Source organism: Kogia breviceps, chromosome 12 (assembly GCF_026419965.1).
Source record: "Kogia breviceps isolate mKogBre1 chromosome 12, mKogBre1 haplotype 1, whole genome shotgun sequence".
NCBI classification, from domain to species: Eukaryota; Metazoa; Chordata; class Mammalia; order Artiodactyla; family Physeteridae; genus Kogia; species Kogia breviceps.
The window spans coordinates 89,663,231-90,816,663 of NC_081321.1; the positions used below are offsets into that span (position 1 = coordinate 89,663,231).

General features: G+C 43.9%; 1 protein-coding gene, 1 non-coding gene and 1 pseudogene across 3 annotated transcripts; all 3 read right to left on the reverse strand.

The window, feature by feature from the left end:
- Positions 1 to 55,785: 55,785 nt before the first annotated feature.
- On the reverse strand, positions 55,786 to 638,701 carry LARGE1 (LARGE xylosyl- and glucuronyltransferase 1). 2 transcript variants are annotated; one of them, XM_059081736.2, is made up of 15 exons: positions 638,215 to 638,701; positions 487,913 to 488,100; positions 359,682 to 359,983; positions 342,338 to 342,420; positions 326,324 to 326,447; positions 281,897 to 282,068; positions 170,856 to 170,960; positions 137,924 to 138,036; positions 135,743 to 135,868; positions 113,102 to 113,257; positions 96,691 to 96,854; positions 87,255 to 87,533; positions 64,138 to 64,284; positions 59,924 to 60,119; positions 55,786 to 57,307 (listed from the first exon to the last, which is right to left on the reverse strand). In XM_059081736.2, the coding sequence occupies exons 2-15, from the start codon at positions 488,016 to 488,018 to the stop codon at positions 57,110 to 57,112; spliced, it is 2,271 nt and encodes a 756-aa protein (XP_058937719.1). In that variant the 5' UTR covers positions 488,019 to 488,100; positions 638,215 to 638,701; the 3' UTR covers positions 55,786 to 57,109. The 2 variants fall into 2 exon arrangements, with proteins under 2 accessions (XP_058937719.1, XP_066866163.1); XM_067010062.1 differs by lacking the exon at positions 87,255 to 87,533.
- LOC131767534 (small nucleolar RNA SNORA76) lies at positions 423,512 to 423,650 on the reverse strand. The gene has a single exon (XR_009338741.1). It is a non-coding gene; the product is annotated as a small nucleolar RNA SNORA76 (small nucleolar RNA).
- A 72,737-nt stretch (positions 638,702 to 711,438) lies between the features above and the next one.
- LOC131767582 (U2 spliceosomal RNA) lies at positions 711,439 to 711,547 on the reverse strand (annotated as a pseudogene).
- Between the last annotated feature and the right edge of the window lie 441,886 nt (positions 711,548 to 1,153,433).

The following is a 1,153,433-nucleotide window of genomic DNA, read 5'->3' on the forward strand; positions in this document are numbered from 1 at the left end:
ACCCACAAAACACCTACTGAGTGGCAGATATTGCTGTCCAAATATTAGCTCATGTGATCCTTATAACAACCATATGAGGTAGCATCTACTTTAATCTCCATTTGACAGGTGAGGGCATTGAGGCACAGAGAGCCTGGGTAACTTGTCTGATGTCACACAGCCAGCAAGTAGCAGAGCAGGATTTAATTCATTTGGCTGGGTAGCAGTGCTCTTAACTACTGAACCACACTTCCCTGCAGTGGTCCCCTACTGCTCGGAAGGAGGCCCAGTCCCAAAGACAATCCCAAGCTTACACTGTGGAGCCTTAGAGAAGAAATGCTATCAGGTGTGTCCCTTCCCCCTGACATCAAAGGTTCAGAAATATTGTCGTCTAGATACAGGAGCCCCTCCCCCAATTACATTATCTAAGTTGGTCTTTATAACAGCCCTGCTAGTTATTATGTTCCCTCCATTTTACAACTGGGAAAACTGAGGCACAATAAGTACTGGTGCTTGGACTTGACCCCGAACCTGTCTGGATTTTAAAAAATATGCTCTTTCCACCATACAGAGCACTATATCTACATGGTGCTGCCAAAGATAATTTTTAAATTTACTTCATTTAAGCCTTTTATCTGTAGTTGTAAGGATTGCAGAGTTTAGAAGGAGAAAAGCTAGATTTCTAAGTAAAGCTTCCTGCAATGATCAGTTGCATAAGTAATGTGCTTGGGGCCATGCGTGGAAGGAAAGAGCAATTTGGAATGTAAACCTCTGGGCTGGGCATATTCCTGCACATCTTCCTTAACATGCTTCCTGCCTCTGGATTCTCTTGCTCATCAGTCATCCGTTCACTCACAGTCAGCGAGGATCTTGCTCAAATGCATTCTTCTTCTCCAAATAAATGATGATGATAGTAATAATAATAACATCAACATATTCCTATTCATCCAGTGGGAGTCTATTTAGGTACTCATTAAGGTATTCATCTATCAGAATGGCTAGATTTGAATACTGGCCCCGCCTCCTATTAACTACGTGGCCATTGGCAAGTTATTTAACCTCTCCGTTCCTCAGTTCTTTGCTGTAAAAATAAAATGCAATTGTATATGTGAAGTACGTAGAGCAGTGCGTGGCACAAAAATTGGAGTGCAATACATGTTAGTTGTTATAGTTATTTTTATCATTCACCAACTGTAATGACAGGGACCAGTGACACAAGATGAAAGATAAATGTGGTGTGGCTGCAGCTCAGATTAAATCATTATAACTGAGATGGAAGTGCATTCTTACCATGACTGCTGCATTGTGAAGCAGACATTATATGGGAGTAAATATTTACCCAGCACAGTTGTTCTGTTTCTTGACTAGTGCCTCAAAATCAGAGGGATGCTATGGAAACAACTCGGAGGATAATCCCGTGTATTTTTTTAACATTGGCTCTATCTGAAAACTAAGTCAGACTGAGTTAATGTTGTAGGGATTCTTAGTACTACAAATACTAGCTAAATTAAAACCAGAAAAAAATTTAATACAAAGTCTATTAAATATATACACTTTTTCTGTTATACCAGCCATGTGCTTGGCCTTATGTTGAGCCCAAAAGTAAGAAAAAGGAATACCTAGTTGCTAGAAACAAAATAAGGAGTTGAGGCAAATGTTAAGTAAGAGATAATGCTGCACAGGGTTACTGGTCTTAGATATAGGTCATAAGAGCTAGGGACTGGGATAGTTACAGCTGTATGAGGGCAAGAGGCTTGGCTTTGGTGGGAGAGAGAGAGATTGAGATTTAACAAAGCCCCTTGCACAAGGCTGGGTGCCTTGAAGTGCTGTTCCATCTGTGAAAAGGAGATAAAACTTCATTCTCTAGCTCAGGTAAGTTTCAATATGACTGTGGCTGAGAAAACAAAGTCACTATAAGAAACAGAGCCTGAAGCATGCCTGGTAGGTAATCTGAATTCACGTTATTACCATAATTTAGAAAACTCCAAATAGGAAATAAAGGCAAAATTTGTTGTGGAATTAGTGTGGTCACAAGGATCCTAGCATCTACAAATTCAAAAGCACACTTTGAGGATACCTACAAGATACATGGACCTCCCACAGGAAAAAAAAAAAAATCATATGAACATGAGTTTCCATCTAAAATTATAAATAACAAAATTATCACGAGAAAAATTCAGCAAGTAATAAAGAGAATTAGTATTCACACAATATGGAAAAAAGAAAACCTGAAAAAATATAAAATAATAATATGTAATATAAAGAGACGAAAAAGACAAAACAGAAGTCATAAAAAACAAAGAATATGAGTAAAAGTACACATATTTGAAAAATAATCAAAATATTGAAGAATAAAGAAAGATAGTCATTAAAATTGAAAGCAGTATGGTGGATTTAAATACAAGATTAGGGCTTCCCTGGTGGCGCAGTGGTTGAGAATCCACCTGCCGATGCAGGAGACACGGGTTCGTGCCCTGGTCCGGGAAGATCCCACATGCCGCGGAGCGGCTGGGCCTGTGAGCCATGGCCGCTGAGCCTGCGCGTCCGCAGCCTGTGCTCCGCAATGGGAGAGGCCACAACAGTGAGAGGCCCGCATACCGCAAAAAAAAATAAATAAATAAATAAATAAATAAATAAATAAATACAAGATTAGATACAGCTGAAAAAAGGATCAGTAAACAGGAAGATAAAACCAAGAAAAAAAAGTAGGTTGTGCCACAGGGACTTAAAACTATGAGATATTTTAAAATGAGGACATAAGAAGGTACAAGGATACATTTCAGAAAGAGAGAATATAAATATCTCAGAAGGAAAGAATAGAAAGAATAGGGGAGGCAATATTTGAAGAGATAACAGTTGCAAAGTTTTCTGAAATGAACAAAGGTGGCTTGAGAATGAACACTAGTCCTGAGAAGAATAAATAAAATCCAGCCCAAACCTTGACACATCATGGTAAAACTTTTGAATGTCAGACAAAAAGAAAACCTTGAAAGCAACAGGAGATAAAGAAAGACTGCCCTATAAAAGAATTATGATTAGATCGACAGCAGAGTTCCTATGAACAACAATAGAGGCTAGAGAACTGTAGAATGATATCTTCAAAGTTCTTAAGTGTAATAACTGCTGTCCTGGAATTTAATGCCAGCTCTCTCATATTCAGTAGAAGTGGTGAAACACTGCATTGGTGAGCATCCTAGATGAATTAGTTCCAAGCCTTGCCCTTGTAGAGCAGCAGATGAAAAGGACCATGGAAATCAGAGTGTAAGACAGTATTTATGGGCCTAGAATTTCCTAAAAATAAATAAAAATATCTTTTTCTTTCTAGAAAAAGGAAGGAAGTTCATGACAGAGAAATTTGTGCTAATTTTAGGTTCTTAACCTATTCCAACCTCTGAGAATAATTCCCTTCTCAGAGACGGGCTAGGCTCATAGTATGGGCAGGTGATTGAACTGATCTGGGAGGTTCTGATGGAAAACACACATAGTTGTCTGGGCTGGTCAGGAGAACATTGAAATTGTCTCAGATCTCAAAGAGCTTATAAGACACTGAATGAAATAAGTAAGTTCATAATCATTACAAAGAACAGATGTACTGTAAAGCAGAAAAGTATGGTACAATGGCCACCCAGAGAGGAGGTGTCTGTCTTCTCATGGTCTGTAGTTCAGAGTTAGCTTGACATCCTACGTCTTTCACCAGCATGTCCTATCAGATAATCTTTCACTACTCCCCAGACTAACCCTCCTCTCAGAGTGGTTGGACTGCTCACTAACCCTTGAAAACAAGTCATATTTTATGAACTATGTTCGTAAATTTGTTTGTTGATTGATTGACTGGTTGAATAGACAAAAGCAATGTATGTATCCTTATGTCTTGGCATCTCAGCTGTGCTAAACCATTCTTGATAGATTATAACGCCAGTCTGTATGTAGAAAGAGAAATCTTCTGTATGATACAAGCCATGTGCCTTACCCTCCAAGTTGTGACAACTTTCATTTATGCAGGATAGTATAGTAAACAGTGTAGGCACAAGCTATGGAGTCAGGTTTCCTAGGATCTAATTCTGATTCTACCACTAGCTCTGTGACCTTGGGTAAGATACTTAATTTCTTTATGTCTCAACACTGAACTATAGGAATAAAATGAAGACATAGCTTGTAGAGTACTTTTAAGAATTTAATGAAGCAATATGCATAAAATTGAAATATTTCTGATACATGGCAATGCTCAGTATAAGTTAGCATTAATTGCTGTTATTTTTATTAACACTTAAATCACACAGAACAAGGAAGAAACGTTTGCTATTCAACTTACATGTTATTACAAGTAAGAGAAGGGTATATAAATGAAGATTTGGAGAGGACCATAAAATCTTCCAATTTTCTATAATTCTACACTGACTCACAAAATGTTGAGTAACTACCAAGACTAGACATCAGGTCTCTTGATTCTTAATCTAACACTCATTCTATTAACTCTATTACTGGTACAACTCCAGTCTCCTGGCTCATAAACAGCAACTCTCATTACTTTACTACTATTGTTACAACAACTGCTATTATTAATAGTTACACTACAGCTACTGCTATTATAGCTGCTATTACTACAACGATAACTAATACTGCTGCTGTACTATCCTCACTAACTTACTACCAGAAACCATCTAAGCACCAACCTTATGCTGGACGCTTTAAAAAAGTATTATCTCTAATCATTACAGCAATTCTGCAAGAATTGTATTTATCTCTCCCTAAGCATTGGGATTCAAACATAGATCCCTCTAGCTCCCAAGACCATGCCTTTTCCACTTCACCAGTCTGCATCTCAACCTAAAATGTATTTGAACACAATAGAACAGATTTTTACCGGAGTTTTACAGCTGTTTTTCTCAGCCTGCAAAACAGATTGCTCCCCGTTTCTGAGCCTGACAATCGGTACTAATTTGTCATAATGCCAGTGGTGTATTAATGATTTAGAAAAAGCACAGGCCGACAGCTTTTTCTACACCCAGCAGATGCCTGTGTTCCAAGAACTGTAACAGAATCAAAGTTCAGCACACCCACTGACTTGCAATGTTTCCTGCAAATGACAAGTCTGTGGATGTCCTCTGGGGACCAAGGGTAAGGATGAACTCTGACATGCTCACCTGCAGAAAGAAAGGGAAAAAAAAACAAAAACAAAAACAAGACAAAACCACCATGGGGCTGTGAGTCTGGCAGTGGATGGCCTGAAGATTAGTTTAAGATAAGTCCCGTCTTCCTTCTGGTATTTGGAAAGCCTTTGACCCTTCAGCTTTCTCACTTAGGCTCCTCCCTTCCAGCTCTTGGCATGATTATTTTGATGCAATTCATCCTAGGTGATGGCCTCAATGGAGTCTAATTGACAGAAACACAAAACAGTAAGAGGGAGAAGGGAGCTGTGCCGCATGGAGGCTGCAGATAAATGGGGGCTACTGGAAAGGTGGGGTGAAAAACGGGAGAGTGATGGTAGCCATTTCGCAAGGTGCTTGACTTATGGACTCATAAGTCTTTTAGGACTTGGCAATCGTGCTTCAAAACAATGGAGAAAAATGAGAAAGTGACTGAACACCAAATACAAACCAGCTCTCTGAGAGCAGGAAGCAGGATTCCACCCTCATGCCTTGTGTGGTATCTCTGTGCACCATTCATCACCTGGGTGGGGGAATTCACAGGCCTTGGAAACCTCTGCAGAGTTTCAAAGGTAGGATGTACTTTGAATTCTGAGTTATTACAACTCATTCAAATTCTCATTTTTCCAAGGGTTGCTAACCCTTATCAGGAGCTGGTTTTCTAAGGCAGGTGCAGACACTGAGCATGCAAGAGAGCCAGAAGGAATTCTGAGAGTCTCTAGTGAGAGAGCACGTAATGAAGGTGGAGGAGTAGTAAACTTCCAGGTGGAGAGAGTTGCCTAAGTCAGCTTTTTAGCAGCCTATGTGGTGGTGGTGATGATGGAGATGATGATGATACCATAATAACAGCAACCACTTGCAGAGCATTTATTCTATGCCAAACCTATGCTAGGAACCTCCATATATAACAGGTGTCATGTATTTTCTCCTACCTCTTGTCCTCCCCCTGGCCTCCATACTACATCCTATGTTTTTCGTACCCCTCTTTCTTTTTATTTGTTTGGCCTTAGGACTGAAAATTCTGGGTTGTGAGGGGCCTCAGGCTATAGAGAATGCATGATCAGATTTCCTTAGCTAGAGGTATGGTTGCAGATGAGAAAAGAGTTCCCAGACTAGGGTGAAGGCACAGTATCAGAGGGGACACAAAGCTTTGGTCTCTAAGAAAAGAGTCTCATAGCTGGACACCCTCGGATACGGCTGTATTAGTTCTCTAGGGCTGCCCTAACAGGATGCCACAGACCAGATGGCTTAAACAACAGAAACTTATTTTCTCATGATTCTGGAGTTTAAAAGTTCAGGATCAAGATGGAGACAGTGTTGGTTTCTTCTGAAACCTTCTCCTTGGCTTATGGATATTTGTCTTCTTCCTCTTTTTTTTTTTCCTTTTTTCCAGTCTTTTAATTTAATTTTATTTATTTTCTCTCACACACACACACACACACACACACACACACACACACACACACACACTGTATTTCATTTTTACAAGAGATAAGTAAACTGACACCAAGCATTGTAAATGGATGACCACAACAAAAGCAACAATGATTGCAATTACCAAACACGAAACACACTCATACTATGTCATAATATTGACATTCAGTCCAGTAATCCTCCACTGTAACAGCTCCTTTACTTTGCAGTGAAAATTGATTTGTATATTTTTTGCCTTTGAGTCCTTGTGGGATTTTTTTTTTTATTATTCAAACAGAAAGTCACAAAAATTATAATCATCCTCATCAATTCACTCAGTCCCATGTAATTAATTTTTTTATCTTGATCTTTTGTTAGCACTTTTATGAATTCATCAGTTTTCCATTAGAGTTCTGAAAAATGCTTATTCATTCAGTTCAGCAGTATAGTCAGTCATCAGAAACCTGTCCTTGTCAGAGTCTTTTCCATGAATTCCTTGAAGATGAAACCCTTTTATAGGAACATTTTTGCAAAAGCATCAGAGTACACCCAAAACTGTCTGTAAATGAAAAAAGACTTAAAAATGACCACGGTTAAAGATTTGATGAAAGTTCATAATGCAGTTGACAAGGAAATTTAGTTATTTCTGAGATATACATTTTAAAGTAATAACTAGAATTATGACTTATAACATTATACCAGAACATATAAGATTTTTGGAAATTTCATGTAATGTCTGAAACGTTTATATTAACATATTTCCATACAAATAACCCAAAGAAAGTTTAGTATTAGTTGTTTGTTTTGCTTGTTTGTTTGTTTTTTTATACTGCAGGTTCTTATTAGTCATCAGTTTTATACATATCAGTGTGTACATGTCAATCCCAATCACCCAGTTCAGCACACCACCATCCCCACCCCACCGCGGTGTTCCCCCCTTGGTGTCCACACGTTTGTTCTCTACATCTGTGTCTCAACTTCTGTGCTGCAAACCGGTTCATCTGTACCATTTTTCTAGGTTCCACATACATGCATTAATATACAATATTTGTTTTTCTCTTTCTGACTGACTTCACTCTGTATGACAGTCTCTAGATCCATCCACGTCTCAACAAATGACTCAATTTCATTCCTTTTATGGCTGAGTAATGTTCCATTGTATATATGTACCACATCTTCTTTATCCATTCATCTGTCGATGGGCATTTAGGTTGCTTCCATGATCTGGCTATTGTAAATAGTGCTGCAATGAACATTGGAGGGCATGTATCTTTTTGAATTATGGTTTTCTCTGGTTATATGCCCAGTAGTGGGATTGATGGATCATATGGTAATTATATTTTTAGTTTTTAAATGAACCTCCATACTGTTCTCCATAGTGGCTGTATCAATTTACATTCCCACCAACAGTGCAAGAGGGTTCCCGTTTCTCCACATCCTCTCCAGCATTTGTTGTTTGTAGATTTTCTGATGATGCCCATTCTGACTGGTGTGAGGTGATACCTCACTGTAGTTTTGATTTGCATTTTTCTAATAATTAGTGATGTTGAGCAGCTTTTCATGTGCTTCTTGGCCATCTGTATGTTTTCTTTGGAGAAATGTCTATTTAGGTCTTCTGCCCATTTTTGGATTGGGTTGTTTGTTTCTTTAATATTGAGCTGCCTGAGCTGTTTATATATTTTGGAGATTAATCCTTTGTCCGTTGATTCATTTGCAAATATTTTCTCCCATTCTGAGGGTTGTCTTTTCGTCTTGTTTATGGTTTCCTTTGCTGTGCAAAAGCTTTTAAGTTTCATTAGGTCCCATTTGTTTATTTTTGTTTTATTTCCATTACTCTAGGAGGTGGATCAAAAAAGATCATGCTGTGATTTATATCAGACTGTTCTTCCTGTGTTTTCCTCTAAGAGTTTTATAGTGTCCGGTCTTAAATTTAGTTCTTGAATCCATTTTGAGTTTATTTTTGTGTATGGTGTTAGGGAGTGTTCTAATTTCATTCTTTTACATGTAGCTGTCCAGTTTCCCAGCACCACTTACTGAAGAGACTGTCTTTTTCCCATTGTATATCTTTGCCTCCTTTGTCATAGATTAGTTGACCATAGGTGCGTGGGTTTATCTCTGGGCTTTCTATCTTGTGCCATTGATCTATGTTTCTGTTTTTGTGCCAGTACCATATTGTCTTGATTACTGTAGCTTTGGAGTATAGTCTGAAGTCAGGGAGTCTGATTCCTCCAGTTCTGTTTATCCCCTCAAGACTGCTTTGGCTATTCAGGGTCTTTTGTGTCTCCATACAAATTTTAAGATGATTTGTTCTAGTTCTGTAAAAAATGCTATCGGTAATTTGATAGGGATTGCATTGGATCTGTAGATTGCTTTGGGTAGTATAGTCATTTTCTCAGTATTGATTCTTCCAATCCAAAAACATGGTATATCTCTCCATCTGTTGGTATCTTTAATTTCTTTCATCATTGTCTTATTGTTTTCTGCATACAGGTCTTTTGTCTCCCTAGGTAGGTTTATTCCTAGGTATTTTATTCTTTTTGTTGCAGTGGTAAATGGGAGTGTTTCCATAATTTCTCTTTCAGATTTTTCTTCATTAGTGTATAGGAATGCAAGAGATTTCTGTGCATTAATTTAGTATCCTGCAACTTTACCAAATTCATTGATTAGCTCTAGTAGTTTTCTTGTGCCATTTTTAGGATTCTCTATGTATAGTATCATGTCATCAGCAAACAGTGACAGTTTTACTTCTTTTCCAATTTGTATTCCTTTTATTTCTTTTTCTTCTCTGATTGCCATGGCTAGGACTTCCAAAACTATGTTGAATAATAGTGGTGAGAGTGGATATTCTTGTCTCGTTCCTGATCTTAGAGGAAATGCTTTCAGTTTTTCACAATTGAGAATGATGTTTGCTGTGGGTTTGTCATATATGGCCTTTATTATGTTGAGGTAGGTTCCCTCTATGCCCACTTTCTGGAGAGTTTTTATCATAAATAGGTGTTGAATTTTGTCAGAAGCTTTTTCTGCATCTATTGAGATGATCATATGGTTTTTATTCTTCAATTTGTTAATATGGTGTATCACATTGATTGATTTGCATGTATTGAAGAATCCTTGCATCCCTGGGATAAATCCCACTTGATCATGGTGTATGATCCTTTTAATGTGTTGTTGGATTTTGTTTGCTAGTATTTTGTTGAGGATTTTTGCATCTATATTCATCAGTGATATTGGTCTGTAATTTTCTTTTCTTGTAGTATCTTTGTCTGCTTTTGGTATCTGGGTGATAGTGGCCTCATAGAATGAGTTTGGGAGTGTTCCTTTCTCCACAATTTTTTGGAAGAGTTTGAGAAGGATGGGTGTTAGCTCTTCTCTAAATGTTTGATAGCATTCACCCGTGAAGCCATCTGGTCCTGGACTTTTGTTTGTTGGGAGTTTTTTTTTGTGTGTGTGTGTGGTACACGGGCTTCTCACTGTTGGCCTCTCCCGTTGTGGAGCACAGGCTCCGGACACGCAGGCTCAGTGGCTGTGGCTTACGGGCCTAGCTGCTCCGCAGCATGTGGGATTCTCTCGGACCGGGGCATGAACCCATGTCCCCTGCATCAGCAGGCGGACTCTCAACCACTGCACCACCAGGGAAGCCCCTGTTGGGAGATTTTTAATCACAGTTTCTATTTCATTACTTGTGATTGGTCTGTTGATATTTTCTATTTCTTCCTGGTTCAGCCGTGGAAGATTATACCTTTCTAAGAATGTGTCCATTTCTTCCAGGTTGTCCATTTTATTGGCATAAAGTTGCTTGTAGTAGTCTCTTAGGATGCTTTTTATTTCTGCCATGTGTGTTGTAACTTCTCTTTTTTCATTTCTAATTTTATTTATTTGAGTCCTCTCCCTCTTTTTCTTGATGAGTCTGGCTAATGATTTATCAATTTTGTTTATCTTCTCAAAGAACCAGCTTTTAGCTTTATTCATCTTTGCTGTTGTTTTCTTTATTTCTATTTCATTTATTTCTGCTCTGATCTTTATGATTTCTTTCCTTCTGCTAACTTTGGGTTTTATTTGTTCTTCTTTCTCTAGTTCCTTTAGGTGTAAGGTTAGATTGTTTACTTGAGATTTTTCTTGTTTCTTGAGGTAGGCTTGTATAGTTATAAACTTCTCTCTTAGAACTGCTTTTGCTGTATCCCATAGGTTTTGGATCATCGTGTTTTCATTGTCATTTGTCTCAAGGTGTTTTTTGATTTCCTCTTTGATTCTTCAGTGATCTCTTGGTTATTTAGTAACGTATTGTTTAGCCTCCATGTGTTTGTGTTTTTTACGTTTTTTTTCTCTGTAATTCATTTCTAATCTCATAGCATTGTGGTCAGAAAAGATGCTTGATATGATTTCAATTTTCTTAAGTTTACTGAGGCTTGATTTGTGACCCAGGATGTGATCTGTCCTGGAGAATGTTCTGTGCACACTTGAGAAGAAAGTATAATCTGCCATTTTGGGCTGGAGTGTCCTATAAATATTAAATCTATCTGGTCTGTTGTGTCATTTAAAGCTTCTGTTTCCTTATTTATTTTCATTTTGGATGATCTGTCCATTGGTGTAAGTGAGGTGTCAAATTCCCCCACTGTTATTGTGTTACTGTCGATTTCCTCTTTTATAGCTGTTAGCAGTTGTCTTATGTATTGAGGTGCTCCTGTGTTGGGTGCATATATATTTATAATTGTTATATCTCCTTCTTGGATTGATCCCTTGATCATTATGTAGTGTCCTTCCTTGTCTCTTGTAACATTCTTTATTTTAAAGTCTATTTTATCTGGTATGAGTACAGCCACTCCAGCTTTCTTTTGGTTTCCATTTGCATGGAATATCTTTTTCCAACCCCTCACTTTAAGTCTGTGTGTGTCCCTAGGTCTGAAGTGGGTCTCTTGTAGACAGCATATATACGGGTCTTATTTTTGTATCCATTCAGCCAGTCTATGTCTTTTCCTTGGAGCATTTAATCCATTCATGTTTAAGGTAATTATTGATATGTATGTTCCTATGACCATTTTCTTAATTGTTCTGGGTTTGTTTTTGTAGGTCCTTTTCTTCTCTTGTTTTTCCCACTTAGAGAAATTCCTTTAGCATTTGTTGTAGAGCTGGTTTGGCGGTGCTGAATTCTCTTAGCTTTTGCTTGTCTGTAAAGCTTTTGATTTCTCCATCGAGTCTGAATGAGATCCTTACTGGGTAGAGTAATCTTGGTTGTAGGTTCTTCCCTTTCATCACTTTAAGTATATCATGCCACTCCCTTCTGGCTTGTAGAGTTTCTGCTGAGAAATCAGCTGTTAACCTTATGGGAGTTCCCTTGTATGTTATTTGTCATTTTTCCCTTGCTGCTTTCAATAATTTTTCTTGTCTTTAATTTTTGCCAATTTGATTACTGTGTGTCTCGGCGTGTTTCTCCTTGGGTTTATCCTGTATGGGACTCGCTATGGTTCCTGGACTTGTTTGGCTATTTCCTTTCCCATGTTAGGGAAGTTTTCGACTATAATCTCTTCAAATATTTTCTCTGGTCCCTTCTCTCTCTCTCTTCTCTTTCTGGCACTCCTGTAATGCTAATGTTGTTGCGTTTAATGTTGTCCCAGAGGTCTCTTAGGCTGTCTTCGTTTCTTTTCATTCTTTTTTCTTTATTCTCTTCCACAGCAATGAATTCCACCATTCTGTCTTCAGGTCACTTATCCGTTCTTCTGCCTTAGTTATTCTGCTATTGATTCCTTCTAGTGTATTTTTCATTTCAGTTATTGTATTGTTCATCTCTGTTTGTTTGTTCTTTAATTCTTCTAGGTCTTTGTTAAACATTTCTTGCATCTTCTCGATCTTTGCCTCCATTCTTTTTCCGAGGTCCTGGATCATCTTCACTATCATTATTCTGAATTCTTTTTATGGAAGGTTGCCTATTTCCACTTCATTTAGTTGTTTTTCTGGGGTTTTATCTTGTTCCTTCAACTTGTATATAGCCCTCTGCCTTTTCATCTTGTCTATCTTTCTGTGAATGTGGTTTTTTTCCACAGTCTGTAGGATTGTAGTTCTTCTTACTTCTGCTGTCTGCCCTCTGGTGGATGAGGCTATATAAGAGGCTTGATGGGAGGGACTGGTGCTCTGGTGGGCAGAGGTTAGTAAAACTTTAATCCACTTGACTGTTGATGGGTGGGGTTGGGTTCCCTCCCTGTTGGTTGTTTGGCCTGGGACAACCCAACACTGGAGTCTACCTGGGCTCGTTGGTGGGGCTAATGACAGACTCTGGGAGGGCTCACACCAAGGAGTACTTCCCAGAACTTCTGCTGTCAGTATTCTTGTCCCCATGGTGAACCACAGCGCCCCCCCACCTCTGCAGGAGACCCTCCACCACTAACAGGTAGGTCTGGTTCAGTCTCCCCTGGGGTCACTGCTTCTTCCCCTGGGTCCTGATGCATACAGCACTTTGTGTGTGCCCTCCAAGAGTGGAGTCTCTGCTTCCCCCAGTCCTGTCAAAGTCCTGCCAAAGTCCTGCAGTCTATTCCCACTAGGCTTCAAAGTCTGATTCTCTAGGAATTCCTCCTCCCGTTGCCAAAGACCCAGGTTAGGAAGCCTGACGTAAGGCTCAGAACCTTTCACTCCAGTGGGTGGACTTCTGTGGTATAAGTATTCGCCAGTCTGTGAGTCACCCACCCACCAGTTATGGGATTTGATTTTACTGTGATTGCGCCCCTCTTACCATCTCATTGTGGCTTCCCCTTTGTCTTTGGATATGGGGTATCTTTTTTGGTGAGTTCCAGTGTCTTCCTGTCAGTGATTGTCCAGCAGCTAGTTGTGATTCTGGTGTTGTTGCAAGAGGGAGTGAGAGCATGTCCTTCTACTCCACCATATTGGTTCCTCCTCCTTCTTCTATCTTCATATGGTCTTCCTTCTGTGTGTTCTGTGTCCTAATCTCTTCTTATAAGGACCCCAGTCATAATGGACTAGAGTCCACCGTAATGACCTCATTTGAATTTAATTACTGCTTTAAAGACCTTATCTTCAAACACAGTCACATTCTGAGGTGCTGGGAGTTAGGACTTCAACATAGGAACTTTAGGGGGACACAATTCAACCCATAACAATGGCCTAAGGGACAAGGAACACAAGGAGTAGAAGGGGAAACACAGAGGATTTGCCAGATCCTCTTTCCCAAATAAGACCTCATGCAGTCCAACAAGACCCCACAGTAGAAATGGCTGTATGTTGTGTCCATGCAGGAAAACATGGGCTCACCTCACAAAGTTTGTCAAACCCAGAGTGGCCAAGACCTTTTTACCTAAGAGCAGGTCAGACATAGCGCAGACGGGTGGAGAACCTAAAACACTGTGTCATCAAGAAAAAGGAAACAGTGACACAATACCTAAGATCAGACATGAAGAAGGACATCACAGAGAATATAAGCATGTATAGATGTTGATAACCAATACTACCAAACATTTATATAACACTAAGTGCCAGTTACTGTTATAGGTGCTACATTTGAATTAAATCATTTAATTCTATCATCAACCCTATACAATAGCTATTGTTATTGCTCCCACTTCACAGATGAGAAAATTGAGTCCTGGAGACTTGCCTTAGGTCATCAGTAAGGAAGTGACATAGCCAGGATTCAACCCATAGGCTAAGCTTATAACTGGAGCTAAGATTAATCACTACCCAACAATATGTCAACGCTGCTTCTATAAATATCAAAATGCTTCTAGAGCTGTTGGCATACAGCTGCTGGTCCAAGACTCCTGAATGCCTTCTTCCTGCCCTGTTCACCAAGGTCCCCCCCACAGACCAGAATCCATAAGCTGAGAATTAACTCCTATGTCCTCCAGGCCCATTTCAGCTCTGCAGGTCCCACTATTCAGATTGATAAATGCTTGCGCCACAGTGATTTTTTTAAACTTTTTTTTTTTTTTTTTTTTTTGCGGTACGCGGGCCTTTCACTATTGTGGCCTCTCCTGTTGCGGAGCACAGGCTCCAGACGCGCAGGCTCAGTGGCCATGGCTCACGGGCCCAGCTGCTCCGCGGCATGTGAGATCTTCCTGGACTGGGGCACGAACCCGTTTCCCCCGCGTTGGCAGGCGGACTCTCAACCACTGCGCCACCAGGGAAGCCCTAAACATTATTTTAACATTTTAAATAACATTTAAAATAACATTTAAAATATTTTAAACATTATTCCTGCCCTATACCCCTGGATTATATTGCATCACATGGACCAGTGTCCCTACCAATGCCTTGGCTCTAGGGAACACATTGCATTATTCAGTATAGGCTGCAGTAACAGCCTCCACATGCAGTGGATTCATCTATAAAAGTCTCACTCATGCTACATGTCTAATATGTGCTGGCAAGAGTCTCTGCTCATTGTAGTTGCTCAGAGGTCCAGTTGGTAAAGACTTCATCCTAATGTTTGCATGAACAGTTACCAAGGGAGAATGAGACTGGCATATTGAACACTGATTCTTAATGCTTCTACCAGGAACTGACACATGGCATGTCTGCCTACATTTCAGTGGGCAGTGGGCATCATATAGTCACACATATCTTCAGCGGGGCTAACCCTGCCATGTGTCTGGAAGAAAGAAAGTAGAAATGTTTGTCGAAGAGCCCTGGTGACGTCACACGTGCCCAGCACTTAGTGACAATACAAAGGACGCTGAGAAACCAAGTGTTCTGAGATTATGCTTCTTTCTTTCTTTCTTTATTATTTATTTATTTATTTGGTTGAGCCAGGTCTTAGTTGTGGCTTGCTGGCTCCTTAGTTGTGACATGCAAACTCTTAGTTGCGGCATGCAACTAAGTTCCCTGACCAGGGATCAAACCTGGGCCCCCTGCATTGGGAGCATGAAGTCTTATCCACTACGCCACCAGGGAAGTCCCTGAGATTATGCTTCTGACACAAGGGACTTATAATAAGAAAATCAAGTTCCAATAAAATTAATTAATGGTATTCAAAAACAAAAAACCCAAAATACCCTGAATTTCCCAGCTGAGATTTTTACGTGTTACACATGAATTATTTCATCAAATAATTAACAAAAATATTTTGAGATGAATATTTTTATTCCGGTTTTATAGATGAGGAAACTGAGCTCAGGAAAGTTAGGTAACTTGCATGAGGACATTAATAAATGCTACAGCTGAGATTTGAACCCCTAGACAGCTTGATTCCAGAACCTTCCAACTTTAAAATACATGTTCTCTTGGGCTTCCCTGGTGGCGCAGTGGTTGAGAATCCGCCTGCCGATGCAGGGGTCACGGGTTCGTGCCCTGGTCCGGGAAGATCCCACGTGCCGCGGAGCAACTAAGCCCGTGAGCCATGGCCGCTGAGCCTGCGTGTCCGGAGCCTGTGCTCCGCAACGGGAGAGGCCACAGCAGTGAGAGGCCCGCATACAGCAAAAAAAAAAAAAAAAAAAAAAAAATACATGTTCTCATTTTTTCATTCATTCAACAGTTATCTATTGAGAGACACTTGTATGTCAGGGACTATTATGGAGTTGGGAATAGAACAGTAAACAAGACAGGGCTCTCCTGCATGGAACATACATTCTAGGGGAAGGGGAGGGGATCCAGAATAAAAACCAAGTAAACAACTATGCAAGCAAGAAAATATCAGATGACAACAGTATTATGGGTTATATGATAGAGTGGCTACTATGAGGAGGTGACATTTGAGCTCAGACCTGAATGATAGGAAGGATCCACACACATGAATGCTTGAAGGGAAAGTCACTTGGGAGAAAAAAAGCTAGTTGCAAGGCCTCAATGTCAGGACAAACTGGCACACTTAAGAAATGAAAGGATCTCACATGTAGTTGCAGTCAGATGTTGGAGTTACAGTCATATGAAAGCTCCAGTGGACTGATGTCCAAGATGTTTACTCATATAACTGGCAGCTCATGATAGCTGTTAGCTAGGAGCTCAACTGGGGCTCCACGTGAGCCCCTCCAGCCTATATATGGTCTCTCTGGGTGGCACGAAATTCTCACAGCTTGATGGTGGGTTCCAACAGGGAATATCCGAGACCAAACATTCCAAGAGCCAGCAAGCAGAAACTAGCTTGAAATGATCACAGAATAACTTCCACAATATTCTATTGATCAAAGCAATGACAGGGCTTGGCCAGATTCAAGAGGGTTGCACCGGGTTGAATAGTGTTTCCCCAAATTCATTTCCATGCAGACTCTCAGAATGTGACCTTATTTTATAGACTCTTTGCCGCTGTAGTTAGTTAAGTTAAAATGAGGTCATACTGGATTGGCGTGAGCCCTAAATCCAATGACTGGCCTCCTTGTAAGAGGTGAGACAGGGGGATACAGGGAAGAAACTCATGTAGTGACAGAGGCAGAGATTGGAGTGATGCAAGTGTAAGCCAAGGAACACTAAGGATTGTCAGCAAACTCCAGAAGCTGGGAAGAGGCAGGGAGGCAGAGAACATCCTCCCTCAGAGCCCCTAGAAGGAACCAACCCAGCTGACACCTTGATTTCGGATATCTGGCCTCCAGAACTGTGAGAAAATTAATTTCTGTTGTTTTAATCCTCCCAAATTGTGGTAATTTGTTACAGCAGCTCTAGAAAACTAATGCATGAGTGGAAAAATAAACTCCATCTCCTGATGAAAGTGTGTTAAAGTCACACTGCAGAAGGGAAGAATAATGATGGGAGATATTTTCAGGCCCATCTTTGCAAAATACAATTTGCTACTACTGTTCATATCCCCAAACAGTAATAGCCTCAGTAGCTGTCAGCTTGGTTTCCTCTCCCTTTAGTAATTCATGTGTTCTGTTTCTATGTATGACCCATGATGTGGGTATGGGTGTGGGTGTGGGTGGGTCTGTATTCTTTGTTATAAGTCTCAATATTTTCTTTGGAAAGTGCTGGGGTGTGAACAAGCCAACAACATTTTCCTCTGGGGTAGGGCTACAGCTTACACCACAACCTTCAAATTTCACTGTTTTTCTGCCAGACTGAATTTCAAACTTTTTTCTCAGCAGTATGTAGCGACTGAGCTAAAGCTTTGACAGTTTCTGAGCTCCCACTGTGACTGAGATCAAGGAATCATAATTAATCACCCAGGTGTTGGTGGATGCTGCTGCTGCCACTCCTCCCCATAATGCACCAGGGCCAGTCCAGCCCAAAGCTAGAGGGAGACCAGTACCCATGGGTCTGAAAAGATGGAGTGTGTCCCAAACACACTCATATAAGAGACAGACTTATACGAGTCTCCTGTGTCTTCTGAATATGCCTCAGGAAGTCCATCTGTTTACCAGGAATCTGAGATTTAAGCTTTACGCTTGAAGCTTAAAGACCATCAAATTGCTGGCATCTCATTGTCAAGTGAGACCGTGGATATGGACACGTTTTTCAAAATGTAACAAATATAAGACAGCAGAGATTACCACAGATGATTAGAGTTAGACCATGATGATCTCTAGTCCAACTCTTAACAAATCCTCCCACAACATCCCTCCACTAATAGAGAACTCACTACATATAAACGTGTCACAGATCCAGCCATCAGAGGCAAGGCAGCTTTCTATTCTGTCCAGGTAATTAGTGGCAGGCAAAGGAGGTGGAGAGAAAGTCATCCATGGAATAACAAAATCCCATGCTCTTGCCATGCATGCCCTTGCCATGCAGTAAGAATTAAACTACCTCTATGATGAGAAACCCAAGTTGAGAATTGAAAAATAAAATTAGTCCTAGATGATTGAAACTACAGGGTTCAAGAAGAAATAAATGTCAACCTACCCTGAAGTAACATTTTCACAATACAGTGGTCATAGTTCTTCCAACTCAAAACAAAAAGGAAATGTGAACAAATTCTGCTAACATTGACTTTCCTAGGGAAAAAATTACAAAATACACGAGCAAATGAATGTTCATGATATACTCTTTTTTTTAAACATCTTTATTGGAGTATAACTGTTTTACAATGGTGTGTTAGTTTCTGCTTTACAACAAAGTGAATTAGTTATACATATACATATGTTCCCATATCTCTTCCCTCTTGCGTCTCCCTCCCTCCCACCCTCCCTATCCCACCCCTCTAAGTGGTCACAAAGCACTGAGCTGACCTCCCTGTGCTATGCGGCTGCTTCCCACTAGCTATCTGTTTTACATTTGGTAGTGTATATATGTCCATGCCACTCTCTCACTTCGTCACAGCTTACCCTTCCCCCTCCCCATATCCTCAAGTCCATGCTCTAGTAGGTCTGTGTTTTATTCCCATCCTACCCCTACTCTCTTCATGACATTTTTTTTTCTTAGATTCCATATATATGTGTTAGCATACGGTATTTGTTTTTTCCTTCTGACTTACTTCACTCTGTGTGACAGACTCCAGGTCTATCCACCTCATTACAAATAACTCAGTTTCATTTCTTTTTATGGCTGAGTAATATCCCATTGTATATATTTGCCACATCTTCTTTATCCATTCATCTGTTGATGGACACTTAGGTTGCTTCCATGTCCTGGCTATTGTAAATAAAGCTGCAATGAACATTTTGGTACATGACTCTTTTTCAAGAGTCATATACCCTGAGTTTTCTCAGGGTATATGCCCAGTAGTGGGATTGCGGGGTCATATGGTAGTTCTATATGTAGTTTTTGAAGGAACCTCCATACTGTTCTCCATAGCGGCTGTATCAATTTACATTCCCACCAGCAGTGCAAGAGTGTTCCCTTTTCTCCACACCCTCTCCAGCATTTATTGTTTGTAGTTTGCTTATGATGGCCATTCCGACCAGTGTGAGGTGATACCTCATTGTAGTTTTGATTTGCATTTCTCTAATGATAAATGATGTTGAGCATTCTTCCATGTGTTTGTTGGCAATCTGTATATCTTCTTTGGAGAAATGTCTCTTTAGTTCTTCTGCCCATTTTTGGATTGGGTTATTTGTTTTTTTGTTATTGAGCTGCATGAGTTGCTTATAAATTTTGGAGATTAATCCTTTGTCAGTTGCTTCATTTGCAAATATTTTCTCCCATTCTGAGGGTAGTCTTTTGGTCTTGTTTATGGTATCCTTTGCTGTGCAAAAGCTTTTAAGTTTCATTAGGTCCCATTTGTTTATTTTTGGTTTTATTTCCATTTCTCTAGGAGGTGGGTCAAAAAGGATCTTGCTGTGATTTATGTCATAGAATGTTCTGCCTATGTTTTCCTCTAAGAGTTTGATAGTGTCTGGCTTTACATGTAGGTCTTTAACCCATTTTGAGTTTATTTTTGTGTATGGTGTGTGGTGTATGGTGTTACGGAGTATTCTAATTTCATACTTTTACATGTACCTGTCCAGTTTTCCCAGCACCACTTATTGAAGAGGCTGTCTTTTCTCCACTGTATATTCTTGCCTCCTTTATCAAAGATAAATTGACCATATGTGTGTGGGTTTATCTCTGGGCTTTCTATACTGTTCCATTGATCTATATTTCTGGGTTTTTTTGGCCAGTACCATACTGTCTTGATTACTATAGCTTTGTAGTATAGTCTGAAATCAGGGAGCCTGATTCCTGCAGCTCCATTTTTCGTTCTCAAGATTGCTTTGGCTATTCAGGGTCTTTTGTGTTTCCATACAAATTGTGTAATTTTTTGTTCTAGTTCTGTAAAAAATGCCAGTGGTAGTTTGATAGGAATTGCATTGAATTTGATAGGGATAGCATTGAATCTGTAGATTGCTTTGGGTAGTATAGTCATTTTCACAATTTTGATTCTTCCAATCCAGGAACATGGTATATTTCTCCACCTATTTGTATCATCTTTAATTTCTTTCATCAGTGTCTTACAGTTTTCTGCATACAAGTCTTTTGTCTCCTTAGGTAGGTTTATTCCTAGATATTTAATTCTTTTTTTGCAGTGGTAAATGGGAGTGTTTTCTTAATTTCACTCTCAGATTTTTCATCATTAGTGTATAAGAATGCCAGAGATTTCTGTGCATTAATTTTATATCCTGCTACTTTACCAAATTCATTGATTAGCTCTAGTAGTTTTCTGGTAGCATCCTTAGGATTCTCTATGTATAGTATCATGTCATCTGCAAACAGTGACAGCTTTGCATCTTCTTTTCCAATTTGGATTCCTTTTTTTTTTTTTTTTCTTTTGTGGTATGCGGGCCTCTCACTGCTGCGGCCTCTCCCATTGAGGAGCACAGGCGCCGGACGCGCAGGCCCAGCTGCTCCACGGCATGTGGGATCCTCCCGGACCGGGGCATGAACCCCTGTCCCCTGCATCGGCAGGCGGGCTCCCAACCACTGCACCACCAGGGAAGCCCTGGATTCCTTTTATTTCCTTTTCTTCCCTGATTGCTGTGGCTAGAACTTCCAAAACTGTTGAATAAGAGTGGTGAGAGTGGGCAACCTTTTCTTGTTCCTGATCTTAGTGGAAATGGTTTCAGTTTTTCACCATTTAGAACGATTCTGGCTGTGGGTTTGTCATATTTGGCCTTTATTATGTTGAGGAAAGTTCCCTGTATGCCTACTTTCTGCAGGGTTTTTATCATAAATGGGTGTTGAATTTTGTCAAAAGCTTTCTCTGCATCTATTGAGATGATCATATGGTTTTTCCTCCTTCAGTTTGTTGATATGGTGTATCACGTTGATTGATTTGCGTATATAGAAGAATCCTTGCATTCCTGGGATAAACCCCACTTGATCATGGTGTATTATCCTTTCAATGTGCTATTGGATTCTGTTTGCTAGTATTTTGTTAGGGATTTTTGCATCTATATTCATCAGTGATATTGGCCTGTAGTTTTCTTTCCTTGTGACATCTTTGTCTGGTTTTGGTATCAGGGTGATGGTGGCCTTGTAGAATGAGTTTGGGAGGGTTCCTCCCTCTGCTATCTTTTGGAAGAGTTTGAGAAGGATAGATGTTAGCTCTTCTCTAAATGTTTGATAGCATTCGCCTGTGAAGCCATCTGGTCCTGGGCTTTTGTTTGTTGGAAGATTTTTTTTTTTTTTTTTTTTTTTTGCTGTACGCGGGCCTCTCACTATTGTGGTCTCTCCCGTTGTGGAGCACAGGCTCCGGACGTGCAGGCTCAGCGGCCATGGTTCACGGGCCCAGCTGCTCTGTGGCATGTGGGATCTTCCCGGACCGGGGCACGAAGCCATGTCCCCTGCATCGGCAGGCGGACTCTCAACCACTGCACCACCAGGGAAGCCCTGTTGGAAGATTTTTAATCACAGTTTCAATTTCAGTGCTTGCGACTGATCTGTTCATATTTTCTATTTCTTCCTGGTTCAGTCTCAGCAGGTTGTGCATTTCTAAGAATTTGTCCATTTCTTCCAGGTTGTCCATTTTACTGGCATACTGTTGCTTGTAGTAATCTCTAATAATCTTTTGTATTTCTTCAGTGTCCATTGTTATGTCTCCTTTTTCATTTCTAATTCTATTGATTTGAGTCTTCTCCCTTTTTTTCTTGATGAGTCTGGCTAATGGTTTATCAATTTTGTTTATCTTCTCAAAGAACCAGCTTTTAGTTTTATTGATCTTTGCTATCATTTCCTTCATTTCTTTTTCATTTATTTCTGATCTGATCTTTATGATTTCTTTCTGCTAAATTTGGTTTTTTTAAATTCTTCTTTCTCTAATTGCTTTAGGTGCAAAGTTAGGTTGTTTATTCGAGATGTTTCCTGTTTCTTAAGGTAGGATTGTATTGCTATAAACTTCCCTCTTAGAACTGTTTTTGCTGCATCCCATAGGTTTTGGGTTGTCATGTCTCCATTGTTATTTGTTTCTAAGTATTTTTTGATTTCCTCTTTGATTTCTTCATTGATCTCTTCGTTATTAAGTAGTGTATTGTTTAGCCTCCATGTGTTTGTATTTTTTACAGATCTTTTCCTATAATTGATATCTAGCCTCATAGCGTTGTGGTCAGAAAAGCTACTTGTTACGATTTCAATTTTCTTAAATTTCCCAAGGCTAGATTTGTGACCCAAGATATGATCTATCCTGGAGGATGTTCCATGAGCACTTGAGAAAAATGTGTATTCTGTTGTTTTTGGATGGAATGTCCTATAAATATCAATTAAGTCCATCTTCTGTAATGTATCATTTAAAGCTTGTGTTTCCTTATTTATTTTCATTTTGGATGATCTGTCCATCGGTGAAAGTGGGGTGTTAAAGTCTCCTACTATGATTGTGTTACTGTCAGTTTCCCCTTTTATGGCTATTAGTATTTGCCTTATGTATTGAGGTGCTCCTATGTTGGGTGCATAAATATTTACAATTGTTATGTCTTCTTCATGGATTGATCCCTTGATCGTTATGTAGTGTCCTTCTTTGTCTCTTGTAATAGTTTTTATTTTAAAGTCTATTTTGTCTGATATGAGAATTGCTACTCCAGCTTTCTTCTGATTTCCATTTGCATGGAATATCTTTTTCCATCCCCTCACTTTCAGCCTGTATGTGTCCCTAGGTCTGAAGTGGGTCTCTTGTAGACAGCATATATATGGGTCTTGTTTTTGTATCCATTCAGGCAGTCTGTGTCTTTTTGTGGGAGCATTTAATCCATTTACATTTAAGGTAATTATCGATATGTATGTTCCTATGACCATTTTCTTAATTGTTCTGGGTTTGTTTTTGTAGTTCCTTTTATTCTCTTGTTTGTCTTGCCTAGAGGAGTTCCTTTAGCATTTGTTGTAAAGTTGGTTTGGTGGTGCTGAACTCTCTCAGCTTTTGCTTGTCTGTAAAGATTTTAATTTCTCCATCAAATCTGAATGAGATCTTTGCTGGGTAGAGTAATCTTGTTTGTTGGTTTTTCTCCTTCATCACTTTAAATATGTCCTGCCACTCCCTTCTAGCTTGCAGAGTTTCTGCTGAAAGATCAGCTGTTAACCTTATGGGGATTCCCTTGTGTGTTATTTGTTGTTTTTCTCTTGCTGCTTTTAATATGTTTTCTTTGTATTTATTTTTTTATTTTTTTTCTTTTGTGGTACGCGGGCCTCTCACTGCTGTGGCCTCTCCTGTTGCGGAGCACAGGCTCCGGACGCGCAGGCTCAGCGGCCATGGCTCACGGGCCCAGCCGCTCCGCGGCACATGGGATCTTCCCGGACCGGGGCACGAACCCGCGTCCCCTGCATCAGCAGGCAGACTCTCAACCACTGCGCCACCAGGGAAGCCCTGTATTTAATTTTTGATAGTTTGATTAATATGTGTCTTGGCTGTTTCTCCTTGGATTTATCCTGTATGGGACTCTTTGTGCTTCCTGGACTTGATTGACTATTTCCTTTCCCATATTAGGGAAGTTTTCAACTATAATCTCTTCAAATATTTTCTCAGTCCCTTTCGTTTTCTCTTCTTCTTCTGGGGCCCCTATAATTCAATTGTTGTTGCATTTAGTGTTGTCCCAGAGATCTCTGAGACTGTCCTCAGTTCTTTTCATTCTTTTTTCTTTATTCTGCTCTGCAGTAGTTATTTCCACTATTTTATCTTCCAGGTCACTTTTCAGTTCTTCTGCTTCAGTTATTCTGCTATTGATCCCATCCAGAGTATTTTAAATTTCATTTATTGTGTTGCTCATCATTGCTTGCTTCCTCTTTATTTCTTCTAGGTCCTTGTTAAATATTTCTTGCATTTTGTCTATTCTATTTCCAAGATTTTGGGTCATCTTTACTATCATTATTCTGAATTCTTTTTCAGGTAGACTGCCTATTTCCTCTTCATTTGTTAGGTCTGGTGGGTTTTTACCTTGCTCCTTCATCTGCTCTGTGTTTTTCTGTCTTTTCATTTTGCTTACTGTATTTGGGGTCTCCTTTTTGCAGGTGGCAGGTTCATAGTTCCCGTTGTTTTTCGTGTCTGTTCCCAGTGGCTAAGGCTGGTTCAGTGGGTTGAGTAGGTATCCTGGTTGGGGGGACTAGTGCCTATGTTCTGGTGGATGAGGCTGGATCTTGTCTTTCTGGTGGGCAGGTCCACGTCTTGTGGTGTGTTTTGGAATGTCAGTGGCCTTATTATGATTTTAGGCAGCCTCTCAGCTATTGGATGGGACTGTAGTCCTGTCTTGCTATTTGTTGGGCATAGGGTGTCCAGCACTGTGGGTTACTGGTCGTTGAGTGAAGCTGGGTCTTGGTGTTGAGATGGAGATCTCTGGCAGATTTTTGCCGTTTGATATTACGTGGAGCTGGGAGGTCTCTTGTGGACCAGCGTCCTAAGGTTGGTTCTCCCACCTCAGAGACACAGGCTGACGCCTGGCTGGGGCACCAAGAGCCTTTAATCCACATGGCTCAGAATAAAAGGGAGAAAAAAATAGAAAGGAGAGAAAGAAAGGAAGGGAGGAAGGAAGAAAGGAAGGAAGGAAGGAAGAAATGAAGGAAGGAAGGAAGCAAGAAAGGAAGGAAGGAAGAGAGGAAGAAAGGGAGGAAGGGAGGAAGAAATGAAGGAAGGAAGCAAGAAAGGAAGGAAGGAAGAAAGCAAGGAAGGAAGAGAGGAAGAAAGGGAGGAAGGAAGGGAGGGAGAAATGAAGGAAGGAAGCAAGAAAGGAAGGAAACAAGGAAGAAATGAAGGAAGGAAGGAAGCAAGAAAGGAAGGAAGGAGGGAAGAGAGGAAGAAAGGGAGGAAGGAAGGGAGGAAGAAAGAGAGGAAGAAAGAAAGAAAGAAAGAAGATAAAATAAAGTTATTAAAATAAAAAATAATTAGGGCTTCCCTGGTGGCGCAGTGGTTGAGAATCCGCCTACCGATGCAAGGGACACGGGTTCGTGCCCCAGTCTGGGAAGATCCCACATGCCGCGGAGCGGCTGGGCCCGTGAGCCATGGCCGCTGAGCCTGCACGTCCGGAGCCTGTGCTCCGCAATGGGAGAGGCCACAACAGTGAGAGGCCCATGTACCACAAAATAAATAAATAAATAAATAAAAAATAATTATTAAGAAGAACAATTTTATAAAAAAACAAAACAAACAAAAAAATGTTTCGGTCAGAACCCTAGGACAAATGGTGAAAGCAAAGCTATACAGACAGAATCTCACACAGCAGCACACACATACACACTCACAAACAGAGATAAAGGGGAAAATAATAATATATCTTGCTCCCAAAGTCCACCTCCTCAACTTGGGATATTTCGCTGTCTATTCAGGTTTTTCACAGATGCAGGGCACTTCAAGCTGATTGTGGAACTTTAATCCGCTGCTTCTGAGGTTGCTAGGAGAGACCTCCCCCTCTCCTCTTTGTTCGCACAGCTCCTGGGGTTCAGCTTTGGACTTGGCCCCGCCTCTGCACGTAGGTTGTCTGAGGGCATCTGCTCGTCGCTCAGACAGGACGGGGTTAAAGGAGCAGTTGATTCGGCGGCTCTGGCTCACTCAGGCTGTGGGGAGGGAGTGGCACGGATGCGGGGCGTGCCCGCGGCGGCAGAGGCCTGCGTGACGCTGCACCGGCCCGAGGTGCGCCGCACGTTCTCCCGGGGAAGCTGTCCCTGGATCCCGGGACCCCGGCAGTGGCGGGCTGCACAGGGTCCCGGGAGGGGTGGTGTGGAGAGTGTTCTGTGCTCGCACACAGGCCTCTTGGTGGCGGCAGCAGCAACGCTAGCATCCCACACCCATCTCTGGGGTCCGCGCTGACAGCCACGGCTCGCGCCTGTTTCTGGAGCTCCTTTACGTGGTGCCTTAATCCCCTCTCCTTTCGCGCCAGGAAACAAAGAGGCAAGAAAAAGTCTCTTGTCTCTTCGGCAGCTCCAGACTTCTCCCAGACTCCCTCCTGGCTAGCCATGGTGCACTAAGGCCTTCAGGCTGTGTTCACACCGCCAACCCCAGTCCTCTCCCTGTGATCCGACCAAAGCCCGAGCCTCAGCTCCCAGCCCCCACCCTTCCCGCGGGTGAGCAGACAAGCCTCTCGGGCTGGTGAGTGCCGGTCGGCACCAATCCTCTGCGGGAATCTCTCCGCTTTGCCCTCCGCACCCCTGTTGCTATGCTCTCCTCCGCGGCTCCGAAGCTCCCCCCGTCCGCCCCCCGCAGTCTCCGCCTGAGAAGGGGCTTCTAGTGTGTGGGAACCTTTCCTCCTTCACAGCTCCCTCCCACTGGTGCAGATCCCGTCCCTATTCTTTTGTCTCTGTTTATTCTTTTTTCTTTTGCTCTACCCAGGTACGTGGGGGTGTTTCTTGCCTTTTGGGAGGTCTGAGGTCTTCTGCCAGCGTTCAGTGGGTGTTCTATAGGAGCAGTTCCATGTGTAGATGTATTTCTGATGTAATTGTGGGGAGGAAGGTGATGTCCGCGTCTTACTCTTCCGCCATCTTCCCAGAGGAGTCATGATATACTCTTAGGGGATAGGAACCCTGACTCACTAAAGACCTTATGGAAGTCGTGTACCTGTGGTGGAGACAGGTGACCTATTCTGCCCCCAGCACTTGTTAAAAATACCCCTTATCCAAAATCAGTTTACGTGCATCAATCGATCTTCTAATCTTAATGCCCTTCCCAAGTAGATTTCTTAACTGGAACAGAAATGTGTTGGCTGGATGATACATAATGGTAGATAGATTCACATTGTAAATGAGTATTTTGGCCTCTACTTTTAAAAGCAATCTTACATGTGAGAGAGTGGCAGGGACATATATACACTACCAAATGTAAATTAGATAGCTAGTGGGAAGCTGCCACATAGCACAGGGAGTTCACCTCTGTGCTTTGAGACCACCTAGAGGGGTGGGATAGGGAGGGTGGGAGGGAGGGTGATGCAAGAGGGAAGAGATATGGGAACATATGTATATGTATAACTGATTCACTTTGTTGTAAAGGAGAAACTAACACACTATTGTAAAACAGTTATACTCAAATAAAGATGTTTAAAAAAATAAAAAAAAATAAAGAGCTAATAAAACTAAAAAAATAAAAAGCAATCTTACATAATTTTGGTTGACATGGATACAATCTCAGAACTCCTTCTGGGAACTGAAAGAACTAAGTTTTTCTTTCCTTTTTTTTTCATATATACATTCCCCAAGGAGGGCAGCTCTTATTTCTCATGTTTTTCCCTCACAGGATCTAAATTAATGTAGGAGATCTTGATGATGTTCAATAAGCATAAATTGAATTTAATGATTAACAAGGCTGAACAGTAAACTCAAGGGACTTGAATTAGTTTGCTAGGGCTGTTGTAACAAAGAACTGAAAACTGGGTGGCTTATAAACAGAAATACATTGTCTCATAATTCTGTAGGCTAGAAGTCTGAGATATTGGCGGAGTTGGTTTTTTCTGAAGGTTGTGAGGGAGAATCTGTTCCATGCCTCTCTCCTAGCTTCTGGTGGTTTGCTGGCAATCTTTGGCAATCTTGTACAAGTATCATGCTGATTTCTGTCTTCATCCTCAGGTGGCATCCTCCTTGTGTGTATCTCTGTGTCCAAATTTCCCCCTTTTATAAGGACGCTAGTCATATTGGATTAGGGGCCCATCCTACTCTAGTATGACCTCATCTAAACATATCTAATTATACTATCTAAACATATCTAATATGACTATTTTCTAATAGTCACATTCTGAGGTACCTGGCGTTAGGACTTCAATATATGAATTTTGAGGATATAGCTCTAGACACCTACTACTTGCAGACTATGAGATTTTTAACATCTCAAAACCTCTGAACCCCAATTTTATTCATTCATTCATTTAACCAATTTTTACAAAGCTCTATTTAAAAAAAACCAAAAAACTAAGCACTGTCTAAGCTACTAGGGATATAACATTGAACAAAACAGACACAGTCACTACCCTCATAAAGCATGTAATCCAGTGGGGAGTAAAGATAATTAAAGAAGCATTAACAAGAAATTAAGATAAGTGTCGGAGGTAGAAATTACAGGATTAAATAGGACCATAGAACAGGATTATCTAGACTTGTTTGGGGACTGGGTAGAGAGTTGTGAAGACTTCCTCTGAGAAGTCTTTTAATGATATATATCATCCAGGTGAGGAGAATGTAGAATCAAGCTTGTGGGGTTATCAGGAAGATTAAATTGGATAAAATCATTTATCTGAATGTTATCTTCATGCTCCCATTTACCCCTGTGAATGCACCTCTTTCAGACTCTACTCTCATTTATGGAGCTGCTTACTGTGTGTCAGGCTCTCTGCTGGTTTCCCATATCTTCTCTAATTGCTTTGTGACAACCTCATGAAGACAACATTTAAAGTGCTGTCATCTTTTAAAAAGTGATGACAAGAACTATCCCATTTTGGACTAAATTATGCAAAGTGCAAAATACCATTGACTTAAAAGTAATTCTTTGAAACATAAAAGTAATGAAAATAGTAATGATATTATGAATGTAAATTGTGGAGAGAGCTCCATACAATTCAAGGCAAAGAGAAATTCAAAATAACAGATATAAATTATGGAAAAGTCTCCATACAACACAGAGTGAAGAATAAATCTTCAGCCAAAAAATATAAATATCAAATATATTAAGTATCTGAAAATGTATTTTATTGAACTTGCAGTCCATTTGCTTCTGCTGCCTAGGGAACTGTCAGTTTTGAATCCTTGAAAATACTGACAGATAGCCATAGAAATGTAGCATTTTCAGATAGAATAGTGACTCTTTGGTAATCCAGTCACGTTTTTCTCACCCAAGTCCTTGCACCAAATAATGCTTGCTAGTATGATATAAGTGAATTGTCTATCCAAATGTAGAAAAATGTCCAAAACTCCACAGGCATTATTCAAAATATGTACCAATCATACCACTGCTGAAAATCTTATTAAACTAGTCAAAAAGTTTGTGAAAATTTTGCAAAATTCTTTCATCATATAACACTTTTGGATATTACATATTATCAATTGTAAAAAATGTGAAGAGAAATTACTAGGTGTAAATTCCTAGTATATACTTGGTTTACATGTAGCTCAACTCACTGATATGCAGAACATAAGTCAACTCCTTGAATATGTGTAATGCATTTGTTACAGAGCCAAACTTGGGTCCACCTGCCTGCTCGCAGTAAAGCCAATCTACTGACAACAGGTTGTGGTGAAGGAAAGTGCAGTGTTTACTGCAGGGCATCAAGCAAGGAGTCCAGGCAGCTAGTGCTTAAAAGACCCAGACTTCCTGATGGCTCTCAGACAAAGGTTTTTAAAGACTGGGTGAGGGAGGGGGATTGTGGGGTGCGTGATCAGCTCATAGACATTCTTCTGATTGGTTGCTGGTGAGGTAATCAGGAGTCATCATCAACCTTCTGATTCCAACTGGTCTGGGGTCTGCATGCTTGTGGGTAGCATACAGTTAACTTCTTCCACCTGGTGAGGATTTCAGTATCTGCAAAACAGCTCAAAGGACAAGGCTCAGAGTATTATCTATAGCCCTTGAGGAGGAACTAAAGGTCCTTGATTTTGTTTAATGGCTAAAGTATTATTATTTTGTTTTGTTTGACTGTTTTCCTTTCTGCATTTTCTTACTTCTTTAATTCAATTTATCCTTTGGTACTTGGGGAAGGCCTAAGAGGCTAAAGTTTTTCTGCAGACAAGAGGCAGGCAGAGGACATGGGTGGAATGGGATTTGTCCTGGGAAGGCCCTATAGGGTCCTGCTTGGTTACACATACATGACAGAGAAGCATTCAACAACTTTTTATCATTGAAATCCTGTGTCATAAGAAGACTTTTTTCATTTAAATTAAAATGATTTTGTGAGCCATGAGGAGGACAGTACAAATGTACTGGGACTCATACCAGTAGTGCACACATATTTTTTAGAATATTTTATTCCCAGAGGCTAATCAGTAGCCAACAATATGTCTCCCAATCTTGATCCAAAGTTGAAAAAAACTGGAAATTTTTACCATGATGAATGAAAGCCAGTATATGTGCATCTTTTCAGGGTGATGTGTTGAGAAATGGTCAGTGAATACAAAACTATTTTTTTCATACTGACATATAGGAGTTGATAAAAATAACATGTACTCTTTTTTATTGATTTTTTTAATACAGCAGGTTCTTATTAGTTATGTATTTTGTACATATTAGTGTGTATATGTCAATTCCAATCTCCCACCATCATCCCACCACCAGCATTCCCCCCCCGCCCCACTTTCCCCCCTTAGTGTCCATATGTTTGTCCTCTACATTTGTGTCTCTATTTCTTTTATTATTTTTTTAAAATTAATTAATTTATTTATTTTTGGCTGTGTTGGATCTTTGTTGCTGTGCATGGGCTTTCTCCAGTTGCGGTGAGCCGGGCTACTCTTCATTGCAGTGGCACACTTCTCTTTGTGGTGGCTTCTCTTGTGGCGGAGCATGGGCTCTAGGCACGTGGGCTTCAGTAGTTGTGGGGCATGGGCCTAGTTTCTCCGTGGCATGTGGGATCTTCCTAGACTAGGGCTTGAACCCCTGTCTCCTGCATTGGCAGGTGGATTCTTAATCACTGCACCACCAGGGCAGTCCTGTGTCTCTATTTCTGCCTTACAAACTGGTTCATCTGCACCACTTATCTAGATTCCACATATATGCGTTAATATACAGTATTTGTTTTTCTCTTTCTGACTTACTTCACTCTGTATGACAGTCTCTAGGTCCATCCATGTCTCTACAAATGACCCACTTTCGCTCCTTTTTATGGCTGAATAATATTCCATTGTATATATGTACCACATCTTTATCCATTTGTCTGTCGTTGGACATGTAGGTTGCTTCCATGACCTGGTTATTGTAAATAGTGCTGCAATAAACATTGGGGTGCATGTGTCTTTTTGAATTATGGTTTTCTCTGGGTATATGCCCAGTAGTGGGATTGCTGGGTCATATGGTAATTCTATTTTTAGTTTTTTAAGGAACCTCCATACTGTTCTCCATAATGGCTGCATCAACTTACATTCCCACCAACAGTGCACGAGGGTTCCCTTTTCTCCACACCCCCTCCAGCATTTGTTGTTTGTAGATTTTCTGATGAGGCCCAATGTATTCTTTTTTTAAAGTTAGGGATAAAAAAACCATTTCTTTGTGAATTCATTACTTCAATTAACTTAGAATGGACTGATATATTTCAAAATGGGAGTCAGTATCTTGAATAAACTGAATCTATCATTTCAGAGCTAAAGGATTATAATTTTTAATGTTTAGGACAAGGTAGTAGAGTTTCTTAAGACCAAACTGTAAAGAAATTCTTCAATCATTATGGCTAATAATTTTCTTCCACTGTCAGAGAAAGAAACTAATGATATATTATTGATAATGTTTGAAAAATAACATCAAAATGCTGTCACAAACCATGTAGAAATATTTTCCAGAGATGTATTCAACCCAAGAATGAATTGGTGATCATCTTTCAAGTTGAAAGATTAGTTAAAAATTAAAACTTTGCCTATGATATGTTCATGTCTAATGAACATGCAAAGCAATCTTCAGTGATAAATCTGTTCTTTCTGAGTCAGTGTTTTAGTTGAATACCCAGAATTATCTAAACATCCTTACAATTATGAATTGGGATCTTCCAACTTAGAAGGAATAAAGAGTAAGGAAATCTACTGATTGTGGAAGCTGGACGTGTGTCAAGCTATTCATGATGAAGCTGGTTATAGATAACCTAAAAGTGGTGCCTTGTGTGCAACAAATGCCCATGAAGTGGTCTGCAAATGCTGAGAAATTGAGAAACACCGTGCTAGAAATTCTAACTAGGTTTTTGTCTCCTCAGAAAACCCCTATCCCTGCAACAGGGAATCACCCTGAATCACAGACTGTTGACTAAGTTAACATCAGTCCTCATTTCGGCCACACCATTTCCCCCCAAGATTTGTACCCCATCTTTGATTTTTGACCCATGACTCAATCTGATTGCTTACTGTTGGTCACTACTTGGACCCTTGATACTGTACATCACCCACCATATTGAATAGCCTTGAGCCAACTGCTTGAGTTTGGCAGTAAGATAGACTATGGTGTTCCATTGAATATGGACCACGCATGTGCTCCTTCTGGAGCTTGTTGAGAAAGACATGTTTCTTCCTTCCTCCTGATGGGTCCTTCCATGTGGAGGTAACTCAACTAGTGAAACCCACCTGGCCTTAACTATCCCCATTTATGGGATTTGTGATTTTTTTTTTCTTTTTGCGGTACGCGGGCCTCTCACTGCTGTGGCCTCTCCTGTAGCGGAGCACAGGCTCCGGACGCGCAGGCTCAGCGGTCATGGCTCACGGGCCCAGCCACTCCGCGGCATGTGGTTTCCTCCAGGACTGGGGCACGAACCCGTGTCCTCTGCATTGGCAGGCGGACTCTCAACCACTGCTCCACCAGGGAAGCCCAGGGTTTGTGATTTTTGCAGAAGAAACTGAGCTTGAGTAACCCAGTGCCTTCCTCCCGTTTCCTCTTGGGACCACGCCAAACATGGAACAGGGGCTGCCCTAACGTGGGCAATCTGGCCAATGTCCCACATGAGCAATGACAAGGTAGATGAATCTGTCCATTACAGGACTCAGTATTAGGGATTCAGCTGTCCTTTGTGTCACGTTTACCAATATCACCTTTTCTTGGTAAATAAAGTGGTACTTTTGTTCTCCCTTCACCCAGTATTTTCCCATCTCTCACCCAATTCAAAGGGTTAGGAGAGGGGTGCTATTACTTAGCTTTGTTCAAATTCCAAACATGGGCTCTGTTGCCAGATCCATTTCCTCCCTTACCATCCCACCCTGGTGACGGGAACTTGCACAGTCTTTTGCCCATTCCTCGTCCCCATCAGCTGGGAGACAATATGCCTGGGCCTCAGAGAAGCTCACTGAGGTAAGACTGACAAGTAGTCAACAGCCCTTGTCTACGGTGAATTAACCAGTTATGAAAACATTTAACAGATTCCAGCTAGTCCATACATCCCCATCTTGTCCATAAACTATTAGAGTCCATTTCAAAGGGCTTGGTGAAATCTAAGTGTATCCCTACCAAACGAGTAAAAGTGTCAGAAAACATAGTGAGGCTGGTTTGTTCTGAATTTTTATTAGAAAATCCTACTAAATTGATGGTAAAGCTAAATTTATATATTTTTATAAATTCTGTCCTGGCATGTGTGGACAAAAAATGTCGCCTGCCATATTAGTAAACAGATAATGTTGTGGCCAACAAGCCGCCAGCCACTGCAGCTGCCCCTGCTGTGCACCCTGAGGGGATTCAGGATGGAGAAAAGCAGGATCCTGGTCCTAGATAGTTAAGGTGCAGATCAAAGGTATGATTTAAATGAGCCCAGATTCTTGCATCTTCCTATACATAGAAAAAGGCTAAATTCATTAACTTGAGATGTCTGGTTTCTCTAATTAGCAGTAATCTTTTGATGTTCTGACTACCTGTTTTTTTGGTAAAAACTCCTATATATCCGGGCTCCTCCCATACCTCTTTGGAGCTGTCCCTCAGAACTACCTGGGAGGCTGCCTCCTGAGCTTAAGTCTTCAGCAAGTTCGCCAAATAAAACATAATTCTCAGCTTTTAGGTTGTACTTTTTTTTCAGTTGACACATGTATTACATACTCAATAAATGTCTTGACAAATGAATAATTAATCAAATAAATTTGCTAACTCCTAATAATTACCTTAAGTCATAAATGCGCACAAACCATATTTTTAATGATATTTCCTTCAGTTTTTTTGTTCTGATTTCAAACACATTAATATTTATTCCTAGAAGCCCTATTTTTTATCTTGGTAAAACAGAACATTTACTTTCCCCCAGTCTTCCAGCCTAACTCTCCTTCTCCATCATTTCTTAAAGAGCAGAAATGTCGACTTCATCAACATAGATACATTTTGTTAATACATTCTGTGCCCTGAGATGTAATTATTCTGGTCCTGGGGATTTAAAGCATGTTAAATGTTCTTTTATTATCATCTTTTATCTTCAGGGAAGTGTCCTCTTAAGGACAGCTTTCCTACCGTTTATTGTTAGAATTATTCCCCTTGGCAGTGAAGCAAAGTAGAAATTGAATCATTTACTTTTCTCTCTTTCATGTGATAACATTCTAATATCTGCCTTAAAGAAGTGAGTCTATACCTTTGTTTCCTTTGTAGTATTATTTACAATTATGCCAGTCTCTGCTATTCCTAGCAAAATTATTTTGGGTTCAATAATTTTTGTTGTTGTTTGGCTTTGAATCCCTTTCTCTGGATTTTGTACATATGCTTCTGTTTGAAAAACAGGGCCTAGGAGATGCTTTTTGAGGTCACCCCCTTTGAGAGCCCACAGCCAGATTTAAGGTTTGTGTGAGGTTGCCGTCCCCCTTGACCACAAACTGGACAAAGGATGGACAACTGGGAAATCAGACGCTTTATCCCAGCAGTTTGGAGCTGAGAATGAATTGGCATTTTAGTCTGGGCTGGCTACCTGAATGCAGAGATTAGGACCTCAGAAGTTGTGAAAGGCAGCAAAATTGGACTATACACAATGAATTGGTGAGAGAGGAAAATGGACAGATGTATTAAATGAAAGAAAGACAGTGAACCAAGGAGATGAGCTCCTGATGACTTTCCAGGTCCTAGCAAATCACGACAGGATTATTTTTTGAAATTCCAATTTGTGTTCTTGGGTGTCCCTGCTCCCATTATGAGGTGGTAGCCGGATTATCACTGTCCCCTTGACTGTCCATGTTATAGGGTAGAAAACAAGAGCTTCTTAGAGACAACACAGAGAAGCAGTGTGGGGCTGTGGATAAGAGCAAGTGTTCTTGAACCAGGCCATCTGGCTTAGAAGATCTTGTGTCACTTCCTGGCTGTGAACCTGGACAAGTGACATAATCCACCTGTAGTCCCTTCTGTAAAATAGCGATAACGCTGCCTACCTTGTAGTGTTAGTGTGACAATTAAATTACGTAAAACTGTAATGTCCTTAGAACAGTCATCCTCATGTCATAAAGGAACTAATAAATGCAAGTTACTTTTATTATCTTAGGGTTTTTTTCCAAAGGCCAGAACTAATTGAAGAGCGGTACTAGGTACCCCAGAGGGTGCAATAAGGGAGAGGAGCACCCTGGAGGACATGGTGTGTGTCAGGAGGAGCAGGCCTGGAAGAGAGCAGTTCATGCAACGCTCAGAAGCAGTGTCTGAGGATGGGCTGAGCCTCAGAGGGGGAGGGATGCCTCCTGAGTTTGGGGAGGCAGGACGCTGCGCCCAAGCTTCGCCAGAGGTCCCCACGCTTAGAGGACAGAGGACGGCAGGGATGCCAGACTGCTAGCAGCTTCCCAATTTCCAGTCTTTCCTTCTTCTTTAGGAAAAGAAAGCCAAATTTTAGCTGGCCACCCATATAAAAGTGGCCAGATTTCCTTTTTTTTTTTTTTTTTAATATATGAGAGAGAAATAGACTTCTATCTTAAGACATTGCTATTTTGCTTTTGTTTTGTATACAGTCATATCGAATCCTATCTGATTCAGCAAGAAAGTAACAGAGTTTCCAGACCTGAAGTACAGACTAGGACTGTGGGGAAAATGACCAGGACAATAGGGAAAAAATAGAACAACAGGCGAGAGCTGTGAACTGCTGACCAAAGCCTGGAGAGCTCTCCTCTGTTCTCTAGTGCCCCTTGGACAAAGGTGGGCAACGATGTCCCCCAAAGAACCAAGATATTATATCCCTCCAATCTGGCAAAGTGGGAGAATCATAAGCAGATGTATGTTGGTGTCAATTTCTTGCATATCTGATTTTATCGTTTGAGATTCAAGACCACTAAAGAGGCTTAGCTGCCCTTGGGTTTTGTGATTTATCCCAGAATCCTTTTAATATATTCCTCTTTATTTGATTTTTCTAAAGTTAATTCAAAGTGACTTGTTACTTGCGCCCCAAAGGACCCTACCTAAGACACAGACCCCACCTGGGCAGCCACATTAATTTCTTAAGGTGTCTCTTTCTTTCATCTCTGGCTAGGAATATTTTAAATTATATTGTCAGATTTCATTTTTACGGTCTTCTATCTTAGGTGTTTTGCTCTTTTGAAGAGTCAGTTTCTGGGATCATGTCCATTTCTTTGCCTCACATTTGACATCTGCCTTATCAAAGTTTGGAGCCCTGGGAGGTGGGTGGTGTGGCCTCCTCCCTTTACCCGACGCTGACCTGTTTCTTTCATTTCATTGTCATTGCCAGACGGGCAGTTGGTGGTTCCTTATTGATCTAAACCAAGTCCAGAATGGCAGTTCTTGCTGCTTCCTCTTTCAGCGGAGCAGGGAACTGTCAGCAAGGCAAGCCAAGAATTTATCAGCTGTAATTCTTCCAGCAGAATTAATCTACCGAGAGATGCGTGGCTCCTCGAATCTTTCAAATGTGTTTTTTACAACATCTGGAGGACATGAGAAGAGATTCTCAGGCGTGGTGTGGATGACACCTACGGGGACTGCCCTTGTTATTTAAAACTTTCACAGATCCCAGCACGTTTGGAAATTGGTTGACTGTAAAACAAACTGAAGCCAAGCACTGGAGAGAAATAGCTGGAAAGAACACAGAGAGAAATGGGCACCAGGACTGTGAAACTCAAAACCCCTGCTTTGTCACTTATTCACTCTGTGATCCCGTGCAAGCCACTCTAACTTGCTGGGCTGTATTCTTTCCATCTATAAAGTGGAGATAATTATCTCTCTTCTGGATAGCTCACAAAATTGTCTGGTACCAGTGTTTAGGAACATAATTAAGTTCTGTTCAAATGTAGTGTCATGATCTTAATGTGCCCCAAGCCCCAGCTTCCCACTCCCATATGAAGAATTGTTCCAGCCACGCAAAAGGAAGGAGAGGAAAGGAAATAAGCATCTTCTGAGCACCACATATGCACCAAATACTATGCTGAGGATATTACATGTGCACTTCCTTTTTCTTTTTTTTTTTTTTAGAGAATATTGGGTAAATATTGTTTAGGTCTTCTAAATGTAAGTTTAATTATATAATTAAAGTAAGGAATTGTTGGCAGAAAAATGAAATTATAGTTAAAAAATTTTTTTTTATTGGGGTATAGTTGTTTTACAATGTTGTGTTAGTTTCTACTGTACAGCGCAGTGGAGTTCCCTGTGCTACACAGCAGGTTCTCCTTAGTTATCTATTTTATACATATTAGTGTATACATGTCAATCCCAATCTCCCAATTCATCCCACCTCCCCCACCCCCTTCTTCCCCCCTGGTGTCCACACATTTTTTTCTCTACATCTGTGTCTCTATTTCTGCCTTATAGACCAGTTCATCTGTACCATTTTTCTAGGTTCCACATATATGCATTAATATACGATATTTGTTTTTCTCTTTCTGACTTCACTCTGTATGACAGTCTCTAGGTCCATCCATGTCTCTACAAATGACCCAATTTTGTTCCTTTTTATGGCTGAGTAATAGTCCATTGTATATATGTGCCACATATTCTTTATCCATTCACCTGTCGATGGACATATATAGGTGGCTTCCATGACCTGGCTGTTGTAAATAGTGTTGCAGTAAACATTGGGGTGCATGTGTCTTTTTGAATTATGGTTTTCAGGCTTCCCTGGTGGTGCAGTGGTTGAGAATCTGCCTGCTGATGCAGGGGACACGGGTTTGTGCCCCGGTCTGGGAGGATCCCACATGCCGCGGAGCGGCTGGGCCTGTGAACCATGGCTGCTGAGCCTGCGTGTCCAGAGCCTGTGCTCCGCAACGGGAGGGGTCACAGCAGTGAGAGGCCCACGTACCGTAAACAAAACAAAAAAAAAAAGAATTATGGTTTTCTCTGAGTATATGCCCAGTATTGGGATTTTTGGGTCACATCGTAATTCTATTTTTAACTTTTAAAGGAACCTCCATACTGTTCTCCATAGTGGCTGTATTAATTTATATTCCCACCAACAGTGCAAGAGGGTTCCCTTTTCTCCACACCCTCTCCAGCATTTATTGTTTGTAGATTTTCTGATGATGCCCATTCTGACTGGTGTGAGGTGATACCTCATTGTAGTTTTGATCTGCATTTCTCTAATAATTTGTAATGTTGAGCAGCTTTTCATGTACCTCTTGGACATTTGTATGTCTTCTTTGGAGAAATGTCTATTTAGGTCTTCCAGCCAATTTGGGGTTGGGTTGTTTGTTTTTTTGATATTGAACTGCATGAGCTGTTTATATATTTTGGAGATTAATCCTTTGTCCGTTGATTCGTTTGCAAATATTTTCTCCCATTCTGAGTGTTGTCTTTTCGTCTTGTTTATAGTTTACTTTGCTGTATGAAAGCTTTTAAGTTTCATTAGGTCCCATTTGTTTATTTTTGTTTTTATTTCCATTACTCTGGGAGGTGGGTCAAAAAAGATCTTTCTGTGATTTATGTCAAAGAGTGTTCTTTCTATGTTTTCCTCTAAGAGTTTTATAGTGTCCAGTCTTACATTTAGGTCTTCAATCCATGTTGAGTTTATTTTTGTGTATCATGTAAGGGAGTGTTCTAATTTCATTCTTTTACATGTAGCTGTCCAGTTTTCCCAGCACCACTTCTTGAAGAGACTGTCTTTTCTCCATTGTATTTCCTTGCCTCCTTTGTCATAGATTAGTTGACCATAGGTGTGTGGGTTTATCTCTGGGCTTTCTATCCTGTTCCATTGATCTATGTTTCTGTTTTTGTGCCAGTATACTATACTGCTTTGCAGTATAGTCTGAAGTCAGGGAGTCTGATTCCTCCAGCTCCGTTTTTTTCCCTCAAGACTGCTTTGGCTGTTCGGGGTCTTTTGTGTCTCCATACAAATTTTAAGATGATTTGTTCTAGTTCCTTAAAAAATGCCATTGGTAATTTGATAGGGATTGCATTGAATCTGTAGATTGCTTTGGGTAGTATAGTCATTTTCACAATCTTGATTCTTCCAATCCAAGAACATGGTATATCTCTCCATCTGTTTGTGTCATCTTTGATTTGTTTCATCACTGTCTTGTAGTTTTCTGAGTACAGGTCTTTTACCTCCTTAGGTAGGTTTATTCCTAGGTATTTTGTTCTTTTTGTTGCAGTGGTGAATGGGATTGTTTCCTTAATTTCTCTTTCTGATCTTTCATTGTTAGTGTATAGGAATGCAAGAGATTTCTGTGCATTAATTTTGTATCCTGCAACTTTACCAAATTCATTGATTAGCTCTAGTAGTTTTCTGGTGGCATCTTTAGGATTCTCTATGTATAGTATCATGTCATCTGCAAACAGTGACAGTTTTACTTCTTCTTTTCTAATTTGTATTCCTTTTATTTCTTTTTCTTCTCTGATTACCGTGGCTAGGACTTCCAAAACTATGTTGAATGATAGTGGCAAGAGTGGACATCTTTGTCTTATTCCTGATTAGAACCATTAGAGGAAATGGTTTCAGTTTTTCACCATTGAGAATGATGTTTGCTGTGGGTTTGTAGTATATGGCCTTTATTATGTTGAGGTAGGTTCCCTCTATGCCCACTTTCTGGAGAGTTTTTATCATAATGGGTGTTGAATTTTGTCAAAACTTTTTCTGCATCTGTTGAGATGAGCATATGGTTTTTATTCTTCAATCTGTTAATATGATCTATCGCATTGATTGATTTGTGTGTATTGAAGAATCCTTGCATTGCTGGGATAAATCCCACTTGATCATGGTGTATGATCCTTTTAATGTGTTGTTGGATTTTGTTTGCTAGTATTTTGTTGAGGATTTTTGCATCTATATTCATCAGTGATATTGGTCTATAATTTTCTTTTCTTGTAGTATCTTTGTCTGGTTTTGGTATCAGGGTGATGGTGGCCTTGTAGAATGAACTTGGGAGTGTTCCTTCCTCTGCAATTCTTTGGAAGAGTTTGAGAAAGATGGTTGTTAGCTCTTCTCTAAATGTTTGATAGAATTTGTCTGTGAAGCCATCTGGTCTTGGAATTTATTTGTTGGAAGATTTTTAGTCACAGTTTCAATTTCTTTACTTGTGATTGGTCTGTTCATATTTTCTATTTCTTCCTGGTTCAATCTTGGAAGGTTGCACTTTTCTAAGAATTTGTCAGTTTCTTCCAGGTTATCCATTTTATTGACATAGAGTTGCTTGTAGTAGTCTCTTATGATGCTCTGTATTTCTGTGGTGTCCGTTGTAACTTCTCCTTTTTCATTTCTAAGTTTATTGATCTGAGTCCTCTCCCTCTTTTTCTTGATGGATCTGGCTAAAGTTTTATCAATTTTGTTTATCTTCTCAAAGAACCAGCTTTTGGTTTTATTGATCTCTGTTATTGTTTTCTGTTTCTATTTCATTTATTTCTGCTCTGATCTTTATGATTTCTTTCCTTTTACTAACTTTGGGTTTTGTTTGTTCTTCTTTCTCTAGTTCCTTTAGGTGTAAAGTTAGATTGTTTATTTGAGATTTTTCCTGTTTCATGAGGTAGGCTTGTATTGCTATAACTTCCCTTTTAGAACTGCTTTGGCTGCATCCCATAGGTTTTGGATTGTTCTGTTTTCGTTGTAATTTGTCTCGAGATATTTTTTGATTTCCTCTTTGATTTCTTCAGTGATCTCTTGGTTATTTAGTAACGTATTGTTTAGCCTCCATGTATTTATGTTTTTTAACCTTTTTTCCCCTGTGTTTGATTTCTAATCTCATAGCACTGTGGTTGGAAAAGATGCTTGATATGATTTCAATTTTCTTAAATTTACCGAGGCTTGATCTGTGACCCAAGATGTGCTCTATCCTGGAGAATGTTCTGTGTGCACCTGAGAAGAAAGTGTAATATACTGTTTTTGGATGGAATGATCTATAAATATCAATTAAATCTGTCTGGTCTATTGTACCATTTAAAGCTTGTGTTTCCTTATTAATTTTCTGTCTGGATGATCTGTCCATTGGTGAAAGTGAGGTGTTAAAGTCCCCCACTATTATTGTGTTACTGTCAGTTCCCTCTTTTATAGCTGTTAGCAGTTGCCTTATGTATTGAGGTGCTCCTGTGTTGGGCGCATGTATATTTATAATTGTTATATCTTCTTCTTGGATTGATCCCTTGATTATTACATAGTATCGTTCCTTTTCTCTTATAACATTCTTTATTTTAAAGTCTATTTTGTCTGATATGAGTATTGCTATTCCTGCTTTCTTTTGATTTCCATCTGCATGGAATATCTTTTTCCATTCCCTCACTGTCAGTCTGTATGTCTCCCTAGGTCTGAAGTGGGTCTCTTGTAGACAATATACATATGGGTTTTGTTTTTGTATTCATTCAGTGAGCCTGTGTCTTTTGGTTGGAGTATTTAATCCATTCACATTTAAGGTAATTATTGATATGTATGTTCCTATTACTATTTTCTTAATTGTTTTGGGTTTGTTTTTGTAGGTCCTTTTCTTCTCTTGTGCTTCCCACTTACAGACGTTCCTTTAGCATTTGTTGTAGAGCTGGTTTGGTGGTGCTGTATTCTCTTAGTTTTTGCTTGTCTGTAAAGCTTTTGACTTCTCCATTGAATCTGAATGAGATCATTGCTGGGTAAAATAATCTTGGTTGTTGTTTCTTCACTTTCATCACTTTAAGTATATCATGCCACTCCCTTCTGGCTTGTAGAGTTTCTGCTGAGAAATCAGTTATTAACCTTATGGGAGTTCCCTTGTATGTCATTTGTTGTTTATCCCTTGTTGCTTTTAATAATTTTTCTTTGTCTTTAATTTTTGTCAGTTTGATTACTAGGTGTCTTGGCATGTTTCTCCTTGGGTTTATCCTGCCTGGGACTCTCTGTGCTTCCTGGAGTTGGGTGGCTGTTTCCTTTCCCATGTTGGAAGTTTTTGACTATAATCTCTTCAAATATTTTCTTGGGTCCTTTTTCTCTCTCTCCTCCTTCCAGGACCCCTTTAATGCGAATGTTGGTGAGTTTAATGTTGTCCCAGTGGTCTCTTAGGCTGTCTTCTTTTTTCTTCATTCTGTTCTACAGCGGTGATTTCCACCATTCTGTCTTCCAGGTCACTTATCCATTCTTCTGCCTCAGTTATTCTGGTATTGATTCCTTCTCATGTGCTTTTCATTTCAGTTATTGTATTGTTCATCTCTGTTCGTTTGTTCTTTAATTCTTCTAGGTCTTAGTTAAACATTTCTTGCATCTTTTCAATCCTTGCCTCCATTCTTCTTCCAAGGTCCCAGATCATCTTCACCATCATTATTCTGAATTCTTTTTCTGGAAGGTTGCCTATCTCTACCTCATTTCGTTGTGGTTTTTTTGTGGGGTTTATCTTGTTCCTTTATCTGGGACATAGTCCTCTGCCTTTTTATTTTGTCTATCTTTCTGTGATTGTGGTTTTCATTCCACAGGCTGTAGGATTGTAGTTCTTCTTGCTTCTGCTGTCTGCCCTTTTCATGTGCACTTTCATTTAACCTCTCCCATTAGCCCAGTATAGTATATATTAAGGTATATTTCTGTGTTCGTTTTGCAGACAAGGTTATGGGAATTTAAGTGATTATTTGCTCAAAGTCTCATAGTTGATAACTTTCAGAGACAAACTTCAAGTCCTAGGTTTACTCCAAAGATGGTGCATGCTTGTTTAGACTATACACTCAGATGGTATTGGAAAGGGAGGTGAGGGATTAAGTAGTTGGAATTCCAAGGATATCTTTTTTTTTTTTTTTTTTTTTTGTGGTACGCGGGCCTCTCACTGTTGTGGCCTCTCCCGTTGCGGAGCACAGGCTCTGGACACGCAGGCTCAGCGGCCATGGCTCACGGGTCCAGCTGCTCCGCGGCATGTGGGATCTTCCCGGACCGGGGCACGAACCCGTGACCACTGCATCGGCAGGTGCATTCTCAACCACTGTGCCACCAGGGAAGCCCCCAAGGATATCTTTTTTAATGACATGTATTGGTGTTTGCTTTCTTCAGTAATTGCAGTATCTTTATGGCATGACATGAATTTATAGACATGGAACTCCAGGCAGTTTGCACCTGTAGAGAATATAAGCTTAATTTACAACAGCTAATGTTTTCACTACCATCCAGGAACCCAATTAGGTCTTAAACACATGTCACTCCTCTTCCCAAAGCCCTCCAGTGGTTTCACATCCCACTCTGAGTGAACACCAGTCTCACAATGGCCCCCTAGGCCCTGTGTGTTTGTCCTCTCCCACCTTTACTTCCTGGTCCTCATGGCTTGTTACTTTTCCCCAGCCCACTCTGTTCCAGCCCTCCTTGCCTTCTTGCTAATCCTCTAGGCTGCCAAGGATTCTCCTGTCTCAGGGCCTTTGCATTGGCTGTTTCCCACATGTCCACATGTCTCACTCACTCACTTCCTTCAAGTCTCTGAATTTATCAGGGAGGCTTTCTCTGACCACCCTTTAACATTACAAGTATTCTGTCTCCCCACAGCTTTCACAAATCTTAAAGCAGCCCCTTTCTCCTTGCCATGCTTCTAGGATATAGAAAGCCTTAAAACAGCCCTTCACAGCGTAGGACCAGGAACAGCTTTAGAAAGTGTTGCTATCAATTCTTACATTTTTCAGATGAAGAAAGGAAGGTTCAGTGAGGGGGAAGTGACTTAGTCAAGAATAAGAAGCTGTGCAGAGATGGGTCTGGGAGGAGAATGCAAGCTCATTTATGTAAGTATTTATTTAGCAAATATCTGTTTAGGACGTACTACATGTTAGGATCTTGAATAAAAACACTCTCAGTTCTTACCTACCTCTAGAGCCTACAGCCTTGTCAGCTTTATTGAACAATTCATTACATAAACGTGAACTTCAGCTGTGACAGGTGTTCCAAGGGAGACATACTTGGTGCTATGGGAACATAGTTTGGGGGCTTGACAGGGAGCTCAGTGAACACTTCTTGACGGAATGGTGCTAAAGCTGAGAATGGAGGAATGAGTGACAGGCAGCTGATGGCTTTTTAGGCAGTGGGGTAGAGTGTGTGTGAGAAAAAGTTAGAAATAGAGGTAGAGGTTGGAGTCTGCAGCACCCTATAAGCCATGGTAAGAAATTTTATCTTTATCCTAAGAAATACTGCAAGATTTATCTGATTCCTGTTTCTATTCCTTGCCTTTAATTGCATTGTCAAATAACATTAAGGATAAGTAACAGAGGAGACAGGTTCAATTTCTATTTCTATCCATGGACCATCCAAAGGGCAAAAAATAAACTTGGAAAAAAACATTCCTTCGGTCCCTTGCCACATCCTACTTTCTTGACCACCTAGGCAGTCAAATGCCTTCTGTTTCTCTGCAAGCCGGATTTGTGTGTACACAGTAAACACACACACACACACACTTTATATATACTTCTTCATTTTAGCAAACAATGTCTTTTTAAAAATTATGTTGTGCACCTTTTTGTGCGCTTATTAGCTATTTTCTTCTTTTTTTGAATTTTATTTATTTTTTTATACAGCAGTTCTTATTAGTTATCTGTGTTATACATATTAGTGTATATATGTCAAGCCCAATCTCCCCATTCATCCCCCCTGCCCCCGCTTTCCCCCCTTGGTGTCCATACAGAAAACAGTATCTTGACATTCCTGATACAGGGATAGCAGAGCTTATTCTGATTCATCTCATTTAATTCCAATTAGTTTATCTACTTGGGTCATTTGATCTGCAATTACTTACTCTCAGGGTGCTGAAAATAATGCCCATCCTGACTTCTCCAGATGATGGCAGTGCAGTCGAGAGGTCTCCTGGTGTTCCGTTCTCTGGTTCCAGAACACAGATAAGACCCAGAAGCACCATTATTAGCCACTTTGAAGGTCTGTGATATAAGCTGCTTGCCTGGTTAAACATTGCTCTTCTGTAAGAACCGTGTGTTTCCCACATCTGGGGCCCCTCTGGGAGCTAGCCTTCTATATGCAAATCCACCAGTTCAAAGCTCACTCCCCCTCTGCCGCCTCCTTTATCAAGCTCTTAGACTCTGAGCCCCTTCTCTGCTCCAATCACCGCAGGGCCAGGTACCAGACAAGAAGAGAAAGCCCTTACCCTAGAACCCACTGAAATGATTCAAGCTAGCTTACCTTGTCTCAGGCTGCTTACCTTGTCTCACCTGTTGCCTCCCCTGGAAATCACAATAAGGGCTCCTGCCCACTTTTTTCTCCTCCTCCTTCTGCCTCTTGACCAATCCTGGTGCTTCCCATGTGGCCCCCACATGGTGTGCTGGCCCCCTCCTCTTGGGAACCGTAACAAACTCTCTTTTCAATTCCAGTCATCTCCTGATCTGTTGGCCTCATCATACCTGAATAAAAATACCTCCGTTGTAAAACCTCTTCCTCAGACTCTCCTCTTTCATTTCCTTCTGAGAAATCCCATGTGAAATGCCTCTGGTCTCCTTAGGGCTTCTGTTCGTGGAAAGGCAAGGATTCTGGAGCCTGGCAGACCTGAGTTGACCACCCTGTCACACCCCTTACCAGCTGCAAGACTGCGGACTTTTGCTTCACCTCCTTGACCCTTACTTCCCATGCACAGAAAGGAGGATCATAGCATTGGTGTCACAAGGCTGGTTGAGGATTAAATGAATAATGCAGGTCCTGCATCTAGCACAGGACCCAGGACATGGTGGCTGCGTAATGCACGTTAGTTCTCTCCTCCCGCCAAGCATCTAGAGCTTCCTTTGCTGTCTGCTTTCTGCCTGCCCGTTTTTCGTTGTTGTTCTTGTTGTTCAGTCAGCTAGGAATCTTGAAGAAAATCCGTGGATGACTTATTGTAAGCTTGTCAACCTTTGCTTCTTTTGTTTGTTAACCTCCAGCCAACCAGAGCCTTTGATTTTCCCCTTCATAAGCCCCCTGCCAACTCTGACATGTTCTGAGTGTGCGTTTTTGATGAAATGCTTGGACCCGACACTCACTCCAGCTGCTTCTATCCTGCGAGTGGCTTGTCCAGGAGTTATATCCCAAGAGCCCAGGCCATGGACTCAGGCCTGGGCTCCAGTGCTGACTCTGCTTCTTATGTATGACCTGGGCACTTCAGTTAACCACTTTAAGCTTTATTGGGTTAAAAATGTACATGCTGCCTGTATCTCGGGACTGTTCCGAGAGGCAGGTGGATGCTGTGTATGAGAAGTGTAAAGTGATGTAACACTAGGAGGGACTGTAATTAAAAATACAAGAGGCAGTTGGGGTTGGACCTCTGTTTTTCCTCTTCTGTGTATCTTGTACTTCCCTCTCTACTTCCTGGTATCCCTGTATCCTGCCTCTACCATCCCAGGTCTCTCACTGCTCACCCCTTCTCTTCTCCCTCCCATCCCTACCCCGCTGGTGGCTCTGAGCCCAGACTTTCCTTTCTGGGGGCAGAAAGAATCCTTGTGAGAGGGTCAGCGAAACAGGGGATATAAAAGGAAAAGAAAGGATCAACGTGTGTGTGTGTGTGTGTGTGTGTGTGTGTGTGTGTGTGTGTACCTGCTATGTCCCAGTTACTATCTCACATAAGCTTCTTAGCCCTGAAAGGTAAGGGTCCTTAGTATCATCACTTTACAAATGAGGACATGGAGGCTCAGAGAGATGCAATGACTAGTTGGGAAGTAGCCCATCCTTGATTCAAAATGAGATCTTTTTAAAGTCTGAGCTCTTGACTACTATGGTATCTTGCTCCCCAGGCAATACATATTTATTGAGCATCTACTATGTGAGGGGCACAATGCTAGGTGCTGGAATATTGTTTCTTTCTAAAGAGAAACAACGTCCAAAGGACCACCCTCAGGCTGTATTACAAAAATGATCCCTTTCAGCCAATACAGGAAGGAAGCATCTCCCTTGGAGCAAGTATGCTTCCTGATATTCATTTCTTTTCATACTTGCCTCTGACCATTTCTGTGGGTTCATCTTCTGTACTGAACAGTGAGCTTCTTCTCTGTATCTTCTTTCGATGCCCATGGGGCTGAATCCAGCACACACACAGTTACCACTGAATGTTTGTTACTACATTTAATTAAGGAAAAAGGGACGTCTCCACCCACTCCAGGAAGAGAAGGAACACAAGGGAACTAGAGAGAAGATGGTGAAGGAAGAACTGGGGCGGGGGGGTAAAAATGTCTGAGATAGGATGAGAGAGATATCTCCTTTCAGAAATGTGTTCTCAAAATGCAATGTTAGTGTTCAATGCATGTTGGCACCACACCTGGCATGGCCCAAGCCTGGCATCACCCAAAGTGAGAGCCCTACAGTCTCTGAGACACCTTGGAATTTGCAGCAAATGTGGACTGAGCTCCCCTTTGTGCCAAGGTGCCAGTGATGGGACACAGCAATGCCCCTTTCTCCTGAGCAGTGTCCAGTCTAGCCTGGAGAGAGGAGGGTCATGACGATCACTTGGTCATGCCAACCAGAGGTTCCTCCCCCGGATGTTGTCATAGATTCGCTCACAGTTTTTCCTTGATTTTATCTTCTATCTCGATGAAGGTTTTGTAATGTCTAAACTTCCGAGATCAAAGAGAATTGGGACTTTTGGAAGTGCTCTGGGGTTCTGTCTTAGAGCCTAGACTCTTCTTTATCTACTCCTTAGATGATCTCAGACTACTGATGACCGAAGACATTGGGACCATTTTCCTATGTCCCCAATTCAAATTGTGATTCAGAAGTGTCTCTTAGAGAGTGCGTGGAGAAGTTGGTTTCTTTCATAAAAATATGAAAAAGAAAAAAATGAGCCAAAGTCAAGACATAATATAAAACAAAATGAAAGAAGAAAAAAAAAAAAACCCCAAATACCCAACGCTGCAGTTGATTCTCGAATTTTAGTGAGGTGACCGTATATCCAAATGTTCTGTCAGTGTGTCCAGGTGTGAAGGAAATGATAAGACTCTGTCTTAGCAGGATGGAGGGAGAGGGTCTCCCGCCAGCTTTGAAGAAGTAAACTGCCATGTTGTGGAGAGGACCACGTGGCAGGAAATGACGGGTATCACCTAAGAGCCGAGGATGGCCTTGGGCCAACAGTCAGCAAGAAAGTAGGGCTCTCAGTCTTACAAGCACAAGGAACTAAATTCCTCCAACACTGAACTTGAAGGAGGACTCCAAGCTCCAGAAGAGACAAAGCGTGGCTGATACCTGACTGCAGCCTGGTGAGACCCTCTGATCAGAGGGCCCAGCTAAGTGACACCCGGACTCCTGACCCATGGAAACGATTAGATAATAAATGTGTTAAGCCACCTAGTTTGTGGTAATTTGTTATACAGCAATAGAAAATGGACACACACACCCCCCCAAAAGAGATTAAATGCATAATGAGGGATCTGTTATAACTGTACGCCATTTCATCCCTGATCAGGGAAGCAGCAGGTCAAGAATGTAAACTCTGGGACCAACCTGCTTGGGTTCAGATTCCAGCTTTGTTACTGACTGTGTGACTTTGGGCAAATTACTTAACCTCTCTGTGCCTTGATTTGTCCCTTTCTAAGATGGGTCTAGTAATAGTACCTACCTTAGGTTACTAATTAAACTTAGTATTGAACTTAACTAAATGTAGAACACTTAGAACTGTGACCGATGCATAGCAAGTACTACTCAAGTGCTTCCTAACATTACTGTCAAATCAGAACCAAAACAATCTGTATTCAGAAACACAGGAGATCAACTGCTTTACGTTATAGACAGAAACTGAGCTCCAGAGAGAGGAAGTGTTTTGTTCAAGGTCAGAAGAGTAGTTCTAAATTTACAAACTACATTTAATCCTGAAGGTAAAGGCTCAGAGAATCTATAGGCTAAAAATCATATTCTATGTAATCTGTTCATGGGGAAATCCAGCCTAAATCAGGTTCGAGAAAAATGGGGCAGTTTCAGGCCTCTCCATGGTCGGTGGGCCACTTAGCTCAGGTTTACCTTCCTGTTCTTCAGGCCAGTGATGTCCTCCTTCAAATGTGACAAAGACTCTCTCCTTGACCAAACAGAGGAGCCTCAGAGGACTCCTCTGAGCCCTCTCTTCACCTAGGTCCCCATCCTGTCTTTGGCTAGCCCAGCCCCGTCTTAGCAAAGAATTCTGCCAAATCATTTTAGTAAGAACCGTCGCCCCACACGTTTGATATCTGATCACTCTTGATATCTGAGCAAATTCTTCACCCTCTACCTTTTGATGTGTAAGTCCTTGACTTGTCTTGAGCAAGAATCCTGTTAAGTGGATTAAGAATCCCCCTCTACTCCTGATGTCTCCTCCTAGTAATTTTCCATACACCGAGCTGCCCTCAATTCTGCTTGTTGTTTACAAATCTCCCCTGTACTCAGAGTTGAACCCAGTCTCTTCCCCTGCTATTGTGATAATCTTGACACCTACCACACTAGTCCTAAGAAAAATCTGTCCTGCTTTGAACAAGTGTCGATCAATACTTTTTCTTTACCAAGTGTCATCTGTCTTGGAAGCCTTCCACGATCCCAGCCTGCGGTGAGCACCCTTCTGCCAGGCTTCCATCGCATCCTGGGCTCCCTCCCCTTTATCTCTGTGTACGATGTTACTATTCATACACCTGTCTGTCTTCCCCACTGGACTGGGGTTCCATGAGGGCAAGAACTATGTCTTATATATCTCTGAATTATTACCACTTGGCACAGTTGCTGAACCCTAGTAACTTTTTTTTTTTCTTTAAGTGAACAAATCAGTTACTTAAGGGGGGTTTCTGCAGGATCTTGTGATGACTGCTGGACATGCTATCAGGGCTTCACAATATTTGGAAATAGCTGACTGATTCTTTGAGGTTGAAGGGATCATATTATGTGCGGTCCACGGACCAAGCAGCCTTTGCACCACGTGGCAGGTGCAGAAATGCCGAATCTCAGGCTGCATGTACTGAATCAGATTTTATTAAGATCCTCACAAGTGATTCATTAAAGTTTGAGAAGCACTGGTGTGGGCCAAAAAAAAAAAAAAAAAAAAAAACACACCACACACACACACACACACACATCCCCAAAGACTAGGCTTATTCTAACTATTAAGTTTCTTTCAACAGCGAAGATTCTATAATCTCATGTTTCTGAGCTATGGGGCACATAGACCTGGGTTCAGTTTTCAGGACTCTTATTTAACCTCTGAGTTTCTGTTCCCTTGTCTTTAAAATGGGGATAATACTCACATCATACTTTCTATTGATGGTTAAATAAAATAATGTATTGTTCAGCAAATGTTTGTTCCATTCCATTCCTTCCAAGTTCTGGACTCACCGTTACCTGCATTATTGAGGATGGTTCATGACTACCAGGCAGCTGTAGGAAAGGATTTAGACTTTGAGGAGGAAACCCATGTGTCTCCCCGTTGTCTTTGTCTCCATACTCCATACTCCTGTCACTTCCATCCACCCAAACTGGAGAGAAACTGGAGTCAGAAAAATAGTGTTTGAGATGTGGTTCCCGCAACTACTTCATCTCACTGAGCCTTGGTTTCCTCATCTATGAAAAGAATAATCCTGCCTCTCATGAAATTCCAACAGGCAAGAAAAGCAAAAAAGCTAGCCCATCAGCACCTAAGTGCGCCATAAATGGTGGCCGTGGTTGGCTACAGGTAGCTCTGAACAACGTTAGAGTGTGCAAAGCAGATCTGTTGTCAGAGGACATGATTAAACTGGGGTCTTCTGTTAGCCTTCTCTGCTGTATTAGACATAGGTTTTTATGTTGGCAGGTTTTATGTTTTATGTTCTGAATAACTCAAGAGTTGATGAAAGGCCCAAGCTCAGAATTGCCATTTGTTCGGGAAAATATATAGGACACGCTAGGCTGCAGAGTGCCTCACGTACGGAGATATTCCTGGGATTTTGGAATCTGAGAGTGACTAGCCTTGTGTGATGCAGTGACTTTGGACCAGTGAGAAAACAGAGACGTTTCTGGGATTTCTGAGGGGAGCCCTTTGTTTTGAGGCCAGATGGCCAAGCCAGTCTACATAAAGAGGGCTCTTGGCCCTTTTCCTTCAGGGGTGTTGGTTGTTGGGGGTTGAGAGAATTTGCTCTCACCTAGTTTCTAATCCTTTAAAGGTCTGAATACAAAGTGTTTATCATAATATTCATGGGAAGGAAATCAAGTTGCTCACTTGGGGAGAGTGGAAATATTAATGAAATAGCTAATGTGGGATCACAGATAATGAGGTTGGAGGAAGGTCTAGAATTGTTTTCTTGTAGATCTGGGAAGCTGAAAAAACTCAAGAGGTTCACATTTATATCCACATATAACATGCACCCATCTGAACTCACAAAGTATTTCAATTAATGGATATATCTTAAAAGTTGCTACAAAACTTTAAGCAGGTAGGACATGATCACTTCTATTGTCAGGTAATAAGGCAACAGAGTGGGGTGAGTGCTGTGTCCTATGACAGTATGCACTGCCGTAGGGTCCCACCTATGGGACCATCTCAGCAATGCTCATGCATACACATTGATGGTGAACTTTCTGAGTCCTGGCTTCTTCAGCACCATCTGCCATAAATGTTTGTGTTACATCATATGCTATTTAACATTAATGAACTCAAAAAGTCACATATGCATATATATCTATTTTCTGAATTGCCCTGTACATGTGTACCTATGTCTCATTCAAAACACTAAGCCAGCAAGACAACTGTCTGTACCCTTCAAAAATGTCCTTGTCATAAGGTGCAAAAAAGGACAGAGGAATTGTTCTTTGTTAGAGACTTTGGGCAACTAAGATGTAATATGTCTTGGACTGGATCTTGGAATCAGGAGTAGGGGTGAGGGATAGGAATGATAGGGGCTACTGATGTTAAGGTGCTACTAGAACAATCAGCAAACTTTAAATGTAGACTGTATGTTAGATGATAGTACTGTAACAATGTTAAATTTCTTGAATTTGATCACTGCACTGTGGTTATAGAAAGGAATGTCCTTGTTTCTTTAAAAAAAATACATCCTAGAATATTCAGATTTAAAGGGGTATGACATATACAATCCACTCTCAAATGTTTTAGAAAAAATATTACAGACAGATATGAAGCATATGCGGCCAAACGTTAACAATTTGTGAACCTAAATGAAGGGCATACAAAAGTTATTTGTATTATTCTTGCCACTTTTCTGCACTGTAAGTTTAAAAATAAACTGTTTACCTGAATGTAATATGGTGAAACTCACCTTGGCATTGTCTTTTTACTTTTCAGCTAACTAGATAATTCTACACATGAAAATAGACTGTGCCTGGTTCACTGTTGTATTCACGTGCCCATCACGGAGTAGATGCTCAGTTGTGTGGAATACAGAAGAAGTGATAAAGAGCATAATGAAATTATTGTGATGTCACTGCAGCCCTGACTTTCTTCCTTCAAAACCACAGCAGCATAACTTACCCAGGGATCTGTTGAAGACTCCACTCTGAGCGGGCCCTGTCAATCATTTTGTGACAGCATCCGGCCTCATCGACCAGATGGTCTTGGTACCTTGGGAACCAAGTGGGAAACACTTCCCCAGCACTGACTGACATTCTTTCATTCCAGAAGATATTGTCTCTGAAGACTATCGGATGTGTTGGAATAAACCAATGACCAAATCCATCAAATATTCACAATCAGAAACCCTATTATCTTTGTGGTGCCCTCATTGTCTCATTTCAGATATCATCAATCATTCCTTGAAATTAGAGGATGCTTACTAAGAACATTTTTGCTAAATGAATGAAAACAAGTCTGGTATCCCCGACACTAGATTCTACAGGTCTGAAACTTCTCAGAATGCATTTGGTAGATAACCGACTTTCCTAAACTTTAATGGCATTAAATTGGAAAATAAACCCTTAGGTTTAAAAAAGCAAGGGGAAAACAAAAGCATATCATCATGAACTACACGACGATATGACTGGATAAGCCCAGCAGCCAAGCTGATTTCAGTATCGTATAAGGAGACAGCAGCGCAGCGTGGAGAGACGTGGGTTTCTGATGGCAGTTGGATTTTGGTTCAAATTCCAGCACCTCCATTAACCTGTGTGATTCGGGGTAAGTAACATTAATTTCTCTCGGGGCCGGTTCCATTAGCTTAATAATGGGGATAATGATAAATACCTTCCTTATATTATAATGTTGCTGTGAGGACCCATCAGTGCCAACTCCCAGAGAAGTCTTGGCTCGGTAAATGGTAGCTCTTGTTATCTTCACCAAGAGGGTGCGGGAGCCGTGTCTGAGAGGGGATTTTAATCACGTTTCTTCCACTAACACAGAGCTCCCTAAAGGCCTGGTGACCACAAATGAAGCCTTAACTCAAAGACAGTGGAGTCTTTGAAAGGAACAGAATTAAAGTAGGGTCTGTCCTTTCATGATGGGGTACAAAGAAGCTATTAGTCAACTCGGCAAATACGTCCTCTGTAAATCAGCTCAGTGCGTTTCGAGAGCTCACTTGGAAGCAGCACGCTGATGAGGTCCAAAGGGGAGCTTAAAATTTAGTGTCTCTACCTGTGCCAGGTAATCTAGGAAATAACCCAGGGGAAGCATTCAGAGAATCAATTACTGCCCTCCTAGTTGATCTGAGCTGTCTGAATATGGTTATAGATTGCCCAGGTCGGTTTCAAATGAATTTTGAGAAAGTCCATGAGCATGGCGGGATCTGGAGTATCTAAGGAGGTGTTGCTGTCTAGGCTGCGTGGTTATTGGAAGGATGGTAAAGGAGGACTAGGAATCTCATCATCTTCCATAGGTTCAAATCCTCTTGTCTGCCAATATGTAGTAGGTTTCTTTTCTACTGGGGAAGAGAGCATCATTGCAGATTATGTGGCTTTGGATTTTAAAAAGTAGGCTTGGGTTTAAGTTCTGATTCTGCCATGTATTGACTATGTGAATTTGGGGGACTTACTGAATTTCCCAGAGCTCACTCAGTTTCCTCATCAATCAACAGTAATAGCCACTTTGCTGTTTTGCCGCAAGGCTTCAACGAGCTACTGCATGCCAAAGGTCCTTTCACAGTGGTTACCCAATATATCTCAGCTCTCTCGGACACTGAATATTACGGGGGCTAAATGAGAGAATCCTTTCCTTCCTCCCAACTGAAAGCCAAGATGGTTTTGGCTTATTTAAGCATGAAAACATCAGTGTGCCCCATTTACAAGCGTCTTGTACCCTAGGGAACTGATACGAAGGAATCAGCATCTGTAGCAACTGCCTCTGCCCAAGTGGCTACAGCTACCCACACATGAGCTGGGGCTGGCAAAGTGCTGCTGCCCTCAGTGTAAGTTCTGGAAATTCACGCTGTTGGTGCTGCAGACCTCAGCCTCCACTGGCTTTGCAGCCTCTGTGATGAACTTGGGACTCAGCCAAGATGTGAGTTCTAGCCTTAAGTGAGACTAGCTTCAGAGTGTCAGGTGCATGTCTTTGGGGAAATAGGATTTCCTGTTGTTGGTTTGGAGTGTCAGTTTCTGGCTTTAATAAATTCAGCGTACATGAAGCTACACCACCCTCCAATTTATACCTATTGTCTCAAAGTAATTAGCACCTTCCTTCATTCTCAGAGCTGACCCACTTCAGATGATAATAGATTATATGGTCCCAACTATACCCACAGAAATGCACGTGAAGAAGCAAGGTGGCTGGGCATGATTCGGGGGCCATGCAAAAACTTAAAAAATAAAAGGCTTTAGGGAATTAAAAATTGATTTTCAACACTGGGGAACTAGAGCTGTCAGCATATGAAAGTTTGAGTGCCTGTGTGTGTGTGTGTGTGTGTGTGCACAGGGGAGAGGAAAAAGCAGTGGTGTGTGAGTAGATGTTTAACAGCCGGTCCTCAGGGTGGCAGGGCCCTGACTTGTGATGTTTTCTGATTTCCATGGTGTAAATACTCCAGTCACGGATGATTTCACGCTACAAAGGTGATGTCGCTGAACACAGGAGTAGGAAAGAGATGTGCACCGTAAGTTCTCATTAGCTGGGCTAAGCTGGCTCCCACACACCAATGGAAAAAGGAAACTTTAACATGAACTTTGAATACTTTTGTGATGTTTTGCTTTTTACAGTATTTATGTATAACTTTTATAATAACAAATACTATATATGTAATTAATGTATGTGAGATATATACACACACACATATGAGACATATACACACACACAAACTTGTGCATATCTGTGTGAGGATTAGTCCTATTAGTTTTCCTAAAGTTTTCAGTAAATCTGAGTGAATGCACGTGACCGCGTAATACATTGAGGGCCTCTCGTAAATCAGGCTGCTGCCGCGGCGTTTCATGATTAACAGGACGGTCGCCGCGATTTACCGTGCTGGCTCACATCTGCTACCTAAAACATCTGGCCTTCAGTATTGAGACAGAAGCTAAATGGAAAATGTGAAAATGCCCTGAGGGTTGGAGCATGAAGTGAGATCTAACCTCAGGCAAAGAGAAAAAAGAGGTTCAAGTTCAAGCCATGAGAGAACACTACGGGAGAACAGAAAGTGTAAAGTTGCTGTTTACCGACTTTGCTCTCTACACGGAGGTGTGTCCGGTAGCTCCTTAGAAGAGAGGGAGGGGAGAGGGGAAGAAACAGTCTGTACTTTTCGTTTATTGATGCAGCGTTTGCTGGTCACGCTGCAATTTGATACAAACAGCCCGGCAGAGAGTAGGGCCCTCTGCTTCTCTTGTTCTCATCAATGTAAACACAACATTAACATTGAAGATTCAAGAAAATGGCTAAAAAGTCCAGTGTCCCTTCAATCTGTGTAACGGTAAAGGTGCTGGCCTACCCTTGGATGGGTCCCCAAGGGAGCCTGAGGTCACGGCCTCATCCCAGCTGCGGCGGAGTGGACGTGAACACAGTGGAGCCCAACACATTCTCCCCGAAGTTCTCCAAACGGGCTTGTGAATCTTCAGGACTGGGCTCGAGCGAATTATGAAAGTTCTTCTAAAGGCCTGAGAGGCTCGTATCTTTCGCGTGCATGGAAACCGTCCCTTTAAAGCCCTGTCCCCACGACTCAGTCACTGCCGATAGAAAAGGTGACTGGTTGTAAAACAGCTGGTCTCTGTACTTCCACAGTCCCCTTCGTAGCCCCTGGATTCTGGAGAGTAGGGAATTCAAGGTCATGGGGCCTCGGTGACCATCCCGAAGAAGGCGACCCATGTACCTTTTGGCCGCAGACTCCCGTCCTCCTTGTTGGGCCACTGCTGATAGAGGGATGTCAGCTGAGGCAGCTGTATTTCCTTCAGAGCCTTAAAGGATCAGGTTTTCTATTTGGGATTCCCAGACCAAAACTAAACAAATAAACAAAATCCCCCAAAACAAAACAAGAGTGACCTTGAGGTTAAAGAACCAACCAACCCCACCTCTAGGTCCTGCCAAGTACAGTGGCCCCACTGGGTTTTCCCAAACAGTTCTGATCATTGATGGGCCCTCCTTTTGGATACCCAGTTGAACTGCAGGGTGAAGAAGAAAAGTCTTCTCTGACGAAGAGACATTTTTGCTTTTATTTCCTTGGATGGCTATGTAACCCCTACACCCTGCCTTCTCTTTAAAAAAAAAAAAAAAAAAAAAAAAGCAATGAGAACATCCCGAAGGCCTGCCTGGACGTGTGCCTTTGCGGTAGGATAACCCCCTTGCTCCCTCACCCTCTGTTGTGTCCCATTCTTGGAGGGACCACGTAGGTGGTCCTGATTTTCCACGCCCCGGGAGTGACGGGTCACGGGCCAGAGAGGGACTGGCCGGATCCTTGTCCCGGATCTCCGTAGTGAGGGCAGCTCTGTTGCACCAAAGAGACAAATAAAGAAAAACAAAAAAAGCGGCGCTCAATTCGAGTTTGAAGGCTGGGCTCCAAACAGCAAGTGGCTCTCCCCCTCGTAGAACGTCCCTCCCTCGTGATGGGCTTCTTGGTGCTAGCTGTTGTTCTCGGCCGTGAGATATTTGAGGGCGGCAAAGCCGTAGCGGCGGGACATGTCCTGCTGAAACTCTTCCTTCAGGGTTTTGAGACAGATGCGGTATTGCTTGTTGGACCGGAACTTGGTGATGTCGAAGCTGGGGGCGTGAGGCATGTGGATCATGTACGCGTTGGGCAGCACGATGAACTCATACTCCTGGAAGCAGACAAGAGCGGCGTGAGGCCTGCGGAGCCCCCAGGGAGTGCTGGGTGCTGAACACCCAGGCGGATGGCCGCGTGACTAAGCGAAGGAGTAAGTGGTGAGTGACACCAGTAAGCAGGACAGCACCACCACGTGGAGGGGAGCCGTTCGGGGCTGTCCCCATGACCTTGGACACGTTACCTGGCTTCTCTGAGCCTTAGTTTTGCCATCTATAAAGCCAAAGTAATAATACCCACCCTGAGAGATGACCAGTAATGTACGGAAAATGCTGGCAGAGCTTATGGCCCATAAAAAGTTCCTGATTAAGTGTGAGTACACAGCCACATGTTTGCCCTAGAATGACACAAGCCACAGGAGACTCTCCTGCTCGATGAAGTGATGTCTGCTTATGTGACTTCTCATAGGGTTTGATGAGATTTAAGTCTCGGCCGATTCGTACAAAAGAGGGGACAAAAAGGGAATGAGGAAAAAGATGCTGCACTGGACTGAAGCTCATCGAGAACAAAATTCTCAAAAACAAAACAAAAAAACCCCAACAGGGCTTCCCTGGTGGCGCAGTGGTTGAGAGTCCGCCTGCCGATGTAGGGGACGCGGGTTCGTGCCCCGGTCCGGGAAGATCCCACATGCCGCAGAGCGGCTGGGCCCGTGAGCCATGGCCGCTGAGCCTGCGCGTCCGGAGCCTGTGCTCCACAACGGGAGAGGCCACGACAGTGAGAGGCCCGCGTACCACAAAAAAAAAAAAAAAAAAAAAAAACCCCAACAAAAAACAAACAAAAAACAAAATTCTCACCCACACAGCCTTACTACGAATCATCATACGGTATTCTCCACTTTGCAGAATATAGATAGGAACTCAGATAAAAAATAAAATGCCTCTAAATGGCCCAAACAGGTGACATAAGTTCGGGATGTGTAACTCAAAGGGGAACCAGCACAGCTGCACTCAGAATTACAATCTCTGATTTTGGATAGAATGTCTGATAAGCGTTGGTCATCTAGTTTCCCAGCCCAGAGCAGATCAGAATAAACTCAAAGGGAAACATCAAGATGGGGAAAGGTAGCTGTTACAGGTGGAGGAATACTGACAGCAGCCAGAAATGACAGCTGATGGTGAGGAAGGAGTGAGAAAAACCATGAAACGAAAATGCAAGAACTCTCAGAGCTTAGCTGTCTGGGATTTTTCACGTGGGGACAAAGAGCTCCTATAGACGTGGCTGGATTACCTGTCAGGTGTGTACTCACTATCTCCCTAAATCACTAGAAGGAGTAAAATTATGTTTGGCAAAGCAAGGAAAATATGCAACGAATTTTCAAGAGTTCTCTCAAAATTGCCTAATACAAAGCCCAGGTCTCAGTGCTGGAAAAATTAACTTTATTGAACCAGTTCACCTCACCACACTGCCAGATGCACGAATATTACGGCATTTCTTTCAAGCAGAAGCTGAGGCAGACTAAGCACTTCTGTTTGTGAGCGGCACTGGACCACCTCCGAGACGGAAAAAATGGACACTAAAGGTCGTGCTCTCCGTTGTTAAACACGGACACTATCCCATAACCTTCTCTCTGCATCAGTGGTTTTGCAACCCTAGAGGTTTATTCAAATCACCTGGGACTGTTCTCAGACACACTGGAACTGTGGGAAAGTTCTCCAGGTGACTCAGGGCAGCCAGCACTGAGCGTCCATTGCTCTTTCTGAATTCAGGATGCTCCTGTCGAGAAATATTTCCACTGTGCTCCAAGAGGAGGTGCCTTGGAGAATAGCATACAGAGAGACCAAAGGGTGGGGTTGAGGGGCCCAAGCATCCTTCTCCTAACTGAACCAGAATAGCTTTGCTTTTGTTTGTTTGACACAGGGGTTGCCAAGCTGTGGTGTGTCTAGCCGGCTGCATGTTCTTTAATAAATAAAGTTTTATTGGAACACAGCCACATCCATTCTCTACATACTGTCTACAACTGAACGGCAATGGCACAACTGAGTAGTTGAAAAAGAAACTTGCAGGCCCCACAAAGCCTCCCCAATTTACTATCTGGTTCTTTGGAGAAAAGCTTTGCAGACCCCTGGTTTAAACCTATTAGAATTCTGCAGGAGATTTCTTTTGAAGTAGGTGCTCAGTTAAGTATTAGGTGAATGAATGAAAAGGTTTCATGAGTAAATACAGCCTGAAAAATCATCACTCTTTTAGCCGCAGGGTAGAATAAATAGCTGCTCCTCAGCTGCGTGCCTTGTGTCATTCATACGGAACTCCTAGAATGCTTTGTGTCAGTTACATGACTCACAGGCTGAGGGATGAATGGACACCATTTGCCTGCCTTCATCACTGGGTTGAATGAGGATGAGGGGGTGAAATGGTTTGTCACGGGACACTCACATGTGCCTGAGTCCTGGCTGGGAACCCAACTGTCTGTCACCCAAGGGAGAAGAAAGAGAAAAGGTTTGGGAATCAACAGCCCTGAGAATAATAAGTACTGTCACGTTCTCACTCTAGATCCCTGAACACGCTGTGTTCCTTCTCTGGTCCCTGCGTCTTATCTCCAAGGCCCTTCCAGCTTTAAGATCCGGGCCTCCCCTTTCCCCACAGCACTGGGTCCATAACGTCCCACTCTTCTCACCTGGGCATCCAGTTCCATGATGTGAGCCACCTTGTTCCAGCCAAAGCCCACAAACCTCCGGTCGTACTCTGGGCAGTCCCGTCTCACGACAACATACGGCTCGAAATCGGCCTCCCACTCAACCCGGTAAGGCGTGGTGGCGGTCCGCCACTTGGCAAAGTTTGTGGGTGCGTGGCCTTTAGTCCAGACGTGGTACCTGGGACACGTGGAGAAAAGTCACTGAGTGGAGGGAAGGAAGCTCAGCTTTCCAAATGCTGCTGGTTTGGAGGATGAAGAGCTATGTGCTGATATAGCCCTTGTTGTGGGTTGAATTTCGTCCCCCACCCCCCCCAAAAGCTATGTTCAAGCCCTAACCCCTAGTACCCGAGAACGTGACCTATTTGGAAAGAAGGTCTTTGCACATGTAGCAAGTTAAGAAGAGGTCATAGTGGATTACTGCAGGGTCTAATCCAAAGGCTGGTGTCCTTATAAGAGGAAATTTTGGATACGGAGATACACAGGAAGAATGCCATGTGAAGATGAAGGCAGAAATTGAAGTGATACACCTACAAGCCAAGGAATGCCAAGGATTGCTGGCAACCACCAGAAGCTGGAAAGAGGCATGAAAGAAATCTTCCCTAGAGCCTTCGGAGGAAGCCAGGAACTACCATCACCTTGATTTTGGACTTCTGGCTTGCAGAATGGTGAGAATAAGTTTCTGTCACTTTAAGCCACCCAGTTTGTGGTACTTTGTTACAGCAACAAATACAGTCCACTATCTACGTCCTTTACTAATGAAGAGGCTATCACTATGAAAGGGTACATGACTTTCTGGAGGGCTCTCTGTCATTTATATGGAACTGCATGTTAGTCTGTAATAGGGTCATTCCTACCAGGGACCATTGGGGAAGGCAGAAGACTCTCTCCTGGGTGACCCTGCCCTTGTATAATGTTCTCCCTCTTGAGGCAGAACCTGTGAATATGGTATCACCTCTGTGATTATGCTACATTATATGGCAAAAGAGATTTAGTACATGTAATTATGGTTACTAATCAGTTGACTTTAGATTAATTACAAGGGAGATTATGGGGGGGTGGGCCTGACTTAATCAGGTGAACCTTTAAATCTGAGTCTGGAAGAAAGCAAAAAGCCATGCGTGAGATGCCTATGGGGGCCACATGGCAGTCCTGCAATGACAAGGAAAGGAATCCTGCCAACGACCAGTGAGCCTGGAGGAGAACCACACGCTCTAGGGACAACTGCAGCCTTGCCCACACTTTGATTCCAGCCAAACGAAACCCTAGGCAGAGAATCCAGCCATTCCATGCTTGGACCTCTGACCCTCAGAGACTGTGAAATAACAAATTTGTATTGTTTTGAGCTTCAAAACTTGTGGTAATTTGTTAGATAGTAATAAAAATGAATACAACCATACAACAATAATGATAATAAGCCAGTATTTGGCAAGCACTTACTCTGTACTGGTTATATTGTACATGCTATACCTATAGTTCTAAATTCTTATTACGTGCCCAGTGTCAAGTTACAAATAGCAGTAGCGGAGCTGAGATTCAGACCTAGGCAGCCTGGCTCAAGGGCCAGGACCTTTAACCACTATGCTGGGTTACCTCTCTTATATGTCACTGTGGCCTATATCTACAGCAAGTAGTCGATGGCTGTGCACTAAGCTGAACAGATTAATGAATGAATGAGCACTCTCAAAACTTGAGAGGTACCTGAGACAGAAGCCAGCTCGTGGGGCAGGAATGTGCCTCTGGAAGCTCCAAAGAGATGGCAGGAGGCTGAGGCTCTAGTGAAACAGCAGATGGGGCCCAAGAAAAAGAACATTCTAGAAAGAAAAGCTTCAGAAAATGCCCCAAGAAACCTGTTGTCAGACCAGTAGACAATGGTCTCCAGGACTTGCTTTCTGAGACCATCCTCAGCCTCCAAACATAGTGATGAGATTTCCTGGGTACACCTTGTGGGATGTGGCTTAGAAGAGATGCGAGGCACCCTGCTTCGGGCAGAGGTTCTCCAACGTGAGTGAGTATCTGAATCCCCGGTGGACTATTTTCTAACAGATATCTGCGTTCCACCCTCCGAGTTTCTGATCCAGTAGGTCTGGGGTGGGGCTTGAGACTTGGCATTTCTATCAGGCTCCCAGGGGGTGCTGGCACTGGTGGTCCAGGGCCCACACGCAGAACCGCTGCCCTGGAGGATGGATGTGTAGGTGTGTGGGTGATTTCTCACTCCAGGTGCAGTGCGGAGTAGGTTTCTGCTGCTAGGAGGCTTAAGAGTTCATCATTTGGAGGGAAGGTGACAAAAGCAATTTCTCGGAGGGAAGGTCTGTAATTTAGCACTTGCCATGGTGGCTTGCAAGCTGTTGGCCAGAGCTGCAATCACGGACACTGCAGGTCCAACCCCAGCTCTGAGGCCCACGGACTTGGCCTTAGAAATGAGTTCTTAAATAATCTGGGGATGGAGAAGGAAGGAAGGATGTCTTGGAAATTTGCCGGGTGGTCAGCCATCAGGCTATGCCATCTAGAGTCTCTGTTTTTGCATGCATCTTCAGACACTGGTAAGAAAATTCAGGACTTGATCAGTGGTCTGATGGTACTTCGGTTAAGAGCACAGGCTCTGTAGTTCCTCAGACCTGGGCTGAATCCGGGCTCTGTCACGTACTGGCTATGTGGCCTGGCAAGTTATGTAGCCTCTCAGAGCCTCGGTTTCTTTATCTGTAAAATGGGGGCAGCATATCTGCCTCATGGATTTGTTGTGAGGATTAAAGGAGCTGATCACAGTGCCTGGCTCATGTTAAGCACTCAATAAATGGTAGTTATTGTTTTTTTTCCAAAAAGAAAGGAGGACTGGTTGGTGGGGTATTAACTCTTTGAGGCTACTTTCCAGAATTCTGGAGGGAGGAAGAAGGCTGGAGTTTGAGTCCTGGCTCCCCCCCAGCCCTCAGTTCCTTTATCTGTATAAAAGGTGAAAAGGAAGCATCTCTGAATTGTTGCATGAATGACCTACCTGATAAAATTATTTCACAAAATAATGTTTGAGAAAACCTTCCAGAAACTTCTAGTGACTTAATAGTGGTATGAAAACCTAAGTTATTATGATCTTTCCAGTAAAATTCAGATTACCTAGAAATGTATGTTCTTTAGCTCAAAGGAAGCGTTGGCCATTCTTACACGGTTCAAAAGGGAGGTCTCTCTTTATTTATTTATTTATTTATTGCGGTACGCGGGCCTCTCACTGCTGTGGCCTCTCCCTTCGTGGAGCACAGGCTCCGGACGCGCAGGCTCAGCGGCCATGGCTCACGGGCCCAGCCGCTCCGCGGCGTGTGGGATCCTCCCGGACCGGGGCACGAACCCGTGTCCCCTGCATCAGCAGGCAGACTCTCAACCACTGCGCCACCAGGGAAGCCCAAGGGAGGTCTCTCTTTAAAATGCAAGCAGAAGGAAGGCGCAGCTCTTTCTTCCAACTGCTCTGTCAAGAGACCGAGCAGGATTCCTACTCCCCCCACCCAGGGGCGCTACCCTTAATGCTGTATCCTGTCCCCTGCAGACAGAAGCCATCGGCACCTGTGCTATCCTGCAGACTCTCTGGGCCCTTTGGACAGGTGGAAGGGTAGCTCTTCTGCGGTGTTTCTGCAGGACTGAGGGTTCTAGGAAATCAGGGAAGTGAAAGGTTTGTTCGAAACTGTCACTCGGGCAACAGGAACGTCAGCTGCCGCATCTGTTGTGTCCAACCTTGGAGTCACCTTGATGACTTTAGTGGTTGAAGCTACTGCTGCCCAGCCCAGGCCCGAGGACCTCGGAGAACAGACTACCCACAAGAAAAAGGGAGTCGGCCTCCATGGCACCAAGATGACGAAACACACTTACCAAGTGACTGAATGGACAAACCAACCACGGGAGGAATCAGAGCCGGGAGACAGGAGCGTAACTGAGTAAAGTAGGAAAAGAAATAAGCTGACTGCCCTGCCCGGCGTTCCTGTCCTTGCATGTGGACACACAGGTCGATCACACATGTGCAAAAAGCACATGGCACGTGGGAAGAGAAACAACACTCTAAGCACACGGTTAGGGGCCAGCGGTGCTTTTTCTGGCCTTAAAATGGTCGAATGCCAGTGACAACTGTCTGGGCCAGCAGCCCTGGCGCCTGGGTTCCCAGGAGCGGGAAGGGCTTTAGGCTCCCCCTCCCCCGGGAGGCGGCAGTGAGGGCCACTCACCTGAACGTGAAGAGGGTCCCCATGTCCAGCATCGACAGCAACTCCGCCTTCGACTTGGGGAAGGAGAGCCGGTAGCGCAGCGTCTCGAACGCGGGGACGATCATCACCTTCTTGGTGTTGGCAAGGTCGAGCTGGATGACAGACTTCCTGGAGAGTGGGCAGGAAGAGAGACAGGGTCCCTGTGACGCCAGGCAGAGGCCTTCCCCACGGGACGGAGTGGAGGTGGTTGGTACAGGGAGGGGTCAGCCTCTCGGGTTAAAGATGGGGGATCCGAGGCCCGGGGAGGCCAGGTGGCTGGTCCAACGCCACTTGGGAGCCCTGCTGTCTCTGGACCAGAGAGCGGAGTCTTCCTGGAGAGTGAACAGAGAGGCTGGGGACCCTCCCTCACTTTCACAGTGTGCGCCCCTGTCAGAGCCAAGGGCAAAAGCCAAGTGTCTGGGACGCACAAGGGTTTGGAGCTCTGCCTACTTGCTGGGTCCGCTGCGCCGGCCACAGGCTCCTAGTGCACCACTGGCCACAGGAGAGTTGGACATAAAGCTCATGAGGTGATCACCAACTTGGGCGTTTGTGGGTCCCGTCTCTGGGACTCTTCAATCCTTTCACTCCTTCAGATCCTGAGCCTTCAAACTGGCCAGACACACCCCCACGCAGCCAGCAACCACTGCGCCAGAGCTCTGCTATCCCTCATCCTCTCATTCACTCCTGGCCTTTGAGCCTGGCCTTCTGCCCCTTGGAGACCCATGCCCTGCCTTCTGGATTTATCTGCCATGGCCCAGCTCTGTGGCCAACCTTTGAAAGAGAGAAAGGCCCAGAAAGGTCGCAGTGCACGAGGCTGGTAATGAACAGAGACAGGATTTAAATCCTGGCTCTGCCACTTTAGGAGTCTTGCCATATCGTACAAGTGATTTAGCTTCTCACGACCTCAGGTTCCTCCCTAAAATGGGGCAATAATAACTCGCCCCTGAGCTGCTGTGGAGACCGGACAAGGTAACAGAAATACTAGTACTGTTTGGTACACCTGGCACGTGGCAGGCTGGAAGCGACAAATGGTCCCTATTACACTGCAGTGCTGTCCTATTCCCTGGCTTCACCTTCCAGCATCTCTTTGGCCCTGGCTTTGATACTTCGTGTGGGCTTCCTGCTCAGACCACTGACCCTCAGGTCTCAGGCCAGCCTGGGCTGTCTGCTCATTATCTCCGAGACAGAGAAAGCAGTGTCCCTTGGGGTAATGCGAGGCATTGAAGGCGTTTTGCAAAAATACTGGAAGCAGCAGCCCTCCAGAGCAACACAACTGCTCACCGCTTAAAGTCACTTTTACTCAACAGGACTCTTGAGCCTGTGCATACACAGGGACTGGGGCTGGTCTGCAAAGAGCAGCCACCCTACAAGGAAGTAACATGTCAGCCCTGGCCAGCGTGGGACAAGAACAGAGCGGCAATCCAGGCAGAACGGCAGCAGGGTTTGGAAGCAACAAATGAGGGGGAACCTGGACCAGGTCAGGATAAGGACAGGTCTCGGAAACCACTCTTGGTTAAGGGGTCTCACCAGCTCCCAGTGCAAAGGTGGTGGTTGAGGTGGGCTGGAAATTGACACGGGAATCCTCCAAATATCAGTTGCAGTTCACTCTTTATACTTATGCTTAAGTTAACTATATACCAAATAATATACGGCCCTCATGTCACTGTTTCAGGGGAGATTTATAAACAGTGACACCAAGATATGAGCTATATGTAGCCGGTTGGAGGACCAGAGGTCTGAGTCACCCCGTTCTGGCCTGCATTTCTCTCTTTGTTTTCTCTGAGCAATGACTTTATACAAACACCCAAAGTTTCCTCACTGATGGCCTGGCATTCTCTTTCATATCAACCCTACATTGGACATGGGCAGAGCTGGAGCTCATTACCTTTCCCCCAGGAGAGGTATGTACCTTATTTACAGATATGGGTGTTAGGGATGGGACATATGGGTCTAAAGAATACCCTTGGGGCTTCCCTGGTGGCGCAGTGGTTGAGGGTCCGCCTGCCGATGCAGGGGACGCGGGTTCGTGCCCCGGTCCGGGAGGATCCCACGTGCCGCGGAGCGGCTGGGCCCGTGAGCCGTGGCCGCTGAGCCTGCGCGTCCGGAGCCTGTGCTCTGCAACGGGAGAGGCCGCAGCAGTGAGAGGCCCGTGTACCACAAAAAACAACAAACAAACAAACAAACAAACAAAAAAAGAATATCCTTGGATCAAGATGGCAAAGCCCCTGGAGGAAGGAGGGAAGATGTCCCAGCACTGATGGGTGGTTGCTATTCATTCAACAATCACCCAGCACCTACTACGTGCAAGGCACTGTGCTTGGCACTTGGCAATACAGAACAAAACATCCAAAATCTCTTCCCACCTGGTGCTTACATTCTCATCTGAAATGTCTCAGGATGCTTAAAGCCCAAGGGCAAGTATCTCTAAATTGAGGCTTGAGACTGCATTTGCAGCTAATTATTTGAAGATACGATTGCTATGGAAATGGAGTGGGAGGCTAGGAGGGCTGAACTATGAAGGGAATGGTGAAGTGTACACACATACACAATAGATATAGAGATCTATGAACATGGACGTCTCTATAAAAACCCCAAATTACTATGACAGTCAAAGTTATTATAGAAGCCACTTCTTGGAGTAGAAGATAATTCCCCCTCTCATGGTCCCCGTACACAGGGGCAGCTCTGAGCTATGCTGACACATGTGAAGCCCTGGCCAGGGCCGGGTGTTCAGGGGCAGACACTTGGGCTGAGCAAATTAGTTTCTCACTCTTGGAAATCTGAACAGATGCAGAGACTGGAGATCACAGAGCTGACTTGCACTAACATCAGGCAACACTCTAGAGGTTTCTGAACTTCTACTGCGGAGGGGCCCAGAGCTGCCCAGGGTTAATTATGGTCTCAAGTATTGGTTTTCCAAATCCTGCTTGGATTCCGTAAGATAAACCATTCAACATTTTCCCCCCTTTGATTTCTTTTCAGTTTAATTAAGTGCCTAGCGCTGGTTTCTGTTGCTTGCAACAAAACCACCAATATATCGCAAGGCCCAGAGTAAGCAGACCCAGTCAGCAGCATGCCCTACAAAATTGAGTCCTAGAAAACCTTATTTCCCTCTGCACAGAGAGCATCAGACTCTCAAGTGTTTTCTGCAAATTCCCTTTAATCTCGCTAAAACACAAAATGCCACGGAGATGGATTTGTCACTAGATAGGTCCGCTTCAGCCTCAGTTCAAGGAGGCTTTGATACTGATGTCCTGAATGGGTCTCATTATGAAGTTGTTTCAGCAACAAAGTGGTTTCATGGCACCAACTCTGAGCACATCTGTTCCTTGAGATGGTAATGGCAGCCTGGGCTTTCCTGCACTGTGTCCTGCTAGCACATACTACCTTGGCTGGGCCTGCTGACCACCTGGAGTTGCATGGTCTGTGGCCATGCTCTACCTGGAAAGCGAGTCTAGCAGGGGATGGAGTGTGTCCAGTGCAGAATCTTCCAGAAGCAGGGGAGGGCAGGATGGCGAGGTGGGAAGGCTGGCCTGGGAGCCAAGAAACCTGCGTGCTGGAGCCACAGCTCTGACCAGCTGAGTGGTTCTGGGTCACATCATTCATCTCTCTGAGACTGGTTAATCTAGAGTATTCAAACGGAAGATTTGGGAAGGCAGTCTGGTACAGCAGTAACCAGGCAAACGTGGTTTCTAGCTGACTCCACCACTCCTCTTGGGCAAGTCACCTGAACCCTTCTGAGTCTCCCGAGTTCATGCATGGCTTAAATATTTTGACGAGAAAAAAAAGCGCACGGTGCATGCAGAAGTGCTGGTGCAGTGCCTGGCGCATACTAGGTGCTGACCACATACATGATGACTGCTGTTCCTGATGGTTAGTTTTATGTGTCAAGGAGGCTGGGCTGTGGTGCCCAGCTGGTTGGTCAAACAGTTGGTCCCGGCCAGGGATTCACACGGGGAAGCATAGCTCAGAGCTGCCCCTATGTACAGGGACCATGAGAGGCGAAATTATCTTCTATTTCAAGAAGAGGCTCCTGTAATACCGCCATTTTGCCTTAGAAGCAGGTCTAGATGTTGCTGTGAAGGTATTTTGTGGATGTGATTAACATTTAGAATCAGCTGACTTTAAGTAAAGGCCCTTACCCTTGATAATGTGGGTGGGCCTCCTCCAATCAGATGAAGACCTTAAGAGCAAAAACTGAGCTTAACTGGGAAAGAAGGAATTCTGCCCCCAAACTGTCACATAGAAATCCTGAGTCTCCAGCCTACTGACATGCTCTATGGATTTCGAACTCGCCAGTCATCACAGTTGACTATCCAGCCATCTAACCATCCAGCCCATCTAACCATCCTATGGTTCTGTTTCTCTGAAGAATCCTGATTGATCCACTTGCGCTTGTCCAGGACCCCTTCAAAAATATTCACAAACCTGCTACAACATTTCTGGACTGAAAACTTGTAAAAGACACCCTCGGTATCTACAGAAGTAAATGAGAAACCTGCTGGTATAACAGAGCTCAGCGAACGTAGTGGCTCAGAGGCAGCTGGCACCGGGTTCAGGTCCTGCCTGCCACCCTCCTGTGACCTTGGCGACACTGTAGTCACAGGCTCCCCATCTGTAAAATGGAGGTAACACTCCTCTCTTACCAATCAGAACTGCTGTGAGGATGAAATAATCATTTAGAGCCGGGCACGCGCCTGACTTGGAATAACTGAGTAACAAGTGAGCTTGCGGCCCCTTTCCCAGCTCAGCTTCCGGGTGGGCCCGGTGCAGGAGAAAGTACGAGGGCAGAGGGTTCAGAAAAGGCCACAAGCTGCCCACAGCCAGGACAGATTTCTGGCTTCCCAGCCTCCATGTCTATGAAAACAGAGTTTATTTGATTTCGTCTCCAGTCGGCTCCCCGAGTCCTTCCTCACGTCAAAAACAATGCAGGTGTTTCTGACAGAGTAAATGCATCCCTTCCAGTCTGGCGGAGCCGACCTGGTAGCAAACTGTGAGCTGGGTGGTGTCTGTCTTCCAAGTCCCCCATCTCCTCTCCTGTGCATCTTTTCCCCTCAGCCTCTCGTGCTAGTTTACTCAAGTATGCAAATAGTTCATGGCCTTTTTTGCTCCTATTTGGTTAAACTGGTGACCAGGTTTGGGGTGGGGGCGATGTGAGTAGCAGGGCTTCCTGTGCCAGTTGAGGGGACGGAGGTGCGCAGAGACTGTAGGCTTTCATGGGGCTTAGCGCTAAGTTGAAGAAACAGCACGAAAGAGTACACTGTTAGGTATAGGTGGGCTTCCTGGTGCTTAAAATGACCAAACCTGAAGACTGACCCTGGCGGCTGACTGCGTACACACAAACATGCATGCACACGTGCACACGCACACACCCTCCCGCTCTTCCTCTCTCTTTAACTGCATCCTTTGCCCTAGAGGCGAGTCTCACACACACACACACACACACCCTCCCGCTCTTCCTTTGCCCTAGAGGCGAGTCACACACACACACACACACACACACACACACACACTCTCTCCCGCTCTTCCTTTGCCCTAGAGGCGAGTCTCTGTCACCAGGAAAACAGCCCAGGTTCCTGGCATGAAGAGATTACGGGAAAGTGTCTCAGAAATAAGAAACAGGGATGCACTGTGTGGTTCTAATGACGTCACCTCGTCAGTGGTGAAGATGAGGGCTCTGAGGCTGGAAGGCTTAGGTTTGCAACCCGGCTGATTACTTGGCCTCTTTGTTCCCCAGTTTCTGTCTATAAAGATGGGGATGGTGATCACAGCATTCATCTCAGAGGGTGTTTGTGAGGATTGAATGAGTTCCTACACATGAAATGCTTAATCCGTGCCTGGCCGGTGACAAGCACTGATGTGCGCTGGCCATCGGCCTGAGGGCCTGTCCCTCCTCTCAGGCCAGCCTGACAGCGCTCATAAAGCCTGGCGCCCACCCTGGATTTTCCCACTTTGCTCTTTCATTGGTTCCTCGCTTGTTCCACTCTGTGCCAGGCACTGTTGAAGCACCTGGGATACCCTGGTAAATAGAACAGGCAGAAATCCCTGCCCTAGTGGAGCTGACATTTTACAGGTGGGGGACAGACGAGAAGAACAAATAGTGCATCACATAGTGTGCTGGCAAGTGAGACCTGCTGAGAGAGAACGGAGCTGGGTGAGGGGTGTTAGGAACGCCGGAGGTGGAGAATGGGTTGTGCTTTTAAATAGGCAGGCGTCATGGAGAAGGGGATATCTAAACCAAATTCCTGGAGTCAGCGAGGGAGCATGCCGTGCGGGGACCTGGGTTAAGGAAACAGCCAGTGCAAAGGTCCTAATGACAAGAGCACAGTAAGGAACAGAGAGAGTACCTAGGAAGGGGACCAGAAAGGCCATGGGGGAGGGAGAGGGTGCAGGAAGGGGACCAGAAAGGCCACGGGGGAGGGAGAGGGTGCTGCAGATCACACAGGGCCTTGCAGATCACTGAAGGGTGTGGTGGGCAAGTGCCTCCCCCGCCTCCCCCGCCAGTGATCACCACCTCCTAATCCCAGGAACCTGAAGCTGTGTTACCTTGCACAGCAAAAGGGACTCCACAGATGTGACTAGGGATGCTGAGTTAGGAAGGTTCTGGATTATTCAGGTGGATTCAGTGTAACAGAGAGGACTGCAGTGATGTGGCCACAAGCCAAAGAATGTGGGTGGTCTCCCAGCAGCAAGAAAACAGATTCTCCCCTAGAGCCTCCAGAGGGCAGCCCTGTCGACACCTTGATTTTAGCCTCCACAGACCCTTTTCAGCATCTTTAGAGCAGCAACAGGAAACTAATACAAAGGTCTTGAGATCTTACTCAGTGAGATGGGGAGCCACCAGGGAACTCTGAGCTGAGTGAGAGGATCTGTTTTCTGTATTAAAAGAATCACTCTGGGGCTCCCCTGGTGGCGCAGTGGTTGAGAGTCCGCCTGCCGATGCGGGGGACGCGGGTTCGTGCCCCGGTCCGGGAAGATCCCACGTGCCGCGGAGCAGCTGGGCCCGTGAGCCATGGCCGCTGAGCCGCACGCCCGGAGCCTGTGCTCCGCAACGGGAGAGGCCAAAACAGTGAGAGGCCCGCGTAACGCAAAAAAAAAAAAAAAAGAATCACTCTGCTGCTGTGTTGAGAGCCGACTGTAGTGTTGCCTGGGTAGAAGCCGGGAGGTCAGTTACGAGGCCCTTGATGTAATACAGGTGCTACCTTATGGGATGGCCAGATATTCTGATGTTTCAAAAGGAGCCTACTAAAATGATTTTCAGTACATGTGGGGAATGGGTCTCTCTCAGGGGCTGCCAGTTTGAAGAGAGGCTGAAGAGTGAGAAAAAGAGTATGATCTTCCACATCAGACGATGCTGATTCTACCTCAATACCACTTCACTAATCGTGTAATCATGGGCAATTTTCTTAACTCTGGGCTTTTGTTTCCTTATCTTGATGATAATAAATACTTCACAGGCTTGGTTATTGAGAACTAAGATAATATATTCATTAATTAGTGAATATTTATGGAGCCAGACCAGAAATACTGAGTCCAGAGCTGGGTGAACAGATATAACCTCTGTCCTGACAGAGCCAGCCCAAAGTGGAGGGAGGGAGGGAGAGAGACAGAAGTGTAGGCTCTCTGGTGTGGAACTTCCCATCACTGAGCTGTGTTCTTTTCATTTTTTCATAGAGACAAAAAGTATACTAAAGATTATTAGGCGCTGAGCAGAACAGGTACAGAGTTTCAGTTTTGAAGGCACAAAGAATTCTGGAGATAGATGATGGTGATGGTTGCAAAACAATGAGAATATTCTTTTAATGTCACGAAACTATACACTTAAAAATGTCTAGATGGGTTAAGATGATACATTTTTAAAAAGTTTTAATTTTATTGGAGTACAGTTTTATAATGTGTTAGTTTCAGGTGTACAGCAACGTGATTCAGTTATACATATACACATATTCATTCATTTTTAGATTCTTTTCTCATACTGGTTATCACAGAGGACTGAGTAGAGTTCCCTGAGCTATACAGTAGGTCCTTGTTGGTCATCTATCTTATACATGGTAGTGTGTGGGTGTTAATCCCAAGCTCCTGATTTATCCCTCCGCCTCTGCCTTTTCCCTTTGGTAACCATAGGTTTCTTTTCAATATCTGTAAATCTGTTTTTGTAAATAAGTTCATTTGTATCTTTTTATAAAAAAAGATTCCACACATGAGTGATATCATGTGGTATCTTTCTCTGACTTCACTTAGTATGATAATCTCTAGGTCCATCCATGTTGCTGCAAATGGCATTGTTTCATTCTTTTTTTTATGGCTGAGTAATATTGATTTTATATATATATATATCTACCACATCTTCTTTACCCATTCATCTGTGATGGACTTTTAGGTTGCTTCCATGCCTTGGCTATTGTAAACAGTGCAGCAATGAACATTGGGGTGCATGTATCTTTTTGAATTATGGTTTTCTCTGGATATATACCTTAGAGTGGGATTGTGTTCTCCATAGAGGTTGTATCAATTTACATTCCTACCAATAGTGTAGGAGGGTTCCCTTTTCTCCACACCCTCTCCAGCATTTATTATTTGTCAACTTTTTGATGATGGTCATTTTGACTGGTGTGAGGTGATACCTCATTGTAGTTTTGATTTGCATTTCTCTGATAATTAGTGATGTTGAGTATTTTTCATGTGTATATTGGCCATCTGGATGTCTTCTTTGGAGAAATATCTGTTTATGTCTTCTGCCCATTTTTCAATTGGCTTGTTTGTTTTTTTGATATAGAGCTACATGAGCTGTTTGTATATTTTGGAGATTAATCCCTTGTTGGTCACTTCATTTGCAAATATTTTCTCCATTCTGTGGGTTGTGTTTTCGTTTGATGGTTTCCTTTGTTGTGCAGAAGTTTTTAAGTTTAATTAAGTCCCATTGGTTTATTTTTGTTTTCGTTACTCTAGACGGTGGATTAAAAAAGATACCGTTGTGGGTTTCCCTGGTGGCGCAGTGGTTGAGAGTCCGCCTGCCGATGCAGGGGACACAGGTTCGTGCCCCGGTCCGGGAAGATCCCACATGCCGCGGAGCGGCTGGGCCCGTGAGCCGTGGCCGCTGAGCCTGCGCGTCCGGAGCCTGTGCTCCGCGAGGGGAGAGGCCAAGATACCGTTGTGATTTCTGTGAAAAAGTGTTCTGCCTATGTTTTCCTCTAAGAGTTTTATAGTGTCCGGCCTTACATTTAGGTCTCTGATCCATTTCGAGTTTATTTTTGTGTCTGCTGTTAGAGAATGTTCTAATTTCATTTTTTTTACATGTAGCTGTCCAGTGTTCCGAACATTGCTTATTGAAGAGACTGTCTTTTCACTGAGCTACCATATGATCCAGCAGGCCCATTCCTGGACCTATCACCTAAGAAGACAGAATTGGAAAGACATAGGCAGGCAAATCTGCACTGCACACTATTACAAGAGACTGTCTTTTCTCTGTTAAATTGACCATAGGTGCATGAATTTATTTCTGGGCTCTCTATCCTGTTCCATTGACCTGTATTTCTGTTTTTGTGCCAGTAACATATTGTCTTGATTACTCGGGCTTTGTGGTGTAGTCTGAAGTCAGGGAGTCTGATTCCTCCAGCTCTGTGTGTGTTTTTTTTTTTTCTCAGGATTGCTTTGGCTATTCGGGGTCTTTTGTGTTTCCATATAAATTCAAAATTTTTTTGTTCTAGTTCTGTGAAAAATGCCATTGGTTGAGTTGTGTTCTAAAAAGGAGAAGTGGGACTTCCCTGGTGGTGCAGTGGTTAAGAATCCGCCTGCCAATGCAGGGGACACACGGGTTCGAGCCCTGGTCTGGGAAGATCCCACGTGCCACGGAGCAACTAAGCCCGTGCGCCGCAACTACTGAACCTGTGCTCTAGAGCCTGCGAGCCACAACTACTGAAGCCCGCACGCCTAGAGCCCGTGCTCTGCAAAGAGAGGCCAGTGCAATGAGAAGCCCACACATCGCAACAAAGAGTAGCCTGCCCCCTTGCCTCAACTAGAGAAAGCCCGTGCATAGCGACAAAGACTCAATTCAACCAAAAATAAATAAGTAAAAGAAAAAAAAAAAAAAGCAGAAGTTAGCCAGTCAGGGGAGGGGATTCAAGGTATTTGCAAAATTTGGAAATAAGAAAGCATATAGGATTCAGGGGAACTGAATTTCTTAGAACACACCTGGTACATTGTGAGTGGTCAATAAACAGTAATCAAAAGTGCTTGTATTTCTTCAACGTTTCAGTAACAAGCACTGTGCCAGGCACTTTATAGGCATTACTCTTTGAATCATTGCTGATATACTATGACATATGTACCAGTATTCCTAGTTTACTGAAGAAGACATTCAAACTCTGAGAGGTTAATTTGCCTTAAAACAACAAACGATGATGATGATAAAATCATCATTGTATGAATTAAGGCTGCACCAGTGTAGAAATAACCTGGAAAGATCAATTATCACAGGATCTACGTGGACCAAGTCTGTTAATGTGGTGACTTTGCAGCTAGAGCAATGAGCTTCTTGGAACTCACGGATTAAGGCAGTTGGTGGGAGAGGTTAGGAAGCGGATGGAGGGAGATGGCAGGAGGCTGCAGCCTGCATGCTGATGTTTCTTACTGGCATCCCAATGGTGGATCCCACGTTGTAGCAGCTAACTGGGCAGAGGCCAGAACACAGGTAGCATTTGGAGGTGCAGAGACGGGTGCTGACCTCCTGGCTTACTGAGCCTCCTGCACTGACTTTTTTTTTTCTTTACCATCCACTAGCTTCTCTAACAACTACAGTCTGCCTCTGACTCCTTGGATCAGGCCAAGGTTGGCAATGGCCCCTCATTGTCAAATCCAACAGACTTCTCCATTCTCATCTTTCTTGACTTTTCTCTGCACTTGGTGCTAAAGACCACTCCTGCTGCCCTTAGCTTTAGAACAACGTCCCAAAATTCTGGAGAACATCTTCCCACCCTCTTGGGCTTTTTTTTTTTTTTTTTTTTTGCAGTACGCGGGCCTCTCACTGCTGTGGCCCTGTGGCCTCTCCCGTTGCGGAGCACAGGCTCCGGACGCGCAGGCTCGGCAGCCATGGCTTATGGGCCCAGCCGCTCTGCGGCGTGTGGGATCTTCCCGGACCGGGGCACGAACCCGTGTCTCCTGCATCGGCAGGCAGACTCTCAACCACTGCGCCACCAGGGAAGCCCCCTCTTGGGCTTTGATCAGGGTAATTGTTTTCTGCATCAGCCCTCTTGATGCTGGTTACCATCTGGACACATCTTGTTTCCCCTACTCCCTGGGCAGGGATGGAGATCCTGACTCTCCAGACACGAGAGCTTCCACTCCTATAACAGAAGTGGTTGGGCTGATTTCTTTGTGTTGGTGCAATGAATGGCTGAGGCTGGTGCTGACAAGGGACAAGCTGCTCAGAACCATGGGGCCGAAGGCACTGGGGCTGCTGTCAGGATGCCAGGAGAGAATGAGACATCGGCTCTCTGAGCCTCAGATGTCCACAGCATCAAATGTCAGAGAGCCCATTGTTTAATCAACCCTGTGTTGTAAGGAATCCAAGAGATGCTCATACAAGTTCCCAGGACTCACTCACAGGAAAGTTATATTACAAGGAATGGGAGGAGGGAAAGAAATTTGTGCTGGAGTGCGCGTCTGTTTTTGAAACCCTAGAACAGTATCACACTTTCTCTTAAGGCTTTGTGTGCAGCCAATTAGAGAACTTTGCTTCTCTGCACCTCCCCTGCCCACCTCTGTTGGCCTTGATGTGTCCCCCTTGATGATGGGGCTACATCTTCTTTGGGACTGGTTCGTCCTGGACTTTTCTTTTTTATTTTATATTGCAGTACAATTGTTTTACAATGTTGTGTTAGTTTCAGGTGTACAGCAAAGTGATTCAGTTATACATATAGGTGCATCCATTCTTTTTCAGATTCTTTTGCCATATAGGTTATTACAGAATAGTGAGTGGAGTTCCCTGTGCTATACAGTAGGTCCTTGTTGATTATCTATTTCATATATAGTAGTATGACTATGCTAATCCCAAACTCCTAATTTATCCCTCCCCACTTCCTTTCCACTTTGGTAACCATAAGTTTGTTTTTGATGTCTGTGAGTCTGTTTCTGTTCTGTAAACAAGTTCATTTGTATCATTTTTTAAGATTCCACATATAAGTGATTATCACATGGTATCTGTCTTTCTCTGGCTTATTTCACTTAGTATGATCATCTCTAGGTCCATGCATGTTGCTGCAAATGGTATTATTTCATTCTTTTTTACGGCTGAGTAATATTCCATTTTATATATGTGCCACACCTTCTTTATCCATTCTTCTGTCCATGGACACTTAGGTTGCTTCCGTGTCTTGGCTATTGTGAATAGTGCTGCTATGAACACTGGGGTGCATGTATCTCTTAAAATTATGGTTATCCCTGGATATATACCCAGGAGTGGGATTGCTGGATCATATGGTAATTCTATTTTTAGTCTTTTAAGGACCCTCCATACTGTTCTCCATAATGGTTGTACCAACTTACATTCCCACCAACAGTGTAGGAGGGTTCCCTTTTCTCCATACCCTCTCCAGCATTTATTGTTTCTAGATTTTGATGATGGCCATTCTCACTGGTGTGAGGTGATACCTCATTGTAGTTTTGATTTGCATTTCTCTAATGATTAGGGACAGTGGGCTTCATCCTGGACTTTCTTGCTCACCGAGGATGGCGGGTGGTGGCAGTGGTAGTAACATGCAGAGTGCCTGCTTATATGTCTACCAGCTCTGCTAGGCTTGAGGTCAAGGATGAGCCTTGTTCATGGTTACGTTTCTAGCTCTGGCACTGTGTCAGGCACACAGCAGGCATGCAATAAATACGCAGGGAATGAAGGAATCAATCTGCAGTTGTCTTATGTGAGAGAGAGGGTGGTACCGTGAAGAGGGCCCTTTGGAAGCAACAGAGCTGGGTGGCAACGGTAGTTCTGCCACTTCAATACATACGACTTGTGATCAAGTTTATCTTTTGCATTTAAAAAATGATAACGTTTGTGATTTAAAAAGAACATTTGGGGACTTCCCTGGTGGTCCAGTGGTTAAGACTCTGTACTTCCACTGCAGGGGGCGTGGGTTCAATCCCTGGTTAGGGAACGAAGAGCCCGCATGCCAGCGCAGCACGGCCCAAACAAAACAAACAAACAACCCAAAAAACATCTGTCAAGCACCTAGCACAACACCGGGTGCATGGAGGGTGTTTGTAAACATCTCTCTCCCTTCCCCAGCCTGCACAGGCTGCCTGCACCATCGGATCCTCCCGTGAGGCTCACAAGGTGTAGATGGGCACAGCTGGGGTGGTCCCTATTTGAAGAGAAGGCTGAGATTTCCCCCATACCTTTCTGATTTCGCCTTATTCCTGGAACTATGTGGGCGCGGTGCAAACAGAACCAGGGAGCCAGCTGGCAGATGGTGAGGAGCAGCAGGGCTACCGTGGCCACAGATACCATCAACCAGTGAGAAGCAGAGTACGAGCAGGTGAGTGCATGTGCACGTGTACGTGTGTGTCTGTGGCTCTGAGAAGCCCCCTGGTCCCCAGCCGCCCCCCACACCCCTCACATAGCCTACCTTCAAGAGTACCAGATAGAATCATGGCTTCCAACCAGAGCAATGGGAAATCATCCGAATAACACTTTTCAGGACTTAGCAACCTACCTCTGGGCAGAGAGGGTGGAGGGCGCAGAGTTAAGCTGTGCTTATCATCTGCTCAGATAACTGTGGCGGCAGACCTGCGCGCAGCCCGCCCCAGGCCTTGCTGCTCTCCCCTGCACAGGAGGCCAGGGAATGGGGTTTGCTCAGATTCTATTACAGTTGCCTAGGAAATGAGTTCCCAGCAGACAGGCTTCCAGGAGGTGTGTGGGGACAACAGCAAAGGACTTGCAAATGAGGGAGAGAAAGCTGCCTACAGGGAGTGGTGCCTTAAGACAGACACCTCACGGATGCGGGCAGAGAGGGGCAGAGCCATCTTGAGAGCTGGGGGGCCCCCCAGGGCCAGCAAAATTGGGTGGTTCCTGAATTGATGGCATTAACACATCCAGAGGGAGAAGCTCTCAGGCAGGGAGGGGCAGGAAGGAGAGAGGAGCTAAGAATGAGCTTTTGGGGCATGTTAATAAAAGAAGAAGCTATTGTTGACTGCGCCCGGCTCTGTGCCAGGGACTCTACAGTCAGCATCTCACGTCCTTCTCAACATCCTTATTCACTCCTATCTAATTACCCCACTGCCCCGTTTGCCGTTAGCAATCACGGCTGAACATCCAGCGGTGCTTTCTATGTGTTTGCCCCGGCTTAGCTGTGAGCTGCAGGTTAACGGGAGGGGCCATCAAGGGTCTTGCAGTTCAGAGGGCAGCCCCGGGGGAGCCTGCCCAGATTCAGGCCCTACCTGGACACTCACCTGCTCGTACTCTGCAGCAAGTTACATCTGTGTGCCGCTGTTTTATCCTCTCTGAGATGGGGATATATGAGGGCTTGGGCTGTGGGGTTTTGTACGAATTAAGTGGATTATCTCATGTAGAGCTTGAGACAGTTCTTCAATGCCTGTGGGGATGATCGTGGCCCTCATGATGATGGTAAAGATCAGCCCATCAGGCGTTTGGATCAATAAAAGGTTAAGCACAACAGCAAACAAATGGCTGGAGAAGGTGTGGAGAAGAGGGACCCCCCCCTCCGCCCCCCACACTGTTGGTGGGAATGTCGATTGGTGCAGCCACTACGGAGAACAGTATGGAGGTTCCTCAAAAAACTAAAACTAGACTTGCCATATGATCCAGCAATCCCACTCCTGGGCCTCTACCCAGAGAAAACCATAATTCAAAAAGAGTCACGTACCACAGTGTTCATTGCAGCGCTACTTACGATAGCCAGGACACGGAAGCAACCTAAATGTCCATCGACAGATGAACGGATAAAGAAGATGTGGCACATATATACAGTGGAATATTACTCAGCCATAAAAAAAGAATGAAATAATGCCATTTGCAGCAACATGCACGGACTTAGAGATGATCATACTAAGTGAAATAAGCCAGAGAAAGACAATTACCATATGATATCCCTTATATGCGGAATCTAAAATATGCCACAAATGAACTTATGTACAAAACAGAATCTCACAGACAGCAGACTTGTGGTTGCCAAGGGGGCAAAGGGGATGTGGAGGGATGGACTGGGAGTTTGGGGTTAGCAGATGCAAATTATTATATATAGGATGGATAAACAACAAGGTCCTACCGTAGAGCACAAGGAACTATATTCAATATCCTGTGATAAACCAAAATGGAAAAAAATATTAAAATGTAAATATATATGTATAATTGAATCACTTTGCTGTACAGGAGAAATTAACACAACATTGTAAATCAACTAGACTTCAATAAAACAAACAAATATTATAAAAACAGTAAGCACAGAACGCCTTTGGGTAAGTCAGGATAAGCAAGACGTCCGCTTAGTGATTCTGTGCCTGTGGGCATGTTATTTCACCCAGGCATCCTCATCTGTTAAATGAACTGTGATGAGGTTAAATGACAAAATACATGCGAAAGTGCTTGCAACAGTGCTTGGCCTGTAATACGTGCTCGATAAATGTTAAACGTTACAGCAGAAACAAAATGACGAATGTACACAAGGGAATGCCACCTGGTTATGTCCCTCATCGAGCAGCCAGTCGGCCTCGCCTGGCGCCACCTGTCCCTGGCCTTGTTCACATTTCTGTCCTTCATTCAACCAGTGTTTACAAAGCTGCCATCATGTGCCAGGGGACACGTGATGGGGGAGGGCGGTTAGATGTCATCCTGCAGAGAACACAGTAAAACTGGAATCTGTCACTCCTGTACACTCTCAGGATATAGTCTCAACCACTGTGGCACGTTTGTCCCCTGGAAAGCGAGGCAACATTTGCAAAGCAAAGCACAGAGGTTTAAAGCTTCAAGCGCTGAACAAAGATGAGGATTCTGCTGGGTTAAAGAGGCGAGAAACCTGCCCCAGTCTCATGGATGTGGGACGTCCCAGCTGACAGAGCTGTCTAGGCCTCTACCATTCTGGAACATTCCTTGAACTTGCCAAGATATTTCATGCCTTTATACCTATTAGCCCTTAAAGCCTGAACTGAACTATCAATCACCTATTTTCGCGGCCTTCCCAGCCCACCCACACTGGGTCGTCTTCTTGTGAGTCTGAGCTCCCGTATCTTTGATCTCTGAACCTGTATTGATAATGACAAGAGCAGCAGCAGTGCGTGCAGCTGGAGTGCCCCCTAGAATGGAACCCCATGAGGGCAGGAACCCGGCCTGTGCTGTGCACCATGAAAGCCCCAGTGCCTAGAACAGAGCCTGGTCATGGCAGATGCACAGTGTCTATCTGTGGAACGTAGAACATTCCAGGCATGTGCTAGGTGCTTTCCAAGTACTATTCCATTTAACCTTCCCAGAACCTTAAGAGGGAAGAAAGAATGTGATCCCCACTTCATAGGTGGAAAGTTTGAGGGTTAAGTACCTTTCCCAAGGTCCAGTAAATGCTGAGTAAGGAGTGCTCAGTGTTGAGATGCAGGTCGAGCGAATCCAGAGACAGCACTGTCACAATGCAGCACACTGCCTGGCACATAGTAGGTGCTCACTCAATAGTTTTTGGAGTGAATGAGCATGAGTAAGATAGTTTCTCATTTCATTAAAAAAAAAAAAGAGAGATGGTTACACGAAGTCACCAGGCTGTACTGAAGGCAGCAGTTTGCAACAGTGGGGGTTATGGGCGGGGGCCTGGCAAAGATGTTCAGTTCTGAGCGCTGAGAATGGGCCAAAGCACAGAAAATTAACTTCTGCTGAACACCTACTAGACCCCCACAAGAAGCTATTTACTAGCCCCTTTACTAACTGAGAAAGCAGAGGACTGGGGAGACGAAATAAGCAACCCCGAGTCACATCCTTGATAAGCACAGTAGAACCTGCAGGCAAAGGCAGGTCTGCGTGACTTCCGCCATGCCTGCTGAATTTCACTTGACATTTCTGAAATCAGGGAAAACCGCACATCTCCACCCTCATTTTTTAGAAGACACAGGTGAAGGGGTGGGAGTGATATTTTAGTGAAACTCTGCAGCTATGCCCATGCATGTAACCGATTCCATTATTTTCCAATTGATCTGTTTGTTTTTGCTATGATAATAGCTGGTTGCTAAGCAACTGCTCAGGAAGCTATGATGCTGAACTTTTTTTTGGTAACCAAGTAGGCTACCCAAAAGGGGTGATATGGGTAAATGTTTGGGGGTCTAATCAAAGGGCTGCCAATCAGCCTGCTCCGGTATCCTGAGTTCTGAGAGGGATCTAGCTCCTTCCGTTAATGAGCAGGCTATTGTAGAGGGGGTGGCCACCTTCCTCCTCTGACACTAAGATTTAACCTCTCTGGGGCCTCAGTTTGGTCACCTGTCATAACACTTACCTCACACAGAAGAAATGTTTCCTTAAGCTAATGGCAAGTCAATATGGTTATCTTCACATGAAAAGGATAGTGCACGCTTATTTGGGACTTCTGATAGAATCGTATTCCTTACCAGTTCTCAAAATTCTAGTTCCTAGAAATGATCAAGGTCAGAGGTCATACCGACAAGGGATTAATCTCCAAAATTTACAAACAGCTCATGCAGCTCTATGTCAAAAAAACAAACAACCCAATCAAAAAATAGGCAGAAGATCTAAACAGACATTTCTCCAAAGAAGACATACAGATGGCCAAAAAGCACATAAGAAGATGTTTCACATCACCAATTATCAGAGAAATGCAAATCAAAACTACAATGAGTTAGCACCTCATAACGGTCAGAATGGCCATCATCAAAAAGTCTACAAACAATAAATGCTGGAGAGGGTGTGGAGCAAAGGGGACCCTCTTGCACTGTTGGTGGGAATGTAAACTGATACAGCCAATACGGAGAACGGTATGGAGGTTCCTTAAAAAACTGAAAATAAAACTACCATATGATCTGGCAGTCCCACTCCTGGGCAGGGTATATATCTGGAGAAAACCATAGTCCGAAAGGATACATGCACCTCAGTGTTCACTGCAGCACTATTTACAATAGCCAAGACGTGGAAGCAACCTAAATGGCCATCGACAGAGGAGTGGATAAAGATGTGGTACGTATATACAACGGAATATTACTCAGTCATAAAAAAGAATGAAATAATGCCATTTGCAGCAACATGCATGGACCCAGAGATTATCATACTATGTGAAATAAGCCAGAGAAAGACAAATACCATCTGTTATCACTTATATGTGGAATCTAATGAAAAAAAGAGATACAAATAAACTTATTTACAAAAGAGAAGCAGACTTACAGACATCAAAAACAAACTTATGGTTACCAAAGGGGAAAGGTGGCGGGGGGAGGATAAATCAGGAGCTTGGGATGAACACACACACACACACACACACACACACACACACACACACACACACACGCTACTATATCATAAGACAGATGACCAACAGGGACTTGCTGTATAGCACTGGCAACTCTACCCAATATTCTGTGATAACTTATATGAGAAAAGAACCTAAAAAACAATGAATATATGTATAACTGAATCACTCTGCTGTACACCAGAAAGTAACACAACATTATAAATCAACTATACTCCACTAAAATTTTTTTTAAAAAGGTCAGAGGTCACAAACTGGTGGTCTATGGGGATGAGAAGGTTCTATTCATCCTGAAGACATGTTTGGTCTGAGTCAACAGTGTTTACATTTAAAAAAAATTAGTTGTCTACACTAAAAATTAAAACATGAAAACCCAGATTTCTAGCTCCTCTTGAAAAATATAAGGACCTTAGCCTTGCCCTCTACCCTCTCCAGAGCAATAACTCCACAATCAGAATGCACAGGTGGCAGCTGCCTGAGACGGAGGCTCCAGTCTCCCTAGTGGATTGTACTCAGCATGCTTGGCTCCTTTAAAGGCCAAGGTCCTGGCCCCAGCAGGCATGTGTGTTTGTGACTCCTGATATAAGTCTATTTATTCATTTCACAATGAGGAAACAGGTTGAAAAAAACAGAACTGTTGGAAGTCACACCGTTTCTTCCGGCACAGAGTGCGAGCTGGAACCAGGGTCGCAGCAGGTGACTGGCCACCATGACACTCAGAGTCGATGCCATGATATCCTGCTTAGTCCAGGAAGGACGTGGGCACAGCAGACCAAGAGGGGGCCAGCACGAGACACAGGCCAAAGCAGGCAGGACTTCTAGGTACAGGCTTTTGAAAAGGAAGTCTCAGGTGACAACATTTGAAAGAGGTTCCCTGTCTTGCCTTCCAAAAGCCCAGCCACCTTTGCAGACAGTTACCGATTTCAGCTGCAGAATCTCTCTGGTCCATCTCCCTGTCTCTGCTGCTACCTCTGATCCCTTCGCCAGGCTGCCAACATCTCTCACCAGAATGAACACAAGAGTCCCCTAACTTACCTCCTCTGGCTCTACTGACCGTGATCCTTCCCTGATGCAACAAGAGTGATCTTCCTTAAATGCACATCTAAGTCATGCCATGCTCTCAGTGACCTTCCATTACCCAGCCCCCACCCCGCCTCGTAAAGCCCAAACTCCTTAGCGTATTTTATGAGAAGTCCTGAGGGACCCACCCTGGCTTACATTTCTGGCCACATCGTCTCTTGCTGTTCTCCCCATCAGGGCTCTGGCCACCTGCCTCCCCAGAATGGATCTCTCTCTCTCTCTACCTGGAACATCGTCCCCTCTCCTGGCAAACTCCAGCTCAGCCTCAGGCCTCCATTTAGATCTAACCTCTCCAGGACATCTTTTCCTATACGGCCTCCCCCCTCAGATGAGGCTGATAGCCCTGGAAGAGGACACACCCATCACAGTACCTACGGAGTGTGCGCCTTTGCTCAACTGTCATTCCTGTTGGTCTAAAGCTCTGGGATTCACAGATCCTATCTGTGTGGTTCACAGATGGGGGCCCCTCAGGTGCCTCATAAATGGTTACTCACTAAATGAATGGATACTATGGATGGAGAAGAAAGAATCCGGAAAGTTCCACTATCTTTTCACTCTAGACGGAAGTCGCTTTGCTCCTCTGGTCTGTTTTCACATGTGCAGTAAAAGAGCACTGGACAAGATCAGTTATTCTCAACTCAGGGTCTCTGGACTCCTATAGGGCCTGTGAAGAAAGGAATGGGGTTTCAGGGGCAATCTGCAATATTTCAAATTGCGTGAGGGGAACCACACACCTTCTTGTGAGGAGGTGGCTAAAAGCCAACTCAAACTTCAGGTGACTGTGTAGTAAGGAAATGCTAATTAATGGGCAATACCAGTTATCTCACATTGGGTAAGGTCACGATTAGCAGTCACTGACGTCTTTGATCAATAAAACATGGGAAGACGACATAAAACGCAGTCTGTTCATGTGTAATGTTTTTCAAATCACGAGGCCCACGAGGCGAAATTATATAGTCTTTGGATGGGGGAGCAGAGACCACAGACTTTTATGATGGGGCCAGTTCACCTTCAACTGGCTGGAAGGAAGTCTCTGCGGGTGCTCCCGAAGGAAAGCCCCCGAAGGTGGGCTGTGGGCCAATAGCGAAGCCTCTCTCTTGCTGGGGGAGGGCAGCCCTCACCCCGACCGTCTGTTCCCTTGGAAGCCCCACCCGACACACCCAGAACCTGTCATCGTGCTGCAAGCTGCAGAGGTTTCACAATTCACAGGAATCAGGGGCTGAAAGTGCTGTCTGGCCACACGGGGGCGCCCTCACTCCACACACTGGGATCCCAAGGCTCAGCTGGAGCGGGAAGACAGCTCCATTCCCGGAGTCCCTGCAGGGTCAGGAGTTAGGATTCATAGTGCTCCCTAGCACAGCCAGCGCTTTTGGGGAAGACACCTCACATCCCCCCTCACTGAGGGTTATGTTGACTCGGGGTCGCTCACCTGTTGTTGTTGTTGTTTTAAACATCTTGTTGGAGTATAATTGCTTTACAATGGTGTGTTAGTTTCTGCTTTACAACAAAGTGAATCAGCTATACGTATACATATATCCTCATATCCCCTCCCTCTTGCGTCTCCCTCCCACGCTGCCTATCCCACCCCTCTAGGTGGTCACAAAGCACCGAGCTGATCTCCCTGTGCTATGCGGCAGCTTCCCACTAGCTATCTATTTTACATTTGGTAGTGTATATATGTCCATGCCACTCTCTCACTTCGTCCCAGCTTACCCTTCCCCCTCCCGGGGTCTTCAAGTCCACTCTCTACATCTGTGTCTTCATTCCTGTCCTGCCCCTAGGTTCATCAGAATCTCTTTTTTTTTTTTTTTTTTTTTTTTTAGATTCCATATGTATGTGTTAGCATATGGTATTTGTTTTTCTCTTTCTGAGTTACTTTGTATGATAGACTCTAGGTCCATCCACCTCGCTACAAATAACTCAGTTTCGTTTCTTTTCATGGCTAATATTCCATTGTATATATGTGCCACATCTTCCTTATCCATTCATCTGTCGATGGACACTTAGGTTGCTTCCGTGTCCTGGCTATTGTAAAGAGAGCTGCAATGAACATTGTGCTACGTGACTCTTTGAATTGCTGTTTTCTCATCACCTGTTGTTCTTAATAAAGATAGTCTGGAAGGGACTCCACCTGCTCAGAGGGGAGAGACTGATGCTATGGCATCCCAAGAGAACCCTGGAAGGAAACCTGACTCAGAAAGTGGACAGAGAACAGCCTGCCTTCCCTTGATCTAGAGAGCAGGGCAGGGAGGGAGCTCGTATCACATCCATGCTCTGGCTTTAGTACCAAAGGTTTAAAGACTCTTGTGGGAGCTCTTCTGAGAGTGAGACAGACAGTAAGACAGAGACAGAGACAGACAGACAGACAGACAGACACACACACACACACAGGGAGGGAAGTGGGGCAGGGCAAGAGACCAGGAGAGAGAGAATTCAGACCCTGCTCTGTTTGGGACAGTCATAAACCCCAGAGCAGCCAGACAAGTATGAAGCAGGGCAGGCTGCAGACCTGGGGCCCGACAGATACTGGTTCACAAATCCTGGAGCAGCCTAGGTGCACCTGAGCAGGTTACTTTGCTTCTCTGAGCCCCACCGTTTACCACAATAAAAGGGAGGGGGTAACCATGCCTGCCCTTTGGGCTTGATGTGTGGCTCCAGCAGGACAATTAATAGATGCAGACCACCCCTCATGGTACCTGGATTGGGAAGGTACTCACTTGGCAGCAGAGATAACTCACGTTGACAAACGACAGTGAAAAGGGATTAGAATGAATTTTGACCATTTACATCTTGTGACTTTAGTTTGCTCACGTGGGGACTTCTGGGCTAGGTGAATTCTATAGTCCCTTCCGGTTCAGATGGTTTGTTATGCCAAGCTGAGAGCTTTCCCCAGCTGCTGGATGCCTGCCCCACCCCAGCCCCCATGGGGAGAGCCGGAAGGAGTCACAGAGAGTCAGGCCGGCTGACCCCAGCTCCCACTTTAGTGTGAGCTCCCCATCTCGCTCGCAGTCTCCCGCCGGGAACATAAAGAATGATGATAGTACCCGTGGCTGGGACGCCGCAAGGGGAGGAAATGAAATCCCACTTGTCATGCATTCAGAACAGTGCCTGACACTCAGCGAGCACTTCAATAAATGTTAGCCATCACCACCACTTTGATTTGTTTTCCAGAAAAGGCAGCGATCTTTCTAGAATGGTTAGATGAAGGCTGTCTGATCCAAAATTGGAAGAGGAATGATATGTTTTCATAAAAGCTATAGGAAGAGCGTTAGACTGGGAGACAGGAGATGCTTCCCGGACCAAGCTCTGCCATAAACATTTCATGAGGCCAACTGGGGTTCTAGTCTGACCATCGTAAAAATGCAGACACTTGATAGCCTACCTGCCCCTCCGAACCCGGCAGTCAGGGGCCATTTATCTATGGGTGGACTTGGGCGGGTGCTGTCCCCTTCTGGGTCTTGGCTGACCCATTGACAGAGGGAACATTGGACCAGACGACGATCCCAAAGGGGGTTTTGGCCCCGGCACTGCCCGCGCCTGAGCCCCTTGGGTCCTCACCTGAGGTACTCATAGAGTCCGTACATGGGCAGGAAGTCGATGTCGGACAGGAACATGTAGGGCGTGCCCACGTGCTTCATGGCCACGTTGCGCAGCAGGTTCACGGGGTAGAACTGGCCCTCCTTGTACACGATGTGGTAGGCTACGTTGTGGCGGCCCATGAGCACCTCAGAGCCCTGTGCGTAGCGGAGGAACTGCTGGGCCTCAGCGTCCGACAGGTAGAGGGCCAGGCTGATGGGCCCTTCCCAGTGCTTGCAGATGGCCTCGAGCATCTGGAGCCTGCAAGAGACGGGAAACCTGACCCATCCGTGCGCCCTCGCGCCTCATCTGCATATACAGGTGTCATCTCTGTATCCACGCATCCTCCCGCCCGCTAGCCTGGGGCTGGGGAACTCCATCTCCATCCACAGTTGGTCAGTCAGCTCCAAATCCAAACCCCTGCTCTAAATGTTAATCACTGTGTGATGGAGGCCAGTAACCAAACCTCAGTTCCTTTATCTATAAAATGGGCACAAAAACACTCACCTTTTTTTTTTTTTTTTTTTTTTTTTTTTTTGCGGTATGCGGGCCTCTCACTGTTGTGGCCTCTCCCGTCGCGGAGCACAGGCTCCGGACGCGCAGGTTCAGTGGCCATGGCTCACGGGTCCAGCCGCTCCGCGGCATGTGGGATCTTCCCGGACCGGGGCACGAACCCGTGTCCCCTGCATCGGCAGGCGGACTCTCAAACACTGTGCCACCAGGGAAGCCCCAACACTCACCTTTTTGTGTCTAGTTTTTGAATGCTTCCAACCAGAGGGGTGATATGGAGAGAGTCACATCCCACTATACTAAGCTTTTTCTTTTCAGACTCCTCTTCTCAATAGTGGGTGGGAAAAAATACATTAAATGATATAAAAGATCCCTTTCCAGCTTAAAACTCCGATACCTTTCTTTCTCCCTCAGCAAAGGTGTACAGCAGCCCTACCACTCTCCTGAACCAGGGACCAGCCATAGGAGATTTAGCCAAACTGAGGCCATGAGTTACAAGGAGCATTAAAACAAGTAAAAACAAGAGTAATAATAACCACAATTACTGACTCATTACTATGCACCAGACACTTCACATAATTCTCCCCCAAACCCCGTGCCCCATCTGTCATTTCCCCCATTTTCCTGATGAAAGAGTTGAGGCTCTAGATGTCCAGTCAGCTTTGGTTCTTGGACTTGCACCAAATGTGTGTGGCTAGGTTTCTGGATAGGACTTTGAAGACAGTGAGGAGAAAATACTCTTGGGTGTCTGGCAAAAGCAAGGAAAAAGAAACTATATGTGAACGCTGGGGACAAAAGTGAGCCTGGGGTGACGGTGTCTTCATTTTTCAGAGCGCTTATTGCTCCAGGGCGCCAGGCAATTTTGCAAGGCTACCCGAGAGGCGCTGAGCCAGGGAGAGTGAGGGTGGGGTGGGAACAGAGCCCAGAGAAAAAAACGAAAGATGCTCCCAACCGAGAGGGTTCTGCAAAAATGTCTGAAGAGAAATCTATAAAAATGTTCCCTCCCCCCACCCCCCAGAAGCATTAGAAGTGCCTGGTACATAAAATTTATGGTTAAGAAACAGCAAAAGCCTATTTCAATTTTTCCCTACCCAGCAAGAGGTACATAATCAGCAGTCTCCTGGTCAGAATGCCCACTTTATTCGGACAATTACCAGGAAATAGATTCCATGCATTTCCATGCTTCTAACCAAAAGAAAATGGGCACACCTATCTTGTGTCAATGGCTTTCCTGATGGACTTTCAGTTTCCTCTCAGTAATTCTGTGAATTGGTATTTCCGAGGATTTGCTTCCTCTTTCACTAAGGAGGATTAAGATATGCATCAGGGTAAAATGCCCTCCACTTCTCATACTTTATAGCACTTGTTAATCAAATTGACCCCAGGCAGTTTTGAAAGAGGCACTACATTCTCCACAATGCTTGATTTCACTGAAATTTGTGTTCGGCCTCTGCCACAAGGGCCCTGGTTTCTGCTGGGCTCTTGAGAATCTGGGATTTTGAATGATCCCACCTGCACCTCAGCTGCACTGTCTGCAAAATGGGAGGACTCTGCCCTTGGATGAGAGAGATGTTTGTACCAATCCTTTAAGATCTGGGGAGTACAGGGCAAGGATGATTTTCTACTATGTGGACGTCAGAGCTGCTAAAGGGAGTAGTTGCAGGAGGCATGTCTGAGCGAGTGTGAAGAGAGACCAGCTTCTGCTGTGGATTCTCCCGCTGACCTGGTTTTGGACTCTGTGTCTGAGTTTTCCTAACAGGGAGCAAGCCCTGCCTGGTCCAGCCCCATCTTCCCAGCTCTGCGAAACGTTTAGAGTGAGAACAGAGACACAAAATACTTAGGGTTCTCAGGAGAAAGGGGCTGCTGATGTGACAAACATCGTATCCGTGCAGACTCTACAGGAAACGGTGCCAGATGTTCCAAAGAAACTCACTGAGTGAAAACGAATCGTGGCACAGCCCCTTCTGTCTCTCTGCCACTAGCTCCAGTCTCTCTTTTCCCTAAAAACCAAGCTCTCTGCCAGGACCCGAACAACAGTCAAACAGACAAACTGAGTGAGGTTCATCATCATGATGATGATACAAAAAGTGTCATCACGATACAGTAAGTCTCCACCATTTACCACCTGTTGCTCACAGCATGCCGACACATTTTGGCTGTTGTCATTTGTAACATTTACAGTAATGCTACAAACATAGTGGAGATTCTCATCACTGTTTTACAGGTGAGGAAGCTCCAGGAGGTGAAATGACTTCTTTCAAGTCACATAGCTACAAAGTGGAGGGGCTGGATTAGCACCCAGGTCTGACCCCAGTGCCAGGGGTCCAGACCACTACTCAACATGAACTGGTTTTAGGCTGAGAAAGATGTCCCCAAATATCTTCTCATCACCTGTTTCCCCCAACAGAAATGTGTTCTAACCTTGGTGTCAGCTCCCCTCTAGTCCTTTCTCCTTCTCCTTGGTCTCTCTTGGAGTCCAAGATCCCCCAGCCTCTCTGTCCTTCTCCTGGTTGTCTCTCCCCACCCCTATTCCCCAAGGTCTGTCCCTGTGCAGTTCCTGTTGAGTTTTGCGCGGAGTCTTTCTTTGGTGTCTTACGTAGGGAGACAAAGGATCTGGCACGGCAAGGACCTGGGCCAACGGACAGTGTTTCAAGAGACAAAGATTAGTTCAAAAAATGGGTAATTCCTACCCGTTTGGAAAGAATCTTTGAGATTTTTAGTCTGATTATAACATTGTTATGATGAAAGGCCTCAGCCTCAGAGAAGAGCATGACCCGCTGAGGAGCACACCGTGTGCGAGAGGAAGGGCTGACACGAGGACCCACCCCCACCCCCAGGTCCTGATGCTGTCCCATGCCCTCTCCCCTCCCCCACAGAGCCCGCCATCGCTTCATGCTGGGAAGAGGAGGGCAGAGGCTCAGGAGCGGCCAGAGATATGTCTGGAAGACCTAGAAAGAAGCAGGGCTTCCCCCAGGGAGTCCTACTGAGACAGGAAGCCCCAGACAGTCTGTGTAGGTGAAGGGAGCAGGCAGGGAGATGGCTGATTCGAAACCTGAAAGACTGGGGTTGGAAGGAATTCTAGAATGTCAGCTGGCCAAGCAGCCTCTGCAGAAACGGGGAAGCCACTCCCTACAAGGCAGACGACTCCAATCTGGTACACAGAGCAAGGCAGGCGGCGGGGTCCAGAGGGCAACTGTGGGTTCTGGGCTCAGGCAGAGCCGGGTTTGAACTCTGACCTGTGTCAGTATCTCTGGGCAAGTGACAGTAGTTCTTAGAGCTTCCATTTCCACATATGCAGAGAGGGGATAATAATACCTTTGTCGATGACAAAATGGCTACAAATTCCTCTTTCTCTATCTAGCTACACCTTTTGGTAATACCCTCCGCCACACTGATTCTGGGCTGGCCATGGGACATGCTTTGGTCCATGACACAAGCAGGGGCGTTGAAAAGTGCTTGTTCGGTGGGGCTTGCCCGGAGCTGCTCTTGGAACCTTGCGAGCGCCGCTGTGGGAACAGCCTGCTTACGTATGACTCTCAAGTGTCCGTCACAAAGCTCGACGTGCACTCGTACATGACAGCTGTGATTTCCTCCTCAGGTTCAACTCCTCCCTTTGAAACACGTGGTCCTCTAACAAATATCCAGTGAGTTATCTGCAGTGTGCAGGTATTGTCCTGAGCCCCAGAACGAACGAGAAAGACAAGGTTCCTGCCCTTCTGGAGAGAAGAAAGAAACAAACCAAGATAAGTTCAGAGTGAACCGAGTGCCAGAGGGGCAAGAGAACAGGAAACAGTATAAAGGGTGACGGTGAGGGCGGGCCTGCAGGAGAGGTCAGTGTGAACCCCGGATGATGAGAAGCACTGGCCTTGAGAAAGCCTGGGTGAAAAGCTTTCCAAGAAGAGGGAAGAGCCCTTGGGATATAGAGTTTGGCACGCTCAAGTAAGAAGAAACAGGACCAGCGTGGATGGCACATAGGCACGTGAGGTGCAGAAGAGAGGAGGTTTTGGGGGCTGGGCAGGTGCCGGGTCACATGGGGCCTTCAAGGTCACGGTGGACAGCTCTAATACTATTCTAAAGGCAATGAGAAAGCATGATGTGACCAGATGAAGATCGCCCTGGCTGTTACATGGGGAAAGGAGTGCCTTTCCCTCTCTAGAACGATGCTTTCCAAGCTTCAGCTGGCTCAGGATCACCTGGGAGGCTTAGTACAACACAGATCCCTGGGACCCACTGTAGAGATTCCTGTTCGGCAGGCTTGGGATGGGGTCCGTGTGTCTGTGTTCTAGAAGCTCCCAGAAGATGCTGTGCTGCCAGCGGAGGAGGGATGGGACCTACAGGATGGGACCCCGTGAGCTCAGCTCATGTTGTCTTTCCCCCGCTTGCAGAAAACAGAGAGAAGGCCCATCAGCCACATGATTCCCTGGAACTGTAGCTGGTACTCCAAGGACTTCATCCAAGGAGCAGGAAACAGAGCAAGAGTCTCCCGGCCAGGTGGCAGGGATGCTGCAATCAGGATCCCTCCTAGGCAGCCCGCTTTGTCCTTTCAACCATTCTCATCCGCTGCTGGGATGGGAGGGAAGCTTCCTGAGCGAGCGCCTGGGCGGGGACCAGCCCTCCTGGCTCCACAGCTGCAGCAGGCAACCAACGTTCATTCTTTCTGAACGGAATTCTAGAGGGAGCTGGGCACGGGAGCCTGCATGCTGGCTCGCCTAATTCGCTGTGGCACTCACGTAGGGCCTACTTCTGACTCAAAGGTTTACAAACACACCCGAAATGTTTCTTCAATTAAAAATCAATCCAACCGGCCCCAGTCGGCCTGCCGCATCATAACTGGATATGTGGGATGGCGGCGTGGAAGGAGGAATTTCTGCCGTCTTTATCCACCTGTGCGACTGCTTTATCATTTTTGATTATGTCCCCGCTAAGTGTCTCTTGCTAGGATGTGGAGTTCCTTGGGTTCTCTGAGGCACTGTCTGGATGGCAGTACTTGTCACAGCGTGTTAGGCGGATCACACACCCGCCATGCTAGGGGATGCGTGTGCTCGGAAGGGAAGGCGTCTGAGGTTAGTGTTTGCAGCAGGTGTGAGAGGCGCCGGGGCTTGCTTTCAAGCCGGCTGGGAGGGGAGGTCCTGCCTGGTTTCCTGCAGCCCAGGCTGTATGCTTTGGGCTGGCCACAGAAAGAGGGGCTCTGTCCTGTCTGTATTCTTTTGTTAATCACAAGTGTATACATAAGGATGGATTTGAGTTAACAATTAAAAATTTTTGTCTTCTAATTGTTTGTAAATTCCAGGTAGCAAATGCTATAGCCAGCATAAAGGTGAAAAACATGAAGGAAAGTGTGCTAATATTCCTGGCCCACTCGCTAATCACTGGGCACTTTCCAGCATCTTACTTTATAAAACCCAGACAGCAATCTGTGAACTGGACGATATTATTGCCACACTTCATAGGTAAGAGGAGTGAGGCTCAAATAGCCTGAATAACTTACCCCAATTCACATGGTTAGGAAGTGGTGCAACTCGACTTTGAACCTAAGTCTTCCTCTCTTTTTTTTCCCCCTACATCACTTTTCTCTCTCCTAAATACCTACCATGTGCAGATGCTGTGGTCAGAGAATACAGATCTAGCAAGTACTGACTGAATGTAAGTATGTCCCAGGGCTTTCCCAGGGGGTCTCACATTTTCACCTGAGTTTGCAGGTAACCACTGGCTACCGATCTTGATGAAGAATATCTTGGTGACAAGCTGGATGTACGAACAGCAGTCGTGAACGTAGTGACCAAGGGAAACCAGGATGCTCTGATGGGAGCCTGGGATCACCTGGAGCTCACTCACCTGGCCAGATCCTAGGATCTGGGCTTCCGGTGCCTCGTCTGAGGGGACTGAGATACATTTATGCTGCCTGGAGAACAGAACACCAATCTAGACCATCATGCAGCATGAATATTAAGGATTAGGTTTTGTTTTCTAAATGGCATAGAGGAGAAGGAAAAATAAATGTAAAGGGCGACTGTTATGGCGGGTGACTTGCTGTTGTGCTTGGTGGGGAAGGGTGTGTACATCTAGGCTGATAAGGAAGGGGAGGGGTGACTCGGGACGCTGGTCTAGGTCAGTCCCTCATGGAGCCTCACTGGGAGCCTGGCAGGTTTGAGCTGGCGGGGCTGCCCACCTCTCCGGGTTTCCTCAAGCCCTGCCTACCTGGCTGAGATCTTTCGCTCTCCTCACCCTCACCCGGGGCACAAGCTACCTAAGCTCTAACCGTGTGGGGGCCCCCAGAGGGCCTGGCGTCCTCTCCATCCTGTGGATACGCTGCACGCTCTACCTGGGGGCTGGAAGGGGGCTCCTTCTCTCCCTACGAACCTTCTACTGTCAGTCCACTCAGCCTCCCTCGGGGACATACGCTCTCTCTTCCTTTCTCTGCCCCGGCCAGGACAGGGGCTCCTCCTGGAGCATCTCTCTGTTGTCAGAACCTGTTCCCTGCCTGTGCCAGCCAGAATTCTAAGCTGGCCCCAAGACTCCTGCCCCTGCCCCGGTGTATCACCCTGTGGCACCCCTCCCTTGAGTACGAGCGGAACCTGGGAATACGATGCGATATCACTCCCGTGATACGACATAGAACAGACTGGAGAGATTCTCCTGCTGGCTTTGAAGCAGTAAGCTGCTGTGCTGAGAGGGCCACACGGCTAAGACCTGAGGGTGGCCCCCAGGAGCTCAGAAGGACCCCAGCTAACAGCCAGCAAGGAAACGGGGACCTCGGTCCTAAAAGCTGAATTCTGCCAAAACCTGAAGGAGCTTAGAAGTGCACTCGGACTCCGAGATGAGACTGCAGCCCGGCCAACACCTGGATTTCAGGCCTCAGACCGCAAGCAGAGAACCTGCCAACACATATCCAGACTCCTGACCCAGACACTGTCAAATTAAAAAAAAAAAAAAAAAAAGAAAACGAACACATGGTCTGAACTCTGAATACACTACATATTCCTTGAAGGCAGAAACGGGGTCTTCCTACGTAGTCCCAGCCCCACAAGAGCCTGGGGCACATGATTTTAACAGATGCTTACAGGGTATCTGCTGCACAATCACGTGGATTTTGGAGATGAGAAAAGTGAAGCCACAGGAAGGAAAGACCTCTCCTGAGATGACACAGCAGGTCAAGGACCCAGCTGGTGCCCGAAGCTCTGTGCTTGTCCTTTTTATCCCGTTTGGTCTTTGTTACCTGTTATGGTCAGCAAGTTCTCTGAGTTTCCGTACAGGCGTCCCGGAGGCTGTGCATCTCCAGGAAACCGCTAGCCATGAAGCCGTTTAATTCTGTGAGCCGTCATTCGCTAAGGAGCAGGGGGGACTCACAAAGGAAAAAGGAACCCGCTTCCACGGCCGCCCTCAGCACGCGTCATCCCTGCTGCCTCCGGAGGCAGGGCTGCCCTCACGCTCCCGAACTGCCAGACTGCTGGCTGCCTGCGAACCTTTTCGTGCCCCAGTGCTGTTCCTTTGCTTGTTCACTCATTCCGCAATCACTCACGACTAATCACAGGTGACATTTACTGAACACTTGCTAAGTGTGCCAGGTACGGGCCTCAGCATTTTATAGGCGTTAACTCATTTCATCCTAAAAACGACCCCATGGAATCTCATCCATAGGCTGGACAGGCATCTCCAAAGGGGCTCAAAGACAGAATGAGACCGTCAAACTCCCTTCCTAATTGTGGGAGTCGAGGGGGAATGACATGAAGGAAACCGGGGCAAGGGCAGCCACCGTGGACGTCAGTAAATCAAAGAGGAAGCTGCTTAGCCGAGGTCCTCAGAAGGCACGTAGGACGGCCAGGTACAGAAAAACTGCAGAGCCCTGAAAGGCCTTGAATCCGTTCACCTCCTGGCAGCCAGAGAGGTGTGTTCAAAAATATACATTACGGCATAAAACTCTGTGTACATTTCTACAATAGGTTCTCAACCACGTTTAGAAAAAAATCCAAATATTTTATGAGTTTCTAATGTTTATAAACGTGACCTCATGCAACTTCCCTCTCAAGCTTCAGTCATACTGATCTTCTATCAGGAGTCTGAATACACAAGGCCCTTCCTACCGCAGGGCCTTTGCACTTGCTATTTTGTCTGCCTGGAAAACTTTTCTCGGCAACTCACATACCTAACCTCCTTTCCTCATCCTCAAGCCTCTGCAGAAATGTCCTCTCCTTAGAAAGACCTCTCCTGACCATGCTACCTAAAGAAGGTCCCTCACTTGACATTGATAATATGTGTTTCATCCTTCAAAGCACTTATCACAATTATAATCACTTGACTTAATTATTTACTGTTCTTATACCGCTAGTCCCATTTTCTCAATGCTGGCTGCACATGGCAAACTTAAAACAACTCAAGGTCTCCACCCCACAAAGATTCTTACTTACCTGGTTTGCAATGGAACCTGACCATGAATTTGTTTTAAAAGTTCCTCAGGTGATTCAGTTTGTCCCCAGTCAAGGTTGAGAATCAGTACAACAGACCATAAGCCACATGAGGGCAGGGATCACGTCAGTACTTCCTGATAGAGGCTCCAGGAATGGTGCTTGTATCAACACGCATATAAGGAAAAGAAACAGCAACTGCTTTCCCGCAGCAATTGTGGGTCCAGTCCGTGTGTTTCCCTATAACACACTCCCCCTTCCCTTGAGGTAATCTGAGTAGAGCTCTATTTTTGTAGAATCAGTTCTTCATCCTCACAAACAAGCAGCACCATCAAGAGACAGGAGCCCTTGGTTTTCAGTGCTGGAGAGGGGATGAGACATAAGCCCTACCTTACCAGGCTTCAACGTGCTAAGCCTGTGAGGCCAGCTCTTCCTTCTGCATTCGACCGGGTGAAGGGCAGGAGCAGGGGGACTGTGGTGGGGGTGGGGAGGGCCCGTCTGCCTACCTGTCCATGGAGAGCTGAGCAACCAGGGTGACGTCCGTGTCGTCTGAAGTGGGCTCGTACTCGTAGTGCAAGAAGTACAGGTGGGTTCGGTGGACGGTGAAACGCTCTCGCCGGAACTCGTAACACAAGTCGTCCTCATCCAGCTCAGAGAGCTGCTTCTGGAGCTGAAAGGTAGGCAAGAGGGCTTGGAAACGAGAAGAAAATCCCCGAGGGGGCCTGCCTGTTGTGCCCTGTCCTCCCCTGAGTTTGGTACCCGTCGGACCTTATTGATGGGCCAATCAAGAGAAGGACAGGATGCTGTTTTCATTTTCCTCTGCAATTTAATCTGATTTCCAAGAGGTGACGATAAAAGGGCAGCTGCCTCACCCTCTGAGGAATGAGACCCTCTGAGCTGACAGTGATGGTGGTGGCACTGACAAATGTATAAGCAACCGCGAAGTCCTTATACAAAACAAAAAACGTTTTCCTTCATGACCCAGCACAACCATTTCAAATAACAGGTGGAAACCGTCTAAGAACAGAGTAACGGGAACCAAATTGAGCAGTACCTTCGTGTGACCTGATGCTTTTCTCTCTCTAGAGCTACAGATTTCAATCTCTGTACCAGGTATTGCAAAGAAGAACAACGCAAACCCATAAACAAAACAAAACGTCTTTTCTTTTAATTTCATCCAAGTTTAATCAGTCTCAGTACCCACTCTTTTTCTCCCTTTCTTCTAACGCTCTGACGTCTTTGACTTTATTAATCTGCTTGTGGGAGTTCTTTACTTACCTCTCCTTATTCTCCTTCCTCCCCGACTAGTGAAAGAGCGAGCTGTCCTGCTAACAGGGAACTAGGAACTTAGCATTTCACATAAGCAGATGCAGACATACAGGTTTCCAGATCTGCCGATAAGCAGCTGCCCGATACACAATATCCCTCCCAGGCAGGTGTGACTGACTATGCTTGCCTTATAGGTGAAAAATTGCAATGAACAAGTGAAAGAACTTCGACAGTTACGGAAATTCAATCAGTGGATGTGCGGTAGCAGAATGGATGGGCTGGGAATAGGCGGGAGAGAACTTTTTTCGGGTGATGGGAATGTCTTATGTCATGATCACAGTGATGGTTATTTGGGTGTACACATTTGTGAAAATACGTGTACACTCAGAACAGGTGGATTTATCATATGCAAACTGTATTTCAATAAAACTTATTTAAAGAAAATAAGTGCCAAAGGTCACATGGTTGCTTCCAATATTTCTTCTGTTACACGAACCTTGTCCATCACATGATGACATATAGTTGAATATAGATTAAACTTTACATGACTAGAGTTATTAAGAGCTGAATGCAACAGAATATTTTTCCAAAAAGATACATATATATATATAAAACCTCTAAACCAACAAGAAAATATATTCACTCACTTCTCTATGACCTATCAATTAAGACCACTGCCTTGAACTAGGCGATATGCAATGATTATTCTTTTGTCTACAGTTCCAATGACTTTACTGTTAAGGTCAAATGGATTACCCTTCTCTATTCTCTACCAGTAGTTCAAAATCATGGTAAATTTTAGTTTGCTTTATATTAGAACCATGCTGATGTTGTAATATTTGTGTTTGTATTCCTGAAAAAAGACTTTTCTTTTTTAAAAAATATTTTGTTGCAGTGTTTTGTTTTTTAAATAAATTTATTTATTAAAAAAAAAAAGACCACTGCCTTGACAGGTTAAGCTATGATATTATTTCTCAAGATGTGTGCTCTGACAGCTGACTGCATTAAATGCTCGTTTCTTCATTGCCCCCTCCCCCATATCCTTCCCCTTTGTCATGTGACTTTTGGTCTGCCCACGACAGAGGCAAAGCCGATTTCTCTAATCCTTGAATCTGGGCTGGACTTGTGACTTGCTTTGGCAGACAGAATGGAGGGGGAAGCACTGATGCCCCAATCCTGAGGCTAGGGCTCAAGAGGAAGTGCATGCTTCTTGGGAAAATGCCTGGCTAGCCCGAGCCCGCTGGGGGGAAGAGAGACAGCTGCAGCAGAGTGGCGTCTTCCCCGTTGCCTGTCACATGAGCGAGCCTGGCCAAGATCAGCAGAGCTGCATCCATAAACGCTTCGCACTGTACACCACTGAGGTTTTATGGGTTTGGACCAGTAGATAACAGGCAGTGCAACAGGCATTCTGTGTGGGGTACCTTTTCATTGTGCGAGTCTGTCCCACATACCACGGGCGGGGGGTTGGCTTCCAGCCCAATAAATGTTCGCAGGATTCTCCAGACGGCTGTGCGCAACTCCAAATGCACCCATATGTTCCCAAAGGCCACTCGGGGAATTGGTTGCGATCAAGTGATCTATGAGACGTTCTCAGCTATCCTGGACATTTTTAACCTTTAAAAAGGATGCAATCAGGGATAACCTTCAGCTTTTCAAGTGCAATTCGATGTCCTTGCCTATTTGAAGATTCCCTCTATGCCAGCAGGGTAACTACTTGATACAAGGCTAGGAACTGGAACTCTCATTCCGCCTAAGATCCTGTGAGCCGGGTGACGCCTTCTGGCCTGCAGGACTCAACCCAAATCCTCACTCACAATCATATACTCTCTCCCTCTGACCCATCAATCCCCACATACTGTGCCTTACACCAGCGGTCTCCCCTCTACTCCCCAAACCTGCCTTCCCTCCCACACCTCCGTGACTTGGCCCATCTTCCCTCTCCGCCACACCCTCCCTCACCTCACCCACTCTTCCCCACCTAAGGACTTTCTATTTACCTTCAAGATTCAGCTTAAATGGCACCTTCTCTGTGAAACCTTTATGGGCCCTGCCAGGTAGGGCTAGTCCATTTCTTCTCTGTGCTCTAAGAGCACTCAACTCATAATTCCACCAGAGCACTTGCTGGTTTGAACTGAAATTGTTTACGAGCAACTTCCTTGGCGAGACTGTGACACTTCACCACTGTCCCCAGCACCGTTCCCACCGCAGGACAGCTGCTCAATATGCATGAGAAATACCTGCCGCACACAGGAAGGCTGCCGTCACTGAAGTTAAGGTCTGTCCGTGTCATTTCCCTTTTGTATCCTCTAATGTTATGCATAGAAGCTTGTCATTCTTACGCCCATCGTTTGCTCCTATATTTGCAGTTTGAGGGTCTGTGACGGCTGAAAAGGTTGTGTCCACCAAATAAGCATGTGCCGGGCTCCGTGCAAGGTGCTAGGTGTGCTTGACTTCTTTTCCTTAGAGGCATCCAGTGAGGCATGTGTCAAACCCTCACTTGACAGTTGAGAAAACTGTTTGGAGATCTTGAGGTCACCCAGGGAGGTCAAAGCTGGGTCTCTGTCCCTGAACCACGAAGCTGCCTCTCCAGAAAAGATGCTTGTTTAGCCTCAGGTCAAGAAACACACACAGGACAGAGGCTGAGGTTACTGCTTCGATCCCAATCCTGTCCGTGAAATCTTGGGAGAGTGGGTAAATCATTTTACCCTTCTGAGCCTCAATTTCCTCACCTGTAAAATGGGGATAATAACAGTAGCTACCTCACGGGATGGCAGGAGGATTCCAGGAGATGCTGCATATGAAGAGAACAGGGTCTGGAGTGACTCAACAATGTCATCTATTATCGTGGTTGTGATCACAATTAGGAAAGGGAGACTCCTGGGCTCCCGGAGACACCTAGGTGGATGTTTGCTGAAACGTCACCTGAAGGAGATGGCGTGGCAGGGTCTGGAGGGCAGGGGAAGAGGAGCTAGATGAAGCTGGGTCACCTTCTGTTTCATGAGTGTCAGAGAGAGTCCCGAGGTCTTTCTCCTTGGACTCAAATATGCCTGGACGTTACAGTGTTGCCTGCCAGGAGGAAACGGAACCAACCGACACCCACCTTCCCTTTCTCACCCACCCTGCTGAAGAAAACAAGCAATTACTGCCCTTTAGAGAATAAATGTCAAGTTCTTTGCAAAAGCAGGGTTGTTTGGGGGTACCTGTTTCGTGTTGTATTCTTAATATGTCGATAAGAGTGCATGGCTTCCAGTCCAGTGGAGAGAGAGAGGGAGTGTGTGAGGATGTGTACGCATGTCCATGTGTGAGCACGGCCAGACACCTGCGTGTGGAGCGAAGGGTCTGTCTTTGATGAGGATTCGAAAAAGTTGTTTATCCTCATCATATGAGAAAGGAAATTAGTGACCAGAACATGAGAAACGCATGTGTTATGGGGTTCTCTCTTCGCCCTTAGCCTTACACTGGCAGTACCCTTGAGTTGGGGAAAATGACATTCCAAGGTAAATAGCTCCAAGAGCCATTTTCTGGAAAGTGCCCATAGCGTGGGCTCCTGAAGGCAGGAACCGTATCCCGTCCACCTCTGAATCCCCCGAACCCAGAACGCCTAGTGCATCCTGAGTGCCCAGCAAGACTCTGTTGGATGCATTCAGAGCCACAGCATGTTAAGAAAGGGAACAGTGATCAATGAAAATGCTCCTGGAGCTACCAAAGTATGGCTGCCCTAGCTGGGAGGGTCTACCAGCAGTCCCCGGGGATGAGTAGCCTCCATCTATGAACTTTATGGTCCCAATGTGGTTCAGTGGCAGCCACATCCCAAGGTCACCTGTGGCCATCACAGTGCTTAATGGATAGGATCTAGGTAACATTGCCATTTACCAAGCACACTGGGTACTCTGGAAAGCCCAGCAGGTATGAGGTCAGACATAGAACGTCAGAGTCTATTGGACTCTGGACCAAATAGATGCCTTCCTTGAGCTTTAATATTATATTTATTATCAACCTGGTGCCTTGCACCTGTGCTCTAATATGGACTGAGCACCTACTGTGCGCCAGGTGTAGTGCTAAATCAGGTGCATTGCTTTACTAATTTAATCCTTCAGCACAGATCTCCGTTTTACGAAAGAGGAAACCGAGGCTCAGAAGGTGACCATAATCTTCCAGTTCCAGCTAGAGAGCAGCCGTCTGGACTGTGAATCCAGTCTTTGGACCTCACACCAGGGACATCTCACAACACAATCACTTCTCTCCTGGCGGATGGATGTGAGGATCAAATGAGCTGGTGGAAGATACAACGCTGTGTGAACAAAGCAGGCCCTAAAAATGCATATGCAGTATGATTCCAATACAGCAAAAAGACAAACCAACCAACCCCACACAGAAACAGACCAAAGGGAAGGCCTTACAATGTTAACAAAGGTTTTCTCTGAGCGGTGGATTCACAGATGAATTTTATTGGCTTCTTTATACTTTTCTGTACTTAAGTAATGCCCTGCACTTTTCTCAAATGAGCTAATGCATGTACAAGTGCTTTGCAAACTGTAGAGCGCTACACACACCTCAGCGATGGTATTATGACTGCATTATGTACCTTTTCAAATTCTAATCTAGGACTGCTCACTGCTGACTGCATGGCCGATGTTATCCCAAGGGGGGGGGGCAGAGCAGCTTGAAACCTGCCTCGTTTTCATCTCTCCAGGGAGATGCTGAGCTGGAAGGCAGGGCTGGGGTGACTTGGGTTAACAGGGTCTGAATGCTACCCCCACTACCCACTCCAGCCACGTGGGGAGCAGGGGCCCCTGGCAAGCAAGTCACAGAAACAAAAGGCAGATTCCTCCTGAGATAAAATGCATTTGCTCAATTGCTTCCTTGGGCAGCTAGCTGAGGCACAGGGAGATCTGGGCTTAAGGGAAAATGACCTTTAAGCAGTTTGCATTTATTTCTTCCCATCCTGAAGGGCAGTGGCCTAGACTGACCTCTGAGCTGCCAGAGATGACGGCTGGTCCTGCCTGAGGACTCGGACGGCTGCGAAGTGTGTCCCCGGGCTCCGGCCTAACGGACTTCTGCCCGAAGTCAGGAAGAACGACACGGAGAGATTCTGGGGATAAGTGGACACTACCTGATTCCTCTGACCCTCATTTTCCATGTGACCTTGAGCAAGTCATTTCTCCCAACAGCAAGACAAAGAGTTCCGGCTTCAAGGATCACGTGCTCACTAGGCCAGGTAGGGGCTGAGAGCCCTGCGGGCACTTTCTCATTAACACTCACACGGTCACCGTGGCTTAGAGACCACCCGTGGTCCAGTTCTGTAAAGAAAGCCTTAGCCGCTTGTTCAAGGTCACACAATGAACGAACAGAGTAGCCGAGAGTCACATCCAGGTGTCTTTCCTCCAAGTTCTTGTACATAATCAAGTCACTACAATGGCGTGTTCATCGGTCTCTGGGGATCTTTCTAGTCTAATGCCAGATGGTTCTGTGACTGCAGAGGACTGAATCACGTGCTTCCCTCGGCAGCAGAGATCTTCTGCTCTCGGGCTGAGTTCCCAGCCTTGCTGCAGTGCAGCTCGCGTCCGTGGAACGTGGGCAGACGCTGGCCACTACAGGCACCGCTTTTAAGACTGTCTCGTGCACGATCTTCTCTTTGTCAGCCAGAGCAAGAGCCCCCAGCAGAGGATGCTCTGTGGAGGGCAGAGGCACAAGATGGAAGGAGTCTGGGCCTTGAACCTGGAGAAGAGCCGCCTGCCAGTCAGGAACACCGGCTTGAACTTCGCGTGAGTCATAAACGTGCAGTCTGCCGAGTCCATTTTACGGTTGCTCGTGTTACCTTAACTAACACACCTACTTGACCTCTTCCAGCCAGTAAGTGATGAAGACAGTACAGCGGATCAAGTCAGGAGTCTCTGAGGCCACCCTTTCTTCTTGCGACACCTGTCCTTTCGATGCTTTAGGACGATGGGTAGAAACGTCCGACGGATAAAATAGCACTCAGGAGTGTTGCTTTACACTTTCAGCGGCCTGGATATCCATTTCTTCATCCGTTCCTCCCAGTGTCTATATGAGACTGGCGGAGCTGCCCTCTTGCCCCCAGGTGATGGATGAGGAAACTGGAGCACCGGGGATGTGCACAGAGAAGCTGGGCCTCTAAGTCACGTCTCCTGGAACCTAACTCAGGGCTCTTCCCTGGGGTTTCCATGAAGTGGTTAAGTTTTATGAAACCACGTGCACAGGCAGAGGAAAATGACTAGCTCACTGGTTGCCTGCTGTGCATAGGAGTCAACAAAATTCCAGGAACCCAAAACACTGTTTTCCAGGGAAACCAAACCACGGGCCACGTTCGTTCTTTCGTGGGAGGGGAGAAGCATGGGCTTAGGACCATTCAGTGACGGTTCAGAGAGGGTCTGCTGAGCACTGACCGAGGCTCTGAGAAAATAAGAAAAAGGCACGGTCTGCTCCCTCCCAGCTATCAGTATTAATGTGTACGTCGCACACAATCAATAGTCCCTTATTTTATGCCAAGCCCTGTGCTAGGAATGGGGAATGAACCCATTTCTGCACTTCAATTGTTTATACGGTCTGGGTGGGGAAACAAAGAAGCAAGTTAGCGATTGTAAAACTGTGTATTCATAATGCAGACAAAACGCCAGGCCGGGGGGTGGGGTGTGCTGTGCTACGCCAACCTAAGCTGCTGACCTGTCTTACCTTACACTTAAGTCCTCGGCAAGCCTACCAGGTAGGACTAGTCCTCCCCGATTCCCGGTTACAGGTGAGAAAGCTGAGGGACGGAGAGTCGGAGTGGCCTGAAATCCCAAAGGGAGTATTCCTAACACCTTACGCAAGGCAGTCTTGCTCCAGAGTTGTCCTCTTACCTACGGCACAAGGAGCCGGTGAGGGGAGGAAGATTCAGCCAAAAGGACAAGAGGGCGGGGGCTGTGACTGACAAAAGGCACAGGAGATTTGAGCACCTGGCAGGTTTGGATAGGTGACAACCAGAGCCCAGGCGTGTGAAGGAAGGATGTATTCCTGTGGTCCAGACACACCCTCTGAGTATCTGGACCGTGACTCCCCCCCTTCATCCCCTTCTCCTGGCCACCTAGGCAAACACTGTGATGCTTCGGCCTCTGGAACTTAACACGCCATGGAAAGTCACTGGAGGCTGGCCTCGGGCAGCCGGTTGTAGGGCTCTGGACGCCATCCACCCTGGGCTCCGCTGCCCACTGTGTGATTAAAGAGCTGGTGACCTGCGGCTCGCACTGAGAGCACTAATGCATTCTGGGGTTTCTCTGGGGTTTCTCTGGGATACAGCTGTTTCCACAGAGCCATCTGTTCCCTGGTAGATTCTGTTTACATGTGTCTTATTTTTAACTTCTCACTAAGCCACCATTGAGGCCGTTGTCTTTTCTTCTTCGTGAGCTTAGCATCAGGGGATGTGATCCCACAGGTGGCCCATCACCCTTGTAGCATGAGGGCGTTGAACGTGGAAGCCCTCATTTCAGAGGTGAGGCAGGGGGCCGAGAGGAGCTGGATGGGAAGGCATCCAGGACGAGCTTTCCGGCCAATGCTCGTAAGGAGACCGCCTGTGGCCTGTAGCCCCTTTGCATACCTTAAGCCCTTCACCGCACATACCAGTCTGGGCTGGGTTTGTTTACTGACCATTTTACAGGTGGGAAAACTGAGGCTCAGGGAAGGCAAGAGTTATGCTTGAAGGCATAGATCGAGTCCTAGGGCCTGGTTTTCTGATTTTAAGTACAGGGATCTTTCCAGAGTACCACAAATACTTCAAGACAAAGACTTGTAATAGTTCATTGGTTCGGCAAAATTTATGGAGCACACACCAGGCAGTCTCTCCTAGGCATAAAGATATACTGACGAATGAAACAGACAGACATCCCTGCAGTCCCAGAGCTTACATTCTAGTTGGAGAGACAGAACCAACAAAATAAATGAGTCCAGAACATAATACATCGACGGGTGATAAGTGCTATGGAGAAAAATAAAGGCACGAGCTCTGGGAGATGGGGGTGCTGGGACTGGGGTTAAGTATTACAACTTTAGATCATGGAGTGTTTTCAGCCATTGTAAAAAGACTACTCAGCAAGACTGATACCAGTTCCAGAGCTGCCACCAACCAGTCCTCTGATTTCATATCGCTGAGCCTCCGTTTTCTCCTCTAAAAAAATAATGATAATAATAACTACCTTGCAGGGTTCGTAAAAGAACACTGTTCGTAAGTGATGTAAAGCTGCTGACCTGTCTTACCTTACACTTAGTCCTCGGCAAGCCTACCAGGTAGGACTAGTCCTCCCTGATTCCCGGTTACAGGTGAGAAAGCTGAGGGACGGAGAGTCGGAGTGGCCTGAAATCCCAAAGGGACTATTCCTAACACTTTACGCAAGGCAGTCTTGCTCCAGAGCTGTCCTCTTACCTACGGCACAAGGAGCCGGTGAGGGGAGGAAGATTCAGCCAAAAGGACAAGAGGGCGGGGGCTCTCTTTATATAAAGTGATATAAAGTAAAAGCAACTAGGAGAATCGCTGAATGCCTTGTAGTTCCTCTTATGTTAATTTTCAATAGGGATCTACATCCACTTGAGAAGCATGGCCTCGGTCAGTCTATGACTTCAAAGTTAGGGTGACCCTGTTTCCATTCATGGCCCCATCGTGTAGGAGCTGCTTGATTTTGAGCACGTAACTCATCTCTTCTGAGCTTTGGTTTCCTTAATCTGTGAAATGTGACTCGTAACGCCTCCTTCCCTTGATTGTGGTGAAGATTAGAGTTGCATCTCCCTTTTGCTTTCCCTGCAGGAAATCTCCAATTGTCAAAAGGCTAGAAGAAGCAGAGAAAGGTCTTGGAGCAGCACAGAGGGCTCTCCTCATGCAGGAGAGAACTGAGTGAAGAACAGATGGCGGCCTAGTGCACGGAGGCCCAACAGGCTTCCGCATCTCCCGTGTTACTGCTTGGAGATTGTTACTGGTTCTCTGGAGTGCTGTCTTGGTGAGGATACTGGGGTTGGGGCTGAGCCCTGATGGATAAGTCGGGTCATCAATTAGTGATGTCTGCTGTGGGCATCAGATAAGGGAACTCCAAGTCTGCAGACACTTGTCTATTGACTTACAATTAAATATAAATGTGAAAACTCATTGGTGTCCAGTCTTTCTGCTTTTTTCACTTTTTAGGTGGTTTGCTATGTTTCGTAATTTAACTTCTAACGTGACAGTGGATAATTCTTTTACCACTGGACCTTCTGACTTCAATACCATTGGTTTTCCTTTTTTTGGCTGACGTGGGAAGGATGAACAGGGGGTTGAGGCCAGAAAGGGTTGTTCTGAAGCTGATGAAGTGAAAGTGACAGCTGTCAGAAAGGCATCTGCAGAATAAGCAGCAAACAGTCTGAGGCCATTTCCTGCCAGGATAAACAGCATCTTCCCTCCTCTGGCCAATTCCCACCCCCTCAGCCTACTCAGTGCAACCTTAGTCACTAAAAATTGTAAATTGAGTTTGGTATACTTTGGTTACTAAGGAAGGGCATATACTTTAGTAAGATTCCCATCCAAACTGGAAAACATCTATAATAACATATATTTTTGAGTTTCTTTTATCTGGAAAATTCCCTGAGGTGGAGCCAGGCACTCTTGAGGATAAAGCAGCCTTCTATAAATACAATGCTTGGGGAGAGTTACATGTTTCTGGATAACACGCTGTATGGAAGCTACACTATCTGCCCGGCTGTTGGGGACCACAGGGGGTGTCCTTATTTTTTACTGCACCCAAGGACAGGACTCAGATTAATGGATTCTTTCCGGAAGGGGGGATTTTCAACTCAACATGAGGAAGAATGGGTTAGCATCTGGAGCTTTCTAACAGTGCACTAAGCTGTTGGAGGTGGTGAGCTCCCTGTCTTTGGGAAGATTCCAGCAGAAACCAGATGTAAGCCTGTTAGAGACACTGTAGAAGGATTTTTGCACGGATTAGGGGGTGGAGAATATCCACGATTATCCAGCCATGTTCCGTGGAGTCCCAGAGTTTCTTGGCTATGCTTGAGCAGCTGGGTTGCTGAGGAGAGGGGAGAGAAACGCTAATATATAGAATTCTAGCTTCCACTGCGACTTCAATCCAATTATAGTAACTAATGCCAAGTGAATGCTTATTGCATTACACAGACTAACTTATTGGTTCCAGGGAGAGATGCCTAGACAAACTATGGGACAGGTGATTCACCGCAGCTGGAGCCCAAGCTCTTCCAAACAAAACCATCTTGTTTTGGAGCAAGTACCCCAAAACAAAGGCTGGAAAATGGGGTTTGCTGCTTACTGAAGGGTTGAATCCCCCAACCTCCGGAATTCATGCTCCTTCCCTCCCTCTTTTCCTTTTTCTTTTCTCTCTCCCTCTCTCTTTCTGGCACCAAGACCAACCAAACGGCCTCTTCCTCCCACCCAGAGTCTCCTGTTGGAGGAGAAATCTACCTGGGATTGTCTGATCCAGAGCAAATGTGACAGCCCCTCCCATCTTCATACACAGATTTCTAAGTGACTCTGTAGGTTCATCTCTCTTCCAGGCCTTCCTCGAAAAAAAAAATCTTAAAATCCCCAAACCCATTCGTGGAACAGCAGAGTAGGCACTGTGGTTTGTGATAAACCCCCTTCTCAATGAACGCTGTGTTCTGGGTGTCCTATTTTTGGTGATTTAACATAAATTATCCATGACACACTATGACAAAGGCATCACTGTCCCCAGTTCTTTATCAGATGGTGAACCCCAGGCTCAGAGCATCCACGTGGCCTCTCTGAGGTCCTACGTCCATTAAATGAGTGATCTGGGATTGAGCAGACAGCTCACACCCTCATCATCATCATCACCTCCGTGAAGACATAATCATACAAAGATGAACTTGTGAGGCCCTCCACGCGCTCCCAGCTGGCTTCACTGGAAGCCCAGTATGCCGTGCTCGTGTTCACCTCTGGTCTCCACTGCCTGTGCTGCCCCCTCCACTCTCCGTATCCTCTCACTCCTCCGTATTCATCCTTCGAATTTCACCTCCTCCAGGAAGTCTTCCCTGACATACCTGCTCTCCCCTTCTTGTGTGCTCTCAAAGCACCACACTGTCCCGGCACTTACCACACTGGATGCCAACCCGTGCCTGCCTGCACCCCTCACTAGACAAGCACTGTGAGAGTCGGGCTTTGGTCTGCACTTGCTCCCCTAGGATCACTAGCCCTGTGGCTGGTGGCCGTTTCAGTGACTTATCTGCTGAAGGGATGGACGCGTCTTGAGACTTAGACCCTGCCACCAGAGCCCTTTCCCATCTGGGATCTGCAGGCCGACGGAGAGGCCCCTGACTCCCAGTCTTTGAGACGACCACTAACTGTGCGCTGGTCACAGTTCCAATGACTTCTTCCCCAAAGCTGGGAGCATTCCGCTGTGGGCCAGATACAAGGCCTTACCCTTTCCCGCTGGCTGTGTTTGCAGCTAACACTCAGCATGCCGCAAAGGACCAGGGGTGGAACTCCCCGCGGAGACACGACTCCAGGCTGCGATGTTACAGACTCTCTGCCTGCTCCAGCCCCCCCCGCCGCCGCGGGCCTGTCCAGCCAGAGGCACCTGACTGAAGCCTAGCACAGGGACCTGCCGTCTGGGTTCATGGTTGCCAGCTGCACTTGCTCCCCTGTTCTCAGCGCCCACGAAACAATCCATCTGTCCTCTCCACCCCCGCGGCTGCCGCCCTTGGTCAGAGCCCCATCAGCATCTTTTGGCCTGGGATGCGGCAACGGCCTCTAAGTGGTCTCCCTGCCTCCAGTGTCACCCCTTCCGTTCTGTTCTCTACACGGAGTGATTTTTCTCAGATGTAAATGTGACCACGATTAAAGCCCTTTGGTGAGTCCTCACTACCGACAGGATTAAGTCTAAACTCCTAAGCACAGCCCAGGCCCTTTGGTCAGCTTCATTCTCTGCCCCTCTCCTGACACGCCTCTGCTTCAGTCCAGAAACCACCAGCACGTTCTCTCCGAACTCTCTACTCCTTCATCTGCTCTTCCTTTGTGTCTGGTCCTTCGTTCTTCCCTCTTATTTGTTCAGTTCATCCCATAACCATTTATGAAGTGCTTGTTATGTGCCTGCTTCCATTCTAGGGGAGGGCACCCCAGAGGTGGACGGTACAGGCAGAGTCTCTTATATTCGGGGAAAAAACTAGGAAAAAAATGACATGAATCAAACAATTGTGGATAGCAGGCATGCGCTGAGGAAAAGAAAATATGCCACATCACAGAGAGTGATATTAAGGGTTACCCGAGGCTGGGGGTGGTCAGGGTGTCCCAGGACTCGGGAAGCAAGTACAAAGGCCTTCCCAAGGAGGGGTGGGGGGAGCCTGGGGTGCAGGAGGAGCAGAGAAGTAGCGGATGTGGGCTCAGCATCAAGGGGAGTGTTTGGGGGGACAGCTGAGGTGAGCCTCAAAGAAGGCTGCTCTCTCCTTCCTGGCCCTCCCTGTGCCCGGGCAGACTGTCCTCTTGCCACCTCTCACACTGTTCCATGACAAGCACCTTCTGTAGGGCGTGGGCCAGCCGCTGATTTCAACCTCGGTGCCCTGCATAGCGCCTGGCAGGTGGCCGGCTCTCACACGTGCGTGTTAAACAGGTAAATGCAGTCACGGATTCCGAGAGGGACAACCCAAGACTTCTCCCCTCTGACGACCCACCAGGGGAAGCTGGTGTAGGAAGAGCTGGTGAGTCATTTTTAAAGGGAGTTCCACTTTGTAAGGCATTGAACAGCGCACCATGGGAACTCACCCATACGGAGATTAACTGATGGCGTCAACCTGCAAGGCTTTTTATTGGAGCCTCTTCCGTGGATGGGAAAAAAAAAAAGGAGCAGGAGAAGAGTTTACAGTTAATGTTTGCGGAAAGAGCGCAGAATGGGCACTCAGATATTGATGATACAACAAGTACTGATTTGAGTAAAGAGAGCGGAAGGAAAACACAGAAGAACACAGTGTTTGTTGAGACCTCTAAGGGCTTCCCAGAATCTCAGACAGAGGTCAAGTGCTTAATGGTTTTCTTTTCTCTCTTGCCAGTGGTAAAGAAGGGCAGATGCTGAGGAAGGTATGGAGGGTGGCTTGGAGAAGGGCTGGAGCCAGAGGCAACGCCACTGTGACCTGGGGGCCAAGTGACAGAGAGCAGGGGTGGCCGTGTGACCAGTCATCCTGATACAGGGCCAGGTGGGTGTAAGCCCGCAAGAGCTTCCACACACAAACCCTCCCCTGCCATTGGAGCCTAAAAGAATTCTCCTGACAGCCAAGATAAGAATACCAAAAACAACAGTAACACAACAAAATTCTGACTCTTTAACCCACTTCCAGCATCCTTCCAGCCTGCCTCCTGGCTCAGCATCTCCTGTTCTCCTCCTTCCCCAGCAGTCCCGGGCACACAGGCCATCCTTCAGTTCCTCACATCAAACGTGCCCTACCTCAGGACCTTTGCACGAGCAACTTCCTCCACCTGGAATGTACTTCCTTTGCTGTTCTTTTTTTTTTTTCCTTCCAGCTTTACTGCGATATAGTTGGCACACAAAAAAATGACACATGATGAAAACATGAGTTTGGATATATGTATATACTCAGGTTACTATCACCACATTCAAGGTAATAAACATAACCATTGCTTCCAAAAGTGTCTTGGTTTTTTTCTTCGTGTGTGTGTGGTAAGAACACTTAACATGAGATCTACGCTCTTAAATAAATTTTAAGTGCACAATACCCTGTGAACTATAAGCACTGGGTTGTAGAGTGGATCTCTGGAACTTACTTATAACTGTACCTTTATAACCACTGAACATAGCTCCCCATAATGCCCTCTCCCCATCCCCTGGTAGCCACCATTCTGCTGTCAGCATCTATACGTGGGACTACTGTAGATGCCTCGTATATTTGGACTCATGCATAAATTTATCCTTCTGTGACTGACTTATTTCACATAGCACACTGTCTTCCAGTCCATCCATCTTGTCACAAATGGTAAGATTTCCTTCTTTTTTAAGGTGGAATAATATTCATATATATATACACACACACACACACACACACACATATATATTTACTATGTATATTTACTACATATATATATATATGTTTACTACATTATCTTTATCCATTCACCTGTCGATGGATACTTAGGTTATTTCCATAGCTTGGCTATTAAGAATACTGCTGCAGTGAACATGGAAACGCAGATATTGCTTTGTGATCCTGATTTCAATTCTTTAGGACCCAGAATAGCCAGAAGTGGAATCACTGGATCACATGACAGTTCTCCGGTTGAGTTTCTGAGGCCCCTCCATGCTGTTTTCCACAGCAGCTATACCATTTCACACTCTACCAACGGTGTGCAAGGTTCCAATTTCTCCACGTCCTTGCCAACTCTTATTATCTTTTGTGTTTCTGACAAGAGCCATCCTAACAAGCATAGGAAGATATCTCATTGCGGCTTGGATTTGTATTTCCCTGACCCCTTGCTCTTCCAAGGCTGTCTCTTTCTTGAATTTGGGTCTCAGATGAAATGTTACCTCCTCAGAGAAGTCCTCCCTGACTTAATATGTCACTATGTAGCACCTGCCGCTGGTGATTTTTCCTGATAGTTCGTCTAGTTATTAATTGTGTCTCCCCCACTAGAATATCAATACCATGAAAGCAGGGACCACCGCCCTTATTTACCTATGAATCCTCAGTGCTCAGAATACGAAGGGCCTTCGGTAAATGTTTGTTGACTGAATGAACCAATTACTTCTGTGTCTAATAGTAAGGGTCAAGGAAAGGGCAGGGAGCAAATATTTGTCACGCATCTAACATACGGCAGATGTTGAGCTAGGTGCGTTACATGCAGTTTCTCACTTAGTCTCAGAACAGCCCTATAACCGTTTTTTCTTACCTCTGTTTGACAGCTGAGGAAACTGAAGCACAGAGAGGTTGAGGAACTTGCCTGAGGTCACACAGGTGGAAATCGGAAGGGACTGAAGCCAAACCCAGGTCAGCCTGACCCCACAGGCCCTGCCTTTTCCACTACAGTGAGCTGCTGCCCCACACCCTGCTCCCCAGAACTTCCAATCAGTCTCGATTCTGCTCCTACATGTTGTGTGACCATGAGCAACTGCTTAACCTCTCTGTGCCTAAATGTCTTCAACTCTAACTGGGGGGAAAAAAGAGGGTTTCTATGAGCATCAGATGAGATACAACGTACGAAAGAAATTATAAACAGTGAAGAAACTGGACAATATAGTAGATGTCGGCTGTGCCTGTGACCATTTGTGAAAATCTTTTGTGCCACCCCAGGCACTGACCCTGATTCCTGGCTCTCCCACGTGGGTGTCACGTCCACAAAGACCTCAGAGTTTCTGACTGCGGAGAGACCCTATGTCTGTCGTTTCACTGGTGTTTTCACTCACTCGGATTCCTCTGCTTGGCAGCTCCCTTCTGACTTCACCTAGCCTGGGCGGGCGTGCCCCCTTCTGCATCCACGGGGACGAGCACAGAAGTGACCTGCCGATGTGCCCGACCCCCTGGCCACCGCCCCGACGTGGGGATGGTGCCTGGCTCCTCCTGGGCCTGCCCTGAGCCTGGCGCCGGAGGTCCTCGGCAGACCTGCTGCCTGCGCGGCCGAGCCCCGGGACCACTCACGTTTTCACTGTTGACGTCAGCCTCGCTGGGGCAGCCGAACAGCTCCCGTCGCAGGAGGTTCCCGTCGTACTCCAGGAAGGTCAGGTAGAGGTTGCGGAAGAACTCCACGTGCTTGTTCTTCACCCGCAGCTTCTTGGGGGAGTTCCAGTGAATGACCTGGCAGGTGACAAGGAGGCAGTCAGGCCGCGACCACCTGTGCTTGGGGGAGGCATGGCTGGCACTGGTCTGAGTACTACCTGGGGGCCTGCCCATTCATCCATTCATTCACTCAACATTTGCGGTCCAGGGGTTAAGAGCTAGGGTGCTGAGGCCAGACTGCCTGGGGTCAAATCCTGGTTCTGCTCTAGGTAGTGATTTAATCTTAGGCAGGTTACTTAATCTCTCTGTGCCTCAGTTTCCTCATCTGTGAAATGGAATAGTAACAGCTCCTGCCAAGGCCAGTCTTTGGAGCTTTCATCTCTTGGCTCCACACCTGCTTTGTGATGATGCTGAAGCCAGGACTCCACCAACCCTACTTCTTCTGTGTCTCTGCCTGTTCAGCACTGCCAACGGGGACAGTGAGAGGGAGACAAGGTCTGGAGGGGGAAAAAGGAACTTGCCCCTTCGTGTGTTCCTGTCCCTACCCCTTTCTCCATGCCAGTGGTGGCACTTCTTTCCTTCGGCAGCAGCTAAGCACCCTTTGCAGTTTTTTTTTTCAAAACTCAGATCCAGCGTCATGGTCCTCTGTCCCCGCCTGGCACTGCTCCCTCTGGAGCTGCCTGCTGACCCCAGAGTGTGGCTTCCACACTTGAGCTTGAGCACTAGCAGAAATGCAGGCCTGGTTTCAGTAATTGTTCACACGTCATGCAATAAAAAGACAAGCAGGTGAGTACCACGAAAGATGTTTAGTTTTACAGTGGAACCTTAATGAACCAGCATTCAGAAGTTTATGGTCCTTTAGATACTGTTTTTAGGGGCGGATCACCACGGACAGGGTGCAGCTCTACCACTTCCTGTTTCTTCTGAGCCAGACCCTCCTTATAAAGATGGGACAAAGTAACTTTAAAACTCCCTTGAAGCACAGCTGGCCATGGGGCTTGGTAAAAAAGTTCCGGGCTTCCTTGGTGGCGCAGTGGTTGAGAGTCCGCCTGCCGATGCAGGGGACATGGGTTCGTGCCCCGGTCCGGGAAGATCCCACATGCCGCGGAGCGGCTGGGCCCGTGAGCCATGGCCGCTGAGCCTGCGCGTCCGGAGCCTGTGCTCCGCAACGGGAGAGGCCACAACAGTGAGAGGCCCGCGTACCACGAAAAAAAAAAAAAAAAAGAAAAGTTCCTATTTCCACCCTGACGTGTCTGGGTCCAGGCATCCCAGCCCACTAGGAAACAAGTATAATGATCTTTAATTGGTACAGTATGTTTAATTATAACAAAGTTCAACAGAAATATCACTTTCTTTGTAATAAATTAACCTAGCAATAAAAGCTAGCAAATAAAAACTATCTTTCTAAAAAAAAAAAAAAAAAAAGTGAGGCTGTAATAATTCCTACCTCTCCCCTCTGTTCCTTCAGCTCCAGGGGTGGGAACTGTTTCCTGCAATTTTCTATTTTCGCTTTTATAGTTACCAAGTGAACACTCTCTGTCTAGTTATCATTTTTAAAGATTAAATTCTCTGTTCAAATAATTGGTATGGTTTTTGCCTCCAGCCAGGACTGATGGATGCACTGTCTCCCAGAGCTGCCGTGAAAAAGCAACTCATTAATACAAGTAAAGCACCTAAGTGGTTAAGGACACGCGCTCAATACATGCTGGCTCCAACTATTAAGTGCCTACAGTATACGGTGTTGGGGGATGGTCCGAGGCCGCTGTGGGCAGCGCCTGCCCCTGGCTTGCTCACAGTCTGCTGAGGAGTCATATCCCCAAACAGGTAACAGAAAGCAATCGTGGAGGGAGCATCAGGAAGACATGAGGGGCTTCCCTGGTGGCGCAGCGGTTGAGAATCCGCCTGCCGATGCAGGGGACACGGGTTCGTGCCCCGGTCCGGGAAGATCCCACATGCCGCGGAGCGGCTGGGCCCGTGAGCCATGGCCGCTGAGCCTGCGCGTCCGGAGCCTGTGCTCCGCAGCGGGAGAGGCCACAACAGTGAGAGGCCCACGTAAAAAAAGGAGGTACCTGTGCTGGGACTTGAAGGCCCAGCAGGAGCTTCCAGGGGAGATAGGGCCTGGGTGGGGGGAGGGGGGCAGATGTGGCTGCAGAGGTGACAGGGGAGATCCTGGCCCCGTGGGACCACGTTCTGAACTCAGACTGCATCACTGGAGATTTTTAAGGGGGGCAGGGAATTACTAACTCTGGGTTTTGGGAAGATTACTCTGATTGTAATGGAGGAGATGCCAGTGGCAGGGTGGGAGGGCCCAAAGGGGGACCAGGGACGCTAATTACGAGTCAGCTGTGAGGCCTGGGGGCCTGGCTCACCCCCTGGGCTGGGGAATCATTTCTGAGTGGCACCCTATGTTGTTCCACATTGTTTCACATCCACTGTCTTCCTTTAATCCTCACCATGACCCTAACAAGGAATGCGAACTTAAAGATGAAGAAACTGGGGGCTCTCCCTGGCGGTCCAGTGGTTAAGACTATGCGCTTCCAATGCAGGAGGGGCGGGTTCGATCCCTGGTCAGGGAGCAAAGATCCCACATGCCACAGGGTGTGGCCAAAAATAAATCAATCAATACATACACACATAAATTTTAAAAAATCAAAAAAATTAAAAAAGAGAAGGATGAAGAAACTATGGAGATGTGCCTTTTGCTCAGGGCCACAAAGCTGGTAAATGTTGGAGCTGGGATTCAAACATAAATCGGAATAAATCTGATTCCAAAGTTCTTTACTCTGTGGAGAACAGGAGAAGCCAGGTTCTAAAGACTTCTTTTTTCACGCTGCATCACATTACAGAAGAGACAACATAGCTCTCCTCTTCCCCCACCAGCCCCCCACGGCCCTCACTCTCTCCTCCCATGGCGGAACGGACAGCCTATCTTGACCATCTGAGCTGGGGAAACACTGCTTTGTAAGACCAAGCCCCTCTCTCAAGGTACAGCGAATAACAGGAAACCTATTTGGTCCAAACCACATCACGGCTCTCCCCGAATCAGCAAAGGTGTAACAACAGAGCAAGAACTGGGGCTGTCAAACCAGCCTAGGTCTGAATTCCAGCCATCCTCTTCAGTAGCTGTGCGTGTCCTTGGGCATCTTGTTGCATCTCCTGGGGCCCCAATTTCCTCATGTGCAAGGAGGGGATCGGTAACCCCAACTTCACAAGTGGTTATACAAATGCCTGGCACAGTGCCTGCATGTCACAGTGGCACCATATACGTGGGCTCTCTTCCCCCTCAAAGATGGGACCGATCTGTACCACGAGTGCTCTGCCCTCCTTTCCCTCCCGCCAGCAGGAGGTCCACTGCAGCCGTGAGGACGGAAGCAGGCACCTTGCACTCAGGAGAGGGCAGAAAGGGACAGCAGACCCTCCTTGGAACGAGGCCACTTGGCGGTGTTTGCATTTCAGGGGAGGATGAGTATACAGTGTGCGATTCTCTTCCTGTGCCCTCTGGAGGGTGCGAGAGGGAAGGGGAGGGAAGATTCCCCTGAGAATACATCCAACCCGGGCAGGAGAAGGTCCCGGGCCAGGCATTAACATAATTGCATGCGAGCTGGTGACACTCATACCCAGTGGGAATCACGTCTTTGCCGTGAAAGATTCTGGTCCTTGCCAAGTGCTGAGCCAGCAGGAAGGCTGACGGATGTGCATCTGACGCAGGAAACCTGGACTTCTTCAACAGGGAAAAACTTTAACTAAGGGGGAAATCAGGGCTGGCCTATGAGTGCCCAGACAAACAAATCGTCACTTATCATTCACGAGTCTACCAGGCACTTTGGAGACACTGTCATTAAATGCTCCAAATGAGCCCATTAGAATCCCACCGTACACTTTACAAGGATGGTACTTGACTTGCGTGTATTTCACAGCTGGTAAGTTGCAGAGCTGAGACACGAATCCAGCTCTGAACCTAAACCCCCAGGCTCCTGACTGCTATCGTGTTCCATGTCAATGGCTGAGCACTCTACAGGTGCGGAGAGGGAGGCTTGCAGAGGAGAGGTGGCTTGCCCAAGATCACGTGGTGAGTCTGGACCAGGCCAGGGCTGGGACAAGGACGCAGGTCTCCTGGGGCTGCCCGCCCTCCCACTCCAGGACATCTCTTATTCCGTCATGTCGCATCCTGTTCTGTGTCTGCCCAGGGATCTGGGTTTGTGTATCATCTACAGGTAAATACTGAGGTTATATAACAAGTGGCAAAGGTTAAAGGAAGGTAGGGGGAGAAGATGGTGGGTCACTGGTAGGCCAAGGGGGTTTTAAAAAACCCTGTGAACCTAGCTGCCCTGTAATATGGAAGCCCACTCAAAGTCTATTAATGTATATTCCGATTTACCTTTCCACCTAGGTGTTTTTTTTTTTTTTTTTCCCAGTACGCGGGCCTCACTGCTGTGGCCTCTCCCGTTGCAGAGCACAGGCTCCGGACGCGCAGGCTCAGCGGCCATGGCTCACGGGCCCAGCCGCTCTGCGGCATGTGGGATCTTCCCGGACCGGGGCACGAACCCGCATCCCCTGCATCGGCAGGCGGACTCTCAACCACTGCGCCACCAGGGAAGCCCTCCACCTAGGTTTTTAGTCATCAGAACAGAGAATACTCCATTCCCCTGTGCTAGGCTCCAGAGAAGTAAGTAATATCTATTGTTTACCTAAAACCCATTATATGCTAGACATAGGCCAGGGCTGTTATTGTTGTTGTTGTTGTGTGTGTATGTGTATGTGTGGTTTCACATTCAATCCTCAAAACAACCTGGTAACGTTGTTTCTATTATCATCCCTATTTTACAGACAATAACCCTGAGGGTCTCTCAGCCAGTAAGTAGCCAATCCTAATACAAAATCAGGCCTGTCTTACTCCCAAATCTGTTTCTTTCTGCCACATCATTCATTCATTCAATACTAGAATGAGCACCGACTCTGTGCCAGGCACTGATAGGGGCTGTGATTGCAGAGATGGACACAAAAGATCAAGCCTCTCTTTCTGGAACCTACAACTGAGGGGAAGAGGCAGACATTTACGTAACTGTCCATTTTAAATTACAAGTATGACTGGTGATTCTAAAGAGATGGTAAAGAGAAGTTGCTGGTGATTGTTTCTGGGCTGGGCTACTTCAAGTATAGAGAAACCAAGGCCCAGAGGGAGAAAGTCACTTGCCTCGACTCACAGCAGAGGGAGAAGTGGGGCCCAGCTCTGTCTCCCAGGCCACCAGTCCTCCCACTAAACCACGCACCTGCCTCTGAAACTCCAGCTCAGGAGGAGTAGGTGCTGATAATTCTCATTAGCTCATGTCCGACTACTGAGAAATGTCACTTCCTGGTCCCTTGAGGGACAGAATCACCCATCATCGCTGGCTCAGGGTCAGCAAGCTGGTGGTGTAGATGACATACATTGACAAGCTTACACACACGAGACAAAGTGACACTGGGAATGTGCCCCAGATACGTTTTTGCAAGAAGCTGGTTAAGTACACGTGAGTCTATGACGCTTGTGAAAACCGATCATAACTTATTCCACTTGCTGGGACACATCAGCACAGTAATAATTATTATTGCTAATATTAGCAGCTAACATATCTTGGATGTTTGCTATGTGCCAAGCACTGCTCTGGACATGTCATTCGTCATGGCTCATTTATACTTTACTTAATACTACAAGTATATCCTCATTATCCCATCTTACAGGTAAGGAAAGTTCAGCCAATTGCCCCAGGTTACACAGCTAGAAAGTGGGAGAGTCAGGATTGAAACCCAAAGAGGTAGAGACATGAGGAATCTCTCTCTCTCTTATTGCTCCCATGTCTGTAATCATCAACTGACTGTTTACAGCAATGAACATGAGATTCTCAGAAGATTACAGGATCAGAAAAAAACCTCCTCTTCCCTCCCAAACATAGGCACGGCACCGTCGTGGGACTCGAAGCCTGCTGGGGTGACTCAGGACTTCTCATATACGTGGGCTGAACCTCCAGCTTGGGAGGAAGTAGAGAAGGAGGCATCTAGGTTGCATGGCAGGTGGGCTACAGAAGCTAGCAGGCATCAGGGGCCCCAGGGGTGCGATCTGATTGGATCCGAAATGTCTGTAAAGGCTGAGTATGTGTACAGACTTGCAGTCAGCCTGCAATGAGCCTGAGAAATTGATGAAAATTGATCAATGTCCAGGAAACTTAAACATCATCCGGGAAGACAGCAGAAGTCAACGTGATTAAAGGAGAAACGAGAGAGTGTATCACCTATCAAGGGTGCAGGAAAAAGCATTTCAAAGACAGAAGTAAGACCTCAGTACAAGGACAAGGCTATGGAAAGAGTTTAGCCCATACTCCGGCTTCTCAAGTACTTGGAACCCACAGGGCTCATAAAAATAATTCTGATTTCTTGGCAAAAGTGCCAAGATATCAGAACCTGTGTGCAAATGCCACGTGATTAAGAACATGGGGCTTATGTGTTCCAGGTTACTGAGATAAGGGGTATTTGGAAAATGGGTCTCTGTTTCAAGACCTCCACTGACTTTCCTGGCTCACAGAATAACAACTATCCTCCTTAGACTGGCAGTGAAGCCTGTTGCAAACTTGGTCCCACTTACAATTCCAACTCTAATTGCAGGCTACAAGAACTTCCTGCTATTTCTTGAACCTGTCTTCCACGACTCAGTGCTTTTGCATATGCCTTTTTCTCCCTCCCTAGAATATCCTTATTTCTTCTCTACCATATTCACACCTGCTTGTCCTTCATAGCTGAGCTCAAATGCACCTCTTCTGTAACTCTTTCCCTGACCACTCCTGCCAGAAGGTTGTCTCCTAGTAGTCTTTCTCTCCACTCTCTTCTTCATTCCTGAAGGAACATTCATTTTGTTTGTAGTTGCAATGTCCCTAGCCCCTTTGAGTGGTTCATGATCCATTTAAGATCCAAGCAATCATGATGATTCTTCTCTCTGATTTCCCAGACTCCCTTGCAGCTCGGGGTGGCCATGTGACACAGGATTGCTCAGAAAGACACATGGCAAAGCATATATTTGATTTCTTAATCACAAGGTTCAGATAAGGTGCTGTCTTCCTCCCACCCCACTCATCTTCCTGCTCTGAACAGAGGTGTGATGACCGGCACTCTGACAGCCATCCTGTGACTGTGAAGTCAACACACTGCTGATCTACAGACCAATTCTACAGCTGCTTACTCCAGGACTCTTAGGAAAGAAATTCAAACCCCCTATTTTATTTTAAGCCACTACAAATTGGGTTTTCTGATTCTCACTGTAAGCATTCCTAATATAACACCTAAGGCAGTTGCTGGGTCCTTCCTCAGTGCGCCACAGGCTCTCGTACTTAACTCTATTCGAGAACTCATTGCATGCTCCGGTAATTATTTATTTACATTCCTGCACCTGGCAGCATTGGAATATGAACTTCTGGGCCAGCAGGGACCATGACTTATGATTCTTCCTGACTGCTCTACTGCCTGGCAGGTAGTTAGTATTCAATAGCTGCCCTTTGGTTCAAGAATGGAAATCATGATGATGACATTCTCAGTAATCCTCACATTCTGTCTATAGCAAATCAGTTATAAAAGCCCTATTCATGTGGGCTTTGAGAGAGAGAAACATATTCCCCTTTTCTTCATCTAAGGGCCAAACAGCTTGTCATTTTCTTTTGAAGGAATTTAAGCTCTCTCTGTTCTTCCCTTGTCTGGTATTTCAAGGAGAAGGACAATGGTCTCACAAGCCCCTTTCCTTGCCCTCTTCAGGATTAGGATACATGCTAGGAGAGGATGGGCACACGCACGCGCCCCAGCCCCAGCCCCAGCTCGTATCCGCTAGGTGGCCTGCACACAGTCGCCTAGTATCACGGAGACAGTCCCTCACCTACAAAAGAGACATAACAGCAGCTGCCTTGCAGTCTGTGGTCAAGACCAGGACTGACGGCCTGACGGGCATGAAGGCCTTTCCCACGTGCTCACTGAATTACAAAATAAATCTGGTGTTCGACTTCACGAGCCGTCCACCTCACCAACGAGGAAGGCTGGATGAAGACAGGGAAGGAAAGAGGAACAAGGAGCAAGACTTAAAGGAGGAATTGCAGGTGGAGGCAGCCTGGGGCAGAAGGGCAGGACGGGCACAGACCACACAGCCCGGAGGAGACGCCACGCCAGGGGCCAGGCTCCTCCTGGCTGGACCTCAAGGAGAGGCCCGAAGAGGGGGGCTGTTCAGAAAGGAAAGCACTAAGGTGGGTTTAACACACCGGGCAGAGACTGCAGAGCGCTGACAGGCAGGGCAGCGAGGCAAACGTCACCCCGGCTTCTTCCCAACTGTCACCCCAACAGCTTAATGCAGCTGAACCTCTATTTTCCAATCTGTTCAAAATTGTACATTTACGATTCTTCAGACAGGCCAGAATCCAGTTCACATTGATTGCTACCCCCATTATATAGCAAAAGAACCAGAAACACTAAACACGACGAACATGAGAGAACAGAGCAGGATCTTCTCGAATTCATGACCCTCCCAGCCCTGCGTATCATCAAAGAAATGTATTTTTCTGTTCTCATTTTTTTCCCTCTTTACAACGTCCAGCACCTCAGGCAGGGAAAAATAAGAAATGTTACAGGTGACAGAACAAGAAATGATAGGCTATAGGACAGGGCCTCGGATGCATGCACTGGCCTAAGTGTCTACATTTTCCAGATGAGGGAACTGAATAATCGCTGAGTTTCATCTGTTTTCTTCCCCTTTCCTGGGTAATGTTTTTGTCTGGGAAGAATTTACAATTTTTCTGCAAGTCTAAAATTCTTCCAAATGAAAGTGTATATTAAAAACACAAACCAGTTCTACAAAGAAACGAGAGGTTGAGAATACTAGTAACACAAGCTTTGGGGACCAGCAAGAAAACAGCTGAGCTGACACTTCTGCTCCCAATATAAGCTCTTCCTTAGCTACATCTCCAAGTAGAGAAATGCCCATCTAATGAGATCTGACAAGAAGCTGGTTAAAAAAAAAATGAAATCCTCAAGACTATTTCAAAAACCATTTACAACCATGATCGTTAAGGAAGAACTTCACCCCACGTGTGTATTATGCCTTGAGATATTACTTAATGTTAGTACAGAGATGCATGATTAGCAGGACTTTTAAAAACAAAGCATCCAGAATATAAAGACGAGCCTCCATGAATTTTTGATGACGTTTAAAGTCTTGTGATAGTCTTGAAACTTACAATGTTTCACTAAACCCCATGAAAAGAGTTCTGCGGTCTCCTTGGAGATTTCATACATCAAAATGAAAGATAATAAAATCCAATAAGGAAAACACTTGTTTTTCCTGCCTTGGCAAAAAATGGCTGGAAAAACACATAGAAGATAATCTGGTAACAAATGAAGTAAATTCCTGGGTCAGCAAATATTATAGGAAGAGACCTAGAAAACAAATGACCAAAGCCTGGAGAAACTAGTATTAAAACAAATTACACGGGTGATTAGCTATAGAGTTAAATCAAAGTACAGAGGATTCTGACATGTGTCATCTTATGCTATTTGCAAGACTCTGTTTAGAAAATGAAATACACAAAGAACAACTTTTCAGTGAGCACCAAAGGAAAGATGTCCTGGGGAAGTGACACTCTGAGCAGTGAATTCCTACCTTAATGATGGCAATGTTTTATGGAGCATGCACGTGTGGAATGACTGAAGGTACAGCTGCTTTAACTGGAATAATGAAAGGATACCAAGAAAAGTTACAGAGGGAGTGCCCCACACTGAATTCCTTTACTGTATCACCGATAGGCAAGTTTGCAACAAAACACTGGAAGCCAGTGTGCATTAGTACTATTAGATGTCGTTGATTTGGTTAACTTTATAAAGATAAGACTGAAAATATAGAATTTTTACAAAACTTTCTAAAGACATGAGGAATGACAATGAAAATCTTCTGTCCAACATAGAGCTTAGCTGGTTAACTCATGGCAAAGGACTTATAATAAATGGCATACGTAAAGATGATTTATGCATTTCTGTCTTATGAAAAAATGGTTGTCGGTGGTATGCTTTTGGGAAAAAACACACACACCTGAATCCGAGCCTTCAATGTAAAGGTGATGAGTGGGAAAGTAACTACTTTTACAAAGAACCTGTAATATAGATGGAACTTTTAGAAATAAATATTTGAAATTGTTTTCCTCATTATAGGGATTTTTAGGCAAAAATGTTGTTCCCTATCAAAACCTTCATTTCCACATTCCTAGAAACTTCAGTGGTTTGATGTCCATAATTACCAAATACTGCTTAGTTGATGCTCCCCTCTCGCAGAATCCTTTTCCCTCTTAATAGAGCCCAGATTATCCAGGGAAATGTTTCTTACAGTGGGCTTCTAAAGAACCTGTTCCACAAGGCATTCCATGGTCATGGTTCTGGGTGTTGACATAGAATATGTGGGGGAGGGCTTCCCTGGTGGCACAGTGGTTGAGAATCTGCCTGCTAATTCAGGGGACATGGGTTCGAGCCCTGGTCTGGGAGGATCCCACATGCCACGGAGCAACAAGGCCCGTGAGCCACAACTACTGAGCCTGCGTGTCTGGAGCCTGTGCTCTGCAACGGGAGAGGCCACAACAGTGAGAGGCCCGCGCACCGTGATGAGGAGTGGCCCCCGCTTGCCACAACTAGAGAAAGCCCTCGCACAGAAACGAAGACCCAACACAGCAAAAATAAATAAATTAATAAACTCCTACCCCCAACATTAAAAAAAAAGGAAGAATATGTGGGGGAAATGCTGGGGAACCAATAAAATCGATCAGATTTCCTTGCTGCAGGATATCATAAAAGGGTATCTGGTACAGTATATGGTACACGGAACTCCTCTCTCCCCACCCCTCCCCAGCTCTCCTCTGTTTTAAAGAAATCTCACTAACAGTTCTTAGAACTGTTTAGATACATACTCCACAAAGTGCTATTATTGAAGGGAGAATTCTCCAGAGCCATGGCCTTGCTTCTAGGGATCTTGTTGATGTTTCCAGGAATAAATGCATCTGAACTTCATCAGCTATGCCTAACCAAGCCAGTAATGGATAACTTAAATCAATAACAACCAAAGGAGTTCAGTTCTAAAAATTACCACATAAGCCAAGAATGGGTGAGTGTTGAGGCAAAGACAAAAGACTAAAGCTTAGGGCTTCCCTGGCGGCGCAGTGGTTGAGAGTCTGCCTGCCGATGCAGGAGACGCGAGTTCGTGCCCCGGCCCGGGAGGATCCCGCGTGCCGTGAAGCGGCTGGGCCCGTGAGCCGTGGCTGCTGAGCCTGCGCGTCCGGAGCCTGTGCTCCGCAACGGGAGAGGCCACAACAGTGAGAGGCCCGCGTACCGCAAAAAAAAAAAAAAAAAAAAAAAAAAAAAAAAAAAAAAAGACTAAAGCTTAAAGCACCCAAAGTCCCCTGCACTGAGCAGGTCGTTCTCCAGCCCAGTATCAGGGCACAAGATGATGAGACACACACCAGTGCTTAACCCTGGGCAAGCCGTTTCCCCTCTGTGGGTCCCTGCTTCTGGTCTGTGAAATGTGAGCATTGGAATGGATGAGCAAGAAGATCCCTTGTTTACAGGTTTTGCCTACCAGCTGACTGAAAATTACCCCAAGAGAGTGGGAACAATACTGACAGATTATTAATAATAAGAATTCAAAAAGAGTCACGTACCCCAATGTTCATTGCATCACTCTTTATAATAGCCAGGACATGGAAGCAACCTAAATGCCCACTGAAAGACGAATGGAGAAAGAAGATGTGGCACATATATACAATGGAATATTACTCAGCCATGAAAAGGAACGAAATTGAGTTATTTGTAATGAGGTGGATGGGCCCAGAGTCCATTATACAGAGTGAAGTAAGTCAGAAAGAGAAAAACAAATACCACATGCTAACGCACATATATGGAATCTAAAGAAACCGTACTGATGAACCTAGTGGCAGGACAGGAATAAAGACTCAGATGCAGAGAATGGACTTGAGGACACGGGTAGGGGGAAGGGTAAGCTGAGACGAAGTGAGAGAGTGGCATGGACATATATACACTACCAAACGTAAAATAGATAGCTAGTGGGAAGCAGCCGCATAGCACAGGGAGATCAGCTCGGTGCTTTGTGACCACCTAGAGGGGTGGGATAGGGAGGGTGGGAGGGAGACGCAAGAGGGAGGGGATATGGGGATATGTGTATATGTATAGCTGATTCACTTTGTTATACAGCAGAAACTAGCACACATTGTAAAGCAATTATACTCCAATAAAGATATAAAAAAATATTAAGAATACTAGGCATAACAGATACACACTACTGTATATAAAACAGATAAACAAGGACCTACTGTATAGCACAGGGAACTATTTATATTCAGTATCTTGTAATAACCTATAATGGAAAAGAATCTGAAAAAGAATATATATATATATATATATATATTCAGTTTTGCTGTATACCTGAAACTAACACAACACTGTAAATCAACTACACTTCAATTAAAAAAAAAAAACCACAAAAAAACAAACAAAAAAGAATACTAGGCTTTACTACATGTCTCATAACCCCGTACTAATATATCACCCCTTTTCATCTTTACACATCCTCTGTAGAGTGATTACTGCCCCACTTTCTCAGATGACGACAAGGTGAAGAGAGGGTAAGTAACCCAGCGACAGCCCTGCAGCCTAGCCCACAGTGGGTACTCTGCAGTTTGCTGGGTGGATGGGCGATTCCCAGGTATGAGCCCTAGAGCGATGGTGCCAAAAGACAGACTACTTGGACAGGGGCCAGCTGCCTCCTATTTAATCCCAGAACTCCTCGGGCTTACCAGCTGCAGCGGTGCACAGAGACAAGAAAACACTTAAAGAGTCCTCGGACTTGGGTCATGCAATGAAATCAAACAGGCACTGGCCTGAAGTAAAGAGAGGTACGGTTGGAAGGCGGTAATTCTAAATTTTAGATCTTCTTCCCCAAAGCGACTGTTTTTCCCTCCTCAATCCATCCTAATCCTCCAAAATCAACCTTACCATTCATCATTCTTAGTACCCTCTCTCTGCCTTCCCCTGCCTCATTTTTCACTGCAGCCAGCTTAGCTATGGCAAGCTCAATAAGCTAATACATAGTGCCCCCCCCGCCCCCGTCTTCCTCAAAAGATGTGAAATCTGACACCTCTCTAAGTATTATAAAATGTTTTAAAACTTGAGTTATGTGCTACTCCTTTTATGCAAATGCTACAGATTGCCTCTGGAACACACATCATTTCCCCATATGGATGGCATGTTTTCTCTTGGTTTTTCTCCTCTCCTTTAGGGTTTTTCTTTTAAGTGCACGCAGCTCCCAATTCAAAAATTCAGGCTCTGTGCCTGCTGCTTCCAATTCACATGTTCTCTCAAGGAGAGAACGTTACATCAAGGGTCTCTGTTCTGGAGTTAGCCCTCAAAACGCACTTAATTTAAAGAGGGCTCACACAGAATAATCCTATAGAATCATTATCTCACGTAAAATACTTTCCTGGGACAATACATTCAGGTGGGAACTCAGCCCCAAGTCAGAAGAAAGAACCTTGGACTGAGAGTAAGACAGACACGAGTTTGAATCTCAGCTCTGTCGTATTGAGCTGTGGGATTTGGGGCAAGTAAGTGACTAATCTGTATGATTCTTAATTTTCTGATTTATAAAACAGACTGAACAATATTCACCCTGTGAGACTTTTGTCAAGATTAAGTGACACCACACTTGCAACACCATTCCCACCCAACTGACCTGGAATATGCCATTTCATCCTTTGGGGTCCTGGTCCTGTGACCAGGACCCCAAAGGATGAGATGTGTTTCCTGTCAATCCCAGAAAGGGAGCAGTACATTCTGGGCAGCTGTTTCTGTAGCAATGGCGTGGTCCCTGTTGCCTGCCTACCCAGCATCCGGTTTACTCTTTCTGACTTGCCTGTGACTTTCCGCTCCCCATTCTCCAGGGCTCTAAGTAGGGGAAGGACGGAGGGAGGACTGGGGAGAGGGCCAGCCTGGGTGTTTGGGGGCTGAAGAGCGATGTGAGGGCAGAAGATGAGGACGCAGCAGAATCTGGACATCAAGATTCAGCTCAGACCTCCTGTACAGAACCCTCCAAGATACAGGCTGCGTCACACTCCCAACTAGACAGGGCTCCTGCAGCTACTCTCAGCCCCCTTTACTTCCCTGCTTCATAGCACTTGGCAGGCTGCACTGGGATTTTCTGTTTCCTTACTGGTTAATTCTAAATAGTCTGTGACCTTCCCAAGGGCAGGAACCATGGCTTACTCAGCCCTGGGCTCCAGTAACTCTCACAGACCTGAGGACTGGACCCACTGCTGGCCACTTCCTGGCCATCACCCACTGTTGCTGACCAGGGCTTCCTTCTCTAACAAACAGTCTACTAAAGACTCAAGGGCTAGACACGATTTCCTGGAATCTCTGGCAATCTCCCGGCTCTAAGCCAGCACACAACTTCTTTGCTGGTCTTCTGAGTCTGCACTCCTGGTGAAGGAATAAAAAGCTGCTCCTTTGGGTCCTTCTCTTTTAATTTAAGACTCAGCCAGGGAAGGCTGAAGCTTTAGGACTGAAGAGATGAAAATGGAGGTCTTTGAGATATAAAAGACCGAGGTAAGGTCAAGTGCATTTCTATGGAGCGCTCAAGGGGCCTGGCTGAGAACGGGGCCAAGAATAATGGCCTCCATTTTATCGAGGATTTTGTAACTGAGCCTGAGGGGTTAAGTGAGTTACTCAAGTCCTTCAGCTGGTAAGAGGTAGAACTGTCATAAGAATGTACAGGATTGCTTGGCTCCGAAAGCCTAGATACTTCTTCTGCCTCCTCAGTGAAACCACTCCTCCCCTTAGATGTTCTCTTAACCAACCTACACTCAGCACAAACTTGTCAGCTGACACCCAGGGAAGGCTAGATGCCAAGGCTGGTAAACTCCTCTCTGGCAGGAGGTGGGAACCCGTCTGCAGCTACACGTGAGCCCTATGTTATCAGGAGGGAGCTGTGTTTGTTACCAAATGCGTTTTTATGCCGCTTCAAATGTAACTGGAAATGAAATGAAACATTCTTTGAATTAGGTGAGAGTTGCTATTTCCACGAAAGGCAAGATAAACGTTCTGGAACTACTCGATAAAAAGAAGTTCCTTAAAAAAAAAAAAAAACAAATTGGCTGTCGGATTAGGCATGGGTGCGTGAGATGACTATATAAGAGTGAGGGAAATGCAAAAGTCCAGGACCGCCGTTCACTTGCTTTATGAGAGTCCTTAAGTTCTTGCTCAACTTGAAAGGACCCCGAGAACCACAGAGGACACAGATGGAGAGGCACTGAAGTGACCTTACGGCACAATCAGCCTCAAAAAAGACTTGGCTCTGGATTTGCCCAAAAGGACAGTCAAGGTTAATACAGTTCTGTAAGTCTTGCTTAAATTGACGTTTTCTCTCAGCTGACCCAGCACAGGTCCCTGCGGATCCCACAGGTGAGCTTCTTAGACTGGCTACCCTTTGGGGCAACGGAGTGTGAGTTGATGGAGAGCAGAGCTCAGGGTACCCTGGATACTCCCCAGGGAGGGACATAATAACTAGCAAACAGGAGGTCCCTTCATAGACGTTGAACACAATGAAAAAGAGTGGGGGAGGAAGAGAAGAGAGAGAAAATTAAGAAGAAAGAAAACAACAAAGATACGCCTTTCCCTGGAATCTGAAGCCCAGGTTGGCCTGGAGGGACCTACAGACATGCTGTGTTCTTGGACCAGCTCTTCAGGCTCTTCATTAATGTCCAGACCCTGGTGTGACCCAGAAGGTCGTGCTCAGGCCTTCCTGTCTCTCTCCCTCATCCCCTAAGCCTCTCCCCACCTCCAGGGCAGCTCCCCTTTCAAATATCGCCTGTATTTTAGGGTTCTGTGTCAGATTTTGTTAGATAAGCTGTCAGGGATAAAATGACTTCTTATTTAGGTTTATCTAAAAAGATACGGATTAAACTTGGTTTAAATCTATCTTCATGGTTTTGTCATTTGATGGAAACTCCTCTATTCACATCTAGAAGAGGCTGCCAAAGGGGGTTCACAAATTATTTTGTTTGATAGGTTCAAAGTGACAATAATTAAGCAACACTAAGCAATGCCAAAGAGGCACAGCCATCTGCTACACCAGCACCTAAACTCTACGTGACCAATGGCTTTGTCAGTTTAGTTTCCTGCGGCATCACTAGGACCTGTAACAGTACCTGGCATATAGTAATCACTCAATAAATACGGCAGCATGAACACATTGGCATGTATGTGGTGGGCAAATGGGACTTACCCTTGGAGACCAAGCTTTGTTGGCGCTCTAGAGCTCAAGCTCAGTAGTTGTGGCGCACAGGCTTAGCTGCTCTGTGGCATGTGGGATCTACCTGGACCAGGGTTCAAACTCGTGTCCCCTGCACTGGCAGGCGGATTCTTAACCACTGTGCCACCAGGGAAGCCCCAGATTTTTTTTTTTTAATTGTGGTAAAATATACATACAATTTACCATTTTAACCATTTTTAAGTGTATAGTTCAGTGCCCTTAAGTACATTCACATTGTTGTACAACCATCACTGCTATCCATCTCCAGAACTTTTTCATCATCCCATACTCAAACTCTGTACCCATTAACTCCATATTCTCCCCTCACTCCAGCTCCTAGTAACCTTTATTCTACTTCCTGGGTCTACGAATTTGAGTATTTTAGTTATCTCGTATGAGTGGAGTCATACAATATTTGTCCTTTTGTGTTTGGAGTATTTCACTTAGCATGTCTTCAAAGGTCATTCATGTTGGAGGCTGTCAGAATTTCCTTCCTTTTTCAATAAGGCCTGCCAAGGTTTTTAGTTGCACTGATTTTTGTGGAAGTTTATTGTTTTTCTTTTTGATATGAAAATAAGACTTGAGCTTTTAAGTCTACTGTGCCGCTGCCTAGTCAAACAATGCCATTTATTATGAGGGCACATGGCCTGACTTTCATCTGTCACCATTTGCCCGCTGGTAGCTGGTGGAGTGCTTTCTGCAGGAAGTAATCCACGTCTCAATTTTTGACCAATTACATCCAAGCCTTAGATTGTAAAATAGGTGTTACTTCAAGTTTACAATATGGTGCCAAAGTGTTTTCCCAATTTGGTTGTATACATTTACACTCCCATCAACAGTACAGGAGAGTTCCTACTGATAAATGAGACTTCATTAGTACCACTTTTTCAATTATTTGTGGTCTTAATTTTCACTTCCCTCATTAACAAAGAGGGTGTACATCTTTTCAAGTGTTTATTGGCCATTTTCTTTGCAATTCTGTGAAATGAATTTGTATTTTACACATTTCTCTTAAAATTTTTTGTATACTTTGTTTACTAGTCCTTTGTCAGTTGTATATGTTGAAACTTCTTCTTTTCTCTTTTTGATGCCACTTTGATGGAGTTATTCATTTCAACGTGGTTGAATTCATTGACCCTTTCATTTATGGCATATGCTTTTGGTGTTTTTCCCTATTCTAAGGTCATAGGCTAATTTCCTAATTTAAAAAAAAAATCAACATTTAATTTGGCCTTTCACTTTGAAGTCTCTAATCCATTGGAGTAAGTTTCGTATATGGTGTGAGACCGGGACCCATTTTCAGTTTTTCCTGATTATCATACATAATCAGGTGTCTCAACACCATTTACGGAAAATTACATCCTTCCTCCAATGGCCAGCAATGACACCTTGTCATGTATCAAATTTCCATAAATGTGTGGGTGTTCATGGGCACCCTATTGTTTTCTTTTAATTATCTAGCAGAACCCTAAGCAAATGCTCAGCAAAAGTCTGCTGTAGGTTTTCAGTAGATTCTGTTCGTAAGAGGTTTTGTCACAAATGAATATTTAATTTTATCAAATAATTCTCCTGCATCTATTTAGATAATCAGATGGTATTTCTCCTTTAATCTATTAACATGTTAAATGACACTTGTGGATTTTTTTTCAATGTTAGATCACTCTTGTATTTCCTGGAATAAACCCAACTTGGCCATGATGTGTGATCTATTTTATACATGGCTGGATTCAGTCTGCTAATATTTTGCTTAAGATTTTTACATCAATATTCCTGAATGAGATAGGCCTCCAATTTTCCTTTCTTGTAATCTCCTTGTCTGGTTTTGGTATCAAGGATATCCTGGCCTCACTGAATGAGTTAAAAAGTGTTCCTCTTTTCCTATTCCTTGGTAAAGTTGACTAAAAACTGGAAATACCTTTTGATTAAAAAAAAAATTGGTAGAACATCTTCTCACTATCTCTATCTAGGGGTACTATTTTCTTTGTAAGAAAATTTAATGACTAGAAAATAATCCAGACTTTATATATATTTTTAAGTCAGTTTTGATAAATTATACATTTTTAGGACTATGTTCCCTTCACATTTTTCAAATTTATTGACATAATTTTGTTCACAGTATTCTCTTATTATCTCCTATAACTCTGCTTTATCTCCTAGATAGAAAGTTCCACCTGTGAGAGGCTTTTGTTTGCTTTAATCTTTGCTGTATTCCTAGAACTCGGAAGAATCACTGGGCTCAAAAACATTAAGAGATTGAGTAAATGAATCTGCATTTATATCTTCTTGGTGAACTTCTTGTTTTTAAGTTGTGACCATCTCTGTACCTACCAATGTTTTGTCTGATATCAAGATAGTCACCCAGTTTTATTTGGCATGATATCTGCCTGATATTCTTTTCCCATAATTTTACTGTCAACCTTTCTGGGTAGTTTTGTATCAGGCATGTCTCTTATAAATAGCATATGTTGGATATTGTTTCCTAGTCAATTTGACAACCTATCTTCTCACTGGCAAAATTAGTTTATTTGGTTATTGATATATCTGGACTTATTTATATCACTTTGATTTCTTGTTTTCTATTTCCCCCTACTTTTTCTATGCTCTTATTTATTTTTCTTTTCTTGCATCTAATTCTTCTTTTAAATGACTGAGGTATTTTGGTTGGTTATTTTGGTTTTTCTTATTCCATTCCATCCCACCCATTTTCTCCCATTCTTTTAGAGCTTAACCTTGAAATGTTAGCATGCATACCTAGCTTAGCAGCTAAATTTAATAGCTCATCCTGCTCCTCAACAAAGCAATGACCTCAAAGAGTACTTTAATTCTCATCACTTCCCTCCTGACTTACATGATGTCACTGCCTGATAATTTAGGTATAATGTTTTTAAACCAACAAATTACGTTGTTATTACTACTATTGCTATCACTTGGAAACTGTTCAGAGTTTCAATACATTTCTAATTTGTTTGTTCAACATTCCTTCTTGAATCTGGAATCATTTTCCAAAGGATTCCAAAGTATATTTTCCTTTGGACGTTTCTTTGCATAAGTATTCTGGTGGTAAATTCTCTTTGTTTTTACTCATCTGGATATTCCTCTCTTATGTTTGAAAGATTGTTTTGCTAGGTATACAGTGTGCTGTTATTGTCTCTCAGCACATCGAAGATATTCTTTCTACTCTTTTCTGGCTTCTGCCATTGGAACTCTCATCACACATGTGGAATTTCTTTGTAGACAATCTGTCTTTTCTCTTTGGCTATTTTAAAAATCAACTTTCTTTAGGGTGCTGCAATTTCACTACTGTAAGTCTAAATATGGCTTTCTCTTTACACTGCTTGGTAAACACAATCCTTCTTGTATCTATGGATACCTTTTAACAGTTCTGAAAAATTCCCATTCACCACCCCATCCAATGATTCCTCACTTCCAATTTTCTCTTTATCTCCTTCTGATAATCTAATTAGACATATCCCAATATCTTAACTTCCCTTTATTTTTCTATCTCTTTTTTTCAGTGTGTGTGTTTTGGGTAATTTCCTTAGATATCTCTTCCTGTTCACTAAGTCTCTCTTCAGCTGGGTCTAATCTACTGCTTAACACATTTATTTAATTTATAACTTCAATAATTATATTTTTCACTTCTACAAGTCCTACTTGATCTAAATAGGCCTACTCATCTTTGAGAATCTCGTTCCTCTAACCTACTTTCAATATTCTTTTTTTATTTTTTATACAATACAAATGCTTATATTATTTTTCGTGCCTGATGAATCTAATATTTGTAGTCTTTGAAGTTTAATTCTATGGTCAGTTTCTGCCCTCTCTCATGGTAGCTTACTTCCTTGTGTGTTCAGTGATAACTGACTGAGAACTCATTTTTCTAGAAACTCCACCTAAAGGATTCTGAAGTCTTGTTTTTGAGAGTATTCTTCAAGATCAGATTTCTGTTTGTTTCTCCCATGGGTCTCGAAATTTTTCATTTTTTTCTTTGTATTTCTGCCCTACACATATAATTTTATCCCCCCAAATTATATGAGCACAGGCTTGAAATTAGGAATTCTTAGGGGAAACATTTCTCCCTTATTCCACCAAAAGCAAAGAATGAAACAGGCAACAATCTCTGTTGTTTCCTCCTATACTATGGGTTTTTAAACTGTTTATCTACTGAGGATATCACTCTTCATGGATCCTGACTTTATGCCAGGGTCTTCTAATTGTGTTCTTTCGTGTTGGGGCCCAAGTTCCCACACAGAGCATTTCAACAGAATGGCTATATGTATGGGTTGCCTGATTTTGATTTAGGCCTATTATCCCAGTGCAACCCATGGCAGCATTCCCTTGTTTGAACAATAATTATACAGTTACCTACATTTATACCAGGCTCCCAGACTCCAAGGATAAGCAAATACCCAGCAAATGTCAGATGCAGCTGCTTTTTGCTTATCATTCTGGAGTCACACTTTATTAGTTTTTTGGTCTCTGCTTACTTCATTTAATTTATGAACTGATCAGCTACGCTTTCAAAACATTAAAAATTTTATGCAGCATTTTTAGGTGTTCTTTATAGGGTTGGTTTTATTTTCCTCCCCTTTGAACTTTTAGTTCATGATATTCTTGGAAATATTCCTGTGCATTTCATCTATTTTCCTTATGTCTAACAAATACATGACATATTGAAGGAATTTCATAAATGCAGATTTAAAGAATGAATAATGCAGGTACTTCTGTTTTAAATATTTTGCAATGCACTTCAAGTGCGTTAAAAAACAGTTCTTTATTTTTGACTCTGTGATTTCACTCCTGAGAAGGTGTGAACTTTGAGCTGTTCAATATTTATATTTGTGAAAGTTTGAAAACAACTAAGGTAACCAGAATGGCTAAGCAATGGAAGAATACAAAATTCCATGTAAATTGTGACTATAAATAAGTCATAATATGTACATAATGTGGATATGGACCAGAAACCAATAAGAGAAGTCTGACTTGTTAGAAAAGCAAGGTTTGGGTCCCTTTTTCCTTTTTATAATTTGCAATTATTGTTACCACATCGTCACCTGGGCAACGGGTATAAATTTTAAATGAAACAAACTCTCTATGGATGCATGTATCTAGTTCTTCTGTTACAGCCAGAGGGCAAACACACTTGGTGTCAGACAGGCCTGGGTTCAAATCATCAATCTGTCATTTAATAGCTGAGGTCAGTTCTTCACTCTTTCAATCCTTCATGACTACAGGTAGGGAATTCTGACATACCCCTTAACTCTGGGCTCAGCCACACAGTTACTTTGGCACATAGGATGTCAGCAAAAAGGACTCGGGTTTCCTTGTGTGCCCTAGGGCTTCCTTTTCCACCTCTGCTTTGCCAGGAGAACAAGCCAGACTGGCCTGCTGACAGGACACAGGAGACACTGGAGGAGAACCAAGTTGCCCTAGCCACAGCCACCCCATCTGAAGCTGACCAAAGACATTTGGCTAAGCCAGTGAATATCAGACAACCATCCAGTCAACCTGTGGACTCATCAACTAAATGCATGGTTGATGACTTAAGCCCCTATTAGAATAGTTTGTTACGCAGCATTATCTGTGGCAGTAGGTAATTGATACACACACCCCTTCTTCTTTGTCTGTCTCCTGTCAGGCCTTTCCACTGTGTCTGGTACTTAGAGACCAATGATAAAGGCTTTTCTGTCACTGTCCTTTCTCCCTGCTGGCATCTCACCTCATCCACAACTATCATAGCATCTGTCATATTTTTTTTACATTTATTTCCTTACATGTTTCTCTACTCCTCTCTGCCAAGAATGATTTGAAAGTAGAAAATAAGTTATTCATATCCATATCTACAGCACCTGGCACGAAGTAGGGCCTCAATAAATGTTTTCATTTGAATTAAATGACTGGATTTGGGGAGCCAACATGAACCAAAACAGCCAGCAGCAGGTAGCAGGAAGAATAACCACACAAGCTGGTTCTTGTGCTGGGAGGCCTGATGCTTTCCAGAAAGCCAAAACAGCGCGGGGTGGGGGTGGGGGGGGAACAAAACAAAGAATAAAAGCCCATTCTTTTTGCTCTTCTGCACCCTTCTCTCTCTCTCTCACCACACTGCACACAAAGCTCCGAGCCAATCATCCCCCTGAAGGATGCTGCCCCATCCAGCTTGCGTCTGCCACCGCCCACCAGGGCCTTCCTTACCCTACCTTTAGATCAGACACGTCCCTGTAGCACTGCTCAGAGCGGGTGTGGTCTGACAGCTGCACGTTCCAGAAGCAGGGGAGCTGATACACGAGGAAGGGGTTTTGTTTGATGACAGCGTTGAAAATATCCTAGGGGATAAAAGCCAGAGATACAGTCAAAACGGTCAGATGGGCTCGGCTTTGTGATGCTGGCTCCCGAGGCACCGCATCTCCTGTGCGATCTCTCTTGAGCCTCCTGCTTGGAGCACAGGCTCACTTGCACTGCAGGGCATTTCCCTTGCCTTTTCTCGCTAGAAACCAAGCAGTCATGTTTGGATAGAGAGGGGGGAATGCCCCACACTGACTTGAAGCTCACGGGTCCTGCTGGTCTCGGTGAGCACCATCCAGCAAAGGGGGCAGACACGGAGCGTCTTTTCCACCTGAGCCAGCGTACAATAAATGAAGTCACTTTTCTGCCCCTCTTCTCACCTCACCGAGGAACCCTGTGTCATCCATCCCGAGCCTCCTGGAGAGGAAACTGCGTGATGACAGGTTGCTCTCCTTATTGAGGGGCTGAGACAGATTACATATCCTGCTTCAGCAGCATTCCCTGGGGCGCGGGGCAGACTCGATGGTGGGTGCACCTGGGATTCCTGTGGGCCAGGGTGCCTGTGCTCCCCATTTCCAGATCCAACTCTGACTTTCCCAGGGAGGCTTTACTTCTTTCCAGCTCTTCTCCAAGCTCTTGCACCAGCCAGGCCACACATATTTTTTTTTTTTTTTTTTTTTTTTTGCGGTATGCGGGCCTCTCACTGCTGTGGCCTCTCCCGTTGCGGAGCACAGGCTCCGGACGCGCAGGCCTAGCGGCCATGGCTCACGGGCTTAGTTGCTCCGCGGCATGTGGGATCTTCCCGGACCAGGGCACGAACCCGTGACCCCTGCATCGGCAGGCGGATTCTCAACCACTGCGCCACCAGGGAAGCCCAGGCCACACATATTAACTAGCTGCTGACAGGTGGTGTCGGGAGGTGAATTATGGGGCTTCGCAGAAGGAGGTGGTTGAATAAACTATCCTCATTGGACATAGACAGGCAGTTGCTAGCTTTGGGGGACACACTCAAGTCATTATGGCCTGACTTGAAATATGATGATGGAGGACAATTTTCCCCTCAAGGTTTAAAACAGCTACCTGGGTAATTTTTAACTCATTCATTACACCATATCTCACGTTTGAAAAAAGGAAATTAGTTTCTGGCTGCTTGGGAAATACAGAATAATACAATGCTAAAAGAAAAATAGTAAACTAACACCACAGAGTTTCTTGTTTCCTCTACATAGAAAACTTTGCAAAAATTCAACAAATCAGACAACTGAATGTTGAACCAAAACAGGGAGAGTGAGCTTGCTTTTTGGTTAAACAGGAAAGGATAAAATACAGGGAACTCGGAGAAATCGTCTTTACATTTCAAGATGGCCATTTATACCATGGGAAACTCATAATCTAGATGTGTGACCCTGGTAGATTCAACGTCAAAGGCTCAGGTCTCTGTATTTCTTAGCCAAAATGAGAAATGGGGTTTTAATGAATTTATGTTAATAGTTTGGTGGGGTTCATGGGCTTTTTCAGATTGTCTGGATTAAAAGCTGATTTCACCAGCCAAGGAGGTTTTTCCCTTCTCTTTAAATGCATTTCCCTTGAGGATGGGGTCATAGTATAGGATCTAAGCAAAAGGTTTTGCTTCAAAAGTTAGACTCTATTTGCCAGAAAGGAAAATGGAATCTTGTCTGGGAAATATGCCTTGGTATTCTGGAATCTCAGGGGGCAGGCACTGGATATTCTACACCAAGAAGACTGTGACCTCCTAACACACCAAATTATCATTTACTTATGACCCTTCTTCAATAACCTATGAGTTCTCTGAGGCCGAGGACTGTGTCCTTCATTTATCTCTGTAACCCTATTTCTGAACACATTCCCTGGCACGCACAGTGTGCAGGGCAAGTCTGCTGAACACGCACACGGACGAACAAGGGGAATGAACTGAGGGGAGTGCTGTTGTCTTAGGCTGGCAAGTACAAGGCAGATCTATCCAAGTAAGCAGTCACACAGATCTGGAAAGATAATGCAGACTCAGCCACTTGCAATTTTGAGAAACAGCAGCAGGGTGCTCGGGCATAACCGAACCTTCTAAGCTGGCTACTTACCTGATCAGCTAAGGATGTGGAGAGCATGCCCATCAACTCCCTCTCTGCGGTCAGCCTCCACATCTGCTCCCACTTCATCTTCCGCAGCTTATCCAGAAGCAGCAGGATCACCCCTAGACAACAGTACAGGATGGAAGAGAGAGAAAAAACGACAGTATGAGAGACAGCCAGGCACGCCTGTCTACGTGTTTTGGAGATGAACACACCTGGATTCACCCCAGGCTCTGCCAGGTACTCACGATGAGACGTTAAACAATCTCTCTGAAATATCCTCATTGCATGGAGAACATTAACACAGACCTCAGAAGCTGTCCCAAGGACTAAGTGAGATGGGCAAAGGAGCCCAGCACTCCCTGGAGATGGATGGTGGAGATGGCTGCACAACAATGTGAATATACCAAATGCCACTGAACTGTACACTTAAAGATGGTTAAAATGGCATTTTTATGTTATGTTTTACCACCAAGGAAAAAAAAAAAAAAAAAAGCCTAGCACTGCACCTGACACATAGTACATCGCCTGTAAGCACAGATTCTCTCCTATGTTTTTCTCCAGATATATGACAACCTACCTAGAGTTAGCTGATGGATGGTGTTTATACAACATATGCCATTTATCTTTACAGAAACAAAGCAGATCCTCTCTGACTTTACTCTGGGGATGTCTTTGCCAATTTGCTTTACACCTACTGATAAGCCATATGAGCTCGTTGCAGTATTCCTGGTTTCAACAGACTTCTTCGGTCCAACAGAATCAACACAGATGGAAACTATGGTGAAAGCTGTGTTGATGCTGGGTGTTCAAGATGGGGCTCCAAGAGCCTTTGGGTTCATAAGAAACTAATAGCCAGAGTCTGCTTCCTCCTCCTTTCCACCTTCTTTTTTGGGGGGTTAGTTTTCATGGGGAGGGACCTGAATGAAGGGGGCACTGCCTAGGAAGGGAAATTGCCATTGTATACACCTTTGTATTTTAAAAAATGTTAAATACAACTAAATGTATTATTCAGGTAAAAATACATTAGTAAAAGTCGAAAGAGAAAAATACATTTTGGCTTAGCTGAATGGCTTAGGAGCTAATGTCTACCACCAGGTCGGTGAGAGCACGCAGAGACGGTACAGAGCACAGAACACGAACAGCCAAGAGAATGTCCCTGCGGGCCACTGCGGTTACTTTGGTGAATGGGATTGTGGCCCCGATGGCCTCCCAAATCGATCCTCCTCAGGAAGCTTAGCTCAGCAGAACCGTCAGCGGAGAAAACTCCAGGCAGTTGAAAAATGATCTAAGTTGATACCTAGTACATTTTCTAAGATTGTCAGAAAGAAACTGATTCCCCAAATCACACATAAATGTCAACACTGAGACTTTTTTCTACTTATTCCAGTGGCACATACTTGGAGAAAAAGTATATTCACTATTCTTTTAAAAATAAATTTATTTCTTTATTTATTTTTGGCTGCAGTGGGTCTTCGTTACTGCGAGTGGGCTCCTCATTGTGGTGGCTTCTCTTGTTGCGGAGCACGGGCTCTAGAGCACAGGCTCAGTAGTTGTGGCTCGTGGGCTCTAGAGCGCAGGCTCAGTAGTTGTGGCTTGTGGGCTCTAGAGCGGAGGCTCAGTAGTTGTGGCGCACGGGCTTAGTTGCTCCGCGGCATGTGGGATCTTCCCGGACCAGGGCTCGAGCCCGTGTCCCCTGCACTGGCGGGCGGATTCTTAACACTGCGCCACCAGGGAAGCCCAAAAGTATATTCACTATTTAGTGAAAGGTGTTTGTTCAGGTAGAGAGAGTTGAAATAAAATATATATGGTTATGGGAAGAATGGGATAATACACAGAGATCTGAACTTTTAAGTCAGAAGGGCAAATCATATTTATTGCATATCTCCCTTGTGCTTTGTTAGGTTTTTTGCACATTGATAAGGTACATATTGTCATCCTTATTTTGCAGGTGGGGAAACTGAGGGGGGCGGGTGGGTCAGACACTTGAACAGTTCACAGTACAAGAGCAACTCTAAGAGATCCAAACTCAGATCTGCCTGACTCCAAAGCTGGCGCTTCTTCAGCTATACCACACAGACCAGAGTCCCAGCAGCGCCTCCGGGGAGTTCTGTGACTCAGGCCAAGACCTTCTCCTTTTCTGACTTTTGGTTTCTACCTGGGTAAAAGGAGGAAAATGCTACTTGCCTTGCAAACTCAGAAAACTGCCACGCCCCCTAGTAGTGGGCTGGTAAATGTTTAACCATCAGCTAGCTCTTCAGGGGAAAAACACCCCAAACCTTGATTTGTAGCGACTGCTGATTGCCATGGTGTAAACACTCTCACTGTGGCCGATTTCAAGCTACTGATGTGATGTCATCAAACAAGCAGTTGGGAAAGACTGAGCACAATTGGCCCTCCTGAGCTAGGGTGAGTTAGGTCCAGCATACCACTGAAAGTGTTCCCCAAACACAGGAGGAACTTTAGAAATAGCAAAATTCACCACAGGGTATTATTTGACTGCTTCTTTGGGGGAGAAAGGAAAGAAAAATTGACAGCGTTATAAAACAGGAGAATATAGTGATGGATTCGAGAAAATAGATTCCGGTCACACATATGAAGGAGAATTTCACTAAATCTTATTGCAGAAACTAATGCTAATTAGATTTAGAATTAGGGCTAGATGCTCCAATATATAGAAAAAATGAGGAATTGCAGAAACTAGAAACAATGATGAAAGATACTTATGCACATTTTGAAGCCTCTGGAGGCATCAATGGTAGATCTATCAGCCTCTGGAGACTGAGCTGAGAATTGATGCTTTTAAATGGTGTTAAGACTTAGCAAGTCCTAAGTGGCAGATGTGACTCCCTATAGTTTGCCAGGCTAGTTGAAAAGAGGTGGGGGGATGGTCCAGGACAGAAGGCTAAAGGCAGAAATGTAGGGTCCTTCTTCCAGTTACCCAACCTTCTCCTTTGTGTGATTTTAATTTCATTTTTAGAAGCATGAACTATTTCAAACTAACAGAAAAGTACCGAAACTAATATGACAAATACCTACCACCCCGATTTAATAAATGTTAATATACTGCCACATTTGCTGTTTATAATAAAACGTCACAGGTAAATGAGAAGCTCCTCTATCTCACTGCAGCCCTCCCTTTCCCAAGGGTAACCAGTATCCTGGAGTGACTGGGTTTCATTTCCCTGCATGTTTTTAAAATTTGTATTCTCTATGCATATATTAATAAACAATATATGGCGTTTTCAGTATGTTTCACAGTGCATACTTTCTACTCTAACTTACCTTTTCACCCAATGTTATGGCTTTTAAGAGTTAACCGTGTATGGTTTCAGTATCTAGTTTATTCATTGTAATCACTATATTCATTCCTTGTATAGCTGCACCACAATTTACTTATGCATTCCTCTGCTGAAGGACATTCTGGCTGTTTCCCATGTTTCTGTTCTTATAAACAATGCTGCAATAAACATCCTAATCCCAATTCACTGGGCACACTTCTGAGTGCTCAGCTGGGGTACAGCCTCCCATGTTGTACAAGGATTGCTGTGTTGATGGTGCTATTTGTCTTGAAACATCTTGAATTGCCCCATCTTCCTTTTGTCTTACAATTTAGGTCATCATGGAGACTCATGGAGTCTACATTAAAAGTGCCTTTCACATCTCTTCTTTTCTTTTTTTTTTTGCAGTACGCAGGCCTCTCACTGTTGTGGCCTCTCCCGTTGCAGAGCACAGGCTCCGGATGCACAGGCTCAGTGGCCATGGCTCACGGGCCCAGCTGCTCCGCAGCATGTGGGATCCTCCCGGACCGGGGCACGAACCCGTGCCCCCTGCATCGGCAGGCGGACTCTCAACCACTGTGCCACCAGGGAAGCCCCTCCCATCTCTTCTTTTACTCACTCATTCAACAGTTATTTATTGAGCACCTACTATGTGCAACCTAACTGAAATTTGTTTTTTTAAAAAATTGATGGGGGTAACATTGGTTTATAACATTATATAAGTTCCATGTGTACAACATTATACACACATAGATACAGAGAATAGAGTCGTGGTTATCAGAGGGGAAGGTTGGAGAGGGTGAAATGGATAAAAGGGGTCAACTGTAGGGTGGTGGATGGAGACTAAACTTTTGGTGGTGAGCACACTGCAGCACATACAGATGTTCAAGTACAATGTACACACAGTTCATTTTAGAGGTACCTTCTGAGTAACTCTGACAGTTCTATTCACTGAGTTAACTGGGGACTCAGCAGTTTGTCCAACACAGTGCTTGTTCTTGGGGAGCAAGGCCTAACAGGGAAGGGCGATGGGTAACCAAGAAAATGGAAAACGGTGACAGACAGGGGATGTGTGAAGAACCGTGGGAGCCGGGCACAGGGGAACTGACTGTGATCTGGGTGTCGGGGGAGGATTAGGGAACAACTTCCTGAAATAACTGATGTCGAAACTGAAATCTAAAAGGAGCAGAGGATTACCTGCTGAAGGTCAGGCCAGACAGACGTCTCCCTCCAGGGCTGTGAATGTCAATCAGGCAGCAGATCTTTTCTACCACATTTGAATAGCAGACCTTAAAAGGTAATGACCCATTTCCCTCTCTTCTCTCAAGAAAGACAATTAAGAAGAGGCTGCATAGGGCTTCCCTGGTGGCGCAGCGGTTGAGAGTCCTCCTGCCGATGCAGAGGATGCGGGTTCGTGCCCGGGAAGATCCCACATGCCGCGGAGAGGCTGGGCCCGTGAGCCGTGGCCGCTGAGCCTGCGCGTCCGGAGCCTGTGCTCCACAATGGGAGAGACCACAACAGTGAGAGGCCCGTGTACCGCCAAAAAAAAAAAAAAGAAAAAAAAAAGGAGGCTGCATAAAGCTGTCTAGCATGGGTGAAAACATTTGTCTTTGCTCATAAATCTAACAAAGGTTTTTTGTGTAATAAATATCCCCGTATCTTCACACTGATGCAGTAGAATGAATTCCAGGAACACAGGCATTTTTGTGGCTATCACAGAAGGGAGCTGTATGTAACATGAAAGCTGTGCTGGACTTGGAAACGTTAAGTCCTGGGTTTGAGTCCTGATATTATCACTTATTGCAACATCTCTTTAAAAAAGTCACTGGGATCCTGAGCCTCAGTTCCTTATTTGTAATAAGATGACAATCCCACATTAACTCCAAGATGATTACAAGGACTTATATCTTTAAAAGCATCTGGTATATGCCATGATTTATTATCTCCTATCTTGAAGTAAAGATTCTATGACATCAAAAGAAAAAAAAGTACTGAGTACAGTAGGAAGAGTACTCAATATTGCTGACTTGAGAAATATTCATTGAGAATAAATGTCCATACCCAAAACTCCTCTATGAGCCTGAACTCACTGGTCTCTCTAAAAATCTCCTTGTGCATGTAGAATGCACTGGACACGTAAAAATTGTGACCTATTGCCGGGTCCATACTGCTTCTTAGTCTTCTGTCAATAGTCACTTAGGGTGTCACCACCAGCATGTCTAAGATGTCCCTTGGGGTTATTGCAAGTGGCCACTAAGGGATACAACCCACAGGAAGAAAAGCAATTGATGGAAAGAAAATCCACCCCAAGAACAATCATGTGAGTAAATTACGTTCTTAAGCAGCTAAGGAGTCTGTTTAAGCTGTTAAATATAATCACACGAATATGTACTTATAAGAGAATCTGCCTGTTTCTTCAAAGGTTGGGAGTTTGTACCCAGATTGTACAAGAGCTAAAAAAAAAAAAACAACATTTCCAGGGAAACATAACTCTACCTACTTATTGACCTGACTCCTATGGTGCTGGGGAGATACCCTAATTAATGATTGTGAAGGCCTTTGGAAATATGAAGTGGTACCTAAAAGTTTGTAAATAACAGGTACAGAGACTATACATTTATTCATTAAGGTACCTAATTATCACTCATTAAACTTGCTTGATTCCCACTCGAATTAATACAAATCATGTGCACACACGCAATGCGGGAACAAGCTTTTTAAGTGAACACTAGTTAAAATGATGAAAACGGCTCCTTCTGAAATTGGACCCTTTCAAGCTGAAACAACACAGCTTTGGCTTTGGAATAAGTGCCCCCACACAGACGTTGACACTGTTTCCCTGCTGTCAGGGGGACAGGGGTGCCAAAAAGCTTGACTCTGGCCTTTGCTGCTGCGTGATCTGCCCTTTCCATACTTGCCACTGGGGCCTGGGAGCATGGCGCAAGCCCTTTGCCCTGGAGGCCAGCACTCTGCATAGAGGCAGCATGCCTTGAATTTGAAAGGCCCTCCCAACGGAGCTGGCTGGGATGCGTGGGGCTCACACAGCCTTACCTTCTCCTGCCGTGCTGGGTGGGAGCTTAAGAGACCAACATTCAATAAATAAATGAATAAATAAATGAAAAATCAAAGGCTTCTCCTGTGAACATCTGGTCCAGAGGAAGGACGTTGTTTCATCTGTGGATCAGAGGACAATGTTTTTTTTTACCAAACTGAATATGTAGTAACATCTCAGTAGCCAATATGGCAGGGAAAGGAAGCTGGATGTGGATGTGGAGAGAGAAAATAATGTTTTTTTTAAAAAAATGAGCCAGATATTGATTTTTACCAATGCAACTGTAAAAGGGAAAACAGACTAAAAATGGTGACAATGCTCATGACTGTCACCTACTATTTATTAAGCAACTGCTGTATCCTCAAGACAAGGTGCATCACCTAGATGACCTCTGATGCTTACGACGAGCCTGCTAGGTCGATGGAATTATCCCCATTTTTGAGATGAAGAAACTAAGGCTCGCGCTTAGCTAGTGAGTGGCAAAATTAGTCTCACTCTTAGACCTGTGGTCTTTCAGCCACGCCATGCTGCCTCCTGGTGTGCGTGTGTGTCTGTGCACATGCCCATAGTAAATACGGCGAGACTTTGCTGAATCGGTGGCCTAAAACCAAAACAAGTCAGGGAGCTCCTGGAGGAACAGTAATGTGAATGTTTGGGGGACTCTGTGAAGACCACAGGCCAGAACCAGACTGCGTGTGTCAGCACCTGGGAGAGACCAAACATACAAGGCCAGGAGAGGCAGGGTGGCCCTGTGTGACTGAAGCTGCTTGCACAGGTGGGTTCTAACCCGGTATAAGGGACCATGGGGGTGCAGTCAGGAAATATTTAAATCAGCACACGGTTCCAGAGCTAACTTATATCAACTCTCCCCCCCACACGGCACAGAAATTCTCTTCTTTCTGCATCTGAGGCCACAACCTCTCAGCCTGTGTTGGACCACCTCTTGCAGGCCAGGAGAACGCCTTAAAACCCTTTCAGTGAATGGACAACCTTTAGCTCATGTTACGAAAACCTGCTGTTTAAGAGGAGGTTCTGCCATTGTTTTCCTTCTTTCCATGGAGCCACCTTTCACGCTTCAGCCAAGCTAAAGACTACGGCTAGAACTGACTTTGTCAATTCCGATCACGTGCTTCCTTAATCCAGAAGAAGAAACTGAGGTCCAAAGTGGCTACCTGATGCCTTCAGCCCAGTTCAGAGCAGGTTTCAGATTGAACCTTTTATTTCTCAAGGCAGTGCTTTCCACGGCCTTCTGCAGGATGCTAACAGGTGTTGTGAGAAGCAGGGTTAGTTGTGTTAAATAAGTTCAGGAGATAGTGGGTTAAATAAGGTTGAACAGTGCTGGTTTTATCAGTGTGCATGGCGAATCTCAAAGGTGGTTACCACATCCAACACCTTCTAGACTTAGTTACCAGGACCTCTTCCCCGCGCCCCTGCTCTCCCCCAGGAAGCTGGTAGAATATTGCTTTTCCCTTCACTTCCACATGCATTTTCTCAGCTCTCCACCCGCACTGTAAGGGCTGATGCAAGAAAATGAAGATTTATTCTTTGGTCCTTTAGCATTTCTTGTGGCTTCATTGGCTTGAACCAGAGAAACAAAACTTTAAGTGGGCACTGAGTGGTTGGCTACATAGCAGGCTCTGGGGAAGATGCTGGCCCTTATCCTGGAGATGTTTATGACAATGACCCACATAATTTTGACTTTCCTCTCTTCTGCTTTGAAGCACTAGAGTCTGCTTCTCATGCATGATGACCCAATAGAAGATGAGTTTATCAAAATTCACTTACATTAAAATCCCCTGCTGATTTTACCTAGGACTCACTTTTGAACATAAAAAGCAAAAATAGAACCTTTAAATTTATAAGTGTTTTTTCTTCTCAAAAGCTCTTTATCAGAGAGAGAAAATGGAAATCCTTCCACTGGAAGCCTTCCCTGACTTTGCTGGGATTTCTGAAAGTGTGGATGGATGGAGTATAAAGGGCTGCTCAGACCTTATAAAAGGCTGGCCACGGGCTTCCCTGGTGGCGCAGTGGTTGGGAGTCCGCCTGCCGATGCAGGGGACACGGGTTCGTGCCCCGGTCCGGGAGGATCCCACGTGCCGCGGAGCGGCTGGGCCCATGAGCCATGGCCGCTGAGCCTGCGCGTCCGGAGCCTGTGCTCCACACGGGAGAGGCCACAGCAGTGAGAGGCCCGCGTACAGCAAAAAACACCGCCCCCTCCAAAAAAAAAACAAACAAAAGGCTGGCCACTCACTCACTCATTAATTCATTCAATAAATGTCCATCAAGCGACTTCTACGTGCCAGGCACTGGGTACACAGAAATGGAAAACACAGTGGTCCCTGCTCTGAAGCATTTGGAGGTGCTGTGGGTGCTGAAATAGAGAGAGGTGTGTTCTGTGCAAGCAAGGCTGGTTCCTTTATTTTTTTAAATTTTTAAAATTTTTTTTGCGGTACGCGGGCCCTCTCACTGTTGTGGCCTCTCCCATTTCGGAGCACAGGCTCCGGACGCGCAGGCCCAGCGGCCATGGCTCATGGGTCCAGCCGCTCCGCGGCATGTGGGATCCTCCCGGACCGGGGCACGAACCCTCGTCCCCTGCATCGGCAGGCGGGCTCTCAACCACTGCGCCACCAGGGAAGCCCAGGGCTGGTTCCTTTAAAAGGAGCTGGGTTCAGATCTCATGTCATGGGGCGTGGTCCTTTAAGAGGACAGAACTGTACCACATCTCTTCCTCTCACTGAACTGTGATAGGACTGGGAACATAAAGGCTTTGGCGGCTGGCAAATACTTTTTAACCAAGATTTTTATAAGTAAACTTTTTACTGAAGTATAATATACATTCCGAAAAGTACACAGATCCTAAGTACACAACGTGATGAACTTTCACAAAGTGAAATCACCATTGTAATTAGAACCTGGACCAAGAAACAGAACATCATGAACAGACCAGAATCCCCCTTATATTCACACATACACCCAACGTCCTGCCATTATCCTGAATTCTTATACCATAGTTCAGTTTTTATCAGGTTCTGAATTACATATAGATCGAATCATACAGTATTCACCCTTCTTATGACTGATCTTTTGGCTCAGTATTATTTCTGTGAAGCCCATTTGCATTACTGCATGTAGCTGTGGTCTGTTCATTTAATTCTGTATTGTTACCTGCACTATGAATATGTCTCACCCTAGTTATCCATCACTTTGCTGACCGACACGTGGGGTGCTTCCAGTTTTGAAAGCTGTTATAAATTTAATTTAATTTAACTTAATTAATTTAATTTAATTTATTCTGTATTCTGTATTTAATTCTGTTCATTTAATTCTGTATTGTTACCTGCACTATGAATATGTCTCACCCTAGTTATCCATTACTTTGCTGACCGACACGTGGGGTGCTTCCAGTTTTGAAAGCTGTTATAAACATTCTTGAACGTGTCTTTTGGCGTCATTTGTATGCATTTCTGCTGAGTGCAAACCTACTGTAGTTAAGGTAGTTACTAAAGACTCTCCAGCCTGTCCCTTTCAGTTTGAAGAAAGTATTTTCTGGATCCATAGAGGGGAAAAATATAGAGTGTCCAAGGTGTTGATCTTAAAATGACCACTGAACAAAATGAAGCATGTTTTGATGCTCAGAAAAGCCAGAGGTAGATGCAAGAGCCGAGCACAGCACCACAGAGCCTGCCTGGGGGTCCACAGCCCCACGGGCTTTCTATCAGGTGCTGAAAAATAACTTCTCCCTGAACAGAAGTCCGATCTGCTGCCTGGCTTGTTGGAATGGAGATTTTAATTTTTAACAAATAATGAGCCTTCATCTCCCTACCAGCCTGGCTAGATGCTTCACTGCACAGGATGATGTCTCATTTGCTCACCAAGAAGGGCGAGACGGCTCGGATAGCTGAGCAGTGCGGACCAGCTGCACGTGCGCTAGAGCCTGGCTGAGCGCCGAGCTAATGGACTGTGGAGGGGCAAGAAGCATTCCTGCCATTTCCAACTTAAACAAAGTGAACCTGCACGGAAGGGCACACTACGTATCTGTTCATCATTCAGTCGTTCACGCACACGAGGAACAAGCAGGCGCTGAAAGCACAGCCGGGGAGGTATGCAGAGCTCACGGCCATCACAGACGGAATCGCCTGGGATCCCTGGTGGCAGATTCCCCGTCAGAAGCCTCGCGACAGACTGCAGACTGGAGGGTGGGGGGAAGGAGGGTGCCATCCTCCCTGTGCACTCTCGAGTCGGGGCACTCTGTCTCCCCTCCCCTGCAGGTTCCTCTGGGCAGCCACCTCCACGGCTCTAGTTCTCACTGGTGTCTGGCAGCATCACCTCTTCTTTGTATCTTACTATGGGCTGAACTGTGCCCCTCTCCTCCAATTCATATGTTGGAGTCCTAACCCCCCGCCCCAGGACCTCAGGATGCGACTATATTTGGAGGTAGAGTCTTCAAAGAGGTGTTAACTTAAAATGAGGTCATTGGAGGTTCCTGATCCAGTAGGACCAGCATCCTTATAAGAAGAGGAAACCTGGGCAGACAGGTACAGAGGGACGGCCATGTGAAAACACAGGGAAGAGACAGCCATCTGATGAGGAAACGCCAGAGGCCTCACAAGGAACCAACCCTTGATCTTGGACTTCCAGCCTCCAAGATGGAAGGAAGATAAATTCCTGCCGTCTAAGCCACCCAGTTCGTGGTCCTTAGCTATGGCGGCCTTAGGAAACTAACGCGTATCTCCGGCCTAGAGCTGGTAACAGCTGCTGCTTCTGCTGGTCTCTGGTGCCTCAGTCTCCTTGCCGACGCCTTCAGTGCTCTCTGTCCACTCCATAAACGGTCCCTTCATTAAAATACCTTGAATTACCTGATGAGATGATGGGATCCTGACTATTTACATGTACGTTATTTCATTTAATCTCCCGACTGCCCCTGTGAAGTTGGGATGGTTACGCTTCTTTCACATGTAAGGAAACTGGGGTTGTACAGCTCATGAGGGGCAGACTTGAGGTTTCCATCGCGGTCTTTCTGACTCCAGCGGCAGCGAGGCCGATCCTGCAGGCCTGCAGCAGGCTGAAAGGAGGGGCTGTCTCTCTGAATCAGAGGCCCAGGCAGTAGGAAGGACCCCCGGACATCATCTAGGGCAATCTCGTCATCTTCCGTAAACGGGGAGACCGGGACTCAGAGAAGTGAGCTGAACGTCCTAAGGTCGGGACGCTTATGCAAATGGCAGAATAAGGACTTGAATGTAAGTCTTTGGGCTCCAGCTTTGGTACTTTTTGTTGCTTCCTTGACTCGTCTGAGAATGATGGCAAGGAGACGGTCACTTCCCGAGTCCCGTATTTGGATTACATGGGGATCTGACCACAGGGATTAAAGGTCCCAGCATCAATCCACATGTCGGCTCCATGCTTCCTAGCTGCATGACCTTGGTTAAGTGACTTAATTACTGCTCTGCGGTTCAGTGTACTCTTCTGTCAAATAGGTATAAATAATAACTCACAGGACTGTGGTAAGGATTAGGAAAGATAAAGCAGACCACTCAGCACGGCGACTAACACGAAGGCTAGTTTCAATTAAATAAGCGCTACTGTTATTACCTGGGGCGGATTTTTTTAAAACCCAAACTAAGCTCCTATTCACCTGTAGGCACTGAATCCACCACTCATAAGCTGACCAAAAATAAATGATGACCCTGATAGCAAAGCTGGCGGCAGCCCACTACTAGGTACCTGCCAGGCCCCAGGCAGGGGCCCCAGGTAATGTGCTGGGGATGCCCGTCACCTCTATTCCTTAAAACATCCCAGAAATACTGAGTAAGTAACTAAGAAGCTAATGAGAAAGAACCCAGACACAGTTTCATACGGCTCCCAAGCCCATGCATTTTCTAATACCGTTGTTGATAAGATGAAGTAGGACGTGACTAGTACAGGAAAGCAGATGCAGAAAAGCACTATGTAACCCAGTCTACGCCTGCGACGTTAAGACGCAGTGAGTGCAGATACGTACAGGTGGCCCTGTTATCTCACGGCCTCTGTGCCCACAGCTTCCAACACCATCTACAGCGCACAGATGGTCTGCTCAAGATGAGCTTAAAGGCCGGCACTTGTGTTGAACTGAAGTGAATTCTTTCCAGGGAGTTGGATCTCAATAAGCAAGTGTCCAGAGCAGAGGAAGGGGCTGAGATAGCTCTTCTATTAATGCGAATCCCTATCGTACCAAAGCCGACTTCAAGGGGACATTTCAATGGGGTGAGCAGGCGGCTCTGTCTCCTTGTTTCCTAGAACAGCCATAGTTCTAGAGAAGGCTTTGGGTTTGGTCGAGTGCTGGCCCTGTACTGTTGTAAAGACTTGGAGGTCCGAGATGAAAATTAATTCTGGGTCCATTCCTTACTTTCCATAGAACCTGGGGCCCGTGTGCGAATGTCTGTAGACTTCTCTTTCCTAGCCTGTAAAATGGTTATGGCGATATTACATTTTTTTTTTTTTTCCACTCAATCGATACCTGTTGAGAGGCTCCTACGTACCAGAACCCATTCTGAAAACAGAAATCCTTATCCTCGTGGAGGCTTTACAGGGATAGAAGACAGACAATAAGCAAAGTAAGTAGGTTAAACATACAGATGACATATGACGATAATAATAGAGCAAAGAAAGGCAGGAAGACTCAGGTGGGAGACCTGCTGACATTTTCAACGGGGGGTTGGCGAAGGCTTCTCCGAGAAGGGGATGTTATTTAAGCAAAGACCTGCGGGAGGCGAGGGAGCATACGCCACGCTGATAATGGGGCAAGAACTCCGGCAGAATCAGCTGCAAGTGCAAAGGCCCCGAGCGAGCTGATATACTGCAGAACGGCGAGTGGTGCCTGCCTCCTGGGCTGCTGTGAACGTTAAACACGTAAATAATCCATTTGAAGTATCACATTCATAACAACTGCTCAATAAATGTTAGCTAGCACTGTTAACATTATTCCCCTGGGCACACAAAGGGCCCTAGCTACTAGAAAGTGAATCTGGCAGCCAAGGAGGCCGCGGTAACCCTTTGGGGTCCGAACCTTCACGAATGAATGTGCTCTCTGCTCTCTGCCAGCCTGATGTGGCAAAGCCACACGCTGTCCCGTTCATGGGAGAGGATCTCCTCCAAATTGGATGAGCGGGGCGTGCACTGCGTGCTGGGGAAAGAGAAGGGAGAACTAAACCCAGCTTTTTTGTGGTGTCGATCATTTTAAAGAACGTGCAAAATGATCCCTGGTTCAAGCTTTTGGGCAAGACAGTGTCCTTCCCTTGATGACTTTTCCAGTAACACAGAAAGAAGGAAGGGGGAAAGTGGAATCAAGCCCTTTATCCTTTTAAGGAGCTCTTTAATGCAGGGGAAGACGTCTCCTCAGAAACAAATTTCTGCTTCTGTTAAGTGGGGGGGGAGGGGGGGCGTGGTGAGAGCTGTACCTGTCAGCAATTGTTCCGGGGGACTCTTAGGAATCACGATAACCAAAGAGGATCCCAGATGGATGGACTCTGTATTGGGAGGGTGGGGATCAGAAAATAAAGGAATTTGCTGGCCTCCTGATGTTGGCTTTTAAGGGCATGCAGTCATCCTAAGCTATGCTTACTTTTTTTCCCCCCAGCCCTCTTATAACTGGATCTCTTCTGAACAATTACGAATCTCTTTAAGATCATGGAATTATACTTTAAAAACCAACCAACCAACCAACCAACCTCATGGAAAAGGAGATCAGGTTTGTGGTTACCAGAGGTGCGGGATATGGAGAGGGGGAATTGGATGAAGGTGGTCAGAAGGTAGAAACTCGCAGTTTTAAGGTAAATAAGTGCTAGGGATTTAATATACAAGATAAATATTACTAACACTGCTGTACGTTACATGCGAAACTTAAGAGAGTAAATCCCAGGAGTTCTCGTCACAAGGGAAAATATTCTTTTCTTCTTCTTTTGTATCTATGTGGGAGGATGGACGTTCACCAAACTCACTGTGGTGATCACTTCATAATGCACGTAAGTCACATCATTATGCTCTTAAAACTTATACAGTGCTGTATGTCAGTTGTAACACTGGAAGAAAAAAATCATGAAATTCTGAGCTCTAACTGAGCTAAATATAATTTGCTCTTTCTCCCTCTTGCCTCCATTCACCCCCTACTCTCTCTGCTCCTTGTCCTTCCCAGCCTTCTCTTTGGATGCCTTCCTGGACCCTGCAGCACAGCTGGCCACGTGTCTCTTCTCCACCCACCAGCTATTCCCTTACACCACTCATCTTGCTGCTCGGGGTCCCCTCTTGAGTTCTACAGGGCAGGAGAACCCACCCCTATGGCAGGCCTGGCAGAGAGACCCAGAGAAGGCTTACAACTGAGCTGATAAATGAATGAATGAGTTCAGAAATAAGACAGAGGACTTGCCCAGACGTACCTAACAGGGGTTCAATTAGTACCTGCTGAATGGCTGATTGTAAAAAGGGCTTTGATACACACAAATAAACTGGTTTAAAAACAGAGATCCTAGAGGCTCTGTACAGTGCAGTTAGCTCGTCCTGGATGGGTGGAGCCAGGACAAATCAGGCCAGGAAGTCAAAACACTGTTCTTGTGTTAAATGACTGTCCATCTCCCAATCATAGCCACAAGTGTCACAAACTTTGCATCAGGAAGTTCTCTCTGGCCCATCTCGTTAGCCCACTTGCTACCTTTGGGCCAAAGCAGAGGGTTTTGCAAACAGCTAGGGTCTGAAGTCAGACAGACTTGGGACTGAATCTGGTCTCTGATGCTTCCTGGCTGTGTGACACTGGGACTGTCACTTAACTTCTCTGTTCTAATCTGTGAAATGGAGGCAACTTTTCTCCAGAGGCAAGTTTCCCTTGGGGAATATTCTACCCTGTGCAGAATTACTCCTGTGGAGTTTTTCCTCAAATACAAGCTTTTTACTTTAAGTATACAAAGATTTTGAGGTACCTCTTGGTGATAATTCCAAAAAAGGGAGGAAGTGGGGGAGTAGTGTGGTAAGATAAAGCAGTAGAAGGTGCTGGAACGGCCATGCTCCAGAGTCCAGAGCCATCGGGATTATCCCATCTGTGTGTTGAAGGAGCCATGAGGGGCCAGAGAGAGGGGCGGAGAGATGACGTAGCAATAAATATTCCTCTAGGAAATACTGAATGATAAGAGAAGGCCACTGGGAGTCCCTTTTACCCTAGCCATCTAAGTCACAGTTGGAACGCAGAATTAGGAATGTGTCCCTTGAGGTCCTACAATCATATGAACATTTGGAGAGGGGATCAGACATGGGTAGGCAAAGCAAAGCACAGTAATAAATAGCTTATTAAAATGCAAAGGCGTGTCCTGTAAAATTAGTATTGATCGAGGAATGATAAATAGGAATTAATCTTACACTAGTCATTATTACTAATTAGTAATGTACAAAAGATCACTGATTTTCTCAGCTAAGGGCTTTTACCACTGTGTTACAGAACAAAATCCAAACTCCAGATCATCCCATCATGGCCCAGGAAGCTCTTGCCCGATTCCCAGTCTCAGCTCAAGCTTCTCCTGCCCCTCACCCTGCAGTCAGTTCCAGAACAAGGAAAGCCCGTGCCCCCACTGGGGCTGTTGGGTTCTTGTTTCCAGGCCAGGCCCATGGCCAGCTCCAATGCACCCTTCGGGTCTCAGCTAAAACATCTCCTCCTCAAGAGAGGTCTGTCCCGGATATTCTCAACCACAGAATCCTAGTTAATTACTTTAGGGAGTAATCACACCTGTAACTCCTGTCTTTCTTCCCTCCCTCCCTTTCTCCCTCATAGGTGGGGAGGAAAGATTTTAACAGATCACATACATCCATTAGTTCCATTCCTTTCCCCTTTATCTTTGGAGACGGTCTCTCTCCAGTTAAAAGCAGGACTAGATCTCATGCAATTTTGTCCTTTCAGTGCCTAGAAAAGAAATCATATTTGCATAACAACTAAGTTGGGTGAAAGTAACCAATAATTATTGAGCATCTATACTAGTTCTAGATCATTGGGTTCTGGGCTATGTTTATTATAGCTTATTTACTCCTCACAACAGCCTATTAAGGACATCTTCTTATTCTCATTTTCCTGATGTGGAAAGCTAAGTGGTGCAGGCAAGATCCTGATCCAAGTCTGGATTCCCCAAATTACGTTCTTTCTGCTAAGCTGCAAGCTTTCACTGGTAATCTTTTTCTTAAAGAGCCAGACTATATATTTTTGGCCTTGTGAGCCAAAAAGTCTCTGGCTACTACTACTCAACTTCTGCCAGTTGTAGCCCCAAAGCAGCCACAGACAAACCAAAAATGAATGGTGTGGCTGTGTGTCAATCAATCTTCATTACTGGACACTGAAATCTGAATTTCATATTTTTATGTGCCACAAAACATACTTGTCTTTTGATTTCTCTTCTCAGTTGTTAAAAATAAAAATGTGCAAACCATTCCTCTCTTGAGGCAAACCAAAGCAGGTGTTGGGTCAAGCTAGCATGAACCAACCCCTGGTGTAAACAGCTAAACATTCCTTGGAAAGATATGACATCGACTCTGAATAAGACTAAGGGTTAAATGTTTCTTCAGTATGTTTGCTGCTGCTGCTGCAACTTGATGCTAGGCTTTTCTTGAAGACAGGAGTCGTTTTCTACTGCTTTTGCGGTCCCCTCGGGCAGAGCTGACGATAAGCCTGCCTGCGCTGCGCTGGGCATTCAGTCTGCGCTGAATACATGTGGGTCCGACCTGCAAAGCTTGCCTGGGAAGGACAGCAACTTGAGCCATTGCTCTCAGATAATTGTCTGAGCTGAGATTCCCTTACTTACAGCAGCTCCCACAGGGCTCTGCTAACCAAGTCAGGATCGGGGCGGGGGAGGAGGGGATGTCTAAGCAAAAAGGTGGTTGACAGGAACAGCTCTCCAGGAGATGGCTAGGAGGCGGCCCTCTCTTTTTCTATGATGTCACTCACATTTTCTGGCTGGGTTCTGTCAGTCCCAGGGAAAGCACAGGAGGGTAATCCAGACAAGGACAGAGGTGCAAACGGACCACTGGTGGGGAATCCCTGCACCTCCTCCCGCCGGGCATGTGTGTGTGATAATCCCTTGCAGTTGGTCCTCAGTCTTTGTTTAAGGGTTGGTTTATTTTCACTTGATTGAGGAACAATTGACACATAACCGTGTTATTTAAAGGGTCCAACACGACGATCTGATGTACATATATGCTGTAGGATGATTATCAAGATCAAGACAATTAATGCATCCATCGCCTCACACGGGCAACACAGGTAACTCTCCAAAGAAACTGAAATCAGTATTTTGAAGAGATAGCTACACATCATGTTCACTGCAGCATTATAGCCAAGATATGGAAAAACCAAGTCCTTTGAGGATGAATGGATAAAGAAAAACATGAGATGATATCTATCTATAAAAGAAGATGAAGAAAATGTTTCCTCAGTATATGTATATACAATGTGTACACACACATACACACACACACACACACACACACACGATGGAATACTATTCAGCCTTAAAAAAAAAGCAATCCTGCCATCTGTGATACTATGGATGAATCTGGAAGGCATTATCCTAGGTGTTTCTTGACAGTAGCCATCTGAGGTTAGGATTCTGGTGTCACTTAAGCATCCCCAGAGCCTAGCGTGGGGCCTGATATTAGTCACAGCTAATACTCACAATATCTTGAGCTGAATGAATATACACAAATTCAAATAGCTAGGGAGTCCTCTGGAGTCTGGTGATGGTTAGGAAAACAGGACAAAGGGGATAAAGAGGAAAGGCACTCTTTCCTTTAGCACCTTTCCAAAGAAAGGTAGTAAAGTGCAAATGAGCTGTCTTTATAATGCAATACTTGGAAAGATAAGGGAGCATTCCTATCTAGTAGATAGGATATCTGGTCGGTAGGAATCACCTGTATGATTTTATTTTTATTTTTTATTCAAGTATAATTGACTTACAATATTATGTTAGTTTTAGGTGTACACCTGCATGGTTTTAGAAACTACTGATGGAGAGGTCCCAAATCAGAGGTTCTGATGGTTGAAGGTGAGCCCTAGACTTACAGTTTTTAAATTCTCCCCAGGTGATTTCAACGTGCAGCCATGATTCTGAAGTATGTTCTCAAGTATGATTTTGAATAATCACGTAAGCCTTACATAGAATATAGTGAGAGCTGAATGAGATAAAGCAAGAAAAGCACTTAGCATAGGCCTGGCACAAAGTAAACGCTCAGTGAGTGTTTGCCGGTGATCTGAACACAATACTGGACCCTCAGTTCGTACATGGCGGCAGGTTACAAGGTGGTCCACAGCTGTCTAGTCCTGTGTATCGGGGAAGGGGATGCGCTAACCCTCTGGGACAGATCTCAGCGACTGCTCCACCAATCTCAAGCACCGAAGCCCTGAGAAGAGACCGAAAGGGAGGCTTAAGCACAGGGCTCTGTAGTTCACTAGCTCTGCCAACTTCTGGAGTCAATTAGCCTCTCTGTGGCACCGTCGGCTCCTCTAAAACAGGGATTACGTGAGCGAATGCACATGAAGGCGCGAGTCAAGTCGAAGAGACGGGGAATGTGAACCTGAGAGACCTCCAGGATGTCAGATGCCTCTTCTCATCATAAATACGCCTTCAAGGAAACCGGGCACCGAATGGATACCCGACTATTTTCTTTACGGCAGGAAGATTCAGGATCACGTGTTCCCCTTCTCTCCCTTGCCCTGCAAAACTGAACAACACAGGGGTCAGGGTGGCTGGGACCTGAGTGAGTGACACAGAAACCAGTGACCTTGCACGGATCAACAGAGTAGGGCAGAAACACTTTTGGGAAATGTCCACTCACAGGCCAGGTCAATTCAATCAGCCCCAGAAAATGCCAGAGCCAGGTAGAGTTGCCCACAGCAAGGAGAGGGCTCTGCTTTACTTAGCCACTGGTCCCTCACTCATGGCTGCGAAGGCCTAGCTGGATCTTTTAGTCAGAGACCACCTGCCTATGTCAAAACAAAGAAACTGAAATTAGGTTCTGTGTTAGGTGGCTGGAGCTGCTGTATAGCAAGGTACCATAGACTGTGTAGTTTATGCAACAGAAATCTAATTTTCTCAGAGTTCTGGAGGCTGCTCTTATAAAAGAGATCTCATAAAACTCCCTCATGCCTTCCACCAGGAAGACGGCCGTCTATGAGCCAGGAAGTGAGCTCTCACCAGACACAGAGTCTGCGGGCACCTCCAATCTTCTGGTCCCCAAAACTGTGAGGAATAAATTTCCATCGCTGATAAGCCCCCAGCCTATGCTATTCTGCTACAGCAGCCCGAAAGGACTAAGACAGCATCATTATTCTCAACTCACAGAAGAGGACACTGGGGCTTGAAGAGATGGACTGACTGCCTTAAGTCCAGACGCACGAGCAGTTAGCGACAAACTCAGGAGGAGCGCCCAGTGTCCTGTTCTCCAGTTCGACAGGGGCAGCCATTCTAGTTCACCTGGACAATGGCAGGTGAGGACCAGCTCAGTGGAAAAGTTTTGGTTTTGCTTTTGGTTTCTTCTTGTTTTGTTCCCCATTATGCAGCACACAGAAGCCTTGTGATTTACTTATCAAAGAGGAAGAAAAACCACAAGACTACCGTCGGAACTACCCAGGAAATAGAATCATTTGTAAGGAAAATAGTTCAGGCGAAAAGGTCTCTCTTAGAGGGTGAGGAGAAGTTGGGGGCAGTTTTCTTGCACCGAAGGTCAGATTCTGGAAGCCTCAAATTAAATACACATTCTCTCCCGTGAGGCCGTGCAAGGGGAAGTAGGAAGGAATGACAGAGTAACTCTTCTAGAACAGTGGCTTTGGCTCAGGAGGGCGGGCGATGGGCAAGCTTGCCATCTTTTCAGGATGCTGCTGGGAAAACTCTTTAGCAGCTCAGTGTAATTAGCGGTCCCCCCAGCCAAGTCCAATAAGCAGTGGGGCTTGCGCTTGGCTGCGTCGTGAGGGTACTTCAGAGGACCCAGTGCCGCTGAAGGCAATGCGGTGGGTTAAGTGCCCGGGGCCTGCAGATGGGAGCTTCCACTTAGCGTTCGAACAGGCTGCTCGCTGCGTTAGGAGATGAAAACCTGGCTCAGGGACAAGACATAGATGGAGACAATAGAAAAGGAAGAGGATGTTGGGTGAGGGTGGTTTCTCCCTAGGGCCTGGAGCTAAACTGTGCATTGTTTAAAACCCCACCAGCCTGCCGGATAAAGCTGAACTGCCTCTTTAGCATTCAGACCTTAGACCTACCCAGCTCCCAGCCTCGCTGCTTACCCTGCATGAACCTCCCATCCATCTCCACGGCTGGGCCAGGAATCCTAGCTACCCTGTATTGACTGCTTCCTGTTTGCCAGGTATTTCCATTCACTTAATCTTTCCAGCAATCCTGTGAGTCTATACTGACGCCCCTATTGTATAGATGAGGAAAGTCGGCCAAAAAACCCCCCCAAATGGAAAAAAAGATGAGGGGATAGGCCCAAGGCTATTCTACTAGAAAGGATGGAGACAGAGTTTGGGCACTTAGGCACTCCCTGTATACTGGGCAGAGTCCACGTTGATTCAATTAAATAGACAAACTATGCATTGTTCCCTGACCCTGCCAAGTATTTCCACACTTGCTGCTCTGTTGGCCTGGAACATGCACTCCACCTTCCCCACTTACAGCCCTGCTGGCTCTGACGCTCAGTGCATCCAAGTAGGTCTCTACCTTAGCTCTCTGTACCATGGATGTGCGCCTCCATCATAGCAACCAACCACGTGGCATTTAATTGTCCTTAACCTCCTGATCTTTGAGTCTACGGTGGGTCACCTGTAGGGGGCAGGGGGTGATGATGGTGCAAGCAAAGACTACACCTTATATTTAATTTCTACTCCTGGTGCAGGGTCCAATGCCAGGCCAGTACCTCCTGAGGGCTTTGCCTACCGAATGTGCAACACGGTAGGAACTGGGAATACAGAATGTTTCCCACCAGCAGCTTTCCACGCTCCCTTCCATGCCCAGTAAGGAAGGAGAGAAGAAGGCTGGAGTTCACTTACTCATTCAACAAATATTTATTGAGAGCTCTTCATGTCCCAGACGGGGACACGGGAGTAAACAAAACAAGGCCGTTGCCCTCATGGAACTTGCATTTTTATGGGCAAAGTCAGGGATATGAGTTTCCTCTTGCTGCCGTAACAAATTACCTTAGGAGCTTAAAACATATCAATTTATTATTTCACAGTTGTACAGCTCAGAAATCTAGGGGCTGGGCTGGGCTGGGCTGGGATCTCTGCTTGGACTCTCACAAGGTCAAAAGCAAGGTGTCAGCCAGCTTGGATCTTATCTGGAGGCTCTGCGGGAAGAATCTAGTCCAAGCTCATCGCATTGTTAGCAGAATTCAGTTCCTTGCAGTTGTAAGACTGAGCTCCCCTCTTGTTTGCTGTCAGCTGGGAGATCTTACTGACTCCTAAGGGCTACTTACATTCCTTGTCACTTTGTCCTCTCTATCTTCAAACGAGTAAAGGCACAGTGAGCCTTCCTCATGCTTCAAATCTGAAGTCCCTTCTGCAATATCTGTTCTGCTCCTAGGTAGAGGAAGTTCTCTGCTTTTAAGGACTCCTGTGATTAGACTGGGCCTCTTGGATAATCCAGGATAATCTCCCTATTTTAAGGCCCGTAATAACAGCTACAAAGTCTCTTTTGCCACATAACATAATATAATCACAGGTTCCAGGGATTAGGGCGTGGACTTCTTTGCGGGAGGGGGCCATTCTACCTACCAAATAGGCAGCAGGGGAAGAATGAAAATTTTATTTGATTTTTATATTTGATATTTTTATTTCATGTATATATTTTATAATGTTGCTGGAAAGTGCACTGAAGAATCATAAATCTGAGTGAGGGGATCGAGGGTGCTACGTCGGACAAGAGGGTCAGGGAAGCCCACCATGAAGAGATAACATCCGAGTGGACAGAAGGAGGTAATGGGCCGAGCGGGGGGCAGTGCGGGAGGGTGGCAGAAGAGCGGTCTGGACAGAGGGCTGGGCCCAGGGTGGGAATGCGCTGGGCAACTGTCAGGAGGCCAGCGGGGCTGAACGAGTGCCCGAGGAAGAGCAGGGGCCACGTGACTAGCGGGTTAGCCAAGGCCAACCCAGGAAGACTTTCCCCCGATGCTGTGCTTTGCCAGGATTCACGCTGGGCTGCTGGTGGTTTTTACAAACTCTAGAGCTAAGGCGGGAAAAGAGGACCAGATGCAATGGCTCTAAAGCATGTTCAGCGAGAGCTCAGAGGGCATGGAAGGCAGAACCGACGGCATTCTGAACCTGAGCACTTGGAGAATCTGATTTGAGCCTTACTAGAGTGCAGCGAGGGGAACAGGAATGGCCCAGACATGGGCTAATCATCTGGGGCTTGGTGAAGGCCTGCTTGACGTCTCTGACCAGGGGGTGTGAGGCATGATGATGTGAAAGGAACACACACATCCAGGTCCACTCCTGCTCGGGCATCTCTGCACTTGCCCCTCTCTCTCTGCCCGGAATGCTATTATTCTAGATCTTGGAGACCAAGCCATCTTGTAGCATGGTTACAACTTGCAGTTCTCAGGTCCTTAGCTCAAATGTTATCCCCTCAGAGAACCCTTCTGTAAAAGATGGCTCTTTCTAGAAGAATCCAATTCCCTCCATACTTCCCAGCCATCACATTATGTCAGGGTTTCCCAGACTCAGAACTACTGACATTTGGGGCTGGACAATTCTTTGCTGTAGGAGACTCTGCTGTTCACTGCAGGATGTGTGTCAGCCTCCCTGGCCTTTACCCGCTAAAGGCCAAGAGTATCTCCCTAGTCGTGACAACTAAAAATGCCTCTGGACATTGCCAATGTCCCCTGGGGCACCAAATCTGCCATCAATGCCCACTGATAACCGCTGTTCTATGTCACTGCCTTCAAAACAGCGTCTTCCAAAATTATTTATTTCATTCGACCACAAATACTTACTCAATGTCTAGTATATGCCAGGAATGATTCTAGGTACAGGAGATAAAGCAGGAAAATTAACAGACAGAATTATTACAACCCTTGAGGAACTTATATCCTCATGGAAAGAGACAGATAACTAGGAAGAAAATGGACAGAGTGATCATAGGCCAGATGGCAAGAAACACCGTGGAGAAGGAGGAGGCAGGGTCGGGGCACAAGGCCGCAGTCTGCAGCTGGAGAGGCTCACAGGGGTCGTGTTCAAGGAACAGAGGGAAGGGAGAACGACTGGCGCTGGGTGGGTGCAGGAGCCCAGGAGGAGATAGCACCAAAGACCACCAGGGCAAGACTGCTGCTCTCCCACAATGACAAGCAACCTCCCACGAACAGAGCTCCTCCTTTTTGTCTTGGTCGGTGGCGTCCCCAGGTCACCAAAGGCGCCTGATGTATATCTGCCTGGTGAACAGACAAATGAGTGGTCAGCTCTGGGGAGGGAGCGCTCGGCCCCAGGTGTCTTCCCTGGACAAAAGACAGAGCTCCTATCAAAAGATGCTGAAGAGCCACACTGGTGGGGTCCACTTTTGAACCTCAAAGAGAAAAGGAAAGGGCCAGCTCTAAGCTCTGATATTTACTGATCCAGACACTGTCTCAAGCACTTTTCAAATAGTATCTCATTTCCTCAGCAAAGCAACCCTGTTGGGTGGGAACTCTTTTTGTCCTGACGTGATAACTCGAGAAAAGATTGTTACTTGCCCAGAATCATGAAGGCAGGGCTCGAACCCAGGGTAGCTCATCTCCAGAGCATAAGCAGTGCTGTCTCTCAGGTGGAAGAATGAAGTAGGAGATCCAGAGGCACCGGGGGGACGGCCAGCCGCCCTGCAGTCTCTTTTGCGACCTTTTAAGTGATGACGACACGCGCCCACTGCCACATTTACCGAGCGCTGACCACGTGCCCAATCTTGCCCTGTCATCGTCAATGTCCGCTGTCATCTCAACGGCCTGCAACAGTCCTCTGTGAGGTGGAAGCAACAGCCACCCCCATCTCACACGTGAACAAACCCGGGCTCAGAGAACCAGTGACGTGCAGGGAATCAGGGGTGGTTAAGTCCCCAGAAGAGAAGATTGCGAAGTACCGTTCACCTTCTCTCCCTCAGATATCTAAGGGGTCATCAGGCGGACGAGGGAGACTTACTCCGTATGAACCCACGAGGCAGCGCTAAGGCCAAAGGAGCTTCTGGTTCAGGATATGAAGTGGACAAGCTTTGGGGAAAATCACCGAACCAGTTCCCTGTGCTCTACAGTAGGACCTTACTGTCTACCCATTCTATATATAATAATTGGCACCTACTAATCCCGAACTCCCAGTCCATCCCTCCCTCAGCTCCCCCAGGACAGGAAGCACCCTTATTAGCTGACATCAACCTCCAGGGGGATCTTGGGCACACCAGGGCTTTGTGTGTGAGTCAGCCCGCAGAACACCTGCAACGCCTTGGGTTCATGACTCTTCATGGGGATGGAACCCCTTTCCGGGTCAGGCTGACACAATGAAGAGTATTCCTGCATCCTGCTTGGGTCCCACTGGACATGCATGTTATGCTTGTGTATAATTGTCATAACTATCTGAGCCTGAAACTAATTCTACTTCCAAAACAGAGTGCTTTTCTGGGGCATCGTTTAACAGACACTGAACTTGGAATACAAATCAAGCAGAGGGGGTACTTCCTGCTGCCTGAAGAGTTGTTCTCTAGATTGGAAAACTTCTCACAGGTGGCAAACCCCGCTCACGGAACCTGGGCCGCCAGTCTCCCGTTAGAACCATCTTGCTTTGTAGCTGCCACACTGAAGACAGCTCTCTCCCAAGCACAGGCACACAAGCATCTAGTACATTGTTAACTTCATTATGTCTTTGACTATAGCCAAGCCTGAGCAATTACACATTGCAGTCAATATTATTTTATAGTAAATGAACTTCCTTTTTTTGTAACTTTATATCATAGCTAGGGAACTGTATTGACTTTTTTGACATTATATTTGTAGACCATGTAATATAGATAATATTTGGATTTTATTCCAGGACTGTAAAAGAGGCACTCAAGACATTTGTTACCAAAAACGGGGCAAGCCCACTGGCTGAAAGAACAGAAGGCACTTTCGTTATTTTTGCAGTTGACCCTAAGTTGAAAACTAAAATGAAGTCAAATCAAAGTCCACAAAGATTGGCCTATAACTCCGATAACACTCGCCAGAGATAAATATTAAGTCTGTGCTTTAGGCTCAATAAATCTACTACAGGAGTACAGAATTGGGAACCTTTGGCTGAAAAGTCATTCATGGAGCTTTTCAGTTGAACTCAAGTTCAACTGGAGCTTGATGTGCAAATGGCCACGCAAGTCTGACCTAGGAGGCTGGTACGCATCAGAACATGTAGGGAGCATGTTTACAATAGTGGTTACCGGGCCTCATCTTTAAAGATTCAGATTCAGTCTCTCCAGGTTAGGGCCTGGAAAGTAACATCTTACATAGGCATTTTAAGTGATTCAGAAAAGTGGGTGGAAGTGTCCAGGTGGAGGTGTGAGCCTCTGATAGCTTGATAAGAGCCAGAACATGTCATCTGAATTAGAATGTCATCCTTGAAGACAGAAATTGGGGCTATCTAGAGGTGACCCAACAATCAGTATGGTGAGAGGTTTAAAGCCATCTCACACCCCATTCCTTCCCATGGAAAGTTCTGGAGGGCTGCTAGCTGGTGACTGGCTTCAGATACGTAATGACACAGAGGATGTTGATTAAGAAGGTACAATTTTATGGTGCCTACGTCCTTATAGTAGAAAAATGAATGAGAACCTGCAGAACAAAAGACAGTAAGCATTTCTATTAAGTGTGGTGTCAGGTGAACCGTTCCTTGAATAGCAAGCATCTTTCATAGGGATTATTCTACAAACTCCATTTAAATACTTCTATGCCAAGGGCTTGGGATACAGAGCTCAAAAAGTGATCATCTCTGTCCTCTGAGTTTACGTAGGTAGGGGCGGTTGTTTCCAAACTTGTTTCCAGAGTTCTACGATCAAGTAAGAGTGGGGAATGCTGGTGGGTTTAACAGCTTTACTTCTGGACTTTCCAGCATCTCTAATATGCCAACATGAAATCTGAATCTCCAAGGGAGGGATGCAATATGCAGATTTGTCAACCTTAGCTGTCCACAGTTCACAGTTTCTGAACACGTACTACCATCACCTGCAATATCTCCTAGAATTAGTCTAGAAAATGCTGGTCCAGGGTTATTGCAGGGCTGATGTTCAACTCTGAATCTCAATCAGGCTAGAGGCTCAAGTCACACTGAATTTATTTACAGATAAGCAAACTCTCCTCTACTAGACAATCATCTTTTTTAAAAAAATAAATTTATTTATTTATTTCTGGCTCTGTTGGGTCTTCGCTGCTGTGAGTGGGCTTTCTCTAGTTGCGGCGAGTGGGGGCATCTCTCGTTGCGGAGCACGGGCTCTAGGCGCACAGGCTTCAGTAGTCGTGGCACGCGGGCTCAGTAGCTGTGGCTCACGGGCTCTAGAGCGCAGGCTAAGTAGTTGTGGTGCACGGGCTTAGTTGCTCCACGGCATGTGGGATCTTCCTGGACCAGGGATCGACCCTGTGTCCCCTTGCATTGGCAGGAGGATTCTTAACCACCGGGCCACCAGGGAAGCCCAGTAGGTATCACGTTTAAAAAAATCATTTTCTGCCCCAAATAACAGGCACTCAGTAGCATGTGCTGAAGGAAGAAACTACATTTAAATCTGGTTTCTCTGGACGTATTTATTACAGACAGAAATCATCCAATCCCAATATTCCTTCAGAGCATGAAGAGATCTTGGTTCTTGACCCAAGAGACAAAGAGGGCTCAGGGAAATGCAAGGACTTGCCTAGGGTTGCAGAATGCCAGGTGCCAGAGGGAGAGCAGAGGAGAGACCCACATCCCACACTGACAGTTGTTCCTCAAAAGCTATTTCTTCAACTGCTCTTGAGCAAGTTGTCAAATGTTGGCTCCTTTCATCGCCACCGTGGAACTCGCCACAGTGTCTGACTTTACCATGTATTTCCTTCCCTTTACTTCTTCACAGCCCAGTTTGCTCCAACCTCAGATATGAGTCAGTGCTTCAATGTCCCAATTTTGTCGTTCTGTAGATAAGGGTTCCTAGAGAAGTTCTTCCTCCCTCCCGGGGGGCCAGGCATCCACCTGCCTGTCTCTGGCCTAATTTGGGGACAGAAAGGAACAGGATGCACTTTACTTTTAAATTGTCCCTTAAAGCACATCTTCTGGTTAATATTACACCCTTGATGTGTCTCAGGGAGGACACATCCTCTCCGTGAGTAACGTCTAGGATCCTGTGCGGACGAGCCTCCTGTAAACTTGCCATCTTCTTTCTACCGGCCTGCCTTCCCCGGCCCCTTCTCCAATCACCTGCTACTTTGAGCTCTCTTTTCCTTTCTCTTCTTTGCTGGTGTTTGTTTTTAAGATACTCACTCTCAGCATATGAACTGAAGTGGGTTGAATCTTTATGAGACTATCATAATCTTGGTTTTATTTGTTTGTTTTTTAAAGTCCTGCAGACAGCTGCTCGCACCTAGGAGATGATGAACTGACAGAATGGTCAGGAATGGACACGTCTCTACGCACGGATACGGGAGTTCTCCTTTATTCCACCCGAATGGCTGTAGCAAGGACCCTGAGTGGCGTCTGTCTGGACATCCACAGCTGCTGTGTTTTAGCAGCTCCCTTAATACGGAATTAAGCTGTAAACCGCTCCGGGAAGAAGGGAGCGGGACACGTGGGAGAGGTGGGCAGATCTTCTCTCATCTTTTAGGACCCTGGGGGCTTTGTGCAAGCAGACTGGGAAAGAAAAGCAAAGAGGAAGGGAAACTGGATGGCTCTTCAAAGGCAAATGCCCAGCATACAAGACAATTCTAGGAATTAACAAAGATGACGCACGGTAAGGTGCCTTGTAGGATGCCTGGTGAATGCAGCTGTATCTGATAAATGCGGCTGAACCTGAATTACCTGAAAACATTACCTGAATTACCTGGCTGTGGTCAGGAGGAGAAAGAAAAACAACCACCAACTTCCAAAAGCACTTAGGTTGACCAGCTCTCCCGTAACTATACCACCACCTTGGAGCCTCACAGCGGGCTCTGGGGTAGGACTGTCATTCTCAGATCACAGATGAGGAACCCAAGGCCTGGAGAGCTTGAGCAGCTTTCCAAAGGCACAAAGTTGAAAAGCGTCAAGGTCAAGTCTTAAAGGCAGATCTTCCAGCTCCAACATTTTATGCATTTTCTGGGGGTTTTCCAAGTAGAATCGGCTGATATACAAACTAACACTGTCATTTTTTTTTTCTAAAATTATATGAAAAGTTAACCTTTTCTGGTTGGTGGAGAGATTAAAAACTGCAAGGTGACTGCATTACATTTGGGGAAAAGCAAGAAAATGTACTGGTTCTTTCTGACCCGAGCGCTTAGGAGACCTCAGCAAACCGTAGGGAACCAGGTAACCACCATTTTTAAAGCAGGTGGATCCCATTCCCTGATGAAATAAGTGGCAGAAAAATGCAACAGGACACAGGCTAAGTTCATTAAACAAGTTACCTCATTAACCCTCACACACTAGGTGCCGTTGTTATTTATCCTGTTTTATAAGGGAGAGAACTAAGGTTCAAGGAGGTGAAGCAACTTGGCCAAGCCCCCAGAGAATAAACGGCTAAATTCCAGCCTAACCAGACCTGTCTTGGTTTCCCAGCACCAAGCTGAAGGCTCAGCACGGGGTTCGGCTGGAGATACCCCGTCCGGAGGCTTGAGATGCGCTGGGATTCAGGGGAGCAGGTTCTCGCCGGTGGAGTCCTGACAATTTCCATTAGAATCTAAGTGTCTGGATGACTCATCCACTAATGTGTAGCACAATCCTGTCTTAAAATAACAAACCCCCATCATGAAAGTCGATGCGTCTTGACGTCGCATAAATCCTTTTCTAATGATCACTTGGTGTCACGGGCTTATTTAAATGGATACATCACTTCTAACAGGGCTTTCCCCCACCTGCTCTGCCCTTTGAGAAGCAGCAAGAAGGGAAGCAACTCGCTGCCTTGGTATATCAAGTAGGGGCCGCAGAGGGTTTAGGTACCTGTCTGTCTCCTGGCCTCACAGTCAGAGAGACAGACCGGGAGGAACAGGAGGGGACATATGCCATTTTGGTCATAATAAATTCCCCAGTGTGGCACACGGTTCCTCCTGCAAACCCAGATTGATGACTGGTGGGTTTTGTTTGATGCAGAGAACCATGACCCTGATGCTGTGTCCTAGAGGCACTGCAGTGTATCTCCATGTGACATTTTCTATTATTCTGTGCTGTGGAAGGCAGGAACTAGAGACACGCCAGGGCTTATCTGAGAGGCCCCTTCTCCCACCTGATAAGCATGGGTGTCCCGAGCTTTAGGAGAGCCGGGAGTGAATGTGTGGAAACGCAGGCACAGGAGATCAACGCGAGGCGATCATTTGCTGAGCAAAAGCAGCATGGGAAGCCCTCTCATTGGCCCGCCGTGGGCTCCTGGAGGTCCAGCCTCAGATGCGCTGAGAAAACAGTTCCTGGCTAAGCTTGCAGGAAGGAGCGGTGGGGTGCCACGTTCTATCAGAGCAGACCCTTGGACCTTCTACTCCAGAAACATCCTGGAGGCTTCCTTTAGGGCAGAATCCTGGACCCCTCCCCAGACCTTTCAAGAGTCTAGGACTCCACATTTTTTGTTTGTTTGTTTGTTTGTTTGCGGTACGCGGGCCTCTCACTGTTGCCTCTCCTGTTGCGGAGCACAGGCTCCGGATGCGCAGGCTCAGCGGCCATGGCTCACGGGCCCAGTCGGGCCACCAGGGAAGCCCGACTCCACATTTTAAAAAAGTATTCTTGGGGCTTCCCTGGTGGCGCAGTGGTTGAGAGTCCGCCTGCCGATGCAGGGCACACGGGTTGGTGCCCCGGTCCGGGAGGATCCCACGTGCTACGGAGCGGCTGGGCCCGTGAGCCGTGGCCGCTGAGCCTGCGCGTCTGGAGCCTGTGCTCCGCAATGAGAGAGGCCACAACAGTGAGAGGCCCGTGTACAGCAAAAAAAAAAAAAAAAAAAAAAAAAAAAAAATAGTATTCTTGATCCTGAAGCCACTAAAGTTCAAGCTAGGAAGGTTACCAGTTAATAGCAGGCTCCTTACTTATCAGACTACATCCTTCCACTCTCTAAGCTTGAGTGTCCTGGGTATAAAATAGAGATAAGAACAGCCCCTGCCTCGTGAGGTTAGTGTGAGTATCAGATGAGATGAACACCTAGAACGCACCAGGGACAGCACCTGGTCAATACTCAGCTGGGCTACAGAGGCTTACCCATTATTAAAACACCAAAATACCTCTAAATCAGCTAAGAAAAGCTGCTGCTCTGAGCCCCTCTGGGCCCCCTCCCTGAACCTGACCCCTCTCAGGGACTCCCCAGAATTTTCCACCATCCAGCAACCCACGGGTGAATGCCCAGCACAGCCTCCAGCATGCAGCCTGGGTCTGTGAAGGGTTGGTGGTAAAATTCTTCCATTGCAACCCCTGCAGGCTGTGATGCCTGGTAGGTGTTACATCCCGTGAGACACGCCTGGACGTTCTGGCAAATGTTGGCTAAAGGAATGTCCCCCCAGTTCAAAGGACAGCTTTCAGTGAAGGCCTCCCTAACCTCTGGCTGCGCAGGACACTGACCCTGGACCTTTCTTTCCTTGTCTTATTCCAGCTTTGACCCCACTCTGACCTGATCTCTGAACTTTCACTTCTGGAAGCATGACTCTCAGCCTTTTTCCTGTGGCCTCTGGGGCTCTGTGTTTGCATCTGACCTCTCAGAAATCTGACCCTCTGCTCTCAGAGTTGAGTCTGGCTCTTCCCATTACAGACTGACCTTAGTGTCCAGGAGACGCTACCACCTATCACCTTCAGGTGGCGCCATCCCCAGACCCCTGTCCCAACTCAGTATAGCTGGTCCCAGATGCCAAGTCCCAGCCCTTCTTGGCCTGACCTACCCTACTGCCCCCTGAGCTCCAAGTTCCAGTCCTGACCCAGATCATGGGTCTGCATCCTTTGAGAATAGGGTACCAAAGTAGTGGCAAAGAGGATGGAGGGGAAGAGGCAGAATTCAGAGGCATTTCATAGGTAGACAGTGGCAAGACCTGGGCCTGAGGAGAGGGAGGTTGCTCTAGTTTCATCCTTTATAAGCTCCACGAGGTCACGGGCTGTGTCTGGTGTATTAGCGTAGGGCCCAGCGCACAGTAAGCATCAGACAGACAAGAGCTGCACAAAGAACGAATGAATGAATGAATGATACTATTAACAGAGACAGAAGAAAAGAGGAGGTACCATTTTGGGTCAGCAACAAGGTAGAAAATGGATTTGATTTCAGACACATGGTGTTTAGGGGCTGTGATATCCCTAAGTACCAATTACCAAATATTTCTGCCTTTTCTCCTTCCAGGAACGTGGTCGGGTTGCACTTGGCCGCACTACTTGAAGCTGAGCACGACCACATGATGTGCTTTAGCCAATTTCACGCTAGCAGAAATCATGTCATTTCCTCGAAAAGACACACGCACCCCAATGTTCACTGTGGCACTATTTACAATAGCCGAGAGATGGGAGCAACCTAAATGTCCCTTGACAGATGAATGGATAAAGATGTGGTACATCTACACAATGGAATATTACTCGGCCATAAAAAAGGATGAAAGAATGCCATTTGCAGCAACATGGATGCACCTAGAGATTATCATACTAAGTAAGCCAGACAGAAAAAGACAAATATCATATGACATCATTTATATGTGGAATCTAAAAAAAAAAAATGATACAAATGAACTTATGTACAAAACAGAAACAGACCTAGAGACAGAAAACAAACTTACGGTTACCAAAGTGGAAAGGGAGGCGGGAGGGATAAATTAGGAGTTTGGGATTAACATATACACACAACTATATATAAAATAGATAACCAACAGGGACCTACTGTATAGCACAGGGAACGATATTCAATATTTTCTAATAACCCATGAGGGAAAAGAATCTGAAAAAAAAAAAGATATATATGCACATATAACTGAATCACTGCTGTACACCTGAAACTAACACAACATTGTAAATCAACTATACTTCAATTATACAAAAGAAAACAAAACAAAATAAAACAAATAAAAAAGAGATTATGTCACTTCTGACAAGAAACTTTGAGTCAATACACATCAGCAGCTTTGCTCCCCAAACAAAGATGAACCTTGAACGCTGAGAATGCACACAGGCCCCGGGGACCTAAGGTGGACACGATGATCTCTAGTCTCTATTAACAGAGCCACGGAACCTACAGGTCACACTCGTAAAGATGTCTCGCTGGATGTGGGCTGACAGTCAGTCAGGAGAGGGGCTTTTTGGTGAGAATGCCACGGACCGCCACGGCCCAGTAGCGACTTTGCCTGTAGCCGCAGCCCTAAGCAAGAACCAGAAGGCCAACGGCTCATGCACCGTCCAGTGCAGAACTCAGGCAACCGGGTGGCCTTCTCCCGTGCTTTGGCCCACCTCCTGTCCCACCCCCAGCAAGCCACCATCGTGATTTACCTGTGTTGTAGCCCCTTCCAAGGGCAGGCCAAGGGCGGTGATTCTTCCACAGGTTTCCGAGGTACCAATCACTCTGGTTCTCTACGAGGCCCAGGACCTGTTGACCTGTGAAGTACAGAGAATGCAAAGGTCTTAAAAGAAGCCAAGCCACGTGGGACACTGAGTACTGAACAGCAGATACAACAATGGCAAATCATCATAACACAGGTTTTGTTATTGGGAGCTTTTGTGAGGTGCCAAAAGCACTTATCTAAGTGCTTCACTGGTATTAATATGTTTAATTCTCACACTTAGGCAGCCCAGCCATTTTCATTATCCCTCTTTTACAGAAAAGAAATGGAGGTCACCCAGAGTACTTAATCAACTTGTCCAAGGCCATCTAGTTGATCTGTGACAAAGCCAGAATTCTTCAACTATTCACCCGCCCATCTGTCCACCTATCCCTTAACTCACGTAACACGCATTTATTTACTGACATACTCTTCTTCAAATGTTCCAGTTCACTGTTTCCCAGTGTATATTAATTTACTGGCTTTGGAGGCAGGAGCTGAGGTAATTTTCTCACTCAGGGAGGAAGAAAGGACCCTTGGTTAATGACAAGGGAGCCCCCAGAGAAGAGCCACATTCTTGCAGTGTTTTTTACTCTCACATCCACTTTGTCTTTTGTCAACAAGCACCATGTCAAGGCAGGCGTGTTTTCCAGAGGAACAATTGCTTCTCTGTCCCCAGAGCTTGGCTATGACATGGGCCTCGCCCTCTACCGTACTGAGGCCAATATCAACGGCGAGTCAGGCCTCGCAATCAATTTCTTAGCAGCTTTAGCACCTCAGGTGAGTCCTCCATTCACCCCAATTTCTTAGAGTGTTAATGTTTCTGGACTCAGGCCCTGTAGGTGGGGCAGGTAGCCATCAGAATCAACTATCTTCTATATATCTTCTACCCTGCCATGCCACGTGCAGAAGGCATTCCCTTGCAACTATTATCAACAGCATTCTAAAAACTAGGAAACTGAGGGCTGTGATTTGTAAAACCTGCATATCCTGGAGCCAGGATATGAATCTATAGTTATCTGACATCCAGATTCCTCCCACTGTCTCTGCATTACTGCTTACCTTTACAACAAACGCTTGAGGTAGAAATTATAAGTCCACATTTTACAGGATGAGATACTGAGACTCAGAAATTTAAGTAACTTGCTGAAGGTCACAGGACTACAGGGCACACTCTTCCACAGCTAAGTGATGGCTTCTGGAGCTAAAATCCTTACATTGTTGGCCAGTCTGAGAAATAAAGCTCTTTCTGACCAAATGAAAGCCTAGCAACCCGTGAAGAAAACACACCCGTTCTCCTGGAATACCACGCTGGGTGACATAGAACCTCTTTGGTGTGATGACAGCTCCCTGAAATGATGGTGTGTGGCTTTGGTGTAATTTATTTGATCAATTTATCGAGCTCCCATCTAAATCACTGCCCCAGCACAAATACATAAATTAGCGGCATAGGAAAAATACTACCACCCACTGTGTCACTGTATATAATCACAACCAAAACGTGTAGAATCCCTCAGAAAAACAGATCACCAGTTCAGAAAGTGCAAGAGCGAATCAATTCCACATGCAACAAGCTTGGGACGTTCGTGCAAAACGGATCTGAAAGGCGCAGTGCCCTCAGCCGAGAAAGCTGTGCGCTGAGTCTTGATGCTATAACCTTGTTAGAGAGCCTGTTTAATAACCTCACTCCGAGGCTGGGACTCAAAGGGCATGTGGGGTCCTTGGGGGAGCTGGTTCATTATTACGAATGACCCCTGGTTGGCGCCACCATGGTTTTTTTTTGGCACGATGAAAGAAGGGTGTCATGTGCTCAGAACCGATAAAGGGGAATGATGTTTCATTGAATTTAGGGTGGCCATGTGAATTTCAGGAAAGGTAATCTTCAGCTATCTGAAGGTCCAAATTCCACTTTCGGACATTCCAGGAGTTGTATTCTGCCTCGACCTACGCCTTCAGATGAATTTTCTAACAGCCACACGAAAATGCATAGTTTTACTGCTTGTGTCCTCATCTCCGTGTCTTGCTCATACAGCTCCCGCCAGCCTTGGCCCCTGCTACTCCCAACCAGTAATCCTTTCAGGCCCATCTCTAGCAAGAAGCAGACTGTGAATTCCGCATTAGACGGGGGACATCTCTACTTAGCGCTTCCTCCCGGTATTTTTGTCATCGGCTGACTTATGTCCTGTCAAGGACAGAATGGGTGATATTCAAGCACACACACCTCATCTGTAAATGTCCACCTCTCCATTTGTCCAAGGGCAAGGACTGCATCAAATCTAACACACTCATAGGCATGAATAAATGTCTGCTAAATAAATGACATCTGGTGCGTAAATCTCTCCTGAATGGAGACCACTTATGTTAGTGTATTAGTGTCCCCACATTTCTGAGGTTGCAAAGCATTTCATCCTCTCCCCATTCGCCAACATCAACACATTCTCTCACTCAGCTCAGGGAACTCTGGCGTCTTCCTTTCTTGCATGGAAAACTGCAAAGATGGGGTGGCAGCACCTGAAAGCATCTTTTATATGGGTTGCTCTACCGGAGCCTTCAACTCAAGGGCTTCATCTTCAGAGAAGGAGTAATTTGCATTGTTAACCTTAAGCCATGTTATCTCAAAGAGTAACATCCAAATTCTCCTTCTGTCACTTTGCACCTGGGCTGCATATCCTTTGATGGTGGCAAGCGGCCCTTTCACATATGCCAGTCCTCTTTAAGGTTAAGAAAACATAATCCTTAATTAGCAACATGATAGCTGTAATTTTGTTTGATTGTTTTTTTTTTTTTTTTTTCTGTGGTACTCGGGCCTCTCACTGTTGTGGCCTCTCCCGTGGCGGAGCACAGGCCTCCGGACGCGCAGGCTCAGCGGCCACGGTTCACGGGCCCAGCCGCTCCGTGGCGTGTGGGATCCTCCCGGACCGGGGTACGAACCCGTGGTCCCCTGCATTGGCAGGCGGACTCTCAACCACTGCGCCACCAGGGAAGCCCGATAGCTGTAATTTTAATATCCACTGGTTGAGAAGGCAAAATAATAAACAGCTACTAAGATTTCATATTGCTTTTTCAGATGAATTCATTAGCTGCGTTGTTGATGATTAAAGCGACAGCTGGGCTTTGCAAGTGGGCTTGTGGATACCCTGCAGAGGTCTGTGTCCGTGGACCGGGAACCACGTGCAGCAGTGTACACAGAGGGGAAGGCTGGAGCCAGGCTGCCTGGTTCCAATTTCTAGCCCTGCCACTCTTTAGCTGTGTAGCCTTGAAGAAATTACTTAACCTCTCTCTGCCCCAGTATCTAACTGCTGTGACTTCACGTATTTAAATGACTTCATATGTGTTAAGGACTAACCACAGGGGCTGGGGCATGTTAAAAATTATATAAGTAACAGCTCTTCTTAAATATCATCATTCAAGCTCATCGGTCAGCTTCTGAAAGACAGTGAGTCCATCCACATGGTTTTCTTTTTGAAGGCCATCTAGCACAACAATTAAGTCCTTCTAGAAGTTTGTTTCTTTTTTTTTTTTTTTTTTTTGCGGTATGCGGGCCTCTTGCTCCGCGGCATGTGGGATCTTCCCGGACCAGGGCACGAACCCGTGTCTCCTGCATCGGCAGGCGGATTCTCAACCACTGCGCCACCAGGGAAGCCCGAAGTTTGTTTCTTTAAGTGTGGTCTGAGGACCAACTGCTACAGAAACACCTGGGCTTCTTGTTAAAGGTGCAGATTCCCAGGCCTCAACTGTGAAGTTAACTGTGACAGGAAGGCTGCTTCCCTCTACATCTTTTGTTTTGTGAAGGAGGGATTTCCTGGCTTCTTACCCCCAACCCTTCCTCTTCCCCACGGGCAGGGAAGGAGTTACCTGACCTGGTGAGTTTCAGAGTTCAGGTGGCCTAGTCATTCCTTCATCTTCCTCCCAGGAGCCCGTGTGCCAGCAGAGCTCCACCTTGGATCAGTTGCACAGGGCAGGTCCCCTCCGGATGAGGCTGCAGTCGCCCCACGCTTCCTGTGACAGGGCAGGCGATTCCAGCTCCGGGGCTGGTATTATGAACGTCCACCGTAGATGCACATTCAAGTCAAAACCTCCAGTTTAACTTTTATCAGCAAAATAAGGTGACATTTTGCTCTCCTTTGTCGTATCTCTCAGGATCTGGGAGTATGGGCGTAATATCACATACTAATTCCCTCATCATAACACTTCTAAATAAGAACTCTGGCCAGTGGGTCTAGTAATCTGCATTAAAAAAATCCCCAGGTAATCTGGATGCACATTAAAATTTGAGAATTATCGATCAGGGGCTGGGAGCTCTGTCTTGGCTTTGGTCATCGGTGAGGTTCCCTTGCAGGGCCCCTAGCAAACAATAAAACTCATGTGGTGTCTAAATCTAGCACATCAACCAGCAGAATTCAGTGGCCGCCTCCAGTGCTACACTTCTTGAGTACAGTAAAGTGGTGAAGAAAGTGAATGGCAGAGCCAGACTGCCTGGTTTCCAATCCTGACTCCTCACCCAGGTGCTAGCTGTGTGACTTTAGACAAGCTACTTAACCTCTCTGTGCCTGTTTCTTCATTCATTTATAACGTGGCGTTGACAAAAGTACACACCTCAGAATTAAACATACTTTTTCTTCAGGCACAAGTTAATTTGTGAAAATGAAGCTGTGTTCTTTGCTTATTCAAACATCACCACTAACAATGCCCAGAAAATAGTAAAATGTTCAGTAGGTATCTACTCTTTATCATCATACCCAGAATTCCCCTGGCCCAATATTCTGCCCCATTGGCCTGGGTTCGGCATCTTCCGTCTCAGCTGTCCCCTCCCTCCCTTAGCTGATACAATCCTAACCTTACCTACACTTTCGTTCAGTTTGCTATTGATTGAGGGTTTGCTTTGTGTCAGATACCACACAAAACTCTAAGGAATCAAAGACAGATAAAACATAGTCTGCACCCTAGAGGCAGTTGGAAGGAGACAGGTAAACAATTATGAAGCAGCGCGGTACTTGCAATGGCAGCAACGCTGATAAGTAGGAGGAATGGAGGGCAGGGAATAGTGGATTCTATGGGGAGAGTGGGTGACGCCAGTTTCCTGCCTGCCACAGCCCCTGCCACACTGCAGGCCACACCTGCCCCTTCCACACAGACCTCCAAGCTCCCAAGCTTCCCCCAGACCTTTTCGGGTAGCAGTGCTGTCCTGGAACACTGTTCTGGGCATAGTTCTCCTCAGGTTCCTGGTGACAGCACGTATGAGACAGCTTATTTTCACAGCTCTGGCAATCCCAGCTCACCAGCCAGGTGGCAGCTACAGCCTGGTCTCCAGAGGTCAAAGTCTAAAGCCTTAATCTTGATGATGCAAACCCATCCTGGGCTTGCTTTCCCATGAAGAGGTACAATCCCAGGGATTCCTCTTGGGGAGATGACACGGGATGCTGGTGTGCTGCTGCCCTCAGCATTCCACACCGCCTGTCTCCTCTGTAATAGGAGTTATTATCATAAAACACTGTGATGAGTAGAAAAGGCTCCGTCATTGTTTTCTGCGCTGGCCCTGTGGTGATGATTAAGTGCACTGTTTCCCGTCTTCCTTACTCTCGGCACAAGTTAACTTATGAAAATGAAGCTGTCTTCTTTGCTTATTCATACATCACCACTAACAGCCAGACAAGAGCGAACAAGCTTGCTATTCTGCTGGGGCCCCGGGTGTCGGTGTCACCAGCCGGCAGATGGATGGCTCCAGACTGGGAACTGCCCTGGTTCCCTCCTTCCGCAGCTTTTGGCTCAAGGCAGGGCCGCTGCCATTCAGGAGGTGAGGCCCCAGGGAAGCAGGGGTTCGTGATGCTTCCACGTAGCACACAGAATGTGGAAAGGGTAGGCGGGGCGTCTGCCCACCGGGTATAAATTAGAAAGACAAAGGGTTTTACAACCAGGCAAAACAGAGTTCAAGCTCCAGTTCCGTACGCCTTGAACAAGGCATAACGTCTCTGAGCCTCAATTTCCTTATCAGTAAAAGGGCAAGAATAGAAGAAGCGCCACCCCCTGCCTCCAAGAATGGATGTATTGATAAATAAGGTAGTACCGTAAAAGTGCCTGGTTCGTGGCAGATGCTCAACTAAAGGCATCTATCTCCCTTTTTCCCTTTTGTGATGGTCATTGTTCAGAAAGCAGGTTTTCCCAGTCAAGCACTGACCCTAGCTGCATGGGCTGGACTCTGCGAAATTCAGCCGGCTGCCCCCCCGACGGCCACGCTGCTGGCCCTTCCCCAGCCCCACTGAAACTTTTCGCAGCCTTTAGCTTCTGTGACGCCAGTCTCCTGGCTGTTTTCTTCCCTCTGGACGTTCCTTCCCTGCCTCCTTCGTGGGGCTCCCCCGCCAACTCCCATCCTCGGCCCCCTCTTTTTGCTCTACCTCGTATCCTTGGATGATCGAATCTAACTCAACAGCTTCAAATACCACTGAGGGGAAGGTCATCACCCGTCTCCATATCAGACAACTTTCCAGAGCTGCTTACTCTTAAATCCACCCATCTTCACTTGGCTCTTTCACAGCGACCTTCAACTCAAACTGATCAAAATCAAACCCACAATTTTCTCTTCCTAAATAACTTCTGACTCCTGCCTCTTTGTGGGTGGTAGCCTCAAGGTTTAACTTGTCACTGAAGCTAGGACCTTTGAATCAAGCTCGACAACCCCCTCTCCTCACCCCTCACATCACTGCCGTAACCAACTCCTGCAGACTTTATCTATTATTTTTCAAACTCATCCCCTTTCTTGCTCTAGCCTCATCATCTCTCTTTCCCTGACACCTTAGCAGATTTATACTTGATCACCTTTCCCTCAGGGGTGCCCCTTGCCATTCTACTTTGCTTTACTCAGCCGTAGAAATAGTTTAAAAGTACAAATTTAATGACTTTGCTTCCTTGAGTGAAAAATTTAATGCTCCTGAGGCCCCTAGTACAGTGTGGATGAATGGCTGGCTGGATGAATGAATGAATGAAAAATAAATATTATCTACAACTCACAAACCTAGACCATCCAGAACTGGTGAGCTCTATGTGAATGGCGCGGAAGTGGATGTGTACTAGTTAACCTCTCCAGGTAAACACGAGGAGCAGGTAGCTCTAGCCCTGATGATGGGTGCTGCTTCCAGCGCTATCTTTTCCCCACCCCAGGAAAGCTCCTGGGTGCACAGAGGAGCCTGCCAATCACGGCTGCACATCAAACCAGCTGTGCTTACAGCAGCAGGGGAATATTAAAATGTTATCATCAGGGGCTGTCCTGAGCTATCAGCAGAGAAAACAACAATGCCTTTCCAACCTCATGTTTATTCGACTCAGCTATTTTAAAATAGAAAAGCCTTTAATAGTACCATTCCATGCATGTCTGAGTACAGCATGGCTGTCATAAGGAAAACATAAGAGTATCACATTGCCATTTACTAAACATCTGAAAGAACCACTTCACAGCCACAGGTGCCCCCGGCTAGTGCGTGCAGAATAATAAAACATCTCCCGAGAAGATGGGACACAAGAGGGTATTTAAACAGCCCCGAAAGGGTTGCAAAGGACTGTTCCCGAACTTGCAGGTTTCACAGCTCTGACTTCTTCCGTTAGGTTTCACATGAGCTGCGGAGGGCTTAATAATTCCTCTGGAACTGTCTAGTTTGACAGATGAAGCCCAGAGAAGGGGATGGAGGTGTTTAGAAACACGCCGTCAACGCAAGATATAGGACTCCACCCCCGACTCTACGCTCCTTTTTTTTTTCTGTGCTTAAGCTTCTCCAACTTGGCCTCCTCTTCTTTCCTTACACTTTAATATAATTCTCATCTGGTCCACATTTCTAGCTCTTGTACGCTTGAATGGTAATCCTGGGCAAATTCTTAGTTCCTCAGCTTCCTCCTCTGTAAAATGGTAAAGGTTTCTATTTCACGGGGCTGCACTGGGGCCCTGAACCAGGTTTATGTGCCCCATGTTTACATTGCATGTCCCTGAGATGGAATCCATGTGTTCTAGTTAAAAAGGTCCTGTCGTCCATCATTTTGTTTCCTTGGGGCTGCTTGATGAAGCACCCCCGGCTCCAGTTTATACCTTGTTCAGCCAACCCTGATTTCATCTGGAGAAAAATACTTCACCCTTACTGACCTCTATAGCTGAGGGATAATCCCTTCTAAGAGGAATTAGAATCAGTGTCACTCTAGAAGGTAGAAATACGCTGCATGAGTTAAGATTGGAAGAAGACAGATTTTGCTTCTCGTAAGCAGGACTGTAAGTATCACTGGAGTTCACCCAGGCAGAAGTGAGCTGCATTTCCAGGGAGAAGCTCCCAAGCACGGCTTCCGAGGCTGCGTGATTCTACTCCCCCATCCAGCAGGTATCCATCACGTCCCTGCTGTGCACTGGGCCCTGGACCAACTGCTGGAGATACAGCAGTAAAGGAAACACTGCCTTCTGGATTGCGTGATCTCTGCAAAAAAGCTTCTCAAATGGTTTGGCTGCTCTCTGCACACCCCACCGGACTCTTACTGAAGCAGATTCTCTCGGGGTGAGGCCAGGGGGTCTCTCTGCAAAGGACAGCTGCAGGAATTCTGATGCAAAGCAGGTTTGGGGACCTTTGGGAGTGGGAGGTCACCCAGCAGGCATGCTATAGGCGGGGGATGACGTGCACTGAGCAGAACACAAGATTTGATGACCTCAAAGCTCCCTTCCAACCTGACCATGAGCTCTCTTTATTCAGGCTAGCGACGCCTTTCTGAACATCCTCCTCGTGCTGGGCTGTCCCCACACGTGTTCTCGCGCTTGTGCTGCGTGCGTGCGCGTGGCTGCCCCGCGAGGGGAGGCTGTTCTTCTCAGGGCAGCCCCTGCTCGGTGAGCGCTTTGCCCAGGCACCGGGATGCATGCTTGTCTTCCATCATCTCAGAGTGCCCTACGACAAGCCCAGGGACGTGGGCACGGCGCTCCTCTCGTCTTTCGAAAGGGAAACTGACGCTAAGAGGGGGGAAGTCACGTGTCAAGGACATGTGACTAAGGACCACAGAGCTGGGGCTTGTGTTCCCGTCTCTCTGTTGCAAAAGTCTACGTTTTACACCTAAATTCACGGTTAGGAACCATCTGCAAGGCATTCCTCTCCCCAGGGGAAGGGCTGCAGCTGGCACAGCTGTGGGCAAAGCTCCAAAGGACCTAGAGAGGATGGGTGGAAAGACTGGTCAAGGTGTATGTGACCAGCCCTCCCGTTCCTGCCCGTGGTGCCCCCTGGGGCTACAGGCAGGGGTCTAGGGCTCTGCAGAGTCCTCCGGATCCCATTGGGGCACTCTGAGTCTAATTTCCTTCAGCATTAATCCCAGGGCGCTGAGCTGAGAGCATGTCCTACCCAGGGACATCTAGGAAGAATAGGAAAGGCAGGCCTGAGACTCAGAAAAGAGCCTGCCATCCAATAAAGATCCACATAACGATATTCCATCTGACGAGATGCAAGACCAAGCTTCCCTGTCCCCCAAGGCAGCCCCAAGTGGGCCCACATTCACTTAATTTACAGTTTAAAAACTCCTGCTCAGTCTCTAATAATGATCTCTCTCTCTCTTCTTCCTTCTGTGATCTCTGGTCTTTGGAAATGGGAAAAATGAAAAAGGGATGCGGAGCCAGCCGCCGGGCTCTCTTCCAAGGCTGCTTTTATCACACAGACTCCCAGGACGCTCGGCTGCCGTCACCTCTCAGACGAGGCCTCAGCTCGGGGAGCAGAGCTGGCCTGCATCCAGCTACCACCTCCACCCATGGACTTCTTGGGTCGGTCTCTTTTTAAAAACACAATTGGTTGGTATCTTTCAGATCCTTCATTCACAGACACTCCTTGAATCACTAATAATAGCGCCTAGGAGCAATCCTCTAACTTTTCCCACTGGGGTTGCAGAAAAAGCACCTGCTTGCAGGATTCAAAGGGCAACATTTAAGTTCTGGCTTTTCCAATTATTAACTGTGCAACCCGGGCCCAAACTACTCCATTTTTGAACTTTATTTTTTATTATTTTTAATTATTTTGTTATTATTTTCATTTTATAAGAGGGATGATGATAAAATTCACCATCATGTCATCATGAGGTTGTTTTAAGAGTGAAATGAAAGGCTGTAAACTGTAAAACACCATTCAACTTTAAGTATTATCATTATTACCAAGCCTTTCTGGGTCTTATGTAGCTATTACTTGATTTTTTTTCCCCCAATAGCATTTCTGAGATTACAGCATTATTACTCATTGATACTCTACTTATGCAGAGGCCAGATATTGAGCAAACTTTACCGTCTGAAACACAGCCTGGAAGGTGGGAGTTACCACGAGAGGCCCCTGCATGACTGAGAAGCACTCAGGAAGCTTGAGCACAAAATCTCTCTATATTCTTAAGGCTGGTCTTTGGGCAGATTATTGAGATGAAGTAATGCTCCTTCAGGGAGGAAAGACAGGCGGGAAATTCAAAACAGAGATACTGAAAGGATAAAGGAACACTGGCCTGGAACCACTCAGTACAGGGTTTATGAAACGTCCATATTTCAAAGATGTCTGTCATCACCTTGAGATAGGTCATTCATCCATTCTCCAAATAGTTACTGAATACATATAGAGCCAAGCACTGTGCTGGGCTTTGGGGATGCAATGATGGGGAAACCCTGAGATGGTCCCTGCCCTCGGTGGAGCTAACATCCTTGTAGTGTGTATTAGTTTATTAGGGATGCTGTAACGAAGTACCACAGACTGGGAAGCTTAAACAGCGGATATTTATTTTCTCACAGTTCTGGAGGCTAGAAATTTGAGATCAAGGTTCTGGCAAGTTGTTTCTTCCGAGGTCTCTCTCCTGCACCTGTAAATGGTCACCTTTCTGGGTCCTCACGTGGTCATTCCTCTGTGTGTCTGTGTCCTCATCTCCTCTTCTTATAAGAACACTAATCATATCAGGTCAGGGCCCATCCTAATGACCTCATTTAACCTAATGACCTCTCTAAAGACCCTAAGTCCAAATACAGTCACATTCTGAGACACTGGAGGTTAGGACTTCAACAGATGAACTTTTTTTTTTTTTTTTGCACTACGCGGGCCTCTCACTGTTGTGGCCTCTCCCGCTGCGGAGCACAGGCTCCGGACGCGCAGGCTCAGCGGCCACGGCTCACGGGCCCAGCCGCTCCGCGGCACGTGGGATCTTCCCGGACCGGGTCACAAACCCGCGTCCCCTGCATCGGCAGGCGGACTCTCAACCACTGCGCCACCAGGGAAGCCCCTCAGGTGTGTTTTGACCCTGACCAGGGCACACGGCACGCAGAACAAAGTTCACGAGGAGCAGCTCTGCGGCACGCGGACCCGTCCCTGTCCCTCACCCATTGGGCTGTGCGTTTACCAAGAGTGACTTGTGCTTGTTCTCAAACCTGTTTACGCCAGTTCTTGTTGTTGCAATTAAGCATGCTCAGTCAATATTATGTAAATGGATTAATTACAAGTGTGAAAAGACAGTTGTTTCTCTGAAAACTAAATTGAATTCTTGAAAAAGATTTGGTAAGGATGAGTGCTAAAAACAAAAATGCTATTGTACTAGACAACTCAGAAAGGTAGTTAAGAATCCAGTTGGATTCTAGATTCCAGTGCCTGAGGAATGCCTTTAAATATTAACTCTGCTTTAAATAACCAGAATTGGAAATAACACTAGGGGTGTAGGCTATGCAAGAAAAATGCCACATAACTCTAATCAGTAGACTCTAACTCAAAGAAAAAACTTGGGGCTCTAAAATACCTTCATTTGGAGCAATTCTCCTATCACACAGTGATGATCCGTTTGTACATTTTCTTCTTATATTATGGCCAGCTTTATGATAATCTGAGCCATTACTACGGACAGTACTAGAAATAAGCAACGAGAGACCTGAGTTCTAGGCCAGGTCCAATTGTTCTGAGACCCTGACCTCCACTTTTGTGAAAGATTTCCATAAAATAATCCCAAAGGCCCCGCTGAGTTCTGACTGTCTAGGATTCTACGGCTGTCAATTATTCCATAGCTGCTTAAGACACAGACATAATTGCTAATCCGTCTGTACCCAAAAATCTCCCATATGATCTAATAAGAACCCTGACCTACCTTATTTGCTGAATCAATACTCCCCATTTGGGGTATTTTGAATCTTTCTTAGAGAAAGGAAGATTTTGGAAATATCACTGTCTTAACAGTTTTCAAACATAAAGTTTTTGGTTTGCCTGTGACTTTTGCATCGATGCTTACATCAAAGTGTAGACTAATCCTGAACAACTTATAAGTCCTTTCTGCCTTTGTGCTTGATGTTTTCCATTTCAATTAACTTTCCGCTGAGGTGTCATTGAATGAAAGGCATCAGAGGAATGGAAGAACCTGTTATAAATGCAACCTTTTAGCCCCCGAGAGATTCTAATTCCACTCCATTTATGCAATTTTTGACAGATGCTGACCCAGGAACTTAGGTGTAAGGCTCCTCGTGGTGAATCATTTTAAAGAGTTTGTACGTGGGGGCAGCCGCAGCTCTGATCAGAGAGAACTCAACATGCTGTCTGGTCACCTTCTGTAAATTTGGAATAACATTCCAGGTGAGAACTGAGAAGCCAAAGGGGGCCAGAGAGAAAGACGTGGACTGGGAACAGGATATTCGATCAAGTCATACTTCTGCAACTTATGTGACTTGGGCAGAGAGAAGCTCCTTTACTTGCACGCTTGCCGCCTGGAAACTTTCGTAAACCAGGGTCAGCATATGGAGACAGGAGGCTGGTCTTGACCTGTATGCAGAGGTGTGTGCACATCCAATGTGCTGAACAGGAGAAGAACATGAAAATAATCCTTGTCCTATTTATCCCTTAGGGTTTTTAAGAACCATAAGAGCAAAAGCAAAAATAACAAACAGAAGTGCCCAGTAGACACTGTACAGGACACTTAAGTTTTCTGGTCATCTTAGAAGATAGATATTATTACCTTCCATTGAACAGAAATGGAAAGCGAGCTCAGAAAATGTGAAGTCCTTTGCCTGTGGTCATGCTGCTAGTAAGCTATAGAGCTGGGATTCAAAACTAGGTCCTCCTGACTCCAGATATGGAAGCCTCTCGAATTGTTTAGTATCTCTTTTTAAAGTGGATCTAGGGGTGTGGTCCACTAAATCTACTGGGTGTGAAAGTCTTTACAGGGTAGTGAAGAGGAAAGTCAAGCAAAGCTCTGTTGACATCATAGGGTTTGGTACAGCTCGGGATAATGTAAGAATGGGCTCTGACCTTCTGAGAGTTATCTTCTAGGCAGAATCCTCCTTGCCCAGGCAATATAGTTGAGATTCTCTTTCATGCTCTACCTGTCAATTCAGACAGCCCACTCCATACCCTCCACAGGACCAGAGAGCCATGCAGGTGGGTTCTTGCTCTGTAAGCTGGACTACTGGTGGTTCTGAGCCCACACAATGGGCAGGCGTGTGGATGGGCATTAGCAAGTGCTGGGGGGTCTCACACCACCAGGTAGGCTACGTCACATGATCTCGCTACACAGTGAGAAGAGCGCTGCCTTGGGACGTTCCCCAGGGGCGTTCAGATACATGGACTGATCCTGATGTCGGGATGCTTACATACCATGCCGCTAACTGAGGCAGTTTGAAGAGGGAACGTTTAGGAAAAAAGGCAATTTCCTCCTCTGTAAAACCTTCCCCAATTTTCTTGGCCAAATTTAGCTCTCTTGCTGCACTTCTGTTGCTTCTGGACCATGTCTTCATTATAATAATTATCTCTTGGCAGTGGCAGACATCAGGATCCTCTGGGGAGGTTTTTAAAACAATATATGTACTTGGCCCCATCTCAGAAGAGTCTGATTTGCTAAGTCGGGGTTGGGCCAGGGAATTTGTAGTTTTAAAGTGCATCTTACATCCATGAGTATCTGACCCTATGGAAGGGAATATATCCTGAAGAATAAAATAAAATAAAAATCCTGGATTTAAAAAAAAAAGGATTACATGTATGCATAAATGCATGGGTGAATTTATACATGCATATAATGTATGTATAAGAAAAAATGAGTAGGCAAGAAGATAAGGTAATTCCTCAGAATCATTAAGGAAAACTGCTATGAAAGCACAAACCCAGAGAGGGAACCGAGGTGAAGGCAGTACATAAGCTGGGGAACTTGCCCATCAACTAGCGTCATGAAGCATTGATTTAAATGAGCCAAACGCAGGAACAGGAGAAGACTAGCACTGTACAAAAGCAGCCTGGAGAACAAAGCATGAATCCAGAATCCCCTAAAAGTCATACCCTTGGTAGGTTAAGTGGTAGAAAGCTGGCCCTGTAGAAGAAGAGGTAAGAAACTTGTCTTGGTTTTGGGTCTGGGTGAAAGACAATGATAAAGAGGTCTCTACTGGGAATTCTTAACTCTAGGCTCACCCTCGGGTAGTTTGGGGGCCCGAATTCATAGCTATCTTTTTTTTTTTTTTTTTTTTGTGGTACGTGGGCCTCTCACTGTTGTGGCCTCTCCCGCTGTGGAGCGCAGGCTCTGGACGCACAGGCTCAGCGGTCATGGCTCACGGGCCCAGCCGCTCTGCAGCATGTGGGATCCTCCCGTACCGGGGCACGAACCCGTGTCCCCTGCATCGGCAGGCGGACTCTCAACCACTGCACCACCATGGAAGCCCCATAGCTATCTTTTTGATCTGATAGCCACTGTAAAACTTGTTGCTTGGCAGAAGCCAACACAGGGACTTCCCGGGTGGTCCAGTGGTAAAGAAGCCACCTTCCAATGCAGGGGATGCAGGTTCCATCCCTGGTCAAGGAACTAAGATCCCACATGCCACAGGGCAACTAAACCCATGCGCCACATGTACCGAGACTGTGTGCCTCAACCAGAGAGCCCACGAGCCGCAAACCACAGACCCCACGTGCTCTGCAGCCAAAGTGCTGCAACTAGAGAGAGAAGACCTGCATGCCACAACTAGAGAGAAGCGCGTGTGCCACAATGAAGAGCCCGTGTGCTGCAAGAGAAAGATCCCGCATGCTGCAGTGAAGATCCCACATGCCACAACAAAGACCCGATGCAGTCAAAAATAATAAAAATAAAGAAGCAAATACAAATTCTTTCTAGAGGACTGCATTTTAGAACCTGGCCTCAATTCCCACAGATAAAAATTCAAGGAACATGAACTCACACACATGCACACACACACACACACACACACACACACACACACACCCATGATCACAAAATCTATCAGGAAACAAACCCTACAGAAGTAACAATGAATTTGACCCCAAAAGACTGATCATTGGAATTAATATATATAGAACACAAGGCAGATCTGTTTAATATATTTAAAAGAAATAACAAGAATTAGGTGGTAGTTTTAAAATATATTCCCAAATTCTTTCATTCTTTTTGCATAAAAAGGTAGAGTCTAATCCCCCTCCTATTGAATGATTCATTTCAGTGACATTTCTGATGAATAGAATGTGACACATGTGATGCTATATGACTCCTGAATTCAGGTGACAAAAAGGATACAACCTCTGCTGGTTCATTATCCTTCTCTACCTGCCTGGTTCATTCATATTTTCTCTCTCTCTCTCTCTCGCTCTCGCTCTCGCTCTCGCTCTCGCTCTCGTTGTTTACTCACTTTGAGAGAGGTCAGTCTCCATGTCCTGAGGATACTCAAGATGGACTGTGAAGAGGCCCCAAGGAGGGAAAATAAAGCCCCTGGCCTATCGCAGTCACCAACTTGCCAGCTATGTAAGTGTATCTTAAATCAATTATCCAGTCTCTTCATTAAATGGTGTTGGAAAAATTGGATAACCACATGTAGGAGAATGAAATTAGACCCCTATCTTAACACCAGTCAAAAATTCATTCAAAATGGATTAAGGTCTTAAATATAAGAACTGAAACTATAAAACACCTAGAAAAAAACAGGGAAAAAAGCCCTTTGACACTGATCTTGGCAAAGATATTTAGGATATGACAACAAAAACACAGGAACAAAAGCAAAAATTAATGAGTGGGACTTCCAAGCTAAAAAGCTTTTGCACAGTGAAAGAAACAATCAACAAAATGAAAACGCAACTTATGAAATCAGAGAAAATATTTGCAAATCGTATACATGATAAGGGGTTAATGTCCACAATATATAAAGAACTCTTCAATAGCAAAAAACCAAACCGTCTGATTTAAAAATGGGTAGAGGACTGAAAAGACATTTTTCCAAAGATATAAAAGGTACACAAAAAGTACATTATCATCACAAATCATCAGGGAAATGCAAATGAAAACCACAATGAGATATCACCTCCCACCTATTAGAATGGCTATCATCAAAAAGGTAAGAGTTAATAAGTATTAGCAAGAATGTAGAGAAATGGGAACCCTTGTGCACTGTTGGTGGGAATGTAAATTGGTTCAGCCACTGTGAAAAACAATATGGAGGTTCCTCAAAAAATTAACAACAGAACTATCATATGATCCAGCAATCCCACTTCCTGGTATATATCCAAAAGAACTGAAAACAGGATCTCAAAGAGATATCTGCATTCCCATATTCATTGTAGCACTGTTCAAAATAGTCAAGACACGGAAAAAACCTAAATGTACAGCTACGGATGAATGGATAAGGAAAATGTCGTCCCCACCATCACACACACACACACAGAGTGTACTATTATTGAGCCATAAAAAGAGGGAAATCTTGCCATTTGGGACAATATAGATGGACCTTGAGGGCATTATGCTAAATGAAATAAGTCAGAAAGAGAAAGATAAATACTGTGTGATCTCACTTATATGTGGAATCTGTAAAAGCCAAACTCATAGCAACAGAGAGTAGAATGGTGGTTACCAGGAGCTGGAAGGTGGGGAAAATGGGGAGGTGTTGGTCAAAGGGTACAAACATCCAGTTATAAGATGAATAAGTTCTGAGGAACTAATGTACAACATGGTGATTATAGTTAATAATACCATATTATATACTTGAAAGTTGCTTAGAGAATATATCTTAAAGGTTCTCACTACCAAAAAAAGAAATGGTAATGATGTGACATAATGGAGGTATTTCCTAACACTATGGTGGTGATCATTTTGCAATATGTAAGTGTATCAAATCAACATGGTGTAGACCTTAAACTTCTACAATGTTATCAATCATATCTCAATAAAGCTGAAAAAAAAACCCCAAACCAAAATACAAACAACCATAACACAATATCATTTTTATGTTTAAAAAAGTCAATTATCCAGCCCAAGCTGACATATGACTGCAACTGCATGAGAGCTGCCAAAAGAGAATAACCTAGCTGAGCCATTCCTGAATTTCTGTCCAACAGAAACTGCAAGACCTAATAAAGTGACTTGTTTGAACTTACTAAGTTTTACTGCAATTTGCTATACATGAATAGACAACTATACAGACTACAAAAAGTACAACAGGGCTTCCCTGGTGGCGCTGTGGTTGCGAGTCTGCCTGCTGATGCAGGGGACACGGGTTCATGCCCCGGTCTGGGAAGATCCCACATGCCGCGGAGCAGCTAGGCCTGTGAGCCATGGCCACTGAGCCCGTGCGTCCAGAGCCTGCACTCTGCAACGGGAGAGGCCACAACAGTGAGAGGCCCGCGTACTGCAAGAAAAAAAATAAACTACAACAAAGAACAAGAAAACTGTCAAAAAATGACCTGGCCTATTTGAAAATGAACCAAGTAAAAGGTATACAAATGAAAAATGACTGACAGCTGACTTATCAACAGAAACAATGTAAACCCTAAGAGAGTGGAGTAACATCCTTGGTGGGCCAAGAGGAAATGACTGTCAACCTAGACTTATAGATGCAGTGAAAACATCCTTCAGAATGGCAAAATAAAGACAATTTTTCAGAGAATCAAAAGTAGATTTTACTAGTAGCAGACACTCATTACAGAAAATTTTAAAAGATATATTTCAGGAAGAAGGAAAATGATCCCAGAAGGAAAGTCTGTAATATTAGAAAGAATAGTGAGAAAAGATAAGAGCCAATTTATAGTTAAAATTTTAAAAAGCTACCAGGTGAAAATCAACAATACCATGTAATGAATGAAAATAGAACAAAAACAAAATAAACAAGCATACTTTAAGTAACAGGCATATAATATAGGAGAAGGTGATTATAGATAAAGCATTCTAAAGCTCTCACATTTTTTGGAAGTGGGAAGATATTAATTTCAGACTTTAAGTATTCATGTTAAGATTCCTACTATGTAACTTTCAATCTAGTAGAGGTTAAAAGTGGAATGAGAAATAAAAATTCATAATCAATCCACAGATGGTAAGAAAGGAGAAATAAAGAAATGTGAGACACAGAGGAAGCACAAAATCAAATGGCAGGAATAACACCAAGCATATTGGTAACAGTCATCTAGGTAAATAAACTAAACTTCCTGGGAGAAAGACAGATATTTAAACAAACTTTTTTAAAACCCCAGCTATATATCATTGAACAGAAAGAAAATTGAAAATAAAAAGATGAAAAAAAATCCAAAAAGCAAATATGAACTGTGCCTATTAATAAAAAGATATTATTAGCGGATATGTTTACATTATAAAAAAGTTGAAGTCTATTGATAAATTATTAGAGTAGGTTCTGGATAACAAAATTTAATTGTCTTTCATATACCAGCAATAGGTAAAAAATACACTAAAATATCATTTGCAATGTCAACAAAATATATCAGGTACCCAGAAGTACCACTATCAAAAGATGTGTGAGACTTTTATGGGAAACACTGTAAAATTTTATTGGAAGATATTAAAGAAGAGCAAACCAAAAGAATAACAAATCATGATTACAGATAGGAAGACTCATCATCATAAAGATAACAATTCTCATCAAAGTGATTTACGGATATAGAGTCAATAAAATTCCAATCAAAATCCCATTGTGTGTGTGTGTGTGTGTGTGTGTAAGTGTATGTATTTATGTACATGCATAGAACTTGACAAACTTATTCTAAAATGTGTATTTGAGAATAGCCAAGACTGTGATAATTCATCGTGCTATTTACTCACACATACTATATTTTTGTTATAGTTCAATTTTTAAAAAGGAAGAAGAACAAGTGAGGGGGCTGGCATTACCAGCTGTTAAGATTTATTATAGGGCTTCCCTGGTGGTGCAGTGGTTCAGAGTCCACCTGCCGATGCAGAGGACATGGGTTCGTGCCCTGGTCCGTGAAGATCCCACATGCCGCGGAGCGGCTGGGCCCATGAGCCATGGCCGCTGAGCCTGCGCGTCCGGAGCCTGTGCTCCGCAACGGGAGAGGCTGCAACAGTGAGAGGCCCACGTACCGCAAAAAAAAAAAAAAAAAAAAAAAAAAAGGTTTATTATAAAGGTATAATTACATAGTGTTGTACTGACATAGGGATATACGAGCAGACCAATGCAACAGTCATTCATGTGTAGGAACTTGATCTCTGACAGATAAAGGAGGGAAAGGTAACCTGAAAAATTATCTTGGAACAAATGGTTACCATACAAAAAATAAACAAACCTTATCCATACTTAACATATGAATCACTCCCATATCAATGAAGGAATTAAATGATGAGAGGTAAAACTCTAAAATAAATAGAATAAAATATGCAGAATATTTTTATAACCCCAGAGTATGGGTTATTTTTTTAAACCCAATACAAAAACATGCAAGCCATAAAGGAAAAGCCTGATAAATTCAACTACACTACAATTAAGAATTTCAGTGTATCAACTGAATTGGCACCATAGAAAAAGTGGAAAGACAGAATAAACCGAGAGATAATATTTGCAGCACATAAAATTGGCAAAGGCTTGGTGTCTAGAACATATAAAGAGCAGCCACAAATCAATAAGGGAAAGATGAACAACTCAACTGAAAATGCGCAAAAGACATGGACAGTATTTCTAAAATAGAAAATCCAACCAGCCAATAAACATACTAAAAATGTGCAGCCTCATTAGTAATAAAAAATGTAAATTAATATGCCATTGACATATCATTCTTCAACCACTAGGGTGGCAAAGATATTTAAAAGGAAAACTAATGAGTAAATACTGTTGAAGATGGATAGCCATGGGAACTGTTAATCCCTAGGATGGGAATGTAAATTGTAACTACCACTTTGCAAAATCATTGATGATCACTTGAGCATATACACTTTATAACCCACTCCTATGTAACCCCTCAGGAAAACCCCAGGAGACATGTGCCCTAGCAGATATTACAATAACATTCATAGAAGTATTACTGTGAATAGCCCAAGTGACCTGTGATAAAAGAATTGATATACCGTGACTTACTCATACAGGGTAGTGAAAATGAATGAACTCGATTTACATGCCACAACAATGATACATCCCACTAAGAGAACATGAGCAAAAAAGAGGAAGTCATAGACGTGTCTATGCAGAATGCTTCCATTTACATAAAGTTAAAAGAGGCAAAATAAATAATATATCGTTGGGGAACATGGGAATTCGACTACAAAGAAGGGCATGGAATTGATAAATCCAAAATCCAGAATAAAGTTTAACTCTGGGCAAAGTGTACACAGGGCTTCAAAGGGTTTGATGAAGGTTGCTTTCTTTAGCTTGATGGTGGATATACGGATGTTGGATTTACTATTCTTTAAACAAAATATAAATATTATACACATTCCTCTCCATGTAGAATATGTATCATATAGTTTAAATATATAAGCAAAAGCAGAAATGTAACAATTGCTACAAAACAAGTAAAACTAGTAGGGGGGAGAACATGGGGAGAATAAATTAACTGGGGATTCTGATAAACACCTCCAGTTGCATGCCTGTACGTCCAGGTTCTATAACGTTCTATTAAGTGTCTTCTTGTTTCAACTGTGAACCCAGGGAGGGCGGGGACTGTGTTCCACTCACATCCATTTCCTCAGCCCTGGCCTGGTGCAGAGCACAGTGCTGATGGACCACCAACATTTGTTAAAAGGACGACCAGTGGTGACCACACCCTCCTCGTGTTGTTCAAGCCAGAAAGGTGAAAGTCAACCCTGATTCCCTCCCCCTCCCTCATCAACCACATCCTAGCACGCAAAACAGCACATCCCACATGCATCTGAGGTCTAGCCACCTCTCAGCAAATGCTGCTTTGCTAACTGCTTGCATGCTTGGCTCTTCCAATTTATTCTCCAACAGTGCAAACAAGTTAGGGCTTTTGGAATGCAAATCAGATCTCACTACAGATCTCAGTCCCCCACTACAAAACTCTGTTCAAACATAAAAAGCAAACTCATTATCATGGCCTCCAGGTCCCTGTAGGAACAAGCCCCTGTCCATCTCCTATCCCTCTCAACACTGTCACTCACTACTCCAGCCACAGGGGACTTCCTGTTCCTCCAAGGCCACCAGTTCTTTCCCACCTCAGGCTCCACACAAGCTGGAATGCTCTCCTCCACCTTCTCCCCTACTCTTCTCAGGGTCGGCTCCTCTGTCTTCTCGCAGCTTAAATGCCTCCCCTGCAGAGAAGCATTGCTCTTCATGTCTCTCTGTCCAAAGTAGCTCCCTGATCCTTACTCTCTAATTCTCAGTCTCTTATGTTTCCTTCATAGCTCCCATCCTGTTTATGCTTTTCCCCTGCCTCTCTTTCATACTTGGACATGAACTTTTCAGCAGTTGTGCTGTTGTTATATATCTAGAGCCCAGTGCCTGGAATATAGTAAGTCCTCAATAAATATTTGTTGAAGGAAAAAAAGAAAAAATGGTAGCCTGGATTAAAATTGAAGGTATTCCCTAGATGAACCATTAACTGTGATCCTGGATGTTTTTCCTTCTTTCCTGATCCCTCACTTAAACACCTGCTTTCTCAAGGAAAGAACACTTCCTTGTAACAAAAGGGCAGCAGGACAACCAGCCCTTGCCTCACCCTCCCTTGATTATCTTCTGTTCTCCCCACTCTGCCACACACATACCTTAAGAGGTCACTCTCTCACCTCGACCCTACTTTTCATCACTTCTGAAGGAATGACATTACTGTTTCAATAATGTTGTTTCAATTCTCCAAGGGAAAGTGAAGGAGACACCACCCTCCCTTCCCTTGGCCACCCTTCTTTGCCTTGACCCCGTGGCTATCTCTGAATCTGTACAAACTGTAACACTCAGCTCAGTGTGCTCAGTACTGAGATGATCCTCGGAAGGAAAGAACAATTCAAAGGAAATGGTGTTGGCACCAAGGGGACCCGGCGATTAAGAGAAAAAGTCCTCTAATCTCATCAGCTGGTTTCCTAATTAACTAGTCCCTTTTCCCCTTAACTGATGCATATTCCATTTTTTTCATTACAGCTCATTCAAAGAGGCAGAATCCAAAGAGAAGGCCTTCTGAGTTTTGTTCAAAGGAGTCAAGTTTAAAAGCAAATAAGGTGAAGGATTAACAGAAGGTTTGAGTTTCATTAAGTGGATGTGCTGATGTTCCCAGAAGGTAAGGTACAGAGCGCCAAGCCTTTCCATCCCTGGGAACACAGCACTGCCCATAACGAATTCTGGGCAGCATCGCTTTCAACCCTGCGATATTTCATTCATTGATTTTGTTGTCAAATGTAAAGGCGCTGGTTCCAAGTGGCATTTAGTGAGACAGGTGGGGAGTGACCCAGACTTCATTACTAGGTGCTCACCCTCTGGATAATTTCCATTTTACATGGGCAGAAAGCAACAGAAGAGCAGGATGCTCTGATTACAACATCTGGAATGGCTTTGGTTGAGTCCCAAGCCACCCAAAGCCTCCCTCTTCAGTTCCGCCCATCTGTGGAGAAGTCTATCCAGGATGCTGCGAAGTTCCTGGCTCCAGCTTCTGTCCTGTCATGGTGAGGCTCTGCAGCCCATCTTTTTTTTTTTTTAATTTATTTTTAATTTTTTAATTTTTTGGCTGTGTTTGGTCTTTGTTGCTGCACGTGGGCTTTCTCCAGTTGCGGTGAGCAGGGGCTACTCTTCGTTGCAGTGCACGGGTTTCTCATTTTGGTGGCTTCTCTTGCTGCAGAGCATGGGCTCTAGGCACGCAGGCTTCAGTAGTTGTGGCTCACGGGCTCTAGAGCGCAGACTCAGTAGTTGCAGCACATGGGCTTAGCTGCTCCGCGGCATGTGGGATCTTCCCGGACCAGTGCTTGAACCCGTGTCCCCTGCATTGGCAGGCGGATTCTTAACCACTGTGCCAGCAGGGAAGCCCCACCTGCAGCCCATCTTGCTACCTGTAGCAGAAGGTGAGGAACCTGACAGTAACACCTGGGAAGCATCCTGTCCAAAGGAATTTAACAGCCTGTTTCCTAAAACATGGCGATGCTGATGAGTGCACTAAACACAAGGACCCCAGTCTCTGCTCTGATGCTGCTCTGACCCTTTCATCAGGAAGGTCCTCTTTGCTGAGGACTCTCCACATCAATGTCCTGAGAGCTACTCACTCCTATCAATTCTCTTCTCAGTCCCACGTCACCAACTCCATACCAGAGTCTACCTAGGCTGTCACTCAAATTCAACATGTCAAAAACCCAAAGTCCTAAATCTTCTAACATGGTCAATGTTTTTAGGCAACACATCTCGGGCCTTGAACTCAATTAATTATCAAATTTTGATCAAGAATTCCTTTGGGGCTTCCCTGGTGGCGCAGTGGTTGAGAATCCGCCTGCCAATGCGGGAGACGCGGGTTCGTGCCCTGGTCCGGGAAGATCCCACATGCCGCGGAGCAACTAAGCCCGTGAGCCCTGGCCGTTGGGCCTGCGCGTCCGGAGCCTGTGCTCCGCAGCGGGAGAGGCCACAGCAGTGAGAGGCCCGCATACCGCAAAAAAAAAAAAAAAAAAAAAAAAAAAAAAAAAAAAAAAAACATTGCTAAAGAATTCCTTTGGAAAAAAAGAAAGACAAAAAGCCATAGCATTTATTGATGATCTCCTAGGAACAGGAACTTCACAGGTATTCTCTGCTTTATTTTTCCCCAGTGGCTCTCTGAAGCATGTATCTGAATCCCCATTTTCTTACAGATGAGGAAACTGAGGCTGAGAGCTGAGGCTACTTGTGTAGGGGCAGACGGCTAGACAGCGGCAGAACCAGGATTCAAACACAGGTTTGTGAGACCACAAAGCCCAGTTCTTTCCACTACCCAAAGCTACCTCCTGAAGGGTCTCATGGAATCTCACCTCTTCCCATCTGGACTCCTCATGAGCCCAGACCTGCATCCAGACCTACATGCAGACCTACCTCTGACTGTACCCTTTCTCCAACTCACAACACTACCACATTGTTCTTCCTATAATACCACGTTCACTGTCCATCATTCCCCAGGAGGTGTGAATTTCATTAATTAGAAAGCACAGTATTTAAATGGGCTCGAAAAGGCAGACAGGTTCTCTCTGGCTGACATCTTCAAGACTAAATGCCTTGGCTTGGCTTCGACCTGCGCATACAACCTCCAAGGGCACGTTCATTAGGTACCTGCCCTGTCTGAGGCACCTATATTCCAAAGCCTGGGAATATAAACATGAATAGACAATCTTTGACCTTTTTCTTTTTTTTTTTTTAAGCCTCTCTGCTGCATGTGGGATCTTCCCGGTCCGGGGAACGAACCCGTGTCCCCTGCATTGGCAGGCGGACTCTCAACTACTGCACCACCAGGGAAGCCCCAATCTTTGACCTTAAAGACCTCAATCTGTTCCTTTTGATCCGCGTTCCCCTCTCTGTCAAAACACACATGAGTGCCTACTGGCCCCATAAGCCTGGTCTCATTATTAAGCCTCCCAGCTCCCTTGCGTGCGCCCCTCTCCCTCGCCTCCCAGGAAGAGCCCCTCACTCCTGTCTGAAAATCTTCCCCACATTTCTAGTCTAGTTTGAGTTTCACTTCTTCCATAAGTGGGGGAGCAGGCCCTGCCATCCCTCTTAGGGTGTAGCCTGCACACCTCATGCTTAACACACATCTGTTCCACAAGTACCCGTTGTGCAAAAAGTAGTGTGGTGTTGTGGAAACCGTACCAGTGGATATGAGCCAATTATTTTCTGGTTGCGAGACCTTAGCCAAATCACCCACTCTCACTGAGCCTCAGGTTACATGTCTATAAAATAGGGACAGGAAGCAGGTTGTTGTGAGGACTGCACGGTCGGCCCATATCTGTGGGCTCTGCATCTGTGGACTCAACCAATCCCGGGTGGAAAATATTCAAAAAAAACTTCCAGAAAGTTCTGAAAAGCAGAATTTGAATTTGCCATGCACAGGGAACAATTTACATAACATTTACATTGTAGTCACAACTATTTACATGGCATTTACATTGTTTTAGGTATTATAAGTAATCTAGAGATGGTTTAAAGTATATGGAGGATGTGCACAGGTTTTATGCAAATACTACGCCATTTTATAGAAGGGACTTGAGCGTCTGTGGATTTTGGTATCTGCTGTGAGTCCTGGAACCAATCCCCCGTGGGTACTAAGGGATGACTGTATATGATAATCTTTCTAAAATTGACTTATAAATATGGTGAGGTTCCACATTTGAGTCCTTCTTCTAGCAGTGAGACATGGATTTGGGAAAGTCCAAAACCAACCTCATGAAGTAGGAAAACAACAATAATTATTATATTTTATTATTTTATATGATTATTGTTGTTATTACTGTTGCTTCTAGAGCTTTACAAAACATCTGCTCACATTCTCAATGTGCTTCTTCCATAATTTCTTTCAGGTCTCTTTTCTCTCTCACCTCTAATTTCTTAGGTCTTATACCTCTCATTTCCCACCACTGAACCTCACCTCACTCCAAAAAACGCCAACATGTAACACACTGAATAACTGGTTGAGAGCAAACACAAGACTACCAAGGACACACTGGCATGTATGGGTTGTAGCTCCTTCATTCCCTTCCAGTGCCAGGCCAGGGGACAGAAAGAAGCTGGACACACTGGGCTGATTTTACGAGCCATAAATGAGAAGTGGAGGCTCAGCTGAGAGCTGGGAAAGGGATGGAAAGCACACCCCCAAACTATTAGCTGCAGTTGGAGGTGAGCAGACATCCCTGAGTTAGTGCTGGGGGTCATTTTACAGCCGATCCTTTGGTTTTATTTATTTATTTTTATTGAAGTATAGTTAATTTACAGTGTTGTGTTAGGTTCTTATATACAGCAAATTGATTCAGTTATATATATATATATATATATATATTCTTTTTCATATTCTTCTCCATTATAGTTTAAGATATTGAATATAGTTCCCTGTGCTATACAGTAGGACCTTGTTGGTTATCTGTTTTATGTACAGTAGTGTATATCTGTTGATACCAAACTCCTATTTTGTCTCCCCCCGCTTTCCCGTTTGGTAACCATACGTTTGTTTTCTACGTCAGTGAGTCTGTTTCTGTTTTGTAAATATATTCCTGTGTACCATATTTTAGATTCCACATATAAATGATATCATATATTTGTCTTTGTCTGATGGACTTAGTACGATAATCTCTAGGTCCATCCATGTTGCAGAAATTAGGCATTATTTCCTTATTTTTATGGCTGAGTAATATTCCATTGTCTACAGATACCACATCTTCTTTACCCATTCATCTGCGGATGGACATTCAGGTTGCTTATATGTCCAAGCATACTTTCAGCTGTTTGGGGACAAAAATGGTAGCTACCTGCAGACTTTTCCAAGCACTTTGTAGGATGTTGTACTTAAAGAAAATTTCAACAGTTTATAGTTGATGATGGAGGAAAAAAAAGAACAAAGAGAAGAGGACAGCAGCAGGGCCCAGCTGTACCTTCTCTCTTCTTAAATATTTATTTCTTCTCAAATATCTACTAGAACAGTGTCCAAGGAGGACAAGACTGCCTTCTAGAGGGTATTTTGGAAATCTAAGCAGGTGGTTTTTGTTGTCGCTATGACTGAAGGATGCCATTGGCTAAATGGAGAAGGCAAAGTCAGAGGATGATCAATATTCTGCAGTGTACAGGGCAATTCCACACCACAAAGAACTGTCTCTTGCCTCTAATGGCTTTCAAATACCTCAGGAGATATTCATTTAAGTGAACAATGTCAATAATCATCTTGTATAAAATCCAAGTCGTATTTTACATTCAAACTCCAAGTGTTTCTTCACGTGTTAATATATGTTGAATTTTCTAGCAACGCACTGCTGTGGAAATTGAGGGAAGACTGTACTCCGTTTTGTGTGGAATTTTACCAAGAGTGGTTCATCCTTTTGTAAAATAACGACAACAACAGCAGTGCCACTTGGAGGATCTGAGTCACCAACGCAACCACACCCGCATCCTTCTGCATGCGTGGCTGTCACATGCACAGGAATTCTACCTGCTGATGCTTTTGCATATGACGACCCCGTGATCTCTTCCTGCATGCTCGTTCTGAGCATAAGGGCGACTAATTGTCCTGAGGGGGTTCCTGGACGTAGGACTTTTCACGCTAAATGAGGAAAGTTCCAGGCAAAGTGGGATGAACTGGACACCCTATTAACATGAACATTTAAAAACACACTGTAGGGCTTCCCTGGTGGCACAGTGGTTAAGAATCCGCCTGCCGATGCAGGGGACACGGGTTTGAGCCCTGGTCCGGGAAGATCCCATGTGCCGCGGAGCAACTAAGCCCATGAGCCACAACTACTGAACCCATGTGCCACAACTACTGAACCCATGTGCCACAACTACTGAAGCCCATGAGCCTAGAGCCCATGCTCCGCAACAAGAGAAGCCACTGCGATGAGAAACCTGTGCACCACAATGAAGGGTAGCCTCGGCTCGCTGCAACTAGAGAAAGCCCGTGCGCAGCAACGAAGACCCACAAAATAAATAAATAAATAAATAAAATACACTGTACTTTCAAAATCGTACCACCTCTTCTTCTTTATACCCCCATACACACAGTGGCTGCACATGGAAAGTGCTGAAAAAATATCATTAAATTAATGGGAGGCGAGGGAGAAGCAAAGAAAAGGGGAGTGCATTTTCTCAGAGTTACCAACGTTTTACCCCATATTCATGCTCCTTTCTAGAAATGTGTGGCTGGCATCAAGGCACATCTTCCCACCACCCTGTAATGTGAAGACATCTCATATTGTTATAGTTTAACACAAAGTGGCTCCCCAACACATTTTTGCAGGTTGGCCTGGCTTCTGAAAAGGAATCATAATATCACAGGACCACAGACTTTCAAAGGAACCTCAAAGTCATTCAATCTGGATAGTCTTTTTTACCTGAAGGGTCTCAGACATGTATCTGTGGCCACTGTGTTTAGCCTGTCCTTTAAAAGGCAATATAACTCAACAGGTGACACAGTTAGTTACAATTCCTGAGACATAATTCCTACCAACCTGCATTTGGAAGGCTCTGTGTATTGACATTACCTCCCTTCTGCCTGCACACATGTGAGTTTGAGAGCATGCTCTCTGTGACTTGGAGGCACAAATACCTTCTATATTTTTGATACGTGATCCTGAGTCTCATCTTGAACATCCGCTTTGGGATAATAAGCAGTAACTGGAGGACAGTTTTCTGTGAGACCAAGTTGTGGTTATAAGAAGAAGTCAACCAAAGCTTGCGGGACAATAAGGTGAGCAGAACAGGAGCCGGGTGCGGTGGGTGAGCTGCTGTCCCCAGAGGAAACTCAGCTGTCAGCAAGATGCAAAAGTGCCTGCACCCAAAGCACAGCTGCTCATTTGCAATCTTGAAGGGATTTTGTTCAAGGGAGAATTGGTTGTAAAAGAAGACAGACAAATGGAAGTGAGAAGCCAGGAGTATCTGCTTCTGAACACCCTCTTGTGTCAAGCCACACCTCTCTTTATACATAACCGCCTTTAGGAACCAGCAAGGGGTGTGACCAGATAGGGGCAGAAGACCTGAATTTTGGGATAGGGAGTCAACTCACTGGAATAGAGCTTTGGGGTATAAATCAGTGCACTTAGAAGAAGTTTTTTTCTGAAATCTTGCCTGATCCAAAATTGAAGGTGGCTTCTGGGGTTGGACCACCAGGGTTCGAATTCCTCTTTCATCCATTTCTTCTTCCATAACCCTACCAGTCGAGGCCAATTTGCCTGTTTCAGAATTGGCTGCTTTATTTGTTTGGTAAGGATGACAATAATAGAATTGACATTATAGAGATCATTCTGAACACAAATTGAGGGAGATAATGCAGAGAAAATGTTTAGTCCAGTTCCTGGTCCAGTCTGGATACTCAGTATCAGTTTTATTTACCTTTTTTTTTTTTTTTACAACTTTATTAAGATATACTTAACACACGGAACAATTAGCCATTCTTTTAAATGATATTACTGTCACCAGCACACCATTCAGAACCCACAGTCTGGATAGGTGCAATTAGAGAAGGTTGTCGTTTAAACAAGGTAACATTTCATTCCTGTTCTGTTCCCTACCTACACCCCCAGGGAACAACTGAGTATTAATTATGCAGGCCCTCAGCGCATGGCAAGGTCATGAACAAAAAGGGACAGAATCAGAGACCAAAGTGGCAGTGTCAGGGTATAGATAACACAGGGTTTTCTTTATCAATGTGTCATAGGGAAGAACCTTTTGTATTCTATTACAAATTAATCGCTAAAGGGATGTTGCCTATGAGCTTAAATTATACATAATGGCCAATGGCCCATCTCTGGGAACCCGGCCTCCCAGGTAATGAGCATTAGGCTAAAATACCTTTGTTTAAGCTCACAGGAAGCATCCTGACCAGGTCCACCTGTGGATGACTGCAGGCAGGAAGAAATGAACACACTCCCTCCAGAGGCTAGACCGGAACCAGGAAGTGTTTGACTTTTCTCCCTCCCCTTTCAGCATAGAAGGAGCCTGAATTCTAACTCAGGCAAGACGGTTCTTTGGGGAAACGAGCCCACCGTCTTCTCGGTCGGCTGGCTTTCCGAATAAAGTCATTATTCCTCACCCCAACGACTCGTCTCTCGATTACTGGCCTGCTGTGCAGCGAGCAGTACAAGCTTAGACTTAGTAGCAAGTGCACATCAAGCTTCAGTGACATGACTCAGAAATGCACTGCGATGTGCTACCCTGACGTTAGGGACTGAACGTTTGCATCCTTCCAAAATTCTTATGTCGAAGCCCTCACCCCTGTGGGATGGGATTTAGAGAGGGGGGCCTTCGGGAGGTAATTCGGATTAGATGAGGTCATGAAGGCAGGCCCTGGTCTGATGGGATTGGTGTCCTTATAATAACCTTATAAGAAGAGATGTCAGAGAGCACGTGCTTCCCGCCCCCACCCCCGCCATGCACACAAAGAAGAGGTCGCGTGAACCCAGAGTGAGATGGCAGCCATCTATTAAGCCAAGAGAAGAGGCCTCATAATGAAAACCTACCACGCTGGCACTTTGACCTTGGACTTCCCAGCCTCAGAACTGTGAGGAAAAAAAATGTCTAAGCCACCTGGTCTATGGTATTTTGTGATGGCATCCTGAGCGGACTGACACACCTGTACTCCTCAGCCTTTTCTGCTTGAAATGAAGGGCGCTGCCCAGGACATGCAGAAACTTCTTACGGGAGCTGCCTTATGAGCCTGTCACGAGCTCTCTTTTCTCAGGTCATGCAGAAATAACTTTCCTGGAAAAAGTTTTCAAAGAGATGACAGAGAAGAGCTAAGAGCTTTACGGTGACTTACAATTTTCAAAGTGCCACTGGTAACAAGGGTATTGTTAGGAATACTCCGAGAAAAAGTCCCACCTGGGGCTTGAGAAATCCTGACACTCGAGTGTATAGATTCTCCCTTCTTCAATGAATCAGGAGGGGATCAGCAGACTGTAATTACAACACTTAAGCAAAAGTGAGGCAAGACCAATGGGTCCCTTCCAAGAAAGCATTTACTTGTCAGTTTTAAGGAAAGGGAATTTTTGCAATCTCTCAAGGGTCCTTTGTAGAAAGTTTCTGTTTGATCATTCTGCCGTCTAAGGATTCTTTGTCAGGAGTCCCTCTTCGGTTAGAAACCGTGCATCCTTGCTCTTTCGGTTCAACGAAAGATTAGGGAAATTTCTGCCCATCAATATTCTGAGGAAGGTAAAAGAAAGCTGTTTGTCCTCATGTTACCTTAATTTCATGCCCAAGAAAAACCACAAAAGAGTCCAGAACATACCCGCGAAAGCCGTCCTTGGTCATGTGCATCTCCCCCAGCCGTGGATGCACCTCGCCACCACTACCCGCCCCACCAAATGTCCGTTAACTCCTCCAGTCCTAGGGCTCAGCTGAATTATCCCCCCCTTCAAGCAATGGGCTAGAAGCAGTATGGCTATGACCTAGGTAATGCTCAGAATTGTAGTGAATCTGTAATAAATGGAGAATTCAAGCCTTTGACCACCATTTGTCTCTTGAACTCTTGCCAAGTTCCTTTCATTGCAATAAAAATAGTCCAAATGCCCAGAGAAAGGATACTAGATTGACACAAGAGTCTAAAATACTCACCCTCTGCCTCCCCCAAACCTCCTTCTACATCTCCCCAGCACCCAGCATTCTCCATTTGTGCATCTGAGTCACAGGTCCTATGACTTCTTTTTCCTGGAAGCCCTCTTCTAAGTCTACAACTATTTCTTCTACCTTCTTCAGGGTCAAGGTCAAGGCCTGTTTCACTCACCCACTCAGACACTAATTTTTTTTTTTCACTCTTTTTTTTTTTTAACATCTTTATTGGAGTATAATTGCTTTACAATGGTGTGTTAGTTTCTGCTTTATAGCAAAGTGAATCAGTTATACATATACGTATGTTCCCATATCTCTTCCCTCTTGCCTCTCCCTCCCACCCTCCCTGTCCCACCCCTCTAGGTGGTCACAAAGCACCCAGCTGATCTCCCTGTGCTATGCGGCTGCTTCCCACTAGCTATCTATTTTACGTTTGGTAGTGTATATATGTCCATGCCACTCTCACTTCGTCCCAGCTTACCCTTCCCCCTTCCCATGTCCTCAAGTCCATTCTCTACATCTGCTTCTTTATTCCCATCCTGCCCCTTCAGAACCTTTTTTCCCCCTTAGATTCCATATATATGTGTTAGCATACGGTTATTTGTTTTTCTCTTTCTGACTTACTTCACTCTGTATGACAGACTCTAGGTCCATCCACCTCACTACAAATAACTCAATTTCGTTTCTTTCTATGGCTGAGTAAATATTCCATGGTATATATATGTGCCACACCTTCTTTATCCATTCATCTGTTGATGGACACTTAGGTTGCTTCCACATCCTGGCTATTGTAAACAGAGCTGCAATGAACATTTTGGTACATGACTCTTTTTGAAACAACCCAATCCAGAAATGGGCAGAAGAACTAAATAGACATTTCTCCAGAGAAGATATACAGATTGCCCACAAACACATGAAAGGATGCTCAACATCACTAATCATTAGAGAAATGCAAGTCAAAACCACAATGAGGTATCACCTCACACCGGTCAGAATGGCCATCATCAAAAAATCTACAAACAATAAATGCTGGAGAGGGTGTGGAGAAAAGGGAACCCTCTTGCACTGCTGGTGGGAATGTAAATTGATACAGCCACTATGGAGAACAGTATGGAGGTTCCTTCAAAAACTACAAATAGAACTACCATACCACCCAGCAATCCCACTACTGGGCATGTACCCAGAGAAACTTTGACTATGACAAGTCAGTGGGCATATGGGGAGAGAGGGAGGAACACAACACAGTCTCTGTTTTACAGTCCAGAGGGAGCAAAAGCACAGACCTCAGGTGCCATTCTCAGAGCAGCAGCTTATCAGATGCTTGTTCAGTGAACAACGGTTCCCAAACTGGCTTCCACGGGACGCTACACCTGCCGCAATTTCTCCTCTGAGCTTCACGTTACATGGAGGGGTCCAGAAGACATGAAGGAGCTCTCTCTTTAAGCCTGTTTAACTTGGTGTCTCCCCAGTATATTTAACCACAAACACCTATTAACATCTTGTGTTCTACAAAACCGTCTGGGACACGGTGCCGCAGTACAGAGTAGGATGAAATAATTGCTGGGAGAGAACTTCAAATAAAGCGCCAAAGGGCACACTCTCCTCCATGCTGCTTTCCTAACTGCAGAAGGATGAAGAGGTCAGACAGTGGTTTGGGAACCTCAGTTTCGCAGTGCAATACCTGTGACCTGGGCCAAGTCAAGTAACCCCTCTGAACCACGATTTCATCATCTGTGAAAACATAATGAACTGTTTGTCACAGGAGTTCTGTGACAACTAAATGAGATAGACCATGGAAGCAACCGATGCAATGCCTGGGAGGAATCTAACAGGTGCTCGATGAGAGTTTGTTTCTTGCCCCTTGTATTTCACGGAGTTCCCGTCACAGGGACAGTCCGAGTCACCGACCTAGCACTTAAAGGAGTGAGTGAGTACCGCTAGCTATCTTTTCCTCGGAATGCTCCTTCGGGCTTAGACCTTGGGTCTTCTGAGACTTAAATCTTTTAATATTTAATTCCCAGAACGTAGCAGGTGACTCAATGTGTGGGTGACATCAAGGATTTTACCAATTTCCTCAAGGAGCCTTGCTATTTGCATGCTGCAATGCGTATGTCAGCAGCTATTTCCCCAAGGAACCTTACTATTCACCAGTGTGGCTTTGGCAGCATAGCGACATCTCTTTAACTTCTTGATGCCTGATTTCTGAGCCCCCTCCTTTCTGGGCAGAGCAGGCGAGCTACAGTAGCAGAAACTAGATTAAGACAGGTACCTCTGTGGCCAGGAAAGGGGTGAGCTGGCCGAGGGTGCTCCCATGTGGCCCCCTGGGTGCCCTGAAGTTATGCCCGGCATAGGTCTTAGGGACAGCCCTGACCTCGCCTCATTTCCCCCACTAAACCCTACGCTCTTTCAGAATAGGAATGGCGTCTTGTTCACGGGTATCCTCCAATGCCTAGCACAGAGCCTGGCACCTGATGAACACTCAATAAGTGGTAGATGGACAGAAGGGAGGAAGAATGGGGGAAAGGGAGGAAGGAAAAGAAGGAACAAAGGCATGAGCTAACCTCAATGCTCCTGGAATATAAACGCCCTAAAAACAGCCTCTTTGTCCCTTCTTAGCTGCTTCTGTATCCAACGGGACTTAGAACAGTGCCTGGCGTAGTAGAAACTAAATAAACGTTGGTTGAATGAAAACTAAGCCAAGCTACCACTGGGAAAACTGGCTCTAAAGGAGGACTACTCACTAACAGATCAAGCTGCTCTCAGATTGCTTCCTGATCTGTTTATTCTCCCAAGTTCTTCAGATACTTTAATATTCCTATGATCCCAAATGAGGGATAGCAACAAATACGAATGTCTCCTGCGGGCCACGCAACGTACAAAATTCAGGGAACGCAACAAGACAAGGTCTCTGGCCGCCAGGAGCTACAGAGACCTAGAACACTGGCTGCATTGAAACACAGTGAGGGGGCAGCAGCATGGGGAGAAGGAAAAAGCACCCTCAGCGGCCTGAAGGGTCGATCGTGGAGCAGGGCTGCGCCATCCCCACTAGAGCGCGCTCTGACGGCAGAGCAGAGACTGACAGCGTCCATTAAGCCCTCCCTGATCCCAGTGTCAGAAAGGTAAGCCTTTTACGATGCAGTAAAACAATTTTTATGGGCTTTTCCATCCGTTTCACGTCTTGATGTATCTTTTAATCGAAAAGGGTAATAACAAGAAGTCAAGTGGGTATAAATCTCGTGCTCGTTTCTCTGGCTCTCTGCCCCTCCCTCTGTCCAGGGAGGAAAGGTGAGCCCTGCAGCGCCCCCCACCAGACCCTCCTGTCCTCTCTGGGAGTATTTTCCAGAAAGAAGTCCTATTCGAGTAGTGGAGACCTGGGTTTTGCTTTTGACAGTGAACACATTCCCCAAAGGCTGCCCATAAATGGAATCTCAGTAAATCAAATCTCATGTTTCCAATAACTTCAGACACATAGTACCTTTATTTCCGATGACAAAACAAAGAAGTGTTCCTTGCGTGAAATGCGCAAAGCAGAAAAGAGCACAAACAAGAAGATGAAAATTACTTGCAATCTTATCACCTAGAGGTAATATTAGAATGTAATCAGACTCTTATTCCATGTTTGGATATACAGACATATTTTGACAAAAATAGGATAACGGTAGAATTATTATGTAACCCACTTTTACAGCTGATCAATGAATGATCAACATTTACTCATGCCAAAATTCTACATTTTATTTACTAGTTCCATATTATTCTGTTATAGGAACACAGCAAAATTTAACAAGTCTTTGTTTTCAGAAGTTGGATTTAAGTATTTTCTTATCGTAAATAATAAGACCTCCTTTTTTTCATCTCCTATAATTTCCTAGAAATGAAAGTGCTATGCCACATATATGTGGATTTTAAAAATTAGTTACATTTTGTCAAATTGTCCTGCAAAAATGCTTTTGCAATTTCCTCCAACAAGAAGGGTTTACATTTTTCTCATCTTTGCTATCACTGGAACTATATATATAAAGTACTGCCAGTGCTTAATTCCTGTTTAGTTTTCATTTTTTGATTACTTGTGAGATAGAAGTTTTTACATGTGTCAACTGACTTGTTTTCTTCTTCAGTGAGGAGCATTCGTGTCCTTTGGCCATTCTTCTCTTTCTCCCTTATTGATTTGTAGGAACATTTTACATATTGAAATACTGATCCATTATTTTTCATCTGAGATGTACATTTCCCCTAGAGTGGTTTGTTTCAGTATTTTTTTTTAATGGTGTTTTTCTTCCCTTTCCTCATCCACCCCCCCAATTTTTCATTTGTAGTTTCCTTTTCTCCTTACTTGTCAAATAGTTAGTGGTAAAGCAACACTTAGGCAGGAGAGAAAAAAAAACCACCATCTTTCACTCCAGGTGTATCACTAATTTATCGACTGGATGATCAAAGGAATTTTCTTCAAGGTGGCAAGCCATGCCCCTTAGAGCTACCACCAAGCCAGGCAGAGGATGGCAATTCATGTAGAAATTGGTCCTAGAGAAACCATACCAGTACTCTTAGCAAAGTCAGCCAGTGGTAGTCTCAGTTGGGACAATAAAATTTTGAATGACAGACACAGAGGTCATAGGCAGGGTTGAGAATTTGGAGTCCCTCAAAGGACTCACAGTTTCTGGATCTGTGAGTCTACTTCCTACATGTTAAAGGAGGGTCCCACCAGTAGGAAGATATTAATCAATGGGTCATTTCCCCTAAAGGAAACCTTTCCTTTAGAAGAGAAAGCTAAGCTAAAGGATCCTTGTCCAACCTTGGGGGTGGGGAAGCCAAATGGGAAGCTGGCTCCATTGTTCTGACAATGGCCATGCCAGGAGGCCGAGCACTGGAGCAGCTCTGGGTGGATGGTGGGGGCGGGTGTGGTGCCCTCTTCATGCGGATGCTGGGAAATTAGCAAAGCAGAGACCGCATGTGAGATAGGACAGAGCCAGGAGGCCTCAAGGCAAACTAACCCCTGCAGCACCAGAAACTTCCCCCTTCTATCTTCTTCCAATTGCTGTTATGCCTCTTATGTTCTATTCATGAGTATTGTTTCCCCCCTACATTTTGATTGCAAAATTTCAATCTTTTTGAAAGTCTTGGCTGGTCTGCATTAGAAGTGGGTCACACTTGAGGGTTAAGGGTTCTGTGGTATCATCCAGAGGGCCAGCAACACTGCTGCCTGAGTACAGAGAGAGAGGCCCCATAGCAGTAGGTCAAATTCAGAAGGCACCAAACTTTTCTCAGAAAAGAAGGCGTTTTTACTTCTAGAATCACCCTGCAGATCCAAGATCTCATTTAATTAATAATATTAATGTATTTATTTACTGTGTATTAATGGAAATGCTCTCCTGTACGACCAGCAGTCCAGCAAAGCTTGGGGAGGAAAGGGTGCACGGGAAGGGGATAAGAACAGTGAAGAGGCAGGTTAGAAATTGTGAGATGGAAGCTCTAGGCACTTTATTTAAGAAGGAGGTAAGTGAGAGTAGGCAGGGGAGTAGCCACAGGGAACTAAAGAGGAGGGGACCACACCAGGATGCTTAGAACGAGATCGCTGATGCTCTGAATTATAACCACGAGGCACCGCAGGTCCTGCCTTGTTAAGGAACAATTAAATTATCTTCACTCAGTTAAACAGACAGGAGGCTGGGCAGTGGGCCACTGGATTTTAGAATCCTCTTCAGAAACAGAGATGACACGCCAAAGGGTTGCAGATCTGAAAGGGGTAACACTCTAGGAGAGGCAGGCGTGATGTGACCTACTATCAGGTACCTCCGACCCATTCCCTGTGAATTCTCGCCTACTGCTGGGCGTAGCCTGGTGATGTGTGCAGTCACCACGGTGGTCTGGCAAAGTGAGAGCCACAGCCAAGAGAGCTGCAAGGTTTTCAGATTTTCTGTTAATCCTCAAGCACATCTGAGGAGACAGTGGGTGTACACAGTGGGAAGCAGTGATCTGGGCTGGTGATCACCGTCTCCTCCCTACAAATACATTTCTCTCTCCAAAGATACTCTGTGGAGACATCCAAATCTTCAAAGATACTCTTCACCAAATAAAGAAACTGGGATAGTGGACAACTTGGGAGATTCTGATGTCTCTATGTTAAAAACATTAGTTAGATACATTTCCATTGTTCCTTTCACTTTATCAAACACCCTTTTCAAAGAAAATCAATATTTATGGGGCTAGGTGCTACGGGTAACCCAAAGAAAAATGAGCCACCGTCCCTAATCTTGAAGAGTTTCCACTTAATGACTACTTAAGAGTCTTTTCTCCCCCTAAAACCAAGAGCATCGTGATTTAAATGCAGGAACAGGACTTACTCAATAAATCTTACTGTGAATCATACTTGGAAAGGGAATAATGTTTCTGGAAAACACATGTTCAAGGATGATAAATTCCACTTTCCCAGAGTTTCTGCATCTAAGAGTGTGAGCAGTGTTACAGGGCCTGAGGACTCCCACATCTTAACTGGAGGAGGGGAGGGCAGGCAGGAAGGCTCTTCAAACTGGAGAACACAGGTGGCAGAGAGGCTGAGGAACCACTCTCGGGGCTGACTTTAAGGGTCAATCATAACGGCTGCTCTTTCTTCCCTTCCCTAAATTCTTTGAGTTAAACCTGTCAGTAGACGCTGAGCCGGGACTGAAGCCGTGTCCCCCCCCTCTGGTTATTCGTGTTCAGTCTCTCTCTTCGCCTGCACGCCGGCCCCTCTCACTCCCAGCCACCTTGGTTTGTTGCTGCTTCGATGCAGTGAAATCCCCTCATCCAATGTCAAAGAGTCTTTGCGGTTTTTTTTTTTTTTTTTAATTACAAAAGGAATACGTATTCCATATAGGAAATTCAGGAGATTTAAAAATACACGAAATAGAAATAATTGTAATCCCATGAATTGGAGATTGGCACCGTGAACGTTTTAGTAGATGTTCAATGACTTTTTGTCAATTAGATGCTTTAAAAATTTTTTCCAAAAAAATCCTGTCCTGATTTCTACCAAATTACTGCTGTGAATCTGGCTTTTAAGTTAGGTCGCCGTCCAAATTCAAGCATCAGCTAAGTGCCACCTTATCAGCGAGACCTCTGTGACCCACACCTGCCATTTACCATAAAGTCCCCTCCCCAGGCACAGTGGTGCTCTCAGCCCCCCTAACTCTCACTTGCTTTTCACCAAGGCAGGTAACACCATGTAAAAGCTATCTCTACGCATTTTCCCAGGGGAGAATATGAGCTCCACGAGGACAGGGATTTTTGTCTGTTTGTGCGCTGCTATATCCCCAGTGCCCAAGGACGAAAAGGATGCTGAAGGAACAGGTCCAGATTATCCTGAGAACAGCGAATGCTTCTCTTTGCCAAAAGTCAAGAGCTGCTGGGAACAAACGATTTTCTTTGCAGATTTGCTCCCTGGCACTTCTGCCAGCAGAGGGAAGGGAGGGAGGGACACGAAGAGAACAGGAGACCTGCGGCCAGTGTGGGCTCTGCTGTTAATTTCTGGATTGAGCTTGGGCACGTCGCTTGTCCTCCCTGAGCCCCGGTCTCCTGGCTAATTTGTGAGAGGGCTGGGTGCACCTGATGCCCAAAGGCTCTTCCGTCTCCCTGTTCTTCACTATTATACAGACTCCATGGAGAAAACAACATGAACCCAAAGAAAGCAGGGTTCACCTGCTTTCTTTATGCGTCTAACCTGTGCGTCTAACCTCAACTACCTCATGTCATCCACCTCCTTCCACTGTCACAGCACTTGACAGTTTACTAAGTGCTTTCATTTCGATTATCTCATTAATTTACCTATCGGCTAACCAGCCCGAGATTCTCAAACAGAGCATCAAAACCAAGCATGGAGGGCACCCAAGAAGCCTTGACAGAGTTAGCCGGACTAAACAGAAGAGACAGGGAGAGACAGCCGAAGAAAGGCCAAGGAATTCCATCCAGCAGATTAAATGTAACTTCAGAGAGAGGGAGAAAGAGAGCAGCCAAAGGCAGGGGAGCTAATTTTCACACAGTTCATCCAAATCTTATTTAAATACGCCTTATGTAACTGTCACACTGCACCAAGCCCACGGGGATTATCCAAACGGGAGCCAATCGAATCCTCCACCCCTCTGATGGGGAACGGGAAACTAGGTGAGTTTCTTCTCCTCCCTCTCCCCAAACTTGGCTTGAGGGTTACAGGATCCTCAGAAAGCTGCTGCTAAATCTCCCGTAACTCATTTAGGAGAATATATCTAGATTCCCATCAAATCTGTTTACTGGGCTATAATAGCTGTATCTTATTGTAATTCTGTGACTTTTATCAAAACGCTAGATCTGAACTGCAGGCTCAAATATCCCTTTTCACATTCTCTCGGGGCGAGTGACTGCAGTTCAGTCCTTCTAGAACGCTGTAAGCTTGCAGGAGCAAACACCTTTTTAAAATGTATTTTATTTTATGGAAGAGTGATTTAGGGCAATAGCGAATTTATGCTCATCAAATGATTCACTCATTCACCTGTTCATCCTTTCACCAGATAGTTATTGAGCATCTCCTATCAACAAAACATTGATCCAGGCAATGGGGATAAAGAATCTCATTCAAACTGGAGAGAAAGATGCAAGTCACTAGTGCCAGGAATTAGAAAGTAGTCTCCTGTCCTCATCACAGGTCTGCCGAATCCCCTGGACCCTACTCCGCTTAGGGATGGAGACTGTCAATTCCTCTTGCTCTGATTTACATCAGTCTGATGGTTTCTCTGCAGCAGCCTATGATCTTTCTTTTCACTTCCAAGTCCTTTCCCCCAACACACACTCCTCTGGCTGCTTTTCCGGCTCGTGAGTTACCCCAGTCAGGACCTTTGGAGAGCACTTTGGTTTTAAAGGTCTTTGCCTCCAGCTGCCAAGCTGGACAATCACAGAGAGTGCCTATCCATCTCGCAGGGTCAGTATGTGGATCGAATAAGGGAGATGGGAGAACGGGCTGCAAAGGATGCAGTGTTTGTGCTGGTGTTGTGAAGAGGTGACCTCATTTGGCAGAGTAAGGTGATGAAACGCACTGAAATCTGGAAAACAAGTTTGCTTTTTGGAAAGGAGAGCAGAAAAGCACCAACAGACTTGGGTAAGGAAACTCTGTTCTGCTACTCACTGGCTGCAGGACCATCTCGGGCACTCGATTGAAAATTTGGTGTTTCAGTTTCCCTACCTGCGAAATGGAGGTAATGGGATCTCCCCTCAGAGTTACCGCGAGGATTCAGGAAATGCTCCCTTTACTGAGCGTTTACTGAGTCAGGCAGTGTGTGAAGCATTTTTACAAATAGAATCTTATTTAACCCCAGTTGTTCTAACTCGCGTTAGCCTTGCTGAAGGAGTCTGCCATTTCTTGTTTCCCAGGAAGAGCGTTTTTCTGGAGCAACCGGGATAGTCCTAGGCTTAAATCCTGCAACGGCGCACAGAAGATCTGGTGAAATTTCAGACAGAGCTGAGCCAAAAGTCTAGAGTTGTGCTAATACGGTAGCCACCAGCCACATGTAGCTACTTAAATTTACTTTAATCAAAATTAGATCAGATTAAAAGGTGTTCCCTTAGTTACGGCTGCCACGTCTCAAGTGCTTAATGGCCAATACGGTTAGTACCTTCTGTACTGAACAGCGCAGGTATACGTTATTTCCACCACTGCAGAAACTTCTATTGGATAGACTTGGGAGACGGAAAATAAGTCATGAGAGGAGAAACAGAAGAATCAACAGGAGGCCTTGCGGGTTAATTCCTCAGAGGCTGGTGGAACTTCAGCATCATGTTTTCAGTAATTTGTCAGGGCCAGTGGGGGGCGGGGGGGGGGGGCGGTAAGGCTGTTCTCATTGGTGGGCTGTCCTGACAAAGTGCTTTTGGGGCATTTAATGGCTTCATAGGACAGCTTTAGTAGCTGTGGTTACTAACAGTTCAGCACCATTCAAAGGTATTACATTTTCAGATCTTTCACTAATTAGCAAAAACAAAATAAGGACATTTGAAAACAAGTCATACAGAATCCACTCCTACGAGCTAAATGGCTCCCCTACCATTTGCCCTGACAATGTTAATTCTGATAATCTAGCACTAAGGAGCCGCTCCCCAAATGCAAGGAGTGGGGAGTCTAGGTTTAACCTAGCATATACTAGTGCTCTGACAGCTCCCAGCCTCCCTCAGGCCACACCCAATGCTCCTTGTAAAATGCACATGTGATTACACCACCCAGCTTCAAGATTTCCACAAAGCACTCCGTTCCCCAGAGTCACGGCTTCTGATAGGTTCCCCTTCACAGTGGAACTATACAGCTTGCCAAATCTCCCACTATCCCTTGTCCACCCCTCCACCCTCACCGCCCCTTCTCCATCCAATCCCGCAGCGGCTGCCTCATTCAGTCATTCATTCATTCCACAAATATTTATCCAGCATTGCTGTGTGCCAGATACTACGCTAGGTACTAAAGATACGGCGGTGAAGACAACAGAAAACAAGATCAGATCCCTACCCTCATGGAGCTTACACTGTGATAGCAGAGGACAGACAAGGGAGAAATAAATATATTAAGATGCATAGAATGTCAAATGGTGATGGTGCTACAGAGGCCAAAAAATAGGTGGTGGTGGTGGGGGGGGTAGTTTTTAAAAATATTTAGACGTTACATTAATTCCTTTCTTAAATCCTTTAAAACTGTCAGTTATTCATTCATTCACTCAGTAAAGTTTTACTGAACACTTACCATGTGCTGAGAGGTGTTATGTGTACTGGGACCAGAACAAAGAACAGAACAGACAAAAGCTCTGGCCTGAGGGAGCTTACATTCTAGCGGCAAAGAGAGACAGTAAACAAAACGATACTGTAGAAGCTCAGGTGAAGGTGAGGAGGATAAGGCAGGTGAAGAAAGATGGGGGCGCACAGATGGGGCTGGGGTAGGTGATGTTCCCACCTATACAGAAGGTCACTGCACCTGGACATGCAGAGATTATACACCTGCATGGCCTACAGCTGCTGGCATGCAATTTCCCCACCTGGCACACATGGCCACCTCCTCCTCCAAGCCCTGACTGCAACGGTACCGTCTTGGAGCTTTTCTGATCCTCTCTCAACTGGGTCCTCCGTGTACATCATGAATACCTAGATTTATCTAGTATCACGTGATATGACATTATGTTTATGTATTTAGGTATATTGTTAGTCCTTCTAGGTTCAAATTCCTGAAGGGCAGGGACTATGTCTTAGCCATCCTCATTTATTTATTCCAGAAACTTTCGTGGAACACCCACTGCAAAGCCTGCCCAGCTTCCCTATCATAGAGAATAAAAGAGGAACCCTGCCACGTTGTCCTTATTTGAAAGATTGTTTTTCTTTCCACCTCACTCGTCGACAACAAAGGGCTCATGTGCCATCTAAATGAAATAACAGACAGAAGGTGTTTCGAATAGCACCGGAACGTTGAAATTGCTCAGGACATATCAGTGGTTCCTATAATTATTACTAATCTAAATCAATTTTTGTAGATTCACTAAAATACACGTACTGTTACCCAGTGTCCTATTGAAATGCTTCCGATTCTAGTCTCTGACCAGAGTGAGATGAAACCCACATGCCCCACAGCTAGTGCTACAGTTCCTGGGAATTCTGTACGGCTTCTCTGCTCACTAAAGAGACAGTGCAACGCCTTCAAGCATGAGCTGAGTTAGAGGTGGTTACTGACCCTCGACATCACCTCCAACACTTTTCATTCTCAAACAGGGCGGAGAGGCTCTCTGTCTTCAAAGCTGACACTTCAGTGGCCCTTTACCCCCAAGCCTGAGCTGCAGAGCTGCCCCCACTTCATAAACCTCCTCTGCTGTTAGCTTCTTCCCACCACTGCTGCCAACTCCCTGGGGACTCTTCCCTCTTAGTCCCATGTTTCTTCTCTTTTACGTTGCCTATAGATTGTCCTTTAGAAATTGGAAAGAACCTTAGCAGCTCACCCAGACAAAACTGAGCCTGGCACCCACCTGTCCCACTTAAATGTCTGTGAGACCATCTTGGGTAGATACATCTCTGGGTCTCAGAATGCCCTTATAAAGAGGGGAAACACTGGCTTTTAAGGCAGTTAAGAGGACGTTCATATCTTCACATGATAGGGCTGGCAAACAGTTTCCGGAATTGTCATCAGTATCGTGGTTGTTCCATGTCTACTTCCAAGCTTAGGGACTTCCAGAAGCTTGAGGACACAAGAATACTCTTACCGAATAGCTGGCCGTTTACTACATGTGGTTATGTAAGATGCAGCTAAAGAATTATTAACTAGGCACAGGCAGGAACTATGTTGGTTTTTTTTTTTTTTTTTTTTTTTTTTTTTGCGGTACGCGGGCCTCTTACTGTTGTGGCAGGCAGACTCTCAACCACTGCGCCACCAGGGAAGTCTGGAACTATGTTTTTATATAGAGCTGCATGCGGGTAGGAAGAGACTGAGGTCGCTAGAACTGCATCCCTGGAGGGTCCGACAGAAAGGCTGATAAAAGTAGTTAAGAAGATGAATGCATATTCTCAATTGAGCTATCCCAGCCAGCCAGGACTCAAGAATTTAGAAGACAATGCCAGGCACTCATTTCAAGGTGAGAGGAAATTTTGAAGATGAAAGAATCTTCTCAAAACTTCCTTTAATTAATGTGCTGGTTGGCTGCATTTCCCCTGCGCTTAGCTCTTTGTCTATGAAGAGGAAATCCATAGGGCTTTGCCTATACAGACAGTGAATCTGAAGTTGGAACTCCATCACAAGTTTTATAGCCTCATTTTTGTGCCCAGCATTGGGTAGGTTTGAAAAGCTTTTGGATAGTATGAATCCATCCATCTTTTTGACTATCACTGCCTGCACAGCTGAAACTAAGCAAAACTGTCCAGCTGACACAGAGAAGAACTCAAGATGTAGCTGAATTACTATGAAATGCAGACAAGGTCAGAGGCAAAAGCAAAGCATCCCAGAGGCAGCTATAATGCAGATTTCTGCTGAGATGGGGACTGACCCAGGGAAGGCGCTGCAGGACTCAACAGAGGACAAGAGTTTCACAGAATATTTGAAAACCGGACAGATGCAAACGTTGCTGAGTCCTGCACAGAGTGGGTGCCAGGAAAGTGCTGCTGAAGTACTAATGGGGTGATGACAGAAAAGAGAAAGAGCAGGCAGATGAATAGGTAACAGCAAGACTGATGGGGACTGGTCGGCCACTGGCAGGTGACAGATAAGCCAATGAGCCACCAAAGGAGATGTGAGGGAAAGGCATCGAGATACTCCAGCCTCCAGATGAAGCCTCTGAAGCTGGGAGAGGCAGAGAGGCAGCAGCTTGCGCTGCAGATTGCAAGGCCCAGCAACACAGCCGGCCCACCTTGATTCTCCAATGCCAAGTGAAGCCGAAGGAGGGTGGGCAATTATACCGTGTGTCAGCCACCTGCTGGGCACTGTGCTCTACCTGCACGTGGGTGATCTCCTTTGACACTGCCCCAAATCGGTCGAAGTGGAAAGCAATATCATCTTGACTCTACAGCAGAGGAAACAGAGTCTCTGAGTAATACACCGGCTACACAGCAAGCAGGAAGCAGAGTGTGGACGTTGGCTGACCTGTCGAAAGGCACAGGCTGTGCGTTCCCAGAGCTCTGCAGATTCTGTCACTAACAAAATCCCTAAGAGCCCAGATGAGTCTGCTGGTGAGCGAGTGATTTCTCTGAAGTCTCAATTTTTATCTTAATCGTTTGTGCGCATTTTAAAGTTTATCTCATACTTGTTTGTGTTTTAACTGGAAAATGTTTTAAATTACTTACCATATAGAAGGGGCACACGGACCGTGTCCTGGGGTCTTGGAACAGCATCTGACATACTAGCGAGTCCCCTTGGGAGGGCAATGGGGGGCGATGTACACTCTGTCTTGAAAGGCAATGTATTCTACCATGCTGCCTGCTAACGTCTCATTTTCAGGGCAAAATGAGGAAATATCAGAGCACCCCATCAAAGTCAAAACTATGTTTAATGGCTGGGTAAGTGAGGAGCGTGGTAGGACTCAGGTGAGTAACGTGTGTGTACTCTCTTGAATTGAGGAAGAACCTATCTCTGCTCCCTTCCTGGTAAAAATCATCTCTGTCTAAGTGGATGTCCCTACTGGCCTGGTGTTTCTTTTACATGCCCACATCTTTAAGTGCCTTTTGTGGAAGCAACACGATTGTTCAGCCTAGCGGAGATGACAGACCGACTGAGTGCTGCTCCAGGTATCGGCCAAAGGGCTTCACATGAGTTGCCCCCAATCAAGCCCCCTCAACAACCCTATGAAGTAGGCAGAACTATCATACACATTTTGCAGACGAGAAAACTGAGGACAGAGTCGTCGAACCACTGCCCCAGGGGATCCGAGCTAGGGTATCTTGGGACTGGGATTCACAGCCACGTAACTGGACTCAAAAACATTCATTTTACCCAATGGCCTCAGGTGGCCTATCTCCCTGGTCCACGTCTGCGTAGTACAAAGCTAACCAATATCAGTGCCCATTCTCTTGACACAACTAAGAAGCTCTCCTAACCTATTTGCTGACTAGGGCCCTCCATATTCTGACTGGGGAGCAGTCATAAGGCGCCTTCTGTTTGCAAAGGGCACAGCAATTGCTCAATCCCTTTTAAAGGTTCTCGTCTAAAAGATGCTACTCCGAGCACAGTGACGTCCATCTCAGTTTAACACAGGTACAAGGGTAAATGCCCAAGAGAAGTTTGCTTTTTAACCTTTTCAGCCCAAGGAACTGAGTCTGAGTATTAGATAATTTGTAGATACCAGGTGATGCTTACAGCTATAGAGAACTTTGCCGAGAAGACGCAGTGCTGCATCGTGGTCAGATGATCAGCTTTGAAGACAAACGGCCCTGGGTGTAGGTCTGGAATTTTGCCAGTTGCAGGCTACATGCTTCTGGACACTGAATCTAACCATCACCTCTCAGTTTCCCCCACGTATAAAACAGAGATAGCAATACTTGCCTCTTGGTGCTGCTGTAAAAAGTAATGGAGATGCGCTTCCCTAGGTTAAATGCTACCTGATGGGTTGTGTAAATGACTGGAATGGCTGAGCTGCTACTAAAGATACAACACAGATTAATGCATGTGAAAGCGTTCCGCACAATGCCTAACACATAGTGAGTGTTCAGTCAATGGTAGATGATGATGTCAACGACAGCTCCATCAAAATGTTAGATGCTATGCTGCCATTTATATTGTCAATTGGTCAGATCAATAACATCAATGCCTTGTGAATCTGTTATCTTTTCAACTGTTTCAAACTGCTTCCCCACCAGTTATTCCAACGAAGAATCGCAAGTCCCCTCGCAGGTAGGTAGCTCAACTAATATACTCATTCTGCAGATGAGAAATGTGAGATAAAAGACCTTACTTCAAGGCACTAGGTTAGCTGGGATCGCTGCTGCAGCTAACACCAGGAACTGGAGTCTCCTTTTCGATCTGCCACTGCTGCTTAGAAAACACCTACAGGTTCTGCAAAAATTCACAACGAAGAGAGATAATCCACTTCTCCAGGACCACCCAGCAAGTCCACCAGAGGGCAGGAAACTGTTCTGGAGTCTCTATCCTCCTCCTGTGATGCCTCAGGCAGAGGACTTCACCCTGGGGCTCAGAGGGAGAGCCCAACTCCCTTCACGAATGCCATTCAAGTCCCAAGTTGAGGTACAGGTGAGGATTTCCTCTCTCCTCTCTGTCCCCTGCCTGCAGTTCATCAGGAAGTCCTCCATGAACTAGCCCCCGACTCCCACTCCTCCACCTGCTACCCTGCAGGGACCTTAGCTTCCTTTCTCTTCCTCAAATATCACAAACCCTCACACGCTTCTACACACGAGCCCTTGTCTGCTTAGAGCGCTCCTCCTCTAGTAAGCCACGGTGTCTTTTCTTGCCAGAACCTTCCCATCTTCTGTGACTTTAAACAGTAGCCTCCTCGAGGCTCCTACCCCCACCGCTCCATCTCCATCGTCTGGCTCTTCTCTACCCCTCACAGCACTTAACCACCATCTGAGTTATCTTGCTTGTCTATGGTCTGTTTCCCCCAATTAGAAATCTACAAGCCTGGGGTCTGTCTTGTTCACTCATGCAGCTCTTGGAATTTAGGGTAAAAAGAAAGATCCCCCCCCCCACCAGTACCTGCCCAGGAGAGATCAAAACTCAATTTGTACTTCAATACAGCTGCTTTGAAACAGCTGAAGCTGTTAAAAGACCAAGTTAGAGCTTGCCCGTGATTGTGGTCTAATGCAATGTCCTCTCCTCTCTCCTGGCCAATGAACAAGGCTGATGGACAAACCTATGAGTGCATTCCATCCTACCCAGAACACAGTTTTCAGACTCTATCTCCTAGCCTACCTTCCCCTTTTGCACTTAAAAACCCTTACGTTTTCTCTCTGCCATCTATTCAGTAAATTTTTTTCATTGGTGTGCGTTCCCTTGCCTGGCAAGGAAATAAGTAATATATTCAACTGTGTTTTTTGTTTTCTTTTTATGTTTGTTTATTTTTGTGTTTTGCTTTTGTCAGTGAAAACAGGGCTCTTTCTGTAGTATTCTGAGATACCTGGAGAAGGACCCAAATCCCAGGCTTAAGAGCAAGACTGCCAAGTTCAGACCCTACTTTTGCTATTTTCTTAGGTAAATGAAGTAACCTCAGTAAAAATATAAATAGTTTCCTCAATAGAAACTAAGGACCATGATAAAATGCCTGCCTCATGGTGACTGGCTGAGAGTGAGGGCTATGTAAGTGCCAGCTACCATAAGTATATTCTGCACAGTGTCTAAAAAGAGTCCTGTACTTCGGCAGAGATGATTCATGCAAGATCACTGCCAGAAGCATAGGTCTATATTCTTGTCAGTTTCTCAATGTGATAAAACATACAAAGTGTCTAGAACCTGCCGAATAAATAAGAGCAACTCTTTTACAGCAAGGCATGAACATCAATGCAATATATCATTAGTTACTTCTGACTTTTTCCCAATGCTCTGTGTCTCCATAGCACCTCACGTCATCAAGCCTTACAACAATTATGAGATATGTAAACACATAGTACATTTTATATCATAAATATACTACATATACATTAAAATACATATGTATACATGATAGTATGTAAATCTGCTTATATGTTTCTAGTTTCTTCTTTGTATAAGCTTCTCAAGAGTAGAAAGTGGGTCTAATTCACTTTTGAATCCCTGGTGCTTAGCACACGGCTTTGCCAATAGTTAGGTGCTAAGTGGGAGATGCTTCTCTCAAAAGACCATTACATTTAAGCTTTGGAACATCTTTAGGCAGCGAAGGAAGTAGCAAGGCACTTATGTAATCTCAATCTCCCCAAACTCCTCATCTTACCTGTCCAATTACAGGAATAAATACCCTTTGAAAACCAGGATGTTGACAATGAAAGGGAGGGAAAAACATTGCTGAAGTGCAGAATCGCCCATGGGAGACCATTCGGATATACAAATTCTAGTGTGTTTTTGTTAAAGAAAAATATGTTCCATTGCTTCCTGGTTTATAAGATGGTCAAGTGCATGTGCTTGCACCACTCTGCCTGATTCTAAGTGCAGAACCTCCCCCTGCTGACTATGTAACTTTGGGCAAGCTACTTAACCTCCCTAAATCTGTGTGACCTCATCCATAAAGTGGGGATTTAAAAAAAAAAAAAAAAAAAAAAGCACCTTTGCTTACATGATTGTTGGGAGATTAAATAATGCAATATGTATGAAGCTGTTAGTCTAATGACCAGCTTTATCAATAAATCGAAGGTCTTACTACTGACGTCATTTCTATTATTGTTGTTACTTTAGTACTTGCTAACACAGAAGCCAATCCAAGCAAATGGCCTACTGGGAATTCACTGCTAAACTAAAGGAAGAGTTGCCATCCCCAGAAGGACTGCAGGAGGATCAAGTGCCCTCAGCTCAGATGCGAGCACGGTGGAGAGGGGGCAGGCCACCGTCACTGGAGCAGTGAAAGGATGGAAGCTTCTGGGGGCGCCCACAGGAGGCTTCCCGGCCCAGCCCAGGACCCTCCACAGACAGGCTTGGAACATAAAGAGGAACCAAGGGAGTGGGGGACCGTGACACTTCACGGAAGCTGCAGGGCTGAATTTGAGAGGTACCCAATTGAAAATGATACATTAAAGAGCTGGACTCAGAAGGCAAGAGGATTAGAGCCACTCTCCAAGTCAGGGACGAAGCTAACGAGGCTTTTCGTGTCACCATCTGTAAAAGTTTATTACTTATACTTCAAAGGCAGTAAGCAGCAGAGGGGATGGGGAGAGGCGCTGTTCCTCGCAAGAACAGGAGGAGGAAACGGAAGATGCTGGCTTGGAGAGAGGGTGGGAGGTCGTCCCTGCGTCTTTGCTACAAAAAGAGCCCAGCCCCGTGGGGCATGAATCTGGACGCACGCACCTGTGATGATCAGTAGCGGGCAGTGGTCACAGGGTGGGAGAAAGATGGATCGGGGGGAGGATTAACTTTATCGTGGAGTAAGGAGAGGGGCTGGCTTCCCTGAAGTCGCCCACTGGCAGCCCTCAGCTCTGATCTCACGCGCTCTGTGGTTCTTTCCTGAAGCTGGCAGGAAGCGCTCCAAGTCTTTCTTTACCTCAACCTTGCTAAACACCTGATTGTCCATCCTCGCGTGTTCTAACTGAACATGGTGGTCCAGACAGGGTGGCAGGCGGCTTTGCACAACGACGCGGCGTGTTCACGCACCCAGGCATGATGTGGATGCCGCCTGCCTTCTAGCTCAAAGCAAGTCACGTTTGACAGTTTGTAATGACAGGGAAAGGAACGGGTATTCATCCCATCATTTGATATTGGTTGAGCACTTACTACGGTGTGCCAGGTCCTGGGGATAAATCAATGAACAAGGGCAGCGCAGGCCCTGCCCTCCTGGAGCTTATAGTCTAGTGGGGGATGTTAGAGAACCATGCAAATGCAGATAAATGTAACCTAACAGCCGTGATAAGTGCTGCAAAGGGGGAATGCGTGATGTCTGTGTAGGTACAAAATAGGAGGAGCTGATCTGAACACAGGGAAGAAAATTCCACTACGAGGGAGGAGCATGTGTAAAGGTCCTGAGGTAGAAGGGAGAATGATGCACTGCAGAAACACAGAACGCCAGTCTTTCTAGAGTGAGCCAGGAAGAAGGAGGTGTGGAGAGGTGAAGAAGAAGACAGGTAGGCGTGGACTTTTGTCTGTATTGTCCACTGCTTACCTCTTCGGCTCCTGCTACATGCTTTGATAACACATAGTAGGAGTTTAAGTATAAGTGTTGAGTGAATGAAAGAGTACCTACTGTGGGCTAGGGTCTATGCCAGGCTTTATATCCTGCACCTCACAGGATCCTTCAGTTCACGGATTCTCATCACATCAATTCATTTTGCTGTTAGAGAAAGAACACTTGATAAACCCGAAGTTACAGAAGTGGCGTATCCCAAAGTTGAGATCCCAATCAGGTATGCTTCAGAAAGTTTCCTGCTTTGTGTAACAGAGTAAAAAAATCACCAGGTGAGTTACTAAACTAGACTAATGAGGTGGGGAAGGTCTGCCCAGAACACCTAAGATGTGATTCCTGCACTCAAAAAAGCAGTCAAGAACGGTGACTAGGAGATGCTGCAGCCAACATGGAAAATGGTGTGGCAGTTCCTCAAAACGCTACATATGGACTTACTACATGACCCAGAAATTCCCCTCCTAGGCATAATACCAAGAGAAATGAAGACATAAGTCCATGCAAAAAGCTGTACATGAAAATTCAAGGTAGCATTATTCATAATAATCAAAAAGTGGAAATAACCTAAATGTCCACCAACTGATGAACGGATAGACAAAATGTGATATATCCATACCACGGAATACCATGCAGGCATAAAAACGAATGAAATCCTGATCTTTGTTACAATGTGGATGAACCTTGAAAACATTATGCTAAGTCAAAGAAGCCAGTCACAAAAGGCCATATGTTGTATAAATCCCCAGATATGAAAAGTTCAGAACAGGCAAATCCAGAGACAGAAAGTAGGTTAGCAGTTACCTAGGGCTGGAGGGATACTGGAATGGGTAGTGACTGTCCATGGGGACAGGTTTTCTTTTGGAATGTTGAAAAAATTCTAAAATTAGATTGTGGTGTTGGCCATACAACTCCGAATATACTACGACCGCTGAACTGTACTCTATAAATGGGTGGATTTTACAGTATCTGCACTATGCCTGAAAGAAGAACAGTAAGAGTTCAAATATTAGAGTCCAGCAGTTGGGATTTTGAGCCCTAGTTCTACTAATCGCTAAACCATGAGAAATCGGGCAGGTGAGTTTTTCTCTCCAAGCTTTAGTTTCCACATCTGTGCAAGATGCATGAACGAACTCAGGGTGCTGCTTTGGCTCCAAGATGAGACAGTTCACCTGAAGTGTCAGCATCCCATTTGCCTTAAGACACCCACATCTAAAGGGGAATAGAGCCGTTAACAAAAGTTCATCCCTTACCTAGACGTTGTGATTACTGAACCAACAAACGGAATTCAGAAGCACGCTTAATCATGTTTTCAGGCAGGTGCTGCGTTACTCAAGTGTTTGCTGTCCATCCTAGTTTGGACGTGGAGACAAAACTCAGGTGGGTCAGCCCAGGTCAGAAGGTAGGCAGTGGCCGAAGGCGTCAGGGTTGAGGAGGCAGTGAAGGGCTGACCGCCAGACAGACTGAGCTGCTCCATTTCTAAAAGCTCAATATTCAACACTGCAAATGCCCAGAACACAGCACATTCCTGAAGAGTTTTTGTTCGTCAGTCTGTTCGGGACTGAGCAGGCACATGGCTTCAGGAGCCCATCTGTGTCCCTTCCTGTCCTCTTCCATGTCCCGAGGTGCACAGAGGAGCCCTGGGCTTGGACAGGGGCTACAACGAGGGGAACAAGCAGCCTGCCCGAGCAGCACACCCTTCCCGTGGCCCACCCAGATGCTTCCCTGACCTCCACCCGGCGCGGCTGTAACACCGTCACACAGTGGAGAAGAGAGGACCCAGATGGGCTCCCATCACCCCTTGCCCAGCCCGCACATCAGCCCCAGCCCCTAGAAGGAGCGCAGGAAGTGAGGATGGTTGCCTGGAAGAAGAAGAGCCTCACCAGGTCCATCAGAGATGCTCCAGATATTGGAAAGGTAATGCTGGGAAGAGGATTTATTCTGTATGGTGAGGGGCAAAGCCCAAACAAGCGGGGGAGTTTACAGGAGGAGATTTGGGGCTGAAGAGGAAGAACTTTCAAAAGCCAGAGCTCTGTGGAGGAGACACAGTGGGCTGTGGTGAGAGGTAGTGAGTCCCCCGTCATCGGGTGTGCGTGTGCACAGGCTGACTGATGATTCGGGCAAGGCAAGCGGGCACCCTAGGCCTTCAGGACTCCTTGTCGTGCTGAGAGCGGGTCATTTTCAGCATCATCTCTTGGTTCCTATCATTTGGAATCAATTTCCCTTCTCTTCCCTCACTTCCCAAAGCTCAATGAAAAGAAGGATCTGACAAGAACTTTGTTCCCAGGGCAACCTGCCCTCTGCTCGACAGAGCACTGGCCACTCTACACTCGATGTAATGATCCTGCTGCCGGGGGCTCCTCCTCTAGTCCCATTCACCTGAAGAGATGAATGTCCCAGTCAGGGCAGTAGCATCCCCTGTGTCTTACGGTTATGAACTATTCTCACTCAGTTTTAAGACTCACCGCGATGCATTCTCCCTGACACCTGCCCGACTCTCCTCTGAAGTCACATCTTCCCTGAAGGGAGAATGGGTCTCCTTGCAAACCTCTTTTGCCTCACAGGATGCCTTGAACACAGTGTGTGCTGCATAAAATATATACAATTTTTTAAATCAGAGAAAAGAGATATTCTTACTCGGGGCTGGGGAGGCAGCTGCTACTTTTGGAGCAATTTTCCATTTAAATCCAGCAATAAGTGACAATTCTGGACCATGCACAGAAACCACACAGCTCCTGGGGCCAGAGATCAAGCCCGCTGGAGGAGAGATTTAGCATCAGTGGCGTACAACTGCTTGTGTGTCCTACAGGAACCCTTCTTCTTTGCCTAGGCTGGACGCCACTTGCAAAATCCCACTCGGGAAGGAGCTGAGGTAGTATAATGGAGCTAGATAAAGAATCTATGTGGTCCCAAATGGATCTCCTTCATTAGTAAAAATTCCAGTAGAATTTCTGGGCTTTCTGGCCTGAGATTAGCAAGCTGCTCAGAATTATGTGAACAACAAAGGTTACTAGTGCAGGCTGCAGGACTTTGTGCCAGATATTTGGGAGACACCAGAGCAAGAGTCTCTGCTCTCAGGGTCCTCACTGGCTGAAGGGACCAGGAGCAAGGAGTCACGAAGAGATAGGGAACTGACAGACATGATCCATGTAAACAGAGGGCTGAGAGTACCTAGCCGGCAGTGACACCTGATAGAAGCCTTAAGAAGGAGTTGGAATTTGGCAGGTTGATACGATGAGCCTTGAGCATAGGTATGAGCTTTTGCAAAGGCACAGAGACCTGAGAGCTTGTGAGTCTAGTGAACCACAAAGAGTTCAGTGGGGCTGAGACAAAGGGTCCTTGTGGTCACCTGGGGCTGGAAGGTAAACCTAGAGAGGAACCTTGAACACTGTGGCTAAGGATGCTGACCACGGTCCTTAAGTACATGCCCAGAGGAATGAAACTACCATACAGGCTACAGTGTGGATGGACCACGGAAGACTTTATGCAAAGAGCTGGTCACAAAAGGAACAAATACTGAATGACTCCATTGACAGGAGGTACTTAGAGCAGTCGAATTCATAGAGACAGAAAGCTGAATGGTGGTTGCCAGGGCTGGGGGAAGGGAGGAATGGGAAGTTAGTGTTTAATGGATACAGAGTTTCAGTTTGGGAAGATGAGTGGATGGGGGTACAACAGTGTGAATGTACTTATTTAATGCCACTGAATTGTACACCTAAACGGTTAAAATGCTGATTTTTGTTATGTATATTTTACCACAATTTTTTTTTTTTTAAAACAAGGAAATGCCCAGGAAGCATGGTGCTCTGATAGACACATGTTCAGCACCACTCTCATCTATGGAAGTTCAGAAATCTCAGCTTGTTTTGTATCGATGCAGTACGGGAATCATATACCTGTGGGAACTGTCCCAGACTCACTGTTTACAAATAATCTAGCAGTTTTAAGTAGCTGTCACCTCCCGAAAGAGGTGAACCTTCCAATCACACAATTTTCCCCTCCTCCCCAAGTTTTGTTTTTTTAAACAAGTGTTCCTGATTTTATACCTTTGGGTTGAAGGAAGAAAGGAGACAGCTGAGAGAGCCAGGCTTCCCTCTGATAACGTGCTCCCTCTCCTAATTAACAAGACCCTGCACAACTAAACATCTGCCAACTTGAAAAACTTTCACAACGATGAGCTTTGATCACGGTGGAGCACGCAGAATCTATACTGAACAGGAGAATTTCACACGCAGCCCAAACCAGACACTATTCACTCCAGAGCCACTCAACTCAATCCAATCTTCTGAAGACGGTCAGTAAGACGCAGTCACTGCCAACTGGAGGGGGCACCATGGGTTCCAAAGGAGCCTTTCCCCTCTTCCAACACACACCATGTTGATGGACAAGCAGACGGGAGCGTCATGTTAACCCTATCCTTCAACATTTCTTGGAAGAGTTTTCTAAAACCTACATTCGATAGCTCTGTTTTTAGTTTTTTATGGAAAACAGAGCTACCATATGATCCTGCAAGCCCACTCCTGAGTGTATATCCAAATAAAACCATAATTCAAAGAGACACATACACCCCAATGTTCACTGCAGCACTATTTACAATAGCCAACACATGGAAGCAATGTAAATGTCCATCGACAGATGAATGGATAAAGAAGATGTGGCACATACACACACACACACACAATGGAATGTCAGCCATAAAAAAGGATGAAATCATGCCATTTGCAGCAACATGGATGGAACTAGAGATTATCATACTAAGTGAAGTAAGTCAGACAGAGAAAGACAAATACTATATGATATCGCTTTATGTGGAATCTAAAAAAAAAAAACAAATGAACTTATATACAGAACAGAAATAGACCCACAGACATAGAAAACAAACTTATGGTTACCAAAGGGGAAGCAGTGGGGAGGGATAAATCAGGAGTTTGGGATTAACAGATACACCCTATGTATATAAAACAGAGAGCTAGCAAGGACGTACTGTGCAGCACAGGGAAATATACTCAATATTTTGTAATAAGCTATAATGGAAAAGAATCTTTAAAAGAATACACAGATATATATGTATATTTATAACTGAATCACTTTGCTGTACATCTGAAATTAACACAGCATTGTAAATCAACTATACTTCAATTTTCCTTTTTAAAATAAATTTATTTATTTATTTTTGGCTGCATTGGGTCTTCGTTGCTGTGCGCGGGCTTTCTCTAGTTGCCTCGAGCGGGGGCTACTCTTCGTTGGGTGCGCGGGCTTCTCATTGCGGTGGCTTCTCTTGGTGCGGAGCACAGGCTCTAGGCACGTGGGCTCCGGTAGTTGTGGCAAGCGGGCTCAGTATTTGTGGCTTGCGGGCTCTAGAGCACAGGCTCAGTAGTTGTGGTACATGCACTCAGCTGCTCTGCGGCAGGTGGGATCCTCCCGAACCAGGGCTCGAGCCCAAGTCCCCTGCATTGGCAGGCGGACTCCTAACCACTGTGCCACCAGGGAAGCCCCTCAATTCCATACATTTGGTAACTCAACACCAAAGTTTACATATTCGACTTTCTATTTGAAAATGAACCTTTCTTAGTTTCTTTTCCTTCTCTTTGGGTCTATTCTCCCCAAATTCAGAAAGAACTGTCATTTGGTGAGCTCATCCATCAATTTCTGTCATGCTGATAAATCACTTTCTGCTTCCTGGAGAAAGTTACAATGCATATTCTGACATCTCTGTAGTTATTATGCAGGGTGCATCCGAAAGGTTGATTCACAACTTCTGCTTACACCCCAGCTGAATCAGCTCATTCTGGCAAGCATTAAAAAACAGCACCGTGTGTTACTGCTTCTTGTGGTCTTGTCTCAAGAGAAGCATCCATCCAACTGAGATGGTGTTTGCATGTAAAAGACAAACATGGCAGGAGAATGTTGAAAAAACTCACAGTGAACTCAAATGGTGGGATGTCTTTTTTTTTTTTTTTTTTTTTTTTTGCGGTACACGGGCCTCTCACTGTTGTGGCCTCTCCTGTTGCGGAGCACAGGCTCCGGACAGGCAGGCTCAGAGGCCATGGCTCACGCGCCCAGCCACTCCGCAGCATATGGGATCTTCCCGGACCGGGGCACGAACCTGTGTCACAGACTCTCAACCACTGCGCCACCAGGGAAGCCCTAAATGGTGGGATGTCTTTGATCCACAACTGTTTTCCTTTTAGAGTCATTAGTGCTAATTACTAACAACTACCCTGGTGACAAGTGCTGGCAGTTACTTAGCTGCTAATTGGCTTCAATTTACCGCTCTGATTGTGTGGTCACAGGTATATATCTGCTAGGGGAGTGAGGAAAAAGAGCAGGTATCTTTATTCCTGTCTTACCCCTAGGTTCTTCATGACGTTTTTGTCCCCTTAAATTCCATATACATGTGTTAGCATATGGTATTTGTCTTTCTCTTTCTGACTTACTTCACTAGGGGTAAGACGGGAATAAAGGCACAGACCTACTAGAGAATGGACTCGAGGATATGGGGCGGGGGGAGGGTAAGCTGTGACGAAGTGAGAGAGTGGCATGGACATATATACACTACAAAACATAAAATAGATAGCTAGTGGGAAGCAGCCGCATAGCACAGGGAGATCAGCTGGGCGCTTTGTGACCACCTAGAGGGGTGGGTTAGGGAGGGTGGGAGGGAGACGCAAGAGGGAAGAGATATGGGAACATATGTATATGTATAACTGATTCACTCTGTTATAAAGCAGAAACTAACACACCATTGTAAAGCAATTATACTCCAATAAAGATGTTACAGGGCTTCCCTGGTGGCGCAGTGGTTGAGAATCCGCCTGCCTGTGTAGGGGACACGGGTTTGTGCCCCGGTCCGGGAAGATCCCACATGCCGTGGAGCGGCTGGGCCCGTGAGCCATGGCCGCTGAGCCTGCGCATCTGGAGCCTGTGATCCACAACGGGAGAGGCCACAACAGTGAGAGGCCCGCGTACCACAAAAACCACCCCCCGCCACACACACAAAAAAAGATGTCACAAAATAAAAAAATAATTTAAAAAAAGAGCAGGTATATCAGGTCTTAGGCTGGTCTTATAAAAGGGATCATCTGCCTAAAATGTTCAGCCTAACCCAATGGGTCTCAAACTTTCCCATGTGTCAGAATCACTGGGAGGGTTTTTAAAGCACAGACTCTGGGCCCCACCCCCCCAGAAACTGTGGTTCAGTAGGTCTGGGGTGGAGCCCAAGAATGTGAATACCTAAAAAGTTCCCAAGTGGTGCTGACGCTGCCTGCGGGTCCTGGGCCACCTGTTGAGAACCACTGGCCTCACCATGACGCTCCTCCCACCTGCAATGCAGAGGCAGGGCCACAAGAACAACAGCCCTGCAGGTCTCAGCAGACATTGCACTGCACGGTGAACGGTGCTATATTTAACAGGGGGACACCTACCGAAAGGTGGGATTTTTAAAAATGAATGATTTGTTGTCCTGTTTGTTTTTTCTTGTCGCTGTTGTTTTGTTTTGTTTTGTTTTTGGCCACATCGCACAGCATGTGGGATCTTAGTTCCCCAACCAGGGATCGAACCCAAGCCCCCTGCATTGGAAGTACAGAGTCTTAACCACTGGACTGCCAGGGAAGTCCCTGTTTATTTGCTTTCTCCCTTCAAAATCTAACCGGGAATTTTACAATCTCTCTATTTGCTTTTCACTGGGACAGAATGAATCACAGAGAGATTAAAGGAAAAGTGAGCAGTGCCTGAGTGCCTGGGCTTCAGCTACCCAGGACTCAGCAAATGAGAAAAACCCCCTTGTGCTTCGCTTCTAGGATTCATCCCCAACCTCCTCCTCGTGGAAACTTTAGACCCCAAGACCCAGAATGTGTGAATACAGCAATAAGATAAAGTGATCACTCTGGCCCCTACCTAAAAGGTTAGAGGATAAACCTGAGGAATTATTCCATTCGACAAACCACCCGTCAGCAGGCGACGTGCAGAGTAAAGGATATAAGCGTGGACGTAGTAAAAACCAGTCACGAAGCCCGCTGTGCGCCAAGCGGCCTCATGGTACGAACCCTAGTCCCTGCGGCTCCCTTGGATGGCTGTGGCGATGCCGGCGACGCCAGCGAACGTGCACACAGCGCCTGCTGGGTCCCACACTCCCTCTGAGTGCTTTGCACGTATCTACTTATTTCACCACCATGACAACCCTGTGACTTCGGAACTTTACAGACGAGGAAACTGAGCCGCAGAGGGGTTAAGCCACTTGGCCAATGCCACTCTGCTAATAAAAGGTGAAAGGTAAAATGTGTGCCCACATTCCCTGGCTCCAGAGGGCCGTACTGACTAAGCACTGTGCTATCCACCGGTGTCTCTGCTGGTGAGTGATGTCACCAGCAGTTTTAAGAAAACTGAAACCTGCCAAGGCTTGAAACGGACTTAGTTTTTGATTCTGAAGCCTGTGCTACATGCCCGGGGCTCCTCTGACGACAGGCACGTGGTTCCTGCTCTTGAAAGGGGGACAGGCTCACAGACAAGTGCACACGATTGAAGGCGGAGAGTGCCATGACAGTACTGCGGTGTCAAGCCATCCGTCACACACAAAGCCACTCTCTTCCTCTTGCACTGACGGGTTATTAAATGACTGATGAGACCAATCTGGGGGAGGCAGATTTTGCTCCCATTTGGACAGATGTTTACACATGTGGCAGCTGTACTTGGGTATCTTCACATGCAGCTTTTACTGCTACTTCTTCATTATGCTGTCGCTACCACCCGCATGAGCTGCACCTGTGTCTGCACTTCCTTGGGCCTTCACGCGGAGAGATCTGGAAGCTTAATACCTTACATGGTAATATTCGAGTCTCCTTCACACCGTTAAGGAGGCTTGAAGGCTTTGACACAGACAGCACAGGTGGTACTTCCCTGGCATCTAAAGGGGTTTTCTACACGTTATCCATGTTGCTACTACAGAGAGCAAAGAAGGAATCAGCTTTGCGTCGTAAACCCCAGAGCCTTTCTGGCTCTGTTATCAGAGCTCCCGAATATTCTAAGGATTTAGGTGAACTAAGCAGTTTCACCACTGAGATTAATCCCATAAAGACAGGATGACTCCGGTCTAGGGAACGAACTCCCCCAAAGCTGGGACATTTGCAAGCCCCTACGACAGGGATGGCACGCTTCACCCAGGAGAAGGAATGCGTTCACACGCAGTGTGTCTCCTCGCCTCTAACTGCCTCCATGGCGTCCTGCATCCCGTGGGAGGCCATTTCTGCCCACTCCATCTCGGTAAGACAAATCTGAGTGATGTCAGGGTTGCCTGTCCCCCATGAAACAGGATGTCATTTTTCTACTCAGCGGCCAGCCTTTCCTCCTTCAGCTCCACCAGAAGAGGAGCTTTGGTCAAACTGTCCAACTGTAACGCCCCCCCCCCCACAGGGATGCGGCCATGGTGTATCACCTCGTCTCACCTCTTCATGTTACAGGGAGGAAAACTGAAGTCCAGCAAATGGAACCATTTTGTGGTGGGTTGCTGGGCAGGTCATAGAATTAAAATAATTTTTTTGAAAGCCACTATTTTTTTCCTTTTTTTAAAAAAAATCAAAACCACCCTGTTAAAGAAAAATCAAAGTCATGGGCAGAACTTCATTATGAGCAAAAACATTAAATGGGGGCTTCCCTGGTGGCGCAGTGGTTGAGCGTCCGCCTGCCGATACAGGGGACGCAGGTTCGTGCCCCAGTCCGGGAAGATCCCACATGCCGCCGAGCGGCTGGGCCCGTGAGCCATGGCCGCTGAGCCTATGCTCCGTGACGTGAGATGCCCGTGTACCGCAAAAAAAAAAAAAAAAAAAAAAAAGAATAAAGGTTGATTTAAAAAAAACAAAAAACAAAACAAAACAAAACATTAAATGGACCTCTGCTAGGGCTCTCTCTGACGTCATTAGTTACACTATAAAGCGTCGCATGCCTTTTAAGAAGAAAATTAACAACGTAGATTAAGCACCTTAAGAAAATTCAAGTCCTCTGACCCAGAAATCACATTCTGCTAATTTATACTAAATGATGAACCTGAAAGAAGGAATGCCACATGCTAAAGAAATTCAACCAAGTCTTCATTAAATCTACAAAAATTCAGAAACATCCTAACTGGGCAAAAACAGGAGAATGTCTTAAAATAATAATGGTGATAAATGACTAGATGGAACATTACCCAGCCAGTGAAAGCGATAGTTGTGAAGATCAATAATGTTAAGTGAAAATGAAAAGCAGGAACCAGATTTGCATACAGAAGGAAGACAACTATCTTTAAAAATGTTCAGAAAAATAAACTGGAAGTAACTGATCAAATAATGGCGATCTCTAGGTAGTAGGAGATATATGATTTTTGTTTCCTCCCTCCAGATTTTTCTCTAATCTCCAAGATACTCTGTGATGCATATGCTTTATACAATGAGGAAGCACATTCACTGCTATTTTTTAAAGTATTTTTTAAATGCCTGAGCCAGATGTGTTGTATCACTTTGACCAAGGTTTTTGCAAAAAGAGGTGCTTCATACCCGAGGATCCCAGAAGATGCAAACACTGCATCCGGATGCCTTGGCTGGTGAAACACAGGCTGTCAGGACGTGCGCTCCGCTGTGACCGTTAATAATAATGGTAATAATAAAAATGCTCAAATAAAAGTAAGTACTGTAAAAGAAAAGCACTGCAGGAGAGGAGGCTTTCCGCAGAACGGGAACCACGTGCTGGCTAGGGTAAAAAAGATTTGTAACAAACGCAGCCAGTTAGTAAGATTAATGAAAGGAGAAACCACTCTGCATGATGGTCAGTCTTCAATAATTTAAGGGTAATCAAAACTAATTTCAAGGTAATAGGAAGAGCCGCCCATGTCTAAATTTTGGCTGAGATTCCTTTGTGTGCTAAATGGGCTAACTCTTCTGAAATCAGAGTAATATTGAGCACAGAGCAATTCAAGCACTTTTTGGTTCCTATTCCAGACTGTTACAGGGCCAGGGTCCTGAATCTCACAAATGGCAGGTAGATGCGGACCAGCCCAAGAAGATGCTTCCGCCCAAGGAAATCTGTAAGTGGTAAGCAGCTTGATGAGTAGGTCCAGCAGGGAGGGAAGGGCAGCTCTCAAATAAACAGAAATAAAACAAACACATGCAAAAGAGGAAAGTAAGCAAGATCTCTCTGAATTACAACAGGAATGATAGAATTCTTGCATTGGAAGGGGCAGGCATTCATTTTTCTGACCTTGGAGCATTCCCACATGTGCAAAAGCAGCATGTTTCAGGTCTAGAATGCTGGCTGAAAGGTTGTAATGAACTGCAGAAAGCTCTGGGGACTTGAAAGCTGGTGTGTGTGTGTGTGTGTGTGTGTGTGTGTGTGTGTGTGTGTGTGTGTGTGTGTGTGTGTGTGTGTACACACACCAGTGATGGTGCATGCATACACACATGCATAGGTATATGTATGCATAGACTTATGTACACATGTAAAACATATATGTATAGATATACAGGCATATTCCGTTTTATTGCACTTCACAGACACTGTGTTTTTGTTTTTGTTTTTACAAATTGAAGGCTTGTGGCAACCCTGTGTGGAGCAGGTCTGCTAGTGTTATTTTTCCAAGACCATTTGCTCACTTCATGTCTCTGTGTCACATTTTGGTAATTCTCAAAATATTTCAAACTTTTTCATTATTATTAAAGTTGTTATGGTGATCTGTGATCTTTGATGTTACTGTCACAACCCACGTTAGCATTTTTTAGCAATAAAGTATTTATAATTAAGGCATGTACGTTGTGTTTTTTTTAGACCTAATGCTATTGCAAACTTAATAGACTACAGAGGAGTAAGCATAACTTTTATATGCACCGGGAAGCCAAAAATTTGTGTGGCTTGCTTTATGGCGATTTTCACTTTACCGCAGTGGTCTGGAACCCCAGTGCCATATTTCTGAGGTGTGCCTGGACCTACCTAGAGATGTAGACGTCTCACACGGCCGTATTTCAGTCGGCCGGTCTATATTTGGAGGAGAGACAATCATCCACGTTCCAGTACTATTTAAACTGAGTCTAAAATACAGGCTTATACAGAACTGAGACAAGCACTTCGCTCTATAGAAGAAGACAGCAAGGTCCACAGACAGCGACTTGCCTAACTTGGCTGGGGGGGGTGAAAACAGGAAGCAACTGACAGCATCACGTGAACAGCAGGAACCAGGCCCTGAGCTCAGTGCTTCATGGGCAGCGTCTCCTTGGTGACGGGTGGTGTTCTGACCCCATCCTCCAGATGAAGACAAAAACAAACCCAGGCTGATCTTGAGAAGTTATGTGCTCAAGGTCTCAGGCGAGCAACAGAGCCGAGACTGGACCTGTGTGGAGAGATTTCAGAGCACAAGCTCTCGAGTCGCTCTTGCTGGTGGCGAGGACTGGACCTTACCCTGGGTCTCTAGACTTGGGGTCCCAATGCTCCTTTCCTTTACAGCGTTACGAGTGGCTCTGCCAGTGCCAAGTGATCCATCCGGACCTTGACAGGCAGCCAACACTTCCCCGCCAGCCTGTTCATCCAGGACCTCTATGAAAATAAGCTCCGGAGGGCAGAGGTTTGGCTTGCTGGTTTTCACTGCTGTTCTCTGAGGGGCTAGAAGAATCCCTGGCATGTGGTAAGCACGGAACACATACTTGTTGAACAAATGAATTAACTTTGACAGGGATCAGAGAATAGGAAGCCAGGACTGTCTTTTCCAGAATGCTAGAGCTGGACGAGACTCTGGGCTCACCCAGAACACATTCAATAGTAAAAAGCAGAAAAGCTGCCTTCGTTTTGCAGACTGTGGAACCCAGGAGAGGCATTGGCAGCCCTCTGACTTAATCCGCCTAGGAGGTCGTGCTGAGGGAGGATGGGAGCCAGCCTCCTGACATGCAGGCCACCAGACCAGGGTGTCCCCATGTATACTTCACAGATCACTGCTGCCCTGTGATGCCTGGTACAGTAGAGGTTCCCGGGGCCCTAATAAGTTGGTGAAACACAACACGTAGTAGCATACAAAGGGCTCTGAGAATCCTGCAGGCACGAATCAGGTGCCCTTGTCTAACCCACGCTCCCTCAGAGTCCTCCTACACAACAGCTGTTACCATGCCTTGGAAAGTAGGGTGTTTTAGCAGATGCTCAAAAATCAGTGATGAATTCAGCCTCTGTTACACCAAGGCCTTTCCTCTGCTTCATGGTCAGGTTTCTGAATCTTACGAACGGCATCCAGAGGGATGGAGACCAGGAGGAAGAAAATGCTTCTGCCCGAGAAGATCAGTGATAAGCGGGTCAAGAGTCAAGAGCAAACCCTCACGGTTTCCTTGAACTCTCACCCTTGGCTTGCTTTCGTCACCTGGCCCAAAGCTTCCCTACCTGTGCACTCCATACACACCTATGTGCAACATCTGTGCGCCCGGCCCTGTGCCAGCCATAAAGAGGTCAGCAGGGGGCAAAGACAACAGAGCCCCAGCCCTCCAGGAGTTCCCACTTCGCTGGGGTAAGAACAGCAATAAATGATAAACGAGGAAATATATAATGAGAGTCACATCTTTGCTGAAAAGGATTCAGGGAGAGTGTGAAGGGAGGCTGAGGTATTACCGCTGAATGACATCTCAGCAGAAATCCAGAGGAAAGGAGGGAGCTGGAGGGTGATTTGGAGACACAGCCTTCTAGGCAGAGGAAGAGCAAGTATGAAGCCATTGGGCAGGCGTGCGCCTGGCCTGATGGAGGCACAGCAAGAAGGCCCGTGGGCTGCGGGGAAGTACGGATCGGGGAGAAGCTCCACATTACAGCATCCCTGCCGCGGCCGGCTTCAGGGTCCTGTGACCCGTGCAGTCACACAGGGCCCTGTGCTGAGAAGGACTCTGCTTGCTTCAAAGCTCTGCTGGTACCATTTTGGAATTGATAACGATTTCTCTAAAGGGGCCCCACAGTTAATTTTGCACTGGACCCTACAAATTACAACGTTGGTCCGGCCTGTTGCCGTTCCATTCATGGAGGACTGGCCAAGATTACCCTCAAGAACAAGGCTGCCACTAACTAGGGAAAGCACACCAACTTTCTCCTATTCAAGCCCCCTTGTCCCTCGTTTACTAGAGAGTGATGACAAGATTCTCACAGAAAAGCCCATGGGGACACCATCATTCACTCTTTGTATGTTTACTGGAGTCTTAAAAAAAACACCCCAAGCACTCTTGTGTTGGGGCCTGGGCCTCCAAACTGCTGTCAACTCTTGATTACCTACGTTAATAAAGGCAGTGGGGAGTGTGAATAATTCAGAAGAGCGGATGAGAATCCCCAGCTCTGTTAGGTGGCGTGTGGCTTTCCTTTCTGCATATTCTCTTTAATTGTGAGTAAGTCCAGACTCATACAACCGGAGCCACGGGAAAGCAAACTCTAGGTGACTTCAAAAAGCACCTGTAGGATGAAAGATTGGGAAATAGCTACAAGTATATCCTTCCCCACCACCACTCATCAAGTATTAGGGACATACTCTAACCTCTAGGGCAGTTTCCCTCTAAGAAAATGATGACCTCTGTAGGGCAGTTCCACCAAAAATGCATCTAATACACAAAATTTTGTGCACAATTTCCGAGGGGGTCTGAGAATTGCTATAATCTATCCATGGACCCCAGGTAAGAATCCCCGACTCAGCAATGGGGATGCATGCCGGGAACTGGCCCAGCCCCTGCCCTACATGTGCATGAGACGGAGGCAGTGTACCCTAAGGAGGAAGGGGTAGACCTGGGTCAATAACAGTGGCTTCTTCTGGAAACATCAGGCCACAAGGTTGGACCCCAGCGATCAGGGTCTAGACAATGTAAATGGAATTAAATGAGACCAAAAGTTTACTTTCCTAGCTGTCTTAGGTAACTCCAACCCCTACAGACCTTTCTGTGATCTGAGGCTCCCTTTTCCCAAGACAACGGGATCCAGGATGAGCCCTGAAGAAATACAGCCAGGAAGACAACCACAGGATAACTTTAAGCCTCAAGCTAAGGAGCTAGAATAATGGCAAACAGGAACTGGGTACTCTATGCTAACTGCTGTTCTAAATGCATAACATACATTCGCTCATTTGAGTCTCACGCTAACCCTGTGAGTTAGATACTGGTATTATCATCCCCATTTTACCTATGAGGAAACCAAGGCCCACACAAGTCCCGTCACCTGCTCCAAGTCACACAGCTAGTAAGTGGCAAACTCAAGATCTGAACCCAGGTGTATGGGGCTTCTCCACCTGTGTTGATGGTTGCAGTGAACCATACACTGTCTGCCCAGTGGGGGCCTGTCCATGTCGCCAGGCCACAGACAGTGCACTAGAGTCGGAGCCAATGAGGGAGAAATGAAGCCTGTAGGAAAGAGAGTGCCAGATGCCCCCTGGTGGCGGACCTGCTGGACAACTGGACAAGGAAAAGGATGTGTTGGTGGCGGTCACCAGTAAAGGTTCAGATTCTGATCACATGCTGATACACCCAGGACAAAGCACACAGATACGCAAACAGAAAATCCCACGTAGACAGCTAGTGGTAATGTTTTTAGAAAAAGGAAAATACAAGGTTTGACTTGCAGCCTGATACCACCATCAAAGGGAAAGAATCCCATGGATACGCTGAGGATGGTGAGTGAAAGTCCGAGATTGAAGAACTCCTCACTCAGCACAGGGATCTCTGGCAAAACTCACAGGCCCCTGAGCTGCCCACATGGGGGAGGACACAAACGCCCCAGAGTGGGGTCCATCCGAAGGAGCCGGAAGACAGGCTAGGGCAAGGATCCCACCACCTCAGAGACGGAAAAAAGTGCCACTGGGCTCAGGATTTGCACATGATACTTTAAAAATCCACTTGCGCCAGAAGGGGGCACTGTTACCTCTAAAACCCACCTTACGCTACAGGTCCTGAGGCCGGTTACCTGAGCCGCTGATAAAAATCAAGCAGACCTGCAGGACCTGATATCCAGGTCCCAGATCAGACTCCAGTCTCCCCATCTCCCACCCCTGAGGAGTTTACCTACAAAATTAAAAAAAAAAAAAATTCATACAGTCCTTCCCAGACTTCATCTAAATCACTGCCATTTTAATATCCTCTACAGAAGGAAGTCTGTCATTTAAGCAAAAGAAGAAACTTAGTATTTTAGAAGGAGAAAAAGAAAAAAAAAAAAAAAAGGCAAAGGAAAACCAATCTTTTAGAGGCCTGATCACCAGCCCGCATTCTGTTTTTAATTTGGGGCATAAAAGAGATTACCAAGTCATGTTCTTAAGGAAAGGGGGATCTGTTTCGTCTCGATATTCATTTAAACAGCACTGTCTTCCCCTTAGGGTTAAAAAGTTGCTCTGGCTGGCCTCCTCTTGTAGAGAGGCTCAGAAACTGTCCATCTACTCCAGCCGTTCTTAAGCTGCTGTGGGTCTGAGATGCACATGCAGAGTTGATAAAACGTCCTTCCCTGAATCCCGACTGTGCAGAAAGGACCCTCTAGGCTTCTGTTGCCAACAAGCGTCACGGGTAACTCACACCTCTCCCAGCAGAACGCAGAACTCGTTTCTCTCTAACTCACGCCCCTGACAGATGCCTCCACTAGCCTCCTGGGCATTGGGCTGAACCAAGGTCAGTTCCCTGACTGCTTCCCAGGTCCCCATCTGAATTCTAATCCCAGCCGGGCTCTGCCCGACTTCGTAAAGTTTTCTGCTTCTTCCTGTGCTGGTTTCAGTGATACCCTGTGAAACACGGCCTGACAGAAGTTCATGGGATTTTACTGTGCAAAACACGAGCTTTCGCTTTGTGACTTGTTCAGTTTGGGGTTCTCTTCCCTCAGTTGTAAAAGGCGAGTGTTGAGTTGCTAAGGTTCCTATTTCTCTCCTTGTCAATTTAGGAAAGGCACACCAACCTTCCCATTTTCTTCTCATCATTGCACTTACCAGTGCTTGAGATGTTTCTAGTATCTCCTGCGTTGTTCACATGCGTTGTCCCCCTTTGCTGGAGGGTAAACTCCTTGAATTTTAGGCAGCTGAGTTTCAGTCCAGCAGTTGGCAAAGTGGAGTCCTGATAAGTATTTGTTGGTACTGCCTGCCTGACTGAAAAATGAGATATTCCACTGGCTTTGAACGATTAGTTTTCTCAGGACATGGTGAAAAGAAAACACGGAGGGGGCATATGCAGTTCTGAGAAACCTTGTCGCAGAATTAGGACACTGTATCAGTTAACACTGCTGTGCAGCAAATCGCCCCAAATGTAGTGGCTTAAAGGTTCAGGTAGGCAACCTGGCCTGACTCAGCTGGGCTTCCCTGGATCTGCCTGTGGCTGCGGCTGATCTCTTAGCTGGTCTTGCTCAGCGTCTGTTGTCAGCTGGCTGATCAGCTGGCGACGGCTACTATATGACAGTGCTCAAAGGACAGCTCAGGCGACAGGGGCTTCTCTCTGCATGGTTCCCCATCCTCTGACAGGTTAGCCCAGGCTTGTTCATATCACGGCAGGAGGCTTCCAAGAGCAGCAGGAGAGTGAGCCCCAGTGCAAGCATTTTCAGGTCTCTGCTCCTGGCATTTGCTTCTGTTCCACTGGCTGAAACAAGCCACAAGGGCAGGCCAGATTCAGGAAGTTAAGACAGACGCCTCCTCCTGATGGGAGGGGCTGCAAAGTCATGGCACAGGGCATGCGCATAGGGAGGGGAAGAACTTTTGGCCATCTTTGCAAACATGCACACACATTACCAAGCATACGTACATCCTTTTTTCTAGTCATATCCCACTGGAAAGAACATGCAATATGCCTGGGAAGGGAGCTGGGAAGTGCCTTCCTTATCGGCTTAGCCACTTTCCAGCTGCATCTGTATTACTGCAGAAGGGGAAAATGAATCTTGGTGAACACGTAGCCATCTCTGTTCCAGGAATTTTGTCTTGACTGCCAAGTATGAATCTGTAGGGGGCTGTATCCACTTGTGTTGCCACCAGTAAAGCCTGAGAGGGCCTCAGCATCACCAACAGAATGTGTTACTAAATTTATAGATTTTCACTAACCTAAGAGTTAAAAATGGTATCTCAGTATATACATTTTTTGCATTACTCTTTTTTTAATTTTTTTTAATCTTTGAGAGGGGAAAGTTGAGTCTCTTTTTATGTTTAAGAACCATTTGTATTTCCTCCTCGGTAAACTATGTATTCATGTTCTTTGACCATGGTTATTGGTCTTTTCCATATTAATTTCTAGCAGTTCTTTGTATATAATTTTGAGATTAGCCCACTGTCTGTGACATGAATCACAGACATTTTCCTCTTGGGAAATCTTAATGACAGCCACCACATTAGTCACAACGTGGCTGCCCTCCTGTTTCAAATGTCACCATTTGTCAGAAGCCTAACAGAGGTTATATCTACTTAGATGCTATGCCATTATTTGTACTGTCCATCATATCATTTACTTTTTTCTGTTTGCATTACTACTTCCTTTTTTTCCTCCCAGGTTAAACCTCTTTTTTTTTTTTTTTTTACTTTGAAATAATTATAGATGCACAGGAAGTTGCAAAATAGTGCATGTACCCATCACACAGTTTCCCCCAGTGGTGACATCTTAGATAGCTACAGTATACAAACTGGGAAACGGACGTTGGTATCATGTGTATATACCACTTTATCATACGTGTGGATTCATGAAACCATCACAGCAATCAAGATACAGAACTGTTTCATCACCACAAAGATCTCCCTAATTCGATCCTTTAAAAAATCATAGCCACTCCCGTGCACTGTCCCCTCTCCCCCATCATCCTTAACTCCTGGCAACCACTAATATTATTTCCTTTCTAATCGACTGATTTTTTCTTCATACTCTAGTCATCTTATAAAATCTCTAGTGCTCCAACTATAGGATTAGATGTAAAATTTGTTGACTTGTGCAGAGCAGACTTCGGATTCAGACCTGGGACCACATCTCATCCAGCCTCACCTTCCCAAGCCCCCCCATTCTCTCCAACCACCCCTTTCTAGAATTATCTCAGGTGCCAGACAAATGTCTTCCATCCCAGAGGTCGTAGGGTCAGCCCATCTCTTTTCTCATTCCAATACGGGTGTGAGGAAACGGAAATGGGGTGGCCTCTGAAGGTCTGAGAAAGCTCCTTCCCTCTTCCTGGTTAGCTGAAATCACTGGTCTACCAAACTTCGCGAGGTAGCGATTTTAAACAAGGATCCTCAAGTTACACAGAAGTCATGAGCAGAGCTTAGCCCAGTGAGAGAAGGCACAGTACAGGGGCCCTTTCTCCCCCATGTATATCTACTAAATTTATCTCTGGTTGGCAGAGGTAGTTTATTCTGGTAAAGAAACCCAGCAAGAGGGACTCCAGAGAATTTGTCTGAAACGCAGCAGGGTTGTAACCCCTGAGATGGTTAAGCATTTATTAATGTAATACACAGCTCTTGTGGTTTAGGAAGCATTTACATGTTTAATCTTGGTTTAGAATCTTTCCATCAGGCAGATATTGTCATAAAGATGGAAGCCCCATCTCAGTTGAGACACATAATTAAGGCAGGGAGGACAGAGGACAAGGGTCAACCCTGACCCCATTCTGGAAGGTCTCATTACACGCTCTGCCATCACGAACACAGGGATCCCTTGACCTTCTGGCAGTTAATACGCTCGCTTGATTCTTTAAGATCTAGGCCCAGAGAAAAGATGTCTTCAATGAAACTGCCTCCTGTGCAAATTCCACCAACACTGCAGGGCCATGATATCAGCACAATTTGCAGCCTAGAAGGTGTGACCTCCAGTGAGAGACTGGAGGTATTAAGAATCTTGACACTGACTGTTGTGCGAAGGAAAAGAAGAGGCCGAAGCAAGCTGAAAACTGCAAAAAATAGATTCTCAAATAATTTTGTTGCATGCCACTGAAAATAAAGAAAAACAAATGCAAGTGATACATGATATGTAATCAGGATGCAGGCCCCAGGCATGGAAATCTGCCTCTTAAATAGCATGGTGCCTTCATTCGTGGTTAAACAGCTTCATCTGTTCCTAGGTGGCCCCTATACCCAGGATCCTCTGTGTTTTAGCCCAGTGCCCTGGACCTACTCATCAGGTCTGAACTGGTGCCCAGAGTGGCTGCAGTGATGAGAAGAGTCTGCAGTCCTCTGCTCAACGTTCATCACTGGTTCCACCTGTCCCATTAGCTGGCGTGCATTGAAGATACAGGGCACTGGTGTTCTTAGCACATGAACAGCTAAGTCTAAGATACAGGTTTGCAAACGGTGCAGTCACTTGGGCACAAACAGTTTGGCAGCTCCTCAAAATGTTAAACAGGAGTCACCATATGACTTAGCGATTCCACTTCTAAGTACATTCCCAAGAAACTGGAAATATATGGCCACACAAAAGCTATGTATGCAAATATTCATAGCAGCGTCGTTCATCATGGCCCAAAGCGAAACAACCCAAATGTCTATCAGCTGATGAATGCATTTAAAACAATGTGATACATCCATACGATGAAATATGATTTGACCTTAAAAGGAAATGAAGCACAGACAAATGCTTCAACATGGATGAATCTTGAAAACATTATACTAGGTGAAGGAAGCAAGTCACAGAAGATCATATACTGTACAGGTCAATGTCTATGAAATATCCAGAACAGGCAAATCCTAGAGACAGATTAGTGGTTACCATGCACTGGTGGGCAAAGAAGTGATGGAGAGTGGTTGCCAAAGGGTAAGAGGTCTCTATTTCAGGGTGATTAAAATGCTCTAAAATTAGAAAGCAGTGACGGTTGCACAGTCCTCTGAATATCTAAATATCCAAAAAAACACTGAATTGCCTACTTTGGAAGAATAAATTTTATAGTATATGAATTATGTCTTAATAAAGCTGCTATTAAAAAAAAGAAATAGGCTTGCCCAATAAAATACCTGAAGAAAGACCCAGTAAATGAATGCCTGCTAAAAAATTAGTATTAGGGGAAAAAAAAAATCAAAGCAGAGTTAACCAATATCCTTGTAACTGTGGAAGATGAGCTAAAGGGATTGGTCTCTGTGCTACATGTTACAAATGATAATAAAGAACCTTCGGCCCACCATTTAGTATCTTCCTCCATTCACAGCCTGTTGCACTGCTTAATCATTCATTTTCTGAGACTCAAGAAAATCAGAGGCAGGGAGATGAAGTCCGGTAGTTATGAAGAAGCAGAACTGCCATCAGAATCTGGTCACTCCACTATTCATGCATTCCAGAAAGACTTATATGCCTACTACGTAAGAAGCACTTGAAGTTCTGTCTTCAAGAGCTTCTAGTCTAATGAGGGAGACACACCTGAACATATTAAATAACGATAATGCAAAGCTCTTATAAAGAGGTCTGTTCTAGAAACAGGTGGTGCTTATATGAAGGAGAGATGGACCTTGCTTGGCCTGGAGAGAGAAGAATGGACTTGAGAGAGAAGGTGATGCTCACCCGGACTGGGGCCTTTGGAGGCGTTGATCAGATGAATTGATCTAGTATAGGCATCTGTTTACATTTCGGTGAGGTTCCCCAACTGAGGGCTTGGCGTGAGATTAAAATTCTGTAGAGTACAAGATCCAGAGCCTATAGTCTCAGGGTGCATGAAGCAGGACAGTGCCTATTCCGAGTGGGGCCCCGAGAAGAGCTCAGACAGGGAAGCCAAGCACAAGTCCTTAAATCACAAAGCCCATTATGATCTTTCAGGGTAACTGATGATTGATTCTGTTTTCCTTTACTCTTAGGACCCTAGAACTTTCCATTTTCGGGAGTTCCTTCTGTCCTCTTTGTATACTAATTAATCAAATAACTCAGTTAAATCACCATTCAACTAAAAATATATATATATATATACCAGGCAAGGTGCTGGGAATGCAAAGATAGAATCACAGACTTGCTTCCAAGCAGCTCACGGCTGCACTGTGCGTCTCGCAAAGCGTGGCCCGAAGACCGCAGCCCTGCCGCCGAGGGAGCTGGTGAAAAATGTGGACCCCAAGGACAAACGCTAGTGGGTCTGGGGAGCTAGACCTGGAAATCTGCTTTGCCAGGGATGCCCCATATGCTTCTGGCCTGTGGTCCTGAAAATAACCTTGTGAAACACAGATACGATGACAATGATACTGTCACAGGGCAGGGCCTCCAAAGGGCCAGGTGGGTGAGGTAGTGGGCACAAGAGCAAGGGCAGTGACATTTACCCTCCCAGTGGAGATCAATTTTCACATGACTCTTGGTGGGTGGGTCTGGGGTGGGGATCAGTTCAGAGACTCGCTCAAAGGTGAGTGCCAACGTTAAGCACTGCACTACTGTTGTCCTTCTGCATCAAGACGGCTTAACATGTCCCTGTATCAGATGTGACACGGCCTTCGGACCCAGACTCTAAGGCTCCCTGGTTCCTCCGTGGGTGGTAGAATTATCTGGCCAGATGCTGACCCCATGAAAGGAGGGCGGCAAACAAACAGAAAGGGGCTTTAGCCGTTTGGCTAAAAGGAATTACAACAGCAAGAGGGAAAAATAAGAGCAGAGAGAACGTCCGAGGGGAAAGAGGAAGACGACCTGGTGTTCCTAAACGACAAATCGCACCCTACCCCGGAGTGACACACAGCCAGTTGTAGGCAGAGACGGATTCCAGTTTGGAAGAGCAAAACAAATGCTAGCGTTGGTGTCAACGAATTTTTGGACTTGAACAAACAGCTTCATCTTTCTGGGTCCCCTATTTCTGCTCTGTAAAATCAGAATATTAATATTAACCTCTCAGGCTCTTGGAGGGATTAAATATGGGGGGTAAAGTTCTAGCAACAGACCTTTGCACAAAGCATTGTACCTGCTTTCTTCTCCTTCAAACTATGGGTTCTAGAGGGTCAAATCTTGCAGAATTTACAATATTAATGATAACAACAGATTATTTAATAAGCGTCTAGTAAGGGGCAGGCATTGTTCTAAGCATTTTACCTACGTGGAGTCATGTAGTCTTGTAGCACTCCTGAGAGGCAGTTATCGTTATTATCCCCATTTTTCAAGGTGGAGAAACGCATCCACTACAATTATTGCACACCCACCATGAACAAGCTGCAATGTTCCACTTCCCTTACCCCACTCCTTACACATGAAATGGCAACTTTTTTCTCTAATTATTCTCTCTCTTTTCCTTCCCCAGTATCTTTTTTACCAGTCATGCCTTACCAAAAAAAAGAAGTCTCCAAAGAGAAAGTTCAAAAGTTACCTTGCACATTTTTCAGAAGAGGAAATGGCCATCCCTCTCTAATCCCTGGATCATGGCCATTGAGTGCCATCGTGGCCTTTTGCCTTGGCAACCCAACCCCTTTGCTCTCTACCCTCCGCCTGCTATGTGTCCCTCAGGTTGAACCAGCACAGTGAACCAAAAGAAAGGCATGTGGTTCACAGCCCACCAAACAGCTGCGTAAACTTAAAGCTGCTTACCTGATGTTGGCCTTAATTTTTTCATCTGTGAAATGAGGGCAAAGGATTAGGCCATTTCTAAGGTTTGCCTGAACAGAAGGCATCTCTGGTTTACCAGAAGTCTGTGTGGTAAGAGATGCAGGACGGCGAAGTAGGAAGCATATAGGCTTCAAAGCCAAACCTAAATTCGACCTAAATTGACTATCCTTTGCTGTCTGTGTGTCCTTGGGAAAGTTACTTCTCCTTTCTGAGCTTCCCCTTTCTCTCCTGATAAAAGAACCAAGCTTTTGTGTTTAGGCAGCAGGTTGAAATTCCTGATTTCAAGAAAGGTAGGCCACTACTTCTTCCTGGGGCTGACTAATAATCTGTAAAAACCAGTCATGGTAATCCCCTTCCCGGCTAGCAGTGATAGGGTCCAGGATTCAGTAAGTGACCAATTTCTAAGCCATGAGAGGTAAAGGGAAGTCTGCTGTGGAGGGTCTTATCTTGAATAAAAAGGCAGAGCCTCCTAAGGAGAAAGAATTTTGGCCTTGCTTTTTCCTTCCTGCTTGAGACCCTGGAGTGAAGATAAGATGTCTGGGGTTATGGCAGCCATCTTGCGGCCAAGAGGTAAGAATCATGAAGACAAAAAGCTAATGTGCTGAGAATGAAAAAAGATGGAAAGAATCTGGGGTCTTGAAGACAATGTTGAGCTGTTGCATAGGCACTGGATTCCCTGCCTCCTTATGGCTTAAAACACTGGTACTTGTAGCCAAAAGCTCTAATGGAAATGATATAAATAGCATTTGGCCCAGAAATGGACAAAATAAACATGTGCATTTTTTGTTGGGAAAGATTTTTTTGCTGAGGCATGTTTTAAGCTATCAGACAAGCTTCCTAATGACACCAATTTTATACTTTTCTGCTAAACTAAAAATGAAAACAAAACAATAACGGGGAAATCTGCTTTCTCCAGGCACTCTGTCTTCTCTGGCCTTACGTGATTCAGCTCACTTAGGCATCGAGAAGCTAGGCATACTCACACTCCCGTGACCCCTGAAGACAAATGTACCAGACTCACAAGAGTACAGGCCCCACCCCTGTACCTGCAGAATCTGAATCTCCAGGATGGGATCAGGGTCTGAAAGCTCCCTAGGGGAGAGACTGTGATGCACAAATTTGAGAAACACCCACCTACATGATAGACTCAGGATTCTGAGGCAATTATTTGGTCATTTTCCTGCTATTGGAAAGACCGTATCTTACTGACTGGCCGTTAAGTCCCACGGTGTACACACCAGGCATTCAGGCACTGCAGAGACTGACCCTCCACGTGGTCATTTAATGCTGACAGGGCACTGATACCTGGTTCTCACTAACAGATGGGCCACTGGGACACTCGCTTGTCCTGGCTGTACTGCAGCCTCCTCATTGATAACCGCAGACCGGACCACATCAAGCCAGTAGCACTGCACTTGTGGACAACTGGGACCACCCTCCAAGTACAACATTTTATGCAAAATTACATCAATGAATCCTCCCATTAGCCGGGGACTGGACACCACTGTGACATCCACTTCCTTTTGAGGAGTCTAATGGAGATTAATTCCCTGGCTCAAGGTCACGCAGCTAGAAAATGGCAGAGTACAACAGGGATAAGACCCTAATGCTGGTTTTGTGATCGTGTGCTGCTGCCCCCAGGCAAAGGTCCTGGTGAACTTGGAATCCTTTTCCTAGGGGAATTCAGAGTATTTGGCCTAGAGCAGAGAAGCTCCCAGGCAGCTGTGAAAGCAGCCTTTAGTTACCTGAAGGACAGTCAGAGGAGAATCAATCAACCTTGGCTATAAGGTCTCAAGAACAGAACTCAAACCAGAGAGAGGAAGTAAGAGAGTCATTGGTTTAGGCTTATACAAAGTTTACGCAAGATGCCCAGAAATAGAGAAGACTGTCTTGTCGGATGAGTTTCCTTCCAAAGGATACATAACCGAGGCTGCACACGTGCAAGGCAGGCGTTATAAGCAAGGGCTTGAAGCCTCAGGAGCACCAGGAAGATCCAGAAAGCCGTTTTAGCACAATTCTGAAATGAACTTAGAGGCAGCAACGGTATACAACTCTGACATGCTTGGCACATGGTGGGCATTTAATTAATATCTGCTAAATAAATGAACTGAATATATATTAACAGGGATGAGGAGGACCAGATAGATCCCTTATTTTATCTCCATCATGTGCTAACGGTATTAACCTCTACAAATCTTTCTTTTCTTGTACAATGAGATCCATGGGCTTGTTAATCTCTCAATGCCCCATTTTTTTCCCCCTGCCTGTAACACCTTTTATACCTCTCTCCATATCCGCAGACTCTAGGATGGGTCTGTGCATGTAAAGGTGAATGCATAGATGTACAAGTCCTGAAAAGGGGGAGACTACGGAACACCCGTTTATTGAGCCCTTCTCTTATGCAGGTGCCAATAATCTGCGTCCTTCCCATCGGTGGATTATCTCAAATAATTGAGATACCAACACTCTACGGCTGAGATCTTTCATCCCCAATTTATGGATCTAAAAACGGAGGCTAAGAGGGGATGACTATCATTGACTCAAGAGTAGACAGCTGACAGGTGAGCACAGTTCTTGTATGCAAACGATCAGCAGCATCACCATTACTAACAGTTGCTTAAGTTCTAGGCTTCTTCCTCCTGGTATTTCTAAGACATAACATTCAGACTATTCTGATTCATCGGAACGAAAGAAAGTATTCAGTCCTATAGCCCTTTTCCTTTATACATACAACAAGTATGTGTTCATTCCTCCCGGATTGCTAAGCACAGGGTTTAAGCACAATTGGCCTGGAAATGGCTGCTAGATAATGTCCAGTTATTGACGCATGAGAAATGGCCACAGAGACGAGCTAGTGTACCAAAGGGCTAGCACAGAGCAAGACGCACGGGAGGTTAGAGCTCAAGGCGTGCTTGTTGAATCCGAATGCTTGATTTCAAGATCCTTCAGTGGGGCTACTTTTAAAAAAGGTAAAAATGTTCAGAACAAAGAAACATCAAGCACATGCATTGGCCACAGGGAGCATTTTAGAGAAGGGGGTAAAAACCCAATATATAACTTGAGTATCCTAAGAGGAGGGAGCCACTAAGGTCCAGCCATGAGGCACAGATATCAGTCTTTTGGGAGCTAACGGATGTTCATTTTATGAGCAAAAGCAAGAGGTGTTCAGCCCTTTTAGGTACCTATAAAAATCTGGATAATTGTGAGCTGTTCTAATAGCTGCCTGACAATTTTATTAACGTTGTCAGCGGCTGGGTGGCCCTGTCCACGCCTGAAAGAGCGAGACTTCACTTGGGACTATTCCCATCAGCTGAGTTCTATTTGGAATACCTTCCTGTTTTTAAATTAGCTAGACAACGAAGAGGCTGTCTGCCCATATGGTCCCTCAGAAACTCTGCGGAAGGCTGCCTCTCTGGCATGCAATTCCCCTTCTCAGAGGCACAGAGAATAACACGAGCTGCGAAATCAGGCAGTGCTCTCTGAGCCTCAGTTTCTCAATACAATGCATGAAAAACACCCAGCCTTTGGGGATTTTTACCAGTAATAAATGGGATAACATAAAGTGGAGAAAAGTGAACCCAGTGACTGGCACTTGGTTTTCAATAAATGTTAGCCCGTGTTTCTTTCTCATGAGCCCAAAGCCATTTGAAAGAATTACTACCTATTATGATTACTAAAACGTTTATACAATACTGTGTCAAGAGCCATGCTAGATGTCTGTGTATATTTGATGATCTACATTCACAACAGTTCTATGAGGGACCAAGTACTGTCATCCCCATTTACAGGAAAACAGAAGCCCAAAACTACTTAGTAACTTTCTTAAGACCAAACGTGAATAAGTGCCAGGGTCAGAAATTCCCACCCAAGGATATGCCTTGGTGTTTCTTATTATTCACGGTGCTGAGCATTTGGTGAGCGCATTCAATCTGGAAAAGCATGCTTTAAAAAAAGAAAAAAATATAAAATAACCAACAAGGACCTACTGTATAGCACAGGGAACTAGACTCAATATGTTGCAATAACCTATAATGGAGAATGTAAGACAATGTAAAAAAAAGAATGAATATATACACACACACACATATATATAAAACTGAATCACTTGCTGTACATCTGAAACTAACACAACATTGTAAATCAACTATATTTCAATAAAAATTAAAAAAAAAAGAAAAAAAATCTTTCCTCATCTTCATCTATTAATTAGATGTAGAAAACCCCCAATTGATGCTCTAATTATCTCCCCCAATTGATGCTCTAATTATCTTCTATCTCCTCTTTTCTAGAGCTCTGTCTCTTTGTGTTACTTTAAGGAGATCTGCTCAACCTGGTCTTCTAACTTTTGTCCATTTTGTAAAACGTCATCTCTCATTTCCTAGAGTGCTTGTGTTCTGAACAATCCTTTTTTTTAAAAAAAAAAACATGGGCTCTGTTCATGTTTTATGACTGAAATAGCTGTTTTCTCGTCTCTGAGGACACCAATTACAACTTTTTTTGACGTTTCCTGCTCCTCTCTGCCTTATCTGTTTCTTACCCATTCCTTTTTTAAATTTGTCAAAACTGACCTCTGACTTTTCCATTTGCTTTTCCTCCAGTATCTGCGGACTCTTCACAGTACACGAGTGAGGCACTGAAGATGGCTTGGCAGTCTTGAGTCTTTGCTTCTTTTCTACCTTTTTTTTTTTTTTTTAACCCCCAGCTTTAGTGCAATATAATTTATTGACACATACCACTGTGTGGGTTTAAGGTGTACAATGTACTGATTGAACATATTTATAAACTGCAAAATGATCACCACCGTAGCGTCAGGTAGCCCCTCCGTCCCGTCACAGTCGCCGTTTCTTTTTTGTGGTAAGAACGTTTACAATCTACCCTCTCAGCATCAGTCAAGTATATGAGGTGCAGTATCATTAGCTATAATTGCCATGCTGCACACTGGGTCCCCAAACTTGCTGACCTTGCAACTGGAAGTTTATACCCTTTGACATCTCATGGGGGCGGGCTTCTTGGTGGCTGGGCTTCATTAAAGGGTGATGAAGCAAGTCATGGGATTTTACTGGGTCCATCCGTCAGGGTCCAGTTAAGAAACAGGAATTCCACCAGAGAGATGTTACTAAAGACCTGCTAGCCAGGTATGAGAGACTATAAAAGCAAAAGGGGAATATCCAGATACCCCATAAATAGCACCTAAAAGTGACAACTGCCATTCCTAGGTCTGGGCCAGTAACAGGAAGGAGTTAGGATTACTAGGCTTTTGGAGCTTGGAAAGGGGGCCCAGAGCACAAAGACCGAGCCTCGGAGAAGGGGGCATCGCAATGCAGGGCTGCTGGTCGGAATGAACGATGCAACCCGATGAGGAAGCCTGGCTGGGACGGTTCTGCCAAAAACAGAAAGCAGACAAGCAGAAGCAGGACCCTTCATCCCCTCCAGCCTCAGTTTCCCTCTCGTCCCGATGTGTAGACCTTCCCAGGAGCCTCTGGCAACACTGAAATGTTAGCAGAGTCCCAGCCTAATATCACAGAGTGCAGTCCAGAAGGGTGGGTTTGAAGCTGAGAGTAATAACTTAAAATTACCTTAAATGAGCCCAGTGGGGTGTGGGTATCCCAAACATCAGTACTGGACTCTTCGGCTGGGTCATTTCCCCAGAGACATCATAAAATTTCTTGTCTGGAGGATACAAAACCAGCCTCAGACCTAAGTTCTAAGTAGAGGAGGGGGCTGAGGGGTCTTCCCTTTCTGGATGCAGACTTTCAGGTCGTCTCCCAATTCTCAATCCAGTGCCTTGCCCAGCCCCATCTGTACATGGTGGGCTGTGTCCTGAGCCATGTGGGTACAGTGGGCCCCAAGAGAAAAGCTCTAGCACTGTGGGGCGGGGGGAGGGAGGAATGGCTGTCTGGCTGCACGGGCTGAAGAAAGGGTTGGGGGTTCCACCTGTTTCTGTACTCAGACGCATTCCATGCTGCATTTAGGGTACCTGAAGCCTCTCCTGGCTGAGCCTTGTCTGGGGTCAGCAGAGCCAGGCACCTGTTTGCTGTCCTGTTGCCCAATCAGATTGCTGCTCTGAGATGCCAGTCCCCACCCCTCCACCTGCATTCTGCCTCCCAGACTTAGTGACGCCCCCCGTCTGCTCCTCTCTTTTCCTATTATCTTTGTCCTTGTGAACTATGTCTTTTCTTTACTCCTTTCCTTCCAATTTAGTGGACTTTGGGAAGGCATAACAATAAGCTCATATGTTCCATCTCTGTTTTATAATTCACATTTTTTAAAAAAAGTATGTGTGGGTCACTTAAAACACATGTGCAAAAAGCCAAGAGGGTCCTCTGGGCCATCGCCTGTAACATCTGCCAGGCACTGCCATACTGCACCCTGAACAAGGGAAAGCCAAAATAATTTGGGTCATTTTGCTTGGAAAGGGAAGGCAGAAGAACAAATTAATGGTAGAGGAGAGACCATTTGAGGACAGTTTGCAGCTGTTCTCTTGCTCGGAGAACATAATGAAAGGGCCTGAGCATTAAAGGGCAACAATGAGGGATTTTAACCACGTACGAAGAAGAGACACATCGCTCACCTGGATCACTGTGCTGGCCACACTGGTCTTCCGACCTGCGACCTCTCCGTCTCTAAACGGCTTCTGTGCCGCTCATTTCCCTGCCCTGATTTAGAACCTCTAAATACAACAGAGCACGTGTTCAATCATTTACCAGTTAATTATGGAAAGTGAAACAGGCTGGGGACTGTGCTATGCTCTGGGAGACAGTGATGACTGGACAGATGTGGCCCCTTCCTCTTGTGCTTCGCCAGAAACAAAGACACATCAACAAGCACTTTCAGTACGATATAAAGCCCATCTCTGATTGCTTCTCTTAGCTCATCTTTATCTGCCTCCTGGCCTCACTACATGCCAGGTCCTTGGCTAAGCCTCATGTTAAAGTTTACATAGGCAGGCTAAGCCTCATGTTAAAGTTTACATATGCAAGCCTCACCGGAACCCTACGAGGTGGCTAGTTCACTGCGATTACTCCCATTTATCCCCCTGCTTAAAGCAGTGAGGTCATTTTCAAAAGCTATTTAGGTATTGCGTTAGTCTCCTACTTGCAGAGTTACCACAAACTCAGTGGTTTATCTATTTCATTTTTAAAACATTTTATTTATTTTTGTTTATACAGCGGGCTCTCATTAGTTATCTATCTCATACATATTAGTGGATACATGTCCATCCCAATCTCAGTGGTTTAAAACCACATTTACCACCTCATGGTCCTAGAGGTCAATACAAAATCTTATTAGGCTAAAGTCAAGGTGTCGGCAGGGCTGTGTCCTTCGGGAGGCTCCGAGGGAGACTCCGACTCCTCGCCCGTCTCGGTTTCTGGGTGCTACCTGCACCCCTTGGCTCGTGGTCCCTCCTTCCGTCCTTGGAGCGTATTGCTCCAGCCACGGCTTCTGTCATCACATGGCTTTTCTCTGCATTCAAATCTCTCTCCCTCCCCCTCCTCTGACGATACTCTGAACTGCTTTTACTTACAACACCTGGGACACCAAATGTGTAGGCATTTTCCTCACACCAGCCAATTCTCTTTTCTTTTTAAATTAATTGTAGTGCAGTATAGCTGCTTTACAATGTTGTGTTAGTTTCTGCTGTACAGCAAAGTGAATCCACTATCTGTATACATATGTCCCCTCTTTTTTGGATTTCCTTCCCATTTAGGTCACCACAGAGCACAGAGTAGAGTTCCCTGCGCGATGCAGTAGGTTCTCCTCAGTTATCTATTTTATACATAGTATCACTAGTGTATATACGTCAATCCCAATCTCCCAATTCCTCCCACTCCCACTTTCCCCCTTAGTATCTGTATGTTTGTTCTCTACATCTGTGTCTCTATTTCTGCTTTGCAAATAAGATCGTCTATATACCACAGCCAATTCTCTGTGTGGACACTACCTGGATGTCCTACAACCCAGTTCAACTCTGACACTTACTACCTGGACTCGGCACAGACCCCACAGGTTGAAGGGCTCAGTCCTACGAGATGCCCTCACTTTAGGTGCCAGTCACCAGAATCGGGTCCCCAAGGTACCCGCAACCCTTGCCTTTCAGGCTCAATAATTTGCTACACTCACAGAACTCAGGAAAGCACTTAACTATTACTAGTTTATTATAAAAGATTCAATTTAGGAACACCCAAAGGGGCACAGAGCATCCGGGCTCTCTCTGGGCGGACCATTCCTCCACCGGGCCAGCACCTCCTTGTATTCACCAACCCGGAAGCTCACTGAATCCCATCATTTAGGGTTTGTTATTTATTTATTTTTTTGCGGTACGCTGGCCTCTCACTGTTGTGGCCTCTCCCGCTGCGGAGCACAGGCTCCGGACGCGCAGGCTCAGCGGCCACGGCTCACGGGCCCAGCCTCTGCGCGGCACGTGGGATCTTCCCGGACCGGGGCACGAACCCGCGTCCCCTGCATCGGCAGGCGGACTCTCAACCGCTGCACCACCAGGGAAGCCCCATTTAGGGTTTTTTAATGGAGGTTTCAGTACATAGAAGGACTGATCAAATCACTGTGATTTGGTGATGAACCCAGTCTCTAGCCCCTCTCCTCTCCCTGAGGTCGGGGGTGTGCAGCTAAAGGTTCCAAACCTCTAATCATGCCTTGGTCTTTCTGGTGACCAGCCCCATCCTAAAGCTATCTAGGGGTCAAGAGTGGCATCATTAGAATAAAAGACGCTCCTATTACACAGGAAATTCCAAAGAGTCTAGGAACTCTGTGTGAGGAATCGGAGACAAAGACCAAATATATATATTTCTATTATATCACAGACACTCATTACATTCAGGGCTCACACATACAGTCCCAGATAATCTTCCCATCTCAAGATCCCCAACTAAATCACATCCGTAAGGTCTCTTTTGCCATAAAGCTGAACTTTCATAGGTTACAGGGATTAGGATGAAGATATCTTTGGGGGCCATTATTCTTTCTACCACAGGTAGAAAGAGGAAGGCCTGGGATTCTGACCACAGTCTTGTGCCCAGAAGCCAAGCGTCCAACCACCTTGTACACCCGCTTCCCCGTGAACCTGAGCTTTAGCCCACCCACGATCACTGTGCCCCACATCTACCCTACAGGGCCATTCCTCCATGCCTTTTACAAGGTGTTTCTTTTGTCTGAAGTTCCCTTCTACTTGGTGCCTCACGAACTCCTAGTTGACCTTCAAAGCCCAGTTCGAGTGCTTCCCCTCTGTATCCTTTCCCTGCCACTCCTGAGCAGAACTGGTTCTCTGTTTTCAGTGCCCCCGCAGCACTTTGGTAACCTCTCTGTACAAGCAACAACCACATAACTTTGCAGTTATTTCTGCTTCTTCCCTCCCTTTGGCCATTTACATAGGAATTTCCTTTCTTTGTGGATTGTTTAGTATCTTCCATGCCCAATACTGCCTGGCACATAGTGGGTCATTCAATACATGTTCCTGAACTAAACTGAAACTAGTTTAAAAAAAAATAAATGGGGTTTCCCCGGTGGCGCAGGGGCTGAGAGTCCGCCTGCCGATGCAGGGGACAGGGGTTCGTGCCCCGGTCCGCGAAGATCCCACATGCCGCGGAGCGGCTGGGCCCGTGAGCCACGGCCGCTGAGCCTGTGCATCCAGAGCCTGTGCTCCACAGCGGGAGAGGCCACAACAGTGAGAGGCCCGCGTACCACAGAAAAAAAAAAAAAAAAAAAAAAAAAAAAGAACTGTATGATAAAAGGCAGACTGTGCAGTCTTCCCCAAAGGCTAATAAGTAAAAAAAGAGAATCGAGACACATTTTTTTCATTTTTCCCCATCAATTTACTGAGCCCGATGCTGAGCATTACATCAGCAGCTAGGAATACAGAGATGAATAAAACATGACACCTGCCTGGGAGGAAAGGAAAACGAGATGTACGGAGTCCCCTACTATGTGCCCACCACTGTGTGACACCCCCAAATGCGTTAGCTCATTTAAGTGGAGGTCTGCCAGGTGAGAGGGAAGCAGCCTCAATGAGATTCCCATGGCCACTTCCAGCACATGGATTCTAGAAAATGAGTTCATGATTTCTTCTCTGATTGTAGGCTGCTTTGCTGAATTTCAGAATGCTTGACATGGATTTAAAAGGTACCTTAAGAGACCTTCCAGTCCAGTGTTTTTGAAACTATAGAGTCTGCCACACAGTAGGGGGTTGTGAAAATAATTGATTGGGTTTGACAAGCACTTTAAAAATTAAAATACACCAAATAAATTAGAAAATTAAAAATTCATTGAACATAGTAAGGTTAAGTACTGTTTTATGATAATATTGTTTTAGTTGCACATCTACTACTGTGTCTGTATATATGTATGTATAGATGTGTGTGTACACACATACGCACATATATTTTTTGGACTGTGATGTAAAATGTATTTCTTACTGTGGGATACAGTCAAAAATGTATGGAAAGTACTGATGGGCCTACATCTCTACCTGGATACAAAGAGCAAGCAAGGCCTGGCAAGGGACTCTCACCAGCTCTTTTTTTTTTTGCGATACGCGGGCCTCTCACTGTTGTGGCCTCTCCCGTTGCAGAGCACTGGCTCCGGACGCACAGGCTCAGCGGCCACGGCTCACGGGCCCAGCTGCTCCGCGGCACGTGGGATCTTCCCGTACCGGGGCACGAACCCGTGTCCCCTGCATCGGCAGGCGGACTCTCAACCACTGCGCCACCAGGGAAGCCCTCGCCAGCTCTTTTAATAAAAGGCCTGTAGGTAAGCTCCCCAAGCCCGTGGGCATCTGTACTTCACACTCACTCCATTGCCATCCCTGAGGACTGGGATACTCTTTCATTAAAGGAGCCAGTGGGGTTCCCATGAGAGCCCAAAGGGGCAAATGACCTGATCAAGTACATCTTGTTCCATTACCTCGGCTGGCTTGAAAAATACATGTGGAAAGTTCCTTTAAATAGACTACAATGGGATTTCCTTCTAATTGTCATAATCAAGATCTGATTATCTAGAAATGGTCTAATTAAATCCCCTGAACTATTGTGATGTGTAGCTTCGAGGAAAAAAATGCAGCCTTTGAAGTTCTGTTGACCTGGGACAAAATCCCCATCTCTGCCACTTGGTGGCCCTGTGACTTGGGACCCTCAGCTGCATTGTGGGCCATGGGCGTGGGGTGAGGGAGACGTCCCTTCAATACCGAGAAGGCCTGCACAGAATACAAACTCAGTAAACATTCACACCTGCCGCCTTCAGCTCCCTTTCTCTTTCTATGAATATTTGCAGGGAAGTTACAAAATAACCACATGCCAACTTCACTAATGAGTCAAAGAGAACCACCACTGAGAAAATGGCATTTCTCCTCCTTCAGTAAAAGCAACAGAGCCACATGAACCTCCGTCCTGTGGCTGGGGCACCGTGTGCCCAGGCCTGGCCGAGTCTCCCCTTGCACTGCGTGCCAGCTGAAGTCTGGAGTTGACCCAGGGTCAGCCCAGCGTGGCTGTGTATGCTTGATCCCACCACCAGCCTAGCCCTGACCTTTTCTGGTATTTATGATGTCGGACTGCATTTTGATCACCCTTTGAGCTCTTGACACAAAGTAAACAGGTTGGCATACTTCCCTGGGAGGCACAAGCAGTCAGGATTTTAATCCTGTCTCCAAGCACTTCTCCTAAATGCTACCCTGCCCTGCCACCCCCGTGACAAAACAGCCAAGACACAATCTCTCTTCTGTTGCAGTAGCCAGCAGATCCTGGGTCAGTAACTTTTGGGCAGTGAGTATGGACCCATCTGCACTTGAGTGTTCCATAAAGAGATTGGAAAGTATGGATGTCCAGTGCCCAGACCAGAGGTTCTGACTTGGTTGGTACAGGGTAGACCTGGGCATCGTTTTTTGTTTGTTTGTTATGTTTTTTTTGAGGTACGTGGGCCTCTCACTGTTGTGGCCTCTCCTGTTGCGGAGCACAGGCTCCGGATGCGCAGGCTCAGCGGCCATGGCTCACAGGCCCAGCCGCTCCGCGGCATGTGGGATCTTCCCGGACCGGGGCACGAACCCGTGTCCCCCGCACCGGTAGGCGGACTCTCAACCACTGCGCCACCAGGGAAGCCCTGCATCATGGAGAGGGAGCCTCTCCCTCCCCCAACCATGATTCTAACCTGCAGCCAGGGTGGAATACAACTGCCTTTAGGAGGAGTGGAGGGAACGGAGAGGTAGAGGATCTGGTCCAATCCTCAAGCCAGTCTCTGTGAACTGGTGGAGAAGGATTCCAGTTTCATACGAGGACTGTAGAGCAGAGAGAGGTTAACTGGCTCATCCAAGATCACACAGATAGTTGGGACCTGGACGCAGGGCTATCTGACTCTTTTTATAGCCATGACATCACACTGTTGAGCTCAGAGCATCTACAGACATCTGTATGTGAGCAGCCTCGGGCCATAGCCTTATAATGTTCAAAAGAGAGGGCTAGCATTTTGCTCTTTTTTATTGTAGAACACCCAAAACAGCTGAAAACAGCCCAAGAATCCAAGGCTTGAATTTATAAATAGTAACACAGCCACACCATGGAATACCAGGAAGCATAACAAATGACATGGTGCGTAACATGGGGGAATGGTTGTAATATGTAGCGAAAGAAAAAATATTAGTATATAAACATTACTATAATACAATCCCAATTTAAATATTTAAAAAATATAATTTTAAATGTACAGAAAAGCGCCTGAAAGGAAATACACTAAAATGTTAATGACATCCATCTCTAGGCAGTAGGAGTTTTATTTTCTTCTCTGTGTGTCATGGATGGGCACTGTTTTATTCATGACACACATATCAAGGGGGTCTGCCTAGTGAACCTTAATGATGCCCAGGACAGAGTAGTCTACTCTTCAAAGCGTCCAGTAAATTCTTGTTTCTGCCTCTGGAGATGAAGCCCTTTCACTATTACAATAATGCCTGGGGGCACCTTTATGCTGCCTTCTCCCTGTCCTGTCTGGAATTCTGTTCTTATGGTTCTACAAAGAATACATATATTCTTCCCCGAAACCTATACATATATATATACACACACACACACATATATATGTACGTGTATATATATGTATATATATATATGTATATATATGTGTGTGTGTGTATATATATATATACACACACACACACACACACACAAACATACACAGAGAGAGAAAGAGAGAGTGCACTGATGTCACAGGCCATCAATGCATCTCTAAAAACCTAAGAGAAACAAACATTTGGGGATATGCACCTACTGTGTGCTGCTATGAAAAGCATCCAGAGGTATTCAAAAGCCCACCTCCCACTGTAATGGCTTCCTAGGCTGTCTCCAGAGATAGAGGCTGGAACTGAGCATGGGTTTGGAAGCCAGATTTATCTTCTGAGATTCTCACTGCGCTGAGCCAGCGGGTCACCACTCCCTCTTAGGAGATCTAAATTCTCATGGAACTCTGTTTGGGAGCTAACTTCCTCATTCCCCTGTACTCTGTGTCTCCATTCCAGCCTTCCATACTGTTTCTGGCCTGGATATAACCTCAGTGGTGCGAGCCCCTGGGGTGACTCCAGGGCATCTGTGATTTGCTACTTCATAGGAGCATAAAGGGAAAAAGAGTATCGTAGAACCCAAAGAGTCCCAGAAGCTGAAGACCTAATTTTGTTTATTCAGTACAGTAATCCCTCCCTGCCCCCCTTTATCCACAGTTTATGCAGTTTCAGTTACCCACGGTCAACTGTGGTCCAAAAACATTAAATGGAAAATTCCAGAAAGAAACAATTCATAAGTTTTAAACTGTGCACTGTCCCTGCTTTGTCCCCCTCTGGCTGTGAAGCATCTTTCCATCCAGCGTATCCTGCCCACCATTCACTTTTTTTTTTTTAATGCTCAATTTTTTACTTTTTAAAAAATTTTTAACATCTTTATTGGAGTATAATTGCTTTACAGTGATGTGTTAGTTTCTGCTTTACAACAAAGTGAATCAGTTATACATATACATATGCTTCCCTATCTCTTCTCTCTTGTGTCTCCCTCCCTCCCACCCTCCCTACCCCACCACGAGTCACTTAACAGCTGCCTCTGTTATATCAGATGGGCTGTTGAGGTATCTCGATGCTTGTGTTCAGGTAGGTAACTCTCATTTTACTTAACAATGGCCCCAAAGCCAAGAGTAGTGATGTTGGCAATTCGGATACTCTTTTACTGTGCCTAATTTATAAATTAAAGTTTATCATAGGTAGGTATGTACAGGAAAAAACATAGTATATACAGAGTCTGGTACTATCCACAGTTTCAGGCATCCACTGGGGGTCCTGGAACTCATCCCTGCAGATAAAGGGGAACTACTGTAACTAGTTTTTTAGCATCACCCAAGGCTCGGATTGGGATATACCTTGAAGGCAGAGCCAGCAGGATTTGCTGGCGGTTAAATGCAGAGCATGAGGGCAAGAAAGACATCAAAGGGACTCATACTTTTATATGGTTCTGGCTCTGCTTCTGCCGGTGTGAATTTGTATCAGATTCACAGACCTGAAAGGAACACTGAGATCACCCAGTCAAACCTATTTTACAGCCTCATTCATCTCTTCACCAGTCATTCAATAAATACTTATTGAACAGATATCCTTGGATCAGAAAGGTAGAGTGACTTGCCTGAGGCTAGTAATGGTGGAACAGAGACCCGCATCCAAGTTAAGTACTCCTGCAACTGTATCACACAAATGAAAGACCTTCTGGGTCTTTCTTTACCTTTGCAACAGAAAGCCCTGCACTGGTTCACAGCCTCCAGTCGTATTTTCTCCATGCGTGCACGCCAGCAAAGCCACTCTACAACTTCCCCTGTTTCCTACCGCCTCCATACAAGACTGAAAAGAAAATTTATCTTTTAACATGTCACCTCTCTGCTTTGACAAACACTGACATATTTTGTAATTGACGTCCCAGGAAGGCTTGAATGATGACAAAAGTAATTAGGCCAAACAAGGAAGAAAGCCCAGGACAGCACCCGAGCTGGAGGCCACTACTTACCACGAGCAGTGGCCCATTTCTCAGGGCAGAGTAATTTGTAAAAGGAAAGATCAAGAAGATATTCAGCCAGGTCAAACTTTCAATTTAGGTCACATTTGTGGGTAAACAGCCTCCAAAATCTACCTTTCCCGTCTAGACAGAATAATCCTCTAAAATGCTGAAGAAAATTTGTTCACGTACCAAAAATTTACAAACGTCGATTACAGGCCCATCGTGGTCACCAAGGAGGACCTGAGACAGGAAATGGTGATGAGGATTCGTGGGAAAGGAACCAAAAAACAAGACTTTATTTAGAATGGGTTCTATTAGCCAGCATGCTCCTTAAGGCTGCAAGTAACAGAAATTTAAACTGACGTAAGAAATTTAAAAAAGGGAAATTTTGCTTCAGGCATGGCTGGAACTAGAGACTGCAACACAGTGTAATCTGGAATCTGTCTCTATTCTCAGGATCTCAGATTTGTTTTCACTCTCAGAGAGAGTGGCTGTGCAGGAAGGAGGTTACACAGCCTGAGACTGCCATCCTTAGAAAGGCCTGCTTGCAAAGGTGGCCCTTGGCTGGCTCGTGTGAACTTGGGTTCCAGGAAGGTTCCCACTATTCCCTGGTAAGAATGGCCCAATGTGTCTAAAACTGCTTGTGCAAACATTATGGTTTATGATGAATATCTGCTTTCCTTCTGGGGTTCTAGAATTTTGTTACGTGCTAGAGGATGCCTATATGACCAGCCCCCACTAAAGACCTTGGGTGCTGAGTTTCTAATGAGCTTTCCTGGTGGACAGCATTTCACACATGCTGCCACAACTCACTGCTGGAGGAATTAAGTGTGTCCTGTATGACTCCACTGGGAGAAGATTCTGGAAGCCTGAGCCTTGTTACCCTCAGACTTCACCCCATGAACCTTTTTCCTTTATTGATTTTGCATTATGTCCTTTGCTGTAATAAGTCATAGCCAGGAGTTTGACTCATGCTAAGTCCTATGAGTCCTCCTAATAGACCACTGAATCTAGGGGTGGTACTGGGGACCTCTGACACAGTGGAAAAACGACCAACGGAAGTTCCAATCACCTTCTCATAGTTTAGCCACTGTAGTAGAAAATCTCTCCCAGAAGTGCCAACAAAAGTTCTTTGCCTACGCTCATTAGTTGTGATTGGCTCAGCTTCGGGTACACCACCACCCTGGACCAATCACCGGAGCCAGGGAGACGGCTGCAGTCCTGCTGGTGGATGGGACTGGGTCCTGTCCTGCAGCCAGGGATGGAATCACCACCCTTTATGCACACTGAAAACCAATTAAGACAAGGAGAGACATGGTTTTCAAAAGAAAAAGGGACATTCTGCTGATGTCTGTGGAGTGTGGGGGGGCATGGATGATGAGCAGTTAAGACAGAACTTCTATTTGTGAAGCACAAATGTAGTGCATCATAAGGAAGCGTTTGTTATATAAACATTAACCGCCACCAGCACAAAATCACAGAGCTAAAAGAGCTGAACTTATTTTCTCACCCTAAATCTACGTTTTCTCTTGTATCTCCCACCTAATCTACTAAACTGGGAAAATAGGGACAAATCTTCTCCCTCGTACTACATCTTATCGGGACACCCATTTTTAACTGATTATGTTGCTGCATCTTACCTCCACCTTAGCGCAGGCAATGATCATTTGTTTCTTGGATTATTGACATGGGCGACTCACTGGGCTCTGGTTTTGGTTTTGCATCACCCAGCCCCTTCCCCCACTGCAGCTCAGTCACCTTTCTATATTGAGGACTGACCAGCCCGATTAGATCACTCTTCTCCTTAGAGACTGTTGATGGATTCTCACCGTCTTCTGGAAAAGCCCAAATTCCCTGGCGTGGCATATGCCACACCACACCCTCCATGATCTACCTCCCGCCTACTCTGCAATCTTCCATCGTGTTTCCAATCTATCCTCCCACACTCAATTCTTTGTACAAAATGGTCCAGCCGGAGGGAACCCCCTGAAGTTCAGGCAACATGCCGTGCTGTTTCATGTTGTGAGTCTGGTCCACTTTGCTCTCCCTGGTCCCCCATCCCATGTGGAGATCTGCAGCCAACCCACGAGACCCATACATCTTATATTGTGAGCGACGACATTCCCAGTCCCCAAAGTTAATTCCCCCTCCCATGATGGCACCACCGTGCTTGGTACATGCCCCGCATCTCTCACCGCAGTCTTTTCTTAGTATTTATTTGCTCTTCTGAATTCTCAACTAAAATTCACCTTCATGAAGGCTGGCGAATCATCTTATCCATCCTTATAGCTCAGTACTGACTAGAATGACACGGGGCAGTGCTTAAAAACCTGTGAACTGAATCCACAAATGAAAGAGGCTGAGCTCGTGGCTCTCCCACTTACCAGTTAGATGACTTGAGTGTGTTGTTCAACCTTTTTAAGCATCGGTTCTCCCTCTTATAAGATGGGGATTGGACTAGCCGTCTGTCAGGATTGTTGTGAGGATGAAAGGAGCTAATGTATGTGGAACATCCAGGCTGCATGCAGAGTCTGGACTGCACCAGGCATCTCATCAAAGCCAGTTACCCCCCGAAATGTACCATACTAATGCAAGATAGTAATAAGGGAAACTGGATGTGAGGTATATGGGAACTCCGTACTAACTTCACAGTTTTTCTGTAAGTCAAAAACTGTTCCAAACTTTTAAAAGTGCACTTTAAAAAAGAAAAAAGTGAGTTCCATCCCTACCAACCAACCCTCCCTCCCTTCCTCCTCACCTCCACCCAAAACCCTTCAAAGGATGCCTCTTTTTCTTTTTTTTTTTTCATATCCTAGTATCAGCATCATTTCTTCCCCACCAACACCCCCAAAAAGATTACTGGCTAGATTTGGGAAATCCTCTTTTTAATCTTTTAAGAATTTTTGCCATTATGGGATATGGTCTTTTGACGTCCTAGCAGTAAAGAAGAGAAGCCCCACATTGCCATACCTTCTTTGTCCTGAGACCCATCAAAAGGCAAAGAAGAAAACAGAAACCCAAGCTTCCTTGTCGAATGGACACGGTTGTTAATAAAAAACATATCCTTTGGCTTCTAGGGAAGATGGTGATTTCACCTGGTCCCATACCAGCTGACACTGTTCCCTTCGACGGTCCCCTCCATCCATCTCCATAAAGAATCAGCACACACAACTCTGTCCACTGCACTCTTCCAGATGGGCAAGCCCAGCGCACCGCACAGAGAAGAGAACAGCTATTTGTCTTCCTTGACAGGTCACGTCCGTCCTTGTCGTATACTAGATTCTGCTAATAATCTACGTATATGCGTACAGGAGAAAAAAAAATTGTGTCCTTGTGACAGTCACAGAATGACACAATTTCCTCTCTTCGTGAGTCTGTAGATGGGCAGCACGTTGGATCCTCTTGTAATTTCGAGGGAAGATTGTAAAACCCAGTGGGTCCTACCCCCAAATCTACGGCTATGGATGCATTTCAGTCGGGTCAATTCAATCATACTTTCCCTTGGTATCACGCTTCCTTCCAGGTACAAGGGAATGAATGCCTTTATTTGCCTTCTGAAAGAGGAAATTTACTACTGGCTATTCAACTATCTGTGGCCCTAGGAGAGGAGAAAATTCATAGCTCAAGCATCTTGGAGGCTAGTGTCGAATACAAGAAAGAAGCGGAAGGAAGTCTGAAGAACACACGATAGGAGCTTGGGCACAGGGCTGACTCAGAAAGTCATTCAAAAAGGGCACGTGGTTAGGGGGGTCTCCAAGATATGAACCAGTAACCAAGCGGTAGAAAGTTCAGATTTCATTTCCTCTTTGGGGCTAGCCACTATCAACCACTTAAACTACCACCGCCAGCACCTGACATCCTACACCTTTTGGTCAGTAATGGAGGGCCGCTAAGGAAGTGGCTCCCAACAGAGAAGGACTTTGCCCTCAGGGGACATTGGAAGATGCCTGGAGATGTGTTTAGTTGTCACAACTGGGGAAGGCGGTGCAACTGGTACCTAGTGAGTAGAGGTCAGGGATGGACAGGACGGCCCCCTACAACGATGAATCATCCAGCCCCAAATGTCAAGAGCTCTGAGGTGGAGAAACCCTGCATGAAGGCAATGGCTGTCAAAGCACCGGTGCTGTCCAGGCTGTTGGTGGGAGATGGGAGGGGGCCTTGGACTTGCACAATTTGCAAAGACACCACAGGTAATTCTGATACTGAAAGCCACCCTCCACCCCACAACTCAGAAGTACTGCTCAGAGAACACAGCTGTAAATGATCATTAGGTTACTGCTTGGCTATCACATGTCTATTAATCCAATTTGGTATTTCACTAATACAGACTGGGAGCAGAGCTAACCTTCACGGAAGACCCCCTTTGGCCTCAGATACTTCTAGAACAAACAAGAAAAAAAGGCTTCTTTTCTGAGCACATGATTCTAAAGATGGGCTTTGTCTTTGTCTCCATAAATTTATTTGATAAGTATTTGCTTCTCACCTCTTCCCACTACCTGGACTGCACCTGTCTCTCACCGTTACTCCCACGAAGTCTCTCATGCCTTTATTCGGTGCCAACCTGCCCCCTCCCCCGCCCTCCCCCCAGGATGACCTAGGACAACCCTCTCCCCTTCGTGCATCCACAACAGCTACGTTCACAATCACAATCTCCCCGACTCAAGGCAGCTGATATCAGAAAAATATTAGAAAAGCAATCTGGCTAAGTAATTCACATTAATGGCAAGTAACCCTAAAATGGTTCCAGAAGTATCTGATTTTTTCAAATAAGGATGAGTTAGTCACATGAATGTCTAATGGCCCAGGTATTAGAGAGAATAACTTGTGTGGCCGGAACCAAGTAGGTGCTCAGTAAATATTTATGGAGTGTCTGAATGAGTGAGAAAAGACCTTTGGGCAGAGTTACTTCCTGTAGTTTTAGGTTTAATGATTAAATTTTTCAGTATCTCTCCCTGAAATTTTCAAAAAAAGTCCCGTGGGCCCATCAGGAGGTGGTAACCATTCCAACATGTGATATACAGGCAAGGTAATTACCAAAAATAGCAACAGCACAATGTCCCAGGACCCTGTGGTCATACAATAAAAGGTAATCAAGGAGCAGTCCACTAAGACCGCCAAATCCTTCTCTCTCACTGATTCTAATCAGCCTCCCAATTCAGCTCTTCCTTCTCCAGTCCAGAGCCCTACCCACCAAACATCTCTCCTCTACCGCTCTAAGATAAAAGGAAAAGCTAGAGAAATGATACTAATAAAAATAATAACGCCATATTTTCTGGCTTCTAAGGGGGCACTGATTGTAGGATATAGCAAAACATTTTCCAGGAGAAAAAGACCATCAAGTCAAGTTGCTCTGGTTAAGTCTCATCTCAATTTCAGAAACCGTAAAATGTGAAAAACCCTGCATCGAAGAACTGAGGTAACAAATCCCTGCAAAGGACCAGGTGAATTACAGATTCTGCTTCTGAAATATCATTCCCATTAAAACTGAAGTGTAAATTGCTTGGTAGAGCCGGGCCTCCACCCAGGTCCTGGGAGGGTCACACTCCACCGTCTCTGATCTCCCCACTGAGACACCCAGCCAGCTCTTTCCAATCAGGACAAAATCCTGACTCTTATTCTCACGTGACCCTCCCAGGCCCCCCTCCTCCTTTTTTTTTTTTTTCAGTACGCGGGCCTCTCACTGTTGTGGCCTCTCCCGTTGCGGAGCTCAGGCTCCGGACACACACACACACACACACACAGGCTCAGCGGCCATGGCTCACGAGCCCAGCCGCTCCGCGGCATGTGGGATCTTCCCGGACCAGGGCACGAACCCGTGTCCCCTGCATCGGCAGGCGGACTCTCAACCACTGCGCCACCAGGGAAGCCCCGCCCCCCTCATCTTGATTGAGGATATTTGGGGAACTTTTCTTACTCACGGAGGACCAATACCATCTCCTCTAAGATGAAGATCCTCCCATCGGAATCTCTTAGGTATGTAGATAGCTGCCTTACCGTGATGACAGTAAAATGATTCTCATATTAGAAACAGCAGCAGCAAAACACTGTTGCTACTCACTCTGTCAGGTACTGCGCTGAGACCTTTCTACGTACAATCTCACATCACCCTCACAGCGTTATCGTCCCCATTTTGCCTGCACGTAATGGAGGTTCAGAGATTTGAGTAGCGCCGAGGTTATAAAGATGGTAAGAGAATGGATGCGGGTCAACCGCAGGAAAGGCCCTGGGCTGCTCTGTCCTATCCCTCCGGGAGCGGACGCTTGAGTTGGGTAAGGACTAAGGGAAAGAAATACTTCACACAGTCACTTCTAGAAATATCCATTCCCTCCTCTTCCACATGGGCCCCATAGTGTTCCTCTAGCTCATTTCACAGACAGCCCGGATCCCTGGGCCTGAAGGGAAGTCACCGAGTGGAGAGAAGTCCCATTTGCCCCACTGGGGAACCCTGGGGATGTAAATATCAGAGTGGCTGTCCTGCCCCCTCCCGGGAGCTATGCAGACAGGGACACTCAGGACGTGGCTGGCTTGATGACACAGTGGCAGTTTGAGGCAGGAGGCGACATCGCTCACTGGGTATGGGCTGCACAGTCAGGCTCCTGACACAACCAGGGTGAGCTCCGTGAGCCCTTCTCCGACGAAGTGTGCTCCCCTTCCTCGCTAATCACAGCTCGCCAATCACACCTTGCCCAGCCTTTGGACTTGCAGATCCGCATCTGCCACTGCCCGACAGCCTCCCATGAGATCCAGCAGATCCAGCAATCCACCCTCCCTTCAGGGCCGGAAGCCACAGCATGGGCACCCCTGGATTCTACGCCTGGAAGTCCAGAAAAGGAAACTGTCATAAGCCGGTGAGAACATTTTAATAAAACGGCTCTACTTCGTTCCGATAAGGAAACACCTAAAGATACCTCCAGCCGTCCTCTTTTGTAAGATCCAGACCTGTTCATTCCATCTCCACAGGTCCAACACTGAACTCGTCACCCAGGTGCATCCACTCTACTTCCCTGTTCATCTCTCCTCCACGTCCTCTGCTTGCCCCCAAGGGAGACATCCTGCTACAGGCCGCTATCATACCTTGCCTGGAGTGCAGCAGTAGCCGGCCTCCTACCTGCTGCCAAAACTTTCTTTCAAGGTACTGGTTTCCTGCTTCCTGCTTTCAGAACATCCCACACTGCAGCCAAAGGAACCTTTTCAAATCTGCAAATCTGAGCATCCTTTTCTGTGCCTGAAACTCCGAACTGTCTTTCAGTTGCCTTGGGATAAAACCCAAAGCTGTAATTTACAAAACCCTTCATGGTTCTCTTGCTTTATTTCCCGGCTCTGCAAACCACCTAGAATCATATGTCTATTTGTTCATTTATTAACTGAGCACCTGTCAGGTATTGTTCTAAGTGCTGAAAACACATCAGGAACAAGACAAAGATCCCTGCCCTCACGGTATTTGTGTATTAGCAGGAAAGACACACAATGACCAGGTAAAGGCAGCCACGTCCCCGGTACCTGGGTCTGTCTTGCTTACTGGCTGGAGGAGAACAGCAATCGTAATAAGTAATCATAAACTAGACTAGAAGATGATGGATGCTATAAACAACATGAAAAGAACAGGGTGCGAGGGATGCGATGGTATCCCAGGTTGCAGGATGAAAGGGGCCAACTGGCAGAAATCTCACTGAGATGCTAAGATTTGAGCAAAGGCTTCAAGGGAGTTACGGCAGCAAGACAGGGAGAGATCAAGCATTCCCAGCAGAGGGACAGCAGAGCAAAGGACCAAAGGCAGGGCCCACCTGATCCGTCTGAGGATGAGACCTCGATGTTTCTTTCAGTGTCTGCACCGCTTCTCTCTCCGGACCTCAGGCCTTTGGGTACGGCATTCCCTCTAAGTGGGCCATGGAGGCTAATGTCCTCACACCTCTTTCCCTCACGGGCCTTCCTGACCCTCCCGACCCTCCTGGCCAGGACGGCTTCCCCCCAAACTGTGATTCTACTTTACCCTGGATTCCACCTTTCAAGGTACTTTCCACACTTTAATGTAACTGTGTGTTGAGTTGGATCTAGAATCTAGTGGTTAAAAGCGTGGGCTCTGAGGTTAGCCTGGGGGCGGCCTGGCTTCCATCCAGGCTCCGCCACTGCCTCACTGTATGATCTCAGGCACGACACTTAAGGACTTCTGAGGGATAAATGAGATAGCCTGGCGCCCGACACAGAAAAAGCAGCTAATAGGAATTAGCACGGGGAGAAGTGGGGGGCAGGTCGGCCTGTCTTATTTACTATTTTATGCCCAGGGCCCAGGCCAGGTCCAAGGGCTCAAAAGATAATGAACTGATGAAAGAATGAGTGACTGAACAAACGTGGAAGGCAGGGGGCAGGGGAGCAGGGAGGCAGGGAGGCAGGGAGGCAGGGGGGCAGGGGGGCATGGGGGCAGGGAGAGGGGACAGGGAAGCAGGGAAGCTTCTGCTCCCCCAGCGCTCAGGAGTTTCAGGCTGAAGAAGGAGACGAAAACAAAGACACAGAAGGAAAGGAAGGGGAAGATAATTTATTCAGCACTGTGTAAGGCAGAGCTATTTGGCGACTTAACCACCAAAATGTAGCCTATGGGGCAGTGATTACCATACCATTCCCCCACGTTTACAGCACAAAAGAGCATCAGGGAAGGTAAAGAATGTTTCTAATATAGTAAGAGAAGGCAGATCCACTTCACCGTTAATCTGAAAAATAATTAAAACCTCTTCCCCCATTTTGCCAGGAATAAAATTCTTGAGGTTCCCCCCCCACGGTGAGCATCTCAGCTTGCCAAATGCATGCGCCGTGAAGCATGTAAGGGGAAAATCAGAGCGTAGTTCCTGGATTCCGAGTGGAAGGCAGCTGGATAACAGGTGTGAAGAAGGGGGAGGAAGGAGGAATAAAGAGGCCCTGAGGAGTTTCCCAGGGGAAAACCAACCAGGAATTAGAAGGTAAGAAACAGAACTACGCAATGAAAACTGGTGGTGAGGAAGAAGCTCCATCAATACTAGGAGTGCAGGAGAATGTTTAAAACCCTGCCCAGATGATAAAGAAATGCCCCAGTGTTTTAGTGGAATGTCGTGATTGACAACAAAGACCACACACCCGGCGAGGCTCCCTCCCATGAGAATTCCAGAGCCTTCTGAACTAACAGCACATCACCCATGCACACACGGGCTGCTGGAGTCATTTTAAACCACTTTATGTGAGGCTTTAGATCTTTTAATCTTCCCTGGGGCAAAGCAGTCTCTCAAGTTTAGAAACTGTCACAAGCCGACGTGAGATGAACAGGACCCTGACCCCAGAGAGTCTTCCTCCCCACAAGATGCTTAAACAGGTTACCTAGTCGTCCTGAAAGGCCTCCTTTGATTCCTTTCACACCGGCTAAAGGGGGGAAGCTTCATTTGGAGGTCTGTGAAGTGGCACAGGGAATAAGAACAGACTTAGACACAGGAGAGAGGAGGAGGGAAAGGAGACGGGAACTCCCGTGGCCAGAGCATCCACTGGGTACCGCGATCAGTGCATCACCCCCTCGGACCCCGCATCACTATGAGAAAAGGTGAGCATTTCCCTTGTACAGGTGCAGAAGCGAGGATGAGAGGTTAAATGAACACCCCAAGTCAGCCTGCTGATGAGTAGACCAGCAGGGGTTTAAACCTGGTGTCTTCCTTTCAAAGCTTCTCCTACCCCACCAGTTCCACTGAGAAAGGGAGCGAGGGGATAGGGGAGGGGAAGCGGCAAAGGAGGGAGGGGCAGGTCATGAGCAGGTAAGAAGGAAGGACACCTGCAGAAAGGTCCAAGAGTGCCCAAAACCCCTTCAAGGCAAGTGCTTATATAACCACCAAGGCTCTACAAATTTGTCTTTTCAAAAACACTTCCAAAGTTCTTCACATTCAGCTGTTTTACATTATTGTCCACTTACGGTCATCTCATGCACACCCAATGGCTTTGTGGACAAAGCTGAGAGGTAATGGAGCAGACACCCATTAACGGTATCCGCCGTTAGCCCACACCTGCTGGCAGGGGTCCTTAGAGAAAATGGAACATGGGGAGACTAATGCACAACATCTTGTACATTTCTCGCAAGGACCCCGCTGGCATTGTTCCTGGTTCACTGAGGCCCAGAGAAGTCGAGTAACCTGCCTGGCCTCACAGAGTCCCTCGGGGAGCCCTGATTCTGGCTTATTCTACTGGACAGTGATGAGTACATGGGGAGAGCTCTTGGGGCTCACAGCTACTTTAAACTGGGTGTTTAAAAAGCTCAGTCTGGAGACTGAGCTTTTGTTTCTCAAATCCTAGGAAAGCCACACTTTCCTATGCCTCTGATTTTGCCTGACACTCCTGTGCTCTAAATGCCTACACCAGGGCTTCCCTGGTGGCGCAGTGGTTGAGAGTCCGCCTGCTGATGCAGGGGACACGGGTTCGTGCCCCGGTCCGGGAAGATCCCACATGCCGCGGAGCAGCTAAGCCCGTGAGCCATGGCCGCTGAGCCTGTGCGTCCGGAGCCTGTGCTCCGCAACGGGAGAGGCCACAACAGTGAGAGGCCCGCATACCGCAAAAAAAAAAAAAAAAAAAAAAAAAAATGCCTACACCACCTTGGGCCCACCCGCTATAAACTTTACATGGTCACCTAGAGTTCTTTCTACTCTCTAACTTGGGGCTCTCCAAAGAGACTCTTAAGACCCACCACCGGCTCTTCCAAGGACAGTAGGGTGACAGGTAGAGCGCTGAATTTAGAGTTGGACTCCCTGAGTTGAAATCCCAGCTCTATTTAAGAGCTGAGACTCCGGGGAAGCTACCTTGTCTCCTGAACCATCTGTTCTCAAATCTCTAAAACAGGAACATTAACAGTAATTACTTCAAGGGAGTGTCATGAGGCTTAAATGAGTTTACTCAAAGTTTAGCAGAGTGGCGGGCACAGAATAAATGTTTCAAAATGTTAGCTGTATATTTTAAATGGATAACCAACAAGGACCTACTGTAGAGCACAGGGAATACTGATCAATATTCTGTAACGACCTAAATGGGAAAAGAAATTGAAAAAGAATAGATACATGTATACGTATAATTGATTCAATTTGCTGTACACCTGAAACACAAAATTATAAATCAACTATACTCCGATAAAAATTAATTTTATTTATTTATTTATTTTTAAAACATCTTAATTGGAGTATAATTGCTTTGCAATGGTGTGTTAGCTTCTGATGTATCACAAAGTGAATCACCTATAGGTATATACATATCCCCATATCCCCTCCCGCTTGCATCTCCCTCCCACCCTCCCTATCGCACCCCTCTAGGTGGTCACAAAGCACCTAGCTGATCTCCCTGTGCTATGCAGCTGCTTCCCACTAGCTATCTATTTTACGTTTGGTAGTGTATATATGTCCCTGCCACTCTCTCACTTCATCCCAGCTTACACTTTCCGCTCCCCGTGTCCTCAAGTCCATTCTCTACATCTGTGTCTTCATTCCTGTCCTGCCTCTAGGTTCTTCAGAACCATTTTTTTTTTTTTTTTTTTAGATTCCATATATATGTGTTAACATAACGGTATTTGTTTTTCTTTTTCTGACTTACTTCACTCTGTATGACAGTCTCTAGGTCCATCCACCTCACCACAAATAACTCAATTTCCTTTCTTTTTATGGTTGAGTAATATTCCATTGTATATATGTGCCACATCTTTATCCATTCATGTGTCAGTGGACACTTAGGTTGCTTTCATGTCCTGGCTGTTGTAAACAGAGCTGCAGTGAACACTGTGGTACACGACTCTTTTTGAATTATGGTTTTCTCAGGGTATATGCCCAGTAGTGGGATTGCTGGGTCGTATGGTAGTTCTACTTTTAGTTTTTAAAGGAACCTCCATACAGTTCTCCATAGTGGCTGTATCAATTTACATTCCCACCAACAGTGCAAGAGAGTTCCCTTTTCTCCACACCCTCTCCAGCATTTATTGTTTGTAGAATTTTTGATGATGGTCATTTTGACTGGTGTGAGGTGACACTTCACTGTAGTTTTGATTTGCATTTGTCTGATGATTAGTGATGTTGAGCATCCTTTCACTTGTTTGTTGGCAATCTGTATATCTTCTTTGGAGAAATGTCTATTTAGGTGTTCAGCCCATTTTTGGATTGGGTTGTTTGTTTTTTGATATTGTGCTGCATGAGCTGCTTGTATATTTTGGAGATTAATCCTTTATCAGTTGCTTCGTCTGCAAATATTTTCTCCCATTCTCATGGTTGTCTTTTCGTCTTCTTTATAGTTTCCTTTGCTGTGCAAAAGCTTTTAAGTTTCATTATGTCCCATTGTTTATTTCTGTTTTTATTTTCCTTTCTCTAGGAGGTGGGTCAAAAAGGATCTTGCTGTGATGTATGTCATAGAGTGTTCTGCCTATGTTTTCCTCTAAGAGTTTTATAGTGTCCGGCCTCCCATTTAGGTCTTTAATCTATTTTGAGCTTACTTTTGTGTATGGTGTCAGGGAGTGTTCTCATTTCATTCCTTTACATGTAGCTGTTCAGTTTTCCCAGCACCACTTACTGAAGAGGCTGTCTTTTCTCCATTGTATATTCTTGCCTCCTTTACCAAAGATAAGGTGAACATCTGTGCGTGGGTTTATCTCTGGGCTTTCTATCCTGTTCCATTGATCTGTATTTGCTTTTGTGCCAGTACCATACTGTCTTGATTACTGCAGCTTTGTAGTATAGTCTGAAGTCAGGGAGCCTGATTCCTCAAGCTTTGTTTTTTCTTTCTCAAGATTGTTTTGGCTATTCGGGGTCTTTTGTGCTTCCATATAAATTGTGAAATTCTTTGTTCTAGTTCTGTGAAAAATGCCATTGGTAGTTTGATAGGGAATGCATTGAATCTGTAGATTGCATTGGGTAGTACAGTCATTTGCACAATGTTGATTCTTCCAATACAGGAACATGGTATATCTCTCCATTTGTTTGTATCATGTTTAATATCTTTCATCAGTGTCTTATAGTTTTCTGCATACAGGTCTTTTGTCTCTTTAGGTAGGTTTACTCCTAGGAATATTATTCTTTTTGTTGCATTTGTAAATGGGAGTGTTTCCTTAATTTCTCTTTCAGATTTTTCATCATTAGTGTATAGGAATGCAAAAGATTTCTGTGCATTAATTCTATATCCTGCAACTCTACCAAATTCATTGATCAGCTTTAGTAGTTTTCTGGTAGCATCTTTAGGATTCTCTCTGTATAGCATCATGTCATCTGGAAACAGTGACCGTTTTACTTCTTCTTTTCCGATTTGCATCCCTTTTCTTTCTTTTTCTTCTCTGATTGCTGTGGATAAAACTTCCAAAACTATGCTGAATAACAGTGGTGTGAGTGGGCAACCTTGTCTTGTTCCTGATCTTAGTGGAAATGGTTTCAGTTTTTCACCATTGAGAATGATGTTGGCTGTGGGTTTGTCATATATGGTCTTTATTATGTTGAGGTTAGTTCCCTCTTTGCCTACTTTCCAGAGGGATTTTAACATAAATGGGTGTTGAATTATGTCAAAAGCTTTCTTTGCATCGATTGAGAGGATCATATGGTTTTCCTCCTTCAATTTGTTAATATGGTGTATCACATTGATTGATTCGCATATACTGAAGAATCCTTGCATTCCTGGAAAAAATCCCACTTGATCATGGTGTATGATTCTTTTAATGTGCTGTTGGATTCTGTTTGCTAGGATTTTGTTGAGGATTTTTGCATCTATGTTCATCAGTGATATTGGCCTGTAGAGTTTTCTTTTTTTGTAGTATCTTTGTCTGGTTTGGTATCAGGGTGATGGTGGCCTTGTACAATGAATTTGGGAGTGTTCCTCCCTCTGCTATATTTTGGAAGAGTTTGAGAAGGATAGGTGTTAGGTATTCTCTAAATGTTTCATAGAATTCACCTGTGAAGTCATCTGGTCCTGGGCTTTTGTTTGTTGGAAGATTTTTAATCTCAGTCTCAATTTCAGTGCTTGTGATGGGTCTGTTTATATTTTCTATTTCTTCCTGGTTCAGTCTCAGAAGGTTGTGCTTTTCTACAAATTTCTTCCACATTGTCCATTTTATTGGCATATAGTTGTTTGTAGTAATCTCTCATGATCCTTTGTATTTCTGCAGTCACTTGTTACTTCTCCTTTCTCATTTCTAATTCTCTTGATTCGAGCCTTTTCCCTTTTTTTCTTCATGAGTCTGGCTAATGCTTTATCAATTTTGTTTGTCATCTCAAAGAACCAGCTTTTAGTTTTATTGATCTTTGCCATTGTTTCCTTTTCATTTATTTCTGATCTGATCTTTATGATTTCTTTCCTTCTGCTAACTTTAGGGTTTTTTTGTTCTTCTATCTCTAATTGCTTTAGGGGTAAGGTTAAGTTGTTTGAGATGTTCCTTGTTTCGTGAGGTACGATTATATTGCTATAAACTTTCCTCTTAGAAGTGCTTTTGCTGAATCCCATAGGTTTTGGGTCATCGTGTTTTCACTGCCATTTATTTCTAGCTATTTTTTGATTTCCTCTTTGATTTCTTCAGTGATCTCTTGGTTATTTAGTAGTGTACTGTTTAGCCTCCATGTGTTTGTATTTTTTACAGATTTTTTCCCATAATTGATATCTAGTCTCATAGCATTGTGGTTAGAAAAGATACTTGATACGATTTCAATTTTCTTAAATTTGCCAAGGCTTTATTTGTGACCCAAGATATGAACTATCCTGGAGAACGTTTCATGGGCACTTAAGAAAGTGTATTCTGTAGGTTTTGGATGGAATGTCCTATAAATATCAATTAAGCCCATCTTGTTTAATATGTCATTTAAAGCTTGTGTTTCCTTATTTATTTTCCTTTTGGATGACCTGTCCATTGGTGAAAGTGGGGTGTTAAAGTCCCCTACTATGACTGTGTTACTGTCAATTTCCCCTTTTATGGCTGTTAGCCTTTGCCTTAAGTATTGAGGTGCTCCTATGGTGGGTGCATAAATATTTACAACTGTTATATCTTCTTGTTGGATTGATCCCTTGATCATTATGTAGTGTCCTTCTTTGTCTCTTGTAATAGTCTATTTTCAAGTCTATTTTGTTTGATATGAAAATTGCTACTCCATCTTTCTTCTGATTTCTATTTGCATGGAATAACTTTTTTTCATCCCCTCACTTTCAGTCTGTATGCTTCCCTAGGTCTGAAGTGGGTGTGTTGTAGATGGCATATATACGAGTCTTATTTTTGTATGCATTGAGCCAGTCTGTGTCTTTTGGCTGGAGCATTTAATCCATTTACATTTAAGGCAATTATCGATATGTACGTTCCTATTTCCATTTTCTTAATTGTTTTGGGTTTGTTATTGTAGGTCTTTTCCTTCTCTTGGTTTTCTGCCTAGAGAAGTTCCTTTAGCATTTGTTGTAAAGCTTGTGTGGTGGTTCTGAATTCTCTTAGCTTTTGCTTCTCTGCAAAGGTTTTTATTTCTCTGTTGAATCTGAATGAGATCCTTGCTGGGGAGAGTAATCTTGGTTGTAGGTTTTTCCCTTTCATCGCTTTAAATATTTCCTGCCACTTCCTTCTGGTTTGCAGAGTTTCTGCTGCACGATCAGCTGTTAACCATATGGGGATTCCCTTGTATGTTATTTGTTGCTTTTCCCTGGCTGCTTTTAATATTTTTACTTTGTATTTAATTTTTGATAGTTTAATATGTGTCTTGGCGTGTTTCTTCTTGGATTTATCCTGTATGGACTCTCTGCGCTTCCTGGACTTGACTATTTCCTTTCCCATATTAGGGAAGTTTTCAACTATAATCTCTTCAAATATTTTCTCAGTCCCTTTCTTTTTCTCTTCTTCTTTTGGGATCCCTATAATTCAAATGTTGGTGCATTTAATGTTGTCCCAGAGGTCTCTGAGACTGTCCTCAATTCCTTTCATTGTTTTTTCTTTATTCTGATCTGCAGTAGTTATTTCCACTATTTAATCTTCCAGGTCACTTATCCTTTCTTCTCCCTCAATTATTCTGCTACTGATTCCTTCTAGAGAATTTTAAATTTCATTTATTGTGTTTTACATCATTGTTTGTTTGCTCTTTAGTTCTTCTAGTCCTTGTTAAACATTTCCTGTATTTTCTCGATTCTATTTCCATGATTTTGGATCATCTTTACTATCATTACTCTGAATTCTTTTTCAGATAGACTGCCTATTTCCTCTTCATTTGTTTGATCTGGTGGGTTTTTGCTTTGCTCCTTCATCTGCTGCATATTTCTCTGTCTTCTCATTTTGCTCAATTACTTTGTTTGGGGTGTCCTTATTGCAGGCTGCACGTTCGTAGTTCTTGTTGTTTTTGGTGTCTGCCCTCAGTGGGTAAGGATGGTTCAGTGGGCTGTGCAGGCTTCCTGGTGGAGGGGACTGCTGCCTGTGTTCTGGTGGATGAGGCTGGATCTTGTCTTTCTTGTGGACAGGACCATGTCTGGTGGTGTGTTTTGGGGTGTCTGTGAACTTATAATTTTAGGCAGCCTCTCTGCTAATGGGTGGGGTTGTGTTCCTGTCTTGATAGCTGTTTGGCATGGGGTGTCGAGCAGTGGAGCTTGCTGGTCATTGAGTGGAGCTGGGTCTTAGCATTGAGATGGAGATCTCTGGGAGAGCTCTCGCCGATTGATATTACAAGGCGCTGGGAGGTCTCTGGTGGACCAATGCCCTGAACTCGGCTCTCCCACCTCAGTGGCTCCGGCCTGACACCTGGCCGGAGCACCAAGACCCTGTCAGCCACACGGCTGGGTCATCCTGAAGAAGATGGACTGAAGCCAGGAGAAAGCTATAGGATAAGAAACCTGTCAGAAGACTTGTTTGATGAAATCAGGCAAAGGATGGTGACATTCTGTACTCAGGATCTACTCACAAAGCGGAAAAGGGTGCCTCAGGAAGCCAAGCGTGCACTTCCACCTTTTTGCACTGACTGACCTGAAGTGCTGAACAAGCCAGGTAAATGCCCTTGGCAGATGTCAGATTGGGGCCCCGGGTTCAGCTCCAGAAGCCCACTTTGCTGCAAGTAAGCCTCTGGCCTCTTGGATGGCCTCTGGGGCAAGGCACTGCTCCACTCACCATACCTGTTTTGAGGCCAGAACTTGACACTATGGCAATAGGGTCTTCTTAAAGGGAAGGCATTTGTCCTTATGAATACAAATACTATCCTGACTATTCAGCATGGCTTACTTCCAAAAGCTTCAAATTAAGGCTGCACATTTATTATTTATGCTTTTACAACAGCTTCCCCAGATTGCTAGAATCAGATATTATTTCCAAGTTTTTATGGAAAACTATGGCACCCAGGGGCAAGCTGACTCATGATCGGCAGCCACACCTTAACTAAGATGCAGACCCTGCCTCCCAGGTGATGGGCATGCCCTCCTCCATGCCATCAGGAAGCCTGGAGGGGACGCAGCAGGTAGCAGAGAGAGCACAGACTCCAGAGCCAAACAGTTTGGGCTCAGTCATGATGTGCAATAGCTCTTTGATCATGGGAAGTTATTTCACCTCTCTTGGACCGAGTTTATTTCGATTTTCAAATGTGCAAAGCTTCTAGCTCAGTGCCTGGAACCGAAGAAGTACTTAGGAAACAGTAGTTACTTTCCCTTTGCTTTACAAATACTCATTTTATCTGCCTGCCTCCTTCCCATCTCCACGTGAATGCCCAGTTAACCAAACTCCTGATCATTCCCCATAACCTGTTCTTCTTGCAGCCTTTTCCGTCTCACAGATGCCACCTCACCCTTCCAGCTACCTTGGGGCATCCTCCACTCCTATGTCTCTGCTCCCCGTATCCAATCCACAGGATATCCTGACTATCTGACCTTCAAAATGCACCTAATACGATGACGTCTTTCACCCCTACTGCCGCATCGAGGTCCGAGTCCACAACATCGCTCACCTGGACGATTGCAACCATCTCAGAAATAGTTTCCGTGGCCAGGATGATCCATTAAAAATGGAAATCAGATCACACCACTCCTCTGCTCAAAGCCAGACCTCAGCTTCCCATGTCTCTGAAGGGAAAGACAAAATCCTCCCACGGCTCTACAAAGGTCCCCATGATCTGACCTCACCAGGCCCCGCCCCCTCCTGGGCTCACTCTACTCTGCTCTGAACTCCATCCGAGTCCTCAAATAAGTCAGGACACGTCACTCCTGAAACTTCACACTTGCTGCTCCTTCTGGCTAGGACACTATTCCGACCCTTCCTCTAGACAGCTGGCATGCCTGTCATCTCAACTTCTTCGGATTTTTGCTTAAATGTCACTGTTCATAAGACCTTCCATTATGACCCTATTTGAATATTAAAATAACACACGCATGCACGCACATGCACACACACACACACACACACACACAGAGGCATCCCTTATCTCCCTTCTCTAATTTCCACCTCAGCACCATTCACCACCTAATACACTATATATTTTATTTTTTTTGTTTATCGTCTCTCTCCCCCATTCACATATACACTCAAATGAATAGGGACTGAACTTGATTTATTCTTGCAACACTCCCAACAGACAGCAAACTATTTGGCAGCTAGTAGGAGCTCAGTAAACGTTGACTCCTAATTCTAGCCATCAGTGGCATGTCTGATTCTTCCTATTAAGAATCAGAGGCTCTGAAAATCCTCCAGCAGTTGGAGCAGGCTTGATAAGGGTGCAGATGCTGAGGGGGGAGCATCTGCAACTTAGGTGAAGTCAGGCTCAGGGAGCACGTGCACATGCCCAAGAGGCACACCAAGCTGCCCACGGCAGAGGCTGAGGACGGTCTAAGTCCTCACTGAAAAGCTTCTTACTAGGTTCTCCACGTAATGACTTTAGGTAAGGGCGATTTCACAGCATCCTTAAGGAGTCAAGCCTATATGGGACTGAACACAAGAGCCACTGCAGCCCCAGGTAACTAGCTGCTCCAAACCAGAGAAAAACCAACAAGGCCAGATTGCATCAACATCACTCAAAATGTTTACAGTGAAGATGTCAACTGCGATTGCCTTTATGACAGGGGAACTCTCCCTCTTGGATCAGAGCATTCTATATTTATGGGTCTGTCCTAAGGGACTTTCTTCCTGTACCATGACCTGGCTTCTAATCATTCCACTTTAGAAAGAAAGAACCACACACACACACACACACACACACACACACACAAAAAAAAAACAAACGCTGTACAAAAGAGCACCATATGAAAAAGATAAGAGCTTACTTATTTTCTTTTCACTTCCATATTTTCCCAGAAAAGTTAGGGTGGGCATGGGAAAACCTCAGATGTTTTATACTCCTTTGATGGTGACAGATAAAAACGGAATACAGTATGCCTTGTATGTGAGCTCCTTGAAGGCAGGTGTCCTGTTCTAACAACAGCATCTAATATATTCCAGTGGAGCCCTAACTAATGCTATAAATGAAGCAGTGAGAGAATGAACAAATAAACGAAGCCTATTAAATCAACTCCACGCATTCAAACTTCCCCTGCTCTGACCTTGACCCATATATTCTGCTCTGCCCCAGAAACTGCCTTGAGTCTCGGAGCCCTCCAAATCCAAATCCCTGGGCCAGCTCTGGGAGCAACAAGAGCCTTGGGAGCCTCCCCTCCCACAGATGATGTGCGACGGGTACGATTTAACACCAGCGTTATTACCGTTGTTACGATTGGCGACAGAACCCCACCAGCACTGTGGCGGGGCCTGGCTGGAACAGAATAAATGTGATTTCCTAGTTACAAGGCTACAACCAGTGGCCAAGTGTTCCAGGGATTTTGTTGAGTTTCACTTATCCAGGGGAGACTTGCAGTTCTGAATGAATATTTCAGATTGAGTTTCTTGGGAAGCAGACTCCAGGATGCGAGTGAGCACGCAGGCGGTTAACTTAGGGAGAGCTCTTGGAACAGCACCTCTGAAAGGGAAGGAACACCAGCCGGACTGGGCAGGGGGGGAAATGGAGCTGCCAGGCGGACTCCAGGGAAGGCTCCAGTGGATCCTGCAAGATTCCACATGCATCAGTGAGTCCATGACGTGGGGCGCCCCAGGAAGGGGGCATGGCCCCAGGCAAGGTGACTCTCTTTGCCTCAGATCAGCCTGAAAGGAGTCTGAGAGCTGAGCCCATCTGCAGGCAATGTTCCCGGCAGCTGGAGGAATAAGCCCTTTATTCCAAAGGGGAATGTGGGCAACCACCGCACACAACCACTACTCTTATCCGGCAAGACAGACACGATCATCACCTCTGCTGTGATACTGACCCAGCTTTAGCCCCTTCAGGAGAGGTGATATAACTCTCACTCCCCCTCACTGCTCATCTTACAGTCAGAGCCCACTCCTTATAGCCAGTGACACCCCGTGGGGATGCAGTAAGTGCCTGTTGAATAAATACATCACTGAGTACTGAACATCAGCATGAAAATGGGAATAAAATATTGGGTTGGCCCAAAAGTTCATTTGGGTTTTTCCATAACATCTTATGGAAAAACCCGAAAGAACTTTTCTGCCAACTCAACCACATAACTATAGAAAAACTGTCCCCAGTGAGTTCAACGGAATCAGAAAAAACAAGCAGACCTGATAGGGGGACTTGAAAAGAGATGCACAGGGAAGCCAACACACACAGGTGTCCTGGTCTCAGCTCCGGGTAGAACCTTGCACCCTACCAAGCTTCTGTTCCTTTATTTGTGAAATAAAAAGACAGATCCAAACGTTCTATGAAGAAGAGATCAGAAAGCTGAGACACACTCCATTTCAACAGCTGTGCTAAATGATGTCTTTACTAGTGTCATTATTGACACGAGTAAGGAAAGTTTTGATCCGGGCAAGGAAGAGAGTCCAAGGGTCAGAGTGTTTCCCCCCGCCCCATGGTGTGCTGAGGACTTTTTTCAATTACCCCAGAGCTGGGAGGCCCCCAGAAGGAAGCAGGCAGAGACTGGAGTGGGTGAGGAATTTACTCTTCTGTCTGTGAACGAAAACAGAAACCAACTGGAATATCCTCTGATTCATGAAAATGCTGTGATTTAAAATCACTAAGCAGTATTTCACCTTCATAGGATAAGGAGTTATAGAAAAGAGGCAGGAGGGATTTTAAGCACAGAAGTCAGAGTGCAGAAGCCAGAAGAAAAAAAAATCTCACTGCCATATTTATCTCTCATTGTATTTGTCTAATACTGAGAATATAAAATTAAAACAATTATGCAGCTTTAAGGAAGACCCCTGGAAGAGGGGTACTAAATAATAGTCCAAGGTTTGTGCTAACTTGCCACTTCTTTCATGCATCCACACCAGAGTTATGTACACCCATCGGGCTCACAATTTCCCACCTTATACTTGCACATACCCTGGGGGAGTGACAAGAGCTACAGAAACTAACTAGATTAGAAGGAACGTCTTAAAAAGCCAAACTTATACACTTCTTTAAAATGATAAACCACAACATTAATGGAAGCCATAAGGACATTTGCAAACACTCTATAATCAATACCCATCACCACCACCTCACAGGCTTTCTCGGCAATCAAAGTATCATTTGATAAAAAGAGAAAACTGATGAATGCATGTCTCCACACCAGGAAGTCAACTCAATTATTTGCATACAAAATACACACATCTGATACTTGTCTCTTACCAAGCAATTCAGCAACACTCAATTGGGTTCTTCCTATGAACACGGATCTTACCTCTTCAATTATTAAAAAAACACAAGCAAATTCCAGTTTAACATGTTTCAAATGGCAGTACTAAAACTGATGCTCAACTCTATTTATAATTCCTTGTCTGTTTCATTAGAATGACCTCGTTAAGAGCTACCTAACATTGGGGAAAAAAAAAAAAAAATCACTATTCTTGACATGCTGACACCTTCAAAGCTACCAGAAAAAAAATGAGTTACCATTACCTTTGAACTTGTGGAACACAGCCCAGAGCTCTGCAATATCGGTGGCAAAGGTGATGTCTGTGTCAAGGACGATGACCCTCTCCAGGTTGGCAGGAAGAGTCTTGGTGAGGACAAGCTTCATCAGACCGTAAATCCCAGAGTAATGTTTGTTGGGGATCCAGGAAACTTCAGACTAGACAGGGCAGTGAAGAGAGGGAGCAGGAGAAAGGAAAAAAAAATCACTGCATTAATTTTTTTGTATAACCATTATAAATAGTGCCTGGTACATAAAAAGCATCGAATAAAAATTTGTTCAGTAAATGAATGAGTATTTTCTTAAAGATTTGTTCATGTAACTTCATGGCATATGAAGTTCTTTTGGAAGAAAATGTATCCGAATCAAGGGAGAAGGAAAGTAATGTTTAGGAAATAACTATCACATGCAAAACACTATGCTCAGATTTTTAAAAGTAAGATTTTTGTTATTATAGAAATTATACAGGCTCAGTGGAGGAAATAAGAATATGCACAAAACAAGAAATAAAGGTTTCAAAAATTGAATCATACTATATATATTTTTTGCAACCAGTATCTAATTGTTCCTGGGTAGATACATTTCTTTCAGTCATATCCCATTTCTGTGTCGTTAAAAATGACTATTCAATGGTATTGTTACGCTTATCTATTTTGTTAAAGCTGTAATGGAGCTGGCCATCACCTTAAGATCTGAGGTCTGAGGACTTTGAGTAATTCCCTCCAGTGGGTTTTATATAACTCTTTTTCATGTAAGCCTTGGCCTTGGGAACTCATCACTTTCCTCTCTCCCCCGAGAATTTGCCTGAACTGAAGCTTGGCAATCGTCGGCCCATGCTGCAGAGCCATGCTATTTAATCAGACTTTTGATTAACTTATTCATCTATTTTGGTTTCCATCAAAGCAGGAGAGCTTGGTGGAGATTGAACACCAGGCACGTTGGGTTAGGCCGTCTAATTAGATGGCTCCAACTTCTGACTTCAGTTTTTACACACACGCAAGGCACTCAGATGCATTACAGAACAGTAGGACTACAGGAATAAATTAATCTCAACATGAGCCAAGGCCTGAATGTCGCCCGGAGTCCCCAACTTAATACATAATCAATTAAGTTAGAGTGTTCAATTAGAGGTAAAGGAAGCATTTGAATGAGTTTGTATTCAGAAAGAAAATCCCAGAAAGAAAACTAAGGAATCTATAGGGGGAAAGAACGTGTGGTGAGAAGCAGATGCATTTTGTCATAAATGGCTCCTTCTCTCAGAAGCAGCATGGAACATGCTCTGCCTCTGTCCAAATCCGGCTCTTCCTCCGAGTTCCAACTTAGAAGGTACCACCCTCCAGCCGCCACACCCCACACCCCCCACCACCGCTGCCCCAGGCTGAGCGAGAGTTCCCAAAGCAAGCTGTCCCTTCTTCCAGCACAGCAAGCCATCGTGCTGTGTCTAATTTTCCATGTCTCTCTCCTGCTCTGGACTGGAACTCCTTGAGGGAGGGACAATGTCATTTGTATTATGGTAACAACATAGTGATTTCTCAAAAAAGGTCTGATCACGTGCATGACTGCAGAGTTAGCCAGGCCTGGGTTCATATGCTACCTCTGGCATTTTCCTCAACTAGGAGAAGATATAGGGTCCAGGTCAGCACAGTGCACTGGAAGAGGCACAGCTTGTTGAGCCCCAGAGCCTGGGCTTTAGCACCAGTTCCACTTCCAATAAGCTGTGTGACCTCAGGCAAGTCATTTAACCTCCATGAGCCTCAGTTTTCTCATCTGCAAAATGGGAGCTTAACACACTCACATCACAGTATTGCCGGGAGGATTACAAAGCATCCAGTATCCATAAAGCCCACTTCCCTTCCCCTAGTGAATGTGTGTCAGCACTACCCCGGCTCAGATGATTCAGGCTTTGGCGCGTGATAAGTTATGGTACCTTTGACAGTAAAGGGGAAGTAGGGAATAGAGATAGCTTTGACAGGGAAAATAAATTACCCATCTATTTTTCCTATATTTCTATATAAAGATTAGTAAATCACAAACTGGGATCTACTGGGAAACGTGAAGCCCCCTCTGGTGGATCTCCAAACTGGACTGCACATCCTTGGTTTTAGGAGGAAAAAAAAAAAAATGGGTGGGAGCGGTCACCCATATAACCTTTCGGGGCACTCTCGTGGTACCATCCACACTGCTACTGATCTCACTTCCACCCTACAGTAAACTTCGGTCCAACCAGGGACATTAAGTCTTGGGGTCAACGGGGAGAAGCCCATCCTCAGAGGCAAGGTGCAGAACCCTTGAGGGCACCATGCAGACTGACCCCAGAGGATCCTATAGAAACACCACCGCCTAGCCAAGCAATATCCTAGTGTTCTTCATCACTCAGCACGCGAAAGGGTTCATGTAACTAAAACAATAAGAAGAATGAAAGTTAGGTTTATGTTAATGGAAAGATTATTATCCTTGCAATGGCTGTTAATAATTCTGAGCAGCATGTTCTGACATTTAATTAGCAAAAAAATCCAACTGTGCTCAAGAATACCACCTAATGCATTTACATAAAGGAACAAAAGCAGTCCCAGGTTTTAAGGGTTTCTGTGTGAAGTAGGGGGTGGTGGATGCTCTCAAGGGGAAATTCACCTTCCCAAAGTGGCCAGTTCCTTGGGGGAATGGACCCCAAGGGGAGTTTCTGTGAAGTGCTGCAAGTGATTCTAGGGTTCATGTGACGCTGGGTGGTCCAAAGAAAAGTTACTCAGGAAATCTGACCAGAACAGTGACATGAGGATGGAGGTAAAGGGCTGACAGAAGACACGTCCCCAGAGGCGCGTGCTTAAAACCCAGGGCGTGAAGGAAAGTGATATCTCCGGGGTGAGGCTGGTTTCTGACCTTTGATAAACAAGGGAAAGCAGGGAAAGAGGCTGGTTTTGTCAGGAAAGGATGCCTATTTCTTCTTAAAAGGCATTGTTTTTAAGGAGGCATCGGGAAGCTCCCGTAATGATCACAACAGAAAATACTATCTAGCATTTGCTGAGTGTCTACTGGGTGTCGGGCATTGTGGGAAGAGCTTTCTATGTGCTACCTTATTTACTTCCCTTCCAACTAGTCTAAAGGTCAGGTATTATTATCTCAGTACCTGAAATTTGGGAGATGAGGACCGAGTCGTTCCCCTTACCTCATATTTCAGTCCCCCAGCCCTAGATATTCTACTCTGAAATGATGCCAGTGTTTCTTTCTTCTTCACCCTTCCCGCAGCTCCGGGCCTATTCAGACATGCTCTCCGCTCCTGGATTAGTCACTGTAGGGCCATAGCCAAGCCCCCGCCTCAACCCAGCCAAATCTATGTTCGTCAGGAAGCAGTTTTTCAAGGCAAGTAGGTACAAAGACTTTGGAGTTGGATACTCTTGGCTTTGAAGTCTCTCTGGGCCTTAATTTTCTCATCTGAAAAATAGGGATAATAGTAGCATATCCTGCTCCCTTCCTAGGGAGTTGCTCTATTTGTAATCTGGAAGCTTTCCTCATTATCCTAGAAATATTTATTACTCAAAATATATTTCTTATCCCTACCAACATTTTCCTATGGATTACAAATCACCGTGACCCATTTTTTAAAATTAAAAAGGAAAAACCATCCTAGCCGCAGAATGTCTGAAAAGTCCTTTGCCTTTCATGTTGTTTCTGTGTGGTCGTCCTGGCAACCAACCTGTACGTTCAGAACATAACTGTTGAGAAATGGAGGGTGAGGAGCTCGGATGGGGTGGGGACTCCGGACAGTGCCACAGGGGGTCATGAACTAAGCATAAGCCTGGGAGTCCGAATGGCCAGATTCCTACTGGTAGGCTCATCTCTCTAATCCTCAAACTCCTCACCCATAAAATAGAGAACATAAATACAGATCCCATGAGTTTTGCAAAGCATTAAATGAGGCAAGAGAACTAAGGGGCCTGGTTCAGTGTTCGCTGTATCATAAGCGCTCAGTATTAGCTTTTCAATTGGTTAACAGCACACACTCCAGAGTCTAACTGCCTGGGTTTGGATCCTGGCTCCATCACTCACTGGCTGGGTCACTTTGGGCAAGTAACTAAACCTCAGTGTACCTTTGTTTTCTGGTCTGTAAAATGGGCATCCTCACAGAACATACTCCATAGGCTTTTGAGAATTCTGATGCTGTATATAGGTACTGGCTCTTATTTTTAATTGTTAATATTGTTACCAATTATATTTAGAGTGACAGAAAAGATGAGATTCTTACCTACTAGATAAAGTCATCTGCATTTATATTTGCCCTTGCCAGCAAAAAATGTGCTCCAGTTTAGCTCAGTTGGAAACATTTAAATCAGCATTTACAGAACACTTAATATGGGTCAGGTACCGAGGAGGGGCTAGGACCAGCATCCACAATGAATAAAACATGGCTGGTGCTTGAGGAGACTATGGTCTAGTGTATATTCATCATCCTTTACTGCATAACAAGTTACCTCAAGACACAGCAGCTTAAAACGGCGATACTTATTACCTCGCACAGTTTCTCTGTTAGGAATTTGGGAGCGTATCTGCTGGGTGGCTCTGGCCCAGGATTCCTCATGAGGTGGTAGTAAGGACGCCGGTTGAGCCTACAGACATCTAAATGCTTGGGATCTGTTTCAGGAGGGCTCACTCCTACACGCCTGGGAGGTGACGTGGGCTGTTAGCAGGAAGCCTCAGTTCTTCGTCACGTGGACCACCCCCATAGGGCTGCCTGGACGCCTTTACAACATGGCAGCTGGCTTCTCCCAGCATAAGCGATCCAAGAGAGAACAAGAAAGAAGCTAGGATGTCTCTTATGACTTGGCCTCAGAAGTTACATGGTGTCATTTCTGCCACGTCTTACTGATTATACAGGTCAGCCCTGGGCAACGTGGGAAGGGACCAGACAAGAGTGCGGGTACCAGGGGATGGGATTATCGAGGGCTATCTTGGAAACTGGCTACCACATCTGTGATATTACAATGGTGAGAACTGGGCTATGATACCTCCAGGTATATGTATAGCAGTGATCTAGAAGAAGGACAGTCAAGGTGGGGTGGTTGGAAGGGAGGGAGAATAATCAGAGATGTCTAGAAAAGATGAGCCTTACATCTGATCTTGACAAATCAGGTGGAAATTGAGTTTTTCAAATATTGGGAGAAAAGCAGGATGGGAGAGGTATTATAATATCAGTGAAGGCACAGAGATATAAATAGACAATCGTGTGTGTGTGTGTGTGTGTGTGTGTGTGTGTGTGCGTGCGTAAAATAACTACAATCTGATATGTCCAGATAAAGCTTGAAGCTGGAAGTGATGGGAAAGGCTGTGGGGAAGGAGGAAAGGGTGAGACGTTAGAGAATACTGTACGGAGTATATGGACAATATGTATAAAGAACTCTGGCCAATATCCTAAGGTCAGTGGGAAGCAACAAAAAGGTTTTCATTAGCAAAGACACATAACCTCAACGGTATTTTTGGAATAGACTCTAACAACCCGTGGAAGAGAAAGATTAACAGAAGGCAGTTTGATGGGCATCAAAACCTTGGAGGATGCCTACAGAAAATGCAGATTCCCAGGGTCATACCCAGAGGAGATGATTCATCAGGTCCGGGGTAGGGCCCAGAAATCTGTATTGTTAACCAGATCTCCACGGAATTCCTTTTTTTAAAAAAAAAACTTTTTATTTTATATAGGAGTATAGTTGATTAACAATGTTGCGGTAGTTTCGGGTGTACAGCAAAGTGGTTCAGTTACACATTTTCCCATTTAGGTTGTTACATAACGGTGAGCAGATTTCCCTTTGCTATACAGTAGGTCCTTGTTGGTTATCCATTTCAGATATAGCAGTGGACTACACCCTAAGAAACAGTCATTTAGGAGATATGGTAGGTACTGTATTTCTCAAGGCCTGTTGGCTGAATCATTTATATTGGATCACCAACCAGCTTATTGTTCAGAAACAAGATATATAATAGCCCGAAACTTAAGAGTCCCACCTGAACTTGACAGGGTTGGATGTATAGGGAGAGAGGCTCTTTCTCAAAGACTAACAAAAGAAAGTGTTGGTGGAAGAGCGTCGTTCTGTAGATGACCCTATGCTTCATGGCATGAGGGTTTCCTGGCTGTTCTGCTTTCTAAACTCAGAAATCCCATTTCGGCAAAAGCAGCTCTAGGTCAGCTCCTGCGAAACTCTGAGTAACCAGTACCAAAAGGAGAGCTAAGTTACACATTTCACATCTTCCCACAATGGAGTCTTGGATGAAAACCATGTAAGAGCCCTAAGTCGGTCTTTACAGGTAACAGCAATCCTACTAGGCATCAGTGAGCATTTATTTAGAAAACAAAACCCCAGCCCAAAGTGAGTTATCTGGCTTTCCCCTGAAATGCTCATTATTCAGAAATCTACTGAGCAGCCATCTTCCACAAGCATAATTAATTCGAGAATGATGACAAAGGCACAGTGAATCAAGAGGAATGTGATCACGAATCTATAAACATGTTCCTCCCTCATATCGGTGGCAACAAAACCCCTTCCTCTCTCATGTCTGTCAAGAAGCATCCTCTATTTAGCTCTGTGAAGCTTGTGGGGATTGGTCCCTGGAGCATTTATGGATCGTCTGAACCTCTCTGAGTACTTAACGTTATGAAATAGAGCATTTCAAAGCACTGGGAGTTCTGATTTGTGAACTGGACTGTTACAGTGGTTTAATTTCCTGAAATATTGGTGCCTCCTTAACTAACAGATTTTTCAATGCACTGAGGAGAAAACTGCATTAGCTCCTGCGTAGCCTGGACTTACTATTTTTAGAAGCTGCAATTCTTCTTATTACAGTGCACGGTATGTATTTATGTATGTCTACTTAGCACAGTGTCTGACACACTGAGGCACTCAACGAATAGTTCTGAAAAACCAAAACAATACAAGTAAACAAGCAATGCTTACTGAGAACCATTCCTTGTGAGGGGGATACACTGGTGGAACTGCTTCGTTAATTCATTCAAACACCAGATGAATGCTTGGAAGGGAATACAGTACAGTTTGGGGAGAGAGAAAAACAATTTCAAAAAGCATTATTATAGCATTCCCATTAGCGGTTTGCCTTGATGGGGGCTGGAGGAGGTAGGGTAATGGAATGCGAAGACATCCAGGTATCTTTGGTGATATTGTTCTAGTTCTAAGTCAGATGGTATGGTGTTTTACTGGTTTATATCATAACCAATTTATCTTCAATCTTCAACTGTGTGTATGTGCCTGCATGTACAGAACGAAATCATGAGGAACCAAGGGGCAAGAATGTGATGTAGAAGGAACCCAGGAATAAAGCAGACCCAGCTAAAAGTCACAAATACACACACACACACACACACACACACACACACACACACACACACACACACACACTCAGCTCCTGCTAATAATTGAGACAATCATTTTTCTAGTAAATGCAAAGAAAAAAAAAACACTCTTCTTCTCTTACCATAAACTACTTTTTAGCATTCATTTTTTTTTCTTTTTTGATATTTAATTTTTGAGCTTTAATGGATATTAAACATGACATAAACTAAGGATTTAGGTATAAAATACCTATTTTTGGAGGTGCATTTTAAGATTCTGAAAAGCAGTTCAAGATGTTTCCTTTCATTTTGGTTCTGCTTATCTATTTCTACATTACTACCACCTCATATTGATTGTTTTTGAATTTTATTTATTTTTTTTTTATACAGCAGGTTCTTATTAGTCATCCATTTTATACACATCAGTGTATACACGTCAATCCCCATCGGCCAATTCATCACACCACCATCCCCACCCCCTGCCGCTTCCCTCCCTTGGTGTCCATACGTTTGTTCTCTACATCTGTGTCTCAGTTTCTGCCCTGCAAATGGGTTCATCTGTACCATTTTTTTAGGTTCCACATATATGTGTTAATATATGATATTTGTTTTTATCTTTCTGACTGACTTCACTCTGTATGACAGTCTCTAGATCTATCCATGTCTCTACAAATGACCCAATTTCGTTCCTTTTTATGGCTGAGTAATATTCCATTGTATATATGTACCACGTCTTCTTTATCCATTCGTCTGTCGATGGGCATTGAGGTTGCTTCCATGACCTGGCTATTGTAAATACTGCTGCAGTGAATATTGCAGGGGATGTGTCATTTTGAATTATGGTTTTGTCTGGGTCTATGCCCAGTAGTGGGATTGCTGGGTCTTATGGTAGTTCTATTTTTAGTTTTTTAAGGAACCTCCATACTGTTCTCCATAGTGGCTGTAGCAATTTACATTCCCACCAACAGTGCAACAGGCTTCCCATTTCTCCACACCCTCTCCAGCATTTGTTGTTTGTAGATTTTCTGATGATGCCCATTCTAACTGGTGTGAGGTGATACCTCACTGCAGTTTTGATTTGCATTTCTCTAATAATTAGTGACACAGAGCAGCTTTTCATGTGCTTCTTGGCCATCTGTATGTCTTCTCTGGAGAAATGTCTATTTAGGTCTTCTACCCATTTTTGGATTGGGTTTTTTTTAAATATTGGGCTGCCTGAGCTGTTTATATATTTTGGAGATTAATCCTTTGTCCGTTGATTTGTTTGCAAATATTTTCTCCCATTGTGAGGGCTGTATTTTCACCTTGTTTATGGTCTCCTTTGCTGTGCAAAAGCTTTTAAGCCTCATTAGGTCCCATTTGTTTATTTTTGTTTTTATTTCCAATACTCTAGGAGGTGGATCAAAAAAGATCTTGCTGTGATTTATGTCAAAGAGTGTCCTTCCTATGTTTTTCTCTAAGAGTTTTATAGTATCCGGTCTTACATTTAGGTCTCTAATCCATTTTGAGCTTATTGTTGTGTATGGTGTTAGGGAGTGTTCTAATTTCATTCTTTTACATGTAGCTGGCCAGTTTTCCCAGCACCATTTATTGAAGAGAATGTCTTTTCTCCATTGTATATCCTTGCCTCCTTTGTCATAGATTAGTTGACCATAGGTGCATGGGTTTATCTCTGGGCTTTCTATTTTGTCCCATTGATCTGTATTTCTGTTTTTATACCAGTACCATTATTGTCGTGATTACTGTAGCTTTGAAGTGTAGTCTGAAGTCACAGGGTCTGATTCCTCCAGCTCCATTTTTTTCCCTCATGACTGCTTTGCATATTCGGGGTCTTTTCTGTCTCCATACAAATTTTAAGATTTTTTGTTCTAGTTCTGTAAAAAAATGCCATTGGTAATTTGATAGGGATTGCATTGAATCTGTAGATTGCTTTGGGTAGTATAGTCATTTTCACAAGGTTGATTCTTCCAATGCAAGAATATGGTATATCTTTCCATCTGTTGGTATCATCTTTAATTTCTTTCATCAGTGTCTTATAGTTTTCTGCATACAGGTCTTTTGTCTCCCTAGGTAGGTTTATTCCTAGGTATTTTATTCTTTTTGTTGTAATGGTAAATGGGAGTGTTTCCTTAATTTCTCTTTCAGATTTTTCATCATGAGTGTATAGGAATGCAAGAATTTCTGTGCATTAATTTTGTATCCTGCAACTTTACCAAGTTCATTGATTAGCTCTAGTAGTTCTCTGGTGGCATCTTTAGGATTCTCTATGTATAGTATCATGTCAACTGCAAACAGTGACAGTTTTACTTCTTCTTTTCCAATCTGTATTCCTTTTATTTCTTTTTCTTCTCTGACTGCTGTGGCTAGGACTTCCAAAACTGTGTTGAATAACAGTGGTGAGAGTGGATATCGTTGTTTTGTTCCTGATCGTAGAGGAAATGTTTTCAGTTTTTCACCATTGAGAATGATGTTTGCTGTGGGTTTGTAGTATATGGCCTTTATTATGTTGAGGTAGGTTCCCTCTATGTCCACTTTCTGGAGAGTTTTTATCATAAATGGGTGTTGAAATTTGTCAAAAGCTTTTTCTGCATCTACTGAGATGATCATATGGTTTTTATTCTTCAATATGTTAATATGGTGTATCACATTGATTGATTTGCATATATTGAACAATCCTTGCATCCCTAGGATAAAGCCCATTTGATCATGGTGTATGATCTTTTTAATGTGTTGTTGGATCCTGTTTGCTAGTATTTTGTTGAGGATTTTTGCATCTGTATTCACCAGTGATACTGGTCTGTAATTTTCTTGTTTTGTAGTATCTTTGTCTGGTTTTGGTATCAGGGTGATGGTGGCCTCATAGAATGAGTTTGGGAGTGTTCCTTCCTCTGCAATTTTTTGGAAGAGTTTGAGAAGGATGGGTGTTAGCTCTTCTCTAAATGTTTGATAGAATTCACCTGTGAAGCCATCTGGTCCTGGACTTTTGTCTGTTGCAAGATTTTTAATCACAGTTTCAATTTCATTACTTGTGATTGGTCTGTTCACATTTTCTACTTCTTCCTGGTTCAGTCGTGGAAGGTTATATTTATACCTTTCTAAGAATTTGTCCGTTTCTTCCAGGTTGTCCATTTTATTGGCATAGAGTTGCTTGTAGTAGTCTCTTAGGATGTTTTGTATTTCTAGTGTCCGTTGTAACTTCTCCTTTTTCATTTCTAATTTTATTGATTTGAGTCCTCTCCCTCTTTTTCTTGATGAGTCTGGCTAATGGTTTATCAATTTTGTTCATCTTCACAAAGAACCAGGTTTTAGTTTTATTGATCTTTGCTATTGCTTTCTTTGTTTCTATTTCATTTATTTCTGCTCTGATCATTATGATTTCTTTCCTTTCTGCTAATTTTGGGTTCTTTTTTTTAAAGAATATGTTGGGGGTAGGAGTTTATTAATTAATTAATTTATTTTTGCTGTGTTGGGTCTTTGTTTCTGTGCGAGGGCTTTCTCTAGTTGTGGCAAGCGGGGGCCACTCTTCATCACGGTGCCCGGGCCTCTCACTATCGCGGCCTCTCTTGTTGCGGAGCACAGGCTCCAGACTCGCAGGCTCAGTAGTTGTGGCTCACAAGCCCAGCTGCTCTGCGGCATGTGGGATCCTCCCAGACCGGGGCTTGAACCCTTGTCCCCTGCATTAGCAGGCAGATTCTCAACCACTGCGCCACCAGGGAAGCCCTAACTTTGGGTTTTGTTTGTTCTTCTTTCTCTAGTTCCTTTAGGTGTAACGTTAGATTGTTTACTTGAGATTTTTCTTGTTTCTTGAGGTAGGCTTGTATAGCTATAAACTTCCCTCTTAGAACTGCTTTTGCTGCATCCCATAGGTTTTGGACCGTGTTTTCATTGTCATTTGTCTCTAGTTATTTTTTGATTTCCTCTTTGATTTCTTCAGTGATCTCTTGGGTAATTTAGTAACGTATTGTTTAGTTTCCATGTGTTTGTGTTTTTTACGTTATTTTCCCTGTAACTGATTTCTAATCTCAGAGCGTTGTGGTCAGAAAAGATGCTTGATATGATTTCAATTTTCTTAAATTTACTGAGGCTTGATTTGTGACCCAAGATGTGATCTATTCTGGAGAATGTTTTGTGCGCATTTGAGAAGAAAGTGTAATCTGCTGTTTTTGTTTGGAATGTCCTATAAATATCAGGTAAATCTTTCTGGTCTATTGTGTCATTTAAAGCTTGTGTTTCCTCATAAATTTTGTTTGGATGATCTGTCCATTGGTGTAAGTGAGGTGTTGAAGTTCCCCACTATTACTGTGTTACGGTCGATTTCCTCTTTTACAGCTGTTAGCAGTTTCCTTATGTATTGAGGTGCTTCTATGTTGGCTGCATATACATTTATAATTGTTATATCTTCTTCTTGGATTGAACCCTTGATCATTATGTAGTGCCCTTCCTTGTCTCTTGTAACATTCTTTACTTTAAAGTCTGTTTTATCTTTTATGAGTATTGCTACCCCAGCTTTCTTGTGATTTCCATTTGCATGGAATATCTTTCTTCCATCCCCTCATTTTCAGTCTGTATGTGTCCCTGGGTCTGAAGTGGGTCTCTTGTAGACAGCATATATAAGGGTCTTGTTTTTGTATCCATTCAGCGAGCCTCTGTCTTTTGGTTGGATCACTTAATCCATTCACGTTTAAGGTAATTATCAATACATATGTTCCTATTACCATTTTAATTGTTCTGGGTTTGTTTTTGTAGGTCTTCTTCTTCTCTTGTGTTTCCGACTTAGAGAACTTCCTTTAGCATTTGTTGTAAAGCTTGTTTGGTGGTGTTGAATTCTCTTAGTTTTTGCTTGTCTGTAAAGCTTTTGATTTCTCCATTGAATCTGAATGACATCCTTGCCAGGTACAGTAATCTTAGTTGTAGGTTCTTCGCTTTCATCTCTTTAAGTATATCATGCCACTCCCTTCTAGCTTGTAGAGTTTCTGCTGAGAAATCAGCTGTTAACTTTATGGGAGTTCTCTTGTATGTTATTTGTCATTTTGCCTTGCTGCTTTCAATAATTTTTCTTTGTCTTTAATTTTTGGCAATTTGATTACTATGTGTCTTGGCGTGTTTCTCCCTGGGTTTATGCTGTATGGGACTCTCTGAGCTTCCTGGACTTGGGTGGCTATTTCCTTTCCCATTTCAGGGAAGTTTTCGACAATAATCTCTTCAAATATTTTCTCGGGTTCTTTCTCTCTCTCTTCTTCTGGGACTCCTATAATGCGAATATTGTTGCGTTTAATGTCGTCCCAGATGTCTCTTAGGCTGTCTTCATTTCTTTTCATTCTTTTTTCTTTATTCTATTCTGGAGCATTGAATTCCACCATTCTGTCTTCCAGGTCACTTATCTGTTCTTCTGCTTCAGTTATTCTGCTATTGATTCCTCCTAGTGTATTTTTCATTTCAGTTATTGTATTGTTCATCTCTGTTTGTTCTTCAATGTTTAATGTTCTTTAATGTTTCTAGATCTTTGTTAAACATTTCTTGCATCTTCTCGACCTTTGCCTCCATTGTTTTTCTGAGGTCCTGGATCATCTTCACTATCATTATTCTGAATTCTTTTTCTGGAAGGTTGCCTATCTTCATTTAGTTGTTTTTCTGGGGTTTTCTCTTGTTCCTTCATCTGGTACATAGCTCTCTACCTTTTCATCTTGTCTATATTTCCGTGAATGTGGTTTTTGTTCCACAGCCTGCAGGATTGTAGTTCTTCTTGTTTCTGCTGTCTGCCCTCTCAGCATTCATTCTTAAAAAATGCAAAATTTTTGCTTCTTGCAACAAAAGCAAAAATTGCTTCTTGGGGGTAAAAAAACCCTTGGATATTACTGTGATTTGTTATTAAAATCTAATGGGGGTAGTACAATTTTACAACATCTAATAACAAGGCTCCTGGGGGTGGGTAATAATAAATTTTTCAAAAGGTTGAAAAACTTCACTCTATAGGATTATATGACACCAAATGAGCCACAAAACACACAAGAAGTGTGCAAAAATAGATAAATAACTCCAAACCTGAGTCCAGACATTTGCATCTGCTGAGTCTAGCAGTTCTTCCTGCCTTCCTGAATTTAATCAGAAGGCAGTTTAATCATTAAACATGACAGTGATCTGTTCTCAAGTTCACCTGGAGATTTAGGGCACTTTACCCATTCTCACTCTCTCACCCCCCAGTCCTCCTCCTCCACTCTCACCATCTCCTTCACAGGGAACCATCTAAAGGACAGACTCAGAGGCTGCAATTAACGCAGCCCCATGCTGCTCTGCATTAATGAGGTGCTTTTTGCTTTCAGTGGGCTCTATCATCCTTTGGAGGTGAAGCCTTTCCCATTGACACTCTCTGTTCCCAGCTCCAGGGATCCACCCTACAGCTCAACTTTACTGGAAACACAGGGGAGGGCCAACGACAAGCAGGGAAGGAGGGTTAAGGAGGATGAACCAGAGGTGCCACTTAATTAATTTCTGGTTGGTTTAAAAGCTATTTTCTTTTAATGAAACATGGAAGGCAAAACTCTCCTGGTGTAGTAAAAGGATCCAAAAGTAAACCTTGTCACTGACAATCAGAATTTCTCTCAGCTCACAGCCAAAAATGAGCCTCTTCACTGGTCACCCCTGAAAAGATGATGCCTTTACTCAATTCTTGTAATGCATTTAGGAAATACTAATTAAAGGTTTTATTATAATTTCAAATATTTTAGCCTTGACCTTGAAAGCCTTGTTTCAAGATGACTTAAGACTGTAGTTATATTGGCATTCACCCCCCCCATGACAGGCCCTCACTATTTATATGAAGGGTTGTCAAGGAAACCAGGTGTTGAGGATATAGCTGCCTAACTTGTCTAGATTTAGAATTCATCATATGTGAGAATGCAGAAGGGAAAGGAATGTCACCCTTAGAAAGTACTATAGACAATGGTGCATGCTACAAGATAATTCCATTTAAGCTTTACTTCCACTTGGGGATTTGGCTACCTATCAAAGGAATTCCTAATGCTTTAAATCCCCCTTCAAAAAAAAAAAATCACCTAATTCTGAAAAAGACTCATTTATCTAACATTCCCTGTGTGTGCAAACTCTGTACTAGATGTTAAGGAAAAAAATAATAAATGTGGAACTTTCCTATTTCCTTGGAGATCACAGTTAAAAGGAAAAGAATATTATATTTATGATAATGACAATAATACCACATTTGTTGATTACTCGCTTTATAGCAGACACTATAAGCAATTTACAAATATTATCTTTTAAGTCACACAATATCCCTAATAAAGTAGACGCCAAGGAAGTCACACAATCTTAAAGAATTACAGGAGCTGGAACTGAAAACCTGATTTGCCTTGTTCCAAAAATCTTAATCATTTTGGAAACTGACTCAAATAAGATATTCAAAAAAAAAATAAGATATTCAAATGATCATTAGGCAGTGAAAGCTATAGATAAAGTCTTACTAGGAAGCTTGGGATGGAGCCCTAATTGCACCTGGCAATGGGAAGTAAAATCAGCAAAGGTGAAGGTGACTCCTATATTGAGCTCATATTTGCAGCACAAATGAACACTGCAACAGAGTGACAGTCAATGCAACTCATACGAGGAGTCACCAACCTTCTCAGCACAAATGTTTCTCCAACATCTGCAGGATGGCAAGTGGCCAGTAACATTCTACTAAGAACACTGTTAATGACACCCACATAAAAAAAAGCAGAAAGAGAAGCTTGAAAAATAAGTCTAGATCCAGAAAGACCATTAAAATGGATTCTTTTTTAAAATTGAAGTCTACTTGATTTACAATGTTGTGTTAGTTTCAGGTGTACAGCACAGTGATTCAGTTACACACACATATATATTCTTTTTCAGGTTCTTTTCCTTTATGGTTATTACAAAATGTTGAATAGAGTTCCCTTTGCTATACAGTAGATCCTTGTTGTTTATCTATTTTACATATAGTAGTGTGTATCTGTTCATCCTTAGCATGTCAAGAGGGTGCCAGAGAGAAATCTCGGCCTCTGATGCTTGGCCTTTTTTCCATGAGCAATGCTATCTATCAAGGGCCCAGAGCAAAGGTCAACTGGAGTCTGGGGGTCCTTCTCCAGAACGCTCATGAAGACCGACTGGAGCAGTGGTCCAGATTAGAATCACCTGGGCCCACTCCCAGGCCTGCCCAGAAAAACTAATTTGGGATATCTAGTGGTGGGGCCTGGCATCGCTGCTTGTTCTGGACTGATAAAGATCGCACAGGAGTGATGCTAATATACAATTAAGGGGAGAGGCTGGCACTGTTTTTCAGGTATTGTTTTGCATTACAAAAGCTACCAAGTGATTCCTTTGTGCAATCAAGCCTGAGGTACCCAACAACTGGGGAAATGAACCAGCCAATCAATGCTAACTTCTGGCTGGGACCATCAACACCCAGATTAACGGCCCAGCTCTGTAACTTGCACAGATACCATCAAGTCCCTATCTATAGATGCTTTTTGTTTTTAATTCCCTAGTGTGGGAATACTTAAGCATTCCTGATCGGGAAACACCTGGGATAATGAAATGAACACTGGACTCAGAGTTGGAAAATCCAAGTTGGAGTCTGGTCCATCCCCTGCTCTCTCAGATTCGGCATGTGAAAACTGGAGACAAAGCCACTTACGTTCATTCCGGGAGGCTGAAAATGGGATGATGGATGTGGAAGCAGCTAGCAGAGTGCCTGACAGAATGTGCGCTCGCGAGATGTTAGTTAATTCTGAAACTAGAATAAGGAATATTTCATTACTAGACAAGCAGAATAAAGGTCTGATCACAGTAAGGGAGCTCGGAACGCTAGTGCCTTACCACAGCTGCCACCACCCGTGATCTCCCCTCGCTTCTTCATAATGGCTGGTTTTGGAGGGTACGGTTTATGTATTATGTATATATAATGTAAAGGCAACAAGCACACTCTGGGACACAATGTACGTTAAGTAATAACACCACAGTAATAACAATAGGGGATGAGAAAGGGGAGTTTCAGCAGTGCTATTATGCCTGTGAATAAGATGTTGATCATCGCTTGCTATTTTCTCTTCAAACATATTATTTAGCCAGGAGTGAGCAGATTTAAAACCCACTGGGGTTCTTGAATTCAGCCCGGCTGAGTGGTTAAATCCAATGAAAATATCCTAGTTAGGTAAGTTTTTAGCCAAGGGAGTTGAGTATATAAAAGGATATTTAACAGGTCAGTTTCTAAAGATGTCCATCTTTCAGAAATGATAATAGGAATGATGACAGTAATAATAATCATGGATGCAGGGCATTTGCTAGTTTACAATGCAGTTTCACATCTTGTATTTCATTTGGTTCTTGAAAACATTCCATGAATTAAGCAAGGAGGGAATTCATATCTCCATTTTACATACAGGAAACTCAAACTTAGAAACATCGTCGTTCAAAGTCGCACAGCTAGTCAATGGTAGGGCTGAAACTCACCTCTTCTGACCTTCAGGAAAATCACTTTTCTGAAGCCCAGGGCCTTCTGACACCCCCACGGAATGCTGTGACTTGATCATGGAAGGCAGACAGAATTTATAGACTGTGAAGTCCTGTCTACTGTTCTTAAGCGAGAAAACGCACCCTTTAACACCTATATGCACCTTTTGCCAAAATCGAGTTGGTGACATGGTGTAACATGGGGGGAAAATTTTAAATGTTTCCAAGTTTCCCACTCAAAGTTATCCTTGTTTAGAACTAATTCTGGCTTGCTTTCCATGTTTCAGTTAGGGACCAAACAGGATCTGGCCCCTTGGTGTCCCAAGTGCTGTCAGAGAGTTATGAATGGATATCACCATGGGACCCACAGGTTAGGTGTCCAGTAAGGAACGTCTGGATGTTGCTTACGTTTCATGTGACTGGGAATAAAAAGACATAAATCCATTTGGCTGGTCTCTGACTCAGTGACTTGAATTTCCCATCTCACTGCCTTCCAAAGCATCACAGGTCAGTCAGGGCTCGTCTAAACCGCGGAGTCACCCCTAATTTTTTCAGATTCTAATGCAGTGGCTCTCAACCAGGGGTGAATTTCTCCCCTAAAGGGTACTTGGTAATGCTTCGAGACATTTTTGGTTGTCGCACCATGAGGGGAAGGGTGCTACTGGCATCTAGTGGGTAGATGCCAGGGATGACGTTACACGTCATCAGACAGGACGACCCCACCATGAAGAGTTACCTGGCTCAGAACATCAACACCCGAGGCACCTGGGCTGGAAGCTTTAGTGAAGACTCAGAAAACGGTGTGTGGATGAACAGCACGATCTTGATTTGATCCTGGTACAAGAGTACACGTTTTGTTTAGTTTTGACCTACTGGAAAGTTCGGCATTATCCAGAGTTAAGGAACTGCCTCTGGAGAAAGAGGTAGGGGTCTAAAGTCATCAGCATCCTGACTTACAGGAAGAAAAAACGACAACTCAGTAAGTAAGAAAGAGAACTAAATGAGGCTTACAAATGAAAGAATACAAAGTTGAGACGAGCAAGACTGTCCAGGAGTGGATTCAAGGAAAAGCCTCTCTTGGCTGGCAGCAGTGAACCCCCCGGGCCCACGGATGCCCTGCTCCCAGCAAGAGGGATCCCACTTTTCCACTAGGCTCAGCGCCTCGTCAGCCAACCAGGCGAGCCTCATCCTAAACTCAACTTCACACTGAACCAAGGACTCTAAGCTCCAGGTGCTGGGCACCTGCTGTTGAGTAGCAGTCTTCTAAATGCTTGCACCAAAGCTCAGGCTCCCCTGTACCGGAGCCCCACATGTTAACGTCACTAGGTCAAGAGCACGCTCATGCTTGCCCTACCCGAAAGGGGGTGAGTAGATTCCTTCTGCTGGATCAGAGCCGCAGGACGTACCTAGCTGTCCCCTAACCAGTGCTCACCTTGTAGCAGGACCCCTACAGAAAGGCACACTTGTGCATCAGCTAATCCTGCACTATGCAATTATGTAGGGGGCGGGGGAAGTCACATTAAGTATGAGAATGTCTTTATTCTGGACAGCTCCCAGTCACATATAGCATACTCCATACCTACCATCTCTAACTGGAAGTCTAGATGACAGACAGAACTCTTGCTTTTCCCACTAAAGCCTATTGCTTCCTCAGTTTCCCCCAACTTAGACAATACCACCATACACCCACCAGCTTGTTCCAGAATTCTATGCGTTGAACGGGATCCCTCTCTCCCTCTACGGCTATATCCAACAAGTCCAAATCCTGTCAAGTCTGCTGTTAAAACCTATCTGCCTTTCAAGGCAGTCACCTGGAGGGGATGAAGGCAGTCGACGGAGGTAGCTTTTAACAAAAATACCTCTGTGCATTCTTTTGGGGGAACTGCCATGGCACACAATGGTAAGTCTGGAGCAGATGCACCAACTCTATTCTCTCCTGATTTTCTACTCATCTGCCAAGACAAACTGCCCACATTGTCACTAGGTCTCTGGACCTGAGACCCTTGATATCAGGATCTTGGACTTATCTGTTCGGTTCAGCAATGCCCCACGGGGCAAGAGTGGGCTTTCTGTTGCACGTTATCTAATAAATAAGAGAAACAGAACCTCAGGCAGGAATTCAAACAATGCCTATCCTACGCAGCTGCCTCTTCTGCCCTCAAACCCACTGAATAGGGCAGGGAAACTCGTTTTAAAATGGACTCTGCACACTATAAAATGAAAGTTCAGTTTTCCAAATGTGAGGCCAGTTAGGTCCACACTCATCCGCTACTAAGCATGCTTCTCTCCACCTGATTTACTCTGTGGGTAATACACCCTGGCACACATGTATCTATCTCCTCTATGTGGGCATCCTCTGTATCCTCTGTGGTAGGTTCACAATTTTTACCTCGGAAACTCCCCTAGCGCTTTCCAAGATATTCTGCATACAGCAGACATTCCATTTGCTTTTAATTCAAATGTAGACATATTGACTATTTGGACAGTGAAGACCAGAGGTAAAATAAGCCAATTTCCACTCCCCTAGGGCCATCCTGAGCAGCCCTTGGAGGTGGTTTAGTACTGGTTTATTAGGTGTTTCTACTATCAAAAGGTATAGACTTCACAAGTGAAAAATAGAAAGAAGTGCCAGGCAGATAAAAGAAATGCATTTCTTTCTTTTCTGACAGAAAAACTGCAATGATAGGGTATTAAGTTTTACGGCTAAGCTCAGCAGATCATAAGCAGACGAAGGAGTTCTGCTCGGGGAAAGCTATTCTCTTCTCCAGGCAATGAAAGCTATCATTAATTCATAGGGCAAGATAAAAAGCTCTACACCTGTTTCTGACGACGAGGTACCTAGCACGGGGAACGCGGCCTTTCATTTCTGGAAATCACACTAGCTCCCAAGGCCCAGCGCCCAGTCCCATCTCTCCTGGGAAGCCTTCCCTGTCTATCCACCTGGTAACTGACTGGTATTGCACTGTTCCCTATTTCTTTAGTTTCCACTAAATCCTTGGAAAAGACACTGCCTTTCCTACATCTGAATTCTCCTGGAATACTGCGTATTGAGCAAATCCTTATCTACTGATTGATTAGTACACAGGTACAGACCTGAGTTGTTTCCTCTTAATTAGGTGAGAATTCAGCTACCTATTAATTAGAGTTAGCATCAGCTTTCCCCAGCCAGCAAACTAGTTAACTCAGAAATCACAGATTAAAGAAAGAAAAGTAAGGGGAGAGCAACAGACGCAGATACACACGTAGACGCACAGAAGCCCTCACTTGCCCAGTCTCCTCTGTAGACATGAGGGGGCAAAGGACACGATCGTGGCCAATGCAGTTGAGGAGAAGTCTGCTGGGAGATTTGGGGGCGAAGACTCCTTCCCTGATAGAGAGGAATACGGTTTCTCTCTTTCCTTCCCACTATATCCTGTGAGATGACCACTGGATTGGCAATGACCGCTCTTACCGTGAGGAGCCCAAGAGAATCCCCAACATGACGAGCAACTGGCATGAAACTACCAGCTGCTGGGCTTCTTCCTATGTGAGAAATAGGTTGTTTTAAGTCGTCTTTACTGGGGTCTTTTTCTCCCCCACGTGCACCCAAAGCAATCGAACTGATGGCAGATCATCATGTCAAAGACTAGGAACCAAAACACTTGTGTTTTAACCAAAACACTTCTATACCTTCTCTTTGGGAAGAGTCTAAAATGCTAAGTCTAGAATCGATGGACCAATGATATTATGACCACACAAATAAAGCAAGTGTCACCGGGGCCGCACAAAAGGCTGTGAGGCGAGTCCCTGATGACCTTTCTCCACACTTGGCTCCGGATCTGTCCCACAAAGACACCTCAGATATGATCTAAGTGCAAAGGGTGGACTCGCCAATGGACATACAGCCCCAAGAACACTCGCCGGTGCCCCTCCAGCCAGCTTCTCACCTGCAAGCCCCTCTTCCAAACACGGTCACACGCCGCACAGCCACGACTCCCACGCAGACAGGCTAGACCCCAGCGTGTGTGTGCTCTTATGCCCGTGGACACGCCACGCCGCCCTCCACAAGGGGAGAACAAGGCTTCTCTTCCGCCTCCCGATCTGCTTCAGGTCACTATTTTCTCTTTCCTTCCCTCCCTCTTTCCCTCCTTTCTTTCAGAAGGAAAAATGTGCTTTTTAAAATGCAACAACCAAGAGAACTAGATTTCCTGTACCCAGAGGGGACCTAGTAAATGTTACCTTATGTTCTTCCTTTTACAATAATTTTATTACTTTATATAGATGACTTTAAATTTGAGGAGAAGTAGCTTTGTGCCTTTTTAAATTATAACTTAATATCACAATGCAAGTACTTTCCCTTTTCACTTACTCAGGCAACATTCAATAAAAATCTTATTAAAATGAGTAATTTGTGAAAAGCTTCAAATGTGCCCTTTCACCACTGTAGGGATGTAAGTTGTGTCTAACATTCGCTACTGGTAAACAAACAATAGCAAAGTGAGATTCTTAGACTCTGTTTCTGTATGCCCACGAATTTCTGCATCATACGGCTCATAGATATTCTTTTTAAAAATTTATTTATTTTTTATACAGCAGGTTCTTATTATCTATTTTATACATATTAGTGTATACATGTCAACCCCGATCTCCCAATTCATCCCACCACCCCCACTCCAGCTTTCCCCCCTTGGTGTCCATACATTTGTTCTCTACATCTGTGTCTTTATTTCTGCCTTGAAAACCAGTTCATCTGCACCAGTTTTCTAGATTCCACATATATGCGTTAATATACGAAATTTGTTTTTCTCTTTCTGACTTACTTCACTTTGTATGACAGTCTCTAGGTCCATCCACATGTTTACAAATGACCCAATTTCGTTCCTTTTTATGGCTGAGTAATATCCCATTGTATATATGTACCACATCTTCTTTATCCTTCATCTATCGATGGGCATTTAGGTTGCTTCCATGACCTGCCTATTGTAAAAAGTGCTGGAATGAACATAGGGGGACATGTCTTTTTCTTTGTAACATCTTTATTGGAGTATAATTGCTTTACAATGTTGTATTAGTTTCTGCTGTATAACAAAGTGAATCAGCTATATGTATACATATATCTCCATATCCCCTCCCTTTTGCGTCTCCCTTCCACCCTCCCAATCCCACCCCTCTAGGTGGTCACAAAGCACCAAGCTGATCTCCCTGTGCTATGCTGCTGCTTCCCACTAGCTATCTATTTTACATTTGGTAGTGTATATATGTCCATGCCACTCTCTCACTTCGTCCCAGCTTACCTTTCCCCCTCCTCATGTCCTCAAGTCCATTCTCTACATCTGCATATTTATTCTTGTCTTCCCCCTAGGTTCATCAGAACCATTGTTTAATTTTTTTAGATTTCATATACATGTGTTAGCATACGGTATTTGTTTTTCACTTTCTGACTTACTTCACTCTGTATGGCACACTCTAGGCCCATCCACCTCACTACAAATAACTCAATTTCATTCCTTTTTATGGCTGAGTAATATTCCATTGTATATATGTGCCACATCTTCTTTATCCATTCATCTGTCAATGGACACTTAGGTTGCTTCCATGTCCTGGCTACTGTAAATAGTGCTGAAATGAACATTGTGGTACATGACTCTTTTCGAATTATGGTTTTCTCAGGGTATATGCCCAGTAGTGGGATTGCTGCGTCGTATGGTAGTTCTATTTTTAGTTTTATAAGGAACCTCCATACTGTTCTTCAGAGTGGCTGCATCAATTTACATTCCCACCAACAGTACAGGAGGGTTCCCTTTTCTCCACACCCTCTCCAGCATTTATTGTTTGTGGACTTTTTGATGATGGCCATTCTGACTGGTGTGAGGTGATACCTCACTGTAGTTTTGATTTGCACTTGTCTAATGATTAGTATCTTTCATGTGTTTGTTGGCAATATGTATATCTTCTTTGGAGTAATGTCTATGTAGGTCTTCTGCCCACTTTTGGATTGGGTTGTTTGTTTTTTTGATACTGAGCTGCATGAGCTGCTTAAAATTTTGGATATTAATCCTTTGTCAGTTGTTTCATTTGCAAACATTTTCTCCCATTCTGAGGGTGGTCTTTTCGTCTTCGTTATGGTTTCCTTTGCTGTGCAAAGCTTTTAAGTTTCATTAGGTCCCATTTGTTTATTTTTGTTTATATTTCCATTTCTCTAGGAGGTGGGTCAAAAAGGATCTTGCTGTGATTTATGTCATAGAGTGTTCTGCCTATGTTTTCCTCTAAGAGTTTGATAGTGTCTGGCCTTATATTTAGGTCGTTAATCCATTCTGAGTTTATTTTTGTGTATGGAATTAGGGAGTGTTCTAATTTCATTCTTTTATATGTAGCTGTCCAGTTTTCCCAGTACCACTTATTGAAGAGGATGTCTTTTCTCCATTGTATATTCTTGCTTCCTCTTTCAAAGATAAGGTGACCATATGTGTGTGGGTTTATCTCTGGGCTTTCTATCCTGTTCCATTGACCTATATTTCTGTTTTTGTGTCAGTACCATACTGTCTTGATGACTGTAGCTTTGTAGTATAGTCTGAAGTCAGGGAGCCTGATTCCTCCAACTCCGTTTTTCTTTCTCAAGATTGCTTTGGCTATTTAGGGTCTTTTGTGTTTCCACACATATTGTGAAACTTTTTGTTCTAGTTCTATGAAAAATGCCATTGGTAGTTTGATAGGGATTGCACTGAATCTGTAGATTGCTTTGGGTAGTACAGTCATTTTCACAATGTTGATTCATCCAATCCAAGAATATAGTATATCTCTCCATCTGTTTATATCACCTTTAATTTCTGTCATCAGTCTCTTACAGTTTTCTGCATACAGGTTTCTTGTCTCCTTAGGTAGGTTTATTTCTAGGTATTTTATTCTTTATGTTGCAAAGGTAAATGGGAGTGTTTCCTTAATTTCTCTTTCAGATTTTTCATCATTAGTGTATAGGAATGCAAGAAATTTCTGTGCATTAATTTTGTATCCTGCAACTCTACCAAATTCATTGATTAACTCTAGTAGTTTTCTGGTAACTTATTTAGGATTCTCTATGTATAGTACCATGTCATCTGCAAACAGTGACAGTTTTACTTCTTTTCTGATTTGGATTCCTTTTATTTCTTTTTCATCTCTGATTGCTGTGGTGAAGACTTCCAAAACTACGTTGAAAAACAATGGTGAGAGTGGGCAACCTTGTCTTGTTCCTGATCTTAGTGAAAATGGTTTCAGTTTTTCACCACTGAAAACAATATTGGCTGTGGGTTTGTCATATACGGTCTTTATTATGTTGAGGCAAGTTCTCTCTATGCCTACTTTCAGGAGGATTTTTAACATAAATGGGTGTTGAATTTTGTCAAAAGCTTTTTCTGCATCTATTGAGATGATCATATGTTTTTTCTCCTTCATTTGTTAATATGATTTATCACAGTGATTGATTGGAATATACTGAAGAATCCTTGCACTCCTGGGATAAATCCCACTTGATCACGGTGTATGATCCTTTTAATGTGCTGTTGGATTCTGTTTGCTAGTATTTTGTTGAGGATTTTTACATCTATGTTCATCAGTGATATTGGTCTGTAGTTTTCTTTCTTTGTGACATCATATTCTGGTTTTGGTATCAGAGTGAGGGTGGCCTCGTAGAATGAGATTGGGAGTATTCCTCCCTCTGCTATATTTTGGAAGAGTTTGAGAAGGATAGGTGTTAGCTCTTCTGTAAATGTTTGATAGAATTCGCCTGTGAAGCCCTCTGGTCCTGGGCTTTTGTTTCTGGGAAGATTTTTAATCACAGTTTCCATTTCAGTGCTTATGATTGGTCTGTTTATAGTTTCTATTTCTTCCTGGTTCAGTCTCAGAAGGTTGTGCTTTTCTAAGAATTTCTTCACTTTTTCCAGGTTGTCCATTTTATTGGCATATAGTTGCCTGTAGTAATCTCTCATGATCCTTTGTATTTCTGCAGTGTCCGTTGTTACTTCTCCTTTTCTAATTCTGTTGATGTGAGTATTTTCTCTTTTTTTCTTGATGATTCTGGCTAATGGTTTATCAATTTTGTTTATCTTCTCAAAGAACCAGGTTTTAGTTTCATTGATCTTTGCTATTGTTTCCTTCATTTCTTTTTCATTTATTTCTGATTTGATTTTTATGATTTTTTTTCCTTCTGCTATCTTTGGGGTTTTTTTTTTGTTCTTCCTCTAATTGCTTTAGGTGTAAGGTTAGGTTATTTATCAGAGATGTTTCTTGAGGTAGGACTGTATTGCTATAAACTTCTCTCTTAGAAACGCTTTTGCTGCATCCATAGGTTTTGGGTCATTGTGTTTTCGCTGTCATTTGTTTGTAGGTATTTGATTTCCTCTTTGATTTCTTCAGTAATCTCTTGGTTATTTAGTAGTGTATTGTTTAGCCTCCATGTATTTGTATTTTTTACAGATTTTTTTCCTGTAATTGATATCTAGGCTCATAGCATTGTGGTCAGAAAAGATATTTGATATGATTTATATTTTCTTAAATTTACCAAGGCTTTATTTGTGACCCAAGATATGATCTATTCTGGAGAAGTTTCCATAAGCACTTGAGAAGAAAGTGTATTCTATTGGTTTTGGATGGAATGTCCTATAAATATCAATTAAGTCCATCTAGTTTAATGTATCATTTAAAGCTTGTGTTTCCTTATTTATTTTCATTTTGGATGATCTGTCCATTGGTGAAAGTGGGGTCTTAAAGTACCCTACTATTATTGTGTTACTCTCAATTTCCCCTTTTACGACTGTTAGCATTTGCCTTAAGTATTAACATGCTCCTATGTTGGGTGCATAAATATTTATAATTGTTATATCTTCTTGTTGGATTGATCCCTTGATCATTATGCAGTGTCCTTCTTTGTCTCTTGTAATAGTCTATTTTCAAGTCTATTTTGTCTGATATGAGAATTGCTTCTCCAGCTTTCTTTTGATTTCTATTTGCATGGAATAACTTATTCCATCCCCTCACTTTCAGTCTGTAGGCGTCCCTAGGTCTGAAGTGGGTGTCTTGTAGACAGCATATATACAGGTCTTGTTTTTGTATCCATTCAGCCAGTCTATGTCTTTTGGCTGGAGCATTTAATCCTTTTACATTTAAGGTAATTATCGATATGCTTGCTCCTATTACCATTTTCTTAATTGTTTTGGGTTTGTTATTGTAGGTCTTTTCCTTCTCTTGTGTTTCCTGCCTAGAGAAATTCCTTTAGCATTTGTTGTAAAGCTTGTGTGGTGGTGCTGAATTCTCTTAGCTTTTGCTTCTCTGTAAAGGTTTTAATTTCTCTGTTGAATCTGAATGAGATCCTTGCTGGGTAGAGTAATCTTGGTTGTAGGTTTTTCCCTTTCATAGCTTTAAATATTTCCTGCCACTCCCTTCTGGTTTGCAGAGTTTCTGCTGCAAGATCAGTTGTTAACCATATGGGGATTCCCTTGTATGTTATTTGTTGCTTTTCCCTGGCTGCTTTTAATATTTTTACTTTGTATTTAATTTTTGATAGTTTTATTAATATGTGTCTTGGTGTGTTTCTTCTTGGATTTATCCTGTATGGACTCTCTGCACTTCCTGGACTTGACTATTTCCTTTCCCATATTAGGGAAGTTTTCAACTATAATCTCTTCAAATATTTTCTCAGTCCTTTTCTTTTTCTCTTCTTCTTTTGGGATCCCTATAATTCAAATGTTGGTGCAGTTAATGTTGTCCCAGAGGTCTCTGAGACTGTCCTCAATTCCTTTCATTGTTTTTTCTTTATTCTGATCTGCAGTAGTTATTTCCACTATTTCATCTTCCAGGTCACTTATCCTTTCTTCTCCCTCAATTATTCTGCTACTGATTCCTTCTAGAGAATTTTTAATTTCATTTATTGTGTTTTTCATCATTGTTTGTTTGCTCTTTAGTTCTTCTAGGTCCTTGTTAAACGTTTCTTGTATTTTCTCCATTCTATTTCCATGATTTTGGATCATCTTTACTATCATTACTCTGAATACTTTTTCAGGTAGACTGCCTATTTCCTCTTCATTTGTTTGGTCTGGTGGGGTTTTACTTTGCTCCTTCATCTGCTGCATATTTCTCTGTCTTCTCATTTTGCTCAATTACTTTGTTTGGGGTCTCCTTATTGCAGGCTGCAGGTTTGTAGTTCCCATTGTTTTTGGGGTCTGCCCCCAGTGGGTAAGATGGTTCAGTGGGTTGGGTAGGTTTCCTGGTGGAGGGGACTGCTGCCTGTGTTCTGGTGGATGAGGCTGGATCTTGTTTTTCTTGTGGACAGGACCATGTCTGGTGGTGTGTTTTGGGGTGTCTGTGAACTTATGATTTTAGGCAGCCTCTCTGCTAATGGGTGGGGTTGTGTTCCTGTCTTGATAGCTGTTTGTCATGGGGTGTCCAGCACTGGAGCTTGCTGGTCGTTGAGTGGAGCTGGGTCTTAGCATTGAGATGGAGATCTCTGGAAGAGCTCTCACCAAATGATAATACATGGGGCTTGGAGGTCTCTGGTGGTGCAATGTCCTGAAGTTAGCTCTCCCACATCTGAGGCTCAGGCCTGACACCTTGCCAGAGCACCAGGATCCTGTCAGCCACATGGCAGTCAGCTCCTTTGCTTAGATATGGAGGCAAAGAGAACGTCACAACACCATAGATATGGACAATAATGCCACTTTTAAGTTGATTCAGGGGTGTATATACATAATGTGTGGCTCGAGCCGAAGACCTTGATTCTGTAGAAAAATCTCTTACAATTCTAACATAAATATGAACAGCTCATTTGAAGTCCTCAGATGCTTTCAAAAATAAGCAAAGTTTACCATCTCTGCTTGTAGATGAAGATGCTGACAAAACAACAAATCCAGCCACTGCAATCGTGTCCCCTTCATAGAAAACTTTAGCACAGTCCTTTGCTAATTTTCCAAAAAATAATACATTGATGGTGGTGATCTCTGAATTTGAGTTTTCTTGTTCTTGTAGTCCAATCTTCAAAACAGGTCTTCTGTTTCCACCATAAGTTAAAGAAGAGATAAGTGAGAGTTTTCCTTTGTACCCACACAATGAACTCTAAACGTACTTGGAAATTGACTCACAGCTTGTATATATTCTTAAAGAATCTTGATAGGTACTGCCAAACTATTAAAAAGAAAGACTATTCTGACATTCATTATAACAGACACTTTCATGAGAGTTGGTCCCACTGGATACTTGCCAGTATGAGGTGATACATTTTTTAAAACCTTTGCCATTTAGATATAAAAATCTTATTTCCTGTTGCTGTGAATAGTTAGTGATATTGCTATATTACTCTCTCTCTCTCTCTCTCTATATATATATATATATTTTAAACCATTTGCTTATTTTGTTTTGTGAATTCCTTTATTCTTACCCTTTACCCATTTTCCACTGGTCTGTTTATTTTTCCTATTGATTTGTAAGAGCCCTTTATATATGTTCTCTGCGATGTTTGTTCAAAGTATAATTTTCCCAACTTATCACTTGCCATTTAATTTTGTTTCAATTGCTGATTGACATTCAGAATTTTTCCCATTTTTTTTCCCATTTTAATTAGTTAAATCTGGTAGACTTTTCCCTTGACAGTATATGCAAATTTTCCTCACCCTTAGATGAAAATGTTCGTATTTTTCTTCCAGTTTTGTTTCATGTTCTGTTTAAACTTAACTCTTTAATCAATCCCAAATTCATTTTTTGTATCCGATAATACTGTTTCATCATCTTTTCCCAAATTCACAATCTTCACAATAACACCCTTTGCTGCATAATCTGTTCTTTCTCTATAGGTTGCTAATTCTTCCTCAAGCAAGGGTTGATAAATACCAAAACAAAAGACATCCCTCTTTTGTTTTCATATTCAGAGCAGAGAGAAGTAACTGCTGCTGGGACTCTTCCCTGCTGAGTGGAGGAAAAGCCTCAGCAACCCTATCAAGACTTCTTCACCCGAATGTTTACTGAGAGTCAATTCTGCACAAGCAGTATGCTGACAATAGGGATGGGGTGGGCAAGACCATCCAGAGGACTTCACATTGTAGTGGATGAGTCAGACTTACAACCAACACTTAGGCCTTGAAGGTATTTAACAAATAATTATATAAGGAAGATATTTAACAAATAATTATACAATGATAAGGAAGCACAGAGCGGCACGACAGCCTAATTAGGAGGGGAACACAAACATTAATAGACTGGTGGGCCAAGAACAGTGTCCTTGAGATTAACCTGAGCTCTAAATGATAGATGGGGAGGGAAGACGTTTCAGGCAACATGGTGAACTAGATAACCCAAAACTCCTTTCAATGGGAGATATGTATACAATTTAATACACAAACATATATATATTTTACACAATATATACATATTATATAGACCATATATATACAGTATATATTAAGACATATACTATAAATATATAATACCTATGCATATACAATTATGTATTTAATACATATAATTATATATTTATAGTTTATATATATTATATGAATAAAACATAAGTTGGCATGAAAGCAAAACTACAAACATTAAGAGCAAATAAAAGTTGGAAAATTAGACTATAAGTAATTCCTGAACCCAAGCATTGCCCTGAGGGAAGCAGCCCTTGAACTTCTGCTTTCATTACCATGGGTGGGGTACAGGAGAGAGAAGATAAAGATCGTGGTCTGCCTTAATAAGGAGTCAGAGAGAAGACATCTGAACAAAATTAGGGCCCCAAATTCTTTACTTTCTGAATAAAGGTAATCTAGAAATAAACTCCACCATCCAGAAGAGAAAAGCCAGGAAACACACTGGTCTTCAGCTTGATGACTAACTGTGGCTGGTTGTGGGGAGGGAATCTTGAGAATTAGCACAATCCCTTGATGCTGTACCATCCAATGGTGTGTGTTCTCAACTCAGGCTACCTGTTAGATCTGACAAACCTCAGAGAATTTAATTCAAAGTAATTAGGACTGACAGTGCCTCAGGCGATTGGCAGCAATAAACGCAAGCATTTTTTCAGGCAAACCCAGGATAACACCTCACTGATTTCACAAACCAGCACATGGGATTTTACAGTGTTATGTGTACGGTTAAAACCCAGACCCACAATCAGCTGAAGGGCTTCTTTCCTGTTTCCACCCCTTTCTAACCCAAATGTCCTGGCCAAATTGTCTCTAGTCTCAGGTTCCACATCTGCAAAATGGGATCATGATAGCACTAGTTTTAAAGGGTCATTGTGAGAATTAAATGAGATAATCCACATTAAATGCTTACAACTGTATTTGGTATGTGATAAACACCAAATAAATGTTGGCTATTATTGTTATTATCATTTTCTATGTGTATTGTTGCATACTATCTTTACTCTTTAGCTTATTAATATTTTCTCTATTGTTCACTATTAGATTTGCCAGATGTTTGCCATTTTCTTATATACAGAACCAGCTTTCAAAATTTTAATTTTAGTTTTCTGTTTTTCATTTTTCTTATTTCATGGACTTCTGCTGTTAACTTCCCTTCTGCTTTCCTCAGGTCCACACCACTGTTCTTGTCTAAATTACCAAGTGGAATGTGAGATTCATTTATCATCATCCTTGTTTTTGAGTAGTGAAAGCACTAAAGGCTATTAAAACACTTCCAGTGACAGCTTTGGGCACATGCCATAAATTTTACAGTGAAATGTTCTTCTTTTGCTATTTTCAGAGTAGGCTATAATTTTAGTTTTAATTTCCTTTTGGATTAAATAAGCATTTAGAAAAATTCTTCACCCTCTCCTAATTTCCAAGTATCCTGAACCACCCATTTAAAAGTTTGTTTCTTGGGCTTCCCTGGTGGCGCAGTGGTTGAGAGTCCGCCTGCTGATGCAGGGGACACGGGTTCGGTTCGTGCCCCAGTCCGGGAAGATCTCACATGCCGCGGAGCGGCTGGGCCCGTGAGCCATGGCCGCTGAGCCTGCGCGTCCAGAGCCTGTGTCCCGCAACGGGAGAGGCCACAACAGTGAGAGGCCCGCGTACCAAAAAAAAAAAAAAAAAGTTTCTTTCTTTTTTAAAAAAATTTTTTAATTGAAGTATAGTTGATTTACAATGCTATGCCAATCTCTGCTGTACAGCAAAGTGACTCAGTTATACACATATAGACATTCTTTTTTTTTAATATTGTTTTCCATGATGGTTTATCACAGGATATTGAATATAGCTCCCTGTGCTATACAGTAAGACCTTGTTGTTTATCCATCTTGTATATAATAGTTTACATCTGCTCATCCCAAACTCCTAGTCCTTCCCTCCTCCAACTCCCTCTCCCTTGGCACAAATGAACCTATGGACAAAACAGAAACAGACTCACAGACATAGAGAAAAGGCTTAACATTAACAGTCTGCTTCTGACGTGTAGTTTTACTACACTGTGGTCAAAAATGGGGCCTATATAATTTTTATGATTTGAATTTTAATGAGGATTTCTCTGGCCCTCAATTTACGTCATTTTTTCATCAACACTTGAAAATCTATTTTTATTCTGTTTGAAAAATCATTTTTATTCCATTTGATGGATATGAAATTTGATATCTATTGATATTGATTACAGTTTTAAAAACTATCTTTGTCATTAACAATACAATTTGCATTTTTAGTGGCTGAAACTCTCCCAATATACCCCATATTTCTATCAGTTTTTGCTTTAAATATCTGGAAGATTTCTACTTGGAAAATAGCTTGGCTAGTACATCCTCTTATGGATATCACACTCATCAATTCAAAATTATTAATTTTATCTCATTAAATGTATTTAATTATATTTGTGTTCATCTGCAATTAACGTATCTTTACTGTATTCGTCTTCGTAAGTCTGAGACACACTATAATTTTTTTTTAAACTTTATAATTTATTTTAGGTGTGTTTCTTAAAGATAATAAGCACACAGTTATGATACCACTATTTAATCAAGCATCGGTTTTGTCCAACAATAGAAGAGTTTAAAGCATTTATATTTATCAAAAGAAATGATGCTGGTTTTGCATCTGGAATAGTATTTTATGCATTATTTTTCAGCTTTGAGAAAAAATTTAAATACTTTACAATCAGCCCTTTTATTTTTTTTTTAAACTGATTTTTCTTTTTTGGCCATTTCTCCCGCCATGTGGGATCTTAGTTCCCCAACCAGAGATTGAACCATCACCCCCTGCGGTGGAAGCGTGGAGTCTTAACCACTGGACCTCCAGGGACGTCCCTACAATCAGCCCTTCTAAATGTACAATTCAACAAAAGTAGAGTCTGCAACTGCTACAGTAATCACTTTATAGAGCAATTCCATCAGCCCCAAAAGTTTCCTCATGCCCCTTTGAAGGCAACCTCCACCACACTGCCATCTGGCCCCTAGTAACTTCTGATCTGCTTTCAAGAATTTCATATAAATGAAATGATGTAACATGCAGTCTTTTCTGTCTGGCTTTTTTCACTTAGCATACCACTTTTGAGTTTCATTCATACTGTTACATGTGTCATATGTTTCCTTGCTGAATAACATTCCATTGAATGGATATACTATCGTTGTTTTCTACAACTGACGGACACTCAAGTTCTATGAATAAAGCTATGTATATTCACATACGAATTTTCGTGTGCATGTACATTTTTATTTCTCTTGGATGAACACCCAGGAGTGGAATCGTTGAGCCATATCGTGAGTACAGTACGTGTTTAGGCTTTTTAAGAAACTAACAGACTGTTTTCCAAAGTGGTTGAACCATTTTATACTTCCACCAGCCATGTATGAGAGTCCTGGCTGTTCCACATTCTCACCAACACTTTTTTTTTTTTTTTTTTGCGGTATGCGGGCCTCTCACTGCTGCGGCCTCTCCCGTTGCGGAGCACAGGCTCCGGACGCGCAGGCCCAGCGGCCATGGCTCACGGGCTTAGCTGCTCCGCGGCATGTGGGATCCTCCCGGACCAGGGCACGAACCCGCGTCTCCTGCATCGGCAGGCGGACTCTCAACCACTGCGCCACCAGGGAAGCCCCCTCACCAACACTTTTTATTGTAAGTCTTTTTAATCTTAGCCATTGTAGTGAGTGTGAAGTAGTATCCCATGATGATCTTAATTTGCATTTCCCCGAGGACTGACAATGTCGAGCATCTTACAGGGATTTACTGGCGATCCCGGTGTCTTCTCTGGTGATGTGTCTCTTACACTAGGTTGCCCATTTTCAAACTGAGTCATTGGTCTTCTTGTTATTGTTTAAGGGTTCGCTCTATATATTCCGGACACAAAACTTTTGTCAGACATCTGCTCTGCAAGCATTTTCTTCCAGTCTGTGGCTTGTCATTTTATTTTATTAATGTCTTTGGAAGAACAAAAACTATCAGTTTAGATGAAGTCCAATTTATCAGTATCTTTTTTTAGTTTGAGCTTTTCGTATCCTAGTGAAGAAATCTTTGACTAACCTCAAGTCACTACGATTTTCTCCTTTGCTTCCTTCCACTCTTCTACATTTGTAGCTCTTACATTGAGGGGTGAGATTCATTTCAAGTTAATTTTTGCATATGGTATACAGTGAAGGTCAAAATTCATTTTTCCCCATATGGACATCCAATATTTTTCTCATTTTCTTTGCTTCCTACCTATTTAATGTAGAGTTTCTCTCATCTGCAATAATCATCTCTAATAACCTAGTTTGAAATCTATTTATACCTTTACCAGCGGTCACCTTTGAACTTTCCGGAAACATCTTCTTTTCCCTAATGATCAGAATGAAGGGCTAAAAAAATACCATCTGAGTTACCCCACAGAACAGCAGAAATTTAGCAGCTTTTAAATCCAACACACTTCTGAGGCTGTTTCAAAATGTCTGTGATCATCTGGTTATTTGTATGCTTGCAAGAGCAACTTGTGGTATCTGCATTCAGCTTTGCAACTGACTTAAAACAATTATTTACAGATCATTCCATGTGTAACTTCTTCCAGTACATCCTGCCTGCCCCTTTAGAACAAGACCTCTTCCACTTGTGAATATTCATTTTGATTACTTTTTTGGTTGGCTGGCAAGTAACTGATGATTCTTTCTTCAAGAAGTATAATACACTGGTGCATATTGTGTGAGCACTTGCATAACATATCTTTTTTTTCCTGTTGCCTTTATACATGAGAGAACTTGGCTGGTATTCTCGGGTCTCTGTCTTGCTCAAAACTCTGTAGACATTTTATTAGGTCATTTATTATTAATAGTGAGAATTTTTATTCTTCAAACACAGAATGGTTCCCTCCACCTCTTACCCTTGCATTATAAGGATGCCTTAGATATGACGCTCTACCCCTGGTCCACAGCCACCAACCGTACACGGTTGTTGAGCCCGTGAAATGCAGCTGTCCGAGGTGGGACACATAAAACATATGCTGGACTTCAAAGATTTAGTGTGGAAAAAAAAAGTGTGCACAATATCTCATCAGTAATTTAAAAAATATGATCAATATATTTTAGATATACAGGATTAAACAAAATGTATTATTAAAATTCACTTCACTTGTTTCACTTTGCTTTTGCAAATATGGCTACTAGAAATTTTAAAATTACACACGATTCATCATTACAGTTCTATTGGATGGCATTACTCGAGAGTCAGATGACTTGGATTCACAGTTTAGTTCCACAGTACTGAGTAATTTCAACAAGTCTCTTTTATAATAAAGCCTCTATTTCCTCACCTGGAAATGGATGAAAATAATTATACTCACCTCAAGGCTTATTGTGGGGATAAAATAAGATTATGCATGTGAAGCTATTAAGTTTGTACATAATCAATTCTTATTAATGGAGTTATTCTTAAAGGAAGAATTTTTTTCTTCTTTATAATTTAAATATTTTTCTAGTAGACTGGGAGAAAATATTTGCAAATGATGTGATTGACAAGGGCTTTATTTCCAAACATTACAGTCATGCAACTCAGTAACCAAAAAACAAACAACCCAATCAAAAAATGAGCAGAAAACCTAAATAGACATTTCTCCAAAGAAAACATACAGATGGCCAACAGGCACAAGAAAAGATGCTCAATGTTCCTAATTATTAGAGAAATGCAAATCAAAACTCTAATGAGGTACCACCTCACACCTGTCAGAATGGCCATCATTAAAAAGTCTACAAATAACAAATGGTGGAGAGGGTGTGGAGAAAAGGGAACCCTCCCCCCTACACTGCTGGTGGGAATGGAAATTGGTGCAGCCACTACGGAAAACAGTATGGAGGTTTCTCAAAAAACTAAAAACAGACTTGCCATATAATCCTGCAGTGCCATTCCTCGGCATATATCTGGACAAAACTATAATCTGAAAAGATACATGTATACCCCAATGTTCACTGCAGCACTATTTACAATAGCCGAGACATGGAAACAACCTAAATGTCCATCAACAGATGAATGGATAAAGAAGATGTGGTACATATATACAATGGAATACTATTGAGCCATAAGAAAAGAATAAAATAATGCCATTTGCAGCAACATGGATGGTCCTAGAGATTATCATACCAAGTGAAGTAAGAGAGAAAAGAACAAATATATGACATCACTTATATGTGGAATCTAAAATACGACACAAATGAACTTATCTATGACATGAAAAGAGACTCACAGACAAAGAGAACATACTTGTGGTTGCCAAGGGGGGGGCATGGGGGAGGGATGGATTCAGAGTTTGGGATTAGCAGATGCAAACTATTATATAGAGAATGGATAAACAACAAGGTCCTACTGTATAGCACAGGGAACTATTGATATATTCAATATCCTATGATAAATCATAATGGAAAAGAATATGAAAAAGAATATATATACACATATATATAACTGAAGCACTTTGTTATACAGTAGAAATTAACACAACATTGAAAATCAACTATACTTCAATAAAATAAATTAAAAAACTTTTTTTCTTGGGTATATAGCCTGATGTGGGCAACTTATCACTGATTTTCCCTGGATTGTAAGGGCCCCTTTTGATGTACATGCACAGAACTCTTTTTAGCTCGTGACGATTTTTCTTGTATTTCATCAAACTCTGGAGGGACCATCCAACACCTTGACTTTGCAGTGACTGCAGCCCTTAATTTTCGTTAGCTTTTCACCAACTCAGCCACTCCATCCCAGGGTAACGTGCCAAAAATGTACCTCCTCTAAAAGACATTTTAGAAGCTCTAACATTTCACTCCCCAAACATTTGGACAAAAACTCCTGCTCTCATTGTAAAAAATTTTCTGACCTCACCATAATCTCCAGTCGACTTTGCCCACTACTTTCTCACTATCCATCAAATATCTCTGGTCTCTCTTTTTCTCTTTTTTTTTTTGTTGGTGGGGGGCGTCCAACTCATATTCCAAAACCTATCATTATACCTACTCTCTTGAATCACTGAAGTTGTTTAACTCAAATTCTGTACAAATAAGACCCGTGGTACCAGAGAATAACACTGCAGTGAAGTCCAAGAGGATGAGATTTCAGCATCACTTAGACCGCTGATTAGCAGCATTCTGCTAATACCTTTGGTAAGTTCCTTATTAACCAAAGAAAACATATGCTGTTTCTATAGCACGGGATTCTTGAAAAGACACAATGAAATCAGGTTCAGGAAAGCATTTCCTTCTTTATCAAGGGGAATGGACGAGAAGACCACAGCAATGCAAGTGGAAAGGGATCAATGTTCAAGATAGGGAAAAGGTGGGTCAGGGGACACTAAGTTGCTTTAAATGAGTTTAAGTCTGAGCTCTAGGAGGGGCATGTCACATACACAGATCTGGAACAACTGTTATATTCTGAAGAACCATAGAGAATGGGAGACGTAAGAGAGAACAAAGTGAGGCCATTCAAGGAAGTTTGTAAAGACTCGGAAACCACTTACCACATTAACGCGTCAGAGGATAAATTTAAGTGTCAACTAGGCGCCCAGCACTGCCATTCGGATTATAGTTGAAGGCATGGGGAAGACGAGGAGAGGACTTAATAGATATGCTAGGTCCTCAAACACCCGGCTGACCTACTCTGCAGACCCCAAACAGAGCCCATGCATTTTCTGGGAGCCATCACTGGTCAGGTTGTATCCTAAACATTGGGCCTAAAGAAAAAAGTTACAGGCCTTGCCCTCTTGGTTCTCACAGTCTAGTATGGAAGGCAGACAAGTGACCAGACAATGATATATACACTCACATTCAGTCTTTATTAATGCTCAGGACCAATGGGGGATGAAAAAGATGAAGATTTCAGTAGAGCACAAGGCGAACATTTCTAATCGAGTTTCTAAATATGGAACAAGGTCCTTTGGGAGGTAATGATCTCTTATCTCTGGAAGGACTCAAAAGCAGAAGATTAATGACCATTTACATAGAATATTATAGAAGAAAGTGGAAGGTTATGCCAGATGAATGCCAAGTTCCTTCCTAATTAAGATTCTATGATTTTCAAAAGGGGACAGAGCCCATTCATTAGGACACTCCATTACATAAAGAGACATTTGCCTGTGTACAAAGTGAATTGTACAACTGACACAGAAAGATTCTTTTCTAACACAGATTACAATTTCTGTTAGTTGTCTACAATGTTCCATGCCTGATATTTAAAAGCCAAAGATCAGTCTTCTGAATACAGAAAAGTACGTTACGCATTTCACTTATCCACGTCCGTTCTGTGATCTCACGCTCGTTATCGGAGAGAAAAGCCTAACACAAAGGCCCGAGGTGCATTGCAGGCCTTACAGAACCAGCTCTCCCATTCAAAAACCATGCAGATAATCCAGGAACCAGTAAAGCAGTAAAGAAAATGGGAAAATGCCAACTTTTCCAGACCTGGACATAATATGTAACCTCAGCCAGCCCTCCTGCATAATGTTTGACCCACAAGGAGAGAAAGAACAAGAGCCTAAATCCATGAACTATTCTAGAAAAACAACCTAAAACGTGCCCTCTGATGAGTGGTCAGCCGTCATTTGTTCCTCTGTTGTAGGGGAAGAGAAGGTGCGTTGCCGTGGTAGGTTTGGAAGAGAGAAGATTTAACAGGTTAATCACAGCCATCTCCAAATACACCAAAGAGGAAGGGAAGGAAATAGAATCTGTTGAGGGCCTACTATGTGCCAAGCACCATGCTTTCCATTACAAGACCTCAGTGAACTGCATTTCTTCTTTACCAATAAAGGGGAGCTAGAGCTACCAACGTGAAAAGACAATTAAGTTCTCTGTGTTACTCTCATCATTACCATAGGACTGGTGAAACTGGACAAGGCAATTCTAAAGGCCACCTGGCTTCATTTCTTTCTTCTGCAGGGCATCTCCAAGCAGATCCTACCCTCTATGAGAGACACATGTCCCAGAGCTTCTGTCTCTCCTCTGCAGGTCAAGCCTAATTGGAACTGCTCCAGCCCATGGGGGTATCTGGTCACTGCAATGGAAGCTCGGCCACTGCCAAGCGTGTGGCCCCTTTGAACTATACTCCAGGCCTGGATCATAAAATCCAGATCCAATCTGGAGAAGAGTCATCTGTGAGATTTGGGGCAACTTGCTGAACCCCCACTGGGCCTCATTTGTCAAAAAAGCAGCTGCGAGTACTGGGTTTCTTTTTAACCCTGAGACCCTCTGAGTTCATGTCATTCTCAGTCCCTCCCAGCTGACAATGCCCATCACTCAGGAGGCATGTCTTCCGAGGAAACAGATAGGCGGGCAGTAGTGTCTCCATCCCCCAGTGAGAAGAACAACAGAAGTCTGTCTCCTGCAGGACAGCAGGTGCTGAAAGATGGTAGTTATCTAAGAGAACCTCTACAATGCTCCATAGGGACCAGCACAAAGGCAACTGAGTGTGAGGAGGATGGCAACTTTTAGAGTCAACCATCAGTGTTTCCTGTGACCACAGCCCTGAATCCCACTTCATAATCTTTCTGATGCTGGTAATGAGCAGGCATCAGGTCTAAGAGAAAAGGAGATAACTGAGGGCTCCCAGCTAGACAGGGGAATCATGAAACAGCCCCGGCGCCAGCCACTTCCCTTCACGAGCTTGGGATCATCCTCACCCCAGTGGTGGCCTGGGGGTGACTTCCCGGGCCAACTAGGGCCAAGATCAAAGGCTGCTGGGCTGCAGGGCCTCGTCTGAACACTGGCAAATACCTTGCTGATTTAAGGCAAACTGTCCAGAGTGGTGACCGTTTAGTGTAGAAAATGATCCTTGGATGTCAGTGATGGGGCTGGCCCAGCCCTCAGCAGCATCATTAGTAAGACACACTTTGGTCCCCAGCAGGAAGGCCGCTCGCTGCAGGCCTTTAAATGGAGGGGTCATGCTTAACGCATTTATTCTTCAGGAACAACCGGAAAAAGAACACCACCGAGAGCTCAGAGGACCCTTGTCTAGACGCAATTATAGTATCTTAACTGAAAAACAGGCCACAGAGAAGGAACCAGAACACAGGAGAAAGGACATGGATTATGGAGTCAGTTCTGGGTTTTAATCCCAGCTCTACCACATACTAGCTATGCATGTGATTTGGGGTTATTTAACCTCCCTAAGCCTCAGTTTCCTTATCTGTATAATGGGGATCATAATAGGACCGATCCACAGTTATTGTGAGCGTTCCATGAGAGAACCATGTAAACATAAAAACGAAAGTGTTCCATAAATAGCAGAGGTTACATCCCAGCCTAGGGGGTCCAGAGTCACTGAAAACAGGAATTTTGAGTTCAAGTGCCATTCAACAGTGGCAGCTTCATCCAGTGGCTGCAACCCACGTCCCCGTCCTTTCCTTCTGATCCCTCCCACCTCTGTGTCTGCTGAATTACACAATCATGCATCTCATATCATTTCATTAGGAAAGGGAAAAATCAAATAGCTGCCTTGGCATTTATTAGCTGCCTGATCTTAGGCAAATATCCTTCAACTCCGAGCTTCAATTTATAAATTGCCTGTGAGATGGAGGTAATGAAACTCCTCCCTCCACCCCACAGGGCAGTCCTGAGACGTGAGTGAGAGCGTGCCGCCGCCTGCAAGGCTCCGCACGAAAAGAAGTCATTGTCCCTGCCCTGCTGCTCCCCTCCCCTGGTGACAGGAGCTGCATGTCCTGGGTGGAGCTTGGGGCACTCAGGCCCGGTAGCCTGTTGATCTGGGTCCTCGGAAGCTGGAAACGAACGGGCCACATAAACATCAGAAAGGCCAGTGAGCGTTTCACAGGCCACAGGGACGAGCAGGGTGAGCCATCACTATTGGCAAATCCGCACGCGTTGGTCATTACGGAGAGAAGCACAGCAGTCCAGCGCGAAGTTCTCACAGCTCATTTTTCATCATGCACGGATCCTTCGTAACTTCCTTTCCCCTATTACTCCATTCTCCAGCGCTAACAGATAGAATAAGGGGCCCACGGGAGTATTTCTGAGAAATGCCATTTCCAACAGCTGTACAAAGTGATTTCTCATTCCTACTGGGGGAGACCGTCTTACGTGTCTGCTGACGCTACCATCCGACACGTTTCCTGGACGCAAGCGAAGACCACAGCACCACTCCATGTCATCATCCATCCCTTCTCTAATGCCACCTAATGGATGGCGTTTCAGTGTGCTCCCTTCCTGGTTTACCTGTCGTGGAAAGACACTCCACCTGTCCCACAGCTGCTCTTGGGATGTTAAGGCGGGCTGGCCCGGGTGGAGCTTCCTCGTCTACGCCACGGCGGCGTCATCGGTAGACAAATACCTGGCTGTCTGCCCATGCGCTGAGCCACAAGGGGCCTCGGGAAGGTGGTGAACCCCGACAGTGACCAAGAAACTCCTTCCTCAACCTGAACGTCCACTGGCAGATGCATGGATAAAGCAGATGTGGTACATGTATACAATGGAATACTACTCAGCCATAAAAGGAGAATGAAATAATGCCATTTGCAGCAACATGGGTGTAACTAGAGATTACCACACTAAGCAAAGTAAATCAAAGAGAAAGACAAATACCATATATCACTTACATGTGGAATCGAAAATATGACATACATGAACCTACCTATGAAACAGAAACAGACTCACAGACATAGAGAACAGACTGGTGGTTGCCAAGAGAGATGGGGTTGGGGGAGGGCTGGAGGGGAAGCAGGGGGTTAGCAGATGTAAGCTATTATATACAGAATGGGTAAACAAGGTCCTACTGCATAGCACAGGGAACTATATTCAATATCCTATGATAAACCACCATGGAAAAGAATATAAAAAAAGAATGTATATATATGTATAACTGAATCACTTTGCTGTACAGCAGAAATTAACATGACATTGTAAATCAACTATACTTCAATTAAAAAAAAACAAAACAAAACTGAAACCTCTCCCTAATGGCTCTATGTCTCTTAGGCACCCAGTGCTGCATTTACTGTGTATCATTCATTTAGCAAATGTTTTCATAGGTGAGGCATCATCATGGTTTAGGCTTGTTGAGCAGGTGTTAAGGTTACAAGGGTGATGAAAAACAGACAGGATTCCAGCTCTTTCGGAGCCTGCACTCTAGGGGAGACAGACATTCACCAGCTCATCACACAAAGGCATGAAAGCTTACACTCGGCAGCGAGCTTACTGAAGAAACGTATGTGATCCTCCGAGAAGATACAACAAAGAAACCCCTATGAGATGATGAAGGCAGGAAAGGTTTCCTTGTGTACGTGGAGCCTAAGCCAGAGGGCGTGGACTCAATTAGCAACAGGGGAGAACAGGCTGAGAGTACGACAGACAGAAGAAGTGACTTGTGCAGAGGCCCCCAGCGGGAGGGAAGGAGCAGAGCAGACTGCAAGGGCCAGTGGGGGAGCAATGGCGCTAACAGAACAGGACGAAGTCAGGAGGGGGTGGGAGCCAGGCTGCGCAGAAAGACCCGACTCAGTTAAGGACTGTGGTCTCCATCTAGTAGCATCCGGAAATCACTGAGGGCGGGGAAGGTGTGGTTGGGCTTTGCCTTTGGAAAGGCTGACTCATGCTACTGACGGAGCACAGGTGTGGGTGAGGAGACGTGAGCGGAGTAGAAGGGAAAAGACTCGTCTGGGAAAACAAAGCAAAACAAAAAACTGCTGTCGTGTTGGCGACAGAGCACGCAGGCTTAGACGAGGATGGTAGCAGGGGAGATGAAGACCAGCTAGGACCTCCAGTGGCCGGAGGCTCGGAGAGAGAAAGGGACCCATCGAAGGCAAACTCTCGGTCCTGGATGAGCAGCTCAGTAGGTGGTGGTGTTAGGTTCCAGGAGAGGCTCAGGTCGGGGAGTGGGCAGACCACGGTTTAGGTTTGTTGAGCAGAATTATGTGTAAATTATCATGACTGTTATCATGAATTATGGAAAAATTATGTTTTACAAAATGCCTTCATGCTCACTGTCCTTAGCAGATTCTGACAACTGCCTCACGGGATACAGGACTGTGGGGGATAGACGTGTTAAGAGGTAGGGAAATAAAATGCAGACGGTAGGGACACTGCATGGCAGAGTCAGCAGCAGAAGACAGGGTCAAGGGCAGGACTCCGGAGACGACATCCTTTAGAAGACATCAGACTGTTATTTTCTTTTAATTCTTATTTCTTAAGCCATGGAGTCCTCAATTCAAATGGATAAAACTCCAGTGTGTAAAAATAATGGATACCTGGATTCATGTGGGCATGAGGGAGTCAGAGACTTAGTCTTCCCCCACACCGGTCCCCTCCTTTCCTCCAAGTCCCTAAGGAAGCCGTGGGGTTCCCGGGGGCAGCTTACAGGCCACCGTGCCTTACCTTTCGACCTCCCAAAGGCCCGTGGATTTCCCTATGGGCCTTCAATCAAGAGCATTTTAATCCTATATCGCCATGGCTGCAAAGGGGAATGAGGGACTGCCAAGAACCTGCTGCATTTCAGGCACTGCTGGGCCTTCACATTGAGTTATCTTACTTAATCCAGAATCTTCTTCCACAGCTGGCAGGGTTCTACCCATGTTCAGCTGATCAAGCCACGGCTCAGAACCCAAATCAGACAGCTCTTTAATGGCAAGATTGGAAATGAGGCTGGGGTTTTCAACTGCTCTGCGTTTCCTCAAAGAGCAGAGGGGGCGCAGGCTTGCACAGGGCACAGACACAGGACTGCTCTAAGACAGAACAGGCTTGCTGTGCCAGGCGGGGCCCCTCCCCCCGCTGCTTTTCCCCATCCTGTTGGCCCTCAGACCCCGGGAGACAGAGTGGCTTGCTTTCACCTTAATTAGCGCAGCAATTTGCTAAATTTTGTTTTTCCCTTTTTGAGAGTGTTAATCAATTTTAGCTCAGAATAGATTGGAATGGCACACAAATTACCACGACAATCCCCAAATGCTAAATTCTGAACATCTCGATCAACCTCAGAGCCTGAAATACAGGAAAATGAGAAACTCCGGCCAACATCTTTGTGATCTATTTAAAATGCTATGGCTCTGAAATGAAAAGATAATGGCTTTATGAGGTTTAGACCCAGCAATTGCCTAAAATCTGCCTCTTGCCTAGGTGTTTAGTCCTTCCCAAGGTGACTGGAGACAGAGCAGCAACGGTTTCCGCAAAGCTACCTGTTCCACAAATAACAGCAATTGGTTAAATCCACAAGCATTACAGGGTACCAACAAATGCGCCAGAAATACAGAAAAGAACAAGATGCGCTCCCAGCCCCGTCCCCTGTTAAGAAGGTTCTAAACTAAAGCAGTCGACGGGCAAGTGTACAGAAAACATCCTCCTCTTTCCTGGAGGAGTCATGGGAAGTTCTCAGAGGGGGTAGCCATGGAGCTGAGTCCTGACGGATGAGTGGGAGCTGTGACAGGTAACTGGAAGGGTGTGTCAGATAGAAGGAACAGCAGAAGCAAAGACTCAAATGCAGGAGGGAGGGCAGAGGGCCCAGAGGTGGTTTCTTCGAGCTGAGTAATAAGCAAATTGGCAGGAATGGCCACAGATGAGACTGGAAGAAGAGTCAAGAGCCAGAATATGCAGGACTTAAATCAGACTGAATCTCAAGCTTGATGCAGACCACGTCATACCACAGGAGGATTCTTTTTTTTTTCCCCACAGGAGGATCTTAAGCAAGGGAACGATGTGGCCAAATGAGTCTCCCTTGGTTGAAACCCTCTGGCCCAACATAATCCTTAATATTTATTCAACAGTCTTTTAAAGCACATTCACATATGTCCTCTCATTTGAGCCCATGACTCCATGAGGTCGGTGTTATAAGTACATTTCTACTCATGAAAAAACGGATCCAAAGGTATAGCTTGTTTACTTTGTGTCTTATGACCAGCAAATGACAACGTACGAATTCAAACCCAGGCCTGTCGGACTCAGTGCTGACCTCACTGGGTAAGAGAATTCTCTAGATATTGGCCACCATAGGCCTTCTTTAGATACGGACCAGGCCAGTAGCCTCCGGCCTCCACAGAAAGCCTCGGTGGCCAGAACTGCACAGACCAACACGCATTCTGTGCTCAAGAAATGGCTGCTTTAATGCTTCAGATAATCAAATCAGATTCAAGTGGCAAACACCCTCAGTTATACCCTGGACGTTTCCAGTTTGCGAGCTGAGGTTTCTGCCTTTGCTGCTGTGTCTACTAAACCGTAAACAAGAAAAGGATCCTGCTTGACCTCCCTTCCCACCGGTACCTTGAGCTCATCCGCGTTGTAGAAGTCTACTCGCACGGCAGGCACCATCCAGGTCTGGAAGAGCGTCGCCAGGATCTGCTCGGCGATGGAGTCGGCGACGACGTGGAAATGCAGGGGGTTCCGCCTGTGGGAGAGGAGGAGAGTCAGGAGGGAGAACCAAGGCCGCAGAGACACACTCTTACCAGCTAGTAACGTGTGGCCGGTTTCTAACGGCAGTGATGGAGGACAATCGGGCATGTTACCTACTGGGGAGGATGTCAGAGCTGAGAAGGAGAGAGGATGCCGCATCCAACCTCAGGATTTCAGAGACGTGGCCACCAAGGACCAGAGAGGGTAAAACCACTGGCGACGTTCAATGCAAGCCAACTGCCATACCTGTTACTAGGGCACCTGTGTAACAATTTGGTCAACGCTTTCTCTTTACCACCTGGATGTACCGGCATCAGTGCAGAAGCACGTGGACAAAGGATGAGGTCTTTGGACCGGCTGTGTGGAGCGGCCAAGGCACTTCTCCCCCAGCACAGCGCTACGTCCTATCTTCTGCCTGTTCCTCTCCGAAAGAGAAACAGGCGGCCACGATGGCATCACCTGAACTGAGTACCAGCCCATCCTCACTCGTAATATTTCTAAAGCCTTTATTCATTCTACCTTAGTTGACCCGCTGTTACACTGAGCCAGCACCCAAAATACAAACCAGCAGTACACAAGGGCAAAGCTTCCAACTCAAACGGAAATGGGTTTGAAGCCTAGATCTGGGATCTATTAGGGGAGGACTTTGAGCATGTCACTTACACCCCTGCACCACTGCTTCTTCATTCTGCAAAATGCGGAAAACTTCCTCTACGGGCTACTGGGTCAATTAGATGAGATAAGAAGTACAATGTATGATGCATCTCAACAACGAACATAGATGGGATAGTAACAGACAGCAGATACGCCTTCTTGAGGGATTGCCAGGCACAAACCAGAAGTTCAACCCAGAAGAACTATTTATTATCAGAAATATCATTGTTCTAGTAAGAATAACAGCATACATGGTAATACCACGAATGAGCGCCTCTGGAAATCTAAAGACGAGAGTGACCTTGTCCACCCCAACCTCAAGGAGTTCTTACTATTTAGAGACAGTTAAATATAAACCCAAATATAAACATGAGGTGGATTGTGATAACAGCTACAGCAGAACACAAGGTTCCAGGAGAGTAAAGAAAACACAGACATACTAGAGCGTGGACTTGAGGATATGGGGGGGGGGGGGGGGGAAGGGTAAGCTGTGACGAAGTGAGAGAGTGGCAGGGACATATACACACTACCAAATGTAAAATAGAGAGCTAGTGGGAAGCGGCCATATAGCACAGGGAGATCAGCTCGGTGCTCTGTGACCACCTAGAGGGGTGGGATAGGGAGGGTGGGAGGGAGGGAGACGCAAGAGGGAAGAGATACGGGAACATATGTATATGTATAACTGATTCACTTTGTTGTAAAACAGAAACTAACACACCATTGTAAAATAGTTATACTCCAATAAAGATGTTAAAAAAATTAAATTAAATTAAATTTAAAAATAAAAAAAAAAGAAGGGCTAATCTGGACCCGGTCAGAAGAATGTGTAAGAGTTGGGAGAAGTAGTGCCCTGAAGGATAAATGACTTTATTCTTGGCAAAGAAGAAGGGACTCAATCCAAGGAGAATATACACGAGACTCTGGCTGGAGCCCAGGGGGTGCTGAGAGTGTGGTGGGAAGGGAAGGGCTAGCAGGGACTCGGGGGTTCAAGCAGAGAAGGGGAGAGATGCAAGTGCATAGTCAGCGGTGCAATGAACGCCCGCTTAAACAGTCTGGATTTGATCAGCTCGGCGGGGGGAGTAACAGACTGGCTCCATAGCTCTCAGCCTCCTGCAATCGCTCCCCAGCCCTGTTCTAAGTCCTAGATACACAGATTTCTTTCAATCCCCCCTACCTTCGTGCTCTCTCTCCACCTGGGCCTTTGCACATACCGTTTACTCTGCAGGAAACCCTCTTGCATTTGCTCATTCTATAAATACTTATTAAACACCCACTGTTCACCAGGTGACAAGCAGGATGCTGGGGACATGGTGGTAGGACACCATCCCTGCTCTCATGGTCCTGTCCTCTCCTTCTTCCTCCTCCTCCTCCCCCTCCCCCACCTCCACAGCCCCCATTCAGCATTTGGTCCTGTCTCACCCAGCCTTCACTTCTGAGGTCTGCCATCATTTGCTCTTAGAATCCTTCCCCGACGACCCACTACTGAGTCGGGGGCCCTTCCTAATGCACAGTCATCTCAGCATCCGTGCCCATCCTTAGGCTGTGGTTGCCTGTTTACTGGCCTGCATCCCCCCTCGACCGTGAGCTCAGGGGAGTAAAGGATGACGCCAGTTGTGTTGAAACGGGGAGCCCCATGATCGAACTCAGGGCCTGGGATGCAGCAGGAGTTCAATAAACGCAATGAAGAGTGGGAAAGGTGATGGCTAGTGGGCAGCTAAGGGGAACAGAGGTGTACACCTCATTTAGGAGATCAGGTGAATGTGAAACAAGAGTCCGACTTAGTCTGGGGAAGAGCAACAGAGAAGTGGAATCTAGAGGAATTTCAGGAGAAGAGATTTAGCTACGGGGGACATGGAGAGGAAGAGGAAGACACTGGCGTTCCTGGGCTGGGGGTGACTCGTTCAGGACAGCGGCTACAAGAAGAAAGGCACACCGGAGGGAGATAACGGGTTTAGGACTGGGTATACCAAGTTTAAGGTGAGGGTGACAAAGCCAGGTGGAACTGGGTAGATGAGTCTAGACCTGAAGAAAGTTATGATCCAAGGCCAACCTGCCAAACACATAACCGGTGCTCAGGGTGCTGAGCTGAACAAAGGACCCAAAGGAGCAATCAGCACTGCTGAATTTCTCCGTGGCACCCATTGCGGGAACACTGCAAACTCTCCCATTAAACTATCTATACTCAGGGGCTTCCCTGGTGGCGCAGCGGTTGAGAGTCCGCCTGCCGATGCAGGGGACGCGGGTTCGTGCCCCGGTCCGGGAGGATCCCGCGTGCCGCGGAGCGGCTGGGCCCGTGAGCCATGGCCGCTGAGCCTGCGCGTCCGGAGCCTGTGCTCCGCAGTGGGAGAGACCACAGCAGTGAGAGGCTCACGTACTGCAAAAACAAAAAAAACAAAAAACAAAAAACCCCAAAAACCCCACAAACAAACAAACAAACAAAAACAAACTATCTATACTCAGGAGGAAGGGGCATGCCTGCCTTACAGCTTCCTTGGAAGCCCTATAGGCAGCTTCCGTATAAGAAGCTGCCAGCAGTCCTAGGGGATGATTGGTGGCATGAGGGAGTGATGGTGTATTTGTTCATTGGCCAGTGACTTACCTGGACGCTAAGCCAGAGACAGCTAGACAGCCACCTGGAAGTCAGAGGGTCCCTTGAGCCCTCAGTGTCGGCACAGCCATCCCCCTCCCCCACGAGCCGCGACGGGAGTCTTACGTATCAAGAATGGATGAAGATAAACCTGTACAACTGTCAGCTTGCATTTTTATCCACAGTGGAGAGATGGCTTAGTTTTAGACACGGGGTAACAATACCAGACAGATCAAGGTACTCATATTTGCCCCAACGCATCACGTTTTCCACACATCTGTATCTTCGTCTGGGCTGTTCCTTCTCCCTGGGATACTCCCCTGATACTTGGAGGTCCCTGAGTACCTGTTCTTCCTTTCAAACTCCCTTGTCAGTCAGCTCCTCCTCAAAGCCTTCTGTGAGCCCACCCTCATCCCTCCCTGTTCTTGCTAACTGGGTACCTCAAATGAAAAGCTCATCTACCACTTACAGCAAAGCACCGTGTGAGACAAATTCAAACACCTGGCTCCTTCTCTCCACCGCGAGGCCTCTGAGAACAGGAACATCTTTTCATCGCCACCCCCAGTGCCCAGCAGAGAGGATGGCAAATAATGGGTGCTCAAGAAACACTGGTACAACAGGGGAAGAAAGCCAGCGCCCCTCCTTCCCTGTCACCGTTCACATTCCCATAAGAAGTAAAAGCAGCTGATGGCACGCTTGCATCAACGGTTCAGGGCTGGCGCTCTGGACATCTGGGTCAGAACCCTGGCTGCATTAATGACTAACCGAGTGACCGAAAGCATGTGACTTCATCTCTCTATGCCTCGGTTTCTTCATTTCAAATCAGAAACAATAATGGTAAGTAAGTAGTAGTACATTGGGTAATTGTGACAATTAAGTGATGTATATAAAGCCCTTAGCAAATACCTGGCATGTAATATTTCAATATATGCTAACAATTGGTATGGTCTGAATGTTCGCTGCCCCCCACCCCAAGTTCATATGTTGAATCCTAACCCCTAAGGTGATGATACCAGGAGGTATGGCCTTTGAGAGGTATTTAGGTCACTAGGGAAGAGTCCTCCTGAAAGGGGTTAGTGCCCTTATAAAAGAGGCCCTCTTGGTTTTTTTGACCACATGAGAACACAGAGAGAAGTCTTCAGTCTGGAGTCAGCAAGTTGGCCCCCAGCCAGAGTCAGGCCATGATGGTGCCATGATCTTGGACTTCCCAGCCTCTAGAACTGAGAAAAAAAATTTTTTTTTCTCTTGTTTATGAGCCACACAGTTTGTGCTATTTTGTTATAGCTGCCTGAAAGGACTAGGACAACTATTACCTATATTAACTTATGAAACTTATTTTCTCTACTGCTTTTGCATCACTTTTCAAATGAAGTATTTTCAATTAATTCTTCCATTCACAGACAAAAAATGAGTTGAATGAATAAACACCCAACGAAGAGCCATCAAGCAGCAAGGAAGGCAGAATAGGGATTTAGGCAATGAATGACTCAGAGTCCTCGCTTCAGGCAGCGATCAATCTGGCAGAGACAGAGAAAGAACACAAATAACCACATAAACGTTAGAACACCGGTGTGCCATAACACTGGGCTACACACACAGCCGCAAAGCTTGGGAATGGCACAGCTCCCAGGGAGCCACCTGAAGACACTGACGTGGACGGTGAGCGAAGGTACTCCTGGAACTGGATAGTGAACAACTTGCACAACTGTACAGGACGGTTCCACAAGGAGGAACATACATGCCACTGGGGTATAAGGGTGGGAGAGACCACTTCTCACTAGCGGAGAATCTGGGAAGTATCCATGGATGATGCGGCAAGTAAACCGGACCTTTGGATGCCAAAAGATGGAGGACAGAGGAAGGCATTCTGCAGGAGGTAACAGAATAAGGAAAGGAACAGAGGTGGGAAAGTCCACCGTATGTCAGTGAAAGAACAATAGTCGTATTTGAGTGGATCGCACAACAACGTTTATGGAACACCTAGCGTATGCCCGGAATGGGGAGGAAAAAAAGAAGAGAGAGACGGTATTAACGACAGGAAGACAGCCAGACAAGGTCTGGGGAGCTCAGCAGGCAGCAGACTGAAGTTGTAATTCAGGAGGTTAATCTAGTTACCGAGCAGAAGATGGACCAGCGTGGCTAAGAGGAACAGGCTCTCAGAGGAGGACAGTGCAAGCATTTGTGTGAGGCTTTCCCCCTCTTCTGCGTTCTTCCTCTGATCTATTTAAAGCATCTCTCCAGAAGGGAGTGTAACTCCAGAAAGACACTGGGCTCATCTTTAGGGCTAAACCAGGTGTTTGCATCGTCAAAGGGGTCAGTGAGCCTCATCAGCTTCCCTCATTGGACAAGTAAGAAAACGCTGAATCAGAGGACACACAGTCCCCAGCTCAGGGGACCACCAGGACCCTGACAGTTTGTTGACCCCGTCTCAATAATCCAATGTGGTCTAGCCAGCAGTAGCTCACGTCTCATCGTGGGGCGTATGAACACCTGGAGGGGCTCTGCTAATGTTCCACCTTGGGTACCGTCACAAGGATGTGGGTCCCGTCAAGTGCACCTCCAGAGGCCACGAGGAAAGCACCTGAATGCATGGCCCAGACCACTTTTCATAGAGCCCCTGGGCAAGCCAGAATGTCGCCCTTGAGCTTTAACTTCTGAATCCGGCTGCCAACCAGATGGTCCCACTTCATATCCCATGGGCCCCTTGGAATGAAGACGACCCAATTACAACCCTCCTAACAAACCAAGAATGTCAGCTCCACGGGGACAGGGACCTGGTTGGTCACTCACTGGTGTATCCCACCCCCCCGGAACAGCGCCTGGCATATTAAATAGGGGCTCGTGTTGTCCTCTCTTGGCCCCTTACACGTGTCCGTCCTCCTGAATTCCCTGCCTGAGTGAAAGGTGCACCATTCACCCACACTCGCAAGCTAGCGATGGGATTGTCACCTGGGCTCCTTCCCCGCCCACGTCCCACACACCCAGTCAACCGCAAGTCCCCAGGGGCGGCGTTGGTCTCATGGTTGGGTCTTTGAAGACAAACCGCCTGGCTGCTTCTTATCTAGGTCCTGTCACAAATGACGTGACCTTGAGTGAGCTTTTTAATCTTAGTCTCAGTTTCCAAATCTGTAAAATGGGTTTGATATTGATGGCTTCTACCTCATAGTTACTGTCCGACTAACTGAATTAAAATATATAAAGGACTTAGAAGGGTGACTCACAGGCAGGAAGGACTTCATAAATATTAGCTATTATTATCCCAACTAACCTGCAGTAACATCTTATGAATATATCCACCCCTTCTCTCCCGGATCTCTGAGCTTGCTCCCTCCAATAGCTCATCCATCCTGTAAGCCCTGAACTCTCTAAAATGATCACATGATCCCCTGCTCACCATACAGCCTTCCGCCTGGAGCTAAGAGGACCTTCAATGAGCTCCCCCTGTCCCTGTCCATCTCACGCCTCCCCACTCCCTCCTGCACTCCAGCCATTGTCCTCCGCAGACATGTGGCCACCTCTTACCCCTCCTTCAAGAAATAAACCGAAGTGTCACCTCTTCAAGGAAGCCCTCCATGGCTACTCTATCCAAACTGCCCCTCTCCCTCCCCATCACTCCCCACCCCACTGCCCTGTTTGGTTTCTGTCTAGCACCGACCAGTATTAGAAATCTCCATCTTCGTCGGCAGGTCTATCTCCACCCTCCACTAGAATGTGAGCTGTCTAGGGTAGAGATTCTCTCGTTTCACAAAGCACCTACTCTCTCGTTAACCCCCTCTACAACCCTAGTGCCTAGAAAGTGCCTGGCCACGAGTCAGGTCCAGGACTTGGCCGCGTTCTCCCACAGGCTGTGTTCACGCTGTCGCAGCTTCCACAACCGCCTACACGTTGCCGCACTTCCTGCTTCCAGCCTTCTGTTCTCAATTTAGACGCCACGGCTCCAAGGAAGCCATTCCATGGAGTCAGATGCCCTTTCTTAGTGCCTCCCACTGATATCAGAGCTCCAAACGTAGATTTGTGCAACTGTTCCCTGTTAGATGGAGTCCTGGCACTGGAAGCTACATTTTGTTGATGATCTTTTCCTCAGATTTTTAACAGTTCCTTGTAGATATAATCATCCAGTGATTGTTTATTGAAAGAATGTATGAACGGACAAATGAATAATTATCAAAGAGAACCAAATTCCCTCAGAGTGGACACAAGTACCTGGAAATTAGGTGTAGAGGCACTTAGAAGAAAATGTGAGAGTAAATCTTTTAACTTGGGGTTAGGTGATGGTTTCTTAGATATGACATCTAAAGCTCAAACAACAAAAGAAAAACAGATAAACTGGTCTTCAAAATTAAAAACTTTTGTGCTTCAGAAAACAACATCAAGAAAGTGAAAAAGACAGCCCCAGAATGGGAGAAAATATCTGCAAAGCATATGTCTGATAAGGGACTTAAAACCAAGAATGTGTAAAGATCTTTTATAATTCAAGACAAAGACAAGTTAGCAGGTTAAAAAAGGAGCAAAGGATCTGAATGGTCATTTCTTGGAGAAGATATACAAATGCCAATAAGCACAGGAAACGATGCTCAACATCACTAGTCACTAGGGAAATGCAAATCAAAACTCAGACACCACTTCCCACCCACTAACATGGCTAAAATAAAGAGACAGTTGATAACAAGTGTTGATAAAGATATGGAGATACTGGAACGCTCATCTGTTACTTGTGGAATTCTAAAATGACTGTAGCTGCTTTGGAAAAGTGTTTTGCAGTTCCTCAGAAAATTGAGCAAAGTTAGCATTGCTGAGTTATCCAGCAATTCCACTCCTCATTATATATGAAAAAAACATGAAAACAGATATTCACACAAAAGCTTGAGCACAAACATCTGGAGTAGCATTATTCATAAGAGTCAAAAAGTGGAAACAACCCAAATGGCCACCAATTGATGAATAAACAAAATGTAGTACATGCATACAATGGAATATTACTAGGCAATAAAAAGGAATGCAGTACTGACACGTGCTACAACATGGATGAACCTTGAAAACGTTATGCTGTGTAGGAGAAGCCAGTCACAAAAGACCAAACAGTACATGATCCTGTTGATATGGAATGTCCAGAATAAACACATCCATAAAAACAGAAAGTAGACTAGTGGTTGCCAGGGGATGGAGGGAGGGGGAAATGGGGAGTAACTATTAATACAATTGGGTGTTTCTTTACAAGATGAAGAAAATGGTCTAATGTTAGATAGTGGTGATAGCTGCATAACTCTGACTACACTCAAAACCACTTTTTTCAAGAGTGAATTTCATGGTATGGGATCTGCATCCCAATGCTTACTTACTGGCCTGAGATGTGGAGTGACGGTCTGACCTACGAGTTTGGGAGAGGGATTGAGGCCTGGTCTGTTCAGCTGTCTCTGGGATTCCTTCCTTGGGGAACTGTGTTGTACAGTAAATCATTTGCCCAGGTGGGGAAGGCCTGCTGTTGTCCAGGTTGGCTCAGACTGTAAGTAAACCCAATTCATGAGGCCAAAAAAGAACCCACAATTGAAAGAACATCCCACAATGCAGGACTAACAGCAGTTGAGGTGATATTTCATTCTCCATGTGTAACTTCTGAGTCTTATTTTGCAATTGGCTCCTAACTCAGGAAGGTAAAGATGTTTTAAAGATGGAGGCCTCCAATTCCCCAAATCAGCCAGAGGTGAGGAGCCTCCATACTATTCTCTGTTGTCCAGAGGTAAATTAGCAAGAGTTAGACAGATGTTAAGAACATATTTACGCCAAAATGAGTTTCATGAACTGCAGATAATAAGAACTCATTCAGAAGGATCATGAAAGGAATAATTTTCTTAATATATGATTCAATGTTATTTAACTTTACATCTATATAACATCTGAAATAGTCTTTTATACCAGGCTACCAGTTACATATGCATTTTGGGAGCACTGCTTTAAGCCCATGAGAAAAGGCTTCTACCTGAACAGGCAAGCTTGAGTACACATCTTCAAAGACAATGGGGTCTACCTGGTTGGGTTCAAGCAACACAGACACTAGGTCTGTTCTAATTCAGACCAGATCACACTTTTTTAACAAAGAAGGAAGCAAGTGCATGCTTCATCTGCAGCACAGCCTGCAGATTTTGCTGATAATGAGCAATGCTCCTGCTGCCTCTGGTTTCCTTAACTGCTCCCCTGTTCCAGGCTGGGATGCAATAAATATGGTAACACAAAGAGGCAAAGATGATTAAACCCTAGCTTTCTCCCTGCTTTTCCTTTCTTATTTTGTCAGGAATGTGCCACAGCCCCTGTAAGGCAATCCACGGTCTGTTTTTTATTAAAATATACAGGGACAGCTGAGTTGAAATAATCCTTAATTATCAAGGTTACAATGGAATTGCAGTTTTAGAAAAAGAAAGAGCCTGTGACAGCAACTCGAATGCTCAGTGAATCTGTTACACTGAGAGATTTAAATGGGACTCACTGCAGAAAACCACAGCAGCCCGAGTGAGGGTTTTTCAATGTGAGTTCTTGGTTTGGGGGAGGACAAGTGGCCTTGATAATGTGGGAAGAATCGAGGACAGTCAGTATCATGTCAGAAGGGCTCTCCAGGGGAGAAGAACAGAGCAAATCAAAGGCCTCATGGTGTAGTAAAGCAGCATGGATTCCAGGGTTGGCCAGAACCAAGGCTGGAAACCCAGGAGCAACACTTATTCACCTGTGACCTTGAACAAGCTATTTAACCTCTCTGAGCCTCAGCTTCCTCATCCATTTGTGGGAGTAACGGCATCCACTGTACAGGGTTGGGATGAAGGTCAAATACAATGACCTATCCTTGGCATCTGAATTATACGAATTAATTCTTTTGGGTTTTACATATACATGCGTGACTAACTAGCATAGCTCTTTTACCTGTGCACAGATTCTACATGTCCTTGCTGTTTTTCTCCCTGAACTTCAGTGATGTAAAATTGACAAATAAAAATTGTATATATTTAAGGTGTACATTAAATACTTTGAAAACATTAAAGGTGATATTTTTATACATGTATACATTGTGAAATCATCATCGCAATCAAGCTAATTAACACAGCCACTGCCTCACATAGTTACCATTTTCTTTTCTTTCCTCCATGCGATTTTCTTAAGTCTTACTACAACACTAATGTCCAGGCCTTTAAAACCACTCTTTATACTTAACACCTCAAAAATACATACCTGGGGGGTATTGAGGATGATAATGGAAATCACAGGAATAATAATAATGTCTACATGGTCACCCAAAATGATGAATGAAAATAAAAATAAGAAAATGATACTCAAAATGGTAACTTTTCAAGAGCTCAGACTCTGAAGCTAGACTGAGTGGGTCCAAACCCAGCCCTGCCCCTCCTCTCTGTGACCCTGAGCCTTGACTTCCCATATGGATCCTCAGTTTCATCATCTATAAAATGGGGATACCAGTAACCGCACCACAGAACTACAGGAACACTCGACGCATTCATATCTGAAAAACACTCAGAACATAGCCTGATGCAGAATGAGAACTACCTTCCTATTTGTTAAATAAATAAAATACATAAATGTTTCACATCGATTACCTCCTTTGATATTCACAACAGGGCTCTATGAGAGGCTGGGGAGCAAGGCAAAGCTCCAAGAAGTACAGTGACCTGCTGGGTCACCAGCTTATAGATGGAAAGTCCAGAATCAGAACCTACTTCTGGCTTCTTTTACTTAAATGCTAGGTTCCTCCCTTCAAAATCTGGAAACTGCTTCTATAACAAGTTTAAGCCTGAATAAGCAATAAGACAATTAGAGGCAGACACTGGTCACGAAGATGCTGTTTTATCCTCTCTGTTCTTGAGGGGCACAAGTAAAGCTAAAAAAAACCCACAAAAACGGGCACACGTGCACGCGCGCGCGCACACACACACACACACACACACACACAGCTGTTTGACATGCAAAGTAAGGCAAATCACCCAGCTTCTTCCTGCCAAGAGGGCTGTGGTGTAAGAGTAAGTAGATCATCCCAGCAAACGAATATTAAATGTTTACAAGCTGGTCTACTTTCCTGCCCAGGAGGTAAGTGCTTAGTGACTAAGTGAATATATATACTTTTTCCTCTGCTCACTAAAAGCTCGGTTTCCTTGAAGAGCAGCTATACTTCCCGGTTTATCTGCAACTGGGATTGGAGCTACAGGCATGCCCCCAATTCTTCTTTAAATAGTCTCCCATCTAGGTGACACAGACACATATTGTGTTATTTTCTACTAGGTAAACCTTTGGTCACATTTATTTTGTATTTATTTTTCTCATCCTCCTTCTTTCTTCATCATAGAGGGTGCAGATTAAGATGACCAAAAGTACATATAAAGAGAAAACAAAACCAAGATCGTCTGTATTTCTACCACCCCAGACACAATATACGAAAATTCCATCTTTCATGTATGTTTTGCTATTCTTTCACCCCCTGTATTTCAACCATGTATATGTGTATCTGCATGCATGCCACACGTGTGTGCATGTATGTATCTAGTGGAACGAGGTGATGCCTGTGTTTCTGAATTGTGTTGTCACTCACCTTACATCATAAAATGTCACTTGTCCATGTTACGACATACGTTTTACAACCAACGAAGAATACGGTTTACTACTATAAGAGGACATTCCATTATTTAGACTTATTATTTAAGTATTATTTGAATTTTTATGATTACAAGCAATATTTTGCAAAAACTGGTTTTTTTGTAATTAGGGTTATCCTTTTAAGACAGACTCCCTAAAGTGGTCATAGGGTAAATGTCTTGGTCATAATACTATGAACTTTCTTTCTAAAGGTTACAGCAATTCTTTAGTGCCAGCATCAGCATATAAGAGTGCCCATAATACTTTTACTATCTTTTAAAATATAGTGTTCCCACTATCACTGAGCGTGCTGCAGGAGCAAAATTGATTTGATGTGACAAAGCAAACCTTCAATGAAATTTTGCTAAAAGTCTTGTCTGGAAAATAAATCTAATTACTGTAATTAACAGTGAAAGCCAAAAGAAGCATCCTGCACCACTATATTATTAACATTAGGAAGGTACTCCATTTGTCAAAGTATTTTATAATCAAGTATTAGTTAATCCTCATAGCGTGTTTCGGAAACAATGAAGCTATTTATAGCTGGACTTTCTGAGCTGAATGTCTTTCAAAGGTCCTTTTGTCTTGATATCTCAAATCATTATCACCAGCATATCAATGCACAGAATAATTCTCATCTGTAGAATTTCAAGGATGGGAGGGACTAAATTGGCTATTCGGTCCAAGGAGATCAAGTAGTCACTGATGCCGGGTGTAGAATGTTCATACCACATACTGAGAATTTGCTTTCTTCTCAAATCCCCACGCCTCCATGAAAGTATGGCATGCCATCAGCAGCTGATGATAAAACTACTGCTATTTTTTAAAATTTATTTTTTATTTTATTTATTTATTTCTGGCTGCGTTGGGTCTTCGTTGCTGCGCACAGGCTCTCTCTAGTTGCGGTGAGCAGGGGCTACTCTTCGTTGTGGTCCGCGGGCTTCTCATTGTAGTGGCTTCTCTTGTTGCGGAGCGCGGGCTCTAGGTGCGCGGGCTGCAGCAGTTGCGGCACGCGGGCTCAGCAGTTGCGGCGCAGGGCTTAGCTGCTCTGCGGCATGTGGGAATCTTCCTGGATAAGGGCTCGAACCCGTGTCTCCTGCATTAGCAGGCAGATTCTTAACCACTGCACCACCAGGGAAGCCCACTACTGCTATTTTAAAATTTAACATCTTTGTGCTTCAGCTGCTGTAGCAGTACAAGTTTATACTCAATAGGATTCTTACGATTTCAACAACTATTGGAATTATTTAGGTTTTATGACCTTAAATGTGCCATAATTGAGAAAAAGCATGACAACCTGTAATCATGCAAATACTCTTCTCTAAAGAGTGGGCATTTTTTTTTTTTCAATCAGGGAGGGACCCCAGTTCTTTAGTGGAGATGAGGAATAAACACATAAAGGCTGAGAACCACTCATCTGATTCAATGCTCAGCCTACATAATGCCTGGTTTCAAGGGGCAGATGAAGGCTGCAGAACCATGAGTCTCAAAAGTGCACAGAAGCCATGGTGTGGGGAAGGGGCCCCTCTTCATTCGGCATTCCCATCTCCTCCTCAGATGTACAACTGAAATCACAGTGGCAACTGGACAGAGCTACAAGGAGGACCTGAGCACCCCTAGCAGTAACTGATCCTGTAATGTATTTGTTGGTTGTTCGCCTCTCCCTGCTCTAGAAGGCAGTGAATCTGGTGTTCTGCTAACCTGCCAGCTGACTGCAGGAACATTGGGGGCCCAGAGAGAACCAGCCACGTGAGTTCAGTACAAACAGCTGAGCTAAGAAATGCTGTTTCCAGCCAAGTCAGTTTTGGGGTGAACTGATTCCTAGCGAAAGCTAACTGATATACAAACTCAAGTCTCAAGAGTGAGATGATCTGCTAAACATCACTGAGCTATATGGCGGCCTGAATGTGAAATCGAACCGAGTCTGGGCTAGTAGGTAACTGGTTGAATTAACACTCTTCAGGTTATTTATTAATGCAGTCTCCTAGGTTCACTTATTAAACAAGCCAACACTTACTGAGCATATAATACACATTCAGTACTTTGCTGAGATACTGGGAAAACAGGAAAAATAAGGCACGGTGTCTGTCTCCAGAAGCCCCAGATTCTACTGCAGAAGATATAACATGAATATATAAATAAATTACAATGTAATAAATATAATGATAGACAGATACACAGGGTATTATGGGCTGGTAGAAGGGGAGCCCCGACCCAGGCTTCCGGTTAGAAATGACGCCTACACAAAGCCTTCAAGGATAAAAGGAGTTTGCCAGACCGGGGTGGCGGGGGGGAGAAATGGGCAGAGAGAGCAGCAAGAGGAAAACAACAGGCAGGGCGCACCTTGGAGAGGGTGGGGACCCCCCAGCAGATCAGTGCTACTGGAGCATGAAGAAACAGCAAGGAGGAGAAAGAGAACACTGCTGAGAATGACATCACATCCCGGATGGTCTGTGTGCCACAGTAAAGAGATTCAATTCTCTTCCCTCGACAAGGAGAAGCTAAGGAAAGGTTTTAGGAAATCAGATTTGCATGTCTGAAATATCGCTCTGACATTAGGGAGGATGGGTCAGGGAGACAGAAAGCACAGCTGAGAGTACATGTAGGCAGGAACTATGACAGTCACAGTGGAGATGGAGGGGAAGGGGTGGAACTGAAAATTATTTAGGAAGGAGGACCTCAAGGCATCAGTGATGGGCTGGTTGGGGGACTGAGAGAGGAAGTGGACACAAGATGAATCCCATTTTCCTGCAGGGTGGGTATGTCTTGGGTGTCCACCATCTCTCCCATCTCCATTTATGCTGTTGACAGATTTGGGTGTAAAACTTGACATTGATCGCTGTTCAATGAAACCGTGGGAGCTTTTCGTGACTGTTCCTACTGCTAAGACCCTTCTGGATCCTGCCGTGGTTATCTGATACATTTCCATGCTGTTCGCTGCAGCTACGGATGAGCTTCATCCAAACCCTTGGTAAGAAAGAATGTTAGAGCAGAGCCCAAGGACACTGGCTGGAGCTGTAGGCCCAATTCTGGATACACTCTGAATATAACTAGATATCAATCAAAATGGTGAGGGGACAGAAGAATAGTGCCATGAAAAAGTATTATAAAAGCAAATGGCAGGAGTTTAACTTGGAGAACAGAGGACTCAGGAGGGACTGTCATTTCCAGGTGGAAGAGGAATCCATCCTTTGTATGACCGTCTCCATGGTGACGCACTACCACCAATGGACTTCATCACACAATCTACCAGTTGGAAAAGTTCAGTTTGATATAAGGCAGGACTGTCTAACGGTCAGAAACACCCGGAGGTGGGATGGGCTACACTGGAATAGAATAAGCATCCTGTATCAGCTTGCTAGAACTGCCATAACAAAATGCCTTCAACAACTGGAATTTATTTTCTCTAGTTCTGAAGGCTAGGAGTCCAAAATCAAGGTGTCAGCAGGGTTGGTTTCTTCTAAGGCTTCTCCCCTTGGCTTGTAAATGGCTGTCTCTCTGTCCTAGTCTTCTCTTCTTATAAAAACCTCAGTCTTACTGGATTAGGGCCTACCTATATGACCTCATTTTAACTTACTTACCTCTTGAAAGGCCCTATCTCCAAATACAATCACATTCTGACGTCCTGGAGGTTTAGGATTCAAACAGATAAAATTTAGGGGGACACAATTCAGTCCATAACACAACTTGTCAACAGGGAAGTGTCAATGGAGGTATGATGACTGTCAGGCAGGCGAAGGCAACGAAGAAACGGAAGTAGCAAATCTGGAGCGTCCCTGAAGGTCCCTTAAGGTCTAAGAGCTACTCCAATTCTAAACACTGCGAGAGGGCACCTCATCACTGCTGTTAAACGTTAGTAACACGATAATCTCCCCAGGGTTTCAGACAATAGTTACATTTTCATGGCAGCTTAAATGATGGATGAGAAATGTTGCTTTTATTTAACCCTTCCTGGAGGAAGGGCAGAGGCTGGCAGCTACACACGTGAGCCCGCAGAGGACAAGAGTCACGCTTACCTGTGAAACAGGACAGACTTCACCAGGGTGACCACATCCCGGCTGGCGTTGTATCCGGCACAGACAATGGCAACGTGGATTGTCTGGAAGCAAAGAAAGCAGGGGAGAAGTGAGGTGGAGGAAGAGGACTTTCCTGGCGCTTTGGACCGCACGAAAAAGTGCCCTTCTTTCTTGCTGGGATCACTGGGACACAAAGAGCATTGGCGGCAGCTGTGAAGAATAACTCGAGACCGTTTTATTAAGGCCTTTTAAATCGGTTTATGGAGCTATCATCGTTTGGAAACCATTAAGGCTCTTTTCAATTACATTTTGGGGAGGAGAGAAATGGCAATTGGCTTGAATAGGTAAACAGCGAGTCCCGTGCCCCCGTGCCTGCAGAGAGCGACAACTGGTACCAAGAGAAGAGCAAGAAATACGCCCTGCAAGGATCGACTGACAATCAGGGATCTCAGACAGAGACGTGGTGGCTCAGAGTTTGGGAAACGTTCTCACAAGATGTCTCAGGTCAGGGGCAACCTGACAACAGGGCAAAGGGGCCAACAGACACCTACGGGCCCCAGCCGGGGTGCCACTCGAGGAGCTGAAGCCTGACAGAATCAATGGGACGAGGACGGGTCGTCTCATCCAAGCACCCGAGAGCATATGGGCCCCAGTCTGTCCGTTAAGCAATCGCTGTAACACGAGGGGCATGACACGTGTCCTGCAGGATGTCGCGGAAGGGAACTATGCCACGTGCAGAAATACAGCACACTGCAGTCCACGCATAGCAAACACGTCCTCAAGAGCTGAGCTTCCCAGACGGGGTGACCTGGCACCTTGGTGTGCCGTGAAATGAATTACAGGCGGCGAAGACGCTCATCTCGTCAAGTGAGATCTCCAGGCTACCAGGAGGGGCTACCCCTCAGGCTTGGCTGCCCTCTGCTGCCAGCAATTTTTCCTTTTCCCCTCCTTGTACCATACAATTATCATCCTCTGTGGGAGCCACACCTGCCAAAGACGGGAAAGTAGTACTGCCCTAGGGCATTCCCTTTAGGAAGTTTGCCCAGCCGCTCTCAGAACAGCTGGAAGAAACAGGGAGTGGGGGGGGGGGGGGGTTCCTGCCTCTCCATGTTGCCCTTTGTACCAAAGCACAGCCTCTCTCGAATTGAAACCTGCCGACTAACACCCACTCCAGCCCTGTTCTGTCCTGGGAGTATTGCAGAACCAATATGTTCCCCAGGGCACCCAATACTGAAATTCGAGGGAGGGGTCTTGATAGGTGCCTCTTTGTTTTCAGAACCACACACGTGGCCCTTCCTCCCAGGGCACGACTCCCAGATTCCCTGTTATCCGCATGAGCCACTTCCAACTGCAGTGCAGTTCTGACGTCCTGGTCACTGCCACACAGGCTTCCCCAGACCTACTTTCAGCACCGTGACTCCTCACATCACCAAGGGAAGTTTAACCATCTCAAGGATAACCCAGCCAAGAGCCTGGAATGCACTTCCAAGACCTCTCCAACTCCAGTGAACTTCACTGCACCCTGGCCACCCACTCTCAATGCCAGGGGCTGAGCCTCAGCCTCATCCAGATCCTCATCCCGAGAAATCCTGAAATCACGGGTTCACCCGCGGCTGCGGGACCCTCAGAGCCTCTCACCCCTGCACCTACCCCTCCCCGTCCTGAAGAACCCCCCTTCGCCCTGTGTATCCGGCCCTACCCTGCCTGACCCATCTACTGTGCCGTTGGCTCCCTGACATGTTCAACCCCACACTCAGTACACAAACCCCGACTCCTGGATCCGGGCTCCAGGATCCCTCCGCCAGACTTACACCTGGGCATGAAGAAGGAGGATGAGGGAAGGTAAAAGAGACGAATAAACACCACACTACGAGCTAATATTTATTGAGCAAATTATTACGTTCCAGGTACTGTACTTAGCACACAGACTGCCAGATTTGGTTGTACAAGCAAGTACAGTGTTACTATTCCAGTATTATAGATCAGGAAACAGCCTGAGAGATGGGATTTGAATTCTGCAAAAGATATTCTTCACCCTGCTGCTGGTACTTCAGAAACACCCAAAAGGTTTTAAAAATACCCCCTGCGCCCCAGCCCCATCTCAGACCAATGAACAATCTCCTATGCTCAAGATCTTCAAATACCCTGCTGGGAGGCGGTGGTTCTCAACAGGGGCTAATTCACTCCCCTCTGCCTCCCCCAGAACGGGCGTCAACGTCTGGACTCATCTTTGGTCGTCACTCCTGGGGGTGTGCACGGCTGCTGGCGTCCGGTGGGTGGCGACCAGGGATAGGGCTCAACATCCTACGATGCACAGGAGGCATCGCACCAAAAAACTCATGCTATGGGCTTCCCTGGTGGCGCAGTGGTTGAGAATCCGCCTGCTGATGCAGGGGTCACGGGTTCGTGCCCCGGTTCGGGAAGATCCCACATGCCGCAGAGCGGCTGGGCCCGTGAGCCATGGCGGCTGAGGCTGCGCGTCCGGAGCCTGTGCTCCGCAACGGGAGAGGCCACGACAGTGAGAGGCCCGCGTACCACAAAACAAAACAAAACAAAACAAAACAAAACTCATGCTGTGCAAAAGGTCCAGGTTTTCAGGATGGGGAGGGGGGTGGGGGAGGCTAAGATCTCACGGGGCACCAAAGCCGCCACCTTTCTCAAACTCACTTCTGCACGTCTCAACCTCTCCACCTGTAAAATGATGACAGCCCCGCTTATCTCCGGATAATATCTCCAAAAGACGCGGAATCAAAGCCTGTAATGTGGATGCAACTGTCACTGTTTAAATCATGAAGGAAACGGATAGGGAAACGCCTGCACATGGGAGACATAGCCAGGGCGGGGATGTGAATGGGTAAAAGCACGCTGAATCAGGCTCTTTGGAATTGCAAATATTTAAACACCTGGCCTCTGAGATATCAAACTTTGTCTTGGCTTCAGGGTTCAGGGACGTTTTCAAATGGGCCCATTAAATGTAAGCACGAGCATGCACATTCTCGAACATTTTACATAATTTTCCAATCTCTTTAGTTTCATCCAGTACACCTGCCACCATGAATAAATTCATCCTCCGGAGCCGCTGCGGCAGAGCCCTGCTACCCAGGAAAGCAGAAAATTGGAGTGTCACGAACACGCGCTTGGAAGAGTTCGGGGTGGTCCCAAATTTTGTGGGTGCAGAAGCGAATGGCGGGAGTGAGGGAGGGCTTGGGGTAGGAGCGGAGACAGTCCGGGAACAGGGATGAAGGTTCCTTGAAAGACCAGGGGTGCACACATGGCCTTACCACGAGAACTTTCTGGTCTGAAGCTATGAAGTCCAGGTTTTCAAGGTTCTCAACGTGGTGGCTTAAAGACGGTCACAGATACAAGGACATTCCAACTCCCAAAGGGAAGGGTCTAAACATCAGATTCTGTGACCACTGGTCCACTTCTGCCCTATACTTGGTAGATGTCATACTTGCCTTTATTGGTCAAAAAGTCTGCAAGCAGTGTGATGACATTCTTCTTTGCTCCTCTAGACTCACTCTCTGCCCTTCTCCAACCGGCTCTGTGCCCCAAGAGCCTGGTTTTTTTAGACCGAATTAACTGGGTTCCTCCCGCTTCTGGTTCCTGGTTGAGTTTGGCCAATGGGAGACCCTAGCGGGAGTCCAAAGGTCCCCCCTCTTTATGGCCACTTCTTGCTGGGTTCTACAGGGCCTCCTGCCTGCACCTCTCGGGCCCAGGGGTTGTAGTGACTCCCTCGTGGGAGCTGTACCACCCTCGCTGGTTCCCCTTAACCCTGCATTAAACCCTCTCCACCTCTTTTGTGAGTGTCCCCCTGTTTCCTGCCAAGACCAGACCAAATTCCAGTGATCCTTCCTCAGCACCCCATTTGTCCTGGCGGCTGGAAGGGAACCACAGATGATTTTGGAGCATCCACAGAGGTATCACTGACCTCTAAAATAAAACAAGGCAGGAGGGTATCAATATAACTAACTTGAGAATGGATAGATTGTAGTTATACATTTTAAGGCACTCTGGAATTCCCTGGCAGTCCAGCGGTTAGGGCTCAGTGTTTTCACTTCCGGGGCCGGGGTTTGATCCTGACAAGCCGTGTGGCACGGCCAAAAAAAAAAAAAGAAAAAAAATTTACTTAAAACAAAATTTTACGGCACTATACAAAATTCTCAGACACAGGGACCACAAGGCTCTTTCTAAGGAAGCCAGTAAAGCTTCCTGCTCACTCCCTTTAGTCCTGAATGCAGTGCTACAAGCTGCACCCAAAGATACAGGTTAGAGTGCCAGAGCTAGGCTCTCATTCCTGATGCCACTGGGGTCAAGTGAGTGACCTTTACTTTTAGGGCCTGCAGGAAGAATTCAGACATGACCGGAGGGTTTTTGGAGACTGATGTGCCAGGCACTGTGCTGGGCTCAAAGGATCAAAACGTCAGTCACCCTTCATCCCCCGGGTCAAGTGAAGAGAGGGAAAGAGCCAACCAGACAACCCCAGCAGGGACCGCAGAGGCTTCTGTGGTGACAGGCTCGGCGTCCCTGCCTCCAGAGTAGCCAGCAGCACCCCAGACCGAGCAGAGGCAGGGAGAGCTTCCAGGAAGAGAGGGCCTTCTAGTAATGAGACCAGGGCGATCTCCACTGCTGCTATGCAGGGTTCGCAGGGATTTATAACTGTGTGCTTGCCAGTCTCCATGTAACCTGAAAGAGAACTGCCTCCAACAGGAAAAAATCCCCATAGGGCTGTTTTCTCATACAGGCATGCGAGAGAAAAATAACCACTGTTCCCAAAGAAATTCAGACCAAACCAAGGGATGGAAGCCAACCTGTGGCCCCGGCAGAAGTAATCAACACTCCAGCCAGCCATGTGTCCACCAGCGACCCCGTGAGCAGAGACCCTGAAGACCAGGCACTCTGCCTGGGGGCACAACGGAGTGAAAGCATCTCATAACTGGGAGCCTTTGGGAGTGGGAGGGGAAACCCATTTAAACACTGGCATATGTGCGGAGGGGCTGGGGGGAGTCAGGCTCGGCCCAGATTCTGGACTGCAGCTGCTGGAACTGGGGGTGGAGAGGCAGGACCTCCCAGACGACAGATGCTCCCCGGGCAGCCAGGGAGAGGCACACAGCTGGCGACAGAGGCAGGAGCCAGTTAGCTTGGAAAACCCAGCGAGAGTGAAGAGACCTGGGTGTGAGCCATAACTTCAAAGCTGAGTCGCTGTGTGACCTTGGAGCACTCGCTGAACATCCCCGAGCCTCACTGGCCCACCTGTAAAATGGAGACCACACCGGACACTCCACTGTGTAACTGTAACTGCAAGTAGGTGCACTACTGAACGGATGTTCGTTCACGCTACCGACCGCATACACAGCGTAACGAGGAGGTGTTCATCATCTCCTGGCTTTAACCTCCTCATCTGTAGAACGGGGACGTGATACTACTTACCCTCAAGGGGTCGCTGAGGGTAAGTGGTCCTCAAAGTCTAATAGGCATCAGACTCCCTGGAGGGCCTGCTAACATAGTGCGCTGGGCCCCCTCCCCTCCTGAGTTCCTCGTTCAGGAGGTTCAGAGGAGCGGCCTGAGGATCCCCCAAATCCAGGTGACGCTGACACCGCTGCTCCAGGGACTCCGCCTGAGAACTGCTCTGTGTGTGAAGCACTTTGAAGAGTGTCTCCGGGTAAACACTCCACAGATGTCAGCTGTGATTATGTTGGGAGAGGAGGAGGGGTCTTCGCAGAATCTGTTTCCGATCCTCTCCGAGGAGGAAGCACCGCTCCCCTTCTACAAGACAGGCAGAGGCAGTGCTCCCGCACAGCTACCTCATTCCCCCACCGCCTTGGAATTTACCACTCTTCCAGGGTGATGAAAAGGCCAGGGGAGGAGAACACGGGACGCGGCTTCTCCCACGCGAAAGCAAAGCCCTGGAAGGCAGGACAGCGGCCCAGCTCTGCCTCTGGCCACCTGGGTGCCCTTGGGCAAATGACCTAACCTCTCTGATCCTCGGCGACTCCTTTATAAAAAGAGGGATTTAGAAGTTCTATATACAGAGCTTTCCTAATACCCAGGATTTTCCAAAATTCAAGAGGAAGGGAGACAGAGCAGATGAGTAACAGGAACAAGGCCCCTCGCCTCAGCCAGTCAGCGGCAAAGGGGCTGAGGAACTCAGACTCCTGCCCTTCAACCCACAGAACTCGGCGCGGTAACACACACAGGTTAACTATTAAATTTTTTAAAATACATTGCTAATGTGCCACCTAAAAGAATCGTACAAACCGCCCAGGCTCTGCTCTCTTGGGAAACCACTGACCGAATTCTGTCTATTCCCTCAAAATACTGATCCACCGACCCAGAAGACAAAATTATTTCAACCCTGTAGAAAACAGAAGGAGACCCCTTCCAACCATAACGGAAGTCAAGTCATCAGGGGCTGCGGAAGGGGGCGGGTGGAGTGCAGGGCCTGCAGGGCCTACAGGGCCCGGTGAGAGGACGGGATGGGCCAAACCTCCAGGGGGTGGCGACTGCGTCCTCCGTGGCCAAGGCCCAATAAATGGACCACAAAGGAATGATCCCCTAGCATCCCCACCGGCATATTCCTGGTCTGCTTTAGGGTGGGTTTGCTTGTGTTGTGAAGAGAGCATCATAAGCTGAGGAATCAGAAACCCAAGTGTTTCATGGAAGACATGTGAAAGGGTGAGACTGATTTGGGGGTGGGTCAAGAAGAGTTTAATTACTGGGGTAAACCCATGCCTGGGGCAGGTGGGCTGTCTAAATATAGCCCCATACCCAGCACAGTTGGCATGTATCACCATCCGATCTATGGGGCCAATGGATGACCAGCCTGACCCCGAAAGTCTACACACCTTTGCCAAGTACTCAATCATTCTACAAGCGTGCACTGAGCACCTACTATGTACCAGGCTCAATTGTAGCTGCTGGGGAAACAGCAGCAAGTGAAGGAGACTGAAGCCTTGCCCCCCCATCACAGGAGCTGGTGTCGCACTTGGGGGGACACAGAAAATAAACAAACAAAGGCACATATAATTAAACTATATAGAATGCTAGACGATGAGGAGTCCAGGAAGAAAAATTAAGCAGGGGAGGAAGCAGGCCATGTGGATGGGTAGCTGGTGAGTAGGGCTAAGACTTTACAGTGGGGTTATCTGGACAATTCTCCCTGAGAAGGTGACACTGGAGCAAAAATCTGACGTAGGTCAGGGAACGAGGCCTCTGGGTGTCCAGGCAGCGGAAACAACCCTGAGATACCAGGCAGCCGCCTGTGGAACGGGGAGGAGGCCAGGCAGCCTGGGAAAGACGGCAGGGAGGAACGCTGGAGTCCGTGAGGCAGCTCTTCTAGAGCTCCCAGGCATCCTTAAGAACTCGGCTTTTCCTATGTGTGAGGAGAGAAGCCACTGGAGGGTTCAAAGCCGAGAAACAACACAATCTGACTCAAATTTTAAAAGGATCACTCAAACTGCCAGTTAAGAGCAGACGCTCTGAGTGTGCACATACCTGGTGGGTAGGGGAGCCAGCAAGGAAGGTGGGAGCAGGAAGAAGGTTCTGGAAGCTATTGCAATAACCCAAGTGCGGTGGACTCCGTGATATGCTGCCTACGGCCCCTTTCATGAGGTGTGCGTTGCCCCGCTTGCTAGGAACAGCCTCCTTGCCAAGAGCTGCCTTTTTGAGGGTCGGCCCCTTCCTGGGGCAGCTGCAGCCAATGACCCTCCCACAGCACCCTCAGTGGCTGGCCCCACGGACATACCTTCACAGACGGTCAGCACGTGAAGTTCCATCTCTGGGTGTGCTTCACGGCACATGAAGCTGGCGATGAAACGGGCCAGGGAGGCAGTGGTGGGGGTGAGAAAGGGCCAGAGGGCATCCTAGTTCAAAGTCCTTCATGACCAGTTCACAGTCGGCTTCTCCAGCGGAGGGAGCAGGCTATCACACACATTCAGATTTACAACCTCTGGCAAGGATGTGGAGAGACCGGAACCCTTGTGCATTGTTGCTGAGAGTGTAAAATGGTGCAGTCACTAAAGACAAGAGTATGGCAGTTCCTAGAATACTTAGAAACAGCATTACCATATGATCCAGCAATCCCACTTCTTGGTATATAACCAAAAGAATGGAAAGCAGGACCTCAGCAACATATTTGCACAGCCTCGTTCCCAGCAGCTCTATTCACAACAGCCAAGAGGTGCCAGCAACCCGAGTGTCCATTGTCAGATGAAGAGATAAACAAGATGTGGCCTATCTGTAGAACGAATTATTATTCGGCCTTCAAAAGGAAGAAAACCCCGTCACATGTTACAACACGGGGAACTTCGTGGACGTTATGTTAAGTGAAATAAGCCAGTCACAAAAAGACAAATACTCCATGATCCCACTTATAAGAGGTATCTAAAGTAGACCAATCACAAAAACAGAAAGTAGAATGATGGTTGCCAGGGGCTGGAGAGGAGCAGAAATGGAAAGTCTCTGCTCACTGGGAACAGAGTCTCAGTTTCGAAAAAATTCTGGAGATCTGTTGTGCAACAATGTGGATATACTAAACATAACTGAACCGTGCACTTGAAAATAGTTAAGAAGAGAAATTTCGTGTTTTGAGGTTTTTTTTTTTTTTAACCAAAATTAAAAGAAAAATTACAACCTGGATCTGCACTACCTGGTCTCACTAAGCCTAAGTTTCCCTATCTATAAAATTAGGATGATTAAAATGATTTCTTTCTTTCTTTCTTTTTTTTTTTTTTTTTTTTTTGCGGTAGGCGGGCCTCTCACTGCTGTGGCCTCTCCCGTTGCGGAGCACAGGCTCCGGACGCACAGGCCCAGCGGCCATGGCTCACGGGTCCAGCCGCTCCGCGGCATGCGGCATCCTCCCGGACCGGGGCACAAACCCGCGTACCCTGCATCGGCAGGCGGATTCTCAACCACTGCGCCACCAGGGAAGCCCTAAAATGATTTCTTAAGCTAAGGTATGTCAAGTTCAATGCTGGCACCTAATACCTGAACAATTAACGAAAGCAGGTCTGATTAACATCATTACCATCAGCAGCCCTGCCTCCACCTTTCACGCTGTTCACGCCATGGTCAGGCTAGATGATGCACTGAGCTATCTTGCTTCCATGATGTGCCCTCGATCTAGGATGCTCTAGCGCTTCCCCGCACTTGTCAAGCTCTTCCCCATCTTTCAAGATACAGGACTAGCTTTTGGGACTTCAGCTGCCTCATCTATAGAAAAGGGGTAAAATAAATGTGTCAACTTACAGGGCTGGACAGATTAAGTAAGAGGACTCATGATTTAGAGCCTGGCATCCTGTGAGGAGTAGACATATATATCAGCAGTCATTATTAAATTATTATTATTATCATTATAAGAGAGTTTATAATATGCGGAAGGCTCTGAATTTGAGGGCTCGAGCCTTTTTTTTCTTTCTGGACGCACCGTGTGGCTTATGGGATCTTAGTTTCCCCGACCAGGGATTGAACCCAGGCCCTCAGCAGTGAAAGCACAGAGTCCTAACCACTGGACCGCCGGGGAATGACCGGCTTTGAACCTTAAATATTCTCAAAAGCTAGGCGTCAAGATTTTTCCTTCTGCCTTCACTTCTACTCCTCTTCAAGTAAGAACTGAAATAGTCTTTCCCTTACTGTTGAAAGGAAGGCTTTCAAAGATGCCCAATTCCTTCCACTGTCGAATGCGGGCACTGCCTTTATCCTCTTTCAATACAAGAAGGCAGAAAACCCAGAAGTGTGGAGGTGAGCTACTGCCATCATCATTTGGGCTGTGGTAGCAACTGTGTAATCTTAAGTAAGACCCTTTATCTTTCCCTGCTTTAATTGCATCATCTTTAAAATGCGAGGGTTGCATCTTTCTTTGTTGTCACTGTTCCCAAGGGCACATTTTCAAAGTAAGTTTTACAAGAGGGCACAACAGATAAAGCAGATCAAGGCAGCCTTGCTTCAGGGTAAGCACAGCCAGGAGGCTGCCAGAGAAAGGGCCCCTTGCCATGGCCATGGTGTGGAAGCCAGCCCAAGACTGACTCCAAAGACCCCTGCCAGCTGAGAACCATGCCCTGTGCAGCCCCTCCTACATTGTATCAGTGAGTCTGTGTGACCAGTCGAACTTAGCAGAAGTTATGGTCCATGACATCCAAGGCTAGATCATAAAAAAGACTGTGTTTTCTGCCTTGTTCTGCTGGATCACCTCCTCTGGGGAAAGCTAGCTGCTACACCAGGGGAACACTCAAGCAGTCTTAAGGAAGTGAGGCCCCAGCTGGGCCAGTGTGCCAGCTTGGAAGCAGATGCTCCAGCCCCAATCAAGCCCCATAGCTGATGCAGCCCCAGCAGGTGTCTTAACTGCAACCTCAGGCGAGATCTGGAGCCTCAATCTCCAACTAAGCTGTTCTCAGACTTCCAATTTTCAGAAACTATGAGATAATAAATGCATGTTGTTTTAAACTGCTAAGTTTTGGTAATAACTTGCCATGAAGCAATAAATAATTAATACACTCAAGGAAGGTACCCGAAAGACCATACTGAGAGCTGGGTTCCTGAAAATCACTGCAGAAGAAGCCCTACTAGGTAGCTTCCAGTACAACATCCCCTAGTTCCAGGGCCTGACATTTAGCAAGGATATTTTAGTAGATTTACGTCCTTTGAGGAACCCCAAAGACAACATATGAAGCTAATGAAATGTGTATCCAAATGCTGTAAGAGTATCTTTCAACAGCAACGTGATGTATGTAAAGATTGCGGGCAAACCCTTCCACTGTGGAGTGATTATGGAAAGACCTTGAAGATGAAATAAAAACAAAGAGGTATAGATCAAAATTCTTGGAGGTTTGTTATGGGTCCAGAAAATGCGGGTAAGAGGTGTCAAGATTTATAAACATGAAACCTAAAGCAAAACGGTAAACTCCCAGTGAGCTGACAAATGCAGTCACAATCTGGCAGCCACTTTAGAACAACCCAACTTCTTTTTTTTTTTTGCAGTATGCAGGCCTCTCACTGTTGCGGCCTCTCCCGTCGCGGAGCACAGGCTCCGGACGCGCAGGCTCAGCGGCCACGGCTCACGGGCCCAGCCGCTCCGCGGCACGTGGGATCCTCCCGGACCGGGGCACGAACCCGTGTCCCCTGCATCGGCAGGCGGACTCTCAACCACTGCGCCAGCAGGGAAGCCCAACCCAACTTCTTTTTAAAGAACAGACAGATCCTTGCTTAGACCCACACAGGAATGATTACCCTCACAGGGCTGTGACAGCCCCCAAAGGTGAAAGATGACCTCCACATCGCGACTGTCACCCAGAAGCCTTCTGAGGTAAGGCATCTGCCAGGCACAGAATAAGGACTGCAGCTCTGAGCTGATGGGAACACGGCTCCCAGCAGCTCTAATTTATGAAGTGTCCAGCACAGTGGTTCAGAGCACAGGTTCTAGGAAGCAAACTGCCAAGGTTTAAATGTGAGCTCCACCTCTTCCAGACAGTGTGACTTTGCAATAGTTATTTAACTTTTCTCAGCAGTAGTTTTCTAACCTACAAAAGGAAGAAAGTATGCTATGCAGATTAAATGAGATACTTTATGTAAGCTTTAGCATGGTGTCGCCTACACTTTCAGGGCTCAATACATGTTAACTTTTATTACTATTACATTACGTTACTATTTCATTTTGAATGAAGTTCAAAGCATGGAATAGAAGGAAAGAGATACTTCCTCGAGGGGTAGTCTGACATGAGACAGTACCATTCACCTGGCTTTTCATAATAACAATATCAACTGTTGCTGTTTTAATTCTTTGACATTCCTCCCATTGAAGGATGGGATGTGTACTCCTTCTCCCTTCAAACTGGGTGGGCTTTTGTGACTGTTTCAACTAACAGACTACACTATCAACAAAAGTGACACTATGTGACTTCTGAGGCCAGGTCATTAAAAGTGCTTCTTCTGTTCTGCCTTGCTCACTGGGATACTTGTACTTAAAGCCAGCGGCTGCCATGGAAGCAGGTGACTGTTCTGGAGCCGCCATGTTGTGAGGAAGCCCAAACTAGCCATAGAGAGAGACCACATGGAGAGACCCTGAGTCCACAACAGGGAAGAGAGATGCTGTGCCAGAGCCCATTGTTCCAAGTCCTCACCCTTCCAGCCCCAGCCACCAGGTAATTGCATGAGTCCCCCATCCACCACCCCCCTCACCAGAACCACTCAGCTAAGCCCTTCTCAAATCCCTGACCCACAGAGACCAGGAGAGCTAATAAAATGATTGGCATTGTTTCAAGGCATTACGTTTTAGGTGACTTGTTAGGCAGCAATTGAGAACCGGAATACCCACATTAAGTCTATGTGAAACCCATACAAAGTCAGTTTCCCACCTGCTATCTCATTTCATCCTCACAATTGCATAGGGAAGAACACATTATTATTCTCATTTCATGATAATGAAATAGACTCCAAGAGGGTAACTGAATTGCCCAAGGTCACATGGCTAGTGAGTAGCAAAGTAAAGATTCCTGGTTAGAAATGTGGACTCCAGTTCAGTGATTTCTGTGCTGTACCATAAGCTGACTCCCAGAATAGGCCAGAACGAGAAATGCAAGAGAAACGCAGCACACATCTGTACACACATAGGCGGAAGTGGAGATCAAAGAGGATCATCATGGTCCAAGTCCCAAGGCACAAAGAAAACAGTCCCTCACGGAAGCAGCGCTGTCCTAACAACAGATACGTGCAAGAATAAAACGGGCAGCTACTTGAAGGCCACACCGTTAGAAAATGACAAGAGGGCACAAGGACTGGCAAAGGCCCCTGATTTCTATCACCAAATATCTCAGCTGACAGCCCGGTCATCATCTCAGAAGGGTTTTCAGAAATACTTGTCACAGCCCAGAGAAGTTTCAGCACAACCAGACACGATGACATCGTCCTCGGTGACGAGGCCCTGTGTGCTGACAGGGTGTCAGGACCAACTTCAGCACTTGTAACCACGAGTGCTCCCACGAAGGGAGGATTCTATTTTGACTCCACTGACTGACATTTCTCATCTGCCTCTATGGCATTTTCCCCAAAATCTTTAAATATGCCAAGCGCTGGAAACCAAAGCAGCGCACTGCTAATGGGTATAAAGACAGCATCTCAGGGCACGTGTGCCCCCAGAGGAGACCACACTGAAATAAGATGCAAGCTATGAAAGCTTAAACAGGACCTGGGGCTCATCACAGGTGAAGTCCACCAAAAAATAACTTTTTAAGGGTCTAAGACATAACATTATCAAGACGCACAAAGAGAAGATAAACAAATGAGCAAAACCTAATTCTCTGGTGCAAAAGACTAAAAGATAAGTTATAGTAACAATTAACAAGCCTGAGGTCTTTATCTCTCAAAGAGCACAAGGATAAAGTGAACCCCATCATTTATTTTCATTGTCCCTTAAAGCAGTGGTTTCCAAACAGTTTCCACTATCCCAGAATCACTCGGATACTTTTTTTCTTTTGCGGTACACGGTCCCTATCACCGTCGTGGCCTCTCCCGTTGTGAAGCACAGGTTCTGGACGCGCAGGCCCAGCGGCCATGGCTCACAGGACCGGCCGCTCCACGGCATGTGGGATCCTCCCGGACCGGAGCACGAACCCGTGTCCCCTGCATCGGCAGGCAGACTCTCAACCACTGCACCACCAGGGAAGCCCCCGGATACATATTTTTAATACTTATACTTTGGGCCCTATTCTCAGAGATTCTCAATCAATAGATTCTGTGGTGGGTCCCCTGAATATGCATGTTTGGTATATAATTCTAATGTATAACCGAGTTTGGTAACTACTCATTTGACAGAGAACATTCACCGTCACCATAATATCTATTCTCTCTAGGAGCAGAACTCCAAAATGTTAACAAAGAACATGGCTTCTTTGAAGAAAATCTATCTTTTCCAGGCTCCCTTGCAGCTAGGTGGCAGCTAAAGGTAGCAGCTAAACGAAGTTCTGCCAATGTGTTCTAAAAGGAACTGACTGTGAAATTTCTTTTTTTTTTCTGTAGTACGCGGGCCTCTCACTGTTGTGGCCTCTCCCGTTGCGGAGCACAGGCTCCGGACGCGCAGGCTCAGCAGCCATGGCTCACGGGCCCAGCCACTCAGCGGCATGTGGGATCTTCCTGGACCGGGGCACGAACCCGTGTCCCCTGCATCGGCAGGCGGATTCTCAACCACTGCGCCACCAGGGAAGCCCCTGACTGTGAAATTTCTGAGACATGTTCTTAAAGCAAGCTGATAGGCCCCACCTTAATGCTTCTTCTTTCCTGCTAGCTGGAATGTGAATGACAGGGCTGAAGCTCTGATAGTCAGTAAAGACCATGAGATGACCTTGACAAATGCCAATCAAGCCAGCTGGGTAAAAGATAAAGGAAGCCTGCATCCAGACATGAACATCCTTACACCAATAGCTCCAGACTTCTTACATGTAAACAGAAATAAGATGCAAAGCCACCGTTAACTTGGGATTGTTTGATAAATCACAGTGAAATCAACTGCTAACACAACTATGCTGTTGTTTGCCTAAATTTCTAATATCCACTGTCACCACTGAAATAGTTTGAGGCAGGAACTTGATTTTAATCCATAACTTACAAACGAAGAAACCAACACACAAAAAAGTGATGTAACTTGCTCAGTGCCACATGGCCATCAAGGTACGGAGGGAACCAGAATTGGGCTCCTGTCTCCCATTTTGAAAGCCAATGGTCTTTGCCCACACTATTTGGTGGGGTGCTCGGGACAGGAGCCCTCTTTAGAAATATCGACAGGATGTGCGTACCTCAGAAAGCTGAGCAGGGGAAGACACTGGCCACAGAGACTACAGCAGGAAGAGGAATCCTCTGTTTTCTCCCTCTGTTACACTTGTGTCCTCCCATTTTTTTCCTTTTCCTTTTCTATTTTTCACCTCCTTGATTGTGGTTGATGGTTTAAGTCAGCCTGAGTCATAATAATGTAAACACACTCGAAGAAAAGAATTTCCTCCCTCTGGGCCAGCCAACACTCTAAACTGATGCCATGACCATAAACTGAGAGCACAGAATCTGGAAGAAGTCAAACCAGCCTTCACCCAGGCAGGGAAAGAAGATCCCCAAATTAGGGCCCATCCCAGACCAGCCTAGACCAAGGGAATCTGTTAAAGTTGCTAAGTCCCCAAAGATGCAAAATCTTCCATTACACAGGCCACTGGCAATGGCTGTGGAAGATTAAATGAGGCCGGGCCTGGCATGTAGTCAGAACCTAATTATAGGAATGAGATCACTAGGCAATTTAACCTAACTCCTGACTTATGCTCTCCTGAATGCACACCATGCCTTGCCTAACCTGTTGATCCTTTTCTCATATAAAAAGAAGCAAGAATGAAGAGTGAAGCAGTTAAAAAACGACTAGCTCTCTCCCCCTAACAGCCCCCCTAAGAATCCTGCAGGTAGATCACACAGGCAACATAACACCTGAAGAAAGAGTCAGCCCGTCTGCATGCAATGGAGAATGATGCAGAATCCAACCTCCTGCCTCAGTGATTCACTGAGATTCTTCCCCCTTTTTCCCCCTTTAAAAACCGTCATGGCTGAGCAGAATCTTCAGAGTTGGTCTCAGGTCATGAGTCCACCTTCCCCCCAGATTGCCAGCTCTTCTGACTAAAGTACTTTCCTTTCTACTGACACTTGCCTCTCGAATTATTGGCTTATGAGTCGCGGGCAGCCAAACCTGGGTTTGGTAACAGTAGGAATTTCTCTTTGTTTATCATCTCTTCCTCACTTCCCACCGCAAAACATAAGAACCAGAAGAAAGGAAGTTTTGTCTCTTTTTCAATCATTGGTATTTCCCAGCACAGAGAACACTGTGAGACCCATGACAGAGGCTCAGTAAATATTTGTTGGGTGAACGATGACACTGCAGCCCCCGCTTCCCTGCTCAGCTTCTCTGTGCTCGCCTGACCAACCAACTCACTGGGTTCTGTGTTCTGAATCCTTTCCTGCTCGACAGCGCCTCACTTCATATTTTTCCTACTCACACAAACACTCCTTGTTGGATGTCCTCCATCTACCTTCCTCCGCCTCTCCACCAGCCCACACTTCAACCAGGCTTGAGGATCCATGAGAAATCTTATTATCCTCAGGGGCTCCCCCTGACCATTCCAGTCTAAAGTCTCCCTGACCACTGACTTTGCACAGAACCGAGTCTACATCACTCAATAAGCCCCATATCCCCTTATGGCATACTACACAGTATCACCAATATCACTAAAAACCACATTCACCTGAACAGCATCTTACAGTTTGCAAATTGTTTTCTCTTCAGGGCGCCTGAAGTCTAACATTCTGAGAATGTAGCCAGGAAATGGAATAAACAAGCAGCAGGTGATATCTGCATCTAACTAAAAATAACAAAAATTGCCCATAATTGAAAATATGCTATATACCACCAGACACTATTTGTAGCTTTACATGGCCATCCCATTTCCCTTTCACAAATACTGCAGGAAGCAGGTATTGTTTCCTACAGTTTATTAATGAGACACATGCGAAGCTCAGAGAGGTTAGGTAACCTGCCCAAGCACTCAGCACAGAAAACACCAGAGCTGGGAAATGAACTCAGGTTTGTTTGTCTCAGAAGGGCTTGCTCTTAACAGGGATGTGCTAATTCCTCTCCACTGGGACTGGAAGAAGCAGAAAACGGGTGCATGTGTGTGTGCACGCACGTGTGTACACATGCACATGCAGCGCGCACATAAGCATGGATGCATGAACCGGGGGTGGGGTGAGGGGCAAGAAGGAGAGGGAGTGGGTGAGTTTTCCAAACGACCAAAGAGTTACTAAGAAAGCCAGCATACTCTAAAAGGGGGAAAATGATACAAAGCTATAAAAGTTCAAAGAACTGCTTTAGATAAGCAAGTCTCTGGTTCTGAATTACAGAAGCTGTGTGTAAAGTGAGAATGAGGTCCAGGGGAACTGCCCAGCAGGGCCTCAAGGCCAGGTGCACCATGCCCCCCGGAAGCTAAGTAACAGGGGCCCCCAGGATGACAGCTAGGCGTAGAAATCCTGAGTGTGTCAAAATGAGCCGCAAAGAAACAAGCAGCAGGTTCTGTTTGCTGCTCTTAATATCTCTGCGGGTGCAGGCCTCCTTATGCCCATTTTTCAGGTGGGGAAACTGAGGCTCAGAGGCTTAAAACGATTTGCCTGGCCATTCATCAAAGTGAATGATCGAGCCAGATTCAGGCCCATGCCTGGGCCAAGAACGCCAGCTCTCTCCAGGCCCCTGGCCACGCTTCCAGGTGGCATTTGCAAGGGGTGGGTGTGGGCCATGTAGGGACTGGGACCTTGGAAGGCTCCGGGTGCTCTTTACCTCGCACTTCTCCACGACCGGCTGCTGCCCACACTCGGAGCTGTTGCCTGCCACGATGCCGGCCCGAAGGTTCTCGCTATCGCCGGTGCCCTCCTCCATGGAGTAGGTCTTCGAGTGGTTGCCGCGCCGGTGGGCCGGGCCGTGGCCCTGGGCCAGGCTGAGCTGCCGGCGGAGGGCGCGGTTCTCCTCCTCCACCTCGCGCACGCGCACCTCCAGGCTCTCGCGCTCCCGCTGGCTGGACGCCGTGTACCGGGGGCTGTGAGGCTGGGACTCCAGCGGAGACAGAGACACCGGCTTCCCATCTGCGCGTGCGGAGAGAACGGCAAGAGTTAAAGCCGAATAGGACCCTACGGGCCCCTCCCCCTACCCCAGACGTCCAGGGCTCCTTTTGCAGTCCCATTTAGAAGCGAACGCGGGTGGAAAGTGAGTTGTAAATAAACACGCATCCAGACTGACCTGCGAACAAAGTTGAGAACAGAATGACTTACCGTGGTGATGCAAAACATGCTGTTTAACTGTTTACAATAGCCAAGAGCTAAGTGTCCATCAACAGATGAATGGATAAAGATGTGGGATAGATACACAATGGAATATTACTCAGCCATAAAAAGAATGAAATAATGCCATTTGCAGCAACATGGATGGACCTAGAGATTACCTTACTAAGTGAAGTAAGTCAGAAAGAGAAAGACAAATACCATATGATGTCACTGATATGTATGTGGAATCTAAAATATGATACATATAAACTTATTTATGAAGTAGAAAGATACTCAGGGACATCGAAAACAAACTTATGGTTACCAAAGGGGATGCGGGGGTATAAATTAGTAGGAGTTTGCCACTGGCAGATTCAAACTACTATTTATAAAATAAACAACAAGGTCCTACTGTATAAATGGGGAACTATATTCAATATCCTACAATAAACCATAATGGAAAAGAATATGAAAAAGAGTATGTATGTATATGTATAACTGAATCACTTGCTGTACACCAGAAACTAACACAACACTGTAAATCAACTATACTTCAATTAAGAAAAAAACTCACATGCTGTTTAGAGAAGACAATCACAATATGATTTTTAGTAATTAAATGCACTGTCTTCCTTTTCCCTACTTGGCACATTTCCAGGTAGATATTCTTGTTAGCAATAAAACATGAATATGAAGTAGGAGGAGGAGGGAAAGGAGGAGAATGGGGGGGGGAGTAGGAGGAAGTGGAGGAGAGGAAAAAAGAGAAGGAATAAAGAAGTATTAATAATGATTAAGTTAATTTAGTTCTTCCTATGTGAACTCCTACTTATCCTTTAAAACCCAGTTTCAGAAGCATCACCTCCCAAGGGAAGCCTTCTTCAATTTGCAGATAAAATATCTATCAGCATATTCCAACAGCATTTCGTACACAGCACTAAGAAAAATATGTGTCTGTCACACTGGATTTGGTAAATTGTTTTACTAAATGTTTCCTATGAAGATTGGGTGTTCAACCAGGACAAAAACTGGCTCTTACTTATCTTTGTGGAAACATATCATAATATATGATAAATGCTGGAAGGGTGGATGCATGTGTCCATGACAAGAGAGTAAAATAATTAAGTGCAAAAAGGAAGAAGAAAGTAGGAGCATAATCATGAAACTGAGGGCCAGAAACAGTCTATTTAACAATCATACACAGAGAAGACAAGTAGGTCTCTCAAAGTCACACAATCAGAACCCAGTGGTATCAAAATTTGTACCCAGGTCTCTCTTATACCTGAGCCTGTACACACTCCCCTTAAATGCAGATTCATAAAAGGCTATATATAGAGAGCCATGGATTTAAAAATTATTAATGTAAAAACCTCATCTCCCAAGGATATTTAGCAAAACTCCTTGTACACAGGAAGTGCTCAATGCATGCTTACTGTTGAGGAGCCCCAGGGACACAAGACACACCGAAAACTCTCCCTCCTCTCTTCTCATGCTGCAGAAATCCCAGGATCCAGCTACAACACAGCTGCCTCAGAGAAGACCAAGCAAAAATCACATCTCTAGAAAATTACCCTCTCTCAGCTTCCTGCTAAAAAAACACTCTTTTTCCACACTTGGGAGTTTTTCTCCTTCCTGCCCAGACCCCAGTGAGCTTTCAAACTGTCCCAGGGAGTCTCTGTGACTCACAAAACTTGAGGATCAAAGAATGCGATGAATTACACCCTGCGAGTTTCACCTGTGCTGCCTTACTGAGCCTGCCTCTGCCCAGGGCTCTTTCATGTGTCTCTGGGTTTTCACAAACAGGACTCCTTTTTTCCCTCTTAATCACCTCAGGGTTAAACTCCTGAGCTTCCGGTCCTTTGCTGTCAACACAGCAAATACGACTCGCTGAATTCCACTGCTCCGGACCACAGACCAAAGGCCAGGGCCGAGTGTATGGGGATGTGAAATCACAGGTTGATTAGGGTTGCACTGTTACCAACCTGGCCGATTACAAGCTGACCCAGGCTTTTGAAACCCCTCTCCTTGTTTGGTAAAACCAAATTAGTTCCACTGAGAATGAGAAAGAGAAGGGAGCAACAGAAATTGTGTTTTCTCAGCCAACACTGACCCTTCAAGCAGGGGTGGGGAGGACGATCATCTAGCTTCCATCAGTGGGCAGGGCAGTTACGCTTTGCTCCTTCTATGGCTCTGTGCAGGGGCTGGGTAGTTCACACTGATAATGTCTTGGTTTATCACAGCACGAGCAGGTGGCAATCGGTGCCCCCATTACAGATGAGGAAACAGCCTCTACAAGCTTAAGCCGTGCTTCCCTTGTGGTGACTGGAAACAAGGTCTCTGTCACTGCATGTGGCCAAACTCCTGCAGGCATGGCCCGAGTCGGAGGTACAGGTGCTCTGGGGCTTGAGGGGTCTTTCTTCTGAAAGGACCTTGGCACTTTTGGGAAGGAACCCAGGAAGCTCTGGAAACCCACCAGGATCCCAGAAGCTCTGGAAAATATACAACAAATGGGAACTCTGAATTTGTTCTTTGGAGGGATTAAATGCTGTGAGCTTTGGTTTTCCCTTCTCTGAAATGCAAGTAGAAACGCTAGCCTTGCAAGGGTGATGGGGGAGGCTTAAGTAAGATACTGAAATACCAACCACTTGAACTCTCATTGGAAGGTATTTGGTGTCACTTAGTTCCTGCAACCCCTGTCCAAGTCGGGGGGTAAGGGTGCAGACAGGTGATATTCCGGGCAAGATGAGTTGATGATGTAAATTAGGCTGTTGAGGGCTGTCCATTTTCTGAACACGGGCTGTTCTCTGAGTGGCACATGGGAGAAAGTGGCCAACAAACCTTCACTTACTTTGATAGCTGGCATCTCTGAACCTTCTTTCCTTCAGCCTTAGGCAGGTCAAAGTTCACCCAGAGGCTAAATGGAGGAGCAGGTGGGCTTCCCATGGGGGTCCGGTCACTTCCTCTAGCTCCTCTCCCCAAAGCCCCCCAGTTTACTTATTTCTAATTCTTTGATGATGTGCTTATAAAGGCATAATTATGTAATCCCTAAGCAATCCTAATTCCAGGGTAGTGAGGGGGAAAATGCTCTCAGTATCCTGTGTCCATTTCCTGCTTTAGATCCCAACTGGTTTTGACCAGATTTAGCTCTCAAAGACTTGCAGGTGTTTTCTCTACCTTCAAACTCCACAGATTAGCCACCAATGAAGACACATAAAATAAGAAAAGCCAGGCCTCAAGGAGGGGGAGCGGACGTTGGAAAAAGCCACATGCTATACTGTGCCCGATGCCTGGCATGTAGGAAGGGCTCAATAAACAGCAGAATTGGAACTGCTTGTGTGTGTGTGTGTGTGTGTGTGTGTGTGTGTGTGTGTGTGTGTGTGTCTGTGTGTGTGTGTGTGTGTGTGTGAAAGGTGCATCACCTTGAGCTGGCCCCTTCCTCTTTCTCTTCGTGAAAGGGGGTGTCCTGGAGATGGGCACCTCTCGGCTCTAACCTTCCGTGGGCTCATGGACCCTGCATCTCGAACCCAGCCGACCCATCCATTGCTGCGTGGCCAGAAGTCAAGACAGTGGGGCCCGTTGCCCTGCCATGTTCACAGCTCATTCAGCCGGCCTACTGCTTTTGTTCCTGGATTACACATCTCTCTGGCTCCTGACCCCTTTTTTCCTGCTTTTCCTAACCCTCTGGGGGGATGCAGTGGGGGGAGGGTTGGGACAGTGCAAGGCCTGCCCTCTTCGAAGTGGTCTGCACATCTCTGTGATGCCTTCTGGGCCCTGGTCTCTCCCAGGAACACTCCTCTTCCTTCGTGTCTAGGTCGTCATTATAAAGCCCATCACGTGGGACTTTATCGCCTATGGGAACCACTGAACCCACAGCAGTTATTTCTCAAACTGGCAGTAGTGAAGCGTTTCCCTCCAATCCATCTTGGATAAAATGCTGGCCCAATACACATGCCTAATACATAGCTTACCCTACAATGCAATTCTTCACTTGAATTCAACAAACTGGTCCATATACCCTAGTCATCAAGACAAGGTCCACTGATCGCATGCCCGATGGCGTCCGATTGCTCTCAACATCCCTGCCCCCAACTTCCACACTTACCTTGCTGAAGACCAGTAACAGTTTGGGGGCTGTGATGGTTCATCCTATATGTCAACTTGACCGGGTCATGGGGTCAAACTTACTCTGGGTGTTTTGGGATGAGATTAACATCTGCATCAGTAGAGCGGGTAAAGCTGACTGCCTTCCCTAATATGGGGGGGCCTCATCCAAACACTCAAAGGCCTGAAGGCCTGAATAGAACACAAAGGCTGACCCTTCCCCCACCAGGAAGGGAGAATTCCTCCCGCCTGACAACCTCTGACTAGTACAGAGACCAACAACACTTTGTAGGATCACACTGAGTACCTCTGCCCAGTACCCAGCCTCTCTGTCCTCAGGGCCTGGCACGCTGCCTGCACTTAACAAGCATTTCAAGAAAGGAAGAAGGGGAAGGACTGGCATCTAGAACTTAAAAAAAAAAAAAAAAATAAGGGCATGAAAAAAATAGATCTAGCAAACCTTCAACTACCAGTTCACTTGAACTTTGAACAATCTGGGGGCTAGAGGCATGGATCCCCTATGCAGCTGAAAATCCACGTATAACGTTAGAGTTGGTCCTCGATATCTGTGGTTCCACATCTGCTGATTCAACCAATTACAGATCATATAGTGTATGTATTAATTGAAAAAAATCTGCACGCAGTGGACCCATGCAGTTCAAACCTGCGGTATTCAAGGATCAACTGTACTTTACAAAGTGACCTCATTATAAGGTTAATTGCTGGGGAAGAGGGAGAGATAACCAAGAAAAGCAAACAAATCAGATCTAGTCATAAAAGCATTGGGATTTGGAATAAGAAAGAGCTGAGTCTGAATTATGGTGCTGCCACCTACTAATAATTAACCTTAGGCAAAGCACTTAACTTCTGTGACTTGCTGTCCCCATATGTAAAATGGGAGACAGGAGTGTGTGTACATTATTACCTAGCATCAGGACCTAATCAGAGTAGATACTCAAATTTCCCCTTTCCACCCACCCCAACCCACCCCACCAAATCCAGAGGCAGGACACATAAAGACAACAGTGAATAGGATCCTTCATCTCTAAGCCCCTCTGACCTTTGCTTTTCTATTACCTTTCCTTCCAGGTTTCTTTTTTCTTTCCCCCCCCTCCCCAGATCTGCACTGTATTTGTACACAAGGTACATCTCGGTCACATAATGCCTACATGTGTTGATCTACAGTTCAGCCCACTTTGAGTTTAAAATGTCAAACAAGACATTACTCAAAATCTCAGTTGACAACATCTTCCTCCTCCCTCCCAAACGTCTCAACAAACATGAATTTATCATCAGATTTGAATCTCTGAATCCACTTGAGATGAATGCTCTGAATTAAGAATCAAAACAGCTAAGATTCAGAACAAAAAAGGTAAATTGAAAATCAACCTCCGTGCAGTACGGTGACAGAGATTAGGGACTTGGCATCCAAAACGTCCTAAGTGATGATCTGAATCAGTTTGTGGGCACTGACTCTCTCTGGAGTACTAGCGTTTCACACTGTGACAGCCGCCATTGCAGAGAGAACTGGGGGGCTCGTTAATGGAGGCAGGGACCCCGGCCCTGAGACCCCCCATGTTGCGGGCTCATACCAGTCCCTTCCAGTGGTGACAGTCCTCGATCTTTCTGGCCAAGGACACCGCAATCCTGCACTCATGCCAAGATTTCAGGAAGGCTGTTCCCCTGCGCCATTCTACCCACAATGAAGACACTGCATTCCTAACCTTTATACGGCAAAATCCCCCTATGTACAATCTGGCACCAGGGCCTGCCAATTCTCCTGATGTTTGAAGCCCTTCTCATTCTATTGCAAACATTCCATTTCAAACCCAGCCTTTTAATCTTATCCTAAAACAGGGGTATCAAACTTCGGTAAATGCCCGGAGAGTAAATATGTTTTACTCTGTAGGCCATGCGGTCTCTGATGCAAGGACTCAACTCGGGCTTGGCAGCACAAAAGCAGCCACAGAAATTCCTAACACGCGAGCATGGTCGTGCTACAATAAAACTTTATTTACAAAAACAAGTGCTGGGCCAGATTTGGCCTGCAAGCCCTAGTTGGTGGATCTCTGTTCTAGAACATTGGTCTCCTCGGTTTGTCTCCCCACTTCCAATCTCCCTCTGTTCCTACCAGCCTTACTCACAGGTGCCAAGGGATGTTCTTAATGAAAACCCTATTCCCACCACATGTTGCAGTTTGACAATATACAGAAGCTTCTCCATCTGCTTCAAGGTCATCTATAAAATTCAACAAACACTTGGTCACTTCCTATTGAGTACATGTCCAGTGCTTAGGGGCTGTGTCATCTCATTTTAATTTATACAACACTTTAATGAAGGGGGTGTTCTCACTAACTCTATTTGACAAATGGAAAAAAAAATAATAAAAGAAGTAGACACATGACTTAACCTGTTCAATGTCACCCCAGCAAGAGATGGCAAAGGGAAAGACTTGAACTCAGGGTTCATTGGCTCCAGATCAATTTCTCTATTTGCCCCGAACCACAATGTCTCCTATTTACCCTCCTCCAAATAAGTCCAATCTAGTTTATTGTTGCTTCTGTTTCATTTCCTGGTCCCTTAGCCAGTGGTTCTCAATCCTGGCTACCATTACAATCCCTTGGGAAACTTAAAAAAAAAAAAAAAAAAAAAATCCCAGATTAATTAGCTCAGAATCTCTGAAGGTTACGCTCTAGTTATGAGCATTTTAAAAAGCAGCCACCCTCCCGTGTTCTCATGTGTAGTCAAGGTTGAGAAACCCTGGCTTAGGCATTTCCCCCAATCCTCAGGCTGAGACACCATAAACCCCATTTGCCACTGTTTGCTCCTTAAGGCAAAGTTAAGGAATGGGCTCCGATGCAAAGAGGTCTTAGCAGCACTGCCGCACTTAATTCCGGTACTGCTCTTACTCCAGTCTCTACTGTATTCTTAGAATAGCTCCCATCATGGAACCCAGGGCCTTCCTGATTTCCTATAAACTAGGCTGCCCGGCATTCTAGCTCCTCCACGCTTGGGGTTGTTTTGCTGCTACCCATCCCCCTTCCTTCCAGGATGAGAGCTCTTCCCAAAGCAGGGTTCTACTATTTTAGTTGCCAGACCCGCCAGCTTCCCTGGTTCCAGACTCTGCCCTCTATGACCAAGATGTCACTTCATTCCAATGATTTACTCCAATTTCTCGCCTTCCACGTAAGGTTGCATTCATTAAGTAAGCATTTTGTAATTTTAAAAAGCACAATGCCTTCCTTGCAATCAACATAAAAACTTCGCACCCTCCTTCAATGCATTTTGAAATTGCAAACTAAATTAAATATTGTGGCCAAAGTCATTTTAGAAAACTCAGTTCAATCTTTAAAGTCTAAAAAAAAAAAAAAAAATCTTTAAAATCTCACATTTAAAAACTGCTTTTAAATTGTGATCACTGGATCTCCACATGACAGCTGAGTCTACTAACACATCACAAGCTCAGCTGTCACTCTTGGTAGGTTACAGGTTCAGAGTAAGACACAGGTCTGGGTGGAGCTATTTTCCCAAGTTCCGGAATTGTGGAACCAGATTTGCCCAGAGGAGGAAAAAGGGAGTGATGACATGAAAAGGCTGTTTGCTTGTTACGGGATAAACAGGGAACGTTTTTACCCCAAAATGCCCCAGAGTCATTTCCTGGAATCATCTTTGGCAACCCAAGCAAACGTGAGTTCCAGCAAAGACCTTAGAGCATTTCTGGCAAAGACCAAACACAACAGAGCTCCCAGCAAGCTTCTGAAAAGAATCAGCAACCGGCAGGCCAGGAAAAGAAGCCTAGATTTGTTTCATCATAATAGGATAAAAAGCAGCTTGACTTCTTTTCCTCCATGAAATTATTTTGCAGAACTTTGTCTTAAAGAGCCTCATTAAGTCAAGAAAATGAAGACATTTTTAGCACCGATTTGCTGTATCCATAGCTGGGTTTTGGCGAGAAGCGCTTAAGGGTGTCCTAATAAGCAATGATGTCAGTGGTTTGCCCCTTGAAACTTCAGGATCAATGATTTCAAAGCTTCAAATGTTTGGCGCCAAATATCCTAAGTTCTGAAAGTCTGAGGCAGTTGTTTCTCACAGCAGAGTAACTGAATCTTTCCACTTCTAAATCTGGCCCATTTATTTCTCTTTGATGTCCAAGGAATCTAAGTATTAATAGAAAGACTTTGTTGGTAGCATTCAAATCGTCACTGAACAAGACAAAGGATAATGTATCTAGTGCTCTATTTTTTAATATAATTGAATGGCATGACAGCAGAGTTGAGTTCTTAGATCACCAGGTGATTTAGAAACAACTATTGAGGGAAGAATACAGTGCATTCCAGAAAATGTGCTGTTTATTCCAATCTAGAGAATCAACCAATGTGTGAGAGCAAAATAAATTCATATTCCAGTCACCTTTGCTCACTCTCTGCCCTTACTCAGTTAACCAATCACTTTTTGCATAGCCTCAAAGACACCCAAACTTGGGCTTCCCTGGTGGCTCAGTGGTTGAGAATCCGCCTGCCGATGCAGGAGACACGGGTTCGTGCCCCGGTCCGGGAAGATCCCACATGCCACGGAGTGGCCGGGCCCGTGAGCCATGGCCGCTGAGCCTGCGCGTCCAGAGCCTGTGCTCCGCAACGGGAGAGGCCACAACAGTGAGAGGCCTGCGTAACACACACACACACACACACACACACACACACACACACAAAAGACACCCAAACTTTACTGGTGGTCTCCAACGGCTGAGTTTGAGAAAGTGGTGTTTCCCCTCCCAGAGTCTCTTGAGACATGTTCCATTCACCTGCAATAGTTGGAAACAGTTCCCTTTATTAGGAAAGACACCAAAACTAAAACGAGCAATATGATTTTATCCTTTGTAAAACGTGAACTGGACATCCCCAAGTCACCAACACGGCCCCTGACTGTAGAATCGGACTCAGGAATATTCTAGAATTTCTCCTTCATTTTCTCTTCGGCAGCACTCAAGATATATGACTTCATATTCCTCCACGATCTATTTTTTTAACCTTGGCAATGTATGTGTTATTTTATATGAAATAGTCATAGCCCTTATAAAATCCCACTAATAAGTTCCAAGAGTGGCAAATCATATATGTTGGGGAGAATCATATTTTATGGTAAAAATGTTTTAATGAGGCTTTTTGTTTGTTTGTTTTCTTTTTGGTAACTAAAATCTTGTTCACATCAATAAAGCTACATGGGATGACTCTTTACCAAGGTTTTAAAATTTTACGTTCGTCACACTAAGGATACTGAAAACTGTCCTTTTCTAAAAATGTGAACCCTTACTTTCCATAAGCCTCACACTGTCATACTTGGTGGCTATATTTATCAAAAAACATTTTAAAAGAATTTAAAACATAAAATGAAATTAATAAAAAGAATTTTAATGGGGAGTATTGACAGCAATGTCTGGTTCGGATTACAGAGGGATGGAAGATCTCAATGGCAGGCGGCAGATGCTTCGGGACTCCAGACAAAATCAGCAAAGCCCTGGCCCATCCCATTCTGCTCCCTTCTCCTCCCCAGGGCTCCTAGATCGTCTCATTTCAGGGGTGAAGTGCCAGAGCGGAATTCAGATCTAGGGAAAAGAGTTAGGGACTCTTGCAAAAAGGACCCACAAGAAAGACTGCCTTGCATCCTGAGTGCCTCTTTCACTGGACTGTGTCAGACTTGAACGATGGCGCTCTGCTCATCTAGGGAGGAAGGGGGACCACCAAACAGTACCCTCAGGCTTAGAGATTCTCCTGCTTTTGGTGGATGGTACTTTCACGAATGTCCCGGGGGTAAAAGAGGAAAACTGAGAGCAAAGCATGACTAGAAGGCGAGACAGTAGTCTTCATGCTCTACGTCAGGGATGGTGGTCAGTGCGCTTATCCACCACTGCATCTGAAATCGGGCACAGGCCCATCTGAGCAAAAGCTCTCTTCCTCTGGGCTGCATTTAAGTGAGGATTAACATAGGGGAAAAAGCCCTTCTCCCACTTCCGGTATTTCAGGACGTCTCGTGTCAGTGAGGACTGGCTTGATTTGCATCAGATTTGGGGGGTGGGGGGGTCTTCTGACACACCTCATCTCCTCTACACTGAACTGACTCTGAGACAAAGCCTCTGCCCTTGGTGCAAACCTCATGCAGGCTGCACTACATCAGGAGAACCCAATTCTGGCCTGCAGTGTTCACGGTACAGTTAGACCTGATGAGATACTGGAAAAAAAGGAGTTGGAAAGGAGATTAGAAGAGAGAGTTATCAAAGACAAGTAGGATGCTTGATTTGCACTGGTTAAAGTTAGTAATGGCTACGGAGCCAACCACCAGCACGAGTAGCTGCCATAAAGAATATTCCTACATATTTCAAAGAGAAGAGGAAGCACGTGTTTTTGTGAATGTGGTTGATTCCTTCAATAGCATCCCCTTCCTGTAAACTGCCACGTCACCTAAATCAATGTTACCATCCTCGGCTCAATTGTAAATGAAAAACAAGAGAAAACAACCAAAAGCCTGACTGAACATGCTCTTGCCTATAAATGACTGCTCTCCTTTTCTCTCCTTTTCCTTTCTTCAGAGTCTCCAACCCCCTCCACCCCTTATCAGCTTGACTTACTTAAAATTATATTCCAATTGCCATGAGCATCTGTATGGAAACAAAATTTTAAGAAAGAAGAAGGAAAGGAAAACCCTTATCATCCTGTTTTCACCCTTTCCTGACAAATCCAAACCATCCCTTGGGAGGAAATCAGAAATGAAGAATGAGGTTTTATCAGGATAGACTGGGGGGGGGGCGGGGGAGGGGTAGATAGAAGATTTTTATCAGGAGCTCAGCTTGACAGAAATAGCATTTTTCAGGATGGGCACTTGGCAAAGATAAGACATTGCCAAGAGCAAGATAGATGTTTGGGTAAAATATCGTGCTAATACCTATTAAGCAAAACCTGCCATCTCTACTTTTGACAGATGGTTATTTTCTTCCAAGTCCTACTCCAGGGATGATTAAGATTTTTCTATAAGGTGCTTCCAACCTTATCACGGAAGCAAAAAGAATTAAAACTAAGGACCCTCAACTCAGCTCCACTGTGAGGCAAACCCAGGATTTTCCTCAGCAAATTGAAAGGAAGCATGGGCTTGGGTACAGGGAGGACTTAGAAAGGACCCAAGGGATGCCTGGATGGTGATGCTCCAGTACCAGACCCCAATTCCTGGCCCTGAAGAGAAGAGTCCCTTGTAGGCCAGAGGCCCACCCGAGGCTGTACTAATGGGACTGACCTCAGAGGCCGTGTCAAGACATCAGAACAGATCTGTCAAGAGGAAACCCTTATTCGAGGCTTTCTAGACTTTCTGGAACTGCTCTTGAAGTCTCCTGCACTTTCTGACTCCCATCTTCTGGCCCTGCAGAGCACCTCCAAGAACCAGTGATCTTCAACGTCCAGTATTTCCAAAGCCTTTACACACGGCAGCCCCATGCTAAGATCCTGGCTGACATGACCAGCAATTGGAATAAGCATTAAGTATTTGTGTCATTCCCTTTGCAGGACTTTTCACCTGGTGAGTGACCACCGCTTCTCCAATATCTGGTTCCAAATTCCCTTCGAGGAACCCTTCTCCAATCTGCCCAGGGTGGGTTGACCAGTCCACTCCTCTCCCCATAAGCGGATTTCCTGTAACCTCCCACCATGGCTCTAAGGTGATGATTCTTACTACGTTTGTAGCAGCTGTTCATGCAAACTGCTTTTGGCACTGGGACTTCCATCCCCTCAGCACCTGTTCGGGGCAGACGCTGTGCCAGGGAAGGCAGGGACCATGTTGAGTCACTTTTGTTTCCCGAGAGCCCAGCACCAGGTCTGTAAGCAATGAGCATTCTTATGTGTCCCCAACTGCGGAAAGAGACGAGGACTCAGGGGTTACGTGATGTCCTCACATCCAAATGACAGCCCTTCCTAAACCTTCCGCTCCCCACTTCAGCCAACGGCATCACTGTCGTTCCCAATGCACAGGTCAAAAACCTAGGGCTCATCCTTGAACTTCTTCCCTCACCTCCCACGTACGCTGCGTTAGCAATAGATCTGAATGTTGGCTCTGCCTTCAAAGCATACCCCGAATCCAAACTCGCAGCACCACCACGCCAGCCCAGGTCCCACCATTTCCCACCTGGACTCATGCAACAGCCACCTACCAGGCCACCCTGCCTCAGTCTACTCAGCAGCCAGATGACACTTAAAAATGGTCCTCAGGGGCTTCCCTGGTGGCGCAGTGGTTGAGAGCCCGCCTGCCGATGCAGGGGATACGGGTTCGTTCCCCGGTCTGGGAGGATCCCACGTGCCGCGGAGCGGCTGGGCCCGTGAGCCGTGGCCGCTGAGCCTGCGCGTCCGGAGCCTGTGCTCCACAACGGGAGAGGCCACAGCAGTGAGAGGCCCGCGTACCACAAAAAAAAAAAAAAAAAAAAAAAAAATGGTCCTCAGACCCCACCACCACCCTGCTCAAACCACCCCTCGGATGGCTTCCCGTCAAACTAAACACAAAACCCGAACACCTTAACGTGGGTTACATGGCCCAACAAAACCTTGACCGGGGTTATCTTTCTGACCTTAGAATGTTCCTCCATTCCCTCTACAGCCACCACACACTGGCCTTCCAGATGTTCTCGAATATACCGAGCACTGCCCCACCCTGGAGCCTCTGCACTTGCTGCTGGCTTCCACGATCTTAACTGGGAAACCTGCGTGAGTACCAATCCTCAGAGAAGGATCTGTACACCAGCCTCTGAAATCCCATCCCTGCCCGTCCGTCAGCCCTGGTCTCTGTCATTCCTTCTCTGGTTCTTCTTCTCCACTGTACACATTACACTACCCTCCCCAAGGAGACATTTCTTTGTTTCCTTCTTGTTTGTCTGTCTCCACCCCTGGAATACAAGTTCCGCGGTGGAAGCATCTTTTGTGGATCTGTCTCATCCACCATCGTATCTCCAGGGTCTAGAACCAGCCACATAATACGCAGGCAGTCAAGGTGCTAAATGACCAAGGCAAGGAATACAAGCAATTACTAGCACGGTTCAATGGCAGGAACTGGGTTTCAGATGAGGATGACAGCTATAGTTCCCTTACTGACCACACATGTTGGCTGAGTGAGTCTCACACATTATCTTATTTAAGTCCCAAATCTCTGAGGTGGGTTTTATTGTCTCCATTTTAAAGAAGCAGAAGCTCACTGAGCAAAAGTAACTTGCCAAGACTTTCTGCAAACAAAGGAAAGAGGTTGAACTGAGAGCCCCCTTCCCCCCAGAAACCCTGTTTTCATTCCATCTTCTTCCTTTATTTCTGAAGGAAATAAAGGTTGCATTCCCACGTGACAAGTGGGGACACCCTGCATGTAGTACACTTATAAGATAGACAAGTAGCAGGACAGTTTCAATAAGGATCAAGAAAGTAAGGAACTTTCTGCAAAAAGATGAATAAGAAGAGAATTCGAATAAACCTCTTCGAACAGCCCAATGAACTCTGCTCAGGCACAGCTAGAACGGGGGAGGCTGACAAAGCGACCTAAATACACTATCAGATGTCCCAGAGGGCAAGCACACACAGGATAAAGAAAAGGAAAAACAGGGAGGACAAAAGTTCCTGATATCTTGATCTAGACATCCTGGGTGCCCTGCCTTGCAGTCTTCTTGTATCCTTTCACCATCAGCTTTATTTTATTTTACTTTTTTAAACTGAAGTACAGCTGATTTACAATGCTGCGTTAATTTCTGCTGTACAGCAAAGTGATTCATACATATATATATATATATATATATATACATACACACACACAATTTTTTAAATATTCTTTTCCATTATGGTTTATCCCAGCACATTGAATATAGTTCCCGGTGCTATACAGTAGGACCTTGTTGTCCATCCACTCTGTATATAATAGTTTGTATCTACTAACCCCAAACTCCCAGTCCATCCCCCTACACCCCTCCCCGTCTTGTGTCCATTTTTATTTTTACAGATTACCCAAACTTATTTACTGACATATAGTTTTTGTTTTTTGTTTTTTCACAACTTTATTGGAGTATAATTGTTTTACAATGTTGTGTTAGTTTCTGCTTTATAACAAAGTGAATCAGCTACACATATACATATGTCCCCATATCTCCTCCCTCTTGCATCTCCCTCCCTCCCACCCTCCCTATCCCACCCCTCTAGGTGGTCACAAAGCACTGGTCTGATCTCCCTGTGCTCTGAGGCCGCTTCCCACTAGCTATCTATTTTACATTTGGTAGTGTATATATGTCCATGCCACTCTCTCACTTCGTCCAAGCTTACCCCTCCCCCTCCCCGTGTCCTCAAGTCCATTCTCTACATCTGCGTCTCTATTCCTGTCCTGCCCCTAGGTTCATCACAACAATATTTTTGTTTGTTTTTAGATTCCATATATATGTGTTAGCATACAATAATTGTTTCTCTCTTTCTGACATACTTCACTCTGTATGACAGACTCTAGGTCCATCCACCTCACTACAAATAACTCAATTTCCTTTTTCATGGCTGAGTAATATTCCATTGTGTATATGTGCCATATCTTCTTTATCCATTCATCTGTCGACGGACATGAAGGTTGCTTCCATGTCCTGATTATTGTAAATAGAGCTGCAATGCACATTGTGGTACACGACTCTTTGAATTATGGTTTTCTCTGGGTATATGCCCAGTAGTGGGACTACTGGTTCATATGGTACTTCTATTTTTCATTTTTTAATGAACCTCCATACTGTTCTCCATAGTGGCTCTATCAATTTACATTCCCACCAACAGTGCCACAGGGTTCCTTTTTTTCCACACCCTCTCCAGCATTTATTGTTTGTAGATTTTTTGATGGCCATTCTGACTTGTGTGAGGTGATACCTCATTGTAGATTTGATTTGTATTTCTCTAACGATTAGTGATGTTGAGCATTCTTTCATGCGTTTGTTGGAAATCTGTATATCTTCTTTAGAGAAATGTCTATTTAGGTCTTCTGCCCATTTTTGGATTGGGTTGTTTGTTTTTTTCATATTGAGCTGCATGAGCTGCTTGTATATTTTAGAGATTAACCCTTTGGCAGTTGCTTCATTTGCAACTATTTTCTCCCATTCTGAGGGTTGTCTTTTCGTCTTGTTTATGAAAACAAAATGAAACTCCACTACGAGTTTTATGGTGTTGGGCCTTACATTTAGGTCTTTAATCCATTTTGAGTTTGTTTTTGTGTATGGTGTTAGGAAGTCTTCTAATTTCATTCTTTTACATGGAGCTGTGCAGTTCTCCAAGCACCACCTAGTGAAGAGGCTGTCTTTTCTCCACTGTATATTCTTCCCTTCTTTATCAAAGATAAGGTGACCATATATGCATGGATTTACCTCCAGGCTTTCTATCCTCTTCCACTGATCTATATTTGTTTTTGTGACAGTACCATACTCTTCATTACTGTAGCTTTGTACTATAGTCTGAATTCCGGAAGCCTGATTCCTTCAGCTCCGTTTTTCTTTCTCAAGATTGCTTTGGCTATTTGGGGTCTTTTGTGTTCCATACAAATTGTGCAATTTTTTGTTCTGGTTCGATGAAAAATGCCATTGGTAGTTTGATAGGAATTGCACTGAATCTGTAGATTGCTTTGGGTAGTATAGTCATTTTCATAATGTTGATTCTTCCAATCCAAGAACATGGTATATCTCTACATCTGTTTGTACTATCTTTAATTTCTTTCATCAGTTTCTTATAGTTTTCTGCATACAGGTCATTTGTCTCCTTAGGTCTTTTGTCTCCTTAGGGAAGTTTATTCCTAGGTATTTTATTCTTTTTGTTGCAAAGGTAAATGGGCGTGTTTCCTTAATTTCACTTTCAGATTTTTCATCATTAGTGTATAGGAATGTAAGAGATTTCTGTGCATTAATTTTGTATCCTACTATATTACCAAATTCGTTGATTAGCTTATGTAGTTTTCTGGTAGCATCTTTAGGATTATCTATGTATAGTATCATGTCATCTGCAAACAGTGACAATTTTACTTCTTTTCCAATTCGGGCGCCTTTTATTTCTTTTTTTCTCTGATGCTGTAGCTAAAACTTCCAAAACTCTGTCGGATAATAGCGGTGAGAGTGGGCATCCTTGTCTTTTTCCTGATCTTAGTGGAAATGGTTTCAGTTTTTCACCACTGAGAATGATGTTGGCTGTGGATATGTCACATATGGCCTTTATTATGTTGAGGTAAGTTCCCTCTATGCCTACTTTCTGAAGGGATTTTATCACAAATGGGTGTTGAATTTTGTTGAAAGTTCTGCATCTATTGAGATGATATGGTTTTTCCTCCTTCAATTTGTTAATATGGTTTATCACATTGATTTGCATATATTGAAGAATCCTTGCATTCCTGGGATAAACCCCACTTGATCATGGTGTATGACCCTTTTAATGTGTTGCTGGATTCTGTATTTTGTTGAGTATTTTTGCATCTATGTTCATCAGTGATATTGGCCTGCAGTTTTCTTTCCTTGTGACATCTTTGTCTGGTTTTGGTATCAGGGTGATGGTGGCCTCGTAGAATGAGTTTGAGAGTGTTCCTCCCTCTGCTATACTTTGGAACCAGAGTTTGAGAAGGATAGGTGTTAGATCTTCTCTAAATGTTTGATAGAATTCGCCTGTGAAGCCATCTGGTCCTGGGCTTTTGTTTCTTGGAAGCTTTTTACACACAGTCTCAATTTCAGTGCTTGTGATGGGTCTGCTTATATTTTCTATTTTTTCCTGGTTCAGTCTCAGGAGGTTGTGCTTTTCTAAGAACTTCTCCATTTCTTCCAGGTTGTCCATTGTATTGGCATATAGTTGCTTATAGTAATCTCTCATGATCCTTTGTATTTCTGCAGTGTCAGTTGTTACTTCGCCTTTTTCATTTCTACTTCTATTGATTTGAGTCCTTTCCCTTTTTTGCTTGATGTGTCTGGCTAATGGTTTATCAATTTTGTTTATCTTCTCAAAGAACCAGAGTTTAGTTTTATTGATCTCTGCTATTGTTTCCTTCATTTCTTTTTCATTTACTTGTGATCTGATCTTTATGATTTCTTTCCTTGTAGTAACTTTGGGGTTTTTTTTGTTGTTCTTCTTCCTCTAACTGCTTTAGGTGTAAGGTTAAGTTGTTTACTTGAGATGTTTCTTGTTTCTTGAGGTAGGATTGTATTGCTATAAACTTCCCTCTTAGAACTGCTTTTGCTGCATCCCATAGGTTTTGGAACATCGTGTTTTTATTGTCATTTGTTTCTAGGTATTTTCTGATTTCCTCTTTGATTTCTTCAGTGATCTCTTGGTTATTAAGCAGTGCATTGTTTAGCTTCTATGTGTTTGTAGTTTTTACAGATTTTTTCCTGTAATTGATATCTAGTCTCATAGGATTGTGGTTGAAAATGACACTTGATATGATTTCAATTTTCTTAAACTTACCAAGGCTTGATATGTGACCCAAGATATGATCTATCCTGGAGAATGTTCCGTGAGCTCTTGAGAAGAAAGTGTATTCTGTTGTTTTGGGATGGAATGTCCTATAAAATCAATTTAGCCCATCTTGTGTAATGTATCATTTAAAGCTTCTGTTTCTTTATTTATTTTCATTTTGGATGATCTGTCCACTGGTGAAAGCGAGGTGTTAAAGTCCCCTACTATGATTGTGTTACTGTCGATTTCCCCTCTTACGGCTGTTAGCATTTGCCTTATGTATTGAGGTTCTCCTGTGTTGGGTGCATAAATATTTACAACTTTATATCTTCTTCTTGGATTGATCCCTTGATCATTATGTAGTGCCCTTCTTTGTCTCTTGTAATAGTCTTTTTTTAAAAGTCTATTTTGTCTGATATGAGAATTGCTACTCCAGCTTTCTTTTGATTTCCCTTTGCATGGAATATCTTTTTCCATCCCCTCACTTTGTCTGTACGTGTTCCTAGGTCTGAAGTGGGTCTCTTGTAGACAGCATATATATGGGTCTTGTTTTTGTATCCATTCAGCCCATCTATGTCTTTTGGTTGGATCATTTAATCCATTTACATTAAAGGTAGTTATCAATATGTGTGCTATTACTATTTTCTTAGTTGTTTTGGGTTTGTTATTGTAGGTCTTTTCCTTCTCTTTTGTTTCCTGTCTAGAGAAGTTCCTTTAGCATTTGTTGTAAAACTGGTTTGGTGGTGGTGAATTCTCTTAGCTTTTGCTTGTCTGTAAAGGTTTTAATCTCTCTGTCAAATCTGAATGAGATCCTTACTGGGTAGAGTAATCTTGGTTGTAGGTTTTTCCCTTTCATCAGTTTAAATATGTCTTTCCACTCCATTCTTGCTTGCAGCGTTTCTGCTGGAAGATCAGCTGTTAAGTGTATGGGGATTCCCTTGTATGTTATTTTTTGTTTCTCCCTTGCTGCTTTTAGTATTTTTTCTTTGTATTTAATTTTTGATAGTTTGATTAATATGTGTGTTGGCATGTTTCTCCTTGGATTTATCCTGTATGAGATTCTCTGTGCTTCCTGGACTTGACTATTTCCTTTCCCATATTAGGGAAGCTGTCAACTATAATCTCTTCAAGTATTTTCTCAGTCCCTTTCCTTTTTGCTTCTTCTTCTGGGACCCCTATAATGTGAACGTTGGTGCGTTTGATGTTGTCTCAGAGATTTCTAAAACTGTCCTCAATTCTTTTCATTCTTTTTTCTTTATTCTGCTCTGCAGCAGTTACTTCCACTATTTTATCTTCCGGGTCACTTATCTGTTCTTCTGCCTCAGTTATTCTGCTATTGATTCCTTCTAGAGAATTTTTAATTTCATTTATTGTGTTGTTCATCATTGTTTGTTTGCTGTTTAGTTCTTCTAAGTCCTTGTTAAATGTTTCTTGTACTTTTTCCATTCTGTTTCCAAGATTTTCAGTCATCTTTACTATCATTTCTCTGAATTCTTTCTCAGGTAGACTGCCTATTTCCTGTTTATTCGTTTGGTCTTGTGGGATTTTACCTTGCTCCTTCATCTGCTGTGTGTTTCTCTGTCTTCTCATTTCACTTAATTTACTATGTTTGGGGTCTTCTTTTTAGAGGCTGCAGGTTCACAGTTCCCCTTGTTTTTGGCGTCTGCCCCCTGTGGGTAATGTTGCTTCAGTAGGTTGTGTAGGCTTCTTGGTTGAGGGTACTGGTGCCTGCGTTCTGGTGGATGAGGTTGGATCTTGTCTTTCTGGTGGGCAGGACCGCATCCGGTGGTGTGTTTTGGGGTGTCTCTGCCGTTATGATTTTATGCAGCCTCTCTGCTAATGGGTGGGGTTGTGTTCCTGTCTTGCTAGTTGTTTGGCTTAGGGTGTCCAACACTGTAGCTAGCTCATCGTTGAGTGGAGCGGGGTCTTAGCGTTGAGATGGAGATCTCGGGGAGAGCTTTCACCATTTGATATTACGTGGGGCTGGGAGGTCTCTGGTGGACCAATGTACTGAACTCGGCTCTACCACCTCAGAAGCACAAGCCTGACACCTGGCTGGAACACCAAGACCCTGTCAACCACACAGCTCAGAAGAATAGCGAGCAAAAAAGAAAAAATAAAATAAAATAAAACAGAGCTATTAAAATTAAAAAGTTATTAAAAGTAAAAAAATTTTAAAAAGGAAAGGAGAGCAACCAAACCAAAAAACAAATCCACCAATGATAACAAGTGCTAAAAACTCTACTAAAAACAAAACAAAACAAAAAAACACAGACAGAGCCCTAAGACAAATAGTAAAAGCAAAGCTGTACAGAGAAAATCACACAAAGAAGCATACACATACACACTCACAAAAAGAGAAAAATGAAAAAAAATCTATATATTAAAAAAAAGGAGAAAGAGAGCCACCAAATAAACAAACAAATCGACCAATGATAATAAACTCGAAACACTAAACTAAGATAAACATAAAACCAGAAACAACTTAGATGCAGAAAGCAAACCGCAAGTGTACAGCTGCTCCCCAAGTCAACGTCCCCAATTCTGGGATGATTCGTTGTCTATTCAGGTATTCCAGAGATGCAGGGTACATCAAGTTGAATGTTGAGATTTGATCCGCTGCTCCTGAGGCTGCTGGGAGAGATTTCCCTCTCTCCCCTTTGTTCGCACAGCTCCTGGGGTTCAGCTTTGGATTTGGACCCGCCTCTGCATGTAGGTTGCCTGAGGGTGTCTTTTGGGAAGTCTGAGGTCTTCTGCCAGCGTTCAGTAGGTGTTCTGTAGGAGTTGCTCCACATGTAGAGGTATTTCCAATGTATTTGTGGGGAGGAAGGTGATCTCCACGTTTTACTCCTCCGCCATCTTGAAGGTCTCCCTCTTGTGTCCTTTTGAAAGAATGCCAGCCATGGGTCGCCTAAGCTTGAGAGCTACTGCAGGGTGAACCTAAGGCCATTATTCGTGGAGCTGTAAGCAATCCCACTGCTGCAAACAGAGATGGATCTATTCTGCCTTCCGCAGTCTATAAAACACAAAGGAGGTGGGGGCAGAGGAAAGAGGAACACATGCTAATAAAAGGGGTCAGGAAGACTCAGCTGCCAGGCTCAGGCCAGACAGGAGGAGGGAAGAATGGTGGGAATCAAAACCTTTGTCTGCAATCACCAGAGTATTCAGAGACGGGTTGCAAGCAGCAGTACCCAGGGGGGCCTAGAAATGGTTAACTCGCAGTTACTCTCTGGATGAGTAGCTCAGCTGCTCATCAATAGAATCTCCAGCTGATAATTATTAAGTGAAACTCAGGGCTGGTATTTGCATATGTAAAGCACGCTTCCCTCCAAAGCCACAATGGGAGGGAGAAGCACTTCCTGATTGTGCAGCCCCGGGGAGGTTTGGGTAGGGTGGGGCTCCAGCCTGCTTTGCATGTGCTTCTCTGCACTCATCAAGCCAGATATTCAGCAAAAATAAACCCCACGTCCCAAAATACGCCATTTGTCCAAATCCCCAGCTCAGATAAGAGACCTTTCTCTCCAGCTCTGGCAAGGATGCATTCTAGCATGATACGTGTCTTATAAGGCCTGTGATTATCCAGTCTGGAACACGTGGGCATGCACACACACACACACACGCCTGGGTTATTTTACTGGATGATGGCGCAGTTATTAGTTTCTCCAAAAAGAAGGCTTCTATCCTCCGCACGTAGTTGACACTTTTCAGTCTTTGCACCTGTCGATTAAGAAGCTTTAGCCCGGAAGAAGCAAGAAGGAAATGCAAATGGCATCAAATTCCAAGTATCTGATGGCTTATCTCTGTGATGACATTTATCTTGGCTTGTGAGAAGGAAAGAAGTTACTGAGCTTGTCTCTCCTCCCACAGGAAAGGATGCCACACAGGGAAAAGCCTTCGCTCCCAGGAGTATAGAGACGACCCTGTCCCTTAGCATGGCTTGAAGAATCAGGGACTTGAAAAGACCAGTGTCATTTGTAGGCGCTAGGACATGCTTGTAATAAGGAAGCTGTCAGGACTGTCTAAATTTACAGGGTATCTAAGATTATACCCATGACATTCCAAAGACAGAAACAGAAAATGGGATGAAAAACAATATAAATGATGAATTCTGGGTCTCTTCATCCTTGGTTAAGTCCATGATCCTCTTGGGGCCTCAATGCCCTCATCTATAAAATGGGAGTGAAGATGCTGCAGGAACCCTCTAACATGGCACCATCAGGGTATGTACATACTAACAACATTCTATCTTAATTTACCACCTATATACGTGCCTTCATTTGACAGCCTTTTGGTATGAGGCTAAGGCTGCTTCTGTAAGAGCATACCCAGGGTGTGAAATTCTACATTGCCTTTCTGCTTCATGTGCTGAGACCACAAAGAAATTGCCAAATGCTTTTGGTTTGGGTATCTTTAAAATGTAGGGAAAACTTGAAAAGACATCTGTGAAGTAATCAGAGGACAGAATTCCCTTCTCATTTTTATCTTTTCCCCCATTTTTTTTTTTAGTTGTCTTGGTTACATTTCATTTGATGGCTATTTTTTTATGGCAATTTCGGTTGCCATTCCAAAATGTACAACGTAGCTGTTTACAGAAATGCTTCTTCCTGTACTATGTCACTGTGTTATGTGATAATTAAATTATATTATTATTAATTAAATTATAATTAAGTTAAATTATATTATTTAATTATATGGTAAAGGTACACCATAAAAGCCTTGATGACAGGTTAAAACGACTTTTCCTAAAAACACACACAATTCAACTGGTGGGATCAACAGTGCCAAACGGTACTGGAAAGCAGGTCAATAGCAGGAGACTCCGCGTGCCCTAGACAGTGAACAGTGCTTTGACAGAGGGGCTGGAGCAACGCTGGGTACTGGGTGTGTTCGTAAGTGGAAGTGAGTTAGGAAATCCTCCACTGAGCATGCACTTGGTGGCACTGCTGGGAAGAATACCTAAGATAATGCACAGGAGGCATTCAGCTTCCCTTGTCAGGTAGGAAATGAAGGCTTGGTAAAAATTTCTTAGTAGTAGTTGATCTTATTACTTCCGTCAAGTCACTTGGATGCTGGTTTTGAAATAACCTCCCATGAGCTTCTGATAAAAATAATACTCAATACTCCTTCCCATTGGTAGAACACCGTGAGACCAATTTGGAGCATCTGTGGGTGTGCTAGTCCATTGGTCCTTCACGTGAAGTGACGTACGTGTAGAGGGAGTCACTGTGCCCCCTTCTCCGTGAGGCAAGTGAGATCCAGGGGCCCACGGGCACTTGCCTAATATCTCCGGGAATATTGGGATCAGGACCAGAGAACAGAATTCTCCTTGTGCTATTTCACATTCCCTGAAATTGTTCTAGTGCACATTATGCTGCTTTGTATACTCCTTCTAAAGTTATAAAGATAAGTACTTAATGACATGAAAAGGAGCACAGAAACAGATCTTCCTCTGCAGAAGGAAGAAGTGAGGAAAATCTTCCCCTGCAGCAAGGGAGCCATCACACAGGAGGAAACAGAGGGGTTCCCAGCTGTGCTGACCTCGGGCAAGTCATTTGATACCTCTAAGCCTCAATGAACAGGGAAGAAACTTTTCTGTCTACTTTCCAGCGCCATTTGGGAAATGCATTTTTTAAAAGCCTGTGGGAAAGGCCTAGGTAGGAGAAGGAATCTTATGGGAATAAGACGTAATATTCTTCCTGAGTGAAGATACACAGGACTCGGTATTACTATTACTGTTATGATCAGCCAACGTCCACGCACCGTTATTTAATTCACGAGTAAAAACAGCCATCCATGCAGATGAAAGCATTACCATCCTCATATTATAAAGTTAAGGCAAAACTAAAGGAAAACAATGTCCACAGGGCTCTGAAAAGCCATCTGCGTCATTTTAGCCTGGTGGAGGACAGTCATCATGTCAGAAGGCTCCTGATGTTACATTAGTTCCAGGAACAGACACGAGAAATACACAGGGCAGACGGCAGGCACCTGAATGGCCACCATCTGCTAGCTGAGCCCTGGAGCGACCTTTCCCACCCGCTCTCGTGTAAAACCCAAGTCCTGCTCCCTCTGAGAGGAGCTGTGCCACACAGTCCCCAAGTCTCTATCACCTCCCAGTGAAATGACTGCAGCACAACCGTATTTTCTAGAATGCTACAGGGTGCTGGGAGTTCAAACCATCAGGCAACATAATATTATTTCCCTCTCAAGGAAAGCACAAACACATTTGAATCAAGTTACATCTACAATCTCTGAGCCAAAGAGATGTGTGTATGGGTCAATGTCTCACAACACGAATAAACGCAAAAGAATCAAACTGGCCTCCACTGTTATTTGTATTGTAATTCAGGAGGACGGCGTGCTTGTACCCAGGGAGGTCTGTAGTAAGTGGCCAGGGAGCAAATGAGGCCATGGGAGGAAAGAGACATGGCATGTCCTTAAGGTCAGGTCTTTTCAAAAGACATCCTCATACAAATGAAAAGAGCCCTGCAGTTGTCAACCTGTCTGTTTGGAACTGTTATTTTGATTTCCCCCAGTGTACAAGCTTATTCTGAACCAGACCCAATAGGTGTTTCACTCACTCACTCATTCATTCATTCAATTCACACAGTAACAAAGCATCTGCAATGTGACAACATGAATATACAGTCCCTTTCCCTCGAGGAACTGAAAGCCCAGTGCACAGAAAGATAAAGTCAAGACAAAATGACAGAGCAAAGAGATTAAGTAGTAGGATTAAGGACAGAGTGTGCTAGCGGAGCATGCAGACGCACCCCTGAGCTCAGTCTTAAAGATTCAGGGAACCTTCTAGGAGTCATCATATCCATGCTAAGAGCTAAAGCATGAGAGGAGAAGTATTCAAGCAGAGGAAACAGCACATGCAAAGGCTCAGAACCATGGTTCCCAAACTGTGTGCCCAGGTGCCCCAGTGTGACACAGTAAACCCCCAGGGGCACCACAGACATTTTAAAAGTTCCAGAGAAGCACAGCAATTCTCAGTATCTGCTGGGCACTTCCTGTGCGAACCAGCTCAAGGTAGCTCATGGTTTCCACGTGAGATTGTACCACATTCCCTATTTTTTTTTGCAAAGCTGGGTTTTCAGAATTTGCTGTGATAAAAAGCAGTAGCTGCGTGAAAATCAATGTGCAACGGGTGTCCAGTCTGATTCTAAGGTTTGAGAAGCTGTGCAGCCCAACAGGGAAACATCCCACAAGGAAATAATTGTGGTTATTTCAGAGTGAAGTGTAAAATTTCTTTCCTTCACTTTATGTGCATTGTTTTTTCAAACAGCTACTAAACTGTTAGGACATAACCACTTAATAAATGTAATAGTTAAGTATTTCATTGGCCTATGGGCGGGGGTGAAAACATTACTAAAATTGTTACACCAGGGGTCCCAAGAAATGAGAAAATGTGAGAAACCTGTGGATTAGAGCCCAGAGGCACAATACTTACAGCAGACATAAAATCCTCTCATATGACTAAGACACTGAGGGCAAGGTGAGGACCGATGAGAGAAGATGCTAGAAAGGCAGATGGGGCAGATCCCAAAGAGCCTTGTAAGCACATGAATGAACTTGGCCTTCACTCTGAGGCTGGGGCAGGGCACGGTTGTCACAAGAGTTTTACGCTTCACCTTTGCAAAAAATACCACCCGAATTTAACTGGACTTTCCCCAGTTCTTGGAATTGCTGTATTTCACACCCATCATGTGGATACCATGTGGTAGAGTCCACCTGAGGAGTGGGGGGTGAGAAGCAGACCAGTTCTGACGGAAGCCATCACAAGCTCTCTGCTGGCAACATCATCTAATCCACTGAAACGTAAGGAAAAACACAGTGTGAAGTGTAGAAGGCTTTACAGACAGAAGTTATCACCATCTAGCATTCATATATGTGTGCTGCGTATTCTAAAAGCAGTCAATGTACAATTAATATAAGTCCTGCCTCGACCCCTTGCACGGTGGGTTGCTAACATCTCTTTTCCTTTTTCTGTATCATCACCAAAGCTTATGCCTGGTTATTCCTCTAATTCCTAAAAGAACTTTTGGAAAAAACGAGAAAGAGCTATATGGTGAACTCTGAACTGCTTAACTTCAAGCATTTGTTTTTTGTTTTAGGTTTTTTTTTTTTAATTGAAGTGTAGTTGGTTTATAAAGTCATGTTAGTTTTTGCTGTTCAGAAAAGTGATTCAGTTATGTATATGTATAACTTTTCACATTCTTTTCCATTATGTTTTATCACAGGATATTGAATATATGGTCCCTGTGCTATACAGTAGGTCTTTGTTGTTTATCTATACTAGTTTGCACCTGCTAATCCCAAACTCCCAATCTATCCCTCCCCCACTTGGCACCCATGTTCTCTACGTCTGCGAGTCTGTTTCTGTTTCATAGATAAGTTCATTTGTGTCATATTTTAGATTCTACATATAAGTGATATCATATGGTATCTGTCTTTCTCTTTATGACTTACTTTGCCTAGTATGATAATCTCCATATCCATCCATGTGTTGCTGCAAATGGCATTATTTCATTCTTTTTTATGGCTGAAAAATAGTCCATGATCAAGAAACATTTGAAACAAGGCATGCTGTCATTTCTCTGAAGTGTCATCTAAGAGTTTTAGGAATGCTTACTCTTCTCATCTGCCTGTGTGATTTACAATAAAGCATACGGAAAACACATCTCCTAAAACGTTTTAAATGAAGGTTTATTTTTTCCTTTAAAATGTTATATTGAGTAATGATGAAAAATCTGAGAGTGAAATTAAGAAAACACTCCCATTTACCACTGCAACAAAAAGAATAAAATATCTAGGAATAAACCTACCTAAGGAGACAAAAGACCTGTATGCAGAAAATTATAAGACACTGATGAAAGAAATTAAAGATGATACAAATAGATGGAGAGATATACCATGTTCTTGGATTGCAAGAATCAACATTGTGCAAATGACTCTACTACCCAAAGCAACCTACAGAGATTCAATGCAATCCCTAACAAACTACCACTGGCATATTTCACAGAACTAGAACAAAATATTTCACAATTTGTATGGAAACACAAAAGACCCCAAATAGCCAAAGCAATATTGAGAACGAGAAATGGAGCTGGAGGAATCAGGCTCCCTGACTTCAGACTATACTACAAAGCGACAGTAATCAAGACAGTATGGTACTGTCACAAAAACAGAAATATAGATCAATGGAACAGGATAGAAAGCCCAGAGATAAACCCACACACATATGGTCACCTTATCTTTGATAAAGGAGGCAAGAATATACAGTGGAGAAAAGACAGCCTCTTCAATAAGTGGTGCTGGGAAAATTGGACAGGTACATGTAAAAGTATGAAATTAGAACACTCCTTAACACCATACACAAAAATAAACTCAAAATGGCTTAAAGACTTAAATGTAAGGCCAAACACTATCAAACTCTTATAGGAAAACATAGGCAGAACACTCTATGACATAAATCACAGCAAGATCCTTTTTGACCCATCTCCTAGAGAAATGGAAATAAAAACAAAAATAAACAAATGGGATCTAATGAAACTTAAAAGCTTTTGCACAGCAAAGGATACCATAAACAAGACCAAAAGACAACCCTCAGAATGGGAGAAAATAGTTGTAAATGAAGCAACTGACAAAGAATTAATCTCCAAAATTTATAAGCAACTCATGCAGCTCAATAACAAAAAAACAAAAACCCAATCCAAAAATGGGCAGAAGAACTAAATAGACATTTCTACAAAGAAGATATACAGATTGCCAACAAACACATGAAAGAATGCTCAACATCATTAATCATTACAGAAATGCAAATCAAAACTACAATGAGGTATCACCTCACACTGTTCAGAAAGGCCATCATCAAAAAATCTAGAAACAATAAATGCTGGAGAGGGTGTGGAGAAAAGGGAACCCTCTTGCACTGTTGGTGGGAATGTAAATCGATACAGCCACTATGGAGAACAGTATGGAGGTTAATCAAAAAACTACAAATAGAACTACCATATGACCCAGAAATCCCACTACCAGGCACATACCCTGAGAAAACCATAATTCAAAAAGAGTCATGTACCAAAATGTTCATTGCAGCTCTATTTACAATAGCCAGGACATGGAAGCAACCTAAGTGTCCATCGACAGATGAATGGATAAAGAAGATGTGGCACATATATACAATGGAATATTATTCAGACATAAAAAGAAACGAAACTGAGTTATTTGTAGTGAGGTGGATGGACCTGGAGTCTGTCATACAGAGTGAAGTAAGTCAGAAGGAGAAAAACAAATACCGTATGCTAACACATATATATGGAATCTAAGGGGGAAAAAATGTCATGAAGAGACTTGGGGTAGGACGGGAATAAAACACAGACCTACTAGAGCATGGCCTTGAGGATATGGGGAGGGGGAAGGGGAAGCTGTGACAAAGTGAGAGAGTGGCATGGACATATATACGCTACCAAACATAGGGTGGATAGCTAGTGGGAAGCAGCCACATCGTACAGGGAGATCAGCTCGGTGCTGTGTGACCACCTACAGGGGTGGGATAGGGAGAGAGGGAGGGAGGGAGTTGTAAGAGGGAAGAGATATGGAAACATATGTATATGTATAACTGATTCACTTCGTTGTAGAGCAGAAACTAACGCACCATTGTAAAGCAATTATATTCCAATAAAGATGTTAAAAAAAATGTTATATTGAGGAAAAGCTTCTTACCAGTCACAGAAAAGCTTTATCAATCTAAAGCTAAACTGACTACATCATCCCCACTTCTCTGGCACATCCAGAAGTTAGAGAAAAAAAACATTACGGTTAACAGGTAATCAAAGTCAGCCTGTCCACCCTGGGTCTTCGAAAGAAGGAAGAAAGATGTCATAAAGGCTGGCCTGGAACAAATGCCCAGTAAAGGAGGCAGGAGCACACTTGCACCTCATATGCTCCTTCTCTTATGTAGGACAGAGAATGGTTAGGGGACAAGAGACTTTGGCCCTTCCCAAGATCTCCCACAGAAAAACCTACTAGTTTTGAAAACTGCAGCAAGAAAAGCTATCCTATATTTATTAACCCTTCCAGCTCACTGCTCAGGGTTCCAGGAGGGGTGAGCTCTGCCAGAGCAACAAGCAAGCCTGGGCTCTCCTCCCAGTCGTCACTCACCCCTTCCCAGGGAAGAGGAGCGACACAGCTGATCCAGAGTCTATGTGAAGGAGGTGCTCGACCTCAGCCTGACCCTGTTTCCCTGCTCTTTTGGGGCCCATCTGCCTCCAGGGAGCATGTGTCACGAGTCCCCACGGAGAGGACCTGATGAGGTTTGCTATGCTGCTTAAGATGGTCTGATTTGGGCGAGGAAATAAGTCCACCTTGTGGAGACACATTCATTCTCCAAGTGGTTTCAACAAAAAGCAGTACCTTGATCTCTTTCTGCCTGGTCCTATTTCTCTCTCTCAATGTGTTCTCATCGCAGATGTGGAAGAGAGGGGTATTATGCACTGACCCCTAAAACCTTGACCGTATAAAGAAAGTTAAGTGGAAAGGTAGATTTGACAAACCACAAATCATTTGCTTCTCACAAATATGATACGGAGCCCCTATTGTGTGCAAGACATTATTTAGGTGATGGGGACCCTTGGGGAAGAAGGCAGATACGGTCTTTCCCTAGGAGCTATTTATAGTTCAACAGGCGTATAACCAACCCCCGCTTAATTACTTAGTCATATTTGTGATAAGTACAAAGTGCTGTGAGAGACCTCATCAAGATCCTCTGTCTTGGTCAATGTCTCCACCGGATGGGCAAGTCTCAGACCCAGGAACTACTCAACACTAACGCTGTCCCCTCCCCTCACTCCCATACTGGACCATAGCTCATCCATCATCTAGTCCTAGCTACTTCATCTCCCCATCACCTCGCAGGGAAATCGGATGCTTTCCATCCCCACCAGCAACTCCACATGCTAATTTCCCAGGTGGTCTCTCCCCAGATTGTGGTGAATGGCCTTCCAATTGATCCACTCAGATCCATTCTTTTCTTTTTTTAAGCCGCGTTTAACTGTGGTAAAATGAAGACAGCATAAAATTTACTGTTTTTACCATTTTTTAAGTGTACAGTGCAGTGGTATTAAGTACATTCATATTTCTGTGTGACCATCACCACCATCCATCTCCAAAACTCTTTTCTTCCTGCAAAACCGAAACTCTATACCCATCAGAGCATAGCTCTCCGTTCCCCCTTCCCTCAGCTCCTGGCAACCACCATTCTACTTTTGGCCTCTACGAATGTGACCACACTAGGTAGCTCACATAAGAGGAATCACACAAGATGTGTCTTTTGATGGCTGGCTTCCTTCGCTTAGCAGAGTCCTTGACTTCAAGTGTTTGACTTCCATTCTACTATCTGCAGCACCTGGCACTGTTGAACAAATTAGCTCAAGAAAACTTGACTTGGACAGGTTCAGAAGAGGCATATGCCTGAGAAAGTGAGATCTGATCCAAGGACTGCAAAATGAGAACGAATTCACTAGGCAAAACTGGAAGAGGTAGAAGATCCAAAACAGAAGGGCAGGAAGTCACAGCCCTCAGGTGACAAGGAGGTTGGTATATTTGCAAAACTGGAAAACAAACAACATAACACAAAACAAAGGCCATCGTCGGGGGAGCAGTGTGAAAGGGAGGGGCGGGGGTTCAGGTGACGGTCTGCCTAATGCAGCAGGGCCTAAAGGCCTCAGCAAACTGACGTTCTCTGAAGACTTCCAATCCCAGCAAGTTCCAGTATAAACAGTACTACACTATCGAGGGACTTTCCCAAAGAAATGTTTCTAAGCAGCTCTCCAAGAGCACCCCCGACCCAGCACACACACATAAGGACCGTGTACAGGGCAATAACCCTCATTTCTTATATGCATTATCTCAATTAGTCCTCCCAACACTTCTCTGAAGGAAATAGTCTCTCCGGTCTAGAGGACAGTAAAGTGAAGCAATGACTTACCAGGTCATTCAGCTGGTAAGTGAAAGGGCCTGAGATTTGGACAAAGATCTGTCTTCAACATCCATGATATTTTCACCAAGTCATGACCTTTTATTTTTTTTTCTTAATGCTTACTTAAATTCTGGTTCCAAAAGACAGTTCTATGTTTTTATGCACTACAGACACCAGCAGTCTAAGTTGTAGGTGATATTTTGGTAACAAAGGATATTTTTTGCACAAAATATCAAAAGGTGGCTCATGCAGATTGTGCTTAATGTCCTTGCTGGGAGACTCGGGTCACAGCTCTGAGGTTCCCCAAGGAAGCCAGACTCTGGAGGTGAGACCAGAGGAGCAAGAGCCAGTCAGTTACAGGTGGGAGAATCCTCTGAGCCATGTCACTGGCCACATGCAGCTCTTTGCATATGACAGTGTGTCTGGTGGGTTCAACCTACACGTCATACAGTAACAGATTCAAAGGGGAGAAAAAAATAGCTAGCTGAAAATGGTTTATAAAGACAGTAAATGAGAACTGAGGATGGCATCAAACGCACTAGACAAGTAAGTGAAAAGTCAAACTACATAAAGACCAATAGAGCTATACAATAAAAGTTAAAGTCTATCAATTCCCATCAAGACACTGAGATCCTTGAACAGGGGTTGGAAAACTTTCCCTATAAAGGTCCAGATACTAAATATTTTAGACTCAACTGTGCCATCTGTAGCTCAAAGTAGCCACAGACAGTATATAAAGCTGTGCTCCAATAAAACTTTATTTACAGAAACATACGGTGAGCCTGACTTGACCTGCAGCCCGTAATTTGCCAAGCCCTGTAACTAAAGGTCAAAAACAAGTCTTCTCCAGATTCACAGATGTAGAGAACTAGTGGGTACCACTGGGGAGAGGGAAGCGGGGAGGGGCAAGAGAGGGGTAGGGGATTAAGAGGTACAAAATATTAGGTATAAAATAAGCTACAAGAATATATTGTACAACACAGGGAATATAGCCAATATTTTATAGTAACTATAAATGGAGTATAACCTTTAAAAGTTGTGAACCACTACACTGTACACTTGTAACTTATATAATGTCGAATAGCAACTATATCTCAGCAACAACAAAATAATAAAGAACGACTCTCACATCCTTCAAAGCAATAACACAGAGCTTGGATTTCACACCAGAAGGGAAATTAAAATGTTTCCCAAACTTTTGTATAATTTTCATAAAACCCTACACTCTGTGAGGCAAATATCATTTTATCCCCATTCTACAAAAGAAGGAACTGAGGCTCAGAGACCTTGAAACAATTTGCACGGGGCCACCCAGGCCGCAAAGGGCAGGGCCAGGAGTAGAATCCAGGCATGCTGGGCTTTCGGCATTCAGGTGCTTTTCACCATGCCATAAGGAGATGGCCCTTGAGATGGGACAGATCCAAAGGGGATTCGGTCTGCAATCTTTAGGGGCAAGGAACGGAAACTCACTCAAACCAGCCAACTGGAAAAAGGACAGGTTACCATAAACCCATGGAAATGGTGTAGGAACAAAGTACTCTGAGTCTCGGAGGGACTGGAAAGCCACTGGAAATCAAGGCAGCTATCTCTCCATGTCTTATCTCCCTCTTGCCATCCCTCGCTCCATCCCTCCCCATTTCCCTCCTTCCCTTCCTCCCCCCCCCCTTTCTCTCTCTTCCTCCTTCCCTCCCAACCTCCCTCTTTCAGAAGCCTGAAAGTCTCTCCTCCGTGCTTTCCTCAGGAATCTACAACATTCTCCCTGCTCGACCAGCCAGCGTCCTCTGCTGCCTCTCAGGTACATGCCTTCACATCCCCAGTTGACAAGAGAGTGAGGTCACTGGCCAAAGTGGTACCACTGCCCTGACGGCACCCTCTCTTTCTGCTCTAGACCCACAGCTTATGCCCAGTGTCTCTTGGTCCAAATTCTTGGGATGGAGCATCCAACTGGTCACAAGTAAGTACAGGGAACAACCGGGGGTGGGTCACAGATGCATTCTTAGTCCAATCAGCCACAGCCAAGGACAGAGTAGGCCTGTGATGCCAAACATTTAGGAACGCCTGCCAGAGCCACGGGTGAAAGCCAGTTCTTTGAGAAGCTGGCATTCACCTCAAACATACCTAACATCAGAAAGAAAGGAAGGATGATTGGGCTCTACAATGCGAGAGAAATAGCAAACAGATTGGAGGCGCACAAAGCCAAGCTGGAATCAAAAAATTACTTAAAAAGGAGTGGGACGTGTTTACTCAATTCGGGAAGAATCTGGAGGACTTGGAGAGAGACCAAATGAGAGTGATAAAAATAATCAGATGCATGAAAAAATCCAATATGCAAAACTAAAAAAATACAATTGTGCAAAGGCTGTTCTTATTTTATGTAAAGGGACACTACTCAACAGTTCAGAAAGCTGCTTTTTAACCCCATAATGGGCAAATCACGAGGGAGTAAGAACCAAAGCGGGGGCACCTATCTGACTCAAAAAAGTTGACAGTAAATTCCAACAGGGGCTGCGAATGGGTACAAAAAAGGGTCTGAATCGACATAAATAACTTGGTATAAATCATAACCTAAATGTGTACACAGGACACATGGTGGCATGGCTGGGGTAAGTAGCACTCAAAGATTTCTTCTTCACTTTATAAGAGATTTCATCGTGGAGATGCTAGACCAGGAAACCTCATTAATTTCTTTGATTTCTCTGTCCAAATGGTCCTTAGGCAACGAGAGATACATCTCTGCTCAAGTTCTGTTTTTAGCACAAGCACTAGAAGCAGCTCTCAGAACAGCTCTCTTTCTGCTTCTCCAAGCTGACCCAGATCTCAGCATTTCTTAATGACGTGCTGAGATCCGAGGACAGCTTGTGATTTTGATGTGATTTATCCTCCACAAATCTGAGCAGAGCGCGCTATGGTACAAAAAGAACCCTTCGTGATTACCACAAGGAAGGGGCATATCCGAGACAGTGGTTTTTTTTGTTTTTTTTTTTTTTTGCTGTACGCGGGCCCCTCACTGTTGTGGCCTCTCCCGTTGTGCAGCACAGGCTCCGGACGCGCAGGCTCAGTGGCCACGGCTCACGGGCCCAGCCGCTCCGCGGCACGTGGGATCTTCCCGGACCGGGGCACGAACTCGTGTCCCCCGCATCGGCAGGCTGACTCCCAACCACTGCGCCACCAGGGAAGCCCCCAGTTTTGCATCTTGATGGCTAAGACATTGTGGTAGGGGTAGAGGTGACACCCCATCTATTCCCTTTTCTCGATGTTCTACTAGTAAAAGAGTTGACCACTGGGGAAACAGTCTCAGTGCTTTAGGCAGTGAGTCTTAATGGCAGAATTATCTTTAGAGCTTTGTAAAAAAAAAAAAAAAAAAAAATATATATATATATATATATATATATTTATTTATTTATTTATTTCCCAGGCCCCTACCCACAAAACTCCAATTCAGCACATATGCCATTATATTTTTTAAATTTAATATGGATCTGGGAATTGCCCATCTAGAGAGCCCTGCAGATGGCTCTGTCATAGAGTCAGCCTTGAGAACCGCTGGTTTAGGGCACGAAACATTTAAACAAGGACACCGACGCTTTCGGCAAGGACAAAAAGCAGAGGAATAAAGGTCTCCATGGGCCAGCAGGTGAAGTTTGGAGCTGCCCATCCAGTGAGCTATCTGAAATAGAGCAGCTGAGTTACACATCCAAGAGGTGGCTCAGGAGAGAGGGCCGAATGCTGAGCCCCAGTGGAAATGTCAGAAGAGGCGGCTCATCTCTGCATCGGGGGAAGGAGGGTCTGAACAGACGTGAAGCTTCTCTGAAACCCCACGAATCCAAGATTCACACAGGGGTAGGATGCCCTGAGGCCTCTGAAATGGCTTTCCAGACCCGTGTTCAGATTGAAGATGACACAAGATTACTAACACTTGCTTCTCCCTTTTCCCTGAACACTTTGGCCCATCCCTGATTTGTAAGAAGTCATTCCCAAACATTCACAGGGTGTTTTAAAGAGAACCCCTTCCTCAAATACCTTCCGGAACGGAGTGTACACACATGTACCGTTTAACAAATGTACAACTGAATATTCATCTCTAAGACAGTCCTTCTCCAGATCACTCCATGGCTTCCTCCTGACTTCAATGAAGCTTTGGCCCAAAGGCCACCAGGTCGGAGACACCTGCCTTGGCCACGCCATCTCAGATAGCCTCCTACACCAAGTACCGCTGGTTATCTGCCTCCTGCTCCTTCTTCCTTGCACATAACCATCACGTGACATTCTATTGTTTAAACTTAATATCTATCTCGCCCATTAAGATACAAGCTTCCTGAGATCAAGGTGTCGGTTTTGCTCGCTGGTTACCTCCAGTACCTACAAGAGCACCTGGCACAAAGTGAGTCCTCAAATCTTCATGGGCTAAACAATCAATGTAGGAATTGATCTGCGTGACAGCCACTTGCCGGTTACAGGCTGTAATGAGTTGATCTGTGCTCCCCCAAATTTGTTATGCTGACGTACTAACCCCCAATACCTCAGAGCGGGACCCTTTTTGGAAATAGGGTAGTTGCCGATGTAATTAGTTAAGCTGAGCTCAGACTCCAGTGAAGTGGGCCCCTAACCCAGTATGACTGGTGTCCTTAGAAAACGGGGCTCTGTAAAGGAACATGCATGCAAGAGAAGGCCGCGAAAGACTGGGGTGATGCTGCCACAAGTCAAGGAACTACCAGGAGTGGGGAGAGAGGCTGGAAAAGACCGCTCCCTAGCACCTTTGTGGGAGCACGGCCCCGCCCACATCTGGATTTTGGACTTCCAGCCTCCAGAAATCTTAGCGACAATACGTTTCTTCTGCTTAAGCCACTTGGGTTGCGGCACTTTATTATAGCAGCCCTAGGAGGCTAATATACAGGGACTCCAGATTGAGGAAGTCACATTCAAATCTCAAGCTGTTAACGGTCCCCATGTGGGTCCCCCAAAACAAGGGGCTGCAGGCCAGTTTCAAAAAAATGGGATCTCCATTGAGTCTCTGAACACTGATAAAGGGTAGTAAGTACTGGGAGTAAGTGGACAGGTGAGACGACCACTTTCGTGGGAAACACACTCAGGCGAATTCAGAGATACAGGCATGTTTACAACAAAAGCAGTCAGTGGTCTTTTGCCTGGACCTTTCTACTTCTAGAACTGAGGGGGAGGCCAAAAGAGATCTTTGATAAACCAAGATGTACCCATCGGGTTTTACAGTAACTATTAGCTGGGAGCAGCTCTTGCCCCATCCATCGAGCCTTTGGGGGGGACATGAGAAACAATCTGAACGGTTGTGCCATCCTCCTGGGTCCCAATGAACAGACTCTTGCCTTTTGCAAAGGGTGAGGCCCACCCGTGAGTGTGAAAGATGCAGATTCTTCTTGCATTTAGCAAAGAGAATCCTGACTTTCAGATGTCTCATTGAGGCGCTACCCAGAAGGCAAGTCATTATTTCCACTCAGATGTCTTCCCAGAATACCCCCTTGTCATCTGCTTTCAAAAAAAACTGAAAAGATGATGTTGTTGGAAATGTCATCTGCCTGTTACGCAGAAGCGAAATCAAAGTGCTCTTTGTGTTAAATGTGACTATCATCACACTTGAAATCCAGAGCATAAATGTTACTAATCCCTTCTGCAGTCACCCACCCAGTTATCAGCTGGAGGAGGCTGCAAAGACAGATTCAGATTTCGTAATTTCGCCTCTTATTTTTTTCTTGTTCGTTTAAAAATAGCAGTGTTTTAATTGCACTCAACTTAATGTACTATACCTGCCAGTTCCAACACCCTTCATTATTTATATTGCTGGAAAAGCACTTAAAAATCAAATTGCATAATTTGTACTTGTACATCTTTAAGGTAGATTTATATCTGAAATTGTCAAATAGCAGTGACAGCAGTGCTCTGAATATTACACTTTAACAAGTTGGCAACCCCTAAACACATACAGAGAATAATGGAAACTGGTCATTAGTTATTTGAGTAGGTAGCTATTAAAAGAGGAGTTGAAAAGTCAATCCCTGTCTGTAATTTTTAGGAGCAAGGGGTCTAGGGTCAGCTTGCCCAAGTTCAAATCCCGGGTCTGCTGTTTACTAGCCCTGTGTCCTTACGCCCGTGACTTCAACTTTCTGTGCTTTTATCTTTCTCCTCTGTTAAATAAGAACACTAATAATACCTACCTCAAAGGAGTGTGGTTAAGATGAAATCAGATAACACACATAAACGTTTACTTTCAGAACGGTGCCTGGCATACGGTAAGCACAATTTAAGCACTTGCTAAAATAAGTATGTCCCATAATATTAGTAACTACTACCACTCATATAACAATAATAATCCTTATTCCTTCACTCTATACTAGAGTGATTCTATCAACTAGATTTACACCAAATATTCCCTCTGGATTTCTATTTCTCAATTGTCATTCGGGGTGGGGGGGGTTCCCTGTGTTCTCAGAAAGTGTTTGCTAATTTGGAATTTTCACTTTGAGGATATATATATATATATATTTTGCGGTACGCGGGCCTCTCACTGTCGTGGCCTCTCCCGTCGCGGAGCACAGGCTCCGGACGCGCAGGCTCAGCGGCCATGGCTCACGGGCCCAGCCGCTCCGCGGCACGTGGGATCTTCCCGAACCGGGGCACGAACCCGCGTCCCCTGCATCGGCAGGCGGACTCTCAACCACTGCGCCACCAGGGAAGCCCTGAGGATAATCTTTTAAACCTTCATAGAAGCACAGTCAGGATCATCTGGACAGCTATCTTAAGAGTGGAGTCCAATGTCACTGCCCGCTTCTGCACCTGTGTTTATGGTCATGCTAGCCCCAGGTTGTACCCACGACCTTAAGTGTCCTGGGCTAGTGAGAACAGAACAAAGACTGGATACCTAAATGACGCCGTGACACCATACAAAGGCCAAGGATGCAAAGTGGTTTGGGGCTGTCTGGCGGGAAGACAGGAAAGCAACAAGGAAAGGCAAGCCATCACGTGGCACACGGGCATTCCTAATCCTATGAAACCACGGTCCATCCCATATTTGTGCTGGGAGGGTAACACAGCACCACCTGACATAATAAAATCATGTTGATAATTTGAACTTTTTGTTGATTTTGTAGTTCTGTTAGAAATATTATATAGATCTGTGTATTGTACTATTCCAGTTGATTCCAGCTATCTCTTCACAGACGTTGCACCAAGTTGCACATGTAAGTAACATTATAATGAGAATTATTTACGTCTGTGAAAATTGTGCTGCTTGGGGGAGGGCTGGCAAGATACTCAAGCTGAAGAACCTTAGCCTAAAGAGAGACACATGCAACAAATGGCCTGTGGTCTGGCCCTGGCCTCTCTCCCCTCCCCGAGCACCCCAGGCTATTCCCTGTCACCAGGCCTCTACTATTTCCTCCAAATGGGAAACTCTTACACAACTCTCATATCCCTCCAACACCCGTCCATGGATGTCCTCCAACTCCAGCAGGCGGAACTTAGCTCTTCTTTGCCTGGTTCTGTCGCCCTGCATGCAGCCTTCCATTTCAGCAACTATCTCTTTGTGTGAAACCCTCTCTGGTCACATCTGTGTTCTCAGAAAACAGAAGGCTGCTGCAAACCAGAAACCACAGATTTTTTTTTTTTTTAACATCTTTATTGGAGTATAATCGCTTTACAATGGTGTGTTAGTTTCTGCTTTGTAACAAAGTGAATCAGCTATACGTATACATATATCCCCATATCTTCTCCCTCTTGTGTCTCCCTCCCACCCTCCCTATCCCACCCCAAGACCTTGCATCTTTGAATTGCCGGATCTACACCAACTAACGCATAATGTGCCGTAAAGCAGAAGCTCGGTGAAAATACACCTATGAGTGTATCACCTGCCGTGGGCCAGACTCTCTGCTGTGTGCCTGTTGCTGTGTTACCTGAACCCAAGGGAACACCAGAGACGTGTGGTTTGATCTCACTGGGACTTGGGAAGCCAATCCTTAGCCCAAAGTGACACCAACAGCATCTTCCCTGGCGGTCCAGGGGATAAGACTCTGTGTTTCCACCGCAAGGGGCACGGGTTTGATCCCTGGTGGGGGAACTAAGATCCCACATGCCGTGTGACACAGCCAAAAAAATAAAAAGTGACACCAACAGCAGGAAGTTCATCCCAGGTTTCCTGGTTCCAACCCACCATGTAAGAGGAACAGTAACAGTCATGGAAATAACAACAGGTAACACATTATAAGCTTCCACATAACAAGTATCACGCTAGGCGCTTTGCAGTTTTATTTTAGCCTTAGAAATCGGTAAGACATATGCTGTCATCATCTCCATCTTCAGAGGAGAGGAAACTGAGGAACAGAATGATTAGGCAATGTACCAAAAAGACACACAGCTGCTAAATGGTGGAGACGGTGAGCGAACCATCTACCACGCCTGCCTCTTCCCAGCAGGCTGACTGTACACCACCAGGAGAGGGGGGGACCCTCTTTGTAGCCCTTCACGAAAAGCCCAACTGTGGGTCCAGAACTACTAGAATAGAATTGTTTTAATGGAGGTAAAGCCTCCACGGAGTCTAGGACACGGCAGCATCTTCATATTACTAGTGCTGGGAGGAACAGTTGTAAAAGTAACAAGACTGCTCTAGCCGGAAGGCCGTCCCTTGCCACGGCAGCCAGGAGAGCAGTGAGGTGCTGAAGGTAAACTATTCCGAGATACTAACGTAAGAGTTTTACAGGGAGAAGGTCTTTAGTAAGACACGGAGCAAGATTTAGTACCAAATGTGCTTGCCCTTAAGTCAGCAGCATCAGAAATCATCACGGGTGGTACCCAAGGTGAATACAGATGGTGTATGGGGAAGGAGTGTCGTATGACCTCTCTCTCCGGACTTCCTTCTCTCTGGCACCGGTTCCCTTTCTCAACCCAAGCTCCCCACCACCGACACCTTGACAACAAACTAAGAGGAAACGTGAGAAAACCGTGATACAATGACAGAGACCAATTAGAGCAGTAAGACTGGCTCTGGGCTATCCATGTGTTTTATACCCTCGTGTCCCTGGTACCCACAGGGCGCAACCTACCCTCAAGGAACAAGACTGATGCAGGAGACCCCTTGAGGACCTTTTCTTTGAGGACTAATCTCATGTTTCACTGGCTTCCTAAGTAGTACTGCCTATTAGCAATGGAGGGGCTCATTTAGGAATAGTTATGGCTGCACAGAATGCCATGGGAACTGCGGAATTTCAGGACCTAGCTCATTGGGGGGGGGGGGTCACTGTGTTGTCATGACAAGTTTCTCATTAGTTACGAGTCAGGCACCCAGGGATGGAGAAAAATGTTGCCAAGTCAACTAAAGTATATCCAAGAAGCAGAGAACCTATTACACATAACACGACCCTCTCCTCCCAGCAACCTCCTGCACATCTGGCCAAGATGGCACTCCACTCCTATCTGCCTTCCCACAGTCAAGGCGCCTTCCCTTTCTCCACCCCCCAACCCCTCCTGCTGTTCCAGCCAAGGCTCTGAGCTTTTTTACTTCACTTCCTTAAGGTGCCCTATGACGTCTGCTGAGGGTCCACAGCATTTTGAGCTCTTCATTTTGATAACTTCCTAGGGTGGAACCGCCATGCTTCTCCAGACTCCTAACAGCAGAGGTTTCCCTGGGAATAAGCATGTAATCAAGACAGAGCCCACTGAAATCCAGCCTTAAACTCTGCACACAGGGAGGGGGAGGAAAAGAGCAACGGGCTCAGGAAGGCGTGTGGGGACAGCTGGCATAGGTCCCAGAGACGAGAAACAGGGAGAAGGCAGCATGATGGGGACCCAGAAGCCCTGGGCGCTAGAGGGGGTGCTGAGCCAACAGGAGGACACTAATATGCAAGAGACACCCAGAGCGATTCTGCCTGAAATGCTGACAGCAGACCCTCCTGGAGGCATCTATGAAAGTGCGTGGAAATTCCTGAAAATAGGAATACGAGGAACACGTGCTACCGAGCTGCATTCAAAATTGCATCGCTAATACCCAAATTATGAAATCCAAGGCTGCCCTACTGGGACATCTGGGGGAGCAGGGGGTTTTCTATGCTTGGCATACTCCAGAAATAATGGCATCAGAATCAATTGCGAGGTTTGTCCAAATGCATGTTCCCAAGCCATAACCTCGGTCTGACTGAACCAGAATCCCAGGCGAGAGTCTCAGGAATGTGCCACTTTTAACAAATCTCCTCTGTGGATTTTATTCCCACGGAAGACGGAGATCACTGCTATGTAAAAGTTGTGGAAGCAGATCTGGGTGCTAAGTCTGGTCCTGAGGATGAGGACAGCTTTGGAAGATGTCCCTCAACTAAGCAATGTCCCCGCTGAGGGCTGAATGTGGGTCTGGTACTCGCATGCCCACAACCTTGTAGAGAACAGAGACATAACCCTGACACCAATAAAGCAAAGAGCACGCATGTCACGTTTTCACAGCGCCTCAACTTTCTCAGCTGTAAAACGTGGACGATCCCAGCACGAGCCCACCTGGCTGTGCAAGACTCAAACAAGAGGGAGACAGATGTGGAGAGCAATTAGCAGAAGGTCCGGCACAGGATAACGGCTCAAAAGATGATATATTCATCTATGACAGTATCTATCGATCCATCTACCTAAACGGAGTGCATATAAATTTACCAAGTGTAAAAAAAAAAAAAAAAGCAGCAAAACATGGCAAATGACTCTCCTTTCTGTGGGCACCTGAATCTTTAACCCGTCACAGCTCAGGGATACAGCAGGCAACGTGGTCCACAGTTGACCAGGGCCTGAGACTCAATATTTCCTCTCGTGAACTAGAGCTTAAGGAACCAGCTTAGGACTGCCTGACTCTCTTTCCCTGGCATATCCAATCCATCACCAAGTCCCACAGGTATCACAATATATCCTGAATCCAAATACTTCTTAGCACCTCCACTTGGGAACACCACGGCCTGGACCAACACCAGCTCTGTCTTGGGAGACAACAGCCTCCATCCTGGCTCTGACTACAAAATTCCTCCCAGCGAACACTCTCTCCACACAGCAGGCCCCTGCTCTGAGCCCCTCGATGTAGGGTTCCAGCATTTAGCAAATAAAAGTACAGAATACCCAGTTATGTCCAAACTACACAATTAACTGTGGTTTATCCGCAATTCAAATTTAACGGGCCATCCTGTATTTTATCCAGCAACCCTCTACCAATGGCTTCCTGCTGCACTTAGAATCAAACCCCATCTCCTTACTAGCGTCTGTGAGGCCCACACCACTGGCACTGGCCTCACCCTCTGCTCCTCCTCCTTGCTGTCCCTTGGGTACATCAATCTTGCTGGGCCTCAAGATGGCTACACGTGTCATTCCTTCTATCTGGGACACTATTTCCTCAGATCCTAGCTTGGTTCCATTCCCTGGTTCCATTCAGCCCTCTAAATCCAAGACGGCCTCTTCAAGGAAGTCCTCCCTGTCCCCAAACCCCACTCTCCACTCAGCCCCCTGGTCTCCATCTCTTTACCTTGATTATTTTATAACATTCATTGTTAGTGGACAGAATTTCTTATCCATTGCCCTTATTAGAAAGCAAGTTTTACGAGCACAAAGACTCTCTTAGTCATGAACGTACCCCCAGAGCTGAGGACAATGGGTGGCACAAAACAGGTGCAAAATAAACAGTCATGGAGTGAAGGAATGTTGGAAAAGGCACTGCATCTCACTCCGCTCAAGGGAGCCGCACAGAAACGTTGCCAGCCTGAAATGCCGGGAGGTGGGGGAACGGCTCAGGTACAGCTCGTGCTGGCCAAGTGTGGCAGGACGGGAGGGGGCGGGGAGGCAGTAAGAGGACCTGTTCATCAGGTAGGCGCAGTGCCAACCTGGGACGCCTACCTAAGAAGTCGAAGTATCCCCAACGCCAATTCTTGTCCTATTATTCCTCAAGAAAAGGGCCCTCACAAGGAAAACAAATCTATGGTTACCAAAGGGGAAAGGGTGGGGGGAGGGGATATGGATAAATTAGGTGTGGGATTAGCAGATACACACTACCATGTATAAAATGGATAAACAAGGACCTACTGTATAGCACAGGGAACTATACTCAATATCTTGTAACAACCTATAATGGAAAAAAGAATCTGAAAAATATATATACATATGTATGTATAACTGAATCACTTTGCTCTACACCTGAAACTAACACAACATTGTAAATCAACTATACCTCAAATTTAAAGAAGGGTCCTCAATCAGCTTCTCTCCATGGATGGAAATAGTAAAATGTCATGCCTGCAGAGAACTTCCATATGTTCATTTTCTCCCAAGATTCACTGCAACCACATGTGGGAGGTCTGACTGTCCTCATTTTACTGGGGAGGAAAGCAAGGCTCAGAAAGGTTAGGTAACTTACCCAAGGTCACACAGCTAGGAAGTAACCAAGTCAGGATTTAAACGCAGTGAAACGTAGCCAGTTCAGCAGAGGGACTCAAGAGCCGGAATGTTTGGGATGAAACCCAGGCCTGACGCCCTCTCTACCATAATGCCCATCTAAAAAGCAGCCACAAGAGCATGACTTGCCCCACAGAGACACACTGAAGATTAAACGAGTCCTAACTGCTGAGAACACCGCCTGGCACACAGGAAGTAGAACCTAAGTGGTAAGCACCTCTTTAAGCTTAGAGTTTCGGAGTCCAAATCCCTCGTGTGTTGCACTGCTTTGAACACCTCCTCTGGCTCCTGCCCCTCCTTCCCTGGCCATGTCAACCCCTCTCCAACCCCTCTCTCTGGACCTGGGTCTCCTCATCTGCAAGTTGACAGAAATGGCCTTGGCTGGTCATTAAGCACCCCCCACCCCATGCTAATTAGCTGGGCTCCCAGGATCTGTCTGCTTCTTACCTTCCGGCTGTTACATGTAAGCTACTTGGCCCCATTGCATCTCCCGAAGTTTTCAACCCTCCCCACCCATTGGCCTGAACCTTCTCCAGTTCAGGAGGAGCTTTGCAAGATTTTATGTCTCTCTTGAGCACATACCCAAATGTAAAAACACTACATTAAGCACCAGGCCCTGATTTAGAGCTCCACGCCAGTAAAATAAAAATTATCGTTCCCACAGTAACCATCTCTCTTCCTACCATGCCCATATTTAGAACTGTGTATTACTGTACGGGTTGACAAATTTACTGCCTCCGTGAGTGTGTGTATGTGTGTGTGTGTGTGTGTGTGTGTGGCTAACTTATAAGGAATGCAAAAATTCATTCCGAACTGGTCTGACTTCGGGGAGATGAAATTCTCAGCCACAGTCATGTGGTACTGATCTCTCTCTGCCTGTGGTCCATTTCCTGTAACAGGAATCAATACACAGTGAACCCGGATGGATGCTCAAGGAGCCAAACTCCATCCTCTGCTCCTGTGCAACGTGGAACAGGAAGCCCCAAGCCAGCATGATTCCTGGGGCTTGTGTCATGCCGTGTGTCTGGGGGCTGACTTCAAACACTGCTGGAGTTTCAGGATTTGGTTTGGCAAGTTTCAAGACAGACAGAAGCACAGAGATGAGACAGAGAGGGGGGAAGAAAGAAGAAGAAGAAAAAAAGGCATGGAGCAGGGAGCTGGGAGGAGAAATTTAGGGAAACAAAAAGGGAAGGAGGAACTGCAGGGACTCCAAAAAGTAGAAAAGACCAAAGGAAAGAAGGAGTGCTAGGTCAAGTCCCAAGAGAAGGGAGTAAGTAGAAGCATAAAGAGGAAAAAAAAAAAAAAAGAGTATAATTAAAATGGAGGGGACCCGGCCTGAGGAGCGGGGGCAGGAGCTTTGAGACTAGGGCAGCGTGAAAGAGGGCAGACAGCAGAAGCAAGAAGAACTACGATCCTGCAGCCTGTGGAACAAAAACCACATTCATAGAAAGACAGACAAGATGAAAAGGAAGAGGGCTATGTACCAGATGAAGGAACAAGAGAAAACCCCAGAAAAACAACTAAATGAAGTGGAGATAGGCAACCTTCCAAAAAAGAATTCAGAATAATGATAGTGCAGATGGATCCAGGACCTCGGAAAAAGAATGGAGGCAAAGATCGAGAAGATGCAAGAAATGTTTAACAAAGACCTAGACGAATTAAAGAACAAACAAACAGGATGAACATTACAATAAATGAAATAAAAACTACACAGTAAGCAATCAATAGCAGAATAACTGAGGCAGAAGAACAGATAAGTGACCTGGAAGACAGAACGGTGGGATTCAATGCTTCAAAACAGCATAAAGAATGAAAAGAAATGAAAACAGCCTAAGAGACCTCTGGGACAACATTAAACACAACATCATTCGCATTATAAGGGTCCCAGAAGGAGAACAGAGAGAGAAAGGACCACAGAAAATATTTGAAGAGATTATAGTCGAAAACTTCCCTAACATGAGAAAGGAAATAGCCACCCAAGTCCAGGAACCATAGCGAGTCCCATACAGGATAAACCCAAGGAGAAACACATCGAGACACATAGTAATCAAATTGACAAAAATAAAAGACAAAGAAAAATTAGTGAAAGCAGCAAGGGAAAAACGACAAATAACATATAAGGGAACGCCCATAAGGTTAACAGCTGATTTCTCAGCAGAAACACTACAAGCCAGAAGGGACTGGCATGATATATTTAAAGTGATGAAAGGGAAGAACCTACAACCAAGATTACTCTACCCAGCAAGGATCTCATTCAGATTCAATGGACAAATCAAAAGCTTTACAGACAAGGAAAAGCTAAGAGAATTCAGCACCACCAAATCAGCTCTACAACAAATGCTAAAGGAACTTCTCTAAGTGGGAAACACAAGAGAAGAAAAGGACCTACAAAAACAAACCCAGAACAATTAAGAAAATGGTCATAGGAACACACATATCGATAATTACCTTAAACGTGAATGGATTAAATGCTCCAAGGAAAAGACATAGACTGGCTGAATGGATACAAAAATAAGACCCGTATATATGCTGTCTACAAGAGACCCACTTCAGACCTAGGGACACACACAGACTGAAAGTGAGGGGTTGGAAAAAGATATTCCATGCAAATGGAAATCAAAAGAGAGCTGGAGTAGCTATACTCATATCAGATAAAATAGACTTTAAAATAAAGAATGTTGCAAGAGACAAGGACGGACACTACATAATGATCAGGGAATAAATCCAAGAAGAAGATATAACAATTATAAATATATATGCACCCAACGTAGGAGCACCTCAACACATAAGGCAACTGCTAAAAGCTATAAAAGAGGAAATCAACAGCAACACAATAATAGTGGGGGACTTTAACACCTCACTTACACCAATGGACAGATCATCCAAAATTAAAATAAATAAGGAAACACAAGCTTTAAATGACACAATAGACCAGATAGATTTAATTGATATTTACAGGCCATCCCATCCCAAGACAGCAGATTACGCTTTCTTCTCAAGTGCGCATGGAACATTCTCCAGGATAGATCACATCTTGGGTCACAAATCAAGCCTCAGTAAATTTAAGAAAATTGAAATCATATCAAGCCTCTTTACTGACCACAAGACTATGAGATGAGAAATGAATTACAGGGTAAAAGACTTAAAAAAAACAAACACACGGAGGCTAAACAATACGTTACTAAATAACCAAGAGAACACTGAAGAAATCAACGAGGAAATCAAAAATTACCTACAGACAGATGACAATGAAAACACGACAATCCAAAACCTATGCAGCAAAAGCAGTTCTAAGAGGGAAGTTTATACCTATACAAGCCTACCTCAAGAAACAAGAAAAATTTCAAATAAACAATCTAACCTTACACCTAAAGGAACTAGAGAAAGAAGACCAAACAAAACCCAAAGTTAGCAAAAGGAAAGAAATCATAAAGATCACAGCAGAAATAAATGAAATAGAAACAAAGAAAACAATAGCAAAGATCAAAAACTAAAAGCTGGTTCTTTGAGAAGATAAAATTGACATACCATTAGCCAGACTCATCAAGAAAGAGGGAGAGAGGACTCAAATCAATTAAATAAGAAATGAAAAAGGAGAAGTTACAACAGACAACGGAGAAATACAAAGCATCCTAAGAGACTACTACAAGCAACTCTATGCCAGTAAAATGGACAGCCTGGAAGAAATGGACAAATTCTTAGAAAGGTATAACCTTCCAAGACTGAAACAGGAAGAAATAGAAAATAGGAACAGACCAATCACAAGTAATGAAATTGAAACTGTGATTAAAAATCTTCCAACAAACAAAAGTCCAGGACCAGATGGCTTCACAGGTGAATGCTATCAAACATTTAGAGAAGAGCTAACACCCATCCTTCTCAAACTCTTCCAAAAAATTGCAGAGGAAGGAACACTCCCAAACTCATTCTATGAGGCCACCATCACCCTGATACCAAAACCAGACAAAGATACTACAAAAAAAAGAAAATTACAGACTAATATCACTGATGAACATAGATGCAAAAATCCTCAACAAAATACTAGCAAACAGGATCCAACAACACATTAAAAGGGTCATACACCACGATCAAGTGGGATTTATCCCAGGGATGCAAGGATTCTTCAATATATGCAAACCAATCAATGTGATACATCATATTAACGTATTGAAGAATAAAAACCATATGATCATCTCAAAAGATGCAAAAAAAGCTTTTGACAAAATTCAAAACCCACTTATGATAAAAACTCTCCAGAAAGTGGGCATACAGGGAACCTACCTCAACATAATAAAGGCCACATGTGACAATGCCACAGCAAACATCATTGTCAATGGTGAAAAACTGAAAGCATTTTGTCAAAGATCAGGAACAAGACAAGGATGTCCACTCTCACCACTATTATTCAACATAGTTTTGGAAGTCCTAGCCATAGCAATCAGAGAAGAAAAAGAAATAAAAGGAATACAAATTGGAAAAGAAGTAGTAAAACCGTCGCTGTTTGCGGATGACATGATACTATACATAGAGAATCCTAAAAATGCCACAAGGAAACTACTAGAGCTAATCAATGAATTTGGTAAAGTTACAGGATACCAAGTTAATGCACAGAAACCTCTTGCATTCCTATATACTAATGATGAAAAATCTGAAAGAGAAATTAAGGAAACACTCCCATTTACCACTTCAACAAAAAGAATAAAATAGCTAGGAATAAACCTACCTAGGGAGACAAAAGACCTGCATGCAGAAACTATAAGACACTGATGAAAGAAATTAAAGATGACAGAAACAGATGGAGAGATATACCACGTTCTTGCTTTGGAAGAATCAATACTGTGAAAATGACTATACTACCCAAAGCAATCTACAGATTCATGCAATCCCTGTCAAATTACCAATGGCATTTTTTATGGAACTAGAGCAAAAAATCTTAAAATTTGTATGGAGACAGAAAAGACCCCGAATATGCAAAGCAGTCTTAAAGGAAAAAAACAGAGTTGGAGGAATCAGACTCCCTGACTTCAGACTCTACTACAAAGCCACAGTAATCACAACAATATGGTACTGGCACAAAAACAGCAACATAGATCAATGCAACAAGACAGAAAGCCCAGAGATAAACCCACGCACCTATGGTCAACTAATCTATGACAAAGGAGGCAAAGATATACAATGGAGAAAAGACAGTCTCTTCAATAAGTGGTGCTGGGAAAACTGGACAGCTACATGTAAAAGAATGAAGTTAGAACACTCCCTAACACCATACACAAAAATAAACTCAAAATGGATTTCAGACCTCAATGTAAGACCAGACACTATAAAACTCTTAGAGGGAAACATAGGAAGAACACTCTGACGTAAATTACAGCAAGATCTTTCTTGATCCACCTCCTAGAGTAATGGAAATAAAAACAAAAGTAAACAAATGAGACCTAATGAAACTTCAAAGCTTTTGCACAGCAAAGGAGACCATAAACAAGACGAAAAGACAACCCTCAGAATGGAAGAAAATATTTGCAAAAGAATCAACGGACAAAGGATTAATCTCCAAAATACAAAAACAGCTCATGCAGCTCAACAATAAAGAAACAAACAACCCAATCCAAAAATGGGCAGAAGACCTAAATAGACATTTCTCCAAAGAAGACATACAGATGGCCAAGAAGTATATGAAAAGCTGCTGAACATCACTAATTATTAGAGAAATGCAAATCAAAAGTACAATGAGGTATCACCTCACACCAGTTAGAATGGGCATCATCAGAAAATCTACCAACAACAAATGCTGGAGAGGGTGTGGAGAAACACCTCTTGCACTGTTGGTGGGAATGTAAATTGATACAGCCACTATGGAGAACAGTATGGAGGTTCCTTAAAAAAACTAAAAACAGAACTACCATATGACCCAGCAATCCCACTACTGGGCATACACCCAGAGTAAATACCATGATTCCAAAAGACACATGCACCCCAATGTTCACTGCAGCACTATTTACAATAGCCAGGTCATGGAAGCAACCTAAATGCCCATCAAGAGACTAATGGATAAAGAAGTTGTGGTACATATGTACAATGCAATATTACTCAGCCTTAAAAAGGAACGAAATTGAGTCATTTGTTGAGACGTGGATGGATCTAGAGACTGTCATACAGAGTGAAGTCAGTCAGAGGAGAAAAACAAGTATCGTATATTAACTCATGTATGTGGAACCTAGAAAAATGGTAGATGAACCGGTTTGCAGGGCAGAAGTTGAAACACAGATGTAGAGAACAAACGTATGGACACCAAGGGGGGAAAACCGCAGTGGGGTGGGGGTGGGGGGGTGATGAATTGGGCGACTGGGATTGACATGTATACACTGATGTGCATAAAATTCATGCCTAATAAGAACCTGCAGTATAAACAAACAAAAAACAAACAACTAATACTAAACTTTCTTTGGGTTATTTATATGGATATATGTTAATATTAATATTTCAGACATTACATGAAATTTCTAAAAATCTTATATGTTCTGGTATAATGTTGTAAGTCATAATCTTAGTTATTACTTTAAAATGTATATCTCAGAAATAACTAAATTTCCTTGTCAATTGCATTATTATGAGCTTTCTTCAAATCTTTAATCGTGGTCAGTTTTAAGCTTTTGTCATTTACAGACAGTTCTGGGTGTACTCTGATGCTTTTGCAAAAATGTTCCTATAAAAGGTTTCATCTTCAAGGAATTCATGGAAAAGACTCTGACAAGGACAGGTTTCTGATGACTGACTCTACTGCTGAACTGAATGAATAAGCATTTTCAGAACTCTAATGGAAAACTGACGAATTCATAAACGTGCTAACAAAAGATCAAGATAAAAAAATAATTACATGGGACTGAGTGAACTGATGAGGATGATTATAATTTGTGTGACTTTCTGTTTGAATTAAAAAAAAATCCCACAAGGACTCAGAGGCAAAAAATATACAAATCAATTTTCACTGCAAAGTAAAAGAGCTGTCACAGTGGAGGGTTACTGGACTGAATGTTAATATTATGACATAGTATGAGTGTGTTTCGTGTTTGGTAACTGCAATCATTGCTGCTTTTGTTGCGGTCATCCACTTACAATGCTTGATGTCAGTTTACTTATCTCTTGTAAAAAATAAAAAAGTGTGTGTGTGTGAAAAAAAAAGGAAAAAAAAACTACAATGAGGTATCACCTCACACTTGTCAGAAGAGCCACCATCAGAAAATCTACAAGCAACAAATGCTGGAGAGGGTGTGGAGAAAAGGGAACCCTCTTGTACTGTTGGTGGGAATGTAAACTGATACAGCCACTATGGAGAACAGTATAGAAAAATAGAACTACCATATGACCCAGCAATCCCACTACTGGGCATATACCCAGAGAAAACCATAATTCAAAATGACACATGCCCCCCAATATTCACTGCAGCAGTATTTACAATAGTCAGGTCATGGAAGCAACCTAAATGCCCACTGACGGACGAATGAATAAAGAAGATGTGGTACATATATACAATGGAATATTCCTCAGCCATAAAAAGAACCGAAATTGGATCATTTGTTGAGATGTGGATGGATCTAGAGACTGTCATACAGAGTGAAGTCAGTCAGAAAGAGAAAAACAAGTATCGTATATTAACGCATGTATGTGGAACCTAGAAAGATGGTACAGATGAACCGGCTTACAGGGCAGAAATAGAGACACAGATGCAGACAACAAACGTATGGACACCAGGGCGGGGAAGCCGCAGGGGGGTGGGAGTGGGGGTGTGATGAATTGGGCGACTGGGATTGACATGTAGACACTGATGTGTATAAAACGGATGACTAATAAGAACCTGCTGTATAAAAAAATAAAATTTAAAAATTTAAAAAATTTTTTAAAAATGGAGAGAAAACTGATATGAATAAATAATCTTTTAAATACTTATAATGTACATCTTCCACAATGCATGTTAAAGAACTTTTACCCATAGACGTTCAATACCTATCATTTCCCCATGTACTAAATGCTTCCATGGGTAATCCTATCACGGTGTGAAGGGAGGAGCCATGCAGGCTGGGCGCCAACACAGGCTTCACCCTGTAATAGCTCTATGACTTTCAGCAAGTTGGTGGACCTCTCTAGGCCTCAGTTTCCTCATCTATATTGAGGATAACAGTCTTGTCCCATGGGTGGTCGTGAGGACTGAGTGCACACATGTAGAGCCAGAGAATGCCATACAAACATCAGAGCTATACAAGCTTTAGTGGTTGCTCTGATCACTCAGTCCTCCAAACCACCCCAGATGTAGGCATCTGCATCCCCAGTCAGCCCTTGAAGATGCTGGTACCCAAGTTAATACACCCAATAATCAACAGGAGATGGAATTCAAACACACTCCATGCTCCTTAGACTAGAGACCAGGGGGCAGGGAAAGGAGGGAAAGAGAGCATGGAAGAGATGGGGGAAAAAAAAAAAAAAAAAAAAGAGGGAGAAGCATCCTTTTCCCCTTAGGTAAGATGGCAGATGGCGAGAAGGCAAAGAAATCAGAGAAAAAGAGAAAAAAGGGGTGGGCTGGGTAGAGAGATCCTGAGACCTTGACAAAGGAAACCAAGTTGAAGGTCAGCATTTGGACCAGCTCCCATCTGGCCTAGTGGGTCCCTCTAGCCAGCGAGGGCAGCCCTGGGAAGGGTTCCCACTGGGCTGGTCCTCCCACACAGCATCTACCCACCCAACACTCTTCTGGACTCATCCAGCACCACAAAGCCACCGCCGCTGCACAGAACAGGGGCTCCCATGGACCCTGCTCTGGAACCTCTTCAAAGCATGAGGGTCCGTCCCTTCCTAGTTCCAGAAGCTGTGTTAGAGATGGTGAGGCAGCAGGCCCGACAGCCCTCGCCTGGGGAGGGCCCAGCCCGACTGTGAAGCCCTGGCAGTTGCACACGTCACCCTCTGGCCTGAGACTAGAGTAAATTTCTGTGCACGTCATCAAGAGAGAATGAATACTGAAACCTCACAAGGACTCCGTGCTGTTGCTTTCCACGTGCTGTAAGCAGATGTGGAGGCATCCCCAACTGCAAAGTGTTAATCCAATTGACATTTGGGGGAGGAGGAGGAGAGGCTGCTGGTCACGAAGAGTGGTTTCACACTCTTTCAAAAGATGGGAAGAAGGGGAGAATTAAAAACAGATTTGGTGTTGCCGTAACACTACGAGCCACGCACACGACATTGATCAGAGAGCATCAGCGTGGCTGAGTATTGGACGCGGCGGTACCAGTGGACTCCTTTCTCACCAGCAAATGTTGACTGTGCAGTAAGAAGGCCTGTGAGTCCAAGACTGGAACACGGCCCTTCACGGGCCAGGAGTGGGCAAGTCAGCAAGCAAAATACATGTCTCTCGGCTCACGTGCGTACATCTCCCTACACGCTCAGACACAAAATCTGGCCAAGCCCCATTCAACTCTCCTAAGCCTCCTGGTGTGTCCTGGCCCATCACGGCTGACTTTTAACAAGCAGTGGCAAAGGCTATGACTCCTCTTAACACTGGACCTCCTCCTATTCTCTGGGCCCTTCGATGGTTCTGACGTGGACCCAACGCGAGACCCCTAAGGAACCAGGGAGGGCCAGGGTCTGGGAGGGGGGGGTCTCTGCTCTTCTCCAGGCAGCACCTAGAACTCTGGGGGAGCAGGACTCTTCCTGCCTCTGCACCCACGTTCCTTCTTCTGTGTTTCAGTTTCTGTAATATACCTTTAAAGGCAAGCATCTCCCTCGTTATTCCAATAATTCATTCCTGAAAATAAAATGGCGTGTGCCACAAAGCTAACAGGGAACCAATTTCCCACAATTTTCACTGGGAAACGTTATAATTAAAATTATAAATTAAGATTGTAATTAAAACTTAACAATGCATTAGATATGAAGCCAACTCCCTCCTCCCCATTTTCTAAATTGAAATAAAGACGTCATAAACATAAAACACCTGTACAGAAGTGACAAATTATCTTGTGAGGATGTAAAATGCTAAAAAAAAAAAAACCCCGGTGCTTCCTGATCAGAACACCGTCCATGCGGCTGTCAGCGTGAGGCTGCTGTGCGTGAGGCCACCACCTGGCTGTTCTCAGCGCCGGCAGCACCCCAGGCCCACGTCGCCAGTTTGCTGATGCTCTCGGCTTCTCAGAATGTCTACACACAGTTCCAATTTTCTACCAGTTGTATCTGGTCTAGGACTTAATAATACTTACCGTAATACATTATTTTATTTAAAACAGTATATTGATTTTTGCAACATAAATATTTTCCCTATGTAAACATCATCCCCCGAAATATTCTATCGATATGTGCTATTTGAAAAAAGGGGCAGCAGCATTATCCACAGTCCCCCGCTCCCCAAAAGGCAGAAGAACCCAAATATTCATCCAAAGATGAATGGATAAACAAAATGTGGTGCATACATACAAGGGCATATCACTCAGCCTTGAAAAGGAAGGAAACTCTGACACATGCCACTAGGTGCATCAACCTTAATGATATTTTGCCAAATAAAATAAGCCAGACCCGAAAGGACAAATAATGCACTATTCCACGTATGTGAGGTACTTACAATGGGCAAATTTATGGAAATAAAGTAGGACGGAGGTTATCAGGGGCTGGTGGAGGGGAAATGAGAAGTTGCAGTGATGAACCAGTTTTGGAAATCAATCGCGGTGATGGTTACACAACACCGTGAATGTACTTAATGCGACGGAAGTGTACACTTAAAAATGGTTTAAGTGGTAAATTTTGTCATGTATGTATATATATCGTTTTGGGTTTTTTTTTCGGTTTGTTTTTTCTTTTGGGCCGTGCCACACAGCATGCAGATCTTAGTTCTCCAACCAGGGATCAAACCTGGGCCCCCTGCAATGAAAGCACGGAGTCCTAACTACTGGACCACCAGGGAATTCCCTATGTTATGTATACTTAACGACAATTAAAACAAGAGGCACTCTACTTGGAAAACCTCAACCCAGAAGTAGGCTGTAGGTAGTAGGTTATCAATATCTGGATGTAGTGCATTCTGGAATAGAGTTTTTCCTGGTGACATAGCAGCTTGTTGAATGGCATATGGAATGTTAGAAAAGAGGGCTCAGTGGTGAGAGAAGGCTTTCAAGAAATGTGGGCTGGCTAAAATATTTTAGAGGTTCTCTCCTCCTTTTCATAAACATACTGAAAACCTAGAGAGACTGGAATCACCATCCGTAGTGATGCCATCCCAGGGGTGCTCCCTAAGCAGTCTTGTTTCTGGAAAGACCGCTCTCTGTTTGCTTGATACCAGCTATGAGGGCGAGAGCAATGGTCACTATAACCTCGCCGTGCCTGCCTCTCATGGGCCTGTCTGCAAGGGGCTGGCCAGAGCATCTGAAATGACACAAGGCAGAGATACTGATATTTTTCAGGTGGCTTGAATCACCTGATGCCTCCTGACTAATGAATATAGTGAGGATGTAGTGGGAAGTTCACCGTTTTTCAACTCAAACTTTTTGGCCACTACTGTTACCTAACAAAATCACCTAAGATTTTTGCATGACCCAATTGATTTAGGTAAATTCGCACACAAAAAGAAATAGGGTTAGGTAGCCCCCCCCTTCGTCCCTTCCAACTATAAAAGCTGACACTTAACCTTATCTCTGAAATGGCTAGTTGTAGTCTTTGCATGGCTGTGGCACCGACTCTGGGGTGGAGAGGCCAGGATGGGGAAGCAGAGAAATCAGAGTTTGGGACTATCATTCGAGACTAAGAGAAGTAGTTAAGTCCTCATTGGGCATCTTCTGTGGATGGTGCTGAGTCCTTTCTGCTCTATATTCAGTTCAGCGAAAATCACCGCGTCCCATAATGTAGTGCCAGAGAGCTGGACTAACTTTCTTAACAATCAACCACCACCTGAGGCAGGAGAGGAAGGAACCACACATTCTATGATTTTTTATTTTTTTTAAGATTTTTCCCTAACATTTTCTTATGAGAGTTTTCAAACATACAGTAAAGGTAAAAGAATTTTACAGTGAACATGTATATCCCTACACCTACATTCTACCATTATTAACATCTTACCATACTTGCTATATCATACCTACCTATCCTTCTAGTCATCCATCAACCCATTTTTTAATTTAATTTTATTTTTTTGAGGTACACGGGCCTCTCACTGTTGTGGTCTCTCCCGTTGCGGAGCACGGGCTCCGGATGCGCAGGCCCAGTGGCCACGGTGCCCATGCTGTCCTCACAGGTCCCAGCAGACAAGGTGGTCCTTATGGGGAGAGCTGTCCCAGTGGCTTCTTAACCACAGTTTCCCTGGCGATCTGGTTCTGGGAGGTTCCAAGAACTGCCCCTCAGCTGACAGTCTGTGCCTCTAGCTTCTCCTGAAATTCTGCAAGGCACCTAATAATGGCAACAAATCCTTTTCTGCTTAAGCTCACGCATTCTCTAGTCTGTAACTGAACTCTAATAGATGGGAGTCCCATGACTAATTACTGGCAGAGGGGGTTTCAAAACCCTGATCTCTGCTCTTTCTTCCACAGTGCACTGCTAGAGTCTCTCTCTTGACAACGTTCTTCAAAGAAGAAAGAGTTGAAAGTCCCATGTTCTATTTTGAGAACATGCACTGGGAATGAACTGTTTGTATTTCTATGTCATATCCTTTGTCCACTTTCCCACACCTGCTGTCCTCATTACCTGGGTTGGTTTAACCGCTACTCAGGAGCCAGGTACTGTGGGTACTTCCCAGGCAGCACAGTGGTGACGACACTGAGAACATTTTTCTGCTCTGCCTTGTGACTGCAGTTGAATCAATCAAGACATTTGTTTCTTAAAAGACTGAACTCACTCTAGGAAACAGAGAAGGATGCAACCTCAAGTGGCCTCCCATCCTTACCTACATGTGGACAAACCCTGAACTTAGAACCCAAAGATCTGGAAATCAGAGCCCAGCTACATCCCAGCTTGGGCTACTGATCAAGCAGTTTTTGAGCTTCCACTGCTCTAGCTCCATTGGCTTCCTTGCTGTGACGAACATATTTTTGGTCTTTGTGCCCGGTTCCTGGCACACAGCTCCTAAAACCGTTGGAATTCTGGAATGATGAGTGTCCTGTGTATGCTAATGAGATGACTGGTGAGTGGGGGACCCCTAGAGAGCGTTAGGATGGGGTCTGGTCACCAGAAAGACCAAGGCATGATTACAGGGTTGCAACTTTCAGCCTCCTCCCTTGCCCAATGCCCAGGGAGGGGAGAGGGGCTGGAGACTGAGTTAAGTACCAATGGCCAGTGACTCAATCAATCATGCCTGCACAATGAAACCTCCATAAACCCCCTAAGCGACAGGGTCCAGACAGCTTCCAGGTTGATGAACACATCACGGTCCTGGGAGAAGCATATGCCTCGAGAGGGTGCATATGTGATCCCTGCCTTGTTCCCAACTTGTATCCTTTAATAATAAACCAGAGGTAGTAAGTAAAGCACTTCCCTGAGTTCCAAAGATGGGGGGGTTGTGGAAACCCCCTGAATTTATACCCAGTTGAGCAGAAGTACAGGTGCCAACCGGAGACATGTGACTGGAATCTGAAGTGGGGACAGTCTTGTGGAACTGAGCCCTTAAGCCACGGGGTCTGAACTAACTTTGGGTAGTTAGTGCAAAAGCATTAAATCGTAGGACAACCAGTTTGAGTCCTGAGAGTCAGAAAACTGGTGTGGGAAGAAACTCCCAAGCATTTGCTCTCATAGTGTCGTAGGTAAAAATTGTGTAGACTTGTTCCTCCAATAAGACAAGCACAGTCCTGCCACAGGACCTTTGCATCTGCAATTTCCTCTGGCTGGAACCGGTTCCCTTTTTTTATCTGTATGGTGAGCACCCTCACTTCACTCTAGTGTTTACTCAAAAAGCCTTCCGTAATACCTGGCATATCTTGAGTTTTCTTCTTATAGCACAGATATGATTCAGTCTTATAACCAGCCATCTCTTGATATCCGTGGGGGATTGGTTCCAGGACCCACCCGTGAACACCAAAATGTCAAGTCCCTTATATAAAACGGCATAGTATTTAACCTATACACATCCTCCTGTGTATTTTACATCACTTCTAGATTACTTATTATACCTAATACAACGTAAGTGCTGTGTAAACAGTTGTTGGCGTGCGGCAAATTCAAGTGTTGCTTTTTGAAATTTTCTGGAATTTTTTTCCCAGAGTATTTTTGATCTATGGTTGGTTGAATCCATGGATGTGGAACCTGCAGATACGGATGGCCGATTGTACCTATTTTCCACGTCAGTATTCCCGGTATCTGGAATGGTGACTGGCACATAGTAGGAGCTCAATAAATCTGAACAGTGAATGCATGCCGCCTGTCTGCATGTTTAGTGGGGATCCAGGGCCCTCATCTCGAAACCTGAGGTCACAACGCTGACCTTTGACAACCACCGTAAATATCAACTGAGACGGATTATACGAAAAGCCGTGACAGTGAAACATGTGCCCAGCACGTGGTGGATATTTTTTAAAATTTACTAATTCTAGGACAAATTGTTTTTCACATTCTGACATCTCTGAAATCAAGTAGCCTCCAGCAATAACTAGAGAGCATACAGCAGTAGTAACACAGCTGCACCACTAGCACATTCACAATAGGTGCACAACAGGTGTCAGTGGCTTCCATGAAAATCCTGGAGACAATGATGGGGGTGGGGGGGTCACTTTTTAACCCCTATCCCCCAAATGGTTGTGGGAAGGGGCAGGTGGAGGGGTCCAATGTGTCCACAACATTCCCAAAAGAGGAGCCAGGAGTAGGCTAGCTCCACAGAGCTGCAAAGTGGGCACAAATGCTTTCTCAGGATTCTTACAAGAAATCTGATGCTCACAGCGATGTGGAAGACAGTACAATGGAGAAAACACAGACGGCAACGACACCGTAGAGAAGGGATTCCAAAGAGTGAGGCTCAATGCGAAGAAGCTTTAAGAATACCTGAACCGGGACTTCCCTGGTGGCCCAGTGGTTAAGAATCCGCCTGCCAGTGCAGGGGACACGGGTTCGATCCCTGGTCCGGTAAGATCCCACGTGCCACGGAGCAACTAAGCCCATGTGCCACAACTACTGAGCCTGCGCTCTAGAGCCCACGAGCCACAACTACTGAAGCCTGCGAGCCACAACTACTGAAGCCTGCGCGCCTAGAGCCTGTGCTCCACAACAAGAGAAGCCACCGCAGTGAGAAGCCTGCTCACCGCAACGAAGAGTAGCCCCTGCTCACCGCAACTAGAGAAAGCCTGTGGGCAGCAATGCAGCCAAAAATAAATTAATTAATTAAAAAAAAAAAAACCTGAACCAACATGTTTGCCCATATTTTCCTTCATATGTAGGCATAGCAGTAATATATGATAAAACCCACCTAACTAGGTCTAAAAGGGCTCTTTCAATAAGTATGGGGATATATGTATAGCTGATTCACTTTGTTATAAAGCAGAAACTGACACTCCATTGTAAAGCAATTATACTCCAATAAAGATGTTAAAAAAATAAAAAACAATAAGTATAAAAGATTCAAAGGGATGAGAAAACATTGTGTCATAGCTTAATTAAAAGCCTTTTTAGGGCTTCCCTGGTGGCGCAGTGGTTGGGAGTCCGCCTGCTGATGCGGGGGATACGGGTTCGTGCCCCGGTCCGGGAGGATCCCACATGCCGCGGAGTGGTGGCTGGGCCCGTGAGCCATGGCCGCTGGGCCTGCACGTCCGGAGCCTGTGCTCCGTGGTGGGAGAGGCCGCAGCAGTGAGAGGCCCCCGTACCACACACACACAAAAAATCCTTTTTAAATGTCTTGGCTTTATATAAAATAATGTTGTGTCTTACAGTTGGCAGCATCTAAGATTAGGTGATATAGGAGATTTGTTTGAGAAAAAAATTGAAACAAAACTCTAAGGCACTCTTGACCTCAGATATTCCTCTACTAGTTCATCCATTGACTTAATATTCCTGTATTGAATTCCCACGTGTATTTTCAGGCCTAATTTAAATCGCACGTTTCCCCGGGGGAAAGAAACAAATCTGGGTGTTTCTCAAGGACAATGATCTCTTGAAGGGTTGTCCTGGGGCCAGCAGTATCAGTATCATCTGGAAACTTCTTAGAAATGCACATCCTTAGGCCCCCCAAGCCTCCTAAATCAGAAATTGGGGGAAGGGGGAGTTGTTAGAACCAGCCCTCCAGCTGATTCTGATGGAGTCTAGAGTTCCAGAAGCCCTATTTCAGGAAAATCACCCAGCACCATATGCCAGCAGCTTTATCACTCAAGTTCAACTACTCACTGAAGTTTAACTAAAATGTCCTGGTAATTCATCCTATGCCAGGCACTGTGTTGGGGGACAGATGCTGCCTTGAAATCTGAAGACGTACATGTGCAAATGAATAAATAAAATATAAAATAGAATGAAATGAAGGCTGATAGAGGTACCAAGACCACACTCCATTCAGGGGACGGAGGACAGATGCTGATTCGAGAGTCCGGGTGGACTTCTCAGAGGAGGTGGCAATGTAGGGTAAGAAGGTTTTGGATAGGTTTTCTATGGTAGAGGAGAGAGATGCACTTAGGAACTAGGACAAGCAGAGGGCGAGAGCACATTCAGAGCCCCAGGAGCATAGGGGGCCATCAGTCAGGTGTGCTCTGAAATCCGATTAATTCGACACCCACTCCCCCCACCCCACCTTTACATGCTCACCACGCATTCCACTTGCGGCAAGGCCGGCCAAGTTGCCAGCCCAGAGCCACTCTCCCTCGTCTGCTTAGGAAGAGAACCCGGCTTCCATTCAGGGGAGTAAAGCAGCCAGAGAAAAGACTGTTTACCCGACAGCCTCTAGGGCAGCTAAGCATGGCTGTGGGACTTCAAGGAAGGCCACCCAGAGGCACTTTGCCCTCTGAGATGTGTGCCCGTCCTGGCCTTCTCCCTGCTTCTTCTTGGCTGCTGGCCTGCAAGGATGTTGACACCCAAGAGCCACGCTGGACACTGAGGTGCTTCGGCGCACAGCTGAGGATGGCAGAACCGCGAGATAGTATCCTGGGATCTAACGACACCGTGAAACTACCGCACCACGCTACAGGGCCAACACCCTGACTGCTTGGACGTGAGAGAGAAATAAGCTTCCCTCTGGTGAAACCACTGTTACGGGGGACCTGCTGTCACGCCATCGAGCCTAACTGTCACGGACGCACCACGCTCTTTCCAACGGCCTCCTTTGAATCTGCAAAACTCCAGGTTCTTCCTCCTGTGGCGGAACACCTCTGCCCCCACTCCTCACCTTCCTCTCCACCTACTGCAGTTCTTCTTGAGAACATTATCACAGACCCGCCCAACCCTCTAGCCTGACAGCAAAATAAGGGCATCATTTCCAAGCACCTTCACCCACACTCCCTGTAGCACCTTCATCCCCCCTACACCTCACGGCTCAAAGCAGGACCCAGGTACCGACTACATCAGCGCCACTTGGGAGCTCGTCAGAAAGGAAGACTCACCAGCTCACCCCAGGCTTCTGAATCAGAGTCTGCATTTTAACAAAATCCAGGGAAATGTGTATGTCCATCGCAGTCTGACAGACATTACCGTCGTCATCATCTTCACCTACAGCTGCTCACCTCCAGACCACAGATTGGGAAATGCATTCTCTGGCTACGCCCTCCTGTCCCTCCAGGTCTCTCATTCTTTGTCAATCTTTGCTACAACTCTAAAAGCCACCTACACCGTCCTGAATTGCTACTCACTCCTCCCTGGACAAAATAATTACCTTCACACTTCCCTGCTTTTGTTTTATTTAACTGCTTCTGCCTGGGATGTCCCCTGAAGCCTCTGACCCCCCGTGGATCCACTCGCCCTCCAGTGTGCTATCAGTTCAGATGCCACCTCCAGACCACGAGTATTTTGGGGAGAGTGACTGAGTCTATACCCCATCAGCAAGGTGGTACAGCAGTGGGCTCTGGAGCCCACGCCACTTACTGGAGGGCAACTGAAAACATTTACGGCAACTTGTCTCTGCCTCAGTTTCTTCATCTGTAAAACTCAGATAATCATGGGACCTATATTTCACGGGGCAGTTCTATCAAGTAAAGGATGTGATGGAACTAAAGAACTAGGAACAACGTTTGGCACATAATAACTACTTAATAAATGCTAGACATTAATCCTGGACGCCAAGCCCTAGCATGGGAGCAGACACACGGTGTGTTCTCAATCCATGTTGACTGAATCGAACTTGCAGTTTCTGCATTGACTTCTGTGCCTTCATTGTTCCTGGGCTCACGAGACTACCACACCCACTCTTCTCCACAGCCCAGAAAAAAGTCCAAATCCAGCCCCCCACAGGGACATCATTTAGATGAAAGAACATTTTCTGCAGCCATCCCTGTCCTCGGGGCCTCGCCAAGAAACAGAAAAGCGGAGCAATATACATGTTAAGTGGAACTTGTCTCTTTGCTCTCACTTCCTTAGGCTGATCTCCTGCAGCCCAGCAAAGGGAATTAGACAGCAGAAAGGACAGGAAAACATGGGACCCGGACATGCTGAAGCCCAAAGGACTCGGGTCCCAGGAGGAAATGCAACTGCAGGCCCACAAGGCTGCATGGAAATCAGGACAAAGGGCTTCTCTCCTCGGGAATGTCTTCAAGGTAGGAGGTGGGCTCCTGCCCCGGTCCCCTGAACACCCATCAGCCAGTGCCTACGAAATGCAGCCATGGGTCTATGTGGCAGGAATAAGAAGGTGGTTACAAGGCAGTCCCTGTCTGCAAGGGCGACTGGGACAGACAGACAAACTGACAACTATATGGGGTGTGATAAATGCTACTAAGGGTACAGGTGCAAGACGTGAGGTAAGCAGGGAGGAGAGGCACGTTACCAGATCAACAGGACTGCAGGGGACGGGGGTCCAAGGAAGTCTTCCTACAGAGAAGACCCTGAGGCTGGGTTCTGAATAGGAGCTAGCCTGGCAAAGAAGGCAGGAAAAGGCATCGGAGGCAGCAAGAACACAAGATACAAGGACACGTCGGGGTAGGCTGAATAACAGTTCCCAAAGATGCCCGAGTGCTCATTCTTGGAGTTGGCGAATGTTACATTGTAAGGCAAAAGAGGCTTTGTAGGTACGATTAAAGATCGCGACATGGGGAGATCACCCGGGATTCCCTGGCTGGACCTGACACAATCATAACATCCTGACAAGAGACATGCAGGAAGAGCTGGCATCGGAGAAAAGGTCACTGTGAAAACAGAAGCAGAGACTGGAGACATGCGCTTCACAGATGGAGGCAGGGGCCACAAGCCGAGGAATGCAGCCCTGCCGACACCTTGACATTAGCCCAGAGAGACGGATGCTAGACTTCGGACCTCTAGAAGTATACAAGAATAAACCTGTATTAATTTAAGGGGCTAAGTTTGTGGTAATCTGTTATAGCAGCCACAGGAAATTTATACACATACACTGTTTGAGGTACACCTTCAGGAATGTTAAAGAAAAATGTCAGAAAGATGAAACCAGCTGAGGAGACAAGCCACGGGCCAGATCACAGAAGGATTTGTGTACCAGGCTGAATTATCCTCAATACAGAGCTGCTGGCTAAAGGATATCAAGCGGAGGGAGGAGAGAATAAGAGCGCTAAAGCACTGAATCATCAAACTTTTAGGTCTTCAATCTTAGGAATTACCACATGCCCGATTCCCCATTTTTATCGCCTCTCTCATTTCCTTTATCATAGGCTGTAATGACTTTACGAAAGGAAGGAATAACCGGCTGGTAGACGTAACGATTTCCAGCCCCCCACCCCCAAATCCATGCAAATGTTTCCAAAGACGCACACCTGTATTTGTAGAGCTGCGATCCGGGATGAGTACGCATCAGTGGACAGCCGGACGGCACCGGAAATTGGGAGCTTTCCCCGAAACTCTGACCAGATGATTACCGTAATATGTCTAAAAAGGCCGCGTGCTGAAATAACCACCCCCCGACCCCCACCTCGAGGAAGGGGGAAGGCAACGGACAGGCTGAGTGCTCGCTCGGGGCCACAAGCTCGGTGAACACCCGCCTCGCTGGATTCGCTGAGGATGCTCGATCGTCACCCTTCTGGGCACGCTCTCGGTGCCACCGGGGGGATCCCGGAATCTCGCGTGACCAAGCTCCAGTCCCCGAGCACAAGGCCCATCAGAGAACCCAGGCAGAGGAGACCATCCCTCTGTCTTGCACCTACAAGCCTCTGCCCAGCGTCTGCACACAGAACGGCCTTTACAAGTACAACTGCAGGCACTCCCAGGCTCCCTGTCCTCCTACCCTCTGTGATTCACATCCTCCCTGCAACACACGCTTCTCCCTCAAGGCCTCTGTCAGCCATGCCCTTTGCCGAGTGTCACTTGCTGCCAAAGGAATCATCTAAGGTGGCGTCTAAGCAGCCCCGGATCTGAACAAGCTGGATTTGCTCTGGCACTGCCTCCTGACCCCTGAGGCCACAGGACAGGCCCTGCAGAGGTTCCAAGGCAGTGCGCCTTGGCTGTGGCCAAAGCGGGGGACCCAAAGGGAACGGTCCTCAATGGAATGATTTCAAAAACCGCTAGCCCTACACCGCCGCTCAACTCCCTCCCAAATGGGACACCCCCAAAATGGAAAGCCATGTGCGCCTCCCAGGCATCTGACATTCCCCACAGCCCCAGAGGGCTCTATGGTATTAAAACACCCAAGATGCCTGGCAACGCTGGGTACGTGTGGAGTCTTCAATCTGAGCTGCTGTAAACAGTGCTGCTATGAAGCCCTCTGACAGGCTCCACTCTACCCAGCTCCACCTTTTCCTTTAGAATCTGTATGTGAGAACGGTACATTCCTAAAAATAGAATCACTGAGTTAAAGGGTAAGCACAATTTATAGTCCTTGGGATGAACCAACAGTTTACTCTCCAGAAAGAGCAATGCTGATGGGACCAGCAACTCAGAGTCGACGGCCGTTGATGGAGCCCTGGCTTTATTCCAGCACCGAGGTAGGCACCTCACTTCTGTTCTCTCTTTTCAGTATCCCACAAAGCTCAGTTACCCCCATGCAATTGATGCAGAATGTGAGGTCATAAAACAAACAAAAAAAAACCAACTGGCCCAGGGCAATACAGTTCTTCTGAGACAGGGCTGGGAGAAGAATCTAAGTCCCGGATTCCTCCAGTTCGGTGGCATCTGCTGAAATTACTCAGATCTTTGAGCTTTCCCACACGACTGCAACAGCTTCCATTTATTAACGATAACCACAGGCCAGGTTCTAGACTGGGTACTTTATTACGTACACTCCCACATCCAAGCAAGTCAATGAGGCAGTCAAAACGATGCTGCCGCCACTGACGAGAAGAGCACCGACCCGCTCCTGCATGCTAATAATATGTTCGAGGCATTGTGCAAAGCACTTTATGTTCATCTATTATTTTAACTCTCTTAAAATCTATAAGCGAGACATTAAGAGGCCCAGTTTATAGATGAAAGGATTGAAGCTCTGAAGAGTGACTTCCCTTAAGGGTCCCACAGACTATAAATGGGAAATACATCCATCAATAAATGGATTTGAACACAGGGCTGCCTCCCAAACCTAAGCGTTTCATCTCAATGCTAGACTGCCCCAACAGCCAGCATCATCCGGTGGGTGGCGAGGAAGAAGGTTTCTAAAGAAGATGGTGAGAAAAATCAGCATTCCATTTTGGTTCCTCTTCCCCGCGATGTGCTGGCTGTGTGTAGTTTGATCTGTGCTGCGTTTATTTCAACGCCATCCGACTGACTGGCTGCATACAAATGCAAGTCTTTCTCTTCTGAGGGCTGCTTCCCCTTATAGCAAGGGAGAATCACAAGGGTCGGCCCACATCCCGACACAGGCCTCCAATGGCTGAGACGGACCCTATCATCAGAGCCCGGGAGAGGACAGGAAGGCCCCCTCTCGGGGCGCCCTCTGCAGTGCAGAGGCAGGAGTAGAAAGATGAGGACTCCTCGAAAGTGGCAAAAGTAGCTCTGTAGAAGGGGACCAGCGTCAGGCTGGGAAAGAAGTCAGAGGTTCAAGTCCCAGCTTTGCCAGCAACCCACTGTGTGACCTGGAGCAAGTAAGTCTTGGCCTCATGAACACTAATAAAATTATTAAACAACGTGATGTAATTTTGGACTCCCCTGTGGAGGCAGTGGGGGAGACTCTTAGCAAAGAATGACCGAATAGCTTTAAAGAAAGGATTCAGCAAATCAAGACAAGATACCTGGGTCCTAGATCATTTGCACAACTCACCTACCATTAGAAGTTCTTGTCCTCAAAATGCACAGGTATAAACCCATGCATTGGCCTTTGTCTGCCCTAAGGCAGCTACCATCACAGAGTCTTCAGGATCCTACACCAGTTCACATCCTGGTAACACTGAAGGTTGAAAGCAGACTGAAAAAGAAATCATTACCTCCATCATCAAGTAAGAATTCACTCATCTCCAGGAGATGCAGAGTTGGCACACAGAGACCCATTCCAGCTGAATAATGTTATGACTAATAAAGAAATGGGAGGAAGGGGAAGAGCCACTCTCCTTCCTTACTACCCTGATATGAGTGGGATGTGCCTTCCCCTTTGTCGTCCTCCTGCCAATTGCTAAAGGGACGCCTCCCATGCCCTCTGGCACCAACAGGCTGATGGTTTTACTGTGTGTCCCTCAGTCAAGACACACGGAATGCCCAGATGAGCAGGAACAGCATTTGACCTAAAATAACAAAATTCATAAAGTCAAGTTTGGCTTTGCCAGAGATGCTCTTTTCACAGTAACTTTGGAAGTCTCCAGGTGTTAACAGCTGGAACTGGTTCTCAGGTTCCTCTTGCTGGGGTTTACAGCTACATTTGCAGTGTGCACCCGAGATTTTCCAAGCACACAGGACTCCAGGCACATATGCATCAGCAACCCTCCACCACCACCTCTCTCCAATTGCTCTGGCTTCCCGGCCAAACTTACTCCCTGCTCCCAGTTCTTTGGAATCAAAGGAACTTTTTTTTAAAACATCAAGCTGCTTGGGGAAAAAAAGGTGTCAATTTGTAAATTCCCTACTTGGCCCTGTCTACCTGCAAAGATACAGAAAAGTCCGGGGGAAGGGAAAGAAGAGGATTGTGTTTCTCTTTTTAGTCTCCAGATGGAGCTGACTCCCACTGGCTACCCACACACCCAAGTGGCTGATATCACTGTTGTGATTTTAGTAGTGCTGTGCAGGCCTTGGGCAAGTACCCCCATGAAAATCAACAACAGCGAGCACATCTGAGAAAGCCAGAGAGAGAGAGAAATGAGGGAACCAACATGTCCTTGGCTCTGAAAATGTCTGCAGAATCTCCAAGCAGAGACTCATCAAACGGACATTTGTGCACATGTGCCAGCTGGACCAAGCCAAGGTTTTTCAGAGGTGGAGACACTCGAGCAGGCTGACGAAGTCCGAAGGGCTGAGAACGATGCGGCCCCAAATATCACCTTGTAGGACCCTTGGGAAAAAGGTCTGTGACCATTTCCCAGGAGGGATAGCTCAGGACTCAACCACCACATGGCCTGGAGGAGAAAAAGTGCCTTCAGTGGAGCCTGGCACTGCCACGTGACCAGCCTCCACCGACTGAAGAGGAGCTGCTGACACTCAGAGGAGCTGGCATGTATAAAGGAATCTAGTTAACATGACGGTACACCAGAGCCTGAGTCCATCCACCAGAAAGGGTGCCGTAGAAGGTGGCAGTGGTGGTGAATGTGTCCACAGAGACCTGGATGGAGATGTCAGCCTGAACCTGTCTTACTTGGCTTTGCCAAGATGCCTGCCCTGTGTCACACACCTTAACCTAGACATCATGTAACATGTCTCCTGAGTCACTGTATCTCTTCAGGTGACTGTCATTGTAGCAGGTTTCTAGGACTGCCATAACCAAGGACCACAGAGTGTCTTAAGCGAGGGAAATTCACTTGCTCGCAGTTCTGGAGGCTGGAAGTCCCAGAACAAGGTGTTGGCAGGGTTGGTTTTCTCCTGAGGCCTCTCTCCTTGGCTTGCAGACAGCCATCTCCTCCCTGTATCTTCACATATTCCTTTCTCCCTCTGTCTGTGTCCCAATCTCCTCTTCTCATAAAGACAACGGTCATACTGGATTAGGACACTCATGCTGTCCATACTGGACAGCAGTCATACGGGACGTGACCTTAGTTTACCTTAATTACCTCTTTCAAGGTCCCATCTCCAAACATAGTCACAGTCTGAGATATTGAGGGTTAGGGTTTCAACATAAGAATGTTGAGGGGCACAAGTCAACCCATCAAAATCATTACCATCTTTATACCACTGAGGGACACGAGACACAGGAGGTAAACGACTTCTCAAAAGCCGTATCACTCATGTGTGGCGGACCTAGGATTCAAACCCGTATCTCCTAGACCCTAAAAACATGATCCTTTTGCCCCGAAAGAGCTGCCTCTGACCAGTGCTCGGGCTGGTTCCATAGCCTCCCAGAGAGTCACAGATCTAAAAAGCGTTGACACTGGGACTTGCACCCAGGGTCTAGATAATTTTACCCCCAGTGGTTAATTGCATTGAACACGCCAAGACTACTCAGATTAAAACTGCTCTTTGTTGAGCCAGTGACTGTCTATCATCACAACTCATTCTCCTCTGTTCAGAGTTGTCCAGACACCACGACTGGGTAGTTCTACACGTTCTCCACTGCAATGCACCAATTTTAAAAAACCCTCATTGCAGGCCATTCAATGGTAGAATCAGGACAACCCTCAGAGAACCCCCATGTGATTGATGTCTGTTCTCCCAATTGGATTTCACGCTTCCTAACAGCCTCTTAATGGTGCCTAGTGGAAAACCTGGCACGGAGTAGCCAGCTCATAAATATTTGTTGGATACATGAATGTATGTATGCATGGATGGAGTGCTCAAGGCAACCTCAAAAGACCCCTCCCAGTTTTAAATTCCATGATTCTGCTGCAGGAGGTGACACTGGGATTGCTGCTTGATGGCTAAGGATTGTATCAGACCCAAATCAGTACCTTTCCTTCACACAGTGTAACTTCCTCGACCCAGCCAGCAGGTCAGGGCAGCATCACCAACGGAAACGGAAATGCCCTTGAGGATAATGTCCCTTGCCCAGGTACAGCATGATAGAGAGCCCTGGGACCAATTAAACTTCCCCCTTAGAATTAATCACAACCCTAACTTGATGTTCTTTCTTCTCTCGCCAGACTCTTACTAGGTGGAAAAAAGAAGAAAAATTTCACAGTCATTATCTAACTCCACTGTCCCCGGGGTCTGTGCTCCTATTTGGAAAATGCAATCGTCATTCAACAAATGTCTGTCTGAGTACCTCTATAAGCAAAGAGTTACCATGGGCAGTTTCCAAAGAAGCGGAAGACGATAGCTCATGGAGGCAAGGCATTTACAAGTAATTCAAGGAGGTAAGAAATATTCGAGAATGCAGAATAATATAATGCAAATTATATTAAAATGCATTTAGTTTTTAAGGAGTCAGTGAATCAAAGAATTACATGGGAAACCAAAACTGGAAATCCTGGCCTTGACCCCAGGACATAGCTAGATCTGGGTCTAACGGATGACCGTGGACATGGTTTGACCCGGGTACTGAACAACTTAGGAGGAACGATGGTTTAAATTAAAGGCGCAGAAGCCCTACTACGTGTCATGGAAAAAGGGACAAAAAGGAGGTGGGGCTGTCTGGGGAAGGAAGCCGGAGCTGACAACTACAGGGTGCAGGGGGCTCCTGGGGGACCACGAATGGTCCTTTCAACTGAGGTGTTTAGACCGGACGCAATGGGCTCCAGAAACCCATTCAATTATCCGGAGCAGAGGAACAAAAGGATGCAAGTGGTTTCTGAGGAATTAACAGCACTCCAAGTGCACTGCTTTGATTGGAGCAGAATGAATCAAGGAAGGTGGCCCCAACGGCGAGCATGATGATTCAAGGGCACTGAGGAGGTCTCATACACTACAGAGAGAGAGAGCAGATTTCTTTTTTTGGGGGGGAACTGGGAGGGGACATTTATTTATCTATTGAGTGTCTGTTATGTGTGAGGCATGGCTGTTGTTTGGTGGAAAAGACAGGCTTAGGCACAGGCCACAGGAAACGGAGACCACAATCCAAACACCAAATAGAAACATACACAGTAAATTACAATGAGAAAGGAAGGGTGGTGTGGGGGTGAAAACTAACCGAGGACAGAGGTTCAGGGAAGAGAGCAAAGTTCTTGAAAAGCAGGGACACATTGCAACAGGTCATTTACCTCAACAGTGGGGTACGAGAGTGGAATATAAATATTGTGTAATTTTTTTCTCAAAAGACCAGTTATCGTTTTTAGACATTTCCAAAGCAACAAATCACAGCACTGGAAAAGAGCACTGATAAACTGTTCCAAACCCTTGTTTTAGGACGTCATTCATTCATCATTGACTAAGCCCGTACTGTGTCTGAGGCACCCTGCTAGGCACACAGAAGGCATGAGCGGGCCAGGGATGGTACGAGAGGTAACAGGATGAGAAACACCTGACTCCAACTTACTTCCTCGGAGGGGTGGCAGTTTTGCAAGGTGAACAAGTGGAAACAAGACAGAAGAGAGAAATGAGTCTGTGCTAAGGTGCAAGGGCCAAGTGTGGCCTTGGGGCTACCAAGTTTGTCAACTGCCGGAGCTGAGGGAAGGAAGGACAGACAAATGGTAGCTGCAGCAAGAGAGGAAGAAACGGAGACTCCAAGAGCAGACTGGATTGATCTCTTTCAAGGGTTCTAACCTCTGTATTACAATACTCTGCTACTACCCAGCCTCAATCCAAATCCTTCATACTTGCATTTAAATGTGTCCTAAAATACCAAATGGAATGAAAGTCTGAAGAATGCTCTGGAAACCAGGAATGGCATTGATCATCTTACTGTAAAGAAGGGAGGTAAGCTGCCCACAGTAGACTAATTCACACGGTGCTGTTCAGAACGAAATACGTGCCACCTCCAGCCAAATGATATGAGCAGAAAACACCCCTGAGAGCAGAGAGAAAAGAGCAGAGTAGGGGTAAGCGAGCAGAAATGTGGGGTTTAAATAAAAGTTGCTTCTTCCAGATTTCACAAAATAAAGATAAGAGCTCACGCTTGCTGCATATTTAGTGGTGTGTCATTTTATAGATGCGGAAATTGAGATCCAGGGAAGTAGAGTAACTTGTCCCAACCGTCCAACCAGTAGAAGCTAATGCCAAGATTCAACCCCAGGTCGTTCGCCTCGAGAGAGCTTTAATCACTCCTGTACCCCATTCAACAGCCCGTGGGGTGAAGCACAGGATGGAGGATGCCGCCTTCATAGGGAAGCTGGGAACCTGGGTGCCGGGCCTAACATTGGACATGAACTGCCTTGGACCAGTAAGGATGTCAGCCTCAGCTGGAGAAATGGTCCTTCCCTGAGCATCCAAGCAGTCTTGAGGCAGCCAGGATCAGCTGGTTCTTGGGACCTGAGGCCTTCACGGGGAGTGTTCCCTGAGGCCAGGGACCCACTGGCTGTGAGGCACTGCAGAATGACAGTCCGCTGGGCAACTAGGTGAGCCACACGCTCTACTCCATCATGGATGGAAAAATATCAGGAAATCTCAACTTGGCCCCAAAGATGGCCAAGGCGTAGAAATGAACAGATGGAGAATGGGAGGAAACCAAGACTGGGTAGAGTCACAGCAGTTGAGAAAGAGAGGGATGGAGGTATGGAGAGAGGGACGGAGGGAGAGAAGAATGGAGAGAGGGAGAATGTGTGTGTGTGTGTGTGTGTGTGTGTGTGTGTGTGTGTGTGTGCGCGCACATATATGGGTATCATGCAACCTACTGAGGCCAGCAACAAAAGCTAGTAACATACTAGTCTTTAAAAACAAAACAAATGGGCTTCCCTGGTGGCGCACTGGTTGAGAGTCCGCCTGCCGATGCAGGGGACGCGGGTTCGTGCCCCGGTCCGGGAAGATCCCACGTGCCGCAGAGCGGCTGGGCCCGTGAGCCATGGCCGCTGAGCCTGCGCGTCCGGAGCCTGTGCTCCGCAACGGGAGAGGCCACGACAGTGAGAGGCCCGCGTACCATAAAACAACAACAAAGGAAGTAGAGGCATAAACGGGGAAGAAGAGCCAGTCACCTTGGCCCCCAACATCCCTCAGCAGCCTCAACCAGAGTCAAGTTTAAATTATGTTCCCGTGGCACTGACTCTAGCGCCTTCAGGGATTTGCCTTACGTGGCAGTTGTACTCACAGAGGTGTGTTATAAATATCTGGTGAGGGTGACGATGACAATTACTCATTTACAGCCCCCTACGCTGCCTATCCCCACGGCTCATTTGTTTTCTGTCTGTCCTCCAAATCTCCCCTTTATGAACCTCTCCATCTTGAGAGCAACATCGCATCACGTGGGGGCTGAGAATTGCCAAGAAGCTCGGAGCGTCATTTCATATCAATTTCTTATAATTAATCAGTTTTATTTAAAGAAGAGGAGGGGAAATAGATACATCTGCAGAGCAGGGAAAATGGATACAGCTTAGAGAACAATTAGACATAACAGTCCCAGAAGGGTTAGCTGTTCAGATGATCATTAAAGAAATGGATGGAGTAGGTTTTTAAAAAATTTCCAGCTCTCCCTGCCTCCCCCGAATTGGATAAACAAAAACGAGAGGGCTATCTCCACTTCCTTCTGGAATCCCATTAAAATGTATCCCCAGACAGCCTTTCACTAAGAACCTCCCACCTTGGCTGTGCCACTAGTATACAAATGCATCGCACCACCTCTGGCTTTTGGAAGCACATCAGTTACAGTTTGGGGTTCACTCATTACTGTAGTTATTGGTGGTTTATTTTTAAACACACCAGCCAGCACACACGCGGCTGGACACGGTGAACCAGGCTGACGCTCTATGTAATCTGACAGTTCCTTAACTACCTAGTTGGTGGTTTTGTTTTGGGCTTCCTCCCCTCCCAGGTATAAATTTCTTAAGTTATAAGTGGTAAACCCCTGTATCTGTTTATTCTTTGATAGCATTAAAAAGCAGTCCCCACCAGTCAATAATGATGAACTGGACCATCTTGCAAACTGGTCCAGGCAACTGAGGACTGCCTCCTGCTTTTCTACTAAGTTGGCTAAGACAGCTGCAAGGGTAGTGGGAATTATAGTGGCCGGCAGGACAGAAATGGTCTGTCTCCCTACTCTATCGCATGATCTCATAACTCCAAAGCAATGAAAAAGTTGATCTTTGCCTGGAAAAATGGCAAGTGTCTGCTCTGGAGTCAGACAAACTAGTTCAAATCTTGGTTTCTTTGCCTGTGCACCCTTGGGAACACCCCTTCCCTCACACTAAGCCTGTGGCCTCATCTGTAAACCGGGGGAAAAATATTATACCTACTTCATAGGATCAAACGGGCAAAGTCAAAATTGAGACAAAAGACACCACGCTGGAGATACAGACAAGTAATAACTGTTTTGATCATAGAAATGCTCAACTGATAAGTGTAATACAAATGTACCTGAGTAACAAACCAAAGACAAGAAAAACAAAAGAAACTTGACAAAATCTGCAGTGTCCAGGTAAAATGGACCATGACATCATCCCATATTGTCACCCAACTTGTCCTCCCATAGGCCCGTCACCGGCCCCTCCGAGACCAGCCAACAGCACGCAGCAATCTGACCCACTCAAACCTCACTCTGGCCTCCTGGGCGCCCTGAACTCCAACATAAGCCACCTCAGATTATGGAACGTTGCAGGATGGCGACCTCATGTGTCCTGAGCAGCGGCCTCTGAAGGTGCAGAGGTGGCATGAGTGAGGGGTCTTTGGGATGGTCCTGTCAGGAGTGGCAGGACGGGTGGGAGAGAATTAGTCACTCAATGCCTCGTCTCATTTCGTCACCACGCCCTGCTGAGTCTGGGTTCCTCAGCCCTTTACTCAGACGGAAAAAGTGAGGCTCAGCACGTGAATCTGCCCATCCCCTTGTCCGCCCCACAGTTTAGGAATGTCAACTCAGCCCTGAAGTCCTCCAAGGCCCCCCGGCTCACTCCAGGTCATCCTCTGGAATTCAAGTCACAGGCAGTCCCCCCCAACTCCTGTCCTCAGGAGGCACGCTGCCAGAAGAACTTTTGTAAAAGTGGGGTAGACCAAATGAGGGCAACATGGAGAGGAAGGGGCCTGGATGCAAGGAGGGGGACCCAAAGACACGCTCAGCTAGTGGGAATCCTTGCCTCCTGCTCTCTTGGTCTTTTGCATGAGAAGCTTGGGCTAAAAAGAATCAGAGTTAGGCTGTTCCTCTGAAATCCTCATTTTACACGATCAGAAATTGAAGTCTGTGAGGATATGGGGAGGGGGAAGGGTGGGCTGTGACGAAGTGAGAGAGTGGCAGGGACATATATACACACTACCAAATGTAAATTAGATAGCTAGTGGGAAGCAGCCACATAGCACAGGGAGACCAGCTCTGTGGCTTCGTGACCACCTAGAGGGGTGGGATAGGGAGGGTGGGAGGGAGGGTGACGCCAGAGGGAAGAGATATGGAAACATATGTATATGTATAACTGATTCACTTTGTTGTAAGGGAGAGACTAACACACTATTGTAAAACAGTTATACTCAAATAAAGATGTTAAAAAAAAAAAAAAAGAAAGAAAGAAATTGAAGTCTGGAGAAAAGCAAGCAACTGGGCAGCAAGTTCCTGGCCAGGGCAGGACTGGAACCCATGGTACTTACTTACCACTGGTCTTTCTCCACATCTTCAGATCAACATGAGCCATTCCACCATCCCCGGAGCCCTCCCCACTGCCCCTCAGAGGCACCACAGATCCCTTGCCATCCTGCTTCTTTGAGTTAATATTCCTAAGGGCAGGCTGGTACCCTGATATCGGGGTAAAACCTGGGCGATTACCTCGTCCACAAGTGGTCCCTCCAGGTCAGCTGTGCGCTGCCATCCCCGAAACTACAGTGGCCTTTTTGCTGACTGCAAGGCAAACATTCTTCCATGGCTTCTCCACCAACTAAAACAGTAGCTCCCAAACTTAAGTGGACATCAGAGTCACCTTGAGGGCTGGCTAAAATGTGAGAACGCAGGGCCCTACACCTCCAAGGCAGTAGGTCTGGAGTGGAGTCCAAGAACTCGCGTTTCAAACAAGTTCTAGGTTCCGAAATTCTCTCTCCCAAACTCCCCCGTCCAGTGACAGGTGGCAGGGACAGAAAATCAGACCCCCATCAGCAACTCCGGTGGCATCAGATACACCAGGCTAAAGTCGCCCTACTTTCAGACACAGCTCAAATCTCTCCTGTGATCACAGACAGACGTCACTGAGCAAATGACCCCGTACTGACATGCTGTGGGTCCCAGCTGGCAGTGGGCTTTCTTTTCACTGCTCTGAAACCAACACTAAGAAATATCTCTAAGGAGTTACAAACCATCCACAATTTATTGAATTTTGAGTTAATTCTCCATCACTAACTACTAATTCCAATTTCATGTTTCCCTCTAGATAAATTGTTCCAACCCTTTGCACAACCTATGCCCAAATTTCCACCTCATCCCATATGCTTAAGAAGGATTCAAACAGGTCACCCTCACTTTGTGAAACAGAGGCAAATCGTCAAATCTATTTCCATTAAGTCACTCCTATGCCCTTGGGTTGCCAGATTTAGAAGAAAAATACAGCACACCCAGTAAGATTTGAATTTCAGATGAACTAAAAAATTTTTTTAGTGTAAGCATGTCGCATGCAATATTTGGGATATACTTACACTAAAAATCGTTGAGCATGTATCTGAAATTCAGATTTAACAAAGAGCTACGACACCTGTGCACTCATTCAAAAAAATATACTTTGAGCCTCTACTAGGTGTTACTTGCTACAAATGCAAGACCTACAGGTAGGGGTGTGTGGTAAATGTTTAAAAAGTGCCTCTTGGGGGAGGGGATGGCTTTCAGTACTTGCTGAGGCTTGAAGTTCCTACAACCATCTTGCAAAAACATGAGGAGACCAAAAGGCCAGCAGAGATGCCCACCCAGAGCACCAGGCTATTGAGCCGCAGAACTGATGGCAACAGCCTCCTCCCTCCAAGATCTTAGACAGCAAGACAGATACACGCTTATTTAAGCCACTGTTCGCTGGTTTTTCTGCTACTAGTACCAAAATGACTCCCAAGAGATACACAAAGATGCTCCTCTTTGCTATGTATGCTATCTTCTGCCTCTCCAAGTACAACAAAAGTTGTTTCTGTTTACGAGTCATGCTGGTGGATCTCTTCTTTCCTTCACTTTCATTTACTCATCCACCCACCCACCCACCCATCACACACAGTGTACCATTTACCTAGTTATTCTATTGTAACATCCAATGGTGAAACACTCTAGAGCTATGGGGAGACATCCCAATTAGTGCCTCTGATTGACTCTCCAAGAGTCCATGACCGATGTTTACCATCAAGGGCCTCTTTCAAAGAGTATTTTGTAAATCTGCCCCCAGATGCTACCACAGAGTAAGGGCTTTTTTCCTTCCAGTACTGATAAGCCCCAGATTATTCTCTCTTCTCACCTACTCAGTACACTCTCTTCTCTTATTATCATCTCTTCTCACCTACTCAGTACACTTCCTTGGGGTCAGATTACAACACTGTAGAAATCCAAAAAAGCCACGGAGGAGCCCTGAGGACCAAGAAATCCACTCCAGGACACGCCAGTACCCACAGTGGGGCAGGAGTGCTCTCAGCCACAGGTTATCCGAGAAGGCTGCTGACCCAGCAGATGCTTCTTTTGTTAACCATCCCAAGCACTAATGACTGTGCTTAAGAAACCAACTGGCACTTACTTCTCTCTCTGGTGCAACAAATGGAAAAGGAAACTTAATGCATGAAGGGTGAAGGCCACCAAAACCATACATGGAACCACTTAACCAACCACATCCTAAAATTTCATTTCAAATATACTCCTCAGAAGTCACTTTGTCCCCAAAGAGTCAGGCTGTCCACCCCTATTCCAGCCCTCCTGGGCTGGGCCTCCCTACTCCTGGCACCATTAATTTCCATCCTCTGAGACATCTTTTTATCTGTCATCATTATTTCATTCCTTCCATCTCAGCTCTAAAGCATTTCTCTTTCTAAGCTCCAAGTGCCTGCAATACTTTGCAATATATGCCATTTGAAAAGAGGCTCAGGGAGGGAGGAGTCAATATGGTGGTGCAGGAAGACGCAGAGTTAGCGTCTCCCCACAACTAGGGCGCGTGTTGGCAGCTGGTGGGGGACTCTGACCCCCCAGGAGATGGGAGGAATCCCAGAGCGAACCGGTAGGACGTAGGGGGACCGAGGGGGTTGGAGAAGTGGAGGCCAGACAAGATCGGCGACCCTGAGGCCGGGGAGATCAGGAGACGCAGACGGGAGGGGCACTCCCAGACCCCAGACCAGAGGAGCAGGAGAAGAGAGGAGGGCATCTGCCCCACCCACTCGAGCCCAGGAAGCCTGCTGGGCTCCCAGGTAAGTTCCCTGCCCTCTGAGAAAAGGGGTGGGGGGCACGCCTGGGCCCCTGCTGTTCCTTGAGCCTAAGCCCCACTTCCCCCAAAGCCCCCAGGGCCTTTTCCACCCCTGTGGGTCCTGAGCACTGGCCCTGCCCACCACCCAAACCTCGCTCTTGCTTAGGCCCCACTCTCCACAGTCAAGGCTTTCCCCTCACTTTTTTTTTTTTTCTTTTCCCTCCTCCTCTTTTTTACTATTGTGGTAATGATGTACCTTCTGGTTGCTGATTCATCTATATTTTAATTTTTACATTATTTTCTAACATATGTTAAGTTTCCTAGTCTAATTTTATTTTCTACTTTGTTACTGTTCTTTTTTTTTGCCACCCATGCAGCTTGTGGAATCTTGATTCATGAGCCTGGGGTCAGGCAGAAGCTCCTGTGGTGGGAGATCCAAGACCGAACCACTGGACTAACAGAGAACCTCAGATCCCAGGGAATATTCATCGGAGTGAGGTCTCACAGAGTTGCTCACCTCAGCACCAAGACCCGGCTATACCCAATAGCCTACAAACTCCAGTGTTGGAAGCCTCAGTCCAAACAACTAGTAAAATAGGAACACAATCCCACTCATTTAAAAAAAAAAAAAAAAAAAAAGAGAGAGAGGGACGGCAAAAAATAATGTCACAGATAAAGGAGCAAGGTAAAAACTTACAATATCAAATAAATGAAGAGGAAACAGGCAATCTATCTGAAAAAGAATTGAGTAATGATAGTAAAGATGATCCAGAATCTCAGAAACAGAATGGAAGCACGGATTGAGAAAATACAAGAAATGCTTAACAAAGAACTAGAAGAACTAAAGAACAAACAAGCAGAGGTGAACAACACAATAACTGAAATGAAAAATGCACTAGAAGGAATCAGTAAGAGAATAATGGAGGCAGAAGAATGAATAAGTGAGCTGGAAGACAAAATGGTGGAAATAACTGCTGAGGAGCAGAATAAAGAAAAAAGAATGAAAAGAATTGAAGACATTCTCAGAGGCCTCTGGGACAACACTAAATGAACCAACATTCGGATCATAGGGGTCCCAGAAGGAGAAGAGAAAAAGAAAGGGTCTGAGAAAATACTTGAAGAGGTTGTAGTGGAAAACTTCCCTAACATGGGAAAGGAAATAGTCACCCAAGTCCAGGAAGAACACAGAGTCCCAAACAGGATAAACCGCAGAAAAAACACACCAAGACACATATTAATCAAACTAACAAAATTTAAATTCAAAAAAAGAATATTAAAAGCAGCAAGGGAGAAACAAAAACTAATATACAAAGGAATCTCCATAAGGTTATCAGTTAATTTTTCAGTGGAAACTGCAGGCCAGAAGGGAGTGGCAAGACATACTTAAAGTGTTGAAAGAGAAAAACAAACACGTACAACCAAGATTACTCTACCCAGCAAGGATCTCATTCAGATTCTATGGAGAAGTCAAAAGCTTTTCAGACAAGCAAAAGCTAAGAGAATTCAGCACCACCAAACCAGCTTTACAACAAATGCTAAAGAAACTTCTCTGAGCAGGAAACACAAGAGAAAAAAAAGACCCACAAAACCAAACCCAAACAATTAAGAAAATGGTAATAGGAACATATATGTCAATAATAACCTTGAATGTAAATGGTTTAAATGCCCCAACCAAAAGACACAGACTGGCTGAATGGATAAAAAAAATAAGACCCATAAATATGCTGTCTACAAGAGACCCACTTCAGATCTAGGGACACATATAGACTGAAAGTGAAGGGATGGAAAAAGATATTCCATGCAAATGGAAATCAAAAGAAAACTGAAGTAGCAACACTCATATCAGATAAAATTGACTTTAAAATAAAGACTGTTACAAGAGATACGGAGGGACACTACATAATGATCAAAGGATCAATCCAAGAAAAAGATATAACAATTATAAATGTTTATGCACCCAACACAGGTGCACTTCAATACATAAGGCAAATGCTAACAACCATGAAAGGAGAAATCGACAGTAACACAATAACAGTAGGTGACTTTAACACCCCACTTACACCAATGGACAGATCATCCAAACAGAAAATAAATAAACACACAACAGACCAGATGACACAACAGACCAGATAGATCTAACTGATATTTATAGAACATTCCACACAAAAGTGGCAGAATACACTTTCTTCTCAAGTGCACATTGAACATTCTCTAGGAGAGATCACATCTTGGGTCACAAATCAAGCCTCAGAGAATTTAAGAAAATCGAAATCGTGTGAAGCATCTTTTCTGACCACAATGCTATGAGATTTAAAAATCAAATACATGAAAAAAAACTGTAAAAACCACAAATACATGGAGGCTAAACAGCGTGCTACTAAATAACCAAGAGATTACTGTATAAATCAAAGAAGAAATTAAAAAATACATAGAAACAAATGACAACGAAAACATAATGACCTAAAACCTATGGGACAGAGCAAAAGCAGTTCTAAGAGGGAAGTTTATGGCAATTCAATCTCACCTCAAGAAACAAGAAAAATCTCAAATAAACAATCTAACACTACACTCAAAACAACTAGAGAAAGAAGAACAAAGAAAACCCAAAGTAAGTAGAAGGAAAGAAATCATAAAGATCAGAGCAGAAATAAATGAAATAGAAATGAAGAAAACAATAGCAAAGATCAATAAAACTAAAAGCTGGTTCTTTGATAAATCCTTTACCAGACTCATCCAGAAAAAAAAGGGAGAGGATGCAAATCAATAAAACTAGAAATGAAAAAGGAGAAATCACAACTGACACTGCAGAAATACAAAGGATTCTAAGAGACTACTACAAACTATATGCCAATAAAATGGACAAGCACGAAGAAATGGACAAATTCTTGGAAAGGTACAACTTTCTAATACTGAACCAGGAAGAATTAGACAATATAAACAGACCTATCACAAGTAACGAAATTGAAGCTGTAATTTAAAATCTTCCAACAAACAAAAGTCCAGGACCAGATGGCTTTCTATCAAACATTTAGAGAAGAGCTAACACACATCCTTCTCAAACTATTCCAAAAAATTGCAGGGGAGGAAACACTCCCAAATTCATTCTATGAAGCCACTATCACCCTGATACCAAACCCAGACAAAGATATCACAAAAATATAAAATTATAGACCAATATCACTGATGAACATAGATGCAAAAATCCTGAACAAAATACTAGCAAACAGAATCCAACAGCATATTAAAAGGATCATACACCATGATAAAGTGGGATTTGTCCCAGGGATGCAAGGATTCTTCAATATACACAAATCAATCAACGTGATACACCATATTAACAAATTAAGGAATAAAAACCATACGATCATCTCTATAAATGCAGAAAAAGCTTCTGACAAAATTCAACACCGATTTATGATAAAAGCTTTCCTGAAAATGGGCATAGAGGGAACCTACTTCAACATAATAAAGACCATATATGACAAACCCACAGCAAGCATCATACTCAATGGTGAAAACTGAAAGCATTTCCACTAGGATCAGGAACAAGACAAGGATGTCCACTCTCACCACTCCTACTCAACACAGTTTTGGAAGTCCCAGCCACAGCAATCAGAGAAGAAAAAGAAATAAAAGGAATACAAATTGGAAAAGAAGACGTAAAACTGTCACTATTTGCCGATGACATGATATTCTACATAGAAAATCCTAAACATGCCACCAGAAAAGTACTAGAACTAATCAATGAATTTGGTAAGGTTGCAGGATACAAAATTAATGCACAGAAATCTCTTGCATTCCTATACACTAATGATGAAAAATCTGAAAGAGAAATCAAGGAAACATTCCCATTTACCACTGCAACAAAAAGAATAGAATACCTAGGAATAAACCTGCCTAAGGAGGCAAAAGACTTGTACTCAGAAAACTATAAAACACTGATGAAAGAAATCAAAGACAACATAAACAGATGAAGAAATATACCATGTTCTTGAATTGGAAGAATCAATATTGTGAAAATGACTAAACTACCCAAAGCAATCTACAGATTCAATGCAATCCCTATCAAACTACCAATGGCATTCTTCACATAATTAGAACAAAAAATCTTACAATTAGTATGGAAACACAAAAGACCCTGAATACCCAAAGCGATCTTGAGAAAGAAAAACAGAGTTGGAGGAATCAGGCTCCCTGACTTCAAACTATACCACAAACCTACAGTAATCAAGACAGTATGGTACTGGCACAAAAACAGAAATATAGACCAATGGTACAGGATAGAATGCCCAAAGATAAACCCCCACACACATGGGCACCTAATTTATGATAAAGGAGGCAAGAACATACAATGGAGAAAAGACAGCCTCTTCAATAAGTGGTGCTGGGAAAACTGGATAGCTCTATGTAAAAGAATGAAATTAGAACACTACCTAACACCATACACAAAAATAAACTCCAAATGGATTAAAGACTTAATGTAAGACCAGACACTATAAAACTTTTAGAGGAAAACATAGGAAAAACACTCTCTGACATAAATTACAGCAAGATCTTTTTCGACCCACCTCCTACAGTTAATGGAAATAAAAACAAAAATAAACAAATGGGACTTAAACGTAAAAGCTTTTGCACAGCAAAGGAAACCATATGACAACCCTCAGAATGGGAGAAAATATTTGCAAATGAAACAACAAAGGATTAATCTCCAAAATATACAAACAGCTCATGGAGCTCAATATCAAAAAAACAAACAACCCAGTTAAAAAATGGGAGGAAGACCAAAATAGACATTTCACCAAGGAAGACATACAGATGGACTAAAGGCACATGAAAAGATGCTCAACATCACTAATTAATAGATAAATGCAAATCAAAACTACAACGAGGTATCACTTCACGCTGGTCAGAATGGCCATTATCAAAAAATCTAGAAACAATAAATGCTGGAAAGGGTGTGGTGAAAAGGGAACGCTTCTACACTACTGGTGGGAATGTAAATTAATACAACCACTATGGAAAACAGTATGTAGGTTCCTTAAAAAACTAAAAACAGAACTATCATACAACCCAGCAATCCCACCACTGGGCATATACCCCGAGGAAACCATAATTCAAAAAGAGTCATGTACCACAGTGTTCACTGCAGCTCTATTTACAATAGCCAGGACATGGAACCAACCTAAATGTCCATCGACAGATGAATGGATAAAGAAGATGTGGTACATATATACAATGGAACATTACTCAGCCATAAAAAGAAAAGAAACTGAGTTATCTGTGGTGAGGTGGATGGACCTAGAGTCTGTCATACAGAGTAAAGTAAGTCCGAAAGAGAAAAACAAATACCATGTGCTAACACATATATATGGAAAAAAATGGTAAAAAAAAAAAAAAAATGGTACTGATGAACCTAGTTGCAGGGCAGTAATAAATTCTCTATGTCTCTAGACATAGAGAATGGACTTGATGACATGGGATGGGAGGGTGAAGCTGGGGCGAAGTGAGAGTAGCATCAACATGTATACACTACCGTATGTAAAACAGTTGGCTGGTGTGAAGCAGCAGCCTAGCACAGGGAGATCGGCTCGGTGCTGTGCGATGACCTAGAGGTGCGGGATAGGGAGGATGGGAGGGAGGCTCAAGAGGGAGGGGATATGGGGACATGTGTATGCATATGGCTAATTCACTTTGTTGTGCAACAGAAACTAACACGGTATTGTGAAGCAATTATACTCCACTGAAGTTCTATTAAAAAAAAAAAAAAGGCTCAGGGACTTCTCTGGTGGCGCAGTGGTTAAGAATCCATCTGCCAATGCAGGGGACACAGGTTCGAGTCCCGGTCGGGGAAGATCCCACATGCTGCGGAGCAACTAAGCCCCATGCTCCACAGCTAATGAGCCTGCGCTCTAGAGCCCACGAGCCACAACTACTGAGCTCGCGCACCTAGAGCCCATACTCTGAAACAAGAGAAGCCAACACAACGAGAAGCCTGCACACCACCATCAAGAGTAGCCCCTGCTCGCCACAACTAGAGAAAGCCCGCTTGCAGCAACAAAGACCCAACGCAGCCAAAAATAAATTAATTTAAAAAATAAAAAGAGCCTCAGTTACACCCTGCAGTGTGGACAACCTTTTCTGTTGCACTGCAGACAATTCTAGGTACTATCTGTACTTCTCCTTCAATCAAGCCAAATGAGCTATTATTTAACATCAGTTCACAGTCCCTTATCAGCACATTGACTAGTGTCTAGAGAGCAAGTGCCCAAGGATGTCAATTCCTTGAGGAATTGATCCAAGAGGCAGACCATAACAAACGCCCACCTTCCTGCTCCGAGGATTCTTGGCTAAGCGTCATCCATCCAAACCACAGCTGGCTCACCAGACCACACTGTGCAGAGCCAAACCAGATGCTGGGGAGAAATCTAAGACAGTGACCAACCAATATATGAGGGGAATGAGGCGGACAAATTGGAAGGCACGGAATGAGGCTAAGAAAATAAACAGACAGGAAGCTTTTTAGAGGAAATCTGTTCACACCGAGGATAATTAATTAATGTGCTGACTGGACTCCCCAAGGCAATCACAGAAGCTGCAGCCATGATGATTTTAATAGACTTAGGTTTTTATTGGGTGGAAACAACATAAGCCAATAACGAGCTGCCTGGCCACATGGTCAATGGGCTGAGTTCCTTCCTTCCTGATCCACGATTATTTCAACTGAGAATGAAGCGGCCACCCCACCCCAACTCCAAGTTACCATCATTTTTAGCTTCAACCAGCCGGGACTGCACCATTTAGAGGGGAACACCTTACTTCTGAATGTCCTGGACAAGTCCGTCATTGTTTGCGTGTCCAGCCTGAGTCCGCCTGCCCCTCTACGGATCACACCAGCCAGGGATGCCTGATCCGAGACGGCAACAGGGGGGCTTCAATCAGCAGTGCTGAGCCAACCAGAGTTATTCTCCTGGAAATTTTAAAGAAGGCACAGAAAGAAGAAGTTCTCGCTGGAGGTAGGAGACTAAGGTGACATGCATTCAGAGTTGGGGCTGAAAGACCGTACTGGGTTGTGCAGAAGAAGAAAGAACAGAGCAAGCTGGACAGATGGAGGGGAAAAGACCACAGCTGATGAGCAGAGACACTGAGGAGAGGACGTGGGGAGGAGGAATGAGAAAGAGAACAAGAGAGTCACAGGAGAAAGATGGAGAGACACAGACATGGAGACAGAACTAGAAGAAACAGACCTTATGGCCTACATCCTAGAAGAAAAAGCCTTGGTTTCAAAATTTTCAGGTAAAAACTGAGCTGTACACTTGCTGCTCCCGGGTTTCTGGGCACGTTACCCCAGTCTTATAAATAAAACAGCCATCCCCCTCTTCGAACCTGAGCATAGCTGTATGCCTTGCAACTGAAATATGCAGGATTAGAACTTGCATCTTCTTGCGCTAAGTACAAAGGTTACTGTCCTTTTAAAAGTCAAAACATGCCTCCATCCAACAAACATTTGTTGAACATCTTCTGTCTTTGACCCTGCACTTAGCGTTGGGTTAGAGCAATGAATCAAAACACAGCTGGTACCCACCCACAGAGTGCAGAAAACAGCAAGAAGATGTCCAAGCACCCACAATTATGAGCTGTGCTGGAAAGTGCTATTTATAACCTGTGTTAGCAAGGGGGCATGTGGAGACACAGAGCTTCCGCCAGGCAGGGCACAGGTGGGTGCTGGTTGAGAAAGTCATCCTGGAAGAAGCAACATCTAAGTCTCGACCACAGCCAAGAATCAGCGAGGTGAGGAGAGGAGAGAAGGGTATTCCAGGCAGTGTGGCTCCAGTAGGGTGCCGGAGCTGGTTCCTACTGGTGGGAGAATTTACACCTTAGAAATGGGTAAATGCTATATATCAGGGCCTTTTAAAAATCATTCTTTTCTGAGAGTTGGTAGACCAGCATGCACCTGAGGTCCAAGGCTAGAGAGGACGGTTTGTGGTTATACAAGGTTGACACGTAGGATGTCAGAAAAGGAACTGGCCAGAGATACAAAGTGGACAGGGGCCACGCCGAACAGATCCAAAAACTTACACTGTCCTAAGCCATTGTGGAGTGGGTGGGGGTTAAGTAGGGAGTGAAATGGTTGGTTGAAGGGATCTTCTGGCTGCACCGCAGAAGATGGGTGCTAATAAAAGCTAAAGCAACTGAAGCCAGAGGGCTGATGGAAGCAGAGCCTGGCCCTCCAGGACCGCCACTCCCACGCAGGGCACTGTCTTGGCTCTGGAAGGGCAATTCCTTGGGTCCCTGGTGCCTATGGGATTCCCGAGGGAGTGGAAGGAAGCCAGAAATTCAGAGCATTCAAGGCAAATCAGATTTTGATGGGGGGACTTCCCTGGCGGTCCAGTGGTTAAGACTCCATGCTTCCAACACAGGGGGCGTGGGTTCGATCCCTAGTCGGGGAATTAAGATCCCACGTGCTGTGCAGCGCAGCCAAAAAAAAATTTTTTTTTATGGAAAACAAAGGCAGAAGGAAGTAGGATTCAGTAGTGTGGTGTCAACTAAACAATGTAACTGGGCTTTATTATTTGCAACCACTTGTATGATTGAGATTTTTGAGTAAAAGTGACTTTGGGATCAGGTGTTGTGTAGGGGAAAGAGTTCTGAACTTGGAGCCACTGGCTTTCAATTGAAATCTTGGCTCTCCAGCTGTGTGACCTTGGGCAAGTCACTGAATCACAGCAAAACATGTATTCCTTCTGAATTTCAACTGTCTCATTCAGAGAATGTGGGCAAAAATACCTGTTTTCTCAGCTTTATTATGAAGACTGCATGAGAATTTGAATATGTGCGTCTCTTCTAAGTACAATACTTGACAATTATGGGGGATTGATCATTAACTTAGAGACTGCCCACTTAACTTAAAGGTCTGGATAAGCTGAAGCAAAGAATAAGAAAGGTTACAAAGAAGAAATGCATTCATGAACATTTTCACGAAGTGTCTGGAACAGGTGTCTTTTAAGTCAAATCTAGGCTCTGATTGAAGAGCATCGTACAAATTTGACAGATGTAAGACCAGGGCAGCCAGAGAATAAACATGGGTGGTGCTCCTTTTAAGCTGATTGGTTAGTACAGGCTGAATGTACAGAAGAAAAACTATACGTGGTTTAAGGACAAACAAAATTCTCTTCTCATAGAAGCTCTAGACTTCACATCCCCTCTGCACGTAAAACCATTGATTGGTCTGAGCAGTATCTTCCTTGGTCCTAAATGGAAACAGAAAAGCGCTGTGTGCAACCCCTACTCCATTTCTTATTTTTTAGCTTTGTCTTTGACATACTATTTTATAACCGGTGGTCTGAAGTACAACAAAGCACCTGGATAAGAAATTAACTTTGTCAATTTTAAGTCACTATGAAGACATCAATGATGACGACGATGATGAAAATAGCAATGACACCAAACATGATAGAGACGGTATTCAAAGTCCTTCAATGATATGAAAATAAGTTGAGACTTATGATGTGTACGGAACTAAATGGATGTTATGCGGACACACCATTCCTGCCCTCGGAATCGAGCGGCCAGACAAAATCACACAACAGTCACAGCAGAAGGCACGTCATAACAACTCCTGCAATGCAGGGAGGCACTGTGGCAATAATGAGGAGGGAGAACATAATTCTGAGCAGACAGAACATGGAGCGGTATTGGTAGAGGAAACAGTTCAGATGGACTCTGCAGAGAGGATGGGGTTGGCCTAGGAAGGAGGTGGGTCCTAACGGCACAGAGACAGAAGAAGGACACATGCATTTGGGGAACCGACACCGATGGCCAAAGCACAGGTATGCTGAGAGTTGGGGTTATAAGTGGAAGCTGAGGTTGGTGGTTGAGGGCCAACTGGATCGATAGAGTTGGAAAGGAAAGTTGGAGGAAGATCCTGGATGGTAGTAAATGTGAGACTGGCCTGCCTCTCTTGCTCTCCAGGCAAGAAGGAGCTATGGAAGGCTTCGGAGCAGGACGGGTGCAGCCTTTGAGATAGGTCCCTCTGGAATCTCTAGAAGAACGGAGGGAAGAAAAGGAGGCAGAAGGCATGGTCAGATAAGAGCTAACAAGGGCTAATTCAAATAAGACAGCCATTAGGGGCAAATACAAGAAAGAAAAGTTTTAAGTTTAAAAGAATTTTATGAAGCGCCTGTAAAAGGGGAAATGCAGTAATGAATTTCTAGGCTGGTGGCAAAGCCAGCCCAGAGTTGGGTTCTTGGTAAAAGCAGCACAAGCCCCAAGATCAGGGAGGAAAGGAAGCATGCCACCTCTGGACCCCTCAAGTAATAAGTCCAGGACTTGGTTAATATGAAAAGAACTTCTGGGTACTACCACCCCCGTGCCTCCTTTCTTCTACCAGCCAGTTCATGTCTACAGACACTGTTGAAATCCTACTATGTGCCACGTTCTGTCAGGTGCGGAGGGGGAAACAATGAAAAAGGCAGTTGCTGATTCCAAGGATCTTACACACACACACACACAGAAACAGCTGTGATACATGCACATTTGGGTAAAGGATATATGAGGTTTCACCAAGGAATCATGGGAAAAGGGGATGGAGGCACAGGATTCGGAAAAGGATGAAGACACTGTTGGAAGGTGGTATCAGTGCTGGACTTGAAAGGAAAAAAGTCCCGTCTTCTAGGACCCTGCCATCCACACAGCCTTCCCAAACCCCCTTTTCTTTTCCCACTCCCCGTGCGTTACGGTGCCTTTGGGGGACCTCACTCGTGCCCACACCTCTCAATGCCACCTTCAGCCTGAGCAGAGCCTGGCCCTGGCCACCGATGCAACTGGGACTCATCAGTGAGCCCAGTCCTTGGCGGCAGCCAGCACAGGGAAGAAAGTGAGGAACAGACAGGGACAAAGTAGGTAATTAAGTAGTTAATCCCACTGGAGGATTGTAAGTAAAGAAAAAAGTATGGGCAACCCCTGGTAAGTTAATGACGACTCAAGAAAGCAGGTTTGCTTAACCACAAAACCATGCAACAGGAGTACAAGACAAGACCCAAAACAATAAAACAATGGGGGCATGAGACCCACATCCTGCCCAGTGAGCTCAATAAGTTAATGTTTCCTAGGACATGCTCCTCTGGGCACATTAAAAACGAAAATATAAGGAAAGGGTGACATGATACTGAAACCTGAAGTGATCTGCCAGTCTTAGCATACGTGACCATCTTTTTGCTCATTTCTATTGTGCCATGACAGTCCTGGCTTGACCGTGGAGGGACAAGAAAGCTCCCCTGCCTGACGTGGAAGAGGAGCTGACGATGGAAACACGACATCTACTCAAGAATGAGGAAGGGGGTATCCCCACCACCACCACCTTTCATCGGATTATAAGACTGTAGCCCACTAAGTTCTCGGGACACGGCACCCTCTCGCCCGGCCGCTTGCAAGCCTCACTAGCATCCTGTTCTAATAAATCACTTTGCCTCTTGCTGAATTCTTTCTGTGCTGAGACATAAAGAACCGGAGCTCCGTGGAGCGCCCCCCACCCCACCCCCCGCACCAAACACCACCTAGCAGTTTCAGGATCTGGAAGCACCAGAAGGAAAAACCTGGGGCCAGCTCAGACCAAATCAGTTTCCTGCTTTAGAAATGGAATGATGCTGACACGTCAGCTGCAAAAGGCAGCACAGCCTGTGAGGGGAAGGGTCAAAGGAGACTTCGTGGAGAGAAAAGCGTGGACCAGGGACAGGGGGGAACAGGCGGGATGCCAAGCAAGAGCGACAGAGGACAGCAGAGGGGACGTGTGCAAGGAAACACAGGCCGGGGAGCAAGAGGTGCGTGGGCAACGGAGCGTGCCGCGGTCACAGGCAGATTCCCTGAGCAACGCTGAGAGCAAGACAGCTGGTTAGAGGAGGGACGGTGATGAAAGGCACGTTCCTATTTCCTCCTAAAAATCCCTCATGCGTTCGATGAGAAGGATGGAAAGGTCCCCTGCATGTCGGGGGTGAGCAAAGCACGGAGCACAGCAAGGGTCCCAGAACGAAGAGCCCAGGACACAAAGACAAGGCTGACGATGCTGTGGGGATCAGAGACGTGAACCCGGGGCTGTCAGCCACCGAGTTCCACAAGGTTCCTCATGCCCTCATCTGTACATGCAGGTGGGCTCATTAGCCAGGAGACAACTCTCTCAAGATGGAGAAGGGAAGGGTTGGCAGAACATGGACTTGACCTCACTCAGAGCTTTAACGGCCCTGGAGGCCCGTCCCTCCCAGGAAAGGGTGAACGAAGGCTCTGCACACTCTCAGCAACTTTGTATTAACACGGAGTCATCTTTTCTTTTTTTTTTTTTTTATATTGGCCTATAGTTAATTTACAATGCTGTGTTAGTTTCAAGCGTATAGCGAAGTGATTCAGTTATACATATATATATATATATATATACAGACACACACACACATATATTCTTTTTCAGATTCTTTCCCATTATAAGTTATTACAGGACACTGAGTAGAGTTCCCTGTGCTACACAGTAGGTCCGCGTTGTTTACCTATTTTATGTAGAGTAGTGTGCACATGATAATCCCACACTCCTAATTTATCTTCTCCCCCACTATCCCCCCCCCTTTGGTAACCGTATTGGTTTGTTTTCTATGTCTGTGAGTCTGTTTTGTGAATAAGTTCATTTGAACCATTTTTTTAGATTCCACTGTAAGTGACACCCCATGCTACTTGTCTTTCTCACAGCGTCATCGTAGTGTCTCCTTTCTCAAGCGAGAATCTGTCCCCGTGTCCATCTATCCGTTCATTCAGTTATTAATTCACCGGCTATTACTGAGTGTCCAGGACACGCCAGGCACTCTTCTGGACACTGAACAAGATGGACAAATTGCCAGCCCTCGGGGCATCCACATTCTAGCGGGAGAACACAGACAAGCAACAGCCTCAACAATGGCAGAACACAGTGGACGTGTAAGGTGGTGATCAGAGCTGTGAAGAGAAGAAAGCAAGGAGACACGGGCGGGAAGGAGGAGGAGGAGGACCGCTATTTCACCAAGGACCCTGAGGGAAGGCTTCTCTAATGAGAGCACAGGTGAACAAAGACCTGGTGGGAGGGAAGGAGTGAGCTATGATGGATCTGGGGGGAGAGCATTCCCACAGGGGCCAGAGCAGGGGGCACAGCCAGGAGAGCAGCTGTGGCGGGATTCGGGGAGCTGAGGGGGCGGCGGGAGGAGCAGAGACAGGAGAGGAGCTGGTGGGGTGGGTCAAAGGGGGAGCAGGTTGCAGCAGCTCCGGAAGATCCCGGAAGGCCGACGGTCCGGTCCGATGGAGAGTTTGGAGCAGAGGCGCTGTGCAATGTGGCTGTGGGTTGAGAGGACCCCTCGGCTGCTGTATGGGGCACGCACAGGGGAGGTGGCGGTGCTCTGCCCGCCAGGTCCTGGAAGGATTCTGAATGCACAGGAGAATAGCACTGACAACCCGACGGTGTCTGCTCTTCCAAAGATCCAGCCACTCTGAGTCCCGGACAGTCTCTCCCAGGCCAGGGTTCATCAGGAACCAGGGGACCAGCCAACAAGGTCTTCCCCGTTCCGCAAGGCCATGTTCACTGGGAATCAAAAGAAGAGACCTGTCCACCAGGAAGAGGCCTGAGAGCCAGTAAGCCTGCCTCATCATTGTCCTTCTGATGTATTTAAGTCAAAACAAAACACTCAAGACGACATCGGAAGATTCTCCTACCCCATCACAGGCCCCCTAGAGGGCAAGAACGACAGGTTTACACTCCTTGTTTCTCCAAGCTTTGTTCCAGACACTGTACACAGTAAGCGCTACATAAATACCTAGGGGCACAAATTCAAGAACTACATCACCGTCATCGTCAGAAGAACAGCCAATGTTCTTAACAACACTTAATGATGTCTTATTCTATGCCAGTACTTCACCGCTGAGGGTGACTTTGCCCCAGGTGACATCTGGCAGTGGCCGGAAGCATTTCTGATGTCACAACTGTACATGCGTGTGTTGGGGACGGGGGGGTGTGGTGCTCTGGCATCTGGCAAGTAGAGGCTGGGTAAATGCCAAACTTCATTCCATACCAAGAATTTTCAGGCCCCAGACGTCTAAGTGCTGAGGTTGAGAAACCCTGCTTATTTAATCCTCACAATAATCTTTATTTGAAAAAAACTGGACCACGGGGACATTAACTTGCCCAAAGACAGCTTGGTGAGGACCGTTCTGAACTATAAAATGACGACAGCGTAAGGCTACGGGCAGGCTGAACTGCTTCTGGTCAACGTTTCTAACACCACATATGCAGGTTTTTTCTTCCCTCACATCAGCTGAGTGTCCTCCAATCCAATTCACTTCCTGGAGTTAGTGCAAACCCCACAGGTGAGGGGCTCAGCCCCACAAGACCGTGCCCTGCTTCACACACCAGTCACAAGTTTGGGCCTCCTGTACCACTGACCACCCAGCTATAAGGTCTGGAGTTCCCCCACATCCCCTCCTGGGGTTCGCAGATTTGCTAGACTGACTCACAAAACTCAGGAAAGCACTTTACTGACCATCAGTGGTTTATTATAAAGGATACAGCTCAGAAACAGCCAAACGGAAGAGATGTGTAGGGTACATGTGAGGAGGGAGGGGCACAGAGCATCCGTGCCATCAGGGGGCACCACCCTCCCAGCACCTCCAAGTGTTCACCAACCCGGAAGCTCTCCAAACTCTTTGCTTTCATTAAGTGGCCATGGCTGAGTAAGTCACTGGCCACTGGTGATTAACTCAATGCCCAGGCCTTCTCCCCTCCCAGTTGGTTGCGCTGGCAACCAGTCTCCAACCCCCCAGTCCCAAAGCTATTTGAGGGCCCATCAGGTATCACCTCATTAGCATAAACTCAGGTATGTTTGAAAAGGGCTTAGGAATAACAAAAGACACTCCTCTCACCCATATCACTCAGACAACTGCCAGGGTTTTAACAGCTCTGTGTCAGGAACCAGGGCAGAAACCAAGTATATATTTCTAATTATCACACAGGTAAGTAGATAGGTCGAGTGCACCAGATAGGCAGACAGATTGAGACAAAAATGAGAAAATCAAGAAATAGGAAAAGATGAGGGCATGGACCAAAAGTCTCTCTAAACCCAGCTCTGCCAAGAATTGGCATGTGGTTCTAGGCCTCCCCGTCCCCGCTCTGAACCAGCACTCACCACTAGGAAACTTCAGGAGATGCAGATCACTCACTTCTGGCTTTAACATTTTGGGGACTAATTCTTCTCTGGAGCAGAAACATTAGCTTTGTGCAAATACTGACAAACTTGTGGCGACACTCATCACACGAATCCTGAATTCCTTCCCCTTCGCCCAGAGAAGGCACGAGTGCCAAATGCCTTTGGAGGTACTTTTGGAAGGAAGATAGGAGGGAGGGAGGAGTATCTGTTGACATCCACCCTGTGTCAAGCATGGTGCCAGGACGGGGAATGTTCTAATACAAAATGCATGAGGTTCCTCTTAACCTTGTTAAGTGTTAATTACCTGCCCAGGTCCACAGTGGGCAATTCCCCCAAAGCAACAGTTGGGGGTTCTACACAGGGACTCTGCCTAACTCTCTACACGACAAGCAGGATAGGATGGGTGGGGGGAAGGAGGCGGCATTCCTCCTTCCCTGCCCCTGGCAATATTCACCTTCCACTCAATAAATCCTGATGTTCATCTTAATAGAAGTCAATACCCATTTAACGAGGAAAGAGCAATTAAGGCAATATGAGTGAGGGAAAGAGAGAGGTTTTCAGATGAGATGTGAGTGGATTTGGAAAAGCAACGTAGGGAGAATCGTTTGCCATGGTGAGCAGCAACAGGCAAAGGCTGGCAACAGAACCAAGATTTCATGAAGGTCAAGGTGAAACGGCAAATCCACAGGAGTTGTTAAGTTTAAGGATAGCCAGGAAGAGGGCTTCACAAGCAAGAGCACCCCCAAAACTGGCCCCCCTAAAAACATTAACGTTTCCTGCTTCTCATGACAGCGTTGTTATGTGGTTGTTGAAAAGAATCAAGAGATGTCAGATTGCTCTGAGACATCAAATAAAGCAGCTTGGGTGGGTCTGATTAAGCCATTTAATTAGTACCCGCTCTGGGCTGGGCACTGAACTAAGAGTGATCCAGTCACTATCTGATTCAATCTTCACGTTAAAGGAGGTGGTAGATTTTACCCCATATACACCATAATGAGGGATCCAAGGCCCCAGGAAGTATTTTGCTAAACCAAGAGAAGTAGGAGAAAGGGGCTGGGCTTCCCTGGTGGCGCAGTGGTTGAGAGTCCGCCTGCCGATGCGGGGGACGCGGGTTCGTGCCCCGGTACGGGAAGATCCCACGCGCCGCGGAGCGGCTGGGCCCGTGAGCCGTGGCCGCTGAGCCTGCGCGTCCGGAGCCCGTGCTCTGCAACGGGAGAGTCCACAACGGTGAGAGGCCCGTGTACCGCAAAACAAACAAACAAACAAAACAAACAAAACAAAACTCAGGAAGAGAAAGGGCCAGCACTCCTATCTCCTGCCACCAAAGTGTAGCCCTGGGGATGGAGCTGGAGCACAGAACATGAAGAGAAATGCAATTTGAGGGCCCTGTGGCTTTGAACCCCCCATGAATGCTATCTCATGGGAATGAGATCAAGGTCAAGTTCATTTGTTTGAGGAAGGAGACAGATAACGAGTCTATTTATTTTCCTTGTGGAAAGTATCATCATGACGTCCATTTTACAGATGAAAAAAAGTAAAACACAGAATGTAATGTGATATGCCAAAAATCACAGATCCACTGTCGAATAAGGCTGGGACCTCAAACCAGGCCCCTTCTCTAGAAAGCAAAGGCAGCGAAGGTCAGAAAAGGAGGGAAAAGGGGAATTCCTGAGGCTTGGGAAGGTCAGGAAAAGCTTCCTAGGGGAGGTGGGACTTGAGCTGAGCTTTGAAGGATCGGTAGGAGTGGGGCCAATGCAGAAAACACCAGTAGGGGTGAGCAAAAGATCAAAGGACTGGGGACGAAGGCCAGACAGATGGGCCTGCATACACCAGGCCTGACAGCAGACACCAACTGTCCCCCGAAAACCGAACTAAAATCCAAGTCTGGCTCAGAACCCCCTGCAGATGGCCCTCCACCAACTATGCCACAGGGTTCATACGATCGGACCCTCGCTGACCTTATCATCAGCCCAACCACCCCTGGTGTTTTCCCGAATTCGTCCATCGACTCTTTGACACACAGGTGGACGGCACCTCCAGCCTAGAGATACTATCCTGCAAATTAAAACATTGCCAGGAGATTTATTCCAGGTACACTCTCTGCGGGAAGTTGTCCTTTACACTCAAGAACAGACCTACTCCCACGTCCTCCCACTCCCAGGAGGCCCTGCCTTCACCCAGCGGGTAGGAGACTATCCCAGACTCACCTGCACTGCTGCCTTCCCCACCAGCTACTCGAAGCAGGACCCGGAGCTCTACATGTGGGTGTGATGGACGCTCAAATATCAAGTCCACAAAAGAAGACGGAGGATAAAGGAAAGGAGCAATTACAGGTCTGCTCCTTATCTGAAAGTAGAGCATTATTCTACAAAACCTTCCTTCCCTAAGCCAGAATGGCCTAAAGCAAAGAAGCAATTCCCTAAGGACACATCTTGCCAACAGGTGCACAAAATAAATCACGATGAAGCACAGATGCTCACAGACCAAGTTCAAAGCTACGGTGGCTTGATGCTGAGTGTAGTTCCTGGGGAAAGAGCTTGGCGGGGCCGCTCTTGCTGCTGGTGGGTTGGTGGAGGAGGGAGGCCAGGGTACTTCTATAAGGGTTCGAAAAGCGAGGGGCACCTGTACGGCCTTAGGTGAGTGTCTTTTGGTCTAGAGCTGGCCTCAGTTCTCTCAACTCGGCAAAAGAAATAATGCCCAGCTTTCTCTGCTTGTCTGGTAACATTTGCAAAACACAGAAAACAATTAATGGATGTGACTGAATTTCTAAGAACTACCCTGAAACCTCTATATCCAAACAATTGCAGTCACCTCCAAGGTACTCACAATCAGAGGCCACGTCACTAACTTTCACGCTGCTGCCAAGCTGGCTGTCGCCTTGGCCCCTCTCTCAGGGATCTGCCTGTGGGGCCTTGCACAGGCCTCAGTGCCTTTGCATATACTTTTCTGTGTCCAGAACACCACCCACTCTGTTACCTGTGGCCAGGCAGATCACCTCCTGTGACAAGTCTTTCCTGACAACCACCTTTGGAGACGCAGTATCCTATTCCATGTCCCACAGCCCCCTGTGCTAACTACCATCATACCACTTTTAATTACGTAATTTTGCTTCATTCACCTCTCTCTCACACCCCCCCCCCAGACTATAAGGCTCTGAAGGGAAAGAGCTTATAGCTTTTACCTCTGTACCCCTAATATTCAATAGAGTTCCTGGCAGAAAGTTGGCACTCAAAGTTTCGTTGAACGCCTAAATGGACGAACAAATAAAATCCACACAGCATTAAGCAGCAGAACTGCGTTGTTTAGTTCCTGGTCTAGGACTCTCTGGTATGCAGCAAATCTTCTATTTTTAATACACCCAAGATTCCTGGAGATGACGCTACTGCAGAATCACGGAAACGCGACGAACAGTTTACAATCCTCGACACACTCATCAATTCAACGTGACAACATTAATTTAATGAACTTAAACACTGGTGACCTCCTTAACACATCCAAAGTTATTCACACTGGGACATGCATCCTTCAACACTGCTTGCCAAAGAGAGACTCAAATAAAGATGACACATGTCTCTTTCAAATGTTAATTTGCATTTTAAACTCTGATACCAAGAACGTGGCTTTTCTCTTTGGGAAGCAGGAAATCGAAAGAGATTAGCTGACTTTTGGACCCATCCATCTATCAATCCACCCACCCACCCATCCTTCCTGTAGGACATGTCCACCATTAGACCTTAGGAATTCAAAGAGTTCATCTCTACCACCACATTCTATTTAGAGAGACAAACAGAAGTAAAGACAATGTGATATGTTAAGTGTAATAATCAAATGATAAACAGCTAGAGGACTCAGAAGAAGTGAACCGTTTGGTGGAGAAAAGTATTCACGAAGGTGGCATATATCCGTCTCCTGGGGCTGCCACCAACTGGGTGGGGCTCAGACAACAGAAATGTATTCTCTCTCAGTTCTGGAGGCTGGAAGTCCAACATCAAGATGCCAGCAGGGTTGGTTCCTTCCGAGAGCCGTGAGGGAGAACCTGTTCCAGGCCTCTCTCCTAGCTTCTGGTGGCCTCAGGCCCTCCTTGGCTTGTAGGTGGCATTCTCCCCGTGTCCTCACTTTGTACATTTCTGTGCCCAAATGTCCCCTTTTTATAAGGACGTCAGTCATATTGGATTAGGCCTCACCCTAATGACCTCATCTTAACCTGATCGTCTGCAAAGACCCTATTTCCAAATCAGGTCATATTCACAGGCACTGGGGGTTAGGACTTCAACATCCATCCTTTCTGGCAGCGGGGGACACCATTCAACCCATAACATGGTGAAGACAGATACAAGCTCACCAACAGGACGGCAGAAAAGAGTGTGGGCACGGTCAAGTGAACCGAGGTCTGGGAGACCCTGGGACTGTCTGGGAAGCAGGCCAGTGACAGCTCAGGGCACGGAAGGTGGGACAACGGAACTGGAGGCCTTGACAATGGCTATCGTCCTATTGGTGACGAGAAACCACTGAAGGGGTTTCAGCAAGGAACTGAAACAACAGTGTGGTGCTTTGAAAGACGGTTTTGGCCATCTGCAAGATAATTTTTATTCTGTCCCTTGGTTTTCCTTCGTCCCAAGAACTGGCGGGGAAGTCACCATTCAACCTTCACATTTCAATGGGGGAGGGGAGTTGGGGTTCATGTTTCTCTTTCCTAACAACCTGGCCTCAACTCTGGCACAGGACTGCTCTGTACGTTAAGTACCAACTCATCACAGTGACCTTCTCCCACTTCTGTTTAGACTGGGGGGCTGGCAGGCCACCCCCCTTACACACCCAGGGAGTCAGGGGCAGACAGAAAGAGAAACTTTTCCACACTTCCTCTTGCTGCCCTGGGCTCACTCATATTAGTTTCCTAGAACTAGATGATACCCAAGCCAGAGGACCACAGGGTCCTTCAGACCATGTCCGTTGGAACTGTGAGGACATCTCAGGTAACACCCTGTGGCGTGAGGTCAGGAGAATGAACAGGTGAGGAAATCCAGGCCTCCTGGTTCTGCCTTTACCTGGAGCAGCTCCATTTTTATCTTTTTTTTTTTAACAACACCTTTATTGAGATGTAATTCACATACCACAAAATCAACCCCTTTAGGGCTTCCCTGGTGGCGCAGTGGTTGAGAGTCCGCCTGCCGATGCGGGGGTCACGGGTTCGTGCCCCGGTCTGGGAAGATCCCACGTGCCGCGGAGCAGCTGGGCCCGTGAGCCGTGGCCGCTGGGCCTGCGCGTCCGGAGCCTGTGCTCCGCAACGGGAGAGGCCACAACAGTGAGAGGCCCGCGTACCACAAAAAAAAAAAAAAAAAAAAAAAAAAATCAACCCCTTCAAAGTACACAATCCCGTGGTTTTTAGTATATTCCTAGAGCTGTGCAACCATCACCACCATCTAATTCCAGAACAATTTCATAAGCCAAAAAGAAACCCTGAACCCACTCCCAGTCACTCCCCATTTTACCCTCCCCCAAACCCTTGGAAACCACTGATCTACCTGCTGTCTCTATGGAATGGCTTATTTTGACTTCTCATATGAATGGAATCATAAGAATGCCCTTTTGTGGCTGGCTTCTTTCACTTATATTTTCAAGGTACAATCATGTTATAGCATGTATCAATACCTCGTTCCTTTTTAGTTCTGAATAATATTCCACCGTATGGCTAAATCACATTCTTTTAAATCAATTCATAGACATTTGGGTAGTCTCTACCCTTTGATTATTATGAATAAGCTGCTATGAACATTCATATATGTTTTTGAGTATCTGTTTTCAATTCTCTTGGGCATCTACCTAGGAGTAGAATTGCTGGGTTATAGGCTATGTGTAACCTCGAGGAACTGCCCAACTGTTTCCCAAAGTGGCTGGGCCATTTGACATTCCCCCCAGCAAGGTCCAAACGTAACGATTCTTCCACATCCTCTCCAACACTTGTTATTTTCTATCTTTCTGATAATCACCACCCAAGTGGGGGTATGAAGCAATACCCCACTGTGGGTTTGATTTGCATCCCCTAATGACTAATGACGTTGAGCCTCTTTGTCATGTGCTTATTAGCTATTCGTAAATCTTCTTTGGAGAAATGTCTACTCAAGTCCTTTGCCCATTTTTAAACTAGGTTGTCTTATCTTTGTTGAGCTACAAATGTTCTTCATCTATTCTGGATACAAGTCCCTTGTCAGATATGATTGGAAGTATTTTCTCCTATGTTTTAGGCTGTCTTTTCACTTTCTTAACGGTATTCACACAATAGATTTAAATTCTGATGAAGTCCAATTTTTTTTTTTTTTTCTGGCTTGTGCTGTTGGTGTTGTATCTAAGACAACTGCCTAATCCAAAGTCACACACAAAAAAGGGCTTCCCTGGTGGTGCAGTGGTTGAGAGTCCGCCTGCCGATTCAGGGGACACGGGTTCGTGCCCCGGTCCGGGAAGATCCCACGTGCCGCGGAGCGGCTGGGCCCGTGAGCCGTGGCCGCTGAGCCTGCGCGTCCGGAGCCTGTGCTCCGCAACGGGAGAGGCCACAACAGTGAGAGGCCCGCATACCACAAAAAAAAACAAAAACAAAGTCACAAAGATTTACTCCTATGCTTCCTCCTCAGAGTATTACAGCTCTCGTTCTTATGTTCATGTCTACAACCCATTCTGAGTTGAGTTTCATTTCTACCCTTTTGAGGGAATGGTAACCTACATGAAATTTGTTTAACCCTCCCAACACCAAGCCACCTTCTTTTACAGATTCTAGAAAGGAGGAGCATACACTAGAGGCCAAACCTCCCCCAATGCACCCAAGGCTCCAGTGTGGTGCAGGTTGGAAGGGATCCTCTTCCCCTCTTCGGAGGCTGTGGCACCCCCGTGTAAACACTGGGAATCAGCTCTGCGGCAGCCCAAAAGGACCCCGTGTGCTTGCAACAGACTTGCCGTGCCTGTCATCTGCTTCTCACTCATCCTAGAACTCTTTCTAATTAATCTCAGGCCCCCTGAGACTCACCCCTGCCACACGCTGGCCCCCACGTATTTAGGGGACTCAAGGATCTTTATCAAAACCTTACTTCCCCAACTGGCTCATTACCTTGCAACAATTCAATTCATTGAACACTTACCAGCACCTTGCACTCAGCCCCTAAGATACAAAACTGAATAAGGTGATATGGCCCCCTACCCTAGACGAGCTGTCACTTCAGCCGGGGCTGGGGGGAGACACACACTGAACACTGGCACTTTATCACCTTCCTGATGTTTAATACTACGAAATGCAACTGCTAATATTAATTCCTACGTGCCTGGTTCCGTGCTTTGTGCTCTGCGTGCATTACTTAACTCCTTAACAACTTGATGAGGCAGCAACAACACTGCCCCATTTACAGCACACATTAAGCACCAATTCTGCACAAAGCACACTAATATAATGGGACAAGTAAGGACCAGGAGCAAAGAGTGAGTTGAGGACTGCTTCCAGTACAAGGGGACTGGGGGTCGGACGGTGGAATTTTTCTCAGGGAAAAAAGCAGAGAATGGGGGCAAAAATCAAGGCATACAAATATCTGCCGAGTTAGAGAAAAAGTGAACAGTGATGCGTGCAGATAGGAGGGAGGTGGGGCATGTCAAGGAGAAGGGTGTGGCGTCTGTCAGCGTTCATATCCATGGACCACCACCTGGAGAGCCAGCAAACTACATGAGAAAAAGCCACAGACAAACTTGCCTCGTGCTGATACATAATATCATTGCAGACCCTGTGCTTTGGAGACAATCTGCGCCCCCACCCCGCCCCAAAAGCTGTCAATGAAAAGGAAAATGGCATTAATAAAATTCAGTGTGAGCATATGATCTAGGCGTGGGGAGGCAGAGATGAGGCTGTTTGATTACTTACAATAAATATTCAGGTAATTGAGTTTGGTTCTTAACGCTAATGTCATTTTCTGCTAATTTAATGTCCTGGGAATCCCTCTAAGAAGATTGCTGGTGGAATGAAAATAGAGCCATCTGGGAAGAAGAACCATCTCCCCAATCCAGGTGTGCTCAAAGGCTGCAAAGAAGGCCAATCCCTCCGAGTAGAGGGAGTTCAATAGATCCTCCGAGGTGGTCTGGGCGTGAAGGCTGCGCGCTATGCGGAGGGGGCAGTGGGTATTTGAGATCCTTCGCTGTGGAAGCAAACTCATCAGGCCCTCCTGCACCAGGCACGTGGCAGGCCAGCAGGACTCTCACATACCTCGGATGACTCCTGGTGGTGGTTTGGGTGCGGGGGAGGGGTGTGTGTGTGCAGGAGATGAGGTGAGGGGCGGGCGACAATGTGCACTGAGCCATCTCTGCTTCCAGAAGGAGCATGGAAGCACCCCCTGCCTCCAGCTGCAATGGAAGCTTCTTAGTTTACCCTGGAGCAATCCCCCCTTATGCCTGCTCTCCCAGCCTAATTACTTATGGCATCCTCTTTCATCCTTTAAAGCATTCCAGTCTGGACAATAAATTGCTCTGCCTTCCCAGGTACGGTGGGCAGAACGTTAGCAGTGAGCTAAGTTTGCTGGGTGCCAGGGGGCAGGAGGAAGGGAGGCTCGAGGATCACTCAGAGAACGAGGATGGAAAGGAGCTTTTCCCAAAGGATAGAATTTGGTTCCCTCTCTGCTCCCCATATGCCACTGGGACAAAGGCACCGAAATGCCCAGCCTCGGTTTTCTCATCTGAAAAACGGAACAGCAATACACATCTGGCAAGTTGATTTGTGAGGATTCCACGAGACAATGTACGTAGTAATTTACTTGTGCCGGCACAGCGCCTGGCAAATAATAGAATCTCGATGCGCGATAAGCTATTATTGGCAGTCAGTTCACACCAGCAGGAAGAGCTGGGATGCTGAGCTTGGGAAAAAGCTCCTTTCCTTCCTGATTCTCTGAGTGATTCTCAAGCTTCCCTTCTTCCTGACCCTGACCCTGTCCCCCCTGACCCCGGCATCCTCAGCTCACCGCTAATCACAGCAACAGAGCATAAAAAAGACACCCGGGTGCTGGCGTACTTCTCCAAGGGCTGAATAGGATTTCATAAACCAAAAAAGCCTACCGCCTCCAGCTGTGGTATTGCCCTGTTCTAATTTCCCCAGCAGTAGTGAGGACAATGGAGCTGGAGTTTCCATTTGAGGGAGCATGTTTCCCTTCCCTCCATCTCCTGACAGTGGTCTGCAATTACAGCGCACGATGCAGGGAGGCGAGGGGAGAGAGGGCAGAGAAGTGACCCCCGGAAACACATCTGCAGGAGCAGATTACAGAACTCCCCACAGACACTGGAGCAGCCCCTGAGCTCATGGCGGGGAGCAGGGCAGGGAAGCAAGAGCAGAAATTTTAAAATGCAGCTGCTCCCCGGGCCTGATGAAGATTAATATCTCCTCCCTGATGAGATGAGGGGGCTTAATTGCTTCTATTAATACAGAGTCACTGAGGGCCAAAGACGGGGGCATGGAGGGAGGTGGGGGAAGGGATGAGAGTGCCTCGCCAATACCGCACAGAAGCAGAAAGGGACACCCTGAATGTACGAAGACAGGATTTCTTCAAGGCTCAAAAGTTATGACAGATACGTGCTAGCTGAGGCACTGCATGAGACCATACAGCATCAGATGTACTTTGTGCTTTTTTTTAAACTAAGACCACTGGACCAATTTGGCTAAACATGCTGATCTCAAAGACTGGATGATCTCAGCAAAGAGACTGTCATCCCCTTGCAATCTCAAGATCCCAACCGAGGGTCTTCCAACTCCACTCTCCATGGACCACTCCAGGCCATGCTTCAAGACTCAGCCCAAGAGGCACCTTCTTCATGAAGCTTTCCTGGACATCCCCAGATACTCATGAGTCCTTCCTTCTGGACCCCCAAAGACAGGCGTGCATACTTCTATTCTACTACAGTAATTCTTGTGCACTGCAGTTGGGAGCCATCCTCCCATTTAAGTCTAAGACGGCTGCTCTTAGGCTTAAATGCTTGCTTCCTACCGTCCTGTAACTTCCCTGACCCATTAAACAGTGTCTCCCATCACCTCATCTCCTGCTTTCCTCCAAGGACCCACTATCCTCGGGGAATGGGCACGTGGAGAAAGGTCATTGTCCCCTAAGACCAAAAGAGAACAATTTTTCTTGAGGGCAGGGACCATGGCTCAACCCTCTTTGTGTCTTTCTCAGATTCTAGTCCACTGTCAACCATACGCTGGCTTCTTAATAAATACTTGTCCCGTCCTCTAACAGGAAAACAGGGGAGTGGAAAACAGAGGCATCAAAAATCAGCTGGCTGCACAGAAGAAACCTCAGCATGACAATGAAATGTACAAATACATCAGGGGTAACACAGGTCTATCCAAAAGTATTGAGACCTTTCTCAAAGGTGGTCATTAAAAAAAAAAAAAAAAAAAAGGCAGCAAAAAGGAATATCTCCTCCTCTACTCCCTACTAATCCTCACTCACTCAAACACCGGGTGAACTTCATCTCAAATAAGCTCAAGATGCCTGATTCCCCCAATCTCACAGCATCTGACAACTGGGCTTAAGGGCTTGGGAAATGTGGACTCAGAATGGCAGAATCCCAGAAAAGCAAACCTCATGCAGAACGTTTACCCTCGTGTTTCACAGAGTGAACTGGAACCATTTCATGAAGTGCACGAGAAACTTCCAATGTCAAGGGGGGTTAGTCTGGGATTCATACAAGGGGACAAGCCATCACCAAAATGTGTCTGGTGATCATATTATCTGTGCTGCGTGTAGAATCATCAGCTCACGGGAACACGAAGTACATGCATATAGAATAAATGCTGCGGCCTTACAAGTGTGGAGGCTTCTTTGCCCCCAGCTTTTCATTACAGCCACACCTTGGAGATACCACGGGTGGGCTTTTCCAGACCACCACAATAAAGCAAGTATCACAGTAAAGTGAGTCCCACGAATTTTTTTGGTTCCCCAGTGCATATGAAAGTTACGTTTACACTACACTGTAGTCTTAAGTGTGCAACAGCATTATATCTAAAAAAAAACCATGTACAAACCATAATTTTAAAATACTTCATTGTTAAAAAAAAAAAAAAATGCTAACCATCACCTGAGCCGTCATCGAGCGGTAACCTTTTTTGCTGGCGGCGGGTCTTGCCTCCGTGTCAATGGCTGCTGACTGATCAGGGTGGGGGATGCGGAAGGCTGGGGTGGCCGTGGCAGTTTCTTCAAATAAGACCACAGCGGGGTCTGCCACGTCCATTGACGCTTCCTTTCATGAAGGACTTCTCTGTAGCATGCAATGCTGTTTTTATAACACTTCACCCACAGTAGGGCCTCTTTTAAAGTTGGAGTCGATCCTCTCAAAATCTGCTGCAGCTTTATCAACTAAATTTATGTAATATTCCAAATGCACTGTTGTCATTTCCACAACTGATTAAGTTCACCACCTTATATGGGTGTGGTTCGTGGCACCCCAAAACAATTACAGTAATATTATCAGAGATCACTGATCACACAGCAATCCCACTCCTGGGCATATATCCGGACAAAACTATAATTAGAAAAGATACATGCACCCCTATGTTCAAAGCAGTACTAGTCACAATAGCCAAAACATGGAAGCCACTTAAATGCCCACCAACATGTGAATGGATAAAGAAGATGCACATATATACAATGGAATACTACTCAGCCATAAAAAAGAACAAAATAATGTCATTTACAGCAATAAGGATGCAACTAGAGATTATCATACTAAGTGAAGTCAGAAAGAGAAAGACAAATACCATATGATATCACTTATGTGTGAAATCTAAAATATGACACAAATGAACTTATCTATGAAACAGACCCACAGAGAACAGACTTGTGGTTGCCAAGGAGGGGTCAGGAAAGGATGGAGTGGGAATTTGGGATTAGCAGATGCAAACTATACAGAATGGATAAACAACAAGGTCCTACTGTATAGCACAGAGAACGATATTCAATATCATGTGATAAGCCATAATGGAAAAGAATATAAAAAAGAATGTATACATATATATAACAATCACTTTGCTGAACAGCAGAAATTAACAACATTGTAAATCAACTATACTTAAATTTAAAAAAAGAGATCACTGATCACAGATCAACGTAAGAAATATAATAATGAAAAAGTCTGAAATATTGCAAGAATCACCAAAATGTGACACAAAGTGAGAAAATGCTGTGGGAAAACAGGGCCAATAGATTTGATGTTGTCACAAACCTGCAATTTGTTAAAAAAAAAAAAAATTGCACTATCTGGGAAGCACAATAAAGCTAAGTGCGATAAAATGAGGTCTGCCTGTAGATTAGTCTTGACAACACGATAGCTAACCTATACCCCAAAAAACAAAAACGAAAAACAAAGCTGACATATCATGCAACAACACGGCTCCCTCAGGTAAGTTAAAAAAAGACAAATTTAAAAACAACTGAATCACTCCCACTGTGGACACCGCACAGTAGGGGATTTCAAGAGACCCAAAGCCGGTCTGAACCTTCCAGGCACTGCCAAGCTGATAGGAGCATAAATATCTGCAGAAAAACCAGCAAATGAAGATCAAACGTTGGTCACCCGCGGGTGGCTGCAAGCATCTCTAGTGGAATCGAGACTTTCCTAAATGCCCACATGTGCACAAGCGGAGCACAGAAACGCTGAGCCAGCAATTACACCCAACCCCGCTGGGCTGGGAGTGCTTAGAGCATCAGGATTCTGGCTGAGGCACCAAGCCATCTCCCACACCCAGGACTGTAATTTCTCATTAAGCCACAGGCAGGGGTGGGGAAGACCCGTGGGAGGGGCTGTAGGGGAACAAGATGCTGAGGGAGGCAGCACAGTCAGAGCCTCTGGAAGGGAGAAAAGGGCAGTAGCCCCTGGGACAACCGTGCAAAAAAAAAAAAAAAAAAAAAAAATCCAGCCTTTCCAAGACCCAGGGCCAGAAGGCGGGTGCAAACCGAGGAAGAGGATCGGAGCCTGGATCCACGCTGTCCCTCCCGATGGAGCCTCGCTCAGGATAAAGAACAACTCCTGGACTCAGAGTCCCTGCAGAAGCAGCTTCAGCTTTGAACATCCATCAACGAGAAGCGTGCCAACCACCACCGACCCGCTGTGCTTCTGTACCTCTTCTCTCGGTGGCTCAGTCTCCTCCTCTGTAAGACGGGGATGACAAGGGTTCCTCTCTACACGCAGAGATCGTATAGCTTAGTAAGTCAAAGCATGGTCCCTGGGGGCCAGAATGGCAGGCGAGTCTGAGCCCAAGCAGAGTGACCTTGGGCAACTAATTTGACCTCTCTGGACCTCAGTGTCCTCACCTGTAAGTGGGGGTAATAACAGGACCAACTTCACAGGGTGGTTGTGAGGACTGAATGAGTTAATCCATGTAAATCACAGACAGCACCCAGCATATAGTAAGTGTTCAATAAATTAGTGGCTATTATTATTACAGACGATGGTGACGTTCTTTCGCGTCCCTTTTCCCTTAAAGGAGGCTAATGTTTGCAGAACAAGCCCTGTACACCTGGCACCGTGCATTCAAGGCTCACGTATTAGCTCACGTTAAGTATCACACCCAGTCCCCAAAGAGTGATGAAGAGCCGAGGGTCAGAAAGGTCAAGGGCGGCTGTGAGGCCGCTCAGCTGGAGAGGGGCAGAATCGGGCCCGCCACCCACACGCCTTCCACCCCAGCATACCTCGAGCACACGCCTGACAAAGCTGGCACTCCAGCTTTACTTCAACCGCATTTTTATGATAAAAGTTACAGCACAGTGTATACTTCACTCTGGAAACGAAAAAGGCGGCCCAAGCTTTCTTTCCATATAAAATCTTTTTCTTTCCCTAGGAAAGATGGTTGACACCGGAGTCCTAGCTCCCCTTCCTGCTGGGTGCCAGTGGTTCGAGGGTCCCCATACCCAGCTGTGAGCAGGGTGGGATGCTTACCGTCAGGCCCTCCCTATGCTCCCTCTTTATTTTGCTCTCTCGTGTCCCCAACCGGCCATCGATCGCCTGCCCCACACCTGCTCTCCCTCCAGGCTTCTCCACCCAGCGTCCACTTGCTCCCATCAAGACCTGGGAGTCATCTTTGATCCTGTCCGCCTCTCACCTTCACAGCCCAAACGTCACCAAGACCTGGAGGCTGTCCCTCCAAACCCTGTCTCCAGCCGGCCACTTCCGCCTCACCTCCACGGACACCATGTGAGCTCAGGTCACCTCACAGCTCACCTGGATGACCACGTGAGTCACCTAGCTGGAGGCCTGGCCTAAACTCTTATGCCCCTTAGATCATTCTCGACAGACACCGGGACTGATGGTTTGGAAACATACACCTGGTATGTCTGGCGGAATATGACCCCTAAAGCTGTCCACATCCTAATCCCTGAACCTGTGACTACGTTACCTCAAAGGATTTTGCAGATGTGATTAAATTAATGCAAAGATTATGCTAATTCTCCAGGTGGGTACAATGTAATCACAAGGGTCCTTATAAGAGGGAGGCAGGAGAGTCAGGGTCAGAGAGATGCAATGATGGAAACAGAGGCTGAAATGATGTGATGGCTGGCTGTGAAGATGCAGGAAGGCACCAAGAGCAAAGGAATGCAAGTAAAACCTCTAGAACCTGGAAAAGGCAAGCAACAGCCTTCTCCCTGGAGCCTCTGGAGGAAATCAGCCCTGCCAATACCCGGATGTTGGCCCAGCGAGATCGATTTTATTTTTTTAAATATTTATTTATTTGGCTGTGGCGGGTCTTAGTTGCGGCATACGGGATTTAGTTCCCTGGTCAGGGATTGAACCCGGGCCCCCTGCACTGGGAGCATGGAGCCTTAACTGCTGGACCACCAGGGAAGTCCCAAGACCAATTTTAGACTGACCTCCAAAACTCTAAGAATAAACCTGTGTTGTTTCAATAGACCTGGTTGTGATCGTTTGTTCCAGCAGAAACAGGACACTAACACACATAGCCTCGCTATCAGCCTAGACTCAGGCAGACACCCCGTGGACTTTAAAAGCATCCAAAGTCCTATCAGTGGCCTGTCCATGGGGTGTCTGCCCATGTCCCCAAACTCATCTCCGACCCCGTATCCTCTTGTTCATCTACCCCTGACCTGTTGGACTCCACCAGCTTCTCCCAGACACATCCAGTTCTTTCCAGCCTCTGAGCAATTACGTTTGTTCTCTTTGCTGGGGTGTTGTCCCCACACAGCTGGCTCACAATTATATTTCAGGCTTTAGCTCAAACGTCACCTCGCCAAAGTCCTTCCCGACCACAATATCCAGACAGTGCACGCAGGTGTCATTCTCGTCTGCTGACTCGTAAGCCCCGTGAGTACTGGAGTATTTCCAAAGTACCCAAGTGTGCCCGGGACACAGCAGGTCCTCAATGAATTTCCGTTGAGTGAATGAATAAGTAGATGAGGCAGTATGAAATCAACACCAGACTGCAGACCCTGCTTCTAAAATGCCCAGCGGTGGACGGATGGCACAGGAGAGGTAACGTTAGGGGCTGAGAAGAAGAGCACCGGGAGGGTGGTGTGGCTTGCCGCTGGGGCCTTGAAGGGTGGGCAGGAGCTGGGAGAGCGAAGGCGTGAACTCAGGCTCCGAGGCTGCTCTCTGAATGATGCAATGGGGCATGTAATAAATTCCGAAATTCTCCTATGGGGCTAAGTGCCCCCATCTTCGAACCCACAGACCCCAGCTGCTGACTACACACTCAGAGGGAGAAAGCACTTCATCTTTTGACTTCTGCCCTAGATCCCTGGGCGGACCAAAACTAGCTTGTTTCCAAATGCTTTCCGTACTTCTAGACAATGGAAATGGACTCAATCGGGGAGCCCTGGAAAATCATGAGCTGCTAATGAAATTCTACCTGTCCTTTGTCAGGCCGGCTCACCTTTAGATATACTTCATGGTTTTCTTCCTCATGGAATATTTCCTCTGATCTCCACAACCACTCTTAGGGGAGGTCAGGGCAGACAGCATCGCTCCCATCCTACAGATTAGCAAACAGAGTCCTTGACGTGCCACGTGGCTGTTTGGTGATGTAGTCCCTTCTAGGTGCCAATGACTTGAAAACTTGGACAAGATATATTCAGCTTCCCTGGGTCTTCGTTTTCCCTAAGAGGAAGACAATGCTAGCCTAGCTTGACCCAGAGCTGCTACAGATCCAACAAGAAAGCTCTGCCGCTTACAAGCAAAGTGGCCCTGAGCCATCGACTTAGCCACTCTCTGTTCTCATTTTGCTTTTTTCGTTACGCTGGCAACAAGTCCAGTCCGACTGCATGTAAATGAAGCCTCCGTTTTATAATTATTGGCCAACGACTATGCACCAAGAGATTTTCTTATATTTTATTTGCAATTACAGATCTGAAGTTCACGGATAGATGACCTCATCAAAAATAAATGTAATAAAACAAGGAGCTGGGATTTACTGAGAGGCCGATATGCAGCAGTTGCCTACCTGCATCCTCACACTCAGACCTTCAAAGAAATCTCTATGGGAGGTACGGTTGTTCCCATTTATACATGAGAAAACTTGAGGCTTAGAAAAAGTAAGAGACGCACCTGGGGTCACACAGCTGCTACGTGGCACAGACTCAGAGCTTTCTGGCTGCCAAGCTGTGCCCCTCCCACTCCGATTTGCTGTCCTCGTTCCTGGGAGGTAGACGCTCCTCTCAGATAGGCAATGGAAATGCTTCATGATGTACGTGGGACACCTTCAAGTTTCCCTTTCACCCAGGCTGTTTCACTCCTCTGTGTCTAAATCTTACTTCTGATCCCTGGTCGCTGGTATGGTGCTCAGCACAGAGGACGAACTCCATGCAGGCTACTGATCAGAATGTAAAGGAGGGAGGAGGAGGCGGCCCAGGAGGGAAGCAAGAGGCTGAGCATCAGTGGTTAAGAGCAAGGGCTCTGACTCACACAAGCTAAGTCTGCACGCACTAGCTCTGTGTCCAGGGCAGGTTCTTAACGTCCTGCATGTGATCTGTAAGAGGGGATGAGGGTAGGTCCCACCTCAGAGAGTGGCTTCGAACACTGCACAGAGCAAACGCTGGCCAGAGTTAACTTCCACTATCCTATAGTGAGGACAGAAGGGGGGAACTCCCTCACAGCCAAGAGGAGAGCAGCGATGTCACCTGCGAACGGAACAAGTGAAGAAGCGGAGAACATATGCAATTCCAGGGTCTCTTTCTGATTACTACCTGTCACTGAAGCATCTGGAAGGCAAGGCAGAGACTGTTTGGGGCAGAGAAGTGGACCAAAGGGAAAAGCAGACTCCTTTCTGCTCAGAGAGCCACCTGAGCAGGACTCTCTATTAAGAGACTGGGGAGAGAGGAATAGAAAAATTTTGTAAATACTCACTCCCAGAGATGCTTACTTAACCGCCCCTTCATACCACTTCACCTCAGTGTTTATCCGAAACATGAAAGGAAGCCGTGTGTGAGACGCTCCTCTCTCTCCTGACCCTTCTCCCTCGCTGCCGCCCCAGAACGAGCCCCCAGGTGTGCCCAGCCTCTCCCAGCACGGAGGTGTGCCTGCGTTCATTTCTGGACTGCTGACTTCAAGAGTTCTGGAACCCAAACTGCCCCAGATCTCGGTGCAGTGAGCCAGGCACAGCATCCTACGGAGCGTAAACCACAGGTACGGCTCCTGGGAAGGGAAGCCGAGGGCCCAGTTACCTTAGTGCTCAGAAAAGACTGACCCTTACCTGTCCCCGAAGTCTGGCCAATCAGCAACCAGGACAGAGGCACCTGGCAGCTAAGCCCAGAAGGCAAGCAAAGAAAAGCCATGGTTTGAAAAGTCAGCACAGCTGAGCCCACCTAGCCTGGAGAAGTTTGAATCTAGTACCTTTTTCCAAGTATATGTGAAGAGTTATTTATACACAGGAAATGACCAACTTTTCCCAATCTCCGTGGAGAACAGAGCAGGAGGAAGGAATCTTACACAGAAAAGAGGAAGATCAGTAATGCCAACTTAAGAGGTAAATGGAACCTTGCCTAGATCTTGGTGAACATAACTGCCTGGGTTAAATCTTAACTCTACCACTTACTACCTCTGGAACCTTGAACTGATTTTTGAACTTTGCTGTGCCTCATTTTCCTCATCTGTAAAATGGGAATATCAGTACCTACTTTATAGGGCAGTTCTGAGGAACACATGAGTTAATGCAAGTCAAGGATCTAAATGCTCCATAAAGAGTAGCTAATATCATCCTCATTTCTGGCACTTCAACACCGATTAAGCATCTACTTCATTCCAGGTGTTGTGCCAAAGACTAAGGTATTCGGCGTTGACTACAGAAAGGCAAGGCCTCACCACCTGAAGGGTGTAGAAATCACAGTAAATACTAATAACAATTTATCCAGCACTCATTATGCACCGGGCACTTTTCTCATACACACCATTAAGTCTACACAACAGCTCTGAAAAGGAGGTAAGTTATGGGAGTGAGGTGCAATTCAACACACGGGATTAACAGGAGCACAAACGATATATTAGCTGAGGATAATAATATCACCCTCAGGAACTTGGTTGTGAGGACTAAGATTTAAATGTCAAAGGAGATAAAGCGGCTTTGTGAGACAAACGGCAGCCACTCAATCAGTGCTGTCATCACCTACCTGATTCAACCTTATTAAATTCAAGTCCTGGAGGCCGGGGGCTGAGGAGGGGAGCTGAGATCAGCCACCCAGAGGCTTCACTTTAGCCAGGGCACACTTCTCAAACTGGCCAGAAGGTAAGGATCACCTGAGGCCCTTGTTAAAAATGCAGAAACCTGGGCGCCTCCCCTGCAGACTCCCATTTAGCAGACCTGGGCCAGGGCCCTGGCACTGGATTTTTCCTAAGTATCGTTCCAAGGTGGGCTGAGCATCTGCATGTTCAACAGGTACCCAGGTGATTCTTATCATCTAGCAATTCTGGAACCAGAGAGCCGGGCGACTTCCTTACAGGCTGGAGGAGGAAATACTCTTCGGTTCGTCCTAGGTTAGCAGCCAAAGGCAAGTGCAGGTGGCTTGCTTCCCAAGGAAGAGACAGGATGAGGAAAGAGACTTCAGAACACAGGTTCTAAGACCCTGTCCCCCAAGGCCTGTGAGATGGGTCCGACGCCTTTCCTGGCTTCGTCCCCCCGGCTCCCTCCCCCCCTCCCCCCTTCCCTCTGGCCACCCTGATTCCTCCCTGTTCTTCTGCAAAGGCACCAAGTGCTCTCCACATTCTGCTATGCCCTCTGCTTGAAATGCTTTTCCTCCCCATCTCTGCCTGGCTCTTCTTAAACATCACCAGAGAGCCCTGTGCAGACCACGCTATCAAAAGTACTTTCCCCCTCCCCATTCCTCACCAAGCCTCTCGGGCTTTCTCTTTGTAGCATGGATCACCACTCAGCAGAGTAGGAGTCTGTCTGTGAATCATCTATCTCTCTTCCTGCACTAGACAGGAGGAGACACGCCCATGTAATTCACAGCTCTGTCCCCAATGTCCTAAAACGGCGACTGACGGTGTTTGCTGAAGGAATGAACCACCTTGGATGATCCACCTAAGAAGTCTGAAGCTCGGCCACCTCATCTCGGACACAGAACACCCTCCCTCCCTGATGGGGCTGTGGGAGGATTGTTTACATTTATACGGGAGAGCTCGGATTCAACACCACCCTGCTACCTACCTGTAACTGCTACCTATTGGTGCAATGGAGACACTTCCTTCTGGGATGTCACTGCAAGCTTCAACACCCAGCACTGGCTGTGCACCAAGAGAAGTCAAGATGGGCAGGAGATGGGGCATGGAGTGCCCTCTGCTGGGGCAAAAATGACAAATACCCACTATCTGAAGAGCCCACCCTAGAAAGAGAAGGAACCTTGCCTTTTCAGGTTTCTTCCAAACAGTGCGATCTTAAACACTCAACTCTGTTGACTCCTTAAGCAATTTCTTGCTTCAGAGAGCAGTCAGCATATAAAACCCAGCTGAACACAAAGCGACTCTGTAAATCTACTCTCTGCTAGGCACGATGGACTCCTTTTCATCTGCACAAAACCCCTATTAAGTAGGAAGCAGCACCTCCAACTTTGGAAGAGACAATTGGAGCTCAGAGAGGTTAAGTTACTCAGCTGAGGACACACAGCATTTAAGAGGAGGTGTGGGAATTTGAATAATGTGTACTGACTCAGCTACACCCCATCAGAAAAATCTTTAGAGAAGTGATTCCACTTTGCATCAGAGGATGGTCCTTTCTTTCCTCTTTGTGACTCTTTAAATATTCTCACAACAGGTCACCTGTGTGAAATAACTTGCTCCAAATGTGGCCGATGGGTTCATGACTGCCTGCAGGTGTATTTATGACTACAGTTACAATATTTGTCTGTGTCTCCTTGCCTCCTCCCTCCTAACCCCCCCCTCCCGCTTTCTAACTGCAAATGTCTGGAAATATAGATGGATAGAAATGAACAAATGGGGCATTGACCTTTTGGCTTTACTAAAAATGTTAACGGACACATCAATATCAAGCAGTGAATCAGGTGGGGATTCCAATTACACTACTGGCTGAGGCTTTGACCTTAGTTCATTCAGTCACATGCTCTAGACCTTGGGTGCCTCAGTGAGCCTTGTTTAGACCAGGTGGGTGATCTTTTGCATCTTTCCTAGGATGACCTTCCAACATTCTAGGAAAATAAGAGAGGGGAAGAAAAGTAACACTTACTGCCATTCTATAACATGTACTCTACTTAGCCTGTTAACACGTGCACGAGGTAGTTTGTTTCCCTTCTCGTGGAGGAGAAACCGACCAGCAGTGATGTTACGCAATTTGTCTACTGTCACCCTGTGATTTAAGTGTCACCTGTCATTTAGGGACACGCTCCCCCACCATCAGCTCCTGCTCTAGGTAAAGTCCCTGGGTAGTTTTCAAAGGCTTGATCTGATTAGGTTGTAAGCCTGCCTAGATGATTCCTACGGTCCATTCCTGCTCATAACTGTATGAGTCTATGGCAGAAACAAAACACAAATTGCATTAAGGGTTTAACTGAATTTTCTGCTCATTATTGGCTGACGATAACCCCATCAGCCACAGAACATGATCTGCCTTCTCGTCCAAGATGGCCCCTGTTCCCGTCTCAGGGTTTGTCTTGTCCTTGTCTGGAACTTAAGCATTTTCACTTTAAAATGTCACCCACCAGTTGTTTCTATATCTGCAAGTTGTTGGGAGAGAGCAGGTTGCAGGCTCTTTACAGGCACGGCCTGGGTTCCAGTACCAGCTCCCTTACGTACAACCGGGGGGACCTTGGCCAAAGAGTTGAAGGTCCGTCAGCCTGCTTCCTCATCTGTAAAATGGGACAAGTGTCAAGGTATTTGGAGGAAAAACTGAGATCACATATGTAAAATACCTAGCCCAGACCGTGGCAGACAGTAAGCCCAAACGTCCAAACTCAAAAAGTTAACATGGCCCTCTCACCTCTGCCACGCAAATGAGAGACAGATACTTCTTCAGCTTCGGTCCTAGAATAAAGGAGATGTGAAACACAGCCAAAGTTCCACACACTAATGAAAAGTGTGCTCAGCTTTTCACCTTTTCATTCAGTGCTTTCTGTGGAATCCACAGTCACCCAGCAGCAGCCAGGTGGCTGACAGGGTCTTGGTGCTCCGGCCGGGTGTCAGGCCTGTGCCTCTGAGGTGGGAGAGCCGAGTTCAGGACATTGGTCCACCAGAGACCTCCCGACTCCATGTAATATCAAACAGCGAAAACTCTCCCAGAGATCTCCATCTCAACGCTAAGAGCCAGCTCCACTCAACGACCAGCAAGCTACAGTGCTGGATACCCTAAGCCAAACAACTAGCAAGACAAGAAAACAACTGCACCCATTAGCAGAGAGGCTGCCTAAAATCATAATAAGTTCACAGACACCCCAAAACACACCACCGGACACGGTCCTGCCCACCAAAAGACAAGATCCAGCCTCATCCTCCAGAACACAAGTCCCCTCCACCAGGAAGCCTACACAACCAACTGAAGCAACCTTAGCCACTGGGGGCAGACACCAAAAGCAACGGGAACTACGAACCTGCAGCCTGAGGAAAGGAGACCACAAGCACAGTAAGTTAAGCAAAATGAGAAGACAGAGAAACGCAGCAGATGAAGGAGCAAGGTAAAAACCCACAAGACCAAACAAACAACCATGAAATTGGCAGTCTACCTGAAAGAGAATTCAGAGAAATGATACTAAAGATGATACAAAATCTTGGAAACAATGAAGAAACACTTAACAAGGGCCCAGAAGAACTAAAGAGCAAACAAACAATGATGAACTACACAGTAAATGAAATTAAAAATTCTCTAGAAGGAATCAATAGCCGAATAACGGAGGCAGAAGAACAGATAAGTGACCTGGAAGATGAAACAGTGGAAATAACTACCGCAGAATAAAGAAAAAAGAATGAAAACAATTGAACACAATCAGAGACCTCTGTGACGACATTAAATGCACCAACATTCGAATTATAGGGGTCCCAGAGAAGAAGAGAAAAAGAAAGGCACTGAGAAAATATTTGAAGAGATTATAGTTGAAAACTTCCCTAATATGGGAAAGGAAATAGTCAATCAAGTCCAGGAAGCACAGAGAGTCACATACAGGATATATCCAAGGAGAAACACACCAAGACACATATTAATCAAACTATCAAAAATTAAATACAAAGAAAAAATATTAAAAGCAGCAAGGGAAAAACAACAAATAACATACAAGGGAATCCCCATAAAGTTAACAGCTGATCTTTCAGCAGAAACTCTGCAAGCCAGAAGGGAGTGATAGGACATATTTAAAGTGAGGAAACAGAAAAACCTACAACCAAGATTACTCTACCCAACAAGGATCTCATTCAGATTCAATGGAGAAATTAAAAGCTTTACATACAAGCAGAAGCTAAGAGAATTCAGCATCACCGAACCAGCTTTACAACAAATCCTAAAGGAACTATTCTAGGCAAGAAACACAAGAGAAGGAAAAGACCTACAATAACAAACCCCAAACAATTAAGAAAATGGTAATAGGAACACACATATCAATAACTACCTTAAATGTAAATAGATTAAATGCTCCAACCAAAAGATACAGACTGGCTCAATGCATACAAAAACAAGACCCATATATATGCTGTCTACAAGAGACGCACTTCAGACTTAGGGACACATACAGACTGAAAGTGAGGGGATGGAAAAAGATATTCCATGCAAATGGAAATCAAAAAAAAGCTGGAGCAGCAATTCTCATATCAGACAAAACAGACTTTACAATAAAGACCATTACAAAAGACAAGGACACTACATAATGATCAAGGGATCAATCCAAGAAGAAGATATAACAACTGTAAATATTTATGTACCCACCATAGGAGCACCTCAATACATAAGGCAAATGCTAACAGCCATAAAAGGGGAAATAGACAGTAACACAATCACAGTAGGGGACTTTAACACCCCACTTTCACCAATGGACAGATCATCCAAAATGAAAATAAATAAGGAAACACAAGCTTTAAATGATACATTAAACAAGATGGACTTAATTGATATTTATAGGACATTCCATCCAAAAACAACAAAATACACTTTCTTCTCAAGAGCTCCTGGAACATTCTCCAGGCTAGATCATATCTTGGGTCACAAAGCAACCCTTGGCAAATTTAAGAAAATGGAAATCGCATCAAGTATCTTTTCAGACCACAACGCTATGAGACTAGATATCAAAGGAAAAAATCTGTAAAAAATACAAACACATGGAGGCTAAACAGAACACTACTAAATAACCAAGAGATCACTGAAGAAATCAAAGAGGAAATAAAAAAATATGTAGAAACAAATGACAATGAAAACACGATGACCCAAAACCTATGGGAAGCAGCAAAAGCAGTTCTAAGGAGGAAGTTTATAGCAATACCATCCTACCTCAAGAAATATCTCGAATAAACAACCTAACCTTACACCTAAAGCAATCAGAGAAAGAAGAACAAAAAAACCCCAAAGTTAGGAGAAGGAAAGAAATCATAAAGATCAGATCAGAAATACATGAAAAAGAAATGAGGGAAACGATAGCAAAGATCAGTAAAACTACAAGCTGGTTCTCTGAGAAGATAAACAAAATTGATAAACCACTAGCCAGACTCATCAAGAAAAAAAGGGAAAATACTCTAATCAACAGAATTAGAAATGAAAAAGGAGAAGTAACAACTGACCCTGCAGAGATATAAAGGATCATGAGAGATTACTACAGGCAACTGGATTCCAATAAAATGGACAACCTGGAAGAAATGGACAAATTCTTAGAAAAACAGAACCTCCCCACACTGAACCAGCAAGAAACAGAAAATATAAACAGACCAATCACAAGCACCAAAATTAAAACTGTGATTAAAAATCTTCCAACAAACAAAAGCCCAGGACCAGATGCCTTCACAGGCAAATTCTATCAAACATTTACAGAAGAGCTAACACCTGTTCTTCTCAAACTCTTCCAAAGTATAGCAGAGGGAGGAACACTCCCAAACTGATTCTACAAGTCCACCATCACCCTGACACCAAAACCAGACAAAGATTTTGCACACACACAGAAAAAACTACAGACCAATATCACTGATGAACATAGATGTAAAACTCCTCAACAAAATATTAGCAAACAGATTCCAACAGCACCTTAAAAGGATCACACACTATGATCAAGTGGGGTTTATCCCAGGAATGCAAGGATTCTTCCATATACACAAATCAATCAATGTGATACACCATACTAACAAATTAAAGAATAAAAACCATATGATCATCTCAATAGACGCAGAAAAGGCTTCCAACAAAACTGAGAACCCATTTATGATAAAAACCCTCCAGAAAGTAGGCATAGAGGGAACTTACCTCAACATAATAAAAGCCATATATGACAACCCCACAGCCAGCATTGTTCTCAATGGTGAAAAACTGAAACCATTTGCACTAAGATCAGGAACAAGACAAGGCTGCCCACTCTCACCACTCTTATTCAACACAGTTCTGGAAGTTCTAGCCACAGCAATCAGAGAAGAAATAAAAGGAATCCAAATAAGAAAAGAAGAAGTAAAACTGTCACTGTTTCTGGATGACATGATACTATACATAGAGAATCCCAAAGATGCTACCAGAAAACTCCTAGAGCTAATCAATGAATTTGGTAAAGTAGCAGGATATAAAATTAATGCACAGAAATCCCTTGCATTCCTATACATTAATGATGAAAAATTTGAAAGAGAAATTAAGGAAACACTCCCATTTACCACTGCAACAAAAAGAATAAAATACCTAGGAATAAACCTACCTAAGGAGACAAAAGACCTGTATGCAGAAAACCATAAGACACTGATGAAAGAAATTAAAGATGACACAAACAGATGGAGAGATATACCATGTTCTTAGATTGGAAGAATCAATATTGTGAAAATGACTATACTACCCAAAGCAATCTACAGATTCAATGCAATCCATATCAAACTACTAAAGGAATTTTTCACAGAACTAGAACAAAATATTTCACAATTTGTATGGAAACATAAAAGAATCCGAATAGCCAAAGCAATCTTGAGAAAGAAAAACAGAGCTGGAGGAATCAGGATCCCTGACTTCACTGTATACTATAAAGCTACAGAATCAAGACAGTATGGTACTGGCACAAAAACAGAAATATAGATCAATGGAATAGGATAGAAAGCCCAGAGATAAACCCATGAACATATGGTCACCTTATCTTTGATAAAGGAGGCAAGAATATACAATGGAGAAAAGACAGCCTCTTCAAAAAGTGGTGCTGGGAAAACTGGACAGCTACATGTAAAAGAATGAAATTAGAACACTCGCTAACACCAGACACAAAAATAAATTCAAAATGGATTAAAGACCTAAATGTAAGCCCCGACACTATCAAACTCTTAGAGGAAAACATAGGCAGAACACTCTATGACATAAATCACAGCAAGATCCTCTTTGAACCACCTCCTAGAGAAATGGAAATAAAAACAAAAATAAACAAATGGGGCCTAATGAAACTTAAAAGCTTTTGCACAGCTAAGGAAACCATAAACCAGACAAAAAGGCAACCCTCAGAATGGGAGAACATATTTGCAAATGAAGCAACTGACAAAGGATTACTCTCCCAATATACAGGCAGCTCATGCAGCTCAATATCAAAAGACAAACAACCCAGTCCAAAAATGGGCAGAAGATCTAAACAGACATTTCTCCAAAGAAGATATACAGATTGCCAACATACACATGAAAGGATGCTCAACATCACTAATCATTAGAGAAATGCAAATCAAAACTACAATGAGGTATCCCCTCACACCAGTCAGAATGGCCATCGTCAAAGAATCTACAAACAATAAATGCTGGACAGGGTACGGAGGAAAGGGAACCCTCTTGCACTGTTGGTGGGAATGTAAATTGATACAGCCACTATGGAGAACAGTATGGAGATTCCTTAGAAAACTAAAAACAGAACTAACATATGACCCAGAAATCTACTGGGCATATACCCTGAGAAGACCATAATTCAAAAAGAGTCATGTATCACAATGTTCATTGCAAGCTCTATTTACAATAGCCAGGACGTGGAAGCAACCTAAGTGTCCATCGACAGATGAATGGATAAAGAAGATGTGGCACATATATACAATGGAATATTACTCAGCCATAAAAAATGAAATTGAGTTATTTGTAGTGAGGTGGATGGACCTAGAGTCTGTCATACAGAGTGAAGCAAGTCAGAAAGAGAAAAACAAATACCGTTCACTAACACATATATATGGAATCTAAAAAAAAAAAATGGTTTTGAAGAACCTAGGGGCAGGACAGGAATAAAGATGCAGACGCAGAGACTGGACTTGAGGACACGGGGAGGGGGAAGGGTAAGCTGGGACGAAGTGAGACAGTAGCACTGACATATATACACTACCGAATGTAAAACAGATAGCTAGTGGGAAGCGGCCACATAGCACAGGGAGATCAGCTTGGTGCTTTGTGACCACCTAGAGGGGTGGGATAGGGAGGGTGGGAGGGAGACCCAAGAGGGAGGGGATATGGGGATATACGTATACATGTAGCTGATTCACTATGTTATACAGCAGAAAGTAACACACCATTCATTGTAAAGCAATTATACTCCAATAAAGACGTTTTAAAAAAAAAAAAAAGTTAACGTGAGCCCGACCAGGGTCAGCAAGCGAGGTCAGCAAAGACCAGGGGTTCTTTCTTCTCAATTCAGCTCTGAGCACGGGATGACAGGGCCAACCAGGAAGGGCAGGGACCGTGACGAAGTGGAGCGTCCACACACCGGGCAAAGGAACAGCTACTACTCAGCTCCAGCCAACAGGTGTTACTGTGAAATGAGGGTCCAGTTTGCCAGGTATTTCCATTTTATTAAGAAAAGCCAGATATGATTTTTATGTGCAATCTCCAAATGTTTAACTGTTAATAATGAATTCAAAAACGGTAAAGGCAGTTGGCAGGCCAAACCCAACACATCTGCAGGCCAGAGGCAGCCAATTACTGTTTAACAAGCAATAAACAGACATTGCTATTGCTTCCATTATAGTTATAGTTTAAATAGTACATAGCCTTTTCATGTTTTCCTGTCTCCTACAATACAGTAAAAGTTTCCTTTCTTTTCCAGGCACCACAGCTTTACAAAGATGTTTATTGACTAATGCAGATGGGAATGTTTAGCCGATGTGGTTTGGTGCCCAGGTTATGAAATAATATTATTTCTATATTCATTGGAGCTATGTCATTGCCAGAGTTCCGGTAGGAATACTGGTCTTGTTTCAAACTGATGAAAACACTCTTTCAGAATTAGGGTTTTATGGGCAAATTTCCAATCTTGAAGTCAGAGCTGTGATCAGACCCTCACAGGGGGAATACATGTCCAAATGGTGAGGTATAGAAGGAAGAAAAAAATGGAAATGTGGTTACATAGAAATGTTAAACATCTATCTCCAAAGAAAAGTCCCATGCTTAAAGAGCAGTTGAATTTCAAAGGTAAACAGTGACACAGATTCTTAAATCCCAAAGGTTAATAAAATCCCTCTCATCTGAAAAGAATGCAAGACCCACACCAGCTCTTCAAATTCAGGTGCTTATTTAATTCAGGTACTTATTCAAGACCTGCACAGGTTAAAAAATAAATAAATAAAACACATACAGGAAAGTAAACAAATCATAAACGAAAAACTGGATGGAATGTCACAAAGTGAACACACCTGTATAATCACAGAGGTTAAAAAGTAAATTCAATTACTGCCAGCACCCCCAAAGTCTTCTTTTTGTCCTGTCCCAGTCTCATCTCCACCCCTAGATTACTGTTTGCCCATATAATTCAAATCATACAGTATTTATTCTCTTGTGTCTGTCTTCTTTTGTGCAGTGTTATCTGTGAGTAGATTTTCATGGCTCTGCTGTACTTCATGATATAAATATGCCACTATTTATCTGTTTATTTTCACTGTGGACAGGCATTTCGCACACACCGGTGTGAACGTGCTCTTACACACGTCTTTTGTGCTAATGCAGACACATGTCTCTCTGGTAGACGGCTGGGGACAGAACCGATATGTTGGGCTGATAACACCAAAGAGTCTTCCAAGTCGTTACCCAAGTGGCTCTCATTTACTTAAAATTCGTAGACCGCTTTAACCATCAACAGGTTGATGAAATCCCCCTCCTTTTGTTAAATTGGTATCTGAAGCTAAAAAATAAATGAAATCACTTCCAGACCAGAACCCCCAAAGATTTGGCAGAAGTTCTGGCCCTTTCATTTCAGAAAACCTTAACCTATCACCGGTTACCAATGAAGCACCTATTATAGGCAATGTATTATAATCCTAAATTGTTTCAACAGGCAAACACGTCTGAATACAATGCCTTTTCCATGAGCGCTAAGTCCTGCTAGATATTCATGTATCAAATCAAAATTATTGAAGCCAAAGCTCCTGGAGCAGGATAAGATGTCCATATGAGAAAAGAGATGGTTACTTTGTCTCTAAAGAACAATAACAAGATGGAGGGGATGCAGGACCATACGACTGGGGGGGAGGGGGAGGGAGGACCAAACAATGGTTCCACAACTATGTCCTCATCCTAATCCCCACAACCTGTGACTATGTTACCTTACCTGGCAAAAGGGACTTGGCAGGTGTGATTAAATTAACGATTTTGAGATGGGACAATTATCCTGGATAATCCAGATGGGTTCAATGTAACCGCAAGGGTCCTGGTAAGAGGGAGGCAGGAAGGTCACAATCAGAGAAGGAGATGTGACCACAGAGGCAGAGGTCGCAGTCAGAAAGAGTAATTTGAAGATGCTACTCTTCTGGCCGTGGAGATGGAGAAAGGGGCCACAAGCCAAGGAAAAGAGCAGCCTTCAGAAGATGAAAAAGGCCGGGAGATGAATTCTCCCCTGGGGTCTCCGGAGGAAACCAGCCCTGGCAGCATCTTGGCTTTTTAGCCCACTGAGACTCACTTTAGGTTTCTGACTTTTGAAACTGTTAAGATAATAACTTTGTGCTTTTTAAAGCCACTACATTCGTGGTAACTGGCTCCAGCAGCCACTGGAAACTAATACAAGGTAGCTGCTGGGATTAGTGGAAACCAGTTTTCCTGACTCCTGGTCTAAGACTCTTGCCATGAGCTTTTCCAGGAGATGCAGCCAACTGACACATCACGGTCATTCTCTCCACCCCAGGCAGGATCACCGGTATGATTTTAAGATCAAAAGCTGGGTTTAAGAAAAGTAGAGGTTACCTTATCAACCAACTCACAACCAAATAAAATCGTGATAGACTTCCCCTGCCCTCTCAGATTCCAAGACCTTGAAGAGATGCCTTTTTGCCCAAGGCAAGAACCGCAGACACACGCAGCCCCTGTGCCCTGTGGCGGGGCACCACTCGCGGAGTCTCACTTGCACATTCTCATCTGTTATAGGCTTTTGCTTAGGCCCGGCACTGATGCTATTAAGCACTGGCTAGGAAAGCCCTTCATTTCTGATCTATTAAAAAAAAAAAAATCAATATGACTTTTATATTACCCTTACCATCTCATTTCACATTCAGCATCCTATGTTCTTATGCCCCATAACATCCTCCTACGGTAATATCTGTATTCAGCTGGGGACATTGGCAGGAAGGCGAAAGAGCTCGGCTGCCATCAAAGCTGCCACACAGCCTAGCCTCAAGGGCTAATGAAACCCTCAGCACATTATCCGCTAGCACCTTGCACGGTCTGAATTCACAGACCTCCTGGCACCGTGTCTGGGCTGACGGATGAGGAGAGGGGATGCAGGGCTGGGAAATGACTCATGTTTGGTCAAGCCCGCATCTCCCCTCCTCCTCTGTTCACGTGCCCCGTGATCCCCTGTGACGATAAAACAAAGAAAACGCTTTAACTTACAACTCTGGTTCTCGCTGCAACTCTTCAACGTGGTCAAATGTCAGGACCTCATTTCTTCCTGTTGAAATTTATCGTGACGACTCTCAAGCCATTCATTTCAGGAGGAGTTTGTGTTGATAAGAAGCGCATGAACAGTGAAGAGGGTTCAGGAACGACAAAATGCAGGCGCGGACTGGAATCGGCTAGGAATTAATATCCTAGGCCTGTTCATGACACCGCTTTTAAACGGTCTGGACGTTGCGGCCTCTGAAGACACTTGCTCTTAAATAACACCCACACCCTCGCCGGCCCACCTCCCTGACCACAGGAAGCCTCTACGAGGCGTCTGCGCAGAGCTGCTTATAAAGGATCAGAGGGCAACGTGTGAACAATTTTCTTCTGAACCACTGAAAAGCACCCTTTTCCACCTGCTGCTAACTCAACAGCAGCTGAATGCCATCTCCCTGATGGGTAGAAAAGAAAGCACCACACCCCACAAACCAAACTCTCATGCCCATGAGAAAAGGCGATTCCGGCAGAAAATAACAGACATGCTCTAAATTCAAGTGGAGGGGTGTTTAAGCAGAACTAGTCAAGTCCCAGAATTAACATCCCAACCAGAAGGCAGGTGAGGCTCCTGGCACCATATCCTGAGGTGTCAAAATCAGAGATGCTCAGAGAGCCAGGAGGAGCCCTTGTCTCCCACTGGTTCCTGCTGCCCTTTACGAGCAGAATCCCTTCCTGCCAACGTTGACTAAGCACCCACCAGGGCAATGCTCAGGCTGTGGGAATGTGATGATGAGTAAAACAGACTCTTGTCTCCAGAGTCTCACGGGCAAGTGGTTAGAAAGACAGCAAACAAGCAAAATATCCCTCGGTTGAGTGTTGTCCGAGAAGTTTCCATATAGGATCAGACATTAGAGGAAAATGACACTGAACATGGGCGCTGAAGGTGCAGGCTGGGAGGAAGGGTTGTGGAAAAAGAGAACTGTATCCTGGGCAGAAAGAACAAAGAGCAAAAATGAAGGTGTTTTCTCAGCGTGTTGGACGAGGCACCCTCACCTGAGTGAAGACAGAAATTATAAGCTAAGGGAGAACGCCTGTGAAAGACCCCAGAGCCATGATAAGGAGTCTGGAGTTAATCCGGGCAGCAATGAAGACAGCTGTCAGCACTTAAAGGCAGAAGGGTGCACATTGCTTCGCTCATCCACTCATTCAACAAACAGTGCTCCTGGCACGTAGTAGGTGCTAGAGATGGAAGGAGGGACAGAGTGAACCACTTTCCTCCGGATGCCTGTAGTCAGTCGTGAAGACAGAAATTATAAAAACGAGAAAAACGAAGTGCCCTGAGTATGAGGGAGGGGAAAGGCTGAGGAGTTGGCGGGGAGCGGGGGCGGTGTCAGGACGGGGTAGCTGAGGAAGCCAGCGAGTCAAGGGTGAGGGGCAGTCATGTTTAAGCTGAGACAGGAGGGTCTAAGGCAGGCAGGCAAAGACAGGAGGGGAAGGAACGACGCGTGCAAAGTCCAGAGGACCGAGGGCGGTGCACACCAGCCTCAAGGAAGTCCAGGGTGGCTGGATGGGGAACGTGAAAGAGGGTGCGAGGAGACGGGGCCGGAGGGCAGACGAAGGTGGCTGCCACATCAGTCCTGATGCCGAAGGGTGAACGCAGACAGCTGAGCCAGCGCATGAGAGGAGCCGAAAGGAAGGAAACAAGAGACACAGAGGCAAGAGGTCAAGATCAGACTCAAGAGGATATGGCAACCAAGCGATGGAGGGAATGAAGAAGGAAGAGAATGAAGGCTTAGAGCCTGGAGCAAGGGTAGCTGGGGACGTTAGTGGAGATGGCACAGGAACAAAGGAGGGTGTGGGAAGAAATGAAGTCAGTAGCATTTAGGAACTTCAGGATTAAAGCACCAGCAAAACAATCCCCTGATTAGCATCCTCAACCAATGGTCACTTGGCCTTTGACAAACAGCTCTGGGAAGTGGGGGGGGTGGGGGGGGGGTGTCTCAATGCTTTCCCAGACGGTGCACTCCAACGCCTGGCAAATGTGTCAGAACAGCCGTTCTTTCTTACACTGAGAAAGGTCCTGCTTCGCCACACCTTTTATGCACTGATCCTGGATCCACACCCCCGAGCAAATCACAATAAGCCTACTCCCTCCTCCTGTCCTATTTCCCATTAATTGGAGAAGATTCTGCTCATTTCCAATTCATTCAAACCCAGTGCTTAGAATCATAAGCGTGTAGAATGTTAGTGCACCGACAGGCGAGCTTCATTTCTACAAGGCCATTTCAAGCAGGAAGAGGTAAAGAGAGAGTCATGATCATGCCCCAAATCACCAACGACTCTGGCCGAGTTGATTTTAGAGCCTGAGACCCTGACCCCAAGCCAGTGCTCTCTCAATATGTCGTGCTTCTCGCGTAATCTGACTCCAGAGCCTTATGCGAAGAGCATCCACATCTCAGGGAGAGTTCTAGACTCTGCTCTCAGGAGTTGATCCATTGAGATTAAACAGGGTTGGAAAATAAATACACCCACATAAAGCCTGAACAGCATCACCATGAATCCAGGCAGCTACTCTGTCCCTGATTTATGGCTCCACCTGCCTTGAAACAGAAAACTCAAGGGTATCGGTAAGTGGACTGAAAAGTTGTTATGTTTAACTACAGAGCGAAGAATGTCTCTGCAGGCTCTTTTGGAAGTGTACCGATGCCTGGGGCAACCGGCAGGAACTCTGAGGAGGAAACCTTTGTCTCTGGATCAACACTCAGCCTTTCTTAGTCTCAGGATCTCCGGGTCAGGACCGGTCAGGCACATCACCCCGTGCAATTGCCCCTGATGTCCACACTTCCGTTTGCACAGCTCTCATCCCTGCCTCCCAGGGCAGCTCGTCCCAGCAGGGGACAGAAGGACCCTTATTATGATAAGCTTGACATCTGGCTCCCTGCCACGTCCCTCCAAAGATTCAGGGGCCGTCAGAGTAAGCCTGATCTCTTTCAGGCGACGGCCCTTTGACTGTTGGCTGAAGCTGATCCTGTACACCTGGAGCCTTTGCTTCTCCAAGGCAAACAGCCCCATTTTTTGCCACTATTTCGTATGAAACAAGGTCTGAGTTGACACGATCATTCACCTATATTCTCCTAAATGTGCTGACCTGTCTAGATTGTTCTTAAAGTGTGGCATCCAGAAATAAATGCAGTGGACCAGTGGACTAACTGGGCCCGGTAAAAGAAATCCGTCCCCTTCATCTTTCTAGCTAGAATGCTTCTGTTAATGGACCCACGTCATCCAGCCCCTATTTAATGCAACCTATCTGCCAGCCTAATACAATCATTCAAAGTCAAGGAGCACAGTCCCTCTATCGACCAGGGCTGGACCAGAGAGCATGGTGCTGTAAAGCGACCTTCAAGTCGATATCAGCCCATCACTAAGTGCAGCGAGGTATGAATGTTCTCCAGAACCCAGATCAACTCCTAGTTTCTCCTCTTTGGGGAACTGCACCATTTACCTTTGGGGGCCACCCCTCCCCAGTTTCCCTCCACATGCTTAAGGGAACTCTACTCTACCCTGTGACCAGAAATAGGCACAGGGCTCAGGGCTGCCCTTACCAGCCTCCCCCCAACCACAGTGAATGCTCTCCAGACCACGAGTAACCAGAGGCAATCCAATCAGAGGTAATGCTGGAGAATTAGGGGGAGGAAGTCCTCCTTTTTCTACAAGGGACTGGTAAGGATAAGTTGTAAGCCAAAGCTTTCACTGTGTAGGAAAAGCTACTCTTGAAAGGAACCATAGCAGAGAAAAGTAGAGCAAAGGAAAGTAGAGAGACAGAGCTACAAAAATATCATTGGAGCCCCTGGATCCAACCCTGCCTGAAGCCAGCCCTACCTTTGAACTTACTACTTTTATTAGTCCCCAAACTGCCTTTTTGCCAAAATAATTTGATGTTGGGTTTCTACCAATGAATGAAATATCAAAATTGTACAATCTCCCTCACACACATCCAAAAACATCATGTGACACTTTGTCAGCACCCCCCCAACCCCCCACCCAAAGTCTACCCTCATTGAAGCCCAATCCACAACATGGTATTACAGCTCTCAAGTCCAATAATCCAGGCCACATCTTGCCTGGCTTTGGGTCCTTGGGGACGTCACTGAAGCTGATCTTCCTTTTGCCCTCCTCATCTGTCCCCACCACATAGGATTACAGTGGAGGAAGAGCTAACAGGTGTCAAGTCCTTACAACAACGCCAGGCATGTAGAAATGCTCAAAATATTATGGTGTATATTGTTATCATCATTATTGTTATTGTTGTTATACTATTATTATTATAGTCACACTGGCAAAGTCAATGTTTTAGTGTATTAAACCTGTGCCAGTACCGATGCTCTTGGCCTTCTTTCATACGGTCTCTGCCATCAACCCTGGAGAATGCTTCCTTCTACCTCTTCCAGTGCCAAAACCAACTCACCTTCCTCCCACTGATCTCTTTGCCAAAAATTAACCATCCACTGCCATGCATAATCTATCGAGCTGCTCAGATGAAAGCTCTACTACTCCAGGGATGTCTGGGGCAGGAAAGGGGCGGGGTGTGGCCCTTCCCTTGCTGTGCAGGCACAGAGTTCCACCTCGTTTATATTCAGCCTAGCGAACTCAGGGCAAACCTCAGGCAGTGAACTCCTAATTAAAAGGTAGCCTTGAGCTGTCAATAAAATTACGCATAAAGGACATGTTTAAAAAAAACACAGTAGTGACTTTCCTGGAGATATATATATATATATATATTTAACTCAAGCGTTGCGGTAAATAAACAGAAAGTGTGCTCTTCAACACGGCCACTCCTTCCCTCCCCGAAGCTTAGAAAACCATATTTGATACTCAGAACACTGCACTGCATTTGAAACCGCTGGCTGGAAGGATGTGAGACTCATCTTTTCTGTGGATTTCGGGAACGCGGCAGGGATAAGCGTTTATTTGTTTGGGAAAGGTGACTCCTTTGCTGAGCTCCTGTACTCAGCCGGTCGGCATCACTGCTCATCTTCTGTACCCAGCACGCCTGACAGCCTCAATCACCCTCTCCCCCAGCGCCCTGGGCTTGCTTTATCTTAACAGAGTATCACGTACAGCAATGAACAGGGATCACGTGTTAACCTGTCTCCTCCACTGCACTCCAAAGGTCCAAATGTGTTATCACCGGATTCCCAGTACCCGGTTTAGCATAGATGTTAAACAGTAGCAAAATTCTGAATGTGCAGATAAGTCAATGAATAGATGAAAGAATGAATGAAACATCTCACTCCACAAATAACTAAGTAATTCCCCCCAGGACCCGACCTCTTCCCCTTTATCGACGCGCGATCAGCCTGCACAGCTGCTCTCTGATGTTTGTGTAACCTCCGCCACGCTGCTGCATCCAGGGGGGCGCCTTATTTTTGCTTTTGTATTTATCTTTTCCTCCTCCCATTACTGACTCCCTCTAATCGCCTCTGTAAACCCAGGCAAATCTTTTCCTGTGATCGGGCATCAAAATTCCATTGTTCTACAGAATGAGAAACTGGGATTAGAAGACTTGGAGGTTCTTCCTAGGACTCTGGGACAGCCAGTGTTCCTTCCTCCTTCCATCCCTCTCCCTGTGGGAAAGCATCTTTCTTACCTTCAAAGCTCCCAGCAAACAGGTAAAGCCAGGTGACGGCTGGGACGCAGAGCAGAGTCAACGAGGCAGCCAGGAATTTCCGTCTCCCTCTGCAGATTCCCAGCATCCTCTCAGAAGTGGCAATCCCTAATCCCAGCGCCGTTTCTCTGCCCGGAGCATGGAGTCCTCGGCCTCCCTCATAATACTTTCTGAAAGAAAGAGCAAAGAGGAAGGGCTGAGTTCTTAGTTAGCACTGTCAATGGATGCAAATTGCAAAAGAGAAATATACCCTGCAGGTCCTGAGACTGGTTCCACTCATCTACAATCTCCTGCTAACCTTTCATCCCAAGAGATGATGCTGCAGTCTTGCAGTCTACCCAAACTGAGAGAGTTCTTTACAAAATAAACAAATGCAGGATGATACAAACTATAGCAGATCTCTCTCTCTCTCTCTCTCTCTCTCTCTCTCTCTCTCATGCATACATACACGCGTATCTTTTACAGTTTAGGTGAGTTTTGAAGCCTGGACTAAACACTTATTAAAAGAGCACCTAGTTAGCATCTTATATGTACCAAGCACTGACCAGGTACCGTGTTTTCAAAAATGACCAGAGTGAGGGTTGGCTTTAAAGAACACCGTCTAACAAGAAAGACCAACATAAAACATCCACAGGAACCCCGAGAATGTGATGACTGAGATTTGCACAGACCTCTGTGGGAGGACAGATGAAAGTGCCGACCCATCCACGTTTAGTCAAGAGGGCAAAACAGTTCCCGTGGTCCCGGCAGAGAGAACTGCGGAAGGTGGGCAAGGATAACAGACAACACGCTCGAGGGAAAGGAGACCGGAGAGGCCCCAGCGTCATGGGTGGGAGGCTACATCTCAATCACAGTGGAAAACCTAGAAACACTCCACAGGGACTGTCTTAGTAGCTTCCACCCTTTCACAGAAGATGTCCAGAAAAGCATGAAACAATTCAAACATGCGGAGACCAGAGAGGAGCAGACAACCTACAACCAGCCTGCAGAAGGACAATCGTGGACCACACAGGAGGCTGGCTGAGACAGGTTCAAAGAAGACGCAGTGCTCTCTCAATATGTCATGCTTCTCGTGTAATCTGACTCCAGAGCCTTATGCTAAGAGCATAAGGTCAATCCAGACCAAGTAGAGGGCAAATGATCTTTCATCTGAGTACCTGACCAGGAAGGCATGTGACTTACAAAAACATTTAAAAACCAACAGACCACACAATCTCATGTCCTCCCAGCTCCTAACACAGACATCACAGTGGCTGGAGGTGGAGAGAAAAGTCCACGTGGAGCCTCCTTCACACAGCAGAACTGCCACGGCAGACAGTTATAAAAGGCTGCAGATTCCTGAGGAAGGGATGACCACCAAAGGGCCGGTTTAGATGTCCCCTTGAATGTGTCCTTCCCTCTGCCGTAACCCTTAAACCCTATGTGACAATGGTCTGGTTTAAGTGTCTTCCTTCCGCACCAGCCTTGCTGTTTCCAGAAGGTAGGGGCCCCGTCTGACTCACCTTGTATTCACTAAGACTTAAGACTACCGCCTGTCACCTGCAGAGCCTGATAATTGTCTGTCGAACAAAGAAACGGAATCAGATCCGAACCAAAGGAGACCCTCTCAGGCTTCAGGAATCTGTGTTCCGCAACTTGCCGGCAATAAACGCCCAACGGAGCCAACCTCAGCTGTCAAGGCTAAGCTTTCTTCTGTGACCACTCTGAAGGGATTTTCTAAATGGCCCTCTGGAAATAGATCAAAGACCACAGGGCTGGAGGGTGTGCAAGAGAAAGTCAAAGCTGAAAAAGCAAAATCCCTTTAAACAAAGAATGTGGACTTGAGAAGTCCCCCCCCAGGGAAGTTTTCCGTTCTGAAGTTAGGGAAACAAACCCTACACGCAAACTCCGCTAGGCACTAAGAATGAGAAGCGTGGCAATGCTGGTGATCTCTCAGGAAGGGGGAGTGTTGTGAGGAGAGGCTGTGCATTTAGAAAGATCTGGATGCAAATCCAGCTGTCACACTTGACTAGCTGTGACCTTGGCAAGGCCCCCTTCTCTGGGGAAGCTTCATTTTGTCCATCTATAACAGAAGTGCTGCCCTCTGTAGTGGGGGATGGTATGAGCCTTAAATGAGAGCACCCTAGAATAAGTGACTAGCAAAGGTGATCAAGCACAAGGCAGACGTGACCCCACCGACCTTCCAGAACACCAAAGAGCAGCCTTACTTACATTTTTTCATCTCCTGCCATGCCCACCCTCCCCCACCCCAACAGGGTTTGGCAGAAAATAGATTTCAACACATAGGTCTTGACTGACATGGCCTATGAGTATTTTAAAACTGAAAGACCCACCTATTTAATCCTCCTTCAGGTGGTAGGAACCATTACACTAAAATCACTTGTTTTTTCACAGCTCACTTAATTATGGTAAAGGCAACTAGCAGAAAGTAGCACTTATTATGTGTCAAGCACCTTCCAGTGTTTTTTTTTACTTGTTTGATTCTCAAGCTAGCCTATGATGTAGGTGTTATTTTTTCCTTCCCATTTTATAGATGAGAAAACCAAGGTACAGAAAGATGGATTAACTGACCAAAGGTTACACACACCTAGGGCAGAGACACCTCAGGCTCTGTTCTCCTTAAGTAATTCATTCTAACAGCTTTGCCAGGCAGGCATTTTCCTTCTGGTGGTAACTAAAGCCACCATACTGAATCTTATTATTTTCTTTCCCAGGGTCAAACATATCACCAACTGTTTGCTCCCATTCCCCCCCCCACCAAAAAAAGTGCAATAGACAGAAATATAATTGGAAAAGCAATAGAAGAATTTATAATTTAGAGGAAAGTAGGAACATATATGGAGCAGAACTCAAGTGATATTACTATTTAAATAATACTTTTTAAGACTCTACAACAGACAGCAGAAGCAAGAAGAACTATAGTCCTGCAGCCTGTGGAACAAAAACCTCATTGACAGAAAGATAGACAAGATGACAAGGCATAATAAGGCTGTGTACCAGATGAAGGAACAAGAGAAAACCCCAGAAAAAAAAACGAAATGAAGTGGAGATAGGCAAGCTTCCAGAAAAAGAATTCAGAATAATGATAGTGAAGATGATCCAGGACCTTGGAAAAAGAATGGAGGCAAAGATCGAGAGGATGCAAGAAATGTTTAACAAAGACCTAGAAGAATTGAAGAACAAACAAACAGAGATGAACAATACAATAACTGAAATGAAAACTACACTAGAAGGAATCAATAGCAGAATAACTGAGGCAGAAGAACAGATAAGTGACCTGGAAGACAGAATGGTGGAATTCACTGCTGCGGAACAGAATAAAGAAAAAAGAATGAAAAGAAATGAAGACAGCCTAAGAGACCTCTGGGACAACATTAAATGCAACAACATTCGCATTATACGGGTCCCAGAAGGAGAGAAAAGAGAGAATGGACCAGAGAAAATATTTGAAGAGACTACAGTTGAAAACTTCCTTAACATGGGAAAGGAAATAGCCACCCAAGTCCAGGAAGCACAGAGAGTCCCATACAGGACAAGCCCAAGGAGAAACACACTGAGACACATAGTAATCAAACTGGCAAAAATTAAAGACAAAAAAAATTTATTGAAAGCAGCAAGGGAAAGATGACAAATAACATACAAGGGAACTCCCATAAGGTTAACAGCTGATTTCTCAGCAGAAACTCTAGAAGGCAGTGGCATGATATACTTAAAGTGATGAAAGGGAAGAACCTACAACCAAGATTACTCTACCCAGCAAGGATCTCATTCAGATTCAATGGAGAAATCAAAAGCTTTACAGACAAGGAAAAGCTAAGAGAATTCAGCACTGCCAAAGCAGCACTACAACAAATGCTAAAGGAACTTCTCTAAGTGGGAAACACAAGAGAAGAAAAGGACCTACAAAAACAAACCCAAAACAGTTAAGAAAATGGTCATAGGAACATACATATTGACAATTACCTTAAAAATGAATGGATTAAACGCTCCAACAAAAAGGCACAGGCTTGCTGAATGGATACAAAAACAAGACCCATATATATGCTGTCTACAAGAGACCCACTTCAGACCTAGGGACACATTCAGACTAAAAGTGAGGGGATAGAAAAAGATATTTCATGCAAATGGAATTCAAAAGAAAGCTGGAGTACCAATACTCATATCAGATAAAATAGACTTTAAAATAAAGAATGTTGCAAGAGACAAGGACGGACACTACATAATGATCAGGGAATAAATCCAAGAAGAAGATATAACAATTATAAATATATATGCACCCACCGTAGGAGCACCTCAATACATAAGGCAACTGCTAACAGCTCTAAAAGAGAAAATCGACAGCAACACAATAATAGTGGGGGACTTTAACTCCTCACTTACATCAATGGACAGATCATCCAAAATGAAAATAAATAAGGAAACACAAGCTTTAAATGACACAATAGACCAGATAGATTAATTGATATTTATAGGACATTCCATCCAAAAACAGCAGATTACACTTTCTTCTCAAGTGCGCACGGAACATTCTCCAGCATAGATCACATCTTGGTTCACAAATCAAGCCTCAGTAAATTTAAGAAAACTGAAATCATATCAAGCATCTTTTCTGACCACAACGCTGTGCGATTAGAAATCAGTTACAAGGAAAACAACGTAAAAAACACAAACACATGGAGGCTAAACAATACATTACTAAATAACCAAGAGATCACTGAAGAAATCAAAGAGGAAGTAAAAAAATACCTACAGACAAATGACAATGAAAACACGACAATCCAAAACCTATGGGATGCAGCAAAAGCAGTTCTAAGAGGGAAGTTGATAGCTATACAAGCCTACCTCAAGAAACAACAAAAATCTCAAATAAACAATCTAACCTTAAACCTAAAGGAACTAGAGAAAGAACAAACAAAACCCAAAGTTAGTAGTAGGAAAGAAATCATAAAGATCAGAGCAGAAATAAACGAAATAGAAACAAAGAAAACAATAGCAAAGATCAATAAAACTAAAAGCTGGTTCTTTGAGAAGATAAACAAATTTGATAAAGCATTAGCCAGACTCATCAAGAAAAAGAGGGAGAGGACTCCAATCAATAAAATTAGAAGTGAAAAAGGAGAAGTTACAACAGAAAACGCAGAAATACAAAGCATCCTAAGAGACTACTACAAGTAACTCTATGCCAGTAAAGTGGACAGCCTGGAAGAAATGGACAAATTCTTAGAAAGGTATAACCTTCCAAGACTGAACCAGGAAGAAGTATAAAATATGATCAGACCAATCACAAGTAATGAAATTAAAACTGATTGAAAGTCTTCCAACAAACAGAAGTCCAGGACCAGATGGCTTCACAGGTGAATGCTATCAAACATTTAGAGAAGAGCTAACACCCATCCTTCTCAAACTCTTCCAAAAAATTGCAGAGGAAGGAACACTCCCAAACTCATTCTATGAGGCCACCATCACCCTGATACCAAAACCAGACAAAGACACTACAAAAAAAAGAAAATTACAGACCAATATCACTGATGAACATAGATGCAAAAATCCTCAGCAAAATACTAGCAAACAGAATCCAACAACACATTAAAAGGGTCATACACCACGATCAAGTGGGATTTATCCCAGGGATGCAAGGACTCTTCAATATACACAAATCAATCAATGTGATACATCATATTAACAAATTGCAGAATAAAAACCATATGATCATCTCAATAGATGCAGAAAAAGCTTTTGACAAAATTCAACACCCATTTATGATAAAAACTCTCCAGAAAGTGGGCATAGAGAGAACCTACCTCAACATAATAAAAGCCATATATGACAAACCCACAGCAAATATCATTCTCAATGGTGAAAAACTGAAAGCATTTCCTCTAAGATCAGGAACGAGACAAGGATGTCCACTCTCACCACTATTATTCAACATAGTTTTGGAAGTCCTAGCCATGGCAATCAGAGAAGAAAAAGAAATAAAAGGAATACAAATTGGAAAAGAAGAAGTAAAACTGTCACTTTTTGCAGATGACATGATACTATACATAGAGAATCCTAAAGATGCCACCAGAAAACTACTAGAGCTAATCAATAAATTTGGTAAAGTTGCAGGATACAAAATTAATGCACAGAAATCTCTTGCATTCCTATACACTAATGATGAAAAATCTGAAAGAGAAATTAAGGAAACACTCCCATTTGCCACTGCAACAAAAAGAAAAAAATACCTAGGAATAAACCTACCTAGGGAGACAAAAGACCTGTATGCAGAAAACTATAAGATACTGATGAAAGAAATTAAAGATGATACCAACATATGGAGAGACATACCATGTTCTTGGATTGGATTTATCAATATTGTGAAAATGACTATACTACCCAAAGCAATCTACAGATTCAATGCAATCCCTATCAAATTACCAATGGCATTATTTACGGAACTAGAACAAAAACTCTTAAAATTTGTATGGAGACACAAAAGACCCTGAATAGCCAAAGCAGTCTTGAGGGAGAAAAATGGAGCGGGAGAAATCAGACTGAAATTAGAACACTCCCTAACACCATACACAAAAATAAACTCAAAACGGATTTAAGACCTAAATTTAAGACCAGACACTATAAAACTCTTAGAGGAAAACATAGGAAGAACACTCTTTGACATAAATCACAGCAAAATCTTTTTTGATCCACCTCCTAGAGTAATGGAAATAAAAACAAAAATAAACAAAAGGGACCTAATGAAACTTAAAAGCTTTTGCACAGCAAAGGAAACCATAAACAAGACAAAAAGACAACCCTCAGAATGGGAGAAAATATTTGCAAGCGAATTAATGGACAAAGGATTAATCTCCAAAGTATATAAACAGCTCATGCAGCCCGATATTAAAAAAGCAAACAACCCAATCCAAAAATGGGTAGAAGACTTAAATAGACATTTCTCCAAAGAAGACATATAGATGGCCAAGAAACACATGAAAAGCTGCTCCGTATCACTAATTATTAGAGAAATGGAAAACAAAACTACAATGAGATATCACCTCACACCAGTTAGAATGGGCTTCATCAGAAAATCTACAATCAACAAATGCTGGATAGGGTGTGGAGAAACGGAACCCTCTTGCACTGTTGGTGGGAATGTAAATTGATACAGCCACTATGGAGAACAGTATGGAGGTTCCTTAAAAAACTAAAAATTGAAATACCATATGATACAGCAATCCCACTACTGGGCATATACCCAGAGAAAACGATAATTCCAAAAGACACATGCACCCCAATGTTCATTGCAGCACTATTTACGATAGCCAGGTCATGGAAGCAACCTAAATGCCCATCAACAGATGAATGGATAAAGAAGATGTGGTAGATATATACAATGGAATATTACTCAGCCATAAAAAGGAACGAAATTGGGTCATTTGTTGAGACATGGATGGATCTAGAAACTATCATACAGAGTGAAGTAAGTCAGAAAGAAAAAAACAAATATCGTATATTAACGCATATATGTGGAGCCTAGAAAAATGGTACAGATGAACTGGTTTGCAGGGCAGAAGTAGAGACACAGATGTAGAGAACAAATGTATGGACACCAAGCAGGGAAAGAGGCGGGGGTGTGGGGATGGTGGTGTGCTGAATTGGGTGACTGGGATTGACATGTATACACTGATGTGTATAAACCTTATGACTAATAAGAAACTGCTGTATAAAAAAATAAATTAAATTAAATTAAAAATTTTTAAAAAGACTCTTTACAGCACTTATTTTCCTCCTTTCCTCTCTCCATCTGCAAAAGTTAATTTCAACTGGCACAATTTGTACAAAGTTTTAAAACAGAGTCTAGGGTGGTTTGCCTTTTATGATAACACTGGCATCTGAAATTAAACCCAGCAGGTAAAAAATATTCCTTCATGAATCTGACTTTTAAATGACACCTCTATGCACTAGAAACACATTTTAAAGAAAAATCTCAATTTATATCAGAAGTTCCTCCAGGAAGTTAATATAGGAATCAACATAAGAAGAAAGGAAGGAAGAAACCGGAGGTGGGCTGGAAATTACATCCCAAGCATGTGCAAGTGTTGATGCATTAACTAGAAAACCAGTCTCTAAACTGTTATTGCCTGGGGAAAGGGAGAAGGCCGAACTTATTAATCCAGGTGTCTAAGAGTCATCTCTAAATGCCCCTCTCTCAAATCCAACATCCAATTCCTTAGCCAAGATGGTCAATTTCTCCTCCTAAATATCTACTCCATCTGTCTTCTCCCATTTGTCTTAACCAATAAAATTCACATCTATGAAATATACTGTATGAGCCAGAAAAATTCCCATGAGCTGTTAAACCACAAAAGGTAGGATTCAAAGTTGAACATAAAATATGATCGCAAGTATCCTTCAATCCAATGTAATAAATTGTATATAAACATATAAATACCTACGTAGCTATAGATATGAAAAAGGTATAAGTGTTGAAAGCTTGGTATAGCATATGGATAATTTGAATATACATGAACATATACTTTTCCTAAATATTATATAAATATAAGAATTCAAAAATATTTAAAAGCTTAAATCACTATGTCTTCTTGTTATATTGCTTTCAATTCAAAACACCTCAGTGCAGACACTGTAGTATATACGTGTTACTTTTACCTTACATGCTAGGGGCAGTGAGTTAACGTATGTAGGATCCTAGTTGGGAATATATCCTCGAGGGGTTGCTGGTTACCACCTGAAAGACCCCAGTCAGAGGCCCACATTCCAAACACTGCTGTGTTCAGCCATCTCTGATCAACAACAGAGGCTGTCTTTTTTTCTTTTTTTTTTTTAATAGATCTTTATTGTAGTGTAACTGCTTCACAATACGGTTAGTTTCTGTTGTTAAAAAAAAAAAAAAAAAAAATGAGACCACAGAGGCTGTCTTTTAATTAGCATCATAGATGTTAGAAATGATTTTTCATGGGTGTTCAAGACGTGTGGATTGTCCAGAAACAATGCACATGAAGAGGGAATAAAAATCTAAGTAACCTCCAGAAACAAAGTCTAAGGAACACAAATGGCCAAACCCATGAGAACCACTTAGGATCCCAAACTGATCCTAGGACAAGTAACAGACTTGGGCCACTGATTTTTCTAACTAAAAGAGTGGCTGCATCCTGAGAGTCATAACATTGTCATCCCTGAACTAAGAGGGCAAAGAGCTTATAAAACAGGTCCTACAGCAGACAGAACCTCTGCCGATGTTAGCTTGGCTGTTATCATTATTTGTATTGTTGCTAGTATGACAACCCCACCTCATGTCTATACCCAAGCCATCCTCTCACACATACCCCAACCATCCTGCAGTGTCCTTCCTCCTCTGCCGGACCTCAGGAGGAATTTCAAGTCCTTACTGCTTCTGTGAAACCTTTCTGGCAAGTCCAGACCTAGAGGCATTCCTTCTCTTTGTTTCTAAACCCCAACAGGTGTCACAGGCACATTCCTCCTCACTTAATTGTTTTCTAATCATTTCCTGTCATCTCTCCACATCAGACCAAAACCCCTAAAGGCAAAGGATCCAGGTCTTCTACCAGCATTTAAGACGAAGGTTTACAGTAGCTATCCCAACCCAAAGTGTGGTCCCTGAACCAGCAGCCACTGCAGAATATCGGCCCCACCCCAGTCCCAATGAATCAGAATCTGCATTTTAAAAAGAGCCTGAGTGATTGGAGAGCATGTTACTGTTTGACAGGCCTGTATTCAAGCACTTAGTAAATAACTGGTTAATACCCAAAGCTGGCCTCTCCCCTCACCTCACCCTGCAGGGACAAGCCAATGCAGGAGGGAGTCCAGTTCTCTTCCTGGGCTTCTTCGATTGCCTATTTACTACAACAGTTCTCTGCCTGATGGAAGTAGAGTTTCTAGAAGGAAAAGTGCCTTTTTCTAATTAAACACAAGCATATTATGGACTAACGGTAGCTCTGATGACCCACCCTGACCTCCTGGCAAAAGCAATTCTTGCACATTTGAATAATAACTGAGCCACACCATCCACAGAGGCACCACCACACCCATTTTACAGAAGGGAAAATCGACGCTCGAAGAGGCTAAGGACACTGATTTAGTTGTTGGAAACCCTGGGATTCAAATTCTAGTATTTTCTGAAAAACACAGGAAAAGAGTTCTTTGCTACAGGACACACAATTGATGACCAGCCTGCACCTCCCCAGTCAGAGTAGATACTTCAAGGGCAGGCACCTTGTCCATTCTGGCCACTGCTGCTTGTTTGTTGCCAGCACAGTATCTGGCACACAAGGAGGTGATCAATAAATATGTGTTGAGTGGGCCAAGGCCTGAATCTCTCAGTGAGAGCCAGCAGCCTCCCTGGATGTTCAGTATCACACAAACGACTCCTGTCACACAACCTCCAGCCCACTCTTTCCTCCCAAGTCCAGCGATGAAATCCTGTGGAACGTCCACTGTGTCACCCACACGTTCCTCTTTATCCTCAACTTCCCCTCACTTCATTCTACCTCCAGCTTTGAAGGGACAATCTGTCCCCAGGACCACTGCTTTCCCAAGGGAAAAGCCTTTTTCCACCTCTCTCTCAAGGCAAACACACAACTGGAAACAAAAATGCACACCCTAAAAGTTAAGAATTCTGTTTTATTCGGTGGACTTTCGGAGGACTTCAAACCCTGGAGGCAGCCTCTCAGTTTGCTCTGAAGAGGTATGGGAGGAGCCAGGATATACAGGAGTTTTGCAACAAAAACCAGGTAGCTGGAACATCGAAAGGTTCCTGTTAATTAAAGAAAACCAGACATCTCAAAGTTAATGAATTTAGCGCTTTGCTGTGTCTGGGAAGATGCGAGAGTCTGGGCTCCCTGAAATCACTCCTTTGAAATGCACCTTAGCTATCCAGGGCCTGTTCTTTGCCAGCCTGAGGCTCCTCAAAGTGCACCATTGGGGGTGGCTGCAGTGGCCGAGGTGGCATTCTTAGTCCGCAGACCTAAGTAAGGGCTAGGAAGTGGGTCTCCACCCTCCCGGCTTCCAGTTGTCGCTATGGAATCTTCTGCCCTTCCCTCTCAGGAAGACCACTGTTCCTCCCAGGCACCACCATGGGCTCTCTGTCCTAGTCAGTCACTAAGCAAGTAAGTCCTGGTCACCCCTCTCATTCTTGGAAGACTTTAGTTCTCACCACGCCTCTCCACCTTAATACCGCGATGCAAATAGCCAATTCACGATATCTGCCACTCCACGTGGGCCAGGATCACATTCTAGAACAACCTCCGAGACAGCAAATGTCAACATGAGTGGCCGCCCAGCCCCCTCTGGTCGCCTCCCCAGGCTGCCCTGACACAAATGCTTCTCTGGCTTCACGAACCTCAATCCACTGGCTTTCTTCATTACTATTCATCCAGGTCTAGATGTTCTTTATCTTTTCACTTATTCGGCTCAGATGCCCTGGTTTATGATTGTAACTTCCCTCTGCAAGGACTCACACCTCCCTTGGCCCTCCTTTTTTCCAACCGTACTAGCCTGGAGAAATCTGATGCTTCAAATGAACGAACACAACTATGCTTGTTCTCCACGGCTTTCCGTGGGAAGCAAATGTTACGGTATGAAATCGTGCTCTCGGGCAGGCAGATTCGTTCCCTTTAATCATTTCTGGTTTCAAATGGGCGGTCACCTGCTCAGAAATGCTACTGTTCTTTGGTAAACTCACTCTCCTATCCTCTGAGGTTTTGTTTTTTTTGTTTGTTTGTTTTTTTTTTTTTTTTTGGTTGCATTGGGTATTCGTTGCTGGGCACGGGCTTTCTCTAGTTGCAGCGAGCGGTGGCTACTGTTCGTTGCGGTGCGCAGGCTTCTCACTGCAGTGGCTTCTCTTGTTGCGGAGCACGGGCTGTAGGCGCGCAGGCTCAGTAGTTGTGGCTCACGGTCTCTAGAGTGCAGGCTCAGTAGTTGTGGCGCACGGACTTAGCTGCTCCGCGGCACGTGGGATCTTCCCGGACCAGAACTCGAACCCGTGTCCCCTGCATTGGCAGGCAGATTCTTAACCACTGAACCACCAGGGAAGTCCCTGAGATATTTATTTCATATATGCCTTTTCTTGCCAAATCTCTTCTTTTCAGAATGGTAAGTTCCAGGAGTGTTTCAGGAATCAGTTGGGGATGCATCTTTGTTTCTCTACCCAGGTGATATCCCCAATTCCAATGGCTTGTAAAACAATTCCAATGGCTTGTAAATCGATCTCTAGGCTAATGACTCCCACCTTTGTATCTCTAACCCTAGCCTCTCCTTGACCTCCAGATTGACATGTATCATGATCTTCCTCTACTGCACAGCCCTCAGACCTCAATTCCCGATTTCCCTTCCAAACCCGTCCCTCTCTAGATCTTTCCCACCTCCATAAAGGGCAACATCATCTACTCCATCGCTCAGGGCAGATACCTGGGAGCCATTCTCAATGCCTCACTTACCCCTCTCATCTTGTCAAGTCCACGCATCCTCCCATCCTGCCATTTTCACCTTTAAAAATATGTACTCTTTCCCATAACACACCCATTTCTCTCCAGTCTTCCTGCCACTATATGAATCAAAGCCACCATCATCTCCCATGTGTGCTTCCTGCAGCAACCTCCTATCTCTGATCATGCTTGAAATCATTCAATGTTTCCCCCAGCTCTCAAATCCTAAGCTCTCTGCCACGCTGACAAAGACTTGCTTGGCTAACTTCTAACTATCTCTAGGGTCGCACTGCTGGCAAGTCTAGATCTGGCTGCATCTCTTCAAGTCTAGATCTTGAAAGCTACCAACTCAAGAGAGGTCTTCTTGGACACTCCTAGGCCTAAGTAGCCTCCTCCCCAACCCACTTCACTTTATCACCACACCCTGGGTGTTTCCTTTACAGGTCTCATCAAATTTTGGAATTATCCAATTATTTGACTACTCATTGAATGGCTGCCTCACCCACTAGATTGTCACCTCCACTTGGGCAAAGTCCACGACTGCTTTATATTCAATGCGTACCCAGGCACATAGGAGACATTCCTTAAATGAACAGATGAAGGTGCTGGGAGAGCCTCGGCAAGCAGGCACCTTGCTGTCACTTGTATTGTTCCCAAAGCCCTTTTAAACAAAAGTCTGCCAGCTAGCTGTCTGACTGTACAACATCTGTAATACGAGAAACAAAATCCACACAGCACCTCAAGTAGGTCCCTGCAGCAACGGTGTGCCCCCTTAGAAACCCTCTGTTACGTCTGAGGTCCCTTGCAAAGTTCACTTCAGTAACTTTCGCTCCTTTCTCTGCCCCGGGAGGAAGAGCACACAAGAGGCACTGGACCTGGAGCATCCCTCCTAAAGGCCTACCGGCAGTCTCTTCCTTCCTCCACCTCCTCCTCTGCACATCAGGCCCCAAAGCCTGTCCCTCCTGCAGATGAACCTGTAGCTTCGGCTGTCCAACTGGCACTCGGGATCTCTTTTTTCATTCGGAGAATGGCATTTGGCCTAGGAGGCACTGTTCAAAAACTGATCATGTGAGCTGCAAGAGTAAGAGCCACATGCAATATGCTTTGAAACAAAAAGTAACAACGTGGCGTTCACTGTATTTTAAGGTCTCGAAGGGTCCATCCCCTCCAACTTACTTGGTCCTGATCCCACTGGGAAGTCAAATTCTCCTGCTCCAGGAAAACAGGTCCTTTTACCTCAGAACCACTGTGATGGCCCAGATCAAGGGCAGAGGCCTCCCTAGGGTCACGAGCCCAGTTTTCAACCACCCATTTCCCCAAAACTCTGCAGTTGAGACATGCTACCTGCAGCCTCAGAGTTCTGCCTGTTTTGTTTCTAATTATGTTTCAAAAAACAACCCCCAGGGCTTCCCTGGTGGCGCAGTGGTTGAGAATCCGCCTGCCGATGCAGGAGACACGGGTTCGTGCCCTGGTCCGGGAAGATCCCACATGCCGCGGAGCAACTAAGCTCGTGAGCCGTGGCCGCTGCGCCTGCGCATCCGGAGCCTGTGCTCCGCAATGGGAGAGGCCACAACAGTGAGAGGCCCGAATACCGCAAAAAAAAAAAAAAAAAAAAAAAAAAAAAACAACCCCCAAGGCACAGCGGGAATTTCATACGGGCCTCACAGCATTTATAAGAGGACTGGGCATCAGGACCTGGGCTTTGCACATAGGCTGTAGGATCTCAGAAAGTCATTCAATACCTCAGAACCTCCCATCTCTTTTTGTAAAGGCCCATGGCAATATCAAGCATTAAGGGTTGTTGCAAGGATCAAGGGAGATCAAATGAAACCCAAATACAATTATACAACAAAGTAAAATACTACAGTAGTACTAATAACATAAAAATGAATTAGTTTAATTTTAGCTGCTTGACCAATCAAATTCTAAAGACACCACAGACACTACTGCCTCCTTGCTGTGACATCCACGAAGCATGTAGAAGGGCATCTTAGTCCATCTGGGCTGCTATAGCAAAAATATCATCGATTGGGTGGCTTAAACAGCACACATTCATTTCTCACTGTTCTGGAGACTGCGAAGCCCGAGACCAAGGTGCTGGTAGATTCTGTGTCTGGCGAGGACCGTGTCTGGGTGCATCCTGGTTCACAGGTGGCCATCTTCTCCTTGTGCCCTCACATGGTGGAAAAGGTGAGGGAGCTCTATGGGGTCTCTTATAAGGGCACTGATCCCATTCATGGGGGTTCCACCCTCATGACCTAATCACCTCCCAAAACCATTACACTGGGGGTTAGAATTCAATATACAGATTTTAGGGGGACACAGATATTCAGTCCATATAAAGGAGGAGAGGGAATTAATAAATATGACTGTGCCCTGGCCCAGCCTCAAGGTGGTACATATCAGCAAAGGGAGTACTATACAAAGGAAAGAACATCCTAACATCTGCCAGGAGGAAAAAAAGAAATGTGCTGAGCAATTATTCAATACGTTACTGCTCTTTATAAGGGGACAACTTCCGTTCTTTAAAAAGGGACTGCCCCATGAAACAAATTCTGCTTCAATACTTAGTACCAGGAAATGATTCTCCCATGAAGAACCAATATGCTTCCTTGGATAAGACAATAGCTACTCTTACAAAACTCATCCTGTTTTCCATATCTACTTTTAAAAAGGTAGAAGTAAATAAGAGAAGTTAATTTTAATGGTACATTTTGTTCAACTTAGCATGTCTAATAAAATATTAGCATTTTAACACACAGTCAATACAAAATATTAATGAGATATTTTACACTCTTTTTCTCATTCTACATCATCAAAATCCAGAGGGTACCTTATATTAACAGCACATCTCCATCTGACCTAGCCACACTTCAGGTGCTGCAGAGCCATGATGCTGGATGGTACCAGTTTAAGTGTCTTCTAGGCCTTCACACCATCCTGTTTAGGGAAGTAAGTTTGGCTGCGGGCTTGACAATGGACTTGAGGCAGAGAAGGCTGGTGGCTCTGCAGCAATACAGGTCCAATAAATAGCAACCTTGAGCGGGTGGTGGCAGAACTAGAGAGAACTGGATTTAACCAGAGTGGGGAGTGCTCAGGAAAGAGGGCAACGTTCTTTGGGCAGCTAGGATGCCAGTCACCACACTGACACTGCCACGCGGCCTGAGGTCACTCAGGCTTCACCACCAATCTGGGAGACTCCACTTTACAGATAAAGGCACCGAGGTTCAAAAGGTTAGGTAACTCAGTTCACACAGCTGGGAAGAGGGGCACTGGATTAACCCCAAGACTTCTGGCTTCAGACCCAATGTGCTTTCCTCAGGGGGACATCAAAGGCCACCTCAATGTGACTCCTGCCAGCCTAGTCACTCCAGGTCCACCCGAGTCATACCTGCCGGTGCAGGATCTCCAGGTGAAGGAAGGCACCATGTCCTTCACACTTCCCTGCCTTTCCACTGCCGCCTCCTCTTGCTACGAGTCTAACTTCGGCTTAGCAACATGGTAAGCCTCTAAAACAGTGGTTCTCTATTAGGGATGCTTTTGCCCTCTACCCAGGGACATTTGGTGATGTCTAAGAGACATTTTTGATCATCAAGACTAGAGAGAATGGGGTACTACTAGCATCTCGTGAGTTGAGGTCACGGATGCTAAGCATCTTACAAAGCACAGAGCAACCCCCAAACAAACAGTTATCTAGCCCCAAATAACAACAGGGCTGAGGTTGGGAAACCATGGTCTAAGGCACCGCTTCTTCAGGGGGGTGGACCCATCCATCCCTCATTAAAGGGCTCAGTGCATGTTTCCGGGGGGAACATGCCAATAAGAACTACAAATTCACCGTGGTCCTCTTCTCCTCCAAAATCGCCTCCCTTGGCCTGCGGAAGTGGAGTGCACTGACCTGCATCCCAGGTACTTTTCCTAATTTCCTTCCCTTCTATTATACCATACAACCGGGATTCTGCTTTTTAAGGGCAGGAACGCAAGCCTGGTAAAGACATCAATAGGCAAGAAGTGAGAATATCACTTCTAGCACAGAGCTCTCTCTGGGATGACACAGGTGGTGAAGCATAAAAGGGGAAAAAGAATCGTGAAGCAATCAAAAATTTCCACTTACAATATTAACCTCTCTCAACAATGTATTGCCAAAGAGATCTCCAATGCAAATTGATCTTTCCTGAGGACATACACTTTTCCTGGGGTCAGACTCCAGCTCCGGGAAGGCTGATTTTTATGTTTTTCTTCTGAATGTTAAATCAGCTTTTAATCACATCCAAGAGGCTACCCATGAAGCCACCCATCGGAATGTTTTGGTCTTCGTTCTTTTGATTTCCATTCTGGAAAGGGATGATTTATGCAGGCATGCCTCAGATTTTCATTCTGCTTAAGCAAACGTTCATAAGCATTTAACAAGGGCCGATACTGCAAAATGCACTCCAGTCTTCCCAACTGTTGGAGGATTACGTGTCTAACTTGCAGAGTCTATTTTTTCCTCCACGTTCAGAGGCCGATGGAGATTTTATGCAAATATCTCTTGTGGCAAATGAAAATGAAGGCAGTGAGTTCTTTGCTTTTTCTCAACTCTTTGCCATTCATCAATTCTACACAGGCCATGTTTTACTGGGCATACGCTCTATTCCAGGCCTGGGGCTTGGGGCCAGGGTTACAGAAGTGAACAAGACAGGGTCCCCACCCTTGAGGAGCCCTGTGAGAACACAGTGGACAGACAGACACAGATCCCATGAACATGAACACAAGACAGGACCGGGGGAGGCAGAGGTCTCAGGAAAAAAAACATCTGATCTGAGCCAAAGAGGACGCCACAATGTCAAAAGGCTGGCAAGGCAAGAGCAGTCATCCCTGGCAGAGGGAACCACTGGGAGAAGTCAAGGGCATGCCTGGGGCCAGGGGATGGCAGCAAACCATCCTTCCAAAGGACAGTGCGCAGAGACATCACATAACAAGACTGACGGGTGGAGGGGATGAGACCGGGACAGCCTTGAATGCTAAGTGAAGGAGAACGTCAGCTTCATTCCACAGCTCCTGGAGAGCTACTGAAGATCCATGAGCAGGAATTACAGCATCTGTGCTGGAGGTAGCTAACACCTCTGCAAGCCATGTGAGGACTGAGTCCGTGCAGGAGAACGTGCAACCCAGAGGCCAACCAGAAGGCTGGGAGCCAAGCCTAGAGCCATGTCCTTGATTTGGGAACATTTCTGTTAACAAAATGCTCATTTGGCCCATGTGTGGGTACAATGAAATGAATGTATCCCTCAAAATTCATATATTGAAATCCTAATCCCCAATATGACGGTATTAGGAGGTAGGGGTCTTTCAGAGGTAATTAGGTTATGAGGGTGGAGCTCCCCTGAATGGGATTAGTGTCCTTATTAAAGGGGCTGCCTCCACCATGAGAGGATACAAGGAGAAGCCAGCAGTCTGCAAACCAGAAGAGGGGCCCCACCAGAACCCGACCATGCTGGCACCTGATCTTGGACTTGCAGCCTCCAGAACTGTGAGGAATAAACGTCTGCTGTTCATAAGCCACCCACTCTATGGCACTGTGTTACGGAGTCCTAAGGGACGAAGACAGTGGGGCGACACTGTGCTGAGAGGGGACCTCTGGCTGCAGGGGATAAATCACAGCTGGTGTTCGAGCAACAGCATTCTCCTTTGCCAGGGGTTGGTTGGGGGATGGCCCCTGACTCAGTCCTGGTCCTGAGCTGCAATGAGGGAAAAGGCACGGTGTCACTGCGCCACAGGAGGAAGAATGCCACAAAGGCCATTCCTCTTTTAGAGGGACAGAAACATTATTTGCCTCAGATCACAGAAAACATCTCTCCTAGATTAAAGAGTAGATGCTGAAGGGCCTCCACATTCCATGATATCTAACTGCCCTGTGTGATGACTCCCAGTAGTTATATATTTTAACCCTTCTTCCATGTTCCCCTGATTTGGGCCACATAAATATCCTTGCAATGAAAGAAGAACGGATTTTCTTTTTATTGAGGTAAAATTCACAGGACATAGAATGAACCATTTTCACATGTACAATTCAGTGGCATTTACTGCACTCATAGTTTTGGGCAACCACCACCTTTATTTAATTCCAAAAAATGTCCATCACTACAAAAAAAAAAAAAAATCCCATACCATTAAGCAGTCACTCCCTACTTTCCCCTCCCCCGAGCTCCTGGCAACCACCAATTTGCGTTCTATCTCTATAGATTCACCAATTCTGGATAGTTCATTTAAGAGGAATCATACAGTATGCAGCCTTTTCTGTCTGGCTTCCTTCACTTCATATGTTTTTGAGGTTCATCCATTCATACACTAGCCTGTATCAGTGTGTTATTCCTTTTTATGGCTGAATAATATTCCATTGCCTGCATGTACCACATTTATTGATCCATTTATCGGTTGAGAGATTTGGGTTGTATCCATCTTTTGGCTGTTGTGAACAATGCTACCAAGAAAGTTTGTGTATAAGTACTTGTTTGAGAAGAATGGCTTTTCTTGAGTTTACCTAAATCCCTTTGTTCTATGCACATAAGGAAGCATCTTTATTATTATTAATGGCTTTAAATTTCTAGAAGCTGGCACATGGGGAGCTCAAGTAACAGCATCTACTTAGCATCTACCGTGTGCCTGGCTCTGTGCTGGGCGCCTGACAGCATTTACATCTCGTTTAATCCTCCTAGAACTCCTAATAGTTGTGTATCATAGTTCCACTGTAAAGCTAAGAAAACCATGGCTCAGTGTGGGTTAAATAACATGCCACACATTAAGAATCCGCCTGCCAATGCAGGGGTCACGGGTTCGAGCCCTGGTCCGGGAAGATCCCACATGCCACAGAGCAACTAAGCCCGCGCGCCACAACTACTGAGCCTGAGCTCTAGAGCCCATGTGCCACAACTACTGAGCCCGTGTGCCACAACTACTGAAGTCCACGCACCTAGAGCCCGTGCTCTGCAACAAGAGAAGCCACTGCAATGAGAGGCCTGTGCACCACAACAAAGAGTAGCCCCCACTCGCTGCAACTAGAGAAAGCCCACGCAACGAAGACCCAACACAGCCAAAAATAAATAAATAAATTTATTTTAAAAATTAAAAAATAACATGCTACACGTCACACACATAGTATGGGGTAGAACCAGGATTCAATATGGTGGAGATGTGCCCAGCATGTTATCTGGTACAGAGCAGCTATATAATGAACACTAATTTATCAAGCATTTAATGACAGTTTGACCATTAAAAAACAAAAGAACTGGGAGTGGGATAAGAAGGTACAGTCTCCTCTTTACTTTTCCCCCTCTCATAACTAATTGTACTTTCATGGTATAGAATGCTTAGTGGGTTACTGCATTACTTTCCTAAGACTGCTGTGACGAAGTGCCACACACTGGCTGGTTTAAACAGCAGAAATTTATCATCTCACAGTCTGGAGGCTAGAAGTCCAAGATCCTGATGTGAGCAGGGCATGCTCCCTCTGGAGATGCTTAGGGGAAGACCTGTTCCAGGCTTCTCTCTGAGCTTCCGGTTATCCCTCAGCTTGGGGTACCACAACTCTGGCCATCACATGTTTGAGGGTTCACCCTCATCAAATATGATCTCATCCTAGCTAACAACAACTGCAATGATGACATCTTATTTCCAGAAAAAGAACACATTCTGAGGTCCTGGGGGCTGGGACTTCAGCATATAAATTTTGGGGGAAACACAGTTATTTTTTTTGGCTGCACTGGGTCTTCACTGCTGCGAGCGGGCTTCCTCTCGTTGCGGCGAGCTGGGGCTACTCTTCGTTGCAGTGTGTGGGCTTCTCACTGTGGTGGCTTCTCTTGTTGCGGGGCACGGGTTCCAGAGGCGTGGGCTTCAGTAGCCGTGGCACACGGGCTCAGTAGTTGTGGCGCACAGGCTTAGTTGCCCCTCCGCATGTGGGATCTTCCCGGACCAGGGATCAAACCCGTGTCCCCTGCACTGGCGGGTGGATTCCTAACCACTGTACCACCAGGGAAGTCTCTGGGGGGAACACAATTCGTCCCATAACAGTTACCTTCCCCATCACACAAAGGTCAAGCAAAGAAACCACCATGAGGCAGAGTCAGGAAGAGACGTTTCAGTTCTATGGGGTCACAGGGATACCTGGTCCCCAGAGGGCATGAGTCAAAGAGCAGGACTGACTCAAGGCAACTGAAGGATGGACAGGATGGCCTGAAAGCTACTATGGTCTCAACACTCTAAATGGTGTGAAAGGAAGAGCATAAAGCAAGCTTCAGAATACCTAGTCCTAGCACCTTACTCCATGACCCAACTGGACACTCACTTCCCTCTGGGCCTTGGCATCCAATTAAAATAATTACAGGCTCCCACACTGATCTCTGACACCCGAAACACAACATTTGCTTATCAGCTCCAAAATCCATCAGGAGATTTCAATCCCTCCTCTGCAGAGGTGCAGAACTATTCATGGCTTCTAACAATCTCCTCCTTTTCTAGCTCCAGGTAAGAACTCTCAGCTAAGGTTCCTGCCACTTTCAAATTAAATCAGATTGAATCGCAGGCATCCAGCCTTCTAAAAAAAATCAAATCGTTCCAATATATCTCACTCACCTAACACGTTAGACAGATGCAGCACATAAAGTAAACAGTCTAGTTAAGAAGTGCTAGTTCATTAGTTGTGGGGCTGTCAGGAGAACCCAAGAGCTGTGATAACACACAAAACTGTCCCCATCTTAGAAGTCAAGCTAAATGCTTTCATTTTATCATACAATTCATAACCTTGCTATCTGGCCTTAAGGATCAACAGCCTGGTGGTTTTGGTATCCAATAAATTTGTCTTCGTTTGGACGTTTTTCATTTTCCCATGCCACGTGAAGAGAGCAGGATAAGGTAAATTGTTCCTCTCATGGCATTTGTTTTTCTAAATCTATGATTTCACACTGACGTGTTCCACAAACCAGTGAAGGCAAAGAGAGGGAAAGAGAGTAGATATCAGAGGCCCCATCCCAAGATCAAAAAAGCTTCCAACTGGGATCATCTGGGACAATTAATTTAAGAAGTTCCCAGCAAAGGTCAAAGGTCAACTGGTTTATCCAGGGTGAACCACCATTCGCCTAGCAAAGAATTCCTACTTTGTACTTACTATGTGCCAAACCCTGTGCTAAGTAATTTACATGAATTGTCTCATTAGTTCTCAGAGGGGAAGTGCCTGAAAAAAAAACAGCCACTGTTTTATACACACACACACACAAAGGTGTATGTAATGTATTTACTTTTTTTTCCCCTCACTGTTGTGGCCTCTCCCGTTGCAGAGCACAGGCTCTGGACGCGCAGGCTCAGCGGCCATGGCTCACGGGTCCCGGACCGGGGCACGAACCCGCGGCCCCTGCATCGGCAGGCGGACTCTCAACTATCAACTACTGTGCCACCAGGGAAGCCCTACTTATTTTTATACTTATTAGAACACTGAAACTGAAAGAAAGCAGGCAATTTCAGCTTTGTAGATAAGAGAAAGCAGCAGGAAACTTAAAGAACAAGCATATAAAAGGCATATATATGCATATAAAAGGCACATATGCATATAAAAGGAACATATATATGCATATAAAAGGCATATATGTGCACATAAAAGGCATATATGTGCACATAAAAGGCATATATATGCACATAAAAGGCATAAATATATGCACATAAAAGGCATATATATATATATATATATATATATATATATATATATATATATATGCACAGACTCAAAATCACTGAGTTTAAACCTAACAGAGAAGTTGGGAGTTGGGGAGGGAGTAGTTCTTGAATCCAATACAAATTATCTGAATAAGGAAACTGGGGCTCAGAAGACAAGGGAATGACACATTCAAAGTTAACCGGAGAGCACAGGACTGAATTAAGTCTAGATTCTGAATTCTAATCTTCTCAAGCTGCTGTTTCAGTTTTATCATCATCGTCGTCATCATCATTATCAAATCAACACATATTTTTTAAAAGGTTTAAAGGACCTAAATATAGGAAGACTCATGATATAGAAGCATTCAAGATGGAGGAGAGAGAAACCCTAGAAGAATCTCCCAGTCCGAATCCACAGAAACAGAAAGTGCTTAGCCAGGACTCGAGGAAGAGGAGGGTGGAGAGTGAATGCTGATATGTGTGGGGTTTCTTTGGGGGTAATGAACACGTTCCAGAAGTCAACAGTAATGACAGTAACACAGTCTGGTGAATATACTAAAACCCACTGAACTGTACACTGTGAAAGGGTGAAATTTATGGCATGTAAACTAGACTGCAGTTGAAAAAATACCAATGGCATCAGAATAGTCAGGCTCCAATAACACAGATGAGCCCCTACCAAAATAAGGAATCAAGTTAAAAAAAAAAAAAAGATTCTACCGGTCAACCTTATTTACCCTGAGCCATTTCTAGACATAAGCATGTCAGGCAGAACACTCTAGTTCTTTGCCTGCCTGCTTTAATCTACACAATAATCCTGTGATATGAATGCCACTGTCCCCAATTTACAGATAAAAAACTAAATCTCCTGAAAGACTCTAAGAGATGTCCTCAAGATCATGTAAGGGGTCAAACCCCTGTCTTCTGATCTCCTATCATAGCACTTGGCAAAACATATTTTAGTTCATTGGGTCTGGATTTCTCTCATCGGAGAGTGAGTTCCTTTGAACAGGGACCACTTTTTTTTTTAGGAAAAGAACACTTTTGGAAGAACAGTTTGAGATTTACTGGGAGACAGACTGGAACAGGTGGATGGGAAAAGAGAGAGAAAGCTGAGAAATGAGAGTTTCCATGAAAGGAAGAAGAGGGGTCTACTAGAGGAACTTCATGCAGAAGGGTTGTCATTGTTAAGTTAATCAAACAAATATCCACTGCAGCCTACTGTGGGTGAGAAATCTAGCTGGGGACAAGAGACAGGGGACAAGAGATAGGGGACACGATCGTAAAAACAGCAGCCTCAGTGCCACTGCATGATTCTGACTATCTTGGGTAGGGAAGAGGCTCTAAAACCCCTGGCGGCCACTGATCAGCAGGCTCTGCTGTAAGCAGGGGCCTGGGAGGTGTGGGACTGGATTCTTCTTTCATGAATGGGTCATAAAGACGTCCTACGGACTCAAACAGAGGAAATTCTAAGTTGGTAAAACCAATCAATGCTGAGCCACTAAGACGATCTTTCACTTCCTTCTTCCTTTTTTCTCCTTTTGTGAAGGACAAACCCCAGTCCATCCTTCAGAGGTCGCCTCTTTAGTGAAGCTGACCCAGACTCCTTTGAGCCCCCCCCCTCCCCAATACTCTACTAAGTAGAACTCTTGTTCTGTTCTGTTTAACAACTGCAACCAGTGCTTTATTGCCAATGACTAAAACAATAATATTACTACTAGTAGTAGTGCTATTTTCTATCATATCCTGAGCAGTCTCTTTGTACCAAGCACCGTAGTTTAAGGGCTTCAGGTACAGTGTCTTACGGAAATCCAACCCCGTAAACGAGGTGGTACAATCCCCATTGTATAGAAGAGGAAACTAAGCAATTTGCCCAAAACCACACAACCAGAATGGAACAGCAATCGGACTCCAGACCATTTGTTTCCCACCACACCTCCTAGAACAAGACTCCAAGAGGTTAACTAAAGCATTTCTGAATGTTCCTCTAAATTTGAGGGAATAGAAATTGAAGGTAAATGTTTCTAATGTCCTAATTTTCTTTTTAAACCACTTCGGAGTTTAGGTACTCCAATATAAGATTAAATAATACGCTGAAAGACTGCAATGAAAGTGACAGTCTACCCTCGAAGAGGTCTGTCTTTCTGTTTTCAGGAGGTGCTTGCAGGCACTAGTAAGCACAAAATGAATGTATTATTTATATGTATATATTAAAAATATATATATACACATACAGTTATACATATATGCATATATACTTTATATTTACCTACAATAATATATATACTATGTATGGTATATATACATATAGTATATAATATATATACAGTATGTATACACACACACACTATATGTATATATCTTTTACTTTACTATCCATTTTATGAATTAGGAAATTGAGGTACAGAGATATTAACTCAGTAAAGTCACTTAATAAGTAACTGGTCAAACCATCTCTCACTCACACACTTCCTAGCATTCTTTCTAAGACACCTCACCCATTAATTCCGGAACAGCTGCTGTGTTCGGGGATCCACCAGGCTGACAATTAACACAACGGAAGTAACTAAAACATGAAGAAATCCAGTGCTTTATTTCTACCAACCTCTGAGAAGTTTAAAAAGGAAAAAAAAACTCTAAAACCCATGCATTCGGATCACAGGCCCAACGGGGGAAAAAAAATTAAATACCCCAATTTGTTCTTATTTACAAATACTTTAAGCTGTTTGTCAAACAAAATGATTTTGTCTGCCAGATGAGGTCCCAGTTTTCTAAGTTCATTAACGGCTGATGAACAGAAAGGGTCACCCTGATGCTTTAATAATCTGGCCCTGACTCCCGTCAAAGCCACTCAAAAAAAAAAAAAAAAAAAAAAAAAAAAATCCAAGCTGTCAGGAGAGAAAGGAAATGCTACTTGATCCAATTTATGCACTATTTCCATGCAAACAAGGAGCAGATATTTACAGGCATGCTGTATTAAATCTCCACAACCAGGGCAGGGTTGTAGAAAGGAATACAAGAAAGGAAAAAGGCAGAGAATGTTTAAAATGCCCTGTGTTGGAAGCCACAGGGAGCTCTAAATTGTCTGGAGGCCAGCTCTGACTGTCACTTTTTTCTTCTTCTTCTTCTTTTTTTAAATCCTGTAAGTAGTAAAAGCATAACTCAAATACTAAAACTCAGGACCATCAGGAAACGAGGAATTCCGTAAGAAGCCTGTCATCTGGGGCTTAAGTAGGGCCCACACTATTCAGATGATGGGAAGACGGGAAGGAGGCTTTCCAAGTTCCAATAAGGTCCTTGGTAGGAGGGAAACTCAAATTTTTTACTATGACATGTACTTTATAATGCAAAGGAACACCAAGATTCATATTCAAGTGCATTAATAGGAATAATAAAGCATCCCTAATATATGTGTCTCCCAATTGCCCCATAATCAGCTATCAAGGTAAGATTCAATATTGCTACTCCATAGCCAGAGGGCACTTCTCTTTTGAGGAATTAGGCACATTCAGTCAGTTACAGCTCTTGGAACTCCACATCAGACTCTCCAGAGCTGAGAGAGGTCACCTAAGAAAAGATGGATTCTTTTTTTCCAGGAGCTGGGAAATGGTATGAAATATTCTGACCTTATACAAAGGCACCACGGAGGGAGGTTGGAGACCCAGCTCTCTCCCCACTCCCTCCGGAGGGTCTCTATGCATCCTTGCCTTCCAGATCCTTCTCTCCTTTAATCCCCTTAACATCCCCCACAAGTCTCAACTCTCACTTGCTCAGGGAGTACCTCTCCTTCCTAGCATAATTTACCATCTTTACCAAATACATTTATTTGCAAGGTTATTTTATTTCGTTACTTTCTTACCCTCTAGAGTGTAAGCTCCATAAACTCAGGGGGGCTTGCTTCTTTCTAAGTAAAGTAAATATCACACTTTATTTCAACTAATGGCTGTTATTATTTTTCACCCAGTCTTAAACAGGAACTACAGAAAATCTTTTTAAGATTTTTGAAGCACCTTGACTTACAGTTTAACCCAAACCTCTGCGGAAACTGCTGGAGAGGCAAGTTGCAGTGCCTGAGGACCAGGAGGCAGGCTGGTAACTTTAATCCAAGAGGTGATATTTTTTCATCCTTAGTAGGAAATGAGAGCAGGTGGGGATTAATCAGGGCATTTTCCCCTATGATGCTTTTAAAAACAAGTCTTCATGATAAAGTGTCAATATTCTTCATTAAAAGAGAAATGTCTTTTAATTTCTACAATTTCAGACTTCTACACTTGACACTAGATATTAAATAATATACATTTCAAAAGCAAATAAAATCAATTTTTATAACTGGCCTTTTGGAATAGCCTTCCTTCCAGTTATCTGCCAGGTCAACTCCAAACTGTCCTTCCAGACCCCACTCAACCCTCACCTCCCCCGTGAAGGTTCCCCATCAAGCAGAGTTCAGCTCCATCACAGTAAGAAAATCAAGCATTCAATTCAGTTTTTTTAAATCTTCCCATTTTAGTTTAAAAAGACTCAGTGAGCAAGTTTCTTCCCCCCCTTTCAACCCTCAGTATGGCGCTAGTATATCCTTACAGCCCCTAACACTTGACAAGGGGAACTGAGAATTTGAGAATTCCCATCACCGAGCTTTTGGCTGGCAGCAGCACCTGGCCAGACTCGAACACGGGATGGTTCCTTTGGTTATCTGCTGCTTACGGAGAATGGTATACATTTCTTATTACCATAAAGGTATCCATACACATAATAAGGTCTTAAGAAGATGTGGTCAAACACTGAACGGGAGGACAGGAATGACGGAGCTGACAAAGCCCTGCCCCACCGAAAACTCCACGAAGGCAGGGATGGAGTGTCCAGCTGCTTCCTGGCCCGTATCCGTGCACTTGGCATAGCACCTGGAACAAAGCAGCCACTCAACAGTTATCTGTGAAGGGAGCCTGAGACTCGGGGACACAGCTGAATCACGGAAGGACACAGCGGGAATTTAAACCACGTCTTCTTACGCTAAGCCCTAAACATTTTCAACGTTGGAACTCTATTCCAAAGTGCTTCAAGAGCCAATAAATATTTAAGTGAATACAAAGAAAACAAAGATAGATCTTTTCCTTGGGGCATTTATGAGTCCACAGAAGTACTTAGAATTCATACCACCCAGTGACTTCCATCTATCCTTTTGCCTTCAAAGGTGCAATGAAAGGCCAAACGGTACCTCAGTAGAGGTTGACCAAAGTTTCGGCTTATCTGCCCATCACAGAGACTGAAAAACTCCACATCCAGGGCTTCCCTGGTGGCGCAGTGGTTGAGAGTCCGCCTGCCGATGCAGGGGACACGGGTTCGTGCCCCGGTCCGGGAAGATCCCACATGCCGCGGAGCGGCTGGACCCGTGAGCCGTGGCCGCTGAGCCTGCGCGTCCGGAGCCTGTGCTCCGCAACGGGAGAGGCCACGACAGTGAGAGGCCCACGTACCATTAAAAAAAAAACAAAAACAAAAACAAAAAAAAAACAAAAACAAAAAAAAAAACCTCCACATCCAGAGGATCGACCAATCTGACACGCCACCTTCCTAAATTCAGCAAAATATAAGACAGAATTGACAGGCGTTTCCAGAAGCTGGTTCAAATTATTTTTTCATAGTAATACCTATCCTATACCTATACCACAGAATATTTACTTAGATTACTGCTGAAATTTCAATCCTCATTTTTTTTTTTTGGCCTTAAAACGCCCTCACACACATGTCCTTTCAAGATGAACGTCAGGTAAAAATTCTACCAAAAAAAGCTGCAGTAACTTTTCTTTTTATGTACCATAAACAAATTTCCTGAAGAGACATAAAGAGCTTTGTTTTATAACTTGTATTACCTATAAAGACTTTAAATGAAGAAAGAGCCCACTTTCCTAGAAGTAACTAAGAAAAGCTCGTAAGTGATGAGATAAATCGTTCAAATTAAAAAGCCTGTGAGCTCCATACTGAAAGAGCCGCAGCCATCCTCAAGTTTTCATCAAGCAATTTAGGCTTGGTGAGGATGGTCTGACAGCAGCGCAAAAGAAAGATGAACAGTCAAAAGCAGTCACAAGAACTACAAAAGCAGGCTAGTTTGGGGCCATTTACTGTCGGGGCAAACTGCTCTTCACACCTCAGTGATTCCCATGGATTATGCACTATGGCACAAAGATGAAATGAGTCACATGAATGAAAAGTTTAAAGAAGATGCAGACATGCCTGTTGGAGAAGGGAGACAAATACAAGTTTAGACATTTTCCAGAACGTAATTATGCATTCTTGGGGGAGACCTTCAAGATGGCGGAGGAGTGAGAGGTGGAGACCGCCTTCCTCCCCACAAATACATCAGAAATACATCTACATGTGGAACAACTCCTACAGAACACCTACTGAACGCTGGCAGAAGACCCCAGACTTCCCAAAAGGCAAGAAACTCCCCACGTGCCTGGGTAGGGCAAAAGAAAAAAGAAAACACAGAGACAAAAGAATAGGGACAGGACCGGCACCTGTGGGAGGGAGCTGTGAAGGAGGAAATGCTTCCACACTCTAGGGAGCCCCTTCACTGGCGAAGACGGGGGTGGCGAGGGGAAGCTTCAGAGCCGCAGGAGCTGAGGTCACATCCCAGGGAGAGGACCGGGGCTGGCTACATGAACACAGCCTGAAGGAGGCTAGTGCACCACAGGTAGCCGGGAAAAACTGTGGAGCTGCCTGAGAGGCAAGAAACCACTGTTTCAGGGTGCGCAAGGACAGGGGATCCAGAGTGCCGCCTAAACGAGCTCCAGAGACGGGCGCGAGCCACAGCTATCAGCACGGACCCCAGAGACGGGCATGAGACGCCAAGGCTGCTGCTGCGGTCACCAAGAAGCCTGTGTGCCAGCACAGGTCACTCTCCACACCTCCCCTCCCAGGAGCCTATGCAGCCCGCCACTGCCAGGGTCCCGTGATCCAGGGACAACTTCCCCGGGAGAACACACGGTGCGCCTCAGGCTGGTGCAACGTCACGCCGGCCTCTGCGGCCACAGGCTCACCCCACATTCTGTACCCCTCCCTCCCCCCAGCCTGAGTGAGCCGGAGCCCCCGATAAGCTGCTCCTTTAACCCCATCCTGTCTGGGCAAAGAACAGATGCCCTCAGGCGACCTACATGCAGAGGCGGGTCCAAATCCAAAGATGAACCCCAGGAACAAAGAAGAGAAAGGGAAATCTCTCCCAGCAGCCTCAGGAGCAGCAGATTAAATCTCCACAATCAACTTGATGTACCTGCATCTGTGGAATACCTGAATAGACAACAAATCATCCCAAAATTGAGGCGGTGGACTTTGGGAGGAAAGAGATATATCTTTTATTCCTACTTCTCTTTTTGTGAGTGTTTATGTATATGCTTCTTTGTGTAATCTTGTCTATATATCTTTGCTTTTACCATGTGTCCTAGGTTTCTATCTGTCCTTTTTTTTTTTTTTAGTATAGTTTTTAGCGCTTATCACTGGTGGATTTGTTTCTTGGTTTGGTTGCTCTCTTCTTTCTTTTTCTTTATTACTTTTTAATCACTTTACTTTTAAGAATTATTTTTTACTTTAATAACTTTATTTTATTTTACTTTATTTTTTTCTTTCTTTCTATTTTTCTCCCTTTTCTTCTGAGCCACGTGGCTGGCAGGGTCTTGGCGCTCCAGCCGGCTGTCAGGCTTGTGCTTCTGAAGTGGGAGAGCCGAGTTCAGGGCATTGGTCCACCAGAGACCTCCCGGTTCCACATAACATTAAACAGCAAAAGCTCTCCCAGAGATCTCCATCTCAACGCTAAGACCCAGCACCACTCAACGACCAGCAAGCTACAGTGCTAGACACCCTATGGCAAACAACTAGCAAGACAGGAATACAACCCCACCCATTAGCAGAGAGGCTGCCTAAAACCATAATAAGCTCACAGACATTCCAAAACGCAACAGCAGACGCGGTCCTGCCCACCAGAACGACAAGATCCAGCCTCATCCTCCAGAACACAGGCACTACTCCGCTCCACCAGTAAACCTACACAACACACTGAATCAACCTTAGCCACTGGGGGCAGACACCAAAAACAATGGGAACTGTGAACCTGCAGCCTGTGAAAAGAAGACGCCAAACACAGTAAGTTAAGCAAAATGAGAAGACAGAGAAACACACAGCAGATAAAGGAGCAAGGTAAAAACCCACCAGACCAAACAAATGAAGAGGAAATAGGCAGTCTACCTGAAAAAGAATTCAGAGAGATGAGGGTAAAGATGATCCAAAATCTTGGAAACAGGATGGAGAAAATACAAGAAACATTTAACAAGGACCTAAAGAACTAAACAGCAAACAAACAATGATGAACAACACAATAAATGAAATTAAAAATTATCTAGAAGGAATCAATAGGAGAATAACTGAGGCAGAAAAACAGATAAGTGACCTGGAAGATAAAATAGTGGAAATAACTACTGCAGAGCAGAATAAAGAAAAAAAAGAATGAAAAGAATGGAGGACAATCTCAGAGACCTCTGGGCCAACATTAAATGCACCAACATTCGAATAATAGGGGTTCCAGAAGAAAAAGAGACTGAGAAAGGGACTGAGAAAATATTTAAAGAGATTATAGTTGAAAACTTCCCTAATATGGGAAAGGAAATAGTTAATCAAGTCCAGGAAGCACAGGGAGTCCCATACAGGATAAATCCAGGAGAAACACGCCAAGACACATATTAATCAAACTATCAAAAATTAAATACAAAGAAAAACTTATAAAGCAGCGAGGGAAAAACAAAATATAACATATAAAGGAATGCCCAGAAGGTTAACAGCTGATCTTTCAGCAGAAACTCCGCAAGCCAGAAAGAAGTGGAAGGACATATTTAAAGTGATGAAAGGGAAAAACTTAAAATGAAGATTACTCTACCCAGCAAGGATCTCATTCAGATTTGACAGAGAAATTAAAACCTTTACAGACAACCAAAAGCTAAGAGAATTCAGCACCACCGAACCAGCTTTACAAGAAATGCTAAAGGAACTTCTCTAGGCAGAAAACACAAGAGAAGGCAAAAACCTACAATAACAAGACAATTAAGAGAACGGTAATAGAAATATACATTTTGTTAACTACCCTAAATGTAAATGGATTAAATGCTCCAACCAAACACAGACTGGCTCAATGCATACAAAAACAAGACCCGTATAAATGCTGTCCACAAGAGACGCACTTCAGACCTAGAGACAAATACAGACTGAAAGTGAGGGGATGGGAAAAGATACTCCATGCAAATGGAAATCAAAAGAGCGCTGGAGTAGCAATCCTCATATCAGACAAACTAGACTTTAAAATAAAGACTATTACAAGAGACACAGAAGGACACTACTACATAATGATCAAGGGATCAATCCAAGAAGAAGATATAACTATTGTAAATATTTATGCACCCAACATAGGAGCACCTCAATACATAAGGCAAATGCTAACAGCCATAAAAGGGGAAATCGACAGTAACACAATCACAGTAGGGAATTTGAAAACCCCAATTTCACCAATCGACAGATCATCCAAAATGAAAATAAATAAGGAAACACAAGCTTTAAATGACACATTAAACTAGATGGACTTGATATTTATAGGACATTCCATCCAAAAACAAAAGAATACACTTTCTTCTCAAGGGATCAAGGAACATTCTCCAGGATAGATCATATCTTCGGTCACAAAGGAAGCCTTTGTAAATTTACAAATATGGAACTCATATCAAGTATCTTTTCCGACCACAACACCATGAGAGTAGATATCAATTACAGGAAAAAAACTGTAAAAACTACAAACACATGGAGGCTAAACAATACTAAATAACCAAGACATCACTGAAGAAATCAAAGAGGAAATCAAAAAATACCTACAAACAAAGGACAACAAAAACATGATGACCCAAAACCTATGGGATGCAGCAAAAGCAGTTCTAAGAGGGAAGTTTATAGTAATAAAATCCTACCTCAAGAAACAAGAAATATCTCAAATAAACAACCTAACCTTATACCTAAAGCAATTAGAGAAAAAAGAACAAAAAAAGCCCAAAGTTAGCAGAAGGAAAGAAATCATAAAGATCACATCAGAGAAAAATGAAAAAGAAATGGAGCAAACCACAGCAAAGATCAGTAAAACTAAAAGCTGGTTCTCGGAGAAGATAAACAAAATTGATAAACTGCTAGCCAGACTCATCAATAAAAAAAGGGAGAACACTCAAATCAATAGAATTAGAAATGAAAAAGGAGAAGTAACAACTGACACTGCAGAAATACAAAGGATCGTGAGAGATTACTAAATGCCAATAAAATGGACAACCTGAAAGAAATGCAGAAATTCTTAGAAAAACACAACCTCTCAAGATTGAACCAGGAAGAAATAGAAAATATAAACAGACCAATCACAAGCACCAAAATTGAAAATGTGATTAAAAATCTTCCAACAAACAAAAGCCCAGGACCAGATGACTTCACAGGCGAATTCTAGCAAACATTTAGAGAAGAGCTAACACCTATCCTTCTCAAACTCTTGCAAAATATAGCAGACAGAGGAACACTCTCAAACTCTTTCTACAAGGCCACGATCACCCTGATACCAAAACCAGACAAAGATGTCACAAGGAAAGAAAACTACAGGCCAATATCACTGATGAACATAGATGCAAAAATCATCAACAAAATACTATCAAACAGAATCCAACAGCACATTAAAAGGATCATACACCATGATCAAGTGGGGTTTATCCCAGGAATGCAAGGATTCTTCAATATACACAAATCAATCAATGTGATATACCATCTTAACACATTTACAGAGAAAAAAACCTATGATCATCTCAAGAGATGCAGAAAAAGCTTTGGACAAAATTCAACACCCGTTTATGATAAAAACCCCCCAGAAAGTAGGCATAGAGGGAACTTACCTCAACATAATAGAAGCCATATATGACAAACCCATAGCCAACATTGTTCTCAATGGTGAAACACTGAAACCATTTCCACTAAGATCAGGAACAAGAGAAGGTTGCCCACTCTCACCACTATTATTGAACGTAGTTTTGGAAGTTTTAGCCAAGGCGATCAGGGAGGAAAAATAAATAAAAGGAATCCAAATCAGAAAAGAAGTAAAGCCATGACTGTTTGCAGATGACATGATACTATACACAGAGAATCCTAAAGACGCTAACAGAAAACTACTAGAGCTAATCAATGAATTTGGTAAAGAAACAGGATACAAAATTAATGCACAGAAATCTCTTGCATTCCTATACACTAATGATGAAATATCTGAAAGAGAAATTAAGGAAACACTCCCATTTACCATTGCAACAAAAGGAATAAAATACCTAAGAATAAACCTACGTAAGGAGACAAAAGATCTGTATGCAGAAAACTATATGACACTGACGAAAGAAATTAAAGATGATACCAACATATGGAGAGACATACCGTGTTCTTGGATTCGAAGAATCAACATTGTGAAAATTACTACACTACCCAAAGCAATCTACAGATTCAATGCAATCCCTATCAAACTACCAATGGCATTTCTCAAAGAACCAGAACAAAAATTTCACAGTTTGTATGGAAACACAAAAGACCCCAAATAGACAAGGCAATCTTGAGAAAGAAAATCAGAGCTGGAGGAATCAGGCTCCCTGACTTCACACTATACTACAAAGCTACAGTAACCAAGACAGTATGGTACTGGCACAAAAACAGAAATATAGATCAATGGAACAGGATAGAAAGCCCAGAGATAAACCCAGACCCCTATGGTCACCTTATTTTTGATAAAGGAGGCTAGAATATACAATGGAGAAAAGACAGCCTCTTCAATAAGTGGTGCTGGGAAAACTGGAGAGATACATGTAAAAGAATGAAATTAGAACACTCGCTAACACCATACACAAAAATAAACTCAAAATGGATTAAAGACCTAAATGTAAGGCCAGACACTATCAAACTCTTAGAGGAAAACATAGGCAGAACACTCTATGACATAAATCACAGCAAGATCCTTTTTGACCCACCTCCTACAGTAATGGAAGTAAAAACAAAAATAAACAAATGGGACCTAATGAAACTTAAAAGCTTTGCACAGCAAAGGAAAACATATACAAGATGAAAAGAGAACCCTCAGAATGGCAGAAAATATTTGCAAATGAAGCAACTGACAAAGGATTAATCTCCATAATTTACAAACAGCTCATGCAGCTCAGTATAAAAAAATACAGACAACCCAATCCAAAAATGGGCAGAAGACCTAAATAGACGTTTCTCTAAAGAAGATATACAGATTGCCAGCAAACACACGAAAGAATGCTCAACATCACTAATCATTAGAGAAATGCAAATCAAAACTACAGTGAGGTATCACCTCACACCAGTCAGAATGGCCATCATCAAAAAATCCACAAACAATAAATGCTGGAGAGGGTGTAGAGAAAAGGGAACCCTCTTGCATTGTTGGTGGGAATGTAAATTGATACAGCCACTATGAAGAAGAGTATGGAGGTTCCTTAAGAAACTAAAAATAGAACTACCATATGACCCAGCAATCCCACTACTGGGCATATACCCTGAAAAAAACATAATTCAAAAAGCGTCATGGTGAGGATATGGGGAGGGGGAAGTGTAAGCTGGGACAAAGTGAGAGAGTGGCATGGACATATATACACTACCAAACGTAGGGTGGATAGCTGGTGGGAAGCAGCCGCATAGCACATGGAGATCAGCTCGGTACTTTGTGACCACCTAGAGGGGTGGGATAGGGAGGGCGGGAGGGCGACGCAAGAGGAAGGGGGATGTATATATATGTATAACTGATTCACTTTGTTATAAAGCAGAAACTAACACACCATTGTAAAGCAATTATACTCCAATGAAGATGTTAAAAAAAAAAAGATCCGTATTGTAACAAAATGAGAAAAAAAAAGAACAGTAATGTACCACAATGTTCATTGCAGCACTATCTACAATAGCCAGGACATGGAAGCAACCTAAGTGTCCATCGACAGATGAATGGATAAAGAAGATGTGGCTCATATATACAATGGAATATTACTCAGCCGTAAAAAGAAATGAAATCGAGTTATTTGTAGTGAGGTGGATGGACCTAGAGTCTGTCATACAGAGTGAAGTAAGTCAGAAGGAGGAAAACAAATACCATATGCTAACACATATATATGGAATCTTAGAAGAAAAAAAATGGTTCTGAAGAACATAGGGACAGGACAGGAATAAAGACTCAGAAGCAGAGAATGGACTTGAGGACACAGGGTTGGGGGAAGGGTAGGCTGGGACAACGTGAGAGAGTAGCATGGACATATATACACATTACCAAACGTAAAATAGATAGCTAGTGGGAAGCAGCCGCATAGCACAGGGAGATCAGCTCGGTGCTTTGTGACCACCTAGAGGGGTGGGATAGGGAGGGTGGGAGGGAGGGAGATGCAAGCGGGAGGAGACGTGGGAACATATGTAAATGTGTAGCTGATTCACTTTGTTGTAAAGCAGAAACTAACACACCATTGTAAAGCAATTATACTCCAATAAAAATGTAAAAAAAAAAATTATGCATTTTGGGCTTTGTTTTTGGAAATTTTGCTGCTTACAAGGCAAAGTGTTGTTTCATCTGGAAACTCAACTGTAAGGAATATTTTACTGCTAACAATGCCTTATTATTAGGCTTTGGGGCGCTTTATGGATAAATTTCCACCGGCATAATACTTCTAAGTTGCATTATTATTGGCATATTGTTATTAGCATATTATTATACTAACAAATGATATATTAATATTATTTACATATGCTAACAATAATGATACATTAATATTATTGATTAATATCATTGTTATTTATTAATATATTAACAATATTATTAGCATAACATTAGTAGAATGTTATTTTTCTATATAATAATCTAGCTGATTATTATAGAGAAATCCTTATGGACTTGCATACCGAAGCTAGGCCAAAGGCTCACTACTACTACCGCTAGCAACAGTATTACTAGTACCACTACCACTAATAACAACTACGACCATCTTTGTAGTAAAAATACTGTTAAGTCTTATTTGTGTCCAAGGGAAAATGAAATCTTCACGTGTGTCATTTGTTAAGCTCCATGCTCGGATAGGCCCTGGATAACATGATCTCACTCAACCCTCACAACAGCCGTAATGGGTAAATGACGCTCTTATCATTTTCCCCTTTTCTATATGAGGAATGGGATGCCGGAGAGGCTGAGTGGATACCAGACGCACCAAGTCCAAGGCCAGCGTTACCGTCACTCTAAGAACTGGACACACTAGGACTGCAGCCTTTCTAGGATGAGACAGGTTAGAGGAGAAAAGCATGACCAGGGAAATCTGTTATTAGAGATGCCCACTAAGAGGGCAGGATGTGGGCGACCGGGAAGGAATGAGAAGCACCTTTCATGCTCTAAGAGCAGTACTACAAACCAGACTCCTCATCACGTGTTCAAAAACGAAAAGCAAAGCACACACCAAGAAACAGAGTTACAGATGTAGAAAATAAACTTATGGTTACCGGGGGGGGGGTAACGGGGGAGGGGATAAGATGGAAGGCTGGGATGGACACATACACACTACTATATATAAAATAGGTAACTAATAAGGACCTGCTGTATAGCACAGGGAACTCTACTCAATACTCTGTAATGGCCTATATGGGAAAAGAATCTCAGAGTGGTTCTATGCATATTTATAACAGATTCATTTTGTTGTATACCTGACACTAACACAACACTTTAAATCAACTATACCCCAATAAAAATTATTTTAAAAAAAACAGCACACACCCCCAAAACACAACAAGCTTCCAGATTTTTCCTCCATAGGAAATGCAGGCATTGCAAAGGCCCTGTCCCCGCCATCCACACCCGTCTCTCTCTCCCCCTTCCCTACCCAACGTGACTCAGTCCCCACGAGAACACAGGCTTCCCTTTCCACTGGGACCAGGAGTTTCCCCCAAACCCCACCCCTGAACAAAAAAAAAGGAAAAGGCAGGTGGAGGGCGGGGTGGAGCGGCCACTCAGGGTGAGGGGTAGAAGGGACTAACACTGACCCTCTAATAGCATCTTACTCAATATCCACGAATGACTTTTCACAGAAAGAACCAAGACCCCTGAGCGCGTCCGGAGAAGGGAGTTCCGGGACTGGCTCAGGCATCACAGGCAAAGCCACCCCAACTGATGAGATACCTGACTGCACTCCCAAGGCATCTCCGAGACAGGTGTTCCAAAGCGCACGGTCACTCTTATTAGTGATCCCGAGAAGACCTGGAAAACGTGTCCCCAAAGTTTCAAATTTCACCCTCTCTCACCACCCTGGATCATTCCAGGGCTGCCAGTTTCCAAAAAATGTAACAGCTGGGGGAGAAAGGAAACAGCCAACAGCCCCATCTGATAACGGACACTAGCCTTTTCCAGGTTTAAAGGAGGAAGGATATCAGAGGTCTCAGCTCCTGCCTGGCATTGATAACTGCCGCCCACAGTTGGGCCGAGAGAACTCTCCCAACCAGGGAACAGCTGCTCCCAGCAGCTCCCTTACATTTACTTAAATTAGGACTTCGGGTTCGTTTTACTACAGTTCCATTGTAGGAAATGAAAGCCTCCACTGGCCAATTGCCGCCTGCAAACCTGAGACCCAGTGCAGGCTGTGAGTGAAAAGTGAAGAATTCCCCAGCCCTCAGGAGCACAGCTTCCCTTCCAGAATATGGATGGTGGCTGTCACTTTCCGAGTCCCTCCTGCCACCCCCAAGAACACGAGGAAACTTCTCCCTAGGTAGGACTCTTCCCAGCTCCTGCCCTAATCTACCTGGCAGGTTTGCCTTACTTCCTCCTCTCTGCAGGCCTCTGCTTATTTCAATAAGGCCAGCACCCTTTTCTCCTCAAAACTCTGTCTTTTCATTGCCTCTCTGCTATAATCATAAAAGAAGGCCGGTGTGAGAATTTCTTGCTTTCGTGTAAACAGGCTGAAAGCATGAAGATTATAAGTCCATGCTTGATGAGATGCCCACCCTCCTAAACTCACAAATCCGCAATCTTCCCCAGACCCACATTCAGGTCTGTGAAGTACGTGGTTGGACCCCATGTGTCTGTGCATATAATTTGTGAATAATTTGCAAATGCTGAAGGACGCTGTGTCTCTTCCCAGATACTGGACCAAAAAGATGGGGTCTGGTGGGAAGGAGGGAGGGAGGGAAAGGAGGGAGAAAGAGGGGGGAGGGGCCAAAAGCCCTGGCATCTCAGGCACCAGTAGTCCCAACTGGGCCTTGAGGACTCGGGCTGGAGCGTGACGCATCTGCCCACAGACCTAGTTTTTTCAGCCAAAACTGCTCTCAGGAGGAGCACGCGGGCAGCAGATCGCAGAGGAACCAGACGGCTATGATAGTTGATCCCCCTGGCTCTTCGGGCAGATATTTCAAACCCAACTCGACCTCTCACTGCCCTGTAGCCTTGGGCAAGTCACACAAATTCTCTAAACTCAAGTTTCCTCAATCTTTAGCATGGAGTAGGGCTCAGTGAGAGGTAATCCTTGCTGCGGGTCCTATTTAAAGAGAACTGATCTCTAAAGAGATTCAGGCTCCATCTTGGTCAACTGTGTCACCCAATAGAAATTTTTGACTCTCTCAGCCTCAGTGTTTTCATCTAAAAAGTGGGATGACAATAGTAGCAAGCCATAGGGCTGCTGAAAGTTCAGCGTGGAATAATGTTAGTAAAACAACTAGGAAAATGTCCTGGCATACGGTGCATACTTGGTTAACTCTTAACCATAATAATTACCATCTACAAAGATGTAAACAATTTGATTCTGGCAGCATTAATAGATATACATACATGGAGTTGTATAAATGTGTCTCTGTGTGTGTGTGTGTGTGTGTGTGAGTGTGTGTGTGTAAACACAGTTGACAATGATTAAGAGTGTAGACTCTGGAGCCAGACTGCCTAGGCTCAAATCCTGACTCTGCCACCTATAGGCTGTGTGACTTTGTGCAAGTCAACTGACATCTCTGGGCCTGAGTTTCATAATCTGTAAAATGGGATAACAACTGTACCTCCCTCACAGAAATTTTGTGATGTCTGAGTAAGCTACAATATATATATAAATGCTTAAAACATATTAAGTGCTCAAACATTATACAGGAAATGCAGAATACAGACATAAATTAGATACAGCATTATCGAATTTAACATATTAGAACCTTTTCTGAGAGTCAGTTTCAATGAAAAATAAAGAACAAACAGCTAAGAATCTAAAACATTGGGGTGGGGGTACCTGGAGGAAGCCGTGATGTCTAACACACTTGGGGGGAGGGGCATCCAAAATTACCCAAACGCTAATAAAAAAAGGAAAATAAACCTTTAAAACCATAAATCGAAGGAGGAGAGGTGTCAGGAACTGTATCTGCCTTGTAAAATTACCATGCCGGAGAAGAACACAATAAAAAAACTGAAAGAAAGAAAATAGCGAAATCCCTCTACTGAAAGACCCTGGGGAAATACAGAGAGACGGGGACAAGGAGGAAGACGAGGGGACATTTCTACCTTAAAGGTGACGTAGTAAGACTTGGCCTCTTCTAAAAGCACCTAGTAGGTGCTCATTAAAGTGGGATCCTACGAAGAACATGAGAAACAGATGGGATATACAATAGAACACTACTCAGCCATAGAAAAGAACGAAATTTTGCCACGTGCAGCAAGGAAGATGGACTTGGAGGGCATTATGCTAAGTGAAATAAGTCAGACAAAGAGAAATCCTGTATATCACTGATCGGTGGAATCTAAAGAATACAACAAACTAGTGAATATGACAAAAAAGAAGCAGCCTCACAGATATGGAGAGCAGACTAGTGGTTACCAGTGAGGGGAGGGCGTAACACAGGGGTAGGAGAGTGAGAGGTACGAACTCTTGGGAATAAGATAGGCTCGAGGATGTACTGTACGACATGGGGGATATAGCCAATTGTTTTACAATAACTGTAAACGGAAGTAAGCTTTAAAAATCGTATAAAAAATACATTTAAAGGATAATTTTTTAAAAAGAAACAGATGGGGGTCGGTGGGTGCATGAGTGGGTGGCTGGATTTCAAATAAATGTGGAAGTAGGCGGATGAAAGGGGACAAAGGAGACCGCTCTCACCTTCCCAGCTGCGCCTCCTGCTTCTCAGCACACCCCATTCTCCGGATGAGCCCCCGTAGCCCCACCTTGCTTGGTACAGGTGACCTCTGAGGCCTTTATCTGCTTGCTTTACCCCCCCCGCCAGGCATTTGCTCCTCTCTCCTCCTCCCAAAAGGTCCCAGATGAGCCAGCTGTTCGGGTTTGGAGAGGAGTTTAACCACCTCAAGTTTTACGGCTGGTTCCAAGCAGTGTAATCAAAGCCCCCATGCCAGTGATTGATTCAGGGTCCCCATGGGTCTGAGTTGCTCCGATGACTGTAGAACCCACAGTGTTTGGGGGAAGAGGACAGTCTAGAAATTTGCCTGAGACACAGCTGGAGCCCTGGTCAATCTCGCCTGAAGTCAGCGCATCAGTCAGTGGCTTATCTTTTTTCCTCCTAACAGACTCATCTGCCAAAGCAGCATTTTAAATTTGGATTAAGCCCGATTTATCATTTTTGTTTGTTTTATGAGTTGTGCCTTGTGTGTCCTCCCACCCCCGCTTTTTTGAATCCAAGATTAGTAAAGTCACTTGAACTAATTCCTTAACCCCCCCATGACTCGGTTTCCTCATATATAAAATGGGGAGAGTAATTATAGCACCTGCTTCATGAGTTATTTTAAGAATTCAGAGTTGAACTATATAAAGTACTTACACAGTACCCAACACACAATGTTTGCTGATGCTGTTGTTGTTATTATTATTATCAGAAAATGCGTAACGCCTTCTTTCACTCAGACCAGCTGGGGAAAGTCCTGAGAGCAAATTCCAGATAACTAACTACAAACAAAAATGCAGGTGAACAAACATCTGTACACTGGAAAGATCTGGTTGAGACAGAGAGGACTAAAGAATGCTCTGAATTCAGAAATCAGGCCAAGCTTCTCAAACAAAACATAAATCAGAAACAAAAGGAATTGTGACCCGAGGCAAAGCCAAAAATAAAATCTATAATTTGGCTTCTTCAACTCACAACTGCTAATTCCATAACTGCCATTCCCACCGTGAAGGGCTCAGAATTGCAAAGAAGGCACTAGAAAGGGGGCTTCGACCCCTTTAGCATTTAAAGAAATGTTCTTCAGCCCTGCTGAATGTTCCAGACCACTCAGTTTGGGTGTCTTCTTTGATTAGCACCGGCAGGCGAGGGAGGGTAATTGCCACTTGCTTTAGGAAATGGCTGTGTCCCCAGCTATGTACTCATGGGTGGCTCTGTGCCAGCTTGATGCCAAATGAAAAGAATATTTTAAATTAACCTTTGGGGAACTCCCACAAGAGGAGGTCTTCTTCCCTTTGCTTTGCCTAAATGGTCCTGAAGACAGGGACAGAGAACAGCCCCTGCACTGGCCCCCTTGTTCAGATAATCTCCTAGGACACGTGGCAGGGTGACAACTTCACTTGTTACCTTACCTCTCTCCCCACTAGGAGGAATCAGGCACACCCTCCTGTGTGACCCTAAGGAGTCTTAGACCCATCCCTTTCCACCTGGAAGTATTTGTTCCCGTGTCTATCTCCCTTCCCCAGGCCATACGCAGGAGGGCAGGGACCCCACTCAACTCATTCCTGTACCCCAGTGCACAACACATAATCAACTCTCAGTAATGCAACAAGCTGCCCGGCAACACTAGATGGATGGGTGAACGGGTAAGTGGGTGAACAGGTAGACAGACAAGTGGATGGGTAGGAAGATGGGTCGATGGGCGGACCGACCAAGGAAAACTACAAGAAGAGTGAGGTAGACCAGGGAAGAGCAAAGTACAAAGCACCCAACTCTACCAAAGCCTTACAGCCACTTCTGGAACTCCTCCAAGACAAGAGTCATAAACCGCTCTTTAATAAAAGCTACCGTTACATCACGAAAGTGGCAGAGCACTTTGTTTCCCCAAAGTTCGAGGAATTCTGCTTTTGTAGAACTTATGTTTTCTCTCTCAAATTGAGATTGTGTTTGTCTACGTCTATCATCTCTGTAGCTTACACGGCGCCCCACATGTGGAACTGTCTTGGGAACAAGTCGCCCACGGAAGCACGTGGGGATGTGGGTTGGTTTCTGAAGGCAAACCCGCCCGGCGATCTGACCATTTTACAATGTGCTGTGTATGGAGTGAGGCCCCAGGAGATGCTAAGGGCATTCACTGGTCTGTAAGGTAACACGACTGACTGTTTAATAAGGCAAACAACCAAAAGAGGTGGGGGTGGGGGGGTTGTCAGAGGTCCCCAGGTTCCATGACTCTCTCGGAGGACTCACAGGACCCAGCACAGACTCCCACATACTCATGGCTACGACTTATTACAGCCAAAGGATACCAAGTGCAACCAGCAAAGGGTAAAGGCAAGTGGGGTTAAGTCCGAGGAAACCAGGCACAAGCTTCGAGGGTCCTCTCCCAGTGGAGATCCCCAGGACGTACCTAATTTGCTCAGCAATGAGTTGTGACAACATGGGTGACATGCGATCCACCAGGGAAGCTCTTTGGAGACTCAATGCCCAGCGTTTTTTACCGAGGACTGTCAGGTAGGCATCCTTTGCCTAACATGTACCAAAAGTCCAGACTTCCAGAAGGAAAGAAGTGTTCCGTGCAAACTGTATTGTTGGTACAAATGGGGTAGAGGTACAGGGGGTCACACTTCTGAGCTTTGGGCAGGGTGAGATCCCTCCTAAAATCGAAGTTCTCAGACACAAACCAAGGGCTTCCTATGGATAGCGGTCGGGCTCATTAAGTCAACTTCTTCTGCAGAGGGGATACACACAAATGAATTTTGGCCACAGTACTCTTCTTGGGAAGTCATGCACTGATTCCAACAAATGCTGCCTTTATAATCACAGTGGTTTGGGATTTCTCTTTGGCAGTTGCCTTGGATCCCTATATGCAAAATGTTTGAAACTTCAACCCACGAAGGTGGACCTTATCTCCAATAACCAAGGTATAGACAAGCCTTTTTGGTTCAAACCACAAATTAACAATAAAATAATAAAACTGGATCTTTCTACCTTGCTCTCCAAGCACAGAAGGCAAGGACCATCCCACCATTCATTCCTCAAACATGTATTTGGCACCTTCTGAATCCCAGATAATTTCTCAGTTGCTAGAGACACACATACGAAAAAGAGGGCTGCAAGACGCCCACAGCCCTGCTCACTGCTGTTCAGTACAATAAACATTTATCAGCACACACCTGGGCACCGCTGCCCAGGGAACATTTTGCAGAGAGCCAGCTGTATTTGTGTGGTTTTGATACCAAGAGCAACCTACTTTTATTTTCCCCTGGGAGTAAGACTGCAACTCTTTGCTTTAAAAAAAAAAAAAAAAAAAAAGGGCTTCCCTGGTGGCGCAACGGTTGAGAGTCCGCCTGCCCATGCAGGGGACACGGGTTCGAGCCCCGGTCTGGGAAGATTCCCACATGCCGCGGAGCGGCTGGGCCTGTGAGCCGTGGCCGCTGAGACTGCGCGTCCGGAGCCTGTGCTCCGCAACGGGAGGGGCCACAGCAGTGAGAGGTCCCCGCTCGCCGCAACTAGAGAGAGCCCTCGCACAGAAACGAAGACCCAACACAGCCAAAAATAAATAAATGAATAAATAAAATTAAAAAAAAAAAATCTGTTTTTAAAAATAAAACTAGCCCCCAATGTTCCCAGTGCAGCCCAGATTTTATTTTTCCAGAGCATGGAGAGACTGCAGCCAAGTTCAGGCTCCCCTTCTCTGCTAACACTCATTTCCTAGCCAATCTCAGCCAGGCTCATGGCCTTAAATGCCACCTTAGTGCTGGCAACTCCCAAATTCTATCTCCCAGCCCAACCTTGCTCTAGAACCCCAGGCTCGTGGCCACCTGCCCGGCCCAGTGTCTTCATGTGCTTATCTACCTAAAAAGCATCCGTAATTCCATAAGACTAACACCAAACTACTAATATCCTCTTCCAAATTGGTTACTCCTGTGATCTTCCCCATTAGAGAAAATGGAAGCCCCCTCCCTCTTCCTTCTAGCTGCTCAAATGAGAAACTAGATTCACTGCTGACTCCTTTGTTTCTGTTAGTTTCCGCATCCAATGTGTTGAAGCAGCCTCAAAAGCACGTCCAGATTCCGATTACTTCCCACCACTGTCACTACTGCAACTCTGGTCCAAGCCAGCAGCATCTCTTGACTGAATTACTGTCCTCCTTTCTTAACTGGCCTCTCTCCCTTTACCCTTGAAGCCAGAGGGTCCTTTTGAAAAGCAAGCAGGTCATCTCTCCCCTGCTGGGAAACCTCCAGAGGCTCTCTCACTCCGTTTCAACTGGAGTAAAGACTCTATCTGCAATTTTCCCCGTCTGACCTCAGCTCGTAGCAGGGCCACCATGTGACCCATGCACACTGTGCCCTGAACAAGGGTAGTGGACAGTGCCGGCGGAAGTCCAATCCGCCCCTCTCATGAGCCCTGCACCTGGGCTGCACCTCAGAGGAGCTGTCTCTTGTTAATTTGTATAAGGCATTTGGGAGCTAGACACAGCACTGTCTCCTGCTTAATCCTCACTCAGCCTGTTCCTAGACTACAAGGGCTGTCATAGGGAAGAACAAATCTGACTCCATAATGGATCTGTTTCTTTAACCTTTGTATTCTATTGCTTTTGCTAGAAATTAAGAATGTTGCCTAAACCCTGAAATATACAAGACAGCCCATTCTCGGGCTCTGACCTTTAAAGGTATAACATTTTTCCATTCACATAGAGATAAAAAGTTGCAGAACAGAGAATAACATTTGTCTTGCTAGAGGTTTATATGAACACTGTGACCTGACCTGCGTGGACACCTGCAAGAACAAAGGATTCCGGCAACCAAGAAGTCTGCAGCAACCAGCCACACCTCCTCCCCTTTTATTTAGTATAAAAAATGCCTGAATTCTAACGGGTAAGATGGTTCTTTGGGACACTAGTCCACCGTCTCCTCAGTCAGCTGGCTTTCTGGATAAAGCTGCTATTCCCTGCCCCAACACCTAGTCTCTCGAATCACTGGCCTGTCCTGCAGCAAGCAGTATGGGCTTGGACTTGGTAACACGGCCATGCTCTCTTCAGCCCTTTGCCTTGCTGTGCCCTCTGCCCAGGACGTTCTCTCCCTCACCTCCCTCGGGCTCCCTCAATGGTCCCCTGATACATCCCTGTCTAAAATGACAGCCCATTATTCCCCATCCTGTCAGGCCCCATTTCCTTTCCCTTTCTTTTCTTCCATTTCTAAAATGTTCACTATCACTATGAACTTTGTTTAATGTCCATCTTTCCTCCCTAGAATCTTTTTCACTATTTTTAAAAATTTATTAAAGTGAAATGCAACATACCATAAAATTAACTGTTTTAAAGCAAACCATCCATCCACCACCATGTAATGCGTTCAAAATGTTGTGCAACCGCCATTTCCATCTAGTTCCAAAACAGTTCCATCACTCCAAATAAAACCCCTATATCTTGGGCAGTTTCTCCCCATTCCCTCCCCACCCCACCCCCACCCCCAGGAAAACCCTGGTCATGATCAACCTGGATTTTGTCTCTGTAGATTAACTACTCTCGATAGTTCACGTAAATGGAGTCCTACAATGTGGGACCTTTCTAGTGTCTGACTTCTTTCACTGCCCCTCAGTAGAATTTAAGCTTATGACAGCAGTTTTTGTGTTATTCACCGCAGTATTTCCTATGCTGAGGAAAACAAAAAACAAACAAACAAACAAACAAAACCAGTAGGCCAAAATAAGTGTTTGTTAAGTGAATGAGTGGATGGACGGGTAGGTAAATGAATGAATGAATGAGTAAATGGGTCGCATCACCCAGAAGCGGAAGGAAGAAACAAAAGCAGATTCATGCAAGGTTCCCTGGAGGAGCTGCAAGGATCAGACATGACTGTGAAACCAAACCCAGAGGTGGCTGCACAAACTTGGTACAGACATGCATTAGAATGGCACAGAGTCTCTGAGTCTGGCCTCCAGGACAGCCTGGAGCCTTACAAATGAATCTGGCATGTTTTCTAGATGCAGCGCTTAACACGATCTTCAGCAGAAACACCTCTCTATATAACCACACACTGGACGAAGACAAAGAAGCTATCTGAATGCTTTCCAGGAACATGGCTAGTATCATTATATTGAAATTATCTGTACTATGACACGTCCCCAACTATGACCTCCTTGAAAATGGGAAGAGAGCTTATTCGTCTTTGAATTCTGGCCCCCAGAGCAGTGTTCAGGCCTCTGAAGCTTCTCAGGGATGCCAGCTGCCCTGCTCAGAGGGAGACAATGACACTCAGAGCTGACCTCAAATCTTCTTCCTTGCACTTTCAAACCAGGCGCCTCCCAGAAACACAGCTTGATCGGTAGTTTGATGCAGCAGGTAAGACCCCAGCAAGTCATAAAGAGCAAAGCCTTGGGGAGAGCTTGCCTGGATACAATTCCCAGCTCTGCCACTTCCAAGCTGCGTGACCCTGGCTAAACTTCTCAGCGTCTCTGTGCTCAGTGTCACCATTTGCGAAATCAGGATGACAGCCATCTGCTTCACAGGACTGTTGGGGAGGGAGTTAATCCATATGAAGTGCTTAGAATAGGGACCAGTGCGTAGTAAGTGCTTACTTAGTAAGCGTTCGTTTTCATAACCATGTCTTAAATTTTTAAGTTCCTCCATCTCCTTATGTGGAATAAGAAGGATGAAGTCTTGCCAGAGAGCTGGGAGGAGTCAGCAAGGGAACATATGCAACTGCTCTCGCCCCCGCCATCACAAAGGTGCTTGACACAAATAAGTGGGGGTAACCCAGGTGACAAGCCTTCTTCAGTCATGTATAAATTTCATCAGCCGTTATTTGTTGAGTGTTTATAGACTGTGAGGGAGGCACTCTGCACAACTCTGGGATCAAAGAGACATAAATAAGACCCAGAATTTCCCCATCCCAAGGATGCTTAAGATCTGACACGAGAGATGGATGGAGTCCATAGGGCGAAGTGTGCGCTGGGATCCTATTTCTTTGAGGATGCGGCAAAAGGAGCCAGTGTTTCACACACCGCCATACCGTGCAATGGCGGCCCTCAGGCTGTCCACAAATATCACTTGTCGGGCTCTGAGCACATAAGGATGGAGCTGCTCTGCCCAGGCATGGCTACATGACTTACTCTGGCCAACGAAATAAGAACACGAGCGATAAAGAGGAAGCTTTCAGAACCAGTTGTGTGCCTTCCTCTCTCCGCCAGCATGACCAGCAACGGTCCTGATGGGATGGCCTCACCATCCTGAAACCCATGGTGAAAACAGCATGGGGTGGAGCCCCGGGTGACCAGCCTCGGATGGACACACAGTATGTGGAAAACTGTGACTATCGTCTGCCTCTGAGATTTCTAACCCAGCATCATGTAGCCTCCTGAAATGCACATGGTTAACTTGTGAGTGGAATTGGGTAAATTCAGTGTCCAAAATAAGTGGGGAACTCGGAACTCTTCCTTCTTTTAAGTGCCAGAATCCTGCAGGCTGCTCCTCCCTGAAGTCAGCCAAAGGGCTACCGCCATCACCGAGCTGTGGTGGGGTCTGCTTCCATTCCTACTGGTATTACTGTATTTCTCACAAATAGCTCATTAAGGCAATTACCAGTCATTAGCACAGTAGCGCAAGCATCAGTGCAATCACACACATTAATAAAACACAATTTAGCAGAGCGAGTAAAGGCATGAACAAACTAGGCTCCCTTGTGGGGAACTCCCGGCTTGAGCTGGAGAGAATTTGCACTAAAGGAAAGCAATGCACTTTCACAGAAGCCCGGTGCTGCTCTCAGCACCTTCTTAGTCATCGTTTGCATGATTCAGTTCAACCAACAAAACCTGAAGTCTTGAAGGATAAGGAGGAATCTGGAAGGCAGAAAAAGTTAATACGCTTTCCAAGAGAAGAAAGAAACCCCAAATCTTGGAAACACTGGAGAATATGTCAGATTTAGAGAGTGGGGAAGTATACTGAGGTAGGGCCCAAGGCCAGGAAGGCTGGAGCCCAACTGGGAACAGATTTATACGTGCTATTAGGCTGTTCGGACTTTTTCTAGACACAGTGAGGAGTAATCAAGGAGGCTTAAGCAGGGGCTGCCCTGAGCTGCTCTGGGCTTTAGAAAAACCACAGTGGCAGCACGAGAATGATGGATCAGGAGACACAGGGAGGAGGAGACCAGGCCGGCCACTAGCGCCAACGCTCCAGGCCAGGGATGATGGGAACCCCGCCCAGAGCTGTGACAGATGGAGGTGAAAAAACCTGCTGGCGACGTCATGAGGGAATGGACTAACAGGGCTCAACTGGACGACCTAAGCGAGGAAGGGCCAAGGAGAGGGGAAATTGGGGAGAGAGAGAGAGAGAGAGAGCAAGTTTCTAAGGATGACTCTGAGATGTCCACCTTGGCGACATAATGATGCCATTAAAAGAGATTTGTAGAAATGTTTTGATAGGTTTAACCTGGGTGGGCCAATGCAGAAGACAATTAACACATGTAGATATAGACCTTAAAAACTCAAGTCTTTTCTTGGTCTTCCCTGGTGGCGCACTGGTTAAGATTCCTCCTGCCAACGCAGGGGACACGGGTTCGAGCCCTGGTCCGGGAAGATCCCACATGCCGCGGAGCAACTAAGCCCGTGCGCCGTAACTACTGAGCCTGTGCTCTAGAGCCCGCGAGCCACAACTACTGAGCCCACGTGCCACAAATACTGATGCCTGCGTGCCTACAGCCCATGCTCCGCAACAAGTGAAGACACCACAATGAGAAGCCCATGTACCACAACGAAGAGTAGCCCCCGCTCGCCCCAACTAGAGAAAGCCTGCGCGCAGCAACGAAGACCTAACGCAGCCAAAAATAAATAAATAAAATTAATTATTTTTTTTAAAAAGTTTAAAAAAAACCCCGAAAACTCATTTCTTTTCTTACTCAAGGGCACTTAATATCTGAAGGTCCAGGAACAAGAGGCCCCAGAGGGTCAGTTCATGAGGTCAAGGCCATGTTAAGCTCCAACAGGCTCTGAAATGTACTGAGAATTGTGCCTGCCCTACTCTGCCTTCCTACAGTTCCAACAGAGAAGCTCACCCGCCCATAGCTTGTGACAGGCAGTTTCGTTTTGCACAAGGCTCTTTTGGGCATGTATTGTCTTTTCCTTGTCATTACTTGCCCTAGATGTGTGCCCAAGTGATGGCTCTGCATACCACAATGTCATTTCTACCTACTTAAGTCTCCAAGGAAAACCAGGATTCAAATGAGAGACCCCCAGCGTGCATGTTCCAGCCAGGGTGGGTTGTCATCGGTAAGACCTCAATCACACGTTCATCTTTCATCTGCCGGCTCAGGGCGCACATGGCACAGGCCTCGCCGGGCCGTCCCATACGTCTATCAGACCCTCTGAGATGCCCCCCTTGGGATGCAGGTCCATTGCTGAGTTCTCCTTTGTGTCGGGCAATTCGTTCCATAAGCACAGTCAAACCTCAACAGCTGTCCAGGCCAACAGCACAACATGGATCAAGACATTCCTTCACACTTTGTTCACTCATCCAACAAACACAGACTAGGGCCTGACAGCACGCCAGGCCCCGTGCTAGACAATGAAGCACAGAGATGAAAAGAAAACCATCTGTCCTTCAAGGAGTTCACAGCTCCCTCAAGGAGACAAAGAAAGAAAAAGACAAATAAAATACAGGTATATTTAATGTGATTGGTTCTGGTGGCTTTCTGTTTTTAATTCCCATTAGGTGGTACCAAATTAGTATATAAATGCAGGCGATTAGTTTAGTGTTGGCTTCAGTGGTTGTCTGAGTCCATTCAAGCAGCTATAACAAAGTACCACAGACTGGGTGGCTTATAACAACAGAAGTTCATTTCTCATAGTCCCAGAGGCTCCAAAGTCTAAGATCAGGGGGCCACCATGGTCAGGTTCCGGTGAGAGCCCTCTTCTGGGCTTCCGACTGCCAACTTCTTATATATCCTCACACGGTGAAAAGCAGGTGGTGGTGACTCTTGTAAGTACACTAATCCCACTTATGGGGGCTCCACCTTCATTTAATTATAATTATCTCCCAAAGGCCCCACCTCCTAACACCATCACTTTGGGGGTTAGGATTTCACCATATGAATTGGGGGAGGGGGGGTGAGGACACAGACATTCAGTCTATTGCAGTGGTGTTATTAGAAACATATCTACTGCATTAAGAAGTGCCATTCTGGGCATATACCCAGAGAAAACCATAATTCAAAAAGACACATGCACCACAATGTTCTCTGCAGCACTATTTACAATAACCAGGTCATGGAAGCAACCTACATGCCCATCGACAGACAAATGGATAAAGAAGACGTGGTATATATATACAATGGAATATTACTCAGCCATAAAAAGGAACGAAATTGGGTCATTTGTAGAGACGTGGATAGATCCAGAGACTGTCATACAGAGTGAAGTAAGTCAGAAAGAGAAAAACAAATACCACATATTAACACATGTATGTGGAACCTAGAAAAATGGTACAGACGAACCGGTGTGCAGGGCAGAAACAGAGACACAGACATAGAGAACAAACGTATGGACACCAAGGGGGGAAAGCCGCGGAGGGGTGGGGATGGTGGTGCGATGACCTGGGAGATTGGGATTGACATGTAGACACTGATGTGTATAAAACTGATGACTAATAAGAACCTGCTGTATAAAAAAATAAATTAAATTAAATTAAAATATTTTTTTGAAAAGGAAGTGCCATTCTGAGAAACAACAGGATGTCAAGCTTGTAGAAATATACCAGTGTCACACAGAGTCTTTTGTTTGCCTTGTGACAGTCAAGTATCCCACGACCAGAAACAGAACAGGGTACCAATACTGTCCCCGCCAACACGTCTCAGTGGAAGACAGGTGAGTCTAGTAGGTAGGATCCCCTCTGCCTAACAGACCGGGGGATACATGAAACAGGGTTGAGAATGGTGAGTGCTCATCTTCAGAGGCGGTGATATGCTGCAGGTCCCATGTGGACACAACCATCGGGAAAGCCTCCACTTCCGGCTACCCTGGCTCCGAGCTCGGATGACAGAGCACTGCCTCACGATGCTCTGTCTTTTCTGCTCAGAGATGTCGTGGGGAAACGCATTTTCACTGTGAACACAGGAAGCCCAGGCACCCTTGACCACCACACTCTTTCCGCCTTGACGGACAGTTCCGTCTCTTACACTCTGCAATGCTCCCAACTTCGCAGCCTTTACTGGAGAATCTTTAGATGCAAACAACTGTCACGTTAAAACAACTCCATGAACACTGAACAGATATACAGGGAGGGAAACGATTATTTACTGAGTGTTTAAATCTTGCCAGATATAATCCACACTCTTGCAACAAGCCTAGAAGATAACGATTCGTTTTTCCCATTTTAAGGAAAAAATTAAACAGACCATCACTAGGGTTAAGTTACAACCTGATCATAATGTGGGGTGGGCAAGAAGACGCTTTGAGGCCAAGATTGTAAGTCAGGTCTGTCTGGCCTCCAAAATTAATATCCCTTCCATGACTCTCACTCAATCACCTCAAATTCCAGAATGCTCTCCTGAAAAGGCTAGTCTGGTGGACTGTCATCCTCCTCTAAGCATGTCTATTACTCAGGTCATCCTCCCCAACCTGACCTCACCCACCACGGTATGTCCCTGGAGCTAAGACACCGGGTGTATGTCAGGCCAGCAAATGACACTTCTCCAATAGTCTCCAATGGGGCCAATACTGCATCTGGTTCTTGACATACCCATGACAATGACAGTGACTGAAATGGTTAATTTCATGTGTCAACTTGGCCTAGAGTCCACGGTTATTCATCAAACACTAATCTCGGTGTTGCTGTGAAGGTATTTTGTATATAGATGTGGGTAACATCTACAGCCAGATAACTTTAAGTAAAAGAGACGAACCTCGGGCTTCCCTGGTGGCGCAGTGGTTGAGAGTCCGCCTGCCGATGCAGGGGACACGGGTTCGTGCCCCGGTCCGGGAGGATCCCACGTGCCGTGGAGCGGCTGGGCCCGTGAGCCATGGCCGCTGAGCCTGCGCGTCCGGAGCCTGTGCTCCGTGACGGGAGAGGCCACAACAGCGAGAGGCCCGCGTACCGTAAAAAAAAAAAAAAAAAAAAGAGAGAGAGAGAGAGAGGGGAACCTCAATAATGTGAGTGGGCCTCATCCAATCAGTTGAAGGCCTTCAGAGCAAAACCTGAGGTTTCCCAGAGAAGAAGAAATTCTGCCCCCAGATTACAGCATTCAGTCCTGCCTGAGGTCCCAGCCTGCCGGCTGCCCCGCAGATTTCAAACTTGCCCGCCCCAACAATCATGTAAGCTGATCCCTTAAAATAAAGCCTCTAGGAATACGTGTATCTATACCTGTCTATATCTATATCTCCCACTGGTCTGTTTCTCTGGAGAACACTGAATGATACAGCGAGCACCATATGCATTAACGTAATCTTGTGTAAACTGTTCATCTGGGTAAGACTGCCTTTCCTACGGACGAGGAACCTGCCTCTCTTCCTGCAGCCAAATAACGTGTCCAAGGAACACACTGATGTTAATGATGATCATGATGTGGACTCAGACCTTCACACTCAAAATGGTATGCTGCTTTCCCCAAGATACACGGTCCCCCAGAAGTCACCTCAATCCCTAATGGGAACACCAAGGAAAGGAGATTGAACGATTTGCCACTGGCTACCCTTTGAGCAAAGCCCAAGGGAGATGGGCGCCCACAGCCTAGCCGCAGCCTCTTGGAGGGGGAGGTGCAGTCTGGTGGCTGGAGTCGAACGTGTTCAGTATCTCCCGGAACAGTAAGGAGACCAGGGCAGAACCAAGGGAGGGGGGCCAGCCAAGGCGAGGGTTTCCCTTGCTCCTCATCCCCTTGGCTAGGCCCTGGGCCCCCCTCGTCTGCTCCCTTATCAAGCTGTCCAGCTGTTCAATATGAATGACAAACTCGCTGTTCTTCACCCATTCACTGGAAGCCTTCACGTAAACCTCATTAACGGGCACGGTAATTGCTCTGTGAATACTGCCCATTTTCCAATTATGTTCCTTTCCTCAGGCCGGGCGAATCTGCCACCAGAGAAAAAGCACTGTGCGGCCTTCGTCTGTTCTAGGACACGTGGATGAGTGACTGGCTTTGGACAGTGGCTTCTACAATCGCACAACAGAACCCTCTGCATCCAAGACCCAATCTTGGGAACTGAAGGATGTGCAGAGTGCAGGCACCTGTCCGTCCACGCAGCCCAGGGACCCACACACTTGGGGCTGCAACTTCAGGGAAGAGGCCGGCTGGCTGTGAAAAAATGAAGTCTCGACACAGAGTTGCAGCGAGGATCTGAGCTCCTTCTCTGCCTTTCCCACAAGGGACAGCGCTGGAAGGTGTGTGTGTTCGCATCCGCGCCGTCGCCCTGCGAGTTCAGCGCCTGCAGAGAACAGGGAGGGTCCGCCTTAGGGAGAGGTGCTTCAGGAGGAAGGAATGCAGCTGCAGAACCATGTGTAGATCATCGTAAGCACTTCTTAGGAGATTATCAACTGCTCATCACCTCCCCCAGAACAGGCAACCCTCCTGAGTCCAATTATCTCCAAATTTTTCCTCTTTTGCATTCAATTTGCTCATTAAATGAGCACACAAGGCATGGCCTGGCATTTGGACGCCTGCACTGTTTTCACAAACAGAAAGTGTCTAAGAGATGAAAACTCAAGGCCTGACTCAGAGAGCATCCCGCTGTGTGGCCTGTGTAGGAAAGAAACGAGGAGTGAAAAATCATCTTGGAGTGGTGCAGGGTAGCATCTCGATTCTCCTGCCTGGCTTACTCCTCAAGAGGTAGTTTGGCTTTGAGAGAAAGAGAGAACATATGTAAATATATAAATAAGTTGAGAGATGGATAGCTAATTGATAGGTAGATAAATAGATGATAGATAGATAAAACATACATAAATATAAATAGAGATGGATGACTGATAGGTAGATAGATAGATAAAACATATATAGATAAAAGAAAATAGAGATGGATGACTGGTAGCTAGATGGATGGATGGATAGATCGATTGATCGATAGATAAAACATACATAAATACAGATAGATTGATGATTGTTTGATAGATAGATAAGATAGATAGATGATAGATAGATATGTTGGGGGTCAAGATTCTAAGTCAGGTCTGTCTGGCCTCCAAAATTAATATCCCCTCCATGACACTCACTCAATCATCTCAAATTCCAGAATGCTCTCCTGGAAAGGCTAGTCTGATGGACTGTCACCCACCTCTAAGTGCCTCAACCACTCAAGACATCCTACTCAACCTGTCCTCACTCACCACAACCTGTCCCTACAGCTAAGACACTGGGTGAATGTCATATATGTGTGTGTGCGTGCGCACACACACACACACACACACACACACACACACACGAGTGTCAAATACATACACTCGAGCCTCAGCAGTTTCCCCTTTGCCAGCCACACAAGTGTCCCGGCACCTGCCTCCAGCCGTGCCCCGTGCAAGCCCACTCCCACCACTGGCCTGTGCACGTACTGATGTCCCTGCTCGGAACACACGTGTGCACAGTCGCTCAGGTTTAAAGTCCTCATGTATCACATACTGTTGTAAGCCCCTGGCATGTACAAATTCATCTACTGCTCAAAACTGCCCTCCTGCCTCTCAGGCCATGATGACAGTGTTGCCATCTCCATTTGACAGCCAGAGCGAGACAGTGAATACCTTGCCCAAGGTCTCCCCGCCAGAAGGGGGCTGCTGGGCTCCAGAGTTCAAGCTCCTGACCCCTGTGCTGGACCATGTCTCAGACTCTGCCGGCGTCACTCCTTACGGAAGGCTCCCCTGACGGCCTCCTTCCTCTCCTTCACCCAGAGCCAAGGCGCTCCACAGCCCTGTGTGTTCAGGGGCCTTTCTCGGGCCCTACCATTCCTCCCTGCACCTGCTCACTTCCTCATCTGTCTCCTCTCTCTAGACCGGGAGACACCGGGGCAGACCCCAGAGCCTTCGTGGCTGGGTACCCAGCATGGCATCCAGCAAACCCAACTCCCAGAGCAGCAGCACTTTCAAGTGGTCGCAAGGCCACCACGTCCACACGTGAGAGATCACAGAAGGGAACATAGAAAAAATATAGAGGACGGAGCTGCTGGAGCCGTCGGACGCAGCTTCCTAAATGAACTGGGGGCAGGAAAAACCTGCTGGCTAAACAGCTGCCTAATAGATCTGCCCTCCCATCGTAGCCGGGCTCCTCCATGAATCAGCAGGCAGTAGCGCACCTTCTACTGGCAAAAGTCTTCAGTGTCATTTTTATTAGTTATGCCTTACAACTTCCGCTGGGTCAATATTATTGAGGGGGTCAGCAGTAGGACAGGACAAAGTAATTAGCCACGTGTGACACATGGGAAAGCTGAAGGAGGGAGGGAGGAAGCAACAAGAACAGGGGCAGCAAGAATGACCGGGTAGGGGGTCAAAGGGCCTTTACAGGTTTAGACTCCAGTTCCACATCTAATCTGACCTTGGACAGTTCACACCTATAAAAATGGGGATATCGCTATACCTACTCATACCGGCACAAATATTCAAATCTCCCTATGACACAAGGGCCAGTTCATAATAGTTGAGTACGTGGCATTTCCCCTCCTACTCAAGGTGGGGAACAAGGGAGCGAGGGGCCCAGGATTCCAACGTGGCGGCCCCCAGGCTCAGGGTCAGAGTACGGTTTACAAAATTTGTTCGTGAGTATGGACTAACCGTCCTTAGACAGCCAGGGCATTTTCACGCAAAAAGTGGGAGAAGGTCTTTTAGTTAAAAAAAAAAAAAAAAAAAAAAAAAAAGACAACAACAACAAAAAAACACAGGTGGTATATTTGGGTGCCCTCACTCGTTCACAATATTTACTGAGCTTCATTATGTGCCAAGTACTAGTAAAAAAAAGGGGGGGGGGCAGGGGGGTGTCTACTGTCTCCTACATGTCTCTCAATATCCAAACAGTCTACCCACATCCTCTTAGCAAGTTTTGAGACGTCCGCCCACCATGCCTCTTTCAATCCCTGCTCTGCACAGGCTGGTTCAAGCCTCCGCCCTCATGACAGATGCTGGCCCCCCAGAGTCACGGGCAGCTCCTCTGCCTGCTCGGGACTCGGCTCGCCGTCATCCCCCAGAGAAGCCTGCACAGACCTCCCCCTGCAACGTGCCCCCCCACGGGTCACTCTCCACCACACCCCTGTCTTCAGTTTATTCCAGGCACAGATTGAGATCCAAAATCAGCTTGCTTACTTGCTGATAGATTGCCAATCCAATAGGAATGTGCACTCCACCGGGACAGAGGCCCTGTCAACTCATTCAGGAGTGTCTCTCCGGAGCCTGCTAAACTGTAGGTGTGCAGTACATACTTTCTGAATGAATAACAGGGAAAGGGAAGGAGGAGAGGGGAAGAAAGTCGGGGTTGGGGGGAGAATCCACTCAGGGCGGCGGCACTAGATTGTAACTGACTATAGCGTAGGCAGGCAGGTAGGCAGATGGCCCCTAGAGAAAAGGCTTGCTCGATGGAGGTTCTCATAAACACGTGTCGAAGCCTGCCTTGTCCCCTGCATGTATTAATCTTGATCCTTCTGCTTCTTAAGGGTAGCAGCTCTGTGTCCTACCCTTCTGTGCCCTGTGGACCTGAGCAGATGGTACACAGCAAATACTCACTGGGTAACAAAAACAAAGAGGATCTGCCCATGCTTTTTTGTTTATTTGTAAACGGATGAGACACCCGAGGACACCAGCCAGCCCAGTAACTTGTCAAAGGCTCACAGAATTCAGTGGGTGAGAATCCAGGTCATCCCAACTTGGAGGGCTTGGTTTTCTGTGAGCTCCCTGGGATGGCTAAATGACTTATTAGTCCCTCCACCACCCCCCAGGAGGGCATCCTCTCTACAACCGGATTCCACCTAAGGCTGCAGGTTACTCCTCATTCCTACTTCCCACGGGCATCCTAAGAACTGGTGCTGTAAATATCTGGGCACACGGTACGTGCTCAATAAATACGTGTTGATGGACTGATTTATCCCCACGTTCCAAAGCAACTTCAGAGACCACCAGTTTGAAGAAAACTGGACTCATCGATTTCACCAGCAGCCTCGTCCCCGATGGCAAGCGCCTGGAAGTTCACACAGGCCCCCGTGGTCTTGGTAACCCAAGGGTATTGATCACAACAGCCAATTCCTGTCAGGTCCATCATCACATCACATTTCATCTCCTCCCAGTGGTATGTGAGCTCAAAGCCCACCATTGGTTTAATATTCTAATTATATTTAACAACATGCATGGCAGGGCTAAACAAAAGATAAGGTACTCCACACCTACAAATGCTCGAGGTGACTTTTTCTGAAGTTCAGGCTTTCTGGCCACAAGCTCTGGATCCCTCTGCGGTCCTCTAAGAAATCTCAGGTTCCCACCCCAACCCTCCGCTTTTCAGTTGTATCGCCATCCAGGGCAACTCTAGCAGGCCTCTGGCTATTCATCCACACCGTTGGTTCACCATATGCCATTTATTTTCCTGAAACCAACAACCTTCACCACCACGTCTCCTTAGTACCAGCTCCTGGCCCTGGACAACCTCGAGAAGTTGACTCCACTATCTCAACTTCAAACCCCCCTCCCTCTGTTTATGACTTACTCACTTCATTAAATACTTAATCCAACCAAACCCACTCCAATTAACCCACACAGCCCCCTAACCAGCCTCTAATTTCCCATGAGGGGTGATGGGGGAAGACAGACCTGAATGTGAATCTCACTCCCCTATCAATAATCTCTATGTGCCCTTAAGGAAGATTGCTAGCGTCTCAGAAATTCAGTTTCTTCACCTCTAAGCGGGGCCCTTTGTGGATAGTGGCAACTGTCCACCAAACCCTGGGCAGGGTGAGACATTCCCCAGCCTCCACGCAGCGAGGGGTGACCGTGTGACAAAGTTCTAACCGGTGGGACGTGAGCAGCAGTGATGTGGGCCCCCACCCTCACTGCTCATGCCCCGGCCCTCTGCTGTCTGGACACCCGCGTCCAGAGTTTAGAAATCGCATGCGGACGCTGAGTTTCCTGCAGCCGGAGTCACTGTGTGGAGCAGAGACACCCCCCTCCTTTATTCTCCCCAACATACTGAGAGGGGGAAACAAACATCTTGGGTCATCAGACAGTCTTGGGTCTACTCAGCCGGCTCTACCTTATGCACCATTCTTCTAGCTTGACAGGACGGCTATGATAATTAAACAATGAAAATGTGCAAAACACAGTGTAGCAGACTGGGCACAGACCCTGGCAATATGACAGATATTTGATTAATATTTTTCCTTCCCCCTTTACTTTCTCCTATAGCATTTTGCCCCAACTCTTTAAAGGAGAAGAGAGGTTACCAGATATTAACTTCCCCACTACGGTAAGTTTATCCATATTCACCCCTAGTTTTTAATTATTAGTCATTAATAATTACTAACAGCCAGCATTTACATGTCAAACTTTAAGTGCCTTATGTGCGTGATTTCATTTCATCCTTACAATAACCTTATGAGGTAGGTATAATTAGTATTCCCATAGTATAGGAATCTAAGGCTCGGGGGGTTAAGAATTCTGCCCAAGGTCAAAAAGCTAATACAGAACCAGAGCCTGACTCCAAAGCTGATGTTCTCATCCTATTCAAAACAGGATGCTCTTTTCTGTCAAACCTGGTCTTCCTCCTCATCCACTACCACCCACCTAGTTGCCAGGAATGTGTAGGTCCTCCCAGACTCTCCCTGCTCCTTTATTCCCCGTGCTTAACACCCGCGGCAAGTGCCACCCTTAGTAATAACATCATCCCACCGCTACTGTCTGAATTCAGCCCCTTCTCATTCACACTCACTCAAGGTCTTGACTGGCCTCGTTACCTCCATACTTGCCTCTTGCAGTCCTCCTCCAGGCTGCTGCTCAAGATTCATGCTGTCTAAAACCCACAGCTCTGCTGAAAAGCTTCATGGGATGCACCGTCCTTTGTGCTGAGGTCCATGGTAGCTGACACACACACTGACATGATAAATGTACTTGTCAGTTTCACTGCTCTGGACTGTACGCTGCTTAGAGGCAGGAGCCCTTCCCCACCATCACTACATCTACGCCAGGCTCTCCCTCGGTCACTGGGAACACAACGGTGAAGAGAACAAACAAAAATCTCGGTCCTCCCGAGAGCCTCCTCCAGGTTACTGGATCTCTAATTGCTTCTCTAATTGCTTCGTATTGGTTGGCAGGCATTGTGACAAGAACACAGACTGGAATAAAAAAGCATCCTAGCTTTGCATACAAACGCTGCCACTTACCACGGACGCGGAACAAAGTCGGTGGTCTTCTCCGAGTCTCAATCTCTTCGTGGCAAAGTGGAAAAAACAGCAGCTACTGAGGGCTGTTACTGGCTTACATGAGACGATGTACCCAGAATAGGCTTGGAACAGTGGCTGCTGGCACACAGTAGGTACCTCCTAGTTTATTTCCCCATCTCGGAATTGCAAACTCCCAGAGTGTGGGGCAGGGCAGGGCTGTGGGAGGGGAAGGATACGTGACACTTCTCTTTTTTCCCTGCCATGCCTTGGGGGTAAAAACTAGCTGACAAATGTTTGTTTGACTGTTAGGTAGTGAAGATCTCCAGGAAGTGAGCCAAAGATATTTAAGAAGATTTCTTTCCAACCACCTGCACAAAGGATGCCTAAGAGCATGTGAGGAGAACAGAGCAGAGATAACAGGCGAGACTACTCAAAATGATGCCACATATCCTCTCTGACCCCAACCAGTGACCTTCTGTTTGCTGAAGCCCTAGCAGAAAGATGTGTGTGTGCGCGCGTGTACGTACACATATGTGCTTATACCAAAGTAGCTCAACTGCAACACATTACTGGAAATGCTCAACAATGATGAGCATAATGAACAAGAAAAAAAAAAAAAAAAAAAAAGAACAAGGGAGTGAGACTGAAGTCTGCCCAAAAGATCAAGCAAATGATCAAGTCTACACAGGAAGGAAATGGAAAACTATGAACAGCAATGCCCCAATTCCCCAGGTACCATTTAAGTGACTTTTTTAGGTGACAAAAGTGTTACTGTTTTTATTGCTAAAACGTTTAGTTTTAACTAAGCAAAAAGACACTTCCCTGATCTTATAATCAATATAATAAATATATGCTAAATTTTTCTTAATGATCCCAGTTAATCACGTATCCCCGACCTTGGCACATTGCCTGACAAAGAAACTGTGCAGCACTAAATTTTACTCAAGCTGCAACAGCGTTAGGTGTGCCCTTGGGAGCTACAAAGGGGTCCAGGCAATCAGTCCTACGCGGTAGATCTACTTGATCTGATAGTTGGTGGACACGGCTTTCCTATACTTCTCCTAGAGGTCAGACCCACTGGTCACTCGTGTTTCAGGCCAGCTTCTCAAGCTCCTCTTTCAAGGGCACTTTTGTTATACCCTCTAGCTTAAGAGTTCAAACATGAAGCCGGATGGAATAGTGTAGGGGTCCTTCAGGCTGTCAGGAATCTGCTGGAGGCCTGAGGCACTCCTATCCCCATTTTACACAAGAGCTTTAAATTTAACTAGTAGAGGACTTCCCTAGTGGCACAGTGGTTGAGAATCTGCCTGCCAATGCAGGGGTCACAGGTTCGAGCCCTGGTCCGGGAAGATCCCACATGCGGCGGAGCAACTAAGCCCGTGCGCCACAACTACTGAGCCTGCGTGCCACAACTACTGAAGCCCGCGCGCCTAGAGCCCGTGCTCCGCAAGAAGAGAAGCCACCTCAATGAGAAGCCCACGCACCGCAATGAAGAGTAGCCCCCACCCGCCGCAACTAGAGAAAGCCCACGTGCAGCAATGAAGACCCAACGCAGCCAAAAATATATAGATAAACAAATAAATTTATAAAAAGAAAAATTTAACTAGCAGAGGATGGTTCCCGAATTTAAAGGTTTGACCAATTATAAACTCTAAACACTTTCTACTAATAACAGCACCTACCTCATAGGGTTGTAATGAGAATTAAATGACTTAAGAGAGGAAAAAGGGTAACAAGCAGTGCCTGGCACATAGTAGGGCCTCAATAAACGTTAACTGGCCATAAACTTAAATATAGTGACAGCCACCGTCCACCAGAGCATCTTAGCACAGTCTGGAGGGCGAGGGTGGCAAGGTGGGCAGCAAGGATCAGTCTACTGTCCCATTCATTCTACTAAAGCTCATCCCAGAGGTAACAGCTTGGACCTTTTCTTTCTTACACACAAGATGGGGAAAATGGATCAGCTTGTCTCCAAGAACCAGTCTTTAAAATGCTCTGACTTGGGGTTCTAGTGCTTGACCAATAAATGAGGAACTTAATAACTAAGCATCCCAGACAATTATCTAAGTCCACCCTACAGAGAACCCTGGCCTTTGCTACACAAAACCATGGAGCGGCCCCAAATGCCACTTTGGAGGAAAAACTTCATAAAGGGACGTTCCAGAGGCCAGTTTGCGCATTTCGGAATAGGGATATTTATCAAGTCTCCAGATACGGGAGGGGGACGGAGACGGAGGACAAAGCCCACCTAGTTTTTCCCGCTGCCTGTGGTGAGAACAGAAGAGCAGGTGTGGATGTGCAGAAGCATCACGATGGGGAGGAAGCAGCTGAGAACGCGAGACAGAAACTGCCACGCGTGGGGGAGAAGGCAGAGCAGGGAGGTCGAGGACATCGCCAGAACCGAGCTGGGAAGGGACGCTGCTGAGGACATGAACTCCGCCTGTCCCACACCCTGATGCCAACGACAGACAGACTTGCCATCCAGGACACATTTTAAACACAGACACAGCCATTTCTCTTCTTTCCTACAGCATCTTTTTTTTTTTAATTGCGGTAACATTCCCTATATCTGCTGTAACACGAACTTGGTGGTTTAAAAGAACAGAAACACTCTCTCACAGCTTGAGAGTCCAGAAGTCCAAAATCGAGGTGTCACAGGGCTGTGCTGGCTCCGGGGGAGAATCTGTTCCTTGCCCCCTCCCAGCTTCTGGGAGGGCTGGCTGCCAGCATCCCATGACTTGTGCCTGCAAGGCTCCAATCTCTGCCTCTGGTCACCTCGCCTTCCCCTCTTTGGGGTGTGAGAATCTCCCTTTGCCTTCCTCTCCCAAGGACACATGTGATTGCGTTTAGGGCCCACCCCTCCCCCAACATCCGGAATTATCACCAGTGGGCTTTTCCCTACTTTCAAATAAGGTAACATTTACAGGTTCCAGGGATTAGGACCTGATATCTTTGGGGGGCATTTTTCATCCTGCTACAGTTCTCTTCTTACCTATTCTTAGGAAAATCAAATATGTAACCTTTCAAACCAAATGAGTAAGAGTCACCGAGCTAAAATATCCAAGCTGGAAGTAGCCTTGGAAATCAGCTAATTCCTGTTTCCTCCAACTGAAAAGAGGAAGCCAGAAGTGAAAGTGATTTGCTGGGATTACCCAGAAGACCCACCCGAGCACACAAGAGCTATTTCAATCCACGGCTTCTCCTAGGACATTTAAGAGTCCTTTGAAAATAGTAACCTATTACCCTCTTCCCCCTCCCCACACAGAAAAATACATCATGTATAAAATTTGGGAGCCATCTACTGCATAAAATGAGCCACATCTCTACAAAGGGGTATCATTTACCAAAAAAGCAACCTCTGAGTTAGCCCAGCAGACTGGAGATAAAAAGTCCAAGGGTTCTAGCCTGCGTTCACACCTGGACAATGTGAACTCAAACCTGTCACACAGTGGCTGATACAGAGACCACGAGAGGTGGCTGATGAGAGGAACGATGAGATCAGGGCTGCTCTTGGAGAAGGTAAGCTGGCATCGGGTGCACCGCTGCTTGGAGCAGCAAGAATGAGCCACGGACACTGCAAAGGAAGCGCTTATCTTCCTCCCTGGATCTCAGGGAGCACTGGGACCATCTGGACAGCTGTTGCTGAAACACAGGAAGTCCCCTACGTATGAACGAGTTCCATTCCAAGAGCGTGCTAAGTCCAATTTGTTCGTTAAGTCTAACAAAGCTAGCCTAGGTGCCCAACTAACACAATCGGCTATAGCGTACTGGACTGTAATAGGTTTATAATACTTTTCACACAAATAATACGTAAAAAACAAACACAAAAACTAAAGAAAGCATTTTTAATCTTACAGTACAGTACCTGGAAAAGTACAGTGGTACCAGCTACATCACCGCTGCTTTTACACTTGCTTCCAGACATCCTGGGCTTGAAATAAAGATACCGTACTACCGTACTCTAAACAGAACTGTACAGTAACGCACACAAAAGCACAACCACTTGTAGAGGATGCGTGCACGTGACAATGTACGCCAGACACGTGAACTAACTTATGTGACTGGACATGTGGACGCACGTTCCCATCTTTGAAAATCTGCAACTTGAAGGTTTGTATGTAGGGGACTTAGAGTTGTTTTAGAAAAAGATTCTTAACAGCCTCTCAGAGAAAGGAGCAAGTGATCACAGCACCGAATGAAGTGAGGTGAATGAAATCTGCAGAGATTTCTGGGCCCCATCCCTAGAGTTTCAGCTTCTGTAGATCTCGGGTGGGGCCCAGGAACATGCATTTCTAACAAGTTCCCAGGTGCTGGTGAAGCTGACAGCAAAACCTTGAGAGCCACTATTCTCTGGAGGACCTGGAGGGCGAAGGGTGGGGGGGGGGGGGAGAGAAAAGCGGTAGAAATGCGACCAAAGGGATGGATATCGGAGACAGTGCTGGGAGAATTCCTGAGATTCTGCGGGATCGGAAGACATGGGATGGCAGCAAGGGACAAAGGTGGTACTCGCAGAGAGAGGGAGCAGAGGAGGGAAGATGAAGAAATCTTTCTGTATTTGACATACTGAGTATCACGCTGCCGGCAGGACAAGTGGGAAGATACATCCACGCCCCAAGGGGGTGAGTTCAAAAATGAGAAAAAGCCACGTTACCCGTAGGCGACCTGCCTTTGAAGGGCAGGAAGGGACTGGATGGGAGAGCTCAAAGGGCAAGCTGGGTCCCAGGAGAGCCCTCTTCCAGAAGCGCAGAGAGGAGGCCTCCGCCGAAGGAGGTGTCAGTGTGACGGGGTCAGGAAGGGTGAGGACTGCAAAGACGTGACGAAAGATGTGACGACCAGGTCGCCCACGGCATCTTGCGGGACGGAAGCCAGACACTGGCGGCCAAGCTGAGAAAGTCAATGCCTTCTCCATAAGCCCTTCTTTGGAGCCTGGTGATGAAGGCAGGTGGAGACGATGCTGGGTTGAGAGAGAAAGGCTTTTCACTCTCTGAAGAGGTGAAAGCCATCTAAAGAGAGACGGAAGAGGTAAGCAAGAGAAGTGATGTGGATGGCCTGAGTGCCACGAATCAGTAAAGCAAGGTAATGGTAACTCCAGGAGTGCCTTCAATGCCAGCACCCAGTATCCCAGGGGTTTCCCAAAAGGAGTATACGTGTTTCTAAATCCCCAGTTGCTAAAGCAGTGCTCGGCACCAATGGCATCCTCAGTAAAGGATCACTGAATGAAGGCAATGAGAGAATATAATAATATTAGAATGAGAGAAAGAAAAGAATTCTTTGCACATGAAATAGGTGTGTAACCCTCCCCACCCGTACTCAGCCACTAAAGCCTTCTTGCTAATCACACTCCCGCCCTCAGGGCCCTGTCCTTGCCCTCTCTCTGGAATGCTCTTCCCCACTTATCTAGGTGACTTGCTTCCTCACTTCATTCGGTGCTGTGATCACTTGCTACTTTCTCAGAGAGGCTGTTAAGAATCTCTTTTTTCTAAAACAACACCCCACCCCTCACTCATGGACTGATCACCATCTGACCCCTTGTACAGTAACCTGCTGTATCTTCCCTTCTCGGCCCCTCACTTGTTTCTTTGTTTACTAGAATATAAGATCCACCGGAGCAGGGCCTTGGCTTTGTTCATTCCTGTATCCCCAGTGCCTGATGTAGTAGCCGGCACATAGTAGGTGATCAGTCAATATTTATTAAATGAGTGAATCCACGACCTTACCTCTCTGGAATTTTCCCAGCCTTGTAGTCCCTTTAAGGCCTCCTGGAGGAATGTAATTGAACAGTAGAAGTTAGGGGGAGTGCTAAGAAATAACTCCCCCCACCCCCCCCCCCCACACCCCGGCACCTGCCACTGCAATCAGAAGAAAACTGATGACTTGGAAGAAAAATCCAGCCACCGTCTGGCTGTTCAAGGACCCCTCCTGGGTGCTAACAGCATTGTCACTCAAGATAATGAAGATGAAAACAAACAGTGATCCAGGGGGACAGGTTCCCAGGAGGCGGCCCGGCCCGGCTGGACTTAACTCCTTCCGAGCCAGGAGCCACCGAGCTTCCAGGCATGCTGAGGCGATAACACCCGTCCCTGACGGTGAAGGCAGGAGGTGGGGGCAAGGTGCCCCCCCCCGCCTGGGAGATTATAGGTGACTTGCCCCAGAAGAAGACGAGATGGAGAAATTCTAAGCAAAAGTGCTTAGGCAAGGTAACGGCCATGGGCCATGAGGAATGGTACCGCCATGACACATAACAAACCATTTGCCCTTCAGTCAGCAGGGTCCTTCCGGCTGGGAGCCAACTGTGCTCTCAGCTCATTTATTAAATTATTAATAAATTATCATGATTATTTCAGCTCATTTATTAAAGTGGTGTACGCTCTCAGCCTCAAGGTTTGAGACCCATGGCCACTCTGTCTTCAAGGGACCCTCCATCTCTGAAGTACAGAAAGAGGCGGTCCAGCTGAATCAATTGCCAGGAGCAAGCGCTGAGCACATTCGATTAGAACATGGAACTTCGGGGAGCTCAGGGGAGGAGCCGAAACCAACGCCGACAGACGCCAAGGCAAAGGGAGCTGGCGGCTGTAGTCCTGCCTTCATCCCAGCTCAGGGGTAAGAAAACCATCAGGGACACATCTCCTCCGTGAGAGGCAGGAACGGTGCACGCTCTGTCAGACGGCCCGGTTCTGAATTCCACATCTGCTGATTATCAGCTGTGTGATTGTGGACAACTCACTTGACATCTCTGTGCTCAGTCTCCTCAAAGGTAAAATGAGGATCACAGCAAGTTACGACCAACCAGGGCTGTTATTCAAATTACATGAATTCATGTATGTCAGGTACTTCATGCAAGCATCCTAGAGGCTGGAGATGATGGTGGTGGTGGTGACGGTCGAGGTGGTGATGGCGGCGATGATGGTGATAAATGGTGATGATGGTGGTGATGGAGAAGAAGGAGAAGAGGAGGAGGAGGAGGAAGGGGAGGAGGAGAAAGAGAAGGAGAAGGAGAAGAAGAATGGTGATGGTGGGGACAGTGCTGGTGGAAACAGTAATAGTCATGGTGATGACATGACACGGATCACATGTTGGCAGAGATCCTGGGGTTACACAGAGCAAAGGAGTGACCAAAAAAACTTCACAAGTGTTTCATAAAAATGCAGTATTTGGGGCTTCCCTGGTGGCGCAGTGGTTGAGAGTCCGCCTGCCGATGCGGGGGACGCGGGTTCGTGCCCCGGTCCGGGAAGATCCCACATGCCGCGGATCGGCTGGGCCCCGTGAGCCGTGGCCACTGGGCCTGCGCATCCGGAGCCTGTGCTCCGCAACGGGAGAGGCCACAGCAGTGACGGGCCCGCGTACCGGAAAAAAAAAAAAAAAAAAAAAAAAAAAAAGCAGTATTTTGGTTTGCATTTGGCTGCACGTGAGCACCATTCCTCTGTGTCTGCTTTCTGAGTCCTCCAGCAACACACCTGAAGATGAGGAGACAGGTCTGGAGAGCTGAAAAGGTACCAAGAGTCGGGAAAGAGCTGCAGGGGGGGTGGGCGGGAAGCTCTTCGGCAGCTGCCACCTTTTCCTAGCTGTGCTGGGACCTCATGCCCGCCCCGGCCCACGGGAGCACTTTCAGGGCTGACACGGAACCCTGAAACTAGCTGTCAGAGGCTCAGGGAGCTACAGCCACAGACTTGCTCCTGGGGGTTTTTCCAGCCGCCTCCAGGCTCACCGACCTGTGTCCCAGGCCAGCAACGCTGAGCATCCAGGAGGACGGCTCCACAATACCTCAGTAGGTGAGAAGAACACAGAGCCGGAAGCAGACTCCCTGGATTCAAATCCAGACTCCAGCACATGCTGTGTGATTCTGGGGGAATCTGCTGAAACTCTACAGGGGGGCCCACTTGGAACTGTGTCCAGCGTACAGTTAAGGGTTATTATTAGACCACTTTGCTAGGTGGGACCAGACAGGGCCTGGCAGGCACCCTGTAGTGTCTGAGGTGTGGCCCTGCCCACAAGTGGGTAAAGGCAGGCCACAGGGATTCAATAAGCCCCAGGGCACACATGTACCTTCAACTGGAAAAGCCACTTCGGAGAACGCTCCTATGTCCCACTGTGCGGGTGCCATGAAGTCTTCACCAGAACCCTGAAAGCACCACGCTCACCAAGGAGCTTAGAATATACTAGCCTGTAGAGTGAGTTGACTTTTATGCTGTTAATGAGATTATGTACTCAATTAGATTTTAAACTCCTCAGTACTACCTAAACACGGAAGAGCACCTTACCACTTACGAAGTATCATCAAATCAATAACCCTGTGTTATGGGCGGAACTCTGTCTCCCCCATCCTCTCTATCCCCTGCAAATTCATATATTGAAGTCCTAACTCCCAATGCCTCAAAATGTGACTGCACTTGGACATGGGGTCTTTAAAGAAGTAATGGAGGTTGAATGACATCACTAGGCTGGTCCAATCTGACTGGTGTCCTTATAAGGGAAGGAGATTAGGTACTTCCCTGGTGACCCAGTGAGTAAGACTCCATGCTCCCAATGCAGGACACCCGGGTTTGAACCCTGGTCGGGGAACTAAGATCCTGAACGCATGCCGCAACTAAGAGGCCTGCACGCCTCAACAAAGATTCCGCGTGCCTCAACTAATACCCAGCACAGCCCAAATAAATAAATAAATAATAAATAAATATTTAAAAAAAAAAAAAAAAAAAAAAAAGGAAAGGAGATTAGAACACAGACACACACAGAGGGATGGCCATGGAAAGATACAGGGAGAAGACGGCTGTCTACAAGCCAAGGAGAGAGGCCTCAGGAGAAACTACCTGCAGATTCCCTGATCTACTTCCGGAACTATGAACAAATGAACTTCTGCTTTTGAAGCCACTCAGTCTGTGGTCCTCTGTAATGGCAGCCCTAACTAATCAATGCTCCCCAAGATGCATCAGTCTCGATGTGTGATTATTGTCATTTTACCACGGGAACACTGGAATCTCAGACTTGCCCAAGCCAGCCAGCCACCAAGTGGTAAAGCTGAGATTCAAGAGAATCAGCTGTTTCCACCACTTTCTGAGGATATGACAGTTACTCAAAAATATTTACCGAGTATCTTCTATGTGCTAAGATCTTTTTAAGGTGCTAAGGATATTATAGTGATCAAGAAGTCCCTTCTCTCATGGAGTTTACGACTACAGGAGGAGATAAATGGTAACTATAGTCAAATAAATATAAAATATCTACCTTCAGAAATAAGTGGAGTGTGTTGAGAATATAAGCGATTTTTTTCTCATTCCATAGTTTTGACTCTAAACATTTAAGCCAAACTATTAAAGTTTCCTTTCTAAAAAGTTAAACCATAAAAGTGAATATTCAAAGGGAAATTGCTGGGGACAGGGGGGGAAGAGCATCGCTCATTTATTTCATTCTTCTTTAAGTAAATGAAAGAAATCAGACAGGAGCCAAGTCATCAACTCTGAGTAAAAGTTTCTATCATGTTAACATGCCTCAGCAACAAAGCTGTGGTTTTAGAAATGATACAGTTAGCGTTTGCTATGCAGGAAAAATGTTTCCCTCTAAAGTTTGAGGCCAAAGCTATTTCAAAGAATAAGCATGCTCAAGGCAATGGATTTTGTTTTCCTTTACCCAGATGAGAATTCACACAATGGCTAGCACATTCTGCCAGGGAAGATTCTTGCAAAACTGCACGGAGCTGAATTTCACTTTATGGTTGGTGCTTAGCCATAAATTATTATTACATGTTTACAGGGGTTTTATGTCGGTATCATATTTTACTGCTGGAGAAGCATTTACGCAATATGTGGCATCCTTAAGTGTTTTTTCATTTACAGTTCTGCACTTTGGGGTCTGTAACGGCAGACGAGTATCTGTAAACCCCCTATGACTGTCAACCCCCTGGATGGCCCAGGGCTGTGTCCGTGGGGATTAACAGCACTGCAGCCTGCGATGGAGGGGTTGCAAGGACTTCACATTTTCTATACCCCTCCTTGAGTGCGCTACGCCTCCGCAGTCACATTAATTCATGCATTGGAGGGCATTCAAGACGGAACCAGAAATTCAATAGCATCCCCCAAGCTCGTGGCTCTGAGCTGCCTAGCACAGAGGCAGGTGAGAAATGACATTTGAAGACCTGGCAATATCTCCCAGCACTCGTTCACTCATGCTAAGAACATGGTGGCACCGACAGCAGCTTGACTACTTTCAGAGTCCGGGTAACTATGAGCTCAGTTAGAATCCAGGATTCCGAGCCCACCTGGCATATGGACAAATCCCCCTGGTTCTAAGCTTAGTTCTGTCATCTTTAAAATAGAGAAAATCACAAGACCTACATCCTAGGGTTAAAGCAACAGGGAAATGCCATCAGGCACGTAATAAGCTCTTGACCCCGGGACTGACACAGCCTAGGCACTCAAGTTATGCTATTTAGATGAACAAGGTCACTGCTTATTGGTCAGAAAGATCCGGACAAGACCCACAGTTAGGAATCACTCTTTCTTCTGACCATTTTAGCCCTGTGTCCAGCCGGACTTTGCAAGGTCAGCAACAGGGTTCTGGGCCCCCAGAAGGGATTCAGCAAAGCCCTTCAACGTGCACACAGAACTCCGTGTGTCTTACGCACACTCCGTGTGCGTAAGCGCACAAACAAGCGCTTTCGGGGAAGAGGCCAAATTATAACAGCCCCTTAGTTAACGGAATCACAGCCAGAAAAAGCTGACGGTGAGCAGTGTGGAGTCCAGCTCTCTCCTCTTGTTCAGCCTGCTTCCCGCAGGCGGGACAGAGGTGGTGTGATGGGAAGAAAAACAAAGGAGTCAAATGGTTCAGAAGTTCAAATCCTGGCTCTGTGCCCTCCTCGCTAGGTGACCCTGGGGGGCTCTTTACCCCTCTGAGCATCATGACAGCCCAGAAACACTGGGTCAAGGCTACCTCCCAGGGTTGCTGGGAGGGTTAAATACAATAATAAATGTCTGGCATGCAGTGGTGCCAACTAAGTGTTAACCTCGCCATTCACAGTCCGCTGGGAAAGCAGAAGGTTCTTCTTGGCCAACAGGACCAACTGCCCTATCTTTCCGTCCATCTGCTGCTTCCTTGCACACCAAGAACCCTGGCACTTTCACTATGCCTGCACCAAGCCAGGCTCAATCTCACCTGCCTACACCTCCCTAGGATTCAATGTTCACTCTTTTGCCGCCGAGCTCCACCCCATGCCTCAGCTGTGTCCTTTGATTTCAAGTGGCAGCACAGCTTCAGAAACGAGCCACCTGGGTTCAAACATCAGCCTTGACAGTTCCTAGCTGGTTGCTTGAGACCAGTAACTCAACCTCTCTGTGACTCAGGTTCTTCACCTATAAAATGGGGATGATCAAATATCTATTTTTTTCACTGGAAAAAAATTACTTAATCCATACGAAGTGTGAGGACAAGGTCCAGCACATTGTAAGTCCTAGCTGCACTTAGTATCTGATTGCAAAAAAAGTGACCCAATGAAGTCAGCTCAGATAATGGCATTTTCCCAAGAACACTTAGAAGACAAAAGGGAGACAGGCCCTCCCAGAACTTCAGAACAGCAGCTGTACTACAAGCAAGCAATGCAGAGCCAGCAGCTGGAACCCAGGTAGCACAAGGGACCCAGCTAAGTGAGTGTGAGCTTGGCCACAGGCTGATTCAGCTGCTCCCTGTGTCTATGAGATCTGGCCCTGTCTTCTCCAACCTCACGTTCACTGCTACATCTCAGCCACAATGGCTTTTCTCTGTCCTTTGAACAAGACAGGTCTATTTGCACCTCAGGACCTTTGCATTTGCTATTCCCTCCGCCTAGAATTCTCTACTGTCCTGTCTTTGCATGGCAGCTTTATCATAGCCTTCAGCTGTCCCCTCCCCAAGGGGCCCTCCCTAACCACCCAACCCTTCCCTTTCACCATCTACTCTCTGGCCCCCAATCTGGATTATTTCCTTCATGGCACTGATTCTTAAAATTTTTTTTTTTTTTCTTTGTGGTACACAGGCCTCTCACTGTTGTGGCGTCTCCCGTTGCGGAGCACAGGCTCCGGACGCACAGGCTCAGCGGCCATAGCTCACGGACCCAGCCGCTCCGCGGCATGTGGGATCTTCCCAGACCGGGGCATGAACCCGTGTCCCCTGCATCGGCAGGCGGATTCCAAACCACTGCGCCACCAGGGAAGCCCCCCAAAATAATTTTTTTCATACTTCCTTACCCTGGAATATAACATCCAAGAAGGCAGGATTGTCTGTTTCCTCATGTCCCTAGAAGAACACCTCATCTGTACTAGGAATGCCGTGACTGTTGGCCACAGGAATGAACTCCTCTCCTGCTTCACTTCCTGCTACGAAGTGGCTGGTTCTCTCTATATTTCTAGTGCAGACTCTCAAAAGATGCATGTAACTAACACCATTATCACACACAGGTTGATATGCTAGCTTGCTACAAAGGATGCTGCCCAGACTCTGGAATGGCCAGTGTACCAGCCGCTCACCCTGAAGCCAATGAGCACATATCCCTAGGGCAGCCCATTCAACAAGGCTGAGGCCATTTCCACTGGCAGGTGTTGAGAATGTGGCAGATTCCAAAACAGTCATGTCAAAGGCACAGAGTCTTTGTAATACTCTTTATTCTATATATGTAAGTCCGTTTCCCCAACACTATAAATTTCTTAACAACAAACATTTTCGTAACTGCCCATAACACCTTCAAGAAAGGCTAATTCAAATGGAGGACCAGAACCAGATGTGAAAGGCAAAACTAGAGAGTCATAACAAAGAGGAAAAGATAGAGGCCTCAGTGAAAAGCCTTCGCAAACTATAAAAACGTCTGTAGGTGACCATGAACATTTAAGTCTTGAAGCATCTTCAAGAAGCCACGGGAAAAGAGCTGACCCAGGTGAGAGCGTCCGTATTCAACGGCCCCGGGTGGGATTGATGACTCTGCCAGAGGCCAGAGAGGTCTCTGAATGGGGGTTTTGGGTGTACTGAGGTGCTGCACCTCCAGCCCTGGGCCAGCAGGGCCCCTTCCATTTACCCCAGCGTGCTGTGCAAACATTATCATTTTCCACGGGGTTTCAGGGTGCAAGGAGTCAGGAAGTGCTGCTTTAGAACAGGGATCGTCAAACATTTTTACGTAAACGGTCAGGCAGTAAATATTTTAGGCTTTGGGGGCCATAAGGTCTCTGCTGCAACTACTCAACTCTGCCACTGTAGCAGAAAGAAGCCACAGGCGTCAGTAAATTAACAGGTGTAGTTGTGTGCCAGCAAACCTTTGTTTACAGTTATTGACATTTAAATATCACATAATTTTCACATGCCGCGGAATGGTATTCTTTTTTGTTTTTTTCTATTCTTTTTCCTTTTTTTCTTTTTGGATCACTGAAAAACGTAAATGCCATTCTTTGTTCACGGGCTACACAAAAACAGGCGGCTGGCCACAGTTTTACCAATCCCTGCTCTAGCCCATTCCCCATTGCTACCTCTTATCACATGGTCAGAATGTCAAGGTCCTCCTGACATTCTATGCTGGGACTAAGTCTGCTGGAATCGCCTCCACTCAGTGCTCAGTGACTCATAGAACCGCCAGGACCCCAAATCATGTTTGTTAAAAATTGTCCTTCGGTCTCTGATGATTATTTGCATCAGGGGAGGAAAAATGAAAGGAATGGACCACTCTCATGACAGAAAAATCTATCCCAAGACAGGGAGCCAACATGGAATTTTTGGTGGAAAACTCTACTCTTACCTCAACATCAGCTTCAGAAATAGCCCAGTTCACAGACCTACCAGGAAGACGAGAAAGAGGAAAAGAAAAAAATGTTTCCTCTAGGTGACCTGGGGCAGAATGAATTATATCTGTTGAATGAGTGCATAAATGAATGAACAAATAAACATATTTTAGCATGCCCAAACAGAAGACGTTTTCATCATTCTACCAAAACTAGTCCAGATCACCAAACACAGAACATCTAGTGAGAGTAAGATTTAGTAGCCTAAAGAATGAAAAGATGAAAGCTATAGAGACCAATTGATTCTTTAATAAAATTCTTAATTTCCCTAGAGCCAGGCCGACTGCCTTAAAACATCTCATTTACATGAATAAAAAAATAAGAAAAGTGATTACTGACTACCTACTAGGTATGAGGCACTTTCACATGCATCGCCTCTTTTAATCTTCATGACAAACACACTACAGAGAACCATGATCCTTTATTTTTGCAGACGAGGTCACCCAGACCCAGGGAGTGTGGACGCCAAGGTTTCAAACCCAGATCCACACAACCTTAAAAGCCCAGGCCCTTTCTGCTGCATACAACATAAAACTGTTCATTCCCGTCACTTGTGGATTATTAAAATCATGAAATCATGAAATGATCCACAGGCCAGGTCATTTGAGAACATGCCTCTAAAATGCCTCTGAATTGCAGAAAGTAAAACACTATGAAACCTACAGAGGAAAATGTATAATGTAAGAAACACATCCATAACCGACTAGGTTTGGGATTCTTTCCTACTCTGTATATAATACAAAAGCACTCAATTTTACAATATCACAGGCAAAACAGCTAGCATGGCAACAAACAGGCACCCCACCACCACCCCATAATGAACAGCTCCTGCTGAAAAATCTTGGAAAATTAATCACAGCCACATACACTTTATATTTTTTTTTTTTTTTTTTTTTTTTTTTTTTTTTTTTTGTGGTACGCGGGCCTCTCACTGTTGTGGCCTCTCCCGTTGCGGAGCGCAGGCTCCAGACGCGCAGGCCCAGCGGCCATGGCTCACGGGCCCAGCCGCTCCGCGGCATGTGGGATCTTCCCGGACCGGGGCACGAACCCGTGTCCCCTGCATCGGCAGGCGGATTCTCAACCACTGCGCCACCAGGGAAGCCCGTTGCTTTTTTTTTTTTTTTTCACATACACTTTAAAAAAAAAAAAAAAAAAAAAAAAAAAAGGATCTAATTCAGAAAAACAAAAATGGTCCTAAAAATAAATACAGAATCCTTTTGCAGTTTTACTCTGAGACCTTAAGCACTGCTTTCACATATATTCATTTAAAATTATTTTTGGAACTCAACTCACTTTGGGAAAATACTGAGTGTTATAATATAGTCTAATCTCTTCTGTTAGTTTTAATCTGTGAAAGTTTTTTGCTCTCTAACAAAGTCAAAATTTGGTTTGAAAGGTTTTAGCACATACCCCTTGCAGATATGTAATATCCGATCATGGTTTTACCACTTTGAAAATGTTTTTGGATATTTATTACTTTCATCTTTACAACAACCCTAGGTCATAGATAAATACTCATTGTTTACTTCCTTTTACAAATGTGTAAAAACAAAAGTCTCACAGAGATTGGAAGGGGGCTCTTCCAGTGGCAAGTGATAGAAAAACGAGTCTAAACAAAACACAGAATTTAGTGGCTTTTAATCTACAAAGCCCAAGGGTAGATCTAACCTCAGGTAAGGTTTGATCTAGGTCTATGGTGTGACCTGGTCTCTCTCCATTTCTCAGTTCTGCTTTTATCCATACTGACTTCATTCCCAAATGCCAAGCTGTGGAGCGACAGCTGCTAGGTAGGCTATTATAGCAAGGATGTGTACAGCTACATCCTCTAAGGTTCAAGGCCACTGGAAAAGAACACACACACGTCTCTCAACAGTCTCTACAAAACCCCCATCACATTTTTTAAAAATTTATTTATTTATTTGGCTGCATTGGGTCTTAGGTGCAGCAGACAGGATCCTCGTTGCAGCACGCGGTCTTCTCTTTAGTTGTGGCGCGGGGGCTCCAGAGTGCGCAGGCTTAGTTGCCTCGCGGCAGGTGGGATCTTAGTTTCCTGACCAGGGATCGAACCCGCGTCCCCTGCCCTGGAAGACGGATTCCTAACCACTGGACCACCGGGGATGATTCCCCACCCCCCACCCTATCACATTTTATTGGCCCTGAGGAAGCCACGTGCCCACCCAAATTACTGTGGTCAGGGGTAATTTGAGTCATATGTCTCACCCTGAAGTCATGCAATATCATCTATATCAGAATTCATGGACTGAAGTGTGGATTTCCAAAGAAAACTTGAGCAGGGTGAATAAACGCTGAGTTGGAAAACCAAGAGGTGCCCACTACAGACTCTGTGACTTGCCCAAAGTCACAGAGATACAAGGAGACAAAATCAGGAAAGACTCAAGTAGCAATCTCTGAAACCAAGTACTCCAAAAACAGTGGCAAATCTGTTTAAAACACAGAGAGTAAATCACAAAAAGCCTCCCAAACTGAATCTCCTGGTCACAAATAACATTCTAAAATAGTGATCGACTGCCTACAGAACTTCAAAGAAAGCCAAGTCCCTTTTACAAAATATAAATTTTGTAAAATTAAACGAAGGTGACCATTATCTAAATCAAAATCCCTTTATAGCTCTAAATGGTTCCTCACCATCTGCAAAGCCAGAACATTATACTCAAAAGGAAAAAGGAAAAGCTTTTGGACCTATTTTTGTCCCTACACTAATGTACAGCACCGACTCCTATTTATTAAGTACCATCAAATGCATGCTATTGCACTGGCTATATGCAACTCTCAAATGACACTTATTTTCAGTTGGAGATTAGCATCTCAAACAAGAGGGCCTTTTTTAATAAAAAATAAAATTAAAAATAGATTTGCCATTGCCTTTTTAATGAAACTGGTAGCTCTGCCGGCTTAGAGGGGAAATGACATATTTCTTGGGATTTTTACATACTGATCTGAGCAGTGCATTAAAAAAGTCACCAATATTCACATCTTGAGAAACTGCTCTATGCCTCTCCTCTAACTGTACATACCATCCCCCCACTGCCCCTCCACAGCGGGCCCAGGCAGCCAACATATGCTCTTCCCCCAAACACAACACCCTCTAAAACCTGACACGTGCAGGTGGCACAGCACACTGGGTGCAGCCTGCCAGGTATGAGCCAAATAAGAGGACGATTTAGCCCGGCGCCATCCCACAGAACTTCCTGCGATGACGTAAAAACTCTGCATCTGTGCCATTCAATACGGTAGCCACTACTTACATGGGCTATAGAGACTGAGAAACGATTTGTATTTAACTTTATTCTAATTATTTTTAAAGTAATCACATGTGGCTAGTGTGACTGAATGGGAGAGCAGCACAGATACCGCCCCTGAAAATTTCTCCGGCATATGTCATCAATGGCTCTCTCCCACTTGCATTTTCTATCCCAGCACAAAAGAAACCACCTGCCGTTCCCCAAATAGGGTACCTGCTTGTGCCTCTGGACTCCTACACGTGCTGTTCCTTTGGCCTGGAATTTCCACTCCTAGCCTGCCTGGTAGACTCCTCTTCATTCCCCAAACTCAGCCCAGATTTCACCTGTTCTCTGGCGCCTCCCCTGATCTTTCCTCTCGCTTCCCCACTCATGAGAGTAGGTCACCTCTCCTTCTCCCCTGCCTCCGTGCTTGCGTACTTCTGTGGCTGGGCTCGACCATGCTGCGATGGGTCGTGAGCCTGTCCCTTCCACGGTGGAAGGCAGTAGGGCATGGTGGTATAAGGGAGCACTCTGGAGACAGCTGCCTAGTGTCAAGTACTGGCTCTAGCACTTACTAGTCACTCTATAACATCAAGCAAGTTACAGGACCTCTCTGAGTTCGGTGCCCCATCTGTACAATCAAGTTCTTAATGGTAACTCCTTTATGGTTTTTGCAAGAACTAAATGACCAAACGCCGATAAAACATCACCCGGTTTGCCTGGCAAGGAGCAAAGACTCCATAAAATTGAGCTCTTTGGCATTATTTGTCATCAAATTATTAGACTATGCACCTTGGAGAATGTACTAGGTCTTAGCCATCTCCGTAACCCAGAGTCAGAGTACACAGTATACATTCATTAAAGATTATTAATCCTAAACTCAGTTCTGAATACACTCCATAATGCTAAACAGCCTTGTTCTAAATGTCAAACTAAGAGACTAAAAAAGAACAGAGGTGGGCAAGGGCGGAAGGCTGAGGTCTCAGAAAGACCAAAGATATTTATGGGTCCTCATTCAAAGTGCATCCAAACTGACTACCACCACCCTCCCCATATGTCCCACCAGACCCTCTCCCCATGCCCAACCCGGCCAAGTCTTGACCAAAATGTCTCCCTCAGGGACTTCCCTGGTAGCAACAGTGGTTAAGAATCCGCCTGCCAATGCAGGGGACACGGGTTCGATCCCTGGTCTGGGAAGATCCCACATGCCGTGGAGCAAATAAGCCCGTGTGCCACAGCTACTGAGCCTGCGCTCTAGAGCCCACGAGCCACAACTACTGAAGCCTGCGCGACTAGAGCCCGTGCTCCGCAACAAGAGAAGCCACCGCAATGAGCAGCCTGCACACCACAACGAAGAGTAGTCCCCGCTCACCACAACTAGAGAAAGCCCGCGTGCAGCACCAAAGACCCAAAGCAGCCAAAAAAATATTTTAAAAAGTCCCCCTCTTTTCCTAGGTGGATATCTGGATGGGGGGGGGGGGTGGAGGAGAAAAACCTTCAATGTACCGAAACAGCCCTACACACCTGGATTCTGGGTTCCACCTGTGCACCTGGCCCTGAAGGATGGGGGCATCTCCTGAGCTCCTCCGAGGCTCCTGGGTTTCACAACAAGCATTCAAAATGATTAAGTGTTCAATATACAGGCTTTCTAGCCCACGTAGAGTCTCAACGGAACTGCCTGTTCCCCAAATTCAATGTCTTCCTCCTCCTCCAAGGCTCCCTGGCACAGGCACTTAGCCAGGAGTTTAGTAAAAGACAACACTGGGGTGCGTGGAGTGCACAGCAAGTGCATCTCTAACGGGGCTTTCTCTTTGGCTCTTCGCACGCAGAGAATGATGTCAGCCCAGCTTCCGCTTTCTGGGCAAAGCAGCACTGGAATCCAGAATGCAGGTGATCGATCTTCCTGGAGGACCCTGTGCAGGAGGTTCTTTTGGGGCCACGCCACGTGGCATGCAGGATCCCAGTTCCCCGACCAAGGATCAAGCCCGTGCCCGCTCGCAGTGGAAGTGTGGAGTCCCAACCACTGGACCACCAGGGAATTCCCCGAAGGTGTAAGGGGTCACCAGTAGCACAACTGAGTAATGCAAGGGACATCTAATAAGAGGTCTGGGCTCTGCAATTTGCCTGCAAGCTTGGACACATCATCTTCCCTGTCTGGGTTTCAGTTTCCAGGTTTATAAAATTAGGCGGTAATTTCCAAACTTTCTTTTTGGGGAGTAAAAACACCTTTTCATCCCAAATGAAATCTTACACGGGGAAACTCCAATATATAAAACATACAGTGGAGCAGCTGTGATCAGAGTGCATTTGTGGGATTCGTGAAGCCCCACCTACCTAAGCCTCTCTCCCTTCCCTCCAGGAAACCCAGAATCCTAGAAACTCAGAAGATGGTGTTAGCAAACTAGGTCATTTTTCTAAGATCACAACAAATTGGAATATTTCAGGATGTTACTTACAATGGACCTTATGACACCTCTCAATGTGGAGTGGATAAAAAACAAGACTAGACTGATGATTTCACTTAAAAATTTTATTATGAAAAATGTCAAAAATATTTGAAAAATAGTCAGAAAAGAGGAAATCCCCTATATACCAACAAACCAGCATCAACAATTACCAAGTCTTCTTTTATCTCTACCCTACCCATTTCCATATCCCTGAGATTATTTTGAAGCAAATCTCCAATATATTATCCAGCTAGTTAAGAATATTTCAATATAGTTATGTAAAATATAGAGATTTAGAAAAACTAGATCTCAGTTTCATTACCAATACTAAGAAAAATAAAAACATTAATTCTTCAACATCATATGACATCCAAGGTCACTGTTCCATTCTGTTTTTCCACATTATTAATTTGATGAAGAACTGAGTCATTTTTCTATAGAGTTTCCCATTGCCTGAATTTTCCTGGCTGCACCTGTTTTGTCATTTAACATGAACTTTCTGGTGATTCCAGAGTTAGATCCAGGGTCTTGACCAGATTCAAGTTCCATCACGAGGCACAAAGCATCTCTTTTTTGTATTATTGGTAACCGTTGATGGCCACTTTCTATATTAGATTATTTTTCAGCTTCTTATGTATCTTCCAAAATGCTTCACACAATAGATTAACACATAACGTTATATTTTTAAAATTTTACCCACATTCCATTAAACCCTACTATTGTTCTGAAACCTTTTACTTAATGATTTGAGAGTATTAATCTTTAAAAAATTAAAATTCAGTAAGATATGCTTAACACATTAATAATTATAGTTTAAATTCTGGCATGTGTCCAGAATAGTGCTTTATACACAATAAGTGACCGATAAATAGTTCCTGAATAAACAAGCAATGCCAGTAAATCCAGTGGATTTCTTAGAAGTAGTGTTATACTATCAATTAATTCACACAAGAACTCCACCAGATGTACTGTGTGATACACCCAAGACTTCTAAAAATTCCCACTGTCTTCTCAGATTACAAATTAAGCAAAGCCAAGCAAATCCTGTTCTTCACCATATCACATTTTGTCTTTTTTTAAAACAACTGCCTAAAAATCCACATGACTCCATCTTTTTACTGCCTTAACGCACCCATTTACCAGTTTTTTCCTCCCCCAAATAGCCTCAGCATAAACCACAGCCCCCGATCAATAATCAAACCAGTAGTTCCTGCCTCCCCCACTAACACTAACTGGTGGTTACAACATTAGCAGCCGGTTTCTATGTAGCCAAGCCTTAGGTACCCAAAATGATCAACGTCACCACCGTTCTACTTCACGACTTGGAACTTGCTGTGGCGAGGAACAGCCACACCCTGCGGTCCACTAACTGTCCCACAAAAGAAGCCAGAGACAGGAGCAATCATAACTAAATCGGGCAACACAGTTTTTGGGGTTTTTTTTGTCCTCTGTAGGCTTTTTTTTTACACTAGAAGGCTACTAATCCTTATATCTGCCTTGCAAGCTCAGAGTATCAACAAGTGGGTGGCTTATCAGAAAAAGACTAATTGGGCTTCCGCGGTGGCGCAGTGGTTGGGAGTCCGCCTGCCGACACAGGGGACACGGGTTCGTGCCCCGATCCGGGAAGATCCCACATGCCGCGGAGCGGCTGGGCCCGTGAGCCATGGCCGCTGGGCCTGCGCGTCCGGAGCCTGTGCTCCGCAACGGGAGAGGCCACAACAGTGAGAGGCCCGCGTACCGCAAAAAAAAAAAAAAAAAAAAAAAAAAAAAGAAAAAGACTAATAAAAAGTGTCCCACCCAGTCTATCTCAGCCACCCCAGTATTTTTCATTAGGAACCTATTTACAGCTAAAGTATGTAGTATATACGGAGGGAAACCAGATGGTGGCTAAGGGGTTATTAAACCAGGTTTGTAGGCCCAAGGAGACAGTGGAATAAGACAGGGCAGGTGATAAAGAGTTTTCAGTAGCAGCTCTCTTCCTCCTCCTACTCCTCAAGGGCCACTGAATCCCTCAAAGTGAGAACCATTCCCTCCAGGATTAAAGAGGAGAAGAAAAGAGGCCCATTATAACCTGTCCCAGAGCAGGAGCCCACCTCTGCCTCTGCCAGATGAGGGAATTCCTGCAGCCACGGGAATACCCAGCACTCCTTGCACGCTGCCAGGCACTGGACCCTTATCCAGTGGTCTCACCAAAGGCGTGCCCACCAATTACAGATCCCTAATTCTGAATAAACTGGTATTCAACTGATCCCTTGAGGACCTGGGATCAGCTCCTTGATCCACCCCTAACTAGCCTCGTGCAAATACCTTATCTGAGACACCTCTCTGGTCTCCAGATCGGAAGACCTCCTAATAAGGTTTTCACAAAGGATTAAAAAGGCTAACTGCATGATACAGGCGAATTCCTTTCTTCCCCACCCCACCCCATCTCTCTGCTGTTCTTCATCTGCGCCTGAACCCTGCGGACAGTTCCCGGACCATTCTCTCAGCAAGCACCAGCTCTGCCACAGGGACCATGCACAGAAAGATACGCAGAATATAACCTCTAAGCCCTGTGCCATTCCTGGCCTAGGGGTGATGGTGTGTCATTAGCCTTCATCACCAGGCAATGCCTTGGCCTCTCTTGAGTCACCCCAGGATGGGATGCTGCATCAAAATAAGCCTGTCTCCTAAACTCCGGGTCCGGCAGACACAGGCAGGTCCATTCCACACACACGCCAACCACCTGGGTGGGTACGGCCAGCAAATGTCATTTTTTCAGGAACCAGTACCTCTCCACCCCACCATCCAGCACCCTGACAATTTCGCCGTATCTTCAACGATATCCATATTTCTGGGGAGATACTGTTTCAGGCAGGGGGAGGAACGGGGACCCCAGCATACTGCAACAGACTCCGAATTGGACTACAGACAAGCAATTCATCGCCAGGCAGTACTCACAGGCAACTCACTACCGTCTAAACACTGAGCTAAGAGTTTTAACTGTACCAATTCCATTAGTTCCTATCCCAACCCTGGTATCTCAATTTTCCACATGCGGAAACATGAAGGTATAAGGAGATTAAATAACAAGCCCCAGGTCACATGGCTGGTCAGGGGTAGAGATGGGATGGGAGCCATGGCTCTGTAGCCTTAGGTCTTCCCCACCCAAAAAAAGGGAAGGAGGTCCAAGAAACCAGAGCAGCCATAACTGCACATATCAAATCCATCCAGAGAAAAGGCATATTAACTCTCTGGATTGATGAGGAGACCCAGACCCCAACCCAGTCCCCAGCACCAGTAACAACACAGCCTTCCGACAGGGACCTCACCTCTCCTAACCTCCATTTTCCCATCTAAAAGATGACGGTCCTAAATAATGGGGCTTATGTTCTAGAATTATCTGTAAAGACACAGGGAGCAGTCTTAAGGCTTTGGGACTTGAGGTCAGAAGGACCTAGCTCAAACATAGGCTATAAAACCAAGTGACTGTGTGGGGGGGTGTAATTTAGCCTCTCTGTGCCTCAGTTTCCTCATCTGCAAAAGGGGACAATGGCCTTGCTTTAAGTGCTGAAGGAGACAATGAGGCACACGCTGGATAGTGTCTGATATCTGCCACCCAGTAAGTGGGAGGTGGCAGTACTGTCATCATCTTCATCCTCATCTGAAATTCCACAGAAGGAACGCCTCCTCCTTTTAATACAGGTAAGACCTTTGAAGAACTTTATTTGGAAGGATAATCTGGCTAACACATTTTCCAATTTAAATCCTTGAGCAGTTAGAGTGGTGGGGATAGGGTAAAGGGTTTAAAGGTAGCAGCTGGATCCCGGGCCCCTCCCTCACCTGGTCGAAAAATAAGCCTGGGGCTTTGTTGGCTCCCCTCCTTCTTCTAATTCCGCCCTACCTCCGACATGCCCCTCTCACCACACTCCCATTCCCAAGACCCCACCTGTAACCTAACGGGTCTTTAGTAAATACCCCACCCTCACAAGTCCACATCTGCTGAATGATAACAACAAGGTTCCTATGGCAACCCTCCTTTCTAAAGTTGGGTGAGTGGGAGACGCACAGATCATTCCGCACCTGGCTTGTGTTGCGTGAAAGTCCTCGAAACCGCATGTGATGTTTTTTCTCCACAATTAAGAGTCAGGCTTTACGCTTTTATAGCACATGGCCATTAATTAAGTGCTCTCACAGATGTTACCTGCTATGTGAGACGAGGAGAGATGACTGACACTAGTTTTACAAATTAAGAACATTAACAATTAGAGCTGTTAAGAGCTCCTATGTAGTAAAATCAGGGTAAGACCTTAGGTCTCTCAACTCCCAAATCAGTGCTCTTGAGACGGGCACTGCCTCTTGGGAGTTTACCTCGTCCTCTAGCAGGCCACTCCACGAGAATTTCTCTTTCGCTCACCTTCATGCCTGGAGGCATGTACACCCCAACCCCTGCGTTTTTGCTTTCTGTCACATCCTGGTTTGTTTCAACTACCAGCCAAGTGTATGTATGACTTAGCCCTGAAATTAAACTGTGCACCCTTTAAAGCGGGGTTCATGCTAAAAACGGTTTGACATCTGTTAAGGAGCAACCACCTTAGTTCAATAGTGTTGCGATTAAGAGTCTGAGCTTAGAAATCACAATATGATATGATGTAATATCACAAAAACCTAGGTTCGAATCCCAGTTCTGATGCTACTAAGCTGTGTGATCATAGGAAAAGTCACTTAACTCCTCTGTGACTCCATTTCTTCACGGGTTTAATGGAGTAACAGTGCTGACCTCTTAAAGTTATTGTGAGAATTAATGGGAGCTTGATGCAGGTAATAAAGTAAGCTCTAAGAAATTTTATGCTATTATTATCATTAATATTATTATTAACCAACATCACCACAACGTTACAGTTAAAAAACTGAAGTTCAGGGCTCTGTATCTTGCCCAGGGTGACACAGCAAGTAAGCACTGCAGCCCAGGAGGTGATTCAAAGATGCCACCTTTTAGAGTCCCCACATGTACAACATACAGTAAATACTCAGGAATTACAGAACGTGACACCTGTAAGGAGAGTCATCTGGTCAACCTTCTCGTGTTGCAGATTGGAAAATTCTGGCCCAGCAGATGGCACACCTGTTCAATTTGTTTAGCTAGTAATACACTTGTCCCTCGTTATCCAGTGGGGATTGTCCCAGGTACCCCAGCCCCCCACCCCCGCCAGATACCAAAATCCATGGATGCTTAAGTCCCTTACATAAAATGACAGAGTACAGTCAACCTTCATATTCACAGGTTCCACATCCGCGGATTCAATCAACCTCGGTCCGAAGATTGAAAATCGATCCGTGCTTGGTTGAATCCTTGTGAATAAAGAACCCGCGAACAGGGAGGGCCGACTGTAATAACCCACACAGTTGTAGAGTGATGCCTAGTTACAAAGTTTTATTCACCCTGAGACGTGGTGCTGAAGCCTCCAGCCGAAGACCACCAGGAACTCACGTGAAGTCAGACACGGTTGGGTTTACTACCATGCCACAGAGAACCGTGCTATCTCCGTAGAGGATGTTAGGGGGTGCTCATTTTACAGATTTGGGCTTGTTCAGTGATTAGGGGGAGGGTTCAAGGAGACACAGTCTTGCTGCAGTGGGTGCAGTCATAAAGCAGGAATGCTGTGCCCAGGTATCCTTGTAAACGTTTACCTAGGAGGCATCAGGAACACAGGGCTCTGGCTGTAATTGATAAAGACACAGCAGTCATTCGTATGCTCTGAGAGAGGCAGGTACTTGGTCAGTTTTGCAAACTGCACAATGTTCTTATATTTATCTGTACTCCGTCTTGATTACGGAGTGGGCTTGTTTTTGTCTTGTTCTGTCATCATCACAGAGGAACCCTGTCACATGTCAGCAAGCTGTGAAATTCTTCATGTCCACTAGGAGAACATCAGGGCCTAGCTATCAGAGCTGGTCCAGGGCCAAGCTGACAGCGGTCAGAAGTTGCCGGGGTGTTTTTGTTTTTTGTTTTTGTTTTTTTTTCTTTTCTCAGTAATTTGTTCAACTATTCATAGTACATGTCTGTGTCAGGCAATTTCAAGGGGGTCTCGGTGCAAAATAAGTAAAGATCCCAACCCTTAATGAGGTGACATTCCAATGGGGGAACAAGCTAATTAAAAATAAACATAATACATTAAAAAAATAAATCCTACAGTGTGTTAGAAGGTGGTAAGTGCTATGGCAAAAAAGAAAAAGCAGAGCAGAGCCAAGGGGACTGGGAGTGCTGGGCTCGGGTAGTAATAATAAGCAGGGTGGTCAGGGAAGGCCTCCTCCATAAGAAATTTAAACAGATGAAGGAAGTGGAGGAGGTGACCATGAAAATCAGCATCAACCTTATCCCAGTTCAGAAATGAGAAAAGTGAGACTTCGAGAGGTCGGGGAAATGTGTCCGACTCTGCCCAGCAATTACATGGTGGAACCGGGGAGCAGCCGGAGTCTCTGCCTTTCCGACAACAAACCAGATCTCAGATCATCCTGGTGCAGGACCGGAAGCAGGAATGACTCCAGACTCATGGGTGGAAGCGTGAGGTCTGAAACCGGGAAGAGCCTCTGCTTTCTCCCTCTCCCACAGGCTTAGCATCCATCTATGGATCCACACCGCAGGGGATCAGGACATGCCCTCCACCAAAAGATGCCACTCTGGCATAAGGACAAGTTCGAACAGAAGGCATTGAGAAAAAGCAGGCATAGGGAGAGAGCAGAAGATTCATCCTATCTCCCTGAAAGCAGGCTATAAATTCCCCTGTGAAGGTGCCCCCATCTTCCCAAACCAGGAAGGTAGGGAAAGCTTCCTTATCATCAGAGATGAAGAGGACACCAAGAAGCATCCGCATAAACAAACCCTGCCAAGTGCCCTTTTTCTGCCATTTCCCCATGTATCCACCGTCCCACAATTTACTGCCCCTAAACCCCTTTCCTTTGTCTTGTCACTTCTCTACAGACTTATCCTCCTTTGTCGGAATAGTATACAAGCCTTCCATCCTAGCTGCTACTGTGGGGGTTTTTTCTTCTCTCTATGAAACCTCCTCCACCCATCTCTGCCCCACTCCCGTGCCACGTAAAACTTTTAACATCCAATAAAATCTGTAGACTTTTCTTCTGTTACTCTGTCTTTTGTCAGTTTATGTCACAGGTCCGGCCAGTGAATCTAACAGGGTAGAGGAAAATTCTTCTTCCCCTGTTAAGGTGCCAACCTCCCAAGAGTTTACCCTGTGCAGCCAGGCCATCTGCTGAGCACTTCACACGTTATCTCAGTGACCCCGAGACGCAGTTCCAACCATTAGCTTCAGTCAGCAAAGGACACAAGGCTATAAATGGCTGAAGTTCAATATCACATAGCTGGTAAGAGGCAGAGTCTATTTTCAAGCCCAGACTGCATAACTCCATAGCTGGAACTGATCTGCAAAACACCACACACCAGTATAACGTTTACAGATGTATGTGTGTGTGTATACAATCCCTAATAATATCTACTGCACAGAGTTGTGATACTAAATAAGTATGCCTAAGGCAGCAAGAACGCCTCCCTTCCCACATCAGCTGCACTGGCAAGAGCTTGGTGCTGAAGTATGTTCACAAGGACAGGATTTGGGGCTGTCTTGTGTATCCTCAGAAGACACAAGGATGGGGTAGGCACTAAATAGTCACTGGATGGATGGATGGATGGATGGATGGATGGATGGATGGGTGGGTGGGTGGATGGGTGGATGAGTGGGTGGGTGGGTGGATGGGTGGATGGGGTGGATGGGGTGGTTTGGGTGGATGGGGTGGGTGGGGTGGATGGGTGGATGGGTGCAGTGGATGGGTGGATGGGGTGGGTGGATGGGGTGGATGGGGTGGGTGGATGGGGTGGATGGGGTGAATGGGTGGGTATGTGGATGGGGTGGATGGGGTGGATGGGGTGGGTGGATGGGGGGGATGGATGGAGGGATGGATGGATGAAAGCACTTCCTTCAGCTCTTCGCTCTCAACACTCCAGGGACACCTCTGGTTCAGCTGTGGACATGAGGAAGCAAGTGTGAAAGTGAAACTGCTCTCAGCAAATCCCCAGCTGAGTCCCAACCAGGCAGGCAGAAACACAGCAGGCACCCAGCCCGGCCTCACATGACACTCCTTTTAGATCCTGAACAAGAAGATTAAGTTGTCTTATGGGGGTAAGTAGTCCACCAAGGCACTCTAGAATTAACTCTGAAATCTACCTGTATCCAAAAAAAAAAAAAAAAAAAAAAAAAAAAATCAAATCACATTCAAATAGCTAACGTAAAGTTATAGTTGATAAATGCAATTATTAATAAGCTTTAAAAAAAAAAAAAAAAAGGAACTTGCCCTGGACATAAAACACAAGCCATGAAGGACTGCTCAGGAAGCTTTGTCAAATATAAAATGAATTTGAAAAACAGAAGTGACTATTAATTACTTTAGCAGTTGCCAGCAAAAAAAAAAAAAAAAAAAAAATCTTGTCCTTGGAGCATCAGTTTCAGTTTCTCAAGAGAAGCCTTCTTTTATATTTCAAGGGCTGACCTTTCACCCATCTGCTCACATCAGCCCTCTCCAGCAGATTCCTTACTTTTTTAAAAAGACAAAGTAAATCCCCCAGCCCTCTAATCAAGCTCCCTTACTCATTTGAAGGGTAACCTTCACAGAAAAGAGGCTACTTGATAAATTCCAGGAAAGTAAAAATAAAACATAATGGAAACGACGGTCTAATCATCGAGGCTAATTACAAAGGAAGAGTAAATCACTTTTTTCCCCTCTAAATGTCTCTGGTTTATTATAAAAAAACACCCATCTAACAAAGACGCCCTTTGTTACTGGTCTGAGTAAGTACAGAAGGAATCTGGGCAGACACAGCTGTGACTTAACACACATAAAATCGGAGGTTAGCTTTTGAAATCGCCTCTCATATATTTCCTGGTGACATATTTAAATGCATATGACATCCCAATTAGATGCGAGAGGCTGGGGAAGGTGCTGCGAGGGGCGCCATGTTCAATCAGGGCAACTGTGTCCTCGACTAGCCCATGGCCTGATAAAGATGACGCACCTCATACCAGCTGATGGAGGCGTCACAGAAGCTGAGGAGCAGGACAGCGGGGCATCCAGCAGAGAGGCGTGCCTTCCATCGGGGGGGTCGGGCAGGTGACATTCAAGCTGGGCTTGAAGGACGGGTGGGAGGTGGAGGGGTGGGGTGACCACTGAGAAGACGCTGACAGGTGATTCCAGTTGTCCCCAACGTGTCCAACGCGGAGCCAGGAAACAGACCTCGAAGGCCAGCGAGCCCCTCATCCTTAACCAGGCAGGGCTGCACAGGAGAAGCTGGGAATCTTGTTTACAGAATGCATGTGCCAAGCCCCAGACAGAAGGAGTCAGAATTTCAGAAGCGGGGCTTGGTCATGTGCTTATGAGAAGGGCCGCCAAAGCATTCCTTATGGGCAGCCCCCCTGAAGAACCACTGATCAACACTATCACCTCATTTTTCAAAGTGGGGCAAATGAGGCGTAGAGGAGGGATTCCTTATTCATTCAGTCATTCAATGCATATGTATTAAGTACCCCCCCCCCCGGGAATCTACTGAATAAAACAAAAATACCTGACTTCATTAAACATTTTTGCTCACTGAGTCCTTGCAGCAAAACCATGGACTATTTTTCTCACCCCCCCCCCTTTTCTTTTTTTTAAGATAAAGAAACTGAGGCATAAAAGGTTAAGTGAACACAAAGGATAAATGACGGAGTCAGGGTTCAGCCTGAGTTGTTTGAGAAGCATCTTTCACCCCAGGGCTGCTTCCTGAGGGGACCTCCTGTGGACCCAGGCCCTGGGTGATGAACGTTAAGGAACGGCCTCTGTTTTTAGAAGCAGGGTCAGAGCCAAGGTGGGAGGAGCCATGGAAGAGAGCTCCATGCCAGACTTCCACTGAAGAGTTTCCAGAATGTTCCACAAGCATGGCTGCATCAGCTCTTGGGTGCCGTGCTGCTCCAGAAATGTTCTCCATCCAGAAAGCCACACACCCTCCAAAGAAATAGAGAAACCATTCCTGATGGAACCAGCTGTGTGGAGGGTCTAAGCAGTTACTCCCCTCTCAGGGCCTCAGTGAAGTCCAAACTAAGAGGCTAAAACAAAGCCTCTGAGGTCTCTGCAGCTCCTAGTAGTGATAAAGAAAGAAATCTACCAACCGCCGGCAAAGAGAACAAGACACATGGGGAAATGGATAAAGAAGATGTGTATACGTGTATATAGTACACGTATACACACGCACACGCACACAAGCACAATGGAATATTACTCCGCCATAAAAAATAATGAAATAATGCCATTTGCAGCAACATGGATGGGTCTAGAGATTATCATACTAAGTGAAGTTAAGTCAGACAAAGACAAATATCATATGAGATTGGTTACATGTGGAATTTTAAAAAGGATACAGATGAACTTAATTACAAAACAGAAACAGACTCACAGACATAGAAAACAAACTTATGGTTACCAAAGGGGAAAGGGGGGGAGGGATAAATAAGGAGTTTGGGATTAGCAGATACAAACTACTATATATAAAATAAATAACCAACAAGGTCCTACTGCATAGCACAAGGTACTATATTTAATATCTTGTAATAACCTATAATGGAAAAGAATCTGAAAAATATATATACCCATATAACTGAATCACTTTGCTGTACACCTGAAACACTGTAACTCAACTATAGTTTAATTAAAAAAAAAAAAAAAAAAAAAAAAAAGACAGAGAGAGAGAATCCCACTGGAACTGGGACTTAGAATCACTTCTGCATAAACATGAGGAAGCCATTATGTCTTCTGTGATGGGAGAACCAGAACAGAGCCCTGAACTTAGAGGCGTTTCCATGGGGATTTAATAAAACTCTGAAAATGCTTCTCATCTTACCTGGCCCACGACAGGTGCTCTAAAAAAGGGCTGATGCCTCCGAATTTGCTTCTAAATGTAGTTTCCAAAAAACAGTCTAGGCTCCTCTAAGGTTAGCTGTCTGATGAACGTGTCTGTCATTATCTTTTTCTTCCAATCTTTGCTTTGCCAAGAGCAAGCAGAAAAGGCAGAAATTGCACCTTAGGCCAAGGTTCGTGGGGCAGCTAGAACTTGGCGACCTCTGGGAGCTCACCTCATCACCCACCGCCTCCTTTGTCCTGGAAAGAAAAGAAACAGACTCCCCTCAAGGGCAGGAGAACATTCATTATGAGCTGCTGACACTCAAATAGCAAGGAAGCCCCCAAATGCTGGAGTTCAAGAGATGGGGGCAATAAACACCCCCACTGGACACACAACCGTAAGAAATGGGGTCAGAGAAAGGGTGAGTTAAAGTAAGCATTCAAGGTCAGTTTCTTAGGGAACATACTAAGAAAACATGTTTTTAAATCTTTCTTATAGTTGTTGATATATAAATGTTAGCAATTGGTAACTAACGCTCTCCTATTTAAACAAAACGCTTACTTTAAATAGAAAATGACAGACTGGATTGGACAGAAACTCTGGCACATCCCACAGGAGGTCTCGCCTGTGCCACCATAAGCCCCGTGTCTGTGCCTGCCATCAGGACTTGAGAAAAAAATTCCAGCCTCAAGGGAGCTACCCATGCAAACTCAAACCTATATGATGATAATAATGTCACATTACCATACTTGCTAATTTCAGAATGGCAACTCAAGACAATCAGGTTTTTAAATAGGAAAAGAAAGGCAAGAGCTTTACAGGAACTCAACAAACTGGGATACAGGTCAAGTACACTTTGGGGAAATCATGGGCACCAACAGAATACAAACAAAAAGCCTTCACTTGTGTGGCTTCTGGTGATATAAACTGGGTCTCCATAAGGCTTCTGGGAGAAGTGCTGTCTAAGCAGGGATTGAAAACAAAGGTCCAAAGCCACCTCAGGCTTAACAAGAGCCAGGTGAATGTACTTCTCTGGACAGGCAGGGCCAGACTTCAAAGGCACGTGAAAGTTCCAGGTACCGGACGTCATCCAGAACTGCAGTCTTCAGATGACTCACTGAGCCCAGAGCAGAGGAGGGGTGGGCCCAGGCTGGTCCCGTGAGGCAGAGCCAGGGCCAGAAACCAGGCATACTCTGCTTTTGCTGCTACACACCCTGCCCTCACACCCTGGGACGCCTCAGAACCACCTGGCGAGTCACCGCAGAAGCTCAGGTAGAAAAGCAACAGCACCACAGCAGCTAGGTTGCACGAGGAGCTTGAAGACCCTCAGCCAACCTTTCTAGAACTTTCCCCATTGGCCCCTTTATAGAAAACATCATTCCCTCATCTATCAAAAATCTCAACTCCTACAACTATAGGATCTTAGCAGTAAAAAGGTCAGAAGTCGAGGACCAAAGAGAGGACTGGATTTAAATGCAGTTCTGTCACGCTGCTCTCAACCGATTAATAAAATCAAGAAAACATGGGCAAAAGGTGGAAACAAACCCAAGTGTCTGTTGACAGTTGAATGGAGAAACACAACGTGGTTTATTCATGCAAGAGAATATCATTCAGCCTTATCGTTCATCCATGCTACAACATGGATGAATTTTGAGGACACTGTGAAATAATGTGAAATAAGCCAGTCACAAAAGGACAAAACGCAGTATGATTCCACTTACATGAGGTACCTAGAGAGTAGTCAAATTCATCGAGACAGAGAGTAGAACGGTGGCTGCTGGGAGAAGGGATGTTTAACGGTTATGGAGACTCAGTCTTGAAAGATGAACGATTCTGTAGTTAACCCTTCTACATTGTACCTTTACCAATGGTGAAGATGGCACATTTGATGTGTATTATACCACAATTAAAATTTTTTTAAAGATGTCTTTTTTCAAATCAACAAAATGACACCTAAGCCCAGGGCCTGAAACAAGATTTAGACAACACAATGTTCATAATCTAAATACAGGACCCGGCACACAAGGGGTGTTCAAGTAGATATTTGTGTCTCCCATTCTCTTCATTTTCAAAATAAGAAATAAAGCTGTATTTACAACACAGAAGCAGATTCGCAGACACAGGACACACATTTATGGTTACCGAAGGGGAAAGGGGGTGGGGGGAGGGAAAAATTCGGAGTTTGGGATTAACAGATACACACCACTCTATATAAAATAGATAAGCAACAAGGACTTACTCTACAGCACAGAGAACAATATTCAATATCTTATAATAACCTGTAATGGAAAATAATCTGGAATATATATATATATAACTGAATCACTCCGCTGTACACCTGAAACTAACATGGTATTGTAAATCAACTCTACTTCAATTTAAAAAAAGAAAAAAAAAAAAGAAAAAGAAAGCTGTGACCCAGACAAGTTAATAAGCACCTGGAAGAGAAACCAGAGCAGTTAGGAAACTCTGGAGTCAGAAGGTCCTGGTGCAAACCTGGTTTCTCCACTTAGTCTCCAGTGTGGCCTGAGGACGGTCACCCAGCCTCCCTGCAGGCAGCAGAATCATCCAGAGCTCAGAGGGGACCATTCTGAGAATAAATGTGTGGAAAGTGCCTGGAACACACTTTAAGTACTCATAAATGTGAGCCTCGTTGGAATCAACAAGACAAAGTGGGGACGAATCCTACCTGGCCGATCGCCAGGCCACTGCCGTGACCCCCCACCGAGCCAGCCTGCCTCTCAGGCCAACTGCCAGAAGTGGAAAGATGCACCCACATCTTCGCTCCCAGAAATCATAGGCTGGCCAGGGCTCCAAAGCCTCCTCAGCCTGAGTGTATGGGGAAGGGGGCAGGGGGGACCACCCAGGCAGCCTCCACCTCGGCTCCTTGTCCTGTCTCCTCCTGCTCTTTGCGCCCCCTCTTCCCATCTGTGCAGCGAGGAAAAGGTCAGCAAGCACAGCTGTGTCCTGCTCCTCTCACCAAAACTCCACGTTAAAGGGAAGCCGGCATGTGCCCAGAGATCACAGCAAACTGTTTTTCCCCTCAGTTAACCTGGTGGCCAAGGCCAGCCATACTTGGGCGAAGGATGCAGCCTTTAGCACCACCCGCTCTGCCAAGGCAAGCAAGCCTCGCAGTTTTGCTAAATGTTCCCCCACTCACACCCCCCCCCTTACACACACACACACACACACACACACACACCTTTAGCCTATTCTTACCACAACAACTCAAGAAACGAGGGGGCTTCCCTGGTGGCGCAGTGGTTGGGAGTCCGCCTGCCGATGCAGGGGACACGGGTTGATGCCCCGGTCCGGGAAGATCCCACATGCCGCGGAGCGGCTGGGCCCGTGAGCCATGGCCGCTGAGCCCGTGCTCCGCAACGGGAGAGGCCACAGCAGTGAGAGGCCCGCGTACCGCAAAAAAGAAAAAAAAAAAAAGAAACGAGGACCAGCCAATGGCAGCACATTGCCACAGAACAAGTCAGACACGGACTCGAATCCCAGCTGTGAACCCTGCAAAGGCTTCAGGGTCCTCACTGCAGAAAGGACACACCGCCATGCCTGGCAGCCCAACACTGCTATCGGGATCAGGGTCCGCAGATGTCCCCATCCCATATAGGGTGCCACCCCCAGTCCTGCACTCACAGCTCCCTCCAGCCCCACTGGCTCCCCAGCCAAGAAAGGCTGTAGCAGGAGGTACACAAGTCACCTCCACTCAGCACCCTGAGGCCAGAAATAGGCGCACAGCCCTGCCTAATTCAGAGGAGCCGGGAAGGGAATCATTCCCGTCGCCCCGGAGAGGAGGATCAGATCTGGGCCAGAAGCAGACGTTTCTAACTCAGACACAGTCCCCCATCCTTTAGAGCTCACGGCTAGCGGAGGAGATGAGACACACAGACCCCTAAGAACACACATGGAAAAGGCCACAACAGAAGTTCACACCAACTGCTAGGGGAGCAAAGACGACTCCGCTCACTCCGCCTGGGAGCCCGCGGTGGAGGGTCCCGCCATCAGGGAGGGCTGCTCCGCGCTGGTGACAGCTGAACCCCGCCAGGAACAACACCGGACTTTCCCAGGGAAGGGGGCAGAGGGCAGTCACTGAGCAGTAACTCCAGCCCGGCCTTGAGGGACACTGCAAGCTCCTGCCTTTTCACTTCTCCAGAAGAGCTTCAGGTTCCCCCGCAACTAGATTATGATCAACTCACTCAGGACGGGCCTACCTGACACCGTAGCTGCCAGAAGCAGAGTCACCAGGACCACGGAGATGGAACTGCCAGCCAGGACACTGGGGTCCCAGGAGAGGCAGCACGTGGGCATGCAGGCAAGACAGGTCTAGATTCAATGCCAGCTCTGCTACCTGTCCTCGGGGGCTACCATGATGCTGCGTGTGGGCTTGGTATCGCAAAATACAAATTCTTGTTGTAAGAGCTGTGTCTTCACCAATACAACAACAACTGTATTGATAAAGAAGGGGCAGTCCAGAAACACAATGGTCAAAATTGTTATGAGGAGTAAAAACGGTCAAAACTATAATCATTGATGTTACTATTAGAGCTTTTTCTCTATTAGAGCTAAGATATACTGAGTGAGTGCTTATGATGTGCAGGTTTTACCTGAAGAATCTCACTTAATCCTTACTAATCCTACAAGATACTACTATTATTATTACCCTATTTTATAGATGAGAAAACAGGCACAGAGTCAACTGAGTTACCCGAGATCGTGTGAATGTGGTAACAGAAAGAAGATTCCCTCCACACTGGGCCTCCGCAGGGTGGCAGATGGAAACACAGCAGCCGACAGATTAGGGTTCAAGTCTCAGATCTGCCCCTCAACAGCTGTTTGACTTTTCACCCCTTCAAGTCTTTTTTTTTTTCCTGTTTTTTTGTTTGTTTTTGTTTTGGCTTAAGACAAATGTATTATCTAAGAGTTCTGAAGTTAAGTCGCAAATGGGTTTCACTGGGCTTATAGAGGTTCCTCATTTCTTTTTTTTTTTTAACATCTTTATTAGAGTATAATTGCTTTACAATGGTGTGTTAGTTTCTGCTTTATAACAAAGTGAATCAGTTATACAAATATATATGTCCCCATATCCCCTCCCACCCTCCCTATCCCACCCCTCTAGGTGGTCACAAAGCACCGAGCTGATCTCCCTGCTATGGGGCTGCTTCCCACTAGCTATCCACTTTACATTTGGTAATGTGTATATATGTCCATGCCACTCTCTCACTTCGTCCAAGCTTACCCCTCCCGCTCCCCGTGTCCTCAAGTCCATTCTCTACATCTGTGTCTCTATTCCTGTCCTGCCCCTAGGTTCATCACAACAATTTTTTTTGTTTGTTTTTAGATTCCATATATATGTGTTAGCATACAATATTTGTATGATAAAGATAAGAGGGGAAGTAGAGAAACCATTGTTGGCTTCATGTTACTAGGGAAAGCTACACCAGCAAAGTACATTGCGATACAGAGCATCAAAGCCTTCCTTTACTTGCTTCAGAAACACATGTCCACATACATGTTTCTAGACAAGACTGAGAGCTCCTTGAGGGCAGGAATGGCGCCTTGTTCACCACACTATCCCCAGTACTGTGGAAAATGGGATGGGACTCAAATGCTGGATGGAGGGATGGATTGGTGGATGGATAGATCGGTGGGTGGATGGATGGATGGATGGATGGATGGATGGATTGGTGGATGGATGGATGGATGGATGGACAAAGTGATGAAAAAGATGGGGATGGTTTGGGAAGCTGCATGACTGCCTAGAAACAGCAACAGGAAGAACAATATGGATTTAACTGGTCAGTCAAAGCCCTCAAAACAAGGCTTTCCCCAGAGCCCTGTGGTCACATTTCTCCTTTTCCTTTTTCTCAAAACCCAAAGCACTCATGACCTGTGGTCACTTGTATTTGGACTGTGCTCCTGACATGGTCTCATCCCTCCAGCCTCTCTCTCTCACTCTCTTTCCATGTGCCTTTACCAATCACCTTTACCCCAGTTCTGCTCCTAACCTGAATTCCTGGCCCTGCCTCAAGATCAGTTCAGTTTCTGGATAAGCCACCGGCATGCATGACAGGCCCAGGGCAGCCTGCAGAACATATTCAGATGAATTTTTATCGCCACGTATGGCTGACCTCTACGGTGGAACAAAATTCAGGGACCTCTGCTTTCTGCTCTGTCATCCCAGGCCTGACACAGAGCCCACTCTCACTCACCCATCCTCGAGAAGGGAAGGTGCAGCTGGGAGCAGTCAAATCTGATCACCACGCCCACAGGCTGCATCTACCTGCTCCACCCAGCAAGATGCAGAAGATTTCAGCTCCACTTTCTCTCCTTCCCAGCCTGACCTTAAAATATTATCAGCACTACATCAAGAAGTAGGTTTCGTTTGGTTGGTTTGTTTTCATTACTGAACATTCTGGTAAGGAATGTTTTCTTTTTTCAGAGTGACACTGACGCAACTCCACTTCAACTTTATAAATGTTTTCAACCTAAATGAGTCATTTGGTGGGAACAGTGAGTTCGCAAGCCTGCATATGGGTTCACTCCTTTATCAAGAAGTGCAGTGGATTGTGTTTGGGGTTGAAGAACATTTAGAGGAATGAGATCCCATTTTTCATGGCAATACACATGGAAAATAGGGAGAAAATTAGGGAGATCATTTAAAACTCTGGGGTCGGACAGAGTTCTCCCCGGGGTAGAATACGGCTACACCACTTTCTTTCTGTAAAATCTTGATGGTGGGAAGAGGTACTTAATCTCTAACCATTGTTAAGTCCTCTGCAGTTGTGAGGATTGATTTAAATCACTTCCTATATGTAAAGCAGTTTTTAAAATTTCAGCATATAGAAAGTACTCAATAAATGTGAGCTGTTACTATTATTTAGAGATAGTGTCGTAGGGAGCTGTGCTGTCCAATATACTATTCACTAGCAGTATGTGGCTATTTAACTTTAAATTAATTAAAGTTAAATTTAAAAACCAGTTCCTGAGTCACACTAACACATTTCAGGTACTCAGTAACCACCTGTGGGTAGTGGACAGGGCAGATACAGGGGAGTTCCATCTTGCCCAAAGTTCTCTTGGATGGCGATGGCACAGAAATTTTAAAAAATGGCTTGATGCTAGAGGATCTGTGTGACCTTAGGCAAGTTATGTAACCTCTCTGTGCCTCATTCCCTCATCTGTAAAATGGGGATAATAGTAGCTACATTATTCAGTCATGGTGAGGAACATCTGCTGGGCAAGTGCTTACAATAATGTTTACGACAGTAGTAAACACTCACCAGCTGATACCCTACAATGAGGGACAGACATAGGCACAGTGAAGAATGGGTTGTTGGGAGAATTAGAAAGATTTTTATGTAAAGTACCTGCCGTGAGGCCAAACACCCAGCAGACGCTCAGTTCACTCACTCGTTTCTTTCAACAAATGTTCACAAAGCACCTGCTGTGTGTTAGGCATTCTTCTAGGCACTGGAGACAGACACATGAACAAAGCCCCTGCCCTCATGGAGCTTACAGTCTCGATAAACGGGGTATGATGTCGACGCAACAGAAACACCAACATTTCCATTTTTACCACATATTGAATGCCCCCAACAATAAAAAGGGAATGCTGTCAAGTAGAAAGCCAGCTACAAAGGGGGTGCCTAATAAAAGTGAATGAATGAATGAATGATGAATGAATGGAGGGAGCTGGGAGGAGGCTCAAAAGATGTGTAAGTAGGGAGCTGGGCCCTGGGTGATTCAGTTAACTACCCCATGATGGGTGTGGCTGGCTCAGAAACCTATTGCCAAGCAACACTAATAAATGATCCCCAAGCAGTCCACAAGCAGAGTTATGTATGAATGCTTAATCATCTTTAACATGAGGCTTAAAACCCAAACAACTGGGATAGAGAAGGCCTTCACATGCATGCCCTCCGGCTTCTATTCTGGGATGTGCTCTGACTCACCCTGTCAGCAGGGCCAGCTCCCTCCCCTTTGTACTACCCAGGGAGGAACAGAACCAACGGGGAAGCTGGCACCCACCTCTCCCACTGGGCAAGCAGCCTTTCACTGGCTCTGGACACACAGAGCCACCCAAGAGGGAGGCATCCCGCTGCCCAGAAAACTCCTACCCAGCCCCAGACTGGCCTGCTGGCCTGAGCAGCTTAGCTTGCATGCTGGCCTGGGTTCTAGGACTCAGGAGGCAGAGCTCTCCCAGAGAGAGACAGATGGCACCACACCTCTGCATGTGTTTCTATTTCCAAACTCTAAAGCTCATTGTGGTAGGTTTGCAGCTCCCTGACACAGCTAAAAGTCGTGGGAGGGGCTATGTGGAATCATTGGATCTTCATCTTACCAGCAGGCCAGGCCCTAGCAAGTCATTTCAAGTCCTTCAGCCTCAGCCTTGTGTAGTACGGAGAAATGGTGTTTGCTTCACAATGCTGTTTGTGGGATTAAATGAGTAACTTGTATTCAGTAGGAACTAGTTTAAATTCTATTTAGTATGTCAAGATGGGCAGACAAGAGGAGATGTGGTTCGAGGCCCCAATCCTGTCACTATCTATCAGGGCCATCTGGTCTACCTGGGCCTCACCCACCTCCTTATCACTCAAAGGAGGGGGCCTGACTGGGTCCCTGCTGCCCACCCCGCAATCTCTTGCACACGACCTTCCCAAATTTACAACCACATTGCTTTATATCCTGCTGAAAAGAACACAGGGCATATGGAAATTCAGTACCAGAATTCATCCCAGCAACCTCTTCCATCCGCATAAGACTTACTTCCAAATGGTCACATCAGGACCAGGACGTGTGCTGATGATAGGTCTCACACATGAAAATAAATCACCAGGGATTAACGTAAAAATGCTTGTCCTGAATATCACACTTCAAAACACACAGACGTGGGTGAGATCTACAGTTCTTCCTATGCTTGATATTCTACAGTGATTTCCGCTAAGATTTAACCTGGCCAGGAGGACAGGGCTGGCCCGAGGGAAGCGATGCTCCCTGCACGGCCTAAAAGGATCTCCGTCTATGTCTTCCATCACCCACAGCATTCAACTCCCACCACACCATGGCTTCCTCTTGCGGTGGCCCTCCCCAACACGTCCTTAGCAGAATTACAGGCAACTTCCATTCCCATCCAAGTGGATTCTTCCCACTGGAAGCGCTTCTGTACACTTTATAACACTCACACGTTTAACGCCCCTTTCTAGTAACTGCCTACCCCTGGTTGGTCAACCAGAAATCACCAGACATGTCTATTTCCATTTGTTATGTATTTTCTGCATGTCTCCTCCGTGGCAGGCTCGGCCTACAGACAGGACAATGGCCATGGCTGACCTTGAGGGCCTCAAAAACAAGTGGGGGACAGCAAGGACATGAATTCACCTCAAAACTAAATAGGCTGCCATAAATGCTTCAACAGAATTATAAAAGATGATGCGAATTCAGAGCAGAAGTGGCTGATTCCCAAGGTAGGAAGTGGCAAGAGTGGTCTCGAACTAAAGCTGAAGACGAGCAGAATTTAGACAGGGAGAGGGGAGGGAGATCCCTCAGTTTAAAGTACTAATTTCTGATACATGCTCATCCCTCCAGGCCCTTCCCTTTAGACCCATCCTCTCCTTGAAGAAACTCCCAGCCCCTTGATAACCACTTAGATTTCCCTAGCATCCTCCCACTCCTCGCCTGTCAGTTGGCTACTCTGCGCTTGTTCTGACCCTTTCAGGCTGCTCACCTTTCCCCAGTCCCCGGGCCCTGACCCAACACTGCACTCTCCGAGTTGGCATTAAGTGTAGCAAGGCTAAAATTAGGACTGTTTCCATAGATATCCAGACTTCTCTGTAGCAAATCTGCTCAGCTCCCAAGTGGAGGAAAATATTTTTTTCCCATTTTGACTGCAAAGCAACTGGGGGTCTAGCCAATCCAAGCCTGCGCATGTCTAGACACACCTCTGAGCCATCCCGACCCCGTGCAGTCTCTGGACTGCACAGTGGCACCCACAGGGGCCCACGAGGGGTGGCAAGCACGGGAAGCCCCGCGTGTCTGGGCCACGAGCACACACTCGGCCTCCTCACCCCATGCTGCCTAGCAGGTCCCTCCCGGGAGGTGCGTCTACCTCCTCCCCATTTCAGAGATGAGACAATGCACATCAGGGAGGTTGAGTACCTCGCTCGCCTGCCACGGGCCGCACCATTCACAGTTAGTACATGGGAGACTGAGGTTCAAAGATGCCCTGAGAACCGCCCAAGGTCACCCAGCCAAGGGCAGTCATCATGACAGTGAGGACAGGGTAACAATAAGAACAGGCACAGTTAACGTTTACTGGCACTGTTTCATTCTAGGTTCTGTGCTCCACATGGGTTCTCCCATTTCATCCTTGCTACGGGCTGAACTGTGTCCGCTCAAAGGCAGGTTGAAGTCCTAACTCCCAGTAGGATCAAGTTAATGTCAAAACAGTGACATCGCAGATGTAATGAAGATGAGATCACACGGAAAGAGAATGGGCCCTTCATCCAATATGACTGATGTCTTTATAAAAAGATACCCATGGGAAGACAGACACACACAGGACACCATGTGATGACAGAAGACTGGAGTGACGGGTCTACAAGCCAAGAAACGCCAAAGACTGCCGGCAAACGGCTAGATGCTAGGAAGAGGCGAGAAGGATTACCCTACAGGTTTCAGAGGGACTAGGGCTCCGCTGATACACCTTGATTTCCCATTTCTAGCTCTCTGAAATGTGAGACAATAACCTTCTCTTGTTTGGGGCCACCCAGTTTGTGGTATTTTGTTACAGCAGCCACAGGAAACTCATACAATCCTCATCACAATTCTATGAAGACTTAGGTACTAAAAAGTCAGGTTTTACACATGAGGACACTGAAGCTTAATTAAAAGCAAATACTACCAAAAACAGATACCAACGTGGTTCTAAGTGCTTTATACAGAGTAACTTGCTTAATCCCCACAAAAACCCTAAGCCTACTACAACCACATGAAGCTATCCCACTTTAAGGAAGAGGAAAGTAAGGCAGAGAAAGGTTAGGTAATTTGCCTGAGGTCACACAGCTTGTGAGTGGTAGAATCAGGATTCAAACCCAGACCCAGAGTCTGTGCTCTTACCCACCAGAACCACCTAAAGCCAGAACAGTATCGAATCTGGACCAGAACCTGGTTTCAAAGCCCACATCCTTCTCTCTCAACTTTGTAGTCTGCCTGCCAAACGGAATGGTCTGTACTTAGCTGCTCCTTAAAATGATTATCCAATGATACAAACAAAATAATCAAATGAGCAGTGGCTTGCATACATCCCATTAGTTCAAATTAAATTTAAATTAGTTCATTTTAGCCATTAAGACTGATGACCCAGGCCCATATGGACAACAGAAATCAGGAAAGGAGTAACTAGGTTACCTGGAGTCCTAAACAGGCAGAGTGACATAAAGCTCCTCTCTTACAAAGCTTTTAGGTACTAAGTCATTTCAGTAAACATTTAATGAGCACCTACTATGTGCCAGCACTGTGTCAGGTAATGGCAGTATAAAACACACAGCACCAGCCCAGGATGGACATGGAAATGATCAAATTGCCATATATCCTGGTAAGTCTTACCTCTGAAGTCAGAACAGAGGTGCTGTTGGAGGACTGAGGACAGGTACCTAAATCTGCCCACGTAAACAGCACATGGTTTCAGAGCAGGTGACATTTGAGCTGCACCTTCAATTTCAAGCTTATTTCTTATTTTAAGGCTAATCCAACCCTCCCCTCCCCCCAATCCCCCACAAACACACACACATCTTTCGTTCCTCCCTCCTTCCTCCTTTGTTTCTTTCTCTCTGCAACTTTTCCCGGAAATACTGGATTTTTTTCACTGCAAGAACCACGCAGTTGACCAACAAGATATTTGGCATCATTCAATGTTCTTGATTACCCATCCATAACGAAGGGACTGGAGGTCACTGGTCATCTTCAGAAAAAATGCTTTTAGGGTCAGAGCCTTGGATAACTAAAGTCAACAGATAACTAGTGACGGTGAATGTTAATTCAGCTAAACTATCCCTCTGTTGATAGATACAGTCTATTTCTATCAACAAAGAGGAGAACACAGCCCTGGGAAAAGGGATGGGGACAGGGCTAGTGGGAGGTATGTCGGGGAGGTGGGGACCTGGGTTCCTGGGAGCCAAACAAGAAGGAGCTAGAAAAAAGATGTGTCCCGTCACCAATTTTCAGCTGGCCACTCTCCCACCCACAGGATCACACCACACACGGCAAGCTGGCACGGTCATCACACGGCGGGCGGCTTAGCAGAAAGACTGCAGGCTCTGACTTGACCCAGACCTCTGTCGCTTCCACTGTAAATGGAACACAGAGAGTCTGCCTGAACCAGAATCGCTCCCTGAACCAGTGGGACCTTGCAGAGCACCGAGCAGACACGCAGCCCACATTAGCCACGCCTGTTATTAATGAACACAGCCTTCGCTCTCACAGAACTTCACAGGCTCCCTAGGCAAACACACAGCAGCGATCACCCTATTCCTTGACCCTCCCCATCCCCACCAACAACATCACCACCACTGCCACCTAAGCCGCCTACAAGCTTTGGCAAGCCACTACATCCCTGGGCCTGAGTTCCCACATCTGTGAAGCAGGTTCTCCTGGGCCACGAGGACCAGATGTGAAATGCAGGGACAGTGAGCCCGGGCCCCCCGCTCACACCGGGAGCCGCCTTGGTGAAGAGTCAGGGCGCTGACCTCCCTGAGTAAACAAACAAGCCTCTTCCACTAAAAATCGGATCCTCTGAACAGAAAACATGCCCACTCACCTCTGCCCTGCAATGGGGAGGCCGCCCCACAGGAGGGCGCCCAGTTGACCGCCTCTGGCAGCCTCGATTACCTCCTGGAGCTGCCAGAATCTGGCCCCGTAGGACAGGCAACCTCACGCCTGAAGCGGCAGGACTCTGGGTTTGGGTCTATTATTTTGGCCCTGCCCACAAAAAGCCCTTGGATCAGCGTGTTTCTTTTTTTAACCCCTGGCATAAGCAGCGCACGACAGAGGCACGCCTCCATCAGCTTGAGCTGTCCCGGACTAACGAAGCACCGTGAGGTTTACTGGTCTGGTCTCTTCTGCATGGGGTCAAATGGCGCCCGGCTCCAGGCATCCCTGGGAAGCTCTGTTGCAGAAGGGCAGCTCTGCAGATGTCCCGACCGAACCATCCGGCAAACCCGGCTCAGCCAGCTCGGCTCCCTCTGGCCTGAGAGGTGACAAGGCATGGCCAAGGAGCACCGGATCAGGAAACTCTGCCGCCAATCGGCTACGTGGCCAACGATGGGCCTCCACCTGCCTGACACAAATGAACCTACCTATGAAACAGAAACAGAATCACGACATAGAGAACAGGCTGGTGGCTGCCAAGGGGGAGGGGGCTGAGGGAGGGATGGAGCGGGAGGTTGGCGTTAACAAATGTAAGCTATCATATACAGGATGGATAAACTACAAGTTCCTACCGTATAGCACGGAGAACTATATTCAGTGCCCTACGATAAACCATCATGGAAAAGAGTATTTAAAAAAAGAATGTGAATATATATATATATATATATATATATATATATATATATATATATATGTGTGTGTGTGTGTATGTATAACTGAACCAGTTTGCTATACAGCAGAAATTAACACATTGTAAATCAACTACATTTCAATTAAAAAAAAAAACAACTTGTAGAGCCCCTTCTTCTATTCATAGGCACCCTTCACCCTCCCAAGGCTGCATCTCACATTCCTCCTCCTCCCCCTCCCACCAGGCCTAGGATCTGCTTCCGTGAGGGCTCGCCCCGCCCTTCTCATGTCACAAAAATCCAAGTTCAAGTCACCGCTGCACTTCCCTCCTCCTCCACCTCCACTCCTGCCCCATGCCCTCCCCTCTCACCCTCCCACCCTGACATTTCTTCCCCCATCCCTACCCCACTGTGTATTTTTTTTCTCTGTCTTCCTCCCCCTTTATGCTGCTCCTCTGGTCCTCTGTGTTCCTGCCTCTGTTCAGGGAACTGAAATGAGAAAATGGTATATTATTTCCGCAGACGGCACTGTGCCATCCTACCTCTGTCAAACCCGAAACCTCATCTTTCCTCGCTGATTTGGTCCTTTGTGAGAGTCGACACGGACACCAAGGATGGGCCACAAGAGGCACGGAGAGTCAGAAGGGCCCAGCCAGCTGGGGTGACCGGCATACTTCCCATTAAGGACACAGAGCACAGACACAGATGAAAAAGCGGGTCTTCCCTGCTCCTAAGATGCCGCCAATGAAGGACCTCACACATCAAGGTATCTCCTCTTTCAGGAGCACAGCCGACAAGCCGTGGCGAGAAAAGAAGCGCCTCTAATTTGATCTGACCTCCAAACTTTTTCACAGAGGACATGACCCAAACAATAAGGCAGTGGAGATGTAGCAGCTGGAATGGGGCAATGCACTCACCAGCCATTAGTTAGGTTTATTATTTTAATGGGTCATAAAATAATTAGAATTTGTCCTGTGTTTACTGGAACTATTTGGGAGAGGAGGGTTGTTCTGAAATACATTTAATCCTCAGGCAATAAATCCTGAGTAAGCCAATAACGGCTCTGCCCACCATTCACTGGAAAACATGCCATCAGGTAGCTCTGGGTTCAAATCCCACCTCTGCTACTTACTGGCTGTGAAACCCTGGGCCAGGAACCGACCCTGTCTGTGCCTCAGTTTCCTTGTCTGTTAACTCAGAATACTAAACCACCTAGAATACCTGTAACTGACACTAGACACATCTTCACCATCATTATGTGAACTTCAACATGCCAGACAGTAATCTAAGTGACTAACGTGGATTAATTCATTAACACAACAACTTTCACTAGGGACCATTGTGATCCTATTTCACAGGTGGACAGAGAAGTCGAGTAACTTGCCCAAGGTCACACAGCTGAGCAGAGGATGCAGACTTCACCCCTAGACAGTCTGGCTTCAGAGCTACGCCATTCAATTGCTGCTGTTGGACCCAGTGGCCAGCAAAGAGTAAACCGTTCAACAACTCACTCGCTAGCATTAGCAGAATAATATTGGCTTTATTTCGATAAACATGATTGCCTCCAGAGGAGTGATTTTATATTGCCTTTTTGAATTAAATTTCCGTCCCAGGGGCACAGAGCCTAGTGTAATCGCTTATGTTTCTCCCTGCTCTCCACTCGCATCCTATTGGAGAGAAAGCCAGGCTCGGGGAACTGCTTGCCTGTGTGCGGCTTGATGGGTCAAGCTGCATTCTCTGGGCCAAAGAGGCTGGGGAGAGGTGCTGGCAAATCCCTCGGTGGCTGGGGCCAACTGCAGAATGGCAGCCACCCCCTGTCTCTCTTGACTGGGGAGTGGAGGGGGCAGGCGGCCACGACACACAGAGAGGAAAGCTCCTCAGCCTGACGTGCATATGCCCACCTCCGACCACTTCCAGGGGCCTGCAGGCTGGACAGAGGCTGCCATCCCCTGCCTGCCACTCCGGCTCCATCCCGAGCCAGCGATGACCGGTGCTGAAATCCCAGGTGCCCCAGGCAGCGGCCCCAGCCTTGCCCCCAGAGCTGACCAGCGCCTTCAGCTTGAATCTGGCAGCACAGAGCACTTCCACTGCAGCGGGAGGGAGCTGTTGGACTCTGGTTAATTGAAAGCCTCTCTCGCCAGAGCCTGAGAGCGTTTGTCAGCAGCAAGCAGAGATGGGGAGCACGGGGCCACGAGGAACCCCCCTGCCCCACATGCTGCCCCACCTGGGGATGGGCTCCACTAGCCAAGTCATTCTGGCAGGTGAGGTGTGGCCTTCAGTCCCCCTGGGCCCGGGAGCGTGCCTTCAGGATAAAGCCAGTGCAGCATCACGGCAGCCACCCCCGGAAAACGCGCCTGTCAGGCAATCTCAACCTGAACATCCCAACCTTGGGATCGTAGACAAAATGTCATAGAAGAAAACAGAGGGGATGGTCAAGAACACGGGCTTTGGAGCACCACGGCTCTGAGCCTGAATCAGAGATCTATTCTCAAGCCATGAGACCTGGGCAAGCTGCATAGCCTCTCGGCCTCGGTTTCTCATCTGTGCAATGGACACAAGAACCAGGGTAGAACCCCAACCCTGGAGACCATGAGGGATGCAGGGCTGTAACAAACTAGACTCCTTACCATTCCAATCCTTAGATTTCACTAGAAAGCGTGGGCATGCAAAGGTAGTCCATCGAGTCAGAAGCCAGGAGAGCAAGCACCTCTGGGAGGGCCAAGGGGGACTCCGGGGTACTGGGAAGGTCCTATTTCTTGATCTGGGAGCTGGTTATACAAGTGGACTCCCCTGCATACCTGCAGTACACGACATGCTTTCTGTATTTCGCTGCTTGTAGAATATATTTACTATAATTCAGTTTTTTAAATGTACTAGAGAAACAAAAAAAGCTTTGGCACAGGACGTATAAATCGGCCTTTGTCCTCAGCTCAAAGCGAGAACTCTGGATCTGAACAAGCTGGTTATCTTGCCACATGGGCCCCTCCCCCCGGGGCTTATTCACAAAGCCCTCCCATAAGGGCACAGTTGCACCTGCAGGCCGCCCAGTGGACTCAGAGATCATCCTATCCAGTGACTTCCACAAATGCTCACCGAGCGGCTACCATGGACCAGGCACGGACCGAGAGGAGAAGGAAGCTAAGAACGCTCCTCCTTTCAAAAGGCTTATTTTCAGGCTCCTCCAGATGATCCCTGGGGCTTCCCCACCTCCCAGCCCTCTGGTGTAAACCACCCACAGTCCATGCCACATAGAAGCCAAGAACCTTTTTAAGACTCTTATTCCCTCCCAAGATTTTTTGAGGCATCCCGCACAGCAGGGCTCTGAAGACAGAGTTCTGTCTCCAAGTTGAGTTCCTCAACCTCTCTGTGCCTCGGTTTTCCCATTCTGAAAATGGGAGTAATGACCACCCCTAGGGGTTCTGGGAGAGTTATATAAGACGAGTCAGTAAAATGCTTAGAATAGTGCTTGGCGTATAGTAAAGCACTCAATGCAGTCTGGCTGCTACCGCTTTTGTGATTTCTGAGAATTCCCAGGGAGTTGTGTCTTTCCCTACATCCGTCCATGAAATTTATCTCTGTCTTCCTTTTCCATGAAAACCCACTAACCCAGAGCATCCACAGTGGTCTCCACTGGTCACTTACCTTCTCAGGCCTCTCAGGAAGGGGAACCAAATAAGGAAGAGAGAGACTAAAAGAGAGACAGACGGAGAGAGGGAGGGAAGGTGAGGGAGGGAGAGAAGGGAGGAAGAAAACTCACTTTCCCTGTAAAGCCACTTCATCTGTGGCTCTCACTCCTCGCACATGTCCACTGCCCAATACAGCAGCCATAACCACATGTGGTCACCGAACACTTGAACTGTGCTATAAATATAAAATATATACCAGCTTTCAAAGACTTAGCATGAAATAAAGAAGTAAAATGTCTCAAGAATTTTTTAATATATTTTGGTTATACTGACCTATTATTATTAAAATTAACTCCACCTATTTCTTTTCACCTTTTTTTTTTCACGTGGCTACTGGGAATTTTAAAATTCCATGTGTGGCTTAGAGTATATTTCTATTGGGCAGCTCTGTTCTAGCTTATCAAGGTGTCTCCCTACACAAAGGAAGTTCCCTCTTTCAAAGGAATTTTCATCCCAGCTCTTAAAATAAGTGTTTCCTCTCGACATGTAGATACCTTTTAGACCAAATTCCATGGATGTAGAAGCTAAACCTGGGAGTGATGAAGTGATCTGCAGAGGCTGACAAACTGTGGGGCGAGAATTCGACTCTGGGTCTAGCTCAGTGCGGAGCTGAGCTCTTTCCAATGCTGGATATGAATTCACCCCCATCTCCGAATCTGCTCCCTGAGATAGTGGTCTCTCCTCCATGCCGTCGCCCCAGAAAAGAACGAACAACTAACATTCAGTTACTTGCCACCAGTGGGTGGCTGTGTTTTAAACAGTAAGATTGTTTGGTACCTTGAGGGGGGGATATGGCTGAACCACAGTGTTGGTGAGCGCTTGCAGAGGTGAGATCAGGATGTATGATATTCGCATGCCTTTGAGACCCAGCCCTAAATGTCTCAGCTCTTTCTTACACAGGATAAGGAACTCAAGGAACCCGGGATACTTCAGAGCTCTAATTGTTACAGGAGGCGTCACCTTGGGCCAGGCGTGACCCACATGAACCAAGAGTGAATCCTCTCCATAACCCATGATACCTGGATTCTTTATGTCCATTTTACAGATGAGCAAACACACTCCCAGGAGGGCTCCATGATTTGCCCAGTCGGCCAGCTAGGAAGTGGCAGAACTGGAATTCAATCCCCAGTTCCTGTTAACAACTACAAATCCCCCCTTCATTTCACACTTCCCAGCCTTTGTTCCTGGGGTCCCCTGTGCTAGAATCACCTCCTCCCCCAGCGAGGTCTGGCTCAGACCATCTTTTCCATAAAGTCTAAACTGCTCTCTCCCTCTTCATAAAACGAATCACTTCTTCCTTTGGTCACCCATGAACTTTAAACCCCATCTATCCCGTACTTTTCACAGTGTTAGAATTCATTGCTTACACGTCTACTACCTCCGTGACAGCCTGGGCGTCTTCAGAGGAGAAGCCAGGCCTTGTCCATATGCACAGTTTCAGTTCCCGGCACAGTATCAGGTACATAGGAATTACTCAATAAATAGCTGTTGACTGAATGAAATAATCCGCCAACCCATCTTGACACCCTGGTTTTTGTTCTGAGTCCCTTTTACCAACCAGCTTCCCTTTCCTGAATTCCCCTGTTCCTCCTCATCGGCGGCTTCTCCACCAATCTGTTTGCATGGAGCGAGGCCAAATGCACTGCTTTCCACTGCAGCTTGGAAACGACAATTGTCACCTCTCCACTTTTATTAATTGCTGGGTTAACCAAGCACTCCAAATTGTGCCCACCCACGCTAACGTGAAAGCATTTCTGGATGGCCAAGAAAACAAGGTGTAAGCTGAGGCAAAAGGTATAATAATATCACAGCCTTTTGGATCTTGCCACAACTGCCCTATATTTCAGAACCTTTGGGTCTAAGCCAGATGGGATGGAAGAATCGTCTTGACCAAAATCTCAGCTTCTACACAGCAAAGAGGTATCAGAGTGAACTTAGGGACTTCCCTGGCGGTCCAGTGGTTAAGACTCCGTGCTTCCAATGCAGGGGCCGCAGATTCGATTCCTGGTTGGGGAAACTAAGATTCTGCATGCTGCACGGTTGTGGCCAAAAAAAAAAAAAAAAGAGTGAACTTTGATGTACTTCCTCATCTCAGCCCTGTCACCGGCCTATGAGACAGCTGTTACTATGCCAGCTTTCAGATAAGGAAACTGAGGCGCGACTGAGAAATATACTACACACTTGCCCAGGGTCACCCAGCTGCATGAGACGGAGCTAAGATCCAGACTCACTCATCTTCACTGCAAGAGCCACGCCGAGCCCCCGCCACCCAGGACCCGACGGTCACACTCCTGCCTCTTCCTTGTGGCCTGGCTCACCGTCCCAGACCTACCAGCCACGTTCCGGTCACTTCGGTGAAGCAGGCTGCCCTCACACGGTTGATGTTTTCCTTCCTCCGCCAAAGTTTTACCTAACCTTCCAGACATCACAGCCTAAGATGTTTTCATCTGAACCTTCGGCAGGATCTTGCTTCCCAATTCTGAAACGATTTCCATAGGAACGTTTCTGTTCCCTCTTAGGACACAGGTATTGGAAGCAGGTACCTCCCTGTCCCTCACTTATGCCCACAAAAATACATACCATTTTGTGGGCAGTAAACACCAAAGCAGAAGGACGGAAGGGAGAGGGAAAGATTTACTATACATGTGGACATACTTTTTAGGCTTCTGCTTGCAAAGATTGGGTACTAGCCTTCCAAATTGTCCCCTTCTACTTTATAAGTAGCTTTTTTAAAAAAAAAAAAAAAAAATTCAATTAAGATGCCACAGAGGCCACTAGGCCAACCTGTGATGACATTCCCTGACAGGCTCCCATATGGAGAGTCTAACGTTCCAGATGCCTTCCGTGTACCAGGTTTCCAGAAGCATAGTTACCAGCCCCCTGGGGCCAGAAAAGGAGTTCCGCGCACGAGACGCACCACGTGGCTTATGTCCAGCTTAACAAGCAAACTGCTCAAAGCCTCCAACAGCCCAGGAGCCCCCAGGGGTCCCTGCACAACGTTGGCAGGTGAAGTCACCTCTGGCTCTCGAATGAGCAGGTGGAGAATTGGAAGGGAAGGTGAGCATCTGTGTGGGAAGGGTGACCTGAGCCTCACTACCTAGAGAGGAATTTGAGAAACGGAAGGTCAAACAGTTAGAATTACCATGTCTCCCAAATGTGTGCATAATAAACTGACCCCTTTAAAGGGGAGAAGGGAGCTGGTTAAAAAGCGCAGGTCTTATTTTTTGAAACTGCGTTTCCCTTGCAAATGAGCTCAGCTAAGAATCACAACAAGGTTTTGTTTTATTTATCCTTAAAATGTAAGGCCCCAATTTAAAAAGTAATGTTGAAAGAACGGCTTCCTGGGAATTCCCTGCTGGTCCTAGGACTCTGTGCTTTCACTGCCAGGGTCTGGGTTCAATCCCTGGTCAGGGAACTAAGATCCCACAAGCCGCGCCAAGTGGCCAAAAAAATTTTTTTTTAACTACTGAAAGGAAATAGCAGCTTCCTCTCTCAGAACATACAGATTGCAGACCCATGGATCCCATTTTGAGAAAGACTCATCTACAGTGTTAATTTCACCACGGTTCAGCCTGGACTGTTCGGGAAACAAGTTACAGCACACGTCGTTACAAGGGTTTTAAAAGGCAGTGGGTGAAATCGGATGCTAAAGTTGGGGGTCGCGCTCCTGTGCTTGGACAGGACGACAGTGACCTCTGGGGCCTGTTCTCCAGGACGCTAAGCTGATGCTGCAAAAGCTCTCAGGGCCGTAACAACCAGGATGGACATGGATGGACATGGAGCAAAGTCCTCCCCAGCACCCCTTCTGCACCGGCAACACCACCTCTGTCCTTTGATATTCCTTGTCCTTCTGCATCAAGACAAGGGCCAATGACCTAGTGCAAATGAGCCTGTGTCTACAGCTGGCCCAGCTTCTATTCAGATCTGCCACGCCACTAGCACCCCTGCCCCCAGCAGTCAGAAAGGGCGCAGGGGACTTCCTAGCAGGGGACATGGTTAAAGCATAGGAAAAACACCCAGGATGAAAGTCTACAAGGAAAGCAGGGATCCTCTTGTTGAACAGCAATGCTGACCCTTGTCATATAAAGTAACTAAGGAGGGGTAAATAAAGCACTTTGCAAATCCAAGTTCCATACATTCCACAGAGCAATAAAATGCACTTAGCTACCTCACTCCAGCATCACTAGTATATTCCTGAGATTTGATCTTGTGCCAACACGTGTACATTCCCTGCTTACAGAACTAAAACGCAATTTTGATTTCCTTCTACCCTTCTCCTGCTTTCTCTGCTAGGATTACCTTGAACTCCAGGAGCCCAAAATTACGGGGATTTCAGCGGACAGATCAAGCACTCCTTTTAATTTATCGCTCCATAATCCAATTTTCTTCACGTTGGACCACAAATCGCTAGGCCTCTTCACAAATCCACAGGGGCCGTGGGACGTGACATACAGCTGGACGAATTATGTGGAAAATGGGAACACTTGTCACTTTGGGCCCCGGTTTCCGAATCAATAACTCAAGAAGGTCGGGTTAGAACTTCTCTAAAGAACTCCTTGGCCGCCAACACTGGAGGAGCCTATGCAGCGGGAAGTTATCTTTATGTTTCGGCCTCAGCAATTTACAAGCCTTTCCCTGCAATATGACGGAAGCAGCAACGCATAAACCTGCAAGGCCAGCAGCATGAGGGCAGTGCCCCTCCAGAGCCAGGCCGATGCTTGGCTACCACTTTGTAACCGCCCTGTGCAGCAGGCTTTATTATCTCCGTTGTAGCGCTGAGAAAATGAAAATTCAATGAGTGTGAGCAGCCCACCCAGGATCACAGGGATTGTAAGCAACAGAGACCCGGAATCAGCTATTTCTCAATGCCTCCCATCACTGTCGCCGTAGCCAAGTCACCCTCATGGCCTGCCTGAAATGAAGCCCCTCCTGCATGGCACCCCTGCCTCCACCTTTGCCCCCGATGGGCAACCCTCAACATGGGACTAGTTCCAGCGCCCCTGATAAATGAGTAACTCAGGCCATTGTTCCGATGGCCCCGGCCCACGAGGGCCTGGACAACTGGGCCCCGTTCCTCTCTGACCTCATGCCCCACTACTTTCCTCCCTGCTCCCGCCCTTCCAGCCACGGGACAGCCTTGGGGCCTCTCAATTAGCAACCGAAAAGTGGCCTCAGAGTCACTTACCTTTCCTCAACCTCAGCTCTTTCCCCAGACGGCTCCATATGACTCATTTTGTCACCTCAGGTGTTTGATAAAATCACCTTCCCGGGCGGCGCAGTGGTCGAGAGTCCGCCTGCCGATGCAGGGGACGCGGGTTCGTGCCCCGGTCGGGGAAGATCCCACATGCCACGGAGCGGCTGGGCCCGTGAGCCGTGGCCGCTGAGCCCGCGCGTCCGGAGCCTGTGCTCCGCAACAGGAGGGGCCACAACAGTGAGAGGCCCGCGTACCGCAAAAAAAAAAAAAAAAAAAAAAAAAAAAAAAAAAAATCACCTTCCCTGAGAAGCCCTCTGTGACCAACTTAAACCTGCAAACTCTTACCACCACACACACACACACACACACACACACACACACACACACACACACACACACACACGCTACCCTTCCTCAGCTAGAATATAAGCTCCCTGAGGACAAGAACTTCTATCACTCAGTTTATTCAACAGACCCACTGCGCTGAGAGCAGTGCCTCACACACAGTCGGATTCAGTAAATACCTGAGATGAATCCAAAAAAAAAATCAAGATTTGAACGCAGGTCTGCTACAGGGTGGTCTCTGCTCACAACACCCCTCTCTCCCCTCAACCAGAGCATTAAGCCCCCCGAGGGTGGGAACTGAGCCCACAGAACGGGCCTCGGTCCACACGGGTTTCCTCCCATGGACTAGTCATTACTGAGCCTTCCCTCCAGGCTGTGGGAATGCATCACTTTAAAGAAAGCACCTGTATATTTGCAAAGAACGTGGGCCTGGGTCACTGTACGCAGGACCTCTTTCCTCTGCTCGCATTAAAGAGCGTGCTCTTCACACACAATGCTCAGGGTGACTCTGTCCAGGAGAAGCTGCCCTCGTATCTACCCCCGCCTCTCTCCTGAGGCCCCAGCACCGTGTCAGCCCCGCAGAGGGCCTTGGAAGGCCGGGGCCACGTCCAAGCGACTGTGAGTTTGGCTGCAGCGCCACAATGATGCGAGCAATCAATCAGTGGGAGCCCAGCAGGACCAGATGCAGGAGGCCCTCAAAGGCCAGATGCCACCACCCCACAGAGCAGCCAGATTCTCCACGTCACCGCTTACACCGCTGGGGGCCGCAACCCAGCCTCTGATCTGCCTGCCCAGGGAAGGGAGGCCTCCCCCGCCCGCAAGTCACCATCTTGGTGGCGGCACACACGCGCCAACTCCGAAAGCCAAGCCTCCAAGGGACAGTGACAGGAGCGTCTCCAGGTGTCCCGACGACTCAAATCCACCTCCCTTCCTGGCTCTGAAGCCCAAGCTCCCTGCGCTTCTAAGGTGCGTGCCCAGCATAAAGGCAGAGTCACCCGAGCCTGTGATCGTACCAACAGCACGCGCATCGGGGAGACTTTCCACCAGAAAAGTTCTTTTAATAAAAGAACAGGTAAGCATCTGGGAGGACTAGGAATACTAAGTGGAATGTGTGTATGATGAGCGGGGCAGTTTTCTAACCATAACTCTTTTCACGCCAATGCCCTGATTAAACACTACTATCCCCATTTCACCCACACAGAAATCGAGGCTCGGACGATACGAAGTCACCCACTCCAGCCAGGCAGTGGCAGAAGTTGCTTTCAAATCCCATGTATACAGCACAGGAGGTGTGTTTCACAAGCAACACTGCCTTTCACAGAGCTGAACAGAATCTATCCTTTTTGAAGTTGCTGAAAATATAATTAAGTTGCCACTAAGCTACTTTATCACAAGCTGGCATCCTAGATGACCCCCTGCACAAGGCAGGGGGCAGCTGAAACCCCAGACTGGAGCCCAGGAGCACCGTGGGAGGCAGATGCCCTTCCCTTAGATGGCAAGTGGCACGGTGGAGGGAACAGGGCCTTGAAGTCCTGAGCTCCCAGGGCAAATCAATCCCTCTAAGCCTCAGTCTGTTCACCTATGAAATGGGACTGTTTGCCCATCACCTGGCTGTGGGAAGGACCTTGTGGTTTTGATGAAGCACGAAAAGGCCTGTTAATGTGCTTTGTGGCCTGTAAAAAGCTATTAAAACAAAGTTATAATTACGATGAAATCTAGTGAGTGATGCCCAGTAAGAGGCTGGGCTTTGGGCATAAGCAGTTCAGCTACCCTCTGGGGGTGAGCGTGAGTTCACCGGAGCTACAACTTCCTCCTGCTCAAGCCTGGTCTCTCCAAACATCATTAAAAGACAAAAATGCAGCCCTTACAAGGACCTTTCAAGAGACATCAAACCCAGAGAGTGTGGCCCTGAATTACAAACTCCCCCTTCAGTCTCTCAGGTAAGGAAGTAGCCGAGGTGAGTTCCAGGCTGCATCCCTCTTCTCGGATCCAAAGGACGCTGGCCTGGGGCAGTCCTGTCCCTGGTACTCAGCAAGGACACATGGACCCAGTACATTACTACTTCTCCCTTTCCTGCTCCTTCACCTCTGAGGTCGGTCATTCTCCCGCAGGTAATCCCTGTTTTGGTTTTTTTTTTTTTTTAATTCTTTATCAAATTCTTTTCCCATTTAGGTTATTAGAGAATATTGAGCAGACTTCCCTGTGCTACACATTAGGTCCTTGTTGTTGTTGTTTAATAAATTTATTTATTTTGGGGTGCGTGGGCTTTCTCTAGTTGCGGTGTGCGGGCTTCTCATTGCGGTGGCTTCTCTTGTTGCAGAGCACAGGCTCTAGCAGCACAGGCTTCAGCAGTTGCGGCTAGCGGGCTCTAGAGAGCAGGCTCAGTAGCTGTGGCGCGTGGGCTTAGTTGCTCCGTGGCACGCGGGATCTTCCTGGACCAGGGCTCAAACCTGCATCCCGTGCATTGGCAGGTGGATTCTTAACCACTGCGCCACCAGGGAAGTCCAGGTCCTTGTTCTTTATTTAAATATAGTAGCGGGTACATGTCAATGCCAATAGGAGGCAATCGCTCTTACACCATGTTCCTCAAACTTGAGTGACCAGCAGCCACCTGCATGGAAGAGAAGTTGGCAAGGAACTCTATTTTGGCTTAAATTGTTTTTGTTCCAGTATTAGATAAGCACTAAACTGTAAAACATTAAAATTTAAAAAAATGTAAATAGTATTTACTGAGTGCTAAGTGCCAGGCACTGTGCAGGATACAGCTCTGAGGAAACGCCCTGCCCTCGAGAAGCTTCCAGTCCAGCGATCAACCAAAGAAAGAAATGAACCAAAACATCCTACATAAAAGCCATGGAAATCAACTTGGGAACACGGCCTCAAAGGTCTTTAAAAACACAGAAGGCCAGGCTTCCCTGGTGGCGCAGTGGTTGAGAGTCCGCCTGCCTATGCGGGGGACGCGGGTTCGTGCCCAGGTCCGGGAAGATCCCACATGCCGTGGAGCGGCTGGGCCCGTGAGCCATGGCTGCTGAGCCTGCGCGTCCGGAGCCTGTGCTCCGCAGCGGGAGAGGCCACAACAGTGAGAGGCCCGAGTACCGCAAAAAAAAAAAAAAAAACACACAGAAGGCAAGTTTCTGCGTGGGCAAGGTGGTGAGAGAGGGCTGAGGAAACGGTACATAAACTGAGAGCCAGATGAGAGCAGGAATTATCCAGGACTGGGGCTGGCAGTGGGGGGCAGGGGTGGTGAAGGCAAACAGAATTCCAAAAGCCAAGAGAAGAGGGCGCACGAGCATCAAATGAGGGACACAGGCCCAGAACTGGTGACTCGAAAACAGCCTTGAAGCCAAAGTGCCTTCACAAGGTGCCTTGCTGTGGTTCAGTTCAACACCAAACAAGTTTAAATTGACTTAAAGCGACAGTAGATGCTAAGCCTAAACCATCACTCTCCCGAGACAGTGCGGCTGGTTCTGCTCAGATCAGCCGGGTTCTTCTGAGATGGGTGCCCCCAGCCTCGTGCCTTCCTGAGGTGGGAAACACCGTGGAACCACCCGGACGCTCCCTTCACACAGTCAGCCTCCTCCGTCCTTCCTTCCTGAGCTTTCCTCAGCTCAAGAGGGACCATCTGGTGCGCAAGCAATGACTCATCGGTGCCCATCCAGCGGTATTTGGTTATTCGTACTCACACAGATGACCCAGAGGATGCTTGCATTAATCTGAGATAACATCAAAGTGTCAATTTTTTTAAATGTCGATGAAAGCCAGAAATTTAATTTTTAAAAGTGACTCAGAGAACACCTGCAAGCCCATGAAGGAACACTGTTTGAGAAACAATTTGGAGTGAGTCTTCTTCTCTTCCATTTTGTCAAAATCTTCCACAGCCTCCAAAAAACCCCTCCCTGCTGCATATTCGACTGCCTCTCCGTGGCCCTTCCAATCCAGGAAATGCTGCGCATTTGGTGGGTCAATGTAAGAAGAATGCTTGTGTATCACGGATGGGGGTGAGAAAGCGGCCAACACTGGAGGTCCTCCTACCTATAAAGCACCTTCAAATATATCCTCACGCGATGCTCACAACAACCTTGGAAAATATTTCACCTGTTTTAGAGGTGAAAAAACCAGCAGTGTTTTTAGCCGATTAAAGTCAGACACACACTTAGTCAAGGGCCCTATTTATTTTTTTCTTTTTCTATTTCTTTGGTTTTTTTTTCTTTTTGGCCACGCCATGCAGCTTGCAGGATCTTAGTTCCCTAACCAGGGATTGAACCTGGGCCCTCAGCAGTGAAAGCATGCAGTCCTAACCTAACCACTGGTCTCCCAGGGAAGTCCCTCCTCTTTTTTTTTTTTTTTTTTTTTTTTACTTTAGTTGGTTAACGATGTTGTATTAGTTTCAGGTGTACAGCAAAGTGACTCAGTTATATATGTATATTCTTTTTCAGAATCATTTCCCTTATAGATTATTATAAGATATTCAGTATACTTCCCTGTGCTATACAGTAGGTCCTTGTTGTTTATCTATTTTATAAACATAGGGTGTATACGTTAATCCCAAACTCCTGATTTATCCCTCCCCCCCATTTCCCCTTTGGTAACCATAAGTTTGTTTTCTCTGTCTGTGAGTCTATTTCTGTTTTGTAAATAAGTTCATTTGTATCATTTTTTTAGTTTCCACATATAAGTGATATCATATGATATTTGTCTTTCTCTGTCTGGCTTACTTCACTTAGTATGATAATGTCTATGTCCATCCATGTTATTGCAAATGGCATCATTTCATTCTTTTTTATGGCTGAGTAGTATTCCATCGTGTATATGTATCATATCTTCCTTATGCATTCATCTGTCGATAGACACTTAGTTGTTTCCATGTCCTGGCTATTGTCAATAGTGCTGCTATGAACATTAGGGTGCATGTATCCTTTCAAATTATAGTTTTCTCTGGATATATGCAAGGGCCTGATTTAAATCGAGGTATTGCCTGACCCTAAAGCTTGAGCTTCGTGCAGGACCCCATCTCATTCCCCCAAAGAAAATCCTACCTTTTGAAGAACTGGGTGCAGTGAAATGACAGGGGCCTCTAAAACTCTCCCCAAGCTCCTCTGCAAAGCGCCATGGTTCGTTTTTTAATTCCATGAGCCTTTCCTCAAGCCCCTTCATTCAATATAAATGAAAACAATTCTTATTCAATCTTCTCATCTTTCTGTTTTAATTGTCAGGGTTGCAAGTGTAGCTCTCTGACAGTTCTCGTGGCAAAGGCCCAGGAAGGCAGCTCCCTCTGGGGCTAGGCAGACTTGTGCACCGACCAGCACTCCCCAGCACCATTGGCGACATCCTTCTCAATGGGAGAAAAGAAAACGTATGCTTTGGAGTCCATCCATTCATAACTTTGAGATTCTGGAGCTGGAATAATACATCTTTGGAAACTCTGCAAAATGGCTACCACAAATAAACTTTATTTTTTCTCGGTCCCTTCTGAAGTTCTAGCAGAGGCGGAAGTCAGACTCTTCAAATGGGGCCTCTGTTCAATCAACTTATGTCAACGCCACTGACGGAGAACATTCGAGGTGAGGAGGTGGGCTCTGGGGGTCACCCAACACTCACAGATGGACCGACATAAAATGCCAGCATCACAGACAGGTTCCAGCTGCTAGCTTCTCCAGAAGAGGATGGGATCATTTGAACCAGACCTTGAGTGGAGGATGGTCTTGAGTGACCAGAAGATGTGGGAGGAGAGAAGTGGAGAGAAGTATATTCATTTCTTGGGTACTTACCGAGTGCTCAGTGTGGAAAAGGTACTACGCTTAGGACCAGAAATGCAGTGTGGTCCAGGAAAACAGACAGGGTCCCTACCCTGGTGAAGTATGCAATCTCACGGGAGAAACACATAGGCAAACAAACTACCCGCCACGTCCGTGCTGAGAGGAAAGCCCCCGACCAGGTCCTCGGGGCAGGGGGAGAACAATGGTGGTCAGCCCTGCACAGAGAAGGGGATGGGGGACTAGGGGGCCCGTGAGTGCCTGCTGGGTACGAGCACAGAGACAGTACAGCTTAAGTTCGTGAAGATGAGGAGTCTGGGGGTTCCAATCCTAGTTTCCCCCACTAACTAGCCCTGTAATCCGGGCAAGTTATAAACTCCATGCTGTAAAGTGGATATCACCATGTTTATCCCACTGTAAGGTTTTTTGGTGAGAACTTAAAATGTCAAATGAATCCATTCATACAGAGGTTTAGTTGGTGCTTAAAAAAAAATTCTAGCTACTGGTTTTTTTTAAATTAACCTGTACAACTCTAGGATGTGGATTTTTTTTTTATATTTAAGTATAGTTGATTTACAATGTTGTGTTAGTTTCAGGTGTAGAGCAAAGTGATTCCTTTATACATAAATATATGTATTCTTTTTCATTACAGGTTATTCCAAGATATTGAATATAGTTCCCTGTGCTATACAGTAGGTCCTTGTTATCTATTTTACACATAGTAGCATGTATCTGTTAATCCCCAATCCCTAATTTATCTCTCCCCCTGCCTTTCCCATTTGGTAACCCTAAGTTTGTTGTCTATGTCTGTGAGTCTGTCTCTGTTTTGTAAATAAGTTAATTTGTATCATTTTTTTTACACTCTGCATATAAGTGATATCATATGATATTTGCTTCCTCTGTCTGACTTACTTCCCTTATTCATCTCTAGGTCCAACCATGCTGCTGCAGATGGCATTATTTCATTCTTTTTTATGGCTGTGTAATAGTTCTAGGATGTGGATTTTATCCCTGTTTCACAGGTGAAGAAACTGAGGCTCAGAAAGCTGTTAAGGAACTTCACCAAAATCTCACAGGTAAATGCTGGAGCCGGAATTCAGATTTGGGTCAAGAGTCTTCAGTAAATAGTTTCAAAAACCTTAAGATGTGGGTTACCAGAGGATACTTCAGGTTTATCTTATATCTGCACAATTCCTAGGAATACTCAAAAGGATCATTATCTTGGTGATAAGCCAGCCTTATTAGACAACAATTCCTCAAGTTCTTTAGGACAGAGTAGGTTCCAATTCCTTTTGCTGTGCTGCCTCAGTGTCCCTAAAGGGACAAGCATTGGAAAATTTGGAACGAAAGAGGTGAAGAGAATGCAGAGACTCAAACTTTCATAGCTTTACCGGTCAGAGCAGCTCAGAAGGTCCGCGGCCAGTGCCCCCCTCACCCAACAGGTCAGAACAGTAAACATCTACAACAGAGCATCTGCCATGTTCCAGAAGCTATAAGCTGTAAACTCACATCTCCTCTGCACACAAGCCACTTGTGCCTCCCTTGTCTAGTTCAGACTCCTCATCTGAGACTCATTCCAGAGTTTACCACTTCCAGAAGGTGTTAACCTTTCCAGGTTATATCAAGGGTACCCACTCTGAGCTCTCCCAGATACTTATATTTCCTATCTCTTCCCCACTGACCTTGACTGTTCCCTAAGAGGAAGCTCAGGAATCTGTCTCCCTACCAGGCTATGACTTCCATTCGGACATGGATGACACCATTATTCGTTTTTAAGATATTTATTCATGTTTTTCTTGAGCAGACATCTTTTGAGCACCTACTCTGTGCCAAGCCTCATGCTATGTGCTGGTGATAGAGAAATTAACGGAGAGGATGCCAATCTAACAGGAGAGTCAGGTGCAGGGAGTGGAATAGCACTCTGATGTCACTGCTTGGCTTTAGCAGATAACCTCCCCTCTCTGGCTTGGTTACTTTATCTGGAAAATGGAATTAAATGGAGTTATCTATTACTGTCTCTTGAGATGATGAGGAGGATTACATGAGCTCATGCCTATAAAACGCTGAGCAAGCAGATCCCTGGCACTCAGTAGGTAAGCCAAATACATGCTGGATAATTCTTTGTGATGAGAATTGTAAATGCTGGCTATTATCAAACGGGGGTGTTGCTTTCTGATACCAACGTAGCTTTGAGTCTTTATTTATTTTTTGGTAGCAAGGTCATTAGATATTTAATGGGAAATTGGCATAGTGTTTTGGCTCTGATGAGAAATCAATTTTGAAACATCACTTATTTTAAACTCAGAAACCTAGTCAATGTCTCTCTATTCTAAACTTTGGTAACATCATCTAAAAACACCTTTTCAAAAGCCCACCCCCTCATGAGGCTTTCTTTGATCACTCACCCAGAAGACTCTCCCTCCTTTTTTTTTTTTTTTAATTGTAGTTGATCTACAATGTTGTATTCGTTTCTGGTATATAACAGAGTGCTTCAGTTATACTGAATCAGATTCTTTTCCATTATAGGTTATTCCAAGATACTGAATGTAGTTCCCTGTGCTATACAGTAGGACCTTGTTGTTTATCTATTTTATAAATAGTAGTTTGTATCTGCTAATTCCAAACGCCTATTTTATCCCTCCCCCTCCCTTTCCCCTTTGGTAACCACAAGTTTGTTTTCTGTGTCTGTGGGTCTGTTTCTGTTTTGTAAATAAGTTCCTTTGTATCATTTTTTTAGACTCCACATGTAAGTGATATCATATGATATTTGTCTTTCTCTGTCTCACTTTCTTCCCTTAGTATGGTAATCTCTAGGTTCCATACTAAGAGATTGCTACAAATCTACATGTTGCTACAAATGGCATTATTTTGCTCTTTTTTGTGGTTGACTAATATTCCAGTGTGTGTGTGTGTACGTGTGTGTGTGTGTATATATATATATATATATATATATATATATATATATATACACACACACACACATATATATGTGTGTATATATATTACATCTTCTTTATCCATTCATCTGTCGATGGACACTCAGGTTGCCAGGTTGCTTCCATGTCCTGGCTACTGTAAACAGTGCTGCTGTGAACATTGGGGTGCATGTATCTTTCCGAACTAGCAAAAGACTCTCCCTACTTAAACTCCCCTTACTGAGTCCTTTCTTAGGGCACTTTAGCAGTTTCTCTACCAGAGAGTAAATGAGCTTATCCTGGCCCTCCCGCCACCATCACCAAACTCCAGGACTTCTTTCAAACAGGATCCACATCATACAGGAGTCATATCACATCCCACTATATCAGCCATCTGCTGCTTAATCATGACACGTAACACACCATCCCTGAAAGCAGTGTCTTAAGGCAACAATCATTCATTTTCACTAATGCATCTACAGGTCAGCTGGGACTTGGCTGATCGAGGGTGGGCTTGTTTCTCACTGAAGACTCTCGGGTTGGCTGAGCAGCTCTGTTCTAAGTGTCTCCCATCCTGCTTCTCCTTGTACTACCAGGGGAGGCTGTTCTTGCAGCAAAGGCAAAGAGGCAGGAAAAAAAAAAAAAGGAGAAACACTCATGGTCTTCTAAGGCCTAGGCTCAGATCTAGCACCCCGCCACCTCTGCTTTATCCTTCAGGTCAAAGTAAGCCACACAATTAAGCCAAAAGTCAAAAGCTGCAGAAATATACTATGATCTTTGGCTAGGAATTCAGAAAGGTGTGAAGAATTGGGGTCATTAATACACATAGCACATCACATCCACCACCCAGGTGCCTCATAGATATAAAATAATCTTCAGGCACTGAATGAATGAATGAATACTGAGTAAATTTCAGAGCCTTGTCAAGACATGACAATTTACCAGCAGCCACTGTGAGTCCAACCACTCTCCCTAAATATTAGTTTGTGGTGAGTCCCTAGATTCCACTGTACTTTAGCTGGAGAGGTGGAATTTCAAAAACTTGTAGGTACACATTGTTATTTTTTCATGGCTCTCTGATTACAAAGTGAATCGATACATCTATTCACACTTGGAAGCCCATATGCGCACACACATCACACCCTCTCAGAAAAAGAAGAAAAACATGACACTGTTTTGCCTATGTGGGGTGAGGGAGGGGATGAAGAGAGAGAAGGTGAAAAGGTGACTTTGAATCAAACCCACAGTGTTTAATTTCCATTTAACTACCTAGCTGAGACTAGAGGTTCACCAGAAGCACATTCAAGTCCGTGAACTTATGAAATGATGCATTATTGAAGCCACAGCAGGGGAAAGGGCTCGGTTTAGGAGACATAAAAGAACACAAGCCTGCACAAGTGTCTTTTTCCATTACAAGGTAACTGCTAAAAAAAAAAAAAATACATCTTAATTGAGAAAGAAGACACCTGCTCCAAGAGGTGAGGCAAAATAAAACTAACCCTCGGGGGCTTCCCTGGTGGCGCAGTGGTTGGGAGTCCGCCTGCCGATGCAGGGGACACGGGTTCGTGCCCCGGTCTGGGAGGATCCCGCATGCCGCGGAGCGGCTGGGCCCATGAGCCATGGCTGCTGAGCCTGCGCGTCCAGAGCCTGTGCTCCGCAACGGGAGAGGCCACAACAGTGAGAGGCCCGCGTACAGCAAAAAAAAAAAGAAAACTAACCCTCGGCTCTCTAGTCCACCTGCCCCAGAAAAGCCTGCAGTTCCCTCCTGGAGCTTAAGCCAAGGAAAGAGTCTTAGATGAGTCCATGTCTCCCTCTGGATCCCACTGACACCAGCTACAAGCCACCATTTGCTCACTCACTCAACAAATATTTACTGAGAGACTCCAATGTGCAATACGGGGGCAGAAACCTCTGAGGTCATCAGCTTATATTCAAGAAAATTGCACAGCATATTAACAAACGGTGATGCCATAGGAAAAATCAGAGCAGAGTGAGGAAGCCAGTGAGTGGAGTTAACAGAGAGCTCCCCACTTAAATAGGAGGAAAACCACCAAGTTTATTTCCCTCAGTGACCTTAGGTTCTTTGTGCTTTAACTTTGAAAGGCTTTTTAAATCAATCACCAAATGAAGTTGTTCAAAGCACCCAGGACAGATAAATTATCACGTCATTCCCTCTAGCAGACACAAAAATGGGTCCCTACCCATTTGCGATCAACAGGTACTTGAGTGAAATGGGAAAACCACCAACCCCAAGATTTCATCACTAACTCTAAGCAATGGCAAAAGGCAGCCCGCGCAGACACAAACTGCTGACTCACTAAGGCCTTCTGGGTGTGTGTCCCAACCCCTCTGTCCCTTTCCCTGCGTGTTGAGGTGTGAGTTGGTGGCACTGAAGATGCAGGGATCTATCCAATGCACAGGCCTGCCTTACTGGGTCCCCAAATTGGGCTCCTAGAAGCCAGTCCTGCGGGCCTGGACTCTACAAGTCTAAGGCTAGAAGCACACAGGGTCTACCTCTAAATGGGGAGGGAGAGCTGTGAGAGTGTCCAGACCAGGCCACCATCCTTCGCCTCTATCTTCTAACCAGCCCAACCCCCAGCCCAACCGCCTGTCATACAAAGGCCCTCCTTCAGAATCCTCCAGGACTCTGAATCTTGGGGGATTATGCGAATCTCCTGGAGGGTCTGTGATCCGACCGCCCAAGCTGTGCCCCAAACCAGCTGAATCAGTATTTCTGGGAGTGGGGCCCAGGCATCAGTAGACATTAAAGCTTCCCAGATGATTCTAACATACAACCGAGGCTGAGAACCTCTCCCTCTCCCCCTCACCAGGGCAGCTGCCCCCGGCTGGACCTCCACCCCTGACCACCTGGGTCTCCCTCACTATCTTTCTTTCTTATAAATGTATTTATTTATTTTTGGCTGCGCTGGGTCTTCGTTGCTGCGCGTTGCTTTCTCTAATTGCAGAGAGCAGGGGCTACTCTTCTTTGCAGTGCACGGGCTTATTGCGGTGGATTCTCTTGTTGCGGAGTGCAGGCTCTAGGCACACGGGCTTCAGTAGTTGTGGCACACGGGCTTAGTTGCTCTACGGCACGTGCGATCTTCCCGGACCATGGATCAAACCCGCGTCCCCTGCACTGGCAGGTGGATTCTTAACCACTGCGCCACCAGGGAAGTCCCTCCCTCCCTAATTCAATTTAAGCTTTCAGCTCTGCCCCCAACCCCACACTGTCCCACTGTGGTCCAGCAGGAAGGAATCCTCAGAACCCTCCAGGTGGTCTGTGTGAAGCAACTCTATTTTCCAAGCAAAACTGGGACACGGGATCTGGGAGAAATACCCCTGTCCTCTTCCAAGGCAGGGAAGTTAGAGGGCACGTTTGGAGTTCTAATTCTGGTTTGGACACACACAAGCTCCATGTGACCTCAGACAAGAAAATGAACCCCACTGCATCTCAGTGTGTTCCTCTGTAAATCGGGCAACGTGACATCCACCTCACTGGGGCTGATGCAAAGACACGGTGACAACTGTTAATCAAGTGTCTGACATACAGCAGGTGCCCCCAAAATGGCAGGGGCTTTTATTAATTTATTATAAGGGAGCCAGTCCAATCAGAGTTTACATACCAAAATAGCATATCTGGGACAGCTTCACAGTTTATGGGGACAACAAGTGAGGCAGAATATTAGAAATCAGAGCCACCCCAGAAAAATGTGATTACCTACATTTTGTGTAGTGAGCATTGTGACCAAGAGGCAAGATACGGGTTTAGGCCAACGCATGAGCTAGTGGAGGATGGAGAGGAAAGCTCAACTGCACACAGGTGGGTGGAGTTGGAACCCTGAGTCTCAGGACTCAGTCACTGCACTAAAGACCACTGTCCTCAATATCCTGTAATAACCTACAATGGAAAAGAATCTGAAAAAGAATATACATATATATATATATCTGAATCACTGTGCTGTACACCTGAAAGTTAACACAACATTGTAAATCACCTATACTTCAATTAAAAAGTAAATAAAGGGCTTCCCTGGTGGCGCAGTGGTTGAGAGTCCGCCTGCCGATGCAGGAGACGCGGGTTCGTGCCCCGGTCCGGGAAGATCCCACATGCCGCGGAGCGGCTGGGCCCGTGAGCCATGGCCACTGAGCCTGCGCGTCCGGAGCCTGTGCTCCGCAACGGGAGAGGCCACAACAGTGAGAGGCCCGCATACCGCAAAAAAAAAAAAAAAAAAAAAAAAAAAAAAAAAAAAAGTAAATAAAAATTTAAAAACCACTGTTCTTGCCAACAGGGGATAAGACACACCCCTCAAGCCAGAAACCATAAGAGAACAGGAAGGAACCAGAGGGATGAAGTGACCCTAACAACGAATGTATTTGAACATAAACAGAAAAGAGAAAAACAGGCTCTCCGCACACTCCCAGTGGACAAGAGAAAAACAGGCTCTCTGCACACTCCCAGTGGACAAGAGAAAAACAGGCTCTCTGCACACTCCCAGTGGACAAGAGAAAAACAGGCTCTCCGCACACTCCCAGTGGACAAGAGAAAAACAGGCTCTCTGCACACTCCCAGTGGACAAGAAGGCGTGATAGAGGCCTGAGGTGTCTGGGGTGGAAAGTGAGGATGGAATAAATTCAGAGACGTCTCTGGTGAGGCTCAGTATTAGTTAGCTATTGCTGTGTAGCAAATTACCCCAAAGTTGGTGGCCTGAAACAGTACTTTATCTCACAGTTTCTGTGGCTCACAGTCTGGCCATGGCTTAGCTGAGTCTTCAGCAAAAGAGAGACTCACAACGCTCCAGTCAAGAGACTTCCCTGGTGGAGCAGTGGTTAAGAATCCACCTGCCAAGGCAGGGGACACAGGTTCAAGCCCTGGTTCGGGAAGATCCCACGTGCCGTGGAGCAACTAAGCCCGTGCGCCACAACTACTGAGCCTGTGCTCTAGAGCCCGCGAGCCACAACTACTGAGCCTACGTGCCACAACTACCGAAGCCCATGTGCCTAAAGCCCGTGCTCCGCCAACAAGAGAAGCCACCACAATGAGAAGCCCGTGCACCACAACTAGAAAAAGCCCGTGCACGGCAACAAAGACCCAACGCAGCCAAAAATATATAAATAAATAAATTTATTTAAAGAAAAAAAAAAGGCTCCCATCAAGGCATACCCAGGTGGAGGTTCTTCTGGGAGAATCTACCTACAAGCTTGGGTGCTGGCAGAATTTACTTCCTTGTATCTGCAGGACTGAGGGTCTTACCTTCTTGCTGGTGGCTGGGGGTCACACTCAGCTCCTCGAAGCCACCCACAGTCCCTTGCCACGTGGGTTTCGCCAACAGCATCAAGCCAGCAAGGAGAGCCCCCACAGCAAGTCAGCCAGCAAATGCAATTATAGGAGTCACAACCCGTCACCTTTGCTATATTCCGTTGGTGAGGCGAGTCACACCCAAGTGGACAGGATTATACAAGGGCATGACCATCAGGACGTGGAGGTCACAGGGTACCACTTTTTTTTTTCATTGTGGTAAAATATACATTTTTAAGTGTACAGTTTAGTGGCATTAAGTATATTCACACTGTCGTGCAACCCTGACCACTACCCATCTGCAGAACTTTTCATCTTCCCAAACTGGAACTCCGTACCCATGAAACACTAACTCCCCAGGCCCCGGCCACCTCTACTCTACTTTCTGTCTCTATGAATCTGACTATTCTAGGTACCTTATTATGAGTGGAATCATAATTATCTGTCCTCTGTGACTGGCTTATTTCACTCTTCAAGGTTCATCCTTGATGGCTCATGTGTCAGAAAATCCTTGTTTTTAAGGCCAAGTAACATTCCTTGTATGGATATAACTGCACTGTGTTTTTCCGTTCATCCATCGATGGACATCTGGGTTGCTTTCATTTGGCTATTGGGAGTAACACTGGTGTAAACCTGGATGTTCCAATACCCATTCAAGTCCCTACTTTCGATTCTTTGGGGTATATGCCCAGAAGCAGAACTCCTGGATCACATGGTTCTATGGACACTGTTGAGGCCCACGTGTACCTATACTGAGTCAGGTTGGCTGGAGAGCCTCTTAAGACTTACAGGAGCAGAGGAAGAGTAAAGGGTGCCCAAGTACCTGAGAGCAATGTAACGCGAGCAGCACCACCGGTCCTTCATTCACTGATGCCACTGTCTCACCAGGATGTGCAAACGTAACACTGTTTGCAGTGCCCCGCCTACAGGATACCAGGGGCACTGCCCACCCCCAATACCTATCCTTAGCTTGCTTCTGACTTTTGCTTTCATTCTACATTTGAAAGGAGCCCTTTTCTGTTCCATTGTTTGAGTTTTCTATAAGTAGATAGATCAGCTCACAGGGAAAGTAAGAGTCTCTCAAAGCACCGCCCTAGGGCCGAGTGTGGACGCAACATGCCAGAGCCCCTTCCCTGCCAACCAGAGCTGCCAGCGGCATTGCAGCAGAGGTCCTCAAGGGAGGAAACCTGGGATCAGAAGAGACTTGGAGCTTCTTTTTCCAGCCATCTCCCCAGTCTTTTGCAGCGTGTTCTCTGGCCACACCTTTGCAGGTGTGGGGCAGTTCTGCAGGCAGGCGTCCAGTCCTTTGATAGACTCCCTGGAGTCTTCCAGCTCCCGTCCCCCAAAACCCAGGAAGAAGCCAAACTGAAACCTCAGGTGGACTCAGTCACAACTGCTGAATGAGACACACCCATCTTTGCAAAACAGCTGGCCACCACGACCCGAACAGGCTTCAGCCTTTAAATCAAGCACATTCTTTTGGAAAACCTCCCACATCCACTCCTCCGTTCTTATTTTTGCTTACCCCAAAAGCCGCAACCAGTAAACTCGCACTGGTGGTTCGGGAAAACAAAGTCCCAGGGATCTATGATTATGGGCAGAATGAGGGGTTCCTTCCTGCTGTCCCAAAGTAGCACCAGATGAAAGAGAGAAGCAGGCCGGGTCTGGACAGCCACGGAGCCACCCTGTCTCTAGGGTAGGAGTTGCGATGGTGGTGTGATGGGAAAACGCAAAGGCGGCAAAGAAGGCCTTTTCTCCATCCGTCCCGTCGCAGCCAGTGAAGGTGAAATTGGAGGCGGAACGCCAGCGAGGCCTCCGGATCTCCAGCCAGCCAAAATGTGGCACTTTATTTTGGAGTCTAAGTCGCTGCAAACAAGCCATTATCAAATCTCTTCAGGGACAAAACTCCGCGTTGAAGGGGACAAATAAAAATAAGTACATTAAGCACAATAAATCACACAGACCTGTCACTGAGACCCCTTATCCCTGGGGGATTACGGGACTGTTTTCCTCCCTGCCTTTCAGCTCTTGGTTCCCGGTTTTCCCATCATTGTTTTAATATTGAAGCCATTACTCTCTGTGCCACAAAGAGCCTGCTGTTTCTCTGTAGTTCTGGGTGGCAAGGGCATAATTTGCTTTATGATTTGCTTGGGAGGGTAGCTGTTTTATATTCATCTTTAAAAGATACATTTGATAATCGTGGCAATGAGACCCTGCTTAAAAAACAAGACCCAGGGCTTCCCTGGTGGCGCAGTGGTTGAGTCCGCCTGCCGATGCAGGAGACACGGGTTCGTGCCCCGGTCCGGGAAGATCCCACATGCCGCAGAGCGGCTGGGCCCGTGAGCCGTGGCCGCTGAGCCTGCGCGTCCGGAGCCTGTGCTCCGCAACGGGAGAGGCCACAACAGTGAGAGGCCCACGTACCGAAAAAAAAAAAAAAAAAAAAAAAAAAAACAAGACCCAGCCTGGCATTCCTTTCAGCATCAATGTGGTCACGGTTGCAAAAATCTGTAAGATACCTAACAATTACTAGGAGGCCTGTGCTGTTTCTTTGGGGGCCCACATGCCCAATAACGGCCTTAGTCATGTTTGTTTGTTTGTTTGTTTTGCGGTATGCGGGCCTCTCACTGTCGTGGCCTCTCCCGTTGCGGAGCACAGGCTCCGGACGTGCAGGCCTAGCGGCCATGGCTCACGGGCTTAGTTGCTCTGCGGCACGTGGGATCTTCCCGGACCAGGGCACAAACCCGTGTCTCCTGCATCGGCAGGCGGATTCTCAACCACTGCGCCACCAGGGAAGCCCCTTAGTCATGTTTAAGGAGTCACTGAATCATGTGGCAGGCAGCCTGGGCTGGAGGGAGACAGTCAGAGGTTGGAACTCAGGGGGCCTGGGTTTTACCATTAAGTTGGTGTGACCTGAGGCAGTCCTTTGACTTCCTGGGCTGAACTGTCCCATCTGCCCAAACAAACCAGTTGGTCCACATGCCTCTCTGGAGCTGGAAGGTTTCTGCACTCCTCTAAGATGCAGAGGGAGTGGGTGGAGCTTTAAGCCAGATAATAATACTTTTCTTTCCACCTCTCTCTCAACAAGATCATTACAACATCATTAATCATTAGAGAAATGCAAATCAAAACTACAATGAGATATCATCTCACACCGGTCAGAATGGCCATCATCAAAAAATCTAGAAACAATAAATGCTGGAGAGGGTGTGGAGAAAAGGGAACCCTCTTGCACTGCTGGTGGGAATGTAAATTGATACAGACACTATGGAGAATGGTAAGGAGGTTCCTTAAAAAACTACAAATAGAACCACCATACGACCCAGCAATCCCACTACTGGGCATATACCCTGAGAAAACCATAACTCAAATAGAGTCATGTACCAAAATGTTCATTGCAGCTCTATTTACAATAGCCAGGACATGGAAGCAACCTAAGTGTCCATCGACAGATGAAAGGATAAAGAAGATGTGGCACATATATACAATGGAACATTACTCAGCCATAAAAAGAAATGAAACTGAGTTATTTGTAGTGAGGTGGATGGACCTGGAGTCTGTCATACAGAGTGAAGTAAGTCAGAAGGAGAAAAACAAATACCATATACTATCACATATATATGGAATCTAAGGAAAAAAAATGTCATGAAGAGCCTAGGGGTAGGACGGGAATAAAACACAGACCTACTAGAGCATGGACTTGAGGATATGGGGAGGGGGAAGGGTAAGCTGGGACGAAGTGAGAGAGTGGCATGGACATATATACACTACCAAATGTAAAATAGCTAGCTAGTGGGAAGCAGCCGCATAGCACAGGGAGATCAGCTGGGTGCTTTGTGACCACCTAGAGGGGTGGGATAGGGAGGGTGGGAGGGGATATGGGGACATATATATATATATATATATATATATATATATATATATATGTATAACTGATTCACTTTGTTGTAAAACAGAAACTAACACACCATTGTAAAGCAATTATACTCCAATAAAGATATTACAAAATAAAACAACAACAACAACAAAAACCAACCCATTATGCAACTGTCCAAGACATCTTCCCCCAGGGCCCTCTTCTCCAATCCATGCAGAAAACTTCCCTCCTGCCCCTCCTCCCTCGAGCTGTCTTCCAGGACAGTGCATTCTAAATACTGTAACCAAGTCCTCTCCCTGTGTTACCCACCAGGAAGTGGATGGAGGGATGGGAACCCAAGGACAGAATGTGCTGGGCCAGATGTACACAGGGAACCCGTTTGCACGCTTCCCCATCAGAAGTGAGCAGGGAAACAAATCCCCTCAGCTCTTCTGCAAGATGGCTGTGGACGCCTGTGTGCAGCACGGGGACACCAAGAGTCCTTTCAGGCATCCCCATGTCAATTACCACACTGAAATCCCGCCACGGAAAGACCACTTCTTGCGCTGTAATGCTTCCAAGCACCGCACTGCGCGAGGCTGCCGTGTAACAAAACTGATCCCAGAACGTCATGGCCCATCCGAGAGGCACAGACATAAAACCCACCCGATGGAGCCCAACTCTCAAAATACTCTATAAAGGGGTCAAATTCAGAAAAGGAAAAAAAAAAAAAAAAAAAGGTTACAAGCTCTCCTGTGTTAGATTTGGAGCTGGGTTTTATGGACATCAAAGCCTGCCGAGTGGCCTCTCGGGAGTGGAATAAAGAGGATTCCTTCTAACAAAGTGATGCCTCTCTGGCTTTGCAAAATTTGGTGTCACAACCCAATAAATACCAAATGGAGTTAGAGATACGGTAGCTTTTAGCCCAGGATGCCAGGGGCAGGTGGCCGAGAGGGTAGGTTTGCCTGAAAACAGGATGGAGATCTGGGAGACAAGCGAACCCAGTCACAATGAACCAGGCCACCCAGGGTGAGAGCTCCACGCAGGCAGGGCCCTTGCTCTCCTCCCCACCGCAGAGCCCAGCACAGTGCCTGGCACACAGCAGATGACTGACAACTGCCATGTTCACTGAAGGAGTGAACAGAGGACTGAAACAGAGGCAAGTGGCATCCATGACCTGCAGCCCCTAAAAACTCTAAACCAGCTGATGGGGAGAGAGCTAAGAGCTAGCCAACAGAGTGAGACTTCTGCAGAGCTCTGAGCAGCCTCAAAGAAAACATCTACACGTACATATACTCTGACAGCAACACAAAACTGTGCTGTATGTAAAAGGCAGTTAAAGACGCCAAATCCTTTAAATGTCAGTGTGAGGGTTTTGAGGGTTGTTTTGGGTCTGTTTGTTTTGTCGCTTTTTTACTTACCACTGCAAGTTATTAGGAGCAGGCAAAAGAGAAGCATATTCTGCAAACATTCTTAGCCTCTGCCCCAGTGAACCTCTTCTGAATATCAAAATGCAACTCATGAAAAGAAACCAATAAAACTACTACACATTCCCATGCTCTCCATGAAAGATTCAGGAGTTGGGACAGATATCTCAGGATTTACATCCAAATTGTACTGTGCAGTAGCAGCGACTGGCCAGCAAGTCAGCACAACACAGCCACAGACCCTAAGGGGCCACAGCCCCACTGTCTGGGTGGCACTTCCCCTGCTAATCTTGCCAACTTGCAAGTTGCTCCAAGTTTCCACCGAACACACAGCCCAGGTCACACCACCCCAAAGGACTTCCAATCGAAAAACTGCACGGGGGGCTTCCCTGGTAGTCCAGCGGTTAAGACTCCACGCTTCCAATGCAGGGGGCGTGGGTTCAATCCCTGGTCGGGGAACTAAGATCCCACATGCCATGCGGCACGGCCAGAAGAGAAAGAAAAACTGCATAGAACATGTCATGTATTAGATCCAAATGCTCCTAGATACCATGTAGCGGGAATAAGAGACATGTAACATCCCATGGGGCATTCTGCCATGACCCAGAGGATATAATTTTCTAGGGTTCTTTCTCTTATGATTGTGTTTGAACCTTAGGTTGAAGGTGGACCTTGTTTTCTGGAAGAGGAAAAATAAAGCTAGGAGAGTAATGAGTTGAATTGTTTTCCCCAAGAGAGATATGCTGAAGTTCTAATCTCCAGGACCTCAGAAGGTGACCATATTTGAAATAGGGTCTTTACAGAGGATTCAAGTTAAAATGAGGTCACTGGACTGAGCCCTAACCCCGTACGACTGGTGTCCTTATAAAAGGGGGAAATTTGGACACAGGGACACACACAGAGGGAAGACGATGTGAAGACACACGGTGAGAAGACGGCCATGTGGCTGAAGTGATGCATCTCTAAGCCAAGGATCGTCAAGGACAGTCAGCAAACACCAGAAGTTAGAAGAGGCAAGAAACGATTCTCTCCCAGAGCCAAGAGAGACCGTGGCCCTGCTGACACCGGAGACAGCTTGATTTTAGACTTCTAGCCTCCGGGACTGTAAAACATTCCACTTGTTGTTTTAAGTGCTCCAGTTTGTGGCACTCTGTCGTAGCAGCCATACGTAGCCGATACAGAGTAGGTAAGTGCCTTATCCAAGATGAGCTAGCAAACAACATTTTGCTTGGTCAAAACTTCTTGCTCCTGGGTCCTATACTCTCCAAGACTGGCATTTGCTTTCAATAAAGACAATCCTCAAATCAGTTACCACAACCCACACTGGCCTGTGAAGGAGTGATACCATGTGGATGGATTTTTCAAAAGCTCATCGTCCTCCCAGGTAACACATGTGCACTTCAACCATGTCCTGTAGCAGCTGGCTTTCCAAACTCTGAAGTTTTGCAACTTCTGGATTGTAGGTAAGCAAAATTCAGGTGGAGATTTTTTTGGTTTTTGACATGAAAAGACTACCATTTGACAAGCTGCTACCTATTCCCCACTTCCTTTCAGCTGTGATATTGCATTACAAACATCGACAGACCAGACAATGAACACGCAAGCCACATTACGACAATAATTAACGCCGGGAAGAGAACAGTGACAACTGCTTAGCAGAGGAGAATAACGGGCAGGTTTGTCATCTGAGGCGCTTAAAGAGGATGAGCCTTGGGTGTGAATGGAGAGCAATTTCTGATGCAACAGTGGCCCTTTAGTGACTTGGATCAAAGTGACTCATTAACCCCCTCGCTTGCAAACTTTGTTCCCTAACACACAAAAGGTAGGGTGACAAGATTCTCTTTCACTCACGCCAGCCCTGGCACAAGGAGAGGCCAGCAGAGCTCTCAGCCAGATCCTCCACTGCTCCAGCGGAAACAGGAAGAATCCTGCCTTCAGGCAGCCGCCTACCCCACACTCCCCCAAAAGTCCTAAAACTCATTTCACAACCAGAGTACACCCTTCGGGGATTTCGGGAAAGCTGTTACTGCAATAACAGCGGCAGCACTGAGCTTAAGGACGAGAGAGGTCGGGATTCCCACTCTCCAATCCCAAGCATCTCTGACAAACTCAAACCACCGGTGCTCATCTCTACACTGTCTTCTCTCTACTCCTATTGAAGGGAAAAGTATACCCAAACAGCAAACTGCATCAGACTTACCATCCCTGAAACCACTGAGCTTGCATTTGCACAGGTGAACCTGTTACTAACTTGGGTTTTAAACAAGGTATGGGTATTAATATTATTTTTCAAAATATAACCCATTCACAGAGTTAAAATAACAGATGTGTTATAGAGTGAACCATACCCCCCCCCTCAAATTCATATGCTGAAGCCTTAACCCCCAGGACCTCAAAATGTGACTGTATTTGGAGAAAGGGTCTTTTAAGAGATATTTACGGTTGAATGAGGTCATGAAGGTGGGCCCTAATCCTGTATGACTGGTGTAAGAAGAGGAGATTAGGACACAGATACGTATGGAGGAAAGACCACGTGAAGACACAGGGAGAAGGTGGCCATCTGCAAACCAAGGAGAGAGGCCTCAGGACAAACAACGCTGCCAACAATTTCACCTGGGACTTCTGGCCTCCTGAACCGTGAGAAAATAAATTTCTCTTGTTTAAGCCACCCAGCCCCTAGCACTTTGCTATGGCAGCCCTAGCAAACTAACACAAGATGGAGTTCCATAATTTTTAATTTCTTTTTCGTAATCGCATAACTCGTGGCTCTTTAAAAAAAAGAAATCACAAAATACATTAAGTCAGGGATTTGGGGCACTGCCTTTAGAGTCTTGAAATTACCAAAGCAGGCAACAGACGGTATCACTAATGTCATTTTGTCAATGGGCAGACGGGTATCATAAAGGTAAGAGTGTTGGCTGGTGGTGCACGGAAGGGAAGAAGCATACCCAGGAGAGTGAAAGGGATTTAGAGAAGATACCGGCAGTCCACTTGATCTTCGAGGTCTTCAGGTTCATCTTCCTACCGAACATGTTGGGATTTTCTGTTTGCCCAGCTTCTCTTCAGGAAGCCCCCTTCTCCTCTCCCCAAGCAATTCGAATAGGATGGACCCCACCTCCCCTGACCAGGTTCAAGGATGTGACCTTGGCCCTTCCAACCAGCTCATGACCAGGACTTTCACCAGATCTACTGGGAAAAAAATTATCTCCTTCAGCTGTGATGGTGAGATGGGTAGGATGTAAGCCTGGGGCTCCTGAGGACCATCCCTGCCACCTGACAGGGATACTCTGCCTCAGAATGATGCCAGCACATTAGAGAGCAGAGCCAAGAGGCAAAGCAAGGACTTCAGGATGACACTTGAGGACCTGGATCCAGCACTACCTGAAGCTGCCCTTTTTTGTCCAGTTACTGAAGCAGATAAAGTCCATTTCTTTTTCTTTAATGTCCGTGTGAATGGGGTTTCTATCAGTTATGGCTGAAACAGTCCTCGCTGAGCCACTAAGGCACTCTGGTATACAAGATCACACGTCTAACTACATACATAAAAGTTTCATCAAAATTTAAACTATGTTTACATTTTACTGAAATTCCCTATCACTTCAAGGGTGCTTAATCAGGAGTGCGATTATGGAGCCTTAGGAGACACTGATGCCCCTGAAATTCTATGAAAAAATAATATTTTGGTGCAGAAGGGTCTGTGGCAGAAAACAACTTCAGAATTTCCACTCTGAACTTCAGTATCTTAGGGGGAAGTCTAGTACAATTATCTTCAAGCTTTTTTTAATTCTGAAATTTGAAAACCTTGCCTATTTTTAGGCTGACGTCTGAAGTTTTCATCATAAACTGAATACCTTCTAAGAACAGAATTTCCAACATATTGGAAACAAGAGCATTTTAAAATAAAACTTCCACATCATATTTTTTTAACAGAGTCGAACAATCTGATACCCATCATTCGTTTTAAAAAGTTAAAAGTTATTTCTTAAGATCTGAAAATTTTATAGCGTTCCTTAGCATAAGAAAGGGGCCCCATATGCCCTGTTTTTAGCACCAAGTTTAAACAAGTAAAAAAGAATGTGGAAAGGGGCAGCCTTGTAAAAGTGCCTTGATTAGAAGGTTCCCCCACACCAATTTCATAGTTCCTTTGTTCAGTGCCCCTTAAGGTCTTTATACTGAGCAACGCACGTGAGCAAGATTAGTGTTGGGCAAGAGATGTGCCTTTATAAAATAGGGACAAATGACTGTGAAAAGGGGTGGTCTCCGTCCAATCAGTTTCAAGAAAGGGTCCATATATGAGGTCGAAAATCTGGAAATTGGTTCCCTTAAAACTATCCACACCTGCAATACTCCACGAAAGGCTTCTGTATCACCAGGGTTATGTGTATTCCAGTGCTGAGACGCCTGGGCTAGTGGATCATGGGTCAGAGATTAAGGGGAAATTATTCTGGAGATAGAACTGAGTTCCCGTCTCTGGCTTTATCATGTGGGCAAATAACCTCTGTGCACCTCAGTTTCCTCACCCATAAAAATGAAACTGCAGCTCAGAGGGCTGCAGGATCAAAAAGCCCCATGCATGTCAAGCACTTCTCAGAAGCACATAAGGAGCAACTGATAAATGGGAGCTACCTTTGTGATCACCCATTATTACTGTTACTGTTATTTTCAATACGGCTCATCACAACTTGCCAAGAGCCCTTTCCTATACCCTTCGCTGGCTCTCATCCACCTTACCTGTTGGAGCCCAAATCCCAGTGAGAGTAGATAGCAAGGTGGACCAAGAGCTCCTGAAAAATGGCCTTGGGCGATTAGTGGGCAAGCGTTTGCCTTTACCTTCAGGGCTTCTGTGAACTTTCTGAGACCTCTGGACAGGGCTAAACAGAGAGAGTCGGTGTTCCCCCTCCTCATCCCCGGGAACTGTTTTCTTATTTTACCAAGAACAACCACCAGAAGGCGGAGAGGGAGAAACAGTGGAGAGGCTCTAAAGACAAACATCAATTACAACAGCTAATGCGTATGGAGTGCTTTCTGTGTACCAGCTCCTGACCCAAGCATTACACACACATTAACAGATTTAATGAGCTCAAAAATACTGTGTCAACAGGAGTTATGGATAAACCCGAGCAGAACGAAAAGGAAAATGTCGAAAAGTACGAGCCAGAGAGAGCGTCCTTCCGCGTGCATTAGGTCAGATCACCGCAGGAAAAGCGAAGGGCTTCCTGAACCATGTAACCAGTGCCCACGCCAAGCACAGGCTCACAAGGCACAGTAGCTGGATCACACGCACCATCTGAGAAGCCCAGGGTTCATCCATCACTCCCTCCGTGATTCACTAAGCAAACCTATTCATGCAGCACCAAAGCCTGGCTTACAAGGGCAGTGTAATGAAAACCCAAATGGACCTCACAAATACCAGAGGCAATAATAAATATCCAACATAAGCACGTGCTTATCCAGCAGAGTCTTTGGGCGCTGATGCTGAGCTTCTGCACAAATTCATCCAGTCCTCCCTAGCGGCTCCCCATCACTGATTGATAATTTCTCAATCAATAATAATTGCAATTCTGCAATGGGTTCTCTAGGAATGTGGAGTGGTATTAAGCCTAGTAAACAGACACCACAGTCAAAGGCTCCGTCAGTATCGAGGGACCAACACTGCCGCCAGAAAAAAGAAAACACTTGAGGATAAGGCCTTCAATCAAACACTTGAAGAAAAGATGTGTTTTAGATTGTCTGACGATGATTCCATCAGGGTTTAAAAAGCCTAAGAGGAGGGCTTCCCTGGTGGCGCAGTGGTTAAGAATCTGCCTGCCGATGCCGGGGACACGGGTTCGAGCCCTGGTCCGGGAAGATCCCACATGCCGCTGAGCAACTAAGCCCACGTGCCTAGAGCCCGTGCTCCACAACAGGAGAAGCCACCGCAATGAGAAGCCCGTGCACCGCAACGAAGAGTAGTCCCCGCTCGCCGCAACTAGAGAAAAGCCTGCGCACAGCAACAGAGACCCAACGCAGCCAAAAATAAATAAATAAAATAAATTTGTAAAAAAAAAAAAAGCCTAAGAGAACAGGAACGAGGAGGCCAAAGATCTGAAAAAATGGAAAACGCAGAGAAATACAGCAAGGAAATAGCAGGAAAGGCAACAAAGGCACCTCCTCCTCCTCCTCCTCCTCCTCCTGCCCCTCCTCCCCCTCCCCCACCACCTCCTCCCCCTCCTCCGCCCCCTCCCCCTCCTCCCCATCTTCTTTCTCCACCACCTCCTCCTCCTCCTCCACCTCCTCCTCCTCCTCCCCCTCCTCCTCCTCCACCACCTCCTCCGCCTCCCCCTCCTCCTCCTCCCCCTCCCTCTCCTCCACCTCCTCCACCACCTGCACCACATTCCTTGAAGGCATCGAGGGGCCCCAGGGATGGCCCACCACCATCTGGTCATCAGCAAGGGGGCGTGCACTCTTTAAATTCAAGAATACCCCTGCGGTACAGCATAATACTCAAGGTTCAACTAGAAAAGGTTACATGATGTCTGAACAGCAAATTCAGTGCAATCCAAAATCACCACCACCACCACCCACCACTTACAGGGTAGACAGCATGGTCCAGGCAGACGGTAAAACACTGAAGAGTCCCCAGAGCCAGGAGATGCCGTCTTTACTGAAGGGCTCCCACACTCCGGGCAAGCCAGCCATCTGGAAGCTTGGGGAACATGGTGCAGAAAAGCACAGCAGGAGAAGCCAGTCCAAGGACAGATACAGTTCAGCGCCCAGTATCAGGAGAAGCTTGAAGGAAAGACGGCCTGAACTGTGTTTTGAAGGAAAAACAGAAGCATCCCAAGCAAATAAAGAGGGAAAGAGCTTATCAGCCAGAAGGAGAGGTAGGTGCCCAGCTTGGCAGATAGGGGGGAAAATAAACAGTAAAGAAGGAAAATAATGAGTTGGGGATTGGTGGGAGGTGTGGGGGGGGGGGTTGGCAAGAGAAGATGAGGCTGCAGAGAGAGGCAGGGGCCAGTTCACAACAAGCTTTGTGTGTCCTCGTAAGAAAGATGGATGTTTTCCAGTGGCTGAGAGTGAGCCAGTGAGGGTAAATACACAGAACATCCTAGAAAAGCCCTCGTTCTTTAAAGACTCCCTATAAGGAACTGGACTATCCTATTTGAAAAATTCTGTTATCCAGAATGGCTTACTCCACGTTTCTGAAAAGTGTGTACTGTAATGTCTCAGCAAGGCCCTCCCCGGGCAGAGACACACCACCAGTCACGGGAAGCATGGCCCAGCTTCACTTTTAAGGTGGATCGGAGCCCACATGTCAGAGTTCCAATAATTTCACTCTCGGCCCTCCACAGCTCCTTTAGGAACCACTCATGAGGAAAAGAAAAATTTTCTACATTCTACCCCTTGTTGGGTGTCATCCTAGACTAGGTTAAAAAAAAAGGTTGTTCTGGGCTTCCCTGGTGGCGCGGTGGTTGAGAGTCCGCCTGCCGATGCAGGGGACGCGGGTTCGTGCCCCGGTCCGGGAAGATCCCACGTGCCGCGGAGCGGCTGGGCCCGTGAGCCATGGCCGCTGAGCCTGCGCGTCCGGAGCCTGTGCTTCGCAACGGGAGAGGCCACAACAGTGAGAGGCCCGCGTACCGCAAAAAAAAAAAAAGGTTGTTCTATCACCCTGGGCTCATCTGAACAAACCCCCAATAAGAGAGGCTGCAGAGAGGACATTTTTAGCCCAGCCCCACGCCCAGCCCAGCCAAGGGAGAAAGTGCCATTCTAAGAGCTACTGCTACTGTCACAAGCAGACTTTATTCCAGTGAGGTCGCTTTCCAGTGGGCAATGAAAACCATCTCGGACTTCAGTACCAATGACTGGGATCGAGGGAATCCCAAAGCTGCCCCCTGTTTCCATCCACCTGTACCAGTTCTAGCTCAGTGGCCTTTAGAACTTCATATCCGAACTAGTACAAAAGCCTGTTCAGGGCTTCCCTGGTGGCGCAGTGGTTGAGAATCCGCCTGCCGATGCAGGGGACACGGGTTCGTGCCCCGGTCCGGGAAGATCCCACGTGCCGCGGAGCGGCTGGGCTCGTGAGCCATGGCCGCTGAGCCTGCGCGTCCGGAGCCTCTGCTCCGCAACGGGAGAGGCCACAACAGTGAGGCCCGCGTACCACAAAAAACAAAACAAACAAACAAAAAAAGCCTGTTCGGCGACCGCTATCATCTCTCCCCACTCCGATCTGGTCCCGATACTGCCACTAGGTTCATCTTCCTAAAACAGAGCTTTGCGTACACCTTCCTCCCGATCAACAGTCGCCCTGCCTTCCAAAAGTCCACGGCCCCAATCTAGCTTGCCAACTTCATCTCCAGCTCCTCGCTAACGGAAACCCAAGCTGACTTGCTTTATAACCCCAAAACTCATACCTGTGCATTCGCCAACCTAAGCTGGCTGCTCTACCTCCCTTTAACTCTTCCATTCAAATCTTAATCATCCTGGGTCCAAGAACCCAAGGCAGATCCTACCTGCACTGCCTTTAAGCAGCTAAAGTAAACTCCCGCCTCTGATTTCCCATCAACTCTGGGTTCCAATAACCCACAACCATTCACTGCACTGCCATATCATTCCTACTGTTGCTCTGAACTGTTCACTTGAATCTTCTATTGTTGTTTAACTTCTCACACATGTTTTTTTTTTCCCAATCTCTCTAACTATGTTGCTTGAGGGTAAAGACAGAAGGCTTTCAATTTAATTGAATAAATGTTTACTGAAGGATTCCTAAGTGCTACAAGTGTCGTTGATGGGTGCAACCCAGTCCCAGCGCTTTAAGGCACTTACACATATGGAAAAGAATAGAGAAAGTATACAGACATTGACAATGCCAAGTAGAAGGGAACAAGCATGGCCTTTGGGGTGTTTTAGGTGATGCTTCCTTTCCCTCTATCCTTCCAGCTCCTATTCACTAAGACCCAATCTAATACTTTCTCCTTCTTTGACTCCCTCAAGCATAATGCTACGAAGACACAGTGCCCACTGCCCTGTCCACGTCTTTACTAGTATTTACCTCCCTCACCAAGACAAGGCTACTAGATGCCGCAGGCAGGTGATTTCCTCACCTTCCTGTTCCTGATGTCAAGCCGACACTTCTCAGAGCAGGAGTTTCATGAATGTTGGCTGATGAGTGAATGCTGGCTTGGTAGATGTTAACCATGCCATCAAGGAGACAGGGTGTACAGGGCCTGGAGGCAGGAAGCAGAGATTCTGACTAGAGGCCAGGTCAGCACAGAGACAGCAGACAGAGGAGGCAGAACAGCTGTGAGTCAAGTCCTGGCTCCATGCTCCACAGCTGTGTGACCTGGGAAAGCCTCAGCTTCCATACCTGGAAAATGGGAGAGTAAGACCACCCACCTCGTAGGGTTTCCATAAAGATGAAAGGACACAAAATGATCCAACAGCAGAGTGCCTGGCACAAAAGCAGAGAACGGAGAACGTGTGTGAGGAAAAGACTGGAGTCGAGTATGCTGGATGGAAGGGCAGGGAGCAGAGGACAGACAATCAGAAAGTAGGGGGATGTATAACTGATTCACTTTGTTGTAAAGCAGAAACTATCACACCATTGTAAAGCAATTATACTCCAGTAAAGATGTTTAAAAAAAAAAAAAAAGCTATCCATGGAAGGTACAGAAAAGTTAAAAAAAAATTTTTTTTTTAATTTAAAAAAATTTTAAAAAAAGAAAGTAGGGGTGTGAGAAGGCAGAGCAGAGCAGAGCCTTGGGCAACACAAGGTAAGGTGGTCAGGAGGCAGGGGCTCTGGATCTGCCTCCCCTCTGGATAATTCTCTCGACCTCCCCAGCCTTAGTTTCCAGAGCTGTGAAATGAAGGTCGAGCGGGCTGGGCTCAAGGGTCTCCTGCAGCCCCCGAGCTGTCTCAACATCACAGATCTGCCTTCCACTTATGGAGGAGGCATCCGTAAGTACTTACAAAGCCCAGGCGGGAAGGATTCGCACCAACAGAGAAGGGGGAGAAGACACCAAGATGGCAGAGAGGAGAGTCCTTCCTACTGGATGAAAAGCACTCGAGTCCCCCCTGTTTTCTCAGGCCCACTTCGTCCTCTGAACGTGGGAGCCCTGGCCCAATCCACATCTAAGTCACTGCACATTCATCACGGGTGCCGGAAAGATCATCGCCCACAAATCCATCCTAAGGCATTTAAGACGCTTTTCAAGGCGCCCTGACATGCACGCACGAACAAGCGTGAGAGCCGGCTCCCTCCTCCCAGGCCAGACAAGTCAAAATCCCTACAAACTCGGAGGAGAGGAAACACGCCGCATTCCAGGACTGTACTTTCCTTGCCTTTTTACAAAGCCGTCAATGTCTGAACCACAACAATGAATCCCTAAGAGAATTCATTTCGCTGATCTGAAATGTCCTTCACATTTTTAAAATAACAGCTTTCGGGAGAGGTCTGAAGGAGTCCGAGGCTGTGAGTCTGCTGGTATCCACTCACCTCTCGCCCCCACCCCGGAGCTGGAAACAAAACTCGGAATGCAAATGATTCTGTGTGGACACAACTGTTGATTCAATGCAGACCTACTAAGCACCAGGCACCGTGCCTGTTAGCAAGAAAAGCCCTATCCTGCTTATCACTTGGGTTGTGCCTCTCTTAGCTCCCCAGACAACCACAAAATACCATTCCCTTCCCGGATGAGAGCTGACATCAGTCGAGGAGGCTGGTACACAAACAGTGTTTGCAGATTAAGGACCTACGCAACTGTTCTGGAAACAAAAGCGGGGAGTGGATGGTTCCCAGTTAGCCACAAAAATGTTAACCTTAATAATACCAAACGCTGGGCTTCCCTGGTGGCGCAGTGGTTGAGAGTCCGCCTGCCGATGCAGGGGACACGGGTTCGTGCCCCGGTCCGGGAAGATCCCACATGCCGCGGAGCGGCTGGGCCCGTGAACCGTGGCCGCTGAGCCTGCGCGTCCGGAGCCTGTGCTCCGCAGCGGGAGAGGCCACGACAGTGAGAGGCCCGCGTACGGCAAAAAAAAATAATAATAATAATAACAGGGGCTTCCCTGGTGGCGCAGTGGTTGAGAATCCGCCTGCCGATGCAGGAGACACGGGTTCGTGCCCTGGTCCGGGAGGATCCCACATGCCGCGGAGCGACTAAGCCCCTGAGCCATGGCCGCTGAGCCTGCGCGTCCGGAGCCTGTGCTCCGCAAAGGGAGAGGCCACAACAGTGAGAGGCCCGCATACCGCAAAAATAATAATAATAATAATAATAATAACAAACGCAATGCAAACGTTTGCAAACGCAAACGTTAATGCATCAAGGCAGTCTCTAATCACAGAATAACACTGAAGAGTCCACAGATTCACTATTGATTTTAAATTAAAAAGAAAAAAAAAAGAGGAAGAATGAAATCCCCGCGTGCCTGTGTTCTGCTGTAAATTCCCCTAAATTCTAATGCTACCGTGGAGAGCTGGAAAGATCAGGAAGTCCTTTCTTCCCAATTGGCCTGGGTACGTCAAAAAAGGACTCTGTTAAGAGCAAGCCTCGCCCAGTAGCCAGAGCTCCATCTCCATGTGCGTTTGCTGCGCGTCCAAAGCGCAGCCCCATAATGCGACGAAAGAGGCTAAAATCGTGGGTGAGGCTGCACTTCCCATTCTAGCCCCAGCCTGTGATTATCTACCACTCCAGGTTACCCAAAATTACCTCTGGAGCCTTAAACGCCTTACATTTTCTTTCATTCCTAGAACCAATTCTTTTTTGGAAACTTTCACAAGGGATGAAGGAACAAAAAAACCAAAAGCCCTAGATATTTCGTGAGCGAGCACGATTTCGAGGGTTTTTTCTGTAAATATCTCATGCATATCGCATCTACCACATACTTAGGTGGAACAAAATTAATTCCATGTCTCTGAAACTAAGAAAACCCAGAATCCTGGAAACGCTTACCTGATTTCCTTTTTAAACGACTTCTATTCCTTATATATCCTTAGAGGCAGAATGTGAGGGCGATTGAGGAACTCATGCAGGTGGTAGTTACGACTGCAGTCTCCAGGATGAACAGTGGTTAAACCAGAAACCTGCCCCCAGTAAGTAAGGGAGCAAAGTAACACTATGTGGTCTGTCAGTGGTTACAAAGTTTATGTAACTACTGTCCTTCTTTCTGTAACACAGTTCAATATTAGGCTCCTTGGCAGGTGAACCTGGTGAGTTATTTGTTAAAACATGGAAAAGTTTATATTTGAAAAACCCTTGGTTTTCTGTAACAGGTAAGGCTCCCAAAAGCACCCATCATGATCGCGTTAATCAAATAACCTGAAATACAATCAAGGGACTAGCTATTAAAAAGATGCTTGCTATGAATCCTTTTTGTAAAATAAAAATCCTCTTGTACCCCAAACAATTACTTCTCTTAAATTATTTGCTTTTAAATTAAGATTTATAAGCCAAATTCTCCTAAAACAGGGCATTCTTACACTTACCTTCAAATATGGAATAAACAGTTGAAGAGTGAAAAACAAATTCTCCCAATTCTCCTAAAACAGGGCATTCCTATGCTTAGCTTCAATGCTGAATAATAATGTCACAAACCTTATATTTATAATTGTACTTAACTTCAAATCTCCTCTTTCCAATAAGCACTGCCCTCTCCACTCAGGACAGCATCAGTGCCAGAATGGTGAGGAAGCTTCTCTCTAGCAACACAAATCTGGTGGCATGAAATTAAGGCGGTTTGCAATTTTCCTGACTTGTACTTCTACACAATTGCTTTCCTGAATCTGTTTTTCTTCCCAACATCCCTCCCTTCACACTCACCCCCCAGCTCCCCCTACGAGGTAACCTCCCTGGCAAAATGAGAAGATTCCCCTTTCCCTGTTAGAGCCCAGGCTCTGCAGAATCCCACAGGCTCAACTCAGCTTTCACTGACTTAATTTGGAAACAATTAAAATTTTCAGCACTGCTTTCTACCACAAAGCACATCATCCTCAAGCAGTTCTCAAAGAGTAGGTAACATTCCCAAACCCACTGGTTTCCATAATACATAAGAAGTTAGCAAGCAAGCCCAGCTGCTTATGAATGGCTTTATGAATCAGAAAAGTTCTCATGCAGTCTACAAGTCTACGGAATCTACAACCAACACAGAAAAGACTGTGGTTCTTCTCTTCAGCACTGCATACTTGTAGTGTTTGATATTTCAAGGTAGAGTATACCTTGTAACCCGTCAGGCCTCTTCCCATTTCAGAGCTGGAAAGCTAGAAAACCTAAATAGTCTGAGCTTTGCCACTAACTTAGGCAAGCCCTTTCTCTGAGCCTCTACATTCCTAGTTACAAGACGAAAAACGCACTGAAGTTTGGAGACAGCACCTGAAGCCCAGAGAGGTCAAGACGTATTCTAAGGTCACACAGCAAGTTAGCATAGGATGATGCAAGATGAGATCTTGCATCAGATCTCCAGATTTTACCTATACCACCCTGCCTACCAGTCAACTCAACTCGGAAGGATGACAGACAAAACAAACACACACACACACACACACACACACACACACACACACACACACACACACACACACACACTGAGGCTTCTTCTATCTCCACTGTCCTCCTGGCTCCTGCTTCAGAAAAACTAAATATATTTGGCCCTGGGGATCGCTCCAGCAACTGCAGTTTTTCCATTCTCTCGAATATCCTCTGGCCATGACATCGCTGCATCTCTTCCTTACTTCATAGTTTCTTCATTCCACAAAACACACAAATAGGCAGGCCCACACCCATCCTCCAAACTATAAAACTCTTCCTTTCCCAACAGCAAAGAAAGTTGAGGCCAGAACTGAGGTGATTCAAACACAAGAACCTTGTTCAAATGTTAACTGCAGCCATAACTTTACCCAGAAGTAAGTATGACAAAACAGAATACACTCTCACAGGGAAAAAGGTGTGTCCCTCCACCACACTCTATCACTTGTCAGGCAACTTTGTCATTTCTCCCACTGCTCCACAATCACATAATGAAAGCCCCAGATGTAATTCACATACACAGGAGGGCAGACTTAGGGTTGCCTAGGTCTGCCTAAGGGGGACCCTTTCTTGCGTTGCTAATAGTTTTTTAAAGAACAGGCAAAATGCTATATGTAGAAGGATAAAGGATGAGAAAGAAAACGTCCTTTTCTGTTTGTAATAACAATGTGGGATAATCAACTGGTACTCTTGGACCTTATCCAGCCACCATTCTTGTCACAGCTTGAATACACAGAGGATGAAACTAGGAATCCTATTAAATTATTTCCCTGCTAACACCAAGCTTTCCTCTTCCAGAATATCCCATCTTCCAGCCACACTGCTGACTGTTCTCCATTCACACTACATATTTTAAGGTTTCCATGCTGTTCTTTCTGCATGGGATTCCCTCCTGTTCTACTATCCTGGCAAACTCAAGGTTTTACTTTGAACAAACCTGTACATGAGCAGCTCACAGCAATGGTTCAACGTCTGCCTGCCCCCAAAAGACTATAAACTAATTGTGGACCCTCTGCAGCCTCCACACAGAGCATGGCGTCTGGCACAGAATACACGTTCAGTTGCCACTTGCTAAGTTAAAAGGAGACAAGTCTCTCCGACTGTCAACGTGGTCGGAGAGGAACAGAGGGCCCGAGTGCCTCTCAATGTCAAATGCTCTGCAGCAGGACCACAACGCCTCATCAACACTAGCAGATCCCGTGGGGTGGCTGTATGGCCAAGGGGTGTCAATGGCAGGGTGCCTGGAGTTCTCAGTCCCCTGGGTCTTACAGCCCTGGCCCCATGTGCTCCCCATTCTCTGAGAATCTCTGGCTGCAAAGACACCTTCACCTTATTCATGGACCCTAAGGCAGGCCAGGATCCTGCGTCACTTTCTTCCTCGACCTCTGCCCTATGGCCTCCTTGAAATTCACAAGACTTCATTCATGCCTTAAGATCACAGTATATAAATTCCCAATGACCAGTTTTCACTAGCTGATGCTCAATGGAAAATTTAATAGTATTTTCCTGTTCCAGTCTCTAACCCCTTGGCTATACTGCACCTATGAGAATCAATCGACAAAGCCTTCGACAGCTGAAATAAAGCTTTATGCTGACCTCTTCCCTATGCCACAACAAAAGGTCTCCTCAAACTACCTCAATATGCACTATGCATATGAGTAAAGGATCACAAATGCAGTCTACCAGACTCCAGACCTCTAGGAAATGTAATAACTCGTGCAGGTTCACAGGTCCAAATGCCGAGTCTAACTCTACATGCTGCACTGGGTCTTTAAGAATCCAGGAAGGGCTTCCCTGGTGGCGCAGTGGTTGAGCGTCCGCCTGCCGATGCAGGGGACACGGGTTCGTGCCCCGGTCCGGGAAGATCCCACATGCCACTGAGCGGCTGGGCCCGTGAGCCATGGCCGCTGAGCCTGCGTCCGGAGCCTGTGCTCCGCAACGGGAGAGGCCACAACAGCCCGCGTACCGCAAAAAAAAAAAAAAAAAAAAAAAGAATCCAAGAAGTCCTAAATCTCGGCGACATCTGCCTCTCTTCATGCCAGTATTCTGAGTTGGGCAGTCTCTTCTTAAAACTCCTTCTCCAACCCTTCCTGTCTGCCCACCTCTGGAGTCAGCTTGAATAAGACTTGGCCACGGTGGGTAAGCCTGGGCCATGCGGGTTTGTTCTTCAGCGGAAATAGAATTCTCTTCAGTTTCTGCTGGAAGACACCTAGACACTAATGATTTAATACCGTTGAAAGTGCAGAGAGCACATCTGAGATGAAAGTACAACCACACCGCCAACTGTTAACGTTACATCTGTATAAATACAAGGTATGTACTTCTAAGGGGATAACAGTGAGAAATTTTAAGTTTAATGGAGTCAGTTCTAGACTCCATCTAGAATGGAGATAGCATGATTTTATGAAGCTGGCAGATGTGCAGCCCAAAAACCAAAGGGGGGAGTTTTGATTACAAACCCCCAGGGAACTTAGAGTTAGCACGGTCTAATACCCAAAGGATGGAGTTGGCAGGAGGTCCTGTCTCCCCAAAATGTATAGCCCTCACTTACTTAGAGATTATCACTGACTCTGCTCAGCCTCACGTAATACTTTGCAGTTAACCTGTTCTGAGCTGCCCAAATGACACTTTAGACGTAAGCAGGCCCATCGCTTAAGCATGCGGAATCCACTCATTAGCGCAAGCATGCAGAAAGTTAGGTTCCTGAGCCTTCAAGATAAACCACAGCCTTTGGTAACATAGGTTCATCAGTGGTGGCATAGAAAACTAGTCCCCCCTAGTGTCCTGCCACTGTAGGTGGCTTCAGGATGGAGACACTCCTGCATCAACTTTCAAGCACAGTTCAGGAACCCAGAACCACAGGAAACCTTCACCTCCTGCCCAAGAGGTGGAAGCACTCCTGGGACCTACGATGAGATGGAAAAACCTTTCATTTTATTCCCAAGGCCCTTCTAGTTATGTTTTAAAAGGCAAAGGAATCTGCATTATCCCACGCCAAAAAGTTAACCCCCAACCCAGCACACTTCATTCAGTGAAGCCAGAGGGCGTATGCTTGTTAGCAACTTCCACCCACTCCAGAGCGATACCATCTTTTCTTTAAAAACCTCTCTATACCACTAGGGAGTCTGGTTTCCTTTCCCAGCCATTCTCGAAAACCCACTAAGATCTAAATCTTAACGATTTTGCCTCTCTGTTCCAATTGGTTCTCTTCCCAGTTTGGAATTAACAGGGCCAGGCTCGATAAATGTGTGTTCCCTCAAGCAATTTTCACTAAAGTGTACTCCTGAAAAATAAAGGTACACTAAGAGATGTGTGAAACCTTCAAGCCAGTTTTTTTTTTTTTTTTAATCCCCAGTGAGGACCCACCATGCCCGTAATTCATTCATGTCACCCTTTTGTGAGACATGAGAAGAGAAACCTCCGCGTGTTCCTTTCCTAATTTAGACCCTTCCCTCATCTTCAGTCTACCAAAGCTGACTCCTGAGGTGGTAAGGCAGGAGAGGTGAGGAGGAAAATTAACCTGAAGTGACTGCATGCTGGCAGGGAGTGAATAAGCACTTTGGGTCTCCACCAGTGCCAGAGAGGGATGGCACCTGCATTTAGGGAAGGGGAACGTCCACCTGCCACCCCTTCCCCATCCCCACCCCCAGCCCATGAAGCAAGCAGAAGCCTGAGCCCTCTCTTGCGGCACTTACATAAGACCCTGTAAAACTTTCTGTGACATTCACGCAAAGTGTGAGCTGCTATTGGGAGATCATTTTAATGGACTGAGTGACAAAATTCACAGATTCAGAATTCAGCAAAAACCTGCTCAACCAAGGTACATCAGCTCAGGGACGAAAAAATCCATCCCCATTAAACAGGGTCACCCAGGGGGATGATTCAGTGCAGGAGAGACAATCTGTTCCCTCCTAAGTGACCCATTTAAAATCAGATCGTTCCAGGGAAAGCTCACGGGTTTAATAAATTTCAAACGGGCAAGGGTAGGCTTGCAGGACTGAGGTTCCTTAAGAGTAAAATTTTAAAGACAGTAATAAGCATTGAGCAAAAGAAGGTTGCACGAACTTTGGAGTCAGTCACTCCACCTTTCAGAAACAATGACTTTCACAAGACTGTCTAGATCGCTACCCAGTGACCACTCATCACAAGCAGCTTTGTCCAGTAGGACTGACACTGGTTGGGTTTCATCTCTACTGCTATCGCTGCCACCCAACCCCTCTGTCCAACAGAGGGACTCGCAAGCTGTGGCTCTTACTCCAAATCGGCCTCGACTCTGCAACAAGGAGCAAAGAAAAGTTCTGCACAGCATCACGCCAGGAAAGGCAGGTGGGGGACTGCCCAAAGGGACAGCTCTAAACATAGCAGGTTCCCCCGAAGCACAGGTGCTCACAGCCAGCAAGCTGCGGGGGAGGGAGGGTCGACATCGCCTCCTGGTGTTAATGGGAAACTCCTCCTTGCTCGCACGGTTAGTAGCCCGTGAGCCTAAGGAGCAGGACAGGCCCTGAGACGGGTCCTGGGGGACATCAGAAACTCGGCGACTTCTACTTCCAGCCTCTGCAGGGCTCCGGGCCCAGGCGGCAGAAGCTGTGCCCTCACTCCCTCCCTCTTCGCCAGCATCCCGAGTACAGGGGGTACCAGCCACAGGTTCGGAGAACTTGTCCGGCACCGCTCACCAGGAGGCCCCCGCGGCGGCTCTCTCGCACCCCCGGGGCTCCTACCTTGGCCGTGACTGCCGCCAGGCAGAGGGACACCGCGGAAGAGCTGGGTGGCGCGGCGGTGCTGCCACCTACGAGGCGCAGGGGTTCCGGGTCGGGGTCCCAGCCGACTCTGCCCCAGTCCGAGCGGCGGTGACAAGCGCAGACTTCGGGGCGGCCCCCGCCTCCAAACGCGACGGAGAGGATCCAGGCCGCCGGAGCTGAGCACAGTCCCGTCTTCCTCTCCCTCCGGCTCTGCTGCCTGGAGCTGCTCCCTGCCCCGGGGACTCTACAGAGCCGGGGGCGCCCCGCATGGGCAGGGGCCTGGGCTCGCCTCGGTCTGAGTCCGGGGAGGGGGCGCTGGGAGAGACGCCGGGCGGCCGCCGGGGTCGGCTCCACCTCCCGCGCTCCCCGCCGCTTCGCCCCTTCAGGGCAGGGCCTGCCCGCTCCCAACCCGGCTGGTGGAGCGCGGCCGCGCCCCCAGCTTCGGGCGCCCGGGATCCCGCGCGGCGCCGGGGCAGCGGCGGTCCGGCCCGGCCGAGCACAGAGCGCGGAGGCGGGGGGGACTGCAGCCGGCCTCGGCGACCCCTCCCCCCGGGCCTGCGCCGCCCGCCCGCGGCTCCGCGGTAAGGAAGCGCTGGAGAGGGCCTCGCCCCGGCCTGGGGCGCGGGGCCGGGGGCGCGGGGCCGGGTAAGGCGCCCCGGGAAGGTCACCGGAGCGGAGGCGGGGCGCAGCGCGGTGCGTGCAGGGAACCGAGGAGGGCGGCCCCGGTGCCGCCGCGAGCGCTCGCCGGCCTCGGCCGCCGCCGCCTCCGAAACGCGCCGGCTTCCACGAGTGCCCGGCACTCGGAGCCGGGCGGCCGCTGCAGCCGCCGCCGGCAGCCGGGCGCCACTGGCCGGAGCCGGCGAGCGATCCCCGCCTCCCGCGCCCGGGCAGGCGGGGGCCGCCGCGCGGGGGGCGGCGGGGGGGCGGACAGGCGGGCGAGCTCTGGGGTCCGGGGTTCGGGCTGGCCTCGCCGCCGCGTGCCCAAAGCGCCGGGCTCGCTCAGCAGCTGCAGTGACAGTGTGTCTGTGTCATGTCTGTGCAGCTGGGGGGGACCGCGAGCCCGGGCCGGGCTCCGAGTGGGGGCGGGGCCGGCGCCAGCCTCGGCGCCCGCCCCCACCCCGTGACGGCGCGGCCGGCCAATGGCAGGCGCCTCAGCCGCGCGGACCGAGAGGCCGCCCCCGCCTAGGCCCCGCCCCCCGGCGAGGCTCCTCCTTTCTATTTCTTCAGTTCGCTCACACGCAGGCGGAAGCAACACCCGGAGCCGGGATTATGGCCCGGGTCGGGACAAAAGCGTGCAAGCTGGGAGCTCCCCGCCCTTCTCCCCCCCACCCCGGCCGCTCCCGGACGCCTCGGGCTTGGCGAGCCTCGCGGAAAGAGGGGGAAGGGAAGCGGGACGGGTCCGCAGCTGCTGCCGTAGAGACTCTTGCAGGCTCGCAAGGCCGTGCAGACTGTCCACTCTTCCTTGTACAAAACAGCTGTCGTGGGAAGTAGGAAGTTTCCCCGCCTCCACTTCTACTCGGGTCGGCGCTTCTCTCGAAGGTGGGCAGAGTATGGGACAAGCTGAGGCTGCCAGAAGCCACGTTGAAGGGCTTTGACAGCATCATTTGGGGCTACGTGTTCAAGAATCCGGTCCAAGGCTTCTTATTCTTCGGGGAAACTGCATTTTTTGTCCCCCCCCGCCGCCCCCAACACACACACCCCAGGCACGCACAGCACGCCCCCTCCCTGTTACGATTTCATTCTTGCTCTTTCCCTCCCGGCACAAGAACCCTGAGCGCAATATCCCATTGAATGGACTTCCAGCCTCCCAATTCTAAAGACGAGGGTGGGGCGCCGAGAGTCCCCTAAAGGAAGGAGTGAGTGAAATTGGCCGGGCAAAGGGGGAGGGGTGTGAGAGTGGCTGGAAGGAGGAGGCCTGGAGAGAAAACCCAGAGGAGGAGAAAGCAGAGGCTGGGAGAGAAAGAGGACGCAGAGGGATGGACAACTCTGGGAGACCGGAGCTCCGGCGCGTAATCCAGCTCCCGGGATTTTGGTCAGCTCGGTCCCAGGGCTTTTGGGGTCCCCTTCCTCCCGGGTCCCCACCTCTCCCCAGCCGGGCGGGCCGCCGGCTTTCTTAGCCCTTGGACTCCGAGGAGGCAGCGGGAAGCCCACCCTAGTGCTTGGAAGGAGCAGGGAAAGGATGCAAAAAGAGATAAAGTGCAAGGGTGGGGAAGCGAGGGGGTGCGTAAGAAAAGGACGCCGAGCTCGGGCTGCCGCGCTGACCCAAGTGCTTCGGAGGTTCGTCCCTCGCTCCCCTCCGGACCTGGCTCCTGCCTAAATAACCCGGCTCACGGCCTTTAGCCTGACCCAGCCGGGACCCTTCCCCCATACGCTCTCTTCCAGCCCCTTTAAGCAACGACTCCCCAACCCACTCCCCCACCCCCCAACTACCCCCACCACCACCGCCACCACCATCCGCTCTTCCCCGGCTCTGGAGCGCTGTTTACCTAATCTCAGTGGCACACCGAGCCGAGGAGAATGCCAAAAGAAGGTAGCGTTTGCACAACAGCGTCCCCGGCGAAGAAGTAAAAAACGTTTGCATTGGAGCTTCGGGATAAGTTAACTGCGAAGCTGGGGTCCTTCTGTCCTGTCTCTGCAGGGATGAGGCTTACCCTGCACGTTTGCAGGGACAGGAGATCTTATCTGGTTTTGATGCCATTACCGTGTCGGAGAAGAACGTTATATGATAAAATATTATCAAATATCCTAGAGACCATTAAAGTGTCAAAGTTTAATGCCAAGCCTTTTAGCTCCAAAGCTGCTCCTTTCTTCCTGTGACGTGCAACTCTGTTCCAGAACGCGCTGAAAACAAGGGGATCATTTTTATTTTTTGCGGCCGACTGTCCTTGCTTCCAACTCTATTCCTCCTCCCCTACTCCAACACCTGCCCCGGAACTGGGTAAAGTTAAGGCAAGAATTTGGGCTTTCTTTTTATTCGTTGCTTTGCTTCACTTCATTAGTGGTGTAAAATACATTATTACAATACATTTGCATATTAATAAGGCTAATGTGACTGAGAGACCTGAAATTTACAAGCAAAGGAGAAAATAATGGAATAACATCAGAAACTAAAAGATAAGCATGTGGAAACTGAACATCTCCATTATAATTCCCAAAGTGTAGTGCATTCTCGACATTGGATTTTATAAAGAAAAATATGCCCATGGTCGGGGAGGGAACAATTGTCACCCTGGTCAGCAAGGTACGTTGAAGATATATTCATTATTCAGGGATTTCACAAAAATTACTTGCATCAGTCAATAACCACCTTAAAGGTGTAAAAGCTCTGTTCTATCAATTCAGTGTTGCAGTGTTTCAAAGTCAGTGGAATATCTCATGCTGTAAAAGACAGGAATGTTGCCACACAATTATTCCACAAACAGAACCTTTCTGTTAGTTAATATCACGTCAAGCCCCACATTTAAAGAATTCCTTTGCCCCACCAGCAGATTTTATCTATATCTCCAAAAGTAGGATGTACTTGCGTATGAATTATATAGCCCTTTGACACAAACTGGATATAAATGTCTTCAAAGGATTTCAGCTATGACATAATATAGTATGAGGAATGCAGAATAAAATATGTAAGGTGATATATCTGTTATTTCTAAGGAATATGCACTGCTTTTGCTAAGAACTGAGAAGTGAAAAAATACTGAGCCCTCTAAACCAACTTATCTATATCCACACAGTTATTGTGTGGAGATAGATAGATAGATCTCCACACGGTTATTGTCACGGGAGAGATTCAGAAAGGTCTCTTTTTTAAAATCAGGGTCAAGGAGACCTAATCGTACGAAACCTGTCTCAAAACAGTCACTAGGGGGCCCTAAAAGCATCTCAAAGAGGAAGAAGGAAAACCTGATCTCACCTCCGTTTTTCCAAGTCTCATTTTCTGGGTACTAACGAAACTGGAATCTAAAAACAAGTTAAGAGCATGGTGCAAAGTTTGGAGGCAAATCGGGCATTAAGTCTTAAAAGACCAGAGTCCCATTTTGACTCAGGAGTCAGGCGTCGAGTCTCCCCACTCTTCTCGCTTCCAAGATATACAAGAGAAAAAGGAATATTGCATTAATTGAGATGAAAGTGGCCAGATACTGTCACCATCTTTAAGTCAACCCAATTATTTTTACTATTCCAAATAGAACCTCCCTTCTAAGATTTTAGGGCTGTTTTCTGAATGTTTTGAATGTTCTTCAAGTGCTAGGTAGCAAGATGAATGCATCCTCACAGGGGTGACATGAAAAGTTTTTAAGCAACCTATGGAGCAGGGCATCCACCAACCAACTTATGGGAAGTAAGCCAGTCACAGGGGCACTAGCAATAGACGAGAGTCCTGGAAGTGAGGCAGGAGATAGATGGGCCCCAGGCTGAGCGGCTGGAATCTGTCCCCTGTGGACAGATACTCCAAGGTAAAGATGATGGCAGGAGCAGGAGGAGCTGAGTCCTGCTTGGATAAAAGGTAAAGAGACCACATATTTCTCATTCTTAAGGTCAAGAAGACCTCCCTGTCTACACATGTGCAGAAAGTCTCCTTGGGGGTCAAAAGGGAGGGGGTGCCACCCCATAATGGGTGTTGTCAACCTTCCCATAGGCCTCTGCACTGGAATCCATCTTGGCTAAAAGATGTGCATGCATGTCAGAGAGGGACCTAGGACAGGTCAGGTGTGGAAAAAGAAGTGAGATAATTGGCCAAAGGCAAACAAAGACCGAGAAGAACTGCTCTATATAAGTGATTTGTTTTTTTTTTGTTTGTTTGCTTGTTTTGTGGTACGCGGGCCTCTCACTGTTGTGGCCTCTGCCATTGCGGAGCACAGGCTCCGGATGCGCAGGCTCAGCGGCCATGGCTCACGGGCCCAGCTGCTCCGCGGCATGTGGGATCTTCCCGGACCCGGACACGAACCCGTGTCTCCTGCAATGGCAGGCGGACTCTCAACCACTGCGCCACCAGGGAAGCCCAGGTGATTTCATCACCTCTCTGGGGCTCTCCGCCTCATTAGAGAAGATGCCCACACCCTTTTCTCTCCAGCTGTGTATCTCTGCCTTGCTTCTGTCTTAAATAAACTGTTTCTCTGTGTGCTCTCCCACTTATTGTGCTGTGTCTCAAATAATAAACTTTGTACCTGTTTTTACAGTTTTTGCCTCCTTGAAATACTCTTGCCTTCAAACAGGGCAAGAGCCAGGGGAACTTTGCTTCTAGCCTCCAGCCCTTGCTGGTCTAGTGGCTACGATTCCTGGTTTTCACCCAGGCTACCCAGGTTCAATTTCTGGGCAGGGAACTAAGATCTTGCTGCAAGCATCCTCTCACTGCTGTCTCCTCAAGATCAGAAGCACCTGGTAGGCCAGGTATTAAATCTTTAGTGTGGGTTCTGGTGAGAAGGTGGAGGTGGGAGGTTGGGGGGGGGCGGGGGCAGGGTGGGGGATTCCTTGGGGAGGGCAGTGGCAGCTGGCGTGCTGAGGCGGGGTAGAGCTGGAATGGTGGGGTGGGGGAGGGGACACTTAACAGCCAATATGGAAGGATTTCAATATTTTAACATGTAATGTTTGTCAAAACAACTGAATATCAGCTCTAACCATACGTAAATTTGCCACCAATTTTTTTGTAGACTTCAATATCCAGCAGTCAAATTCTCAGAGCTTCCAAATCCTTAGCTGTCACATAATATATTTCCCACATCTTACCAGTAAATAAGGTTAAGCTGTCTTTTATGAGGGTCAAGAATCAAACAGCACTCAGGTTGCACAGATATGGGAGAAATCTAATTATCCTTGAACCAATACTGCAGAAATATCTACAAAAGATATCCAGACACATTTCAGATGTAAATTTAAGCACTGGGTGTGAAACTCTTCTCTGTCATTGAGGCCAATAATCAAAAGACATTCCTGTGCAGAACAGAATGCCTCCATCAGGGCTACGCGGGGAACAAGCTACTTGCTAGCTGAAGAATTAAAGAACATGGCAAAAGCCACCAAATTAACACTAATGGAAGTGTGATTTGAATATAATTTAACTAAAAACAAAGCAAGTCTAGAGTTGAGACCTGAGACAGAATGGAGATGAAGTCTTTCCGAGTGGAAAAAAAAAATAGATTATGTTCCCATCATCGTGTTCATTAAGCAGGCAAGGTACAGGTATTCTCAAAATAGCATTATTAACATCCAGAAAACCTGCCACTGAAAAACTCAGAGCCAGCTAATTAGAACAAATTTGGTTCTAGATGGAGAATCCCACTGTCTTTAGGAGAGAGAGTTTATTCACTCACTGACTATGAAAGTCCATCAGAGGAAAACCTTGCCAGGTATATAGCACCCTGATCATCTTATGACAAAATGCTCAACTGGGGACCCAAAGCCCCTCTGCAGACAGGAAGGAAACATCAGTGCTAAAGAGATCAATTTAAAGGACAGAGTGAGCTCTTCTCCTGAGATCATGGCCCCCATAAAGATAAGGGGACCTCAAGCCAGTGGATCACAAGACCCTCAAAACAAAAATGAAAAGAAAAAATTCAAACATTGTAAAGACATCGAAGTCCTGAGATAAAAGATGATGGCTTATACCTTTTGGGGCTTTTAGGCAAAAAACTTCTGTTTAAATGGCTGTCATAGTTGTGTGGCTATAATTTATCAGGTCTTGCTTTTTTCCCCCTCTATCTAAGGGACTCATAGATCAGGACCTCTCAAACCTCAGTGTGCATACAGATCACCTGGGAATCTTATTAAAAGGCATTGGCCTTTTAATAAGATTCAGCAGGCCTGGAGTGGGGCCTGAGATTCTGCTTTGCCAACAAGTTCCTATCCATGGACCACACTTTGAGTAGCAAGGCTGTGGAGGACACTTGTCTTGTCGGTAGTCAACCACATCCTATATCCCCTTTCTCATCCCAAGGGTATTGTGTTAGTAGGGCTCCCCAAAAAGTAAACCCTGAGACAAGGATTTGGGGGCAAGAAACTTATTTGGAAGCTTCAGTGAGAGTGAGGAAATGAAATAGGAAAGTGAGGATGATCAATAAGGGATAAATTAATAAATGGTCAATGGGTGCTCTTCTGATAAGGACCCCCTAAGAGATTGTGTAGAGCGCCATTGTCCAAAAAACACAAAAACAAAAACAACTTCTCTCTGATGGAAATGTTATATATTTGCCCTGTCCAATATGGCAGCCATGGGCTTCCCTGGTGGCACAGTGGTTGAGGGTCCGCCTGCCGGTGCAGGGGACGCGGGTTCGTGCCTCGGTCCAGGAAGATCCCACATGCTGCAGAGCGGCTGGACCCGTGAGCCATGGCCTCTGAGCCTGCGCGTCCGGAGCCTTTGCTCCGCAGCGGGAGAGGCCACAACAGTGAGAGGCCCGCATACCGCAAAAAAAAGAAAAAAAGAAAAAGAAAAAACACCCAATATGGTAGCCACGAGCTACCTGTGACTATTGTGCACTTGAAATGAGGCTCGTGTGACTTAGACACTGAATCTTTTCTTTTATCTAATGTTAATTGATTTACATTTAAATAGCCACATGTGGCTACTGTGTTGGATGGGGCAGGTATAGAAAATAACTTGGAATTGTCCCATTAAGGGCCAAGAAACCTAGAGGAATATTTACCCACCAAATCCCTTCCTTTCTGAGGGTTGCTTCTGGAAATTGGTCAGTTCCTAGTAGTTCTACCATGGTCAGTTCCTAGTAGTTCTACCATGCTCCCCTGGCCAGAGAATACCCACAGCAGGGAGTTTCAGGTGCTTAAGGTAGGAAACCTTTAGTGTATATGGAAGCTGTCCATCAAAGATGGAGGTGACCCCCAAGGTGGGTCTAGGGGAGATGAACAAGATTCTGACAGCATTTGCTAAAAGAATCCAGATTTTGTTTTGAACCTGACCTGTCTCTCATTCCAGGAGCAGACCCTGAATAGCATAAGCTCATCGATGCATTCCATACTCCTGACTACCATCATTGGTGCAAGGCTGAGTATACAACCTAGGCTGGTCCAATCAAGGTGACTCTCGGGACTTTGGGATGCTGGACTACTGAAAGTGTTCTTTCACCTCTGGACCACGTGGTCCACAGACACAAAGCTGCAGTCATTTTGCTGCCACAAAGGATAAAACTGACACGGAGAAGAGCAGAGCACAGAAAGACAGAAAACCCAATACGTATCAGGATTTCTTTGAGCTGCCAGTAACAGAATACCCAGCTCAAAGGACTTTAAATAATGATCTCACATAATGAGAAATCTCAAGGTAGGCAAGTCCAGGTTTGGTGCAGCAGCTCAGTGGTTTCATCAAGGACCCAGGATCTTTACATCCAGTCTACTACTCTGCCATCAGCTGCAGATTGACTTTATTTGTTGCCTCATGGTCACAAGGTGGCTGTGGTAGCTCCAAACATCATGCTCTCAAACCAGCATCCAAAGCAGAAAGAAAAAGGCAGGCAGAGAGCACTTTCTCTTTTACTATATTTCCCCCTTAGGATTGACTTACACTAAGCATGATTCACCTTCTGGAAATGGAACATCGTTGGGTTTTGTTAACAAAGGAGGAGAGGAAGTGGCTCTCGTGTACAAACTAATAGTGCCTGCTCTAGGACCCTTGATGGTGCCACTGAGCCACTGAATAGGACCAGCCCTGAAACTTACCCTCACTCTGAATTCCTCATTTACATGAGCCAATAAATTTACCCGTGTAAGTTTTAGTTATTTCTCTTACTTGGAACCAAAAAAATCCTACCCAACATAGACAAAAAGGCCTCCTGTCCAAAGACTCAGACTCAGCAATTCTCTTCCTCCCTATTCCTGGATGCAATGACAGCTGATCCTGGAAGAGTACGAGGCACTCCCTCTCTTCCCAAGAGTGAAATTTGGATTGGGAATCTTTTGCTATTTTATGCTTGGCATGAACAGAGACCTAGATGCCTCATGAGCATTAACCTGCAATTCTCACACTTCATCTAATACCCATCATCCGGGCTTGGTCTACTGAACCACAACTTTCCTTTGCCTGAGGATCTAGTCAACACTCCAATCCCCCTCTGAGTCTGAAGCAAATGTTGAGACCCAGCCTACTTGGTTGGTCCTTTAAGCATCCCCATAGTTACTGCCAGTATTTCTATCATGGGGGCTGGATCCTGCCTCTCGAATCTTTGCTTTGACCTTTGAAGATCTCCATTCTGGCAGGAACCTGACTTGAGAACTGCTGATGACTCAAAGTTCCCGTAACAGCTCTTTTCTCCACCATGGCAACTGGACCGTTGGCTTTTACTTCTGTAACATTTGGACTTGAGGATGCTATGGTCACAGAACTAGGGGATTTAGACTGATGACCTCTGTGTGGGTGGGGCAGTCATTGCTGTCCCATTTAAACTCCAAACCCAAGCCTCAAATTATTCTCATCTCTCATGGGAGACTAGGGCATGCCTAGAAGCAAGGGAAGTGCAATTTCTGACAGTGTTTTACCAAGTCCTGCTGGAAAGTCAGGGACTTCTCATCTACAATAATGTTTTTAGTTGCTCACCTAAGAAGTTAAAAAATGTAAACTGAGTGTTTAGAATGATGATGTGAATAGTAGCTACTATTCACATATTACGACTGTGCTACACATTCTATGGGGTAGGAGTGGTGGGAAAGGTGGATGAAAGAAATATGGATGTGGTTCCTAGAATTGAGAATCTCCAAATCCAATTCAGGAGACAAGCATTTACTTTGAAGAGTTAAATGACTTTGCAAATATTAGATAAATATGAAGAGTTGTCATTGAGTATTCTTAAAAGATGCAGTAAAGATAAGCAGTGCTGTGACTCTGGAAGAAAGAGATTACCATGGTTCATCGAGTCTTTGGAAAATGTCTACAAGCAGAAGGTTCTTGTTGGGCTGAAGATATGGCAAGAGTTGACCATTTGTAAAAGGAAGGAGTTTCAAGCTTTAAGAAGAAGCAAAGATGATAAGCAGAAAGTGTGACTGGCTAAGATGACACATTTATTTAAGGGCTCAGAAACTGGAAAGGTAAGTTGGGTCTAGAATTATTTGACAAGTAGTATCTGAATCCCTACTGTGTATCAGTTACTATGCCGACCATTGAGAATTTTAATAAAAATAAAGACAGTTTTTGTTCTTTTAGTGGCTCACAGCCAAATGGATAGAGGGGGGAAAATTAAAAGGTGATGTGTTAAATTCTTAACTTTTCATTGACTCATCCACTATTTTTCCTCAGGCACCAATCCTTGTCCCTCCTACCCTCAAAATATCCTTCAAATCCATTCCCACTGCTTCATCCAAATCGTTACTACCTTAGCTCACCTGGAATACTGCAAAACCCACCTTACTAGCTTCCTAACACTGACTTTTCCTCATCCCTACATGTTAATCAACTTAACTCTACAAAGTAAATCTGAGCATATTTCTTACTAAATTATGTTTACGTCTGTCTTGTTTATTCCACTTCCTTTGCAAAAAATAGTTATAATTCTAGCCTGACTCCCCTATGTGGGGATCTGGGATTCCAGCCCCCGACAGGGTATGGGGGGATCCAAGAGCTCCATTGGCTCCAGAGAGTAGAGCCAAGGGAAAGCCCAAAGTCCAGAACTTCACTTGAAAGCCTCAAATGAAGTATCAACCCTGAAATATCAACCAGGTTTGAGTAGAGAGGAAGAAATGAGGGACTATGCAAAAGATATGAATAATGATTTGCAATGGATTTGCAATCTGAGAGGCACTGTTTAGAACACTTTCATGCATTACTTCATTTAATCATACTAAATTGGAATATTACCCGGCCATAAAAAAGAATGAAATAATGCCATTTTCACCAACATGGATGAACCTAGAGACTATCATACTAAGTGAAGTGAGTCAGACAAAGATAAATATCATATGATATCACTTATATGTGGAATCTTAAAAAAATGATATGAATGAACTTATTTACAAACCAGAAACAGACTCAGACTTTGAAAACGAATTTATGGTAACAAAAGGGGAAACATGGGGGGGGAGTGGTAAATTAGGAGTTTGGGATTAACATATACACACTACTATCTATAAAATAGATAATCAACAATGACCTACTATATAGCCCAGGGAACTCTACTCAATATTCTGTAATAACCTATGTGGGAAAAGAATCTGAAAAAGAATGGATATATGTATATGTGTAACTGAATCACTTTGCTGTACACCTGAAACTAACACAACATTGTAAATCAACTATACTCCGATATAAAGTAAAAAATTAAATTAAAAAAGAGGAAACCAAGGACAATGCAGAAAATATGCATAATGACTTGCCATGGATTTGCAATCCACTAGGTACTGTTCACAACACTTTCATACATTAGCTCATTTAATCATACCAAACCTTATAAGGGTGTTATTATTATAACACTTTTCCAAAGTTTAAGCCACCTCTCTTTTATGGAAGACCTACATTAATAGCTGTTTTCGCGAACCAAAAGAAATCTGAAGAGAATTTTTGCTTTCACAAAAAAAGACGAAAAGCAAAAATAGCATTCAGCATTTGTTTTGCAGGGAGCCTTGACCGAGGCAGCAAGCACCCCAAGCGGTTAAGAGTGGCCCCACCCAAGCTCCTTCCCAGAGGTCTATACTCTGCTGAGCATCTCTGCATCAAGCCGCCATAGCTTTGAACTGTGCCTGCGAGCATCTGGGCTTCATCTCCCTCTATTTTGAGAATGTGTTAGCAAGATGTGTCCTAAGGTCATTGCTTCTTCGCTTTACACCATTTCAGCTGACAAAAGGTCTCATAGGAATGCTCTACTTTCAGATAGCAGGGGACACCTGTATTATCATCACCATGACCAGTTTACAGATGAGATAAATAGGACATAAAGAAGTCAGATAACTTACCAAAGGTTACATAGTAATAGTAGGACTGGAATCCAAACACAGATCATTTATTTCTAGGGTCTGTGTTCTTAACCACTCTGCCATTTTGCCTCTGTAAAGTGCGAGCACCAGAACAAATGAAGATCATAGCACAGACTAAGAGATGAATTTGGAGGTACATCTCTGAGCTGCTAAAACAAAGCTATAGGAGCTTTTTAAAGGTTGCTTACAACCTTGAGTAATGGCTGGGGAAGAGGTGGAGAAAGGTGCAGGCTGGTTCCCTATATATTTTGTCTATATGTGTCATCTAATATAGATACCATTCACCATCTTGTTATTTTATTTTATTTTTGCAGTGCGGGGCCTTTCACTGTTGTGGCCTCTCCTGTTGCAGAGCCCAGGCTCTGGATGCGCAGGCTCAGCGGCCACGGCTCACGGGCCCAGCCGCTCCGCGGCATGTGGGATCTTCCCGGACCGGGGCACGAACCCGCGTCCCCTGCATCGGCAGGCGGACTCTCAACCACTGCGCCACCAGGGAAGCCCCCATCTTGTTATTTTTAACACCCTGTCATTGCTATACACCTTCAGGGAGGGCTACCTTGGTTTGTCCTCCCTTGCACTGATCCACATTTCCATATGTTCACTTCTGTTATTTACTGCTTCATTGTACATTTTAATTTTTCTATTTGTATTTCATTATTTTGTTCTCCTTACGATTCTTATTTATGTCATCTGTCTCCCCTTTAACCTCATTTTCTTCATCTTGACATCTTGGACCTTCTGCTCCAGTTTTATGGATGTCAAGCAGGTTCTAAAATATTACTTTATTTCCAACAGTAAATCATTTTGACAGAATTCCTTTTTCCTTCAATCTTTGGGATGTTCTTCCCTTTCCCTTATTCTGTAGTGTTTTCATTGGCTTCATATAATTGTTGTTTCCTCCTTGTTTATCCTCAAATAAGAACAAACCCACCTACATGCAGTGTTTACCAATACACCGATGATGGATTTCCCTTAGCTTAAGCCTCCGAGTGGTAGCTTTGAACTGTTTTCCAGATCTACAGCAGGACAAAGATGGATGGGCACAAATAGCTACTGGTCCAATGTCCCCTCCCTGGCTCGCTTGGGTCACATATGGCTTGCTGGATTGAGAATGAATCTTCTCTTTTCCTGCCACCTGGCTCACCGATACTCTGCACAAGAGGGGTGTGTAAAACTACAATTCTCAGCCCTTCCTTTCACTGTGCATCACTATACTGCTTTGCCTGGGGGGACGATACCTTTCAGATCCTCATTAGTTGAGACCTAGACTTTCTCAAACAGACGAAGGGTCTATCTATGAATTCAAGCTCCTCTGCTTCCACTGGCTCCACAAAGGTGACCCATGACTGTTTGCCTCTCCATCCCCGTCAACAGCTGCATCGTTGGTAGAAATAAAAACTCAATTGAGAGGCCCACTCTTCCATGTTATTGTGCTGTAAGAAGTTGTAAAAGGCAATGTGTGACCAACCAAAGCTATTTCATGCTCACGAGGGAGGCGATCACAACTTATTATTTCCTTGTGCCTGGTTACAGGGCCTTTGTTTATGAACATCAGCTGCCGAAGGATTTGCTTGCTGTTTTAATTTTAGTGAAAAGTATATACTCCAACTTCCCAATGGAAGCAGGCTGTGAGAATTCACATACTGCATCTTCTCCTGAAAACAATCATCCACTTCAACCAAACATAGGAAGAACGCAAGAGGACATATTTGGTGATCAGATTAGCCACACCAAAGCCAGCCAGATTAGCCTAGCAATTAGCCTAATTGTTGCTTTGGATTCACCCTTCCGTTGAGACTGTGGTAATGAGTTAACTGTTTCCTGCCCAATCTAGGTAAAGTATGTGCTGAAGGCTGGTGGAAAATATCTCCAATGAAGACATTCGAGTTTATTCTAACATTCATGTGTTTAACCGGACTTTCTGAGGGCCTCCTCTTCTAGCCTGGTGCCAGATGTGAAGGTATGTGTTCCTTCTCTCATGGAGAGTGTGATCTAGTTGGAAAGACAAACATTAAGCAAAGATAAATACCTACATAATTGTTAATTAGGGAAATACTGCAAAGGAAACAAAATAGGTACAATGGGAAAAGGACCAAAGTTAGAGTTCAGGATGATCTTTCCAAGGAAGGGACATTTAGGCTGAGATCTGAAGTAGGAGTAATTCAGGCAATGAGTGAGGACAAGATATTCCAAGTAGAAGAAACAGCATGTGCAAAGCAATGAAGCAGGAGAACGTGGTAGGTTTGAGGGACTAAAAGAAGGCCAGGGTAGCTGGAGCTTAGTGAGTAGGAGGGAGACTCTTGCAGAGAAGAACAGGACATGAACAGCTGTTGAGGGCATTTGGGGGAATCAACGAGAGATGAATAAGTGGATTTGCCAACGAGAAGCGTGGTCCCTTGAACTTAGCATGAATTAATGCTGATCAAAGTCAGCACAGGTCTGGGACTTTCTCCAACAATATTCTATCACTCCGTTTGTCTTTGAGTTTTGCCTCTCTTAAGGAGATGTGGAGAAACCCAGCTTTACCCTTTGTGATATCTCCCTGCCCCTTCCTTCTGCATTTCTCTAATTCGTGCTGGAAGACCTACTTAATCCCTTTATGTAGCCTATTCTTAAGTCATATTCTGGGAATACCCTATCCTAAGCAGGGAGATTATTTGAAAGCTGTCAATACTTCTTTGACTCTAAACTGAGTTGGTTTTGTTACTGAGTCCCAGCTCCTATTGCCCACTGCACGACAGGCCAATAAATCGAGAGACGAGTCGTTAGGATAAGGAATAGTGACCTTATTTGGAAAGCCAGCAGACCGAGAAGATGGTGGACTGGTACCCCAAAGAACCAGCTTGCCTGAGTTAGAATTCAGGCTTCTTTCCTACTAAAAGGGGAGGGAGAAAAGTCAAACACTTCCCATCAGCCTCTGGAGGGGATGTGTTAATTTCTTCCTGCCTGCAGTCATTCACAGGTAGGCCTGTCAGGACGTTTCCTGTGAGCTAAATAAAGGTATTTTAGCTTAAGGCTCATCACCTGGGAGCCCTGGTTCCCAGAGATGGGCCATTATGTATAATTGAAGCTTATAGGCAACATCCCTTTAGCAATAAACTTGTAGCAAAAGCAATAGAATACAAAGGTTAAAGTAACAGGTCCAGTACGGAGTCAGATTTGTTCTTCCCGATTACAATTTGTGACCGCGTCTCTCATCCCACCTGTCATCCGTCATCCATCTCCTTCCCAGTGGGAATGGGATGGCCTTTCTGTCATTGTGGCTTTACCGGGACCACCTCCAATCCGTTGCTCAGCTCTGAGTTTCCATTTGGAGGAACTCATGACCAATCCCCACTTACCTCTAGAATAAAAGCCATGATCTTATTTTATCAACGTTTTTTGTCAAAGCATCCACCTGGGCTCCTCATTCTAGAAAGCCCTAACTGTTATACAGATAGTATTATCATATGACAGCTTTAATCCTTCCAATGAAATCTCTTGGAGTTAACCTAATCTCTTCCACTTGCACTTGAAACTAATTTCCTATTGTTCAGACCTTAGTAGAAACCAGACAATTTGGTCAGAACCTTCCCTATGGAGGCAATATTCAAGTTAAAAAAATGATTAAATCACCCTGTTCAGCCTTCCTTTTGCCAGACTAATTTAAATTCCACAAACTTTTTTTTTTCCCACATATTTAGACCTTACATACTTACGAGCTTTCAAGGGCAAGTCTTATCATTTACCAGCAAAGGGCAAGTCTTATTATTTACCAGTAAAAGCTTTCCAAAAACAATAACAGCCATAAGGACAACAATACCTTGCAACTTTAAGGCACTTAACTTTTTTCCTAGTGCTTTTTTTGCACATACATTATCTTATTTTGTCCACTTAATGACTCTGTGAATTAGGGAGGGTGGATGTTATCATCTCCCTGGGGCAAAAATAAAACAAAACTCAGCCTTCATTCACTCGGGTAGAGGGTTCAGGATCAAGTTGGACCAACGTGAGGCTTCAGCTACATCAAGGCAGTCTCCCTCTGAACCCCCTCGCTGACTTGCTCCTCTGTGGTATGCCTTCCTCTTTTATCAAAGGTCACCCTAGGATAAGAATAGCCAACCTTTGTGGAACATTTAATGTATGTCAGACGTTGCCTCTCTAAGTGCTTTAAATGCGTTATCTTTCAACCCTCATGACGAAGGGGCTGGTTCCATTGTTATCCCCGTTGCTCAGAAGACTAAGATGAATCTCAGAGAGGTTAAGAAATGCACCCAGGATGCCACAGCTCAAGGGTGGAGTTAGGGTTCAAAGTCAAGGGTGTGTAGCTCCCAAGCCTGTACTCTTAGATATGGTGCAGTGCTGCCTCAAGAACCAGCAGAAGAGGCTCTCCCCCATGACCCCTACCCCGTGTTTGCTGCCGAAACTCTTGGTGAGGACATTGTCACGCTCCTGAATCTTCCTATATAAGGACTCTGTTGAGAAAACCCTCAAAATTTACCACTAGGAAGAGTGTGCTTTCCCTGGAGGGAAGGGTTTGTTGTAGATCTTGGCTTTTGTGTTTGGTGTCATGTTGCGTTTTTACCCTCTGTTAACAAAAAGGTGTGTCATCGTGGAAAAGAGCAAAGAGCTAGGAATTAGAAAGGTCTGGCTTAGAATGCTCACTGGGAATCAGAACTTAATGGGTTTAGGAGCAGCTCTGCTTGCTTGTGTGACTTCACATGAGTTGCTTTATCTCTTTGAGCCTTGACTTATTTCATTTCTAAAATGGGTATAGTAATAACAAATTAAGAGACCACTGTGAGAATTGGAGATAATGTATGCAAGAGTCCACTCAGAGTAGTAATGCTTGCTTTTTCTTTTTTTTGGTTTCCAGGATCAGAATCCCACTCCTGTTGTGGGGAAATCCCCATTATTTAGGTCTTGGTAGAAGGCCAAGTTCCCAAATTCAGATGTGGAAATTGAAGAGAGATACATCATCAGCTAGGGATCTTGATTGTGAGCAACACAAAGTGATTCTAGATGACTAAGCAGAAGAGAGATCGTTTACGGATCATTGGCAGGGCAGAAGAAATGGGGTCAAGAGATTAGGAACCGTGCCTCAAACCGCGCTGGAGAGCTGGTCCAATGAGGAAACTTCTGTGCTGCCACTGCGTACTAGATACTAGAGCTTACACCCTTGTTAGGACCTAGGCTTCTTCCTACAGCTCAGTTGCCACTTCTGCATGGGGAACTTGACCTTGCAACCAGCCGTGCCACAAAATGGAAGCTCCACATAGAACCCATTTCCTTGTGTTGTCCCCTGCTGCTAAGTGGAGCTGAGGTCCCGTGTCTGGGCCAAGAGTGCAAAGGGACACGAAAAATTTGTTTTCCAGATCTGTACCTTGAGAAGATGGGACCTGTCAGGGAGGGGGTGGATTACCCAGAGATTACAAGGGGATCAAACGGTACGATGCAGCCAGAAAGCACTACAAATATCCAAATATCTATTACAGGGCAGACGTTCCCTCCCCCGACTCTCTGGGAACTAAGACATGAGCAGGTGACTTAGGCTGAGCCAATCAAATTTCCCCATCGAAGACTGTGACATCTGAGAGAGCAAAGCAGACCCCCAGGTCAGCTGGAGACGGTTCCAGTGGCAGTGGTAGAATTGAAAAGCTGCGGTGGCAGCAGTAGCTCTCCAGGTGTGACAGGACCCACAGTGGCCTCCTAACCAGACTCTTTCTGAGGCATGGCCTTGACTACGGTTTTCCCATCTTAGCGTCCTTTCATTTCTGCATTTGTTCTGAGCCTACTTGTCCCTCCCTTCCATTAATTCTGTGAGCTATGCAAGAACCTTCCAGTAAAATAAATTTCTAGCTGCTGTTTGCCACACTCATTGGTATAGAAATTGGTACTAGCCGGTAGATTGTGGGCTATAGTAAACCATCAGGGCAAAGAGAATCATCTTTAATTGTTTCTGGACTAATGGGGGCCGTGAGAATCCAGCAGATGGTATAAGGTAGTCTTTTAGGTTTGTAGGCCTGATTCCAACATGGCGGGGGGTGGGGGATGATGGGGGCTCCGCCAAGCAAGTCTGCAACATCGGCTGGATGTCCTACAGTTCAACTCAATTCGGACACCAGCTACCCAAAATAGCATCAGATTCCACAGGTTAAGGGTTTAGTCTACAAGACTGCCCCACCTCTCTCCTCTTCAGAGGTCAGCTGCAAGCCCAGAACGAACGACTGGCCACAAACTGGAGGTTCCAATGACCCACCCCCTCCAATTCAGAATGCCCATCCCAAGTCCAGGTTGTTACCTGTGCTTCCGAACAACTGTATAAATCTGAGGTTCCCGTGACCCCTTCCTTCCTTAGTTTCTATTAACTTGCTAGAGAGACTCAGAACTCATGAGACATTTTATTAACTAGATCGGTAGTTTATAGTAAAAGGATATAACACAAGAACAGCCAGATGGAAGGGATGCACAGGGCAAGGTATGGGGAAAGGGCTTGGAGCATCCAAGCACAGCACTCTCCCAACACCTCCACGTGTCCACCAACCTGAAATCTCTGAACCGCATCCTCTGGGTTTTTATGGAGGCTTTTTTCCATCGGCATGGTTGGCTAAGGCATTGGCCCTTAGACTACAGATTCAACCTCCAGCCCCTCTCTCCTCCCTAGAGGTCAGGGGGTGGCACTGAAAGTTCCAACCCTCTAATTAGCCAAGTTGGTTTCCTGGCAACCAGCCCCCAACCTCAGGTGCAGTCCAAAAGTCATCTCATTAACATAACAAAAGATACTTTAAATCACTTAGGAAATTCCAAGGGATTTAGGAGCTCCCGTGCCCCAAAGGACAAAGACCAAATACATATTTCTTTTTTTTTTTAACATCTTCATTGGAGTATAATTGCTTTACAATGGTGTGTTGGTTTCTGCTTTACAACAAAGTGAATCAGTTCTACATATACATATGTTCCCATATCTCTTCCCTCTTGAGTCTCCCTCCCTCCCACCCTCCCTATCCCACCCCTCTAGGTGGTCACCAAGCACAGAGCTGATCATATTTCTTTTTATAAATCACAGTCTCACCCTAAATTTGTAGTGTAACTGACTCTTCCAGCCAGGGGGTCTTAAGGGAAGTTTGGAATATCCATTGTCCATAGAAAGTTTTTGGTCAGGGGCCATAAATGCACACCTAGCAGGAAATAGCCTGAGGCAGTATTTCCAAGTTTGTTCTCTTATCACCCCTATAGCTCAGAAGAGCAGCTCATTGTTAAATATTTGTTTATAAAACACTCCTTGGCTATTTGTTTTTCTCTTTCTGACTTACTTCACTCTGTATGACAGTCTCTAGGTCTATCCACGCCTCTACAAATGACCCAATTTCGTTCCTTTTTATGGCTGAGTAATATTCCATTGTATATATGTACCACACCCTTTCACTGAAAGGTATCCCAGGAGGCCTGATTATTCTCTGCAAAGCAACCAGTCTGCAAACTGCCCACGTGCTGGCCATACAGTAATTCTGCTGTACAGACGGTGTGCCCTGCCTGCTGCCAAGGCCATTCTCCCTTCGTCCTCATTGGCAAAGCCCCCAGCGCCAGGGGAAATCCTTATTAGTCTAAATATACCATTGAGGCACATACCCCTTGCCAGAAATTGGTTTAGAGTTATGACTTAAGGCAGTTCTGGCCAATGAGATGTGAGAAATACGCTGCAGCTTTGAGGGATAGGTTTCATTACCGACAAAAAAGGACACAGTAGAAGAGACAGCCCTGTCCTTCCTTTGGACATTTTGGTGTTTGCATGTAATGCTTGAAATGGCAGCAGCCGTCCTATGACCATGATCTCACCAAGCACAAAGTTCATACTATGGTACAATCGAGAAAGAGAAGAAAGATGGGTCCTTAATAAAGTCGCTGAACATGTATTAATCAATTCTGAAGCCATCTTACCTCAGGATGCTTGCGATTTGAAATTTTAAAACTTCCTTACTGTTTAGATCGGTTGTGTCAATGTTATCTGTTACTTGCATCTTAACACAGGTATCTCAAGAACCATTCACCCAGGCTTCTCCATCCCTGCCAAACTGAACTATAATGATCAATTTCATAGTTTTTCAAACTCTACTATGTATAAAAGTGTTTCTTTTTGGTAGCTTTCTGTGACCACCTGCTTAGCATTCAGAATTACCAGTGTGGGAGTTACCTGGAGGTCCAGTGGTAAAGACTTTGCCTTCTAATGCAGGGAGTGCAGGTTCTCCCTAGTAGGGGAGCTGAGATCCCTCATGCCTCCTGGCCAAAAAACCAAGACGTAAAACAGAAGCAATATTGTAACAAATTCAATAAAGACTTTAAAAATGGTCCACATAAAAAAAAAAAATTTTTTTTTTAAATTTACCAGTGTTATGTAACCATCCAGCATCAAAGTCCTGATTACAGATGCAGGAGGATTAAGTCCCGGAAATAATAGTAATATTAACAACAACAACAAACACACACACGTATACATACATACATATATATATATATATATATATATATATATATATATATATATACATACATATATATGTATGTCTGCTATGTTCCAGGTACTGTTCTTTTGCATGTTGACAAATTTTGCTATTAAAAAAAAAGAGGTAGGGGGCTTCCCTGGTGGCGCAGTGGTTGAGAGTCCGCCTGCTGATGCAGGGGACACGGGTTCGTGCCCCGGTCCGGGAGGATCCCACATGCCGCGGAGCGGCTGGGCCCGTGAGCCATGGCCGCTGAGCCTGCACGTCCGGAGCCTCTGCTCCGCAATGGGAGAGGCCACGACAGTGAGAGGCCCGCGTACCACAAAAAAAAAAAAAAAAAAAAAGAGGTAAATAGAGCAGAAGCTTTAGTCAAGAAAGGATTTAATCAATAGTATGCATAAGATTTTCCCAGCACTAACCCAACACCCACAGAATTTTTAAACATGTCAATTCTCGTCCTTGGAGCATCTACCCCACACAAAATTGTGTTTAAGATCCCAGCCCTTAGTCTAAGCTCATGTTATAGTTGCCAAAGTCCATACCAGAGAATCAGTGGTATTTGAGGGTAAGAGTGTAGACATAGGGTAAAAAATCTTCCTTGGTTAAGCCTTGCTAAGATGACAATCATTCTGTTCCAGGAGAACAGAATCCAAATCATTCTGAATTTAAAGTCTGTTGAGAGAAATCTCCCATCAGGTGGTTACTTTTGGCATTATCCATTTGCTATATCTGAGGGATGGGGATTGACCTATAGTGTCTCTTTTCTAAGCATGGGCAATTCAGATAAGTTTGCCTTATTGAAAAGTTTAGAAAAACCTGTTTGTCCTTGCTGCCTCCAATTCCTCTCCCACCAGTCACTCTTTAAACCATCCTCCCAACCCCAAAGCTTCTGACACTATTACTTCATGGAGGATGGCTCCTGCTAGAGTCACCATTGGCCTCCATTTTGCTGGATCTAATTCCAGTTTTACATGACCTCTGCACTGTAGGGGTGGTGTCTACAGTACTTCTGTAGGTATTCCTGGGGCCTAGTAGAGTGTTTGGCACATAGTAGGTGCTCAGTAAATATTTGTGAATGAATAAATGCATATGTATTCTATGTCACATGATGCGCTGGGGGCAGAAGTAAGATCTAGAATTCAGAGTCCAGAGTTCTTGCTACCGAAACATAAACTTGATGGAGCTTTACACGGTGAGACTGAGGTATATCACAAACATTTTCTAAAGAACAGAAACCAGAAACCACTTTTGCTTCCCTGCTTTTTTTTTTTTTTTTTTTCGGTACGCGGGCCTCTCACTGTTGTGGCTTCTCCCGTTGCAGAGCACAGGCTCCAGACGCGCAGGCTCAGCGGCCATGGCTCACGGGCCCAGCCGCTCCACGGCATGTGGGATCCCCCCGGACCGGGGCACGAACCCGTATCCCGCGCATCGGCAGGCAGACTCTCAACCACTGCGCCACCAGGGAAGCCCACTTCCCTGCTTTTATAAACAACTGAATCCAGGAGCACATTAAATCTAGGAGTCACTTTGCCTTTTCATACATTCTTCCCAACAAATCTCATTGCCCAGCAAGCAGGTGCATGACGGAATGTGTTCAGAAAATTTCTCACGTGGGCATCAGTTTTGTTTTGAGTTCCACACCCTCCCCCAACACTCTCAATAATGCTCTGGAAGAACAATTAAGCCCTGAACTTTTGACAAGGGGACAGGAGAGAGAGAAAAAAAATCTGTTTTAAGGGCTCTGTTGTCAATCACATAAGCTGCCAATTATTACAATGTACCAAATTGCCAAAAGTGATGAGTATCTTTTGTAGAGATGGCTTCAACAGCTGAGAATGGGCCCAGAAGACCCAGCTGGGAGGCCCTGCTGCTCTAACCAAAGGGAAGCCACAGTGTACACATACCATCCAAATTCACCACTTGGGCAGCAAATCAGGGTTTTTTTGTTTTGTTTTGCACAAAACCTCATGAAATCTCAGATAGAAACAAAGGCAATAGACTTCACAGCTTCTTTGTAAGGAAATGGCCTCCTGCGTGGCTAGTCTTTATGGGAAAGATAAATGTTAGCTTATTCTAGAGAATGACTGCTTGTCTATCAGTCCTCTTTTTTCTGGAGGCACCATTCTAGTGCTCAGTGGCCAAAAAGAATTGGGAAAGGTATTTTCCCAGAGCGTCCAGAGGCAAAGTAGCTGGAAATGGCTTCTAAATATCAGTCAAGGTCATAGTGAGGAAGGAGAGAAAGAGGGACTGAACACTAGGCCTTCAAAATGAACCATGGCCACATCAACAGGAAAGAGGGATGGGAGTGGAAGCCTGGGGGCTTGAGACCAGGTTAGAATGCAATGTACTGAGTGGGCCTGGGAAGAGGGTCAGAACCAGGTAACACTGGGTATTAGAGGTTGATGAAATCAGGGAGACAGGCTCTTGCAGGGCTGAAGGCCAATGGCCATTTGCTCCTAGAAATGTTCCCTCTTTACATCTTGTGACAGTGACAGGATGCAATGACAAGATACAGCCAATCCAACGTTACCCACTCACCTTGGCAGGTTTCACTTCACTACAGAACCAATGGAGGAAGACAATCTCATACCTTCTCAGTTTTCACCAGGTATGTGTCCCGGTTGCCTTTGAATAAAAACAAACATTTGCCTGTTAGCCACACGTGACATTTTGCCTTTGGGGGCTTATTTTTTCTCTGCAGGACAAGTATATCTTCAAACTTATTTTAACCAATGCTTCCAATTTCCTATATTCTGTCAACACCACAATATCTATATAGCAGCTAGTCATGGATATGGATATAGCGAAGTCTGAAATTTAGGGTAACAAAGTAGGACATCTCAAAATCAGGCACCTTCTGAATTAATAACCTATTTTTGGTGATGACTTTTTCTATGGTGACCTCTCTAAGCTAATATACTTTTTATATTAAAGCAGAGGCTTTGGGGAAAGCTGCACATTCACATTTTGTACACACTAGTACAGCCCTAGGCCTTAGAGTTCCCAAGGAACAGGGAAAACACGAGAGTCCCCGTGATAATGATGAATCAGAAATTTAGGAGGAGTTTAGGAGAGATAAATTAATAGCATTTCGGGGGGATGGAGCAGCTTCTAGTGCTGAAGGAAGGATGAGTTCTAATATCCAAGTTCTCCAGTCTGGATTGACCACCCCAGGACTCGGCTTTCCCAACAAATGGGTAGAGTACCGCTCCTGCAATTTTAGGCGTGGCAGTAAACCAAAAAAGCCAAGTAGGTTGTCTCTTTCTAAGAGTTCCATGAGCAGGTAGTCAGCTCCCAGCACAAGGTAGGGCTCGAAGAGTAGGATATTTTGTTCTTGGAGGATAAGGATTGTGTTTTGATTAATCTCGGAGTCCCCAGGGAGTATTTGTGAATGGAAGGGGAAACAGTGTGTAGCAGCCCATGCCCCCGTCATAGGTTGGGAATGAGATCCTAGGCATATTATTGGAACAGAAGCTGGTTCCAGGGGACAAAGGGTGACTGTAGGATCTAAATAACGGGTCACTCCGTGGGGACTCTTGCTCAAGAACAGGACTGAAGCCCAGATATCCAACAGGAGCAACTTGTCTAATTCCAGCGGGCAGCAAAGGGCTTGATGCCAAGGCCAAACTAGAGCTCCCAGAATGCTCTTGAGGACTGGCTCTGTTGTAGGGAGGGGGACCCCGTCCAGGGCCCGAGAGCGGGCTCTTGTCTAACACTGGGAAATGAATCATCCCAGGAGACACGTGCTGACAAAGCAGGAGACTTTATTGGGAAGGGGCGCCCGGGAGGAGAGCAGGAGGGTGAGGGAAACCAGGAGCACTGCTCTGCCACGTGGCTCGCAGTCTCGGGTTTTATGGGAATGGGGTTAGTTTCCGGGTTGTCTCTGGCCAATCACGCTGACTCAGGGTCCTTCCGGGGGACGCGCGCATGCCTCAGCCAAGATGGATTCCGCCGAGGACGATTCTTGGAGGTTGGTAGGACATATGGTCTGGTGTTTCGTTTTGACCTTTCCTGAATTCTTCCGGTTGACGGTGGCTGGTTCGTTCCGTGTTCCTTACCAGGACCTCCTGTTTAAGATAGCTCATGCGAATGGCTACTGTGGCGCCTGGCCAGGGTGGGCGGTCTCGGTCAGTGCTTCCCCGACAGCAACACGTGGGTCCCCAGAGGCTGCAGCTGTGGGGAAGAGGGCAGGCTCTCTGAGACTGGCTGAGGAGTAAACAACGGGTCTGTGCTGTATCTGCCTCTTTCTCTTTCACAACTCTTTTTTTTTTGGGGGGGGGTGCCCTCTATTTCTCTTTACTCAATCAAAATTTCTCATCTCTAAGACTGCTCTTAGATCTTATCTGCTTAAAAATCCCAGAGACCCATAGGCTTAAGTCTTCCAAGGCTATACGCAGGGCTGATATCAGAAACACACCAGCACAGCCATACAGATTGTCCACCTACTGAAATATTCTGTACTGGTTGGTAAACAGCTGCCGTGCTGAGACCGCGGAGTGCTCCTGCCGATATTCCGGCCACCCCAGTTTCTCCTCTACCCCCGCAGCCTTTGGACCGCCCATGACCCAGCAACTAAAGGGGCAGTTCCTGGCACAGCAGGCTCTGGATCTGTTCTGGAGGGGGCAGGGGAGGCCGAGCCAAGCAGGTTACTGCAGGCTTTCACTATCATGCTTGGATGTATTCATCCTCAAGGTGAAGTTAACCACAGGATCACCAGCAGGTTGAGAGCGTGTGAGAGCTTTTTTTGAGGGTGCTTGGTAAATAGAGGCCAGCTACACAGTCTTTATTCTCCCTAAACTCTGAACCTCCAGAGCAGTCCAACAAGGGACAGGTCCAAGGAAACAGCAATGGTCTGAACAACCTCGTGTGCCGACCCCCAGAAGCCCTTCTTTTTATAGAGCTGCTTGTCACCAAAGAACTCAAAGAAAAACCAACTTATGTCGGGCCAGAGAATGTGTTGAAACAGGAACTAAATTCTGGAAGCCTGAGGGTTCCTTGTGTGGAGTAACAAACCAAACACAGGGTGTAAGCTATATATTTTTTTCTTTTTATTCTCATTTCCCCTTCCTCTAGTTATAGGCTCACTTTTCGTAGTATCCTGTTCACTCACCTTTGCAGTTGGACACATGGCTCTCTCAAGGTCAATCAGATCTTTTCTCAAAAGAATGAGGGGTGCTAAAATTAATCTGATCTGGTCCCCCTAGGAGGAACTGTGTCCCTATTCCCAACATGCTGTCTGATTGTTCTGTCCTTTCTCTGATTTGCTGAGTGACCTCATTGTCCTTCTAACAAAGCTCCCTTCCTTTTTTCTGTTGCTTGCATCCTGAGAATCCAGAGCAATAGACCCAGGTAGTAAGAAACTTTAAAAATCACAGGTAAAAGATGTAAGTGTACTCTCATTAAAAACCACATAGACAGTTATTTTACACAAGTAGGGACTCAGACGTGGAACCGGCAATAGTTTTGTTAGTTGGATTTGAACTTCGGAGACTATGGAAATAAGTGTTTCTGCATCCAAAATACTGTGGGCTGAACATTCCTTAAATACAGTTACACTTAAAATTAGCCTGACTTCTATGCTGCGCCGCCATTGTCTTTTTGTCACTTTGGCAGAACCTTAGAAAAGGATAAAAACGGGATATTACTGAAGGGCTGAATGCCGATGGAGCCACAATGAACCATCCCTGTCTGACATACTTTCAGGGAACTCTAGCTATTTAGTAATTCATTTCCTGCAGGAACAATTTACTTCAAGCTTTTCTCTTATCCTCAGAAGAATTTGGGGGTGACCGGCACCTTCTGAGTGAACTCTAGGGGCTAAAATCAGGGCAAAAATTTGTGGGAACAGTAGTGGGAGAATTAGCAAGGGTGAATAACTTGACTTTACAAAACAGTAAATGGAGAAACCAGCAATTTCGGATGCTGATCATTTATTTTGACAGGTGTAGTTTATCTCTGCTCATTCATAATAATTATACATTGTGGAGACTCATTATCCTGCCCCCCTTCTGTCTCGGTGCTGAGAGCAGTTAAAAGTAAATTTGGCAAGTCTGTGGGGGTGAGTGAGATAATCGGGGTTAATGACCAAATGAGAAATCTGTACTTGAGCCACTTACCGTGAGGGTGGCACAGGGATCATTGAAAGGGTGCAGTAAGGCTTTGCAATAACATTTCTAAATTCTTGATTTTTTTTTTTTTTTTTACTCCCATCATGGCTTCATTGGGATTAAATACATTCAAAGACTCACTTTCCCATTTCTTATTACTCCCTCCTCTCCTAAGAACACAGAATCTTTTGGATTCAGAGTTCAGAATGATAATCGGTTTTTGGATGGAAGTCAATATAGACGTTTTGGAAAATCCTGGAATGTTTATTATTTGGGCTGGGGAATTTGGGGAGGCAATGTAATCCTATGGACCTTGGAGCCAGAGAGTTTCCAAGCTCTGCTACTTACTAAGTGTGTTAATTAGAACTCAGTTCTGCTATCATGCTATTAACAGGGGGAGAATAATAGTACCTACCTGAAAGGTTTGTTTGGAGGATTAAATTAGTTAATATAAGCAAAAGTGCTTAGAACAGTGCATGGAACATATTAAACACTACGTATTGTAAAAGAAGCAATAACAGTATCTACCTTACAGACTACACTGTGAGGATTAAATAATATAATTCATATAGAGCTCTGAATAAAAATTAGTTATTTTTTGTATCCATTCTGATCTTGTACGATTAAAATTCTGAGCTCAGAATTGTCTTAGAACTGAAACTTCACATGTTACATACAATGCATTGCTCAGTTCCATTCAATAAGCATGTTCTCAGTATCCACTTTTGGTCAAATCCTGGGAATATAAGATGAACTAGACTATGATCCTAACCCTCAGAAAGAGAAGGGAAACACAGAAGTGTATATCTAATTAGAGCTAGAACAGATGTTGAGAGACCCTCCACTCCATATAGAACTGAAGACAAAATATCATGAATTGCCTTTTTTGAAAAGATTTGCTAAAAAAGCTGTTGAACCCCGAGAAGTATTTAAGTAACCAGGTCTGTTTCTCCATCTTTCACCTGAATCTTCCCATAAATAATGTCCGTGTCCTTCCACTTTATACAGATGAAGTACTCTGTTGCCTCTTGGACATATGCTCTGGTTTCGCTTTCAAGTTTACGCACTCAGGACTGCCATTAGCCCATATGGTGCCTTCGTCCAAATTAGAAAACAGCACTCCTTGTTCTGGGTGCCCTGGTGCAGAACTTGCACAGTGCACGTGACGGCCCCATGTCTCTCCACTCCTCACTTACTTTGTTAACATCTCGACTCAGGATAGCTCTGCAAATGAAGATATCCCCTGAAATCTAACTTCTGAAGAACTACTGCTGCTCTAGGGATGCTTTCAAAAAAGGCAAATTTTACATTTTTTTTTTTTTAAAGAGAGGGAGTAGGAAGTGAGTTATTTGGGAGAGGTGTGGGTTTTTTTAACATCTTTACTGAAGTATAATTGCTTTACAATGGTGTGTTAGTTTCTGCTTTACAACAAAGTGAATCAGTTATACATATACATATGTTCCCATATCTCTTCCCTCTTGCGTCTCCCTCCCTCCACCCTCCCTATCCCACCCCTCTAGGTGGTCACAAAGCACCCAGCTGATCTCCCTGTGCTAGTGGGAAGATAGCTTCCCACTAGCTATCTATTTTACATTTGGTAGTGTATATATGTCCTTGCCACTCTCTCACTTCGTCACAGCTTACCCTTCCCCCTCCCCATATCCTTAAGTCCATGCTCTAGTAGGGTCTGTGTTTTATTCCCGTCCTACCCCTAGTCTCTTCATGACAATTATTTTTCTTAGCTTCCATATATATGTGTTTTGCAAGGAGGCTCGATATTAGAATGGTTGTCTTTAACTTCTATGTCCTCGGGCCTCATCCACCCATGACTATAGACTGGAGTCACTTCACACTTATGTCCAAACGACAGTGACTAGGAAGCCTTCCACCTATACCCTCTCAAGCAGGAAAGTAGGCCATTTGGGGGGAATCCTTAAAAGGGTGACCTTCCGCTCCCGTTCCAGCTCCCATCATTGATCTTGACCACTCTGGAATCTGCCTAAACGATGCCTGCAGCTGTCACTGTACCTCACGCTCATCATGATGCTTCCTCGGTCCATGCAAAGCAGGGTGACTCAGTCCTTCCCAAACTGCCAGGACTTGGGGCTGTGGGCATCTGTGCAGACGCGGGGAGAGACATCTCATGATGTAACCCATCATAGCATTGAAGGAGGCCCCCAGAAGTCTATGAGCTCTTGGTATAAGACCATTACAATCGGCCTCCCACATCTAAATATCCACTAGGTTAATCCCTAAAGGGAGTCCATAATGAAAATTGGGAACCCATCTTTCCCTATAAGACCCCCAGCACTGACCCCATTATACCTTCAATCCCTGGTTACCTCAGTTACCACCACACTCCCAAGCCTCTCAATTTTTGATTTTTAATCTCACTTTGCCTCTTAGGGCCTTGGACACAGTGGATCATTCCCTCCTTCTCGAAATCCTTTCTTCACTTGGCTATGAGGCACCCTAGTCCTCCCTATTTTCCTCTTAACCCCACTGGCTCTCCTTCTCAACCTCTTTTGCTGGCCTTTCCTCTTCTTCTTGACACTACATGTATTAGAATTTCCCAGTATATAGTTCTATTTACTCTCACATCCTTTGTGAACTCACCTAGCCCTGTGAAATTAAATATCATCTATATTCTTAAGACTTCCATTTTTTTTCACTACTCTCGCCTCTTCCCTGAGCTCCAGGACTCTATATCCAGCTGTCTATTTTGAATTCACCTAAAGAGGTGAATATCTAAATGGCAAAAACTGTTCTCTTGTTTCTATCTCCCAGTCTTCTTCTCCTCCATCAGTTAGTGGCATCATCATGCATCCAGTTTCTCAGGCTCCAAACTCTAGGAGTTCTCCTTGAATTCTCACTTTCCCTTGGGCCCAGATCCAATCCAACAGAAAATCCAAAACAGGTCACGTTTTACCACCTCCTGCTACCATTCTAATCCAGGATGCTATAATCCCTGGTGGCATAATAAAACAGTCTCCTGATTAATTTCCCTATTCCACTCTTGCCACCTATATTCAGTTCTCCACATAACAGCTGGAATGATCTTATTAAAATAATAAATCACTTCATGATGCTCTTTAGCTAAAAACCTACTGATGATTCCCCAGAGTCTCAGAACAAAATCCCAAACTCCTTGCAATGGCCTCCAAGGGCTTGTATGTTCAGCCCCTGGTTATCTCTTCAAACCCATCTTCTACTATTTGGTGCCTGGAATATTTCCTCATATTTTCGCATAGCTTGCTGCTTCCCTTCATTTAAATCTTTACTCAAATATTATCTCTTCAGAGAAGTCGTCCTTGCCCACTCTGTTTGAAACAGCACTTCCCATTAGTCTCATTCCCTTTAACTTGTTTACTTTTCTTTATAGCATTTATTCTACAACGTTTTTATATATCTGTGTTTAAGCATTTTATATAATTGATAATAGTGACAGAATAAATAAGAAAAGCCATACTAACATTTCAGTAGATGTAAAAGCACATTTGACAAAAGTCAATACCAAGTCATAGTAAAAACTCTCTGCAGACTAGGAATAGAAGGGAACTTCCTTAATCTGTTACAGGACACTTATTTAAAAACTTCTGAATAACATAATAATTAATAGTAAAATATTTAATTCTTTCCCCCAAGGTCGAGAATAAGGCAAGCACGACCATTATCATCAGTCGATTTAGTATTGTACTGAGCATCTTAGCTTTTGCAATAAGGCAAGATAAGGAAATAAAAGGCATAAGGATCAGAAAGAAAGAGGTAAAACTGTCTCTACTTGCAGATGTCATGGTCATTTACATAGCAAAGTCTAAGGAATCCACAAAATAACTACAAGAAATAGTTAGTGAATTTAGCAAGGTTCAAAGGTCAATATAAACATATCAGCTGGGTTGTATATGTTGGTAGGAAAAAATTGGAAAATGAAATTTTAAAATTCTATTTACAACAGCATTAAAAACATACTTAGAACTAAATATACCAAAAGTCAAATCTGTACACTAAAAATTATAAAACATTGTTGAGAGAAGTAAGATAACTAAAATCAAAACATATACCATATTCAAAGATTGGAAGACTACAATGTGTATATTTTTGTTTATGTTGATTGCAGCATCTCCCACCAGAATGTAAGCTCTATGAGAGCAGGAATCTTTTCCTATTTCACTCCCTGATGTTTCTTTAGTGTCTATTAACAGTGTCGGGCACACAGTAGTTTCTTATTAAATATTTGCTGAATAAATGTCTATACAAGGCTCCAAAGAAGTTTTGATTTTGCTCAGAGTCTCATAAAGTGTCTCAGTAAAACATTCCTATCTGTCTTGTTCCTCTAGCCATAGGAACTAAAACTGACTCTAGTGGCCTGCCAGATGGAGAATTTTTTCTTCATAGTCTTCATCTCCTCTTCAATCCCCGGCCCCCAGGCAGAACTCTAGTCTCTACTATTAGTCTCTGAACATATGCTCCCAGAGTAAATGAAGTGCAGAGACTCTTTGCAGGCCAAAACACCTTATTAGAGCAGGTACTAACTGCCAGCAGTAGAGAGGAATAGATTCAGGTCTTGCAGCTGCATTGGGTAGTACTGAATAGTTACCCTAAAACAACAAGGAGCCAGAAGTATGGCCCCAACAGGGAAATTGAATTCTATAATGGCTCCCAAGGGGATGGTGCAGATTAGGGTTGAGAGACAAAACCAGAGAAAAAGTCAGAAGCCATATAGACTCTATAGGGAGGGAGAACGCAGGACAATTGTTGAGACCTTGTTTGCCCCTTTTCTGAAGAGCAGAGGATGGCACATCGATAAAGGATTGGAAACCACAACGGATTTGAAGTCAGATATGAGTTTAAAACCCAGTAGGATGCATGGAGAAAGCTCTTGTTTTCCCTGAGGCTTACTTGCTTTCTCCATAAAATAGAAATTTTAATACCAGCCAGGCCTACCTTGTAGGATCACTGTGATGATCAAATGAGATAAGTGCCATGGGGAGAATGTTATTATGTATTAGGCAAGACTTATCATTATTAAAGTTCTGAAGGATGCTCAAGTTTAAGTCTTCATGGTTCATTATTTAATTTGAAGTGAATTCCCATAACATAAGCTCTGTCCATATTCAAATATAAATATAAAATCCATTTTGCTGTCAAATAATATAATTTTATATTATTATAATATTAATAATCATAATTCATGCCTTTGGTTACCTGCAATTGTGTGCAGAATTGCTAGTGACTATGCTATCTTCTCATATAGTTGAAAACCCTCTTTTCCACACTTGCTCTTGTTTTCCAGCTGCATAATCCCTGTCAGAGGCTCTTCTATAAATTATCCAACGAAAAAAAGCATCCAGGAAATACAAGATTCCAACAAAGAAGCATCTAATACCTGGAGTAAAGAGAGAATTAACTCAAAATAATTACATAAATCTCCCATTTAAAAACTTCAACAACAGGTTTACATCTGGCCACAATATTAAGTAGCTGGACCATGTTCAACTTGTTTTTGTAAAGAAATCTCCTTGATAAGTTCAATTTTTTAAAAAGAGGTCCTTCTGGTTTATATGATACCAAGCACAAAATAACTAGACAGCATTATTATTATTATTATTATTATTTTGGCCGCATTGGGTCTTCGTTGCTGCGCATGAACTTTCTCTAGTTGCGGCGAGCGGGGGCTACTCTTCGTTGCGGTGCGCAGGCTTCTCCTTGCGATGGTTTCTCTTGTTGCGGAGCACAGACTCTAGGTGCGCGGGCTTCAGTAGTTGTGGCTTGTGGGCTTCAGTTGTTGTGGCTCATGGGCTGTAGAGCACAGGCTCAGTAGTTGTGGTGCACAGGCTTAGTTGCTCCGCAGCATGTGGGATCTTCCCGGACCAGGGCTCGAAGTCGTGTCCCCTGCATTGGCAGGTGGATTCTTAACCACTGTGCCGCCAGAGAAGTCCCTAGACAGCACTGTTAAAATTAACTATACATTGGGCAGAAATAGAATATTTAGTAGTGTTGAGTGCTTTGCCATTTATTACATGGAAGAGCTATAAGTAGGTCAAATCAATGACAAGAAATGTCACATCACTCCAGAGCTTCTCAAGCAGGCATGTGTATTTCTCAGCATCACTTATCTTCTGCCTTGAACATTGCTTCTCATCATTGTTTTTTCTTAATGAATTTATCTGACTTTAGGTCGGTCTATGCCCTTGTATACAATTTAAAAAGATGATTCACCAGTATGATTTCCCAGGAACTGGTAAATTCTAAACCATTGTTTCTGTGGAGCTGCTAGGTAGAAAAGCGAGACTAAGACATCTGAGTGAAAGGAAGAACATGTTTCTGACTTGTCTAGATTCTAAATGATACGGAAACATGAGCCATATGGTTGAGGCCGCAAAGCTAGGAAGTGGTCAAGCTGGGATTTTTAGCTCAAGTCTGACTCTAAACATTGTTCTTTTCTACAGAAACAGCACTGTCTCTTGTGGAAAAAAAAAAAAAATCACATAATACTTTTAAGGGATTTGGATGGAAACGAGTGACAAGCAGAAATGTTACAAAAAAGCCATTTCATACAATGGTTTGAAATATTCTGCCTCCATTTGATATAGGGATTTGTGATGCTCTTCATGACCTATCACGTCAGTGATAAAAATAACCATTGGCTCAATTGCTTAGAGCTTGAAATAAATCAGAGAAAGGCAATCAATCAGTCAAATATGTTTCAAGTGTCTCCTGTTTGCTCAACACTATACTAGACTCTGTGGGACATGACAGCTCACACATCAAAGTTCTCTGGCAAGCAGGAAGTGAATGTGAAATAGTATTATTAGAGAAAAACTACATGAGGTGGTCCAGCTTCAAAGAACTTAAAATCTTAATGTGGAGGAGGGGGGTTTTCAAATAACAGTAGATCTTCATCACCATAAACAGCACAGAAAATGTATTTAATTGGTGATTTCTTAGAACAGGGGCAGGCCAACTTCTCCTGCAAAGGGAGAGATAGAGAATATTTTAGGCTTTGAGGGACATACGCTCTCTGTTGTAGCTACTTGGCCGTTGTAGTGTGAAAGCAGCTATAGATGATAAAGTAAATGAATGAGCTTGGCTGCATTCCAACAAAAGTTCATTTACAGACACAGGTGGCCGACTGTTTTTGATCCGCTGGCTGTGCTTTGGAGACTCCTTGTTTAGACTGAATGTGAGAGAAGGCTCCGGAAGAATTGATCACTGTGGAACCATCAGGGAAAGCCTGATTGGGAGAAATTTCTTTGGGGACAAGTAAAGGCTTGAGTAGCTCTTTCCTCTCCAGGGTGAATCAATGAACGTAGAGGAGGACTATGCCATCATATTTTACATGTCATCGTATCTATGGATTAGTTTCTTGATGGAGTTTTTAATTATTTAAGCATATTGAGGAAAAGTACAGAAGGACAGGTGTTTTCTTTCTCTTGCTGGTTTCTCTTATGGGCTGTCCATTAAAGCCACTTGGGGTTGGTTACCTAGGAAATGCCTGGCTGACTGGGGATTTTAGATTGATCACCAGATTTATGGCAGGAAGGTGAGTCATGTGAGGTGAATTTAATTGCTTCTAAGTGGAAGAGTAGAAATTGCTGAACATTAAAAAAGAATCACCGGAACTTTCCCTCACTACTCCTTAATTTTAAAGGTGAAACAAATGATCTTCCTTTAGGAAGTCACAGAGGTTTAAATTTATCCCCAGAGGAAGGGAGTTTGATGATTCCATGACCATATCAGACTTCATGGTTATGAGACACCATACTCTAGGGTGTGTGTGTGTGTGTGTGTGTCCATGATAAAAGCAAACTCAGCTATTAAATTAATGAAAAATGATGTGGTTCCTATTTTCACAAGGATGAGGATTAATATCTGTGTGACTTCTGAGTTCCCCTGAGAAGCATCATTACTTTATCCACAAAGCATGTAGTTTTAGAGACTCTCTGGGATAGAATAGAGTGAGTACATTCAGTGAAACCAGCTCTGTAGCTAAAACAGTTATCTGTAGGGTAAACAGAAGAACTGACATTTATCAGGAAGAAAAGAACTAATCGAAGTTTCAGTCTCTTAATAAAAAATGGCAGGCACTTAAAAAATAATGTATGGATAAAGAAAATGGTCACTTGCCAACTAGCATCTGTGAACTAGGTACTTTCACTCTCTATCTCATTTAATCCTAAAAAAGTAAAAGGTAGATAGTATAAAAATTTTAGAATTCTGCAAATATTTATTGAACACTTAAATTGTGTCTGCACCAAGGTTCAGAGAAGATAAGTAACTAATCCAGGATTAGAATCCATTTTTGTTCTACTCCAAAGGCCATGATTTCCCTGCTTCACTGTATTTTTTTTTTTTTTTTTTGCCTTACCCGGACCTCTCGCTGCTGTGGCCTCTCCCGTTGTGGAGCACAGGCTCTGGACGCGCAGGCTCAGCGGCCATGGCTCACGGGCCCAGCCGCTCCGCGGCACATGGGATCTTCCTGGACTGGGGCACGAATCCGTGTCCCCTGCATCGGCAGGCATACTCCCAACCACTGCACCACCAGGGAAGCCCTCTGGGGTATTTTTATATCAGAAGAGTGAAAATAAAACAACTAATCTGGAAATTTTATTTTAAGAAGTTATCTACTTTGCAAAACTCAGATGTGAATGTGTGCTTACACACAACTTCCCTTTTTCCTAAGACTTTCTCTGGCAGGTCAAAATCACCTTGAAAATTTCCTTCTATCCTGTACCTGCCTGTAGTGATATAGGAACGGTTTTTTAATAAAAGCAGCAAACTTTGACTAACTATTTAAGCATGCTAGGCACTATACCTAATGCATAATCTCCTTTAGTCCCAACTCAACCCTAGGAGGAAGGAACTATAGGTGCCCTATGTTACAGATAGTGGAATTAAGCATTAGAACAGTGACTTACCCAAGGTCACACAGCAGTTAGTGGCTGATTAATTTTTGTTCATTTTTTGAATCCTAGTCTAACTCCAGAGCCCATTTTCATAATTGCTTCAACATTTTCCTTTCCTTTGAGCTAGAACTCATTTTTCCTAGCCAGCAAGTGGTGCCGAACGTCAAAGGTTTAAAAAAAATTACGGGGGGAAAATTGAAAATCCTCTTCATTAATATATTTCTCCTGCAAATGAAGAAATTAACATTATTGAATTTTTATCAGAAAAACACCTTGATTCAGACTATAAAACGTAAGTGTTTCACTGTAGTGAGATTTGAAAACCGCTGGGCTGGAGGGACCCACATTTAGTGTAGAACTCTCAAGTAGACTCATCTCCCCAGGGGACAGATTTCTTTATGTTCGCAAACATGGCGTCAGGGCAGGTACCACTCACGATGGGATGGGAGCGTAAGGCTTGCACAGTGCCTGGAAGAGCCCTCAGCACCGAATGTGCATCAACACGTGGTAATACTCCCTGTAAAACAGCAATCACTGTGTCTAGTAGAACTCATTCATATCACAAGGCTATGCAGATAGTGTTATGATTTCAAGACTTAGGATAACCACGTCTCTGTCATCTAAAAAAATAACCACTGGCTCTGAAACTCCACCATCCAAGCTTTATTCCTTTCTCTTTAGGCTTTGATGCTACCTAAAATACAGCCACTGCTGGTGACTTGTCAGTCGTGTATACCTCAGAGAACCTGAAGAATTTCAGACTGGGCTTTAAAGGAAGGGACGGGGAGGGAAGATCACAGAGGCAGAAGGTTAGATCTGGGAGGGCCTTTGGGAGCATCTCACCTTCTCATCCTCTGCAGACGGGGAAACTGGGCCACAGAGAGAGTTAGTGAGTCAATCTTTCTTCTTCAACATTTGCCCCACTCCCGTTTATGGGTGAGGATGCCTGTGTGTGTATGCATGTGCTTACCTGTTATCTGCATTGGGGAGTGTTCCCGTCACTAACACTGCATCACAAACCACCCTACACTGAGTGGTGTAAAATCATGACTGTGTAGTTCAGCTCACAGATTATGTGGGTCAGGAATTCAGGCAGGGAGCAAAGGGGATGGCTTGTCTTGGGGAGACTCAAATGGCTGGTGGGGACTCAGACACAGGGAGCTGGGATCATCTGGAGGTCTGGTCTGGTACCCGGGCTGGGATCACTCATCCAGAGCACCCAGGTGTGGCATGGCCCTCTCACAGCATGGCGCCTGGTTTCACAAAAATCACGTGGGAGCTGCCTGGCCTCTTCTGACCTAGTCCTGGAAGTCGCAGAGTCGCTTCTGACGCACCCTCCTGGTTACAAGCAAGTCAGGAGATGAGCTCAAGTTTCAAAGGGAGGGGACTTCCCTGGTGGCACAGTGGTTAAGAATCCACCTGCCGATGCAGGGGACATGCGTTCAAGCCCTGGTCCACGAAGATCCCACATGCTGCAGAGCAACTAAGCTCGCGAGCCACAACTACAGAACCCACGTGCCACAACTACTGAAGCCTGTGCGCCTAGAGCCCGTGCTCCGCAACAAGAGAAGCCACTGCAATGAGAAGCCCGTGCACCACAACGAAGAGTAGCCCCCGCTCGCCGCAACTAGAGAAAGCCTGCCCGCGGCAACGAAGACCCAACGCAGCGAAAAATAAAAATAAATTAATTAATCAATTTTTTAAAAAGTTTCAAAGGGAGGTAATTAGTTCCCACATGTCGGTGGGGGAGAATCTAGGTCACCTTGTAGAAGAGCATGTGTGATGGGAGAGGTTCTGTATATGTATATGTGTATATGTGGCATATACAGTCTGCCCTGGGGGGAAAGCAGCAATTTGTAGCTCTGCCACCAAACCTTTAAAATGTCTTTCTTGGGCTTCCCTGGTGGCGCAGTGGTTGAGAGTCCGCCTGCCAATGCAGGGGGCGCGGGTTCGTGCCCCGGTCCGGGAGGATCCCACGTGCCGCGGAGCGGCTGGGCCCGTGAGCCATGGCCGCTGAGCCTGCGCGTCCGGAGCCTGTGCTCCGCAACGGGGGAGAGGCCACAACAGTGAGAGGCCCGCATACCACAAAACAAAACAAAACAAAACAAACAAACAAAAAAAATGTCTTTCTTTCCATTCCTGAGGCCCCTCACTCCCTCTCTAGGCACCTTTGGGTCCATTTTATAGATGAGGAATCTAAGGTTCTAAGAGAGTCAGTAATGTGTTCAAGTTCAAGGCCAAGATTTATGTCCAGCTCTGATTTCTACATCTGTGCTCTGTATTCCTCTGCCTCCCACCTCCCACAGATGCCAACTCCATTTCCAATAACAGTGACCTTGGTTGGATGAACAGTAAGATAAGTATTGGGTCCCGTTGTCCTGACCTGAGGCAGAACTCTTGCAAGGAAGTTGCTGAGCAAACCTGACACCTCCTAGGGATACTGAAAATGTAATGTTGTCAAAAAGACTGGTAAATGCTTACTATAATTTGTCTAACATTTATACCTCCCCTTAGTTACCTTCTTGCTATAAATAAGTAGTGTTGTTCTGAGGTACTGAAAGAAATGTTTGTACAGTGGAAATATCAATTTATTTCCAGAATAGAAAATTGACTATGTTATTGATTAATATATCCTATCTGCCAAGTCTTCCTAATTATAAATTTGAAAGGTACACCCAGTAGCATAGTAACTGTCAAACAATTATTGGGAAGCTGTTGTTATATGTCTTGATATGGATTCCTCTAAAGACAGACTGACACAGAATGAGACAGCAAATTAAATATGTTTCATTTACTAAGTAAAATGTTTTTTTGTCTGATTCTGTCTCCTAAGAGTTGATTAGCAAAATAACCCTATGAATTTGTTGACTCCTCAAGAGACATTAGACCTCACCCAGGGCCAGCCCTTGAACCATGTTTATGAAATTGATATCTCACAGCCCAGATAATGCTTTTTTAATTTAAAACATTTGATTAGTCTATGGAGCTCTTTATTTTTGTTATCTGGTCAGAGATTCTTATAATCCCCAGTCCATTTCACTTTATGAACAATAATTTTCTCACTTACATGCCAACATCTCCAATAAATACCTTCCAATATTATCTAAACAGATTGTTACATGAGCTTTTTTTGTTTTAGCATTTTGCACATTTTATATGCAATAAAGGATCTCAGAGATGATTCCTCATCTTGATTTCCCCTCTAATTTGGCAGGGATGAAAGCTTTAGCCTGTCACAGGCCAAGACTGTGTCCAACAGGATGAACTTCTGATGAATACACACTACTGAGACTGATAAACTCTAATTACACCACAGGCCTCTTCTGAAATGGGCACTTCCAATTCCATACACCACAAATATGGGCCCAGAATCAAGGATGAATTCTGAACCAATGTTTTCATTGCATTTCAGGTAATGGAGAAGTTGTTCTGGAGAGAGAAAGGAGAATGCCTCTATATAGCGATGTGCCTAATAGAAATGTTAGGGGTGAGGGTGGGGAACCCAATTCCCTCTGAGCACCTTATGTGCGAAGGACCCCAATTTGTAACATCAAAATATTGTCTTTTCCATTCAACGCTCAGCATTCTTGCGTCCGTTGAGTCTGAAGCTTTTTGTCTTTCGTGAACTCTGGAAATGTCTTCTCGTTCATTTTTAAATTGCCTATATTTCCTCCATTCTCTAGAATTCCTGTTTGAAGATGTTTGGTCTTTTCAAATTATTTTCTGTGTCTTAATCTTCTTTTTTATTTTCTGCCTTTTTATTCCTTTCCACAGCATTCTGGGAGAATTCCTAGGCCCCACCTACCATATTCCCACACTGTTCCCCATGTGTGTCCATCCTGCGTGTCAGACTATCCAATTTCTTTTGAGTTTTAGGATGTTATCCATGATGGCTCTGTCTCTTAAGAGCCTATTTCTATTTCATGGATATCTTCCCTTGTTACTACGAAAATATATACTTTTCTTTTAAAATTTTTTTCCTTTTTTTTTTTTTTTGTCCTCTGATATTTCCTTGGGCATTAGTTCCTCGATTTGTTGAGCTTAGTGTTTCTGTCTTACATTGGTTTCCTAGAGCTGCTGTAACGAATGGCCGAATGGCCATAAAACAACAGGGAGGTGTTCTCTCACAGTTCCAGAGGTTGGGTAGCTGAAATCAAGGTGTTGGCAGGGCCATTCTCCCTCTGAAGGCTCTAGAAAATAATCAGTCCTTTCTTTTCTCCTTCCTCCCTCCCTCCCTTCCTTCCAACCCTCTTTCCCTCCCTCCTTCCTTCTCTCTCTCGCTCTCTCTCTCTATTGTGGTTAAAAAAAAAAAAGTAGCAAACATAACATAAAATCTACCCTCTTAACAAAATTTTAGGTGTACAGCACAGTATCATTAACTATATGCAAATTATGGTACAGCAGAACTGGAGATATTCTTCATCTTGCATAACGGAAACTATACGTATTGAACAATTTCCCCTTCCCCCTGCTTCTGGCAAACACCATTCTACTGTCCGCTTCTATGGGTTTGACTGCTTTAGATACCTCCTGTAAGTGGAATCAGGCAGTATTTGTCCTTCTGTGACTGGCTTATTTTACTTATCATAATGTCTTCAAGGTTCATCTGTGTTACAGCGTATGACAAGATTTCCTTCTCCTTTAAGGCTGGTGACATATGCATCTCTCAGGGTGTTGCTTTTCCTCAGGTGTTCAGTGATTTTAGGTTATATGCCTATCTTTGTTCTTGAGATTCCCTACCTTCCTGTCTGTGGCTTCTCTTTTTGTTACCACCTGTCTCTAACAGTTCTGAGGAAACAATAGGACATAATCCAAGGATGGCCTTTCAGTAATTTTTTCTCTTAATGTATGGGGGCTCCTCATTCTTTCTTGGTGTTTCCAAGCATCTTTGGGCACTGTTTAGGTTAGGTGGTTAAAATAGAATTTTACCCTCCCCCAAAGTATTACCAACGTATAATTTTCCTATTATATCCCGCTTTGCTAAAGATTCTATAGCCTTCTGGATGAGTTCCTTCTGAGCTGCCCAGACCCTTGGAGACGAATAGGAGGGGGGTGGACAGAGCAGGAGTGGCGCTCAGTCAAGGACAGAGATGATTAGGAACTTTTCCTTACCGTTAAAAACATGAGTATAGGGCTTCCCTGGTGGCGCAGTGGTTGAGAGTCCGCCTGCCGACTCTCGTGCCCCGGTCCGGGAGGATCCCACATGCCGCGAAGCGGCTGGGCCCGTGAGCCATGGCCGCTGCGCCTGCGCGTCCGGAGCCTGTGCTCTGAGCCTGCGCGTCCGGAGCCTGTGCTCTGAGCCTGCGCGTCCGGAGCCTGTGCTCCGCAACGGGAGAGGCCACAACAGGGAGAGGCCCGCGTACTGCAAAAAAAAAAAAAAAAAAAAAAAAAAAAAAAAAAGAGTATACACACTACCATATATAAAATAGATAACTAATGAGAACCTATTGTATAGCACAGGGAACTCTACTCAGTGCTCTGTGGTGACCTAGATGAGGAGGGAATCTAAAGAGTGAATATACGAATATGTATAACTGATTCACTTTGCTGTACAGCAGAAACTAACACAACATTGTAAAGCAACTATACTCCGATATCAATTAATTTTTTAAAAAATGAGTGTACATTAAACAGAGTTACTGTTTTCCGTCTGCAACGTGGCATTTACCCAAAAAAGAACAAAAGGAAAGTCAAGCAAAGAACCCAGAGGGCAAAATACTCTGCGGATCAGTGAGGAACTGAAACACTTTATATATGAGTCATCCCATATTTAACGTCTGACAAACAAGAAGCACTGAGGATAGAGACTCATTTCCTACTTCAGGGATGGAGGCGGTTAGGGTCATTCGTAGCAAGATCCTGGGCTTTGGAGAGGCCAGATGGACTTTCTGCCTCTATCACAGACTTGGTGTGACCTTGAACAAGCCACTTACCTTCTCCAGGTCTCAGTGGCCTCATTTGTAAAAAAAAAAAAAAAAAAAAGAAAAAAGCTGACACCTAGCTCGAAGGGCGATACAGAGTTAAACGAGATGAGTGATCCAACCACATCAGAAGCGGAGGAGCGACCCTCATCTTCTCAGCCCAATGTGCTCGTTATTCACCAGGACTGTTGAAGGTACCTCCTGAAGCTTCCCCAAATCTCTACTACTACTGTCCTTCTGATACAACTCTTTTTTTTTTTTTTTTCTTTTGGTCTGGATGAATGGAGTCACCTCCTGAATGTTTTCCTGTCTCCAAAACGCAAATTGAGTGATGTCCTTCGTCGTGTAATTTCCTTCTGTGGCTTCCAATTATCTGCAGAGTAAAATTCGTGCATCTCTGTGTGATACTTGGGCTCTTCCCTGTCTGATCTTTGCCTGCTTCCCCCTCTTCCTCTTTCCCTAGGTCTTGCCCACCTGCCACTCCTGTTGGGAGATCACCTGCTTTGGTGAAACACCCTGTTTTTTTTTCTGTTTCTTCTCTCTAAAATGTCTTTTTTTTCTACCCTTAATCCACCTGGCAGCCTCCTACTTTTTCTTAGCGTTCAAAATCTTAGTTCGGGTCACGTGAAGTGGAACCACGAATCTTTCTCACCCTCCTTTTCTTCATCTGTAAAATGGGATACAATTTTTACCTAATAAGGGTGGTCATGAAACTCAAATAATGTGATTTATAGACAGTATTTAACGTGGTATGAGAGAGGTAATAAATGCTCCATAGACATTTTTACTACTACTTTAATACTCCTGGTCAAGAGAATTGTAGAGACAAAAGGCCTGATATTGGGGATGTACTTCCAGACTTCTTGTTATATAAGAACAAATAAATCCCTCATTGTTGAAGCCACTGGTTTTCTGTGACTTGGCTGAAGGACACAAGCATCTATCAAAAGCTACTTAAAAGATAGAATCAGTGGGCTGGTTATAAGTAATCACCTTCTCTCCCAAGATATTGTGCCTTTCAAAAATAGTAACGCTAAGTTAATACAATGATCACAGTAACATTAATGCCATTGGTTGAAAACCACTTCTTTTTATGACCTTTGATCCTCACAATGTCCTTATTCTGGATTCACCGATAAGGAAACTGAAGCTAAAAAAAACAATTGTCCCAGGTCCCAGAGATGATAATCAACAGAAAGAGGATTGGAATCCAGACTCCATCTGAATCAAAATCATTCAGAAATGTTTGTGAATCACCTCCTATGTGCCAGCCACTGTTTCAGGTGCTTGTCAAGATCAGTAAACAGAAACAAAGATCCCCACCCTTGAGGAGTTTACTGCCTGAAGAGGGGTCCACAGGCAGTAGACAACCTGTAGTGGGTTAGGGGGTCGTATGCACTCTCATGTTGGTTGCAGCTTTATTCACGATTACCGCCGAGACATGAAAACATGGACAGATGAACGGATAAAGGAGATGTGGCGCGCGCGCGCGCGCGCACACACACACACACACACACACACACACACGCACTCAGTGGAATCTTACTTAGTCTTAACAAAGAAGGTAATCCTGCCACTTGCAACATCTTGGATGGACCTTGAGGGCATTATGTTAGATAAACTAAGAAAGACACAGAAAGAGAAATACTGCCCAATCTCACTTATGTGTGGAATTGAAAGTTGTCAAACTCGTAGAAGCAAAGAGTAGAATGTTTTCCAGGAGCTGGGGAGAGGGTTCAAAGTTTCAGTTATGCAAGATGAAGAAGTTCTAGATCTATGTACAGTATGCTGACTCTAGTTAACAATGCTATATTGTATACTTCAAATTTGCTACGAAGATAAAACTTAAATCTCAACACACACAAACGGTAACTACGTAGAGGTAGTAGATATATTAATTAGTTTGATGGTGGTGATCATTTCACAATATATATGTATATAAAAACATCAAGTTGCACACCTTAAATGTATACAGTTTTTATGTCAGTGATATCTCAATAAAGCTGTTAAAAAGATATACAAAAAGGAGACAGTCAGGGAGGAGTTCTCCCACCGGGCTGCCTGCCTCTTTGCACTTCTTTGAGTTGTATTCGTCACAGGCTGCCTTACACAAGGGTGACGTGAATGTGTAGACACACGTTTTCCCCTGATTACAGCCTCTTGGTGAGGAGGGCATCTATTTCACTGATCTTAACACGGCTACAGCAAAGAGCAGGCCCTCAGTGCTTGTTGGGTAAAAATCCGGTGGAATTCACTTTGGCATCTGCTATTAGGTTGAAAGCAGCCCAAGAAACATATGGATATCAGGGTAACTCCAGTTCAAAGATTCACCAAATATTTTTGTGAGTGCCCGCTGGATACTAGGCACTGCACTGAGCTCAAGGCTCCTTGCAAGTTCTGGTCAGTTTAAGGAGACAGATGTCCAGGAAAGCACCCAGCTTGCCAGCAGCAAGCTAAACAAGCCTGGACTCGATGGCTCAAACAAAGACTGCAGGGACAAAGCCGTAGAGGGAGAGATTTTGGTAGGAACTGCAGGTGGTAACAGCTGCAGCTGCCCTCCCAATTCTCACACCCACTCAGATGGCCTGTTTATTCTCCTGTCCGCTGCCTCTGTTCCCAGGGCCAGGGACATGTTTATTTTTTCTTTTTTTCTAAGATATCATTTTTTTTTTTTTTTTTTTTCTAAGATGTCTAAGATGCAAACCTGCCACAGGGAGAAAGCACGTGCAGAACGCATTTGCATTTTGTTTGTTGCAGCTGAGTGGCTGTTAGGGTCTGACTAAGGAGGTCACCTGATCATTCAGGATTTGAAAGACTCAAGTCAGCCACAGGCATCCATCCGACTGAGTGGGCCAATGAGAGATGGAGAGCAAAACATTCCTGGGAGCTGTTTAAGGAGCTGGGGATCTGATTTCAGGACCAGCTCTGCTTAATACTTGAAGACCAATGCAGACAAATAAAATGTTCACAGGATGAATGTTCCCCCATTCATGATGGAAATCACTTTGTTGAATCTGATGGAGTGTGAGCATGCCTATTCTTCTGACTCAAATTCCCTACTTTATTGGATAGAAGAATCTAAATGAGAAACTTGGCTTTGCTTTTCAGCCATTAAAAAAGTTAATATTCAAGAGTATTTCAGTGGTACCAGTTTGATCCTGAAATTAGATCCGGGACTGTAACTCAAAGTTAAATGGGCCACCGTTAACCCACCCTGGGTCTAGTATGTATAGTAGTGTGTATATGTCAGTCCCAATTTCCCAATTTGTCCCTCTCCCCCCTGCCCAATCCCCTGGTAACCATAAGTTTATTTTCTATATCCATGACTCTACTCCTGTTTTGTAAATAAGTTCATTTGTATCTATTTTTTAGATTCCATATATAAGCCATATCATATGATATTTGTCTTTCAGTGTGTGACTTACTTCACTCAGTATTGACAACCTCTAGGTCCATCCATGTTGCTGCGAATGGCATTGTTTTGTTCTTTTTTATGGCTGAGTAATATTCCATTATATATATATATAAATATACCACATCTTCTTTATTCGTTCTTCTCTTGATGGACATTTAGGTTGCTTCCATGTCCTGGCTATTGTAAAAAGTGCTGCAATGAACACTGGGGTGCATGTATCTTTTTGAATTATGGTTTTCTCCAGGTATATGCCCAGGAATTCTTTATCTTTTCATTTTATCAAAGTTTCCAGGAATTGAATCCCTAGGCATTTGCCTCAAAATCATACCTACTTGCAAAATGCAGAGTCAAGAATTCCACCCTGTTGAATCAGGCCTTCCTGCAGTGGGGGCTAAGAATCTATATTTTCAATAAAACAAGCAGGTAAATCAAGTGCACCAAAGTTCAAGAGCCATGGCAAGCCAGCTTTCTCTCATTAACTAAGGAGATCCATAAATTCATCTCAGCGAGGATCAGGTTCTGAATGCTGCCCAACTGTTACTTAAAAAATTTTTTCTTTTTAAAGTAGTTGCAGCAAATGCCTCATTGAAACCCACCTTGAGTTGCTGGTAGCACTGAGTAAACGCACCCTTGTCTAAAGCCTCCCCTTGGTCCGAATATCACCATCTGGATGGCAGTCCAGCTCTCTCTCCCTCTTACTCAAGAGCAAGGGGGTGACTTTTAAAGGGCAGCCAGAAACAATAAGAATTGGTTCTTGCAAGGCCCCAGAGAGCTCGGCCAGATTTCTTAAATTCAGACCCCGGAGTTGTTCACTGTCAGGACGGGTTCTGAAAGGGAGCCACGGGTGTGGATTAAAGCATGCATTTTTAAGATGGTAAACTGGAAGCTGGAGTCCCCGGTGAGTTAACCTTGGGATGGAAGATGTGTACCAGAGGAGCTGTAGACAAGACAGTGCTCAGGATAACAAAGGCAAGGACACTGCACTCCCCGGGCTCCTTGGCAATATGCCTTCACCCACAGTTTAGCTAACAGCGTGTCTCTGGGGCTTCTGTTGCTATCAAATTTATGCCTTATGAAATGTCAAAAGGGAAGTGCTACTTCTCCAAGACAGCGAGGAATTTCTTTTTTTCTTTTTTCTATTTTTTTTCCATGTAATGCCCTTCTGGAGGATTTTTGCACCCTGGATAAATATTTCTCTGTCAATTCAAATGGAAAAGAGCCTGTAACTTCTCGAGAAGGGCACTGTTGCCTCTTTATGAGGCTGTTCTGCAAAGCAGAGGAGTCGGTCATCCTGGTGTGTGCCCAGCACGGAGCATTTGTATCAACAGCTGAATCACAGATGCCTTCCCCCTAGTCAGTTACCTGGAGAAGAAAGAGAATACATTGTGTTTATTGAGTGGGCAGAGTTTTCTCTCTTTTTTTGCATGGTGCACAGCAGCCTGACCAGAAACAAAGTGAAGGTAGCTTTAAAGGCTTTGAACTCAAAATGGTCTCTGAGTGTAATCCATCCTTCCCAGGCCACACCTCCTCCAGGAAGCCAACTGGGATTCCTGCAGCCCCATCGCTTCTTCTGTAGGGAAACTAACAAGTGCTGAGCACCAACCTTCGGCCACTTTATAGACATTATCTCGTTTATTCCTCCACTCAACCCAATGAAGTGGGGACTATTAAACTCATTTTATAAATGAGGAAATTGAAGCTCAGAGTTTAGGTTGAGGAGTTAAATAGCCCTGGAGTTGAAATCTCACCTCCACCACTGTTTTGCTGGGTGATGTTGTGCAGGTTGCTGAATTCTTTTGAGCTTTACATTCTCACCTATAAAATATGGATCGTACTGTACTTTCCAGATTCATGAGAATTAGTGATCTCAGTTGTGTATACATAGGACTCAGCACTGTGCCTGGCACGCAGTAGGCACGTAATAAAATGGTGGCTATTGCTATCATTATGATTACTCTGGAAATCTACTAAAGTAGAGAGGGATAGAGCAGGAATTCAAACCCAGGTCTGGATGGCTCCAAAGTCCATGGACTTTCCTGGGTGTGCCTTAGTGTTTGCCTCTGTGGAGCTTTATCCTCTTAGGTTTTCATTTTTATGGGTTTTCTGTGCAGTCTCTCTGAGGACATGGCCACACAACAGACCTCCTTTATATCTGCCACATTGCTGGGCGCTGCTGTGCAGGAGTCGTGCAGGAGGAGCTGTTTCAACCGCATACGAGACTAGTGTCAACGTTCCAGTCTCTTTTCTTCAGGCACTGCCAGCAAAGTAGTGAATCTTAAAAAAAGTAAATAAATAAGACCACATTGGAAAATCTGTAAGTTATCTGAGTATCTTTAAAAAAAAAAATCACAACCTGTTTAGAGAAAAAACCCCGCTGAAACAAACCAGATTAAATAAGATTGAATTTATCACGAACCACATTGTGGCAAAAGCCCCACGTACTGACTTTCTTTGGTCTGCGCGAGAAAGACCTCCTGAATCCCAGAAGAAATCCCAAGGAGAATTGCAGTGTATGGGAATTTTACTGGCTTTGATGATCTTATCTTGGCCTGCCTTTCCCATTCTCTTATTTGGGAAAATCCACACTTTCACAAGAATCTGAAATCCCCTCTCCTACTTAGGGATATGAGACTTTGTTTTATAGCCCCTTTGGCTGATAGGTAGGCAGTGTAGTACAGCATTAATGACAAGAGTTCCGGAGACACTGGAACGGAATCTCCACGAGAGTAAGGAGACCTATTTTTCACTGCTGTATTTCCAGGACTTGGGAAGAGTGTTGAATGAAGGAATGGGAGCATAAATGGACCAAGGTGGCTTGGGTTTGAGTTCTGACACCACCTCTTGTTACCTGGAAACTCAGGTGAGCTTCCTAATTTCCTGTATGAGTTTTCCATAATTTGCATAACAAATTACCACGCTTAAAATCACCCGGTTGTATTATTTTACAGTTTCCGTGGGCTGGGTATCGGGGTACGAGTTAGCTGAGTTCTCTGTGTAGGGTCTCACCGGCCTGAAATCATGGTGTTGGCCAGGAGCGCAATTCTCAGCTGAGGTTTGAGGTCCTCTTTCAAGCTTCCAGACTGTTGGCAGAACTAACTTGTGGTTTAAGCCCAAGGTCCCCCCCCTTTTTTTTTTCCCTGGAGGTTGATCATGCAACGCTTTCAGGTCCCAGAGGCTGCTGGTAATTCCTTAGCATGTAACCGCCATAGGCAGCTCACAGCAAAACTCTCTGCCTTCCTCTAGGCCAGCAGGAGCAGGTCTCTCTGATCTCTTTAGTTTGTGACTGCTGGACCCCCTATTAAGAGAACACCTGGGGCTTCCCTGGTGGCGCAGTGGTTGAGAATCCGCCTGCCGATGCAGGGGTCACGGGTTTGTGCCCTGGTCCGGGAAGATCCCACATGCCGCGGAGCAACTAAGCCCGTGAGCCACGGCCGCTAGGCCTGCGCGTCCGGAGCCTGTGCTCCGAAACGGGAGAGGCCACAGCAGTGAGAGGCCCGCATACCACAAAAAAAAAAAAAAAAAAAAAAGAGAGAACACCTGATTAGGTCAGGCCCACCCAGGTCGAACCCAGATCAAATGGTTAGGAATCTTAACCATGTCTGCAAATACCTACTTTGATGTATAGTGTAACATAATCACAGGAGTGAAATCCATCATATCCATCGGTCCACACTCCAGGAGAGGGGATCATATGAGAGCATAGGTCATTGAAGGTCATTTGAGAAGTCTGCCTACCACAAATCCTTAGCAGTAGAAGGATAATAATAACATCTACCTTTATAATATTATTAGGAGGATTATATGACATGATATGGATTAAATGCTTATCATGGAATAGCACTCAATAAATGTTCACTATTGTTTTTATTGTTCTAGGAGTCTTATGTGTGTCTCCAGGCTATGCACCCAGAATATCACCCACAGTCTGTATTTTGGGACTGGTTGGATTCAGAGACCCAAGAGCAACTTCATTCAAGGAGGTACTTTGTCAGTATAACTGTTTCTCAAACTGTCTCTAATTTTCCAGACAGAAAAGCATAAACTTATATTCTTGAGTGGTCTTGGGTATGTCTGAAGGAAACAGTGACTCCTTAAAAATTTGTTAGAAGTCTTATGTTGAACTTAAAATTAAAAATATATATATATTATGTGGATTTAGCATTCAACTCCAAAATATGTTTGTTTTAATATAATGGAAAAAATCTTTGAACAACACAGATCCCCCAAGATGATACACCAAGGTTATCCTGCTGTTCCTTGAATCCCCTGACACATCAGTGTGTTTGAATCACAATCAGGAAAAATTTTTGAGCATATTCTTTTATATATATATATATATATATATATATATATATATATATATATATATGGACTTCCCTTCTGGTCCAGTGGTAAAGAATCTGCCTTCCAATGCAGGCAACACAGGTTAGATCCCTGGTGAGAGAACTAAGATCCCACATGCCACAGAGCAACTAAGTTCGTGTGCCACAACTACTGAGCTTGGGTGCTTCAACTAGAGCCCACATGCCAGAACTCCAGAGCTCATGTGCCCTGGAGCCTGCATGCCACAACTAGAGAAGAGAAAAACCCGTACGCCACAACTAGAGAGAAGCCTGCGCACCACAGCGTAGATCCTGCATGCCTCAAAAAAATCCCACATGCCGCAACTAAGACCCAATGCAGCCAAAAATAAATAAATAATAAGTAAATCTTTAAAAAATATATATAATTATTGATGAACTACATGAATGTACTACAGTATTATATGTTAAATACATGAGAAAACACTTAAAAGAAGAGATAAAAAGTAAATATGAAGAGAAATTCTAACATTTTCTCCCTATGTCCCATTGGATCATTTTGTAAAAGCCCTGGTGCAGACACCTTGTTTTGGAGACAGATAACTTAAGGGATGTATTACAGAGTCTTCTGGCCATTACCTACCTTCCTGCCCTCACCCCATTGCCTTAGGGCAGTGCCTTGGTGTGTGACAAAAGTATTAAAGAGCTTCACGTTTCCCAGCACACGAACACAAGAAGCAAAACCTTCGGTAGGGGGACAAAGGAATAACAAGACTCCCTCTCTCTCTCTCTCTCTCTCTCTCTCTCTCTCTCCCTCTCTCCATCTTTCCATTTGCTCTCACCCTGTTTTCCTCTTTCCATTTTTTGTTTTGGAGGGTAAAAAGGGCCCAGAGTGAAGACTAGAGTAGGAATCTAGCATTTATTGTCTACCGACTGTGTCAAGTTCAAATACATTATCTCTTTCAATCAGTGCAGCAGACCTGCTAGTTAGCTCAGAGCCCCCATTTTGCACATGATGAGGATGGAAGGCCACAGAAATAATGAAACTGAGCCCAGCTGTACATAGCGGCATTAGGGTTTTAACTTCTGTTTTATTCCAGTGCCTGAGTTTTAAACACTTTGTGATTTTGGAAGAGTTTTTGTTGTATATTTCAATGCTTTGAAAGAAGGATTGTGGACGTGGGGGGTTAGGATTAAGTGGCATAAATCATGGTAGCCCTTTAAGAAGAACGTATAGGAGCTGGGGGTATCAAAGGTACTCTACTCTGACCCATTCTAGTCTGTAGATGGAGATTGAGCCAAAAGACTCTTCTGCTGAAAGGGTCTTCAGAAATCACCTAGCCCAAGCGTTGACAAACTACAGCTTGCAGGCCAAATCTAGCTCACCACCTGTTTTTGCAAATAAAATTTTGTTGGAACACAGCTATGTTCATTTATGTACATATAGCTTTCATGCTACAAAAGCAGAGTTGAGTAGTTTTGACAAAGACCATATGGTCTCCAAAGCCTAAAATATTTTACAATTTGCCTTTTTACAGGAAAAGTTTATTGACCCTGATCTAGTCCAGAGGCCTTCAATCTATTTTGATCATGTACTCCTATTAGTTAAAAAACCCACATCCTTTGACCTACATATGTATAGATGTTTATTTATAAAGTAGTATTTAAATGTACTACCATGCTAATACGCTTTTTAATCTTAAAACATTTATCCAAAATGGAAATTTTAAAATTAGTTGAAAATAAAGACAAATTCTAGTATTTTTCCCAGTACCCCAAAGGGTCATTTTGACCCTTCTTTGGTCTAGCAATTTGGAGACTGATCTAGATGATGATTTTCAAATGTCATGCCTACAGTGAAGCAACAAGGGGTTCCATAAATAATGAAAGAATTATGTCCAAGAATATGATTTAAATTCAGAGGCACTCCAAATTTCTCACATTTATCCCTCTGCTCTACCGTGATTCTATGACCGATTTCATTCAAAAAGAGAATTTTGTGGCTAAAAAGAGTTCAAAAAGGGACCAGATTCCTGTTACTAGTCGTGATGGAGTAATGGGGACTAGACTTGCCCTCCACTATAAACTGCTAAAAAATAAGATAAAATATATGAAACTGTCTTCAGTCATTGGATAGTAGGCAGTGTAGGATGATGGCTCCTGAGGGAAATGAAACAGAAGTGTGGTCCCTGCCATTATCCTGGCTTTCTGCTTGCAGGCACAGTCCTGACTGTTGCGCGGTAGTCTTGCTAGGATGAAGACACAGGTACTGGAGTCCAGGGAGGTTGTGGTGGCTGGTAGTTTGGAGCATAGAGTCAGAGAGGATGGGGAAAGAGAGAGAGAGAGATAGAAAGAGAGAACTCTGGAAATCTATATGGGAATCCATCCGAGTCTTTTGCTGAACACTAAGCCACGTGTGTAGGGTGAAACTCCATGAGGCTGGGCAAAGAGTGACGGGTAAGCTATAAGCTGAAGAATTCTCAGGGTTCACACAGGGCTGAAGACGTTTGAATTGTGACTTTGAACACCCAGGGCAATTTGTGGAGACCTAGAAGGGTCATGCCTTAGTAGTGAGGCTAGAGTGGACCCAGAGGGAAGACCACTTGAGGTCTGCCCTTGACACAGCTTAAAAACAACCCTAAAAAGAATGAACTCCAAGTAACATATCTGCCTGCCAGAAAACACTCGACATTTTTTTAAGGGAAGACAAAAATCTAATCCAATAATAAATTTCACTTACAAAGAAACAAATGTGACCAGGCAATCTAAACAGATCTACGAATAACAGAGATGACAGTATAGTCAGCCAAGGACATGAACAACAAAAAAGCTATTTTAAATATACTCATGGATTTAAGGGAAAATATGAACATAATAAGGAGAGTAAGATATAAAAAGTGAACCAAATGAAACTTCTGGAAATGAAAAATGCAATGTCTGAAATGAAAAGTTCACTGGGTGGGATTAACAGATTAGGCACTGCAAAAAAATCAAATGAAGTTGAAGATGTAGCAACAGAAATAATCTAATCATCCAAACTGAATCAAAAGAAATTTTAAAGCAAGAAAAAAAAATGAACAGAGCCTTGGTGACATGTGACTCTTGACATTGTGAGACAACATCAAGTGATATAATATGGGTGTAATTGAAGTTCCAGGTAGACAGGAGCAGGGACAGAGAAGATACTTGAAGAAATAATAATTGAACAATTTCCAATTTGCTGAACACTATAAATTCACGGGTCCAAGAAGTTCAACAAACACTAAGTGGCCAGGAAAAAGGACATATGATGTACAGGGGGGTCAAGACAAGAATGACTGCAGACTTCCTGACAGAAATGGAGCAAACCAGAAGACAAGGGATTTGCATCTTCAATGATCTAAAATTTAAAAAAACCCTGCTATGGACTGAATGTATCAATATGTGTCCCTCTCACCCCCAAAATCTGTATGTTGAAGCCCTAAACCTCAGCATGCCAGTATTTTGAGTAAGGAAGTATTTAAGGTTAAATGGGTCATAAGGGTGGGGCCCTGATCCAATAGGATTAGTGTCCTTATAAGAAAAGCCACTAGAGATTTCTCTCTATACCATGTGGGAACACAACAAGAAGACAGCTGTGTGCAAACTATGAAGAGAGCCCTCATCAGAAACTGACCATGCTGGACCTTGATCTAGAACTACTAGCCTCCAGACTGGTGGGAAAAGAAATTTCTTTTGTCTAAGCCAGCCAGTCTATGATGTTTTTTAATGGGAGTCCAAGCAGACTAATATACCTACCAAAACTCAAAAACTGTCAATATAGAATTCCATACTCGGTGAAACTATCATTCAAATATGAAAACAAAATAAAGACATTTTTATTTTTTTTTATTTTATTTTTTTATTTATTTATTTATTTTTTTTCCGTGGTACGCGGGCCTCTCACTGTTGTGGCCTCTCCCGCTGCGGAGCGCAGGCTCCGGACGCGCAGGCTCAGCGGCCATGGCTCACGGGCCCAGCCGCTCGGCGGCATGTGGGATCTTCCCGGACCGGGGCACGAACCCGTGTCCCCCGCATCGGCAGGCGGGCTCTCAACCGCTGCGCCACCAGGGAAGCCCAAAAGACATTTTTAGACAAACAAAAGCTGAGAGAATTTATTACCAGTAGATCTGTACTATAAGATTTACTAAGGAATTATTCAGGCTGATGAGAAAAAATGCCAGATGAAATTTATACAAAAGAATAAATAACTCTAGAAATGGTAAATATGTAAGTAAATATAAAAGACTTTTCCCCTTCTCTTAAAAATTATCTTTAAGAAAGAATTGACTACTTCAAGCAAAAATTAATAACAATGTATTCTGCAGTTTATAATGTATGTAGAAGTAAAATGTTTAGCAACCATAGCACAAAGAATGGGAAAAAAGGAAGTATATTATTGTAAGGTTCTTATATGTGTGGTGTAACAATATTTGAAGATAGACTATAATTGATTGAAGATTCATATTATAAAGCCTATAGAAACCACTGAAAAATAAAACAAAGAAATTGTATCTAATAAGCCAACAGGGGAGATAAAATGGAATGCTACAAAATAATTTTTTTTTTTTGCCTGTGTTGGGTCTTCGTTTCTGTGCAAGGGCTTTCTCCAGTTGCGGTGAGTGGGGGCCACTCTTCATCGTGGTGTGTGGGCCTCTCACTGTCGCGGCCTCTCCCGTTGTGGAGCACAGGCTCCAGATGCGCAGGCTCAGTAGTTGTGGCTCACGGGCTTAGTTGCTCCTCGACAAGTGGGATCTTCCCAGACCAGGGCTTAAACCCGTGTCCCCTGCATTGGCAGGCAGATTATTAACCACAGAGCCACCAGGGAAGCCCCCAAAATAATTTTTTTTAAAGGCAGAAAAATAAATACAAACAAAGAGCAGATGAGACAATAGAAAACAAATAGCAAGATAATAAATAAACATATTGATAATTTCATTAAATATAAATGGTCTAAATATAAATCGTCAGTCAAAAGACAGAGGTTGTCAGAATGGATAAAAAGAGCAAAACCCAACTCTAGGCTGTCCATAAGAAATTCATTTAAGATTCAGAGATAGGTAAAAAGTGAAACACAGGAAAATGATGTGCAGTGTAAACACTAAGTATGAGAAAGCTGGAGTGACTGTACTAATATCAGATGAAGTAGACTTTGGAAGGCACACAATACAATATTGTCAACTACAGTCACATTGCTGTACACCAGTTCTCCAGAGAAGGTAGATCATGGGTGTTCTCACTACATAAGAGAAAAAAGAAAGAAAAAAAAAGGAAAATGGTAAAGTTATGAAGTGATGGATATGTTGATTGGCTTGGTGATGAATATTTCACACTGTATATGTATATCAGATAATTGGGTTGTACATTTAAAAAATGTACAATTTTGTATTGTCAATTATACCTCAGTAAAGCTGGGGGATAAAAGGAATATAGAGACACTTTTCATAGTGGCAAGAGGGTCAGTTCAAAAGAAAGCATGACAATCCTTGTTTTTTATATACCTAATAACAGAGCATAAAATATATGAGGCAAAATCTGTTGAAAAGAGAAATAGACAAATCCACAATTACAATTAGAGATTTCAGCACTCTTCTCTCAGCAATTAATAGAACACGTAGACAGAAAAGGATATAGAAAACCTGAACAACGCTACCAGTCAACCTGACCTTATTGACATTTATAGAATATTCTACCTATCGATAGCGAAATACACACTCTTTTGAAGTGCATGTAGAATTCACCAAAATGGGCATTAATCAAGTCTCAAAATGTTCTCTGACCACCAGGAATAAAATGAGAAATAAATAACACAAAGGTATCTGGGATATTCCCATGATTTGCAGAATATGAAACATACTCCTCAATAACCCATGGATCAAAGAAGAAATCATAAGAAAAATTGGAGAATATTTTGAGTTAAATGAAAAAAACACACACACAGCAATCTTTGTAATGCAGTTAAAGATATGCCCAGCGGGAAAGTTATAGCTCTAAATATTTATATTATAAAATGGACTAGTTCCTATGCCCCCATTTTACAGGCAAGAAAACTGAGGCCCAGGCATGTTGAGTGATTTACATTGGTTAGGGCAAGAGTTAGAAAAAGACTCTTCTGGACTGGTTTCTTTCCTTCTCTTCTACTGTCTCTCTTAATTTTTTTTCCCTTTGGACTTTGCTGGGTGTTTTCAGCGTAATATGTCCAGACACTGTTTTGTCACTGCACTCCCTGCTGTACTTTAACCCTGAGTAATTATTCGTTACAGTTGTAAAGTGTGTCAGGAGCAAGGGGAAATGGAAATGACCATCTGTGTAGCTACTCTTAGCTACTCTGTGCTAAGCATGGTGGAACCTGATCTCACAGCAACTCTGATGTAATTAAATCACTTGCCTAATATCATGCAACTCGTATTGGCTCTTGCATTTGAATTTAGGTCTGTACAACCTAAAAATCCATGCTGAGGGCTGGATGAATCATCACTCCTACTATCTGACTTGTACTCAGTTTAGACTCCAGAACGATCGCTGCATGTTTACTCCACTGTAAAGCAGGGAATGAACACAATGGTGCTTTTCCTTTCTTGACACTTAACCATATTCTACTGTTTTTTTTATCCCCAACTGTGCTCTATGGTTTTTAACATCAGGAACCCACCCTCCCCATGTATGACCAATACTGCACTAACTACAAGTTAAAGTTTCTATACTCCACGTCAGTAAAAACTTTCCTTTTATCAAGCAGTAATCCTTTGCCCCGTGAGAGCTGCCAAAAAGGCAATAAACTCAATTAGGAAAAGATTTTGTGACTGAAGTCAAAGCTGGCCAGAGCTGCTTGTGGGGATTAGCCAGTAGGGGTCACTGCTAGAAGTCCAGCCTGCTGGCCATGTGCGTGCTGAGCTGCTTGCATGGGCACAGCAGCTAGTCAGTGTGGGCACCTGGGTCAATTACCCAGAGAGCTGGGCATTCTCAGATGTCCTGTCTAGGGTATCCCCCACAGGCACACCGTCCTTGTATCTCCAGGGATCTCATAGGACACAAAAGGGGCCAGTCCAATTACTCTGGATAGCTTTTCTTCTAATACCATGATCCTCTCACATGGACTTTAAGCTGGAGAGCACAGTAAAGCATAGTGGCCTGTTAATGTTCAAACCCCAATTCTGACACTGACCAGCTGTGAGACTTGGGCGGGTCATTGCCTTGCTAAGCCTTAGTTTTGTTGTTTATGAAATGGGTGTAATAATAGTCCTGACCTCATAGGGTGGTTGTGAGAATTAAATGGGTTCATATACATAAAGCACACAAAAGAGCACCGTTAGCTCGTAGTAGTGCTGTATAAACGTTAGTCTGTATTTTTTAGCAGGGTTTTTCACGAGGAATCTTTGCTGAACAGGTTTGTTTGCTCCCTCCTCTACACTACTGATCGACGATCTTGGTTGCAAGCAACAGAAACTGAACTCAGACTGGCTTCGGCAAAAATGGAAGTTCAAGACTAGGCGTGGCTTCAGAACTTGTTGAACATCTAATGTTGAACATCTTACATCTAACTTTTGCAAATGTGAAGGAATAACCCAGGGAAGACTGAGTGAGCTGCCTCATATAGAGATTTAGGAAGAGCTTAAATAGGAGGTGACTCACTATTATCTCATGCACAGTGTTTTTGGGAAAAAAACTCACCTTGTCAGGCGTATCTAGAAATGTAAAAAAAAAAAAATTCCTCTTCTAATATTCACTTGTTCAATCATTCAAAAAATATTTACCAAGTACAAGGATATGCCTCTCCCTGTTTGGGTATAGGAGATACACGAAGATACTGGACCAAAAGCCCTGGCCTCATGGAGCATACGTTTAGTGCAGGTAAAAAAGAGAAACCATCAACAAAACGTGAGTAAATAACAGGATATATAGAAAAGAAGATCTGAACTGTGACGAAAAATAAAGCAGGGAGGGAGATTAATGAGTGCTGAGATTTATTCTCTGGGGAAGTATATACATTAAGAAAAAAAATTACTCATGGAATGGAATGGGCAAGAGGCTATTCTATAGATTGGAAACCAGCTTCATGTTTACAAACTGATGACAGTTACCCTTCTCTTGAGGGAGACACCTAAAGAGCAGGATTTGAGAGAGATCTTGGACTTCAGGTACTTTCGCAATTGCTCTTCACATTTGCATCTCCAAGGATGCAAAGGACCCTCAGCTTTTCTGGTTAATAACATGGCAAGGCAAAGGGGCACCTGCAGGAGCATCATGGGGTTCCAGGTGGGAGGGTGTGAAGTGTGAGGCTCACATGAGACCCTGTCTAGTACGATGCCAGGAGGGAACCAGCCCATGTGACATGCATGGAAGGAAGGGAGAAAGGGTCACTTTCACTTATGACCCAGAGCTGGACCTTGAACTCTCTGAGAACCGTTGCATGAAGACATCAGGTTGACGTGCTGCAGAAGACAGGAAGGCCAGTGCATTTCCTGGGCTGTGGCGTCAGAAGCAACACAGAAGGTACCGTCTAGGTCTTGAGTAAACACCCTGTCTATTCCGAGCAGCGCGGTTCAGGCATTGAAACACTATAAGGAAGGAAAAGTGGTGTGGAATTACTCATCAGATTGCCCGAGGTCCAGGTCACTGTGTCTACAAAGGCATGACCGCCAGCATCTCCAGCCTCTTATCCAGGTGGCTATGTGGGTAGGTGGGCTCAGGGGCCCTCTTGAGGAGTCAGTTCTGTGTCTTTCTGTCTGTCTGTGTCTCTCTTGCTGCATGCCTGTTTGAGCATGTTCACCCTCGGTGTCAGAAGCCATTAGGATGCTTAGCCCTGAGATCTGAGCCACAAGCTCAGCATCTTACCTGAACTCCACAATGACGAATTCAGTTCACGGGAAGCTCTGGCTGAAGTGCAGCCTTGAGAGCCATTCTGTAATCGTCCCCCGTGTAAGTAGGCACGGTGATTTGCTGCGTCAGGGTCTGAGCAATCCTGCACACACCATCCTTTACTGCTAAGAAGCGTGATAAGGAGGTTGAGTGGAGACCTACCTTATAAGAAGAGACTAGTGGCTAGAATGACATTTTGGAATCAGGCAGAAATGAATTCACTGCCACCTAGTCTATGAGTTAACTTAATCTGAATCTCCTTTTCTGTTTAATGGGAACAATAAGACTTGTCTTGCAGGGCAGCTGTGATGCAATTGAGCGATTTTCTTTTCTTTTTTTGAAATTTATTTCATCATCAATTTTTAATTTTATCTTTTATTTTATTTTATTTTTTTAAAAAATTACTTATTTATTTATCTTTGGCCACGTTGGGTCTTCGTTGCTGCGCGCGGGCTTTCTCTAGTTGTGGCGAGCGGGCTTCTCACTGCGGTGGCTTCTCTTGTTGCGGAGCATGGGCTCTAGGCACACGGGCTTCAGTAGTTGTGGCACACGGGCTCAGTAGTTGTGGTGCACAGGCTTAGTTGCTCCACGGCATGTGGGATCTTCCCGGACCAGGGCTCGAACCCATGTCCCCTGCATTGGCAGGCGGATTCTTAACCACTGTGTCACCAGGGAAGCCCAATCATCATCATTTTTAAAAATTGGAGTATAATTGCTTTACAGTGTTGTGTTAGTTTCTGCTGTACAACAAAGTGAATCAGTTATATGTATACATATATCCTCTCCCTCTTGGACCTCCCATCCCCGCCCCATCCCACCTATCTAGGCCATCACAGAGCACCGAGCTGAGCTCCCTGTGCTATAGTGCAGGTTCCCACTAGCTATCTATTTCACACACGGTAGTGTATTTACGTCAAACCTAATCTCCCAGTTCATCCCACCCTCCCCTTCCCGCCCTGTGCCCACATGTTCATTCTCTACATCTGCGTCTCTATTCCTGCCCTGGAAATAGGTTCATCTGTACTATTTTTCTAGATTCCACATATATAGAGTGGGGCAATGTACATCCCTGCACTGCAAAAACTGTAAGAGTAATAATAACAAAGGCATCATTAGTATTAAACTTTGTGCTATTAACCAAAGCAGATGCTCGTGTCTCCTCCCTGGATACCCCTGTCACACATAGATACTAGTTTGGATGCACTATGACACAGCTCATGGCAATACTTGCTATGCAACAATTGCACCAAACAGTAGTAAGAGTGGCACCAGATTTAGAACCACAAAGTCTGAATTGAAGTGCCAAGCAGCTCTGCCCCAGACTAATTTTGTAACCCTGGGCAAGCAAACTGTGTCTTAAAATTCCTACATGCAAATAAAAAATGTTGCATATAACTATAAAGTAAAGGCGCAAAAGCAAAGCCCCTTACGCTACCACCCAGACCATCCCCCAACCTGTGAAGAGCCCTGTGAATACTCTCCCATCTCACATTCCTCTCCCTCTGCATTCTGTGCCAACTTCACCCCCTCTCACCTCCAAAATTTTAAATTTATCCTTCCTTGAAAGGAAGCTTCTTTACTTCTCATACATTTGCTAAGAAGACTGGATGAATCTTGGATGTGGACAGTGCAAGGTAAGTGCTCATTATTACAATTACCTTGTTTTAAAATCTGCAGTTATGGGGTCACAGGCTGGAGAACAGACACACATGAGCTGCATTTTTGCAGGAAGATGCCCCAATTTCAACGTCAAGGGCATTTTGTTTTCCTGCTCTGTGCTCATCGTCAGGGAAACAACCTCCATAAATTTCAACTAATCTGTTCTGGATGAAGGAACCAGATAAGTCATATTTCTTAAAATTGTGAACTGGCTCTCAGTTCCTTCGAGGGTGTCTTGTCTTGGAGTACAGAGCATGAATTTCACTTCTCGCCTTTAAAGGCATTTGCTTCCGTGTGTCGGAGAGCTCTCGTTTATTCGGCACATTTGGGCTGTGTGCTGAGCAGCAGTGGTTCTCAGTGTTGAATCTTTCTTACATTTTTACTCCACTCGCTCATGCAGTAAAACTTTTCTGTGTGCCAAATATACTCTAGTTGGAAATAGAGAGCTTTGAAGTGCATTTTTCCTGCTTTTGTGGACAAGGGAGTACACAGACATGTCATAGAACACTCTGTGCTATGAGAGTGGTGCCCAGATGCTCGGGGACAAGAGGAAGAGAAACAAGGCTCAGTGGTCAGGGCTTGCTTCCCAGAAGAATTGACACCTGAGCTGGGTTCTGAAGGTAGAATAGGATCTAGCTCGGTGAAGATGCCTGGGAAGAGTATGTATGTAAGGTAGAGGGAATAGTAATAGAAAGGTGCAGTCCTGAAAGAGAATGGGTGGACGTCTTCCCTAGCCTTCCTCTCCAGCTTTTCATCCAGGATGCAGGATGCCTCAGAGTCCTCCTTGGCATTGCTGTTTCCTTCATGCTCTCATCAACCCACCTTAAGTCCAGCTACGCCAGCATCTGATTTGCTCTCAGGTCTTCTTCTCTTCGTATCTATGGCAACCATTTTTGCCTGGCTGGTCTCCTACCTGGGCTTCTGGAGTCCTCTCCTCACTGTTCTGTTCAAGCCCATTCTTGCCCCCATAGAGTCTGATCTGCATCGGCAGACTGAACCTTCTAACACAGCAAATCTGAACACCCTCCTGCTTAAACCCTTAGGGGCTTCCTAAACTCCTAACGTCTGTATCCCCGCCTTTGGGACCCTACACAGTCAACCTCTGTCTATTCCTCCACAGGCACCTCCTATCTCTCTCCCCTTGATCACTCACTGCAGCCATGCTGGCCTTTTTCTCCGGCTTTTTTCGAGATTTTCTCTTTGTCTTTGGTTTTTCCATCAGGCTGGTGGTTTTCAAGTCCTAAAAACCTTCCAGCTCCTTCCTTTCTCAGGACCTATCTTCTCTGCTCCTGCTTGCTGTCTGGCCAATTTCATGTGTATCTTTCAGATCTCAACTTTAACTGCAATTTCCTCAAAGAAGTTTTCTCTGATCCTCCTGTATTTAAAAATTTCTTCTCTTACCACATCTTATTTTTTCCCTTTATAGAACTTACCATTGTTTGTAAGTTAAGCATCTACATGATGTTTGCTTGAGTCTTTCACCACACTCTAGGCTTCAAGAAGGCAAGGAGTATATTTCATTTACCACTCTCCACTCATTGTTTATCACAGTGTGTAGCACATAGTAGGTCTTAATATATGTAAGTTGGATGAATGGATAAAAGGGATAAGTAGCCCCAGGGGAAACACATAGTCAGGGAAGCCTTGTGCCTTTGTTTTCTATTGATGCATAACAAATTGCCACACGTCACAGATTAAAACAACATAAATTTATTATCTCACAGTTATTTTGGGTTAGGAATCCAGCACAGCTCAGATGGAGCCTCTGCTCAGGCTTCATCAGGCTGCAGTCAAGGTGTTGACCACACTGTGATTCTTAGTTGGAGCTTGGGGTCCTCTTCCAAGCTCCTTTTGGCTGTTGGCAGAATTCAGTTATTTGTGGTTGTATGACTGAGCCCCTCAGCTCCTAAATACTGCCCTTCTCCAGAGGCAGCTTTGTTTGCTTCCTTCCTTGACACTAGCAGGATCATCTCTCTGAGTTTCACTCTTTTCCCTTTACCTTTAGAATAGATTCAGATTTATGAAAAAGTCACAAGATGACACAGAGAATTTTCATATATTCCACACCTACTTTCTCCTATAATTAATATCTTACATTAGTATAGTACCTTTATCATCATTAATGAACCAATATTGATACATTATTATTAACTAAAATCCATATTTTATTCAAATTTCCTCATGTGCTTCCTAATACCCTCTTCTGTTCTGGGATCCCATTCAGGATACGACACTCCATTTATAATTTGCAATATACGTTTACAGATAATCTAAGTCTGGTTTCAAATAATACTACACTACTTCACAGGTCCTACAGGTGCCTCATAGCAGAGTATTCCCAATTCCTTGTTCCCATCCATTGCGATATTACTGTTAATTTCACTTATCCATATGATAGAGTCACCCAGTACACTGTTACCATTATTGCTTTAAAAATGTTATATTTTAGATCAATTAAGAATTAGAAAAACAAAAGCTTTCATTTTACCTTCATTTGTTCTTCCTTTCTTTATGCACATCCTAGTCTGACCCATATAATTTTCCTACTGCCTAAACAACTTATTTTAACATTTATTATAGGAAAGGCGTTTGGGCAATGAAATCCCTTCAATTTTTTTTTGTGTGAGAAGTCATTATTTCTCCTTTACTTTTAGAGAATAATTTTGCTGGATATAGATTTCTAGATTGATGATTTTTTTTCTTTCAACACTTTAAAGATTTCACTCCACTCTCTTCTCTCTTGCATGGTTTCTGATGCAAAGTCCCCTGTGATTCTTATTGCTGTTCTTCTATAGGTAAAGTGTATTTTTCTTTTGGCTTCTTTTAAGATTTTTCTCTTTGTCTTTTTGCAGTTTGAATATGAATGTCTTAATATTTTTGTTTTTGTTTTCATTTATCCTCATTGGTGTTCTCTGGACCTGTGGTTTGATGGTGTTATTAATTTTGGAAAATTCTCAACCATTATTGCTTCAAATATTTCTTTTGTTTCACTCTCTCTTTCTTCTTATAGTATTTCAGTTATGTGTACATTACACCTTTTGATGTTGTCCCACAATTCTTGGATGCTCTACTTTTTTCCCTTTCTTTTTTTCTCTTTGTATACATTTCATTTTCAGATGTTTCTATTAACTATCTTCAAGCTCACTGATTCTTTCCTTGCCTGTGTCGAGTCTACTAATGAACCCACTGGAAGAATCTTTCATTTCTATTCCTGTGTTTGATTTTTAGCATGATTTGATTGTTTCTTAGAGTTTCTACCTGTTTACATTAGCCTTCTATTTTTTGAATGTTGTCAACTTTTTCCATTAGATCCCTTAATATATTAATCATAGTTATTTAAAATTCTCTGACAGGTAATCCTGAGATCTGTGTCATATCTGAGTCTAGTTCTGATGATTGCTTTGTCTCTTCAGATGGTTTTTCTTACCTTTTGCCCTACCTTATAATTATTGATGAAAGCCAGATGTGTGGTATCAGGTAGTAGGAGCTGGGGTGAACAGACTTTTAGTGTAAGGATTTATGTTAATCTGGCTAGAAGTTGGACTCTGTTTAATGTTTGCTGTAGCTACGGGTGCCAGAGGCTTCAAATTCATTAGTGTCCTTGTTTGTGTCTCTCTTCTTGACTTTGGGCTTCCTTAAGTACTCCTTCTCAGAGTCTGTGTCTTGCGGCTCTTTTAGCTGTGACCCACTAAGTTATTTTACTGCAACCCTGTTGATGTGGTGCTAAGGTATGAAGAAGGGGAACAGTCTATAAACTTCCAATTGAATCTCAGTCTTTTGCTGGGCTTGTGTTTTGAGGCCGTGACCTTCACAAGCATTTCTCCAGTGATATATATATATATATATATATATATATATTTTTTTTTTTAGTCTTGTTTTGTCCTTTTTTCTCAGGCTACAGTGTTTCCTATCTATTTCCGTGAAGCCCTCACGTTAATTATCTTCTTCCTCCCTTAGGTGAGAGAGGAATATTGAAGGGGGTTGGAGTGGGAGGAAAACCTTTCCTTCCAGCTGGATGGCTCTGGCAAAGTTCTTCTGAAGAGTAGCCCTTTGTAATGGAGAAGACATTTGATGTATTTCCTAGTGATTACTCTTCCCCTCCTGCTGCCAGAGCCAGGAAAGAATATTTCTTGGATCTTCACCACGGATCCTGGTAGGATCCCTGGAGGTAAAGTTCATAAAAGTGTGGGAGTCTTCCTAAGACTTCTGTCCCCAGGACTTTCTCCTCACATGCTAGAACATGCTGAACCTCCAGCAATTTATCAAAATTACCATTTGATTCTTCCTACCAGTTTATGACCCCAGATGTTTCTGCTCCAGATGAGAAGATCTCAGCTGTATCTCTCTGGACAGACCTGTCTCTCCAGATTTTAGGGTGGCAGTTTCTCCTTCATCTTCAGTTCTCTCATGGGCCCCCCAAATTTATTGATTTTTCAGATTGTCCAGTTTCTTTCTTGGTGTGAGGATGGGAGTGATAATTTTCAAGCTCTTTATATGTCCAAGCTGAAACTGATAGCCCTGTATTAACTTCTTTTGAGAGCTTACTTACCTGATTAGGTCAGGCCCCATCAGGATAAATTTCCTTTTGATTAATGTAATGCCAGGAGATAAATTCCATCATATTCATACATACTACCCACATTCAAGGGGAGGAGGTTATACAAGATGTGTATACCGAGGGTGGGAGTCCTAGAATTCTGCCGATTACAGTTTGCTAGAGTAGGTGGTACCTGAACTTAGTTCCAAAAAGCAAATGTAATGAATTGACCTAGAAGGTGGGAAGAGCAGGCAAGGCAAACGGAACAGCATGTGCAAGGAAGAGAGAGCATTGAATGGATGCTATCAAGATCCAGATGCTATGTCCAAACTCAACAAGTTGTATGCATTAAATATGTGCAGATTTTTGTATATCAATTCTACCTCAGTAAAGCTTTAAAAAAAATCCAGATGCTGATTTTCTTCACTTTGGGATTTCATCTTGAAGTTTTGATTGGAGAAATTTCCTCAGGAGCTCACTTTGAGGACACAGATAGCTAGCTAGAAAGGATTAAAAATAAAGAACTCTCTCTATCGACCAAGAAAATCTTGAATGTCAAGGTCATCTGAGGCAATGCTCCCAGTGAGCACTAGCCTTGCATGTGGGGTGGTTGGGTTGATGGATATCTTCCTTCTAGAAATGTTGCCACCTCGACTTTAATGAACTAAAGCTTTAACGAACAAGGTCTTTTCACAGAAGTGTTATGTCTCTTCAATTTAGTCTTGTTAAGTAAAGCTTTTCCTTATTTTTTTCCCCAAACAAAAAAGTTAAAATAAAATACAACCAAAAAAATCCTACCCCTCCTTTTTTTAATCTGGGGAAAGAAGTTGGTATAATTATAGATAGTTTCCCTTTTGTAATTATATAAATGTCATCCTTTGCTTGGACTGTCATTTTAGTGGACATTTTTATAGAAGATGTTTACATTCCTGCAACACATTTGGAACAAATGAAGCAGCCGTTCTGCAGGGAAATGGCATTGACAGTTGCCATGGGAACTGTGTGAAGTCACAGAAAGTAGATTATCTCATAATGCATTACCCAGTGTCAGAAACAGCAGCCCAACTGAGAACAAACTACCAATTAGTGAGCGACAATTCAGGGCCAGAGAATAGGAACAGAATAGAAGGCCACCTCAGAAAGGTCATGTTCAAGCTAATTTATTGGTTACTTTGTGCTACTCAAACCAATTATTCTGATTGCTTTCCACCCATATAAATCTATTTTAACTAGTTCAGACTTCTATATGAGGAAAATCCAGAAAAATAGAATTTGACATCTTGGAGAAATGTTTACGATTAAAAAAAATTCTTTTGCTCAGTTGGTGAGGTTTTTAAATTAATTTTTAAATCTTTTTATTGTGAAAGTCTTTGGGAGGAAATATGCCTAATGATTAAGGGTATAGGCCCTAGCATCAAACTGCTTGGGTGTAAATTTCGGCTTTGCCTCATTAGCTTTTTGGCCTCATAGAAATGGCTTCACTTCTCCAAGCCTCAGTTTCTTCATCTGTAAAATGGGAAAAATAATAGCTTCGGGCTCTGCAATAAAAATTTCCACCTCGTGGGCTTGCTTTGAGAATTAAATGAAGTAATCTGTGCAAAAAGGCTCAGAACAAAGCCTGCTCACATTAAGTGTCCAATATATGTTTAGCAGTGTTAGTCTGATGCAAATTCCCAGATTTTCTGGCAAAGAAGTTAGAAATTCAAAAAAGCTCATCCTGTGAGGGGAAAATAAAAAGAAAAGAAAATCTGTGTTTATTGCAAAGTCTAACTTGAACTAGCACCAAAATCACCTGTAAAGTTTCATCAAACTGTAGATTTTAGGGCCCTGTCCTAGACCTGCTGAGTCAGTATATCCTGTTATGAGGCCCAGACATGTACATTTTAAATGACTTTCCTAAGTGAGTCTGTTTCATTTTATCAAGATTAAGAATCACTTGTTGTGCTCATTGGAATGCATTTTTCTAAATACCGTTTTCTGAGTTTGATCAGCACACGTGTGTGGGGTGGTGCCATGGTGATGAAAATGTTAGCAAGCATCTAGGGGACGCTAATGCAAGTCGTAGAAAAACTGAACTTGGACAAATGCTGCCCTTCAGAGCCCCTCCAGATCCCTTCCCCCACTCACACCTCACCTCCCCGCTTGAAAGGAGGGGCTCTCATAAAGTTACCAGCTGCTTATGAGGATGGAGAGTGGAGTTTCCTTGGAAGAAACAAAGAGGTGAATGGCCTCCTTCTTGTGGAAAGCTGCTGTCTTCTTTGTCCGTCCTGTAACCCAAACTGCTTCCTTTTGGGGGGCTCTACTTCCCTTACCTCTAGCTCCCTCAGAAACCAGACTGGGTCCCTGGGCTGGAAGACTCTCACGCATGTCTTAGGCCCCTTCTGCTCTAGATAAGGAAAGAAACATTCCCTTTGTATTTGTTTTCCACATTTCCCCTAGTTCCTGGAACTTAGAAGGTCTAGGAAGTTGGGAAGCGATGTGATGGTCTAACAACGGCCCACACCCCCCAAAAAAGCCCCGATTTGTAGCACTTGTTAATTTCTGTAGTGTAAATATTTCCACCATGGCTATTTTTAAGCTACCAAATGAGGTCACAAAATGCAGATTTGGGAAGAGACAATGCACAATTTGCTACTGTGAGCCATCCAGGGCAGCTCCAGTATGCTTCAGGGGCAAGACAGAGGTCCAGGTTGTGGACTTAGTGGAGATTACGACACAAAGGAATAAGCCACTTGGCTGGGTATAGTCTTGGCCTTAAGCCAGAGGGACAAATGAGGGTCCAACTGCCTGATCTGTGGCCCAGCTTTGTTCCCCAGGGTAGAAGATCACACGGGCCTCAGAAGGGCTAATATGTTTCTTTGCAAGTGCCGACTTCAGTGAGGTGGTAGCTGCTGGCTGGAGTGCTGTGTGGAAAGGATTCTGAGGCTCTATCTTGGTTAAGCAGGAATGATTACTATGACAAGTTAGTGACGTCTGAAATGAACACAGAAGAAGGGAGTGGAGTCACACGTGTTTGCCATCCATGACATTAGGATTCCATTTGTTCATTTACTCATTCGTTCAAAAAATACTGAGTCCCTATTAAGTTCCAGGCACTGTTCTAGGCTGTGAGAAAATAAAGAACAACTTACATCCTAGTGGGAGAAAGAGGAAAAGATAATAAACAAATCCACCTGTCATATCACAGTACACAGTAGTGTACTGGGAAGGAAGCAAATAGGTTAAGGGCACAGAGAATGAAGATGGTAGAGGAGGGTATTTGTGATCATGTGGTCAGGAACAGCATCTTGAGAAGGTGACATTTAAGCAGTGACCAGAAGGAAGTAAGCAGGTGAGAAACGTAGTTTCTGCAGGAAGAGAGACCCAGGCAGAGGAAACAGCAAGTGCAAAGGCCCTGTGGTAAAAGCAGTGTGGGTTTGTCGAAAGCAAGGGGGCCACTGTGGTGGAAGCTCAGTGAGTAAGGAAGACAGGGGTGGGAAACTGGTGCCACATTATGAAACTGAGTTATTTGTAGTGAGGTGGATGGACCTAGAGTCTGTCATACAGAGTGAAGTTAAGTCAGAAAGAGAAAAACAAATACCGTATGCTAACACATATATATGGAATCTAAAAAAAAAAAAAGGTTCTGATGAACCTAGGGGCAGGACAGGAATAAAGACGCAGACATAGAGAATGGGCTTGAGGACATGGGGAGGGGGAAGGGTAAGCCGGGACGAAGTGAGAGAGTGACTTGGACATATATACACTACCAAATGTAAAATAGATAGCTAGTGGGAAGCAGCCGCATAGCACAGGGAGATCAGCTGGGTGCTTTGTGACCACCTAGAGGGGTGGAATAGGGAGGGTGGGAGGGAGATGCAAGAGTGAGGGGATATGGGGATATAGGTATACATATAGCTGATTCACTTTGTTATACAGCAGAAACTAACACAACATTGGAAGGCAATTATACTCCAATAAAGATGTTAAAAAGAAAAAAAGAAATGTGTGTGTCTGTGTGTGTGTGCTTGCATTATCAAACATTAAGGCAAGCATTTTTTCTTTATTTCCATCTCTTCCATATATAGGGAGAAAATGTGGTGGGTGATGGAATTTTGTTTTGCACCTCTTCCTTCTAATATCACATGTGAAAGAGCCAATTTTAGGGTCGCCTGGTCCCTGTCTAGTGGAATCAGCAGATTCTCAGCTGTCTGTGTGCATATGCCTGCATCTAGACGCTCTGAGCATATAATTCAGAGAAGACCAGTGTCTCTACTCTAAAGCCTTTATTTATTTATTTGCACGTGACATGTTTAATTCCAAGGTGCTGAAGGCATTTTGAAAACATTAAATGATGTGTTAATCCTCTCCATATCTCTGTAAAGCAGTGACAAAGTCTTATTATAAAACATTATGAACTAAATCTGAAAAACAGACTTAACAGGAATAGGAATAGGAAAGAGGGATGAGAAGAGACAGAAGATGCCATAGGAAGAAGAAACCTCAATGAGAAGTCGTCTGCAGTTCCCAGCCAAGTAGGGAAACCTCTGTCAAATTTTCCCCGTAGCCGGGTCCCGAGCCAGCTGTCCCGCATTCCATAAGGTGATTCTGTAGGTTTGTTGCCAGTTTTGTTATTTATTATCTTAGTAGATAGGTAACCTTGAGTAAGGCACTTCCCTGCTTGAAAACTGTATTTCCATATCTGTAAAATGGGGAATCACAGCAGTATTTACCTAGGAGATTTATGGAGAAGAGATCTTGTGATGTGCTATCTTTATAATCTTCATCGGCACCACCATCATCTTCATTATCATCATCTGTAATCGTTAAGCAAATCTCTCTCTTGGTCACTGCTGATAAGGGATTATTTTGCCTCACCCAAAACTGTGTCTGGAAATTCCCCATGGTAGATTCACTGCAGAAATGCCCCCAGTTATCTACCGCTCCCTATTTCTATGTCCCTAACAGTGACTTGTCGGGTGTCCCCCATCTCTATTTCCTTACCTCTTGAATTTGGGCTGGTTGTGCAACTTGCTTTGGCTAATTGGATACAGAAGAAATGATATTGTTCCAGCTTTGTGCTCAGACCTCAAGTGGCCTCCCACACTTCTTGGAATCTTGCCTTGCTGCCATGAGAACCAAGCCAGGCTAGCATGCTGGATGATGAGAGACACGTGGTCCAGGAGTCCTCATTGCCCAGCTGACTATTGTCTCACTTGGTCAGTCCTCAGCTGACTGCCAGATGACCACAGACACAAGAGTGAGGTCAGCTGATACAGGCTATGCCCGGCCCAGATCAGCAGAACCACTCATCTCACCTGTAAATTTGTAAGCACTGAAACATGGTTGCTGTTTTAAGTTAGTATGTTTTGGGAACGGTTTGTTAGGTAGCAATGAGTAACTGCTACAGCTCTCTTTTCAGGTTTACCCTTCACGGGCTTTGCCAAAATCTTTCTTTCCTAACTTGTAAAGATTAATTCATTCTATGAATTTATTTATTTATGGCTAACTCTGACCTGGGTCAATGAGGGGAAATGAATCAGTCGAAGTCCCAGTCATCAAAAGCATCAATCCAGTTGGGTAGGTAAAGCTATAATGGATGGTGAAAATGGTAAAGACCATAAGAGAATTATCAATTAAAAGAAAGGCATTCTGAGAAGCAAGAGGCTATTTCTAGCCTGGGGTTGGGGCAAAATGGGAGAATTGGGGGAAGTCACATAAGGAAATTCCTCCGGTGTGTCTAGAGTCATACCTATCCTTCCATTTTTACTTTTCAATCTGACTTCCGGCCAGGTTGCAATAGCTTTTCCCAGTTCCCGTTTCTAGTTTTGCCCCCACTCCGACCCATTCTTCTGTCAGATGATTTTTCTCTGAAATGCAAATCTGGCTACGTTACTCCCCTACTTTAAATCCTTTGGTGCACATACGTATGTCATCTGGAGATGATTCTAGGGAGGAGGAAAACAGTGGGCTGAAGTCACAGGTGGAAGAGCAGGCTAGGGTGAGACGCTGACAACCCCTGAGTGAGCAGGAGCCCGCATGCTGCTACCTTTGGTGTCTATTCCCGGTCGGATTGTCTAAATGCTGGTGAGTGTCTTCTCTCTTCTGATTGTGCTGAGGTCTGGGCCTTCAGCCACGGAATCTGTCAGAGCAAGGAGCGAGAGAACAGCTCACGGACTTCCTAATTAAGATCTCCTAGGGCCACGATTTAACTTGGCTTTCGTTCCCTGGCAAACGCTAAAGGACAGAGAGGCAAGAGTGGCCAGTAGCTACTGGTTGGGAAATAAGGGACATTGGCAGATGGATTTGCAAAGGACAAGCCACACTCAGTTCATCGAGAGTAGGGAACAACCGGAGCTTAAGCGCACACACACACACACACACACACACACACACACACACACACACACTTTAAATCCTGTGTAAGCTGGCTTTGTAGGCTTGCTAATGGAATTTGTGCAGTGCCCCGGAGGGTCAGAGAAGAAAGGGAGACGTGTCAAGATAATCTTTTCAACAGTTTTTTCCCCCCTTCTTCTTTACCTTTCTGAACAATAAACTGATTTTTCAACCAGCTTAATTTGGGTAACGTAATAAATAGTGCTTATGGTAGAAGGTGTTTAGGGGTTAAAAACACAAATTTATTTAGATATTAGGTGTACCTGGATTTAAGTAATTGATCCACTATTTGCTTCCCATGTAACCTTGGGCAAGTTACTTAATCTCCACTTGCGGATGGCGGCCATAGAGTTGGGCAACGCATAGACCTCCTGGCTATCCATGCTGCCTGGACTCTCATTCTCTCGTCTGAAAATGGGGACAATTTTTTCCTCGTGGGGATCTTGGGAGAGTTAAGCAGGTTACTGGGCATAGATTGCTTAGCTTGGACGCTGACACAAAATAGGCATGCAATAGCTATTGGTTATTAATATGGCTATGGGTGAGGGATTTTTTTTTTTGCGGTACGCGGGCCTCTCACCGTTGTGGCCTCTCCCGTTGCGGAGCGCAGGCTCCAGACGCGCAGGCTCAGCGGCCGTGGCTCACGGACCCATCCGCTCTGCGGCATGTGGGATCCTCCCGGACCGGGGCACGAACCCATATCCCCTGCATCGGCAGGCGGACTCTCAACCACTGCGCCACCAGGGAAGCCCTGGGCGAGGGATTTTAAAGGTTTATTGAGTTTAATTCCCATAACCATCCTATGAGGCAGAACTTTCCCGAGTTCCCATAGCTAGTAATGGAAACATCTTGGATTTAATTTAGGCAGTTTAAGTCTAGAGCCTGTGCTCTTAACTAGCGTACTTTGAATAACATGTGCATTTTTCTTCTTCTCTCTCTCCTTCACTGTCTATTATCTATCTATCATAGTATCTATCTGCATCAACATCATCATCTCTATTATTTGTCTGCCTTTCTCTGTCAGCCATCTATCTTTCTAGTGTCTGTCGACACACTCTGTGCACATATTTGTGTATGTATAGTTAGCCCAATAATACAGAGAACAAAACAGAGGCTCAGCAAACTTAACAGACCCCAGATAACAGAGCTGACTTTCTAGTCTAGAACTGTCTGACTCCGAAACCTGTACTGGGATTTTTTTTTTTTTAACTACATCAAGATTATGAATAAAGTAGCCAGCGAGTCTTTTTTAGTACAGTCATTTTAAACTTCACTGGGAAGAAAGGAAAAATAGAAAAATGTCAGCTGTCTCCCTCAACTATTTGCTCCTAGCAAATCAGAAAGCATATTTTAATAAGAGGTACTGGAGCTGACATTTTGGAGATGGAGAGTATGTATTTTTAGGAGTGAGGACGGTACACATATCACTCACACACCGTCAAGGGTTTGGTAACCTTCTTGTCCGGCTCTGCGGTTCCTCCAGGCACAAACACAAGTACTACCGTTTTCAAGACAACAAGCTAGGCTAGAGAAAAGTGGCACTCAGGAAAAGTGAGACATGCCCTGCACATTTGTACATAGAGACACTCTATGGCACTAACACAGCTATCTGCAGTCACAGAGGAGAGTTGACAGCATACAGGGTCCAAAAGAGCAGGCAACCCTCAAATCATAGCTTTTGACCTTTGGAACGCATGAATTCATTGGGATAATTTTGCATCTGATTAATTTTCCTAATTAGGCTTGCCATAAACCAGCATGACCTCTTTAGCCTCTACCCCAGAATATATAAATCCCTCTTCAGATGTTCCCAATAACTGGGGAGATGACCCCTGGTTGGCACCCTTTCCCACCTTGGTGTCAGTTGATCTGACTCATTGCCTTTCTCCTGAAAGTTACCTGCTTCACTGCACCCTGCTACTCTCAACAGATGACCTTATTCTAAGCCCACCAAGAAAATGGAGACATGCTGCCACGATTTCTCTCAACTTCCCTCACATCCATCTCTGAAACAGAATATATAAGCAAACACCTGTCAGCACTTTCCTGGAAGCTCTCCATTTCAATAATTCTGTTTTGTTCTTCCAGTAAACTTTAGAAATAACTGGAAATGGTAATATTTTTGAATCTGAAATAAATCTCTCTAGAGTGCCTCGATTTGACCCCAAGTGACACAAATTGCTCTGTGTTCAGATATCTGGTTAAAACATATGAGCACTTGCCCCAGTTTATTCCTTTCCTTTCTGCTCAGAGGAATAAGTGGTCCCCACTCCTTTCCAAGTAAATCCTCCTCATGTGTCCTGGATCCAGTTCCCTTCTAGGAGGCAATGCTATTGTTTCTTCCCCCCTCTACTTTCAAGCTCTTCTTTTTTACTGGTTTCTTCCGGTAACCTTCAAACATACTGTGAAATCTGGACAAAATACATACCACAATAAAAGCAAAGACAGAACAAGCCGAAAATTTCCCAGAAATCAACCTTCTCCTCAAGCTGCTCCCTGATTTCTTCTCCTCCTCAATTACTATTATTATCTTTATCTTTCCCTCATTATCCATCCTGCAGCAATCTTGTTCTTGCTCTGGCTCTCTTTCCATTGAAAGCACACTTTGTAAGGAAACCAATAACCTCCATCAAAACACTTTTTCACACTGTATTGCTATATTTCGATGTCTATTTTCTCCCACTGGCCTGTTCTTTGAGATCCAGGAGACTTACTAATTCTGTGTTCTAGCATTCAACACAGGGCCTAGCACATTGCAACTTCTCAACTAACATTTATATTAAACTGATAAGAGCAGATACTACACTTGGTCTTAGCCAAAAGGCTGAGAAGCAATCGACTAACATTTATGGTGTGAATGAGCTCAGTCCAATCCAATGGACCCTTTTCACTGCCGCTCTAGCAGTCTTCTCAGATGCCTTGCTGCAACTCACTGGCCATCCTTCCTGAAATTCTCTCACACTCTGGATTCTAGAATGCAACTTCTGTTTTCCTCTTCTCACCTCAACTTGCTCCTAGAAGGAAAGGATAAGGTATTGTTCTTTCTTGTATCTCCAGTGTCTTACACGGGGGTCACAATAAATTGACTGGATTGGAGTGGATGCATTACACTGGATATGTAAGAATTTTCTGTACTCTGCTTTCATTCCAAGGAAGGTATTACCTAAGTAGGTTTTTAAAAAAAAAAATAAATTTATTTACTTATTTATTTTTGGCTGCGTTGGGTCTTCGTTGCCACGTGTGGGCTTTCTCTAGTTGCGGTGAGCGGGGGCTGCTCTTCGTTGTGGTGCGTGGGCTTCTCATTGCGGTGGCTTCTCTTGTTGCGGAGCACGGGCTCTAGGCCTGTGGGCTTCAGTAGCTGTGGTACGCGGGCTTCCGTAGTTGTGGCTCGCGGGCTCTAGAGTGCAGGCTCAGTAGTTGCGGCACACGGGCTTAGTTACTCCACGGCATGTGGGATCTTCCCTGACCAGGGCTTGAACCCGTGTTCCCTGCATTGGCAGGTGGATTCTTAACCACTGTGCCACCAGGGAAGTCCCCCTAAATAGCTTTTTAATTCTGAGAAATCTCTGATCTCTCTAGTATGTGGTAGCTTGAACTCTGCCTTATTTATATCCATGGATCATAAGACTTCTACTGCAAATAAGTATGGAATACTCTCTGTATTTAACCTTAACATTTTTTTTTTTTTGAAATACGTAGTCTAGAGAAGTTTTAAATCTAATTTCAACTAAGAAATCTAACGGAAGGTCAAGTATGCCTGATCTCTTTTGCAAGAAGAAGCAATAAACGTGACCAACGCTACCTGTAAGATGAGTGGTTAATATTAAGTTAAAAGCTAGATGTATGGCCCCAAAGACTATGGGGTAGATTGATCACAGAAGCTGCCTCAATTATTTAATGCTTCCTGCAACCTTGCCCTTTGCAATGTGGTTTTTCAGGGACATACCTCCACCGCCTTGAATCTTGACTGGCTTTATGACCTTCTTTATCCAACTGAATGTGGTGGCAGTGACTGTGTTCCAATTTCCAATTTCAGGGTAGGGCTCAAGAGGTCTGGCGGATTTCTACTTCACCTCTTAGAACTCCACTATCTCCACGTGAACAAAGCTGGGCTAGCCCGCTGCAGATGGAGAGATCACGTGAGGCAGATGTGAATCACTGCAGTGGAGACCACTCTTACTAGCCGGTCCCCAGACGACTGACTAGCTGACTACAGACATATGAACTAGCCCAGAAAGATCAGCCCAGCAGCACCACCCATGGGACCCACAGATTTATGAGCTAAATAAATGATTGCCATTGTAAGATACTCTATTTTGGGATGGTTAGCATATCCAGACGAAGGAAAGGACTGAGTCGAAGATGTCTGATTGGTGTGTCTAACTATCTTAATGATGCAATGACAATTGTCTGACTCAGCTAATTGGTTGTCTTGATTGATTTTTTTTTAAAAATGGCTTTATTGAGAAGTAATTTATATACCATACAGTTCATCTATTTAAAGTGTATAATTTAATGTTTTTTTCTAGTGTGTTCAGAATTGTATAATCATCACCAAATCAATTTTAGAATATTTTTATAGCCCTGCAAAGAAACCCTGTACCTACTAGCAATCATTCCCAACTTCCCGGAACTCCCTCCCGGCATCCCTAGGCAACCACTAATCTACTTCTATCTGTATAGATTTGACTGTTATGGAAATATCGTATAAATGGAATCATACAATATGTGATCTTTTGTGACTTGTCACTTAGCATAATGTTGTCAAGGTTCATCCATGCTATAGCATCTGTCAGCACTTCATTTCTTTTTATTACCAAATACCATTTCATTATATGGATATACAACATTTTATTATATCTGTCCATTCATCATTTGATGGATATTTGTATTGTTTCTACTTTTTGGCTCTTATAATTAGCACTGCTGTGACCATTTGCATGCAAGTTTCTGTATGGACATATGCTTTCACTGTGTATGTAACTAGGAGTGGATTTGTTGGGTCATATTTTAACTCTATGTTTAGTCTTTTGAAGAACTGCTAGACTGTTTTCCACAGTGGCTGCCCTGCTTTTCTTTCCCACCAGCAGTGTATGAGGGACTCAAATTTCTCCACATCCTCATCAACACTTGTTATTTTCTATGTTCTTGATTATAGCTGTCCTAATGGGTATGAAGTGATATCTTATCATGGTTTTAATCAGCTATTCCCTGATTGCTAATGGTGTTATCTTTCCATGTGTTTATTGTGTCCATTTGTATTTCTTCTCTGGAGAAATGTCTATTCAGATCCTTTGCTCACTTTCAATTGGGTGGTCTTTTTATTATTGAGTTATATCTTGATTAATGTTTTCCATGTGATTAATGTTTTCCATGTGAAAGGCTAACATTTCAGTTGAAATTTAATTACCCAGTATCTTTAAGAATACCTTGATATAGTTTTGTGGTTCCCAACATGACTGGCCATCAGATATATTTTGGGAGGTCTTTTAAAAACAGAACATCTTGGGTCCTAACCTTGGAAATTCCAATCTAGGAGGGATAGGGAAAGTTTAGGAATTTGTATTTAAACCAAATTATGCAGGAGATACTACTAATCAGCCAAATTTAGAATCCTTACCCTGGTTTATATATTCCTAGGTGAAGTAATGTTGAGAAATAAGGGAATTTACTTAGATATTTCAGGTCAATATCAGGGGAAAATAAAGGCTTCCAAATCTTGCACCTGGTGTGCAATTTCAACATGTAGGAAGGTTTAATAAACCCTGTGTTTGGATAGCAGCAATGGACAAAGGATGTAAAGGTTCAGCTGTTAACACTTTATTAACTGCTTTTGAAAAGCACAGACTCTACCTCCTGTAGATCATAACTCACAGGCCCCAGAGGATAAACTAACAAGAACTTAAAGGAAAAAACAAGTACTTATTGTCCCCTGCTATGTTCAATAGCGGTTGTCTGAATAGACCCCCAGCTGGGAGATGTGGAGGGGAGCACAGGGAGGAAGGTATTGAGTAGATTGTGGAGGGAACAGTAATGCTAGATGGAAAGTGATGGAATGTTCTGGAGCATGTAAAGTCAAGGCACCAGTCAGGCACCATCAGCTTCCACATTCTATATTCATATTCTGGGAGGAAATCTCTGTCAGAGTCCCTAAGTTCGAGAAGGGTTGAGAAAGACTCCAACTTTGGGGTTGGGTACCATTACTTGCAAGTAATAAATATGCTTATTATTTTCACTTTGCAAAAATTCTTTTCAAAGATATTTGTAGCAAAGTTAATTATGTATTGAGTTCCTTTAAAAGCAGGCTTTAAATTTGTATGTAAGCTGTGGTTATAATCTGTTTAATAAGGATAGAAAAAAGCCTAGAAGGAAGTAAACCAAAAGATTAACATTCTGTACATTCCAATTTCCCCCAAATGAATATAAACTGGTTTTTTTAAATTAGCAAATTTCTCTTTTGAGGTAGGTAATACATTTAGATTTAAGTGCACAGAATCATAAACCAGTCTGCCTGGATTTAAATTCTAGCTCCGCTTATTATCTGTGTGCAACTGGGAAAATTAGTACCCTCTTCTGTGTCTTAGTCTCATCATTCTTAAGATGAGCATAATAGTAGGACATTCCTTGTAGAGATGATATGAGGACTGAATGAATTAAACTATTTAAAGTGTCTCCCACATGCACCTGGCATTTAGTAGATACTATAGAAGTGTTTGATGTTATTATTGTGATGGTTTTAACTTTGTTGATTTTGGACTGATTCATTCATTTATTCATTCAGATATTCATTGAGCATCTTCCATGTGCCAAGGTCCATGCTACTAGGCATTAATAGTACAGCGATAAGAAGGTAGGGGTCCTTGTTATCAAGCTCATGGATGTTCCAATAGAAAACCACCGTCATATTCTCCTTCACTTTGGTGGCGTGTTCACAGCTCCAGGCTTGTGACAAGTCTCAAGGACCCACAGGGCTTGGGCTGTTCCCATTTTCTGAATACCACTTTCTTCTATTTCTATTTCCCGTTGTTCACTTACATTAGTGCCTTCCATTCATTGCTTATCACACGGCATGCCATGCACCGTGCTGAGTGTCTTCCAGGCATCATGGTATTTAAGACTTACCTTTGCCCCTTAGGGTTAATTTTGTGACTTCCATTCTACAAATGAGGAAAACACATTTCTGAAAAGTCAAGTCGTTTGGCTGTCATTTGCTACTAACTGTGATCCCGAAGCAGGTGCTTTTAATGACTACATGATTTTTCCTAAGTTCCTGTTTATATCTATCGGAACAAGCATTTTCATCAACCTCTCCAGCCATAACATCTAGTGGATGTGCTATTGAGTTTTGTACGGAACTAAGCTTGGAGAGGAGGATGTGAAGTTTGAGGCAATGTCTGAGTCAGAAGAAAGCATTCGCCAAATGACCCCTGAACTAAGCTTGGAGAGGAGGATGTGAAGTTTGAGGCAATGTCTGAGTCAGAAGAAAGCATTCGCCGAATGACCCCTGAGGTTGCAGCCACAGGCATGGAGCTAAAATTCTCCACTCGCAGAATCAGTTCTTGACAAACCACAGCCTTACTTCTTTCAAACCCTTCCCATCCCTTAAACTCCAAAGTAGTAAACCATTCAGATAAAACCCAGTATTCTTCAAGGAAGAAGGCAGAGCATTCCTTTTTGTAGGAAGCATGTGCTAGGGCTTTTTGAAGAGAGATGGCCCTTTAGAGCTATCTCATTTTGAATTTACCCCACACTGGGAGATAAACGTCATTTCTTTTTTTTGTCCATGACAAACCCCAGCCAGACTACTGTTCCCAGCCAATTCACTCTCCCTGTGCTTTGGAAGATTGCTGTGTGCCTCTCTAGCTTCAAGAACACACAGAGTTACTGCCACAGCCTGAGTGGGGTTTTTTAAAAGAGGAAATGGATCTTTCTTTGGTGGTTTGTTGAATTTAAGTTTGGACATGGCAATGAAGAAGAGCTTCTGTTTGCTGCTCTATCTCAGTGCATTTGGTACATACGTTTAATACCTGTAGAGGTCTTTAATACCCTACGTGATATATGCTATATTTTGGCTATCATTATTGCCATGGAAATTGTTTGGAAACTGTAAGGTAACAAACAAACAAAAAAAGGACTTTGATTCACATAGTTGATTCCACATTCTTTTTCTTTGGCCCTCTTGTACATCAATTATCGAGGTCATTTGGCATTGTCTTTCTGCCTTTTTGTAAGTTCTGAAGAGCAGAACCCCTAATGCTCTGCACTTCTTAACTTGGTCTGAGCCCGTGTGCAAATTGTACCATAGTAGGAATGATCTTTTATCATTTCTCTCTCCTGTACTTGTCCATCCAGACCAAGGTTAATTCTTTTGTCTGTCATTCTTGTTGATTTGGAAAGTGGTCTGGCATGAGCTGGTAAACATTTAAGGTTTTAGATTTATAGTAGGACTTGATTAAGAGTATGTTTATAGTGGACTTTCAGGTGGTATGACAGCTCAGGAAGAAGCTATTACGGTTCAAACTTCATTTGGAGTTTAAAAAAAAGGTTGAAGATTGGGCTTAACCATCTATGGTGACTGAACGTTGTTTTAGTGAATCAAATTTGAAAATGTAAGTATGATGTCTGTAAAATCAGTAGTGATCATTTTTTCAGGTTATGGTATGTTAAAGTTCCAAGGTTTCTGGAGTTCTTGGTGGGAGGACTCTACTTGGTGGAGTGAGGTGGGAAGGGAAAGTGTCTGCTGAGTCTTGGGTATCTACTAAATCAATCCCAGGTTTCCAGGGGCAGTGTTAGTGTTAGGAAAATAAAGACATTCTTCGTATCTTATTCCCGAAACATAACTGAAGACCAAAGTCATTCTAGCTCTAGAAGCAGGTTGCAGAGAGAGAATTGAGAAGAACTGAAGCTTAACCTAGTGACTATTTCCTGTTTTATCACCTTTAAGAAGCCACATTTGTTTCTTCTCTCAAATATCTTCTGAAAAATAATAGGTTTATGTAGTGAGGCTATGTTACCAGCCCAAGATTCCACAGCGAGTGGTTGACAGGGCTGAGTTTAAATCGAGGCAATCTTGTAATTGAAATATGGTGTTGAGATTAGGAGGCGATTATCCTAATAAGGTAACACACCTAGATAAATGGTGGACATATTCATTACTGTAAATGCATTTAATAAGACATATTTTCTGATGTTCCAGATAATATCATGGAGACATTTAATTCCAAATAGAAAATGTTAGAGCTGGATAGATCCACAATTACTTCATTTCATAGATTAAAATCAAAGTGAAGAAAACGGGAAGTGATCTACAGCAGGGGTCCGCAATCCTGGGGCCATGGACTGGTACCGGTCCTTGGCCTGTTAGGAACGGGGCCACACAGCAGGAGGTGAGGGCGGGCCTGCGAGTGAAGCTTCCTCTATATTTACAGCCTCTCCCCATCACCGGCTCCCCAACACTCACATGACCACCTGAGCTCCGCCTCCCGTCAGATCAGTGGTAGCATTCGATTCTCATAGGAGCGCGAACCCTGCTGTGAACTGCACAGGCGAGGGACCTAGGTTGCCCACTCCTTATGAGAATCTAATGCCTGATGATCTGAGGTGGAGCTGAGGGGTGATGCTAGCATTGGAGAGCGGCTGCAGATACAGATCATCGTTAGCAGAGAGGTTGGACTGCACAGAGACCATCATAAATCAATTGCTTGCAGGCTCACATCAAAACCCTATCAGTGAGTAAAAAGTGAAAACAAGTTCAGGGCTCCCACTGATTCTGCATTATGGTGAGTTGTATAATTACTTCATTATACATTACAATGTAATAATAATAAAGTGCACAATAAATGTCATACGTTTGAACCATCCCCAAACCAGTCCCACCCACCCCGCCACCAGTTCGTGGAAAAATTGTCTTCCACAAAACTGGGCCCTGGTGCCAAAAAGATTGGAGACCACTGCTCTCCAGAAGCTCCCCCTCTCCCCTGCCCCTATGAATAAGATGCAGAAATAGAAATTTCCTATCTTGTCGTGCGGTGGACCTTCTTCTACTCACAATGTGACCCACAGGGTTTCGAGAGGCAAACCCAGGAAATTATTTAAATGTAATTCTGAAGCTCAAAGTGAGACAGGCTGGGACCTGGGACCCTTTGCTGCAGTGCTGCAATGCTTGCATCTGGACAAATGTCTCCTTGAGCAACAAAATACAAAGCAACCATAAGGGACTAAAAATAACTGCTTGCCTGTGCAGTTGGGGAAAATTCTGGACAACAAGATTCAAAGAGACCAGAAAGCCCAACTGCCACTTCTGAAGAGCCAGGAGCAAAAGCAGGGAACTGCACACTCCCCCTGCACACGACACCACCGATGGGCTGGGCAAAACAGCTAAGCCACCCCTCCGGCCGGACCCCTGGACACACACCTACCGTCACCCCATGTAAGGAGCCAACCTGCCCCCCTCCGCCCACCCCCAGGCACCCAGCAAACAAGAGAAGCTGTTGTTTATCCTCACTCCCCCCTGCTGCAGCAGGGGGCCCAGTAAAGCCTTGGCTGAATTTCTTGTCTGGCCTCTGATCAATTTCTATTTATTGAAAAGGCCAAGGACACTTGTAGGTAACAAAAGTATCGATATTTTAGAATATGTGTATTACAAATGTCCTTGGATATGAAGTTGGGGTAACTTACTTGGGAAAATATTGAGGACTTGACATAATGCTTCTTTATGGGATGTGAAGAAAAAAATATGAGTCACATTTTGTCTAAAACAGAACTGAGCTGCGTTATATCCAAACCTACCATCCATTCATCTATCCATCCTCTGAATTCCTTTCTTTCCCTTTCCCTCTACATCCAACCAGTTCTCAAGTTCTATATTACAGTTTTCACCTCTTTAAGACCTTATGCATCTACTCTCTTTCCTCCATGACCACTGCTTCCACCCACAGCTCCCAGTGCGGCCCCAGTTCAGGGCAACACCTCCCTTCCCTCTGATCATCTGCTACATCCTAACTGGTCTCCTCCCCTGAATGTCCTGCAAGTGTGCTGATATGATTCCCTGCTTAAAATCCTTCTAGACCTCACCATAGATGCCAAGATAATGCTGCTTTCCTGTGCTTAGCACGGCAGGCTCTTCATGATCTCCCCACCCAACTTCTTTACTTCCTCTCACTGTCCCTGCCTTCCACCCCATCTCTTCCCATCAATTTAGAACATGCCCGATACACCTGTGCTATCAATAAATGTTTGCTGCGTGGCTGAATGGTCAGCCACACCAACCCGCTTGCCCTTCCCCGAACATGTCATTTTCTCTTGGTTTTCTAATTACGCTCACTAATCCATCCCTTGCAATCTGCTCTTCCCAGTACCTGAAGTTCCATCCCCAATAAACTCTTACTTATCTTTTAAATCTCAGGTCCAACATAATCTCCTGTGACCCCTCTGTCTTCTCTCTGCTTTAATCTACACTAGATTCGACCCCTCCTCTGTTTTGCCAAACACCAACTATCCACAACAGCAACCCCTCCATAAACTGGCCCAGTCTCCTCATTTTACAGATGAGGAAGCCAAGGCTCAGAGCAGGGAAGGGATTTAGCCCGTAAACATATTTGGTGAGAAGCAGACTCAGGTCTTAAACTCAAGTCTCCTAAAGCCCCGTGCATTTCACCAGCGCACAGGACCTCTCTGTAGTCTTGCTGATTTTCATAGTAGTTGGTAAAAAAAAGTCTTCTCTCCTGTGGTAGCTGTGTGACTTTGGGAAAGATGCTTCATCTCTCTGAGACTCACTCTCTGCATTGGAAACTGCATACAATAAGGTTGCTTATACAAAGTTTTATTGTGAGAATGAATTGAGAGAATTTGTGTAAAGTGTTTATTTATTTATTTATTTTGGTGGTACACGGGCCTCTCACTGTTGTGGCCTCTCCCTTTGCGGAGCGCAGGCTCTGGACGCGCAGGCGCAGCGGCCATGGCTCACGGGCCCAGCGGCTCCGCGGCATGTGGGATCTTCCCGGACCGGGGCACGAACCCGTGTCCCCTGCATCGGCAGGCGGACTCTCAACCACTGCGCCACCGGGGAAGCCCTGTGTAAAGTGTTTAGTACGTGCACGTGTATGAGTCTGCCATATCGCACAGCTCCAGGGTTCTCAGTCCCATTGTATTCTTAGACCCTTGTCCTGTTCAATAAACATCACCTATTATCATTGTTTTTATTTTTGAAGAGATGCTCTGACTCCCATTTTGCCTTCTTGCCTCTTTTTTTCCCCCTGTGGCTTCTCGTTTCCCATATAAAGAAGTGAAGACGTGTGAGCTGGTAGAGCTATTTAAGACTTTCCACCCCTGAGTTCTCACCAGCAGGTTGGTGAGATCACCAGTCAAACCAGTGTCTCTACCCTTGGGTTACTCAGCAAAACTGATTTGGACTTTCTAACCCATGTGTATTCCCCGTATATCTTCAGATTGGAAAAGTAAGGATATCCTTGACCATCACGCTAGCCTGCACAGCCTCAGAGTCTGATGATTCTGGCACTTCACCGAGCAGGCATTTGAACGGCCTCCCTGACCTTTTGCAGTGAACTCTCCCTGGTTACTTCATCATCGATTAGTGGCTTCTCTCCCCCTGTGGGTAGAACTTTGCGCAGAGAGTGTAACATGCTCCCCACTCAGCCTTCATTTCGTGGCAATCTGGTGTAGGGTTGCTGTCACTACCCCGGGGCTCTGGTGCTATTTCACCCTCTGCTGGGCCCTCTCCGCCTTTCCTCCTGGACTGTCAAAGGCCAAGGCTGTGCAGGTCGGTCTTACCACCCACTCACACCTTGTCTTACTCCTTGCCTTAGTCCATGCTCGCTAAACTCTTCTTGTCTCCAGAAACACATTCGCACTCTGTGCCTTGCTCTCAGGCACTTGATTTTCCTCTTAATTTGACTGAGGCACTGGAAGCCAATCCACCAGAGTTTCCTCAAACACCTGTTTCTTCATTATTCATTTATTGGCTTATTACCCATTCAATCATTCATTCAGTCTCTCACTTATTCTCAAATAATCATTCAATTATTCGCTATCCACTTGCATCCCTCCCTTCACCCCATCTTTCCCCCTCATTCTCTTCCTCGAGAAGGAGGCAGGCGGAGTCCTTAGTTACAGTTATTGAAAGGGACGGGTAGATGGTTTGAGGCTGGCATGTCTGGGTTGGGTTCTGTCATGGACTGAATGTTTGTTTCCCTCAGCCTCCAAATTCATATGTTGAAACCCTACCCCACGATGGGATGGTATTAGGAGGTGGAACCTTTGGGAGATAATTAGGATTACTTGAGGTTGAGGTCATGAGGGTGGAGCCTTCACGAATGGGATTGACGCCCTTGTAAGAGTCATGAGAGAGTTTGCTTCTTCTCTCTGCCCTCAGCCATGTGAGGTTATAATAAATTGGCCATCTGCCACCTGGAAGAGGGTTCTCACCGGAACCAGACCATGGTGGCACCCTGATCTTGAACTTCCAGCTTTCAGAACTGTGAGAAGTAAATTTCCATTGTTTACAAACCACCCGGTTTATGATATTCTGTTGTAGCAACCCAAGTTGATGTAGCGACAAATCCCCAAGGGCTAAGTTTCATTCCTTCAGTTGCTAAACTCCCTCCTTCCCCCCACTCAACAAGTACCGTCATTATCCAGAGTAGAGTTGATTAGGCTCCAATAATGGGGCCTCAGAAATCATCTTGTGCATCCTGTCCCATCTCATAGATGAGGAAACGGAGGCCAGTCCAGAAGTGTGAGCTGCCCCCTTGATGCTGGCGGTGAAAGGTACCTGATTTATAGAGTCAGGCAGATAGGTATTAAATCCTTACCTGCCAACTCCTAGCTGTGTGTCCTTGGGCAAGTGACATCTTCTCTCTGAACCTCTTTTCTCATTTAGAAATTGGATCATAGTACCTACTTTGAAGAGTTTTTGTGAAGGTGAAAAAGAGTACGTATGAAGAGCCTAGCTCATTCCTTTACAGATGGTAAATAGTTCCTCAATAAATGGTGGCTGTTATTAGCTGAGACCCAAACCTAGGAACCCAAATGCTTAGCCCAGCACTTTCCCATCGCCCTGGGTTGACCCATGCTCATTCTATAAGATCTAGCTCTAAAGCTTTCTTTTCTGCAAAGCCTTCTCGTACCTCCCTCTCAGAGTTAATCTAACCTTTCATTGTGGCTCATTGAGTTTTCGTTTAGACACTTTTGGGACAGTCGTTTCCTTCTGTCTTTTATTATAGGTACCTGTGTACCTCTCTGTCTCCTTTCCTAGGTTGCATAGCTTGGGGGCAGAGCAGTGTCTACTGAATTTATGTCTCTTTAGTGCAGTAACCTTCAAACTCTGAAGAGGATTACATATCACCAGGGAGGCTTCTCAAAAATGCAAATTACTCAGCCCAGACTCCAAAGGTTCTGTTTCAATTGTACTGGTCCATGAATATAGATTTTTAACAAAGAAATCTGTGTGATTCTAATGCAGGTGAATCACAGCACCCTGGGAATTACAGCTCATCTGCCTATTTTAGTGGTTGGCATATAGTAGGTGCTCCAGAATCTTCATTAAGTGAATTTGAAGAAGATACACTGTATCAGTTATCTGATGCTACATAATAAACCACCACAGAACAGCAACAATTTGTTATTTTTCACAATCCTGTGGGCTGGCACTCTAAGTAGTTCTGCTAGGCCCACATGGGCTTCTCATGCAGCTGCATTCAGCTGGAGGGTCAGCTGGGGTTAAGCCAACTGGCCAACTGGGCTTCTTTCTCCATGGTGTCTTCCATCCTCATAGAGGCTAAACCAAGCTTCCTCACATGGTGGCAGCAGCATTCCAAAAGTATTAGCCTCATTGCAGAAGCATTTAGCAAGTCTCTGTCTGTGTTACATTTGCTGATGTATTATTGGCCAAAGCAAGTCACATGGCCAGAGCCAAAATGGGAGGGGCATGCAAACACATGGATGCTGGGAGTCAAGATTTATCAGCAGGGTTGCCAAATAAAAACACAGGACAATCAGTTGTATTTGAATTTCAGATAAGTAAAGAATACATGTACGTAGGTTCCAAGCAATATTTGGGAAATACACTAAAAATTATTCTTTGTTCACTTTAGTAGTATAAGTATGTCCTATGCAATATTTGGGACATACTTATCCTAAAATATTATATTTTGTTTATCTAAAATTTAAATTTAACCAGTCACCCAATATTTTGATTTGCTAAATCTGGCATCCCTATATTGGAAACCATTAACGTGATAATCTATCACCTGCACTACTGTCTTTTTTTACCTTTATTATAAAATTCCTGCTTTGGGCTTTTCTGCCTCAGATAGTTCCAAAAGTGGGTGCTTGTTTCTTTGCTGTTCCCAGGTACTAAGAGCTACTTGATGTTTTCTGGATTTTCTGAGGAGCAGTTTCCACTTAGCTCTGTTCTTCTCATGTGTGGTATCTTCCTTCTTGAATACTTTCTCTTCTGGAACAGGTTTGCACTGGAGTCACCCATCTCTATTTTTCCTGAAACAATTCTCCCCCACTGGTCCCAGACTTCCTTGTAGACACAGTCTCTTCATCTTTTTACATCACAGATTCCTTCGTAGTAGGGTGAGGATTATGGACCCCTTCTCAGAGTACTGCTTTTAAATACATAAAATAAAACACAAGGGAGTACTAAGGAATTACATTGAAATTCAGCTATCAAAATATTGATGAAACAAAAAACAAATAAGCACCATGATTTAGTAGTGTATGTACTTCTTTTTTCTTTCTTTAAAGAATTAATTTAATTTATTTATTTGGTTGCGTTGAGTCTTAGCTGCGGCAGGTGGCCTCCTTATTTGTGGCTCAAGGGCTCCTTAGTTGTGGCTTGCTGGCTCCTTAGTTGCGGCATGAGGGCACCTCAGTTTTGGCATATGAACGCTTAGTGCGGCATGCATGTGGGATCCTAGTTCCCGGACCAGGTTTCGAACCAGGGCCCCCTGCATTGGGAGCATGGAGTCTTAACCACTGTACCACCAGGGAAGTCCCTGTACTTCTTTATTAACACATTAAATATTAAGATCTAGAGACAGGTATCCTTCCAAGTAGTAGGTGAGTGTAAACAATATTTCAAGATGTCTGCAACAACTGTAATATTGATATGATGCAGGAATACCTTGATTCTTTTGGTGACAGAGTCAAAGGCACTAAAAGAAATGCCAAATATCAGAGTTTAGTAAAAATAACGATGAAAAATATTTTTGCCACCCAATCTTATAGACTCCTGAGTTCTATCCACAGCTTCCCACGGGGTCCCTGCATCTAAAACAATCTGAAATCAATCTTCTTTTCTCTGGTGGTCTTCTGGCTCCTGTAGCAGAAGCAACTCATTTCACTTTGAAACTACAAGTGATTAACTACAGTTAAAAACACTGCAAAGCAAATATAAGTTAAACGAGTTAAATATTAAGACCTTCTTTTTTTAAAAAAATTAATGGTCACTATAGCAACATTATCTAAAGGATGGAGTCGAGTCTCTCATGATATTTCCTGTCCAGATGGTCTCCACATATTTTCAGGGCTGGGGCTTTTCAGATTAAGCTCTCAAAATTGATTCAAACCATGATCTGTGATTTTAGCTTGTAATTACTGTTTGAACCAAATTGTTCTTCTCCCTGATGATGGTTATCGATTATCATATAGTTATTTACCCAACATCGGTTCCTCAGTAAGGGCCTCGGCACTTGCCACGTTTTGCTCACTGAGTTCCAGCCACTCTGGCTGCCTCTCTGTCCTTGAATGCCCCAAACTTGACCCCCACTCAGAGTCTTTGCACTTGTTTCCCCATCTTTCTGGAAACTGATGCTCTCATAGTTTTGCCTCCTGATGCTTCTCACCATTGAGCATCATTCAAGCTCATGGGTCACTTCTTTGGTGACCTCTCGGTGACCTTTGAGCAGCCTTCTCAGTCACTGGAATTGAGCAGATGGTTTCAGTCACTCAACCTTCCATTGTCCTATTTTAATTTCTTCGCAGCACTTAACACTCAACTACAGTTTGTTGTTCATTTATGGGCTCAATTCTCTATTCACTGTCTCCTCTCTAGAAGGAAATTTAACCACAGCACAGATTTTTTTTGTGTGTGTGTGGTACGCGGGCCTCTCGCTGTTGTGGCCTCTCCCGTTGCGGAGCACAGGCTCCGGACGCGCAGGCTCGGCGGCCATGGCTCACGGGCCCAGCCGCTCCGCGGCACGTGGGATCCTCCCGGACCGGGGCACGAACCCGCGTCCCCTGCATCGGCAGGCGGACTCTTAACCACTGCGCCACCAGGGAAGCCCCACAGCACAGCTTTTGTCAAACATGTTTACCCTTGAATCTCCAGCACCAGGAACCATGCCTGATTCGTAGTAATCGCCCAATAATTTTTTTGTTGGCCAGTCTGGAGAAATGGATGGGCTACTGTGTTGGTACTCTGTCCTCTGGATACCCCTAGTATCATCAGGTTTGGTGTGAGGTTAAGGATCTCGTCTCTGGCCAAGATGCACAGTAGTGTTATTTGGACCATTTGTGAGTTGAATCCAAAGCCTTGGTCTTGTAATTTTGAACACATTTGTATTGAGTCTACTACTGAGGTATCCAGTAAGACACTTCATATCCTCAGAGATGGTTGATTGTCTAATGCATTGACTGATTGATTGATTTTCAAAAATCTAACCCTTACTCTGTGTCTGTTCTGAGCCAGACACTGACAAGCAATAAGGTGATATCTACCCTCATGAGCTTCCCCTCTGAGAAGAGGACAAGGGAAACCCAATTTGGGAGTTTGAAACCCACTCTACTGGGATCAAAGAGGTGATCTTTTTAGAAGCAGGTGCCTGGATAAAGTTCCAAGGCAGGAGCTAGAGGAATCCAGATACAGGATGGGAGTGGTGTGTGAGGAACTCTTTTAGGAAGAGGGAGAAGCGCGTGGAAAGAAATTGAAAGACACTGGGGATATGGTGTTTCCAGGAAAGTAGAAGAAGCTCAGCGGGACTGGAGTGTAGCTTGGACTAGGACGTTGTAACAAGAGACAAGGCCAGAGAGGTCAGTGGAAGATCATGAAAGGTCTCATGTATGATGTACAGGAGCACAACGGAGAGTCACCAACAGATTATAATGAAAGAAGATCACTTCTAGTTGTTGGAAGATGGCTTTGAGGGGGTGATGAGCGGGCATGAAGAGATAATCTTTTTAAGACTCAAATTTTGGACGAGAGATGGGAAGGAGGGATCTTTACTCAGTTCCTGTGTAAGAAGCAACTCGAGACCTGTAACCAGGACGCTAAGACTTCGGACGCTGACCATTCTGCTAAGTGCTGTGTGTGTGGTCTCCAAAAATATAAACAGGGTTCTTATTTTTCATTTTTATGTCTAGAGGACTGCTCTGGCTGAATTCTTTCTCATATACTTCGATTAGATAAAAAGATGGAAGTGCTGAGTCTCTAGATTTTTTCACTCCGTTTTACTTACCTCTCTCAGTTGACCCTTTTCCTCTGAAAAACCCCACAGGGCAAAGCTCTGTGGTCCTCAGACAACTTTACCAACCATCTGGCTGGTCCCTGAGTAACTATTGAGTCTGTAATGGATGGATTAGGGGTTTACTGAGATCCCAGCTATTAAGCTGCTCTTGTAGGACAAATGGATTATGTCCTATAATTGGCCACCAATAGAGACCAGGTCCAGGGCAGGGTGGGGGTAGGTATTATAGGCGGGAGGAGTGGAATGGGAAAAAGAAAGAAGGGATCCCGGTGCTGGGGGCACAGCTGCTGCTCATCAGGATTAGGGAACAGGACAGACTGGAAGGCATCCAGCGTACCTCCCTTGCTTTAATTGTCAAGTGTCAAGTGAATAAGCCCTTCTACCTGCTGTACCTAAGTGTGCACTTGACAAAGAGACTCTGGAGGCGGAGGATGAATCATACCTGTACATTGGAACATGGAACTCTCATAGATTCTGTTGCTGCAAGAGGCTTTTGCCCCTCACCCATGTAGACAGATCCTACTCAACTTGCTGCATAGGGGAAAACACCAAGGCTGTGGGAGGAGGGAGGGTGGTCAAATTCACAGAGCTATTGAGTAACAAGCTTAGACTCTGGTCTCCTTGGTGTAATTTAAGAATGTTTCTATTATGTTCCTCTCCTGAAGCAAGAATCACTGGGACAGTGGGAAAGGGATTGGATATTAACTACATTCGAGGAATGGTTAGGATCTTTGACCTTGGCATGAGTCCTAGGCATAGAGTGATGAATTCCTACACCTGCTCAGGTCTTTGTTCAAATCTCACATCAGCCCAGAACCCCTACCCAAGCTGCAGTTGCATCTATCCAGTTACTTCCTTATTATTTCTCCTTGGCTTTTTCACAACATATAAGATATATATGGTGATATGGCACACAGAATTGGTTCCAGATTCCTTCTAGAGTACCTTCCTGTACTACTGAGGTTAGAAAGCTAGCAGTTACATTTCCCAGACTCCCTTGCAGTTATGGATCAAAACCATCAATTCCATCAATTATATGCACTTGCATGAGGTTTGGAAGGTGGAGGCCATTTTTTTTTTTTTTTTTTTTTTTTTTTTTTGCTGGAGTAACTGGTCTGTTGGATTTTTCTGCAGCAGGGTTCCAGGCTCCAGCCACTGCCTTCCTGCATGTGGAAAGGCAGTTCCTGCTGAAGGGGCAGCTCAAGAGGCTTCTTAATCATGAGATCACAAGACTGTAGAGTATTCTTGAAATCAGAGGTCCTGGTGTAGCCTTCCTGATTGTGGCAGAGGCAGAAGCTGCCTGGTAAGAATGAGCAACTCATTCTTAGAGGTTGAGAGTGGAGCGTGTTCTGCTAATCCTGACAATGATTTTTTTTTTAAGTGCTCATGGTAGATTATTTGCAAAAATGACCACAACCCCTATTCCTCCTAATATCCATGCCTCTTTGCAATGAACCTTTGCCGGTCATCCCATCGAGAGATGGAGTCCCTTTCCCCACTCCTAGAATTTGGGCTGGCCTTGTAACTTGCTTTAACTAACAGAAGGAGGCAAAGTAACCCTGGCCATTCTGAACCTACTCCTTAAGAGGCATTTTCCCTTTTGTAACCCTCTCAGAAGCTGTGTGAAAAGTTCAAGCTAGGCTGCTAAATGATTATTAATACGTGGTCCAATTGTACTCATCACACTCAGTCAACAGATGCAGGGAGGCTAATTTGCAGCTGACCACAGACAAGAGGGACCCAGCCAAGACCAGAAGAACCGCCCAGCCAAGCTCAGCCCAAATGGACAGCCCACAGAATTGTGAGCTAAGTAAATGGCTCTTGTTATAAGTCACAAAATTTGGAGTGTTTTGTTACACAGTAAGAGATAACGGAGAGAACACCTATCTGGGAAATAAATCCACTAATGCTGAAAATAACTAGAGGGTTTTTTGTTGCTTAAAACTGAGCCTTGATTGATATATACTTAAATTCAACAATTTTAAGAGCAAGATCATCATAGCCCCGGACAGATGCTGGTTCTCTTCTGGAGTTTCCACCTCGTCATGTGCAACTCTTTCTTCTCCTAACTGTCGTAACAGATCGGTCACTGAGATTTGTTGTTTCTATTTCCCAATATACTGTTGTGTCTACTGTCTAGAGCCACCCAGTTCACGTCACCTTCCTTTCCTGCTTGGAGAACAATCGCCTCCCTGTTGGTTTTCCTGCCTTCACCCTTGTCCTCTTCCCTTCTCTTCTCTACAGAGCAGCTGGGCTGATAGTTCAAAACTACAGATCTCATTGTGGTGTACAGACCCCACCATAATGTGCTTCACCCGCCTCATAATGCAGGACTCTCACCCTCTCTCTCCAAGACATAGACTCTCTTCCTTTCCTCCAGTTTCTCGAACCCTCTCTTCACCTTTCTATCTCAAGACCCTCAAGAGAGGGTGATGCAAGAGGGAAGAGATATGGGAACATATGTATATGGATAACTGATTCACTTTGTTGTAAAGGAGAAACTAACACACTATTACTCCAATAAAGATGTTTTTAAAAAAAAAAAAAAAAAGACCTTTGCACATGCCGATCACCATGCCTACAACAATTTGCCTGTGTGCTTTGTTGTTTCCCACCCAACATTCAGAGCTCAATATAAGTGTTATATATAAATATAAGGACTGTGTGGTTTACTGGCCTATTATATATAATATATATAAATCATGTAATGGATATAATATATAGTATATAGTAATTACTGTATAATATATAATTATAGATAATACAATATCTAATTATATATACAATATAATTAAATATCATATAATTTATATAGTATTTATAGATAATTATATATAGTGTATATAAAAATTTATTTATGTTTATATGTAAATATATTTATACATATAAAAAGTACTTATATAACATATTTATTTATATAGGTATATAAATAAATATTAATAATATACTCATTATTGGAATATTATATGTAATATATACTTTTATATATAGCATAATTTTTATAATATATAAAAAATATATATTATATATATTTATAATATATATAATTTATATAATATATATAAATTATATATATAATATATAAAAATTATATTATGTTTAATTTATAATTTATATTGTATAAATTATATCATTTACATATGTTTTATACACACACACACACACACACACACACACACACACACACACACAAAATATTCCACTATACCACATTTTCTTTAACCATTCATCCTATATATTCTGATTTTGTAGACCTGGGCTCAGATCTGGGCATCTTCCTTTTTAGCAGAATTCCTGGGGAAATCTCCATGGACCACACTTGGGGAAAATGTGTAAGTGGAGGCTATAAAGGTATGAAAACAATGTAGGATTGCCTTATGTCTTCAGTAAGTATTTAAGATGCACCAGCTATGCTGGGACGAAGTGAGAGAGTGGCACTGACATTTATACACTATATATGTCAATATATAGTGTAAGCCGCATAGCACAGGGAGATCAGCTCGGTACTTTGTGACCACATAGAGGGTGGGAGGGAGAGGCAAGGGGGGCGGATATATATATGTATATGTATAGCTAATTCACTTTGTTATAAAGCAGAAACTAACACACTATTGTAAAGCAATTATACTCCAAAAAAGATGTTAAAATAAATAAATAAATAAATAAAAGATGCACCAGCTATGCCTCTGGGTGTGTAGATGTGTACGTCATGGACTTAGCCTCCAAGTATCTTATTTTAACTGGGGATTCAAGCTTTTCCTGCATGAAGTATTTAAGTGAATGGTATATGATGAAATGTCCTAAGAAGCACTTTCTCTTATATGTCAGGGATATGTGGAGGTGGGAGAAAACAAAGTTCTTAAGATGCTAATTTCTCACTTGAGACTTGGGAGAAAATTTGGCTCCTGGAGAGAGCAGAGACTTACAGTCTCTGTGGTTTTGTGTTCCATCTCTCCCTGAACTAACTGTATAACCTTAGGCAAGTTATTTAACATTTTCTGAGTCTCAGTATCTTCCTTTATAAAAAAAGAGATGACGATGAAGAGAAAGCAATTCCTACCTTACAGTGTTGTGTATTAGAAATATTATGGGTGACGTACCTAGCCCAGAGCTTGGGCTTCTAGTGAGGACTCAGATGGTGCATTATGTTATTAATCCTGAATCGTCAAGCAGTACATAACTACAGCTCTTCCTAGTTGTAACTTCAGGCTTCAATGGGAGAGCTTCTGTGACCAAGGAAAGACGTCTCGGGTTTAAATGTTCACTCTCTCCTTTACTAGCTGTATGACTTTTAGCACTTTGTCTATTTTCTGAATCACACTTTGTTCATCTTTATTATTTTTTAATGTTTTATTTATTTATTTATTTTATTTATTATTTTGGCTGAGCAGGGTCTTAGTTGCAGCACACAGGATTTTTGTTGGGGCATGTGGGATCTTTAGTTGCGGCATGTGTACTCTTAGTTGAGGCATGCATGCAGGCTCTAGTTCCCCAACCAGGGATGGAACCCGGACCCCCTGCATTGGGAGTGCAGAGTCTTACCCACTGGACCACAGGGAAGTCCCCTGTTCACCTTTAAACTGAGAGTAAGACTATGTATCACAAGTTCTTATAACCTAAGTTAAATGAAAAAAAGTAGTTATAAACCAAGCATGGTGCTCTGAATATAATATTTGGTCTTCAATAAATGCTTATTTAGTAGCTTCCAGCACTGGGAGTAAAGAAGGAGTACTCTTATATATAAGAAAGTAGCCACCCATTGTTTAAGAAAGGGGCTTAGGAATCCAAGGGACTAGAGGAAACTAATACTGACCAAAGATCATGTCTCTGTGAAATTTGGAGAGTTTGGGAACCTTTTCAGTTAAAATACAAGATTCTTTTGTTGCAAGAGATACCAAACCCAACTGACACATGCTTGAGAAAAAAAAAAAATCAAAAGGAGTATTCTATATAATGAATATCTTATGTAATTGACAAGTTCAGACTAGAGGCAGATTCAGGCATGGCTATATCAAGTGGTCATCAGGATGCAGCCATGCTGTCCCCATCTCCTGGTGCTACCTTTCACTGTTGGCTCCATTGGTGGGCTCCCTACCAGTGGTGACAGAATGGCTTCTAGCAGCCTGTAGTCTTCATCCTGTTCTCTCCTCAATCCAGGCAGAAGGAACATTCCTCTTCTCTAAATTCTTTAGCATAAGAACCTGAATGAATGAGGACTGAATTGACCTGGGTCATTTGTCCATCTGGCCCCCCTTTTCATGAACAAAGATGGAACACCATAATTGGCACGGGACTGGGCCATGTGCCTACCCCTGAATCTGGCATGGCTGAGTCTAGCCATAACTCAAGTTCCTAGGACTGAGAGGTAGAGGGCAGTGGATCTACCCTAACATGTGAGTGTTATAATCAGTAGGGACAATGGATGCTAGATAAATTAAAAACAACAGATTCCACTACATTCATTTCTCTTCTTTTGCTATTTATATTATATATTCATCACTCTCTATTCCCTAGTCCTGACATCCTAAGAAGAAAAAACTGTGGGCTTGTTTTCCACAGTAAAATTTGGGAGCCAGGACTGCATCCTAATTTGAAACTAATCTTTGGTGGGAGACAAATCTGAGCCAGCAGTAAGGAGGAATAGGAAGCTGGATTCATCCCTGGAGGCTTTCAGAAGGGGAAAAGGACCCATGGGAAGTTAGTCTGGGAGAAATTTACTTACTTCAACATTCATGGTGCCTGGATGCTGGCTGTGCCACCCAATTTCTCCCCTCCAAATCCCACTTTCATCAGAAAAATGCAGCTTACAGTTCAGGGAAGCCTGTGTGACCTGAGTCCTTCCTCTTGGCTGACACCACGGTGTCCCATGGGTCATCTGCTGGAGGGCAACCTTTCTTCTGGTGAGCAGGACTCTAGCCATTGGGTGGCTCGTTATTCTGTGCCCCAAGGGGGCTAGAGCTATTAAAATAGACTCCATGCCCAGGAACTGAGCAAAATACTTTGAAGAGCCTTTATATCCAAGGCAGCAGCTGCAGCCAGATTGCAGCAGTGGCAGCCTCCCTGCACTCAGCATTTTCCTCATAGAAAACAAGATCACTAAGTGACTTTCCATGTCCTTCCTTCATCTGTGGACCCCAGAGATCACTGGCAGCCCTTGTCAGTTGGTACATTTGCTCTGTCCCTGTTCTCATCCATTTTTCTTGTTGTCATGGAGGAAGACTTAACAAAACACTCACACTGATAATTCTGATGCCCTGTAAATGGCCAAATCCCCAAGAGAGCCCCTTGGCCTCTCTGTTCACATGGCCTCCTTCCCCTGCCACCCTCGTTGTTACACAACAGCATCTCTTTACTGTGATGTCAGCCCAGAACATGGTAATAACTTGTAGCTCTATACCTTCTGACTCTCCAGTTATGAATTCTGTACTGAAAACACTAAAGTGGTCTCTAACTTCGGACTTTTGTGTCCAAAACAATGCTGATACTTCCTTAGAGGAGCCATCTCATCAACTTATCAAGGAGCTGGACCCAAGGCAGGGGTACCCATAGGTACAACTACAATTAATTGGAAATATGGAACGATTGTGGTTTGGTGTAAAAGCTTACTGTTATGTTTTAAGCTCCAGCGGTAAATTTAAACCACATAGCCCAGTGGTTCTCAGCTGGGAGTGAGTGGTGCCTTCTTCCCTAAGAAGACATTTGGCAATATCTGGAGACATTTTTGATTGTCACAATTTGGTGGTGGTGGTGGGCTGTTTCTCCAGGTATCTGGTGTATAGAGAGCAGGGATGCTACTGGACATTCTACAATGCCCAGGACAGCCCCCCACAGCAAAGGATATCCAGCCCCAAATGTCAACAGAGCCAGTGATGAGAAACTCTGACGCAGAGTAAGGACGGTTGTGAATTACTCATTAGTCATTTGATTCACTCATTCATTTAGCACTTGACAATGAAGCACCCAGGAGGTGTCAGACACTATTCTATATATCAGGGATTTAACTGTGACTGAGACTGTCTGGATACTTGTTCCCATGGAGCTATTATTCTAGTGGGAGACTCTGATAATAAGTATATAAACAAATAAGATAATTTAGAAAGTGATATAGGCCATCAAAAAAAAGAGGAATGAATCTGAGATTGGACCGGGAGGTCCTGTTAGATATGGAGATTGTGGAATCAGCCTTTGATCTGAGACCTGAAATGTGAAAGGAAGCCAGTGAGTGAATATCATGAAGGAAAATGTTTCAGGTAGGAAGAGTGGCAAGTGCAAAGGTCCTGAGGCAGGAAATCCAGGCTTGTTTGGGGAAGGGAAGGAAGACTAAGGTGTCTGGAAAAAACTGAGTAAAAGGGAGGACAGAAGAGATAAGAGAAGGGACTCGACTGATCCTCAAGAGCAAGGTTGACATATTTGATCTGTAAAGGGCCAGATGGCAAATATTTCAGCTTTGGGGTCCTAACAGTCTGAAGCTACTCAACTCTTGCATTGTAGTACAAAAGCAGCCATAGACAATATGCAAATGAGTGGGCATGGCCATGTCCCAATAAAGCTTTATTTACAGAATTGGGTGGTGCGCTGTAGTTAGCTGGTCCCTGGTATAAGATGTTCCAGGACCTCGGGAGGGGGTTGAATTTTAAGTACCTATGGACAATTTCAAGCAGGAGAATAAAGATTACTTTTATTTTTTAATTTTTTATAATGAAATATTTTAATAAGCAACAATAAAACACATATGTATATGTATAGAAAAATCTCTAGAATTACATACCATGCTGTTACCAGAAGATAGCTGTGGGTGGTGGGACTATAGGTTGACTTTCACTTTCTATTTTCAACATTTTTGCATTGTATGAATTACTTTGGCAATACTAACAATTTTTTATGTTTTTCATTTTTAATTTTTATTGGAGTATAGTTGATTCACAATGTTGTGTTACTTTCTGCTGTACAGCAGAATGAATCAGTTATGCATATACATATATCCACTCTTTTTTAGATTCTTTTCCCATATTGGTCATTACAGAGTATTGAGTAGAGTTCACTGTGCTATACAGTAGGTCCTTGTTAGTTATCTATTTTATATATAGTAGTGTGTATATGTCAATCCCAATCTCCCAATTTATCCCTTCCCTCCTTCCCCCCCGGTAACCATACTTTTTTTTCTGCATCTGTGACTCCATTTCTGTTTTGTAAATAAGTTCATTTGTACCAATTTTTTAGATTCCACATGTAAGCAGTAGCATATGATATTTGTCCTTCTCTGTCTGACTTACTTCACTCAGTATGACAATCTCTAGTTCCACCCATGTTGCTGCAAATGGCAGGATTTTGTTCTTTTTTATGGCTGAATACTATTCCATTGTATATATGTACCACATCTTCTTTATCTAGTCCTCTGTTAATGGACATTTAGGTTGCTTCCATGTCCTGGCTATTGTAAATACTGCTGCAATGAACATTGGGGTGCATGTATCTTTTCCAGTTATGGTTTTCTCTGGGTATATGCCCAGGAATGGGGTTGCTGGATCATATGGTAAAAAATAGTTTTAGTTTTTTAAGAAACCTCCATACTGTTCTCCATAGTGGCTGTACTGATTTACTGATGAAAGAAATCAAAGATGCACAAACAGATGGAGAGATATACCATGTTCTTGGATTGGAAGAATCAATATTATCAAGATGACTATACTACCCAAAGCAATCTACAGATTCAATGCAATTGCTATTGAATTAACACTGGCATTTTTCACAGAACTAGAACAAAAAAAATTACAATTTGTATGGAAACACAAAAGACCCTGAATAGCCAAAGCAATCTTGAGAAAGAAAAATGGAGCTGGAGGAATCAGGCTCCCTGGCTTCAGACTATACTACAAAGCTATAGTAATCAAAACAGTATGGTACTGGTACAGAAAAAGAAATACAGATCAGTGGAACAGGATAGAAAGTCCAGAGATAAACCTACACAACTATGGTCAATTAATCTATGACAAAGGAGGCAAGAATATACAATGGGGAAAAGACAGTCTCCTTCAATAAGTGGTACTGGGAAAACTGGACAGCTACATGTAAAAGAATGAAATTAGAACACTCCATAACACCATACACAAAAATAAACTCAAAATAAATTAAAGACCTAAATATAAGGCTGGATACTATAAAACTCTTAGAGGAAAATATAAGCAGAACATTCTCTGACATAAATTGCAGCAAGATCTTTTTGATCCACCTCCTAGAGTAATGAAAATAAAAACAAAAATAAACAAATGGGACCTAATTAAACTTATAAGCTTTTGCACAGCAAAGGACACCATAAAGTAAACAAAAAGACAACACACAGAATGGGAGAAAATATTTTCAAAGGAAGCAACCAACAAGGGATTAATCTCCAAAATATACAAACAGCTCATGCAGCTCAATAACAAAAAAACAAACAACCCAATCAAAAAATGGGAAGAAAACCTAAATAGGTGTTTTTCCAAAGAAGACATCCAGATGGCCAAAAAGCACATGAAAAGATGTTTGACTTCACTAATTATTAGAGAACTGTAAGTCAAAACTACAATGAGGTATCACCTCACACATGTCAGAATGGCCATCATCAAAAAATCTACAAAAAATAAATGCTGGAGAGGGTGTGGAGAAAAGGGAACCCTTCTACACTGTTGGTGGGAATAATGATTACTTTTAACTGTGGTTCATGAGAAAAATCTTGTCACTGGTTTTGTGATGTTATAGTCATAACACTTCACCTCTCATGGCCAGAATGTCCTCCTTTGTAGAATTAAGTTGTCCTGGCTCCATCCTAGATTGCTGTGAAGATGGGGCAGCATGGGTGGGATGAGTGAAGTGCAGATTGCAAATGCACGGTATTGCTGCTCTTAGAAGTGTTTCCATCTGCAGAGGCCACAAAGCCCTCACACGTATCTTTGTAGCCTTCTAGTATGAGGAAAGGCTCTGTTTCAGAGCTTGGAGGAGCTTCCTGAAACTCCAGGAGGCAAAATTACTCATTTGCGATCGCAGAAGGCAGAAGCAGTTGTGTTTGGGCTCCCGCCCGCCTGTCTGCATGTTTTTCAGCTCAAATATAGACTTAGCACTCACTGCCTCGTGGGTGCTGCTTCTCCCCTAGGAAACCTATGAGTTTTATTTTCTTTGCAGAGGAATCACCTCTCCATGAAAAAAAGCCACTTCCTCTGCCTTGCTCACCCTTGGCAAATGCACCCTATAGTCTGGCGGTTCAGTACCCAGGGGAGCTCAGATCAAGTTGACAGGGTGGGAACAGAGAGGCAGGAGTTGGGCCCTGGCACCTGCACAGGTCTGCAAGGAAGTAACTTGCTCTTGGGGAGCGGCGGGAGAAATCCTGCCTGCCTGGGAGTCTAGGCAGGGTCAGTGGCTCTCTATTTCTTAGAATCGGACTCGAAGTCCTCGCCATGGCCGGACATAATCTGACACTTTGTTATCTTTCTGCCTCACCTCTATCATTCCCGCCTGCCTTTCTTGCTCTTCTCTGGCCACGCTGGCCTCCCTGCTGTTCTCTAAAATGCCCAGCTCATGCTCTTCTCTGGGCTTTTGCAAGAGCTGATCCCTCTGTCTGGGTTACCTTTCCTCCAGCTCTTTTTTTGCTTGCTAGGTCACTTTATATAAGTCTCTGCATCAGTGTCACATCCTCAAAGTGGCTTTCCAGGCCAATCTATTTAAAATTGCACCATACTCCGTCCATCACTTCCTATCCCTTTATTCTGCCTTATTTATTTTTTTATAGCACATCGTATTTTCCTACCTGATATTATATGTTTATGTGTCTATCTGTTTAGTTTCTGTCTGCCCCTTTAGAGTATAATATACCTGAAGGCAGGGCTCCATCACATCTACAGCTGTATCCCTGTCTCCGGCTCAGTGTACTACACGTAGTAGGAGATTAATACCTCTATATTGAATGAATGAAATAATTCAGTTAGGATAGGACAGGTACCAGGTGTTGACAGGCATATGGTCTTTAGTGGGTTAGTCTGGTAGGAGCTGAGCTCTCTGGCAGGTGTTGGGAACCCAGCAGTTTAAGATCTGGACAAATATAATATGCAGTCTGTATTAGAGTCACACTAGCTGCTACAACAAACGAGCTTCCATATTTCAGTGACTTAAGACAACCTTTATTTCTTGCTCATATAACAGTCCATTGTGGATTTTCCTATTAATGGGAAATGGTGATTCAGGAACTCAGAATCCTTCAGTTTTGTGGTGCTGCCATCTCTAAGGGCTGTGAAGTCCTCTGCATCCAGCTGGAGATGGGGAATAAAAGGGTAGACAAAGCATACCCACATCTCACCCACCATGGCTTGGGGGAGACTCACTACTTCCACTCTACTCCACTGGCGAGAACTGATTGCGTGTCCCCATCTGGCTGCAATGGAGGCTGGAAAATTTTGCCTCTCACTGGGTACCTGCTTCCCAACTACAGCTCTATATTAAGAAATACTCTGTACTCTATACCCCAAATGCTGACAGACATGTAACTGTTGCTGTCAGATGATCCTGGCTCTTTCATTTTCTTTGCTCTTTCCTACACTGACAGCCTTGCCTAGCACTAGTTTCCACAAGAGCCTTAGACATATTCATGCTTCCGATCCTACGAACCTTTTCTCTTGACTCTAAGCTCTCTCAGGCTACTGACATGGCTATCTTCTCCCCTTCACTATTGCCAAACTTCTTGAAAGAATTCTCTACTGATTTCACTTTTCTCACATATTACTTTTTGCTTAGTTTACTGAAACTGCTCCAACTCAATGTCATCAATGACCTTCTTGCTAAATCTGACGTTCTCTTCTAAGCCTTAATCCTAGATGTCTTCTCTGCAAAATGTGACACCGTGGAACACAGCTTCCTGCCTGGAGCTCATGCCTTTCTGACCCTCCATTCTGCCGCTTCTTGTCTTACCTCTCTGGCTGCCCTTTCTCAGTCACTGTGATGTTTTCTACTCAAGGTTGTTGTCGCCCGATTTCTGTCCTTGATCCACCTCTCTCCTCCCTCACCGTGTTCTGGGACTGAAAATACCTGCAAACCCTTCTGTATTCGTTTCTGAGAGCTGCCATAACAAGTTACCACAAACTGGGTGGCTTAAAAGAACAGAAATTTATTCTTTCACAGTTCTGGAGGCCAGAAGTCCAAAATCAATGTGTCATAGGGTTGGTTCATTCAGGAGGCTCTGAGGGATGCTCTGTTCCATGGCTCTCTCCTAGGTTCTGGTGGCTCCAGCAGTCCTTGGTTTGCAGACCCATCAGTCTAATCTCCAGCTCCCTCATCACATGTCTTTCCCTCTGTGTTCTGTCCGTGTCTCAGATCTCCCTTTTCTTTCTCTTATTTGGACATAGTCATTGGATTTAGGGCCCACTTTAAGTGCAGGATGATCTCATTTCAACCTTAAATTAATTACGTCTGCCAAGATCCTACTTACAAATAAGTTCACATTTGCAGTTACCAAGGGTTAGGACTTGGACATATCTTTGTGGGAGGAGGGACACTATTCAAACCACTACCCCTCCTAAATTTGTACCTCCATCACGATCTTCTCCCCTGGGCTCCAGATCCACATTGCTAACTCCCTATCACGTGTCTCCAATGCCACGGTGTAGAAGAACTTCACATGCACAGGTCCAAACTGGCATTTACCATTTTTTTCTTACTTCTAATCATTCTCGATTTTCTCTTGTGGTGGATGGCTCACCATCTGTGCAGTCTTACAAGCTAGAAGCATGAGGCTCATCCTGGATTCCTTCCTCTCTCACCTCTCACCTCTAGTCAGGCTCCAAGTTCTGTTGATCTGACCGGGAAATAGCCCCCAGGCCCTTCCATTTCCAGAATTTCCATCTTGGTGCAGCTGTCAATGTTTATCACCACTGGTTTGCTCATAGCCCCTTCACCAACTTCCTTCCCTCCTTTCTCTGGTTTATCGTTAATGCTGCTGCCAGAGTTTTCCACCTAAAGACTATGAGTCTGATTGTGTCAGAGGTCCATAATCCTTTACCTAAACCATGGAGTGCCCCCAAAGTTCAGAATCTTTCTGATTAAAGAAAATCAAGATACAGCACGTTATGTAGGTCTAGCAGTGTACTCTGGGCCGGCACCCCATCCTCAGACACATAAGAGTAAAATGTATGAATATTCACATGCAGAGGGACAAATAAAGATCATAAACATCCTCGTGTAAGTTTAGTGTTTGCTGCCAGACGAGTTTGTGCTAAACTCATGAAAAAGTCTTCAGTTGTTGGCTTTTAGAATTTTAAGATGACGGATAATGGATTGTGGATTTGTACTCTTTTTCTAGAAACTTCTGTTGGTTTCTGTCTCTTTTAGCAGGATTTGAAAGCTGGTGCCTTACAAATGGTCTATGACCTACAGACATGTTGTGTTTGGCCATCACCACATTTTTAAACATCCCAAATTGAAAGGCTTCAGGAGAACATGCACCAGCCGTTCGTCAAGTTGGCCTGGCTTTCACCAGCACATGTTATCTCAACATCTTATGACTTCACATTCATATTTTCTTCCTTATCCCTGTAGGTATTTAAACCTTGAGTAACCTGCTCTCGAAGCTAATAGCCACACACAGCGTAGCATGCAAGGATGTCTGCAAATCAGAGTCCTAGTTTACTTCTCCAAGGCCATCCGGACCCCTTCTCTCATGTCTCCCTCAGCCTCCTTCTTATCCTGGGCACATCACATTGTGCAGGTAAGTGGAAATCCTTAGACTATAGAGGTAAGCCTTGGCATTACCTTGGCATATGCTATTGCTTCTGCCTGAAATACTGTCTTACCACTATATTTCTGGAATTCAAGATTCATTTATTCAACAAAAATCTATTAAACACCTGCTCGCCAGTCCCTAGGAGGGTTCTAGGAATGTAGCAGAGGTTTAGACAGACAAAGGCCTACCTTCACACAGCCTACATCATCTACCAAACTTCGCCTGGCTCATTAATCTTACTATTACTGTACAATTAAATGTGGTATTCATGCCACCTCAGTTTCTCTGATTCCTATGACTTTGTTCATGACTCTACCATGGCATTTGTTATACAATGCATTGTATTTCCTTGTTTATGTAGATGTGCTCCTCACAGAGTGTGAGCTTCTAGAGACCGGAATTAGCCTCTGCTAGTTCCTGTGAGCCCATGGTTATATCCACAGCTCTGTAGTAGCCATATTTCCCAGATTTGCTGTTTTCCTATGTTCCCATGGCTTACTGTCTCTAGACTTAATTTTGTGTATCTGGAGTCACCCACTGTCCAACTTCATGGTCAATGTGGCATATTTTAGATTTTTGTTACGACCGTCTCTTACTTCTAAGTACTCATTTCTGTGTAAGTCAGGATGGTGGAAATCACCATGCTACAGTCATAACCACAAAGTCTTTGTGCCTTAACACAACACGAGTTTATTTCTGCTGCTACTGTATGTCCAGCATGGATGAGATGGAGGCTCCCTCTTGGCAGATACTTCCACAGTCATGGTGGCAGAGAGAGAGAGGTGGCAATTTGTACCTGGGCTCTTAAATCTTCTACTTGGAAGTGACACATGCTCTGTCTGTTTACAGTTCATTGGTTAAAGTAAGTCACCGATTACATAAAACTTTCCAGGGATGAGGAAGAACCTGGTAAAAGGAGAACTAGAATATTTGTGTATATTTCTAATAACTGTCATAACAAGTCTCCACCTGTTAGCAGCTAGCACATAGCAGGGGTCTCCCTTCTAAGGGGCCAGAGGCAGGAATTCCTGAGGGTTAAGTCAATGAGGACCTGGTTTTGGAAGATTTGGGGTCTCAAGTTAGGTTATGGAGGCAGGGTTTAGGCACAGGTGGGCCCCTTAATATTTAGGAGTCAAGGCTAAAACATAATTCGGGGAACTGAGGTTCTAAGTGGGAGTTTGATCACAGGAGCAAAGTAAGAGTCTAGAATCGGTGCACAAAGAACTGAACAAAGATTATGGAAAATCATCTAAATCATTTAGGTAATGATCTAGAGCTCCTTAAATTTCCTTGGCTAGAGCCATAATTAATTAATTGAAGACCTACTATGTGCCAGGCCTCATCATGGGCTGTGAGGCCCATTGTAACCTGATCCCTGCCAACCTTTCCCTCTCCCTCCCCTTCCTGTTGCCCCACCACGTGGGTGGGCGTTTCTGCTCCTGAAATAATCAGGACTCAGGGCTTTGCACATGCGGTCATCTCCTTATCTGAATGCCCTCCCTTTTAATCTTTAGGTGGCCGGTTCTGCCTCCTTATTCAGAACTCGGCTTAAATGTCATCCTATTTCAGTCCGCCCTATTCAATATTCCTCCCACCTTCCCTTAGAGCAGGGGTGGGCAAAATATAGTCCCTGGGCCTGCCACCTGTTTCTGGGAATAAAGTTTTATTCCTCATCCTTTTACATGTTGTCCGTGGCTGCTTGCATCCTGCAGCAGGTGAGTTGAGTAGTTGTGACACAGACCCTACAGCCTACAAAACTAAAACTATTTACCCTCTGGCTCTTGACAGAAAACGCTTGCCAGGCCCCGCTCTGGAGTCACTCTATAGCCATCAATTCTATTTTCCTTGTTACGCTACTCTATGAAATCATCTCATTTGTTATTTCAGCCTCCCCTTCCCTAGTAGAATGTGAATTCCGTGAGAGTAGGGACACTGCCTCCATCTTGCTCATGGCTGTAACCCCAGAGCATTTGGAGGTGTTCAATGAACGTGTATTGTTCGATTGACTAAATGCTCTGAGAACCCGGGGAGGGGCTCAGTCTGACAAATGTATGTCCGTGGGCAGTCAGGAAGTGGGGTGCATTTTCCATCTTTGGATTTTTGCAAACCAGCCGCCAACACCCCCATTTGTTGTTTAGCCCAGGAAAATAAAGTGCAGGAAGTCAATTTCATAGCGTGGCCTAGGAGTCGATGGCGTGTGGTCTATGATAGGCTCTTGCTATAATGAGGCTCCCAAGCTCCTCAGAGGGCTCTAGCAACCACGAGGCAAAGAGGCATGAGATCGGCTCAGGCCACTTCCCCACTAGACATGAAATTCCCGCAAGGAATCCGCGCTTCATGAAACGCTACAGTCCCCAGCCCCTGGCACTGTTGACTCATCCAGTGCTGCACCACGCCCGAGATGGCACTGCTTTCCGTGGAAGCCAACAGCCCCAACATAACGCTTTCCTGTGTACAAAGGATGCTTTTTTAAAAAGTAGACTAGCTTCCCAAATTACATTTGTTGGAGAAATCAGTAGCAATGACTTTCAGGCTCAGGCAGTGCTTTTGAGGAGGAAAAGATTCAGGAGGCAAACGGAGAAGCGTTGGGGAATAGGAAGAAGGCAGCCGGGTGTGCCGGTGAATTTCACACTCCAGGACCTTCTAGTGGAAGTGCAGGGGCGAAACGAAAGGGCTCCTCTTTAGAAGCATCGGAGTAATGGAAATGTGTTAGCCTAGAAATGCATTTGTGCAAACAGCCATCACCGTACTCTCACATTCTTCTCTTACTCTTCGCACCGACCACCCCAGCAAGGTCTGTAGGTCCCGCCTCTAAAACACCTCCCCTCTCGATCACCACCATACGTCCTGGATCAGCGGTCATCAGCTCACACTTGGACTCATGCAATGGCCTCCTAACTGGTTTTCCTGGGGCTACTACTATTGCGTCAAAACCCATCTTTTTCACCTGAGCCAGAGGGATTTCCCAACAACAAAATGCAGATCAAGTCACCGTTCTGTTGGAAACCCTCTGCTGTCCTTACCATGGTCCATGAGCCTGAATAACCTGACCCTTACATACTGTCTCCAAGTTCATCTCCTCTACCCTCTCCATTCCCACCCCACCAGATACCCAGGTCCCCTCGCTCTACCTCCAACAAGAGAAGCTTGTTCTTCCCGAGAGCACGTCTCTCGGTGCTCATTCTGCCGTAGTACTTGCTCTGCCCTCTGATCTTTCCCACCAGCTCCTTCTGTTTATTCAGGTCTCAGCTCTTCAGAGCGGCCATCCTGACCCCTTGTTTATAAGAAACCTCAGTGACTCTCTCTTACGTTCCCCTGCATTATTTTCCGCATAGCATCATGACTGTATAACCTATCTTGTTTATTCCTGTACTTGCTTCTTATCTCTCTTACCTTGTACAACACTTTAGCCCCAGGGCCTTGAACTGTACCCAGCACAGAGTAGGCACTTAAGAAATAGCTATGGAACATCTGAATGCTACTGCCTTCAGAATGACAACTCTTCTATTAAAAAAGACTGGACACATGTCCTTCATTCATTCATTCATTTAGTCAATACATTTCCTGAACACCTGCTAGCTGCCAGCCTCTCTGCTTGATGCTGTGGGTAGAGACAGGAAGACTCAGTCCTTGCCCCTAGGTAGCTTTTACTACGGGGAGGAGGACAGATATAGCATTGGTGGCGAGCAAAGATTTCAGCCTGGTAGGTGCAAGAGCAGGATTGTGAACAACAGCCAAAGTCCTTCAGAGCCTGGGGAGTCGTGCTTATATTCCCTGCCGGAGAGAAGAAGACTGCCAAGGAGGTAGCACTTCAGTTGGGTTTTGAAGGATGATTAGGAGTTTGTTAGCTGTAGAGAGGGCGTGGAAGATATAGGACACTTAGTCAAAAATCAGTTTGCCAGAAACAGAAATAACATAGGAAGGCTAAGGAGGAGAGATGGGTTTCAAGGCTTTGCTTGTGTGATCTTCTCAGTAGTGAAAAGAAGGGAGGGAGGGAGAAAGAGAAATCACAGGGAGGAAGGGACGAGGAGTGGATTGAACAGCCATCCCTCACCTTCATTCCCTTCCTCCAAGTGACATCGTCTGAGATACTGCTTTTCTTTCAATTAGTTACTCAACCAATACTGAGCACCCAAATGTATCAAGTTCTAGGGATACGTAATGAACACGATGGGTAACTCCCTACTCTTGGAGAGTTCGTAGTCTCAAAGGCAGGGGACAGTTGCAGACAGAAAGGTGGGTGTGGTCCATCTGGCCAATGTTTTATCTAGGAAACTGCCTTCTCAGTGTTAGCAGATACGTGTCATGTTTAAATGCACAGGCTCTGGAATCTGACTACAACTAGGTTCTAATCTACCTTAAGCGAGTCTTGGTCTTTTCTTGTGTAGTGAAGTAGGGTTAAAAAGGAGCGGAAGGCATGAAAGGAACTAATGCAGGTAAAATGTTTAGCAGTATCTAGCATCTTGTAGTTACTCAGTACACACCAGCAATTCCCACCATTGCAGCCCCTATTATTTGAGCTCTCACCACGGGCCAGGCTGTGTGCTAAGAGTATCTCAGCGAATCTTCCCAACTCAATGACAGAGGTACTATTACCATCATTATTATCTACCTTGTATAGGAGCTGCTGCTGAACAGAGCAGCTAAGTAACCTTCTCAAGGTCACACAGCTTGGTGTGGGTCACTCCAGAGCCCTCTGGACAGCGCCTCCCTTACTGACAGCCACAAAGTCCCTGCTGCTCCACTGCACCAGGTCTGGGCATCTAGTCAACACCCAACTGATGTGACATGAGACCAAGACTTTCTTCACAAACTTCTGACCCCTGGTCCCAACTCTTCCGCCTACGGGTCATGACCTTAGGCCCACAGTGTGCCTGCTTTTGAGGCTCAGTTTCCCTATCTGTAAAAAGAGAGGGGCTAGACCAGAGCTCCCCCGAGATTTGAGTCACTGCATTGCAGTAAAGCCTACTTGGATGAAATGAACAGCAATGAGGGGGCCTAATAACTGCAGAATTTTCTGGTGAAGGGTGGTCTGCAGGCTTCAAGGGGTCCTTGAGAACAAGCTTCCGGAAGAGAGAGCATTACTCTGCAATTCCTGGGAACAGCTAAGATTCCTTCCAGGCAGCAGTGAAGTGGGAGAACTTTCCTCTCTGTAGGCTCCTATAAAAGCAGGGGTATTGAAGGAAGAAATGTTCTTTCTTGAATTCAGCACAGTCAGCGGGGGTCAAACCGCTTTCATCTCAAGAACCCATCTCAGGGGGAAAGGCTGTTCTTTCTTCTGTCTGGATGGGACCCAGCAAGGATGTCCTGGGCTGCCTTTGACCAGCAAGTCTGATTTCAGGTGGCAGGATCTGTATTCCAGTTTGGCCAAGTCCATAGTCTCTCTATGGCTCAGCTCCCCAGCTGTAAAATGAGAATAAATAATGTTTTCCTCGCAAAGTCATTATGAAGAGCATAAAATTACAAGCAGGTGAAAGTGTCAAGCTAAATGCCCTAGAATAGTGTAGGTGCTCAATGCATGTGAGGAGAAGGATTTAAATGGATATTTTGGTTCACTGAAAGGAAGAACCTTGCAGAAATCGGACTTGGCACAAGAAGGGCTATTCTGGCCCCAGAGCTTGCAAGATCTCATTCACTTATTCAAACAAAGTTAGGACAACCACTTGGCATTCAAGTGTGAGTTTGTCTGTTTTGTTCACTGTTCTATTCTCAGTGCCTGGCACACAGTAGGTGTTCAAGAAATGTTTGTTGAGTGAATAAACGATTTTGCAGAGTGGATTAAAGCTTGAGATGGGGTGGAGGGTGGACAAGATGGTGTTTAAATTCACTTCCAGATCTGAAATTTTATGAGTCTTTGAACTTTATGCGGGACCTTGACACCAGTATTCCGTGTGCTGTAAGTAATTAAGTGCTGGCCGGCCTTAGCCACATGGGGCAAATTCTGCTTTGAGGAAGAAAGGTGAAAAAAACCTCTCCTAGTTTGAGAGGGTCTTTGGAGAAGGAGATGGGGCCTTTTGGGAAGAAATTCTCTTTTCTTCCCTTTGTGTCCTCTGCCCAGCTCCTACTTCTGAGCATAAAGACGTAGAAACAAGAGGAGAAGAGGTTCTTTCTTATTGGACACACCTGGCCCTCATCTTTTAATACACTCGACTTTCTGAGATGGTCGAATCTGCTTCCGTTTTTCCCCAGAGCTGGCATTAGTGTCTATGCCAGGGTTAGGGTTAGGGTTAGGAAGTGTGATGGGGAGATTAGAGGGAGGAGATACAGACAGACACCCTGAGAATGACAACTCCTGCTTGTGTCCCTAAGACAGAGTGATTTCCAGCCAGTTTCTTCCTCCCAGATGCCCCAGACTCCCTAAGTTCTCTCCTGAGCCATCCACCCTGCTGATCTACTCATTCCCAGGCCTAGCAAGTATCTGAGAAGGGAGAACTGGAAATTATGCTGTCAGTTTGGACTGTACAAGAAAGCGACGAGGAGATGAGAGCCAAGGCCTTCCCAGATAGCAGCCAGATTAAAATGGTTATACATAAGGCATGGGGGTCATCGTTTGAACACTCTGTCCTTGACATTTGTACACAGGCTCCACGTTCTTGGCAACCAGCCAAAGGCCTGTCTACAGATTTATTTTATTTCACCCTGCCTGGCATGAAACTGTCCTCTAGATTGTACCTACAAGCAGCCCATTTACATGGCCTCATCTTTTAAACCTGCTCTTTTTTTGCTTTGAGTCCATGGAGATGAGCTGCAAATGTTCAGCTGAGGCTGAATCTGATTTATCCTCGAAACCCTTGGTGTCTAGCCCAGTGCAAAGTGTAGTTACAGAATAAATATTTGTAGAAAGACTGAGCAAACAAATTACATTTTTTTGGAGGCAATTGCCTGTCCCCACTGCTACTTTTCTCTCTAGATAATTCCTGATCTTCTCTTGCTTCGTGTGTATGTCAGAATGCATTTGGCTCCAAGTAAAAGAAGATCTGGCTGATAGTAGATGAAACCATTAAGCATTTATTATATTTTTTTTAGCAAGACAGGAGATAGTGCTATAATTGGGTTATTGTTTCAACAATATCATCAAGAATTCAGGTGCTTCTGTCCCTTCTATTCCACCATCCTCTGGGCATCCCTCATGCCTCCTGTTTTTTTTTTTTTTTTTTTTTTTTTTTTGCGTTACGCGGGCCTCTCACTGTTGTGGCCTCTCCCGTCGCGGAGCACAGACTCCGGACGCGCAGGCTCAGCGGCCATGGCTCACGGGCCCAGCCGCTCCGCGGCATGTGGGATTTTCCCGGACCGGTGCATGAACCCGCGTCCCCTGCATCGGCAGGCGGACTCTCAACCACTGCGCCACCAGGGAAGCCCCCCTCCTGTTGGTTTTTAGATGAACTTTCTTTGCTTCTTCTACAGACTTCTTTGGATGGAGATGAGCTTTTAATGCATTGGTTGTAAACTGATGATGGCTTTGTGACATGTTTAGCTTTCAACATTTTAAAAAAATTTAATTTCCAACATTTAAAATTTAGGACATTTTACTCAAAGTTCCACGTTTTTGAGTTGTCTTAAAAAAAAATCACAAGATCTGGAAACTTTGCATGGCCACAACAAGCAAGAGCTGCCCTCTTTAGATGAGCTGTGTATTGTCATTTCCGCAGTGTTCCTACCACTCCCTACTGTTGAGGCAACCTCTCAGCATCACTCATTCGTATCACCTGCTGGTATTTGAGTTTGGATCTTTTTAAAATTTTTTTAAAAAATTAATTAATGAATTAATTAATTTTTGGCTGTGTTGGGTCTTAATTGCTATGCGTGGGTTTTCTCTAGTTGCAGCAAGCCGGGGGCTACTCTTCGTTGTGGTGCACGGGCTTCTCATTGCGGTGGCTTCTCTTGTTGCGGAGCATGGGCTCTAGGCGCGAGGGCTTCAGTAGTTGTGGCTCGCAGGCTCAGTAGTTGTGGCGCACGGGCTTAGTTGCTCAGCAGCATGTTCTATCCCCGGACCAGGGATAGAACCCGTGTCCCCTGCATTGGCAGGCGGATTCTTAACCACTGAGCCACCAGGGAAGTCGGAGTTTGGATCTTACTTTAAACATTTTTCACTCCTGTGGCCTGCAGTTTCAGGCCATCTAGTAAAAAGCTTTTGCAGCTACTTTCCCCCTAGAAGTTGCTCTAGACGGTATCGCCCAATCTTTAATTGTTGGTTCTTCCTGGATTCTCCCCACTGACTCTATATATGTCTCCAACTCTCACCTCTTTGAATTAAAGGCTGCTCAGTTTAAAAAAAATCTCTCATGTCAAAACAAAATTAAGGTTTTGGGTGTCTGTGAGTGAGGATAAACTGATACACTCACCTTGTGAAAGATTCAGGAAATATATAATAATATAAAGTACTGAGAATTGGCTATCATCTTACCACCCAGATAACCCTATTAATATTTGGACGTGCATGATTTCTTGGGTACTTCCAACATGGTAGGCACTATTCTAAGTGTTCTACATGTCTTCTTTCATTCAGTCCTCCAAACAACCCTAAAAGGTAGATACTATTCTTATCTCCGTTTTACAAATGACAAACTTGAGGCATAAAGAAGTTAGATATACATTTCCTAAGAACACACAACTAATACATGTGAAGTCTCAGCTCTGGGACACACATTTTCGAAAACTACATCGTAATACGGAGTATGTGCATGTGTGCATATTTTATATATAATTTGCTGCAGCTTGTATCACTCACCTCAGGAAACAGTACAATGGAAATTCCCTTTGTTGAGTTTTCAAAGAACTCACTAAAATGCTCCTGAAAGTATTTGGGAAAGTCAATCCTATTACGCTATTCCAATTGCTAATCTGTCTTAGTCCTCTCCTTGGATAACCAGACTCCTTGAGTAGTTGACTAAAGGGGTCAAGACATTGGCAAGGCATTTCTTTTCTAGCTTAGGTGTTTCTTATTAATAGTATGGAATTGATAACTTTTTATGAATATACAGGATCATGTGAAAGAAGGAAAGGAAGAAATTTTTATTTCAGAACTACTATGCATCTGGCACTTGACATATGATATCTCACAATGCCCCATGTAGAGGGACATTATTATTTCCATTTTTTTTCAGCAGTCACATGTTCCAGGGCATATAACTAGAAGTGGCAGACTGAAATTTGAACCCCTGTGGGTCCAACTTTAAAGTTCATAGTTTCTTCACTATTCTGTACCATACTCTATTGGATAATGTCACTAATTACAACTGAAAGGGTAACCATCACATAATTTTGTCAGAAGAATTATGAACTAACTGATGAGAACGCTCCGTGCCCTTTCCCGTGGGCATCACGGTGAGATATATGTGCATAATGTAAGTTGATTGATTTATGGGTACACTCATTTTATGTCACAGAAGTGTCCTTGAAAAAGTGAGTGCAAGGTAAAGTTTTGAAAAATGATAAGTTTGGAATCCATTTCAGGGGAACCAGGATAAGGGAGGAAACCTATTATATTCTTTTCTAAACAATTTTTATTGGAGTATAGTTGATTTACAATGCTGTGTTAGTTTCAGGCGTGCAGCAGATGAAGAAAATCCAGTTCTTATATTTAAGAATCTCACGGTCTGAAGGGAAGACAAATACATAAATTGATATAAACAACGGTGTGATCAGCATAACCAAAAGATGTTATTTCATTGTTTCTACCATCCATTTATTCAAAAATATTTAATATTTAGCTCCTATTATGAGCCATGCTGTAAACTCGGAGCTGGATATGCAGTGGGGGGGAAAAAAGGAGATATGGGTCCTACCTTCCTTGAGCTTATGGTTCTTCTTATGGTTATCTGCATAGCAGGCAACATATTAGAGTAGCAAAGTGTATACGTTCTAACCCTATACTGCCTGGGATCAAATCCTCCCACTTGCTACTTCCGTGACCTTGGGTAAATGGTTTAACATTTCTGTGCCTTAGTTTCTCTAGCCTAGGGATTTAAACACAGTAAAGTATCTACTTCATAGAGTTGTTCTGAAGATTGAAAGAATTAATATTTGAAAACAATAGATTAGTGACCCTCTCACAGTAAAGACAAAATGGCATTCATCAATTAAGCAAATGGAATCGTATGTAATAAACTAGGGTTGTTCGAATTTTTGCCAAACCCATATTCCACTTTTACTATTTCTTATCTTTAAATTGACACATATTTTAAACTTAAATCTTCATCCGTGTACTACCCCAAAGCCCATATAAGCCCATATTGCAGTGTGGGATGCATTGGCGAAGATGTAATGATTGCAAAGGGCATCTCCTTTGTGAAGCGCTAGCTCTGTTCCCTGGGCAAAATCAGCAGGTCCATCCTCTGTGCCTTCCACAGCACTTTGTGCCAAAAATTTTATTAAATGTTCATCAGAATGCCTAGAATTCAATGCTCATTCTTGGCCAGTTGGCCAACATGAGGCTGATCCTTTGGTTTGCCCTGCCCCATAGGCCCAGGCCTATAAAGACAGAGAGTAAGAAATAATCCACTTGTTGAGACACCGGATGTACTTAGAAAAACTCATAGCACAAACTGTCAGATATCATTATATGTGCATCCATGTACCTATATGTTCATCAAGAGAATGGACACAGAACTGACACTTACCGGGGAAGGAACATGCCCACTTGAGCTTTGAGAGAGCTTTGGAATAAGCCTGGGGGAGAGCTAGGGAAGGTTTCAGTCATTGTATTGTTTATCTCTGTTTGTTTGTTCTTTAATTCTTTTAGGTGTTTGTTCTTTAGCTCTTCTAGGTCTTTGTTAAACATGTCTTGCATCTTCTCGATCTTTGCCTCCATCCTTTTTCTGACATGCTGGATCATCTTCACTCTCATTATTCTGAATTCCTTTTCTGTAAGTTTGCCTATCTCCACTTCATTTAGTTGTTTTGGGGGGTTTTATCTTGTTCCTTCATCTGGTACATAGCCCTCCGCCTTTTCATTTTGTCTATCTTTCTGTGAATGTGGTTTTAGTCCCACAGGCTGCAGGATTGTAGTTCTTCTTGCTTCAGCTGTCTGCCCTCTGGTGTCTCTATTTGTTTACTTTGAAAAATTGAATTATAGTTAATTTACAGTGTTAGCCTCAGGTGTACAGCAAAGCGATTCAGCCATATATATAGAGAGAGACTTTTTCAGATTCTTTTCTCTTGTAGGTTATTACAAGACACTGAGTCACTGAATACAATTCCCTGTGCTCTACAGTAGGTCCTTGTTATTTATCTGTTTGATACATAGTAGTGTGTACATGTTAATCCTAAACTCCTAATTTATCCCCCCATCCCCTCCAGTAATCATAGGTTTGTTTTCTATGTCTGTGAGTCTATTTCTGTTTTGTAAATAAGTTAATTTATATCATTTTTTTAAGATTCCTCATATAAATGATATCATATAATATTTGTCTTTGTCTGCCTTACTTCACTTATTATGATCATTCCTAGGTCCATCTATGTTACTGCAAGTGGCATTATTTCATTCTTTTTTATGGCAGGGACTCTCCATTTTTATAAGCCATGGAGGATGGGGTAGAAGCTCATTTATACTGTCCAAGTGGCCAAGAGTAGGGACCGAAGTCACAGGTTTTGCTGCAGAAGAGAGGAAATGAGTAAATTTTATCTTGGGGGCTGTGGAGGAAGTCATGTCTCTACCTATTTCAAAGGATGTAGGAAAGGCAAACAGGGGTGAAAATTCATTCTAGGGCAAGGGAACAGCACAGAAACAAAGGAACTCAAAAGCATGAAACGTTTGGTTAATTATTGAGATTTGGGCAGTATTTGAATGTAGTAGATAAACTGAAGAGTTTCAAGAGAAGAACCTTTAGAGGTAGGGAGCTGGTCTTAACGTCCTCAAAGGTCCCAAGCACTCCTGGATCTGCTTAAAAGGTTGAAAAAGAGTAAAAAAAAATCCCCCATGTTAAACCACTGAGTGAATTCTGAAACAAATTTCTTCAAATAGAATCTTTTTTTTCATACTTCTGCAATAACCAGTCTTAAGAATCTGGCATTTAAATACACAAATGTTTCTGAAATACCCCATCACAGCAAAGTATCTGAAAATGTTTCTTAGTTGTTAGAAAAAACGAATTCTGTACGTGTTTGGAAAGAGTTTTTTTAAACACCACCCTTCAAACACACCATCTTTTCCGGTCCCAAGTGGCTGAGGATGGTGGTGCTAAGTGGTTTAATAGAGATGTGTGTGTCTCTCTCTTGTACATCACGCCTCCACTTCAAGGCATAATTTTATTATTTTTTTGCTGGGTAAGTGCTCTAAAAGGTGGTCATAGATGTACAGCCCAGCACAGGGAAGGGTATCAGAGGATACACAGCACAGCCTCTGTGTAACCAACCTGGCAAAGCCTTTTGATAGTTCTTTGGCCAAACTGTACTGTATTCAATTTGAATGAGGTCCATGTGCATTTACCAAAGCCATGACCTCTCCAACCTTCCTTAGTCAAATACAAGTCCCTCAACAGCTTCTGGTGGAAAGAAAACTTCTGCAAAAGGGCTGAGAAGAGAGGCGGCCATGTTCATATTACAGTTGGATGCAAAATAGGAATGTACCGGATTCCACTCATGGCTTGGGGCCAGTGCCTGCGCCCTCAGCTGCCACACCTTCTCTAAACATCCTCCCTGCTTCATGGCCCCCGCCCTCAGCATTCACTGAACTTGCCCTTCCTTGAGTGTACATCCTAGTTAGGTAGGTAGTGTGCAATTTAGCTCTTGGTTATCTGCTGTTTTCCACTTCTAATTGTCATTGTCATTGTTACCTCCCTTGTAGCAGAAGTAATATGGGGGCCATGTACTCCAGAAGTGCTTGGAGCTCCCTGAACATGGCAGGCGCTCACCCCTTTGGGATTCTGCTTGTGCTGTTCCTGCTACTTAGAACGTTTGTCCCTCCTTTTGTTATTAGCCTGTATTAGTCTTCTTGGGCTGCTATTAAAAAAAAATACCATAGACTGGGTGGCTCAAACAAAAGGCATTTATTTCTCACAGTTCCGGAGGCTGGGAAGTCACGGATGAAGGTGCCTGGTGAAAAGTCTCTTCCTGGTTTTCAGATGGAAACTGTCGACTGAAAAAAAAAATACACAACCTAAAAGCTGAGAATTATGTTTTATTTGGTAGACAAAACTGAGGACGTAAGTCCAGAAGACAGTCTCTCAGATAGCTCTGAGGGACAGCTCTGAAGAGGTAAGGGAGGAGCCCAGATACAAAGACCATGTAGTGAACATCAAAGGTTACTGTTAATTAAAGAAAGACAGACATTTCAAGTAAATGAATTTAGCATTTTTCTACGTATGGGAAGATGCAAGAGTCAGGGCTCACTGAAATCATTCCTTTGATATGCACCTTAGCTATGTAGGGCCAGTATCTGTTCTTTCTTAGCCTGAGTCCCCTCAGGATGCACTGTTGAGGGAGATGCAGTGGCTGAGGGCTTGATGTCCGCAGCACCTTTGTTTGCTGATAATAGCAGGCAACATTTTCATCCACGCCACCATCTCTCTGTGTCCACACACACATGGTTGAGAGAGTGATCTTTCTTCCTCTTTTTATAAAGCCACTAATCCCACATTCATGATGGGCCCCACCCTCATGACCTAATCTAACCCTAATTATCTCCCAAAGGCGCACCTCTAAATTCCATCACTTTGGGGGTTAAGACTTCAACATATGAATTTGTGGGTGTAGGGGGAGAGATACAATTCAGCTCATGACATAGACCAAGTCTTTCTTGTCCTACAGGTCTTTGTTCAGATGTTAATTTCTCTGGAAAACCTTTCTCAATTCTCCCCACATGGGTTGAGTTCCCTCTCTGCGGATATATATTATCACAGCACACATCAAACTGCTCCACCACAGTCCGTTTATCTGTCCTTTTTCCTCATTAGAGTGTGAACCACTTGAGAATAGGGCCTTGTCCTTCGTTTCTATCCCCAGTGAATATAATATGTAGTAAGTGTTCAATAAATGATTTAATGAGAGTAGAAGATAAGCAATTACTTTTAAAATAAATGCATAGTAGATGAGATTATTGTCCACTCCTTGGATGGTTGTTAGGAATATCATTTTATACTCCAGACACCGTGAGAGAAGCTTTCGTTAGGACGGGCTTGCTAACCAAACTTCTAACTCAGGCAGGGGAGGAAACTAGCTCTCCTCTGTTCAATGAGACCTTGACTTTTCAGCCCATGTGTTCAACTGAGTCCTTGTTTAATCACTTTTTCTTTTAAATTCATCAGTTCAAGTCAAAACTTATCTCTGAACTCAAGCAGGAAGATCCTTGGGGCAGAGCCTTGAAGAGTAACTGTGCATCAAGCAGGATGGGAGAACACTTTATTATCAAATCCCCTACAGCTTACAACTTTCTGTTCTTTTCATTCTTCCTCTGACAGTCCTACATCTTCAGGCAATGTGGATGCATCTAACAGGCAGGGAGGAAACTCACATACACTGAGATGGGAAAAGAGATGTTCTGTTCACTGCTTTATCCCGACACATAATAGCTACTCACTTAATATTTATTTAGTGGATTAATGACTAAACACTTTCTCCCTTGTTTCTTTCCTTAGCAGAATTTTGCATTTCCCCTTTCCCAAGAATATTAAAGTTTATTCAGGAATTCCCTTTACCCCACACTAAATAGGGGAGGGTTTCAGGGATTCAGAGAGCTGAACCATATCTTTTAGACCTGGAAGCATTTTTCTGTGGATGGCATATTCACAAAGTATGGTTAGTAACTGAGCCTAAACTCCTTTATTTGGGACTAAGTACTAGTACATGCTTCAGTTCTTTACTGGAGCACATGGTCCTAAATCTTTGAGAGTCCATATTCTTCTAGATTACTCCAGATGTTTTCAGCTTCTTCTCTTGTACACTGAAAGTTTCCAAAGGATCCATTCAAAAGCTGAACTCCAAGAACCCTGCAATCCAAATCACCCCACACACCCATCTCTACAATTTGACTTCCTGCTGTACTGTTCTCCTGATGTCCTATGGAGTTCTCCTGATGTCCTATGGGTAGTGATGCTCAGTTTCTCCTTGAATGTTCCTGTTATGTTTCTGCCTCTTGCCTGGTCAGACCCCATCAGGCTCCATCTGTGTATATGTGTGTATTTGTGTATGTATGTGTACTGTCCGTGTCCTCCTGTAAGTTCTCTATCGGCTACGGCAGTGTTTCTCAGTCCTGGTTATGTATTAGAAGCACCTGGCAGCTCTTACAAAACACCAGTGATGCCTGGGCCCCAACTCAGACCATTTGAATCAGAATCTCCGGGAAAGGAGGCCAGAGATTGATGTTAAAAAAAAAAAATGATTCGTATCAGTGTGACATAAAGTGTGGTCCCTGGGACAGCAGTCAGTATCACCCGGAAGCTTGTAAGAAATGCAAATTCACAGACTCCAATCCAGATCCACTGATTCAGGGTCAGGGGCTGGGGGTGGGGGAGAAGGGGGAGAAGCACTGGGCTCTAGATTGAGTTTGTGGGGCACCCTGTTCCACTCTCCCTCTACAGTTGGAACTTGAGGCAGGCTGCCAAGCTTCCTGAACATGAGCAAGGGTTTCCTGCCACTGGTTGTATTTTCTCATCTAGTGCCATGGTTCCCGTTTTTCACACTTCCTTATTCGTCTCTGTAATACCACATCACATTAGTTGGTTTGGATCCGCCAAACCTTTTCTAAAATTAGCTACATGTTAAATAATTCTCCAGAGGTCTCCTCACCCAAAGCAGGGAACAATGGGTGGTCTAGTTTCCCATCTGAAGATGGAAAAATAAGGAGAGAAACCAGTGGCATTGTTCAGTGCTGACCCCCCAATTCTCTTCTGCTCCAGAAAAAGTGACCCCAACATCAGTTGGGATCAATGAAATTTCTCCAGTGGAGGGGTGGCTCAGGGACAGGTATGGATTTCTTCATTCTGGCGGGCTCAATTATGGTCTGCATCGGGCAGGCCTCATAATCCATCTACGGAGTGGAATGAACTTGAGTGGTAGACCATTATGCGTGACAAGGAACTCTGTGAAGTAGGGAGAACTCTCCTCTCCGCGCCCTCCCTTTCTTGGACTCCCATGGGGTCTCTACATATCCCTTTGTCTCTCGGCATCATGGCGGCAGCCTCTGGGTGGCCTGATGCGGAGTTGTAATCAGCCTGTGAGGGCTGCTGAAAATGGCACACAGATCGCTAAGAATCCCAGACATGCCCCATGGATAGAGGAGGTACACGTTTACTCACATAGCATTCAACTGTGCAGCATGATGATGCAAATGAACCTACGTACGACACAGAAACAGACTCTCGGACATAGAGAGCACACTTGTGGTTGCCAAGGGGGAAGCGGGGTGTGGGAAGGAAGGATTGGGAGTTTGGGGTGAGCAGATGCTAACTGTTATATACAGGACGGATAAACAACAAGGTCCTACTGTGTAGCACAGGGAACTATATTCAATATTCTGTGATAAAGCATAATGAGAAAGGATATATATATATGTGTAACTGAGTCACTTTGGTGTACAGCAGAAATTAACACAACACTGTAAATCAACTATACTTCAATAAAATTTTTAAAAAATGTGCAACACCAAGGCAGCTTTTTTATTTCTCCAAGTCTGTTCTTATCATTCAAGTGTCTCCACCCCTCAGGATGGGTTCAAGCAGTAATCAAAGTCCAGTGTTTTAAGCTCCTTTTTTTATCTGTGATAATTAATTCATTGATTTTCAGAGTGCTGCCCTTCTCCTGTTTCTCTGCAAGTTAGAATCTGAGTAAAAAGGGAGAACATGTCTTAGGTGACCTTAAAGAGGTGGTGGGGAGGAGAGAAACAGGGCCTTTGAATTCAGCTCAAATCTTTGGGATGCTTACTGGTCATTGCTGCAGAGAGGCTGGTCAGAGCAGCTCCACGGATATGCAGAGCCGTGAAGCACACTTTGTCTGACGCCATCTGTTTTGTATTTTTAATACTCTTTTAATTTTAGAACAGTTTTCGATTTACAGAACTATTGCAAAGATAGTACAGAAAGTTCCCATAGACAGCACATTCAGTCTCCTCTATTTTTAACATCTTACATTAGTATGGTGCATTTGTCGCAATTAAGAAATCAATATTGCTACATTATTATTGACTAAAGTCCATACTTTATTCAGATTTCCTCAGTTTCCCCCAACATCCTCTTTCTATTCCAGGATCGCAACCAGGACACCACATTACATTTAGTCATCGTGTCTCCTTAGGCATCTCTAGGTTGTGACATTTTCTCAGACTTACCTTGTTTTTGACAACTCTGACAGTCTCGAGGAGTGCTGGTCAGTTCTTTTGTACACTGTCCCTCAATCGGGATTCGTCTGATGTTTTCCTCATGATTAGACTGGGGCTATGGGTTTTGGGGAGGAAGATCACAGAGGTAGAGGATACACATTGCCAACATGACTTATCACTGTTGATGTTGCCCTTGATGATCTGTCAAGGTCACATATGCCAGACTTCTCCACTGTAAAGTTATCCTACCCAATGGCCACATTGTCCTCTTTGGAAGGAAGCTCCTCTGCAGAGCTGGCACTTAAGGAGTGGGAAACGATGCTCCACCTGCTTGAGGGTGGAGTTTTTCCAAATTTTTCTGCGTGGGAGATTTTTCTCTTCTTCCCATTTATCTACTCACTCAAGCATTTGCATAGACTCATGAATATTTATTTTATGGTTTGGGTTATAACCCAATAGTACTTTATTTTGTTGCTCAAATTCTTCCAGCTTTCACCATTGGGAGTCCTTTCAGTGGCTCCTGTACTCATTTGACATACTCATTATTGTGGGCTTTGTTGTTGTTGCTGTATTGTTGTTTTTTGGCGCCATCTGTTTTCGTGGGTTGACATGTGTGCTGACACTGCTGGAGTCTGTGGTCTTGGTTATTTGCTTCTGTGGTAGCTTTGCTCCATCACTAGGCTGCTGCTCTGATGTTTCCCTTGGAAACTCAGTGTCCTCTCACTGGATCGTGTAGATGTTCCTGGTCCCTTGGCCACTGGTACAGCCATGGGGACCCAGGAGTACCCCTTCCATCTCATCCCTCTGTCCACTCCCAGGGCCATGTTGGTACCTTGGCCTCTCTGCCAGTTGAGTGTGACACTGAACTGAAGGCTGGAGTTTGGACAGCTGTAGCATTACCCACCATCACCCTTCAGGAGTCCCTAGTGTGTGAGCGTTTGAGGTAAGCCCCTCTAGATCTTTTCTGCTCTGAGTTGAGAAATAGCTTGTAGATTAATGGGAAAGACGTGTATATGGGAATGAAGTTTGTCTGCATTCAAATACCAGGTTGGTGACTTTTTAGCTGTGTGATCTTCGGCAAATTATTCATTCATTCTGAGCTTCTGGTTGTTTATCAAGAACATGGACTTATAATGCCTATGGTAAAGGTTAGGATTAGGTTTTGCTACTTAGGACAGAAGAGCCCAGATACCACTGACTTGAATAAAGGTAAGGAAAAGAGGCTGAAAAATGTTCTCTTTGCTCTCCCTCCCCCAATAATCAGGGCTCTGTCGGTAAAGAAGGATAGTAGGGTGGATATTGTGTGACAATTGTCAATGTCTGCCTTCTCCCTGGCAGGGTTCCCTGAGGGTGAGAGAGGATGTATGTCAAGTGCTTGAGTATAGTAGATGCTTGATAAAAATAAGCACTCTGTTCTTATTTTACAGTAATTTGTGAGGAGATAGGACTTCCATACGGCAATAGGGAAGGATTGGATTAGACCAGAGACTCCTTAAGAGAACTTTCTATAGGTGAGCTAGAATATGAATTTTAACTTCTATTAATTGGCAATAATATGAAAAGGATTGTAAAATAGAATAGGGGAAAATAGGAAGATAATGATAATTTCCATTTGTTGAGGTTATGGGCTAGACACTGTGTTTAGTGCTTGACCTGTGTTATTCAATTCTCACAATCATCTTATGAGATAAATGACTGTATTTTACAAATGAAAAAAATGAGATCTTAGACAGTTTGTGCTCAGGTAATTACTAAAGGTTCAATCCAGGATTTACAGCAAGGATGTCAGCCTGTACAGCAAGGATGAAGCCTGTGGTTCTAACCATTACACTATATGAGCAAACCATTCATTCATGCAATGCATGTTTGCCGAACTCCTACTTCATGCCAGGTATTGTTCTGGGCCCTGGGGATATCATGGTGAACTATACCGACAAGGTATCTGTTTCAATAAATGTTATATCCAAGTGGAAGAAATAGAAAATAAGTAAGTGAAGCCATAAATGAACACAATAATCGCAAGCAGGGATGAATGACATGGAGGAAATAGAACAAACAGAGAAGCTGCAGCTTTGTGGTTGGGAATACTGGGGCTCTGGAGGGGCTCAGCTCTCTGCAGTGATGCAGGAAAGTCACATGCTCCTCTTGGTGCGCACCCACCCCCACCCCCCCGCCAGTCACTGACCCTTTAACCCTCTGGCAACCCATTTTTCTTGAGTGCTAAATGATGGAAGACAGACAATTAAGCCAGAGCCCAAGTACTTCATCTGCTGTTAGTTTCCTTAATTGTGTTTCCGGCACTTTCTTTTATAAATAGATTTAAGCAAGACAGTATGTTCTTTAATGTGTGCATTTCTGTTGCTATGGAAACAGTTACTTTTATCACCCCCTCCCCAAAAGCTTAGCCATAAAGTAGAAGTTAGCACCTGTTTTTTCTAGCCAGGTGAATTATCTACTAATCCTTGTTTTCTAAGGTTTCTATGAGTGGGTTGGAATAACCTGCTGGTGACATCTCTTTAAGAAGAGCATTAGCTGAGGGTCTGCAATTTCCAGAAGGTAAAATGCATCCTTGCTAACCCTTTAAGTGATAAGCAACTCATTCCATAGATTCATAGGCTGTTGGAACTGGAGAGGTATCCAAAGAGATAATTCTTGTAATAATAATTAAAAACCACTCTTGATGGTACATTTAATGCATTAACTGGTTTCTAAAGGAATCCTCTGATTAAATCATTTGTTCAAAAACATTTTCTGAACACTAGTACAGATCTGGGCAGACACAGGTATCTCAGAACATTGCAGATGCCTGGCCCATGGAAGGGACTCCGCAAATATTTCTCTGTGAATGAATAAAGCTGCTTCCTCCTCCAGCCAGTGGGGTATATGGACATTTAATGGGTTATAATGTTCTCTGTCACATGCTGGAATACGGGTACATACAGAGTGTCATGGGAGCATACAGAGAGTGGGTCATAGATCTACTTCCTCTATTTTTGGTAAAAGGTGAGAAAATTAAAAGCAGAGAAGTAGAAGGAAAGATACTTGGCAACATCACATGACTCTTTAGCGGCAGAACCAAGTCTAGTACCCAGCTTTCCTGAATCCGGGTCTGACAGCTTCCTTCCACATCGTGCTGGCTCTCACACAGCTCACCCTGCTGTGCTCTTCAAGCTTCCGTAGCGATCACCTGGGAATTTTGCGAAAGTGCAGATGCTGATTGAGTAGGACTGGGGTGGGGTCTGAAAGTCTGCATTTTTTACCAACACCTGGGTGATGCTGGTCAGGCCATAATTTGATTAATAAAGCTCTAGAACACTATTCTTTTGTTTTAAATTGAAGTGTAGTGGATTTACAATGTTGCATTAATTTCTGCTGTACAGCAAAGTGATTCAGTTATACATATATATACATTCTTTTTAAATATTCTTTTCCATTATTGTTTATCATAGGATATTGAATATAGTTCCCTGTGCTATACAGTAGGACCTTGTTGTTTATCCATTCTCTGTATAAAAGCTTACATCTGCTAACCCCAGCCTCCCACTCCAGCCCTCCCCCAACACCTCTCCCTTGGCAACCACCAGTCCGTGGTTTGAGAATCTGATTACAACTAAGGTTATTTGGTTGATAACAGAAACTCTAACACATGTAGAATAACACAGCATAACACATAACATAATCAATTATATAAAATAATGTATCATGGTCTATATGAATTTATATATATATATACAGTTGACCCTTGAACCATGTTGGTGTTATGCGAGCTGACCCGCCATGCAGTCAAAAATCTCTATGTAACTTGCAGTTGGTTCTCTGTATATGAAGTTGTGATTCTTCTGTATCTGTGGTTCCAAATTCTTGGATTCAACAACCTCAGATCATGTAGTACTGTAGGATTTACTGTTGAGAAAAGTCTGCAATAAGCGGACCTGTGCCGTTCAAACACGCATTGTTCAAGGGTCAACAGTATTCGTATGTGTAGGTGTATATATGTAATTCTATATATTATATATATAATAGGATGATGCAAACAAAGGAAATGTGGAACTTCCAATTATAGGAAAAGAAGGGGAGCAAATCAGCCCCCTCGATGTGTGCATTTCTGTTGCTATGGAAATAGCAGAACTCATCTGCAGCCCCTTCCCCACTCTCGGGGAGAGTATGTCCCAATTTCAGACCTATGACACTCTGCTGAAGAAACAGTTTTCCAGGGAAGGGACCTCATTGACCTAGCTGAGCCCAGGGCCGGCCCCTCAGCCGGGGGAAGCTTGGGCACTTTGAGGGACAGTTCCATACTCACCAAAGGTAAAGTGGAGATACTTTTGCCAGAAGAAGCAGGAATGCATGCTGGGCTGTCAGGAGAAACAGATGACCGATAAAGACCATCGCTCCCCCCAAATGCACATACATCCACATGTAATCAGCCATCAGCCCCACTTCTGACCTCTTGGGGGCCACCTTTCTGTCGAGGCCGTCCACTGTCAGGTGGCGCTTCCAAAAGTCTCTCCCTGCTCGACACTGCCCCCTTCAGTCTGTTCTGCATCCAGCAGCTTGAGAGAGACTTAAAACCCAAGTCAGATCATGTTAACACCTTTGCTCACAGCCCTTAGCTGGAATCACATTGTCCTCCCAGCTAAACCAGATGCAAAGTCTGCACATCGCTCCGCAGGGTGCTACAAACCTCCATTACCCCCACGGCTCCGCTCCACCCCATCTCTGTCCTCCTCTCCCGCCATCCTCCCCGCCACTCACCACACTCAGCCTCACTGGCCTCCTTCCCATCTCCGGAATATGCCAAGACTTTCTCATCTCGGGGTGTTTGTCTTTGCTGTTCCCTCTACCTAGATTGCTGTCTCCCAGATGATGGTACCGCTCAGTCCCTTACTCTGTTCAGATCTCTGCTCAAGTTTCACTTTCTCAAAGAGAGCTTCCAGCTCATGTTACCTGAAACAGCACCTGCCCGCCTGGTCACTCTCTGGCCTCTTAGCTTTATTATTGACAGAAACATATATTTGCTAAATGTTTCTTCCTTCACAAGAATGTAAGCTGCACAAGGATGGGGGCATTTGGGTTTGGGGATTTTTTTTTTTTGTAACCCAAGAGGAACCAGGAAGGTGTTGGTACTTGTATTTAGGTGTTGTGGAAAGAATGAATGAGCATATATTTATGTCACACACACATTTTTGCCTGTGGTTTCAGGGGATTTCCAGGCCTTCTGAAGCAGGGGATCCATACACCTTGGGTTAGAAACCTCTGCTGTGGCCCAGGTATCTCCAACCCTGAGTGAAAAGGGTCTCTGTGATCAGCAACGCCTTCCTTCTCCCCAGGCTGGCTTTTCAGAGTGGGGCAATGTCATTGCATTTTCTACCTTTGGGTGACAAAATTGCAATTACAGAAGAGTTATGGTAAAACAATTGACACCTTCCCAGGGCACAGAATGGAAAATGTTAAATGCAAGGTGCTTCTAATATCATTTGATAAATACGAGGACAGAATGAAATGTTTGTTCTATTCAACAAATATTTATTGAGCACTCACTATGTCCTAGTCAATCTTCTAGGTGCTAGGGCAATGGCAGCAAAAGAACAACATAAAGTTCTCACAGAGTATTCAAGAAGGACTAGGTAGACAATAAAATAAAATCTAGGTATGCTAGTTAGAATATCAAAAGTGCTACAGAGACTATAACATCAGGGAAGGGGGCTAGGCAGTGCCATTGATGAGAGGAGTTATAATTATAAATAGAATTTTCAGGGAGGAACTCTCAATTGGAATAGAGCTGAAGGAAGTATGGGCAGGTACAAAGAGATCTTGGGAAGTGTGTTCCAGGAAGAGAGAACAGGAAGTTCAGAGACCCTGAGGCAGGAGTCTGGTTAGGGTGATTGAATCACAGCAAGAGAGTACATGTGGCTGGGATGGAGGGAGAACAAGAGATGAGAAGAAAATGTAGTCAGACCAGAAAATGTAAAGCCTCACGGGCCTTTGGAAGGACTTTAGCTCTGGCTTTGAACAAGATAGAATTCTTTGGAATTCTGCAAGCAGAGGAGTGACATGGTCCAACTTGTGTTTTAACAGGATCATACTGGCTTCTGTGTTGACAGTAAACTCTAGGGGGCCAGCAGGGAAATAGTGGGATCATTAGGAAGATCAATCACTGTCATCAAACAAGCAAAACACATCTTTTTTCTCTCACCTTCCCAGGTGGATCTCACCTGCAGCCAGTATTAAGGGAATTTGGAAAGACTTCACTATTGTCAGTGAATAGAGTTAGCCTGGGGAGAGAACTGTCACTCCCTCTAGGTGTGCCCCAAACTTCCCAAACAGAGGAGATCAAGATGCATATTTGTTCCATCAAAACAGACGGTACCCCAGGGAACTTTCTGAGCTGGAAGGTTTAGAATAATCATCCTTCTGTAGGTGTTCAGCTAGCAAGGAGTTGGGTGATAGGGGGTAAAAAAGATATGGTGTTTAAATCAGAAGCCACCCCACAAATTGAAATTAGTTAAATTCAGTCAATTGCTGACTGATTTTCTGTTATGGCATTCAAATGTTCCAAGCCTCAGTCAATTGAAACCCTGTTTCAGAATGGGCCAGTTATGGATGGATCTGCTCTTCTATTATTAAAAGAAATGGATCTCTTCAGAGCATAACACACATAACACTAAGAGCCCACTTGGTGGATGGGCATGCTTGTTTGTTTGTTTGTTTGTTTTATCCGTGAAGACCTGGAACTCAATTCTTGAGAAAGTCAGAGACCTGCAGAGTTTTTATGGCAAGTCATCTTAGAAATTGCACAATTGCTTTATTTTACTTAATCTGGAAATTCAGACTCAGAGAGGGCTAATAAATGGTCCAAGGTAGGCTAATTACTCTGGCGAAGACGCCTAAGATTTTAGTGGCTTACTGCAGTCGAGTTGTAATTCTCATTCACATTACATGCAGCGTGGGCAGGCCTGGGCTCTGCTCCATACAGTGTCTTGGGATCCCAGGTTCCTTCCACATTGTGGCTCCTTCCTGCTACAAGTCCTCAGAGACATCTCTGTTTAGCGAGAGGAAGAGTGTGAGGACCATGCCAAGGAGGCATTTGTGGGCCAGACATAGAAGTGACACGTCAATTTTGCTCACATTTCATTGTCCAGAACTCAATTCTGTGGTGCAACTGGAAAACGTTTTCTAACTGTGTGCCCCTGCAGAAGAGAGCATGGATATTGGTGAGTGCCAGTCATGTCCACCAGAAGCACATGGTAGTAAGAGACAGAACTGGGGCCTGAGTAACAGAACAACAGAGAAGAGGGGAAATGCCTAATATATGTTTGAGTCCTTCCCTCCACCTTTTCTTTCCATTCCCCCATCTCTCCTTTCCTTATTTCCCCCTCTACCTCTGCTTTTCGCCTCTCTCTTTCACTGATACCTGGTGAACATCTACTAGATGCCAGAGGTGTGAGGAGATTCAAGCTGAAACCAGCATGGACCCTCAAGGGCCTTTGGTCTAGTTTAAAGATAAGACAGGGATATCAGTACATAGAACAGAGCCTGGAGTGATAAATGCCACAAGAGTTGGGCAGAGTGCAGTGGAGAAAACATGAGGGAGGAGCCACAGAGGGCTGGGTTGAGTTCTGACAGCATCCTGTGCCCAGCTGCAGGCTGTTTGACCTTGGCCTACTTACCCTCTCCGAGCTTATTTTTGTGCTTCTATAGTATGTTGTTATGCTCCACGCATGCTGCCCTCTTCTTCTTTGCCCAAGAGGAGACCAGAGATACCCAGAGGAGCGGGAGATAACTTCTTCCTGGTGATGGGGAGAAGGCTGATGATACAGGCGGCATTTGAGCTGTATCCTGGCTGCCATAACAAATGACTACAAGTTTGGGGGCTTCACAAACAGAAATTTATTATCTCATTGTTTATGAGGCCAGAAGACCCAAATCAAGGTGTTGGCAGAGCTGAACTCCCTACAAAGAATCTAGAGGAGAATCCTTGCCTTCTCCAGCTTCTGGTGGCCCCAGGTTTTCCTTGCCTTGGGAAAGCATGACTCCAATCTCTGACTCTATTAATTATATGACCTCGTCTGTGTCTCTGTTTCATAAATCTCTCTCTTTTCTCTTATAAGGGTCCACCCTAAATCCAGGATAATAGCATCTCAAGATCCTTAGCCTAATCACATCTGCAAAGACCCTATTTCCATATGAGTTCACATTTGCAGGTACCAGAGGTTAGGATTTGGACATACAATTTTTGGGGCCACCATTCCACCCACTACAATCACCAGCTTGATAAATAATCTACTCCTTCACTATCATGGGATATCTGAGGGTCAGCCCTGGGCTGATGGAAAAATCATGTAACCACAAGGCAGTGGCTTTAGCCATAGTATATTAGTTTCCTATTGCTGCTGTAACAAGTTACCATGAACTCAGTGGTTCAAATAACACAAATTTATTATCTTTCAATCCTGGGGGATAGAAATCTGAAATGGGTTTCACTGGGCTAAAATCAAGGTGCCAGCTGGTCTGTGTCCCTCTTGAGAGCTCTAGAGGAGAATCCATTCCCTTGCCTTTACCAGCTTCTAGAAGCCACCTCATTTCCTTGGCTTATGATCGCTTCACACAGGTTCAATGATGGCAGCACAGCATTACAATTCTCTCTCTGACCCTGACCCTCTTGCCTCCCTCTGATAAGGATTATGATGGGCCTATAGGGACCATCCCAGATAATCTTCTCATCTCTGCTAAGTTACTTTTTCCATGTTGAGGTAACACGTTCACGGGTTCTGGGGATTAGGACATGGACATCTTTGTGGGGGGATGGGGCATTATTCTTTTTATGACACCTGGTGAACATGTTTTTCATGGAGTTCTCACTCTACAGAATGCCTTGTGCTGCCCTGGGTAGGGGTGAGAGCATCTTGTTGTGCTTTGTTTCATATCTTCAGGATCTCGTTCGGGTGCCACTCCGATGCCCTGAAAGACACCTTTGTTTCTCTAACATCACCCAGGTACGGGAAAGGTAGAGCGAAGTACAGAGCAGACGTCACTACCTGCCAATCATCCATCCCCCAATTAGCTAATCCTGGAAATTCTATATGGTCGATCTTTATTCCTTTAATTTAAGGCTTGGATTCTTTTAAAAGAATGTGTGAGAAAAAAAATGGGAAGGGGAGAAGGAGTGAAATTATTAGTTGTTATCAGTTGTTTGGACTTCAGAATGAATCAATTTTTGATTATTTTTGTTGTTGAGAAACAATAGATCGAGATAAGAAAGTAAAAGGATTTTTGGTGTGGAGTTGTATAGAAGGCATGGAATCCACCAGCCAGTGTGTGGGGTATAAGTTTAAATGTGGATAGAAGCTAGAGGAAGGGAACTTTGAATGTAATCCTGGGAGGCTAAAGGTCAAATATCTTTTTCAAATATAATCTCTACCCACCAGCCTGGCTCTCTGGCTTTTCTGGTCTTTTTTTGCCCAGTACTTCTCCTTACGCTCACATAGAGTTAGTATATGATTATTCAAAGTCTAATGTGTGAATGTATAAATGGTATGGGCAAATGCTATGCCCATCTCCATTGACAGCCCTCAAGTGGAGAGGGTCTGAACAACTCCAAACCCAAATCCAGGTCTCTGGAACCATATTCAGGATGAAAGGGATGGACCTTTGAGGAGAGCATTCTTGGGGTGCCCCCTCCCATATGATTACCCAGGCAAAATGACCCAAGCCACCTCTCTGCACTCCTCAGAATCTTTATGTGTCTGCAACTTTGTAGTACAACCTCCGGGCTGCACGGATGGGAACAAGGCTCTCATTGTTGAGCTGGTTTTGCAGGGCTGGAGTTATGGAGGGCTGCAGGCTGGGAAATAAGTTGGATTAAGGATGATATTTTCTTTTATCAGCACACAAGGGAGCCATAGGTCAGTACAGGCTTTCTGCTTCTACTGAGTTAAGCCTTAATGTGGAGTGAGCAAGGGATGCTTTGGAGGGACCAGCAGCAAGTGGCCAAAGGTCATAGTTATTTTGGCTTCAGCCAGAAAAATATTAAATACTGGGGACTATATTAGTTTTCTCGGGCTTCCATAACAAAACATCAGACTGCATGGTTTAAAAAGTCAGAAACTTATTTTCCCACAGTTCTGGAGGCTAGAAGTCTACGATCATGGTGTCAGTAGGGTTGGTTTCTCCTGAGATCAATCTCCATGGCTTGTAGTCAGCTGACTTCTTGCTGTGTCCTCACATGGCCTTTCCTCTGTGCACACACACTCCTGGGTGTTTCTCTCTCTTCTTATAAGGACACTATTCTCATTGGATTAGGGCCTCATCCTTATGAACTCATTTAACCTTAATTATTACCTCCATAAAAGGACATATCTCCAAATACACTGGGGATTAGGGTTCAATATATGGTGGGGAGATGGGGACAAAATTCAGTCCATAATGAGGATCATGCTTCTTGGTGGAAACACTCAAGGAGAAACATGTAACTTCTGAGAAAATGTGCCTATTTGGAAAAACAACCAGTGGAGACAAACTTCCTTCTCCATGCAAATGTATACTGTCTAGCCAAAGTACCTACTGTGAAAAATACACATCAGGAAGAATTCTCACTAAAATGCTCCCTAGGAAAAATGTTAATTATGAAAATGTTCACCATGAAAATATTCACTAGGAAAAGTGTCCATCGGAAAAAATCATTGCAAAAAACAGGGGGGATGGAGGTGGGGAAAACCTCTGGAGAAATAGCCTTTCTGGGAAAAATGCCTACAAGAAAAATTTTGACTAGGAGAAATGACCACTCAAAAAATATGCACAGGGAAAAATACATACTGGAAAAAAAACCAGACTTGTTATTTAAAATACCTATGGAGATGTATCCTGAATGAGACAAATACTCACTGGGAAAATATGCATGGGAAAATTATATATCTTCATCAGGAAAATGGCCTTGACTATATACCCACTGTGAAAAACAGGAAAGTATCATTTATTTCGTGTACGTCATGGGTCATGCATTCTTCTAATAGCTTCATGTCTCTTAGCTCACTTAATCCTCATGAAAGCTCTATGAGGTGGGTACTATTTTATGCCCTATTTAATATAGGAGAAAACCGAGGCACAGAGAGTTAAGTAACGTGTACAAAGTTGCAAAGGAAATAAATGACAGCCCCCAGCTTTGAACTCAAGCAATGATCCATCCATTCACTTATTGAGCATTTAGCATTGTGTTAGGCAAAGGGGTCTAGCAGGTAATGAAACTTAAACCTCAGTTTTAAGAAATTACTGTGAGAGATAGATTCATAAGCGGACAATGAAATTATAGTGAAATAAGACTTTATACATCCACCTCCCCCTTGGAAACTGAAGTAAATGTGTCCCCCAGCCTGAAGTTCCTTTGTGGCCTTACAAAAGAAGCTACTCCCCTGGCCCTGAATTAAACCACAGCTCCCTTGGGAATAACAGCCACTGGGAAAACATTAACAGCCAGGAGAATATTCATCATCGGTGCGTTGGGAAAACACACTCCCAGGGGGAAAGTTAATCAAAACATGTACCTCTGGGGGTACTTGTTTGGAACCTAGTCAGATGTCTGCATTGTCCTGTCTGGGTCTTTGTTCTTGACCATATGAACCCAGCTGAGACGGCCAAGTCATGCCATGACCTGGCTAGTGATGTACAATGGGCTGCAGGAGCTTTGCTGCAACGGGGAAATTGGATGGACTCTGGTGGGATTTTTAAAAACGTTCACTTGTACGTGGTCCAACCCCACCAATACGTCAGCTCCAAGAGTTCAGGTCCCTGCCTGTGTGGTCCATCTCAGTGTCCTCAATGCTTAGAAAAGTCTGTGCTCGGTAAATAAACATTTCCAAAGGAAGACATGTTGACCACTGTATATGCTGTTAACGGCATAGATGCTGGAGTCAGACGACTTCATTTCAATCCCGGTGTTGCCGTTTCTTAGTTGTGCCGACTAGACTAAATTACCGGCTAACTCTGAGCCTCAGTTTCTTCATCTGGGCAGTGGGGACAATAATACTTTTCTCCTATGGTTTGTTTATCAAAATTTCAGAATCAAAGAACTGATTGAAGAAAAGAGGAGTTTATCTGGGCTGTGTTAGGACTGCAGTCCGGGAAGCACAGATTCAAGAAGCACTTGAACTGTGTTTGTTCTGCTGGACCATAAAATGAAGGAAGCTTAAAAAGGCAAAACTCACAAGGCCACAGTTAGTTACATACGTGGTTTGTCAAGAATTATGATTGGAGCTGGCAAGAAGTAAGGGTGCTTGTTAAGCAAGGATTGGCTGGGGTCTGAAGTGGTTGCCTAGTTGCAAGGAGAGGTCTTTGAGAGTACCAGGCTGCAGCTAGCAGATATTCTAAAAGTGGCTGGTTGTGTCCTTGGCTTTGGTGCAGTTCAGAAAGTTCAGGTTCTCAGTGGTGCAGGGACAGGTCTGGGACCAGATCCTCAATGACTGCCCAACTCTATTTTGTAGGCCTGAACTAGGATTACTCTACTATGATTTCAGTCTGTCATCAGGTTATTGGCGGGAGCTGATGGTATAATGCCTGTAGGGTATTCAGCGTAATGCTGGACACGGGGTAGATGGTCAAGAAATAAGCGGACATGGTGTCTCCCTTCGTGAAGTGTCTAATCAGGTGGGTCATCTCCCAGCCACCATTCCGCCTCCAAAGATTCCAAATTGGAGGCAGGGGCCTGGAAAAGCTGGTTATTTAAGTCCAGAATCTGCAACTCAGGTTTTCTATCTCCTTTGTCGTCTCTAGAGAACATGTGTGCTGTAAGGTTCCATCTGCTTCTGTAATAAAACATAAATTATTAAAACCATAAAATATTGATGAACTGTTTTATAAAACAGAGGGACTTAATGTATTGATTATGAATTGAGAAAGCCTTAATGGGCTTCAGGAGGAGAAATAATTGGGAAATGATGGGGAGTGGATTTCCTCCTGTGCCCCTGAATGAGAAGCAGTTGTAAGAGGAAGTTCCCCTCGTCTCATTCTGCATCACTGTCATCTAGCATTTTTGCCACGGTAACTTTAAAACCTACACATCCATGGACATTAAATGCCACCCAAATAGATAGAGAAGGACGGAAGTGGCTGGGAAATCTTGTTAAACAATAACCAAGTATTCTGGTTGGAAAGTTACTTGCTTTTTGTTGATTTCCTTGGGTGGTTCCCATGGACTCTGGAAAACTGGTCTGCAGAGGGGCAGTATCTTGTCCAAGGTCTCACAGTTAACTGGGGTCAGGACTTGGCTTGGCACCCAGGTCCCCCGACTCTCGTGCTGGTGATTCAACTCCTCCCATATCCTCGGGGGACTTTTGGATGGCAAGAGCTGTTCACGTGTGGAGCAGCCTTTTAGGGTTTAGTCTTGATGGGTAGTGAGACCTCCATCACGGACATTATGGCAGAAAGGTTGGGTAACCTCTTGACCTCTTGGAAGGGGATTTGAAATTCTATGGAGTGATGCTGTCACTCCTTCTATCATCCATACTGGCCTGCTGATCTTCAAGATCTCCCAGGTAAGTCTCGGGCTGGCAACTTTAGAAACAGCTGCATCTTGAAGATTCTCAGGAACGTTGAAGGAGGGGAAGAGTCCGCTGCTGTCAGTTACTGCTCGAGCCCTACAGGCATTATATGAGACGGGAAGATAAATGTCAGTACTGAGGAGGGAACGAGGCTCAGAGAAGTCAATGCAATTGCCCAGGCTCACACAGCCCATTGGTGGCAGAATCCAGGGCTAGAACCATGATCTTTGGAGAACTGGCCTACAGTTCCTATATGAATACCATACTGCCTTTGAATTATATGTGGAAGATACAGCTTATTTACATGGCACAGTCAGAAAATAAGGTCACACCCATGACTGGGTTTTCACTGTGCTCTCTGAGCATTTTCAGAGAACGGCTGAAGCTCTATTGATGCCAGAATTTGCTGTGAAGGCAATCGTGATGCGTTTTCAGTGAGACCAGCTGAGGTGGGGGGTTGGTTGCTTACCTCATTTTGCTTCCACATATGTTAGGTCTGACTCTTGCCAGGAAAGTCATCAGGAAGGGCACTGAGATATTAGTAGCTAATATTTATCTAGCACTTTCTTTGTGCCAGGCAACTGTGCCAAGTGTTTACTCCCATTGGCCCATTTTTTTTGGACAGCAATCTATGAAGCAGGAACTATTATCAGCCCATTTTATAGATGAAGGCACTGAGGCTCTGAGTTAGTGAAGCCAGGATTTGAACCCAGTGAGATGGATTTGAAAGCCTATACTCCTATTTTTTTTTAAATTGAGGTATAATTGACATATAACACTGTGTAAGTTTAAGGGGTGCATCGTATTGATTTGATGCATTTATATTGCAATTGATTGCCTTTGTAGAGTTAGCTAACGCCTCCATCACATCATATAATTTCTCCCAGTGGTGGGAAAAATTAAGATCTATCCTCTTAGCAAGTTTAATGCTTATAATACAGTTTTGTTGTCTATAATCACTTTACTGTATACTAGGTCTCCAGGCCTTATTTACCTACTAGTTGCAAGTATGTATCTTAAACAACATCTCTCCTATTTCCCCAACTCACAGCTCCTGGTAACCATCATTCCACCCTCTGTTTGTGTGAGTTCAGTTCTTTTTAGATTCCAGATAGAAGGGCTATCCTACGGTATTTGTCTTCCTCTGTCTGATTTATCTCACTTAGCGTAAAGTCCTTAAGGTCCATCCATGTTGTCAGAAATAGCAGGATCTCCTTTTTTCCCTCGTGGCTAAATAGTATACCACTGTGTATATATATATATACTACATCTTCTTTATCCATTGATCCATTGGTTGTTCCCATAGCTTAGCTATTGTGAATAATGCTGCAGTAAACATGGGAGTGCAGATCTCTCTTCCATAACCAGTTTTCATTTCCTTTGGATATATACCCAGAAGTGGGATTGATGGATCATACTGTAGTTCTATTTTTATTTTTTTGGGGGAAACTTCATACTCTTCTTCATAGTGGCTGAACCAGTTTACAATCCCACGAACAGCGAGTGCACTATGGTTCCTTTTTAGGGAGGCTATACTCTTAAGTGGACAATAAATGCAGGCACCTTTCTTCTTGCTTTGAATCACACTGCTTTTTTTGATACTACTGACCTCTCGTTTTTTGGGTGAAGCTGTTGCTTCTCTTGGTCTCAATTCTGACCACTTCCTCTTGGTCTCTTTCACTGTCCCTGTTCTCAGCTGCCAGCCCCTTGTGGTCTCCCAGCATTCTACCATGGGCTCTGGGTTCTTCCTATTAGCCGTGTCTCCTAGAGTGATCTCAGCTAATTGCATGGATTTTACATGCACTGTTATTTCCTATTATGCTGCTGACTCCCAGTTCTGTACTACCAGCTCTGAACTCTCTTTGGTCTCAGTGTCATGCTGGTCTCATAAAACGAGTTGGGAAGTGTCTCCTCTGCTTATGATTGTGTAGAATTGGTGTTATTTCTTCCTTAAATGTTTGATATGCAGTGATACCATTTGGGTATGGAGATTTCTTTTTTGGAAGGCTTTAAAACTCCGAATTCAACTTTTTAAATAGTTATAAGTCTGTTCAGCTTATCTATTTAACCTTGGATGAAATTGAGAAGTTTGTGACTTTTTTTTTTTTTTTTTTTTTTTTTTTTTTTTGCGGTACGCGGGCCTCTCACTGTTGTGGCCTCTCCCGTTGCGGAGCGCAGGCTCCGGACGCGCAGGCTCAGCGGCCACGGCTCACGGGCCCAGCCGCTCCGTCGCGTGTGGGATCTTCCCGGACCGGGGCACGAACCCGTGTCCCCCGCATTGGCAGGCGGACTCTCAACCACTGCGCCACCAGGGAAGCCCCAAGTTTGTGACTTTTAAAGGTGTTGGTCCATCTCTTCCAATTGGTCAAGGTTATGTTGTCAGGTTGTTCAAAATATTCTCTTTTTAATCCTTTTAATGTCTGTAGGGTCTGAAGTGATATTTCCTCTTTTATTTCTGATATTGGTCATTGGTATCTTTTATAGTCAGTCTCACTAGAGGTTTATCATTTTTTAACTCTTTTCAAAAAACAATTTTTTGTTTCATTGATTTTTCTCTTTTCATTTTTATGATTTCTGTTCTTTGTTATTTTCTTCCTTCTGCTTAATTGTGGTTTATTTTGCTTTTTTTCCCTACTTTTTTAAGGTGGAAACAGATTATTGATTTGAGACCTTTCTTCATTTCTAACACAATAATTTAATACTATAAAATTTCCCTTAAGCACTGCTTTAGCTGCAGCTGACAAATTTGGTATGTTATATTTTTATTCGGTTTGATGTATGTTTCTCTTGAGACTTCCTCTTTGGCTCATTGATTAATTAGAAGTATGTTGTTAATAAACAACTGTATTGGGATTTTCCAGACTTCCTGTTATTATATAATTCCATGGTAGTCAAAGAAAATATTCTGCATAATTTTGATTCTTTTGAGCTTGTTTAGGTTTGTCTTATGACTTAGAATATGGTCTGTCTTGGTAAGTATTCCATGTGCACAAGAAGAGAATATGTATTCTGATGTTGTTGGGTAGAATGTTCCACAAAATCAATGAGGTCTTGTTGACTGATGTTTTTGTTCAGTTCTTCCATATCCTTGCTAATTTCTTGTGTGTCAGTTCTATCTATTACTGAAAGGGGAGGGTTAAAAATCTCACACTATGGTTGTGGATTTATCTATTTCTCCTTTCAGTTCTGTTAGCTTTTCTGGATGTGTTTTGAAACGTGTTAGGTTGCATATACATTTTAGATTTCTTGTTGAACTGACCCTTTTTACCACTATATATTGTCTCTCTTTACTCCTGCTAATTTTCTTTTCTCTGAAGTCTATTTAGTATAGCCACTCCAGCTTTCTTTTTATTAGTGTTTGCATGATATGTCATTTTAAACAATTTTTTAAAAATTTCAGCCTATCTATATCATTATGTTCAAAGTGAGTTTCTTACACACGGCATATACTTGGGTCATGTGTTTTATCTATTCTGAAAAATATGATTTTTATTTCATGTATTTAGACATTTTACATTTAATGCGATTATTATGTTTTGATTTAGATTTATTGTTTTATTTTTAATTTTCTGTTCCCTTTGGTTTTGTTTCTCTATTTCCCTAACCCTTCTCTCTTATGAATTATTTTAATGTTCTTTAGTATTTTATTTTAATGTTTCTGTTTAGACTTTGACTATATCCATTTTAATAGTCATTTTAGTGTTCAAACAAAGGGATTACAATACACATATTTAACTTCTTGCACTCCACTTATAATCAAAATTTTATCACTCCAAGTGGAATACAGAAAACTTACCATTATACAGGTAACTTTACCTCCCATCTTTACGTTTGTCATCTATTACAGCTAAATTCATTAAAACCAGAAAATGTTATAATATTTACTTTCAACTGTGAAATGCATTTTTAAAAACTCAAGAGGAAAGAATTGCCCATGATATCATCTGGATATTTTCTGTATCTTTTGTTCTTCATTCTTAACATTCCAGGTTTTCTTCTGGTTCCATGTACCTTCTGCCTGAAGAAATTGGTTTAGAAATTCCTTTGAAGCAAGTGTGTTTAAAGGTGTGCTGTCAAGAAATTCTCTTTGCTTTTCTCCATCTGAGAATGCCTTTATTTTAACTTGATTCCTGATGTAGATCACTAAATACAGAATTCTAGATTGGCAAGTTTTCTTTCTTAGCACTTGAAAAATATTATAGTACTTTTTTTTACGGCCTCCATGATTTCTGATGAGAAATTTATAGTCATTTGAATCACTGTTCTCCTTTAGTTAATACATTGTCTGGTTGCTTTCAGGATCCTTTTCTTTGACTTCAGTTTCAGCAGTTTGAGTGTGATGTGTCTTTGTATGTGCATTTCTTTGAGGGTATCCTGTTTGGGATTCATTGAGCCTCTTCAATCTGTAGCTTTAAGTCTTTTGCCAAATTTGGGAAGTTTTCAGCCTTTATTTCTTCAAATATTTTTTACCATCACACTCTTTATCTTCCCCCTTTGGACTCAGATAACACAAATATTAGACTTTTGTTATAGTGCCACAGGTCTATGAGGGACAGCTTATTTTTTTCAATCTCTTTCTCTCTGTTCTTCAAGTTGGATAATTTCTATTCATATACTTCAAGTTCACTAAATATCTACTCTGTCATCTCTAATCTGCAACTGAGTTCATCCAGGGAGGTTTTTTTTTTTAATTTCAATTTTTCTATTCTTAATGTTTATTTGATTCTTTGATATACCTTTTATTTCTTTAATAAGACTTTCTATTTTTCCACTTGTTTCAAAATTGTGGATGATTGCTTATTGGAGCATTTGTATATTGACTGCTTTAAACCCCTTGTCATATCATTCCCACATCTGTGTCATCTTTTAACTGTTTTTTTCCCCAAAGGAGTTACAAGCTTTCTGGTTATTGGTATGCTGAGAAATTTTGGATTAGATTCGGAACATTTTGAATAGTCTGTTACGTAACTCTGGGCCCTGTTGAACACCATTGAACATTTTTGTATGAGTAGGAAATCAATCTGCTTAGATCCAGGTGGAAAGTTCTAACCTCCCTTCTGTGGACTCTGATTCTAATATCAACTGTTTCCAAACCTCCACAGTGTTATTAGGTCTGCCCGTGTCTGCACCCGCTGGGGATCAGTCTAAGTACATGAGTAGTGGTAGAGCTGTTGGTCCAGTTCTCAGTATTGGGAATGCTGATTCGGACCAGACCCATGTGGACACAGCTTGGGGGTGAGCACAGGAATTCATTGACCACTTTATGCAGTCACTTTCCTGAGCTCCTCTGTCTCCCTTATGTCTTTGGCACTTTACATTTGCCTGGGATCCCCTTTGCCCTCCTTTGGTTAGAAAGGTGGGTCTTTAGGTACATTGCTGCACCAACCATTTACCTGTGCCTGTATCCGGGGCCAAGCTGCAGGAGGTCAGAGAAAAAGAAACTAATGTAAGATGCTACCAGTAGGAGAAACTGCCTGTGGGGTAAATGGGAATTCTCTGTGCTACCTTCACAACTTCTCTGTAAATCTAAAACTATTCTCAAATAAAAACATGTATTTAAAAAAAAAATCAATATTTGCCCCAACTTCTAGGGATCCCAGTTGTACAGATCAGAGAGCCAGATCCCCTCTCTCAGAGTTTTGGCCCTAGTGGCCTCCCACAGGGGCCTCTGCCACTGGCAACACAAGATTTCTTCAGATCTGGGTATATAAGAACAGAGAGAAGGAAAACACGAGTGTTTCCATACTCCCTCTGAGTGCCAGCAATTCCCTTTCCTGTGCCTGGAGCCACAGCTGGAAGCTTCTTCTGGAGCTCTCCGTTCATGTTGGTGCCTGCCTCCTGGCTTCAGGCCGCACTGCATTCGGCTAGGGAATACTGGAGGAAAACCTGTGGTAAACACACCTCCCATTTGGTGGCTCAGATTCTCATCTTCCCTAGTCTACCTGCTGCTATTTACTTTTCAGAGTCTTTAAAGAGCTGCTTCATGCATTCTGCATCCAGTGAGAGAAAGATGGTGGAATCTCTTTCTCCACTTTTCTCTTTTAATTTTACCTTTTTATTATGAAACATAATATACATAAGAAAAGAGCATAAGGGAGGTGTATATATATATATATAAAACTATATACATATATATATAGTTACATATAGTTAAATGAGTATAAATTGACATAAGAAATGGATATAAGAAAAGAGCATGAGATATATATATATATATAACTATAGGTACACATATATATAATGCATATATAGTTAAATGAGTATAAATTGACATAAGAAATGGATATAAGAAAAGAGCATGAGATATATATATATATAACTATAGGTACACATATATATAATGCATATATAGTTGAATGAGTATAAATTGACACTTATGAAATAACCACCCAAGTTAAGAAATAAAACATTATTGATATCCCAAAAGCATCAATGATGACCCGTTCCCTTCCCTGCTAGAAGTAACCATTAACTCTTGAGTTTATGGTAGCCGTTTCATACTTATCTCTTACTCACCATCTGTACCACAGTATGGCTTAGTTATACCTTTTTCAAACTTTATAGAAATCAAATGTACTCTTTTATGCCTGGCTTCTTTTGTTCGACAGCGTTTGTGAGACTCAATCACGTTGTTGTGCAGAGCTGTCGTTAATTAATTTTCATTCCTGTGTGCCACTGTATAAACATACAGCAATATGTTATCCGTTCAAATGCCGATGAGCCTATGGGTTGTTTCTAGTTTGGGTGCTGTAAGGAACAACGCTCTGTAATAGTCTTAGACACTTCTCTTGGAGCACATGCACATAGGTTCTCTAAGATATAGACCCACGAGTGGAATGGCTGGGTCACAGGGTACATCTTCACCTTTAATAATAACGGCAAACTGTTTTCTCGAGGGTTATTCCAATTTACACTCTCACCAGCAGTATCTGCAAATCCTGTGGCTCCATGGGGCCATTCTTAGTCATGTTTGTTCCTATCGTGCATGGCACAAATGATGTTTAATATACATTGGTTAAGCCATTGAACTGACAGCTGGCTATGATTGTGTTTTGTGTGACTGAGATGAAATCCTTTTGTTCAAATTTTGAAAAGCCTTGGGTTACGCTCCGCTTTCATTAGAAAGGAATTGAGGACATGTCACAACAATTATCTCCGGTGGAAAATATGCTAAAGAAGACTAATGATGATTTGCGAAGGAGAAGGGAGACACTTAGTACTTTGTAGATAAAAATGGCATATCAAAGGCCAACATCTCCTTATTTTAGAGTGATTGGGCTGGTGGGAACCTAGGGGCTGGGGGATGGAAGGAATATAAAAGAGAGATTATTTCAAGAACCACAGGACAGGAAAGAAAAGAATAACTGAGAAAATTCCAGGATTGAGGAAGAGTGTGTGAGTCATTTGTTGTTATGCGTCAAGAATCACGGTTCACTCCATCAAAGTGATGGCATTCAAGACTAGCTGGGAAGAATTCAAACCATGCGGTGTTAAACAAATGACACCACTCCATTTCTGGACTCCAATTTTCGGTCCTGACTTCCTCCCCCACACTAGTTTAAAACTGGCAAACTTGAAAAACCTTTGAAACCTGGGAGACAGACAGACAGTTTAATACGTAGGGATGACCTCACGGTCTTTAAAAGGATAAAGTACAAAATTCATAAAATCCTTCTGAATCTGGTACGGGTGAAAAACTTGCTATGAGAAATAAGGATATTCTGAATTAAGTGAGAATTGCTGTGCAAATCCCCTGAAGAGAACAGTCTTTGAACAACAAAGTAAAATCAATTCAGTGTAACAAGTGGACCAAACTTAATAATAAGAGTAATTTTTTAAAATGATCACGTTTATTTTATATGCCACACTCTGGGTGCTTTATATGATTTTCTCAGTTAATCCTCACAAAAATTTTATGAGTCAGAAAATATTAACTTCATTTTATAAATTGGGAAACTGAGGCAAAGAGAGGTTAACTGACTCACTGAAGTTCACACAGCCAGTCAAAGTTGCAGCTGGGAACCAAATAGATAAAGTGACCCCAGAGCCTTCCTTCTAGATTTTGTTTTTGGTTGTTTGTTTTTAATTTATAAACAACAAAACTCATTTTATTTTGCTGTACAGTTCTATGTGTTTTATTACATAGATTTGTGTCACCACCTTCACAATCATGACACAGAACAGCCGCGTGATTTAGAAAATCTCCCTCATGCTGTTCCTTTGTTGTCTCACCTGTCCCCATTCCTAGGCTTTGGCATCTACCTATAGTTTGGTCTTTGCTAAAATGTCATGCAGTATACTGCATATAATCTTTTAAGCTTGGCTTCCTTTACACAGCATAATGCCTCTGAGATTCATCCAAATTGCTGTGCTTATCAATACGTTGTTTCTTTTATTGATGAGTAGTATTCCATTGCATGGATATACCATAGTTTGTTTATCCACTCACCTACTGAAGGACTTATTTGTAATTTACAGGTTTGGGGAGTGATTTTGAATAGAGCTGCTATAAATATTCACATACCGTTTTTTAAGCAACATGTCTTCATTCCTTTAGGGTAAATATAAGGAGTGTGATTTCTTGGCCAGGCAATAAATGTATGTTTACAACTTTATAAGAAATTGCTGAACTATTTTCCTGTATCATTTTACATTCACAACAGCAAAGCATGAAAGATCCAATGCTCTCTGAAGTGACCAGCACTTGGTAGTGTCCGATTTAAAAAAAAAAAAAGTTATTTTAGCCATTCTAACAGGTGTGTAGGGATAGCTCATGATTTTAATTTGCATTCCCTAATGACTTAGGATGGTGAGAATCTTTGCATTTTTTTATTTGCCATCCAAATATCTTTGGTGAAGTATCTGTTCAAATCTTTTGCCCGTTTTAAAAATCAGGTTTGGTTTCTTACTGCTTAGTTTTTACTTTCTTTATATATACTAAATACAATTTTGTGTGTGTGGATATAGGATGTGCAAATATTTTCTTTCAGTATCTGGCTTTCCCTTTCATTCTCTTAACATTGCTTTCTGCAAAGTAGAAGTTATTTAAATGAACCAGAATTAATAAATTTATTATTTTGTGGCTCATGCCTTTGTTATCATGTCTAAGGATTTTTGCCTAATGTCACAATTTGTTTTTTGCTGAAATTTGTTATAAGAGTTTTATATGATTATATTTTCCATTTATATCTATTACCTACTTTAAGTTAATTTTTGTATAAGGTGCAACATATAGATTGTGGTTCATTTTCTTGCACGTGGAAACATAATTGTTCCAATACCACTTCCTGAAAAGATTACCATTTGAATTGCCTTTGCAACTTGGTCAAAAATCAACTGATCATATTTGTGTGGATCAATTTCTGGACTCTCTATTTTAGGAGTTGGAAAATTTTTTCTCTAAGGGCTAAATGGTAATAAGTAATTTTAGGCTGTGGGACATGTGGTCTCTTAGGTAGTGAAAGTAGTTGAAGGAGAGGGAAAATAATTTTTCCTTTCCCCTTCTAGGTTCTTCACTGAGACCCTCCTGTAACAGAAGACAAATGAACAGGAGAAAAACAAACAAAAGTTTAATGACATGTATACCTCCCATCCCGTATATGTGGGAGAGACCCAAGAAAACTAAGTAATTTTCCAAAATGGCTCAAGCCACTACTTTAAATAATATCTCCCTCTAAAGACAAAAGATGATGTGTGTGAGGGGTGTGGTAGGCAGTCATGGGAGGTTACTAGGAAAAGCATAGTAAACTTGGGAATGTTTGTTACACAGATATAAGTCAATGTATTCTCTATCGATAAGGATTCTAGAGATTTAGAATCCTTTTTCTCTTCCAGGTACAGAGAGGGTGACACCCTTACAAATGGAGATTTCCCTATAAATATAAATGTCTCTTACAAAAGTGTAACTTTACTTGATTTTTTACAGCTTCTCCTGTGTCTGAAGTTTCATAAAAAATAGTAGGCTCAAATTTTCCCAAGAAAAATGGAAATATAAATCCATAAAATAACTCGTAGGCAAAAGTTAACAGCAACCTTATTCATAACAGCCATAACCCGGAAAACAACCTAGGTGTCCATAAATAGGAGAACAAACTGTAGTATATTCATACAAAGGAGCACTACTGAACTGGTTGCTCAGAAAAACAAGGGATATCAGAAAAAATACAGATAAAGCAACAATGTGGTTGAATCTGAAACACGTTACATTGAGAGAAAGAAGCCTTATCCAAGAGTATTGTGTGATTCCACTTGTGTGAAGTTCTGTAATAGGCAAAACTAATCCGTTGTGAAGAAAATCAGAGCAGATGTTTCCTCTGGAGAGATGGGGAGTGGATCGCTAGGGAAGGGGCATAACAGACCTGATTGGGATAATGGTCATTTCCTGTATCTTGTTGGTGGTTTGGGTTACACAGGTGTATGCATTTGTCAAAACACATCAAATGGTGCCCTTAGGATTTATGCATTCCATGCTATGCAAATTTTACCTCAAGAGAAAAAAAATAGCCTTAAACAAATACTAAACTCTTTTAAACCAGTAATAACTCTAGTTTATGATACTCTCACTGAAATATTTAGGGGACAGGGTACTCAAGAACTCATCTTACTCTGAAATGTATCCAAAAGTTGACTGATAAATAAATAGAAGGATTGATAGATGGATAGATGTAGATCTAGATGAAGTGATGTAACATGTTCATTTTAGAATCTAGATGGTGAGTTTTCACTGTAAAATCATTTCACCTTTCCTATATATCTGACATTTTTCATAATAAAGTGTTGGAAAAAACCAGTCAACTCATAATAATCCGTATGCCAAAGAGACAGATTTTAGGGTGGCAAATTCCGCCCCCGTTTGTAGTCATAAACAGCAAGTTATTGTAATGGCCGAGGCTGTGTTGGACATGGGAGATGAGGAAGAGGGAAAAGTTGAAGGTGATCTGCAGATTTCTACTTTGGGATCTGAAGTTATTTGAATATTCAGTTGCTAGAATTACGGGTAACTGCAGTTACCTGTATTAGACCCGTCTTGTATCCTGCGCCACAATTCTGTTGACGGGTGGTTCTCAAACTTGAGTGTGCATTAGAATCATTTGGAGGGCTTGTAAAACACAGCTTGCTGAGCCCACCCCCAGAGCGTCTGGCTTGGTAGGTCTGGGGTGGGGCACGAGAACTTGTTTTAATAATAACTTCTTAGCTGATGCTGATTTTGCTGGTCCTCCTTTTGTTCCAGCCATTAGGGAAGCCACCTGCCCCATCCAGGTGAGTGTACTTGCACTGTTTTCTGCCCTGGGGCATCTCTGGGTTTCACTCAAGCATGTGCTATCTGGAAGTGCCAGGCAATTAACACCTCATGGTAATTAACACCTCATGGTGAACCCCTGAGCCATAGAGGATAAGAGCTGGTAGATAAATGTTGGTAGACGATTCTGAGATGCATTCGAGAAGGTTCCTCTGAAGCCCCCAGGGGAACTGTGTCCCCGTTGTCCACTGCGGGGGACCAACTTCACATTATGCCTCATGCCCTTAGATGGGTTCCCCTCCTTCTACGATTCACTATCGAGTCTCCCACTCCTGTTGCCAGGCTCACTTTCCAAAACAAAGTACCTGCATGTAAGCCCCTGACTGAGGCTTGGCTTTGCAGGGGGACCTCAGCCTGAGACAGTTACTGTGGCTGTCCATCTCTTCCTCTATCTGCATCATGAAATGACCCAAAGGATTTTTTTTTTTTTTTTTAGCGGTACTCGGGCTTCTCACTGCTGTGGCCTCTCCCGTTGCGGAGCGCAGGCTCCGGACGCGCAGGCTCAGCGGCCATGGCTCACGGGCCCGGCCGCTCCGCCTCATGTGGGATCTTCCCGGACCGGGGCACGAACCCGCGTCCCCTGCATCGGCAGGCGGACTCTCAACCGCTGCGCCACCAGGGAAGCCCCCAGTGGATGTTTAACTGTCACTAGAAACTCAGAGTTCTCTAGACTCCCTTTTTGTACCCACAGCACACATGCTAATGACTGGCACATGTGGGTGTTCAGAAAATTATGGATAAATAAATCAGTAAAAGTATTTTTACACTTATTAAAGTGGTTGGAGGGGATGGGTCAGGAGGAAATAGCGGGTGGGAGAGAGAAGACTCGCTCACACTCAATGACTGGAGCCCAGAGTGAGACTCCAGCTAAAAAAGAGCTGATTATCGGCTTCCCTGGTGGCGCAGTGGTTGAGAGTCCGCCTGCCGATGCAGGGGACACGGGTTCGCGCCCTGGTCCAGGAAGATCCCACATGCCGCGGAGCGGCTGGGCCCGTGAGCCATGGCCGCTGAGCCTGCGCGTCCAAAAAAAGAAAGAGCTGATTAAAGGTTGAGGGTATGGAGATCTCTGTTGGAATTCAAACGCCACCATTTCCTGGCTGTGTGACTAGGGGTAGCTTTCCCTTTGAACTTCAGTTCCCCCAGCTATAAAATGGGGGAATAATGATATCTACCTCACTGAATTTTATGGGGACAAAAGTGTAGAATGGTGCACCTACCCATCAGAGGTGCAGTGGCCGGAGGATGGAATGCAGGACCTCTAAGATTCGCTCCATTTCTAAAGTTGCAGGAGACTGGGGTAGTAGCCAGATACAAGTTATTAACATTAATAATGAAAATAAAGATGTTTATTAATAGTGGCTAATTTTAACATAGTGCTTGCTCTATGTCAGGTACTGTTCCAAAAGTTTTTATATATTGGCTCATTTGATTCTTAAGCCACTCTGTGAGGTAGATTCTATTATCATATTCCCAGTTTTACAAATGATAAAACCAAGGCACAGAGAGGGTAAGTGACTCCATCAAAATCACACAGCTAGTAATAAGTTGAGCTGGGATTTGAACCACTACCATCTTGCCTTTAACAATAGTGCCATATTTGGGGGATTTGAAATAGTCTGTACTCGTCTGACCATGGAGCCCCTTGGTCTTGACCACCACACACCTCTCAGCACTCAGACGAGTATAGTGCATTATAGGTGTTATGGTTTGTACAGCAATTTCCCATGTATCGTTTATGGAACATTTCAAGTGAAGAAGGGGAAGAATGTTACAATGATCTCCTTAGCTGTGTGTTCACTCCAACCTACCCTATTTCATGCCGTTAAACACCTCATGGGTAATGAGCCAGGTACTGAGCTATATACAGGTAAGAAAGATACAGCCTCTACCTGGAAGAAGCTGCCTCTGCTCTTTAGAAAGGTGGACCGTATGAACAGAGAGATGCCATATATGATTCAATGTGTTGGGGGAGTGAAAAGGAGAGGGAGAGAGGTCTGGGAGGCCCGGGATGGGTTCCCAGAGGAGGCCACTGACAGGCTACCATCTCCCATGTCACTCTTCTTCCTCTTCTTCTTTCTCCATCGTTGGAATTGCCTTCTGAGCCTCTTTACCTCCTCCCAAAGGAGAACAGCTTAAAAACAACAAAGATTCATGCTAGAACATGTCAATATGTAAGAGGATAGAATGAGAATTATTGGTGTTTGCACAAAGCATTTGCTTCCTGTCCATTCCTGGCTGTTTATTTGAGAAGCTGCGCTGAAGAATGTCAGGTTCTGTTAGGATCTGGGAGGAGGAAGATTGAGATGCTCGGGTATTGCTTGTCTCCTCTCATATTATTTGTCTACGTGGGAAGTGCAGAAATCCAAGGAAGTCTTTTGTTTTAAATTGGTCGGTTTGATGTGCCTGAAATTGATGGATCATGCTGCGGGCTTAATACAGACAAAAATCTCTGTCTCTACCCTACACTTTGCTCACATAGCCTGGTGTCATTGTTTCCTTTTCAGTGGGAGGCGAGGGGCAGGGAGACAAGAGGGAGAGAATGACTGAACCCTGTTGGGGGGCATCTCCCTTCCGTGCCCACCCTATTTCTTTATTGGGACTTTCCCCTCCCCCACCCCCTTTACGTCGTCCACCTCCAGAGTGATGGAGTGAACTGTCCAGTTGGTGACCCATCCCCATTTCTGTTTGGACTAATGTGCCAGAGGGGACTGATATGGTCCCTTTCTCCTTCCTTCTCTACACAATCCATAGGGGGCAACGGTCAGGGTAAAGCTATCTGCTCTGCAAACGCAAACTTCCTAGTTCGATGGTCCTAGTTTGAGACTGAGAGGCTGGAAGATAGTCGATGCATTTCCAACATGGATTTTGTGCTGTATGACTTGCGTTTGCCCCTTCAGGTCCAGGTCCACTTTCTCTGTTCCCTGCTGCATCTCACCCTGTCTCCTGCATCAACAGACTACCTTGCCCTCTGGTTGCAGACTCGGGTTGGGGGGTCTAGAAGGAGATCAAAAGGAAGGAGGAGAGTGAGGGTGGGATACTTATTCCCTTGGCTCTCCCGGAACTGACTGCCTTTGGTTGAACTCCTTACTGTGGCTCTGTCAGGCAACCCTCCTCCCTTTTATCCCTTTAGGCTAAGATTTAGTAACAGCTTCCATGGTAACTAGGTCCAGGTCATTTTCTAAACCTTTCCCACGCCCTTGTCAATAGTCATTTTATTAAACCCTCCTCCATAATTTAGCCTGACAGGTCAGCATCTCTCGGTGGGGGCAGATTGTACTTTCCAAAGATGACCGCGCCAATATATATTCCAAATGTGATGTTGATATGCCTCCATCAAGAGACGAGAATATATGTCCCCACCCTTACATCTGGGCAGGTCTATGAAAATGGCAGAAGTGATGCCAGATGAATGCCAAGGCTAAGTCATAAAAGGCAATACAGCTTCTGCCTGGTCCTCCGGGAAGCCTTGTTCATGGAACCCAGCCAGTGTATGGAGAAGACATCTATCAGTGTCCCAGCCATGGGTCCCAGCTGACGGCAGCATCAATTGCCAGCTGTGCGACTGAGTCTTCACATGATTCTAGCCCTTGACCTTCCAGTTGCCCCAACTGATGCTGAGGGGAGCAGAGACAAGCTGTTCCCATTCAGCCGTGTCCAAATGGCAGCTTTAGGAGCAAAATAAGTACTGTTTTTAAGTCACTAAATTTCAAGGTGGTTCCTTATGCATATAATCAGTAATAAAGTTAATATTTGACCTCCATCTTTACTCGTGTTTTTTTAATTTAACTTTTATTTTATATTGGAGTATAGTTGACTTACAAGGTTGTGTTAGTTTCAGGTGTACAACAAAGTGAATCAGTTATACATATACGTATATCCATTCTTTTTCTTTCTTTTTTTTTTTTTTTGCGGTACGCGGGCCTCTCACTGTTGTGGCCTCTCCCATTGCAGAGCACAAGCTCCGGACGTGCAGGCTCAGCGGCCATGGCTCACGGGCCCAGCCGCTCCGCGGCATGTGGGATCCTCCCGGACCGGGGCACGAACCCGTGTCCCCTGCATCGGCAGGCGGACTCTCAAGCACTGCGCCACCAGGGAAGCCCTCCATTCTTTTTCAGATGCTTTTTCCATATTGGTTATAATGGAATACTCTTGTGTTTCATTTCTACCCTTGCTTAGAAATCTGGGCAGGGAGGAGAGATAAATATTTTAGGTCTTCTTCAGAAACTCCAGCACTGTAATACTCTGCTGTATTCCAGTTCCTTCCATAGGCATTTCAGAATGTCCCCTCATGTATTCCTCACCACAAACCTAGGTGGGAGATATTATCGTCCACACTCTTCAGATGAAGAGTCTGTCGAGACAGGAGAAAGATGAAGGTACCAATCAAGATCACTCAGAGGCTCAACAGGAGAGAACCTAGGTTGGCAAAACTCCAATTCTTATGTTCCTAAAATGGCACCAAGCTGTTCTATCTTATTCAAAGGTTGATACAGAAACTTACGTGTTGGGCTTCCCTGGTGGCGCAGTGGTTGAGAGTCCGCCTGCCGATGCAGGGGACACGGGTTCGTGCCCCGGTCCGGGAAGATCCCACATGCCGCGGAACGGCTGGGTTCGTGAGCCATGGCCGCTGAGCCTGCGCGTCTGGGTCCTGTGCCCCGCAGTGGGGAGAGGCCACAACGGTGAGAGGCCCGCGTACTGAAGGTGGGGGGGGGAAAAAAAAAAGAAACTTACGTGCCATTGTCACTTAGGGTCACCAATGTGGGATCTATGGAATCTACATCCTCTTTATTTTGAAGCAAAAAAGAATACCTTCCTATGTCCTGGTCATCCTATATCAAATTCTATTTCGCCAGGTCCCTGTGATGCTCTGGGAGTGCATTGCTCCCCTGGGTGGTGACCACCAGGTCAAATTTTTCATCATCCACGCTTGCTCTGCAGGAAGGTGGAGAGAAACCTGGGCATATTTTCCAAGGTCTTTCCCATGTGACCCCTGGTACCCTCCTGTGCTCTATGTGCTTCGTAAGTATTGACTCTGTGCTCCTTGAGGTCAGGAACTACAGTGGTGTGTTCATCTTTGTGTCCCCAGTGCCTACAATTTAATAAGCACTTAAAAACACGAACTTATTGAATGTCTGAATGCATGCTTATCTTCCTCAAGCAAACGGTTTTTATCCGGGCATTTCCTCTCTTTCAATTCTCATTTTAAAGCCTCCCCGTCTCTGTGTCTGACCTTTATGCAGACACGATTCCCCATCTTAGAACATGCCTTTCATTCTTGGACCACAGCACTCATCCTGCCTCATTTGTAGGCTACAGTTTGCTGACACTGTGTTCTAATTTGTCTGTCACTCACCAGTTCTTTATCGAATTTTCAAATTCGTTTTCACCTTTTTCAGTTCTGCCTCTGCTACCCCAAACTGCTATCAGAGAGTTCTGTTAAAAAACACAATTTGATGCATTTATTGTTCTGCTTAACTGCCATTCACCCCTTGGTTTCTACAGGACAAATGCCCAAACTTGCCATACGTAAGACCTTTCCTAATCTGGCTCCAGTAAACTCTCCATGCAGAGCTCTTTCTGCCTTCCCAATCCACACTCCATCCACTGAAGGCACACCGGACTTCCCATCTTAGCCTGGACAAAGCTTGCCCTTTCATGATGTTTTGAACTTGTAACTGCTATACCATTTCCTTGTTTTGACCACCCCTCCCTTTTCTCAGCCTGGCGAGCTCCTCAGCTTCAATATTTCCTCCTCTGTGATTCTTTTCTCACTCCACCAGGCAGATCAGCTTCTCCATCCTTGATATAGTCACAGCATTTGTCTGGGACTCTATTCCAGTGTTTAACACATTGCTGAGTCATTGATGTGTTTACATGTCTGACTCCCCCATCAGTCTGCAAGCTATTGGGGGGCCAGGACGGTGGTTTACCTATTGATGAATCCAGATGTTCCTGCGTCAGCCGCTGTCCACGATATTGTGGGAATTAAGACCTGAGATTTGAAATAAAATTATCTGAATTTAAAACCTGGTTCTAGCATATGTTTGCTAGCTTTCAAACCGAGGAAAATAAGTTACCTTCCTTAAGTCTAAATTTTCTGTTTTTTTAAAAAAGAATAAGAATACCTACTTACAGGATTGTGTGTGTTATATGAGATAACCCATATAAAACAGTTGTCACAGAGTAGACACTTAATAAATATCACCTGCAATTATCATCGTTCATAATGAACAGTTACCATGTACCAGACAGAAGTTCATTAAATCTCACAGCAGTCCTCTTGAGTAGGCATTATTATTCCCATTTTATAGGTAGGTAAGTAGACTCAGGGAGAATAAGGAGCTTTCCCAGGGTTGTGTGGTTGGTATGTAGTAAGCATCTAGGTCAGGGTACTTATTAGGGGCTCAGAACAAGCTAGATGAATATATTTGGCCATCCTTCTAGCCTTTGTCTCTCCGGTGGTCAACCAAGATTTCAAAACCCTTTGCCACCGGAGCCAGAGTTCAGCCCAAGGAAGGTTTGTCTGGTTTTCCTTCCCTATCACCTTCTAGGTTGAGTTTGGAGCCAGGCTGTGTGTGCGCTGGTTTGTTGGTTTCGACTCCACTGGAAAGATGTCTTCAGGCCCATTCCTAGGTCAGTACACAAACTCATTCCATCTGCTTTACAATTAAGATTCAAAAGAAATTCCTCCCTCTGCACCGATTCCAATCAGTGATTATGCTGCTCATGACCAGCTGATAAAGAATTCACAAAAGCAAACCACACCATTAAATGTAGAATTGTATCGATGTCGACCTCCTGGGAGCACTTTCTGTTCCTTTTCCAGAGCAACGTCTGAGAACAAGAATATAATTCTCTTCCCTTGAACATTTTTTGCCCTTTTAAGTAGAGATATCTCTAAAATAAAGATCTGGAAGGAGGTATCAATTCCCCAGAAGCCAATAAAAGGATGCTTTCAAAATACAGTCTGGGGCCACATCGTGTTCCCTGTGAATTGTTAGAACGTGATGAGGCTCTGAGTTTGCCCATCCACAGACCAGCCTGAGTGGTGATTAAAACATCATCCTTTCAAATGAGTGCCAGCGGACTCTGTCTGCTAGCGCATGATGGGGAAATGAAAGAAGAGACGTTTGAAAACAAAGCCAAGCCAAACATTCTATAACAACCTTGTTGAGGAACAGGATGGCAGGCCAGCCTCTATGCTGAGAGATTTATATGGAAGATCTCACTGGGACCTGAGAAAGGTCCTGAGAAGGAGCCCCTGTCATTGTTCCCATTTTACAGATGAGCAGAGTTCAGAGAGCTCATGATGACCTAGAGATGTGTGCCCAGGTGTATCCCATTCCCAAACCTTACCTCTGAGTCATGACTCACAAGAGAGAAGTCCTGAGTCCCCGAGTAGTGGTGATGGGGGATGCTATGTCCATGTTTTGGCTGAATGTGTACCAAGCCTGATACTGAGTGCTTTGACATACATTAGACAAATTTAGCTTGACTAGCTCACTGCTAGGCAGGTCTTGTCCATTTTCCTCATTTTATTGGGGAACTGGGGATCTGAGAAATTATGTCACTTAAGGTGATCCAGTTGGTAAGTGGAACAATCCCCCTGCATCTCTGGTAAGGTAATTGGGGTCAGTAGTGGGGACAGGCAGAAAGAAGGTCCTGTCCTTACACGGGGTTGAGTGGGTAGCATCTGGCTTCCCTGAAGTCTGGTTCTCTGTTTGGAAAAGGCCAGCTGGGACTAGAAAGACTCATGTTGGCCCCTTCCTGCCAGGCTCAGTGGCCCTTTGCACAATATCTGGAATATAAGAAAAGTACTAAATAAATTATAATTTTTATAGTTCTTATTTTATTATTACCACTACCAGTAAGAGATTGCTACCCTAGGAAGCTCCCAAATAAAGATGTATGGCTTAGATCTCTCACAGCGTGTTTTACTTTTGGAAAGGAAAGAGACTTCTGGAAAGAGGCCTTTTCAAAGTCGAAGCTCAGAAAGACTCCAGAAATCCAGGAATCCTACCCCCAACGCCAAATCTTGAAAGCCCTGATAAAAGGGATTATTGATTAATACATATCTGTAGTCTGCCCACCCCAGGGGTGAATGCTAGCTGTTTACTAAGAGAAAAATCTGCTAACAACGGGCCTTGTCAGACACTGCTGGGGTCCTGGAGAAGTCAGGAAAATTGCCTTTCTTGGCAGAGGTGCGGAAGCAGGAACACACCCATCTGTCAGGGATTTTGTAGGCCCAGCCCGGCTTGGAGGTCAGGAGAGGTACATGACCTTGGGAGGGGCCTCCACTCATATCACCACCTTTCTGATACCTGCAGTCTGTGTTGAGATTCTGCTTTGCTTACTGAGCAGCTAGACTATATAAATGTAATAGAGAAAAGCAAATGAACTCCATGTTAGATCTGTTTCTCTTACTTTAACCTTTGTATTCGATTGCTTTTTCTTCCAGTTAAGAATGTTGCCTATAGCCTGAAATATACAGAATAGCCCATTCTCAAGGCTCTGACCTTTAACTGTTTAGCACTTTTCCATTCATATAGAGATAAAAAGTTGCAGAACAGAGGATAACATTTGTCTTGTTGGAGGTTTACAGGAACATCATGACCTGAGTTCACGGGCAGCTGTAAGAACAAAGGATTCTGATACCAAGAAGTCTGCAACAAGCAGCCGCACCTCCTCCTCATTTAGTGTAAAAGAAGCCTGACTGGGCTTCCCTGGTGGCGCAGTGGTTGAGAATCCGCCTGCCGATGCAGGAGACACGGGTTCGTGCCCTGGTCCGAGAAGATCCCACATGCCGCGGAGCAACTAAGCCCGTGAGCCATGGCCGCTAGGCCTGCGCGTCCGGAGCCTGTGCTCCGCAACGGGAGAGGCCACAACAGTGAGAGGCCCGCATACCACAAAAAAAAAAAAAAAAAAAAAAAAAAAAAAAAGAAGCCTGACAGTCTCTCCGACATTAGTCACCATCTTCTCAGACTCCCAGCTTTCCAGATAAAGTCGTTATTCCTAGCCCCAATACCCTGTCTCCCGATTTATTGGCTTGTTGTGTGGCGAGCCGAACTTGGACTTGGTAACACAAATAGAGTGTAGTTTTAGTCTTGCTTGACCCCTTTTAAGTTAAAACAAAAATCATCATTTTCCCGTTCAATAACAGCCTTCTCCTCACCTCCCAGTGCTCCCTTTCTCGGTAAAAAGTAGCACCATTCACCCAGGCATCCCTGGACTGCTTCTTGCATCCTTCTCTCCCTGATGATGCCCTCTATTCATTTTCCCGGTCTCGTGGATGCTACCTCTACGACATCTCTCAGCTCCATCACTTTCCACTGCCATTAGTTTATGGTTTCATCAACGCTCATCTGGGCTGCTGCAAGCCCGGCTTCTACTGTTCTTGCTCCTGCTAAAATAAAGCAAAGCAGAACCCCAGTAACTCTATCAGGTGATGCTATTATTATCATGTAATAAAAAACAACTCCAGGGCTTCCCTGGTGGCGCAGTGGTTGAGAGTCCGCCTGCCGATGCAGGGGACACGGGTTCATGCCCCGGTCCGGGAGGATCCCACATGCCGCGGAGCGGCTGGGCCCGTGAGCCATGGCCGCTGAGCCTGCGCGTCCGGAGCCTGTGCTCCGCTACGGGAGAGGCCACAGCAGTGAGAGGCCCGCGTACCACAAAACAAACAAACAAAAACAACAACTCCAGAATCTTGGTGGTGTTCAACACAGAGGTTTATGTCTTGCATACTCATCACTGGTTGCCTGTACTCATCACTTTTTACAAAATGGCAACATTCCAAATTTATTGCTCCTTTTTCATTCATTGATTGAGTTATTGATTCGGTATAGAATTATTGATTCTAGAAAAATCAGCTTTTTTCCTCTACTGTTTTGTTGCCTAGAAGTAAAGGAAGTCAGGTATTTAAAAGTAGTAAACTGAGTTCTCTAATATCTTTCAATGGTGACCAATTCGTTTAAAATTTTAAAACATCATTATGCACTCACAAGTGCAAATCAATTTGTTGTATTTTAACCCACTGAAGTTATTTTTCCCCTGATGCTCAAAATGTCCTATTTTGGGTCAGTGGAAGTCTCTTCGTTTTGGTTCTGGATTCTTTCTGACATTATGCTGTTGGTCTTCTTGGAGGGTTTCCTAGGAATCCGGTATGGCAATATTTATATTAATATTAAAATATTAATTTATATTAATAATGTTTAGGCTCACCTTGTGCATTTCTTGCCTCAGATAGAGAATCAGTCGTTTCTGCCAGGAGACCTGATTTCTTCTGCTGGGAAAAGAAAAGTCAAGACTGCAATCTGTGCTTCAGGGATGCTCACTGCTGTTACGGTTTTCAATGCTTTAGGTCTTTTCAGCAGACAGTGCTAAGAAATACTTTCTAAGAGAAACTACATCATGAGTTTATACTGATATTTCCAATTCAATGCCAGGATTATAGGGTTTCTCCTTAATCTTTTCTGTATTACATCTATATCTCCTTTCTTCTATTCTGAGATGCTTGAGCTCATGAAAATTGGGAATAATAGAATGAGAGTATTAGAGAAAGCAATTAGTATTGCTTTATTATTACATACGCAGCAGAAGAATAATACCAACACTATCTCTAATAATATGATTACTGAAAACATTTAATTTTTATTTTGTATTTTTTAAAACATCCTTGGTCTATAGCTCACTAGGGTTATACGGTTAAAATTACTGTCCTTTAATGTTATTCGGAATAATTCCTCTCTGTGTGTCTCTGCCACAAATCAGATAGATGTTTTAGGGATTTTTGTTGTTGTTGTCAACTTGATTTATTTTATTTTTTATTTTTTTGTGGTATGCGGGCCTCTCACTGTTGTGGCCTCTCGGGTCGCAGAGCACAGGCTGCGGACACGCAGGCTCAGTGGCCATGGCTCACAGGCCCAGCCGCTCCGCAGCACGTGGGATCTTCCCGGACCTGGGCACGAACCCGTGTCCCCTGCATCGGCAGGCGGGCTCGCAACTACTGTGCCACCAGGGAAGCCCAACTTGATTTATTTTTAATTTTTTAGCCAATACTTTTTATTTTAGTTTACAATTACATAAAATAAATAATGATTCTAAATCAAGTGTATAAGACAAGATATATTCAAACAAGTCTAGTTTCTATCTCTGTACCTTTCACCCTAGTCCTTCCTTTCCTTATAGATAACCATTAAAAATAATCCATGGTTTACCTTTTATTGATTTTTTAAAAATTGAAGTATATATATATAAAACCCTCTTTTTTTTTTTTTTTTTTTTTTTTTGCAGTACGCGGGCCTCTCACTGTTGTGGCCTCTCCTGTTGCGGAGCACAGGCTCCGGACTCGCAGGCTCAGCGGCCATGGCTCACGGGCCCAGCCGCTCCGCGGCATGTGGGATCTTCCCGGACCAGGGCACGAACCCATGTCCCCTGCATCGGCAGGCGGACCCTCAACCACTGTGCCGCCAGGGAAGCCCCTTTCACTCTTTTAAAGTGTACAGTTCAGTTTTTTTTAGTATATTCACCGGGTTGTGAAATCATCATCACTAACTCCAGAACATTTTCATCATCCTGAAAGAAACCCTGTACCCATCAGCAGTACCTCCCCATTCCCTCTCCTTCCAGCTCCTGGCATCCACGAAACTACTTTTTTTCTCTGTAGATTTGCTTATTCTGGATATATCATATAAATGGAATCATACAAATGGGTATTTTAGGGCTGGCTTCATTCACTCAGCATTCACATTGTCTTTCTTTGAATATATTAAATATGTTACCTATTGTCTTCTGGCATACTGTACTGCTCTGAAAACAATTGATGACAATCTGCTATTTTTCCCTTATAAGTGACTTGGTTTTTGTGCTTGGATGCCCTAAGACTTTTTTTCCTTAAAGTCAAGCAATTTTATTAGAATATATCTCTGTATTAGTTGACCTGGGTTGATTGTATATAATGTGCCATTTTAAATGCAGTGTCAAGTTAAAAAAATTTTAGGATAGTCTTTTTGAGCTATAGATTTAGGGTTTGTTCTCTTCTTTGGATTTTCTTGTTCTAACTCTAATAAGACACGTGTTGGATCATCTTTGACTACCTTCTATATTTGTCACTTTCTTTTAAAAATTCATCTTATTTCTTTATTTTTTTTAATTTAAAAATTCCTCCTTTTCAGCTTCTCTTTCTTTTAAGGCATTCATTATCTGTTGTGTTTCTCTACTCTTCCATTTTTTTCTATTTCAGTCTTCATTTCTGAAGTACTGTTTTTTTGTTTGTTTGTTTCTTAATTTTTCTTTAATTTTGTCAACCTTTTTTAAAATACTTCTTATTCTTATTTATCTTATTAGCTCATATCTTCTATCATCGACTCTAATTTCTTTTTAGATCCCTTGGAAATATTAGGTTATAAACAGCTTCATTTGTTTCTTTAAATATTTTGGGGGGTCATTCTTTTATCATGTATAAGGACATTATTCTTCTCTTCCTTTGCTGTTTTTATAATAATTTTGATGGAATTTAAGCATAATCTTTTTCTCATGCTCATTTTCACATAAAATTTATTTTCCTGCACCCTTTGGCCGGACAGATGGGTCAGGATAGATTTTCTAGCTTTAGAACTCTGGAGTTCTCTTTTCTGTTGTTTTTGCAAAGTGTTAAATAGTTAAGGCCTTACCAATTCTGAGAGCTCATGGTTGCTTTTCCTCCCTCCACTTTTATCTGGACTTTTTTGACCTTTGCTCCTGTTGTCTCTGTCCTGCTCAATATCAACTCTATTTCCAGAGGTTTTCCTCAGTGGGAAGCTTGGTCTTGAAAGGGTATGGTACGTTGACCAGATAGTTTTGAGTGTTTATAGGGCATAGACTGCTTCAACTTTGTGTGACCCTCTGGCATTCACTCACAAATTATGGAGGAAACTTCTCCCAGTGGCATGTGATTCTCAAGTTGACTCACTGCACTTCTTAGTGAATATATGATGCTATTTGGGGGGCTTTTCTGGGCTCAGTCTGCTAGATTCCTCACTGCTTCCCTCTCCTACTGGATACAGATGCTGATACCATGAAGCACAAATAGCCATGGTTTCTCTTCACTGGGTCTTGTTACGGTATTCCTGAGGATATCTTGTCACCTGGTTGCATTGTAGAGACTTACTGTCTGTGGAATTTCAGTTTTGCTATCTTAGTTGCTCTGTATGGTTTCACGGGAAGGGATTCAAAAGCGACTGTGCCACTGTAGCCATCTTTCCATCACTCCAAAATGTGGTTTCAAAGTGCTAAAATAGCTGTAGGCACGGCATACCCCTGAAGTGTGGAGGAAAGTTAGGGCAGGGGTTGGAGTTCAGCTAGAAGAGGTAACTGCTATCTGAACAAAGTCCCAGAGGAGTCCATTGGGTAAATAAGGGAGAAGAAGATATTCAGGCAAAGGGAACAGCATGTGTGAATGGTCAGGGATGAGACAGCAGGTTGCATGTGGAGACCTGAGAGGCCCTGGTGCTTCCCTGTGCTGGGTGGGTGTCTGGTGGGCGTGGGCGTGGGCGTGTGGCATCTCCTCACTTCTGTATTGGACTTAAGCCTCTGCTTTCCCTCTCTGGCAGCCTTGTTTCCCAGGATGGATTGGTGTTTACGTATTGTTAGTTCTCACCTTTCTGGTCCCTGTGTAATTTCTCATTAATCATCGAAATTTACAATCCTCTCAATTTAGAGACATCTGTGAAGTTAATTTCAGTGATGTTTACTCTTTTCTCCCAAATCACTAATGAAGATAACACATTCAATGCAACTGAGTTTTGCAGCTATTTCTGGGAAATTCCCCTGACGCTCTCTCTTGTTTCAGGAAATCACCTTTAATTCAAACGTGTTATCACCCCATTGGTCAGTTGCTCATAAGGATATTGGGTTAAAGTTTGTGTTCATTTAATTCCAATTTTCCACAAAGACTCCATAGGGTAACCCAGCCCTAGTCCTCAAGAAAACAATAAAGAAGTCATCAAAGATATGCAAATTAAGGCACTATTGAGAAGTTTGTGTTTTTCACTGATTAAATTTGTAAAAGTTTTCAAGGTTAGAACCCACAGATGGTGAAGTGTGCTGAAATTAGTATTTCTATATGCTTTTATAAATCAATATGGCAATTAAGCATTAAGGCCATAAGATGGTTTATCTTTGTCACCAGCAGTATTGTGAATTTATCCTGAGAAAATACTTCTGGAGGAAAGAAAAAAACCTTTCTGCATGAAAATGGTTGTTGAAATGTTAACCTTCATATTATAAAATGGCAGTAACCCAAATCCATCAGAAATAGGGTAATTATTAAACAAATTAAGGGTCATCAACTGAATTAATGGGAAGTGATAAACACACAGGAGAACCTCAACAATTGGTAGCTACTGTTTTTGGTGCTAATATCTTTGCTGCTGTTGTTAATCTCTGACCCCCCAGGAACAACTTGTTTTTTCCTGTGATGTTATGACAGAAGTCCAGTTTACTAATGGAAACATATTTTGTCTTCTAAAATAAATATCAAGAAATTAAATTAAGATCAATAGTAACTTAGAGAGCACTAGAATGTGGTTTACTATGAATAAGAACTTTGTAATGGTTAGAACTCTTCCAAGTGGAGATAAAACAGGAATATTCGTAGCAGCTTTGTTCATCATAGCCCCCAATTGGAATCAACCCAAGTGTCCATCAGCTGATGATTAGGTAAATAAAATGTGGTATATCCATACAGTGGAAAACTATTTGGCAAAAAAAGAAAGCACTGACACGTGCTACAACATGGATGAAACTTGAAGACATTGTGCTAAGTGAAAGAAGCCAGGCGGAAAGTTCACATTACATGATGACATTTATATGAAATGTCCAGAATAGGCAAACCCATAGAGATACAAAGTAGATTAATGATTGCTTAGGGCTGAGGAGGGACAAGTGGAGTGGGGAGTGACTGCTCAAGGGCATGGGGTTTCTTTTGGGGGATGATAAAAATGTACCATAATTGATTGTAGTGACTGTTGCAACAACTCCATGAATATAAAAACCATTGAATTTTACACTTCAAATGAGTGAATTGAAGAGTGTGTGAATTATGTCTCAATAAAGCAGGTACCAAAAAAAAGAAAAAGGATGAAATAAGCTGACTACACAAAACCCAATTATTTAACCAATCTCTATAACAGGCAGTAATTCAACCTGTAGCAAGACGTAAGAGAAATAGAATGACTCAGTATTTTTTTTTTTTTTTTTTTTTTTTTTTTTGCTGTATGCGGGCCTCTCACTGCTGTGGCCTCTCCCGTTGCGGAGCACAGGCTCCGGACGCACAGGCTCAGCGGCCATGGCTCACGGGCTTAGTTGCTCCGCGGCATGTGGGATCTTCCCGGACCAGGGCACGAACCCGTGTCTCCTGCATCGGCAGGCGGATTCTCAACCACTGCGCCACCAGGGAAGCCCAGACTCAGTATTGATGTCAATAATTATTAACGAAATCCCAGCTCCTCATAACTATTCCACAGTTTAGTGCAGTTCTAATTTTTTAATGTCCCTCTATTTTCACAGTTTTCAGGCAATGAAAGCATTTTAAGAAATTTAAAAGACTGGCAAGCCACCTGAGCCTTAAAACCAAGAGATTTTGAACCAGTTGGTCTCCTTGTAAGTTTAGAAACCATATCAGTTAAAATTAGGTTTCACAGAAAATGGCAGAAACATCAAGGTAATAATAAATTAAACAAAATGGGTAGAAATTAATTCTCCCCCATGTAAATGTAGGTAAATACAGATAATCCAAAGTGGACAAGACATTTCCATGACCACTGGGCCCCAGCTCCTTTCTAGTAGCTAATCCACCATTTCAAACAGCATTCACCTCATAGTCCACGATAGTTGCCCGAGTCTTGCCAACACATCAGCATTCCAGCTAGGAATTGGGAGAACAGAGAGAAAAGAAGGACATAGTTTTTCTGTGTAAACTTTCTGCATGTTTCTTCTGCTAGAATTTAGTCACATGCCATAATTAGCTGCCAGAGAGGCTAGGAAATGTTGTTTTTATTTTGAGTGGCCACATGCCTACCTAAAATTGAAGGGGAGAATGGATATTGGAGGACTAGCTTCCTCTGATACAAAGTGTCCCTGCCCCTAATTTTTCACATGCCAATGAAGGGAAACGTGTATTCAGAATTCTTGGGTTTGGATCCTACCTCTGACCTGGAAAATCACTTAATACCCATGAAACTACTTCCTCTCCTACAACGTGAAAAAATTATTTCTATGTCATTAAATCATGGGAAGGGTTAAACATGTTAATATATGATGAAAGTGTTTTCTAAACTATAAAGCAGTACACAAATAATAGAGGTACTTGAAAAAAGAGTACGCATAGGTAGAATATAACAGCTGGTTTTCAATGTCTGAGGAATTCTTGAGAAAGACAGTTTTTTTTTTAAACCGCTGTTATCCCAGAGGGCCGAACTGGCCTCCAGCTGTGTATCAGATAGCCAAAGTCCTCCATGGCAAAAACACTCCTTCATTACCACTTCCTTGTAGACTGGCTTTCTCTTTCTTCTTCCTCCTTTCCTTCCCTGCACCTAGGATCTGTGGTAGACAATTTAGATGGTCTTCTGGTACATAGGGTATCTAGGTGGGAAAGCCAGTGTGGAAGAAATAATTGACACGTGTGTAGGTTGAACTTCTAAGTTTCTTTTCACAGCACATACACAAGAAAGAACATGAGCTTTGATATAATGTAGTATGTTCCCTGAAAGCTCCTCAAAGGTAGATCTCACATCTTATTTAAGTCTATATCCCCAGAGCCTCACGTGGACTGGGAGCAAAAGCCTGGTCTCAATGAAAATCTGTTGAACTGTTATTCAAAATGAGCCTTCTTTTCAATCTCAGCTCTGTTATTGACCAGCTATGAGACCACCATCACTTCACTTCTATGTGTTTCACCTTTCTTCATGGGAAAAAATGAAAATACTAAAAGTTGAGAGGATTCAGTGGGACAAGAACTCAATGTAAGTGTCTGTATTCGTTTCCTGCAGTGCTGAAACAAATTGCCAAAAATGTGGTAGCTTAAAACAACAGAAATGAAAGTTAAAAAATAACTTCTTGTAGTTATTCTTCCCAAAATATTTGCTTTCCTAAATTCCCAAAGAAATCTTTCCCTTCTGACATATTAAAAAACTAAGTTATGTTGTAAAGTATTATAGCTTGTTTCATTATAGAGGAAGAAGGCCATGTTGGAAATATAATAAATTGACTTGCTTCACTAATAAAAGCTTCCATTTATTCTTTTGTCTTCTTTAAAAAAATAAAAATAAAAAAATAAAACAACAGAAATGTATTCTCTCACAGTTTGGGAGGCCAGAAGTTCTGCATTTTCTTTCTTTCTTTCTTTCTTTTTTTACATCTTTATTGGAGTATAATTGCTTTACAATGTTGTGTTAATTTGTGCTGTATAACAAAGTGAATCAGCTATATGTATACATATATCCCCATATCCCCTCCCTCTTGCATCTATCCCCTCCCACCTTCCCTATCCCACCCCTCTAGGTGGTCACAAAGCACCCAGCTGATCTCCCTGTGCTATGCAGTTGCTTCCCACTAGCTATCTATTTTACATTTGGTAGTATATATATGTCCTTGCCACTCTCTCACTTCGTCCCAGCTTACCCTTCCCCATCCCCATGTCCTCAAGTCCATTCTCTAAGTCTGCATCTTTATTCCTGTACTGCCCCTAGGTTCTTCAGAACCACTTTTATTTTTTTACATTCCATACATATGTGTTAGCATACGGTATTTATTTTTCTCTTTCTGACTTACTTCACTCTGTACGACAGTCTCTAGGGCCATCCATCTCACCATAAGTAACTCAATTTCGTTTCTTTTTCTGGCTGAGTAATATTCCACTGTATATATGTGCCACATCTTCTTTATCCATTCATCTGTCAATGGACACTTAAGTTGCCTCCATATCCTGGCTATTGTAAATAGTGTTGCAATGAACATTGTGGTACATGACTTTCTGAATTATGGTTTTCTCAGGGTATATGCCCAGTAGTGAGATTGCTGGGTCATATGGTAGTTCTATTTTTAGTTTTTTAAGGAACATCCATACTGTTCTCCATAGTGGCTGTAACAATTTACATTCCCACCAGCAGTGCAAGAGGGTTCACTTCTCTCCACACCCTCTCCAGCATTTATTGTTTGTAGTTTGCTTATGATGGCCATTCCGACCAGTGTGAGGTGATACCTCATTGTAGTTTTGATTTGCATTTCTCTGATGATTAGTGATATTGAGCATCCTTTCATGAGTTTGTTGGCAATCTGTATATCTTCCTTGCAGAAATGTCTATTTAGGTCTTCTGCCCATTTTTGGAATGAGTTGTTTGTTTTTTGATGTTGAGCTGCATGAGCTGCTTTGTATATTTTGGTGATTAATCCTTTGTCAGTTGTTTCATTTGCAAATATTTTCTCCCATTCCGAGGGTTGTCTTTTTATCTTGTTTATGGTTTCCTTTGCTGTGCAAAAGTTTTTAAGTTCCATTAGGTCCCATTTGTTTTTATTTCCATTTCTCTAGGAGGAGTGTCAAAAAGGATCTTGCTGTGATTTATGTCAAAGTGTGTTCTTCCTGGGCTTCCCTGGTGGCGCAGTGGTTGAGAATCCGCCTGCCGATGCAGGAGACATGGGTTCGTGCCCTGGTCCGGGAAGATCCCACATGCCGCGGAGCAACTAAGCCCGTGAACCATGGCCGCTGGGCCTGCGCGTCCGGAGCCTGTGCCCTGCAACGGGAGAGGCCACAACAGTGAGAGGCCCGCATACAGCACAAAAAAAAAAAAAAAAAAAAAGTGTGTTCTTCCTATGTTTTCCTCTAAGAGTTTGATAGTGTCCGGTCTTACAGTTAGGTCTTTAATCCATTTTGAGTTTATTTTTGTGTGTTTCTTTTACATGTAGCTGTCCAGTTTTCCCAGCACCACTTGTTGAAGAGAATGTCTTTTCTCCATTGTATATCCTTGCATCCTTTGTCATAGATTAGTTGACCATAGGTGCGTGGGTTTATCTCTGGGCTTTCTATCCTGTTCCATTGATCTATATTTCTGTTTTTGTGACAGTACCATAATGTATTGATTACTGTAGCTTTGTAGTATAGTTTGAAGTCAGGGAGTCTGATTTCTCCACCTCCGTTTTTCTTCCTCAAGATTGCTTTGGCTATTCAGGGTCTTTTGTGTTTCTATACAAATTGTGAAATTTTTGTTCTAGTTCTTTGAAAAATGCCGTTGATGGTTTGATACGGATTGCATTGAATCTATAGATTGCTTTGGGTAGTATAGTCATTTTCACAATGTTAATTCTTCCAATTCAAGAACATGGTATTCTTCTCCATCTGTTTATATCATCTTTAATTTCTTTCATCAGTGTCTTATTTTCTGCATACAGGTCTTTTGTCTCCTTAGGTAGGTTTATTCCTAGGTATTTTATTCTTTTTGTTGCAATGGTAAATGGGAGTGTTTCCTTAATTTCTCTTTCAGATTTTTCATCATTAGTGTACAGGAATGCAAGAGATTTCTGTGCATTAATTTTGTATACTGATACTTTACCAAATTATTGATTAGCTCTAGTAGTTTTCTGGTGGCATCTTTAGGATTCTCTATGTATAGTATCATGTCATCTGCAAACAGTGACACTTTTACTTCTTCTTTTCTGATTTGGATTCCTTTATTTCTTTTTCTTCTCTGATTGCTGTGGCTAAAACTTCCAAAACTACGTTGAATAATAGTGTTGAGAGTGGGCAACCTTGTCTTGTTTCTGATCTTAGAGGAAATGGTTTCAGTTTTTCACCATTGAGAATGATGTTGGCTGTGGTTTGTCATATATGGCCTTTATTATGTTAAGGTAATTTCCTTGTATGCCTACTTTCTGGAGGGTTTTTTTTTTTATCATAAATCAGTGTTGAATTTTGTCAAAAAATTTTTCTACATCTATTGAGATGATCATATGGTTTTTCTTCTTCAATTTGTTAAGATGGTGTATCACATTGATTGATTTGCATATATTGAAGAATCCTTGCATTCCTTGGATAAACCCCACTTGATCATGGTGCATGATCCTTTTAATGTGCTGTTGGATTCTGTTTGTTAGTGTTTTGTTGAGGATTTTTGCATCTGTGTTCATCAGTGATATTGGCCTGTAGTTTTCTTTCTTTGTGACATCTTTGTCTGGTTTTGGTATCAGGGTAAGGGTGGCCTTGTAGAATGAATTTGGGTGTGTTCCTCCCTCTGCTATATTTTGGAAGAGTTTGAAAAGGATAGGTATTAGCTCTTCTCTAAATGTTTGATAGAATTCGACTGTGAAGGCATGTGGTCCTTGGTTTTTGTTTGTTGGAAGATTTTTAATCACAGTCTCAATTTCAGTGCTTGTGATTGGTCTGTTTACATTTTCTATTTCTTCCTGGTTCCTTCTCAGAGGGTTGTGATCTTCTAAGAATTTCTGCATTTCTTCCAGGTTGTCTGTTATATTGGCATATAGTTGCTTGTAATACTCGCTCGTGATACTTTTGTATTTCTGCAGTGTCAGTTGTTACTTCTCCTTTTTCATTTCTAATTCTCTTGATTCGAGTCTTTTCTCTTTTTTTCTTTGTGAGTCTGGCTAATGGTTTATCAATTTTGTCTGTCTTCTCATACAACCAGCTTTTAGTTTTATTGATCTTTGCTATCATTTCCTTCATTTCTTTTTCATTTATTTCTGATCTGATCTTTATGATTTCTTTCCTTCTGCTAACTTTGGGGTTTTTTGGTTCTTCTTTTTAAAATTGCTTTAGGTGTAAGTTTAGGTTGTTTATTTGAGATTTTTCTTGTTTTTTTGAGGTAGGATTGTATTGCTATAAATTTCCCTATTAGAACCTCTTTTGCTGCATCCCATATGTCATCATGTTTTCATTGTCATTTGTTTCTGTAGGCATTTTAAAATTTCCTCTTTGATTTCTTCAGTGTTCTCTTGGTTATTTAGTAGTGTATTGTTTAGCCTCCATGTGTTTGTATTTTTTATAGTTTTTCCTGTAATTTACATCTAGTCTTCTAGCATTATGGTCAGAAAAGATACTTGATACGATTTCAGTTTTCTTAAATTTACCAAGGCTTGATTTGTGACCCAAGATATAATTTATCCTGGAGAAGGTTCCATGAGCACTTGAGAAGAAAGTGTATTCTATTTGTTTTGGATGGCATGTCCTATAAATATCAGTTAAGTCCATCTTGTTTAATGTGTCATATAAAGCTTGTGTTTCCTTATTTATTTTCATTTTGGATGATCTGTCCATTGGTGAAAGTGGTGTGTTAAAGTCCCCTACTATGGTTGTGTTACTGTCAGTTTCCCCTTTTATGGCTGTTAGCATTTTCCTTATGTATTGAGGTGCTCCTATGTTGGGTGCATAAATATTTACAATTGTTATATCTTCTTCTTGCATTGTTCCCTTGATCATTATGTAGTGTCCTTCTTTGTCTCTTGTAATAGTCTTTATTTTCAAGTCTATTTTGTCTGATATGATAATTGCTACTCCATCTTTCTTCTGATTTTCATTTTCATGGAATATCTTTTTCCATCCCCTCACTTTCAGTCTGTACGTGTCTCTAGGTCTGAGGTGGGTCTCTTGTAGACAACATTTATAGAGGTCTTGTTTTTGTATCCATTCAGCCAGTCTATGTCTTTTGGTTTGAACATTTAATCCATTTACATTTAAGGTAATTATGGATATGTTTGTTCCTATTACCATTTTCTTAATTGTTTTGGGGTTTTCTTTGTAGGTCTTGTCCTTCTCTTGTGTTTCCTGCCTAGAGAAGTTCCTTTAGCATTTGTTGTAAAGCTGGTTTGGTGGTGCTGAATTCTCTTAGCTTTTCTTGTCTATAAAGGTTTCAATTTCTCCATCGAATCTGAATGAGATCCTTGCTGGGTAGATTAATCTTGGTTAGAGGTTTTTCCCTTTCATCACTTTAAATATGTCCTGCCACTCCCTTCTGGCTTGCAGAGTTTCTGCTGAAAGATCAGCTGTTAACCTTATGGGGATTCCCTTTTATGTTATTTGTTTCTTTTCCCTGGCTGCTTTTAATATTTATTCTTTGTATTTAATATTTGATAGTTTGATTAATATGTGTCTTGGTATGTTTCTCCTTGGATTTATCCTGTATGGGACTCTCTGCACTTCCTGGCCTTGATTGACTATTTCCTTTCCCATGTTAGTGAAGTTTTCAACTATAATCTCTTCAAATATTTTCTCAGTTCCTTTCTTTTTCTCTTCTTCTTATGGGACCACTATAATTCGAATGCTGGTGCATTTAATGTTGTCCCAGAGGTCTCTGAGACTGTCCTCCATTCTTTTCATTCTTTTTTCTTTATTCTGCTCTGTGGAAGTTATTTCCACTATTTTATCTTCCAGGTCACTTATTCCTTCTTCTGACTCAGTTATTCTGCTATTGATTCCTTCTAGAGAATTTTAAATTTCACATATTGTGTTGTTCATCATTGTTTATATGCTCTTTAGGTCTTCTAAGTCCTTGTTAAATGTTTCTTGTATTTTCTCCATTCTATTTCCAAGATTTTGGATTATCTTTACTATAATTACTCTGAGTTCTTTTTCAGATAGACTGCCTATTTCCTCTTCATTTGTTTAGTCTGGTGGGTTTTTACCTTGCTACTTCATCTGCTGTGTGTTTCTCTGTCTTCTCATTTTGCTTAACTTACTGTGTTTGGGGTCTCCTTTTAACAGGCTGCTGGTTTGTAGTTGCCATTGTTTTTATTGTCTGCCCCCAGTGGGTAAGGTTGGTCCAGTGGGTTGTGTAGGCTTCCTGGTGGAGGGGACTGGTGCCTGTGTTCTGGTGGATGAGGTTGGATCTTGTCCTTCTGGTGGGTAGGACCACGTCCAGTGGTGTGTTTTGGCGTGTCTTGGAACTTAATATGATTTTAGGCAGCCTCTCTGCTAATGGGTGTGGTTGTGTTCCTGTCTTGCTAGTTGTTTGGCTTGGGGTGTCCAGCACTGTAGCTTGCTGGTCATTGAGTGGAGCTGGTCTTTGCATTGAGACAGAGATCTCTGGGAGAGCTGACGCTGATTGATGTTACATGGGACTGGGAGGTCTCTGGTGGACCAAAGTCCTGAATTCGGCTCTCCCACCTCAGAGGCTCAGGCCTGACACCCAGGCAGAACACCATGACCCTGTCAGCCATACAGCTTAGGCTTCTAAAAGTGCATCAAGCGTCTACTGCATAGAAGTCTGATTTTCTCCTGTTGTAATTCACTCAGGAAATTTTCTAGAGGTCCAGTGGTGTGGGCATGTCAAGCTCCTCCTCTTACAGCCATGAATAAGTTGCTGTATCTGGCCTTTCTTTTCCAGTCCTTGCAGATTGGCTCTACTAGGCCACTTTTCTGATGCTCAGCAAGGCTGCTCACTCCGCCAGTTGGCAGTTAATTTTCTGCCTTCTCTGCAGACCAGTGGGATGTCATGGGGACTGGGAGTCGGCTTGTTTAACCTCACCTCATCCTCCTGCTGGTTGGAGGTCAGAAAGCTAAAAACTACACTTTGCAGATCCCACAGCTGCAGCTCGAGATTGGGATGAGATCCAAGTAGAGGCACCTGAGCAAACTTACGAAGCCAAGAGGAGGCCTGCGGTGTACAGCGGTGACTGGCAAGCAAGGTGCCAAGATGGGAGGTGTTTCTGTAGCCGCTTTCCAGGACCCTTCTCCTGCGTGGTTGTGGCAGGCCCCTCTCCACTCAGGCTGCCCGATCCCCCTGCAGTCATGACGCCCAGCACCTCACAGGGTCAAGTTCTGTATTTTCACTGGAGGTTCTAGGGGAGAATCCTTCTTTGCCTCTTCCAGCTTGTGCTGTCTGATGGCCACATCACTCCAGTCTGTGCCGCCATCTTCACATCACCTTCTCTTCTTTGTTGTGTAGTTTCCCCTTCTGTCTCTTTTAAGGACATTTGTCATTGGATTTAAAGCCCACCAGGAAATCCAGGATGATCTCATCTCAAGATCCTTAATTACATCTTCAAAGACTCTTTTTTTCCAAATAAAGTCACATTCACAGGTTCCGTGGATTTGGACTTGAACTTATCTTTTTGGGGACTCAGGGTACCATTCAACCCATAAAGTGCCTTTCATCAAGTTTCTCTTCCCAGCAGAAAATGTCTAGCCTCCTGTGGAATTCAAGGAGCTTTATATGCAACTTTTCTCTCTAGTAAACATACAATTTGAAGTATTGCTGTTATTCTCTCATTTAACAAGCCTTACTTCTCTGTGCCATGAGCTGTGCTTGTTCATAACTGGGGGTACAGAGATAAGGGACACCCAGTCTCTTAGAAGCTCAGTCCAGTTGAGTCAGTTCACTCATTTTGAGTCTATGTTCTAGAAAATCTGTAAGAGGACAACATATGTGTCCCTATGGAAACCTTAACATTTCACTTACTTATGCATTCTCCAAATACTTATTGAATGCATTGTATGTGCCAGGCTCTTTGTTAAGCCATAGGGGAGACTCAAAGTTAGCTAAAATACAACATCTACCTTCAAGAAGCTTACAATAAAAAAAAAGGGGATTTGAAACACATAAAAGGAATGATCACTCATAGTAGAAAGATAAATAAAGTGAGATTGGACTTTTGAATCCTTTGCAATGAAAAGAACATGCAAACATTGGAAGCGAAGACTCCCTAAGCTTGTACCTTCTTAAGTACACCATGCAGTTTATAGAACATTTATTGAAGGTCGAATACCCTCAGTTCAGAGACAACCAAGGGAGGGTTTATTCTTGAGAGTGCAGTTTTTCAGAATGTTCTAAGAAAGAGTGAACGCTTTTAATGGGGAGGTGAAAGTTGAAACGTATTTGGGGATTGAGGGAGGAGATGAGTGTGGATAGATACCAATTGTATTATTAATAAAATTGATCCATGCTAGGCCAGTGGAAATAGAAGGAGGAATTACATCAATAAGACAAATGGTACCTCCTGTAACCTTGAACTCAGTATTGATAGAAGGTGGTTGGGGAAATTTGGGGAATCAGTGAAGCTATCTCTAAAATCTCAAGGCAATTGATTGAAAGAGAGTAAAGAAAACCGGTGAAAAAAAATTTCAGCTTTTCATCATTGCAAATGAGGTCGTGATGTTGATCACCTGCTCTTTAGATCAGACTCTTAATACAAGCTTTAGGAAGGAAAAAGAAAAAAGGTGTCACGTCATCTGAAAATAGGTTAGGCTGCTCTGTTGTATTTATAGGAAGAGAATGATCTAGTTCACACATTCTAAGTAGTTCAACTTTTATGTATGAAATCAAATCAGCCCCGCTTAGGATGATGGAATCTTTACCTTTAATTTCTTAAATGCCCATCTTTATAGTTCTTCTTGTGTAAAAAAGGAAAATGAAAATATTCAATCAATGTGTTCTGATGCTAAAAGGAAATGCATGATATTGCATTTCATTGGTACCATGCAACCTCACTGCTGACAGCTTCTCCACAAATTTCTTGTCTGCTTTTGAACTTTTTAACCAAGAGTCTAAATAGCCCAGAACATGAGTTCCGTATCAATCTCAATAGTCTTTCTTGAACATAACATATTTAATAAATCTAGTATTTTGGACGAGTTAGGAAAAGGTTGAACTCTTATGTGTGTTACTACGTGCGGTACCTCTTAGTTACTGGGAATTCTCAGAAAATGGGTTGATCTGATTACCAGATAATTTTATATAGGGATACATTATGGCCAGTACCTACCCACCATTCTTTTATCCTTATTCCAATTAAATCATTCTGATTTTTTTTAGATGGTGATCCATCTTCCACTATCAGTTGATTCTTTTCTTTAACAAATATTACTGGGCTCCTACCACAAGCTTGGTACTATTATATGTATGAAGGGCATAGTGGTGAGCCAGATGGATGAGATTCCTGCCCTGATGGAGTCTCTATGCTAGTAGGGAGAACAGGAAATAAACAAATAAATATACAAGTTATGGAGGAGAGAAATATTATCAAGAAAACTAAAGTAGGTCATATATAAAATTTGACTGGGAAAAACTGGAAAAGAATATGTGATGGAAATTATATTTATATATTGTTTTTTATATTCTTTACCATTATGGTTTATCATAGGTTATTGAACATAGTTCCCTGTGCTATATAGTAGGGCCTTATTGCTTATCCATTCTGTATATACCAGTTTGCATCTGCTAATCCCAAACTCCAAATCCATTCCTTCCCCACCCCCCTCCCCTTGGCAAGTCTGTTCTCTATGTCTGTGAGTCTGCTTCTGTTTGGTAGATAGGTTCATTTGTGTCATATTTTAGATTCCACATATAAGTGATATCATATGGTATTTGTCTTTCTCTTTCCAACTTACTTCACTTAGTATGATAATCTCTAGATCCATCCATGTTGCTTCAAATGGCATTATTTCATTCTTTTTTATGGCTGAGTAATATTCCATTGTGTATATATACCACATCTTCTTTATCCATTCATTTACTGATGGACATTTAGGTTGCTTCCATGTCTTGGCTATTGTTAATAGTGCTGCTATGAACCTGGGTTGCATGTATCTTTTTGAATTATAGTTTTGTTTGGATATATGCACGACGGGGAAATATTCTTGAAGGAAGTGCACTGAGGTAGAAACTGAATAACATGAGGAAACAAGCCATATGATAGTTCTGGGGTCAAATATTTCAGGCAGAGAGAAGAGCAGATGCAAAGTCTCTGTGATGGCAACTAGCTTGACATTTTTGAGAAATAGCAAGAAGATCAGTGTGGCTGACATAGAGTGAGCAACGGGAGTGGAATGAGATAAGAGCAAGAGGTAAAAGCAGGGACTGTATGAAGTAGGACCTTGTGAGTCATAGGAAAGAATTTCGATCTTATTCTGAGCAAATATATTCCACTGGAGGGTTTTGAGTAGGGGGGGGATTTATATGTTTTAAAGATGATTCCAGCTGCTATGTAGAGAATAAAATATAGGAAACAAAAGAGGAAGCTGAGAGTTTGGTTAGGAGGACACTACAAATGTTAGAAGTGGATAGATGTGGGATGTATTTTTTGAAGGAAGAGCTAAAAGGACTTGCTGGTGGAGTGAACGTGGAGCGTGGAGACAGTGGGGAATTAAGTTGATCCTTAAGTTTTCATCTGGTGACATTTAATGAAATGGAGAAGACCAGGGGAAGAGTGGGTTTGGGGTAGAATATCAACAACTCTATTCTAAGAATTTAAATTTGAGGTGAATAATAGTCATGTAAATAGAGATGTGTGAAGGAGATAGTTTGATACATGAGTCTGGAGTTCCAGAGAGCTACAGGAATATCTCCAGAGTCTTCAGGGTATAGAAGATGTTTAGAACTAAGGGACCAGATGAAATCATCTAGGGAGAAATTATAGAAAGAAAAAAGAGGACCAACAAAAAAGCCCAGAGGTCCTCTGACTTTAAGGTGAGCTGACTTGAGCTGCAGCTCCAGGTATAATCATGTAACCCTAAACATCCACTGGAGCTGATCTCATGACTTCTGAGGTTATTAGGAAGAAGATGTTCTCTTGTGGGCTGGACTCAAGCCCAGGAATATTAAGCCTGGGATTTCTGGGAGCCACCAGCTGAAGAGAGCCATCTGAGAATGAAGCCAACACAAAGAAAAGCAGAGCCAATAAGTGGGGAGAAACAGTCCCAATTACATCACCTAAGGACCTGGATCGAGCCATGCTTGAAGTTCAGTCCACTCTGGTTGTTTTGGTTTTTTTCTGTCACATGAGTCAATAAGATCCCCTTTTATTCCAGCCAGTTTGAGTTGGATTTTATGTCTCCTGTAGCCCTGCGCCAGCATCCCACCACGTACCCTATAATTGATGTGCCCAGGTTCACAGTTATTAGGCTAACTTAGATGATGATGACTTTGGAGCGGCATGTGTGCGTGTGTGTGTGTGTGTGTGTGTGTGTGTGTGTGTGTGTGACTAGGTACGCATCCCAGGATCACTTAAGTTGAGCACCGCCAACCATATCCATTCTGAGAAAGGAAGCTGGGAATAGAGAAGGTTCCCCGTATGGTGACCACCAGCTGGAACGCCACTGTGAATGGCTCCCACCATGGGCATTTATGCCAAACATTAAGACCTCTGCTCTTATCAGTAGCATGTTTAGGGCAACCATCTGAGGCCCAAACTCTTGGTCTCTTGGTCTGAAAATGGCACTGGCTGTGTAGATATCTATGAAGACAGTGAGTTACCATGTCAATCGTCATCCTACCCCTGGGCCTCACATTTTGCACTTTGGCAGGGAAGTCCTCCAAGGGCCTACTCATCCACTTACCATTTATTGAGTTCTTTCTATGTTCCTTACAGTATGCTGAGTACTGGAGAAATGAACAAGGATAGGAGCAAATGCTGCAGGAACTCACAGTCTAACATAGGAGAAAGACATAGCAGCGGAATGGCCGTGTGACAAGCTCTGTGATAGAGTTAGGTACAAGGTGCTAAGGAGCAGGGGGAAGGTTCTGACTGAGTGAATCAGGGACTCCTTCATGGAGGTGGTGACACCCTGAGCTGGGCTTACAAACTCAGGGACCAAGCAGGTAAAATAAATATCTAAGTGACCAGATATAGGACAACAGGGAAAAGAGAAGCATCGTGCTCCTGGAGAATACCTGTCTTCTCCAAAGGCATTGGATTTAACCTTTTAAAGAACATTGTGCCGGTGAACTAAACCTGTCTGCAGCATGCTATGGGGGCACCAGTTTTCACCCTCTGCCTTTGAACCAGTGAGTAAGAATTCTCCAAGCAGACAAGGCAAAGGAGCATGCTAGGAAGTAGTTTAAAAAGCCTGAGGATAGACGCCTTTTCAACATGGAGTATATAAAAGCTCCCAGGCTGAGGCAGAGGGATGACACAATATAAAGATTGTTCTGACTCTTTGTTCTTCTTGTCTGGATCTTGACCCCTGCTGCTCAGACTATCTTCATGCATTCTGGACCATATAACTGCTTTGTCCTTCAAATTTTGGTTAAACATTTTGGACTCTAACCCACATTGTAGCTTCACTCTCACCCTTTGTGGTAATCCGACCTCAACTTTCCTCCCTTTTGAAAGTGTCTCCTCTGAATTTTGCATCTGGCTGAATTAGCCAGTATAATGGATACTTCATTATGCTTCATAATATCATAGCAATCATGAGGGTAGGTTGTAAATCAAACCCCTGGATTGAAATCCTCACTCATCAATTACTAGCGGTGTAACTTTGGAGAAATTCCTGAACTTATGTATTTAATTTCTCTGAGGCTCAATTTCTTTTTCTATTAAATGGGTGTAATAAACCATATCTTGAACACTTGACACAATGCCTTGTGCATAGAGAGGCATTGCTCTGGGGAAATGAATGAGTCCTGAAATATAATCAGCATTTCCACTCAGAATCTTGTGCCACGGTCCTAACTTTGCCTCCATAACCAGGTTCCAGATTCTGCTGGATTTGTCATTCCCCTGATGATTCCTCATTCTCTGCTGATTCACTATCCTAGGCTCCCAGACAGCCTTAGCTTTCCAGGTCTTATATCCCTCCTTGCACGCACCCTGCCCTACTTTCACTGGTCCTGATGCTGACATGAGTAGAGCAAACTTTGGATAAGATATTAACATCTGTCCATCAAGAACTTTTGAGTGTGTGTGTTCAGCACTACATGGAAAGAGCTCTGGATTATTCTGTTCAGACAAAAGAATCACATGTTTCCCTCTGATGATCCTCTTGGTCTTGCCACCAGAGTTCTCTCCTATTTTCATTGATAGATATTGCTTCCTGTCTGCAACAAGACATCCTGGGCTCCATGTTTCAGTGGAATTGGTGAACTTCTGAAGTCACTCAGCCTGAAGCCTTTTACTTTACAACACCCCCTATGGTGCTCCATAATTGCCTGGAAAAGCTGGTGTCTCCCATCTCGTTGCTTAATTAAAATTCAGTTCTGTTCAACAGAGTCACAACGAAGAGGTATTTTTGTCTTTCTTTTTCCTGCTATCATTTGAGGACCCCTGATCGTGATGCCTTCTTGCTCAATCTGGAAATTGTTTGAAATATTTCCATGGGCAGTGTGTCATTGTAGTGACTCCTAGGAAAGAAAGGCACTATGTTCTATGGAGAACATATTAATGGGTACTTTCTGTTACTTTATTTGACCTCCATTTGGCAGGTCATTTTATCCTCATTCTTGCTGAGAAGAAACCGAGGCTCAGAGAGGTTAGGTAGCTTGCCTAAGGCTGCACAGCTTGTCAGGGCATGAGCAAGAATGAAAAACACAGAGTCAGTTGTCTTTATCATGTCTTGGGAGGGATACTAAAGGAATTAGAGGTAGGATGATGAAATTGCCCTTATAAAGGATGAGCTCTCAAATATCTGAAGTAATTATCAATGCTTCAGTAAGTGCTTATAATTATCAAATTATCAGGGAGAATTAACAATGATGACTGGCTGGGGGAAATCCAAAGTCTGCAACCTTCAACCTCTAAAATTTTTGGAACTAGTGAAAGAATTGGTGTGTCTTATTAATTTCACTACCCTCAACACGCAGAGTACATCTAACAGTGTGGTCCCAAAGTTCTGTGCTCCAAGCATCAATAGGTACTTAATCAACTGTTCAATTAAAAACTACTTGGCACATTGACTTAAAAATCAGTTCTAAATGCTCTTGAGAAAAATGGCTATCTTTGAAACACTGGAATTGACCCCATTCGCTCCTCAGTAGGACTTCATGGGAGCTGAATTCTGACTTTGAGTTAGCATTCATAAACTATAAAATTATTTCCTTGAAGGAGTCTCTTCTCTCCCTGTAATTCCAATGCTAAGTGAGGGTTGACCCTGCAACCCCATTCCCACCCCCTCGCAGCGTAATTATCTCTCCAATTAAAGAGCAACTAAGGGACAACAAAACTGGAGGTTCTGCTAAATTACAACTAATCACACTGCTGAGAATCCCACTCAGCTTTGATCTCTTATCGTTTTGCGCACACAACCCTTTCTCTGTAAGGCCGGCTGTTCTCCGCAGTGTTGTGTCTAATCAGATGTGTTACACCTCCACTGAGGTAAATTGGGTTTATTCGAGAAGAGAAATTAAATTAAGTCTGTTAAGGAATTAATTGTGACCATCTAGGCTTCATCTATCATATTATCCCATTGTGGTATATCGGGATCAAAATCCTCTGACCCAGTTTTTAAAAAATACAAACTTTATACCTAGAAAATAGGCATAGTGTTTTGGACTGCAAAAACAGAAAAAAGAAAATGAAAATTTAGGAATTAAAAGGCATAGGATCCACATGATATCAGCTCGTGCACTTCAGGAGAGAATGTAAAATAAAGTTATAGAGACCACCAAATACTCCTAACTTAGTTTGCTCACAAATAAAGATATGGTGGCTAGTGTATAGTAGGTCCTCAGTAAATGGAAAAATGAATGAGTGGGTGAATTGCCATCATCTTTATTACCATGATCCAAAGGTCTTTACTGGGTCACCAGTGAACCAGGTTACATGGTAGGTACTATCTGTTCACGTGCAAAACAAGTATTTATTAGGTACCTACTGTATGCTAGGAGCTGTGCTAAGTGCTAGGGACACAAGAGAGACCAAACTCTTGCCGTCGTCTACCACATTGTCTAGAAGGGAACACGGTGACACAAGCAATCATGATAAAGTAAACCTGTGTGATATGAGGTGCTTGGGGAAGCATGTAGTGAAAGTCATAGTGAGAACGGAGTCATAGTTCAGGGGGCTTCATCACAAAGCCTCACGGGACTTGGAAAACATGAACAGAGGTTAAGGGATAGAATCAAAGATGTTTAAGTAATTATCAATAGGGTTATTGATCGGGATAGCCCTAGTTTACAGTTGTTTTCCTGGTATCATTATCATAATGCCCACTTTGACTTCCAAAAGTGCATTAATTTGGATGATAAATTATAAAGTTACTCTAGTGAGGGAAAATCTCTGTGAGTTGCTGATGCATTCAAGTGAGTGGAAGTGGGTAGGAACCAGCTAGAGGTTTCATCCCGTAAAGCATAGAGAGCTGCTGTTGGACCAGGTTCTCTGATTGAGAAATCCTGTGCTAAATAAACTCTAGGCTTTGAGAAGGGTAAATGCAAAAGTGAAACCCTACTTCTTCACCTTGAGTATGGTCATCCTCTAAGAAACCTATATTTGATAATATTCTTTATATTGTACTGCGTGAGTCTTTGTTCTTGACTTCTTAATAGGATGAGAAGAGATGGGGGAAGCAGATTGTAGATATTATTAGGTCAATGGTCAGTGGAGATAAGCAATCTGGCTTAGGTAAGCATTTATTGGCCACCTGCAGGTAAGGATGCCTACAAAATAAAGGTAATTAGAAAACTTGTAATGCATCACCCAGCTGGAAACTAATGAGTGCTGGAGACCCAGTGAAGAAGAGAGGAAGTCTTATTAGACTAAGTGGGAATTCCTTCTGGAACAGGAAAATGTCAAGAACTAGGGAGACATATTTTTTCCAGCAGCATTTGAAACCAGGTAAATCCACTTATCTTCTTAGTGCAATCATGTAATTTTTTTTAATGATATGTCAATATTTCTTTTATAAAAAGGGAAAAGACTCTAACACACAGGCACACACAATAATTTAGTAGTATTCATGGAGTAAAAAGAATGAAGAAATCTAGACAAAGACTTAGGTCCTATAACTTAAAATAAATTTTCAGATAGGATGCAGGTACTAAGAAACTATCATTTCTTGGTGAATCAGTCTAGGCTTCTCCTCCCAGCTTTTCTCCCCTCCTTCCCCCTAAGCTTGCTACCAAACCAAACTTGGGTTCGCTTGCCTGTGCACAGTAAAGCCAAGCTATTGTCACTGGGTTGTGGTGAAGGAAAGAGCAGCGTTTACTGCAGGGCACCAAGTAAGCATTCTAAGCAGCTAGTGTTTATAAGACTCAGACTCACCAATAGCTTTTAGGGAAAGGCTTTTAAAGACAGAGTGAGGGAGGGGGTTGAGGGGTGTGTGATCAGCTTGTGGACATTCTTCTGATTGGTGGGTGGTGAGGTAGTGGGGAGTCAACATCATCAACCTTTTTGTTCCAACAGGTCTGGGGTCTGCATACTTCTGGGGGTTTCAGTATCTGCAAAATAGTTCAGAGGATATGGTTCAGAATATTATCTATAGCCCTTGAGGAGGAACTAAAAGTCCTTGAGTTTATTTAATGGCTAAACTATTATTATTTTGTCTTGCTTGATTGTTTTCCTTTCTTTCTGCATTTTCTCACTTCTCTGATTAAATGTATTCTTTGGAACTTAGGGGAGGCCTAGGAGGCTAAAGTTTTTCCAAAGACAAGAGGCAGGCAGAGGATGTGGGGAGGGGAATCTGTCCTGGAAAGGCCCCAGAGTGTCCTGCTCAATTACAAAATCATCATTTTCAGTGAGTGCTGGAATTATCAGTCTTCTCAAGACATGGAGATGGGCTGATGGTGGTAGTGGTGGGAAAGAATGTCTAATGTTTCCCTTTGATTTTAGAACACAAGTAGTTTGCCTGTCATGCATCCATCCACCCATTCATCCACAGGGGCACTTCATAGTGTGGCAGGTCTAGCTTCAAGTTTCAGCTCAGCTACTTGGGAATAATGTAACCTTGGACAAGTCTCCTACCATCTAGAAGACTCAGTTGATTCATCTGCAAAATAGGTATAACAATAGTACCTACCTCACAGAGTTACCGTGAAAGTTAAATAAGTACTTAATAAATATAAAGTATTATAATAATAATTTATTTGTTTGTTTTAAAAGTTATTAAATGATTACTATCTGTACTGTGAATCTGTTAATCCAAAGACAAATCAGCCACAATTCTTGCCTTCAAAAGGAGCTCATATTCTAGCTGGGGAGACATATTTCTATTGGGATATAAAATTAAAATTTACTTTGTGTTGAAATGAAGGTGTGAAATTAGATGTTAAGGAAACCATGAGGAGGAACAATAATTCCACATGATCAGGAAGAGGTGGGGAGCTGATTAAGATTTCATTGAGAAGATGGTCAAAATGGGAAGATTAGTAGAAAAGGGATAGGTAGACTATTCTACACTATTTAAAATTTCAAGTTGACTTTGATTTAATCCTTTTTAAGATACACTGTAACTTTCTTTGGGTAAATTTGCTAAAGAACAGGAGTGAGTCTTGTAAAAGGTAGGTACTTTCTTTATATTCATTCATTCATTGTATTCAGTAAAGATTTGTAGGGTGCCTGCAAAATTTACAGATGAGTAGGATGTGGTTCTTATCCTCAAGGTGCTCCTGTCTGGAAGAGTAGAGAAACAAATATATTTATTATAGCAAAATATGATAAATGTCATGATATGAAGAAGGAGGCAAAAGAGAACTAAAGAGGTATCCAGGCAGACAGCTATAGATCAGCCATTCCAGATGGCAACACGGTCAAAGGTTTAAGGTAGGATAGAGCACAATATGTAGGGGAAATTCCACTATGTTGGTACTAGTAGCATATGAAGTAGGGATCGAAGTCTCTTAGGATATTTTCAGGACCTTGTATTTTATCCAAAGGTAAAAGGAGTCATTGAGGGGGTTTTAGCAGGAGCCATGTGGTCAAGTATGAGTTTTGAAGAGACCAGCCTGGCTGCAGTGTTGAGGATAGACCAAGGGGTCAAGATAAGAGATAAAGAGAAGAGATAAAAGACCCTAGGAGGAATCTGGGTGAAAGTTGAGGAGGATCTTATCTAGAGCATTAGTGGAAGAGTCAGAAAGAAAGAAACAGATTTCTGAAATACTCAGAATCTAAAATTGGTTTTTAGACTCCCACGCCCAGAGCATCTCATTATAGAGCTGCCTCCTCTGTAAGGTAATTAGGAGGGCTAGACCCCCAAGGGCAGCCTTGTACTAGACCCCAAGCTAGACAGCTCTGTTCCCCAAGATCACAAACCTCTGAACACCTTGGGTCTGAATGCCTTGCGAACCATCCTTACTCCTTTACAGATTTCAGTTCCTGGAGGACAGATTACCCATACTGTAAAACACAAATCGCTAAACTCCAGCTTTCAGATGTTTCTGAGCACAGCCTGTGGTTATTTCGTTTTCACAGCCTAAGCTTCCATGTTTCTTATTGAGTGAACAGGGTGCATGGGGCTGAACACTTGGTGCCTGTGTTTTTTGGAAAGTACAAGTAAAGCAAAGTGTCTTAAATAATTTAGAACTGTCCTAAATTTTTCCAGCTGTCTCCCTTTTTCCATCTCTTCAAGGGAAGCAAAAAGCAGCCTCTAGCACTCTAAAATGTTCATTTTTCTAGAAGCTCCGGGAGAAAAGAAGAAAACCCACAAATGTTCTCTCTTTAAATATTCCTTCTATCCTATTTTTTTCCTTGTACCCAATCATGGCAGTTAATAGTTACAATTTTAGAGGAAAATGTGGTCTGGTGAAAAGATCTTGCATTTTTGCCATGGTTGCATTGAATCATAGAATGTTAGAGCTGAAATTAGAATTTAGAAACAATCTACTTCAGAGATGGAGAACACTTGGCATGTGTGCTGTAATTCTCGTCACCCACATCCTTGGCAGACGTTGCTAATCCATCACTGTAGTCTTTTTCTATGAGCCCAGGTGTAGCCTCAAATCCCTGTCAATACAGTGCATAAGTGACTGCCGTTTGATTGGAGTTGGCACACAAAACGAAACTCGTTTGTCATTCATGTTCTACCCCCAGCAGTTGCACAGGGGGAAACTGAGAAGCAGAAATGACCCAGCACCACCTGTTAGTAAGTTTTGTTGCTAAGACTTGCCTCCAGTGGAAGTAAAGCCCTTCTATGCCTGACTTGGAATCTCTCCTATGTCTCTACGTCTCTGCATCCCCCAGAGTCTCTGTGTCTTTCTCTTTCTTCGAATCTCTGAGCATCTATCTGCTTTTTGATCGTCTTTGAGCTACTGTCTATGTCTCTGGCCACATCTGTGTCTCACTGTTTCTCAGCTTTTCCACTGAGTAGATTTGGGACCTGGGAATGCTCTTGACCTCTTCGTCTGTAAATTAGGAATTGTAGCTCTGGCTCCACATCAGAGGATTTTTGATAACCATAACGGGAAAGAGAGAGTAGAAAACACGTAACCATAAGGGAAGATAAAGAAGTAGTTCGAATTGTGATCATGGGGGAGGAAGATTTTTCTGGGACAAGAGAAGTGTCGAGGCACGTTTTTGCATAAATAACCACCATTTAATTAGCCTCAGGAGAAAGCCCACCGTGGAGGTGGAAGAAGAACCAAAGGAGGCAAAGATGAAACGGGAGTTCACTGCGCTTAGGGGGGTTCCTCAGCAGGCTTGCCCTTTTAATTTTGTTTTGTTTGATGGGAGTAGGGGGGGGATATCCTCTTATGAGTCCTCAGCCTCTAGGAAACCATCTCCCTCAGAAGGAAGTGACAAGAGTTTGGGGTTTGGGAAGTGCTCATAGCATCATCATGCTCATCAAGGAGGGTCCCTGGGTCCTTTCATCTTCAAGCTTGTATCTTTTTCATGGGCTCAAGAGAGATTTCTTGAAAAAAAAAAATATATATATATATATATAAGGGACTTCCCTGGTGGCACAGTGGTTAAGAATCCGCCTGCCAATGCAGGGGACACGGCTTCGAGCCCTGGTCCGGGAAGATCTCACGTGCCGCGGAGCAACTAAGTCCGTGAGCCGCAACTACTGAGCCCGCGCTCGAGAGCCCACAAGCCTCAACTACTGAGCCCACGTGCTGCAACTACTGAAGCCCGTGCACCTAGAGCCTGTGCTCTGCAACAAGAGAAGCCACCGCAATGAGAAGCCTGCACCTGCAATGAAGAGTAGCCCCCGCTCGCGGCAACTAGAGAAAGCCCACGTGCAGCGACGAAGACCCAACGCAGCCAAAACATGAATACATTAAAAAAAAAAAAAAAAAAAAGCTCCATCTCCTAACAGTGACTTGGTTTCTAAGGCTAGGACCCGCCTCCGTGTTTGACCCATGCCCTTCTCTTCAGACAATGAGCTTTTTCAGCTATGAGTTTACACAAAGGTAGATGGAAATATCTCAACATCAGTCACCCAAAGCAGTGGCGGTATCTTACTTTAAAATCAAAGGACACCCTCTGGTTGAGGCTGGCAGTGAAGAAGCCATCCCAGCGGGGGCTGGCCGGTCCTGCCAGATCTCCAAGCTCTACCTAAGCTCTTCCTTTCTTCTTTCTCCCCTGGAGCCTTTACGGATCTCTTTGTGCAAGGTTTCCTTTTCAAGACAGAAAATCAGAGGTGTGATTCTACAGCACTGGCGCTCAAACTTGGCTGCACGCTGGAATCCCCTGGGGGGGGGGGTGTAAAAAACGGTGATGTCTGGGTCCCATCCCGTGAGATTCCGATTTAGGTGGTATTGAGTATGACTTGAAGTAGAAGTATAGGGGTTTTAAAAATCTCCCTGGTGATTTTTTTTTTTTTTTTTTTTTTGCGGTACGCGGGCATCTCACTGTTGTGGCCTCTCCCGTTGCGGAGCGCAGGCTCCGGACGCGCAGGCTCGGCGGCCATGGCTCACGGGCCCAGCCGCTCTGCGGCATGTGGGATCCTCCCGGACCGGGGCACGAACCCGCGTCCCCTGCATCGGCAGGCGGACTCTCAACCACTGCACCACCAGAGAAGCCCTCCCTGGTGATTCTGATATGCAGCTTCAAAACCACTGCTCTATAGTTCTCAACCCTGATATACCCCACCAGTTTTCTCCTTTGGATTACTTTTATAATTTCTACCAAAATGGGAGCTCAAAGTATCCCACTACCACTTGTATCATCTGTCAGTGAGTGCATAGGATGCAACTATCCCTGCAATTGCTAACAAGCAAGAAGCAGGTGGTGAAGGCAGTTATTGGCCAGATTTCACACATTAGGAACATTTGTGTTTATTGCTACAGTTGCCACACTGTGGGGTAGTCCGATGGTGGAAATATGTTACTCTCAGGGAGCTAAGGTTATATCAGAAGAATAGGAAACATACAGAGTGGAAAAAAATACACCCTTATATTTACCAATATCTCTTTTGCATGGAGAATTAGAAACTTATCCAGATATAAAGGTTCACCTGCTGGTAAAAGAACAGAGCCTGGGTGACAGCTGAGTCACTTCAAATGGCAAATGACAAGTTGGTATTGTGTGTGCACACCTGTACTCATCCTTGAAACACACCCTTCTGACTGCTCCAAAGTTATTTAACTCCTCTGACACTACACCTTCTCTTCTGTAAGATGGGTTTAATCAAACCTACCTAACAAAATTATTTTGAGGATTAAAATCAATTATGAATTTAAAGTTTATTGCACATATTCGTCCTAGAGCTCTACAAGTCTGCAGGGAAGTATAAAACCTCAATTTAAAAATTAGTAAAAATATGAATGGGCAGTTTGTTGAAGAAAAATAAATGTGGCCAGTAAACAAAGGAAAATATAGCATCACTAGTAATCAAACATTTCAATTAAGATGAGAATACTATTCTTTTATCTTAATAAATTGCCTTTGATTTACATTGTGGTGAGATAGGTTCTCTTATATCATGCTAATGGGAGTTTAAATGGATTCAGTCTTTCTAGAAAGCAATTTGGCAATATCAAAAACCTTCAAAAAGTTTTTTTTTTGAACCAGAAGCTCTACCTCTCTGATCTAGCTTAAGGAACTAAAAAGGGTTGCTTATAGATGTTGATTTCAATATTATTTATAATAATGAAAAAGGAAATAATCTAATTAGCCCAAAATATGTGAATAGTTAAGTAAATTAGGATGCATTTTCAAAATGAAATAATCTCTCTATAAAATTAAATGTATAAAGTTTATCCACCGACATAAGAAAATGCTCTTGGTAAGTGAAGAAGATAAACTTTATTTTCAATACTGTAATTTTGTTTTAAAAATATATGTTTCATTTGTTGAAATGCTTTTATTTTGCTATTATCAGACACGACTCAAACTGGCTTAAATAATAAAGAAACGTTATAAGTTTGTGGAATAGAAAATACCCCCAAATATGTCAGTTTTCCAAATTGGTTGATTTAGCAGCTCAGCATTTTTTTATCAAGGATCCAGCTTCTTTCTATATCTCTCCTCTGCTATCCTGGGTGTTGCCTTCATCCTTAAGCTGAAGGTATTATATCCAGACCCAGTGATGTCCAGAAAAGAAAAGAGATTACATCTCTCTCTCTCTCCTCTCTGTCTTCTCTGCCCTTTCCCGTCTCTCTCTCCCCAACTCTTTGGTTGAGAGAGGAAGTTTTTCTCACTAGCCCACCTGCAGAATTCCCATCATACATTATGTTTCTGAAATGGGTACTGCTCAGTCCTGCACCAACCCCTGGAAATGAGATTACACATAGACCAATTAGGACCTATTCCTGAACTCAGGGTGGGTGGGTTTCCTGCGACTCATAGCTTGTGGAAGAGGAAGTGGGAGAAATAGACAAATGGATGCTGAGTGGGCTACCAATTATGTCCGCTGTTGGTGTGCATCAATCCAATAAGATACATACCTTCTAGCTGATGTGACCACCCGGAGGAAGTTGGATGGAAAAATACATGGGGGAAGATTTTAAGTCATATACCTGGTGCCAAGATTTTGTCTGAAGTTTGATTCCCTGTGGAGTGCTTTCAGAGCTCATGGGAAAGAGAATGAAATGCAGGAAGTAAACCACTTAGGATGTGACCTCTCATGATAAGCCTTCTGAGATGGGGACAGAGGCTGCACTGCCTGGTTGGTTCTCCTTGTGTCTGTATATGACATTCCTGTTTCTTGTCGTGGGATATGGCTTATTATGCTGATGGAAGTTAGGTTGAAACTGTATGAGAACTAGGGGCCATTAGAAAAGGAGCAGGATATTGTGTGTGTGTGTGTGACTTATGTAAGCCTCAGTTAAAACTGACCTAGTGAACCTGGCGGGAGATAGTCATGGTTTTGTTTCCATGATGTCATAAAAAGGACGATTTCAGTAAAATCTCCTATGACTCTGCAAACCAGACTGCTCTCTCCAGGTTCCCAAAGGGCCCCAGAAACCCAAAGAGGATGTCTGAAGGGCATGAAATTTCCTCGTATTCAAGAAGGCTTTTTTTTTCCTTTTATTTATTTATTTATTTATTTATGGCTGCGTTGGGTCTTCGTTGCTGCGTGCAGGCTTTCTCTACTTGTGGTGAGCGGAGGCTACACTTCGTTGCGGTGCGCGGGCTTCTCATTGCGGCGGCTTCTCTTGTGGTGGAGCACGGGCTCTAGGTGCTTGGGCTTCAGTATTGTGGCACGTGGGTTCAGTAGTTGTGGCTCATGGGCTCTAGAGCGCAGGCTCAGTAGTTGTGGCACACGGGCTTAGTTGCTCCATGGCATGTGGGATCTTCCCGGACCAGGGTTGGAACCCATGTCCCTTGCATTGGCAAGTGGATTCTTAAGCACTGCACCACCAGGGAAATCCTCAAGAAGCCTTTTAACCATATAATAATAATAGCTAATTGTATTTGTTTCTGCAGGTTGCCATAACAAGGTACCACAGATGGGGTGGCTTAGAAAACAGAAATGTATTGTCTCGTGCTTCCAAAATCAGGGTTTTGGCAGGGCCATACTCTCTATGGGCTCTAAGGGAGGATCCTTCCTAGCTTCTGCCCTTTGCCAACAATCTTTGGCATTCCTTGGCTTATAGGTGTATCACTCCAATCTCGCTTTCTGCCTTCATACCGTGTCCTCCCTGTGTCTCTCCTGACTGATCCATAAAGAGGAAAAATGAAGGGGTCAAGGCGGAGGGGACCAAAGAGTGCTGAGTAACCACTAGAGGTCAACACATGCATTATCTCATTTAATGCCCACATCACCCCTGGAATTTAGCTATCGTTGCTCCTATTTTACAGACTAGAATACTCAGTTATCTTAGAGGCTATGTGCCCTGCCCAAGGTCACTGACTGCTAACTGGAGATCAGGTATTAGAACCAATGCCTCCAAAGCATATGCCCCTTTCTATGGCCCCAAGCCTTCTGAAGAAGCAAATAGACAGCCTGCTTGCTGTTGAAAGCCTACAATCAGTAGGAGAGGGTGACTCTGACTTTCCCCTGCAGTGTTCAAAGCCATGGTGGCTCTCAGCAAATCTGAGCTCCCACTGTGTCTTCTTCAGTGGATTCCAGCTGCTGAGGGATGAGGCCAGTGCTGGAGCCAACAGTCCCTGACCAAGAGGGGGTCTGAGGTGCTAAAGAAAAGAGAAGTGTGTCACCCTCTTGGTTGAGCCTCCAGATCGGCTTCAAAGGTAACTGTGCTTGTAGGTTACCACATTTCTATGTTTGGTGCAGGAAGTTGTTGTACGCAGTGGCTAGAGCTCAGGTGTGGGTGTGGATATTTTTTTGGAATCTACACAGGAGTCTAGAATTTTTAAGTCCTAAGGAGGAGATGAAGCAGAACAGAGAGAACGGAGAAGACCAGAGGGGAAGAGAAGTGATGGCAAATGGGTGCTTTTGGTGTCTTTCCATTGGAGAAGAGTGAAAAGATAGGGCTCCTAATTCTGATCACACTTGGCTGCAATCTGCATCCTGTCTTCTTCTGGTGTTGGCTCTCTTTCCTACACCCTGTCTCTGTGATTTAAGTGGCAGTGACTCCAACCTACCCAGATCCAGAAATGGGCACATGACTCAGCCCTGGCTTAATCACTGAAGTGCTCCTGGCCAAAGCGATTGTTTCAGATTGGGTCTGCAATAGACCCAATCAGCATGGTTCCAGAACTATTGCAGAAACACCTGGGAAATCATAACTCTTTTTTTTGGTAGGACTTCTTAACTGTAAAAATAATTTAAGTCTGGAGATGCAAGAATCTCCATGTGAGGACTCAAGGATGAAGCCAACCCAGTGGGAAATAAGACCAGGAGGTGGGAGAAAGGTGGGAGAAGAGAGAGAGATAGGGAAAGAGACTGAGACCCTTATGTAAGCAGCTGGACCCAACACGGCAGCAATCAGCAACCATCCTTCTCAGTTACCTGAGTCAATAAGCTCTCAATAGGTTGAGATTTCCTGTCAATTATTACTGACAGGAGACCGGGCTTGGACAAGACATGTATGGTGTGTGGGAACAGTATGCCGTTTTCAAGATATATGACCTTGGTCAGGTCCCTTTATCTCTGTTAAAATTCTAAAATGAGGAATAATTGATATTCAAGGTTACTTCCTTGATGAATAATCATAATGATTTCTAATATTCATCTAGCACTCTATCTGCCCAGTACTAGGCTAACATATCTATGGTATTTGTCCCTCATAACAGTCTTTTGGGGATAATCCTATAATTATCCCCATTTTACAGATTAGTAGACTGAAGTACAGACAGGAAAGTGATTCTTCCAAGGTCAGAGAGTTGTAAGTTCCTTCGTTAAGATATGAGCCCAGAGGTCTATCTCCCAAAACTGTGCTCTTAACCACTATACTACTTGTGTAGTTTTTTTTTAATTTTTTTTTTTATTGAAATATGGTTGAATTACAATGTTGTGTTAATTTGTGTAGTTTTTAAATGAGAACAAAACGCTCTGGCAACAGAGAACAGGTGGTGGGGTGGAAAGAGTGCTGGATGGGAATTAGGAGACACTCATTCTAGTCTTAGCTCTGCTGCTAAGTTGTTCAACTCTGGACAAGGGCCTCATTTATTTTCATTTTTTCAGTGAAGGGGTTGGCCTAGATGTGCTTCAAGTTATATCCAGTTTGAACGTTTTGTGATTCCATCCAGAACTACACCAGGTGCTGTGGGTTCACCTGATCATGGGGTCAAGCAGGGCCAAACGGGGTGGGCGTACCGGAAGTCTCATCTGCCCTGAGGGTCAAAGGTGGAGCATGGTGCCTAAGGTCTGGGGTATCTGGGAGGCTTCTGAGCTCCATTTATTTACATACTGTCTAAGGACACTTTTGTACTACAATGGCAGAGTTGAGTATTTGTGATAGAGACCATATGGCTGGCAAAGCTCAAATATTTACTGTCTTTTCTTTTACTGGAAAAGTGTCAGAAGATCACATTTATTTTCCTCTTCTGGCAAACCACTGGCTAATGGGCTCAGAGCTGCTCTCCTGCAGACCACAGTTAGCAAAAGAGCAACTAACAAGCAACGTGTCCTTGAACTTCTTTCAAAACCTAGGTTATTCATGATTCCACGACAATGGAGCACACAGTTCCATTACTAAGGGGCTCGTTTTGGGGAAAAGAATAGAATCTATTGGGGAGGTTGTCGTAAGCAACAGAAACCAACACTGGATTTCCTTAGGTGAAAGATAAATTGGAAGAATGTGGGGAGCTCACAGACCTAAAGGAGTCTGGAACTTGGCACGGAAGTGGGGAGGAGCTGGGGAGCTCAGGAGAACTCATGGTAGGAGCCCCAGCCAGGGCTCCCAACTAGGAGGTCTGACATGCACACATTCCTGTGATATTGACTGCAGCTCTTTTTTCCATCATTCACCTGAGTCCTGGACAGAGCAGCCAACTGGGTCAGTTTGGGTCACAAGCCCATCCCTTGTCTCTTCTGTGGCAGGGAGAAGGAAATTCCGTAGGTGGAGGGGTTCTGTAATGAGAAGTCCTTGCCTGGATGTACACTTCTCCAAGATATGTGAGAGCAAGTGCTCCCTAAAATGTCAGGTGCTCTAAAAACGGAATGACCCCTGAGCAGGCAAATGATAAACATTCTCTTCAAGGGTGTAAATCACAATGAATCACTTTTAAAATATCAATAACAAATGTAGAAATATTTTTTTAAAAATAAAAGAAAAATTATAGAGCTCTTTATTTCCCCTCTTCTTTTATCTTTTTCTCTTTCTTTCTCCTTTCCATCCATAAATATTTTCTTGAACATACTTTATGTAGGTGGATGTGTGTATCAGCCTCTATAGACGGGCTGCCTGGATTTGAGCCCCACCTACATTTCTACTTCATTATGAAACTTTAGATAACCTATTAAACCTTGTTGGACCTCAGCTTTTTCATAGGATACATAGTAAGCATCCTATAATGTTTAGATACTGTTGTTGTCACAAAGCTGTACAAAGGGTAAGATAGAAAGCTTGCCTTCTAGGAGTACACAATCTATGAAAGGAGGTGAAGTTGCATTGGTGGCTGTTAGTCTGTTACTGCTGTATAAAAGTATTGGAAAAACCACAGTGGCATGCAAAACAAGCATGTATTTTTCACTGTTGTAGATGTTGGATTGGCTGAGATTTGGCTTATCTAGGTTAGGCTGGGCTTGGTTTGAAGCTGCCGTTTGGGTGCAGATCTGCTCTGTGTGCTTTCCATTCTTCTTCGACCAACATCTACCCTCAGATGTTCTCTTCCTGGCAAAAGGCAGAAATGCAAGAAGACAGGCCTGGCTATGCAAGTACATTTCAAGTCTCTCCTTGTATCACATTCTATAACAGTCCCTTTGGCCAAAGAAAGTCACGTGTTAAAGCCCAAAGCCAAGTACATCTGGCCATGCCAACAGTATAGGTATATAATGTGACCACAGGGGAATAAAAGGTTTGGGGCCAGTAATTAACCTACATCATGTTTATTTAGTACCAAGGAGAAAGTCAGGTATATGATAGTAGAGATATATATATAGAAATGTCAAAATTGTATCAACATTAGAAGAACTTACCTCTAACTGCTCAAGAATTCAAGGGAAACAGTGTGGAAAAGGGGTTGATTGAGATAAATCTTGTAAGATGAGTGAAGATATGGATTCCCAGGCATTGGAAAAGAGAAGGAAAGTCTAGGCAGAGAGAAGAGTTATCAACAAAGTCATGAAAGCAAGGGCATATCCAGGACTAAGGAGAAGTTTAAGTTGGCCAGATTTGTGGAGGGAAGTTATAGTTACCAGAAAAGGTTGGGACCAGTATGGGCCCCAATCAGTTTACAGACTGAACAGGCTTGTTGGTTGGAGAGAACAGAAGTTACCTTTTAGAGGTTCACGAGCAAGTGACCCTCAATAACTTTGGCCAATGGGGGAAAACTTGATCCACACAGGCAAAATGCACCATCCAGTAAGATGGCAGCTCCTTAAGAACAGGGTAGTGTTATGTGTAGCCCTCAGCCAGGCTGGCAACAACATTAACCATTTGGACATGCAGCAGTGAGGGGGACTGAGTAACCAGGCTTCAGAAAAGTAAAGGGATTAGGAAACCTATTTTACTTTCTCAGGAGAGGCTGATGCCCTTCTCAGTTCAGAAGGAGACATAGTCAAAGAAGTTCATGAATTTAACAGGCAGAAGAAAGACAATGGGATTCAGAGTTAGATCCTGAGACTGAGTCCCCAATCCATCATTTACTGTCTGGGTGACCTTAGGCAAATTATTTCACCTTTGATGGGTCTCAGTCTCCTTGTTTATAAAACGGGGGTTAATGATACCTAAGGCTGTCCTGAGAAGCAAATATGATAGTATGTGATATAGAGTAACAGAGATATTTGTGGGAGAGGACTGGGGAATAAAGAAAGGGCTTTGAGGGAATCAGTGCTAATAGCAGCAAAAGTATCAATGAAGTGAGCTCAAGGGGAGGGAGAAGAAAGTTGGACCGAAGTTGGGTACTTTTGCTCATCATCTGCTCCAATTTTCTTCTTTTACACTTTTCTAGACTAGACAGTTTAGGAATCTAAAAATGACATTCTCCATTGAAGGTAGAGTCTTTGATGTAAATTTTTTCCAATCAGACACATGTGAGACTTGGATTCAAAACTGAGATGAGTGGGAAGGGAGTACATATGAAGTGTCTACGTTGCCAGTGTCTGGACCACTCTGGCTCTAGAGGGGTCAACATGCTAATGGTGGCTTCTGAAACCCCACATTACTCTTAAGGTGAATTGTCCCTGGATCCAACAGTTGTGGCATTGGGCTCCTGAGGCCTGGATTGTGGAAGCAGTAGTTATAGAACACTGGCTTTCTGATTCCCTAATAGCCTTATTGTTGCAGGGGTTCCCTTGATGAGCCAGTTCTGGAGTGTTCTTCAAGGGTCATTCCTGGTCATTCCCTACCTAGAATTATTATTATAATTATTAAATTATATTAAAATTATATTAAATTATTAAAATAATAATTATTATTATTATTTCTCCAGAGCTTAAAATGGTTTTATAAGCCTTTGATTCCCTGCCTTAATATCTTTAAAAAATTTAAAAAGCATCAGTTTTTGTTATCTACAACAGCCTTGACTAGGACACTAGAGTGAATGCATTTCTAAACGTACCATCTTGCTCAATTCTTCTCTAACCTCTTCGGGCTCTCACTTCCACCAGCTTCCTGGACACCTCTTTTTGACCGTCTGCCATTACTAAGTAGTGTCCCTGCCTGTTGGTTTTCTACTCCCAATCCAACCTAAATCCTGTGGTCAGATTTATCTTCTTAAAAGGAAATTACTAATCACATACCCTGTGATTTGCAGTTTCAAATTGTGGAGAGAGAGATCATTTCTTCTTCCTCCTCTTGGAGGTCACCCTCAAAGCAACAAAGATTATGTGGAAAGCAATGAAATCTCCATATCCGGTGATGCCAGGAGACATCTGTAACCCTGAACCACAGCTCCTTATAGAGAGGAGTTGCCAAATATAGTGAAGATCAAGTGAGGGGAGAGCACGTGCAGAGAAAGCACGCTCACAGCTACAGATCTCAGGAGAAAACGGCCAAACGCATTCTCCAAAGTTCATGGCACATCCAGAGGGCAAACCTGGTGAGCCCTTATTTGAAACGACAGGAACTCACATGTAAATTTATGGCAGGAGCTTCCCTGGACCCAATTTGACCTGAAGGAGAAACAGAGAAGATAGCGCTGAGTGAGAAATTCACACAGACAAATCATAAACCCAAGAAGCAGTCTGCACGTGAGCCAGGGGAGACAGAAGAGCCCAGAGTTTTCTGCAGGACAGAATGACATTTATCAGGATGGGCTTCATCAATCTTCATCAATCTTTCTATAAAGAATTACTATAAAGCAGATTTTTAAAAAGACAGATTTTATCATTACATTAAAAAATAACCCACCTCAATGAAACAATCACCTCCATAAATTTAGTTTAAAGCAGGAATACAATAGGTCAGAGAAAATATGGTACAACAACAAAAAGAGTTTAAGTATGAGCTGGCAGAACTCAGGGGAAAAAAGAGAAAGATAAAAGTAAAACCATCACAGGGATGAAGGTTTTTTTTTTATTGGCAGAGGCACATAAATAGACTATGCGTGGCTGAAAACATAATAAGGGACACAGAAGAGAGAATAAGAAAAGTGAGTTAAATAAAATGGCCATGGTCAGAGGATTAAAATGGATTAGACATAAAATGTTAGCAATGGAATATGGATAATGGAGCTACAACACACATAATGGATGGTCTACTTTTTTTTTCTTTTAAGTTTTTTTTTAGCATAGTGATAAAATATGTCTTTTAAAATAGTGGTACAGAAAAATAATCAAAACATAGTTCATGAAAAGTTTTCAGAAATTATACACATGTATGTGCACACACACACACACACACACACACACACACACATACTTTAAAAGGGACAGGCATACCCTGAGACACTGGTTTAGGATGATCAACCCTGAGACATAAAATACAATAATTAGAGCAACGGACTTTAGAAGTCAAGAATCAGTATTTTAGGCAACCGGGAAAAGTATCAAGTCACTGGAAATGTCTCAGTCTTCTCCATGGCAACTTTTAGAGGAAGAAAGCAGTGGAGCAATACTTATAAAATTCAAAAGAAAAAATGTGACAAAATGATTTTTCTTTACACAGATGAATTGCATGTAGAGGCAGAAGATGGATCTTCTTGAGTGTGTGGTAACTCAGAATGCATTTCCCAAGAGCCCTGCTTGAAGAAGTGACCAAAAGATGAACTTCAGGATGACAGGAGGAATCACAAAAATAAGGCTCACAATGAGTGTGGCATCCATCTAACTATGGAACTAAGACTAAAATAAACCTGGAGATTATGATTGCAGAACAAAACCTTGTAAACTTTCACAGTGTAGAAATTATTCAATTAAGAAAAGTTGGAAGAAGAAGAGGGAAACATGGCAGAAGGTGATGTTACATAGGCGGCCTTCTTAATCTTTCATAGCCAGAGGTCAGCAGGTATTATTTCAAGCTGATAAATCATGTAACAGAAGTATATTTTAAAATGTAAGAATTAACTAAAGCAACCTAAGTGTCCATCGACAGAGGAATGAACAAAGAAGATGTGGTACACACACACACACACACACACACACACACACACACACACACACACACACAAAATGGAATATTACTCAGCCATAAAAAAGGATGAAATAATGCCATTTGCAGCAACATGGATGGACCTAGAGGTTATCATATTAAGTGAAGTAAGTTAGAGAAAGATAAATATCATATGATATCACTTATATGTGGAATCTAAAATAGGATACAAATGAATTTACTTATGAAACAGACTCACAGACGTAGAAGACAAACTCATGGTTACCAAAGGGGAAGGGGGTGAGGGATTAGGAGTTTGGGATTAACAGATACACACTACTATATATGAAATAGATGAACAAAAAGATCCTACTGTATAGCACAGGGAACTGTATTCAGTATCTTGTAATAACCTATAATGAAAAAGAATCTGAAAAAATATATAGATATGTATAACTGAATCACTTTGTTGTACCCCTGAAACTAACTCAGCATTGTAAGTCAACTATACTTCAATTAAAAAAAAGAATCAATGAAAATTGGGTGGCAATGAAAGATAGAGGATGTGAGAGGAAAAGAAAATGTACTGATGTCATGGTTCACATTACGGAGCTGATAGACACTGGCTAAAGACTAGAGAATTAAGTATCACGTGTAGTTATAGTTCTAAAGACAACCACTAGAACAAAAAAAAAACCCCAAACTTTCCAAAATATCCCCAGAAAAACATGCCCACACAGTTAAAAAAAAGAAAAGAAAAGAAAGTCAGACTTTTTGATGAAAGGTTTTAAAAACTTAAATGATAATGACAAAGAATAATATTACACATGGTTATTGGGGGATTCTTTTTTTTTTCTGTTCTTAATGTTTCTTTCTATGTAGCAAGTTTGTTCTATGACTCCTGAGCTCTCTCTGCCTCTTTAGACACTCTGCGCAAGGGGAGGCAAAGTGATTTATCTATTTGGAATATTTAGTAGTAAACAGATCACCCTCTTCACAGCTCTTCCTGGTTCCTCCTTGGGATGAGCTGTGCTTAGTTAGGGTATATGAGTTCTAAGCTGCTCCTCCAGGCAGAGACTCTTATCTCTGCTTAGGGCTTTAGGCCTATCCTGGCAGGTTTGCCTGTGTCTGAGAGGGTAAGTCTTAAACTCTGGGGTTCAGTTTTGGAAAGCCTACAAACAGAACTCACATAATCCAACCTAGTCTTAATCAATAATAAGAACTATATTTTGACTTGATATTCCTTTCTCTCAAATTATTCTGTACACGGGTGTGGGAGGGGATGGCACTTATCAGACCCTCACAAAAGACCCTCAGCAATGATGCTTTAGGGGACTTTGAAGGGCTCAGCTCAACGGGTAAATATTTAGAGAGCACTTAGAACAGTGTCTAAGGCACATGGCAGGTGCTTCATGCGTGCAGCTAAATGAATACATGGTTGAATTTTACAGCTTCAGAGCAAAGTTACAGCCAGTTTGTCTCTGGTGTGGCAGAAGACAAGGATGTGGAAATGCAGGAACTGTACAGTGGTCACCCTTCCATCTGTGTGCAGAGCAAAGAGACAGCTGTTCTGCAGAGGAAAAGGATGACCCAGGTAACATAGAGGTCAGCGGAGATGAGAAACTTCGGGGACACAGAGGACACTGACTAGTGGCCATCTCGCTCTCTGTTGCCTTCCCAGTTCCTGGTCCCAGACCCTTGTGGAGCCCGGCGACGTGATACTCCCTTGGCACATGTGTCTCCGCCTAATAAATCCTTTCCCCTTTTATTTTTGCTGCTTAAGCTAATTTAAAGTGGGTTGTTTTCACCATCAGTCAAAAGACTTGACAAACCCAAGAGACGCTGGGGTCCAGAGCCGTTGGAAGATGCTTTCTAGGTTTGCAAAATTTTTGAGAATTTTCAGTCTGGTCCAACGGCCAAAAGACTTTATAGAAGAGCAAGGGCAATGTCGTGGCAAGGAAGCAACCAGTGGGTTTTCCTCATCTGACTGTGGTGGTAGGTCTGAAGTCAAACTATCACAGGGACCATCACTTGGAGAGAAGCCATGGGCAGCCAGGAATATTAAACAAAACAAAACAAAGCAAAAAACCCACAAAGGCCAACATACAGTAGTTAAAATTCCAAACTTCCCACCTCATGAATCATCAGCAAAGTGTAGAGCTCCTGAATGCTAATCAGTTGGGTACTACATTAATTCTACTCTCTAATTCTCTCAGTTCTACCCCATCTCACAGATGGAGTCCAGAAACAAAATAACAGCCTGCTCTATTCTGATTCAAGAACTCATTTGCTTGTGCCCTGCTTTCCCGAGAGCCCAGGGTGACTGGTTGCAGACCCTGGACTTCTGCGGGCTTAAACGAAAAGGTATGGCAAGTGTCTATTCTGGGATGGAGGTAACCAGGAAGTGGGCAACGGTAGGGGAGGAATATTCATTACACAAGCTGGGACTGAGATGAGCTTCTGCACTGGGGGGTAAATAATTCCAGTTAGTAAACAGATCCAAACCCTGGATGAATAAAGTATGGTTGTTACTTACCCACAAGTATCTTGCACAGAGCAGGGGCTCAACAAAAATTTGATGAATATTGAATGAAGTCTGGCGAACCTCTCATTTTTCTCATATTACATGTTTCTTTTCTTTGGAAGCATTTACAACAATCACATTTTCCTTTATTTGAGTATTTATTCCATCAATGTCCATCTTCCCAACTAGAGAAGCAAGGGTGAAGTGACTACATTCACATTTGCACACTATTGTTTCCCAAGTGCATAGCACAGTGTTCATATATTCTTTCATCTTCATAAATATTTAGTGGATAGATAATATCTTTATTTATGAAGTATATGCTTGGCAAATACTGGGATCAGAAGCTTGAGTGTTTAATTTGAGTAGAGGTCAATGACCTTGACTATGGCCATGTGAATGATCTCTTGGCAAGGCCATGAGTTTTCTCTCTACTCTCCTGCCCAGATGGTAAGGGACTGGCATGGTGGTATTAGGCCTCTTTGTTCTCTTCTGCCTGGAATGAAACAGTCAATCTTTATCAAATCAGGATCTATCAAAACTAAATGCAGTGATCCCAGCTGTCTGCCACTTCAACAAGAGAAGATAATGATGCAGAACCAAAGGGACACGTTTTACAGCAGGAATAATGCACGAATTATCTGCAGGTAATGCCATCGGGGGAGTTCCCTTCCCTCTGTGGACCTTACCCTTTGCTGTCATTCTTGTATAGTCAACTGGCTCTTCTCTTGGACTTCTGCAGTGAAGCTGGAAAAGGGATTGAAAGGCTGAGGTCCTGCAGCTCAGGAAACCTACGGCATCCAGACCAAGCAGTGGTGCCTGTCTCTTCAGAGGCTCTGTTGAAGTTTCTGTTATAGCAGAATGAGGTTCTCTGCCTTTTTCTTCACCTTTTGTGGTCCCTCTCATTCATCACTCCTGATTTGCATAATATGACATAATGAATTTGTGCTCTGAAAAATGATCAATATCACCACGCGAAGTTTTGTGTCTTGTTGATTCTTGCTCTGCATCTTGAAGAGACTTGATGATGCAGATCCAGGGATGACAGCTGAGATGTCCGGCCTGAACACAAAGAACCACATCAGAATGCAATAGGGAGACTGAAGAAACTACTAGAAAAACGAGGAGTGAAATGGAGAGATTTGGGACTTTCAGCTTTCACGAAGCTATCAATTGGTGTTGATTGGAAGGTGACTTGTATTCACCAGAACTCCTTCATTGGCAAGTGGCAAAAACTTAATTCCAAAAAGTTTAGGAAAGAAAAAAAAGGAGGATTCTACTGACCTGGATTACTGGAAAGTCCCAGTGGTCAAGGAAGAATTTAGGCATGATCGGATGCAGGCACTTGGAAAATATTATCAGGAATCAGTCTTTTTCTCTTGGCTCTGTTTTCTTCTAGAAAAGTTTCATCCTCGGGCACGTTTTCTCCCAGCGGGTGGCTGCTGGGAGTTTGAAGCTGACATCACAGAAATGCCAGATTTATCAAATAAAAATACAGAAGGCTCAGACTTGAATCTCAGATAGACAAGTAATACATGTTTCAGTAGAAGTATGTCCCATGCCATATTTGGGATATACTTATACTAAAACATGTATTAGTCATTCCGTATTTTATTTGGCACCCCTACGGCATCATCAATCCTCTTCATAGCCAATAGCTTCAGAAGAAAGAGGATGGCTCCCTCTCTCCCGCAGTCTATCCTTAAAATGATCCTGATTGGACAGACCAGGTCATACACTCATCCCTGTGATTGGGGAGGTGCGTCCGTGTAATTAAAGATCCCAGTGGGGAGAGGCAGTTTAGTCAGCTAATATGTGATAAATGCCACTTTGTGCCAGGCCCCATTCAAGGTGCTGGAGGTTCAGTGGTGAACAAGATAGCAAGGCACCCTGGCTGGAAAGATACTCAACTTTCTAGCTGAGGGTGGGAGTGGGCGACAATGAATATGCTTATAAATAAATAGGATAACTTCAGGCACTGATAAGTGTTACGAAGATGATAAAATAGGATACTGTGGTAAGAAGTGTCTGGGGCTGTTGTGGATTGACATGCACCTCCTGCAAACAGCTATGTTGGAGTTCTAACCCCTAGTACTTATGAATGTGACCTTATTTGGAAATAGGGTCTTTGCAGATGTAATCAAATGAAGATGAGTTCATACAATGTCAAGGTGGCTCCCTCATCCCATGAGTGGTGTCCTTCGGAAGGAAACATGGACACAGACACAGAGAGGACAATGCCATGGGGTGATGGAGGCAGAGCCTGGAGTGATGTATCGACAAGTTGAGGAACGCCAATGGTTTCCTGGAGACCACCAGAAACCGGGAGAAAGGCATGGACCAGGTTCTCCCCTAGAACCTTCAGAGAGACATGGCCCAGCTGCCGCTTTGATTTCAGACTTTTGGCCTCCAGAACTGTGAAAGACTACATTTCGGTTGTTTTAAGCCACGCAGTGTGGCCATTGATTCTGGCACTCTCAGGAAATTAATTCAGGGGCAGAGGTAGGCTGAGTGGTCAGAGAAGACCCCTCGGAGGAAGCAGCATTGAATGTGAGACTGGGAGGGTGAGGAGGGGGCAGCTGAAGAATACTTAAAGGAGAAGGAACAGAAAGCGCAGAGCTGTGGGATCGGGCATGGTGGTATTTGGGACTGAGTGGCTGGAGCACAGAGGAAAAGGAACAGAGAGTTGGAGCGGGGCTTAGAAAACTAGGCAGCTCCCTGGGGACAGGGAGGCTGGGGACAGCAACAGCTGGACTGGCCACTTCCTGACTGTATAAGCTTGTTTCTTCACTTCTTAGAATGTGCATTTGAGTTTCCAAATGTCAAATGTCCATGGAAATGCTTTTGTATCCAAGAGCTAGCTCCCAAGCCTTCCATGTTTGTTATTTTTGTGACCTTGGATGTCCTGTGAAATTGCATTGCCATGCTAAACCCACATGGACTTGCATTGTCCTTCGTAATCATTTGCAAGCTGTCTTGGCCATACCTCCTAAAATGCTTTTGCCTTACAGACTGGTATCCAGCCCAAGTTCTCTTGGCCTCTAAACATATCCTTGTCCGTTCCTGGTTTTACTTTTACTGCCTGCTTCTGGCTGCTGATAGCTCATGGCCCAAGCCTGGCTCCATGAATGAGCAAAGGCAGTGCAGCAGTCAATTAGAGCTGCGAGTTAGCCTTGAGCAGGGGGCAGACGTGCATTGAAGCATCCGTAGTTTCTCTTAGGACTAAATAGCCTGCAATTGCACAAAGGTTAAAATTAGAGTTCAGCATGTAAGTGAGAGATATCACTTACCTGAATCCATGAGGTTGATGCCATGACCTTGTCCTCATCAGCATTACACTGCAGCCAACTGGCCCAGATTCACAGAGGAAACTCTTCTCTGATATTGAATAAGGACGACTTTTCCTTAAGCCGGGGGTTGTCACGCTTGAGCAAACATCAGAGTCATCTGGAGGGCTTGCTATATCACACATTCCTGTTGCTCACCCTCAGAATTTCTGATTCAGTAGGTCTTGGGTGGGGTCTGAAAATGTGCACCTCTAACAAGTTCCCAAGTGGTACTGAAGCTGCCGATCTGGGGACCACACTTCCCTCTGCCTTGAACTGACACAGAAAGAAGTTGAATACCAGAAAACCATCAAAGTAATGGGGAGTAAGAGTGAAAACTTCTGGGAGGATAAACCTCATTCAGGAAGCGAGTCCTGATGGGGAAATGAATGCACCCAAGTCCTTGAGAAGCTTCTACTTTAGAAGACAGAACGGAGAGAAGAACTTAGAAAGGCTTTGTGGAGGAGCTGACATTTGGACTGAAGATGTGTAGGTGGAGAAAGATGAGGCAAGACCTTTCAAGTGCTGGGATCAGAGTGGGTGAAGGCGTGGAGGCAGAGAAGTGTGAGCAGCCGCTGGAGGGCCCTTCAGTTTGGCTGGGAGAGAGGGTTTCACACCTCTCGACCTCAAGCCCCTGGAAGACACATTTCACACCGTGCCCTCAACGTGACACACATTTTCTGTTATACTGGCGTGTATACCTATCTAGTCATCTGCAACAAAACTTCATGAAACACTTACCCTTACGGCGCAGTGCACCCTGGATTTTCGATTCTATTCTATATAGTTCTATACCATAGGAGGCAGTATAGCATAATGGTTAGGAACATGTAAGGCGTTAGCACAGAGCCTGCTTTAAGGAAAAGCCAAGTAAATATTTGCCGTTTTGCTGTAAGCCTCAGTAAAAATGCTGATCACAATACACTCAGTTGATTTCAGGACCTTCTTAATGAGCCACCGCCTACCGCTTGAAGAGCTGGAATAGAGGTGGGTCCGTGGGGGTAAAGCAGAGGGGTAGATATGGTGGTTTGGATCCGTAGCAGGGAGGCTCTTGAATGCCAGAGTAAGGACTCTGGATTTTGGTCGCTGTGCGGCCAGGAGCCACTGAAGCTTTTGTTTGGACACAAGGATGTGATGAAAGTTGCATTGAAGACCGTGAAGCTGGCTACAGCGTGAAAGTTATGTAGGAGTGAAGACAGACGGGGAGTGGAGTGGAGGTAGATGTGGTCCAGGCAAGAGGCGATGTGGACCCCTATGAGGGCAGAGCAGTGGGAACTGGGGGAGGGAAGGAAGATGAGCTCCAGAGACCACACTGACGGCCGCGACCACCAAAGCTTGATTGCTCCTTCGGGCTGGCAAGCGAAACAGAGCTCGGTTGTATCTTTTCCAACTTGAAGCCAGCTTTCGAAGACTCATATTTCCCTTGTCAACCCAACCAAGAGAAACTCAAGTTGGGGGAGTTAGCTTCCTCTGAAGATGGAAATACAATGGGAAGGAAGTCTAAGGCTAGAAGGAGAGCTCTTTTTAGCCCTCTAAGGGTTAAACTTGGATCCACTTCTCAGCAAGTCCTTGAAGCTGGCAGCAGTATTCAAATAAGATAAAATTCCTCAAAGGCCAAGCAAAGTAACCGAAGTGTCTCTGGCTGCAGAAGAATAATCCTCAGAGATTAAAGCAGCATCTGTGACCAAACCTTCACAGAAGATCTTAAACCTGAATTCAAGTTGCCAATTCCATCCTTGTTTGTAATGTTAGATTCTTTCAGCGGCTTAGTGGGGGGTAGGGAACTTGGGCAGGGGAGGGGGTTAATACATAAGAAAGTCAGTAATTAATCTTCTCTAAGGCTTAATCACATCCTGACAATTTAAATGCTGATGTGAGTTTCAAGTTGGTCTTTTCAGGAACCTGCGATGGGGGAGGATGGAGTCAACCGTGAATTTAGGCAGAGGAACATAATGCATTTGTTCCAGGGAGCTGTTCGGTACTCTTTGCATTCAGCAGTGGATTGTATCAAGTGTTTCTGGAAACTTTAAGACAGCTATGGCATGGTCCAGAGGGCGTGGTGCTGGCCTCTAAAAGCATGCGGTCACACCAGTGCTCTATCCGATGAATTGATGTCACGATTCCTGTGTCTCCTCTTTGAGGTCTTCTAACTTGGTCTCGTGTTGACACTTGTTCACTCTTTACCATGGATAACCATAAACCCAGCAAAGACAAAGTGCTTACCAGGTACCGGGGTCTGTTCTAATTTCCTTAATTGTATTACTTCATTTATGGCTCACAACAATCCTGTGAAACATACTGTTATCCTATTTCACTTGAAGGAGGAGGAAATTGAGGCACTCGTGATGGATGGGATTTTCCGAGATCACAGAGCACTCACTTGGTGGATTTGGGATACATACCCAGGTAGCCAGGAAACAGAAACTCGTTCTACTCTGACTCTTGTCCAGATGGGCTTTGGCATCTGACTGTTCCTCTCCAAGCCTCCATGGATTGCCGAGGTCCCCCGCTACTTGGCTACCTTAGACAGTAGTTGGAAAACTGTTGATTTTGCATCTGCAGGTGACAGGATCACTCTACGGGTCCAGCTCCCTGGAGCCTCATCTTCAGCCCTTTCGAGAATCAGGACATAGGGAAAGTCTTCCAATGTGGCTGCACCCAGGGGAATTGAGGTATCTCTTCTCAGGATGAGTCCCAGTAAACTGAGGTTGGAAGAGATTAGAATATGAATAATTCCATATTCGGTATTTCAACACTCCATGGATCATTTTTTTAGAATTGAACAGACTGTTTGAAGTTAGATGGATGCAAACCAGACAAAAGTCATACGGTGCTGCGAGTGATCTAAGAAGACCCCGCAGACCTAGAAAATCCCATCCATTTAGTCACACATTCAGTACACGTTTATTTAGCATTTATCATGTGCTAGTCACTGCCAGGCGTTATGGAAACATTGATGAGTAGGACTTAATTTCTGCTCTCACGGTGTTTATAGTCTAGAGGGGAGATAGACAGTGTAAAAATTAAAAAAAAAAAAAAGGATAAGTATAAAATCACAAATTGTGCCAAGTGCAATGAAGCATCACTTTCCATGATTAATAATGATGCCTCATTTTTGTGGCTTTGTTAAGAAAAAAGGTGGTTCATGTTGTTCTATTTTCCATTAAGTTCACTGATGTTTTGGTCTTCCATTTTGGATAAAAATGTTTCAAATTTTACTTGGTAAGAGGCTAAGTTTCCAAAAGCAACCCCAGTAGTTCATGACCCCACATTCAAGTCAGACATGGTCACTCAGTGAATGATGGTGAAATGAGGTTCTTCCAGGGGGGAGACCCGGAGCCTCAGCCTAGCTCTTCAGTCACGCTGGGGCACTGCGTATGTGGCAGGCAAAGGCTGAGAAAGCAAAAACGGACAAAATCAGAATCAAATATCTTTTGTACCTTTGCATACCAAGCTCTCCTCTGGGCACTTTCATGTTTATCATATATCTCACATTTTCTCATTAAATCCCGGTGACATAGGTATATTTTTCCCATGGAGAGGCTTGGGTCTTAGAGATGTGAAGGACTTTTTCAAAGTTGCCTAGCTGGCAAGTGGATTAAAAAAATCCAGATCTTCCTGACTGGAAAGTCAGATGCTCATATTATGGATTTCTCTCTGAGAAGAAAATACAGAAGAACATAGAACTAAATCACCCAGAATTTTGAGTATGAAGTGCACTATCCATGTACAAGGTTGTTTCCTGACATGAACGTTAGGAACTGTCATCTATGTTCTGTTTTCTGCTTGACGGTGTCTTTCCCATTTTATAATTCTATCGCATCGCATTGCGGGGTACCGTGCTGCTTCACAGCTCTATCTATTTCATTCCTTTCCGTACCGTATCATCTCTTCCCATCCCATTCCTTTCAATTTCATTCCACTCCATCCCACTCCAGGCCACTACAACCCATCTCATTCTATCCTGTCTCACCCCTTTCCATCCTTTCCCATTCCACTCCTTCCCATCCCATCTTCTTCCTCTTCTTTCCATCCTTTTCCATTCTATGCCACCCCCTTTAATCCCATCTTATTCCATTCCAAACAATATGAATGAATTAGGGAGCATCATAATGACTGGAAAGATTATAGGACAGAGAGCCAGGAAAAGAGCCTTCCAGTCCCTTCATAGCATTTAATTCTGTAAGACCTAGACAAATGCATTTCTCTTCTGCCCATTCCTCAATTCTGCACCTGAAAAATTTGGTTTGACCTCTGTTTTCAATCCTGGCAGCATGTTAGAATCACTTGGAGAACTTTAAAGATACATAGAACCTCTCCCTTCCCACATCCCCTCCCTCCCCCAGGTATTTGGATTTACGCAGTCCAAGGAGAGTCTTGGGCACTGAGATTTTAATTTATTTTTAATTTTAAATGTTTTTAATTGTAAGTTTTGTTGTTGTTGTTGTTATTAACTCAAGTCCGTTTTTAAAAAGCCAGACTTCCTCAGTTTTCCCCTAATGTCCTTCTTCTGTTCCAAGATCCCAGCCAGGATCCCACATGACCTTTCGTTGTCATGTCCCCTCAGGGTCCTCTTGGCTGTGACAGTTTCTCCAACTTTATGACCTTGATGGTCTGGGGAGCGCTCGTCAGGCAGTCGGTAGAGTGTCCCTCAATTTGTGTGTGTCTGATATTTTTTTCATGATTAGAATGGCGTTGCGGGTTTTTCTATTTCTGTTTTGAATTTTTATTGGAGTAGAGTTGATTTACAGTGTTGTGCTAGTTTCTGCTGTACAGCAAAGTGAATCAGTTATACATATACATATATCCACCCTTTTTTGTGGGCACTGAGATTTTTAAATAAACCTTCCAAGATAAATCTAATCTACGGCCGCGACTGAAAACCACCGGGATAGATGATCACTAGGGTTTCATTACTATCTACTCAACAAACATTTATTACACATTAACTACATAACTGGTATTATACTAGGATTGGGGTAAATTCAAAACAGAATCTGCAAAGACCTTGTCGACAAACTGTTTTTGTCTAGTGGACAAGGACATAAAAGATGGAAATACAGTGTGGAAAATCACAAGTTCTAAAAGTGGCTCAGGTGAAATGTACAATTAAGAGGCTATACTAGAAAATGTGTAATTTTCAGGTCTGTAGTCTTGGTCTGTGTGCCTTTGGGCAAGCTATTTAATCTCTGGGCTTTTCTCATCTTCAAAATGGAAAAGGGGCTTGTTCTTCCAAATAGACCATGGGTTATCTAGGATGATAAGCAGCAGCCCCCCGACCGTGATGTAGGGGATTTGACATTTAATCCATGACTGGCTGGTATTGACAGTCCTCTGAAACTCTGTGAACAAGTCGCACAAGTTACGTAAGACGTCTCTGTGTGCCATTTCCTCAGATGTTGTCCTAGTCTGGGCACTGAGCCTAATGCACCTCACTGGTATCTTGTCACAGGCAGGGTCCCTGTGGTCTGTCCATTTCATCTGGGCTGAAGACAGGATGATTTTGACTCTGCTGGGCCATCTCACTATAGTTAAGGTGAGAGACTTGGTGTTCGGCTCATGGCTAAGCTCCATTGTTTCAGTTATAAGAACAGCTGATTACAATCCTCAGTGACTCATCCACATGGATGGACCCGTTGCAATAAAAGATTTTAACACTCATACTCTTTAAGATTGAAGTCTATTCATTAGAGGAGTCATAAACAGCTAATTTCGCCTTATCTCTAATCCTTGGTTCCAAGGCAAGATATTCACATGGGTTAGGATGTCTCTCCGGGCAGGTGTGTGGATGGAGAGTCATGTGACCATAGTGACAGAAAGTGACTTGTGTAGGAAAAATAATGCGGTCAAGTCAGGTCCAGCTGATTTGGGGAGGAAGCAATACATACGCTTCACGAGTCCCACCCGTGACCACATTCAACCCTCTGTCTTCTTCCTGCATCTTTGTCAGATGCCATGAGAACTTGCTTCAGTTGTGCACGTCTACCTCTGATTTGCCCTATTAGAAGTGCTTGTTTGTTTTCTTTCTTTTTAAACTTTTTATTTCGAAATAGTTTCAAACTGACATAAAAGTGGCAAGAAGAGTGCCAAGAAATATTTTGTAACCTTTACTCAGATTTCTCAACCATCAACAAGCTTTATTATTTCATATCTATCCCTATATTTCTATGTCTACCTTTATATTCCGATTGGCTTTATCATTCTCTCTCTCTCTATCTCTCTCCCTCTCTCTCTGTGTGTAGGCCTTTCTCTCCCTCCCTCCCTCCCTCCCTCCCTCCCTCCCTCTTTCCTTCTCTCTCTCTCTCTCTCTGAATAATTTCAGTGGCTAGCTTGATGCCTTTTTACCCCCAACACTTCAATGCGTATATCCTAAAAACAAAAACTGTCTTTTGTACAACCGGAGTACAGTGAGACGGTAAATGGGAAAGTCATGCAGTTTGCAAACTGTGATGAATAGAGAGGCCTGAGGGCCCCTGATTGTGATGAGGACTATTTTCTCAGATTTCCCCAGGAAGAAAGGTTTTAAATGGTGACCAGGAAGGAGCCCCCAACAAGAATCGCCTGGCGCTTTGCATACCAGGGGAAAATTCCATTGTGTTCTCTTTTTCCAGGTCCATGGCTCACCTTTCCATCTGCCTGTGATCCCAGAAGCTCCGGGTCTTCCAGGAAGAGTTCTCAGATTTTGTCTTTGCTTCATCTCCTCCAACTCTGGGAGTTTGGCTGACTCAGCAAAGTTTTGCAATTTGCACCCGTGTCCAGGTTGTTAATATATAACAACTGTGTGCTGCTGGCCTCCGAGTGAGCGCCGGAGGGCATGAAAATATTCACTTCTGTTCATGCAGAGAATTTGCTATTAACTCCACTGCTTTATTTTTAAAAAGTTCATTCAACCTGACAAGATTTTTCCAGCTTTTTCCGGCTTATTGACCTGATTCAAATATCTTAGAGGTTATTTTACCTTTCCTCACCCTATATTTCCAGGATTGTTAAAAATAAATTCTCTGCTGATTAAAAATAAATCATTCTCATCGTAGAAAATTTGGAAAGATCAGAAAAATATGAAGAGGAAAATAATTCCTTCCATTTTAACTCCCTGAAGCATATACTCTCAACCTTTTGGATAGATGATTCCAGCTTGCTTTTCCTCCCTCCCTCCCTCCCTTCCTTCCTTTTCTCTACATTTCTAATGGAGTTAGACTATTCAGTATTTATAATTTTGAATGTGTCTTCTTCAGAAGTAACTAACTCTGCCTCTTCTCCAAGGTCCTGTTCAATCCTCTGCTCAACGTTGCAATCACCTGCTGGTCCCAAGACCGTGGAAGATAAGTACCAACCTTACGCCCACCTCAAACTGAAGAGGAACTTACTTGCTAAGTTTGTAAATGACACAGCAGAAGGCAGAACACCAGCGAGTAGCACTTTGAGATGAGATGTATTTGCGGTAGAGTCCTGACAACTCTATTTACTAGTTTTGTGATGCCGGGAAAAGTTTCCTAAATGTTCTGAGTCTCAGTGTATTCTATTGTGAAAGAAGGATAATGACATCTATCTCTGAAAGTCGTTGTGTACATGAACGACACGGTGCATGTAGCTTTCTCAGCACATAGGACACGCTCCATTCATGGCAGTCCAAGAACCTTCCTTATCTGTAGAAGAAATCTGCTTTTTCCTGCCAGGGAGCCAACCCCGTTCTCCTTATTACAGCATCCTGATACTCCTCGGGGAAAGCGCTCCTAGCTTCATCTGTGTGCTTCAGGTAGCGCTGACTTCACCCCTCGCCCCAGGGAAGGATACATAGCTCTTGTGAGCTTGGCCATTCACAGAACAGCCTTCTCCCTTTCGCCACAGCAGTTGGCTCAGGATGGGTATTAAGGACTGAATGTTTGTGTCCCCCATCTCCAATCTGTACACTGAAGCCCTAACCTCCAACGTGATGTTATTTGTAAGTGGAGACTTTGAGAGGTAATTAGGTTTAGATGAGGTCATGAGAGTGGTATCCCCATAATAAGGTTAGTGTCCTTACAAGAAAAGGAAGAGAGATTGGAGCCCTCTCTCTGTGCCATATGAGGACACACAGTGAGAAGGTGGCCATCTGCAAGCCAGGAAGAGGGCTCTTATCAGAACACGGCCATGCTAGCATCTTGAACTTGAACTTGCAGGCTTCAGAACTGTGAGAAATCAATGTCTGTTGTTTAAGACCCCCCGTCTACGGTGCATTGTTATAGCAGCCTAAGCAGACCAAATCAAGGGGCATGCAACCCAGCCTGGGCATCGATAAGGTGCAATTATCAAGCTTTTGTTGTGACTTCTAGAAAGGAGAAGCTTTCTTTCCTCTGGCCTTGAGGCTGGAATAGTGCAAGCATGGAACTCGTAGGAGCTTCTGCCCTTTATCCCCACTCCTCCAACTGTTATGGAGAAGGTTTGGCTGAAAATTAAGCCAAAACAATGGAAAGCAGAGTCAAGGGACAGGGAGATTGATTTCTGTCAATATTGTCTGACTAAGTAGATTCAGCCTTGCTTAAAGCTAGAATACCCAACTTTTCCTTCGAATGAGCCACAAACCGCTCCCCTTCATCCTTTCAAAGCTGCTTTGAGTTGGGTTCTGTCATCTGCGAAAGAGATTTGACCAAGATGCTTTTCCAGCCACTGCTTTGCAAAATTTGAAGGTTCTGCTACTGCCTTCCTCAGATTAGGTTTACTTGTGTATCAAGAGTGGTCTATTCAGGAGACTCCCGGGGCCAAATGGTTAATATTCACCTGGGGCACCTTTCAGCCTGGATCTGAATGCACACCTTCAGTAAATGTAGGAGAAACATAACTTGCTTGATCAATCCCAGTGCAAGTTAACTTCTGATGGTTTGGGGTAACCAAAGTTGATGAAGTTCAATACGGAGTGTGACTTATCTTCTTATTTATTCCTAATTAGTACTGAAGCAATCCTTTTACTTATCAAGAACCCCCCCCCCCAATTTTTTCTGCCTTGCTCAAGAAATCCAGCTACTTGCCCAAGAAATCCATCTCTTCTGTTTCATTTTTAAATCTTATCCTTTTATAATTAGAACAGACATGCTCAGAAAACGAATGAGAGCGTAACTTTCCTTGTTCTGATAAAACTCTGTGATGATGTATATATTTCTAATCAGAACCATGTTTCAGAGTCATTTAATCCCTTCTTATTTGAGGTTGACTAATTATATAGGAATTATGTTTCATAGTTACAGTACTATTCATATATTATTCTTATGAACGCATTTCAAGTCTTCCAAACCTTATTTTGTTTCTTAGTATACAATTGATACAATTGTATCAAAAGGGATTTTAAATCTCGATAAGTAGTAGTTTAGGAATAAGTCTCTTTGAGGGTGGCTATTATTAATAGCATAAAACCTAAGCAATGATTAAACAATACCCACCTTTGCTCCGTTAAGGAGTTTGTTGTTGCTATAGGTTCAGAAGCTGAATAGTGTTGTCACAGACTATGAATCTTTTTATATTTCTGCTCCACTATCCTTAGCACATTGGCTTTTCATAATCATAATTATTACCTAATAAACGCAAAATGGTTTCTGTTGTGCCAGATACCACATCCAAATCCAAGGAGAAGGAAGGGGGAGACGGAGCAGCTTCAGTGAACTGTCTCTACTCAGAAAAGCAAAACCTTCCTGAAAAGTTCCCAGCACACTTTCCTTTTTACCTCTTGAGAAGAAACAGACAGGTAGCAAGGAGAAAAGCCTAAGAAAAATCATGTTTCACCCCTTGGGGTTGGGCATATTTTTCGCCCAGAATAAAATTGGGTTCTGTTAAAAAGGAAGAAGAAAGAAGGAGAGCTGGTGGGTAAACCACTAACAGTATCTGCCACGGGTACCTGTTCCTGAAGAAATAAATTCTTTTATTGGATAAAATGCATATGTTGTGTATATTTTTTTATCTTCTTACAACTATGCAAATGAATATTTAGAATGAATTCATATACAAGTAAAGTGTTTAGAGTAGTACCTATTAGTAGGTACCACGTAAAGATTTACTATCTTTTTAAAATTGTTTAGGTGTCTATTTATATGTAGATTCCGATACAGTTTCTAAATGTACTCTCTTCTCTCCACGGTGATTACCGACGTCTCTTCTCTCTGACTTCTGGGACACAAATTGGCAACGGGGAGAAATGAATCGTGCTGCAAGCCAGCTGTGTCCATCACTGATTGCCAGCAAGACTTAAATGAGGGCTCTCCGGGACACACGTGTGCTCCTCGGCGGGGGCTCCTCTGCTGCCTGGTGCTATGATGTATTGCCTATCTCCTGCCCACTCCCCGTATTCCAGCTCGTAGACTTTTGCGAAGAAAGCCTCCTCACCAGTGAGCAGCTCCCTGGTCCCAGCCCGCGGCTACATTCTTCTGTGTCCACTAGCCCACCAGGGACCCCTCCACCCCCCCCCCACAACTGTGGGAGTGCAGCCTGTTAGGCTGCTTTTTCCTCTTTGTCCTGGCATTTCTTCCCAGCCCTCTTCTCCTCTGCCCATATAGGCACGGAACAGGGGGAGATCCGAAAATACAAAGTACATCCAGCATCTCACCAAAGAATGAAGTGTCCCCAGTCTTTACTGGTGATACCCTCAGAGCCTTCCTTTCACGTCTTGGAGGAAGGAGTGACCCTCTCTTTCCCCTGCGGGGAGAGGGGAACAAAACCATACTCACATCTATGAGGAGGTCTGCCGGTATCTTGGAATCCCATCCCTTCCCCTCGACCCTGCCAGTATCTGGAAATTCCATCCTTTCCCCTAGACTCTGTTGCTATCTTGGAATTCCATCCCTCCCCAAGCGATCTGGTCATACAGAAGAGAGGTTTGGGGGTTCAGCCTCCCCCTTGACACTCCGAGAGGGTGTGTGGCGCCCCAATATTCTCAGTTCCCTTTAGGATGTGGGCTACTTGATGCTACTTTGCCATTTGCTAATTCTGGGTCAACAGTAACAACTCCATTTAATATCCTGCTACTCCTGTTACTGTAACCTAATTAGAAATTATATAAGTTGGTAAAATGTGCATGTAAAAGGAAAGAGAGCATTTCCATAACAATGAAGTTAAATTAATTGGAAAAATTTGAAAAGCCAAGTCATTTAAAAATGCTGTTCCATCAAGTATATGTGAGGTAATAGTAAGTGGTTAGAAAACAGTAGTGCAGACGGAGAATGACTCTTCACTCATTGCTTCACGTGGGTCTCTACACTCTCATCCCATTTTAAAGGATTGGAAACTAGAAGTTGAAACGTAAAGGAGGTTTATACCAGAAGATTGAGGGTGTCCAATCTGCAGGATGCTGTGGAAAAAAAGACCCCGGGCCCTATGGCAAAAGGCAAATAAATATGCATGAGTATGTTTCAGGTTGGAACGCACTTTTTAAGATAGGCATCTTTCATCTTTAAAGATTTCTCTTCTTTAACCGTCTTTTCAACTAGCTGGTTCTAATCGTTCTGGATTAGGGCTTTTACAGCAGCTCCCCAGCTGCTAGCCTCCAGGCGCCCTGGAAGACGATCTCCCAACCTGTGAAGAATGTCAAGCAGATTCCTGCCTTTCTCACAAAGCCCCCTCCCCCTTTTCCCAGGCCGTCGTCCTTCCCCAGCAGTGATCAAGTGTTGAGCTTTCTTCTGCATCTCAGGATGCTTGCATCTATTTCTGTTGCTGGGTAAGGGCAGATAGAAAACCACCGAGGTGAAGTGGGCTTAGGGAAGGACTTGGGAACCATCTGCCCTGGCTTCACTCTTGACTTTTTCTTCCCCAGTGTTTCTTCAATAGCCTGGAGGAGTTAAAAAAAAAAAAAAAATCAGATACCTTGTCCCTCAAGGTTTAATATTCTGTCAAAAGTTCCCCCCACCCCACCCCAGGGCAACATATAAGATTCAGTTTCTCACTAGCATAATTTTTCAGTCTGATAAGAGTGCCTGTGTGTCTATCTTGCTCAATATAAACTTTTTTTTTTATTAACTTTGGAAGCACGTTGCCCAAGTATGGCTTCGAAGTCATTAGATTTTATCTACTGATCCGAGGGAACAGGAGACAGATAGTACAGCTATCTATCTACCTACTTACCTAGCTATCTAACTGTGCATATGTGTGTACATAAGTGTGTATGTATTTCTCTATCCACCCTCTGTAAACTGTTGGTCCCAACACATAGTAAGTGCCTGATAAATGCACATTGTGATTATTAATGGTGATCATTGATAATGTTATCAATTGACAACAATAGTTATCATGTTAATAATGATAACAATCATTATCAACTAACATCGATAACAGTGTTATCAATTGATTGCTAATTGGTGATGTTCAGTGCCTGGTAGTTTGGTCCAACCTGTTCCTGGGATTTTGTGGTTTTTGTCTTTTGGCCGACTTCAATTTTTGATGTTTTTGGGCCCTTTAATCTTTTCCTATCCTAGTTCCCTAACTCCAGGCCTGCTCTGATCTCTGATCGCCATGAATTCTTACTTATCCTCACCTTGAATCCTCCTAGAGAGCTCTGTTCCTCTCCTTTGCCCTGAATCTGGATAAGAAAAAACAAACAACTGCCTTCTCTGCCCCGTCCCTCCATTCTTCTACCCTTTAGCACCCAAAGAAGCTTTTGAGACAAACTCTAAAATTTCAAAGCTTCAAAAAGCAAAAAAGGCAATCCATATATCTGTGACAAGTATTAATGACAGGATCCACCTGGAGTGGCTCTTGGGCCATGCTTGGATGTAGCGAGGGAGTTTCTGACCATAGAAAGTCGAAAGCAGCTTTGCCCCATCACTCTGGCTTCTTCTTCAAAGGCCCAGAACACCCAGCTCCTGGTCCACTGAGGCTGTAAGTATTTTCCATCGACTTCTCTGCTGGACCCATTTTGTCTTTTCCAGACTGTTTCCTTGGTCCGAAAATTTGCAGACTTCAAAGAGCAGAGACGGTGTGTGTTTTAGGTTTTGATGGCACTTGCAGCCAGGACCAGCCTTAACTAGAGTGTGAGTAGTGACGGGCTCTCCCAATTCCTGCGAGCACGATGTGCCAGGTCCTGAAGTCCACACTGTACGGGGTAGAAAGGGGAGAGATCCACTTCAACCAGATGCAGTGCAAATGATTAACACTGTTTCCGGTTGCTTCCCTGGTTCTTGCATGCTCTGGCCTCTGCCTGCTCAGCCATCTTTAGCTCTCAACACTCCTCACACACACACCACACCTCACTTCCTTGCCCACTGCATCACATTCCAGAAGCAATGAATTACTCGCAGGTCCTGGGACAAGCCTCACTCTCTCTTGCCTTCAGGTCTTCATTTTGCCTAGAATATTCTCCTCTTTTCTACCATGCCTTCTTCTCACCCCATCCCCAACCTCCTTGGCCTGAAACTCCTACTTACCCTTCAAGTCTCAATGTCGATGTCCTTCTTCCTAGAAATCCCTCTCTATACCCCAAAGACTGGTGAGATGCCCACCTGGGTGTCCTGCTTTGCTCAAAAGCCCCTTTCACAGCACCACAGGGTGTTTACTTGTCTTTCCACTTATTGATCTCTCCCACTAGATAATATTGATAGTTTCTAAGAAATTAAGAACCACGTATATCATGATATCTCCACTGCACATCGTAGGAGCCCCATAAAAATTCATGAAAGGAGTGGTGGTGAATGAATGAGAAGCTACAACCTGTGCTAGGCTTATTCTGGTCCCTCCAAATTAGATACAACCCAGTGGGGTGAAGGCCAGTCTGCTGAGGAGGAAGACTGTCCAAATCAGTGCAGAGGACATTGTTCAACTTCAGCAAAGCTGTTCACCCAAGAGAGGCTCCATCTGTAGAGAGGCCAACTTACCCTCCCGAGAAAGGGATTCCCAAGTCAGAGAATAAGCACCTTACCAGGGACGGCTGCCTGGACTGAGCACAGTAAGGAGAGGAGAGGGAGAGAAACAGACTTCAGCACTACAAAGGTATTAGGCTTCGAGACAGCAAATTTTAGAGAATTAAGAAATCTAATCAGCCTGGTGCGCTGAGAGGGAAGCTGCAAGCTCCCGGGTGTGGAAGAAAGCCGGAGTATCCTGAGGGAGATCCTAATTAAAGCGCAGCCGATTACAATTCCTCTGACAAAGGAAAATGAAAGGACTAAGGAACATCTGCTGTGGACTCATGAAGGACTGCTCAAGGATGCAGAGTGTGAGAAAAAGAAATTCTTGACAGCACTGAAGAGGTACGAGGCACGTTTGTTTGTTCTCCATAGGGCAAAACTGGTAGGGGAGGGGGCCTGGCAACGCAAAGACGGTGGTTTAGGATTGTTTTAGGCTACGGGGCAACGTAAAAGCTAAACGGGACAAGCCTCCCGGTGCAGCCTAGAATGGCTGAGTAACCCCTCCATCTCTCTTCAAGCTGCCAGGCAGCCAGTGAGCTGGGTCTTAGCCCCGCCCCCTAGTGGGAGGGACTATGCCTGACACGCCCTTTCCAAGGTCTCCAGGAGTTGGGCATCTGGTCATCCCCAGGGCTCGTCGCAATATCTAGCAGCCAGTCTCAGTCTGCCTGGTACACAAGTCCAAAATGTGTATTTCCCTTTGCAAGGTCACTTACATGCTTGCCCAGTAGAAAAGGAGAGAAAAAGGTGGGGTCCCTTCTCTGGAGCCCAGGCCCACAGGTTCTCCAGCTGTGCCCAGATCAAAGTACCATCACTGCAAGGTGCAGAGATTACAGGACACCCACGAGCCTGTTGCCCTTCTGCCTGTTCATCTCGTGATCGCCAGGGGTTTGCTCCAGGCTTTATCCCTGTTATATCACTAAAGAGAAGTTTAAACCTGGCTAGAGTATGAGCTCATCTATCCTAGATGTGACCTTGGACTTGCTGAGCTGGAAGAGAACTCAGAAGTCATACAGCCCAATCTCCCACAAATATAGGAACATAAAATGTAAAAACACAGTTAAGACTTAAACAACAATTTTATGTAATAGTGATGGAAGTATTTCCAAAGAGTGGTATAGGAAATACATACTATCTACTTGTAGAGAAGGAAGTGTTGACCACGGCCTGGAGGAGTCCAGAAAGGCCTTTCTTTGGGGATCTGCGGGGTTGGTCTAGATCCTGAAAGCAGGATTTTCAAAGCTCATCATAAGCTGGGAAAACCCTCTGGAAAAGTGAAGGGTGAGACAGGAAAATTCTAAGACTGCCTGCAGGAGACTGATTCTCAGACAGTGGTACCCAGAGACACAGATAGAGCTTACCTCCTTGATATAGTTACATCTCCAAGAGTTCCAATAATCTGATGCTGTGTAACAAACCATCCCCAAACATAGTGTCCCAAAACAGCCACCATTTTATTTTATCTCATGACTTGGTTGGTCAGGAATTCAGACAGGGCTCGTTGGATGACTCCCCTATTCCACGTTGCATCACCTAGAATCACTGCTTTCAACCCACGGCTGGGCTGGACTCCAGGGTCTAATACAACTTGTTCGCATCCCTGGTGCCTTGATGGAGGGGACTGGAAGGCCAGTCTTAGGTCACTCTACTTTTTAAAAAAAATTTATTTATTTTATTTATTTTTATTTTTGGCTGCTTTGGATCTTCGTTGCTTCATGCAGCCTTTCTCTAGTTGCCGTGAGCGGGGGCTACTCTTCATTGCAGTGCGCGGGCTTCTCATGGCGGTGGCTTCTCTTGTTGTGGAGCACAGGCTCTAGGCGCGTGGGCTTCAGGAGTTGTGGCTCGCAGGCTCAGTAGTTGTGGCGCATGGGCTTAGTTGCTCCGCGGCATGTGGGATCTTCCCGGACCAGGGCTCAAACCCGTGTCCCTGCATTGGCAGGCGGATTCTTAACCACTGCGCCACCAGGGAAGCCCCATACTTTTTCATGTAGTCTTTGCACCTGCTTCTCGAAATGTTCTCTGTTGCAGCACGGTCTGACTTCTTATATAGCTGCTCAGGGCTATGAGACAATGTTTCAAGAAACCCAAGCAGAAGCAGTAAGATTTGCTATGTCACATCTTCAGAAGTCCCCCTGTTATTACTGTTACATCCTATTTAGTCAAGTAAGTCCTAAGACTGTGACAGATTTGAGAGAAAGGGTATTAGACCCCATCTCTCAAGCATTCATTTCTGCAATCAGTATTTATAGAACTCCTATCCTGTGCCAACGTTTGGCTAACTACTACTGAGGGTTGCAGAAGTGAATCACTCATACTCCTAAACTGGAGAATTTTACAGTCTAGTAAAGGAGGTCTATGTGCCTACTCATAATGTCCATATAGTGTGATAAGACTAGAAAAAGCAGGAACTAAATGGCAAAGGGGCATAGAAAAAAGTAGCCTACTTCAGAGGTTGGCAAACTATGGCCTATTGGCCAAGTCCAGCCTGCTGTCTGTTTTTATAAATAAAATCTTATCAGAGCACAGCCATGCTCAATTATTTACACAGAGTCTGCTTTTGCACTGCAACGGCAGGGTTGAGTAGTTGCAACAGAAACCATATAATCTGCAAAGCCTAAAATATTTAATCCCTCGTCTTTAACAGAAAAAAAGTTGCTGACTCCTGAGCTACTTTAATAAGTGTGGCTGAGTGCCAGGAACTCGCAATTCAAATTTGGGGCAGTTGTTCAGAATTTTTTTTTTTTTTTTTGAGTGTGTTTGGATAGTGATCCTTCATTTTCTACTTTACTTCATTTTCAAATATATTTTACTTTCCTTATATTGTTATGTTTTATATTATGTATATATATAAAATTCTATTTATCCAAAACCCTCTCTATGCAAACTTACTATTATTGCTTGTGAAGAACTTACAATCCGGTAGTGGAAAAGTCAAGTATAAGAATAACTACAATACAAGGCAAAAAAAAAAAACAACCCACAAAAAACTAGGCAGGCGTGTGGAAAATGAACAAGGTTGAGATTAACCATATGCCAGGCTTTATGTATATTATTCATTTAAATGTCACAATAATCTTATGTGATAGCTATTCATAGACCATTTTTTAAATGTAGAAACAAAGGCTTGGAGGAGTAAAATAATTTGCCTAACTGATGTGAATCAGTAGAATTGAAATTCAATTAAAGATTTACCATTCAATCTATTTACTGAGGTTTTATTTGTTTTCTGTTGCTATGTTTTTCACTTCCTCAATTTGTATTTGGTTCTCTTTCACATCTGTTGGTAATTTTTTTGTAGTTATTATATTATTGACTCTCTTCCTTCCTTTATCTCTTTGAATATGGTAAACATACTTAAGTTGGAAGCCGCATTCCCAACCTGGCCTTGGCTCCAAAATGTCGGAATGTTGGGTAAAAGGTAACATACTGAATACTAGAAAGACAGCTTAGCTTCAGAAAAACTGAGTTCTATGTTTACAGAATAGTGCTTTATTTATTATTATTGTTATCATCATCATGACCATCCACATCATCCTTGGTTCTTGGGGTGTGACTCTGACATTTGCTATGTCTACTGACTCTCACTGACGTTTATTCCTCATGTAGTTGATAAGTTTTTTTTACTACAAGCTCATCTTTAGTTGCAGCTGTTTTCCTTTGTGAATCCTGTATGTTCTCACTTAAGGAGACATTCTTAAGATGTGGAGACATCTTCCTCCAGCTCAGGTGATCAGCAAAGTTCATTGCTCCTTCTTTAAGCAGTGGAAGGGAATAAAGATAATATGTTTTACTTTTGTTTTTAATTTATATGTTTCTACCAATGTCATCTCCTTTGGTGTCATCTTGTGAGCAGAGATCTTTCATATTATATTTTTCTTACTGTTAGTCTTAAAGTTAGCTATTTCTATTCTTTTAGTGGTTAGATGTCTAAATATGTATATTTAACTTAAAGTAACCTAAAATTTATCTTTCTTATCTTCCTAAATAATAAAAGGACCATAGAATGTTTTTATGCTTCTTACCCTCCAATAATAAAAATGATGTCTATTTTTAGTTCCTTTTTAACCTCACAAACAAGACGTCATTTTATTGCTGTGTACAATTCTAAATTATTTAGATTCACCCACATTTACTTTTTTTTTCCTTCATCATCTCTCCTTGTATCTTATGCCTTTTTGGAGGCTCACATTTTTTTCCCTTTTTAAATATATAGTTTATGAAGGTCTCTTGGTAGTAAGTATTATTTTTTTGCCTGAAAATATCTTTATTTCACTTTTTTTTCTTAAAAGATGCTTATTCTAGATTGACAATGATTTTCTTTCACTACTTTTGATATTATTCAATCACCTTCTGGCTTTCATTTTTTTGTGGATGAGAAGTCATCTGTCATTCTGTAGCACCTTTGACAGTAACGTGCATTTTTGTCTTCTGGGATTTATTAGATTTCCTGAACCTGTGGAATTATGTCTTCTAGTGATTCTGAATATTTTCAGATATTAATCTTCCTAAGTATGACCTTTGTCTCTCTAGTTTTTCTATTGTCTTGTGTGGAAACCAATTGGTTGATTATTAGACCTCCTTGCTCTATCCTCTGTGACTTCTTTTTTCCTATTTCCAGTCTTTTTGTCTTTCTTGATTACAATCTTAGTAATTAATTGAACCTATCTTCCAGTTCACCGAGACTCTTCATCTCTTCATAATCTGCCATGTAATCTACTCATAGAGTTTCTAATTATAGTAAGTCCCCTACACACAAACGAGTTCCATTCTGAGAGCATGTTCGTAAGTCCAATTTGTTCATAAGTCCAACAAAGTTAGCCTGGGTATGCAACTAACACAATAGGCTATATAGTACTGTAATAGGTTTATAAAACTTTTCACACAAATAATGCATAAAAAAAACAAAAAAATAAAGAAAACATTTTCAATCTTAGACTAAAGTCCCTTGAAAAGTACAGTAGTACAGTACAACAGCTGGTATGCAGGGGCTGGCATCGAATGAACAGGCAAGAAGAGTTACTGACAGGAGGAGGGAGAGGAGGTGGGGGACGGTGGAGGTGGGGGCGGTAGAGCTGAAGGATCGTCAGCAACAGGAAACGGAGGGAAAGCTGCAATTTCACTCGCGCCTGACGTTGATGGAACACATGTTCACCTCTTTGAAAGTCTGCAACTTTTAGGTTTGTATGTAGGGGACTTACTGTATTATTTATTCAGTTATTAGTTTTAAAGTTCCATTTGGTTCTTTTTCAAAATTTCCTGATCAATTTTTTTTTTTTTTTTTTTTTTTTTTTTTGTGGTACGCAGGCCTCTCACTGTTGTGGCCTCTCCCGTTGCGGAGCACAGGCTCCAGACGTGCAGGCTCAGCGGCCATGGATCACGGGCCCAGCCGCTCCGCGGCATGTGGGATCCTCCCGGACCGGGGCACGAACCCACATCCCCTGCATCGGCAGGCGGACTCTCAACCACTGCGCCACCAGGGAAGCCCCTGATCAATTTTGATAGTTTTTTTTTGGTGGGGGGGGGGGGGAGTTGGTCTTTTCTCATACTTTTAATACCGTATTTTATTTCTTTAAATTTGTTATTTATACTTATTTTAAAATTTCCCTTATGTTTATTCTAATACTGAGAGTCTTTATGAGTCTCGTTCTGCAATTTTTTTGCTGCTCATGTTTTAAATCTTAATCATAATGACTTGCAAATTATTTAACTTGTTGCTGTGAGTGCATATTCTTTGCAACATCACTCCTCAGGGACCTGAGTTTAAATTGCATTCCTCAAAAGAGGATTTGACTTATATTCTGCCAGGACCCTGAGGCACTACTACAGCATTGGACTACTCACAGCTACATTTTTTCTGAGATATATTTTGGACTATGTGGCACACATGAATTCTGGACCCCAACTCATGTGTGGATAGGTAGAGATTATGGGTAGAGAGTCCTGGGGAGGCTTTAATTTGCTTTACCCAGAGAAAAGCAAATATCTCAACCATGCCTTCTGGAGGACAAGGTTTTAAAAGTTTATTTTTCCTGAATCACTTTGAGAGTCTTGTCTTTACATAGGGATTCCTAACTCAGCTTTCACCCTGAGCAAGTCCTAGGTTATGTCAACTGTCCCCTGGGTGCATGATTTGTCAAAACCTAAGTTCTTGGTCACTAGAAATGGAAACTCTAGGGAAAACAATAATTTCCCTTCTGAACCATATTTCTTTATTTTCCCATCATTTTTAACCTCTGGGGAATTTTCATTTTTTAAAATACTTTACTTAGAATTTTTATGAATTCTATGACAGGAAGTTTCTTCTGGTCGCCTAGGAACTGAGGTTTCAGTCCCTGATCCTGAATGGGTATCAAAACCCCATGTTTTGTTCTAATACCAGTTTGGATATTTACTTCAGCTCCTGTTTACCTCTTTGCTTTAAATTCGCTCTCTGTGGCATCTGACAATCATCCCCATTGTTTAAAAATGCAACAGCAGGGCTTCCCTGGTGGCGCAGTGGTTGAGAGTCCGCCTGCCGATGCAGGGGACGCGGGTTTGTGCCCCGGTCCGGGAAGATCCCACATGCCGCGGAGCGGCTGGGCCCGTGAGCCATGGCCGCTGAGCCTGCGCGTCCGGAGCCTGTGCTCCACAACGGGAGAGGCCACGACAGTGAGAGGCCCGCGTACCACAAAAAAAAAAAAAAAAAAAGCAACAGCATTTTAATTTTTGTTGTCGTTACTTTTGCCCAAGAATTCTGTATGAGAAGCAGTGACGTGTAGCAGTTAAGATCACAGTCTCTCACATGTGACTACCGGGGCTGTCCTGGCTCTACCACTCTCTGCTATGCAAACTTGGACAAGAAATTTAAACCCTCTGTACCTTAGATCTATCTCCTCGTTGGTAACATAGACATAATAATTGTGCTTAAATCACAGAGTTTCTATGGGGATTCAATGAGTCAATCTATATAAAACACTCAGAACAGTCCCTGGCAAATGACCAGTGCTATCTAAGTGTTCACTAGTATCAACAGGTTATGTTTAGACTAAGAGGGAATCTTCCTGCTTCAGCTCAGGTTTTCCTAAACAGATTTAACTCCTTCCAAAGTCCATGTTCTTTGCATTACACCATGAAGTCTAGCCAGGGATAGGAAAGGAGCTGCATGAGCCTAGTGAGATAAGAGAGACCTACTTCCTAAATGTGGGATAAAATGTAGAGGCTTAGCTGTTCAATGATAAAGCAAAATGCCACTTCATTTAATTAGGGAAATAAAAGCTAAAGCGTGGGGCTGGGCAGATTTGGATGTCTTTTGCAATGTACCCCTTTCTTGAGTAATAAAAATTTGTCTCCACATTTGTGGCAGGATGGATCTATGGATAGGTGTTAATTGCCAATAAATTTAGGTTAGAGGGAGGACAGGGCCTCAGCACATGTGTCCTTGTGTCCTTGGCAAAGACTTACACAGTGTCTCACACATCATAACAACTTACTGAGAACTTGCCAGTCAAATATTAAACACCATTTGAACATTCTCCTCTTTTCCAGGGACCAGATGGCTTTTTTTTTTCTATACTCAGATTCTTGTGATTAACGAGAAGAGCATAGGCACAGTTAGACAAGCTGTCTTGTGACATTCACCTAGGGGTGGAAAAGAACTCTGTGACTCAGTTTCCTCAATGCTTACCATATTAGAAATCTAAACTAAAAAGTGGTAAATAACGAGGTATCCAGTTGAGAGATGATCTCTTGTTGAATGACACCAGGGAGGTGTGGGGGTAATTCTCTATTTTAGATTTTAATTAATTACCTGGAAGAGAGATTCAGGAGTGCTATAGGGACTTGCAGGTGTGTTCCACCAGGAGGGAAGGCAAATGCCACAGAGGAGGAATGGAACAAAAGGGCTGGAGCTATGGGTGGGACTGACGGCAAACCAGGGAGGGGAAGGCATGCAGCTTCTTTCTACCAGCTGTGGTCAACATGTGGCCCTTAATGGATGAGCTAATCAGTGAAGTGGAGTCTTGTTTCTTTAAGATGTCTGGTTTACCAGTTGGGCCCAGCTCTTTTAACAGACCTCCACCTTGTTTCCATGGTACCTGCATGCATCACTGGTACTCAAAGCTGCAGCATCCAGTGTTTAAGGGTGAGTTCTCTGGAGTCAGGCAGACTGTCAAATTTCAGGAATGTAACTTTCCCTAAGTTACAACCTCTCTGACGGTCTCATCTATGCAGTGGTGATGATCAGGGCCAAGATGAGGCTAAGGTGAATGGGGAGCCTACAGTGCAAAATTTAAGGAGGTACCCACTCTCTAGGTTATGTCAGTTCAGGGGGGTCACTGGCTCAGCCCCGAGAATAAGTGCCTCCTTAAAATTCTAGCCCTAGGCACCCAACTTGATCACCCTAGTCTCCTGGCCCTGGTGATGATCATATCTACCTCATATGGTAGATATGAGAATTAAATAAAATTATGCACAGAAAGTAATTAGAAGAGGGTTGGCTACATGGGGACAGTGAATATTCAGATACTAAGCTACCGTATCCCCCCCTCTCATCTCCAATGTGCCAATCTTGCCAGGCTGTGGAAAGGTGACCCAAAGAATTTGTTAGAAATGTCAAGCCTTTCGAAGGGGAAAAAAGCATCTGTTCGAAAGAATAGAGCCCTGTCTTTCTGGGAGCAAAAATGAAAAGAGGCTCACAGTGTGAGCCCTCTGGGTAGCTGACATCTGGAAACAATAATCTACATAGTTGCATATAGAAATGGGGTGTTTTATTTGAATAGTAGTAACTCATTAATCGTAGTAACTCATGACGACAAACACTGATTGCCCCTGAACAACAGCCATTCCCCTCCCTCTCCTTCCTTCTGGAATAGACCACTTCCCACGACAGATGCTGAAAATGATAGGTGCTCACTTCCTCAAACTCCCTTGCAGCTATGGCAAGAGGACATGAACTTATTTTAAGAATTTTCTTCCCTAATGAAGAGAGATGCCTCAGTGTCACACAGCTGATAAGTGGCCCCAAACTATATTTGTTAAATACCCTATCTGTTAATATCACAGCATCACTCTATGGAATAATGGAATTGCAGACTTGGAAGCTACCTCAGATATTAAGCACTCATCTTGAGAAAGCAAAATGGACTCAGAACTTCTTTTTGTTTATACTTTTGTGTTTGTTTTATTCTTCCCATCCAGCTTCTGAATTCTTCTTAAGAGAGAACTTTCTCAGATTGTAACTGATCAAGATAGAGAGGAGTTTTGATAGCTGGTGGGTGTCATGGCTATATCTACAGGAAACCAACCAGATCTGGAGCCACTAGTAGGGATGGAGGGAAAACCAAGATGGAAAGGGATGGTCAACTGTGGGCCTGCCTGAGTCTATTCCCTTTGAATGTGAGACTGGTGTCATTTCTCCAATCTGGAAGCTGGCAGGTGGGCTGTCAGAGAGCTTCAGAGGGCGGCCTTTGGCTACAACACTGAACAGCCCTGGGGAGTTTGTCTGTAGAAGGACATGCTGGAAGCAATCGTGAGACACCTGCAGATTGACAACATGAGAGATGGTGAAAATTAATAGCATAGTGCCTTCATCTGAGGGTGCAAGGGGGACGATGAGAAAAAGTAATCAGCAAAGCCTGAACTCGGTGAAGTCAGTTACAAAAGGTAATGTGGAAGGGGTGAGTTTGGAGCTGGGAATTCAGAAAATCACTGGATGTATTTGAGCCAGGAAAGGATATTGGAGATCTTCACAGGTAGTGTTTTCTAATTCAAACTACACATGAGAGGTAGGCAAACCTTCTCTGTAAAAAGCCCAATAGCAAATATTTTTGACTTTGTGGGCATCGATCCTCGTTGCAACTACTCAACTCTGCTACTATAGCATGAAAGTGGTCATTGACAATGACTAAGTGAACGGGTGGGGCTGGGTTCCAATAAAACTTTATTAACAAGAACAGACGGTGGGTCGGGTTGGCCTGTGGACTGTAGTTTGCCAGCCTATGTTCTGGGGGCCCAGAAAGACAGAGATACAGCATCTACTCTATGCCAGGCACTGTCTGGACTATGGGGATATATAGAAGAAAAAAAGCACTGACCTCTTTTCTAGGATTTTACAGTTTCTCCTCTCCTGGTTTTTCAACTCCTCTTTTATCTTGGTCACCACCACCATCAGCTCTCTTCATGGAGCATCTTCTAAGGGTCAGACTTATTCTAGGAGATGGATATATATCTAGATATATGTGTGTGTGTGTGTGTGTGTGTGTGTGTGTGTGTGTGTGTGTGTGTATATACACATATATATGTTATTTTAAAACTTCAAACAGTCCTGCGACATAAGTATTTTCATCTCCGTTTTGCTAACTAAGGAAATCAGAGATCCAACTTGCCCAAAGCTCTGGAGCTCATAGGTGCCAGAGCTGGAATGTAAACCTAGTTCTTTCTTGTTTCAAAATAACTGCTTATTTCAAGAAGCATTATGGATTTAGAAGAGGGATCTGGAGACACACTGCTTGGGAGTGAATTCTGACTGTGTGACTCTGGGCAAGTTATTTAACTTCTCTGTGATGCTTATTTTCCTCATCTATAAAATAGACACAATAAGAGTACTTACTTCATAGGGTAGGTGCTGATAAATTAACATAAGTAGATCTCTTAAGGACAATGCTAGGTGTAAAATGAGTGTTACATAAGTATTTGCTATTGCTGTTTTTATTGAAAGAGGAACTAGACATGTGAAGAGGAAAATTACAGTATCCCAGGTAGAATATTACAAAGGTTCTTATAGTCAGTGTGATGCAACGCTTCTCAACTGTAGGCAGTTTTGCTCCCCCAGGGGACACTGGACAATGTATGGGTACAGTTTTGATTGTCATGACTGGGGAAAGGGGACAGTTACTGGCATCTAGTGGGTAGAGGTACGGAATGCTCCCAGTCTACACTGTACAGGGTGTCCCCCACCCCCGCCTTGCCCTTGCCCCAACAACAAAGAATTGTCTGGCCCTAAATATCAACACTGTTGCAACATTTTGAACAATGAGGAAGAGCAGGAGGACCATGGAGTGATGTATTTGCTCTCAACAAAGAATTGTTTAGGGACAAAAATAGGATAAGAACCCTTATCTATAGAGTCCACATCCTGAGTTCTTTCTCCTCCCCCACACTGCTACAGGGACAATTGTGGAGTGAGCAGTGGCAATCTGGCTGATGGCAACTTCATGTGCAAAAGCTTAGAAGCAGGGAAAATGTGGGTCTGGGACAGAACATCCTGATTCCCTTGATTTAAATGGTCTCGGTGTGGGGGAGTCATGAGAAGCAAGAGAGGGAGGTGGGAAGGGGCCCCTGTGAAGAACTCAGAGTTAGTGGCACAGGTGATAGGGCTCCACGCTGGGCATTTGAGCCAAGGGAGGGTGACTAGCTATTAGGACCAGGGAGGACCCATGCAGGAAAAGTCTGGAGTCTGGCGGGTCAGCTGACAGGTGACTGAGCCCCGAGCCCCGAGATAAGATGGGCAAGAGGAAGAGGAGGGGACTCTCAGAGACTTGGAGGAGGGGTCTCTGTGGAACTTGTCCATAACACGTGCTCTGCCTTCAGTCAGAGAAAAAAGGGAGCTAACGACCTCTGGCCATGCATGCAAACCTCCTCCTGCACAGCCCCAAGTGATTCGGTGCCTGCTAATGAGGTTTTCTGGAGGGCTGTTGAAGACCATTAAAAAGCAGTCTTTGCAAACCCAATATTAGTTTTTAAGTAGTTAGCAAGGGAAAGCCCTCAAGGCTCGGTGTTAACCAAAGCGAGTGAAGAGTTGCCATTCAGGAAACAGAGAGAGGCAATGGTAATCCTTCAGGTCCCATGGGCGGTGGGCGGTGCTTCCGAATCAATTTTACCCTATTTATTTCCATCTGAGTCACAAAATGTTTTTGGAACACTCTTTCCATTACTAGAATTGTGCTAATCATTGAAGAATTATTAGTGATAATAGTAATAATAATAATTGTCAAAATAGAAATTTATTAAGCATCTACTATAGATTAGGAACTGTGCTAACTGCTTTAAATAAACAGAAAACCTTCTCTAATCCTTCAACACAGCTGCAAAGTAAGAATCAACAGCCCCACTGTGCATATGAGGATTTTGAAACGGAAAAAAACCCAAATCGAGATCCTTTGAATCTCACGATCTAATGGGACAAATGCTTAAACAAATGAATGTTATATCGTTTGATAAGACCGGAAACACAGTAATAATTGTTAACATGTTATGAAATGCTGTTAATGTGCCACGTGCTGTTCTACTTTCTTTCCATGTGAGAGCTCATTTATTTCTCACAAGGCATTATGAGGGAATTACTGTAATCCCCATTTTTCAGACAGGGAAAGTGAGACACAGAGCAGTCATAAGAGACTTGGTAACATTAGACAACTAGTCAGGGGAAGAGCAGGATACAAGCTCGGGTATCACGTTAGTTACTCTAACCAACACTCATTTTATTCGCCTATATGACAGACTTAACAACAATATCGATCTCACAGACATTGCAAGGATTCAACCATCCAATGGACATAAAATAGTTAGCGGCACGCCTGCCATATATTGCATGCTCCATAACAGCCTCATCCAGGTGTTTTTTTCACGACCTTATCCTCAACGTCTAGAACATTGTCTGGTACAAAATAGGTAATCAACAAATATTTGTTAAATATACATTAAAATGTCAGCCATCAAGCAATCATTCTTATTGTTATTGAGGAGAGATGAAGGGTAATTTTGCATCACAATGTCGGTGTGCTGGGAAAGATGATTGGGGGAAACTCTTCTGACATATAATCATAAGATGGCTGAGACATTGCTGGTGCAAACCAGCATCCCCGGCTTGGAAAAATGCTCTTCAGATATCTGAGGGAAGAGATGTGTAGGTAGAGATGAGTGTGTAGCAGAGGTAGTTGCCACAGAAGCCAGTACATGCCCCAAACCAAGAAGGTGGACACCTGGGGAAGAAGAGCTCTGTGCTGAGAACAAAGGCCAGCCTTCCTCTGCAGCTGTAGCTCCTCCCCGTGTCCTTAGGAGAAAGGCAGCCCGTGAGAGGGGAGGAGAATAAGTAGTTTGTCTCAGAAAATGGGGAGGTAGTCTCAGAAATCCAAGGTGAAGAATTTTAAGAAGGAGGTCATCAGCAATGTCGGACACTGTGCAATTCTATTTTAGGACTCAACTGGACAAGGAAAAACTCACAATGGGTCCGGTATAAGCAAACATACATGTTGAGTGAACTTGCTGAAGAACAGAGTCTAAGTGAACATCCAGGACTTGGACTCCAGTGTCAGACTCCCAGGCCATAACTTTGTGTTATCCCTATGTCACCTCTGAATGTTTCCCTTTGAATCCCCCAAGCTTCATCTCACACACCCCTTGAGCGCACCTATGTTCATGCCCTTAATTCTTCCTGGCATACCCATCTTCCTCTACTTATGTTGGTCAAAATTTTTGCAATGGTTTAAAAGCTCCACTATTCTTCCATCATGAAGTTGTATCTGACCCTTCCCAGCTAAAAGTCATCACATGTTTTTTCTTCGGCTTCTCATCTATAATTCTCTTGTTAACACTGATCTTATTGTGACTTTTATTACACAACTGATTGTCTCTTGTTCTTTTTTGACTCACTTGGGGCCCCTCAGGACAAGATGGTTCTCTTTATCTTGGTGTCCCCTGTGACACTTAGCACAGTGCTTTGGACATAGCACAGGGTCAATAACACTCGTGAAGTTGAAATAAGACATAAACAGGGTGTATTTCTCTCCATCTATTACCTCCCAACTTATCTTTAGAGATTCATGTTGTCTATAGAGTCAAAGGTCTCATAAAATTTAAAGAAGAGCCTAAAAATACTCTTGGGCAAAAAGAAAGATTCATGAAAGAGTGGAAAAACTTAAATGCAGCACATCAACAAGGCACTAGTTGAATAAACTTTGGTATGGCCACATGGCTATAAGAAGGAGTATGTTTATAAACAGCAGTGGAATGACCTCAAAATATATTCTGGAAGTAAATTAAGCAAGTAAATTAAGCAAAATGGACAAAAACATGTGTAATTTAAGAAAATATGGGTGAGGATATAAATCATATATGTATATATACGAATATTTATTTTTTTATACACCGTTATTGGAGGAAAATTACCTCACAATGCTGTGTTAGTTTATGTTGTACAACAAAGTGAATCAGCCATATGCATACATATATCCCCTTATCTCTTCCCTCTTGCGTCTCCCTCCCTCCCACCCTCCTTATCCCACCCCTCTAGGTGGTCACAAAGCACCAAGGTGATCTCCCTGTGTTATGCGGCTGCTTCCCACTAGCTATCTATTTTACATCTGATAGTGTATATATATATGGCCATGCCACTCTCTCACTTTGTCCCAGCTTACCTTTCCCCCTGCCCGTGTCCTCAAGTCCATTCTCTACGTCTGCGTCTTTATTCCTGCTCTGCCACTAGGTTCATCAGTAACATCTTTTTAAGATTCCATATATATGTGTTAGCATACGGTATTTGTTTTTCTCTTTCTGACTTCACTCTGTATGACAGACTCTAGGTCCATATTTATAATAATGCTTGGAAGATAAACCAAAAATACAAATGAAGAAGGTTACACATACCTCTAAGAGCAGTGAAGAAACAAGATGAAGGACATAGGGGGTGAAGTTAAATATCTCTGAATTAGACTCAACTCTGGAATCAGAAAGACATTTTACATAATTACAAAGCAAAGTCACATTTAGAAGATAGCAATCTCTAAAGATTGAAAGCAAAGTGAAAGAAATGAATTTTAATTGTGTGTTCAGTAACTAAATAGAGAAGAATTATTTCGAGTGACTTCAAAACACAATAATTTGACTGCATCTCTAGTGGCATATACTCCATGGATAAAAATAGCTATAGAGTAACTTAAACATCTGCAGTAATGGTAATGTTGGTGTAGTGTTGGTATGTTTATTCTGAGACTTCTGTGTGTACATTGTGGGATAAGTTGAGTGCTTATATTGGTATCTTGAGAACTAGAATTATTAGTGTGGGGGGAAAGATGTAAAGGTGTCAGGTTGAAGAGAATAAGTAAAAACTCCTTAGTCCTGAATTTGATTTAGAAGTTTGAGTATGACTCATAATGAATTTCCTCCAATGAAAAAGAAAACAAAACCCTTATTTTCTAGCTTAGCCCACTGAAGAGAACTAGATACAACGCCTAATCCTGTAGCAGTGAGTACCCCTAGCACTCATAGTGTGGTCCCCAAATCCCACTTCCAAATAGAAGAAACTAGGGCGCTCTGTAGAAATGTCTAACTCCAGATCTTGGACAGACCAAATAATAAGATGAGCCTGGACCATTTTCCTAGGACCCAGAAAGCGGTTATAACTTCATGGGAATATGTTCAAAAGGCTTGGAAGCCACCTTTATGAGACATCTATTGGCCAAAATGAGACCACAAAATATATTTAAATCTGTGTTCATAAACATACTTAAGCCAAACAAGATTTTTATTTTGGCTATAATGGAATAACTGGGACAAGTCTAACCCTCCTGCCATAAACAGCTAGAAAACTGGACAAATTATATAGGAAAAAACCCAGGTTTCAGACATTGAACAAGAGATAGTACAGAGTCTGATTCCTGAAAGATCGTGAGCTCAGTGAGTGCTCTGGATTCCTCCATGGAGGCAGCCTTTAGACCCTGATGCAGTGAGGGGGGGTCTCAGGGAAAGCATTATGGTCTTACCAAGTTGAGAAGAAAAAGATCGGAGTTTGAGGAGACGAACGGCTGGAATTTGCGGGAAAGAGAATCAGAGAAGAGAATGCAGTAAAAAGAAAGCTCCAGACATCTGAACACGGTTTTCTTGAGTCTGTTGACAAATACTAAATCACTGATAAATTACACAAATGCATACGGTATAACCGCAAGGTCGGGCAAAGAACAACCAGGGAGCTGTAAGTTAAATAATTCCCAGATCCCATACAGGGCTGGAGACGTTAGAGCTCCCACCAGCTTTGAGTGGAGAGTCCTTGTTGAACATCAGGCATTCAGTAGAGACCCCAGAGGGGTCTTTAGTACTAAGGATCCTTAAAGTAAGGATATCCTTACTTTAGTAGTAAGGATAAACTAGCCTGGATTAAAGTGTACTGTAAACGCAACCTAATGAAGCTTCAAAACAAACCTCAGAAAGAATGGGTAATTATCCAGTAACTTAAACACTTGCTAGAACAAAGTCCAACACTCTTTGAAGGAAGGTTACAGACGGTTTCACAGGTATCTGTATATCAAAAGTTATCAGATTACACACTTTAAGCATGTTCCATTTATTGTATATTTATACCGCAATAAAACTACAGATTTCCTTCCTTCAAAGGAAGATGAGTGAATTGCCAACAATCACATGAAAAGATACTCAACAACACTGGAGATGAAGAAAAGGAAAATTAAAACCATAATGAGACACTACTACATACCTAGCAGAATGCCTGAAATTGGAAAGATTGACCATACCATGTGTTGTCAGGGATATGAATCAACTGGAAATCATACACTGCTGATGAGAATATAAAATGATACAATCACTTGGAAAATTGATGGTTTCTTAAAAAAGTTTAGCATTTATTTACCACACTCCCCAGCCATACCACTCCTAGACATTTTCCCAAGAGAAATGAAAACATATCCACACAAAGACTTGTAAATCACTTCTCCTGAAAGCTTTATTCGTAATAGCTCAAAACTGGAGAGAGCCCAGTGGTCCATCAACTGATGACTTGATACATAAATTATCTGACACCCATATAGTGGTGGTACTTAGCAATACTATAACTACTGGTACATTCACTGGCGTGTAGGAATCTCACACACATTTTGCTGAGCAAAAAACACAAGATGCAAAGCTGATCTACAGAGATAGAAATCAGGATTGGCATGTTCTGGGGACAGCTGTGGGGGTCGATTGACCGAACATCCTGTTGGCAATACCTTAAAGCCTATTCGGAACCGAACCCTTTCTCACCACCAACCCTGCCACATTCTGACCTAAGTCACCATTATCTCTCTCCTGGATCGTTTGCATAGCTTCCTAACTGATCTTGTTTCCACCCTGACTCTCCTTTAACTTATTCTCTTTGCAGAAGATGGAGTGATCCTACTTCCTATGGAAGTCACACCAAGTAACCCCTCTGTTCAATGCGCCCCCTTTTACTCAAAGTAAGCGCTGACCTTTTTATAAAACTACAGAGCCAAGTGTGACCTGGCTCCACCGATTCTCCGAGCTCACTGTCTGCCATTCCTCTTGCTCCCGCTGCTTCAGTCACACAGGTCCCCTGGCTCATCACTGAACGTGTCAGGCAGGCTCCCATGTCAGAGCCTTTGCACTGGCTGTTCCCTGTGCCTGGAATTCTCTTCCCTCCAGATATCCACATGGGATGCTCTCTCGTTGCTTTCGTAAATATCCTCAAATGCCGTTGCGTTCATTGCCTACGGCTGCCATAACAAAAGTCCTACAAAATGGGTAGCCTAAAACAACAGAAATTGTTCTCTCTCCTTTCTGGAGTTTAGAAATCCAAAATCAAGTTGTTGGAAGAGCCACTGTCTCTCTGAAGCCTCTAGGGGAGGATTCTTCTTGTTTCCCTCTTCTTAGCTTCTGGTGGGGTTGTTGGTAATCCTTGCAATCGCACCACTCCAATCTCTGCCTCTGCTGTCACATAGCTGCCTTTCCCGTGTCTCTCTCTCTCTCTTCACATGCTGCTCTCTTCTCCATGTTTATGTCCAAATTTCCTTCTTATAAGGACAATAGTCACCAGATGGTGACCCACTCTAACCCAGTACGTCCTCATCTCAATTTGGTTACATCTACCAAGACCCTATTTCCAAATAACGTCACGTTAACAGGTACCAGGGGTTAGGACTTAGGCATATCTTTTTGGGGGGGCACAATTCTACCCTCTACAGGCACTTTTAAGTGAGACCTCCTCTGGCCACCCCTATCTAAAACTGAAGCCCTTTCCCCGCACCTCCTGTCACTCTTTCTTCCTTATTTCCTTAATACCTACATTAAACACATCACATATGTTGCTCACTTAAAAAAGATTTTTGCCTTCTTCCACTGGAATATGAGCTCCATGAAGGCAGGAGATTTTGTCTTTTTTGTTCACTGCTCTATCCTTAGTTCTGCTAGGCACTCAATAAATATTGGTTGAACGAACAAAGGAATGTTGTGGAAAATTAGGTGTTTTGGCCACAATGCAGAACTTAATTTCTCCTGACTCTTTGCAGATTCCTATTGACCTAAGCATAATTTGTCCTACATGAGAAACAACTTTGGTATAAGCCTAAGAGTCTCCACAAATAGCAAAATCATCTTCCTCTACTCCCTTCTCACAGGTCAGTGTGCTTGGTTCCCTTCTAACTACTATTCTTGTTCTCAATTCATTTTCCCCAAGGTGGTTGGCTATCTTGGGGGATTCATAACATCCATTTCATGAAAGGGACTAGGCAATCATCGCTGAGACAAGAGGAGGAAAGGATGTTCTATTATCTCTTCTTTCTGATCAATACTAGTCACTTGCTCTCATTGCCCAAGCTTTGATTCTTTTTTTTTTTTTTTTTTTTTCAGTACGCGGGCCTCTCACTGTTGTGGCCTCTCCCATTGCGGAGCACAGGCTCCGGACGTGCAGGCTCAGCGGCCATGGCTCATGGGCCCAGCTGCTCCGCAGCACGTGGGATCTTCCCGGACCGGGGCAGGAACGCGTGTCCCCTGCATAGGCAGGCGGACTTGCAACCACTGCGCCACCAGGGAAGCCCAGAAGGATGTATTTAAAATCCTATCTGAAGGACATGGTCACTGTCAGAGATTTATTTTGTACTTAGAAGAGGCAGCCAGCTCCGAGAAAGTGAATGCTTTGAAATCTTGTCCCTTACTAAGTGAAGTACATCAGAAAGAGAAAGACAAGTATCATATGATACCACTTATATGTGGAATCTAAAATATGGCACAAATGAACTTATCTGTGAAACAGAAACAGACTCAGAGACATTGAGAACAAATGTGTGGTTGCCGAGGGGGAGGCGGGGAGAGAGGGACGGACTGGGGGTTTGTGGTCAGTAGATGCAAACTGTTACATTTAGAATGGATAAACAACAAGGTCCTACTGTAGAGCACAGGGAACTATATACACTCTCCTGGGATAAACCATAATGGAAAAGAATATAAAAAAAGAATGTGTATATGTGTATAGCTGAGTCACTTTGCTGCACAGCAGAAATTGCACAACATTGTAAATCAACTATAGTAAAAAAAAAAATCTAGAGAAAAAACAAGAAATCTTGTCCCAGTGGCTTAGCAGATGGTACAACTCACTGTCACTCGCTCTGGGAAGATAAGAAATATAAAGCAATGGAACTCTAGTAACCTGAGGTGTAGCACTGACTTCTGGACTTTCAGGACATCCTGAGGAGTGAATGGCCTAGAGAGTTCCTTTCTTTTATTGCAAATACACAGAACTGATTTCAATTGACATAGAGTGGTTGAGAGAGTGACCTGGCTGGGCTATCTAGTCTGTTCTACCTGTGAAGGAATGAAATGACAGGGACAGTAAAAGAAGAGGTCACATTTTTGCAGAGAAGGCAGAGGGAATGCAAACTCTCACCATTCAGGCCTGAATTTAGGTACGCATTTCCTTACTGATGCCCTATCAGAAGTGGTGTGGTGAAAGTGAAATTGAAGCCAGCACTCTACTTCAAATATAATGGAAAGGTAATAGATGTTGAGGGGGTGAAGGTCTACTCTAGAAACCTACAAATCTATAAATCATTACAAACATTGTTTCTCTGGGTAAAAGTGTTCTCTGTTCCAAACAAATAAATGACTTGGAAAGTAACATTTTTAGGTAGAACAGCATCCTAAATTGGTGAAAGTCTGTCTTAAAATGTTCTCCCAAGGAATGGGATATTAAATTGTTCCTCTCCTAAACAATGGAATGCCTAATTATTTCTCTTCCAGATAGTTTCATGCTCAATTGTTCCTCTCCCAAGCAACGGAACCATTCAATTATTCAGGTGAATGCAGTTGAAAAGATTTCATTTCTAGCCGTGTAAAGCAAAGCTGCGCCCACAGCACTATTTTGGGCCCAGCTTGCTTCCGTTGGAGTCAGGCAAGTTCAGGGCTATCATCATGATCCTTTGGGATCATTCTGAAACTCTCTGAAAAAGAGATTTTCAGTAACTTATTGGAGCTTGACATTCTCCTGCCAACCAAGCAAAGCGGACAAGAATGGTCTCTCCATTTAACATTTGAGCTTGTGGATACCATTACGGATATGTCACAGCTGAGGGGAAACGGAACAGAATACTTTAATATCAGATCTGTATTCATTGAGCTCCTGCTACAAAGCTGAGTACGATCCCTGCTCTCAGGAAGCTCACATTCTAGTTGTCTAGGGAGATGCAACACGAGAGAATCATTTGGGTGGTTGCCAACTGCCCGGGCAGCTCAGAGGATGCAGAGAGCTCCGCTGTGCCCGGAGAGTTGGGAAAGGCCGCCCAAAGACGACAGTCCACTCGGGGCCTTGGAAAATGGCAAGTATTTTGACAAATGCAGAAGACTAGGAAGAATACATCTGGGCAGAGAGAAAAGCACAAGCATGGTGTGAACATTGCCAGCTTAGGACGGTGGAAAGCTGTAGCTGGTATTGGTATTTCGGACGCAGGCAGCAGAAAGCGGTGGCCGGAAGCAAGACCTTAGGTCCCGGACCGGGAGTCCTACCCACTGGGCCTCCGGGGCCAGCAGCTAGGGCCTGCGTCCGTACTTCTTACCTGCCTTGTCCAGAAGAAAATTCCGGCAAGGAGGCAGAAGGTAGAGACAAAAGTAAAAAGTTTTTTGGAAAAGCAAAGTACACGCGGAAAGACACACAGGCAAACTCTGGGAGTCGCGCCTTTGGGAAGTTTAAATCCTTTATGAGGGGCCAGGCTTCCGGGTCTTTGTCTTCTTTCTGGCCAATCGTATTGTTTTGACCCCATGGCTAATTTGCATCTGTACCCTCCCCTGGGTGTGTACACAGCCTTTAGTTAAGATGGATCCCACTGCAAAGGCCTCGGGGAGGAGATAGCAGGACTTATTATGGTCTGGCATCTCCTGCCTTTTTGACCCTGTGAAGGCTTTTGCGTATGTGTAGTGTTTCCCTTGCCCCAAGGATGGGAAGTGTGTGACCTCTTGATCCTTTAATAGAGTTTAGTCCCACTCTGTCCCTGCCATAAAAATGCCTAATGTCCGGTTATTTACCCTATTCCTGTTGCTGGTTTTATATTGAGATGCAGATCTCTAAATATAGACAGGAGTCCGGTCATAAATATGTAGTCCTGGACCCCGTTTGTCTCTTGCTTCAGGAAATGTAAACAGGGGGCTGGTAATGAATGTCCGGCCTGGAGCCCATCTTCTTCTCACCCCAGGAGGTGTGAACAGGAGGTCAGTTGTAAATGTCTAGCCTGGAGCCCATCTATCTCCCACCTCAGCATGTTTTAGATACAGGATACCTGGAGCAAGGTGATGAGACTTGAGGCCAAATTTTGAAGGACGTGTAGTGACATTCTCTGGAGTTTTGCTTTTCTTCTGAAACCCTCCAATTATACAGAAGGCAAGAGAAGACGTGATTGACCACAGAGAGCCCAGAGATTACAAGTCTCGGAGATGTCCAACTAAGCCCTGATTACATAGGACTTGGGGTGCGGTCCCTGATGTCCATGAAACTGACAAAAAAGTAGAACACACACAAAAGTGCCAAGTTTGCCCATGTCTGACAGGAGCCACATTTCTTGCCTGACTCCTGTTTCCTATCTGTAGTCTCCAGATCTTTGTGTCTTCTCAAAATTCTTCTGAAAGCAGGATGTGAAACAAATGCTCCAAGGAATGTCACTACTACAGAGACCCTTCATCTGTCTTGGACACACAGATGAAGTGTTTGGGGGATATAAACAGTACACGGAGATGGCATGCTGGTCATCTCTCCTCCTGGAAGGAGAAAGTCACCTCCAGTTAACGAGGAAGGGTCAAGGATACTGGACACAGATAAGCTCCCCTTAAGCACCTAAAAATCATCATTTACGGGTGAAGCTTATGAAAATAACACAATCCTTTGTCAAAACTGTGAAAATCAGAATATATCAAGGCAAACAAATGTCACACATAATGTCTTCACCCAGAACGAATTAGGTTAATATTTTACTGCTCTTGAGCACATCCTTTCTTTTCTATGCATAGGTATACAGAGATCTTTAAAACACTTCAAGCAAAATTGGAATTATACTGGTAATGCTTAGTTTTGTATTCTGCATTTTAATTTTACCTTCTCTCATGAGTATTTTTATGTGTTAATGTACTTTGAAAATATCAATATGTGAGGTCTTTATTTGTGAAACAAATATCATTTATACCATGCTTACTGTGTGTGCCATTTTACATATCTTAACTCATTTATTTCTCACAGAGACTCTATGAGGAAAGTGATTTTCTTTCCTTTTTTTTTTATTGTGGTAAAGTATACATAACATTTGCCACTTTAGCCATTTTTAAGTGTATAATTCTGTAGCATGAAGTATATTCACAATATCGTGCAACCATTACCACCATTCATCTCTAGACTTTTTTATCTTCCCAAACTGAACCTGTACCCATGAAACACCAGCTCTCCACTCCCCTTCTTTCTGCCCTTGGTAACCACCATTTTCCTTTCTGTCTATGAATTTGGCTGTTCTAGGTGCCTCATATAAGTGGAATCATACAGTATTTGTCCTTTTGTGACTAGCATAGTATCTTCAAGGTTAATTCACATTGTTGCGTGTGTCCGAAATTTCCTTCCTATTTAAGCCTGAATAGCATTCCATTGTATGTATATAGACCACATTTTGTTTACCCATTCATCAATCAGTGGACCCTGGAGTGGCTTCCACCCTTTGGCTATTGTGAATTATGCTGCTACGAACCAGGAGGTACGAATATCTGTTTGAGTCCCTGCTTTCATTTCTTTTGATATATACCTGGAAGTGGAATTCCTCGGTCATACGGTAAATCTACTTTTAATTTTTTGAGGGATCACCATACTGCCATTTTGTATTAGCCAGAGTTCTCCAGAGAAATAGAACCAATAGGATATATATATATATATATATATATATATATATATATATATATACACACACACATATAAAACAAATATACTTTATCTATCTATCTATCTGTGGAAAGAGATCTATTGTAAGAAATCAGCTCCTGTGATGATGGAGGTTGACAAGTCCAGAGACCTGCAGTCAGCAAGCTGGAGACCCAGGAGAACCAATGTTTCAGTTGAATCTCAAGGGCTGGGAAAACACAACGTCCCAGCTCATAAGGAGTCAGGCAGGAGGAATTCTCTCTTATCTGGAGAAGTGTCGGCCTTTTTCCTTCTATTCATGCCATCGATTGATTAAACGAGGCCCACATTAAGGAAGGACAATTTACTTAAATTAGTCTAAGCTCCCCCAAAACACCCTCATAGAAACACCTAGAATAATGTTTTAGCAAATATCTGTGTGCTCTGTGTCCCAGTCAAACTGACACATAAAATTAACCATTATACATTTGGAGGTAGTTAATATTATTGTATCCATTTTACAGATGAGGAAACCAAGGCAGAGAGATATTAAGTGATTTGCCCACAGTTATGCAGCCGGCAATTGGCACAGCTGGGACTTGAACTCTTAAATTAGAGCAAAAATCACTCCTCTTGTCCTCTATACTATATTGAATGCATTAAAATATGTGTAGCCCCTCTGCCTACTGCTCTGAACACTTAATTTGCAGTTAGCTTTTCAACATGAAAAACAACGCTGCCTCAGACAAAATTGTCCATGTGTGTGTTTCTATTTATTTTATTAGGATTAATTTTAAAAATAGAATCAAGAAGAGAACGGAGCATGAACATTTTAAGGATCTTGATATAGACACTATTGCATGCTATCCTCCAAAATGTTTTTACCAATTAATCTTCTACCAGCCGTAAATGGGGGCACTTATTTCACGATGCCCTCCTCAACACTGAGCATTTGATATTTAAATCCATCATTGACAATTTCATAGGTTAATATGATTTTAATTTTGATCCTTCAAATTATTAGTGAAGTTCAACATTTTCTTCCCAGTTATTGGACAAATGTAATGCTCCCACGTGTCAATGACCTGGTTTCTCTATTTTTCTAAATGACTTCTGAGACTTTGGCAGGGACGTGTGTGCGGTGATACCTTTGTCAGTAGATGACAAAGGAAAAATAAAAGGCAACTTCCAGCAATAAGCCTCCTCAGGATGAAACAATATGCCCAGAGAATCTTCATAAGGCTATCCTGTCACTTGGTGGGGAATGGTATTTAGTAGACAGGTGTGTCAGGCAGTTGTGGTTTGGCATTTTCTGGACCAGTGTGCTCCTCAGGTGTGGTGTGTGCAGCAACAATATCAGTACCACCTGAGAGCATGTGAGAAATGCAAATTATACGGAATGAGACTCTCTGAGGGGTGCATCCCACTCTGCTAGTTTAGGGTTTTAACAAATTCTCTAAATGCCACTCAGCAAAAAAGGAATGAATTTCTGGTAAATGCTATGTCATGGACAAACTTCAAAAACTTGATGCTCAGTGAAAGAAGTCAGACACAAAAGACCACCTAGTGTATGATTCCATTTATAGGCAATGTCCAGAAAAGGCAGACTTTATAGAGACAGAAAGTAGATTAGTGGTTGTCTGCACCTGGGTGTAATGGGGATTAATTGTCAGTGGGCAGGAGGGAACTTACTGGGGCAATGAAAATAATATAAAACTGGGCTTCCCTGGTGGCGCAGTGGTTGCGAGTCCGCCTGACGATGCAGGGGACACGGGTTCGTGCCCCGGTCCGGGAGGATCCCACATGCCGCGGAACGGCTGGGTCCGTGAGCCATGGCTGCTGCGCCTGCGCGTCCGGAGCCTGTGCTCCGCAACGGAAGAGGCCGCGGCGGTGAGAGGCCCGCATACTGCAGAAAAAAAAAAAAAAAAAAAAAAAATATATATATATATATATATATAAAACTGATTTATGTTGCCATTCAATAAAGTTACTGAAAAGCATTGAATTGTACATGTAAAATGGGTGAATTTTATGATATGTAAAATATATGTCAATAAAGTTGTTAAAAGAGAAGCTCTCCAAGTGATTTTCATGCTCATTATAATTTTAGGCACACAGACCCAGACACACTGACCCTGACAGTGTTTCCCAAACATGACTAAAGATAAGCATCTTCTGGAGGGCTGAGTGAAAACAAAAAGAAAACAAGATTCCTGGGCCCGAATGTAAACTTACTGAATTATAATTTCCATTGGATGGGCATGGAAGGGTACAGTGACTCTTGTTATTCGTTGAACATTGTTTGGGAAACACAGAAGAGAACTTCATTATTAGAGAAATCGCTAATTATTAGAGAAATACAAATCAAAACTACAATGAGCTATCACCTCACAATAGTCAGAATGGCCATCATCAGAAAGTCTACAAATAATAAATGTTGGAGAAGGTGTGGAGAAAAGGGAACCCTCCTACACTGTTGGTGGGTATGTAAATTGGTGCAGCCACTATGGAGAACAGTATGGGGGTTCCTTAAAAAACAAAAAATAGAACTACCATATGATCCAGCAATCCTACACCTGGGCTTACTTCCAGAGAAAACCATAATTCAAAAAAATACATGCACCCCAATGTTCAGCCAGCACTATTTACAATAGCCAAGACATGGAAGCAACATAAATGTCCATCAGCAGATGAGTGGATAAAGAAGATGTGGTGTATATATATCTATGGTGGACTATTACTCCACCATAAAAAAGAATGAAATAATGCCATTTGCAACAACACAGATGGACCTAGAGATTATCACACTACGTGAAGTAAATCAGAAAGAGACAAATATATGGTATCACTTATATTTGGAATCTTTAAAAAATGATACAAATGAACTTATATACAAAACAGAAATAGACCCATAGACTTAGAAAACAAACTTATGGTTACCAAAGGGGAAAGGAGAAGGAGGGATAAATTAGGAGTTTGGGATTAACATATACACACTACTATATATAAAATAGATAAATAACAAGGATCTACTGTACAGCACAGGGAACTATACTCAGTATTTTATAATAAACTATAAGGGACAATAATCTGAAAAAGAATATTTATATATATAAATATATATTTTAAATATTTTATGTATATTAATTATACATATAGTAATATATATATATAGCTCAATCACTTTATTGTACATGTGAAACTAACACAACATTGTAAATCAACTATACTTCAATGAAAAATAAATAAATAAAATAAAAAGAAGAGAACTTAAAACAGCTATTCTCAACTTTGACCAAATAATGTAACCCTATGTGGCGTTTAAACATACATATGCCCACAGAGTTTCTAATTTGATCACTTGAGATATTGGGAGTTTTAAATGCTGCCCACATGATTCTAGTATGCAGGCAAGTTAAGGATCACTGCTAATGGTCATTACTTCTCAGTCTTTCCAACTCTTGTGACTGCAGACCATAGGACAGACACAAGCCTCGTGGCTAATCCACATGGTCTAGATAGCTATTTGAATTCCAGCCATCACATCCATGTTTGGGGAAATAGAATGGAGGAAAAGGAGATAAAGGATGGACATATCCTTTGATTAACTTTCAAGGCAAGTTCTGGGGAATCCACTCTATAGTTCTCTGACTGCTTCATTGGACAAAACTAAATCACGTGACCACAACTTCCTGCAAGAAAGGTTAGGAAATGTAGTTATTTAGTTGGGTAGCTATATGCTCAGCCACAAATCAGGGTTCTGTTAGTAAGGGAGAAGAGGATAGAGGATGGATATTTGGAGACAATTAGCACACTCAGTGACACTAATGTGCTGGGCAGTTATTTTCACCTTATGCATCTTTTCAGATAAGAAAACAGACGTGGGGCTGCTAGATAAAATATAGGCTTCCCAGTTAAATTTGAATTTCAGATGAACATTTTTTTTAGTATAATTATGTCCTCGATATGGTCTAGGACATACTTATGCTAAAAATTATTCATTGTTCATCTGAAATCAAATTTAATTCAACTTCCTGTATTTTTCCTTGCTAAATCTGGCAACTGTAAATGGAGGTTTAGAGATTCACTCAAGACCAAGTGGTCTCAGTTGCAGAGACTGGCTTGAACCAGATCTGTTTGTCTCTGGAGACCATGAAATATTCATCCACCTTCTGTAATTTTCAACATTCACCCTCCTGATGTCTTTGTTCTGATGTCCTCCCTCTGAGATAGAGGTCACTTAGTTACCTTCTACAGATGAGAATCGGAGGCTCCGAGTACCTGGGATGATTCCAGCTCTATCACTTACAAGCTAGTTGACTCTGGACAGATTATTTAATTCCTCATGTTGAAGTTTCCTCATCTGAAAAAAAAAAGGGCAAAATAATAATAGTTCTTACCTTACAAGATTGCTGTGAAGATTAAATTAGAAAGCAGATAAAGCTTATAGCACAAGATTTGCCACAGAGTTAAGCTTCAGTAAATATTTGGAAAACTGAATTGGATTCTCATAGTCCTGCTGTTGTAGATGTGTAATTTGATCCACATCTGCCTGTCGTAAGCCCACTGTAATGCTTGAATAGTTATGTAGCTACACACGTGATTATAGACACTCTTAAAGTGAATGAGAATTCCATCACTTTTTAAATTGGTGGAGTAAGTGAAGATTAACTCCTCTTCCAAACCTAGATTCTTAGGAAAATCTGTTGTTTTATTTATCAGATCTCTTTCTTTCTATGTGCTACTGTACGCAAACTCTCTTCCTTTTTCCTTGATCAATCTTGACAGAGGTTTGTTGAATTTATTAGTCTTTAAAAATAACTAGTTTTAAAAAAAGTTTATTACTCAACTTTATGGTTGTTTTTTCTATTTCTTTATTTTTTAATATTGTCTCTACTGTGTTATCCTCTGTTTCTCAGGTTTCTACTGTATTTTCTTGGGCTTAAAATCAGTTAATTAATCTTCAGTATTTTTTCTTCTAGTGTCAAAATTATTTAAAAGATTATGTACATATTCCACTACACACACACACACACACACACACACACACACACACACACAATTTTACATAAATGTATGAAAGTAGTCATATACCTGCTTTGCCTTAGTGTGGTCTTTTTGTTTTTTTAAAATATTTATTGGAGTATAATTGCTTTACAATGATGTGTTACTTTCTGCTGTATAACAAAGTGAACCAGCGATATGTATACATATATTCCCATATCTCTTCCCTCTTGCGTCTCCCTCCCACCCTCCCTATCCCACCCCTCTAGGTGGTCGCAAAGCACCGAGCTGATCTCCCTGTGCTATGTAGTTGCTTCCCACTAGCTATCTATTTTACATTTGGTCTTTTCAAAAATCATCTTTTGGCTGTGTTAATTTCTATATTTTATGTCTATATTCTCTTATAATTTTTTGTGCTTCTATTTTTGTTTTCTTTAACATTCTTTGGGCTTAATTTGGTGTTTTTCTCAAGTTTATTGAATTAGAAGCTTAGATAATTGATTTTCAACTTTTCTTCTTTTTCTAATATATGCACATAAATATATACTTTCTTCCCAGGTCCTACTTTCACTTCATTCCTCAAATTTAGATATTTAGTATTTGAGATATTTAGTGTTCAGATAAAACTATCTTCTAAATTCCATTTAGATTTCCATTTTGCACATGGTTTATTTTGAAGTGTTATCTAATTTTCAGTCACTTGGAAACTTTCTAGTTATCTTTCTGTTATTGAGTTTGTCAGAGTATACACACTAAATTATTTCCTTCCTTGGAATTCTTTTCAGACTTGATTTGTAGCCTGGAGTATTATTTATTTTGATAAATGTTACATGTGCACTTGCAACAGATGTGCATTCTGCATTGTTGGATGTATCCCATTTGGTCAGATTGGTCAGATTTGGTCATATTGTTCCAATCTTCTATAGACTCACTTTTTTTTAATGATCATTTTATGATTTACTCAGATACATGTGTTAAAATATCCAACCCTTATTGTTGTTTTGTCTATCTCTCTCATTAGCTCTACTTAAAGTTTGCATATATTAGAGGTTTATTATTAAGTACTTTCAACTTGAGGATAGCTATAGGTTCCAATTAAATTGACTCTTTTATTATTGTATTATATGTTTCTCTTTTTCACTCACCATAACTCTTCCCTTAATGTTACCTTCCTCTGATATTAATACAGACACACCTGCTTTCTTTTGCTTAGTGTTTAAATATCATGTGATAAATATTTTCCATCCTTTTACTTTCAATCTGTCCCTTATATTTGAAATGTAATTCTTGTAATTAACACATAGGTAGGCCTTGTTTTCTCTTACTCCAATCTGGAAATCTTTTAATTGAACTATTTATTTTAATTCAATGCAGCTACTGATAAAATTGAGATTAAGGTTATCAAATTTAGCATGTTGGTTTTTTTTTTTTTTTTTTTTTTTTTTTTTGCGGTATGCGGGCCTCTCACTGTTGTGGCCTCTCCCGTTGCGGAGCACAGGCTCCGGACGCGCAGGCCTAGCGGCCATGGCTAACGGGCTTAGTTGCTCCGCGGCATGTGGGATCCTCCCGGACCAGGGCACGAACCCGTGTCTCCTGCATCGGCAGGCGGATTCTCAACCACTGCGCCACCAGGGAAGCCCAGCATGTTGGTATTTTTTATATGTCCTTTCTGTTCTTTGCTCTATTGCTCCCTGTTTACATTTGGGGTATTTATTATGTATTTTCACTAGTCCATTTTACCTCCTCTAATTTTTTTTCTATTTTTCAACATCATTTTTTTGTGATTACCTTAGAAATTACCAAATGCATTCTAAACTTATTATAGCCTACCTACAATTAATATTTTATCACATTCAGAACACTCCTTCATCTTAACTGTTGTTCAACTCCACTTATCTCTTTTCTATTTTTTTCTATTATTACCATATATTTCCCTCAGCTTTTGTTATACTTTTCACAAGGCATTGCCATTATTGTTGCTGTCAATCATCCATGTATTTCTTAAAGTGACCTATATATTTACCTTCTCCGATGCTGGTCATTCTTTCTTGAACTGTCACGCTTCCATCTGGAATAATTTTTCTTCATCCCAAAAAGCTACATTTTTTGCAATGTGAGTCTGTGGACCACAAATTCTCTCTGTTTGTGTTTTTCTGGAAATGTCTTTATTTTACCTTCTTCTTCTTTTTTTTTTTTTTTTTTTTTTTTTTTTTTTTTTTTGTGGTACGCGGGCCTCTCACTGTAGTGGCCTCTCCCGTCGCGCAGCACAGGCTCCGGACGCACAGGCTCAGCGGCCACGGCTCACGGGCCCAGCCGCTCCGCGGCACGTGGGATCCTCCCGGACCGGGGCACGAACCCGCGCCCCCTGCATCGGCAGGCGGATTCTCAACCACTGCACCACCAGGGGAGCCCTTACCTTCATTTTTTCCTTCATTTTCATTCTGAGTAGAATTCTAGACTGGCAATTGCTTTTTTCAGAGCTTTAAGAGGCCATTCTTTTGTATTCTGGCATTGCTGGTATCTGTTGATAAGTAAGTTATGTTTCACACTTTTGTTTCTCTGAAGGCAGTTTCTTCTTTTGGTTTGGAATTTTTAGATTGTCATTTTGACTTTGGTGTTCAGTGTGAAGTTTCTTAGGAGACTTGAGGTGAGTGAGGAGGACCCTGGAGTAGCAATGTCGTTTCCTTGTCTGCTGCATCATGACTGCCTCCCATCATGAGGAATGGATGAGACCTAGATGGTCCTTCACAGATTTTGCAGTTCTAAGATCTGTGGGTCTCTAACTCAGCAGGATGGTGGAAGGAGCGCTGCACTGAGAGCCGAGGAGTTTGGGTTGAAGTCTGAACTCTTTCCCCACCTCCTATGACCTCGGGCAGTTCAGTTTCCTCTCTGAACCCCTGTTGTCTTGTTTATAATGACAGAAAGGTGGGCTGTGGTTGCCAGTGCCCCCTTGCTCTAACCTTCTGTGGTCTGAGGTCAGGGTCATTACAGTCATGAAATTGATGGGAGACTTCTGCAGCACTGGACCAGGAATCATGGATTCTGGATTCTGATCCTGTAGTTTAGTAACTAGAAGTGAATAATGATGATGATGATGATACCAACCTTTCACTGAACATTTATGATGTTCTAGCCTCTCTACATGTAGTTTGCCTGCACTATCTTGCTTAATCCTCAAAGTAAACCTCAAGGTAGCTTTTATTATTTTCCATTTTACAGATGCAAGAATGGATCCACAAGGAAATTAAGTACCTTATCCCAGGCCACAGGGTGAGGAAGAGGAGGAACAGGGACTGGAACCTGAGGAGTTTGGCCCCATGGTACTTGCCGCCCTCCTGCCTTCGCTTACGCTTAGTCACTTCAGCTTGAGCTGCAGCTTCATAATGGAATCATTATAATGGATCAATGTTTACAGCACTTTAGAATTTATAAAACATTTAAAAATCATGTTCATCCGATCATGTCCTCTTAACATTTGTTTTATTGCCTCGATTTTGGAACTAAGAAGACTGAAGATTGAAAAAGTTAAGTGACTGCACAGATTCGCAAACCGGTTAGTAGCAGAGACGTTACTTACATGGGTGCTGCTTACTCAGAGTTTCGGCATTTTTTTTTCGGCAGCATGGCAGCTAACTCTGCGAAAAGAGAAATAATCGCCTCCCCACGGCCTGCTTCCCACCTGAGAATGTGAGAAAGTGCTTTGGAAGGTGTAAAAGGTCCTACAAACGTGTGTCCTCCTGGTTTTACGTTCAAAAGCCCTTTCCAACGCACTCCTTAATGGGCTGGCCGTGGTGCTGAAGATGGGAAACGACGCGGGCAGCTGGTCCTCTTTCCCTCGGGCGTTTCCGTTGCTTGAGTCTCTGACACCCCGCAGGTCCCCATGGTGAGGTGGACATGACACGTTAATTCTTCAGCAGGCTGGCCTGGAGCAAGCCTGGCAGCCACATAATGAGAGGGACCCTCGTCGCTGCTGGAAGAAAGGGGGAAGCTAGATATGACAAGCGGATTATCAGAGACAAATTGTATCATGAAGAAAGCAAAGTGATGTCTCTTGGTTTCCCTGGAAAATTGTTCTATCCACGTGGAATGACTTGGTCGCAGGAGGAGGGGCTGATCAGGAGGGCATCAGGCAGGCTGGTGACTATTTTGCCATGAGAAAAATTCAGGATGCCATTGGAGGTTGACAATTGCACAAAATAAACAACAAGAATGGTTGCCCCTATTTTTTAGGGTTCACACACAGAATCACAGAACCCATAGGGGCTTCACAATAACGGACACTGAATCCTCAGTAGCTCTTGTCCACCCTGAGCCTGATTCTTTAATGCAGCTCCCCCTGACCCCACCCCCATGACCCACACAACCAATGACCTGTAAGGTGGAGCTGGGAACATATGCCAACTCCCTTGGTGACAACAGTTTCTAGAGGAAACAGTCCAGCTCATTGTAGATCATATGGCCTGAGAGCAATCTCCCTAGAACCTTTCTTCCTGCCCTACCCTAGCTCTGTTCTAATTTGTGCCTGAATTTTGACCTGGCTTTTCACCTTTAGACTTGGTTGACTTCAGTTTGCCTGGATAGGCTACTTCAAAGCAGTAAGTGTTTTGCTTTGAACTTGCCTCTTCAGCTGTTTCCTCTCTCCTATGATAAGACACCTCAGTCTGGCTGTCACTTCTTATCATCCAGAGGCCAGCACACTCCACTTGACTGACACCTGGCCAGGTCTCCCCTCCCACGCCCCTCTTAGACCCAGACTCTTTCCCAGACTTAAGGGTATTGAGTATGAAGTTAACTCTTATCCTCAGTGACTTACTCCAGGCCCCAGAGCAAGGAAGAGAATGAAGAGTTTGCCCAGAAGTAGAGTTGTGGGTGATAATACCAACACTGATATGACTACTATCACTGCTGTTACTACTGTTTGCAGTAACTGTTACCAATGTACAGAGTGCCCTCAGGTGCTGGTCTGAACACATTCTCTGTGGTGGGTCTATTATTATCCCATTTTGTTGATAGAAAACCTGAGATGTGGAGGTTAAGTAACTTTCCAAAGATCAAAAGGGTAGTCAGCACTCCAGAAAAGCGTGTAGTTATGGGGATTTACTTTTCTGTAGCCCATGTTGATCCAAAGTGAGAGAAGAACAGTAGGAGTCTCTAGGTAGTAAATTAAGAGGGAGCTCTGGTATTTCAAGCAATGGGAAGTCGACTCAAGATGGTTTACAGGCAGTGATCAAAGAAACTAGAAGGAGAGCAGGGTTCAGGGTTTGTTTCATTTAGGGGCTCACCATGGATATGGGGCTGCAGGTCCATTTCTGCCCAGGTGTCTTGGTTCTACTCCTTGGTAGTTTGTCTTTGATCTCAGGCTGACTTCTCATGTCAATAATATAGATGCTGACAGCTCCCAGGGCTACCTTGTCCCCCATTCATATCCAGGAACAGAGAGATGACTTTTTATCTACCAACCACTGAATAAAAGTCTTGAAGCTCATTCTTTTGTGACAAATCAGTCCTAAACCCACAGGAGAATGCCACATGCTGGTTGGCAGATGCCTCAGAGAGCGTACCACTCTGGCCTGTGTACCTTGTCTCCCAGGTACAAGAGAGCGCAGGATTGAGGTGACCACATTTGAGTTTGCAACCCGTGATTTCATGAGCCCTTTCATCTCTGGCATCATAAATATCTACAAAAAAAGTGGTGAATTGTGCCAGAAATACCTACATCTTAGCCATCACCTCTGCAACTGTAATTCCTAGGAATTGACTGAAATCCATCCACCTCCCCCCATCATAGGAGGTGGGAAGAGGAATACAGACAACTAGCAAGGGGGAGGAAATGGGCTGGAGACCGCGAGTTGCTCTCTTGTAGTCACTCACCCAGTCTTTGAAAGGTGCTAAGATGGGAATGCAGCTGAGATCTCCTCCCACTCCGTTTCTTAGGACTTGAAAGACAGAGTAGATGGAGAATGTAGATAGAGCATATAGGCTACACCCAGAGTCACTGGCAAGCAGTAGGAGCTCAGCGTGAATAGACTAATAACTCCATCATCCCAGAAAGGACACCAGAATCCCCCACTTATGTTCGAGGCACCTGCTTCCTCTGGCCACTGGCCAACCTCAGATCATGGCAGGAGCTGTGCTGATGGGTAGGCTTCTGTCCCACCAGAAAAAATACAAAAATGCAAGGACTGGGGCATGACCTGGTCTCAAGTTGGCATCTTCTGAAGGCTTGGGCCTCTTATCTCCTCTCTGTCCTATGCTTCTGTTTCCTACAGGCCTCTTATTTCTGACCAAATGGGTTGGCATCCATTGCCTGGCTTTGACCTCAATGTTGACCCAGTTTTGCCTTTTAGTTCCCTTGATTCAGCTCCCTTAGGTTCATCCTTGGCTTCTGAATTCTAACCCTCAGCTGTTTTCACTCCTTATGGTTACTCAAGGGATAATCATGACAACAGACACCATTTATTGAGTTCCTACGCTATGCCTTGAGTTTTACAGACATTTTCTAACAATACTGAGAAGTTGGTTATTATTATTTCCATTTTACCTATGAGAAAACAGACACCATTTATTGAGTTCCTACTCTATGCCTTGAGTTTTACAGACATTTTCTAACAATACTGAGAAGTTGGTTATTATTATTTCCATTTTACCTATGAGAAAACAGACACCATTTATTGAGTTCCTACTCTATGCCTTGAGTTTTACAGACATTTTCTAACAATACTGAGAAGTTGGTTATTATTATTTCCATTTTACCTATGAGAAAACAGAGGCTAAGAATGGTTAAATCACTTGCCCCAAGTCTCTCAATTTGTTAAATGGCAGGGTTGGGGATCAAAGTCATTTCTGTCTGACTTCTATATCCTTTTGCTTTTCACAAAATTCCACCATACCTCGCAGAACAAGTGAGAGCAGAGAATCCGGTTGGAAGACCATCTTCAGGTAAGAGGGGACAGATGTCCACATGGTTCCCACTCCATTCCCCAGGGTTTTACCCTCCGTTTGGGTCTCTTCCTGGCTGGTTCCTCCCGTGACACCATGACAAGCATCCAAGGGCCACAGCTACCCTTTCAACAGTTGAATCCGAGCCTGACAACACTCCCTTTTCCTCTATCCCTTTAACACAACTAAGACAGGCTGGTAATTTCAGAAAGAGTTTTACTAAACACTAAGGGAAACTGAAAGGAAATAATTGCAGCGAATACAGGCAGTATAAAAATAGCCAACGTTCCAAATACATCTTTCTGGCTCTAAGAATCACAGTGAGAACAGCACAAAGCTTTTCTGTTGTCCAAACCTAACGCTAAAGAAGCTGTCCCCCACCCCCACCCCCCACCAAAGCTGCTGTAAAGTCCATTTTAGTGGAGCTCAGCCATGTTCATACCTCTGATATGGGCTAGGAGTCAGGGTTCTGACTGTGGACGAAGGAGTGAGTAGGGCAAGGCATGGCTGCAGGACCCACATCTCCCTGAATAATCTCATCTAGTTCCATGACCTTGATCATCACCCATATGCTGACGCCTGTAGCCAGGACTTCTCTCCTGAAGGCTACTGGACATCTCTGCTTGGATATGCCATGGATAAATGAACTCCTCTAAACTTAAACCCATCATCTTTCTCCCTCCAAAATCCTTCTTACTCCACCAGTAAATGGCACCACCAACTACCCAGTTGAGCAAGACAGTTACCAGGATGAAAGGCATTCCTGGCTATCCCCCATGCACAGCTGGCCATTAAGTTCTGTTTGGCTTTGTTTCCAAAATCTCTTCATGCTTCGCTATCACCTCCACTACTACCCACATTCAAGACACCTTTATCTCTTACCTGGACTGTTGTGTTGTCCCCGCCTCCCTCCTAACTAGTTTTACTACCTTTAGTTTTACCTCCTTGAGTCTATTCTCTATGCTTGGGGTGAAACTTTAAAAATCCAAATTGGCTATGCCATTGTTCCTACCTAAAACTCTCCAGGAGGCCTCTGTTGCCCTTACAACAAAATACGAAGCATAATCTGACCCTGCTTATTCCTCCAGGCTTATATCTCAGACAACCCTATACTTCTTATACTTCATAACTTGTCATTATGCTCTTGTCATTCTGAACTACGTTGATTTCCTCTGATGTGTTACTTTGACATCAGGGCTTTGAATGTGCTCTTCTCTCTGAATGGAATACCCTTGTCCCAAGCCCCCTTGCCTACTTTCACTTGTTAGGTTAACTTAGATGTAACTAGCTCCCAAATGTTCTCTGTACCCCATAAAACGGGAGTTAAATGTCTCTCCTATGGGTCCTGAAGTACTACTTATCACTTTTAACATCTTCTAGCTTTTATGAACATCTGCCCAGTAACAGGGATGTGTGGGGAAAGTGACAGCGTTATCTGAATCACTGATAGGTCACTGGCGCAGGTGGAGCAGCACTCAATAAACATCTGAGGGCTTCCCTGGTGGCGCAGTGGTTGAGGGTCCGCCTGCCGATGCAGGGGGCGCGGGTTCGTGCCCCGGTCCGGGAAGATCCCACGTGCCGCGGAGCGGCTGGGCCCGTGAGCCGTGGCTGCTGAGCCTGCGCGTCCGGAGCCTGTGCTCCGCAAAGGGGAGAGGCCAGAACAGTGAGAGGCCCGCGTAGCGCAAAAAAAAAAAAAAAAAAAAAAAACCCACATCTGATAAGTGGATGAATTGATGGACGGGTGAATGAAAATAGGGTGACCAGAACTTTGGAGGGGGATAACGTGATTAAACATTGGTATAGAAAATATCAGTAGACTGGTTCATTTAACAAACATTTCCAGAATATCTGCTCTGTATCAGGCTGCTTGCTGGGCAATATGGACCCAAGACACAAGGACCAGACTTCTTTCTAATCGACAAGACCCTGATCTTGGACCACCTGGCTCTTGTTATAGATTTACTACTGTGCATCTCGCTTTTAGCAGGCCTAAGTACTCCTAGCAGGTTCCCGGGGGTCTTGTCTGGCTCAGTTTATAGCAGCAGAATTAAGTTTTAAAAGAAAAATTAGTTCCTTTCTATTTCTTCTTCTCTCCTTTTCCTTTGTTTTTCTTTTTAAAAATTTCCTCTCCTTTCCTATTTAAATGAAAACCTATGCCATGCCTGTCTTCCCCCACTTTCATCTTCCTCTTTTAATTCATTTGTGATGCTCCAGATCTCACTTTTATTGTGATTTATTTAATGTGAACTGTATTGGTGGGACCAGAGCTAATGCATTTCTGAAGGTGCTGTGTGAACATCTTAATTGATTACCCAGGATCCTCTGTGATTGACAGATTCCCAGTGGAGCGTCCAGGCAGAGGAGAGTGCTGGTGAGTTGGAAAGGGATTAGTGTTAATTCCTCCCAGACACCTCCTTGTGATGTTTCCTGGTCAATAAGAGATTAAATAGGAGAGAAGGTTTAAATACAGTCCTGCCTATTCTCATCACCTGCTAATACCTTCCTCTCCATTCCCACAATAAGCCCTGGTGCCGGGGTCTTTGGCGTGCATCCACTGACACACACAGAGCGCTCGAAGGCCTTCTTTCCTGCTCCTGGACCTGTCAGGAGAGCCCTGAGCAGCAAAGACTTCTTGTGTTGTTTCTAGGCAGATGCAGAGATGCAGATGCGAGAAGCTGCAAGGTCTACGGGGTCGGTGGGAGGGCAAAGTAGGAAAAGATTGAGTGAAAGGCACAAGATAGGGAGAGAGGAAGTAAGAAAGCAGTGGAGGTTCTCACCAGCATCTTGTCATTACTGTGTTCTACAGCCCCAGTAGTTACGGCAGACAGACTCTAGGGTGGTCCCTGTGATCCTCAACCCTGGGTGTTTACACCCTTGTATGAGTCCTTCCCTTTCAGTGTGGATGGGCCCTGTCACTTGCTTCTAACCAATGGATATGTCAAAGCTGATAGGACCTCCTTCGATTATGTTATGTAAGGCTCATTTTGCTGACCAGTTCACTCTAGACTCTCTTTCTCTCTCTCTGAGTCTGGCTTTGAAGAAGCGAGCCACTAGGAATTCTACAACTGCAATGAACTGAACGCTGCCAACAGCCTGAATGATCTTGGAAGAGGACCTCCAGCTTTGGCTAACACCATGAATGTAGCCTTGTGACCCCCGAGCAGGGAACCAACCATAAGCCATGCTGGAACTCCTGATGCACGGAGGCTATGACATAATAAACGTGCAATGTCACTAAAAAAGGTGTAATGTCTGCAGTGGTAGAAACCAACAGTGATAGAATATGAATGGAGTGGTCCCTTTTCCTTCCGACCTTGAGCACCAGGGCCTGGATGTTTTTATTTTTTTCGATCATCAAAAAGGTCTCTTGGGAAAGGACAGTAAATCCGTTCATACTAATGTGAACTTGACTAGCTACCCTCCCAACAGAGGCACTCATACACAGGGAGCCTTAAAATCTGTTTCTCCTTGTAACAAAGTCTGCTGCATATTAACCCCTTATCAAATATATTAGGAACTCATACAACTCATTAACAAAAAAACCAAGAGTTAAAAATGGGTAAAAAACTTGAATAGATGTTTTTCCAGAGAAGACATACAGACGGCCAACAGGTACATGAAAAGATGCTTAATATCACTCATCATTCAGAGAATGCAAATCCAAACCACAATGAGATATCACCTCATACCTGTTAGGAGGGCTATTATCAAAAAGACATAAAATAACAAATCCTGATAAAGATAGAGAAAAGGAACCCTTGTGCACTGTTGATGGGAATGCAAATTGGTACAGCCAGCATGAAAAACATCATGGATATTCCTCCAAAAATTAAAAGTAGAACCACCATATGATCCAGCAGTCTCACTTTGGGTATGAATCCAAAATGAAATCACTGTCTTGCAGAGATACCTGCATTCCCATGTTCGCTGCAGCATTGTTTATAATAACTAAGATATGGAAACAACCTAAGTGTCCACTGATGGATGAATGGATAAAAAAGTTGTGATATACATACATACATATATATGTCTATATATATGTATAGTGGAATGTTATTCATCTATAAAACAGAAGGCAATCCTGCCTTTGTGACCACATGGATGGACCTCGAGGGCATGACGCTAAGTGAAATAAGTCAGACAGAGAAGGACAAATACTGTATGATCTAATTTACATGTGGAATCTAAAAAAACCTAACTCATAGAAATGAACAGTAGAATGGTGGTTACAATGGGCTGGGGGTGGGGGAAATGGGGAGATGCTGGTCAAAGTGTACACACTTCTAGCTATAAGATGAATAAGTTCTGAGGATCTAATATCCAGCATGGTGACTATAATTAACAATGCTGTATAACATACTTGAAAATTGTTAAGGGCCTAGATTTTAACTGTTATCATCACCCACACAAAAAGATGGTAATTATGTGAGGAGATGGAAGTGTTAACTAACATTTTTATGATAATTTCAGAATATATACATGTATCAAATTATTGCATTGTACACCTTAAACATATGTTATATGTCAATAATATCTCAATAAAGCTGGAAAAAAAGATTTACTGGTCGTTTGTGACTATTTACTTTAGATAATTCATTATGTCTTGAATTATATCCCATTTTTGGCGTGGTGGGGAGGTGGGTTGTGATAGCACTTTTAATTTTTCTTTCTTTTAAACTATTCTATGCTTGACAGATTTTCACGATCTGCTATTTTCACTCTACTGGGGAGAAGATTACTTTCATTGTTAACTTCAAAATCCCTTTCTCAAAGCAAATCCTCTTTAGGCCAGAGTGGGTTGCCCCAGGCCAGAGGCTCCAGACTCACTCAGATTCCCAGTTAAAAGACAGCACTGCATCCCTTGATCTCTCGTGGATGGAAGCAGCGTTCTGAGAGGACGCAGGTATGACCACCAGGTTTGGATATCTGAATAAGAACAGCTTTTACTCTTTTCACTTAATTTGAAGGAACCCGAGCTCTAAAATCAGAAAGAATTAAATATTACTGTCTCTGAGCTATTTGCTGGCAGTGAGCAAGTTATTTAACCTGTCTTGTCCTGGTTCCCTTTTAACACATGATTATCATGAACAGCGAATGAGGTAACGTGGTGAAGAGTCCTCAGTACCATGTCTAGCCCCTGGCTTCTTATCCAATACATGCTAATTTTTTTCTTCTTTGTGTGTTTAGAGGAGGGATGTGAGCAAGAACAAGGACAAAACGAAGTACCTCGGGGATGAAAACCCACATCTCACAGCAGTGGGCTTGCTTCTTCTTTGCTCTTTTCCTCTGATTTCTCCTCTTTTCCTTCCTTCTCCCTCCTGAGCAAATACATTCAAAGTGTTTAGAACAGGGCCTGGCCACAAATGCTAATTTTTCTGCTGTTGTTAGTATTTTTATTGCAACTGTTATCATCACCATCACCGTCACCATCGTTATTGCCGGCATCATCTTCATCACCACCACCATCATCATCATCATCTTTTTCCTTCCAGCCCATTTTCCTTTCCCCAGTAGAGGTAATATGCCTTTACCGCTTTCTGTAATGCTGAGGCTGGGAGCCTGTGTAAATTACATTTCCTGAACTCCCCGGCCATCTGGCTTCTTGTTCAGTTTTGCCAACACGGAGATACTGTCGGAGGGGGAAAAGCCTTATATTTGCTTTCTCTTTTTCTGCTTTTGGCAGTGTCTCCAGAAAAAGCTGCATCCTTTTGGGATGATCCTAGCTTTAGCCACAGCAGCCTCCTTCTTGGTGGACATAGCATCAGCAGGATGGCCCTCCTCAGTGCTTCAAACAGCATCCCTCCTCTGTGGTTTTAGTGCAGACTTGGCTACCTCTGGGGGGGAGGTGAGAGGAAGGGGAAGTGGGGGAGAAGGGGAAGGGGGAAGAGGTGGAGGAGGAAGAAGGCAGGGCAGCTGAGCAGAATGGAGAAGAAAGTGGAAGCAGCACAGGCTGTTACCCTGTTTTTCCTCTAAATGTGTTTGGATGAGTAGTCATTTGTTCCATCAGTCTAAAGATTAGTAAAAAAACGCTGAAAATGGCAGAGCAGAAACATGGAAAAAATCTGAGTCCTTGATTGACCACCCGGTTGAGTTACTGGATCAACTAGCCCTGGAAGCTTCCTATGTTTAGACTTTGTTTCCTTGAGATAAACTTCCTTATTTTTTTTTTTAACCAGGTTAAATTAGTTTCTGTTAGTTTCAGAAATCACCATCCTACAGAAACAGAGAGAAGAAATCTCCTCCCTCTCTTTCTCCTCCTTCCCTCCTCCTCCTTCTCCCTCTCCCCCTCCTTCTCCCTCTCCCTCTCCCTCTCCTTCCCCTCCCCCTCACCTCCTCCTTCTTCCTCTTCTTCTTCTTCTTGTTCTTCTTCTTCCTCTTCTCCTTCCTCTCCTCCTCCTCCTTCTTCTCTTTCTCTTGGAAAACAGGTAGCTTTGTCCACAAGCACCATGATGTTCGCTTCCTCTCATATCTCATTGGCTACAATCAGAGCTCATGTCCATACCTAAGTATGTCTATAAAAGGGGACGGAATTGTCACAATTAGCCTAGACTGTGTGGTATAGGGTATGACATGGAGTCAACTGTCAAGAACTGTGATGTACTGCTACATTTTCCTGGATGCTGGCAGAAGACATGAAATTCCTGAGTCAGAGCCAAAGGGCATTGATTGCTCACAGCACAGCAAGCAGCATGAGCTTCAGATTTTCCTGGCCTCCCAAATCCCACAGGAGCAACATAGAGGGGACCAGGAGTGTTTGCATCTCTGCTCAGGAACTCCAACCTTAGAGAACTCACATATTTCATAATAGGCTACAAGAAAATCTGCCATGTTCTGTGCATGAATGTCAAACAATCTAACATATGTGTTTAGAATTTCAGAAGGAAGTGGGGAACAGAAAGAGTATTTAAAGAAATAAGGGCTAAAAAAAAGTCCATATTTGATGAAAACTATATGCTCACAGAACCAAAGAGCTCACGATTCCTAAGAAGACCAAACATTAGGAAAATTAACAAAACAGAAATAGAGTCACAGATGTAGAAAAGAATCTTATGGTTACTGGGGGGAAAAGAGGGGAGAGATAAATTGGGAGATTGGGATTGACGTATACACACTGCTATATATAAAACAGATAACTAATAAGGACCTACTGTATAGTACAGGGAACTCTACTCAATACTCTGTAATGACCTATATGGGATAGGAATCTAAAAAAGAGTGAATATATTTATATGTATAACTGGTTCACTTTGTTGTATAGCAGAAAGTAACACTACATTGTAAATCAACTATACTCCAATACAAATTTCAAAAAATTTCAAAAAGAAAATTATACAAATGTAACTAAATTTCTAAAAACTAGTAATAATGGGAAAATAAGAAAAGCCAGAGCAAAAGAAAATCATATAGCATGGAGAGGAAGAAATTTAACCATTACAACAGACTTCTCATCAAAATTTATACAAGCAAGAAGACATTGGAGTGACATATTTGACTGAACCAGAAAAATAGTTTATGCAGTGAAAATATTTTTCAAAAATAATTGGAAAAATAAAGCTGGGCCAATTTAAGAACAAAATACATATGAGAATTGTTAAGCTATTTCGGCAGAAGGAGAATGACATCACATAGAAATTTCAATCTACTTTAAGTAATAAACATCACCACAAGTGGCAAATGTTGGAATAAATATAAGATACTTTCTCTCTCTTTTTTTTTTTTGGCTGTGCCACCCAGATTGCAGGATCTTAGTTCCCCCACCAGAGACTGAACCTGGGGCCACAGCTGTGAAAGTGCTGAATCCTAACAACTGGACCACTAGGGAATTCCCTTTTTCTCATTTTTAATTACTTTAGAAGTTTACTGTTTAAAGCAAAAGTTTTAGCAATATATTGTGAGGTTTATAACTCATGTAGGAAAAGAACTGTAAGATAAAAATATCACAAACAAAGGATGTGAAAGGGAACAAGGAAGTGCATGGCTATAAAATTCTTATGCTATCCACGAAGTGGTATAATATTGTTTGAAGGTAGACTGATTAGTTAAAGTTGTATAATGTAAACTTGAGAGCAACCACGAAGAAAATAAATGAAAGAAGTATAGTCAAGAAGCCAATCATAGAGAGAAAACAAAATACTAAAATATACTGAATTAATTCAAAAGAAGGCAGGAAAATAGCGAAAAAGGAACAAAGAACAGATGGAATAAAAAGAAAACAAATGTGCAATACGGTAGTTTAAAACACAATCATACTGATGGTTACATTAAATCAAAATGGTATAATACTCCAAAGATGCTGAGATTGGATAAAGAATAAACACTAGACTATGTTATTTACAAGAAACAACTTTAAATATAAGGACATAGGTTAAAAGTAAAAGTATGGAGATACACACACACACACACACACACACACACACACACGCGCGCGTGCGCACACACACATCATACAAATACTTAAATTCTTATCAGAATACCAGGCTGTTCTTAGTGCCTTATTTACATGCATTACCTCAATGAATATTTAAACAAGTTATGATGAACAAGTCATCATTTTAAAGATGAAGAAGCTCCAAAGTCTATGCCCTTGAATATCATAAGTAGTCTTGACTACTTTAAACTTCTGGAAGGTAGGAATAATATTGTATTCATGTTTATATCTGCAGTGTCTGAATATCTACAACATGAGATCTGACTCATGATAGGTGATTGAGAATTAGATTTTTAATAAATAATGAATGGACGATTGGCTGGCTGGCTGGCTGGCTGGCTGGCTAGATAGATGGATGGATGAAGAAATGAATGCACCTGGAGATGCAGTTATGTCTCATCAGTCCATTGGTAGTGTGTGCCCTGAACAAACCTCAGTTTGAAAATGAGAACAAACATTTCCAGCAGCAGATAATGTCACACATCAATGATCAAGGTAAGAATTCAAGTTCTTTTGTGCAAGGAGCATTTCTAAGTTGGCTACTAAGACCAAGCAGGGGACCCTTCTAGTACCTGGGGTTGAGATTGGGGTGGAAAAGGGAAACCCTTAACATAAAGTCTCTTCCTTCTAAGACTACTCCCTCCTTCGCTCTGAGAACAAACATCCCACCTCCTACAATTCCCTATATGGCATCCTGTCTAAAAGCAGTGTCTGGTCAGATGAGAATTTAATGAGTTATTATATATTTAAATACTGGCAAAGAAACATATCATTACATCTGTCTTGCAGTTTTAGAGCATAAGGATAATGTTTTTGCCAGAGTTGTTAGGATAATCAAACTCATCAAAACCATTCAGAGTATATCCAATGGACTAGTGCCATTATACTTCTCACAGTATATTGTATTTCTTTGTTTAAAAGCTCCATTCTTCTAATTCTTTGAGAGTAAATTATAGATATCCACTGGAGATTGCTAAAGCAATATATATATATATATATATATATATATAGGAGGGATCAGAGGACTTCATTATAAAAATATATGTCTCATGTCACCCAAGGGAAAGAAAGTAGCTGAGTCTCAGGAAAAAATTGGAACCAGAATCAGGAAAGACATCAGGACAATCTCTTTAACTCACATGTTTACTTTTCTTTGAACAACTATTTCATATTCTTCTAAGGCTTTCCTTTTTTCTCCTCATTTCACATGCCAAGCTGTCCTTGGCCACACAATAGAATCCTGAGTTAACATCACCTTTAAGTATAGGTCAGGCTTAACTAGAATATCTATAATCAGATTTTAAATTTCTAGGAGAAATATTCAAATTGGTCCATTTTGATTCAGTGTAAAGTCACCTAGAGGAATCATAAAAGTTACTTTGCTGGGTAATGAAAGTAGAGTCTTTTTTTTTTTTTAAGTCTAGATAAACATTCCAAGGATATAAACTTCTTGAGAGCAGGAACTCTCACTCATTTTCATGAATCTTGGTACAATGCCTGACATATGATAAGTAGTTGTAAGGATTTTAATTCCAAACTGTTTAATTCCAAAACCCTGAAGTAACTTCTACTTGAATTGCTCTTTTTCTCTATCTGTACATAACTCATTGGTTCTGCTCTATACCAGTTAGTGTAGGCTAAGTTATGCCACATAACAACTGAACCCCCAAATCTTAGTGGCTCAGAACAGTGATTCTCAAAGCGTGGTCCCTGGACAGTCAGCATCAATATCACCTAGGAACTTGGTAGAAATGCAGATTCTTGGTCTCTACTCCAGGCCTCCTGAATGAAAAACTTTGGGATGGGTCCCATCTCTCTTGTTTTACTAAGCCCTCTGGTTGCTTTCGGTGTACACTGAAGTTTAAGAAACACTGGCTTAGAACAAGAAAGGTTTGTTTCTCATTAAACTTACAAGAGCACTGGGGGTTGTCTGTAGCTTTGTTCTACATCGTCTTACTTTGTTAGCTTATGGAGCAGACCCCACTGGGATGGAAAAGAGAGACATGAACGAAGAGCTAGCTCCTAAAACTTTGCTCTGAAGTTACATTCCACTGTCCTCAGCAAATCTAATGGGGATGAGGCAGAAACATATAATCCTATCACAGAGACGGGATACCTAGGAAGGAAAATAGAACTACTGTATTCATTTTTTAATTTTCTCATTTCTCGATAGATTGATAAATGGTAGTAAGCGTGATGTTTTGACAAACATTTTTCAAGGCCATGGAACAATCATAATCGTTCCCGTTGTTAGGATTCCTTTGTTCCCTTTTTATGATCTCACACTCCTGTGCACAGTGAGGTCTGCCTATATTTGGAAGAGCAGTGATATAACCTACCACATAATTTTTCCTATCTCTGCTCAAATGTACCTTTTCAGAAAAGTTTTCCCTAAGCTGCCTTGTTTAATATTGTTCTGTTCCTCCACCTTCTGTCACTCTATCACATTACCCTATTTAATTTTCTTCACAGCACTTACATCAAGCTGAAGCTACCTTATTAGTTTAATTATTCTAAAATTTATTACCACATCAGCTTCATCAGAACAGGGACTTTGTCTATATTATTCACAGCTTTATCCCCAGAACTTAGAGCAGTGCCTCACACAGAAATGTTCATTAAACATTTGGGGATATGAATGTGTTGTTATCCCCTGAGATGGACCAAACTAAACCCTCACTGCTATTTACAATGGAGCTGGGGCCTGTCCTGAGTCTGAGCCAGGAGCAGGGGATGGCAGGTAAGAAGGCTTCCCATCTGATGCCCAGACACAGAGGCCAATACTGGTCTGCTGGATAAGGAACTCATTTAAAGAAGCTGTAAGCTTTTAGCTCATGATTCCATCCTGGTGTCTATCTTCTTCCTTCCCAATTTTGAGTATACCCAGCCTTTCAAAGGAGGCTTCTCCTACCTCTTCTTAATGAGAGAGATCAAATATCCTGGGAGAATACCTTATTCCCATCTCTCGAAAGGTTATTATTTGAGTTGTATAATTCATTCATTTGAAAAATATTTATTGAGTCCCCACTGTTTGCCAGGAAATATTAATGAACAGGACAGAAAAATCCTTACCCTGATGGAACTTATACTGGAGGAAGGCAGACAAGGAACTAGTTGAAAAAATTAATCTATAGTATGTCAAGTGGTGAGAAGCAATATGAAAAAAAATTTAAGCAAGCTAGGGCAGATAGAGGAGGTGTGCTATTTTATATAATGTGACCGGAGAAGACCTCTCTCATCAGGCGAGCCTTGAGAAATGATTGAAAAGAAGTGAGAAAGCAGATATCCAGTGCAAGAGAATTCCAGGCACAGGGCAAAGTCCTTCAGGCAGTGGTATGATTGGCATGTTGGAGAAATTAAAAAGGAATCTGAATGATTGGAGCAGAGGTAGCTAGGGCTCAAACTTTTGGACCATGACCCAGAGAGAGACATAAATTTTCTATTGGAACAGAGTACACATGCACTCACTCACTTGCACACACACATGCACACCTACATACACACACACACACACACACACACACTGAATTCAAAATTTCACAAAGGAATACTTACCCTTATCCTGTGCAATGCACTCTGATGTTGTCTATTCTATTTTGTTTATTTCATTAAAAATTCTAGTCATGACTATCTAAATTGATTATATAACCTATTAGTAGATCAGAGCCCACAGTTACACTGAGATAGGTTGAGAGTGATAGGAATTAAGATCAGAGCGGTAGCGAAGGCAGAGAATGGGCTTTTTTAGGTTCTGGAAGGGCACTGGGTGACTAAGAAGGCTGTTAAGACATTTAGAGTTATGGACATGAGTCTGGCTGCTCTTTGGAGAATGTAATGTAATAGGCCGAAAGTGGAGACAAAGAGAACACTCAGAGGCTGTTGTGATAGCTCACATAAGAGATAAGGGTGGTTTGGACCAGACAGGTAGTAGAAGTGATGAGAAGTGGTCTGATTATAGATTTATTTCAAAGATAGATCCAACACAATTTTCTGATGGATTGGATGTGGGGCGATAAACAAAAGTGAAAGACAAAGACAATTCCAATACTTTAGATTTGAGTGACTGGAGGAATAGAGCTGTCATTTACTGAGGAGGGGTCAAATTGAAGAAGAATGAAGTTTGGGAGAGAATGAGATCAGAAGTTCTGTCTGGGGCATGTAAACTTTGAAGACACCTAAGTGGAGATGTTCAAAAGTCAGTTTTACATTTAGGTCTGGAAGTTAGGGGTGGAGACATTAAATTTTGAGTGATGAGTTTATGAATGGTTTTTAAAGCCTTGCTGGATTATGTTACCTAAGGATTGTGTATGAGGCACAGGACCATGAGGTCTAACTCCTGCGCCCTGAGGCATACCAACATTTGGAAGTTGGAAAAGATGGGGAGAAGCCAGCAGAGGGACTGAGATGTAATGACCAGAAAGAGGGACCAAGAGTGAGTGATAACCTGAAAGCAAAGCAAGACCGTGTTTCAAAAAGGAGGGAGTTGTCATGTGTATTGAATGCTGCTAATGGGTTAAGTAAGATCAGGACTGAGAATTGTCTCTTGGACTGGACAATGTGGAGATTATTGGTGACCTTCAAAGAGGCAGTTTCAGGGAGATTGGTAGAAAAGAGAAATAGCCTGATTGGATTTGGTTCCAGAGAGAACAGCTGGAGGTGAAGGAGAAACAGAGGGCATGGAAAAATTATTGGGTTGGCCAAAAAGGGGTGTTTCCTTAACTACCTGAACGAACTTTCTGGCCAGTCCAATATTTTGAGGCCCCTCCCTGTAAAGGGGAGCAGAGAAATGGGGTGGTAGCTGTTAGGTGGGATGTAATACTTGTAGCTGTAGCAGGACCTTTTGACCACAGGGAAAGGCCAAGAAAACTTCAGAAACTTTGGCCAGAGACCTTACATTGATGAGGTACTGAATTTATTAAGCAAATAGTAACTAGTCCTAACCTCTAAGATACTCTCAAACAATCTGTTACTTGCAGCCAAATGTATCCTAGTGGAAATGGCGCCAAATATGTGCTTTCATCATGTCCTTAGGTCCCTGGCAACATGGCAATGTAGCTTGGGGTATGGGCATTGGTGTGAGTTCCTGATGGGCTGCTGACCAGCTATGTGTTCTTGGGTAAATTACTTAACATACATAAACCTCAATTTCTTCATCGAAACAATTGGTATATAATTGTTCTGGACCCGTAGGGTTATTTAGAGGGTTAAATGAGATAATCCTTAAAAAGCACTTATGCAGTGCTTTGAAAATTATAAATGTTTAATAAATATAGGTAATTACTGTTTACTTTCTATAATCTTCACCTAATAGCTCTGGTTAAGGAAAATCCTTTGCACATGCCCAGAGAGGAACTGCTGAGCTCTGAGTCCTGGATATTTTTCTGCCAGAACAATAGAGCAGCACAGTTCCCTTCACAGCGGTCTCCTTCTCTCCCCTGCCCCCCACGTTTGATAGAGTTACTCAGTTGTTCATCATGCGACAGTGGCCACCAGAATATCCAAGTTCTCTGCAAGCCTCCTAAGTGTATTTAGTGCTGAGCAATGCTACCTCAGAACAATTAAACCAAATGACAGTTGTCAAAAGTGTTGGCAGTTCTTTGGCCTGTCATTGCCAGACTCCACTTCCTTTGTAGGTTGGCACATGGAATTCCTTATAAATCTGCCTGGCTCCCTGCCCCCATATTTCTCCAATCCCCTAGAGCACAGGCCGTTTAGCCCCCATAGCAGACTTGGCTTGCCTCAGGCTCTGGAACTAACCAGCCTCTTAATCAGAGGAAAAAGAAATATCCTTGGATACCTAATCTATCTGAGGATCTCATGGTGATGTGTCCGCCAGCCCCAGGGTAAGCCTGGCTCTTATTTCTTCCAAACCAGGAATTTCAGTACTTGTTCTCGTTCTTGGCTTGTCATCCTACTTTTGAATCCCCCTCAGACCTGCATCCTCCTTACTTTGCCACCTGAGGCCCCCTGACCTCCATCTTCAGCTCAGCCTTCCACCTAATCGCTAGGGCCCTGTTTTGGCCTGACCTTGGAATGGCACCACCTCTACAGAGTCCTGGCATTGCTTTAGAAGCTTTATGTATTTCATTCCTTTTATTGCCCCTGTGAATCATCTGAGGAAAGTCAAGGCAGAAGGCCCAATGACTGTCCCAAGGGCACACAAATAGTAAGAGGGAGGGATGGGTTTTGAGGAAGGCTAGGTTTTCAGGATGTGAGATGCATCCAAATGATTTCTCTCCCTTCCCCCTGCCACCTTGCTCTCCTTTCACCCTTCAGGCAGGATTTCTTCACGTGAGAAGTGAATCTGAGAAACCTGATTAGGCTCAGTGTCCTAGTGGGTAGGGTGACTATCCGTACAAAGGCAGCACTAGGATGATAATAGCTTCTCTCTTTCTTTTCTCTCTTCCCATCCTTCTCTCTTTCCCTCTCAAACTTGAATGTTGTCATCTGGTGAATGCAGGGTTTGGTCCCATGGGGTTGGAGTAGATCCTTTTCTCCCAGGCTTCAGGTGAACCTCTTCATTCTCCAGTTAAATTTACCAGAGAGCTCTGTATGGGGCTTTAGGCACAAGCCCAATATTAATAATAAAATTTCACTGAGTTTTCCCATTTGCGATGATCCTTTGTCAGTGTCTCTGATCCAGGGTGGCTGGATCGGAGTATGGTTTTGGGTTCCAAAGACCAAAACCTTATGATGAATTCCTGAAATCAAGTCTGTCGGGCCTCAAATCCAGTGCTCTGAAAGTACAAAACTTAGTATAGCACAAGGTATTCAATGCAGCAATAAAGGACTTTCTACCACCTAGCCAAGCCTGAGCTCTGATGGGATCTCCTATGTATAATAAAATGCTAAGCATTTGCTCAAACATGCCTTTAATCTCAGACAGAAAATTCCATCTGCAAACTTCCTCTGGATATTCTACAATGGTTTCAAATTTCTTATGTTGGGCTGAATAAAATACCGTTACTTCAATAATGGGAAATATAAAGGCTTTTCAAAGTACTGTGCTGTACAAGAAAGTGTTCTTTTTATTTTATTTTTTAAACTTCTACAGTTGACTTTTAATATCTGATGTTTGAATTTGTTGTTAGGGATTTTTTAACAGTAGGCCCATACATTTTGGGAGCAGGAGAGAGAAGAGAGACTTAGGTTTATTAAAAGAACAATAAAACATCTTTGAGAAGTTGTTCTGTGTTGGGTTGGTTGTATGGAAAATGAGGAAGTGGCAGGTCTGAAAGAGGTTACCCCGCATCTCAAAGACACCTCCTTTGGCAGAAACTGAGGACTCACCCACTGATGTGGAGATTTCCCTCCAATTTTGGCCTTGAACTCACCTCAGCAACCTTCCTGCTGATTCACTCAATCTACATTTCCAGTTTTACTCGGTGACGCCTTTTAGCACTTGCTTTTCTGTACTGCATCCACCAAACTCAGTTTCCTAAGAGATTTAGGATAAGCTCTATTCCAGCCAAATGCTCATCTTGATTCTGGGATGGAGATTCTGGCCTGAGTCCAGATCCTGCTCCCTTTCACATCTTGGAACGGGAACGTATGGTGGGGAGGCTATGGGGCTTAAAGGAAGATTTTAGCTGCATCTCAGCCCACTCACTTCATAACTTTGGGTGGGGTATTATTTAGGGTGATATTATATGCGATGACAAATGAAGTGCCAAAGGTAAGGGATATGTAATAGATGTTTATTTCTTGTTCACTTAAGAGTTTGACATTTGTGCTCCTTGTTATTGGGTGGCCTTCCATGTGGTGATTCAGGATCTCAGGTTCTGCCCATGTGAGGGCTCCACCCTCTCGGAGGCCCTCAGAATCCTCTTCGTTCAACCTGGATACGGGCAAATAGAGGAGAGGAGAAGTGTAACCACTTAGCCAGCTCAGCCTGGAGGAGACACACATTCCATGGGCGAGATCTTCGCAAAGGGCCCAATTAGATCTTTGCAAAGGGCCCAAGGTGAACTTGAAAGGTAATGTTTGGCTGGTCAATTACTCTGAAGCAATAACCTATACTACTGAAGAGATAACAACAATCTTTGGTGGGTGGTTAACCATTTCTAAACGTCTCTAAGCCTCCATTTCCTTATCTGAGAAATGGAGCTCCTAGAGAGGTTAAATCAGTTATCCAAGGTCCCACTGTTGGTAAACAATGGGGTCAATACTAAAAGCATTATCTCCCAGCTCATATGCTATACGGTCACTACCACAACTCTCAAATCATAAAAACTCTTCAGGTTAGTGCAGACCATGTCCTTTCCACTTTTTCCTCATGTCCTAGTATGAAGCTTAGAAAAGAGCTATTTTGAGTTGACTAACATCTAGTTATCTTTATAAAACAAAGAAATGGATATCAGGTTCAGTAGTGGATTGAATAGTATCACCCAAAACTGTCCATTTGGAACCTCAGAATATGACTTCATTTGGAAATAGGGTCTCTGCAAATACGTTTAATTAAGGACATCAAGATATCATCCCAGATGTAGGGTCGGTCCCACATCCAATGACTTGTTTCTTTATGCAAAGAAGAGAGGACACAGAGACACAGGGAAGAAAGCCATGTGAAGATAGAGGCAAGGATTGGAATTATGCCGCCACAACCGAGGAACGCCCATAAGTTGGAATAAGCAAGGAAAGATTCACCCCTAGAAACTTCAGAGGGTGCATGGCCTTGCTGATACCTTGAAGGAACTAGGGACTCCCGCCTTTCAGGACTGGGAGGCAATACATTTCTGTTGTTTAAACTTTTCACCACAAGCGTGTGGTAACTTGCTGTGGCCGCCCTACAAAACCAATACTGATGCTTCCCAGGAACAAAGGGTGGAGTCTTTCATTGCGCTCAAAGGGGAGTTGGAAACAGAAACTCTCCAAAGCAGGAGGCTTTCACCTGAGGCAGGGAAATAACAGTGCACATATTCAATCTGCGGTGAACCACGCCCGCTTCAGTGACCCTCAACAACAAATGAGGAATTGTCTTTACTAGCACCACTTAGTTGGGAGCCAACCAATTCTTTGTTCCCTGGATCCAGTGTCTTAAATTGTAGCACTTTGGTGATTGCTGAAAGAACACACGCTTAGAGTGAGACCTGGCTTCAAATCTGGCTTCTTCCATCATGCTCTTTATACGACCTGGAGGCAGTCAATTTCCTCACAAAGTGGCACAGTCTCTACCCCTTCCGTGTCAAATTAAATGATACAGTACATGCAAAGCATCCTTCATAGTGTTAGCACGGAGCAGGCACTCGTCTGCACTCGCTATACAAAATGTTATCCCCTTTCTTGTCCAACATGAATTCCCCTCCAGGTTGAGGGGAGTCAAAGAAAAGGGGGCGGGGGTTGAAACTGCGTACAAGCTCTTGTGTCCCTTTTGCTTCAGTCTCCCAGGTCCTCCCCTGAGTCTCAAAAGGTTGGTTCAAGAGTTAATGATTGGGAAATACGAAGATGGAGAAACAAAGAATACTTGCTGGGCCAGGAAACCGGTGACACTTTAGACTACAAACCAGCCGCTTAGCAGAGCTACCAAACTCCCAGTTCCCTGAAAGATACAGATAAAGGTCTGACGCACATTCCTGAGTTGTTTTAAACCGGAAGCAGACCTCCACCAGATGCAAACTGCTAACCGCAAGCGCATAGACCCCAGATAGGTTGAAATTAGAAGCTTGGTGATGCTTAAAACTTCACCCTGCGGCCAGCCAGTCCGAGAACTGAGCACAAGCTGATCACACACCCTGCAGCCCCACCCTCACCCTGCCTTGAAAAGCTTGTCTCCTAACCGGCAACTTGAACATGGTCTTAGGACATGAGTCTACCATCTTCCCAGGTTGCTGGCTTCCTGAATAAAGCGACTTTTCCTTTGCCACCAACACTTGTCTCTCAAGTATCGGCCTTTGGAGTGGCGAGCGGCCGAACTTGGGTTCAGCATCAGCCTCGTCCTGATGCCCTTTCAGCTTCTTCCCTGTCCTCACCACTTATCCGAGCCCCCGAGTTTAACTTCAGCTTTGCCCGCTACCTATTTTCTATAGATTTTAACCCCCCTATGGTTAAAGACTGTATATGGGACACTGTTATAGCTCTGGCACCTGACTGGTGGGGCACATCATTGAATGTACCTTGCTCCTGGGCTAAGTTCTTTGAGAATAGGGGCCCCATTCTCTTATTTATTTTGTATTCTATACAAAGGTTGCTTCGAACTGGACAAGAAAATATGCTCAGGGCGTTGCTTTCATTGAATTATTATGAGAATGAGTGAGGATGAGAAGAAAGGTCTTTGGGTCCAAGAAGAGAAGAATTTGAGATGAATGCATTTGGGGTCTTTTAATTGTCAAGGAATGCTGCTTCTCAGCATCGGAGTGCTTTGTTATCTTTTTTACTTGTGCATATACAGATTTATGAGAGTCTGTTTCAAGGAATGCATTCAGGATCATTGACGCCAAAGAAATTGTGAAGCACAAACCATTTTCTCTTTGGAAGGCTGGATCAGAAAGTCAGGGCTCCGGCTTCCCTAGTGGCGCCGTGGTTAAGCATCTACCTGCCAAGGCAGGGGACGCGGGTTCGAGCCCTGGTCCGGGAAGATCCCACATGCCACAGAGCAACTAAGTCCGCGGGCCACAACTACGGAGCCTGCGTGCCTACAACCCGTGCTCTGCAACAGGAGAACCCACCACAATGAGAAGCCCGCGCACCGCAACGAAGAGTAGACCCCGCTCGACGCAACTAGAGAGAGCCTGCACATAGCAACGAAGACCCAACACAGCCATAAATTCAATAAATAAATATTTTTTTAAAAAAACGTCAGGGCTCTTAAAGTCAGTAACATAATGCTTTCTCTCTCTTCCTCTTTTTCTTTCTTTTCAAAACCTTTCTAGGAAGAAGAGTCCTGGAACTTGCTGGGACGGACGGAGCCTTGTAGCGTGCAAGGTTCCCAGAACCTTGGGTTCTGACTTCATGTCTCCTGAAGTCTTCTTCCAGTCCCTCTTGTCTGTCCTTCCCTCGGGCCACATGTCCCTGCCCATCTGATGTGGCCCAGTGACTGCTGTGGAACTTGGCAGCAGCATGAGGGGGGCACTGATGGCTTGGAAGACACTGGTGGGGAAGGATGTGGAATTTCTTCGCTGGCTAACACGGCAGATCTGGGGGTAGTGAAAATCCCTGAGCTGGTTTCAACTGGAACTTGTTTCCATGGCATTCTCCCACTTTTGAAATGGTGGATATGTTAATTAACTTGATTGTGTTTGTCATTCACGGTGTATATGGATATCAAAACATCCTGTTGTACACCTTACATACATGCAAGTTTTGTTTCTCAATTATACCTCAGTAAAGCTAGAAAAAAATGAATGCATATGCAACATCTATTATGGTCTTACAATGTGCCAAAGCATGAGGCTAGGCATTTTACACCTCTTTCATTTAACCCTCATAATTGTCCACTGAATTAGGTACCATCACTATCATCTTTCACAGTTTTACAGATGGGGATCCAGGGCTCAGAGAGGTTAAGTAACATGCCCAATGTCACACAGCTCAGAAGGGAAAAGGTAGAACTTGAACCTGTGTTTTTACACGTGGGCCCTGAGAGGAAGAAAAGGGCATCTAAGTGCCAGGAGCTAAGCCCATTGTTTTAGAGACTCCATTCAAATGGTTTCACATTCTGTGACATGGTTAAAGTGGAAGAAAAAAGTGGAACATTCCCTCTGAGACTCCTGACAACAGTGGAGGGAATAAATCAGCACAAGTGGGATTTGGCCAGTAACTTCACTTCTCTACTTCCTAACTGACCTCCAGGGTGGTTCCAAGATGTCACCACTGGAAGTTAAGCACATTTTCTGGACCACCATATGCCAAAGATGTCTTTAGTATCTTCTCGTTCTCTGTCCCCTACAGTTGGGGCCACTTTGACCTCAAGCCTGATTGCAAAAAGGGGGTTTCAGAAAGTCAAAGTTGAAATTTTGGGGCACTCAACATTAAGTCTTACCCCTTCTTGTATCTGCTTGGAGTACAAGTTCCAAGACACTTGCTTCTAACTTAGCCTGGAGAGTGAGGTTCCTAAAGCAGTGGCTCATGATATGATCGAAACAATTCTAGGTTGAGATCCTCAAGCAAATGATTTTAACCTTCTTCATTGATGTTTCTTCACCTGAGTCCAAACTCTTCTCTGGCCAAATTTAAATCCCTCTGCAGGCTTTGAGTTCTACCTCTTTACAATCTGGAATGCAGATTAAGGATTCTGAATCTTAACCCATTCCATGGGATCTGACCATATTTCATGCTGGTAAGACCTGAGATACAGCCCTGGTGTTAAAATAGAGCAGGCCTTGGGTTTTGTTGGGGTTAGAAGTGTTTAAGCTTATTTTAGGGGAAAGGGTGCTGTACATTGCCGTGCCCACCTTGCCAGAGGTCTCTGCATTGGACTTTCAGCCCAAGTCCCAGCTAATAAAATCAAGGATCACTTTGCCTTCCACTAATTGGGCATTGTCCTGTGTATATTTCTCTGTCAAGGGCATAGTGAAGTCATCTTTGATCATAAGCAAAAATTAGAAAATTACTATGATATAGAAGTTAAGATATGAGTTCTGGAGCTGGACTGTCTAGATTTAAATCCTGGTGCTGTCACCCACTAATTGGGTGACCCCAGTTTTTTCATCTGTAAAATGGGTGTGAGTGCTTACCTTGGAGATTATTAATGTTTTTCATGGTTTCTGTGAGAATTAGGTGAGTTATTTCATGTAAAATGTGCTTAGAGTAAGGCGTGGCACATAATAAACACTCAAAAAATGTTAACTGGGGTGGTTATTATGGGTATAATGTAATTTCTAAGTTGAACTTGGAATTCAAATTTGACCGGGGTTCACAGCTTACTTCTGCCACTTGTGAGCTGTGTGACATTTGCTGAGTCACTTAGCCTCTCTGAGCCCCAGTTTCTCATCACTTGTAAAATGAGACTGAATGCTACACCCTTGATGCACTTCCTCCCACCCAGCCTGTCATTGGGTTCTTTCTTCATCATTTTCCCTCCCAGGTAAATGCTGCCTTCAGGAAATACTATGTAATAAGCTGACACAGGAGTGTAAGGCACAAAAACACCTCTCCTGGATCTCTACTTTCACATCCTGGCTCCTGCCCCAGAGAATCAAGCCCTGTACCCCCTAGAAAAGGCCTTTCAGAGAACAGTAAGCAGTTCTGGGTTTGGGGGCATTCAGCCCAACCTAACACCATAGGGCAGGTGGTGGTGAGGTTAGGTAAGATAAAGAAAGTTCACAGGTAGTAAGGAGAGGTAGGAGGTTTTGAAGCAGAAGGAGTGGGAGGGAGAGTGTGAAAGCTCAGAGGGGAAAGGGATGTTTGATGTGGGAGGAGGCATTTGTCTTTTATCCATGCAGCTATCAAAGTCCGTGACAAAGTACCCGCTATTCCCAACATGGGCCACTGGTTTTGCTTCTACTTCTTTTACTCCATTTTGAAAGGGAGATGCTGCTGCCCATGATGAAACTGGTCAGTCAGGCTCACTTTACCTCCTTGGCCATTCTGTCTTTCAAGGGATCTTGGCCTGAGGTCTGGTGTTCTGATCTCAAGGAGGGGAGGTCTTAATGAACAAGAGGTGGTGGCCTTCGAGTTGGGGTATCATGACTTCTCTGGGGCCATGCCAAAATTAATACCCTGGCTAAATCCCTATCATGGAATCCTTAGGACCACACCCATCCAAATCCTTCTAACCTTCTCTGCAGAGGTCCATGAGTGTGCCTCATAACGGACACCAATGGCTGCACCTAGCATTTCCTTCTATCCCTGGCACCTGCTAGCTCTCCCTCCCTTGATACAGACCACTAAGTGACCCTTTAGTTGAAGGGTCATCCTCTCTGCTTCAAGGCTACTGAGGTGAGATACTCCTCCATCTCCTTAACAGCTTAACAAATTTCTTCTGTTCCCAAAATCATCAAGTGAATCCCTGGGGACTCACCTTCCGTTTTACCCAGACTGCCTTCTCTCAGTGGGTTATAAAGCTTTGGTTTCTACCAAAAGATGCAGAGATATAGCCATTTCATCAGATTCAGTCTTACTGTAGCATCAACCTGCCACCCTATCCCACCATTCTGTTCCCTAGGATTTTGGTTCAAGTTCCTAAACTGAAAGTCATTGCTTGTCTCCATAGAAGCATTGATTCCAGCTTTTCTTTAACTTTCACCCATTCCTTGCTGCCACTTTCTATAAAATAAATCTCTCTCCAATTAATTTTTCTATCAAGGATGCCAAGCGAGAGTTTATATGGTATCTATGGTAAATACTTAGGTGCAATTTCCATGAAGCCAGGGTCCAGGATGTCTATTTCATTCACCATATATTTCCAGACACCAGCAGAGGATTTGGCATGTAATATAGTCTCAGCAAATACATGTTGAGTAAACTAAATATTTCCACAGATGTTCTTCTCCCTCTTAATCATCCAATGAACGCGTTCTTATCCTACAATATTCGAACTAAGCCTCCTCTCTTCTTGGAAGCCTTCCCTCTATCCTCTGAATCTGATTAAGATGCTCTTCCCCTGAGCCCTCACAGTAAAATGCTTGCTGGCGGCATGGTGCTTTGCTCAAAGGACATAATCATTTATTTACATGTCTGTCTTGTGCAAGCTCCTTAAAGCCAGGGACAATCTTTTATTTGTCAAGTTTGATAAATGAAAAATAAAAAGAATAAATGAATGTGTGGCCTTGGTCCCTGACCACACCACGTGTTTAATCATCAGCCCTGCCATGTGCTCCTTGGACTCCCATATTAATAGATCTTCAGAGTCTGGAAATGTCTAAGAATGTAGGGGGTCTATAGCTCAAGATGTTATTCCAAGATTCCATCCCATAGCATATTATACATCCCATCACTTAGTAAAGAAAGGACATGACTTGCTTTGAATTCAACTGGCACCAGATATCTTTATTTTTTGTGGGGATGGTGCAGACACAGGACCTGGAAGATGGAAAATCCTGAAGATGGAAACTCTTGCTCTCCACCTGGAAGAGCAGCCTGGTCAATTCTGATGCTTAGACTACAGCTAGCAGGGAGTTCCTGGGACTCAGTATCAGAAAAGTTTTGTTCCTAGACTTGCTCTGGCTCCTGTGCCTCTACCTGGGTCGATGTGGCTCACAACTTCCTTGCAGTCTAGTTCACACCAAGGTGCAGCATGTTGCCTGCGGAAAGAGTGTCCATCATTTTTAAATTTTAATTTTTTAAAATTTTTATACGATTTTGAAAGGTTACTTTCCATTTACAGTTATTACAAAATATTGGCGTATTCCCTGCGTTGTGCAATACATCTTTGAGCCTATCTTACACCCAGTAGTTTGGACTTCCCCCTCCCCCTCCCCTATCTTGCCTCCACCCACACTGGTAACCACCAGTCTGTTCTCCATATCTGCAAGTCTGCTTCTTTTTTGTTATATTTACTAGTTTGCTGTATTTTTTAGATTCCACGTATAAGTGATATCACACAGTATTTGCCTTTCTCTGACTTATTTCACTTACCCCAATATTTATAGCAGCACTATGTACAATTGCCAAGATATGGAAACAACCTAAGTGTCCATCAACAGATGAATGGATAAAGAAGGTGTGAGATTTTATATATATATATATATATATATATATATATATATATATATATATATATATATATATATATATATATATAATGGAATACTACTCAGTCATAAAAAAGAACAAACTTTTGCCATTTGCAGCAACATGGATGGACTTGGAGGACATTATGCTAAGTGAAATAAGTCAGACAGAGAAAGACATCTTTTTTTCCTGTATAAAATACATCAAAAAATGGAGTTCTGAGCATGAAACCTATTCTGGTGAAGTGGATCCTTGCTGCCGTAGCTCAGGGTACCCAGATGCTGACCAAAACCCAAGGTCTTGGATTACTGCATGGTCCCCCCTCAGATTTCCAATGTCATCCCCACAGGGGCTCCTGTCTTTGGCTGACCTGCTAGAAATGTGACCCAGACTTGTCTCAGGGACTCGACTCCTCTAAGCTGCCCTGAGCCTGGTAGATCTAGTCTTCACCTTCTGTTCTGGCATCTTAGCTCCAGGAAGAGGAAGAGAAACAGACACTGCATTTGTGAGAGGAGAGGAAACAACTGCTTGCCCTCGATAGTTTCAATGTCAGCATTGCCAGGAGAAGACTTTCTGACTGGGAGGGTGCCCAGAAGACTTCTCATCTCCTGGTTGTCACTGGGATAACATGGGATGTCATTAACCATCCTTTACGTTTCCAGGGAGCACTGTTTTGTCCTCAACATTTTCAGGGTTTTTTTTCCCTTCACTTCACTCTCACAATAGCCTGAAGAAAAGGAAGGGCCAAGTGGTCTTATTGTGGAAACATGGTCCAGTGGTCAAGTTGTACTGTTCTTTTCTACTGTCAGACTCTGACAATGTGTCCTGCTCTACCTGTACACACGATGCTCGCCTTCCCTCTCATCACTATATTTCATGTCTCCAATCCATCGTCTTCCCTCCATCCCACTCCATCCCTCTCCATCCTATCCCATTCCATACCAAAGCTACTTATTGAAATAATAGCAGCGCATGAGAAAAACCACAAGCTCTGATGTCAGACTTAGGTTCAAACCCCCACTCTACCTCTCTTGAGCTGTGTGACATCACATATCCCAGCTTCTCTTTTTGTGTTGTAAGATGTGGAGATCAATACCATAGGGGGATGGTGAGAACTGAATGATGGGGTTGAATGAAAGCTTGATATAAACTGAAAATCCACATACCCATGTTGTGATCCTTATAATTATTATGTGGAAGGCACGATGCTAGCCACTGGGGCAAATTCAAATGCTAGAATATATGGTCCCTGTCTTGTAGAGTCTTGAAATTTATAGAAGGGGATGATATTAGTGTTCCTATAAACTATATATGCTAAAATACGTTAAGTCTTATGAGAAATACAAAATATAGTGAAAGGAAATAGTTCCTCTAACCTGGAGGGTGTATGTGTGGGTGTGTGTGTGTAACAGAAAGAGATTCACAGAGAAGAGAGCTTTTGTGCTGGGCCAGGAAGTAGGGCAACACTTTGTTTGACAGACAGGAAGTGTCAGCAGAAATTTTTGGTAAGTTATTTCACTTCTCTGAGCTTCAGATTCCTCAAATGTAACATGGAGAAATATTGTCCACCTCGTACATTAAGTGAACAATAATAATAGTGAATGCTTATACAGAATTTAATTTTGCTTGGACCTGTTCTAAGCGAAGTGTACACATTATTTCATGTAATTCTTACAACATCTTTACGGAGTACATAGGTACCATTTCAATCCTAATTTTCCAGTCAATGCAACAATAACATCAAATGGTTAAATACATGTTCATGGTCTCAAAGTATTATGGAAAACTGGTATAAATATTAAATGCTTACACTAGACCTGATGGCTCCAGAGAACCATGCTGCCTTCCAGCAGGGGGAAGATGGAGGTGGTCCTGGAGGTACCTTTGAGTTCCCAGAATATGCTCATTTGTACTCTGGTCACAGAAATTTTTACGCTTCCCCCAACGTGAATTCTGAGGCCGTATTCCAGAGCCTAATGTGGTATATCAGTGGAAGGAATAGCTAGAACAAAGTTTTGCTAAAACCTTTGTAAACCCTTCTTAAATGCTGATTCACCCTTAGAGGACATCTAAGAAAGAAGGTTCATCACTGCTCCTTAAACAAATGTGTTCTGTGAGCAATTCTGCAGCAAAGCGGAAAGAAAGAAGTGGATTCAATGGCCCCAAACTCACTCCATACATAGCTGTCCCAGGGTAAGAAGATGGAACCCGCTGGGTAAAGAAATGAAAATAAGCCCTATGGATGAGTTCTGCTTTGTGTTCAAACACTCTGGCTGTTTCCTTTCCTCCTGTTCCCGGGTAAGAAAGGCAATTTCTATGGTGAGAGAGGTTGGGAGTTGACTCGATTAGGAATCAGTTGCAGGTAACAGAGACTACAGTAGATATTCTCAGCAGGAAGTATTTCAGCAGAGGAGTAGGATGTCTCAAAAACTTTGGAAGTGTTGGAGGAGTGGCCAGCAGTCTGGGCTCCTAGAACACCCCAGAATGACACTGCAGAACCAACCCACCCATGGAGCTGCTTCCTTTGTCTCTCTTAAGAATTTGGGGAATTAAGAAGTTCCAACACTAGAACGATTGGCTCCAGCAACAAAACAACTGAGCTACAATCCAGGGATCAGGAAACTTCAACTCCTGTTCCTGAGCCTGCTTGAGGGAGCTGGGCCTGATGTTGGGCATACACCCCTTTAAAGTTCTAAAGCCCTGCCTTCCAACTTGACTGCACTGCTCTCTTATGGGTGACCTCGTGGAAGTTATTTCACTTCTTCAAGCCTCAATTTTCCCATCTGTAAAATGTGAATAATCTTCTTACCTCTCAGGTTTTTGTGAGACCTCATTGAGAAAACTCATGGAAAGAGCCCAGCAGTGTCACCTCTTTGGCCAGCCCTTCACCTGACAATACAGTATGGTTTCAGTTTTGTTGACCTACATTCCCAGATCCTCAGATACTACCTTCCGCCTGTCAGGAGGCTTACAATTTCCACAGGATGCTAGTAGATTGCTAGAGACAGAAGGAAATTTGTTAGGATCTCATCATTTTTAACAGGCTATTTAAATAGCCACCCTGTGGCTATTTTCCCCCTGGGATTGAATGTTTCAGTAGGCTATATCTAAGAGTGCATCTGTTAAGTAATAATTAATTTGTACTTATGCTTTTCGAAAACCAAAGACATTCCACAAAGAGACCTTTGGATGGGCATGAATTAATCAGTTTTTCTACACTGAATGAATATAGTTTGAATCTTAGGTTTAAAGAAAACGGAAAGAAAACTTGACATTTCAGTTTGCTTGACTGACCTCACTTTGGGTACATGTACTATTTCCATTTGGCTTTTGTCACTCAACCTGCATACACACATTCTTCATGTGAGAACCTGAGGGCCTTGGAGCTGCATGCACTGATTGGCTTGGGGTCACTTGATCTGAAAGAGAAAATCTCCCTGAGACATGTGAGCTAAGGTAGGGGAGGGGGAGGTTCCTCAGATGGAAGTTGAAGTGTAGTTAACTCAAAAAAAGAGTAGAAAGAGTGCTGGGAGGCCAAAACCCAACAAAGGGCCTCTCTTCTAGAACTTTCCATTCGATCTAGACAACAAGGCTGTGAGGTTGGCATTTATGTCATCACCATTTTACAGATGAGAAAACTGATGCTTAAAGAGGTCAGCATTTGCACAGCAAGCTAGCATCAGAGCTAGACCTCCTGGTCCTGAGGCCAGTGTTCTTTCCACAGGCAGATGTGCTGATGGAGATTCTCTGGCCATCAGCCTGGTCTCCATCAGCTCTCTCCCTCCTGGAATTCCTCCTCCCACTCCCCCTTCATCTCTAGGCTCAGCCTTTCATACCAGAGAGCCCTCAGGGTCCAAATTGCTTCACAACAGAGGCATTGCCCAAGTAGAGGTCCTTGGAATCCACATAGCTACAAGCCTGACAGCTTCCCACTGTGGGGTGCGAAATAATTATTGTCAGTAATTAGAATTAAATTACTCTTGTCAAAACACACAAAATTGCAGAACCAGCACTGTAGCATCTTAGGTCCCTTTGTCCCAATTGTCTCCCTCTCTCTCCTCCTAGCCTAATGGAGACCTAGGAGGCCTCAACAAATTCCCTCTCAATTCTGGACTCCAGGCATGGGTCACAGTCCCACAGCCTTAGATCTAATTTGTAGCTGTGAGAGGAGGAGGTTGGGTTTCTGAGCTCCCATTTCTCTGGACCGTGAGGCAGGAGAAAAGCTGGTGATAATAACAGTGGTCGTTCATGGCAGCTAAGCAGAAGGAAACAAAAATGCAGCTTAAAGTGCAGTGGAATTCTAGGAGCTCATCATATTTAGTGAAGGCACCCTGCAATTTATACAGAGCTGAATAAAGAGAGAGAGAGAGAGAGAGAGAGAGAGAGAGAGAGAGAGAGAGAGAGAGAGAGAGAGAGAGAGAGAAAGAAAGAAAGAAAGAAAGGAAGGAAGGAAGGAAGGAAGGAAGGAAGGAAGGAAGGAAGGAAGGAAGGAAGGAAGGAAGGAAGAAAGAAAGAAAGAAAGAAAGAAAGAAAGAAAGAAAGAAAGAAAGAAAGAAAGAAAGAAAGAAAGAAAGAAAGAAAGAAAGAAAGAAAGAAAGGAGGGAAGGAAGGAAGGAAGGAAGGAAGGAAGAAAGAAAGGAAGGAAGGGGGAAGAGTGAGAGGACTTCTATTGTTTCCATTCTGATTATGATAGCAATACAAGTCAGTCTTAGAAAATTTAGAAAATAGAGAAAAGTATAAAGAAAGAAATAAAAATCATCCCAAATCTCAATATGCTGAGACAACTGGTATTCTTATTTGGAGTATTTTCTACTAGTTAGATTTTTATCCTCTTCTCTCTCTCTCTGTCTCTCTCTCTCTCTCACACACACACACACACACACTCACACAGGATAACTTGATTCTCCCCTAAGCTCATTAGAAAGGTACCGAGTGATTGATATATTATTTCTCTTCTGCCATGTAGCAAATGGAGGGCTGAATTCTACTTGCTCCAACAGGGCAATGAACATTTTCTCCCCCAAGGGTGGGCTTTAGGGCTGGAACTCCTGTGAATAGGAGAGGTCCAAGCCTCTGTAGAGGGAGCTGGGAAGAAGGAGCCTGGAGGGAAGAAAAGAAGAGTGGTTCCCACAACATTTTTTTGTTCTGATTCTGTCCCTCTGAGCGCTCAGGTGACCTTAGAAAGAGGAATGATCTACCCACTAATGGCCCTAGAAGACAGATTCCATTCAGTTCAGAAAAAGAACACATTCTGAAATATTTTTAACCTGAAATTTGTGGAGTAAATTCATGCTTGCTACACTGTTGACATCGTGCTGAATGTACAAGGTTTGTTCTGCTGACTTCCTCATGCCATTCCTGGGCTTCTCTGGGTTCCTTGGGGGGACATATCTTAGAAGGTGGGCTGGGCAAGGTCAGGACCGACAACTGTGGCCTCAGGAAATAAGGGGCCCCTGGGAAGCCTCTTGGCCTCACTGAGACTGGGTGGGAACTCCTAGTGCTCACAGGAGATGTGCAACTAGAGAGGAGGCCCAAGAGGGCTGGTGGCTGCTGCTGCTTCCACCAAATATAGGGATTCTTTGTGTACTTGGCTCTGAAATTACTAGCAGAGCGACCTAGTGAAGTTTGCTTAACTGCTCTGTGCCTCAGTTTCCGCTTCTGGACAATGGGAATGATAAGAGGGCCGAGTTCAAAAGATGAGTGTAAAGATTAAAGGAGAAAATACTTTTAATGCATGGGACATCATAAGTGCTCAAGAAATGGTAACTGTCAGACGGAGTTTCTCTTCTTTCTTCTCCAACAAACGAAACTAGAGTAACCCTTCACATGCCTGTGGTACTTTAATGGGAACGACCAGGGAAGTGGGTAATTTCTGGTGCCTGATTATCGTTCTGGCTCTTTGTCTCCCACCAACACAACAGCCTCTCACTCCAGGTTATCTTGTCCACGGCCCTCCAACTCCCCAAAACCCATCCATCCTGTAGATCACAACTGTCATTTCCTTGGTGATGCCTTTCCTGACCTTCTCACCCTCCTTCAAGACCCTTGGAGTTTGCTTTTACACCTCTGTGATCTCTACATTTCTTCCCAACATGAAACAGTTGTTAAGTAAATAACTGAGCAATGCCTTGTTATTATATAACTAGACTGTAGAACTACCGTGAGAGGAACCACTTCTATTTTTCTCACTACTGAATTCCCACGGCCTGGCACGGGGTGGGTAATGAAGAGAGTTAAACATGGTGGTATTGAATTGGAAATGAGAGGACTGATATTGTAAGGAAGGACCTGCATCTTCTGTCTACTGGAAAAAGGAATCACTTGGCGACTTTGGTCCTTTAATTATTTAGGAACCGAGTAACTTTGCAACATGCCTCAGTATTCTTACGTTTAAGAATCTATGCTGCATGCATGCCTCATTTTCTCCTTCTTTTCCCATTTAAATAATAAATACTGACTCCAGAGTTAGAAATTAACTCCTCTCCCTTGGGCAAGAGAGACAGGGGACAGGAGATACTGAGGGACTGTCGGAGGAAGTAAAGGACGGCCCGCTGAATGTGTATTCATGCTGGCTCCCTGCTTTTCACTCTTGTTGCAGAGAACCCTGCGTAAGGGCTTTCTCATCACTCTTGACGCAGATGTTCTTGCCCTTCTGTGAACTGAAAGTTGGAGGTAATTGCGGGCAGAGGCGCAGCTCCAGGAGACACGTTAGGCTGCCGCAGACTTTGCTGGACCGCAAAGCGTGCCTCTAATAAAGCAGTTGCTGATGCAAGGAGCGCGGAATCTAGTTCACAGGCTTGCTCAGGTCAGAGGCATCTCTAGCTGTAAGTGGTCTGAAATGGTGTAGGAGGGGGAGAGAGAGGATGGGGACGGGGACAGGTTGAGTGGGGAGATTAAAGGAGGGAAAGAGAGGGTGGGAGGGAGAGAAAGATGGAAGGAAGGAGGGGAAGAAGGTAGAAAAGAAGGAAAGAGCAGTCTGCTTTCACATTCTAGAAAAGAGCACCAAACTTCATCATAGAAGGCCTGAGCGCCAATCCTTGGTGTAATAGCTTTGGACAACTGCCGGCGTTACCTACCAAAGCTGAACATCTGACAAATATATGACCCAGGCAATCCTTGTCCAACTCCAAGGTTTATATACAAGAGAAATGAATATATATGTCCACGAAAAAGTATACAAGAATATCATAGCAAATCTGTTCATACGAAATCCATACTGGAACAACGCTAACGTCCATCAAAAAGAGAATGGGGCTTCCCTGGTGGCGCAGTGGTTGAGAGTCCGCCTGCCGATGCAGGGAACGCGGGTTCGTGCCCCGGTCCGGGAGGGTCCCGCGTGCCGCGGAGCTGCTGGGCCCGTGAGCCGTGGCCGCTGGGCCTGTGCGTCCGGAGCCTGTGCTCTGCAGCGGGAGAGGCCACGACAGTGAGAGGCCCACGTACCGCAAAAAAAAAAAAGAGAGAGAGAGAGAATGAAGAGATGCACTGAGGTGTTTTCTATGTATGAGCAAAACAAAACAGATACAGAAAAAGGAAAAGATATTTTGTAGAATCCTGTCTTTGTCCAATTGAAGAACAGGTAAAACTAAGCTAATGAAACAGAAGTCTGAATGATGGTTACTTTTTATGAGGGAGGAATTAACTAGATGGGGGCAGAAAGAAGCTTCTCCGGGGCTGTAAATGTTCTATATCTTGATCTGGGTGTGGTTACATGGATATAAAAACTATGTATGCTGAACATTTGCATACTTTAGTGTATATAAATTATAACTCAATAGAAACCTTTTTAAAAAGAAAAAGATATATTTACAAAAGCAATAGGTGAAACATTCTATCTTGTAGTTCAAACTTTCATTTATTTGACTAAGTAAGGAAGAAAATCTTTCACATGTTTATCTGTCTTAAGCATTTATTTGGTGAATTTCCTGGCCATATTCCTGACCCAGGTTCCAAACGGAATTTTTGTTCTTATCTCACTCATTTGAAAAGCCTTGTTAAATAGCAGTGTATCTGAGTCCTGGTCTAGTTATTTATTGCAAATCCTTCTCCAGTTCATCATCTCTCATCCTCTTACTTATGATGATTTTTTTCAATGATGACTTTTTATGTAAAGAGGGTTTAAAATTTTATGTAATCAAATCCATCAGTCTTTTCTCTTAGCAATTTCTTCCATTGCCTGTTTCTGTTTTCTTCCCAAGCTTCTTTTGAGGAACTGATGAATGCAATGTAGCCAGAGAAGAAGAATGAGGGAGAGGAGGTGAGCAAATCTGGGATTGGAGAGACAGTGAGGGATTAGATAACATGAGTTTTCAGATTTTGGAATGTATCTTAAGTGCAACAGATTGCCAGAAAGGGAAGTAAGAAGGGCAATGATGCAAATAAATTTGCGTCTGGTGAAGGTCACTTTTGTTACTGGATGGGGGATGGATTGGAAGGACACAAAACCAGAAGACCCCTGGAGACAATGGCAGTGGTCCAGGGGAGAGTGGCCTGGGCAGGTGAGGTGGCAGAGGATTTGGAGAGATGGGGAGGCATTAGAGACAGGCTACAGAGCTCAGTTTCATGGGACTTGACGAGGGGCTAGATGGGGGTGGGGTGAGGGGTGAGGAAGGAAGCAGGGCTGGATAAAGAAGCTCTGAAGACAGTTGAAAACTCCCCTGCACTCCCCTCTGGATTTCTGATTTCTGGGTTTGTTTAAACTTTCAACTCTTTATCAGCACAGAATTGTTTGTAGTGGTTTGGTTGAGGCTAACCCAATGGTGAATCTTTCTATTAAAATATCCTGAATAGAAAAAACAAAAAACAAAGATAAAATAAAATATCCTGAATAATCTCTCACTTCCTCATTGATGTGTGAGGTTTCCCTAGTCAATTAGGATCTCAGTTCCCCTACCAGGGATCAAACCTGGGCCCACGACGGGGCAGTAATAGCGCAGAATCTCAACCACTGGACCACGAGGGAAGCCCCAAGGACCAGTCCTGTTTCTTTAACCACCCCCCTCTAACGATATTTCTCCTTTGGCTTTCATCACACATTTTAATGGTTGTATGTTTTGATTCATTTGTTTTTTGTAAGAAAATTCTCTCTAATCACTCTTTTAAAAGTTCTCAGTAGTTTTCTTATTAATCTGCTTTGTTTGTATTATTATTGCTTTTTCCCCCAGGAGAACTTAAGAATCCAATAATTCAGTTCCAAACAAATTCCATTAGGGTTGTAATGAGGATTTCATTAAGCTCATAAATTAATCCCAGAAGAATTAATGTACAAAGCTTTCATACATGAATATTTTTTGCCTGTATATTAAAAATGTTTATTGTTATTTTTCAGCAAATTTTGGAGTGTATCCCATAGACGCTACCTATTCTTCAAGAAGTTTTTTTTTTCCTCAGAATTTTATGTTTTGGTTACCATGGTAAAATGTCTTTTTTGTCAATCTCTCATGGATTATCATTGATATACATGAAAAATACAGATCTTAATACCTTCGATGAAGCTATTTTACAAAACTAACTTGAAAGGTGTTTTAAAAATTCATTCTCCGGAGTTTTATAAGAATATAATTGCATTATTGTACAAAGTGATAATTTTGTCATCTTTTCGATAATCATATCTCTTCTTCGTGTTTCATGCTAATTGCATTGCTGAGAATTTTCAGAGCAACGGCAAAGGGTAATGACGACAGTGAGTATCTTGCTAGCTTGCTTGCTTTTGCCTATGGTTTTAATAGGAATTCTTGTTCGTTTTTCACGGTTAAAGATAATGCTAGTAGTTAGTTTCAGATTCAAAGTCTTAATATGTGAAAAAAAATCTTCCATTTCTATTTCCCGCCCAAAAACAAATTTGGGAGGTTTATAGAATATACTTTGAAAGTTACTGACTGTTTTTTCCTCCTCTGTTAGAGTTGTTACCCCTCTCTTCTTAAGTATATTCATATGAAATGTTGCATTAATAGATCTCCTTATAAGTGATCTTTGCATTTCTTAGATGTCTTATTTGGCCATTGTGAATAATTCTTTTAATTATACTGCTGGATTAGCTTTGCAGTAAGGAAATCAGGAAGTGTAAGTCCTTCAACTTTATTCTTCCTTTTCAAGATTTTATTTGGCTATTCAGGGTCCCTCAAGATTTCATATGAATTTTAGGAAAGATTTTTCTATTTTTTTTAAAAAAAAAGTTGTGGGGATTTTTTTTTTTTTTTGCGGTACGCGGGCCTCTCACTGTTGTGGTCTCTGCCGTTGCGGAGCACAGGCTCCGGACGCGCAGGCTCAGCGGCCATGGCTTACGGGCCCAGCCGCTCCGCGGCACGTGGGATCTTCCCGGACCGGGGCACGAACCCGTGTCCCCTGCATCGGCAGGCGGACTCTCAACCACTGCGCCACCAGGGAAGCCTCAGTTATTGGGATTTTAAAAGGGATTATATTGAACTGTAAATCACTTTAATTCCTTTGGTTTTAAAGAAATTATATATTCAGTTATATATTGTCTATCTGCTAATTCCCATATCTACAGTCATTGTGAGTATGATTAGTTGTTTCTGCTGCTTCACATTATGGTGGCTTAATTTTTCCCATGGCTCCTGTGATTGATGATTATAAGATGTTTTGTGCAACATTATCTGTGGGAATTTTTGAGGTGTGAATTTAAGGTACGTTTCTCCAGAGAGAAATACATTTGCTACTGCCAGTGGCTTAGGGAGGGTTCTTATTCCAGGACACTTTACATTATATATATATTTTTATTTTTGAGGGCAATGATCAAGGCAGGTAAAACTCATGTGAGTATAAACTTGGTGCTAAGGATTCCCTGCATGAAATCTTGCCTTTTGCTTTTGTTTTTATTTCTTATTTTTCACATAAGCCTGAGTCAAGTTCAAGAGAGACCAGAATCCATATTGTCTGTCTATCGCTGAGGGGGTGTGTTTGTGTGTGTGTGTGTGTGTGTGTTAATTTACCAAGGATGGCATTGCCCTTAGAGGGGTTTGGATTTGTGCAAGGGTCTTCCATCTGTGTGTTCTAGGTTTTGTCTTCTGATTACACGTCTAGTCCCTGTCACACGTGGAATCCTTTAAAACTCACACTCCAGGCCACCAGGGGATGACAAAATTGTTGAGGGCAAATGGTGCTACAAGGCTCACTTATCTCTCTACATTTTTTATTTATTTAATTTTTTGGCCTTTTAAGATTTTTATTTCTTCCTAGCCAGCTGAACCATGTGTTTAAAAACTCAAGGCCCATGTTTTATCCCGCATGTTATATGCTGTTCTGAGAAGTCTTTCTGGACATCACATGTTAATCACATTCTCATTATTAGAATCCAGGAATTACTTCCAAAGTTTAATTAAGAATTCTATTTACTTGTAATTCACAAGTATCTGCTTTTAACATTATCATTTCCTCTTTTCTTGATGTTGATTTTAGTGTTATTTTAGTTAGCTTTTGAAAGATTGAATGCTTAGTGATTCTAATTACATTATTTTCTATTTAATAATGAAAACTTTTAGGGATTTGACTTTAGGTAAAGTGTAACCTTTTCCCATCGGTTTTGATAAACGTTGTTCTCCTTTTTGCTATTTTCTAAGTAGCATGTAATTCCACTTTTTATTTCTTCTTTGAACCAGTCCTTATTTAACAGAATGTTGTTTAATTTCCAAGTGGTTTTTTCACATTGTTTTGATTACACTTTGTGATTAATTTCTAGCTTTAATGCAATGCAGAGACTATGGACTCTACAATTTCTACTATATAATTAAATTCTGTAAACATCACATGAATGCTTACAAAGGTGTGTTTTCTGTTTGATGTCAATATAATTGTATACGTATCTCATTAATTTTATCACATTGTTTAAAAATTCAATCTTCTTTGTCATTCTCTTCTTTTCTTCTCCTATTCTGTCAAAGGCTGAGAAACGTATATTAAAGTCATTCTCAAGGATTGTTTTTATAAGTTTCTCATCTAATATATAAAAGTTTGGGTCTTATTTTTGACCTTTAAAATGTAAAATTCTTTTATATTCACTCTGAATTTAATATTTTATTTATTTTGATGACCTTTTGGAAATGATTATTGCCTAGAATTATTTTTATGATATTCTTGAAGCATTTTTGTTTAAATTTGCTCAAGCTTTTCTCTTTTTTCTTTTTTGAGATGTAATTTATGTATCATACTCTTTACCTATTTAAAGTGTACAGTTTGATAGTTTGTCTATTCACAGGTGGTGTGCCACCATTGCCAGGATCCATTTTAGAATATGTTCATTAACCTAAAAAGAAGCCTTGCACCCATCAGTAGTCACTCCTCATGTTCCTCCCCTGCCTTCCCACCCCTGAGCCCTAGACACCACTTACCTACTCTCTGACACTATAGATTTGCCTATTTTGAACATTTCATATAAACTGGATCATAAAATATGTGGTCTTTTGTGACTTGCTCCGTGTACTTAGCACAATGCTTTCAAGGTTCATCCACATTGTGGAAACTATCAGCACTTCATTACTTTTTATTACTGAATAATATTCCGTTATATGGACACCATATTTTACTTATCCATTCATTGGTTGGTGGACATTTGAGTTGTTTCTACTTTTTGGCTATTAAGAATAATGCTGCTATGAACACTTGTGCACATTTTTGCATGAAGATTTGATTTCATTTCTCGTGGTGTATACCTAGCCATGTACCCTACCAATTCAATTTAATCAAAAAGTTCTGCTCTGTACTGTCACAAGTATGCTTTTCCTTTCCTTGTATTTTTGGTTACTATTTATTTAAACAACATCAACTTTTATCGAGTCCCATTAGTCCCACCTCTTGGTCCCATATTTCTCTGATTCCTTTCCTGCCATATTTCTTCTTCCATGAATATTTTCATAAAGGGCTTTTGAAAGGTAAATATGGTGAGAACTTAAACATCCAAGAATATATTTTATATTAATTTTAACTTTTAGTTTAGTGAAATATAAAATATAAATCCCAAATTCCCATCATGCAGCACTTTATTTTATTTTTATTTTTTTAAATTTATTTATTTATTATTTATTTTTAGCTGTGTTGGGTCTTCGTTGCTGCACTCCGGCTTTCTATAGTTGCGGCGAACAGGGGCCGCTCCTTGCTGCGGTGTGCAGGCTTCTCATTGCGGTGGCCTCTCCTGTTGCAGAGCATGGGCTCTAGGCGCTTGGGCTTCAGTAGTTGTGGCTTGAGGGCTCCAGAGCTCAGGCTCAGCAGTTGTGGCACGCGGGCTTAGTTGCTCTGCGGCATGTGGGATCTTCCCGGACCAGGGCTCAAACCCGTGTTCCCTACATTGGCAGGCGGATTCCCAACCACTGCGCCACCAGGGAAGTCCCCATGCAGCACTTTAAAATATTATGTCACTGTCTTCCAGCATCTGGTGCTAATTTTACAATTTTTATATAAATAATAGTAGTAAACACTTATATATCACTTCCAATGTGCCTCATCTTATTCTAGGTACTCAATGTATATTAATCCATTTACTGTTCATAAAGAGCCTCATAAAAGTGGGTATTACCATTATTAGCCCTTTTTATAGACAAGGAAATGGAGGCACAGAGAAGTTAAGTAACTTGCCCAATGATATGTTGCTAGCAATTGGTCCAGCTGAATTTGACTATGCTATATTGCTTTTTTTTTTTCCTTAAAGAGGGTCCTTATTTATTTTTTTTAATTTTTATTTTATACTGGAGTATAGTTGATTAACAATGTTGTGTTAGTTTCAGGTGTACAGCAAACTGACTCAGTCATACATATATATGTATCTATTCTTTTTCAAATTCTTTTCCCATTTAGGTTGTTACAGAATATCAAACAGAGCTCCCTGTGCTATACAGTAGGTCCTTGTTGGTTATCTGTTTTTTTTTTTTTTTTTTTTTTTTTTTTTTGCGGTATGCGGGCCTCTCACTGTTGTGGCCTCTCCCGTTGCGGAGCACAGGCTCCGGACGCGCAGGCCTGGCGGCCATGGCTCACGGGCCCAGCCGCTCCGCGGCATGTGGGATCTTCCCGGACCAGGGCACGAACCCGTGTCTCCTGCATCGGCAGGCGGATTCTCAACCACTGCGCCACCAGGGAAGCCCGGTTATCTGTTTTAAATATAGTCGTTTGTTTATGTAAGTCCCAAACTCCCAAAAGCCAATTGTTATCCCTTTTTACTTGGCCTGCCATTTTTCTCTGTAAGCACGTATATTTTTTTTCCTTGTCCTTTAAGTGCTCAGTTTCAATCTATATGTTGAGTTGAGGGCTTCTCTTTTCCATCTTGTTTGGTACTATATGAGTTTTTTTCAATATTCTGTCTTATTATTTACTTTGGGAACATTCTTGCTCATTGTAATGGTTAATTTTATGTGTCAACTTGACTGGACCATGTAGTAATGTGAGTAAAGCAGATTGCCCTCCCTGATGTAGGTGAGCCTCATGCAATCGTTTGAAGGCCTGAATAGAACAGAAAAGCAGAGTATTTCCTGAATAAGAGTAACCTCCTCCTGCCTGACTGCCTTTGAACTGAGACATCATTATTTTTCCCCTTCAGACTTGAGCTGAAACATTGACTCTTTCTGGGTCTTGAACCTGCTGGCCTCAGGCTGAAACTACACCACCGGCTCTCCTGGGTCTCCAGCTCACCAGTGGCAGATATTGGGACTTGTCAGCCTCTAATATCACATGAGCCAATTCCTTCATAGAGATGTACACCATTGTTTCTGTTTCTCTAGAAAACCCTGACAAATACCCAGTTGTAATTTCTCCAAAGGTTTTCATTCCTCTGTTTCTAATTTAATCTCATTCTGAGATTTCTATTATCCCTCTTGTATTAGTCAATAATCATTATATTAATGTTACATAAGTCCACTGTAAAATACAGTGACATTTAATAATAAGCAGGTATTTCTCACTCAGGTGTTCACAGATGGCTCTGCCTGGAGCTTAAGTTCTGAGTGTTGGTCAGATCAACTCTGTTCCACATATCTTTTGGGAGGCACAAGTCAGAGGAGCATAGCTTCTTTAGACGTGTTCTTCCTATGGTGATATGGTTCAGGAGCACAAGAGGGAAAATCTAAACAGGCAGGCATATTTTAAATCTTGACAATGTCACACTTGCTAAAACCCCACTGAGCAAAGTGTTATTCTCTAGAACCCCATCCTGTGTGTGACGGCAGGGACATCCCCACTGGCACACATCTTAGAGGGCTGCTGGTCAAGGGTGTGTCTAGAGCACCTTCTCATAGCAAGAGGAATATTTTATGGAACAAATATTAAGTGACCAGCCAAAGGCTCACAGCTAATGCGTATGCAGCCACGAACTGAATTCAGGTATTTAGACCACCAGAGTCCATGCTTCTACTTCATCTCTTCCTCCCGCAGTTACTCTCCAAACCTACAATTTGGTGTAGAGACCAGGTTCACATAGCCTCAATCAGCCCGCCCCTGACAACGGCCACACCCAGGATCACCCAGGATAAACAGCTGTCCTTTCATTGGGAGTGGCTATGATTGCCCCGGCAGGATTTCTGTGCAGATGAGTCATGAAACATGGTCTACGGTGATGCAGTAGGTGCTTGCTAATCAGCATCTGATTAGGTAGGTGAGATAATCAACATCTTTTCATTCAGCAGACATTTATTTCCTCAGTAGTAAGAGTAAAGCAGGGTACTGGTGAGAAAGTGGGTCAAGAATGTGTATGAAATTGTCCCAGCCCATCAAAGGATTTTTGGAAAATATTTATAATAAATCTCTCTCTCTCCCTCTCTCACACACATATATGTATACATATATGTGTATATATACATATTAATGGTAGTTATGTTTTCTTTATATACATACATACATATGTGTGTATGAATAATAAGAATTGACATGTACATACACAGTTGATTCTATTATTCACAGGAGTTATGCTAGATGTATATACACACACATACATACATATATACATATTATGTATACTATATATGATATACATAACATATGATATATGTGTGCATGTATTTCTATCTATAGTTGATTCTCATTTTTCATAGTAGTTATATATATAAACACATACACACATATATTCATATTATATATACTACATATGATATATACACACGATATATGTGTGTATGTATTTATATCCACAGTTGATTCTTGTTAGTCACAGTAGTTATATTATATAAGTCACTGTAAACACTGAATTAGCAAATACTGATCCACTGCTCCTAGAGGAAATACAGGCTTAGTTAGGTTCCTGCAAACCTCTGGTCACAGGATTTCCATTAACCAATCAATACATAACTTTTGTGTGTGTGTGTTTCTGCTTAAAGACACCTTGTTTGATATATATGGTTGATTCATTCACATTGAACTCATAGCCGACAGCACCATAACTCATGTCTGCATGAGTTTATCTAACACACCTATTTCCTCCATAAGGTGCGTTATAGCCTTCTTGTACTTAGGACACTAGACAGCACTTCAGCACCACGGCACTATGCTTGGGGACCATTTTAAAGAGAAAAAATCCCAACAAAATATAAAAAGGTAGCATTAAATAGACTGTGAAAAGGACACTTGTTTATCATATGAGCTGCCACAAGAAGGTAGACCAATGCCTTGTTCAACCTCAGCTGAGAACATGCATGTTGGAAACAAATATTTCGTCTCTCTACACGTCTGCCAGTGACAGCAAAAGTGCCATGAGCATTGATTTGGGGTTGCAAATAATTTTAACAAGTAGACAAATTTGTAGCTATGAAATCTGTGAATAATGAGGATTGACTCTCTCTCTCCCTATATATATATGTGTATATATATGTATATGTATACATATATATATACCACAAGGTGGGTGGATAGATATTAAATTAGGATATTTTAGTTACCAGTATACTGAAGTTAGGAAGGCAAAAAGTAGAATTTGTTGCAAGGGTACCCTGGAATCAGCTGAACTTCAAAATGGCAGGCAGTGTAGACATGCAGCTAAACGGGACATGGAGGTTTTGAGCACCACCAGGATGCCCTTTGCCTCGGTCTTGCATCTCTGCTTCAGTCTGTTCCAACACACACTGCTTTCTCCGCTTGGTATGGGACAGAGCCACCCATGAGTTCTACATTTTAAATCTTGCTTTTTCCACTTTTTCAGAATCTCTCCTTTGTTTGTTTCATGTCTGGACCAATCAACTGAGAGTGGAGAAAGGATAAGAGATGTGGTTTCATGATGGTTTGGACTTGGTGTCATCAGGGAGATAGGGTTTGTAAGAAGACAGTGGTACCCACTTGAACACCATGGCTGGAATTGCAGGAGGAGAAGCTCCAGGAGAAGAAATTGCTGTTCCCAGTGGAAGAGGGACATTTTGGGAAGACCTAATAATTTATGTCCATTATAGGCACAAGCAAAATGCTTTTAAAAGGGCTAGTATATTTGAGGCATAGGTAATGACAAGATTCCACTAACTGACCATAACCCTGGTGTATAAAGGATAAAGAGATATAATATCTAGCTGAGATCAGAAGCAGCATCATGGAAGAAATGGCACAGAGCTTCTCCTTGGCTGATGAGCAAACTGTAAACAGTTTGTGATGCAGAGGCATCCTTCGTCTTGCGGTTTAGAAGCACCGTATCTTGGAGACAGAAGGATGCAGGGCAACAAGTCAGTCTCTAGAGTTTGAATCCTATATTTGTAATCTACTAGCTGTGTGCCCTCGAGTAAGTATTTGCTAGTCTGAGCTTAATTTTTACTCTTTGTAAATTGGAGAGGAATAATGTCTCTCTCATGGTGATTTTAAAGAGGTGAAATAAAAGCATGTACTTAGCAGTCTGGCAGAGTAAGCATTCAATAATGCTAGTTCCCTTCTGTTGTCAGGGTTCATCTCGCTACTTAGAGGCAGATAGGTGACTCGAACCCAGAACTCCTGACTTAGAGGCCAATACCCTTTCTGCTCAGTGCCCCGGTGCTCTGAACTATCACACTCTTTTTAATTTTTATTGATTGCACTCTTTTCTTTTTTTTAAACATCTTTATTGGAATATAATTGCTTTACAATGGTGTGTTAGTTTCTGCTGCATAACAAAGTGAATCAGTTATACATATACATATGTTCCCATATCTCTTCCCTCTTGTGTCTCCCTCCCTCCGACCCTCCCTATCCCACCCCTCTAGGTGGTCACAAACCACCGAGCTGATCTCCCTGTGCTATGCGGCTGCTTCCCACTAGCTATCTATTTTACGTTTGGTAGTGTATATATGTCCATGCCACTCTCTCTCTGTCACAGCTTACCCTTCCCCCTCCCCATATCCTCAAGTCCATTCTCTAGTAGGTCTGTGTCTTTATTCCCACCTTACCCCTAGGTTCTTCAGGACCTTTTTTTTTTTTCTTACATTCCATATATATGTGTTAGCATATGGTATTTGTTTTTCTCTTTCTGACTTACTTCACTCTGTAGGACAGACTCTAGGTCCATCCACCTCACTACAAATATCTCAATTTCTTTTCTTTTTATGGCTGAGTAATAGTCCATTGTATATATGTGCCACATCTTCTTTATCCATTCATCTGTTGATGGGCACTTAGGTTGCTTCCATGTCCTGGCTATTGTAAATAGAGCTGCAATGAACATTATGGTGCATGTCTCTATTTGAATTATGGTTTTCTCAGGGTATATGCCCAGTAGTGGGATTGCTGGGTCGTATGGTAGTGCTATTTGTAGTTTTTTAAGGAACCTCCATCCTGTTCTCCATAGTGGCTGTATCAATTTACATTCCCACCAGCAGTGCAAGAGTGTTCGCTTTTCTCCACACCCTCACCAGCATTTATTGTTTCTAGATTTTTGGATGATGGCCATTCTGACCGGTGTGAGATGATATCTCATTGTAGTTTTGATTTGCATATCTCTAATGATAAATGATGTTGAGCATTCTTTCATGTGTTTGTTGGCAATCTGTATGTCTTCTTTGGAGAAATGTCTATTTAGATCTTCTGCCCATTTTTGGACTGGGTTGTTTGGTTTTTTGTTATCACGCTCTTAAAATCACTGCTTCCTCCGGGCCTGATCTGCTCCCACTGAAACCGTGGCTCCCATGGGTCTCACAGGACTGAAACTTCTTGAAGGGCACATTAGGCCCTTCCCTTGCTCCTTTCCTCTCTCACGTTAGGCACATCCGCTTTAGAGCCAGCGATAATGGAAATGCTGACCTCTGAGGGCAGTGTAATTAATTATAGGCTGATGCCATGAACACCTTTACCAAGCAATGCAGGACTGAGGAGGACTCTTTTGCACACAGAGGTCTTGTCTCTCTTGATTAAAGGTGATCACTTTGAAAAAAATGATTAGTACTCTAACTCAATTCACATAAAAAGGAGACCTGCCCACTTAGACTAATTTGGCATTTCACTAACAACAACATGAAAGATGGGTGAGATGTCAAAGCAAACAGATGACGAATTGTGAAGTGTTTGCTTGAAGATGCATAACCTTCCTGGGCCTCATCGTCACAACTAACAACATGAAGTAAAAACAAAACAAAGAAGTAACAAATCTAGATAAACTCTATTGAGACCTCTGGAGTGTCAGAAACTGAGTTCTTTCTATCTATTGTCTTCTTTTATCCTCCAGTAACCCTATGAGCTGGGTAGCACTATTATCTATTATCTCCCCACTGCATAGGTGTGGGAGGTGCAGCCCAGAGAGGTGCCGAATCTATAAAATGGGTCAGAAGAGGACCTCAATGCTCACGAGGGGAGTGTGGAAGTGTCTTCTTTTTAAATTTATTTTTTATTGAAGTATAGTTGAACTACAATGTTGTGTTAATTACTGCTGTACAGCAAAGTGACTCCATTATACATATATATGCATTCTTTTTCATATTCTTTTCCATTATGGTTTATCACTGGATATTGAATATGGTTCCCTGTGCTATACACAGTAGGACCTTGTTGCTTATGCATTCTGTATATACCAGTTTGTATCTGCTAATCCCAAACTCCCAATCCTACCCTCTCCTACCCTTGTCCTTCCTGGCAACCACCAGTCTATTCTTTATGTCCCTGATTTTGTTTCTGTTTCATAGATAGGTTCATTTGTGTCATATTTTAGATTTCACATATAAGTGATATGTATGGTATTTGTCTTTCTCTTTCTGACTTACTTCACTTAGTATGATCATCTCTAGGTCTATTCATGTCGCTGCAAATGGCATTATTTCGTTCTTTTTTATGGCTGAGTAGTAATGCATTGTATATATACACCACATTGTCTTTATCCATTCATCTGTCAATGGACATTTAGGTTGTTTCCGTGTCTTAGATATTGTGAATAGTGCTGTTACGTACACAGGGGTGCATGTACCTTATTTGGCAGTACTGTGATGGTGCTGGTTTCATGGCTGAGTCCAGAAAGGAAGTCAGGATTCCTTCCCCTCCCACCCCCACCATATAACGGAAGGGATATTTGAGAGCTGGTATCTAGGGAGAGCTTTTGTGTTCCATCAATATAGTCTGTGTTTGTTCTCTTCCTTTAGCCAGTGTCTGCTCGTAGGTTAGAAAATGGAAGTACAGCTGACCCTTGAACACGGGTTTGAACTGCGCAGGTCCAATTATATGCAGATTTTTTCAATAAATACATACAGCGCTACACCATTTGGGGTTGCCTGGATCCGCAGATGTGGAATCATGTATACGGAGGGCCGACTATGGCTCGTGAGCATCTGCAGGTTTTTGTATCTGCTGCAGTTCCTGGAACCTATTCCCCGTGGATAGCGAGGGCGACTGTAATTGTACTTGTTGAGGGTTGTTGTTATAAATACACACATAATTCCCCTCTTTCCCCTGCCTGCGTCCTGAGCCAATTGAGAGAGGAAAAGGGATCCAGCGAACAGTGAGCAAGGTATTAGCATTGTTAAGGTAGGTCAGTGGCTTGGATGAGTTGCCACCGTGGGCTTCTGGTACTATGCTTCAGAATGAGACAGGCTTACCATCCACCTAAGACAGGGTTGGGAAAAGTTTCACCCACAGGAGGGGAGACTTTACAGGCAAACTTATCCCATAGTTCAGAGCGGGGTGTTCCCAAAGAGATAACAGGAATGGAAGAGGTGTATCTACACATACCTGGTTCTTCTCAAACTCATGATCAGAACAAGCACTGCCCCTCCCACCCAGAGGAGGAGGGAGTGAAGTGTCAACAAAAGGCAGGGGAATCACACTAGTGGATATTAATTCATGTTCAAGGAAACATCAGGTTGTAGGAATAAGACTTCCGCTCTAACAATTCTAAAGTGGAAAGGGGTGGAAGAGGAGCTGCTCTGTGTGTGTGTGTGTGTGTGTGTGTGTGCGCGCGTGTGTGCGTGTACTTGTATATGGGCACAGGTGAGTATGTACCAATGTAATATGTATCAGTATTAATTGATGAAAACCTGCACCATCCAAGCAGTAGTTTTACTAATATTTTACTTGACAAGATACAGAAATTGAAATATCACAAAAATTATCTTTAAAGAGCAGAAGCTTAAAAATTACAAGTGTATGGGAAGTCTTTTGAAAGACTAAAACCTTTACAGTGTATAAATATTCCCTCTTTTTTTTCCCCAAGATTTAGTGTCTGCCTACATTCAGTTAAGCTAAAGGCTAGATAGGCCAGCTAATGCTGATATCTCTAAGAGTTTGACTTAGGCCTTTGAGGTCTTTGCAGTTTTGGCACAAGTCTTTTGGAAAGACCAGTGGTCTCCACAAGAATCAACAGGGGTATAAAAACTTCATTAAACCACAAGTGGAATAGATTGGATTACACTGACAGTGATAGGAAAGAGCCAAAGGAAAAAACTATCAGCCTCTCCCCATCATCCTGCACCCCTGGAAAGAAGGCTGTTTTGTCCCTACTCTTTTTTTTGGAATGAAAGAGAAGAACGAGATATACATGATAGCAGGTTCAGCATCTTAAGATGGATTCTTAGGAGGAAGGAGTCCCAGCTGAAACAATCCTTAGTTTCATTTAAGTTAAAAAAAAAAAAAAAAAGAGCCATAGTAATGCAATATTAGCCTTGCAGTAATGTCATCATTTCTAGACATGGGACAAGGATGCTCCTTCAAGAAACACTGTCACCCTCTTGGTGCAGCTTCTAAGAGACATATTTGAACAGGCAAAAAGGAAAGTAAAGTTCTGCTTTCTCAGCAAGCTAGAGGGTAGGGGGATGATAAAACTTGAACCTATTTGTCTTAAATTTTGCTCACATCTCTCCCTATCAACACACAGTGAGATGGAAAAGGTACCAGGTTGGAAGTCAGATAGAAACAGATTTGAATCCTGACCCCCCTCACAGCTGGTTACTTGTCATCAGTGCCTAGACTCTCTGAACCTCAGTTTCCTCTCCCATGAAATGAATGGAATGATAACAGTGGACAAATTTATAAAACAAAAATAAAAACAGAATTAGCCGAGAACCAAAAGCCACGTGGTTGAAAAAAGAAAGAAAGAAAGAAACGTTGCTTTATTTGGTCCAATATTTATGATGGCTTGAACTGGATGCTGTTATTAACTATAGTGTTGTGCAGGACATTATAATGTTAATGTTTTCACTCTTCACCTGACAGATATCGATTGAACACCTACATTTTATTTGACAGACGGTGCAGTTGTGACACGAGGTGACTTCTAAGAAGAGCTCAAGGTTTCTTCTGCCTCCTTTTACTCCAAAGGAGAGTTTCTTTGTTTGTCAAAGTCACAGTCTTGAGCTGTGATCTTGGGGGACGGGGAAGGAGTGGAATTTGGGGATGGAAAAATCAGCTTCTCATTGCATTTGGGTACATTTTTATTTTGTGATTTGTTTCAAATTTGAGGAATTTGTGATGCTCGTTTTCTTGTTCTGTGTTAGACTTTTCTCTCTCTTTCTCATATGAATTTTTCTCTTTTTTTTTTGCCATATGACTGGCTTGATAAGACAGGTCAAGGGGTGCCCCTTCTTGGGAGAAATCTTCATCCTGAGAGACCCAGGCAGGAATCAGAATGTGGTTTATAGAAAAGGAAGTGTTGTTCAGGCCATTTAGGTCTGCCCTTTGATCTAGGATAGAGGAACCAATGGACTAACCTTCATAGCTAGGATGGGGACAGGAAGACCTAAGTGAGGTGATTCACTGGGCCTTCTGACCTTGTAGGAAACAGAATCCACAGGTGCATCAAGCTTTTTCTTGCTTCAGAATTTATGAAGGATGGGAAGAGGATTAATTAAAGCTTGATGAAGAAAACAAATATCATATAATATCGCTTATATGTGGAATCTAGAAAAATGGTACAGATGAATTTATTTGCAAAGCAGAAATAGAGACACAGATGTAGAGAACAAACTTATGGATACCAAAGGGGGAAGAGGGGGTGGGGTGAATTGGGAGATTCAGACTGACATATATACACTACTATGTATAAAATAGGTAACTAATGAGAACCTACTGTATAGCACAGGGAACTCTACTCAGTGCTCTGTGGTGACCTAAATGGGAAGGAAATCTAAAAAAGAGGGAATATATGTATACGTATAACTGATTCACTTTGCTGTACAGCAGAAAATAACACAACATTGTAAAGCAACTATACTCCAATAAAAATTAATTTAAAAAACTTGGTGAAGACAAAATGGGATCTATTGTAAATTCTTAAGTCTGCAAGCGACTAGTCAGAAAGCAAAGAATGAGAGAATGCTGAAACTAAAAGGGAATTTATAAATAATTTAGTTCGCCAACTTTTATTCTTTATTGTTTCTCCTACCATTTTACAGAAGAGGAGTTTGAGACCCAAGGAGATGGGTTCATTTTGCAGCAGTCAGCGCAAGTTAACAAACAAGTTAGTGCAAGTCTAACAAACCAAGCTTCTTGAATTGTTCCCTCGTGTGCTCTCCATGGACTAACTTCAGGGTATTTCCTGTGAAGAATTTCCCAAAGACTCTCCTGTGTGTCCCTTAGGCCAAACCCTCCTGATAGATTGGGTTTCTTGTCAAAATACGATTGTGAGACACAGGAAAATTGTTGATGAGATATTGAGGAGGTGAATCAAGGTGGATTCCTAAGTTGGGTGGTTGAGGGAATGGAGGGACCACCGTTTAAAGCAGAGTACAAGAGAAACAGGTTGGGAGGGAGAGGAAAACTACTGAGTTCAGTTTCAGATATGCTGAGTTGAAATCACAGTGAATGGCCAAATTTGGAATGTTCAAAAAGAAGTTGCATAACTGAGCTCAAGAGAGGGAACTGTCTACAAACCTCTCCTCTTGTTTGTAACCCTTCAAAATCCTACCTACTTCCCACGATCTGGTCTAAATCTACCCATTCTGTGAAGTGGTCTCTAATTTTCCACCCTCTCCAGCTTCTTCTTGGATGCACCCATAACACATTGCTTGTACCTTCATTAAGCTCTTCCTCTGTTCAGGTGTGTGAGAATTGTCTTCATAAATGTCCCTAGAAGCAAAGCAAGCACCAAGAGGCCATGTGGCGTGGTGGTCAACAACACAGCCTCTTGGTCCAAACTGCTTGCATTCAACCAGAGCTCTGCCAATGTTTTTGATTTTGAGTGATTTATTTAACTTAGTGACTCAGTTTCCTCATCTGTAAAAGGGGATGATAATCATGGTATTTGACCACTCAGGTTGTTGTGATGTTTAAATGAATTAATAAGTATAAATTTTTAGAATAGCACCCAACACTAAGCATATACAAGAAGGACAGGGTTCCTTTCCTTTTCTTATTTCTTACAATAAATCTCTTGTTTCTCTGACCCCTCATGCATCTGCAGGTCTTAACAGTAGCATCTCTTCAAGGAAGTAAGTTCCTTTATTCAGAATCATTTCTTTTTTTCCTTTGGCTCAGCAAGGATTCTATGCCCTCAACCAGGATTCCCCGGAGGCTGTGTTTGATGTTTGAAATTTTAAACAATTCCAGGGAAAAAAAAATTCTGTTTGAAGATGGTACCAGTTAAAGACCAGAGAATGGAAGTGGGGCAAAGTGACCTCTTCACTGACCTGAGAAAAACCTCTGGGGACTCCCCCGACTGGTCCTCACACGCAGTCACAGTAACTTAAGATTCAGTTTAGAGAACAATGACCGAAAAGTATTCCTTTTTAAAAATCCTTCCCTGCCAATTCTGACTGATTGAGTTGTGGCTAAAACAGAAAGGGCTTTGAACCATAACTGGCATGTCCGTAGATACAAATTCGACAATAATATACTTGTTAAACTGAAGGAGAGGTGCGAGTTGGCAGCTTGGATTTCATTTTCACTCTCGTCTGCTCCCAGGAACACTGCTCACCTGTCTTCCGTGCTTTATTCCCTGATGGGATTCAAAGCAAACTGCAGTCCACTCCATCTGCTTTTCCAGCCCAGAAGCTGATCTTCTTCACCCCTCTTGGGCTGCTGGGAGACTTCAGCAGGGTCATTGGTCCTAGAAGTGGTTGATCAGGAACGAGCGGGCCAGCTTTGCCCCGGCACTGCCACATTGATAGCATGGTGTCTGTGGGTGAAAATTTTGTGTAACATTGATGTCGAAGAGGTAGGGGGAGGGGACTAAAAATCTCACTGCTGCTTGGAGTGAGACCTGGATTTGAGGGTCGGTCCCACTTCCTTGAGCAAGCGACATAGCCTCTCTTCACCTTAGTTCTTTTCTGTAGTGGGACATTATAACTTACCACACTGCACTGTGTAACAATGAGAAGTCAGAGCATTTAAACGTCTAGTTCATTGTCTGGCACTGGAGATGCCCTCGGTAGTGGCTTCTGTGAAAGGTTTCCCAGTTTCTTAAGAGCAAGAAAACATGGCAGAGAAGATGACGGGGGCCTGCTCGTTGATATAGTACTTTGTGCAAATCATAAACAGGTGCAATCTCCAGGTGGCTACTCCTTGCTCAAGGCCTCTGGTTTGGAGAGATGCACAAGCTGGACTTCAGCCCCCACTGGTCCGTGCACCTAGGTGCCTTTGTGCAGTGCACAGCTTCAACAGTTGTGCCTGGTGACTTTGAACACTGGCATCTGCACTGTGGCCTGATCATATATTTAGCTGCATTGATCTCAGGAAAACAGAATGGAGTCCAGGCTCACACAGCAATGAAGAGCTTTCAGGATGTGACCTACAAGCTAGTTTTTCAGTTTTATCTCCCTGCATTGATCTCAGGAAAACAGAATGGAGTCCAGGCTCACACAGCAATGAAGAGCTTTCAGGATGTGACCTACAAGCTAGTTCTTCAGTTTTATCTCCTGCTTCTTTTCCGTAGAGATGTTTCCTCCACACAATGGGAATTCTTGTTACCATGAACTTGCACATGATCACGCTTTTGCCTGTGGTGAGCTTCAGCTGCAATGCCTGCTTGACCATCAGAGGGCAGTATAGCATAGCGGCTAAGAGAAGAGTCAGCCTGCCTGTGGTAGTCATGCCTTGGCACTGGGCCATCTTGGCCAATAATTAATTCCTTTGTGCCTCAGTTTCTCATCTGTATAATGGGGAGAATAATAGTACCTACCTCATAGGGTTGTTTTAAGGATTTAAGTGGTTAATACATGCAAGGCACTAAGAACAGTGCCAGGCACATAGTGAGTGCTCAATTAACAGGAGCTATCATTACTGTCTCACCCTCTCAGCTCTGCTTTATCCATCAGAATGGAACCGTGGTCTCAAATAGCTCTAGGTGCATGTCTTTCCAGATGGGAAAAGCCCTCTTATTTCAGAATTAGGCATGAAATTCCCAGGGAGGCATTCTGATTGGCCTATCTTGAGTCAAGGTTTGGTTCATTAACCAAGCATTACAGTTACAGATATAAGGTAAGCAGATAGCAATTCACATTATGTTTGTGGAAACTGCTTGGGAGACTGGAGAGATGGTGGTGCCATCAGCTGAGGCAGGGAGCATGAGAGGACTGAGCCTGTATGGGCGGCAGTGTCTGATGAATTCCAGTTTGGATACTCTGGGTTAGAAGAATAAGTAGGACTTCCAGGTCTGAGGGCAATAGAACATATGAATTGAAGAATGAGGACAGAGCTCAGGACTGGAGATATGAATATGAGTTATAAGAATATAATAAATAGTTTTTAAATGTACTAAGAGGACTTTTATTTCTAACTGATACGTTGTAGGTGTAGCAGGCTCACATTCCCATTGTAGTAACTGGAAAAAAAGTAGTGAATGGCGAAGTTCATATTTTAAAAGATATCTGAGGGTTGTGAAAGCAAAGAAAAATAGAAGACGGAAAATTCTCGAGAGAGACAAGCCTTTTCTAGGTGAGCTGATGTTTGCGGGCCACTTATTCCCCGAGGGTCCTGCCACTCTAGACACAGGCTGAGAATCAGGCATGTCATACGCAGATGGACTCTTCTTGGGGAGAGAACAACAGGGCATGTGCTTGTCACGTGGGGCTAGTAAAATTGGCTGGAAACTAGAGAGGCCTCCAAAGAAAGGCTATATTTTTCCCCATGGAATAGACTATTAGAAATACACAACTGATAGAAATACAAGAGTCTATCTTAAGAATTCTTAACCACAAACCTATACTCGTGGAATAAAACAAAATTATTAAATAGAGGGGAAGTAGAGCTTTTAATGTTTACAGTCCTGAGTAGATGGAAATAAATGAAATAAACATCCAACTACAGAAGTACAGATAAAATATGTGCAAGAATCCAAAGAAAATAGATGGAAGGAAATTATAAAGATGCAAATGTATAAAAAGAAGATAAAGTCATTCTCTGTAAACAATAAAGTATTTGTCAACCTCTGTCAAGGTTGGCATATGCCAGCCCCCCAAAAAAGAGGAGCCAGAGATAAAGAATACTGTAATGAAAGAGAGCCACGACTAGAAATAAAACAATGATTTAAAAGAAAATATTATGAATAACTTTATGCTGATATATCTTAAAACTTAAGTGAAATCACAAATTCCCTCCAAAATGTATATTACCAAACCAACTAAAGGAGGAATAGAATAACTGAATGATCTTATGACCATTTCAAAACATGAGGATAATTAAAATCTACTCACAGAGGCTCAAATGGTCTTATATGTGAATTCTATAGAACATAAAGAGACTGTCATTCCAATCTTTCATAAAAACCTTTTGAGAATTAAAAACTGACTGACTTTTGGTGCAGGCTGAGATGAAATTAGTTCTTTACAGCCTATCTTTCCCACTGATTACAACTAAGAACTCTAGATCCCCCCCATAATAAAAATCAACAACCTGAAGATTCTGAAAAATAATTAATAACAGGCCAGTTGGAGCAGGAAATCAAAACTTGAAAACTGACCAGTATTGTAAGGGTGAGAAAATATTTGTAAATCATATATATCTATTATATGTATATGTATACATATATGAATATATAAAGAATTTTAAAAGGGCAACAATAAGAAAACAGATAACGCAGTTAAAAAATGAGCAGAAGATCTGAGCAGATACTTTTTTTTTTTTTTTTTTTTTTTTTCGGTATGCGGGCCTCTCACTGCCGTGGCCTCTCCCGTTGCGGAGCACAGGCTCCGGACGCGCAGGCTCAGCGGCCATGGCTCACGGGCTTAGTCGCTCCGCGGCACGTGGGATCCTCCCGGACCAGGGCACGAACCCGTGTCCCCTGCATCGGCAGGCGGACTCTCAACCACTGCGCCACCAGGGAAGCCCTGAGCAGATACTTTAACAAAGAAGATATATGGACGGAACATGGACAAATATTTAACACCATTCACTAGTCACTGGTCGAGTTATCACTGCACATCTATGCATTTGGAGGCTGAAATAGAAAAATAAACCATACCAAATGTGCATCAAAAAGAATGAATTTTACTATAGGTAAAGTTAAAATAAATGTTTTAAAGTAAATTAAATGATGGAAAATTTCCCAACTCTTTGTCTTTCACATCTTAGACAAGAAAACTGTACCATAACTTTCTATTATAATAACAGAAAATTATAGAGCAATCTGACTCCTGAATACATACATGTACTCCAATTCTAACCATCCATGAACATATAAATACATAATATAACATGACCAAGTTGAGTTTCTTCCAAGGATGTCTGGTTGGTTCAAAATTTAGGAAATTTTATTATTATAATCATTGCTTTCCAATTTAAAGGGAAATTATTAATAAATGATCACCTCAATGAATTTATCAAAATTCCACACCCACTCATGATAACATTAAAACCCTTCTCAGATTTGGAGTTAAAAAATTATTCCTGGGCTTCCTTGGTTGCGCAGTGGTTAAGAATCCGCCTGCTATTGCAGGGGACATGGGTTTGAGCCCTGGTCCGGGAAGATCCCACATGCCGCGGAGCAACTAAGCCCGTGTACCACAACTACTGAGCCTGTGCTCTAGAGCCCGCGAGTAAAAACTACTGAGCCCATGCGACACAACTACTGAAGCCCGCACGCCTAGGGCCCGTGCTCCACAAGAGAGGCCACCAGAATGAGCAGCCCATGCACCACAAGGAAAGGTAGCCCCTGCTCGCTGCAACTAGAGAAAGCCCACGCACAGCAACAAAGACCCAACACAGCCAAAAATAAATAAATTAAAAAAATAAATAAATAAACTTAAAAAAGATTATTCCTATGCAAACCCTGCTTTAAATATCATACTGAGCCATAAAATATTTACTGTCTTCTCTTTACAATCAGAAAAAGAATGAGAATGATAGCTATCACCAGTTATTTTCAGTATTTTATTGGAAATTTCTAGTCAACAAAATAAAACAAGAAAAGGAGGTAAAAGATAAATGCACTGAAAACCAAGAATAAAAGTATCATTACTTGAAGATGAGATCTTCTATATCAAAAACTTCGAAGAATCTATAGAAGATTCTTGTAAAGCATAAGAAAGTTTAGCAAAATTTCAAGGTAAAATATCTATATACAACCGACAGCTAGTGGGAAGCAGCCGCATAGCACAGAGAGATCAGCTCGGTGCTTTGTGACCACCTAGAGGGGTGGGATAGGGGGGGTGGGATAGGGAGGGTGGGAGGGAGGGAGACGCAAACTAACACACTCTTGTAAAGCAATTATACTCCAAGAAAGATGCTAAAAAGCTAAAAAAAGAGCATCAGGCTGCTCTGAGACCACCACCCCCCGCCAAAAAAAATTCAATTACATTTCTATACATTAGCAACAGTGAAGTCAAAAATGCAATAACCAACGATCCTTACAAAAAATTAAAATCACCAAAATATATGAGAAGTTGTCCAGGACTTTTATGGTGAAAAATGTAAAATGTTATAGGAAAGTCATTAAAGAAAACGCAAATACTAGGAAAGAGATACTATAGTAATGGACAGGAAAACCCAATATCATAAATATGACAATTCCTTCCAAATTCATCTTTAAATTTGTCCGAATTCCAGTCAACATCGCAAGAAGAGTTTTCATATAACTTGATAGACTAATTCTAATAATTTTAAAGGAGAACCAATTAGTAGTTAAGATACTCCCAATGGAGACTCACCCTGCCAGATATCAAGACTCACTATTAAGCTATAATAGTTAGTAATCTGTTGTACTGGTGCAAAATAAGATAATTATTCCAAAAGAACGCAATAAAGTACCATACACATACACTTGCCTACATGGAGTCATGATATATGATGGAGCTGATGTTTCAGATCAATGGAAGCATTAGCTTATTTTTCATTATATATTGACAAGTGCTTATTCATATGGAAAATTAGTGATGGATCTTTTCTACACATCACACATTAAAATCACATCCAGATGGATCTAAGATTTAAATGTGAAAGAAAACCTTTTAAAGTATCAGAAGACAGTATAAAAGGAAGTCTTTCTGATCTCATAAAGGATAGGATTTTTTTAAACAAGATTCAAAAACCTGTGACCCGTAAAGAAAAGTTTGATAATTTTGACTAAGAATTTTTACTCATCAAAAGACACCACAGACATATGCCACAAATTTGAAGTAGTTATTTGCAATAGGTATAACCAAGGAAGAATTAGTATCCAGAATGTATAGTGAAGGCCTATGAAACAATATGCAAAGACAAATCACAAAATAGAAAATGAGCATAAGACAAAATTAGGTATTTCTCAGAACAGGAAGCATGATTGGCTAATACAAATGTGACAAAACTTTGTAACCTCAGTATTAATTGGAGAAAGGCAAAATAAATATATTAAATTGAAAAAAATTTAAGTCTAATAATAATAAAGATGTGAAACAATAGGACTCTCTTTTATTCACAGGAGTGGAAAATAGAACATCTGCTTTGATAAACAACTTGGCACTACTTAATAAAATTCAACAGGGTCTTGCCCTATTACCCAGGGCCTCTATATAAGTGCATACTTAGGAATATTAAAAGGCATGTAAAGAATGTTTATTGCAGCATTGTTTTTCTCAGAATTGCACAAAACAGTGACTAAAATGTCTTCTATGAAATGGATAAATTGTGCTTCACTTGTACAACAAACATAAATAAGCAGTGAAAATAACTATAGCTACAAGCATCAACATAGATAAATCTCAAGAACCATAGCATTGGGCTTCCCTGGTGGCGCAGTGGTTGAGGGTCCGCCTGCCGATGCGGGGGACGCGGGTTCGTGCCCCGGTCCGGGAGGATCCCACATGCCGCGGAGCGGCTGGGCCCGTGAGCCATGGCCGCTGCGCCTGCGCGTCCGGAGCCTGTGCTCCGCAGCGGGAGAGGCCACAACAGTGAGAGGCCCACGTACCGCAAAAACAACAACAACAAAAAGAACCATAGCATTGAGGGGGAAAAGAACAAGTTACAGAAGAAATATATTCAGCTTGATGTCATTTGTTCAACTTTCAAAAACAGATAAAACTAACTAGTACATAGTTTAAGAACACATGTATTTCTTCTAAAAGTATCAGGGAACGCAATCCAATTGATGTTTAAACATTCAGGGCACTGAGTACCTCTAGGAGGAAAGTAAGGGGATGAAATCAGAGAAAAGCACAGGGTGCATTAATAGTATTAGCAACGTTTTATATTTCCATCTAGGGATGAATATTTGAGATTTGTTTTATTTTCACTTTTTAGCACCGTCTTTTACTCGTCAGTTCTTTATTCAACAGAGCCTTATTTTTTGTTTGTTTTATTTTCAGTTTTTAAACTTTACATATATATTAAATTATCCCTTTGCATCTATGACATATTTCTCAATAAAGAGAGTTTTGAGAAGAGTTAATGAGGGGATTAGGAGGGATGCCTAAGGGTTATTTTGGGGGAGATGAAAATGTTCTAAAATTTATTAGCAGATATTTGGTCCTGTCCCAAATGACCACTGAGACATTTGGTCTACACTATAATGTCCTTGAAGTTTGGTCCTGTCAAAAGTATCCACACTTAGAAAACGCCCCTGGGTTCAAATAGCCCATAACATTTATTTACACTTTGATTTGTAGGATTAATACATAAAAGATACTCTCAGGTTTTATTGGTCCAATAATTGTGTTATGACTGTATTGCCAATAACCATTCTTGCCTTGGCAGCCTAACTGGTGATGCCACATGGGGTTAGGTAGAGGGCTGGGATTTGAATCTTACAGAAGAGCAGGATTTATATTAACTGTGCATCTGGAGGAAGAATCCTACAGTTAGAGAAATGCACAGAGAATGACAGGTAGAGGAGGGGAGCTTGCCATGCACAGTGCATTAATATGTCACTGGACATTTGGTTGGACGTGGCTGGGTCATTCAATAAGGGTGGAGTTTGAAAGAAGGAGCTTGTTGGTATGAAGAGATACCAGGCATCTCATTAACCCCCTCTAAAACTATCCCATCATTTGAGACAAATGGGCAATGTTTCCCTTGAATCAACGATCTGTAGAGGTATGATCATGGTAGACCTCAAGAAGTGTCTGCCACTATTTAGAGAGGTGTTGGTGGGTATGACTCCCACACTTACCTTCCAATTAGCATAGACCACTATGCCCTTGGCCGGTGCCTAGGCTGATCCAGCCCCGGAGAACTGGGTGTTGAACCCATAAGACTCTAGTACGGTTTCCCTTAGCGGTAAACAAGTAACCATTGGTCAGATGGTTACAAAAGAAAAAACTAATAATAACGCTACTGTTGCTTGGCAATAGGACATCTCTATTTGAAAATTCTCAGAGAAATATGGCAGAAACAGTATACTTACAAAAAGAAAAGCCAATGCTACATTATTAATAGTTTTTGTTGCCATTTCCATTCTTTTAACAGAGATAGAAGTAAACAGTATTGACTCTGTAAAGAGAAGAGCATGCAATGCCCAATGTACAACTCGTCAGGATTTGGATAACAGGCAGTCATTCAAGATGGGACAGGAAAACATCATCACAATGTTGGTGCTGAAGGTGAAGTAAGGAAAACCCTGGATAGGTTAAGACGACACACAGAAGGGGAACCCAATGCAGCACCATTGCAGGTACTTCAAAGAACTCTCCTACGCATTCATGCTGAAGAGCTTCTGCTAATGCTATCAGAGAAAAAATTCATTAAAGAGGCAAGTAAATAGAATTGAAAACAGACACTGACATCCAAACCCAAATTCATTGCATGGAATTGAAAGTCCAGAGGAGTATAAAGCGACCAGACGTGGAGAACCATTTCTTAACGCACAATTCTGGTGCTCAGGATGACAAAAGAATTCTTATTTGCACGACTTATGATGATGTTTGATATTTAAGTGCCAGCACCATATTTTTTCAGTGACAGCATCTTCAAGATGGCACTGCCACGGTTCACTCAGTTATTTAGTGTGCATTGTGTGATGTTGGGTTATACGATGCCATTGATTTTTGTGCCAACAATGAAAAGGCTAGAAGACATTTACAAATATATATATGAAAAGTACTTGCATTTGCACAGGTTTGTTCTGACCTCTGGGGTCCCCCAAGCTCATTCTAATCCTTTGCAGACAATAACATAGACCAGGTACATATCAAATAGTGATGCAATGAGAAAAGCATCCCTGTTGTCAGTGCTTGGGCACCCACACCTCACTCACCCAGGAGAGCAAAAATAGAATCAATAACAAATTGACCCACTTCTCATGGAAGTGAGGAAATAGCAGGAAAAACATACTGGCATGAAAATCAAGAAAACCCTATTCTAAATATAGCTCCAATATGCCCAACTTCCCTTTTAGTCTTCCTAATTTGTAACTAGGATGTATTTCATCAGCTCTTCATTCTACTTCTTTCCCACTGTGCAACAACCTTCTATCTTTGGTGACATTTTCCCCCCACACAGCTATGGAATAGACCCTGAGTGGTCCAAGCCAATCAGGTTAATTCCACCTCACTTTCCATGGTGATTGGTTGAGAATATCATAGGTCTAAGCCAATTGGCACATGGAATTTTCCTCATCACCTGGATTGGTTCAGATGTAGTCCAGTTATCATGGAGTTCAAGGTGTTGTTTGATGATTATGAGATGGAGTTCTCTGCTTTCTATTGGACATAAGATTGCTGCTTGTCACCATTCTGTGACCATGATGGGAGGCCAGCCCTGGGATGCAGCTGACACTGGAGAGCAGGGCTGAGACCTAAACAAACAAGGTCCTTTTTTTTTTTTTTTTTTTTAATTCAAACAAGGTGTTTAGTGTTGTAACATGCAGCTACTGGATTAGCCCATACTGAAGCCTGTCATATTTCACTCTTTCTTATCACATGAGCCAACAATCCCCTCTACTATTTAATCTAGCTTGCGTTGAATCTTCTATTCCTTGCAACGCAAAGAACACCTACTGCTTCATGGAGATGATGATATTTGGCCTATCTTTTTCATGGGATACTGCAAGTCTCCAAGGTAACACCAGTAACACACAGGGAAGAACATGTGAAATTGTATGTCTGAATAATCGTAGCATCTATTTCTTTTCTCCAGACATTGGGTGGGGGTGAGGAGTAAAAGACAGATTCAGAAAAGGACTTGGAGCAACAGAGAGACCAGGATTTAGAACACTCTTCTAGTCATGGTGCCGTCACTTCACTGATTTTATTCAATCTACCTTGAGTAAATCACTACATTTCTGAGTCAGTCTCCCCAGTAAAAAAATTACTTAAATGATCTCTAGATCATTCTGATCTATCAATATACAAATTGAGGGCAAGATGCACGTCTTATTCATATATTTGAAATAATAGTAATAATAACCAACTAACATTAATTGAACGTATGAATTGTACCATGCACTGTGCTGTTTAACACTCATTAACTCAGTTAGTTTTCACAACAGCTATTGTAGCTCTTGTTGTACATATAAGGAAACTGTGGAGTTAAGTAACCTGTCTATGGTTTTATCTGTGTGGTAGAAAAGGGATTCAAATTTGGCTCTTCTGGATCCAAGGCATGTGTTTTAACTGCCAAGTAAGTTCCTTTTATTCATTCATTCAGCAGGATTTATGGAGACCTGTTCTATGGTAGGCCATGACTTAGACCATAAGGATAGAGAGATGAACATTTGATGTAAATGATTTCAGAATCTAGAGGGGGAGATAGCCTAGAAAACAAACATATACATTAATATATATTCATGTCTTGTATCCTTCCCTTAAACACAGCAGCCACTTAATATATATCAATGAAAAAAACAAATGAATAAGTGAAAGGCTATAAAAATGAATATATGACAATGAAAAGTTTCTGAAACTATAATTATGTTTCTAAGACAAAACTCAGTCTTGGAAGAGGAACAGAATATTTATGATCCCGGAGCTCAGAGAAGATTCTTTTCATGGTTTCCATGACTTCTCTGACTTTATGCCCAAGATCACTGTCATCTCTCTGTTGCCAGGGATGCTCCCTGGGGTAAGCAGGGCTTCAAATGGGTAATTCAGTGGCTCCCAAGATGCCCTAGAGTCTCCACCTCCTCCTTTAAAAAAACCAAAAAAAGAATAGAGAGAAGCAAGTAGTACTGTCTGTTCTGTCAACACATTTCATTGACATGAATTCTCTCCTACGTGATCAGTTAAGAAAGACACGATGTCTGTGTAATGCAGAAGTCACATTAGTTCATTCACAGCTTTTCCCCAGCATATTAATTCTTTAATGTGATTAGGAGCAAGTTTTCCAATAATTAAAGAAGAGCTTGCAACAGAAGATGGTGATCCTGTAACGTTAGTACATGTCATGGCTAGTGTGATGGCCTCAAGAACTACTGTGCTTTCCACAAGCTTCTTGAGGATCTGGGAAGACATTTCCCCCTCATTAAAGGGATGGATTCAGGGAAAAAGTTACAACCTGGGCCGTATTTTTAATTTTAATGAAATTGTTAGTCAAAGGAGACATAAAACCCAGGTGTAAAGCTGCTGAAGACTTACTCTGGTCTACATATATTTGCTGGTGCACTTAAGTCTGTTAGTATTTGTACTGGGGTTATGATTGTCTTCTGAGCGCTCTGGTTATAAGTAGTTTTGAATGATCTTCCCCAACCTGATCTTCCCATGAACTCTTTTATTTTTTAGTGTGCAATTTATACAACTGCAAGCCATTAAAGAAGAAATGTTTTCATGAGTGTTTAATTTATAGATGTCCCAAATTCCAGCCAGACTCTTCGTATCTCGTGTGATCTAAATGAGATGTGTTTTGGCTTCCATCCTAGTCTCTGGAAATCCAAAGTACTGTCCCGTATTTCTGACAGTTCCCAGGGGCTTTACATTTCTCATAGCTGCCTTTGGTAGGGTTTTTGGCTTCCCTGCTGTACAGGATATCTCACCCGAGAGTGCATGGTGTCTTGGTTCCATACGTGGTCAGCCTAAATAGGAACTCAGCCTCCCTCGCACACATTCACTCACAATAGGCTCATATGAAGCAGTCTTTGTGTCGGTTGACTTTACTGAAGACGTGTATGTAAGAGAGGAAAGTTGGGGCATGGTTTAGATCTCAAGAACATCATTTCATTCTCTTAACCATCTTTCCCTTCTTAGGAACAAACGAGATTTCCTCTCCTTTGTATTCGTCTCTCTCTCTCTCTCTTTTTTAAAACATCTTTATTGGAGTATAATTCGTCTGTTTTATCTCACGCAGAATGGCGTATTTGCTCCCAGAGCTCCTGCCAGCATCCATGCTTTCAGAGTCCCACCTTCTACCCCAAGTAGCTTCCTAAAGTATTTTCCTTAAAAAAAAAAATAGACATTTTCCTCCTTAAGAAAAATGCTGGTACCGGCTCTTCAGATAATGCATTTTTACTTCCGCTCTACTTCCAAAGACTTTTGCTTTCTAGGAATCGTATAAAAGATTCAGATCCAGTGGTGCCAACTCGGATCAGAACCCAAATGATCCAAGACTCTATTTCTTTCCCTGAACTGGTGGGTGTGTGATTCTCCGTGCTCTTCCCCTTGCTGCTGAAAACCCTGAAGTCTTGTGTTGAGGTGGTGACGTTATAAGATGGTAGACGCCCTGTTAGCCTGGTGCCTGGGGGATTCCAGGGACTCCCTGTAGACCAGCGCTGCCCAGAAAGCAGGAGCCGAAATCAAACTTCATTGATTTACGTAGTGAGGTATTTATTTTTGCCTTCACTTCCCGCAGCACAACGTGGCCTCAGCTGCCTGCAACATATTCATTTGGCAGCCACCACTGTGCTTCCATTTTTGTGTTTTCATAGGTTGCTACATGGCAAGTCCCTTTATCCTAGATGATTTTCATTGGCTGTTAAGCGCTTGCAAGAACAAACCCTTTCTGGCATTTTGGCACATGCTTGGCGATTGCGTTTCTTATTTCTACTGTTCTTCCACCTTCCCCGCAAAGTATCATTGGTTCATCCAAAAATACTTCTTTCTTGTCTATTGGAAGGCTGAAATTGTGCTAGAGATTTAAAAGAAAACATGATAGATATTCTTAGAGAGAGCTGGTGTCACTTCACTGTTTGCTGAAGATTTTCAATTCATTGATTGAGTCACTCATTATTCAAAATCTATTCAGTATTTGATGTGTCATGCAAAGCTGTTGTAAGTTAGCAGTAAACAAGACAGGCACACTTGCTGAACCTCTTGAATCTTGAAGTCTTAGGGCAAATGCTGCTGATGAACAAATAACTGCAAGTGTCAAAGTGCAATAAAGAGAAATCATCATAATAATGACAATAACTGACAGTTATGAAATTTTTACTACATGGCAGGGACTGTTGTGTGTGATTTATATGCTGTAACTTAGTTAATGTTCACCACATTATTCTCCCAATCTATACTAAAAAGAAACATTGAAGCACAGAGAGGTAAAGTAATTTGCCCAAAGATCATAGCTAGTAAGTGGTAGCTACGGGTACAACTCCAGGCCTAGGAATTCCAGCTCCTACACCCTTGACCAGTCTACTACTGTGATAAAATCTGAAGGTGAGGGGGGCCTTCCTGGAGGAGGTGATATTTTGGCTGAGATCATGAGTCTAGGTTCAAATTGTTTAGATGAAGAGACCAGAGAAGCACATTTTGAGGGTAAGAGAACAGCAAGTGGGAAAACTCCTGAGATCAGAGAAAGTGTATCAGGTTTGAGCCTCTGAGGGAAGTCCAGAAGTCCTAGAGTTCTGCTACCCCACTCACAACGCCCAGCTACCTCCATGCCCCTGATGCCAATTCTTTGGGGGAACTACAGTGTGCTCAGCAAGAAGGCTCAACTCCCCTCTAAGCCCTAGTCTTGAGGACACAAGCAACATCCACCTAAAGAAGAGGGCTCTGAGTCCCCTCTCACCTGCATCAATAAGATGGAGCTCTTCCTGTCCCGGGTCACCTCTTCCAGTGAGAAACAGTCCTGCTGGAGTCATCGGGGGAATTACTGAGGAAAAGATCAAGTCTTTTCCTTGAAAGATCCGTCCCAGAGGTGCTCCTAGGATTGTGACTAGAAGTATAGAAAACATCTCCTTTTTTTTCCACTTCAGTGGACACTTGATAGCTTTGTGGACCTGTGGGAAAGAGCTTGAGAGTTTAGGAAGAGCAGAGAGAGGCAAAAGAGATCTCTGTCTTCTTTCCCTTTCTTTTTGAATTGGAGCAAAATGTGTGTCCAGCCAAAGAACGATGAACAGAACAGAGCAAAAATTCTGTCGACTTCCTCCCCCTTTCCTCCTGCTTCCTCCCTACCCTAACTCCTGCATCTTCTTCACCAGCCAAGCAACAATTTGAAGACTGAAATGTACCCGAGCTTCTTGCTTCTAAGACCCCAGGCACCTGCATCTCATAAGGGCTGTGCAGTTGTATAGCATTTGTGGATGTGATATGACCATGCCTATTCTGCAATATTTAGACTCCACTTATCTGCTTATTTACTTCCAAATGGAAACATTCACATAGTTACTCTTGCATTCATTCTGTGGATGTGTTTTGAAATCGGGTCTTCCTTCCAATCAAAAACGTGGGTATTACTTTTAAACTGTGCAACTTTGGGCAAGTCACATACATTTTCTGAGCCTTGGTTTGGAAAATGGAAAAAATAACATGACCACTCAGGATTCGAAGCAGAATTAAATGACATAATTTATGTATGCCAGTAATCAATAAATTGTAGGTGTCATTAGTATTATAGTTATTATTACAACTAAATGCCAGGTTTTAAGACTGTTATTAATTAAACAAGCAATTATTAAGCAACTGCTTTTGGCCAGTGTGGGGCTAGGTCCCATAAATATGAAAAGAGATGGTTCCTACTCTTCCTCCTCTGTCTAGTGAGAGAGGTAAACCTCTACGTGTGACAAAAGCATCCAAGAGAATCACAAGAATTAAGTCAAGCCTGCTGAATGAGATATAAGTGGAAATGGGAGGAGGAAGCAGAAAGCTAAGGGAGGTGCCTAGAAACTGGGGCGAGCGCTCTGAAGGGACAACTTCCCCTATGGAGGGCACTGAATTTGCTCCATGGAAGTAGGAAAAAAACACCCAGAGAGTTGTGCGAGTGGCTGATAAATGAGAACTTTCCCATTGTGGAGTTTATTCCTTTTGGAAGGCTTTTACTGCATGGTAAGAAAAATGACAGGCAAGAGGGAAAGAACATCTGCTGATCCAATTATGAAGCATACTTTGAAGAATCACGCCAGAGGCTTAATTTGGCCCCTTGCACGAGAAATTCTGTGACCAGAGACAGAGCCTCAGGCACTATGGATGCTAAGCAGTAGCATCTCCAATAGCACTTTCTAGGCTAGGAGGACACAGATATAGGGCTCCATCAGACAATGGAAGGGATGTTAAGTCTACAGATAGTTTGGGTGTGAGGGGATTCATCCTTGTGTGTGGGAACCAAGACAACGTGGGCACAGAGGATAGCAGTCTCCTTAGGACACCTCAGGAATCATTTTTCCATTTCTTAAGCCACGCATGCGTTTATCCATCCCCACATGCATCCATTCAGCAGAGAGCACACGGGTTAAAGGTCAGAGAAAGGCTCATGGATGGGCCAATGTTCCATTTGTAGAACATTCACTGGTGGAGGCTGAGCTATGGAATAATACATTTACTATCATCCTTTGCTCTGAATACCTGTGGGATGATAATCCTGTAAAGATGCAAGCATACCACAGTATGATGAATGTAATGCAGATATGGACAAAGACACCTGAGTGATTCATTTGGCCTGTGGAAAAATGAGAATCCAGGATTAATTCAAAGACAAGGAGATACTTAAACTGAGGCTTGAAGAAAAAATTTATATTTGCTTGGTGAAGTTTGACATTCCAGATAGTGGGAACATCAGATGTGAAGGCACAAGGGTGTAGAAGAATAAAGTGCATTGGGCGAACTATAAACATTTTGGTAATGATGGAGTTTATCAAGCAGAAGAAGTAGTGAGAAAAAAAGAATTGGGAAGTAAATCCAATCTTGGAGGCCTATGTTCTAGTCTCAGGAACTTGGATTTAATCAGGAAAGTGATAGAAAGATACAGGAGACACAAAGGAAAAAGAATGGTCCCTGCTCATGAGAGGCCCACAGTTGAGTAGGAAAGAGGGACATAGATTTATTGGAAGTGTTGACCTTCTCTAGGGCCTCAGCTTCCTTCATTCATTCAACAAAGACTTGTTCAACACCTTCTAGAAGATATGCCTTGTTCATAATTTTACACACTTGGAACACAGGCTTGAATATGGACTTTATTTTCCTGTTCACCAACACCATCAATTTATTCATCATATGATAATTAAGTATCTTCTACGCACAAGGCTGTTTGTACATTGTGAACAAGATATGGCATCCAAATTCAATGACCACTGGGGTTGAGGGGGATAGACTTTTAGATGTACCTTTTTAGGAGACTAATTACTTTGCAACAGTTTCTCTTGTTTCCACACTGATGTTTAGAGCGGTGGGATGGTATGTGTGTGAGGGGCCCTTCTGATCAAAAGCAAGATGTCCTTCCAAGCCTTGAAGGTCAAACAATGGTTATTCACTAAGGTACTCCTGGGGTTTGTCCTGCAGCACATGTCCTATAAGCAGGAACACTGAGGGTTCTGTTGACGTACAGCTCTGAGCAGTTAAATTCTAATCTAGCTGTCTGAGTCATCTCTCTGTTGTTGTACCATGTGGGTCAATTTTTCTCTGTTTATGTCTATGAATATAAGATCTTTATAAGAAAAAAATAGGGAAAAAATCTTAATATATTAGCAGTTAAATCTTCTCTTCTCCACTCCAGCAACAACCCCAGGGAGCGTGTTGTTAGAGTAACTGTGTTTGGTAGGTATACTGCTTCCTGAGGAGAACATTTCAAAGTCAGGAAACCAATTATAGAGCACATTAACCAAACATGAGTCCAGAAAGGATGGGAAGGTGCCACATCTCAATGGCCTGAGCTTGCCCTGTTCTCATGCCATCACAATACAAAAGGGAAACATTTTCTTCTATTCTAGAGAACTCTTTGCTCAGGAAGGTTAGAGAGAACAAATTTGATGGGCTATAGGCACAGAAATGTGCATGATTTTTATCCTTACAAAACCCATAGTCTGGTGCGAGTGCAGATAAGTAAACAGACAAGTTCCATATCTTATGTAATAGGACAGGAGTTGGGTGCCATGGAAACATGTTTTAAGAAAAGTTTACACAGTCTCAGAGGATTGGCAGAAAGCTTCCAGTAGGAAGTTGCATTTAATGCTGAAGAATGACCAGCGCTGGTCACAAGAAGCAGAGGAGGCATGGTGGTGATTATAAAAAAAAAAAAAAAAAAGAGTACGAGGCTGAGGAAATAGCATGCGCAAAGGGCCAGAGGTGCAAGTAAACATGGAGAAGGATGGGAAAGCAATTAGTTTCATAAGTCTAGATCATAAGATAGGGTTGGAGTGAGGCAGGTAGAAGGCTGGAGGAAGGAGATTGGTGAGGCGGGGGTTGGTGGGGGGAGTCTAGCTAAAGACAGAACCAGAAAGGTGAGTGGGACCCCAAACTATGCAAGGCTTTATACCTCATGTCCTTTCCCACATTGACTCTGGGCTTGGTCATGTGACTTGGTGGGTTTGGGCCAATAGAATGGTAGAAAATGGATGAAAATCACTTTCACATTAGTTCTCACTCTCTTTGTCTTGCTGCTTTTGGGACTTAGCCACCATATGAAGACATTCAGACTAACTGGCTGGTGAGAGACATGTGGTCCAGCTGCCCCCATCACTCTAGTCAATCATCAGGCATCCAGGGACAGCCAACTCTCGGCTGATCCACCAACTGATGGCAAGCACATGAATGAGCCCAGCCAACACCAGGTGGAGTGGAAATGAGCCATCCCAGAGAATGATGTGCAAATCAATAGTCATTATTTTAATCCACTAGGTTTTGGGGTGGTTTGATATACAGTAATAGACAATAATACAACTCTCACCTCTACCGAGTTCCTAAGGAAGCAAACCCCACAAAAACCAATAGGAGGATATGTAAAAGTTCCACTTTTTCATTAACAGATCCAGTACCCACAAACCCCAATGTACAGCCATCCCTCCATATCCATGGGGGGTTGGCTCCAGGACCCCCCGCAGATACCAAAATCCATGGATGCCCAAGCTCCTTATATAAAATGTTGTAATATTTGAATGTAACCTACACACATCCTCCAGTATACTTTAAATCATCTCTAGGTTACTTATGATACTTAATACAGTGCAAATGCAACATAAATAGTTGCTGGCATGCAGCAAATCCAAGTTTTGCTTTTTGGAAATTTCTGGACTTTAAAAAAAATATTTTCAATCTGTGATTGGTTGAATCTGCAGATGCTGAACCCATGGATATAGAGGGATCCCTATGTATGATAAAAGTTGTTTTGAGCTATTATTGGGCTTAGCCCTGGGGTCTAAGTGAGATTCCTATTTTCCTCTGAATCAAAATCTTGTGAGCAGCATATTTTGAGTTGTCTGTGGGGGAAAGAGAAAGATGGCTAGATCCTAAAAGGGGTCTGACCCAATGTAGAGTGAAAGTGGTGGTGCGGAAGAGGGCGTGGCTCCTAGGAACACTGGCCACTAAGGAATGATGTAAAGCCAACGTCTTGGGTGCTAGGCAATCAGATTAGCAGCTCTCCCTTCAGGGGCACTGAATCAGAAGTAAGAAGGGATGATCAGCAGTGATAACAAAAGTGTGAAATTGTTTCCTTCTATAAAGGAAGCATTCAGAAAACACTGGTTGAATATTTAATAATGATCTCTGTGCTTAATGAGTTCTCTCTAGTGAGAAAGATGTAAGGAAATACTTCTGAGTCAGGGTGCAGTCAAGAAAAAAAACTGACTAGGTATTTCAACCAAGAGAATTTCATGAAAGGAATTGGTTAACAGATGCTGGAGAACAGAGAAAGCCAAAAGGGAGCACTGAAACACTACAGAGATACTAACTTTAGGAAGCAGCCACCACTGCTAGGGTTACAGGAACAAAGGGAGAGCTTGGGGGTCACCAAAACCTAATGACGTGGAATAGGGGCTATGAGGAGCTGGGACTCAGATATCTGAAGATAGAGTGCTGCCCCATTGATGGTGGTACCTGAGAAGTTCAAAGGTCCTGGTGGAGATGAGGTACAGATGTATGGTCCAAGGGAAGGGTACTGACCAGCTGCCAAGGGCATCTCTGAGGGATGCAATGAGGCTGATCCTGGAAGTGTGTAAAAAGTCTGGAGAGTGGAATCAATGCCCATGACAGGTGAAAGGCTCTTGCTCGGGCAAAACCAACAGAAACTTCTACAGGCAAAAGGAGAGGAGCAAGTCCCTTCTCCCTCCTCCTGCCATGCGGAATCCTTCAAATGCCTCCGACTGGCAGAATTTAATGAGAACCCCTCTGGTAAGGGGGAACTGTGGTTTGCAAAGTCCCAGCCTCAGCATCAGAAACAGAGTAAAAAAGAATGAGTTTGGAGCTGAGACACAGGGACTTCATCTCTGGCTCACAGACCGGGTGACGTGTGGAAGCATATCCAGGGCTGGTCTGCTAGATCTGAGGCATCACAGAGCGTAATGTTAAGGTCTACAAAAGTCAAGCTCCCGCAAAACAGCTTCCCCAAAGTGGAGCACTCAGCACTGGTGGGACTTGAAGTGAGTTTAGGTGTATTAAAATTAATAAACAGAAATCACAATTAAATAGAGTCAGGAGACCTGAAGGGGGAGCTCTCATGGCCTGCTATGACAGCTGAGCCCAACAGGAGGAAGGAAGACTCCTCTTTTTTCCTGGAAAGGACTCAGCCAATGAAAAGCCATAGATTCCGTGTTTACTACAGCCCTCCCAATTTCTTTTTCTCCTCTATAAAAGGGTTCTCCTTTCCTTGCCATGTGGGGACTTGCGCGTGGCTCACCATGGTTGCAGACCCCAACTGCAATTCTCTGCTCATCTCGAATACACTCATCTTTGCTGGAGAACTATCCGGCAGTCTATTTATTTTAGGTCAATGGGTGGTGTGTGAGATGCATCTAGGCGGTATGCGACCATGGAATTAAATAACATTGAGTCACATACTGAGACAGTTCTTTTTCAATTTCCATATTTCTGATTAAGGCAAGCAGAAAGTCCCAGTTTGTGTCAGCATATCTTTAGCAGGATTCTAACCCTTGCGATAGTACATTTTAACAAAGAGAGAGCAGGTCTTGGGCTCAAAATCTTTAGCAGACAGCACTTTAGATTTTGATAACATTATTTTTTCTGTGTAGTATTTATTCCCTATACATACCTTATGGTTTCTGGAAAATGGTTCCAGTTTTTTATTTACTAGAGATTCTTATTTAAGTAGATTTGAGTAAAATGTGAGTAGATTTAAACCTGTATAGTGAGTAAATAATAATTATGAAGGTATGTGGATATGGCAAAAAAAAAAAAAAAAGAGAGAGAGAGAGAGAGAGAAAATACCTCAAAAGTGGCATGGAAATGACCCATGCCTAGGAAAAACTGGCCCAAGGCAATCCACAGACAGCCTTTGATTGCAGATTAAGCAGCTATATGATTAAAGAGTGGAGAGTGGTGAATTTTTCATATCACAAAGAGGATGTTTGGCAAGTTACTTTGAACAGTGGCCTTCTTGCCCTAACTCGGGGAAGGATGCCTGGACTATCCCACTGGAACCCATCCTGCTATTTGGCAACTCCCTTTCTCCAAAGCAAAAGCATTTTTGGCCATATGGGCACAACTTCTCGAGAAATATGACATAGAGATTTGGCTTCCAGACTCAGATTTCACATGTTTTCCAAGTGGCAGCCAGACTTGTTGGTTTTCTTAGAATCAATCCTCTGGTAAAATAATAATCACTTTCCCCTCAGTCCTGTGAACATTATCCCACTAGAATATGATCCTATGAAGGCCAGGACTTTGTCTATCTTGATCACTGTCGTATCCCCATGGTCTACGACAGTGCCTGGCATATAGCAAAACAAAGTATACATATGTGAGTACCTGAATGAATAAATGAGAGTTTAAGGGTTTTCAAATGCTTAAAATCTTGGAGCCAATATGGAGCTACTCTGGATTGTGGAGTGAGAGGTCCCAGACTTTATCTGTTTGGTTTCTTTATACCTCTTTCAAAGGCAGAACTGTAGTGACCTAAGAAACACATTTTTAAAAGACTCTTTAAAGAGCAGTTCTAAGTTCACAGCAAATAAAGAGGAAAGTGAAGAGGTTTCCCATTTACTCCCTGCTCCCACACAGCCTCCCCCATTATTAACATCCCCCACCACAGTGGTACACTTGTTGCAGTGGATGAGCCTACACTGATATATCATAATCAAACAAAGTCCATAGTCTACCTTGGGGTTCACTACTGTTGTGCATTCTATGGATTTGGACCAATTTATAATGACATGGATCCATCATTATAGTATCATACAGAGTCTTTTCATTGCTCTAAAAATCCTCTGTGCTTCACCTATTCATTCCTCCACCTGCCCTAACAAATCCGTGGCAACCACTGGTCTTTTTATTGTCTTCATAGATTTGCCTTTTCCAGAATGTCATATAGTTGGAATCATACAGTATGTAGCCTTTTCAAATTGGCTTCTTTTGCTTAGTAATAAAAGTTTCCTCTATGTCTTTTCATGTTTTTATAGCTCATTTATTTTTAGCACTAAGTAACATTCCATTGCCTGGTTGTACCACAGTTTATCCATTCTCCTACTGACAGACATCTCGGCTGCTTCCAAGTTTTGTCAACTATGAATAAAACTGCTATAAACATCCTTATACAGGTTTTTGTGTGGACATAAGTTTTCTACTCCTCTGGGTCAATACCAAGGAATACGACTGATAGATTGTATGTTAAGAGTAAGTTTAGTTTTGTAAGAAACCTCCAAACTGTCTTCCAAAGTGCCTGTACCATTTTGAAAACAAAACAAACAAAAAATACCACACCTTGGAAAACAAATCTCAACTCTTCTTACAACAGCTCTACAAGGTGTTTAAAGTTTACCCTTATTTTACAAGTGAGGAAAATGAAATTCCAGGGCATTGTATGACTAGCCCAAAGACATATAGCTGTCAGGGGCAGGGATGGGGCTGAAGCTTAGGATTTCGTCATGAAACCTTGCTTTCTCTCTAAGTAAAAGAGGCAACAGCAACCTGTAAGACTGAATTATTCTCCCTCCGTCTGATAAACGCTAAATTTAGTTCAAGTCAATTCACAGAGGACAAGAAGTGGGACTGTTTGTTTTGGGGTCATGTAAATGAGAAACCCTTTTGTTGAATACTTTTCTGTCCATTTTTTCAGTTAACTGTTGTGACACTGTGCAATCTCCATTTTTACACACTAAAGCAATTACTTCAAGGGTATCTCAAGGAGGTGGATGCCCTTGAGGTTAAATAATATCAGTAGAACTTTCTTTCCATGATCAAGCCCATATTTGAGGATCTTCTTTCTCTGGGTAACAAGGGTGTTCTCCCTATAAACTCCTATGAATAATCTGAATGTCTTTAAAAGCAACTTGTTTATCCATTAGGGAATTTTAAAAATTAGAAGTGACTTCTCAAGAATCCTAAAGTCTTTGAGTTTAAGTGGCATTTAAACCAACTTCCTATCTCATCATCTTTTATAATAAAAGCAGATTATTGTGACTGTATGTGACTATTTCCAGCAATAGCAGGAGACAACAGGAATTGGGGGGCTCAGAATCCTATGAATCAGTCTATTCCATTACTGGGAGACCCCCAATATTAGAAATTTCTTACTAATACACAGTTAAAATATGGATGCCTGTAACCTTTACTCATTTAATCATAGATGCAGGGTGTTAGAAAAAAGGCATTGTTACCTAATTCAGGCTCGGCTGCTTGTTGCTCAAGAATCCAATACTGAGAGACAAGTGTTGTGTAAAAGTTAAGATAGCTTTATTGAGGAAGCCAGAAATCCTGGGGAGAAGGTGGACTCATTTCCCAAAGAACCACTCCTCCACTGCTGATCAAGGGGCAAGAGCTTTTAAAGGGGAATCTCAAGAGTGCACACGTAGTGTATAGGGGGCTACGTGCAGAACAGCACACTTGGCTCCTACAACCATCTTGAAAATGGTCATGTGATGGTCTGCTCATCTTGATTGTTTTAAATACAGTTCATCTTCATCTCCAGGGTTGGTTTGTTCCCATTTCCTTGAGGCCAATTCTTGGAATTGTGCAAGATGGAGCAGCTTATGTCATGGCTACAGTCTGGTCACCACATAGTTAACTTCTTCCACCTGATGGGGGTTTCAGTACCTGCAAAACAGCTCAAAGGATATAGCTCAGAATGTTATCTATAGCCCTTGAGGACGAACTAAATGTTCTTGACTTTACTTAATGGCTAAACTATTATTATTTTGTCTTGTTTGGTTGTTTTCCTTTATTTCTTCATTTTCTCACTTCTGTGATTAAATTTATCCTTTGGCTAAATTTTTTCTATAGACAAGAGGCAGGCTGAGGACATGGGGGTGGTTGTGGTGTCTGTCCTGGGAAGGCCCCATAGTGCCCTGCTGGGATAAAGTATATAATAACATTTTTGAGCATTTACTATGATTTTACATTCAATCTCTCACTTACTCTTCTCTCCTATGGTCATCCCCATTTTACAGATGGAGAAATCAAGGCTAAGCCTTGAACAACCTTTCACTCTCACTAACAAAAGATACATTTGGGTTTGAATACCGCCTCTCCAGCACCCAAACTTGTGCTCTTTCAATTGCCTCACTTCTGAGAGTTTACCGAAGCTCTCAGAAATACTATAGTCCAATAGCCCTCAACATTTCCTCCGTGTAGTCCTACCAAGAAATAGAGCTTTCATTACATGATTCTGGGCTGCTCCCTAATGGGGGAAGGGGAGAAGAGTTACATCATTTTTCCCTTCTTTCCCTTTTCCAGGAAAGCAACTATCAGAATCCCCAGGAGGCCTGCACCATTTGAAGAAAGCATACCCACCCTGAAAATATTGACAACTCCTAAATTGTTCTTCCATTCCATATATATGTGAAATCTAAAAACAAAATGAAACAAAGCAACAACAACAAATGAGCTCATAGATACAGAGAACAGATTGATAATTGCAAGAGGTGGGGGGTGGGAGGTGGGTGAAATGGGTGAAGGTGGTCAAAAGGTACAAACTGCCAGTTATAAAATAAATAAGTCATGGGATATAATTTAAAGCATGGTGACTGTAGTTAATAATAATGTATTGCACATTTGAAAGCTGCTACTTTCTTAAGTAGAGTAAATCTTAAAAGATTTAAGATTTAAGTAAATCTTAAAAGAGAGTAAATCTTAAAAGTTCTCGTCACAAGAAAAATATTTTATAACTAAGTATGTTGACAGATGTTAACTAGACTCGTTATAGTAATCATTTCACAATATATACAAATATCAAATTATTATGTTGTACAACCTGAAATTAATATAATTTATATGTCAATTATATTTCAATAAAAAAGAAAAACATTAAAAATGGAAAAAAAAATCCCTGATAATCTAAACTCCGCATTTTACCAATGAGAAATTGGCTGTGCAGATGGGTAAATTTCAGAAGAAATGTTTGCAAATGTATGTTCGCTTAGGTGAGTCTATATCGGGGTACATTTGAGTGTCTCTGAAGGGCAGAGCTAGATTAAGTCAAAGTAATCTTCAAACTGACACCTCTTCAGGTTAGATGTGCACTTTGGGACTTCAAAAGCAAGTTGTACAGGAATCCAAAAGCTATAACCAAGGTGAGTGATCACAGTTAGTACAATTTCAGCACCATTTATCTGCTTGAAAGGGATCTGGGATGGATGTGCCCAATATACGAGTTTAGGGTTATTGAGAAAGAAGATATTTTTCACAATTTTCAAATCAGCTTAGGCAAATTAGTGTCTGGATAAATCATGACTAATCTATTCACTGGGTTTTAAAGACAAATCCAAAGTCAGTTCTTATTCAGTTTTTTATCTCTGAAATCTAGTTGACAAAAATTCCCTATGTGCTCTTTCGTAATGGGTTTATTTTCTTATTTGGGTCACAGGGAAGAATCAGTGTTAGCTGATTCCTAATGGAAAGAATAGGAAATTATTGCATATCTTCTGTGTGATATGAACATTTACAGACATTATTGTGTTAAACCCTCACACTAATCCTTTGAGGTGCGCATTACTGATTTTATATTATAAATGAGGAAATTGAGGCTAACAGAGTTTTGTAAGTTGCCAAAGATTATATGAACCCTGAGGGCCACAGCTGGGGTTTGAACCTAAGCAGTTTGAATCTCTTTGATTAACACTAGACGAAATGCCCCAGAATCTAGGGAAATCTCGTGGGTTTTGTTGAAAGACAGACTGAGGCATATTAAGAATTTTAAGAGTTTATTTGAGCAAAATATCAATTTGAATCGGGTAGCATCCAATCTAGCAGATAGAAAGGAGCTCTGAGGAGCTGAACAAAATGAAAGAGTTATAGGCAAAAGGGAGCAAGAATAATGAAGTTATACTAGGCAAAAAAAAAAAAAAAAAGGTTGTTATTGCAAGATTACTTTCCTTTCGGGGATAGTAGGGGTCTATCAGGCACTCCTAAGTAGTGTTGACCAGGCAATTCCTTACTGACTGTTTTAAGATTCCATTTCTGAGAGAGCCAAAACTGTTAATTAAGTCTCGGTTTGGTGACATGGGGCTTAACATAAGTGACTCTGTTTTGGGCCTGTTGTCTTCAACTGTCTAGAACAGAACTTTTAAAGCTATAATCTAATTGCTAAGATATAATAGCAACAACTAACATTTCATACCTTTTCCCATGAGCCAGGCTCTGTTCTAAGCACTTTATATAGAGTATATTGACCCATTTAATCTAACAACACTTTAAGGTAGGCAGTTATATTATCCCCCATTTTACAGATGAGGAAACTGAGGCATAAAAAGCTTGAGCCCACTTTTTAGGCTCCACAACTAGTTCGTGGAGAAGCCAGGATTCACACCCAAGCAGTCTGGCTCCACGTTCTTGACTGCTGAGCTATACTGTAATAGGTTAGAAACAAGATATTTTCAAATGGAAACGGGTTATCCATATGGGACATAGAATATTTCCCTCACTATGGAAGAGTAGGGCTGGTGCTCTGTCAAACAATGAAGGTAAGTCAACTGAGTAATGAGCTAATGAGGGGAGTCATAGGATCTTAATGAAGAATGTCATCATATAGGCTTGTTCTGACATCAGATCAGCAAGTAATTTCCTGGGAGGCTGGTTTCATGCATGGCAGAGACTGTAGGCAGAGACTGCCTCATCCCAGCCCCTTGCCATCGCTACGTCTGCCTATAGGTTGAGTACAAGTTCCTCGTATTCATGGCCTTCCCTGCTACGGCATCTACTTTTCCACTTTCCACGGCAGCTTCCATCACTTGCACCCAACCCTCCATTGCCACTAAACTTGTTTCCAGAATGAACAGTTCCTAGAATGAGCAGGCTGTTTCATGTCTCCAGAGCCCAGTTACCTCTGTCTGGAGTGCTCTTTCTTACCATCTTCATCTGACCAACTCCTACTTACCCTCCAAGACTCAGCTCAAGCAGCTGCTACTCTCAGATCTCTCCTAATTTCCTCCAGGCAGGGTTAACCTCTCTTCAGTGGCACTGAGGTCACTAGAGTTGGAATTTTGCACTCATCTCTTGTTTTGCATGCCTCTCTGCTAACAGACCATTAGTTCCTCTAGGTAAGAGATCATTATTGTTCATCTTTGTATTCACAATATCTGGCACAGAACAAAACTAAGTATTGATTGAATGACTGAGTAAATAAATATAACACATTGGATATTATCACCAATGAATAGGAGATTTGTTAAAAACATATTGGCACCTGTATTACATACCAGGTCTCTTGTAACTTTGGACAGTGTTGATCTATCCCTTTACGTTAGATTACCTCTAGGTATTGAAACAAAATTGAGAATCCAAATTGGCAAAATTGGTTACCTAACTCTAGAAAAGAGTGATTCTGACAAGACGCTACTGTGCTCTGAGCAGTCAGCCAGACTCTTAGCCTGATATTTCTTCTATGTAAATAAAAAGGGAGTCTTCCCAGAGGGACAACAGTATACCAACTGTCATGTGTAATAGTCCTAAATTGTAGTTCTTAGATGCTTTTATAGAAGAGCATTGCTGCCAGTACATAGATTTAGAATCAATAAGCATGTATTGAGCACCTGAGCAATGTGCAGAGGCCATATCATGTGCATTCTCCTATTGATATTAACCTAATCTGATATGATTCCATTTGATCGATTTTAACAACAACCCTATGAGATATGGCCAATTATTTCCATTTCAGAGATGGGAAATCCGAAGCTCAGAATAGTAGAAGATTTACTCGAGGTGATATAAGGAGTAAGTAAAAGAGCTGGCATTGGAGTCCAGATGTTCTGACTCCAAGCTCAGCACTCCTTCTACCATCAAAGAACAAACTACTGTATTTGAGGGAAAAGGACCAACTTTGCTGATTCAGCTTGGTTAGGACAAGGAAGTCTCTCTCTCTTGCCTCTGGGTAGAATTCTAATCGAAATTAAGGAGTCGTGGCCTTGAGACAGGTAAGACAAAATCTGAGTCTGGTGTCGAAGACATTCATGTGCTCTAACCTAATCATTCAAATCTCTTCTCTCCAATCTTTCTTTCCTGCCCTTCCCAGCTGGACCTCCAGAATGAGTTATCTACATTGGCAGCCTCTACTTCCTCATTTTCATTCATTCCTCAGTGTCTTGAAATTTGGATTTTATCCCCACCACTGCTGGAAGAGAACATTATTTTCCCCTATCATTTTCGGGGTTTTTTTGGTTTGTTTTTAATTTTATTTATTTATTTATTTTAACTTTTTATTTTCTATTGGAGTATGGTTGATTAACAATGCTGTGCTGGCACTAGGTACACAGCAAAAGTGCTTCAGTCACACACATACTTGCATCCATTCTTTCTCAAACTCCCCTCCTATCTAGGTTGCCACATAATATTGAGCAGAGGTCCCTAAACTACACAGTATGTCCCTCCCTGTTGGCCATCCATCCCAGATATAGCAGTGTATACACGTCAATCCCAAACTCCCCAACTATCTCTCACCCAAAACCCTTCCCCCCGGTAACCATACGTTTGTTCTGTAAGTCTGGGAGTCTGTTTCTGTTTTATAAATAAGTTCATTTGTATCGTTGTTTTAGAGTCCACATATAAGCGCCATCATATTATATTTCTTTTATATAAGTGATATCATATGCTATTTTTCTCTGTCATTTTCGTGTCAAAGAGGGAAGGCAACTCTCCCTTCCTTCCCAGAATGAACCTTTACCAAAAAGATAGCCTCACCGTCCCCTCTGCTTTTCTGGGGATGGATAGACTCGTCTGACTGATGATATTGGAAAAAAGCTGAAGCCTGCTTCCTCAACTTTTTCCTCCCCTTCTTTCAGGTTTATCTGTCTATCCCTGCAGTAAGCTCACTCAGATACACTCTACTCTGCAACCGAGAGAACTAAATGGAGGAGGGAGGAGGTCAATCAAGGGAGAGGACGGAGTAGCAAGCCTCTTCAGTTACACGTCTAAGCTACATTTTGCTCTCCATTTGAGGTTTCTGTCTTAATGTCTCAGTTGATTCTGCCCACAGACTAGGACGGTAGGCATGCTATTAATTTGTTCCCCCAAATGGATCACACCCAATTGCAATCTCTCTTCTCACCTGTGACCTCCTAATTGCCACCTCCAAAGGACTCTTTTTAGTCTGTAGCTCCCCTGATGTCTCAGTAGCTTTTGATAATAATGACCACTTGCATTCCATCTTGAGACTTCTCTCTTCTTTGACTTTCCATTTCTGGCCATTCTTTTTTTGGCATCTTGTATCTGGTCTACCTCCTCCTTTCTTCCCTTACATCTTGGATTCTTGGCACACACAGCTAACCTCCCTTCATCAGTCTTTAAGTTATCCTTGAGCAATAGCACATGCTTCTGTGGGTTTTTGTTTCTGTTTTGGGGGTTTTTTTGCGCTACGCGGGCCTCTCACTGCTGTGGCCTCTCCCGTTGCGGAGCACAGGCTCCGGACGCGCAGGCTCAGCGGCCACAGCTCACGGGCCCAGCCGCTCCGCGGCACGTGGGATCTTCCCGGACCGGGGCGCGAACCCGCGTCCCCTGCATCGGCAGGCGGACTCTCAACCACTGTGCCACCAGGGAAGCCCGCTTCTGTGGTTTTAACTGCCACCTCTAGTCTGGTGATACTCTCCTTTGTATCTTCCCCGACACAGAACTGTGGATGCAGCTACTTAACCGACCTCTCCATTTTGAGGTTCTGTGAGCATCAATGTTTCAAATATGTTCAAAAACACACTTATCATGGTTCCCATTAAGCCTGTCCCTCCCGTTTTGACTAACTCACTTGATGGTACCACCAGTTCCCCGCAGTCAGAAGCCTGGGAGTTATACTGGCTTCTGTCCTCTCCCTCAGCTCTATATTCAATCAGTTAGTTGCCTATCAGGCCAAGTTTACCTTACATATATATTTTAAAATTAATTCTCTTCTCTCATCCCTACCAGAGCTCTGTCTTCATTCAAAACCTCATTATCTTCCAAATGAGTTATTGCTCTAGCTCTCTATTTCCTATATCCAGCTTCACCTCTAATAGATCATTCATGCAGACACCATAAAGATATTTCTGAAATAAAAATAAGACCATGCACTCCAGGTAAGACCCTTCAGAGGCTCCTTAACAACTACAGGATAAGGTCCATGCTCCTTACACACCGATATTACCCCCTCAACAAACTCATTGCCACTTTGCCCTTTGGTAAAACACACCTTTCCGTAATGTCTATACATATTATGCTGCTTCTTGTATTTCTTTACCTCAAAATGGTCTCCCCGCATTCCCTTGCCTGGATAACGTCAATTCTGCTCAGGAATCACCTCCTTCGGGAAGCATCCTTGGACTGTGTTTGACACCACTCCTCCATTCTTCCACGTCACCTGTGCTCCCCCCTGTCATAGCATCCAGCGTGCTGCACCGTCCTTACCTCCCGGGCTCCTTGGGAAGACAGGGAACATGGGTTACTCATTCTCACACCCTAGATTCCAGCTTTGGACCTGGCACAGAGTAGGGACTCAATGAAGTAATAGAATAGCATTGAGCAGTGTTGTGGGAAGTTTAGAGAATAAGAGTAAAATATTTCAGTTGAATCAGTGAATTAGGTTGAGAATGACCCAGAACTGGGCTATTCTTTTTCTCTGTCTGGCAGGGCTCCTCAGGTAAGATCAAATCAAGGAGTCTAGTGTAGAAGACATCCATGTACTCTAGTCAAATCGTTCAAAGCACCCTCTCCAATCTCCTTCTCCCTGCCCTTCCCAGCTCCCGTAAAGGCAGTTGTGAATATTATCCTTGAATCTTGGGTAATGAGATATTAACGATAAGCTCTGCTTTCTGCATAGCTTTTATTTTGTTAGAGTCCTTTCGTTCTTGGATTCTTCCGAAAGGGAAAGAAGTATAGGTTGTAGGACCAGAGTGATGTCGGATGATGGAGAGAAGCCGGTAGGGCGAGAAGTCTTGAACCTGGTCTTCTCACCACTAACACTATCTACCAAGAGACCCTGGCATCGGTGACTGCCCCAAGCTGCCCTCTTTTTCTGTAACTGTCCACTCCAAAGAGTTGAGTCTCACTGACCTTTCCACCTCAGGCCTTGAAGCTTCCCTGCAGGCTTTTGAGGGATATTTAAGCTCCTGGCCGTTCGCACTTTCCCCATCTCTCTTTGTACTGTAACATGGCTTCATAACTCCATTTCCTCTTATGTTTGCATACAGCTCTCTGGGTTACAAAGTGCTTCCACATAGTATGTTTCTTTTAATCCTTGTAGCAGTCCTATGAGCTAGTAGATCATGCCTTAGATCATGCATCTGGGAACAGAGGGGAGTCTAGATTTGAACTCAGGTCTCATTATTCCAAAAATTGTATCTTTCTATTACTCAATGTGGGAAGAAAATGCAAGAAAAGATCCCACATTTATCTCTCAGATGTTTGTAGACAAATAAAATATTAACATTGACTATGCCTATGTTAAGTGCTAGACACATCTGAATTTTTATAAGAATTTTCACTTTAAAACACGATTTCCAAGTAGTTATCTCATCTGGTCCTAAAAATATAGAAAAGGAAACAAGTACAGACATCTGTTCCTTTTATCTATATACTATGCATTTCACCACTGCACTACCCTTTTCTGTATCTCTCTTTTCATAACAATATCCTATTCTCCTTGCCAAAGTGATTTGTTTAGGGATATAGACATATGGTCCAAGTTGGACCAATTAGAATCTTCCGTGGTGCCTTCTGCTGGAATTTTTGGAAGGATTATTTCCATTGGAAATAAACTATCAGTCTGGAGTTGCCAGCTGCCATATTTTCCTTCATATGGAAAGATGCGATCTGAGAACTCGAGAGAGTAGTAACAGAATCTTTACTATTTTGACTGAACCCTGGGATCCGGCCTTGCCCAACTATTGTATTTTTCTGGACTTTTTAATGATACAAGTCCATGAATCAACAAATTCCTTTTTCCATAAGCTCGATTGAGTTGGTTTCTTCTTATTTGTACCCAAAGCACTTTAATTTCTATTTAACAGATAAATCAGAGAGGCTTTATAAATCTATAAAAGGTCTCAGAGCTTATAGTGGTATAAATGATGTTAAAAAATAATTCTTTCAGAATGCTCAATATCATTAATCATTAGGGAAATGCAAATCAAAACTACAATGAGGTATCACCTCACACCAGTCAGAATGGCCATAACAAAAAATCTACAAACAATAAATGCTGGAGAGGGTGTGGAGAAAAGGGAACCCTCATGCACTGCTGGTGGGAATGTAAGTTGATACAGCCACTATGGAGAACAGTATGGAGGTTCCTTAAAAAACTAAAAATAAAATTACAGTATGATCCAGCAATCCCACTGCTGGGCATATACCCAGAGAAAACCATAATTCAAAAAGACACATGCACCCCAATGTTCATTGCAGCACTATTTACAATAGCCAGGTCATGGAAGCAACCTAAGTGTCCATCAACAGACGAATGGATAAAGAAGATGTGGCACATATATACAATGGAATATTACTCAGCCATAAAAAGAAACGAAATTGAGTTATTTGTAGTGAGGTGTATGGACCTAGAGTCTGTCATAGAGAGTGAAGTAAGTCAGAAAGAGAAAACAAATACCATATTCTAACACATATATATGGAATCTAAAAAAAAAAATGGTCATGAAGAACCTAGGGGCAGGATGGGAGTAAAGACACAGACCTACTAGAGCATGGACTTGAGGATATGGGGAGGGGGAAGGATAAGCTGTGACAAAGTGAGAGAGTGGCATGGACATATATACACATTACCAAATGTAAATTAGATAGCTAGTGGGAAGCAGCCTCGTAGCACAGGGAGATCAGCTCAGTGCTTTTAGACTACATAGAGGGGTGGGATAAGGAGGGTGGGAGGGAGGGAGATGCAAGAGGGAAGAGATATGGGGATATATGTATATGTGTAGCTGATTTACTTTGTTATAAAACAGAAATTAACACACCATTGTAAAGCAATTATACTCCAAAAAAGATGTTAAAAAAATTCTTTCAGAAGATAATATCTTCTTTCTATTAATGCATGGGTACCTGTATAAGAATATATGCATTCATGGAGATCAAACCAGGCCACTGAGCCACACACCCTTTGCCTCATATATTATTGATAACCTTTCTTGATTCAGGCAGGTGACCTTGAAACTAAGTAATGCTCATCTGGCTCCACCAGCAACTTGGCCCGGACCCAGCATTGATCCTCCAGTATGATCTTTATCATGTCTGTGCCTTTTATGATTGGTTCAAAACTGGGCAGCTCCTACATCAAGGGCTCTGTGCAGTCTTTTACAGCAAGACTGATGTTGTTTATATCTGGTCCTTCCTGGACATTCAAGAATCCATTGATCAAAGTCTCCCTTCAGGTAGGGCAGCCCACTCATATTTCCCTTGCATATCTTCTGTCCTAGGACATGTTTCCCAAGGACCTTGTAGAGCCAGGGGATGGTGTTTTCACAGTTTTAGAGTCAATTTGTTTCAGGGCAGACTATGGTCTGACAGATGAGTATAAAGCTCTGTTGGAAGTGCTCATTTCCAACACAAGTCCAGGGCTATTCAGGCTGCACAGGTTTCTAGAGAGAAATCCTTTTGGAAAGTGAATTCTTAGGTTCAAATATTTTTAAAACTGATGAAAGAAATGAAAGGACTTTCTTCTAGAGTCTTTAATTTAGCTGACTTCTTTAAGGCACCATGTCACTCCTGTTATCCCACCAAGTTGGAGCTGCCACTTAAAAAAAAAAAGGCCCTGGCATCTTCTCCTCTTTTTTTTAAGTGTTGAACCACTTGTCAAAACTCACCCTGCATTTCTAGATCTTTTCATAATTTTCATGATCTATTAGAGATGTCCATAGCTGGGCAGCTATTTCGTCTGTTCACTTCTCATTCTATTTTCTGCAATAATCGGAGCGTATCCTGATACACTGCAACAAAAAGTAACAAACTAGAAGCCTCAGACTGCGCCCCTGTGGTTTATCTTTACATGACCGGTCCTGCCTTATTCCAGGAGCTGACCGTCCAGTCATGGCTCCTGCTCTGGTTTTGAGGACTGTTCTGAGGTTTCTTGCTTAGTAGATATGTGGATTGTGCTGCTGGTCTTGCTGGTCACTCCTACCCAATCCCCGCACGTTCAGTCCACTCCACTCCCTGTAACTTGTATTTGCCCAAGTTCCCCCAGAGTAGCATTTCTTACTCTGTTCATCATGGGTTGGATCTCAGTGTGAGCTTCTTAGAAGGGAAGAATTCTGGAGTGGACCTTAGGAATAATAATGTCTTATCAGTAGTGTTATCCAGAGAAATAGAACCAATAGGATCTCTATCTATCTCTCTATCTATCTATCTAAGAAAGAGATGTATTGGGTTGGCCCAAAAGTTCGTTTGGGTTTTTCCCTACGACGTTACTGAAAAACCCGAATGAACTTTTTGGCCAGCCCAATGTTATACGGAATTAGCTCACGTGATTATGGAGGCTGACAAATCCGAAGATCTGCAGTTGGTAAGCTGGAGGCGCAGGAAAGCCAATGGTGTATTTCCCGTCTGAGGCTGAAGTTCCAATCTGAAATCTTCAGATTCAAGTCCTAAGAAGAGTTGAGTTTTCAGTTCAAGTCTGAATGCAAGAAAAGAGAAGTTCCCTCTTATTCAAGAGAGGGTCAGCCTTTTCATTCTATTCAGACCTTCCGTTGATTTTATGGGGTCCGCCTACGTTGGGGAGGGCAATCTGCTTTATTCATTCTACCAATTCAAATGTTACTCTCATCCAGAAACACCTTCACAGATACACACAGAATAATGTTTGACCTAATGAGTGGATACTCCCTGATTCAGTCAAGTTGACACATATAATTAACCATTGTTCATGGTAACGAGGACAATAATATTTCCTTCCGTGTACATTGCACAACGCAACCTGAAAGACACTTTAACATTTCTTTTCTAAGATCACATTTTATCCTCAAAACCATGCACTGAGATAGGACTTCCTATCCCCTTTTCATGTGCAAGGAAACTCAAGCTCAGGAAACTCAAGTACAAGATTTATTTATTCATTTGTCTTCTATGTGCCAGTCATTGGAGATTCAAAAAGAAATAGCAATTTACCATCACTCTACAAACAGTGCTATAGGAGTTCAGGAGAAATTGGCTCTGTGTTGGACTGGAGCTGGCTGGGCTAGAAATGGCAGAGAAGGAGCTGCGTCTAGAAGAATGATTAGTGCAGAACAAGGCAGAGTTCGTTGCAAATCAAAAGTGGCCAGAAGTTTGAGAGGAGGCGGTTACGTCATCTCTGGGTTTGCGGTAGTTACAGAGCAAGGCTGAGGCAGTGAGTGTCCTGGCATCTGGGGGAAGTTTCAAAAAGTTTCAAGATGTGACACTCTGAGGTTCGGGGTGGGAGGCCAGCTGAAAGAGAGCTGCAGTGTTCTCCACACTGTTCTTTATCCCCTGAGATCTCAGAGTCTGCAGCCTAGACAGATTTTTCTCTCTTGCTCACTTTTCACTTTCAATGAATAAGTCTTGTTTATTCTATCTCCGAAATATCTCTCCAATCTGTTTCCTTCTCTTCCTTCCCAGGGTCACTTCTTTAATTCAGTTTCTTCTTACCTTAACTAATGCAGTAACATTCTGCTTCCCTTTCTACTTCTTCCAAGGTTTTCCCCTCCCAGTCACCAACAATCATTCTAAAAAGAGATTAGAAGTGCAGACTTCGTGTGACAGGGCTGGATTTAAATTTTGCGTATTTACTATCCGTATTAGAAATTCTTGGTAGGGTTGGTATGATTTCCTAGGCAGGGTCCAGGCATTCTTGGGTTACTAACTGCAACTACCATATGATATTGTCATTTAATCTCATTTAATTCCCTTTCATCTCTAACAGTGAAATTACATGAAATGTATGTAGACTGCTTGCAGTGTACGTACAGTGTCTGCCCCTTTATTTTGGGCTCACTAAATGGCTACTAGTTAATTACAGATTTTTATTTTGCTTGCTTCTTATTTAATGTCTCCTTATCACCTACAGTTTGAAGCCCTATAGAGTCCTACAGCATCTTGTGATCTGGCTTCAAACATATTTTCCATTCTCATCTTCCATCTTCAACCCCACACCCCCTGTGCTCTAGCCATATTGGAAAACCTGGTAACTACTTGGTCCATCCTGGTCCGGGCTTCCACATCTTTGCACATGTTATGTCCTCAGACTAACTTCTCAGTTCGCCTTGTTTGTTTGTTTAGGGTGATGTCTGGACGTCTCATACGGAATCCTAAAGACTCAATTCAAATTTTACCTCCCGAGAAGCCTTTCCTGATTGCTCAAAGCAGAATTAACGACTCCTCCCCATGTCACCACTCTACCATGTGCGTACTGTTGAGCTGTAAGATTGTTTTCCCTAGTGAAGTTTTCCATATTTGATTTTATGTCTGTCTACCCGATTACATGGTGAACTCTGCTAAATAAACAGTATTGATCACAAGGGAAATGTTTTATACCAGATGAGGAAAAATTATCAATATGAGTTAATGGAAGTGGAATAAGATACAGGAATGAGATGTAGAAAGAAGTATACAGGCAGATGGGGCATCAGAAAATCAGAAAGAGGAGCTGCTATATGTTTATACCCTTGTGATCATAAAAATGAGACCAGCCGTATGCGTATACAGAATTTGTCCGAACAGAACAGAAGGTACAGATATTGAAAGTTGTATCCTGGAGGTGGAGCCACCCCACTGTAATGATATTGAAATAAGGAACCAATCCATGTGTTAACAAAATAAATCATAACTACAGACAAGCAACCAGTGTCCTACCCAGCTCCATTTTGTAAGCAGATTCAGAGAATTATTTGGCAAAAATGTGTTCAACAAAGAAGGAACTCGGAAGGAGAAGAAGATGAGCGTTGTGCAAAGGGAGTTCTAAGGGGCCAACATTTTCAGACTCTTCTTGGGTAAACAACTAATCTATCGCTGTCATTACTACGCATAACGTAATAAATGGGAATCCTCATGTCACAGTGCATCACCCAGAACCACCGCTGTGTGGAGGGACACTGGGCTGACAGAGCTCCTGCTTCTCCTGGTCCCTTAAGCTGCTTGAAGCTGGAGCCACTGCAGTAGTAGTCTATGGTTTATTTTCTCTCCCAGCCCCCACTTTTAGGCAGGAATGTCTGGACCTCTCAGAAGAGACAGAGAAAAATGCAGAGATGAGTAAAACATTTTAATCTTTACATCTCTCTAATTTAGCTCAAGGACTGGCGAAGTGAGAATAGAACCAACATATATACACTACCAAATGTAAAGCAGATAGCTAGTGGGAAACAGCTGCATAGCACAGGGAGGTCAGCTGGGTGCTTTGTGACCACCTAGAGGGGTGGGATGGGGAGGGTGTGAGGGAGATGCAAGAGGGAGGGGATATGGGGATATACGTATGCATATGGCTGATTGACTTTGCTGTGCAGCAGAAACTAACACAGTATTGTGAAGCAGTTATACTCCAGTAAAGATCTATTTTAAAAATCCATGAGGTTATAATGATCTAATAATAATAATAAAACTTGGACTCTCAAAAAAATCAAGAGGGCTTCCCTGGTGGCACAGTGGTTGAGAGTCTGTCTGCCGATGCAGGGGACACAGGTACGTGCCGCAGAGCGGCTGGGCCTGTGAGCCATGGCCGCTGAGCCTGTGTGTCCGGAGCCTGTGCTCCACAACGGGTGAGGCCACAACAGTGAGAGGCCCGTGTACCGCAAAAAAAAAAAAAAAAAAATCAAGATTCAAAATTGCATTCATAGAACGATCAAAACTATGCAAACATTGAGAATAAAAATAGAAAAAGACTGCAGGGAAATATGTCAAAAGTAAAGAGGTTGCCTTTAGAAGGGGGGTGTTTCCTTTTATTCTTCCATATTTTTAAAATCTTTTGTCATCAGGATGTAATCTTTTAGTAATGTGAAATTTTAATTTTGCATAATTTTTAAAACTGTATGCTAATGTTACCTTAATCCTTAAAGGAAAAGTTTGGAAAAGTTTTCACCAGCAAAATGTCATTTTGACTAAGTGTAAGCAAATTTGCCTGGCAAATAGTTCACTGAGTGTTGGAGGCTCCTGAAGGTACCTCTAAGGTAGGTAGGAGGGGTGACTGGAGCTGGGTCCCCAGGAGAGCGCTTCCCAAGACTTCTGGGAGGCTGGAAAATGCAAATTCATCTTCTTGTTCAATCCCCTGTGACTGAACTAAGAAACCCCTGGGCTCTGAAGGAGGCTGGGCGGGTGCCACATCCTTGCTCTGACACGGTTGAGTCTGGAAGAAGCAGAGCTTCCTGAGCAGGAACAGGCCTGCTTTATCAGCATCGATGGCTCAAGCGACCATTAATTAGGCTGAGATTAGTTTAAATACAGGAGTTTGTTAATAGCGAGTTTGACACAGAACTCCATGTGTCGCAGCAGGCAGCCTGGAAGCCAAGCCAGAGCAGTGGGAAGATTCCCAGGCACGTTGCAAGTGTATCAACTAGAAAGGGATGTGCAGAAAGGGTGTGGAGGATGAGGGTGTCCTAGTGTAGCTTGACTTGAATCCTGAAAGACTCTTTTAAAGAGTCTGGGTTGGTTGTTCAAGACTTGCTGGAAGGGGTGATGCCTGACAAGAATTCTGAATGTTGAGAAAGAAAGAGCCAAGTGGGTAGCTTAGAAGACTTTTGAGATCATAAAGATCAGTCACAGACTTGGACGCAAAAAAGTCATTTGAGAAATAACAGGTAGCTCCGAAGATCAGGTATGGATATAGTGGGGGTGGTGTTGGGAGTGGTGAGAAAGGTATAAGAAAGTAAAGGGGAGGCAAGATATGCAAAGATGGAAGATTAAGAAGGGTGAGAGAATAATGTAGTCAGTCCTCCAGGGACAGTGAGAAGAGGAAGAAGTCTCTGCTAGAAGGGAATGGGGGGAGGGCAGGAGTCCATCCAGGAGTTGAAAATATTCACTCATCTATCCATCCACCATCCATCCATCCATCCGTCCATCCATCCATTATTTTGTCCATTTTTTTTCACAAACAGAAATTAAGAATCTATTTTGTTCCTGGAACTGTCCCATCACAGTTAAGTAGGGAAGGGGAGACAGATTCAAAATGGATTAATACAACTCATTGTTATCAGAACTGTAATAAAAGTTCGTAGAAGATGATACAGAAGCAAGGAAGATGAAACAGCTGCTGGAATTAGGAAAGACTTCACAGGGGTTGGGACATTTAAATAGGGTTTGAAAGGATGAGCTGGAGATTAGCAGAGACAAAAGGAAGGATATCTCAAACAAAGAGGGAAGCAAGGCAACTTATGTTTGGAGGATGCAGAGCGTCACAAGTAGATAGAAGATGGATGGAGCAACAAAGGAAAGTAGAGGGAGGTGGGGCTCAGATGGGAAGAGTTTGGATTCCTGAGCCAGGAATTGGAAAATAATTCTCTAGACCAGTGGGCTCCACACTCTTTTGACCATGTATTAAATTAGTTCACAATTTTGAGTTACACCCCCATTACTTATTCATTCATTCAATGAAACATAACTCAACATCTGTTGTATACCACACTGCTTCCTATAACTATAGACCAGGTTAACTTTCCTAGATATTATGCATAGAGAATCCTTTAGCTTTTTGCCACTTTTTCGTATTTTATGTAGTCAAAGTGTATATGTGCACACACATGTAAAATACATAAATATATAAACTATATCTATATAAAATTTTAAGAACCTCTTCTGTATTACAAACACCAGTTGTTTGTATGTTTTCTTCTATTTCATAGAGTTTAGAAACTACCCTCTAATTTCATTTCCTGCCCAATCAGTAACCCCTGCTTATTTTTAATCCCTTTCTCCTAGGTATTTCTTTGGTGTTTTATTTGGTCGTTTCGACTCAAGTCCCTGATACAATGAATTTTGTGTATATATGCAGTGATCTTGTGACCTGATAAAATGCCCATTGCTCCCCCCAGCTGTAGATATTTTTTAGAAATTAAGACAATGTAACGGTTATTGAATCCTTATTTAAGCCAGTCATTATCCTGAGTGTTTTGCATGTATCTACTCAGTTCATCTTCACAGCAACCTCCATGAAGATTACATTGTCACCATGTCACAGGTGGGCAGACCGAGACACAGGGAGACTGAGCTGCTGTCCAAGGTTGCTTACTACACAATGGGAACTGGCAGAACCAGGTTTTGAGTTTCTTTAGTTTGGTTCTAGAGCCCATACCCTTGATCAATGCGTCTATATCATGCACCAGGATGATCACGAGGAGCGAGCATCAAGAGTTTATTGTGTGCCAGGGACTGTGTCAAGTGCATAAAATACATTAACTCAAAGAGCTCTCATAACTCCCCCACGGTAGAGGCACTGTTATTATCACCCATTGCACAATTGAGGAAATTAAGGCTTTAAGACCTTAACAAGCTTGCTGCAAGCCAGAGAGCAGGTGAGCGATGAGGTTGGACTTAGAAGTCAGGTAACTTTTGCCAAAGTCCACGCATATAGCCCCCTGGCTCTACCACATCTAACACCTGGGGAGGCATTTACTTTTAACTGTGTTTCTTGTAGAATGTGCTGACGTTGATGCTTGGGGTCTGATTATAGGTAAACCACGGACTACCCTTAGTAGTCTCATTACCATCAGTTAAAGAGAGAAACAACCTGTCTCCAGCAAGCATTGAACATTACCAGATGCCAGCCTCCAATCTAGTCTTTTATTAAACATTATGTTACTAAATCTCCCTGACAGATGTCTGAGAGATGTTATCATCCAATTGTCATGTGGTGAATCACCTACATCAGTGGGTTGGTCGAAAGACATTAAATGACTTCCCAGGGTCACTGAGCTGATAAGAGGAACAGCCCTGATTGAGACCTAGGTTTCCCTCATTCCAAAGCCCGTTATCCCTTGGAGCTTTTGGGGTTAGTCACTGGGTTGTCCCTTCCTCCTGTGCTTGAGAAGAGAACAGAGGGCTAGCCCTGTCACACATGACTCTGCCCCTCTGCTGCCCGGGCTCCCAGAGAAGGTCCCCATCAGCCAGGTCCATAGTCCAGGGGACAGCTTCCCTCTTCTCTGCTTGTCAGCTGCAATCTCCCCAGGAAGAAGGGTCTGCTACCAGACGGAGGATTTACAGCTTCAGCTTCATCAACCTGGCTCCAAGACGCAGTGCCCTGGCCTAGCCTCTTCCCCACCCGGCTTCCTCCGGGTGAACAAAGCTTGTAAATTCACAATGCTTCTGATTAAGCTTTAGGGAGCCTCACATCACCGCTAGACACACACACAGATGCGCGCGCGCACACACACACACACACACACACACACCCCTGCTCATGTACTCATATCTATTAACGACAGCTATGTAAAACACAGGATTCTCACACCACACTGTAATGGTCAAAGTTCTGTATTCTACATTCAGACTACCTGGGTTCAGATACTGTCCCTGACATTTATGAGCTATGTGATCTTGGGTCACCTCTCTGTGCCTCAATTTTCTTACCAGTAAAATCGATATTTATTAGTACCAATCTCATAGGGTTGTTCTGAGGATTAAATGGCCACATTTAAAGAACTTAAAAAACTGCTTGTGATGTAATAATGCTCAATAAATTTTAACGATTTTATCATCACATCCTTATTATTATCATCATCATCATTATCACATCATTCATTGCTTCTCAGTAGCTCTATTTCTCAGGAGTATTCTTCTTCAACTAGAAGCCAGGACACTGTCCTAGAAGGTGACCTCATCACAAGGAGGCTGTGTTTCCAACGATCCTGCATCAACTGGCTTCTGGCTATACTAACCGCTGTTTCTACTGGTTTAATTTCAGTTTACATTTGGGAAATAAGATGAGTGTGGGCATTTAAACCAGGGAAGGTGTTGAGTAAAACTCACTCACAAACATACACACATACACCATAAATTTACATCAATGATACGCTACATTTGGAAAGCCATTTTTTTAAACAGTATGCTCTAAAGTTAAAGACAAAAAAAAACTGCATAAATACAGTATTCTCATAGTGTATGTGTTACAGTTCTGTTACTGCATGTATATACTTGTTGCACAAACAAGTGGATAAACTGTAGGTAATGAGAGCCAGGTATCTTTTCAGAGAAGGAAGTTACAAGTAAGGAATGGAAAAAGGCTGGGATGAACTTAGTGGCATTGGATTGAAATTGGAGATATATACCAGACTATAGTAGGTGAAGGAACAGTATGAGTGTCATGGAAGGCATTCTGTCTCAGACATTATCTCCTTCCTGCTCTAACCCTTTGGATCTGTATTCAGACCTGCTCCACAAAGCTTAGGATTAATCGCTTGTCAGTTTTGCATTAAGCAACAGCCAAACCTTCTCTGACCACTGTTTTCCAAAGTCTGTGCTTCCACAGACATCTGTAATTGCCTCTGTCATAGCATTTATTAGAAACTATCTTTTTACTATTCTGTCCCCATCCGTCCCCTACCCAAGACCCTAAGTCTTCGAGAAGAGATATTTTGCCTTCCTTATATCTCTATCTCTATTGCCTCTCTTAATGCCCAGAATGGAATTTGCCCTCTATCAATGTTTTCTGAATGACTGAATGAACATGAGTCAGTTTGGGGCAAGTTTAAGCTTTGTCCTTGAATCCCTGCAGCAGATCACCCAATGTGCTTGCCCAAAATGTCAACCTTGAGCCCTACCTGAAAGTCATAAGATTCATTAGATTGGGGAAATACCTAAGAATCTGCATTTTTGCAAGACACCCAAGAATTCTTATTTACTTTCAAGTTTGCTAACCACATGCATGCTAGTGGTTACTGCTGACAGTACTGACAAGAAGAGCTTGGTGGAATGGAGTTATCAGTGGAGGCTTCTTGAAAGAGGAGTTATTATCTGACTTTTTGAAGATGGATCTGACCAAGCCAAGGCAAGGTCAATGTACCCACATAGCAAAAGGGTTGATAACAACTATTTCATATCTCCTTCAGTGGTCTGGGAGAGTGAAGAAGCCTTCAGAATTTTTTCTCAGGAGTCCCAACCCTTCCCTATGAATAAGGTTACTATTAATACATAAATGTAGAAGTGTGTTCTGGGACTGGCTCTGCCACTAAATCTCTGAATAACCTTGAGAAATACTACTACTAATAATTACTGCTATAGTAATATTATTATCATTATTACTTACCAAATATTTAAAATATTCCATATACTCTGATAAGCCTTCTGTGTGCATTTTCCCTGTATAAACATTAAGGAAAAGCTGGTCAGACTTGAATAGTCTTTAATGTTAATTTCTTGATTTTGATAATTGACCTATGGTTAAGTTGTTTACATTAGAAATGTAAACACTCTATGCTATTTTTGTAACTTTTCCATAAGTCTAAAATGATCTGAAATATTAAACGTTTTTAAAGAGGAAAAAAGGATACTTAATTTGGTTGCTTCCTTCACAGTGTCAGGCATACATGTCAGGCATACAGTAGAAATTTAATATATTCTAGTAGAATTTTTTTGCCACCCTATGCTTGATCAATCAGTGTCCCCCACTTGAGTTGCTATTCTCTCATCCCCACATTTCTTGGTTCATTTTATGACTTTGTATGTGGCCATGAAATATTGATGTTGATGTGAACTGCTGGTCAGTGCCAGGAACATTCTGGAGAAGGAAGAACTAGAGAAGAAACAAAGGTAGATATGAGAATTGAGAGGCCAGTACAGTGAACAGCTCAGGTGCTGTTGAGGGCTTGGAGAGCAGAGACCAGCTCCACATCTTACAGGCAACTGTACTGCTCTGTACGCCCCAGCTAGTGGGCAGCAGACAACTGAGAAAGATGCTTAGGAGGTTCTTTGGAGTTGGGCAGCTGATAGGCTCCCGGGAGCTGTCCATGGTCCTAAGATAGATGTCCAGGACCTAACCTGGCCAAGGCATTGCGCATTGCTGTAGGTGATCTTAGATTGTGCCATGTGATGACTGTAACTGAATATGACCTTTAGAGTACGAAGCACTATGGGGATGTGTGTGTGTGTGTGTGTGTGTGTGTGTGTTTTCCTATTTGTAAAGCCAGGCTCCAAAGAACTTCATCATTGTGGAAGCTAGAGCTGGTTCACTACAGAAGCTTGGACCTGGAGTGAATTGAGCTTCATGTAGTCAACACTTTCTCTATAACACGTTTCACAACGTGTAATTCCAAGTGCTATACCTAGAACATAGTTTCCCTGGACTTGTAAAAATGCAATTTACAAGCCTTGCTTATTAAATCAGAACCTAAGGCAAAGGTTGGGGGGAAGAGAGAGTCGAGGGCTGGATAAAAATATTCATTTAAAAAATGCTTCCTTGGTGATTCATATTCACCCTGAAATATGAGAAGAGTTTTATATCCAATGCAAAGTGAGTAGATAGAAATACTTGAGGGTGGGGGAAGTCACTAGAACTACTATTCATCTTTATATCTCTTTCTTTAAAGCTTTCCCTTTTCCAATGTGCATTAAATTTTGCATAATATTTTACTACATGAATATACATTAGTTTTTTTAGTACATGAATATAATTTATAAATAACTATACATGTATTTATTCATATGTTTATTATTTCATTCAACGATTATTTATTGAGCACTCACTGTGCCCCTGGCACTGTTTTAGGCTCTTCAGATACAGTATGGAATAAGACAAAGTCTTTGTCCTTATGGAGCTTATATTTTCCTCATGGAAGGTGAGGGAGAGACAGGGACAGTTATCTTGGTGATGCATGCTCAACATTTTTTTAAACTTATGGAGTAATTAAATTTACAGAGTTTAGAAACCGTTTATTTAGGCTTTCTATGTATCACAGTCAAGTTCATCCCGCTCTATACAAACTCAGCACATGTCTTTGCAGTCAGACTGGACATGTTTTTTTTTCCTTTTATATGGGGCTGTCCCCCAGAACCTTACTGGTCAAAAGAGGGGTGGCATATTTCGACACTCTGGTCCCTGCTCCATCTTGCTATTAGTTTTCAGGAACTCTCCTGTGGCTCCGTTTTACTTTCTTAGAAAAACAGACAGTGTGGAGTCCCTGCTATTCTGCTGCTATGACAATAAATGAGTGTGTTTTTCCAGTACCACTTCCTTCTTCTATGGAAGGAGCTGAAAAAATTCACAGTGATTTCCTCTCCCAATATGCACAAATTTTTTTCATCAAAAATGCTGTTTTGTACTCATCTGGTGCTCTCTTCCCTAGAAGAAGAATTTATTATTAGATCGGCAACTGTAGGGGTGTGAGTTTGTGGATCCTGCTCAATGATTCTCTGCCTCTATGACATTAAGTTGTTTAAATTTCCTCTTTGCACTTACTACTGTCTAAATCTATCTTATTTATGTACTTTATTTGTTTATCTGTCCACTGGAATGTAAGTTCTGTGAGAGCAGAGTCCATCTCTATCTTATCTACTGATACAACATCAATTTTTTTAGAACAGCACATGGCTTATAAAAAAATAAAAGGATATGAGAGGTGATATGATAGTAGGGTGTCTATGCATATGAGTATATGTAAGGTAGTGGTAAGGAATTTGCTATGATAGTGCAAATGGGATTAGGTAGCTCATGAGTTAGTGAAGAGGTGGAGTTCAGTTGGGTAGAGGTGATTGGCTTTATGTATGATTGTGTACTGTGTGCACATGAATATGTAGTGAAAGTTTGAATGTGTACTTAAAGGATATGTGGTTGGTGTTGATGGAGAGGAAGGTGGGAGTGTAAATATTTATGTTTGAGTGAATGTCATTTGCAATCTCACTGGGGTGTATCTTGTCAGATGTTGACTCCCCCCAGGTTCCAGGGACCTGAAGCTGTATTGTGTCTTCCTAATGTGGAGTCCTGTCTAGACAGCTGGGTCTCAGGAGCCATAATTACCTAATAAGGCACAGATAGGATTAAGGGAAGATAGAATTCTTTTTTCTTAAGAGGTCCCTCAAATGAGTAGCAGGTCTTCCTGCATACCTGTAAGATGTGGCTATAAAACACGAGGTTCTAAAGTCCAGGTGGCTTCTTTTGTTTGTAGCAGTCATTTACTGTGGCTATTAGTGTGTGTGTGTGTGTGTGTGTGTGTGTGTGTGTGTGTGTTCTTTCAAAGAGCCAGGGCTTTACCTCTCAGGTTCTGGAGACACTCTCTAAAATGTGAACAATTATATTCTGAAGGTTTAAGTGTCCCTGCAATTTCAGCTCCCTGTTTCTTCAACTAGAGAAGCTCATTTTTTTCTCTAGTTATTTCTAAAAAGCTATTCTTTTGCTTGTCTTTTCTAGTTTTGATGATAAGACCTCTAAGTGCCTGCTAATTCTTTTGCCCAGCTCTGGGATTAGAGCAGTTTTTGGCACCTTCCTCCTTGTCTGAATGACCTCAAGCTGTTCATCCCAGTTTATCTTGAGTTCCATCAGAAGTGCCAAGAAATGCTCTTGGCACTTCTGAGCTTCTAGGTTTAGGATCCAACTTTTTTCCCCCTTCTCCTGTGTCTCTGATGTAGCTGGAGGGTGGTTGATTAACTGCAAAGAACTACTGAGTTTCAAGTATAGTATAATGCTAAAATAGCCTACCTGGGTAATATGAAAAAATATATTTTTCCTGGAAATCTTCAGTTAGCGTGTTTGACCTAAAATTTACGAAATGCTGGAAGCTGTAAAAGGCACCTCCTCCATCCTCATTTTTTTTAACCTACTATGTGAAAGTCATTGTCTTAGAACCTGAAAGCGAAATGGGAGCTGGCAGAGAGAAATCCTAAGGAAAAAAATAAGTAAAAATGATTCCTCGTTTAGGGAAAGGACTCTTGGAAGAACAGCACCCAAAAGACAAACTTGACCATCACCACCATCAACAGCACCATGACCGTCATCCTCATCCTTACCAACAGCCTCGTAAAGTTTATAGAGTGTGAATCATTGGTATCTCCTCTTCTTCTGGTCTTAAATCCGGGCAAAAGATTATTGTCCCACCCACCCCAAATTTTGACACTCCAATATGGGTTTCATAGAACACAAATTTTAGGGGGTCGCTCCTCTGCCCAGGATCATTCAATTCCTCAGCCCAAATTCAGATCAAATGCAAACTTTTCAGATAACCAGTCAGAGCTCACCATGCCCCAACCTCATTTGGTGTAAATCTCTCCAGTATGAATGAATCACCTAATGCATATCACATGGTGCCAGACTATGTAAACTGAGGGTACAGAGATGGGAAAGAGTACAAAACTCCATCTGTGACCACAAGGAACTCACAGTTCAGCAGAAGAGGCAAGGTGTACCAGAGATGACAGTAGCCAAATTTATATTAGGTGAAGGGTGGTTATGAAGGGGTTGGGAAAAGAGATGATGCTGGAGCTGAGCCTTGAAGGATGGTGCAGGGGTGTTCCAAGGGAATAAATGATTACAAAAAGGGGTGGTGTCCTCAGCCATGCTTTCTGGCTTAGACGTCATGTGCATTCTAACCTCTAGGCTTTTGCCTGATACATTTCTGTTACTAGAAATGTCTGCCTTCTCTTCCCTTACTTATCTAAGTCCTGCCTACCCTGCAGGAATCATATCTAATCTCAGCATTGCCACAAAGCCTTCCCTGACCACTAGAACCCATCCTCTCGCCTCTCTAAACTCCTGTAGTCTAGTCTGTTTCAGACCACCATGCCCAATATGGTGATGGTCTTGTTTCCCTACTAAGGAAGAAAACTTTGAGGTCAGGAGGTCCAGTACTCCTTGGAACCATGTCCTGGAAGGCTAGGCAGAGTCTAGAGAGCCAGAAGAACACAATGTTTATGAATACATTCTTAAAAGTCCGACTGTGAGAGTTGAGACTATGAGGGCTCTTGTGCTTACCAAATGTGTTACTTTCAGAAAGTTATTTAAATGTCTTGTGCCTCAGTTTAACTCATCTGTAAAATGGGAATGACTAATGAGATTAATGAGAATTGAATAATTTCATCCATGAAAGCCTTTATAACAGTGCCTGGGAAGTGGTAAGCATTAAATAAATGTTGCCTATCATGATCTTCATCATCAGATTCAACCAGCCTCTCTGTTATTTCATAGATGAAGAAGCACAGAGAAATGTAGTGACCTTTCTAAGTTCACACAGCTAGTGAGTGACAGAGCTGGGAGCAGAATTTAAGTGTCATAACTCCCAGCCAGGTTTCTTTTGGCAGCATCGCACCACTTCTTGATCTTCCCACAGGTCCTAGCTCAACACTTAACCAACAGCTCCAGCTCCATATGTGTTTGTCAAGTGAATGACCGAACCCTGAACCCAACCAGAAGGCCCCAGAACTTGCTGGGTGTGAAGAGAATAGCTAAACTGGTCCAAATCCCAATGGTCTGAGTTCTCTACCCATACAAAGAACACCTAGTCCACACTTCAGAGAAGACATTGCCTGTGGGCTGGAAGAAAGGAAGAGTTGGGCTCATTTAAAATTAATGCTCTTGGGTTGGGCTTAAAAGCTCCACCTTCCTCTCTCTCCATCTTCTATTATGACCTGGAGACCTGGAGGCAACTTGTCTTTTGCTGGCTTAAGGAGCAGCTCCATTTAAAAGCCATTAGGTTTTTAATTGCAGAGAGATTGCACTCCTGCTGCCTGCCTGTGCGCTTTCACTTAGGACCAGGTATCTGGGAACTGATGTGTCAGGCAGGCAGCCAGCCATGCCCCAGTGCCCCACAGAGCAGAGCTGGCTTGCTGCTCTCCTTAACCCTGCCCAGGTTGTTTCTTACCTGAAGGTCCATCTCCTGGTTCAGTTACACAGATGTGTAGCTGGGGAGGTAGAAGCAACCCTGTGGTCTGTTCCTTCCTCTACACAAACTTGCTGTGTGATCTCGGGCAAGTTCATGTGACTCTCTGGACTGTGGTCTCTTCTTGATAGTAAGAACCATTTAATGAATGTCTTTAATGAATTCAATTCAGGCCCATTCGAATCCATCTAACAACACAGTAGGGAAGGCTTTATTCATTTTATGTTCAAAGAAGCAGGCTCAGAGAGGTGAAGTGACTTGTCCGAGGTTGTATAGTTGATATGCAGTGGAACCTGGACTTAGAGTGTAATAAGGAAGAACAAATCTGACTCCATATTAGATCTGTTTCTTTTTTCTTTGTATTCTATTACTTTGACTACAAGTTAAGAATGTTGACTATAGCCTGAAATATACAGGATAGTCCATTCTCAAGGGCATAACATTTTCCATTCATATAGAGATAAAAAGTTGCAGAACAGAGAATAACGTCTTATTGGAGGTTTATAGGAACATCATGGCCTGACCTCTGTGGACGGCTGAAAGAAAAAAGGATTCTGACACCAAGAAGTTTGAAACAACCAACCACATCCTTCCCCTTTCAGTATAAAATAAGCCTGAATTCTAATTTGGGTAAGATGGTTCTTTGGGACACTAGTCCACCATCTCCTCGGTCTGCTGGCTTTCTGAATAAAGTCACTATTCCTTGCCCCAACAACTCGTCTCTTGATTTATTAGCCTGTCCTGTGGCGAGCAGTATAAGCCTGGACTTGGTAACAAGAGCAGTGTGGAAGAATGGGAAGAACTAGAAATACAGTGATATCAATCCAGATACTGCCAGTACCTTTGGGGTATCCTTGGGCTGGTCCTTTCTGCCAAGTGGGAAAGCCTTTCATATGAAAAACACTTTACATTTAATAGTCTGTAACACAGTGGTTCCCAAACATGCCTGCACATCTGTCTCACCAGAAGCTTAATCAAAACAGATTGCTAAACTTTAACCCAAGCTTAGAGAACCTCAGATCTCTGTGGATGGGACCTGGGAATCTGAAGTTGAACAAGTCCATGTCTGACTCATGGAACAAAGTGCAAACTACTGCGGTTTCACTGGTTATCATGTTCTATGAGATCCTGCCTGCGTTAGTCAAGTGTGCCAGGCTACAGAGTAACAAACAAATCCCAAATTTTGTGGCATGACTTAACACAACCAAAGTATATTTCCTGATCCTGTAATGTCTATTGTCAATGTGGGTACCTCTCGAGAGCAGCTGTCCTCCATGTGGTGGCTCCCATTCCAGGTCTTGACTTAAAGCACCTCCATGGCAATACATGCTCCTATGATGCTCCTTGGCATGGGAAGAGAGCCCTGGCAATGGGACACTTCCACTCCAAAGTGCACGCACCACTTCTGCTTACATTTCACTGTTCAGAGTAAGCCCTACTGGCCAATCCTAATGCTCTATTTTTAGGCAAATAAGGGCACTCATCCCTGTGTGCCCCAAAGTAGAGATGAACTGGGTATAGGTAAACAGTAGAAATGACTATTACAATGACCTCGTGGAACTGCTTGGGTAACGCCCTTGCCTTCACCTGATTGGACAAATGGGAAAAAAGGAGGAAGGTCAAAGATCCAGGAATGATTTTTCATAGTGATAATAGCTGCTTATTCATTTACTTGTTCATTCATTCATTCCAAGAATACCCTCTGAGCCCTACCATGTGTTTGGCCTTGGACCACAGGATGAAGAAACAGTGATGAATCATACACAGACCACTGAACTTAAGGCATTTGGCCAAAGACAAAAGGCAGACATAAATGGTTGATGAAAATAAACAGCCACCAATGAAGACAAGAGCAGAGAGGATTTTCCAGTTGGGGGAACAGCATGTATGAAGCCATGGAGACAGGAAACAGATGAGGGTGCTTACATGCCTATGAAAATTTTGTATAGCCTGGCCTTTGGGTAAGAGAAAAAAAAAAAGACTGAAAGATAAGGCTTGGGTGGGGCAGTGAAGGTTAAAATCAGGTGAGTGAAAACAATGGGGGGGAAACAGTGAGAGAATGTCGGGGGTGCTACACATTTTCATCCATGTTACTTTTCTTCTGTCCTTTTGTTGTGGCCGAAAACATTTCACTTTTGGATAGACTTGGGTTAGAATAACAACTGTCAGTTACTGAGTGACTTTGGACAGGGTACCCAAATTCCCCAGACCTCAATTGCCCCCTTTGTAAAGTAGGTTATTTGTACAGACATGGGAGGGTCCCACTAAAACCTCCCTCAAGAGAGAACCTGCTGTGAGGGGTGGAGTTGGCTGACAGCTCCCAGTTGTGACACCTTCAGGACCCATTGAAGCATTTTTATGTTGAGGTCACAGTCGCCTTGGGCTCTTCCCAGCCAAGGATTGAGTACATGGGGGACTACACCAGGGTCAGTCCTTACCCTGACCCTGGAAGAAATCTCATGCAGACACCACAACTTTATTGAGTTCCTTTCATTCTCAAGAGTAATTTCATTTTGGCAATTAAACTATTTAATCCAATCTAGTGTTTTAGGCTGAACCATGAGAAATTGCCAGTATTTGATAATTTTTGATCTATGTAAAGGACAATTTCACGTGGTTCAAACTAAGAATGCAGTGTAAAGCCAAACATAATTCAAATTTAGACCCATCCCCCTCCTCAGGTGGAAACTGGCCCCTAGTGGGTGCAGAGTATGGTTGGCTTTTGTCTTTCTTTTGATCACCTTCTACTCCACTGGGAATGTGCTGCTTCTGTCACCTTTAGGGTCAGCCCAAATGAAGAGGGGAGTAATTTCATTTGGCTGACATTGTTGGAAGCAGATGTTGGATTCTGGGATTGGCGAACGTTAAAACTGACTTCTCTTTCTTGGATCACTTTTGTGGGTTTTCCTTGGGATTTTCCATCAGGGCAATTCCTTTACTGAAGCTAACTTGTTCTCTGAGGGGCAATCTTGTGCTTCCCATCAGTCCTTGGTCTTCTGGTAATTCATCGTCTGATTGGGTGCCTCTAGATATCCTCATGGATAGGTTTCTTCAGAGACACTCTAGGCAATCTCTCTCAGTTGTGATTGATATCTGGTCCGAGAAAATACATGCCTCTGTCCCACCATCAGTGAAAGGATGGCTTTCACCCAGTAGCACTTTACTCACAGTAGACTCAGCTGCTCATGCCATTCTAATGCTCTCCTAATCTCCAGGGACATGGCCAAGTTCTCTCTGTAATCCCATTAATCTTCTATTATCTAATTTAATGTAAAAACTTATAGTTCTTTCCTTCCATCTTGAGGGGGAAAAGGAAAAGAGACCCTACGGCATTCCAACAGCCCTCTCCAAAGGGCTCCGCTCTCTAAATATTTGCAACTCAACATTTTTACAGGCTGGAGGTAAGGGACTTTGCTGGCAGAACTAGTTTTATCATGTCCTTTCTATGTCCCATATGGGGGATATGGCATCTCATTTTAGGATATGGGGGTACCTATCACCTATTATACATTTTAAGCCTTTGGGATCTCTATTGAAACTCTGAGACAACAGAAAGGCTACCTTTGACATTTGGTTTCACTTATATAGAGTCCAGCCTTCCCAGTCATTCCATTTCAGAAATGACAGCACAGCACAGGAAACTCTGCAAAGTACCGCTGCTTCAGAGCCCATTAGGTAAGGTTTCAGGAAACAACTTGGCTGCCTGTTAGAAGACTTTGATCAGCTTAGCCTTTCAAAAATATGGATTACAAGAGCAGTGTGTGTGTGAGGGAGAATTTCAAAGTCAGATTTCTGCTAGACAAGGTTGTTCAAAAGTATATTGACTGGGACTTCCCTGGTGGTCCAGTGGTAAAGAATCCGCCTTACAATTCAGGGGACAAGGGTACAATCCCTGGTCAGGGAATTAAGATCCCACATGCTTCGGGGCAACAAAGCCCATGCGCTGCAACAACTGAGCTGGCGTGCCTCAACTAGAGAGCCCATGTGCCGCAAACTACAGAGCCCATGTGCTCTGGAACCTGCGCGCCACAACTACAGAGCCCACGCTCCCTGGAGCCTGTGCGCCGCAACGAAAGATCCCACATGCCTCAACAAAGATCCCGTGTGCTGCAACTAAGACCCAAAGCTGCCAAAAATAAATAAAATAAATAAATAATAAATAAATCTTTAAAAAAATTGTATATTGACTAACTGACCAACCATTCACAGGACCAGATTATTTAAACATGACAGCTGCTAACACGGCTTGAAGAACATCAAACCTCATTTCTATCTTTTTTTTTTTTTTTTTTTTTGCAGTACTCTGGCCTCTCACTGTTGTGGCCTCTCCCGTTGTGGAGCACAGGCTCCGGACGCACAGGCCCAGCGGCCATGGCTCACGGGCCCAGCCGCTCCGCGGCGTGTGGGATCCTCCCGGACCGGGGCATGAACCCGCGTCCCCTGCATCGGCAGGCGGACTCTCAACTGCTGCGCCACCAGGGAAGCCCTTCACAGTTTTAAGTTATTTTTATCAGTATGGATTCACGGTTTTCTATTTTATTCGGTGTATTATAATCTATGACTCTCATTACTTACTGGTTACTCAAGTTGTTCTCAGTTTGGCTAGTAGGGTTCCATTCAAGCTGGGTTTTACACCCCTTTAAAACGTTCCTATTACTTCTCTCTGTCACAAGATGTTTCAGTCTCATCTTGTATTTTCCCTGCCCCACTCCTGAAATTAGCTATTCGCCTAGGACTTCAGGTTTCTTTTACTGGAGAATGGTATTAAGAAACCAAGATATGAGCCCTAGGGGTGTTCATTGCTATTGGGATGTCGCTGCACCCACATCTTCTTGGTGGACAGAGCCAGGGAATGTATGTGTGTATATTCACACATTTGCATTTACTTCTGTCTGTATTAAAGACCATGAATTTGGTCTGATTGTAATTCAGCACTACAGTTTTCATTCTAATTTTCTGCCTTTCCGTATTTGCATGCCCCTTCTCCAAATGGTTTCCGCTCTCCTTACTCTATTTACTTATTTGATCAATCCCTCGGCACAACTCATCTCCTATCTCCTCTTCCTCCTCCAGAGCAGATGGTACCCACACTCCTTTTGAATTCCAACAATTCCAACACCCTGTGCAGGACCACCCCTTGTTTGGACACCTCTTCACCCTGCTGTGTCTTGGATACCCCAGAACCGGGCTTTGCCAACACGTATTCTCCTGAGGGTTGTGCTTGGGGTTTGAGAACCCCTGCCAGGCACCCCTCCTCACTTTGGTCATTCTCCGACTCTCCACTGTAAGCTGATCCCCTCACCTCACCCCATGTGACACTCCCCATAGCCTGCCCTTCCTGGGGCTCATGTGTTTCTTCCTGCTCAGATTCTCACTTCCTAGGCCGGGCAACTCCCCTTCCCCACCTGAAGAGACGTTCTCATCCCACCTGGACCCTGAGGGCTGCTTCTCTTTGGGGATGCCCCTCTTACCACACTTGGGATGACTCCTCTGATATGGACAAGCTCCACACGTGCCCAAGGCCCTGACATTTCACACCAGGCGGCCCCTTTGCTGGACGTCCTCCTCACTTGGTTGGACTCAGGCTACTCTGCTCAGGGCAGCCCTCACATGTGACCCTTCCCTGCTTCCTGGTCTTGGCCCGGGACTCGAGCACCACAGCTTTCTCCCCTTTCGATACAGATGCCTATCCTCTTGTGTCCCACCTAATAGACTTAGGACTGAATTATTCAGCAAAGAATGAGCAAGCAAGGAGAGGAGGTGGAAAAAGAGGGGAAGAAGAAGAAGAAAGAAATATGTGAGGAAAAAAATAGATCTTTAACAACGAACGACATTTTCACCAATACATGGATAAATTAACAAAAAGTTTATATCCTCTAATACTTTGGGGAAGTATCATTTAATAGAAAATCATAGACTTTAAAAACAAGAGTTATTTCAAAATATTTCAATGCAGGCAGGGTTTTGTCTTTGTTTTCTGTTTTTGTTTTGTTTTGTTTTGTTTTCTCTTTGCTCTTTATTCATTCATCAAACTTTCCTGGGAGCAAACATTCCCGAATGCAAAGAAGTTGATGTGGTTGTCTCTGTCCCCATGGAACTACACTTGGAGGTGGTGTGGGGGGAGACATGAAACAGCTGTTAAATGAGTGAATGAATTCGCTTAAATTAATGAGGAGGGTTTTTTTTACCATCTTTATTGGAATATAATTGCTTTACAATGGTGTGTTAGTTTCTACTGTATAACAAAGTGAATCAGCTATACGTCTACATATATCCCCATATCCCCTCCCTCTTGCGTCTCCCTCCCACCCTCCCTATCCCACCCTTCTAGGTGGTCACAAAGCACTGAGCTGATCTCCCTGTGCTATGTGGCTGCTTCCCACTAGCTCTCTATTTGACATTTGGTAGTGGATATATGTCCATACCACTCTCTCACTTCCTCCCAACTTACCCTTACCCTTCCCTGTGCCCTCAAGCCCATTCTCTATGCCTGCAGTTGACCTAAGTCTATTGCTTCATCTTTCTTTTTCATTAATTTTTATTGACGTATAGTTGTTTTACAATGTTGTGCTAGTTTCTGCTGTGCAGCAAAGCGAATCAGTTATACGTATACATGTAGCCACTCTTTTTTTAGATTTCCTCATCTTTCAAATAGGATCAAAGTCCTACCCCAACCAGTGTTGCAGAGGTGCTATAAGGATCAAATAAGATAATAAATGTGAAGTCTCTCTAAACGTTAGTGTTATCTAAGGGGAAAGAATAAAATCCTCCAGATAGCACCTCAATTTTCCACATACACCGGAACCACTTCATTCCAATAGCTGCTGTTATTGTTCTTTAAGGAAAAGAGCCCAGGGCCCCAATCCATCCTTCTTACATTCTTATCTTTGGTCCTCCCTAAAGATGTAGCAGGCTCAGGGTCACGATATTCCCCTGTTAGGGAGGAAGAGTTGGAAGGGGAATGCTGATCCTGATGGGTAGAGCTTTCAAGGAAATAAAAGGGTAGAGCTTTCAAGGGAATTAAAGGATGGTACACATGCCCTTCTCTTTCTTCCTTCTACAAGTCGATGATGGTACAGTCTTACTTTTCTCTTTCTCTTCCTTTCAGCCGTTTTCTTTTCTTCCAAGAGACAGTGTGTCCTATAGGTGCTGCCCCAGGCTGAGAGGTCTGTGGCAGGCTAAGCAAGGTTGGCTCTATGCTATGGAGCAAACATTCTTTTTCCCTCTGTATCTTTTTCTGTGGTGCCTCTATGTTCATTGAAGTAATTAGGATACATATTTGAACAATGGGAGGAAATAGAGTATACATTCAGCTTGGTTGATGTAAAGCTATATTTAGAGCTAACAAGTATAGGGAAAAAAGAGCTCCTACATGATTATTAGAGTTCGACTCTCATATAAGTTCCCTGCCTTGTTCTTATTTCTTTGTGTATATAGTTCTTCTAAGACCTGTAGGTAGGAGATGTGGCTTGCCCAAGCTAGAGTTTAGAGGGTCCTGAGTTTTCTTCATTCACTCATTAACTATTTATCAAGCTCCGATGTGCTAGGCACTTTTCAAAGATGCTGATATATAGTGGTGAGCTTATGAGATATGGTTTTTCTCCTCTAAAACTTGGAGTCAAATGAAAGAGTAGACCTTAAAGAAGGATACCACTTGTAAATTTACAAATTACATCACTTGAATACATGGCATTTAAACTAGGATATACCAGAGTAGGTGGCTCTAAGCATCCTAGGTTTGGGGACAAAAGATGAAGTGTCACACCGACAAGAATGAAACGTACATGACAAAGGGCGAGCCAGCCAGTTAGGTTGGAAGCGGACACCCAGGATGGAGTAGACCCTCGCTTCTGCTTGTACATTTCTCAGATTTGTTGGCACAGTAGACAAAATCCTGAATACGGAGGTGGGAGATCAACCAATCAAAAAGAAAAAAATAGGCAAGACAATGTATCTGTTACAAAGGGTAAGACAAGGCTGCTTCCCTGTTGGTCCTATACTTTTCCTTTCCATGAAGCATGAAGCCCAGGGCTTCTTGGACTAAGTGAAGGTGAGGGTACTAAAATTAACAGCCAGAGGTGGCTTTAGCAAAATGGGAAAGAGAGTGGTGGAGTTAAGGAGCAGAATCAGCATTAGCACTGGATTCAGACTGTCTGGATTTAGAATTCTAGTTTTGCTGTGTACCGTCTGTGTGACCTCAGGCAAATGCCCTCAGCTCCCTGAGCCTTAGTTTACTCGTCTTTCAAATGGGGACAATGGTACCTCCCTCACAGGAATGTTTGGGGATGATCATAGGCATGAGCCTAGCACATGGTAGCTGTTCAATCAATATGAGTTTGACTCTCCAGCATTAAGAGAAAAAAGAAAAGAAAAGGAAAACAGGTGATGATCTAAACGGAGAGAAGAACAAGGATTTAAAGTGGATGGCAAAGGTGGCAAGTGCCTCCCTGGGGACTGCGACTTCTGTGCTGTCTTAAGTGTTTTTCCCAGTTCTGCCCGCATGATATCCTGCAGCTCTGACTGTGTTTGGAGTTGCAATATCAAGCATTTTTGAGCTTTTCCTGCAGCAATTAAGGGCTCTTAAAGCCATTCTTATGTATAATAAGCTGGGGTTTATTTATAATAAACTTTGGGGTTGCCAAAGTGAGGTTGCCATGTGGGGAACTTGGTTCTAAGCACGGCGACCTATGGGAGCCTAAGGAAGCGTGCTGGATTTGGTCTTTGGACCAACACTGCCGAATATAAATGTGATTTGAGCCATACATGTGATTTCACATTTTCCAGGAACCACATTAATAGAGCACAAACAGGAGAAATTCATTTAAATAATATGTGTTATTTAACCGGATATGTCCCAAACATTATCATTTCAATATTGAATCAGCATAAAATATTATTACTGAGATATTTTAAGTTCTTTTATCACATTGAGTCCTTGAACTCTGGTGTGTCTCTTACACTCACAGACACACCTCAGTTCAGCTACATTTTCAGTGCTCAGTAGCTACACGGGTCTACTGAACTGGACATCACAGCTATGAGTTCTGCCTCTGAAAGAAATAGCCAGGACAAGGCTGTATGAACAGTATGGGTCCTCTGGTGCCCTAGTTAGGGCCTCTCCTACTTTTCCCTTACGCTTTATCATTGTACCTAGACATGGAGCAGGTCACATCAAATGCCTGCCTGACCAGTCCTCACAGAACAGCTGCTGATTGGAGGAGAAGTTTGGAAGGTGCCAGATTCCACCTGTCACCGTGTCTGCCGAGGCTGCAGGTTGCCTGAGAGCAGTTTTATAGCACTGCTTCCCCCATCTGCCCGCTCACTTCTACACATGATCACTTGCAGCTCTTCCCTTGCAAGCTCTCTTGGAAACATACCCCCCCTCCTTTCCTCCGCTCCACTCATCCCCACTTTGAACAGAAGCAAAGGAAGGGAAAGCCCTTGTTATTTCAAATGAGGCTTGACGCAGCTTCACAAAGAGCATAAAATCGAACCATTTTCACAGGCAGTCACACCCAGGCAGTTAAAACAAACTGAGAACTCAATTACAGCCCATTACTGTCGGATTTGGTACTCCCTGTCTCTCCATATCCCCTGCCTTCTGGAAAAAGGGGTTTGGAAGGGGCAAAGGGCACCCGATTCTGGAGCCTGCTAATAGGCTGGGCTCACTGAAAAGGCCTTGACTTCTCCAATCAGTCCAAGCGGGAAAGACAACTGAACAATGCTGCTGCTATTTAAACAGCTGAGAAGTAAGTAATTATGTTGACAAGCCCTAAGCAAAGATCCTTTCAACATTTGATTAGCAGCATGGACCACAAAAATGTATCTACAGTGTGTGTATATGGGTATCTGTGTATGTGTGGGCACATAACTGTGTGTGTGCGCGTGTGCTCTCTTTCTCACACCCATAAAGTGTGTACAGACATCAAATTTAATGGTAGTGAGAGTCAAAATAAAGCAAGAATCCAAATGCACGTGGGCATCCTGAACATATCAAATTAATACCTCTGGTGTAAAAGGAGGCTAATAAAACCTCTACCACGTAAGGTTGTTTTAAACACCAAACGTGAGAGTTACTTATATAAGTTACTCCCTGATAGTTATTTATTTGATTATAGGTGGAGAGAGCGTAATGTGAACCAGGCAGCCCTGGTTGATGGAATGGTAGAAAGAGCAACAAAGATCCCTCTAGGGTAATTTAGAGATGTGAGCATGTTCTGAAACTTCTCTCCCTGATCCAGGTGCATAGAAATTGTACATAAAATATTTTATATAATAATAAGAAGAATATAGCTGATTCAAAGGCATTTGAAAAAGATAATGGAGAACCCAGAGGTGTAAGCCTGAAGCTAAACTATTATGAAATGTGGGGATTTGAATCAGATACAGGTAGCTGGGGTTGGAGACCCCTTTCCCAAATGGGGGTGAGGACCAGGTACACCTCACGCATGGAAAGGACTATACGTCTGTTCTCCACCTGAAGCCAGGGCCTGGCTGGCCCATGAACTGAGACCATAATACCTCTGCCTTCCCATGTCATATTGTGGCCAGGACTATGCCAGCAAGATGTGGCTGGTGGAAAGTGGGTTGCTTTTTGAGCCTGCTACTTTGTTTTGCAAGTAGACCGAGGATTACACCATATGGGAGGGGAGGGAATCCTTTTGCAGGACTAGATTTATGCACTCTCCAGTTTGCACATACTTCAATCTGTTTCACTTCTATGATTAAAGAGGAACTGGAATATCTTTTCCAACTCTATGCCATTTCCACAGTGAAATAGTAATGATAAGAATAGTCATTCATTCATTCATCACAGATCTTCTATTGTTGGCCAGATCCTGTGCCGGAGAAACACAGTCAGAATAGATCCAGTCCTTCCGGCTGATAATAACAATAGCACAACAAAGCATTTGCTATTCATACCTCTTCGAGTCCCACATCAACCCTGTGAGGGATGTTAATTCCCATGTATTTAACAAATAAGGCTACTCCAGGTCAGGTCGCCTCCTCCAAACCACCTATTTAGAATACTGGGGGGGGCGAGGCTGGAACTCAGATCTTCTGATAATTTGTAAGAACCCAGAAGGCATCCCTGCAGAATAAAAGGGCTTAGTCTGGAGTGGGTGAGGACCACGGGGTTTCCTAGAGATAGCGAGGTATGAAAGAGGCAAAAGTTCTGAAGAATAAGCCCTTTCCAACTGGAAGGAAAGTGGGAAATGGAGTATATGGAAAATGATGAGTAAGGAGTGAGATACTATTTCATACCCACTAGCATAGCTATAATTTAAGAGGAAAAAGAGGAAAATAACTAGTGTTGGCAAGGAATAGCAGAAATTGGAACACCTTTCCATACGTTGCTGGTGCGAATATAAAATGGTGTAGCCACTGTGGAAAACAGCTCAATGGTTCCTCAAAAAGTTAAACATATATATATATATATATATATATGAATGTATGTATATATATATATATATGAATGTATGTATATATATGAATGACCCAGGAATTCCTCTCTTAGGTATATAACCCCAAAATTGATAACAGATACTCATACAAACACACATAAATGCATGTTCATAGCAACATAATTCACCATAGCCAAAAGGTGGAAACAACCCAAATACCCATCAGTGGATAAACAAATTATGGTATATATAATACACACAATGGAATATTATTCAGCCATAAAAAGGAATGAAGTAGTGATACATACAACAAAGTGTATATATGAACCTCAAAAACATTATGCTAAGGGAAATGAGCCAGAAGCCAAAAGGTGACATATTATATGATTCCTATATATGAAATATCCAGAACCGCAAGATCCATAGGGATGGAGAGAGAGCAGGTTGGTGACTGCCAGGGGCTTTGGAGAGGGGGAATGGGGAGTAATGGTTTCATGGATATGGGCTTTCCTTTTCGAGTGGTGAAAATGTTTTGCAACTAGATAGAGGTAACGGTTGCACAACACTGTGAATATGCTGTATGTCACTGACTTGTTCCCTTTTAAATTGTTAGTTTTATGTTATGTGAATTTCACCTCAACAGCTACAACAGCAAAAAAAGAACAAGAAAATCCCAGCCTCTCTGGCCCCAAGCCTTGCAGTCTTCTTGCTTCTCCATGGCCTTGGTGCTTCTCTCATTTGGTTTGATCATGAAACCAGCAGCAAAACTGGTTTATCTATGTCAGAAAGAATGGAAGTTAAATGCAAAAAACCTCAGAAGCAACCATGAAACCATAGAAATAACAAAGTTCTTTTAAATTCTTTTTTATTCTCTTTCTTGCCAATAAAGACATTTAACCGGCTCTCAAACCCTTTCTAATACTTAGTTTTTAAAGTTGAACCTCTGATGAGCAATTTCTTTCTTTGAAGAATTGCTGGCATAGGTCAACATATTGGGATTGATTTAGGGAGGAGAGGGAGAATGGCAAAAACATAAATGAGGAAGAAATGGGTCAGAAGACACGGAGGACGGAAACAGAAACAAATGTGTACATAGCTATGCTCCCTGATGGAAAGTAAACCTCTCTCAGGCCAAGGAGCATATCTTATTCATCACCAGCAGAACTCATTACAGAATCTCATTTATAGGGGCACTCAGTAAATATTTATTTAATAAGTAAACTATAAAGCAAAATAAATTTGGGTTTCACCCTGCCGACCTAACTCATGAATCATCACACTTAAGAAAAGGCAATGTTTCTTAGCCCATAACTAATTGAGTTCTTTTGTTTATCTAATTCACCCAACCATCCATCCACCTTTCTTCCATTCAAAATTTGACAAGCTTGTATTGATTGCTTACCCTATGCCAGACACTATTATAGAATCTGTGGCTACAGATAGGACTAAGACACTGTTCTTGACCTCTTGTGGTTGGAAGGTTCCGAGCAGAGGAGAATGGAGCTGGAGAGGGAGGCAGAGGCTGAGCCGTGAAGGTCTTGGAGAAGTACAAGGAGGGATCAGTCAGGTGGAGAGGTTTCCTGGACTGGCTAACTACAGGAGACTTGTTATTTAAGTGAGATGGGTGGAAACCAGGGAAGCCCCCTTCTTTATTAAGCCCAAGGAACAAGGACAGAGTGCAAAGGGAGGAGATAAAAGCAAGAAGGCCAAAGTGCAGGCAAATTAAAGAGCAAAGGGGGGAGTAAAATATTAAGCAGGGAAAGAGCCAAAATAATATTGACAGTTGAATTGTGGTGCCCCACCCTCATCATTACTGGATACTGGCCGCATGGATAGCTTGCCAGAAAGCTCTGCCTGGTGTAAAGGTAAAGATCACAGCGAACGATCATTGTGATGATGAGCCTGGAGTGACTGTTGCCCTAAACGCTGGTAGAAGGCAGAATGTGCCCCCTCCCCCAAAAGATGTCTTTGCCCTAATCCTTGGATACTGCAAATGAATATGTTATGCCACACGACAAAAGGGACTTAGCAGTTGTAATTAGGATAGGCAGATTATCTCAGATTATCGAGTGGGTGCAATCTAACCCATGAGCCCTTAAAAGCACAGAAAGGGCTAGAGTAAGAAATGTGGGACAGATGGAGAAGTCAGGGAAATTTGAAGCAGGAGAAGAACTCAACCTGCTTTTACTGGGGGAGGACAGTTAGAAAACAGGAGTAGTGCTGGCAGCCTCTCAGAGCAAACACTGTTTCCCAGGTGACACCAGCTAGGAAATAGTGACCTCAGTCTTACAACCATAAGGAACTGAATTTGGTGAGCAACCTGAATGAGCTTGGAAGTAGGTGGATGCCCAGAGCCTCCAGAAAGGACTGCCTTCTTGTCACTTTGATTTCAGCCCCATGACAACTCAGCAGAAGACCCAGTGTAGCCATGTTGCACCAGGCTTTGGACCTACAGAACTGTGAGATGATATGAAGGTGATGTTATAAGCTGCTAAATCTATGTTAATTTGTTAGGGCTGCAAGAGATAACTAATCACTACCTTTAACAAGAATTTGTCTCATAGCTGATGAAACAGCGAGTTCCTTCAGAGCAGTGAGTATCTGCTATTATCCTTGAGGTTAAGAGTACAGACTCTGGAGTTAGGCCACTGGGTTCAAATCCTGCCTCTGATGTGTACTGCTGGGTAACAGTGGGTCAATTTTTTAATCAGTCTGAGTGTGCTTGTCACTAAAACTTCTTATTTTAGGGCTGTTTTAAAGTGTAAATGAGTCAATATTTGTAACTTGGAACTGTGCCTGGAACAAAGCAAACACTGCAAATACTCGATTTTATTGTGAAGATGTGTCTGGGACATGGTAGAAGCATTAGTTGAACAATAGTTTTTCTCCTTGTAGGGGATGCAACAGTTTGCCATCTAGATCCCTTCTTTAGGACCGACACACTCATTCCCCCAGACACGGGGATTGTTGGCTGAGGAGAGCTGCCTCACACAAGGTCACATCTCCCTGGGGCCAGCCTGTATCCAAAGACAGGTCGTTGCTCGGCAGCTGGGCCTGGCTCCTTTGCCATGATTCAGGACAACTCTTAAGGGTCATCCCAGATTCAGAGCACCCTTGGGATTGGCCAGAGCCTCTGTTGCCATGTCACAGCAGTTTATTTTCTCCCTCTGTCCCATCTGCCTCCCTCATTCTCTCAGAGGTGGTGATCCTGAGATCATTCCCCAAGAAACCTCTTGCACACACATCTCTGTCTCAGAGTTTGTTTCCCAGCGAAGCTGACATAATACACTTTTCCTTTCTCTTTTCCCTTTTTCCTCCTCTTCTTGCTCTTTGTAGACTGTGAACTATATGCTACAACGCTGTTCCTAATATTTTATAAAGCCCTTCTAATCCTTACATATATAATTCAAGATAGATATTATTTATTGTTTTAAAACAAGGAGGCCAAGACCTAGAGTGGTTCTCCACCAGCTCAAAAAGCTCCAAGAAGCAAAGCCAGGATGAGAACCTGAGTGAATTCAGAGCTAGAGGCACGTGTTTATTGCATTGAATTGACCAGATTGCCCTAGGATCTTCCCTTTGGGAAATGAACTTCATTTCTGCTTGGGTTTGAGCTGGCAGTCTCTTTGGTTATGGAGTCTTGAGCTACTTTTGCTGCTTCCAAGGTGATTTCCATATTTCTTGTCCAAGAGCATTCTGGTTTGGCCCCAGCATTCTCCTTTCTCCTGATTAAAAACAGTCAGTGAGCCCTGCAATGAGGCCCCACACATCCTGAAGAAGGTTAAAGCTCCTGTGTGACCACGTGGCATATTCTCTTTAAGGGCATCATGTGATATCCTTCTGGGACCACAGCCCCTCCTCTAAGGACCAAAGACCCCTCATACAATCCTATCACCTGAGAATTTTTGTCAAACAGGTCAACGAATGGCCAGTGACCATTCTTGTTCCTAGGTCTCCTCCTTGTTCCTAAGTCCTGGCTCTTCCAAAGTAGTCCGGACAAGAAACATAGTCCATAAATTTATACCCACACAGCCTCTGGGCATGCAAGTTAGAATCTTAAAACATTATCCTGCTACTTCATGCAAGCCAGTATTGGAGCAAACTTTCTGCTACCGCATGTGCATCACAATGTTGCTTATAGAAGCAAAAGAACAAGGGAATAATCTAAATGTGTAACAAGAGGAGAACAGCTAAACAAATGTGAGCATGTAGTATTGTCATAAAAATCATGTTTTCAATTAATATTTAATGGTATGGAAAATGGCTCAGAATATATTAACTGAAAAGAATAGAATAGTTAAACACTTATTGAATTGAATTTTTGTCACTAATTCTTTATAATATGCTAATAAAAAACTAGAATAAAATAGCATCATAGTGGTTATTTGGGGGAAATGTGGGATTACAGGTTTTGCTTTATTTTCTTCTTCATATATTATTGTTTTTTCCAAGTTTTGTGCAAATAGTGTGAACTAATTCTATTATCAAGAAAAATAACTATTTAAAAGATACTTTAACAATCTTTTTTTTTTTTTTGCACAGGCTCCAGACGCACAGGCTCAGCCGCCATGGCTCACGGGCCCAGCCGCTCCGTGGCATGTGGGATCTTCCCGGACCGGGGCACGAACCCGAGTCCCCTGCATCGGCAGGCGGGCTCGCGACCACTGAGCCACCAGGGGAGCCCAACAATCCAGTTTTAAAATTGCTTTCTTTAGCTTGCCAATAAGACACATTTGGGGTCTTATAATCCAAGTCAGTAGAATTCAGGAAGTTATGAGCATTTCTTGCTCAGGTTTTTTGAATTTATAATCTTAATATGTCTGGAATGTTTTGTGCTTGGTTGTCAGTCAGTAGTTCAAGGTATTGGATGGATATACACCCAAAGCATGCAAATGATTCTAATTAATGAATATTAGTATATTCTATATGAATATTAATGAATATTAGGATATTTTCCAGTTTTTTTTTAAAAAAAGGATATGGGATCAAAGCAATCATGCAAAAAATTTCATGAATGCATAGCTCATGCCAGGAACTCCCTTAGGTAGTAAAGATACAGGGTTGAATATATTTCCTTTTAAAAATCACAATGCATTACATTATGTGCTGTCATTACCTTATGTACCAAGGATTATGGGACCACAGAGTGAAATAACCAACTCTAGGGTTATCCATAAATACTACATGGGGACAATGATTTTTTAACTGAGCTTTGAGGGATAAATGGGATTATCTAGACTGAGAAAAATGGGAGATGGCCATTCTAAGAAGAGACAATAATAAGCAGAAGTACAAAGCTGTGAAGATACATGCTGTGTTAGGAAATATGCGAACCTGGTAAAATACATGGCTGGAAAAGTAAGATGGCCCACGGTGGGAGAGTATTTGAATGTTGCATTAAGGAATTTTTAGTTTGGTTTGTGAAAGAAATGGGAAATGTTGGGCCATTGCTGTGTCCATATAGCACGTGAATGGGGTTAGATGATTCGGCAATTCAGCATGAATACACCTAGATTTTAACAGCTCGATGAACTGAATTGATAGAAACACCCGAATGAGTCAGAGTACAATTATTTTGTATTTTATTTAGCATCTGTCTTATGTGTTCAGCCTTGTTTTAGGCACTATGTGTAATATGTAAAAATGTGAAAAATCATTTTTTTCTAAGTACATTTATAGCTTGCCAAATATAGGCCATAGGAAAATGATGATAATACTTTTAAAAATAAATGCTATTAGGAGATAAAAGCAAAATATGTGATTCAACTCTAAAAGAATAAAAGAACTGGGAATCCTAAGATCCCTCCAAGTGCCAGTACAATTTATAGCATAATTCTATGTGTGGACTGCTGATTCCAATAGTTGTAGACTAGGCAGTGCAGATTTCCCAATGAATATGGAGGGAGTTATGGAGGTGTGACCCAGTGACTCACTGAGATATCACTTTGAGGGTTTACAGAGCTGTAGTAAGTCCTTCTGTCAACCTTTGTCAAATTGGGGTAACTTGGCATAAGGTAAAGTTTCTACAAAGTTACCTTCAAGGGAAGAGAAAACAAGCGGGCTTGTAGTGTGTGTGTGTGTGTGTGTGTGTGTGTGTGTGTGTGTTAAATAATGCGATGGTTAAAAGGACAGAATTGCATCTAGACTGTCTAAGCTTGAATCTAAGCTTTGCCCAATATATCAGTTCTTCGGCCTTTGCAAGTTTAATCATCTCTCTGTGCCTCCATTTCTTTGTAAAGTAGAGATGATGATAGTACCGACCTCATAGGATTGTCACGAGGATTTACCATAAAGCACCTGGAATAGTGCTGGGTATATAACAAGCAACTGATAAGTATTAGTGATTAATGTTACTAAGGTCCATGATCATTTGCTAATGAGCCAGAGAGTCAGAAAGGAAGAGGCTTAGGGAGGTGTGACCCCAAGGAAAATACTGGGAAGGAAAGGGTCAGGAGAAGGGGCCCTGGATCTGAGGATCATCCATCCCTCTCTTCCTCCCTTCCTCCTTTCTTTCCGCAATTATTTACTGAGTGTTTACCATGTGTCAGAAGCCCTTCTAGATACAATGGAAATTGCAGTGAACAAAACAATAACAGGGTCCACATATTGTAGTGAAGGAGATAGAAAAACACACTAATTTAATGCCAGTTACTGATTGCTGCTCTGAAGAAATTGAATGAATCGGATGTGAGATCTGTTTCCTGGGAATGGTCCTAATATCGGCAGGGATAGAGATATCACTAGGCCAGTAGGGAAACAAGTCTATTGCCAGGGGAAACATGGAGGTGTGTCGGAGCTGTTCTAGATTGGAAAAACAACTGCACTGTAGCCCAAGGGACAGCCCCCTAGGGCTGTCTTATTATCCTAAGCAGCAGCGCCCTTTGCTCTCAGGTTTTGGGTACGGTGTATCTGGGAATCTCAGAAGGGAAGCATCCCTTTGGGTATTGAGAACTTGTCTGCCAACCATCTCTCACTGAGTAAGTGTAATCGATGATCTAAGTGTGCTAAAAGTCTTCACACATCATATGATCATCTACCATATGAGGATACATCCTGGCAACACCTAGATCGTTTGGGAGCTAGTCTAAAGGACCACCAGATGCCAGGTGGAATGAGGCAGGATGTACCATGGTTTTCTCTGAGAGTAAGACCAGCACGTGCTATTATGCTCTGTGTCCCCTAGTACACAGGGGACAGAGGTAGTGATGGTTAATTGTATATTTCAACAGGGCTAGGCTGCAGTGCCCAGGTATTTGGTCAAACACTCATCTAGATGTTGCTGCGAAAGTATTTTCAAATGAGATTAACATTTAAATTAGTAGGCTCTGCATAAATAAGTTTACCTTACATAATGTGAGTGAACCTCATCCAATCAATTTAAGAGAAAAAAGACTGACTTTCTCCAAGGAAGAGGGAATTGTCCCTATACTCTGCATTCGAGCTCAAGCTGCAACATCTACTTTTCTTGCCAGCCTGCCCTACAGATTTGGGACTTGTCACCTTCCACAACCATGTGAGCCAGTTCCTTAAAAGAAATTGATCTCTTGATAGATAGCTTTGATCTATCATCTATCTATCTATCTAATCTATTTACCTACCTATCTATCTAACTATCTACCAGACCATCCATCCATCTATCCATCCACATATATACATGCACATTTTATTGGTTCTGTGTCTCTAGAGAACCCTGACTAATACAGAAGGGAGGGCTTCCCTGGTGGCGCGGTGGTTGAGAGTCCACCTGCCGATGCAGGGGACGCGGGTTCGTGCCCCGGTCCGGGAGGATCCCACGTGCCGCGGAGCGGCTGGACCCGTGAGCCATGGCCGCTGAGCCTGCGCGTCTGGAGCCTGTGCTCCGCAACGGGAGAGGCCACAACAGTGAGGCCCGCATACCACAAAAAGAAAAAAAAAAAATACAGAAGGGAATGGACACGTCAGTCATATTTGGATGACTCCCATTCCTCCTTCATGATTTAGTTCAGCTTGTCACCTCCAAAGTGATGTTTTCCCTGGTGTTTCAACTTTGGGTCAGATGCCTTTTCTCATTATGTAATAATTGTTTCTATATTTTCCTTAGAGAATTAGGGTCACCTCTTATTCATATTTGTATGCCCAGTGCCTAGCAGAGATCCTGGCCTCTAGTGCAAAGCTCACTAAACAGTAAGACGTGAATATAATTACTATGCAGAACAGGGGCCGTGTCCCAGGCATCTCTGAACATATCAATACTTGGTGCCTCATGGGTTGCTAGGCTTTCACTAAATTTTTGTTCAATTGAACTAAACTACCTCCTTGTCTCCTCCCTATCCTGGCTGGTTTTGCCTGAGAAGGGATGCGTTATGGGTTGAATTATGTCCCCTCACAAATTCATATGTTGAAGAGCTGACCTCCAGTACCTCAGGATGCAACTTTATTTGGCAAACGGGTCTTCAAAGAAGTAATAGCTTAAAAATGGGGTCATCGGGGTGGGCCCTAATCCAATATGATTGGTGTCCTTACAAAAAGAGGAAATTTGGACACAGAAAACTACATAGAGGGAAGATGATGTGAAGAAACACAAGTAGAAGACAGCCATCTATAGGCCAAGGAGAGAGACCTGGTACGCATCCTTTGCCCATTGGGCAATGGGCAAAGGAGAAACCAACCCTCTTGACACCTTGATCTTGGATTTCTAGCCTCTGGAAACTTGAGACCGTAAATTGTCCTCTAAGCGCTCCATTTGTGGTACTTTATTATGCAGCCCCAGCAAACTACTACAGAGTGTATCCCCACCAATAAATGCATCTTTTTCAGTTTACCCAAGCACCTAGCTACCTAGGCAGCTTCTTCCAAGTCTTTAATATTTAAAGGAGAAGCTGAATATTTAAGTCAATGAGAGATCACAAACTCTTTAACTTGTTTCCTGTTAGCTTCCTTACTTCTTATCACAACTAGAAAGTGAATTATCTCTACAGTGAAGCCTGGCACATAGTAGGCATTCAATAAGCATTTGTTGAAAGAAATGAAAAAGTCACGAACACGCTTGATGCTAGTGCCTTCCAGCAAAATAAAACCAACCTTCCGTGTCCTGTTTGGCTGTCTTAGATCAGCATCTGTAATCCACCCTAGCCTCAACCCCTTTTGAAACTGTTATTTATTCCTTACCAGGTGCCCTGATTCATTAGTGGTTTCCATTAAAGCTATGGTTGAAAAGAGACTTTCATTTGCAACCCTCAAGCGTGGTGTTTTTGTTGGCTGGCTTTTCCTGCTCTGAAATAATTACTTTTTTTGAGGTGCTGAACTTTTTCATGTTTCTCTCTCCTCCCTGACAGCCTTTTCTTTGATCTTTCTGGAAGGATTTGCTCAGGCCCATTTAGTAATGCCAGAGGACCTTAAAGGAAAATAAATTATTGACTACTGATGCTGAAAAAGACCCCAGGAGATGCTTTTGTCCAAACCCTTTTAGTGAGGTCACAGTTTTCAAAATAAGCCATGTGAATGGTAATAGTATTGGTAATAAAAATAATAATAAAAAGCATTTGTCATAGGCTTTACCATTTGCAAGGGATTTTCATTCATGGCATTATATTTCCTACAGGACCTTACACAGAGTGAGGTAACTTGGAGAGTTAAGAAAAAAAGATCATTGGCTCTGGTGGCAGGAGGCCACAGTTAGAATTCTGGTGTTACCACCCCTCTTCTGCTATGACTTTGGGCAAGTCATTTTACCTTTATGAGTCTTTGTTTCCCCAGCTATAAAATGAAGATGAACAGGGCTTCTCAAGGCAAAGAATGCAAAAGATCTTTGAAAGCTGTAATGTTGTACCAAAATATAAAATATGGTAACATTTTACTTCAACTTTTTCTTAGTTGATTTTTAATTGCTGTTATCAGCAAAACAGAGAGAGTTTTTTTTAAGGAATTCTATTTTTAAGTGAGACATGAGTAAATTTGTGCCAACTATATAGGGTGCCAACTGAATTCAAAGTAAGAAGCTCAGTATATCAGAGACGCCACTCTGAATGAATCCAGCATTCAGTAATACAGTCCCCAAATTTGAGACATGTTGGTATGTGAATATCTGTCTCCTCCATGGATAAGCTGCTTTTTTAAAGAAACACTTCCTTCTCGACCCATTTTTCAGTTTGTTTTTAATTTACTTTTTGTGGTTATACAAAAGTTCACTTATTCATTGACTCAGCAAGTATTTATTGATCCATGTGCTGGATACAAGTCAAAATACTGGGCAATATATCCAGTAACAAAACAAAGTTCCTGCCCTCATGAGGCTTACATTTTTTTAAAAACATCTTTATTGGAGTATAATTATGAGGCTTACATTGTATGTGGAGGAGATGGACAGTGAATTTAAAGTAAATGTATAGCATGCCGGGTGATAATATACCTTACGGAGAAAAATAAAGAATGGTAGAAAAAGAAGGAGTGCTTAAAGGTAGTTGTGGGGCATAGAAACACTGCACAGACCACAAGGAAGTGAGAGAGGAGCCATGGGGTGTCTCAGAGAAGAGCAACTAGGCAGTGGCAACAGCAAGTGCAAAGGCTAAAGAGGTATGGTCGTACTTAGCATGTCTGGGGAAGAGCAGGGAGGTTAGGTGATTGAAGTTCAGTGGTCGGGAGAGAGGAGTAGCAAGGTCACGTAAGCCTGTGTAAACAAGTGCGCGAGGCTGTCATCCTTTATTTTGAGTAAGAAGAAAAGGAGTTGGAAGGTTTTGAGTGGAGGGGTGACATGATTCAATCTGTCTTTAAAGGATCACTTCAGCTACTGTGTTGAGAATAAACTGAAGAGGAAGGAATAGAAACAGGAAAGCTATTTCAAGCTCGCTTCTGAAGATGAAGGAGGCTTGGACTACTGTAGTCACAGTAGCGGTGACCAGGAATGATTTGTGACCATCAAAATAGGAAGTATAACGCCATGATAACAAAAGATGTCTGATATCTCAGTGGCATAGAACAACAAAAGTTTATTTCTTGTTGAAGTACATGTGCTTCATGGAATGTCTGTGGCTCTGATTCATGTCATTTTTACTTCAAGACCCAGGCTGTCAAGATAGCTTCCATCTGGATCCCTGGCAGTTGGGAAAAGAGACATTGGCCAAAGCAAGTCACAGAACTGCTCCTGAGTTCAGCAACGCAAAGATGAAAAATCCTCCCACAGGGAGGAGCATCACAAGGAAAGAAGTCAGGATAGTTGGAGAATACATAATTGACCACATGGTCAGATTCAGGTTCTGCTCTGAAGGTAGAGGTAACAGCTTTGCTATGGATTGGACCTGAGCTTCAGATAAAAAGAAATAAGTGAAAAATGGCCTCAAGGGTTTGACTTGAACAAATGGAAAGATAGAGTTATTATTTTTCAAGATGAATATGATTTGGGGAGGAGCAGGTGTGGGGCATGCAAAATTTAATAAGCTACTCATTAAACATCCAAGTACAAATATCAAGGATACAGTTGGATATCGGAGTCTGAAGTTCAAAGAGGTAGTTTAGACTGATGAAATAAATTTTGGAGCCATATTCAGTGCAGAAAGCATGGAAAATACAGAAAAGATTTTTTTAAAGGAAATATATAGAACAGCTGTACTGAGGTATAATTGCTATACATCTAATGCCTTCACATATTTTTGTTACCTGCCTAGCTCCTGAATGCTTTTAAGTTCATGGCCCCTAATTTAGACAGAGACAAGATTTGGGGCATAGAAAGAACAGAAAAGGGCCCTCCTCTATTATATAGTGGTTAAAAGAGGAGATATTTTGGAATCAAATGGACTGTGTTTGAATCACTCACTTACCAGCTACATTAGACAATTTAATTCACAATTACATTAGATAATTTAATTCACCCTTCTGGGCCTTGGTTTTCTTCCATTGTCAACACAGGGATATTAAAGGTGCCTAAATCACTGCGTTGATACGAGGACTAACTAAGTAAATGCACTTAAAGCACTAGAACAGGGCACTCAATTAATGTTAGCTATTATTTGTTATTATTCATTGGGCAGAGGAAATCACAGGGGCAAAGCCCTCAGAGTTTGAAAGCACATTTGCATGTTTGGGGAAAATTAAGAAACTAAATGAGGGTGGAGTAAAGATGAATGGGTGGGAAGAGTTAGAGATAAGACCTCATTGTGTGTTTTGCTAATACTAAGCCAAAGGCAGAGAGCAACATAGACACTCAATGTATCATAGTAGGGAGAGTGGATGATGGAATGAATGGATAAATGTTCCCAAGGCTCTCATTGACTGGAGAGTCTGGTTACCACGTGGCCTGGATAAGAATTAAAGGGATTCATTCATGGTTCATGTTTTGAATTCCTCTTGTGTGCCAGGCACTGTACTAGGTACTTATAAGATATCATTGAACAAAACAAACATCTCTGCCCTCTTGGACCTTACGTTCTAGCAGGGTAAGACAGGAACTAAATAGTATGCACAACAATTAAGTAAATTTGTAATATATTGGAATGCAGCGAATGCCGTACATCTCCACTGCTGTGGGGATTAGACTGGGTGGCAAAGGTAGTGGCAGGGATCCCCTTTGGATGCTATGGGTTGGTCCAGGAGAGGGTAATGGTGGTAACTGTACTGCAGGGCAAGAAGGATCAGGTGGGCCAAGGGGTTGGAGGTGGGGAGGCAGGCAGCTTTATTAAATAGGGTGGCTGGTGTAGGCTGCTTTGAGAAAGGATATTTGAGCAAAGATGTGAAGTAGGTAAAGAGTTAGCTAAGTGGGTAAATGTGGGAAGAGCACCCTAGACAGAGAGAAATGCTAATGCAAAGGTCCTGGGGCAGGAGCATGTTGTGTGTGTTTGAGAAGCTATAAGAGGCCTGAGGGGCTGGAGTGGAGCGAGGGAGGGGAGAATAGCAGGAGGACAAAGAGGTGAGGGGAACTGGACCATGGAAGGCCCAGAGTGTCATCATAAGGACCGTGTCTGTCACTCTGGAGAAATAAGGAATCGTTGTAGGGTCTTGAGCCGAGGAGTGGCGTGGTCTAACTTCTTTTTTTAAAAGGATCCCTCAACTTTTGCATAGCAGTTGGGACTGTGTGTGTGTGGCAAGAGTAAAAGCAGAGTCTTACTAGGAGGCAGATGAAGATGGTACAGGATGAGAACATTCCTTAGGGCTTGGGAGCTCAGGAAGAAAATAAAGTTGAAGTGACCACTAATTTGTGACAGTGAATGGGTCCAACTGATGTAGCAAATTCAACTGGGTCTCCGGTCTACACAGATCTGATCCTTTGCTTTGCCTGCTTCTCTTCTATAATGACCCCAACTCTCCAACCACTTATCAGTTTACAAAAAATAATAATATCTGTCACAATAGCAACAACACTGATCTGATAGCACCTAATATTTATGTAGCGTCTAGTATGGGCTAAGCATGGTTTGAAGTGCATTACTTATATTAAACATTTAAAAGTATGAGTTGGGCTCGATTCTTACCCTACTTAAAGAGGTGGCAAGGAGGCACAGACAGGCTGGTGAAGTGCCCAGAGTCACACAAGTAATAAATGGCAGAGCCAAGTTTGATTCTAGGCTGCACAACTCCAAGACCCAAACCCTTTGCCACTCTTCTGTGCTACTGCCCAAGTCATAAAAATGTAAATTCAAGGACTTTTGCCTGCTATTCGTTCTTTATTCTAGAAATATTTTTAAAAATTCCTTGCTGTCACCCGCTCCTGTAAAGTGAATCAGGCATAGAAGCAGGCAATTTAGGGTTTGGGGATGATTTTTGCAGAGGCCACTTACATGAATTCTTTAGTGTCTAGATTTTTGTATCCTCAGTTTTTAATTGTGCAAATATTTTATGAGTTTTTTTTCCAATATTATTTAAGCTATCTTTGTATTTTCTTTCTCTTAAGAGATATACACAGTTTTTAGGACATGGAAGTCCGATTGAATTGTTACTCTTCTTCTTGTTGTTATTATAAAAAGAATTAATTTTGCTTTGTACTTCTAAAAACAAGAATGTCTTGGTATCTGCTTGGATTTCTGTGGGGAAAAATTTTATTACAAATTTCAAACCAAAACACCTCAGAGAATCCTCAGGACCCTACCATTAGTTACTCATTTCTTGTGAAAATTGCAGTCTTTAACTTTTTAATATAATTATTAAAGACATGGGAAAGTGCTTAGAGTACCTCTAATGGGTTAAATTAGTAACACTAATTTAATCTTATAAATTCCAGTTTTTATCTACTCCTAATTTGTTTTTTCAATCATAACGTGTGTCTATACAGTGCCATAATCTGGATGGTTTCAATAAAAATGGACTTTCTGAATTTAGAGTTGACATCAATTTTGAAGTATCTATAAAGCAATGGTGAGTGAGAGGGTTGGTGGCCATGGTGATGAAGTGTGTGTGCCTATGTGTCTGTGTGTGTATCAGGGTTTTTCAACCTCAGCACTATCGACATTTGGGGCTGGATAATTCTTTGCTGGGGAGGGAGGACTGTCCTGTGCATTGTAGGATGTTTAGCAGTGTCCCTGGCCAATACTCACTAGATGCTAGTACCACCCCTCTCAATTGTGACAACCAAATACTATGTCTTTTTTTTTTTTTTTTTTTTTTTTTTTTTTTTTTTTTTTTTTTTTTTGTGGTACGCAGGCCTCTCACTGTTGTGGCCTCTCCCGTCGCGGAGCACAGGCTCCGGACGCGCAGGCTCAGCGGCCATGGCTCACGGGCCCAGCCGCTCCGCGGCATGTGGGATCTTCCCGGACCGGGGCACGAACCCATGTCCCCTGCATCGGCAGGCGGACTCTCAACCACTGCGCCACCAGGGAAGCCCCAAATACTATGTCTTGTGACTACATTTTTCTGACTCTTGTATCCAGGGATGGAATTTTCATTAGGCAGTCAATAATTATTTATTTATTGGATGAATAAATTAATTAACTAATAATGGCAGGTCTTGGTTCTGGCACTGCCTGTGAGTTTGTACCATTTACTTATGCTCTGCGAGATTCACTTTTGTCATTATAATAATAAATACCTCATCATGTTAAGAATAAATGTAATAATTTGTGTTAAGTTTCTTGTACATAGTAGGAGCTCAATATATATAAGTAGATGGAGGTCACCTCTTCTGAACCTAATCTCATCCCCTCTCAACCAATGTCACCATTTTACTGATCCTGGTCTAACTCAGGGAGTGGGAGACAACCTCAAATTCTCCCTAATCACACTTGAAGGATGAGATTCTGATAATGAATGAAAGACGATTTTGTCGTAATGGGGTTTCATTTTCATATTGCTAGGTTTGAAAGCAATTTTAAAGGAGAAAAAAAATCATGTGTCCTAAATGGTGAATGATCCTCAGCAAGAAATCTCTCCAGCATGAGAAAGATTTCTTTTGCAGTTTGACAGCTGATCTATAATCAGATTCTGCTTGGCTGCTCCCCTGAGCCCCTCCCCATAGCTCTCCATGGGGCTCAGTGAACACCCTATGGAAGCAAAAAGCCCAGACCTTTTATTACATGCATTTCTGATTTCCCAGAAGTTTCTCAACAGAGGAGGACTTGCAGATGCCTGCCAGATGTTGCTTTATCTTGTGGGAGAGAAATGCCTTCTCCAAGTGTTTTGAGGTTTATGCTTGGTAAAATGATAGAGCTGGCATATTATTTCCTTTCTTGTTATCCTTTATTCATTCAATAAACATTAATTTAGCAACTACTATCTCAGGGACTGTGATTGCAATGACAAACAACACAGTTTCTACCACTAAAACTCCCAGTTCAACAAGGGATATAGAACAAATAAGCAGTCTATTGTGATAAAGATTGGTTGCTGCTCTGAAAGGAAGGGCACAGGTGATGCAGGAACCGGAAGTTGGGTGCTGACAGAATTCTGTGCTGGAGTCAGGGAGGGCTTCCTGAAAGAGGTGTCGGGAAGTATAACCACTAATTAGACAGACAGGGGAGTAAAAGGTATTTTAGGCAGAAGGAACTGCATCTGAGAAGAGGTAAAGTAGCCTAGCATGCAAAGGAAATAGCAGATTATTCAGGACAGGAGTTTGATGTGCCAGTCAGAGGGGATTAGTAAATGAGGACAAAGAGGAAGACAGGGTCCAGATCATGAAAATCTTAGATGTCATATTTAGGAGATTAAGCTCATTTTAAGGCTATGGGGACCATAGAAAGTTTTAAGCAAGGATGCATTCCAGTCCTAAAAGACTGGACAAGGAATCAAGCCTACAAGTTAGATCTAGAATTGAGTGCAGTGGCAGCCAGCTGATTAACAGACACAGTCCTACCCAGGATCCCCATCTCCTTGGTTACCTAGCAGCCAGGTGTAGCCACGTGACAGAGCCCTAGCCAAAGAGATACAAACCCAAATCATGGAAGGAGCTCTAGAAAAGCATTTAAAAGGGACAGAACTTAGATTCTTTGTCTTGTTTCTCTTCTTCCACCATGGATGTTGGCCATGAAATCCTAAGCTACAGCATCCATCTCGAGACCATGAGACAACAAGCAGATGCTGAAAGACAAGAGATCCCAGAGACATCATCTGGACATTCTTGAATTGTTGACCCTACACCAGCATCCGTTTACCCTAGATTTCCTGGTTGTGAGAAAAATTAACTTTTCAGATTGTGAGCAATGTTTAACTCAGGAGTTCCTGTTTGGTACAAATGCCTTTAATAGCCACCAGCTTAATCTCAGCCCCCAACACGATTCGCTGTTCTTCTCACCTACCACATAAGACACGAATCGTCTCCTTAGTGCCTCACTAGGAGTCCTGTGGCCTGTTGATCATCTTCAGGATGGACAACCATCTTTCTTCTGGCCCTGGTTTTGGAAAGCTCTCTTCTTTCCACCCACCCTCCTTCCTTTTCTTTCTTCCTTCCTCCCATTCATATTTTCTTTTGCAATCTTCATATTTTTAAAAAATTTCACTTGTTTCAAAACCTCAAAAATTCTCTCTCCTGATATTGTATCTCACCATTGTTTTAAAATTAGAACTTCTGTTAATTAAAAGTCAATATTTTAAAAAGTGAAAAGACAAGGCACAGAGTGAGGATAAATGGATGATAGATAGATGATAGATTGATAGATTGACAGATAGAAATAAAGAACTTGTATTCTAAGTATATAAAGAACTCTTACACAGTGCTAAGAAAAAGATAAATAGCATAATTTTTAAATGGGCAAGATATTTTAAAAGGCACTTTACAAAAGAGAGTGTACAAATGATTATTAGACCTATGAATGAAAAGATACACAATCTCATTAGTAAAGGTTTTCCTCATTCATTCTTTTTCAGAATTTGAATTCATTTATAAGTGAATGAAAACATACATTCTTTCTTTTTTATGGAATTCTTCAACAGCATTTATTTTATGTAATACAACTCAGAAGTATTTATTTATTATTATAATCAGTTTTTATTCTTTAAAAAATAAATTCGAAGGGTAGCATACACACAGAAAAGTGTACATATCATAAATTGAGTGAATTTGCACATTGTGAATACACCTTGTAATTCCACCCAGATTAAACAATAAAACATCACCAGTACCCAAGAAACCTGCCTGTACCACAACCTCTGACAACTCACCCCCTATCAAGGCAACTGTGGTTTCACTTATATATCCATAGATTAGTTTTGCCCTTTTTAATTTTAGTTAAATGGAATTGTTCAGAATATACTCTATCATCTATCACCTATCTACCTATTCTTACTCTGTGCCATGCCTTTTTACTTTTTTTTAATGCTGTCTAATTAACAGAAGTTTTAATTTTAACTTGATCAAATTATCCAATTTTTTTCCTTTAACATTAGTTTCTTTGTATCTACTTTGACAAAACTCTGCCTGTCTCAATGTCACGAATATATCTCTTATGTTATCTTCTAGATTCTTTATTGTTTTCTTTCACATTTAGATTTACTATCCATTTATTGAGTTTTAAATGATTAAAATTTTATTCAAAAAAATAAATTTACTCAGTTGCAAATTATTCAATTCAATTGTAATTATTCAATTATAACTTATTGAATTGAATTTTATTCAACTATCATTTTTTGCAAGTTTTTATTTAAACAACTTTGATGTAGTATAATTTACATATGATAAAATGAATACAGTATTGAAAGTGTACATTTTCAGAAGCTTTGACCTATGTGTATACCAATGAAACTATCACAGAAATCAAGAAAATAAACAAGGCTTCCCTGGTGGCGCAGTGGTTGCGAGTCCGCCTGCCGATGCAGGGGACGCGGGTTCGTGCCCCGGTCCGGGAGGATCCCACATGCCGCGGAGCGGCTGGGCCCCTGAGCCATGGCCGCTGGGCCTGCACGTCTGGAGCCTGTGCTCTGCGACGGGAGAGGCCACAGCAGTGAGAGGCCCGCGTACCGCAAAACAACAACAACAAAAAAAAAACCCACATAGATTATCTCCAAAAGTTTATTAATGCCGTTTGTCCTCCTTCCGTCCTTAACCTCTCCTCCACCTTACAGCCTCCCCCAGGCAATCACTGTTCTCTGCCCTACACATTAGTATGCATTTTCCAGAGGTTGATATAAATTAAGTCAACTGTATGTACCTTATTTTGTCTGTCTTGTTTTTAACTCTCATCGTTATTTTTAAATTAATCCATGTTGTTGCATGCATAAATAATTCAATCTTTGTTATTAAGTAGTAGTCATTTGTATAGATAAACAGCAATTTATTTATCCATTTACCTGTTGATGGACATTTGGGTTGTTTCCAGTTTGAGACTTTTACAAATAAGGCTGCTATGAACATTAGTGTGTAAGTCTTCATATGGACATACACTTTCATTTATACTGGGTAAATGCCCGGAAATGGTATGCCCTAGTTACCTTCCTTAACGGAAGGCAAATGTATAGATTTTCAGAAACCGCTAAATTTTATTCCAAAGTGATTATGCCATTTTACATTAACGCCAGTAGTGCATGAGATTTGGAGCTGCTCTATATCCTTACCATTACTTGGTATGGTCAGTCTTCTTAATTACAGACATTCTAATACATATGTAGTGGCATCTTATTATGTGTATCTTAATTTGCATTTCCTTTATGACCCCTGATACACACTATTTTATGTGCTTATTTGCCATCCATATATTTTTGATAGAATGTCTGCTAAGTCATCTGCTCATTTATTGAGCTATTCTATCATTAGTAATGAGTACTGAGTTCGTTACGTGTTACAAGTCTCTTATCAGATACGTAATTTGCTAATATTTACTTCCAGTCAGTCATTTGTCTTTCCATTGTTCTAAAAAGTATCTTTTGAAGAGCAGAATGTCTTAATTTTAATAAAATTCAATTTATCAATATTTTATTTTGTGGCTCATGATTTTAGTTTGTATCTAAGAAATCTTTTCCTCACCCAAGATCACAAATAATCTTTTCTATGTTTTCTTCCAGAAATGTTACCATTTTAGGTTTTACATTTAGGTCTATGATTCTCTTAGAGTTAATTTTACATGATGCAAAGCATAAATATAAGCTCAGATATGGATGATGGATGATAGATTGATCAACCATTGCTCTTGCAATGAAAAAATATAGTTGTATATAGTATATAGCTGAAAAAAACCATATACTCTATCCACTGAATTGTTTTTGCACCTTTGTCAAAAATTAATTGACCATGTAAGTGTGGGTATATTTGTGAAAAATCTACATAGGTCCATTGATCTATTGTCTATCTTTACACCAGCATCTATCTTGATTTATGTAGCCTTAAATAAATAAATCTTGGAATCTAATAGTTTCAATCCTTTGTACTTTTTCAACTGCTTTTGGCTATTTTTAGTTCTTTGTATCTCTATATGAATGTTAGAATCAGCTACAAAAAAAATTGGGGACAATTTTTATTGGGATTGTGTTGCATCTACAGATCAATTTGGGAAAAAAACTAACATCTTTTTGAGTTATTGGGTTTTTCAGTCTATGGCACATCTCTTCATTTATTTAGGCCCTCTTTTGCAAGCTTTTATAGTCTTCCATGTACGCTAGGTTTATCCCTAAGTACTTTTGATGTCATTAAAATGGTATTGTTTCCATAATTTCACTTTTTGATTGTTCATTGTTAGTATATAGGAACACCATTGATTTTGTGTATTGGTGTTGTATCCTGCAACATCGCTAGATTCACATATTTGTTCTGGTAGTTTTGTATAGTCTGTGTGATTTTTTTAATGTAGATGATCATGTCATCATTGAATTCAGGCTGTTTTACTTCTTTCTCTTTGGGATTCCTTTTATTTCCTTCTCTCGCCTTCTTACACTGACTAGAATTTTCAATTCAATGTTGAGTATAAGTGTTGAGAGTGGACAGCTTTATCTTGTTTTTGATCTTAGTGGGAAATCATTTAGTCTTTTAGTATTAAACGTTCCTTGCAGGTTTCTGATAGGTACTCATTGCTGGGTTAAGGAAATTCCTTTTTATTCCTAGTTCACTGGGAGGTTTGTTTTTTTTAAATCAAGAATGGATATTGAATTTTACAATGCTTTTTCTTCTTTTTTAAAAAATGATCATATAATGTTTCATTTTTAGTCTGTTAATATGGTGAATTACTTTGGTCTTCAGATGTTTAAGGACAGCTGATTAGCAAGTTTGAATTTATCTGCAGCTCATGAGTATTAGTTTCCTATTACTGCTTATCAAGTTACCCAAACTTAGTGACTTAAAACAACAAAATTTATCCTTTCACAGTTCCGGCTGTCAAAAGTCCAAAATGAATCTTAAAGGACTAAAATCAAGGTGTCAGTGGGCCTGGTTCCTTCTGGAGGCTCCAAGGAGGACACTGGTCCTCGCCTCTTCAGCTTCTGGAGGCTGCTGGCTTTTCTTGGCTCCTGGCGACATCACTCCACTCTCTGCCTCAGTTGTCACACCACTTTCTCCTTTGTCTCTGACCCTCCTGTGTCCCTCTTATAAGGATCACTGAGAGCACAGCAGGCCCACCGGAATAAATCAGGATAAACTCCCCATCTCAAGATCCTTAACTTAATCACATCTGCAAAGTCCCTTTTGGCCAGATAAATTAACATTCACAGGTTCTGAGGATTAGAACATGGAAATATCTGGGGGCCCATTATTCAGTCTACTATATTGTGTAACAAAACATATTCACAGATTGGAGATCAAGCCATAAACATCTTTGGGGGGTCATTATTCTGACTACCACTCTCCTTTGCCTACAATTGTTCCTTCTGGACATGTCAACAGACAGATATTGGAAGTTCTGTATCTATTCTTCATACCTCTTAACTCTTCTCTCATATTTTTCAACTCTTCGCCTTATTGCCCTATAGTCTTAGGCTAATTACTTGGTTCAGCCTTTTAGCTCATTAATTGAATCTTCAGCTATCCATATTCTGTCATTTATTTATTAATATATTTTTTTCTAATTATCCTATTTGTAAGTTCCAAAACTATGGTTCTATTTCATAGCAGACGTTTTTTTAATCTCCCAAGGATATTAACTCTATTTATTCTGAAGCACTTTCTCTATATCCTCAATTGTTCTTGGGGTTGTTTTTTTTTGGGGGGGGGACAGTTTTTCTGACTATTCAGTCTGATGCCTCTTTCAAGGTGCATGTTTATTCAAATATTTGATGATTCTTGGCTGTTCTTGATCAGTAGCTTAAGGCTAGACTGAACAATAGAGTGGAAGCTATTATACACTTTATTTGATTGACTGCATATCTTCATTTACCTGTCAGTGAATCTAAATTGTGAACATTACAAAAGCATTTAATGAGTGATGACAAATGAAGGGAAGGGTGAATATATAAAGTTTTTGTGCTTTAACATCTGAGTGTCATATCTTGTTTCTCTGGACACAGAACATGTTAAGTCTCCCAAGTTAAACCTACACTTCTGACTACTTTGTTCGAGACCTTGACAGGAACTGACTTTTTCAAAAATGAAATGTTCTCTACGTTTGTATGTATATTCTTACAGATTTACCTCAGACTATATGTTTATTTCTCCAGTGCCAACACTTATCCTAAGAGCCCTTCCAAGAAAAGTTATTCCCTTTGTTTTTATATTAGTTCTCAAGGCTTTTTCCCACGGGCAAAAGCCATTGCCACCAGATGTTCAAAATGGAGGAGGGAGAGAAGTTCAGTGTGAACAGCTGTTTCCAATTTAGTCCTTTAACTAATCTATCTGATGATTTCCTCATGTTCCCTCTAGACCTTTGTATATGTTCACTCTTGGCTCAGCATTTCTTTGGAGTTTCTATGGGAGAACTAGCTTTAACATCAGTAGTTGTTTCTCCTCAGAGCTGACTTTTTCTGTACTTGTTTCTTCTTTAGACCAATCCAATATGCCTTATTTTTCTTTCCCTTTGATGTTTTGTTTTTGGTGTTCTGATTTATAATCACAACTGGAATTGCTGGGTCATCAAGTATGTTCATCTTCGTCTAGAATAGATATGGTCACATTGTTCACCAAAGTGTTTGAAACAATTTTCAACCTCACCACAGCAGATGAGTTCCCATTTATCCACCTCCTCACAATACTTAGTATTGTCATATTTTTTTAATTTTGCTTAACTGGTAGGCATGAAAGGGTATCTCGTATGTTTAATTTTCCTTTCCCTGAATATTGGTGAAATAGAGTGTCTTTTCATATTTTGGGGGGTATTTTGTTATTTCCTCTGTAAATTAACATTTTATTGGTTAATTTATCTTTTTATTGCTAAGGGATTGCTTATATGTTCTAGTTAGTAATTCTTATTGATCATATTGAATTGCAGGTATCTTCTACCAATTTGTGGTCTGTCTTTACACTTACTTACATAAGCTTTGATTTATAAAATTATTGATTTTATTGTAGTATAAGGTAACTTTTCTTTATGCTCTATGTTTTTGTGTTTTATTAAAATAAAACTTTGTTACCATAAGTTTATATAGATAGCCTTCTCAATTTTTTTTTTTTTAAGATTAAAAAGATTGCTTGTTATATTTAGGTCTTGAGTTCGTCTGGAATATATTTTTATATATGAATGAGTTAGGAATCCATTTTCCCCCTATACATAATCAAACAGCCCCACATCTTTCACTCAGTAAACTTTCCTTTTTCCACTGGTCTGCAACGCCTATTTTAATTTGTTAAGTTTCTATGTATGCAGTTTTGTTTCCAGGCTCTTTATCCTAGTCTATTGTTTGATTTGTCTATTCCTTTTAAAAGCCATGTTTTAAAAATATTATGTATTTATAGAATTTATTTTTGATATTTGATAGGGCACGTCCCCTCACCAGATTTTTCTCTCTCAAAAAGAAATTGGCTATTTTTGGCCCATCAATTTTCCAAATAAATTTTAGAATCAATTTGTTAAAGTCCACAAATAACCCTGTTGGGATTTTAACTAGAATTATTTGAACATTTACACATATTTGGGCATAAGAGACAGCTTTGTAATCTTAATGCTATCAGTATACACAAGCTATTTTCCCATTTTTGTATGTAATTTACACAAACTGCCACAGGGCTTGTGGGATCTTTGTTCCTTAACCAGGGATTGAACAGGGGCCCTGGGCAGTGAAAGCGCAGAGTCTTAACCACTGGACCATCAGGGAAGTCCCTATACGATGTTTTATAATAATACTATGTCATAATAGTCATCATAAAGATCTTGCACACTTTCTTTAGATTTTTCTTTCCTCTGTGTATCTAATCATTTCTCTGCCTCGTAAATAATCATTATCTAATTAACCATTTGTTGCTGGTGTATAGAAAAACAAATATCTTTTGTATGATTATTTTATGTCCAGACAACTTGGAAAATGTGCTTATTAACTTTAATAATTTGCTTGTAGATTCTCTTGGATTTTCTACATATGCAACCATAGTATCTGGGAATTAGGAAAGTTTTTTTTTTTTTTTTTTGCGGTACGCGGGCCTCCCACTGCTGTGGCCTCTCCCGTTGCGGAGCACAGGCTCCGGACGCGCAGGCCTAGCGGCCATGGCTCACGGGCCTAGGTGCTCCGCGGCATGTGGGATCTTCCCGGACCAGGGCACGAACCCGCGTCTCCTGCATCGGCAGGCGGATTCTCAACCACTGCGCCACCAGGGAAGCCCTAGGAAAGTTTTCAACCCTAATATTTTTTGTTCCTTTTCTAGTTCTGCTAATAAGACCTCAGTGCAACGCCATACAGGCTGAGTGCTGTAGGGCTCTAGGGAACACCATTTACGGAGTAATGCACCTTGAGCAATGCAGCAATGCTGTGCCCTGACGAGGACCTCCGATAGAAGCAGCACTAGCAGACAGCCCTGTTATATTTCTGATGCGATAGGGCACGAGATTCTAATGTGTTGCCCAATAATTATGACAATTTCTGCAGGTTTTATAGAGATACACTTTATGAAATAAAGTTCTCTTCTAATTTAATTGCTAAGAATTTTTGGCCCTGTGCGTATCATCTTTATCCACTGTGTTTTCATTCCCTATTGAGAAAATCGTATGATTTTTCTCTATAATCTCTAAATATGGTGAATTTCAATAAGAGATTATCTAATATTAAGTTCATGTATTCTGGGGTAAACCCAACTTTCTCAAGATTGCTAAGATATTTTGATAATTTGGGGCCTGTAAGTTCATAACTGTGATAAACCTGTCATTTTATTTTCAAAGAATCATTGTTGGGTATTGGTATAAAAGTCTTATTAGTCATATATAGTAAAACTACAGTATTGTCTAAATACTCTGATTTCTCTATGATAATTTCCATAATATTGGAATTCTGTTTCTTAATTTTTTTCATAGAACTCACCAGTAAATCTGTTTATGGTGGTATTTTTTTTTTTTTTTTTTTTTTTGCGGTACGCGGGCCTCTCACTGTTGTGGCCTCTCCCGTTGCGGAGCACAGGCTCCGGACGCGCAGGCTCAGCGGCCATGGCTCACGGGCCCAGCCGCTCCGCGGCATGTGGGATCTTCCCGGACCGGGGCACGAACCCGTGTCCCCTGCATCAGCAGGCGGATTCTCAACCACTGCGCCACCAGGGAAGCCCTATGGTGGTATTTTTTTAACTCATATTCAATTTCTTTAATGATATTGGTCTATTCTGATTTTTTTCCTTTGTGTTAGTTTTAGTAAGCTATGTTTTCTTTGTCTTAGGAAGTTGTCCATGTAATAAAATTTAAAAATAGTATTCTTTCACTTATCTTTTGAATCTTCACTCGCTGTCTCTCTTTTCTACTCCATCCTCATATTATTTACTTAGCCCTTATTTCTTTTTTGTATGACAAATCATGCCAGGTTATCTATTTTATTGGTTTATCTGTTTTATTAGTCTAAAAAAAAAAACTGTTAGCATTGATTTCCTGTCATTTTAAATTTGTTTTCTTTCTTTTTTTTTTTTTTTCCAGTATGCAGGCCTCTCACTGTTGTGGCCTCTCCCATTGTGGAGCACAGGCTCCGGACACGCAGGCTCAGCGGCCATGGCTCACGGGCCCAGCTGCTCCGCGACATGTGGGATCTTCCTGGACCGGGGCACGAACCCGTGTCCCCTGCATTGGCAGGCAGACCCTCAACAACTGCGCCACCAGGGAAGCCCTAAATTGGTTTTCTATTTACTGTCATATGTTCTTATCTTTGTTATCCCCCTATTTGATTTTCTTTGTTTTAATTCCATTTTATTTTACTCTAAATTCTTAGGTGAATTTTTATCTCATCAATTTTCAGATTTTAAGCACAATTTTTATAAAACATTAGTTTTGTTCTAATTGTGACTTCATTTGTATCCCATAAAGTGTGATATGTATTATTCACATTGTTCTCGTCTTTGCTCTTTCTTGAAATACTTAATTTAAAAAATTTTCTAATTTAAACTACATTGCATTAAGAAATGTGATGCATGTGATAATAATTTTTGGAAATTTGTTGAGACTAGCCTTATGATCTGGTAGCTATTAATTTTTATAAATATTGACCATATGCTCAAGAAGAATGTATATTCTTTGAGTTGGTGTCAAGGGTCTCAGTACTCTTAGATCAAGCTCGTCAATTATGTTGCTCAAATTATTTGTGAATGGTGTTGTACTATTCTTTTATATACTCAGCTTTTTTGTCTGCCTTTTCTTTGAATACCAAGAACGGTGTATTAAATGGTGTTGTTCACCATAATTTGATTTTTTTCAATTTAAGTTTGAATTCTGTTTATTTTTCTGTCATAAATTATGTATAGGGCTTCCCTGGTGGCGCAGTGGTTGAGAATCCGCCTGCCGATGCAGGGGACACGGGTTCGTGCCCCGGTCCGGGAAGATCCCACATGCCGCAGAGCGGCTGGGCCCGTGAGCCATGGCCACTGAGCCTGCGCGTCCGGAGCCTCTGCTCTGCAATGGGAGAGGCCACAACAGTGAGAGGCCCGTGTACCACAAAAAAAAAAAAAAAAAAAAAAAAAAAAATGTATATATGTACATGTATGTAATATGCATGTAGCTATGTAGCATGCATACAATTTTGGAATTATCCAATTTTCCCAGTTTATTTTTTATCATCACATAGTGATCCTTTTTATTAGCACAAAGCTTTGGTTTTAAGGTTATTTTTAAAATTCTGATATTACTATAATGTACAAATTTTCTTTTTTCCAGAATTTACCTGATATATCTTTATTCTAATTCTTTTACTTTCAACCTTTGTTTGCACTTAGCTTTTAAATACACCTCTCTTGCAAAACACATGTAACTGAGTGTATTAGTTTGTTAAGGCTGCTATAACTGTACCGTAAAAAATACCATAAATGGGATGACTTAAATATAGAAATTTATAGTCTCACAGTTCTGAAGGCTAGAAGTCTGAGATGAGGTGTCAGCAGCTTTTGTTCTTTCTGAGGTCTGTGAAGAAGGGTCTGTTCCATGTCTCTACCCTAGCTTCTGGTTATTTGATGACCATTTTTGGCGGTCCTTGGCTTACAGAAGCATTACCTTGATTTCTGCCTTAATCGTCACATGTGTCCTCCCTGTGTGTATGCCTCTGAGTTCATATTTACCCTTTTTCTAAGAACACTGGTCAAATTGGAAGTGGAGTCTGCTTTACTTCTGGGTGACCTCACCTTAACTATTTACACCTGCGATGACCCTATTTCCAAATAAGATCACATTTTGAGGTACTAAGGATTAGTACTTTAACATATGAATTTGGGGAGTGGGGAGACACAATTCCACCCATGACACCAAGTTATAAAAATCCTATATATATATATATTTACATGTGTATATAATACTATACATGATTATCTTATATACAATAATGTAAATATCTTGTATATAGATACAGTATATACATAGTATATAAATAATATATATTTGTATATTCATATATATGTGAAATTACATCTATTTTGCTTTCTATTTTATCTATTTTATAGTTATTTTTCTTTTCCTGACGTTTTTTTAAACATCTTTATTGGAGTATAATTGTTTTACAATGTTGTGTTAGTTTCTGCTTTATAACAAAGTGAATCAGCTATATGTATACATATATCCCCACATCCCCTCCCCCTTGTGTCTCCCTCCCACCCTCCCTATCCCACCCCTCTAGGTGGTCACAAAGCACCGAGCTGATCTCCCTGTGCTATGCGGCTGCTTCCCACTAGCTATCTATTTTTCATTTGGTAGTGTATATATGTCCTGACTTGTTTTTAATTTATCAAATAGTTTTTTGTTTGTTTTTTCTTAGTTACACAATGTTGCTATTCTCTTTGTACTAATCATTAAAATTTAATTAAGTGTACAGTCTCCTACAGAATTATACAAGGAACTTAGAAGAATTTTGCTATCATATGAGTATATTATTTTTATTATTACCCAGTATATTGTTATTTCCAAGTTGCCTTTAATACACTTCCAAGTTAGTTGTTGTTATTATTATCATTGTTTCATATAGATAATACTTCTAAAATTCTCTACCACATTTATCTGTTAAATTGCTCACTACTCCTTCTCGTATCTAAGTCCTTCCTCTGGACACAAGTTTCTTCTTCCTGACATATGTCTTTCTGACATTCATTAGTAAGGAACTTTTAGTAATAAACTGACTCTTTTTTTCCTGGTAAATAATAAGCTATTAATTTTAAATTGAAGCTATTTTTCTCTCTCTCTTTCCTTCTTTCCTGCTTTAACAAATTTCCTCTATTTTTGTGTTCTTCGGTATTATAACAATGTGTTCAGATGTGGATTTTTAAAAAATGTATCCTGATTGGTATTCATTGTTTCCTAAATCTGAAAACATGATTCCTTTATCAATTATGGAAAATTTTACCCTTTAAATCTTCAACAATTGCCACATGCCCCATTCTCTCAATTTCTTCCCTAGAAATCTGATTCAATATGTCTTGTAAATTTCTCTGTTTACTCTCTGTGCCTTATGTGTTCTCTCTCTTTTACTCTCTGGGCTGCATTCTGAAAAATCTCCTAATATTTATTCCATTTCAAAAATTTGTCTATTCTCTTTTTAAAACCATTTACTAAACTGCTAATAACAATAAGTATATCTTTTTTATTTTTTATTGGAGTATAGTTGATTTAAATTGTTGTGTTAGTTTCAGGTGTACAGCAAAGTGAATCAGATATACATATACATATATCCACTCAAATTAGATTTTTTGACATATATACACTACTATATATAAAATAGATAAGTAATAAGGACTTACTGTATAACACAGGGAACTTTACTCGATACTCTGTAATGGCCAACATAATGGGAAAAGTATATCTTATTTATAAGAAGATCTGTTTGGCTCTTTGTCAAACCTACTTTGTATTTTTTACTGTATATTGTTCATTTTGCATATTTTTAATTCAGCTTTTAATTTTCTACCTATGTATATATTCTGAATCAAGTAATTCTATTTGCTGAGGTCATTGTGGCTCTAATTCTGGTGTTTGTTCTTTCTGCTGCATCTTTCTCTCTGATTTGATTTTCTCATGCTTTCCTTCTTGAACTCGGCTATCTTCTTCAGTACATCTCCAGCTTTCAAAACCCTGTGAAGCTTAAATTGAAGGCATTTCTTTCCTGAGAGATTTTCATTTGTCGTTGAGAGGGACCCTGATGTGCTTGGGGTGTCTCCGAACCTCAATTCCTCCCAATGGGCAGCCCAGGAGTATAAATATACAGGGAAGACATTTTCCCTCACAAAGCCCATGCTGCAACAGGTGCTTTCCCTTGCAGTCTCCTTTGTTACAGGAGATATTTTCTTCCTGACACACTATTTACCCACAGTGTAGCCTCTTGAGGGTTCCAGGTTTGTGCAGAGTTTCAGTTGCAAGAAGAAAACAAAGACCTTGTTTTCTTCTGTGACAGCCACTAAAACTCAAAGCTCTTGGTTAATAAGCATAGCAAATGCTCCCAGGATCGACTCTACATGGGTGGCAGCTTACAACTTGAATTTTCACATCTCCCTCTGTTTCAGATCCCTGGAGATTTATCCTTCTTTCTCAGAAGCTCAGCTATGCATTTAAAAGAATGCTTATAATATTTTATCCATCATTTCCAAGTATTTTTTTTTTATTCAGGAGTTTTTCTAAAAGTTTCTCAGATAGAAGTAGAGATATTCTGACTTCTTTCTATATAAATATACATCAAAAATGGCCCACTGATGGCATCCTTTTACATTTTCCAGTGCTGTTCAGTATTTACTGTCTTTTATACCTTTTCTATCACCCAAAGGGATTTTTATGCAAAAGCTATAAAAAGCAGGTGAATTCAGTCTACCATCTTGACCGAGTTTTTGAACCTGGTCTTGAAGATTGAGTGTGTCCTTGCCAGGTAGAAATGGAGACCAAGGCAAGGCAGTTATGAAAATACATAATTTCTTTAGGTAACAATGAAAAATTAAATATAGCTTGAAAGCACTATCCATTAGGACAGAGAGACAAGATAAATCTAAAAGTGAGGTAGGTTTAGATGATATTAAAAAGGGTCTTACCTGATACAATAGGAGTCTGGGTTCTGCCATATAATTCAGCAAACCTAGTTGTCAGTTACTTTTTAGTTACTAGTTGGTAGGCAGTGTACTGGAGATTTTACATATGGTATTCTTTTTTTTTTTTTTTTTTTTTTTCTCAGTACGCGCTCTCACTGCTGTGGCCTCTCCCGTTGCGGAGCACAGGCTCCAGACGTACAGGCTCAGCGGCCATGGCTCACGGGCCCAGCCGCTCCGCGGTATGTGGGATCTTCCCGGACCGGGGCACGAACCCGCGACTCTCCATGGGCAGGCGGACTCGCAACCACTGCGCCACCAGGGAAGCCCTGCATATGGTATTCTTATGATCCTTATTTTATAAATAAAATGGGCAAAATGGGATTTAGTTCCCTAGGGTTACACAGATCCCAGGGGGTGGAGCCTGACCACAGAGCTCATGAATTAAATTAATTTCTTCAGTGTTCCCCAATAAACCAACATAAGCTGGTAAACCATTTTAAGAGAAAAGTGAAGTACTAAGACTGGTTACTTAGGAAGAATATTCCGCTGCTCACCTCGAGCAAAGAATGAAGGAATGACCCACCTTAGCACTCTTAGCTGCTTCTCAGCTTAGAGAAGAAACCTGAAAAACACAGGGAAGGACAAAGGAAGGTCTTGCAGGTCATTGTAAAGACCTGTACCTCTTCGTGAGATAGGAAGCCACCGGAGCGTTTTAGCAGAGGAGTGAAATCCTTAGGAATTTTTAACGAAACACGGTCATGGGTATATGGGAAAAGGATTAAGAAAGGGTTAAAGCAGAGAATTATGCATTACTGCATACTCTGTTACCTTTATTTATAAGGATAGAATATTTGGGCCTCCTTGGTTGATAGCAAAGGTGAGAAGTACAAAACAGTTCAAAGACACCAGTTTTTGGAAGACAAGCTCTGCAGAATAGTCCATGGGTGACCATTATTCTCTTTCTGAAGAGAAAAGGAGGTGAGGACAAATCTTGGTGAGATGGAAAAATGGGAGAAATAATGCGGGAGCATCAATGATAGGAATGTAAATCACATTCCCTTTGGTTAACATTTATACCCCTACTTAAGAAAATCTCCAGAGAACTGGGAAAGAGACAGGGGCTTTGCCACATGGAAACATTCTATGCAAATGAGAAGTGATTGACATCACCATATTCATATTACACCAATGCTCTCTCATTTGATACTTCAAACAATGCTGAGAGACAAATGTTATTACTCCCAATTTATAGATAGGAAACTGAAGCTCAGAGATGTTATGTAACCTTCCTGAAGCCAACCACTACTGAGTGGCAAAGATGGAATTCAAACAGAGTTTTATGGCCCTAAAAGGTGTCCTTTTGAGGACACCACGCTGGGAAGAAAAATTTGTCTTAATCAAGGTGAGAATTATTCTGCAGTGCATTGGAACTCAGAGGGGAGCCCAAGGAAATAGCAGTAGCAGCTCAGACAAACATATCCTGGAGGTGGCTTTTAATTTCTCTAATGTTTTCAAGTATGTCACTCCTGGGATAACTCTCACTGGTGCGACAGTTCCTCCTCCCAGAATTCAAGTTTTGTTCTAATTCTCGAAGCCTCTTTTTCCCTCCCGTGGGTCAGAAACCAGAGCTCCTGAGGGTACCCCAACCTGTTCTCATCAAGGCAGCTCTGCACGCCCCGGGGGCCTATGTTATTCTAAACCCTCACCTGCCCTCGCTGCTTCCTAATGATGGAACCTGCTGATATCACACCGGGGGAGAGTCATTTAGGGGGCGTCCCAGGGCTCTGTTACGCAGCTCTGCTTTTGTAGCCGGCAGTGTGGGGGCAGGGATATGGAAGTATCTTCCTTTCCATCACCGTGGGCAATGTGTGTGTGTGTGTGTGTGTGTGTGTGTGTGTGTGTGAGAGAGAGAGAGAGAGAGAGAGAGAGAGAGAGAGAGAACTGGTTCCTCTACTTCTCCAGATAAAAATACCCAACTACCTTCTCTTCTGTTTCTCTTTGTTCTAAAACTTAGAGTTCACCGTCTTGTGCACAGAGGAATCAGATTGATGTAAAAATGTCATGGGTCCAGAGCATCAGACAAGAGGATATTCAAGGAAGAAAGGAGTGGGAAAGAGTCTAAAATTGAGACGAACACACCAAATGCCATCAGTGGATGCGATAAATAAAACCAGACAGATGTCAGGTCATATATAAGGTCGATCACTTCCTGCCCACTTGATACGTTCAAGTTACATTACTAAGTTCTTGTTTTATGTTGGGTTTGGGATATTAAGGTTGTTTTCCTACCTTTTGAGGTAGTCTTTGTTAGCTGCCTCTTTCCACCACGTGACCCTACTTCCTTTTCCAAGAGTGGCTAGGAATTGGAATCCAATAGAGAAAATGAGATCCTAGGGAAGGAAGAAGGGCACAGAAAGATGAGCTGCGCTCACTTAGGTCTGCATCCACGTTGACTGTGGATCTGGCACAAAGTCCTCATTGACTGTCTCTACTTTGTGCTTTTGCTCAAGCTCCCTGATGTCAAACTCTGAAATTGCTCCCAGAGATCCTATTCCGCTCCCCTTCTGGACCCCTCTCCAGTTTGCAAGGCCCTTGGAATTCAATTCTATTCATCAAGAAGACATGAAGTGTCTTTTCCCTGGTTTTTCACTAAAATATTTTTAATATTGAGATGTTTTAGTGAAAGAACAAGATTTTTGTGGTGTTATTGAAACCATGCACCTCAAATTAGGACTTGAACCTCTGTGCCCGGACTTGAACCCAGCCTAAACCCAGATTGGAACTTGAACCCATGCATGCAGCTGGGACTCGAACCCTGCCAAAACAAACCCACAGCCTTCCAACTGAGATAACACACCTGGTTTCAGGATTTAATGAAGTTCAGGTTCTTGAGGTCTCATCTCAGAAAGAATTCAGTGAGAGACAAAGTGATAGGTAAGAAGTGGATTTATTTACAGAGAAGGACACTCCACAGACAGAGTGTGAGCCATCTCAGAAGGTGAGAAAGGCACCAGGGTATGGGGTTGTCAGTTTTTATAGGGGTGGGTAATTTCATAGGCAAATGAGTGGGAGGAGTATTCCAGCTATTTGGGGGGAAGGGGTGGGGATTTCCAGGAAATGGGCCACTGCCCACTTTTTGATCCTTATGGTCGGTCTTGGAGCTGTCATGGCGCCTATGGATGTGTCATTTAGCTTGCTGATGTGAGCATATACTGAGGCTCAAGGTCTAGTGGAAAAAGTCGACTTGTCCGCCATCTTGTACCCATTTAGCTCGAATCAGTTTATGTAATGTCCTCGGGTGATGTCATTCTTTCAAAGGTTGTGCCCTGCTTCCTTCCTTCCTGTTTCATTATCATGTAAAATAAAATTATTGCAAATACATTTATTTTTAACTTAGCTCTCTTTTCTTTCTATTATTTTGTGTAAAATAGATATATTTTAATAAAATAAGATATATGTGTGATTTTAAAATAAATGATATATGTTTGGGGGATGTGCTCAAATTTTATACCCATTTTGGAGGCATATGATCAAAAAGTTTAGAAGCTATTGGTTCAAAGGGTCAGACACAGGAATAAATAGATTTTTTTTTTCCAAACATCAATGGCAAAAGGCATGGAACAGGGGGCTTTAGGAACCCCAAAAGGGACACTTCTTGCTTTTGCTTTGGGGAGTATCAGCAGCATTATCACGTAGTTTTTATTTACTTCATATTTTTAAGTACAAAGTTTCATGGGCCTCCAGAAAAACACGTATGCTTGACAGTTAGAAAATGGCCACATTTTGCAGTTGAGATCCTTTTCCTGTAAATGGTTTCCTTTATGTTGCAACACAGTATTTAATGAAAAATTAAGATCTATCTAGGGGACAAAAACTCTTTTAGCCATGCCTTCTTGGCTGGTCCATTACCCAGCCTTCTATGGCATAGACTTTAAATTTATTCCTGTTTCCTACCTTCTGTTTCTTTCATTTTCCCAGAACTAAGATAGAAAAATCTTTGGCATCCTCTCATGCGTCTGTGTGAGAGGCTGCTGATAAGGTAGTAGCCAGCCAACATCTTATTCCTGGAGAGGAGAGAACAATAAACTAGAAAATGGTATGGCCATGTGGAATAAGGATGAGTCATCTTTTCCTTACACGTTGAGAAGGTCTTAAGGTACTTAAATCATGATTATTAGTTCAGCAAGAGACCTTAGAAATCATTTAATCCAACCCTCATTTTAAAGATGAGGAAATTGAGTGTCAGAGAGTGTTAGTGGCTTAGCCATAGGATCATGAGTTTGATGTAGTTCATAGAGATATTACAGTCTAACATTTTCATCTGTGATTGGGGACACTGGGGCTCAGCCAGTTGAGAGACTTTTCCAAGATTACACGGTGAGATGGGCGATCCAAGAAGACATTCAGGCGTTTGAACTCTCAGAATCCTATGCTGAGTTGGCAGCACCCTAAATCAGTTAAGATCATTCAGTCTAAAGAGACAAAGGCTGAGAAGAGTTAAATGGCGAAATCCATTAGATCATGTTTCAGACTGAATCTGGGCTTCCTCACTGTGTCATAAAGAATTTAGTTGGTCTTTGTCCCCATTTCTGGGAGATAGCTTCTAAATCCTTGGAATTTCTTGAGGACTAGGAGCGTCTTTGTTATTCCTGGTGAGTACCTCTGACCCCACCTGATCACCTGATAATGTGTGCTAACTAGGTGACTCCTGGTGGGCTGCTAAATAGTTTATGGCTAATGAGATGCCTAAGAATGGTGGCTGGTCATGCCAGAAAGACCCACCATGTGATTAGAGGGTTGGGGCTTTGTGTCATGGGGCATCAGCCTCACCTCCAGAAGGACAGAGCAACTGGAAATTGAGTTCAGTGGCCAATGAGCCAATCAATCATACTCATGTAATTAAATCCCAGTGATGAGCTCCAGAGAGCTCAACAGTGCACCAAAGGGTACACATCCTCGCCCAGTAGAAGTTTCTTGTCTGGGGTCCTCCCAGACCCTACCTTATGCTTCTCTCCCTTTGTATCATTTTGCTATGACAACAGTGTAATTATAAGTCTAGCGTTTTCCTGAGTTCTGCAAATCATTCTAGTGAGTTATCAAACCTGAAGAGGTAGTGAGAACCCCTGAGTTGTGACAGCTGGTCAGAAACAAGGGGGCCTGGGAACCCCCAGTCCTGGGACTGATGTCTGAATTCAAAGCAGTCTCGTGGAGGGCTGGGAACTTAACCTGTGAGGTTTGGATAACTCCAGGTAGTTGGTTTCAGAAGTCATTGCACTCATGTTCCTAAGATGCTGAAGTTTAGGGGGTGAGGACAGAGATAAGTCTGAACAAGCTACGGTTAAGACAATCAGAAGTAAGGCCTGTTTTACTTTCTTCACAGAAACACCCATTTTCTCCAAACTGTGGCACCCACTATGTTTCCTAAGGCTCTAGGCCCATGATTGATTCTTTGAAACATCCTAGAAATATTCTCATCATTGGACATGACACAGCAGTGTTTTTTTTTTTCCATTGGGCCAAGATTGGTTCTTTGGAGAGCAAGATAAAAATCTTCCAGTCATTTCTCTCATGTAGGAAAAAAAAAAAAAAAGGCAGGCAAGAATAAAAACCACTTCACTTTTTGTCTTGGGTAATTGCTGGTTTGTGTTTTGCCAAGTAAATTCAGGAATTGCTTGGATGTTGGAATGAGTTGGCAGCCAAGATGGCTGCCTCCCCTTCCCTCTTCAGGAAACTGGGCTTGTCCTGCAGTATTCTACCTCTTTGGAATGGCAGGCAATTTTTAGAAGTCTTTTCTTGAGTCTGCTTGGTGCCCAAGCATGCATTCTGAAAGACAGAGAGAATGAAATAGCTAAAGAAAAGTTGAGCTTTGATGTTGAAGGAAGGGAAAGTACAGGTATAGAGCAAGAGCCGTACAGAAAGATGGAGGGTACTATTTCTTTTTGTTGTTGTTGTTTGTTTGTTTGCTTTTGGAGAGTACATAACTGTGGCCACAAGGTCTAGAAAATGCAGTAAGAAAAGAGGGTGAAGCAGTTTCAGACTTCTAGAAAGAAGAGACTCTCTGATTTAGCCCTGCTTAGCTGGACTCACTAAGCATCCCATGGCAGGTCAATCCTTTCAAGACCATCAAGAGCCTGAGATTTCCAGGCCCTCCAACCAGGGCGGCATGGGGATAATTCTCCTGCCCTTGTCTTACAGCAGGTGTGCTTGAAGAGAGCCACGTACCTGTGGTGGACCAAAAAGATTTGTTCTTACAGAAAAGAATGGATTAATAGGAGGATTTTCTTCTCTGTCACAGTTCTTGTAAGATGTAACCCTCTATTCCACTCCATGAAAGATAACATAGTTGATGATTAGAAATGTAGGATTTAATTAATTTCTAAAAGTATTTATGGAGCAGGTGCTATGTAGACCTGACACTGAGCTGAGAATGGGGAATAGAGGGAAGAATAAGGCACTTCTCAGCAGGTCATAGGTGAGCAGATGAATAATTATGAATAATCTCATGTGATAAGAGCTATCCCAGAGAGGTGTGCCAGTTGCTTGGGAGCAGAGATGAGTGCCCAGTTTTAGAATGGAGACAATAGAGAAGGGAGAGAAGGGAACATTTGACCTGACATCGTGGAAAGGACAGGGGTTTGTTTATTTAATATTTTATTTATTTATTTGGTCTCGTCAGGTCTTAGTTGTGGCAGGTGGCCTCCCTAGTTGTGCCATGCATGTGGGATCTAGTTCCCGGACCAGGGATCGAACCCAGGCCCCCTGCATTGGGAGCGTGGAGTCTTAACCACGGCGCCTCCAGGGAAGTCCCTAGGGCAGGGGTTTTAAAGTCCATCTGACGGACTTGAAAATCCCCTTATCCAGCTCTGTGACCTTGGGAAAGTCACTTAACCTTTCTGAGCCCACATTTATTCACTATGATATAAAGATTATACCCACCTCATGGGGGTTTTGTGAGGATTAGATGGGATCTTTCACACTTGGCATCCAGAGCAGTGTCTGGCCCATTGTAAATCCTCAGCAAATGGTAGCTCAGTGCTTGTAATTAAGGTCAAGTTGGATTTCTCCATTTCAGTGGAGCAGTTGTAGGGAAGCCAATGACTCAGATCTCTCTCGGACAACTAGGCAGCCACTGAAGACACGCACAATTAGTGCGGGAGAAAGAAGCTGGAAAATGAGTGTGGTTTGGAATCGGTTGCAGCTGACATGCCTGTGGGACATTGGGGAGGAAGGATAATCCGGAAGGGAGGCGGAGAACAGAGGCAGGAGTTGCTGACTGCCCCAGCGTAATTCAACCCGCCAGCATAGCTGCCTCCTTAGTCAAGCAGAGGACCTCATCTCTCCAATGACTCAGACTTTTTTCTGTCTCATTTCCCTGAACTCTTTGAGAAGAGCTACAGGCAGAGACATGAGCCCTTATTTGATTCATTAATTCAATCATTAATTTATTTTATTCTGTAAGTATATTGAGGTACCTACTATACGTCAAAAGCAGATGTAGAATCTAGAGAAACCACACTGAATGAAATAATTGAGTTTCTTTCTCAATAAGATTAAATATACTTATGTGTATTTAAATGTCGGGCATATCCATGCCCCTCACTACTCACTGACAGTTTCATTTTAATGGAAGAGGCCATTTCTCCCTTTCACATGAACTCTGGATGATTTTGTGGCAAAAACAAAAGAAAAAAGTTAAAGGAAAACCACCTTGGAAGGACTCTTAGAAATTATATAGTCCAGTCTTCTCAGTTCAACAACTCCTTATCAAATGTGCATTATGTACTAGGCACACCTATGAGTAAAAGAAGCCTAAGAAAGGTGTTATGAACTAAATGCTTGTGTCCCCCCCTCAAATCTCTATGTTGAAGCCCTAACCCTCAGTGTAACTGTATTTGGAGATGAAGACTCTAAGGAGGTCATTAAAATTTTAGAAGGACATAAGGGTGAGTCCCTGATCTGATAGGGTTAATGTCCTTATAGGAAGATACAGCTGAGAAATCACTCACTCCACCCCACCTCCTGCTCTTGCACAAGCACTGAGGAAAAGCCACCTGAGCACACATAAAGGAGGCAGCTATCTGCAAGCCGGGAAGGGAGAAGAGAGCTCTCACCAGAAACTCAACTTGTCAGCACCTTGATCTCAGACTTCCCAGCCTCCGGAACTGTGAGAAAATAAATTTCTGTGGTTTAAGCCATCCCGTCTATGGTATTTTGTTATAGCAGCTCTAGCTGACTAAGACAGGCTGGTCAACGTTTCGCTTAAAGCCCTCCCAGTGAATATATGGAGGGGCCAGTGTATTAGTTTGCTACTACTATGTAACACACCCACATGAAACTCAGCAACTTAAACACCAATCATTTATGATTTATAATGTATCTGCCAATGTTCCAGGAGTTGGTCAATCAAGGCTGGTCTCTGCTTTGGACAAGTTTCTTCCATGTGTCTCTCATCCTCCTCCTGGGATCATCCGCTATAGCATGGGAAGGTCCCTCTCATGGTTATGGCATAGGTAAAATACAACAAGTGGAAACATGCACATGGCCTTGGAACTGGCACGTGGTCACTTCTGTCTCATTCTCTTGGCCAAAGCAAGTCTTGGAAATGGAAAAGGTTTGCTTCTACTTCATTCTGTCAGTTTAAGGAGATCAAATACCTAAGCCCAGAATCATAATAGGAGAATGTTGCAAAGTTTCATGACAAAGGATGTGGCTACAAGGAGGGGCACAAAATAAGAATTATTAGGGCAATTTAACACGTCTAGGATTCAAATCCAGGTCTCCTTAGGCCCTGTTTAGGGTTATTTTTGCGATCGCTAATTAGTTTTATTTTTAATAAGAAACACACACACAGCCATCTTTGCTCTTTGCTATCTGCAGGACTGAGCCTCAACAAAGCCAGAAGTTAGGTGAAGCAGTGATCACAGCCAACCCTTCCAGTGTTCCTTTCCCCTTAAATCCCACTCATAACCTTATGTTTTCCAGTCTCTATACCCCAGACTATACCTTCTATACCATGACCATAGATAGTCTTCCTGTACTTTCAAACCTTGGGTCCTGAGCTTTTCTTTCTTTCTTCCTTCTTCTTTAAACCCAGCTCTCAGGGGGCTTCGTTGTAAGAAAAAAAAAAGCTGATCACTAAACTCTGATAACTTGTGTTTGCTAAAGCAAATAGATACTGAGTACTTAACCTATATGTGGCTCTGTGCCTGGTGCTAAGGTGTTGGTCTTAGAGATGAATCATAACACCAATTCTCAAGGAGCCTGCACTCCAGCGGGAGAAATAATACATGCATATAAATCATTGTTTTCACCCCCGCGCAAAAAATGCTGACTATAGTGCCAAGCAGTGCCCACATGGAGCAGGCATTCAGACCGCTCTCTTTGGATTGCCAATGAGATTTTACCATCCTACAACTTAGAGTAGAGGAAAAAGGAGCCCACATCTTTGGGTGATAAGAAATCTGAAGGCATTCAAGATGGCAAGTCTCAGGGCCTCCCTGGTGGCACAGTGGTTGGGAGTCCACCTGCCAATGCAGGGGACACTGGTTCGATCCCTGGTGCGGGAAGATCCCACATGCCGTGGAGCAACTAAGCCTGTGCGCCACAACTACTGAGCCTGCGCTCTAGAGCCCGCGAGCCACAACTACCAAGCCCGCATGTTGCAACTACTGAAGCTCACGTACCTAGAGCCTGTGCTCCGCAACCAGAGAAGCCACTGCTGTGAGAAGCCCACACACCACTACAAAAAGTAGCTCCCGCTCGCCACAACTAGAGAAAGCCCACGCGTCGCAATGAAGACACAACACAGCCCAAAATAAATACATCAAATAAATTAATTTTTGAAAATCTTTCAAAGAAAAGAAAAAAAGATGGAAAGTCTCAAATGGATAAACAATGGTAATAGTAATAATGCACATCTCCAGATTTCACTTATACCAGTCCTCTGCTGAGAAGTCATTCCCCTTTTTCTCCCTATCTAAACTACACCAATCCACCAAGTACTGGGCCAATATAGTCCTTCCATGACACTGTTCATAATAACTGCGATCTGCACACACCATTCCTGCTTTCTGCCTGCGCATAGGAGGAACGGGAAATTGACTAAACAGAAGCCAAGAGCCAAGTTTGTACTCGTGTTTTTTCCCTAATTGTTTTATGTGGAAATATTTTAACTTCATGACAGGAGAACGCATTCCTTAAGGAAAAACAATATGTCTTCTCTTAATTTGTCCCCTAATGATATTTAATATATGTAGGCTATGCTCAGAAAATAAATGTCCATTTGGAAACAGTGCCATGGCTTATGCTAGGCTATTCAGGCAGAGAAATGAACAGAATGCTATTCCCCACCCTCAAAAAGCTGCCAATCTCCTAGGAAACATAAGCATTTCAAGAGATGTGTCAGAGTTCTGCTAGAGAATGAATTTGTTTCACCCCACCCTCGCTTCATAAGGTGCCAAAAAGGAACATAAACTCTCTGAAGTCTATGAGCTAAAGTGTAGAGTTGCTCCGAGTTAAAAAATCAGATGGGAAGAAAACAAGACTGGCATCCTGAGATCATACAGAGTATCCAAAAGCTGTCCTCAGAAAGGTATCTGACACTTTTGTGTGTTTTGGTCCTCAAATAAAACCCACCGAGCCTGGGAAGGGGACCAAGAGGAAAGAAGGACTCTAGGGACCTCGGTGGACTCAACATGCTACCCTGACTTGGAGCCAACCCAAGGCTGACTTCTTTCATAGAATGTGCTCACACAGGTGGATTGAAGGACTTTATTTCCAAGCCCACGGCAGTATCCAGAAAGGATGGCCCAGCTTCTGCCTCTGTGTCCCCACCCCGCCTCAAAGCATCTTCTTGTCAGGTCCCATTTCTCCACACCAGGTGATGACACGTGCAGTGCCCCCCTGCACCTCAGACACAGCTCACCTAAGCTGGCTTCCATCACTGCCAGCGCCCTTCCACATGGAGCCAAGGAGAGGGGCCAGCCTGGACTTGCTCTGAGATGCTCTGTTATTAAGTATGGACCCTGTGTCATCACCAGGGATAAGCCAGCTGAAGGATGTTACCAATAGGAGCAGGGGAAGGTTTGAGCCTCTGTAGGCTAAAGACAGACTAGGAGGCATTAGATACGCCCGTCCAACCCCTCCCCCACCAACTGCACATGAAGCTTGGGATGGACACTTGATTATAGAATACTAGAGAAAAATTTTAAATCGAATTTATTGAGCTAGAATTTAGATACAATTAAAGAATGCACCCAATTGAAGTGAGGAGTATGAAATATTTTGACAAATGTATGCACCCACATAACAGTACCCCACTCAAGATTTAGAGACTTCCCATCCTCCCAGAATGTTCTCTCCTGCCCCTTCCTGGTCAACCCCCCTTGCTTTTCAGCTAAGCACTGAGCTGATTCTTATCGCTAGAGATTAGTTTTGCCTATTCTAGAACTTCACATAAATGGAATCATACAATATGTACTCCTTTGTGTCTGGCTTCTTTGGTTCAGCATAATTGTTTCCAATATTAAGAAGTTCAAACATAGAGAAAAGTTAAAAGAATTTATGGTGAGTTCCTATATGCCTGCCACCTAGACGCCACCATTAATATTTTACTTTACTTGCTTTCTTACATGTCTATCTGTCTTTTCCTCTATTCACCCCTCAATCTCTTATTTTTGATGCATTTCATAGTAAATTGTGGACATCAGTCAATTCCCCTAAATATTTCAGAATATATTACTAACTTGAATGCAATATTTGTTTACATATTTTCTTTGAAGGTAAAACTGACACGTAATAAACACACAAATATTAAGTGTACATTCTCTTAGACTTTTGACAAATACATGTACCTGTGTTATGCAAATCCCTATAAAACATAGAATAGAATCATCACTCCAGAGTTCCTGAAGGCCTTTTCTCAGGCGACACTCCACGTTTCCTCTGCCGAGGCAACTTCTGCTCTGATTTTTTTCCACCACAGGTTAGTTTAGCCTATTGCAGAACTTTATATAAATGGAATCACACCATATGTACTTTATATAAATGGAATCACACCATTTGTGAGGTTGCTCTTACTTAGTCTAATGCCTTTGAGCCATACCATGTTGTTATATTTATGTTTACTCCTTTTAATTGCTAAATACTATTCTGTTGTTTCAATATACTAAAATGTGTTTATCCATTCCCTTATTGATACATGTGTAGGCAGTCTCTAGTTTTGAACTATTAAGAATAAAGCTGTAATGAACATTTTTACAAGTGTTTTATGAACATATATTTTTCTTTTTATTAGATAAGTCTAGGACTGGAGTTGTTGATCATGGGGTAAGTGTATGGTCAGCTTTATAAGAAACTGCCAGGCCTTTCTTCAAAGTGTTTCTATCAATTTATATCAAAATTAATAAAAGTTGTGCTTGCCCCACATACAGGCCAACACTTGGTTCTGTCAGATATTTTTCTTTCTTCCTTCCTTTCTCTCTTTCTATTATTACTTTAAAATTTTTAGCTATTCTCATTATTCTGTAGTGGCTTCTTACTGGGCTTTTAACCTGCATTTCCCTTTATGTGTGCTTATTAGATATTTACATACTTTTTAATGAAGTTTCTGTTAGAGACTTTTACCCACATTTTTAGTTGTTTTGTTGTTGTTGTTATTATTGAGTTATAGAAGTTCTGTATATAACTTGGATACAAGTCTTTTTGTTTTTCATCTCTATTGGAGTATAATTGCTTTACAATGGTGTGTTAGTTTCTGCTTTATAACAAAGTGAATCAACTATACATATACATATATCCCTATATCTCCTCACTCTTGCGTCTCCCTCCCTCCCACCCCCTCCTTATCCCACCCCTCTAGGTGGTCACAAAGCACAGAGGTGATCTCCCTGTGCTATGCAGCTGTTTTCCACAAGCTATTTTACATTTGGTAGTGTATATATACGTCCATGTCACTCTCTCACTTCGTCCCAGCTTACGCTTCCCCCTCCCCATGTCCTCAAGTCCATTTTCTATGTCTACATTTTTATTCCTGTCCTGGACCTAGGTTCTTCAGAACAATTTTTTTTTTTAGATTCCATAAATATCTGTTAGCATACGGTATTTGTTTTTCTCTTTCTGACTTACTTCATCTTCTATGACAGACCCTAGGTCCATCCACCTCACTACAAATAACTCAATTTTGTTTCTTTTTATGGCTGAGTAATATTCCATCGTGTATATGTGCCACATCTTCTTTATCCATTCGTCTGTCGATGGACACTTACGGTACTTCCATGTCCTGGCTATTGTGAATAGAGCTGCAATGAACATTGTGGTACATGACTCTTTTTGAACTATGGTTTTCTCAGGGTATATGCCCAGTAGTGGGATTGCTGGGTCAAATGGTAGTTCTCTTATTAGTTTTTTAAGGAACCTCCATACTGTTCTCCATAGTAGCTGTATCAATACAATCAATGTATCAATACATATCAATACATACACCTAAATGTATTCTTTGTATTTAATTTTTGATAGTTTGATATATATGTGTCTTGACGTATTTCTCCTTGGGTTTTTACTGTATGGGAATCTATGCACTTCCTGGACTTGATTGAGTCTTTCCTTTCCTATATTAGGGTAGTTTTCAACTATAATCTCTTCAAATATTTTCTCAGCCCCTTTCTTTTTCTCTTCTTCTTCTGGGACCCCTATAATTCAAATTTTGGTGCATTTATTGTTGTCCCAGAGGTCTCTCAAAGTGTCCTAAATTCTTTTCATTCTTTTTTCTTTATGCTGCTCTGCAGTAGTTATTTCCAGTATTTTATCTTCCAGGTCACTTATCCGTTCTTCTGCCACTGTTATTCTGCTATTTATTCCTTCTAGAGAATTCTTAATTTCATTTATTGTGTTGTTCATCATTGTTTGTTTGCTCTTTAGTTCTTCTCGGTCCTTCTTAAACATTTCTTGTGTTTTCTCCATTCTATTTCCAAGATTTTGGATCATCTGTATTATCATTGCTCTGAATCCTTTTTCAGGTAGACTGCCTCTTTCCTCTTCATTTGTTTGGTCTGGTGGGTTTCTACCTTGCTCCTTCATGCTGTGTGTTTCTCTGTCTTCTCATTGTGCTAAATTTACTGTGTTTGGGGTCTCCATTTAGCAGGCTGCAGGTTCATAATTCCCATTGCTTTTGGTGTCTGCCCCCAGTGGCTAAGGTTGGTTCAATGGGTTTTGTAGGCTTCCTGGTGAAGGGGACTAGTGCCTGTGTTCTGGTGGATGAGGCTGGATATTTCTTTCTGGTGCACAGGACCACGTCCGGTGGTGTGTTTTGGGGTGTCTGTGAGCTTATCATGATGTTAGGCAGCCTCTCTGCTAATGGGTGGTGTTGTGCTCCAGTCTTGCTAGTTGTTTGGCATAAGGTGTCCAGCACTGGAGCTTGCTGGTTGTTGAGTGGAATTGGGTCTTAGCATTCAGATGGAGATCTCTGGGAGAGCTTTTGCTGTTTGATATTACATGGAGCTGGGAAGTCTCTGGTGGACCAATGTCCTGAACTCAGCTCTCCCACCTCAGAGGCACAGGCCTCACACCCAGCCAGAGCACCACGACCCTGTCAGCCACACGGCTCAGTAGGAAAGGGAGAAAAAAGAAAGAAAGAAAGAAAAAATAAAATAAAGTTATTAAAATAAAAAAATTTAAAAATTATTAAAAAAAAAAATTAAAAAGTAATAAATAGAGAAAAAGAAAAAAAGAAAGAAGAGAGCAACCAAGCCAATAAACAAATCCACCAAGGAAAACAAGCATTAAAAACTTTATGTAAACAAAAAAAAGGACAGAGAGAACACTAGGACAAATGGTAAAAGCAAAGCTATACAGACAAAATCACACAGGGCTTCCCTGGTGGCGCAGTGGTTGGGAGTCCGCCTGCCGATGCAGGGGACGCGGGTTCGTGCCCCGGTCCGGGAGGATCCCACGTGTCGCGGAGCGGCTGGGCCCGTGAGCCATGGCCGCTGGGCCTGCGTGTCCGGAGCCTGTGCTCCGTGGCGGGAGAGGCCACAACAGTGAGAGGCCCGCGTACCACCAAAAAAAAAAAAAAAAAAAAAAAAAAAAAATCACACAAAGAAGCATACACATACACACTCAAAAAAAAAGAAAAAGGAAAAAAAATATATATATCTATATAAAGGAGGAAGAGAGCAACCAAATCAATAAACAAATCTATCACTGATAATAAACTCTATATAGTAAACTAAGATCAACATAAAAATCAGAAACAAATTAGATGCAGAAAGCAAACCCCAAGTCTACAGTTGCTCCCAAAGTCTACCACCTCAATTTTGGGATGATTTGTTGTCTGTTCAGGTATTCCAGAGATGCAGGTACATCAATTTGATTGTGGAGATTTAATCCGCTGCTCCTGAGGCTGCTGGGAGAAATTTCTCTTTCTCTTCTTTTTTCGCACAGCTCCTGGGGTTGAGGTTTGGATTTGGCCCCGCCTCCGCATGTTGGTCGCCTGAGGGCATCTGTTCTTTGCCCCGACAGGACGGGGTTAAAGGAGTGGCTGATTCCGGGGCTCTGGCTCACTCAGACTGGGGGAAGGAAGGGGTACGGAATGCGGGGCGAGCCTGCAAGTACTCAGTAAATATTGACTGATTGAATGAATCAATTTATGAATCCCCAAATGTTTCCCTATTAAACATATGTTCTGTAAAGATTAAAGAATAACAGAGCTGAGTTGGGATGGATGTCCTGGGAAGTTGGCCAGGCTGTCCACTAGTCCTCGTGAGCCATCCTGTCAATGAGGGGAACTCACATACGTGCACGGACAGTTACAACATCCTGTGTTCTGAGGGTGGCACACCAGGCTTCCATCTGAGGTACAAGGAAAGGCTTCTGGTCCTAGGCTGCTCATCAGAATGAAATGCATTAATAGATAAAGGAGCAAGGGGAGAGCGTGACAGCTAAGGAAGAGGAATTAGAAAGTAAATGTTCCCTGTTCCCGTGCCCCACCCTATAGCATAAGAGAAGTCCACAGCAGTAAACCCTTCCAACTTTACCCAACTGTGGCAATTACAAAGTTACACAGGCTCACTGCCACCTAGCTGGTATTTTACCGATGGGAAAACTGAAGCTCAGAGAGGTAAGTCACTTTGCCCTATGTCACAGAGCCACTACAAATATGGAAGGAATGAGTCGGGACTCCTGACTCCATGGCCAGTGATACACAGCTCAAGCCTCACTCCCTCATGGTCCTCCCTCTTCTCCCTGCTAGAACCGTCCATTTCCCTTTGTGTCACCTTCCCATCCAGATTTCAATGAACATTTATAACACTTGTTTACAAGCCTGTTTCCTCAAGGTCAGTAACAGTATTCCCATACCTGACACAGTGCCTGGCACATAGCGGGCGCCATATCTGGTCACTGTACATCGTAGTGGTTAAGGGTACAGGAACCAGAAAGCTGGGTTTGAATTCCAACCGTACTGTTTATTAGCTGTAAGGCATTATAGGTAGGTTACTTACCCTCCCCATGCTTCAGTTTCCTCATCTGTAAAATCATGCACTTGAAGTCCAATACATAGTAAGTAGTCGATTACCATTAGCTGTTATTACTGTTAATAATAAATATTCTTTGAATATCATCTTCAGGCAAACATACCAATTCCCAAAAGACACAGCCCTATAGCGTTCCTGACTTGCCGGCCCACAGTCCTATTTAGACTCATGTTGAAATAAAGTTGGAGGAAAAAAAGAAATTATTGGACAAAGCATGTGAACATGTGGGGAGCAGAGATAATTCAGCTTCTGCAAATGGAAATTAATCATCCTGGCTTTACTCAGCAGGCAGGCAGCCAGGATGCCAGCTTGCCCCCTTCCCTACCACCAGCGGGCTGTTCAGGAAATAAAGAAGGAAGACGGCATCGTTGGAGGGGGCGGCCCCACGGACTCCCTCCTCCACATCAGATATGAGCATTATCAGCTTTCTCGCTATGGCTGCTTACTTAACCACCCAGCGTGACAGGTTCCCAGCACAACAGCCTCCTGCTTCCAGCATTGTTATTCCTTAGATTAATCTGGTTTCAATATGTTCCAACAATACACACTTTATCTAAATGCTAAAAATAAAAAAAAAAAAAATTAAATCGAAAAAAAACCCCTATCTCCTACGATTGGAATAAAGTCTAAGGCATTCGATGCACATGTTAAAAATGTCACTGCAGAGTTAAAGACACATCACATATGAACATTTTCCTGAACGAATGATGGTCCATTTCCTGAGTCTCCTTAGCAAAATGATTAAAAGGATACTGCTGTGCTTCTTTTTACATAGCGGGGAGCTTTTTACTTTTAGTCCCAAGCACTTTGTGATGTACCTTTGGGCCTCATGCTAATAATGGCATGACGTGGTGGGGTTCATATCATTCACTGCCTATTTTTTACCCAAGGCAAAATTGAGACACAGAGCCTTTCTCTGATTTGGCTGAAGTCATGGCTACTGCTAGTGACATGCTTCCCTGTCTTCCAGACCCACAATTTTTCTACAGCAACAAGGTAGACACCTATTACCCACCCACCATCCATTCTCCCTTTCTTCTCACTAAGAGAGGACAACAAAGTACCCAGCTGATAGTACTCGCCTCTTCGCATTTTCCTGCAGCCAGGTGTAGCCACGTGGACCTGTACTGGCCACGTGAAGTGCTTGAGAAAACAGTTTAAAGAATACAGCCTCAGCCCTCCCCTTCAGCCTTGTGACCCTTTCTTCTCACTTTGACGGTAATGTAAACATAGGAGTCTGGAGGTCCAGCAGCTACCTTGGGACCATGAGGTGATAAACACTGGGCCAGAATGCTAAGGAAGGATGGAAGAGGGACATGATGAAAAGAGCCTAGCAGCCTTATGGCATTGTGGAGCCACTGCACCAACACAACATTGCCTATTCCTGCCTGCTTCTTGTTGCAGTAAGCCATTTTTGTCAGGTTAGCCGTTGCTAACAAACACGAGTCCTGATTTACCCAGAACACAGCATCTTCCTTCTGACTAGAGCACCCCTTTATCTCCTTGTCAATCAAATAGCTCCTGTTCTTCCTTTAAATCTCTGCTCAAGCTCTCCTACATCTGTGAAATCCTCCTAGAACTTACCAGAGTCGTTAGGGGCTCTCTCCTCTGGGCTTCTGCACTACCCTGGAGACATTTCCTATATCACAACATTATATGGAGCATTTTTACGTCTCTTCTTCCCCAGTAAACGCCTGCGAGAACAACAGTGGAACTTACAGCACCACACCTGCCGCTGGGTAGGCGCTCAATAGTATTTCATACAACGAAGTGCTTCGTTTGTGTGGTATCACCCATATTCATCCCTGCATTTTGGGAGATCTTTGGCCCAACTTTTAAATATTGATGTTTTGCAGAGTCACATACTCGTCTCTCTTCTAATTCCCTTCCTGGAATTACCTCATTGGGCCTAATAGTTCATTATGCAATGAAGGTGCTGATTTCCCCCAGCCCAGTTCTACTTCAGCACTTTGGCTGTGCTCTGGAGCGCCAGCACGTGATAGCTCAAGCTCGTGTGATCCAGTCTTAGGAGCACTGTTCTGGAGCCCCTCTGCCAGGGTTCAAGTCCCAGCTCTTCCATTTATTAAATATGTGACTTTGGGTTGGTTACTTAAACTCCCTGTGCCTCTATTTTCTTCTCTGTAAATGGGGAGTGTAGTCCTACCTATGTAGGGTTGGTGTGATGGTTAAAAGCCTCCCTGTACACGTGAAGCACCTGCAACAGTGGCTGGCTCCCAGTGACTGTTGGTTATTGTGCTTGATGTCACTAGACAAGCCCACGTAGATGCCCCACAGACACTTCCCCTCAATACATCCATCCCCAATTCATCCCTTTCCTCCTAAACACAGGAGCCTGCTCACCTTCCTACACTGTCTATCTCAGGTCATCGTGTCTCTGGTCCCTCCCGGCCAAAAACCTACATTTAACACCATCTTCTCCTTATCTCTCATCCATGTTGAAAAGAGTCCTTTTGCAAGTAGATGGAGAGTCTTGAATCTATCTTCTTGTCATAGAACTAGTCAGGCACAAAGCATCCTGCCTCAAGCTATTGGGATAGTTTCTAAGTTGTGCCCCTACTCTTTATATGCCCGTTAACTTCTTCTACCACAAGCCCTTTGGCCACAATCACTTCTCCTCTGTGCAAATACGATCGTGCCACCTCCTTAGTAAACCTCTTCATCAGCTCCTCGTCACATCCAGGGTAATGACCATCCAGCAGTGTTTGTTCCTCGCCTGTTTCTCTGCTCCCCTGTGCGGCCTCCCATCCTACCAGCTTCTCCACGAGGACGGCAGCACTGTGGCCATCTGGAATTGTCTCGTCCTCCTCAGATCCACCATGTTAATTCTTTCCTCCATGCCTTTGATGACATTATCCTTTTCACCTGCTACTCCCTTTTTTCTAACCTGCTCCCCCGCTCAATCTGTAGGGCAGATTTCTGCTCATTCTTCAAGTTTTAGTTTGGCTGTCACCATTTTTTGGAGATTCCTCCCTAGTTTCCCAAACAGATCTGGGAGCTCTTTTCTTTATGCCCCTATTACACCTTCAGTCATGTTTGTCAAATTGCAAATATCATCGGTTGATAACTGCTGACTTGCATGACTGTCTTCTCCAGACTAGAAACATCTTGTGAACCAAAACAAGCCTATCTTGGGTCATCTTTATAGCTCTGGTACATAGCCCAGTGCCTGAAATTGTTGATACTTTATAAAGAGTTATAGAATAAATAACTCTCAGTAAATAACTATCAGTAAAACTATTTGATTCACAGACACAAGCTGGAATGGACATCCTTATGTCTCATTATACTCCTTTTACCTTCACAAGGGAAGACCTAAAGTTCAGAGAGGGAGAGTGACTTGCTTAAAGTCACACAGTAAGTTACTGAGAAAGCTAAGAACCCCAGGGTTCCTGATCCCTAATCACAAGTCCTTTCTGCTGTAATTCTATTTTAATAGATGATATTTTGGTAAAGATACAGGTTCAGTTGTATATATCAGAAGTCTAAAATGGTAAAGATTAAACAAGATAAAGTTCATTTCCCTCCCACACTAGTCTGCCAAGTAGCAAGTCCAAGGCCGGTGTAGCTCCCCATGGTGACAGAGGCTTAGACTCTTTGCGTCTTGTGGCTTCACCACCCCTCAGGTGTTGCCCCCAGCCTCGGGGTACAAAATAGCTCACATCTCCTCTGCATTCCAGTCATCAGGTGAAAGGGATATGAGGAAAGGCAAAATATACCTCTTCCCTCTAAGAGTGTGATCGTAAATTACGTATACCGCTTCTCTTTATGTAGAACTTAGGCATGTGACTGCACTTAGGTCCCAGGGGAACTGGAAAAATATTGTCAACTCCAGGTGGTCCTGCGCCTAGCTAAAAATTAAAACTGTTTTCATTGGATACTAACAATGAGTCAATTAAAAAGTCAGGGTTATTTAGTTGTTCTTTCTCATAGGTCATAAAACTAAGGCGCTGAGATTTGTTAAGAATACTGTCTTTGATGTCAACTGATGTAGGTTTGAATCCTGGCTCTGCTGTTTACTAATTCCTGGATTGGGGACAAACTGTTTAACTTTTCTAAGTCTGTCTTATCGGGTGACATCTTCCTTCCTCATAGTGTCATCGCGAGGGCTAAGTACATGAAAGAACTTGACACTGATCGCTGGTAGAGTCATCACTGCTATTATGATGGGGCAAGTTCAAGGCCTCACCTGAAAGCAGCAGCCTCACCTGTCCCCGATGTCGAGTGAGCCCTGAGTAAATAGTTGTTGGAAGAAAAAAATTAATGATTCAATTGGAACCTGGATGTGGCGGAAGCTCCACGCCCAAGCTGTTTATATGCTTCTAGAATGCTAGTCCCTGTGACGCTTCTCTGAAGATGAGCCACAAAACCCACATCAAATCTGTCTGGATCAAGGAACAATGCCTCAAAACCATGTACCAGCCAGCAGCACCTAGAAGCTGGAGCAAGTGTGAGTGCTATGAGGCCGATGCGCTGCCTTTCACCTGGGCTCTGACTGAGACAAAGCCTTTGAGAAATCATGTCCCTCACATTCCCCGGAATGAGGTGCCCTGACTTATCTCCCATAGTCAGCAAAGCCACTGTTAACCCAGGACTGAAGCCGGCTGGCTGTCTACCCTAAACCCATTTGTATTTCCTCTTCTGAACGAGTGGCATTCTCTGTGTCTTTTTTCATAAAGATCCTGTTCCCTCCCCTTATGAGTTTTCCCATTTGTAATCCTAGGATGGTCACACGGTATCATTCAGTTCCAGCCAATCCTTGCTTGCAAAATAAATCAGCAGCTGGCAACTGATCGTAAAATCAAAATGTTTGTTCAGGAACGGGGATGGACGGAAGGAGAGCAGGATCTTAAGAGAAAACAAGTGAGAAAAGCATGCATCTGGCCTCAGAAGCTCTGCACTGAGCTCTCACTCCACTCTACTATCCAGAGCTTGTAGTCTGAGCAAGTCACCTCAACTCTCAGAGCCTCATAGGTGCCGTCTGCATGACGGGGATGTGATACTCTTCTCACAGAGATGTTGCGAGATAAAGGAGCTGCTGCTTATGAAAATGCCTTGTAAACTCTTAGGTTCAGGGCAAATAAAGGAGTTTATTATCCTAAGAGAGCTAGAGATTTGGAAATACTGCATGCCCTGTGCCTTCCTTCTACCAACTATTTCTATGTATCTGAAAAAATTGACTTAAGATGAATATCATTGTATTCGTATATCTGAAAGGTTGTAGGAGAAATAAAGATTGATCAAGTTGGTTCTGTTAACTCCAGAAATCAGACCCATGGCCTATGAGAAGAAACTCGAAACGTTGGTTTCTACTTAGAAAAAAAGGATAACTTCAAGAATGCCCAATGGTCAGAAGTGTAGATACCTGGAAGTACTGCTCTGGTAGGTGATAGCCTTCTCTCCCTGGGGACTCAGGCCGTGGTCAGTACTGCTGGCGAGAATGTCACAGAATTCATGCCTCTCCTAGGGACACTGGCTCCAATCCGCTTATAGCCATCTTCAACTCCAATGCTGTTTTCATGATTCTAAGCATGGCCAACACGCAAACAAGGGGCACTTTGCTCCTTAGCTTGAAAGATTGACTTTTACCCCAATCCCACAGATCGATGCCAGATGCAGGCTATAAAATAATATAAATGTGGTATGATTAAAGAAACAGGAACAAGAAATGAACAAAAATGATCAGGTGTACTTGCAAGAGAACAACCAGACCTTGAAGAAATCCAGAATATGTAGTACTTTTTAAAAAAAAATACCTCAATAGAAAGATTAAAAAGAAGAATTGATGTGGTAAAAAAATATTTAGGAAAAAATCAGAGTCTTTTTGAATTGTAGGATATATCTCAAGAAATAATGCAGAATGTTAGCACAGAGATAAGTAAATGCAAATTACAAAGGAAATGTGAAGAGATATAGGTGAGAGATACATTTTATTTCGTTTCTTAAATGATTGTGATTTTATTATTTTTTCTAATTTTCCTGAGATATAAGCGACATATGACAATGCGCAAAGTTAAAGTGTACAACATAACAATTTTACATATGTATATATTGCAAAATGATTACCACATTAAGTTTAACATCCATCACTTCATGTAGCTAAAACATTTTTTTCCTGTGATAAAAACTTTTAAGATCTAACTCTTTTAGCAACTTTCAAATGTACAATACAGAATTGTTAACTATACTCACCATGCTGTACATTACGTATCCAGAACTTATTTTCGGTAGCAATTTAAATGGGTACAGCTGCTGTAGAAAACAGTATGGAAGCCCCTCAAAAAATTAAAAATAGAACTACCATGTGATCCAGCAATCCCACTTCTGGGCATATATCCAAAGAAAATGAAAATAGGATCTTGAAAAGGTATCTGCACCTCCACGTTCAGTGCAGCATTATTTACATTAGCCAAGACTTGGAAACAATCTAAGTGTCCATCAAGAGATGAATGGAAAAAATAAAAAATAAAAAAAAAAATATATATATATATTCAACCATAAAAAAGAAGGAACTCCTACAATATGCAACAACATGGATGACACTCAAGGGCATTATGCTAAGAAAAATAAGTCAGAGAAGGACAAATAGTATATTACATCCCTTATATGTGGAATCTAAAAATAAAAACTCATAGAAACAGAGAACCAGAGGTGGGGATGGGAGGAGGTTAGGGGAGTGACTGCAGGTGATCAAAAGATGCAAACTTCCAGCCATAAAAGACATTTTAATATATGTTTCTCCAAGGGTCAGAGGAGAAAACAGAGAGAATGGGGAAGCAGATAACTTGAAGGTTAAAAAACAAGATAGGGCTCCCCTGGTGGCGCAGTGGTTGAGAGTCCGCCTGCCGATGCAGGGGACGCGGGTTCGTGTCCCGGTCTGGGAGGGTCCCACGTGCCGCGGAGCGGCTGGGCCCGTGAGCCGTGGCCGCTGAGCCTGCGCGTCTGGAGCCTGTGCTCCGCAACGGGAGAGGCCACAACAGTGAGAGGCCTGCGTATCGCAAAAAACAAAAAAACAAGATAGAACTAAAATGTTTGACAACAATGTTATACAAACAAGGAAAGAGTTGGTCAGATTTAAAATGTTCTGAGTTCCTTATAGTTTTCAGGAGAGTAACTTTAACTTTAGACTTTATTAAGTGCGTATGTTAAAATTGCCGAGTAGTTCTTAAATAATAAAAATAGAATACATAACCTCCAAATACTGAAGGGGGAAAATATCATATGGGGGGCCGTGAAATGGTGCCTCGGTCATTAATGTAACATGAGCTTCAGCCTCCTACTATGATGGTGACTCCCTCAACACCAGCCATCTCTTTCCTGCTTCTCACCTCCACACTCAGCTTAGAGCCTCCTTGCACATACGAGGTACTTCCACCTGCAGCTTACAAACCTGGGATCTGTTTATAACACACAACAAGAAGACTGTAGGTACGTAATCCACAGCTGCAGTCATGGCTCCATGGTTCTTTCCATCTTTCTACTTTACTACGTTGGCATTTCGTTTTGTTGTCTTATGATTGCAAGACTACTGATGAAATTTCAGAATCACATTGATGTTCAAGACAGGAAAAAGAACCATGGTAACTGCAGCATTATCTTCTTTTGGAAAAGAGCCAAAAATTCCCGGAAATTCCAGCAGAACTCAGCCAATGTCTAATTGGCTAGAACTAGTTGTCTGCCAAAAGTGGCTTTTATGAGCTTGCAAGGGATGATTGTTAAATCTTGAGGGACTTTGTTTGCCAGTTCTTAGCCATTGGTGGCTTGAAATCAACCATATCGGAGAAATTACATCACAGAAATGGGCAAATGCTACATGTCATAATAGGGTTGCTGTCGTTATTGTTAAGAACGATGTCACAGACCAACTTTGGCTGCATGGGAGGCTGGAAATAGGAGTTATTTGCTGAGCACATTGCCTGTCTTAACAGACAGGTCTGCTTGCAAGGGAGGTCAATGGATGTTTGAGAGGGAATGAGCGGGTCTGCTATCAAAGACCCTAAAAAGATTTTTAAGTTATATTTTGTTAGGACTTGATTTGTTAGAACATCTTCAGTGCATGTGGTTTCATTTGCCCAGTTGCCCAAGTCGTAAAACAGGAGGGAAAAAAAATGTGTCAGTGAATTGGTGACACATAGGATTGAGGGAGGAGGTTAGGGCATATGTGATTATAACGCACTTGAGCCTCTGATTGTCTTTACACTATTTAGGGAAAACACCATCTTTCTGTAGTCTTTCTGAAGCACAGTTCAATGATCTGGACAAAGCAAGAGAAGGATATAGGGTCTCTTAAACAATGGTTTTATTTAGGGATAGTTCTCACCGGGCATCCAGATCTTAAACTCCAAAGAAAGCCGTCAAACAACCACCCTACCTTACAAATGCATGGATCCCTGGGAAGGATTTTTAGAAGGCTAACAAAAGGAAGGACAGATGACTTCCTGATTTGACAAAAACCAATCTAAACATCTTTTTAGATCTGAAGACCTTCAGGTGCAAATCCTCATCTGGTGATGGGCTCTTTGCAAAAGTGATTTCATTTCACTTATGCCGATGAATGCCTGAAAATTCTGGGAGATGGAGTACCAATGAGTGTTTTGACTTAATGGATATAGATAAAAATCACCTCCAGGCATAAAAGACTAATTAAGAGGTGGGTAGATAGCGCAAGGAGACAGATGAGGACTAAAGGATGCCTGACCTACTCAAATCAGGCGAAGTTCCACCTGATTCCGGATTCTCTGAGGTTGTCCTGTGTCTGTCCATCTAGGCGAAGATACCCTGAGGTATGTTTTGTATGCTTTGTATTCTATCTCTTTGCTATGCTAAGAGTTCCTCTAGAAGATCCATTTGTTCACATTTGATCTGGTCTCAGAACCAAGCTGTGGAACAGTTTGTACTTAGTGGGAGCTCAGTAAGTGTTCACTGCCTGACATTTCTCTTCCCACATAACAAGATGAAACCGGTGGGAAAGTGAGCCTTTCTTATCACCTAGTGTCCTTTGACTTTAAGTAGTAGGTGGAAATGAACCCAGATTGAACCCAGAGTTTTTGAAGCCAACTCCCATAGTTTTTCTCCTATGTAATGACACCCCCAATTGACAAGTATATTTGCAAGCTTTTCTAAGAACCATGGAACTCATAGAAGCATGCACGCATGGAAACCAATTCTATACCTAGTTATAGTCAATGGAAAACAAAGATTAGCTGTCTAAAGTATTTCCGTGACCAAAAAAAAAGAAAAGAAGAAAGAAAAATCCAACATTCACTTGCATAGGATAGGATAAAGAAAATCTAGGATAAAAAATATCTAAGTTATAATTCACAATAAGAATTCTTTAAAATTTCTTCTATTCTTTTTTTTCACACCCTACAACAGCTCTAGAGCAACACTATCCAGAAGAACTTACTGTGATGATGGAAACGTTCTGTGCCTGTGCTGTTCTATATGGTGGCCACTCGCCGCTCAAGACTGGTGGGCACTTGAACTGTGACTTGTACCATGACTATGACTGAAGATATGAATTTTTACTTATATTTAACTTTACTTAATTTAAGTCGAAATTCTAGAGTTGAACGTGTCCAGTGGCTACTAGCTGGTTGTCACAGCCACAGAGGGCCTTTCCCTTCACCCTCCAAGTTCTCACCTGCATCCAGCTGCCATATTTTCGCCATCTCCCCTCCTCCACCAAGCTCTATGACATAGATGACGTGACCTCTCTGAAGTTTCATCCATTGCTCAAAATAAAGAAGCACCTGAACTTGACAGCAAGCATCTTCTTTCCCCAGTCCCTCCAGTCTTCTCTTGCTCTTTACTCAGATTCCTGATTCTGCCCGGTATGTCTGGGTACCTCCAAGCAAACACAGGCTTCTCTTAAAGGGTGGGGAAAGAAGAAAACGTTGAGTGAGAAAAGAGAAATTCTCCGAAGCGAGGGGCAGGTGTGAGAAGGGAGCACGAAATGCTGGGAGTTCTCAGAAATTAACAAACCATGTCTCATTACACTGCAGTGACAATGATGACAACGCACTGTACAGCATGAGGGGATTCGATTTTGCCACATACTCACCTTTTATTTGCATGCTGGAGGAGGTGGTTTCAAAGATCCCAGTGGGGGAAAGAAGCGTACGCGGAGCGGGGAAAGCTGACACTGGGCCAATCAGCAGGCGAGCAGCCGCTTTTCACTGGAAGTAAAGACAGGACTTGAATCCAAAGGCTGCTTCCAAAGGAAGCACAGAGGTCAGTGAGAGCTGATTCTGGGGCTGCGTGTGCTTTGGGTAAAGTGATCAGTTCATCCTGCTATGGCATTGTCCCTTTGGAGAACTTGGGGTCTCACATCTGTCCTAATTAGCCCCAATGGACACAGCTTCCAGCACACCTGCTCTGTGCTAAGCCTGGTAGGGGAAATAAGTTAGGTTAGAGACCACCAGGGGCGAGGTCAGTGGTCCACTGGAGGGGACAGTGCCATAAGCACTAATTCAACACATGGCAGTACAGAGCGGGGGGCAGGGAGGACTGCCTAAAAGCTCAGGCAACGTGCTGTGCGTGCAAAGAGGTGGAGAGGTGATCTGCAAGGATGACACAGTCATTAATATTAACGATAATCCAACGGGATTCTGTTTCTTCTTTTTGCTTTTAGTTTAACCTCAACTATCTTCTAAGGCCCTTTGTTTCTGATTATCTTGAGGTAGGGACATCTGCTCTGTTCTGAGTCATAAATGAAGAATTCAGAGGGCCAGGGTTCTTTGTGGAAGGAGGAGTTGCAGGGCAAAGAAAGAAGTGTGAGAGAATTTTGCAGGGCAGTGGTAGGTTAAGCAATGTGAGGGGGCAGGCTGGGGCAAGAAGAGGCCTCTGGTGGTATTAGGAAAAAATCCACTATGAGATTTTGAGTTGATGGCTCTTGACAGCTGCTCATTGTTCCAAAGTCTCCAGTGAAATCCACATCATGCCCACATGTATTCTTTCTATTTTCATCTTGTTTCGGAAAAAAGATAAATTTAATGACAAGGGGTATGTCCTACATGCAGGTGAATTTGGGAGTGGAAGAGAGACTAAAAGTGAATAAAAGAACAGCTGCAAAACTCCAAGAACTCAGAGGACCTTGGGAAAAGGATGAAAAGGTAAGTGACAGGAGAGGAAGCAGAGAGCAAAGAGCCTGCGTTAAGTATCCAGCCATAGAAGAGCTTCACCAGGATGCGAACCCAGGAGGGCACGCGTTCCTCCACGCATACTTTCGACAGACCCAGACACAGATGAGGGGCACTTCGGGCTGAGAAATGGGGCGAGCAAACACCTCACTTGTTCTGGCCACTAACCACTGTCAGACACAGATGTTCTGGCTGTCACTCTGCAGGAGCTTTCCTGTTTATTTTTGTGTCTCCAGGCAGTGACATTCCTGTCAAATGGTGATGGTGTGTCGGGTCAGATTACTCCAGGATGATGTGAAGAGACAAGCGCTGATGGAAGGTGCCACTTCCTCGCTCGGATGTGCACACTAGTCACCAGCAATTAATGCCACTCCATTGGCCCTGCCTTCCTACTGGAACAGACCTCAATGCGCTAGGAAGGCAGAGAGGAAGCAGTTTCCAGGGCTTTAAATTTATAGGCCACAAGTCTCTGTGCTGGTGGCAGCAATGATCAAAGAGTGAGGTACAGAAGAACGAGAAGAGGGTTTATCATTCTACTGTGGGCTGGGTACCATTCTACTGTGGGCTGGGTACCATTCTACTGTGGGCTGGGTACCATTCTACTATGGGCTGGGTACCATTCTACTGTGGGCTGGGTACCATTCTACTATGGGCTGGGTACCATTCTACTGTGGGCTGGGTACCATTCTACTGTGGGCTGGGTACCATTCTACTATGGGCTGGGTACCATTCTACTGTGGGCTGGGTACCATTCTACTATGGGCTGGGTACCATTCTACTGTGGGCTGGGTACCATTCTACTGTGGGCTGGGTACCATGTGGGTCACATGCCTTGTCTTAGTTTAGCACAGTGGCCAAGAGTCTGGCGTTTGGGTTGGGCAGACCTGATTTTGAACTCTGAGTCTGCCACTCATTTGTGGGCATAACAAGTTACTTAAACTCTGTGAACATCAGTTTCCTAACTTGTAAAACTGGGATGGGAATCACTACCTTACAGTTTTGTGTAGGCCTAAATATAATCATTCATTTAGTCACCTAACAAATATTCAGAATATATATATATATATTAACACCACTCCTATCCCCCACCACTGGGATACAACAGGAAAGAAAACAGACAAAATTCCCATCTTCATGAACCTTCTATTGATGGGAGACAGAATATAAATAGCTATAATGTATATAATCTCTGGTACGTGGTAAACATTTGATAAATGGCATAATTCAATCTTTATATCACCCCTACGAAGCATTGTTAGCCCCAGAGAGGAGGTGGAAACTGTTTAAATAACTTGTTCAGGATTATGTAGCCAGATCTTTGCTCAATGAGGATCAGATTAGGAGATGGAAAGCAAGAAGGATGCATGTGCACACAAACGTCCCCCTGCTTTTCAAGTCAGCTGAAGCCATGACCTAGAGACAAACCAAGTGACTTCCCAGAGAAGCATTCTCAAAGTCTTGGATCATCTTTGAGCATGTGGGTTGAACTAGCTCTTATTCCTAAAGGTGGCTAATGCCTCCCATAGGTCGACCAGCCATCCCATTTTGCCTGAGACTAAGGGGTTTCCTAGGGTGGGGGACTTTCAGTGCTAAAATGAGGACAGTCCCAGGTAAACTGAGACAAGTTGGTCACGGTAGCTGAGACCAAGACCAGATCTTATTTCCTCACATAGTGAGGCTGGAGTGTTTCCAAAGGCAGAGATAAATAGGGGACACTGACAAATGGAAAATAGGTAGTAGAACCAGGCAGGGAAGGCAAGACGTCTGCGAAAGCCGCCTCCACTCTTGAGCTAAAGCTGCCAGTATCTGAGTCACCTTATTTTACCAATTTCTCTGTGGGATCCAGCTCCAAAACATGTGGGCAATGAATCCTGACCACTGGCTGAGCAGCGTGTAACCATCTCAGTGAATGTAGATGGTTCGTCAATAACTGTTTAATTAAATGTACCTCTCGATCTGTTTGCTATCTGTATCCATAATCCATCCTTGAGATAGGCTCCATTTTTTTAGAGTAACAGGCACTGCAAAACTGGAAAGAGTGCTGAACTTGACATTTGACGTTCCAGCTCTGCTTCTCATGAGTCAGTTGCCTTTGCCAAGTCATTTAATCTCTCTGAGTTTCAGATTCCTCATTTGTAGAATGGAGACAAATTATTACCTTCCCTATAATGATAATGGATTCGCGTGGAAACTGGGTTAAACAGTGTGTGTGCTTTCACTTCGCAGCTTTTGAATTTCAGGTTCTAGGGTCTGCCAGGCTTAGGCCACCTCCCCTCATATCCAAGTCAAACTTTGATCCATAATTTTATTTCCATAATTCTCCTAAATTGCATGATTATTCCCTGCCCCATTTCACTCTCCTTTTATTTCCTATCAAATGCAGTGCAAAGCATTATCCAGGTATGACCTGCACATCACCAGCCTTCTATCTGCTTTTTCAATGTAATTTTAATTTCTGTTAAGGATATACCGAATATTGTATGAGAAGTCAAATAGCTCTAAAAGGCTTATAATGACAAATAGCAGTTCTTGCTCCTGGCCTGCCCCTGCTCCCAGCCTCATCTTTCCCCTTTCCCCAGAGGCAAGCATTTTCAACTGCTTGAGTTGTGTCTTTTAGAATAAAACTTCCTATCTCAAAATAATATACCCATATTGCAAAATCATCACCTCCCAGTTTGGGCCATCATATGTTGACTCCCCGCTATTAGAAGATGAGAATTTATCCCATGGTTATGTTACCATTTCTGTGTAACCACATTCACAGCTGAGCCAGGCGGTAGACTCCTACTCCATTTCCTGTCTTGTTTCATGCCCCAGCCCCCAACCTTGGAGTTAACAATTTATTTTTCATTCAGTTACATAATTTCCTGTGTCCCTATCACAAATCTCCAAAGCCCTATCACATTTGTAAATCTCCCTTCAATATGCTCAAACACCCTGCATTTTTATCAGCTGCATCTTCTAAGAGACATCTTCATCTCAGGACACCTGCTCTCCTCTTGCTTCAGTCAGTGGATTCTTGGGAATCCACTATTCCTCTCTCCTGTATTGGTTCGTCTCCCATATTTTCTCTTTCTTCGCTCACTTCCTCATTTTGGTAGACCCCTTCTCCAGTAGCTTCCTGAGAAAGCATGCAGAGTAGGTATATCTTGAGAAGTTTGCATATCTAATAATGTATTATATGTGCATACTTCATTGATTCTTTGGGCTGAGTATAGAACTGAAGGTCGTTCAACATTGTTATAATCTCTTCAGAATTATAAAATGTTTCTTTGTCTTTTATCTTTTTTTTTTATTTGCTATTGTTGTGCAATCTGATGTCATCCTGCTACCTTTTCTTTTGATTGTGACTTTATTTTTCTCTAGAAACGTTAAGGATCTTCTCGAGAGTTCTGAAATTCCATGGTAGGCTTTTTCATCCATTAGGCTGGGTATTCGGGGACTTTTTGGTCTAGAAACTCATGTCCTGAGGTTCTGGAAACGTTCCTTTTTTTTTTAAAGATAACTTTCCACTCTGTCTTCTGCATTCTCTCTCCCTAGGATTCCTATTAGTCTCCATTTCTCTCTTTTCAATCTTTATTCTGAGATATTCACTCACATTGATCTTTCATACTTGCTATTGAGTTTTTCATTCCTACTATCATATTTTTAATTTTGAAGAGTTCTGCTTGGCTCTCTGAAGGTTCCTTTTTATAGCATCTTGCTTTTGTTACATGAATATAGTATCTTTCCTTATCTGCCTGAGCATTTAATTTTCTTAGTTTTCTTGTTCTGAAAGCGTCTCTATTTTCTCCAAGTTACTGTTTTCATTTCATTTTTTCCTTTCCTTTCCTTTCTTTTCTTTTCTTTTATGTCTTTGTCTCTGGAATCTTTACTCAAATATCTGGATATATTTGGCTGTCTATTCACATCATGAGAGAGGAGCGTTAACAAGATGATTGGAAGCCCTGTGTGGGTGGGGTGAGGGTTAGTAAGGCTTATACCTTAGTATAAGGTATATACCTTATATACCTTATACCTTAGTATACCTTAGTATAAGCTGGGGAGCTTATACTGAGGTAATCCATTTGACCATCTGTTATGAGAATTTCTAGTCAGAATTGTTACAATAAAATAAAACAGAGACAAGGCTTGCAAATCCCCCAAACAGATAAAATCACTTAAGCCGCATAAGCAGGACAAAATCTAGCTTATTTCAAGAACATAAGCTAAACCTAACTTAGGTTATTTCCTGTAAATGCCTGATAATCATAAACAAAACTGAAGTCATCTTCCTAAAATGGTACAAGATCATCACTTTTAGCCAATCACCCGCTGTCTGGAAACACCCATGGTAACAACCCATGACTGTAAAGGTTAAGCAACTTCCTCGTTTTCATTTTATCAGCCATTTTCTTTTATTATCTCCAAGGTGGAAACACCACTCTTCTGGAAGGGTAGGGGAATGGATGGGGTTTAACTCCTTTCATAGACTTTCAATCACTCCTGTATTTGCAGCCCCACCTTCACCTCTATTTACTTGGACCTGAGCCTGGTTCTGAGTCTTTCTGAAGCACTGCAATTGCTTTCACCACTGCTTCAGTGTAGCTTTCTTAGGTGCACCTGACTCCCTGCTCCCCCAAAGTGCTGTCTATTCTCTTTGTCTTTATAAGTTCAAGCTTTTAAAACAAAGAACAAAAACTGGTGATGGAAGGAGCAGTAGTAAACATGTGTTCAGTGAACCATCTTTACCCAGATGCCTTTGTGAAGGTGGGAGTCTTAAACTGAGTGAGTGGCGAAGACCCAGGGCAGTTATTGCTCACTCAGCTATTGGAGGAAGCAGAGAACAGCCTGCAGATAACCCCCCACTAGAGAGACAGGTCATTCCTTATGGGAAAATCAATTCATAATCATCTTTTGCCTTACGTAAGCTCCAAAGGGACGCACACTTCTTCCTGGTGTTGATACCAACAGAACAGGCAAGTGAGTATGCTTGCCAAGCAAGGAGCATGAAACAGGAGGTTGCAAACACTTTTCTCCCATGCGGCAAAGGGGTGGTGCATCTCTGAGATGGGCAACCAGAGCTGGGCACCCTGCTTAAAAATAATTGGTAATAGCCACAGCCTGTGTGTCTTGTCTAAAATCCAGAAACAGTAAAAATTAAAACCAGACAGATCAGTAAAATAGTATCTAGTAAGAGTTTATTGTTCACAAAAGAACAGTTCACAAGCTGGGAGAATTCAAACCCCAAATTCGCATGAAGCTCAGAGGCACATTACAGGAAGCTTATAAAGTAAAAATGAGCAAGTTGTTTTAATAAATAATCTTTACAGGGATTGGTTATTACAATGGGGTTTCCAGACAGCGGGGGAAGTAATTTCCACATCTATTTCCCTTCCCAGGTACTACTCCTAGATGGCACAATCTTGACATGAATACTCCTCAGTCCTCACCCAATTTCTCATTTTTGCAACCATACTTCATTTATTTAAATGGCTAAGAAAGAAGTTAGTCTACAGAAATTAATTTTCAATACAGCTTAAGATTTATTTTCTTCTAGTTTGACACTTTTCATGGAAATAATTCTTAAAGATAATACACATTTCCTTGCTTTCTTAATCAGAAGGTTTGGAACACATTTTCACTCTTCCTGGATATACTTAGGTTCTTTGTTCAATTCTGATGTATTCTGTTTGATTTTATAATGATCCTTTGCAAAATGGATTTAAAAAAAAGGTTTTCTTACTACAAATTCAATATAGTCTCACTGCATAGAAACAGAATTTGCCAGTTAGCAAAAATAAAAATCCCACCAACACAGAAACAATCAGAGCCTTCATAGGCACACTCATATACCCAAAGAGGCTGAAAGAAAATGACTGATAGATTTGACTACACACAAATTAGAAGTTTCTCCATGTCAACATCCACGTAAACAAAATAAAAAGCAAAAAGCAAACTGACAAAATAGTTGCACTAACGTGACAGATAATATGATTAATATCTTAAATACATAATTACTCCTTGCTTTTTTTGTTGTTGTTTTTTTTTTTTTTTTTTTTTCCGGTACGCGGGCCTCTCACTGTTGTGGCCTCTCCCATTGCGGAGCACAGGCTCCGGACGCGCAGGCTCAGCGGCCATGGCTCACGGGCCCAGCCGCTCCGCGGCACGTGGGATCCTCCCGGACCGGGGCACGAACCCGCGTCCCCTGCATCGGCAGGCGGACTCTCAACCACTGCGCCACCAGGGAAGGCCCTTACTCCTTGCTTTTTAGTCTTGTCTCTCCAGCCAGACTTTGGACTCCTTGAAGGCAAAGAGCAAGTCTTTGGTTTTATAGTGACTCTCATTTGAGGGCTACCTTATCCATCCTTTCCAAACTGAACTGGGTTGATTTGAAGAAGGCTGGATTCAAAGTTCATTTCTAGTTTTGCCTCACAGCATCTCATGCAGAATTGATGTCCAATAAATATTTGTTGAATGAATGAGTGTGTAGAGAATAAAAAGTCATTTCTTGCCTATGAAGTGCTGTTGTTATACGTTGGATTTCTGTAACAAACAGAGCTAGGTGTCCCTCTTGACCTCTTTGCCAGCCAGCAGCTGCTGAATCTCCTGCTTTCACTGTGTCTCCCCCTCATCCAGGGTATTGTTTCAAATCTCTCAACCATGAAAAATCAGAACACTTATTATGTAGCAGGTGCTTTGCCTGGTGATAGGGATATAGAAACAAATACAATGCACAGATCCTTAAACAACTCTCTGTCTTGGGAGGGAAGTTGGGAGGCAGCTCAGACAATCTTGATCGACTTTGATAAGCATGACGCCGGAAAGATACACAAGGTCAGCAGTACAAGTCAGCAGGCTGGGTGGACGAATTTGGCCTGTGGCAGGCAGAGGAGCTTTATACCTTCCAGCAAACACCTGGACTGAAAAATGGGTTGGGAGGCAGGGCATGTTCAAAGAATTGTAGATTCAAAGATGACCATATAGGCTCCGAGCAAGGACAAGAATAATAGACAAAGAGAAAAGAAACATAATTTATTGATCACCTATAATGTCCCCGGCAGGTTGCCAGATGCCCCCATATGATAGCTAATGATTCTCCCAATGGCTCCTTTGACAAAAGACAAAACTAGAACATTAAGCAACAGGATTAAGGTTCTGTCGCCAATAAAAAGAGGGCTCAGGGTTCAAACCTAGGTCTGTCTACCCCCAAAGCCCTTACATGTCATTTCGTTGGGGGGAGATCTATAGAGGCCTTTTCTCATTCAGCTCAGATGCATCTTGAAAGGATGTGACTACAAGGAGAATTAAAGTTCATTGTGTTGTCTTTTGTTCCAATAAGAGGGCCCCAGCTGGGGCAGGTGGGATGCTGGCCAGGCAGTACACTTGAAACTCTCTTTGCAGCTTCACATTCAAACTCTTATTCCTGTAGGGAGGCGACCCGAGTCTCACTCTGGGGCAGGTTCAATCTGGTTTGGGAAGTTCTTTTCCTGGAAGTGCTCAGGGGAACCCGATATTTAAGGACTCCTCTGAACTGAAGTTGCTGCTAATCTATTATGACCCTCAATGTGACACTGGGGCATTTTTTTTTTTTTTTTTAGAAATTGGCTGCATTGATTTCTACCCCATGTGACACGTTGCCTGACTGTCTGAGAGGCACTGAGGCGAGAGAAGACAAGAGCTGATCAAAGACAGAGTGGAGCGTTTCTATGTGGCAGCATTAGAGGGGATGCAGAACCTGCCCCAGATATTCCCTCTCTCCTCTGACCTAACACAATGCCTACGGTTCCACTATCAGCATCAGAGTAAGTTCAGAGCCAGAGGAACCTGTAGAGACACAAACACCTTGGACAGCGGCAGATGAGTCAACTGAGACCCACTGAGAGGAAGTGGCTTCCTGAGGCCACGCAGAGAGGTAATGGCAGCTTTTTCAGCCCTGTAGCCCCCATGCCAGGCACCTACAAGGCACTCACTAAATATTTCTGCATTTATTGATTGAGTCTTATACACAGCACTTTCAAAGGAGTAGAATTATGAGGCCACAAAGGGAGAGCAGGAATTCTTAGTAGAGGGAACAGTTGAGGATAGGTATTAGAGGTAAGAATACAAAAGGTATAAAGAAGATGTGGCACATTTATACAGTGGAATATTACTCAGCCATAAAAAGAAATGAAACTGAGTTATTTGTAATGAGGTGGATAGACCTGGAGTCTGTCATACAGAGTGAAGTAAGTCAGAAGGAGAAAAACAAATACCGTATGCTAACACATATATATGGACTCTAAGGAAAAAAAAATGTCATGAAGAGATTAGTGGTAGGACTGGAATAAAACACAGACCTACTAGAGCATGGACTTGAGGATATGGGGAGGGGGAAGGGTAAGCTGTGACGATGTGAGAGACTGGCAGGGACATATATACACACTACCAAACGTAAAATAGATAGCTAGTGGGAAATAGCCGCATAGCACAGGGAGATCAGCTCGGTGCTTTGTGACCACCTAGAGGGGTGGGATAGGGAGGGTGGGAGGCAGGGAGATGCAAGAGGGAGGAGATATGGGAACATATGTAGATGTATAACTGATTCACTTTGTTGTAAAGGAGAAACTAACACACTATTGTAAAACAGTTATACTCCATTAAAGATGTTTTAAAAAAAATTTTTTTTAATAAAAAAAAAAAGAATACAAAAGGTGTGGCTCAGGAATAGGGAGTGATGAGGAGAGTATAGGGCACACATCTCTCATCTAATGAGAGATGGGGTCCGAATAGATAGATGAGGGCCACGTGGTGGGGAGCCCTAAATGCCAGAGTGAGACACTGCACCTCTGCCTCTGCTCCATCACCTAGGATGCCGGGACCATTTGCTGAGGACGGCATGTATGGCTTGACGTCTATTGAAATGTGTCATCTTCCTTGATTCCATCGTCCATGCATTCACTACGCAGATGTTTGTTGAACGCTTACAACATGTGAGGCACTGGGCTAGGTTCTGGGGATGCAGTAGAGAATGAGACGAAGCAGGCTCCTGACCTCATAAAGCTTATATTCCCATGGGATATAACACAGCAAACACAAATGGGTGAACAGCAGCATAATTACAGGCCGTGCTACACGCTCTGAAGAAAAGAAGCGGAATGATGTGATAGGTACCAAGTTGAAGGTAGAACTTTAAGTATGATAATCAGGGAAGGCCTCTCTGAGGAGGTGACATTTGAACTGAGACCTAAAAGAATGGGATGGAGCCAGCCATGCAGAGCGATGGGATAAGGCTGGTTCAGCTAGACAAAACTGCAAGTATAAGACTCTACCGATAAAAGAATAAGATAAAAGGATCAGAAATGACCCGGGTAATCTCAGTCATGGGTACAAAGAATTGGGGGGATCATGGAAGGAGTCTTGGACACTGGACAAATTAAAAACAGGACAGATCCAAACAAAGTCCCCTCAATATCTAGGTTAAGCTCAATGATTCTCAAACTTGAATGAGCATAAGAATCATCCAGAGAGTCTGTTTAAAAAGCAATTCTGGGGCTACAGCCCAAGATATTTAGAACATTTTTAAACAAACACCTGAGTTGCTTTTGATGCAGGTCATCCTCAGAGCACATTCGGAGAAGCATCGAATTTAAGAGACAAGAAGGGAGGACACGGGAGGAGCGGGACAGGTGTGGGGTGCCAGGGGAGGGAGTGAATCAGGGTGAGGATGTGAGGCTATACCATCAGCATCCTGCTTCCATACCTTGTTGTGACCTGTTTGTTCTGGCTTCTCCGTGCCCAGATTGGCAAGCTGAGTCATAATGACAGCAATGGATGCTAAAGAGCTCCATTCTGGGAACCCTGGAATCCCTGAGGACAGCAGGATGGAGAATTGTTTTGAGATGGAGGCAAATTATTGCCAATCAGACCCCACTAGTAATCATCACACCCACATTTCCTTCCACCACATCCTCTGAGATTCAGGTTAAAAGACAATTCCTGGCTTTCGGGAGGAGGAGGAGTTAAATGTAATGCATTTTCAATGGGCTTGAGGTCCCACTGGACCAGCCGGATGTCATTGTGAGCATGGCGTGGGCTGCTGAGGGGCTCTTCAAAATAGGGCAAAGTCAGTAGCAAAACAATTGGCCATGTCATTCCAAACCCATCAGAGCAAATTACATGGAAAACAAGCAAGAGAGAGTCATTCTGATTTATATAAATATATGTTGCAGATTTCATTAAGATTAGGCCAGCTTTGCAGTTATCACTTGCTGGGTTGTTTGCCTCGTTCTTGATCTTCATTTGCAAATGCCCATTAGTCTCATAAAGGACTCCCGGTGGCAGGAAGTAAAGCCAACCCTCACCTTGCTCTCTTCTCTCTAGGACCTCAGCCAAGGAGATGTCTACCTGGGGACACAGCCTGGAAAAGACCTCAAAATAGATCTTCTCCAGGTACCTAAAGGCAAAAGAGTTGCAGACATACCAGTATAAAAGCCTTCTCAAATCAAAGTCTTTCTGAGGGCTCCAGGCAAGGCAAAAGACCAGATCACCACCTCTCGGTGTTCCCACTTGCAAATGGGCACCCAGCCAGGGGGACACTCAGAGCCGGTGAATGAGATGATGGGGGTTCTCCATGTCCATTGGGCAGTGATTCAACAATTCCTTTCAATTCAGTTATTAGGCCAAAGGGGGCAGACAGTAAGACAGACATCAGGGATACAAAGACAAAAAAATTCAAAAGTTAAAATTCCTTGCCCTAAAGGAATTTGTTCTGACTTAGAGACCAGTATATAAACATGATTTCAGATTTGAGAGAAGTGAAGAAATTCTAATAATGCTGTACTTGGCCAAGAGATTTGGGTTTTATCAAGCAGTCTAGAGGTTTTCAAGTCTTCTAGAAACAGCATCTTTTATTTTCCCAAATGAGGTCTTCTGCAGAGCCTCACACAGTTTTTAGAATGGTCTTTCTAAAATGTCCGTCTGACCATATCATTCCTTGGCCTAGCACAAGGGTCTGCAAACTCTTTCTATAAAAGCTCAGATAGTGTATGTCTCAGACTTTTTAGGCCAGGCAGCCTCTGTTGAAACTACTCAACTCTGTCTTTGCAAAACTAATGAAGAGCCAGACACAGCAAGTATATGAAAGGCGATAGCTGTGTTCAATAGAACTGCACTTACAAAAACAGGCAGTCTGCCAGATTGGCCCATGGGTTGTAGTTTGTCCACTCCTGCCGTAGAGTCACTCATAGGCTCCTATCTCCTTAGCATGAGACCCCAGACTTTTTCATGATCTGAACCCCAGCACCCAGCTGACCACTCTGGCTGCCCTCCACCACAGCCTCTGCTCCTGCCAAATGGAACTTTTCCATGTAACTTGAAAACACCATGGCCTTTCACAATGCTATGTCTTCTTATTATTTTTTTTGTGTGTGTGGTACGCGGGCCTCTCACTGTTGTGGCCCCTCCTGTTGCGGAGCACAGGCTCCGGACGCGCGGGCTCAGTAGTTGTGGCTCATGGGCCCAGCTGCTCCGCGGCACGTGGGATCTTCCCGGACCGGGGCACGAACCCGTGTCCCCTGCATCGGCAGGCGGACTCTCAACCACTGCGCCACCAGGGAGGCCCAATGCTATGTCTTCTTACGCGCTGTTTACTCGAGCTGAATTGTCTTTCCTTTCGTCATAGAGGAAATTCTTATTTCTTCTTCACATTCTAGCACAACTGTTTTCTCGCTATGGTCTGAGTGTTTGTGTCCGCTCCGAAACTGGTAAGTTGAAATCCTATTGCCCAGTGCGATGGGGGTATTGGGAGATGAGGCCTTTGGGAGGTGATTGGGTCATGAGGGCAGAGCTCTCGTGAATGAGATTAATGTCTTTATCGAAGAGGCCCAAGCGAGTTCCCTTTCTCCCTCCACCACATCATGGTGCAGTGAGAAACCTGCAACCCAGAAGATTGCACTCACCCAACCATGCTGGCACCTTGATCTTATACTTCCAGCCTCTAGAACTGAAGAAATAACTTTCTGTTGTTTATAAGTCACCCAGTCTATGGTATTTAGTTACAGCAGCCGAAACAGTATAAGACAAACCTCAATTCACTTTTTTTTTTACAACACCTGATTATTTTGAAATACTGATTATTTCTATGCCTATCTGTTGCAGCAGAGACCACGTCCTCATTCTTCTCTGGATCTCAGCTCCCAAGACTAAGGAATGTTTGATAAATGAAACCATTTCACCTCAGGGAAAGCTATCACACATTCAAAGTTCATGGCAAGTTTGATAGGGGCCAATGTCATTATCCTGGGAGTCAAATCTGGTGAGTGGGGCCCACAGCAGAAATCTCAAGAAGAAGCAATACTTGGAGTCATTTAGGTAGAAACCAGAGAATTCCAACCAGCCTGGATTAGAGGGGGCTCCACTGTTCTGTGGAGACGGATACAATGGTGAGACAGACAGACACGGACAGCTTTTCAGAAGCCCATCAGGTAGGCTGCATGGGGTGGGGACAGAGCGGGATCAAGTTCTAGTACTAGGAGGGACACTGGAGACTCAATCAGAAGGCAAGACAGAATGAGGAAATAGAGAAGAGAAAAAGAAAGACCATCCCCCCACCAGGCAGTAGGAATCAAGGTAGCAAAGCTCTAGAGCCAGATACCACTCAGTGGTACATTGGAACTCATCACTATTCTATCCTACTGGCTTGGATACCCCTGGATCTTGAAGTCAGTATTGCTGAGCACCACAGGGGACATTGTCTGGGTCTATGGTCAGGCGGCCCTGAAGCCTAGCTTACATGGCCCAGTTGAGGAACCCCAAGCCCTCCAAATGGTATAGAGAGTAACTTTCACCAGGGTTGATAACTGCCAGAGACATGCCTTTCCTTTCTTTCGACACGATGCTACCATTTTATCCTGTGAATTGAAGAGAAAAAAAAAAGACACCATAGTCAAGTCCTTTTCACTGAGATTCCTTTTAGCTTTCTTCTTTAACCTTCAATATTCTCTCCATGAATACCTTGTAGAGCTTCCTTCTAAGCTTTTCTGGGTTTGGGGGTTAGAGTTCAGCCTCCCCACACCAAGAACAGACAACAAAGACTGTCTGCCAGGGAGGATTTACACATTCAGCAGCCCAGCTTCTCTTTCCTCTTCTCCGTTAAAGACAGAAAGGGCTGCAGAAGCATTGATCTCTGAGTGGTCTGTGGCCAGGAGGTGGAGAGATAAAACTGCTTTGTTGAGGACCCAAGGAAGACTGGGCTGTGGCTGCCTGAGTTTTATCAAAAGAAAAATGGTTACAGCACTTCTGGTTTTCTTAATAAATAATGCAAGAAAAAAAACCCTGTAAGTAAGAATATAAAATTAAATTTGCCAAATACGCTGAGAGTTGGTCCTTGAAGAAACTTTTATCTTTGCTGCATAGTCAAACACATCACCTCGGGGGGTGCCTGGCAAGTACTGTGTGGCATAGATTAAATTTGTTCTTGTGTAGACAATATTATCTGGCACCGGAGACAGGAAACTTCAGTACCTATTTTAGTAAACGCAATTCCAGATTTTGAGGGAGGACTTCTGGGGGCGGTTCATGGTTGTTGCCAACAGGACCAGAGTCCAAGTTCCCAAATGGTGGGGCTTGTCAAGCCACCTGGGAAGGGGTGAAGTGAAGAGAGCAGGCATCCTCCAGGGTTTTTGATAGAGTCTCAAATTTGGGGCTGGACAGTTTGTGGAAAAACACTGACATTCACTAGCATGTCCATAAAGACCATAACGCCAGTTTTGTTTTCCCTAAAATGAAATCAATCTATTTTTAGGGAATAATTCATTCTCACTTGTATGTATAAACACATACATACTCACTTACAGAAACTGTAATCATTTCATTTGGAAGAATGCTATGGCGTAGTCATGGAGCCCCCGCCAATTTCAGGCTAGTGTCAAATACTGTTCGGGGGAAAGTAGTGTGGATGTTCAAATACGTTGCATGTTGGAAAAAGAAGGTAAGCCAGACCCATTCCTTTGTTTACTATCTTAGTTCACTATACCTTTGTCAGGTGCCAGGTACTGGGTGTCAGCAGAACAAAAACACCTATCACTCCGTTTGTCAAAACTGTGTCTTCCCCGGGAGGGGCCCATCTCCCGTGGGACTGCAGGGGCCTCTTGAAGAGAAGAGCCTCGGCAGCTTGCTGCTCTCTAACGATTCAAGACTTTTACGGTTTAGTTTGAGGCTCTTTTTAAAAAACAAAATTTCTGATCAACTGCTCACTACAACTGAAGTGTTACTTTGTCAAAATATTTATCCCTTTGTGTGACATGCTAGATTCCCAAGGATGTAGCTGATCATTTCTATTGTAAATATTACCTAACTTTACATAAACAAGATCATAATAAACTGTTTTTGCATTCAAAATGCCTTCAGTAGATGCTTCATTCCAGATGACCACATGTGATCATTTAAGGACTATTTTACCATCGGGTAACACAAGTTACTAATGTTCTAGTCTTTAATGGTAACCAGGGCTTCACCACCTTCAAAGTAGCCAGGTCACATAACCTATTTCAGATTTTCATCCTTGGGAATCCAGTGTCTATAACCATTTCTGGCACCACATATTGTATCCATCAGTGCTTAGCTACAGATGGCAACACTCCTTTAACAATTTTTGAGAGATTTAATACAGGGAATTATTAGAGGAGCTAGAGACGCAGGCTGTAGCTATGTCCTTCAAGATTGATTTCTAGAATAGCACTGTAGAAATGGCTACCAGAGGAACTACTGCCTGTATCACAGGAAGGATGCTAAAGGCTAGGAAGGCACTGCAGGGACTCTTGGTTCCAAGGTCATATCAAGACTGCAAGGTCAATACCAGCAACACAGTGCCTCCTATGTTACAACCTTCCCTGCCTGACCTGGGTCTGATTCAAATGCTGTCAAGTGGGTCTGAAAGCAAAACCAAAGCTCATATCCAAAATCTTAGCTCCAAGGGCGTCTAAGAAATCCACTTTCAGTTTTCCGGTCTCTGTGGCACTGAAGAAAGGATACTTGAAGGAGGTGGCCAGAAGTGGAGGGAGCAACCTATGGTAACTACTTCTCTACCCCTATGAGTTCCATCCAAGTCCTCAAATTGTGAGTCAACTAGCCAACTATTTGCTGAGGTCTTTTAGTGCACAAAATACCTTAGGGGATACAGAGATGTATGAGGTGTGTCTAAAGTAAGATGTTCACTGATTTCACCTGAATTAATGCATTTGGAATGAAAGCTCATCTTCAAAGGGGAACACTCTGCAGATCCTACATGATACAGTCTTGTCTTAGAACTTTTCTGGATCTTCTATTAGGAATGGCCTGTACTTCATAAACATACGCTCAAATGTACGCTTGAAAATTAGGCTCATCCTTTGAAAATCTTGCCCGTCAGAGGACTATCTCATGTTTGCTGTGCACCAGGCACTGTACTATGTTTTTTACACACCTTATCTCTGTTCAATTGCACAACGAATTGCACTGTGAAATACACGCTATTACCATTTCCATTTCACTACAAGAAGTGGAAGCTTGGACATGTTACGTGATTTTCCGAAGTCAAACATTTTCTAAGTGTCAGGTAGGAGATGGGAACTGAGGGCTTTGTGGCTTCAAAGACCTTTCTCTTCCTATAACATTACGTTCCTTTCCTAGACTAAGAGAACGGAGTTTCTCCATATCGCCTGGTAGCCCACCACATTGCTCAGGCTTGGGTCCCAGTGACTTTCAACTCTTTCCAAATAGGGCATCCTCTCAGTGCACGAAGATGTCTTTGAGTTGGTTATTCTTGCTGAAGAAATCCGAGTACATATGGCCTAGAATCTGCAGCTTCCTTAGGTGGCTACTCAAAAAAGGGATAATAATCAACCATATATAATAATCAGAGGATGCGTAATCAATATCAAGTTGTATAAGGTGATATGTGCTTATTTAAAATTTAGACACGTCACTTCATTATAACACCTTGGTAATATTTGGCTCCCGTTTTCATGTTATATAGAATTTGTTCCCTCCTTCACCTTTTTCCATCCTGATACAATACAATATTGAAGTTTAATACATGAGTTCAATTTAGTTTTGATTCCTGGATCATCCAGTTGCTAGTAGCAGAGACTTGCGCTACTTAGCCTCTCTTAAGCCTCATTTCTCTCATAAATAAAATGGTGGTAGTAGTAGAACCTACTTTATATTGTTATTTATAGAGTTGTTGAACAGATTAAATCTGATAATCATTGAAAGCGTTGGCATTCTCTCTGATAAACAGTAAACACTGAATAACTGTGAGACGTTATTAACTATTAATCATATAAAAACTTTGCACTTGGTGCCTTGAAAGCTCTCCTCTTTGCTAATTCAGCAAACAGTTGCCAAGCACTGGAGATTAAAAAGGAGTCAGGTATGGCCTCAGCCCTCTAGTTGTTCACTCCGTGGTGGAGGACAGAGATCTGTAAATAATTCAGTGGAGGTAAAAGTCTATAGCATCCGTCCATATCTAACCTGGCTACAGTGCAGGCATTGGAGTGAGTGGATAGTTCCACTTGGCTGTAATTCCTGGGGAGCCTTCAAAAAGGTGATGCTTGGGATGAATCTAGAGAGATGGATTCCAGAGGGTGAAAAGAAAGGAAATTCCAGACAGAAAGAAAAGTAGGAACAAAAGCAAGCTGACGTGAAGGGAAACATGGGCAATGGAGCAAATCTCAAGCACAGGGTGGGAGGCAGGTGAATTTAGAGCATGGTGGGGAATCACCATCAACAGTTACATACACTGTCAGTCCACATAGCTATAAACCACATTCATCTCAGTGCTCCACGTGGCCCCGTCTCTTCCGAGTTACATTCAAGGAGTCCAGTTGCCAAGAGGTAATTAATGGCAATAATATGTTCCCCAGCTGTCTTACTTTAACTGTTAAGGGGTGGGGATACAATTGACTCTAATAATTCCTAATCATTCTTTTTATAAGTTGTGTGTCCCTCTCCCTAAACTCTCGCACTCGGCAGAATATCTTTCCCCTCTCCTCTCCCCGAGTCCCTGCATGCAACTTCTTCATGCAAGGCTCCTCTTTCCACCACTCCAGCCACCACCACCCCTAGGCACCTGTTGGCTCACACCTGCTGGCCAGTCCAAGTGGCACTAACATGCAATTCTCAACCTTGTTACGCTACAAGACAGCACAGAAGAGGCACTGATATGCTGGTGGAGTTCCGGTGGTTTTGAAGAAAAAGAAGCCACCTCTATCTCAGTGGCTCATCGAATGCCTCGGGCAACAAACGGCACAAGAGTTGTAATTACGCTGGTTGAGAGAATTTGGACAGGTGGAAAAGGAGAAAGAGGTTACAGGGGGCAAGAAGGACAGAGGGTAACGGACCCAACATTGATGCATCATTTCCATGCATTGGGGCCGGTTGCGTCTCCTTTGCTCTCATCGTGCCTGTGCTGCAGGTTTTCTGAGGGATCACAGCATTATGGAGGTGGAAGGAAACTCAGATATTCTGCTGTCCTGCTCTCTAGCTTTAGAGATAAAATTAAGACCCAGAGGGGGAAAAAAAGGACATACGGACTCTTGCTTAAAATTCCAAACTTGGCTTTTCCTGAGAATCACTTCTTTGACCAATCAGCTCTTTGACCAGAGTTCCAATCCAGATTCATCATCCCCAGGAAACTGTACTGTTACTAGTCACGATGTGAATATATAGTCACAAAAATGTATGAAATAGGCAGATGTGCATTTGTGTCTTCCTTTTAAAAGGGGTTGACTCCCTGGGGTACGTGCTTCAGGATTCACTTTACCAAGGATGGCACCGGGGGGGTAAGACAGTGTGGAATGAGAATTTTCCGAGCTGGGACCAGCTCTAATTCTACCTGGGCTCTGCCTCTTACCGGTATTGTGGTCAAGTTACTTAGCCTCTCTGAGCTTCCGTTTCCCAGTCTGGAGAATGGAGTGTGTAGTTACACCTTCCTCCCTGTGTTGTAAGGATCGATGGAGATCATGCGCCCAAAGCACTTGGAAGAAGAACTGGCACCTAATCTCCCTGTTCAGTCAGTGCTAGCTAATGCTATTAGTTCTGTTGAACAAACACATTTTGCAAGTGCCTTGCAGCAGAGACATTCTAATATGCTCAGTGTCAATTTCAATCTTATTTATTGTGCTTCTCTTGTCTTCTGAGCCGTGGTCAGTATTCACAGGCAAGGGGTTCCGTTGGCAGCTGCAGCGTTGATTGTGGGACCACCTGGGACCTTTGGGCCTTCGGGCTGGGCCCTTCCTCAAGACGGCCGTGCCACACAGCCCTTGGGGGGCAGGGCTCTGCCAGGTGTTGCCTGGCGTGGGGCGTGCGGGCAGCAGGGCTGGTGTAGCCTCCGTCCTGGCCGGACAAGGTAAGCAGGCAGATGTTAGCTCTAACACAGACGTTGCCCGGGAGAGAAGCAGCCACTGGTGTCAGGATTTGCTAATTACATCGCCTACTGGCATGTTTTCACACAGCCCTGGAGTAGCTCTGGCGGTTAGAAGAGGATGCTTCCTGCCTCTCATTTTGTGGCAATTTTTCCCCCAGTGACAAAGCCTGGCTCAGTTACGAGATCTGTTTTTCAGACAAAGGCTCTTGTGCTGTGGCTGGTTTTTCCAGCAGGACAGCTCTTAGACTCAGAAGAAAATCCACTTGGCCAAGTTCACCCGGCAGCCCGTGAGCTCAGTAGGGCTACTCCTTCCATTTGGACACCAGCTTCTTCCACTGGACCTTCTCTCTTAAAGGTAAGACGCAGTGACGATTTAGCTTGTTCCATGCCAGAGAACTTACCAAAATACACCATCCACATCCTTTAGTCCAGTGTGTTTACCATGTTTACTATAATACTTCTGCCTCTTTATTCCAAGCACGGCTGTGTTTCCCAGTGGGAAGGGATAGCGTTTGCTATCAGAAATGCTGAGTCTGAACTCTGGCTCTGCCCCACCACAGTTTTGTGACCTTGGACGAGTGATTTCCCTTCTCGGGGCTCCGTCACCTTTGCGTGTAAAATGTGGATAGTACAGCCTAACCCTTCGTATTGCAAAGATTAAAGGAGTTCAGTTATGTAAATTACTTGATACTGTGCCTGGAGCATCGTAAGCTCTCATTAACATCCCCACTATTATTTCATGTAACTAGCTGTAGAACAAATAAAGTCACAGCTCTTTTAATAGTACAATTAATTTCTCAAGCTTCCCATATGCCCAGATTATCAAGAAGCCCAGAGTTTCCTATGGGGGCCTTCCCCATTTCTCCTGAATGCTCCAAGAATGTTTAATCAGCACAAAAAAGGCGGCTGTGTTTGCAGATCCTTTACAGAAAGACAGATGATCTATCTATAGAGGCTGCTGGCTGCATCACCAGCCAGCAGATGAGCCTCTATTTCCTCCCCTTGCTTCATACAGGGTTGACTTTAAAATCTGGGCCACGTTGTCCAGTGAGCCCATGTGTTGCTGCCTTGAGGCCAGGGCTGCCAGCAGTGGTTTTTCCAGGATATGTAGGTGGAGGGCAAGGCAGCCTCCATCCCCAGTGGAAAGCAGATCTTTGGTCCAGGGTCTATGCTTTAGATACAGTGACACTTGAACTGCAGGTACTACTACTGATCCTTCTGTGGGCCATAGCTGGTTAGTTTAGATAACAGTGTCCCGTGCAATCATCAGAGAGGTTCTAATAACACTGAAACTTAAAAGCAACAGGCTCAAGATAAATGCTGGCTCCTTTGCTACCCACAGGCTCCTTAGCCTCCTTGCAAACATGTTCTCTCTCATCACCAGTGACTGGCTTGTATGTCTACTGACACTGTTCCTTACCTTTATACCTTATTTCCCCAACTAGAGCTCAGGTTTATTTGTACCTCAAGGGGGAGAAAAATAACAGGGTCAGGTAGAGAGACTCAGAATACTGTGGAGATGAATTATGTAGACTCAGAAGCCAGATGATCTGTGTTTCAGATGTGGTTGCCTCCTGTGTATCCTTGGGCAATTTACTTGACCTCTCTGGGTCTCCAACCCCACATCTGAAAAATGAGGATCCTAATAGTAACTCATAAGATTGTAGGGATTAAATGTGTTGATATACACAAAGCACTGAGACAAGGCCTGGCTTCTACAAAGCACGCCATAAAGGTGAACTGTTAGAAATATAATTCCTAGATCCGTCACTACTCACCTATGTGATTATAGGCAATTCATTGTCTCTCCAACTTTAGCTTCCTGGTGCGTTAAATGGAACAGATGGAAATATAACCATATGCTGAGTCCTAAGATCTGGTTTCCAGTCCCGATCTGGCCCTAATTAGCTCGGGATATTGACAAGTCATTCTCTTTCATTGTGCCTCCATATTCTCACCTATAAAACAAGAGAGCAGGGTCCGATCATCTCTAAAATCCTGCGAGTCTGAAGATAGGTGTTTCTATTATCTTAGTATATTGCTGAGTAGAGCTCAATATCAATGATCCCTTAGACCCATAATGTAGTTTTTATTGTCCATATATAATTACAATTACTTCATGGGGCTGTATCAAATGGGAGTATACATAAAGTCTCATTTGCTATTTACAAGCACCGTGTGGGAGAATAATATCGACAAGAACCACTGACATTATTTCAGTGCTTACCGTGTGCCAAGTTCTGTGTTAAATGCTTTACCTGCTCTGCTTCCTGTAAGCTCCACAATGGCCTTGTGAGTTAGCTATTACTCTCATTCCCACTGTTCAGATGAGAAATCGAGGCTCAGAGGTTTAAGTAACGTGCTCAGTGCTACACAACCAGCAAGTGGTGGAGATGGGGTTCAAGAATGCACCTAATACCGTATGCTAACACATATATATGGAATCTAAAAAAAACAAAAAAAAAGGTTATTAAGAACCTAGGGGCAGGACAGGAATAAAGACACGGACATAGAGAATGGACTTGAGGACCCGGGGAAGGGGAAGGATAAGCTGGGACAAAGTGAGAGAGTGGCAGGGACATATACACACTACCAAATGTAAAATAGATCGCTAGTGGGAAGTGGCCGCATAGCACAGGGAGATCAGCTCGGTGCTTTGTGACCACCTAGAGGGGTGGGAGGGAGGGTGGGAGGGAGGGAGACGCAAGAGGGAAGAGATATGGGGATACATGTATATGTATAGCTGCTTCACTTTGTTCTAAAGCAGAAACTAACACACCATTGTAAAGCAATTATACTCCAATAAAGATGTTAACAAAAGAAAAGAATGGGCCTGTCTGACCCATGAGAAACCCACTGTTCTGCAGACAGGCAGTTATTAATGAACCTGCCTTACGGAGGGAGACTGAGACTCAAGCAGCAAATAATGTGCCCAAGTTTGCTTGCAAGTTAGCGGCACAGCCGAGACAAGAAGCCAGGCTTTTCATCCCTGTCTGGAGTGTTCTAAGCCCTGCAGCCTCTCAAACCCGATAGCTCGTGGAATCAATGAATACAAATGAGGGCTGATTTGTATTCATTTCCAGCTAACCGACAGATTTACACTCTCTTGGTTGCACGCCTCCAACAAACACATTCTCATGCATATACCGTCCAGGTTTCAGGGACCTGTTCTCTCTCTCTGACTCACTCTCTGGCCCCGGGAAGCTAACACAATAGGCCCCTTGGCGAGCTTATCAGAACCAAACTCCAACAAGGACCTCAGTCAGCACTGGTGCGACAGTGACAGATACTACTGCTTTTCCCCGTAGGAAAACCAAAGACGGAGGTCCCTAATTGCAAATGGCAGACCCCCCAAGATGAAGCAAACTGTGATAAATCCCAGGACTGGAAGCAGTTGCATGAGGCTTTGGAAGGAATTCCCTAGGCTAATTAAGTGTGAGATAATAATACATAAAGTAAGTGGTACAGCATGGGGGGAGGGAGGAAGCTCTGTGTTCCCCCTGTTTAATGGTTCTGCATTCATGGGGCATCTGTCATTTGGGTACCAAGTCTTAGGCAACATCCTTAAAGGTGAAATCCAAGGAGGAAGCTCTACTCTGCTTTAAATAGAGAATAAAGATTTTATTGGAAAAATTAATAAATTCATTAACGAAAGATAAATAATAGAGCTGAAGGGCCAAATGCAAGCCTTAGCACACAGTATGGGTTCAAGGGATATTTGTTGAATTAATTCATCTCTTCTTTTAATCATGTAGGTCCTACATAGCTGCATTAAGGCCAGATTAAGTGATAGAGTTTACAATTAGACAAATCTGAAGCCAACCCTTCTGGCTGCTTCCCACTAGTTCTACCAACCTAGAAAGGTTACTCTTGACTCTCATCCTCAATTTCCTTATGTGTACACTTAATTGCAGCACTTCTTTGAAAATTAACTGAAACCCATATAAAATAATTCAGTTAATCACCAAGACCATTTTGATAGACTTGAGTACTTTGACTACATGAATGCAACTCCGAAAAGTTGCTTTAAACTGTACGTGTCTTTTATTCATGCTTTCATTCAACAAACCTGTTTTTGGAGGAGCAAGTCTGATCTTCTCCTCAGATTGAAGGAACCATGAAAACCAGCTTTGAAGAGCAAAGTTCAACCTGAACTTAGTGGACATTTAAGATTGAATAACTCTGCCCTGGGGAACTGCACTCAGGTGAAAATTTTGCATGTTTATGTAGTTGTCCTGTTGGGGCCAGAGAGTAAAGTCACATCTCTCTGGATGGGGCTGGGTTTACCTAAAAGCAGGGCACAATCTGCCAATCTAATGAGGAGATGCAGAATGCGGGGTGGAAAAGAGGAGGTAAAAGGTTGTCCTTGATCTGGGTGAGAACAGAACCTCTTCTTCCTTCTTAACTGGACACTGAGGACTTCAGGACTGGTGATGGGGATATGCACAAGGACACTCATGGTGGAGAGTGCATCCATGGTCTTCTGACCTGTGAAGGTAGCCTGGAAACTAGTTAAGGAGACTCCAGGTGAAAAGTTTCATAGGGTAGCTCTTGGCCTGTAGAGCCACATCTCAGAGGTACAAGTTCCATAACATGCTAATGTAGTAAATGTAAATATGAGGGTTTTTTTTTTTTTTTTTTTTTGTGGTACGCGGGCCTCTCACTGTTGTGGCCTCTCCCGTTGCGGAGCACAGGCTCCGGACGCGCAGGCTCAGCAGCCATGGCTCACGGGCCCGGCCGCCCTGCGGCACGTGGGATCTTCCCAGACCGGGGCACGAACCCATGTCCCCTGCATCGGCAGGCGGACTCTCAACCACTGCGCCACCAGGGAAGCCCTAAATATGAGTTTTGAGATATTAATGCAAATGTGATGATAATGTGTCTTCTCAGCTAGGAAATCCAGAAAAGCTACCAACAGAGAGGTTACATTCATTTTTATTTCATGGGAATTGAGAACTGCATTAACAGACACAATGTCTGTAATCACACTGGCTTCTAGAAAGCTTGGAGGAAAGTTTTTGACCAATCCCAATATTCACTGAAAAATGTTTACTCAGTGCCTACTCTGAGCCAGGTTTTCAATGTCTGCTTTTGGGTTACACTGGTCTTTTCCTTTAAAAAAAAAAAATTGTTTCTAATTTATGCTATCTTGTCTATTTTATGTTCTCTTGTAAGATGCCTGAAAGTCTTTCTGAAACAAGGCAGGGTGTAATTAAGCCATGTGATACAACTGCCGAAGGAAGCTGACACCCCGTTAAGATGCATTAATCATCATTCTTACATTTGAATAGTTTTACAATTTACCAAGAACTTTTATATATGTTATTTCATCTGATTTGCATTCAACATTTTGAGGTAAACAGGGATTGCTTTCCTCATTTTATCAAAGAGAAAGCTGAGGCTTAGTGTGGTTAAAAGATTTGCTTATAGTGGGTGGATCCTGGACTTGAATCCATTACTATGACACTCCAGTTTCTTTCCATTACACCAAGCTGAATCATATATATGGAGCATAATATTCTCCTCATACCCGAGTAGAATAGACTGCATTTGGAATATGGTGTCCAATTCTGTAAGCTTTGAGAGAATCACCAACATGATGAGAGTCTGGATGCCATGTCATACGGAGATTTATCAAATAGCCCGGGAGTAATAGCTTGAAGGATAGAATTCTAAGGTATGTTAGCTGACAAAGCATTGCACCATCTTGGAGGGCACTCATTCTTAAATTCTTCAGTGGTAGATTTTGAGCCAATGGATAGATGACAGAGGAATCCCATGAGGTTACACCTGCCAATTGATAGCCTCTCCAATATCCATTCTACCTGTGTCAGTAAAGATAATTTGGATTTCAAAGGGTAGAAATCCCAACTCAAACAGTTAAATAATCAAGATATAGGGATCTGTGGCTGGGGAAGTGTCCAGGCACGGAATTACTAGGAGCTCAACAACATTGCTGATAACCAGGTCCTTTCCATCTCCCTTCTGCTACCAATAGCAGTAGCTTCTTCCTAAGTCTGACCACTATTATTGTCACAAAACAGCTGCTGGTGGCAATCAGGACCTTATACTTTCCTATTTATCTCCCTCCAGGAGAGAGGATAACCTCTCCTGTAAGCACGCAGTATAAATATTCCCTCTTTATCTGGTTGGTTCAACTTAGGCTATGGCCTAACCCCAAGCCAATAACAGTCACCAGAGGAGTTCCATGTACTGACTGTATTAGGTTAATCAGGAGTTAACCATGAAATTCACCCAGGGGTAGAGTGGCTTCTTCTGGGTCACATGAACTGCATGGATAATGAATAGACACGTGAATAAAATCTGGTTTCTGTTGGAAGAGTGGAAGGATTGTAGGGTAGCTGACAGTGTTCATTATACTCCCCTTCCCATGGCCTTGGAACCCTTGGCACCCTTGACTTAGGTTCAGCCCATCACCGTATGTCACCATCCTGGCCCCATGAATTATTAGGTCTTAATCCTATCTAGTCAGAATAAGCCTCACAAGCTTTGCTCGATTGGCTGGAGTAAAAGCTCTTTCTCTCGTCCTCTGGGTAACAGTGGTGTGTGGCTAGAAAGCCCCGGATCTGCTCATTCTTTTCTTACTACACAGGAAAATCATCCTAACCAGGGTGCTGACATCTGGAGGATGTCAGGGCAGAGATAATTCCCGAGAAATGCAAGAGAACCCTCGGGACACTGGATTTCTGACTAAAACTACACCTAAAACTCACCCTAACACTGAATTTCTCAATCACGGAGTTGATAAGTCCTCATTATTTAAACATCCAACTTCAGTTGCGCTTTCCTTTTCTTGAAACATGAAGAATCCTTACTGACACAGCAGAATCCAGTTCAATTAATTGAAAATGTTTCTAATCATCGGAACTGTCTTCAAAATGAAACAGGCCGCCTCCTGTTCTCTTCCGTTTTCCATCACTGGAGGTGTTCGTGCAGAGTCTGGCAACCATCTGTCCAGGAGGCTATAAAAAGGATTTCTACATAGGTGGGAAACTGAAAACCACCTTCTAAGAGCGCTTCCAATTCCGGTACGCTAATACCTCTATTAAGTCAAGAAGAAAGTAGAAGGTTTGCTAAAGCATGTACAGTAGCATCTAAATCAAAGTTCCTTGGATGAAAGATAAGAGCCTTTCCCTCTGAAACAGAACCAGAGAAGAGGCACGATTCATTCATTTGCTCTTTGATTCATTCACTTCTTCAATAGATGTGCATTTGATCTCCAAATATGTGCCAGGCACTAAAGATATAGGAATAAACAATAACCAAGAGCCTATTTTCATAGATCTTACGTTCTAGTGGTCACGCTATAGTGGAAAGACATAGGCTTTGTATTCAGAAGTATCTGAATGGCAGTCATAGCTTCTACTAGACAAGTAATCTGGCCTGGCTTCTCTGATCTTCAACTTCTTTGGTCACATGGGAGCTATAGCACCGACCTCAGACAGTAGTATGAAGGTTACATGAAATAGTGCATATATGTAAAACACCTAATAAAGGCCAGAAACAAAGCAATTAATAAATAGTATTTCCCATGCCTAGCTAGAGCACTAATGGCTATGGGTAAAAGGGAAAATTCCAATATTTCATCTTCTGCATAATTTCCAGTAAGTTCAGATATGGTAGAAAGTGGAAAGTCATGCAGAACTCTGGAAGAATTGATTTAAAATGGATCAGATCTGTGGCATATATATATATACAATGGAATATTAGCCATAAAATGAAATGAAACTGAGTTATTTGTAGTGAGGTGGATGGACCTAGAGACTGTCATATAGAGAAGTAAGTCAGAAAGAGAAAAACAAATACCCAATGCTAACACATATATATGGAATCTAAAAAAAAAAAAGGTTCTGAAGAACCTAGGGACAGGACAGGTATAAAGACGCAGACGTAGAGAATGGACTTGAGGACACGGGGAGGGGGAAGGGTAAGTTGGGACAAAGTGAGAGAGTGGCATGGACATATATACACTACCAAATGTAAACTAGATCGCTAGTGGGAAGCAGCTGCATAGCACAGGGAGATCAGCTTGGTGCTTTGTGACCACCTAGAGGGGTGGGATAGAGAAGGTGAGAGGGAGACGCAAGAGGGAGGGGATATGGGGATATTCGTATATGTATAGCTGCTTCACCTTGTTCTAAAGCAGAAACTAACACACCATTGTAAAGCAATTATACTCCAATAAAGATGTTAAAAACATAAAATAAAATGGATCCAATCAACATAATTTGAATAAAAGAGGTGAAACTAGTCTAAGTCCACTTGTTTATTCATTCATTCAACAAAAATGTATTGAGTATCTCTAGTGAATTAACAATTATTCTTGGTGCTTGGAACCTAGCAGTGACCAAAACAGAAAAGTTCCTTCTCTCAAAAGGCTTATATTTTGCTGGGGGGGGTGGGTGGGTAGAAATACAAGAAATAAACTACAGAGGAATTGTCATAATGCTGCAAGACGCTAAATGCTAAATAAGTGATGCTAGTACCTGGTGCTCAGGAAATGGGGAGGAAGTAGAGGCACCCGAGTGTTTCGGTAGCCAGAGAAGCCTTGAAGGGGGGTACAGGGAAGCTGGAGCTAAAGGAGGACATGCATGTAGCCCTGTGATGTCCCTTAGCAAAGAGGAGACAGCAATGATGATACCCGGGATGTGGTATCTGTATTTGAAAAATTGGCAGTGATTGCAGGCCAGGGGTTGTTGATGAACCAGTGCATGAAAGTGTGGGGAGTAGGCTCATTTTATCATTGAATAGAAGGATTTGTTCTCTTTCAGCTTTGTTCCAAGCCTGGCTTTACTACTTAGTAGGTTACTTTGAGCAATTTGTAACCAAGGTCATAGAGCTGGGATGAAGATTAATTCAGAGAATCCCTTTAAAATACTCAGCACATATCAATAAAGTGTTTGTTATTGTTGTTACCATGTTATCAACGCACATCAACCAAGTACAGTCAGACCTCATTGCACTTCATTGTGCTTCGCAGACACTGTGTTTTTTACAAATGAAGCTTTGTGGCAACCCTGCATCCAACAAGTCTATCAGTGTCATTTTTCCAACAGCAATTGCTCACTTCATGTCTCCGTGTCACATTTTGACAGTTCTAGCCATTTTTCAAACTTTTGCATTATTATTGTATCTGTTGTGGTGATCTGGGATCAATGATCTTTGATGTTACTACTACAACTCACTGGAGGCTCAGATCATGGTTAGAATTTTTTAGCAAAAAAGCATTTTAAATTAAAGTATATGCATTATTTTTAGACATAAAGCTATTGCGCACTTAATAGTCTATAGTAGTCAGTAGACTGTAAACATAACTTTTATATGCACTGAGAAACCAAAACTTTCGTGTGATTCTCTTTATTACGATGTTTGCTGGAACCAAACCTGCAGTATCTCCGAGGTCTGTCTGGATCTTTATCTATCATTGCTTCTGTAACAAATTGCCAAAAACTTAGCAGCTTAAGTTGACATCCATTTATTAACTCATACTTTGTGAGTCAGAAATCTGGGTGAACTTAGCTGGGCTCTCTCTCATGCTATAACAAGGCTAAAATCCTGGTATCAGCTGGGCTGGGCTCTTACCTGGAGGCTCTGGGGAAGAATCCACTTCCAAGTTTATGTAGTTTATTGGAAAAATTCAATTCCTTGTGGTTATGGGACTGAGGTCCTCATTTCCTTGCTGCCAGGGGTCACTCTCTCCTAGAGGCTGCCCATATTACTTCTTTCATAGTCCCTCTGTCTTCAAACCAGCCACATTGCATCAAGTTCCTTTCACACTTTGAATCTCACTGACTATTCAGGATCTTTGATGGTTCCATCAATATTTAGGATTATTTGTTCTAGTTCTGTGAAAAATGCCCTTGATATTTTGATAGGGATTGATTAAATCTGTAGATTTCTTTGGGTAGTATGGACATTTTAACAATATTGATTTTTCCACTCATGAACACAAGATATCTTTCCATTTCTTTGTATCATCTTCAATTTCCTTCATCAATGTCTTATACTTTTCAGAGTATAGTTGTTTCACCTCCTTGGTTAAATTTATTTCTAGGTATTTTATTCTTTTTTTTTTTTTTTTTTGTGGTACGCGGGCCTCTCACTGTTGTGGCCTCTCCCATTGCAGAGCACAGGCTCCGGACGCGCAGGCTCAGCGGCCTTGGCTCACGGGCCCGGCCGCTCCGCAGCATGTGGGATCTTCCCGGACCGGGGCACGAACCCGTGTCCCCTGCATCGGCAGGCGGATTCTCAACCACTGCGCCACCAGGGAAGCCCCTATTTTATTCTTTTTGATGCAATTGTAAATGGGAAGTTATTAGCTATTATTTCATCAAATATATTTTCTGCCATTATTCTCTCTCTCTTCTTCTGCCAGGACCCCTATAGTGCAAATGGTAAAATGCTTGATGTTTTCCCAGAGGTCCCTTAAACAATCCTCATTAAAAATTTTTTTTGTTTCCTTTTGCTGTTCTGATTGGGTGAATCAGCCTATTCCATCTCATCGAACTATTCCACTATTCCATCTTCCAGGGTGCTTATGCATTCTTCTGTATCACCTGATCTGCTGTTAATTCCTTCCAGCATATTTTTCATTTCAATTATTGTATTCTTCAGCTCTGGTTGATTCTTTTTTATATTTTCTAGTTCTTTGTTGAAATTCTTCCTGTGTTTCTCTCTATTCTTTTCCCAAGTTCATTGAGCATTTGTTTTCACTGTTGCTTTGAACTCTTTATCGGGTAAATCATTTATCTCTGTTTCATTAGGATTTTTTTCTATTTTTTATATTGTTTATATTTTCTATTTTTTATATTGTTCTTTCATTTGAACATATTCCTCTGTCTTCTCATTTTGACTCTCTCCGTTTGTCTCTATGAAATTAGGCAAACCTGTTACCTACGCCAGTGTTGAAGTTGCGACCTTGTGTGAGAGCACTGTGGTACAGCCGCCATGTGGCCAGCGGCTTTGGTGGGAGAGCTGGATCTGAAGTGAGCACAGAACGCATCTTCTTTTGGGGGGTGCCGGCAGCCACTGCCTTGGTGGTAGGTGGGGCTGGATTCAGAGGAGCCAGACGCAGAGCCAGGTGAGAACCGGGGATTCTCTCAAGCTAGGCAGTCACCCCCCTCTTGGGGGCACAAGGTTGGAGGGCTGGAGAAGGAGCTAGAAGGGCTGGAGAAGGAGCCCCGAGGGTGCTGGGATTCTCTCCTGAAGGATGGCAGGCTCCACTTTAGTCAGAGGCTGGGTTGGGACCCAGTGGACTGGAGCTGCCCTTCTGAGCTGACTCCTCTTCTTCTGTGTGTGCAGGCTCCCAGTGGCCGTCTCCAGCCGGGCTAGAGGCAGGGCTGAGGCCGAGGGGTCAGAGCCACGCTACTGAGCTGCCTCCACTCCCCCCGCCCAACCAGTGAATATGTTGCACACAATGGCAATGGCAGTCCCCACCTTGCTGAGCCGCAGTACTGGAGCAGGAGCCCAGTGTCAGCTGGGGAGCAAGCCAGGGCAGTCCCGGCAGGCCAGCCCGAGCACCAGGCAGCTTTCAACCTGCTGCCTCTGCAATGGAACTCGGAGCAAGCAAGTCTCTGTGTGTGCCCTTCAAGAGCAGAGGCCCGGGCTTCCCTGGTGGCACAGTGGTTGAGAATCCGCCTGCCGATGCAGGGGACACGGGTTCGTGCCCCGGTCCGGGAAGATCCCACGTGCCGCGGAACGGGTGGGCCCGTGAGCCGTGGCCGCTGAGCCTGCGCGTCCGGAGCTTGTGCTTCGCAACGGGAGAGGCCACAACAGTGAGAGGCCCGCATATCACAAAAAAAAAAAAAAAAAAAAAAAAAAAGAGCAGAGGCTCAATTCCTTACAGCCCTCCAATAAGCCCCACTGGTTTTCAAACCAGCTAAGGGGGCTCACCTTCCCAGTGTCATATGTCTGGGCTGGGGTGCCCAATATGGAGCTCGAACCCTTCACTTTTTAGGGAGAATCCCTGAGTCTGTGATATCCCTCTCCTCCTTTGGATCACTTGCTAGGGGTGTGGGTCCTGACTAGGTCACATCTCCCCACTACCAGCCTCTGTGTGGCTCTTTCTTTTACAGCCTTGGTTGTAGAAGAGCCACCCTGCTAGTCTTCAGGTCATTCTCAGCAAGAGTTGTTCTATATGTAGTCTTGATATGTTCATGGGGGAAGGTGAGCTCAAGATCTTCCTACCCTGCCATCTTGATCCCATCTCCTTGGGAGTCTATTTTGAATCCTGGTTGAGCTGTAGAGGCCTGAGAAATCCTAGAGACATGGCAAATAGGGATAACTACATGTGTCCTGCAAAGGAATTATCTCAGGATTAAATAAGATCCATATTTAAAGTTCAGACACAATTCTTGGACCGTAGAAGACACCAATAACTAACATAGGTCAGGAGACTTATGCTCGTTTGAAAAAGGTAAATGAACATTTTAATTCTTTGTTTTAAATTCTTTTCTCCATAACTTTCCACCCATTTTTAGCTTCTAATACCCTGCTAACTAATATTTGCTCTTTCTTTTTTTTTTGGCTGCATTCCTTCTTCGTTGCTGTGCGCGGGCTTTCTCTAGTTGTGGTGAGCAGGGGCTACTCTTCGTTGCAGTGCGCAGCCTTCTCATTGCAGTGGCTTCTCTTGTTGCCAAGCACAGGCTCTAGGCGCGTGGGCTTCAGTAGCTGCAGCATGCGGGCTCAGTAGTTGTGGCACACGGGCTTAGTTGCTCCGCGGCATGCGGGATCTTCCTGGACCAGGGATCGACCCCGTGTCCCCTGCATTGGCAGGTGGATTCTTTTTTTTTTTTTTTTTTTTTTTTTGTGATACACGGGCCTCTCACTGTTGTGGCCTCTCCCACTGCGGAGCACAGGCTCCGGACACGCAGGCTCAGCGGCCATGGCTCACGGGCCCAGCCGCTCCACGGCACGTGGGATCTTCCCAGACCGGGGCACGAACCCGTGCCCCCTGCATCAGCAGGCGGACTCTCAACCACTGCGCCACCAGGGAAGCCCTGGCAGGTGGATTCTTAACCACTGCACCACCAGGGAAGTCCCTGCCTTTCCTTTTTTAATGAGATATTTCCCTGAAAGAAACAGACATAAAGGAAAAAAAACAAAGAATATGGTTTTCTCATTGTTACCTCAGAATTTTACGACTGGCCTCAAATGGTCAGCCTATCTCTTCCCTGCATATCTTTTTATTCTAAACATGTCGAAAGTTCTTTTTGACTAGGTGATGCTTGCACAGGACTAGACAGAAAGATCAATGGAACAAAATAGATAGCCCAGAAATAGAGTCCACTATGTATGAGAATTTAATATGTGATAAAAGAGACAGCATACATCAATGAGAAAAGGAAGGATTATTTAACAAATGGTGCTGGGACCTCTGGGTAGCAATTTAGGGGAAAAAATCAATTTTAGGTCCTTATTTCACATCATACAGAGAAATCATTTCCAGATGGATTGAAGAATTAAATACAAAAAATATCAAATATTAGGAAAACCAGAGAAAAAAGAGGAGTGAATAAGAATTCAATCTCCAGAAGAGAAAGAACTTTCCAAGCTTAGAGCCAGAAATAAAACACAAAGAATAAAATCAAGAGATTCAACTACTCACATTTTTAAAAATTCTCGACACAGGACATTCAAAGGTTAAAATTAGACCTAAAATAATAGTTGCAGCAAATATTAACAATGTGTTATTTTTTCTGTAAATAGCTCATAACAATTAATATGAAAGAATTGCTAAGAACTAGATCAATAAGTGGGTGAAGACAGAGAAAATTCACATATGTGGAAAATATATTCAATAAACAAACATGGGGAAAGATACAAACTCACTGGTAATTAAGAGCATGGTCAATTTCCCCAAAAAAAGGACACACTTTTAAAACCATGGAATGGGTAAAATTATTTTAAAATAAGAATATTCAATTCTGGTAAATGTGTATAGAAATTATCACACTATCTACTGCATGAGGTAGTATGAATTCGTGTAATACTTTTACAAAACACTTTCATAATTTGCAAAGACACTTGAAAAGACTTCAGAACATTTTAAGCTGTATTTCCAATTTCCAGAATCTAATCTATAAGTATTTTTCAATGTTAGAAGAGAAACAGAGGGGGAGGAAGCCATCAGCAAGGGGTTCTCTACAGCATAATTTAAAAGAATCAATTATTATATTAAGTCACATTAATAACAGTAAGGCAATTGAGTCAATTATGATATATTCACCTATGGTTAGTAGGTATATCAGTCAGGGTTCCAGAAGGAACCAGATGACGAGTTCAAATTAGAATAATCTGAGGCAGGTTCAGGAAAGAAACTATTTACAGGGTCATGGACAGAGTATAGGAAAACTTATGTCATGGAGCTAGTAAAAGAAATGCCCTTGTCACTCTAAGCCTTATGAAGTGTGGAAAGTGCCAGACTTGCAAGGAATATGTTCGTGTGGAGAGGTTCACCTTGACAGGAGCTCAGATGCCTTTGAAGCCGAGAGATCATCAAGCCAAGGGATGATCTGGGCATTTCTGATGCAGAAATATCTTTTTAAGATTTGTGGGGTGTTTGAGGTTAGGGTTAGGGTTAGGGTTAGGGTTAGGGTTATGCTGGCCAGTATAGAGATCCCCTCTCTTCCTGTTCACTTGCCAACATACAGAATCCAAAAGGGCCAGAGAATAATCTCAGCAAATCATCAGAACCATAACTATAATTGTGGAAGCATTACTTCTTGGGTAGTAGTACCTACAAACCCACTAAGCCTAAGTTTACCAGAACAAGAAGCGTAAGTTCTTCAAACGGGTCATTAGGTATTGTAGTGAGAGTCCATTCCCACCTCCACGTGGAAGGATGCATTCTGGCTCTGTGGTTTAGCTACTGACTGATGGCATTTGTCACATCCGGTAACCTAGTACCTCAACCACCCACAGTGTGGCCCCCAGATGGCACCATAGTGAGGCTTTAATGACTATTCCATCATTCTATCAAGCCAGTTGCTTCTGAGTAGTGGAGAGACTGATAAGAACAGTGCAGATCATGGATATGAGTCCATGACTACACTTTATTTGCTATACAATGAGTTAGTCAAAGTAGATGGTATTTCAGACACAGTGGTTAAGGATAAAGCATAATGTAATTATGAACTAAGAACATTGGTGCTAACAGCAGTTTGAGCAGATAAGGTAAATCCATACTTGGAATTTGTGACTATCTTTGTTAGAACAAAGTGTTACCCTATCTGTGACAGGAGGGATGCAGTGATATCAACATTTTAATAGATAGGTGACTTGTTCCCCCTGGAATGGTTCCATATCTAGAGCTTAGAGTTGGCCCGCGATCTCGCCAAGTTAGCACCCAACATGGCACAGACAAGCTAGCACTGATAAGGTGATGTCAATGATGCTGAGATCATGATAGCCTCCATCTCTGCTGTCATGGATACCACTTTGTATCCACTGAGCAAACCCTAGGGTGTCTGGGGACTGACAAGCACAAAACATTCTTTTTTGTCCACCGGATTTATAAAAAATTCCTCTGCAATGGATGCCCACAGACAGGAATTCATGTAGGATTAAAATACCTCTACCTATTCTGGGAAGTCCAGGTCTATCGCTTCCTTATAAATCTCTTTATCCCCAATTGTCTTCTTCTTTCCCCCAAGGAGCTAGTCAACCCATTGGCCACTGCTCATGAGTCAGTGTAGATCTGACACTCAGACCTTTCCTCCCCCATGAACTGGACAACCAGATGTAGTGCCTGAGGTTCTTTCCTCCGTTGCTTTCAGAGATGTCCCAGAGTGGGGCTGAAGCAGCCATCCATTTCCAGCTTATTCTCTCATACTTTGCAGACCCATCATTGAATCAGGCCTATACTTTTCCTTCTTCCTTTAACTAGTCATAGGGAACTCCTCATGAAGCTAGAGGAGTGAGTGGGGGACAGGCAGCAAAGCAGTAGATGAGTTTAGAGGAGTCTTACCATCTGTAATTGTAGCTTACTTGTATCTCCAGAACAGTGCAGACCTGGCCCCACACATTCCATGTATACTTAACAATGAAATGCTACTCTACATGCCAACATTATGCTTCAGTGTATCAAATAACACTGAGGTCACGATGAGCCCCTTAGGTCCCATAGTCACTTGACGTCTCATGGCTAGACATTCAGCTTCTACCTGGGTCCAGGAGCTGCTTTTCAAATAGAGAATAATAGTCATAGAAGAAGGCCTCATAGCAAACCCTAAGAGTCAAGCACCTTTCGGGTTTGCCAAAGGCTTCATACAGTAACACTCTTTGCTGTTGATGTTTCCAATATCATTGGGCCTGCAGCAGCATCAGAAAGCTCTGTATCACTTTGCACCACAGACTGGACCTGTTCCAGAGCCTTATTGTGCTCTAAGCCCCATTCAAAATCGTCATCATTATGAGTTACTCAATAAATGGATTAAAGGACCATGACCAAGTGTGATGTATGTTGCCTACGAAACACAGAAAGACCCACCAAGAGCTGTGCTTCTCAGGGAGATCAGCTCAGTGCTTTGTGACCACTAGAGGGGTGGGATAGGGAGGGTGGGAGGGAGGGAGACGCAAGAGGGAGGAGATATGGGGATATATGTATATGTATAGCTGATTCACTTTGTTGTAAAGCAGAAACTAACACACCATTGTAAAGCAATTATACTCCAATAAAGATGTTTAAAAAAAGAAAAAGAAGAGCTGTGCTTCTTTCTTCATGGTGAATGATAAGCACAGGGCCATTGGACCCTAGAAGCTACACCAATGTGATAGGCGTTGGAAATTTAACAGGTTTTATCTTCTACCTTCTGACAAGGACATATCTTATTAAGGTTTGCGGGGTGCCTGAAATTTCCTGCTAACCAGGATATATATATATTCCAAGACTGGAGGGAAATGGGTGGGATTTGGGGCCACTGGATCCATGTGAGACATTCTCAAAGCAAGATGCCATCTATCATGTTATCTCTACAAGGCCCCACCCAGATGGGTGGACCATGGGGATATTTCAGGTTTCTGCATATTAGCATCAGTTAGGAGCTAGTATCTGGTGACCATAGAAGATGTAGGTATTATCATTTTGTCAGCGTATAACCATCGTAATAAGTGGCTACAGATACCTTTGGAGAAGGCTTTAGGGAAGATTCACATTACGCACGTAGAAGAACACTGCAGGCTCTTTCTTCAAGGAGAACCAGTCTCACCCAGAGTTGATAGGTTGTGGATATGCGAACTGGTTTAGGTTTAGGGACTAAGTAAAAGGCTGAAAATTTCCCACTGCAGGGACTCAAGTCATAGTTCTGCCTAGCCATCTTAGAATTTTTACTGTATATGTAAAGCAGCACCTTTGTAGATTATTTTGTATTTAGGGACACTGTGTTCAATAACATCGTCACAGATCTCTGAGAGTTAAAACATTCTGATGGCCACTCTACACCTGTGGCTATCCTGTTACCTGCACCCACTTTGTCTCCAGTGGTTAAGAGCCGCCACCTAGTTTATGCCAGTCTGGGATTCCATTAACTCCATCATGTTAGAGAAATCCAATTCCAAAATCTCCAGCCCACAGAAAACAGCCAATACAATATACTTCACTGATGCTTCTCTTCTCTCACCAGTGAATTTCTTAATGTCTTGGAGGACATGTCTGCCACACCCTCCTGTGAGGGTATGGTTAGGGGCAGTCGAAACGGATTACACATGATAGATCCATTCTAACGTTCACATCTCCCTGATCCTTCAAACCTCCTCCTCTGAAATACACCAAAAAAGTTCCAGTATTTAAACCTTATTAATTTACACTATTTTATTTTATTTGCAGTACGCTGGCCTCTCACTGTTGTGGCCTCTCCCGTTGCGGAGCACAGGCTCCGGACGCGCGGGCTCAGCGGCCACGGCTCACGGGCCCAGCCACCCCGCGGCATGTGGGATCCTCCCGGACCGGGGCATGAACCCGCGTCCCCTGCATCGGCAGGCGGACTCTCAACCACTGCGCCACCAGGGAAGCCCTTAACTTACACTATCTGAACCCAAGTTTTAAATATCTAACCTAGGAAATGACGGATGCTTAGGGTATGTGGCCTATCTAACACATTAAGCCCCCAATCCTAGAAGGATGCTCCCATGTCTATGAATCTGGCCCATTAGAACTCATCATTCTATCCCCCTTGAACGAACAACACCCTTATAATTCAGTCCTACACATGCTTCCCAGGTCTTGAGACCTGGGAATAAGCTGGTGAATAAGCTCTTTTGTAGGAACAGGCCTTGTTCTTCTTGGTCCCCACTATGTTGGGCCTGGTTATGGGCCTAGAGACAATGAGATGTGCTGGGGCTTCCCTGGTGGCGCAGTGGTTGAGAGTCCGCCTGCCAATGCAGGCGATACGGGTTCGTGCCCCGGTCTGGGAAGATCCCACATGCCGCGGAGCGGTTGGGCCCGTGAGCCGTGGCCGCTGAGCCTGCGCTTCCGGAGCCTGTGCTCTGCAACGGGAGAGGCCACAACAGTGAGAGGCCCGCGTACCAAAAAAAAAAAAATGAGATGTGCTGGCAGTGGGTCCTGAGAAGATCAGCATCAGCTTCTGAAGCAGCCGCCCCTCAGATGGCAAGAGTGTTGACAGCGGCTGGGGATAAGGAAGGCACAGGGGTAGAGCTGCTTCTGTAGCCAAAGGAGGGTCAGAGGAATCTGAGAAATCTGAGGACTTAGTTTTCAGCCTCAGCCTCATCCATGTGTGAAGGATGTTGTCATCCCAAATCTTAGGATCGCACGCTTTTCCCCGGCACTCTCTCTCACCTGTGGTGTAGAGAATCCAAAATGTGCAAATGATGGACGCTACAAATCCTGCAACCCATCACAGAGACATCTGGCTTGGTCCTCACCATAGCTAGCTCACAGCATTGGATGAGGGGCTTCTTCCGACATGGCATCAAAGCTTCCCGATTGTGCATCACCGTGCTGAGCTTGATAGTTACAGCTTTCAAATTCTCCTTTTCCTCAATAACACTTTCTAAGGCCATCAAAAGAAGCCATGTGAGTTCACGGTATTTACCATCGCTATCATCACAGCAACAAAGTGTCAGAGGCACTTAACTTCCCTCCGCCTTTCCCTCACGCACACTTCATCCATATGCTACCACTGATAAAAATAAATACTCATGTGGCAGACCACCACTTACCATGGATTGCCCATACCCTATTCCCCTTGGCACAGATGTTATCCCTGTATTAGTCAAACATGTGAGCCACTCAGTCCCAGAATCCAGTATTGAAGGTCTCTGTTCTGGAACTCCTTTCAGTACCATTTATCATTTTAATCAGGATCCAAACAGGAGATGAATGGTACACTCTATTTAGGCTAATCGGACACGAGCCTGATAAATGGACTACTTAGGAAGATCAGAGAAGGGTGCAGTCAAGCTGCACAGTGCATTCCCCCAAGGGTGCTTGCAGCCCCTCAGTCTGAAGGAAAGGAGGAAGGAAATGGCTTTCCGGAACCTGAAAGGAGGATGTCACGTGGAGAGAAGCTCCTCGACAGGCACCTCGATCTTCAGCTGAAGAATGAAATCTGCCTGTGGTGAATTGCAGGAAGGGAGCAAGGAGAAAAATTAACCCAGTATCCTTCTACTCCCTCCTTCTGATCTCCTGCTGGGACTTCCCATTAGCCAAATGCCTACTGGAAGCCAGAGGGAAGAGAAACTGTTGATGTGTCCACACCAGCCAGACTGCCAGAACATAGAGTAGGGGTAAGGAGAGTGGATGTCAAAAGACAAAGTAGAGATATCTAACAGAGTGGGGAAACGCAATGTGTTACTTTGCCCTCATGATACGATTAAGATTAGTGATAGATATTTAGGAGGGAACAAATAAATAATAGTCACGGATTCTGTCGATGGACATCTAGGTTGCTTCCATGTCTTGGTATTATAAATAGTGTTGTTATGAAAATTGGGATGCATGTTTCTTTTAGATTTATGGTTTTCTCTGGATACACACCCAGGACTGGGATTGCTGGATCATGTGATAGCTCTATTTTTAATTTTTTAAGGAACCTCCATACTGTTCTCCATAGCGGCTGCACCAATTTACATTCTCACCAACAGTGTAGGAGGGTGGCTTTTAAATAAAACTCTTAATCCCTAGCATCCACTATGGTAAATTAAGAATAACAGGTACTTACTTAATCTTAGAAATCATAAAAAATATAAAACATGCATTTAGAAACTGCAAAATACATACTTTTTCAAGGGCATATGGGAAAAATACTTACTAAAATTGACAAAATGCTGGACCATAGATCAAGTCTCATGCTGCTTTATTAGTTGCCACATCTTCCTTCCAGGTTTTTACAGTTCTTTCATCTGCTAATGAGCCTTCTCTCATTCTGTTTATAGTTACTTTTCCTTTAGTGGAAAGAGAATAGAAGTATACCTTTAATGTCAAATCCTTTGTATGTTAAAGAAAATATCTGAAATTATATTTTTCTTATTATCAACTTCAAGAATTAAACTATGATTAATTCCTGATATGATGAAGACATAAGCATACATCTCCCCCTCTAAATGCTTCTCTACCAACTTTCCAGTTTTGCTTGTAGAATTTGGAGCTTAGTCCTGGATTATCATTATTAAATACTTCATTTATTTTTTTTAGTTTTATTGAAGTATAGTTGATTTAAAATGTTGTGTCAATTTCTGCTGTACAGCAAAGTGATTCAGTTATACATATGTATATATTCTTTTTCGTATTCTTTTCCACTATGGTTTCTCACAGGATATTGAATATACTTCTCGGTGCTATACAGTAGGACTTTGTTGTTTGTCCATTCTATATATAATAGTTTATATCTGCTAATCCCAAACTCCCAATCCTTCCATCTCCCACCTCCCCTCCCCGTTGGCAAAAACAAGTCTGTTATCTATATCTGTGAGTCTGTTTCTATTTCATAGATATGTTCATTTGTGTCATATTTTAGATTCCACATATAAGTGATATCATATGGTATTTGCCTTTCTCTTTCTGACTGACTTTGCTTAGTATAATCATCTCTAGGTCCATCCATATTGCTGCAAATGGCACTATTTCATTCTTTTTTATGGCTGAGTAATATTCCATTGTGTGTGTGTACCTACTTCATTTAGTTTTACTCTTTTATAATTTATTCTTTTGTGAATATTTTTGAATTCTCTTTTGTAACCACATTAACAAGTCACTAATGGTCATTTAGATTTTTAACTGCTTTTAATCTCACAGGACCTTCTCAGGAGAGGGGCTGTATCCCACAGTTGCTGAAAAGACTACAGAACCATCGTCCTGTTCATGAGGATGAAACAAAAGAAAGGTGCAACTCTCACAGAAGTCAGTAGAGTATCCCACCCTTGATTATACCCCCTACCATCTCTCTTTTTTTCTACACTATGCAATAAAATTTCTAGTAAGAGTCAGGCTATATGACAAAGGACATGAGTTCTGCATTCAGGCCCTCCTAGATCTAAATCTGGCTCTAATATAACTAGCTGTGTGGCCCAACTTTTAAAATTTCCTCAAAGCTTCCATTTCTTCACCTGTAAAACAGTGACAATAGGATTACTCAGAGGATTACTGTGAAGATAAATTAGATAATGCATAGAAAGCTCTCCTCACCATGCTTGGCACATATTAAATTTTTAATAAGTCCTGGCCCTTATTATTATAAGTTGTGGTTGAAAAGTGTCTCCTTCATGAACAGATATGTTATACTGCACAAGGTACAATCACCCTCTACTCATTGGATTAAGATCCTGCCAAGAAGGTCTGCATGATGCAGCTATAATGGAGAAATGTAAGACCCAGAAGAGCAGATACCTTGTATTTCTGATTCACTGATATTTCCTAAGCATCTAGAACTGTGTCTGGCATATGGTAAGTACTAAGTAAGTACCATGGAATAAATAAAAAGAAAAAGAACTTCTATATTAGATATAACTCTGCTTGAATCCGGGTTCAGCCATTTCCTAGCCATGAAGCTTTGGGTAAGTCACATAATTTCTCTGTGCCTTAGTTTTCTTACCTATAAAGTGAGAAGATATAATCGTTTCTAACTAGCAGAATTAGTCACATATAATGACACGTGTGAAAGTTCTCCACAAACTCTACATCAAGATTCAAACGCCCATGTGAGGGCTGTCGTGGTCACCCAGCAATATCAAAAGTCCTTCCAAAACAATGATTATTCTCCCTGTTTTGGAGCCACCTCCCTCTCCCTCTCCATGAGCCTTCTGGCTCCAAAAAACTGTTTGAGAATCCCATCCTGATCTCCCGTGTTTCCCACCCCATCTAAGCCAAGCTGTCAGCTCTTGGCTTCAAGTCCCTGTCCTCATCCTTGCCTTTGGAACTCTGGTTTGAGGGTTTGACTTGGTGTGCTTGGTGTTTGAATTTATAATGTCCCATAAAGACTCTGATTTTATGTGACTCTTTGTTTCTCAGGACCCTTGACTGATTCCGTTAGGAATTCTCCACTCTGGTTCCTTCCCTGTGGGCACCAGCACCCACTTCTAACCCCCTGGCCTTCCCCACACCCCATCCTGCTACACACACATGGGTAGGGTAGATCTAAAGAATGAGTCCCATTAGGGTATATCCCTAAAATCGTGACTTAATGTGAAGCCGAAAGTTTCCATCTGTGTCAAAAGGACTGGGGGCAAAAGAAGACTCTGAGGACCCCTAGGAATTTTTTTTAACAATTGGCCAGTTACCCTATACTCAGACAACAAAATAGGACATAGACTAGTGCTCGGTAGAGTGTGCTGGAAGGAAAATGGTAAGTCTTTGTTCATGTTGTGATGGGCTGAACTCTCCCTCGGGAGAGTTCAGAGCCATCCCAGAAAGTTCAGCAAGACATCTGCTCAGATGAGGACATCTGCTCAGTGAAAATACTTCAGAGGGAGTGCAAAAGAAAAGAGAATGTTGGAATGAATTAAAATTAAAAGCAACTGACAAAAATTAGTACAGAATTGAATATCTTATTAAAGGTTGCTGGGACACTTAATTCCATAGGCTCCATGTAGGTGCTGCATATACCGTACTCAGCTCAAAGGCACAAATTAAGAGCAAAAATATCAGTCTATCCACAGTGTGCCCAGCTCTGTGCTAGGTCTTCTACAATCTTATCATCATAATTTCTGTCTTAGAATCAAAATAAATTGGAAAGTGCTAGAAATAACATATAAAGATGATAGCAAATGACACAATCTATAGCAGGCATTTAGTCAACATTGTCAGAGTAATTAATGAATTGAATCTGCAACAAATATTTCGTGAACACCCATAGCGTGCCAGGCACTGTTCCAGGCACTGGAGACACAGAGGTGAACAAGACATCCACCCACCCTTATAGAATTTATATTCAAGACAATACACAGGTAGTGCTAAATGCAGGATGAGAAGATAGAGGGTGTGGGGATGTGGCTAAGACCACTTGCCAGAGGTCTCATTTGAGCAGGAATCTGTATGAAGTGGCTAAGCCATGTAACAGTCTGAAAGAAGAGAGTCCCAGATACAGGGAACAGAGAATGCACAGACCACAGGGCAGCTCAAATGTGGCATGTGTGACCCACAGTATGGAGAAGTGTGGCCAGAGCAGAACATACCAGAGGGAGAGTGGTGGATGCTGAGTTTGGGAAGGAAGCCAGGGCCTGACTTGTAGCGTCTTAATAAGTTATGGAAAGAAACTTGGAGGGTTGGAGAAAGGGACTCAGGTGAGCAGGTTTTCCTGTGACTGGATATTAATTGGCAGTTTCTCTGTGGTCTCCATGTTTGACTAAAGACCCATAGTTAAAAACAATAGGATCAAGCTATGCTCACCTTCTAGAAGCTGCCAGATTTTGTGTCACGGGTCTTATTAAAAGATAGAAGACCTGATTCTTCACTCCTCACCTCCATTATCCCAACCAACCCAAAGAAGAGAAGATTAAAATCTTCAGAAAACTGTTGACCTCATCAAGAGTCGTGGTTGCACTTTTCCTGCCCTCAGTATGAGAGAAGACTGCTCTAACTCAAAGGAAAGTGAGCGAATTTCTAAAGAACCCTATTGCAATGTTTTCTTTTTCCATGAAGGGAACTGACATCTTACTTTCTAGTTGGGACACCAGCTGAGATGCAGGTATCCTACCTTTATTCTAATCTGCTGCTAGAGTAGAGATGCCAGGAAAATTCTGGGGGAGACAAGAGACTCAGCGACCAATTCTCACCAGGTTTTCTGAAAGTGGAGAGCTGACTTGATCATGGTGGAAAGAGGGATGGGAAGGACAAAGAGTGAAAGAGATTCCAAACATGTGTGTCCACTATTGCGGACCCTCTCACGAAATCATTCTGTAAGGTAGCTGCTGGTCAATTGTCACCACCCAATTGTAAGCCACCCCTTCTAGTGATCAGAGGGCAGACGACTTACACAGGATAGGCAGGAGGAAAAACATTGTTTCCTGGCTAGTGTGGAAGTGAACAAAACTTGCTTGAAATTTTCCTACAGAATGAGTAACTAGGGTAATCTCACCACTCTTACATTTGTGAGGCTTATGAAGAATCCTTTAGGAGTTGACCTCTTAGACATGATAGGTATGCGCTAAAGTTATCAAAAACCACAGAACAAAGAATAGTGTCAGAGGACTGACACTATCCCACTTCGAGACTTTCTATAAACCTACAGTAATCAAGACAGTGTGGTATTGGTGAAAAAACAGACATATGGACCAATGGAACAGAATAGAGAGCCCAGAAAGGGACCAAACAAATAGAGTCAACTGATTTTTAAAAGAAAGGCACAAAGGCAATTCAATGGAGAAAGGATAGTCTTTTCCACAAATGTACTGGAACAACTGGATATCCATATGCAAAAAAACAAAAAAACAAACTAAAAAACCCCAGCAACAACAACAAAAAGAAACCAATCTAGACACAGACCTTACTTCTTTCACAAATATCTACAAAAATGGACCATAGACCTAAATGTAAAATGCAAAACCATCATAAAATTCTAGAAGATAACATAGGAAAAATATCTGTGTGAGCTTGGTTGTGGTAACGAATTTTTAGACACAACACCAAAAAGAAATCCATGAAAGAAACATTGACAAGTTGGACTTCATAAAATTAAAAACTTCTGCTTGTGGAAGGCACCGTTAAGAGATTGCAAAGTCAAGCCACAGACTAAGAGAAAATACATATCTGATAAAGTACTTGTACCTAAAATATACAAGGAACACCTAAAACTCAACAAGAAAACAATCCGATTTTTAAATGGGCCAAAGATCTAAACAGATACTGCATCAAAGAGATGTACAAATGGCAACTGAGCATTTGAAAAGATGCCCAACAGCATACGTTATCGGGTAATTGTGAATTAAAAGATCATACCACTATCTACCTATTAGAATGGCTATAATTCAAAACACTGACAACACAAAATCCTGCAAAAATGTAGAGCAACAGGAACTCTCATTTATTGCTTGTGAGAATGCAAAATGCTACCGTTACTTTGGAAGACAATTGGTAGTTTCTTACAAAGTTAAACGTCGTCTTACTACACAATTCAGCAATCACGTTCCTAGGTATTTACCCAAAGGAGTTGAAACTTATGTTCACATAAAAACCTGCACACAAATGTTTATAGCAGCTTTATTTATAACTGTGAAAAACTGGATGCAACCAAGATGTCCTTTAGTGGGTGAATGGATAAACAAACTATGTTACATCCATACAACATAATATTATTCAGCAATAAAAAGTGAGCTATCAAGCCACAAAAAGACATGGAGGAGTTTTAGGCACATATTGCTAAATGAAAGAAGCCAACCTAAAAAGGCTATGTACTGTATTGTTCCAACGATATGACATTCTTGAAAAGAAAAACTATAGCAACAGTAAAAAGATCAGTGGTTGCCAGGAGTTTAGGGGAGGGGAAGAGATATGAATAGGCAGAACACATAGGATTTTTAGGGTCTTGAAACTATTCTGTGTGATACTGTAAGGATGGATACATGACACTATGCATTTGTCAAACCCATAGAATAACACAACACAAAGAGTTAACCTTAATGTAAATTATGGACTTTAGTTAATAATACTATATAAATATTGGTTCGTTAATTTTAACAAATTTACCACAGTAATGCAAGATGTTAATGATAGGGGAAGCTGTGTGGGGAGAGGGTGTATACGGGAACTCTCAGTATTATATGCTCAATTTTCCTGTAAGCCTAGGAGCAGGACAGGAATAAAGACACAGGCCTAGAGAATGGACTTGAGGACACGGGAAGGGGGAAAGGTGAGCTGGGACGAAGTGAGAGAGTGGCATGGACATATACACACTACCAAATGTAAAACAGATAGCTAGTGGGAAGCAGCCGCAGAGCACAGGGAGATCAGCTCGGTGCTTTGTGACCACCTAGAGGGGTGAGATAGGGAGGGTGGGAGGGAGGGAGACGCAAGAGGGAGGGGATATGGGGACATATGTATATATATAGCTGATTCACTTTGTTATAAAGCAGAAACTAATACACCATTGTAAAGTAATTATTCTCCAATAAAGATGTGAAAAAATATAAAAACAAAAATAAATAATAAATAAAAATGAAGTCTACTGGTTAAAAAAAAAAAAAAAAAAACCACCCGGAACCATGAGATGAAACCACAGTGGAGAGGCAAGAACAGGTTGTAGATGATGTTGAAAATATACAGGACTGTGGTCAGGAACTCATTACTGTGTAAGGGGAGGTGGACGGGATTGCAAGGATACCAATAAGTATCCTGGGACTGACTTCAAAAGTCCATCTGGCTGGTCGTGAAAAATGGATTAGAGATGGCCAAGAAAGGACGAGGAGAGACCATGCCAGCGTTTCAAGTGAGACACGCTGATTCTTAAGCCAGCATGATAGCAATGGACATAGAAGAAAATAGAAAGAGTTGAAAGATGTTTAGGCGGTGGAATTAACAGGAATGCCTGGTGTACAGCAGCAGCAGGGAGTGGGAGAGATCTAGGATTGCTTTCTACTTTTCAGCTGAGCAACTGGACGGAGATTTGTACCACTGACTGAGTTGGGGAAGACTGGGGAATAAGCTGGTTTGGGAGAAAAGATCATCAGTTTTCTTTTGGATCTGTTGAAACCAATGAGCCTGTATGACTTTCAGGAAGAGATGTTCAATGGATAGTGAGATATGTAGGTTAGAAGCCCAGCTGAGGAGCCTGAACTGAGATGCAAAGGCCCTGGGGACATTAACATACAAGGGTATCTTAGATCCATGGCATCCTAGGTCCTAAACTAATGCTGATGGCAGCTAACCTTTCTGAGCTCTTATATGGACCAAACATTATAAAGGACACTCTATACTAATTGCCTTATTCAATCTTCAGTTCAACTCTATGAAGTAGCTGCTATTATTATCACCACTTTAAAGATAATAAAACTGAGGCTCTGAAAGGTCAAATTACATCTCCCATACCACACAGTGGCAAGAGACAAAGACACAACTCATAACCTAGTCCATGTTCTCCAGTCTTCATACTTTATTTATTTATTTATTTATTTTGTGGTACGTGGGCCTCTCACTGCTGTGGCCCCTCCCGCTGTGGAGGGACAGGCTCCGGACGCGCAGGCCCAGCGGCCACGGCTCACGGGCCCAGCCGCTCCGCGGCATGTGGGATCCCCCCGGACCGGGGCACGAACCCACGTCCCCTGCATCGGCAGGTGGACTCCCAACCACTGTGCCACCAGGGAAGTCCTTTAAACCCTATGTTTTCAAGTATCAGTATTTCAAATATTCAAGTGTAACTTAACCAGCTTCAATGGGTGTACATACCTGTCTAACCTTTCCACCCACCCAGAGGTCTCAGCCTTTATCAAACTTTTCTTGAGGCAGAAATATCTGAGACCGCTTTGTTATTCCAATTTTTTCATGTTTCTTTAATTTCTATATTATGGTAACTGGAAAATATGATCAGATAGTTTTCAAGTCTCATTAGTCAAATTAATATTGGTACTGCAAGCAACCTGAAATTTTGGCAACTGCGGTGAAAAAGATTGAGTGGAATGAGCAGCAAAGATTACTGTTGGAGGAGAAATTAAATAGATTGCTTCATTTGGAAAAAGAGAAACAACTTTCAATTTACTAAATAACATAAGTTTTTAGAAGATTCCCCGGAGTGAAATCAACCGAGAGATGGAAAGTCCATATCCAGAGACGTAGGGGCTCTGGGTCCATTGGCAAGTGACCACTCTGCTCTAGACCTCAGTTTCCCATCTGTCAGAGGAAAAGAAGAGCAGTTTCCCTGAATATTTCACAAGGCTGTGAAGAGACACAGGTGAGATGATAAATGGGGAAGCTTCATGAAGTGTAAAAAGTGCTAGACAAATACAAGAATTAATTTGAATAATGATTACACTTCATATAGAGACAAGCGACAATTACTCACAGATAGCATACTTAGGCTGGGTATTGCAGTCAGACAGATTAGGGTGCAGGAAGATGGACCCTAGTGATTGCCAGGATGAAGACCCTCCCTTGACAGATGAGGAGAAAGGGGCAAGAAAAGGTAGGGGATTCACCCAGGGTTAGTGATAACAGAACCAATATTAACACCTACAGTTCTCCCTCCAGTCGGTCGGTTTCTCTCTCTTTCCTTTAGCTAAGAGACCTCTTGGTTATTTGGGGGGTCATTACTATCTCCTGCCAGGAAAAGATCTGGAACAGTCAAAAGAGAATGGTCTGACCGCAAGTTTGGATCTTAGTAAAATAAATGGCTTTTCCCAGGAAGAAAAATACAGTAACCTGAAGCTTACAGAGGATTATAGTTCCACATTTCTGAGACCATAGGTGAAGCAACAAAAGCCTCAATACCGGTAGCAGCTCACATTCACTAACTGCTCAATTTGTGCCTGGATCTGTGCTAAACATTTTACCCGCATGTGTGTCTCATTTTATCCCCACAACAGTCCTGTGAGTTGGGTATCATTACTGACTCCATTTTACAGATGGGAAAACTGAGGCTTAAATGTGTTAAAGAAGTTGCACTGGGACACAGTCTGTAAGAGATGAAAGCAGAGATTCACCCCAGCCAATGCCACTCTTAGTTTCCAGATTTTAACCACTGGACACATTACCTTCCACTACAACCTAAAGTCCTTGGGGCTGCAATTCTAGGCTCATCATAGTCTGGACTGTCCAGATTTCTCTCTCACTTTAAATCTGGAGAAAATTCTGGGTCTGACCTTTCAGCTCCTCACACAGTAGGGATAATTCTGAAGGACAAAATGCAGTCTCTGAATTCTTGTCCCTGCACTTTGCTCCCTGTGCTTTCCTCTTCTCTGCCTGTTCACACCTTCTTCTCCTGTTAAGCTCACCTGTAATTCCACCTCCAGCTGGTCCTCCTGGTCACTAAGTTTACACTGGCTTCTCTTTCTCCTTTGAGTCCCTGTGACATACCCTCTATACCTTCCTTGTGACATACCCTCTATACCTACCTTCTATCAGAAGTGCTCAGCCTTCTGATATTTTTTTCATTTGTTGTATAGATCTTTAGGAATGTTCACGTTATATCCTCATACACATTAGAAACTCCTTCAGGACAATGTCAATGGCGGTTTCTCTTTGGTCCTCCACAGTGTCTAGTACATGGCTAGCGGTTATCAGTAGTCAAATTTTTAAATGAATGAAATAAGAACATTAGGGGGGAAGCTATGGAGAGGCAGCTTTTATTAAATGGAAGAATAACCTTCTCCATCAGACAAATTTTTTTAACAGTGGGAAGGATATCCTTGCTATGTCAGTATTTAGCTATCATTGGAAATGTTTGCACAAAGGATTACTCGGGGATATTTTGAATGGGATTACTGCTTTGAGGGAGGAAACTCCAAGATCCCTTCTAACTTACTCTAAGAGTCTATGATGCCCTCCTCTCAGTCTGATCTTCTCACTTAAGGTGGTAAATGAGCTGCTGACTGGAGTGGTGAGGAGCCTTGCTGAGCATCAGAAGAGTGACCTAATAGAGCCAATCTGCAAGGACTGGAAAGTGAATTACAACAGGAGAAAATCAGACTTCTGTGCAGTGGATGCTTGATGCATTTTTAGAAGCCTACGCCATGTGGCCGACAGGGTCATGGTGTTCCGGCCAGGTGTCAGGCCTGTAACTCTGAGGTGGCAGAGCCGAGTTCAGGACATTAGTCCACCAGAGACCTCCCAGCTCCATGTAATATCAAGCAGCGAAAGCTCTCCTAGAGATCTCTATCTCAACACTAAGACCCAGCTCCACTCAATGACCAGCAAGCTACATTGCTGGACACCCTATGCCAAACAACTAGCAAGACAGGATCACAACCCCACCCATTAGCAGAGAGGCTTCCTAAAATAATAATAAGGTCACAGACACCCCCAAACACATCACCGGACACAGTCCTCCCCACCAGAAAGAAAAGATCCGGCCTCATGCACCAGAACACAGGCACTAGTCCCCTCCACCAGGAAGCCTACACAAGCCACTGAACCAACCTTAGCCACTGGGGGCAGACACCAAAAACAGCAGGAACTACAAACTTGCAGCCTGCGAAAAGGAGACCCCAAACACAGTAAGTTAAGCAAATGAGAAGACAGAGAAACACACAGCAGATGAAGGAGCAAGGTAAAAACCCACCATACCAAACAAATGAAGAGGAAATAGGCACTCTACCTGAAAAAGAATTCAAATTAATGATAGTAAATATGATCCAAAATCTTGGAAACAGAATGGAGAAAATATAAGAAACGTTTAATAAGGACCTAGAAGAAATAAAGAGCAAACAAACAATGATGAACAACACAATAAATGAAATTTTAAAATCTCAGAAGGAATCAAAAGCAGAATAACTGGGCTTCCCTGGTGGCACAGTGGTTGGGAGTCCGCCTGCCGATGCAGGGGACGCGGGTTCGTGCCCCGGTCCGGGAAGATCCCACGTGCCGCGGAGCGGCTGGGCCCGTGAGCCGTGGCCGCTGAGCCTGCGCGTCCGGAGCCTGCGCTCCGCAATGGGAGAGGCCACGACAGTGAGAGGCCCGCGTACCACAAAAAAAAAAAAAAAAAAAGCAGAATAACTGAGGGACAAGAAGGGATAAGTGACCTGGAAGATAAAACAGTGGAAATAACTACTGCAGAGCAGTAGAGATACAAAAGGATTAAAAGAATTGAGGACAGTCTTAGAGACCTCTGGGAGAATATTAAATGCACCAATATTTGAATTATAGGGGTCCCAGAAGAAGAAGAGAAAAAGAAAGGGGCTGAGAAAAATATTTGAAGAGATTATAGTTGAAAACTTCCCTAATATAGGAAAGACAAGAGTCAATCAAGCCCAGGAAGTGCATAGAGTCCCATACAGGATAAATCCAAGGAGAAACACACCAAGACACATATTAATCAAACTATCAAAACTTAAATACAAAGAAAAAATATTAAAAGCAGCAAGGGAAAAACAACAAATAACACACAAGGGAATCCCCAAAAGGTTAACAGCTGATTTATCAGCAGAAACTCTGCAAGCCAGAAGGGAGTGGCAGGATATATTTAAAGTGATGAAAGGGAAAAACCTACAACCAAGATTACTCTACCCAGCAAGGATCTCATTCAGATTCGATGGAGAAATTAAAACTTTTACAGACAAGGTAAAGCTAAGAGAATTCAGCACCACAAAACCAGCTTTAAAACAAATGCTAAAGGAACTTCTCAGGAAAAACAAGAGAAGGAAAAGACCTACAATAGCAAACCCAAAACAATTAAGAAAATGGAAATAGGAACATACATATTGATAACTGCCTTAAATGTAAATGGATTAAATGCTCCGACCAAAAGACACAGACTGGCTCAATGCATACAAAAATAAGACCCGTATATATTCTGTCTACAAGAGACCCACTTCAGACCTAGGGACACATAAAGACTGAAAGTGAGGGGATGGAAAAAGATATTCCATGCAAATGGAAATCAAAAGAAACATGGAGTATCAATTCTCATATCAGACAAAATAGACTTTAAAATAAAGACTATTACAAGAGACAAAGAAGGACACTATGTAATGATCAAGGGATCAATCCAAGAAGAATATAACAATTGTAAATATTTATGCACCCAACATAGAAGCACCTCAATACATAAGGCAAATGCTAACAGCTGTAAAAGAGGAAATTGACAGTAACACAATTATAGTAGGGGACTTTACCACCCCACTTTCCCCAATAGACAGATCATCCATAATGAAAATAAATAAGGAAACACAAGCTTTAAATGATACATTAAGCAAGATGGACTTAATTCATATTTATAGGACATTCCATTCAAAAACCAGAGAATACACTTTCTTCTCAAGTGCTCATGGAACATTCTCCAGGATAGATCTTGGGTCACAAATCGTATTGGTAAATTTAAGAAAATTGAAATTGCATCAAGTATCTTTTCCAACCACAACACTATGACACTAGATATCCATTACAGGAAAGAATCAGTAAAAATTACAAACACATAGAGGCTAAAGAATACACTACTTAATAACCAAGAGATCACTGAAGAAATCAAAGAGGAAATCAAAAAATACCTAGAAACAAATGACAGTGAAAACACGACTACCCAAAACCTATGGGATGCAGCAAAAGCAGCACTAAGAGGGAAGTTTATAGCAATACAATCCTATCTGAAGAAACAAGAAGCATCTCAAATAAACAACCTAACTTTACAGCTACAACAATTACAGAAAGAAGAACGGAAAAAAAAAAAAAAAAAAAAAATTAGCAGATCGAATCATAAAGATCAGATCAGAAATAAATGAAAAGGAAATGAAGGAAACGATAGCAAAGATCAATAAAACTAAAAGCTGGTTCTTTGAGAAGATAAACAAAATTGATAAACCATTAGCCAGAGTCATCAAAAGAAAAAGGGAGAAGACTAAAATCAATAGAATTAGAAATGAAAAAGTAGAAGTAACAACTGACACAGCACTTTGTTCTAAAGCAGAAACTAACGCACCATGGTAAAGCAATTATACTCCAATAAAGATGTTTAAAAAAAAGTCTATGAGTCCATAACCGAATTAGTGAATTTGTGAGTGAGTGCATGAATGAATTTGCAGATGTCAGTCATTCACCCACGGCGCCCCCCCCCCCAACAGTCATTAAGACATGACGTTCTGCATAACTCAGTCTCTTATCTGGAAAACACTGATGTGAGGTAAGTGGAGAGCACATCTTATTTCCTCCATTTTTCAGAGGAGGAAACAGACTTATCGAAGTAAAAATAATTTGCCTGAAGTCAGCAGTTGGTTACATACCGGCTCGAGCCTTTTCAATCCCAGGCCAGTTCCGTCTTTGCTGCAAGAGCCCCAGACAGCTTACAACGGTCCCGCATCTGCTCTCCTCCTTTGAAGCATAGACAGGGAGCTGGAAGAAATAATATAGAAACCTTGGCTTCTTCCTGTTCTGCATCCTCAGCCACAGAGTCTTTTGGGCTTTACCTATTGAGTCAGGTTGGTCCCCTTCCTCAATAAACATGGCACTGCCTTCATTCTCTGAGGCAAAGGAAGGCTCTGGGATTAGACAGGCTGGATTCACTTCCCAGCTCTGCCTTGTTACTGAACACCTCTCGATCTCAGGAGGAGAGCCATAGTTAGAGCCCACCTCATAGAGTTGTGCTGAGAATGAAATGAGGTTACATGGAAACAGACGGTTAGATGGAGCTTAAAACAGTGCCTCAATATATATTAAACTGTGTCCTTTATTAGTGGGGAATGGAGAGAGAATGCCTTTTCCTAACTGTAACCTTGAGCAAGTTGCTTAGCCACTCTGTGACTCGGTTTCCACATCTGTAAAATGGAGATAATGATCGTGACCCCCACCTCCTGAGGACTTTTGCAAGAAATAAACATGTTAAGGTATACAGAGAGCACTTAGAAATTGCCTGGCAAATTGCAGGTGTTCTAATGGTGTCGCTATATCGCTTTTCCTCATGAGAGACGATTGCACCTACACAGCCTCTTGCATGTGCTTCGTGGTCTGTGTTCTGCCTTTAGGATCAGATCATCCCATAGAGATTACAGCATCTTTCTTTTTTACACAGTTTTCTGCTTTTATCCCTTCCATAATTACACTGGTTTTTTTTCCCTGGAAACTTCCACCGTATCTGCTTTCTCCCCTACCTGACACAATGGTGGTAATCATGTCCATAAAACACCTCAAGACTAGGCATGAATATTGCAATCATGTCATAGATACTAACGGACAATTTAATGGTAGAATCTGACCAACGTTTCCCAGAGGAGGCAAGCGTAGGTGCTGGCCTTGGTCCTGAAATAAAGATTTGGACGTGTCTGGAAAAGTCACAAGTTGGTAAGCAGATGGTTTCATGCTTAGCCCTTGTGATTCATATTGTGATGTCTTTGAGGTTGTTTACTGAGCTCTCCCACCCATTCCATCTCTTTATCCCTAGTGTCCAGCTCAGTCCCTGCCTCAGAAAATGTGCTCACTAAACGGTGATCCATTTACACAGCTAGATGCAAGCTTCTCCATCTTAGAGATGTGATCAAAAACTGTGACATAGGGCTTCCTTGGTGGCGCAGTGGTTGAGAATCCGCCTGCCGATGCAGGGGACACGGGTTCGTGCCCCGGTCCGGGAAGATCCCACGTGCCGCGGAGTGGCCGGGCCCGTGAGCCATGGCCGCTGAGCCTGCGCGTCCGGAGCCTGTGCTCCGCAGCGGGAGAGGCCACAACAGTGAGAGGCCCGCGTACCACAAAAACAAAAAACAAACAAACAAAAAAACCTGTGACATAGAAAGGATAAGTGACACATCAAGGGTTGTTCAACCTCTTTTCATTCTTCAAAGCCTAGTTCAAATGCTAACTCTTCCATGAAGACTTTCTTGTTTTACCCCAAACTGCAATGTAAATGTATTTTCCCCTGAACTCCCTTAACTCCTTTAATTGAACACATGGAGATATTAAAATAAGTCTGTATGCCCATCATATCATTAGCATAGGATTTTATGAATCCTTGAGGGCAGAGTCTTTGGCACTTAGGAAATATGAGGGAAAAAAACCTTTTTCTATGAATAAATAGATGAGAAATGGCATGATGAGAACGAGAATCTGGGGTCCTGTCTCTTTCTAGGAGACCACACTGCCTCCCACCAAAATGAATCCTCCTGAACTCCTGCCCCCTTAGGGTATTGAGCTGGATGAATTGCTTCCTAAAGATATGCAAATGAGAAAGCCATCTATGCTAATGCGCTCTTTAGCTACTGGGTTACTCCATACAGGTGATAATGGTTCTGTGACAACTGAGGGTGGAGGAAATTGGGAGGGTGGGGTGGGAAAAGGGGCTCTGACCCTATAATTCAAGGAGCCATTCCCATGGCTCAGCTTTAAAGGGGGCAGAATTGAGACTCCTGTTAAGTAACTTTGGAGAACGGAGAAGCATAGCCATAATGGAATAAATTAACAAGTCCCTGCAAGAGAAAATGCCCATCATAATGACCTTGGCGAGCTCTCAGCTCCAGTGATCCTGAATGCAAATGCACTAAAAATAAGGAAGTGCCTCTCTCCATTACTACTTTCTAACATAATCTTAAAACAGCCACTCTACATATGCACCAGTGCCCCGCCTTCAACAATCCTCCTTGCCCCATATCCCTCCTCTCCTTCACAGCTCCTCAAAGACAGGATGAAGCACAGGTCCTTTACAACACCGCCGACTCCCCGTGGCCCATCCTGTGGCCCTCCAGCCCGCAGCTGGTGTCACCTGCCCCTCACCTGCAGACACAGTTGTCCTTGCCAACGTGCTGGCCATAGTTTATCCACTTCCTAAGAAGGAGGAGGGGTGTGGTTTCGAGAATTTCTAGTTTAATCACAGCCTAAGGATGCCTTTGCTGCTTTTCTTGCTAACTTGGGTTCCAATCCTAGAAACCAGGCTTCTGCCTGCTTCTGGGTCCCACCTAGTTGCCTGGCGCTTGAGCCTTGCTTGGGTGACCTGCCACGTCCCAGCTCCTCTAAGACATACTGCTTTGTAGGCTGCCACCATCCCCATCCCGACCCTTGCTTGAAACTTGTCAGTAGGCTTCCTAATTCTCCTGGACACTAAAATACTACATGGGAAGCTCAAGGTCCTGCAGGAACCAGCCCCCGCTCACCACCACATTTCACACCACACCGTTCAGAGTTCAGCTGCTCTGACCTTTCAGTTCTTGGAGAGAACCTCCACCACAGGACTTTTGTACGTCAAGTTCTCTCTGATGGAGCCTTACCTTGGAAATGCCAAGCTGGGGGTTTGGGAAAATATTCGAAGGTCTAAGAAAGTAACACCAAGTGCTTACAGAAGGTCACATATTTTATGCACTTTCTTCCTAGTACCAACAAGCGTCTGGGGTGGGGGGTGATGCAAAAGGCCGAATGACAAGTTGAGGAAATGGAAGCAGAGTAGTGGACCTATTAGACAGCTGACTCAAGAGAAGACCCAAGGGACAGGAGATGGAGAGAGCAGATCCCTGAAAGTCTGACAGCTGTTGACCCCCACCTCTATTTTGGAGTGAGATGATCTACAGGGGTGCCCTCCTTTTGGTTTTTGATATATGGGGGTGGAGGGAAGCTGATTCCAGCCATAGCAGGTGGGAGGGCAAGCTGCCCTTCCCACCCCATCTTGCAATTATTATAGTCAAGCTCTTGGCTTACTGGAGATTTATGACGCCTTCTCTCTGTCTGTCACATTTAAAAGATGCTAGGAAGAGCAGAGAGAGCTTTTAGCTGCAATGGGATCCGATTGGGTTTTCTTTACCCCTTCTATCTGATCTAATGGAATTTAGATGGAAGTTAGTGCTTGGCAAAGCAGAGGATGAAAAGTGCGAAATGTCCCTGGTAGAAGGACCCGCTGAGCCCCTAGTCTCCCCTACTGTACAGAAGCCCAGAGAGGGATAGTTGCTTGTCCAATAACACACAGCTTGTTGGTGACGGAGCCAGACCTGGAGTCAGAACAGAGATTCTTGACTAGAAAGCCCTTGCTGGCAGTGAGTAAAGCTCCTAAAAGTGGTGGGCAATATTTTGCTTCTATGGCCCCATGTGCATTTGCAAGCCAGTAGCAACCATAATTTTCATTAGATTCTTGAAAAGGTCTGTAACCCAAACCAGGTTCAAAGCCGCCAGAATCCTAATGAACAACCTTAATGTTAGGGAGTTTGCAAAATGTAATTAAGGCAACAAAACTTACCCATAAGAAACAATCAGAAATAAACACCAGCCAGTCAATATTTTGGTGTTAAAATATATTGTGTGGACTATTAACACCCTAAAAGGGAAGGAAAGAAGGTGCTGTATGAATCATTAAGAATCATAATGACGGGGCTTCCCTGGTGGCTCAGTGGTTGGGAGTCCGCCTGCCTATGCAGGGGACGCGGGTTCGTGCCCCGGTCCGGGAAGATCCCACGTGCCGCGGAGCGGCTGGGCGCGTGAGCCACGACCGCTGAGCCTGCGCGTCCGGAGCCTGTGCTCCGCAATGGGAGAGGCCAAAACAGTGAGAGGCCCGCGTATCGCAAAAACAAAAAAAAAAAAAAAAAAAAAAAAAAAGAATCATAATGACGAACAATGGTATAGAGCTTCTCTGTGCCAGGCACATTTTATATTTACATTTTATTGGCTAAGTTAATCCTCATGGAAACCCTATTAGGTATATACTATTATCCCTCCCCATTTTACAGATGAAGAAACTGAGGAAACGGAAGTTGTCACTTGCCTAAGATCAATGACCAGTAGGGAGCAGAAGCAAGATTGGAATCATCCTGTTAAATTGGCACATATAGGATTCCATGCAGGGGCACAGAGCATAGAGGGAGACAGATCACACAACCCCTGACTCTGGGAGTTCCGGGTCTTTTGCAGGAGGAGGTACAAAACACTGATGATGCTTATAATAGTCCAAGCTCTAAGCAACTTCTAAAGATGCAGTGGATGGACAGGGTGGAGGGGAAAGCTGGACACAACTGGAAACCCAGCAGGCAGGTGGCAGAGAGGCATGAGTTTCAACTTGTTATGCAGGACGACCTGGTCATGTTCTATGGGTTCAGATTGGGAACGAGATGAGCCTTGATTTCAGAAGCAGGCCATCTCCAGCCAGCCGATAAGACAGGCCAGGTAGCAAGCCCAGCCAATGGCCCAACACCTGGGAGCTTGTGGTTCTGTTCTCATTCCAGAACCTGTCTCTGCAGGCAGCAAGATTTGGGATAGCACAAAGACTGGGAGCTGGGATACCTGGGTCCCAACCAGATGGTCTGAGATTTGGCCAGAGATGGGTAGTGAGTAAGGGAAAGCAATCTGCCTGGCTTAGAACAAGGCAAGAAAACAGTACCATTCAGGACCTGCCCCTACTGGCTGTAGGACCTTTTCGATGGAACATTCACCCACCTCAGTTTGTGAAACAGGATGCTCTTAGCACCTCTCATAGGATGGCTGTGAGGTTTAAAGGAAATGCATGGCACAAAGTAAGCACCCAAAATGCTTATCGTTTCACTCGTTTAACAGCAATCTGTTGAGTGTCTATTATGCACCAGGTTCTGGACCAGATGCTGCAGATATACAAGTTTATAAACCAGTGTGGCTTCTGTACTTATAGAATTCAAAATTGATCACCCTTCTTATTGAGAATTATTAATATTATTAGAGATAAGTGTAGTGTTATCATCATCTTTATTACAAATAACTAAGGAGACCTCACTTTCTCTCCTGTCGCCCTGTTTTCTCCATTCAACCTCCAAGAGTGTCCACATCACTCGGCATGTCACTGTCCTTTTGTCTTCATCTGGCACTAGGGCAGGCCTCTTATTCTTATTTATTCTTATTCATTCCTATATTCCCAGTGTTGCATCCTATTCATTCTTACATGCTACAGAGCCTGACCCAGAGTAAGTCTCAGGCATGTGGATTGGCTTGAATTGGATGAAACCTGAATAGGGCCCAGACCCTTGACCACAGTCACTCTAGTGGGGGATCGGGGAGTAGAGTAGGGGGTGCATAAAAGGCGAGGGGAAGGGCTGATGCCTTCCAAATTTCAGGGCTCACCTCCACCCAGCTAGATTCAGACCTGGGCAGGATGTGTGGAGGCTCCAAGGGTGGCAGAAGACTCCAGCCACCACGCTGGGCCCCAGAACAGATCTGAAGGTGGGACTGCACCCCACCTTCTACAGACAAGAGGAAGAGAAGCAGCTACTGCCCCTGCTGGGATTTGCTCAGGATCAGGGCTTGGCTGCAGGCTACCGTGGAACAAGTAGCTTTGGTGGTCACGACTGAGGTGTGGATGGATCCATGCTTTATGGGGTCTGGATAATTCGGGCCCTCTTTAAGAAAAGGAATGCAAAAGTAGGTTTAAAATAGAATTAACCAGGTAAAAAATGGTACAAGTGAACTTACTGACAAAACAGAAATAGAGTCACAGATGTAGAAAACAAACTTAGGGTTACCAGGGGGGAAAGGTTGGGAGAGGGATAAATTGGGAGATTGGGATTGACATATACATACTATTCTACATAAAATAGAAAACTAACTAGTACCTACTGTGGAGCACAGGGACTTCTACTCAATACTCTGTAATGACCTATATGGGAAAAGAATCTAAAAAAGAGTGGAGATAGGTGTATGTATAACTGATTCACTTTGCTGTACAGCAGAAAGTAACACAACACTGTAAATCAACCATATGCCAATAAATATTTTTTTAAAAGACACATACAAAATCCCCCACAACATCAGAGAAATAACGTATTTCTATGAACTGAACACTTCTACAACCCTCCTTTTGTTCTAAACATTGGACAGCATACTCTGCATAGCACCTGCTCTCCAGGTGATAACAATTTTGTAGCGTTATTCTATACGAAGAGCAGGGAGATGATTGGGCTTCACTCCGGATCCAAACAATTTCGTTAATAGTTTATAAAAAGGCTCCTAGCTTCACAATTCAGTGCTGGTAATGTCATGTAAATTGTTATGATTATAGTCAAAATGCGGTCAATCTTTTATCATGTGTGCTTCGCATATGCCGTTATGGTTGCGCTCAGTTTGTGGTACTGCTATAGGTTTTCTCCCTAAAAATACGGCAATTGTGATCAACCATATTTTCCACAACTCCCTTCAAAAAAGACACCACCCCCCCCCCAAACAAAAGTACCTGGTGTTTTTCATTGCACATGCTGCATCATCGAGTCTTATTTCTGACAAGGGAGCTTTCATGCTGATGAGGCATTGATAGCAGAGGAATCAATCCTCTACTTAAAAATGTCCATCCTCTGATGAGGGGAAGAATCTTCCACATACTAATTTCTGGCTCCGTACATTTCAAACCTGTTTTTTTCTTCCCACTACCCATGCACCACCGGTGCCAGGTGCTGCAGGACATATTCATTCACAATAGGCCCCAGCCGGGGGTGGGGGGGGTCTCCGGGTCGCACTGCAAAGGGAACTGACACAGCAGGAAGCCATTCCTACACCAGAATGACCAGCGATACCGTGATTATATGCAGTAATGGCTGCAAGGCTGCAACCACATCAAAATACCTCACTAATCCCAGAATAAATGTGTTCCCACCCCAATGCCCCCTTTGCCAATGCCAAAGATTCTCAAGGTCCCTCCAGACCAACAGCTACCCAGCATGAGGAGACAGCTTTCTCAACCGATTGTGGTTAATGCGTCTTGCTTTCACAGATTTTACAGCAGTACATCGTTATGGACTCAGTGTTTGAGTCCCTCCAAATCCATATGTTGCAACCTACTCCCCGATGTGAAGGTATTTGGAGGTGGCCTTTGGGAATTAATTAGGTTATAAGGGTGGAGTCCTCATGAGTAGGAGTAATGAATGCCCTTCTAAGAAGAGGCTGGAAGTTGGCTCTCTTTCCACCACCTGAGGACAAAAGAAGTTGACCATCTGCAGTGCAGAAAAGGGTCTTCACCAGAACTCAACCATGCTGGAATCCTGACCTCGGACTTCCAGCCTCCAGAACAGTGGGAGATGAATTTCTGTTGTTTATAAGCCACTTGGTCTACAGTACTTGTCATGGCAGCCTGAATGGATTCAGACAGCAATGCACGTGTAAGCATATTGCTAGGGCTTCCTCCAAGCCTCAAAAGGATCTTGTGCAAGTAGGGGTCCTGAATCTTCCATTTCATTTATTGGCTCCGAGGTAAACCCACCTCTGGTTATAAACCCTGGGGAGGAAAAAGGCCTGGTACTGGGCTGGTACCAGTGAGGTGTGATTCCTTGGCACGCTAGCACCAGGTGAGGGCTGCCCAGGACAGTCTGTGCCTTTTGTCTGCTGTGTCCCTATTTGTGACAATCAGATCCCATGTCCCATGTCTCTAGGAGAAGAGACAGGTGACTGAGCCTCCTGAAAATAGGACAGGAAAAAGAATAAGAGGAGAAGTCACCCTGTTGAAGGAGGCAGCGTCCAAATTTGAAACAGCTGTCTCCATTTCTCTAAGAAATGGTGCCCTAACAATGGGGCCAATGGCTGTACCCACTGACCCTCTCCCCACCTGCTAAGTCTGAAGCTTATTAAGCCGAGTCACCAATTGGCCATCAGCCACTGTAATTTACAAATCACATTAGTTGCCACAGGAATGAAGTAGAAGCCTATAATTTGGAAGAATAAATGTAGTTAGTGTTGAAAGATCTCTAGAAACATCTGCAGTCACAACCCCTTGGGAATCAGAGCTTCTGCACTTTACGATTCTATCATTCAAGCTGAGCTCTGCACTCTGAGTCTTGAGTGCAGAGGCTGGTTCAGAGGGAAATAGAAATGAAAATTTGATGGGTTCCCTGAGCCAAATGGCCCAACCCAGTAATCCCTAAGTGTCAAGTTTTGGGCAAAAATATGAGTTTGCTGTTGAGAACATGAATCCGGGGAGGCAAGTAGGACCCCACCCCCACCCTCCAAGCTGCCCCAGACACGAACGAAAGCAAGAGCAGGGCTGAGTAAGCCTGGTCTAGCACCCTCGGGGACACTCAATACTGAAAGGGATGGTACTTCCTCAACACTGTATTTCTCATCTTGACAACACTGTATTAAACTTCAAAGAATCCCACAAAGTTCTGATCCCTCCCCATGATAACCACTTAGAAGCATCTGGTGAAATATCAAGTGATTTGGAAAAACCATTTTTTTATTGCTGCCCCTTCATTGCACTTGCCCTATGTGGGGTTCAGCTCACGAATTGAGTGCCAGAGCCCTGGGAACAAGGCGCCTGCCAGGAACTTTAGAGTTCATTCAATCCCGTGCCCCTTTTTTTAACAGGAAGAATAAGGCCCAGAGGGTAAAAAAAAAAAAAAAGACAATTTGGCCAAGATCACACAGTCAGCTGGTGGCAGAAACAGTTTAAATACTCAGAGCGCCAAATTCCTGATCCAGGGCTCTGCAAAAACTGCATTTTTCCCCATCTGCTTTATCAGAAAGTTAGCCAGCATTCCTTCCAAAGACCTGGCCTCCCACACAACCTCCTGGACAAGGTTTCTGGTCTTCTGATCAGCAGAGAGCCCTCAGCCTCCTGCCACAAGCTTCACTTCCCCGTCCACTCCAAAGACACCTGGTTACATGTTTCTCCCTGAGACTTGGCCCCCAACTCTGGTAGAATTTGGAAATACATGCTTACCTGTTCAAAGCTTAGACTGCCTAGGTATATCGTGAAGTTCTCAGCCAGAGCACCAGGCCAATGCACATTAGCCAGAAATGGCTGGGACTTGGAGAGAATCGCAGCAAGGAGGGGCCCAGGGCAGCTATGCAGTAAGGCAAGGCTGACATCCTGCCTTGAGGCCATGCAGGCTTAAGTCTCCTTTGAAAGCATCTCCAGCTCAGCCCTCCTTTGACCTGTGCATCCAGCCTGGAGACAAACTGCCTTTTTGTTGCTTTTCTCTCCTTCGCTCTCAGTGGTCCAGGGGAGGCCATTAGACCCTCCTGCTGGGATCATTTCATGGCCCAATTCTCCCCATCATTCAGATATCATTGGAGAATCACCTCCTGAGTGAGGTCTTCCAGAAGCATCCCATTGTAGTAGCACCACCCCACCGTACTCTTTACTCTCTAGCCCATTGCCCTGGTTTGCTTTCTTCATGGCACTTCTCATTCCCTGAAATATCTCTATTCAATCACTGAAGAGGTAACGTGGCCCCGTTGCTAAGACTTTATGTCTGGGCTCCAGCTCTCTAGGCTCAAATCATGGTTCTACCACTTGTTAGCTGTAAAATCTCTGGAAAGTTATCTAACTACCATCTGTATGCCTGTTTCCCATCTATAAAAAGGGGAGAATAACAATACCTACCTCACGAGGTTGTTATGAAGATTAATTCATCGACGGCACTTAGAGCACATTGTTAAAAAATCCATAAATGTCAGATATTATTCTTGCTATTATCTGATTTTCCTATTGAAGTCTTTCTCTTTCTGCTCTGAAGTAATTTCATGAGGGCAGAAGACCCCTGCATGCCTGTGCACTTCTACCTCCCATGTCCACAGAAATGCCTGCCATGGTGTTGGTACTCAATTGACGTTAGTCAGATAAATGAATGAAGAGTCTTTCTAAGTGTTCTTTCTGTCTCCATTTCCCTCTCCTGTACTTTATTCTTGAATGGACCTCTACCCGCTCCCCAGGTATAATTAGCTGTTCCTTCCTCTGACCCCTCCCCAAGGGGGCCTGTCCAGACTTTAACCATAGGGTTTGGGATTCTTTATTCTATTCTACTTCATCGTTTGTACACACACTAGGAGCTTCTTGAAGGCAGGGACCCTATGTTATTCACCTCCGTGTTTACCAGGCTTAGCACACTGATTAGCACATGGAATAGTCTATGTAGAGGGAAGGAGGGAAGAAGAAATACTCCACATATAGGTCTGATCATAGCATACTCCTCTTCAGATCACCAGTGACTCCTCATCACTTATACAGTGAAGGCCTGTATCCCCGAGAGAGCATTCCTACCCACCCATGGCTTGGCTTCAGATACTGTTTGTACTCTCTTCAGCCTCGGTGGTCCTCTCTCTTTGTGTACGTTAAATATCAGGTATGCTGTGCTTCTCTTTTTCCTTTAAGCAGTCTCAGTAATCCCCATCTGTGGGCTTTTTTCTTGTCTTATCCCTGCCTAGAATACTTTCCCCATCTCTTCTGTTAGAGCCAACGCTGTCCCTCAGATCCCTAGTTTGATCCCACCTTCCTGATGATCTCCCCAAATAGTTAATCTTCTCTGTAATCTATATTCCCAAGAGGGAATTAGGTTGTTATTACACAGTTGGGATAAGGAGGAGTATGTCTGGGAAGGCGAGATGCCCTGAGGCGCCACTTACACCCCCATGTCCCATGATTAAAGTCAAATGGAAAACCACAATCCAATATAGGCAGGACTGCCAGTGATCTTCAAGAATAAACTCTGAGTCACCCAAAGGCACAGGACCACAAGGAGCCAACCTGCTTGCTGAGGGTAAAGGGAATATGACAAAAGGAAGTTATAAATATCAGCTACTGCCACATGACCAGTTGAGAAACAAAAGACTGTAATAGTTATGAGGATTTATTCCTTATTGCGATGTGAATATAGTTGTGCATATATTAACCATTTTTTCTTTCCCTCTCTCATTTCCCTACCATTTAACATAAAACGTGTTTAGTAGTAACTAATCTTATATCTCAAAATTTAAGCTACAAGATATCAGAGGAATGTGACCTAACTGGAAAAAGAAGGGATATCACCTAAAGGTCAGTAAAAGGATGTGCATCTTATTTTTAGGGAGATGGTTAGGGTGTTTTTAGTTGTGTATAAAAGCATGTTAGATGGATACTATATTCTGCTATTGTCACTGTTGAGGAGTTAAACATGGTTAAAAGAGATATGAATGCGTGCCAAGTTGACAAAGAACGGAGTATGTGTTGAGATAGTAATCTAGAACTGGGCTTCCCAGAATTCCCCGTATAGCATCAAGATACATGGGCCACAAGAGGCATTTTCATGAGATTGAGAAGTGGAAGGGGAAAAAATGGCAGCTCTTTTTTTTTCTTTTTAAACACCATGAAGATCTGTATGGAGCCCAAGTGCCGTTACCACTCACGTACTACACGTTGTCCTTAAGCTGCAGCTTTACCTTGATTACACGGCTGGGGCAACTCTAGCTCCTACTCCGTCTCTTCCTTCAGCTCCTCCAAATCCTGGTCCAGTGTGTGCAGCTCCATGGCAAAGGGCGCCAGCTGCTGTTGGCCACATACAGCACTGCTCTCCCCCACTTCATGCCCGTCTTCCTTCCCAACCGCCTGTCCTACTGACTTCAGAGCCAACACCAGATGTAGAAGTAACAGCCTTATGTAAACTCTTTGACGAGCTCCCACAATTGCACAAGATCAAATCCCCACAATAAATGCCTTCATTATATCATTGCAGTCTTTTTGCTTCTCTGAGCAAACCCTGAGGGGCCTTTGTGTCCCCTCGTGCATGATGCTCCAGCCATACCGGCCTCCCTCCTGCCCCTTGAGCACGTCAAGCTTATTCCCAGAGAGGACATTTCACACTCGCAGGTCACCTGCCTGAGACACTCTTTCCCAGGCATCCTAACGCCCAGCTACTTCTCAGCAGGTATTCTCAGCTCAAATATCATCTCTCTCGTGAGGCTTTCCCTGACCACAGCACCTAAAATAAACCCCCAGTTAATCTTAATCATGTTACATCACTATTGTTTCCATGGTACTGATCACTCTCTAAAATTACATCTTTATTTCTTTAGATACCAGCTGTCTAGCTTTCAGAGCTTTCTGAGGGTAGGGAGCTTGCCTAACTTGTTAGCCACCGTATCCCCTTGACCAGGGCCGAGCCACACACAGAGAACGTTACTTGTAGAATGAATGAATAGCCCTGTTCAAGCTACTTTCCTCTGGGAGCCTCAGTGCCCCGAGCTGTTCCGGGCATGACCAGGCCTCTCTCACAGAGCCGTGGGGAGGACAGGCCAAACCCGAGGATGAAGAGCTCCTTGCTCAGTGCTTGGCAGAGAATTGGCTCTCAGAGCTTCCCTGCATCCATGCCCTGCTGGGAGCCTCTGGGGGGACCTGGGGGCGGAGCTCTAATCACTAGGGTAGCATCATATCTCTGAGATTCTTGGATGCCGGAGTATCCTCTTACTTTATTTTCTTCTTCTTATTTTTACTGTTTCCAGAAGATGTCAGAGTCCCCTTCTGCTAATAGCTCTAGTGTGCTACGTGCCTTCATCTTAAAAAACACTTTCACAGCAGCAACCGTGCCTGGTAATTCATATTTCGCCACCTTTTGCTTCCCCATTCACCCACAGAGCCAGGCGACAATCCCACAGCCTCTGCCCAGCTCCCTCTGAATCACGCTGTCATTGGCCCAACTGATTTCCTTGCCTTCCAGACTTGGATGGAAAGAAACACTATTTCATCTGGCCTGGTGGATCTTGAGGGAGGGATGCAGGGGAATATTTTGGAAGGGGGTGCGGAGGTCCTGCACATCAGTAAAATCCAAATAGCAGAGTGGGTCCAGCTCATATATCCTAAGTATGGATCTAAAAAAATCCCGCACAGACCTGTAGCTAAAATAAGAAGCCAGTCAGTGATAATACAATTCACTTTCAACTCCTAATTTGGGAAGGAATGACCTCGTCTCCACCTCCCAAGCTACATTAGGCTTTCATTAGACTACAAAGTAGAATAAATGGCTCCATTAGAAATGGCCTTCTTCTTTTTAATATTTTAATTTTATTGGAGTATAGTTGAGTTACAATGTTGTGTTAGTTTCAGGTGTACAGCAAAATGATTCAGTTATACATATATCGTATATTCATAAATGGAATCATAAGGTAAAGGAAAAAGGAAAGAAATAGTCTCCTTCCCTTAGAGCCCATGCCACAGAGGTGGAGCATATTTAATGGAGCCTGAGGATTGCCCTGCCATGCAGACAAGGGGCGGTTTTGGCCTTAGGTTTTATGGAAGACAGGAGAAAATGGCCTCAAGAGACACACATTGAAACAAGTACAAGGTTTCTTTGGCCACTTTCTGCTTTGGTGAGTAAGGTCTCTGCCTCACTGTCAGAGATTTTGGCCTCTCCAATTCCCTCCTTCCTTCCTTCCTTCCTTCCTTCTTTCCTTCCTTCCAGCCTCCCTTCCTTCCTTCATTCACTAAATATTTACTGCTAAGGCTCAGCAATTTTCTGTCTCAGGACATTCACATTTTCACACTGAGAAAGAAAAAAATCAGCAGTCAATTTCAGTTCAGTGCAATAGGTGCTGGGGTGAAGGAAACACGGAGTTGGATGAGAATCCTATGACGAGACACCCAATCCCACGCTGCGGGGGAGAAAGAGGAGTGTCAGAGAGGGTTTTGTTCAGGAGGTCTATTCACTCAGGACTTCATAGAAAGAACAGGTGTTTGGGGAGAGGACAGAAGTCATCTTCAGCACCTTTGAGACAAAACATTCTTATGGACAAGTCCAGTTGGACAGGTAAGATGCAAATCTGCAAATCTGGCCCAGCTTAAAGCTGTCAGCGTCCTCCCATCGTCCTCATCCTAAGAACACCCAGCCCCTTAACGTGGCAGGTCAGACCCTGCATGATCGGGTCCCTGGAAGAGCAACCACTATGATCACACTACATTCCTCCTGCCCCTCCCTGAGGCTCTCAGCACACTGAGGACCTCTTCCACACGCTTCCCTCTCTCTGGTCACTCTCTTCCCCAAGCCCCTCATTGCCTAGTGCATAATTTTCATTTTTCAGCTCTTGACTCTTGATCAAGAAAACTTTTTGTAGGGGGTTGAACAGTATTCCCCAAAACTCAGCTGCATCCAGAACCTCAGAATTTGAACTTATTTGGAAATAGAGTCTTTGCAGATGTAATTAATTAAGCTGAGGTGAGCTCATACTCAATTATGGTGGGCCCTAAATCCAATGACTGATGTCCTTATCAAAAGAGAACAGGACCCACAGAAATACACACAGGAACAAAGGCCATGTGATAACAAGACAGAGATTGGAATGACACCCTACAAGGCGAGGAAGTGCAAAACTTGCTGGCAACTACCAGAAACCAGACAAAGGGAGCTTCCCTAGAGCCTTCAGAGGGAGAAGGACCCTGCTAACGTCTTGACTTTGGACTTCTAGCTTCCAGAACTAGGAGAGAATAAATCTCTGCTGTTTTAACCCATCTAGCAGCCCTAGAAAACTAATATACCTTCCCCAAGCCATGCCCCTCCTCTTCAGTTTGTTCAAAACTGAACTTCTGTCCATACACACACCCAGTTAAATCCTGTCCTGGCAATCAGAGATTCTCTTTGGTATCTCTGATCACAGTTTGTAATTATGCATTTATTCACGTGATGTTTTATTGACGTTTATCTCACCCACTGGAGTATAAACCCTATCGTGCTAGGGGGTCTTGTTTGTTTCAAGTCACCTTTAAATCATCAGTGCTTAGCATGATGTGGGGCCTCAAATGTTAGGATGTTAATTAAATAAATATCAGTCTATCCCACGCAAAGGTAACTACAGGTATTCCATTAAATAAGTGTCAAAAGAATGGAAGAGAAAAGAGGTACCAGGAGCAGGAGAGAGAGGGAAACTCTCTGATGTGCAGTCAACAGAGGAGGCTTGGGGATGACGGGACTTGAGTTGTATCTGGAATGGATTTCAACGGAGGAAGCCCTCGACATGATATGCCTGAAACCATTCACTCACAGTGAGACACACATATTCCACCATGACCCAGTACATATATTAATATATGGGTGCCACAGGAGAAACATTTTAATGAAGCAGGTTTTGCTCTTATTGTGTGGGATGTGCCCTGATATTTTCTATTCTGCTCCATTCTATGCCACATTATTTATTTCCTCCTCCTTCTCTCCCTTCCTTCTCCTCCTCCTCCTCCTCCCCTTCTCTTCTCCTTCTTCTTCTTGACAGACCCATTAAGTTCATTCCATAGCCAACTAATGAGCTGTGACTGTACATTCTAGACAGTGAGTCCACAAGAGAGGGGATCAGAGCTGTTTGGTTCACAGCTCTCTCCCAAGAACCTACTAAAATCCCTGACATATACATGTTACTTAATAAAACTTAGTTGAATTAATGAATAAATAAATGTATCAAGTTTCTTATGTGGCATCTCCTAAAAAGTTCTCTCTTCTCACATCCAGAGTTCTAAGACGTTCCCTATTTTTTTCCTGACCCTTTTCAAAGTCTACTGTCTTCCAAGCTAAGTAAGGTAGATTACATTCATTATTTATGCTCGGTGTTCCCTTCTATGCCATTAACCACTCAGTTCTATGTGCTAAAATGCAAATCTAATCATTTAACTCCTTTATTTAAAATGCTTCTATTTATTTGCATTTACAATTCACATTTACGTAACACATACAACACGTGTGAGGCAGACACCTTTCACGGGTTTCCATTTCTAGTCTTGCCTTGGCATCCTTTCTTTATTCCTCTGAATTCAACTACACCAGACAGTTCATCACCACGACACCTTTTCATGTCCACGCCTCTCCCGAGCTTCCCCCTCCACTTGGAATTCTTGAAAACTCCTTTGCATATCTCATTCAACGGAAGTAGAAACTCCTATACATTCTAACAAGGCAATTTCAAAATGGAACCATCCCCCTAGACAATGCCATCATGAGCACATAATTCTTCGTATATATAGTTTTGCATTTCGAACCCAGATATAGCATCTCTTATGTTACTTTTTAGTTATCTTTGTCTAGCTATTTTCTCCATGGGCTGTGAACTCCTCAAGGACAGAAATGAATGGACTCTTATTAATCTTCATCTTGTATTGCTGGCACCGAGCACACAGTAAGTGTTGAAGGGAGAGAGGAGAATGCGGGAGAGGAACAGAGGGAAGGACTCAAATAAAGGGCCTCCACTTCCTTATCACTGTCCTGTTCTGTGTCTATCACTGCTAAGTTCACAGCGTCCCTCTCCTTAATTTCTCATTCCAGCTTCTGAAAAATGAAATGATTATTAGGCTTTTACAATAGTTTATCAGTTGATGTGTTTTCACAGAGTTAGACCTCCAGCAGGTGTCTGCCTCATTGAAATTCCAACTGGTAAGAAACCTTAATTCTTTGCAGATTTTGAAATCCATAGAGAGAGAGCATCGTCTGTTATTTTGAGTCTGAAAATCTCTAAACCCCTAAACTTCTTTTTGCCTTGAAATGATACTTTAATAACTTAATTTTTTTTATCATATGAAGTTTTTCAAGAACATTGCATTCCTCTTCTAGCAGAACAGAGTGTATTGTCTCTTTGCCTTCTTTGGGTTCTAAATGCTGTTCCCTCTTTATAGAACTCTTCTTGCTCTCCGTCTCTCTCCTCCCCACCCCTGCACCTCTTCAACTCACTTGCTCATACTTATTCCTCATGTCTTCATTTGGCCAAATGAGTTCCTCCAGATTCTGCAAGACCTCATCTGTTCCTTCTCCCTTTAAACCTCACTGAAAATCTCTTTTGTCAACTCACTCATTCAATCAGCACTTACTGACTGTCTGTATTGTGCTTGGTGTACTATAAACAGTAGACGAGACACAGCCCCTGCCCTTTGGGAAGGTAAAATCTAGTCCAGAACGGGTAGGCAACATGTAAGTACATAATAACAACCCACTGTGATAAGGTCCAACCTTGGAATGCAGATGGAGAGGATTTCCCAGAAAGGAGACATCCAAGGTAAAACATTAATTAGAAAAGAAGGAACTTGTCACATGACAGGTCCTCTGTCCACTCTTTGTTCTCCTATAAAATATAAAGGATTTTTTTTTGAGAAAACACAACTTTTATCAGGAAATAGTGTTATGATAACAATTGTTTCTTCTAGGAAAGAAAGAATGTGGAGTAGAGAATTTCAGACTAAAAATAACACAGCTTTTTTTTTTTTTTCAAAAACATCAGAACAAAAGGTGTTTTGCATAGCTGAAAGTTGGCCTTGTTATTGCAAGCTAAAAATAATCAATTGGTTAGAAAAAATGTTTTAAAACCAAATGTCAGCGCAGCTTTGTTTGCCCTTCAATTCACAGGTGTCTCTCTTATCACACTTGACCATGATTTTATAGTTTTGTTTTGTTTTGTTTCTATTTTTTGGCTGCACCTCACGGCATGCGGGATCTTAGTTCCCCCACCAGGGACTGAACCCGTGCCCCCTGCAGTGGAAGCACAGTGTCTTAACCACTGTACCGCCAGGGAAGTCCCATGATCTTATAGTGTTGCATGTAGCATACACCTGAGTAAACTAAAAGACCAAAGATCACAAGAGTTTTTTAAAAAGACAAGGCTGGAACCTCAGCAATTATTATTTTTTACTATGCATCCCCAATTTTCAATTGTGTTATAACCAACAGGAGTCTATGTAACTTGTGTACCTAATTAATTAGTTTATGGTTTTATAACCAATGTACACCTTGAAGATGCCTGTTGTATGGGAAGTCCTGTAGTTCAATATGATAGAGCACTTGCTTCGACTTGTAAATTTGAACCTCTCCACCCCAGGGTTCATTACCTGGATGGAAGTGCTATTCCACAAGCCTACGTTTTAGATCTATTTTAGTTAAATGAGTTGCTTCCTTATATTTCATATTAAGACATAAATCCCACCCTTGTGAAACCCCCAAGTCCTATGACTGTTGAAGGTCAGGGTCCCTTATCTGGCTTGGGGACCTCACTCTGCTTTGCCACTAATCCCACAGGCACTTATCGCTGGGCATCCTTCTCCCCAAGCCTGGTTGAATCTCTCTCATTTCTCTCCTCCTGGATGCTTCCAAAGGCAAACTCACAGCCCTTTGCCTTTTATGCATTTTACTATGAATCATGGTGGAAACAAATGGAAATGGAAGGAGAAGCTCCAGGAAAAATACATCATGGAAGAATATTACAAAGGTCCCAGAATTTCTCAGAGCCATGGCCCCCAGTTCCTGACTTCTTTGCCAAGAGTCCTTAGAATCCACCCTGAGCTTCCGATCTCCCCTTTACCTCCTAAGGATATGCTTAGCTCACTGAGTCTTTTCTCTTCACTGCGTGGAGACGTGGATATGCCATTGAGAGAGGTCCACAGGTATGAACTAGTGTATATTGAAGTGTGTCCTTGTCTTAATGAGCTCATTGGAATTTCCAGGACCAGGCAGGGAGACACAGATGCATCTTACAGATTTTACCCACTTGGCAAATACTCGCTGAGCACACACAATGCAGCAGGTAGCAAGTTGGGCTTTACACACTCATAAGATCACTCTTGAGTTAATCTATTTGTTTGGTTTCATTCCATGGTCACACGGGATGTAAATATTATTGAAAACTCTTCCTCACTAGTTTAACTTCTCTGAGGATGAATAGGAAACTTGTGAGGGAAGAACACATTTTCATCCATTCCTAATGCTTCCTTCTACTCTTCCCTAAATTAGAAGGTATGACATATCTAATCGGTGAGTTTGGAAGAACACGGTTGGTCTGCATGGCAGCTCTGCTCATCTGCATGGATTCTGGTCATTTCTTAGCCAACCAGTAGACTTCCCCATTGCAGAGGACTGCATTTTTCCAGAGCTCTTTATGACTGAGTGGGTTGAGTTCACTTCAGGCAGCCCACATGTTTTAGACTCAGTTCAGTCCACCATAACAAGATACCATAGACTGGATAGCTTCAACAACATCACAGTTATTGGAAGCTGGAAGTCTGAGAAGAGGGTACCCAAGAACAGGGTAAAAGTACTCTGTTCAGTTTCTGGTGAGAGCCCTCTTCCTGATGTGCATATGGTGGTCTTCTCTCTGTGTCCTCATATGGCAGAGAGGGAGGGAAAGAGAAAGGGAGAAAGAGAGCTTTCTGGTGTTTCTTCTTCTGAGGGCACTAACCCCATCATGAGGGCTCCCACCCACATGACATCATATAAACCTAATTACCTCCCATAGGCCCCATCTGCAAATACCATCACATGGCGGGGGGTGGATGGGTAGAGCTTTCACATGTGAATTTTGGAGGGGCACAATTATGACTATAGCACCACCTGAATAAAAGATCTAAAGCCACATTCTCCACTCGGCTCTGATTAGTAAAATGTCCTCCTCAGTGACCTCCTTTTTGATTCTGCTGATCACCTCTAAATCTATTCCTAACTCTGACAGAGTATAAACCTGCCATTTATTGATCCCTCTCAAAAGCCAACTGATCTGCTCAGGGATTTAAAAAATCGTGGAAGGAGGTGGACATGATTCTATGGAACTGCTACATTCCTCTAGATCAAAGTTTCCCCGATGGGTGCCATGGATCACTAGGTTTTTTTTATAATACATTAAGACATTTCCATGAAAAAACCAAGATTCCTTGGTCAAAGAATATAGGGGACAGTTTGTTCCCTAACCCCCTCTGAAAGTCAGAGCACAAGTTGGTGTGAGAAGTCCTTCCCAAAAGAAACCTGATTAGGTTGTGTACCCTGAGATTTCCCATTCTTCCTTCATCACAAACCTTTTTTAGCTGAACAATTAGCCTCATGGAGAACTGAAGCTCCTACATTTGGGAATAGTTGTTCTGGACCACAGTCTCTTGATGTACCATTTTATCTGAGTCCTTCTCACATCCCTCTCACATTTCAGTTTAAAACTCTCTTGATCGGGGAAGCAAGCCTGCTATTAACAAAACCCTATCTTTCCAGTTGCCTCTAGTAGTAGCAAGCTTATTATCCTAGTATCTCAAAACACAGTCCAGAAAGCCATGATCCATTTCTTTGACATTTTCTACAAGTCTCACTCCACATATCCTCCTTTCTCCTCAATGACCATCCTTTCATGGGGAAAAAGAAATGTCAATATCTTATGTTTGGGGGGCCTTCAGTCTTCTTTCCCAGTCAGTAAACTCTTAATACTGAGACAAGTTTCAAGCTACATAAGGTTGGATCAATTTTACCCACACATCCTGGAAGAAGTGGGTAGTGATTGCTAGGTCTGATACATCTTGGCAGACAGTCACTGCAAGAAGCCAGCTCCCTTCCAGATCAGGCATATCCGATCTGCTTGCAGACACCCCCATACAGCTCAGCAGACTTCCAGACCAACCCTGGTGTCTTTTTCTCCTGGATCCATAGTCATAAGACTCCTTGATCCTGCTCCTTTGCTGCTCTCAAGCATGAGCTGCTGCAGCTCGTTCAAAAGGTACAGGGTTACCTTCTGCAAGCAGAGCCGCAGACCTGCCAGCACTCTAGTTTCAAAGCCTGTCCCTTTCCTTGCTCTTCTGTACTGCTTTCTTCCTCTGGCCAGCCTCATGACAATAGTTTTAATTCCTCTTCTTCCTCCCTTGAATCTTTTCTTTTCTTTGACCTTATTGGATTATGTCTTCCACCCAGACAGGGACTGTTTCATCCTCACTAATAAGAAGCAGCACAGAGAGAAATCCCCAAAGCCCTGTAACCGTCTCCCCAGCAGGGGTCCCAGTTTACATTTATAGAACCCATAACTGACAAGAGCCTCCAGGGAGAAAGACAAACCTAACTCATTCCTTGCAGGTCACCTGAGTTAGTTCCATCCACACCTCCTGGGCAGTGAAAGATAAATGACAATTTTTGTGGCACCTCCTGAAACTCCCATACTCTTAACTGCAAAGCAAACTCTGATTGTTCATTCTCTCTGCCACTGGGATCCCAGCAGAGACTCACGGACACGTGATTTGGAGACAACGTCACCAGCCCCCGCTTACTTCCTACCTACCAGCCCCCACTCATCTGATAATGCAGTACTTCCCAATTATTAAACCATTTGACACTTTGAACACTGTCATAACTTTTATGCCTTTGGGGAATGCCAACAGCAGCTCATGCATTATAAAGTGCAGGTGCTCGTCTTCACTTGGAATTGCATGCTGAGGGGTTTTTTGTTTGTTTTTGCTGTTGTTGTTTGATTCAGACAGTTTGAAGAACATGAGACTCCACAGTTGGTCTAAAGCTTCCTTCTTTCTGCTGTAGACACATGAGGAATAAGTTGAAATCATATAAATATCTACCATGCCATACAATTTGAATACTACCATAAACGTGTATTGAGATTATAAGATAATATGCTAAAAAGCATGACATTAATGTAGTAGCAGGATACATTTTAAAGGTAGTTTATCACACAATGATTAAGACAATTCCATAAATGTATTTAGTATTTTCTGTGAAAAAGTGACCATGGATACTCTTAACCCTAGAAAAAGTCCATTTTGTTATCAGCTTACTAGGTTGATGGAGGCAAAATTATGCACTAGTGATAGGGCACTTTTGTGAAGGAGATTAACATTTGCTTTCTCAGTCATCCTGGGGAAGTAGTTAAGCTGGGGTCAGAAAATAGAGTGGCTCTTGGAACAAAGGAGAGAGGGACTTCCTCCTCTCTGGGGCTGGAAGCAGTAGAGAGAGCAGAAGTGGTCCAGGTAGTTGAGGTAAATGGTCCCCAGATATGTGGAGACAGCTAAGGATGAGGGGAACCACTGGGCTTTCTGCTTTTTCAGGAACTCTTAACAGGTGGCAGCATTGTCACCAGAAGCCGAAGAAGTGGCTGGTTTCTGAAACACAACTGTTGTAAGACCACCTGTTTCAAGGGGCATGTCTGATTTCTTGTTCCAGGGAAGCTGTACAACCAGCCAAGATGACACCGTGGATGTGAGGAAAGCGCTGCCTTCTCACTGGGGCCGGGGAGGAGTCATCGAGGTCAGTCCAGTGGAATCAATGGAGACTAGCTCTTTGTCATAGAATCAACAACAGAAGAGGCAGCGAATTGCGACAAGAAAATTGGAATGGGGGGAACAAAAAGACATGCCCTTCCAGGTAAGAATTGCAACATCACAGAGAAAACTCAAATGACTAGAAGGGGACATTTTGATGTGAAATCATGTCTAACAAGTAGGATGCTGGGTGTCATTCTATAACAACATTGTAAAGAAAGCACAAGTTCAGGTTGCTATTATCAGCAAGTGAGGTCAATACCCAAGACGTTATACTTAAACATCCATAACCAGTCAACTGAATGAGCTGAACTTGGTATAAGATGTGAGCAGAAACTCACTGTGTTTTTCACAGCACTTTCCTTTGAACCTCTCTCTCTTGACTTAATCCTCCTTATCTATGATGAAACCTCAGAAAGATCTCATAGTTTCATATCTATGTTATTTAACAAGTAGCCTTTGCCCTGGTATCAAAAAAATAGAGTCCAGTGAAATATCAAAACTCCAAACTTCAGACAATTTAAAACCTTTCTCAGTCCCCAGTTCAGGTCAACCTTAGGCTGAGAAGCTTAGATGGGAAGGGGAGTTAGAGTCCCTTTTTTTCTACCTCTCCAACTTATATGACCTTCTCTTCCAATTCCCAGCTGCTATTTGAGACCCCTGTAGTTTGGAGAGGGTAGGAAGTTCTGATCTGACAAACACTGTTTGAGTTTCCTATTGGAACCTTAAAGATAGGATGCATGTCCAAAAGTGACTCTTCCTTTCTTACAGTATCTTTTTAGTGTCTTTATAAACTCCCTGGGTCTCTGCATCTTCTCAGTCACTGCTTCCTTGATGACTTTCCCCACAGCTCCCTGGTTTCCAGGGGCCCACCCCTCTTTTCTATTTACCTTTCCACCCCCTGCCAGGTGGTCTTTGGGGGGAGAGTCCTTCTCATGACCCCCAAGTCACATGCCCTTCCTAGGGGTCCTTATTTGACTTTCCATGAAAACATATGCATTCTTGTGCCCAAAATTCTAGAAGTCAGGGCCCTTCCCAGAGCAGCTCTACTTGCTCTCGTTCCAGCTGGGGAAGCATCAGCCCAGTTCTCATTTTCAGACTTTTCAAATGTGAGTCAGATACCCTGCGCTCCTCAACTCCAGGGAACACACGTCAAATTCTCGATGTGTCTTCTTGAAATTCTCCTTGCTTGCCTGGAGTTGGGAGGGAAGCAGCCCCCTGCTTTATGGTGGAGAGGAGATGGGGGACTCATAGCTCCCTGACAGTTCTTTCTCTGAAAAGTCTTCACTTTTTAATCTCTCCAAAGTCTTCTATCGCATCCACCTCCCCTAATACTGAGGCTGGAAAGGGTGTTGGGTCAATGCAAGCTGAAATGTGTTCACAGCCTTGGAAACACATCTCTCTAGCACGTGGGATTACTAAGGACTATTGTGTGGCTCTTGACCTTTGAGTCCTTTGAGAAAATCGGAAACACCTCATTTAATATCCTTTTATTAAAAGTATTGTTCCATCATTTATGTGTGCATGTGTGTCTGTCTGGATATAAACCACATTAATATCTTGCAGAAGTCAATTCGGGAAAGCTGGGCTAAGACATTTCTGATTAACTTCTACCAGATAGAATCAACCCAAGTTTCTTCTGAGAGCAACACTTACTCAGAGAGTCTTAGGCTGAATGATCCAAAACACCTACGACGTTTTGCTGAAATCAAACTTTAGCCTGCAAAGTTGCCACTGACTTTGGCATGCCTTCCCAGCACAGGGGATTGGATCTGAATCGTTCAGCTCTATTTGGAACCAATAAAGCACAATTATGCAACAGTCGTTCAGGGCTTCTAAATGACGTCGGAGGATGGGGAACATGTTAAAACACAATTGTCCCATTTAGAGAACTTACCTAGGACCCCAACCTCACCATTTTGAGGATAACCAGCTTACTCAAGAGCTCTGTATTATGAGCTTCCACTCTTCTTTATAAAGCTTCCATGGGGATTGGAAAATATGCCTCCTTTGGGCGGATAGATTAAAAAGAGATAGGACCCTGGACAGGTGACGTCCACACCATAGCCAAGCTTGGTCTAAATTTCAGCCCCTGTTGATCCCTTCAACCACGTGCCATGAGCAGTGTACAAACTCTACGATTGCAAATGGTGAAGCTATTTTTTTGTGTGTGTGTGTGGTACGCGGGCCTCTCACTGTTGTGGCCTCTCCCATTGCGGAGCACAGGCTCCGGACGCGCAGGCTCAGCGGCCATGGCTCATGGGCCCAGCCGCTCCGCGGCACGTGGGATCCTCCCGGACCGGGGCACAAACCCGCGTCCCCTGCATCGGCAGGCGGACTCTCAAACACTGCGCCACCAGGGAAGCCCGGTGAAGCTATTTTAAATAAGTTAACATTTTCACTATACATGCAATATTTAGTCATCATAAAAATTATTTTAAATATCTATAATTAACTCATTTTTCCACATTTCAAAGGCATGCTTGCTGTTATATTTCCTGAGTATATTTTAAGGGGTTGTGATCATACTAGTTATATGGCTCTGTAAAGTCCTTTTGTAATATAACAGTGTAATACAAACTCTTTCCATGTTCTACAAATTCTCTAGCAATGTCAGTTTAAATGGTTCCCCCACGGGTATCAATCAGAAAGACACCACTACGTCTTAGGAAACTCAAAGGAAGGCCAAAGATAGCTGAAAATGAACAAAGAACTCAAGGGACTACCTTTCTGGAAAAGATTAAAAGAAAGAAACATATATACATATGGAAACTCTGAGACCAAGATTTTGGCAGGTACTGTCCCAGAGTCAGAGTGAAAGTCTTAAGGATTTGGGACGAGGCTCAAGAAATCTGGTACTCACTGTGGTCCATGGCTCTCCCCATCTGAGGAAAGTTAGATCAAAAAGGGCCTCACTGGGCCAACTCATGCCAGCTTCTCAAAGTCAAGGATAGCATGCTAGCCAAATATGTTGCTTTAAAGTCAACTGAAAGTCAAGCCTTCAAAATAGTCAGAGGCAAATGGAAAGTAATCTCTAAAAATTGTATAAAAGTAAAAAAAAAAATTTAAGTAAATAAAATAGAGGCATTTGGCAAACCGAATTAGTCCCTCCGAGATGTTACGGACACTGAGTAGCATCAGCCTGCATTTGGCAAATAGGAAGTGGGGGGACGGGAGTGAAATAACCCATGGTGAGTTTCCAGTCACTGGAGGACCAGGTTTCAGTGGATCTCAAGGGAACAAGCAGACGGGCACACTACACGCTCCCCTGCTTGAGGAAGACTAGAGTTGAAGTTCAGGGTCAGCCTTTAGCATTTGTCACTTGCAGAAAGTTGTGTTTAGCATTCTCTGTCTTTTCATGTCCCCTTCCTGAAAGGTCCTCCCCAAAAACATTCTCACCCCCAGTGCTCCCTCTCTCTCTCCTCTCTCTATCAGAATAAGTTCTGTAAAGGACCAAATTTGGACAGTTCCCCTTTTAAGGAAAATTCAGAACACCATGAACTCTGGCCAGTTACACAAATCCTTTCAGACTCTGGCAGTGACAGTTATATTGGAAAGTTCTTCAGTTTTGTCCTTATGAAAAGGATGCTTTCGTTAGATTTCAGGTCACGACTCATACATTCTATTCAGTAAGTGTTTATGGAATATCCTTTGTGAAACACGAAACAAATTTTTATCATAACTGTACTAAATAATTCATGAGCATAAACTTCAATCGTATATATCTTCTGAATGGAAAAGGAAAGCAACGCCATTCAGAAAAACTTCTAATGCATCACTGTAACTGAATTGATTGTGGTCCTAATATGAAACAGAAGGTTTGCACAAAAAGAATGGAGTTTCAGATGGGACTGTTTATAAAAGTGATGGGAGGGTTAAGAGAAACCCACAAGGGACAATGAAGAACCCTGAGGCCAGCAACAGTGGAAATCTTTTACCTCCCCTATATCAGAAGGCGCAAGGGAAGAGGCTACTACCAAAATTGATGACAGCTATAGATCTAGCAGGACCTGGTTTTCCCATTGGAACTGTGACTTTCATTAGAAGAAAGCATCCATTGCCAAACTGTGAAGCAAAAGGGACACAGGGAGATGATAAACACTCAAGCTTTCTCCCCTGCCACCCTCTAATCTTATGCCAAAGACTCCCACTGAATGAATCCTACAGGAATCCAAAAATCCTTAGAGGTCAGTCTCTCAGGGCACAGAGGAGCGATGGAAAAGTGTAGGGAGTGGATCTGGGAGAGAAAATCAAGAACATTCAGCATAATCTACCTTTCTTTGTCCCTTTGCATTCACTCTTAGCTTTGGATGGAAAATTCATGTCCTTAACAGAACACACAAAAGTCCATCAGCTATTCTGTCATCATCTGATAATGCCAATCCTGCCATATTCCCACCTTAAACCTTAAATATTAACACCAAGAGTGATCTTTATATAAGGTAATGGGGGGTGGGGAGCAGGGGCGGGGAGAAGGCAAAGGAAAAATTAATTTACCTAAACTTTAGCTGCTATAGTTCACACTTCTGTAAGTAGTCACAAGGCATGAATTGATGACCACAGCTTCCTTCTACCATGTTACAATTACTACCCACAGAACATCTCCTGCATCTTCCTTACCAGGTGGTATGACCACACCCTCATTTCTTTAGGGTCTTAGACATTGATCATCTTTCTTTACTGAACTGTAAGTATTTTCCATTGACTAGGACTCTTGGGCAAGGAAGTACTAAGAGGGACCCAGAGAATTTCCTTGGGTCCCAGGTTGGTTTTCAATTTAGTCCTCCTGGGAGATAGGGTACAAAGGAAGAAAGACTATTGCTTCAATTCTTTTATCATAAAATAAGTACTTTGAGGTATGCAGCCTTCAAAAATGATCCCTGTGATCTCTACCTTCTGGTATTTGCACCCTTGTGTAAACTCCTCCCCCTGACTGTGCAGGCATGGGTGAGACTTAGTGACTTGATTCTAGTGTATAGATTATGGCCAAAATAATGGTATATTAATCCTAAGATTAGGTTATTGAGGATTTGACCTCCTTTTCTCTTTCTCTCTCTCTCTCCCTGTCCCCCACTCCAGCCTTTCTCTTGCTCTCCTGGTACACTTGCTGTGCCAAGAAGTAGGCCAACATGTTGTCAGGGACCCTGTGGCTTCCAATCAACAGTCAAGGGCCCCAGTTCAATAGCTATTGCAGAACTGAATCCTGCTGACAACCTCGTGAGTAACCTTGGAGGTGGATCCTTTCCCAGTTGAGCCTTCAGATGAGATGCAACCCTGATAGATAAGCTGATTGCAGCCTTGTGAGAGATCTTTAAGAATAAGGCTCAGTGAATAAATGCCTGTTGTTTGAAGGCACTAAAGTTCAAGTGATTTATTATATGGCAATAGGTTAATAATATAATAAGTGATATAATGTGGGCTACTATAGTGAAAAGGCAACAACAACATTCTCATTGGTAATCTGGATCCAGTCTTTACAGTGACCACCTCTGCCTGTTGGTTCAGCAGGATAAGGAGCCAAAAACGTCTAGAGGAATTCTCTAACTCAAATCGAACAGAACTGTGTCTGCGTGTCCTGGTAGAAGCATTCCTCCCTTGGGAACAAGGACCCCCAAACACTTTCAGGGTACAATTGTTGGGAAAGGAAGCAAAAACTCCTTCAGAATACTTTCACTTCCAATCCTTTATGGAGGGAAGCAAAACCATATCTGGGCCACTGATTTAACGCACACGCTGTACCCTGTAAGTTCTGACCTCACAGAGTGTTTTCTCCCCGCTGGCACTGTAAGTACTTCAAACAGGGCTTTCCGTCAGTTTATCAAGTCAGCTTCTCCTCAGCAATGGGACTCAGTGAGTGTAAGTCTAGTTATGTACTTCTTTCACCATAAAATAAGTTCCTATATCAGAGACATAAAGTATGGGATAATATGGCAGTAGAATAAACACTTATAAGTCCTTGACTGGTGGTGCTGGCAGAAGCATTGCAAGCAGGAGACTTCCCTGCCGGTCCAGCGGTTAAGCTCCGTGCTTCCACTGCAGGGGGCATGGGTTTGATCCCTGGTCGGGGAACTAAGATCCCGCCTGCCGCAATGCGTGGCCACATACATACATACATAAAAAGCATTGTTGGGCTTCCCTGGTGGCGCAGTGCTTGAGAATCCGCCTGCCGATGCAGGGGATACGGGTTCGTGCCCCGGTCCAGGAGGATCCCACATGCCACGGAGCGGCTGGGCCCGTGAGCCATGGCCGCTGAGCCTGTGCGTCCGGAGCCTGTGCTCCGCAACGGGAGAGGCCACAACAGTCAGACGCCTGCGTACCGCAAAAAAAAAAAACAGAAACAAAAACAAAAAACTATTTATTATCTTGCAGTTCTGAAGATGAGAATTCTGGGTGGACTAGACTGGGTTCTCTGCTTGAGGTCTCACAAGTTCAGAATCAAGATGTTGCCTGGGCTGGACTCTTACCTGGAAGCTCAGGAGAAGAATCCGCTTCCAGACTCGTTCAGATTGTTGGCAGAATTCTGTTCTTTGCAATTGGAGGGCCGAGGTCTTCATCTCCTTGCTGGCTGCCAGCTGGGGACTGCTCACAATTTCTAAGGACCCCCTGCATTCCCTGGAATGTGGCCCCCTTCATCTCTGCAACCAACAATAGCACCTCAAAACCCCCCTGTGCCTCGAATCTCGGACTTCCTCTTCTGCCACTTTTTCCTTTACTTTGCTGGAATCAAACTCTGCTTTCAAAGGGCTCACGTGACTAGATTAGGCCCATCCAGATCATGTTCCTCTTGACATATAATGTAACATAATCACAGGAGTGCTAGGTCATCATATTCACAGGTTCCACACACACTCAAGGAACAGGATGTTACACAAGGGGTGAGAGTCATTGGAAGTCATTCACGGAAATCTACCTGCCGCATCAGCATACATTTGTAGTCTGGGAATATAACCACAGTACGAGTTCACAGGTCCTTAGTCCCTTGTGAGTTAGACTTATGCCAATACTTAATTCATCACCCGACTTCCATAAGCCTCCACTCTGCATGATGGAACCACATTATTTTATGTCCTCTCTCTAAGGAATAGGCATCAGCTTAGAGCCGATACCTTGTCATTTCTGGGAGGTCCAGATACTTCCCATTCCCTAGTTCACTTTCACCCTAGGAAATGGTAACTGGTCCCTCTGAGGAAACTGGGGAAAGATTCATTAAGTAAGCTTCCCAAGAGTCTTTTTTCAAGGGGACCTGACCTCCCCATCAATGGATGGGCTGTAGATAGGTGAGCTATCCTGGATCTGAGAACTGCAAATAACATCGTGAAGCCTCACTATGGCAACTTGAGGCAGACTGGCAGGCACAAAAGCTAGTTTTTCCACTTGTAAGGCAAGCATCATCTTAGTAGGCTGCACACCTGTTTCATTACTTGGCACCCATTGATCAATTAGCCAGCACCACAGTTTCCTGTGAGCCAAAACACCCTGACTGCCACTCTCTCCCTGGGGCTTAATTTTGTAATTGCACTCACTTATCTCTGACAATTAAGTAACCCCACAGGCCTCTACAACTCCTGGATCCCATTATTCCCACTGAAGTGTTTTGTTTTTTGTGTGTGTGGTAGGCGGGCCTCTCACTGTCGTGGCCCCTCCCATTGCGGAGCACAGGCTCCGGACGCGCAGGCGCAGCGGCCGTGGCTCACGGGCCCGGCCGCTCCGCGGCACGTGGGATCTTCCCGGACCGGGGCACGAACCCGCGTCCCCCGCATCGGCAGGCGGACTCTCAACCACTGCGCCACCAGGGAAGCCCGAAGGCCCCAATCTTGAATGTTCCCCATCAAACTAAGGTCCCAGCCAAAGAACTGCCCCTTGGAGCCCTAACCAGCCTATAGTGTCATGAGAGATAATGTATAGTGGTTAGTTAAAGTCACTGAGTTTCAGGGTGGATTGTTACTCACCCTAAACTCAACTAAACTAAAGCAATAGGTGAGCTCCTTTTGGAGCAGGTCTTCTACTTCTCTGTCTGTCTGAACAGAACTCTGACTGTCATTAGGAGCCTGGAGGCAAAGAGATAGGAGGGAAGTCCTGAGAATTCAACAGTTGTTCGGGTGAAGTTAACGAAAGGAATTTATGTACGGGAAGTCTTCCCCTCACACAGGAGCAACAAGGAGTATTCAAGGGGTGTTCTCAGTTGCAGCTATGTCCATCCAAGATGCCCGTCCGGTTTGGGGGAGGATGAATACATGTTTATGTATGGCTGAGTTTCTTTGCTGTGCACCTGAAAAATCCCCTTCCCATGTTTCAGGGTCTTTCTCTATCCTCCAGCCTTTTGCTTTACCATAAGAAACACACCAGCCGTTGGCTCTGCACCTCCACAGCCCTTACAATCAGGCCCTGAGCCTGACCCTCAGAAGCTATTACTGGGCATTAAAGACTCATTCAAAATGACCATAGGGGCTTTCTTATTTTACCCCTGCGTCCTCTCAAGTATAGTCAAGTCTTACAATTTGTCATTTGTCCTTTTCTCTGTATGTATTCTACAACGCCACCAGATGCAACCTGCCCACATGACATCTCTGAAATCTCTACTGTTGCCATAGTAACTAAGTATCTCAATTCTTTGATCTCCCAAAGTCTTGGCCTCCACCAGCACTCTCCCATGCTACCATCAGCAATAATTTAAGTAATTGACACCAACACATGCCACAGATTACCAGCATCTCATTTTTCCCAGCAAGGAGGCTATTCGATATGTGAGCAATCCAATCCCTTAATGCTGTTTAACTAGTTCTGGTACAATCACTGTATAAGCCAGAGTCCTGGCTAAGTGTTTAAGGAAGGAACTATTTACAAATGCACGGACAGAGGTAAGGAGCAACAACAAAGGAGGGTGAAGCACCTGGACCATACACAGCAGGACGCTATGACCGCTCCTAGGTCTAGAAGGGACAAGGGATGGGAATAGTTACCAGAACTGGCAAGAACTGAAGCTGTAGGAGAGCTGTGACTTTCAGGCGAGATGCACAAGGTCTCGGGCTTACTGGGTAGAATCCAGGGAAATTAAGACCCCAATCTCTCTCCCTTCCAAACTGCTCGTCTCCTGCCAGCTTCTCCCATTGGCCAAGACCATCAGGAAGCCAAGGGGCAAGGGAGCCAGGAGGATGCTGTTCACAGAAGTCGGCCTCTGGGTTCACAGCAGGTGGAGAAGGGTGGGGAGTGGATCAGGAGAGGCACACCCAAAATGCCCAGCACCGCGACAGCGATCCAAGTCTTCTTTGTTTTCTACCCGGATGTTCTTCACATAAAACCTAAACTGACCATCACTTCATTCTGATTAAGCCCCTAATTAGGACCTGCTTCCTGTTCTCTCTGCACGTTCTGAATCTCACCAGAACACAGACATAACATCCTCAGTGCGGGTCACTGAGGGTGGGCAAAGCTCTTAGCTTTGCTTTTGCTGTTCTTAATGTGTTTTTTCCCTAATATTGATTCATTTATCCTTTTTTAAAATTTCCACTCCCAGCTCACCTTACCCACCCTCCTGAACAGGCACACTGAGGCATATGTTAGCTCTTCTTGAATTTACCTTGTAAGTATGCAGTTTTGTTTTAGGAGCTGTCTTGAACTCACAGCAATGGTTACTGCACCATAGGCTTCATTCTGTTCCTTACCTTTTAAACGCAGCACGATATTTTTAAGATCCATTTTTGTAGCTGTGTATATAACTAGTTGACTGTTTCTAACTATGGCTAACCTGTATTCTACAGCTGATATCTAATCATTTCACTAAGCCATTCCCTCCAGTGGTGAATGTCCGTCTCCCAGATACGGCGAAGAACCCTCTGATGAACACCGTCTACCTGTGAACTCATGGAGCAGTGAGAGAATTACTCAGCGCTGTGTATTCCAGATTGGTCTCCTGGCTCAGAAGGAAGCTTACTTTTGGATCTCCTCAACATGAGTTCTGGTTCTCTTTTTAAATGTTGCTCAATCGTTTATGATATTTTCATTTGATCATGATATTTTTTATTATGAACTCTGTTTTAGCATTGGCTACATCAGTCTTTTTACCTGGACTTCTTAACTACAATCATAACATAGAATAACAGAAATGAAAGACACCTAAGTTGGCCAGTCTTCTTATTTTCTAAATGAAGAAAGTGGAGGCTAGAAAAGAGACTTCTAGTTCGATTGAAACTCTTTTTAGTTCAGTTGCAAGTAACTTTATTATTTCTTTTTTTCCCTTTTTTTAGTGAAATATACTTATTTACAATGTTCTGTTAGCTTTAGGTGTACGGCAAAGTGATTCAATTGTACATATATTTTTTTCAGATTATTTTGTCAGTTATTATAAAATATTGACTATAGTTCCCTGTAATTATATAGTAGGTCCTTGTTGGTTATCTATTTTATATATAATAGTTGAACACCCTATTTCTGATGTCCTGGGCTTCAGAGAGAAGGTCTGTATTGACCCTGGCTGCAATCTGGAGAAGCTGGTGTTACTACACTCATGTCACAGATATGCCAACGAAAGCACAGAGAGTTCCTCAGATGGCAGAGTTGATGAGCCCAAAAGCTGTGCCTTCTTTTTATGGATTTAGAGTCTGTCATACAGAATGAAGTAAGTCAGAAAGAGAAAAAAAAAATACCGTATGCTAACACATATATATGGAATCTAAAAAAAAAAAGGTCATGAAGGACCTAGGGGCAGGATGGGAATAAAGACACAGACCTACTAGAGAATGGAGTTGAGGACATGGGGAGGGGGAAGGGTAAGCTGTGACAAAGTGAGAGAGTGGCATGGACATATATACACTACCAAATGTAAAATAGATAGCTAGTGGGAAGCAGCCGTGTAGCACAGGAAGATCAGCTCGGTGCTGTGTCCACCTTGAGGGGTGGGATAGGGAGGGTGGGAGGGAGGGAGACGCAAGAGGGAGGAGATATGGGGATATATGTATACGTATAGCTGATTCAGTTTGTTATACAGCAGAAACTAACACACCATTGTAAAGCAATTATACTCCAATAACGATGTTAAAAAAAAAAAAAAAAAAGCTGTGCCTTCTGACTCCAAGTCTTGTGCATTTTCCTACAACGCACTGCTCTGAAAGCTCTGTATGCCTATGCTAAAGATAAACCAACAGAAACAAAGATCGACTGTATTAGAAACCCATGTGCTTCCTACCGTTCTTCAACATGTTTCCCAAAATAAATTGAGTGTCTCAGACCTCTTGCCCTCATCAAATGGCTATAATTAGACTACTAGCCACTGGTTACATTTATGACTTCACCTCCACCTTTCTGAAGCATGTTTTTGAAAGTCAAATTTACTTGGTGATAAGGAAGAGGTTCTCAGTATAAAAGTAGGCTTAGGTAAGCATTTACCTTCTCTAGATTCAGATTATGGGCAAAAAGGAGGATATCTCACTTGATCCTGGTACCTGTGCCTCTTTGTTCTCTAATGCCACCCACACCTGGGTGTGCAAGCTCTCAGTAAAAACAGTTCCCTGGTTCTTACTTGCTTCTTTCTCCCTGTGTACATTCCTCCCCTGAAGAGAGGAGATCATTGTAGCATAGTGGAGGCCCAACCTTGAACCCCTGATACTTGTAACCACTCATATATGTCATTTGCATGTCAGAAGCCCGAGCCTCAGCTCCCAGCCGCCGCCCGCCCCGCGGGTAAGCAGACAAGCCTCTCGGGCTGGTGAGTGCTGGTCGGCACCGATCCTCTGTGCGGGAATCTCTCTGCTTTGCCCTCTGCACCGCTGTTGCTATACTTTCCTCCATGGCTCTGAAGCCTCCCCCCTGCCCACCCCCTGTCTCCGCCAATGAAGGGGCTCCCTAGTGTGTGGAAACCTTTCCTCCTTCACAGCTCCCTCCTGCAGGTGCAGGTCCCGTCCCTATTCTTTTGTCTCTGTTTTTTCTTTTTTCTTTAGCCCTACCCAGGCATGTGGGGGAGTTTCTTGCCTTTTGGGAGGTCTGAGGTCTTCTGCCAGCGTTCAGTAGGTGTTCTGTAGGAGTTGTTCCACATGTGGATGTAGTTTTGATGTATTTGTGGGGAGGAAGGTGATCTCCACGTCTTACGCCTCTGTCATCTTGACGGTCCAGCCTGGGGTATAGTTCTTTTACAATGTTGTGTTAGTTTATGCTGTACAGTGAAGTGAAGTTCCCTGTGCTATACAGCAGGTTCTCATTAGTTCTCTTTTATACATATTAGTGTATATTTATTAGTCCCAACCTCCCAATTCATCCCACACCCTGCTTTCCCCCCTTGGTGGCCATACGTTTGTTCTCTACATCTGTGTCTCTATTTCTACCTTGCAAACCGGTTCATCTGTACCATTTCTCTAGGTTCCACAGATGTACATTAATATACAATATTTGTTTTTCTCTTTCTGACTTACTTCACTCTGTATGACAGTCTTTAGGTCCATCCATGTCTCTAGAAATGACTCAATTTTGTTCCTTTTTATGGCTGAGTATATTCCATTGTATATATGTACCACCCAAATGTCCATCGACAGACAAATGGTTACAGAAGATGTGTATCATTTCTTTTGAGATTCTGCTTCTAAGTGATATCATACGATATTTGTCTTTTTCTGACTTTTTTCACTCAGTATGATGATCTTTAGGTCCATCCATGTTGCAAATGGCATTATTTCATTCTTTTTTTTTTTTTTTCTTGTGGTACGTGGGCCTCTCACTGTCGTGGCCTCTCCCGCTGCGGAGCACAGGCTCTGGACGCGCAGGCTCAGCGGCCATGGCTCAGGGGCCCAGCCGCTCCGCAGCATGTGGGATCTTCCCGGACCGGGGCACGAACCCGTGTCCCCTGCATCGGTCGGCAGACTCTCAACCACTGCGCCACCAGGGAAGCCCTAATTTTCATTTCTGAATGTTTCACACATTGCCATTGGAAGCAGGTGTTTCCCAGATATGCCGTGGACTGGTGTCTGGCACACAGTAGACATTCAAAGAATACTGATTGAATGAATGAAAGTGACCATGGGGCATTAGCTTGACAAGGGAGTGAAAGGCAGTGCCACCGTTTTCCCACCAGCTTGCTCTGGTTAAGCTCACAGTGCCTCCCTTTTTCAATCTATGAAACGAAAAGATGCCTTCCCATAGCCTGACTCTCAGTTTATCACAAAGATTCAGTGAGAAAGCCTACAGAGCATCTTGCACATAATAGTTCAGCAAGTACTGATCCTCTCTTCTCCTGATGCTAACGCACCCAATGCCATTGCCACACATTTCTAGCCAGAAAAGAAATTCCTCGGCATCTGGCTTTATCTGAAATTTTTCCCTTCCAATTTCTGACCGAATACAACATGCATTGTTTTAGGTGGACTCTCCCTAACTCTCTGTATGTGAACTTGGACTGAGGTTTTATGCACTCAGGTGTCTTCTCTTGCTTTCTCCCAAAGAAAGAGAAAAAAACATGCATATGTTCACTCACCCCCTTGGAGCAATAGCAGTAAACAACCAGCAGGCTGCAGGAACCGAGCGCCAGACCCTGTGTGGCTATGAGTTTCTAGCAGCCCTCACATAAATGGCTAAGTGACCCCCACTGGAGTGGAGAGTTTACAACTCACAGGTGCAAGAACGATTTTTCAATTAGGGAAAATTTTGTTCTTCATCATGTTTTTCTGGAGCCTTGCAAAAGGAGGGGCTCTGGCCAGGTGGGAACTCAGCACAGCAGTTACAGTTTGGCCGTCTGAGATGTGTTTTCCCCAAAAAAGCTTCTGATCTCATAGCTCTGCAGTGTAAAAGTCCATGGTGGTGATTTACTCCACTTAAACGAATGGGCAGACTCAGTGGTAATCTTTTAAAACTTCTTGCAAATGTACGGACATATTCACAGGTCCCTTTTTAGCTGATCAGGCTGAGTTGTCCTTTTGGCTCAATTGTCCAAATCTAGTTGATTTTCCCTTTAAATGTCTCTTCTATCCACCTTATCCTTTTCAAGCAAGCCCTTGCTCCTACGGTTAGGATGAATAGACAAGGTGGTAGAGCTTGCATTCTACCTTAAATGAAGGAGTTCGGACGAATAGAGGGGAGGCAACCCAGTGTTCCAGGATAGGAGAACCACGTGGGTGTGTGCCCCGCTTGGAGAGAGGACAGAGGACAGCGAAGAAACCAGTGCAGTGCACAAGGCGTAGAGAATTGGTCTGGATGCAGACGAAGATGAAGTTGGAAACAGGTTAGGGTCAAGCTGTTGAGAAACTCGACTCTCTTATCAATGTATTTTTGACTTTATTATAGACCCTGTGGGTAACCATGGTAAGTTTTAGAAAAGAGGAATTTTGTCATCAGCCTGGTGTCCGTGCAAAGGACAGATGGCAGCAGAGACTAGAAGCAGTGAGATTCATCAGATTTATTCTGGTTTCTTATTTTGGGGGAAAAAGAGAATGTAACTCAACTCGTGTTTTTAGCCCAACACTGTAATGGGCCCTGCACTGAAATCTGTGGGGAGCTGAAATATGATTAATACTGAATTTTACCCTCAAGATGCACGATGCAATACAGATTCACATTCAGCAAACACCTGGGGACGCTTTCGACCACAAGTACCAGAAGACCCAAATAACAGGGGCTTAAGCAAAAAGACCTTAGTTACCTTATGTGACAAGTCTGGAGATCGCATTAGTACGTTAGCCAATGGAGAGCCAGATCATCACCTTCTCCCAGCTCTCCTAATTCAAGCTGTCTGTCATCTTCCTCAACGCAGTAACCACACAGTTGGTGGCCATGGCTCTGAGCCAGCCAGGAACCTGCCACTGACGTTTTGTTGTTGCTTTCCCAGACTTGCAACCTTAGCAGTTATCTTAGTTCATCCGTAAATCTGGTCAACACCCCCAAGAGGAATATGCTTCATCCTCTCACCATTCCTCACGCCCAATCACTCAGGTACCCTTTCTCCTTGTATATCTGAACTCGTTTCCTATAAGTTTCAAGTGCTAAGACTCGTATATAACAAAGTAAAATGTAGCCAACTTCCTCCCTCCTGGCATAAGTCATGTATTAATACTCACTAATGGAAAAGGTGCCTAATGGCTAAAATCTATGATGAAGTTAGAGATGCTGTTGAATGAATTTCTCCTTTCTTAATCAAAATAGAATTTCACATGTGTGGTGGTGACTCTTTATACATTTAATACAAAGATGAACGTGTGAATTTGTGAGACACCGTATCCATTCTATTCTACAGACAATTCTGGAACACTTGTGGATTTGAGAGCCCTGAACAATAGCTCCATCATTTCTGGGAGGTGTCTGACCTCTGGTTAAAACATTTGGTGTTCTCAACACCCCTCTGGGGATTTTTTTAAATGAGGAAACCAAAACAAGTACATAATAAGAAAAGCAGATCCACCAAAGCAGGTATGTCAGTGTCAAGCAAATGTGTATTCAAACCCTATCCTCATATTAACATGGTTTGGGAATTCTTTCTTCTTTTCTTCTACTCCTGTGACCCTCAGCCCCACTGCTGAACTGAAGCTAACCTCTGTTGTTTTATTTTCAATCCTCTCCGTGCCCACAGATGCCACTTGGCACAAAGTTCTGGCCTGGAGCGTACAGGGGTGATTTGTCATTTTACAAAACAAATACAGTTTGGATGAGAAGAGAGCCAAGTGATAAATTGGATGAGAAGAGAGCCAACTGTTAAATGATTTCAAACCAGAAAGCTACTGTGGAAGTTTTGGAGCAAAAGAGAAAAACAAAAACAACCCCAAGAAAACATACAAGCCCAGGATGATTTATTTCATAATTTAAAAATCAAAATCGCCTTCAGGCGATAGGACTTGTTTGCCCAGCTCTACCCTAGAGTGAGTCATAATAGCTAAGTTATATACCCTTGGAAAAACCAGGGCTTTTCTAGTGGGAGCACTGAGATATCATTAAGCCCAGAACTGTGTGTGGCAGTGCCAGAATCAAATGTCCTTTGAAATGGAGGCCAGCAGAAAGACAGCCTCAGGGCCAGTGCTGTGTTCCTCCAGACCAAGTCTGGCCACTGCAGTCTCATCCAGGAGGTGGCAGGGAAAGAATCATGGGGAGCAGAAAATCACTTCGGCCTTAGGGGCAAAAGAGGTGTGGGGGGGACTTTTATAAATTCAGAGCTGTGTGGATAACAGGACAAGGGGGAAGGATGATAGTAATGACATGGGGTAGATTGAATTCTGTCTGCAATAGGGACATGGCTAGATATGGCCACCAATCATCCAGACCTGTATCAGTTATCTACTGCCACAGTAATGCAGTGTAACAAATAGTCCCCAAACCTCACAGGCATACAGGAGGAAGCATTTGATCTTCTCGCCCAAGTCTGTGGGCCAGGCTTGGCTAATCTCAGCTGATCTTGCTGCTGTGTCTGTGGTCAGCTGCTGGGTCATTTGGTGGATGGCTGATCTAATTCACTCCCCTGTCCTGCAGTTGGCTGGCTATCAGCTGAAGCAACAGACATGGAGGTGGAGGGAAGGCAAAAGTTTTCCTTGATGCTTTTAGGGTCCCTGATGGGGTCTGAAAATTAAACTGACAAAGACAGATTAAAAGGAGAAAAGCATATACATTTATTTAATAGAAGTTTTACATGACATAGGAATCTTCATACGGAAATGAAAAGCCAAAGAAGCAGTTAAACCTGAGTATTTTTATGCTAGGTTTCATAAAGAGTAGATTGTCATAGAAAAATATGATAGGGCAAAGAGTATGAAGTAAGTGCAGTAAACTGAGGGAAACTAGGCTTCCTTGGTGTCACAGTGCTTAAGAATCCACCTGCCAATGCAGGGGACACGGGTTTGAGCCCTGGTCCAGGAAGATCCCACATGCTGTGGAGCAACTAAGCCCGTGCACCACAACTACTGACCCTGTGTGCCACAACTACTGAAGCCCACGCGCCTAGAGCCTGTGCTCCAGAACAAGAGAAGCCGCCACAATGAGAAGCCCGTGCACTGCAACGAAGAGTATCCCCGACTTGCTGCAACTAGAGAAAGCCTACACGCAGCAACAAAGACCCAACACAGCCAAAAATAAATAAATAAAATAAATAATTTTTTTAAAAAATAAAAAAAGAATTTAAAACTGAGGGAAACTTAGGAAGACCTGTTTGTTCAGATGCTTCTCAGAATCCTTTTGTCTTCAGAGATAAGGATGCTCCTTTCCTCTGGATATAGGCAGGGCATCTCTCACATGAGGGTTTTATGAATTGCTTCACTGGAGAAGGCAGGAAGAAGATCAGAGTGACCTTCTTACTTCCGCTATTTTTCTCAAACTCCCTCAACTTAAAATATTCAGTATGCCAAAGTGCCATATTTTGGGATAGCAAGTCCTGAACCCCATCATCCAGCCATCATCCCATACATCTCCCATCACCCAGACTGGGCTTGATCATATGGTGATGGCAAAGTTCCAAGAAAGAAGGGAAGCACAGAAGGACTAGTTCCAAGACCATGTCAGATTCACTGGATGAGAAAATAGATTCTAACTCTTGACAGGAGGAAAAGTTCAAAGGCAAAGAGCACAGATGCAGAGAGAAGGGGAGAATTGTGGACATTTCTATAATCAATCTTCCACAAGAACTGCCCAAGGGGTGTTGCTGCAGAAGAGAGCTTACGAAGCCACAGAGAGAGGAGTGAAGATCTGGTTTTAGGGGGCAGAATTCATCTCAGAAGATGGGTGGAAATAGTCCAAGCTGTACCACAGTAAAACAGGGCCTTAAGAACTAATAATTTTTTAAACATCTTTATTGGAGTATAATTGCTTTACAATGGTGTGTTAGTTTCTGCTTTATAACAAAGTGAATCAGTTATACATATACATATGTTCCCATATCTCTTCCCTCTTGGGTCTCCCTCCCTCCCACCCTCCCTATCCCACCCCTCTAGGTGGTCACAAAGCGCCCAGCTGATCTCCCTGTGCTATGCGGCTGCTTCCCACTAGCTATCTATTTTACATTTGGTAATGTGTATATATGTCCAGGCCACTCTCTCACTTCCTCGCAGCTTACCCTTCCCCCTCCCCATATCCTCAAGTCCATTCTCTATGTCTGCACCTTTATTCCTGTCCTGCCCCTACGTTCTTCAGAATCTTTTTTTGTTTTTTTAGATTCCATATATATGTGTTAACATAAGGTATTTGTTTTTCTCTTTTGGACTTACTTCGCTCTGTATGACACTCTCTAGGTCCATCCACCTCACTACAAATAACTCAATTTCATTTCTTTTTATAACTGAGTAATATTCCATTGTATATATGTGCCACATCTTCTTTATCCATTCATCTGTTGATGGACACTTAAGTTGCTTCCATATCCTGGCAATAGTAAATAGAGCTGCAATGAACATTGTGGTACATGACTCTTTTTGAATTATGGTTTTCTCAGGGTATATGCCCAGTAGTGGGATTACTGGGTCATATGGTAGTTTTATTTTTAGTTTTTTAAGGAACCTCCATACTGTTCTCCATAGTGGCTGTAACAATTTACATTCCCACCAACAGTGCAAAAGGGTTCCCTTTTCTCCACACCCTCTCCAGAATTTATTGTTTGTAGATTTTTTGATGATGGCCATTCTGACCGGTGTGAGGTGATACCTCATTGTAGTTTTGATTTGCATTTCTCTAATGATTAGTGATATTTAGCATCCTTTCATGTGCTTGTTGGCAATCTGTATATCTTCTTGGAGAAATGTCTATTTAGGTCTTCTGCCCATTTTTGGATTGCGTTGTTTGTTTTTTTGATATTGAGCTGCATGAGCTGCTTCTATATTTTGGAGATTAATCCTTTGTCAGTTGCTTCATTTGCAAATATTTTCTCCCATTCTGAGGGTTGCCTTTTCATCTTGTTTATGGTTTCCTTTGCTGTGCAAAAGCTTTTAAGTTTCCTTAGGTCTCATTTGTTTATTTTTGTTTTTATTTCCATTTCTCTAGGAGGTGGGTCAAAAAGATCTTGCTGTGATTTATGTCATGGAGTGCTCTGCCTATGTTTTCCTCTAAGAGTTTTATAGTGTCTGGCCATACATTTAGGCCTTTAAACCATTTAGAGTTTATTTTTGTGTATGGTGTTAGGGAGTGTTCTAATTGCATTATTTTACATGTAGCTGTCCAGTTTACCTGGCACCCCTTATTGAAGAGGCTGCCTTTTCTCCATTCTATATTCTTGCCTCCCTTATCAAAGATAAGGTGACCATATGTGCGTGGGTTTATCTCTGGGCTTTCTATACTGTTCCATTGATCTATATTTCTGTTTTTGTGCCAGTACCATGCTGTCTTGATTACTGTAGATTTGTAGTATAGTCTGAAGTCAGGGAGACTGATTCCACCTCAGCTCCATTTTTCTTTCTCAGGTTTGCTCTGGCTATTCAAGGTCTTTTGTGTTTCCATACAAAGTGTGAAATATTTTGTTCTAGTTCTGTGAAAAATGTCCTTGGTAGTTTGATAGGGATTGCACTGAATCTGTAGATTGCTTTGGGTAGTATAGTCATTTTCCCAATATTGATTCTTCCAGTCCAAGAACATGGTATATCTCTCCATCTGTTTGTATCATCTTTAATTTCTTTCATCAGTTTCTTATAGGTTTCTGCATACAGGTCTCTTTTCTCCTTAGGTAGGTTTATTCCCAGGTATTTTATTATTTTTGTTGCAATGGTAAATGGGAGTGTTTCCTTAATTTCTCTTTAAGACTTTTCATCATTAGTGTATAGGAATGCAAGAGATTTCTGTGCATTAATTTCATATCCTGCTACTTTACCAAATTCATTGATTAGCTCTAGTAGTTTTCGGGTAGCATCTTTAGGATTCTGTATGTATAGTATGATGCCATCTGCAAACAGTGACAGTTTTACTTCTTCTCTTCCGATTTGGATTCCTTTTATTTCTTTTACTTCTCTGATTGCTGTGGCTAAAACTTCCAAAACTATGTTGAATAAGAGTGGTGAGACTGGGCACCCTTGTCTTGTTCCTGATCTTAGTGAAAATGGTTTCAGTTTTTCTGCATTGAGAACAATATTGGCTGTGGGTGTGTCATATATGGCCTTTATTATGTTGAGGAAAGTTCCCTCTATGCCTACTTTCTGGAGGGTTTTTATCATAAATGGTGTTGAATTTTTTCTGCATCTGTTGAGATGATCATATGGTTTTTCTCCTTCAGTTTGTTAGTATGGTGTATCACATTGATTGATTTGTGTATATTGAAGAATCCTTACATTCCTGGGATAAACCCCACTTGATCATGGTATATGATCCTTTTAATGTGCTGCTGGATTCTGTTTGCTAGTATTTTGTTGAGGATTCTTACGTCTATGTTCATCAGTTATATTGGCCTGTAGTTTTCTGTTTTTGTGGCATCTTTGTCTGGTTTTAGTATCAGGGTGATGGTGGCCTCATAGAATGAGTTTGGGAGTGTTCCTCCCTCTGCTATATTTTGGAAGAGTTTCAGAAGGGTAGGTGTAAGTTCTTCTCTAAATGTTTGATAGAATTCGCCTGTGAAGCCATCTGAGGCTGGGCTTTTGTTTGTTGGAAGATTTTTAATCACAGCCTCAATTTCAGTGCCTGTGATTGGTCTGTTTATATTTTCTATTTCTTCCTGGTTCAGTCTTGGAAGGTTGTGCTTCTCTAAGAATTTGTCCATTTCTTCCAGGTTGTCCATTTTATTGGCATATAGTTGCTTGTAGTAATCTCTCATGATCCTTTGTATTTCTGCAGTGTCAGTTGTTACTTATCCTTCTTCATTTTTAATTCTATTAATTTGAATCTTCTCCCTTTTTTTCTTGATGAGTCTGGCTAATGGTTTATCAATTTTGTTTATCTTCCCAAAGAACCAACTTTTAGTTTCATTGATCTTTGCTATCATTTCCTTAATTTCTTTTTCATTTATTTCTGATCTGATCTTTATGATTTCTTTCCTTCAGCTAACTTTGGGGTTTTTTTTGTTCTTCTTTCTCTAATTGTTTAGGTGTATAGTTAAATTGTTTATTTGAGATTTTCTTGTTTCTTGAGGTAGGTTTATATTGCTATAAACTTCCCTCTTGGAACTGCTTTTGTTGCATTCCATGAGTTTTGGGTCGTTGTGTTTTCACTGTCATTTGTTTCTAAGTATTTTTTAATTTCCTCTTTGACTTCTTCAGTGATCTCCTGGTTACTTAGTAATGAATCATGTAGCCTCTATGTGTTTGTATTGTTCATAGATTTTTTTCCTGTAATTGATATCTAGTCTCATAGTGTCATGTTCAGAAAAGATAGTTGATACGATTTCAATTTTCTTAAATTTACCAAGGCTTGATTTGTGGCCCAAGATATGATCTATCCTGGAGAATGTTCCATGGGCACATGAGAAGAAAGTGTAATCTGCTGTTTTTTGATGGAATGTCCTATAAATATCAATTAAGTCCATCTTGCTTAATGTATCATTTAAAGCTTGTGTATCCTTATTTATTTTTATTTTGGATGATCTATCCATTGGTGAAAGTGGGGTGTTAAAGTCCCCTACTATTATTGTGTTACTGTTGATTTCCCCTTTTATGGCTTATAGCATTTGCCGTATGTATTGAGGTGCTCCTATGTTAGGTGCATAAATATGTACAATTATTATATCTTCTTCTTGGATTGATCCCTTGATCATTATGTAGTGTCCCTCTTTGCCTCTTGTAACATTCTTTATTTTAAAGTCTATTTGTCTGATACAAGAATTGCTACTCCAGGTTTCTTTTGATTTCCATTTGCATGGAATATCTTTTTCCATCCCCTCACTTTCAGTCTGTATGCATCCCTAGGTCTGAAGTGGGTCTCTGGTAGACAGCATATGTATGAGTCTTGTTTTTGTATCCATTCAGCCAGTCTATGTCTTTTGGTTGGAGCATTTAATCCATTGACATTTATGGTAGTTCTCGATATATATGTTCCTATTACCATTTTCTTAATTGTTTTGGGTTTGTTATTGTAAGTCTTTTCTTTTGTTTCCTACCTAGAGAAGTTGCTTTAGCATTTGTTGTAGAGCTGGTTTGGTGGTGCTGAATTCCCCTAGCTTTTGCTTGTCTATAAATGTCTATAAATGTTTTAATTCTCTGTCAAATCTGAATGAGATCCTTTCTGGTAATCTTGGTTGTAGATTTTTCCCTTTCATCACTTTAAATATGTCTTGCCACTCCCTTCCGGCTTGCAGAGTTTCTGCTGAAAGATCAACTGTTAACCTTATGGGGATTCCCTTGTACGTTATTTGTTGCTTTTCCCTTGCTGCTTTTAATATTTTTTCTTTGTATTTAATTTTTGCTGGTATGATTAATATGTGTCTTGACAGGTTTCTCCTTGCATTTATCCTGTATGGAACTCTCTCTGCTTCCTGGGCTTGATCGACTATTTCCTTACCCATATTATGGAAATTTTCAACTATAATCTCTTCAAATATTTTCTCAGTCCCATTTTTTTTCTCTTCTTCTTATTGGACCCCTCTAATTCGAATGTTGGTACATTTAATGTTGTCCCTGATGTCTCTGAGATCCTCCTCAGGTCTTTGAATTCTTTTTTCTCTATTCTGCTCTGCGGTAGTTATTTCCACTATTTTATCTTCCAGGTCACTTATCCATTCTTCTTCCTCAGTGATTTTGCTATTGATTCCTTCTAGAGAATTTTTAATTTCATTTATTGCTTTGTTCATCATTTTTTGTTTGCTCTTTAGTTCTTCTAGGTCGTTGTGAAACTCTTCTTGTATTTTCTCCATTCTATTTCCAAGATTTTGGATCATCTTTACTATCATTACTCTGAATTCTTTTTCAGGTAGACTGCCTATTTCCTCTTCATTTGTTTGGTATGGTGGGTTTTTACCTTGTTCCTTCATCTGCTGCGTATTTCTCTGTCTTCTCATTTTGCTTAACTTACTGTGCTTGGGATCTCCATTTCCCAGGCTGCAGTTTCGTAGTTCCCATTGTTTTTGGTGCCTGCTCCCATTGGTAAGGTTGGTTCACTGGGTTGTGTAGGCTTCCTGGTGGAGGGGACTGGTGCCTGTGTTCTGGTGGATGAGGCTGGATTTTTTCTTTCTGGTGGGCAGGACCACATCTGGTGGAGTGTTTTGGGGTGTCTGTGAACTTAGTATTATTTTAGGCAACCTCTCTGCTAATGGGTGTGGTTGTGTTCCTGTCTTGCTAGTTGTTTGGCTTAGGGTGCCCAGTACTGTAGTTTGCTGGTCGTTGAGTGGAGCCGGGTCTTAGCATTGAGATGGAGATCTCTGGGAGAGCCCTTTGATACTATGTGGGGCTGGGGGGGTCTCTGGGGGAGCAGTGTCTGAAACTTGGCTCTCCCACCTCAGAGGCTCAGGCCTGACACCTGGCCAGAGTACCAAGACCCTGTCAGCCACAAAGATCAGAAAAAAGGAAGAAAAAGATAGAAAGAAAGGAAGGAAGGAAGGAAGGAAGGAAGGAAGGAAGGAAGGAAGAAACAAAGAAAGAAACAAAGAAAGAAAGGAAAGAAAAAAAGCAAAGAAAACAAAAAAAAGTTATTAAAATAGAAAAAAATATTAAAAATAATTTTTAAAAGAGAGAAAGAAAGAATAGAGCAACCAAGCCAAAAAACAAATCCACCAATGATAACAAGCACTAAAAACTGTACTTAAAAAAAAAGGGCAGTCAAAACCCTAGGACAAATGGCAAAACAAAGCTTTTGGGAAGTCTGAGGTCTTCTGTCAGCCTTCAGTAGGTGTTCTGTAGGAGTTGATCCACATGTAGATATAGTTTTGATGTATTTGTGGGGAGGAAGGTGATCTATACATCTTACTCCTCTGCCATCTTGAAGGCGCCCTCAAGAGCTAATATTTTTACATCATAATAATTACAAATGTTAATCAAGTGCTTATTATGTGCATCAGACAATTTTCTGAGTGGCTCACTGGAATTAATCATGGCAGTGACACTGTGAGCAGACCACTGTGACCTGTTATGCAGGCATGTCGTGCAGAAAGGGGCCTGCCTGACTAAGGGATCACACTGTCTGCCAAGTGTTGAGCCCAGGTGTGGAGCTGTGTCCACTTGGAGGAAGGAGAACCTTTTTCTAATTTATATCCAGGTGATGTGTAAACTCACAGTGGCCCTGCCTGCTTAGGAGGTTGGCATTATTCTGCCTTTCATTTTGGAGCTAAACAAAATGAAGCCTAAGGAAGCTTAAGTAAATTACCCAGGAATAGACAGGCTTTGAGCAGAACAGATATTTGAACTTAGTCTGACTCCACAGCCCATGTTCTTAACCATAGAACTATCTGACCATGCTAGATCCTTAGAGCAACCAGCTTGGAAAAGGATGGCATTTTCATTTTACAGATGAGAGATCTGAAGTCAAAAATGTAGGAACTTGCTAAAAATTTAAAGGACCCAGGTAATGAATGTATCAGTAGAAGAATTTGTTCCCATATCCATCTAATTCCAAAGCCTATTTGCTTTTAATTGTCTCTCCATCAATGGTCTAAGAATCTTCTCTCATGGAAGGCATCCAAGAAAAAAATGGAAAACCATATATATATATATATATATATATATATATATATATATATATATATATATATATATATATATATATATCAGGGATGCTAGGAGAGATTGATGCATCATCTAGAGAATGATAATTTAATGTCCTTTTACCTTTGAAATTCTATGAATAAGATTGGCAGAGAAAGCTTTCTTGGCTGTACCATTCTTGACTTAGTCAATCCCCAATGTTCAGAAGTAAGACCAAGGCAAGGAGCTCCCTGAAATGGAAACAAGTATCCAAAGCTAAGAAAGGCATGGAGATCTGGTCAGGACATTTATTTTATCTATTATTATTTACCTGCTCCATATGAGGGGACTTTGGAAAGCCACAGGATCAGAGGTCTCACTGAGATACTATTAATTGCCTTTTACATACAATGGGCCCAGGCAGATACCCTTCCTTTTGGGAAATACCCCCAAACCTGCTAAACTGTGCTGATGCCACAACTATGATAGATGAAGCCGAATCCAGCCTTTGTACCCTGACACTGAATTAAATCTCAGAGACTTTTAGATGAAGTAGAAAAGAATAGCTTTATTGCTATGACAGGCAAAGGGGCCTTCAGGGGGCTAATGTCCTCAAGATTGTGTGTCCCAACCTGGAGGGAGTAGTGAGGAGTTTTATAGTAATGGTTCAAAGAGGGCATGATCGTGGACATTCTTCTGATTGGTTGGTGGTGAGGTAAGTGGGAGTCAGAATCATCAACCTGGTTCCAGCTGGGGTCTATGTGCTTGTGGGCAGGATACGTTAACTTCTCCTACCCAGAGAGGATTTCCGTATCTGCAAATCAGCTCAAAGATATTGTTAAGTGTATCTCTTGAGGGGGAACCAGGACCCTGCCCCAAGGCTGCACTATTATTTTTTGACTGTTCCTCCCTTGTCTCCACATCCCCTCCCTTCCCTAATTAGCATCTGTTTGAACCTACCTGTTGGAACTCAGGGAAGGTCATGGAGGCTGAATGAAGCCTATTTCCCTGGGGGGACTCAGAAAGGCTTTTGTACCCAGGAGCACCACAGGGTCCAGCTGTCTTTCACAGAGAAGGATTTAAAGCAAAATGTCTAGCTCTGTGTGTTAGACTTACCAACATGGCCCTGGAAGACTCATGAGGAGAGGAGGGAAGCAGATGTTGAGCCACCAAAAGACAGAGTATCCCAAAATCCCTGTTTTGCTTTCCTGCTTCCATCATTCTCAGGCTCTAATTTCCTCCCTGTTAACAGCTGGCTTAGCAGCCTATGATTCCTTTGGAATTGGGTACCTAACTCATCCCGACAGTAACTTGAAGTGTTTCTTTGACCCTGTAGACTTCATTGGCCCTGCACTATCACCACCACAACAAACCTACCCTGGCCTCCAATTTCTGTCCCAAGGCAGCTTAACTGTCGATGTAGCATAATCCTGACTGGTGGACCAACTGCATCAATGCCCACTGTTCATCCTAGAGTGACATTGTGTTTGAGACCTGGCTCTACCAGTGATTCATTGCATGACCCTGGGCAAGTTGCCTGAAACTATCTAAGCCTCAGTTTTCTCATCAGTAGGAAATATTATCTCCCAGGGTAGTGTTAAAAATTCAGTGAGATAAAGTATATAAAATTCTTAATACAGTGCTGGCAATTGGTAAGTACTCCAGGAATTTATATCTCCGGTCTGAGCCTCCCCACCTTGCCATCCAATCTGCCCACATACACATCCAATTATAGCCTTGCATAAATAACTGTCTACTTGGGCTTCCCTGGTGGCGCAGTGGTTGAGAATCCGCCTGCCGATGCAGGAGACACGGGTTCGTGCCCTGGTCCGGGAGGATCCCACATGCCGCGGAGCAACTAAGCCCGTGAGCCATGGCCGCTAGGCCTGCGCGTCCGGAGCCTGTGCTCCGCAACGGGAGAGGCCACACAGTGAGAGGCCCGCATACCGCAAAAAAAAAAAAAAAAAAAAAAAAAAAAAAAAAAATAACTGTCTACTTAGCTTCTCCACTTGGATGCCTAATGGTTATTTCCAAGGTAACATTGCCAAAACGGAACCAGTGATTTCCCACTGAGACCTGTCCCCCGAGAGTTTTCCCAATCTCAGTGGCTAGTAAAGCCAACCTTTAGCTGAGGCTAAACTCCTGGCCATCCTTTTCTCTCAACTGCACATCTGATCCATCAGGATCTCTCCTTGGTTCTACCTGCCTTCACTGCCCCAAGCTGTCACTTTCACCCAGTCACTGTTGTCTCTCATCTGGATGAAGGCACATCCTCCTCACCTGTCTCCCTGCTTCCACTCTTGGTGGAATTTGAGAATCATCCTCTCTAGTAGTAAGTGAGATCACATCCTTCCTCTGCTTAAAACCCTCCCAACACCTTCCCATTTCACTCAGAATCAAAGTCAAGGTCCTGGCAATGGCCTACAAGGCCCACATGCTGTGTGCCCCCCCCCATTTCCTCTTTGATCCCAGCCCCTCCTCTCTCTCCTCTCCAACCCCAGGGCCTCCTTGCTGTATCTCAAAACACACCTGGCACACTGCACCTAAGGGCCTTTGCATGAGCTATTCCCTCGCCTCACACATGCTTTCCCCAGATTGTTACATGCTTCATTCCCTCCTTCATGTTTTCCATCCCACACTACTTCCTAAAAAATATCTAATCCTCTACCCTATTTGCAATTGCAACCCACTCTCTCATCCTTAGCCCTCTCGATCCCTTTAATGCTGTTCTTTATTTTTTTT

What these genes read in the sequence shown, in the direction of transcription:
- LARGE1 (XM_059081736.2), bottom strand. Translation starts at nt 488,018, where the DNA reads ATGCTGGGAATCTGCAGAGGGAGACGGAAATTCCTGGCTGCCTCGTTG. An exon ending in TGTGTTCCACAAGTTCAAAG is followed by an intron (nt 170,961 to 281,896) that starts GTAATGGTAACT and finishes TGTACTTCACAG; the next exon opens with GTCAACAGGTCCTGGGCCTC. An exon ending in CTGACGTCAACAGTGAAAAC is followed by an intron (nt 96,855 to 113,101) that starts GTGAGTGGTCCC and finishes CCTACCTTTCAG; the next exon opens with CTCCAGAAGCAGCTCTCTGA.